This window comes from Dendrobates tinctorius, unplaced genomic scaffold, assembly GCF_039654945.1.
Source record: "Dendrobates tinctorius isolate UK_male_01 unplaced genomic scaffold, ASM3965494v1 ptg000196l, whole genome shotgun sequence".
Taxonomy (NCBI): Eukaryota; Metazoa; Chordata; class Amphibia; order Anura; family Dendrobatidae; genus Dendrobates; species Dendrobates tinctorius.
Window position 1 is genome coordinate 28,855,001 of NW_027361863.1, and position 973,961 is coordinate 29,828,961.

The 973,961-nt window shown below is 45.8% G+C and overlaps 4 protein-coding genes and 1 long non-coding RNA gene across 5 annotated transcripts; 4 read left to right on the top strand and 1 right to left on the bottom strand.

Moving 5' to 3' along the window:
* The first annotated feature begins 150,918 nt into the window (after nt 1–150,918).
* Nucleotides 150,919–159,211, top strand: DUSP5 (dual specificity phosphatase 5). The gene is made up of 4 exons (XM_073553099.1): nt 150,919–151,350; nt 154,285–154,421; nt 155,678–155,897; nt 156,942–159,211. The coding sequence occupies exons 1-4, from the start codon at nt 150,987–150,989 to the stop codon at nt 157,334–157,336; spliced, it is 1,116 nt and encodes a 371-aa protein (XP_073409200.1). The 5' UTR covers nt 150,919–150,986; the 3' UTR covers nt 157,337–159,211.
* A 31,761-nt stretch (nt 159,212–190,972) lies between these two features.
* Nucleotides 190,973–239,808, top strand: SMC3 (structural maintenance of chromosomes 3). Its single transcript, XM_073553100.1, has 29 exons — nt 190,973–191,259; nt 193,757–193,832; nt 194,212–194,250; nt 198,116–198,183; nt 198,581–198,652; nt 198,746–198,825; nt 199,257–199,335; nt 199,457–199,574; nt 199,653–199,828; nt 200,001–200,081; nt 200,333–200,497; nt 200,636–200,757; nt 201,284–201,497; nt 201,761–201,864; nt 202,430–202,529; nt 202,755–202,915; nt 203,060–203,201; nt 204,778–204,928; nt 217,435–217,587; nt 218,182–218,333; nt 218,918–219,076; nt 219,205–219,312; nt 219,396–219,504; nt 225,926–226,173; nt 227,092–227,304; nt 227,374–227,565; nt 227,662–227,839; nt 228,125–228,231; nt 239,408–239,808. The coding sequence occupies exons 1-29, from the start codon at nt 191,245–191,247 to the stop codon at nt 239,477–239,479; spliced, it is 3,654 nt and encodes a 1,217-aa protein (XP_073409201.1). The 5' UTR covers nt 190,973–191,244; the 3' UTR covers nt 239,480–239,808.
* Nucleotides 239,809–406,306: 166,498 nt separating this feature from the next.
* RBM20 (RNA binding motif protein 20) lies at nt 406,307–813,303 on the top strand. Its single transcript, XM_073553101.1, has 14 exons — nt 406,307–406,419; nt 635,854–636,772; nt 689,778–689,839; nt 689,921–690,006; nt 713,443–713,543; nt 730,360–730,503; nt 732,941–733,072; nt 751,272–751,351; nt 751,429–752,047; nt 771,306–771,404; nt 783,470–784,052; nt 787,595–787,702; nt 787,896–788,017; nt 812,064–813,303. The coding sequence occupies exons 1-14, from the start codon at nt 406,334–406,336 to the stop codon at nt 812,172–812,174; spliced, it is 3,252 nt and encodes a 1,083-aa protein (XP_073409202.1). The 5' UTR covers nt 406,307–406,333; the 3' UTR covers nt 812,175–813,303.
* LOC141056333 (uncharacterized) lies at nt 811,569–863,143 on the bottom strand. The gene is made up of 3 exons (XR_012221611.1): nt 863,084–863,143; nt 817,146–817,248; nt 811,569–811,867 (listed from the first exon to the last, which is right to left on the bottom strand). It is a non-coding gene; the product is annotated as an uncharacterized lncRNA (long non-coding RNA).
* Nucleotides 863,144–869,301: 6,158 nt separating this feature from the next.
* Nucleotides 869,302–942,060, top strand: PDCD4 (programmed cell death 4). The gene is made up of 12 exons (XM_073553102.1): nt 869,302–869,449; nt 893,326–893,394; nt 904,575–904,853; nt 907,183–907,277; nt 908,111–908,224; nt 913,970–914,191; nt 922,175–922,272; nt 923,319–923,433; nt 924,049–924,156; nt 924,239–924,349; nt 924,449–924,588; nt 941,353–942,060. Exons 2-12 carry the CDS (start codon nt 893,352–893,354, stop codon nt 941,411–941,413), a joined length of 1,386 nt encoding a protein of 461 aa, XP_073409203.1. The 5' UTR covers nt 869,302–869,449; nt 893,326–893,351; the 3' UTR covers nt 941,414–942,060.
* Nucleotides 942,061–973,961: the final 31,901 nt, after the last annotated feature.

Consider the following 973,961-nt stretch of genomic DNA (forward strand, 5'->3'; position numbering starts at 1 on the left):
GAGGAATGGCACGCCGGAGCTGAGTGTCCCTTCTCCGGATGTTTCCTTCAACCATACCCAGCAAGTCAAGGAAGCTTTCCTGGGACATCCGTGTATAGTCAGCAAATTTCTCCGGGTTTTCCTGGAGCTCGCTGTACAGCGTGTGATATGCTCCACGGCTTGGCCGGAGTTCGATGATTGGATGCCTCCAAAACCTACGCCGCTGCCGTCTCTGCTGTCTCTCCCTCTCCCTTTCTTGCTGGCAACAAAAGACATACGCCTGAGACAGCGCAATGTCAAGATCCAGCTTGAAGCGGAAATTATCCAGACGCAAGTCCATCTTGACACCGGAAACAGCAGCAAAATCTGATGAATTCAGCAGTACAGGGTCTATAAAACATTCCAATGAAACACGCCCACTGGTGACCCATTGGTGGTCAAAGATTTTGCTATTGTGAAATGTCACACCTAAAAACGCATGCGCATAAAAAACGCAACCGCATGCAAAAACGCATGTAAAACGCAAGTAACACTGCGTTATTTTGACGCATCAGCGTGCGCATGAAGAAAAAAAAACGCACATTTGTTTTGCGTTTTTCTTTGCGTTTTTTATGCGCACGATGCGCTGCGCAAAAAAACGCTAATGTGAAACTAGCCTCAGCGGTTTTATCACCGCAAGCAGCGGGACTTTGGGCAGAAAGGAAAATATTTGGTGCAAAAAAAAAAAAGAAGAAAAATGAAAATAAAAGACGTAAATGACAATTCACGAAAGGTTCAGAGGAGCGCAGAGCTGTGGAGGAGACCCGAGCGCTGCTCCGGAGCACGGCTGGCTGCACAGGAGTGCAGAGCTGTGGAGGAGACCCGAGCGCTGCTCCGGAGCACGGCTGGCTGCACAGGAGCGCAGAGCTGTGGAGGAGACCCGAGCGCTGCTCCGGAGCACGGCTGGCTGCACAGGAGCGCAGAGCTGTGGAGGAGACCCGAGCGCTGCTCCGGAGCACGGCTGGCTGCACAGGAGCGCAGAGCTGTGGAGGAGACCCGAGCGCTGCTCCGGAGCACGGCTGGCTGCACAGGAGCGCAGAGCTGTGGAGGAGACCCGAGCGCTGCTCCGGAGCACGGCTGGCTGCACAGGAGCGCAGAGCTGTGGAGGAGACCCGAGCGCTGCTCCGGAGCACGGCTGGCTGCACAGGAGCGCAGAGGTGTGGAGGAGACCCGAGCTCTGCTTCGGAGCACGGCTGGCTGCACAGGAGCGCAGAGCTGTGGAGGAGACCCGAGCGCTGCTCCGGAGCACGGCTGGCTGCACAGGAGAGCAGAGCTGTGGAGGAGACCCGAGCGCTGCTCCGGAGCACGGCTGGCTGCACAGGAGCGCAGAGCTGTGGAGGAGACCAAGCGCTGCTCCGGAGCACGGCTGGCTGCACAGGAGCGCAGAGCTGTGGAGGAGACCCGAGCGCTGCTCCGGAGCACGGCTGGCTGCACAGGAGCGCAGAGCTGTGGAGGAGACCCGAGCGCTGCTCCGGAGCACGGCTGGCTGCACAGGAGCGCAGAGCTGTGGAGGAGACCCGAGCGCTGCTCCGGAGCACGGCTGGCTGCACAGGAGCGCAGAGCTGTGGAGGAGACCGAGCGCTGCTCCGGAGCACGGCTGGCTGCACAGGAGCGCAGAGCTGTGGAGGAGACCGAGCGCTGCTCCGGAGCACGGCTGGCTGCACAGGAGCGCAGAGCTGTGGAGGAGACCGAGCGCTGCTCCTGAGCACGGCTGGCTGCACAGGAGCGCAGAGCTGTGGAGGAGACCCGAGCGCTGCTCCGGAGCACTGCTGGCTGCACAGGAGCGCAGAGCTGTGGAGGAGACCCGAGCGCTGCTCCGGAGCACTGCTGGCTGCACAGGAGCGCAGAGCTGTGGAGGAGACCCGAGCGCTGCTCCGGAGCACGGCTGGCTGCACAGGAGCGCAGAGCTGTGGAGGAGACCCGAGCGCTGCTCCGGAGCACGGCTGGCTGCACAGGAGCGCAGAGCTGTGGAGGAGACCGAGCGCTGCTCCGGAGCACGGCTGGCTGCACAGGAGCGCAGAGCTGTGGAGGAGACCTGAGCGCTGCTCCGGAGCACTGCTGGCTGCACAGGAGCGCAGAGCTGTGGAGGAGACCCGAGCGCTGCTCCGGAGCACGGCTGGCTGCACAGGAGCGCAGAGCTGGTGCTGCCGTCCGTCCTGGTGCTGTGCTGCCGTCCATCCTGGTGCCGTGCTGCCGTCCATCCTGGTGCTGTGCTGCCGTCCATCCTGGTGCTGCCGTCCGTCCTGGTGCTGTGCTGCCATCCGTCCTGGTGCCGTGCTGCCGTCCATCCTGGTGCTGCCGTCCATCCTGGTGCTGCCGTCCGTCCTGGTGCTGTGCTGCCGTCCATCCTGGTGCTGCGGTCCGTCCTGGTGCTGTGCTGCCGTCCGTCCTGGTGCTGTGCTGCCGTCCGTCCTGGTGCTGTGCTGCCATCCGTCCTGGTGCCGTGCTGCCGTCAATCCTGGTGCTGCCGTCCGTCCTGGTGCTGTGCTGCCGTCCGTCCTGGTGCTGTGCTGCCGTCCGTCCTGGTGCTATGCTGCCGTCCTGAAGCTGCCGTCCGTCCTGGTGCTGTGCTGCCGTCCGTCCTGGTGCCATGCTGCTGTCCATCCTGGTGCTGCCGTCCATCCTGGTGCTGTGCTGCCGTCCATCCTGATGCTGTGCTGCGGTCCGTCCTGGTGCTATGCTGCCGTCCTGGAGCTGCCGTCCGTCCTGGTGCTGTGCTGCCGTCCGTCCTGGTGCTGTGCTGCCGTCCATCCTGGTGCCGTGCTGCCGTCCATCCTGGTGCTGCCGTCCATCCTGGTGCTGCCGTCCGTCCTGGTGCTGTGCTGCCGTCCGTCCTGGTGCTGTGCTGCCGTCCGTCCTGGTGCTGTGCTGCCGTCCATCCTGATGCTGTGCTGCGGTCCGTCCTGGTGCTGTGCTGCCGTCCTGGTGCTGCCATCCTGGTGCTGTGCTGCCGTCCGTCCTGGTGCTGTGCTGTTGTCCCTGTTCTGTGCTGCCTGACTGCTGTGCTGCCATCCTGGTGCTACGTCCTGGTGCCGTCCGTCCTGGTGCTGCCTTCCTGGTGCCGTCCGTCCTGGTGCTGTGCTGCCATCCGTCCTGGTGCTGATGTCCCTGTTTTGTGCTGCCTGACTGCTGTGCTGCCATCCTGGTGCTACGTTCTGGTGCCGTTCGTCCTGGTGCTGCCTTCCTGGTACGGTCCGTCCTGGTGCTGTGCTGCCGTCCGTCCTGGTGCTGTGCTGATGTCCCTGTTTTGTGCTGCCTGACTGCTGTGCTGCCATCCTGGTGCTGCGTCCTGGTGCCGTCCGTCCTGGTCCATCCTGGTGCTGTGCTGCTGTCCATCCTGGTGCTGTGCTGCTGTCTGTCCTGGTGCTGTCCTGCTGTCTGTCCTGGTGCTGCCGTCCGTCCTGGTGCTGTGCTGCCGTCCGTCCTGGTGCTGTGCTGATGTCCCTGTTTTGTGCTGCCTGACTGCTGTGCTGCCATCCTGGTGCTGCGTCCTGGTGCCGTCCGTCCTGGTCCATCCTGGTGCTGTGCTGCTGTCCGTCCTGGTGCTGTGCTGCTGTCTGTCCTGGTGCTGTCCTGCTGTCTGTCCTGGTGCTGCCGTCCGTCCTGGTGCTGTGCTGCCGTCCTTCCTGGTGCTGTGCTGCTGTCCCTGTTCTGGGCTGCCTGACTGCTGTGCTGTTGGACTACTGCCTGTAATGTAAGTATTGGTGTCCATTTTTTTTTTCTGCTTCATTGTGTTTGGGTCTGAACAAGTTTAATTTTTCTTCTCTGTTCTTTTCTGTAGTGTTTCACTTGACTGCTGCCTGCTATTCCAACATGTCCTCCGCTGAAGCTTCCCAGAGTGGACATGACACCGATTATGTAATCACATTTGATATACTGATTAGTATGTATTGACTGGCAATTCTATATATGTGGTAATCATGTATTTTCTTTACAGGTATCTTCCAGTGCGGAAGAGCAGGCGCAGCCAAGTGGAAATGAATCTTCCCAGGGCCGTCGGGCTCAAGTTTCTGAGGCGGAAAGACAGGGTGTAAGGATTCTTTTCTTTATCTGAGTTGTAATTGAATTTGTTTTCAGATTTACTTTTTTTACTTCATCTATAGGTTCCACAACGTGAGGAAGGCAAACCAGAGCTTGGCAACGACCAACTAATTCAATCCAGAGCGAGCAGCGTTGTGGGACCCCTGTGATCGTGATCATACAGACTCCGCATGGATTCGACGACTCTGTGAAGAAGTGGCAAGATGGCTGCTGGCTGATTGGGGCCGTGCCACGCCACATGCCAGAAAGGAATTTCGTACGTATTGCAATGTGGTCTGACGCGGCAGTGAACTTGTTAATGAAGGTGCATTGTTTTACAATTAATTTTTTCCTTTTTTCCCCCTTCACAGTGAAGAGATTAAAAGTCCGTTGGCATTCGATGAAGGATCGCATCAATAAGGACATGGGAGTGGAGATTCGGGTTCGAAGTGGTTCTGCTCCAACAATCCGAAAATATAAGTACTATCATCAGCTTTTGTTTCTGAGGCCTGCGGTTGGTCAGCGAACGTGAGTATCTTTTGTGTAGTCTTACTATTATTTAGACTTTTTATTTTTTTACTAATATTTTTCATTTATTTTCCACACAACGTGGATCGTCCTCTGTTGGAGCGGCCCCTCATCGACCAGCCAGCAAACCGGCCCAATCCCAATCATCCACCAGCGATGGAGCAACCAGGCTGGGGAACAGGCAGCTGGTCCTTCTGGTTTTCCCCTCTCCCAGCCCTCTGCCACTACTTTACTTGGGTCTGCTCGCCAGCGGCAGAGGGCTGGGAGAGGTCAGTCATGCCCAAGTTTGTTCACTTAGGCTCGATCTTCCAGGATGGGATTAAGTTGTTTGTAGTAAACCAGAGAGCACAAAAAAGGGAAAACCCGTTAAATATAACGTTTAATTAAATGATTAAAGAGAACAAGCATATGTGAGCTCACACAAAACCAGGGGGCCAGAGAGAATACACTTGTATACTCTATATATGTAAATAAGGTATATATGCAAAAGGGGCAAAAAACTATCAATCCCTATCTAGCCCTAGTAAGGCCCTTCCTGACTGCGGAGGTTGGCACCCTAGTTGTTGACAACATGGCGTCCCTAATAACGCCCTAGACCACCCTACGTATGCAAAAAAGGACACAAAAAAACAAAAACTCACACACTTGAATACCGGAAAAAACTAATATAAAGTGCTATAGTGCTGTATAACTTATCTCGTAGTATAATAACCCTCCCAAAAATTGGAGTCTTATCTCGGAGTAATACCAAGGTACAAAAAAAGCAGCTTACTGACACATCTCGTAGTCAAAAGATCATTCAATGCTGCTAAAGGGCAGACAGATAATTAACCCTCAAAAACGTCTACAATGAAAAATACAGCAATATGATGCATGTCAAGCACTTAAAGCAAAACCATCCTCAGGACAAGCCTGTGGAATCAAAATGCACACTGCATAGTCAGTAATAGCCAGAGTCAGCATGTAAAAAACTATTGCAAGCAAACGGGTAAAATAGCCCCGCAATAGAAAGAGAGACGGGGGTAACAATGACCCTGTACAGCAAGAGGTTAAATCCACATCAGCATCCAAAAAAAATGTGGAATTCCTTTGTGTATAATTTACACCCAGAGTACAATCCTCTTTGCAAACATATTAGATTCTCAAACAAAACAGCGTCTCATGAGATTAAATGCCGTTACCTCCGTCATAATACAGCGGCTCCCGCTGCCCCCAGTGGCTGATAAGTGCATGTGATTTCACACGCTGTATTATGATTGAGGTAACTGCATTTAACCTCATGAGACGGAGTTTTTGTTTGAGAATGGGGTGTTGTCAATAGCGATAACGACGTCTTCTCCGTCTTTCTCTTCTTTCTTCTTCATAAGCCACAGCAAAGGCAACAGCCAATTTCAGTGACAAATCAAGATTAAGGTTGAAGCTCTCCACGCCAAGATTCATCTTGCAGCAGGATATAGCAGCAAAAGACGAGGACTTCATCTGTGCAGTGGGTCTATATATATAGAAATCCCATGAGACGCGCCCATTGGGTGTCTGGTGTCAAGGAAACTCTACTGGAAAAGTATTGGAAATATCGAACGCATGCGCAGAAAGAACTCAAACGCATGCACACGCAGTGTTTTTTTGCCGTCATGTGGGTCGCCCTCCCAGGGCTGTGGGGTACTCGGTACCGGGCCGGTGTCAGGGGGATGTGTCACAGCAGCGGTGACCCGGTCCGTGGCCCTGGGCGCCCAAGTAATGGCGATATGTGAATGGTGAATAGTTCGTGACGCCACCTGTGGTGCTCGGCAAGGGAGGTGTTAAGCCGACGCTGCAGACAGATCCTCTGGGACAGATGGTGTGGTGCAGCAGTGATGGTATAGCCCTCCACAGGCAGGGCTGATGTCCCAGGGCAGTGTGGATGTGGAGACACTTAGATGGTGCAGTGTTTGGCGCAGGGGATGTAGTAGTGTCAGGCGGACGGACGCAGGAAGGAATGGAGAAAACCAGGGCATGCAGTTCCAAAGCTTTACTCACAGTAAGTAGTGCCCACTTCTGTGCCGTGTCCTCCGTGTCAGGGACTCCGTCAACCTCCAGACAAGATGGAATGCTCCCTTCCACACTCCGCCAACTTATGTGCCTTTCCTGAACGTCTCCTCTATAGCCCCTTTAATTGTGAAGATCTCCAGTACCGTGGTACGCTGGACTTCCTCCTGACAGATGTTCCCAAGAACCTCACTTGTACGGCAGACAGCTGTAGCCTGCTTCGGGGACTCTCAACTCCTGAGTCCCGGCTCTCTATCCGTGTTGCTGTTGTGCCCCAAGTCTTAGATGGGAGTAGTGCATTTACAGCCAACTACTCCACCGGTGTCTGCTGCAGAACCATAAGTGTCCATACAACCTCGGGGACCGGGCCCCGGCCTTGCGCTGAGAACCTATAGGCAGTGTTCCTCTTCTAACCCACGTCCTCTCTGTTCTCCTACTCCTTCGTTCCGCGCTGTTCCTTCTCTCTTATGGAAGCTTAGGTTTCAGTTCTACGTCTTTCTCCTTTTCCTTTCCCGTGCCAGCTGGCTCAGATCACTGAGGCAGCTGCAGCACTCCTTCCTCCATCCCTTCTTCCAGGGATCCTCAATCCTGTCTGAGTGACTTCTTACCCGCCTGACCTTCTGTCAGACTGACCTGTCCTCCTACACTTTCCCACTCTTTTATGTATCTTAACTCCACCCACCTCCCAGCACATCCAGTGTTCCATGCAGGGAACCACCAAAGTGCTCTGCTACTCTCTGAGCCAGGAGCTGCAATGTGGTTGAGCAGAACTACCCTGTTGTGTGGGGTGCGAGTGTTGGAGTGCGGAAAGGAGTTCCCAACCTACCGGGATGGTGGGGCACCACACCTTTAGAGAAGGTGTAGTGCCTCTGTGGCGACTGAGCCTCAGGGGCGCCAGACATCCATAAGATGATGCGGATAAAAAACGCTGCGTAAACATGCGTTTGCATGCGTTTTTGCACGCGTTTGCGTTCTGCGTACAGAAACGCTAATATGAACCTAGCCTAAGAGAAGAATCAGGAAAAAACGTCCTGAAGCTTCTCCTGCTCGTTCCCCTTGTGTGTTAGAGACGTCACATGCACAGATCCTTGGGCGGTGTTCACACAAGGCCGCGCCATAAAGTGAGTGCAGAGCTGCCTCATACAGCAGTGCCGAGTCTACGCCATATAGTGAGTGCAGAGCTACTGTTACACCCGGTCCCCATGCTGGCCCCGTGCCCCGGTCTGCCACTGCACCCCATGCTGGTCTCTTACCTCCTGGTCTGCACGCTGTCCATGTACAGCAGCGTGCTCCCTGTCTGCCTCATGCTGCTCCTCAGCGTCCTATTCTTTCCCCCTCCTCCAGCTCTTGGCATCCGGCCAGCAGGTCTCCAGGCAAAGTTATTAGAGCGCGCGCGCTCCCCTGGCTTCTTAAAGGGTCAGCATGCATTTTTCAGATCTGGTAATTATCCAATGGCAGCGCACTGGCTGCTATTTCTGTCCTCTCCTCCATAGGGAGAGCGCCGGAGCAACGAATAGCAACCATTACTACAGCCGGTTCTGCTCCTCACCTGTCTGCACTGCGTTTGCAGTCTCTGTGCATTCTCTCATGCTATCTGTCTCCACAGATTATCTGTACCCTGATAACCCTGGCTATCTCTGCAATCATCTGTGCAAAAGCCATCCTGTTCCGCCAACAGCCATCCGAGTCCGAGGACTGAGACAAGGTTACTGGAGCCTGCTAACTACCAACTACCCGGATCCAGGACCCGCCTCATTACGAGCTATTGTTTCTTTTATCCCTTTTTGGTCCCGCTGGGACAGCTGCCACATGTCCGGGGTCTAACTGGAGGTAGCACCTGTGTCCTCCGGGTATTCCATTCTGGTCCTGTCTGAGGGACTTTACTACGGGTATCCGGGGCTCACTAGTCACGCCCCCTTCGGAGCCCCCCGGACCATGGTCACGAGGTTCCACTTTAAAAATAAAAAACGAATGTGAACTTCACCATCTGTGCCTCCGCTTCCATTCGTTACAGCTGCCTCATACAGCAGTGCTGAGTCCGCACCATACAGTGAGTGCAGAGATGCCTCATACAGCAGTGCTGACTCCGCACCATACAGTGAGTGCAGAGCTGCCTCATACAGCAGTGCTGAGTCTCCACCATACAGTGAGTGCAGAGCTGCCTCGTACAGCAGTGCTGAGTCCGCACCATACAGTGAGTGCAGAGCTGCCTCGTACAGCAGTGCTGAGTCCGCACCATACAGTGAGTGCAGAGCTGCCTCGTACAGCAGTGCTGAGTCCGCACCATACAGTGAGTGCAGAGCTGCCTCGTACAGCAGTGCTGAGTCCGCACCATACAGTGAGTGCAGAGCTGCCTCGTACAGCAGTGCTGAGTCCGCACCATACAGTGAGTGCAGAGATGCCTCATACAGCAGTGCTGAGTCCGCACCATACAGTGAGTGCAGAGATGCCTCATACAGCAGTGCTGACTCCGCACCATACAGTGAGTGCAGAGCTGCCTCATACAGCAGTGCTGAGTCCGCACCATACAGCGAGTGCAGAGCTGCCTCATACAGCAGTGCTGAGTCTGTACCATACAGTGAGTGCAGAGCTGCCTCATACAGCAGTGCTGAGTCCACACCATACAGTGAGTGCAGAGCTGCCTCATACAGCAGTGCTGAGTCCGCACCATACAGCGAGTGCAGAGCTGCCTCATACAGCAGTGCTGAGTCCGCACCATACAGTGAGTGCAGAGCTGCCTCATACAGCAGTGCTGAGTCCGCACCATACAGTGAGTGCAGAGCTGCCTCATACAGCAGTGCCGAGTCCGCACCATACAGCGAGTGCAGAGCTGCCTCATACAGCAGTGCTGAGTCTGTACCATACAGCGAGTGCAGAGCTGCCTCATACAGCAGTGCTGAGTCTGTACCATACAGTGAGTGCAGAGATGCCTCACAGCAGTGCTGAGTCCGCACCATACAGTGAGTGCAGAGCTGCCTCATACAGCAGTGCTGAGTCCGCACCATACAGCGAGTGCAGAGCTGCCTCATACAGCAGTGCTGAGTCTGTACCATACAGTGAGTGCAGAGCTGCCTCATACAGCAGTGCTGAGTCCGTACCATACAGCGAGTGCAGAGCTGCCTCATACAGCAGTGCTGAGTCTGTACCATACAGTGAGTGCAGAGCTGCCTCATACAGCAGTGCCGAGTCCGCACCATACAGTGAGTGCAGAGCTGCCTCATACAGCAGTGCTGAGTCTGTACCATACAGTGAGTGCAGAGCTGCCTCATACAGCAGTGCTGAGTCCGTACCATACAGCGAGTGCAGAGCTGCCTCATACAGCAGTGCTGAGTCCGCACCATACGGTGAGTGCAGAGCTGCCTCATACAGCAGTGCCGAGTCCGCACCATACAGCGAGTGCAGAGCTGCCTCATACAGCAGTGCTGAGTCTCCACCATACAGTGAGTGCAGAGCTGCCTCATACAGCAGTGCTGAGTCCGCACCATACAGTGAGTGCAGATCTGCCTCATACAGCAGTGCTGAGTCCGCACCATACAGTGAGTGCAGAGCTGCCTCTTACAGCAGTGCTGAGTCCGCACCATACGGTGAGTGCAGAGCTGCCTCATACAGCAGTGCCGAGTCCGCACCATACAGTGAGTGCAGAGCTGCCTCATACAGCAGTGCTGAGTCCGCACCATACAGTGAGTGCAGAGCTGCCTCATACAGCAGTGCTGAGTCCGCACCATACAGTGAGTGCAGAGCTGCCTCATACAGCAGTGCCGAGTCCGCACCATACAGCGAGTGCAGAGCTGCCTCGTACAGCAGTGCCGAGTCCGCACCATACAGCGAGTGCAGAGCTGCCTCATACAGCAGTGCTGAGTCCGCACCATACAGTGAGTGCAGAGCTGCCTCATACAGCAGTGCCGAGTCCGCACCATACAGTGAGTGCAGAGCTGCCTCATACAGCAGTGCTGAGTCTGTACCATACAGTGAGTGCAGAGCTGCCTCATACAGCAGTGCTGAGTCCGTACCATACAGCGAGTGCAGAGCTGCCTCGTACAGCAGTGCCGAGTCCGCACCATACAGCGAGTGCAGAGCTGCCTCGTACAGCAGTGCCGAGTCCGCACCATACAGCGAGTGCAGAGCTGCCTCGTACAGCAGTGCCGAGTCCGCACCATACAGCGAGTGCAGAGCTGCCTCGTACAGCAGTGCCGAGTCCGCACCATACAGTCAGTGCAGAGCTGCCTCGTACAGCAGTGCTGAGTCCGCACCATACAGCGAGTGCAGAGCTGCCTCGTACAGCAGTGCCGAGTCCGCACCATACAGTGAGTGCAGAGCTGCCTCATACAGCAGTGCTGAGTCCGCACCATACAGCGAGTGCAGAGCTGCCTCATACAGCAGTGCCGAGTCCGCACCATACAGTGAGTGCAGAGCTGCCTCGTACAGCAGTGCCGAGTCCACACCATACAGTGAGTGCAGAGCTGCCTCATACAGCAGTGCCGAGTCCACACCATACAGTGAGTGCAGAGCTGCCTCGTACAGCAGTGCCGAGTCCGCACCATACAGTGAGTGCAGAGCTGCCTCGTACAGCAGTGCCGAGTCCGCACCATACAGCGAGTGCAGAGCTGCCTCGTACAGCAGTGCTGAGTCCGCACCATACAGGGAGTGCAGAGCTGCCTCGTACAGCAGTGCTGAGTCCGCACCATACAGGGAGTGCAGAGCTGCCTCGTACAGCAGTGCCGAGTCCGCACCATACAGCGAGTGCAGAGCTGCCTCGTACAACAGTGCCGAGTCCGCACCATACAGTGAGTGCAGAGCTGCCTCGTACAGCAGTGCTGAGTCCGCACCATACAGCGAGTGCAGAGCTGCCTCATACAGCAGTGCTGAGTCCGCACCATACAGTGAGTGCAGAGCTGCCTCATACAGCAGTGCCGAGTCCGCACCATACAGTGAGTGCAGAGCTGCCTCATACAGCAGTGCTGAGTCCGCACCATACAGTGAGTGCAGAGCTGCCTCATACAGCAGTGCCGAGTCCGCACCATACAGTGAGTGCAGAGCTGCCTCATACAGCAGTGCTGAGTCTGTACAATACAGTGAGTGCAGAGCTGCCTCGTACAGCAGTGCCGAGTCCGCACCATACAGTGAGTGCAGAGCTGCCTCGTACAGCAGTGCTGAGTCCGCACCATACAGGGAGTGCAGAGCTGCCTCGTACAGCAGTGCCGAGTCCGCACCATACAGCGAGTGCAGAGCTGCCTCGTACAACAGTGCCGAGTCCGCACCATACAGTGAGTGCAGAGCTGCCTCGTACAGCAGTGCTGAGTCCGCACCATACAGTGAGTGCAGAGCTGCCTCATACAGCAGTGCTGAGTCTGTACAATACAGTGAGTGCAGAGCTGCCTCGTACAGCAGTGCCGAGTCCGCACCATACAGTGAGTGCAGAGCTGCCTCGTACAGCAGTGCTGAGTCCGCACCATACAGGGAGTGCAGAGCTGCCTCGTACAGCAGTGCCGAGTCCGCACCATACAGCGAGTGCAGAGCTGCCTCGTACAACAGTGCCGAGTCCGCACCATACAGTGAGTGCAGAGCTGCCTCATACAGCAGTGCTGAGTCTGTACAATACAGTGAGTGCAGAGCTGCCTCGTACAGCAGTGCCGAGTCCGCACCATACAGGGAGTGCAGAGCTGCCTCGTACAGCAGTGCTGAGTCCGCACCATACAGGGAGTGCAGAGCTGCCTCGTACAGCAGTGCCGAGTCCGCACCATACAGCGAGTGCAGAGCTGCCTCGTACAACAGTGCCGAGTCCGCACCATACAGTGAGTGCAGAGCTGCCTCGTACAGCAGTGCTGAGTCCGCACCATACAGCGAGTGCAGAGCTGCCTCATACAGCAGTGCTGAGTCCGCACCATACAGTGAGTGCAGAGCTGCCTCATACAGCAGTGCCGAGTCCGCACCATACAGTGAGTGCAGAGCTGCCTCATACAGCAGTGCTGAGTCCGCACCATACAGTGAGTGCAGAGCTGCCTCATACAGCAGTGCCGAGTCCGCACCATACAGTGAGTGCAGAGCTGCCTCATACAGCAGTGCTGAGTCTGTACAATACAGTGAGTGCAGAGCTGCCTCGTACAGCAGTGCCGAGTCCGCACCATACAGTGAGTGCAGAGCTGCCTCATACAGCAGTGCTGAGTCCGCACCATACAGCGAGTGCAGAGCTGCCTCATACAGCAGTGCCGAGTCCGCACCATACAGTGAGTGCAGAGCTGCCTCGTACAGCAGTGCCGAGTCCGCACCATACAGTGAGTGCAGAGCTGCCTCATACAGCAGTGCCGAGTCCGCACCATACAGTGAGTGCAGAGCTGCCTCATACAGCAGTGCTGAGTCTGTACCATACAGTGAGTGCAGAGCTGCCTCATACAGCAGTGCTGAGTCCGCACCATACAGTGAGTGCAGAGCTGCCTCGTACAGCAGTGCTGAGTCCGCACCATACAGTGAGTGCAGAGCTGCCTCGTACAGCAGTGCTGAGTCCGCACCATACAGCGAGTGCAGAGCTGCCTCATACAGCAGTGCTGAGTCCGCACCATACAGTGAGTGCAGAGCTGCCTCGTACAGCAGTGCTGAGTCCGCACCATACAGTGAGTGCAGAGCTGCCTCATACAGCAGTGCCGAGTCCGCACCATACAGTGAGTGCAGAGCTGCCTCATACAGCAGTGCTGAGTCTGTACCATACAGTGAGTGCAGAGCTGCCTCGTACAGCAGTGCCGAGTCCGCACCATACAGTGAGTGCAGAGCTGCCTCGTACAGCAGTGCTGAGTCCGCACCATACAGTGAGTGCAGAGCTGCCTCGTACAGCAGTGCTGAGTCCGCACCATACAGTGAGTGCAGAGCTGCCTCGTACAGCAGTGCTGAGTCCGCACCATACAGCGAGTGCAGAGCTGCCTCGTACAGCAGTGCTGAGTCCGCACCATACAGCGAGTGCAGAGCTGCCTCATACAGCAGTGCTGAGTCCGCACCATACAGCGAGTGCAGAGCTGCCTCATACAGCAGTGCTGAGTCCGCACCATACAGCGAGTGCAGAGCTGCCTCGTACAGCAGTGCTGAGTCCGCACCATACAGCGAGTGCAGAGCTGCCTCGTACAGCAGTGCTGAGTCCGCACCATACAGCGAGTGCAGAGCTGCCTCATACAGCAGTGCTGAGTCCGCACCATACAGCGAGTGCAGAGCTGCCTCGTACAGCAGTGCTGAGTCCGCACCATACAGCGAGTGCAGAGCTGCCTCGTACAGCAGTGCTGAGTCCGCACCATACAGCGAGTGCAGAGCTGCCTCGTACAACAGTGCCGAGTCCGCACCATACAGTGAGTGCAGAGCTGCCTCGTACAGCAGTGCTGAGTCCGCACCATACAGCGAGTGCAGAGCTGCCTCATACAGCAGTGCTGAGTCCGCACCATACAGCGAGTGCAGAGCTGCCTCATACAGCAGTGCCGAGTCCGCACCATACAGTGAGTGCAGAGCTGCCTCATACAGCAGTGCTGAGTCCGCACCATACAGTGAGTGCAGAGCTGCCTCATACAGCAGTGCCGAGTCCGCACCATACAGTGAGTGCAGAGCTGCCTCATACAGCAGTGCTGAGTCTGTACAATACAGTGAGTGCAGAGCTGCCTCGTACAGCAGTGCCGAGTCCGCACCATACAGTGAGTGCAGAGCTGCCTCATACAGCAGTGCTGAGTCCGCACCATACAGTGAGTGCAGAGCTGCCTCATACAGCAGTGCCGAGTCCGCACCATACAGTGAGTGCAGAGCTGCCTCGTACAGCAGTGCCGAGTCCGCACCATACAGTGAGTGCAGAGCTGCCTCATACAGCAGTGCCGAGTCCGCACCATACAGTGAGTGCAGAGCTGCCTCATACAGCAGTGCTGAGTCTGTACCATACAGTGAGTGCAGAGCTGCCTCATACAGCAGTGCTGAGTCCGCACCATACAGTGAGTGCAGAGCTGCCTCGTACAGCAGTGCTGAGTCCGCACCATACAGTGAGTGCAGAGCTGCCTCGTACAGCAGTGCTGAGTCCGCACCATACAGCGAGTGCAGAGCTGCCTCATACAGCAGTGCTGAGTCCGCACCATACAGTGAGTGCAGAGCTGCCTCGTACAGCAGTGCTGAGTCCGCACCATACAGTGAGTGCAGAGCTGCCTCATACAGCAGTGCCGAGTCCGCACCATACAGTGAGTGCAGAGCTGCCTCATACAGCAGTGCTGAGTCTGTACCATACAGTGAGTGCAGAGCTGCCTCGTACAGCAGTGCCGAGTCCGCACCATACAGTGAGTGCAGAGCTGCCTCGTACAGCAGTGCTGAGTCCGCACCATACAGTGAGTGCAGAGCTGCCTCGTACAGCAGTGCTGAGTCCGCACCATACAGTGAGTGCAGAGCTGCCTCGTACAGCAGTGCTGAGTCCGCACCATACAGCGAGTGCAGAGCTGCCTCGTACAGCAGTGCTGAGTCCGCACCATACAGCGAGTGCAGAGCTGCCTCATACAGCAGTGCTGAGTCCGCACCATACAGCGAGTGCAGAGCTGCCTCATACAGCAGTGCTGAGTCCGCACCATACAGCGAGTGCAGAGCTGCCTCGTACAGCAGTGCTGAGTCCGCACCATACAGCGAGTGCAGAGCTGCCTCGTACAGCAGTGCTGAGTCCGCACCATACAGCGAGTGCAGAGCTGCCTCATACAGCAGTGCTGAGTCCGCACCATACAGCGAGTGCAGAGCTGCCTCGTACAGCAGTGCTGAGTCCGCACCATACAGCGAGTGCAGAGCTGCCTCGTACAGCAGTGCTGAGTCCGCACCATACAGCGAGTGCAGAGCTGCCTCATACAGCAGTGCTGAGTCCGCACCATACAGCGAGTGCAGAGCTGCCTCATACAGCAGTGCTGAGTCCGCACCATACAGCGAGTGCAGAGCTGCCTCATACAGCAGTGCTGAGTCCGCACCATACAGCGAGTGCAGAGCTGCCTCATACAGCAGTGCTGAGTCCGCACCATACAGCGAGTGCAGAGCTGCCTCATACAGCAGTGCTGAGTCCGCACCATACAGCGAGTGCAGAGCTGCCTCGTACAGCAGTGCTGAGTCCGCACCATACAGCGAGTGCAGAGCTGCCTCGTACAGCAGTGCTGAGTCCGCACCATACAGCGAGTGCAGAGCTGCCTCGTACAGCAGTGCTGAGTCCGCACCATACAGCGAGTGCAGAGCTGCCTCATACAGCAGTGCTGAGTCCGCACCATACAGCGAGTGCAGAGCTGCCTCGTACAGCAGTGCTGAGTCCGCACCATACAGCGAGTGCAGAGCTGCCTCATACAGCAGTGCTGAGTCCGCACCATACAGCGAGTGCAGAGCTGCCTCATACAGCAGTGCTGAGTCCGCACCATACAGCGAGTGCAGAGCTGCCTCATACAGCAGTGCTGAGTCCGCACCATACAGTGAGTGCAGAGCTGCCTCATACAGCAGTGCTGAGTCCGCACCATACAGTGAGTGCAGAGCTGCCTCGTACAGCAGTGCTGAGTCCGCACCATACAGTGAGTGCAGAGCTGCCTCGTACAGCAGTGCTGAGTCCGCACCATACAGTGAGTGCAGAGCTGCCTCATACAGCAGTGCCGAGTCCGCACCATACAGTGAGTGCAGAGCTGCCTCATACAGCAGTGCCGAGTCCGCACCATACAGTGAGTGCAGAGCTGCCTCATACAGCAGTGCCGAGTCCGCACCATACAGTGAGTGCAGAGCTGCCTCATACAGCAGTGCTGAGTCCGCACCATACAGTGAGTGCAGAGCTGCCTCATACAGCAGTGCTGAGTCCGCACCATACAGTGAGTGCAGAGCTGCCTCATACAGCAGTGCTGAGTCCGCACCATACAGCGAGTGCAGAGCTGCCTCATACAGCAGTGCTGAGTCCGCACCATACAGCGAGTGCAGAGCTGCCTCATACAGCAGTGCTGAGTCCGCACCATACAGCGAGTGCAGAGCTGCCTCATACAGCAGTGCTGAGTCCGCACCATACAGTGAGTGCAGAGCTGCCTCATACAGCAGTGCTGAGTCCGCACCATACAGTGAGTGCAGAGCTGCCTCATACAGCAGTGCTGAGTCCGCACCATACAGTGAGTGCAGATCTGCCTCATACAGCAGTGCTGAGTCCGCACCATACAGTGAGTGCAGAGCTGCCGCATATCTTGCCATGTGAACTTTGCCATTGCCATGTTTTTTTTTAAGAAGCATTTTCTAATACATTTTTGGATTCGAAGAAGCTCGGACACGTCTACTTTTTCTCATCAGTACTACACGTGTGACCGCACGAGTTCCGTGCTTAAGCAAGCCGTGTGCCACTGTAGAGCTGATTCATTCTTTTTTCTTAGCAGATGGTGTAAGGAGGTGGCGAGGACCCTCAATTGCCTTCTGTCTCCTGGATAACGAACACTGGTTTTACATGCGGCTTCCTGACGTTTTCTAATGTTCTTGCAATGTGTAATGTGCTACATATGTTCTCAATGTCTTACACTAATGTGAATGCATTTGTACATGTTAAGCTTAGGGATAGAGTGCTAAGGGTTAAATATTTGGGAGGAGTTAAAAGGGGTATGGTGCAAAGCATCTGAACTTGGGGAAAGGACTTCCTGCTCTTAGAGCAGAGCCCAGGCAGGCTTGCCCAGGGCCGGACATGCGCCATAGTGAGGACAGAGGATTCCCCGGTTGTGGGGATAAAGGCTGCACTAGGCTGACAGGCAGTGTGAACGGACATTAGCTCTGCGGGATCGACCCTAGGAGAAATACAGGGTTTGGGACCAGGACAGGAGCAGGTGTTGTGCAGCCTACTGAAATTGCAGGGAAAGCGCTGGAAACATTGTCTTGTTTTCGCCATGCTCACTAAAGTTTTGCTGTTGGAACAGAACTTTGGCTTGTGTTTCCTGAGACCTCGTCCCCTGCAACCAAAATGAACGTGTGCTGAAGGTAACTGACTGTACCACAGGACTGGGACTTCACCTGTATTTTCGTGTGCAAGGTACCGGGGTGCTCACTGAGTGTGGCTTTGTAAACTCACCCACAACTACCACCCTGTGCCACCTTGTTACAGGCAAGGGTGGTAACTGGCTGATCAGAAGCTATTTTGGAGTCTTGGGCACAGGAGGGACAGGCTGAGACAAAGTCCGCAATATCCTTCTGCAGTGATGGCCACCAATAATGCCGTACATGAAGAAGAGCTGTTTTCTTCTGTCCGGCATGACCAAATAATTTAGACAAGTGACCCCAGTGAAGCACCCACTCTCTGTCCTGTTCAGAGAAGAAGATTTTTCCATATAGGACCTGAGGCAAATCTAGCAGGGCGACAGTAAGCATCGTGGAAGGTTCAATAATGCCCTGAGGCTCCTCCTCCTGGTCAGAAGACAGGACCTGGAAAGCGCATCCACTTTGATGTTCTTGTCTGTCGGCTGGAAGTGGAGAACCATATCAAAGCAGGTGAAGAACAAAGACCACCTGGCTTTTCAGGGATTTAGGCACTGTACGCAGTGCAGGCAGGCCGAGTTCTTGTGGTCCGTATAGATAATTACTGGATGAACCGCCCCTTCAAGTAGAAAGCGCCACTCCTCCAGAGCCATTTTTATCGCCAACAGTTCTCAATTGCCTATTGAGTAATTTTATTTTGAAGCCGAGAAGGCTTTAGAAAAGAAACCGCAGGTCACCATATGGCCGGAAGGAGAATTCTGGGTGAGGAAAAGGCATCTGCCTCCAGGATGAATTACTTAATGTTGTCCTGCCGGTGCAGCACTGGAGCTTTGTCTCCTGTTTTAAGGACTTAAGGCACTTTCAGCCTCCGGAGTCCACACCCTGGGGTTAGCTCCCTTGCGGGTCAGGGCAGAGATTGGAGCGGTCCAGGAGGAGAAATGCGTAATGAACTGGCAGTAGTAATTAGTGAATCCTAGTAAGCATTGTATTGTCTTTGGACCGTCAGGGCGAGGTCATTTCAGAACAGTGAATACCTTCTCGGGATCCATCTTTAGCCCCGTCTCGGAGATAATGCACCCAAGGAACGGAAGAGAGGTTTGCTCGAACACACATTTTTCAAACTTGGCGTACAAACGATTCTTCCTCAGGTTCTGCAGAACCTGGCGAACATCCCTCCTGTGTGTGGGCAGTTCAGGAGAGAACACTTATATGTCATCCAGGTAGACCACCACACATATAGAGAAGGTCCCGAAAGATGTCGTGCAACAGTTCTTAGAAGACTGCCGGGGCATTACAGAGCCCAAACAGCATTACACAATATTCTTAATGGCCATCCTGAGTGTTAAAGGCAGTCTTCCATTCATCCCCCTGGCATATTCGAATCAAGCTGTATGCCCCCCGCATATCAAGTTTAGTAAAGACTCTGGAACTTTTCAGACGATCAAACAGCTTTGATATGAGTGGCACATGATATTTATTTTTGACCATTATCTGATTGAGACCCTTATAGTCTATACAGGGATGAAGTGAGACGTCCTTATTCTTTACAAAGAAGAATCCTGCTCCAGCCAGGGAGGAAGACTTCCAGATAAATCCCCTGGCTAAGTTCTCTTTGATATATTCGGACATGGCTCGGGTCTCAGCCTGGGACAGAGGGCAGATACGGCCTCATGGATTAGAAGTGCCAGGAAGGAGGTCTGTAGGGCAGTCGTATGGCCCGTGTGGTGGTAGTGTGTCTGCCTCCTTTTTATCAAATGAAGATGGCTTTAAGGTGCAATGATACACTGCGCTGCTGTAGGTATAATTCAAGGAAATTTATTGGTGCCTACGTGTTTCCTGAGCTGTCCCAGCTCACTTCATCAGGGCATGATACAAGCATGTAATGCAGGAGATTATATACAATCCAAAGTGGAAAAAAAAAAAAGGGGCAGGACAAGTAACTGCCACATCAGCAAGGCAATGGTATAAAACACATTAAAATAATTGTGTTTTAATAGAATATATTAAAACCGCATATAATAAGAATACATACTCTCGAACAATAAAAAAGAAAATGTATATATTTCTTTTGAAACAGACACGGGGGATCACGGGGTCCAATAAAAAAAGTAGTTAAAATCATCCTCAAGGAGTGTAGAACACAGTTCCAAAGTTAAGAATGTATGGTGTTTTAATCCACATGACCATGATGACTAGTGAGGAATGGGGTATGATTTTTCGGATCAATGTTAAGATCAATCTATTCTCTTCCAGAATAAATAGTAAATCCAAAGAGATGTACCCTGAATAACGGAAAAAAAAAAATTGATTATAAGGGCACTTATAAAAAAAAAATATATATATATATACCGATTGTAAAAAAGAAAAAAAATGTTTGAAATAAAGTGCAGTAGTGTTTTAATATTAAATATATTAAATCATAAAACATGGTAACAATGTAAAAAGAGGGGGTTGTAGTATTATAAAGAGACACTAAAAAATATATATATATATACCGATTGTAAAAAAGAAAAAAAATGTTTGAAATAAAGTGCAGTAGTGTTTTAATATTAAATATATTAAATCATAAAACATGGTAACAATGTAAAAAGAGGGGGTTGTAGTATTATAAAGAGACACTAGATGGCGCTAACACGAGCTTCAAGGAAGTGTCAGAAGCTTGAAGAGAATACTACAGTTAAAAGAGAGAGCTTGACTCCTTGAGGATGATTTTAACTACTTTTTTTATTGGACCCCGTGATCCCCCGTGTCTATTTCAAAAGAAATATATACATTTTCTTTTTTATTGTTCTTGAGTATGTATTCTTATTATATGCGGTTTTAATATATTCTATTAAAACACAATTATTTTAATGTGTTTTATACCATTGCCTTGCTGATGTGGCAGTTACTTGCCCTGCCCCTTTTTTTTTTTTTTTTCCACTTTGGATTGTATATAAACTCCTGCATTGCATGCTTGTATCATGCCCTGATGAAGTGAGCTGGGACAGCTCAGGAAACGCGTAGGCACCAATAAATTTCCTTGAATTATACCTACAGCAGCGCAGTGCATCATTGCACCTTAAAGCCATCTTCACTTACAAGTCCTTGGACCCTGTGCAGACTGCAGCAGCTGTTTCATGCGGTTGTAGGTGTTGTGACCGAAGTTTCACAACCCTATTGGGTGAGTCTCTCCTTGTCTCACCCTTACAATTGTGGATGCGCCCTGTTTTGTTCCTTTTTAGCAAAGACAGCCGCATAAGTCCAGTAAACAGGAGGCAAGCCAGGTAAATTAGATTGAGTAGCCGGAGGTCAGGCAGCACGAATCGAAACAATGCACCTCTTGTGTCAGGCCTGGCCCCAATGGAGTACTTTTCCGATCTCCAATCTAAGACAGGCTCATGTTTTCGTAGCCATGGTAGGCACAAGAGCAGGGTATGGGACAGACCCGATAGTACATAAAAAGAGATTCTCTCCGCGTGCAGCATTTCAACCTGAAGTTCCGCAGGCTCAGATACTAATAGAACGGCCTCGGATAGAGGTTTCCCATTCACAGAGGATGCCACCAACGGATTTTGTAGGTGTTGAATGGAGATCTGATACCGCTCCTCCACGGCCTGTTAAATGAAATTTCCTGTGGAACCAAAGTTCAGATAGGCCGATAAAACAAAACGGATTCTGCCACAGGAAACGGCTAATGACAGAGCCAGCGGAGGAGAGTAGTCCTCACCCAGGGTAGCCTCTCCAACAAACCCTAGGCTCTGGAGTTTCCTGTTTTTTTGAGGGCAGGAATTGATTAAATGTTCAGGACTGCTGCTATAGAAGCACATTACCTCAGCACGACGAACCTCGTGACAATGCTTGGCCAGCTTCACCCGGCCGATTTGCATAGACACAGACAAGGGTGCCAAAGCTGAGTTCTGTGGCATGATCGGCCTTTGAAAGATAGGAGTCAAGTGCACAAGTCTTCTCTTGCAGGTCACCTCCTTGGAGCGCTCCTGAAATCTGATGTTGATCCGAGATGTCAGGGAAGCCAGGACGTCCAGCGAGGTGGGTATTTAACGACCAGCCAGTTTGTCCTTGATTCTCCTCGAAAGGCCCTTCTCACTGTTCCAGGCAAACTCAGGACAGGGTGCGAAATCAGATGGCGTACTGGCCCGCTGTGAGATTTCCCTGGCGCAATCTGAGGATGGTGGATGCTGCTGAGGAGATGCGCCCAGGCTCATCAAATACCTTGTGGAAGGCCTCAAGAACCAACTGGAGATTGAAAACAAGTGGATCCCTCTCTCCCATAGAGGATTGAGCAACACCAGAGCTTCGCCAGTAAGATGGGACATGATGAATGCCACTTTGGCCCTGTCCAAAGCGAACTGATGTGCCAAGAGTTCAAAGTGTAGCGTGCATTGGATGGTGAACCCATGGCATAGAATAGGGTCACCATCATAGCTAGGTGGAGCTGACAGGGTCCGGAACCAGGAACATATTTGATATACTGGTGAGTCACAACTGAGGTTGCCACAGCTTGAACCAGAGCAGATGCCAGTGTGTACAAACAGGTGGTCACTGTCTGCATATATGGGAAGATTTCGTTCTGCTGATCTTTCTGGCGGATGACATCCTGGCACAAATCGGAGATGGAGGAAGATTGAGAACCAGCGGATTCCATGGCCTGAGCTTCTTTGTTTGCAGAATGCACCAAACTGTAGATTTGGCCGCTCCTAACATTTATGCTCTCTGAAGGATTTCTTCTCTCATTTCAGCCTAATGATGATCTGTTTCCCTTCCACTTAGAGCTCGACTGATTGCATGTTGTGGGTTCACAGCAACTGCTTCCAAATTCAAATGCCGCAACTGAAATCAGCTCCAGACCTTTTACCAGCCTTATTGTTGGTGGATTAATGAGGGAATAGCCAATGCAGCCAGTTACAGAGCTTTTGAGGTAATTGTCCAATTACCTTTGGTCCCTTTAAAAAGAAGCAGTTCTATATTAAAGAACTGAAATTCCTAAACTCTTCCTCCTATTAAGATGTGAATCCCTCAGATTACTGCTGAGCGTTGACAGTTTAAGCCCAGATTGATTATAGAACTGGATCTGGAATATGTTTTGGTAAACGGCTAAAATGCCAAAACATGTGTCACCGTCCAAATATTTCTGGACTGAACTGTATATAAAGATGCACCTGAAGGCAAATAACTCACTGGCCCCCTACAAAGGACATTGTACCAAACTGAGTGACTCCCACAAATGTGCATTAAATCCATTGCGAAAAAAGTGTAATACAAATGGTTCTTCCGGCCGTATTCCCGCACCCTGTGGTACAGAAGCCCCAGCATGGAACCGAATACTCTGTGAACTCAGTAGTCTGCCATCAGTCCTATTCTGGTTCCGTTTGGTAGCGATCTCGATCTGGGCACCGCATGGGCAACACTTGGAGGTCTACACGCCCTCGCTGCATATGGATAAACAGGTGTCTATACATGAGTGCAGGCTCCAGAGCTTCACTGTCACCACCATAGGAAATAGTCTGGAATTTTACAGTAGTTTGTAGTGCAGACACTAGAGGGCAGTGCACTCTCAAAAAGCATCGGCTGCACAATGTTTATATATAGGGTCAAGAGAAGAATCTCACCCCAGGTGAAAGTGGATGCCAATTTTTCAGGGAGAAGAGGGGAGACTGCAAGATGTCAATATTTAAAATGGAACCAAATATTTAGTTATTTCTTTTACAGAAATGTCTCATTATCTGACGACGTTGTTAACCTCTGCAAGTCTGAGATCTCCTCACTGTCTACCTATCACCAGATTGACCATGGCACCTGCAGCCCTCATATCACTTGGGTAGATGGGTTACACCCCTCTCCTGAAATACTCTGTGTTGCTGGGGGCCCAGCACCTCCAGCCATACAATACTCAATCTGTGCCCTCCCACAAAACTCAACATTCCCCTCTCCTGAAATACTCTGTGCTGCTGGGGACCCTGCTTCTCCCACTATGTAACACTCAATGTGTCACTTCCCACGCAATCAACACCCGCTCCTGATTCCGTGATACAGTTGTGTTTATTCTCGGCCACTTGATGTCGATAAATGAGAATCAATCCTGAAACACAAGAGGGAAATGTGTCCTTCATGCCAGCGGCAGAGTTTTGGTCCAATATAAAGAATGAAGATTCCATTTTTCACCTCTACCCGACAGTTTTCAGGTTATGGACGTGACCTAAGCACTTGCAAACATTGCAGAAATCTATGAAGCCTGCGCCTTCCTACTGCAAACGAGACTCGTAGTGAGGCGGCCGACACCTCGAGCACATAGGTCTCTGCGCTGGGTTTGTACATTTTTGCACAGGTCTCTGCGCTGGGTTTGTACATTTTTGCACAGGTCTCTGCGCTGGGTTTGTACATTTTTGCACAGGTCTCTGCGCTGGGTTTGTACATTTTTGCACAGGTCTCTGCGCTGGGTTTGTACATTTTTGCACAGGTCTCTGCGCTGGGTTTGTACATTTTTGCACAGGTCTCTGCGCTGGGTTTGTACATTTTTGCACAGGTCTCTGCGCTGGGTTTGTACATTTTTGCACAGGTCTCTGCGCTGGGTTTGTATATTTTTGCACAGGTCTCTGCGCTGGGTTTGTATATTTTTGCACAGGCCTCTGCGCTGGGTTTGTATATTTTTGCACAGGTCTCTGCGCTGGGTTTGTACATTTTTGCACAGGTCTCTGCGCTGGGTGTGTACATTTTTGCACAGGTCTCTGCGCTGGGTTTGTACATTTTTGCACAGGTCTCTGCGCTGGGTTTGTACATTTTTGCACAGGCCTCTGCGCTGGGTTTGTATATTTTTGCACAGGTCTCTGCGCTGGGTTTGTACATTTTCGCACAGGTCTCCGCGCTGGGTTTGTATATTTTTGCACAGGTCTCTGCGCTGGGTTTGTACATTTTTGCACAGGTCTCTGCGCTGGGTTTGTACATTTTTGCACAGGTCTCTGCGCTGTGTTTGTACATTTTTGCACAGGCCTCTGCGCTGGGTTTGTACATTTTTGCACAGGTCTCTGCGCTGGGTTTGTACATTTTTGCACAGGTCTCTGCTCTGGGTTTGTACATTTTTGCACAGGCCTCTGCGCTGGGTTTGTACATTTTTGCACAGGTCTCTGCGCTGGGTTTGTACATTTTTGCACAGGTCTCTGCGCTGGGTTTGTACATTTTTGCACAGGTCTCTGCGCTGGGTTTGTACATTTTTGCACAGGCCTCTGCGCTGGGTTTGTACATTTTTGCACAGGCCTCTGCGCTGGGTTTGTACATTTTTGCACAGGCCTCTGCGCTGGGTTTGTACATTTTTGCACAGGTCTCTGCGCTGGGTTTGTACATTTTTGCACAAGTCTCTGCCCTGGGTTTGTACATTTTTGCACAGGGCTCTGCCCTGGGTTTGTACATTTTTGCACAGGCCTCTGCGCCGGGTTTGTATATTTTTGCACAGGTCTCTGCGCCGGGTTTGTACATTTTTGCACAGGCCTCTGCGCTGGGTTTGTACATTTTTGCACAGGTCTCTGCGCTGGGTTTGTACATTTTTGCACAGGTCTCTGCGCTGGGTTTGTACATTTTTGCACAGGTCTCTGCCCTGGGTTTGTACATTTTTGCACAGGGCTCTGCCCTGGGTTTGTACATTTTTGCACAGGCCTCTGCGCCGGGTTTGTATATTTTTGCACAGGCCTCTGCGCTGGGTTTGTACATTTTTGGCACATCTCATACACATTGCCGAATCTGTGTCCTGGCCAGAGGGCAGTACAGTAAGATCTGTGCCAGGGTGCCCGCCTACTACCGGCCATTTACTCACACTCCAAATTATTCTGCAAATTAGAAGTGTCATAAAGATGTTAATAAATTAATTAAATTAGATGTAATGAAGATGTGAAGATCTCAGGGTCTTTGGATCACTGAAATCAATCTCACGCCCCTGTGATAATTAGTTGCCATTTGAGCTCAATGAAAGGAAAACTTCTTAAGAAGAACGTTCCACAATATTAAGCTCCAGAGGTTGTGACAAATAATGCAATGCCTCGGACAAGGTATGAAAACACATATTTTGCAAGCACCTAAGGGTTATGTGCACACATTGAGTAAAATTTCGGCACCATTTTTGCATGTCTTAGCATGAAAACAGGAACTGCAAAAGCGCACCGAGAATTGACATGCTGCAGATTATTTTCTGCACTAAATCTGCAAGTCAAAATAAGCGACGTCTGCATGACACGTCAGGATTCTCATTCACTTTGCTGGCATCGAGATTGTTTATAAAATCTGCATGGCAAAAATGCACCAAATCAGCAACATGTGCAGAAGCCCATAATGTTATGATTGTACTGTGAAGAGATTTGGGGTTGATACAGAGCACAGATGGGTCGGTGCAGATAAAGGCATAATGAGGAAGGTTTCTCCCAGACAAATTCATTGGATTAAAAGAGCAGCTGCTAAAATCCCATTGCAAAGCAGCAAATGGGTAATGCAGCTGCTGATGCCTCTGAAGTCCCATGAACCTCAAGGTGTTGGATCCTCCAGAGGCTGCAGTTGTGAATAAACCTACTATTCCGCGGCCCCTAATCAGCACTCACATGGAGAAATGGGAGCAGTGACCCAAACATACATCAAGACTCATTGTAAAACAGTCTTTTTTAACCCCTTAACAACTTATTATGACGTATAGGTGCGTCATAGGTTGTGTCTCAGCCTTTGATGCGGGCACCGTTGCTGAGCCCGCATCTTTCCCGGCACATGATAGCTGCTCTGACCAGCTGTCATGTGACTCTAACAGCCATGGGTGGAATTGTGATTGACTCGTGGCTATTAACATGTTAAATGCCGCTGTCAGTCTCTGACAGTGGCATTTAACTTGTGCCAGGCTGAAGAGCGTCACACAACACGCTTCTGTCACGTGATTGTGGGGCGCCGATAGGTTGTCATGACAGCTGGGGGTCTGCAAAAGACCCCGTGCTTGCAGTTGCAGATCTCCTATGAATGCTGAACACGGGCTGGAGCAGTGCTATGTGTTGCACAAGCGATCAGACGATCGCAGCTTCAAGTCTCCTAAGGAGACTATTGAAGCAAATAAATAGTAAAAAAAAAAAAGTTTTAAAAAATATTTTAAAAATATAAATCACCCCCCTTTTGCCCCATTCAAAATAAAAACAATAAAAAAACACATATTTGGTATCGCTGTGTTCAGAATCGCCCGATCTATCAAAATATAAACTAAATCCGATCAGTAAACAGCGTAACGAGAAAATAAAACACCAGAATTACGTTTTTTTGCTTGCTAAAACACATAAAGGAAAGGAAATACGAGGCGATGAAAACATTGTAGAAAAAATAAGCCCTGGCCCAGCCCCACATGCCGAAAAATGTAAGCGGTATGGGTCTTGGAAAATGGAACTTTTTTTTTCACCTCTTAATTAAAGACTGAACCTAGACATGTTTGGCATCTGCAAACTCGAAATGACCTGGAGAATCATAATGACAGGTCAGTTTTAGCATTTAGTGAACCTAGTAAAAAAAAAAGAAAAAAAATTGTGGAATTGAACTTTTTTTTTGCAATTTCACCGCACTTGGAATTTTTTCCCCATTTTCCAGTACATTATATGGTAAAATCAATGTTATTGTTCAAAAGTACAACTCGTCCCATAAACAATAAGCCCTCACATGGCTATGTGGATGGAAAAATAAAAAAGTTATTGCCCTGGCAAGAAGTGGAACAAAAAACAAAAATTAAAAAAGTAAAATCACAAGGTCGTGAAGGGGTAAATGATGCCATGCAACTATGGTCCAGATGGATGGAGTAGTGGATGGTTGGTGGATGGCCGCTATGTCCCAACAAGGTTGGACAACAGCAAAGAGGTGACGGAGTAATGTTTTGTAACATCAACTGATCTTCACGGTGCCATCGAAAGACTAAAAGAATCCACACTATCCATAAACAGAGAGATGGTGAGGGAACACTTAGCTAATTTACATAAATTTACATCTATCTGGTCCAGATGAATTACATCCTAGGGTACTGAAAGAGTTAGCAGAGAAAATTGCAGAACCACTAACCAGAATCTTTGAAAAATCCTGGAGAACAGGAGTGGTCCCAGAAGGCTGGAGAAGGGCAAATGTTGTCCCTATCTTCAAAAAAGGAAATTAGACGGAGCCAATAAATTACAGGCCGGTGTGTCTGACTTCTATACCAGGAAAGATCTTTGAATAAATTATTAAACAGCATATATGTAAGTTCTTGGGTAAGAATAATTAACCGGAGTCAGCATGGGTTTGTAGCAAACAAGTCATGCCAGATTAATCTATGTTCCTTCCATGATGGAATCCCTGACTGAGTGGATCAGGGAAATGTGGTAGATATAGTATATCTTGACTTCAGCAAAGCATTTGATAAAGTATCTCTTGCTATATCTATTGAAAAAATGACCAAATATGGGACTGACAAGGCTACAGTTAGGTGGTTTCATAACTGGCTCAGTGATCGTACTCAAAGAGTGGTAATAAATAGTGGCACATGCATTTGGAAGAATGTTTCAAGTGGGGTACCACAGGGCTCTGTCCTGGTCCAAGTGTTGTTCAACATTTTCATAAACGATCTAGAGAAGGGAACTGAAGGTGAACTAATCAAATTTGCAGACGTTACAAAGCTAGGAGGGATGGCTAAAGGGCATGTCACACTAAGAGATATCGCTAGCAATATCGCTATAACTTGTGACGTTATAGCGATATTGCTAGCGATATCGCTGTGTCTGATAGTTACCTACGACCGGCTCCCCTGCTGGTTATCGCTGATCGCGCAAGAACGTTCAGGACCGTTTCTTGTCGTCAGCTTCCTGCTGGGCTTCCTGCTTTGAAGACGAGTGACGCGTGGAGCCGGGCGGGAGGACGCAGGATCGCCTCGTCTGACAGGTAAGTAGCAACCCCCGTCCCCAGCGATGTCGCTAGTGAGATCTGCCTGTTTGGCAGCTCACTAGCGACCACTTAGCGATGTACCAGCGATCCTGACCGCGTCATATCGCTGGTCGGGATCGCTGTTACATCGCTAAGTGTGACAGCACCTTAATACTAGAGAAGACAGAGGATTCAGAAGGATCCAGATAAGCTTGAACAATGGGCAGCGACTAATAGAAAGGTATTTAAAGGGAATCTGACAACTCAATTTGGCGTGGTATGTAAATGAGTTGTGTCCAGTCCAATGGGCGGTGTTTTGGCTCCTTCCCTCCACCCCTCCTTGGTCGCTGTACGCAATCTTTCAGGTAATTTCTGTAGTTGTCGTCCAGATTACGTGCGTGCGCATTGCAATCTCCAGTCGCGCATGCGCAGTATGCTTTGCCCAACTGCGGGCAAAGCTGAAAAGCATTAGTGCGCATGCGTAGGTAAACTATGTCCCGGAAGTATTTTGCTGCCATTTCTGTGTTCCGGGACATAGTTCACCGGCGCATGCGCACTAATGCCTTTTGGCTTTGTCCGCAGTTGGGCAAAAATCAGAGAAAAATAGCATTTGACTAATAATTTTGAATAGAGTGTATAAAACTGGGGTGTTCTGTTGTATAAGGAACTTTGGGCCCCCTTAGGTGCCATGGCTCGGTTGCAGTCGCTACATCTGTTCCTAGATTTGGCAGCTGGGACTCCTGTGTGCCCAAGGACAGGTCGAAAATAGTTCGCTTTGTAAGTCATCCCAGCCATTGACTAGAATGCCGCCTGCTCGCAGGTGGCTCAGTACCCCTGGCAGAGGTTGGAATGACCTACTACTGCACATGGACATCGCAGATAGAGGTCCGATAATACAGATCCCCTATGAGGAGGCAGCTGCTGGGCTCCTTTTTGAGCCATGCTGATATCACATAGACCGCCATTCATAAGTCAATATAATCGGCAAATGTTTCCACTCACTGACAGCAAGCAGACCTTGAAAATGTGGATTGTTTGGAGTATGAAGTGCTTTACAATGTTTCCCATGGTCTCGTTGTACGGTGATCACGCTGTATTCACATAAGACCCGAGAATCCCAGTAAGACGGAAGCAGCGGCCGATTTCTGGCCCGATGACAAAACTCAGGAGCCGCCAACTCCAGTTATTCTCCATGTTAAGAACACGCTAATATGTGAATCTGAGAGGGAGCCAAGAGCGTGGGAACCGGCCCCAGTCTCCTGCGCTCCCTGGAGTTACTCCTCTGCATTCAGTGTCGTGCTTCTGATTGACAGGGGGAAGATGTGCAGCCGAGCGCCCGAGTGGCCCTAAGGGGCATCCTGTACAGCACAAAGACCACCTCCCTGGCCACTGTGTGGGTGGCGTCTAATAATACAGACCAGGGTGACCGCAGGCCGTGGCCCCCGGACGCAGCCCGCTGCCTTTTTCTCATGAACACCCTGACTTCCACTTTTCGTGACGCCTGGATTTTACTTTATGTGAACAGCAGGAAGTTGTTACATAAGCAATTAATAGTCTCAGCAGAGCAAGAGGGAAAGTCCTCTGTCCGCTGCAGCATTGGTGGAAGATTTCTTCGTTCAAACTTGTTGTAACCGATAAACATTTTGGAGTCCTTTTTCCTGTAGAAGTTTACATTCCTGTATTGATTAATTTTGCAATAAATCTTCATGTTGATCAGAAATCAGTTATTATGATGCAGAGTTACAAACCTGGAGCATAACCATAGATTTCAGAGGTTACTTTCTGGATGCCTGTGGCCACCACTAGAGGGAGCTGAGGAGGAGACTGTAGACTGTGCCATTATTATGCTCTATGGATGAGCAGAAAAGTCCTGAGCTCCCCCTAGTGGTGGCAGCAGGTAACCAGCAAGTTGAGCAAGAGATGTTACTGTATCTGCCCTTTTCATTGGTTGCCAAAAAAATAGGAAGTACGGGAGATGCTCCAAAACTGTGCACAGATCCATCTGCAGACAGTGAGATCTGTACAGCCTCCTAGAGGGGAATGATACCACATATTTGAGGAAGGGTTGGAACTTGCATGCCACCGCTTCACTTTTCCATGGTCTCTAGCATAATGTCATATTCTGAGGACTGAATGTCTGGCCGCCGACCAAAAATGACATCATTAGTGCATTCAGCACTTCCCCTTACCTGACTATGACCCAGTCAGAATTCAGAGACGTGTGCTGGATGGAAAATGTAGAACTTGTGCTATCTGCATCCTGGGAAATGTCTCTAGCCCAATGTATGTACACAGTGACTGTACCAGCAGAATAGTGAGTGCAGCTCTGGAGTATAATACAGGATGTAACTAAGGATCAGTAATGTATGTACACAGTGACTGCACCAGCGGAATAGTGAGTGCTGCTCTGGAGTATAATTCAGGATGCAACTCATGATCAGTAATTTATGTACACAATGACTGCACCAGCAGAATAGTGAGTGCAGCTCTGGAGTATAATACAGGATGTAACTAAGGATCAGTAATGTAATGTATGTACACAGTGACTGTACCAGCAGAATAGTGAGTGCAGCTCTGGAGTATAATACAGGGTGTAACTCAGGATCAGTAATGTAATGTATGTACACAGTGACTGCACCAGCGGAATAATGAGTGCTGCTCTGGAGTATAATTCAGGATGCAACTCATGATCAGTAATTTATGTACACAATGACTGCACCAGCAGAATAGTGAGTGCAGCTCTGGAGTATAATACAGGATGTAACTCAGGATCAGTAATGTAATGTATGTGCACAGTGACTGCACCAGCAGAACAGTGAGTGCAGCTCTGGAGTGCAATACAGGATGTAACTCAGGATCAGTAATGTAATGTATGTACACAGTGACTGCACCAGTGGAATAGTGAGTGCTGCTCTGGAGTATAATTCAGGATGTAACTCAGGATCAGTAATGTAATGTATGTGCACAGTGACTGCACCAGCAGAACAGTGAGTGCAGCTCTGGAGTGCAATACAGGATGTAACTCAGGATCAGTAATGTAATGTATGTACACTGACTGCACCAGCAGAATAGTGAGTGTAGCTCTGGAGTATAATACAGGAGGTAACGCAGGATCAGTAATATAATGTATGTACGCAGTGACTGCACCAAAAGAATAGTGAGCGCAGCTCTGGAGTATAATACAGGCTGTAACTCAGGATCAGTAATGTAATGTATGTACACAGTGACTGCACCAGCAGAATAGTGAGTGCAGCTCTGGAGTATAATGCAGGATGTAACTCAGGATCAGTAATGTATGTACACAGTGACTGCACCAGCAGAATAGTGAGTGCAGCTCTGGAGTATAATACAGAAGGTGACTCAGGATCAGTAATATGTATGTACGCAGTGACTGCACCAGCAGAATAGTGAGCGCAGCTCTGGAGTATAATACAGGCTGTAACTCAGGATCAGAAATGTATGTACACAGTGACTGCACCAGCAGAATAGTGAGGGCAGCTCTGGAGTATAATACAGGATGTAACTCAGGATCAGTAATGTATGTACACAGTGACTGCACCAGCAGAATAGTGAGCGCAGCTCTGGAGTATAATACAGGATGTAACTCAGGATCAGTAATGTATGTACACAGTGACTGCACCAGCAGAATAGTGAGTGCAGCTCTGGGGTATAATACAGGATGCAACTCAGGATCAGTAATGTAATGTATGTACTCAGTGACTGCACCAGCAGAATAGTGAGTGCAGCTCTGGAGTATAATACAGGATGTAACTCCGGATCAGTAATGTATGTACACAGTGACTGCACCAGCAGAATAGTGAGTGCAGCTCTGGAGTATAATACAGGATGTAACTCAGAATCAGTAATGTAATGTATGTACACAGTGACTGCACCAGCAGAATAGTGAGCGCAGCTCTGGAGTATTATACAGGCTGTAACTCAGGATCAGTAATGTATGTACACAGTGACTGCACCAGCAGAATAGTGAGCGCAGCTCTGGAGTATTATACAGGCTGTAACTCAGGATCAGTAATGTATGTACACAGTGTCGCCATATGATTCATCACCTCCTGTTATTTTCTATGTTTCGCAGTAATAGATTGGGGTCTTCTTGTGCAGATTATTCTGGGCACTGAGCAGTTTTCTCTCCATCTTGTCCGTTGTCTGTGTCTCCATGCTCTCAGGTGAAATGACCGAGGGCAGAGTGTGGATCTGCCGTGTCCGGCTCTGAGTAATCCGGGGAGAGATGAGTCACTGGATCTCGTTATCGTGCTTCTCCCAACGCTTCGGGCTACGTAACTACCCACAAGTGCACAACATGAAGGGCATTCTCCGCTCTCATTTTTATCCCTGTAATTAGTGTACAGGACACACGCTGTATGTTTCTGCAGCCGCCTCGGATCCTGATGATGAGGGGTCTGGTGTTGTCGATGTGAACAATATAATTATTGGTTGTCTTTGATTGATCTGTCAGCAGCAGCTCATTACCTCATCGGCGAGTGAACACAGGGCGCTAATCAGTGGCGTAACTACAAAGTTATGGGCCCAGGTGTGAACTTTCAAATGGGGTGCCCCCCACCCCGGGCTGCCACTAGGAATTTCAGGGCCCATACTGGCAAAATTTTCAGGGCCCCCTTGAGACCAGCCCAGGCTCCATCCCTCAAACTGTCCACAGCCCCACCGCTCCCATGACTACACCCCCATAGAGAATGAAAGGAGCGAAGGGCAGGTGTCTGATTTGCTACACCATAGAATATAATGTTGCCCCCCCATATTATATAACACAGCCTCCCCCATAGAATATAATGTACCCCCCATGGTATATAACACAACTGCATAGTATATAGCACAGCATCACATGGTATATAGCACAGTATCACATGGTATACAGCACAGCATCACATGGTATATAGCACAGTACCGCATGGTATACAGCCCTTCATGGTATTCAGCACCACACCCCCCATGGTATACAGCACCCCATGGTATACAGCACTGCATGGTACACAGCACAGCACCCCCCCATGGTTTACAGCACAGCACCCCCCATGGTATACAGCCCCACATGGTATACAGCTCTGCATAGTATATAGCACAGCACCCCCTAAGGTATACAGCACCGCACCCCCCATGGTATACAGCACCCCATGGTATACAGCACAGCACTCCCCCATGGTATACAGCACTGCATGGTACACAGCACAGCACCCCCCATGGTATACAGCACAGCACACCCTATGGTATACAGCCCCACATGGTATACAGCCCCGCATGGTATACAGCACAGCATCCCCCCATGGTATACAGCCCTGCATGGTATACAGCACAGCACCCCCCATGGTATACAGCACAGCACCCCCACATGGTATACAGCACCCCACCCTATGGTATACAGCACCATGGTATACAGCCCCCCCCCGAGAATGGCCCCACAGTCCTGTCTGTACTGGACAAAAAACACTCCTCATCTTCTCCTCGTGCCCGCGCTGCTGGCTGCTCCTGTCTCCAGCTCTGCCTGATACACAGTGAGAACGCGATGACGTCATCACGCACCCGCTGTGTGTCAGAGGCAGAGTGGGGAATGATGGGAGAGGGAGTGTCAGCTGACACTCTCTCCTCCATCATTGCTTTGAACTGATGCTGGCAGACGCCGGTATAGTTCAATGTGGTGGCGACTCGAGGGGAGTTGGCGCTGACATGGTGCCTCTCTGACCCCACCCTCCCGCCCAGCCTGCCCCACCGCTGGGGCCCGATGCTGGCCCGCTCTGATCATTGTGCTCCATGCGCCAGTCAGGGCATTAATGTCCTGACTGGCGGCCCTGGGGCCCGGGCCCCTAAGCGCTCAGGGGCCCCTAAGCGCTCAGGGGCCCCGTCGCAGCTGCGACCCCTGCGACCGCGGGTGTTACGCCTCACTAATGCTGGTGTCGATACCAGCGGATCATCGCCATCTGCAGACTCACTGCTTGCTTTGGGCAATATGACTCTTCTGGCAATGCTCTCTGGGAAAACATATGCAAATGAGCTCTGCTAGGTGCAGGGATTTCTGGCGACACCTATTAGTTGCTGTGCCTTAAAACAATGTCTGACCCTTTAGGAGCCTTGAGACAAGACTTAGGAGATCAGTCACATCAGAAGCAAATCCTGTAAGAGGTCGTACTCCATTATACGCAGGAAGTAGAGGATCTACCGCCGCACGTGCTGGAATGCTGCAGCTCCGCTACTTCAAGGGGTTGTCTGATCACTGGGTGTGTAACCACTGTGACCCCCACTGATCTCCAGAACTACGTCCAGGTAATTGTATGGGCGACCCAGGGATGGCAGCCACCCGTGCATCCTGGTGCCGCAGGGTCTGACACCTTCCACAGGACAGAGTCAGGGCTGGTGGACACTGACACAATAGGGCCCATGTGCAGGAGCCATAAATGGGCCCTTTCCAGTCCATGAGCTCCTTCTAATGCACAATTCCAGCCATTTTGGAGGTGGGTGTGACCCCTTCAGCTTTTCGACCCTGTGCGCCTGCACAGGTTGCACCGATAATATGTCCGCCCCTGGGTCCATGGCTTTATGGACGCCGCTTCATGTGTGGTGGCGGTCGTCTATTCACCTGAGGACAATACTTTCCTCAGCAGAGAACTATAAATTCCAGGACTCGGCCTACTCATCCTCTGACAACCTCAGAAGGAGATGACTGGAATAATTGAGCTCAGTGGGGGAGATGGAAACGCTGCCCGCCTGCAAAACAAGCAATTACTGCTGTGGAATAACACGGGGGACTGTGGGGCAACGCGAGCAGTCAGGAATAAACTGGATCGTGGAATCCAAGCTGCGGCCGCCGCGATTTAACCTTTCAGATTCCAATATGATATTGGCCTTAAAGGGAAGGTCTCTTTTGGAAAAAAAAAAACATTTTCAAATTACAATAACAATCTTTATCTATATAGCGCCAACATATTCCACAGCGCTTTACAGTTTGCGCACATTATCACCCTGTTACACAAATTAAAGCATTTGTTTATATTTTGGAAGCCATCTAATTGGCTGCAGAGCATTGACAACGGGAGGGGGCAAGGGCACCGGGGGGGGGGGACAACGGCACCGGGGGGGGGACAACGGCATCGGGAGGGGGGGACAAGCGGAGCATAAATGCTGGATTGGAGCAGGGTTATTGACATGTATTTTATTTCAAGACATTTGCTGAAAATATTTGTTTTATTTTTTGCATTGATTTATTTTATTCTTGGACAAATCCGTTTTAAAATGAGTTTTTCGTATGCAGCTGACACGTCTGTTTTACTCATTTTTTGCATAACATAACATTTGTGGAGCTTCTCTGCTCCTCAGTTGTTCCTCCTGAAAATCTAAGTTGAAGTAGGTGTAAACAGATTGTGGGGTCGCAACCTCATTAACAAGGAGAATAGTTATCGGTGACGCTTCCGCGATCTGGCTTAGTGTGAAGGACCCCTAACATCCTGTTGTCAATTTATTCTAATAGTAATGTTACAACAGAGGATTCAAAGAAAAGATGCCACAAAATGATGATTTCATAAGGGCTAAAATAGACAAGTCAGAGAGCGGACCGGTCCTGGAGCAGACATGCTAGTGCTGGCTTAGTGGGTAAGATTACTTTTGTAACCGATTTGTTGCTACAATGTATCTAAAATAAATAGAAGAGTCAATAGTTTTAATTTCCTTTGCAGACCTATCTGTTAAAGGGAATCTGTCACCTGAATTTGGCGGGCTATTTAAATGACTTCTGTCCAGACCGATGGGCGGTGTTTCCTATCCATTCCTCCTCCCCATCCTTTGCTGCCGTCAGCAATATTTTCTGGAATTGGAGAAGGTGTCCGCCATAGTCCGCGCAGGCGCAATGCAATCTTGCCTCGCGCACGCGCAGTATGCTTTGCCCAACTGCGGGCAAAGCCTAAAAGCATTACTGTGCATGCGCCTGTTAACTATGTCCCGGAAGTATTTAGCTGTGTTCCAGGACATAGTTAACCGGCGCATGCGCAGTAATGCTTTTAGGCTTTGCCCGCAGATGGGCAAAGCATACTGCGCGAGGCAAGATTGCATTGCGCACGCGCGGACTATGGCGGACACCTACTAGAACAGCCTAGAACAGCTGATGGGTGGGGGTGCCGGGTGTCAAACCCCGACCGATCAGTCATTGATGACGACCTATCCTAAGGAAAGGTCATCAATGATACAGTAGTGGACAAATACTAATACTAATAGATCACAGACTGAATATGAGTCAACAGTGTGATGCAGCAGCAAAAAAGGCAAATGCAATTCTAGGATGTATTAACAGAAGCATACAGTCTAGATCACGTGAAGTCATTATTTCCCTCTACTCCTCTTTGGTCAGACCTCATCTGGAATATTGTGTCCAGTTTTGGGCGCCACATTTTAAAAAAGATATCAACAAACTGGAGCAAGTTCAGAAAAGAGCGACCAGAATGGTGGCCGGTCTGCAAACCCTGTGTAGTCAGATTGTACAGTGCTTTGCCATTAATTTCTCCCTGTGTTATCTGTCATTTAGATAGAAGAGCTGCAAGGAATGAAGTACCAGAACTGTGGGGTCACACTGCTCACAGGGTGGGGGGCTGCAATGCTGTACTGGGTCAAGGAGGGGCTAAATGTCCAATCACTGCTCATGCTATAGCAGGAAAAAGTCCGAGAAGGGCAGATTCACGATGTGCAATTGTGTCCCTGACTACAATATATGAGTAATGATATCTGATCTCCAAAACTTCAGAAAATACCTTTTGGGTCAGATGAACATCACACACCCAAATGTCAACACTGTAGTCAATCGATTCTGCCGCTTACCTATTCGAAAGTAATGAGTAAAGGTGAACAGCTGCCAATACCGGTGATGTGTCTACAACTCCCATCATGTCAGAATGATGCAGCGCAAGAAAATCCACTGATCGATGACACATCACCGCCACATTGCTTACATAGTGAAATATCTGTGCGATGAGACATCCACATTGTGTAGATGAGCGGGACTGTGTACGCGAAAGATGGTGTCTAAACTATGCGAAAACAGCCAGGAGCAAGCGCTCATATTTATACTCCTGCTCATCTCACCTGCTGAAACCGTACAGCTACACAATACCGGCACATAGAAGGCAGTATTATAGTAGTTATATTCTTGTACATAGTGGCAGTATTATAGTAGTTATATTCTTGTACATAGGGGCAGTATTAAAGTAGTTATATTCTTGTACATAGGGGCAGTATTATAGTAGTTATATTCTTGTACATAGGGGACAGTATTATAGTAGTTATATTCTTGTACATAGGGGACAGTATTATAGTAGTTATATTCTTGTACATAGGGGCAGTATTATAGTAGTTATATTCTTGTACATAGGGGCAGTATTATAGTAGTTATATTCTTGTACATAGGGGACAGTATTATAGTAGTTATATTCTTGTACATAGGGGCAGTATTAAAGTAGTTATATTCTTGTACATAGGGGCAGTATTATAGTAGTTATATTCTCCTATATAGGGGCAGTATTATAGTAGTTATATTCTTGTACATAGGGAGCAGTATTATAGTCGTTATATTCTTGTACATAGGAGCAGTATTATAATAGTTATATTCTTGTACATAGGGGCAGTAGTATAGTAGTTATTTTCTTGTATATAGGGGGCAGTATTATAGTAGTTATATTCTTGTACATAGGAGCAGTATTATAGTAGTTATTTTCTTGTACATAGGGGCCAGTATTATAATAGTTATATTCCTGTACATAGGGGGCAGTATTATAGCAGTTATATTCCTGTACATAGGGGGCAGTATTATAGTAGTTATATTCTTGTATATAGTGGGCAGTATTATAGTAGCTATATTCTTGTACATAGGGGCAGTATTATAGTAGCTATATTCTTGTACATAGGGGCAGTATTATAGTAGCTATATTCTTGTACATGGGGGCAGTATTATAGTAGTTATATTCTTGTATATAGGGGCAGTATTATAGTAGTTATATTCTTGTACATAGGGGCAGTATTATAGTAGCTATATTCTTGTACATGGGGGCAGTATTATAGTAGTTATATTCTTGTATATAGGGGCAGTATTATAGTAGTTATATTCTTGTACATAGGGGCAGTATTATAGTAGTTATATTATTGTACATAGGGGGCAGTATTATGGTAGTTATATTCTTGTACATAGGGACAGTATTATAGTAGTTATATTCTTGTACATAGGGGGCAGTATTATAGTAGTTATATTCTTGTACATAGGGGCAGTATTATAGTAGTTATATTCTTGTACATAGGGGCAGTATTATAGTAGTTATATTCTTGTACATAGGGGCAGTATTATAGTAGTTATATTATTGTACATAGGAGCAGTATTATAGTAGTTATATTCTTGTACATAGGAGCAGTATTATAGTAGTTATATTCTTGTACATAGGGGCAGTATTATAGTAGTTATATTATTGTACATAGGGGCAGTATTATAGTAGTTATATTCTTGTACATAGGGGCAGTATTATAGTAGTTATATTATTGTACATAGGGGCAGTATTATAGTAGTTATATTCTTGTACATAGGGGCAATACTATAGTAGTTATATTCTTGTACATAGGGGCAGTATTATAGTAGTTATATTCTTGTACATAGGGGGCAGTATTATAGTAGTTATATTCTTGTACATAGGGGCAGTATTATAGTAGTTATATTCTTGTACATAGGGGCAGTATTATAGTAGTTCTATTCTTGTACATAGGGGGCAGTATTATAGTAGTTATATTCTTGTACATAGGGGGCAGTATTATAGTAGTTATATTCTTGTACATAGGAGCAGCATTATAGGAGTTATATTCTTGTACATAGGGGCAGTATTATAGTAGTTATATTCTTCTACATAGGGGGCAGTATTATAGTAGTTATATTCTTGTATATAGGAGCAGTATTATAGTAGTTACATTCTTATACATAGGAGCAGTATTATAGTAGTTACATTCTTGTACATAGGAGCAGTATTATAGTAGTTATATTCTTGTACATAGGGGCAGTATTATAGTAGTTATATTCTTGTACATAGGAGCAGTATTATAGTAGTTATATTCTTGTATATAGGGGCAGTATTATAGTAGTTATAGCCTTGTACATAGGGGCAGTATTATAGTAGTTATATTCCTGTACATAGGAGCAGTATTATAGTAGTTATATTCTTGTATGTAGGAGCAGTATTATAGTAGTTACATTCTTATACATAGTAGCAGGATTATAGTAGTTATATTCTTGTACATAGGGGCAGTATTATAGTAGTTATATTCTTGTACATAGGAGCAGTATTATAGTAGTTATATTCTTGTATATAGGGGCAGTATTATAGTAGTTATAGCCTTGTACATAGGGGCAGTATTATAGTAGTTATATTCCTGTACATAGGAGCAGTATTATAGTAGTTATATTCTTGTATATAGGAGCAGTATTATAGTAGTTACATTCTTATACATAGTAGCAGTATTATAGTAGTTATATTCTTGTACATAGGGGCAGTATTATAGTAGTTATATTCTTGTACATAGGAGCAGTATTATAGTAGTTATATTCTTGTATATAGGGGCAGTATTATAGTAGTTATATTCTTGTACATAGGAGCAGTATTATAGTAGTTATATTTTTGTACATTGATATACTTTGACATCGGTGACATTGCTCAGTTCCTGCTGTAAATTAGTTGATACGTTAATAACAAGATACCACCTTAACATGAACTGCAAAAGATTGTAGGTTTTCGGTCCTGTACCATGTACATGTTGGTATTTTCCAGTAGTGACACTGAAACTGGTTGCCTGATTGTTGATGAATATCTTTGGCAGAGCTGTAAATGATTTACACTTTTAATAGGTGTCTGAAGTCCCCATCACCTATACTGAGATAAAGATGAATGGGACACTCCCTGGAGGAACCTCTTTACATCTGTCTGGCTGCAGTAAACATTAATGTCATGCATTACACTATCCTGCACTGTTTTGTGATATTTGTTTAAATGACCCCAAATGATTGGAAAATTAAGAGTAGGAAGTAAAAGGAAATCATGTTATCTCCGGCTTCCTGCACTGTCACTTGTGACTTTCGACACTTTGTCCCAGTGATTCCGGTCACAGGTTCTAGGCTTCCTTGTTGCTTGTTATTAACGATTCTCTGTTAATCGCTGTTTCTTGGGAATTTTCCATGTCCCGTCCCTGATCATTCCGTAGCAATGTTCCGGCTTATAGACTCCGCAGTCCGGATGTAATCAAGCACACGAGTACAATAACGTTTCTATAAATGCTCTTTAGGCCTCCAGTGTTTACAGGTCATTCTACAGACAGGTTTCTGCACATAACCAGCTGGGATCAGCTATAAACCCGTCCACTGACGCTCTTGGAAGGTGATTTTACCCAGAGCTATGATAAATGTTGTAGGGAGTCAACTCGCTTAGGTGCGACGGGAGTCAATCAGGAGGCACGTTCCTTTAAAAGTTCATAGGGTTTATTGCTCCATAACCCATAAACCAGCACATAACGTAAGGAATAGCCTTTAGCTCAGGCGAAAGCAAGTATAAGTGTCCATGATTTCAGGCTCAGTCCTGGAGCCTCAGCAAACACAGGAGGCTTATCCGTCCTCACATACAGCCAATATCCACAGGCCTCACCGGGTCAGCAGCCTCAGCACGTTGTCTTCAGGAAGGCAGCACACCTTCCTCCACATAGGCCTGCCGGGACCTTCCACATGGCCCAATCAGATCCATGCGCTCTCTCTCATGTGACCAGACCTCAGGTACCTTATGTTAGCGCGGGTGGTCAGGAGCGGAACTCCGAGAGTGGACCCTCTGGACCGTGGCACCGAGGGACCCCGGGCGAGCTGCCAGGTGGAACCGACCCCTATACAGGGACCGTTAGGAGCAGGCCCAGGGGTTCGAGTACCACGGTAGCCGGTACCGAGAGGGGCGGCTCAGGATGGACCGGAGTAAGACTGAGACTGGAGTAGGACGGCAGGAGCACTGAAGGCAGGACTGGAGTAGGACGACAGGAACACTGAAGGCAGGACTGGAGTAGGACGGCAGGAACACTGAAGGCAGGACTGGAGTAGGACGGCAGGAACACTGAAGGCAGGACTGGAGTAGGACGGCAGGAACACAAGGCAGGACTGGAGTAGGACGGCAGGAACACTGAAGGCAGGACTGGAGTAGGACGGCAGGAACACAAGGCAGGACTGGAGTAGCTGCTGTGAGGAGCAGCCGAGACAGGAACTGCAGGAGCAGAGTGTGCACGATGGAGCGAGGCCAGAGCGTCAGGAAACACAACGATCAGGCTCCTCCCTCAGGGGGAAGCGGCCTGATATGGCCCCATCTGGACAGCCATTGGTCCAAAGGTGCTTCCGGGTCAGGACACAGCCGGAGCATAAGAAGCAGGAAGGAGGCGCGGCCGCGGCCTATGGCGCATGCGCATAGCATGCAGGGAAGGCATCGGTCGCGGGCCTGTCTCAGGTGACCGCCGCGGCCGTCGGGTGGAGAGAGGCTGCGGCGTGGGAGCGGAGGGCGACTGTGGCGTGGGAGCGGAGGCCGGGTGAGTATGGCGGAGCGGTGTAACAGTACCCCCTCCCCTAAGCCGCCCCCCCGGAGGTTAACAAGAAACCTCTTGAGGATACGGGGAGCATTAATATTCTCCCGAGGCTCCCAGGATCTCTCCTCAGGACCAAAGCCCTTCCAATCAACGAGAAAGAAAGTCCTACCTCTAACCCTTTTCACAGCGAGGATGTCCTGCACTTCAAAAATGTTGTCGGCACCCACCGGCTGAGGACCAAGATCAAGCGAGGAATGGAAACGATTCAGCACCACAGGCTTCAGGAGAGAGACGTGAAAGGTGTTCGGGATCCGGAGCGAAGCAGGCAACCTCAATTTGTAGGCAACTTCGTTAATACGTCCCAGAATTTCAAACGGGCCAATGTAGCGTGGACCCAACTTGTAGGAGGGCAGTTTTAGTCGGACGAATTTGGAGGAGAGCCAGACCTTGTCGCCAACACGATACGGAGGAGAATCCAACCTCTTTTTGTCTGCATAGTTCTTCATCTGATCAGCGGATCTCTTGAGTGATGTGTTGGTCTCAGCCCAAATCTTAGAAAATTCCGAGGACAAGGCATTGGCCGCGGGTACCTCAGAGGCAGGGGTTATCGGAAGAGGAACTCCAGGATGTCAGCCTAAAACAATGAAAAACGGAGACTTGGCCGAAGACTCACCAGCATGGTTGTTATAAGCGAACTCTGCCCAGGGGAGTAAGTTGACCCAATCGTTCTGGTGGGCGTTAGAGAAGTGGCGTAAGTATCCCGTAAGCGTCTGGTTGGTACGCTCTACTTGTCCGCTGGACTGTGGATGGTAGGCCGAGGAGAAGTCGAGGGAAACGTTCATAAGCTTACAAAGCGAACGCCAGAACTTGGAGGTAAACTGAACCCCTCGGTTAGACACAATGCGTCGAGGTAGTCCATGAAGCCTGAAGACTTGATGAATGAAGATTTCGGCCAGCTCTGGCGCTGAGGGAAGACCGGGCAGAGGGATGAAGTGAGCCATCTTGGAAAAACGATCCACCACCACCAGGATGACTGTGCAGCACGCAGAGCAGGGAAGGTCGGTGATGAAATCCATGGCGATGTTCTCCCAAGGAACCGTAGGGACAGGCAATGGAAGCAACAAGCCGGACGGAGCTCTCTGTGGCACCTTGTTTTTTGCACAGGATGGACAAGAAGCCACAAAGTCGAGTACATCTTGGCGAAGTGAGGGCCACCAGTAGTGACGTTTGATAAGGTCAAGGGTCTTCTTAGTTCCGGCATGGCCGGCCAGTTTGGAGGAGTGCCCCCATAGAAGAACCTTTTGCTTGAGATTCTCTGGCACAAGCGCCTTGCCAGGCGGAGGAGTAAGCCAGTTCACTGGAGCCACGGTGATGATCCTAGTGGGATCAATGATATGTGACGGTTCCTCCGTGGATTCGTGTGGTTGGAAGACCCTGGACAGGGCGTCGGCTTTGGAATTCTTGTTGCCGGGACGGAATCGGAGCTCGAAATCAAATCGGGCAAAAAATAAAGACCATCTGGCCTGGCGAGGGTTTAGTCTCTGGGCAGACTGGAGATGGACCACAAGAATCTGGCCTGAGAAGATGACAAAAGGATGGACAGCTCCTTCCAGAAGGTGGCGCCATTCCTCCAAGGCCAACTTGATGGCCAAAAGTTCCCGGTCACCGATCGAGTAGTTACACTCGGATGGAGAAAAGGCCTTCGAGAAGAAGCCACAAGGGTGCAGGCGACCGGAGGCGGTTCTCTGGGACAGCACCGCCCCGGCACCAGTCGAGGAAGCGTCCACCTCGAGTACAAAAGGTCGATCGCTCTCAGGGCGATGCAGGACCAGAGCCGTGGAGAAAGCCCGTTTTAGGGTCAGAAAGGCCTCCTCTGCCTCAGGGGACCAATCCTTGGAAGTAGACCCTTTACGGGTGAGCACAGAAATGGGTCTAGTGATGCCGGAGAAGTGGGAGACAAATTGCCGGTAATAGTTGGCGAACCTGAGGAATCGTTGTATCGCCTTTAATCCGACGGGGCGAGGCCATTTGAGGATGGCAGACAACTTCTCGGGATCCATCCTTAGACCAGCGTTGGAGATAATGTATCCCAGAAATGGCAGAGAGGTCTGTTCGAAGAGACATTTCTCGATCTTTGCATACAGACGGTTCTCCCGAAGACGCTGAAGCACCAGGCGGACACTCTTTCTGTGGGACGAGAGGTCCGGCGAGAAGACGAGGATGTCATCTAAGTACACGACCACACAGGAGTACAAGAGATCCCGGAAGATCTCATTGACGAACTCTTGAAAGACTGCAGGAGGATTGCAAAGACCGAAGGGCATGACCAGGTACTCGTAATGGCCATCTCGAGTGTTGAAAGCGGTCTTCCACTCGTCACCTGCACGGATACGGACCAGATTGTAGGCTCCTCTGAGGTCCAGCTTGGTAAAGACCCGAGCCCCTCTGAGACGGTCAAACAGTTCTGGAATGAGTGGAAGAGGGTACCTGTCCTTGATGGTAATCTCATTCAAGCCCCTATAGTCAATGCATGGCCGTAGAGTCCCGTCCTTCTTTTTGACGAAGAAGAACCCAGCTCCCGCGGGCGAAGAGGATTTCCGTATAAAGCCTTTGGCGAGGTTCTCTCGGACGTACTCAGACATGGCGGTGGTCTCCGCGGGAGACAGAGGGTAGATTCTGCCCCTTGGGGGGGTTGAACCAGAAGCAAGTTCAATTGGGCAGTCAAACGGCCGGTGTGGAGGGAGGACCTCCGCTTCCTTATCAAAAACATCGGCGTAGGAGCTGTAAGCTGGAGGAAGACCCGGGAGGTCTGGAGGTGACCGTGGAGCGGCCGCCAGGCGGACAGGAGTCAGACAGCAAGCTTGGCACGGGTGCCCCCAGCGGAGTATCTCCCCAGAAGACCAGTCGAGAACAGGCTGATGAATCCTTAACCATGGAAGACCGAGTAGAATGGCGTGAGAGAGCTTAGGTAAAACGTAAAAGGCTATCTTCTCTCGATGTAAGGCTCCGATTTGCAATTCCACCTCTTCAGTGACCAAGGTGACGGTCACCTGTAGTGGTTTTCCATCCACGGTGGCAATCTGAATTGGGTTAGATAGAGTGACTACAGGAATTTGGTATTTGTCTACCTCTTCCGGCTGAATGAAGTTACCCGCTGAGCCCGAATCCACGTAGGCCACCTCGGAACCACGTCTCCCTCCTGAAACCAAAAGCACAGAAATCGTAAGGGGTTGAGAGGAGTCATCAATATCACCTAGGGAGGCCTCTCTTACCTGACCTAGGTGGAGTCGTTTCCCTGTCTCTTAGGACAGGTGCGGATATAGTGTGACGAATGACCGCAATAGAGGCACAGACCTTGTGCTCGTTTCTCTCTCTGACGTAACTCGGCCAACCTGAGATGATCTATCTGCATGGGCTCACCCGAAGAGAGGGAAGCAGATCCGACTGAACGTGAGCTGGCCGAGTGAGTGAAAGGAGAAACTGACCTGGAGGAGCGCCTGTCTCTCACTGACTCCCGAGCGCGCTCCAGGAAGCGCAAGTCAATGCAGGTAGCCAGCGAGATAAGGTCCTCTAAGGTGGACGGGGTATCTCGACCTGCGAGTTCATCCTTTATTTTACTAGAAAGACCGCGCCAGAATGCCCCCACCAAAGCTGCGTTATTCCAGCCGAGCTCGGAGGAAATAGTGCGAAAGCGAATAGCGTAATGTCCGACCGTGAGAGAGCCCTGGTGTAAGTTAAAGAGTGACTCAGTGAGAGAGGCTAACCGGCCCGGCTCATCGAAAACCTTACGAAACGTATCCAGGAAAACCGGGAGACTTGAAACGACCGGGTCGTCACGTTCCCAGAGCGGGTTTACCCAAGAAAGGGCCTCTCCCTCCAGATGGGACATGATGAAGGCCACTTTGGCCCGGTCCGAGGGATATTGCTGCGGCAGCCATTCAAAGTGGAGACTACACTGATTTAAGAACCCCCTACAGAGCTTGGGATCCCCGGTGAAACGAAGCGGCTTGGCGAGGCGGGGCGTCGGAGGAGCAGTAGACGCGGGGGGAGGAGTCGGCACTGCAGCGGCAGCCTGGAGGGCCGACAAGCGACTATCAAAGGAGGCCATGTAGGACAAAATGTGGGTTTGAGTATCTTGCTGCTGACCCAGCTCCTGTTGGAGACTGGCCAGCTGAATGGCATTTCCAGGATCGGCCACCTGTAAGGCCGACAAACGGGTGTCCATCAACTTCATGATTGACATAATGCGCCCCTGATTCTCCCTTAGGAATAGCAACTCTTTCTTGGTAGCAGCCGTAGTACCGGCGGAGTCCATGGCCTGATCGTACTGTTAGCGCGGGTGGTCAGGAGCGGAACTCCGAGAGTGGACCCTCTGGACCGTGGCACCGAGGGACCCCGGGCGAGCTGCCAGGTGGAACCGACCCCTATACAGGGACCGTTAGGAGCAGGCCCAGGGGTTCGAGTACCACGGTAGCCGGTACCGAGAGGGGCGGCTCAGGATGGACCGGAGTAAGACTGAGACTGGAGTAGGACGGCAGGAGCACTGAAGGCAGGACTGGAGTAGGACGACAGGAACACTGAAGGCAGGACTGGAGTAGGACGGCAGGAACACTGAAGGCAGGACTGGAGTAGGACGGCAGGAACACAAGGCAGGACTGGAGTAGGATGGCAGGAACACTGAAGGCAGGACTGGAGTAGGACGGCAGGAACACAAGGCAGGACTGGAGTAGGACGGCAGGAACACTGAAGGCAGGACTGGAGTAGGACGGCAGGAACACAAGGCAGGACTGGAGTAGCTGCTGTGAGGAGCAGCCGAGACAGGAACTGCAGGAGCAGAGTGTGCACGATGGAGCGAGGCCAGAGCGTCAGGAAACACAACGATCAGGCGCCTCCCTCAGGGGGAAGCGGCCTGATATGGCCCCGTCTGGACAGCCATTGGTCCAAAGGTGCTTCCGGGTCAGGGCACAGCCGGAGCATAAGAAGCAGGAAGGAGGCGCGGCCGCGGCCTATGGCGCATGCGCATAGCATGCAGGGAAGGCATCGGTCGCGGGCCTGTCTCAGGTGACCGCCGCGGCCTCGGGTGGAGAGGCTGCGGCGTGGGAGCGGAGGGCGACTGTGGCGTGGGAGCAGAGGCCGGGTGAGTATGGCGGAGCGGTGTAACACCTTATATGGTCCATAACCACACCCACAGGTGATCACATGGCTATGACCTCACTAAAGGTCCTATTACACACAGCCACACATATACTTTATTATGACACTCTTAAACACACCCCTGGGTGGGTTTGTAGGTAACCAGGCCCGCCTATCTCTCTAGTTACCTGGAGACTTCTCCCTTATACATTGAAGCAACACCTCAGCAATATCATTGCTGAACAACACATAAGTCTCCATCCCAAAGCCACCCACTTTGGGATACATCACGGCCATTCCGTATTCTGCCATTCATCCTTTCTCCTGGGACATCCATACAGCGTCCCCTAGCTGACTCAGTGGTTATTACACCACAATGTATTTTAGTTCTCTACTTGATGGGTAATAGGTTGGTATGTTGGGGATTATTGGGGGTCTCACCACTGGGATGCTGACAGTTTTGAGATGAAGACTACCAAAGATAGTTGAGTACATTGCTTGGAAATGTCCAGCAGTGCTACAGACAATAAATGGAGCAGTTGTGCGCATGAGGCCATCACTTCCCTTCACTGATGCTATGATTGATTCTCGTCTTGGATACTGTAACTCCGCACTCATTAGTCACTAATCTCCCCATCTTTAATCCATCCGGAATGCAGCAGCCATGCTGAAATGTCGGTTCAGTCACTACACCAATATCTCCAACCTATGCCAGCCATTGTACTGGTTACCTATCTAGAGTTCTGCACTGCATTCCATCTCTTTCTTATCTGTCTACTAACCTACCAGTCCTCCTCATCCCTATCTACCACTCTACCCATCCTCTTCACAGTGCTGCATTACCCTACATCTCCTCCCTCACCTCTGACTACCACCCTACCAGTCCTTTTCAGAGTGCTGCACTGCCCTACATCTCTTCCTCCGCTGTCTACCACTCTACCCATCCTCTCCACAGTGCTGCACTGCCCTACATCTCCTACTTACCTCTGGCCACCACCATACCCTTCTTCTCTACTGTGCTGCACCACCCTACATCTCCTTCCCATCACTGTCTATCACTCTACTGATCCTCTCCACAGTGATGCACAGCCCCACATCTCCTCCTCATCTTTGTCTACCACCCTACCCATCTTCTCCACAGTGCTGCACCACCCTACATCTCCTCCTCATTTCTGTCTACCATCCTACCAGTCCTCCCCAGAGTGCCGCACTTCCCTACATCTCTTCCTCAGCTGTCTACCATCCTACCCATCCTCTCCACAGTGCTGCATGACCCTACATCTCCTCCCTCATCTCTGACTACCACCCTACCAGTCCTCTTCACAGTGCTGCACAGCCCTACCTGTCCTACTTATCTCTGTCTACCCTACATCTCCTCATTTTGTCTACCACCTACCCATCCTCTCAACAGTGCTGCACAGCCCTACATATCTTCATCTCTGTAAGCACTGAGACTATGCGTAACAGCAGTGAGTTAATGGGTTCTTTACTGTAAGAGCAGTGATACTATGGATTCTTTATTGTACCGACAGTGAGGTTATGGAGCTTTCTGCCACAGCCATGAGAGCTTGGATGCCTTTGGTGAAAAATGTAATAGAGGAAATGGGTCTAATCTGAATTGTAAAACAGTAAGGAGTATGTTAGCGCTACAGAACTAGAATTATTATAGTGATTAAGATTCTTACTGTGCAAATGGGACATTTGAAGCCGTGTTGTCAGGATGGTGGCCCTCCTAGTGGTCACAATCCTGGTGATCTGCACCTCCCTTTGATTTGATTGTCAGCAGCATGTCATGTTCAAACAGAGAGATGAGCTGATAATACAGTAATCTAATAAGAGCTGACGGTTTAGGATTTTCAGGATTGTCTCCTCTAAGTAAAGGGGACTTCACCCTTTTCCAGTCCTAATGCTGCAGCTTTGCACCAACTTTTGCTACAAATCTGCTACATGTGAATGCATCCTTACATCCAGGGCCAGGGGTATCACATTGGAGACATTTCGATACTCAGATCCGATCGTCACATCCTAAAGTGCAGACCTGACGAGGACGATGAAAATCAGGACTATAACCCACTGACATGTGCCGAGCCCTCCAGTGTGACCAGTATCCCCCATTACTGGTGCAGCTCCGTCACGTGCGTTTTCCTATCCACTATATATTAGTCGGGGTTTGATATCTGGATGAATGTTATTACAGACTATATGGTATAAGTGCGCAGGAGGCGACTGAGCGGTGACATCGACCCACCGCCTCCTTGTGTTGGGAGGGAGCGGCGGTGACTGGGAGAAAGCAGAGGAAGAGGAGGGTTATCTAATATTTACTGGGAATGCTGGGGATCACTATGCGATTATATGGAAATCGCAGCAGAGTAACACCCCCACCATCCTCCCCGCCGCATAACGCAATGACATTCTTCTACCAGCCGGGCTTCCTCCAATAGCTCGTAATATATTCCCTGTAAATTCACACGTTACTCAGAACCATTCCCCCGGGCATTTCCCAGAAATAAAATATTCAGTTGTGAAAAATGTCTTCTCTGTGCAAATGGGATAATAGTCATATAGGCGTCACGTAACCTAAAAAGGCATAATCTGGATTATAGCGGTGCAGGATACGTATAGCAGGAATACAGCGACGTGCAGCACAGCAGTAATGTGCAGTGATGTATTTACAGCAGTATAGTGATATGTAACCGTACAGTTATATATACACGCCTCAACACTGAGACTGCAACACCAAGAGGGGAAAAGTGATGGAGTGATGCAAATGATGAAAAAATGGAAACGAAGTTCTCAAATCCTCTGTATTTCTTCAGTCTGGAGTCTGAGCCTTGTGCAAAAGTCCTGGCACCTCCAGCCTCAGCTGCTGTCACTGAGGTTATTTATGGTCGTCTGAGGAATGTTCTGCCGCAGATTGCACAGATCATCATGCTTTGCTGCCTGTGTAATCATGTCCCCAATGTGCTTGATGGGAGACAAGTCTGGAGACCCTGCTGGCAGCTCCTGTGTAATCACCCACCAATGATATCCTCAATGTGCTTGATGGGAGACAAGTCTGGAGACCCTGCTGGCAGCTCCTGTGTAATTACCGACCAATGATATCCTCAATGTGCTTGATGGGAGACAAGTCTGGAGACCCTGCTGGCAGCTCCTGTGTAATCACCCACCAATGATGTCCTCAATGTGCTTGATGGGAGACAAGTCTGGAGACGCTGCAGCCATGGGAGACAAGTCTGGAGACCCTGCTGGCAGCTCCTGTGTAATCACCCACCAATGATATCCTCAATGTGCTTGATGGGAGACAAGTCTGGAGACGCTGCAGCCATGGGAGACAAGTCTGGAGATCCTGCTGGCAGCTCCTGTGTAATTACCGACCAATGATGTCCTCAATGTGCTTGATGGGAGACAAGTCTGGAGACGCTGCAGCCACAAGAGACAAGTCTGGAGATCCTGCTGGCAGCTCCTGTGTAATCACCGAAAAATGATGTCCTCAATGTGCTTGATGGGAGACAAGTCTGGAGACGCTGCAGCCACAAGAGACAAGTCTGGAGATCCTGCTGGCAGCTCCTGTGTAATCACCGAAAAATGATGTCCTCAATGTGCTTGATGGGAGACAAGTCTGGAGACGCTGCAGCCACAGGAGACAAGTCTGGAGACCCTGCTGGCAGCTCCTGTGTAATCACCGAAAAATGATGTCCTCAATGTGCTTGATGGGAGACAAGTCTGGAGACGCTGCAGCCACGGGAGACAAGTCTGGAGACCCTGCTGGCAGCTCCTGTGTAATCACCGAAAAATGATGTCCTCAATGTGCTTGATGGGAGACAAGTCTGGAGACGCTGCAGCCACAGGAGACAAGTCTGGAGACCCTGCTGGCAGCTTCTGTGTAATCACCGAAAAATGATGTCCTCAATGTGCTTGATGGGAGACAAGTCTGGAGACGCTGCAGCCACGGGAGACAAGTCTGGAGACCCTGCTAGCAGCTCCTGTGCAATCATCGACCAATGATGTCCTCAATTTGCTTGATGGGAGACAAGTCTGGAGACGCTGCAGCCACGGGAGACAAGTCTGGAGACCCTGCTGGCAGCTCCTGTGTAATCACCCACCAATGATGTCCTCAATGTGCTTGATGGGAGACAAGTCTGGAGACGCTGCAGCCACGGGATACAAGTCTGGAGACCCTGCTGGCAGCTCCTGTGTAATCACCCACCAATGATGTCCTCAATGTGCTTGATGGGAGACAAGTCTGGAGACGCTGCAGCCACGGGATACAAGTCTGGAGACCCTGCTGGCAGCTCCTGTGTAATCACCCACCAATGATGTCCTCAATGTGCTTGATGGGAGACAAGTCTGGAGACGCTGCAGCCACGGGAGACAAGTCTTTAGATCTCCTGAGCTGGAAATTGCATTTAACGGCTTCCCTAGACTGGTGTTCACGGGACCCAGTCTTTTTGTCTGCCCTTATTTACACATTGAGGTCAACTCTGACATATGGTAAGGTTTTTAATATTAGACAGTGTAGGACCGCCCTGATCAGAGTCACCTTGTAGACGGTGGGATGGCTTTTATGCTATTTTTGATGAGAAACAGTATTACTAAGAACCCTGTGTTATTTAAATGGGCTTTTGCGGGGCAGCACGGTGGCTCAGTGGTTAGCTGGGTTCGAATCCCACCAAGGACAACATCTGCAAGGAGTTTGTATGTTCTCCCCGTGTTTGCGTGGGTTTCCTCCGGGTACTCCGGTTTCCTCCGACACTCTAAAGACATACTGATAGGGAATTTAGATTGTGAGCCTCATCGGGGACAGTGATGAAAATGTGTGCAAACTGTAAAGCGCTGCGGAATATGTTAGCGCTATATAAAAATAAAGATTATTATTATTATTATTTACTTATTTAGTTACAGCAGGGTTTTTGCTCATTTTATCTCTTGTAGGTCTGGAGACGCTGCAGCCACGGGAGACAAGTCTGGACCCACTGTAACTGTGGGGGCAGGATTAGGACACACAGGCGCTCACAGTAGAATGAGGAACATGCTTCCTGGGGTTGTCAAGTGGAAAAACGGCTCATTGGGCACTGGAGAAATGGCCGCACCACTGGTTCCACCACCAAATCAATGTAACACCGAGCTGTTAGTGCTCCCTGGAATGGAGACCAGAAGCGTCCAGCTACTGTAGATTATGCCATAATCCCAGAAATAGGACCAGTTTAATGAGTTTGGAGAACACCAAGAAATGGGCAACCTTTAGGACTGTAGATGCAAATTGAAAGTAAATAGCTGCTCACTCTCCCCAGTCCCACAAGCTCACTGCCTCGGTGTAATCCTTGACACTGATCTCTCCTTTAAACCACATATCCAAGTCCTTTCCACTTCTTTCGACTTCAACTCAAAAATATTTCACGGATCCGTACATTCGTCAACCAAGAATCTGCAAAAACCCTAGTCCATGCCCTCATCATCTCCCGCCTTGACTACTGCAACCTCCTGCTCTGTGGCCTCCCCTCTAACACTCTCGCACCCCTCCAATCTATTCTAAACTCTGCTGCTCGACGAATCCACCTGTCCCCCCGCTATTCCCCGGCCTCTCCCCTTGACATACAAAGCCATCCACAACCTGAGTCCTCCATACATCTGTGACCTAGTCTCCCGGTACTTACCTACACGCAACCTCTGATCCTCACAAGATCTCTTTCTCTACTCCACTCTTACCTCCTCTTCCCACAATTGCATACAAGATTTCTCTCGCGCATCCCCCCTACTCTGGAACTCTCTACCCCAACACATCAGACTCTCGCCTACCATGGAAACCTTCAAAAGTAACCTGAAGACCGACCTCTTCCAACAAGCCTATAACCTGCAGTAACCACCAATCCACCAAACCGCTGCATGACCAGCTCTACCCTCGCCTACTGTATCCTCACCCATCCCTTGCAAATTGTGAGCCCTCGCGGGCAGGGTCCTCTCTCCTCCTGGACCAGTCGTGACTTGTATTGTTTAAGATTACTGTACTTGTATTTAATATGTACACCCCTCCTCACATGTAAAGCGCCATGCTATAATAATAATAATAAATAATATTAATGTCCAGCAGTGCCTTCAGCTCCAATCTTGCCGCAAGCAGTGGGATCCGCTGCACCATCCATTGTAGGGTGAAGTCAGAAAATAAATCTCACCTTCCATACGGAAACGAGGCCTTTTGTTCATTCTTCTTTGTATTTTGTTAATTGATACAAATAAACTATTAACACATCTTATGTGAAAGCTTCTTCCATTGAGGCATATTTTCCTCATCTGCCTAAAACCTTTGCACGTCTGTACAGTGTGTATATGTATATATATGTAGAAGCCATCACCAGATGTGCAGTATATAATCTATACAGGGAGTATGAATGCTCATGACTCATTGGGAAATTGAGGGAACCCGGAATGACCATGTTCTAGGAATCCATCTCTCCGAGTTAATAAGTGCCAGAGTCGGTCACTTTCCCAGTGTGGAGATCAGGCTCATGGCATGACATGTGGACTTCCCCTATGTATCACCGATAACCTCGCCCGTTCTGCTGCGTCTCAGGTCTGGATGATATACAGGAGGGAGAGGGTGAAAGTTACACACCAGTGTCACAACACAAGCCGAGGCGAATTAATCATCCAAACCTCAATGTGTCGCTTTATGGATCCGGTTATTTCCTTATCTAAGCGCTCACAAATGGAGCAGGAAAACTGGAACCGATGGAGCTTTTCCTTTGTTATTTTATTGCTTTGTATCCGGACCACATCATGAATTACAGGTCAAGGGCGAGACCCCCTATGATTTACAACAAGTAGCAACTATAACTCTGATCCTGGCTAAGGCCGGGATCACACATGCGAGAAACATGGCCGAGTCTCGCATGTTAATACCCGGCACTGCCGCCGACACTCGGGAGCGGCGCCTGCGGCTGCATGTATTGCTATACGGCCGCATGCTCCAATCCGGGTGCCGGCGGCAGTGCTGGGTATTAACATGCGAGACTCGGCCATGTTTCTCGCATGTGTGATCCCGGCCTAACCCCCTTAGAAGCAATGGTCAGTGCCAACCATAGCACCTAAATAGTTGTACCGAGGGTGACTTGGGATCCTGGATTGGATGGAGCTGTGGTTGAGCCTGCACATTGTTGCTTCATTTAAAGACCGTGAGAATGAGGGAAATATTCGAGCATGGCACCATTCTGCAGACCCATACACTTTGGATGGAGTAGCAGAGCTCAACCGTTGCTCCATCCAAAGTGGGACTCGGGACCCCCATACTTGACATCATGAGACCCTCTAATCATCAAATTATTACCTATCATGCAGATAATTTGCAATCTTGACAAAATACACATAACCGCCATGCTTTACACTACTATTTTCCTCCAGGGTAATGGCGTGCACATTAATCTGGCTCATTTTATGAGTCCTCTTAGACTACGTTTCATTAAGGAGCTTCGCCATTTTTTGCATTAAATTTGATGTTTTTATGCCAGTCCCAGACAACTTGGGTAAAGTGCGGCCAACAAGTTCATCATAACTTATGCCACAAAAGAGGCATAAATGGCGACAGAGGCCGCATCCAGGGCATTTCTTGCGGGGCCGCGGCTGCTGAACATGGCGCCAGATTCATTAGGAGATGCAGCACCCTTAGTAAATTCATTGTATCTTACTCCAGCGCAAAAACCGGGGTACAAAAGGCCACGTGCCGGCCGAGCCTCTAACCTCGGAGTTACTGTTCCGGGCAGGAATTGTGTCCCAGAGAAAATAGTTTGTTTTCTCCAACTAGACAGAGACGTTGAGATGAATCTCGCTTCCAACCGAGGTCACAGAACAAAGGCAACTTTTATAAAATTGGCTCCCGGCGGCGTCACGCTTATGTAATGTATTTCCATGTACACGGTTAGATAACAGAACGCGGCACAGGACGCACCGAGGGAGCAACAGCCCCGACGCCTTCAAAACATTTTACATAAGAGATGGAAACGCAAAAGGACTTTAATTGGACATGAAATTACAGCAATTAGATTTCTTCACTTTATTTCCTCTGACGCAGTTTTTCCTTTTAGCCACCAACTATGTACAATTGGCCGTATATTAGTAAGTCGACAATCACCGGATGGGGTTATGTTTCTTTCCCTTACCCGGGTTCAGACCGACATATTTCATGGTCCATATACCGATCTCAATGGTGGTGTAAGGGGGTGGAATGATACCATTTCCTTGCTCTGCCTCCTTTAGTGCTCCCAATGTTTTTATCTATAGTAATCCGGTGGTACTGCTTCATGTCGTCATGTATTACCACCCCTAATCTATGGTATTGCCATACTGTTATATGTGTTACCATTTCCTGTAAATATGTTGTGTTTCATTGTATAATTCTATGTTTTAGATAGGGAAAGTGTAGTGCACCCTTTGGACACTAGAGGGGGGTACTTTAGTATATAGAGCTCTTAGTAGTATAGGGTTAAGTGTAGGAGGGGCTGCCGGGAATTAAGGCTAGGTTAGAAGGAAGTTAGTTCAGAGGGGCCAGGGTGCCCGAAGTGTCCACATGGGCTATAGGCCCAGGACGGCTCGGCAACCACACAACGTTAAACAGCGACAGACCAAGTTATCTACGGCTATTGGGCATCGGTACAGTGAGCCAAAACAGTAGAGAAGATGTGGCGACTCGTAGCCTGGGTGGACACTCTTAGGGCAGGAGTCGGACAGAGTGAGGAACAGAAGGATGCTGCGAACTTCTAACATAATATACAGTTATAGTCCTCCCGCACACATACACACTCTGGTGTTGGTCGATCATGTCTGCACGCCTGTGTTTTCTATAGGAAGAGGGGCTAAAGCGCTAAGACCCCCAGTCTCCTCCAAAGCCATTTACAGTTGTGCTCAAAAGTTTTCATACCCCCATTTGGATGTTTTGGGTTGTCATTATTATTTAAAAAGAGAAAACACAGTAGTTTGACAATAAATGGCTTCACCCAACCACTAACCATGAGTGGAGGAAAAGTTTTGGTGTTATCATTCATATTCTCTGAAAAAAGGTGAAGAAAACAAAAATTCTGCCGGGGTATGTAAACTTTTGAGTACAACTGTATATCCTCAAAACGTCTCTGCCTTTTCCATCTCTCCAGACTCCTCTATTTATCCTCCAGATCCCTCTATCTATTCCAGACTCTTCTTTCCCCTTCCAGAAGCCTTCACCTCCTCCTAATGACGTGTCCTCTTCGAGACCCCTCTGTCTTCTCAACACCTCTTTGTCCAATCCAGACCTCTCTGTCCCCCTCCTCCAGAATCCACTGTCACCTTCCAGACCCCCCATCTGCTCCTAATCCGTGTCCCCTTCCAGGGCCCCTCTGTCCTCTCTAGACCCCTCTATCTTCTCCAGATCCCTCTGTCCTCTCCAGACCCCTCTGCCCTCTCCAGACCACTCTTTCCTCTTCAGACCCCTCTGTCCTCTCTAGATCCTTCTGTCCTCATCAGACCCCTCTGTCCTCTTCAGACCCCTCTGTCCTCTCCAGATCCTTCTGTCCTCTCCAGATCCTTTTGTCCTCTCCAGACCCCTTTATCTTCTCCAGATCCTTCTCTCCTCTCCAGGCGCTTCTGTCCTCTCCAGGCGCTTCTGTCCTCTCCAGACCCTTCTGTCCTCTCCAGACCCCTCTGTCCTCTCCAGACCCCTCTGTCTTCTCCAGACATCTCTGCCCCCTTCCAGAACTCTCCATCTCCTCCTGACCCCATGTGTCCCCTTCCAGACACCTCTATCTTTTCCTCTCCTTCAGACCTCTCTGTCCTCCTCCTCCAGAGTCCTATGTCCCCTTCCAGAACCCTCCATCTCCTCTTGACCCCTCTGTCCTCTTTTAGATCCCTCTGTTGCCTTATTTCCCCTTTCAACAAAATGTCGATGAAATTCAGCATGCCCAATCCTTCCCCGTGGGGCAGAGTCAGGAGGCGCTCTCAGCCACAGCAGATTAGCTCGGATGTCAGTACCAGTCGTGCTGCCATGAAAGAAGGCAGAAATGGTAAGAAACAACTTTTTGCCCCTTCGCAGTTTTCATAACACCCTTTAGTTTGGATGGACATAGCGCTGTGCAGCCACCGCTCATCTAGGAGACTGTGGATGAGCCATAAATGTCCGTGTTAGGAGTTCCCCTTTAAGGCTGTTTTTACACTGAGTTTGTAGCTTGATTCAAAGATTTCCATTGGGGATTTCCTGAAAATCCAGAACTAATAAGCTCTAATATTTAAGAAAAACCATACAAACAGCATGGCTTCAAGCAAGAAAATGGAAACCACACGATATTGGAGGCAGAAGAGGTCATAAGGAGCCTCCTCTGGCCTCTGTCTTGTGAATGGAGGGCTGTGGATCGGTTGATGTTTGCTCTGGGAGCAGCTAAGACAAAGCAAGAAGAGCACAAGGAGTTAACTAAACCTCACGCTAATAAATGAAGTCACAAATGTAGGAAAATAAAATACCAGAGAGCGATCAGCCCATGCGCACCCGGCCGGCCGGAGGAGGCTGCGGATCAGCGCTGAGACCCCAGTGCTTGGACACAGCGATGAGTAATGCGCCCTCTCTGGTGTAATCACACCCACGAGCAGATTAATCGGGGACAGGGTCACTCTCAGCCATGATGGAGGCACCGTCCTCCACGCCGCACCTCATCCCTGGGCTTATTCCCAATTTATGTGCAGAGATAATTGGGAAATATTCCACTTTCGGCAGACGCGGCCGGGCCATGAGTGCCGGGCTTTGTGGTCCTCTGGGGTTTTGATCATCATTCTTAATCAGGATCATATGACCTGAAAATAACTCAAAACTTTGTTTTTAAATATAGAAATTAGAAATGCCAAGCAGGAATGTCCACGTCTCAAGCTTCGGCTCTTAGTGAACTTAGTGGAAAAGCAAATGCATAAAACAGTCCATGCCGTTTAGAATTACCCTACCATGTTTAGCTTTATTATCTCCGGTTATCTTCATAGTGTTACAGCTCCATTTCTTAGATAGAAAGCTCTAAATCCCCTTTATAAAAATTACCCATCAGCAGCCACCACTAGGTGGAGCTCAGGAACGTTCTGCATACAGACTATTCAATAACTGCTTTAAGGACACCAACTGCAGGAATCTCCTGAGCTCCCCCTGGTGGCCGCTGAACACAAAACTTATATCATGACTTAAAGGGAGTTTATCAGGAGATTTCTCTGTGCTAAGCCAATAACATTTTTGTGATTTTTATTCTTTACACAGATAATGCAGATCAGCTCGCGAGTGCCCCGTGGGCTTGGCCAGCAGTGCATTTGCTTTGGCTTTAATCACTAAACCCTCCCCATCTTTCCTTTGCCGTATACGGATGGTCCAGTAATCATTTCCAGCACTGAACTCCCTCACCTATGCAATGTATACTGCAGTCAGAGCATGCGCATTAACTGCCACGGGCCTGGAATCAACGCCACGGGCAAAGGATTTCAGTGCCACCAATTACATCAAAATCGTCAATCAACCACAGAGAGGAAGAGCCAAGAAAGGTGTGGACATCGGTGCAGGTTCTCCTGACCGTCCCTTTAAGTTGCTCTCTATGCAGGAGATTTGGGGCATAGAGTCCCCTTCCCTTTAAATAACAGTAGTCACAATTCCACTAATGGAAAGGAAACTGTTCCAGCAGAACTGCCGCGCCGCTGATGCCCATTCTACTGCATTCTTTTTACTTACAGCTGAGAGTTTGTTACAGTTGGATCCAGTATCCTCTGTGTTTTTAACACAATGGGCCCCGATTCATCATTTGCAATGTTCTTAAAGTCACTTTTATTTTTTGCCTTTCATTTTTTCTACTAATTTTTCGCACTCATTTACGTCTTTACCTTTTTTTTGTGCTTTTAGAGCCAAAGTTGCATTTTCCGCTAAAATGTTGCACAACGTAAAATCACTCCGGGGATGACATTCAGAACTTTGAGCAAAAGTTATCTGACCGTTCAAAAAGTTAAAACAACTGAAAACCCCAAACCCTGCCCACAATGACGATCAGAGAAAAAAAACGAGATGGGGAAGAGTTTAAAAAGGCGCAAATAAAAAAAGAATATGGTGGAAATGAAAAACACCTAAAATTCTAAAAAAAAACAAAACAAAAAGGTGTAAACGCAATATTGAATGGAGCCAGAATCTCTCCTGTCCTGACCTTGCTGCAATGTATCAGGATATTGTCCCAGCTGGATACAATGTATAATGTTCTGTCCAGTCATATGATAAAACAAGCTAAGTGACGATGCACAGCTGCAAATCCATGGCAGGGAAAGAGGTTTGGGCCAACCTTAGGTCGGGTCCAGACGAGGGCACCACGATCACCTATAATGCATTGCGCCAATAATTCAATAAACAATGAAAGGCCAAATAGAATTTCCAAAGTTAATATTCCGTGAACAGCGTATGGCGCACAGATGGTAACCCATATGGGATTCGGGGTTTTTTTGCACACCCATTGACTTATAACGGGCGAGTCTAAGCTGAAATACAGATCACAATAGAGGCTGTAATTTTTTGCACATGGATCTGTCTGTGTAAAACGTGTGAACTATCACATTGTGTCACATTAGTCCTTGAGTCATGAGGCCTCATGGATCAGAGAGGATCAATAAAATTCTATGGGTCCATGTGCAGTGCACACAGACGTGTCACATGGATGCAGCCTGATGGCCCCTTTCTCCAGTATACACCCTACAAGTGTCTCCGCACAGTTTACACCGCTCGTAGCTGCGGCACTCCGACATGATCATCTGTAATAACCGAATCACGCCGTCATATAGACTTATCGCACGACGTGACATCGATCCGCACTGATCATCAATGTATCGTGTAAAGTCACAGAAATGAATGTCACACTGCGATCATTCCTGACTGCCTGCTCATCACCAGTCAGAGATAATAGGAAACCTGCAGAGTTATTTAAAGATCTGCGAGAAAATGTGTAATAAAAAGGAGAAGTTACTCACCGTCACTATTATCACCACAGCAGCAGATATCACACGTGAAACACCAGAAAAAGAGAAGAATCTCAGGATCCAAAATACACAGAATCTAAGCAATCACCAGTGTTATATTACTGTACACAGGGGGCAGTATTATAGTAGTTATATTCTTGTACATAGGGGCAGTATTATAGTAGTAGTTATATTCTTGTACATAGGGGCAGTATTATAGTAGTTATATTCTTGTACATAGGGAGCAGTATTATAGTAGTTATATTCTTGTACATAGGGGCAGTATTATAGTAGTTATATTCTTGTACATAGGAGCAGTATTGTAGTAGTTATATTCTTGTACATAGGGGCAGTATTATAGTAGTTATATTCTTGTACATTGGGTGCAGTATTATAGTAGTTATATTCTTGTACATAGGAGCAGTATTATAGTAGTTATATTCTTGTATATAGGAGCAGTATTATAGTAGTTATATTCTTGTACATAGGGAGCAGTATTATAGTAGTTATATTCTTGTACATAGGGGCAGTATTATAGTAGTTATATTCTTGTACATAGGAGCAGTATTGTAGTAGTTATATTCTTGTACATTGGGTGCAGTATTATAGTAGTTATATTCTTGTACATAGGAGCAGTATTATAGTAGTTATATTCTTGTACATAGGGGCAGTATTATAGTAGTTATATTCTTGTACATAGGGGCAGTATTATAGTAGTTATATTCTTGTACATTGGGTGCAGTATTATAGTAGTTATATTCTTGTACATAGGAGCAGTATTATAGTAGTTATATTCTTGTATATAGGAGCAGTATTATAGTAGTTATATTCTTGTACATAGGGAGCAGTATTATAGTAGTTATATTCTTGTACATAGGGGCAGTATTATAGTAGTTATATTCTTGTACATAGGAGCAGTATTGTAGTAGTTATATTCTTGTACATTGGGTGCAGTATTATAGTAGTTATATTCTTGTACATAGGAGCAGTATTATAGTAGTTATATTCTTGTACATAGGGAGCAGTATTATAGTAGTTATATTCTTGTACATAGGGGCAGTATTATAGTAGTTATATTCTTGTACATAGGGGCAGTATTATAGTAGTTATATTCTTGTACATTGGGTGCAGTATTATAGTAGTTATATTCTTGTACATAGGAGCAGTATTATAGTAGTTATATTCTTGTATATAGGAGCAGTATTATAGTAGTTATATTCTTGTACATAGGGAGCAGTATTATAGTAGTTATATTCTTGTACATAGGGGCAGTATTATAGTAGTTATATTCTTGTACATAGGAGCAGTATTGTAGTAGTTATATTCTTGTACATTGGGTGCAGTATTATAGTAGTTATATTCTTGTACATAGGAGCAGTATTATAGTAGTTATATTCTTGTACATAGGGGCAGTATTATAGTAGTTATATTCTTGTACATAGGGGCAGTATTATAGTAGTTATATTCTTGTACATTGGGTGCAGTATTATAGTAGTTATATTCTTGTACATAGGAGCAGTATTATAGTAGTTATATTCTTGTATATAGGAGCAGTATTATAGTAGTTATATTCTTGTACATAGGGAGCAGTATTATAGTAGTTATATTCTTGTACATAGGGGCAGTATTATAGTAGTTATATTCTTGTACATAGGAGCAGTATTGTAGTAGTTATATTCTTGTACATTGGGTGCAGTATTATAGTAGTTATATTCTTGTACATAGGAGCAGTATTATAGTAGTTATATTCTTGTACATAGGGGCAGTATTATAGTAGTTATATTCTTGTACATAGGGGCAGTATTATAGTAGTTATATTCTTGTACATTGGGTGCAGTATTATAGTAGTTATATTCTTGTACATAGGAGCAGTATTATAGTAGTTATATTCTTGTATATAGGAGCAGTATTATAGTAGTTATATTCTTGTACATAGGGAGCAGTATTATAGTAGTTATATTCTTGTACATAGGGGCAGTATTATAGTAGTTATATTCTTGTACATAGGAGCAGTATTGTAGTAGTTATATTCTTGTACATTGGGTGCAGTATTATAGTAGTTATATTCTTGTACATAGGAGCAGTATTATAGTAGTTATATTCTTGTACATAGGGAGCAGTATTATAGTAGTTATATTCTTGTACATAGGGGCAGTATTATAGTAGTTATATTCTTGTACATAGGAGCAGTATTGTAGTAGTTATATTCTTGTACATAGGGGCAGTATTATAGTAGTTATATTCTTGTACATTGGGTGCAGTATTATAGTAGTTATATTCTTGTACATAGGAGCAGTATTATAGTAGTTATATTCTTGTATATAGGAGCAGTATTATAGTAGTTATATTCTTGTACATAGGGAGCAGTATTATAGTAGTTATATTCTTGTACATAGGGGCAGTATTATAGTAGTTATATTCTTGTACATAGGAGCAGTATTATAGTAGTTATATTCTTGTACATTGGGTGCAGTATTATAGTAGTTATATTCTTGTACATAGGAGCAGTATTATAGTAGTTATATTCTTGTACATTGGGTGCAGTATTATAGTAGTTATATTCTTGTACATAGGAGCAGTATTATAGTAGATATATTCTTGTACATAGGGGGTAGTATTATAGTAGTAATATTCTTGTACATAGGGGGCAGTATTATAGTAGTTATATTCTTGTACATAGGGGGCAGTATTATAGTAGTAATATTCTTGTACACAGGGGGCAGTATTATAGTAGTTATATTCTTGTATATAGGGGCAGTATTATAGTAGTTATATTCTTGTACATAGGGGCAGTATTATAGTAGTTATATTCTTGTACATAGGAGCAGTATTATAGTAGTTATATTCTTGTACATAGGGGCAGTATTATAGTAGATATATTCTTGTACATATGGGGCAGTATTATAGTAGTTATATTCTTGTACATAGGGGGCAGTATTATAGTAGTAATATTCTTGTACACAGGGGGCAGTATTATAGTAGTTATATTCTTGTATATAGGGGCAGTATTATAGTAGTTATATTCTTGTACATAGGGGCAGTATTATAGTAGTTATATTCTTGTACATAGGAGCAGTATTATAGTAGTTATATTCTTGTACATAGGGGCAGTATTATAGTAGTTATATTCTTGTACACAGGGGGCAGTATTATAGTAGTTACATTCTTGTACACAGGGGGCAGTATTATAGTAGTTATATTCTTGTACATAGGGGCAGTATTATAGTAGTTATATTCTTGTACATAGGGGCAGTATTATAGTAGTTATATTCTTGTACATAGGAAGCAGTATTATAGTATTTATATTCTTATATATATAGGGGCAGTATTATAGTAGTTATATTCTTGTACTTAGGGGCAGTATTATAGTAGCTATATTCTTGTATATAGGGGCAGTATTATAGTAGTTATATTCTTGTACATAGGGGCAGTATTATAGTAGTTATATTCTTGTATATAGGGGCAGTATTATAGTAGTTATATTCTTGTACATAGGGGCAGTATTATAGTAGTTATATTCTTGTATATAGGGGCAGTATTATAGTAGTTATATTCTTGTACATAGGGGCAGTATTATAGTAGTTATATTCTTGTACATAGGAGCAGTATTATAGTAGTTATATTCTTATATATATATAGGGGCAGTATTATAGTTTTTATATTCTTCTACATAGGAGCAGTATTATAGTAGTTATATTCTTATATATATAGGGGCAGTATTATAGTTTTTATATTCTTCTACATAGGAGCAGTATTATAGTAGTAATATTCTTGTACATAGGGGCAGTATTATAGTAGTTATATTCTTGTACATAGGGGCAGTATTATAGTAGTTATATTCTTGTACATAGGAGCAGTATTATAGTAGTTATATTCTTGTACATAGGGGCAGTATTATAGTAGTTATATTCTTGTACATAGGAGCAGTATTATAGTAGTTATATTCTTATATATATAGGAGCAGTATTATAGTAGTTATATTCTTGTACATAGGAGCAGTATTATAGTAGTTATATTCTTATATATATAGGGGCAGTATTATAGTTTTTATATTCTTCTACATACGAGCAGTATTATAGTAGTTATATTCTTGTATATAGGAGCAGTATTATAGTAGTTATATTCTTGTATATAGGGGCAGTATTATAGTAGTTATATTCTTGTACATAGGAGCAGTATTATAGTAGTTATATTCTTGTACATAGGGGCAGTATTATAATAGTTATATTCTTGTACATAGGGGGCAGCATTATAGTAGTTATATTCTTGTATATAGGAGCAGTATTATAGTAGTTATATTCTTGTATATAGGGGCAGTATTATAGTAGTTATATTCTTGTACATAGGAGCAGTATTATAGTAGTTATATTCTTGTACATAGGAGCAGTATTATAGTAGTTATATTCTTGTACATAGGGGCAGTATTATAATAGTTATATTCTTGTATATAGGGGCAGTATTATAGTAGTTATATTCTTGTACATAGGAGCAGTATTATAGTAGTTATATTCTTGTACATAGGGGCAGTATTATAGTAGTTATATTCTTGTACATAGGAGCAGTATTATAGTAGTTATATTCTTGTACATAGGGGCAGTATTATAATAGTTATATTCTTGTACATAGGAGCAGTATTATAGTAGTTTTATTCTTGCACATAGGGGGCAGTATTATAGTAATCATATTTTTGCACATAAGATACATATGTATTAGATTAACCTTAGATGGATGCGGTAATGATAACATGCTATGATTCTTTTGAAGCTAAAGAAGACATGAAATCTTTGCTCTATTACGACACATGGTGGGAGTTTTATTCTGAATATTGTCATACGGTTTTGAATATTTTATGTATTCTTTGACATATCTTCTTTGTCTTCTCTCTGTCGGTGATATCAGACATATGATAGCTGTAAGCCCCAGTATCGTAGATGCGGTGATCACTGGCTGGGAGGCCATCTGTAATAATAATAATCTCTGCTTCTGTAATATATGGCTGAGCACAGAGGCTGCTGTGTGATAACAGGAGGCAGAGGGTTAACCCCCACCCACAATCCGGTGACACCAGGATTACACATTATCAGTGAGGTGGGTGACGAGAGCTGAGTAACCGGGCGTGATAATAAAAGTTCTTATTCACAAAGAAAACTATTTATGATCCAGAGGAGAAAAGATGTTCTGCAGGTGAAGTTTATTGAAGTGCTGCAATGTGGAGTGCAGGATCATCGACGCCTTCAGGACCTATTGTGGCCTCAGATATATCTGTTATTGATGTAGGTAGAAGGGCTCCTACAGACAAGCGAGTCTTTTGAAATTTAATTTTGCCAGATTCACAGAATTTTCTTCCCCATTAATCTTTTTCACTGCTGAGCTATCACTCACTATCTGGAATGTTTCATTACTTTCTCTCGCTATCTCTATGGCTGAGCCTTGACGTCCTCTTACTATTCAGATTCACCACGCAATGGCTGCTGCATTCCCTGCCTTGGCTTTTATACAGGCTATGATAGGTTTTCTATACCATGCGAAGCAATAGCAGCAAATCATTATGGGGATGCCTGCAGGTCATGTAAGCCTTCCCTGGAGGGTGCAGACTTCTGAAGTCATTTTATAATATTTGTCTGAAAACAAAAGCAAATTTTTCAAATCCTTAAACATTTGATACAAATTCAGTTTACATCAAATTGATTTTCTCATCTCTTGGTCCTGATGATATAAGGTTCCCCTGCTGTGATCTCCAATCTTCAGTTGTAATCTGGAGGAGGACTTGGCTGAAAGTGCTCGATTTCCCTGCAGTGCTCCCGCTGGTGAAAAGAAGTATTACACAGTACAATGAGTGGTCGCCTGTGCGGTGCATTGTCCTGTTGGTTCCTCCAGGGGGAGAGGCATTGTTAGGAGCCTTTCTAGGTACATACAGGGATAAGTTATACTGGTGACCCCCAGCTATTGTTCTCCACAACTCAATATCTAGTCAAAGGTTTTCTAAATGAGGCCACTGCTATAAGTCGCTGATCACACTGGAGTCATGGTAGCAATCATTGTAGTGGACCGATCAGCAGGTAAAGCCGAAGCTATTCTGTTCATCCAGATCCAGTGTAAAAGGAATCTGTCATGTGTCCTAGATCCTGTAAATCTGGAACTGATGACGCAAATCTGAACAGATCCTTAACACAGGGTGATAATTGGGTGATAATCGCTGGTGAAGGAGCTTGTTTGTTGGCTGGACGCATGTATACAGATTTAAAGGGTCTTTTGACTACTGGACAACAACTGTCTTAAGAGCTGCAATCTGGTGCAGAAAATTAAAAATATGCATACTTATGTCTGGACCCGCGCCGTGTGCCCCACATACACACTTTACACAATGCTGTATTTCCATTAGCCTTTTTGCCTTTTCCTAGTCATCTTGTTACTGTCATATTGTTTTTTTTTTCTCCTACAGTGTTTTCCAAGTATCACGGGTAACAGGGAAAATAGTCGTTTTCTCATATATAAAAAAGGACCTCGAGGGCCCCACCTAGACTCCAGGGTTTAGGACCTTGAGGGCCCCCCTATACTCCAGGGTCTAGGACCTTGAGGGCTCCCCTAGACTCCAGGGTCTAGGACCTTGATGACCCCCCTAGACTCCAGGGTCTAGGACCTTGAGAGCTCCTTTACACTCCAGGGTCTAGGACCTTGAGGACCCCCCTAGACTCCAGGGTCTAGGACCTTGAGGACCCCCCTATACTCCAGGGTCTAGGACCTTGAGGACCCCCCTAGACTCCAGGGTCTAGGAGCTTGAGGGCCCCATAGACTCCAGGGTCTAGGACCTTGAGGGCCCCTCGACTCCAGGGTCTATGACTTTGTGTACCCCCCTAGACTCCAGTGTCTAAGACCTTGTGGGCCCCCGTAGACTCCAGGGTCTAGGACCTTGAGGGCCCCCCTAGACTCCATGATCTAAGACCTTGTGGGCCCCCGTAGACTCCATGATCTAAGACCTTGTGGGCCCCCTAGACTCCAGGGTTCTGGTGCAACTTCAATCCCTGCACCCAAAATAATTATTCCCCTGAAACCAAGGATGCACAACCGTTTTTGGTCTTTTCGGTTTATACTGACACGATACATTTTTTCTATAAAAGTCATAAATTAACAATGCTAAGACTTAATCACACTATAAATGTTTTGTTTGTTTTGCTACGTGGTCGTCTATGGGACACATGCACGTCCACAATACCCTATTCTTGAAGTTAATACTTTGCTTTTCTGGTGCTATCCATGTGTGATGTCATCTAGTTTCGGGGATTTATGTGCTTTTATACAAGCAGTTTTGTCATTTGTTACTTTAGCTACGACAGCCAGACTCGAAATGCGTCAGTATTTTTCTATGTCCATTTTAATGAAGTCTGAATAAAGAGTTTTTTTTGCTTTGCTTGATTGAAAAACCTTTTTCATCTCTTCGATCAAAGCTTCCGGATACCTCGCAGCCTTATCGGTTTCACAGAAGCTCTCGAGGGGGCGATGCGTTTGCAGGGTTATCACCATTGCAGGCTCAGGACACGTCCCCCATACATTGCGGAGAGTCACTTTAATGCCCCACAACCACCTCTTCCTCTGTGAAGCTGTGCGCAGGATTGGGGGTGCCAGACATGGCGGGGGTCCATACAGATTGGGCCCCTCTGGAATAGACTCTGTGGTCCCGTCCTATGGAGGCCGTGGCCCATCGTTATGTAATATCTCGTCCATTAGGCTGCAGGATATTGCAGAATGGACAAAGTGCTCTCCTCCGTAGAATCAGACCCAGGAAGGAAACATTAATAATTCATACGTTCAGTTCCGTGCGGACGCAGGATTCATTTATTTGCACTTAATATTAGATCTGAGGTGAGCTGCATCGTGCCAACTTCTAAAAGCCTTCAGGAAGCGCAATTATCAAGATGACAAGTGGATAGGCAAATCCTGCATAAGACAGCTGTCCTAAAAAAACCTTACCAGCCACTGCAAGAGCAGAACTCCGCACGTGGCCATAGAATGGCGCCATAATGTCCTGATCATAGGACACTACAACCCCAACACCATAATACAGTTCTGCTATACTCTGTGCATAGAGCACTACAACTCCCAGCATGACCCGACCACTGGACATGATCATAATACAGTTCTGCTATACTCTGTGCATAGAGCACTACAACTCCCAGCATGACCCGACCACTGGACATGATCATAATACAGTTCTGCTATACTCTGTGCATAGAGCACTACAACTCCCAGCATGACCCGACCACTGGACATGATCATAATACAGTTCTGCTATACTCTGTGCATAGAGCACTACAACTCCCAGCATGACCCGACCACTGGACATGATCATAATACAGTTCTGCTATACTCTGTGCATACAGCACTACAACTCCCAGCATGACCCGACCACAGGACATGATCATAATACAGTTCTGCTATACTCTGTGCATAGAACACTACAACTCCCAGCATGACCCAACCACAGGACATGATTATAATACAGTTCTGCTATACTCTGTGCATAGAACACTACAACTCCCAGCATGACCCAACCACAGGACATGATTATAATACAGTTCTGCTATACTCTGTGCATAGAGCACTACAACTCCCAGCATGACCCGACCACTGGACATGATCATAATACAGTTCTGCTATACTCTGTGCATACAGCACTACAACTCCCAGCATGACCCGACCACAGGACATGATTATAATACAGTTCTGCTATACTCTGTGCATAGAACACTACAACTCCCAGCATGACCCAACCACAGGACATGATTATAATACAGTTCTGCTATACTCTGTGCATAGAGCACTACAACTCCCAGCATGACCCGACCACTGGAAATGATCATAATACAGTTCTGCTATACTCTGTGCATACAGCACTACAACTCCCAGCATGACCCGACCACAGGACATGATCATAATACAGTTCTGCTATACTCTGTGCATAGAACACTACAACTCCCAGCATGACCCAACCACAGGACATGATTATAATACAGTTCTGCTATACTCTGTGCATAGAACACTACAACTCCCAGCATGACCCAACCACAGGACATGATTATAATACAGTTCTGCTATACTCTGTGCATAGAGCACTACAACTCCCAGCATGACCCGACCACTGGACATGATCATAATACAGTTCTGCGATACTCTGTGCATAGAACACTACAACTCCCAGCATGACCCGACCACAGGACATGATCATAATACAGTTCTGCTATACTCTGTGCATAGAACACTACAACTCCCAGCATGACCCAACCACAGGACATGATTATAATACAGTTCTGCTATACTCTGTGCATAGAACACTACAACTCCCAGCATGACCCGACCACAGGACATGATCATAATACAGTTCTGCTATACTCTGTGCATAGAGCACTACAACTCCCAGCATGACCCGACCACTGGACATGATCATAATACAGTTCTGCTATACTCTGTGCATAGAACACTACAACTCCCAGCATGACCCGACCACAGGACATGATCATAATACAGTTCTGCTATACTCTGTGCATAGAACACTACAACTCCCAGCATGACCTGACCACAGGACATGATCATAATACAGTTCTGCTATACTCTGTGCATAGAACACTACAACTCCCAGCATGACCCGACCACTGGACATGATCATAATACAGTTCTGCTATACTCTGTGCATAGAGCACTACAACTCCCAGCATGACCCGACCACAGGACATGATCATAATACAGTTCTGCTATACTCTGTGCATAGAACACTACAACTCCCAGCATGACCCGACCACTGGACATGATCATAATACAGTTCTGCTATACTCTGTGCATAGAACACTACAACTCCCAGCATGACCCGACCACAGGACATGATCATAATACAGTTCTGCTATACTCTGTGCATAGAACACTACAACTCCCAGCATGACCTGACCACAGGACATGATCATAATACAGTTCTGCTATACTCTGTGCATAGAGCACTACAACTCCCAGCATGACCCGACCACAGGACATGATTATAATACAGTTCTGCTATACTCTGTGCATAGAACACTACAACTCCCAGCATGACCCAACCACAGGACATGATTATAATACAGTTCTGCTATACTCTGTGCATAGAGCACTACAACTCCCAGCATGACCCGACCACAGGACATGATTATAATACAGTTCTGCTATACTCTGTGCATAGAACACTACAACTCCCAGCATGACCCGACCACAGGACATGATCATAATACAGTTCTGCTATACTCTGTGCATAGAGCACTACAACTCCCAGCATGACCCGACCACAGGACATGATTATAATACAGTTCTGCTATACTCTGTGCATAGAGCACTACAACTCCCAGCATGACCCAACCACAGGACATGATTATAATACAGTTCTGCTATACTCTGTGCATAGAGCACTACAACTCCCAGCATGACCCGACCACTGGACATGATCATAATACAGTTCTGCTATACTCTGTGCATAGAACACTACAACTCCCAGCATGACCCGACCACAGGACATGATCATAATACAGTTCTGCTATACTCTGTGCATAGAGCACTACAACTCCCAGCATGACCCGACCACTGGACATGATCATAATACAGTTCTGCTATACTCTGTGCATAGAACACTACAACTCCCAGCATGACCCGACCACTGGACATGATCATAATACAGTTCTGCTATACTCTGTGCATAGAGCACTACAACTCCCAGCATGACCCGACCACTGGACATGATCATAATACAGTTCTGCTATACTCTGTGCATAGAGCACTACAACTCCCAGCATGACCCGACCACAGGACATGATCATAATACAGTTCTGCTATACTCTGTGCATAGAACACTACAACTCCCAGCATGACCTGACCACAGGACATGATCATAATACAGTTCTGCTATACTCTGTGCATAGAACACTACAACTCCCAGCATGACCCGACCACTGGACATGATCATAATACAGTTCTGCTATACTCTGTGCATAGAGCACTACAACTCCCAGCATGACCCGACCACAGGACATGATCATAATACAGTTCTGCTATACTCTGTGCATAGAACACTACAACTCCCAGCATGACCCGACCACTGGACATGATCATAATACAGTTCTGCTATACTCTGTGCATAGAACACTACAACTCCCAGCATGACCCGACCACAGGACATGATCATAATACAGTTCTGCTATACTCTGTGCATAGAACACTACAACTCCCAGCATGACCTGACCACAGGACATGATCATAATACAGTTCTGCTATACTCTGTGCATAGAACACTACAACTCCCAGCATGACCCAACCACAGGACATGATTATAATACAGTTCTGCTATACTCTGTGCATAGAGCACTACAACTCCCAGCATGACCCGACCACAGGACATGATTATAATACAGTTCTGCTATACTCTGTGCATAGAACACTACAACTCCCAGCATGACCCGACCACAGGACATGATCATAATACAGTTCTGCTATACTCTGTGCATAGAGCACTACAACTCCCAGCATGACCCGACCACAGGACATGATTATAATACAGTTCTGCTATACTCTGTGCATAGAGCACTACAACTCCCAGCATGACCCAACCACAGGACATGATTATAATACAGTTCTGCTATACTCTGTGCATAGAGCACTACAACTCCCAGCATGACCCGACCACTGGACATGATCATAATACAGTTCTGCTATACTCTGTGCATAGAACACTACAACTCCCAGCATGACCCGACCACAGGACATGATCATAATACAGTTCTGCTATACTCTGTGCATAGAGCACTACAACTCCCAGCATGACCCGACCACTGGACATGATCATAATACAGTTCTGCTATACTCTGTGCATAGAACACTACAACTCCCAGCATGACCCGACCACTGGACATGATCATAATACAGTTCTGCTATACTCTGTGCATAGAGCACTACAACTCCCAGCATGACCCGACCACTGGACATGATTATAATACAGTTCTGCTATACTCTGTGCATAGAGCACTACAACTCCCAGCATGACCCGACCACTGGACATGATTATAATACAGTTCTGCTATACTCCACACATTAAATACTACAACTCTCACTGTGACCCGGCCACTGATCATAATAAGCTTCACTTACACTCTGTGCACTGAACACTACAACTCCCAACATTAATAATTGTTCTCCATAGCAGAATATGTTGATGGCAGAACAAGGGTCTGTTCACACCTCTGTCTGCAGCAGCGTTATTTATCCCAGTAAGACATCGGACTCCTCTTTGGAGCTCAGCGGACATTATGAGTCCGCCAGTGTGAATGATGCCCTGGATGGTGACGTGTGACGTCTGGGGGTGGATTACGTCACGTGGGGTCCTTATAATGTGCCCTGCAGTTTCCTGACACTTGGATGGGGGGAGTGACTGTCCGTGGGCGCTGCCACATCATCCATCTGTTCTTTAGAAGAGTTTTTCATCATTTCCAGGAGCATTAGTTGGTCATCGTGCTCCTGATAAGAGGTTGGCAGATCGTGCGGCGGATCGTGTGGGCATTGATGGCGCTCTCTTCCTCCTGTGTGACATGGTACCATTAGTCAGAGCCGCTGTGCGAGCCAGAAAAGGGTTAACGACGGAGCGATCGCTGCGATTGTTCTGCAGCCTAATATATACCATCGACTCATGTCTCTCAGTGTGGCGCTGTCGTCAGGATCTCTGCTGGCTGTCAGCGACTGATCACAACCTTGTTCACATCAGGACGACGCGACACCGAGCCATCATCACCCCCATACAGGGCGACCTACGCCGCCATCACAGGGCGACCTACGCCGCCATCACAGGGCGACCTACGCCGCCATCACAGGGCGACCTACGCCGCCATCACAGGGCGACCTACGCCGCCATCACAGGCCGACCTACGCCGCCATCACAGGCCGACCTACGCCGCCATCACAGGGCGACCTACGCCGCCATCACAGGGCGACCTACGCCGCCATCACAGGCCGACCTACGCCGCCATCACAGGGCGACCTACGCCGCCATCACAGGGCGACCTACGCCGCCATCACAGGCCGACCTACGCCGCCATCACAGGGCGACCTACGCCGCCATCACAGGCCGACCTACGCCGCCATCACAGGGCGACCTACGCCGCCATCACAGGCCGACCTACGCCGCCATCACAGGCCGACCTACGCCGCCATCACAGGCCGACCTACGCCGCCATCACAGGCCGACCTACGCCGCCATCACAGGGCGACCTACGCCGCCATCACAGGCCGACCTACGCCGCCATCACAGGGCGACCTACGCCGCCATCACAGCGCGACCTACGCCGCCATCACAGGCCGACCTACGCCGCCATCACAGGGCGACCTACGCCGCCATCACAGGCCGACCTACGCCGCCATCACAGGCCGACCTACGCCGCCATCACAGGGCGACCTACGCCGCCATCACAGGCCGACCTACGCCGCCATCACAGGGCGACCTACGCCGCCATCACAGGCCGACAATTTCCAATGTCAAAAGCAAACGACGCTCAAATAAATAATAAATGAGATGTGGGATTAATGATCTCGCCACATTCTCACAGCTGAGGGTTTGTTACAGCGTTCAGTAATCACAGTCATTCTCTGTGTAAGTGTGCGTGTGTAGCCCATTCACTATCCCCATCCATCCCTCACTCCCTCAAGACGGCCGGACCACCATTGTAGATACACCCCTGTCCTCTGTATCTCCCCCACCTCACTGTAGAGTGTAAGCTCTCACCAGCAGGGGCGGATTATTGTGCTGTAATTGTTGTATTGTTAACGTTGTTACTTATGACTTGTGTTCTGAAACTGTTAAACTGTAAAGCGCTGCGGAATATGTTGGCGCTATATAAATAAAGATTATTATTAACGATTATTAACTGCATCCAGTCCAGACAACCCTCCGTAATCAGCGCAGAATTGATACATTGTACAGAGATTTGTGTCACTGATGCTTAGGGATAAAGCTGCAACAATGTAACCGCCCAGAAATGTGATTCCATGGATGATCAGCAGTAATAAGAACCCATGGAGGAAATGTCTCCTGCCCCTCAGCACAGGAGGTGGGACCCAGCAAAGCACTACAGCCCCAGTAATGGCTGATAACGGGGAGTAATAGTTTGCGTTCCCCTGTGTCACAGTCGGCCTCTCCCCAGCCCCGGGGGCCGTGCACCCCCAGGAGATGGTGAGCAGGCAGGAGTCCGCAGTTATGACGTCCCTGCTGACCTGATGTTTGCTGTGGTCGTAGCCCAGAGACAAATGACTCAGGATTCCCGCAGTGAAAGAGTTAATAAAGTCCCTTGTGGTTTAGGTTCTGCAGGAAATGCCCAGGGCAGCTTGTGCCCATTTGCATGTAGTCATCCATTTTCCTGACTGTGCGGAGCTGTATGCAGATGTCCGGGCATGCTGCGCTGCGCTGTGCAACTCCATTACTGAGCAACAAGGCATTAGAAAAATGTCTGCTAGTCACAGTGCCCCGGGGAAGTGTGCGAGGTATGTCCTCACACGCCGCAGCTGTGATGCAGAGCCCCAGGGCACCGGCAGCCAAACAAAGGGGCTGCAGGGCGCCCCGCTGCCATGGGGGTCTTCTTACAAGATGAGTCTTTGGACCCCCACCACCTTCTGATTAGCGATGGGGCACGCTCAGGGGCAGCAGCAACCGCGACGAGGGTTGTCCACTAATAAATGGTCACTTTAATTAACTTTGTAATAATTCAAGCAAATGTAAGAAACTTTGTAGTCTATCTTATTATAGAAATCTGCTACTTTCTCCACTTTCCTCACTCTCCTATATTCCCATTAACAGATGACGGACCTCAGCGGGGATTTGCTTTTTTGTGGGTAGAAGCTTTTATTGGTAGTATTTTGGGGTACAGAACATTTAGGATCAGTTCACATTTATCCTGCACTCTATGCTGAGCACTTATATCTAAAGGCCCCATCACACACAGCGACATCGCCAGCGACATCGCTGTGTGTGACACACATACACACATCAGCGACCGGCCCCCCTGCCGGGTATCGCTGATCGCGCTCGAACGTCCTGGGCCGTTTTTTGATCGTTGGTCTCCCACTGGCCAGCGCGCATCGCTGCGTGTGGCAGCGGGAGAGGAACGATCAGTGACATTGGGAGCTGGTTTCCAATGTAAACAGCGGGTATCTAAGAGCTGCGCGGCTCTTAGATACCCGCTGTTTACATTGGAAACCAACTTGCTCGCTGGTCCTGATCGCTGGAGGGGCTGTCTATGTGACAGCTTACCAGCGATCAGCTAACTATGTCCCAGCAATCCCATCCACGTCGGATCGTTGGTGGGATCGCTGGGACATTGATACGTGTAACGGGGCCTTTAGTCTCTGAATGACATGATTCAGGTGAAACCCCCGAAGGATCCATTCACTATTATGAGGCAGCAGAGTTACTCTGGACTCTGTCTGGCCTTTATTCAGTGTTGTCCTTTTTTTCAGAGGTGCACAAAACTGTGGCCGACGGCCCTTTTATACTCGCCTAAATAGACTGACACTGCGGGATCACAGGTCCTATGGCATCCACAGTGCTTCCATCTGCCTCATTATAGTAAATGAGGCAGAGTAAAGGGGAAGAAGGTGGACCCAGGCAACTATAGGCCGGTGAGTCTGACTTCTATACCAGGAAAGATCTTTGAACAAATTATTAAACAACATGTATGTCAGTACCTGGATAAGAATGAAATGATTAAACAGAGTCAGCATGGGTTTGTAACTAATAAGTCATGTCAGACTAACTTAATTTCCTTCTATGATGGAATCACTGATTGGGTGGATCAAGGAAATGCTGTAGATATAGTATATCTTGACTTCAGCAAAGCATTTGACAAAGTCTCTCATACAATCCTTATAGAAAAAATGACTAAGTATGGAATGGACAAGGCAACTGTTAGGTGGATTCATAACTGGCTTAGTGATCGGACCCAAAGAGTGGTCGTAAATGGCTGCACATCCAGTTGGAAGAATGTCTCAAGTGGGGTACCACAGGGCTCTGTCCTGGGCCCTGTATTGTTCAACATCTTTATCAATGATTTAGATGAAGGAATTGAGGGTAAACTGATTAAATTTGCTGATGACACAAAGCTAGGAGGGATAGCTAATACTAGAGAAGAGAGAGAGAGGATTCAAAAAGATATAAATAAACTGGAGAAGTGGGCAGCAACTAACAGAATGGTTTTTAACAGGGAGAAATGCAAAGTACTACATCTGGGCAATAAAAATGAAAAAAGCATATACAGAATGGGAGGAATAGGGCTAAGTGACAGCACATGTGAAAAAGACTTGGGTATACTAATAGATCACAGACTGAATATGAGTCAACAGTGTGATGCAGCAGCAAAAAAGGCAAATGCAATTCTAGGATGTATTAACAGAAGCATACAGTCTAGATCACGTGAAGTCATTATTGCCCTCTACTCCTCTTTGGTCCGACCTCATCTGAAATACTGTGTCCAGTTTTGGGCGCCACATTTTAAAAAAGACATCAACAAACTGGAGCAAGTTCAGAAAAGAGCGACCAGAATGGTGACCGGTCTGCAAACCCTGTCTTATGAGGAAAGGTTGCAGGATTTGGGAATGTTTAGTTTGCAAAAGAGAAGACTGAGAGGAGACTTAATAGCTGTCCACAAATATCTAAAGGGCTGTCACATTGTAGAAGGATCAACTTTATTCTCATTTGCACAATGAAAGACTAGAAGCAATGGGATGAAACTGAATGGGAGGAGACACAGATTAGATAATAGAAAAAACCTTTTGACAGTTAGAGTGATCAATGAGTGGAACAAGCTGCCACGAGAAGTGGTGAGTTCTCCTTCAATGGAAGTCTTCAAACAGAGGCTGGACAAACATCTGACTGGGATGATTTAGCGAATCCTGCTTTGAGCAGGGGGTTGAACCAGATGGCCCAGGAGGTCCCTTCGAACTCTACGATTCTATGATTCTATGATTCAGGTGAAACCCCTGAAGGATCCATTCACTATTATGAGGCAGCAGAGTTACTCTGGACTCTGTCTGGCCTTTATTCAATGTTGTCCTTTTTTTCAGAGGTGCACAAAACTGTGGCCGACGGCACTTTTATACTCGCCTAAATAGACTGACACTGCGGGATCACAGGTCCTATGGCATCCACAGTGCCTCCATCTGCCTCATTATAGTAAATCTTACGCCGGGGGTCTCAACTGAACCAAATATTTCAATGTGTTACTCAGAAACCCCGATGTAAGCGCTCAGCGCAGAGCGCAGGATAAATGTGCAGCGAGCCTTACTGTGATCTTTAGGAGGCAGAATGAACAAATCAACAACAAGTGAAGAATTGGTTTAATTTACTTTTTACACTATTCCTCGTGCGGTATAACTGATTAGGCGACTTTATTCTTCGGGTCGGTGCGATTACAGCGATACCAGATTTATATGGGATTTTTATGTTTGGCTGTTGTCACACACTAAAAGACACTTTTTATTGCAAAAACTATTTTTGCATCGCCAAATTTTGAGAGATATAATTTTCTTATATTTCGGTCGACAGTCATGTGAGGGATTGTTTTTTGTGGGTCGAGTTGATGTTTTTATTGGTACCATTTTATGGCACGTGACATTTTTGGATCGCTTTCTATTCCTATTTTTGGGAGGCAGATTGAACAAAAAACAGAAATTGATAAAGCAGCTTCATTCTTCAGGTCAGTACGATTACAGCGTTACCTCACTTATATAGGTTTTTTTTGCATCGCTTTATTCTGAGAGCTATAACTTGTGTATTTTTCGGACGATGGAGCTGTATGGCGGCTCGTTTTTTGTGGGACGATGAAGTTTTGCAGCGGAACCAATTTTATTTATATTCACCTTTCTGATCGTGTTTTATTCCACTTTTTTCCCGCGGTATGATGAAAAAGCATCGATGTTTTTGCCACTTTTTTTTTACAAACGTCACCGTATGAGATAACTAGTGGGACAGTTTTATAGATCGGGTCACTTTTATTGTTTATTTTTGTTTTTTATATAAATATATGGATTTATTGGTATAATATTTTTTTCTTCTTTACTTTGTGCTTTTTTCTAATAATTTTTTCAATCCTTTTTTATTTTTTTACTTAGTCCCTCTATGAGACATTAGCGCAGTGACAGCGTAAAGACGTGACGGGTATAGCCCGTCATGATGCGCGACCTGACTCCTGCTCATGAGGGGCTGTAAGGGGTTAAATATTTCTTATCTCTTCTGTCTGGTGGGAACCAGCCCTGCAATGAGCAGAATATGGGGCCAGCTGTCAGCTGAGAGGTGATTTCCACCTTCTTCCTCTTCCATTTTCACTTCTGTTTTCGCTGACCACAGAGTCCAGCTGCCGGGCGATCGGTCATCAGAAATCCCGTTACCATGATGATGACCATTATATAAGGGTTTCCTCTCATAACCGAGCAGATCCCACAAAAAGTCTCAAAGTAAAACTCCACTTTTAACAAAATTCCAAACTTTTTCTTTACTGTTTTTGCCTCAATTTCATGATCACTGATCTCCCATTATTCCCCCCAAAAACACAAGTATCCTTTATCTACAGTATGTGTTGATCGCTGGACGTCTGACCCCTCAGACCCCCAAAGATCCTAAGATTAGGGCTCTTGAACGCAGCGGATGTGATCATGCTCGCCGCTGCTCCATGCACTGTCAGTGGGACTATTGGTCCCTCGTGATCAGTAACTTAGTTGGAATAACCCTTTAACGCTCCGGGTCTCTTGCTATCTCATGAGCTCGCCACAGATGGCACGAGTCTGCAGGTGGGAGTCTCATTCATGTTGCAGACCCCTAATCCTGGGATTATTGGGGGTCCCAACAGTTGAAATCCCAGTTATCTTAGGATCAGGGATAACTTACTACCGTGTTTTGGCAATGACCCTTTGATGGAGCAGAAATGCCATGGATGTTGGACCATCAGTATTGGGGGGGACTTCTTCAGCTGTTATCACCCCATCTTCCCACCATTCATGGTTTCCTTGGCTCTTCTTACCTCAAGCCCATTGCTATATGTCTTGTCCTTGTACCTCCGGGTCGTGCACTCTTGAGGGTCAGATGGACCCATCAGAGCATCCAAGGAGGAGGCGAGTATCCAGCATGCTGGGAGTTGTAGTTCCTCCACAGCTGGACAGCGACAGGTTTGAGACCCATGGTCATGCATTGTATTAGGAGACGAGCCGTCATCCAGCTCCGCGCAGCTTCCGGCCCCTGCGTCTGGCGCGTCCCCCACCATTTGTTTAACAGCTCTGTAAATGGTTTCTGGGTCCATTTCCTGCAGGAAATATACGGAAACGACCAGAATAGAAACACCTTAATGAATGATTTGTGTCCGACTCATCCCAGACTTGGCACGGTCTTATTTCTATTCTATCGGTAGTGTAGATATTGTCCAGAATGTCAAACAGGATGAGGCGGAGAAACCTTGGAAGTGTCCAGGGCGGACAGGTGGACAGAGATCATTGTTGTGGGAGTCTACGACAGAGAAGCACAAATGATAGCGCTCAATGCCAGTCTGCTGCACCGAAAGCTGCTGAAAAGTTGTGTGATTCTCGGAAAAGTGTTTTATTCTACCCTAAACCTTAAGGACCGTGGCATAGATCAGTTTTGGGCTGGTGTGCTGGACGGGGATATGCTTCATTCTTTTCTTTATCCTTTAGGCCGTAGCCTAACGTGCACCCTAGAAGTCAGTGGATCTGGCCCATATAGAGGGGCTCTCGGTGGTTTACTAAGAACACAGCACAGAATAATCCCCGGCTGTAAAAATGTCTCCACATTCACATTACACATCCGACAGATTCACCGCATGTAAACGAGGAGGTAACGAGCGCGGACAATGTTGTTCCAGGGTTTGCAAATATTCTAACCTACAAGTCACAAGACTGCGAGATCCCGACATCCAGGTGCGGAGGACACGACGTCTGCAGACACCGACCGTCCGTCACCGAGCCCAGAGTCACCGAGGATCAGACACTAAACCAAACACCAGTGATCACTCGCGGACGACGGCGACATATTGATCGCCCACTTATTGGAATCCGGGAAAGGAGGCAAATGTAAGGCCTCATTCACACGTCCGCTGTCCACCGTGTTCTATGAGTGTTTTACACGGACAGGACACACGTCCATTTATATTTACAAGACCAACACAATGGGTGTAGATCAATGTCATCATCCCTATGGAAAGGGGGCAACTCCCTCCATAATTGGAAAGTACAAAGAAAATAATAGTACTGGAGCACTGGACATGCTGATGTGAAAATATCAGTTTTATTAGATCATGATTAAAAAGTAGACAAACATTAAAAAAGTATATGGTAAGGGCACAAAATGAATCCGAATGCCACCATCCAAAACTGCAAAAAAAACAAGATAAATCAGGCGCTATTTACATAAATAGCCTGAAGTTACAAAATACGAAACTGCTGCAGATACACAGAAACAAATGTAAAATAATAAAAAAATAAACAGTCCGTGCCGTAGAAAGTATTGCTATGCAGAGAGAGCGGAGTTCACATAGATGAGAACCATATATGCAATCAGTATAAGGCGTGCATGCTTTGCAGTTTTGGATGGTGGCATTCGGATTTATTTTGGGTCCTTACCATAAACTTTATTTTAATATTTACCTACTTTTTAATCATGATCTAAAAAAGTTTATATTCTAACAGCAGCATGTCCAGTGCTCTTTTACTACTTTCTTCTCAGGCCTCGATGCTCCATTTTTTGTAGGTTTCACATATCCATTATCAGCGTTGGGCTGGAGCACCTTGGGCCCAGCAGAGAAAATCATTCTTGGGGCCCACTATGTAGCTACATAGCAATAAATACAACACCACCAATTGTGCGGTAAAACGGGCTAATATAAGGTAGTACGCGTCTTAATTATGTAGCAGGGGTTGGGGTCGCTCCATAATAGAATATAAAGTAGCCCCCCTGATAGAATATAAAGAAGCCCCCCTGATAGAATATAATGTAGCCCCCCTCATAGGGTACAATGCAGCCCCCTAATAGTGTATAGAGTAGCCTCCCCATATAGTATAATGTATCCCCCTCACAGAATATAATGCAGACCTCATATAGTATAATGTAGCCCTCCTCATAGAAGATAACGTAGTTCCCATAGAATATCATGCAACCAGCATCATAGAGTAAAATGCAGTCCCCCATAGGATATAATATAGCCCCCATAGAGTATAAGGTATAATGAAGCCCCCTCATAGAATATAATGTTGCTCCCTCATAGGGTATAATGCAGCTCATACAGGTATCAGGCTGCCCCCCTCATACGGGTATCATGCTGCCCCCCTCATACGGGTATCATGCTGCCCCCCTCATACAGGTATCATGCTGCCCCCCTCATACGGGTATCATGCTGCCCCCCTCATACGGGGTATCATGCTGCCCCCCTCATACGGGTATCATGCTGCCCCCCTCATACGGGTATCATGCTGCCCCCCTCATACAGGTATCATGCTGCCCCCCTCATACGGGTATCATGCTGCCCCCCTCATACGGGTATCATGCTGCCCCCCTCATACGGGTATCATGCTGCCCCCCTCATACAGGTATCATGCTGCCCCCCTCATACGGGTATCATGCTGCCCCCCTCATACAGGTATCATGCTGCCCCCCCTCATACAGGTATCATGCTGCCCCCCTCATACGGGTATCATGCTGCCCCCCTCATACGGGTATCATGCTGCCCCCCTCATACGGGTATCATGCTGCCCCCCTCATACGGGTATCATGCTGCCCCCCTCATACGGGTATCATGCTGCCCCCCTCATACAGGTATCATGCTGCCCCCCTCATACGGGTATCATGCTGCCCCCCTCATACAGGTATCATGCTGCCCCCCTCATACGGGTATCATGCTGCCCCCCTCATACGGGTATCATGCTGCCCCCCTCATACGGGTATCATGCTGCCCCCCTCATACGGGTATCATGCTGCCCCCCTCATACGGGTATCATGCTGCCCCCCTCATACGGGTATCATGCTGCCCCCTCATACGGGATATCATGCTGTCCCCCCTCATACGGGTATCATGCTGCCCCCCTCATACGGGTATCATGCTGCCCCCCTCATACGGGTATCATGCTGCCCCTCTCATAAAGGTATCATGCTGCCCCCCTCATACGGGTATCATGCTGCCCCCCTCATACAGGTATCATGCTGCCCCCCTCATACAAGTATCATGCTGCCCCCCTCATACAGGTATCATGCTGCCCTCCTCATACGGGTATCATGCTGCCCCCCTCATACAGGTATCATGCTGCCCCCCTCATACAGGTATCATGCTGCCCCCTCATACAGGTATCATGCTGCCCCCCTCATACAGGTATCATGCTGCCCTCCTCATACGGGTATCATGCTGCCCCCTCATACAGGTATCATGCTGCCCCCCTCATACAGGTATCATGCTGCCCCCCTCATACGGGTATCATGCTGCCCCCCTCATACGGGGTATCATGCTGCCCCCCTCATACAGGTATCATGCTGCCCCCCTCATACAGGTATCATGCTGCCCCCCCTCATACGGGTATCATGCTGCCCCCCTCATATGGGTATCATGCTGATCCCCTCATACAGGTATCATGCTGCCCCCCTCATACGGGGTATCATGCTGCCCCCCTCATACAGGTATCATGCTGCCCCCCTCATACGGGTATCATGCTGATCCCCTCATACAGGTATCATGCTGCCCCCCTCATACGGGGTATCATGCTGCCCCCCTCATACGGGGTATCATGCTGCCCTCCTTATACAGGTATCATGCTGCCCCCCTCATACAGGTATCATGCTGCCCCCCTCATACAGGTATCATGCTGCCCCCCTCATACAGGTATCATGCTGCCCCCTCATACAGGTATCATGCTGCCCCCTCATACAGGTATCATGCTGCCCCCCTCATACAGGTATCATGCTGCCCCCCTCATACAGGTATCATGCTGCCCCCCTCATACAGGTATCATGCTGCCCCCCCTCATACGGGTATCATGCTGCCCCCCTCATACGGGTATCATGCTGCCCCCCTCATACAGGTATCATGCTGCCCCCCCTCATACAGGTATCATGCTGCCCCCCTCATACAGGTATCATGCTGCCCCCCTCATACGGGTATCATGCTGCCCCCCTCATACGGGTATCATGCTGCCCCCCTCATACAGGTATCATGCTGCCCCCCCTCATACAGGTATCATGCTGCCCCCCTCATACAGGTATCATGCTGCCCCCCTCATACAGGTATCATGCTGCCCCCCTCATATGGGTATCATGCTGCCCCCCTCATACGGGTATCATGCTGCCCCCCCTCATACAGGTATCATGCTGCCCCCCTCATACGGGTATCATGCTGCCCCCCTCATACGGGTATCATGCTGCCCCCTCATACGGGTATCATGCTGCCCCCCTCATACAGGTATCATGCTGCCCCCCTCATACAGGTATCATGCTGCCCCCCTCATACGGGTATCATGCTGCCCCCCTCATACGGGTATCATGCTGCCCCCCTCATACGGGTATCATGCTGCCCCCCTCATACGGGTATCATGCTGCCCCCTCATACAGGTATCATGCTGCCCCCCTCATACGGGGTATCATGCTGCCCCCCTCATACGGGTATCATGCTGCCCCCCTCATACAGGTATCATGCTGCCCCCCTCATACGGGTATCATGCTGCCCCCCTCATACAGGTATCATGCTACCCCCCTCATACGGGTATCATGCTGCCCCCCTCATACGGGTATCATGCTGCCCTCCTCATACAGGTATCATGCTGCCCCCCTCATACAGGTATCATGCTGCCCCCCTCATACAGGTATCATGCTGCCCCCCCTCATACAGGTATCATGCTGCCCCCTCATACAGGTATCATGCTGCCCCCCTCATACAGGTATCATGCTGCCCCCCTCATACGGGTATCATGCTGCCCCCCCTCATACAGGTATCATGCTGCCCCCCCTCATACGGGTATCATGCTGCCCCCCTCATACGGGTATCATGCTGCCCCCCTCATACGGGTATCATGCTGCCCCCCCTCATACAGGTATCATGCTGCCCCCCTCATACAGGTATCATGCTGCCCCCCCTCATACGGGTATCATGCTGCCCCCCTCATACGGGTATCATGCTGCCCCCCTCATACAGGTATCATGCTGCCCCCCTCATACAGGTATCATGCTGCCCCCCCTCATACGGGGTATCATGCTGCCCCCCTCATACAGGTATCATGCTGCCCCCCCTCATACAGGTATCATGCTGCCCCCCCTCATACAGGTATCATGCTGCCCCCCTCATACGGGTATCATGCTGCCCTTCACCTCTCCTGCTCGCTCCCACGCTGATTCCGGCGGCGGCTCTGCTCCGATGCCAGGAGCTACGCTGCAGTCAGACCGGCACACAGCAGGGACGCAATGAAGTGACGTCATCGCGCACCCGCTGTGTGTCAGAGGAAGAAGGGAATGATGGGAGAGGGAGCGTCATGTGATACTCTCTTCCATTTTTGCGTCGCGCACTGGGGGGACGCGCTGACGCCGCGTCCCCCTGTCTTTCGGCCCCATGGGCTGGGGGCCCCTGGGGGGTGTGGGCCTTTATAGCGGGCAGTGTGTTAGCTGCAGCCTGCGGCAAACACTGCCAACTTAATATTCACTCCTCTCCACGCCCATGGGGGCGTGGGGAAGCATGAATATTCATTTCACTTTGGCAGCGGGAACAGGCTTTGGCTTCCTGTCACCCGCTGCTGCTCTGCTGGCACCGGGGGCCCATAGCAGCTGCTGGTGTGCCGCTATTAGCAACACATCACCAGCTGGGGACCCCTGGAGCAGCAGGGGCTCTAGGCAGCTGGCCCTATATGCCAGCAGGTGTCAAAGCCTGGGCCCACCGGAGAATCCTCCGGTTCTCCTGTGGCCCAGTCCGACCCTGTCCATTATAGCCTATGGAGCTGTTCACATGGTCATGTTTCTTTTTGCACAAACGTACATTTTTTTATCCAAATCACAGATCCAAGTCTATGGACCTCACAAATAAGAAAATCATCGATCCATTCATGTCATATATGGGAAAAAAGAAGAATGCCTAAGGGTCTGGTCTTCTGGGGTGTTTTTGGTATACTGCATCTTTTGGGGCGTTCTCGGGTCTTGTGGGGCGTTCCCGGTGTACGGCGAGTCTCGTGGGGCATTTCTGGTATACACTGCGTCTTTTGGGGTGTTCTCAGGTCCTCTGAGTTCAGTATGCGGCAGATCTTGTGGGGTGGTCTCGGTATACAACGGGTCTTGTGGGGTGTTCTCCGTTAGCAGTGTGCCTTTTGAGGTGTTCTCTACATACAGCGGGTGTTTTGGGGTGGTTTCAAGGCATGGTTGTGGCTGCAGACCGGCGCTGACCTGTCTTCACCTTCTCGTGGGCTCATGATCTTCTCACCTGGACCTTGGAGATGGCAGCGGATCTGCCGGATGAATCACATTTTCCATCACGTAGACAGACGCGTGCGTCACTAATGTTAGGAAGAGATGGCAGCAGGATGCAACATGGGGGGAGACAAGCTGGTGGGACAGGGTGATGGGTGACGTTCGGATGAGAATCCTTGTCTCCTGGCACCACGCGGAGGGGTCTGCACCAGATTATCAGATTTTCTGGACTGTTGGGTGCCAGATTTTTGAATGTGCCATATACACATATTTTATCATCCTCACATGCTGGGAGTGGTTGTCTCTCCGCAGGATATAGACCTATACATAATTCCTATCTCCAGCATACATGGGGCAGATGGGGGATGGGAAGCCGGGAGCCCCTTTCTGCCCGCAGGTGCCGCCTCGGCCTACGCTCTCAGTTGCCCTCCAATAAGTCACTATTGATTATGGAAACAGACATTGCAGAGTTGTCTCCTCTCATCCCCCAGGAGGGAGACCCTGAGTCATAGAAGCCAACTGACGTACAATCCCCATCTGTGACACCGAGGAGGCCGGATACACACATAACCCTTTCCCTGCCTCGCTCCATTTCTTTGTGCACCTTGCTAATCCACAAGCAGCGAAAAGCGAAGTTCTCTCATCCTATCGTCCTGACATTATGCGTGTGCAACAATGTAAAAATGTAACTACACAGCTCTCTAACAACACAATGTAATGATGTAACAAAGCAACAATGCCACATTACAGCAATCTAATAACATAACAACGTAACATTGTAACAATATAACGATGCCCCAGTGTAACAAAGTACGAATGTAACAATGCACCAATGTAGCAATCTACCAACGCAACAATGTAACAATACAACAATGTAATAACGCCGTAATTTAAAGTTACAACAATGTTTTTTACGCAACTAGGTAATGATGCACTAATGTAACAATACATCGAAGTAATGATCCAACAATATAACGACAAAATGCAGTGACACAACAATGTAATGGTGCAACAATGCAACAATATAACCGTGAAATCCAGAGGAGATTCTCCACCATTACAGCTGTGGAAAACTAACATTCATGATCTGTATTAGGGGATTGCACCACCAGCAAATCCTTACAGACACAGTCATCAATAAAGTAGATTTTATCTGGTGGATTTTAGCAGGATAATGGTTATGGGGTTGATGTCAGCTGTGTAATGTCAGATGATATCAAGCCCAGGGGTTAGCAATGGTGAGGCGTGTATAAGACACCACCATTACTGACCCCATAGTCAAAAGTAATAAACACACACACAGAAAAGTCCTTTAATTGTGTGACCTGCGGTAACATTACTGACGACACTGCTCGCATCATGAGAACTTAAGGTTATCGTAGTTCACAGTCCGGCTGACACAGAGGTTACTGTGAGATCCGCCGCCTGTGACCTATGGTAACCTTACTGACGTCACTGCTCGCATCATGAGAACTTAAGGTTATCGTAGCTCACAGTCCAGCTGACACAGAGGTTAACGTGAGATCCGCCGCCTGTGACCTATGGTAACCTTACTGACGTCACTGCTCGCATCATGAGAACTTAAGGTTATCGTAGCTCACAGTCCGGCTGACACAGAGGTTACCGTGAGATCCACCACCTGTGACCTATGGTAACCTTACTGACGTCACTGCTCGCATTGTGAGAACTTACGGTTATCGCAGTTCACAGTCCAGCTGACACAGAGGTTACCGTGAGATCCACCACCTGTGACCTATGGTAACCTTACTGACGTCACTGCTCGCATTGTGAGAACTTACGGTTATCGCAGTTCACAGTCCGGCTGACACAGAGGTTACCCTGACATCCGCCGCCTGTGACCTATGGTAACCTTACTGACGTCACTGCTCGCATTGTGAGAACTTAAGGCTATCGTAGATCACAGTCTGGCTGACACAGAGGTTACCATGAGATCCACCGCCTGTGACCTATGGTAACCTTACTGACGTCACTGCTCGCATTGTGAGAACTTAAGGTTATCGTAGTTCACAGTCCAGCTGACACAGAGGTTACCGTGAGATCCGCCGCCTGTGACCTATGGTAACCTTACTGACGTCACTGCTCGCATTGTGAGAACTTAAGGCTATCGTAGTTCACAGTCCGGCTGACACAGAGGTTACCGTGAGATCCACCGCCTGTGACCTACGGTAACCTTACTGACGTCACCGCTTGTCACTGCAGCCGCACTCTCACACTACTGTCTGTGTTTTCTGGCACCCGTACTGAGTAGTCAATTTAGTGACGTCACCACTCAGCACAGCATCTGGATGTAGCAGAGTCGGGGATCATCATGAGACGGATTTACGGCAGACCACGTTGGATTATTTCACGCTGGATTATTTTTTTGGGGTATGATAATAAATGGTTAACAGAGGATAGGGACCCGTTTTTTAGAATTAAAGGGCTTTTCTCTGTGTGTTTACTAGTGTTGACTACGGGGTTAGTAATGGGGGGGTCTTACTATTTATTTATGTCATGTGCGGGATTCACAGACAGCGGGTTCTGACTACAACTCTCATCAGTGTCACCTGGTCTCACTGATCGCAGGCAGACCAGGCGCGGATGATGAGAGTTGTATCAGCTCCTGGCGCGAGAGCAAAGCGCTAACTGTATTGCTTTTCCTGGCAACCGGAACACTTCATTCCGTGACGTGTCACACACATGTCATCCGTGTGTCATCCATTTGTCTTCAGTGTGCACGTGTGCCGTACGCAATTCATCTGTTGTGCCGAAAAAAAGGACATGTCTGCGGGTTTTCCATACGGACACATGTGTGAAAACCCTGACATGTGCGCACCACCACTGATGGATGTGCGCGTGTCTGGATTTGCGGCCCTTAAAAAACGGAATATACGAACACAAAAAAGGGAACGTGTGAAGGAGGAGTAATGTGCCTCTGCTGTCAGCCACCCTCTTATAACGCTCCAGCACTGTTATAGACTGGTCACACCCGCCGCCGCCGCGTTAGATGATGCTGTGATCTTTACTTCATTTATTCTGGAGGGCGATTGATGTTTCGCTCGTTAATGGCATCAAGAAAAACTGAAACCGAAGTTGATGAGGGAAACCCCAGAGTGGATTGTGTGGAGGCTGTTTTTTCCACTCGAGTCTTCGAGTAAATTCCTCGTCTTCCTCTTCTGGTATCAGGCAGGAAATGACGGACAGGTGTCTCTCCTGCTCTGCAGCCGCCACCAGGGGATGAACGGAAGCAGCCGGCGTTGTGGCGGAGCACAATGTGCCGCCAGGAAGTGCTCTGCGCTCAGCGTTCCATTCCGTCACTCAGCTGCTGCAGCGTCTCTATGGCCCCTGACTCCCCTTCATTTCCTTCCTGTGGCCTTTGTCTTCCTGCCCTCGTAAGTGACATCTTGCGATCATGAATAACGGAAGTAATGGCGGGGTCACACGCGTAGGACCGCCGTGCGTCTATCTGGTGGCCGAGGTGCAGGTGCGACACAGCCTGATCCTGACAACCACCATCAAATAGAAAAGCGGGAAAATATATTACTTGCTAATGGTGGCAGAGCTGTGCAAAAATCTGCATCAAAATCCACATCAAAAACTGCTTCACAGACTCTGAATAAGCTTCTTATTATAATTGGTGGGAAAGTGCCGAAAATGAAGTGGAGAAAAACCAAAGGAATCGACTTTCACCAATTTCCTCATAAACTGTTTGCTATCCCCAGAGCAAAGTTCCTCCATCCACTGATCGCCATCACTGACTCAAAATGTATCTGCTAACATGCATCCATGCAGGGAACCTGGGTGCGAATCTATACGGGGGTGTATCAATCCATGTATATGGGGGTGCTAGGGGACAATAATCAGATATGTTGGATTTCAGTCCCTGTGGAGCAGAAGTCTCAGCCTTCATGGGGGGAAGTGAGAGGAACGAGCATTCGGCCTACAGTTATCCGAGGTGCCCAGATGCAATGAACCCTTTTATGGCAAAACGATGAATCCACAGTGGAACTCCGAGATGTTTTAGGTAGATTTTGATGAGGATTTTGGAGCAGATTTCACAAACATTGCAAAAAATAAAATTAGTGATAAAACCCAAGACAAATCCGAGACAGAAGCGACGGGTCGTACAAGTCGCAGAATGCTCTCAATTCTGACCAGTCCAATCTCAATGAAGACTGATGAGGGGCAGACGCTTCATGTTGCATTATTTGCATGCGATGTCGCTGTGTATGGGGGGTCTCAGACGCACTGCCTGGTGGCATGGAGGGGGTCTTTGAGTAGTGTCAGCTCAGACCCAGTGCCTGGTTGCATGGAGGGGGTCTTTGAGTAGTGTCGGCTCAGACCCAGTGCCTGGTTGCATGGAGGGGGTCTTTGAGTAGTGTCAGCTCAGACCCAGTGCCTGGTTGCATGGAGAGGGTTTTTGAGTAGGGTCGGCTCAGACCCAGTGCCTGGTTGCATGGAGGGGGTCTTTGAGTAGTGTTGGCTCAGACCCAGTGCCTGGTTGCATGGAGGGGGTCTTTGAGTAGTGTTGGCTCAGACCCAGTGCCTGGTTGCATGGAGGGGGTTTTTGAGTAGGGTCGGCTCAGACCCAGTGCCTGGTTGCATGGAGGGGGTCTTTGAGTAATGTTGGCTCAGACCCAGTGCCTGGTTGCATGGAGGGGGTCTTTGAGTAGTGTTGGCTCAGACCCAGTGCCTGGTTGCATGGAGGGGGTCTTTGAGTAGTGACGGCTCAGACCCAGTGCCTGGTTACATGGAGGGGGTCTTTGAGTAGTGTCGGCTCAGACCCAGTGCCTGGTTACATGGAGGGGGTCTTTGAGTAGTGTTGGCTCAGACCCAGTGCCTGGTTGCATGGAGGGGGTCTTTGAGTATTGATGGCTCAGAGCCAGTCCCTGGTTGCATGGAGGGGGTCTTTGAGTAGTGTCGGCTCAGACCCAGTGTCTGGTTACATGGAGGGGGTCTTTGAGTAGTGTCGGCTCAGACCCAGTGCCTGGTTACATGGAGAGGGTCTTTGAGTAGTGTCGGCTCAGACCCAGTGCCTGGTTACATGGAGAGGGTCTTTGAGTAGTGTTGGCTCAGACCCAGTGCCTTGTTACATGGAGGGGGTCTTTGAGTAGTGTTGGCTCAGACCCAGTGCCTGGTTACATGGAGGGGGTCTTTGAGTAGTGTCGGCTCAGACCCAGTGCCTGGTTGCATGGAGGGGGTCTTTGAGTAGTGACGGCTCAGACCCAGTGCCTGGTTACATGGAGGGGGTCTTTGAGTAGTGACGGCTCAGACCCAGTGCCTGGTTGAATGGAGGGGGTCTTTGAGTAGTGACGGCTCAGTCCCAGTGCCTGGTTACATGGAGGGGGTCTTTGAGTAGTGACGGCTCAGTCCCAGTGCCTGGTTGCATGGAGGGGGTCTTTGAGTAGTGACGGCTCAGTCCCAGTGCCTGGTTACATGGAAGGGCTCTTTGAGTAGTGCTGGCTCAGACCCAGGGCCTGGTTGCATGGAGGGGGTCTTTGAGTAGTGACGGCTCAGTCCCAGTGCCTGGTTACATGGAAGGGCTCTTTGAGTAGTGCTGGCTCAGACCCAGGGCCTGGTTGCATGGAGGGGGTCTTTGAGTAGTGTCGGCTCAGTCCCAGTGCCTGGTTACATGGAGGGGGTCTTTGAGTAGTGACGGCTCAGACCCAGTGCCTGGCTACATGGAGGGGGTCTTTGAGTAGTGATGGCTCAGACCCAGTGCCTGGTTGATTGGAGGGGGTCTTTGAGTAGTGACGGCTCAGACCCAGTGCCTGGTTGCATGGAGGGGGTCTTTGAGTAGTGTCGGCTCAGACCCAGTGCCTGGTTGCATGGAGGGGGTCTTTGAGTAGTGACGGCTCAGACCCAGTGCCTGGTTGCATGGAGGGGGTCTTTGAGTAGTGACGGCTCAGACTCAGTGCCTGGTTGCATGGAGGGGGGCTTTGAGTAGTGACAGCTCAGACCCAGTGCCTGGTTGCATGGAGGGGGTCTTTGAGTAGTGATGGCTCAGACCCATTGCCTGGTTGATTGGAGGGGGTCTTTGAGTAGTGACGGCTCAGACCCAGTGCCTGGTTGCATGGAGGGGGTCTTTGAGTAGTGACGGCTCAGTCCCAGTGCCTGGTTACATGGAAGGGCTCTTTGAGTAGTGCTGGCTCAGACCCAGGGCCTGGTTGCATGGAGGGGGTCTTTGAGTAGTGTCGGCTCAGTCCCAGTGCCTGGTTACATGGAGGGGGTCTTTGAGTAGTGACGGCTCAGACCCAGTGCCTGGTTACATGGAGGGGGTCTTTGAGTAGTGTCAGCTCAGACCCAGTGCCTGGTTGCACGGAGGGGGTCTTTGAGTAGTATCAGCTCAGACCCAGTGCCTGGTTGCATGGAGGGGGTCTTTGAGTAGTGACGGCTCAGACCCAGTGCCTGGTTGCATGGAGGGGGTCTTTGAGTAGTGACAGCTCAGACCCAGTGCCTGGTTGCATGGAGGGGGTCTTTGAGTAGTGATGGCTCAGACCCAGTGCCTGGTTGATTGGAGGGGGTCTTTGAGTAGTGTCGGCTCAGACCCAGTGCCTGGTTGCATGGAGGGGGTCTTTGAGTAGTGACGGCTCAGACCCAGCGCCTGGTTGCATGGAGGGGGTCTTTGAGTAGTGTCGGCTCAGTCCCAGTGCCTGGTTACATGGAGGGGGTCTTTGAGTAGTGACGGCTCAGACCCAGTGCCTGGTTACATGGAGGGGGTCTTTGAGTAGTGTCAGCTCAGACCCAGTGCCTGGTTGCACGGAGGGGGTCTTTGAGTAGTGTCAGCTCAGACCCAGTGCCTGGTTGCATGGAGGGGGTCTTTGAGTAGTGACGGCTCAGACCCAGTGCCTGGTTGCATGGAGGGGGTCTTTGAGTAGTGACAGCTCAGACCCAGTGCCTGGTTGCATGGAGGGGGTCTTTGAGTAGTGATGGCTCAGACCCAGTGCCTGGTTGATTGGAGGGGGTCTTTGAGTAGTGACGGCTCAGACCCAGTGCCTGGTTGCATGGAGGGGGTCTTTGAGTAGTGTCGGCTCAGACCCAGTGCCTGGTTGCATGGAGGGGGTCTTTGAGTAGTGACGGCTCAGACCCAGTGCCTGGTTGCATGGAGGGGGTCTTTGAGTAGTGACGGCTCAGACTCAGTGCCTGGTTGCATGGAGGGGGGCTTTGAGTAGTGACAGCTCAGACCCAGTGCCTGGTTGCATGGAGGGGGTCTTTGAGTAGTGATGGCTCAGACCCATTGCCTGGTTGATTGGAGGGGGGCTTTGAGTAGTGACAGCTCAGACCCAGTGCCTGGTTGCATGGAGGGGGTCTTTGAGTAGTGATGGCTCAGACCCAGTGCCTGGTTGATTGGAGGGGGTCTTTGAGTAGTGACGGCTCAGACCCAGTGCCTGGTTGCATGGAGGGGGTCTTTGAGTAGTGTCGGCTCAGACCCAGTGCCTGGTTGCATGGAGGGGGTCTTTGAGTAGTGACGGCTCAGACCCAGTGCCTGGTTGCATGGAGGGGGTCTTTGAGTAGTGACGGCTCAGACTCAGTGCCTGGTTGCATGGAGGGGGGCTTTGAGTAGTGACAGCTCAGACCCAGTGCCTGGTTGCATGGAGGGGGTCTTTGAGTAGTGACGGCTCAGACCCAGTGCCTGGTTGGTTGGAGGGGGTCTTTGAGTAGTGACGGCTCAGACCCAGTGCCTGGTTGCATGGAGGGGGTCTTTGAGTAGTGTCGGCTCAGACCCAGTGCCTGGTTGCATGGAGGGGGTCTTTGAGTAGTGACGGCTCAGACCCAGTGCCTGGTTGCATGGAGGGGGTCTTTGAGTAGTGACGGCTCAGACCCAGTGCCTGGTTGATTGGAGGGGGTCTTTGAGTAGTGTCGGCTCAGTTCCAGTGCCTGGTTACATGGAGGGGGTCTTTGAGTAGTGTCGGCTCAGTTCCAGTGCCTGGTTACATGGAGGGGGTCTTTGAGTAGTGACAGCTCAGACCCAGTGCCTGGTTGCATGGAGGGGGTCTTTGAGTAGTGATGGCTCAGACCCATTGCCTGGTTGATTGGAGGGGGTCTTTGAGTAGTGACGGCTCAGACCCAGTGCCTGGTTGCATGGAGGGGGTCTTTGAGTAGTGATGGCTCAGACCCAGTGCCTGGTTGATTGGAGGGGGTCTTTGAGTAGTGACGGCTCAGACCCAGTGCCTGGTTGCATGGAGGGGGTCTTTGAGTAGTGACGGCTCAGACCCATTGCCTGGTTGATTGGAGGGGGTCTTTGAGTAGTGACAGCTCAGACCCAGTGCCTGGTTGCATGGAGGGGGTCTTTGAGTAGTGACGGCTCAGACCCATTGCCTGGTTGATTGGAGGGGGTCTTTGAGTAGTGTCAGCTCAGACCCATTGCCTGGTTGATTGGAGTGGGTCTTTGAGTAGTGTCGGCTCAGACCCCCAACCATCCCCGCGCACAGGGGCTTATTAATTACAGGCTTATCTTGTATCACAGTGAATACGGACAAGGCAAATGTTTGCTGATCTCGGACATGGATGAGGGGGGGGCCCAGGTTCTGCTCGCAATGATTCATCCAATTAAGTATGTCCAGATCTTGTAGAAATCTGCCAAGGAAGCGATAATCCCAGAGTGACATCACCGACGTCTTGTGCTTTTCATCGACTGTGTAGAGAGCTGTGCTGAGGACGTTCGTGCCGCAGGTACGTGCTGCCGAGGACACGCTGCATACAATGCAGACACAAGATGAATGAGTAATGAACCCCGAGCCCGGCCTTCAGCGCCCATCACTCAGTGACGCAAGAGACGTCTTCAACCGACGGCTGCATCAATATTTCAGGAGACGCCGCATTACACCGAGTACTTATCATACTCCGACCTCAGCGCTGCACCAAGTGCCCGCGATACCTTCCAATAATGAATCATTTCAAACATTTCTACTAAAAAATAAAATTGCAAAAAAAAATATTACATTAATCCGGCATCTGAACATACGGAAAGTCCAATAATCCATACGGCACGGAAATGAAATGTAAAAACGGCAAGGACAGAAGCTAAGGCTGCATTCTCCACTTTAACTGCCGGGGTCTGTGGTTCCCGTCCACTCCGATCACAGGTTCGAGTCCCTGAGGGAGACAAAAAATAAAGGGCATAACCAAGAAAAGGTTTTTAAAAAATATCTAAAACAATAAAAAAAACCTTTGAATTGCACATCTTTACCCAACATAATAAGAAAGAAAAGAAAAAATAAAGAGCGAGCTCGCACGCGGCGCCATCAACGGAAAATTGACAAAAATGACGGCTCTAAAAATGGCGGCGACACAAACCGATTGGTACTTTTTAATAAAGTTCGGAATTTTCTAAGCGCATAATAAAATAATCTGCACCGGTTCGGTGTCATCGTAATTGTACAGAAGTGGAGAATCGCGTTTCCAGGTCAAATCTACCGATCAATGAACGCCGAAAAAACAAAACCCCGAAGTGCGGAGGTTTTTTTTTTCACCGTTTTTTTCTACATTCGCAAAATGGATGGAGTCGTTCAAAGCGGCAACTCGTCACACATCAAGCAAAACCCCGTATGGCAGAAAAATGAAAAGTCTCTAGGAGGAAGGGGAAGAAGAAATAAAAGGGAAATATGTAAATTGGCGGCGTCCTGGGGGGCTTCGTTTAGGGCAGATTTCTACATTTTCCTCTATGTCACAATGTTACCTGAATCTGTTGATGACGGAGGGCGAAGGGTTAATTATGCCGCTGTCTCCGCAATTGTCGGAAATCAATTTGTCTTGTAACCTTCCCGCTGTCACAATGTGGCGATTTGCAGTGTTCATTGCTGGTCTTTACATCTCAGCTCGGCCCCTTCATGTAAAGAGACGGCGGCCTATTGATCGAGTGACTCACGCAAGCTCCAATCTCAAGTAATTGTTTAATGGTCCTACATGGATGATTGTGCTCTAATTCTGCCGAGTAAAAAATCTCCCCGTCTCCATTCACTGCAAGAGCCGAGATAAGGAGAATAACAGAGCGCCTTACGCGGATCAGTGCGGAGAGTCACGGCGGTGACGTAGGTAACAGCACCTTGTCATCTGCTCCGACTCCCACCGCGCTGACTCCATTGTTGTGTTTGAGACAAGAAAAACATAAATATAAAAAAATATAAGAAATATTATGAGAGACGCCGAAAATACAAACATTACATCTCAGGTACTGATCCTGAGTCACATCCTGTATTATACTCCAGAGCTGCACTCACTATTCTGCTGGTGCAGTCACTGTGTACATACATTACAATACTGATCCTGAGTTACATCCTGTATTATACCCCAGAGCTGCACTCACTATTCTGCTGGTGCAGTCACTGTGTACATACATTACAATACTGATCCTGAGTTACATCCTGTATTATACCCCAGAGCTGCACTCACTATTCTGCTGGTGCAGTCACTGTGTACATACATTACAATACTGATCCTGAGTTACATCCTGTATTATACCCCAGAGCAGCACTCACTATTCTGCTGGTGCAGTCACTGTGTACATACATTACAATACTGATCCTGAGTTACATCCTGTATTATACTCCAGAGCAGCACTCACTATTCTGCTGGTGCAGTCACTGTGTACATACATTACATTACTGATCCTGAGTTACATCCTGTATTATACCCCAGAGCTGCACTCACTATTCTGCTGGTGCAGTCACTGTGTATATACATTACATTACTGATCCTGAGTTACTTCCTGTATTATACACCAGAGCAGCACTCACTATTCTGCTGGTGCAGTCACTGTGTACATACATTACATTACTGATCCTGAGTTACATCCTGTATTATACTCCAGAGCTGCACTCACTATTCTGCTGGTGCAGTCTCTGTGTACATACATTACATTACTGATCCTGAGTTACATCCTGTATTATACCCCAGAGCTGCACTCACTATTCTGCTGGTGCAGTCACTGTGTACATACATTACAATACTGATCCTGAGTTACATCCTGTATTATACACCAGAGCAGCACTCACTATTCTGCTGGTGCAGTCACTGTGTACATACATTACATTACTGATCCTGAGTTACATCCTGCATTATACTCCAGAGCTGCACTCACTATTCTGCTGGTGCAGTCACTGTGTACATACATTACAATACTGATCCTGAGTTACATCCTGTATTATACTCCAGAGCAGCACTCACTATTCTGCTGGTGCAGTCACTGTGTACATACATTACATTACTGATCCTGAGTTAAATCCTGTATTATACCCCAGAGCTGCACTCACTATTCTGCTGGTGCAGTCACTGTGTACATACATTACATTACTGATCCTGTGTTACATCCTGTATTATACTCCAGAGCAGCACTCACTATTCTGCTGGTGCAGTCACTGTGTACATACATTACATTACTGATCCTGAGTTACATCCTGTATTATACTCCAGAGCAGCACTCACTATTCTGCTGGTGCAGTCACTGTGTACATACATTACATTACTGATCCTGAGTTACATCCTGTATTATACTCCAGAGCAGCACTCACTATTCTGCTGGTGCAGTCACTGTGTACATACATTACATTACTGATCCTGAGTTACATCCTGTATTATACCCCAGAGCTGCACTCACTATTCTGCTGGTGCAGTCACTGTGTATATACATTACATTACTGATCCTGAGTTACTTCCTGTATTATACACCAGAGCAGCACTCACTATTCTGCTGGTGCAGTCACTGTGTACATACATTACATTACTGATCCTGAGTTACATCCTGTATTATACTCCAGAGCTGCACTCACTATTCTGCTGGTGCAGTCTCTGTGTACATACATTACATTACTGATCCTGAGTTACATCCTGTATTACACCCCAGAGCTGCACTCACTATTCTGCTGGTGCAGTCACTGTGTACATACATTACATTACTGATCCTGAGTTACATCCTGTATTATACTCCAGAGCAGCACTCACTATTCTGCTGGTGCAGTCACTGTGTACATACATTACATTACTGATCCTGAGTTACATCCTGTATTATACTCCAGAGCTGCACTCACTATTCTGCTGGTGCAGTCTCTGTGTACATACATTACATTACTGATCCTGAGTTACATCCTGTATTATACCCCAGAGCTGCACTCACTATTCTGCTGGTGCAGTCACTGTGTACATACATTACATTACTGATCCTGAGTTACATCCTGTATTATACTCCAGAGCTGCACTCACTATTCTGCTGGTGCAGTCACTGTGTACATACATTACATTACTGATCCTGAGTTACATCCTGTATTATACTCCAGAGCAGCACTCACTATTCTGCTGGTGCAGTCACTGTGTACATACATTACATTACTGATCCTGAGTTACATCCTGTATTATACCCCAGAGCTGCACTCACTATTCTGCTGGTGCAGTCACTGTGTATATACATTACATTACTGATCCTGAGTTACTTCCTGTATTATACACCAGAGCAGCACTCACTATTCTGCTGGTGCAGTCACTGTGTACATACATTACATTACTGATCCTGAGTTACATCCTGTATTATACTCCAGAGCAGCACTCACTATTCTGCTGGTGCAGTCACTGTGTACATACATTACATTACTGATCCTGAGTTACATCCTGTATTATACCCCAGAGCTGCACTCACTATTCTGCTGGTGCAGTCACTGTGTATATACATTACATTACTGATCCTGAGTTACTTCCTGTATTATACACCAGAGCAGCACTCACTATTCTGCTGGTGCAGTCACTGTGTACATACATTACATTACTGATCCTGAGTTACATCCTGTATTATACCCCAGAGCTGCACTCACTATTCTGCTGGTGCAGTCACTGTGTATATACATTACATTACTGATCCTGAGTTACTTCCTGTATTATACACCAGAGCAGCACTCACTATTCTGCTGGTGCAGTCACTGTGTACATACATTACATTACTGATCCTGAGTTACATCCTGTATTATACTCCAGAGCTGCACTCACTATTCTGCTGGTGCAGTCTCTGTGTACATACATTACATTACTGATCCTGAGTTACATCCTGTATTATACCCCAGAGCTGCACTCACTATTCTGCTGGTGCAGTCACTGTGTACATACATTACAATACTGATCCTGAGTTACATCCTGTATTATACACCAGAGCAGCACTCACTATTCTGCTGGTGCAGTCACTGTGTACATACATTACATTACTGATCCTGAGTTACATCCTGCATTATACTCCAGAGCTGCACTCACTATTCTGCTGGTGCAGTCACTGTGTACATACATTACAATACTGATCCTGAGTTACATCCTGTATTATACTCCAGAGCAGCACTCACTATTCTGCTGGTGCAGTCACTGTGTACATACATTACATTACTGATCCTGAGTTAAATCCTGTATTATACCCCAGAGCTGCACTCACTATTCTGCTGGTGCAGTCACTGTGTACATACATTACATTACTGATCCTGTGTTACATCCTGTATTATACTCCTCCAGAGCTGCACTCACTTTTCTGCTGGTGCAGTCACTGTGTACATACATTACATTACTGATCCTGAGTCACATCCTGTATTATACTCCAGAGCTGCACTCACTATTCTGCTGGTGCAGTCACTGTGTACATACTGTACATTACATTACTGATCCTGAGTTACATCCTGTATTATACCCCAGAGCTGCACTCACTATTCTGCTGGTGCAGTCACTGTGTACATACATTACTGATCCTGAGTTACATCCTGTATTATACCCCAGAGCTGCACTCACTATTCTGCTGGTGCAGTCACTGTGTACATACATTACATTACTGATCCTGAGTTACATCCTGTATTATACCCCAGAGCTGCATTCACTATTCTGCTGGTGCAGTCACTGTGTACATACATTACATTAATGATCCTAGTTACATCCTGTATTTTACTGAAGAGCTGCACTCACTATTCTGCTGGTGCAGTCACTGTGTACATACATTACATTACTGAACCTACGTCACATCCTGTATTATACTCCAGAGCTGCATTCACTATTCTGCAGGTGCAGTCACTGCATATATACATTACATTACTGATCCTAAGTCACATCCTGTATTATACTCCAGAGCTGCACTCACTATTCTGCTGGTGCAGTCACTGTGTAGAATACATTACATTACTGATCCTGAGTTACATCCTGAATTATACCCCAGAGCTGCACTCACTATTCTGCTGGTGCAGTCACTGTGTAGAATACATTACATTACTGATCCTGAGTTACATCCTGTATTATACTCCAGAGCTGCACTCAGTATTCTGCTGGAGCAGTCACTGCAGACATAAATTACATTACTGATCCTGAGTTACATCCTGTATTATACACCAGAGCTGCACTCACTATTCTGCTGGTGCAGTCACTGTGTACATACATTACATTACTGATCCTGAGTTACATCCTGTATTATACTCCAGAGCTGCACTCACTATTCTGCTGGTGCAGTCACTGTGTACATACATTACTGATCCTAGTCACATCCTGTATTATACTGAAGAGCTGCACTCACTATTCTGCTGGTGCAGTCACTGTGTATGTACATTACATTACTGAACCTAAGTCACATCCTGTATTATACTCCAGAGCTGCATTCACTATTCTGCAGGTGCAGTCACTGCATATGTATATTACATTACTGATCCTAAGTCACATCCTGTATTATACTCCAGAGCTGCACTCACTATTCCGCTGGTGCAGTCACTGTGTACATACATTACATTATTGATCCTGAGTTACATCCTGTATTATACCCCAGAGCTGCACTCACTATTCTGCTGGTGCACTCACTGTGTACGTACATTATGTTACTGAACCTAAGTCACATCCTGTATTATACTCCAGAGCTGCACTCACTATTCTGCTGGTTCAGTCACTGTGTACATACATTACAATACTGATCCTGAGTTACATCCTGTATTATACTCCAGAGCAGCACTCACTATTCTGCTGGTGCAGTCACTGTGTACATACATTACAATACTGATCCTGAGTTACATCCTGCATTATACTCCAGAGCAGCACTCACTATTCTGCTGGTGCAGTCACTGTGTACATACATTACATTACTGATCCTGAGTTACATCCTGTATTATACTCCAGAGCTGCACTCACTATTCTGCTGGTGCAGTCTCTGTGTACATACATTACATTACTGATCCTGAGTTACATCCTGTATTATACCCCAGAGCTGCACTCACTATTCTGCTGGTGCACTCACTGTGTACATACATTACAATACTGATCCTGAGTTACATCCTGTATTATACACCAGAGCAGCACTCACTATTCTGCTGGTGCAGTCACTGTGTACATACATTACTTTACTGATCCTGAGTTACATCCTGCATTATACTCCAGAGCTGCACTCACTATTCTGCTGGTGCAGTCACTGTGTACATACATTACAATACTGATCCTGAGATACATCCTGTATTATACTCCAGAGCAGCACTCACGATTCTGCTGGTGCAGTCACTGTGTACATACATTACATTACTGATCCTGAGTTAAATCCTGTATTATACCCCAGAGCTGCACTCACTATTCTGCTGGTGCAGTCACTGTGTACATACTTTACATTACTGATCCTGTGTTACATCCTGTATTATACTCCTCCAGAGCTGCACTCACTATTCTGCTGGTGCAGTCACTGTGTACATACATTACATTACTGATCCTGAGTCACATCCTGTATTATACTCCAGAGCTGCACTCACTATTCTGCTGGTGCAGTCACTGTGTGCATACTGTACATTACATTACTGATCCTGAGTTACATCCTGTATTATACCCCAGAGCTGCACTCACTATTTTGCTGGTGCAGTCACTATGTACATACATTACTGATCCTGAGTTACATACTGTATTATACCCCAGAGCTGCACTCACTATTCTGCTGGTGCAGTCACTGTGTACATACATTACATTACTGATCCTGAGTTACATCCTGTATTATACCCCAGAGCTGCATTCACTATTCTGCTGGTGCAGTCACTGTGTACATACATTACATTAATGATCCTAGTTACATCCTGTATTTTACTGAAGAGCTGCACTCACTATTCTGCTAGTGCAGTCACTGTGTACATACATTACATTACTGAACCTACATCACATCCTGTATTATACTCCAGAGCTGCATTCACTATTCTGCAGGTGCAGTCACTGCATATATACATTACATTACTGATCCTAAGTCACATCCTGTATTATACTCCAGAGCTGCACTCACTATTCTGCTGGTGCAGTCACTGTGTAGAATACATTACATTACTGATCCTGAGTTACATCCTGTATTATACTCCAGAGCTGCACTCAGTATTCTGCTGGAGCAGTCACTGCAGACATAAATTACATTACTGATCCTGAGTTACATCCTGTATTATACACCAGAGCTGCACTCACTATTCTGCTGGTGCAGTCACTGTGTACATACATTACATTACTGATCCTGAGTTACATCCTGTATTATACTCCAGAGCTGCACTCACTATTCTGCTGGTGCAGTCACTGTGTACATACATTACTGATCCTAGTCACATCCTGTATTATACTGAAGAGCTGCACTCACTATTCTGCTGGTGCAGTCACTGTGTACGTACATTACAATACTGATCCTGAGTTACATCCTGTATTATACTCCAGAGCAGCACTCACTATTCTGCTTGTGCAGTCACTGTGTACATACATTACATTACTGATCCTGAGTTACATCCTGTATTATACCCCAGAGCTGCACTCACTATTCTGCTGGTGCAGTCACTGTGTATATACATTACATTACTGATCCTGAGTTACTTCCTGTATTATACACCAGAGCAGCACTCACTATTCTGCTGGTGCAGTCACTGTGTACATACATTACATTACTGATCCTGAGTTACATCCTGTATTATACTCCAGAGCTGCACTCACTATTCTGCTGGTGCAGTCTCTGTGTACATACATTACTGATCCTGAGTTACATCCTGTATTATACCCCAGAGCTGCACTCACTATTCTGCTGGTGCAGTCACTGTGTACATACATTACAATACTGATCCTGAGTTACATCCTGTATTATACACCAGAGCAGCACTCACTATTCTGCTGGTGCAGTCACTGTGTACATACATTACATTACTGATCCTGAGTTACATCCTGCATTATACTCCAGAGCTGCACTCACTATTCTGCTGGTGCAGTCACTGTGTACATACATTACAATACTGATCCTGAGTTACATCCTGTATTATACTCCAGAGCAGCACTCACTATTCTGCTGGTGCAGTCACTGTGTACATACATTACATTACTGATCCTGAGTTAAATCCTGTATTATACCCCAGAGCTGCACTCACTATTCTGCTGGTGCAGTCACTGTGTACATACATTACATTACTGATCCTGTGTTACATCCTGTATTATACTCCTCCAGAGCTGCACTCACTATTCTGCTGGTGCAGTCACTGTGTACATACATTACATTACTGATCCTGAGTCACATCCTGTATTATACTCCAGAGCTGCACTCACTATTCTGCTGGTGCAGTCACTGTGTACATACTGTACATTACATTACTGATCCTGAGTTACATCCTGTATTATACCCCAGAGCTGCACTCACTATTCTGCTGGTGCAGTCACTGTGTACATACATTACTGATCCTGAGTTACATCCTGTATTATACCCCAGAGCTGCACTCACTATTCTGCTGGTGCAGTCACTGTGTACATACATTACATTACTGATCCTGAGTTACATCCTGTATTATACCCCAGAGCTGCATTCACTATTCTGCTGGTGCAGTCACTGTGTACATACATTACATTAATGATCCTAGTTACATCCTGTATTTTACTGAAGAGCTGCACTCACTATTCTGCTGGTGCAGTCACTGTGTACATACATTACATTACTGAACCTACGTCACATCCTGTATTATACTCCAGAGCTGCATTCACTATTCTGCAGGTGCAGTCACTGCATATATACATTACATTACTGATCCTAAGTCACATCCTGTATTATACTCCAGAGCTGCACTCACTATTCTGCTGGTGCAGTCACTGTGTAGAATACATTACATTACTGATCCTGAGTTACATCCTGAATTATACCCCAGAGCTGCACTCACTATTCTGCTGGTGCAGTCACTGTGTAGAATACATTACATTACTGATCCTGAGTTACATCCTGTATTATACTCCAGAGCTGCACTCAGTATTCTGCTGGAGCAGTCACTGCAGACATAAATTACATTACTGATCCTGAGTTACATCCTGTATTATACACCAGAGCTGCACTCACTATTCTGCTGGTGCAGTCACTGTGTACATACATTACATTACTGATCCTGAGTTACATCCTGTATTATACTCCAGAGCTGCACTCACTATTCTGCTGGTGCAGTCACTGTGTACATACATTACTGATCCTAGTCACATCCTGTATTATACTGAAGAGCTGCACTCACTATTCTGCTGGTGCAGTCACTGTGTACGTACATTACATTACTGAACCTAAGTCACATCCTGTATTATACTCCAGAGCTGCATTCACTATTCTGCAGGTGCAGTCACTGCATATGTATATTACATTACTGATCCTAAGTCACATCCTGTATTATACTCCAGAGCTGCACTCACTATTCTGCTGGTGCAGTCACTGTGTATATACATTACATTACTGATCCTGAGTTACTTCCTGTATTATACACCAGAGCAGTACTCACTATTCTGCTGGTGCAGTCACTGTGTACATACATTACATTACTGATCCTGAGTTACATCCTGTATTATACTCCAGAGCTGCACTCACTATTCTGCTGGTGCAGTCTCTGTGTACATACATTACATTACTGATCCTGAGTTACATCCTGTATTACACCCCAGAGCTGCACTCACTATTCTGCTGGTGCAGTCACTGTGTACATACATTACATTACTGATCCTGAGTTACATCCTGTATTATACTCCAGAGCAGCACTCACTATTCTGCTGGTGCAGTCACTGTGTACATACATTACATTACTGATCCTGAGTTACATCCTGTATTATACTCCAGAGCTGCACTCACTATTCTGCTGGTGCAGTCTCTGTGTACATACATTACATTACTGATCCTGAGTTACATCCTGTATTATACCCCAGAGCTGCACTCACTATTCTGCTGGTGCAGTCACTGTGTACATACATTACATTACTGATCCTGAGTTACATCCTGTATTATACTCCAGAGCTGCACTCACTATTCTGCTGGTGCAGTCACTGTGTACATACATTACATTACTGATCCTGAGTTACATCCTGTATTATACTCCAGAGCAGCACTCACTATTCTGCTGGTGCAGTCACTGTGTACATACATTACATTACTGATCCTGAGTTACATCCTGTATTATACCCCAGAGCTGCACTCACTATTCTGCTGGTGCAGTCACTGTGTATATACATTACATTACTGATCCTGAGTTACTTCCTGTATTATACACCAGAGCAGCACTCACTATTCTGCTGGTGCAGTCACTGTGTACATACATTACATTACTGATCCTGAGTTACATCCTGTATTATACTCCAGAGCAGCACTCACTATTCTGCTGGTGCAGTCACTGTGTACATACATTACATTACTGATCCTGAGTTACATCCTGTATTATACCCCAGAGCTGCACTCACTATTCTGCTGGTGCAGTCACTGTGTATATACATTACATTACTGATCCTGAGTTACTTCCTGTATTATACACCAGAGCAGCACTCACTATTCTGCTGGTGCAGTCACTGTGTACATACATTACAATACTGATCCTGAGTTACATCCTGTATTATACACCAGAGCAGCACTCACTATTCTGCTGGTGCAGTCACTGTGTACATACATTACATTACTGATCCTGAGTTACATCCTGCATTATACTCCAGAGCTGCACTCACTATTCTGCTGGTGCAGTCACTGTGTACATACATTACAATACTGATCCTGAGTTACATCCTGTATTATACTCCAGAGCAGCACTCACTATTCTGCTGGTGCAGTCACTGTGTACATACATTACATTACTGATCCTGAGTTAAATCCTGTATTATACCCCAGAGCTGCACTCACTATTCTGCTGGTGCAGTCACTGTGTACATACATTACATTACTGATCCTGTGTTACATCCTGTATTATACTCCTCCAGAGCTGCACTCACTATTCTGCTGGTGCAGTCACTGTGTACATACATTACATTACTGATCCTGAGTCACATCCTGTATTATACTCCAGAGCTGCACTCACTATTCTGCTGGTGCAGTCACTGTGTACATACTGTACATTACATTACTGATCCTGAGTTACATCCTGTATTATACCCCAGAGCTGCACTCACTATTCTGCTGGTGCAGTCACTGTGTACATACATTACTGATCCTGAGTTACATCCTGTATTATACCCCAGAGCTGCACTCACTATTCTGCTGGTGCAGTCACTGTGTACATACATTACATTACTGATCCTGAGTTACATCCTGCATTATACCCCAGAGCTGCATTCACTATTCTGCTGGTGCAGTCACTGTGTACATACATTACATTAATGATCCTAGTTACATCCTGTATTTTACTGAAGAGCTGCACTCACTATTCTGCTGGTGCAGTCACTGTGTACATACATTACATTACTGAACCTACGTCACATCCTGTATTATACTCCAGAGCTGCATTCACTATTCTGCAGGTGCAGTCACTGCATATATACATTACATTACTGATCCTAAGTCACATCCTGTATTATACTCCAGAGCTGCACTCACTATTCTGCTGGTGCAGTCACTGTGTAGAATACATTACATTACTGATCCTGAGTTACATCCTGAATTATACCCCAGAGCTGCACTCACTATTCTGCTGGTGCAGTCACTGTGTAGAATACATTACATTACTGATCCTGAGTTACATCCTGTATTATACTCCAGAGCTGCACTCAGTATTCTGCTGGAGCAGTCACTGCAGACATAAATTACATTACTGATCCTGAGTTACATCCTGTATTATACACCAGAGCTGCACTCACTATTCTGCTGGTGCAGTCACTGTGTACATACATTACATTACTGATCCTGAGTTACATCCTGTATTATACTCCAGAGCTGCACTCACTATTCTGCTGGTGCAGTCACTGTGTACATACATTACTGATCCTAGTCACATCCTGTATTATACTGAAGAGCTGCACTCACTATTCTGCTGGTGCAGTCACTGTGTACGTACATTACATTACTGAACCTAAGTCACATCCTGTATTATACTCCAGAGCTGCATTCACTATTCTGCAGGTGCAGTCACTGCATATGTATATTACATTACTGATCCTAAGTCACATCCTGTATTATACTCCAGAGCTGCACTCACTATTCCGCTGGTGCAGTCACTGTGTACATACATTACATTATTGATCCTGAGTTACATCCTGTATTATACCCCAGAGCTGCACTCACTATTCTGCTGGTGCACTCACTGTGTACGTACATTATGTTACTGAACCTAAGTCACATCCTGTATTATACTCCAGAGCTGCACTCACTATTCTGCTGGTGCAGTCACTGTGTACATACATTACAATACTGATCCTGAGTTACATCCTGTATTATACTCCAGAGCAGCACTCACTATTCTGCTGGTGCAGTCACTGTGTACATACATTACAATACTGATCCTGAGTTACATCCTGCATTATACTCCAGAGCAGCACTCACTATTCTGCTGGTGCAGTCACTGTGTACATACATTACATTACTGATCCTGAGTTACATCCTGTATTATACTCCAGAGCTGCACTCACTATTCTGCTGGTGCAGTCTCTGTGTACATACATTACATTACTGATCCTGAGTTACATCCTGTATTATACCCCAGAGCTGCACTCACTATTCTGCTGGTGCACTCACTGTGTACATACATTACAATACTGATCCTGAGTTACATCCTGTATTATACACCAGAGCAGCACTCACTATTCTGCTGGTGCAGTCACTGTGTACATACATTACATTACTGATCCTGAGTTACATCCTGCATTATACTCCAGAGCTGCACTCACTATTCTGCTGGTGCAGTCACTGTGTACATACATTACAATACTGATCCTGAGATACATCCTGTATTATACTCCAGAGCAGCACTCATGATTCTGCTGGTGCAGTCACTGTGTACATACATTACATTACTGATCCTGAGTTAAATCCTGTATTATACCCCAGAGCTGCACTCACTATTCTGCTGGTGCAGTCACTGTGTACATACTTTACATTACTGATCCTGTGTTACATCCTGTATTATACTCCTCCAGAGCTGCACTCACTATTCTGCTGGTGCAGTCACTGTGTACATACATTACATTACTGATCCTGAGTCACATCCTGTATTATACTCCAGAGCTGCACTCACTATTCTGCTGGTGCAGTCACTGTGTGCATACTGTACATTACATTACTGATCCTGAGTTACATCCTGTATTATACCCCAGAGCTGCACTCACTATTTTGCTGGTGCAGTCATTATGTACATACATTACTGATCCTGAGTTACATCCTGTATTATACCCCAGAGCTGCACTCACTATTCTGCTGGTGCAGTCACTGTGTACATACATTACATTACTGATCCTGAGTTACATCCTGTATTATACCCCAGAGCTGCATTCACTATTCTGCTGGTGCAGTCACTGTGTACATACATTACATTAATGATCCTAGTTACATCCTGTATTTTACTGAAGAGCTGCACTCACTATTCTGCTAGTGCAGTCACTGTGTACATACATTACATTACTGAACCTACATCACATCCTGTATTATACTCCAGAGCTGCATTCACTATTCTGCAGGTGCAGTCACTGCATATATACATTACATTACTGATCCTAAGTCACATCCTGTATTATACTCCAGAGCTGCACTCACTATTCTGCTGGTGCAGTCACTGTGTAGAATACATTACATTACTGATCCTGAGTTACATCCTGAATTATACCCCAGAGCTGCACTCACTATTCTGCTGGTGCAGTCACTGTGTAGAATACATTACATTACTGATCCTGAGTTACATCCTGTATTATACTCCAGAGCTGCACTCAGTATTCTGCTGGAGCAGTCACTGCAGACATAAATTACATTACTGATCCTGAGTTACATCCTGTATTATACACTAGAGCTGCACTCACTATTCTGCTGGTGCAGTCACTGTGTACATACATTACATTACTGATCCTGAGTTACATCCTGTATTATACTCCAGAGCTGCACTCACTATTCTGCTGGTGCGGTCACTGTGTACATACATTACTGATCCTAGTCACATCCTGTATTATACTGAAGAGCTGCACTCACTATTCTGCTGGTGCAGTCACTGTGTACGTACATTACATTACTGAACCTAAGTCACATCCTTTATTATACTCCAGAGCTGCATTCACTATTCTGCAGGTGCAGTCACTGCATATGTATATTACATTACTGATCCTAAGTCACATCCTGTATTATACTCCAGAGCTGCACTCACTATTCCGCTGGTGCAGTCACTGTGTACGTACATTATGTTACTGAACCTAAGTCACATCCTGTATTATACTCCAGAGCTGCACTCACTATTCTGCTGGTGCAGTCACTGCATATATATATTACATTACTGATCCTAAGTCACATCCTGTATTATACTCCAGAGCTGCACTCACTATTCTGCTGGTGCAGTCACTGTGTACATACATTATATTACTGATCCTGAGTTACATCCTGTATTATACCCCAGAGCTGCACTCACTATCCTGCTGGTGCAGTCACTGTGTGCATATATTACATTACTGATCCTGAGTTACATCCTGTATTATACCCCAGAGCTGAACCTAAGTCACATCCTGTATTATACTCCAGAGCTGCACTCACAATTCTGCTGGTGCAGTCACTGCATACATACATTACTGATCCTAAGTGACATCCTGTATTATACTCCAGAGCTGCACTCACTATTCTGCTGGTGCAGTCACTGTGTAGAATACATTACATTACTGATCCTGAGTTACATCCTGTATTATACTCCAGAGCTGCACTCACTATTCTGCTGGAGCAGTCACTGTGTACATACATTACATTATTGATCATGAGTTACATCCTGTATTATACCCCAGAGCCGAACTCACTATTCTGCTTGTGCAGTCACTGTGTAGAATACATTACATTACTGATCCTGAGTTACATCCTGTATTATACTCCAGAGCTGCACTCACTATTCTGCTGGAGCAGTCACTGCATACATACATTACATTACTGATCCTGAGTTACATCCTGTATTATACTCCAGAGCTGCACTCACTATTCAGCTGGTGCAGTCACTGTGCACATACATTACATTACTGATCCTGAGTTACATCCTGTATTATACCCCAGAGCTGCACTCACTATTCTGCTGGTGCAGTCATACATACACTCCAGAGCTGCAGAGATTTTCTCCTTTTCCGCCTGTGCTACGCTCTGTGTGCGGGTTGCGGTGCTGTGTATGTGTATGTATACAGTTGTGCTCAAAAGTTTACATACCCCGGCAGAATTTTTGTTTTCTTGGCCTTTTTTCAGAGAATATGAATGATAACACCAAAACTTTTTCTACACTCATGGTTAGTGGTTGGGTGAAGCCATTTATTGTCAGACTACTGTGTTTTCTCTTTTTAAATCATAATGACAGCCCAAAACATCCAAATGACCCCGATCAAAAGTTCACATACCCCATTTCTTAATACTGTGTATCGCCCCCTCTAACATCAATGACAGTATGAAGTCTTTTGTGGTAGTTGTGGATGAGGTTCTTTATTTTCTCAGATGGTAAAGCTGCCCACTCTTCTTGGCAAAATGCCTCCAGTTCCTGTAAATTCCTGGGCTGTCTAGCATGAACTGCACGCTTGAGATCTCCCCAGAGTGGCTCAATGATATTAAGGTCAGGAGACTGAGATGGCCACTCCAGAACCTTCTCTTTGTTCTGCTGTAGCCAATGACAGGTCGACTTGGCCTTGTGTTTTGGATCGTTGTCATGTTGGAATGTCCAAGTACGTCCCATGCGCAGCTTCCGGGCTGATGATTGCAAATTTGACTCCAGTATTTGCTGATAATGTGCTGCATTCATCTTTCCTGCAACTTTGACCAAGTTTCATGTGCCTTTGTAGCTCACACATCTCCAAAACATCAGCGATCCACCTCCGTGCTTTACAGTAGGAATGGTGTTCCTTTCATCATAGGCCTTGTTATTATTATTATTTATTTATAAAGCTCCATTGATTCCATGGTGCTGTACATGAGAAGGGGTTACATACAAATTACAGATATCACTTGCAGTAAACAAACTAACAATAACAGACTGATACAGAGGGGAGAGGACCCTGCCCTTGCGGGCTTACATGCTACAGGATGGTGGGGAAGGAGACAGCAGGTTGGGGGGTTTCAGCAGTTCCAGTGTTGGTTGAGGTGATATCTCCAGTAGTGGTGAGGAGGCAGCGGGAGTCATTGCAGGCTGTAGCTTTCTTGAAGAGGTGGGTTTTAAGGTTCCGTCTGAAGGATCCAAGTGTGGACGTGTTGGGGCAAGGAATTCCAGAGGATGGGGGCTATTCGGGAGAAGTCTTGGAGGCGGTTGGGTGAGGAGCGAATAAGTGTGGAGGAGAAGGAGGTCTTGGGAGGACCGGAGATTATGTGAGGGAAGATATCTGGAGATTAGCTGAGAGACATATGGGGGAGACAGGTTATAGATGGCCTTGTAGGTCAGTATTAGTAATTTGAACTGGATACGCTGAGGGAATGGGAGCCAGTGAAGAGATTTGCAGAGGTGAGAAGTGGAGGAGTAGCGAGGAGAGAAATGTATTAGGCAGCAGAGTTAAGGATGGACTGGAGAGGTGCGAGGGTGTTAGCAGGGAGACCATAGAAAAGGATGTTGCAGTAGTTGAGGCGGGAGATGATGAGGGCATGCACAAGCGTTTTAGTAGATTGAGGGTTGAGAAAAGGACGGATTCTGGAATTATTTTTGAGCTGGAGGCGACAGGAGGTAGAGAGAGCTTGAATGTGCGGTTTGAAAGACAGGGCAGAATCAAGGGTTACTCCGAGGCAGCGGACCTCCGGTACTGGGGAAAGCGTGATGTCATCACTTGTTATAGATAAGTCAGGTAAGGAAGAACTGTGAGATGGAGGAAAAATGATGAGTTCAGATTTGTCCACATTGAGCTTGAGGAAGCGAGAGGAGAAGAAGGAGGATATGGCTGATAGACACTCTGGGATTCTGGAGAGCAGAGAGGTGACATCTGGGCCAGAGAGGTAGATCTGAGTATCATCGGCATAAAGGTGGTACTGGAATCCGTGGGACTTTATGAGTTGCCCCAGACGAAGTGTATAGATTGAGAAGAGTAGGCTTGACCTCTCTCCAAATGTTAAGTTTTAGGTTGTGGCCAAAAAGTTCAATTTTGTTCTCATCACTCCCAATTACCTTGTTCCAGAAGTTTTGAGGCTTGTCTCTGTGCTGTTTTGCATATTGTAGGCGAGATACTTTGTGGCATTTGCGCAGTAATGGCTTTCTTCTGGTGACTCGACCATGCAGTCCATTTTTCTTCAAGTGCCTCCTTATTGTGCATCTTGAAACAGCCACACCGCTAGTTTTCAGAGAGTCCTGTATTTCAGCTGATGTTATTTGTGGGTTTTTCTTTGCATCCTGAACAATTTTCCTGGCAGTTGTGGATGACTCTTTTGTTGGTCTACCTGACTGTGGTTTTGTTTTTACAGAGCCCCTGATTTTCCATTTGTTAATCACAGTTTGAATGCCGCTGACTGGCATTATCAATTCCTTGGATATCTTTTTGTATCCCTTTACTGTTTTATACAGTTCAACTACCTTTTCCCGTAGATCCGTTGACAATTCTTTTGCTTTCCCCATGACTCACAATCCAGAAACATCAGTGGCTGGTTGAAAGATGCAAGAGTCTGTCTGGATCCCAGAACCTCACTCAGCTTTTATGCACACACACTGATTACATGCAAACAGGTCACAGGTGAGGATGTTACCTTTAGTAGCCATTCAACCCCATCTGTGTCAACTTCTGTGCATGTTATCAGGCCAAAATCACCAGGGTATGTAAACTTTTGATCATGGTCATTTGGATGTTTTGGGTTCTCATTATGATTTAAAAATAGAAAACACAGTAGTTTGACAATAAATGGCTTCACCCAACCACTGACCATGAGTGGGGAAAAAGTTTTGGTGTTGTCAGTCATATTCTCTGAAAAAAGGCCAAGAAAGCAAAAATTCTGCCGGGTATGTAAACTTTTGAGCACAACTGTATATTATATAGGTGACTTCTGCCTTTCATCTGTATGAGCGCAGCCCCCACTTCTGACACTTGCGGGGTCCCACATGCTGCAGCTGCTGTTCCTGCTCCCTCCAGGCGCCGCTGATCCCAACCACTTACTTCCTCAGGAAATAAGATGCAGCACCCCAGCACCGCGTCATATGCAGTGCGGGCTGATTCATGGCGTCGTGCACTATTTTCGGGTATTGTCCATTGACCATCGTACATGGACAATACAGCAAGCAGAGATCTTGAACATTGGGACAAACTGAGACAAGAAATGTTAGATATTCGCTGAACTCATCTTTAGGCCGGGGTCACATTTGTGAGAAACTCGGGCAAGTCTGGCGTCTCAATACCCGGCACTGCCGCCGGCACTCAGGAGTGAGCGGCTCCATGTATTTCTATGCAGCTGAGCGCTCCGGTCCGAGTGCCGGTGGCAGTGCCGGGTATTGAGACGCGAGACTTGCCCGAGTTTCTCCCAAGTGTGACACCGGCCTCACAGAGATGAAAAACTTGACTTCTTTGTTCCAGAACCAGCACCTCCCCTGTCCTCAGGTTGGGTGTGGTATTACAGCTCAGCAGTCAGACCTCCGTGATCAATAATAATGATCCTGATTATTCCTACTCCGGGCGTCTCACTGTGGTCTCATGAGGTGACTACAGAGAACCTGAGACCGCAGGTGGGAGTCTCATTCATGGACAGGAAGCCGCTGATCATCAGAGCGACAGACCACAAACTCCTCCAGCTCCAGAGACATCAGAGGAACTTCCCCCAGAGACTGCCGAGAAGACTGACATCAGCGCAGCATCAGCAGCCGCACATTACAGGAAGAGCCAGCGCGGATGATGGGGGGAGTAGTGCTGACTGTCACCAGGAGAGATACACGGCTCAGAAGAGAGTACCACACAGGAAAGGCTTAGATACACGGCTCAGCAGTCAGTATCACACAGGAGAGGATTAGATACACAGCTCAGCAGTCAGTATCACACAGGATAGGATTAGATACACGGCTCAGCAGTCTGTATCACACAGGAGAGGATTGTATACATAGCACAGCAGACTATATCACACAGGATAGGATTAGATACACGGCTCAGCAGTCAGTATCACACAGGAAAGGATTAGATACACGGCTCAGCAGACAGTATCACACAGGAGAGCATTAGATACACGGCTCAGCAGACAGTATCACAAAGGATAGGATTAGATACATGGCTCAGCAGTCAGTATCACACAAGATAGGATTAGATACACGGCTCAGCAGTCAGTATCACACAGGATAGAATTAGATACACTGCTCAGCAGTCAGCATCACACAGGATAGGATTAGATACACGGCTCAGCAGTCAGTATCACACAGGATAGGATTAGATACACTGCTCAGCAGTCAGTATCACACAGGATAGGATTAGATACACGGCTCAGCAGTCAGTATCACACAAGATAGGATTAGATACGGCTCAGCAGTCAGTATCACACAGGAGAGGATTAGATACACGGCTCAGCAGACAGTATCACACAGGATAGGATTGGATTCACGGCTCAGCAGACAGTATCACACAGGAGAGCATTAGATACACGGCTCAGCAGACAGTATCACACAGGATAGGATTAGATGCATGGCTCAGCAGTCAGTATCACACAAGATAGGATTAGATACACGGCTCAGCAGTCAGTATCACACAAGATAGGATTAGATACACAGCTCAGCAGACAGTATCACACAGGAGAGCATTAGATACACGGCTCAGCAGTCAGTATCACACAGGATAGGATTAGATACACAGCTCAGCAGACAGTATCACACAGGATAGGATTAGATACATGGCTCAGCAGTCAGTATCACACAAGATAGGATTAGATACACAGCTCAGCAGTCAGTATCACACAAGATAGGATTAGATACACGGCTCAGCAGTCAGTATCACACAGGATAGAATTAGATACACTGCTCAGCAGTCAGCATCACACAGGATAGGATTAGATACACGACTCAGCAGTCAGTATCACGCAAGATAGGATTAGATACACGGCTCAGCAGTCAGTATCACACAAGATAGGATTAGATACACAGCTCAGCAGTCAGTATCACACAGGATAGGATTAGATACACAGCTCAGCAGACAGTATCACACAGGATAGGATTAGATACACGGCTCAGCAGTCAGTATCACACAGGAGAGCATTAGATACACGGCTCAGCAGTCAGTATCACACAGGATAGGATTGGATTCACGGCTCAGCAGACAATATCACACAGGATAGGATTAGATACACAGCTCAGCAGTCAGTATCACACAGGAGAGGATTAGATACACGGCTCAGCAGTCAGTATCCCACAGGAGAGCATTAGATACACGACTCAGCAGACAGTATCACACAGGATAGGATTAGATACATGGCTCAGCAGTCAGTATCACACAGAATAGGATTAGATACACGGCTCAGCAGACAGTATCACACAGGATAGGATTAGATACACAGCTCAGCAGACAGTATCACACAGGAGAGCATTAGATACACTGCTCAGCAGTCAGTATCACACAGGATAGGATTAGATACATGGCTCAGCAGTCAGTATCACACAGGATAGGATTAGATACACTGCTCAGCAGTCAGCATCACACAGGATATGATTAGATACACTGCTCAGCAGTCAGTATCACACAGGATAGGATTAGATACACGGCTCAGCAGTCAGTATCACACAGGATAGGATTAGATACATGGCTCAGCAGTCAGTATCAGACAGGAGAGGATTAGATACAAAGCTCAGCAGTCAGTATCACACAGGATAGGATTAGATACACGGCTCAGCAGTCAGTATCACACAGGAGAGGATTAGATACACGGCTCAGCAGTCACTATCACACACGAGAGGATTAGATACACGGCTCAGCTGTGAGTATCACACAGGATAGGATTGGATTCATGGCTCAGCAGACAGTATCACACAAGATAGGATTAGATACACGGCTCAGCAGTCAGTATCACACAGGAGAGGATTAGATACACGGCTCAGCAGTCAGTATCACACAGGATAGGATTGGATTCACGGCTCAGCAGACAGTATCACACAGGAGAGCATTAGATACACGGCTCAGCAGACAGTATCACACAGGATAGGATTAGATACATGGCTCAGCAGTCAGTATCACACAAGATAGGATTAGATACACAGCTCAGCAGTCAGTATCACACAGGATAGGATTAGATACACTGCTCAGCAGTCAGCATCACACAGGATAGGATTAGATACACTGCTCAGCAGTCAGTATCACACAGGAGAGGATTAGATACACGGCTCAACAGTCAGTATCACACAGGACAGGATTAGATACACGGCTCAGCAGTCAGTATCACACAGGATAGGATTAGATACACGGCTCAGCAGACGGTATCACACAGGATAGGATTAGATACACGGCTCAGCAGACAGTATCACACAGGAGAGGATTAGCTACACGGCTCAGCAGACAGTATCAAATAGGATAGGATTAGATACACGGCTCAGCAGCCAGTATCACACAGGATAGGATTATATACACGGCTCAGCAGTCAGTATCACACAGGGGAGGATTAGATACACGGCTCAGCAGTCAGTATCACACAGGATAGGATTAGGTACACGGCTCAGCAGTCAGTATCACACAGTATAGGATTAGATACACAGCTCAGCAGTCAGTATCACACAGGAGAGGATTAGATACACGGCTCAGCAGTCAGTATCACACAGGATAGGATTAGGTACGCGGCTCAGCAGACAGTATCACACAGGATAGGATTAGATACACGGCTCAGCAGACAGTATCACACAGGAGAGGATTAGATACACAGCTCAGCAGTCATTATCAAACAGGATAGAATTAGATACACGGCTCAGCAGACAGTATCACACAGGATAGGATTAGATACACGGCTCAGCAGTCAGTATCACACAGGAGAGGATTAGATACACAGCTCAGCAGACAGTATTACACAGGAGAGGATTAGATACACGGCTCAGCAGTCAGTATCACACAGGAGAGGATTAGATACACGGCTCAACAGACAGTATTACACAGGATAGGATTAGATACAAGGCTCAGCAGTCAGTATCACACAGGATAGGATTAGATACACGGCTCAGCAGTCAGTATCACACAAGATAGGATTAGATACACGGCTCAGCAGTCAGTATCACACAGGAGAGGATTAGATACACGGCTCAGCAGTCAGTATCACACAGGAGAGGATTGGATTCACGGCTCAGCAGACAGTATCACACAGGAGAGGATTAGATACACGGCTCAGCAGACAGTATCACACAGGAGAGGATTAGATACACGGCTCAGCAGTCAGTATCACACAAGATAGGATTAGATACACGGCTCAGCAGTCAGTATCACAGAGGAGAGGATTAGATACACGGCTCAGCAGTCAGTATCACAGAGGAGAGGATTAGATACACGGCTCAGCAGTCAGTATCACACAGGAGAGGATTGGATTCACGGCTCAGCAGACAGTATCACACAGGAGAGCATTAGATACACGGCTCAGCAGACAGTATCACACAGGATAGGATTAGATACATGGCTCAGCAGTCAGTATCACACAAGATAGGATTAGATACACAGCTCAGCAGACAGTATCACACAGGAGAGCATTAGATACACGGCTCAGCAGTCAGTGTCACACAGGATAGGATTGGATTAACGGCTCAGCAGACAGTATCACACAGGAGAGCATTAGATACACGGCTCAGCAAACAGTATCACACAGGATAGGATTAGATACATGGCTCAACAGACAGTATTACACAGGATAGGATTAGATACAAGGCTCAGCAGTCAGTATCACACAGGATAGGATTATATACACGGCTCAGCAGTCAGTATCACACAAGATAGGATTAGATACACGGCTCAGCAGTCAGTATCACACAGGAGAGGATTAGATACACGGCTCAGCAGTCAGTATCACACAGGATAGGATTGGATTCACGGCTCAGCAGTCAGTATCACACAAGATAGGATTAGATACACAGCTCAGCAGACAGTATCACACAGGAGAGCATTAGATACATGGCTCAGCAGTCAGTATCACACAGGATAGGATTGGATTAACGGCTCAGCAGTCAGTATCACACAGGAGAGGATTAGATACACAGCTCAGCAGACAGTATTACACAGGAGAGCATTAGATTCACGGCTCAGCAGACAGTATCACACAGGATAGGATTAGATACACGGCTCAGCAGTCAGTATCACACAGGAGAGGATTAGATACACAGCTCAGCAGACAGTATTACACAGGAGAGGAGTAGATACATGGCTCAGCAGTCAGTATCACACAGGAGAGGATTAGATACACGGCTCAACAGACAGTATTACACTGGATAGGATTAGATACAAGGCTCAGCAGACAGTATCACACAGGATAGGATTAGATACACAGCTCAGCAGTCAGTATCACACAGGAGAGGATTAGATACACAGCTCAGCAGACAGTATCACACAGGAGAGGATTAGCTACATGGCTCAGCAGACAGTATCACACAGGATAGGATTAGATACACCGCTCAGTAGTCAGTATCACACAGGATAGGATTAGATACACAGCTCAGCAGACAGTATCACACAGGAGAGGATTAGATACACAGCTCAGTAGATAGTATCACGCAGGATAGGATTAGATACACAGGTCAGCAGTCAGTATCACACAGGAGAGGATTAGATACACAGCTCAGCAGACAGTATCACACAGGAGAGGATTAGCTACATGGCTCAGCAGTCAGTATCACACAGGAGAGGATTAGATACACGGCTCAGCAGTCAGTATCACACATGATAGGATTAGATACACAGCTCAGCAGACAGTATCACACAGGAGAGGATTAGATACATGGCTCAGCAGTCAGTATCACACAGGATAGGATTAGATACACAGCTCAGTAGATAGTATCACGCAGGATAGGATTAGATACACAGCTCAGCAGTCAGTATCACACAGGAGAGGATTAGATACATGATTGGATGTGGTGCACAGATGTGATGAATTGCTTCCGTCAGTGATTTGGACATGTTCTAACATTTTATTACTTGTATTTGCAGATTTGTGACCGACAACTTATAAGAGAATTCTCGCTGATTGTTTGCTGCATTATTGGGAACCTTCGCTCTTTGATAATCGTCCTCCCCCAGAAATGGCTGATAACAGAGAATAATTGCTTGTATTTACTTGCTAAGATATCAGGGACAAACCAGCGGGATAAGTCACATTTTATGTGCACGGAGTGAGCGGCCCCTCTGCTGTCAGCAGATGTGGGGGAAGGAATGATGGGGCATGTCGGAGTTCTTCATGCCCGATCCCTTGTTGATCAGCGGCTTCGCCTTCTTCCCTCCTCTCCATAGAGAACACACGCACGCTCAGCGGAGGGGAGCTGCGACAATTATAGCTATCAATGTCAATGGCCGACTGAAGCCCCTTGGGTTGGAGGGTCCACAGTAGCCGTGACCCTGATTGATGAGCGGCAGGAGGATGATTCTTCCCCCAGTGTGAGGGGGTCATCTGCCATTAAGTTTCCCCAAAAAAAACGGTGAGCAAAATAAGCCTCGGAAATGCAGAACCCTGCGCCCCCCCAGTGCTGCCATCCTGCGCCCCCCCAGTGCTGCCATCCTGCGCCCCCGTGCTGCCATCCTGCGCCCCCCAGTGCTGCCATCCTGCGCCCCCCAGTGCTGCCATCCTGCGCCCCCCCAGTGCTGCCATCCTGCGCCCCCGTGCTGCCATCCTGCGCCCCCCAGTGCTGCCATCCTGCGCCCCCCAGTGCTGCCATCCTGCGCCCCCCCAGTGCTGCCATCCTGCCCCCCCGTGCTGCCATCCTGCGCCCCCCCGTGCTGCCATCCTGCGCCCCCCGTGCTGCCATCCTGCACCCCCAGTGCTGCCATCCTGCGCCCCCCATGCTGCCATCCTGCACCCCCAGTGCTGCCATCCTGCGCCCCCCCCGTGCTGCCATCCTGCGCCCCCCCCCGTGCTGCCATCCTGCGCCCCCCAGTGCTGCCATCCTGCGCCCCCCCGTGCTGCCATCCTGCACCCCCAGTGCTGCCATCCTGCGCCCCCCCGTGCTGCCATCCTGCCCCCCCGTGCTGCCATCCTGCGCCCCCCCGTGCTGCCATCCTGCGCCCCCAGTGCTGCCATCCTGCGCCCCCCGTGCTGCCATCCTGCGCCCCCCCCGTGCTGCCATCCTGCGCCCCCCCGTGCTGCCATCCTGCACCCCCAGTGCTGCCATCCTGCGCCCCCCCGTGCTGCCATCCTGCCCCCCCGTGCTGCCATCCTGCGCCCCCCGTGCTGCCATCCTGCGCCCCCAGTGCTGCCATCCTGCGCCCCCCGTGCTGCCATCCTGCGCCCCCCCCGTGCTGCCATCCTGCCCCCCCGTGCTGCCATCCTGCCCCCCCGTGCTGCCATCCTGCACCCCCCCGTGCTGCCATCCTGCCCCCCCGTGCTGCCATCCTGCCCCCCCGTGCTGCCATCCTGCACCCCCCGTGCTGCCATCCTGCGCCCCCCCGTGCTGCCATCCTGCCCCCCCGTGCTGCCATCCTGCGCCCCCCCGTGCTGCCATCCTGCCCCCCCGTGCTGCCATCCTGCGCCCCCCCGTGCTGCCATCCTGCGCCCCCCAGTGCTGCCATCCTGCGCCCCCCCGTGATGCCATCCTGCGCCCCCCAATGCTGCAATCCTGCCCCCCCCAGTGCTGCCATCCTGCGCCCCCCCCAGGCTGCCATCCTGCGCCCCCAGTGCTGCCATCCTGCGCCCCCCCGTGCTGCCATCCTGCACCCCCAGTGCTGCCATCCTGTGCCCCCCCGTGATGCCATCCTGCGCCCCCCCGTGCTGCCATCCTGCGCCCCCCCGTGCTGCCATCCTGCCCCCCCGTGCTGCCATCCTGCGCCCCCCCGTGTTGCCATCCTGCCCCCCCCGTGCTGCCATCCTGCGCCCCCCGTGCTGCCATCCTGCGCCCCCCCGTGCTGCCATCCTGCGCCCCCCCGTGCTGCCATCCTGCCCCCCCGTGCTGCCATCCTGCGCCCCCCCGTGCTGCCATCCTGCCCCCCCGTGCTGCCATCCTGCACCCCCCCAGTGCTGCCATCCTGCCCCCCCGTGCTGCCATCCTGCGCCCCCTCATTGCTGCCATCCTGCCCCCCCATGCTGCCATCCTGCGCCCCCCCGTGCTGCCATCCTGCCCCCCCGTGCTGCCATCCTGCGCCCCCCCCGTGCTGCCATCCTGCCCCCCCGTGCTGCCATCCTGCGCCCCCCCAGTGCTGCCATCCTGCTCCCCCCCAGTGCTGCCATCCTGCGCCCCCCCAGTGCTGCCATCCTGCGCCCCCCCAGTGCTGCCATCCTGCGCCCCCCTAAGTGCTGCCATCCTGCGCCCCCCCAGTGCTGCCATCCTGCTCCCCCCCAGTGCTGCCATCCTGCGCCCCCCCAGTGCTGCCATCCTGCGTCCCCCCCAAGTGCTGCCATCCTGCGTCCCCCCCAGTGCTGCCATCCTGCTCCCCCCCGTGCTGCCATCCTGCGCCCCCAAGTGCTGCCATCCTGCGCCCCCCAGTGCTGCCATCCTGCGCCCCCCAGTGCTGCCATCCTGCGTCCCCCCCAAGTGCTGCCATCCTGCGTCCCCCCCAGTGCTGCCATCCTGCTCCCCCCCCGTGCTGCCATCCTGCGTCCCCCCCAGTGCTGCCATCCTGCTCCCCCCCTCGTGCTGCCATCCTGCGCCCCCAAGTGCTGCCATCCTGCGCCCCCCAGTGCTGCCATCCTGCGCCCCCCAGTGCTGCCATCCTGCGCCCTCGCAATGCTCCGCCGCCGCTCATTCACTTCTTTTCCAGTTGGGGCCTTTTAGGAGTGAAATTATTGGGGTTTGTTCTCAAGTTTCATATTTTCTGCATTTTTTACCTTTTTATGTGCGACTTTTACACATTCACCAATTCATTGCACAGAATCTGCAGAAACGCGGAAATATGCGCATAAAAAAGCAGCGTATGCACGCGCCCTCAGAAACGCTGGTCCTGAATATCGCCATGTGTGAACATTCCCTTACAGATCTCATGAAGAGCGTCGCTCGCTGCTGCTCCAGGGTCATGGCTGCACTTGGTGCAGATTAGGGGGCTTCACCCTTATCTACAGAGGCGACCTACAGTCCTTCCATTACTACACATTATCAGAGACACTGTGAGGGGAGTCTGCGGGGTCAGTGTCTGGCGGTGAGGGTCTCTGGCTGGTGATTATGGAGAACCTCCAGAGCTGCGTTCGTAATTCTGCTCGATGCTACAGCTGGGTAGCTTAGATCCTATAAATCGCTGGACTTTGTGGCATTGAATTCTGGGAAATGTAGTTTATTTCTGCACCTAGAATGACAGCATGATCTGTGCAAACACTGAACCAGCAGCGGTCGCCAGACTGATATGGGGGCAGAGCGTCTCCGGCAAATCTCTGCTGTCTGTTACCACACACTGCTGTAAGGAATGCAGCGCAGTCAATGATAATAAACCTCCCTCCATGATTTGATGCTTTCTCCCTCTCCTCAGTGGGAGCTCAGCATCTGTGTGCAGCGCTCCAACGGGTGACAGCCTCTCTTCTCAGGGGGTTCGTCAGTCAGGCGGGTTTGCAATTTGCTTCCACTCAAAAGGAAGAAAATGCACGACGCATTTCACATACATTTCACATTTCAAAATCAGAGCTTCTCAGCCATCACACCCGAGAAAGTGATCGGCAGCCCCAACATACGACTGCGCCCATCATCCGTCCTCATCCTGTGGAAAGAGGTCGGTAATAAAACGCTGAATGGTTTCAATATTGTCGATCGCTCATTTATTGGCCTGAACTCGGCGCATGTAAATGCAACCAAAATGTTTCTGCGTGATGGAGCAATATCTCAGCATCTGGGGCCCCACTTTTCATTTTTCCCCGGGGCCCCACTTCGTATTTATGTATCATTAGGCCACTTTTTGGGCAGGAGTGTGAAATCATATCCTCCTTTGTTCTTAGAACTATCCCCAGCACAAAGGACTTCCGGTCCACGGGAGCTGATCAGCTAATCAGAAGGAAGTGTCCTGGGGTTTACACCTCCCATGAGGAGCACGGACTGGGAAATATGAATGGGATCCGTGCTCTGCCTCCATAGTGCGTGCGCCTGAACCTCGGCACTGCTTGCAGGCAATGAGTCCATTTCTATAACAAGTGGTACAGTTTCCATGGTTGGCACAATAATAGTGCCGCCTCCTGTATGGGGAGGGGATGAATAATCTCATGTAATTCCCAGCGCTCTGCAGAGATGATTCAGAGATCTCTGCAGCTCCACAATATTCTCTGCCCTAATATGTACATAGTATCGGCAGCAAAGGACTCTGATATCCTGCAGACTGCTGGGGGCGCTCTGACATGACATGAAGGAGCTGTGTAAACATAACACTGCATATCCTGTACTAATCCTGAATTACACCCTGTATTATACTCCAGAGCTGCACTCACTATTCTGCTGGTGCAGTCACTGTGTACATACATTACATTACTGATCCTGAGTTACATCCTGTATTATACTCCAGAGCTGCACTCACTATTCTGCTGGTGCAGTCACTGTGTACATACATTACATTACTGATCCTGAGTTACATCCTGTATTATACTCCAGAGCTGCACTCACTATTCTGCTGGTGCAGTCACTGTGTACATACATTACTGATCTTGAGTTACCTCCTGTATTATACCCCAGAGCTGCACTCACTATTCTGCTGGTGCAGTCACTGTGTACATACATTACATTACTGATCCTGAGTTATATCCTGTATTATACTCCAGAGCTGCACTCACTATTCTGCAATCTTCAGAGCTGAACTCTCTCAGTATTGTCTGCTTGCCTGATGCTTTCTCTAGAGATCTGCTCTCAGTTCTGGATTATTAGATTCCATGCCGGATTACAGGTCCGCTGCCCCCCCCCCCCCCCGGCTCAGGGTTCCGGCAGTTGCCCGGGTGTGCAGGGTGCTGATGCCTGTCCTGTCTCCCGGCCCTGATGTAGATGGTGCCCCCCCCGCTGGCTCAGGGCGCTGTCAGTTGCCCGGGTGTGCGGGGGGGTGACCCTGATGTAGATGGCGGGCCCCGTGGCCCCGTAGAGCTGACGCTTTGCTGAGTTCGCTTAGTTTCTGTGTGGCAGAATGTTACTGAGTCACCGGTGAGGTTTGGTTTCGCTTTGTAGTGCTCCCCGGTTCGATCGCGGCAGATCCAGCGCCCCAAGGTGTCGGCCATTTGCCAGGAATCTCCATTAATCCTGAGCGAGGTATTCTGCCATCTGCTCTCAGTGAAACCTGCTCGTCTTGTTATCGCTCGTTACATGTAATATCGCAGACAGCGGACGTGGCGGTGAATCAGCGGAGGTCACGTGATGCGTCCCCGGATGATAACCCGGGACAATAGATCAGACAATAGAGAAATGGATCCGTTTTTTTCTCATAGACTTGTATTAGCGACGGATTGTGATGAATGGCCGCACGTTTCATCCGTCATACGGATCCGACGGCCGGAGACGACAGACATAATTTCTACTCCCTACAGCTGCTGTGACGGATCCGTCGCATCAGTTTTTCACAATCTGCACAGGATCCGTTTTTTTCAAACTTTGACGGATTGCAACTGATTCTAAAAAAAACTGATGTGTGAAAGAGGCCTTATCCCTAATGGTCGCGCTTTTGTATCGACCACACTGCGCGTACTGCTAGTTACACGCTCCCACCCCGGCGCTGCGCCCGTCCAGCACTAATCCTGCAGCTTCTATCAGACTTTCGGAATCTCTGCTTCATTTCTGAATATGTCTAGGAGGAAAAAGACGGCGTGATAAGGATTTATCCAGGGGGATAAAGTGTTTATACTAACTGTATTGTAAGGAAATCTAAATACCCATAAAAGTCACAGACAAGCACATGGGGCTCCAGAATGAGCGGTGGCGTTATGGGATGTAATCCTCAGTCATTGATGCAATGACTTGTATTAGTGTGCGGCTTATATTTCCCATTTCTTGACTTCTCGGCGCTTATTCACATGGAGCAGATTTCTGTGCCTGCTCCCCCTGTCCATGTGAGTGGGGTGGGATCTGTCGCAGCTGCGTGGATTTCTGCAGCCCCCATGTTATGTACAATGATCTCTCTGTGACACAGATCTGAGTGATCAGGCGATCGGGGGGATTTACAGAAGTGAACGTCTCCTATTTCTCATCATTTCTTCCACATTCATTTCTATCCTTATACAATGGTTGATTAAAGGGACGGGCGCGAGTAGAGACGCTCCTTTCTATGCCTTAATCAGTGAGCAGGGAGCATCTACCAAGAGCTTCTCTGCTTAGAGGACCCGACACCTCGATACATGGACAGAGTGTAATGCTTCATTCTCCCTGCGGGGGCGCTGCAGGAAAACTGAGCCCTTGCAGCACACAGATTCTTACTGATCATGAGGGTCCCAGTGTGTGATCTATGTGCCCAGGGGTCGTCCTTCGTTTTGGGATTGGTGGGATCTCCTTACAGTCGGTTTCCAGGTCAGATTCAGACCATAACTTGTCGGCGCACATGAGGAGCCCACCATGTCACCCACCCACGGATGAGCAGTCTATACAGCGTATACAGGGAGTCATCCTCTAATCCTGACTTATCTGGAGAGTTTGGGGGTCTGGGCGACGTCCCCTTGTATCTGCAGCTGTGGAGATACACGGCAGCGGCGCCAGTCCTGGAGTCAGATGACTATATCGCACAAATAATCCCAAAAATAGAGGGGCCGCCCCCGCACGGGACATTAATAATCCGTCTCCATCCATGAGGAGGGCTACAAATATAAACCGTGAGTGTCGCCACGGGGTAAATATAAAGCTGCACAAGGCTTGGAATAGAACCGCGGCTCCTCGTAAACGCTGCGGCGTATAATAAAGCGTTTTATGGGGAGTGCGCAGCACCCATGAAAAATCTTCACGCCCCCGGGGCCTGGCGCCTCGTCATTGGGCTGTATGTGACGAAGAAGCGTCTGTGGGGAAACGTCAGCGCTTTTCGATACAATTCTTTTACTAACTGCAAAAGTGAAAAACGTTTGGCGAGGGTCCGGCGCAGAGACCCCCACTGGTCGCCCGCTATGTCCCAGTGAGAGACACTGCTGATGACGTCTTCTTTCCAGAATACCCCGAATCTGCCCTTCATCTCCTGAGCAGGTATTGTGCTGAAGGGGAAGACTCTGCAGAATGATCTACATTCTTCACAAAGGAAATAAGTGCAGAAGTATTCACGCCCCGCACCCTCCCCCAGGGCTGTAGACTCACCGCCATGGCAGCCGTGTGTGGATTGATCTCATGAGAACAGGACTGGAATCAGCGGTGACAGCACCGGAATTCCTCTACATCAATATCTGTCAATATGCCTCATATCATGCTGTGACCCCCAACATGGAACGGGGCTCGTTTAACCCCTTCATGACCGCAGCTTTTTTCAATTTTGCATTTTCATTTTTCACTCCCCTTCTTCCCAGAGACATAACTTTGTTCTATCTTTCCATCAATATGGCCGTGTGAGTTGTACTTTTGAATGACACCATTGGTTTTACCATGCCGTGTACTAGAAAACCGGAAAAAAATTCCAAGTGCGGTGAAATTGCAAAAAAGTGCAATCCCACACTGTTTTTTTTGTTTGACTTTTTTACTAGGTTCACTAAATGCTAAAACTGCCCTGCCATTAGGATTCTCCAGGTCATTACGAGTTCACAGACACCAAACATGGCTAGGTTCTCTTTTATCTGAGTGGTGAAAAAAAATTCCAAAGTTTCCTAAAACTTACATTACATTACTGATCCTGAGTTACATCCTGTATTATACTCCAGAGCTGCACTCACTATTCTGCTGGAGCAGTCACTGTGTGCATACATTACATTACTGATCCTGAGTTCCATCCTGTATTATACCCCAGAGCTGCACTCACTATTCTGCTGGTGCAGTGACTGTGTACATACATTACATTACTGATCCTGAGTTATATCCTGTATTATACCCCAGAGCTGCACTCACTATTCTGCTGGTGCAGTCACTGTGTACATACATTACATTGCTGATCCTGAGTTACATCCTGTATTATACTCCAGAGCTGCACTCACTATTCTGCTGGTGCAGTGACTGTGTACATACATTACATTACTGATCCTGAGTTATATCCTGTATTATACTCCAGAGCTGCACTCACTATTCTGCTGATGCAGTCACTGGGTGCATACATTACATTACTGATCCTGAGTTATATCCTGTATTATACTCCAGAGCTGCACTCACTATTCTGCTGGAGCAGTCACTGTGTGCATACATTACATTACTGATCCTGAGTTCCATCCTGTATTATACCCCAGAGCTGCACTCACTATTCTGCTGGTGCAGTGACTGTGTACATACATTACATTACTGATCCTGAGTTATATCCTGTATTATACTCCAGAGCTGCGCTCACTATTCTGCTGGTGCAGTCACTGTGTACATACATTACATTACTGATCCTGAGTTACATCCTGTATTATACTCCAGAGCTGCGCTCACTATTCCGCTGGTGCAGTCACTGTGTACATACATTACATTACTGATCCTGAGTTACATCCTGTATTATACTCCAGAGCTGCACTCACTATTCTGCTGGTGCAGTCACTGTGTACATACATTACATTACTGATCCTGAGTGACATCCTGTATTATACTCCAGAGCTGCGCTCACTATTCTGCTGGTGCAGTCACTGTGTACATACATTACATTACTGATCCTGAGTTACATCCTGTATTATACTCCAGAGCTGCGCTCACTATTCTGCTGGTGCAGTCACTGTGTACTTACAGCTCTGGCAAAAATTAAGAGACCACCACATCCAATCCTTGTCATGGCCGCCCAATCTCCAGACCTGAACCCCACTGAAAACCTCTGGAATGTAATCAAGAGGAAGATGGAGAGTCACAAGCCATCACACAGAGAAGAACTGCTGACATGTGTGTACCAGGAGTGGCATAAGGTCACCCAAAAGCCGTGTGAGAGACTGGAGGAAAGCAGCCAAGACGCAGGAAAGCTGGGATTAACAATCATGGGGATTCCACACAATATTGATTTCTGAACTCTTCCTGAGGTAAAACATTAGTATTGTTGTTTCTAAATGATTAGGAACTTGTTTTCTTAGCATTATTTGAGGTCTGCATTGTTTGTTTTTTTGACCATTTCTCATTTTCTGAAAATAAAGACAAAATTTAGTGCTTTTAAATTCGGAGACATGTGGTCAGGAGTTTATACATAGCTCCCAAGCATCCCGATTCCCACGGGACAGTCCTGTTTTTGACACCCGCGTCCAGCCCGATACAGTATTTTTCCCGCATTGCACTGAGCCGCCACGCCCCCCCTCCACCGACGCCATGCTCGCTGTCCTAGATAGACGCACCGCAGCCTGCAATGATGTTGCGCACTCTGCAGGAGTCTGGTCTGCTGTGCTGGTTGTCATGCTAGATGAGGTAAAGTTTCTGTGTAGGGTCAGGAGAGGTTTACAGTGTGGATGTAGCAGAGCCGCGTGTGTACGAGGTGTACGGAGCGGAGCCGCGTGTGTACGAGCTGTACGGATCGGAGCCGTGTGTGTACGAGGTGTACGGAGCGGAGCCGTGTGTGTACGAGGTGTACGGAGCGGAGCCGTGTGTGTACGAGGTGTACGGAGCGGAGCCGCGTGTGTACGAGCTGTACGGAGCGGAGCCGCGTGTGTACGAGCTGTACGGAGCGGAGCCGCGTGTGTACGAGGTGTACGGAGCGGAGCCGCGTGTGTACGAGGTGTACGGATCGGAGCCGTGTGTGTACGAGGTGTACGGAGCGGAGCCGTGTGTGTACGAGGTGTACGGAGCGGAGCCGTGTGTGTACGAGGTGTACGGAGCGGAGTCATGTGTGTACGAGGTGTACGGAGCGGAGCCGTGTGTGTACGGAGCGGAGCCGCGTGTGTACGAGGTGTACGGAGCGGAGCCGCGTGTGTACGAGGTGTACGGAGCGGAGCCGCGTGTGTACGAGGTGTACGGAGCGGAGCCGTGTGTGTACGAGGTGTACGGATCGGAGCCGTGTGTGTACGAGGTGTACGGAGCGGAGCCGTGTGTGTACGAGGTGTACGGAGCGGAGCCGTGTGTGTACGAGGTGTACGGAGCGGAGTCATGTGTGTACGAGGTGTACGGAGCGGAGCCGTGTGTGTACGGAGCGGAGCCGCGTGTGTACGAGGTGTACGGAGCGGAGCCGCGTGTGTACGAGGTGTACGGAGCGGAGCCGCGTGTGTACGAGGTGTACGGAGCGGAGTCATGTGTGTACGAGGTGTACGGAGCGGAGTCATGTGTGTACGAGGTGTACGGAGCGGAGTCGTGTGTGTACGAGGTGTACGGAGCGGAGTCATGTGTGTACGAGGTGTACGGAGCGGAGCCGCGTGTGTACGAGGTGTACGGAGCGGAGTCATGTGTGTACGAGGTGTACGGAGCGGAGTCATGTGTGTACGAGGTGTACGGAGCGGAGCCGCGTGTGTACGAGGTGTACGGAGCGGAGTCATGTGTGTACGAGGTGTACGGAGCGGAGTCATGTGTGTACGAGGTGTACGGAGCGGAGTCGTGTGTGTACGAGGTGTACGGAGCGGAGTCATGTGTGTACGAGGTGTACGGAGCGGAGCCGCGTGTGTACGAGGTGTACGGAGCGGAGCCGCGTGTGTACGAGGTGTACGGAGCGGAGTCATGTGTGTACGAGGTGTACGGAGCGGAGTCATGTGTGTACGAGGTGTACGGAGCGGAGTCATGTGTGTACGAGGTGTACGGAGCGGAGTCGTGTGTGTACGAGGTGTACGGAGCGGAGTCATGTGTGTACGAGGTGTACGGAGCGGAGCCGCGTGTGTACGAGGTGTACGGAGCGGAGTCATGTGTGTACGAGGTGTACGGAGCGGAGTCATGTGTGTACGAGGTGTACGGAGCGGAGCCGCGTGTGTACGAGGTGTACGGAGCGGAGCCGCGTGTGTACTTGGTGGATGAAGTGAAGCCGCGTGTGTATGGGGTATGCGGAGCCGTGTGTGTGCGGAGTGGAGCCATATGTGTACTGGATGTTCGGAGCGGAGCCAAGTGTGTACAAGGCATACAAAGTAGGCGTTTCCCACAGACACAGGAGTACACGGCGGAGCCCCAAGGTGCACTTTAAAACTCACACATGACGGTCCACTGGAAGTGATGTGCTGGAAGCTGACCAGAAATGAGGTAATTTTATGAGGAGAGTGTGACGGAACCAGGAATGCTTCAGGTCCATCACCGTGTCCTCCTCTGACAGCACGGACAGCAGGATCGCCTTGGACTCGGGGATGTCGGCCATGTGAGCGGATCATGCTATGTCCTGCACCAGGAGGCTCAGGTGGGCACTTCAATGGGAGCCAGGCTGATATGGTATCTTTATAGAATCTTTCTTTCTTTCTTTCTCTCTCTGTTTCTTTATTTCTCTGTTCTTTCTTTCTCTCCGTTTCTTTCTCATTCTCTGTTCTGTCTTTCCCTCTCTTTTTCTTTCTCTCTGTTCTTTCTTTCTCTCTCTAATCTTTCTTTTTTTTTCTTTCTCTCTGTTCTTTCTTTCCCCTCTTTCTTTCTGTCTTTCCTCTCTTTCTTTCTCTCTGTACTTTCTTTACTTCTTTCTTTCTCTCCCTCTGTTCTTTCTCAGTCTCTCTCTCTGTTCTTTCTTTCCCCTCTTTCTTTCTCTCTATCTCTCTCTTTTTTCTTTCTTTCTTTCTTTCTTTTTCTCTCTGTTCTTTCTTTCTTTCTTTCTTTCTTTCTTTTTTTCTCTTTCTTTCTTTTTCTTTCTCTCTGTTCTTTCTTTCCCCTCTTTCTTTCTTTCGCTCTCCCTCTGTTGTTTTTTCTGTCCCCTCTTTCTTTCTCTCTCTGTTCTTTCTTTACCCTCTTTCTTTCTCTCTATCTGTTCTCTCTCTCTGTTGTTTCTTTTTTCTTTCCCCTCTTTCTTTCTCTCTGTTCTTTCTTTCTCTCTCTCTGTTCTTTTTTTCTGTCCCCACTTTTTTCTCTCTGTGTTCTTTCTTTCTTTCTCTCTCTTTTTCTCTGTTCTTTCTTTATTTCCCCTCTTTATATTTCTCTGTTCGTTCTTTCTTTCTCCTTTCTTTCTCTCTCTGTTCTTTCTTTCGCTCTTTGTTCTTTCTTTCTCTCTCTGTTCTTTCTTTTGCTCTCTGTTCTTTCTTGCCCTTCTTTCTTTCTTTTTTCTCGCTCTGTTCTTCTCTCTGTTCTTTCTTTCTCTCTCGCTCTCCTTTCTTTCTTTCTCTCTCAATTTTCTTTTTTCTCTCTCTCTATTTTCTTTCTTTTCCTTAGTACCAGTGTGCCCACAGTACCAGCCACTGTGCCCATAATGCCAGCCACTATGCCCCTAATAGCAGTCAGTGTGATCAGCAGTGCTAAATGGGTGCGACTGGGTGTGGACATGGGTGTAACTAGTCGTGAAATAGGTGCGGTCAGGGGCATGGCCTAACATTTGCGGCGGCGCACTGCGCGCGCCGCAACCTTTGTCCCTCTTTCCCTTCTTCAAAAGTTGGGAGGTATGGTTTATAGAATAAAAGAACAATTTACATTTTACTCAAAAATATAAAGAGAAAAATCAGATAAACTGAACATTGTGCAGCGGTCTCTTACTTTCTGCCAGAGCTGTATATTACTATGGTCATTATTACTATGGATCGTGTGGCCGGACACTTTCCATTTGGCTGCTGTTACCCCGGGTCTTGTGTCGCTCTCTGGCACTTGATACACTTGGGTGGGCTCTCTGCAGTGTTTTTCCCACAGTCTGGGGTCTCTTCAGTGTCATCATGAGAGGAATTTGCCCTTGGAGGTGTTGAGTGCAGCAGAGGCCGGAGATAAGGAGGCTCCTGAGAGCAGATAAAGACAGATTTCCAGCAGGCAGGAAGCACCACTCTCATCTTGTAGGGTCACAGCCGGGGTCACTCATCAGCAGCTGGCTATAGGCCCCCTATGTTGTCCTGTGTGGTCGCCCCTTATTGAGGTGCCACCCTATATGTATGGACAGACTTCCAGATCCGGGTCCTGCGTCCGCGCCATACATTGGGGGCCATAGATGTGAGACCGACTGTGGATAATACTGTATATAGGGAAGCTGTATAAGGAGGCATGCTGGATGAAACAATTTTTGGATGTTTGTTGATACTTTAACACTGTATATAGGCTTCTGGCACTGTATATGGGGGCATTCTGACTTATATTATACGTAGGAGCACGTTATGACGCTGGTTAATATTGTACATACGACATTATGTAGCACTCTATATGGGAGTACTCTCTAGCTCTCTATATAAGAGCTCTCTGACTGGAACTGTATATGGGGGTACTTTCTATCCATCACTCTGCATAAAAGCTTGCTGACTTGCACTGTGGCTGGCACTGGTTATGGGGGCACTGTGGCTGGCACTGGTTATGGGGCACTGTGGTGGCACTGGTTATGGGGCACTGTGGTGGCACTGGTTATGGGGCACTGTGACTGGCACTGGTTATGGGGCACTGTGACTGGCACTGGTTATGGGGCACTGTGACTGGCACTGGTTATGGGGCACTGTGGCTGTCGCCTGTCTGTGGAGTGCTGCATATACTTTACCTGCTGAATCTTTATTCTCCCTGAATTGTCAGTCTTTGGAAGGGATGAAATGATTCTGACCTCGCGATTCCCTGGACTCTCCGGATGGCGGTGACATCACACATGGAGGCCTCTGTCCGGCATCGGGTCTGGGGGAGACAACCTGAAATATCCCAGAGTAAACGCATGAGATACATCCCACAGAGCCGCGGATTAGCGCCATGGCCGGAGGAGAGGACAGAGACCAGAGGCCGGAGAAGAGGACAGAGGCCAGAGGACAGGACAGAGGCCATAGGAGAGGACAGAGGCCAGAGAAGAGGACAGAGGACAGAGAAGAGGACAGAGGCCGGAGAAGAGGACAGAGGAGAGGACAGAGACCATAGGAGAGGACAGAGGCCGGAGAACAGGACAGAGGACAGAGGAGAGGACAGAGACCATAGGAGAGGACAGAGGCTGGAAGACAGGACAGAGGCCGGAAGAGAGGACAGAGGCCGGAGGAGAGGACAAAGACCATAGGAGAGGATAGAGGCTGGAGGAGAGAACAGAGGCCAGAGGAGAGGACATAGACCGGAGGAGAGGACAGAGGCTGGAAGACAGGACAGAGGCCCAAGGAGAGGACAGAGGCCATAGGAGAGGACAGAGGCGGGAGGAGAGGACAGAGACCGGAGGACAGGGGTGAGGACAGAAACTATAGGAGAGGACAGAGGCCGGAGGAGAGGACAGAGGCCGGAGGAGAGGACAGAGGCCGGAGGAGAGGACAGAGGCCGGAGGAGAGGACAGAGGCCGGAGGAGAGGACAGCGGCCGGAGGAGAGGACAGAGGCCGGAGGAGAGGACAGAGGCCGGAGGAGAGGACAGAGGCCAGAGGAGAGGACAGCGGCCGGAGGAGAGGACAGCGGCCGGAGGAGAGGACAGAGGCCGGAGGAGAGGACAGAGGCCAGAGGAGAGGACAGAGGCCGGAGGAGAGGACAGAGGCCGGAGGAGAGGACAGAGGCTGGAAGACAGGACAGAGGCCCAAGGAGAGGACAGAGGCCATAGGAGAGGACAGAGGCGGGAGGAGAGGACAGAGACCGGAGGACAGGGGTGAGGACAGAAACTATAGGAGAGGACAGAGGCCGGAGGAGAGGACAGCGGCCTGAGGAGAGGACAGCGGCCGGAGGAGAGGACAGAGGCCGGAGGAGAGGACAGAGGCCGGAGGAGAGGACAGAGGCCAGAGGAGAGGACAGAGGCCGGAGGAGAGGACAGAGGCCGGAGGAGAGGACAGAGGCCAGAGGAGAGGACAGAGGCCAGAGGACAGGACAGAGGCCGGAGGAGAGGACAGAGACTGGGACCCCAATATCACATGACAGACCATGAGAGTCTCCGGGTGCAGACACCCCACAGGACGGCGGTGGAGAGGGTCAGAGCTCTTCTCTGCTACATACAATGGTGGGGGATGGGCAGGTGGGACCCCCATTGTAATGATTGTAATGATGGAGCCCTCCTGGGTCACTAACACGGCAGAGACCCTCATATGGTGCTGGCGGAGGAAAGAGGGGGCACAAATGAATTCAGGTTGTGTCATTTATTGTAATTGTAGCTCCTATATATACGGCATCCAGCCGCCCAGCGCTGCCATCTGCTCCGCCAGCGCAGCGCCAACCATCGCGATCTGCCAGCACTGCCGTTATGTCACAGCCAAGTGGGGCAGCCATACTGTTAACCCGTTCAGTGCCAGCCGGCACAGATAGCGCTCCACACCTCTCTAGTTCTTCTGATCATGCTGCGACTTCTTATAACCGTCCAATCTTTAGGCACAGAAGACGCAGCGCCATTTATACCAATGTGGATAATTTCAGTGCGAACAGGAAAGTGTGCCGCGGAACCGTCAGCAGGTAAAGCAGCGGGCAATAATCGCCCATTATATCGCCCCGGACCTCAGTGATCCAGCATTATACAAGATGACCCCAGGAGATGTTACCAGAGGGCACTGAAGGGTTAACTCCGCAGTGGTGGACACGCCATTGCCAAGTGGAGGGCAGACTGTGCCGCGCCGCGCTGCTCCGCCGTCCTCCTGTGCATTAGCTGCTATTTATAGACGTAAACGTCCTGACGGGCGCGGAAACACCGGAGCAACATCATGCCAGTAAAATCAACATGTCACCAGTGGGAGGATGATGGCCGTCCACAGAGGAGCAACCGATATCCACCATCAACGTGTCACCAGTGGGGGGATGATGGCCGTCCACAGAGGAGCAACCGATATCAAACACCAACGTGTCACCAGTGGGGGGATGATGGCCGTCCACAGAGGAGCAACCGATATCAAACATAAACGTGTCACCAGTGGGAGGATGATGGCCGTCCACAGAGGAGCAACCAATATCCACCATCAACGTGTCACCAGTGGGAGGATGATGGCCGTCCACAGAGGAGCAACCGATATCCACCATCAACGTGTCACCAGTGGGAGGATGATGGCCGTCCACAGAGGAGCAACCGATATCCACCATCAACGTGTCACCAGTGGGAGGATGATGGCCGTCCGCAGAGGAGCAACCGATATCCACCATCAACGTGTCACCAGTGGGAGGATGATGGCCGTCCACAGAGGAGCAACCGATATCCACCATCAACGTGTCACCAGTGGGGGGATGATGGCCGTCCACAGAGGAGCAACCGATATCAAACACCAACGTGTCACCAGTGGGGGGATGATGGCCGTCCACAGAGGAGCAACCGATATCAAACATAAACGTGTCACCAGTGGGAGGATGATGGCCGTCCACAGAGGAGCAACCAATATCCACCATCAACGTGTCACCAGTGGGAGGATGATGGCCGTCCACAGAGGAGCAACCGATATCCACCATCAACGTGTCACCAGTGGGAGGATGATGGCCGTCCACAGAGGAGCAACCGATATCCACCATCAACGTGTCACCAGTGGGAGGATGATGGCCGTCCGCAGAGGAGCAACCGATATCCACCATCAACGTGTCACCAGTGGGAGGATGATGGCCGTCCACAGAGGAGCATCTGATATCAAACATCAACATGTCACCAGTGGGAGGATGATAGCCGTCCACAGAGGAGCAACCAATATCCACCATCAACGTGTCACCAGTGGGGGGATGATGGCCGTCCACAGAGGAGCAACCGATATCAAACATCAACGTGTCACCAGTGGGAGGATGATAGCCGTCCACAGAGGAGCAACCGATATCAAACATCAACATGTCACCAGTGGGAGGATGATAGCCGTCCACAGAGGAGCAACCGATATCCACCATCAACGTGTCACCAGTGGGGGGATGATGGCCGTCCACAGAGGAGCAACCGATATCAAACATCAACGTGTCACCAGTGGGAGGATGATGGCCGTCCACAGAGGAGCAACCGATATCCACCATCAACGTGTCACCAGTGGGGGGATGATGGCCGTCCACAGAGGAGCAACCAATATCAAACATCAACGTGTCACCAGTGGGAGGATGATGGCCGTCCACAGAGGAGCAACCGATATCAACCATCAACGTGTCACCAGTGGGAGGATGATGGCCGTCCACAGAGAAGCAACCAATATCAACCATCAACGTGTCACCAGTGGGAGGATGATGGCCGTCCACAGAGGAGCAACCGATATCAACCATCAACGTGTCACCAGTGGGAGGATGATGGCCGTCCACAGAGAAGCAACCAATATCAACCATCAACGTGTCACCAGTGGGAGGATGATGGCCGTCCACAGAGGAGCAACCGATATCCACCATCAACGTGTCACCAGTGGGGGGATGATGGCCGTCCACAGAGGAGCAACCAATATCAAACATCAACGTGTCACCAGTGGGAGGATGATGGCCGTCCACAGAGGAGCACCCGATATCCACCATCAACGTGTCACCAGTGGGGGGATGATGGCCGTCCACAGAGGAGCAACCGATATCCACCATCAACGTGTCACCAGTGGGGGGATGATGGCCGTCCACAGAGGAGCAACCAATATCAAACATCAACGTGTCACCAGTGGGAGGATGATGGCCGTCCACAGAGGAGCACCCGATATCCACCATCAACGTGTCACCAGTGGGGGGATGATGGCCGTCCACAGAGGAGCAACCAATATCAAACATTAACGTGTCACCAGTGGGAGGATGATGGCCGTCCACAGAGGAGCAACCGATATCCACCATCAACGTGTCACCAGTGGGGGGATGATGGCCGTCCACAGAGGAGCACCCGATATCCACCATCAATGTGCTTGCGTGTTTGCTGCAGTCACAATCTCCATTTTTGGGGGCACATTTTAGTAAACTGCAGCCCCACTAAGTGTAAATAATGCCTGAAAAACAGCACCCACAATCCTGCGGTGCGAGTGGGACCCTCGGTGAGGTTTCTGTCCCTATAGGACCTTTCACCTCCAGTAGTAGCAGAGAGGATGGTGCTGGGGGGACACACATGAGGAGACATCAGACTGACACAGGATGAGAGACAGGTGACAGACGACAAGAGATAAGAGACAGCACACAGCGGAGCGCTGACTGACAGACCGCCACATACACAGACACAATGTCGTCTCATCAACACTCATCCATCAGGGCAGGAAAACCTCAGCAAAATGTGACCTGGGTATGGACTGAGTGCACCACAAAGCCCAGACACACCGGGATCTGTAAGCTTCCAGAGCTGAAATTGAAATGCAGCCAAAGAAGTCAGGATCTAATCAGATAGAGAGAAGATACAGACAGACGGATCAATAAATCAGTAGATAGAAAGCAGAGTGAGGACACGACCTCCATGCGCCTCACAGGCTGCCATGATCTCCCACCGATCTATGGTGCACCTGTCTTATATTGGGGCTGCAGGATGGGGAAATTACAGGCGCTATATAAATAAAGATTATTATTATTATTAATAAAGTCATCAACATCTCTATTTACAAGGTAGATGTAGCAAAGAAGAATGTTACAACCTCAGCTCTGCTGCATCTGTAATCTCATGCAGGCAAGGTTCCCATCCGGGCTCCAGTATTTGGGGTAAGTAATGCCCCCCAATCTCATCACTGATGCCAGGGTCAGGGCAGGAATAATAAGGGGTCTACGCAGATACAGCGGGTGACTTTGCTGTGGTCGCACATTGCTGCTGCGCTTTGTGTTCATTTAATGGCAACGTGTGAACACAGCCGTAAGGAGGATCGGTCACCAAGCGACAAGTGTTCAGGGTTTGCTCTTATTTTGGTCTCGATTCTTCCGTTTTGTTTTGCTTTTTTAATCAGCCATACGGGTCCAGAGATATGAAAAAGACAATTTGTGAGTTCGAAACGCGTTGCCGTGTCCATCTCAATCGGAACCTGCAATCTTTTTAATTGTTCAATAATGTCTGTAAAGCGCTCTGCAATTAATGGCGCTGTATAAATAAGTAAAATAAATAAAAATAAATTGGAATAAACATTTTCATACCTTTCAAGCTGGAACCTCGTTGAATTTCGTGCTTCGGGGCGACGGGAACCTGCGTGAGACGGTTACTTTTCTTTTTTTTGCCTTATTTAGCGTTAATATTTATGATTTAATCATGCAATCTAACCTAAAGACACGCCCCCGAGGATCCTGCAAGCCATGCCCCCTTAATAAAGAACATAACAATAGGTTAGGTGGGCAATTGTTCTGGTTTCACCCTTTGCCCAGTATGGGAGGGCTGGGTGGGGGGGTGGTTCTGGTTTCCCTCTTGCCCAGTATTGGGGGGCTGGGTGGGCAGTGGTTCTGGTTTCCCTCTTGCCCAGTATTGGGGGGCTGGATGGGCAGTGGTTCTGGTTTGATCCTTTGCCCAGTATTGGAGGGCTGGGTGGGTAGCAGTTCTGGTGTCCTCCTTTGCTCAGTATTGGGGATCTGGGTGGGCAGTGGATCTGGTTTCCCCCTTTGCCCAGTATTGGGGACTGGGAAGGCTGTGGTTCTGGTTTCCTCCTTTGCTCAGTATTGGGGGGCTGGGTGGGTAGTGGATCTGGTTTGCCCCTTTGCCCAGTATTGGGGGGCTGGGTGGGTAGTGGTTCTGGTTCCTTCTTTGCCCAGTTTTGGGGGGCTGGGTGGGTAGTGGATCTGTATTCCATCTTTGCTCAGTATTGGGGGGCTTGGTGGGTAGTGGTTCTGGTTCCCCCTTTGCCCAGTATTGGGGGGCTGGGTGGGTAGTGGATCTGGATTCCCTCTTTGCTCAGTATTGGGGGGCTGGGTGGGCAGTGGTTCTGGTTCCTCCTTTGCCCAGTATTGGGGGGCTGGGTGGGTAGTGGATCTGGATTCCCGCTTTGCTCAGTATTGGGGGGCTGGGTGGGTAGTGGTTCTGGTTCCCCCTTTGCCCAGTATTGGGGGGCTGGGTGGGTAGTGGATCTGGATTCCCTTTTTGCTCAGTATTGGGGGGCTTGGTGGGTAGTGGTTTTGGTTTCCCTCTTTGCACAGTATTACGGGGCTGGGTGGGCAGTGGTTCTGGTTACCCCCTTTGCCCAGTATTGGAGGGCTGGTTAGGCAGTGGTTCTGGTTTCCTCTTTTGCCCAGTATTGGGGGGGCTGGGTGGGTAGTGGTTCTGGTTTCCCCCTTTGCCCAGTATTGGTGGGCTGGGTGGGCAGCGGTTCTGGTTTCCTCCTTTGCTTAGTATTGGTGGGCTGGGTGGGTAGTGGATCTGGTTTCCCCCTTTGCCCAGTATTGGTGGGCTGGGTGGGCAGCGGTTCTGGTTTCCTCCTTTGCTTAGTATGGGGGGGCTGGGTGGGTAGTGGTTCTGGTTTCCCCTTTGCTCAGTATTGGGGAGCTGGGTGGGCAGTGGATCTGGTTCCCTCTCTGCCCAGTATTGGGGGGCTGGGCAGTGGCTCTAGTTTCCCCCTTTGCCCAGCATTGGGGGTTTGGGTGGGCAGTGGATCTGGTTTCCCCCTTTGCCCAGTTCTGGGGGGCTGAGTGGGTAGTGGTTCTGGTTTCCCCTTTTTCCCAGTATTGGGGGGAAGGGTGGGAAGTGGTTCTGGTTTCCCCTTTGCTCAGTATTGGGGAGCTGGGTGGGCAGTGGATCTGGTTCCCTCTCTGCCCAGTATTGGGGGGCTGGGCAGTGGCTCTAGTTTCCCCCTTTGCCCAGCATTGGGGGTCTGGGTGGGCAGTGGATCTGGTTTCCCCCTTTGCCCAGTATTGGGGGGCTCGGTGGGCAGTGGATCTGGTTTCCCCCTTTGCCCAGTTCTGGGGGGCTGGGTGGGTAGTGGTTCTGGTTTCCCCTTTTTCCCAGTATTGGGGGGCTGGGTGGGTAGTGGATCTGGTTTCCTCCTTTTCCCAGTATTGGGGGGAAGGGTGGGCAGTGGTTCTGGTTTCCCCTTTGCTCAGTATTGGGGGTCTGGGTGGGCAGTTATTCGGGTTCCCCTTTGCCCAATATTGGGGGGCTGAGTGGGTAGCGGTTCTGGTTTCCCTCTTTGCACAGTATTGGGGGGCTGGGTGGGCAGTGGTTCTGGTTTCCCCTTTGCTCAGTTTTGGGGGGCTGGGTAGTGGTTCTGGTTTCCCCCTTTGATCAGTATTGGGGGGCTGGGTGGGCAGTGGATCTGGTTCCCCCTTTGCTCAGTATTGGGGGGCTGGGTGGGCAGTGGTTCTGGTTTTCCCTTTGCTCAGTATTGGGGGGCTGGGTAGTGGTTCTGGTTTCCCCTTTGCTCAGTATTGGGGGGCTGGGTAGTGGTTCTGGTTCCCCCTTTGCCCAGTATTGGGGGGCAGGGTGCGGGTGTACAGTGGTTCTGGTTCCCCCTTTGCACATTATTGGGGGGCTGGGTGGGTAGTGGATCTGGCTCCCCTCTTTGCACAGTATTGGGGGGCTGGGTGGTTAGTGGATCTGGTTCCCTCTTTGCACAGTATTGGGGGGTTGGGTGGGCAGTGGATCTGGTTCCCCCTTTGCCCAGTATTGTGGGGCAGGGTGCGGCTGGGTAGTGGTTCTGGTTCCCCCTTTGCCCAGTATTGGGGGGCAGGGTGCGGGTGGGCAGTGGTTCTGGTTCCCCCTTTGCACATTATTGGGGGGCTGGGTGGGTAGTGGATCTGGCTCCCCTCTTTGCACAGTATTGGGGGGCTGGGTGTTTAGTGGATCTGGTTCCCCCTTTGCACAGTATTGGGGGGTTGGGTGGGCAGTGGATCTGGTTCCCCCTTTGCCCAGTATTGTGGGGCAGGGTGCGGGTGGGTAGTGGTTCAGGTTCCCCCTTTGCCCAGTATTGGGGGGCTGAGTGGGCAGTGGTTCTGGTTCCCCCTTTGCCCAGTATTGGGGGCTGGGTGGGCAGTGGATCTGGTTTACCCCTTTGCTCAGTATTGGGGGGCTAGGTGGGTAGTGGTTTCTGTGGGTGGCTCCACTATTACTACCCAGCAACAGGCCCGCTGTCTTGGGGTCATACTTGATTCCGAGCTTTCCTTTGCCCCCCACATTCGATCACTGGCTCGCTCTTGTCATCTCCACCTCAAAAACATTTCTAGAATTCGACCTTTTCTTACCTTTGACTCTGCAAAAACTCTTACTGTTTCTCTTATTCATTCTCGTCTCGACTATTGTAACTCTCTTCTAATCGGTCTCCCTCTTACCAAACTCTCCCCTCTCCAATCTGTCTTGAATGCTGCAGCCAGGACCATATTCCTCACCAATCGTTACACCGATGCCTCTACCTTGTGCCAGTCATTACACTGGCTACCCATCCACTCCAGAATTCAGTATAAACTTATTACCCTCACCCACAAAGCCCTCCATAGCTCAGCACCACCCTACATCTCCTCCCTTGTTTCAGTATACCACCCTACCCGCGCCCTCCGTTCTGCTGATGACCTGAGGTTAGTATCCTCAATAGTCAGAACCTCCCACTCCCGTCTCCAAGACTTTACACGTGCCGCGCCAATTCTTTGGAATGCACTTCCCAGGTCTATACGATTAGTCCCCAATCCCCACAATTTTAAGTGTGCCCTGAAAACGCATTTATTCAGACTGGCCTATCGCCTCAACACATCAACCTAATCTATCCCTGTGTGGCACAGCCAAAAGTTTTACCATAACCAGATTTCCCGCATCATGTTCCCACATGCTTTATGCATCCATTAGCCCTCTGTGTCTGTACTGTCACACACTTAACATTATGGCTGGTCCATACAATCAGGGCAACTGTTACCACCCACCTTTCGTGTCTACCTCTTTCCTCATAGACTGTAAGCTTGCGAGCAGGGCCCTCATTCCTCTTGGTAATTGTTATGATCTATGTGATTATTGTTATGCTGTAATGTCTATTGTCTGTACAAATCCCCTCTGAAATGTAAAGTGCTGTGGAATATGTCGGCGCTATAGAAATAAAATTTATTATTATTATTATTATTATTATTATTATTATTAGTGGTTCTGGTTTCCCCTTTTTCCCAGTATTGGGGGAAAGGGTGGGCAGTGGTTCTGGTTCCCCCTTTGCCCAGTATTGGGGGCTGGGTGGGCAGTGGTTCTGGTTCCCCCTTTGCTCAGTATTGGGGGGGCTAGGTGGGTAGTGGTTCAGGTTCCCCCTTTGCCCATTATTGGGGGGCTGGGTGGGCAGTGGTTCTGGTTCCCCCTTTGCACAGTATTGGGGGGCTGGGTGGGCAGTGGTTCTGGTTTCCCCCTTTGCTCAGTATTGGGGGGCTGGGTGGGCAGTGGTTCTGGTTTCCCTCTTGCCCACTATTGGGGGGCTGGATGGGCAGTGGTTCTGGTTTCCCCTTTGCTCAGTATTGGGGGGCTGGGTACTGGTTCTGGTTCCCCCTTTGCCCAGTAATGGGGGGCAGGGTGTGGGTGGGCAGTGGTTCTGGTTCCCCCTTTGCCCAGTATTGGGGGGCTGGGTGGGCAGTGGTTCTGGTTCCCTCTTTGCACAGTATTGGGGAGCTGGGTGGGCAGTGGTTCTGGTTTCCCTCTTTGCACAGTATTGGGGGGCTGGATGGGCAGTGGTTCTGGTTCCCTCTTTGCACAGTATTGGGGGGCTGGGTGGGCAGTGGTTCTGGTTCCCTCTTTGCTCAGTATTGAGGGCTGGGTGGGCAGTGGTTCTGTTCCCTCTTTGCACAGTATTGGGGGGCTGGGTGGACAGTGTTTCTGGTTCCCTCTTTGCTCATTATTGAGGGCTGGGTGGACAGTGGTTCTGGTTCCCTCTTTGCTCAGTATTGAGGGCTGGGTGGGCAGTGGTTCTGGTTCCCTCTTTGCACAGTATTGGGGGGCTGGGTGGACAGTGGTTCTGGTTCCCTCTTTGCTCAGTATTGGGGGGCTGGGTGGGCAGTGGTTCTGGTTCCCTCTTTGCACAGTATTGGGGGGCTGGGTGGGCAGTGGTTCTGGTTCCCTCTTTGCACAGTATTGGGGGGCTGGGTGGACAGTGTTTCTGGTTCCCTCTTTGCTCAGTATTGAGGGCTGGGTGGACAGTGGTTCTGGTTCCCTCTTTGCTCAGTATTGAGGGCTGGGTGGGCAGTGGTTCTGGTTCCCTCTTTGCACAGTATTGGGGGGCTGGGTGGACAGTGGTTCTGGTTCCCTCTTTGCACAGTATTGGGGGGCTGGATGGGCAGTGGTTCTGGTTTTCCTCTTTGCACAGTATTGGGGGGCTGGGTGGACAGTGGTTCTGGTTCCCTCTTTGCTCAGTATTGAGGGCTGGGTGGGCAGTGGTTCTGGTTTCCCTCTTTGCACAGTATTGGGGGGCTGGGTGGGCAGTGGATCTGGCTCCCTCTTTGCACAGTATTCGGGGGCTGGGTGGGCAGTGGTTCTGGTTTCCCTCTTTGCACAGTATTGGGGGGCTGGGTGGACAGTGGTTCTGGTTTCCCTCTTTGCACAGTATTGGGGAGCTGGGTGGGCAGTGGTTCTGGTTCCCTCTTTGCACAGTATTGGGGGGCTGGGTGGACAGTGGTTCTGGTTCCCTCTTTGCTCAGTATTGAGGGCTGGGTGGGCAGTGGTTCTGGTTTCCCTCTTTGCACAGTATTGGGGGGCTGGGTGAGCAGTGGTTCTGGTTCCCTCTTTGCACAGTATTGGGGGGCTGGGTGGGCAGTGGTTCTGGTTCCCTCTTTGCACAGTATTGGGGAGCTGGGTGGGCAGTGGTTCTGGTTCCCTCTTTGCACAGTATTGGGGGGCTGGGTGGGCAGTGGTTCTAGTTCCCTCTTTGCACAGTATTGGGGAGCTGGGTGGGCAGTGGTTCTGGTTCCCTCTTTGCTCAGTATTGAGGGCTGGGTGGGCAGTGGTTCTGGTTTCCCTCTTTGCACAGTATTGGGGGGCTGGGTGGACAGTGGTTCTGGTTTCCCTCTTTGCACAGTATTGGGGAGCTGGGTGGGCAGTGGTTCTGGTTCCCTCTTTGCACAGTATTGGGGGGCTGGGTGGACAGTGGTTCTGGTTCCCTCTTTGCTCAGTATTGAGGGCTGGGTGGGCAGTGGTTCTGGTTTCCCTCTTTGCACAGTATTGGGGGGCTGGGTGGGCAGTGGTTCTGGTTCCCTCTTTGCACAGTATTGGGGGGCTGGGTGGGAAGTGGTTCTGGTTCCCTCTTTGCACAGTATTGGGGAGCTGGGTGGGCAGTGGTTCTGGTTCCCTCTTTGCACAGTATTGGGGGGCTGGGTGGACAGTGGTTCTGGTTCCCACCTTGCTCAGTATTGGGGGGCTGGGTGGGCAGTGGTTCTGGTTTCCCTCTTTGCACAGTATTGGGGGGCTGGGTGGGCAGTGGTTCTGGTTCCCTCTTTGCACAGTATTGGGGGGCTGGGTGGACAGTGGTTCTGGTTTCCCTCTTTGCACAGTATTGGGGAGCTGGGAGGGCAGTGGTTCTGGTTCCCTCTTTGCACAGTATTGGGGGGCTGGGTGGACAGTGGTTCTGGTTCCCTCTTTGCTCAGTATTGGGGGGCTGGGTGGGCAGTGGTTCTGGTTCCCTCTTTGCTCAGTATTGAGGGCTGGGTGGGCAGTGGTTCTGGTTCCCTCTTTGCTCAGTATTGGGGGGCTGGGTGGGCAGTGGTTCTGGTTTCCCTCTTTGCACAGTATTGGGGGGCTGGGTGGGCAGTGGTTCTGGTTCCCTCTTTGCACAGTATTGGGGGGCTGGGTGGGCAGTGGTTCTGGCTCCCTCTTTGCACAGTATTGAGGGCTGGGTGGGCAGTGGTTCTGGTTCCCTCTTTGCTCAGTATTGAGGGCTGGGTGGGCAGTGGTTCTGGTTCCCTCTTTGCACAGTATTGGGGGGCTGGGTGGACAGTAGTTCTGGTTCCCTCTTTGCTCAGTATTGAGGTCTGGGTGGGCAGTGGATCTGGTTCCCTCTTTGCTCAGTATTGAGGGCTGGGTGGGCAGTGGTTCTGGTTCCCTCTTTTCACAGTATTGGGGGGCTGGGTGGACAGTGGTTCTGGTTTCCCTCTTTGCACAGTATTGGGGAGCTGGGTGGGCAGTGGTTCTGGTTCCCTCTTTGCACAGTATGGGAGGGCTGGATGGGCAGTGGTTCTGGTTTTCCTCTTTGCACAGTATTGGGGGGCTGGGTGGACAGTGGTTCTGGTTCCCTCTTTGCTCAGTATTGAGGGATGGGTGGGCAGTGGTTCTGGTTTCCCTCTTTGCACAGTATTGGGGGGCTGGGTGGGCAGTGGATCTGGTTCCCTCTTTGCACAGTATTCGGGGGCTGGGTGGGCAGTGGATCTGGTTCCCTCTTTGCTCAGTATTGAGGGCTGGGTGGGCAGTGGTTCTGGTTCCTCTTTGCACAGTATTGGGGGGCTGGGTGGGCAGTGGTTCTGGTTCCCTCTTTGCACAGTATTGGGGGGCTGGGTGGACAGTGGTTCTGGTTTCCCTCTTTGCACAGTATTGGGGAGCTGGGTGGGCAGTGGTTCTGGTTCCGTCTTTGCACAGTATTGGGGGGCTGGGTGGACAGTGGTTCTGGTTCCCTCTTTGCTCAGTATTGAGGGCTGGGTGGGCAGTGGTTCTGGTTTCCCTCTTTGCACAGTATTGGGGGGCTGGGTGGGCAGTGGTTCTGGTTCCCTCTTTGCACAGTATTGGGGGGCTGGGTGGGCAGTGGTTCTGGTTCCCTCTTTGCACAGTATTGGGGAGCTGGGTGGGCAGTGGTTCTGGTTCCCTCTTTGCACAGTATTGGGGGGCTGGGTGGACAGTGGTTCTGGTTCCCTCTTTGCTCAGTATTGGGGGGCTGGGTGGGCAGTGGTTCTGGTTTCCCTCTTTGCACAGTATTGGGGGGCTGGGTGGGCAGTGGTTCTGGTTCCCTCTTTGCACAGTATTGGGGGGCTGGGTGGACAGTGGTTCTGGTTTCCCTCTTTGCACAGTATTGGGGAGCTGGGTGGGCAGTGGTTCTGGTTCCCTCTTTGCACAGTATTGGGGGGCTGGGTGGACAGTGGTTCTGGTTCCCTCTTTGCTCAGTATTGGGGGGCTGGGTGGGCAGTGGTTCTGGTTCCCTCTTTGCTCAGTATTGAGGGCTGGGTGGGCAGTGGTTCTGGTTCCCTCTTTGCTCAGTATTGGGGGGCTGGGTGGGCAGTGGTTCTGGTTTCCCTCTTTGCACAGTATTGGGAGGCTGGGTGGGCAGTGGTTCTGGTTCCCTCTTTGCACAGTATTGGGGGGCTGGGTGGGCAGTGGTTCTGGTTCCCTCTTTGCACAGTATTGGGGAGCTGGGTGGGCAGTGGTTCTGGTTCCCTCTTTGCTCAGTATTGGGGGGCTGGGTGGGCAGTGGATCTGGTTCCCTCTTTGCTCAGTATTGAGGGATGGGTGGGCAGTGGTTCTGGTTCCCTCTTTGCACAGTATTGGGGGGCTGGATGGGCAGTGGTTCTGGTTCCCTCTTTGCACAGTATTGGGGGGCTGGGTGGACAGTGGTTCTGGTTTCCCTCTTTGCACAGTATTGGGGAGCTGGGTGGGCAGTGGTTCTGGTTCCCTCTTTGCTCAGTATTGGGGGGCTGGGTGGACAGTGGTTCTGGTTCCCTCTTTGCTCAGTATTGAGGGTTGGGTGGGCAGTGGTTCTGGTTTCCCTCTTTGCACAGTATTGGGGGGCTGGGTGGGCAGTGGATCTGGTTCCCTCTTTGCTCAGTATTGAGGGCTGGGTGGACAGTGGTTCTGGTTCCCTCTTTGCACAGTATTGGGGGGCTGGGTGGGCAGTGGTTCTGGTTCCCTCTTTGCTCAGTATTGGGGGGCTGGGTGGGCAGTGGATCTGGTTCCCTCTTTGCTCAGTATTGAGGGCTGGGTGGGCAGTGGTTCTGGTTCCCTCTTTGCACAGTATTGGGGGGCTGGGTGGACAGTGGTTCTGGTTCCCTCTTTGCACAGTATTGGGGGGCTGGGTGGGCAGTGGATCTGGTTCCCTCTTTGCTCAGTATTGAGGGCTGGGTGGGCAGTGGTTCTGGTTCCCTCTTTGCACAGTATTGGGGGGCTGGATGGGCAGTGGTTCTGGTTCCCTCTTTGCACAGTATTGTGGGGGCTGGGTGGGCAGTGGTTCTGGTTCCCTCTTTGCACAGTATTGGGGGGCTGGGTGGGCAGTGGTTCTGGTTCCCTCTTTGCACAGTATTGGGGGGCTGGGTGGACAGTGGATCTGGTTCCCTCTTTGCACAGTATTGGGGGGCTGGGTGGACAGTGGTTCTGGTTCCCTCTTTGCACAGTATTGGGGAGCTGGGTGGGCAGTGGTTCTGGTTCCCTCTTTGCACAGTATTGGGGGGCTGGGTGGGCAGTGGATCTGGTTCCCTCTTTGCACAGTATTGGGGGGCTGGGTGGGCTGTGGATCTGGTTCCCTCTTTGCACAGTATTGGGGAGCTGGGTGGGCAGTGGTTCTGGTTCCCTCTTTGCACAGTATTGGGGAGCTGGGTGGGCAGTGGTTCTGGTTCCCTCTTTGCACAGTATTGGGGGGCTGGGTGGACAGTGGTTCTGGTTCCCTCTTTGCACAGTATTGGGGAGCTGGGTGGGCAGTGGTTCTGGTTCCCTCTTTGCACAGTATTGGGGGGCTGGGTGGGCAGTGGATCTGGTACCCTCTTTGCACAGTATTGGGGGGCTGGGTGGGCAGTGGATCTGGTTCCCTCTTTGCACAGTATTGGGGAGCTGGGTGGGCAGTGGTTCTGGTTCCCTCTTTGCACAGTATTGTGGGGGCTGGGTGGGCAGTGGTTCTGGTTCCCTCTTTGCACAGTATTGTGGGGGCTGGGTGGGCAGTGGTTCTGGTTCCCTCTTTGCACAGTATTGGGGGGCTGGGTGGGCAGTGGTTCTGGTTCCCTCTTTGCACAGTATTGTGGGGGCTGGGTGGGCAGTGGTTCTGGTTCCCTCTTTGCACAGTATTGGGGAGCTGGGTGGGCAGTGGTTCTGGTTCCCTCTTTGCACAGTATTGGGGGGCTGGGTGGGCAGTGGTTCTGGTTCCCTCTTTGCACAGTATTGGGGGGCTGGGTGGGTAGTGGATCTGGTTCCCTCTTTGCACAGTATTGGGGGGCTGGGTGGGCAGTGGATCTGGTTCCCTCTTTGCACAGTATTGGGGGGCTGGGTGGGTAGTGGATCTGGTTCCCTCTTTGCACAGTATTGGGGAGCTGGGTGGGTAGTGGATCTGGTTCCCTCTTTGCACAGTATTGGGGGGCTGGGTGGGTAGTGGATCTGGTTCCCTCTTTGCACAGTATTGGGGAGCTGGGTGGGCAGTGGATCTGGTTCCCTCTTTGCACAGTATTGGGGGGCTGGGTGGGTAGTGGATCTGGTTCCCTCTTTGCACAGTATTGGGGGGCTGGGTGGGCAGTGGATCTGGTTCCCTCTTTGCTCAGTATTGAGGGCTGGGTGGGCAGTGGTTCTGGTTCCCTCTTTGCACAGTATTGGGGGGCTGGGTGGGTAGTGGATCTGGTTCCCTCTTTGCACAGTATTGGGGAGCTGGGTGGGCAGTGGATCTGGTTCCCTCTTTGCTCAGTATTGAGGGCTGGGTGGGCAGTGGTTCTGGTTCCCTCTTTGCTCAGTATTGAGGGCTGGGTGGGCAGTGGTTCTGGTTCCCTCTTTGCACAGTATTGGGGAGCTGGGTGGGCAGTGGTTCTGGTTCCCTCTTTGCACAGTATTGGGGAGCTGGGTGGGCAGTGGTTCTGGTTCCCTCTTTGCACAGTATTGGGGAGCTGGGTGGGCAGTGGTTCTGGTTCCCTCTTTGCACAGTATTGGGGGGCTGGGTGGGCAGTGGATCTGGTTCCCTCTTTGCACAGTATTGGGGGGCTGGGTGGGCAGTGGATCTGGTTCCCTCTTTGCACAGTATTGGGGGGCTGGGTGGGCAGTGGTTCTGGTTCCCTCTTTGCACAGTATTGGGGGGCTGGGTGGGCAGTGGTTCTGGTTCCCTCTTTGCACAGTATTGGGGGGCTGGGTGGGTAGTGGATCTGGTTCCCTCTTTGCACAGTATTGGGGAGCTGGGTGGGCAGTGGATCTGGTTCCCTCTTTGCTCAGTATTGAGGGCTGGGTGGGCAGTGGTTCTGGTTCCCTCTTTGCTCAGTATTGAGGGCTGGGTGGGCAGTGGTTCTGGTTCCCTCTTTGCACAGTATTGGGGAGCTGGGTGGGCAGTGGTTCTGGTTCCCTCTTTGCACAGTATTGGGGAGCTGGGTGGGCAGTGGTTCTGGTTCCCTCTTTGCACAGTATTGGGGAGCTGGGTGGGCAGTGGTTCTGGTTCCCTCTTTGCACAGTATTGGGGGGCTGGGTGGGCAGTGGATCTGGTTCCCTCTTTGCACAGTATTGGGGGGCTGGGTGGGCAGTGGTTCTGGTTTCCCTCTTTGCACAGTATTGGGGGGCTGGGTGGGCAGTGGTTCTGGTTCCCTCTTTGCACAGTATTGGGGAGCTGGGTGGGCAGTGGTTCTGGTTTCCCTCTTTGCACAGTATTGGGGGGCTGGGTGGGCAGTGGTTCTGGTTCCCTCTTTGCACAGTATTGGGGAGCTGGGTGGGCAGTGGTTCTGGTTCCCTCTTTGCACAGTATTGGGGAGCTGGGTGGGCAGTGGTTCTGGTTCCCTCTTTGCACAGTATTGGGGGGCTGGGTGGGCAGTGGATCTGGTTCCCTCTTTGCACAGTATTGGGGGGCTGGGTGGGCAGTGGATCTGGTTCCCTCTTTGCACAGTATTGGGGGGCTGGGTGGGCAGTGGTTCTGGTTCCCTCTTTGCACAGTATTGGGGGGCTGGGTGGGCAGTGGTTCTGGTTCCCTCTTTGCACAGTATTGGGGGGCTGGGTGGGTAGTGGATCTGGTTCCCTCTTTGCACAGTATTGGGGAGCTGGGTGGGCAGTGGATCTGGTTCCCTCTTTGCTCAGTATTGAGGGCTGGGTGGGCAGTGGTTCTGGTTCCCTCTTTGCTCAGTATTGAGGGCTGGGTGGGCAGTGGTTCTGGTTCCCTCTTTGCACAGTATTGGGGAGCTGGGTGGGCAGTGGTTCTGGTTCCCTCTTTGCACAGTATTGGGGAGCTGGGTGGGCAGTGGTTCTGGTTCCCTCTTTGCACAGTATTGGGGAGCTGGGTGGGCAGTGGTTCTGGTTCCCTCTTTGCACAGTATTGGGGGGCTGGGTGGGCAGTGGATCTGGTTCCCTCTTTGCACAGTATTGAGGGCTGGGTGGGCAGTGGTTCTGGTTTCCCTCTTTGCACAGTATTGGGGAGCTGGGTGGGCAGTGGTTCTGGTTCCCTCTTTGCACAGTATTGGGGAGCTGGGTGGACAGTGGTTCTGGTTCCCTCTTTGCACAGTATTGGGGGGCTGGGTGGGCAGTGGATCTGGTTCCCTCTTTGCACAGTATTGGGGGGCTGGGTGGGCAGTGGATCTGGTTCCCTCTTTGCACAGTATTGGGGGGCTGGGTGGGCAGTGGTTCTGGTTCCCTCTTTGCACAGTATTGGGGGGCTGGGTGGGTAGTGGATCTGGTTCCCTCTTTGCACAGTATTGGGGGGCTGGGTGGGCAGTGGTTCTGGTTCCCTCTTTGCACAGTATTGGGGGGCTGGGTGGGCAGTGGTTCTGGTTCCCTCTTTGCACAGTATTGGGGGGCTGGGTGGGCAGTGGTTCTGGTTCCCTCTTTGCACAGTATTGGGGGGCTGGGTGGGCAGTGGTTCTGGTTCCCTCTTTGCACAGTATTGGGGGGCTGGGTGGGCAGTGGTTCTGGTTCCCTCTTTGCACAGTATTGGGGGGCTGGGTGGGCAGTGGTTCTGGTTCCCTCTTTGCACAGTATTGGGGGGCTGGGTGGGCAGTGGTTCTGGTTCCCTCTTTGCACAGTATTGGGGGCTGGGTGGGTAGTGGATCTGGTTCCCCCTTTGCCCAGTATTGGGGGGGCTGCCTGGGGTGAATCACCGGCTCCCCCGCATCTTCCCTCCTACACTGGGGAAAGTCTATGATTGAGTGCAGGGGGCGGGGCACGTAGGTTTCATGAATGGAGCAGGGAGCGCGTCACCCTCCATATATGGGCATTGACGTCACTGGCGGACGGACCAATGACTTATAAGCAGCGGCTCCGGGAACCCCCGAGGCGGAAGTGAATTTAAAGGGCCGCTCGGAGCTTCGCTCTCACAGTGATCGCGGCGCCGACATGAAGGTCACCTCCATAGAAAGCCGGCGGCTGCACCGGCTGCTCAGGAAGGAGCTCTCCCGGTGCCTGGTGCTGGACTGCCGCCCGTACCTGCCCTTCAGCGCCTCCAGCGTGCGCGGCTCCATCAATGTGAACCTGAACTCCGTGCTGCTGCGCCGGGCGCGGGGCGGAGCGGCTCCTCTGCACTTCGTGGTGCCCGAAGAGGCGGCTCGGTGTCGGCTGAGGGATGGACAAGTGTCCGTGGTGGTTGTGCTGGACGAGCGGAGCCAGAGGTGGCAGAAGCTGAAGAAAGAGAGCGCCGCGCACATCGTGATCACCACCCTGATGAGCCTGCCGGCCGGGCCCGGGGTCTGCTTCCTGAAGGGTGAGGAGCCGGCTGTGTGTACAGAGCCCCCTATACCTGACACCCTGTGTGTACAGAGCCCCCTGTACCTGACACCCTGTGTGTACAGAGCCCCCCTGTACCTGACACCCTGTGTGTACAGAGCCCCCCTGTACCTGACACCCTGTGTGTACAGAGCCCCCCTGTACCTGACACCCTGTGTATACAGCCCCCCTGTACTTGCCCTGACATCATGTGTATACAGACTCCCTGTATCTGCCCTGACATCTTGTGTATACAGCCCCTTATACCTGGCATCTTGTGTATACAGCCCCCTATACCTAACATCTTGTGTATACAGCCCCCTATACCTAACATCTTGTGCATACAGCCCCCTATACCTAACATCTTGTGTATACAGCCCCCCCTGTACCTGCCCTGACATCCTGTATATACAACCCCCCTCTGTACTTGCCTTGATATCCTGTGTATACAGACCCCCCTATACCTGATATATAGACCCCCACCCCTCCATGCGTACCCTGATATCTGTGTTTACAGACGCCACTTATAACTAATCTGACGTGTGTGTGTGTATATAGACACCTATTTTTACACTTAAACCCCCCATGTCTATTTATAGACACCTGATCTAATACCTATGTATACATGTATAGATTACTTACCCTGATAACTCCCATATTTATGTATATAGAGACCCCCATAGCTGTCATGATTACTCGATTTGTGTTGAGACCCTCCCTACACCTACCCTTATATCTATGTATATAGAGACCCTCTATAACTACCGTATCCTGAATCCCTCATATTTAGCTAGAGACCCTTTTCTATACCTACTAATAACCCCCAGATCAATGTACATAGAAACCCCCTAGAGCGCTACCTCCCTCAGCACTGTATATATGGTTCCCCGTGTATAGATGACCAGCACCTTTACATAGATGGGTTTTAGCACCTCATATATTGAAGACCCCCTTGTTCCCCCGTACACCCCTGTTCCAACCTCCTGTGTTACTGGCTTGACAATTGGCACAATGTACAGACGTTATTCATGCATCGTCCTCTGAATTCTTCCCTTATTAGCGGTGACTCAGGTCTCCATTTTTGATGCCTACACATCCCTTTATATATTTCCTAATTGGGGAGCATCATGTCTCCACACCTCCTGCTGGTGGTTTCTCATCTCACTCTATGCCAGCCTTGCTGTGCTTGCTCTGTAGGATACTGTATGGGCGCTGTGATGCTACACGTTGAATATCCCATTATAGATCCTTCTGATTCCCCTCCCCCATTGATTCTGTTGCCTCATACAGCCTTCATCTTCGTTCCATATCTGCTATTTTTAGAAGGGCCACGTAATGGAGGTTGTCTGCTTGTCTGGGCCGGGTTCTTCCTCCTCTTGTATCTCATCTACTTATGTAACTGATGTTATAGATTATTAGTTCGTGTTCTGTGTCTCAGATAATCTAATGTCAGGGGCATCGGCCAGGATATCTTGGCTCTGCGTTCCCTTGGGGCTCCCCTTTATGGATGGGGATTCCTGTTCCATTCTCCCATCACTTGTGTGGATGACATTCCTTTATGTATCTGTTGCCCCACCATCAGATATATGGATACATTGTATCCAGTACAGGAAGTCCAGTCCCGCGGCCCCCTTCCCTCCGCTGAATAGAATGACTATTGAGGAGTCAGGAAGAAGAATCATCTTTGGTTAATTGAATCATCTCATCCATTAGACAGCTGCCATGTCCTGTACTGGTCCCCAACTGGCGGCTGCTGGGCCCCTGCTGCTTGTTAATGGGGCAGTAAAGTAATGAGCCCCTGAGGCTTCTCTGTGAGGGGGGTTATGTGCAGGTCACAAGGGTCTGATTGTCACCTCCTGAATGTACATGTGTGATGGGGGGGTCTGGCTGCCTCCTGCTCTGAGCTCCAGCCTTGAATCTATCCCCATCCCCCACCTATTCCAGTGATTACTGAGAGTCATTCCAAAATGTTATCATTTCCCCAATATTGTGGAGGAAACATCTTAACCCTCAAGTTGTCTGTATGAAATTCTGTCCAGTCCTTTTTAGAAAAGGTGGGGGACTATAATATGGCTGTCATTTTAGGCTGAACCCCCCACACTGCCACATACTGGGATCATCTGCAGCAAATCTTGTATTTTTTTTTTAATTTATTTTCCTCATTTATATAGCACCATTGATTCCACAGCGCTTTACAAACATTACTGGCGCTGTCCCCGATGGGGCTCTCAATCTAGATCTCGGGATTTCATCTCCTTGGTCCGAGTCCCTCTGTGTAGGAATTGGCTCTTGTCTCGGTGGGTTTGGGCGACCTGGTTGTGACTGCTCCTCCTCTGATGGACGCATTGATTTGATCGGTTGCCCTGTACTATGTTCTGACCTATACATGAGGTTATGGCTTCCAGCTGTGGGGTCACTACAAGTCTCTGTGCATCCTCCCTCCAGTAACACAGGGGTCCTAATTTGATTTTGCTTTGCCATAAAGTGATTCTCTCCTCAGTACAATCCCATTAAGTAAAAGCGCTAAATGTTCATTGATTGATCAGACAATGCCTTGGCGCCCCCTTCCCTGGCCGTCCCCTCCCCGTGTCCTGCTTTACCTTCCTGTCTCCCCCAGTCCAGGAGGTGAATGCTAATCACATCCTCTCCCCTGAGCCCTGATTAGGACATATGGCTGCTCTGTAGGGACAGGAATAACCTGCCCGGCCTCCTTTCACCATCACAGGATATTCTGCCCTTCCGTTTTGCCACCACCCATCAGATCCCCAGATAATAATCACATTTTGCTTGCCTTCTTCTCATCACGTTAATCTACTGATAATCCCATATTATGTAAGTGTCCAGACATGAGAACAGGACGTAGCGGCTCTGATATTCCCTGGAGGAAACATTGTATCAATGAAAACCGAATGACGGAAATTGTGTCTTGTAGGAGGATACGAGTCGTTTCACACTGAATATCCCGAATGCTGCATCGATCGGAGAAGTTTGTCTGAAGAGGAGAACGAAGGTGACCGCAATGTCCTCTGTGAGAAGATCTCCTCCTTCCAGAAACCGTCCTACGATGAGGTGAGCCGGATGTTCTGCGGCGGTGGGTTTGACGTGTTGGTCACGTTTGGTATCTCGGACGTATTATTCTACAATCCCTTTATTGTTCACGCTCAGATTAATAACCATCTGTAGCAATAATCTGATTATCTGCTTGATGGTGTGGAGCACCAATCATCTCTGCAATGGTGAAGAAAGTCATAAATTCCACCTTGCTGACTGTTGCCAGCTTTCTAAAACCTCTACAACATGGTCTTAGATGATTGATGCGTTGCAGAATGGCGACCGATATCTCAGACCTATAGGTGGGTTCGATTAGACATGTTGTTTAGGATGCTCTGCTGGTCGGGGACTGCAGGGTTAATGTGTGATTGAGGCGCTGTCTCCGCGGATATCGGATCAGCCATGCTTCCGGAGATCAATACGAGCCCTGGAGGCTTCCTGCCCCAGGATTAGTCTTTGCTGAGGAGATGGACTGGAAAGAGGAGATGACTTGAAGCACAATATCGCCCGTGACTCATCCGCGGCCCCTATAGACACGACACTCTATATCCCGGGGATTGTGTTACTGATGAATTATTGATGGCGGATGATGAATATTTCACCATGTCTCAGTGACTTCCATACTGTAATGGATTGTCAGCTCTTGGGATCGGCCATTCTGGACTCTTCAATAGATGTTTCAGGCTTAATCTTCTGATGAATTAGTAACTGTCCTTCCATATAGAAGTTACTATTTAATCAGTGGTTTCCAACTGATGCAGAACAACAAGTCTCAGCATGCCTGGCTGATGTAGATGAAACATGTTATTCTAAGGGGAATAAGTCCCTGCCTTTGTATTGAGCCCCATTCAGGGGGCGCTTGTAGGCTGAAGGACAAAGTGGCGTTGCTCTACTTTAGGACAGGGACCAGTTTATGGGATAGCAGCTATGTTCGGTGCCAGAGCTTTTTAATGCCTGGATAAATGCGATCAGGCTTATGAAGATCTGATTTACCCAACTTGGGGTCTGCAGGCAGGATGTAACGTGGGTGAAGCCGTGGGCCTGGCGATGGGAGGTCTGTGTGGGCTCCGTATGATTCATTGGCTTATAATTCTAGGGTGTCGAGCCGCAGAGCAGCGACGGAACAGCCTTCCATATTTAGAGCGGCTTTGTTTCATCATAGTGTGTGTGGGAATATTACTCATTTCATCTGTAACCTGCTCGACCTTGATCGCTGACCTGAACGTTCAGTGCTTTGTCGGTGACCACCATATTTTGTATCTTCTGTCTTTCAGGGCAGTCCTGTAGAGATCCTTCCATTTCTCTATCTTGGCAGCGCTTATCATGCTTCCAAATGTGAATTCCTTGCAAACCTCCGTATCACCGCCTTACTCAACGTCTCCAGAAAGTGCTCTGATTGCATCAAGGACAAGTATGACTATAAGTGGATTCCGGTAGAAGACAGCCACAACACGGACATCAGCAGCCACTTCCAGGAGGCCATAGATTTTATAGGTAAGGGTCTGAACTGAATTAATACTACGGCTAACTGTCTCTACAATTCATTGTATCTTATGAAATGCACACCTGGAGCAACACATACATGTGTAAGTCACATTCGATGGCTCATTAGGGTCCTAGATGTATCTACCTCCCTCCTTCCATACACATGCACGTTCTTCTTGGTCATGCATGTAGTCACGAAGGAATCCTGCTAGTGGCTCATCCACCGGCGAAGAAAATGGTGAAATCCAACATTCCCGATCCTGATCTTCTGCCTTCAGGGTAGAGAGGGGAGCGACTCAGACACTAATTGGTCAGTAAGTCCAACTGTATTTGCTGTGATCGGCCAATATCCGTCTAATGTGTATGGCCGGTGAACGCTGCCTTTGTTACCAGCCCATTGGGGAGGACAACTGTACTTTAGGACACTGCCATAAAGGTCAAGGTGCTATGTAGGGTCAGTCCTGGGTTAGGGAGGGAAGAGATGAGGAATGTCTGTTTTTACTACATACCCCATAAAGACAGCTGCTGTACCATTTTATGACTGTCTGCCCCAAACCCACCCATTCATTGAAGCCCTTGGAGCAGATTATTGACCCTTCTGAGGAATTCTCTGTAATTACAGGAACTTCTTCTTCAGGAATAGACCATTTGTCTCCCATCTCCAGCCATCTCTTAGTGGAACAATGGTTATTACCGGCCAATAAAAGTGACTAATGGCCAGGTGATTAGTGGTTATCTCCGTGCCATAAGTCATTGTTCAAGCAGGTGGGCTGCATAGTGGAGAGTTCAGACAGGGACCAGGACAATGCTGAGATCTATCTGCACCTTTTTCCCTTGGAAGCAATTGTCTTAAGTTGTGCAACATTTTACCATTTGCATCAGTCACAGATAAAACTGATGCAAACTGCAGCCGTCATTAATGCCACCCTAGGGGTGCAACGTCTGATTCACACATGTAACATAACATGGCTCCAACCTCCACTCCTGAGATTTAGTATGGCTGCATGCTGCAGATTTCTTCCATTCCTTATATACTATGTTTTCCTTCTGCAGATACTGTGCGACTGGCAGGAGGGAAGGTCCTGGTCCACTGTGAGGCTGGGATCTCCAGGTCTCCTACTATATGTATGGCCTACCTCATGAAAACCAAGAGATTCCGTCTGGAGGAAGCCTTCGAGTATATAAAGCAACGCCGCAGCCTTATCTCTCCCAACTTCAGCTTCATGGGTCAACTTCTTCACTACGAAACTGAGATCTTCTCTTCCAAAATCAGCACCCCTCTGGCCTCCATGCCTTGTAAAAGGGACTCGGTGTCGTTCTTCACAGAAGAGATGGACCTTGGCCAACACTTTGACGGCTCTTGTTTTTCCTTCCCGACTGCTGTTCCTCTCAGGTCTCCGATGCACCAATTAAAACTTAGTCCTATCACTGCTACTTCATCCTGCTGATACAGGACCCAATCTTGTGCACAAGAATCTTTTTTTTTTTTTTTTTTTATTATAAATATGTGCAATATATGAGACTTGCACCGTCCCATAGATGCCCGATGTGTCCATAGAGGTTACAGCCAATGCTTTAATGACTTTCACCTTGTGTCCATTCGGATTCTGCTGTTTTCATCTAGGTAAAGATGAGAGATTCCATAGGTCCAGAGTCAAGGTACGGCGTACCTTCCTCTCTAAATAGATAATACTTGAACAGCCCACCATTCCTAAATCTTAGGTAGAGCTTTGTGATTGGCTAAAGTAATGGAGTGTTGTGGGGCAAGAGATTTGTATCGAGCTGTGCCCCTAAGTGGTGGCACAAGGGGCCGGTGGGATTTGGCACATTGCAGACACATGCAAAGGTTTTTTTTTTCCCCAGCACCTCCCGGCCTTTATTACTCCTTTTTACAATTCCTCCCGCGGGGTGACGGTAGAGACCGTGGTATTTCAGGGCTTCAAAAGCAACAAAGAAATCTCACAACAAGGGCGAGGATGGAGTTGATTGCATGTATTAGGCTACTTTCACATTAGCGTTTTTTTGCGCAGCGCATCGTGCGCAGTAGAAACGAATGCAAAAACGCATTATGCGCATTCGTTCTCTAGGGGTTGAAACCAGTGTCTACACATTTTTACTCCAAAAACGCATGCACGCGAAAACGCAGACGAACGCATGTCCATGTGCACGCCTGAGTTCCCATAGACTGTAATGCGTTATTTTGTCGCATTCCGTATGCAAGCGGGTTTTTTTTTTTTTTTGGTACGCCTTTCGGCGGACCTAAAAATGCAACAGGTTCCGTCTGGCGCACACCTTGAAAAAAAACGCATGCAAACGCAAGACCATGTGCCCCCCCCCCCCTCATGTTAAACATAGGGGCGCATGCGCGCGCAAGATGCGCTGCGCAAAAAAAGCTAATGTGAAACCAGCCTTAGAATCGTGCTGTCCTGCAGAGAAGCATCAGATGGAGAAGAGATAAATGTTGCACGTTTTCAGATTACAACATTTGTATCACTGTTGCAAAAAAAATCAAACTGGTCTGAAATGTAATTCTTTGGTTGTTGCAAAACCACAACTCTGAGCATGCTACCCTGGGCTGGATTAGGTTCAGCTTGCTGGGATTTGTAGTTTTGCAAACTCTATTCTTGACAGCTGAACCTCTGATGTTGATTCCACTGTAAAATTAGTCTCGGTCTCCACTGCTCCAGGTGTCACAGGAAAAAAAAAGTAAAACTGTTCAACTTGTCGACAAGTCCATGTTTTAGGGCCGTGATTTTACTGGAAAAGAAAAAGTGCAAATCGCGATTCGTAGTCGTACGCGACCTGCATTGACGTTAATGGCACGTAGGTCACGTACAAACTGCGACCGCAAATCCCAAATTCTTGGAAACGTTTGGAACTGTTACAGTTGCCGTTCACACTGCAACACACAGAAAATCATAAGCTGCGACATTGCAGTGTGTTTCTCCCTATATCCTTGGTCCCGTCCACATGAACAACACTTTAATATTACCGCACCGTCTCCTGAAATAAGGCACTGTACACATTATATGTTGTGGCAATAACCAAGCAATATCTGACCTGTGCGCAGAAGTTCCTTATATTGAAAGGTCTGAACCTTTTTAAGCCTCAGTTTGGGCAGGAAAGGATTGAACAGTCTGTGCCGGTGCTGAGGGGGTTAACACTGGATTATTCACTTAACCCCTCATCTGCTGGAGGGGAGGTTGATGTTACTGATGCTCATATTCATTACTGAATATTACAGGGTACAATGCAATAATGCTCCTGTGTTTTATAACGGGGGTCCGAGCCTTCATTGTGCCAATAAATGTGTTTTTTTTTTTTATTTAAACCTCAATTCATTTTATTATTTATCTAAATAAAATAAGAAAATCAAAAAGACGTCTGACCACAAGCAACTGGAGCGTCACCCCTTCATCTGACACCTGTGTCTCACCGCCTGCGACTTCAAAGGGCCGGGACTGACATCGGGTCCGCGGAGCAGCTTCAAGACTGGACATGCCGCAGATTACCTGCAAACATGAAACGAAGGGAGCAGACACCCGATGAGCGCTGCCGCCCATCAACTAAATTAGGGTCATTTGTGTAAGAAAAACCCGTCCTTGTTCGGTCTGCAGTAGTGTATTCATCATCAGTCACCAGGTGGAGTATGGTGGTGGATAGCGGGGATTGAGGGCTGACACTCGCTGATAACTGGGAATAAAAGACTATATTCATAAGGCTGACAGGTAAACGCTATGCACACGATCTAGACTGCAGGTTACTGGTCCTTTAAAAGAGGACAAGGTTTGCTCCACAATGTGGTTGTGATCTATGCCCTAAAGATTTGACCTTTGGGCCCTTAGACAAGTGTCCGGGGCCCCTGCTGTCTGAGACATAAGCCAGCATTAAGGCTTGTGTCAATAGAGACAAGTCGCTGCCTGACACTTCTGAGTCTGACACTCGCTGATCTCCGGCCACATGAAACGATCACACACGATTGACTCCAGCATGGCCCCTCGTTATGTGATTGCAGGATATGGGACCCCGACTACCCCGAGGTCCGCCTGCTCCAGCCTGTAGTTAGTGAAGCCTGTCGCTTGCCTACTGGTAGGGAATGGTGGGAGACACAGAAATGACCAGGAGCCCCAAAGACCGAACCTCCGCAACCTCCTCAGGAAATCCTCTATGGGCCAGGAGGAGATTGGAGACTCTTCTAACCAGCTCCGATGACCGGCACCACCCAAGGCAGATGACTCTGGCGTCATCCCATCCTAAGACTGGAGGGCGCTGGATCCACGGTCCAGACATATCTGTAACTGAATCAGGTCCTAAATGATACGCAAAGACCAAGGGTGCATCTCCCAGACGTAGGGACTGAGGTGACGATACATCTCTGATCGTCTGGTAGACACCCCCAACATCCATGGTGACCACTCAGCTTCATGGTTTCAATGCAGAACGGATAATATACCATTTCTAGATGCCTCAGGCAGCGGTTTATGTTCCTTAAGAACTAGAGATCAGGCACGTCAAGTTGCAACATATCTGATCCTTCTTTCCACTATCATCCGACATTTGTGGAGAGCGGGACATCACCACACACTAGTCAACTGTCCAAGCCAAAATCTGCAGGTTCGGGTACCACTTCTCTGATGTGTATGGCCACCTTAGTTCATATGTTATAACATTGTAGATGGGAAAAAACTTTTCGATGACCCTGCACATTCAGTCCCTCATTATTCACCCCCTCAAAAAAGAGAAAAGAAGCCTTAAAGGTCCTTCTCCATCATGTTGTGAAGGAGCCAAATGTGTGAATGACTCCACTGTCATTTGCCTATGTCCTGCCTAGGTTGTGGCACAAAGCCTACGCTACAGCCGGCGTATTGGAACACCACTGAATTTAGGTTTCTAGTTCAGTCCCTTTGTATATCTGTCCGCTCTCCCTCAGTATGTAACATACAGCCCTTCATGCTCAGTGTATAACCCCCGGCCCCCCGACCACTGGTATATAACCTCTGGCCGTCTGCCTTTACTATTATGTGACAGAGCAGCCGGTGGGGCAGAGCTCCTGATACCAGCGCGGTCCTGTAATAGGAGCCACCGGGGTAACAAGTCCGTCTATGTTATTTCTTCCTCCTGGATCTTCCCCCATCACGTCTGAATGATATTATTCAGAAGTGGAGGGAACCGCAGCAACTCAGCCAAGAAATGGAGAACCCCACAACTTTACAGAGCGGGGGGCTGAGTGCTGAGGAGCAGAGGGCAGAAAAGTCACCACCGCTCTGCTGACCCCATAACTGCAGAGTCCAGACCTCCTCTGGTATCAATACAAACACTGCGCCCCCGCCGGGAGCTTCCTGCAGCTGTACATCACCAAGCACAATGACGAGTGTTGGATGGAGTGGTGTAAAGCCGCCACCACTGGATTCTGGAGGAGACATGTTCTGTGCAGTGACGGATCGCACTTCTCTATCTGCGTCTGATGGAGGAGTCTGGGTTTGGTGATTCTGGGAGGACGTTACCCCTGATTGCATAGTGCCCCCTGTACAGATGGTGGAGGAGGATAATGGTCTTGTTATCAGGGGGTGACCTCGGACCTTCAGCTCTAGAGATGGGAAAGCTTAAGGCTATGTGCACACGCTGCGGTTTTTGCCGCTGCAGATCTGCAGCAGTTCTGCAGACAGTGTACAGTAGCATGTAAATCTATGTGATGTACAATCTGCTGTGCATATGCTGCGGATTTTTAACTGCGGAAAAGCTGCGGTTTTGAATCCGTAGAAAGAATTGACATGTCAATTCTTTTCTGCGGATTCTGCTGTGGTTTACCATCTCCTCCATTGTAGAGGTGATAAACCGCAGGGAAAACTGCAGGCCAATCCGCAGGTAAAACCGCAGGTCATTTTGCCTGCGGTTCCGCAGATACAAATCTGCAGACCAATCCGTAGTGTGTGCACATAGCCTAATCTTCAGCACAAGACATTGAGGACGATTGTAGCTTCAGCTTTGTGTGAACAGTTTGGGGAAGACCCTTATCTGTCCCCATGACGGAGTCTAGTGCACAAGTTCCATACAAACATGGGGGGGACGAGGGGCGCAAAAAATCCAGACCACAAACCCCATCCTACACCAGAGATTGTGAGGCCGGACCCCCCCCCAACATCAGGGTTTGACCCAACAACTGTTCTTCTGGATAAAGGGGCAAAAATTTCAACAAATGCCTCAAAAGTCTTGCTGAAACATTCTCCAGAAGAGCGGATCCATTATATCTGCAGAGGGGGGACTCCATATTACTGTCTATGGATGTAGATGAGGAGAGAGAAGCCCCCTGGAAGAGGATGTGGGGGGCACATACTTTCTCCGTATTAATGTCTGTGGATGTAGATGAGGAGAGAGAAGCCCCCGGAGGTGGATGTGGGGGGCACATACTTTCTCCATATTAATGTCTATGGATGTAGATGGAAGACAGTGAAGCCCCCGGAGGTGGATGTGGGGGGCACATACTTTCTCCATATTAATGTCTATGGATGTAGATGAGGACAGTGAAGCCCCCGGAGGTGGATGTGAAGGGCACATACTTTCTCCATATTAATGTCTATGGATGTAGATGAGGACAGTGAAGTCCCTGGAGGTGGATGTGGGGGGCACATACTTTCCTCCATATTAATGTCTATAGATGTAGATGAGGACAGAGAAGCCCCGGAGGTGGATGTGGGGGGCACATAATTTCCTCCATATTAATGTCTATGGATGTAGATGAGGACAGTGAAGCCCCCGGAGGTGGATGTGGGGGGCACGTACTTTCTCCATATTAATGTCTATGGATGTAGATGGAGGACAGTGAAGCCCCCGGAGGTGGATGTGGGGGGCACATACTTTCCTCCATATTATTGTCTATGGATGTAGATGATGACAGAGAAGCCCCCGGAGGTGGATGTGGGGGGCACATACTTTCTCCATATTAATATCTATGGATGTAGATGAGGACAGTGAAGCCCCCGGAGGTGGATGTGGGGGGTACATACTTTCTCCATATTAATATCTATGGATGTAGATGAGGACAGTGAAGCCCCCGGAGGTGGATGTGGGGGGCACATACTTTCTCCATATTAATATCTATGGATGTAGATGAGGACAGTGAAGCCCCTGGAGGTGGATGTGGGGGGCACATACTTTCTCCATATTAATGTCTATGGATGTAGAAGAGGACAGAGAAGCCCCGGAGGTGGATGTGGGGGGCACATACTTTCCTCCATATTAATGTCTATGGATGTAGATGAGGACAGTGAAGCCCCGGAGGTGGATGTGGGGGGCACATACTTTCCTCCATATTAATGTCTATGGATGTAGATGAGGACAGAGAAGCCCCCGGAGGTGGATGTGGGGGGCACATACTTTCTCCATATTACTGTCTATGGATGTAGATGAAGACAGTGAAGCCCCCGGAGGTGGATGTGGGGGTACATACTTTCCTCCATATTAATGTCTATGGATGTAGATGAGGACAGTGAAGCCCCCGGAGGTGGATGTGGGGGGCACATACTTTCCTCCATATTAATGTCTATGGATGTAGATGAGGACAGAGAAGCCCCGGAGGTGGATGTGGGGAGCACATACTTTCTCCATATTAATGTCTATGGATGTAGATGAGGACAGTGAAGCCCCCGGAGGTGGATGTGGGGGGGCACATACTTTCCTCCATATTAATGTCTATGGATGTAGATGAGGACAGAGAAGACCCCGGAGGTGGATGTGGGGGGCACATACTTTCCTCCATATTAATGTCTATGGATGTAGATGAGGACAGAGAAGACCCCGGAGGTGAATGTGGGGGCACATACTTTTCTCTATATTAATGTCTATAGATGTAGATGAGGACAGTGAAGCCCCCGGAGGAGGATGTGGGGGGCACATACTTTCCTCCATATTAATGTCTATGGATGTAGATGAGGACAGAGAAGACCCCGGAGGAGGATGTGGGGGGCACATACTTTCCTCCATATTAATGTCTATGGATGTAGATGAGGACAGTGAAGCCCCCGGAGGTGGATGTGGGGGGCACATACTTCCCTCCACATTAATGTCTATGGATGTAGATGAGGACAGAGAAGACCCCAGAGGTGGATGTGGGGGCACATACTTTCCTCCATATTAATGTCTATAGATGTAGATGAGGACAGTGAAGCCCCCGGATGTGGATGTAGGGGGCACATACTTTCCTCCATATTAATGTCTATGGATATAGATGAGGACAGTGAAGCCCCCGGAGGTGGATGTGGGGGGCACATACTTTCCTCAATATTAATGTCTATGGATGTAGATGAGGACAGAGAAGCCCCGGAGGTGGATGTGGGTGGCACATACTTTTCTCCATATTAATGTCTATGTATGTAGATGAGGACAGAGAAGCCCCCGGAGGTGGATGTGGTGGGCACATACTTTTCTCCATATTAATGTCTATGGATGTAGATGAGGACAGTGAAGCCCCCCCCCCCGGAGGTGGATGTGGGGGGGCACATACTTTCTCCATATTAATGTCTATGGATGTAGATGAGGACAGAGAAGCCCCCGGAGGTGGATGTGGGGGGCACATACTTTCTCCATATTAATGTCTAAGGATGTAGATGAGGACAGTGAAGCCCCCGGAGGTGGATGTGGGGGGCACATACTTTCCTCCATATTAATGTCTATGGATGTAGATGAGGACAGAGAAGCCCCGGAGGTGGATGTGGGGGGCACATACTTTCCTCCATATTAATGTCTATGGCTGTAGATGAGGACAGAGAAGACCCCGGAGGTGGATGTGGGGGGCACATACTTTCCTCCATATTAATGTCTATGGATGTAGATGAGAACAGAGAAGACCCCGGAGGTGGATGTGGGGGGCACATACTTTCCTCCATATTAATGTCTATAGATGTAGATGAGGACAGTGAAGCCCCCGGAGGTGGATGTGGGGGGCGCATGCTTTCTCCATATTAATGTCTATGGATGTAGATGAGGACAGTGAAGCCCCCGGAGGTGGATGTGGGGGGCACATACTTTCCTCCATATTATTGTCTATGGATGTAGATGAGGACAGAGAAGACCCCGGAGGTGGATGTGGGGGGCACATACTTTCCTCCATATTAATGTCTATGGATGTAGATGAGGACAGTGAAGCCCCCGGAGGTGGATGTGGGGGGCACATACTTTCATCCATATTAATGTCTATGGATGTAGATGAGGACAGAGAAGACCCCGGACGTGGATGTGGGGGGCACATACTTTCCTCCATATTAATGTCTATAGATGTAGATGAGGACAGTGAAGCCCCCGGAGGTGGATGTGGGGGGCACATACTTTCCTCCATATTAATGTCTATGGATGTACATGAGGACAGTGAAGCCCCCGGAGGTGGATGTGGGGGCACATACTTTCTCCATATTAATGTGCATGGATGTAGATGAGGTCAGAGAAGCCCCGGAGGTGGATGTGGGGGGGGCACATACTTTCTCCATATTAATGTCCATGGATGTAGATGAGGACAGTGAAGCCCCCGGAGGTGGATGTGGGGGGGGCACATACTTTCTCCATATTAATGTCTATATATGTAGATGAGGACAGTGAAGCCCCCGGAGGTGGATGTGGGGGGCACATACTTTCTCCATATTAATGTCCATGGATGTAGATGAGGACAGTGAAGCCCCTGGAGGTGGATGTGGGGGGGCACATACTTTCTCCATATTAATGTCTATGGATGTAGATGAGAACAGTGATGCCCCCGGAGGTGGATGTGGGGGGCACATACTTTCTCCATATTAATGTCTATATATGTAGATGAGGACAGTGAAGCCCCCGGAGGTGGATGTGGGGGGCACATACTTTCCTCCATATTAATGTCTATGGATGTAGATGAGGACAGAGAAGCCCCCGGAGGTGGATGTGGGGGGCACATACTTCTGTATTAATGCACATATTGCACCCTATTTTCAGTGCGTCTGACTAACAGGTTGTGATAAATGGTAATTTGTCAACTAAACCTGGGTGAAGGTACAATTATAATGTGGAGCCGAGGACCAGAGAGTATCAGTGAGGAGGAATCAGCGGCCGTGATTCAGCGCGTGACTCATCGTGTGTTGTGTGACGGAGCTATTAATATGTTCTCGGATGAGAAATCAAGAAATTACATCAAGAAAACAAGCTGAAACAAGGACGCCCAACACATAAGGGGATCGGGGGTCTGCTGCTGCGGGGTCTTTTCTACAAAGTGAGAGCCCCCCGCAGACCCCATGTTCTGTGTATAGATGTGGGGACCACTGTAGTGGAAAGTAGGGACGACCATGTATATGAAATAATAAAATCATCTGTCGTAACATTTATAATGTATGGAGCTGAACGTGGGCTGCTGCAGTGACTGATGGCTCCGCTCTCAGGTCCTGCTACAGTGTGACTGAAGGCTCCGCTCTCAGGTTCCGCTACAGTGTGACTGACTGCTCCTCTCTCAGGTCCTGCTACAGTGTGACTGACGGCTCCGCTCTCAGGTCCGGCTACAGTGTGACTGACTGCTCCGCTCTCAGGTCCGGCTACAGTGTGACTGACGGCTCCGCTCTCAGGTCTGGCTACAGTGTGACTGACGGCTCCGCTCTCAGGTCCCGCTACAGTGTGACTGACGGCTCCGCTCTCAGGTCCCGCTACAGTGTGACTGACGGCTCCGCTCTCGGGTCCCGCTGCAGAGTGACTCACGGCTCCGCTCTCTGGTCCCGCTACAGAGTGACTCACGGCTCCGCTCTCGGGTCCCGCTACAGTGTGACTGATGGCTCCGCTCTCAGGTCCTGCTACAATGTGACTGACGGCTCCGCTCTCAGGTCCCACTACAATGTTACTGACAGCTCCGCTCTCAGGTCCAGCTACAATGTGACTGACGGCTCCACTCTCAGGTCCAGCTACAGTGTGACTGACGGCTCCGCTCCCGGGTCCCGCTGCAGAGTGACTGACGGCTCCGCTCTCGGGTCCCGCTACAGTGTGACTGACGGCTCCGCTCTCAGGGCCTGCTACAATGTGACTGACGGCTCCACTCTCAGGTCCTCCTACAATGTGACTGACGGCTCTGCTCTCAGGTCCTGCTGCAGTGTGACTGACGGCTCCGCTCTCAGGTCCTGCTACAATGTGACTGACGGCTCTGCTCTCAGGTCCTGCTGCAGTGTGACTGACGGCTCCGCTCTCAGGTCCTGCTACAATGTGACTGACGGCTCCGCTCTCAGGTCCTGCTACAATGTGACTGATGGCTCTGCTCTCAGGTCCTGCTGCAGTGTGATTGACAGCTCCGCTCTCAGGTCCTGCTGCAGTGTGACTGACGGCTCCGCTCTCAGGTCCGGCTACAGTGTGACTGACGGCTCCGCTCTCAGGTCCCGCTACGATGTGTCTGACGGCTCCGCTCTCAGGTCCAGCTGCAGAGTGACAGACGGCTCCGCTCTCAGGTCCTGCTACAATGTGACTGACGGCTCCGCTCTCAGGTCCTCCTACAATGTGACTGACGGCTCTGCTCTCAGGTCCTGCTGCAGTGTGACTGACGGCTCCGCTCTCAGGTCCTGCTACAATGTGACTGACGGGTCCGCTCTCAGGTCCTGCTACAATGTGACTGATGGCTCTGCTCTCAGGTCCTGCTGCAGTGTGATTGACAGCTCCGCTCTCAGGTCCTGCTGCAGTGTGACTGACGGCTCCGCTCTCAGGTCCGGCTACAGTGTGACTGACAGCTCCGCTCTCAGGTCCCGCTACGATGTGTCTGACGGCTCCGCTCTCAGGTCCAGCTGCAGAGTGACAGACGGCTCCGCTCTCAGGTCCTGCTACAATGTGACTGACAGCTCCGCTCTCAGGTCCTGCTACAGTGTGACTGATGGCTCCGCTCTCAGGTCCCGCTACAATGTGACTGATGGCTCCGCTCTCAGGTCCCGCTACAGTGTGACTGACGGCTCCGCTCTCAGATCCCGCTATGATGTAACTGACAGCTCCGCTCTCAGGTCCTGCTACGATGTGTCTGACGGCTCCGCTCTCAGGTCCTGCTACAGTGTGACTGACAGCTCCGCTCTCAGATCCGTGACGTCTGGTGAGACAATAACTTTATATTTATAATTTATTAGTAGTACAATAGTAAAGTGACATCCCGTACGCGAGCAGCGGTACCGGTCACTACAGAGGAGCGTGAGGGCGGACATGCTTTACTGCAGTCTACTTTGTATGATGTCTTTTTTCATGGAGCCTTGAAGGAATAGGGGCCCCACCGACTCCTGCACCGCCAGGGACGTGGCAGCTGAAATCTGCCCATCTGAATGAGGATAGCGACTGTTCACATTCATTTTTTGTTGATCTGTATTATCCCCTTCCCAAAAAATGGAAGATCCAACAGCCCCCTCCATGTGAGATCTTTCATTGGCTTCTTTAAACCCTTCACCTGAAAGCTTTTTGGGGATTTGATAATACAAGTTTGCAACTAAAAGTAAAGAAGCTGTATATCATTTAGGGTATAAAACGAATTGATGCTAAATGTTAATAACCTGATGATTGCTGATCTGTAGGTGATCAGAGCAGGTGATGGGACATCCTGCAGTTATGGACTGAGCTTTGTAATGGAGAAATATTTTGCAGTTATAGATCGCCCCCTTGTGGTTATGTTCTGTAATTACTGCCCAGAGTGGAGATTTAGTTTAGTCACCGGATGTTTCGCTTATCTGAATGAAGTCCTAGTGTCATGATCCTAGTGCAGGTTTTGACCTGCACGTCAGGGGTTGTCTTGGGCTCAGTGCAGGCTTGACCTGCACGCTGGAGGTTAATTATTGTAGCCTCTCTTTGGCTCAAGGAGGGCTTCTTATAGCCCTGGGAGACTCCAATCCCTGTCAGTTATACTTTTGCCTTTGGCCGAGTGTGGTGACCCGTGTACCTGTGCCTTCTGATTGTCTTCTAGCTTGCTTATATGGTTCTGACCCGGCTGTCCCCTGTTGTGAGTTTGTCTCTTGATTCTGTACTGTTTATCTGCTTCTCTGGTTTCTGACTCATTGCCTATGTCCTGACTAGTCTCTGATTGCCCCTCTTGTACTTTGCTGCTATCTCCATGTATGACTCATTGCTTACGTTCTGACTACTCTCTGCTTGTCCCTCTGGTGCCGCGCTGCCCTCTCTGTGTATGACCCCCGTTTGTCTGATTTGAGGATCCCTGTAGTAGAATCCTGCACTTATCTCCAGCAGAAGGACGCTAAGCCCCGCCTCCTGCAGTCACATGATCGTAGGTCCTTCACTGCTTTCTACCTTCAGTGACACAGGTCCACAGGTATCTTTGGGCACAGGTTTGTACTCAGGACATGTGCACTGGCTCGGTGAGCAAGTGCAGTGCGGTGTTCCTGACACCTAGAACAATGAGCGCCGTTATCTCACCGCCAACCATATTTATCAGCAGAACATAACAGTGCGTGAACGGCCAGAACAGCAGCTCGTAGAGTCCTTTATATAATACTAGATGTGGGCCCGATGCTATCGCATCGGGAGGCCAGTGTGTGTGGGGTGTGTGTCCCGCCGCTGCCTGCCCACCCATCTCTGTGCAGTCACAGCAGGCAGGAAAGACCGCCAGAGGGCGCTGCACCCCGTCTCCAGCACAGGCCGCAAGCCGCGGTCTTTCCTGCCGGCTGTGACTGCACAGAGGTGGGTGGGCAGGCAGCGGCAGGATCCGTTTGTGTGTAGCCAGGTGGCGGGTCCTAGTGGGGGTCCGGCGGTGTCCTGCTGGTGGTACTGCAGAAGGGCCTGGTACCACCAGCGGGTGCCATATTGTAATACCCATCACTTGGGTATTCCAATATGGCGGTCGGCGTACTTCCGGTGCGGCACCATGGATTGTGGGATGTCCGGATGGAAGTGGATGACGGACAATTTTAGGTAAGTATATAATAGATGTAAATCCCAAAATTAGACCAAAATTATAAAGGACCACACCACAAACTTATGATAGACACCAAAAAAGACGGAAGTGTAAAACCAAGATGTAGATTAATAAACTTTTCATTTTAATACAAAAATAAAAATAAAGTTACATTTGCATAAAGGGACTGAAACAGAACAGAATGAACTCCAAGAGGTCTACATGAATAGATTATATATTTGTGACAATGAAATCACATATGATTAGGTAAAAAGAGATAAATCCAGGTAAAGTCAAGTGGGTCATATGAGCTATACACATAAAATGTAAAGTACTGCCCAGATTGGCTGCAAAAGTTAACATTATAGCGCCATAAGTACATATCAATAACTAAAATTTAAAGTGCAATAGTGCAAGGGAAAAATGCAATAACAATCAGCAAAATATAAGGTGCAACAATGGTTTAGAGGTATAGACATAGTGATGCATGTAGTAGTGCAATTGCCCAATGTGCTATCAACTAGCTATATAACCAGCTATATAACCATATGTAAAGGCATCCATTGTAGCTGACCATCATTAAAGGTATAGTTACCATATAGACCAGGCAAGGAGAGGGCCCCGACGCGCGTTTCGCTTGTCGCTTCTTCCAGGGGCCCTCTCCTTGCCTGGTCTATATGGTAACTATACCTTTAATGACGGTCAGCTACAATGGATGCCTTTACATATGGTTATATAGCTAGTTGATAGCACATTGGGCACTTGAACTACTACATGAGGTGGTCCCTAAAAAATGGTTTTGTAAATTTGGTTGTAAAAATGAGAAATCGCTGGCCAACTTTTAACCCTTATAACTTCCTAACAACAAAAAAAAAAAATGTGTCCAAAATTGTGCTGATGTAAAGAAGACATGTGGGAAATGTGATTTAATAAGAAATTTGTGACATATCTCTCTAATTTAAGGGCATAAAAATTTGAAAATTGCTAAATTTTCGCCATATTTCTGTAATTTTCATAAATAAACAGAAGTCATATCAAAGAAATTTTACCACGAACATGAAGTACAATATGTCACGAAAAAACAATCTCAGAATCAGCGGGATCCGTTAAAGCGCTCCAGAGTTATAACCTCATAAAGTGACAGTGGTCAGAATTGTAAAAATTGGCCTGGTCATTAAGCTGCAAAATGGCGCTGTCACTATGGGGTTAACGTAACTTTATTCTTTCATGAGTTATTTACAAGTTTCTCTTTGTTTCCAGCCATTGACATGTCGCAGAGGTTAACACGTGAGGAGCGGATAGAAATTGTGTTGGTGCCTGGTGAACGCAGTACCCGGGTCATTGCAGCAGATTTCAATGCAAGACGCCCTACGCAAGAAAACTGTCACCATTCACATTTTATTTAGGTGTATCCATATAAATGGCCCACCCTGTACATGTACACATATATACATACAAACACATACATATAAGCTATATACACACATACATTACACACACACACACACACATCTTCTCTATATATAAAAGCGAATGTATGTGTGTGTGTGTGTGTTTATCACCGACCAATCACAAAGCATCTTTCATTTTACCAGAGCTGTTCAAAAGAAGCTGAGCTGTGATTGGTTGCTATGAGAAAGTTTTCCCACTTGACAACACCTCAGCAGACACTGACATGGTGGGAGAAATCTGGCATCCCTGGGAACATAAGCTCCAGCCATTGTCTCCCTGAAAGGAGCAGAGAACACATGACAGAAATGAATCCCTCCCTCCCTGCCCATATACCATCACACATCCTCCATCCCGTAGGCACATCTTCCCTCTTAAAGGGATCCCCGGGATGGAAGTTAGGACCGTTCCACTCAGCGCTCTGGTTCTGACCCCAGGCTGACGGGATGATGTGGGATATTAAGGGTAGTAGTCCGGTGGCTCTGGCTGACAGGATGATGTGGGATATTAGGGGTAGTAGTCCGGTGGCTCTGGCTGACAGGATGATGTGGGATATTAGGGGTAGTAGTCCGGTGGCTCTGGCTGACAGGATGATGTGGGATATTAGGGGTAGTAGTCCGGTGGCTCTGGCTGACGGGATGATGTGGGATATTAGGGGTAGTAGTCCGGCGGCTCTGGCTGACGGGATGATGTGGGATATTAGGGGTAGTAGTCCGGCGGTTCTGGCTGACGGGATGATGTGGGATATTAGGGGCAGTAGTCCGGCGGCTCTGGCTGACGGGATGATGTGGGATATTAGGAGTAGTAGTCCGGTGACTCTGGCTGACGGGATGATGTAGGATATTAGGGGTAGTAGTCCGGTGGCTCTGGCTGACGGGATGATGTGGGATATTAGGGGTAGTAGTCTGGTGGCTCTGGCTGACTGGATGATGTGGGATATTAGGGGTAGTAGTCCGGTGGCTCTGGCTGACGGGATGATGTGGGATATTAGGGGTAGTAGTCCGGTGGCTCTGGCTGACGGGATGATGTGGGATATTAGGGGCAGTAGTCCGGCGGCTCTGGCTGACGGGATGATGTGGGATATTAGGGGCAGTAGTCCGGCGGCTCTGGCTGACGGGATGATGTGGGATATTAGGGGTAGTAGTCCGGTGGCTCTGGCTGACGGGACGATGTGGGATATTAATGGTAGTAGTCCGGTGGCTCTGGCTGACGGGATGATGTGGGATATTAGGAGTAGTAGTCCGGTGGCTCTGGCTGACGGGATGATGTGGGATATTAGGGGTAGTAGTCCGGTGGCTCTGGCTGACGGGATGATGTGGGATATTAGGGGCAGTAGTCCGGCGGCTCTGGCTGACGGGATGATGTGGGATATTAGGGGCAGTAGTCCGGCGGCTCTGGCTGACGGGATGATGTGGGATATTAGGGGTAGTAGTCCGGTGACTCTGGCTGACGGGATGATGTGGGATATTAGGGGTAGTAGTCCGGTGGCTCTGGCTGACGGGATGATGTGGGATATTAGGGGTAGTAGTCCGGTGGCTCTGGCTGACGGGATGATGTGGGATATTAGGGGTAGTAGTCCGGTGGCTCTGGCTGACGGGATGATGTGGGATATTAGGGGTAGTAGTCCGGTGGCTCTGGCTGACGGGATGATGTGGGATATTAGGGGTAGTAGTCCGGTGGTTCTGGCTGACGGGATGATGTGGGATATTAGGGGTAGTAGTCCGGTGGCTCTGGCTGACGGGATGATGTGGGATATTAGGGGTAGTAGTCCGGTGGCTCTGGCTGACGGGATGATGTGGGATATTAGGGGTAGTAGTCCGGCGGCTCTGGCTGACGGGATGATGTGGGATATTAGGGGTAGTAGTCCGGTGGCTCTGGCTGACTGGATGATGTGGGATATTAGGGGTAGTAGTCCGGTGGCTCTGGCTGACGGGATGATGTGGGATATTAGGGGTAGTAGTCCGGTGGCTCTGGCTGACGGGATGATGTGGGATATTAGGGGTAGTAGTCCGGTGGCTCTGGCTGACGGGATGATGTGGGATATTAGGGGTAGTAGTCCGGTGGCTCTGGCTGACGGGATGATGTGGGATATTAGGGGTAGTAGTCCGATGGCTCTGGCTGACGTGGGATATTAGGGGTAGTAGTTCTGTGGCTCTGGCTGACGGGATGATGTGGGATATTAGGGGTAGTAGTCCGGTGGCTCTGGCTGACGGGATGATGTGGGATATTAGGGGTAGTAGTCCGGTGGCTCTGGCTGACGTGGGATATTAGGGGTAGTAGTTCTGTGGCTCTGGCTGACGGGATGATGTGGGATATTAGTGGTAGTATTCCGGTGACTCTGGCTGACGGGATGATGTGGGATATTAGGGGTAGTAGTCCGGTGGTTCTGGCTGACGGGATGATGTGGGATATTAGTGGTAGTATTCCGGTGGCTCTGGCTGACGGGATGATGTGGGATATTAGTGGTAGTATTCCGGTGGCTCTGGCTGACGGGATGATGTGGGATATTAAGGGTAGTAGTCCGGTGGCGCTGGCTGACGGGATGATGTGGGATATTAGGGGTAGTAGTCCGGTGGCTCTGGCTGACGGGATGATGTGGGATATTAGTGGTAGTATTCCGGTGGCTCTGGCTGACGGGATGATGTGGGATATTAGTGGTAGTATTCCGGTGGCTCTGGCTGACGGGATGATGTGGGATATTAGTGGTAGTATTCCGGTGGTTCTGGCTGACGGGATGATGTGGGATATTAGTGGTAGTATTCCGGTGGCTCTGGCTGACGGGATGATGTGGGATATTAGGGGTAGTAGTCCGGTGGTTCTGGCTGACGGGATGATGTGGGATATTAGTGGTAGTATTCCGGTGGCTCTGGCTGACGGGATGATGTGGGATATTAGTGGTAGTATTCCGGTGGCTCTGGCTGACGGGATGATGTGGGATATTAGGGGTAGTAGTCCGGCGGCTCTGGCTGACGGGATGATGTGGGATATTAGGGGTAGTAGTCCGGTGGCTCTGGCTGACGGGATGATGTGGGATATTAGGGGTAGTATTCCGGTGGCTCTGGCTGACGGGATGATGTGGGATATTAGTGGTAGTATTCCGGTAGCTCTGGCTGATGTGGGATATTAGGAGTAGTAGTCCGGTGACTCTGGCTGACGGGATGATGTAGGATATTAGGGGTAGTAGTCCGGTGGCTCTGGCTGACGGGATGATGTGGGATATTAGGGGTAGTAGTCTGGTGGCTCTGGCTGACTGGATGATGTGGGATATTAGGGGTAGTAGTCCGGTGGCTCTGGCTGACGGGATGATGTGGGATATTAGGGGTAGTAGTCCGGTGGCTCTGGCTGACGGGATGATGTGGGATATTAGGGGCAGTAGTCCGGCGGCTCTGGCTGACGGGATGATGTGGGATATTAGGGGCAGTAGTCCGGCGGCTCTGGCTGATGGGATGATGTGGGATATTAGGGGGAGTAGTCCGGTGGCTCTGGCTGACGGGATATTAGGGGTAGTAGTCCGGTGGCTCTGGCTGACGGGATGATGTGGGATATTAGGGGTAGTAGTCCGGTGGCTCTGGCTGACGGGATGATGTGGGATATTAGGGGTAGTAGTCCGGCGGCTCTGGCTGACGGGATGATGTGGGATATTAGGGGTAGTAGTCCGGTAGCTCTGGCTGACGGGATGATGTGGGATATTAGGGGTAGTAGTCCGGCGGCTCTGGCTGACGGGATGATGTGGGATATTAGGGGTAGTAGTCCGGTAGCTCTGGCTGATGGAATGATGTGGGATATTAGGGGTAGTAGTCCGGTGGCTCTGGCTGACGGGATGATGTGGGATATTAGGGGTAGTAGTCTGGTGGCTCTGGCTGACTGGATGATGTGGGATATTAGGGGTAGTAGTCCGGTGGCTCTGGCTGACGGGATGATGTGGGATATTAGGGGTAGTAGTCCGGTGGCTCTGGCTGACGGGATGATGTGGGATATTAGGGGCAGTAGTCCGGCGGCTCTGGCTGACGGGATGATGTGGGATATTAGGGGCAGTAGTCCGGCGGCTCTGGCTGACGGGATGATGTGGGATATTAGGAGTAGTAGTCCGGTGGCTCTGGCTGACGGGATATTAGGGGTAGTAGTCCGGTGGCTCTGGCTGACGGGATGATGTGGGATATTAGGGGCAGTAGTCCGGCGGCTCTGGCTGACGGGATGATGTGGGATATTAGGGGTAGTAGTCCGGCGGCTCTGGCTGACGGGATGATGTGGGATATTAGGGGTAGTAGTCCGGTGACTCTGGCTGACGGGATGATGTGGGATATTAGGGGTAGTAGTCCGGCGGCTCTGGCTGACGGGATGATGTGGGATATTAGGGGTAGTAGTCCGGTAGCTCTGGCTGATGGAATGATGTGGGATATTAGGGGTAGTAGTCTGGTGGCTCTGGCTGACGGGATGATGTGGGATATTAGGGGTAGTAGTCCGGTGGCTCTGGCTGACGGGATGATGTGGGATATTAGGGGTAGTAGTCCGGTGGCTCTGGCTGACGGGATGATGTGGGATATTAGGGGTAGTAGTCCGGTGGCTCTGGCTGACGGGATGATGTGGGATATTAGGGGTAGTAGTCCGGTGGCTCTGGCTGACGGGATGATGTGGGATATTAGGGGTAGTAGTCCGGCGGCTCTGGCTGACGGGATGATGTGGGATATTAGTGGTAGTAGTCCGGTGGCTCTGGCTGACGGGATGATGTGGGATATTAGGGGTAGTAGTCCGGCGGCTCTGGCTGACGGGATGATGTGGGATATTAGGGGTAGTAGTCCGGTGGCTCTGGCTGATGTGGGATATTAGGGGTAGTAGTCCGGCGGCTCTGGCTGACGGGATGATGTGGGATATTAGTGGTAGTATTCTGGTGGTTCTGGCTGACGGGATGATGTGGGATATTAGTGGTAGTAGTCCGGTGGCTCTGGCTGACGGGATGATGTGGGATATTAGGGGTAGTAGTCCGGTAGCTCTGGCTGACGGGATGATGTGGGATATTAGGGGTAGTATTCTGGTGGCTCTGGCTGACGTGGGATATTAGGGGTAGTAGTCCGGTGGCTCTGGCTGACGGGATGATGTGGGATATTAGGGGTAGTAGTCCGGTGGCTCTGGCTGACGGGATGATGTGGGATATTAGGGGTAGTAGTCCGGTGGCTCTGGCTGATGGGATGATGGGGGATATTAGGGGTAGTAGTCCGGCGGCTCTGGCTGACGGGATGATGTGGGATATTAGGGGTAGTAGTCCGGCGGCTATGGCTGACGGGATGATGTGGGATATTAGGGGTAGTAGTCCGGCGAATCTGGCTGACGGGATGATGTGGGATATTAGGGGTAGTAGTCCGGCGGCTCTGGCTGACGGGATGATGTGGGATATTAGGGGTAGTAGTCCGGCGGCTCTGGCTGACGGGATGATGTGGGATATTAGGGGTAGTAGTCCGGTGGCTCTGGCTGACGGGATGATGTGGGATATTAGGGGTAGTAGTCCGGCGGCTCTGGCTGACGGGATGATGTGGGATATTAGGGGTAGTAGTCCGGTGGCTCTGGCTGATGGGATGATGGGGGATATTAGGGGTAGTAGTCCGGCGGCTCTGGCTGACGGGATGATGTGGGATATTAGGGGTAGTAGTCCGGCGGCTATGGCTGACGGGATGATGTGGGATATTAGGGGTAGTAGTCCGGCGGCTCTGGCTGACGGGATGATGTGGGATATTAGGGGTAGTAGTCCGGCGGCTCTGGCTGACGGGATGATGTGGGATATTAGGGGTAGTAGTCCGGCGGCTCTGGCTGACGGGATGATGTGGGATATTAGGGGTAGTAGTCCGGTGGCTCTGGCTGACGGGATGATGTGGGATATTAGGGGTAGTAGTCCGGTGGCTCTGGCTGACGGGATGATGTGGGATATTAGGGGTAGTAGTCTGGTGGCTCTGGCTGACGGGATGATGTGGGATATTAGGGGTAGTAGTCCGGTGGCTCTGGCTGACGGGATGATGTGGGATATTAGGGGTAGTAGTCCGGTGGCTCTGGCTGACGGGACGATGTGGGATATTAGGGGTAGTAGTCCGGTAGCTCTGGCTGATGGAATGATGTGGGATATTAGGGGTAGTAGTCCGGTGGCTCTGGCTGACGTGATGATGTGAGATATTAGGAGTAGTAGTCCGGTGGCTCTTGCTGACGGGATGATGTGGGATATTAGGGGTAGTAGTCCGGTGGCTCTGGCTGACGGGATGATGTGGGATAGTAGGGGTAGTAGTCCGGTGGCTCTGGCTGACGGGATGATGTAGGATATTAGGGGTAGTAGTCCGGTGGCTCTGGCTGACGGGATGATGTGGGATATTAGGGGTAGTAGTCCGGTGGCTCTGGCTGACGGGATGATGTGGGATATTAGGGGTAGTAGTCCGGTGGCTCCGGCTGACGAGATGATGTGGGATATTAGGGGTAGTAGTCCGGCGGCTCTGGCTGACGGGATGATGTGGGATATTAGGGGTAGTAGTCCGGTGGCTCTGGCTGACGGGATGATGTGGGATATTAGGGGTAGTAGTCCGGCGGCTCTGGCTGACGGGATGATGTGGGATATTAGTGGTAGTAGTCCGGTGGCTCTGGCTGACGGGATGATGTGGGATATTAGTGGTAGTAGTCCGGTGGCTCTGGCTGACGGGATGATGTGGGATATTAGGGGTAGTAGTCCGGCGGCTCTGGCTGACGGGATGATGTGGGATATTAGTGGTAGTAGTCCGGTGGCTCTGGCTGACGGGATGATGTGGGATATTAGGGGTAGTAGTCCGGTGACTCTGGCTGACGGGATGATGTGGGATATTAGGGGTAGTAGTCTGGTGGCTCTGGCTGATGGGATGATGTGGGATATTAGTGGTAGTAGTCCGGTGGCTCTGGTTGACGGGATGATGTGGGATATTAGTGGTAGTAGTCCGGTGGCTCTGGCTGATGGGATGATGTGGGATATTAGGGGTAGTAGTCCGGTGGCTCTGGCTGACGGGATGATGTGGGATATTAGGGGTAGTAGTCCGGTGACTCTGGCTGATGGGATGATGTGGGATATTAGGGGTAGTAGTCCGGTGGCTCTGGCTGACGGGATGATGTGGGATATTAGGGGTAGTAGTCCGGTGACTCTGGCTGATGGGATGATGTGGGATATTAGGGGGAGTAGTCCGGTGGCTCTGGCTGACGGGATATTAGGGGTAGTAGTCCGGTGGCTCTGGCTGACGGGATGATGTGGGATATTAGGGGTAGTAGTCCGGTGGCTCTGGCTGACGGGATGATGTGGGATATTAGGGGTAGTAGTCCGGCGGCTCTGGCTGACGGGATGATGTGGGATATTAGGGGTAGTAGTCCGGTAGCTCTGGCTGACGGGATGATGTGGGATATTAGGGGTAGTAGTCCGGCGGCTCTGGCTGACGGGATGATGTGGGATATTAGGGGTAGTAGTCCGGTAGCTCTGGCTGATGGAATGATGTGGGATATTAGGGGTAGTAGTCTGGTGGCTCTGGCTGACGGGATGATGTGGGATATTAGGGGTAGTAGTCCGGTGGCTCTGGCTGACGGGATGATGTGGGATATTAGGGGTAGTAGTCCGGTGGCTCTGGCTGACGGGATGATGTGGGATATTAGGGGTAGTAGTCCGGTGGCTCTGGCTGACGGGATGATGTGGGATATTAGGGGTAGTAGTCCGGTGGCTCTGGCTGACGGGATGATGTGGGATATTAGGGGTAGTAGTCCGGTGGCTCTGGCTGACGGGATGATGTGGGATATTAGTGGTAGTAGTCCGGTGGCTCTGGCTGACGGGATGATGTGGGATATTAGGGGTAGTAGTCCGGCGGCTCTGGCTGACGGGATGATGTGGGATATTAGGGGTAGTAGTCCGGTGGCTCTGGCTGATGTGGGATATTAGGGGTAGTAGTCCGGCGGCTCTGGCTGACGGGATGATGTGGGATATTAGTGGTAGTATTCTGGTGGTTCTGGCTGACGGGATGATGTGGGATATTAGTGGTAGTAGTCCGGTGGCTCTGGCTGACGGGATGATGTGGGATATTAGGGGTAGTAGTCCGGTAGCTCTGGCTGACGGGATGATGTGGGATATTAGGGGTAGTATTCTGGTGGCTCTGGCTGACGTGGGATATTAGGGGTAGTAGTCCGGTGGCTCTGGCTGACGGGATGATGTGGGATATTAGGGGTAGTAGTCCGGTGGCTCTGGCTGACGGGATGATGTGGGATATTAGGGGTAGTAGTCCGGCGGCTCTGGCTGACGGGATGATGTGGGATATTAGTAGTAGTCCGGTGGCTCTGGCTGATGGGATGATGTGGGATATTAGGGGTAGTAGTCCGGTGGCTCTGGCTGACGTGGGATATTAGGGGTAGTAGTCCGGTGGCTCTGGCTGACGGGATGATGTGGGATATTAGGGGTAGTAGTCCGGTGGCTCTGGCTGACGGGATGATGTGGGATATTAGGGGTAGTAGTCCGGTGGCTCTGGCTGACGGGATGATGTGGGATATTAGGGGTAGTAGTCCGGTGGCTCTGGCTGACGGGATGATGTGGGATATTAGGGGTAGTAGTCCGGTGGCTCTGGCTGACGGGATGATGTGGGATATTAGGGGTAGTAGTCCGGCGGCTCTGGCTGACGGGATGATGTGGGATATTAGGGGTAGTAGTCCGGTGGCTCTGGCTGACGGGATGATGTGGGATATTAGGGGTAGTAGTCCGGTGGCTCTGGCTGACGGGATGATGTGGGATATTAGTGGTAGTAGTCCGGAGGCTCTGGCTGACGGGATGATGTGGGATATTAGGGGTAGTAGTCCGGCGGCTCTGGCTGACGGGATGATGTGGGATATTAGGGGTAGTAGTCCGGCGGCTCTGGCTGACGGGATGATGTGGGATATTAGGGGTAGTAGTCCGGCGACTCTGGCTGACGGGATGATGTGGGATATTAGGGGTAGTAGTCCGGCGGCTCTGGCTGACGGGATGATGTGGGATATTAGGGGTAGTAGTCCGGCGGCTCTGGCTGACGGGATGATGTGGGATATTAGGGGTAGTAGTCCGGCGGCTCTGGCTGACGGGATGATGTGGGATATTAGGGGTAGTAGTCCGGCGACTCTGGCTGACGGGATGATGTGGGATATTAGGGGTAGTAGTCCGGCGGCTCTGGCTGACGGGATGATGTGGGATATTAGGGGTAGTAGTCCGGTGGCTCTGGCTGACGGGATGATGTGGGATATTAGGGGTAGTAGTCCGGTGGCTCTGGCTGACGGGATGATGTGGGATATTAGGGGTAGTAGTCCGGTGGCTCTGGCTGACGTGGGATATTAGGGGTAGTAGTTCTGTGGCTCTGGCTGACGGGATGATGTGGGATATTAGTGGTAGTATTCCGGTGGCTCTGGCTGACGGGATGATGTGGGATATTAGGGGTAGTAGTCCGGTGGTTCTGGCTGACGGGATGATGTGGGATATTAGTGGTAGTATTCCGGTGGCTCTGGCTGACGGGATGATGTGGGATATTAGTGGTAGTATTCCGGTGGCTCTGGCTGACGGGATGATGTGGGATATTAAGGGTAGTAGTCCGGTGGCGCTGGCTGACGGGATGATGTGGGATATTAGGGGTAGTAGTCCGGTGGCTCTGGCTGACGGGATGATGTGGGATATTAGTGGTAGTATTCCGGTGGCTCTGGCTGACGGGATGATGTGGGATATTAGTGGTAGTATTCCGGTGGCTCTGGCTGACGGGATGATGTGGGATATTAGTGGTAGTATTCCGGTGGTTCTGGCTGACGGGATGATGTGGGATATTAGTGGTAGTATTCCGGTGGCTCTGGCTGACGGGATGATGTGGGATATTAGGGGTAGTAGTCCGGTGGTTCTGGCTGACGGGATGATGTGGGATATTAGTGGTAGTATTCCGGTGGCTCTGGCTGACGGGATGATGTGGGATATTAGTGGTAGTATTCCGGTGGCTCTGGCTGACGGGATGATGTGGGATATTAGGGGTAGTAGTCCGGCGGCTCTGGCTGACGGGATGATGTGGGATATTAGGGGTAGTAGTCCGGTGGCTCTGGCTGACGGGATGATGTGGGATATTAGGGGTAGTATTCCGGTGGCTCTGGCTGACGGGATGATGTGGGATATTAGTGGTAGTATTCCGGTAGCTCTGGCTGATGTGGGATATTAGGGGTAGTAGTCCGGTGGCTCTGGCTGACGGGATGATGTGGGATATTAGTGGTAGTATTCCGGTAGCTCTGGCTGATGGGATGATGTGGGATATTAGGGGTAGTAGTCCGGCGGCTCTGGCTGACGGGATGATGTGGGATATTAGGGGTAGTAGTCCGGTGGCTCTGGCTGACGGGATGATGTGGGATATTAGGGGTAGTATTCCGGTGGCTCTGGCTGACGGGATGATGTGGGATATTAGTGGTAGTAGTCCGGTAGCTCTGGCTGATGGGATGATGTGGGATATTAGGGGTAGTAGTCCGGTGGCTCTGGCTGACGGGATGATGTGGGATATTAGGGGTAGTAGTCCGGTGGCTCTGGCTGACGGGATGATGTGGGATATTAGGGGTAGTAGTCCGGTGGCTCTGGCTGACGGGATGATGTGGGATATTAGGGGTAGTAGTCCGGCGGCTCTGGCTGACGGGATGATGTGGGATATTAGTGGTAGTAGTCCGGTGGCTCTGGCTGACGGGATGATGTGGGATATTAGTGGTAGTAGTCCGGTGGCTCTGGCTGACGGGATGATGTGGGATATTAGGGGTAGTAGTCCGGCGGCTCTGGCTGACGGGATGATGTGGGATATTAGTGGTAGTAGTCCGGTGGCTCTGGCTGACGGGATGATGTGGGATATTAGGGGTAGTAGTCCGATGACTCGGGCTGACGGGATGATGTGGGATATTAGGGGTAGTAGTCTGGTGGCTCTGGCTGATGGGATGATGTGGGATATTAGTGGTAGTAGTCCGGTGGCTCTGGCTGACGGGATGATGTGGGATATTAGGGGTAGTAGTCCGGTGGCTCTGGCTGACGGGATGATGTGGGATATTAGGGGTAGTAGTCCGGTGGCTCTGGCTGACGGGATGATGTGGGATATTAGGGGTAGTAGTCCGGTAGCTCTGGCTGACGGGATGATGTGGGATATTAGGGGTAGTATTCTGGTGGCTCTGGCTGACGTGGGATATTAGGGGTAGTAGTCCGGTGGCTCTGGCTGACGGGATGATGTGGGATATTAGGGGTAGTAGTCCGGTGGCTCTGGCTGACGGGATGATGTGGGATATTAGGGGTAGTAGTCCGGTGGCTCTGGCTGATGGGGGATATTAGGGGTAGTAGTCCGGCGGCTCTGGCTGACGGGATGATGTGGGATATTAGGGGTAGTAGTCCGGTGGCTCTGGCTGACGGGATGATGTGGGATATTAGGGGTAGTATTCCGGTGGCTCTGGCTGACGGGATGATGTGGGATATTAGTGGTAGTAGTCCGGTAGCTCTGGCTGATGGGATGATGTGGGATATTAGGGGTAGTAGTCCGGTGGCTCTGGCTGACGGGATGATGTGGGATATTAGGGGTAGTAGTCCGGTGGCTCTGGCTGACGGGATGATGTGGGATATTAGGGGTAGTAGTCCGGTGGCTCTGGCTGACGGGATGATGTGGGATATTAGGGGTAGTAGTCCGGCGGCTCTGGCTGACGGGATGATGTGGGATATTAGTGGTAGTAGTCCGGTGGCTCTGGCTGACGGGATGATGTGGGATATTAGTGGTAGTAGTCCGGTGGCTCTGGCTGACGGGATGATGTGGGATATTAGGGGTAGTAGTCCGGTGACTCTGGCTGACGGGATGATGTGGGATATTAGGGGTAGTAGTCTGGTGGCTCTGGCTGATGGGATGATGTGGGATATTAGTGGTAGTAGTCCGGTGGCTCTGGTTGACGGGATGATGTGGGATATTAGTGGTAGTAGTCCGGTGGCTCTGGCTGATGGGATGATGTGGGATATTAGGGGTAGTAGTCCGGTGGCTCTGGCTGACGGGATGATGTGGGATATTAGGGGTAGTAGTCCGGTGACTCTGGCTGATGGGATGATGTGGGATATTAGGGGTAGTAGTCCGGTGGCTCTGGCTGACGGGATGATGTGGGATATTAGGGGTAGTAGTCCGGTGACTCTGGCTGATGGGATGATGTGGGATATTAGGGGGAGTAGTCCGGTGGCTCTGGCTGACGGGATATTAGGGGTAGTAGTCCGGTGGCTCTGGCTGACGGGATGATGTGGGATATTAGGGGTAGTAGTCCGGTGGCTCTGGCTGACGGGATGATGTGGGATATTAGGGGTAGTAGTCCGGCGGCTCTGGCTGACGGGATGATGTGGGATATTAGGGGTAGTAGTCCGGTAGCTCTGGCTGACGGGATGATGTGGGATATTAGGGGTAGTAGTCCGGCGGCTCTGGCTGACGGGATGATGTGGGATATTAGGGGTAGTAGTCCGGTAGCTCTGGCTGATGGAATGATGTGGGATATTAGGGGTAGTAGTCTGGTGGCTCTGGCTGACGGGATGATGTGGGATATTAGGGGTAGTAGTCCGGTGGCTCTGGCTGACGGGATGATGTGGGATATTAGGGGTAGTAGTCCGGTGGCTCTGGCTGACGGGATGATGTGGGATATTAGGGGTAGTAGTCCGGTGGCTCTGGCTGACGGGATGATGTGGGATATTAGGGGTAGTAGTCCGGTGGCTCTGGCTGACGGGATGATGTGGGATATTAGGGGTAGTAGTCCGGTGGCTCTGGCTGACGGGATGATGTGGGATATTAGTGGTAGTAGTCCGGTGGCTCTGGCTGACGGGATGATGTGGGATATTAGGGGTAGTAGTCCGGCGGCTCTGGCTGACGGGATGATGTGGGATATTAGGGGTAGTAGTCCGGTGGCTCTGGCTGATGTGGGATATTAGGGGTAGTAGTCCGGCGGCTCTGGCTGACGGGATGATGTGGGATATTAGTGGTAGTATTCTGGTGGTTCTGGCTGACGGGATGATGTGGGATATTAGTGGTAGTAGTCCGGTGGCTCTGGCTGACGGGATGATGTGGGATATTAGGGGTAGTAGTCCGGTAGCTCTGGCTGACGGGATGATGTGGGATATTAGGGGTAGTATTCTGGTGGCTCTGGCTGACGTGGGATATTAGGGGTAGTAGTCCGGTGGCTCTGGCTGACGGGATGATGTGGGATATTAGGGGTAGTAGTCCGGTGGCTCTGGCTGACGGGATGATGTGGGATATTAGGGGTAGTAGTCCGGTGGCTCTGGCTGATGGGATGATGGGGGATATTAGGGGTAGTAGTCCGGCGGCTCTGGCTGACGGGATGATGTGGGATATTAGGGGTAGTAGTCCGGCGGCTCTGGCTGACGGGATGATGTGGGATATTAGGGGTAGTAGTCCGGCGAATCTGGCTGACGGGATGATGTGGGATATTAGGGGTAGTAGTCCGGCGGCTCTGGCTGACGGGATGATGTGGGATATTAGGGGTAGTAGTCCGGCGGCTCTGGCTGACGGGATGATGTGGGATATTAGGGGTAGTAGTCCGGTGGCTCTGGCTGACGGGATGATGTGGGATATTAGGGGTAGTAGTCCGGCGGCTCTGGCTGACGGGATGATGTGGGATATTAGGGGTAGTAGTCCGGTGGCTCTGGCTGATGGGATGATGGGGGATATTAGGGGTAGTAGTCCGGCGGCTCTGGCTGACGGGATGATGTGGGATATTAGGGGTAGTAGTCCGGCGGCTCTGGCTGACGGGATGATGTGGGATATTAGGGGTAGTAGTCCGGCGGCTCTGGCTGACGGGATGATGTGGGATATTAGGGGTAGTAGTCCGGCGGCTCTGGCTGACGGGATGATGTGGGATATTAGGGGTAGTAGTCCGGCGGCTCTGGCTGACGGGATGATGTGGGATATTAGGGGTAGTAGTCCGGTGGCTCTGGCTGACGGGATGATGTGGGATATTAGGGGTAGTAGTCCGGTGGCTCTGGCTGACGGGATGATGTGGGATATTAGGGGTAGTAGTCTGGTGGCTCTGGCTGACGGGATGATGTGGGATATTAGGGGTAGTAGTCCGGTGGCTCTGGCTGACGGGATGATGTGGGATATTAGGGGTAGTAGTCCGGTGGCTCTGGCTGACGGGACGATGTGGGATATTAGGGGTAGTAGTCCGGTAGCTCTGGCTGATGGAATGATGTGGGATATTAGGGGTAGTAGTCCGGTGGCTCTGGCTGACGTGATGATGTGAGATATTAGGAGTAGTAGTCCGGTGGCTCTTGCTGACGGGATGATGTGGGATATTAGGGGTAGTAGTCCGGTGGCTCTGGCTGACGGGATGATGTGGGATAGTAGGGGTAGTAGTCCGGTGGCTCTGGCTGACGGGATGATGTAGGATATTAGGGGTAGTAGTCCGGTGGCTCTGGCTGACGGGATGATGTGGGATATTAGGGGTAGTAGTCCGGTGGCTCTGGCTGACGGGATGATGTGGGATATTAGGGGTAGTAGTCCGGTGGCTCTGGCTGACGAGATGATGTGGGATATTAGGGGTAGTAGTCCGGCGGCTCTGGCTGACGGGATGATGTGGGATATTAGGGGTAGTAGTCCGGTGGCTCTGGCTGACGTGATGATGTGGGATATTAGGGGTAGTAGTCCGGTGGCTCTGGCTGACGGGATGATGTGGGATATTAGTGGTAGTAGTCCGGCGGCTCTGGCTGACGGGATGATGTGGGATATTAGGGGTAGTAGTCCGGTGGCTCTGGCTGACGGGATGATGTGGGATATTAGTGGTAGTAGTCCGGCGGCTCTGGCTGATGGGATGATGTGGGATATTAGGGGTAGTAGTCCGGTGGCTCTGGCTGACGGGATGATGTGGGATATTAGTGGTAGTAGTCCGGTAGCTCTGGCTGACGGGATGATGTGGGATATTAGTGGTAGTAGTCCGGTGGCTCTGGCTGACGGGATGATGTGGGATATTAGGGGTAGTAGTCCGGAGGCTCTGGCTGATGGGATGATGTGGGATATTAGGGGTAGTAGTCCGGTGACTCTGGCTGACGGGATGATGTGGGATATTAGGGGTAGTAGTCCGGCGGCTCTGGCTGACGGGATGATGTGGGATATTAGTAGTAGTCCGGTGGCTCTGGCTGACGGGATGATGTGGGATATTAGGGGTAGTAGTCCGGTGGCTCTGGCTGACGGGATGATGTGGGATATTAGGGGTAGTAGTCCGGTGGCTCTGGCTGACGGGATGATGTGGGATATTAGGGGTAGTAGTCCGGTGGCTCTGGCTGACGGGATGATGTGGGATATTAGGGGTAGTAGTCCGGTGGCTCTGGCTGACGGGATGATGTGGGATATTAGGGGTAGTAGTCCGGTGGCTCTGGCTGACGGGATGATGTGGGATATTAGGGGTAGTAGTCCGGTGGCTCTGGCTGACGGGATGATGTGGGATATTAGGGGTAGTAGTCCGGCGGCTCTGGCTGACGGGATGATGTGGGATATTAGGGGTAGTAGTCCGGTGGCTCTGGCTGACGGGATGATGTGGGATATTAGGGGTAGTAGTCCGGTGGCTCTGGCTGACGGGATGATGTGGGATATTAGTGGTAGTAGTCCGGAGGCTCTGGCTGACGGGATGATGTGGGATATTAGGGGTAGTAGTCCGGCGGCTCTGGCTGACGGGATGATGTGGGATATTAGGGGTAGTAGTCCGGCGGCTCTGGCTGACGGGATGATGTGGGATATTAGGGGTAGTAGTCCGGCGACTCTGGCTGACGGGATGATGTGGGATATTAGGGGTAGTAGTCCGGCGGCTCTGGCTGACGGGATGATGTGGGATATTAGGGGTAGTAGTCCGGTGGCTCTGGCTGACGGGATGATGTGGGATATTAGGGGTAGTAGTCCGGTGGCTCTGGCTGACGGGATGATGTGGGATATTAGGGGTAGTAGTCTGGTGGCTCTGGCTGACGGGATGATGTGGGATATTAGGGGTAGTAGTCCGGTGGCTCTGGCTGACGGGATGATGTGGGATATTAGGGGTAGTAGTCCGGTGGCTCTGGCTGACGGGACGATGTGGGATATTAGGGGTAGTAGTCCGGTAGCTCTGGCTGATGGAATGATGTGGGATATTAGGGGTAGTAGTCCGGTGGCTCTGGCTGACGTGATGATGTGAGATATTAGGAGTAGTAGTCCGGTGGCTCTTGCTGACGGGATGATGTGGGATATTAGGGGTAGTAGTCCGGTGGCTCTGGCTGACGGGATGATGTGGGATAGTAGGGGTAGTAGTCCGGTGGCTCTGGCTGACGGGATGATGTAGGATATTAGGGGTAGTAGTCCGGTGGCTCTGGCTGACGGGATGATGTGGGATATTAGGGGTAGTAGTCCGGTGGCTCTGGCTGACGGGATGATGTGGGATATTAGGGGTAGTAGTCCGGTGGCTCTGGCTGACGAGATGATGTGGGATATTAGGGGTAGTAGTCCGGCGGCTCTGGCTGACGGGATGATGTGGGATATTAGGGGTAGTAGTCCGGTGGCTCTGGCTGACGTGATGATGTGGGATATTAGGGGTAGTAGTCCGGTGGCTCTGGCTGACGGGATGATGTGGGATATTAGTGGTAGTAGTCCGGCGGCTCTGGCTGACGGGATGATGTGGGATATTAGGGGTAGTAGTCCGGTGGCTCTGGCTGACGGGATGATGTGGGATATTAGTGGTAGTAGTCCGGCGGCTCTGGCTGATGGGATGATGTGGGATATTAGGGGTAGTAGTCCGGTGGCTCTGGCTGACGGGATGATGTGGGATATTAGTGGTAGTAGTCCGGTAGCTCTGGCTGACGGGATGATGTGGGATATTAGTGGTAGTAGTCCGGTGGCTCTGGCTGACGGGATGATGTGGGATATTAGGGGTAGTAGTCCGGTGGCTCTGGCTGACGGGATGATGTGGGATATTAGTGGTAGTAGTCCGGTAGCTCTGGCTGACGGGATGATGTGGGATATTAGTGGTAGTAGTCCGGTGGCTCTGGCTGACGGGATGATGTGGGATATTAGTGGTAGTAGTCCGGTAGCTCTGGCTGACGGGATGATGTGGGATATTAGTGGTAGTAGTCCGGTGGCTCTGGCTGACGGGATGATGTGGGATATTAGGGGTAGTAGTCCGGTGGCTCTGGCTGACGGGATGATGTGGGATATTAGGGGTAGTAGTCCGGTGGCTCTGGCTGACGGGATGATGTGGGATATTAGTGGTAGTAGTCCGGAGGCTCTGGCTGATGGGATGATGTGGGATATTAGGGGTAGTAGTCCGGTGACTCTGGCTGACGGGATGATGTGGGATATTAGGGGTAGTAGTCCGGCGGCTCTGGCTGACGGGATGATGTGGGATATTAGTAGTAGTCCGGTGGCTCTGGCTGACGGGATGATGTGGGATATTAGGGGTAGTAGTCCGGTGGCTCTGGCTGACGGGATGATGTGGGATATTAGGGGTAGTAGTCCGGTGGCTCTGGCTGACGGGATGATGTGGGATATTAGGGGTAGTAGTCCGGTGGCTCTGGCTGACGGGATGATGTGGGATATTAGGGGTAGTAGTCCGGTGGCTCTGGCTGACGGGATGATGTGGGATATTAGGGGTAGTAGTCCGGTGGCTCTGGCTGACGGGATGATGTGGGATATTAGGGGTAGTAGTCCGGTGGCTCTGGCTGACGGGATGATGTGGGATATTAGGGGTAGTAGTCCGGCGGCTCTGGCTGACGGGATGATGTGGGATATTAGGGGTAGTAGTCCGGTGGCTCTGGCTGACGGGATGATGTGGGATATTAGGGGTAGTAGTCCGGTGGCTCTGGCTGACTGGATGATGTGGGATATTAGGGGTAGTAGTCCGGTAGCTCTGGCTGACGGGATGATGTGGGATATTAGGGGTAGTAGTCCGGTGGCTCTGGCTGACGGGATGACGTGGGATATTAGTGGTAGTAGTCCGGAGGCTCTGGCTGACGGGATGATGTGGGATATTAGTGGTAGTAGTCCGGTGGCTCTGGCTGACGGGATGATGTGGGATATTAGGGGTAGTAGTCCGGCGGCTCTGGCTGACGGGATGATGTGGGATATTAGGGGTAGTAGTCCGGCGGCTCTGGCTGACGGGATGATGTGGGATATTAGGGGTAGTAGTCCGGCGACTCTGGCTGACGGGATGATGTGGGATATTAGGGGTAGTAGTCCGGCGGCTCTGGCTGACGGGATGATGTGGGATATTAGGGGTAGTAGTCCGGTGGCTCTGGCTGACGGGATGATGTGGGATATTAGGGGTAGTAGTCCGGTGGCTCTGGCTGACGGGATGATGTGGGATATTAGGGGTAGTAGTCCGGTGACTCTGGCTGACGGGATGATGTGGGATATTAGGGGTAGTAGTCCGGTGGCTCTGGCTGACGGGATGATGTGGGATATTAGGGGTAGTAGTCCGGTGGCTCTGGCTGACGGGATGATGTGGGATATTAGTGGTAGTAGTCCGGTGGCTCTGGCTGACGGGATGATGTGGGATATTAGTGGTAGTAGTCCGGCGGCTCTGGCTGACGGGATGATGTGGGATATTAGGGGTAGTAGTCCGGCGGCTCTGGCTGACGGGATGATGTGGGATATTAGGGGTAGTAGTCCGGCGGCTCTGGCTGACGGGATGATGTGGGATATTAGGGGTAGTAGTCCGGCGACTCTGGCTGACGGGATGATGTGGGATATTAGGGGTAGTAGTCCGGCGGCTCTGGCTGACGGGATGATGTGGGATATTAGGGGTAGTAGTCCGGTGGCTCTGGCTGACGGGATGATGTGGGATATTAGGGGTAGTAGTCCGGTGGCTCTGGCTGACGGGATGATGTGGGATATTAGGGGTAGTAGTCCGGTGACTCTGGCTGACGGGATGATGTGGGATATTAGGGGTAGTAGTCCGGTGGCTCTGGCTGACGGGATGATGTGGGATATTAGGGGTAGTAGTCCGGTGGCTCTGGCTGACGGGATGATGTGGGATATTAGGGGTAGTAGTCCGGCGGCTCTGGCTGACGTGGGATATTAGGGGTAGTAGTCCGGTGGCTCTGGCTGATGGGATGATGTGGGATATTAGGGGTAGTAGTCCGGTGGCTCTGGCTGACGGGATGATGTAGGATATTAGGGGTAGTAGTCCGGCGGCTCTGGCTGATGGGATGATGTGGGATATTAGGGGTAGTAGTCTGGTGGCTCTGGCTGACGGGATGATGTAGGATATTAGGGGTAGTAGTCCGGCGGCTCTGGCTGATGGGATGATGTGGGATATTAGGGGTAGTAGTCCGGCGGCTCTGGTCTTCCTTTCCTGGGCCGGTCCTCATGTGAGCCAGTTTCTTTGTAGCGCTTGATGGTTTTTGCCACTGCACTTGGGGACACTTTCAAAGTTTTCCCAATTTTTCGGACTGACTGACCTTCATTTCTTAAAGTAATGATGGCCACTCGTTTTTCTTTACTCAGCTGCTTTTTTCTTGCCATAATACAAATTCTAAGTCTGTTCAGTAGGACTATCAGCTGTGTATCCACCAGACTTCTGTACAACACAACTGCAGTGTAGCTATACACACATACATCTATATATTATATATATACAGTTACATAAATTACATATATAGCTATATACACGGTCACACACATCTCCACACTTTTGTTGTTGCCGCTGCTCGTGTTTTGGCGCCAGTCTGGACTGTACCATCTCCCGGATGGGGAAGGGGGGATCATCATTCCTCTTCCTTCCGTCGCACAGCTCCTCTCACAGCGCCGCCGGGGTTTCCCGCTCCTCCGTTCTCTCCTGTATCTAGTCTCCGCCATTCCGCCCCTTCCTGGTGGCGGCATCTTCGTCACAGACTGAAGCTCCTCCCCCACCACCACTTGCTCCCGTCCTCGTCGCCTCAGAAGGAGGAGACAGCCGCCATTTTGTCACCTGGCGGGAGACTGAGCGGCGACACCGAATACCGGAGAGCGGTAAACACAGAGGGCCCGGGGCGACACACGGGGCCCGAGTCCGCCTGCAGCCATGTACATCAAACAGGTGGGTCCGGGCTCCGGCCTGCGGCAGTCGGTGCGTCCTCCTAGCCCGAGCTGGGACTTGTAGTCCCTCACACAGGCCACACCACCTGATGAAGCGACTCCTCCCGGCGTGCACTGCGTCCTGGCCTGCTGCATGCTGAGACTTGTAGTCCTGCAGCAGTGCGCCCACTATAAATAGGTGCATGAAACAGGAGCAAAGAAGTTCTGCAGCTTCTGAACGGGACCACAAGCTGAGGGCTCGGTACAGTGTGTTGGTGCAGTCGGCAGCACATTGGTGGCTCAGTGCTTATAACGGTGGCTCAGTGGTCAGCACTGAACTATATATGAGGCAACACATTGGTGACTCGGTACTGTACACTATATGGGGCAGCACATTGATGGCTCAGTGTTATGGTGGCTCAGTGGTCAGCATTGTATTATATGGGGCAGCACATTGGTGACTCTACTTTTAACTGTGGCTCAGTGGTCAGCAATACTGCATGGGCAGCACATTGGTGGCTCAGTGGTCAACACTGTACATAATATGTGACAGCACATTAGTGCCTCAGTGCTTATAACGGTGGCTCAGGTCAGCACTCCTGTATATGAGCAGCACATTGATGGCTCAGTGGTTATAACTGTGGCTCACTGATCAGCACTGTACTATATATGTCGGCGCATTAGTAGCTCAGTGGTTAGCACTGTACTATATGGGGCAACACTGGTGACTATAACTGGCTCAGTGGTCAGCGCTACTATATGGGCAGCACATTGGTGGCTCAGTGGTCAACACTGTACATAATATGTGACAGCACATTAGTGCCTCAGTGCTTATAACGGTGGCTCAGTGGTCAGCACTCCTGTATATGAGCAGCACATAGGTGGCTCAGTGGTTAGCACTGTACTATATGGGGCAACACTGGTGACTATAACTGGCTCAGTGGTCAGCACTACTATATGGGCAGCACATTGATGGCTCACTGATCAGCACTGTACTATATATATGTCAGCGCATTGGTGGCTCAGTGCTTATAACAGTGGCTCAGTGGTCAAGACTGTACTGTATATGGAGCAGCATGGTGGTTAGTGGTTTACTTTAATACTGTGGACTTGGGGGACATCTATAGAGGGGTCTCATGAGGTTCCTGTTATTTCTCCATTTTGGACCTCTGGGTGACTGTAGTGGGGTCTCGTCAGGTTCCTGTCACTTCACTGTTGCAGACCCCCGGGGTGACTCTAGAGGGGTCTCGTCTGATCCCTCTCACTTTATTATTGTGGACCCCTGGGGCAACCATAGAGGGGTCTCGTCTGGATCCTGTTGGTTTCTGTTAGCCCCTGGCATCTACAGTCTGGCCAGCACTTGTCACACAGGATAGTGCAGACACAGCTGTCGGAGTTGTCAGCTGTTCACTGACAGCAAGCAGAGCGCCTGAAAACCAAGGCGTTGAAGCGCACAGCTTGTCGCCCGAAGTTCGGTTTTTGGTGCCACGTTACATGTGCAGCCGATTCTCCAGTTTTTACACCTCTGCAATTGGGTTGTGGATTACGATATAAGCCCTTCCAAAAAAAACAGAACTAAACATTTGGTATTGCTGCATCCATACCAGGTTGTGAGAATATAACATGAAATGTGGTGTAAAGAGAAAAAAATCACAATGTACATTTCCCGGTCTCCGCATCTCTATGAATAAATGGTGTTGGCGTCACTGCTTAGGCTGCTTTCACACATCCGTTATTTTAAATCCGGCACGATGCGGTGAAAATTGTGAAAACCGGATCCGGTTTTTTTCACATAGAATGTAATGATCGCCGCATCGTGCCGGATGGACATGCGGCGCCTCCAGGTTTTGCCGGATACGGCAAACATGCGCCGTCCGGCTTCTGCAAAAAACGTTGGCTGCAAGGTTTTGTTTTTTTTTTGCAGCGCCGGACCGGCTTTTTCAACAGGGCATGCCCGGGCACTGAGTTTTAACCCCACAAGTGCCCGGCGCGCATCTCTCTCACCCCCTCCCCTTCTCTCTCTCCCTCTCTCTCCATACGCTTTATACCTTTCTTTGGCTGGCTGCTCTCTCGTCCCCCGCTGTCTCTCTCTGGCTGCTCTCTCGTCCCCCGCTGTCTCTCTCTGGCTGCTCTCTCGTCCCCCGCTGTCTCTCTCTGGCTGGCTCTCTCGTCCCCCGCTGTCTCTCTCTGGCTGGCTCTCTCGTCCCCCGCTGTCTCTCTCTGGCTGGCTCTCTCGTCCCCCGCTGTCTCTCTCTGGCTGGCTCTCTCGTCCCCCGCTGTCTCTCTCTGGCTGGCTCTCTCGTCCCCCGCTGTCTCTCTCTGGCTGGCTCTCTCGTCCCCCGGTGCTGCGGCTCCTTTAAATGTCCTCCAAGCCGCATCAAGCGCCGCAAGGACATCCGGTGTCACCGCTGCAGGCCGGATCCGGCGGCCCGGCTTTTCGCCGCACGCCGCCGGACCCTTGACACCAGATGTCTGAAAGAGGCCTTATTGGTAAGCGCGGCTCTGTTTTCTTCTCCCAGGTGATCATCCAGGGCTTCCGCAGCTACAGAGATCAGACCATTGTGGACCCTTTTAGTTCGAAGCACAACGTCATTGGTAAGTAATTGAAAGGGGCCATTTACAAGGGCCGATAATCGGGAAGCACGCTCCTCACCGTAACCAACAGGCAGTAGGCTTGATAGTTGGATCGTTCACATCGGCCATCAAGTCATTGTCCACAGCAGCACATCCCCTGTTCGACGGAGCAGTAACAAGCCTGCTGTATGGGAACAGAGTGACAGTGAGGGCCATACTGATCTGTCCAGCTGTGTGAACAGGGCCATAAATGATAACCCAGTGACAGTCGCTGCTCATTTCTGGACAGAAATCATCCAATAGGTCTTAACACCAAGCGCCAGCCTGCCGTACCTTGCAACGTTCGGACCCCTCACTGCTGCTGTGCCATAACTAATGTCTGATTATTCTTTTATTTCAGTGGGAAGAAATGGATCTGGCAAAAGTAACTTTTTCTATGGTGAGTTCTGCCGCCTCTCCTGCAGTTCGCTGTTCACGTTTATTGCACACTGGTTTCTTTCTATTTGTGATACCGTGTGATCACATGATCGTCGGACCCACTGATTTGTGATGTCGCTGCAACGTCTAACGAGCCCTTGGAGCACCTGAAGGTGTTACGCAGAATTCTCTCTCATATGAGCAGGAATTAAATATTTTACACCTGAAAAAAATAATAAAGTATTAAAAGGTGAACCTACTTAATATGGAAATACATTCATTGCTCTCCAACTTTCCAGACCACTGATTGCTCAGTCCAGAATTGTCATTGGCACCACGTGATTTAACCCCTTCATGACCCAGCCTATTTTGACCTTAATGACCTGGCCATTTTTTGCAATTCTGACCAGTGTCCCTTTATGATGTAATAACTCTGGAACGCTTCAACAGATTCTAGCGATTCTGAGATTGTTTTCTCGTGACATGTTGGGCTTCATGATAGTGGTAAATTTAGGTCGATAATTTTTGCGTTTATTTGTCAAAAAAATGGAAATTTGGCGAAAATTTAGCAATTTTCAAATTTTGAATTTTTTTTCTGTTAAACCAGAGAGTTATGTGACACAAAATAGTTACTAAATAACATTTCCCACATGTCTACTTTACATCAGCACAATTTTGGAAACAAAATTTTATTTTTTTGTTAGGAAGTTATAAGGGTTAAAAGTTGACCAGCGATTTCTCATTTTTACAACAAAATTTACAAAACCATTTTTTTTAGGGACCACCTCACATTTGTAGTCACTTTGAGGGGTCCATATGGCAGAAAATACCCAAAAGTGACACCATTCTAAAAATTGCACCCCTCAAGCTACTCAAAACTACATCCAAGAAGATTATTAACCCTTCAGGTGCTTCACAGGATAGTTCAACGTGGAAGGAAAAAAATGGACATTTTAATTTTTTCCAACAAAAATTTTCTTTTAGCATCAATTTTTTTCATTTTCACATGGGTAACAGGATAAAATGGATCCTAAAATTTGTTGGGCAATTTCTCCTGAGTACACAGATACCTCATATGTGGTCATAAACCACTGTTTGGGCGCACGGCAGGGCTCAAGGAGCACATTTGACTTTTTGAATGGAAAATATGCTGGAATATTTAGCGGTTCCCATGTCGCGTTTGGAGAGCCCCTGTGTGCCTAAACATTGAAGCTCCCCCACAAGTGACCCCATTTTGGAAACTAGCCCCCCCCCCCCCCGAGGAACTTATCTAGATGTGTGGTGAGCACTCTGAACCCCCAAGTGCTTCACAGAAGTTTATAACGCAGAACCGTGAAAATAAATATTTTTTTTTACCCTCAAAAAATGATTTTTAGCCCACTATTTTTTTATTTTCACAAGGGTAGCAAGGATAAATTGGACCCCAAAAGTTGTCATGTTTGTCCTGAGTACGCTGGTACCCTATATGTGGGGGGACCACTGTTTGGGCACACATTGGGGCTCGGAAGGGAACTAGTGACGTTTTGAAATGTCGTCTTGATGGAATAGTCTGCAGGCGTCATGTTACGTTTGCAGAGCCCCTGATGTACCTAAACAGTGGAAACCCCCAAAGAAGTGACCCCATTTTGGAAACTAGACCACCCAAGGAACTAATCTAGATGTGTGGTGAGCACTTCGAACCCCCAAGTGCTTCACAGAATGTTATAACGCAGAGCCGTGAAAATAAAAAAAAAATTTCCCACAAACAATTTTTTTTTAGCCCCCAATTTTATTGTGCAATTTTTCCTGAGTACGCTCATACTCCATATGTGGGGGTAAACCACTGTTTGGGCACACGTCGGGGCTCGGAATGGAGGGAGCACTGTTCGACTTTTTGAACGCAAAATTGGCTGGAATGAATGGTGGCGCCATGTCGTGTTTGAAGACCCCGTGATGTGCCTATTCATAGAATCATAGAATCGTAGAGTTGGAAGGGACCTCCTGGGCCATCTGGTCCAACCCCCTGCTCAAAGCAGGATTCGCTAAATCATCCCAGTTAGATGTCTGTCCAGCCTCTGTTTGAAGACTTCCATTGAAGGAGAACTCACCACTTCTCGTAGCAGCCTGTTCCACTCATTGATCACTCTAACTGTCAAAAAGTTTTTTCTAATATCTAATCTGTGTCTCCTCCCATTCAGTTTCATCCCATTGCTTCTAGTCTTTCCTTGTGCAAATGAGAATAAAGTTGATCCTTCTACAATGTGACAGCCCTTTAGATATTTGTAGACAGCTATTAAGTCTCCTCTCAGTCTTCTCTTTTGCAAACTAAACATTCCCAATTCCTGCAACCTTTCCTCATAAGACAGGGTTTGCAGACCGGTCACCATTCTGGTCGCTCTTTTCTGAACTTGCTCCAGTTTGTTGATGTCTTTTTTAAAATGTGGTGCCCAAAATTGGACACAATATTCCAGATGAGGTCTGACCAAAGAGGAGTAGAGGGAAATAATTACTTCACGTGATCTAGACTGTATGCTTCTGTTAATACATCCTAGAATTGCATTTGCCTTTTTTGCTGCTGCCTCACACTGTTGACTCATATTCAGTCTGTGATCTATTAGTATACCCAAGTCTTTTTCACATGTGCTGTTGCTTAGCCCTATTGTTCCCATTCTATATATGCTTTTTTCATTTTTATTGCCCAGATGTAGTACTTTGGAACAATCTGGAATATTGTGTCCAGTTTTGGGCACCACATTTTAAAAAAGACATCAACAAACTGGAGCAAGTTCAGAAAAGAGTGACCAGAATGGTGACCGGTCTGCAAACCCTGTCTTATGAGGAAAGGTTGCAGGATTTGGGAATGTTTAGTTTGCAAAAGAGAAGACTGAGAGGAGACTTAATAGCTGTCTACAAATATCTAAAGGGCTGTCACATTGTAGAAGGATCAACTTTATTCTCATTTGCACAAGGAAAGACTAGAAGCAATGGGATGAAACTGAATGGGAGGAGACACAGATTAGATATTAGAAAAAACTTTTTGACAGAGTGATCTATGAGTGGAACAAGCTGCCACGAGAAGTGGTGAGTTCTCCTTCAATGGATCTCTTCAAACAGAGGCTGGACAGACATCTGACTGGGATGATTTAGCGAATCCTGCTTTGAGCAGGGGGTTGGACCAGATGGCCCAGGAGGTCCCTTCCAACTCTACGATTCTATTCTATTCTGTGATTGGGGGAGGGGGCAGACTATGACAGCGGCGGCCGATCGCCGCCGTTCGGCACCGTCAGTCGGTGTGGGGGGTGTTAAATTAGTGTCTCCAGCCATGGCAGATGCCATTTCACTATCGGCCATGGCTGGATTGTAATATTTCATCAATTTTCATTGATGAAATATTACTATCGCTCTGATAGCTCTGATAGGTTGTTTCACTTTCAATAGCCAATCGTAGGCACGGGGGGCTAAGCCACCCCCCGGGGTGAAGCACAAAGCCTCCTGTCACTGCGGGTCGGGTAACCTTTCAGTGACCCCGGTCACCCGCCCCGCAGGGGGGCTTTGAAGTCATGACACAGCATATGCGTCATCGGTCGGATTGGCACCGACTTTCATGACGCATACGCTGTGTCACAGGTCGGGAAGGGGTTAATAATTTAAGTTTTCAGTTGGCGCTTTCTCCACATGTGGCTGGGGTCGGCTCTGGTTGTGTTACTGACGTGGGACTGGTGTCCGCTCCGGTTGTGTCACTGACGTGGGACTGGGGTCGCTTCCGGGTGGTGTCACTGACGTGCGACTGGGGTCGCTTCCGGGTGGTGTCACTGACGTGCGACTGGGGTCGCTTCCGGTTGGTGTCACTGACGTGCGGCTGGGGTCGCTTCCGGGTGGTGTCACTGACGTGCTTTCTTGTCTTACAGCCATTCAGTTTGTACTCAGTGATGAGTTCAGTCACCTGCGCCCGGAGCAGCGTCTGGCTCTCCTACACGTGAGTAAATCTGATTTCTCTGAGTTTTCGCATCATTGTCTTTGTGTAGGGAACACCATACACATCAGACGGCTGTCTGCATACTCTCACATAGACAGGAGCGCTCGTTCAGCCAGAGATCGTGTTCCCTTTGAGAGAGTCTCTGGCAGACGTGTCTGATCTCCAGTAGAAGTCCTGGATCACGGGGTCCGAAATTTGGCATGCCAGATCAATATTTACTTTGAATTTGAAATTTAACTATTGTTCTCTGTTATCAGCCATTTCAGGCTGTAGTTTTATGCAAGTAGTTGAGTGACGGAAGGTGCGACTGACCTTGTCACCTAACTTCTGCTATGTAACATTCCCAGTCCTTTATTCTATATTTTTGGGAAGAACACATTTCTCTCTCGTCTTTCAGGAGGGAACGGGCCCTCGAGTGATTTCTGCCTTTGTGGAAATCATATTTGACAACTCTGACAACCGTCTGCCGGTGAGAAATTACACATGTACTGCATATATATTGCCTGTCTACCGCTCTCCCAGGGTGAAATTCTTTCATTAATTGCAATTTATCTTTTACTAGATTGATAAGGAGGAGGTTTCCCTTCGAAGAGTTATTGGGGCCAAAAAGGATCAGTATTTCCTAGACAAGAAAATGGTGACGTAAGTGTTGACTGCGAAACGCACCGTAAGTCGTAGACAGAGCAGTCATGTTAAGTCCACGCTGCTAAGTAAAATAGAAAAGAGATTATTGTGCGGCCTGCTGCTCTATATACCTTGGCATGCACCCTAACATTACTTTACATTAAAAGACTTGCTCACGTAAAGCAGTTTCTAAGTGGCGAAAATGCCATAAAATAACTCCTGATAGTTGCCACTATGGTGGCCCTTGCCGATCTCTGTTTTCTTGATTGGCCTTGTGCCGTACACCTGTGTCAGCGGGGTCCACCAGAGAGGTACCAGATTTATTGGGTGAGTATGAGGATTAGGGAGACCAGAAGCAAAGATTTATAGAATTCAGAGCTTGTAAATAACAGCAGAAACTTCTTAGAGGCTTGTTGTAATTATAATTCATGTATATTTTGTTATTCTAGTAAGAATGATGTAATGAATCTGCTGGAAAGTGCTGGATTTTCTCGCAGCAATCCATATTATATCGTAAAACAGGGCAAGGTATGGTCGGTCTATGTAATGACATATAACACGTACGAAGCATAAATTGTGCCCTATTGCTACGTATGCAAATACACTGACGTTTATTTAATCTTTATAAATCCTACATTTTTGCTCACAGATTAACCAAATGGCCACTGCCCCAGATTCCCAAAGGTTGAAACTGCTCCGCGAAGTGGCAGGGACCAGGGTTTACGATGAGCGGAAGGAAGAAAGTATCTCCCTAATGAAGGAAACTGGTAAGTGATGTTTCTCTGCTCAGTCTTGTGTCTGTGGACAGTGATTGCTGCTCCGTTACATTTTCTGGTTCCTTTCAGAGGGTAAACGAGAGAAGATTAACGAGCTTCTGAAGTACATTGAGGAGAGGCTGCACACTCTGGAGGAGGAGAAGGAAGAGCTGGCACAGTACCAGAAGTGGGACAAGATGAGGAGAGCCCTGGAGTACACCATCTACAACCAGGAGCTGAATGAGACCCGTGCCAAGTTGGATGAGGCAAGTGTCCAGCCTTCCCATGTCTGGCTGCTGAAATCTGTGGAAGATGGGACATGATCTAATTTTAGGATGTCCCCAAGTCGGGAACAAGACTCATCAAGCTGCATAATCCCGATCATCATTTTTTGGTAGCAACTAACATTGTTTTCTTTTTTTTTTTTTTTTAATTTAGCTTTCATCAAAAAGAGAGACAAATGGTGAAAAATCAAGACAGCTGAGAGATGCCCAACAGGATGCCAGGGATAAAATGGAGGTGAGCAGCATTAACCAGTTCTGTGATTGCTGATATATGCTTTGATGAATATTTCCTTATTTCCGCCACCCCAGTATGATCCTTCCCCTTGATTGACGGACTGATGGCTGCGCCTGTGCACTCACTCCAAGCTTTATAACCTATGGTAGAACTCAATATTACTGCCACAGGAGTAAGAAAAAGTAAAAGATGTATATGAATTGTCCATTAAATTTTATGTCTTTTTATTTTTCTTTGCCTCCTTTCTATAGGATATTGAGCGTCAAGTGCGAGAACTAAAATCAAAGATCTCTGCAATGAAAGAAGAGAAGGAGCAGCTGAGCTCCGAAAGACAAGAGCAGATAAAGCAAAGGACCAAACTGGAGCTAAAAGCCAAGGACTTGCAGGATGAACTGGCGGGGAACAGCGAGCAGAGGGTAAGTGTGCAGCAAACATAGGGGTAGGCTGTGTGGATCTAGTGCCTTGTGTGACAATGTGGTCCCTTAAGGGAGGGCTGCGCAAGGGCTCATAAACTAATAGGGCATTGAGTAACATGAACTTTTTCTTCATTTCAGAAACGTCTTTTGAAAGAAAGGCAAAAACTACTGGAGAAGATTGAGGAAAAACAGAAAGAGCTAGCGGAGACCGAGCCCAAGTTTACCAGTGTTAAACAAAAAGAAGAAAGTGGCATTGCAAGGTTTGTATGAATAGCGGCAGTAAAGCTGAAAATGGCAAGGCCTATAACGTCTCTGCAGATCACTACAGTAATATCCATATACGTTATTGAATGTAAAAGCAATTTGATGATGAGGTTTCCCAAGAAATGTCACCCATCCCTAGAGCGAATGGGAGTCTATGGAGCCCTATCTGGGTGAAGGTCGGGGTCTATGACGCTGCCATATAATGTTGAGCGCTGCACTCTGGTCTAGCAGTCATTTTGGAGCAGCTCTAGGTATCTCCGTTTCTGGATCACTGTGGGTCCTTGCAGTCAGCCCCCCCCAAGTGATCAAAGGATAACTTACAATTTAGAGAAATACCCTTTAATTACTGAAGAGCACATTAATTACACGGATCTCTGTTACTAATATCAAAGTAGAAAGTCTAAATTGCACGATTTCTGTTTGCCTGTGATGTGATACAATTGTTCGTGCTTTAATCAGTTCGATACATCTTTTCTGACATTTTTGCTTAAGTGTTTTTGGTTTTTTTTAATTCCCATTTAGATTGGCACAAGCCACCCAGGAGAGAACGGATCTGTATGCCAAGCAAGGCCGTGGCAGCCAATTTACGTCTAAAGAAGAAAGAGACAAGTGGATTAAAAAGGAACTGAAGTCGCTAGACCAAGCCATAAATGACAAGAAAAGGCAGATTGCTGCCATACACAAAGATCTGGAAGACACCGAGGCAAATAAGGAGAAAAATCTTGAACAGTACACGGTACATACATTTTCTGATACGTGAATTTATAATGGGGATATGAACTAAAGAAGAAATAATAGGGAGATTTAAAAGGGGCTTGTCAGGAGTGTGTCATGTGACACTACAAGATCTCAGCAACACTGGATTTACATCAATTATAAACCCAATATGCATAATCCTGCTCCATTACAAGATTATCACAGAAAGTCCCTGACGCACAGGTGGAAATGAGGTGCATAATCGCGTATGTATTCACGTTCGTGATTGTTTTGGATTTTTAGAAATTGGATCAAGATCTTAACGAAGTTAAAACTCGAGTGGAAGAACTTGATAAGAAGTATTATGAAGTGAAAAACAAGAAGGACGAGTTACAGAGTGAAAGAAAGTAAGGACCCCAGAGCTGGAGTAATAATGTATTCGTTTCACATGTTGTGTATATACAGTAAAAAGTGTTTTGTCTCGTACGATCAATCTCTGGGGTATGCGCAGACAAAGTGTACAATTTATCTCAGCATCTTTTAATAGCTTTTGGTTGCCTTTTTCTAATGTTAGCAGTTATTGTAAAGTAAGAATTTTACCTGAAAAGCATCCACTCTCCAAAATCTCTGTGTGCTATCATTATGGCATCAGTGACTATATCTTAAAAGGGGTTGTCCGATGTCACAATATATGATGACCTATCTCGTTTTAGCCATTTTCTGTACCTGGTAGTGGCCACTACACATTGAGTATATTCGTGCAGTGCTGATCCTTTCCAAATGTTAAAACATCCATTTTACCCAGAGCAAAATAGAAAGTGATCTGTGGTGTTGTCGTGTGTCCGACCACACACCCCGATCTGTGGCTGATGACCTATACTGAGAATATGTCTCCAAAATGTTACAACAAGGCATCCCCTTTAAACTTGAGGTAGAGAATTTGGGTTTGATACAGTTTTTTGTTTCTTCCAGTTACTTGTGGCGAGAAGAGAATGCTGAGCAACAGGCACTTGCTGCTAAGCGAGAGGATCTGGAAAAAAAACAGCAACTACTTCGCGCCGCAACAGGAAAGGTGAGAACCGGTATTCTGGTATTACAGCAACGTTGTATGGTCGCATTTTGGAATCCCCTGCAGTACTACCAGAACAAACCTGGATCACAAAATTGCTTCCTGTCAATTTATATTCAGAAGCACAGCCCAGGATTGTGGCAGTATGGTGACTGAACGTCACTGAAAAAATAATTGTGAGTATCTTCAAGTTTCCAGTTCTGATGGTCACGTTTCTGTGTCTTGCAGGCCATATTGAATGGCATCGATAGCATTAATAAGGTACTTGAGCACTTCAGAAGGAAAGGCATCAACCAGCACGTCATTAACGGCTATCACGGCATTGTCATGAATAACTTTGACTGCGAGCCAGCTTTCTACACTTGTGTGGAGGTCACTGCCGGAAATAGGTAACATCTCACAAATAAAACTGCATATTATGTCACTACTTCATCTGTATGCTGAGAACGAGTTGGGAAAAATGTGAAAAGGCTTTGAATTATTTGACATTGTGTCCCTGCAATATATAGTAATCTTCTGTCTGCTTTCCACAGGCTTTTCTATCATATTGTGGATTCGGATGAAGTCAGCACCAAAATCTTGATGGAGTTTAACAAGATGAACCTTCCTGGAGAAGTAACTTTCCTTCCTCTGAACAAGCTGGATGTGAGAGATACAGCATATCCCGAGACTAATGTAAGACCTGTTCTACTAATATAAGGTCTAGATATCTTCTCTGCGACATATGCTGCCGAGCAATAATACAGTGTATCCTGGATCGGTGCTTCATAAACCCTGACGCAGGCGGTACGGCCATGTTCACAAGAGTGGTTATGAGCCTCACATCCGGCATCGCTCGTGCTGATGTGATGGGTAGTTCATGAGCCAAATGTAAATTCAGCAGAATATTACATTTTGGCATGATTTCCACCAAAGTTGGCGAGAGCCAAGCCTTACAATGGCCTCTGCAGAGGCAAAAGGGAAAAAAAAGCTTAAGAAGCCCTGTCCTATATATCGTACACTGAGAGGTGATCGTACATTGTATACTGGATTATTAGATTTCAGATACAAACCAGACAGGCCTAAATGCATCTGCACTAATACAGGGTGCAGCGGACCCAAGTAAAATGGCAGCTGCACAGGTGCATAAATACCAATTGAAACAGCCAGCCTACAATCAGGGATTGGCCGTGTGGTACACCAGAGCAGAAGAAACAATCCGCATGTGGCAATGTTCACACAGGGAATGCAGGGCTTCTGGTTCACAACCTCTTAGTAACACCATATAGGGGGGCTGCCCAGTGCCAACTAGAATGCATCCCGTGTGAACAGAGGCCACAAGTTTGCAGAACCATTTGGGCCCAACTGCACCCTGAAAGAAATATAAAAAGTGCCCAAAAAACATATCAATATATGTAAGGTATTAGTTGATATTAAGGCCTTAATACGGAAGCTGGCAAACTGCGTCAAAGTTCCTTACACTTGCCAGTCCTACTCTAACATGAAAACCTCAAAAAGAGGAAAAAATCCTCCAAAAAATTCAGATACAAACCAGACAGGCCTAAATGCATCTGCACTAATACAGGGTGCAGCGGACCCAAGTAAAATTGCAGCTGCACAGGTGCATAAATACCAAATGACACAGCCAGCCTGCAATCAGGGATTGGCCGTGTGAGGTTTTCATGGATTACTAGATTTGTAGGACCCTGGTTCTGTGGCCACATCCATATGCCATGGCAAGCTGGACGGGAGACATTTCCTGCTGCTCATTTGATTGGTGTGCTGTCACGTGCACCACGCCACAGTGATGACATCATGCTAGTGAAAAGTGGACCTGGAGATGCCAGCAGGTAGGAAGTTCACATCTCTCCCATCAGGCGGCCATAGAATAATGTAGCTGCAGGACCAGGGTCTTGTGAATCGATTTGCTCATGTAAATGGGTTACACAGTTATCCGGCTACACAAATCTAAACCTAGTGGATTAAAAGTTGTAGTTTTGGTCAAATAATTAATTTTACCATATAATGCACTTTAAAATAGGAAAATTAAAAAAAAAGTGCGATGAATTGATACGGAAAATACAATTCTGCATGTGTGTTACTTCTACATAACTTAATTTTTTGGGGAATAACCCTTTAAGTGCTGGGGACTGAACATACGGAAAATATCAGCTATAATCGGTTGTGAATATTTAGGACGTACCAGTATGATTGTGGGATGGTTTGTTCAGGGGAAAAGACTTAAATGTTTGATATGTTGCCTTTTTTGTAGGATGCTATTCCAATGATTAGCAAATTAAGGTACAACCATCGGTTTGATAAAGCTTTCAAGCATGTTTTTGGAAAGACTCTTATCTGTCGCAGCATGGAGGTGTCCACCCAGCTGGCCCGGGCATTCACAATGGATTGCATCACTCTGGAAGGTAGGTACATTCTCATATTTGGACGTTTAGGGCCCGGGCTGCGCCCTCTTGCCAGCTTCTGTCCGTACAGCAGTTTAACATTTTGACTTGTAACCTTATAGATTTAATTTGTTCTTGGAGGCAATCCTACATAAATAGGGATTCCTAGCAATGCTAAATGGGATTAGGTGATCAGATTTCTGCTTTTTATACAGCAGCTGCTGGTGAGGACACGAAAAGATCTCATCAGCAGTATCCTTCATCTAAAGACTGTAATTAGCATGACGAAGCTTCCTAATAAACAGTCCGTTCACACGGGGTTTTTCTGTGTTTGATAAATGCTGCTCGAGTAGCAATCGCTCCATGTATAGGCTTCATTATCAGATTGACAAAGGCAGAAGCTGCACAGTGGGTCTGGCTGATGTGTGTTGTGTATGGATGACGTCCCAACACTTATCCAATGGAAGTTGTTGGGGCAATGAAGGATCTGGGATGTCGAATTGTACTGATAGGAGGCCATGCGAAGGGTCTGGCAGCGGCTTATGGCTACTGAGCTGTCTAAAGTATATAACCAAATTCAGACTCTTGATTCTATGCACTTTGTTTTTTTTAACATTTTAGTTTCTCCTATGCTGCATTTGGGACACAGGACCTTGGGTGTTATGCTGCTGTCACTAGGAGGCTGACACTAAGAAAAACAGTTCATGCTTGATGTCTGTAGGAGGCATTTTTTTAAATTTTATATTCTTATTCCTTTTTCATTAATTACAAGGCGACAGATCCCTTCAGGGTTCCGATCTCTCCAAACCAACAACAGGCGAGAACGTGGAGTGTCACCTTAAGGTACCCCCTCCTGCACCGTTGAAAGGCATTCCTAGTCTCTCTTCAGGGGTGACGAGTCCCTTCAGGGCACCGATCTCCCCACACTAACAACAGACAGGAACAAGGAGTGTTGCCTCCATGCACCCCCCCTCTGCAGCCAGGCTCATTGCAGCTGGACAAACAGCCCTGTTCTATCCTGGGGGGGAGTGAACCCCTAGGATGTCCTGAGGCAATTATGGCATCCGTGCAGCCCCCACTGAATCACCACTGACAAATGGCGGCGATGAAAGGAGGCGGACGATCCCTCTCCACCTCGCGGACAACGGGATGGTGGATGGAGGGTCCCATGTACCGTCCATATTGCAGCACCTGCAGGCAAAGCACTTTATCCTCCGGATCTCTGTGGGCCTGAAATGCAACATCGTCCATGCTGAAGCAGTCCCCCCTAGCACTTCCGTGCCGGGACGCGCGCCGCCGGTAAGAGGTTACACATCAGCGGCGGGTCCCTACAGCAGGATTCTCTGCGCCCCCCATGGCTTCCCCCTTCCCCGGGAATCGCTCCTGCTGGCCGCAGAAATTTAGGCCCCAGCTTGGGCCTATTCACGGAGCACGTAGCGCCCCCCGGCCCCCGAACTTCCGCCTCTGGGAAGCATCCTCAATCGTGGCACCAAGCAGATACCAGGGCATTTTTAAAGGGACACAACGGATCTGCAGCACTCACTGGAAACATCCTGGGTAAGAGCCCTGACCCTGCAGGAGACATCAGCCCACATTGGCCCTTCCCTGCAGTTTCATTACAGCCCTATTGGAGGATATTAACAGCATAAGAAGTCAGGGGGCATACTGTGGTGCATTATTTCACTCCCTAAAAGGGTATCAAGGTACATATGATGTATTTCACTTTATGTACTACCTGCCAGACTTTGATACCGCAGGGACATAATATCCCACCCTGCAGGGACTGTGATTCCCGCGTGCGCTCAGGAGCCCTCCGCCACTACCAAACCAAGGGTACATAGCCCCCCTGAGCGGGCTTCGTCGCTGTCATACTGGCAAAGAGATACAGTCCCTCTATCGGCCAGGGCCTTTGCCAGAGTGTCTCGGAGGATTCCCCCACCTCACATTAGAGGGGCGACGGATCCGTTAAGGGCTCCGCTCTCCTCAAACCTACAACAGACAGGAACGCGGAGTGTCATCTCCACGTACCCGCCTCCTGCATCGTTTTTTTGTTATGGGCATGCCGTGATATTTCAGGGCGACAGGTCCCTTCAGGGTAACCGATGGGAACACGGAGTGTCGCCTCAACGTACCCCTTCTGCATCAAGGCTACCACCCTTCCCCCCCCCCCCCCCCCCCTCCTGCGCTGGACCGACAGCCTGACCCATCTTTGGGCAGTTAGTCCTTTGGATGTCCAGAGGCATTTACCATGTCCAGGCAGCCCCCTCCTCATCGACCCGATGAACGGCGGCGATGGCAGGAAGACGGACGATTCTTCTCCCCTCCTCTGACCTAGGAGTGGGTAGACGGAAGGCAAGGACATAGTTCGCCAACTCAGAGAGCAACCAGACATACGCTTCGGAAGTCAGAAGCCTATAGACGCGAAAAACCCCTTTCTCCGGATTGTGGAAGAAATGGGAAGAATCCCCTCCCGTTGATCTGCCTGCTTCCCGCTTGGCCTCGAAAACCCTTCGGTCCTTACCAGAGGGTTCCTCATTAAAGACTCCACGGACCGGCAGATAGAGAACCTGATCCGTTCTGTTCTTCGAGGATTCGGGCTTAGCACTCTCCCCCCTCTTTTGCCGCTGTGCGGGTAGCTAAAGTTGTGGTCTCTTGGGCTGATACTCTGAGCAGGACCATACAGGACAGTGACCTTCCTCTGGAAGCAGCAGAACTAGCCACTCTGTTCTCTGCCGGAGAATATTTGTTACACGCAGTCCTACACTCGGCTCTGTGCTGCGCTTACAGCCGCAACTACCATCCACATCTGACGGACACTGTGACTCAGGATGGGAAGCAGACTCTGCGTCCAAAAATTCTTTGACATCTCTGTTCTACCTGAGCGGGCGTTTATTCGTCAAGAAACCGCATCAGCTTATCTATGATGCCACAGGAGAAAAAATGAAATTCCTCCCCAGCAAAGGACTAGGCATCCTTTTCGTCGTCAACAACAGGCACATTTTCCGGATCTTTCATTGGTGGACGTCTACTCTTCTTTCGTCATATCTGGCTCTCCATCCTTCACGGCGAATGGGTCAGTCACCTGGTGAACTCCGGATACAAGACAGAGCTTCCCAACCTCCAAGACGGTTCTTCCCTTATCGTCCCCCCAAAACAGCTGCACAAGCTCGACCTTCCTACCAAGCCATCACTGTTACGCCAAGACAGGGTCATCATTCTGGTCCCAGAAAGCGAGAAGTGTCTAGGAGGTCTACTCGAACTTATTTGTGCTGAAGACAAACTGAACGGTACGGCCCATCCTGGACCTGAAGTTACTCACCAAGCTCGTCGGGATCCTTCAGGATGGAGTACCTCGGCTCTTATCAATTCAATGTAGAAGGGGGAGTCCCTAGCATCCATTGACATACGGGATGCCTACCTTCATATCCCGCTTTTTCCGAATCCCCAAAGGTTCCCGCGCTTCGCCGTCTGAGAGGAACATTTCCATTTTATGGCTTTGCCCTTCGGCCTCGCCACCTCTCCCAGGGCGTTCACAAAGGGTCATGGTGGTTGTCATGTCCGTTCTGCACTCTCGGGGCTTGGTCGTTATGTCATACCTAGACGACCTCCTGATCAAGGGGCCATCTTTCCCACCCTGCGCGCAGGCCTCCGTATCTTTTTGGACACATTTTGTTGCATGGGTTGGCTGAAAAACTTAAACACATCTTCCCCGATCCCGGATCAGCGGATATCTCTTTCAGGAATGACCCTGCACTCCTCCCGAAGGCTGGTATTTTTCCCTCGAGACACTGTCATTACCCTTCATCAGGGTGCTCAGGCACTTTGTGGCCCATTTCCCCACTGTCTGCCTGGGACAGGAATCCATTCTCTCACGACCGTCTATGCCACTCGTCTCAGCGGGTCAAGCGGGCGTTCAGGTGGTGGACATTACGGTCTTCCCTTACCCAGGGAAATTCTCTCCTCCCCCCCCCCCCAGTGCGATAGCCGATGGTCTCCAACGACGCCAGTCTTCTGGGCAGGGGGGGCTGTATTTCATCACCACACAGCCCAGGGGCGCTGGCCATTTCGGGAGTCGCCTCTTTCGTTCAAAGTCTTGGCGATCTGGGCGATTCTGTTGTCTCTGCGGTGGTTCCATCAACTCTTAGCTGTTTGATGATCTATATACGGATGGGACAAAGGGGGAATCTGCAGCGGGGCAGCAATGCTTGAGGTGGAACACATTCTCTGCAGGCCCGAGATGTCACACTTACTCATCTCAGTGGTTCACTTCCCGGGCATAGAAAACTGGGCGGCAGATTTCCTCAGCCGTCAAGGTCTTGCCTCGGGAGAGTGGTCATTTCATTCGGAGGTATTCCAACAGATTTGTCATCGCAGGGGGACTCCGGATGTGGACCTCAGGGCGTCCAGGCTAAACGCCAAAGTACCCAGGCTCATAGCTGGTCCTGGGATCCAGAAGTCAATTTTGTCTTCCGTTACTTCCGAGGGTTATCAAGAAGATCAAAGTGGAAGGGATTCCCGTGGTCTTTATCTCTCTCTTGACTAGCCTCGCCAGGTGTGGTACAGCTCATCGTCATCGTTCCCTGGCGGTTACTGGATCTACCAGATTTGTTATCCCAGGGCCCGATTTGCCATCAGAACCCAAGGGCTCTGCGCTTGGGTCCTAACCCAAGTTGGTTTCTCCCGAGAAGTGGTTTTCCTCTATGTTTCGCGTTCGGAAACCTGCTTCTGGATGCATTCATCACCACACCTGAAAAGCGTTTTCGCATTGTGCAGGGATCGCAGTCTTTCTCCTCTTGCCTTCTCCCTTCCGACTGTCTTGCAGTTCCTTCACACTGGGCTGGTCTCAGGCCTAGAGCTTAGTTCTCTCAAAGAACAGATCTCTGCCTTATCGGTCTTGTTTCAGCATCGGATTGCTTCTAAGCTGCAGGTTAAGACTTCCATTCAGGGGGTCTACCACGTGGTACCCCCCTATATAGGGCCTTTGGACGGCTGGGGCCAGAACTTGGTCCTTGGCGTTCCGTAGGAGGTCCCGTTTGAGTCACCGCAGGACATTCTTACTGGTTGCAGTAACTTCGATCAGGCGATTATTGGAGCTAGCCGCTCTTTCCTGTCGAGCTCTTTTTCCCTTTTGTTCACCAGGACAAGGTGGTTCTCCAACCGTCCCCGTCCCTTTTCTCGTTCGCCTTATTGGGGGACACAGAGACCATGGGTGTATGCTGCTGCCACTAGGAGGCTGACACTATGCACAAAAAAAGGTTAGCCCCTCCTCCGCCGTATACACCCCACCGACCGGCAGGAAGTTCCTCAGTTTAGCTTAGTGTCAGTAGGAGGTGGACACGGGTCTTTGATTAGACCCATATCTACCTCGATGTGCGTCGTTTCTTTTCAGGTTTTTCCGGAGGGATACAGTGTGAATAGTCACATCTGTAGTCCCACAAAGAGACTATGAGTACGGCGTGTACTGCCACCCCGTATCCTCATAAGTCTACAGCAGGACCAAGACCCCTAACATGGATGTGGCGTTCCAGATGGTCCTCGCTCCCCGTCTCCCACCCACTCGCCTACCAGAGCCGGTCGGTCGGTTGAGGCGCAGGATACTCTCCTTGAAACAGTACGCTGGCTGAAACGGATCAGGAGGGTAAGTATGAGACCTGAGTCCCATTCTCCCCTGCCAGGCCACTCCATGGATTCTTCGGCAGCGGTCGCCTCCGCGCCGCCCTGTGCTGACAGGCGGCCGCCTCTTCTAATCCAGGCCCCGGCTTCATCTGGGGCCTTGTCCGGCGTCGCGGCCACGCCCCCCGCCTCCATTCTCGGGCGGGCTTCCCTCCCGCCCGCTCTAAGCCCGCCCACGGCCTTCTCCCCTCAGGTTGAGCGTCCCGGAGGCGGCGCCGTCCCTCCCACCCTACCATCTTAGCGGGCGGCACCATTTTTATCATCGGCGCCTAGCCCCGCCTACCTCCCTCCTCTGCATCTGCAGGAAAGCGCGCGCTTCCTGCTCGGCTCCTCTCTGGCTGCCGCCATTTTCGCAGCCTGTCAGCCGGACGCTGTTCCCTCAGCCGTGCCCCTGCAAGCCGGAAGAACCGTGCATCTCCATTTATTGGAAGCTGCGATAGGACACCGGACCGTGAGTAGCTCTGCATACTGCAGACTGACACCCTCCTCTGCCTCCTGTCCCCCAACCTTCCGGCAAGGCTTCAGTGACTGTCCGTCAGTATGTCTAATTCTAAGTCTGACCGCGCTCGTCCCCCTGCCTCCTCTGGCACCTTAGTCAAGTACTTTGCCTGCTCGTCCTGCAATCGCAAACTTCCCTCAGGTCAGTCCACTCCCCTCTGCCTGGACTGTAGCAATCCAATCCAGCCCGACGCCGCTCAGGAGCCATCCATAGCGCCAGTGGTGAGTGAGCCCCCCATGCCGGGCTGGGCCTCCTCTCTATCACACTCAGTCCCTAGTAGCCGTTCTGGACAAGTTGCCCTTGGGAGCTTCGGCGGGACCCAGCACGTCTCAGGACGTCCCATCTGAGCCAGCCAGCGGCAGTCGCAAGAGGCCCAGGCAGGACCTCCAGGTGGAGTCCTCCCCTCGTCCTACCTCACCCCATAGTCCCCAGCAGTCTCCCTCTCGGGCCTCCTCTCCCGAGTCAGGCGAAGCGCTTTCGGAATCGGAAGGGGTCTTAGAGCTGGATTCGGACCAGGATGCGAACATGAAGGTTACGGTGCAAAACCTCATTGCCGCGATTCACCATACCTTCGACATCGCTGACGCCCCTGCGAAATCCTCAGATCAGGAGGTTTCGTTCAGACGGGCGGAAACACCATCCAGGGTGTTTCCCTTCCATTCTGAGTTTGGAAAGATTTTTACAAAGGAGAGAGAAGATCCGACCAGACGCTTTCAAAGAGGAAAGCGTCTCGGCGTGCTGTACCCGTTTGCTAAAGAGCTCACGGACAACTGGGCCGCTTCTCCCTCGGTGGACCCTCCCGTGTCCAGACTTTCTAATAATACGGTCCTTCCGCTGTCAGGTGTGGCGTCTCTAAAAGATTCTAATGATAGGATCATAGAATCTCTAGCAAAATCTGCCTTCGAAGCGGCATCAGCAGCGGTATGTCCAGTCTTTGCTTCTTCTTGGGCAGCAAAGGCCATATCCACTTGGGCAGACGACCTTCGGCAGGGCATTCTGGATAAGGCACGACCAGAGCATTTGGCCGATCTGGCCAATCAGATTTCCCATGCGGGGGATTATCTGCTTTCTGCCTCCTTGGATGCCGCATCTTGCGCAGTTCAGGTGTCAAGTAACATCGTGGCAATCCGACGTACAATTTGGCTCAAGGCCTGGCAGGCGGACTTGTCCTCTAAAAAGTCTCTGACCAATCTGCCTTTTCAGGGAGTGCGTCTCTTCGGATCACAATTGGATCAGATTATTAAGGACGCTACCGGAGGTACGAGTTCTCTTCTCCCCTCCAAGCCTCGCAGACCTCCTCCAAGGCGTCAGTTTCGTCCCTTTCGGACTTTCCGCCGTTTCAATACGGCGGAAAACCCTTCCAACCAGCAACGGCCACAGGCACGTCAGGAAAGAAAGAAGGTTTCCTTCAGGCCCACTCCGTCCTGGCGGTCCCACTCTTCCCAGGGAAGACCGTCCAGATCTAGATCTGGACGGTCTACATCCGCATGACTACCATCGGTCTCCCGTGGGTCCCTTCCAATTGGGAGGTCGACTTCCTTTCTTCAGCGACGTCTGGCTCGCCTCAGTAGAGGACGCTTGGGTCAGAGAGGTTGTATCAACAGGATACAAAATAGAGTTCATTTCTCTTCCACGGGATCGCTTCTTCCAATCCCGTCCGCCGAGGGATCCGGCCTTGGTCCCGGGGTTCGGTTCGGCCATCGCCTCTCTTCTCAGTTCCGGAGTGATTGTGCCCTTTCCCGAATCGGAACGCTTCACAGGGTTTTATTCAAACCTGTTTGTGGTGCCGAAAAAGGACGGGGCAGTTCGGCCCATCTTGGATCTCAAGTTACTCAACAAGAGAGTTCGCCTTCGCCACTTCCGGATGGAGTCAGTACGCTCGGTAATTGCTTCCATGGAGGAGCAGGAATTCATGGGTTCCATAGACATCCAAGATGCCTATCTACATGTGCCCATATTTCCCGGACATCAGAAGTTCCTGCGGTTTGCGATTCACCACGAACATTACCAGTTCGTCGCGCTTCCTTTCGGGCTCGCCACCGCTCCCAGAGTCTTCACGAAGATTATGGCGGCGTTGATGGCCTTGTTGAGGATCAGAGGTCTCGTTCTTTTTCCGTACCTCGACGATATCCTGATCAAGGCTCCCTCCTTTCAACAGGCCCGCCTAAGTGTGGCGATCGTTCTAGACACCCTGTCCAGTTTTGGGTGGATCGTCAACCAGAAAAAGTCCTGTCTGGTCCCTACTCAACGCCTTGTGTTTCTGGGCCTTCTGTTCGACACTCGTCGGTCAAGGGTATTTCTCCCACAAGACAAGATCCTTTCCCTGCAGCAGGGCGTGCGATCATTACAGATCACATGATTTCCATCCCTCAGGACAGCCATGAGGGTCCTGGGGAAGATGGTGGCGGCGATAGAGGCAGTTCCCTTTGCCCAATTTCACGCCAGGCCACTCCAGCAGGCCATTTTGTCCAGGTGGAACAGGTCGGCTCTGTCTCTGGATCGTCCGGTTCGCCTTTCATGCCGGATCAAGCGGTCTCTCAACTGGTGGTTGACGTCTCCCCTCATTCTCTTGGGGCGGTCTTTTCTTCCCGTTCACTGGCAGATTGTCACTACGGACGCCAGCCTCATCGGCTGGGGTGCAGTGTTCCGCAATCACACTGTTTAGGGTCGATGGTCGACTCAGGAATCAGCTCTGCAGATCAATGTCCTAGAGATACGAGCGATCCATCTAGCTCTCGTCCACTGGGAAAGGCGCCTCAAGGGCCTGCCTGTCAGGATTCAGACAGACAATGCCACAGTGGTGGCGTATATCAACCGCCAAGGGGGGACACGGAGTGTCTCAGCTCTGGCGGAAGTGTCCAGAATTCTTCAAGGGGCAGAGACCTTTGTTCCAACGATTTCCGTGATTCACATTCCCGGCGTGGACAACTGGGCCGCCGATTTCCTCAGCCGCGAGGGTCTCGCGGCAGGGGAATGGTCCCTACATCCGGAGGTGTTTCATCTGCTCTGCCGTCGGTGGGGAACTCCGGATGTAGACCTCATGGCATCTCGCCTCAACAGGAAAGTCCCACAATTCGTGTCCAGGTCTCCGGACCCTCTGGCAGTGGGCGCCGACGCTCTGGCCGTCCCTTGGTCACAGTTCGAGCTCCCCTACCTGTTCCCTCCTCTGCCTCTTCTTCCCAAGTTGTTGAAGAAAATCAAAGCAGAGGGGATTCCAGTCATCCTCATCGCCCCGAATTGGCCCAGAAGGTCTTGGTTCGCGGACATTGTCAACCTTCTCGCGGACGCCCCCTGGAAGCTTCCCGACAGGGCAGATCTGCTGTCTCAAGGCCCGATTTGCCACCCCAATTCTCGGTCGCTCAATTTAACGGCGTGGCTGTTGAGACCGAGGTTTTGAGATGGGCAGGATTCTCTGATCGGGTAATTCATACCATGATCCGCGCCAGAAAGCCTTCTTCGAAGATCTATTACCGTACTTGGAAAGCCTACTTCTCCTGGTGTGAGACCAATGACATCGCGCCCTTGGTTTTTTCGCTCCCTTCTATTCTGGCGTTTCTGCAGGCAGGGCTGGATGCGGGGCTTGCTCTCAGTTCCTTGAAGGGTCAAGTTTCGGCACTGTCCATTTTATTTCAGAAAACGCTGGCCTCCCGGCCCCAGGTCAAAACCTTCCTCCAGGGTGTGGCTCACACGGTTCCGCCGTACCGAGCGCCCGTAGATCCTTGGGATCTTAATTTGGTTCTTCAGGTTCTGCAGGGTCCTCCTTTTGAACCTCTCAGGGACGTTTCCCTTTCCCTCCTTTCTTGGAAAGTCGCCTTTCTGGTGGCCATTACCTCCATCCGGCGTGTGTCGGAATTAGCAGCACTTTCTTGCCGCTCTCCTTTTTTGGTCCTTCATCAGGACAAGGTAGTTCTGCGGCCTCCGCCCTCTTTTCTTCCGAAGGTGGTATCTTCGTTTCACCTCAATGAGGACATTGTTCTGCCATCCTTCTGCCCGAGCCCAGCTCACCCTCGGGAGTGGTCCTTGAACAAGCTGGACCTAGTCAGGGCATTGAGAGTCTATCTAGCCCGGACGACTTCCTTGCGGAAGTCAGACTCTCTGTTCATCATTCCTGACGGGGCGAGGAAAGGTCACCCAGCCTCAAAGGCCACTATTCTCATTTGCACAAGGAAAGACTAGAAGCAATGGGATGAAACTGAATGGGAGGAGACACAGATTAGATATTAGAAAAAACTTCTTGACAGAGTGATCAATGAGTGGAACAGGCTGCCACGAGAAGTGGTGAGTTCTCCTTCAATGGAAGTCTTCGAACAGAGGCTGGACAGGCATCTGACTGGGATGATTTAGCGAATCCTGCTTTGAGCAGGGGGTTGGACCAGATGGCCCAGGAGGTCCCTTCCAACTCTACGATTTCTATGATTCTATGCGCTCTGGATCAGATCGGCAATTTTGGAGGCATACCGGGTCAAGCATCGAGTGGCCCCTCCAGGGGTCAGAGCGCACTCTACCCGGGCGATGGGTGCCTCCTGGGCGGTGCACCACAGAGCTTCCGCGCTGCAGCTTTGCAAGGCTGCAACGTGGTCATCGGTTCACACCTTTGTGAAATTCTACAGGGTCCACACCTACGCTTCGGAGGACGCCAGCCTAGGTAGAAGGATTCTGCAGGCTGCGGTGGCGAGTCCACTGGCCTGATGGAAGTTTGTTTCCCACCCCAGGGACTGCTTTGGGACGTCCCATGGTCTCTGTGTCCCCCAATAAGGCGAACGAGAAGACAGGATTTTTTGGGTTGCTTACCGTAAAATCTGTTTCTCGGAGCCTTCATTGGGGGACACAGCACCCTCCCATGTTCTACAACTCCTGTTCTTATGTTTGTCGGTTTGTTACAGTTGAGTTGTATGTTCTGTTCTCAATCTATTCTGTTACTTCTCCTACTGCTTTCTCACTAACTGAGGAACTTCCTGCCGGTCGGTGGGGTGTATACGGCGGAGGAGGGGCTAACCTTTTTTTGTGCATAGTGTCAGCCTCCTAGTGGCAGCAGCATACACCCATGGTCTCTGTGTCCCCCAATGAAGGCTCCGAGAAACCTGATTTTACGGTAAGCAACCAAAAAATCCTGTTTTACCCTTGTTACCCATGGTGGTGTCTTCCTTTCCCCTTAACGAGGACATTGTCCTGCCATCATTCTACCCCACACCAATACGCCATTTTGATAGGGCTTTTCACATTTGGGCTCTCATGACGGCTCTCAGAAGATACATCTCCCGGAAGATGGACGCTTTATTCGTTCTTCCTGAAGGTCAGAAGGGACTAGCCATTTCCAAATCCACAATTGCCAGGTGGACACGCTCGGCTATTCAGGAGTCCTTACCGTGTCAGTGGCATGCCTATCCCAGTAGGGATTAAGGCACTCTCCACTCGTTCGGTGGACATTCCCTGGGCCATTTGGCACTAGGCGTCGGCAGAACAGGTTTGCAGGGTTGCGACTTGGTCCAGTCAGCACACCTTCTCGATGCACTACAACATTCACACGCAGGCTTCAGTAGATGCATGTCTGGAAAGATGAATCTTTCAGGGGGCGGTAACGCATCTCTAGGCAGCTGGTGCTTGAGGTTGTCTGTCCTGTCAGTTCCCTACCCAGGGACTGCTTTAGGACGTCCCAAGGTCCTGTGTCCCCCAGTGAGACGGAGAAACAGGGATTTTTGTGTACTCACTTTAAAATCCTTTTCTACGAACCACTCATTGGGGACACAGCACCCACCCTGTTGGTCTGACGGCTTGAGTATGTTCTTTGGTTTGACCTTTTATTCTTTCATATGACATTTATGATGTCCTACCGCTTTGTCACTGAACTGGCCTGGGGTGGAGCCAGTGTGTGGGTGTATACTGCAGAGGAAGAGCTAATCTTTTTTGTTTTTCTTAGTGTCAGCCTCCTACTGGCAGCAGCATAACACCCAAGGTCCTGTATCCCCCAATGAGTGGTTCAGAGAAAAGGATTTTACGGTGCATACACAATCCCTGTTTTTCGCCCTCAGTGTAACAAATCCGCAATAAAAATTTCCCAGCGCTGCGTATTTGTGCTGCGGCTGTTCTGTGCATTTTACCATATGCAAAGGGTGAGATCTGTGTCGTGTCCACCCCCTTTTCGCAACGAAATCCACTGCATTATTTTCCACTATCGTCCTGCATTTTTTTTTTCTGCTCCAGTAAATGCTCCGCATTTTTACTGTTTGACAAGACGAGTAGTATCTCAGACCAGTGACGAGCTTCTGTTTGTGGCCGGGTCGTGCTTCTCTTATGTTTCTTTCATCCAGGTAATTTAATTTTTCTTTCTATAAATAATTATTTTCTTTCCTGTCAGGGGATCAGGTCAGCCATCGGGGTGCACTGACCGGAGGTTACTACGACACAAGGAAATCAAGACTGGAACTGCAGAAAGATGTCCGGAAGGTGGAGGACGAGCTGCACGCTCTGGAGGCAAAACTGAACGAGAACCTGAGGAGGAACATTGAGAATATCCTTTTCTGAGCACAAAATCTGAGATTGTGATGTTTTTGTAATTTTTTTTTTTGCGCTTCTTCACTGACTGCTATGAAAAGCAATACTAATAGATTAGGATGGTTAATAACAAAAATAAGGTATCTGCTCCTTACGGATTAAAACTAGTGCCTGCAAACATTCAGCATCACTTACAACAGCCAGATAGATGCAGGCTAGCCTGAATTTTCCTGGTGCCGTTTATGAGCAATGTTTTAAATTGTTTACTTTGCTAGGTCTCCTAGAAAAAAAAATGAAATATTACCTATCGTGTCTGCCTTACATTGAATTGGCTGCTTTCTCCCCACCTCTCCCCAAAACAGACAAATATACAGGACTTCATACAAGGTGCAGTGATGTTGTCACACGTGTCCTTTTGCATTTTGCTCTGTTTCTGCCTAGAAGACCACAATTACTATACGGGGTACAGAATCCCTAGTGAATCGCACAGGGTGGGTTAACGCCGACGCTGAAGGTGTCTTTTATTGTGTTTTTATCCTCTTGTATCTAGTCCTCATAATTGTCTTCTAAATATTCTGTGATGTATAGAACATTCCTTAGCGCTGTGTAGGGATTAATAATGAAATCGACCAGCTGATGAACCAGATGCAACAGATCGAAACCCAACAGAGAAAATTTAAAGCTTCCAGGGACAGTATCTTGTCAGAGATGAAGATGCTGAAAGAGAAACGTCTGCAGTCAGAGAAGACATTTATGCCAAAGGTAAGAAAGAGAAAAATGAAGTGCACTCTGCTTTAGGTAAGAGGTGCTGGCTGAACTTGGGTGAACCCAAAGTAAAATAGAAAAAAGGAAACAGCCACACTCAAACAATGTAATACTTTGCAAAATTAATTCATATTTATTTACAAGTGTAAGTAATACCACAGTAGGAACAAAAATGTTTAGTGAAGATAGGGTAACGTTTCAACCCTACCAGGGTCTTTGGCAAAACCTCACTGGATAGTGAAAAGGTTCAACATAGATTTCTAAAGAGGATCCCCTTAAGAGCTCAGTGTGGGGGAGACAGAGCATGTCCTGCGATGTTGTGTCGAAACCTTACCTTATCTTCACTAAAAAATTTTGTTCCTGCTGTGGTATTACTTACACTTGTAAATAAATATGAATTAATTTTGCAAAGTATTGCATTGTTTGAGTGCGGCTGATTCCTTTTTTCCATGCCAAAGGTAAGACGGACTCCAGAGGACCTGAGCCCAGCGTGTAGTATATTGTATCGGTCACTGGTAAATTGGAGGATCCACCACCTGCGTTGTGTTCACTATTCTCCTCTTATTCATTATTTCTCACAGCAACGCAGTTTACAGAGCCTGGAGGCCAGTTTACATGCAATGGAGTCGACCCGGGAGTCGCTGAAAGCTGAGCTGGGAACAGACTTATTATCTCAACTCAGCCTGGATGACCAGAAGAGGGTGGATGCTCTGAATGATGAAATTCGACAGCTGCAGCAGGTACGTACAGGTTACGGATGTGCCATTAATTGATTTGTCATTTTTGCTGAAAATGTATTGAAAATTGGAGATATTGCATTGATTGGTCACTTTCCGGATTGCCTAAAATATTATAATAATTTTCTAAGGAAAACCGACAACTTCTGAATGAGAGAATCAAACTGGAAGGGACAATCACCCGTGTGGAGACGTACCTGAACGAGAATCTGCGCAAGCGGTTGGATCAGGTGGAGCAGGTGAGTCCCCGCTGGATGCAGTCTACATGACACAGTCTGCACAAATTGTACAGTGCGTCACGAACGATGTCCCTATATCTCAGGAACTCAATGAGCTACGGGAAACCGAAGGAGGGACGGTTCTCACAGCGACAACGTCTGAGCTGGAGGCCATTAATAAACGGGTGAAGGATACATTGGCGCGGTCAGATGGTGAGTACAGGCCCAGTTTTTTCTGTATTGTCTGGGGCACCCCCTCTTTCTAGATCAGTCATTGGTAGATTTGGTGTTGCCCCCTCTTTCTGTATTGGTCACACCAGTAAGGAGACGTTATAGTGTAATGGCTGCAGGGCGATGTCAGGATAATTGTAAATGTAACCAATCTCGTGCCACGGAAACGACATATTGGTTGTTCAGGGTCTTTAAATTGGGTAATTGCTTTTAAAGGACTTTTACCAAGATTTTAAGCTGTCGTATAATGATATGATAGAGGATAGCGTATAAACACTGGGACCCTCAGTGATCTTGAGAAGCAGCTCCATCTTAAAGGCGCAGAGGTAGAGTTTAAAAAAAATTAAAAAAAAAAAAAAACCCTTCCCTTTAATGTCACTTGAAAACTACAGTACAAGAATTGTAAAATGGAGTTACTTATTAGGTGCATAATATTCATCTTCTTAGAATGTGCTCCAGAGCTGCCATCACAGTTCTGCATACTTCACAGTCCTCCCTACGTGTTTGTGTATAACTTTTTTCCTAGCAATTTTTATTTCATGTAGTTTTGTCATTTCACCAAGATCTGTACATTCATCTGGTCTAAGAGCAACTACAGTGCCTACAAGTAGTATTCAACCCCCTGCAGATTTAGCCGGTTTGATAAGATGCAAATAAGTTAGAGCCTTCAAACTTCACACAAGAGCAGGATTTATTAACAGATGCATAAATCTTACAAACCAAAAAGTTATGTTGCTCAGTTAAATTTTAATAAATTTTAAACATACAAGTGTGGGTCAATTATTATTCAACCCCTAGGTTTAATATTTTGTGGAATAACCCTTGTTTGCAATTACAGCTAATAATCGTCTTTTATAAGACCTGATCAGGCCGGCACAGGTCTCTGGAGTTATCTTGGCCCACTCCTCCATGCAGATCTTCTCCAAGTTATCTAGGTGGAGTACGTTACTTATGGTATTGACTGAAACCAATGTCCCCACTGCCATGAGATCTTCCCGGAGCTCCTTCCTTGTTGTCCTTGGGTTAGCCTTGACTCTTCGGACAAGCCTGGCCTCGGCACGGGAGGAAACTTTCAAAGGCTGTCCAGGCCGTGGAAGGCTAACAGTAGTTCCATAAGCCTTCCACTTCCGGATGATGCTCCCAACAGTGGAGACAGGTAGGCCCAACTCCTTGGAAAGGGTTTTGTACCCCTTGCCAGCCTTGTGACCCTCCACGATCTTGTCTCTGATGGCCTTGGACCTATTCTTGCATACGACCCCAAGAATACCATCCCTACAGTCAAGCATGGTGGTGGCAGCATCATGCTGTGGGGCTGTTTCTCCTTTGTCTTTCCCATGTTGACCATGTATGAGTGCTGTTCACAAGTTTGGGGAGGGTCTTAAATAGTCAGAAAAGGCTAGAAAAAGAGATAATTAATCCAAACATGTGAAGCTCATTGTTCTTTGTGCCTGAAATACTTCTTAATACTTTAGGGGAACCAAACAGAATTCTGGTGGTTTGAGGGGTTGAATAATAAATGACCCTCTGAATAAACTTTTCACAATTTAAAAAAAAAAATTAAACAAAGAAATAACATTCTTTTTTGCTGCAGTGCATTTCACACTTCCAGGCTGATCTACAGTCCAAATGTCACAATGCCAAGTTAATTCCGAATGTGTAAACCTGCTAAATCTGCAGGGGGTTGAATACTACTTGTAGGCACTGTAACTGCCTCCTTCAATATACAGGTGCTTCTCACAAAATTAGTATATCATCAAAAAGTTAATTTATTTCAGTTCTTCAATACAAAAAGTGAAACTCATTTTGTAATCTTTACAGAGTGATCTATTTCATGTGTTTATTTCTGTTAATGTTGATGATTATGGCTTACAGCCAATGAAAACCCAAAAGTCATTATCTCAGTAAATTAAAATATTTTATAACACCAGCTTGAAAAATGATTTCTCCATCGCCTCATTGGGGGAAATAGGACCATGGATGTTATGCTGCTGCCACTAGGAGGCTGACACTAAGTAAATACAGAAAGATTATCTCCTACTCTGCAGTATAAACCCACACACTGGCTTCAACCGAACCAGGTCAAGCTTAGTGTCAGAAGGAGGCACATGTGTTCTGATCTTCAGACCACATCTGTAGTTTTTTATTTTTATTCTTATATTTTTTTCAAAGGCTTACAGGGGGCGACGGATCCCTTAAGGGCGCTGCTCTCCCCAAACATACAACAGGTGGGAACGTGGAGTGTCGCCTCCACGTTCCCCCTCCTGCATCGTCTTTTACCGGTATGCCTGAGATCATCGTTAGAGGCGACGGATCCCTTCAGGGCACCACTCTCCCCACGCCGGCAACAGATAGGAGCGTGGAGTGTCGCCTCCAGGTATCCCCCATCTGCATCCAGGCCTATCCTGCTCTTTTGTGTGCCAGACTAACAGCCCTGTCCCATCCTTGGGGAGTTAACCCCTTGGATGTCCAGAGGCACTTAAGGCGTCCGTGCGGCCCCCCACTGCATCGCCCCTGATGAACAGCGGAGATGGAAGGAAGGCGGTGCCTCTCCTCTCTGACCACGGAGTGTGTGGATGGAGGTTCCCTGCACCGTCCACTCTGAAGCAGCTGACCTGGAGGCAGTGGCAGCCCGGGTTCTGTGCTTCATAATTCATCTGCGGCAGCTCCATGCTGGGACGCACACCGCTGTTAAGATGGGCTGGTTGTGCGTCCGGGCCACGAATGGGTCAGAGACACCGGTGGAGGGCTCCCGCAAATGCTCTTAACGCTATTCCCCGTGGCGTCCCCTCTCCATCCGGATGCCGCGCCGTCTCTAGAAATCTAGCCCCCAGCTTGGGCCTATTCTCAGCTGGAATCCTGAAGCTCCGCCCACTTCATGATGTTGCGGCAGTAGCTCCGCCCACTTGTGCCCACGAATTGGCGCTTCTCGCACACCACGAGACTTCTCTCCCCATAGGACGTGCATATCACGCCCGCTCTGCAATTCACGGTGGACATCTTTACTCACTCGGCCGGCTCTTTACATGTGCTGGCGGTTCGGTCAGCACTTCAGAGGGGCACAGTGGACCAGGAGCACCGCTCTCATTGGGTAAGATCTTTGAGCCTGCAGCAGATACACTCATTGGCCCTTCTCTGCAGTATTCACTGTGGTTTACAAGCTACTGCACTCCCTATTGGAGTATATCGGCAAAATCGGGGACATACTGTGGTACATCATGTCACTCCATAAGACATCCAAGAAGGCTAACAAGGCACATACAGTGTTTTTTCACCTCATGTACCACCTGCCAGACTTCGTTACCACGGGGACAGAGGACGCCACTCTGCAAAGCCTGTGATCCTGAATGCGTTCAGGATCCCTCCGTCGCTACCTAAACCAGTGTACCTAGTCCCCCTGAGTGGGCTTCATCACTGTCGCAGTCCATGGCGTCACTAGCTAAAGCAATAGAGTCCCTCTAGCATTCCTCCTCTACCGGTCGGGGTTTTCTGCCTGTCTCGTAGGGTTCCTCTACCTCACGGGAACTCTCAGTCAGCAGGAGCCATTCTCAGACAAAAACTCCACAGGCATTTAAGAAAGGAGCCCATAGCACTCCCGTCACCCGTGTCTTCTCGCACCTCGCCTTACGTGGGCTTCGTCTCCCGTTCCCCCTCACCCGTGGCTTGCAGTGGCCAGGACTCTGAGTTCGATTCTGAGATGCCCCTTGATTTAGACTCACCGGATTATCATGCGACGGTGGGCAGTCTCCTTGAGGCCATCAACCAGACTTTGAAGGTTGACGAGGACCCTAATTCTGTCACGGATCACGTGGTGTCCTTCAAGAGGATCAAATGTCCTCATAGGGTTTTTTCCAACCACCCTGAGTTCCAGGACATAGTTCGAAGGCATAGAGAGCGACAGGACAAACGCTTTGCAGATCAGAAGCCTATTGAGGCGAGAGACCCATTTTTCCTCGGATCTGCGGAAGTAATGGGCCGAATCCCCTCCAGTTGATCCACCTGACTCTAGCCTGGCCACCAAAACCCTTCTGTCGTTACCAGATGGTTCTTGATTAAAGACCCCACGGACTGTCAGAGAACCTTGCACGTTCGGTTTTTGAAGCCTCGGGCTCAGCACTCTCTTTTGCCACGGCATGGTAGCTAAAGCTATTGTCTCTTGGGCAGATACCCTGACCAGAATCATTCAGGATAGTGGCCTTCCCCTGGAAGCAGCAGACCTGGCCAATTAGATCTCCTTGGCCAGGGAATTTTTGTTGCATGCATCCCTAGACTCTAACTGTGCTGCGCTTGCAGCCTCAAACGCCCTCACCATCCGACAAGTACTTTGGCTCAGGGAATGGCATTCGGACTCTGCATCCAAATGTCCCTGACGTCTCTGCCCTACCAGAGCGGTCGTTTATTTGGAGAGAAGCTGGATCAGCTTATCTTGGACGCCACAGAAAGAAAGTAAATTCCTTACCCAGCAGAAGACTAGGCGACCTTTTCGTCGTCGGGAACAGATGCATTTCCGGCCCTTTCGTAGCAATCCCGGTTGGTCCAATGTGGCCATCTCTTCCGGATCGGGGTGTTCCCCTCGTGGGGACAGGGGTCCTCAGGTCTCATATAAGACCAACCAGTCATGGAAGGGTCGACCTAAGGGATCCAAGCCCCATAGATTTTTGGCCCAATGACTCACAGCATTATCCGGTTGACACCAGCAGAGTAGGCTGTCGTCTACTCCTATTTCGTCATATCTGGCTCTCTGACGTCCACGGCGAATGGGTCAGAGACCTGGTGTCTTCCAGATACAAGATAGTATTTTTTTTGTTTTTTTTTTCTTCCCGTCCTCCGGCATGGTTCTTCCCCTCTCGGGCCCACCCCCCAAAAAAAAAAATCCTTCGACATCTGGAAAGTTGAGTGGAAGGAAAAAGTGTGGTAGAAAAAGGTGCACAAGCAACCGGGATAACAGCAACCTTGAAAAGATTGTTAAGAAAAGGGCATTCAAAAATGTAGTGTTAATTCACAAGGAGTGGACTGCTGCTGGAGTGATTTCTTCAAGAGCCACCACACACAGACGTATCCAGGACATGGGCTACAAGTGTCACATTCCTTGTCATCCAATCATGACCAATAGACAACGCCAGGAAAAAAAGAACTGGGATGTTGCTCAGTGGTCCAAGGTGTTGCTTCCAAATTTTTCATTTGTTTGGAAATCCAGGTCCCAGAGTCTTGAAGAGTGGAGAGGCCACAATCCAAGATGCTGGAGGTCTAATGTGAAGTTTCCACAATCAGTGATGGTTTGGGGAGCCATGTCATCTGCTGGTGTAGGTCCACTGTGTTTTATCAATACCAAAGTCAGTGCAGCCATCTACCAGGACATTTTAGAGCACTTCATGCTTCCCTCTGCCAACAAGCTTTTTGGAGATGGAAATGCAATTCTCCAGCAGGACTTGGCCCCTGTCCACACTGCCAAAAGTACCAATACCTGGTGTACACACAACAGTATCACTGGGCTTGATTGGGAAGAAAACTCACCTGACCTTAACCCCATAGAGAATCTATGGAGTATTGTCAAGGGGAAGATGAGACACCAGACCCAACAATGCAGATGAGCTGAAAGCTGCTATCAAAGCAACCTGGGCTTCCACAACCCCTCAGCAGTGCCACAGGCTGATCGCCTCCATGCCACGCCGCATTGATGCAGTGATTGATGCCAAAGCAGCCCCGACCAAGTATTGGGTGCATTTAATGAACATACATTTCAGTAGGACAACATTTCGGATTTTAAAATAATTTTTCAAGCTGGTGTTATACAGTATTCTAATTTACCGAGATAATGACTTTTGGGTTTTCATGTGCTGTAAGCCATAATCATCAACATTACCAGAAATAAACACGTGAAATAGATCAGTGTGTGTGTGGAATGACTATGTAATGAGATTCACTTTTTGTCTTGAAGAACTGAAATAAATTCACTTTTTTATATTCTAATTTTGTGAGAAGTGCCTGTAGTTTACAAGATTTCTGACCAGCAGAATAGTGAGTGCAGCTCTGTGGTATAATACAGGATGTAACTCAGGATCAGTAATGTATGTACACAGTGACTGCACCAGCAGAATAGTGACTGCAGCTCTGGGGTATAATACAGGATGTAACTCAGGATCAGTAATGTATGTACACAGTGACTGCACCAGCAGAATAGTGAGTGCAGCTCTGGAGTATAATACAGGATGTAACTCAGGATCAGTAATGTATGTACACAGTGACTGCACCAGCAGAATAGTGAGTGCATCTTTGTGGTATAATACAGAATGTAACTCAGGATCAGTGCAGGGTGTATATAAATTGGCTTTCAGGGGTAGGTCATGACTTTTTTTCAGGTGATATTTGCTGTGTACATACTTCTCATGGAGATGTCTTCTTTTAGGTCTTGATGTTACCATTGATAAAACGGAAATTGAGATAAAAGACCTTGTGAAGAGTATGGATCGGTGGAAGAACATGGAGAAGGAGCATATGGACGCCATCAACCATGACACAAAAGAGCTTGAGAAAATGACCAACCGGCAGGGAATGCTCCTGAAGAAGAAAGAGGAATGTATGAAGAAGATACGAGAGTTGGGCTCGCTGCCTCAAGAGGCCTTCGAAAAGTATCAAACCCTCAGTTTAAAACAGGTAACAAAAAGCTGCTGGACGTTGGGAGCGGCGAGGGGTCTGCGGAAGAGGGCTGAGCTACACCAAACAGACAGATGCTGCTGTGTCACGTACTAATGTCCCCTGATTTACAAGGGGGCCGAGATGTACCAAATACAGACAGATGCTGCTGTTCCAAATGCTGTGTCACGTACTGATGTGCCCTGATTGACAGCCTGCCACATCCCAACACCAGAAATGACCTATTGTTTAATTTAAGATTTTGAGTTCCATGTTTTTTTTTTTTGTTTTTTTTTAGAAATAAATATATTTTTACATATTTTTATTTATTTTTTTTTCCTTATTGCAACCTTTATTAAAAAAAAAAAAAAAAATCCATATAATACCTAGAAATCAAGCAATGTTCACACTGGCACCATTTTTAGATTCGTACTTCCCTGTCTTTTCAGAAAGAGTTCACATCAGTTTCCTTATCAGAGGGAGGATTATAATGACTGATAACAGCTTAATATTTAAGTCCCTTTAATATTATATTAAAGAGGCTGTCTCCTGAAGACGTACAGTTTGGTCCTGTGGCACGGCTGCGTTGTGATCACACCATGCGCCGTGTCATGCTGTAAGCAGAACAGCTTTTCCTCTGCAGCATCAGGGAAGCTTATTGCACAGGTGTCGGCAAGATCCGGACAGCTGTAGAGCATCACTTGCTGGCTGTACAGCCAAGTGCTTGCAGTCGCTGAATGTCTAGGAAACCACCTACTTCTGATACTTCAGAAGTGGCAGTAACCTAGGCAGAAAGCAGTACACTGTAGGCTTAAAGTTGCTTGTTTTTACAAGCACTGTGCAATGTTACGAATAACTCTTTCATAATTTGCTGCCTTTGAATATTCCTCTGTGGTTAGACCATTAATCAGTTCATTTCTGCTTTGTTTCTGTTTCCAGTTGTTCCGTAAATTGGAGCAGTGTAACACTGAGCTGAAGAAGTACAGTCACGTCAACAAGAAGGCTCTGGACCAGTTTGTGAACTTCTCCGAGCAGAAAGAGAAGCTGATCAAACGTCAGGAAGAGCTGGACCGCGGCTACAAGTCCATTATGGAGCTGATGAACGTCCTGGAGCTGCGCAAATATGAAGCCATCCAGCTCACCTTCAAGCAGGTCTGATGCTCTCCTAGTTCTTGTGATGACACTTCTGTAGGCTGTTACCTAACAAAACTGTTCTCCTAGGTGTCAAAGAACTTCAGTGAAGTATTTACAAAGCTGGTGCCGGGTGGTAAGGCCACGCTGGTGATGAAGAAAGGAGACGTGGAAGGAAGCCAGTCTCAGGATGAAGGGGAGGGCAGTGCCGAGAGCGAGAAGGGCTCCAGCTCACAGAGCAGTGTCCCATCTGTTGACCAGTTCACTGGCGTTGGGATCCGGGTAACTACAGAGTGACGTCCAGACTGAGGGAATATTGTGTTTGCTGTCTCTTCGGTAATGGCTGCTCTCTAACCCTCCTTGCTCTCTCTTCTCTAGGTCTCGTTTACAGGAAAGCAAGCAGAGATGAGAGAGATGCAGCAGCTCTCTGGAGGGCAGAAGTCTCTGGTAGCCCTGGCTCTGATTTTTGCCATCCAGAAATGTGATCCAGCTCCCTTTTACCTCTTTGATGAGATTGACCAGGCTCTGGATGCTCAGCACAGAAAAGCCGTGTCGGGTAAGACAGAGACTGAGTGGCCTCGGCTATGGTAGCCTGACCTTGGCCATTGGGTGAGTGGCAGATGCAATGGTCATTTCACCATGTTGTGAAGGAGTTTATGAAATCCATTTCTTACTGCAAAATTAAAGTAATTGAACGTAAAATGGTCAGAAATAACGGTCTATTGTAGCGGCCATTGTCTTATCTGCCGTCTTTATACCATCATACAATATAGTGCTAATAGATTGTTTCAGGAGAAATCTCGGCGGTTCCTCCATGTAATCTGTCTCCCTCCACCCCCAGATATGATCATGGAGCTCGCATCACACGCTCAGTTCATTACTACAACCTTCAGGCCAGAACTGCTGGAATCTGCTGACAAATTTTATGGAGTGAAATTTAGGAACAAGGTGAGTGTCGGGCTAGAGAGGGTGAAAAGTTGAATATGAGTCTGGGCAAATTCTAAGTTCTTTCTCCTCTTCGGAGAATTCATATATTATGTGTCCGGGAATATAGTGAGGGGTCCGGATACTGGAGATTGATAAAGCATATTATTGAAGGGTCTCTGCATTAAACAATTTGGTTGTCCTAAGATAATAAAAAGCTAAGTTATCTCCTCCCTTTGTCAACCTGTTTGAGTGCCGTGTTAGTTATTGACCACCGCATCTAAGGGGTTAAACATTTTGGACACCTATATGTCCAATATCTTTTAAACTTGTGTGCACTGCCCCCTTCTTTTAATATATTTGTCATATATAATATATATGTGTGTATATGTGTGTATATATATATATATATATATTGTCCACAAATTGAGAAACTAGATATCCGGCACCGTTGTGTGGAAAAATACCCTGGATGTCTGCACATATATTTTTCACATTAATAAAAAAACACCTTAATCCCACTTGGAACGGGTGCTCAATCCCATGTTGAAAAAACAGAACATTTCATTGTGAAGAGAAAGAAAAAATAGGATGGCACTCACCGTTCATGTGAATCAAATCACTTTATTTCACATACACAAGGCATCGGCATAGGCACGGGAGCAATGTGCTGGAAGACAAACAACCGTTTCGCGCTCAATACGCTTCAACAGGTCCCAATGCCTGTGTATGTGTAATTGTGTATGTGAAATAAAGTGATTTGATTCACATGAACGGTGAGTGCCATCCTATTTTTTCTTTCTCTTCACTATATATATATATATATATATATATATATATATATATATATATATATATATATATATATACATACACACCAGAGGCCTGGGAGAGTTTGAGGGTTCTGCGCAGGATCTTAGTTGCTCCCAGTATTGCGCTTTTCTGGACAGAGCTCAGATGTTGCTCCTGGGATCTGTTGTAGCCATTTTCCCATCTTAGGGGTCACTGCTCCAAGCGCTCCTACCACCACTGGAATCACTGTGGCCTTCACCTTCCACATCTTCTCCAGTTCTCCTTTGAGGCCCTGGTATTTCTCCAGCTTCTCATATTCCTTCTTTCTGATGTTGCGGTCACTTGGCACTGCCAAATCTTTTATCATTGCTGTCTTCTGATCCTTGTCTACTATCACAATGTCTGGTTGGTTAACCAACACCTGCTTATCTGTCTGGATCTTGAAGTCCCAGAGGATTTTAACCCTTTCATTTTCCACCACTTTTTCTGGGGTCTCCCACCTGGACTTAGGGGGGCTTAGCCCCTATGCTGCGCAGATGTTCCTGTATGCAATTCACATTACTTGGTTGTTGCGTTCGGTATATGCTGTTCTTGCATTTTGCCTCCTGACACTGTTGGACGGGTTCTGAGGTTTCTTTGCATAGTCTGCACCTTGGTTCTTGTCTTGTGTGGTAGATTCCTGCTTCTATGGATCTTGTACTTAGTGCTTGCTTGATGGTATTTGGATGTTACTGCTTTCCTTGCCTCCTCATCATGGTTACCGTATCCCTGTGGGATGCTGAGGTACTTGTAGCATGTATGGACATCTGCTATATGCCTTGCTGGTAATTCCTCTCCATCGGTCTTGACTGCCTTGCCTCTCTATTACCAACCGGCCGCCCTTCTCCAGTCCAAAGGACATCCCGATGTCTTCACTGTAGATCCTTGTCAGGTGGATTAGTGAATCGATGTCTCGTTTGTTTTTAGCATACAGTTTGAGGTCATCCATGTAGAGGAGGTGGCTGATGGAACTTCCACTCTTGAACTTGTATCCATAGCCAGACTCTGTAATTATCTGACTGAGGGGGTTCCAGCCTATGCAGAACAGCAATAGAGACAGTGCATCACCTTGGTATATGCTGCATTTGATGGTCACTTGTGCTAGTTGTCTTGAATGGACTCCCAATGTTGTCCTCCATAGCCCCATTGAGTTTCTGAGGAAGGTTCTTAATTTCCTGTTGACATTGTAGAGAGCCAAGCATTCACAGATCCATATATATACACTCACTGGCCACTTTATTAGGTACACCTGTCCAACTGTGTGTTAAGACTTAATTTCTAATCAGCCAATCACATGGCGGCAACTCAGTGCATTTAGGCATGTAGACATGGTCAAGACAATCTCCTGCAGTTCAAACCGAGCATCAGTATGGGGAAGAAAGGTGATTTGAGTGCCTTTGAACGTGGCAAGATTGTTGGTGCCAGAAGGGCTGGTCTGAGTATTTCAGAAACTGCTGATCTACTGGGATTTTCACGCACAACCATCTCTAGGGTTTACAGAGAATGGTCCGAAAAAGAAAAAAAATCCAGTGAGCGGCAGTTCTGTGGCCGGAAATGCCTTGTTGATGCCAGAGGTCAGAGGAGAATGGGCATACTGGTTCGAGCTGATAGAAAGGCAACAGTGACTCAAATTGCCACCCGTTACAACCAAGGTAGGCAGAAGAGCATCTCTGAACGCACAGTGCGTCGAACTTTGAGGCAGATGGGCTACAGCAGCAGAAGACCACACTGGGTACCACTCCTCTCAGCTAAGAACAGGCATCTGATGGCTACTTTCAGCAGGATAATGCGCCATGTCATAAAGCTCGAATCATCTCAGATTGGTTTCTTGAACATGACAATGAGTTCACTGTACTCAAATGGCCTCCTCAGTCACCAGATCTCAATCCAATAGAGCATCTTTGGGATGTGGTGGAACGGGAGATTCGCATCAGGGATGTGCAGCCGACAAATCTGCGCCAACTGTGTGATGCCATCATGTCAATATGGTCCAAAATCTCTGAGGAATGCTTCCAGCACCTTGTTGAATCTCTGCCACGAAGAATTGAGGCAGTTCTGAAGGCAAAAGGGGGTCCAACCCGTTACTAGCATGGTGTACCTAATAAAGTGGCCAGTGAGTGTGTGTATATATATATATATATATATATATATATATATATATATATATATATATATATATATATATATATATATATATATATATACAGTGCCTACAAGTAGTATTCAACCCCCTGCAGATTTAGCAGGTTTACACATTCGGAATTAACTTGGCATTGTGACATATGGACTGTAGATCAGCCTGGAAGTGTGAAATGCACTGCAGCAAAAAAGAATGTTATTTCTTTGTTTAATTTTTTTTTTTAAATTGTGAAAAGTTTATTCAGAGGGTCATTTATTATTCAACCCCTCAAACCACCAGAATTCTGTTTGGTTCCCCTAAAGTATTAAGAAGTATTTCAGGCACAAAGAACAATGAGCTTCACATGTTTGGATTAATTATCTCTTTTTCCAGCCTTTTCTGACTATTTAAGACCCTCCCCAAACTTGTGAACAACACTCATACATGGTCAACATGGGAAAGACAAAGGAGCATTCCAAGGCCATCAGAGACAAGATCGTGGAGGGTCACAAGGCTGACAAGGGGTACAAAACCCTTTCCAAGGAGTTGGGCCTACCTGTCTCCACTGTTGGGAGCATCATCCGGAAGTGGAAGGCTTATGGAACTACTGTTAGCCTTCCACGGCCTGGACCGCCTTTGAAAGTTTCCTCCCGTGCCGAGGCCAGGCTTGTCCGAAGAGTCAAGGCTAACCCAAGGACAACAAGGAAGGAGCTCCGGGAAGATCTCATGGCAGTGGGGACATTGGTTTCAGTCAATACCATAAGTAACGTACTCCACCGCAATGGTCTCCGGTCCTGACGAGCCCATAAGGTACCTTTACTTTCAAAGCGTCATGTCAAGGCTCGTCTACAGTTTGCTCATGATCACTTGGAGGACTCTGAGACAGACTGGTTCAAGGTTCTCTGGTCTGATGAGACCAAGATCGAGATCTTTGGTGCCAACCACACACGTGACGTTTGGAGACTGGATGGCACTGCATACGACCCCAAGAATACCATCCCTACAGTCAAGCATGGTGGTGGCAGCATCATGCTGTGGGGCTGTTTCTCAGCCAAGGGGCCTGGCCATCTGGTCCGCATCCATGGGAAGATGGATAGCACGGCCTACCTGGAGATTTTGGCCAAGAACCTCCGCTCCTCCATCAAGGATCTTAAGATGGGTCGTCATTTCATCTTCCAACAAGACAACGACCCAAAGCACACAGCCAAGAAAACCAAGGCCTGGTTCAAGAGGCAAAAAATCAAGGTGTTGGAGTGGCCTAGTCAGTCTCCTGACCTTAACCCAATTGAAAACTTGTGGAAGGAGCTCAAGATTAAAGTCCCCATGAGACACCCAAAGAACCTAGATAACTTGGAGAAGATCTGCATGGAGGAGTGGGCCAAGATAACTCCAGAGACCTGTGCCGGCCTGATCAGGTCTTATAAAAGACGATTATTAGCTGTAATTGCAAACAAGGGTTATTCCACAAAATATTAAACCTAGGGGTTGAATAATAATTGACCCACACTTTTATGTTTAAAATTTATTAAAATTTAACTGAGCAACATAACTTTTTGGTTTGTAAGATTTATGCATCTGTTAATAAATCCTGCTCTTGTGTGAAGTTTGAAGGCTCTAACTTATTTGCATCTTATCAAACCTGCTAAATCTGCAGGGGGTTGAATACTACTTGTAGGCACTGTATATATATATATATATATATATATATATATTTATTTTTCTTTATCGCCTTATTGGGGGACACAGAATACCATGGGTGTATGCTGCTGCTGCTAGGAGGCTGACACTATGCAAAACAAGAACATTAGCTCCTCCCCGGCAGTATACACCCACCGACAGGCACTAGGCACCTCAGTTTGTGCTTAGTGTCTGTAGGAGGCAGACCGGGATCTTCCCAGATCCGCAATTAACCTTTTCTTTCTTTAGGTGTTCTAGTGTGAACTTTTTAATTCTCTTGTCTTTTATTTTGCAGATTCAAGTCGGGAAACAGGGTGAAAATTCACTCTGCTTTCCCATATCAGGCGGCTGAGCGAGCAGCGTGGTGATCCCACATCGCAACTCTCAGTGTGCTGGCAGGACTTTGTCCCATATCACCTCCGGGTGCTATGGGATGCGGACAGGTGGCTGGTCCTTGCCAAAAATCCCCCTCCTCACCCCTCTCTCGGGACAGGGCTGAGAGGAAGACGGCGATCGAAAGATTCCCCTCGCCATCAAGAGGTTAATGCCGTCTTCTACAGAAAGCGGGTACAGAGGACAGCGGCCACTACCCTAGTGAGAGGCCCCTGTGGTCATCCTCTTCAGGGACTTCAGGTAGGTGCCTGAACGATCCCTCCAGCCCGCAGCATCCCCAAAAGGTCTCTTCTCCTCCTGGGCGTTTTAATCACGGGGCTGCGGCGCTGGTTTTTTACTTTCACTTTCACTTTGTTGCCCGCTCTCAGAGCGCCTCCTCCTCTTTCTGAGCGCGCTTTCCTCGCGCCTTTTTTAGCCCATCACAGGGCTCCTCATCCCCTTCCTTCATCTCTGCTCCAATTGCGGCTCAGCCGCTAAGCTCCGCCCACCGCTCACCTCATCAGGCATTTCCTGTTCTTCGGTCCTGCTTTTCTGCGCTGCTTGGGGGACACTTCAGCGTTTCTGCTGCTCGCCGGAACTAGGTAGGCTTTGCTCTATGCAGAGATATTAGCCCTCCTCCGCAGTTCTTTCCCCAATTTCCGCGGACATTCAGCGCAGTTTTCCTTATGCCCAACCCTGCAGGGGATCTCTGTTTCAGGCCCACCGCTACTCATTACACCTGTGCGCGCTGTAAAAGGAAGTGGGCTTCAGGTCAGCCATCTCCTTTCTGCCCGTCCTGCAGTCCTTCAGCTATGTCGGCCTCTCAGGAGCACACAGATCACCGTGATGGGGGCACTTCTCCTCTCCCAGAATGGGCCGTAGCCATGTCTCAGTCGGTATCCGATCTGACCAAAGTTTCTCAGTCCCTGGTCCAGGTCCTAGAACGTTTGCCTCAGCTATCTTCAGCCACCGCTGCTCCGACCGCCTCTCAGGGTGAGTCGTCCGCTCCTGACCGCGACCTTCAGAGGGACAGGCCGAATAGGATGTCCAGGAAGCGTCTCCTATCGGGCTCGTCTTCCAGTTCGCTAGGCCCGTCTGCTTCACCCAGGGGTCCGTCTCCTTCAGTGGACGACCTTGGGTCAGACGACGATCCACAATCAGGATCTAGTTCAGAAGCAGATGACATGACTAAAACACGAAGTATGGTCGATAGTCTTCTTTCAGCCATCTTCCAAACCCTGGAGATTAAGCAGGACAAGCCCCTTCCTCAGGAATGTTCTGTCCCATTTAAACGGTCAAAACCTCCATCTAAAACTTTTCCAAACCACTACGAGTTTGATACTACTCTAGCCAAACATTGGGAGCACCCTGAGCAACGTTTTTCGGGCCGCAGGTATTTGGATGTTTTGTACCCATTTGAGGCTGATTTGCTTTCTAAATGGACCAAAGCCCCTGAAGTGGACCCTCCCGTTTCTCGCATAGCCTCTAAGACAGTTCTGTCCCTTCCAGACGGTGCATCGCTTAAGGATCCGACGGACAGGCAGTTAGAATCTTTGGCGAAGTCTATCTTTGAGGCCTCCGGTGCCTCCCTCTGCCCTATTTTCGCCTCCTCCTGGGTAGCTAAAGTCATTTCGGCCTGGGCAAAAATTCTTCGCAGGGACATCTTAGCGGCAGCTCCCCAGGACGAGCTGGCAGATCAAATTAATCACGCGGGTAAATACCTTTTAGCCGCCTCCTTAGATGCGGCCGGTTGTGTAGCTAGGGCTAACAGCAATATAGTAGCTGTACGCCGAGTTCTTTGGCTAAAGTCATGGAATGCGGATACCACCTCAAAAAAGTCGCTCACCAATCTGCCCTTCCATGGTTCTAGGCTCTTTGGGGCCAAACTGGATCAAATAATTTCCGATGCCACTGGGGGTAAAAGTACTTCCCTCCCCCAGTCTCGACCAAGACGCTTCTTTAATAGAAAGGGTTTTCGGCCCTTTAGGCCCTTTCGTCCGTTCTCGTCCACAGAGAGATCTGTCCAGCAAGAGCGTCCTTCCGCTTCTAGGGAGCGAGAGCAGAAGAACCTTCTTACAAACCCGCTCCCCGCTGGAGATCTAGAGGACAATACTCCAGGTCCTCAGTTGCCCGTTCCGGTAGGTTTGCCTCCAAGTGACGGGGCACCCCCACCTGGAAATTTTTCCAGGGTGGGAGGCAGACTTTCCTTTTTCGTGGACGCTTGGCTGTCGGTTGTCGACGACGCTTGGGTCAGAGAAATCATCGCATCCGGTTACAAGATCGAATTTTCTTCCCCGCCAGACAGGCGTTTTTTCCTTTCTCGTCCTCCAAGACAACGGTCCCACATTCCAGGATTCTTTCAGGCCGTCTCCTCCCTTCTTTCCGCCGGAGTGATTGTTCCCGTTCCCTCAGACGAACGGTTTTCAGGGTTCTACTCAAACCTCTTCGTAGTCCCGAAGAAAGACGGTTCCCTGCGGCCAATCCTGGACCTCAAATTGCTCAATCGCCACGTGAAGATTCTTCACTTCAAAATGGAGTCTCTTCGATCGGTGATAGCCTCAATGGAACCCGGAGAATTCCTCTGCTCTGTGGACATACGGGATGCCTATCTTCACATCCCTGTTTGCTTGCAACATCAGAAATATCTCAGATTTGCGATTCAGGACGATCATTACCAGTTCACGGCTCTCCCTTTCGGCCTAGCCTCAGCTCCCCGTGTTTTCACGAAAGTGATGGCGACGGTCATGGCCATCCTTCGATCCAGAGGGATTCTCATCATTCCTTATCTGGACGATCTCTTAATCAAGGGCTCGTCCCGTCAAGACTGTCTCCTAAGTCTTCAGATAACTGGATACCCTCGACCGTCTCGGATGGTTAGTCAACAAAGAAAAGTCCGTCCTCAGCCCCACTCAGCGTCTAACCTTTTTAGGCATGGAGTTCGACACGAACCTGGCCCGGGTGTTTCTTCCGAGGGAGAAATTTGCGGCTCTGTTCAAAGTGATTCGAGCCCTCAAACGACCAACGCCCATAACCCTTCGAATCTGCATGAAAATTCTGGGGAAGATGGTAGCTTCCTTGGAAGCAGTGCCCTTTGCACAGTTCCACCTTCGTCCTCTTCAGCTGTCCCTCCTTTCAGCCTGGGACAAGACGACGAGGTCCTTAGACCGACCAATCCTTCTCCCCCTCAAAGTGAGGCAATCCCTCACTTGGTGGACGATGTCTACATCAGTCCTACAAGGGAGGTCCTTCCTCCCGCTTCGGAGGCAAGTCATCACCACCGACGCCAGCCTCCTGGGTTGGGGAGCGGTTTTTCATCAGAGGACGGCTCAAGGACACTGGAACCCTCAGGAAGCTCTTCTTCCTATCAATCTGCTCGAGATCAGAGCAATCTTTCTGGCCCTTCTTCGCTGGCAACCCCTTCTCGTCGGCAAGCCGATCCGCATTCAGTCGGACAACGCCACGGCTGTGGCGTACATAAACCATCAGGGCGGCACGCGCAGCCACCAAGTCATGTCAGAAGTGGCCAGGATTCTGCGCTGGGCGGAACGTTTCGTCCCAGCAATCTTCGCCGTGCACATTCCAGGGGTGGAAAACTGGGCAGCCGACTTTGAGTCGTTAAGGCCTAGCGTCAGGCGAATGGTCTCTCCATCCCTCAGTCTTCGATCAGATATGCAAGCGCTGGGGTTCTCCGGACGTCGACCTCATGGCATCTCGGATGAACCACAAAGTTCCGCACTTCGTAGCCAGGTCCAGAGATCCTCTAGCCGTCGCTTGCGATGCCCTAGTATTTCCGTGGTCCCAGTTCCAACTCCCTTATCTTTTTCCACCTCTTGCCTTGATCCCAAGAGTGGTCAAGAAGATAAAATCGGAAGGCGTTCCAGTAATTCTTGTGGCTCAAGACTGGCCGAGACGGCCTTGGTATGCGGAACTGGTGAACATGATCGCGGACGTTCCCTGGAGACTTCCGGTCCGTCCGGATCTTCTCTCGCAAGGCCCCCTTTACCACGAGAATTCTCGGTCTCTGAATTTAACGGCATGGCCGTTGAGGCCGCAATTCTAAGAGAATCAGGTTTTTCCAGTCAGGTGATTCAGACGATGATCAAAGCCAGGAAGCCAGCCTCTTCCCGCATTTACCACAGGTGTTGGAAGGCTTTTTTCCGTTGGTGCGACGATAAAAAAGTTTTTCCAATGGCTTTTTCCATCCCGTCCATACTGGGTTTTCTCCAGTCTGGCTTAGATTCGGGTCTGTCTCTCAGTACCCTGAAAGGCCAGGTTTCTGCCTTGTCTATCCTCTTTCAAAGAGAGCTCGCTTCCTTACCGCAGGTTAAGACGTTCCTCCAAGGAGTCGCTCATGTGGCTCCTCCTCATCATTCCCCAATAGAACCGTGGGATCTCAAACTCGTTCTTGGCGCTCTCCAAAAGGCGCCGTTTGAGCCCATCCAGGACATTCCTTTCTCACTTCTGTCATGGAAGGTGACCTTTTTGATCGCCATTACATCCATCAGAAGAGTTTCTGAGTTAGCGGCCTTGTCATGCCGTTCTCCTTATCTGGTGCTCCATCAGGATAAAGTCGTCCTCAGGCCCGTTCCTTCCTTCCTGCCAAAGGTGGTTTCCTCCTTTCACATCAACGAGGATATCGTTCTTCCATCGTTTTGTCCGGCTCCTTCTCACTCTCTTGAGAGGTCACTTCACAAGCTGGATGTTGTTAGAGCCTTGCGTGTCTACCTCGCTAGGACCGCTTCACTTCGTCAATCCGATTCATTGCTGGTCATCTCTGAAGGTCACAGGAAAGGGCTTCCGGCATCCAAATCCACGATTGCTCGCTGGATTCGTTCTACCATTCAGGAAGCATACCGACTTCAGGAAAAACGGCCCCCTCCGGGAGTGAGAGCTCACTCCACCCGGGCTGTGGCAGCTTCGTGGGCCGTTCGACACCAGGCTTCGGCTCTGCAACTTTGCAGGGCCGCGACCTGGTCGTCCTTGCACGCATTTGCGAGGTTCTACAGGGTTCATACCCAGGCCTCGTCTGATGCGGTTGTTGGTAGGAAGGTTCTGCAGGCGGCGGTGGCGCACCGGCCGACCTAAGCCTTTCCTGTTCTTTCGTTCCTTATTGCTGTTCCCGCCCTTGGGACTGCTTTGGAACGTCCCATGGTATTCTGTGTCCCCCAATAAGGCGATAAAGAAAGATGGATTTTTGGTTCTTACCGTAAAATCTCTTTCTTGGAGCCTTCATTGGGGGACACAGCACCCTCCCTGTTTAAATTGTACCGTGTTGGGTCTTTGAGTCCCCTGTTGGGTTGGTACATATGTTTAGAGAGTTTCCGTTGCTTCTCCTACTGCTTTTGCACCAACTGAGGTGCCTAGTGCCTGTCGGTGGGTGTATACTGCCGGGGAGGAGCTAATGTTCTTGTTTTGCATAGTGTCAGCCTCCTAGCAGCAGCAGCATACACCCATGGTATTCTGTGTCCCCCAATGAAGGCTCCAAGAAAGAGATTTTACGGTAAGAACCAAAAATCCATCTTTTTTTTTTACATCCTGAACAGAGCGTTGATACTTTGTGCTCTAGTTAGTGTTCCCATGATTATCTAAAATGCTGCAGCGTAAAGCCACCACTAGGGGGGAGACACTGAAGACAAATCTGTTACATCATATACATAGAAAATGAGGCACAATAAATGAATATCACGCAATTTGCAGCCCAGATGTTTCTTCATGGAGCTCAGACATTTACTTCCCCCCCAAAAAAAAGGCAAGTGTGTAATAATATAAATCTCTGATATATAATGACTCGTGCCTTAATACTACAGGCACAGAGGTAACACCTACTTGACATAAAACACAGAAATGAGGCAGGAAACTCGCTATTTGTATATTACTCCACTGTATAAAAATAAACCCTGCAGAAATGCCGCCTGTAATCTCGGCAGTGTGTCCTGTATTTTGGCAGCCTGTAAGTATGTGCTCAGTGATATAGGACGCCGGCCTCGCTGCAGAGATTTGGCTGTTGTTACAGGGGAAGAATTCCATCCCAGTGTCAGATAACGGCGCGGCGCGCTGCCATGTGCTGCCCTTCACTCTGATAACATGTTCACAAATGCACTTGAAATGCCAGGCGTGTAGATGGGGCCCGAGCGATTCCACCGTCTGTGCAGAGGAGCAACACAGAGGAAGTCATTTATTTAACTTCTTCTACCCCCCCAGGTCAGTCATATTGATGTGATCACAGCCGAACAGGCCAAGGACTTTGTGGAGGACGACACGACGCACGGCTGATCGCCGCCCGCCCCGGGACGTTGTATAAAGTGTTACCTGTTGTCATTTTTGCATCAGGTTCTGTATATTTAAAAACTGTAAAATTTTGCTCTCGTTTAGTCTTGTTCCAGGAACTGTTTTTAATCTGTTGTAGCGCAAGTTTTTCCATATTTTGTACCATGAACTTGTGCTTTTCTTGTGGTTTTTATGTGTCTTGTTATTTTCCTGCCCTCTCAGCGCTTCCATGTTTTTACGCTTTAAATTTACATTTCAACCCTTATTTTTACCTTGTTTTTTTGCCTCGTGTGAACCTTCTTTTAAGTATTGTCAATAAACTGTTGATTTTACAACTTTGGTAAATTAGTTGTATAATATTTGTGCTGCGCCGCCATCTGAAAGTGTCTGGGCCGGGGCCTTTCCTGGTGGATAGGTGCCACTTGTCGCTCCAGACAGAAGACATTTAATCATTAGACAGCAATGCCGGCTCATTCCAGAGAGTCATATGAGGTGGAGAGCGATTACAGGAGCCCATCGGACATTCCTCTCCCGAGTGCTCCATGCTCACACAGCTGCACTCACTCTTCCATAATGTATTGTCACGTGTTTCTCTGCCTCCAATCTGTGGGGGTCTGCAAGATGCCTATAATAAAACCTGGTGTGCTTCTGGTTTTCAGGGGCATCACGTTGCACCTCATTCTCCATATGATCGGGTCCATGGGGGTGTGAGAAGTAACAATCATTAATCGTAGGTTGTTAATATCCCCAAAGATGGCGTTGTGCGCTGGTTTTCTCTATCGCTTCATTGGGGGACACAGAGACCATGGGTGTATGCTGCTGCCACTAGGAGGCTGACACTATGCACAAAAAAAAAGTTGGCTCCTCCTCCGCAGTGTACATCCCACCGACCGGCAGGAAATTCCTCAGTTTAACTTAGTGTCAGTAGGAGGTGGACACGAGTTTTTCATTAGATCCATATCTACTTCGATGTGCGTCGTTCCTTTTCAGGTTTCCGGAGGGATATAGTGTGAAGAGTCACAACTGTACTCCCACAAAGAGGCTATGAGTACGGTGTGTACTGCCACCCCGTATCCTCATAGCTCTCTGTGCGGACCAGAAGCTCAGCACAGGTGCGTGCCAGCAATGGATGGTCCTTGCCTCCCACACACTCGCCCACAGAAGCCTGTCGGTCGGACGAGGCACGGACACGGGAAAGATTACAGACAGCGTTGGATAAAGAAGGTACCTTTATGGAACATGGAGCGGCGCCAAGGCAGCGCAGCAGGTTCTTATACGCTGCCCGCACCTCCCGTCGGTCGCTGCATTTCATCTAGGCCCCGGCTGTGGTGCGGGCCTTGTTTCCCCCCGCCTGTATTCATCAGGGGCTTCATCTTAGAACACGGGTCTGGCGGCGTCTTTGTGGGTGTCCGCGGCAGCGTTGCGGGACTTATGCTTTGCCCCGTGCTGACAGGAGGCCGCCGTCTCAAATTTAGTCCCCGGCTTCATTTTGGGCCTTCGCGCTCGTCGCGACCACGCCCCCCGTTCACTCACATAGGCCGGCTGCGCTCCCGCCCGTTCCTAGGCCCTCCCACCGCCTCTCGACCTGTGGCTGGGTAGGGGGTGCGGTTTCCCTTGGTTCAGGCGGCTAGCTCCGCCTTTCTTGTCCCTCTGAACCGCGCTTTTTCCTTCACCTCAGGCTGCCGCCATCTTTGCAGCCTGTCAGCTGGAGACGGAAAAACAGATGCCGGTTACCCCCTGCTGGGGCCCTGCAATTTTCATGAGCCTGGTACATCGCTTTGGGGACACCAGACTGTGAGTAGTTCTGCAACTGCAGACTGACACCCTCCTCTGCCTTTCTGTCCCCCAACCTTCCGGCATTTCGTCAGGGTCCTTCTTCTCTTCCTTCATTATGCCTAACTCTAAAGCTGAGTGTGGCCGTCCGCCGGCCCCCACGGGCTGTCTAGTCCAGTTCTTTGCATGCTCCTCTTGCAATCGCAAACTTCCCTCAGGTCAGACTACTCCTCTCTGCCTGGACTGCAGCAATCCCATTCAGCATTACCCCGTCCAGGAGCCATCTATTGCGCCACATGAAAGCGAACCCCCCCCGTTCCTGGCTGGGCCTCGTCTCTTTCACAATCTGTGGCAGACCTCACCAGGGTGTCTCAGTCCCTAGTAGCCGTCCTTGATAAGTTGCCCCTGGACACTTCTGCAGGGTCCAGCAGGTCACATGAAGCTCCATCTGAGCCAGCCAGCAGAAGCCGCAATAGGCCCAGACAGGATCTCCGGCCGGGATCCTCTCCTGGCCTCACATCCCCACATAGTCCTTCCCAGCAGTCGCCCTCCCGTGCCTCCTCACCCGAGTCAGGTGAAGTGTTCTCGGATGTGTCATCCGAAGAGATCTTAGAGCTGGATTCGGACCAGGACGTGGACATGAAGGTTACGGTACAGAACCTCATTGCTGCGATTAACCACACCTAAGAAATCTCAGACTCCCCTGCGAAATCCTCAGAACAGGAGGTTTCGTTCAGAGGGGCAGAAACACCTTCCAGGGTCTTCGCCTCCCACTGAGTTTGGCAAGATCCTTACCAGGGAAAGAGAAGATCCGACCAAGCGCTTTCAAAGAGGGAAGCGCCTCGGCGTGCTGTACCCGTTTGCCAAAGAGCTCACCAACAACTGGTCTGCTTACCCCTCTGTAGACCCACCCGTGTCCAGACTTTCTAACAACACGGTCCTCCCGATTTCAGGTGTGGCGTCACTTAAGGATTCTAATGATAGAATCTTTAGCAAAGTCAACATTCGAAGCGGCTGCAGCGGTGCTAAGCCCAGCCTTCGCTTCATCTTGGGTAGCGAAGGCCATAGCCACTTTGGCAGAGGATCTCCGCAAGGGCATCCTAGATAAGGCCCAACCAGAGCAATTGGCCGAACTGGCCAACCAGATCTCCCACGCAGGGGATTATCTGCTCTCTGCCTCCTTGGATGCCGCGTCTTGCGCAGTTCAGGCGTCAAGCAACGTCCCTTACCAATCTGCCTTTTCAGGGAGCGCGTCTCTTCGGATCCCAGCTGGACCAGATTATTAAGGACGCCACTGGAGGCACGAGTTCCCTCCTCCCTCAGTTCAAGCCTCGCAGACCTCCGCTAAGACGTCAGTTTCGGCCCTTTCGGACTTTCCGCCGCTTCAATACGGCAGACAACTTCTCTAACCAACAGAGAGCGCAGGCATGCCAGGATAGAAAAAAGGTGTCTTTCAGACGCACTCCCTCCTGGTGATCTCACTCCTCCCAGGGCAGATCCTCCTGGTGCAGATCTGGACGGTCCGCATCAGCATGACTATCAACGAACTCCCGAGGGTCCTTCCCAATTGGGAGGTCGACTCCTTTTCTTCAGAGACGTCTGGCTTGCCTCAGTAGAGGACGCCTGGGTCAGGGAAGTTGTATCATCAGGATACAAGATAGAGTTTGTTTCTCGTCCCCGGGATCATTTCTTCGAGTCCTGACCTCCAAAAGATCCTGCCTTAGCTCTGGGGTTCTTTGCGTCCATTGCCTCTCTCCTCAGTTCCGGAGTGATTGTGCCCGTTCCCGACTCAGAACGTTTCACAGGGTTTTATTCAAACCTGTTTGGGGTGCCGAAAAAAAGCGGTACAGTTCGCCCCATCTTGGACCTCAAGTTACTCAACAAGAGAGTCCGACTGCGTCATTTCCGAATGGAGTCTCTTCGGTCGGTAATCGCTTCCATGGAGACGCAGGAGTTCATGTGTTCAATAGACATTCAAGATGCCTATCTACATGTTCCCATATACTCCGGGCATCAGAAATTCCTGCGATTCGCCAGGAATATTACCAGTTCGTTGCACTGCTGTTCGGTCTCGCTACCGCACCCAGAGTATTTACAAAGATCATGGTGGCGTTGATGGCCTTGTTGTGAATCAGAGGTCTCGTTCTTTTTCCGTACCTCGACGACATTCTGATCAAAGCTCCATCCTTTCATCAAGCTCGCCAAAGTCTTACCATCGTCCTCGACACCCTGTCCAATTTAGGGTGGCTCATCAACAAAAAGAAGTCCTGCCTTGTTCCGACAACGTCTTGTGTTTCTGGGTCTTTTGTTTGACACTCGTCGATCGAGAGTTTTTCTCCCACAAGAGAAGATTGGCTCCCTGCAGCGGGATGTACAATCGCTGCAGATCATACGACTGCCAACTCCGGACAACCATGAAAGTCCTGGGAAAGATGGTGGCGGCGACAGAGGCGGTTCCCTTTGCCCAATTTCACTCCAGAACTCTCCAACACGCCATCCTGTCTCGGTGGAACAGGTCTGTTCTTTCCCTCGATCGCCCATTTCGTCTTTCATACTGGGTCAAGCAGTCCCTCAATTGGTTGCTGACATCTCTCATCTCCCTAGGACGGTCATTTCTTCCCATTCACTGGCAGATTGTGACAACGGATGCCAGCCTCCTCGGCTGGGGGGCAGTGTTCCGCAATCTCACTGTTCAGGGTCGATGGTAGACTCAGGAGTCGGCCCTGCCGATCAACGTCCTCGAGATACGAGCGATTTTATCTGTCTCTCGTTCACTGGGAGAGACTTCTCAGGGGCCTGCCTATCCGGATTCAGACAGACAATGCCACAGCGGTGGCATGTGTCAACCGCCAGGGGGGACACGGAGTGTCTCAGCCCTGGCAGAAGTGTCCAAGATTCTTCATTGGGCAGAGGTTTCAGTCCCGGCAATATCCGTGGTGCACATTCCCGGCGTGGACAACTGGGCCGCCGATTTTCTCAGCCGCGAGGGTCTCGCGGCGGGAGAGTGGTCCCTACATCTGGAGGTATTTCTTCAGCTTTGCTGTCGTTGGGGAACCCCGGACGTAGATCTGCTAGCTTCTCGCCTCAACAGGAAAGTGCCACAGTTTGTATCCAGGGCTCGAGATCCTCTCGCAGTGGGTGCCGACGCTCTGGCCATTCCTTGGTCGCAGTTCGAGCTCCCCTACCTGTTCCCTCCCCTGCCTCTTCTTCCCAGGCTGTTGAAGAAAATCAAGGCTGAAGGAATTCGTCATCCTCATGGCCCCGAATTGGCCCAGAAGGTCTTGGTTCGCAGACATCGTCAACCTTCTTGCGGACGCCCCCTGGAAGCTTCCAGACAGGACAGATCTGCTGTCTCAAGGTCCGACTTGCCACCCCAATTCTCGGCCGCTCAATTTAACGGCGTGGCTATTGAGACCGAGGTTTTGAAACGATCAGGCTTTTCGGATCAAGTTATCCATATCATGATCCGGGCCAGAAAGCCATCGTCTTCCAAAATTTATTACCGTACTTGGAAGGCCTATTTCACTTGGTGAACGGCATTCCGCCCATGCGTTTTTCGCTCCCTTCTGTCCTGGCGTTTCTTCAGGCAGGGCTTGATGCAGTCCTTGCCCTCAGCTCTTTAAAAGGTCAAGTTTCGGCGCTGTCCATTTTATTTCAGAAGACGTTGGCCTTCCGTCCTCAGGTCAAAACCTTCCTTCAAGGAGTGGCTCATACGGCTCCTCCATACCAAGCGCCCGTAGATCCTTGGGATCTTAATCTGGTTCTCGAGGTTCTGCAAGGTCCTCCCTTTGAACCTCTCAGGGAAGTTTCCCTATCTCTCCTTTCATGGAAAGTAGCCTTCCTAGTAGCCATCACCTCCATCCGGCGTGTGTCGGAATTGGCGGCCCTCTCTTGCCGCTCTCCTTTCTTGATACTCCACGAGGACAAGGTAGTTCTGCGGCCTCCGCCCTCTTTCCTTCCTAAAGTGGTGTCCACTTTCCACCTGAATGAGGATATTGTTCTCCCGTCCTTTTGTCTGGGTCCAACTCACCCTCGGGAGCGCTCCTTGAACAAGCTGGACTGGGTCAGGGCGATGAAGGTCTACCTAGCTAGGACGACTCCTTTGCGGAAGACAGACTCTCTCTTCATCATTCCAGATGGGGCGCGGAAAGGTCAGCCGGCCTCCAAAGCTACTATTGCTCGCTGGATCAGATCGTCAATTTTGGAGGCCTACCGGGTCACACATCGATTGGCCCCTCCGGGAATTAGAGCTCACTCTACCCGGGCAGTGGATGCCTCCTGGGCGGTGCGCCACAGAGCTTCCGCGCTGCAGCTTTGCAAAGCTGCAACCTGGTCATCGGTTCACACGTTTGTGAAGTTCTACCAAGTCCACACCTACGCTTCGGCGGATGCCAGCCTAGGTAGAAGGATCCTGCAGGCAGCGGTGGTGAGTCCGCTGGCCTGATGGAAGTTTGTTCTCCCTCTCCAGGGACTGCTTTGGGACGTCCCATGGTCTCTGTGTCCCCAATGAAGAGATAGAGAAAACAGGATTTTTGCGTTGCTTACCGTAAAATCTGTTTCTCGGAGCCTTCATTGGGGGACACAGCACCTCCCATGTTCTACAACTCCTGTTCTTATGTTTGTTGGTTATTTACAGTTGAGTTGTCTGTTCTGTTTTTCAATCTATTCTGTTACTTCTACTGCTTTCTCACTAACTGAGGAATTTCCTGCCGGTCGGTGGGGTGTACACTGCAGAGGAGGAGCTAACTTTTTTTGTGCAGTGTCAGCCTCCTAGTGGCAGCAGCATACACCCATGGTCTTTGTGTCCCCCAATGAAGGCTCCGAGAAACAGATTTTATGGTAAGCAACCCAAAAATCCTCTTTTTATACCATAGGTGTCTGATCTAGGAAGTGGTACTGCCCCTGGGATCCTCACCAATCCTGACCATGTCCTTTCCAGCTTTTCCCCAGACGCCCTGATTCTCAGCATCATGCGGGCCTTGATCGTGAGAGATCTCAATGCTTACACAAAATCACTAGAGGTTTCACCTGCAGATCTTTCAGTCATACTTTGAACTGGATAGAAAACGTCACATGATGTCTTTTTCAGGCAGATTCCATCTGGAATTACCCCAGAAAGCAATAAAAAAATTAATGCCAATGCAGCATGTCATTGCGCCTTACTTTTTGTTATCACTTAAGGCATCAAAAGCTGTGAAGTGGCCAAAAGAAGTAACTGTTCCATTGGTTTCAGGGAATCTGTCCACCAGAGCTTTGTGATGTAATCTGAGAGCATCATGATGTAGGGTCAGAAACTGATTCCAGCGATGTGTCACTAAGGCTGCTTTTACACTAAGGCTATGTGCACACGCTGCGGTTTTGGCTGCAGCAGTTCTGCAGACCGTGTACAGTAGCATGATATCCTATGGGATTTACAATTTTCTGTGCACATGCTGCGGATTTTTAACTGCGGAAAAGCTGCGGTTTTGAATCCGCAGAAAGAAATGACATGTCAATTCTTTTCTGCGGATTCTGCTGCGGTTTACCATCTCCTCCATTGTAGAGGTGATAAACCGCAGGCCAATCTGCAGGTAAAACCGCAGGTCACTTTACCTGCGGTTCCGCAGATAAAAAATCCGCAGACCAATCCGCAGCGTGTGCACATAGCCTTACCGTGTTTTTGCAGGACGATTTTGCAGCCCCAATAGATTCCTATGGGGCCGCAAAATCAGCCCGCAAAAATTCCACGGTGTGCCGTACGGGCCGTTTTTGCAGCCGTGATAAAAGACAGAGCTTGCTCAATATTTTATACAGCGTACAGACATGGCCCCCCCATTGTAAATCAATGGGGCCACAAAAACGGAAATTTGTTTTTGCGGTGCACCGTGACTTCCAGGTTTGCGGAACTCTGTTTTTTAAACTTTTTTGCAGTCCGTGATTGCGGCAGACCACAAAAATTGCGGTGATATGGCTCAAAAAGCAGGCCACAATAACGGACCGCAAAAAAATGCGGTAAGTGTTAAAAGTTGACTTAGGGCCCGTTTACACTTGTGATGCAATCGAACAAGTGCTATGCGATAAAAAAATCAGGCTACATGCATCCCATATAAGTCTATGGGTGCGTTTGAAATCGACCTTCACTCAGATATCACCCGAGTGCAGTGCGATTCCCGCCGGCAGCAGAGATGGAGAAATTACTTTCTCCGTCTCTACCGCAGCTGTGCTGCGTTTCTATCATGCAAGATAAGAGAACACAAAGCACTAACAGACTGTGCTTACAGCAGAACAGGAGCCGCGTCATTAGCATATCACATCTGATGCTCTCGCATGAGCGAATCATCAGATGCCATATGCTAATGGGACCCCAGCCTTACTGGGCTGCTTGCTGCAGTTTGTTTTTTTGTTTTTTTAAATCAAATAGTTTTTATTGAAGAAAATAAGGATAACAATACATATATAGGCATGTATAAATACTGTAAATCAGCAATATTACTTTTCTTACATTTTTAGTAATACAAGAAAATCCCCCCTTAGAAACTAAGAAAACCCTCTCCTAACCCCCCCTCATCACGCTTACACGATCCTTGTCCATATAATACAATGCTGCACACATTTCTATAAACCTAATATCCTGTCTTCGATGCGTTCCAGAGAGGCTAACCCAGGAAAGTCCAACCAACCCCACCGTATATCCTCATAGCGATTCATTTTGCCTCTCTTCATATACACACACCGCTCCATAAGTATCACAAAATTGACTCTCTTCACAAATTCCTTTCTAGTAGGAGGATCTTCATCCAACCAATGTAATGTAATAGTCTTCCTTGCAACATATAGGATTTTGGCTATCGACAGACTGCCCCATTCGTCCGTCGCCACCCCGTCTGCATGCCCTAAAATACACGTCAACGGGTCTCTAGTAATATTTATTTCCATCACTCTATCAAATTCAAGACCACTATCCAGAATGCCTGCAATTGGGGACAGGACCATAGCATATGTAGCATATCCGCCTCATGCATTGTACACCTCGGGCACTGGGAATCCATTCTCATACCAGCCTTTTTCATCCACACAGGAGTCCTATATACCCTTTGTATGGTGAATAATTATGACACCCTTCCAGACTTATAGAAATTTTAGGGACGTATTGCAAGACTGACTCCCATTGAACATCCGATATGTCTCCCAAGTCCGCAATCCCCATTTTATTCCATCTCCCATGACAGCGGGAATCTTCCCTTGAAGGACCGGAAACCTACAGGTCCCTGGAAGCGCCACAGTGGGTCCATGGGGACTGCAGAGTAGTGAGCGGAAGCAGGAGAGCGGTGTTCGGACATGATTACCGGCTTGGTCGTTGTCCGGCACGCAGGTGGGTATGCCTGGGGCTGATGGCAGTATGTAGTTTCCAGGACTGCAGTCCTGGCACGTGTGCTGGTGTGCTTCCGGCAGCTGGGGCGGACCCCGGTGGCATGGCGCAGCTGGGACGCGCGCCCCCTGTGACATGGCCGGGTTGCTGCAGCTGTAAGTGCAGGGAGATGCGATTCCTGGGGCTGTGGGCAGGTGCGTCCGAGAGATGGGGGGAGCGCCGGGCTGTAGTCATTCGGGTCTGCGTTATCAGGCTGGCGGGGAGGGGTCACTGGTGGTGGGCGTGCCAGGGGCGTGGTCGCGGGGGAATGGGCAAGGCCGGCAGACCACGTGAAGGACCTGCTGGACCCGGTAGACCAGGGGTGCCGGATTGGGGGAGTGGCCTAGGATATTAAAGCAGGCCGGGACAAGACCAGGTGCTTTCAGACCCATAATCCCAGCAAGGTACAATAGAATTGCCAGAGCAGCAGGAGTTGGAGCAGGTGCAGCATTCACCTGCACAGCAGCAGCTCACTGAGTAGCCCCACTTGCAAGTGACCCAGCGATGACCACATAGCAGCACAGGAGGTGGTCGTGTGTGTTAAAGGATATCCAGACAGAGGAGTTCCAGTAGACTGGATGAGTTTTCAGCCTCTAGGGAGGACCCTTCGGCTGAGATGTCCCCCTCGCAATTCAGTACCGTTCAGTTACTTCTCAACTGTTAAGTGAACCTCGTGAAAGTTCACTCTGTGATGTAGTCTTCCCCTTGTCTCTCCTAATTTTCTGCTAGGAGAAGTGTGCCGCTAAGGCCATGCATAAGGAGTGTGCAATTTGCAGGGCTTTACTATCAGATTCTTATGGGAAGAGACTGTGCCAGTCATGCGTTCAGCAGACAGTAGCGGAAGAGATGCCAGACTTCACTTCTAGCCTGAGAGAGATTATTAATACAAAGGTTAGGGAATCAATGAGATTCCTTTCCCAGGCAAAATGTCCGCAAGACGAAAATAAGGAAGCCTAGATCTCCGGTGTCGGACAGTTGTAGTGACTCGGTTGAGGATGTCTCGGGTTCATCTGCTTTGACTTTGTCCTCTTCAGATGCTCGTTCAGGCCGCTCCTGCTTCCCTATTGACCAGGTGAATAAACTGGTAAAGGCCGAATTGTTGAGCCCAGACCAGAAAGATCCATGCAGAACGTCTTGTTCTAGATCAGAAAAAACGCAGGTCATTTCCTCTGAATGACAAGATCCGCTCTCTTATTCTTCAGGAGTGGAAGAGACCAGAAAGAAAAGGCTCCTTACCTCCGGCCTTCAAAAGAAGGTATCCATTTGAGAACTCTGCCTCGTCTTCCTTGGATAAAGCCCCAAAGCTGGATGCAGCGGTCACTAAAGCATCTAGGAAATCCTCGCTACCCTTTGAGGTTAATGGAAATCTAAAGGACCCACTAAATAAGAAAGCAGATACCTTGCTTTAATGCGCCTGGGAAATGTCAGGAGGATCCCTTAGGCCAGCAGTAGCAGCTACCTGTACTGCCAGGTCTTTGATGGTCTGGTAGGACCAGTTAGAGACTCAGGTGCAGGAATTCCTGGGTCTCGGGCTGGACTCCGAGACTCGTGTCGGTTACCGGTGCCTAAATTAGAGGATATTCAACATCAAGTTTTGAAGGCAGTGAACAATCCCTCTATGTCCCTTAGGAGTGTGATGTCCCTTTTAGGGTCGCTCACTCCCTGCAGTCCGGCTGTCCGGTGGGCCCAATTCCATACTGGGCCTTATAGTGGGAAGTGTTATGTAGCATTTACTTAGTAGATGCCTAGAAGGAAGGGTCTCTCTGTCCCCCTCTATGATACAATCCCTTCTTTGGTGGATAAATTTGTCAAACTTGTCCAGAGGGGTTCCCTGGGTGAACCACATTTCCTGGATTGTCACTACGAATGCCAGCCCCAAGGGTTGGGGGGCCCATCTTGGGGAGATGATGGTCCAGGGGGTGTGAACAGGGATTGAGATTGGTGATTCATCTAACCTGAAAGAGTTATTAGCAGCGGAGCTAGCAATAAGACGGCTCCTTTTGTCCCTACAGAGTCAGCATGTCAGAATCCTTTCCGACAATCAGGTGAGGGTGGCCTACATGAACCACCAAAGGGGGACCCGGTCCAGGCCTTTAATGGAAGTGGCGGATCGTAATTAGCCGAAGCTCATCTGCTGTCGGTAACCGCTCATACGAGGAAAAGAGAACATCAAGGCAGACTTCCTAAACTGCAACCAACTCAGGCAAGGAGAATGGATGTTAAACCGAACCGTCTTCAACCAAATTGTGCAGATGTGGGGGTGTCCGGACATAGACCGCTTTGCCACCAGGGGGAACAGAAGGGTGCATCGGATCTGTTCTCTAAACCCCAGATAAAGGTCCACAGGGAATAGATGCTTTGCTGATTCCATGGGACTTCAGTCTTGCATATGCTTTTCCCCCAATAGTCCTGATTCCATTGATGTTGAGAAATATCCGGGAAGACAGGGCATGAGTTATCTTAATCGCCCAAAAGGCCTTAGTTTCCCTGGCTGAGGGCGATCTCCGTCACCAATCCATGAGTTTTTCTGGAACTGCCAGATCTCCTCCCAAGGACTAGGCTTCTATCCGCGAGTGTCCAATCTACATCTGACAGCGTGGAATTTGAGAGGGCGCTGTTGATAGGGAAAGGGTTTTCTCACAATCTAGTGGCCACTCTACTTCAGAGTAGGAAAGTATCCACAACAAAGATTTATGCCAGAACCTAGAATAAGTTTCTATCGGCCTCTAATGCAGAGATTGGGGAGATGTTCAGATAGGGCAAGTTCTCGAATTCCTACAAAAGGTCCTAGAGATGGGACTATCCACGAACACCCTCAAAGTCCAGGTATCCACTCTGGGGGCCTTATATAGTTGTAATCTGGCTGGCAATTATTGGGTGGCTAGATTTATTAGAGCATCGGCTAAGTCTAGGCCAATCCTTAAAGGGAGAATAATGCCTTGGGATCTAAATCTAGTTCTAACAGCGTTGACAGAATCTCCCTTTGAACCTATTGATTGAGCCCCAATAAAAGTTCTTTCCCTTAAGACGGCCCTTCTTGTTTCCTGAACATCGGCTCGTAGGGTTAGTGAAATTCAGGCCCTTTCCAGACTTCCACTATACACCCAGTTCTTGGAAGATAGGGTTATCTTGAAGCCGGATCCGTCTTACCTACCGAAAATAGGCTTTAAATTTCACAGACTGCAGGAAATAGTTCTTCCTTCCTTCTGTGCCAACCCAGGGAATCAAAAGGAAGAGAGGCTCCATTCAGTAATTGTCAGGAGATGCCTACTCAGATATGTTTCTGTGACTGACCCTTGGAAAAGGGATAATTCTATGTTTGTGTCCTTTCAGGAGGCTAGGAAGGGGCTTAAGGTTTCAAAATGCCCTTTTGCTAGATGGATCAGGGAAGCGATTTCTTTAGCCTATACAGCAAATAGTAAGGCAGTTCTAGAGAGTCTGAAGGCTACCTCCACACGAGCCATGGCGACTTCCTGGGCAGAAAGATCGGAGGTGTCGCTTGAGCGGATATGTACTGGTAACGGTATTTTTCGGAGCCCATGACAGCACCCTTATATTTCCTCCCTTCACGTGTGGGTGAGAACTTTTTACTTATGCATAATCACGTGTGAAAAATGTGTACAGAATAATGTGTATAATGCTACTAACCTTAGAAGTCCTCTTGTGCTCTGTAATCCAACTGGTGCAGGAGAGAGGTGCCGCCCTTTTATGTCTGTAGGTTTCCTGTCCTTGAAGGGCAGATCCCCTCTCGTGGTGCTGTCATGGGCTCCGAAAAATATAGTTACCGGTAAGTAACGAAGACTTTCCAGTCCGTCCCTCCAAGTAGCACATAAAAACCACAAAAAGAGGAAAAAATCCTCCAATATTCAAGAAAAAACAAAAACAGACAGAGATGCTTACTTGTATAGACAGGCCTTAATACAAATGCACTAACAGGGTGCAGCGGACCCAAGTAAAATGGCAACTGCACAGGTGCAATAATACCAAATGAGACAGCCAGCCTTCAATCAGGGATTGGCCGTGTGGCACACCAGTGCAAAAAACTATAGTCTGTGGCAATGTTCACACAAGGAATGCAGAGCATCTGGTTCTCAGCCTATTAATGACGCCCTATGGCGGGCTGCCCAGTGCTAACTATAATGCATCTTGTGTGAACAGAGGCCACAGTTTACAGAACCATTTGGGCCCAACTGCACCCCGAAAAATATACATAAAGTGCACAAAAACATATCAATATATGCAAGGTATTGGTTGATATTCTGGCCATAATACGTAAGCTGGCAACCCGCGTCAAGGGTCCTTACACTTGCCAATCCTACTCTAAAATAAAAAACACAAAAAGAGGAAAATCCATTTGTATTGAGGCCTAGTTAGAGAGGTAAGCATCTCTGCCTGTTTTTGGTTCCTCTGGACAGCACCCCAGGAGGTAGTCCTTCCTTGACCCATGATGAGGCAGGATCACAGAGATGTTAAAACTCCCCTCCCACTCCCACCCGCCAGTGTTTTTCCTGTTCCCATCAGGGACAGACGCATGAGAGGAACATGGGAACCTCAGAAGAAATCTTCTTGATCTGTTGAGCAGGAGCTCCTGATTGCCGGACACGGTAGGATCGGGGGGGGCTCCTAGCACCTCTCTCCCTCCTGCTGCATGGTCTGGAGGCCGACACCTCGCTGAACAAGAGGTCCCTCAGCCTACCAGTAGAGCTGGGGCTCCTGGTTCAAGCCACTTCCCCCTCAGGGAGGCTCTCGGCTCACATCCATTCCTTGCTGACACTGTCCGGAGGCCAACACCTCGCTGAACAAGAGGTCCCTCAGCCTGCCAGTAGAGCTGGGGCTCCGGGTTCAGGCCGCTTCCCCCTCAGGGGGACTCTTCGCTCACTCTCGACCATTTCCTGGTAGTGTTACAGGGTAACGACATGTAAATCTCTATTAGCCGGCCTGTACTCCAGCAAGGACTCCACTTTTGGAAAAGGAGCGCCAAAGATCACCTGCTTAAAGGGGAAAACCACTCCTGACAATTCAAATGGAAGACAGGTGAGAGGTACAGTATTGTACTTCTGGGCCTGAGTTACCAGTGCAGCAAAACAGACATGATTTGGAGAAACAAATCACTGGCTGTGCTGACACCCCATCAGGCAGTCTGTGGCTGACACCTCTCTGAGCAGAGGTCCCTCAGCCAGCCGCCATCCAGAGCACTTTCTACACAATGCAATACTCCTGGTTGTGATGCCGCTTCCCTCTTCTAATGATATTTGGAGGTGAAGGGGAAGTAGCTCAGGTTAGTGCACAGTGTAAATACTGTCCTGAAAGGCAAGGCCTCTGGGCTGATACTAAAGGCCCCGTCACACTAAGCGACTTACCAGCGATCCCGACACCGATATCAAGGTGTCAGGATCGCTAGTAAGTCGCTATGTGATCGCTGGTGAGCTGTCACACAGACAGCTTCACCAGCGATCAGCACAGCGATGCCGAGCGCCCGGCATCGCTGGCCATCGCTGTTAAAAATAGAATCAAAATAAAAAATATAGTTATTCTCACCTTCCGACGTCCCTTTCAGCCATCCTGCCTCTCTCCACGCTCCGGTCCCAGTGATCCTTTGCACGAATGACCGCGAGATGTCACGGTCTCGAGGGATAACAAAGTCTCGCGTTCATTCGTGCAAAGGATCACTGGGACCGGAGCGTGGAGAGAGGCAGGATGGCTGAACAGGACGTCGGAAGGTGAGAATAACTCTATTTTTTATTTTTTTTTATTATTTTTTTACACCTGATCGCTGGTCTCCCGCTGTCACACGCAGCGATGCGTGATGGCCAGCGGGAGATCAGCGACCAAAGAAATGTCCAGAGGTTTCTTCCAGCGATCAGCGATACCGGCAGGGGGGCCGCTCGCTGATCGCTGTCACACACAGCGATCTCGCTGGTGAGATCGCTGTTACGTCACAAAAGTTGTGACTCAGCAGCGATCTCGCTACCGAGATCGCTTAGTGAGACGGGGCCTTAAGCCTCATTCCTTTATGCGGAAGCTAGGCCAGGGGCCTAATGTGCTGATGTTTTCACTTCAAAATTTAACTTGTGCCAAACTTTATTCTCATCTTGTGGTTGAATAACACCTAGAGGGTTTACTGTTGTCCACCAGACCAGTATCAGTATAACTACTCCAGGTCTGTTGGAGTCACATGGTGTTAATACAGCACATTATCCCTGAGAAGACTGCCCACCTGTCACGATCCATTTTTGGATGCGTGGCAGCTCAGGTTCTACTATTATTTAAATGTAGCTTTTTTTTGCTTTCAGGCCAGCGGGTGCTAATGTCAGTTTCCCTTGCAGACAGCGTGTTATAACTGCAGGCTTGCTTGGTCAGCTGACGTGGGTGGTGACCACTCCCACCATCCTTTAAATGGTCACCTGATGCATCATCTGACTGTCGGTGATAAAGCAATCTACAGTGATCAAGCCTGGAGTAAGGCGCTCGCTAGCTGCTGTGATGTATCAGCTGGTTTTATGAGTTTGTGATCCTCGTGCCTTTATTCTGCTGTGCGGTGCTTTGCAACAGAGGAAGTTAAAGCTAAGTTGTGTTATTACCCCGTGTTTGTCACTGTCCCCTTTGTGGTATTATCTGCAGTGGTGAGGCTAGCGCCTGCCAGTGCACTAGCCAGGGCAGTGTTAAGTGACAGCGAGGGACGAGGTTCCTGATGGCGGTGGGGGGAAGGACCCACTTAGGGCGTTAGGGGAGTGCAGGGACAGGCTCAGGTTTGAGCTTAGGTGGTGACCATCCCCCATTTCCCTATCAGTATTGCCTTCCTCCCCTCATTTCCATCCCATTGTGAGTGTATTGCGCCGTCCGCTGACCGACCCCCGTTGGGTCGTGTCACATCGTGACACCACCCATCTGCGCCTCATTAACTGGCTCCTTTAGGTGGGGCTAGTGTGACAATGGTGAGGTGAAGGGTTATTTTGAATGCTGATGGATTACCCTGTTAAATGTAAGCCTGAGTCTGGTCTTGTGTGTTGCACCTTCAAGGGCAGCCCTAGCCTGCACCGCAGGGCCTCATAGTGCCTCATGACACCTCAGGGCCTCATAGCAGCTCACTCAGGACCTCAGCACTTCATGGCACCTCAGAACCTCATGGCAGCTCAGGGTCTCAGCACTTCATGGCACCTCAGGGCCTCATAGTGCCTCATGGGACCTCAGCTCTTCATGGCACCTCAGGGCCTCATAGAGCCTCATGGCACATTAGTGCTTCATAGAGCTTCTTGACACCAAAGAGGCTCTTAGAGTCTCTTGGCACATTAGTTCGTCATACAGCTTTATGGCACCTTAGTGCCTCATATAGCCTTATGGAACCTCAGAGTCTCATAGATCTTCATGTTACCTTAGTGTCTCATAGAGTCTCGTAGCATGTCAGTGTCTCAGAGCACCTAATGGCATCTCAGTGCTTCAGACCGCCTCATGGTGCCTTAGAGCCTCAGAGTCAGTGCCTCATAAACTGTGTTCCAAATGATTATGCAAAAAGAGTTTAGGAGTGATAAGGTTAGAATTTTTTTGTTTGTCATTTAAACTCATTGCTGGTGATGTGTGTCAGGGCTCTTTATAGCACTAAAAGCAATTGCAGATACCTGAGCACATTAGTTTGGCAGGTGTGTCTAAATAAAGGCAAGACTACTTAAGAAGGATGTTCCACATTATTAAGCAGCCTACATTTTTTGCCAAAATGGAAAAGAAAAAGGATGTGTCGGCTGCTGAGAAGCCACAAATTGTGGAGTATTTAGGTCAAGGCATGACTACAATCAACATTGCCAAGACACTTCATCGTGATCATCACACAATCACGAAGTATGTAGCTGATTCCCAGCACACACATGTGCGGCTGATAAGGAAAAATTGAGGACTCTTTCCAACAGGCAATTGCGTTAGGTTAAAAGAGCAGCTGCAAAAATGCCTTGTCATAGCAGCAGACAAGTTTTTGAAGCTGCTGGTGCCTCCAACGTCCCCCGAACAACAAGATGCAGGGTCCTTCAGAGGTTTGCAGCTGTGCGTAAGCCATCCTGTCGACCACCTCTATCCACTGCACACAAGCAGAAACGGCTCCAGTGGGCCAAACGATACATGAAGACTGACTTCCAAACTGTTCTGTTCACCGATGAGTGCCGTGCAACGCTCGATAGTCCAGATGGATGGAGTGGAGGATGGCTGGTTGATGGACACCCCATGAAAACACGGCTAAGGCGCCAACAAGGAGGAGGTGGAGTAATGTTTTGGGCTGGAATCATGGGGAGAGAGATTGTCGGCCCCTTTAGGATCCCTGAAGGGGTAAAGATGAACTCCATAATCTATGTGGAGTTTCTAAAACAGCACTTCCTGCCATGGTTCAAGAGGAAGAACCGTGCTTTCCGCAGCAAGATCATTTTCATGCACGATAATGCACCGTCTCATGCTGCAAATAACACATCTGCATCTCTGGCTGCTATGGGAGGACAAACTTATGGTGTGGCCACCATCTTCCCCTGACCTCAACCCCATTGAGAACCTCTGGAGCATCATCACAAGAAGTGTCTATGATGGCGGGAGGCAGTTCACATCTAAGCAACAGCTCTGGGAGGGGATTCTGTCCACATGCAAAACGAAGCACAAACCATCCAAAAACTGACAAATTTAATGGACGAGAGAGTTCAGAAGCGTCTTTCCAACAAGCTCCTATGTGCAAATGTAACATCACCGAGAATAAAGTTTTGACTTGAAAACTTTGATTTCATTTTGTAATAAGCTGATAATGCTTATAACTTCACAATTGACCATTTTTTGTTCAAAATAAAAATATAAAGGTTGAAAACTCTGCTGTGCATAATAATTTGGAACATGCATTTTGAGTGTTTCTTATTTTTAAAAATATACTGTTTTCATAGGCAGTTTGTTCAAAAACATTGCAATTATACTGGAATATTAGATGACTGGAAAATAACAATGACGGCAATTCATATAGGTAATTTAGGGAAAATAGGAGGAAATATGTTTTGCATAATAATTTGGAACACAGTGTAGATCCTCAGAGTCAGTGCCTCATAATGTAGAGCCTCAGGGCACCTTAGTGCACTTGATAGCTCTTCGGTGCTTTATAGTGCCTCATACTACAGGAGTCTCAGTTCAGCAGAATATCTTGTCAGGAATTTCAGACTTGGCCCTAATGGCTAAAGTTGGAATGCTCTTTCATAGTTTATGCGCCGGTACACTATGTCCTGGAACACAGCAAAATACTTTTGGGACATAGTATACCGGCGCATGCGCAGTAATGATTTTCAGCTTTGCCCGCAGTTGGGCAAAGCATACTGCGCGTGCGCGAAGCAAGATTGCTTTGTGCACACGCGAACTATGGAGTTGAACTTCTCTAATACCGGCAAAGATCGCGGACGGAGGCCACGGATGGGGTGGAGAAAGAAGAAGAAACACCGCGCATCGGACCGGACACAGGCCATTTACATAGGCCGCCAACTTCTGGCGACAGATTCCCTTTAAGGGACTAGTCTGATCTTCTGGCACTCCAGGGCCTCGGTCCTGCAGGACTCCTTGTGGTACGGTAAAATGGTCTGTAATCAAGGTGTAGCCGGAGCCCAGAAGAGCAGTGAAAGAACAGACCTGTTATTAAGCACATGTGAGGTTATTGGTCTGCTGCAATCCTCACGGTGGTTGTGGCAGTGGCTATCGCCATACTGTAATGTTCAATAAGAGGTGTTTAAGGTCTACTCTATGGCTGCAGTGGTTACAAGTATAATCTAACAATCACTGCGGTTCATTACTGGTGTTGGGGTACAACAGTGAAGTCTCTCCGTTCTGCTGTATAATTTGTCTACCACATATATACTGAATATTGGCATTACAGACATATATCTGACGCTTGCTACGGTAACTTATCTTTGCATAGTTTTCTTCTGGTTTTACAGATAATTTACTAGGTCTAACCTAGTTCTGCCCAGGACTTCGGTCCTTTATGGCTTCTGAACCCATGCTTGGTGCTATTTCTCTGGTACTACTCCTGAAGTGCTGTCTGGAGGGACAGACAGACTTTCTTTTGTAGATCTATCAGTTTACTGCTGATCTGTGTATAACTCCGCCCCACACCACTGATTGGCAACTTTCTGCCTATGCAGTCTACACAGTGGCCAATCAATGGTGGGGGAGTTATACAGTTATACAGAGCAGGAGGACTACATTGCAGGAGACAACTAGTCCACTGGTCATAATCTCCTGCTGATAAAACACATTATATAGAAACTGCAGTAGGCAGCCCAGTAAAGTGACACATTGCTGGAATTGGGGGTCTCTGCCTTTACATCATGCTGCTCTGGAATTTAGTTTCCCTTTTAAGTCAGTTTTTATGTTTACCAATGTATATTTAAAGAGAAATTTGGCAATGTTTTTTAATATCACAATCTTTAATAAAAAAAAAATATGTATTTTTCGGACTATAAAACGCACTTTTTTCCTCCAAAAATGTGGAGGAAAAGGTGGGGTGCGTCTTATAGTCGAGATGTACCGGCTGTGGTGGGGGTGGTGTGGGTGCGGCAGTGGTGGGGAGGTAGGGGAGCAACTGTGGCAGAGCGGTGGGTTACAGAGGCAGGAGCCGGCTGCTGCAGCTAACTCATGTGCCTGCTGCTAAAGAGAAATGAATATTTTCTGCATTCCATGCCCATGGGCATGGAGAGCAAAGAATATTCATTTTTCTCTAATGGCATCCTGGTATGATGGACCCCCATCCTGGTCCTGGTATGCATGGTCCCATCCTTTCTTTATCCTGGTATGATTGGTCCCATCCTGGTCCTGGTATGCATGGTCCCATCCTTTCCTTATCTTGGTATCATTGGCCCCATCCTGGTATGCATGGTCCCATCCTTATCCCGAATGATTGGCCCCATCCCGGTCCTGGTATGCATGGTCCCATCCTTATCCTGGATGATTGGCCCCATCCTGGTCCTGGTATGCATGGTCCCATCCTTTCCTTATCCTGGTATGATTGGCCTCATCCTGGTATGCATGGTCCCATCCTTATCCTGGATGATTGGCCCCATCTCGATCCTGGTATGCATGGTCCCATCCTTATCCTGGATGATTGACCCCATCCTGGCCCTGGTATGCATGGTCCCATCCTTATCCTGGATGATTGGCCCCATCCCGGTCCTGGTATGCATGGTCCCATCCTTATCCTGGATGATTGGCCCCATCCCGGTCCTGGTATGCATGGTCCCATCCTTATCCTGGATGATTGGCCCCATCCCGGTCCTGGTATGCATAGTTGCATCCTTTCCTTATCGTAGTATGAATGGCCCCATCCTGGCCCTGGTATGCATGGTCCCATCTTTATCCTGGGTGATTGGCCCCATCCCGGTCCTGGTATGCATGGTCCCATCCTTTATCCTGGTGTGATTGGCCCCATCCTGGTCCTGGTATGCATGATCCCATCCTTCTCCTGGATGATTGGCCCCATCCCGGTCCTGGTATGCATGGTCCCATCCTTATCCTGGATGATTGGCCCCATCCCGGTCCTGGTATGTATGGTCCCATCCTTATCCTGGATGATTGGCCCCATCCCGGTCCTGGTATGCATGGTCGCATCCTTTCCTTATCCTAGTATGATAGGCCCCATCCTGGGCCTGGTATGCATGGTCCCATCTTTATCCTGGGTGATTGGCCCCATCCCGGTCCTGGTATGCATGGTCCCATCCTTTATCCTGGTGTGATTGGCCCCATCCTGGTCCTGGTATGCATTATCCCATCCTTATCCTGGATGATTGGCCCCATCCCGGTCCTGGTATGCATGGTCCCATCCTTTATCCTGGTGTGATTGGCCCCATCCTGGTCCTGGTATGCATGATCCCATCCTTCTCCTGGATGATTGGCCCTATCTCGGTCCTGGTATGCATGGTCCCATCAGAAAACATTAAGGCTGTGTGCACACGTTGCGGATTTAGGTGCGGATTCATCCGCGCGGATTTTGTAAAATCCGCAGGTGAAACCACAGGTCAAAAGACCTGCGGTTTTACCTGCGGATTGCTCTGCGGTTTTGCCCTGCGGTTTTTCATCTCAATGGAGGAGATGGCAAACCGCAGCGGAATCCGCAGAAAGAATTGACATGTCAATTCTTTCTGCGGATTGAAAACCGCAGATAATCTGCGCGGAAAATTCCGCACCATCTGCACTGCGGTTTTTGATTCCCATAGGGAATCATGGTACTGTACACCGCAGCAAAAACTGCTGCGGGTCCGCAGCGGCCAAAACCGCTGCGAAATCGCTTGGAAAGTGCTTGAGAAAATCGCGGCAAAATCGCGAACAGAATCGCGGTGAAATCGCGCAGAAAAAAATGCGCAATTTCTGGGAAGGAGTCCGGTTTTCATTGTGTGTTTTAAAACGCTACGTGGGCCCATAGCCTAAAAAAACAAACCATTGCACTTACCTTCCCGCCGCTCCCTCGCTGCTTTATGCTTGCAAGCAGCGCATTGCAGGGACGTCATGCGCTGCTTGCAAGCCTAACTCACTACTTTTTGAACACAACTGTATGTATATATATATATATATATATATATATATATATATATATATATATATATATATGTAGCACAAAGACCAAATTTAAACAATAAGTCATTTTCCCTTTTAAGGACACATTCACACCATCATTATTTGGTCAGTATTTTACATCAGTATTTGTATCCAAAATCGGGCATGGAACAATCGAAGAAAAAGTATAATAGAAACTCGTCACCACTTCTGTATTTCTCACCCACACCTGGTTTTGGCTACTAATAATTATGTAAAATATTGACCAAATACTGATTGTGTGAATGTGACCTAAGGGTTTTTTCCAGATTTTCAATACTGATGACATCATTTAGGCTGCATTCATACTTTTTACTTTTAAAATGTAATTAAAAGTGTATTCCCATCTCCAATGTCCTATCCCAATATGTAGTAGGTGTAATAATAGTAAATATCTCCAATTTGAAATGTATAGTTCTTCTAATTTGCTACGTCGCTTACCCCATGTGCAGGCTTTGCAGTAGCTTATGTATCCATGGTTACAATCACTCATATAGTGACAGTTGTTATTGGTTGTAACCATGGATACCTAAACTACTGCAATACCCTGCACATGGGGTAAGTGACATAGCGAATCAGAAGAACTATACTATATTTCTAATAGGAAGTATTTACTAATATTATTATTATTGCAATCCAATCCAGAGAAAACACAGGTGAGCGGCACCAAGGTACTGATCCACCAACAAGCAGTCCAGGATCAATCACAGGCACACTATGTGCAGCACTCTGCATGGGATAACTGAGGTGCTCTGCATCAGAAAAAACATCAATGAAGCATGAAAAAGAGAAAAAGATGCGGCACTCACCCAATCTGCAGTGCGATATTACTTTATTCAACCATTAAAGGTCATACAGCATAGGACAGGCAGAAAACATGAGGCATGCGGGGAGAACGAGCGGACGACGGCCGTTTCGCGTGCAAAGACGCTTCAACAGGTCCAGGTGTGTAATTACGTGACGTCATTTCCTTAAATATGACTAACATCAAGTGAACAGTTAAAATCATGAACAACATTCTCAATTTAAAAACAAATATCATAATTACATCTTGATGCTGACTGAGCAAACAATGAAAGAAGAAAAACACATTTTTTTACTTTTTCTTTTCAAAAAAATCTTTTTACAAAGGAGTAAAAAAATAAGTAAAAAATTCCTTACAAGAAGATAGAAAGATCCAACCTGTCATTCCGTCCTATTGGACCCTGCGCTTCTGATTTAATTATCCATCTGGCTTCAGGTCTCATCAAGACTTTATTATGATTACCACCTTGTGGAGGAAATTTTACCATTTCTAAACCAGCAAGGTGTAATAATTCAGGGTTGGAGTTATGTTTTTCTTGCATATGTTGTATCAAGCGCAAAGACCCTTTGCCTGTACTCATAGAATGGTGATGATCGCGGAATCTTGTTACATTAGTAATAAAAGGTGTGGAAGCTTTGTATTACGATACACCCCGAATAAATCTGTTAGATAAAGAGTTGAAGGCTTTGCGTGATATACAAAAGTGGGATGATGTGGTAATCCGCAAGGCGGATAAAGGAGGAAACATCGTCATCCTAGATCGGGAATATTATAGTAAGGAAGCTTTATCATAATTGAAAGATACTTCGACTTATGTACCTTTGGATCAAAATCCGACAAAGTTTTGAAAATAAATTGAGAACTTTTTTAAGAAACAATGTCGTAAAAGACGTTTTAACAAAAAAGAGAGCGGAAAATCTGATGCCTGATTATCCAGAGATTGCTTATTGGTATAGCGTTCCAAAGACACATAAGTCCACCACGCAACCTCCGGGTCGCCCTTTAATCTCGGGCATCAATTCCCTGACAGAACCGTTATCGCAGTATTTAGACTGGCTTCTTAAACCATTACTTTCCCAGATTCCGTTTTATGTAAAAGATTCAGGTGATTTTATTTCTATTCTAAAAAATTTCGATTGGCAGCCAAGTTTCTCCTTAACCTCAATCTATGTAGTAATAATAATAATAATACATTTTATTTCTATAGCGCCGACATATTCCGCAGCACTTTACATTTCAGAGGGGATTTGTACAGACGATAGACATTACAGCATAACAATAATCACATAGATCATAACAGATACCAAGAGGAGTGAGGGCCCTGCTCGCAAGCTTACAGTCTGAGGAAAGATGTGGACACGAAAGGTGGGTGGTAACAATTGCCCTGATTGTTTGGACCAGCCATAATGTTAAGTGTGTAACAGTACAGACACAGACGGCTAATGGATGCATAAAGCATGTGGGAACATGATGCGGGGAACCTGGTTATGGTAAAACTTTTGGCTGTGCCACACAGGGATAGGTTAGGTTAATGTGTTGAGGCGATAGGCCAGACTGAATAAATGCGTATTCAGGGCACGCTTAAAATTGTGGGGATTGGAGACTACTCGTATTGACCTGGGAAGTGCATTCCAAAGAATTGGCGCGGCACGTGTAAAGTCTTGGAGACGGGAGTGGGAGGTACTGATTATTGAGGATACTAACCTCAGGTCATCAGCAGAACGGAGGGCGCGGGTAGGGTGGTATACTGAAACAAGGGAGGAGATGTAGGGTGGTGCTGAGCCATGGAGGGCTTTGTGGGTGAGGGTAATAAGTTTATACTGAATTCTGGAGTGGATGGGTAGCCAGTGTAATGACTGGCACAAGGTGGAGGCATCGGTGTAACGATTGGTGAGGAATATGATCCTGGCTGCAGCATTCGAGACCGATTAGAAGAGAGTTACAATAGTCAAGACGAGAATGAATAAGAGAAACAGTAAGAGTTTTTGCAGAGTCAAAGGTAAGAAAAGGTCGAATTCTAGAAATGTTTTTGAGATGCAGATAACATGAATGTAGTGAATCTTTACACACGGATCCCTCAAAAAAATGCAATCGAGGCAATTCACAAAATTTTAATGAATTCTGATAAGAATCCTGACTGGATTGCTTTTATTTTGGACGGATTGGACTTTGTATTATCTCACAATGCATTTACATTTTTAAACCAATGGTATCTTCAGATAATCGGTACTGCTATGGGGACGCCTGCAGCATGCGTTTTTGCCAATTTGTTTCTAGCAGCATTTGAAGAAAAATATATTACAAACATGTCCAATCCGTTCTTAAAGCATATCCTATTTTTTCAGATTTGTGGATGATATTTTCATAATATGGGACGGTTCTCAGAATGAATTTAATAATTTTGTCAAATATTTAAATGAAACTAACGTGGAAAATATGCGATTCACTTCTTGTTTGGGGCAGAAGAACATAGAATTTTTGGATGTAAAAATTGATATTGTAGATGGTAACATGATTACCCAGGTACATAGAAAATCGACGGCGACCAATTCACTTCTACATTTTAGTAGTGCACACGAAGAAAGGGCTTCCCTTTAGTCAGATAATTAGATTAAGGAGAATGAATAATAACGATGATATCTTTAATGAACAAATTGAGGAATTAAAAACACGTTTTCTGAGGAGAGGTTATCCAATCGGGGTTCTAAATGAAGCTCATGAACGGGTTAAAGCCATTTCACAAAGTGATTTATTAAAAAGGGTTACCAAACGTCATAAAAAACAAATGAATAGTAAAACAAATTCACAAAGGAGATTTATTTTCAGCCTTAAACACAGTTCTATTGATAGGATTGTACATACAGCAATTAGAAAAAAATTGGCATGTCTTGCGTTCCGATAAAGATTTGGAAGAAATTAGTACCACTGTCCTGCAATTTGCATACAAACGCACTCATAATATAGCGGACCTTCTGGTACACAATCGTTTGCTCCCTCTTGATAAAAATTGGTTACAAAAAAATTCACCAAAAGGCAATTTTAAATGCGGTAATTGCAATTTCTGTCATTTACATAGGACTTCTAATCCTCTTAAAATCGGACCCGTTCAGCATTGGGTAAAAGATTTTATTTCTTGTAAAAGTAAAATCGTTGTATATATTCTGTTTTGTCCTTGTTTATTTTTTTTACATAGGAAAAACTATTAGACCACTTGCAACAAGATTCCGCGATCATTACCATTCGATTAGTACAGGCAAAGGGTCTTTGCGCTTGATACAACATATGCAAGAAAAACATAACTCCAACCCTGAATTATTACGCTTTGCTGGTTTAGAAATGGTAAAATTTCCTCCACAAGGTGGTGATCATAATAAAGTCTTGATGAGACCCGAAGCCAGATGGATAATTAAATCCAAAGCGCAGGGTCCAATAGGACGGAATGACAGGTTGGATCTTTCTATCTTCTTGTAAGGAATTTTTTACTTATTTTTTTACTCCATTGTAAAAAGATTTTTTTGAAAAGAAAAAGAAAAAAATGTGTATTGATTCTTTCATTGTTTGTTCAGTCAGCATCAAGATGTAATTATGATATTTGTTTTTAAATTGAGAATGTTGTTCATGATTTTAACTGTTCACTTGATGTTAGTCATATTTAAGGAAATGACGTCATGTAATGACACACCCGGACCTGTTGAAGCGTCTTTGCACGCGAAACGGCCGTCGTCCGCTCGTTCTCCCCGCATGCCTCATGTTTTCTGCCTGTCCTATGCTGTATGTCCTTTAATGGTTGAATAAGGTAATATCGCACTGCAGATTGTGTGAGTGCCGCATCTTTTTCTCTTTTTCATTATTATTATTGCACCTACTATGTATGGAGATGGGATTTTGAAGACGGGGAAACCCCTTTAATGGTGATGCTATGATCTGAATCATTCCATACAATCCACTGTCCAGGCTCCAGGTCGGGGCGACTCGCCCTTTGTCTGTTCGGACTCGGCCGTGCGCTTGTCCTATATTTGGCCGCTTACGTTTGCTTTTGTTTTGCATTTATTAATAAACGAGGATTTGCGCCACGTTCGTCCGTCTGTGCGGAAGGTCAATTAGCAGTGGGATAATACAGGAATTTCTTCATCAGCTTCTGCGAGTGCCGTAAAGTATCCTCTGAAGTGGGACATAATCCTGTTATTAAATGTCGGCTCTGGCAGCCGGTCATCTCAGGCCTCCCGGATCCTTGCATGCAGACGATCTACTCCACGTTTTTTTGCATTCCAAGAGCCATAAGGTTTTTTTTTTCCATTTTTTTATTGCCCTCTGAACTCTTTTTTTTGTTGTTGTATTTTTAATTCCATTAATTCAATTCACCATTAAATGTGTAGTAAGTAAAGAGAAAAAAGCATTAGTGGATATTTAAAAAACAAACAAACAGTAATTCTAATTTTCACATGCGCGGTAAAAATGATGTTACCATTATGTTGAATGTCAGTACAATTACCAAGCTACCAAATGTATATAGTTATTTATGATTTAACACTGAAAAAAGATACAAAACCCTAAAAAATGGGTTTATGTTGCCACATTCTGAGACCCATAATGGCCTGATTTTATGGTTGTTGGAGCCGTGGGGGACTTGTTTTTTTTCTACTTTCTTGGGGTACATATGACTTTGCAAAGTATCCAAAAAAAACAAACAGCAATTCTGGCATTTTTATTTTTCACGTTGTTCAGCACTTGGAGTAAATAACGTGATACTTTACTGAGGCCGCTACTAATGATCGGTTTAGATTATTTTCAATTTGGGGACTTGAACCTTCAGTCACTCGATCATTAGAAAATTCACTGCAATGTTTTGTCATTTTAGCAATCAACTATTAACCCCTGCATGATCCATTGTAAAAATGTCAGAGCCAGTGGTACGTCAGCCAATAGCCACCCTGTGATTGTGCCACAGAGGTTCCGCCTGTGCAGCCACCACGGTAGAGGCCACGGCATGTTATGGCCCCAAGCATACAGCAAATTCATACCCTGGTGCTTCCTTCCCCAGGACAACGACCAGATTAGATTGTATCCTCTTCTTTCCCCAGTGATTTAGCACCGACGATCCAGTTTCTCTGTCATGTGACCGCTGCAGTCAATCAGTGACTGCAGCGGTCATGTGCCAAAGTACTGGCATCATCGCTCTGCAAAAAGACCCATGATACCACTGGTAATGAGGCCGTTGATTGGCTGCAGCGGTCACATGCCGGTTGATAGTAAACTAAGACAGAGAGTGCCAACAGAGCATCATTAATGGGGATAAGAAAAAGAAAGTATTTTTTTTTTAATATTTTATAACATCTGTTGCTGTTTGGAAAAATAAAATTAATAATCCTTTAAAAGAAAACTCGTTTTTCTCAACCTTTGCTCAGAATGTGAAAACACAGTCAGTGATATAAGTATCTAGCTGGTTGACACCAGGAGCAGATTGGTCACTAATTGGTCCTGGATATAAATACTGAGTTATCACCACCAGGTGTCAGTCTGGAGCAGCAAAACTCGCAGATCCGGTCATCTGTCCCCCGTCTTACTACACGACACCCGTAGATAATGGCCGCACGTGGCAAACAAATGACTCCCAGGTCCCCGATATGTTCTCACTCCTGTTTTATAACTACTTTTCTGGGCAACAGATGTGACATTTATGAGATCTGAACTGATGTTGCAGCTGCTGAGAATGGCAGGGACAACTGAAGGTGAGGAGCAAACCATGAAAACACCCCATGAGTTCTATGGGGAGACCAGGGTCAAAGTGACCTCGTGGACAGCACAGAAATGAGGAACTCTAAGTCACATTACCGTAGAACACGGCCGAGTGCTATGCGAGAAAACATTGCATAGTACTCGGCCCAGTGTTAATCTATGGGGCAGCTCACATCATCCGTTATTTTCTCGGACGTATTCAGCGTGCGTGTAAAATCGCAGCATGCTGCGATTGTCGCGGAGACTCGGCCAAGACTCGCCAATGCAAGCCTATGGGTGCGAGAAAAAAATCGCACAGCACTCAGACCATGTGACTGCTGTCCAATTTTTACGCACCCGTGTCCTTTGAAAAGCCGGCAATTCATGTGCCGCAATGAGTAAAATCACACTGACAGGTTAGAATAGAATAGATATATACACATAGAATACATAGATATATACCTGTCAGTGACACACACACATATATAAATGTATTTATATTACACAGATAGAAGAAAAGCTGGTAATTCATCTGTCGTGTTCTGTAAAATCACTGCAGAAACCGACAGGATAGAAGAGATGGATTACATACAGATGTCAATGACAAATACAATTAGTACAGAGTGTGTGCAAATTACTGGACATGTATTTAATTAATAAAAGATTATTTTTCGGGAAAAAAATGGCGTGGGCTCCCTTGCAATTTTCGTAACCAGCAGAGAGAAAGCCGACGGCTGGGGGCAGATGTTTATAGCCTGTAAAGGGGGTAATACCCATGGAGCTTCCCAGGCTATTAGTATCAGCTCACAACTGTATACTTAGCCTTTACTTGCTATTAAAATCAGGGACCCTAAAAAAATGATGTAGGGTCCCCCTATAATTAATAACCAGCAAAGGCTATGCAGACAGCTGCAGGCTGATATTAATAGCCTAGGAAGGGGCCATGGATACTGCCCCCCCAGGCTAAAAACATCAGCTCTCAGCTGCCCCAGAAAAGGCACATTTCTAAGATGCGTCACTTTTGGCACTTAGCCTCGCTTTTCCCACTTGCCTTGTAGTGGTGGCAAGTGGGGTGATAGGGGGGTTGATGTCACCTTTGTATTGTAAGGTGACATCAACCCCCCTATCACCCCACTTGCCACCGCTACAGGGCAAGTGGGAAAAGCGAGACCTTTATATTGTCAGGAGACATCAAGCCCAGAGGTTAGTAATGGAGAAACATCAATAAGACGCCCCATTACTAACCCCATAGTCAAATTGTAAGAAAACACAGATACCCAGAAAAAAGTCCTTTAATTGAAAGAAAGACACAGAATCCTTTAATATTCTTAATTAAACCATATTTACGACCTTTCCTATTCCCCCGATGCCCTCGTCAGCTGCAAAAGAGGTAAAAAAAACAACAATATTCCTCACCTTTTCGGAGAGGAGAGTGGAGGACACAAGGAAATGGAGGACACAGAGGAGCCTGGAGGAAACGAGAATAAAGTACACAGAGGAGAGTGGATGACACAGAGGAGAGTGGAGAACACAAGAGAGTGGAGGACACAGAGGAGAGTGGAGGACACAGAGGAGCCTGGAGGAAACAAGAGAATAAAGTACAGTACACAGAGGAGAGTGGAGGACACAGAGGAGCCTGGAGGAAACAAGAGAATAAAGTACAGTACACAGAGGAGAGTGGAGGACACAGGATACTGGAAGACACAAGAAAATTGAGGCCATAGGGAAGAGTGGAGGATACAGGAGAAAAGTGAACACAGAGATGTCAGTAGGACACAGAGAAGAGTGGAGGAAACAAGGGAATGGAGGACACAAAGGAGTCTGGATGAAACAAGAAAATGAAGGACAGAGAAGAGAGTGAAGGACAATAGTGGAGGTCACTAGAGAATTGAGAGCACAGGAGAGTGGAGGACACAGAGGTGTCTGGAGGACATGGGGAAAGTGGAGGACACATGAGAATAGACGACACAATAGAGTGGAGGACACAGAAGAGAATGGAGGACACAAGAGAGTGAAGGACACAAGACGGTGGAGGATACAGAGGAGAGTGGAAGACACAAGACAGTGGAGGACACAAGACAGTCTAGGATACAGAGGAAAGTGGAGGACGCAAGAGAGTGAGGGACACAGAGGAGAGTGAAGGACACAAGAGAGTGGAGGACACAGAGGAGAATGGAGGACACAAGACAGTAGAGGACACAGGAGAGTGGAGGATGCAGAGGAGAGTGGAGGACACATCAAAGTGGAGGACACAGAGGAGAGTGGAGGGACACAAGAGTGGCGGACACAGAGGAGAGGAGAGGACAGAAGAGAGTAGAGGACACAGGAGAGTGGAAGACACAGAGTAGTTTGGAGGACATAAGAGAATAGAGGACAAAGGACTCTGGAGAACACAAGAGAATGGAGGACACAGAGGACTCTGGAGGGCACAAGAGAGTGGAAGACACAAGAGAATGTGGGACACAGAGGAGTCGGGAGTATACAAGAGAATGGAGAACACAGAGGAGTGAAGGACATGGGATACTGAACAACCCAAGAAAATGGAGGCCATAGGGAAGAGTGGAGGACACAGGACACTAGAGGACACAGAGATGTCAGTAGGACACAGAGGAGAATGGAGAAAACAAGGGAATGGAGAACACAGAGGAGTCTGGAGGATGCAAGAAAATGAAGGACTAAGAGGAGAAGAGGACACAAGAGAATGAAGGACACAGAGGAGTCTGGAGGATACAAGAGAATGAAGAACACAGAGGAGAGTGGAGGACACATATTGGACAACACAAGAAAATGGAGGACATAGGGGAGGTTGGAGGACACAGGACAATAGAGGACACAGAGATCACAGAGATGTCAATAGGACACAGGAGAGTCGATGAAACAAGAAAATGAAGGACTAAGAGAAGAGAAGGACAAGAGTGGAGAACACGAGAGAGTTGAGGACACAAGAGAATGGAGGACACAGGAGACTGGAGCACACAGAAGTGTCTGGAGGACACGGGGAAAATGGAGGGCAGAAGAGTCAGGAGGACACCAGAGAATGGAGGACACAGGTGTCCGGAGGAGAAAAACGAATGGAGGACACATAGGAGTCTGGCAGTGGCTCTCAGGAAACAAAGGAGCACTAGCATAAGTCGAACTTTAAAATATTTCTGGGATTTTGGGGAAAGAGCTGTCTACCGAACCTGATTGAGTTGAGGTTTTCCTAAGCTTCTCTCAGCAGTCAGTAAAAAGTAGACATCAGACTTATACACCACAGACACATTTGATTCCCAACTATTTTTGTGAATCCCTTCAGATAAAAATCACACAAGTAATTTTTTTTTTCCAGACCAATGATCCATAGACTAAAATGGGTACATGTCCTATCCAGAAAAAATAAATGGCCATGTTTAAACTTTGGAATGTGAATGGGACCTATAAAGAAACAGTGTAAAGGGGGTCATTTATTTAAAGGAACTGAAATGTAATAATAGCGACACAATGGGGCTCATGTATCACACTGAATGCACCAGAATTCTGCCATACGTAATTGGCACAAAGAAACTTTGGTGTTACTTGACTTGCACCATATTTCTGATGTGTTTTAAACTTTTTTTGACTTGTTTCATTAGGGGGTTTTGGTCTCACTCAAAAGCGTGTTGTTTTATAGGAGGGAGGCATGTCGTAATAAGATATCATGCGCCAAACAAATGCAGCAAAATTGTGACTCACATTTCTGGCAGAGTAAGCCAACTAATGGTGTAAACGGAGACCTCCATTCCTCACACGGCTTTTGCCACTTTTCGATCATAAAGCCTTAATGGTGCAAAATCGTTATACTTATTTGTACAAAAGTTTTATAAATGACGTCAGAAACGTACTCCATTACTGACTGACAAACATTTCTTGCGGTGACGCACGGCTGCTAAAGGGAATCTGTCACCTATTTTTTCGCGTATAAGCTGTCGGCACCGTCATCAGGGGCTTATCTACAGCATTCTGTAATGCATTCTATAATGCTGTAGATAAGCCCCCGATGTAACCTGAAAGATAAGATAAATGAGTTACATTATACTCAACGGGGAGGCGTTCCAGTGCGGTCCGGGTCCAATGGGTGTCGCGGTCCGGGTCCGGCACCTCCCATCTTCTAGCGATGACGTCCTCTTCCTTGCTTCTGTTGCGGCTCCTGTGCAGGCGTAATTCTCTGCCCTGTTGAGGGCAGAGCAGAGTACTGCAGTGCGCAGGTGTCGGGAAAAGTCAGAGAGGTCCGGCGTCTGCGCAGTATTTTACTCTGCCCTCAACAGGAGGCGCGACAGAATCAAGGAAGAGGACGTCTTCGCTAGAAGATGGGAGGCGCCGGACCCGGACCACACCGGACCGCCTCCCCGTTAAGTATAATATAACTCATTTATCTTATCTTTCAGGTTACATCGGGGCTTATCTACAGCATTACAGAATGCATTACAGAATGCTGTAGATAAGCCCCTGATGGCGATGCCAACAGCTTATATGCAAAAAAAATAGGTGACAGATTCCCTTTAAAGGCGCAGACTCTTGGTGAGTTTGGTGCATCTTACTCCAGAGGACTGTTCATTAAGATCAGCGCACAAAACGGCACAATACCTGTGTGGATGAATTTTGGACTAAACAGTTGTAAAATTAGATTTATCAAGCAGCATGAACCACTGTGAAAAATGTGGGTGTTGGCACCACGCCGGATCCCTGCTCTGACAGGCAGGGTCTCCGGCGTGTCATTTCTCTCACCCACGCAGCAGTCGGTTCCTCTCTTCCTCATGCTCTGCATGCTCCCAGCAGCAGTTCCAGCTGGGCTTCTAGCTGTGTCCTTAGGGCATGCGAGCGCTCCCGCCCTCTTAAAGGGCCAGCATGTGCACTTGCTATTTCCTCCCCAGCCAATGATTGAGTGGCATTATGTATATTTTGCTTCCACTCCACTGGGGAGGTGCCTGAGCAACCTTCCTATTTTGCAGTCTAAGTTTTGTAAGGTTGCATACCAGTCCCTGCTGCACTCTGGTGTTCATCAGGAGCCAAGTGAGGCTCTAATGAACAGCCAGGTGTTCGCTTAGTCCCGCCCCTCCAGGCTCTCCACGGTCCATGGCACAGAGGTTTCACAAACCATGTTCGTGACAGTGGGGCATTGTACATCTGTCTAGTCTTAGTTTGCACTTTGTAAGAATTTGACAGTTTTGATAATTATGCCCCAATATTTATTCATTCTGGTGTGAAGATGCCCATGTTGTTGCAACATTATAGGCCCCATGTTATCCAATGCATGTTATTGGCCCCATGTTATCCGGTGCATGTTATCGGCCGCATGTTATCCGGTGCATGTTATCGGACCCATATTATCCGGTGCATATTATCGGCTGCATGTCATCCAGTGCATGTTATCAGCCTCCTTTTATCCAGTGAATATTATCGGTCGCATGTTATCCAGTGCATGTTATCAGCCTCCTTTTATCCAGTGAATATTATTGGCCGCATGTTATCCAGTGCATGTTATCGGCTGCATGTTATCCAGTGCATTCTATTGACTGCATGTTATCCAGTGCATGTTATCGGCCGCATGTTATCCAGTGCATGTTATCGGCCTCCTATTATCCAGTGCATGTTATCGGCCCCATGTTATCCGGTGCATGTTATAGGCCGCGTGTTATCCGGTGCATGTTATCGGCCCCATGTTATCTGGTGCATGTTATAAGCCGTATGTTATCCGGTGCATGTTATCGGCCCATGTTATTCAGTGCATGTTATCGGCCCCATGTTATCCAGTGCATGTTATCGGCCCCATGTTATCCAGTGTATGTTATCGGCACCATGTTATCTAGTGCATGTTATCGGCCACATTTTATCCAGTGCATGTTATCGGCCCCATGTTATCCAGTGTATGTTATCGGCACCATGTTATCCGGTACATGTGTAACGGGGACCAGGGAGGTAGCCGTGGCTGATGGTGGTTACTCTGTCACACCCTGGTCTCCTGCCACATGCACACAATGTCGCAGTGGTAGCGTACCTTTTTGTCCGCTTTCCCATCTGGATCCTCTCTGGTCCACTGGAGGTTTCTTCCTTGAGGTTCCACACAAATACAAACAGAGTCAAATTGCAGCTTAAAACAAACATTTTTACTTGGTTCCTTTCTCAGCTTGTCCAGTTCAAATTTAGATACAGCACAAGATACTTCACAAGACACAACATTTTCTGTCCCTCACTTCTTCAGGAATATCGCAGGGTTGCACTGTTGTCCCCAGTACTGCAGCATTCTGTCTGACCAGTCTGACAAACTGTAGGAGTTCCTGGTCCGTTTCGCCCCAGACACGCAGACGTCTTCCTAAGTAGCTGACCGCCATCATGACAAAGCTGCCCTGTATTCCTTGGCTTCTCTGGCAAATGTTACTCCTAGGACCTGGACAAGCTGGGCTCCTTTACTTGAACATAATGTTACGGGGCTCAACTGCCCTGTCCGGGCTCCCAGGCCCTACTGAATGAAATAGGGGAAACTCACTGACTTACCCAAAGTTGGCCCCTCCTATGTTAACTATTTCCTATTCTGTGTGCTAATGTGTCCCCCTCTAGTGGGCTAACTTCATCACTACACTTTCCCTACATACAATTACATGTACATTGTATTACACATAACAATATATATATATATATATATATATACCAGCTGAAACCAGGACGTGCTTAAGGGGGGTAGGGCATAAACCAGTCTATGTAAACCCCTTGCACATGTTATCATCTACATGTTATCCAGTGCATGTTATCAGCTACTTTATCGGCTGCATGTTATCCAGTGCATGTTATCGGCCCCATGTTATCCAGTGCATGTTATCGGCTACGTTATCGGCCCCATGTTATCCAGTGCATGTTATCAGCTGCATGTTATCCAGTGCATGTTATTTGCCCCATGTTATCCAGTGCATGTTATCAGCTGCATGTTATCCAGTGCATGTTATTGGCTGCATGTTATCCAGTGCATGTTATCGGCTGCATGTTATCCAGTGCATGTTATTGGCCTCCTGTTAGCCAGTGCATGTTAACAGCCACATGTTATCTCCTGTTCACACCGGGCAAGAAGCAACTTGTAATGCTGAATTTAATGCCGTCGTAAAAATGAAATCACGAACAGTCATTCTGCTCATTTATTGACTGTATATAAGAGTCATAAGACTTACACAGGCGGTCCGCAGGAGAGATAACTTTATCTCCCATCCAGGGTCCCTAGGAAGCTGGGTGACAGCTCGTGCAGGACGGTGGATGTCACCCAATATGTTACTAGTGATCGGTTATTTTTAGGGGGATGCTCGGATCACGACCCCCAGGGTTTAATAGTGTGTTAGTAGGACATACAGTCGAGGTGCCCTGGAGGGGATTGGGTGGGGGCTCAGTGTAGGTGGTCCTGGCCCCTCTCCTGTACTTTTCTGTCATTTGAGAGCTGCACCGTGTACTGGAGATCCCACGTTACACGCTGAAAGCCCCTACATACTGCCCTGCTCCATCTATAATGATCCCCATTGTTTCATGTCATGTGTCGGGCCGGGAATGTCAGCAGTCATGGAGAATAATACAGGAATCTTAAACAAGCGTTTTTATGAGTGAGACTGTGATGAACAGGTGCCGGGGGAGACACGCAGCTGTACGAGCGGCTCTGCCTGCGCAGAGCATCACACGAGCGGCAATGCAGCAGCCAGGCCCGGCGTTTAGTGGCCGCAGGAGGCCGCCACTTGCCAAATGGGTAGCTCATAAATCTGGCAAATGTCCGGAGCCCATAAATGCTGCGCCAATGACTGGTATATGCATCTGTATATACAGCGTATATCCACTGTGCTGTGTCATAAAATCTAATGAACCCCTGCACGGAGCACGTGTGTCTGCACTGGCAATTGGGCCATTCTTAGGATTTCTGATCCTTTTCTTGTCACTTTTCAAATTTGTTGCGGAACGAAAGACGTTAATCGCTAATTTGTAGCATTTCATTTATTCTGACTTTCTGACACATTTCATGCTAAGAAGCGGGGTAATCTGCTTAGGCGCATAAATGTGCGCCAGAATTCTCTAGAAAACATCTTACAATTAATTATTTATAAAAGTCCTCTCCGTTCTCATGAATTGAGAGATTTTAAGTTCGATGGTTTATGGTTCTTGCCTTGGTTACCGGCCACCACTGCAGTCTATCAGTGTTGGCCCAAGCAAGGAGCGCAGCGCTTACAAGCACTTTCCAGTGGGTGTTGTAAGCTCTGACATGAGTCTGGATCCAACCAGCTTGAATGCACCTGCGCTGTCCTGATGGTGAAGGGGTAAAGACTCCTCTGCTTGCTGCATCGGAAAGCGCATCGTTTGGGCCAGTGGTGCAATGCAGAATGATCATAGAATCATAGAATGGTAGAGTTGGAAGGGACCTCCTGGGCCATCTGGTCCAACCCCCTGCTCAAAGCAGGATTCGCTAAATCATCCCAGTCAAATGTCTGTCTAGCCTCTGTTTGAAGACTTCTATTGAAGGAGAACTCACCACTTCTCGTGGCAGCCTGTTCCACTCATTGATCACTCTGTCAAAAAGATTTTTCTAATATCTAATCTGTGTCTCCTCCCATTCAGTTTCATCCCATTGCTTCTAGTCTTTCCTTGTGCAAATGAGAATAAAGTTGATCCTTCTACAATGTGACAGCCCTTTAGATATTTGTAGACAGCTATTAAGTCTCCTCTCAGTCTTCTCTTTTGCAAACTAAACATTCCCAAATCCTGCAACCTTTCCTCATAAGACAGGGTTTGCAGGCCGGTCGCAATTCTGGTTGCTCTTTTCTGAACTTGCTCCAGTTTGTTGATGTCTTTTTTAAATTGTGGTGCCCAAAACTGGACACAATATTCCAGATGAGGTCTGACCAAAGAGGAGTAGAGGGAAATAATGACTTCACGTGATCTAGACTATATGCTTCTGTTAATACATCCTAGAATTGCATTTGCCTTTTTTGCTGCTGCATCACACTGTTGACTCATATTCAGTCTGTGATCTATTAGTATACCCAAGTCTTTTTCACATGTGCTGTCGCTTAGCCCTATTCCTCCCATTCTGTATATGCTTTTTTCATTTTTATTGCCCAGATGTAGTACTTTGCATTTTTCCCTGTTAAAAACCATTCTGTTAGTTGCTGCCCGCTTTACAGTTTGAACACATTAAAAAAAAAGTGTACTCACACTGTCTGCACTTTATATGTGTACTCGTTGCTTTTTATTGCTTTAATGGGTAGAAGAAACGAGTTTTGATTTTTGTTTTGTTTTTTGCATATGAGAAAAGAAATATCGCACTGATGGTAAAAATGCACCGGAGCTCAAAAGATGAAAACCTGATCCGGCGCACTGATGAAAATTGGTCAGGTTTTTCCACATAGTGTCTGAATGAGACCTTACTCTTATTATCCATTCCAGGTGTTAGCAACATTCTAGCCCTCCTGTAAGAGGAATGTATCCAGTCAGTGTACATATATGACCTAAATATCCAGGAGTATAAGTCGGCATCTGCTGATACCACTGTCCTCCTCCCCAGGACCCCAGGAAAGCTGAGTGTCCGTGTACATATCTTCCTGTTCTGTCTCTCAGATGATGAGGGTGAATAATTAGGGGGCTTCTCAGGGCACTTTGCTTGAACTGAGCCAAGTAACTTGATGAAAGGCCTGTTGATGGTGACCATATGCTGCTCATCGCCCTCCGCTGTGAGAACCGGCTGCGCACAATACTGCGCTGCTTATAAAATAGAGGCCGATTAAGAAGACCACCGTTGTCAGACTGTGCCCACCTGGATGGCCACCATGGTGTCATAGCATGGCTGTCTACAGCATCTGCACGTTAGCAGGGGGCCGACATGCTCCAATGCTGGTATTATACAGCATACCTCTATGCCAGCACAGTGCTGCGGACCCCAGACTGATACATTGTAGCAAACTGTCAGCACATTAAGATTCTGCTCGAGTTCACTTCACAGAAGATTGTCTAAACTGGATACATTGTAACAAAAGCTCCAATGTAAAAAGTATCATCTCTGGATGTAAAGTGCTGCAGAATATGTAGGTATAGAAATAAAATCATCATTATTCAGCAAGTTCTCAACTCACCGAGAGCAAGGAGAGATCTTACAATTATTTGCAATTGAAAGAATATATATTAGAAACGAAGAAAGACTGTTCTACACATCATACAAAATGCATCTAGACCTCATTCAGATACTTTTTCGGTGCTTTTTTTGTCGTGTTTTATAAGCAATTTGTATTTATTTGGCTTTCTTGAAGTCCTATAGAGAAGCCTAGGAGAAAAGAAAACAACAAACCGAAAGCTGCGTATCATGAAGATGCTACAGACTAAATAAACTACAGTCAGGTCACATCTAGCAGAAGTGTTTTGGTCGTGAAAAAAAACAAACATATGAAGTTATAAAGCATATAAAGTGTTTTTCTGAAAAATAAAGTGTGAATCCTGCCTTAAAGGGAATCTGTCACCTATTTTTTCGCATATAAGCTGCGGCCACCGCCATCAGGGGCTTATCTACGGCATTCTGTAATGCATTCTGTAATGCTGTAGATCAGCCCCCGATGTAACCTGAAAGAGAAGAAAAACGAGTTAGATTATACTCACCGGGGGGGTGGTCCGGCACCTCCCATCTTCTAGCGATGACATCCTCTTCTTTGCTTCCCGTCGCCTCTCCGGTGCAGGCGCACTGCTCAGCCCTGTTGAGGACAGAGCAGAGTACTGCAGTGCGCAGGCGCCGGGAAAGGTGAGAGAGATCTGGCGCCAGCGCACTGCAGTACTTTACTCTGCCCTCAACAGGCCAGACCAGTGCGCCAGCACCAGAGCCGCGACGGGAAGCAAAGAAGAGGACGTCATCGCTATAAGATGGGAGGCGCCGGACCGGACCGCGACACCCATCAGACCAAAACCGGACCTGGACCGCCCCTGGGTGAGTATAATATAATTTGCTTTTCTTCTCTTTCAGGTTACATCGGGGGCTGATCTACAGCATTACAGGATGCTGTAGATAAGCCCCTGATGTCGGTGCCGGCAGCTCATATTCGAAAAAAGGGGTGACAGATTCCCTTTAAAGGCGTTTTCCACATTATTTAAAAATGCTCCCATTTACTCTGCACCATTCCAGCGAGTTTCGTTGCCTTTCTCTTCTGGTCAATAATCAGGGGCGATGAATGGTCTTTCCCAACAACAGACCTATCATTTGTCAGGTGTGATAATTTTTAGGCTTGCATAAAAAATAGCATTATTGGCAGCACAATGTAAACGAGAGATGTGCCGCTGACAACATGATGTTCTGTAGGGACAGCCGGGCCATTAAATGACCACTGATCGGCCTGTTACTGACCGCGCTCTACTGTCTAACCCCGACATCACACCACACATGATTGCCGAGCAGGAACAGCCAGGAATAAATGGTGGCTGTGGACACAAAACTCCTTTACGTTTTATCCATTACTTATTTTTTTACCTTAACACTTTGGTGAACTCTATTTACTTTTATTTTAATCCTTGAAGGTCTTTACATTTTTTTATTTTGCTGCACATCCCTAAATGAGGCTTTTGATGAGTAATGCCCACATAAAGTATAATTTTTGGTCTATACAATAGCTTTTAATTTATATTATTGGAAAAAGTCATCGTACTGCAGCTTTTATTTATGTTTTTATGGATTATAACAATCAGTAAATATCTATCACTCAGGTTGTTATGACTGACACTAACAATTATCCGTACATTGCTTCTGCTTTGTGAACTGTATGTAATAAAGATTATTACATTTAAATGCACAAAAGCCGGAACAAGAGGAGAAGGAGTCAGGGATCACATCTGCAAACCATCAGATCCATGCTGTGGTTGTCCTGAGGAAGGAGTCAGATTTGACTCTGAAACGCGCTGACAAATAAACCACCTTGTTCTGGAACCAGCAGCGCACTTGAAGTCCACTTACTCCGGCTCTCTATTATAATATGGATCTTTACCTCTCTCACCCTCCTTTATGATCTGGATCAGCCCTAAATTTGCCAGAAATGTGCTCTGCGATTCTTTATAGGCGGCTCCTTCCCTCTGACTCTCCTTTTGATTGCTCTGATACACGCTGACATTGATTTGTAGAACAAAGTAGCTTCCTTTCCTATGTGATACTTGTAAGAAAGCTTCTTATGTTTTGTGAGACAGCTAATTTGCATACCTTTCTCACACATAGCATTGCCTGTATGACTTCATACTCAGCAGGTCTCTTTAAAAGGAATCTGTCAACAGGATTTCACCCCCAAACTGTTTATGTGAACATTTGAACCATTCACTCAGACTAGGTATGCATAAAGCTGAGTACAGAAGAGATCCAGAAGAAGTTGGTGGTGAAACGCGCGTCGGGGTGAGGGGATGCAATAGCTAATCAACAGGGAGTCCTGTTTTAAATGCAGGTACTATTTTCCTTTTCAAGGGACTTTTTCTTCATGTAGGTATTGGCATGGGAGGCTTTTTTATATGTAAGCAGTGAATAATTATATCCCCTCCGCACCCATGTAATGTATACTCATAATAGTACTTAACTCATTCATGAGGTGCTGCTCACTTTTGAGCAAAAGTTACAAACATCAATTATATTGCCTACCTGAATGGAATATATACAATTTTAAGACCTCCTTAAGACTAAGTGTAATTTTGTCTATCTATAATTTCCATGGAAACTTTCTACCCGAAGCAATTATTGGAGGGGAGTCATAGTACTCTATTTTTTTTCCAATATTCTATCCATATATTGCCAGATATATATCCTGGATAGCAGATATCGTTCACTTTTGGTTGGGCACTCTAGGGTCCCCTGTAGCAAGTGCCATAAATCACTAATCTTTGAGGATATTATTGAGTAATTTTATTTACGTGAACAAACATGTAGCTCTTACAAAGATAAGTTCAGTGACATCTTTTTATGGCCGGTCTGCTCCTCCATTACTGAGTAATCGGTGTTGTAATTGATATGCGATTGATTCGGAAGTGCCTTGGACCAAGGAAGCACTTCTCAAGCCTCTGCCACTCCAGCTCTATTTCCCCAGCGCTTCCTCCTCCTGCTTCTATGTTGTGTAACCTCAATCAAAGGAGCTGTCAGTCAAGCAGAAGGCAGCGCTGGGCAGGGAAGCGTCTGCTGTAGACCCTCGTCCTCCTTCGTGTTACATGAGGTTGGGGGCGGTTGTAGTATAATTCTGCCACTGTTATTTGTTCTTTACTGTTTACGCTATTATGCAGTTTTATATGGTCGTAGATGGGAGCGCTGAGTGTTGTACATTATATTGGTTTTATATGGCAGAGTGTGGCACAATTATTTGTTTTGTACATTTTATTGCATTTCTACTTATTTTCACCAGACCTATAAAACAGAGGGGGACTGAGGGGGAACATGCTGGCCGGGCGCCTCCTGTATCTAATGACTGCCTGGTAAGACATGAACCCAAGTCCAATTGAAGATGATAGAACATTGCCACTAAGATCTGCCTTCTTAGAGATCCATAGAATAAGGCACTGGTAGGATTGTGGAATTCATGGTAGGAATCATTGGTGCAACCTGGGCTGCCGCACTGGGGTCCAGGAGGTCGGGGGCCACATCTGCCTCCAAAGCAGGTGGAATCAGGGCCGGACTGGCCATCTGGCAATTCTGGCAAATTCTAGAAGGGTCTGTCTGGTCATAGGCCGCCTTGTCTGCTATATTGTTAACAGAATCGGTGTTCTCAAGACACCCATAACGTTAAAAGTTGTGACAGAGCACAAAGTCGCTGACTCCATCACTTACCCCAGCAGGCCACAGGAATCATTAGAAATATTGGTCTTGTAGTAAATCTTCCTTTCCTCATCCAGGGTAATCTTAGTAAGATATCCCATTTGGTTCATGGGGACGGGACAACATGGGCCTGTGTGATTTCAAATGTCAGGACTGAATTTCATCCCCAGCCCATACCTGGGAGGAATTGTGTATGATGAGGAGCTATTGGACTGCCAGGGCCCCATGTATCGTTCTCACACAGGGGCGTCTTCTCTCTGTGTCCGCCCCTGATTTATTTTTTATAGAAGGTCATCTCCACTATCCAATCCTCTGAGTGATCACTAAAGGTCTGGTCAGGAAGTGAGGTGTGCAACACAAAACCAATTCCCCCAGTCACTTCAGACGCGGCGGGTGGCATAAATCTGAGAATGTCACAGGAAGCTTTTTTTGTGTGAGCAGAACTTTAAGTTTTAGTGTAAAAATAGAAGCGCTGCCTCCTTCCACTACGAGGGGAGAGAGCTTCATATATAGTATGGGACAATGCCGGGCGCATAGGAATTCACTGGTCAATCGTTTTACTAGCTAAATACATGGCTGCCCCCAAGTACTGAGTCAATGGCGAGCGGACCCCAGACCTGCGTCCATGAGCCCTGGAGAGGGCGCTGCCCTGAGTGGAGTATGTGATGTATTCCATGTATGCGGCGCATGTTGTATGTTTCAGCATTAGGTTTTTATATGGCTTCCATATCGGGATTTGCTCTATTTCTGGCCCTGGAGATGGGACTTTTCTATGGTGTAAGCCCCGGCCTTGCTGTTTTCTGAGGGTTTCAGTTACCCAAGTGCTTATGAGCGAGGACAGAGAAGCTGCAGGATGGCTGATGTCTTGCAACCACCATGGCTGCTCGTAAACCATCGGCTCCAGGTAGCAATAGGATAATCAGGATCTGTATGAAGAAGTTCATGTCTCAGTTCACACGGGTGTCGGCATTTCCAGTCTTTTGTTCCCCTGGTTGGATGTCAGATCCATCACATGGCAGAAAGCAACATTGGCCACCGGACCCTAATGACTTATAATGGGGTCAGTCGGGTGGTGTGCCGCACTATGCTGTGGAATGAGGAGTAATCTGGGGTTTTTTTTAGGCAGCGCCACAACTGTCCATAGGCCGTCACTGGTATTGCACGCAGCCTCATTCAAGAGAAGACCAGGATCCTATAAAAGGGCTACTTCTACGCTTTTGCTTAGTCGTAATGGAATAAAACCACTGGTGGACGACCCAAATTAAGACCCCGGTGAGAAACCCCTTGAAACTGTGTGAACGCCCTCTCTGAATGGAAGCGGAGTTTGTGTGTTTTTGCCTTTTGCCTATGATCTGCTCTTCTCCACCTTTATCTGCTCTTTCTTTAGAGCAGCAGCTTCACAATGATGACCTGAAGTCCGTGCACAAATGTGCGGCATGCTTCACTACGTGACGGGCCTGGTTAAAAATGTTTTACAAGTTTCTCACAATATTGAATAGAAGGGGAAGTCCTGGTATGAATAGCACGTCTCCACCGATTGTCAAGTGAAACAACTGGAGCTTACGCAGATATTTCCACCGCTTGTGTACAGACTATGCTGAGGGTGATGTCCTTGTGCCATGCGATCCCCTTCAATAGTCTCCTCCCGTCATGTGATGCTCTGGGAACATCCACACTTCTTATTAGGGTATTCCACACGTTGCGGATTCGTCTACAGCAGATTTGCAAGTGATGTACAGTACCATGTAATCCTATGGAAAACAAAACCCGCTGTGCACATGCTGCGGAAAATTCCACGCGGAGACGCAGCGGTTTATTTTCCGCAGCATGTCAATTCTTTGTGCGGATTCTGCCGCGCTTTTACACCTATTCCATTATAGGAATCCGCAGGTGTAAAAACACAGGCGAAATCCGCACACAATCGGCTATAAATCCGCAGGTAATATGCAGTAAATCCGCAGGGAGTACGCAGGTCTTTTTACCTGTGGATTCTGCAGATTCTGTGCGGAAAAATCTGCACTCGAATCCGCAACGTGCGCACATACCCTTAGAGGCATTGATTGTTTTGAGAGGGTATAAGTTCCTGATTGGTGGAGGTCCGACCACAGATCCCCCCGCTGCTGAGACCCTCACTAAGGTCTAGTGGTGCAGTGAGGTCTATTCCCTTCTATCACATCTCTGTGTGGGACGCATTCCTATGGATGATCGCAATTGGACACACTTGGGTTATGTCTGACAGATCCATTTGCTGGGATGCGTCAGTTAGAATGTAAAATTATAAATATTGGACTTTTTTTCAGCGGTGTCTGTCTTCTTTTGCCAGAATCCAAAAAGATGGATTCCATTGACAGATTGCTGACTTCAGAACACAACGTGATGTGAACGTTTGCTAACACCTTTTTCACGCTTTTGTGTCTGTTTTTCATCTGCTTTCGTTCCATGTGTCAGTTTCTGCCGTTTTTGTATCATCAGATTTTCATATACAGAAAAAAAAAATGACTGTTCCACGAACAACCATCCTGTTGCTGTCTGTTTTCTTTTCTCAGCACCATTCACTTTAATGTGCAAGTTTCATCTGCAAAACTGATCAGAGGAGGAATTGATTTTGGTCTTTTTAGGAAGATCATAGGCAGCTAAAAAATAAAACAACAACAGAAAAGTGATTATCGCCATAGATTGTAATGTGTGAGCTTTCATTGGAAGGAACTGTCAGCAAATGAAAGACAAACTAGTGACCAGCTCCTCCAAACAGAATAAGACAAGTGTGAAGGAGTGCAAGCCGTCATGATTCTTCAATATAACCAGGAAAATAACGCCGCACTCTAATGTGCTATAAATGCAAAACATTGACTATATGAAATAGGAGCTACATTACTGCTATAGAGCATATGTTAAAAAAATGAATGTCCCTGGTGTCAATTCATGGGAGCCCATCAGCCGAGACAAGGTGTAACTCTTTGATGGCACTGATTGAGCACTCCTCCCATCAGCCTAAGGCGTTCTTATTTTTTGCCTGCCCTTAAATTTGTAGACTTTCAGCCTGGGAGAGGCAGATAACAATGGGGGTATGCCTTGTCACGGCTGATAGGCTCTCATGAATCAGCCAATTTATGCGCTAAGTAACTTCATTGTTTAACATATTTTCTATAGCAATAAGGCTATAGAATAAGGCTACAGAATAAGGCTATAGAATATTCCTGAGCAGAAACGCACACCATCTTCCGCATGCGGTTTTTGACGCGCTTTTTTAAGCGTTTGTCAAGCGTTTTAGCATGCGTTTTCCTATGCGTTTTTGCCCATACAATCCCAGACACCCAGCCCAGACACAGCTATTGGGGAAGTCTGACCACTCTCAGAACAAAATTAATGTTGGAAATAAGAGCAGCTCCTCTTTATGTGATGAGACGTACGGACAGGGATCGGGCTGAGGCTACATGGTGGCTTTGGTCACATATCTATAGATCGTGCGGTGCTGCTGTCACCTCAGAGTATAATGTAAGTTACCAGCAAACCAGGGTTGAAGATCTGACTTTGATATTTTTTGTTACTCACATATTACATCTGCAGGAACTTATGGATTACAATGCAACTCAATCAACTTTTTTTTTTTTTTGTATATATTCTTTATTTAGAAAATTTCAATAATATAACAGGAAAGGAAAATTACATTTTCCAAACTCCATCAACTTTTATGTTGCGAACTAGCAGTGGAATAGCGCCGGCTGTGTATTGAGGCCAAATGTGGCGTTTTTGTACCACGGTCAGTCTACCAGCGATCTGACAGGGTGCCATAGCCGACGCTTGTGGTGAACCAATATGAATTATATGACAGCGATAATTCCATGAAACATAAATGATCCACAATAGAATGAAATATATAAGTATTATTTTATAACAAGAACATTTTCAGGATTTCTTCTCGCTAATAAAATAAATAATGCAAAGCAAGACCCGGGTCACATATCATCATCCCAATACTGGGAATCTATGAGTGCAAGAGATACTGGAGCATCTAACAAGATGACATGGGAAGATCTTGTCAAGTAATGGAATGTAGAAAACATGAGGTTAAACCCGACCATAAAACAGGAATACAGAAGATATTAAAGCTGTCACAAGCCGTGCTTTACTGTCCGGCAGCTGTCCCAGCCCCATGTAAATGGATAGGACAATGCTTGAGGTGCTTTCTCTTAGCATGTATGGGATGGCCCGAGATGTCAACAAGGTCACCTTTCTGATTAACAAGGCTCTGAAATGGTAGGAAAGACAGAAATATTTCTGTTCTGGGACCAATTGACCTCTGACCATCAGAGAATCACTGATAGATTAAGCAGGCAGGCAGGAACACGACCCAACAGCTGCTGACATCTTCATTTAGGAGTCATCGGAGTCAATGATTCTTTGTGTACAAGATGCCAGGACGGTGGAAGATGGCGGAGTCCAGGGGGGCTATAAAGTGTGATACAGCGTTCACACCGAGGAAACAAAGGGGCAAATGTGTACAAAAAGTCTGAAATTATGACACACGCATCATATTTTTTTTTTTTCACCACAACAGTTTAGAAAAGTGGTGTGAAAAGTAGATGAGGTTTGCCGGAAAGGACAGATTACAGATCGTTTAGGGTGGATCTTATTACAAGAGGACTGCACAGAGATCTGAAAAATGATCTTTTTACACCTAGACCTGTGACATGGACAAGGGGGCACCCTCTATGTCTGGAGGAAAGAAGGTTTCATAATAACTACAGGCGCAGATTCTTTACTGTAAGAGCAGTGAGACTATGGAACTCTCTGCCATATGATGCTGTAATGATTGATTCACTACTATAATTCAAGAGGGGCCTGGACGCCTTTCTGGATATATAAAATATTACAGGTTGTGGGCACTAGATTCTGTGATGGACGTTGTTCTGCCTTCTTCCACGTATGACGCTATGTGGATTCTAGCATACGGCTTAATCTTTCAACTCCCAGAAACCAGACTGTATGGGTGCTTAAGTCTATATTTATTGGGATGATATGGACAACAATGGGAGATGATAACAGATGGTATAGTAGAACACAGTAGTAGATGAGATCAGGGGTTGTTGTACAAAGTTGTAGATGATATCAGAGATTGTTGAACACAGTTATGGATGATTCAGATGTTGTTGTACACAATGTGGATGATTCAGGTAAAAACTATAAGAAACAGATAATGCAGCATGTCAGCACTGATAGATAATATACACTACGCAAATACTGGCAGGTAATCACAGCAATACAAGGTACTATCAAAACAGTAGGAATGATACAGGATGCTGTTATCATGCATTATATAAAAGCTGAGCAATACAACATACAGCAGTAAAAGAGAAAGATATCTAAAACAACTAATGGCTGCCAGCTTTGCACTCACTGACAAGAGGATGCATATCCAGAGGATGCATATATACCTAACATGCATTGCAAACATCATGGAGGGCTGCATTATGGCTGCTAACACAGATGCATAACACATAATTGCATTAACCTTACCGTAATCCGCTTGTTATAAGCAGTGGTTTTGCAGAGAGCTGGACACATGTGAGAAGCTGAAAATGGTTACATGTTGTTGACCAGGGAAGGAAGAAGGGGCGGTTCTGAACAGTTAACCATTTAGGAAAACAGAAGATTTCAAACACATGAATAAGAAAGAGAAAGGGCAACTATGTCACCTAATGGCCATAGCTGGAACAGCACTTAAAATATCTTGCTGCACAGAATGGGCAGAACAGACGTTGATCCAGGGAACTAGTCTGGTTGCCATATACAGTTGAGAAGGAATTTTCCCCCTAATATGGGGCTGTTAGTGTTGGCCCCATGGGGGTTTTACCTTCCTCTGGAACAACATGTTAAGGCCCCATCACACTAAGCGAGATCGCTAGCGATATCGCTAAAGCGTCACCGATTTTGTGACGCAGCAGCGATATTGCTAGTGATATCGCTATGTGTGATACCTCCGACCGGCTCCCCCGCTGGTTATCGCTGATCGCGCGAGAACGTCCAGGGCCGTTTCTCGCCGGCCGCTTCCTGCTGGGCTTCCTGCTGGCGCCGACAAGCGACGCGTGGACGCGGGCGGGAGGACGTCATCATCACCGCGTCTGACAGGTAAGCAACAACCGCCGACCGCTGCTATGTCGCTGGTAAAATCTGCCTGTTTAGCAGCTCACTAGCGACCATTTAGCGATGCACCAGCGATCCTGACCGGGTCGTACTGTTGTCGGGATCGCTGGTGTGACGGTACCTTTAGGCTGCAGGTTATACTCAATTGAATTAAGTCTACCTTCAACCTGAAAACTATGAATTATAGCTAAAGACAGAAAGTGGCACACATTTCATACCTGGGAGAATAAATTCTGTCTCTGTGCTTAGCAGAGCTACAGTCTCGGAGGAGGCTGCCGAGTTTGGGTCAGAGGACCTACGACCAGTCCAGAAATCGTAGTTTTTACAATGGCCGCCAAATGTACTTGTGTGACACCGGCTTTAGGCCACATCTTAGAGCTTCCACAATAAGGATCTACAAGAAATGATAGCAGGATCCATGTGGACGGCCTGTCAATCATGTAGTTATGATGGAGCAATTACTCTATCTCCTCCATTGCCAGCCTCTGCGGTAATCGCACTGCGCTCAGGGATAACATCCGAGTGCAGTCCAATGTTTCACACGCACCCATAGACTTGTATGGGTGCGTAAATTCCGGCTCGCGAAGCCACTCGCAGCATGCTGACATTTTTTCTCTCAAGCCGAATCTGCATGAGAAAAGAATCGTAGATCTGAGCTGCCCCATAGAATAACACGAGTACAATTCTCATCGCATAGCACTCGGTCATGTTATACGCTCGTGTGAGCGAGGCCTAATAGTGACAGATTTTTGCCATTCGTTTGATTCCCATAGAAACTGCGATGGTATAGAAACGATTTGTTGTTTTGACCCGTTCCGTTTGCAGCCAATATTTCTTTCTGCACTTTCCTTTTTTTCTCCCTTTCTTCCAAGAGCCATAACTTTTTTTTTTATTTCCGCTGCCATTCCCGTATCAGGGATTGTTTTCTGCACGATGAGTTGTAGTTTTTTATGACAACATTCACGTTACTGTATAATGTGCTGAAAAATAGGGGAAAAAAATTCCAAGTGGGGAGAAATGGTAGAAAAAAAGCAATTTTGCAAATGTTTTGTGAGCTTCATTTTTATGGTATTTGTTGCTCCGTAAAAATACCTGGTAACATGATTCTCCCAGTCACTTAACGATGATGGCAATACCATTTTTCTATACTTGTTTTTGTTTTTTTAAATAGTGAAAATACTAACTTTTTACTTGATATTTTAGTCCCTTTATGGATCTTTTCATCACTTACTCTATATACTTCAATGCCACGCGATCAGGCACCTTAAAGCCCACTGTCAGAGATGGATACACCAATACCAGACATTTATTTTATTTACTCATTTATACAGCTTCATTAATTCCACAGCACTGTACAGACATTATCATCACTGTCCCCGATGGGGCTCACAATCTAAATTCCCTATCAGTCTTTGGAATGTGGGAGGAAACCGGAGAACACGGAGAAAACAAACACGGGGAGAACATACAAACTCCTTGCAGATGTTGTCCTTGGTGGGATTTGAACCCTGCAGTGCTAACCACTGAGCCACTGTACAGTGCTAACCACTGAGCCACCGTACAGTGCTAACCACTGAGCCACCGTGCCGCCCACATTTGATGCACAAATATCGGGAACAGTTTGAGCAAAAAAAAATGCTTTTTAATTCCATGGAGCAGGCAAATTGTAGTGACAGAATTCACCTTTGTGTCGTGTGACCACAGTGGTCAGTCGTCGCACGCCACTGTGGATTATTATGTCCACGGTTCACCAAGTTTAGTCATTGTCACAATGTAACAACATAATGGATGTCACCTTACTACACAGTGTGGGACACACAGGACATGGGGCTCGAAGACTAAGGGTATGTTCCCACGGTCAGTAAATGCTGCGGGTTGGACGCTGCCTACATTCGCAGCTTCCTACCCGCAGCGGCCAGATGTTACAGCATAGTGGATGGGATTTCATGAAATCCCATGCCCACTATGCATGCACCGGCACCCGCGGCTTCCCTGTGTACACGCACATGCGGGTTGTCTTTCCAGACTGCAGCATGTCTATTTATCTAAGATAAAGTCAACCATACAATGTATTGGACGCGGTGATTCTACACGGTTCAATGAACACATGCGGAATCACCTGCGTTCGAACGGAGTGGACATGTGCTGCGTCCAAACGCTGCCTAATACTGACCGTGGGAACATACCCTTATCGGGCAATGCCCAACATTATATTGCTGCCATAGTTAATCTAATAAAAAAAAGCCTTGAAATGATTTATTATCCGCACCAGGATCTGCACGCACACAGGTGGCACTCCCAACTGGGATAAGCAGAGATGACCACCCACTTTTCGGCGGCACCCACTCAGATAATGACTTCCCCAGGAAACAGCAGTTGGAGTGACGTCTGAGACCATAAAATCTGTCTGGAGACTGTGTACACAAGACAAAGCTGTCACCTGAGATGGAGTGTCACATATACCGACCACACAGGCACAAGGTGCCAGGACCGATGTCTGGTCTGGTGACGATGTCCATCCTATGAGGGCAGTCGTATGCTGCGGCCTCCATCCCCCTCTCACATTGATGTCAGGCAGTCTCTTTGGGTTTCTTTGCTTTTCTATTTTTTTTTTGTATTATGGGATCATTTACATTTCACTGACGTAATGGTCAATTAATGGACATTCACTGATCCCCTAAGATGAGACGTGAGGAGAAGCTGAGATGGCAGAAATACATGTAATGTTAATGAAAAAGAAATGCACCGGATTGGGGGATATCGGGGATATTGGTGGATACTGTTGGTGGAGCTGGGATATGAAACGGCATTGAGATAAAACAGAAAGGAATAAGATCTGTGTCTTTGAGGGAACAGAAGCGGCTTCTGAGTGTTGGAGAATTGACTTCAGTTGCCCAAAATATTCCAAAATCAGTGAGTGCGATCTCCTGACTAATGAGCAGGAGTCACAAGAGAGGAGCAGACAGTGTACCAACTGCGACAGCTGGAAGACCATCTACAGGTAGGAAGGCACAATAATTCAGCCCTTTGTTGACCACTGACTTGGGTTATTTTAATGTTATTTAAGGTGATTTTCAATATGGGGGCAGCAGCTTACTTTCTGTTATGTTAGAATCCAACATGACTGATCCTTCCTTTCCCTGACATCTTTTAGTGTAAGATGCATTAGAGCCAGTGCAGATCCGGCTGCTTTATTATTTACTAGCTGAAGAGCCCGGCGCTGCCCTGGCATAGTAACTAACTACGGTTAGTTATAACAAATTATAATGATTATATCTATATATATAAAGCTGAGTGTATAGCCCCGCCCACTCCGCATAGCCACATTCACTATAATATCCCACATCAGCCAGAGCCACCGGACTACTACCCCTAATATCCCACATCATCCCGTCAGCCAGAGCCACCGGACTACTACCCCTAATATTCCACATCGTCCCATCAGCCAGAGCCACCGGACTACTACCCCTAATATCCCACATCATCCCGTCAGCCAGAGCTACCGGACTACTACCCCTAATATCCCACATCATCCCATCAGCCAGAGCCACCGGACTAATACCCCTAATATCCCACATCATCCCGTCAGCCAGAGCTACCGGACTACTACCCCTAATATCCCACATCATCCCATCAGCCAGAGCCACCGGACTACTACCCCTAATATCCCACATCATCCCGTCAGCCAGAGCCACCGGACTACTACCCCTAATATCCCACATCATCCCGTCACCCAGAGCCACCGGACTACTACCCCTAATATCCCACATCATCCTGTCAGCCAGAGCCACCGGACTACTACCCCTAATATCCCACATCATCCCGTCACCCAGAGCCACCGGACTACTACCCCTAATATCCCACATCATCCCGTCAGCCAGAGCCACCGGACTACTACCCCTAATATCCCACATCATCCCGTCAGCCAGAGCCACCGGACTACTACCCCTAATATCCCACATCATCCCATCAGCCAGAGCCACCGGACTACTACCCCTAATATCCCACATCATCCCGTCAGCCAGAGCTACCGGACTACTACCCCTAATATCCCACATCATCCCGTCAGCCAGAGCTACCGGACTACTACCCCTAATATCCCACATCATCCCATCAGCCAGAGCCACCGGACTACTACCCCTAATATCCCACATCATCCCGTCAGCCAGAGCCACCGGACTACTACCCCTAATATCCCACATCATCCCGTCAGCCAGAGCCACCGGACTACTACCCCTAATATCCCACATCATCCCGTCAGCCAGAGCCACCGGACTACTACCCCTAATATCCCACATCATCCCGTCAGCCAGAGCCACCGGACTACTACCCCTAATATCCCACATCATCCCGTCAGCCAGAGCTACCGGACTACTACCCCTAATATCCCACATCATCCCGTCAGCCAGAGCCACCGGACTACTACCACTAATATCCCACATCATCCCGTCAGCCAGAGCCACCGGACTACTACCCCTAATATCCCACATCATCCCATCAGCCAGAGCCACCGGACTACTACCCCTATTATCCCACATCATCCCGTCAGCCAGAGCTACCGGACTACTACCCCTAATATCCCACATCATCCCATCAGCCAGAGCCACCGGACTACTACCCCTAATATCCCACATCATCCCGTCAGCCAGAGCTACCGGACTTCTACCCCTAATATCCCACATCATCCCATCAGCCAGAGCCACCGGACTACTACCACTAATATCCCACATCATCCCGTCAGCCAGAGCCACCGGACTACTACCCCTAATATCCCACATCATCCCATCAGCCAGAGCCACCGGACTACTACCCCTAATATCCCACATCATCCCGTCAGCCAGAGCTACCGGACTACTACCCCTAATATCCCACATCATCCCATCAGCCAGAGCCACCGGACTACTACCCCTAATATCCCACATCATCCCGTCAGCCAGAGCTACCGGACTACTACCCCTAATATCCCACATCATCCCGTCAGCCAGAGCTACCGGACTACTACCCCTAATATCCCACATCATCCCGTCAGCCAGAGCCACCGGACTACTACCCCTAATATCCCACATCATCCCACCAGCCAGAGCTACCGGACTACTACCCCTAATATCCCACATCATCCCGTCAGCCAGAGCCACCGGACTACTACCCCTAATATCCCACATCATCTCGTCAGCCAGAGCCACCGGACTACTACCACTAATATCCCACATCATCCCATCAGCCAGAGCCACCGGACTACTACCCCTAATATCCCACATCATCCCGTCAGCCAGAGCCACCGGACTACTACCCCTAATATCCCACATCATCCCATCAGCCAGAGCCACCGGACTACTACCCCTAATATCCCACATCATCCCGTCAGCCAGAGCTACCGGATTACTACCCCTAATATCCCACATCATCCCGTCAGCCAGAGCCACCGGACTACTACCCCTAATATCCCACATCATCTCGTCAGCCAGAGCCACCGGACTACTACCACTAAAATCCCACATCATCCCATCAGCCAGAGCCACCGGACTACTACCACTAATATCCCACATCATCTCGTCAGCCAGAGCCACCGGACTACTACCACTAATATCCCACATCATCCCATCAGCCAGAGCCACCGGACTACTACCCCTAATATCCCACATCATCCCGTCAGCCAGAGCCACCGGACTACTACCCCTAATATCCCACATCATCCCATCAGCCAGAGCCACCGGACTACTACCCCTAATATCCCACATCATCCCGTCAGCCAGAGCTACCGGACTACTACCCCTAATATCCCACATCATCCCATCAGCCAGAGCCACCGGACTACTACCCCTAATATCCCACATCATCCCGTCAGCCAGAGCCACCGGACTACTACCCCTAATATCCCACATCATCCCGTCAGCCAGAGCTACCGGACTACTACCCCTAATATCCCACATCATCCCGTCAGCCAGAGCCACCGGACTACTACCCCTAATATCCCACATCATCTCGTCAGCCAGAGCCACCGGACTACTACCCCTAATATCCCACATCATCCCATCAGCCAGAGCCACCGGACTACTACCACTAATATCCCACATCATCTCGTCAGCCAGAGCCACCGGACTACTACCCCTAATATCCCACATCATCCTGTCAGCCAGAGTCACCGGACTACTACCCCTAATATCTCACATCATCCCGTCAGCCAGTGTCACCGGACTACTACCCCTAATATCCCACATCATCCCGTCAGCCAGAGCTACCGGACTACTACCCCTAATATCCCACATCATCCCATCAGCCAGAGCCACCGGACTACTACCCCTAATATCCCACATCATCCCGTCAGCCAGAGCCACCGGACTACTACCCCTAATATCCCACATCATCCCGTCAGCCAGAGCTACCGGACTACTACCCCTACTATCCCACATCATCCCGTCAGCCAGAGCTACCGGACTACTACCCCTAATATCCCACATCATCCCGTCAGCCAGAGCCACCGGACTACTACCCCTAATATCCCACATCATCCCATCAGCCAGAGCTACCGGACTACTACCCCTAATATCCCACATCATCCCGTCAGCCAGAGCCACCGGACTACTACCCCTAATATCCCACATCATCCCATCAGCCAGAGCCACCGGACTACTACCACTAATATCCCACAAAATCTCGTCAGCCAGAGCCACCGGACTACTACCACTAATATCCCACATCATCCCATCAGCCAGAGCCACCGGACTACTACCCCTAATATCCCACATCATCCCGTCAGCCAGAGCCACCGGACTACTACCCCTAATATCCCACATCATCCCATCAGCCAGAGCCACCGGACTACTACCCCTAATATCCCACATCATCCCGTCAGCCAGAGCTACCGGACTACTACCCCTAATATCCCACATCATCCCATCAGCCAGAGCCACCGGACTACTACCCCTAATATCCCACATCATCCCGTCAGCCAGAGCCACCGGACTACTACCCCTAATATCCCACATCATCCCGTCAGCCAGAGCTACCGGACTACTACCCCTAATATCCCACATCATCCCGTCAGCCAGAGCTACCGGACTACTACCCCTAATATCCCACATCATCCCGTCAGCCAGAGCCACCGGACTACTACCCCTAATATCCCACATCATCCCGTCAGCCAGAGCCACCGGACTACTACCCCTAATATCCCACATCATCCCGTCAGCCAGAGCTACCGGACTACTACCCCTAATATCCCACATCATCCCGTCAGCCAGAGCTACCGGACTACTACCCCTAATATCCCACATCATCCCGTCAGCCAGAGCCACCGGACTACTACCCCTAATATCCCACATCATCTCGTCAGCCAGAGCCACCGGACTACTACCACTAATATCCCACATCATCCCATCAGCCAGAGCCACCGGACTACTACCACTAATATCCCACATCATCTCGTCAGCCAGAGCCACTGGACTACTACCCCTAATATCCCACATCATCCTGTCAGCCAGAGTCACCGGACTACTACCCCTAATATCTCACATCATCCCGTCAGCCAGTGTCACCGGACTACTACCCCTAATATCCCACATCATCCCGTCAGCCAGAGCTACCGGACTACTACCCCTAATATCCCACATCATCCCATCAGCCAGAGCCACCGGACTACTACCCCTAATATCCCACATCATCCCGTCAGCCAGAGCCACCGGACTACTACCCCTAATATCCCACATCATCCCGTCAGCCAGAGCTACCGGACTACTACCCCTAATATCCCACATCATCCCATCAGCCAGAGCCACCGGACTACTACCCCTAATATCCCACATCATCCCGTCAGCCAGAGCTACCGGACTACTACCCCTAATATCCCACATCATCCCGTCAGCCAGAGCCACCGGACTACTACCCCTAATATCCCACATCATCCCATCAGCCAGAGCTACCGGACTACTACCCCTAATATCCCACATCATCCCATCAGCCAGAGCCACCGGACTACTACCCCTAATATCCCACATCATCCCATCAGCCAGAGCTACCGGACTACTACCCCTAATATCCCACATCATCCCGTCAGCCAGAGCCACCGGACTACTACCCCTAATATCCCACATCATCCCATCAGCCAGAGCTACCGGACTACTACCCCTAATATCCCACATCATCCCGTCAGCCAGAGCTACCGGACTACTACCCCTAATATCCCACATCATCCCGTCAGCCAGAGCCACCGGACTACTACCCCTAATATCCCACATCATCCCATCAGCCAGAGCTACCGGACTACTACCCCTAATATCCCACATCATCCCGTCAGCCAGAGCCACCGGACTACTACCCCTAATATCCCACATCATCTCGTCAGCCAGAGCCACCGGACTACTACCACTAATATCCCACATCATCCCGTCAGCCAGAGCCACCGGACTACTACCACTAATATCCCACATCATCTCGTCAGCCAGAGCCACCGGACTACTACCCCTAATATCCCACATCATCCCGTCAGCCAGAGCTACCGGACTACTACCCCTAATATCCCACATCATCCCGTCAGCCAGAGCTACCGGACTACTACCCCTAATATCCCACATCATCCCATCAGCCAGAGCCACCGGACTACTACCCCTAATATCCCACATCATCCCGTCAGCCAGAGCCACCGGACTACTACCCCTAATATCCCACATCATCCCGTCAGCCAGAGCCACCGGACTACTACCCCTAATATCCCACATCATCCCGTCAGCCAGAGCCACCGGACTACTACCCCTAATATCCCACATCATCCCGTCAGCCAGAGCCACCGGACTACTACCCCTAATATCCCACATCATCCCGTCAGCCAGAGCTACCGGACTACTACCCCTAATATCCCACATCATCCCGTCAGCCAGAGCCACCGGACTACTACCACTAATATCCCACATCATCCCGTCAGCCAGAGCCACCGGACTACTACCCCTAATATCCCACATCATCCCATCAGCCAGAGCCACCGGACTACTACCCCTATTATCCCACATCATCCCGTCAGCCAGAGCTACCGGACTACTACCCCTAATATCCCACATCATCCCATCAGCCAGAGCCACCGGACTACTACCCCTAATATCCCACATCATCCCGTCAGCCAGAGCTACCGGACTTCTACCCCTAATATCCCACATCATCCCATCAGCCAGAGCCACCGGACTACTACCACTAATATCCCACATCATCCCGTCAGCCAGAGCCACCGGACTACTACCCCTAATATCCCACATCATCCCATCAGCCAGAGCCACCGGACTACTACCCCTAATATCCCACATCATCCCGTCAGCCAGAGCTACCGGACTACTACCCCTAATATCCCACATCATCCCATCAGCCAGAGCCACCGGACTACTACCCCTAATATCCCACATCATCCCGTCAGCCAGAGCTACCGGACTACTACCCCTAATATCCCACATCATCCCGTCAGCCAGAGCTACCGGACTACTACCCCTAATATCCCACATCATCCCGTCAGCCAGAGCCACCGGACTACTACCCCTAATATCCCACATCATCCCACCAGCCAGAGCTACCGGACTACTACCCCTAATATCCCACATCATCCCGTCAGCCAGAGCCACCGGACTACTACCCCTAATATCCCACATCATCTCGTCAGCCAGAGCCACCGGACTACTACCACTAATATCCCACATCATCCCATCAGCCAGAGCCACCGGACTACTACCCCTAATATCCCACATCATCCCGTCAGCCAGAGCCACCGGACTACTACCCCTAATATCCCACATCATCCCATCAGCCAGAGCCACCGGACTACTACCCCTAATATCCCACATCATCCCGTCAGCCAGAGCTACCGGACTACTACCCCTAATATCCCACATCATCCCATCAGCCAGAGCCACCGGACTACTACCCCTAATATCCCACATCATCCCGTCAGCCAGAGCTACCGGACTACTAACCCTAATATCCCACATCATCCCGTCAGCCAGAGCCACCGGACTACTACCCCTAATATCCCACATCATCCCGTCAGCCAGAGCTACCGGACTACTACCCCTAATATCCCACATCATCCCGTCAGCCAGAGCTACAGGACTACTACCCCTAATATCCCACATCATCCCGTCAGCCAGAGCCAGCGGACTACTACCCCTAATATCCCACATCATCCCATCAGCCAGAGCTACCGGATTACTACCCCTAATATCCCACATCATCCCGTCAGCCAGAGCCACCGGACTACTACCCCTAATATCCCACATCATCTCGTCAGCCAGAGCCACCGGACTACTACCACTAAAATCCCACATCATCCCATCAGCCAGAGCCACCGGACTACTACCACTAATATCCCACATCATCTCGTCAGCCAGAGCCACCGGACTACTACCACTAATATCCCACATCATCCCATCAGCCAGAGCCACCGGACTACTACCCCTAATATCCCACATCATCCCGTCAGCCAGAGCCACCGGACTACTACCCCTAATATCCCACATCATCCCATCAGCCAGAGCCACCGGACTACTACCCCTAATATCCCACATCATCCCGTCAGCCAGAGCTACCGGACTACTACCCCTAATATCCCACATCATCCCATCAGCCAGAGCCACCGGACTACTACCCCTAATATCCCACATCATCCCGTCAGCCAGAGCCACCGGACTACTACCCCTAATATCCCACATCATCCCGTCAGCCAGAGCTACCGGACTACTACCCCTAATATCCCACATCATCCCGTCAGCCAGAGCCACCGGACTACTACCCCTAATATCCCACATCATCTCGTCAGCCAGAGCCACCGGACTACTACCCCTAATATCCCACATCATCCCATCAGCCAGAGCCACCGGACTACTACCACTAATATCCCACATCATCTCGTCAGCCAGAGCCACCGGACTACTACCCCTAATATCCCACATCATCCTGTCAGCCAGAGTCACCGGACTACTACCCCTAATATCTCACATCATCCCGTCAGCCAGTGTCACCGGACTACTACCCCTAATATCCCACATCATCCCGTCAGCCAGAGCTACCGGACTACTACCCCTAATATCCCACATCATCCCATCAGCCAGAGCCACCGGACTACTACCCCTAATATCCCACATCATCCCGTCAGCCAGAGCCACCGGACTACTACCCCTAATATCCCACATCATCCCGTCAGCCAGAGCTACCGGACTACTACCCCTACTATCCCACATCATCCCGTCAGCCAGAGCTACCGGACTACTACCCCTAATATCCCACATCATCCAGTCAGCCAGAGCCACCGGACTACTACCCCTAATATCCCACATCATCCCATCAGCCAGAGCTACCGGACTACTACCCCTAATATCCCACATCATCCCGTCAGCCAGAGCCACCGGACTACTACCCCTAATATCCCACATCATCCCATCAGCCAGAGCCACCGGACTACTACCACTAATATCCCACAAAATCTCGTCAGCCAGAGCCACCGGACTACTACCACTAATATCCCACATCATCCCATCAGCCAGAGCCACCGGACTACTACCCCTAATATCCCACATCATCCCGTCAGCCAGAGCCACCGGACTACTACCCCTAATATCCCACATCATCCCATCAGCCAGAGCCACCGGACTACTACCCCTAATATCCCACATCATCCCGTCAGCCAGAGCTACCGGACTACTACCCCTAATATCCCACATCATCCCATCAGCCAGAGCCACCGGACTACTACCCCTAATATCCCACATCATCCCGTCAGCCAGAGCCACCGGACTACTACCCCTAATATCCCACATCATCCCGTCAGCCAGAGCTACCGGACTACTACCCCTAATATCCCACATCATCCCGTCAGCCAGAGCTACCGGACTACTACCCCTAATATCCCACATCATCCCGTCAGCCAGAGCCACCGGACTACTACCCCTAATATCCCACATCATCTCGTCAGCCAGAGCCACCGGACTACTACCACTAATATCCCACATCATCCCATCAGCCAGAGCCACCGGACTACTACCACTAATATCCCACATCATCTCGTCAGCCAGAGCCACTGGACTACTACCCCTAATATCCCACATCATCCTGTCAGCCAGAGTCACCGGACTACTACCCCTAATATCTCACATCATCCCGTCAGCCAGTGTCACCGGACTACTACCCCTAATATCCCACATCATCCCGTCAGCCAGAGCTACCGGACTACTACCCCTAATATCCCACATCATCCCATCAGCCAGAGCCACCGGACTACTACCCCTAATATCCCACATCATCCCGTCAGCCAGAGCCACCGGACTACTACCCCTAATATCCCACATCATCCCGTCAGCCAGAGCTACCGGACTACTACCCCTAATATCCCACATCATCCCATCAGCCAGAGCCACCGGACTACTACCCCTAATATCCCACATCATCCCGTCAGCCAGAGCTACCGGACTACTACCCCTAATATCCCACATCATCCCGTCAGCCAGAGCCACCGGACTACTACCCCTAATATCCCACATCATCCCATCAGCCAGAGCTACCGGACTACTACCCCTAATATCCCACATCATCCCGTCAGCCAGAGCCACCGGACTACTACCCCTAATATCCCACATCATCCCATCAGCCAGAGCTACCGGACTACTACCCCTAATATCCCACATCATCCCGTCAGCCAGAGCTACCGGACTACTACCCCTAATATCCCACATCATCCCGTCAGCCAGAGCCACCGGACTACTACCCCTAATATCCCACATCATCCCATCAGCCAGAGCTACCGGACTACTACCCCTAATATCCCACATCATCCCGTCAGCCAGAGCCACCGGACTACTACCCCTAATATCCCACATCATCCCATCAGCCAGAGCCACCGGACTACTACCCCTAATATCCCACATCATCCCGTCAGCCAGAGCTACCGGACTACTACCCCTAATATCCCACATCATCCCATCAGCCAGAGCCACCGGACTACTACCCCTAATATCCCACATCATCCCGTCAGCCAGAGCTACCGGACTACTACCCCTAATATCCCACATCATCCCGTCAGCCAGAGCCACCGGACTACTACCCCTAATATCCCACATCATCCCGTCAGCCAGAGCTACCGGACTACTACCCCTAATATCCCACATCATCCCGTCAGCCAGAGCTACAGGACTACTACCCCTAATATCCCACATCATCCCGTCAGCCAGAGCCAGCGGACTACTACCCCTAATATCCCACATCATCCCATCAGCCAGAGCTACCGGATTACTACCCCTAATATCCCACATCATCCCGTCAGCCAGAGCCACCGGACTACTACCCCTAATATCCCACATCATCTCGTCAGCCAGAGCCACCGGACTACTACCACTAAAATCCCACATCATCCCATCAGCCAGAGCCACCGGACTACTACCACTAATATCCCACATCATCTCGTCAGCCAGAGCCACCGGACTACTACCACTAATATCCCACATCATCCCATCAGCCAGAGCCACCGGACTACTACCCCTAATATCCCACATCATCCCGTCAGCCAGAGCCACCGGACTACTACCCCTAATATCCCACATCATCCCATCAGCCAGAGCCACCGGACTACTACCCCTAATATCCCACATCATCCCGTCAGCCAGAGCTACCGGACTACTACCCCTAATATCCCACATCATCCCATCAGCCAGAGCCACTGGACTACTACCCCTAATATCCCACATCATCCCGTCAGCCAGAGCCACCGGACTACTACCCCTAATATCCCACATCATCCCGTCAGCCAGAGCTACCGGACTACTACCCCTAATATCCCACATCATCCCGTCAGCCAGAGCCACCGGACTACTACCCCTAATATCCCACATCATCTCGTCAGCCAGAGCCACCGGACTACTACCCCTAATATCCCACATCATCCCATCAGCCAGAGCCACCGGACTACTACCACTAATATCCCACATCATCTCGTCAGCCAGAGCCACCGGACTACTACCCCTAATATCCCACATCATCCTGTCAGCCAGAGTCACCGGACTACTACCCCTAATATCTCACATCATCCCGTCAGCCAGTGTCACCGGACTACTACCCCTAATATCCCACATCATCCCGTCAGCCAGAGCTACCGGACTACTACCCCTAATATCCCACATCATCCCATCAGCCAGAGCCACCGGACTACTACCCCTAATATCCCACATCATCCCGTCAGCCAGAGCCACCGGACTACTACCCCTAATATCCCACATCATCCCGTCAGCCAGAGCTACCGGACTACTACCCCTACTATCCCACATCATCCCGTCAGCCAGAGCTACCGGACTACTACCCCTAATATCCCACATCATCCCGTCAGCCAGAGCCACCGGACTACTACCCCTAATATCCCACATCATCCCATCAGCCAGAGCTACCGGACTACTACCCCTAATATCCCACATCATCCCATCACCCAGAGCCACCGGACTACTACCCCTAATATCCCACATCATCCCATCAGCCAGAGCCACCGGACTACTACCACTAATATCCCACAAAATCTCGTCAGCCAGAGCCACCGGACTACTACCACTAATATCCCACATCATCCCATCAGCCAGAGCCACCGGACTACTACCCCTAATATCCCACATCATCCCGTCAGCCAGAGCCACCGGACTACTACCCCTAATATCCCACATCATCCCATCAGCCAGAGCCACCGGACTACTACCCCTAATATCCCACATCATCCCGTCAGCCAGAGCCACCGGACTACTACCCCTAATATCCCACATCATCCCGTCAGCCAGAGCTACCGGACTACTACCCCTAATATCCCACATCATCCCGTCAGCCAGAGCTACCGGACTACTACCCCTAATATCCCACATCATCCCGTCAGCCAGAGCCACCGGACTACTACCCCTAATATCCCACATCATCTCGTCAGCCAGAGCCACCGGACTACTACCACTAATATCCCACATCATCCCATCAGCCAGAGCCACCGGACTACTACCACTAATATCCCACATCATCTCGTCAGCCAGAGCCACTGGACTACTACCCCTAATATCCCACATCATCCTGTCAGCCAGAGTCACCGGACTACTACCCCTAATATCTCACATCATCCCGTCAGCCAGTGTCACCGGACTACTACCCCTAATATCCCACATCATCCCGTCAGCCAGAGCTACCGGACTACTACCCCTAATATCCCACATCATCCCATCAGCCAGAGCCACCGGACTACTACCCCTAATATCCCACATCATCCCGTCAGCCAGAGCCACCGGACTACTACCCCTAATATCCCACATCATCCCGTCAGCCAGAGCTACCGGACTACTACCCCTAATATCCCACATCATCCCATCAGCCAGAGCCACCGGACTACTACCCCTAATATCCCACATCATCCCGTCAGCCAGAGCTACCGGACTACTACCCCTAATATCCCACATCATCCCGTCAGCCAGAGCCACCGGACTACTACCCCTAATATCCCACATCATCCCATCAGCCAGAGCTACCGGACTACTACCCCTAATATCCCACATCATCCCGTCAGCCAGAGCCACCGGACTACTACCCCTAATATCCCACATCATCCCATCAGCCAGAGCTACCGGACTACTACCCCTAATATCCCACATCATCCCGTCAGCCAGAGCTACCGGACTACTACCCCTAATATCCCACATCATTCCGTCAGCCAGAGCCACCGGACTACTACCCCTAATATCCCACATCATCCCATCAGCCAGAGCTACCGGACTACTACCCCTAATATCCCACATCATCCCGTCAGCCAGAGCCACCGGACTACTACCCCTAATATCCCACATCATCTCGTCAGCCAGAGCCACCGGACTACTACCACTAATATCCCACATCATCCCGTCAGCCAGAGCCACCGGACTACTACCACTAATATCCCACATCATCTCGTCAGCCAGAGCCACCGGACTACTACCCCTAATATCCCACATCATCCCGTCAGCCAGAGCTACCGGACTACTACCCCTAATATCCCACATCATCCCGTCAGCCAGAGCTACCGGACTACTACCCCTAATATCCCACATCATCCCATCAGCCAGAGCCACCGGACTACTACCCCTAATATCCCACATCATCCCGTCAGCCAGAGCCACCGGACTACTACCCCTAATATCCCACATCATCCCGTCAGCCAGAGCCACCGGACTACTACCCCTAATATCCCACATCATCCCGTCAGCCAGAGCCACCGGACTACTACCCCTAATATCCCACATCATCCCGTCAGCCAGAGCCACCGGACTACTACCCCTAATATCCCACATCATCCCGTCAGCCAGAGCTACCGGACTACTACCCCTAATATCCCACATCATCCCGTCAGCCAGAGCCACCGGACTACTACCACTAATATCCCACATCATCCCGTCAGCCAGAGCCACCGGACTACTACCCCTAATATCCCACATCATCCCATCAGCCAGAGCCACCGGACTACTACCCCTAATATCCCACATCATCCCGTCAGCCAGAGCTACCGGACTACTACCCCTAATATCCCACATCATCCCATCAGCCAGAGCCACCGGACTACTACCCCTAATATCCCACATCATCCCGTCAGCCAGAGCTACCGGACTTCTACCCCTAATATCCCACATCATCCCATCAGCCAGAGCCACCGGACTACTACCACTAATATCCCACATCATCCCGTCAGCCAGAGCCACCGGACTACTACCCCTAATATCCCACATCATCCCATCAGCCAGAGCCACCGGACTACTACCCCTAATATCCCACATCATCCCGTCAGCCAGAGCTACCGGACTACTACCCCTAATATCCCACATCATCCCATCAGCCAGAGCCACCGGACTACTACCCCTAATATCCCACATCATCCCGTCAGCCAGAGCTACCGGACTACTACCCCTAATATCCCACATCATCCCGTCAGCCAGAGCTACCGGACTACTACCCCTAATATCCCACATCATCCCGTCAGCCAGAGCCACCGGACTACTACCCCTAATATCCCACATCATCCCACCAGCCAGAGCTACCGGACTACTACCCCTAATATCCCACATCATCCCGTCAGCCAGAGCCACCGGACTACTACCCCTAATATCCCACATCATCTCGTCAGCCAGAGCCACCGGACTACTACCACTAATATCCCACATCATCCCATCAGCCAGAGCCACCGGACTACTACCCCTAATATCCCACATCATCCCGTCAGCCAGAGCCACCGGACTACTACCCCTAATATCCCACATCATCCCATCAGCCAGAGCCACCGGACTACTACCCCTAATATCCCACATCATCCCGTCAGCCAGAGCTACCGGACTACTACCCCTAATATCCCACATCATCCCATCAGCCAGAGCCACCGGACTACTACCCCTAATATCCCACATCATCCCGTCAGCCAGAGCTACCGGACTACTACCCCTAATATCCCACATCATCCCGTCAGCCAGAGCCACCGGACTACTACCCCTAATATCCCACATCATCCCGTCAGCCAGAGCCACCGGACTACTACCCCTAATATCCCACATCATCCCGTCAGCCAGAGCTACAGGACTACTACCCCTAATATCCCACATCATCCCGTCAGCCAGAGCCACCGGACTACTACCCCTAATATCCCACATCATCCCATCAGCCAGAGCTACCGGACTACTACCCCTAATATCCCACATCATCCCATCAGCCAGAGCCAGCGGACTACTACCCCTAATATCCCACATCATCCCATCAGCCAGAGCTACCGGATTACTACCCCTAATATCCCACATCATCCCGTCAGCCAGAGCCACCGGACTACTACCCCTAATATCCCACATCATCTCGTCAGCCAGAGCCACCGGACTACTACCACTAAAATCCCACATCATCCCATCAGCCAGAGCCACCGGACTACTACCACTAATATCCCACATCATCTCGTCAGCCAGAGCCACCGGACTACTACCACTAATATCCCACATCATCCCATCAGCCAGAGCCACCGGACTACTACCCCTAATATCCCACATCATCCCGTCAGCCAGAGCCACCGGACTACTACCCCTAATATCCCACATCATCCCATCAGCCAGAGCCACCGGACTACTACCCCTAATATCCCACATCATCCCGTCAGCCAGAGCTACCGGACTACTACCCCTAATATCCCACATCATCCCATCAGCCAGAGCCACCGGACTACTACCCCTAATATCCCACATCATCCCGTCAGCCAGAGCCACCGGACTACTACCCCTAATATCCCACATCATCCCGTCAGCCAGAGCTACCGGACTACTACCCCTAATATCCCACATCATCCCGTCAGCCAGAGCCACCGGACTACTACCCCTAATATCCCACATCATCTCGTCAGCCAGAGCCACCGGACTACTACCCCTAATATCCCACATCATCCCATCAGCCAGAGCCACCGGACTACTACCACTAATATCCCACATCATCTCGTCAGCCAGAGCCACCGGACTACTACCCCTAATATCCCACATCATCCTGTCAGCCAGAGTCACCGGACTACTACCCCTAATATCTCACATCATCCCGTCAGCCAGTGTCACCGGACTACTACCCCTAATATCCCACATCATCCCGTCAGCCAGAGCTACCGGACTACTACCCCTAATATCCCACATCATCCCATCAGCCAGAGCCACCGGACTACTACCCCTAATATCCCACATCATCCCGTCAGCCAGAGCCACCGGACTACTACCCCTAATATCCCACATCATCCCGTCAGCCAGAGCTACCGGACTACTACCCCTACTATCCCACATCATCCCGTCAGCCAGAGCTACCGGACTACTACCTCTAATATCCCACATCATCCCGTGAGCCAGAGCCACCGGACTACTACCCCTAATATCCCACATCATCCCGTCAGCCAGAGCCACCGGACTACTACCCCTAATATCCCACATCATCCCATCAGCCAGAGCCACCGGACTACTACCACTAATATCCCACAAAATCTCGTCAGCCAGAGCCACCGGACTACTACCACTAATATCCCACATCATCCCATCAGCCAGAGCCACCGGACTACTACCCCTAATATCCCACATCATCCCGTCAGCCAGAGCCACCGGACTACTACCCCTAATATCCCACATCATCCCATCAGCCAGAGCCACCGAACTACTACCCCTAATATCCCACATCATCCCGTCAGCCAGAGCTACCGGACTACTACCCCTAATATCCCACATCATCCCATCAGCCAGAGCCACCGGACTACTACCCCTAATATCCCACATCATCCCGTCAGCCAGAGCCACCGGACTACTACCCCTAATATCCCACATCATCCCGTCAGCCAGAGCTACCGGACTACTACCCCTAATATCCCACATCATCCCGTCAGCCAGAGCTACCGGACTACTACCCCTAATATCCCACATCATCCCGTCAGCCAGAGCCACCGGACTACTACCCCTAATATCCCACATCATCTCGTCAGCCAGAGCCACCGGACTACTACCACTAATATCCCACATCATCCCATCAGCCAGAGCCACCGGACTACTACCACTAATATCCCACATCATCTCGTCAGCCAGAGCCACCGGACTACTACCCCTAATATCCCACATCATCCTGTCAGCCAGAGCCACCGGACTACTACCCCTAATATCTCACATCATCCCGTCAGCCAGTGTCACCGGACTACTACCCCTAATATCCCACATCATCCCGTCAGCCAGAGCTACCGGACTACTACCCCTAATATCCCACATCATCCCATCAGCCAGAGCCACCGGACTACTACCCCTAATATCCCACATCATCCCGTCAGCCAGAGCCACCGGACTACTACCCCTAATATCCCACATCATCCCGTCAGCCAGAGCTACCGGACTACTACCCCTAATATCCCACATCATCCCATCAGCCAGAGCCACCGGACTACTACCCCTAATATCCCACATCATCCCGTCAGCCAGAGCTACCGGACTACTACCCCTAATATCCCACATCATCCCGTCAGCCAGAGCCACCGGACTACTACCCCTAATATCCCACATCATCCCATCAGCCAGAGCTACCGGACTACTACCCCTAATATCCCACATCATCCCGTCAGCCAGAGCCACCGGACTACTACCCCTAATATCCCACATCATCCCATCAGCCAGAGCTACCGGACTACTACCCCTAATATCCCACATCATCCCGTCAGCCAGAGCTACCGGACTACTACCCCTAATATCCCACATCATCCCGTCAGCCAGAGCCACCGGACTACTACCCCTAATATCCCACATCATCCCATCAGCCAGAGCTACCGGACTACTACCCCTAATATCCCACATCATCCCGTCAGCCAGAGCCACCGGACTACTACCCCTAATATCCCACATCATCTCGTCAGCCAGAGCCACCGGACTACTACCACTAATATCCCACATCATCCCGTCAGCCAGAGCCACCGGACTACTACCACTAATATCCCACATCATCTCGTCAGCCAGAGCCACCGGACTACTACCCCTAATATCCCACATCATCCCGTCAGCCAGAGCCACCGGACTACTACCCCTAATATCCCACATCATCCTGTTAGCCAGTGTCACCGGACTACTACCCCTAATATCTCACATCATCCCGTCAGCCAGTGTCACCGGACTACTACCCCTAATATCCCACATCATCCCGTCAGCCAGAGCTACCGGACTACTACCCCTAATATCCCACATCATCCCGTCAGCCAGAGCTACCGGACTATTACCCCTAATATCCCACATCATCCCGTCAGCCAGAGCCACCGGACTACTACCCCTAATATCCCACATCATCCCATCAGCCAGAGCCCCCGTCCTACTACCCCTAATATCCCACATTATCCCGTCAGCCATAGCCCCCGTCCTACTACCCCTAATATCCCACATCATCCCGTCAGCCAGAGCTACCGGACTACTACCCCTAATATCCCACATCATCCCGTCAGCCAGAGCCACCGGACTACTACCCCTAATATCCCACATCATCCCGTCAGTCAGAGCCCCCGTCCTACTACCCCTAATATCCCACATTATCCCGTCAGCCATAGCCCCCGTCCTACTACCCCTAATATCCCACATCATCCCGTCAGCCAGAGCTACCGGACTACTACCCCTAATATCCCACATCATCCCGTCAGCCAGAGCCACCGGACTACTACCCCTAATATCCCACATCATCCCATCAGCCAGAGCCACCGGACTACTACCCCTAATATCCCACATCATCCCGTCAGCCAGAGCCACCGGACTACTACCCCTAATATCCCACATCATCCCGTCAGCCAGAGCCACCGGACTACTACCCCTAATATCCCACATCATCCCGTCAGTCAGAGCCCCCGTCCTACTACCCCTAATATCCCACATTATCCCGTCAGCCATAGCCCCCGTCCTACTACCCCTAATATCCCACATCATCCCGTCAGCCAGAGCCACCGGACTACTACCCCTAATATCTCACATCATCCCGTCAGCCAGAGCCACCGGACTACTGCCCCTAATATCCGGATCCCTTTAAGAGAGGCCTGTCGTCAGAACCAGAGCGCTGAGTGGATTTGCCCTGACTTCCATACCAATGATCCTTTTAATAGAAGCCTGGGGTGAGAATCAGAATGCTGAGGGATGTACCCTAACTTCCATACCGGGGATCCCTTTAAGAGAGCCTTGGATCAGAACCAGAGCGCTGAGTGGATTTGTCCTGACTTCCATACCCGGGATACCTTTAATAGAAGTCTGGGGTCAGAATCAGAGCGCTGGATTTGCCCTGATTTCCATACCGGAGATCCCTTTAAGAGGGACGATGTGCCTATGGGATGAAGGATGTGTGATGGGTATATGGGCAGGAAGGGGGGGATTCATTCTTGTCATGTGCTCTCTGCTTCTTTCTGGGGGGCAGACAATGGCTGGCGCTTATGTTCCCGGGGATGCTAGATTTCTCCCACCCATTCAGTGTCTGCTGAGGTGTTGTCGTGGATTGGGAAAACTGTTGCTCATCGCAACCAATCACAGCTCAGCTTCATTTAAACAGCTCTGGAACAGCTCTGATGAAATGAAAGATGCTTCGTAATTGGTTGGTGATACACACATACATTCAATTTTATATCTATAGATTCAGACATGCTTTGTGTAATGTGCAGTATATGGGCAACTTTAGGAAGATTTAGGAAACAGCTGCCCTGCTTTGTATTCAGACTCCAGCTCCTCGCAGGACTGTCACCATATATACCACCATCGCACCAATAACCCACCAGTCTATAGTCAAGGCATGGACAGAAAAAAGCACTTGAAGATGCTCTGTGGTTTCCCGCACCAAGAACTTAGCAGCGACTCCACTCATCCTGTAACTTGTTTTATCACATAAAGGCCACGTTCACACATTCAGTATTTGGTCAGTATTTTACATCAGTATTTGTAAGCCAAAAACAGGAGTGGAACAATCAGAGGAAACTCAACACCACTTCTGCATTTTTCACCCACTCCTGGTTTTGGGCAAATGCAGCGGTGTGCGATGACCGGCCCCCCGTGGTCACACTGTTTTCCTATCAGCACAAACGCCCTTAATAAAATGACTATAAAAGATAAATAAAAGTACTTTTTAAAATTCTTCAATTAAATATATGGCTGCTTTTGCTGTTTTCTTTGGCCATTTTCAAATGTGCGGCTTCTCATAGACTCCTATGATTTCCATTAAAGTGCATTGAATCCATAGAAGTCTATATTCTGCAGGTTCAGCATTTTGGCATAATATCATTCAGTAGGTCTAGGATTTCGGTATGGTCGGACACACTTACTCTCTTTATTTTATTGGTATGGTCACTATATCACTTGCCAGTTCTGATTACCTTGAATGGCTGCTCCTTGATACATATGTACACATATACTGGAGGACACAGACAATAGTGGCCCCTGTGAAAGAACAGTATATAGGCTCTTTGCAGTCCAATATCTTATCATAATACATAATTCTACCTGCTTAGGAGCTGGATGTGGCCTCTTTATCTCTTGAGCCCCTGGTCAGCTCCAATGGTAAGTCCATCCCTGAACATCATATTAATGATGCAATCTCTATATATAAAAATCAATGTGTGTGTGTATCACCAACCAATCATGAAGCATCTTTCATTTCACCAGAGCTGTTCAAAAGAAGCTAAGCTGTGATTGGTTGCTATGACCAACAGTTTTCCTTGCAGCCAATCACTAAGCATCTCTCATTTCACCAGAGCTGGTTAAAAGTAGCTGAGCTGTGATTGGTTGCTATGCGCAAGTTTTCCCACTTGACAACACCTCAGCAGACACTGACATGGTGGGAGAAATCTAGCATCCCTGGGAACATAAGCTCCAGCCATCGTCTGTCCCCAGAAAGGAGCAGTGAGTACATGACAGAAATGAATCCCCCCCTCCCATGTGGTATCATTAAGTGACACACATGAATGTAGGAAAGTGCACATATTAAATGTCATGTGGATTTAATATTTTCTCACAGACACTTTTATGCATTATTGATGTGTTACTGTGCTCTGATGCTGTGAGTTTTTTTAAAGTGCTACTTTCCCCATAATTCACCTGAATATACCCATATAACACGTAATGCTTTTCCCATAACAATTAAATATGATACTATACCGTATACAGATGCTGTACATCCATGAGCAACTCAGCCGGACAAATTACAAGTTGACGGTGCATGAAAATTTATCTACTGTACTAATGTATAAGGTTTGTGCCTGTCCATTGGTGAAAAGCATGACTGTGATATTTATGGTGGCAGATAAGTGAGAATATCAGCCTGATCAGTAGAAAATCTGGGATCTTAGTGAACCATGTTTCTGTGCAATTTCACTATTCTACTTTTACTGGCTCTGATGTGGGATATTAGGGGTAGTAGTCCGGCGGCTCTGGCTGACGGGATGATGTGGGATATTAGGGGTAGTAGTCCGGCGGCTCTGGCTGACGGGATGATGTGGGATATTAGGGGTAGTAGTCCGGTAGCTCTGGCTGATGGGATGATGTGGGATATTAGGGGTAGTAGTCCGGCGGCTTTGACGGGATGATGTGGGATATCAGGGGTAGTAGTCCGGTGGCTCTGGCTGACGGGATGATGTGGGATATTAGGGGTAGTAGTCCGGTGGCTCTGACTGACGGGATGATGTGGAATATTAGGGGTAGTAGTCCGGTAACTCTGGCTGACGGGATGATGTGGGATATTAGGGGTAGTAGTGCGGTAGCTCTGGCTGATGAGATGATGTGGGATATTAGGGGTAGTAGTCCGGTGGATCTGGCTGACGGGATGATGTGGGATATTAGGGGTAGTTGTCCGGTGGCTGTGGCTGACGGGATGATGTGGGATATTAGGGGTAGTAGTCCGGTGGCTCTGGCTGATGGGATGATGTGGGATATTAGTGGTAGTAGTCCGGTGGCTCTGGCTGATGGGATGATGTGGGATATTAGGGGTAGTAGCCCGGTGGCTCTGGCTGACGGGATGATGTGGGATATTAGGGGTAGTAGTCCAGTGGCTCTGGCTGACGGGATGATGTGGGATATTAGGGGTAGTTGTCCGGTGGCTCTGGCTGATGTGGGATATTAGGGGTAGTAGTCCGGTGGCTCTGGCTGATGTGGGATATTAGGGGTAGTAGTCCGGTAGCTCTGGCTGACGGGACGATGGGGGATATTATAGTGAATGTGGCTATGCGCAGTGGGCGGGGCTCTACACTCAGCTTTATATATAGGTATAATCATTATAATTTGTAATAACTAACCGTAGTTAGTTACTATGCCTGGGCAGCGCCGGGCTCTTCAGCTAGTTATATATATTGCATTGACAGTGGCATCTTTTAGCCCTTCTCGCTTCCCTTCTGTGCGGTTCAGTTTTTTTACTGTACATTTTTAATGTGTTTCCATTATGATTTCATCATATAGTACCTTTCGTACCTTTTGTTTTTGCATGTCTATTAGTTCAATTTATTTACACAAAGTTTATGGGACTGAGGTGGTAGTCAAGCTATACTCCGCTATCTCCATAAGTCCAATAGGCAGTGAATGGAGCTGCAGTGGTTGACCGTCACTCCTCATGAACATGGGACGCGGGACCCCAGTTCCTGTGATCGTGTGGATCGTAGCAGGTAAACTTCCAGCAATCAGCAACTTACGAACAATGCAAAAATCTCTTTCCTGCACAGCCTGCGCTGGATTCATCAGCCGGGCACATTGCAGGTCATCTGTCACTTTTCTAAGCTGTCAGTACATTAGTAGATCTGCACTTGTCAACACAAATCCATGAAAGAATCAGTAGCTTTAATTTCTAAATTGTGGACATATTTTGGTCTGATGATTTAATATGTGAAGTCAGGAAGGAAGGACCATGTCCGTCTCAAGGAGTAAATTGGAAAAATAATAATTTTCAGGTCTGCATCAGAAGATGACCTGGACAGATATCAACTTTCCTGCATGGCCATAACTTTATGTGATAAATGGTAAGAACTTCTCAGGAGTTGGGTCTCACAAAGCTTGACAAAGCATGTGGCGAAACACTGCATCACCTGGAATAAAGACACACGGACTATTCTGCATCACTTTTGTGAGCGCTGCCTCCTTTTCTTATTTTAGGGTCACACAAATTCCATGATAAACCTGTGATGGCCGCGGGCCATGTCCGGCACTGAGGCTGCATGTGCGCAGGGAACATCTGACAGGACAGATATGTTTAGGATGCTGAGTCAAGTGGTGTTGAATTCCATACATGCAAACAATGCTTAGATAAGCAGAGATACAATGTAACCTTGTGACTGCGGCATTCACTGAGGATACTCGCTCACAGCGCGGTGATGTCAGACGCTAATAGCGCAATGTTTTTCTACCTGTCTCTCAGTAATTTGTGTAGGGAAAATATGGCCTTTTGTTGACAACTGTCCGTGGTCGCTATGATTTACAGGGAGATCATCTCTGGCTTGTGTGAACATTGGGTTAATCAGTCCAGGCCTTTGACCTACATACGGTATGTTGCATATATCCCAGATGTAGATATCATAGATACAGAACCGGCGGCACATGCGTGGAGAAGCAGAGACGCCATATTGCTGCCTGTCGTCCTCATCTCTTCTAGATATAAGTGTTTTCCACAATAATAATAATATCAGACAGAATAACTACTGTGCCCATCTTCAGTCTGGTCAGAGGTCCGTTGTGATGGTGGTGGGTGAGGACCTACTCCGCCACTGGCCAGGCTCACCCTAGAGGGGCGTAACGAAGTGACTGCCTGGTCCAGTATAGAATTCCCGTCTACCATTGATAAGTATGTGCTATTAGGCAGCGCCTCCTACCAGGTCCAAAAACAGAACCAACACAAGAAAAATGAGTGCAGCGAAGTCTCATAAAATGAACATCTTTACTGAAACAAGGATAAAATAAACATGCAAAAAACAGAGTATTCCTAAAACTGGACCGGTGCACACTTACTATGCAGGTAATGGAGTAAATATAAATGCTCAGAATCTCCTAGTCTAAAGGCTATATGCTGAGACTCTCCATGGAGGACCTATATCTGCCTATAGAGGAGACTGTACTTACATCTAGTGATGTGTCCGAGAGGGGAAGATGTGCGAGGCCTGATCAAATGGCCCAAAATATATTTTGTCCTTGATTATCTGTGTGCATTTTCAGGACCCAAAACAGCAGCAAATCCACAGATATCCGAGGCACCATAGAGATCCTTTTAAAAATCCAATCTTTATTCCACAATATTTACAACATCACAGCAGTGAGGAGACAAAAATATAGTAACATTTCGGCTAAATGGCCTTTCTCAAGCCTAAAATACAATCACCTTACACAGACACAGCTTTACATCCCACAGGATTAATGGGCTCCACCTCTCAGTGCCTGCCTGCTTCACTGCAGCCTCTGATGGTGAGGTAGGCTTGGGCCGTTTGAGTATTCACCGGGTGCCATTCCAGGGCAGTCTCAGACCTGGAGCAGCTGATCAGTAGGGTCAGAGGCACACCATAAAGCGAAAGAAAAAAGATACAGACGTGGTTGGACAGTCCGAGGTCGGGGTGGGCAAAATACAAAGCTGGGGTCAGGAGTGGAGAGCTCCGACAATATGCGTGAACAAGTCAGGTTGGTAACAGGAAAGTCGAAACGAACATGCACCTTAACAGATTACTAGAGATGGACTGAAATTAAGAACCTAAGTTCAGGTAAGGTGTGAAAGGAGGAACTGCCTAATACAGGCCTTGGCAAACTGCGGCCCCTCAGCGGGCCAGATCCGGCCCCCTGAGCTTTCCTGTGTGGCCGCTGGCACTCACAGCCAGAAGGCTGGAGTCCTCACCATTGTATGTGAAATAACCCTTACCTCCCACTTTGCTCCCAGTTTGTACTGTTGTATGTCCTGTGCAGGACAAGTAAGGGTTAAGTCCCCCCATAGTGCTCCCCCTGTGACCTGTGGCTTATCACATCCACTCCATAGACTGCAGTAAGGATTCCCACCCCCTCCCGTCAGCTCCTGCCCCATATGTGATGTGGATCTCTGCATGTGGAACAGAGGTGGGAGAAAAACTTTTCCAATATTCCCAATTTATTGTTTGATCAACTGCTATTACTTGTTACCATAAGCTTCATTGCAACAAGTATCGTCAGGCTGTGTTCACACAACTGTAATATTTGTCCAAGTGCTGTCTATGAAAAAGAAAATAAACCCGACCTCAGACAGAGCGCTAGGGGCAATGTTATGGAATTGACTATTTAGACTACAGCTTGAAAACGTCTGTGTGAGAAATGTCACCGCACCCACCGGTCTCTTCTGTATTTCAGATCAGACTCGCCTGTTGATGTCTATGGGTGTGCAAAACTAAAAAAATTGGATCTCATATGAATCATCCGTATAGCATCCGATTTTTAAGAATACATTTCCATTACTAACACAGGACGCGGAATTTCTTCTTTAAAATTGTATTCAATTCTGATATACTAGATTATGGCCCGGGAGGATGCGATAGCATCACACCTCTTGCCATGTTAACCCTCAACACACACACTCCTCAACACACACTCCTCTCACCTTTCACCATCTCCACTCACTCTTTCATTCCACATACGGCCCCTTCTCTCACTCCGTCTCTCATACTCACGCCGTCATCGCCGCTGCTCCACGATCCCCGACATGTTCTTCCGCCGGCGCCATCCTGGATCCAGACGTTGTCCACGCCGGCGACATGTTCTTGCGGCGACGCCATCTTGAGTATCGTGAAATCCCGCGATAGTCAAGATAGCGTCGCCGGAAGAACATGTCGCCGGCGTGGACGACGTCGGGATCCAAAATGGCGTCGGCGAAATCTCGCGAGTTTTCGCCGACGCCATTTTGGATCCTGACGTTGTCCTCGCCGGCGACATGTTCTTGCGGCGACGCCATCTTGAGTATCGTGAAATCCCGCGATAGTCAAGATAGCGTCGCCGGAAGAACATGTCGCCGGCGTGGACGACGTCGGGATCCAAAATGGCGTCGGCGAAATCTCGCGAGTTTTCGCCGACGCCATTTTGGATCCTGACGTTGTCCTCGCCGGCGACATGTTCTTGCGGCGACGCCATCTTGAGTATCGTGAAATCCCGTGATAGTCAAGATAGCGTCGCCGGAAGAACATGTCGCCGGCGTGGACGACGTCGGGATCCAAAATGGCGTCGGCGAAATCTCGCGAGTTTTCGCCGACGCCATTTTGGATCCTGACGTTGTCCTCGCCGGCGACATGTTCTTGCGGCGACGCCATCTTGACTATCGCGGGATTTCGCCGATCCAAAATGGCGTCGCCGCAAGAACATGTCGCCGGCGTGGACGACATCGGGATCCAAAATGGCGTCGGCGTAATCTCGCGAGATTTCGCCGACGCCATCTTTTTGGATCCCGAGTCGTCCACGCCAGCGACATGTTCTTGCGGCGACGCCATCTTGAATCTCGAGGGATTTCACGAAATCCAAGATGGCGTCGCCGCAAGAACATGTCGGCGGCCTGGAGAACGTCTGGATCCTGGATCGCGGAAGCGGAGGAAGATGTCGGGGCAGCGACGATGACGGTGTGAGTATGAGAAATGGAGTGAGAGAAAGGAACGTATGTGGAGTGAAAGAGTGAGTGGACGTGAGTGGAGGTGAAAGGTGAGAGGAGTGTGTGTTGAGGCGGTGTGGTGTGTTGAGGGTTAACATGTGCGTGTGTGTGGTGACGTCACCGGTTACAACTGGACGGAAGTTGTTACAACCGGAAGCTGCTTAGGGCATTTATTATTATAGATGATGAGGAAGAAGCCGTCTGTTGTTGGCGGTGATGGCGTGTAGAGGCTTCTTCAGCCAATGTAATAGATTTAGAGTTAGGGGATTCGTGTGTGAGACGACGGCGTTTATAAGCCTTAATCTTGTCAAGTCGATGCTGTTTTTCCTCAGGAGTCTCATTAGCACGGCGTTGTTTTTGTCGTAGTGCTAAAGCTGCTTTCCTTTCACTGGCATTGGCATACTGTGCATCGGTATTGAATGGTGGTATTGATAGGGCAGAAACAGATTGCTGATTAGTTATGTCAGTGAACGGCATATGGGATGAAGTGTAGCAGTAAATTGTTCCACATGCTGATGTGGAAGCATCCTGTTGTGAGTCTAATAATAATGATGAGGAAGAGGCCGTCTGTTGTCGGCGGTGACGGCGTGCAGAGGCTTCTTCTGTAATTAGACACCGGCAGAGGAGCAATGCAGCAGTAGTTATGGCGGTAGAGGCAAATTAGCCCTGTAATTAGACACCGGCAGAGGAGCAAGGCAGCAGTACATATGGCGGTATAGGCAAATTGGCCCTGTAATTAGACACCGGCAGAGGAGCAATGCAGCAGTAGTTATGGCGGTATTGGCAAATTGGCCCTGTAATTAGACACCGGCAGAGGAGAAAGGCAGCAGTAGTTATGGCGGTAGAGGCAAATTAGCCCTGTAATTAGACACCGGCAGAGGAGAAAGACAGCAGTAGTTATGGCGGTAGAGGCAAATTAGCCCTGTAATTAGACACCGGCAGAGGAGAAAGACAGCAGTAGTTATGGCGGTAGAGGCAAATTAGCCCTGTAATTAGACACCGGCAGAGGAGAAAGACAGCAGTAGTTATGGCGGTATAGGCAAATTGGCCCTGTAATTAGACACCGGCAGAGGAGAAAGGCAGCAGTAGTTATGGCGGTATAGGCAAATTGGCCCTGTAATTAGACACCGGCAGAGGAGCAAGGCACCAGTAGTTATGGCGGTATAGGCAAATTGGCCCTGTAATTAGACACCGGCAGAGGAGAAAGGCAGCAGTAGTTATGGCGGTATAGGCAAATTGGCCCTGTAATTAGACACCGGCAGAGGAGCAAGGCAGCAGTAGTTATGGCGGTATTGGCAAATTGGCCCTGTAATTAGACACCGGCAGAGGAGCAAGGCAGCAGTAGTTATGGCGGTATAGGCAAATTGATCCTGTAATTAGACACCGGCAGAGGAGCAAGGCAGCAGTAGTTATGGCGGTATAGGCAAATTGGCCCTGTAATTAGACACCGGCAGAGGAGCAAGGCAGCAGTAGTTATGGCGGTATTGGCAAATTGGCCCTGTAATTAGACACCAGCAGAGGAGCAAGGCAGCAGTAGTTATGGCGGTAGAGGCAAATTGGCCCTGTAATTAGACACCGGCAGAGGAGCAAGGCAGCAGTAGTTATGGCGGTAGAGGCAAATTGGCCCTGTAATTAGACACCGGCAGAGGAGCAAGGCAGCAGTAGTTATGGCGGTATAGGCAAATTGGCCCTGTAATTAGACACCAGCAGAGGAGCAAGGCAGCAGTAGTTATGGCGGTAGAGGCAAATTGGCCCTGTAATTAGACACCGGCAGAGGAGCAAGGCAGCAGTAGTTATGGCGGTATAGGCAAATTGGCCCTGTAATTAGACACCGGCAGAGGAGCAAGGCAGCAGTAGTTATGGCGGTAGAGGCAAATTGGCCCTGTAATTAGACACCGGCAGAGGAGCAAGGCAGCAGTAGTTATGGCGGTACAGGCAAATTGGCCCTGTAATTAGACACGGCAGAGGAGCAAGGCAGCAGTAGTTATGGCGGTAGAGGCAAATTGGCCCTGTAATTAGACACCGGCAGAGTAGCAAGGTAGCAATAGTTATGGCGGTAGAGGCAAATTGGCCCTGTAATTAGACACGGCAGAGGAGCAAGGCAGCAGTAGTTATGGCGGTAGAGGCAAATTGGCCCTGTAATTAGACACCGGCAGTAAACAGGCATAGGACCAAGGCAGCAGTAGTTATGGTGGTACAGGCAATGCCAAGCGTCCGCACAGCAAGTCGGCGTGAGGTAAATGACGCAATTTCACGAATGCAAGATGGCGTCGACGAAATCTCGCGAGATTTCGCCGACGTCGTTAAGGCTGTGTGCACACGCTGCGGATTAGGTGCGGATTCATCCGCGCGGATTTTGTAAAATCTGCAGGTGAAACCGCAGGTCAAAAGACCTGCGGTTTTACCTGCGGATTGCTCTGTGGTTTTGCCCTGCGGTTTTCCATCTCCTCTATAGAGGAGATGGCAAACCGCAGGAGAATCCGCAGAAAGAATTGACATGTCAATTCTTTCTGCGGATTGAAAACCGCAGATAATCCGCGCGGAAAATTCCGCACCGTCTGCACTGCGGTTTTTGATTCCCATAGGGAATCATGGTACTGTACACCGCAGCAAAAACTGCTGCGGGTCCGCAGCGGCCAAAACCGCTGCGGAACCGCAGCAAAATCCGCAGCGTGTGCACACAGCCTCATACCTCTTGCCATGTTAACCCTCAACACACCACACCGCCTCAACACACACTCCTCTCACCTTTCACCTCCACTCATGTCCACTCACTCTTTCACTCCACATACGTTCCTTTCTCTCACTCCGTTTCTCATACTCACACCGTCATCGTCGCTGCTCCGACATCTTCCTCCGCCGCCGCGATCCAGGATCCAGACGTTCTCCAGGCCGCCGACATGTTCTTGCGGGACGCCATCTTGGATTTCGTGAAGTCCCGCGATATTCAAGATGGCGTCGCCGCAACAACATGTCGCTGGCATGGGCGACATCGGGATCCAAAATGGCGTCGGCGTAATCTCGCGAGATTTCGCCGACGCCATCTTTTTGGATCCCGATGTCGGCGGCCTGGAGAACGTCTGGATCCTGGATCGCGGCGGCGGAGGAAGATGTCGGGGCAGCGACGATGACGGTGTGAGTATGAGAAACGGAGTGAGAGAAAGGAACGTATGTGGAGTGAAAGAGTGAGTGGACATGAGTGGAGGTGAAAGGTGAGAGGAGTGTGTGTTGAGGCGGTGTGGTGTGTTGAGGGTTAACGTGCGTGTGTGCGCGGTGACGTCACCGGTTACAACTGGACGGAAGTTGTTACAACCGGAAGCTGCTTAGGGCATTTATTATTATAGATAAGAATGGATGCCATACGGATGACAATACAGCTGGAAAATCGTCTTTATCTGGATGAAAATAACTGTTTTTTTATACAGTCATGTAAACTTCATCACATAAGCAACTGCTTTTTATATAGTGACAAAATTAATATTACACAGAATTAAAGGGTGATCCGAAACCAAAGGTGACTTTCATACTAAATTTAATTCAATAATCGAATCACTTTTCTAATATATTTCAATTACCTTTCCCTCTCTACTCTGACTCCCCGTCTGCTTGTGGTTTTTTTTTTTTTTTACTTCCAATGACATTTATTTGAGAATCCCAGTGCATTTTGGGGTACTCACACAGGACATCATCAGGGGGCAGAGGATGCGGTCACTGCAACAGCTGCTTTCCCCATCATGAAATAAAGTGTCATCTGTTTCAGAGACTGGACTGGTCCCTGCCGGGTCATCTTGTTTCCTTAGTGCCAGCAAGGGAGCGCACTGTCACTGTGCATTCAAAGGAATGTAGCACAGAAAACTCATACTGAGTATGCATCAGAATGTACGTACGACGCATTATCAGGTGAGCAGGACTAGCTGAACCTCCAAAACAGACATCACTGATGGCGCCTCATTTCAAAGAGGGGGCAGAGTCTGTGGCAGTGTCCGCAGCGTCTGCCCCCTGATGACAGCTCATTCCAGTATCCCAGCATGCCAGGACAATCTCAAGCAAAATGTCATGGGAAGTTAAAAAAAAAAAGACAGGAAGTCAGAATGTAGAGGGTACATTAGGGAATTTTTCATTGAAGTATATTAGAAAACAATATTAGATTATTACACTGAGTTTATTATTACGTTTAAGTTTAGCAGATTGGTTCGGCCCTCCACAGCAGTGCCAGTTTTTCATGTGGCCCCTTGGGAAAATTAATTGCCCAACCCTGGCCTAATATATTTCCTACATCATGCAGGGAGCAGGGAAAGGGATTAGTGGAGCCTCACCGGAATCCAGATGAACACGGGTGCCAGGAACAAGTGGCTGGATACCACTCATTAACAATAGCAAAGGAAGGAAAAAAGGTTCCAGCACCAGGCGTCTCTTCATTAAAATCTTCAATATTTTATTTCCATGGAAAGAATAAAACATCATGTGGGGACACAGCCCCTAAACGCTTGACGCGTTTTGAACAAAGTTCTTAATCATAGGCATTTGAACAATAATAAAAACATCCTTATATACCTATTCCATTAAGTAAAACTATGTACACCTGTTAGTTGACATGATTAATTTACCTTCATTACAAATTCACATGTGAGACAGCCTACCAAAAAACATTACGCCTACATAGATTATCACCTCCTTATCCACACAAAAAAAGGTTATAAAAGACATCTCTAATATCTCAATACAGCAATATAGAGCAAAAAGGAGAGAATTAAGAACTGCAAAAAAACCAAACACCACCCGCTATGTGATTTTCTGGATTTTATTTTTGATATTCTCTCAATGTTAAAATTAACCTACCCTTAAATTATAGACTGTTCATGTCTTTGTCAGTGGGAAAACTTACAAAATCAGCAAGGGATCAAATACTTATTTCCTTCACTGTATATCCCCTGATGGTAGGTGATAGACCAGGGAAACAAAGATCTGCAGGACGCTACAGGATAAATTACTGCAGAGTCTAAACGTGCCTCCCTATAGCCAAGAGAAGACTCTCCCACCTCATGAGGATGCAGCAGTGATGGGAGTGATACAAGAAACTCTTCAGTGCCATGGCCTGACATTGGGAGGAGCAGAGCAGTGAATGCAGAGAATATGATGGCACTGAGAAGGCGTGCAAGTTACCGGCGTAACCAGCGTCGGACTGGAGCACCTTGGGCCCACCAGAGAAAATCATTCTTGGGGCCCACTATGTAAGCTACATAGAAATAAATACAAGACCACCAATTGTGCAGTAAAACACGCTAATATAAGGTAGTACACGTCTTAATAATATAGCAGGGGTTGGGGTAGCCCCCCTCATAGAATAAAAATGTAACCCCCTCATATAATGAATCCCAATCATAGAATATAATGTAGCCCCTTCATAGAGTATAATGCAGCCCACTCATAGAGTAGAATGTCGCTACCTCATAGAGTATAATGCAGCCCACTCATAGGGTATAATGCAGCCCACTCAGAGAATAATGCAGTCCACTTATAGCATATAATGCAGGCCTCTCATAGAGTATAATGCAGCCCCCTCATAGAGTATAATGCAGTCCACTCAGGGTATAATTCATCCGTCCCATAGAGTATAATGCAGCCCCTCATAGAGAATAATGTAGCCATCCCCATAGATTACAATGCAGCCCCCCGTAAAATAGTATAAAGCAGCCCCACATAGAATATAATGATGCCCCCATAGAGTATAATGCAGACCCCCATAGATTATAATGCAGGCCCTCTTATTGAGTATAATCCAGTCCCCAAAAAGAATATAATGTAGCCCATCATAGGGTATGATGCAGCCCCCATCATATAGTATAATGCAACCCCCATAGAATATAATGTAGTCTCCTCATGGGGTATAATGCAGCCCCCATAGAATATAATGTAGTCCCCTTGTGAAGTACAGTTTTCAGATGTACGGGACATCTTGTTCTCAAAGACTCCATTTTTGTGCTTGCGACGCCATTTTGTTGTTTGCGAGTAAAATTTTGTAACTAGGGGAAAGTTCACGGCTGTAATAAAACCAGACTGTCCCAGTCCGAACAAAATATGAGACCCTGAAGAATGTGCTATTGTTCTATTCTTTATGCTACGTAGATATGGACATAAATGTAGTTTCCGGTTTTCTTGCAATACTGTTGGCGTATAAAGTAAATGTGTCACGACGATGCTATTGGTAGTTATGTACTTTGCATAATTAAGCAAAATACTATAAAAAAGGTGACACAATAAACGGGGTTAGCGATCTCCTTTGATCCTCCTATTCAGAGACACATCTCCGTCTGATCATTCTCAGTTGCTAGCAACATCTTGTGGATTAATTTGGAAATCACCTGGTCAACCATGAAGGGTTAATTTGGCCCTCCTTCAATAGCAGTTCCGCTCCAGAATACAAATCCAAGATGATGGTCAGATGGTTTTTACGTTACATAACCCCTATGCAGATGAAGACAGTGAGGAAATCTGTATTTTGCATGCCCTTCCCACAGTTATGATGGCCCTGATAGGCCCAGATCCACCCCCAATATTGCCTGAGGATCAACGACTCACCCCATACCTCTCAGATATACCATCTAAACTTTGGTCAAAAGGGCCAAATGATATAGGGAAAATGCCTGTAGAACCAATAAAAGTGTTTCTCAAACCTGGTGCCCCTTTTCCCAAAGTCCATCAATATCCTTTGAAACATGATCAGGAGCGGGGCCTCCAGGAACAAATATAAACATTACTTGATAATGGTGCTCTGGTACCCTGTGTTTCTCCATGTAATACGCCCTTGTTTCCCGTTAAGAAAAAGACCCTGCCTGGCCAGCCCCCTGTGTACCGGCTGGTACCAGATCTACGGGCAGTGAATGCAGCTACTGTTCTGGAAACTCCAGTGGTGCCTAATCCACATACTCTTTTGTCCCAAATACCCCAGGATGCTGCTTGGCTTACAGTCATCGACCTTACCAATGCCTTCTTTAGCATTCCGTTACACCCAGATTGCCAGTTTCTGTTTGCATTCACTTATCAGGGACGACAGTTAACATGGACAGTTATGCCACAAGGGGCCCAAAACAGTCCCAATCAGTTTGCAAAAAACATGAGCGAGTGTCTCTTGCCCTGGCAGTTAAATCACCCCCAGATCACACTGCTTCAGTATGTGGATGCTCTTTTGTTGTGTGCACGGACGGAGCAGGAAGCCATTGCTGCCACTGTTAGCCTCCTCAAGCATCTGGCAGCACTGAACTGTCGGGTTTTGGCCTCGAAACTTTAGTTCTGCCTTGGTCAAGTGATATTCTTGGGTCACTGTCTCCTTCAGGGTGTCAGACACCTCACAGAAGAAAGAAAATTAGCTATCAGCTCCCTTTCTTTCCCAAAAGATGAAACTGAACTCCAGCGTTTTCTTGGACTATGTACTTATTGTCGTCAGTGGATACCGGATGCATCCCGCATAATGCAACCCCTTTACAACGCCTTGAAAGACGGCATAATGAACTATAATGAAAGATCACCGGTTTGTATGGAAAGCCTCCATCGCGCTTTCTCTGAGTTAAAGCGGCTTATTGCTTCCGCCCCTGCCTTGGGCATCCCGGACTATACTCGACCGTTCCATTTGTATGTGTCTGAGAATGAAGGACACGCAGCAGGAGTACTTACACAATCACATGGCAATAGGCAATGACCAGTGGGCTATTATTCGGCCCGCCTTGACCCTGTGGCCCGAGCATCACCAAGTTGCATGAGGGCAGTTCATGCCACTCACTCGTTGACAAGACTGCAGACATAATTCTTGGACACGAAATGCACATTTTTGCCCCACATGACATAGCAGCAATACTGACACTTGACATTTGACTGTGCAACGACACTTACGACTGCAGTGTTCACTCCTTTTGCCTGACTATGTCAAGTTGCATCGCTGTACTACAATCAACCCCGCTACTTTACTGCCGGTCCCCAAGAAAGATGGCAGTGATGAGGATTATCTCCAACATGATTGTTCCCAACTTCTGACTGAAGAAACAGCTACTCCACCAAATGTCAGTGAGAATCCACTCCCAAATCCTGATCTGGTGTTATACACGGATGGTTCAAGATATGCTGACGAGTTTGGTGGATTCCACACGGGATATGCTGTTACCACAGAGGACACTGTAGTGCACGTAGCTGCACTCCCGCTCTCACAGTCAGCACAAGAAGCAGAACTCCAGGCTCTGTCTACTGCATGTACTTTGGCCAAGAACAGACGGGTTAATATATACACGGACTCACGGTATGCATTTGGTATTGCTCACGATTTTGGGGCTCTATGGGCCAAACGAGAGTTTATTACTACTGCCGGAACCCCAGTGAAAAATGCTGAAGCTGTTAAAACCCTCATGGACTAGATCAAATTACCTACTCAGGTGGCCATTATCAAAGTTAAGACGCACGGTCGTAGGACCAGTCCACAGACTGTTGGCAACGCATTTGCGGATATGCAAGCAAAAGCCGCTGCTCTTTTACCCGTTGAACTAACCATACCAACTATGGTGACCACACGCTCTCAGCGTAAACAGTTACAAGAAGCATTGACCCTACAAGAACCTGATGATCTACAACAGACTGAAGTTTTCTGTCGGACCCCGCGAGACCGCTTAATGACGATGCAGAGAATGTCTCCAAAGGAAGAGGTGAAGCAATGGAAGACTGATGGGGCATGTATGGATGATGGTCTCTGGAAAAAGGACCAACTCATGTGTCTCCCTAAGCGGATGTACCCTGCTATTGCCACATGGGCACATGGGCCTACACATCGAGGAAAGAATCAGGCCCTCTCACTGGTGCAAAAATTCTACTGGGCCCCGGGAATTTCCACAGTTTTGACAACGCTCAACCGTGCCTGTAATATCTTTTAGACTTGCAATCCCGGTCAACTTCAACGTGTACCCCCGAAGCATCTTGCTAAGCCCGACTATCCTTTCCAAAGGCTCCAGGTGGACCATATCACGTTGCCTAAGTCTGGAAGGTATGAATACTGTTTGGTTGTTGTTGATATGTTCTCCAGTTGGCCGGAAGCATTCCCTGTTACCAACATGACTGCAAAAACCACAGCGAAGAAACTGGTGATGGAAGTCATATGCAGATATGGGGTTCCAGAAGTTGTTGAAAGTGATCAAGGTCCGGCCTTTTCTTCTCATGTGTACCAAGAAGTTCTGACAATGCTTGGATCCACTGTAGCCCTCCATACTCCGTACCACCCACAATCCAGTGGGAAAGTTGAGAGGCTGAACGGCACACTGAAGGGACAATTGACCAAAATGATGCAGGAGACTACGGCTCCATGGCCAGAGCTTATACCCATTGTACTATACCACATTCATACTACCCCTATTGCAAAACATGGCCTGTCCCCATATGAGATATTGTTTGGTACTAGGCCCCCAATTGCAAATTTCCAGCCTCAGAAGAAACTGACCGTGCTGTTCAATATGCTATTCAGCTTAGTAAAAATCTTGCTAACACCCATGCTCTAGTTTCTTCTTCTTTTCCAGATTCAGCAGAAACCGACAACTGTCATAACCTGAAGCCTGTTGATTTGGTAGTCGTGAAAAAAGTATGTCAGGAAGCACGGACTAGAACCCTTGTATGACGGTCCCTATCAAGTTCTCCTCATCACCCCTACATCAGTGAAACTAGAAGGAAGACCGACTTGGATCCACGCATCGCACCGCAAGCTGGTTAAACAAGCCAGTAGCAAATAAAGGGGGCATAATGTTTTGGTCTTTCGCATTTTCCATATTATTATTGGTAACCTTATGGGACAGCCTAAATTCCCCAACGTCCTTGAATAATAAGTTTATACAACATCATGAAAAACTACTGAGAGATTTGTTGGATAATTCCCAGTCTCTGGCAGACTGTTGGATCTGCACGTATTCACCAGTGTCAGCCATGAGCATCCCCTTTTTGGCTATCCCTGTTCCACCTGAGGAGTTATTTGCTTGAACTGACTGTTCTGACACACTCGCTAATAATGCCACAGATAATGCTAAGTTATGGAATACTACTGTTGGTATACCTATTGTGGGATGGGTGGGATACCCCTGGTGGCAAGGTAACCTTTCAGGAAGCAATAGACACCTTCAATATTTGGCCTACAAAGGAGGGGCTTGGGTAACTAAGAATAAGACTAGTCTAACCAATCTAGGGCAAGTTCCAACGTATGGTCTACAAGTCAGTTTCAATGTAACTTCACACTCCACTGATGCCTTCATGTTCTTAGAAAGAAGGTTACATAATATGTCATGGAAATTTTCTAATTTGTTTCCACAGGGTTCTAACAAAACCTGTGCCAGTATTCCTGGCAATATATCTTGTAATGAGTCCTCTGGATGTGTGCCAGGAACTCCCACTTGTGGAAATCCTGATGTAGGTTATTGTAGTCCTTTAGGGCAATCTCCAACTTGGTGTATGCTTCAGAATGCATCTGCCTTCATAGACTTAGTTCATAGATTAGTGCTGCAACATTCAGCCCTATGGGATTTACCTGATGACATGTTCTGGGTATGTGGAGACAATGCTTATAAATGGTTGCCAGTAGGGGTAAGAGGTACTTGTACTCTGGGTCGCTTGACCCCGGCCACTTTTGTTATTCCAAACAAACAGTTGGATACGCAGGCTATACCCAGACATACATTATATAAAAGCTGCGGACAGTCTACCCCGCCCTTCAGGGAGACCACATATAGTACAGATGAGTGTGGCCAATAAAGTTGTCAGTTCTATTTTCATTTACCCTATGATTACACAAATGTGGGATAAATTGGTTAGGGCCACAGACTATTTGGATGATCAAATTTGGTGTGATGGTTACGTGTGACTGGACACACCGCCTCCAGCAGGGCGAATTTCTCTGACACAGGTGACCCTGGATACACCGCCTCCAGTAGGGCGAATTTAAATAATATAACGTGCAGCCTGATACACCGCCTCCAGCAGGCGAATTTCAAAATTACACGCGTATCTGGATACACCGCCTCCAGCATGGCGAATTTAAATAATAAAGGGAAACACCAGGGAAACTGATACAATTGAGGACCCTGCAAAAGGGAACGGGGATGTGGAGACCTCCTGCACTCCCCTGAGTCGGTGTCTCTACACTCCTAACAGTCCCTAAGCAGGTTCCGCACCTGGCGCCGATCAGGATACCTAAAAACTCACCCTGCACCTATCCCTTTCTAGTGAAATGGACGGTGCAGAAACTAATCCCACCACTGCACTGAAACACACAAAAGGAAAGGTACAAACAGGGATAACACCACTTAGCTTTGCTCTGTTACTCTTGCTCCCAGCAACAGAGTCCAGCGCCAGAATGCAGCTTTCCTCCTGAATTGCTGCTACTTCTCCAAGCTTTGTCAGAGCTGCAAGGAACACCTTCCTTCACCAGACTTTACACCAGAGCTCTCCTGAGCTGCAAGGAACTCCACTCTGTAGTTCCTTCCTTCACCAGTCTTGATTGGAAATAAGCAATATCACCAACAGTGATTGCAACACCTGACACTCTTTGATAGGTCAGAGCAAGAGCAATCACCTGCTTTATAATCACGTGCACTAAACTAAAGTAACCAGTGTGCAATGACCCTAACGGCCACCGGGGCAAAACTAGAACTGAAACGACCACAGTGCAATGACCCTAATGGCCACCGGGGGCAAAACTAACCTTAAGCACACAGCTTAAGGAAAAAAAAAGGTTGCTTGTGCATTTATCTGTCATAATCCAACCTGGATCATGACATTTGGGATATATTGGACATACTTAATACTACTGTTGCTGTCCAAAATCAACTTATCATAGTCACTAATCAACATACTATCGTGCTAGACTCCTTAACAGCAGCACAAGGTGGTATGTGTCAGGTCATTGGACCCTCTTGCTGTCATTATATAGATCCTAACAGCAGTACTAAGAAGTTAAAGTTAAAGTTAGAAGACATTCAAAGACTCAGAGATCAATATGATAAAGACAATGATTGTAATAAGGACAGTTGGTGGTCAGACACCTTCTCCTTTCTCAATCCAGCCAATTGGTTTAAGGGAATTGGGGGCTGGATAGCTGGGATCTTACAGAGCTTGTTACACGTTGCTGCCTGTATTCTTATTGCATATGTGATACTAAAACTTGTTCTTTGGTGTATTTCTGTATGTATTAGGAAATTCTACACTAGGACAGCTAATGATGATACCAAAGGTGTCGTTGCCCCTGCTCTTCTCTGCACCGATTTCAAAAGGCTACTTGATGAAGATGTTGAAGATAAGCGCATGGCTACCTTCAAAAGATCTTCACCATCGTCATCAAAAATTGTTATTCGTAAATTGCAGCATACCGGGGGGATGGGTGCGCCGCAACAGCCATGACTGATAACACGGCATCAGCCATGTGAAGACCAGTACCCCTCGAGCTTATGGCTCGGGATAGCACCTCTGATGCTGCATATTAGTTAACAAAATTTATCTAGAGGGATTGTGAAGTACAGTATTCAGATGTACGGGACATCTTGTTCTCAAAGACTCCATTTTTGTGCTTGAGACGCCATTTTGTTGTTTACGAGTTAAATTTTGTAACTAGGGGAAAGTTCACGGCTGTAATAAAACCAGACTGTCCCAGTCCGAACAAGATATGAGCTATAAGACCCTGAAGAATGTGCTATTGTTCTTTTCTCTATGCTACGTAGATATGGACATAAATGTAGTTTCCGGTTTTCTTGCAATACTATTGGCTTATAAAGTAAATGTGGCACGACGATGCTATTGGTAGCTATCTACTTTCCATAATTAAGCAAAATACTATAAAAAAGGTGACATAATAAACGGGGTTAGCGATCTCCTTTGATCCTCCCATTCAGAGACACATCTCCATCTGGTCATTCTCAGTTGCTAGCCACATCTTGTGGATTAATTTGGAAATCATCTGGTCAACCGTGAAGGTTTAATTTGGCCCTCCCTCAATAGCTACCTCCACACCCTCAGGGTATAATGCAGTCCCTTCATAGGGTATTATGCAGCCCCGTCTTAGGTTATAATGCAGCCCCCCCATAGAATATAATGTAGCCCCCTCATAGGGTATAATGTAGTCGCCCTCATATAGTATCATGCAACCCCATAGGCTATAATGTAGACCCTCATAGAGTATGATGCAGCACACCCTCCATAGAATATAATATAGCCCCCTCCACAGTATTATGGCCATCAGTACTCACTCACTGGTATATACAGTAGATAAAAAAACACAATACTCACCTTTCCTTTTTGTTCCCCCGCTGATCCCGGCTCTGCCGATACAGTTGAATGTGGCGCGTGATGGCGGACAGCAGTGGTGGAGCAGCAGGTGACAGGAGCCAGCTGTGGCAGCTAAAGCCTGTGCCCGCTGCTAAAGAGAAATAAATATTCACTGCTCCCCAAGCCCATGGGCATGGAGAGGAGTGAATATTCATTATTTTTAGAAAAGAAAATTAATATTCAATCCTCTCCACATTCATGGGCGGAAGCTTTAGTCGCCGCAGCTGGCTCCTTCCTCTTGTCACCTGCTACTCCACTGCTGTGGTTTGTGGAACCACTGTGCCATTGACCGTGGAGAGCCTGGAGGGGTTTGCCTAAGCAAACACCTGACTGTTCACTAGAGCCTCTGATGGTGAGGTTAGACTTGGTTCCCGATGAACGCCAGGTGCCACTCCAGGACAGACCAACGGACGCGCAGCATCTGGACCCAGAGGACAGACTAGAGGAAGCAGCTGAAAGCGTTTGTATTAGAATGCAGCAGACAGAGTTTGCATCAGAGTGCAGCAGGCAGAGTTTGCATCAGAGTGCAGCAGAGATTGCACCAGAGTGCAGCCGACAGTTTGTAACAGAGTGCAGCAGACAGATTTTGTATCAGAGTGCAACAAGGAGTGTTTATCAGAGTGCAGCAGGCAGAATCTGCATCAGAGTGCAGCAGGCAGGATTTGCACCACAGTGCAGCAGGCTGGATTTGCATGAGAGTGCAGCAGGAAGGATTTACACCAGAGTGCAGCAGCAAAACAGGAAGGTTGCTCAAGCACCTCCCCTGTGGAGTGGAAACAATATATACATAATACCTCTCAACCATTGGCTGGGGAGGAAATAGCAAGTGCACGCGCGAGCCCTTTAAGAGGGCGGGAGCGCGCGCCCTAAAAACATGGCTGTCTCTAATCCTCCCTTCATCTCTAAACTCCTGGAACGCCTGGTCCACTCCCGTCTTATCCGCTATCTCTCAGAAATCTCTGTTCTCGACCCTCTCCAATCCGGTTTCCGCTCTTTACACACCACTGAAACTGCCCTCAATAAAGTCTCTAATGATCTGCTAACAGCTAAATCTAATGGTCATTACTCCATGCTAATTCTCTTGGATCTCTCTGCAGCATTCGACACTGTGGATCATCAGCTCCTCCTCACTATGCTCCATTCCATTGGCCTCAAGGACACCGTTCTCTCCTGGTTCTCCTCCTATCTCTCCGACCGCTCCTTTACTGTATCTTTTGCTGGTTCCTCCTCCTCTCATCTTCCCCTTACTGTTGGGGTCCCTCAAGGATTGGTTCTAGGCCCCCTCCACTTCTCCTTGTACACTGCCCCTATTGGTCAAACAATCAGTAGATTTGGTTTCCAGTACCATCTCTGCTGATGACACCCAATTATACGCTTCTTCTCCTGACATCACACCAGCCTTTCTAGAAAACACCGGCGATTGTCTAAACGCTGTGTCTAATATCATGTCCTCACTATATCTGAAACTGAACCTGTCAAAGACTGAACTCCTGGTGTTTCCTCCCTCTACTAATGTACCTACACCCGACATTGCCATTTCTGTGTGTGGTTCCACTTTTACTCCCCAGCAACATGCCCGCTGTCTTGGGGTCATACTTGATTCCGAGCTTTCCTTTGCCCCCCACATTCGATCACTGGCTCGCTCTTGTCATCTGCAGCTCAAAAACATTTCTAGAATTCGACCTTTTCTTACTTTTGACTCTGCAAAAACTCTTACTGTTTCTCTTATTCATTCTCGTCTCGACTATTGTAACTCTCGTCTAATCGGTCTCCCTCTTACCAAACTCTCCCCTCTCCAGTCTGTCTTGAATGCTGCAGCCAGGATCATATTCCTCACCAATCGTTACACCGATGCCTCTACCTTGTGCCAGTCATTACACTGGCTACCCATCCACTCCAGAATTCAGTATAAACTTATTACCCTCACCCACAAAGCCCTCCATAGCTCAGCACCACCTTACATCTCCTCCCTTGTTTCAGTATACCACCCTACCCGCGCCCTCCGTTCTGCTGATGACCTGAGGTTAGAATCCTCAATAGTCAGAACCTCCCACTCCCGTATCCAAGACTTTACACGTGCCGCGCCAATTCTTTGGAATGCACTTCCCAGGTCAATACGATTAGTCCCCAATCCCCACAATTTTAAGCGTGCCCTGAAAACGCATTTATTCAGACTGGCCTATCACCTCAACACATTAACCTAATCTATCCCTGTGTGGCACAGCCAAAAGTTTTACCATAACCAGATTTCCCGCATCATGTTCCTACATGCTTTATGCATCCATTAGCCCTCTGTGTTTGTACTGTTACACACTTAACATTATGGCTGGTCCATACAACCAGGGAAACTGTTACCACCCACTTTTCGTGTCTCCCTCTTTCCTCATAGACTGTAAGCTTGCGAGCAGGGCCCTCTTTCCTCTTGTTATTTGTTATAATCTTCTGTATGTGATTATTGTTATGCTGTAATGTCTATTGTCTGTACAAATCCCCTCTGAAATGTAAAGTGCTGCGGAATATGTCGGCGCTATAAAAATAAAATTTATTATTATTATTAAGCCCGGCTGGAAGTGTTGCTGGGAGCATGCAGAGTATGAGGAAGAAAGGAACCGTGTGCAGCGCAAGTGAGTGAAGCAACACGCTGGAGACCATGTTTGCCACAGCAGGGATTTGGCGTGGTGCTTACAGTACCCCCTCTTTACCCCCCCCTTCAGGCCATCAAAGAATTTCCAGAGGAGAATCGTAGCGTGAATGTTCTCCTTTGGCTCCCAGGATCTTTCTTCGGGACCAAATCCCTTCCAGTCAACAAGGAAGAAAGTCTTGCCTCTCACCTTCTTCATGGCCAAGATGTTCTCCACTTCAAAAACATCATCCAAGACAGTTGGCATGGGCGTGGTACTGGGATCCTTGAAGAAGGGACTCAGTATGACTGGCCTCAGTAGAGATACATAGAAGGAATTTGGAATCCTTAAATAAGGAGGCAGCTTCAATTTATAGGAGACCTCACTGATTTGCTTCATCACTTCAAAAGGCCCGATAAAATGAGGACCCAACTTGTAAAAAGGAACCTTCAGCCAGACGTACCTGGACGAGACCCATACCTTGTCACCAGAGCGGAAGCACAAAGGATCCAGACGCCTTTTGTCTGCATGTCTCTTCATACGGGTGGAGGATGGTTCTAAATTGGCTTTAGTGTCCTTCAACAACTTCATAAAATCCTTGGAGAGGACATCTGCCGCAGGGACATCAGAAGGAACCATCACCGGGAGGGGAACCTTGGGTTGCCAACCGAATACAATGTAGAAGGGAGATTCTCCTAAGTCCTCACCAATGTGATTGTTGTACGAAAACTCAGCCCAGGGAAGCAATTTCACCCAATCATTATGGTGGGCATTGACGAATAGTGATGAGCGAGTATACTCGTTGCTCGAGTTTTCCCGAGCATGCTCGGGTGTCCTCCGAGTATTTTGCCTTGCTCGGAGATTTAGATTTGATCGTCTCATCTGCATGATTTGCGACTGCTAGACAGCTTGATTACGTGTGGAATGCCTGTTTGTTAGGGAATTCCCACATGTATTCAGCCTGTGTACAAGTCACAAATCATGCAGATTAGACGACAAAAACTAAATCTCTGAGCACGCCAAAATACTCGGAGGACACCCGAGCATGCTTGGGAAAACCCGAGCAAGGAGTATACTCGCTCATCACTATTGACGAAGTGTCGCAGGTAATTGCCCAGGACCTGGTTGACACGCTCCACCTGCCCATTGGACTGGGGGTGATAGGCCGATGAGAAATTCAAGGCGATATCCAGATGTTTAGAGAGAGCTTGCCAGAATCTGGAAGTGAACTGCAAACCTCAATCGGACACAATGTGACGAGGAAATCCGTACAGGCGGAAAATATGCTTGATGAAGCCATCAGGCAGTTCAGGAGCGGACTGAAGAGCAGACAACGGGGTAAAGAGTGCCATATTGGAGAAGCCATCCACGACTACCCAGATGATGGTGCAACCCTCGACTGGCAAATCCGTAATGAAGTCCATAGCTATGTGCTGCCATGGACCAGACAGTAAGGGTAACAGCAGGAGAAAACCGGTAGGAAGAAGTCTGGGGACTTTATTGCGAGCATATACCGGACAGGCAGCCACGTAAGCATAGATCTCACTCCTCATGGACGGCCACCAATAGTGGCGAGAAATCAACTGTATAGTCTTCCTTCGTCGCGTGTGAGCAGCCATCTTGAACAAGTGGCCCAAAGACAAAATTCACTCATTCTCGGATTCAGCCACAAGGGTCTTCCCTGGGGGAATTCACAGCAGACTGACTGGAGTGACAGTGACCATCTTGGACGGTTCAATGATAAATTGTGGATCCTCCTCTTGATCCTCAGACAGAAAAGAGCGAGAGAGGGCATCGGCTCTGATGTTCTTGTCACAGGACCTGAAATGTAAAAGAAAGATAGAATGGGAAAAAACAAAGACCACCTAGCTTGGTGTGGATTAAGTCTCTGGGTGGACTGGAGATACGCCAGGTTCTTATGGTCCGTGTAGATGACCAGTGGATAGACTGTGCCCTCCAGGAGGTATCACCACTCCTCCAAAGCCATCTTAATGGCGAGTAACTCCTGGTCCCCAATGGAGTAGTTACACTCAGGAGAGGAGAAGGCCTTAGAGAAGAAACCGCAGGTCACGCGGCGACCCGAGGAGGACTTCTGAATGAGCACAGCTCCAGCCCTTAACGAGGATGCGTCCACCTCTAAGAACAACTGCTTGTTCAAATCCGGACAATGCAGGATGGGAGCAGTGGAGAAGGACCGTTTAGGAGAGTGGAAGGCCTCTTCAGCCTTGGAGGACCGTTCTTTGGATCGGCTCCCTTTCGAGTCATAGCAGAGATGAGAGCGGTCAGCGTGGAGAAGTGAGGAATGAATTGCCGATAATAATTAGCAAAGCCAAGGAATCACTGTATTGCTTTGACTCCCACGGGCAGTGGCCATTTAAGGATGGAAGAGATTTTCTCAGGATCCATCCTGAATCTGGTATTCGAGATAATGTAACCCAAGAAGGGGAGAGAGGACTGTACAAAAACGAATTTCTCATACTTGGCGTAGAGGCGATTCTCCCTAAGACGCTGGAGAACTTGCTGGACTGCTCATCTGTGGGAGGCCAGATCTGGGGAGAATACCAAAATTTCGTCCAGATACACAACACAGGAATAAAGCAGGTCCCGGAAGATGTCGTTGACGAATTCTTGAAAAACTGCTGGTTTATTACAGAGACTGAAGGGCATCACTCGGTATTCATAATGTCCGTCCCTGGTGTTGAAAGCCATCTTCCATTAGTCTCCCCGGCGAATGCGGATTAGATTGTAGGCGCCTCTTAAGTCTGATTTGGTGAAGATCCTGGCACCTCTTAATTGGTCAAACTACTCAGGAATCAGTGGGATAGGGTATTTATCTTTCACCGTGATCTGGTTGAGACCTCGATAGTCTACACATGGTCGGAGTGATCCATCCTTCTTAATGAAGAAAAACCCTGCCCCAGCAGGAGAGGAGGATTTATGAATGAACCCTCTGGTCAAATTCTCCTGAATGTAGGCCTACATAGCTTGAGTCTCAGCTGGGGACAAATACACTGGCGAAGGACCAATAGGCAGACGTCAGGCCGGGCAGCAATGCCGGACTAGATGGGGCCTTAGCCTCCCATGGCAGGAATGTCCCCAGCAGAGCACCTCTCCAGTTCATCAGTCCAACACAGGTTCGTGCTGTCGTTGCCATGGTAGGCCCAAGAGAAAAGCGTGAGACACGTGGGAAAGAACATAGAAGACCATCATTTCCATATGACGCATCCCAATATGGACCTCAAGCGGCTAAGTAGCCAGACAAACCGTCTCCCGTAGAGTTCTCCCATTGACAGATGTTATTGCCAGGGGGTGGGTGAACTGGGATTTGGAACCGATCCACTACAGCCTGAATGATAACATTTCCAGCTGCCCCGGAATCCAAATACGCTGACTCAACAAACTGGGATTCACCGGTTGTCACGGCCACAGTAAGGGTCAGGGGTAGAGAGATGTCCTTTCCGTCTAGAGAGGCCTCTCCTACTGCCGTTAGATACTGGAGCTTCTCCGGTCTCACTGGACAGACTTGAATGTAGTGACCATAACTCCACAATACAGGCACTGGCCTTTAGCGCGACGATCCCTCAGTCACTGTCTTGCAAAAGCAAGGTGGTCGATCTGCATGGGTTCAGATGAGCCCTTGACAGGGGAGGGTGAAAAGACGGAGCCAGGCGCCGTGGTTCTCTTTCACGTGCCATGTCACTAGCACGCTCACGGAAGCAGAGGTCTATACGGATGGCGAGGGAGATCAGATCGTTGAAGTTAGTTGGTAGGTGCCGACCAGCTAGCTCATCCTTAATATCTCCAGAAAGCCCCTCCTAGAATGTCACCACCAAAGCTTCATTACACCATCCGAGTTCGGATGCCAGAGTGCGAAAATGTACCGCATATTGTCCCACAGAAGAATTGGACTGACGTAAACGGAGAAGAGCGGAAGCTGCAGAGGTGGGTCATCTGGGTTCATGGAACACTTTGCGAAAAGCTTCCAAGAATGCAAGGCAAATTGGAGATGATCGGATCCTCTCTCTCCCATAATGGGTTCAACCAAGTCAGGGCCTCGCTTTCAAGGTGCGACATAAGGAACACCACTTTTGCTCGGTTCAATGGGAAGTGGTGCGGAAGAAGTTCAAAATGTAGCCAGCACTGACTGATGAACCCGCGGCAAAGCTTCAGATTGCCATCAAAATGTGGTGGAGCTGCGAGTCGGGGACCTGAATCTTGAACTAGGCAAACTGACTGGGAGGTCTCTGGAGAAGACACGGGTGTTTGAACATACTGGAACTCTGGAGTGATGTTTAAGGTCTCCAACTTAGTGGTTAAGGACTGCAACTGTATGGACAGCTCTTCCTGTGCTTCTCTCTGTTGGCAAAGCTCCTGGTACATGGTCCAAATTGGCAGGATTCGGGGTCCAGCGGGATCCATGACCTGAGCAAACTGTCACAGACGTGGTTTGTGGAACCACTGTGCCACGGACCGTGGAGAGCCTGGAGGGGCGTGACTAAGCGAACACCTGACTGTTCACTAGAGCCTCTGTTGGAGAGGTTACACTTGGCTCCCAATGAATGCCAGGTGCCACTCCAGGACAGACCAACGGACCCAGAGGACAGACTGGAGGAAGAAGCTGGCAGAGTTTGTATTAGAATGTAGCAGACATAGTTCGCATCAGCGTGCAGAAGACAGAGTTCGCATCAGAGTGCAGTAGACAGAGTTTGCATCAGAGTGCAGCAGACAGAGTTCGCACCAGAGTGCAGCAGACAGAGTTCGCACCAGAGTGCAGCAGAGTTCACACCAGAGTGCAGCAGACAGAGTTTGTATCAGGGTGCAATAGGCAGTGTTTGTATCAGAGTGCAGTAGGCAGGATCTGCATCAGAGTGCAGCAGGCAGGCTTTGGCACCAGAGTGCAGCAGGCAGGATTTGCACCAGAGTGCAGCAGGCAGGATTTGCACCAGAGTGCAGCAGGCAGGATTTGCACCAGAGTGCAGCAGGGACTGGTATGCAACCCTTCAGAGCTTAGACTGCAAAACAGGAAGGTTGCTCAGGCACCTCCCCAGTGGAGAGGAAACAATGTATAATGCCTCTCAACCATTGGCAGTGGAGGAAATAGCAAGTGCACATGCTCATGCCCTTAAGACACCGCTGGAAGCCCAGCTGGAAGTGCTGCTGGGAGCATGCAGAGCATGAGGAAGAGAGGTACCGAGTGCAGCGCGGGTGAGTGAAGCAACATGCCAAAGACCCTGTCTGCCAGAGCAGGGATCTGGCGTGGTCCTAACACTGCTGCTCCACCGGCGCCAGGCAGGTCCCCTGATTCAGGAGCCTCATAGCAGCTGTGCAGTGTGCCACTATTAGCGACACAGGCTGGGGGCCCCTGGGGCAGTGGGGGTCCTAGGCAGCTTCCAGCCCTGAATGCCAGCAGATGTCAATGCCTGGGCCCAGTCCGACCCTGGGCGTGACATGCGTTTTCTTCTCCACTTCTGTCCGATCTTCACCAAAATATCATTATCCAAACATCACACTGCAAAGCTAAAAAGTGTCAGCTAATGACTGGGGTAGTGGCCAGTGTAAAAACTGCAATATCTAAAGACTCCAGTGTTCATTCAGGCGTTCAATTTTTGCATACGAGTGCTATCCGTGGATTTCATAGATAGTGTGAGAAGCTGGCCACGGACTATAGACTATTGGACCAATGGACATAGAGCAGAGTCCACAGCTCAAAGTGATGCAGACGTTTTCCAGCACGGAGCACCGGTTAGTTCGATTTTATTGTTGTGTTTCATTAGAGATTTTCTTACTCATCAATTTAAGGTGCAAAATAAAAAGTGGGAGACAGTGGCAGACAGTTCGCACATACACATACCATGCTCATCCAGACCTCGGTGCCATGAGGCAGAGCCGTGCCGGCTGGATCTTATGTATACAGAAGGCCAGACACGAGACTGGTAATTCGGTGAAGCAATCATTCCATTACTCTTGTTAGTGTCTCAGGAGCCCCAATTGAGCTATGGTTCTCCCATTATGTGGATGCGGAGAGTAGGCCCAATGGAGCCGTGACCACGAGGGGTCTCACATGCAGTCAAAGGGGAGGGGCTCGGTCTCAGGAAAAATGTCTCCGCCAATGCATAGTAAACTGTGAGGGGGTATTTTCGAAGGAAAAAGGTCGATGTCAAGGGTCTTCTTAGGGTACTTAGGAAACTGACGAGGGAATAGGGGGGTTGTTGCCAGCTGGAGCTTGATACACTCGCTACGGTCGCAGTATCCGTCATCTGGAGGAGTATCGGCTGTGAATATGACTATACCAGCGGGAGATACAAAAGCTGTGGGCCAACCCAAAGTTTGGAGAAAGCACCAAAAACCTTTATAAAATTAGTTTATAATAAACCCTGCTTTGAAATAATGTGATGCTATGATGATACAGTCCGTATAAGCTGGTATGAGAGCGCATTATTACTAACACTAATAATTAGAGTTGAGCGAAACGGGTCGAAAAAATTCAAAAGTCGCCGACTTTTGGCGAAGTCGGGTTTCATGAAAGGAAACCCGACCCTAGGATGAGGTCGGCCACGAGGTCGGCGACTTACGCGCCAAAGTCGCGTTTCAAAAGTTTGTTTTGCGCTCTTTTTCAGCCAATCAGGATCCACGGACACTGTGGGCAACGTGATGACATAGGCACGGGTCACCACCATCTTTCAGAAGGGCATGCAAGTGATTGGCTTGCTTTGGTGGGCGTCACAGGGGGTATAAAAGGGCGTGCACGCCGACCGCCATCTTACTTCTGCCGATCTTAGTATAGGGAGAGGTTGCTGCTGATTCTGTAGGGAGAGCGTTAGGCAGGGAAGAAGACAAAAAAACTGCTTCTGCTGCTACCGATTTGGCCTGCACAACACACAAGTCACTGTGTGTGCAGTGCAAGGGGAGGCTATATTGTGGTGTATCAGTGGTGTTGGTTGTTGGGCTGCCTTTTAAGGCTTCCTGACACGCTGGCATTGCTGTTTACCCACTGCTCCGCAAACTGCTTTTTTAAAAGCAATCCAATCTCCCTTATCCTCTCGTCACTTTGGTCACAGGCAGCTGTGCCATCGAGCGTGTCACATAGCGCTCAGATATCAGTGGGCCGCACACAATCCACAAGTGTCCAGTGTCCAAAAGTGTACGCAGAGATTCAAAATCTCCATTATCCTCTAGTCACTTTGGTCACAGGCAGCTGTGCCATCGAGCGTGTCACATAGCGCTCAGATATCAGTGGGCCGCACACAATCCACAAGTGTCCAGTGTCCAAAAGTGTACGCAGAGATTCAAAATCTCCATTATCCTCTCGTCACTTTGGTCACAGGCAGCTGTGCCATCGAGCGTGTCACATAGCGCTCAGATATCAGTGGGCCGCACACAATCCACAAGTGTCCACTGTCCACAAGTGTACGCAGAGATTCAAAATCTCCATTATCCTCTCGTCACTTTGGTCACAGGCAGCTGTGCCATCGAGCGTGTCACATAGCGCTCAGATATCAGTGGGCCGCACACAATCCACAAGTGTCCAGTGTCCAAAAGTGTGCGCAGAGATTCAAAATCTCCATTATCCTCTCGTCACTTTGGTCACAGGCAGCTGTGCCATCGAGCGTGTGACATAGCGCTCAGATATCAGTGGGCCGCACACAATCCACAAGTGTCCAGTGTCCAAAAGTGTACGCAGAGATTCAAAATCTCCATTATCCTCTCGTCACTTTGGTCACAGGCAGCTGTGCCATCGAGCGTGTCACATAGCGGTCAGATATCAGTGGGCCGCACACCATCCACAAGTGTCCAGTGTCCAAAAGTGTACGCAGAGATTCAAAATCTCCATTATCCTCTCGTCACTTTGGTCACAGGCAGCTGTGCCATCGAGCGTGTCACATAGCGCTCAGATATCAGTGGGCCGCACACAATCCACAAGTGTCCAGTGTCCAAAAGTGTACGCAGAGATTCAAAATCTCCATTATCCTCTCGTCACTTTGGTCACAGGCAGCTGTGCCATCGAGCGTGTCACATAGCGCTCAGATATCAGTGGGCCGCACACAATCCACAAGTGTCCACTGTCCACAAGTGTACGCAGAGATTCAAAATCTCCATTATCCTCTCGTCACTTTGGTCACAGGCAGCTGTGCCATCGAGCGTGTCACATAGCGCTCAGATATCAGTGGGCCGCACACAATCCACAAGTGTCCACTGTCCACAAGTGTGTGCAGAAATTCTAAAACTCCCCTGTCCTATAGACACCTTGTACCTTGTTTTACATTACTATATAGTTTGTTGGATTTTGTCTACATTTCTACCAAAAATGAGGAAGGCTGGTGGAAGAGGCCGTGGAATTGGGCGGGGGTTGGCAGCTGGTAATGATGGTGTTGGTGGTGGATCTGATGGTAGTGGCAAGAGCAAAATAGGACCGAATGCAGGAGGTGCTGACCCTGTGTCATCGTCTGGCTACATAAGGACTCGAACGCTTAGTTTTCTAGGAGTTGGCAAACCGCTTTTAAAGGCAGAGCATCAGGAAAAAGTTTTGTCTTACATTGCTGACTCAGCCTCCAGCTCTATCGCCTCCTCTTCTTCACTTGTAAAAAGTAAAAGCACTGAGTCGTCATTGGAGGCTCATGTTCATGAACCACACCTTTCCTTGTGTCCTTCACCCCAACCAAGATTGAAGGATGACGCAGGCCATACTACTGATTACTCCATGGAGCTGTTTTCACATACCTTGCCTGGATTATCAAGTCAAATGGTGAATTACCCAGGCCAAGATGAATCTGACATGGAGTGCACTGATGCACAGCCGCTGATGGATGATTCTGCTGGTACATTCACTCAGAGCACTACATTGTCCTCGCAGTGTACAGAGCCAGATTTTGACCCTGATGAGACTCAGGTGCCCCTTCCCGCACACTATACCACCATACACGGTGACACAGAGAAAGGTGCACATGACATAGAAGAGGAGGTGATGGATGACCCAGTTGTTGACCCAGATTGGCATCCATTGGGGGAAGAGGGTGCTGCTCCCAATAGCTCAGATGAGGAGCATCCACGGCAGACATCGACATCGCAACAGCTGTTATCTGGCAGGCCCGGAGCACTCCAAAGACAGGTTCCAAACATCAAAAGAGTTGCTGGACAGCTTGTCCAGAGTGTCAAAAGATCACAGCGTGCTAGGCCGCAAAATGTCTGCCAAAGTAGGAAGAGTGCAGTGTGGCAGTTTTTTGAACAAAATCCTCATGATCAGGCCAAGGTTATCTGTAAGAAGTGCGCAAAGACCTTTAGCCGAGGGAAAAATCTGAAAAATTTGAATACCAGTTGCATGCTTAGACATTTAACCAGCATGCACTTGCAAGCGTGGACACAACACCAAACCTCAAGTGCCACATGTGCAACTGATCACAACGAAGGTAGTCAGCAACGCTACATTGTTTCCCCCACTGTAAGCCCACCGGTTAGCACAGCAGCAAATGTTGAGGTGTCGTTGCAAGGCCACAGCAGTCAGGGAATCCCACTGTTATATCAACGAAAGACTGATTCTAGGCCATCAGAAAGAACACCAACTCCATCACCATCATCAACCCTCTCTCAGTCCGCCCTGTCCACCGCTACTTCCACCATATGCAGCTCTCAAGTCCAGCTCACCCTCCCAGACACTATGAGTAGGTCAAGAAAGTACTCAGTCTCTCATCCGCGTACACTGGGTTTGAACGCCCACATTGCCAAACTAATCTCGTTTGAGATGATGCCCTTTCGGTTGGTGGAAAGCACAGCTTTCCGCGAACTCATGGCCTATGCAGTACCACGCTATGACCTACCCAGTCGCCACTTCTTCTCTCGCAAAGCCATCCCAGCCCTCCACCATCATGTGAAAGACCGCATTGTCCATGCACTCAAGCAGTCAGTGAGCGGAAAGGTGCACCTCACAACTGATGCATGGTCCAGTCGGCATGGCCAGGGCCGTTACGTGTCCATCACTGCGCACTGGGTTAATGTGGTGGATGCAGGGTCCACAGGGGACAGCGGTGGTGGGACAGTGCTGCCTAGCCCACGGTATAGGAAACAGTTGGCTGTAGGCGTTCGACCCTCCTCCTCCTCCTCCTCCTCCAGAAGCGACAGCTCGTCCACAGAGCGCAGTCGTACGAGCACTCCATCTGCAGCTGCCACTGTTGCACACGATGTGTCCCCCTATCGAGCAGCTAGTGGAAAGCGTCAGCAGGCTGTGTTTCAGATGATGTGTTTGGGCGACAGACACACCGCGGAGGTGCTGGCCGAGTACTTGAAGCGACAAACTGAGTCATGGCTGGGCAGTGTACATCTTGAGGCAGGCAAGGTAGTTAGTGATAACGGCCGTAATTTTGTGGCAGCCATAGCCCTTTCAAAACTCAGCCACATACCTTGCTTGGCTCACACCTTGAACCTGGTGGTGCAGTGCTTCCTCAAAAATTATCCGGAGTTAACAGCCCTGCTCCAGAAGGTGCGAAGACTGTGCGCGCACATCCGCCGGTCGCCTGTACACTCCGTTCGTATGCAGAAGCTGCAGCGATTGCTCCACCTTCCCAACCACCGCCTCATTTCGACATTGCAACAAGGTGGAACTCCACCCTGCACATGGTGGAGCGGCTGTGCGAGCAGAGGCAGGCCATAATGCATTTGTGGGAGGATACACGGCCAGGCACTTTGAGAGCAGACATGGAGTTGACAGGCATGCAGTGGTCGAAGCTGAAAGACCTTTGTAAAGTCCTTCAGTGTTTTGAGGAATGCACACGGCTGGTAAGCGCAGACGACGCCATCCTAAGCATGAGCATCCCACTTATGCGTCTGCTCATGCAAACTTTGACGCACCTTAAGGAGCAGGCGTCTGCAGCCAATGTTGATGAGGAGGAAGAGGAGGAGGGAATCCTTGATGACATTCAGCCATTGTCTGCTCAGGGACCTCTCCTGGACGAGGTGGAGGAAGAAGAGGAGGAGGAGGAGGAGGATGATGGGGATGATTACTTAGGGGAGGAGGATGCATCTCGTGGGGCAAGTGAAAATGTTGGCGTGGCAAGGTCTGGTACAGGGTTTGTGCGTGACTGGAGGGATGTGGATTTGCCAGAAAGTGCTCCTCCACCCAGCACTCGCAGTGCATCATTGACACCGGGAACATTGGCCCACATGTCAGATTATGCCTTGCGGATCCTAAAAAGGGACCCCCGCATTGCCAAAATGATGAACGATGACGACTACTGGTTGGCCAGCATCCTGGATCCACGCTATAAAGGCAAATTACAAAACATCATGCCACAGGAGAACCTTGACCTAATATTGGCTAATAAACAAGCAACTCTGGTAAATCGGTTGCTTGAGGCATTCCCAGCACACAGCAGCGGTGATGGTTCTCACACGAGCCGTACGGGCCCGGGGCAGCTTGGCAGAGGTGTTCGTGGTGCACACAGCAGAAGTGGCGTTGGAGACAGGGGTTTCATGACAATGTTGTGGACTGATTTTTCAAATACCGCTCACACAACTGGTAATACTGCATCGATGGAAAGTGACAGGAGACAGCAGTTGTCAACTATGGTTACAAACTACTTTTCCTCCCATATCGATGTTCTCCCACACAGGTCATTCCCCTTTGACTATTGGGCCGCTAAACTGGACACCTGGCCTGAATTGGCACAATATGCCTTACAGGAGCTCGCTTGCCCAGCTGCAAGTGTGCTATCGGAAAGAGTCTTCAGTGAAGCTGGATCAATCCTGACAGAAAAAAGGACCCGTCTGTCAACCCAAAATGTGGATGATCTAACCTTCATTAAAATGAACCACGCATGGGTTTCCAAGGATTTTGTCCCACCTTCCCCTGATGACACATAGGGTGACAGAAAAATGGCTTGCTTTGGTCCACCTCTTCCTGGTACTTCACCTATTTCGCCTTTTGCATCAGTTGAATGTCCAACATCAACATATGCCACTTTCTAAAACTCCCTAACTGTGCTGCCTCCCCCCCCATGGCCGGGGTCACCACCTAGCGCACGACACCGTGCGAGTGCCGTTGCCCTGGACAGGTGGGTAGGCCGACTCTTGGGCGCGGGCACTGGCACAGGGTCCCTCATAGTGCAATCAAGTGTCTCTGACGGTGGTGGTGCACACCCACCGTCAGACACACCGCTGTACTATGAGGGGCCCAGTGCCAGTACCGACGCCCACGAGTGGGCACCCCTTGCTTGGCCAGGGCCCCAGCATTTGCAATCTTTACCTCTCCCTGCTCCTCCGCTGTGTAATCTGGGCCGTCAAATCCATACTGTGCCTGACACCGTCTGAGCCTGCCTCCTGAGACATATATTTTGAATGTGTACACTATCCATACATGTTATCCAGGGATACGGTACCCTTTCTAACCTTTGTGCAATGACGTGCAATCCATACTGGGCCTAACACCGTCTGAGCCTGCCTCATGCTGTATAGACATATATTTTGAATGTGTACGCTATCCATACATGTTATCCGGGGATACGGTACCCCTTCTAACCTTTGTGCAATGACGTGCAATCCATACTGGGCCTAACACCGTCTGAGCCTGCCTCATGCTGTATAGACATATATTTTGAATGTGTACGCTATCCATACATGTTATCCGGGGATACGGTACCCCTTCTAACCTTTGTGCAATGACGTGCAATCCATACTGGGCCTAACACCGTCTGAGCCTGCCTCATGCTGTATAGACATATATTTTGAATGTGTACGCTATCCATACATGTTATCCGGGGATACGGTACCCTTTCTAACCTTTGTGCAATGACGTGCAATCCATACTGGGCCTAACACCGTCTGAGCCTGCCTCATGCTGTATAGACATATATTTTGAATGTGTACGCTATCCATACATGTTATCCGGGGATACGGTACCCCTTCTAACCTTTGTGCAATGACGTGCAATCCATACTGGGCCTAACACCGTCTGAGCCTGCCTCATGCTGTATAGACATATATTTTGAATGTGTACGCTATCCATACATGTTATCCAGGGATACGGTACCCTTTCTAACCTTTGTGCAATCACGTGCAATCCATACTGGGCGTGAGAACGGCTGGCGAGCTGTTAAGCAAGCTACAGCACCTGTCCAGACAAGTACAGGGATTCCCTAGCGAGGAGACTTATTTGATTGTTTTCTATGTTGGGACAGCAATTTTTGGGGAGCACTATACTCTGGAGAATGATAGATGGGGCCCACCATACACTGGAACATTCCAAAGGTGGACATCAGACACTGGAGCAGCATTTACAGGGCCCATTATACACTAGAGCATTAGAAATGGGGCCCATTATGTTTGGAGCATTATTTGGGCCCATAAGACAGTGGAGCTTCATCCATGGGGACCAACATATACTGTAGCATTATGTGGAGCTCATCATATACTGTTTCAATCATTATATGGGACCAATGATTTTGTATGGAGAAATAGATGGGCCTCGTCATGAGATGTAAAAAGTGAGGTATTTTTCATTGTACTATACCGCTATTTATCTGCCATATCGGAGCATGATGAGTTGTGGTATTATGTGTTAAAGGGGCGCTCTTTCGCCCAGGGCACATGAAAACCTGCAGCCAGCCCTCCCCCCCCACAAATGTAGCCAAATAACCCCCATTTTTCAGTGCGTAACTTGTATTATGAAGTTAATTAAGGTTGACAAGCTTAAGTAAGAAGAATTGATGCTTTTGGCATTCAAATGGGCACTGTAGGTGTGTTTCCTGTCCTCCTCTCACTGCCGACTTTTATTCCCCATTGACTTACATTGGGTTTCGTGTTTCGGGACGACCCCGACTTTTCCCTATAATCGGACGATCTTGCTCGACCCGACTTTTGGAAAAGTCGGGTTTCACGAAACGAAACGCGACCCTAAAAAAACAAAAGTTGCTCAACTCTACTAATAATATATCAGAGGGGTGGACTAGTCAAGAGCTCAGTATTAATATCTCAGGGCGTCACACACCAGAGATGAAAGTTGGGAGAATGCTCCAGTTTCAGAGGGACTTGTCAATTACCTGATGTCTAACGAGGACTTCTGACCCTGTCCTGATAGACACTATCAGGGGAATAAGGTTCGTGGTTGGGGGGTAAAGTTCAACATCTGACCCCTTAGTTTTATACGGATTGTTTCATCAGAAAATTACATGCTGTAAAGTCTGGTTTTTGTGTTAATTTTTTTAAAGATCTTTATTTAAAAAAAAACAACTGACCACTAGGGCTACATTAGATACATACCTCATATTCTATCAAGAAGAATTTACAGCAGTTCTTTTATCATCAGAGGCAGAATAAGGCCGGGGTCACACGTGAGAAACTTGCACAAGTCTCACATCTCAATACCCGGCTCTGTCACAGCTCACCTCCTCCTCCTGTACAATGAAAGATACATCTCTATATACAGCAGATAAGACAGGATCCATCATTCACCATACATGAAGTCGCAGCTCACCTCCTCTCCCTCCCTTCGCAATAACGTTTGCACACGCTTACTAGATGCTTCAATACAAAAGATAGGGTATATTGCCATATACACGTAGATTTCCTGGAAGAAAAAAAAACAAACAACAAAACAGAAAGTCTTAAATTCCCCCAGTAGCCAATGTTAAAACTGCAAGATGGCTAAATGTTAGTTTTAATGCAGAATGTGATACTTAAAAAGATACATTTCACACAAAAACCTGACCTCTACAATATGTGATTTTCTGATGATAACTTCCATTACATGTACAGATGTGATTAGAACAGGGGGCAATGTGCTGGAATGGATGAGGCTTACACTGTGGCATTTCCCGATGAACCACCGGAATATCGTCTCCGTTTTCCAGGTAAACTGAGATCAGCAATACAGCTGGAATACAGGGCGCTCGAATCGGAAACATGACACGTTCCCTGAGAGTGTGGGCCATGGGGGCGACGGTGTGAAGAGGTGGTCTCAGAGCAGGTGTACTGCACAGTGTACAGCGCAGCGGCGTGATTTAATACATCATGGATTAGAAGGTGTTAAGGGATCATTAGTGGGATCTCACTGGGATCATAAGAAGGATAACGCAATCATGAATCTTTCAGACCTGTGAAGCTCTGGAAATGTGGTATGTTTTTCATAGACAAGGAAGGACAAATACAGGAATCTACAACAGAGAGAAACACGGAAATGAAGCATCTTATATATCTGCCTTGCACCTTTAGTTGCCATCTGGAAACCATCATCAAGCAGGCTAGATGCTGCTGAAAAGTTGTCTCTCTGTTAGTCAAAATGGAAAAAAACTATTGAGGTTGACTTATTAAGACTGGCATTGTGCACATCAGTCTTAATGAGGGGCTTGCTGGGGTACAATGCGTCATACTCATTAACCCCTTCACACCGAAGCGTGCTTTCACCTTTCAGACCAGGGCAATTTTTACAATTCGGACCACTGTCACTTTATGAGATCATAACTCTGGAAGTCTTCAATGGATCCAACTAATTCTGAGAAAGTTTTCTCGTGGCATAATGTACTTTATAATAGAAGTAACAGTTCTTTGATATGACTTGTGAAAAAAACGGAAATTTGGCAAAAATGTTGCAATTTTCAAACTTTTAATTTTTATGTCCTTAAATCAGAGACATATCGCACAAAATAATGAATAAGTAACATTTCCCACACGTCTACTTTACATCAGCACAATTTTTGAAACATTTTTTTTTTTTGCTAGGGTTAAAAGTTTACCAGTGATTTCTAATTTTTACAACACAATTTGCAAAACCATTTTTTTAGGGACCACATCACATGTGAAGTGACTTTGAGAGGCCTATATGTCAGAAAATACCCAAAAGTGACACCATTCTAAAAACTGCACCCCTCAAGCTACTCAAAACCACATTCATGAAGTTTATTAACCCTTCAGCTGCTTCACACAAATTTTTGGAATGTGGAAGGAAAAAATAAGCATTTACAGTTGTGCTCAAAAGTTTACATACCCAGGCAGAATTTTTGCTTTCTTGGTCTTTTTTCAGAGAATATGAATGATAACACCAAACCTTTTTCTCCACTCATGGTTAGTGGTTGGGTGAAGCCATTTATTGTCAATCTACTGTGTTTTCTCTTCTTAAATCATAATGACAACCCAAAACATCCACATGACCCTGATCAAAAGTTTGCATACCCCATTTCTTAATACTGTGTATCGCCCCCTCTAACATCAATGACAGCTTGAAGTCTTTTGTGGTAGTTGTGGATGAGGTTCTTTATTTTCTCACATGGTAAAGCTGCCCACTCTTCTTGGCAAAAAGCCTCCAGTTCCTGTAAATTTCTGGGCTGTCCAGCATGAACTGTGCATGTTAGATCTCCTCAGAGTGGATCAATGATAGTATTATTTATATTATTATAGCGCCATTTATTCCATGGCGCTTTACATGTGAGGAGAGGTATACATAATAAAAACAAGTACAGTAATCTTAAACAATACAAGCCACGACGGGTGTCATGTCCTCAACTAAATGAACCGGGCTTCATGTAGCTTAACAGGCAGCTAAACCGCTATACCGGGGTCCAATAAGGGAGACTGTAGTTGAATCTGTGCTTTATTGAGCGTAGGGTATATTGATGTGGTGAAACTACAAACAGAAACTTATAAATACAATCAGTACTGGGTTCATAGGAATACATATATACATAACATACATATCTGCACTACTAGATGACCAAGGGAGCTAACTAAGCTGGCTAATATGAGATAGAGATTATATACAGGGAGCATGTTACATACCAGCGATGATGACGTGAGGGGAGTAGAGAAATTAGATGTTCCCATGAAGCAGGCTTGAGAGAAAATGGAAGACTGGAGGGAAAATGGGCTGAACTAACCATAATCACTTGCACAGCGTACCAGGGTGCTTTGCAAACCTCCCAGAATGCATTGAATGGAGGGAAAAAGAATTCAGGAAGTACAACGCATAATAACATGCAGTTATGACTTTGGTCAGTAGATGGAGCCAAAAACAATGAAAACATTAAATCTATGGCTGAAACTGAATACTATGGATACTCACAGCAAATCATTGTATATATTATCAAAATAGACAGTTAAAGGTTGTGAATTATGTCGGAGACAGAACACTCCACGTCTGGCATCAGACGGATGTCACTATTCTTGTTCTCCAAAGACAACAATAGGACCAGCTCAGTCACTGGTCTGGAGAATGTCTTAAGTTCATCCCCTTTGGCCATCCTGAGTTCGACTTTGCGGACGTTGCCATCTTTACTCGGAAATGTCGCAGTCACTAGTCCGAGTGGCCACTGGTTTCAGTGGGCTTGACAGTCTTTCACAAGGATGAGTTCACCAATCCTCAGATTAGGCCTGGTAGATTGCCACTTCATCTGTGGCTGCAGGGTAGACAAGTATTGTTTGCGCCACCTGTCCCAGAATGTCTTGGCAAGACTTTGTACCTGTCTACATTTGCGCTTGTAGAGGTCCTTAGCGTCGAATCCTCCTGGAGGGGCACTGGATAGTCCTGTTTTCTGGGTGAGGAGAGTAGCTGGAGTCATTGTATGAAGTGTAAACACCTGAGCACGGAATTCAGCATCTGAGTCCTCTCTCACAAGTTCAAAGGTGTCTGGAAAACGTTCCTCAGTATACAATAGTTTTGGTCCTGAGAGCCATGTTGTGCTCCCTAGTCGACTTGTGTCAACTGCTCCAGTTGCATGATCTGCAGAGTTTTATTCTGTGGGAATGTAATACCACTGTTTTGGATGAACTGATCTCCTAATTTGTAGCACTCTGTTGTTTACATACAGTAAATGTAAAATCATCTAGTCTCATTGTGGATGTATCCCAGGACTACTTTGCTATCTGAGTAGAACTTGGCTTCTGTCAGGTTGATATCCATCTCGGATGCGATGAACTCTGCTAACTCGACGGCTAAGACTTCTGCACAAAGTTCTAACCTTGGTATGGTGTGCTCTGGTTGTGGAGCAAGTTTGGCCTTTCCCATAACGAATCCAATGTGGCTCTGACATTTGGAGTCCACAGTTTTGAGATAGGCAACAGCAGCAATTGCTTTGACAGAAGGATTTGCAAATACATACAGTCTTTGGCTCTGTAGACAGCACAGCGGTGTATGGCCTTTGTTAGGCATCGGGTTCCTGCAGCTGCACAGCGGGAATCCAGAGCCTTGCATTCAGCGGTCTCCCATTCTCCATCGACCGCAGAGGAGCCTGCTCAGCAGCCCCATTGTTCCCGACGCTCTGCTCAGACCAGCTCTGTGGGTCTGGCTGTTGCTGCCACTTCTGGGCCAGCAATAGCAACGCAGGCTGCTCAGCAGCAAGCCACTCCAGAGGCTACGTCCTTCCATCGCTCCACTGAGCATGCTCACGAGACGATCTCCCATTGGAGATCGGGAGTCACATGCACAGGTCCTTCTCCAGATCTGATTGGTCCATCTCAGGGATCTGGAAGCTTCCGGAAGGTCCCGGCTATAAAAGGTTCGCATGGTCGCTCGGCCATGCGCTAGTATAGACTCTAGTTACTACCTGTGTGAATGATGACGGATGCATGGACTTGCAAATGACTCATTAAGATTCCCCTCCCTCTGATATTACGTGTGTGGATAGGGAACTAGTGATAGAGTCAGCCCAAGTCAGTGGCAAGCTACAGGCCACAGTGCATATCTTCCACGGTACTAGTGTCAGACAGTGTGCCTGCTACCGTGCATTGTCGTACAGCGGTAGTGTCTGTCGCCACGCTGCAGTCAGCAGTACTTATTGGCGTCCACGGTTGCGATGCCACACGCACAGTAGGTCTAGAGGGACGCTGACCCTGTGTCTTGGGCCCGAGCCCTGTGACGATATACCGTGCTTGCATTCCTCTGAGTCCTGTGACGTCAACAGGCTCGGTCCTTGTATTTAGTGCCTCGGCATCTCTGTGAAGTAACAGAGACCACCCAGCGCACACCGTGTGACGTTCAACCCGTGTGCGTTATACCGCCATATTGTGCGTCTGCCATTACGTAGCAGCAGCGTAACACCTCTGCACGGTGGACCCCGGGCGGCGAACGCACTTACTATTATTTATTATTTAGTGCGTTCCGCTGTCCCTAACATTATACTAGCGCCAAGGTCTGGCTAGTAATGGCAGACCAGCAGCAGCTACTGCAGTATATTCGGCAGCTGGAGGGCAGGTTGGCGGCTCTCGAGTGTTATGATTGAGTCACCGAGGAGGAAAACAAGACCAAGCTAAGCTACAGAAAACCAGAGAGGATGGTAACTAAGCGGATTGCAGACCCCTGATCCTATCCACACAACTAGCAGTAGCCGTGGAGCGTGCCTATGATGATTCTAGACGCCTCGACACAGCCGGAGAACTAAATAAGCCTAAAGCAAGAAAAGGGGAAATCTAAACTGCCCCAGAGCAGACCCCAAAGGAATAGACAGCCCCCAAACATATATTGTCGGTGAGACAAGATGAAAACACAAACACAGGTTGGAAAATAGGCTGAGCAAATGATGAGGCCCACACTAACTAGAAAGGACAGGAAAGGAAAGACACTGTCTGCAATCACGTAAAAAACCCTGCAAAAATGTCCAACACTTCTGATAGCAAAAACTCTGAAGTCACTAGACTTCTCCCACTATATCAGCACTCTGGCATATTCTGAAAGCAGAGCAAAAAGAGGCCAATCTAATAAGGGACAAAAAACAAACTGACACAAACAGTAACATAAGGATGGAAATTCAGCACAGCCCCAGCTGGGGCTGGCTGACCACACAAAACTGAATAGACAAAACCAAATCAAATGTGAACAATAGCAAGAACACTTAGCTTGAGCCTGCAGGGACTGAACTGGAAACTAAGACCTCAGGAGGCAGGAAAAAATCACCAGCAGGGATAGAGGGAGTCGACTTTCTTAAATCCAGTCAGAGACTCCAGATGTCCAATCGTCGTCCTCATTATCATGTGGCAGGCCTCTGTCAATTAGATCAGCTCCATTACCTCCTGTAACCACCAGAGGGAGACCGGAAAGAGAACTCGCGACTCCTCTGTCAATACAACCATCTTCACTACCTTCACTAGCAACCAGAGGCAGGCCAGAAAGTGAATTCACAAGACTCGAGAGTCCCACCTCAGCTGCGAAGGTTACTGCAGCCGCTGCCCAGGCAGTCGCAGAGGCTGTCTCTCGTATGCCCACATCCACGTCTGCGCCGACATTATCCAGTCTCCCGTTGCCCGACAAGTTTTCGGGTGACAGCGCCACCTGTAGGTGTTTCGTGAGCCAATGCTCTATCCAGCTTGAGTTACTGGCCACACGATTCCCTACAGAGCGGGCTAAGGTGGGGTTTACCATTTCTCTCCTGTCGGGCAGGGCGTTTGAAAGGGCCACGCCACTGTGGGAGCATGGTGACCCAGTGGTTCTGAGCGCTGCCCAGTTTCTAAAGTCCCTAAATCAGGTCTTTTTGGGGCCATGGGTCACTCACAACACCTCTCTCCAGTCACTAGCATTAACACAGGAGTCCCACTCGGTCAGCCGTTATGCCGTCCGTTGCCGGACACTGGCTTCCGAGCTTGAGTGGCCTGATAAGACACTCGTCCCTGTGTTCTGGAGAGGTTTGGTGGAGCATGTCAAAGATGCTCCAGCTACCAGGGAGGTCCCCGTAAGTCTGGAGGAGCTGATTGCTATTTCCACCCGCATTGATCTTCGTTTCACAGAGCGCGGGCTGGAATGTGCTCAATCCAGACAGGTTAGGTTGGCTCCCACCTTCGCTAAACCTCTTGAACCCCCCGATCTGGAAATGATACCTCCAGAACCCATGGAGGTGTCTCACACCGGTCCGCAGCGGTTGAAAAAACGATCACGCCCAGTGGTGGTTGGTGGGGGTCTATCTGATATGGAAACTTTCTCCCCCAAACCGGTATTCCGAGGGACGTTAGATAGCGGTGCTTCCACCTGGGAGGTAGAGGTCATGGTGGACTTCGGGGCAGAAGGAAACTTTATGTCCTCGGCCTTCGCCCAAAAGCACGCAATTCCGGTGGTGCTACTTCCTCACCCCGTGACCGTCAGGGTGGTCAACGGTTCGGCCTTACCATCCCAGATTACCCACCAGACAGCACCCCTTGGGCTCTCAATCCCACCATCTCACCACGAGACGTTGTCCCTGTTCATTATGCCAGAGGACATTGATCAGGTGCTTCTCGGAGTCCCCTGGCTCCGTTGCCATTCCCCTCATATAGAGTGGTCCTCGGGGAATATTCTGGGTTGGAGCAAGGACTGTCAGGGAAGGTGCATAAGGGGCAGCGTTCAAGTAGCCTCCACGGAAGTGCCCGCGGATCTCTCCGCGCTTCCCAGACACTACCAGCAGTACGCGGACGTCTTTTCTAAAAAAATCGGCAGAGACGCTTCCGCCGCATCGCCCCTATGACTGTCCGATAGACCTTTTGCCAGGCACGGAACCTCCTAGAGGCCGCGTGTATCCTCTATCTCTCGCGGAGATAGAGGCCATGTCACAATATATCTGGGAAAACTGGCAAAAGGGCTTATTAGGAAGTCGGTGTCGCCAGCAGGGGCAGGGTTCTTCTTCGTACAGAAGAGTGGAGAGCTGCGTCCCTGCATTGACTACAGAGGTCTCAATGCTATTACAGTGAAAAACAAGTACCCTCTTCCTTTGATCTCTGAGTCGTTTGACAGGTTGCGAGGGGCCCGGATCTTCACTAAGTTAGATCTACGGGGGGCTTACAACCTGATCCGCATGCGCAAAGGATATGTGTGGTAGACAGCCTTTAATACCAGGGATGGCCACAACGAGTATCTGGTCATGCCCTTTGGCCACTGTAATGCACCTGCTGTCTTCCAAGACTTCGCAAATAGAGATGAGCGACTTTGCCTTTTTTAGGGTCGAGTCGGGTTTCATGAAACCCGACTTTCTCAAAAGTCGAGTCGAACGAAATCGGCCGACTATAGGGAAAAGTCTTGAAAAGTCGTGAAACATGAAACCCAATGCAAGTCAATGGGGAGAAAAGTCGGCAGTGAGTGGAGGACTGTAAACACACCTGAATTTTAACCCTAGAGGTGGCAAAATCTCTCTCTCTTCTCTCTCTCCCTCTCCCACTCTCACTCCAGCTACGCTCCCGCTATGCTACGCTCCGCTTCTATCATTGACTGAAAAAAGTCACGTGCAAGCATTCGGCGAAACCCGATTTTGGCGCTTGGGTAGCCGACCGCATGGCCGACTTCACACTGTGGTTGGGTTTCGTTTCATGAAACCCGACTTTGGCGAAAGTCAGCGACTTTTGAATCTGACCGACCTGTTTCACTCAACTCTATTCGTAAATGATGTCTTTCGTGATAAACTATCCACCTCAGTGGTGGTCTATCTGGATGACATCCTGATCTTTTCTCCAGATTTGGCCTCTCACCGGAGAGACGTCTGCAAGGTCTTCGACCGTTTGTGGGCAAATTCTCTCTTCACCAAGTTGGAGAAGTGCCAATTTGAGCAGGAGTCCTTGCCGTTCCTGGACTATATCTTCTCGGCCCAGGGGTTGGCTATGGATCCTGCCAAACTGCAGGCGGTAATGGACTGGCAGGAGCCCCATTCTCTTAAAGTGGTGCAGCGCTTTTTGGGGTTCATTAATTATTACCGTCAGTTCATTCCCCACTTCTCCACACTGGTAGCTCCTTTGCTTGCCCTCCCCAAAAAGGGAGCCAATCCCAAGGTTTGGTCAGAACAGGTCTCCACGGCCTTCTCGTCGCTTAAAACCCATTTTGCTGGTGCTCGTATCCTCCACCGTCCCGATGTGGATAAACCCTTTATCCTAGAGTTGGATGCCTCGTCTATTGGTGCAGGAGCAGTCCTTTTCCAGAATGATGCTCAAGGTCGGAAGCATCCCTGCTTCTTCTTCTCAAAGACCTTCTCACCGGTGGAGAGAAACTACTCCATCGGGGACAGGGAGTTGCTGGCAATAAAGTTGGCCTTTTCCGAGTGGAGACATCTCCTGGAGGGAGCCCGGTTCCCCTTTCAGGTGTACACTGACCATAAAAACCTGGTCTAGACTTCCTGTTCTGGCGCCGTTATGTGCAGACACATGTGAGGGAGCTCCTGTTGACCGCCACAAATACTCTGCACTTATACAGAGCCCTGACTCACAAAAGGTACTGGGATAATCGTGAGACCATCCTGGACCGTCCGCAACATGGATCTGTTTGTCACGAGAGGCGCAGGGAAGGAGCAGAGGGAGGAGGAGGTTGGAGGAGGCCTGCAGAGTGGGAGCACAGTAATGGCGACGGAGACACAGGCACAAACAGGGCAAGCACATGAGGAGATAGAATGGGAGGAGGAAGCCCCAGAGAAAGAAGGAAATTTCAGCCAGGGGGAGACAGTGGAGGCAAGAGACACACTGGAAATGCAGCTACATGCTCATGGCTTATTAAACTTTAAACAGCTAGCAAAATAAATGGCATCATACCTTGCTGAGGACTATAATCAGGCAGTGGCTGACATGATCCAATCTACCACTAAAGAGCTGCAAAGCAAGATGACTCATCAGGAGCAGAAACTGCGGGAAGCTGAGCAGAGAATCTCTGGGGCGGAGGACAAAGTTATTGAGCTAGAAAAACAAGTCAGTGACTTAAAGAAACAAGCCTCCTACACTGTGGATGAACTAGAGGATCTGGAGAATAGGTCCCGCAGAAGCAATCTGACAATGATTGGCCTCCCAGAGACAATAAACACACAGCAGCTAAATGATATCTATGAGGTGGAATTGCCAAAAGCACTGGGACTGTCCTGTAACTGCAGAGTGGAGCGTGCACACAGGATAGGCCCCCCAGAGAGGCCTCTGAGGCTGAGAGGGGCAGGAATAAGCAGAATAACAAAGAAGCTCAGAGACCAGGCAGTGGCAAAGTACTTGAACTTTAAAGATAAGGAAGAAATACTCAGGGCTTATAAAGGAAGAAGGCGACCACTGATAATTCAGGGACATAAAGTCCTTTTATTTGGAGACTATTCAGCAGAGGTGACACGGAGAAGAAGGGCATTCAGCGAAGCATGCACTCTGCTGTTTAAACGCAACATCAGATTGCAGCTAAACTACCCAGCAACGCTGCGTTTTAGGACAAGAGATGGTGTGATGAGGTCGTTTACAGATCCCAAGGAGGCCATGAAAATTATGTCCCAGCAGAAACCTTCATCTGGCCAACAATCACCTGAAAACACCAGCCCTCCCAGAGAGGAGACAAGGGGAGATGCTGAGGACGAGAGGGGGAGACCCTATCCATATAGCCTGAGGTCGGATTTACATTTGGAAGGAGATAATGAAAGAGAGACAATGGCTAAGGAACAAAGAACCCCAAAGACAAGGGCGTCCAGGAAGAACCAAACAAGACAGAATACTAAATGATCTAATGCTTATGAGATTGTGTCAAGATATATCCTGGGGTCAGCATAAGTGAAGAGTATGACTGGAATACCTCACATGATAATATGAAGATGGAAGGGAGAAATTTTTGTGGTCCAGGTTGAGCTACAGAAAGACTACTTACACTCCCATTCACCTAAAATAGGAAGACATACAGTAATAAGGGATATCATCTGTGAACCACATGGTGGTGTACAAAACTTACAAATTCACAGGTATATTCACCCGACCGGGTCAATATCAGACGGAACTATGTATGTTCAAGGAAGACTACAGGACAGCTGGTGGAGAGATCCCCCCTTCTCCTATGTCTTTTTTTTTTCTTTTTTCCCATCTTATTTCTTTTCACAGGTTCTGTTGGACTGAATGGAGAATTTGGGGTGCTGACTTAATTGGTTTGCAAGCTGATCATACTGGCTGACGGCGAATTTATGACTTCCAGGTTTATGGACATTGTGAGGTTTTCACAACAAAAAGACATATATAAAGTTGAGATAATGATGACCAGATGTGATGTATATAGTAGGTAGAAGACAAGATCTTCATTGAATGTTGAGGGGAGTATTTTGTGTTAAATTCAGATATCTTCCAGGGGAAAAGTATCATACAAATGCTAGGGTCACATTGGGAGATATTGCTTGGGGGGATGGAGGGGGTGGGAGTAAAGTATTTTTAAAACTCTCTGACCTCAAAAAGGAGAGATGGAGAAGGACTTTAAGATAATATGGTTGTGAGTATTAAGATGTTAGGAAATTATGATAAATTAAGGGAAATAGATGTTGATCTAAGATTTTGGAGTTTCAAGGTTACATGAGGGTCAGGGCTCAGATAGAGAATGGATATAAAATAGGTACAACATGATAAACATGGGATAATAGGCGGGCGGGAAATTATTTCTCTTTTGGTTTGGATAATGGTGGAAAAAAGAGGAGTCAACAAAGAGGTTGTTATATGGAGAGAGGGCGAGATGAGAAGAGGGGGGAAAGGGAGGGAAGGTTAAAGTTCATGAGCCCACTGCTATTGTACTAATTAATTTATTACTGACTGAGATGACATTGACTGGCAGTCCATGCCTGAGAGGGAGAAGCTTCACTCGTCCTCGCAGAAGAAATCATTTTGCAATTAAAAATGGTTAGATTAATAACATGGAATATAAAAGGGTTGTGTTCACCACATAAAAGGATGATGATACTTCGTCACCTGAAAAGATTGAAAGCAGATATAGCCTTGCTCCAAGAGACACACATGGGTAAAGAAGACTTTATTAGAATGTAGAAATTACGGGTGGGAGAAGTTTATGGTTCTAGCTCGGTAGACAGAAGAGCAGGAGTCCTAATACTGATACATAAAGCATTGGCACACAGAGTTTCATCCGTAGAAATGGACCAGGAGGGTAGGGTCATCTGTCTGAAATTAGAGATAAATAATGAACGTATGACCCTGTACAATATATATGCCCCGAACATAAATCAAAGCAAATTTTTTATGTCCTTACAGAACAAAATACTGTCTGATAGTGGCAACAACATAATCATAGGAGGAGATTGTAATGAGGTGCTTAAGGAGGAAGAGGACAGGAAAGGGAGCTTAATAAGATTAAATCCAGGAGAAGGGAAGAGATATAGGGGGAAAAAAGGTTATTTGGAAGATATGATATCGAATTGGCAGCTGAAAGATACGTGGAGAACGTCTCACCCTATGGATCGGGAATTTTCACATTACTCTCATGCACACAAGACATGGTCGAGAACAGACATGTTCTTTGTGTCAGATAAGATACTACACAAAATGTGTGATGTCAATATTGAGGACATGGTGATATCTGATCATAGTCCTATATCTCTAGACTTGGCTGACGCACATCAGAAAGGGACGGACTATCCATGACGATTTCCAGGAAACATGACAAAAGAGCAAGATTTTGTGAAACGGATGGGGGAATGGTGGACAGAGTTTGTAATGTATAATGAGGAGCACAAACCTAACCCGAGACTATATTGGGAAACAGCGAAGGTGGTGATAAGGGGAAACATCAAGAGCAGTACTAAAGGCCCCGTCTCACTAAGCGATCTCTGTAGCGAGATCGCTGCTGAGTCAGAACTTTTGTGACGTAACAGCGATCTCACCAGCGAGATCGCTGTGTGTGACAGCGATCATCGAGCGGCCCCCCTGCCGGTATCGCTGATCGCTGCAAGAAACCTCTGGACATTTCTTTGGTCGCTGGTCTCCCGCTGGCCAGCACGCATCGCTGTGTGTGACAGGCGGGAGACCAGCGATCAGCTGTAAAAAATAATAAAAAAAATAAAAAATATAGTTATTCTCACCTTCCGACGTCCCGTTCAGCCATCCTGCCTCTCTCCACGCTCCGGTCCCAGTGATCCTTTGCACGAATGACCGCGAGACTTCGCGCTCCCGCGAGACCGTGACATCTCACGGTCATTCGTGCAAAGGATCACTGGGACCGGAGCGTGGAGAGAGGCGGGATGGCTGAACGGGACGTCGGAAGGTGAGAATAACTATATTTTTTATTTTGATTCTATTTTTTACAGCGATGGCCGGCATCGCTGTGCAGATCGCTGGTGAAGCTGTCTGTGTGACAGCTCACCAGCGATCACATATCGAATTGCTAGCGATCCTGACACCTTGATATCGGTGTCGGGATCGCTGGTAAGTCGCTTAGTGAGACGGGGCCTTTAGCAGCAAGCAGCGAAGTTAGGAGCACCAATACAAAATATAAGAACTCACTACTGGATGAGGATAAAAATAAATGGATGCGGGCCAAAAAAAATGTTGAAGAATGGGCGGAAAAAAGAGAGCAATTATATAGGAATCACTGGGAGGCAGAATTAAATAGGTAAGGTGACAAAGCAGGGAGAATACTGGCTAATTTGGCTAGGGGAAGATATGTGGGTACATCTATAATGGCAATTAGAGATAAAAAAGGACAACGACTGACTAATCCCAAAGATATAAACAGAGTGCTGGACAAATTCTATGCTAGGTTATACAAGGATGAGGATCAAGATGTAGCGCGGGAGACATGGCTGGGTAGAGTTGATATCCCTAAACTGACAGAGGAGGAATTACAGGATTTAAATGGTTGCATCACGGAGGAAGAAATTAGTATGGCAATAAAAGAACTGGGGGCCAATAAGGCTCCAGGGCCCGATGGATTTAATGGTTCATTTTATAAGGCGCTGAGTGAGAAAATAGTTCCCATGCTTAAAGATTTATATACCGTATATACTCGAATATAAGCCGAGATTTTCAGCCCATTTTTTTGGGCTGAAAGTCCCCCTCTCGGCTTATATTCGAGTCATATACACCGGGGGGTCAGAGGGGGAGGGGGGGCGGGGGTGTCAGGTCATACTTACCCGTCCTGACGCTGTCTCTTGAGCCCCCAGCTTCTCCCCGTGCTCTCTCTTCCTGCCTTCAGCGGTCACGTGGTGCCGCTCATTAAAACTCATGAATATGCGCATATTCATGAGTTTTAATGAGCGGCACCACGTGACCGCTGAAGGCAGGAAGAGAGAGCGCGGAGAAGCTGGGGGCTCAAGACACAGCGTCAGGACGGGTAAGTATAGCGATACTCACCTGTCCTGCGTCCATGGCTGCTTGCTGCTGTCTGTCATCGGTCAGTGACTTCAGACAGCAGAGGGCGCGGTGACGTGGTTAGTGCGCGCCGCGCCCCCTGCAGTCGAACGTCACTGACTGATGACGTGGCAGATAGCGGTGAGCAGCCATGGACGCAGGACAGGTGAGTATCTGACACCCAGCGACAGAGAGGTGAGTATGTCATTTTTTTATTTTTACATGCAGCAGCAGCGGCAGCATATGGGGGAATCATCTTAAGGAGCTTCTAATGGGGGCAGCATATGGGGGAACAATATGGAGCTTCTAATGGGGGCAGCATATGGGGGAACAATATGGAGCTTCTAATGGGGGCAGCATATGGGGAACAATATGGAGCTTCTAATGGGGCAGCATATGGGGGAACAATATGGAGCTTCTAATGGGGGCAGCATATGGGGGAACAATATGGAGCTTCTAATGGGGGCAGCATATGGGGGAACAATATGGAGCTTCTAATGGGGGCAGCATATGGGGGAACAATATGGAGCTTCTAATGGGGGCAGCATATGGGGGAACAATATGGAGCTTCTAATGGGGGCAGCATATGGGGGAACAATATGGAGCTTCTAATGGGGGCAGCATATGGGGGGACAATCTATGGAGCTTCTTATGGGGGCAGTATATGGGGGAACAATCTATGGAGCTTCTTATGGGGGCAGTATATGGGGGAACAATCTATGGAACTTCTTATGGGGGCAGCATATGGGGAACAATATGGAGCTTCTAATGGGGGCAGCATATGGGGGAACAATATGGAGCTTCTAATGGGGGCAGCATATGGGGGAACAATATGGAGCTTCTAATGGGGGCAGCATATGGGGGAACAATATGGAGCTTCTAATGGGGGCAGCATATGGGGGGACAATCTATGGAGCTTCTTATGGGGGCAGTATATGGGGGAACAATCTATGGAGCTTCTTATGGGGGCAGTATATGGGGGAACAATCTATGGAACTTCTTATGGGGGCAGCATATGGGGGAACAATCTATGGAGCTTCTTATGGGGGCAGCATATGGGGGAATAATCTATGGAGCATTTCCCACCCTAGGCTTATACTCGAGTCAATAAGTTTTCCCAGTTTTTTGTGGCAAAATTAGGGGGGTCGGCTTATACTCGGGTCGGCTTATACTCGAGTATATACGGTAATCACATTTTGCAAGGGGAAGCTATGTCAGAAGGGATGAATACAGCCTACATAAAGCTTCTCCCGAAGGGAGGGAAGGATTTGGAAGACCCTTCAGGATATAGACCGATATCATTAATAAATCAAGATGTTAAACTTCTCTCAAAGATAATGGCAGACAGACTGGCTAGGATACTGCCTAGATTGATATCAAAGCAACAAACAGGTTTTGTGAAGAGAAGATCAGCCATTACTAATATAAGGAAAGCCATGTTACTGCTAGACAAGATTAGAGGGAAGCATTTGGATAAGGGAGAGGATCCAGCGATGGTCACACTGGACTCAGAAAAAGCGGTCGATAATGTGAAGTGGCCATGGCTGGGTCAAGTGTTGGATAAAATAAATCTGGTAGGTCCGTTTAGACAATTTTTGGCGGTACTATATCAGAAACCCAAAGCAAGGGTATACACGCCGGGGTTTCTCTCAGATGCCTTCGAGCTGAAAAAGGGAACAAGGCAGGGGTTCCCGCTGTCCCCCTTACTGTTTAATTTGGCGATAGAACTTATGTCGAGATATTTAAGTGATTGCAGTTCCTACAAAGGGATAAAGGTGGGAAATGAGACAGTCAAAAATGCCCTATTTGCAGATGACATAATTCTGTTCATGAACAACCCAGAGGAAGATCTCCCTATGTTGCTGCTTGAAATTGAAAAGTTTGGAAAATTCTCGGGCTTTCGTTTAAATAAGTCTAAATGTGAGATTCTGTTGATGAGGAGTGAGGTAAAACATGGCCAGGAGAGTAATATAATTGGTATCCCGAAAGCGACAACATCTATAAAGTACTGGGGAATTTATTTGGGGAGAACGCCGAAACAGATTTATGATCTCAATTATAAGCCTATCATAGACAAAATAGAGAAGGAGTTGGAGAGGTGGGAAATCTACCCCTCTCGCTGCTGGGCCGCTGCCACCTAATCAAGATGACAAGCTTTGCGAGATTACTGTTCCCAATGCAAACTATCCCAATGTTAATTCGTCACGCAGATGTTCTCAGATTAAACAGGGCTTTTTCTAAATTCATCTCGAGGGGTAAAAGAGCGAGATTGGCTATAAGAACTCTAATGAACACAAAGGAGGGAGGGGGAGTGGGATTGCCAAATATTAGGGGATATAATTTATCGTCTTTAATGAGGAATGTAATAGACTGGATAAAAAAAATGGGGCGATATACTGACTACAAATTGGAAATGGAATTTTGTGGTTTGTGGGTCCCGACGGTGCTACTACATACGCCGCTGTCACACATACCGCCAAACATTAAATATTCGGTAATATGTAAAGATACCATTGCCACATGGAAGGCAGTAAGAAAAAAACTAAAAATGTCGTGAAGAGTGTCGAAACACCTGAATCCTTGGGCATTTCCTGCCTTTAGATTAGGAAGAGAAAATAAATTATACACAGAGTGGTTGGGGAAAGGTATACAGACGTTAGGGGACTTACTACATCTACAGGAAGGCCGCTGGTTGACGGGATTGGAAGTGATAGACAAATATGAGCTGCCGAGATTTCATTTGATGTTATATAGTCAATTAAAGCATTATGTATTAGATGTGACGAGTGTCAGCTTACGCTGAGTCGTTTTTCTTCTTAGAGTGAACCCTCTGGGCCGTGGCACCCACCCACCTAGGGCGAGCTGACCTAGTGAGAACCCACCCCCTGTACAGGGAGTGTCAGGGGCAAGACCAAGGGGGTGAGCCACCATGGCAGCTGGACCAGACGGCTGGCTCAGGGAGACACTATTGAGTGTCTAGCAACAGGACGAACAGGATACGAAACATAAAGCGAGGTCACAGGGTTTCTTCAACAAACGTGGTTTCACACTTTAATCAGGTGCAAGGCATAAACAGAGAATCAGGTGCAGGGCACAAACAGTGAAACACGGCAAGGCGCATGCAAGGGCACGTCAAATGTTCCAGACATAACACGTGCTAGAAAACATACCAGGGTCCAGGGCAGGGTACGTGTTAGGGGGTCACACCAGAGTTCCTAGGAAGGATGCGTTCTAGGGCACGCCAGAGTCCAAGACAAGGTGCGTGCTAGGAGACACGCAGAGTCCAAGGCAGGGTGTGTGCTAGAAGACACGCCAGGGTCCAAGGCAGGTGCGTAGGCATCGGACTCCAAAAGACTGGCAAGGACTGACAGGATCCAGGCATCAGGATGTAGTCATCTGGTTCCGGACCTCTGGCAGCGGTCGACAAGCTTCGGGAATCCGGCAGACAAACCAGGTACGAGGCAGGGTGTGTGCTAGGAGACACGCCAGGGTCAGGTTCTAGGACGGAGGCCTGCATGTGCAGTGGGCACGCCAGGGACAGGTACAAGGACGGAGGCCTGCACGTGTAGAGGGACACGCCAGGGACTGGTAAAATGACAGAGGCCTGCGCGTGCAGAGGGCACGCTAGGGACAGGTTCAACATACAAGCAAGGTGCGTGTATAGAGAAACTCCAAAGTCAGAGTTCAAGGCAGAGTCCTGCGCATGCCGAGGGGCATGCCAGGGTCAGGTTCAAGGCAGAGTCCTGCGCGTGCAGAGGGACTCGCCAGGATCAGGTTAAAGGCAGAGTCCTGCGCATACAGAGAGGCATGTCAGGATCAGGTTCAAAGCAGAGTCCTGCGCATGCAGAGAGACATGCCAGGGTCAGGTTCAAGGCAGAGTCCTGCGCGTGCAGAGGGACACGCCAGGGTCAGGTTCCGAGACAGAGTGCGTGCTAAGAGACTCGCCAGGGTTCAGACTAAGGAAAGAACCTGCGCGTGCAAGGGACACGCCAGGGTAAAGGATAGGGCCTGTGCGTGCAAGAGGGCACGACAGGTTACATGGCAAAGCCTGCATGTACTTTTACAGAAGCACGGGGAGGTATGCCAAGGAGCAGGCGAGGGCCTGCGCGTGCTTTAGAGAGCACGTAGAGCACAGTGAAGAAAGAGCGTGAGGTGCAAGGAAGCACAGAGAGCACGGTTGGGGCACTGGCTAGCTGATCGGGCTGCGGCACTGACAGATGGGCAAGACTCCAGCGAACCCGGCTGAGGCATGGCAGGCGACACAGCTGTCACTGACCGACGAGCATGGCCGAGGCACAAGCAGGCGGGCACGGCTAGGGCGGGCATGGCTGAGGCACAAACAGGAGGCTAGGAAGGCTAGGCGCATGCAAAAGGCACACGGAGAAACAAGGCAAGGCAAAGCAAGAAACAAGGCAAGGCAGGATACGGAACACGGAGTGGGACATAGGCAGAAACACAGAGCCAGGTCAGAGCGAGAACAGAGCTAGCAGCGGAGCATAGGCCGAAGCCCAGAGCCGGGTCAAGGGAGGACCTTGAGACTAGCGTGGAAATGTGCAATAGAGCACGATAGGACAGAGTCTAGCAGCGGAGCGTAGGCCGAAGCCCAGAGCCGGGTCAAGTGAGAACCTTGAGACTAGCCATGGAAATGTGCAAGAGAGCACCATAGGGCAGAGTACGGAGAACCAGGCAGAGACAAGAAACATGAGAAGTACTACAAGGCTCAGAATAGCAAAGACCAGACATGGCGAAACAGGCAAAGGCAGAGAACAGCGGAAGTACTACAAGGCAAAGCAAGTCAAGAACAAACATGGCACGAGAGACAACACAAGACATGGCACGAGACAAGAGGCAGAGTACAAGCACAGAGCGTGTGCAGAGACGCAGTACAGAGCAGAGTGCAGGGGCACAGAATACAGTAAGCGACCGAGCAGACCAAGCAGCCATGCAGGGAAACAATACAATACTCAGGCCCTGACCATAGGGAGGGGCGGTCTGATATAGCACCATAGCACCAGTACTTCCAGGTCAGGACCAGGGAGGGACTTTGGGTTCAGATCCTCCAGGATCATAGAGAGCATTGCTAGAACAGCCTGGGTAGAACCATAGAGAAGGTCACATGATCAGGGGTTCCAGGAATATAGCGGATTGCAGAACCAGAGCAGGGCTGGAACATAGGAAAGGTCACATGATCAGGATGATCAGGGGTTCCAGGAATACAGCAGATTGCAGAACCAGAGCAGGGCTGGAACATAGGAAAGGTCACATGATCAGGGGTTCAAGCAGGGCCGGCTCCAGGTTTTTGAGGGCCCCGGGCGAAAAAGTCTCAGTTGGCCCCCCCTTAACACATACCACAACTCATGCCGTGTGACATCCGTGGTGACGGCCAAAAACGGACTTCTCTCTGTGTGGATCACACGGACACGCATGTGATCCACACGGACACTCGCTCTGTGGCAAAACACGTTCATGTGATGGAGGCTACTGATTAGTAGTGTACGCATGAAAGAAAGAAGAGAGGGGAAATAAAGAACAGAGAAAGAAAGAGAAAGAATGGAAGGAAGAACAGAGAAAGATACAGAGAGAGAAAGAAAGAAAGAACATAGAAAGAACAAACAGAGAAAGAAAGAAAGAAAGAAAGAAAGAAAAGAACAGAGAGAAAGAAAGGAAAAACAGAGAGAGAAAGAAAAGAACAGAGAGAAAGAGAAAGAAAGAGGTTAAAGAAAGAAAGAACAGATAGAGAAAGAGGGGAAAGAAAGAACAGAGAGAAAGAAGAAAGAAAGAAAAAGAACAAAGAGAAATAGTGGACAGAAAAAAAGAACAGAGAGAGAAAGAAAGAAAGAAAGAAAGAAAGAAAGAGGGGAATAAAGAACAGAGAGGGAGAGAAAAAAGGGGAAAGAAAGAACGGAGAGAGAAAAAGAGTTGACAGAAAAAAAGAACAGGGAGAGAGAGAAAAAGGAGGGGAAAAAAAGAACAGAGAGGTAGAGAGAAAAAGAAAGAGGGGAAAGAACAGAGAGGAAGAGGGGAAAGAAAGAACAGAGAGAGAAAGAAAGAGAGGAAAGAGAGAACAGACAGAGAGAAAGAACAGACAGAAAGAAAGAAAGAGAACAGAGAGCGAAAGAACAGAGAGAGAGAAAAAAAAGATTAGAGAGAAAGAACAGAGAGAGAAAGAAACAGAGAAAGAAAAATTCTATAAAGATACTATAGCAGCCCAGCTCCCATTGTAGTGCCTACCTGAGCCTCCTAGTGCAGGACATATCATGATCCGCTCACATGGCCGACATCCCCAATTCCAAGGCGATCCCGCTGTCCGCTGTCAGAGGAGGACACGGTGATGGATCTGAAGCATTCCCTGAAGTGCCTTCATGGTTCCGTCACAATTTCCTTCTGAAGTGACCTAATTTCTGGTCAGCTTCCAGCACGTCACTTCTGGTAGAACGTTACATGCAAGTTTTAAATTGCTCCTTGGGGCTCCGCTGTGTACTCCTGTGTCCCGCGGGGAAAGTAAGCTCCCGGCTGGGGCAGTCTCTCTCTCAAAATCGGGACTGTCTCGCTGGATCCGGGACAGTTGGGACTCGGGAGGTATAAATGCTCCCCACCATACACCTCGTACACACACAGCTCCGCTTCGTACACCTTGTACACACATGGCTTCACTCCGTACACCCCCGGCTCTGCTCCGCTCCATAAACACACGGCTCAGCTCCGTACACACAGGGCTCCGTTCCGTACATCTCGTACACACACGGCTCTGCTCCGTACATCTCGTACACACACGGCTCTGCTCCGTACACCTCGTACACACACGGCTCTGCTCCGTACAACTTGTAAACCCCTCCTGACCCCACCCAAGAACACACACGGCTCTGCTACATCCACCTTGTTAAACCCCTCCCTGACCCCACACAAGTACATACACGGCTCTGCTACATCCACCTTGTAAAACTCCTCCCTGACCCCACACAAGTACACACACGGCTCTGCTACATCCACCTTGTAAACCCCTCCTGACCCCACACAAGTACACACACGGCTCTGCTACATCCATCTTGTTAAACCCCTCCCTGACCCTACACAAGTACACACACGGCTCTGCTACATCCACCTTGTAAAACCCCTCCCTGACCCCACACAAGTACACACACGGCTCTGCTACATCCACCTTGTAAACCCCTCCTGACCCCACACAAGTACACACACGGTTCTGCTACATCCACCTTGTAAACCCCTCCTGACCCCATACAAGTACACATACGGCTCTGCTACATCCACCTTGTAAACCCCTCCTGACCCCACACAAGTACACACATGGCTCTGCTACATCCACCTTGTAAAACCCCTCCCTGACCCCACACAAGTACACACATGGCTCTGCTACATCCACCTTGTTAAACCCCTCCCTGACCCCACACAAGTACACACACGGCTCTGCTACATCCACCTTGTAAAACCCCTCCTGACCCCACACAAGTACACACACGGCTCTGCTACATCCACCTTGTAAAACCCCTCCCTGACCCCACACAAGTACACACACGGCTCTGCTACATCCACCTTGTTAAACCCCTCCTGACCCCACACAAAGTACACACACGGCTCTGCTACATCCACCTTGTTAAACCCCTCCCTGACCCCACACAAGTACACACACGGCTCTGCTACATCCACCTTGTTAAACCCCTCCCTGACCCCACACAAGTACACACACGGCTCTGCTACCTCCACCTTGTTAAACCCCTCCCTGACCCCACACAAGTACACACACGGCTCTGCTACATCCACCTTGTTAAACCCCTCCCTGACCCCACACAAGTACACACACGGCTCTGCTACATCCACCTTGTTAAACCCCTCCTGACCCCACACAAGTACACACACGGCTCTGCTACCTCCACCTTGTAAACCCCTCCTGACCCCACACAAGTACACACACGGCTCTGCTACATCCACCTTGTAAAACCCCTCCCTGACCCCACACAAGTACACACGGCTCTGCTACATCCACCTTGTTAAACCCCTCCTGACCCCACACAAAGTACACACACGGCTCTGCTACATCCACCTTGTTAAACCCCTCCCTGACCCCACACAAGTACACACACGGCTCTGCTACATCCACCTTGTTAAACCCCTCCTGACCCCACACAAGTACACACACAGCTCTGCTACATCCACCTTGTTAAACCCCTCCCTGACCCCACACAAGTACACACACGGCTCTGCTACCTCCACCTTGTTAAACCCCTCCCTGACCCCACACAAGTACACACACGGCTCTGCTACATCCACCTTGTTAAACCCCTCCCTGACCCCACACAAGTACACACACGGCTCTGCTACATCCACCTTATTAAACCCCTCCCTGACCCCACACAAGTACACACACGGCTCTGCTACCTCCACCTTGTTAAACCCCTCCTGACCCCACACAAGTACACACACGGCTCTGCTACATCCACCTTGTAAAACCCCTCCCTGACCCCACACAAGTACACACATGGCTCTGCTACATCCACCTTGTTAAACCCCTCCTGACCCCACACAAAGTACACACACGGCTCTGCTACATCCACCTTGTTAAACCCCTCCCTGACCCCACACAAGTACACACACGGCTCTGCTACATCCACCTTGTTAAACCCCTCCCTGACCCCACACAAGTACACACACGGCTCTGCTACATCCACCTTGTTAAACCCCTCCCTGACCCCACACAAGTACACACACGGCTCTGCTACCTCCACCTTGTTAAACCCCTCCTGACCCCACACAAGTACACACACGGCTCTGCTACATCCACCTTGTAAAACCCCTCCCTGACCCCACACAAGTACACACATGGCTCTGCTACATCCACCTTGTTAAACCCCTCCTGACCCCACACAAAGTACACACACGGCTCTGCTACATCCACCTTGTTAAACCCCTCCCTGACCCCACACAAGTACACACACGGCTCTACTACATCCACCTTGTTAAACCCCTCCTGACCCCACACAAAGTACACACACGGCTCTGCTACCTCCACCTTGTTAAACCCCTCCCTGACCCCACACAAGTACACACACGGCTCTGCTACATCCACCTTGTTAAACCCCTCCTGACCCCACACAAGTACACACACGGCTCTGCTACATCCACCTTGTTAAACCCCTCCCTGACCCCACACAAGTACACACACGGCTCTGCTACCTCCACCTTGTTAAACCCCTCCCTGACCCCACACAAGTACACACACGGCTCTGCTACATCCACCTTGTTAAACCCCTCCCTGACCCCACACAAGTACACACACGGCTCTGCTACATCCACCTTGTTAAACCCCTCCCTGACCCCACACAAGTACACACACGGCTCTGCTACCTCCACCTTGTTAAACCCCTCCTGACCCCAAACAAGTACACACACGGCTCTGCTACATCCACCTTGTAAAACCCCTCCCTGACCCCACACAAGTACACACATGGCTCTGCTACATCCACCTTGTTAAACCCCTCCTGACCCCACACAAAGTACACACACGGCTCTGCTACCTCCACCTTGTTAAACCCCTCCCTGACCCCACACAAGTACACACACGGCTCTGCTACATCCACCTTGTTAAACCCCTCCCTGACCCCACACAAGTACACACACGGCTCTGCTACATCCACCTTGTTAAACCCCTCCCTGACCCCACACAAGTACACACACGGCTCTGCTACCTCCACCTTGTTAAACCCCTCCTGACCCCACACAAGTACACACACGGCTCTGCTACATCCACCTTGTAAAACCCCTCCCTGACCCCACACAAGTACACACACGGCTCTGCTACATCCACCTTGTAAAACCCCTCCCTGACCCCACACAAGTACACACATGGCTCTGCTACATCCACCTTGTTAAACCCCTCCTGACCCCACACAAAGTACACACACGGCTCTGCTACATCCACCTTGTTAAACCCCTCCCTGACCCCACACAAGTACACACACGGCTCTGCTACATCCACCTTGTTAAACCCCTCCTGACCCCACACAAAGTACACACACGGCTCTGCTACCTCCACCTTGTTAAACCCCTCCCTGACCCCACACAAGTACACACACGGCTCTGCTACATCCACCTTGTTAAACCCCTCCCTGACCCCACACAAGTACACACACGGCTCTGCTACATCCACCTTGTTAAACCCCTCCCTGACCCCACACAAGTACACACACGGCTCTGCTACATCCACCTTGTTAAACCCCTCCCTGACCCCACACAAGTACACACACGGCTCTGCTACATCCACCTTGTTAAACCCCTCCCTGACCCCACACAAGTACACACACGGCTCTGCTACCTCCACCTTGTTAAACCCCTCCTGACCCCACACAAGTACACACAAGGCTCTGCTACATCCACCTTGTAAAACCCCTCCCTGACCCCACACAAGTACACACATGGCTCTGCTACATCCACCTTGTTAAACCCCTCCTGACCCCACACAAAGTACACACACGGCTCTGCTACCTCCACCTTGTTAAACCCCTCCCTGACCCCACACAAGTACACACACGGCTCTGCTACATCCACCTTGTTAAACCCCTCCCTGACCCCACACAAGTACACACACGGCTCTGCTACATCCACCTTGTTAAACCCCTCCCTGACCCCACACAAGTACACACACGGCTCTGCTACCTCCACCTTGTTAAACCCCTCCTGACCCCACACAAGTACACACACGGCTCTGCTACATCCACCTTGTAAAACCCCTCCCTGACCCCACACAAGTACACACATGGCTCTGCTACATCCACCTTGTTAAACCCCTCCTGACCCCACACAAAGTACACACACGGCTCTGCTACATCCACCTTGTTAAACCCCTCCCTGACCCCACACAAGTACACACACGGCTCTGCTACATCCACCTTGTTAAACCCCTCCTGACCCCACACAAAGTACACACACGGCTCTGCTACCTCCACCTTGTTAAACCCCTCCCTGACCCCACACAAGTACACACACGGCTCTGCTACATCCACCTTGTTAAACCCCTCCCTGACCCCACTGTCCCACACATAAACGTTACCTCATCCATCCAGACCAGCACCATAATGACAAGCGACCAGCACAGCAGAGTCCTGCAGCCGCCCTGATCATGTGACCCGACTCCTCCCCTCCTGTGACCTCATCACAGGTCCTGTGCTGGCACCGCACACAAGATTACAGCGGAAGGAAGCGATGATCATTGCTGGCTGTAAGGGGCTGCGTCACTGTGTGGGTCCCTCGCGGAGGGCGCAGGATGGGGTCAGTACATGGGGGGCGTGGCGGCGGCCGGCGGGTATCCCAGACAGCGTGAGTGGGCCCTCCCATCTCGCCAGGGCCCCGGCACTTGCCCGGGTGCGCCGGGTGCTGACGCCGGCCCTGGGTTCAAGGAATACAGCGGATTGCAGGACCAGAGCAAGGTTGGAACATAGGAAAGGTCACATGATCAGGGGTTCCAGGAATACAGTGGATTGCAGAGTCAGACAGAGACGGATAGCTACCCAGCAACAGCGTGCAGCCATAAGGTAAGGCGCGCGTGCACACTGCTCCTGGCATCTTGCGGCATGACAGACATGGCGGACATGTGAGGAAGGAAATTGATTCAGAAATATGGGAGGACTTGGTTACCAAAGACAATGGAGAAATATCTATCACCTCAATATATGGGATGCTGAGGGACATATTACGCCCTTCAGGGAAGGGCAAAATATTTCACAAATGGGAAAAACATATACATGATAAAGAACTTGAGCATAAGATTCTGCGGGGCTGGGAATTGGTAAGAAAGCATATAATCAATGAACAATGGGGAGATAGTCAGTTCAGAATAATGCATAAAACAATATGTGGCTTCAATATACCTCCGACTCCGCAGAATCCTGATAGGCAGACAAGTTGCCCAAAATGTCCAATGCTCAAAACAGACATAGAACATGGACTGTGGTCATGTCCCAGGACACAAGAACTCTGGTTAAAAGTCCAGGATATGTATCTGAAGATCTGTGGGATATGGGTAGAAGTAGATCCACTGTGTTGGTTGTTTCACTTTACGACGGGTAAAATAAGAGGGGGGACGGCTACATGACTTGTTTCACACCATTGCAATGGTGACAAAACGTCTAATTCTGCAACACTGGCTAGCTAAAACACTCCCAGGGATAAAAGAGATCAAGGAAGGTTTAACATCGGTCTTATTTTTGGAAAAAAGAGAAACAGAAAGAAATAAAGATAAAATGACGAAAATTTTTTTTTAAAAATGGAGAGTGTTTATAGAAACGTCACTGACCACCAGAGAAATTCAAGACTTAATGAGCGCCTTTGTGGATTCGGATTGGTATCTATTAGAGGATTTGAGTGGTAATCTGGGTAAACTGAATTGTGTTATAGGAGCTATATGGAGGATAAGGTGGAGCTGGAGATAAGGTGTCTCATTTCAGTCAATGTAATTTATGAAAATGTGGACATAAGGGGGTTTGATAATTTTATATCTGTTAAGTTTATTTTTGCTTCTATTCAGGCTTAGGTGATAAGCATGTTCTTTGTAACGATTCAATGCAACATTTATAACTTGTAATATGCAACTTCATTACAAAATCACTAAAAATGATGCTTCAAAAAAAAAAACAAAAAACCTGGTCTATTTACAAACAGCCCAGCGCTTGAATTCTCAGGGTATTTAGTCGATAACAGATTTGCAAAAAAAAGTATCGACTAAATACCCTGTATTTGTTATCCAGCACTTGCTGATGACTGTCATATATTTTACTGCAGAGTATTTTTGCAAATCTGTTTTCTTGTTGTGTCTCAGTTAGTGGGTGGTGTGAACGTTGTCTTACCGACTTGTTCACATTGTGCATGTCACATGTGTTTTTAATCCGTTTTTTCCTTGCCTAGCATGGTTTGAGAGACCCCACCCCTCTCTTGTGTGGCATGCACAAAAGAGCTGTCTTGCACCACAAGCCCATACTAAGAAGCGCCTGTCCGAATCCTGTTCATTTTAGACACTGTTCAGATGTGCAAGTTTTAAATACATTAGATAGGGACTGCTTCAATACGGGTTACCTTGACGCGGTGAAGCAGCTTGGTAACATTTTTTTGCAAAAAAAGTATCGACTAAATACCCTGTATTTGTTATCCAGCACTTGCTGATTACTGTCATATATTTTACTGCAGAGTATTTTTGCAAATCTGTTTTCTTGTTGTGTCACGTCTTTAATGAGTAAGGAGTGCTTGGTCCTTTAATGTTGAATAGGTCAAAGAATGTTGATCTAGCCAGGGATCGATTACTTTGATCATCCAAGATAGCATACAGTCTCACAGCTTTGTCTCTATGACCCTTTGGGTACACTCTGACAAGGCATATTTTAGAACAAGACCTACTGTCTATTGTCCTTTTACAGACTTCAGTACATTGTGAAGTGATCTCTGGCGTAGCTGCATCAGTGCTCCTTTCCTCCTCACCATGCTCACTGTCAGCTGGCGTGTTTTGCCTACTCCATGGAGCTGGGCCAGGGTGTAGGGCAGTGTTATGATCTGTAGTGCCACATTCTGTGCATTTTACACTGACCTTACAATCCTTAGCGAGATGAGTGGTAGATGAGCAGCACTTGTAGCAGATACCGTTCTCTTCCAGGAAGCTTCTGCGATGCGGCATAGATTTTCCTCTGAAGACTCTGCATTTCAGGAGAGGATGAGGCTTCTGATGAAGCGGGCACTGCTTGTCAGGTTCTTGCACCTTTGTCTCTGAATGAGAACGGCCAGCAGACGAGTAATTGGAACTTGGAGAAGAAACATAAGTCTTGTGCACTGCCACAGATGTTCTGCGTGGGTTTGCAGCTGGTGGTGGTGGTGCGGCATATGACATTGCAAAGTCAAAGCTGGGATCATTTCTGATTGACGCTTGTTCATGTATAAAGTCTACAAAAATGGAGAAGGGAGGGAACGAAACACTGTGTTTGTATTTGTGTGTAGAACCACGTGTGAGCCACCTCTCCTGTAGATTGTAGGGCAAATTTTGGACTATAGGGTTAACACCTTTGGCTATTTCAAAGTATGCAAGTCCTTGTAGGTCACCTTCACATTTGGCAACTAGGACCTCCTGTAGCAGGTCACCTAGCTCTCTATGTTTTGGGAGACCTTTGTTAGATATTTTAGGAAATTCATTGATTCTTTTGAACAAGGTTCTCTCTATTACCTCTACAGAGCCGTAACACTCATCTAACCTCTTCCAGATCTCTTTAAGGCCGATTTGAGGGTGGTTTATATTAATGTCTCTGATCCTTACTGCGTGTTTGACTGACTCTTCTCCCAGGTATTTGACTAAAAGGTCTATCTCTTCCCTGTGTTGTAGCCCCAAGTCTCTAGTGACATTTTGGAAGGAAGCATTCCAAGCTCTGTAACCTTGAGGCCATGTGCACACGATGCAGATTTGCAGCGTTTCCGCAGCGGATTTTACCGCGCAGAAACGTTGCATATCCGCATTGTGATGTACAGTACCTTTAAAATGAATGAAAAAAAAAAAACGCTGTGCAGACGCTGCGGATTTTTCCGCGCGGTTTTCCTGCGGTACAAAATCCGCAGCATGTTGCTTCTTTTGTGCGGTTTTCTATCTCCCCTGTTACCAAATCCGCAGGGGGAAGACCGCAATGAAAAACCGCACAAAATCCGCATGAAAACCGCGTGAAAAATGGAAGAAATCCGCAGGAAAAATGCAGGTCATTTGACCTGCGGTTTTCTTCCATTCTGCACGGAAAAATCCGCAGGGCTCAAAACTCCGTCTGCACTCAGCCTCAGCGTGATCAGTGAATTTCATGAGTCCCTTGGCAACCAGATCACGTCATGTGATGAGCTTAGCAAATTCTGATGTGAACTGGTTGTCAGAAGAGTACATTGGTGATGAGTCACCCTGATAGTGATGTGAAGTGCATTCATACCTGTTAGTATCCTCAAGGTAGCGCCAGCCGTTGTCATATTGCTTTGGTCTGACGTGCGGTGTGTCAGCAAGGTGATTCATGTTCGTTACCTGGCGAGGGGCAAGGTAGACATTAGCAGAGTTGTTTTGCTCCATGTTTTGCTGGAGCTGAGCCTCATGATGACTCTCACTCGTTTCACTGGATGTGTCATGATCTTGGTTATAGTTTGGATCAGGAAGTTCATTAACATATTGAGATGTGCGTTGTGGTGCATCTTTCAGCGGCAACTTCAGACTTGACGTACTGCTATGGCTATGCAGCTCAGGGTTGTGCGTGGCTTCTAGTGATTCTGCCTCGACTAGTGCTGCAGCAGCCTCTCTTTTTACCGCTAGGCTCTCTAAGGCAGCAGCCACACACGCCTTCTCTAACTGCATCTTTCTCGCTTGCTCATCTCTTTCTAAGCATAACCTTGTCTCTTGGTCTTCTCTTTCTATGTGTGACCTTCTTTCTTGGTCTTCTACGCGTGCTTTCTCTAATTTAAGTTGCATCTCTTCTTCAGCATAGCTTGCTCACATTTTGGTGGCTTCAGCATTTGCACGGGCAATGGCGACCGTGCTGCTGATGGATACAGTCTTTGAGGAGACAGATGTAGCAGATTTTGTCCTGTGTGATTTGTGGGACATGGTGTCTTGGAGGGATGCTTGGCTGTGCACAGATTGCTGTAGCTGTATTAATCTCTGTGTAGCCAGTGACTTGAATCTCACTAGATGGATTTCTGCAGTTTACAAGTTCCTGCAAGCTGGATGAAGGGCTGTTTTTTCCCTCAATTGAACTAGCTGGATGGCGCTGTGTAACTGGCCCCTGCAGGATGGAAGACTCTTCTTCCTCTGAGTTCCCACCAGCTGGATAGCTATTGTTTCACTGCGGTCCAGCAAGATGGAAGACTCTTCTCTCTGTATTCCCACTAGCTGGAGAGCCGCTGTTTCATTGTCATGTCTTCACTAAATGAACCGGGATTCATGTAGCTTAACAGGCAGCTAAACCGCTATACCAGGGTGCAATAAGGGAGACTGTAGTTGAATTTGTGCTTTATTGAACGTAGGGTATATTGATGTGGTGAAACTACAAACAGAAACATATAAATACAATCAGTACTGGGTTCATAGGAATACATATATACATAACATACATATCTGCACTAATAGCTGTCCAAGGGAGCTAAGTAAGCTGGCTAATATGAGATATAGATTATATACAGGGAGCATGTTACATACCAGCGATGCTGACGCGAGGGGAGTAGAGAAATGAGATGTTCCCATGAAGCAGGCTTGAGCGAAAATGGAAGACTGGAGAGAAAATGGGCTGAACTACCCATAATCCCTTGCACAGCGTACCAGGGTGCTTTGCAAACCTCCCAGAATGCATTGAGAATGGAGGGAAAAAGAATTCAGGAAATACAAAGCATAATAACATGCAGTTATGACTTTGGTCAGTAGATGGAGCCAAAAACAATGAAACATTAAATATATGGCTGAAACTGAATACTATGGATAGTCACAGCAAATCATTGTATAGATTATCAAAATAGACAGTTAAAGGTTGTGAACTATGTTGGAGACAGAATAATGGGTATAGGAAGAGAGAAGACCATGCCTGCGTGGGCTCACAATCTACAAATATTGAGGTCAGGAGACTGAGATGGCCACTCCAGAACCTTTACTTTGTTCTGCTGCAGCCAATGACAGGTCGACTTGACCTTGTGTTTTGGATCGTTGTCATGTTGGAACGTCCAAGTAGGTCCAATGCGCAGCTTCCGGGCTGATGATTGCAAATTTGCCTCCAGTATTTCCTGATAACGTGCTGCATTCATCTTTACTTCAACTTTGACCAAGTTTCCTGTGCCTTTGTAACTCACACATTCCCAAAACATCAGCGATCCACCTCTGTGCTTTACTGTAGGAATGGTGTTCCTTTCATCATAGGCCTTGTTGACCTTTCTCCAAATGTAATGTTTATGGTTGTGGCCAAAAAGTTAAATTTTGGTCTCACCACTACAAATTACCTTGTTCCAGAAGTTTTGAGGCTTGTCTCTGTACTGTTTTGCGTATTGTAGGCGAGATACTTTGTGGCATTTGCGCATGTAATGGATTTCTTCTGACTGCGTGACCATGCCGCCCATTTTTCTTTGAGTGCCTCCTTATTGTGCATCTTGAAACAGCCACACCGCTAGTTTTCAGAAAGTCCAATATTTCAGCTGATGTTATTTGTGGGTTTTTCTTTGCATCCCGAACAATTTTCCTGGCAGTTGTGGACAACATTTTTGTTGGCCTACCTGACTGTGGTTTTGTTTTTACAGAGCCCCTGATTTTCCATTTGTTAATCACAGTTTGAATGCTGATGACTGGCATTATCAATTCTTGGATATCTTTTTATATTCCTTTCCTGTTTTATATAGTTCAACTAACTTTTCCCGTAGATCCGTTGACAATTCTAATTCTTTTACTTTCCTCATGACTCACAATCCAGAAATATCAGTGGCTGGATGAAAGATGCAAGAGTCTGTCTGAATCCCAGAAACTCACTCAGCTTTCATGCACACACATTGATTACAAGTAGTGATGAGCGAGTATACTCGTTGCTCGGGTGTTCTCCGAGTATTTTAGCATGCTCGGAGATTTAGTTTTTGTCGTCTAATCTGCATGATTTGCAACTTGTAGACAGGCTTAATACATGTGGGAATTCCCTAACAAACAGGCATTCAACAAATGTATTCAAGCTGTCTAGCAGTCGCAAATCATGCAGATTAGATGAAGAAAACAAAATCTCCGAGCAAAATACTCGGAGGACACCAGAACATCGAGTATACTCGCTCATCACTAATTACAAGCAAGCAGGTCACAGGTGAGGATGTTGCCTTTATTAGCCATTCAAACCTATTTGAGTCAACTTCTGTGCATGTTGTCAGGACAAAATCACCAGGGTATGTAAACTTTTGATCATGGTCATTTGGATGTTTTGGGTTGTCGTTATGATTTAAAAAAAGAAAAAACAGTAGTTTGACAATAAATGGCTTCACCCAACCACTAACTTTGAGTGTAGAAAAAGTTTTGGTGTTATCATTCAAACTTTCTGAAAAGAGGCGAAGAAAGCAAAAACTCTGCTGGGGTATGTAAACTTTTGAGCACAACTGTACTTTTTTTTACACAAAAAATGTCCTTTAGACTTAATTTTATTTACTTTCACAAGGGTAGCAGGAGAAAATGGACCATACAATTTGTTGTGCAATTTATCCTGAGTATGCTGATACGCCATATGTGGGGGAATACTACTGTTTGGGCACACGGCAGGGCTCGAAAGAGAAGGAGCGCCATTTCACTTTTTGAATGTAAAATTTGCTGGCATAATTAGTGTACGCCATGTCATGTTTGGAGAGCCCCTGATGTGCCTAAACAGTGGAAACCCCCAACAAGTGACATCATTTTGGAAACTAGACACCTTAGGGAACTTATCTATTGAGCACCTTGAACGCACAGGTGCTTAACAGAAGTTTATAGCGTTAAGCCATGAAAATAAAAAAATCACATTTTTCTCAGATAAATCTAGTTTAGCTCCAAATTTTGCATTTTCATAAGGGTAACAGGAGAAATTGTTCCATACAATTTGTTGTGCAATTTCTCCAGAGCATGCTGATACCCAATATGTGGAGGAAAACAACTGTTTGTGCGCACAGCATGGCTTGGAAAGGAAAGAGCACAGTTGACTTTTTGAATGCAACATTTGCTAGAATAATTAGCAGATGCTGTGTCGCGTTTGGAGAGTCCCTGATGTGCCTAAACAGTGGAACCCTCCCACAAATTACACATTTTTCCTGCAAAAATCTTTTTCAGCTACAATTTTTTTTTATCTTCACAAGGGCAAAAGGAGAAAATGGACCCCACTGTTTGCTGTGCACTTTGTGTTGAGTTCACCGATACCGCATATGCTCTCGAAAACTACTTTTGAGACACAGTGCAAAACTCAGTGCCATATTACAGTGCAGATTTTGACATCAGAGCACGCTAGGGTTGTAAATCCAAAAGTTAGGAAAGAAAAATTAAAAGAGGTAGGAAGTAACCGACTTTAACGACCTTCTGACAAAAGATGAAGAACAAAAGCAATATGTCCTGCAAGTTGTAAGCAAATGCCGAGCATTATATTCTGACATTTCAAAAACTACTTTAACAAAAGCTCTAGAATAGATTAGATAACTATGTAAAATTATCAACTCATGTAGGTTAGCGTGCTCTGATGGTTCATCTGTGCTACTGAGCAATTTATTAGCCATTAACAACTTTTCATTGTCTGTAATGGTGGGATCAAAAAACGATAATCCCACCAACTCTGCATTCAAATACCACAAATGGTTGGAAAATTTGGTCAGGGCTATTTCTGCAATGTTGTTGTCACATTCTTTATAGTCTAACAGACTATGCAAAATACCTAAATCTTAAAATACCTCAATTTGGATTTTTTTAAACTTTGAGCGACGAGCGGCACGGGTTAACGTCGTTTGATCGAGCTCAAATTTTGGCTCTCTCAATATCTGGAAAGGGGAATCGTTTTGTGGGGTCCAGACGAACAAGATTCTGACATTTTTTCCCCCCCATATGAGATCCGGTCACCCTACTGTACAGTACTACCTAGTACTACTACGGAGAGACTCGGGAGGGACGGAGCGCTATTTGCCTCCTGAAGTGCACACTGGGGCTCAGAAGGAAGGGGGATCATTTCCATTTGGGAGCGTAGCATTTGCTGAGATTCTTTTGGGGAGCAAGGAGTCATTTAGCTTTTCCAGAGCCTTTGTGCTACCAGTAATATGGGTTTATGAGGAATTGTAGCACCCCAGGAGTCCGGTTGCCACGATGGCATTGCCTCCCTCACAGGGGGTGATGTCAGGCCTGAAGCAAGGAGGGATCCCCTGGCCAGGTATACACAGCATGCAACACAGTTCCTGCTCCAGGCCAGCAGGGGGAGCTCTGAACGCGACTTCAGGGGAGCTACTCTCTCCGGTCAGGAGGAGAAAGTTTGTGAGAGTTTCAGGGAGTCATTGCTGGGAACTGGACAAGTGAGGAGCTTGTCCCCAGACTGGAGTGCATTCTGAGTCAGAGAGGAAGAGAAAAGTATAGGGAAGCTTGGGAAGAGGAGCTGTGACCACGCTCATCCCAGATCTCAGCGCGAGGACTGGACACCGGAGTCCGTGGCTGCAGAGTACTACGGTCTCAGTAGCTAAATCTGAAGGGCAGAATATTGCAGCTCTTCTGGCCCCCCATCACACACCTGAATGCACAGTAGCAAGTTAAAACCCGGAGACGCCTGTGAAAGGCTGAAGCTGCCTGCCATGTGGGTAACGTATTCTGACAGTGAACGGAACAGAGAACTGAGCAGAGCTTTAGGCAGCAAGGACCTCAAATAGAGCAGCGCAGTAAGGAGGCCTCCAATCCACCTGGCTGAGTGGATCCTGAGTTGCTTCGGGCTGCCCAGACCTCCACTGTCACCTGTAACCAGTGCTCTGGTCTGCACCTCTATACATTCAGTAAAGGTAAGAAAACTACAACGGTGCTTTATCCTCAGATTTGTTTGCTATATCATCTGCCCTGCACTACAACCACCATCATCATATCATCACTTACATATACAGTTGCCCTGGGGCCTAGCTCTACCTGTGGAGAGCTGTAACAACTGTGCTGCATCACCATTACCCCAGCGGACTCTGAAGCAGTGTCGGCTAACAGCTTATTTGCCGAATACCACATGTGGCGTCACAAACTAATTCCCTTTTAAATCATCCCCTATAAACTTTATTGAACGTTTTCACTGGATGCCCAGGGACACGGACTGGCTCACCGCTGTCGTGACACATCCCCTTTAAGAACTGCCCGGTGCCGAGTACCCCACGGCGCTCCAGAATCACTCCTGTCAAACCAATCTAACCAGTTTTTATGAAGAGGTAAGTTATAGACTGGACCAAGGTGAGTCATTGGATGTGGTATATCTTGATTTTTCCAAAGCGTTTCACACCATGCCACACAAGAGGTTGGTACACAAAATGAGAATGCTGGGTCTGGGGGAAAATGTGTGTAAACGGGTAACTGGCTTAGTGATAGAAAGCAGAGGCTGGTTATAAATGGTATATTCTCTAACTGGGCTGCTGTGACCAGTGGGGTAACGCAGGGGTCGGTGTTGGGACCTCTTCTCTTCAAATGACCTGCATTTTTGCTGCGGATTTCTTCCTGTTTTTGTGCGGTTTTCTTGCGGTTTTTGTGCGGTTTTCCACTGCGGTTTTCCCCCTGCGGATTTGGATAATGGAGCAGGTGGAAAACCGCACAAAAGAAGTGACATGCTGCATTTTTTGCACCGCACAAAAAACGCGCGGAAAAAAACGCAGCGTCTGCACAGCAGTTTTTTTTTAAAATTGATTTACATTGTACTGTACATCACTTTCTGCGTGGTAAAATCCGCTGTGGATCTGTAGGAAAAATGCATCGTGTGCACATGGCCTTATACTGCCTCTGTACAAATCCCTGGTTAGACCGCACATGGAGTACTGTGTACAGTTTTGGGCACCGGTAGAGTTGAGCGATACCGTCCGATACTTCAAAGTATCGGATCGGAATGGATCGGCCGATCTTTAAAAAAAGTATCGGTATCGCCGATTCCGATACCGGAAGTCCCATTCAAGTCTATGGGACTTCCGGTATCGGAATAAGAAAAACCCTGTTTTTGCCTTGTACAGCCTCTCTGGGGTCTGTACGGGCCTTTCGGGGGGTCTGTGCAGGCTCCGGTGGTCTGTGCCGGCCTGCCGGGGGGCTGTGCCGGCCTGCCGGTGGTCTGTGCAGGCTCCGGTGGGCTGTGCCGGCCTGCCGGGGGGCTGTGCCGGCCTGCCGGTGGTCTGTGCAGGCTCCGGGGGGCTGTGCCGGCCTGCCGGGGGGCTGTGCCGGCCTGCCGGTGGTCTGTGCAGGCTTCGGGGGTCTGTGCAGGCATCGTCCGATGGGACTACAAGTCCCATCGGGCGATGCCTGCTACCATGACAGTGATTGACACATTAGCCAATGATGGGACAGTAGTAGTCCCATCATCCGGCTAATGTGTTAAATGTAAAAAAAAAAAAAAAAAAATACTACATACATACTACATGCATGCTACATACATACTACATGCTACATACATACTACATGCTACATACATACTACATGCTACATACATACTACATACATACTGCATGCTACATACATACTACATACATACTGCATGCTACATACATACTACATGCATACTACATACATACTACATGCATGCTACATGCATGCTGCATGCTACATACATACTACATACATACTACATACATACTACATGCATGCTATATGCATGCTACATACATGCTACATGCATGCTACATGCTACATACATACCACATACATACTACATACATACTACATACATACTACATGCATACTACATACATACTACATACATACTACATACATACTACATACATACTACATGCATGCTACATACATACTACATGCATGCTACATGCATGCTACATACATACTACATGCTACATACATACCACATACATACTACATACATACTACATGCTACATACATACTACATATATACTACATGCATGCTACATACATACTGCATGCTACATGCATGCTACATACATACTACATACATACTACATACATACCACATATATACTTGTGGGGATGTGGCTCGCTTAGGTGCAGCGGGAGACAAATATGAGACAGGTTCTTCAACAGTGCTTGCGGTTTATTCACGGCATAAACGCACAAGGCAACGTAACACCAAACAAATAGCCTTTTAGCTCAGGCAAAATAACACAATGTCCGTAGTTGTAGACTCAGAGCAGGAGTCTCAGCACACATGGGAGGCTTAGTCCTCCCCATACACAACTCCTTGGTTCAGGAGCAGGTCACATTATAAGGCTGTAGCCACACCCACGTTCCCAGCAGCTGACTGGTCACCTGACTGTGACCTCACCACAGGTCCTTCAAACAAAAACAATAACAATATCTGTTATGCTTTACTTCTGCCTTACATTATAGAGACAAGCCATTTATGAGACACATATCTCCCATCGATTACACGACCCTTAGCCCTGCCACATACCTCCCCCCTCTGCCTAAAGCCGTGGGGCTTGGCACTTTCACCTACCAGGCAAGGGATTCTGGAGAGGGCATCGGCATTCCCATGTAGCTTCCCGGCCCTATGCTCTACATAGAAGCTGAAGTCTTGTAGGGCTAAGAACCAGCGGGTGACCCTAGCATTCTTGCCCTTGGTTTCCCTCATCCACCTGAGTGGGGCATGGTCGGATATTAACCTAAACTTCCGTCCCACCAGGTAGTACCGTAATGTGTCCACTGCCCATTTTATGGCCAAACACTCCTTCTCTACAACTGAGTAATTTCTCTCACAAGAAGTCAACTTCCTACTCAAGTAGAGAACAGGATGCTCCTCCCCACGTATCTCTTGGGAAAGGACAGCTCCTACCCCGACATCTGAGGCATCTGTCTGGAGGACAAATTCACGTTTAAAGTCTGGGGCCACCAAAACGGGTTGCTTACAAAGCGCTCCCTTCATTTCTTGGAAGGCTGACTCTGCTTCTTCGGACCAGCTGACCATCACTGACTTTGTCCCTTTAAGCAGATCAGTTAGAGGTGCAGCCATTGTGGCGAAGTTTGGGATAAACCTCCTGTAATATCCCACAATCCCCAGGAAGGCTTTAACTTGCTTCTTTGACAGAGGTCTCGGCCATGTTTGAATTGCCTCCACTTTATTGATTTGGGGTTTGATCTCGCCACGCCCCACTACATATCCGAGGTACTTGGCTTCTTCTCTCCCCAAGGCACACTTCTTCGGGTTTATTGTAAACCCTGCCTCTCTTAGAGCGTCAAACACTGCTTGGACCTTTTCCAGGTGAGTCTCCCAGTCCGTGGTAAAGATGACGATATCATCCAGGTATGCAGCAGCGTATAGCTTATGAGGTGCAAGGATTCTATCCATCGCCCTCTGGAAGGTTGCTGGAGCTCCCTGTAGGCCAAACGGCATCCGGACATACTGGAAGCACCCGTCTGGTGTGGAGAATGCCGTCTTCTCCTTGGCTTCCTGTGCCATGGGGATCTGCCAATATCCCTTGGTCAGATCCAAAGTGGTTATGTACCTGGCAGGTCCAAGTCTCTCGATGAGCTCATCAACGCGTGGCATGGGATAAGCGTCGAACTTGGAGACCTCATTCAGCTTCCGGTAATCGTTGCAGAACCTCCATTCACCATCAGGTTTTGGGACCAGGACAATCGGGCTCGACCAGCCGCTCTTGGATTCCTCAATGACCCCGAGCTTCAACATACGCTGCACCTCCTTGGAGATTACCTCTCGCCGGGCCTCAGGAATACGATATGGTTTCACGTTCACCCGCACATGTGGCTCGGTCAGAATTTCGTGCTCCACCACCTTCGTGCACCCCGGCAACTCTGAGAACAGGTCCCGGTTTTTCTGGAGTAACTCCCGGCACTGCTGCTTCTGGGCCTTCGATAGAGTCTCCGCTATGGTAACGGCTCCAACCTCCCCTTCTAGGTTGCCCAGCAAGCACGGAGTTACCGCTGGCTCTCTATCTTGCCACGGCTTGATAAGGTTAACATGGTAAACCTGGTATGGCTTCCGTCTTCCGGGTTGGTGGATCTTGTAGTTTACGTCTCCCAGTTTCTCCACCACCTCATATGGCCCTTGCCACTTGGCCAAGAACTTACTTTCCACCGTCGGGATTAGCACGAGAACTCGGTCTCCCGGATTGAACTGCCTCACTCTGGCTGACCGGTTGTAGACCCTGGCCTGAGCCTCTTGTGCCTGGCGGAGATGTTCTTTAACAATGGGCATCACCTTTGCAACCCTCTGCTGCATCAGTGCCACATGCTCAATGACGCTTCTGTGGGGCGTGACTTCGGCTTCCCAGGTTTCCTTGGCTATATCTAGGAGACCTCGCGGATGCCGGCCGTACAGAAGCTCGAAGGGGGAGAACCCCGTGGAGGCCTGGGGAACTTCACGGATAGAAAACAGTAAATACGGTAAGAGACAATCCCAGTCTCTACCATCTTCCTCTATGACTTTTCTCAGCATGCTCTTCAGGGTCTTGTTAAACCTCTCAACAAGGCCATCTGACTGTGGATGGTACACTGAAGTCCTCAGCTGGGAAATTTGCAAGACTCTGCACAATTCTCTCATCACCTTGCTCATAAAAGGTGTCCCCTGGTCGGTCAGGATCTCCTTCGGCAAACCCGTCCGGGAAAACACATGGACCAGCTCACGGGCTATACTCTTCGCAGAGGAGTTTCTCAGGGGAATGGCCTCAGGATAGCGTGTGGCATAGTCCAGGATGACTAATATATACTGATGGCCCCGAGCTGATTTAACTAAGGGACCGACCAAGTCCATGGCAATTCTCTCAAATGGCACCTCAATAATGGGCAGTGGCACAAGAGGGTTCCGAAAATGAGATGTGGGGGCGGTTAACTGACATGTCGGGCAGGACCTGCAATAGTTTACTATTTCCCGGTGACACCCAGGCCAATAGAACCTCTGTACAATCCGTTCCTGGGTTTTTTCCACCCCCAGGTGTCCCCCCAAGATGTGTGAATGGGCCATGTCCAACACTTTTCGTCTATAGGGGCCTGGTACTATTAATTGCTCTGCCACCTCCTCCCTTATTTTCGTGACCCGGTACAACAATTCCCCACTCAACATAAAATGGGGAAACCTTGTGTCTGCTCCCGGCTCTTGTGCAACCCCATTAATGACGGTGACATTGTTAAAGGCTTCCCTTAGTGTGGGGTCCCTATGTTGGGCAGTCCCAAAATTCTCCCCGGCCACCCCTAACTCCGGGATGTCAGGTACAGGGGACCCTTCCTCTTCATCCCCAACAAGGACACATAAAGGGAACTCGTCTGCCTCTGGTGGTGGCGATACCTCAGTGGGGTGGATTGGTTCCCTGCTCTTGCTAGCACACTCAGAACCCATCCCCCACAGATCCCAAAACAGACAGAAATCCCGGCCAATAATTATGGGATGCAACAAGTCTCGAACAACGCCAACTTCATGCGACTCGGTGCCATGCGCCGTTTCAATCTTCACCCTAGCCATAGGGTAGTCCTTTGCATCGCCATGTATGCACCGAACACCAATCTTTTTACCTGGGAGTATGTTTAGAGGAAAACTGGCCCTCACAAGGGTCACCAAGCTCCCGGAGTCCAGAAGCGCCATTACTGCTCGACCGTTCACCTTCACGGGACACGCTTGTGGCCCCTTGTTAGGTAGCGAGTTCACACTGCAAGCTGGATATGCGTAGTATGAACTACGGCGTCCCATGCTGCAGTCCATCTGCTCGGTGGTCTGGGGACAATGGGCCGCTATATGTCCTGGCCCATGACACTTCCAGCAAATAACACCCGAGGGGACCTTGGGCACCGCCTCCCCCGCCCCTTTTGACCTTGGACGCACCACCCCTTTTTGTGACTCCGCCCCCTGCTGGGACCCCCAATATGGAATGGGCTGCTTCCCCAAGGAACCTTCCATCCCCTGGTATCTCTCGACCAGCCCAACCAGTTCATCAGCATTTTGGGGATCACCCTGGGCAACCCAAGTCTGTAGAGGTCTCGGCAGAGAATGCACAAACCGATCCATCACAACTCGCTCTACCATCTGTGCAGGGGAAGCCGACTCTGGCTGCAGCCATTTCTGGACCAGGTGCAACAGGTCAAACATTTGGGAGCGCGGGGGTTTGTCCCGGTGATAGGCCCAACGATGCACTCTCTGTGCCCTGGTAGTCATTGTTACCCCCAAGCTGGCGAGAATTTCCGCTTTTAATTTGGGATACTCTCTGGCATCTTGTACCGTCAGGTCAAAGTACGCCTTCTGGGGCTCCCCCGTTAGGTAAGGGGCCAGTACCTCCGCCCACCGCTCTGGCTGAAGTTTTTCCCTCTCAGCCACCCTCTCAAACACCGTCAGGAAGGCCTCCACATCATCCTCAGGGGTCATTTTTTGTAATGCGCGTCTTACCGCCTTCTCGACGTCGGTGGCATCAGCCCGACCTGGGGTTGGGGCGCTCGTCCTGCCCTCCTGGATGGCGGTTGCCAGAAGCTGCATCTGCTGCCGTTGTTCCTGCTGGCTTTGCTGGAACTGCTGCCGCTGCTCCTGCTGGCTTTGCTGGATCTGCTGTAACAACAGCTTGTTGGTTTCCTGCTGCAGTGCCTGGGACTGGACCAGGTGTTTCATGAGGTCCTCCATGATTCCAGGCAATGCTTGTTGCCCCGCTGCAAACTTCACCCAGGACATGCAGCAACTGTCTCAAGTCTCTGCTGGGACCGCTGCCCGCATTCTCCACCAATTGTGGGGATGTGGCTCGCTTAGGTGCAGCGGGAGACAAATATGAGACAGGTTCTTCAACAGTGCTTGCGGTTTATTCACGGCATAAACGCACAAGGCAACGTAACACCAAACAAATAGCCTTTTAGCTCAGGCAAAATAACACAATGTCCGTAGTTGTAGACTCAGAGCAGGAGTCTCAGCACACATGGGAGGCTTAGTCCTCCCCATACACAACTCCTTGGTTCAGGAGCAGGTCACATTATAAGGCTGTAGCCACACCCACGTTCCCAGCAGCTGACTGGTCACCTGACTGTGACCTCACCACAGGTCCTTCAAACAAAAACAATAACAATATCTGTTATGCTTTACTTCTGCCTTACATTATAGAGACAAGCCATTTATGAGACACATATCTCCCATCGATTACATGACCCTTAGCCCTGCCACAATACTACATACATACAATACATTCATACAATACATACATAGACATACAGTACATATAACATAGAGTAACATACTTACCAATACTTGTCACATTGTTCCCCGAAGCCATTGTCTTTTCCGGAATAAATATTAACATAACAAACCACAAAAATACTCACCCACGATCCGAAGCAGTCCACGAGTGTGTCCCACGACGATCTTGGGTAGAGAACTGCAGCATCAGATGATGCTGCCATTCTCTACGGGCTGCAGGAATCCAATGACGGAAGGTAGGTATCCTTCCGCACTGTATTCCTCCGCCACTTAAAAAAAAAAAGTCCCTAGTCTCACTTTATGCCATTGCTGTGTGGGAATTTCCCACGCAGCAATGGCATAAAGTGAGACTAGGGACTTTTTTTTTTTTAAGTGGCGGAGGAATACAGTGCAGAAGGATACCTACCTTCCGTCATTGGATTTCTGCAGCCCGTAGAGAACGGCAGCATCATCTGATGCTGCAGTTCTCTACCCAAGATCGTCGTGGGACACACTCGTGGACTGCTTCGGATCGTGGGTGAGTATTTTTGTGGTTTGTTATGTTAATATTTATTCCGGAAAAGACAATGGCTTCGGGGAACAATGTGACAAGTATTGGTAAGTATGTTACTCTATGTTATATGTACTGTATGTCTATGTATGTATTGTATGAATGTATTGTATGTATGTAGTATATATGTGGTATGTATGTAGTATGTATGTAGTATGTATGTAGCATGCATGTAGCATGCAGTATGTATGTAGCATGCATGTAGTATATATGTAGTATGTATGTAGCATGCATGTAGTATATATGTAGTATGTATGTAGCATGTAGTATGTATGTAGTATGTATGTGGTATGTATGTAGCATGTAGTATGTATGTAGTATGTATGTAGCATGCATGTAGTATGTATGTAGCATGCATGTAGTATGTATGTAGCATGCATGTAGTATGTATGTAGTATGTATGTAGTATGCATGTAGTATGTATGTAGTATGTATGTAGTATGTATGTAGCATGTATGTGGTATGTATGTAGCATGTAGTATGTAGTATGTATGTAGTATGTATGTAGTATGCATGTGGTATGTATGTAGCATGTAGTATGTATGTAGCATGCATGTAGCATGCATGTAGTATGTATGTAGCATGCATGTAGTATATATGTAGTATGTATGTAGCATGTAGTATGTATGTAGTATGTATGTAGTATGTATGTGGTATGTATGTAGCATGTAGTATGTATGTAGTATGTATGTAGCATGCATGTAGTATGTATGTAGCATGCATGTAGTATGTATGTAGTATGTATGTAGTATGTAGTATGTATGTAGCATGTATGTAGCATGTATGTAGTATGTATGTAGTATATATGTAGTATGTATGTAGCATGTAGTATGTATGTAGCATGCATGTAGTATATATGTAGTATGTATGTAGCATGTAGTATGTATGTAGCATGCATGTAGTATATATGTAGTATGTATGTAGCATGTAGTATGTATGTAGCATGCATGTAGTATATATGTAGTATGTATGTAGCATGTAGTATGTATGTAGCATGCATGTAGTATATATGTAGTATGTATGTATGTAGTATGTATGTAGTATTTTTTTTTTTTTTTTTTTTTTTTTTTAACATTTAACACATTAGCCGGATGATGGGACTACTACTGTCCCATCATTGGCTAATGTGTCAATCACTGTCATGGTAGCAGGCATCGCCAGATGGGACTTGTAGTCCCATCGGACGATGCTTGCACAGACCCCCGGACATCAGCACAGCCCCCCGGCAGGCCGGCACAGCCCCCCGGCAGGCCGGTACAGACCCCCACAGGGTGCACAGACCACCGGCAGGCCGGCACAGCCCCCCGGCAGGCCGGTACAGACCCCCACAGGGTGCACAGACCACCGGCAGGCCGGCACAGCCCCCCGGCAGGCCGGTACCGACCCCGGGCAGTCCACACAGCCCCCCGGCAGGCCGGCAGAGACCCCCGGAAGGCCCGAAATGACGGCGCATCATGATGCGCACACACCGCGCATCATGATGACGTCAGGCCGTCAATCAACTTTGAACTTCCGATTCCGATGCCGAATTCCGATATTGAAAAAATATCGGAAGTCGGTATCGGAATTCCGATACCGCAAGTATCGGCCGATACCCGATACTTGCGGTATCGGAATGCTCAACACTAGGCACCGGTGCTCAGGAAGGATATAATGAAACTAGAGCGAGTACAAAGGAGGGCAACAAAATTAATAAAGGGGATGGGGAACTACAATACCCAGAGAGATTAGAAAATTAGGATTATTTAGTCTAGAAAAAAGACGACTGAGGGACGACCTAATAACCATGTATAAGTATATAAGGGGACAATACAAATATCTCTCTGAGGATCTGTTTATACCAAGGAAGGTGACGGTTACAAGAGGGCATTCTCTGCGTCTGGAGCAGAGAAGGTTTTTCCACCAACATAGAAGAGGATTCATTACTGTTAGGGCAGTGAGAATCTGGAATTCCCTGCCTGAGGAGGTGGTGATGGCGAACTCAATCGAGGGGTTCAAGAGTGGCCTGGATGTCTTCCTGGAGCGTAACAACATAGTATCTTACAGTGATTAGGTTCTTGACGTTGGTATTGTCAAGTATTTACCTCGTAAGGGGATATCAAGCATCTTCACTTACCCCAAAACCCCCCACCGTGACCATAAAATGACCACCCCCAACTCGGCGCCAACTAATACACAGACACCAGTATTTCTTTTGGAATTTTATGGCCACAGCAGCCTTTTATTATAACAATAAACAAACAATAAACACTGTATCATAAACAATACAATGAATTTAACCCTGGAAGGAGAAGTCCTTGAAGCCACAAGATCGTGGTGAAATAGTACAAATATCGTGGACAACACCCGACCATTTGCTCCCAGCCGTTACCCCACAGGCTCGGGAGCACCAGCACACCAATAGATGTTGTCCACAAACTCCTTGGGGATCCGCCCTCTTCCGACGGAAAACTCCCCATCCACCTTTCACCAGATCACGACCAGCATACCTTTAAACGAAGGAGACCCTACCCAGAGAGTCTCCCAAACCAATTTCCACCGACTTCAAGGACTCCCCCTCCCCCAAAACCGCCACAACGAGGGGCCTTTGAACACCTCAATGACCCGAGACCCCCACAACCCGCCAAGCGACAGCCTTCTCTATACCCTCCTGAAGGGCGAGGGCCCAAATATCGGAACCCACTGCATTCAAGTGAATCCCGTCCGCCAACCAGTAATCGCCCTCACCCTTCTCCAAATCAAAATGTCGCCCGGCAACTCCCCCGTTTTTAACTATAAAAGCGGACACCGCTCTGTTAACCTTGATCCTGGCCCGATTGACCTTCTCCAACGATCTCATGGACCGCCAACGCCTGCGTGGCACGATCTCCGACCACACAATCGTGACTTCCCGATAAGTCACCCACAACCGCAAGCAATCTTGCTTAATGTCCTTGATCAACTCCCGGAAGGGACGAACAGCCAGATCATTACCCCCAGCATGAATAACGAGAACATCTGGTGCCCGGTCCAAACGAACACACTCATGAATTTCCCGCAACACCCGACGCCACACCAGGCCCCGAAAACCGATCCACCGCACCACCGCCGCCGATCTGGAAATTCCCAACTGTCTGCCGTCGGTCCTGACATCAGCTCTCACCGCTCCCCAGTAAACAAAGGAGTGACCAAATATCCAAACCAGCAGCGGTTCCGTACCTGAAACACAAAACGACACTCACAGAAACATATCGCAAGAAAACGCACCAATACTTGCAATATTTAATCAACCCCATGGACCACACCAACCGGACACAGCTCCTGCACGCCGGAAGGCCGAACATAACTCCGATACCGATTAGACCTCCACCCTCCTATACGCTGTATGCAAGAGGGACCCAAACCATGCTCAGCTGCCTCAGTCGCCGCACCAATCCGAAAAGAATGCGAAGCAAACCTAGAATCATCCAAACCCAAACACCGAATTGACTTCTTAAACACCGCACCAAACTGATATCAAGACAGACTTCCCCCGTCTGCGTGACACAACAAAGATCCGCCCAAACTAGGACGAAGATCCCAAAATCTACGTAAACACTGAGCCGGGCACATTCCGGAACCAGAGACAACCCCCAACACCACTCGACGGCCTTTCCCAGCCTGGTCCGTTTTCGACCTCCTTAGCCAAAATTCGACGCCCTGAGCGGTCAACGTCACATCCCTGGCTAACAACCCGCCCACAGACTCTTTATTGTGAGACACAAGTTCCCCGATCCGCAGTGCCCCAAAAAATGCAAAGGAAAAAGCCAGCCGAAACAGCGCAACCTCATAACCATCCGCTCATACCGATCCCAGAACCAAACCCAATTGCTCCAGCATATTAAATGACACTGGCCACCTCAAATCACCCCCCCCCGAAAGCGGCCAAAACCTTTCGCCGCCTGCCTAACCAAAAACGTTTTTGTCAAATCCCTGTGCCCGCGCAACCGAAAACCGAAAGACAATCCGGCCAACAAACGTGTCACCTTCGCCCGAGACCAACCTTCGTTTGCGCCCTGCCCCAACCACGACAACAACAGACCCTCTTGCTCAAGCCTGGCCCCACTGGCGGAGCCAGCCGTAATGACCTCTTCCCACGCACACCACACATTCCGGTAGGCCTCCCAGGTTTTTGGTGCCAAAGACGATACGATCAGTGACTCCGCGGCTCGTAAGCCACCCTCCACAATTCCTCCAGACAAATCAGACCCTCGAATTCTGCCTCCGGAACCAAGGAACGAAAACGATCCCACTGCAAGCGAGAGAGAGAATCAGCTATCTCATTCTTCACTCCAGGCACATGTGTAGCAGTCACGTGCGCATTCAAAGACAAACATGCTAGCACCAACTTCTGCAAAACCCTGACCACTGGAGGGGACGATGCAGTAAGACCATTAATCGCGCTCACCACCCCCATGTTGTCACAATTGAAACGAATGCGCCGATTCCGAAATTCCTGACCCCACAAATGAACTGCCACCAGAATCGGAAAGATCTCCAACAACGTGATATTGCGCACCAACCCAGCCGAAACCCAAGCGACGGGCCACTGAGCGGCGCACCACTGCCCTCCAAAATAAGCACCAAAACCGAATCCGCCTGCCGCATCCGTGAACAAATCCAAAGCATCGTTGCAGACCACATCAGCCATCACCAACGAACGACCGTTGTACGTCTCCAAAAAGGACTCCCAAACCTCCAAATCGGCCCTGAGCTCCGCCGACAATCTCACAAAATGATGGGGAGCCCGGACCCCCGAAGTAGCGCTAGCCAGCCTACGTGAAAAAACTCGACCCATCGGCATTACCCGACAGGCGAAGTTAAGCTTACCCAACAGCGACTGGAGGTCCTTCAACAATATTTTACGCAACCGACGTGCGCGAACAACCTCAGCCCTCAAATCATCAAGCTTGTCTTCCGGCAACCGGAATTCCCATTTGACCGTATCAATGACTATCCCCAGAAAACGCAAACACGTACCGGGACCCTCAGTTTTTCCGGGTGCCAACGGAACCCCGAACCGATCCGCCACCCACTCAATCGCCTTCAAAATCCTGAGACAACGCGAAGAGTCCGCCGGGCCAATGCACAGGAAATCGTCCAAATAATGAACTATCGAGTCACAACCAGAGACATCGCACACGACCCATTCCAGAAAAGAGCTAAAAGCCTCAAAATACGCACAAGACAAGGAACAACCCATAGGTAAACACCTATCTACAAAAAACCTGTCTTCCCAGAAACAGCCCAACAACCTCACGCTGTCTGGGTGAACCGGAAGCAAACGAAAAGCGGACTCAACATCGGTCTTAGCCATAAGGGCCCCACGACCACATTTCCGGACCCAACCTGCCGCTTCATCAAATGAAGAGTATACCACTGAACAAATCTCCGGATCGATACCGTCGTTAACCGACCTCCCCCGCGGGCGAGACAAATGCTGAATAAGCCGAAACTTATTGGGCTCCTTCTTCGGAACCACCCCCAACGGGGAAACAACCAAATTCGGAAAAGGAGGAGACACGAAAGGGCCCGCCATGCGCCCAAAGACACTTCTTTTTGGATCTTCTCCGAAACAACTGACGGATGCTCCAAAGCAGAGCGCAAATTTTTCAAAACAAACGGGATTTCAAACGGAGGATCCGGAATCCGAAAACCCTCCTCAAAACCAGAATACAACAGCCCCGCTCCTACCCTATCAGGGTATCTATTTAGATAAGGGACCATCCTTTCCAGATTCACTGGAGTCTCCCCCTTGCAAATTACCCCCACCGGATTTGGACTTCCCTTTTTTAAAACACTTGGATGCCCCATGTGAGGAACCATTGCAGTTTGAGCACAGGTGTTTAAATTTACAGTTGGCCCCAAACTTACACTGGCCGTCATTAAACTGCCAGCACACCCCCGCCTTGTGCGTTCCGGACTGCCCTTGACCCCCACCACCCGCAGAGCCAGCAGTGCCGCTATTCTGGCTGGTGCTTCCAGCCCCCCCAAGAAAGGAACTCCCAGACTTATTTTGCGCTATCACCCGCATCCACAAGCCAATATCTTTTTGGTCCCAGCGGATAGCCGGACGCACAGCTTTCCTCTGACGAAACTGCTCGTCATACCGCAGCCACGCCTGCCCGCCATACACTCTATAAGCCTCCCCAATAGCATCCAAATAACAAAATAACGCGGAGCAATTATCAGGGGCCTGTTCCCCGATAACACTCGCCAAAATAGCAAACGCCTGCTGCCAATTTACAAATGTCTGAGGAATCAAGCGCCACCTCCGCTTTTCCTCCTCTTCCTTTTTGCTATCCTCTTTCTTACTTTTGTCCAAATTAAACTTCTCAAGAGGCAATAGCGAAAATATTTCAACATATTCATCCTTCCAAATCCGCTCTTTCACCTCCTTTTTCAAATGGGCCCCCAACGAACCCTCAAAACACACATACACCTCGCCATGCGCCCGATCATCCAGATGCACACGACACTTCTTTTCCTTCTCGGTTTGCACCGACACCGAAACCGGCGTGCCAACACAAGGGCCCGATGCACCCGCGCCCTGACCCGCCAACCCGCCACCCTGTGGCCCAACCCACGCTGCAACCGGCGACGACCCCAAAAAACCCTGCTCCAAACGCAAAAGCAAGCTACGCACATCCGCCAACACATCACATACTCCCCCAGCCGACCCTGAACTGCTAAATCCAGCCTCAACCCTGCCAACCCCGGACTCAGCTAAGGGGCCCCCAACCACCACAGACGAAGACAAAAGCGGGTGACAAACAGGGGACATAGACGCATACTCACCGGGCTGCGAGGGGGCTGTGTGCCCTCCAGCCGGAAATCCTGGATCCCCAGATGATGACGCCTCGTGGACTTCGCGCCTCCCGGCGGCTAAATCACCGCCTCGTTGGTGCGGCCCGACCACCCCTGCAGACTAAGCCGGGGTGAGAGGCCTGAACCCCCCGGCGGAACTGGGCAGCGACACCCCCAAAAAGGAAGGCTCCTGCCTCCCCCCGCCGAGAGTCACTTCGGCCATGCCGTCGCAAGGCACCCGGTCGCTTAGGGCCCCCCACGGCAACTGGGAGCCCGACAGTGTCCTCCGCTCCCGTCTTCTGGCAGCCGGCACAGACTCCGCCGGGCTGCCCTCCGGTCCCGCTGCAGCCATGGGGCTGTGGCACCATATCGGGGGGTCTGCGGCGAGCACCGCTGCAGGGGCACCGCAGCAGCGCCCCCCCGTTCCAGACAGTTCCCCCCCACGGCCGGGGGACGCGACGCGGCTCAGCCCTGCCTCCTGGCAGGCCGCTCCTCCTCCCGCGGCCGAAGCGCCCACCGAGGCAGGCCGCACGGCTCGTGCACCGCCGCCGCGGCCCCCCGAAGATCCAGGAGCAACCGGAAGTCGGGAGCGCGCCGGCCCCACCCCCTTCCGGCCGTGGGGCGAAGGTCCGGACGCCGCCGCAGGGCCTCGCCGCCCGGAAGGATTCCTCCCAGGCCGCGCACCCCCGGACGGGGAAGGCTGCGTCGCGCGGCCCGGAAGGTCCCGGGAGGGGCTCCAGCGGCGACGCGAGGCCCGGGGAGCGGTGTCGGGGGTCAGCCGCTCTGGAGGCCGCGCCCGCCGGGGCCTCCGATCTCTCACCGTGGCCTGCCCCGGCATCTGATGAAGCAGGCCGGCCACCTGCGCCTCCAGCCAGCCAGGAGGCTGCCCTGCCGCTGCTGCCCGCAGTCTGTCCAGGGCCTGGTCCACTCCCGACATCCTGGTAAGTGTTGTGGGACTGCTCAGGAGCTGGGACAACAGGAACAGAGGGCGGGCGCCCCCAGACCCTGCATTAAATACCCCCTAGCTCCCCCTCCCCTTTAACCCTTCCCCTTCCCTCATTATCTTCCAACCCCCCGTCATGTTGGCCTCCGCCCACGCCTCCTCTAGGGGGTTGGGAGGCTCACTCCGGCCATTTCTTTAGAAGGACGTAGATCTGGGGATTTATTCTGACGGAATATAGACTGAACTGTTTGGACAAATGTCTTTTTTTGGCCTTACTAACTATGTTAGTATGTTACTATTGTACTGATGGTGATTTTGGTGATGTATTCATGTACTGATGGTGGTTGTAATGCTGAATTTCTGTACTGACAGTTCTGGTTATGTATTCCTGTACTGATGGTGGTTCTGATAATGTATTTACCCATGAATGCAATTTATTTGGACATGCTGTATTCATGTACTGATAGCGGTTGCGATGTTGTATTTCTGTACTCATGGTGCTTCTGATAAAGTATTTCTGTACTGATAGAGGTTCTGGCAATGTATTTCTGTACTGATGGTAGTGTTGGTGATTAGGGCAGTACGGTGGCTCAGTGGTTAGCAGTGTTGCTTTACAGCGCTGAGGTCCTGGGTTCAAAGACAACATCTGCAAGGAGTTTGTATGTTCTCCCCATTTTTGCGTGGGTTTCCTTTGGGTACTCTGATTTCGTCCCACACTCCAAAGACATACTGATAGGGAATGTTGTTTGTGAACCAAATTTGAGACAGTGATGAGTACATATGTAAAGCGCTGCAGAATTATAGCGCTATATAAGCAATGAATAAAAATAAATGTATTCATGTACTTATGGTGGCTGTGATGCGCTATTCCTGTACTGCTTATGGTCCTGTATTGGTGGTTCTGGTGATTTATTTTTGTACTGATGGTGGTTCTGTTGATGTGTTCCTGTAGTGATGGTGCTTCTGATGCTGTATTCAAATAATTTTTTACTGAACATTTAGAAAATCGGAAAGGGCAGCTTGTTGACATGTCACTGTACGTAGGCAGATTGCACATGAGCAGTCACATAATGAGTACTCACAATGCTTAAGCTGTGTATTGGAGGGGACGCTAAACTGAATTTTTAGGTGTCGGAAAACCTAGATTAGCCTCTGCACACTGCCATCCTGTACCTACATGTGAATGCTAGACCTGGGCTTTGCTGAAACTTTTTGCAGCACTACTGATTCATTTTAACAACTGAGCTAAAGCAGTGGTGATAATAAATACCGTATTTTTCGGACTATAAGACGCACTATTTTCCCCAAAAAAGCGGGGTGCGTCTTATATTCGGAATGTACTTACAGTTAGCGTGGTGGCACCAAGAGTCATGCGATTCTTCTGATGGTCCAACGCTGCAGAGCGATATGATCAGGGTCGGCGTCAGCACCCGGGCAAGTGCCAAGGCCCTGGGGAGACGGGAGGCCCACTAACGCTGTCTAGGATACCCGCCTCCACGGCTCTCATTCACCGACCCCATCCTCGCCCAGTCACCCTCCCAGAGAGTCCCACCGCAACCTGCAATTACGTCCCAGGCTGCTCTGTGCGCACAGGACCTGTGATGAGGTCACAGGAGAGAAGGAGTCAGGGGTCACATGATCAGGGGCCTCAGTGTATGCAGGACGTTGCTGTGCTGGTGGTCGTCATGGTGCTGGATGAGGGATGTTTATGTGTGGGGTGTACGAGGTGTACGGAGCGGAGCCGTGTGTGTACGAGGTGTACAGAATGGAGCTGTGTGTACAAAGTGTACGGAGCTGAGCTGTGATTACTGAGCGGAGCAGAGCCGCGTGTGTACGAGGTGTACGGAGCGGAGCCGCATGTGTACGAGGTGTACGGAGCGGAACCGTGTGTGTACGAGGTGTACGGAGCGGAGCCGTGTGTGTACGAGGTGTACGGAGCGGAGCCGCGTGTGTACGAGGTGTACGGAGCGGAACCGCGTGTGTACGAGGTGTACGGAGCGGAGCCGCGTGTGTACGAGGTGTACGGAGCGGAGCCGTGTGCGTGCGAGGTGTACGGAGCGGAGCCGTGTGTACAAAGTTTACGGAGCTGAGCCGTGTTTACCGAGCGGAGCAGAGCCGGGTGTGTACGGGGTGTACGGAGTGAAGCAGTGTGTGTACAAGGTATACGGAGAGGAGCCGTGTGTGTACAAGGCATACAAACCGGAACTGTGAGTGTATAAGATGTGCGGAGCTGTGCATGTAAAATGTGTATGGTGGGGAGAATCATAGAATCGTGGATTTGGAAGGGACCTCCTGGGCCATCTGGTCCAACCCCCTGCTCAAAGCAGGATTCGCTAAATCATCCCAGACAGATGTCTGTCCAGCCTCTGTTTGAAGACTTCCATTGAAGGAGAACTCACCACTTCTCGTGGCAGCCTGTTCCACTCATTGATCACTCTAACTGTCAAAAAGTTTTTTCTAATATCTAATCTGTGTCTCCACCCATTCAGTTTCATCCCATTGCTTCTAGACTTTCCTTGTGCACATGAGAAAAAAGATGATCCTTCTACAATGTGACAGCCCTTGAGATATTTGTAGACAGCTATTAAGTCTCCTCTCAGTCTTCTCTTTTGCAAGCTAAACATTCCCAAATCATGCAACCTTTCCTCATAAGACAGGGTTTGCAGATCGGTCACGATTCTGGTCGCTTTATTCTGAACTTGGTCCAGTTTGTTGATGTCTTTTTTAAAATGTGGTGCCCAAAACTGGACACAGTATTCCAGATGAGGTCTGACCAAAGAGGAGTAGAGGGCAATAATGACTTCACGTGATCTAGACTGTATGCTTCTGTTAATACATCCTAGAATTGCATTTGCCTTTTTTGCTTCTGCATCACTCTGTTGACTCATATTCAGTCTGTGATCTATTAGTATACCCAAGTCTTTTTCACATGTGCTGTTGCTTAGCCCTATTCCTCCCATTCTGTATATGCTGTTTTCATTTTTATTGCCCAGATGTAGTACCTTGCATTTTTCCCTGTTAAAAACCATTCTGTTAGTTGCTGCCCACTTCTCCAGTTTATTTATATCTTTTTGAATCCTCGCTCTCTCTTCTCTAGCATTAGCTATCCCTCCTAGCTTTGTGTCATCAGCAAATTTAATCAGTTTACCCTCAATTCTTTCATCTAAATCGTTGATAAAGATGTTGAACAATATAGGGCCCAGGACAGAGCCCTGTGGTACCCCACTTGAGATATTCTTCCAACTGGATGTGCAGCCATTTACGACCACTCATTGGGTCCGATCACTAAGCCAGTTATCAATCCACTTAACAGTTGCCTTGTCCATTCCATACCTAGTCATTTTTTCAATAAGGATTGTGTGAGATACTTTGTCAAATGCTTTGCTGAAGTCAACATATACTATGTCTACAGCATTTCCTTGATCCACACAATCAGTGTTTCTGTCATAGAAGGAAATTAAGTTAGTCTGACATTTCTTATTAGTTACAAACCCATGCTGACTCTGATTAATCACTTCATTCTTATCCAGGTACTGACATACATGTTGTTTAATAATTTGTTCAAAGATCTTTCCTGGTATAGAAGTCAGACTCACCGGCCTATAGTTGCCTGGGTCTACCTTCTTCCCTTTTTGAAGATAGGAACAACATTTGCTCTTCTCCAGTCTTCTGGGACTTCTCCAAGAATTTTCAAAAGATTATGGAGAGGGGTTCAAAAATTTCTTCTGCTATTTCCTTCAGTACTCTGGGGTGTAATTCATCTGGACCTGGATACTTGAATTCATTTAGGTTAGCTAAGTGTTTCCTCACTATATTTCTGTTTATAGATATCCTGGATTCTTCTATTCCCTTAATAGGACAGTGAAGAACAGTTGATGTTACATTTCCTTTCTGAGAGAAAACAGATGCAAAATAGGAATTTAAAAGTTCGGCCTTCTTAACATCCTGTCTTACCATTTCATCATTTTCATCCTGTAAAAATCCTATTGCATCTTTGACTTTTCTTTTACTTTTGACATATCCCCAAAATCCTTTATTATTGCTTTTGACATCTCTTGCAAGCCTCAATGCATTGTCAGCTTTAAATAATCTGATTTGTGCCCTGCAGGTTCTGCAGACAGCATTATATTCTTCTTTAGATATGCCTCCCTCTTTCCATTTTATAAACATTTCTTTCTTCCTTTTTAGCATGTGCTTACGTTCTGTGTTCATCCATCCTGGCTTCCTTAAATGCTTCCTATTCTTCCCTCTTTTCAGAATTGTTAACAATTGTGCTTTGAGAATTTCATTTTTCAAGATTTACCGTCCTTCCTGGACATTTTTGTCTTTAAGGATATCCAGCCATTGGATCCCTCCAATTCTCTTTCTGAATCCCTTAAAATTTGCCTTTCTGAAATCTAACCTTGACGTCTGAGTCTTCACCGGTCTTCCTCCTCTAGTTATCCAAAATTGTAAAATAGCATGGTCGCTACCTCCTAGGGTCCCAGCCACTTTTACCTCCTCAACCATTTCCTCCCTGTTTAGAAGGATTAGATCCAAGGTAGCAGTTCCCCTTGTTTTCTCCCCTACCTTTTGGAAGATAAAGTTGTCAGCAAGAGAGGATAAGAATTTCCTTGACCTGTTAGTTTTGCCTGAGAGAGATTCCCATCAAATGTCTGGATAGTTGAAATCTCCCATGACAACTATGTCATATTTTTTGGAGAACTTGGCCATTTGATGCATAAAGAGTTCATCCATATCTTCAGCTTGCACAGGCGGCCTGTAGTAAATGCCTACAATGGTGTCCTTTCCATTGTTCTGTCCTTGTATTCTTACCCAAACAGTTTCCACAGAACTCCCGGTCTCTGAAGCTTGGATCTCTGTGCAGATATACGCGTTTCTAACATACAATGCGACACCCCCTCCTCGTTTATCAAGTCTGTTTCTTGCAAATAAGTTGTATCCTTCTAGTCTTGTATTCCAATCATGTGTATCGTCCCACCAAGTTTCAGTGATTCCAATGACATCATATTTCTTTTCCTGTGTTAGTAGTTCCAGTTCTCCTTGTTTGTTGCCCATGCTTTGTGCATTAGTATAGAAACATTTTAGTTTGTGATTGGTTTCTCTTTCTCCAATATTTTTATTATTTAGATTTTTTTGTCTTTGTTCTTTCCTCCCATTTCTCATAGCAGAGTTCTCAATAGCATTTGTCAGGTGTATGGCTTTTTCTGGCCTTTTGCCACCCTTCCCACATTGTTCTAGTTTAAAGCTCTCCTGATGAGTGTAGCAAGGCATTCATACCTCGCAACCGTCCTGGATCCAGCGGGACAGTCCCGATTTTGAGAGAGAGACTGCCTCAGCCGGGAGCTTACTTACGGACACAGGAGTACACAGCGCAGCCCCAAGGAGCACTTTAAAACTTGCATGTGACGTTCTACCGGAAGTGACATGCTGGAAGCTGACCGGAAATTAGGTAATTTCGGGAGGAGATTTTGACGGAACCATGGAGGCACTTCAGGGAATGCTTCAGATCCATCACTGTGTCCTCTTTCGACAGCACGAATAGCGGGATCGCCTTGGAATTTGGGATGCTGGCCATGCATCGGGAGGCTCAGGTGGGCACTACAATGGGAGCAGGGCTGCTATGGTATCTTTATAGAATATTTCTCTCTCTGTTTCTTTCTCTCTCTCTCTCTGTTTCTCTCTCTGTTCTTTCTCTCTAATCTTTTTTCCTCTCTCTCTGCTCTTTCTTTCTCTATCTCTCTGTTCTTTCTTTCTCTGTTCTCTTTCTTTCTTTCTCTGTTCTTTCTCTCTCTGTTCTTTCTTTCCTCTCCTCTTTCTCTGTTCTTTCTTTCTCTCTCTGTTCTTTCTTTCCCATCTTTCTCTCTCTCTGTTCTTTCTTTCTTTCCCCTCTTTCTTTCTTTCTTTCTTTCTTTTCTTTCTCTCTGTTCTTTCTCTCTCTGTTCTTTCTTTCCTCTCTTTCTCTCTCTGTTCTTTCTTTCTCTCTCTGTTCATACTTTCCCTTTCTTTCTCTCTCTGTTCTTTCTTTCTCTCTCTGTTCATACTTTCCCTTTCTTTCTCTCTCTGTTCTTTCTTTCCCATCTTTTTTTCTCTCTCTCTGTTCTCTCTTTCTTTCCCCTCTTTCTTTCTTTTCTTTCTTTCTCTGTTCTTTCTCTCTCTGTTCTTTCTTTCCTATTTCTCTCTCTCTCTGTTCTTTCTTTCTCTCTCTGTTCCTTCTTTCTTTCCCATCTTTCTTTCTCTCTCTCTGTTCTTTCTTTCTTTCCCATCTTTCTTTCTCTCTGTTCTTTCTTTCTCTCTCTGATCCTTCCCCTCTTTCTTTCTCTCTACCACTATGTTCTTTCTTTTCCCTCTTTCTTTTTTCTCTCTATTGTTTTTTTCTGTCCACTCTTTCTTACTCTCTCTGTTCTTTCTTTCTCTGTTCTTTCTTTCTTTCTCCTCTTTCTTTCTCTCTCCCTCACTGTTCTTTTTTCCCCTTTCTTTCTTTCTTTTTCTCTGTTCTTTCTCTCTCTGTTCTCTCTTTCCTCTCCTCTTTCGCTCTCTCTGTTCTTTCTTTCTCTCTCTGTTCTTTCTTTCCCATCTTTCTTTCTCTCTCTGTTCTTTCTTTCTTTCCCCTCTTTTTCTTTCTTTCTTTCTTTTCTTTCTTTCTCTGTTCTTTCTCTCTCTGTTCTTTCTTTCCTTTCTTTCTCTCTCTGTTCTTTCTTACTCTCTCTGTTCATACTTTCCCTTTTTCTCTCTCTCTGTTCTTTCTTTCTTTCCCCTTTCTTTCTTTTCTTTCTCTGTTCTTTCTCTCTCTGTTCTTTCCTCTTTCGCTCTCTCTGTTCCTTCTTTTTCTTTCTTTCTCTCTCTGTTCTTTCTTTCTTTCCCCTCTTCCTTTCTCTCTGTGATCCTTCCCCTCTTTCTTTCTCTCTACCACTATGTTCTTTCTTTCCCCTTTCTTTTTTCTCTCTCTCTATTGTTTTTTTTCTGTCCACTCTTTCTTACTCTTTCTTTCCCCTCTTTCTTTATTTCTTTCCCCTCTTTCTTTCTCTCTCCTTCACTGTTCTTTTTTCCCCCTTTCTTTCTTTCTTTCTGTCTTTCTTTCTCTGTTCTTTTTTTCTGTCCACTCTTTCTTTCTGTTCTTTTTCTCTCCTCTCTGTTCTTTCTTTCCTCTCTCTTTCTCTCTCTCTGTTCTTTCTTTCTTTCCCCTCTTTCTCTCTCTGTTCTTTCTTACTTCCCCCTCTTTCTTTCTCTTTCTCTCTGTTCTTTCTTTCGCTGTGTTCTTTCTTTCCCCTCTTTCTCATTTTCTCTCTGTTCTCTCTCTCTGTTCTTTCTTTCCTCTTTCTCTCTCTCTGCTCTTTCTTTCCCCTCTTTCTTTCTTTCCCCTCTTTCTCTTTCTCTCGCTCTGTTCTTTCTTTCCTCTCTTTCTCTCTCTCTGTTCTTTCTTTCTCTCTCTCTGCTCTTTCCCTGTTATTTTTTTCCCATATTTCTTTCTTTCTCTCAGTTCTTTCTTTCACCTCTTTCTTTCCCTTCTTTCTTTCTTTCCCCTCTTTCTTTCTCTCTGTTCCTTCCCCTTTCTCTCTCCTCTGTTCTTTCTTTCTTACCCCTTTTTTCTCTCTCTGTTCTTTTTTTCTGTCTACTCTTTCTCTCTGTTCTTTAATTCTTTCCCCTCTTTCTTTCTCTCTGCCTCTCTGTTCTTTTTTCTCTCTTTCTTTCTTTCTTTCTTTCTTTCTCTCTCTGTTCTTTTTTTTCTGTCCACTCTTTCCCCCTCTCTGTTCTTTCTTTCCCCTATTTTTTTTTTCTCTCTGTTGCTTTTTTCTGTCCACTCTTTCTTTCTCTCTCTGTTCTTTCTTTCTCTGTTCTTTCTTTCCCCTCTTTCTTTCTCTCTCCCTCTCTGTTTTTCCCCTCTTTCTTTCTTTTTCTCTTTCTTTCTTTCTTTCTTTCTTTCTCACTCTGTTCTTTTTTTCTGTCCACTCTTTCTTTCTCTCTGTTCTTTTTTTCTCTGTTTCTCTCTGTTCTTTCCTTTCCCCTCTCTTTTTCTCTCTCTGTTCTTTCTTTCTTTCCCCTCTTTCTTTCTCTCTCTGTTCTTTCTTTTCCCTCTTACTCTTTTTCTCTGTTCTTTCTTTCTCTTTCTTTCTCTCTGTTCTTTCTTTCCTCTTTCTCTCTTTGTCCTTTCTTTCCCCTCTTTCTCTCTGGTCTTTCTCTGTTCTTTCTTTCCCATCTTTCTCTCTCTCTGTTCTTTCTTTCTTTCCCCTCTTTATTTCCCTTTTTTCTTTCCCCTCTTTCTTTCTCTGTTCCTTCCCCTCTTTCTCTCTCCTCCGTTCTTTCTTTCCCCTCTTTCTTTTTTTCTCTCTCTCTGTTTTTTTTCTGTCCACTCTTTCTTTCTCTCTGTTCTTTCTTTCTCTGTTCTTTATTTCTTTCCCCTCTTTCTCTCTCCCTCCGTTCTTTTTTCCCTTTCTTTCATACGTACACTACTAATCCATAGCCTCTTTCACATGAACGTGTTTTGCCACAGAGCGTGTGTCTGTGTGGATCACATGCATGTCCGTGTGATCCACACGGAGACAAGTCCGTTTTTGTCTGGCACCACGGATGTCACACAGCATGAATCGTGGTATGTGTTAAGGGGGGGGGCACTGAGACTCTTTAACCCGGGGCCCTCAAAAACCTGGAGCCAGCCCTTGATATGATCTCGCTCCCATCCCAGCCTGGTGCGGCTGGTGCGGCAGTTTTGGCGGTGGCCAGTGCTGCGGGGGGCTCCTGCAACATTATGTGAAAGCCCGAAGCCCCTGCAGTTCTATTGCCTCGATGCTGTGGCCTCCGCGAAAATGGCCGATGGAGATGGCGCATGTGCAGATTTAGATCTCGATGATATGATACATGACCGCTGAGATACATGTCTGCGCTTTTCCACTCACATGCCTTTTTCAAATCATTATAGAATATGAAAATCTGAGAAAGGATAAAGGGCTTCTCCAGTCTCCTAAAACTGATGACTGCTCCTTACAACTGACCATCAGTATTAAATCAGCAAGTTATTGCAGTGATTAAAGATAAAGATTATTATTATTATTATTATTATTATCCGTAGTACCAAAGTCTTTGAAATCTGGGATTGAGGATGGTTAACATGGGGACACAGGTTCGGAATCACAGCTGGAAGGTGGCGCTGGGTCCTGGATGGGGACAGACCATGGAGTAAAGTTTAAGAATGACAGTAGGTCTACAATGTCCATGATTAATAGGGTTAACTAGTCAGGGCAGGTCTTGGTGTGAAGTTCTTTTGTGGATTGGGGGTGTGTGGGTGAGATCAGGTTTTTTGGTGTCCTGGACTGGGAATGGTTAATGCAGAGGGGCATGTCCAGGAGTCCGGTCAGGAGGAGTCAGCAGGTCCCCGTCACGTTTGTTTTGACAGCCCACCCTCCCCGCCTCTCTGCCCTGGAGTGGATGTGAGCCGCAGCCGTCGGGGGATTTGCTTCTGCCGCTGCTGAATGCTATTGGCAGCCATGAGTCAGGCCAGGGACCCCCGAGAGCAAGAACAGCCCGGGGGAGCCGCCCGCCCGCAGCTGGGACCCAAGTAAGTGCTGGGGGACCGGGGAGGGCGCAATGTGCTGCTGACACTGAGCAGGGAGAGGGCAGAGTGCCGGGGATGAGACACATTGCATCCGAGTGCGGCTGGCACTGGTGGGTTATTAATGGTTTCCGACCCCCAAACACGTGCTGAGCAGCAAGAGACCCTCTGACCAAAGTCACAGAATCACAGCTGAGTGTATGTACAAGAGAGGGTGAGAGTATATATACTGTCACAAGCAGAGGGTGAGTGTATATATACTGTCACAAGCAGAGGGTGAGTGTATATATACTGTCACAAGCAGAGGGTGAGTGTATATATACTGTCACAAGCAGAGGGTGAGTGTATATATACTGTCACAAGCAGAGGGTGAGTGTATATATACTGTCACAAGCAGAGGGTGAGTGTATATATACTGTCACAAGCAGAGGGTGAGTGTATATATACTGTCACAAGCGGAGGGTGAGTGTATATATACTGTCACAAGCAGAGGGTGAGTGTATATATACTGTCACAAGCAGAGGGTGAGAGTATATATACTGTCACAAGCAGAGGGTGAGTGTATATATACTGTCACAAGCAGAGGGTGAGTGTATATATACTGTCACAAGCAGAGGGTGAGTGTATATATACTGTCACAAGCAGAGGGTGAGTGTATATATACTGTCACAAGCAGAGGGTGAGTGTATATATACTGTCACAAGCAGAGGGTGAGTGTATATATACTGTCACAAGCAGAGGGTGAGTGTATATATACTGTCACAAGCGGAGGGTGAGTGTATATATACTGTCACAAGCAGAGGGTGAGTGTATATATACTGTCACAAGCAGAGGGTGAGAGTATATATACTGTCACAAGCAGAGGGTGAGTGTATATATACTGTCACAAGCAGAGGGTGAGAGTATATATACTGTCACAAGCAGAGGGTGAGTGTATATATACTGTCACAAGCGGAGGGTGAGTGTATATATACTGTCACAAGCGGAGGGTGAGAGTATATATACTGTCAAGCGGAGGGTGAGTGTATATATACTGTCACAAGCGCAGGGTGAGTGTATATATACTGTCACAAGCAGAGGGTGAGTGTATATATACTGTCACAAGCAGAGGGTGAGTGTATATATACTGTCACAAGCAGAGGGTGAGTGTATATATACTGTCACAAGCGCAGGGTGAGTGTATATATACTGTCACAAGCAGAGGGTGAGTGTATATATACTGTCACAAGCGCAGGGTGAGTGTATATATAATGTCACAAGCAGAGGGTGAGTGTATATATACTGTCACAAGCAGAGGGTGAGTGTATATATACTGTCACAAGCAGAGGGTGAGAGTATATATAATGTCACAAGCAGAGGGTGAGTGTATATATACTGTCACAAGCAGAGGGTGAGTGTATATATACTGTCACAAGCAGAGGGTGAGTGTATATATACTGTCACAAGCAGAGGGTGAGTGTATATATACTGTCACAAGCGCAGGGTGAGTGTATATATACTGTCACAAGCAGAGGGTGAGTGTATATATACTGTCACAAGCAGAGGGTGAGTGTATATATACTGTCACAAGCGGAGGGTGAGTGTATATATACTGTCACAAGCGCAGGGTGAGTGTATATATACTGTCACAAGCAGAGGGTGAGTGTATATATACTGTCACAAGCAGAGGGTGAGTGTATATATACTGTCACAAGCAGAGGGTGAGTGTATATATACTGTCACAAGCGGAGGGTGAGTGTATATATACTGTCACAAGCAGAGGGTGAGTGTATATATACTGTCACAAGCGGAGGGTGAGAGTATATATACTGTCACAAGCGGAGGGTGAGTGTATATATACTGTCACAAGCGGAGGGTGAGTGTATATATACTGTCACAAGCAGAGGGTGAGTGTATATATACTGTCACAAGCAGAGGGTGAGTGTATATATACTGTCACAAGCAGAGGGTGAGTGTATATATACTGTCACAAGCAGAGGGTGAGTGTATATATACTGTCACAAGCAGAGGGTGAGTGTATATATACTGTCACAAGCAGAGGGTGAGAGTATATATACTGTCACAAGCAGAGGGTGAGTGTATATATACTGTCACAAGCGGAGGATGAGTGTATATATACTGTCACAAGCAGAGGGTGACACAAGCGGAGGGTGAGAGTATATATAATGTCACAAGCGGAGGGTGAGAGTATATATACTGTCACAAGCGGAGGGTGAGAGTATATATAATGTCACAAGCAGAGGGTGAGTGTATATATACAAGCAGAGGGTGAGTGTATATATAATGTCACAAGCGGAGGGTGAGTGTATATACTGTCACAACTGCAGAGGGTTAGTGTATATATAATGTCACAAGCAGAGGGTGAGTGTATATATACTGTCACAACTGTAGAGGGTGAGTGTATATATAATGTCACAAGCGGAGGGTGAGAGTATATATAATGTCACAAGCAGAGGGTGAGTGTATATATACTGTCACAAGCGGAGGGTGAGTGTATATATACTGTCACAAGCAGAGGGTGAGAGTATATATAATGTCACAAGCAGAGGGTGAGTGTATATATACTGTCACAAGCGGAGGGTGAGTGTATATATACTGTCACAAGCAGAGGGTGAGTGTATATATACTGTCACAAGCGGAGGGTGAGAGTATATATACTGTCACAAGCGGAGGGTGAGTGTAAATATACTGTCACAAGCGGAGGGTGAGAGTATATATAATGTCACAAGCGGAGGGTGAGAGTATATATACTGTCACAAGCGGAGGGTGAGAGTATATATAATGTCACAAGCAGAGGGTGAGTGTATATATACTGTCACAAGCAGAGGGTGAGTGTATATATACTGTCACAAGCAGAGGGTGAGTGTATATATACTGTCACAAGCAGAGGGTGAGTGTATATATACTGTCACAAGCAGAGGGTGAGTGTATATATACTGTCACAAGCAGAGGGTGAGAGTATATATAATGTCACAAGCAGAGGGTGAGTGTATATATACTGTCACAAGCGGAGGGTGAGTGTATATATACTGTCACAAGCAGAGGGTGAGTGTATATATACTGTCACAAGCGGAGGGTGAGAGTATATATACTGTCACAAGCGGAGGGTGAGTGTATATATAATGTCACAAGCGGAGGGTGAGTGTATATATACTGTCACAAGCAGAGGGTGAGTGTATATATACTGTCACAAGCGGAGGGTGAGTGTATATATACTGTCACAAGCAGAGGGTGAGTGTATATATACTGTCACAAGCGGAGGGTGAGTGTATATATACTGTCACAAGCAGAGGGTGAGTGTATATATACTGTCACAAGCGGAGGGTGAGAGTATATATACTGTCACAAGCGGAGGGTGAGTGTATATATAATATCACAAGCGGAGGGTGAGTGTATATATACTGTCACAAGCGGAGGGTGAGTGTATATATACTGTCACAAGCAGAGGGTGAGTGTATATATAATGTCACAACTGCAGAGGGTGAGTGTATATATAATATCACAAGCAGAGGGTGAGTGTATATATACTGTCACAAGCGGAGGGTGAGAGTATATATAATGTCACAACTGCAGAGGGTGAGTGTATATATAATATCACAAGCAGAGGGTGAGTGTATATATACTGTCACAAGCGGAGGGTGAGTGTATATATAATATCACAAGCGGAGGGTGAGTGTATATATAATGTCACAAGCGGAGGGTGAGTGTATATATAATGTCACAAGCGGAGGGTGAGTGTATATATAATGTCACAAGCGGAGGGTGAGTGTATATATAATGTCACAAGCGGAGGGTGAGTGTATATATAATGTCACAAGCGGAGGGTGAGTATATACAATGTTTCAATCAGAATCAAGGTTAGTACAAGTGAGCGAGTGGATATAAGATTTCACTACCAGTGTCAGTGAGGGCATAGTGTATACAATGTAACAATCGCAAGTTTAGTATAAACAATGTAACAATTCAATACAATGTCAACGTCGTAGTGTCAGTGTTTATCCCGTGTTACAATCACAGTCAGTGTAAGTATATATACAGTGTCAGAATCCCAATCATTGTAAAACTATCTACAATGTCTCTGCCAAAGTCAATGTAAATATATTGTCACATCTAGAATCTGACTGAAGGTCCACAATGTCACAATCAGAGTCATAATGAGTGTAGATATAATATTACAACCAGAGTCAGGGTGAGTGTATATACAGTCTCACAGGGTCATGTGGGCAGGTGTCGGTTCATATTCAGATCATCTATACCTAGACACAATATAATGATCTGACAGTTTTTGCTTTAAAGTAACAATGTGTAATGTAAAGCAATAGCGGCAGCGAGGCCGACACTGTCGCACAACCTCCAGCGACCAGTATGCTTATTGTGCCTCATGCTAATCTGCCGGTATTACATTCTAAATCTCTAATAAATCAAAAGTTTTCAACATGTTTTTATTTCAATTGTTAAAAACAAACAAACAAAAAAAAAGACGAGCGATTTAGATCAAGAACAGCTGAGACACAAGTTAGAAAGAAATATGTAAAAATGACCTAGAATATGACGAGGCAATGAAAGTGCAAATCAGCCGGAAGTGATCAAACATTGATCTAAGCATGAGTAGGATAAAAATGGCCATAAAACTAAATGATTACTGTTAAATAGATGATGAGAAAAGTTTCAGGGGAATCATTTTGGTTATTTGAGGTCCTAGGGTTATCGTACTGTTTCCTTAGTGGTCTCACACGAATGACTGGCTTTACATTTGTACTGCTCGTGACCTATTACACGTCACAATCATTGTTTGTAGAACACAAGAATGATAGTTGTAACAGTGTGAAAATGTTTCACTTAGAAAATAATTCCCAATCACTTTGCGATGTTTGTGCCACTTTGATGGTTGACACCTAAGAGCGTGTTCACGTGTTGCAGATTTGCCTTGGATTTTCTGTCCATGTTTGTCAATGGAATATGTGCAGCGTATTAATAAATCTCATCCACATGCTGTGCAAAAAAAATTCATGCAGAAACTGACATATGGCGCGGGTTTTAAATCCTTGGCATGGCAATTGTATCAGTGGAATTTTATTCTGGATTTCACGTTTTTACAAAGCTTAGGATGGAATCCACAGCAAATTCCCATCAAAATTCACTTGTAAATCGCACAAAATCTGCACATATGCTAATAGTGAAATATTATTGTTCATAAGCTTTGCCTGGATCAAACTGATCCATATCTGACAACTTAATATAAATTTAATTTTACAAAGTCAATTGTTGATTACAGAGATGAAAGGCAGATTATTATTTCTAAAGGTCTCTGCATTAATTGTACATTGTCATTCTTTTGTACCCACATTGGGTTTATCAATATGAAAAATAAAGAGCGGTATCCGGGTCCTCCCAAAAAAGCAGAAGTTGGGGCAAAAAATAATTTCCTCTGTTGGACTTCAGCATACCCAATCTTTAGTTCCCACAAGAGATAAGCGACTGTCAGAAGAGTCTGGAGGGGACAGAAGGGTCTTTATGGTTGGGTGAAGACAGAGGGGTCCGGAGGAGAGAGAGGTGGTAGCAATGGCTTCCATCACTTAGAAATCACAAGCAAGCATGGCCTAGCATAGCTGCATGACCATGGAAAAGTTGGGAGGAATCAGCAAAAACTAATGTGACTAACATTTATCTGAGGTTTATTGGGAGCTGAAAACATTGGAGGAGAACCATTAAACGCTCCCAGAGACGTAACTCGGCGCCCTCAGTCACCGTCATATATTCACTCGATGTGACAGATTTTGCTGTTCTACGTTTCTCACATAAATGACGTTTAATAATAAGACCTGAGTTTGACACTTTGGGATACCGAAGAGTAAAAATAAAATAAGTGTTACTTTCCATCATCGGCTACAGATTTTATTTCATATTATTCACTTGTTGGTTCTAGTGGGATTAATATTGTTATTCACAGACTTTTATCAGAAGGTGATGATGATGCTAATATGGGCGAGGACAGGATTACCCATTCTCATAATCTATGATTCTATGATAAGAATGTCCAATGAATGAAATAAAAATGTGATTTCTTAAAGCTAATATCAACAACTACATACATCAGCCTATGTTACTGTTCCGTACCATCTTGTACATCTCTGGCCATAAGACTTGATTTCTTAAATCACTGTGATTAAGGATAAATGTCCCCCTTCCCCATTTTCAGGTTGTTGGTAGATATGATGGTTCTGGACTACGCTAATATTTTAACGTGTACCGATTTCAACATGTCCTCCTTTGGCTCTGAAATGTGATCGTGTTATTTTGAAACTGCGCTGCATAACTTTCCGTCTGTTGCCATGTTGAGCCAGCGTTATGCCCTTACTACTTCGTAAGTCATTAATTCACTGGAATATAAAAAAAAAAAACATGTCGCTTCCTATTTTTTTTATTAGGCGACCTCGTGTTTGACTCTTGTAGTTTTCTTACTTACGGTAATTATTCAACATTTTATATCTTTACGTAATTTAACATTTTAAGTCAGATTCTTACGTTCATCGGGCCATGTGAATCTGGAAGTTTTTAATTCAGATTTTTCTTTAAAGACGATAATCGCAAATATTATTATTTTGGAATTTAAACTGATTTGATAAAATGTAACTAGCGTAAAAACTTTCGGATCAGATGGAGCGCTTTACTATTGAGTCCATTAAAAAAAAAAAAAGTTTTAATGCGACTGCCGCTGAGATAATAAAAAACATAAATAGTAATGATCGTGAAGGATTTGAAATACATTTTTTTTAATTTTTTTTTTTAGCTCAATAATCACTTCGGCGTACATTTAATACCCAATAAATTACACAACAGTGACGTTTTTATTACATGATTAAAGGCAGGGAGCTTTGGAGGTGATCTATAAAGTGACTTCAAAATGTTAGCAACTGGCGTTTAGCTTTGTAGCGTGTCATAAAAAAAACCTTTGAATATATCAAGGACACACAACGTTTACTTCCTGTAGTACAGCGGTTCCAGAAAATCTGACACGCAACGCTAAGTCCGGGCGTAGATTATTATTTTTTTTGTAAAATGAGTAAAACGAACTTGAAATTAATTTGTTTAAAGTCACCAGCAAAAAGTTATTTTTTAAGAAATTAGAAGTTAACAGTTTGTAATTATATAGATATTTGCAAAGCACATACAGCTGTTACTGTTGTGTGCGTTCAGGGTTTATTGGCGTAGAGTATTTTTTTAGCTCGTTTACATTGTGCATGATGGGAACGTAACCGACCCGGGTGAGATCTCGCCTCACGTATGACATCTAATACACAAAGGCTTTTTTCTAGCAGGTATTTTTTATGAGTTCGGTATGGTAATTTATTGCAATTAGATACCTAACCTGCTATTATTTTTTTCTACTAAAAACCAAACTGGATATAAAGAGTAGAAAAGTTTAAGCGCTTAACACTATTCTTCAATCCAATCTTTTCTTTTTTTGGGGGGGGGGGGGGGAATCTTCCTTGAAAACTGCAAGTATGAATCAAACTTTGTTCCTGTAGTTAATGTAAAGTTCTATGTTTAGTACCTTGAACACTAATAAATTCAAGGACAGTTCAAAATACAATTTACAATTTCAAAAAAAAAAGTTTCTAAATGTAAAAAGGTTTTAAAAAAAATATAAATTAATTACTTTCCACAAAAAAAGTCTATATTCTGAATGTTATAGTATTAGTAATTAGTAACGTACTTTATATTTTGATGTAATTAGTATTTGATTATTTTTACTAGTGAATGTGGTATAGTATATAGAGCTGTATATACACAAATTAAAAAGTTATTACTAGACCAAACTGTGTAACATACGAAACATTAAAATGCTTCTTTTCCTATTAGTTTAAGGTCATAGTGCTGGTTGTTGTATGTTTCTTATTATTTTTTTTTTAGTATTGTATTAACTTTCATAAAGGTTGAAAATCCCCTTCTCCTATAAACCTTTCCTAGTAAATAATACTCCCAGGTCGTGGATGAATGCTGCTTATTATAGACATTTGGAGTAATTTTCCATCATACACAGAGGACTACGGTTGCGGAGAACAGACCCGTCCGTGAGATATCTACAAAATAGATTTTTTTTTTTTTCATTCTGCTGCTTTGTTTTTTAGTTGGGAATGCTCTTAGTATAAAATGGTTACGAGGACCCGGCAGCGGTGACTGAAGTACGCCAGCTGTGTTTAGAATGGGATAAAAGGTTTAAAAGCCAATCAGACATCTCAGAGTTACTGTCACATGAAAGGAAAGTGCTGCCCTGCAAGTGCTGGGCAATGTGTTTAGCGAGTTTAAGTCTTATGACGTCTCTGGAAAATGAAGACTATTTTCCCGCCGGGCTGCAGTTATATTCATTTCAGAATAGGCACCGACATAAGAAGGGTTAGTCTGGTTTATGCACAATCGTAGTGGCCTTAATACATTGACTCATGAGAATCTGGTATATGAGATATTATATTATACTAGCGATTCCTTTATAATATTATTCTTGGCATCTATTAGTGAACTCCAGGAGCAGTTTAGAGGAAAGTCTAAGTCCCATAGAATCATAGAATCATAGAATCGTAGAGTTGGAAGGGACCTCCTGGGCCATCTGGTCCAACCCCTACTCAAAGCAGGATTCGCTAAATCATCCCAGTCAGATGTCTGTCCAGCCTCTGTTTGAAGACTTCCATTGAAGGAGAACTCACCACTTCTCGTGGCAGCTTGTTCCACTCATTGATCACTCTAACTGTCAAAAAGTTTTTTCTAATATCTAATCTGTGTCTCCTCCCATTCAGTTTCATCCCATTGCTTCTAGTCTTTCCTTGTGCAAATGAGAATAAAGTTGATCCTTCTACAATGTGACAGCCCTTTAGATATTTGTAGACAGCTATTAAGTCTCCTCCCATAGTTCTCTGCTTGCTCATCACCAGGAAAATACAACTTGTAGCATGCCAACAGCTGGAAAGCCACTTGTAGGGTCCGGATCACACATTGTAAAATGCATCTGCAGGCTGCTGACGGATTCCCTGGGATCCTGCAGCAGTCGTGGAGTAGATCCAATTCCAATATTATATTGTGGAATTGACGTTATTATCATATGCCGCTAAATACCGTAACTACAAAGCAATAAATCACTGACTTTCTGCCCTTTCAATGTCAACACTGGTGAATCATATTTGTGATTGCATCTTATTTTTTATTTTTATTTTTTTACATATGACACTGATAATTACAACATGGTGAAAAATGTCAGAAAGCGAAAATGTTATCGTTCTACAGTGAGTGACAGGTTCACAAGATGCGCTCAACATAAGGAAACGTTTATTATATGTTTCTTTTTGTATTTGATCAGTGACGCTGAAGTCTGTGTAGGGTCCGGAAGGTTCTGATAGGGATTTACTTGACTCATTAACTGAGTTCTGTCAGATGTGTGGAGCACAGTAATAGAACACTTTCTATATAGAAAATGATGAGCTGATGCCACAAGAACGTGTAGTTTCCGGATTAGCCCTCATGGAATATTGGTTGTGTACAGAACGTTACATGAAATCGGTAAAACAGAGAATATTGATGAATGTTTGTTCAGTAAGATTTGTCTGTTTCTGGATGTATTTGTGCACAGACCGTTAGGGTACGTGCACACGCTGCGGAATCCGCTGCGGATTAATCCGCACGGATTTTGCAAAAACCGCAGATAAACCGCAGGTCAAAAGATCTGCGGTTTTGCCTGCGGTTTGGTACTGCGGATTCACCATCTCCACAATGGTGGAGATAGGAACCCGCTGTGGATTCCGCAGAAAGAATTGACATGTCAATTCTTTCTGCGGTTTCAAAACCGCAGCAAATCCGCGCGGATTTTTCCGCAACGTCTACACAGCGGTTTTTTTTTTACCATTCATTTGAATGGTACTGTACACCGCAGCTAAAACTGCTGCGGGTCCGCAGCGGCCAAAAACGCTGCGGGTCCGCAGCGGAATCCGCAGCGTGTGCACATACCCTAAGTCGGACGCATTGTCATTAAGATTATTAGAATTGTAATGTAAGAATGGACTTAGTTTAGGTTTCTCTTCTTCGGTCACATTTCCTATGACTTGTTGCAAAGGCATTGGAAGGAAATTGATTACAGACCTGATTCTATCATTTTCTAAATGGACACATTTTGGCAAAAAATGCAGGTTCTGACATCGGAGGTCTTCCTGAGCGACACCAGCCATATAACTACTAGGTTATAAATTATTTTTATTATGCAGCTTTAGTTTGGAGCTTCGTTCATACCAGAGGATTACATAAGAAGAAACATGAGGCTAGCTATAATAGCTTTATTAATGAATAATATAATGCCAAAAATACAGTATACAGTGCAAGATAATAACATTCCAAAAAATGGATCAGACTAGTGCATGCTGCGATTTTTTTACATGTGGACCATCAGTTTGTTCTCGTAACCTGCACCATTGACTTGTGCTGCTCAGGCGCTACCCGCCTTGGATATGGACGTATAATATTCCTGTCTGAACGAGGTTTTATATGTTCAGGATAATCTAGTGCAAACAGTGACACCATCACCTATAGATTTGGATTCTCCTGGGTTTTTAAGTTTGTGTTTCTGTTGTTCTCGCCATCTTTTTAAGTGATCTCTGACTACATAATAATAAGAGACAGAGAATAAATGTGATACAGGAATCTAATTTCTAGAAGCAGCATGAGATTAGTTGCTTCGGGATGTAGCGCAGTTTGTTATGTCTTATGTCAGCAGTAATGAGACGAGATAGATGTTGTTACAGTGGGGCAAAAAAGTATTTAGTCAGTCAGCAATAGTGCAAGTTCCACCACTTAAAAAGATGAGAGGCGTCTGTAATTTACATCATAGGTAGACCTCAACTATGGGAGACAAACTGAGAAAAAAAAAATCCAGAAAATCACATTGTCTGTTTTTTTTTCATTTTATTTGCATATTATGGTGGAAAATAAGTATTTGGTCAGAAACAAGCAATCAAGATTTCTGGCTCTCACAGACCTGTAACTTCTTCTTTATGAGTCTCCTCTTTCCTCCACTCATTACCTGTAGTAATGGCACCTGTTTAAACTTGTTATCAGTATAAAAAGACACCTGTGCACACCCTCAAACAGTCTGACTCCAAACTCCACTATGGTGAAGACCAAAGAGCTGTCAAAGGACACCAGAAACAAAATTGTAGCCCTGCACCAGGCTGGGAAGACTGAATCTGCAATAGCCAACCAGCTTGGAGTGAAGAAATCAACTGTGGGAGCAATAATTAGAAAATGGAAGACATACAAGACCACTGATAATCTCCCTCGATCTGGTGCTCTACGCAAAATCCCACCCCGTGGGGTCAGAATGATCACAAGAACGGTGAGCAAAAATCCCAGAACCACGCGGGGGGACCTAGTGAATGAACTGCAGAGAGCTGGGACCAATGTAACAAGGCCTACCATAAGTAACACACTACGCCACCATGGACTCAGATCCTGCAGTGCCAGACGTGTCCCACTGCTTAAGCCTGTACATGTCCGAGCCCGTCTGAAGTTTGCTAGAGAGCATTTGGATGATCCAGAGGAGTTTTGGGAGAATGTCCTATGGTCTGATGAAACCAAACTGGAACTGTTTGGTAGAAACACAACTTGTCGTGTTTGGAGGAAAAAGAATACTGAGTTGCATCCATCAAACACCATACCTACTGTAAAGCATGGTGGTGGAAACATCATGCTTTGGGGCTGTTTCTCTGCAAAGGGGCCAGGACGACTGATCCGGGTACATGAAAGAATGAATGGGGCCATGTATCGTGAGATTTTGAGTGCAAACCTCCTTCCATCAGCAAGGGCATTGAATATGAAACGTGGCTGGGTCTTTCAACATGACAATGATCCAAAGCACACCGCCAGGGCAACGAAGGAGTGGCTTCGTAAGAAGCATTTCAAGGTCCTGGAGTGGCCTATCCAGTCTCCAGATCTCAACCCTATAGAAAACCTTTGGAGGGAGTTGAAAGTCCGTGTTGCCAAGCGAAAAGCCAAAAACATCACTGCTCTAGAGGAGATCTGCATGGAGGAATGGGCCAACATACCAACAACAGTGTGTGGCAACCTTGTGAAGACTTACAGAAAACGTTTGACCTCTGTCATTGCCAACAAAGGATATATCACACAGTATTGAGATGAAATTTTGTTTCTGACCAAATACTTATTTTCCACCATAATATGCAAATAAAATGAAAAAAAACAGACAATGTGATTTTCTGGATTTTTTTTTCTCAGTTTGTCTCCCATAGTTGAGGTCTACCTATGATGTAAATTACAGACGCCTCTCACCTTTTTAAGTGGTGGAACTTGCACTATTGCTGACTGACTAAATACTTTTTTGCCCCACTGTATATGGGGGGGAACAGATCTGAAGGAGCATGTCATTAGTGATCCACCATGTTTCTATCAACTCTCTTCCAAAACTAAGTTGCTCTCAGTCGGTTCTGTCTCCCTTCTCACATATTTGGGAGGTGAGTTTGTCATGTTCTCTCTGAAAATGTGTGTGTGCGTATGGAAAAGTTTGAGCAGCGTATGATCATTTCTACAAAAACTGACTCCCCATGAACTAGCTGGAGCCTCTCAGTGTGAGAATGCCTGGTATAGAGATATGAAAGGACATCGTCACCTGTCCTGAGCTTATATAAGCTCACCTGTCATCTTATATAAAGAATGTATTGATGGATTCTATTTTTGAAATTTTGGTCTTAGATTTCTATTGGTGTCTATTATTATTATTATTATTATTATTAAAAATATTTCTATTACATGATATAATGACAGGTCACTAACAAACACTTCTAAAGCTAGGTTCACATGACCGTATAAAAAAATCATTGCATCCAGAAAAGTTTTTTTTACAGCAGCTATTAACCCTCCGTCAGGAACAATGCCTTCACTAAAGAGTTCAGGGTTAGAAAAATGCCTATAATATCTAATTTTCTCAATTTCAGTTAAAGGTTCTCCAGAAAAAAACACATTTGCAGAGCAAAGAGCAAGAATTGCACATCATTTTTGCATGTGTCAGGCAGATTGCATTTTGACATTTGTGACATTCATATTTAGAAAGCCTTCTGTGTCCGCTTTCCATGGTGCAGGTGGTGCATCTCCTTCTTTTGGGAGGAGGTAGAAGTGGTGGATTTTCACTATCATCTTCTAGGTGGAATCTTTTGAGCCGCTTGAGGCTAGAGGGGATACCGATAGTTTTCATACTTCTCCTGCGTAGCTCTCCAAGCATTAGTTCATGGGCCAATTTTTTCTGATAGTCTCTTCTACTGAGTTGTTCAAGCCGATTTTCAAGGTAAATTATTTGTGAATTTTTACCACCTGAATTCAACATAGTGAAAAATATGACCAGTGGCCAGCGCCTGGAGTTTCTGCTGACGCTGAATGTTGAGCACATCTGATCAGCTGTATCAACACCCCCTTTGGTTGCATTCTAAAATGTAATTATTTCCGGGATTTTTTGTGCTTCAGACCCAGGATCAATGGCACCATCATCATGAAGTATTGAGACAAGTTACATTTTTCTTTTTGCACGGTACATAGGAAACCAAAACTTTTCCATTATTGAATGCAAACATACTGCTGTACTGTTTTCTCCCTTTCACATTTACAAACTGGGACGGCAATTCTTTTTTAATTTTTTTTACAGTATCTACATATGAAAGATTCTGCATTTTCAGATAATCAATCAGATCACAATTTGAAAACCAATTGTCAGCTCACCCATTCTATTCAGAACCTCACTGGATTTGTTGCAGATCCGGTATGGACCTTCTGGCTGTTTTCCTGCAAAAAATTCAAGGTTGTATGTGTAGGTCTTCCTGGCATCAACAAGGGCATAAATGTTAATATTTGCTAGGCTTTGACAGAATGTATTGACGAAATGCACATCTGGCATGAAAACCAGGGAGCATTTAGTCAATAGTGATGTTCTCCCCAGGGCAATAGCTTTTCTTACAGTTTTCAACTTTCATATGTTTTACGTTGGGTTCGGGTAGTTCTGTCGTCAAACTGAAGGCCACAGATTAGAATTTTGAATCTTTTTAAGCACACAAGGCCACATTTTTCTATTCCATCACCATCTACACCCCAAAGTTCCTCCAAACTTTGGCGATTTGACCTATAAACTCCTGCAAGGTATAACAATCCAAAAAAGCCCTCGGTTCTATTTCATCCGTGGGCTTGATGATTCTGTTGAAGATGAACTTGTCTTTTATAATGTCTATATATTGGTTTGTGCATGTGACAATAGAGTCCAGCATGTCATCTGTGAATAAACGATTCCAGCATTCAGCTTCAGTTTAAGCATTCCTTGCTGTTCCTTTAACTGCAGGAAGGTGAGTGAGAATGTTTTGAGGTTCCTCCCTATGTTTAGTTTGCATGGGTGGCTTATTGCTGCATTTGTTTTTTTTTATCTCTTCTCATATAAAATGTTTCTATATCTTTTTCATCCTCATCACTCTCACCATCTTGCTCTGTTCCCTAAATCAATTTCACCTACTTCCACCTCATCATGAGAATGAATCTCACTTTCTTCTCCTAAATCCTCATGCATTGTGGGGTCTGCATCATCGTCATCTAACAGCATCTTCACTTCATCAACATGAAGGGGTTTTGACAAATCATACATTTTCCTCTCCATTTCATCAGATAATCTGAAGTAAGAGGGAGAATATGTGTTAGTGAACAATGTGCCCCAGAAGCACAATTTCATTTGTAAGAAAACCTTACTTATTTCTATGAAATATTCATAAACTTTGCACTATCAATTCATAAAACATGCTAAATTAACAATTGCGATGACTAAAAACATAAAATACCAACCTTACATAGTGTGATGTGTTCGGGAACAATGTGTCTGAGAAGCCAGCAGTTATATCTGCTCTCCTGGACCATTTACAGTTTCCTATGTTATAGAATTGCAATGTGTCCGTAACAATTGGATGTTATTCTGTATCTCCGTATGGAATTCAATTTTTTCTAACAATCATAGACTAGAGTCCCATCTCATTTTTGGAGAAAAATTGTGCATGCTGCATTTTTTTTCACATGCAGATTCGTTTAGTGAAAAAAAAAAATTGTTCATCTGCACTGCCCAATGAATAACATTGGTCTTAGTGCCATCTGTTTTTTAGCAGATAGCACTCCGTCCGAAAATAAGGTCGCTTGCACGAGCCCTAATAATGTTACATAGGTTACAAGGTAAAAAAAAATATGACTACTGGTATATTTTTTTAATACAATTTGTATACTAATTTATATACTACAAATTACTACATATATATATATATATATATATATATATATATAGGCCCACTGTAAAAATATCTTAGAGAATTAATGTAATAAACCAAGATTTTGATTAAAAGGGCTCTCAAATATTTTTTACAATGGTTGAAACTGTTTAAAGAAAAAAAAAAAGAAGCCATAATCACCCTTATTTTATATTGTTGCTTTGCACCTTCTGGTCCTGTTCTCAACACATGAGAAATTGCATGTATTTCCGCTCTGCCATCCCCTGGCTGCAGCGCTTTTTGGGCCAACTTCAGGTGTGTCACGGCTGGAACCAGAAAGAATGGACCAGTGGGGACCAGAGTGTTTTGGGACATGAGTTGTGGGCGATCGCTGAAGGCGAGTATTGCTTTAATTTTTATAAACTGTATGTGCATTTTAAAATTATTTTTCACTGCCTAGAAAACCTCTTTAACAGAAACTTCTAAATAATCATAGTTCAGGTTTAATTTAGGTTAAAAAAAATCCAACTTCCTCTTAGAGATCCCGATACGGATGGGTCATCTTACTTGCTAGAGGATTAACATGTAGTAGTGAATTCCGGCACCCTCCTCGCATTCTTTCATGTGTATGCCACATGTCACTAAATGATCCATAATTAGCCCTCGTAATCCTCAGCAATACTCGGCAGGAAATTCTGCTCAGTGTGTGAGGGGGATTAACCCATTAGCCCAGGTATCAGAGGGGCTACTCCATTAGTGTGAAGGCTTTATTATTGACACCACTGAAGAGCCATGAACACCTTCTGTCCTTGGAGACAAAGTGAAATCTTAAGTTACTGTTATTTCATTCTCTTAAAATTGAACCTTATTTCTACACATTCTGCCGACCCCTCCTTCTCCTGAGACTGAGCTTTGCATTTACTTGACAGAAATTTGATGGATATTAGATTTATTATGTCCATAGTGATCATTGATGATAACTGATAATTAGAGATGAGTGAGCACTAAAATGCTGGGATGCTTGTTACTCGAACCGAGCAATTTCTAATGCTTGGGTGCTCGTTTTGAGGGGGAGTCAATGGGAAATCCCAGCCTTTTTCCTGCAGATCCTACAAAGAGATTTAGGAGCAGGAAAAAATGTTGAAATGGATGGAAAAAGTGCTCAATGGAAGAACAACATAGGGAAGACCCCTAGAAGCATCTCTGACTCCCAGATTGCTGTTGTGAACAATGGTGTCACACTTCCACTCCACTGTAAGGACTGACAATAAAACATTCCAAACTGACGAGAAATTGCATTTTACAGGAAAAAAATGTTAAGAAACAATTTTTCCTGTATAATGACTTGTATATAAGGCAAAATTTAAAAAGTATTTTTTAAAAAAATATAATTTAAGCAAACCACAATTGAAATTTTAATTAAAAAAAATGGAAATTTCAGTGTAATTTATGAAGGGACCAAGAACTACCAAAAATAAGGGATTCAGATACACCCTGTATTAAACATGAAAGAAGACCTCATACACATTCTGTTCTAATTGTAATGGTACTCCCAAACTCAAAGGCTATGCATTAAATGGCAAATCCTGCCCAAAATTACAAGCAGGGTCATTCATACACCTGTGAAGGCACCAACTGGAGGGCCTCATTCAAGTATTGTGAACAAAGTATAGTTGTGTTTACTCATACACTTATAAAAGCTCGGCCCACAGTGCAAAGCCAGCTAATAATTAGAAGCAGGGTCATCCATACACCCTTGAAAGCACCAACTGGAATGCTCATAAAAAAAAAAATTAGTTAAGGTAGTTCTACACTTAGAAATGCTTTGCTTAAAGTGCAAAACTAGGAAATAATTATAAGTAGGGTCATCCAGTCATCCATAGACCCTAGAAGACGACTGGCGGGCCTCATTCAAATATTGAACATTAAAAACACTTTATCTACTTCTGTCATGTGGTGTTGAAAAGGCTCTAATACAGGCTTTGTTCATTGATATCAGAGTGAGCCTGTCAGCACTGTCTGTTGACAGGAGACAGCACCTGTCTGTTATGACCCCCTGGTGGCACTGAATACCCGATCAGACAAGATGCTAGTGGCAGGGCAGCACAACAGTTCTAAGGCATAGTGGGTGTCACGATCCATTTTTGGATCTGTGTCAGATTCTGGATTCTCTTATATAAACTTTTTTCCTTTCAGGTCATCGGGGGTAAATATTAGTTTTTGCCCCCAGTGGCCGCTGGTGTTACTACATCTTTAGTTAGTCTGCTGGTGGGTTTTTCCCCCCTGTGGCCGCTGGTGTTACTGTATTGTGATTAATTATCTATGAAGGTGGGTGCCACTCCCACCTCCCTTTATAAGGCCACCTGGTGCTGCAGCTCACTGTTGGTAATACAGGTCATTTGCAAACCAACCAAAGGAGCTATCTGGAGCAGTGCTGTTGCAGCTTATCTGGAGCCGTGGTGGTTCTGCTGGAGGCAGTGTTCGGGTGCCTTACTCTGCTGTCCTGTGCATGACAACAGAGGAAGCTAAGTGTTGTTTGTTTTTCCGTCTGTTATTTTCCTTGGTGTTGTATTAGTACAGCAGTGGGACCAGTGTCCTCACTAGCCAATTCCCTAGTGAGGGATAGGTGGAGGCCAAGTGAGGGCTGAGGTATCCTGGTCGGCGACAGGTTGAAAGAACCTGTATAGGGAACGTCAGGAGAGTTCAGGGCACCTCCTTAGGAGAGTGCAGGAGGTGTCCATTCCCCCGTTCCCTATTACATGGCCCACCATTGTAATTGTGTCCCCGGTGTCCCCTTGTCTGTCTTGGTTGTTTTTTGTGACCGACCGATCATCGGGTCGCATCACAAAGGGCCAGTCATATATCGTGACAGAGGGACAGCTCGTGCTAGATTTCCAGCTTTGAGACCCAATAGCTGAAGATCGCAGAGGAATTAGGGAGCACACTGGTTTTGTCAGCCACATATTAATTGACCATCTTTAAAAAAAATTTCCCTCCTTGTTATAAATACCTGGTGATCAGGGCATGGACCCTGAGAGGATGTCATAAATTGGCCCAGGCTTTTGACAGTGTACCACTGCCGCTGCTGTGTGTATCCCTCACCTCTCCTCCATGGTTGACCAAGGAATCTTGCCCCCTGCAGCTAGCATTGTCTGATGGAAATGTTTTCAACTTTTTTCCATAATGGCCTTCTGGTATAGCACCATTTTATAAGACCTCTCCGCCTCAGAAAGAAGAGATGCAAAGTTCTTGTAGCATGGGTCTAGCATGGTGAACTACCAGTACTTTTTTGCCAAAGATTAAAGTAACATGAGGGGCATGGGAAAGACAGAGGTACATAAAGTTGGCCATATGTACCAAGATCCCTACAGCCAACACTTCACTGTCTCCACCTTGATGACTACTCTCCATCTCCTTCATCTTTTCCTCTTCATTCTCCTCAGCCCATTCATGTAGGATAGACGGTACAAAGCTTATGTAGGTACTAACCTCTTTTGTGCTGTCAGCCAGCTCCTATTCCTCCTGCTGTTATTCAGCCTCCACCTCATTGTTTCCAAATCTGCGCTGAGCAGATGAGATGAGACTGGGAAGTATCTCCCTGTCTCATGTCTTCCTCCATCTCCTCCTGCTCCGCATGCAAAGCTTCATGTTTAATTGTCAGTAGGGACTGTTTAAGTAGGGACAGAAGTGGGATCGTTGTGCTGATGATAACATCACTGCTCACTTTCTTTGTGGAGTCCTTAAAGTCTTGGAGAAGCACACAAATGTCAGACATCCATGGCCACTCTTCAATTGTTATGTGTGGAGGTTGACCAGAATACCAATGGGTGTGTTGGAGCTGGTATTCCATAACTGGCATCTGCTGCTTACAGTGCTTTGCCAGCATGTGCAGTGTGGAGTTCCAGTCCGTGGTCACACCGCACACCAGTCGTGTGTGAGCTTACCAAGCTTCATAACTACCACTAGTTTACAGCCATTATCACACACGATCATGCCTGGTTGGAGGTTCAGTGGCGAGAGCCACATATCTGTTTGATCTGATATTTCTTTCAATCACTCTGCTGCGGTATGTGGTTTGTCTCATAGAATAGCTTCAGCAGAGCCTTTTTCCACTTCTCTGAGGCAGTGCTGCAGAGCTTCCGGGCTGATGTGGACTGAGATAGCACAATGTAGATGGAGGATGAAGAAGGGGTTCAGGAACTGGTGTAGTAGGTGGAGGAAACCCTGATAGAATTAGGGCCAGCAATCATCGGTGTCGGTAGTACATGTGCCGTGCTAAGGTGGGACTCAGTCCCGGCCTCCACAATGTTAACCCAATGTGTTATCAGGGAAACGTAGCATCCCTGGCCACAAGCGCTGGTCCACGTGTTGGTCGTTAAGTGGATGATCTAAGTTACCGCATTGGTAAGGGCACAGGTAATGTTCCTGGTCATGTGCTGGTACAAAGCGGGAACGCCACAACGGGAGAAATAGTGGCTGCTGAGGACCAAGTACTGAGGGACCAAATTTGTACACCTGAAGAAGGAAAATTTTAGTTTTTTATTTCAAATCAGCAAACTTTCACACAAAGAAGGTTCTACAGTATAAATGACAATAGTCACTTTTTGGAACAAAAATATTTTGTGAACTGTACCAGGCCAGGCGGGTTTTAAAAATTTTTTTAATCCACCATAATTTTACACAAAGCACATTAAACTGTATGGATGACTAATTGAATCCATAACAATTTTGCAAAGGTCTTTTTTTTATTTTTATTTACCACCATAATGTAACATAAATCAGGTATTACTCTATGGATGACAAATTCAACCCAGAGAAACTTTGGAACATAAATATTTTGAAAGTGTAGTTAGTGTACTCGTACGCTCAGAAAGGCTTTACACAGGAAAAAATGATATGGAGGGTAATACAGCAATCATCTTCAGGTGTCTGCTTCTTATCTCGGGAGGCTGGGAGGACTGCCTTCACCTGCTTCCTGGAGCCCGAGTCTCAGGTGCCTAGGCTGCAAGTGATCCAGCTTCGGGTAGTGCTGGAGACTCCGATATGTCAAAATGGGCTACAGTCCCATGTGTCACCTGAACAGTGAAACCTAATAAGGAAACGAGTCCCTGAACAGTGAGTCAGGTGGGGACCGGACTGAAAGGTTGACTACTTGTTTGCGCTTTTGGTAATGGGTTCAGCCATCCCGTGATCCCTTGATTTTATCCATGGAGGATCTTTTGGACATGCTATAACTTTCAGTCTGGTCCCCATCTGATTCACAGTTTTTTTTTAACATAAATATTTTGAAAGTGTAGTTGATGTAATCCTCTTCAGGTGTCCACTTCTTCTCCTTCCTCGGAAAGCTGGGGGGCTACCTCCACCTGCTTACTGGAGCCCGATTCACAGTGTCCAGCTTCAGGGAGTACCAAAGCCACCGACATATAGAAATGGGCAACAGCCCCCTGTGTCACCTGCACCATAACCTGCTTCCACATAGGAGGTGGGGAACCCCAAAGACAGTACGATCTCTTAGGGGTGGTAGTAGCCCCGTTCTGAGTTGCCTCAAGGAGCCTCTCCCAGGTCCATTCATTCCTCAGAAGGATTCATTCTGCTCCCTTCCTTTTCGGATTACACCCACCTTATACCATCAATGTTGCCCCTCCATTTTTAGGAATGTGGTTCCAGCCATCAGCTCTTGCAGTCTTCAAGTCAAGTGTTCCATCCCTACTGTTATGAATGAGTCACCGGAGGAGGAAAAAACAAAAAGGCAAGCTAAGTCCAGAAAACCGGAGAGGTTGGTAACTAGCGGATTGCAGACCCCTGATCCTATTCACAACAACTAGCAGTAGCCGTGGAGCGTGCCTACGGTGGTCATAGACGACTAGTCACAGCCGGAGAGCTAAATAAGCCTAAAGAAAGAAAGGGGAAATCTAAACTGCCCCAGAGCAGACCCCAAAGCAATAGACAGCCCCCAACATGTATTGACGGTGAAAAAAGATGAACGCACAAACACAGACAGAAAGACAGGCAGAGCAAACGATGGGGCCCAACTAACTAGATAGGACAGGACAGAAAAGATGCTGGCTGCAATCCGCAAAAACTCTACCAAAAATGTCCCAACACGTCTGATAGGAAAAACGGCCCTGAAGTCACTAGACTTCAAAATCCCTATATCAGCACTCTGATATTTTCTGAGGACAGCAAAAGAGATTAAACCGATCATGGACAAAAATGGAAATTCAGCACAGCCCCAGCCGGGACTGGCTGAACACAAAACTAAGTAAATCAGACAAAATCTCATGGAACTGTGCAGAGCAAAACTTAGCTTTAGAAGACAGGAACTGAACTGGAGGCCAGACCTCAGAGCAGGAGAAATCACCAGCAACCCTACAGGGCGTCGGCTGCCTTATATCCACTCAGAAACTCCTGATGTCCAATCACAGTCCTCTTCCTCAGGTGGCCGGTTTCTGCCATTTAGATCAGCTTCATTACCTCCCTTCACCAACAGAGGGAGTCCAGATAGAGAACTCACTACTCCTCTGTCAGCACAGCCAGCTCCATAACCCTCACCAGAAGCCAGAGGCAAACCCGAAAATGAGCTCACAACACCTACTGCTCGATGGCTGAACGAGATGTGATGACGGGTCCCAATCTCTTCAATGGACCCCATCTCCGCTGCTAGTTGTATGCCACAACCTCCCCCTTAGAAGCTAACTGGTGGTAACTTGCGGCTAGCGTGCCCAACCAATAGCATTTCTCCAGCCCTGGTCTTGGCTCACCTACTTGTCTCTTCGGATCAGCCTAGGAGCCGTACTATGCTTACTGTTGTGAGTTCATTTTCCCCTTCGTCACTGAGGTCTGGTGAACTCCATATTCTGGTGACGGAAGATAGTGAGCCTGATTATCAGGCACCTGAGCCTAATGATGACTGGCTGAGTGGAGTCACTGACTGTATATAAGGCTGCTGACGCCCTTCTGCCCTGCAGGTGATTTCTCTGTGGACTTCTAGGACACCAGTCTGATTCCTGCTCCTCTAAAGCTAAGTTTTCTGCTTTGCCTTTTTGCATTTGTGTTTTGTTTTTTGCCTTGCTTTTCTGGATTCTGCCATTCCTCTGGGGTGAGCTGAATCTCCTTTTGTTGGTTGCTGTCTTCAGAATATTCCTGAGTACTGACATAGTCTTTTTGAAGCCTAGCGTCTTCAGGGCCTTTTTCACTGTCAGTCTGTTGGTCTTATTTTCATAGGGTTTTTCACGGATTGCAGACAGCAGCCTTCCTGTCCTTTCCTATCTAGTTAGCTTGGGCCCCGTCTTTGCTCAGTCTATCTTTCTGTCTGTGTTGTGTTCTTTCTTCTTGCTTCACCGTCATTATATGTGGGGGGCTGCCTTTTGCTTTGGGGTCTGCTCTGGGGCAGTTTAGATTTCCCTTTCTGTCTTTAGGCTATCTAGTCCTCCGGCTGTGATCGAGGGGTCTAGGGCATCGTAGGAACCCCCCACGGCTACTTCTAGTTGTGTTGATAGGTTCAGGGGTCTGCAATCCGATAGCTGCCAACCTCTCTGGTTTTCTGGACTTAGCTTGCATTTCTGTTTTTGCCTCCTGCGGTTACTCAATCATAACAGCTTACCATGTCCTGGCTCTTCCATCTGCAGTCCGCAACAACCCCAATGGTGAAGGCTGCAGCCTGTTTTTGGGCCTTGGTAGTTTAGGGAAAATGGCTGGTTCCGGACCACAGGCTCCAGCCTGTCTCATGCTCCGATATTCCTCCGATCACTCCCTCGGAATCTCGTGATTCTTCCATTTCTGTCGCCCACTAAGCATGTTCCACTGTATGGATGACTAATTTAATACAGAAGCATTTTTGAACGCTTTTTTGGAGTGTTATATGCCACAGAAATGCACCTCAGAGCACGGAATAGTCTATGGATGAGTAAGTGAATACAGAAATTTTTTAAACGCTTTTTTGGATTATTATATAACACTGAAATATACCTCAGACCATGTACTAGTATATGGATGAGTAATTGAATACAGAAAAATGTTTCAACACTTTTTCGACTGTTATGTAACACCGAAATGTATCACAGACCACTTAATAGTATATGGATGAGTAATTGAATACAGAAAAATTTTTCAAAGCTTTTTTGGAGTGTTATATAACACAAAAATGTCCCACAAAACATTTAATACTCTATGGATGACAATATAGTCAATTTTTTCATAAAAAAGAATATGGTCAACTCCCGCAGCTATACACTACCGTTCAAAAGTTTGGGGTCACCCAGACAATTTTGTGTTTTCCATGAAAACTCATACTTTTATTAATCAAATGAGTTGCCAAATGAATTTAAAATCTCGTCCAGACATTGACAAGGTTCGAAAAAAAGATTTTTATTTGAAATAATAATTTTCTCCTTCAAACTTTGCTTTCGTCACAGAATGCTCCCTTTGCAGCAATTCCAGCATTGCAGACCTTTGGCATTCTAGCAGTTATTTTGCTGTGGTAATCTGGAGAAATTTCATCCTATGCTTCCAGAATCCCCTCCCACAAGTTGGTCTGGCTTGATGGGCACTTTTTGCGTACCATACGGTCAAGCTGCTCCAATAGCTCAATGGGGTTGAGATCTGGTGACTGCGCTGGCCGCTCCATTACAGATAGGATACCAGCTGCCTGCTTCTTCCCTAAATAGTTCTTGCATAATTTGGAGGTGTGCTTTGGGTCATTGTCCTGTTGTAGGGTGAAATTGGCTCCAATCAAGCGCTGTCCACAGGGTATGGCATGGCATTGCAAAATGGAGTGATAGCCTTCCTTATTCAAAATCCTTTTTACCTTGTACAAATCTCCCACTTTCCCAGCACCAAAGCAACCCCAGACCATCACATTACCTCCAACATGATTGACAGATGGCGTCAGGCTCTCTTCCAGCATCTTTTCAGTTGTTCTGTGTCTCACAAATGTTCTTCTGTGTGATCCAAACACCTCAAAACTTGGATTCATCTGTTCATAACACTTTTTTCCAATCTTCCTGTGTCCAATGTCTGTGTTCTTTTGTCCATATTAATCTTTTCCTTTAATTAGCCAGACTCAAATATGGCTTTTTCTTTGTCTCTCTGCCCTGAAGACCAGCATCCCGGAGTCGCCTCTTCACTGTAGACGTTGACACTGGCGTTTTGCGTGTACTATTCAATGAAGCTGCCAGTTGAGGGCCTGTGAGGCGTCGATTTCTCAAACTACACTCTAATGTACTTGTCTTGTTGCTCAGTTGTGCAGCGGGGCCTCCCACTTCTCTTTCTACTCTGGTTAGAGCCTGTTTGTGCTCTCCTCTGAAGGGAGTAGTACACACCGTTGTAGGAATTCTTCAGTTTCTTGCATGGAATAGCCTTCTGTTATGAATAGGTCATCGAGAAGGATGGCAGGAATAGGCTAGGCCACCAGGAAACCAAAAAGGTTGGTAACTTAGCGGATTGCAGACCCCTAATCCTAACAAGACAACTAGCAGTAGCTGTGGGGTGTTATCTACGATGCCCTAGACGCCTCGACACAGTCAGAGAACTAACCAAGCCTAAAGCAAGAAAGGTGAAATCTAAACTGCCCCGGAGTAGAACCCCAAAGAAATAGATAGCCCCCAAACATATATTGTCGGTGAGACAAGATGAGGCACAAACACAGAGAGAAAATAGGCTGAGCAAATGATGGGGCCCAAACTGTCTAGATAGGATAGGAAAGGAAAGACACTGTCTGCAATCATGCAAAACCCTAAAAAATCCAACACGTCTGATGTACAAAAAACACTGAGGTCTCACGACCTCTCCCCCGCGATATCAGCATTCTGATGTGAACTGGCAGCAATGCAAAAGAGACTAATATAACAGGGGACTGAACAAACTGACACAAGCTGTAACATATGGAGCAGGGTCCAGCACTGCCCCAGCAGGGAGCACGCTGAATCCTCACAGCAAAGCAGAAAGAGGCAAAACCAGATCAGATGCAAAGGATTAGTAAATGTACAACTTAACTGATAAATGCAGGATCAGGCAGGAGACAGCAGACCTCAAAATGCACAGGAAGAAGCTAATCATCAGCAGCAACTGAGGGAAGCCTGCTCACTTATATCCTCCCAGTCAGTAATCCCTGACGTCCAATCATCGTCGTCAGGTGGCAGACTTCTCTCAACCCGGCCAGCTCCACTACCCGCAGTAACCACCAGAGGAAGCACCAACTCAGAAGTCAGATTAAGAGAATTCACAACAGCCTTCATTTCTAAGAACAAGAATAGACTGTCGAGCTTCACATGAAAGTTCTTTTTTTCTGGCCATTTTGAGAGCTTAATGGAACCAATAAATGTAATGCTCCAGATTCTCAACTAGCTCAAAGGAAGGTCAGGTTTATAGCTTCTCTAATCAGCCAAACTGTTTTCAGCTGTGCTAACATGCTTGCACAAGGGTTTTCAAGGGTATTCTAACCCTCCATTAGCCTTCTTACACAGTTAGCAAACACAAAGTACCATAAGAACACTGGAGTGATGGTTGATGGAAATGGGCCTCTATACACCTATGATGACATTGCATTACAAACCAGACGTTTGCACATAGGATAATCATTTACCACATTAACAATGTATAGAGTGTATTTCTGAATCATTTAATGTTAGCTTCATTGGAAAAAAACTGCTTTTCTTTCAAAAATAAGGAAATTTCTAAGTGACCCTAAACTTTTGAACAGTAGTGTATATTTAGCAATGGACTGCACAGCCCCAATCCCTGCCTGTAGTCTGTATTCAGCCACTCTCCCTGCTCCTGCAGCTCTCTCTCTCCCTAAGTGAAATGCAGATTGTATCTGATACAAACAGCAAAGAACAAGATTAGCGCTTACAAAGACTTTTAGTATGACGACTCAGGTTCAGCACCAGTATCAACACTACAGGACTCTGATTCGTCAAATTATGAACACACAGGCTTAGACAAGCACTCTCTTCCTCCAATAACAATCGTCACGGAGTTGTGCAATGGGGTCAGCCGAGCCTGGCAGCTCCTGTACTTTTATAACCCCTGATGATGTCACACAGCCAGCCAATCACAGTAATGCCACTACAAAGATGGCTACAGCATTAGAGTGAAACACAGGCAATCCCTGCATGCTTATTAGCTGTGTAACAGGCACCAAACATGTGGGGCGGGGATTAGAGTTTGAAATCAAGCACCAGCTAATGCTTGCTGAGTAACGAGCACATCCGAGCACCCAGATTCTTGAGTGATAAACATGTATCACCGAGCAGATTCTCTCATCCCTACTGATAATTTAAATATTTTACTAAAGTCAGATATATGCCTGGATATAATCACAATCTGATTCGTTCAGCGTCCCATAGACCATTGAGAGGATGAAGCGAGAGATAAACTGGCAGACAACGAAAAAAAAATCCAGCAAACTGTTATCTGGTCCCACACAATATAATGTTTATTCCAAAATTTTATAGTCCTTGATTCAGACAATAGGAAAACAATGTACACATTCCATAACCTGGACTCCATAGAAAAGGGTCTTTGTGTTTGCCGTTGATTTTAATCATTTGGAAAAAAAAATTACATTGAATCAGGACTGAATTATCCTTTTTCCCCTTCATGTTCTTACTAGATTATGATTTGTTAGTTTTTCATTACTTATCTGTTTATTACAAGTTAGTTTTTGTGAGAAAGAGGTTTTCCCACTAAAGGCCCTTTTACATTTAGCGATGCACCAGTGATCCGACCAGCGATCCGACCCGGTCAGGATCGCTGGTGCATCGCTAAATGATCGCTAGTGAGCTTTCATACAGAAAGATCTCACAGCGATGCAGCAGCGACTCAGCGCACGATACTTACCATTCACACACAGCGATCCAGACGTCCTCCCGCCCGCGTCCACGCGTCGCTCGTCGTCACAGCAGGAAGTCTCAGCAGGAAGCAGACGACGAGAAATGAAGCCGGACATTCTCGCGCGATCAGCGATGGACAGCGGGGGAGCCGGTCGGAGGTAAGTATCACACATAGCGATATCGCTAGCAATATCGCTATAACGTCACAAAACCAGTGTTCTGCTGAGACTTCCTGCTGTGACGACGAGCGACGCGTGGACGCGGGCGGGAGGACGTCAGGATCGCTGTGTGTGAAAGGTGAGTATCGTGCGCTGCGTCGCTGCTGCATCGCTGTGAGGTCTTTCTGTATGAAAGCTCACTAGCGATCATTTAGCGATGCACCAGCGATCCTGACCGGGTCGGATCGCTGGTCGGATCGCTGGTGCATCGCTAAATGTAAAAGGGCCTTTAGAGCTTCTCTTTCTGAATAATCAGGCATGTAGATTAGAAACCAATGATAGCATTGTAATGACTTTTAGTTGCCTTTCAGTAACTTTTTTTTTACATTGCCTATTCTGATCCTGAAGTCATACTCTCTTCTACCCCTTCTATGATAGCAGCTGTATTCTAGCTGTTGAGCAGAAGATAACATGTTTCAGGATTTTCATAGGGTATCTTGTAAAAAAGTTGAAAAATTACTTTAAAAAAAATCAATGAATATTGTGGTACGTGATATGATATATTTATCAGACACTAGATATCTTGAGCTGCTTCAAGGGAATCACCAGTAAATTATCTTGTTCTTTTTTATTGGTGGTGTTCTTAGGGTTTGTTCACAGGTTGTGTTTTTGCCACAGAGAAAAATGCAGCGTTTTACAGAACTGGCAAAGTGAATGAGAACTCTGATTCATGTTCACACATTGCTTATATTTTCCTTACAGATTTGAACATTCAAAGCTTTTTTTTCATATCTGCAGTAAGTCAAGTCTTTTAGTGTTTTACAGCGTTTCTCATCCATTGAAATTAAAGGGAAATATAAACGCAAAAACACATAAAAAACGCACACGAAAGGATGCTTATTTTCTGCAGCATTTTTCCTACTAACTGTCAGGAACACTGCACTGTACTTGCTCACTGAGCCAGTGCGCGTGTCCTGAGTGTCAGGATCCTGTCAGCGTCGGCGTGCAGCCTCCGCTGAGCAGGGACTCACCCGCAATATAGGGGTACCGGGGTCAGGTACAGCCAGAAAGTACCGATGCACAGGACCTGCGGATGCTGAAGTTTAGCAAGCAGACACGGGACCTACGGTCATGTGAACGGTAATGTGACTGCAAGGGGGCGGGGCTTAGCGTCCTGCACACAGAGAAGGAAGAGAACTCAGAGTCAAGCAAAGCAGAGGTCAGGCACCATACAGACCAGCAAGGTACAGGAGGGACAAACAGACGGGAGGTCAGACAAGCCAAAGGTCATACACAAGATCTCAGTACAGTACCAGGGAGGAGACAGAGCGGATAGTCAGGGCCAAGCAGAGATCAAAACCAAACAGACATAGAAGGTACCAAGCAGAATCCAAAGCGATATCCAGGGAACAGACCGAGTCATACACAGAGAATCAAGCAACCAGAACACAGCACAGACACACTCAGGGGTCACCACACAATGCCAAGGGCGAAAGTATAACTGACAGGGATGGGAGCGTCCTGAGGCTATAAGAAGCCTCCCCCAGAACCAGGGAGAGGCCACAATCATAGCCCCAGGTGTGCAGGTAAGCCTGCAGCGGGATCACAACCTTTAACCCCAGAAATGCCAGTCATCAGCACTGGTTCCAGACATTAACCCCGCATGTGCGAGTCAAACCCGCACTGAGATCATGACAGTATCCCCCTCTCAACGGGGGACCTCTGGACCCCCAGGCTTGCCCCGGTACTTAGCATGGAAAGCCCGTACCAGGCGATCAGCATGCATCAACCGGGCCGGTACCCAGGACCTGTCTTCCGGTCCATACTCTTTCCAATAAACCAGGTACTGTACCGACCGCCGTACCAACCTGGAATCTACGATATGACCAACCTCATACTCCACCTGCCCCTCGACCAAAACAGGAGGAGCAGCAGACTCGGAGTATCCCCGGACTGCTTCAAAAGGTTTCAGTAGAGATTTGTGGAAGACGTTAGGGATCTTGAAAGAGGGTGGAAGGCACAGCCTATACGCCACTGGATTGATTTTTTCCACAATCTTGTATGGGCCAATGAATTTGGGCCCCAACTTGGCTGAAGGAACCTTCAACTTGATTCGCGTGGAGAGCCAAACCTTGTCTCCAACCTGAAACGTGGGCCCTGGTGTTCGTTTCCTGTCCGCGAAAAACTTTTACCTGCCCTGAGACCTAGATATACTCCGCTGAACTTCTGCCCACGTATTCTGTAATCGCTGAACAGAGCCCTCAGCCCCGGGACATCCCGAGTCCAGACGAGAAAACTCACCAAAATGAGGACAGAACGCATAATTGATCAAAAAAGGAGTCATACCCGTGGATTGACTCACCCGACTATTGAAGGCAAATTCAGCCAACGGCAGTGCATCGCACCAGTCATTCTGTCTAGCAGAGGTTAGACACCTGAGGATCTGTTCCAGGGACTGGTTAGTGCGTTCTGTCTGACCATTGCTCTCAGCATGGTATGCAGACGAAAAGGACAGAGACGTACCTAATTTTTTGCAGAAAGCACGCCAAAACTTAGCCACAAACTGCACACCACGATCAGACACCACATTCAGGGGTACCCCATGCAACCGGATCACATGCTGCACAAACAACCTGGACAACGTCTCAGCTGACAGTAGTGCGGACAGGGGTACGAAATGAGCCTGCTTAGAAAACTTGTCCACCACTACCCATAGCACTGTATTACCCTTAGATGGAGGGAGAGTGGTAACAAAATCCATGGATAAGTGAGTCCAAGGTCTTTCGGGCACTGCCAAGGGTATCAGCTCCCCTGCCGGCCGGCTATGAGAGCTTTTAGAACGAGCGCAGACCCCACAACCAGCAATGAATTTTTTTATGTCCGAACCAAGGGTAGGCCACCAAAAGATCCTAGCCACCGCCAGACGTGTGGCTGAAATACCAGGGTGAGCACTCAGCTTGGATTCATGGAACTCCTGCAAGAGTTTCAGGTGAAGTTGCTCTGGGACAAACAACTTCCCCTCCGACTTGGCCGCCGGGGCCTGCGACTGGGCCCCCTGAATCTCCCGTTCCAATTCAGATGAGACCTCTGCTATCACAACCCCAGGGTGAAGAATGGAGGACGGTGGCTCAGGAGGCGACACCGGCTGAAAACTGCGTGATAAGGCGTCAGCCTTGACATTCTTAGACCCTGGACGAAATGTTATCGTTAATTGAAAACGGGAAAAAAAAGTGACCAACGGGCCTGTCTGGGAGTTAGTCTTTTAGCAGACTCAATGTACGACAAATTTTTGTGATCCGTGATCACCGTAACCGGGTGACTGGCCCCCTCCAAAAAGTGCCTCCATTCTTCAAACGTCAATTTGACTGCAAGAAGCTCTCTATTGCCTACGTCGTAATTTCTTTCCGCAGCAGAGAACTTCTTGGAAAAGAAAGAACATGGCCTGAGGTTGGTTAGAGTGGCAGGCCCTTGGGACAACACCGCCCCCACCCCCACCTCAGAGGCGTCCACTTCCATGACGAATGGTTTGGACGGATCTGGTTGTACTAACACAGGAGCAGACATAAAGCTTCTTTTCAGGGTCGCAAAGGCCTCTTTTGCGAGTGAGGACCAGTTTCTCACATCCGCACCTTTACAAGTAAGATCTGTGAGTGGTTTGACCACCTGTGAAAACCCCCGAATAAATTTGCGGTAATAATTGGTGAACCCCAAGAAGCGCTGAAGACCCTTAAGGTCTCGGGGTTGCACCCAATCCGCAATGGCCTGCACCTTCTTGGGGTCCATGCGAAAACCCTCACAGGACACAATTAATCCCAAAAAAGACAGTTCTTGAACAAAAAACACACATTTCTCCAATTTGGCATACAGATGATTTTCCCTCAGTCTTTGGAGAACGGTTAGTACATGATTCAGATGCGATTGACTGTCGTGTGAGTATATCAGAATATCGTCTAAGTAAATGACAACAAAACGACCAATGAGATCCGAGAATACCACGTTGATGAAATTCTGAAATATGGCTGGGGCATTGGTAAGACCAAACGGCATGACTAAGTTTTCAAACAGTCCCTCGGTCGTGAGGAACGCGGTTTTCCATTCATCCCCCTCCCGGACCCTTATCAAATTATATGTCCCCCGAAGATCCAGTTTGGAGAACCATTTTGCCCCTGAAAGTTGGTTACACAAATCGGGAATCAACGGAAGGGGGTATGTATTTCGTACAGTATTCTTGTTCAGCTCACGAAAATCGAGGCAGGAACGTAGACCACCATCTTTTTTCTTAACAAAAAAAACCCTGCCGCCACAGGTGAGACTGAGGGACGTATGTGTCCTTTGCGAAGACTCTCAGCAATGTAATCTTTCATGGCCAAGCGCTCAGGGCCAGACAAATTAAACAGACGGGCTTTAGGCAATTTAGCCCCCGGGACTAACTCGATAGCGCAGTCAAAGGGTCTATGTGGCGGCAACGTCTCGGCCTCGCTTTCAGAGAACACATCTTCGAATTCTTTCAGGTACTTCCAGCTCGACAGATGACACAGATACAGATTTAACAGGTTCAACCAATAGTGCAGACTTATCACATAACATCGAATCATTAAACCCCACTGAACAATCTCCCCCGTTATCCAGTTAATGACTGGGTTATGGCGTTGTAACCAGGGCATGCCCAACACCAATCCTGCTGGTAGATTGTCCAGAACCAAACAACTTAATTTTTCCACATGGGTAATGCCCACTTTGAGTGAAAACAAGTCAGACTTAAAGAGAATTCCCTCTTTAGTGAGGGGGGAGGAGTCAATGGCCACCACTTTGATTGGAACCTTAAGGCTAACTGTCCCTAACTTACAGCGTGTGACCAATTGGGAGTCAATGAGATTGATGGATGATCCGCAGTCCACGAAAGCTGTAGAGGGAAAACAACAATCGTCCACTAACAGTTCCACATGAAGCAACACCTTAGAAAACGAGGAAAAGGGTACCTGAGGGTCTGAGTAGTCTCCCCGCTGACTACCCAGACCTAGTCATTTCCCGCCGACCGGGTTGAAGACGGGCAATCAGGACACTCCCTTTTCCAATGTCCCGTTTTACCACAGTAGAAGCATAACTGCTTTTCTCTCCGGCGTTGTCTCTCCTTTTCCTTCAGGGAGAGAGCCCCTACGTCCATGGGTACAGAAACAGTCTCTTTTCCACTAGTGAACAATGGAGTCTCTGCCTGCATCATCCCCCTGGCCCGCAGCCTGCGGTCCATCCGGACGGCCTGGGTCATGGCGTCCTCGAGTGAGTTAGGTGGGGGATGTAATGCCAAGGCATCCTGTAACCGCTCGGACAAGCCTCTGCGAAAGAGTCCTCGGAGTGCGGCGTCGTTCCAAGAGACCTCTGCGGCCCAGCGGCGGAATTCTGTACAAAACCACTCAGCCGAGTGTTTCCCCTGACAGACGCTCATCACCATGTCCTCTGCCAATCGCACTCGGTCCGGTTCATCATATATGTGCCCGAGGGCCTCAAAGAATGCATTCACAGACACTCTCTCAGGGGCAGTGGGAGGAAGGGAGAAAGCCCAAGCTTTTGGGGACCCTCTTAACAGAGACATAATGACCCCAACCTTCTGACTTTCGTCCTCAGAGGATGGCATCAAACTAAAGAAGAATTTGCACCCCTCCCTGAAGATCCTGAACTCCTTTTGGTTCCCAGAAAATAAATCAGGCAGTTTACCAGGTGGTTCTGGGGACACCAAAACAACATCACTCGCCCCAGCCCCCAGAGACCCAGCAGCTAAAGCCCCCCGCACTGTCTCAGAAACCTGCTGCTGAGAACGAGCCAGAGCTCGCTGCTCCAGAGATAAACCCTGAAACATCAGACTCAGATTTTCATTTGCTCAGCAAGAGATTGTATGGGATCCATATTTCTCAGCAGAGAAAAAAAAAAAAAAACAACTTAACGGTCAGTTATAATGTCAGGAACACTGCACTGTACTTGCTCACTGAGCCAGTGCGCGTGTCCTGAGTGTCAGGATCCTGTCAGCGCCGGCGTGCAGCCTCCACTGAGCAGGGACTCACCCGCAATATAGGGGTACCGGGGTCAGGTACAGCCAGAAAGTACCGATGCACAGGACCTGCGGATGCTGAAGATTAGCAAGCAGACACGGGACCTACGGTCATGTGAACGGTAATGTGACTGCAAGGGGGCGGGGCTTAGCGTCCTGCACACAGAGAAGGAAGAGAACTCAGAGTCAAGCAAAGCAGAGGTCAGGCACCATACAGACCAGCGAGGTACAGGAGAGATAAACAGATGGGAGGTCAGACAAGCCAAAGGTCATACACAGGATCACAGTACAGTACCAGGGATGAGACAGAGTGGATAATCAGGGCCAAGCAGAGATCAAAACCAAACAAACGTAGAAGGTACCAAGCAGAATCCAAAGCAATATCCAGAGAACAGACCGAGTCATACACAGAGAATCAAGTAACCAGAACACAGCACAGACACACTCAGGGGTCACCACACAATGCCAAGGGCGAAAGTATAACTGACGGGGATGGGAGCGTCCTGAGGCTATAAGAAGCCTCTCCCAGAACCAGGGAGAGGCCACAATCATAGCCCCAGGTGTGCAGGTAAGCCTGCACCGGGATCACAACCTTTAACCCCAGAAATGCCAGTCATCAGCACTGGTTCCAGACATTAACCCCGCATGTGCGAGTCAAATCCACACTGAGATCATGACACTAACAATCTGAATTTGCAGCAGAAAAAAAGCCCTGATACTGAGCTTGGCTGTGTCCACTTATTGCAAGGTCAGAAGTCATCTAATTAGTATTAATGTACATAAATAGAAAGGACAACATTTCAAAAATGTATGGAGGAGACAGGTTGTGGATGGCTTTGTATGTCATAGGTAGGGTTTTGAACTGGAGCCTTTGGACAATAGGAAGCCAGTAAAGGGCTTGGCAGGGAGGAGAGGCTGGGGAATAATGTGGAGACAGGTGGATTAGTCAGGCAGCAGAGTTTAGGTTAGATTGGAGTGGTGCAAGAGTGCTAGAGGGGAGGCCAGAGAGTAGGAGGTTGCAATAGTCAAGGCGGGAGATGATGAGGTTGCGCACGAGCGTTTTAGCAGTTTCTTGGTCAAGGAATGTACGGATCCGGGAAATATTTTTGAGTTGGGAGTCAGCAGGAGGAGGCAACGGATTGGATATGTGGCTTGAAAGAGAGGGCAGAGTTGAGGATCACCCCGAGACACCGAGCATGCGGGACTGGGAAAAGTGAGCAGCCATTGATATTGATGGATAAGTCTGGGGGAGGGGTAGAGTGAGATGGGGGAAAGATTATGAATTCTGTTTTGTCCATGTTCATTTTTAGAAAGTGAGCAGAAAAGAAAGATGAAATAGTGGACAGACATTGTGGGATTTTTGTCAGTAGTGATTTTAGGTCCAGGTAGGTAGATCTGTGTGTCATTGGCGTAGAGATGATACTGCAAACCGTGTGGTTCTATGAGCTGTCCCAGGCCGAAGGTGTAGATGGAGAAGAGTAAGGGTCCTAGAACTGAGCCTTGGGGAACACTGACAGTCTGGGGGTGAGGTGCGAAGGTGGTGTGGGAGAGGGAGACAATGAATGTCCAGTCTGTTAGATATGACAAGATCCAGGATAGGGCCAACAAATCTGTGATGCCAAGAGATGAGAGAATCTGTAACAAGAGGGAATGGTCTACAGTGTCAAAGGCAGAAGACGGGTCCAGGAGGAGGTCCAGAGTAGTGTCGCTTGTTCTTGGCGGTTAGTAAGTCATTGGTGACTTTAGTTAGGGCGGTGTCAGTTGAGTGATGCAGTCGGAAGCCAGATTGTAACCAGTCAAAGAGGGATCAGGAGGAGAGGTGGGAGGACAGTTCAAGATATGCATGCTGTTCCAGTAGGAACATCAACAACCCCTGAGGAAGCTGCAAACAGGAATGGCGAAACAGTATAAAGTTCACCATACACATCAGACTAATGTCGGTCGATCCCACCGATAATGAAGGGTTCAGCAACACTCTAATGTGATAGTCTGATTGTCAGCATAATTAAGGATCTTTTGATCTCTCCGAGATAAGTTGTGGTCCGAAATGTCTGGCAGTGTCTCTTTCGAAGAGAACACAGGAGTGCTGAGCAAAATGTGCTTTTTTCCTGTGTATTGGAAAGATGCCCGAGATGGCTGCTAGATGATCGATTGACCAAACCATTTTTTGGCAGACAGCCATTTATTGTGTACTGGAGGCTTAAAAGACTTTTCCCACAAAGTACCGTACATATTTTAATCAATAGATCTTGAAATAATAATAAGTTCCACAATTATATGATTAAAAAAAAGTTCCTATGCTGAGATAATCTTATATATTCTTTACTTATTTATTTACTTATTTAATCTTATTATGCTGTTCAACTGCTTTGTACTGTGTCATGGCTGTGCAGGAATATGGTCTGATCACTGGGCAGGGGAGGAAACCAAAGAGAGGATACAATCATTACAGCACGGGATCACAACTGCTGGTATCTGTGGGGTGCAACATGTTTATAAACAAGCATGAAATGTTTTACCTCATAGAAAGAATCAGCTGTGATCCCTGCTGTAATGTCTGTATACATACAGTGCCTTGCGAAAATATTCGGCCCCCTGGAACTTTTCAGCCTTCTCCCACATATCATGCTTCAAACATAAAGACACCAAAATAATATTTTTGGTGAAGAATCAACAACAAGTCGGACACAATTGTGAAGTTGAATGAAATTTATTGGTTATTTTAAATTTTTGCGGAAATTAAAATACTGAGAAGTGGGGCGTGCAATATTATTCGGCCCCTTTACTTTCAGTGCAGCAACTCACTCCAGAAGGTTCATTGTGGATCTCTGAATGATCCAATGTTGTCCTAAATGACTAATGATGATAAATATAATCCACTGTGTGTAATCAAGTCTCTGTATAAATGCACCTGCTCTGTGATAGTCTCAGGGTTCTATATGATGCACATAGACCATCATGAAGACCAAGGAACACAACAGGCAGGCCCGTGATACTGTTGTGGAGAAGTTTAAAGCCGGATTTGAATACAAAATGATTTCCAAAACGTTAAACATCACAAGGAGCACTGTGCAAGCGATCATATTGAAATGGAAGGAGTATCATACCACTGCAAATCTACCAAGACCCGGCCGTCCCTCTAAACTTTCATCTCAAACAAAGAGAAGACTGATCAGAGATGCAGCCAAGAGGCCCATGATCACTCTGGATGAACTGCAGAGATCTACAGCTGAGGTGGGACAGTCTGTCCATAGGACAACAATCAGTCATACACTGCACAAATCTGGCCTTTATGGAAGAGTGGCAAGAAGAAAGCCATTTCTCAAAGATATCCATAAAAAGTGAGGTTTAAAGTTTGCAACAAGCCACCTGGGAGACAAACCAAACATGTGGAAGAAGGTGCTCTGGTCAGATGAAACCAAAATCGAACTTTTAGGCAACAATGCCAAACGATATGTTTGGCGTAAAGGCAACACAGCTCATCATCCTGAACATACCATCCCCACTGTCAAACATGGTGGTGGCAGCATCATGGTTTGGGGCTGCTTTTCTTCAGCAGGGACAGAGAAGATGGTTAAAATTGAAGGGAAGATGGATGGAGCCAAATACAGGACCATTCTTGAAGAAAACCTGTTGGAGTCTGCAAAAGACCTGAGACTGGGACAGAGATTTGTCTTCCAACAAGACAATGATCCCAAACAAAGCAAAATCCACAATGGAATGGTTCACAAATAAACGTATCCAGGTGTTAGAATGGCCAAGTCACAGTCCAGACCTGAATCCAATCGAGAATCTGTGGAAAGAGCTGAAAACTGCTGTTCACAAATGATCTCCATCAAACCTCACTGAGCTCGAGCTGTTTGCCAAGGAAGAATGGGCAAGAATTTCAGTCTCTCGATGTACAAAACTGATAGAGACATACCCCAAGAGACTGCAGCTGTAATCGCAGCAAAAGGTGGCGCAACAAAATATTAAGCTAAAGGGGCTGAAAAATATTGCATGCCCCACTTTTCAGTTTTTGAATTACCACAAACATTTAAAATAACCAATACATTTCATTCAACTTCACAATTGTGTCCCACTTGTTGTTGATTCTTCACCAAAAATTTACATTTGGTATCTTTTGTTTGAAGCATGATATGTGGGAAAAGGTTGAAAAGTTCCAGGGGGCCAAATACTTTCGCAAGGCACTGTATATAACTGTACTTCATGGTAAAACCCCTCCAAGGCTATGTTCACACATTGCTTTTTTGCTGCAGCCAAAACCTGATCTCTTGTCAGTAAAAAAGCTGCAAACAAAAAGTAAGTTTTACTGAATGTTTTGCTGCATTTTTCAGGATCTCAAAGTTCAGCTTTGTTTCCACCATACAAGCATGAGCAATGCAAGGTGTTCGGCCACCAATGCAAGATGTATGTGATGCCATAAAACATTGTGTAGAGAAAAGGGAAATTTGATCACATTATATAGTGGAAAAAGATTTTTTATGTCTGGAAAAAATAGTAACTTCAGAACAAAATAAGTTCATGAGTTCATGAAAAAATACAGAATTGCAAATGTAGAAACAGCTGAGGGAGTTGCATTGGTTGGGAATAGTTTACCTAACACATTGGCAGGGCATTTTGCAGGTCCTGCATTGATCACTTTCACACATTGGTCAGGGCCATTGAGTTGGTGAGTTATTATTCAATGTCACAATTTGGGCAGGCAATGTTTACTTTCCACATAGGCATTGAGATGCTTAGGCAGCGTATAATCCAAGGTGCAGGTGCGCTGGACCTCTCCTGGACCCAGGTATCTTTTGCAATTAGAATATCCTTTATACCAATCAGTGAACCTTGCCAACAGCGACTATGTGAATAAGACCCTGTGAGGGTCGAAACGTTACGTTCTTGTCGCCTCACCACTTCCTCTATCCCTGCACCTGAATTGTGTTTTTGCTGCATCTATACAATAACATTTTCACAAGCATCTATCAAGAGTGTGCGGTGATTGAACATTTCTCTACTACGGGGATTGACATCCCACTTCACCAGCACCTCGGAACTCTCCAGGCCAGAGTGCTTGCCACACTACCAAAGTAAGCAGAAAAGTTGTAAGTTCATGAGGTATGTATAGCTAGTTACTAAAACAAACAAATATATCAGGAAAGCTCACACTAAATAAAATATTGAATTAAATTCAATTTGCACAAAGTACAATAGCGTACGATCAATATAATTTCTATAGGTTTAGTTACCACTTAAGTCAACATAACTTATAGGCAGCAATGAGCAGGGAAGACGCTATACAGGGATGATGCTGAGCAGGGACAGCGCTAAGCAGGGACAATACTCAGCAGGGAAGACGCTATACAGGGATGATGCTGAGCAGGGATGGCGCAGAGCAGGGACAGCGCTAAGCAGGGACAATACTCAGCAGGGAAGACGCTATACAGGGATGATGCTGAGCAGGGACAGCGCTAAGCAGGGACAATACTCAGCAGGGAAGACGCTATACAGGGATGATGCTGAGCAGGGACAGCGCTAAGCAGGGACAGCGCTAAGCAGGGACAATACTCAGCAGGGAAGACGCTATACAGGGATGATGCTGAGCAGGGACAGCGCTAAGCAGGGACAATACTCAGCAGGGAAGACGCTATACAGGGATGATGCTGAGCAGGGACAGCGCTAAGCAGGGACAATACTCAGCAGGGAAGACGCTATACAGGGATGATGCTGAGCAGGGATGGCGCAGAGCAGGGACAGCGCTAAGCAGGGACAATACTCAGCAGGGAAGACGCTATACAGGGATGATGCTGAGCAGGGATGGTGCAGAGCAGGGACAGCGCTAAGCAGGGACAATACTCAGCAGGGAAGACGCTGAGCGGGCACTTTGTTAAGCAGAGAAGGCGTTGAGCAGGGACGATGCTGAGGAGGGACGGCGTTGAGTGGAGATGCCGCTGAGCAGGGATGACGCTAAGTAGGGACAGTACTGAGCAGGAGCGTGCTGAGCAGAGAAGGAGCTGAACAGGGACGTTTCTGAGCAGAGAACGCGCAGAGCAAGGATGACGCTAAGCAGGGACAATACTGAGCAGGAACGATGCTAAGCAGAGAAGGCGCAGAGCAAGGATGACGCTAAGTAGGGACAATACTGAGCAGGAACGATGCTGAGCAGAGAAGGAGCTGAGAAGTGACTATGCTGAGCAGAGAAGGAGCTGAGCAGGAACGATGCTGAGCAGAGAAGGTGGAGAGCAGGGATGGCGCTGAGCAGAGAAGGCGGTGAGCAGGGATGGCGCTGAGCAGAGAAGGCGGTGAGCAGGGATGGCGCTGAGCAGAGAAGGCGGTGAGCAGGGATGGCGCTGAGCAGAGAAGGCGGTGAGCAGGGATGGCGCTGAGCAGAGAAGGCGGTGAGCAGGGATGGCGCTGAGCAGAGAAGGCGGTGAGCAGGGATGGCGCTGAGCAGGTCATCTGTCAATGTTGTCCACAGTAATGTTCACTGTGCAGTAAAGGCAGATACTTATAATAAATGTTCTAGGGATGGCGTCATCGTTACCTGACACGGAGGTTTCTGGAGGCTGGAATGGAATTCACCACATCTGTGGCTCGGCCATCACGCCGCTGACAGTCTTTTTACTGTAATGTTGTGTTTGAGATTTTCAGAATTCCTTGCTGGTCCGATCACTTGCACAGAATCTCAGGGATATAAGACCCTGCAACTGCAAATATCAAACAAAAAACTTCTGGTGTATACACTTCAGTGTGATTCATTTTAAAGAAACCCTAAATCCTGTACTGTACTCCATTTTCTGTCCAGTTTCATGTAACCTAGTGTTTGTTCTCTGTCATCAGTTACTTCAGACAGAGGAGAGGCTGCATTACCGGGAACACATACAGATTGCTTCAGGTCTCAAATCTATAGTGTAGGCACCCTACAAAATTCTACTACATCCATATGCTTCGCTGATATGAGACGCTCCTCTTATAACACTCCAGCACCTTTCATTTTTTTAATTTCAGTTTTTTTATACATAATTATTTTAATCGAAAATAAAATTTTTGGACTTTATTGAAAAAAGTTTATCCCCTTCATAACCATCTGCTTTTCCTTTTACTTTTTTTGCAGTTTTGTTTTTTCTTACCTTTTTCTAAGGCTACGTTCCCATAATGAGCTTTTGGTGCGTTTTTGACGCTGCATATTCATCAAAAAACTCAGCGTCTTACAGTTCGAGCAGTGGATGGGATTTATAGAAGTCTCCCGCCCTCTGTGCTTCTTTTTAATGCAGTGTAAACTGACCTGTGGTGCTCGGTATCACATATGCAGATCGTCAATCTCTCTTGCGGGTATGATGAGCTTTCTGTGCGGATTTTCCTCGTAGACTTATATTAAACGTGAAAATTCCGCAGATATAAAATGCACATGCAGTTTAAGTGTGTTTCCACTGCGGAAACGCATAAACAACGCCTGTAATCCACACCTAAGTATCAATAAGGTTTTGTCAGAGCCAAATACCAGGAAGTTTCAAAAACAAAGCAGCTTTTGTAAAGCATGACACACGAACAAGAGACAAAAAGGCGATAAACACACATGCAAAAAACAGCAACAAAAACACGATAAAAATGCAAGTAACCTAATTTAAATAATAGGTGCAGAAAATTTTGTAACATCAAGAAACTCAACAAAAGCCTGAGAGCCACAACTTTTATATTTTTCCATTAACGTATCCGTATGAGGGCCTGTTTTTTGTTTGCGGGACATCTTTCACTTTACCATATAGTGTACTGAAAGACCAGAAAAAATACAAAGTGAAGTGAAATGTTGAAGAAAAAAACCCAGTAATTCTGCTATTGTTTTTTAAGTTTTATTTTACAGCATTCAACGTATGGTAAAAACAGACCTGGTAACATGATTCTCCAGGTCACTGCCAATACGGCAATACCAAACCGTTATATTTTAGTGATTAAAGAAATGTTAAACTTTGAAAAATAAGTAATTAAAGTTTGTGTCACTTTTTTTCTGAGAAGCAGAACTACATATTCCTATTGTGAGGGCCGTATTTTCATGTTGTACTAATATCTTTATTGTTCCCATTTAGGCCTCATTCAGGCAGGATTTTTCTGTGGAATCCTATACAAGAAAAGGTCCTCAAGTAAATTCATTTAAAAAAAAATTAATTTTTATTGAACCATGTCAAAATGTTTTTTAAAAAAGGGATAATGACACACAAGAAAAAAACAATGCACACATTGAGCAGGAGGACGAGTTCTGCCCTACAATAAAAATTTAACAAAAAATCCCTAGATATTAAATAATTAAAGTGCTTTAGATGAATCAGTGGGATTTAAGCCATAATAATACAAGGGCTAGAACAAATCATACAGGACAAAACTGAGGTATCATCATCTGCAGACTTTAAGATAGATAAGTATCCAGTTAAAGTAAGGTGACATTCAAAAACATCAGAACAGAAAGTCTGCTATGAAACGATTTCTCTGCATACCATAGCCAGAGACTGAATTGAAATAGATAACGCTGAATAGCAATTACAAAAGGGCTATAAGGTGCATATAGTTAGCCAGAGTCCGGACCTTTGCAATGTACCCCTTGACGCGCGTTTCGGTATCTTCCTCAGAAGGGGTCAGGCCACATGGCGCTTTGCTGACGTATCCGGTCATGTGTTTCTTAGCTAACCAATCAGCTACAGGCATACACTTGATGATGCTCAATGCATGCGCATTGATGGTGGATTATACATCTGGGTTTACAAGCACGGCGTTACTTCACAGGTGCGTTCATGGGGAAATTAAGACATTTGGGTATATAAGGATGGTCTATTTGGTTGTATCCTTGCGCACCTCTTCTGAGGAAGATACCGAAATGCGTGTCAAGGGGCCTGGGTGTTCGGTTGTGAGTTCATTCTCTGGTTCACCAGTTGTGAGTTCTCCTTCCAGACTCCCTCTGGTGGTAACAGGAGGTAGAGAGGCTGATTTGATCGGTGGAGATCTGCCACCTGAGAATGAGGATGACGATTGGATCTCAGGAGTCTCAGATTGGATTTAAGACAGCCGACGCCCTATTCAGTTGCTGGTGATTCCTTCTGGCTTGGTAGCTCTTGGTTTTCAGCTCTGTTCCAGTCATCTAAAGCTAAGTTTTTCTGCTAATGTTCACACTTGATTTTGTTGGTCTATTCAGTTTTTTGGTGTGGTCAGCCAGCCCCTGCTGTGGGCTGTGCTGAATTTCCACTCTTATTTATCAGTATTTTGCCAATTGGCTTTTTGTCCCTTACTAGTTCGGTCTCTTTTTGCTCTGTCTCAGAATATTTCAGAGTGCTGATATAGTGGAAGAAGTCTAGTGACTTCAGGGTTAATTTTGCTATCAGAAGTGTTGGACATGATTTTTGTAGGGTTTTTTGTAGATTGCAGACAGTGTCTTTCCTTTCCTGTCTAGTTAGTTTGGGCCCCATCATTTGCTCAGCCTATTTTCCAGCCTGTGTTTGTGCCTTCATCTTGTTTCACCGTCAATACATGTGTGGGGGCTGTCTATTCCTTTGGGGTCTGCTCTGGAGCAGTTAGTTTTCCCTTTTCTTGCTTTAGGCTTATTTTGTCCTCCGGCCTTGACGAGGCATCTAGGAACATCGTAGGCACGCTCCACGGCGACTGCTAGTTGTGTGGTAAGATCAGGGATCTGCAATCTGCATAGTTACCAATCTCTCTGGTTTTCTGTGACTTAGCTTGTTTTGCTTTTTTCTCCTTGGTGACCCATTCATAACAGTGTTCGTTCGGGCGACTATTAGACCCCCTGTGACATGATTGTGGAGAGCCAATGGGTTATTATAGCCTGGGACCAGAGAAAGGCTCCCCATTCCTGCCATCTGATCTCTTCTATGATGTCCAGCCTGTGGTCATTTTATTGTACAGAGCAATATTATGCCTTATTACTTATTATTATTTAATGCTTTATTACTGTATAATAGAATTGTTCATATGATCATATGCTCAAGGAACTAACAAAGTAAAAAGGAAAGAGAAAAAAGTAAAATAGAAGATATAAAAATTCAAATCATTCCATTCTCCACAGTTAACATTTGAAAAACATAGCAAAAAAAAACCCCCACACATATATTTGGTATCACCGTGTTTGTAAAAGTCCAATCTATCGAAATATAAAAGTAATTGACCTGAACTGCAAAAACTGTAAAGAGCAAAAAAAAAAAAACAGAAATGCCAGAATTGTGGATTTTGGCTCCTGCTGGTATTATGGGGGGCTCAGTTCCTTAAACTGCTCTATTCCCCCTTTGCACTTATGTGATGTACATTTTTGTTTTATAGTCGCAAAGGGGTTAATAAAGATGTATGAAAAAAGTATAAAATGTTGCTGTAATATAATATTAAGTAACTGGCTCAGCTTGAAGCGATCACATACAGTTTGGTAATAAGTTTTGCTCATGTAAATGCCATCACTATTAGCGGCAAGCATTGTTAGGATGTTACAGCAAATAAACTAAGAAACTAAATTAGCTTAAAAAAACACTAAAAAGACAGTTAAAATTAATCCGCTATATTTTAGAAATGCCCTCAGTATAAGTCACAGCTTCACTAAAGGTCAACGTTTCACGCCCGTATGGATTAAATGTTCAGCTTTGGTAAATGGAAGTTAGAGGTTTCTTAATACAACACCATGAATGTGCCTGTAATGGTGCCAGGTAGCGACGTGGACGGTCAGCGACTAAGCGGGAACTGAAGCACAACATACAATACAAATGAGCTAAATTTTCAGCTTGTTAAACTTTTCCTTGCAATTTCGGTAAAACCTATAAATGGTCACGGAGGCCACACAGCAAGTTTGGAGCTTAATCTGGACAATTTGCTAGGAAGGATTCTGGAGCTCTAGACCGAGGTTAACAATTCAGGATTTAGTTCTCCGTATTATAAAAGAGGAGGCGCGTCAGCTGCTGCACACCTTATAACAACCTGCTGAGGAATGAACAGTCCTTTGTGTATTATCTATGTGTGTGCGGGTGATGAGTGTCACTGCAAAATGGAAACAGTTGTAGAGATATGGGGATTCAAAGCAACGCTGGGACACACGGATAAAAAGCGCCTCGTTTTGCCAAGAGTTCTTTTTTAGCAAACATGATGCTGACCAGATGTCATGGACGCATTACACTTTATTCACTGATCACTGAAGGAAAAACACAAATGTTCCAAGTTTGACGTTTTTGCTCCTAATGAAATATCAGTCTACAAAGAACAACTGATCAGATCTCGCACGTGATGGCAGAATATCTCCTGGGACAGAATGTTGGATGCACTTTGTAAATATGGCGCCTGTTTGTGACATTAAAACACGACTCCAAACTGCAAACTGTCCGGAAATCATCCGTATCTTTTATCTGTATGTTGATGACGGTAAGAAATGAGCAGCCCCAGGAAGTAAAGAATATTAAGTGTTGAAGCAAACAGTGTCCTGTATCTAATAAGGCCTCTTTCACACATCAGTTTTTTGCCATCAGGCGCGATCCGGCTTTTTTTGGTAAAACCGGATCCGGCAAAATGCAATGCCGGATCCAGTTTTTCCCCATTGATTTGCATTAGCGCCGGATTGCGCCGGATGGCATTGCGTTTCATCCGTTTTTTGCCGGATCCGGCTACTTATCTCATTCCGGCGTCTGAAAAAAAACGGCTACTGTAACGTTTTTTGTCTCCGGCGAAAAAGCCGGAAGCGCCGGATCCGACGCTTCCGGCTTTTTGCTACAATGAAAGTCTATGGGCGCCGGAATGCGCCAGATCCAGAAAAAGACGGATCCAGCCACCGGATCTGTTTTTTTTAAGTCTGCGCATGCTCAGATCCGATTGGCCAGCCCCCAGGAAACAGATATAACCTGCTAGACGGATCCAGCAGAAAAACGGATCCGTTTCTACAGTTCTCCAAAATTTATGCCGGATCCGTTTTTTCTAAAATTAGCCGGATCCTGCCTGACGGCAAAAAACTGATGTGTGAAAGTAGCCTAAGGCAAAGTTGACAAAGTATATTTTGTTTGCTACTATTAGGAAAAGAAAAAAGAAAATTGCAATTGCAGAATTTATAAATTATATTTGCCCACATTTAGTATTAATTTATACCTGATTGTTTTATAGAAAAGTTAAAAAGTTGCATCAGAAATGAAGCAAAATTTACAACTCTTATAATAAAAATAAAAGGAGCTGAAAACATGATTGAAGCTGTAAATGAACCTTAGGCCGGCGTCACACTAGAGAGGAATACGGACGAGTGAGAGGCGTTAAAAAAAAGGATTGCACACGGACCAATAATTCTCTATGGGGCAGCTCCCATCAGCCGTATTTTTATTGCGTACATTTTACGGTCCGTGCCAATCGCACCATGCTGCGATTGTCAGCGTACTACGGGGGGTGGGCAAAAACAATGGTCCGTCTCAAGGCTATTAAAATCTGCCCTCACTCACCTGCTTTACCTCTCTGGTTGACAGATTACAGCGGGAGCCCACGCATTTTTTTTTGCAACGAATTAACCCCTTAAATTAACACCTACACCTCCCAAATTTTGCACACAAACCTTCATCTAATTATTAGTCAGGGACATGAAAAAAAAACATGAAATGAAATGGTTTTCTGTATGTAAACCATGTGTCATTTCATGTCGGGTTGGGGAAGGATTTGACAGAAGCCGGCAATTGAATTAGCGGCTATTCTGCTATGAAGAACTCTGTGAAATATAAATATATATATATATGTGTCTCGATGACATGTGTGTGTATATATATATATATATATTCTATGTGTCTAGATCTATTTCGTTTGGATTTGAAAACCTGTGATTGGGCTCCATTATATGTCCGTTTTGCAAGCCTGCGAGAAAAAAACGGTATACGGATCACATACGGATCACATACGGATGCTTACATGAGAAAAATACGGATCACATACGGATGCTTACATGAGAAAAATACGCGGCCTCACAACGGATGACATACGGAGCACTATTTAGGGACCATTTATGCGTATTACGGATGTAAAATTAAGGTCCGTATTTCTCTACCTTGTGTGTGACTCCAGCCTTAGGTTGAAAATTAGTGGCACAGCAGTGCTGCCGCTTATAGTGAGACATTTCCAAATACACCTTTTGATAAATTAATAGCAAGTCTCATAAATTAGCACAAACTCACCATTAATAAAACCTCAGTCAATCGTTTATTTTTCATTTCCCCAGATTTAGTACCAGTGTGCCCGGTGCTGTGTTGCTGAGGTTGTTCTATGTCATTACATTGTTGGATTTTGGTGGATTTCTACGTTTTATTTTGTTTTTTATAATCCAACTATTAAATATTCTAATATTTCAAATGCCACATGCAATATGATGTTATGTGCCGGCTGCCAGCTGTCCCAGGAGGAAAGGCATGTAGCTACAAAAATATCAGATAGAGGTAAAGTGATCCAGATTTCAGGGGAAACCGGCTACAGAACGGGAGCCCCTTTAATTTGGGGTCACAAACTGGTTCTGTTAATATTTTATTGCTGTTTTATGAGAAACTCACTGCATCTGTTTCCATTCACAAACAGGACAAGCAGATGGGCAGAGACGTCAGCTTTATACATCGCTCCCCTCCATGATTCATACGATCTTTATTAGAGAATGAGGTTGACAATTATGTATCCCATCATGTCGGGAATGCGAATGCACAAAGCCTAATTTACAGACTGTAAATTCTTAATAAACGCTATGTTTGTGGATTGTTCTTGCTCTAGATTGTATTGTGCAGCTTTTACATAGGCAGAAACATTGTACAAGTCCTATATTGATAGATGTTCACTGAGGAGGGAGGATTTTATTACACTGAGAGATCTAGGGTGTGTGCACACGTTGCGGATTCTGCTACGGAATTTTCCGCGCGGATTTGTCTGCAGATTTTCTGCGGTTTAGCCTGCAGTTTGACACCTGCCATGGAGCAGGTGCCAAACCGCAGCGGAATCCGCACAAAGAATTGACATGCTGCGGAATTGAAACCGCAGCAAATCCGCGTGGAAAATTCTGCACCGTGTGCACTGCGGATTTCATTTCCCATAGACTAGAAGGGTACTATACAACGCAGCAGAATCTACAGCGTGTGCACAGACCCCAAAGCCACAAATATGGGACTGACAAAAATGCTATTTACTATGAAAACAGCAGTAAACATTTACATTTTGGTTTAAACTTTCACGTCACATTGGGATGGTACATTTGATAAAGGATTTAAACAATGTAATAAACAGATGTAAAAGAATTGCAAAATTGAATCTATTTTTCTAGTGTTGAGCGAATCATCTTGCCAAGGATTGAAGCAATTCATATGATTTTAGATTTATCCATAATTTGGAGGAAACTGAGCTTTTTCCTCTCTGAGACATACAGCGTGTGAATTACAATGTTGGGTGGAGATTGGTTGCCGTCTTTATGGCTATGACTTTTAATTCAGTGGATCGGTCGGTCATTGCATGTTTTCTTCAGCTCACACTAGTTCCTGGAATGGAAGAGTTCGGCTAACACTACGTAGCGTCTAGTATCTGACATTGCCTCCGCGGCTGTGACTGGCAGGATTGCATAGCGGATGATTAGTTTCAGGCCACTCAGTTCTGGACATCATCAGGACTGAGCGACAGGTGCAGTTTTGGTAGTGGATTTATGTCCCAAAGAAAAGCTGGGTCAGCGCTGACAGAACATAAAACCTGAGGTATCTGGATCACATTTGCGCAGTAATGAAACTGATCTATATGTTGTGTCCAGCCCTGCTGTATGTGGTGGGTGAGCTGCCCATAACTTTGAGAAAAACCTTTCATGTTCAGATTGCTCAGTGAAAACACCATACTTAGTTTAGAATAGTTTCCCCAAGTTTTTGTTAAATATGTAAAACAACAAAGTCGCAATAGATGTAACAGATCTCACAGACGCCGTCTTGCTGAAGATGAGGGCAGAATTGTCTTTTAGCACTTTGACTCTGCAACTCTTTTCTTCTAGTGCAGAGCTTCATAGATATGGTGCCAGTTGTGTCTACAACAAAACAATGGCCTAGATATATTGATAAATTACACTTTTGTTAAACTTATTTTTAGAGCATTGCCAGTGGTGGTTGGGCTCAGCCGCCTTCACTTCACCCGTGTCTCTGAGCACTGAACACCTTGTACTTCTGTGTCTTGCTCAGTGGTGGTCGGGCTCGGCCTCCTCACCTCTGCCTTTTCTCTGACCACTGAACACCTTGTACTTCTGTGTCTTGCTCAGCGGTATAATAGAAAATTCACCGCACACTTAAGTGGAATATCTTGCACGAATAGTATAATTTATTAGGGTTTTAACAAGGGAGCGATAATTTACAATAAGAGCAAGTGACTACAGGTGCTGATGTTTCGACCCTACCGGGGTCTTACTCATATGTCGCTTAGTCATAGATGTACATGAGAGATGAGGCACCGTGGTGCGGATTTAGAATTATATGTGTGGTCCAAATAATGCTAATTTGTTGGGATAACGTGCCAATGGAGTGCTTGTATAGCAGGGTATTACTATGGACCTGGACTTGTAGCGTGACCGAGCGGCACTCCCGCCGCCACAGCAAGGTAGTCTTGCTCAGTAGTGGTCGGGCTCAGTCTCCTCACCTGGGCCATGTCTCTGAGCACTAATCACTTTGTACTTCTGCGTCTTGCTCAGTGGTGGTCGGGCTCAGTCTCCTCACTTCGGCCGTGTCTCTGAGCACTAATCACTTTGTACTTCTGCGTCTTGCTCAGTGGTGGTCGGGCTCAGTCTCCTCACCTCGGCCGTGTCTCTGAGCACTGAACACCTTGTACTTCTGTGTTTTGCTCAGTGGTGGTCAGGCTCAGCCGTGTCTCTGAGCACCTTGTACTTCTGTGTCTTGCTCAGTAGTGGTCGAGCTCAGCCTCCTCACCTCTGCCGTGTCTCTGAGCACTGAACACCTTGTACTTCTGTGTCTTGCTCAGTGGTGGTCGGGCTCAGCCTCCTCACCTCAGCCATGTCTCTGAGCACTAATCACCTTGTACTTCTGTGTCATGCTCACCTGTGGTCATTCTCAGCCGCCTCAACTCGACCATGTCTCTGGGCACTGAACATCTTGTACTTCTGTGTTTTGCTCAGTGGTGGTCATGCTCAGCCTCCTCACCTCAGCCGTGTCTCTGAGCACTGAGCACCTTGTACTTCTGTGTCTTGCTCAGTAGTGGTCGAGCTCAACTTCCTCACCTCGGCCATGTCTCTGAGCAGTGAACACCTTTTACTTCTGTGTCTTGCTCAGAGGTGGTCAGGCTCAGCCTCCTCACCTCGGCCGTGTCTCTGAGCAGTGAACACCTTGTAGTTCTGTGTCTTGCTCAGTGGTGGTCAGGCTCAGTCTCCTCGCCTCAGCCATGTGACTGAGCATCTTGAACTTCTGCGTCTTGCTCAGTGGTGGTCAGGCTCAGCCTCCTCACCTCGGCCGTGTCTCTGAGCACTGAACACCTTTTACTTCTGTGTCTTGCTCAGAGGTGGTCGGGTTCAGCCTCCTCACTTCAGCCGTGTCTCTGAGCACTGAACACCTTTTACTTCTGTGTCTTGCTCAGAGGTGGTCGGGTTCAGCCTCCTCACTTCAGCCGTGTCTCTGAGCACTGAACACCTTTTACTTCTGTGTCTTGCTCAGAGGTGGTCAGGTTCAGCCTCCTCACCTCGGCCGTGTCTCTGAGTACTGAACACCTTGTATCTCTGTGTCTTGCTCATTGGTGGTCTGCCTTGGTGATTGCAGACAGATATGTTTTACTCTGTGGGGTCTCAGAGTGAATATATTTTGAAAAGCCTTCTGGGGTTCTTCCTCAGACTAGTCAGCTGAGACACATAGGACCCGATTAATCATTTGAAGTTTGTTAAGCCACTTTCCTTTTTTGTTTTATAGTATTAGTTGCTGTTGTTTGAGCTAAATTCATCAAAATTATTTTAGCACAAAAAGTCAAAAACTTTTTTCCTGTCTTGAACTTTTTTTAATAACTTTTTGTGCATCTGGAATTGCTAAATTCTGCCCATGAATATATATGTACTGCGCCGTGATCACGTGGTCTCACTCTGAGCGCCACCGCAATCTGGTGCAGGTGTTAGCTCTATGTGAGAACTGACACCTTGCAGCAATGCCCACAATTGTTGCTAGCACTGGTCGCGGGTGTTTAACCCCTCTGACGCCGCTGTCAATAGTGTCAGCGACATCAAGGAGCATGGCAGAGGGAGTGAGCTATCTGTTTACCTCCATTGGCGATTGCGTTGTATCGATGGTCTCCATGGTGACCCCGGCTGCAATATTGTATAGCTGACAACGTCACCTTGTCCTGCAAAAAAACAAGCTGCCATACAGCTCTGTCAGTGGAAAAATAAAAAAGTTATAGCTCTCAGAGTAAAGCAATGCAAATATAATTATTTTTTCTATAAAATAGCTTTTATTGTGTAAAAATGTCAAAACATAAAAAATGATATAAATGTGATATCGCTGTAATCGTACTGACCCGAAGAATAAAGTTGCCTTATAAATTTTACCACATGTGGAAAAATATAAAAAAAACACAAAAAAATATTCCTGAATTGCTAGTTTTTGTTCTTTCTACCTCCCAAAAATTGGAATAGAAAGCGATCAAAAAATGTTATGTGCCCAAGAATGGTACCAATAAAAACATCAACTTGTCCCGCAAAAAAGAAGCTGTCACATGGCTCTGTTGGCCGAAATATAGAAAAATTATACTGTGGCTGTCTAAATATGGTAATGCAAAAACTAGTTTTTGCAATAAAAAGCATCTTTTAGTGTGTGACAGCAGCCAAACATAAAAACCCGATATAAATCTGGTATCGTTGTAATCGCACTGACCCGAAGAATAAAGTTGCCTAATCAATTATACTGCACAAGGAACGGCATAAAAAATAAATAAAACCAATTCTTCATCTGTTGTTGATTTGTTCTTTCTGCCTCTCAAAGATCGCAGTAAGGCTCGGCACACATTTATCCTGCGCTCTGTGCTGAGCGCTTACACTGGGGTTTCTGCGTAAATCTCTGAAATAAGTGATTCAGACAGGACCTCTGGTGGAAGATTCCCTATAATGAGGCAGACGGAGGAACTGTGGACAGCGTAGGACCTATGATCCGTTTGTGTCCGTCTTTTTAGAATAGCATAAAAGCGAGGTCGACCACAGTTTTGTGCACTTCTGAAAAGAAAGACAATGCTGAACAGAGGCCAGATGGTTTCCAGAGTAACTCTGCTGCCTCATTATAGTGAATGGATCCCTTGGGGGTTTCATCTGTCGTGTCACTTGGAGATTTAGATGGAAACCCCAATGTAAGTGCTCAGCATAGAGCACCGGATAAATGTGATCGTAAATATTATATAAAATGTTCCCAATAAAAGCTTAAACTCAATCCACAAAAAAACAAGTCCCCACTCAGGTCTGTCATCTGTCAATGGAAATATAGGGGCTTCCATTTTACTGGCAGCACAAAGGCTCTGGAAAAGCTAAATGGCTCCTCACCCCTCAAAAGAAATTCAGCAAATTCTGTGCTCCGGAATCGAAATGTCCTCTCCCTTCTGAGCCCCAGTGTGTCTAAACCACATTTAGCTCCCACATGCTTGGCATTTCTGTAGTGATGAGAGCCCGCTTAATTTACCGGTACGCGTCTCCAGAAGCTGGGAACAATGTGCTGTGGAAAATTCTGTGACACACCTGTGATGTCAAGATAATCACTTCACCCCTAGATGAATTCATTGGGAGGTTTAGTTTGTAAAATAGGGTAACTTATGAGAGGTTCTGCCATTCTGGCACCTTAGGGGCCCTACCAATGAGACATGACACCCTCAAACGAGTGCAGTAAAATCTGCACTGTAATATGGCACTCCTTCACTTCTGAGCTTCGCACTGTGCTTCAAAAGTAGTTTTTGACGATATATGGGGTATTGGTGAACTCAGGAGAAATTGCTCAACAAAATTTGGAGTCTATTTTCTCTTGTTACCCTTGTGAATATACAAAATTTGAGGCAAAAAAACTTTTTTGTGGGAAAAATGTGATTTTCTTTTTTCATGGCTCAACGTTATAAACGTTTGTGAAGCACCTGAGGTTTCAAGGTGCTCACCACACATCTAGATATGTTCACTGAGGGGTCTAGTTTCCAAAATTGTGTCAGTTATGGTTTTTTCACTGTTTAGGTACATCAGGGGCTCTCCAAATGCAGCATGGCATATCCGCTAATCATTCCAGCAAATTTTACATTCAAAAAGTCAAATGGCAATCCTTCAAAGCACTGCTGTGTGCACAAACAGTGGGGTATGCTCAGAAGAAATCGCACAACAAAGTGTATGGTCCGTTTTCTCCTGTTACCATTGTGAAAGTAAAAAAAAAATGGGTCTAAAGGAAAATTTTTGTGAAAAAAAGTTTATTTTTTCCTTCCACATTCCACTACTTCCTGTGAAGCACCTGGAGGGTTAATGAACTTCTTGAATGTGGTATTGAGCACCTTGAGGGGTGCGGTTTTCAGAGTGGTGTCTCTTTTGGGTATTTTCTATCATATAGACCCCTCAAAGTCACTTCAAATATGATATTGGCCATAAGAAAAAGGTTTTGTAAATTTTGTTGTAAAAATTAAAAATCGTTGATCAACTTTTAACCCTTATAACGTCCTAACAAAAAAAATGTTTAAAAAATTGTGATGATGTGGGAAATGTTATTTATTTTCTATTTTGTGTGACATATCTCTGATTTAAGGGCATGCAAATTAAATATTTGAACATTAGTACGGATGGTAAAGCGTTTAAAATAAGTTTATATGCGGATGATATCCTCCTGACCCTTACCAATCCTTGTACGTAGTTCTATTAAAAGAGTGCAAACCCTTCTGCATAAATACTCTTTATTTACATATTTTAAAATTAATGAATTAAAATATAAAATTCTCCAATTTCATCTCACTTGCATGCAAATTCAGAGTATAAAAGATGTTTCTCCTTGGGCCTGGGCAGAGAGGGATCTTATATACTTGGTTTTGAAATTTTGTAGACACATCAAATCTCTCATCCCCAATAATTTGGACATTCTTATCTCCTCTATTTCTAAGGCACTCCGGTTTTATGAGGACAAGGAGTTGTCTTGGTGGGGTAGGGTCCTCATTGTTAAATCTGTTATTCTCCCTAAAATTCTTTATGTATTTAGGTCCCTTCCATTACTCATCTCAACTTCCTATTTGACTAGTTTGCAGACACATCTCAACCTTTTTGTGTAGAGCAACAAGAGGGCTAGAATAGCTTCTAATCAGTTACACAAGCATAAATTTTGAGGTGGTATGGGTCTTCCTAATTGTAATGAACAAAGCAGAATTTAGTGCTCCAATGTTGAATAGCAAGGCCTTTTAGTATGATAATGAGATAAGGCCCAAAACAGAACTTCAAAGCTTGAGTAGGAGCCATGCCAGCGTGGGGCAGGAAGGGGCCTGGGGGCTTCAATTAGAATATACCTGTCAGCTAGACACAGAAATACACATCCATTGTCTCTCCCAGCCGCCCCGACTCCATTCTAGGATCATGGATTATGAGCACAGCTTTCAAGTTATGGACTCATGAAAAATATCCGAGTGACCCTGAGGAAATCGCGCATCTGGCAGTGCGACTCCTGAGTCGGTGAGGGCTCTGGGAACTGAGATATAGAGATTGGCCCTCCACAGCGACCCAATGGGGCCATGTTTGCTCTCCACACAACAGGCAAAACAAAACACATTCACTGGTACCTCTCATGTCCTGATCTGATCATGCTGTTGAAAGTTACCCCCTTTCTTAGATATTGGGAATAAGTTCTGCAGGGAGCTAAAGGGTGAAGATTATTAGCCCACCCTCTGACACAGGGGGAGGAGCCTAGCGTGCTTAAGAACTAGCAGCACATGACAGAGACTCTCTCAGAAGAACCAGACGATGATCTAAGAAGGAACAGGGGACAGATCTGCCAAGGGGAGCAGCGGCCATGCTTTGGGGTCTGTCTGGTAACTAAGATTCTTGTACCTGTGGACTGCAGAGCTCCCGGCACCCACATGCAACCTACAATCTGGTAAATTGACCTCCAGCTTAATATCTCTAAGTCTTGTACCCTTATTGTTATATTTTACTCTGACTGCAAATCCACTGTAATTCCATTGTATAACTTACTGTATATTTCTGTAAATATCTAGTGTGCCCTTAAGGCAATTAAAGCATAAAATTAATCTTGGGCTGATGCTTTTACTCTGAGTATGAATCTTAGAATACCCAGCGGGTAACAGGACATCCTCCCCGGCGGCCATTTGCTCTAGGTGCAGTTCCCTTACTGACCTGAGAGACAAAGGGGGCGCCAGAGAGCTGTGCCTGTGTAGTTACGTCACATTGGTGACGTGGGAGGAACGGATCCTGTCCTCCACACTAATATATCGGCCTATTACTTTTCTAATTTAATTAAGCAAAGTCTTTATTGGTGGTCAGCTGATTATACGCCTTCATGGTTGGAATTAGAATCGTATTTTAATAAATACTCCTCACCCTGTAGGATTTTTTTTTATTTATTCAAGAATAAAACTTTGATTCAGCATGATCATCCAATTTTTACGGCAGTTCTTGAGGCTTGGCAAAGACTCCTAAAAATAAAAAATGGTTTCCCTGAGAAGGAGCTTCTATTGAGACTTCCCCTTTCATTTGTGGGTACTGTTTTCACAACTGATCTGGATCCGGATTGGGCTACTTGGGGAATTTCCAAAGTACCAGATGTTTTTGATGGAAATAATTTAGTTCTTTATCAAATCTTAAAAATAGGTATAGTGTTCCCTCATCTGCCTTTCTGGAATTTATTATTTTGAAAGCATTTTTAGAGCCATTTGTTCGCAATAACTCTCCTCTCTTGGAGCCTGCGATTAACATCGAAAAACTATTTGGGTCATGGTATATTTTGGACCATTCAGTATTTGTATCTTCAACAATGATGCTAAATTTGCTAAATCCCCATACATGACCAAGTGGGAAGCTCATCTGAATATTTCTATAGCTTCGGATGACTGGGAACAAGCTATTTCTTTAACTTATTCCTCCACCATATCTATGGCCCTACAGGAGCCATATTTTAAAGTTATCTCTAGATGGTATTACTCATCTTCTCGTTTGGCACTTCTAAACTCCTCTAACTCCCCTCTTTGTTGGAGGGATTGTGGGCAATGCGGCAGCCTTTTACATTTGTTTTGCTCTTTTCTGCTTATTACACCCTTTTGGAGGGACATCTCTTCCCTTATTGCCATTATTTTACAGAATTCGGACTTTTCTTTATCTCCCCAACTGGCCCTTTTCTCTCTGGGTTCAGATCGGTTGGATCTGCCTTTGCATTTGCTCCTGGTTTCCAAAATCACCATAGCTCTATTTTGGAGGTCTACTAGGGTTCCTTCCTCACAGGAAATTGTTTGAAAATTGTCTCTTCCTAAATCCTATGAGTATAAACTGGCTTTATTGAATTGTTGCTTCCCTACTTTTTCGAAAAAATGGTGTCGCTGGCTGGAAATATTTCCGTGAAGATTTACTGTATTTTTTTGTTTTGTTGTTTTATTGCTATAAATCTTGGATACTTGATATACTTGCTTTCATGTTAATGTTATGTTTTGATTTATTTTGAAAATGTTAATAAAACATTAGAGAAAATTACAGATATGACACACAGTATGTCTGATACATGGGTGGGTTATTACAGGTGTGTGATGGCTGGTATGGCCATGTCACACTGCTGGCAGTCGCTGTGTATGTCGCTGACCGCCTGCTGGCTGCTCGCTGTATAAATAGGGCCGGGTGTTGAGCTTTCTTCTTCTAATGATTCAGAGAGGAGTTTATGCAGAAAGTGCTGCAGTCTCAGAGTGACTTTAGGGAACTCTCATCAGCAGCTAAATATATCAGTGAGGTCAGAGCCTGATATCTTATTAATAGAGCAGCGAGAGTCTCCGCTGGGTCTCCCTATGGCTGAGCCCAGTCTGTACAATACACAATATATCACTGCACTGCTGATAATGTGCACTATTAGACGTGAAAAACGTCTTCCGGGATCATCTTATTCTCATTTCACTCCAAATCTTATTGCTTGTGGTCAGAGAATAAATCACTGAGTAGCAGACACTCAATATTTTTGTCTTTGGAAGGTTGTCCAGTCCACCGGAGACGTGCGGTGTTCTTTACCTGTGCTATATAGCTTTACATCCAATGCTTCTTATAGAAATTCATTCTGTAGATTCAGAGTCCATGTTCGGTCCCTTTTGCTGTATATGGCTAGTTAGTAATCCCCTTAAAGTAGTTGTCCCAACTCTATATTGTTCTGCCGACTTCATATATCACCATTAAAATTCAATGCTCAGAATTCTTGTAATTCCGACTGAGAAGCAATGACCATAATTCTCTCAATGAGAAGCCACATGGGGGGCGATAAGTAGTCACATTAGCCAAGGGCGCATTGCTTGTCTAGGCGAGAAGTAATGGAGTACAGGTCAGGACTGTCAGTAACTCACAGGATACAGGTGACGGACAAGATTTTTTATTGCACAGATGTGAAGGATGAAAATCTGCCGCCACTGAGAGGAGATTTACGATCACTGTCCTAAAGTTACATGGGATAAAATGAGATGAGGCGGGCAGGAGCTTTGCCAAAGTTATCACGGTGGGGCACGATGTGAGATAAAACTGTTAGACACTTTTCCTTATGTCGCCTCTTGGTTGGCAAACGTTATACCATCAGTTTGTGCCATTAATAATTCTGGATTTTATGAAAGCTAAAAAGTGGTAAAAACACATGGTAAATTTTGCTTAATAAATCTGAGACACAGCAACCTACAGTATATAACAGAAATTGGCTTCAATGTTCTGCTCATTTTCCCTTTCGGTTCTTCCCATTCCTACTCTGACTTCTTCCCTTTCACTGGCGCCATCTGTGCCATCGGGTAGGAATATCTGAGGCGGTATTTTCCCCATCTGATTTCATCCATTTCTCCATGAATAAAAATGATCAAAGAAGACAAAGGAGAAAGGAAAGAGATATAAAGATGTAATGATCCGAGACCGGTCACTGACAGTTTCTTTCCTCCTTCTCCCCTCCGCTGTCGCTACAAATTGTGGGGGATGAGGGTGTTATTTATGTTATTTCATGTAGCTGCCAAAAATTTTCTCAATTACCAGTCATTATTTTGTAATGATCAAGACTCCTTTATAAGAAGTGTACGTTTGCAGACAGATTCTTGGCCATAATTTATATAAAATTTATGTCAGATTCCATGAAGAAGTTGCAAATAACTATAAATTTGATAATACATTTCAGAAGATAAATGTCTGCAGTGGATTTCTTGTCTGACCTGGCATTGGCTGGATAACATTGTTTTGGTACATGCCGATATCACCAACATATTCTTCAACACTGTACAGTTCATTGTGGACTCAATCCCTGTCCTTCCGTGGTTTCACAATCTAATTTGCCTTTCTCGTGCATACACCCAAAAAACACTTTTATAGAACGCTAATTAGCCTACATATTTTTCTGTGTGGGGGAAACCAGAGGAACATACAAACTCCATCCCGGTCATCTTCGGTGAGTTTGTAACCTAGGACCCCATCACGTCTAGGCAACAATGATAACCACTGAGCCCTTTTTTCTTAAACTTGGGTCACATTTAGGAAAAATTTGACCACACTCTTCAACCAAAAGCTATCAGACTTCATAAAGTCAGAGATGGCTTCCTCATGCTTGATATATAAAGCACATTTACTTGCATCATAAACTTAAAGGCTATTTGTAAAGCAGTCCGTCATGGTGTAAGATCAAACAGTAATGTAAATCTACACACACACATGGTCAAAATTGTTGGCACCCCTCGTTTAATGACCGAAAAACCCACAATGGTGACAGAAATAACTTAAATCTGACAAAAGTAATAATAAATCAAAAATCTATGAAAATGAACAAATGAAAGTCAGACATTGTTTTCAACCATGGTTCCACAGAATTATTTTAAAAATAAAACTCATGAAATAGGCCTGGACAGAAATGATGGTACCCCTGAAAATAATGTGACAAAAGGGACATATGAAATCGCGGTGTGTCCACTAATTAGCATCACAGGTGTCTACAATCCTGGAGTCAGTGAGTGGCCTGTATAGAGGCTACAGATACTCACTGTGCTGTTTGGTGACATGGTGTGTATCACACTCAACATGGACCAGAGGAAGCGAAGGAAAGAGTTGTCTCAGGAGATTAGAAAGAAAATTATGGACAAACATGTTACAGGTAAAAGTTATAAGACCCTCTCCATGCAGCTTGATGTTCCTGTGACTACAGCTGCACATATTATTCAGAAATGTAAGCTCCATGGGACTGTAGCCAATCTCCCTGGATGTGGCCGCAGGAGGAAAACTGAAGATGACAAATCAAAGAGACGGATAATACGAATGGTAACAAAAGAGCCCAGAAAAACGTCTAAACAGATTAAAGGTGAACTTCAAGCCCAAGGAACATCAGTGTCAGATCGCACCATCCATCTTTGTATGAGCCAAAGTGGACTTCATGGGAGACAACCAAGGAGGACACCATTGTTGAAAAAAAAATCATAAAAAAACAGACTGGAATTTGCCAAACTACATGTTGACAAGTCACAAAGTTTCTGGGAGAATGTCCTATGGACAGATGAGACAAAAATGGAACTTTTTGGGAAGGCACATCAGCTCTATGTTCACAGATGACAAAATGAAGCATATCAAGAAAAGAACACTGTCCCCACTGTGAAACATGGAGGAGGCTCTGTTATGTTCTGGGGCTGCTTTGCTGCATCTGGCACAGGGTGTCTAGAATCTGTGCAGGGTACAATGAAATCTCAAGACTATCAAGGGATTCTAGAGAGAAATGTGCTGCCCAGTATCAGAAAACTTGGTTTCTGTCGCAGGTCATGGGTCTTGCAACAGGGTAATGACCCAAAACACACAGATAAAAACACCCAAGAATGGCTAAGAGGAAAACATTGGACTATTCTGAAGTGGCCTTCTATGAGCCCTGACCTAAATCCTATTGAGCATCTTTAGAAAGAGCTGAAACATGCCGTCTGGGGCAGGCAACCTTCAAACACGAGACAACTGGAGCAGTTTGCTCTTGAGTGGACTAAAATACCTGTCGAGAGGCGCAGAAATCTCACTGACAGTTACAGGAATCGTTGGATTGCAGTGATTGCCTCAAAAGGTTGTGCAACAAAATATTACGTTAAGGGAACCATCATTTCTGTCCAGGCCTATTTCATAAGTTTCATTTTTTTAAAAAATTCTGTGGAAGCATGGTTTTTGATTTATTATTTTGTCAGATTCAAGTTATTTCTGTGACCATTGTGGGTTTTTCTGTCATTAAACGAGAGGTACCAACAATTTTTTTCCACGTGTATATGCGGACTTCTTTGGGATGTTACCTTTTCCTCTTTGCGCTATACCAGTACACCACTTTGGATTCTCCTTCAGAAATCGGTCAGATGAAGGTGAGAGTTACTGATCAAAACATCACTTTTTGTTGAGTTGCATTTCTGAAATAAATCACAAATTCACCTTGCATCATACTAGTGCCAGACTCTAATTTGGAAATAGTGAATTGAGTTGTACCCTACCTGAACACCGCATCCTACAGAGTGAAGTATATCTCTATCCAATCATGTATACTCACCTATCCATCCCCTGCCGGTCTCTGTACATCCTGTTCTGGCCATTCATGGGCCAAATCAGCCACATGCCAGGCCTTGCCGGCAGAAGCAACATGGAGACTGGCTGGGGAACCTGGGCAGCAATGGGGGGAGGAGCAACAGGGAATAGCGATGGGAGTATACATTAATTTTTTATTTTTACACCAAGTTGAGACTTATTTTTAATAGTGGAGGACGACCTCTTTAAACTCCAAAAACCAGTGTTGGACGATTTTATATGTGTCCTGTACCTACTTTCCCTGTGCTCTATGCTGTTCTTGTGGCACCCTAGTAAAGACCATAGAGAGCACACTCGTACATGCTGCCACGCTTCTCAATAATAATGAGTGCTACTGGCATCTATGTGCAGATCTTCCGCTTGGTCGCACACTGTCCTATCCACCCCCTCACTGTTCCTCCCAAGTAGTGTACTCTTTCAGCGTAATGACAGTCAGCCTTGTAAATATGTCAGCGCAGATCATGATAAACTCATTTATCACCGTATTAACTAATTGGAACGACCTGATATTGCCTTATAACATCACAAAGCAGCTGAGGCAGCCCGAGAGCGGTTACATCCAGTGTGATTTTTAAGAGACCGTAAAAAGATTATAGGTCTGAAGTGGTATACCGTGTGGCTGCTAAGTCACGGCGACTGCATCTTGCGATGGATGGACAGGGTAACATTATCACGCCGTGGATTTTGTCATCTGACCCAGAGATATGATTTAGGGATTGTTTCAGATTTGCTTCATATAATCCGGTTACAGAAATCAGTGTTTTGTTCCACGTCAGTTCTCGATTCCATTCCAGACAAGAGTTTTGATGGGAAGCCGCACTGGTTCCATAAATCTATAACCTCAAGTGCTTTAGAGTAGGGAAGATTTTGTGGAATGTGTCAAGGCAATTAATGTTAATGACCATGTCCACCACAGGAATAATTAATTACGAAGACTGATTAGGTTCATTTAAATATCTCTTTCTTTTTCCACCAGCTGTCTGCTGTTTGATGCATTTTTGAGTCGGGGCCATTTGGCCATTTCGGTACTTTCAAGTTGGTTGAACACATTTGCCTGGCGAGGACTCCCGTTATAAACTTCTTCCTGTGTTTTTTTTCTTCCTATGTACGACAAAGGCCGAGTCTGGGGGTCCAGACACAATTCATCTTTTGTCCAGTGTGCAGCTGTTTAGAATGTGAAGCTGGTGACACAGGGATAATGTATCCTCATCCTGTCACACGCACTTCAGGGCTGCAGATTGAGGAGCAATGCAGTAATTCCTCTGATGAGCTGTAACACTTATGCACTGGTCTTGGCATGGTGTGTGCAACGCTCTTAGACTATAATTGTTTAGCTTCAGAAAGTTTTTCCATCTTTGGTTTGTGGAGATTAAGGTTAATGGCCTAATAAGCACAGTAACACAGGAAAACCAGAAAAAAACTAAATTACCAATTACAAGGATTGTAAACCTGCACAGTGTCTTTCGTTGTGCCCCGATACAACCAGGGTAGAGGATAATTTTAGAAACTGATCCAGTGGGTCTTCCTACACGTGGCATCTGAACATCCTCCAGAAGATGTGCACAATCTAACACTTCTGTCCATAGACATGAGAAAGATGTAATCTGTCCCGACTGTCACATATCCATGTGTGATCAGCATAGGGGTCATAGGTGGTGCCAAAGGTTGGACAGTCTGACTCAGCATGTCAGATTGTTGTTTCCCTCATTAGGAAAAGTTGGAGTGTGCCAGTCCATAGACATCCTCAGATGATCCTTCTGAACGTTCTATGTCCAACTTTAGTTTTTTTTCATTAAACCATTTCCATAGAAAATGAAGACAAATGGCACCAGATAATATGGAACAGAATAATGGGAATTCGCTAATTCACTAACATGATCTTCAAACTCAAAGACTCAAATATACAGAAGAGTAGGGAAATCATAACTCACCCCAGTGCTCCTGGAGGAAACTGGCAGACCATGGATCTGTATGTCTCTTATGGGACGCAGTCTATATCACACCTGCATGCAGGGAAGCCTGCTTTGAGCAGGGGGTTGGATCAGATGGCCCAGGAGGTCTCTTCCAACTCTACCATTCTATGATTCTAATAACGTGTCAGCAGCTTCTGTCTGATGTTTACTGTACAACTTGGACTTCTGAATCCTTACTATCCACAACAGCGGGTTTAGTAGCTAAGTTTGGTCTTTTCCATTCATATTATGCTAATTGAAATTGCCATTTTTTCATAAACTCCTAATAGCCCAGCACTAATGGCGCCTACAGCTCATCATCTGTCGGTCCAATGCTTATTGGCTGGATCTCTCCAGACACCATGGGCACTTGTCGCAACTGAACACAAGAGTTTTCTCAATATGGAAGGGGTGATAAGTGGCTGACAAACTCCTCTGTCCAATCCAGATTTTCCCGGTGTAGTTTATCTCATGTGAGAACAAAGGATCAGACCTGTGGAAATCCATTATGCCTCATCCTCATTTCTGCTAACATCTACTCTCATGGTAGAGGTGGGACATCCTTAGTACACATTACATACTTGGCCAGTCCTGCCAAGATCAGGGAATTCGACTAATGTTCCTCTCATATGTATGGCCACCTTTACAAGTGGTTGATATCAAGCAAACTGGTTGCCAACACATTGGTAAATCTCCTGGCGGTGTCTGCTGCATCCACTGTCCTTTCATTATTATTCATGTTAGAAAGGATAAATTATTACCATGCAGCAATAAGATTAAACCTCAGTAATGGCATCACATTAATACTTGAATGTATCCAATTCCTGACGTTACACCAGGTCATTCATTTGTGTCTGTACAGCAGGGCTCTGGTACATTGAGCCTCCACTTTACCACCATCTATAGACTTTCTGCAGGGTGTAACATTAACTCCAATGCTATTGTGGGTGACTGTAGATTTAGGGTTAGGGTTACATGGACAGTTAAAGCCAGGGATGGTAAGGAGTATAAAACAGAGATATTATTAGAGATGAAGCAACCACACTTAGCAACTTTATGTATTTTCATATATGTATTATCCGATGTGCAAAAATAGGATGTACATGTCTGGATTATTTCCTAGATCTGTAAATGAATGAGAGAGAAAATGATGAAAGTGATGATTAACATAGAGATCTAAACCTGGCCGCCTGATATCACCAATTCTTCCCTTATAATGTCCTTTCAGTAATATTAATGCTGAAAACAATCTTGTACAGAGCTGCGTACATGGACCCAGGACTCGCTCATAAAACTATTCCACTCTGTGCACTAGACAAGTGGGTCATAATGCACCTTTTCATATGTCTGACCATGAGGTTTATCCTGAAATTGCAGCTCAACTACATTATTTGATGGCGCAAGTTTTTGTAAGCTGTTGGCCAAGTAGCTTGTAAGCACTGTTGTGAAGCAGGCCAGATCATAGAATCGTAGAGTTGGAAGGGACCTCCTGGGCCATCTGGTCCAACCCCCTGCTCAAAGCAGGATTCGCTAAACAATTCCAGACAGATGTCTGTCCATCCTCTGTTTGAAGACTTTCATGGAAGAAGAACGCACCACCTCTCATGGCAGCCTGTTACAGTCATTGATTACCTTCACTGTCAAAACTTTTTTTCTAATATCTAATCTGTGTCTCCTTCCATTCAGTTTCATCTCACTGCTTCTAGTCTTTCCTTGTGCAAATGATAATGATCCTTCTACAATGTGACAGACATATATTTGTAGACTGCTATTCTGCACCTCTCAGTCTTCTTTTTTGCAAGCTAAACATTCCCAAATCCTGCAACTGTTCCTCATAGGACATGGTTTGCAGATCGGTCACCATTTGGGTAGTTCTTCTCTGAACTTACTCCGTTTTTTTCAATGTGTTTATTTAAAATGTGGTGCCCAAAACTGGACACAGTATTCCAGGTGAGGTCTGACCAAGGAGGAGTATAGGGGGATAATGACTTCACGTGATCTAGAGTCTATGCTTCTGTTAATACATCCTAGAATTGCATTTGCTTTTTTTGCTGCTGCATCACACTTTTGACTCATGTTCAGTCTGTGATCTATTAGTATACCCAAGTCTTTTTCACATGTGCTGTTGCTTAGCACTTTTCGGTGTCCACTTCGGTGGGAAAGCACAGTTTGGGGGGCTGCTTGGTCCTATCTCTGGAGTCTCAGGAGTGCATCGCTCTTCTGACAAGCAGGAAGCCGAAAAGTGAGGGATCGGTGCACTCCTGAAAATAGGGACGCAAGACAACCCTTTTATCATATTAATATATTACATAATTTCTGTTCATGCAACTCCCTAATATTTAGAGGAGTTCTACCCGTGTAGGGAATCTCAGTCACTGGGTGTAATTTGTTATACAAAAATCCTTTACTCACCATCCCTGGGTCCAACACTGAGTCTCCACTGCAGTTCCAGATGCCTGGTATTGGCTGCTGCACTGACATAGTTTTAACAGCATGGCAGCCAATCAAGGAGCTCGGCTGCTCTGAGCGAGTAGATCCATCTACACGGGAAGTGCCGCTGAGCTAACTGACTGGCCGTCGTGCTGTCGACATGATATCAGTGCAGCAGCTAGTACCAGACACTGGGAGCAGCAGTGGAGATTCAGTAGTGGACCGGAAATGGTGAGTAAAGCATGATTTTGTTGTTTTTTTAAAAACAAATTGTGCCCGGGGAATGGAATTTTCTGAAAAAGGACAACCTCTTTTTTTTAAGCTTTAATAAAGTAACAAGTTATTAGACTTGAAGCCAACTCACTTGTGACATATCCCATCCATCTGCCAGTTATTCCTGCCTCCTGGGCAGTGAAGCCTCATATTCATGTCTTGGAAAGGCTTACAAATGTAAGTAGGATTTAAAGCATCTCTGAGTGGGAGAGAGACATTCTCGGCTCAGTCTGTGTTTGCTCAGCAAGTGTCTCCTGACCTTTCTGTGCTTGGTGCCCTGTATTGGGAATATCCTCCAGTGCAGACAAGTTATTAAATATGACTCCATAATATATGTGGTGCTGCTCACGACATACTGGATACATTTTGCCATCGCCTGGTCGTTCTATGTGTAATCTAGGAATTCATTTAATAAAAGGCAAAGACACCATTTCAGTCACCCTCCTTTCAATGCATCTTTCTGTTGCACCGAGAAAAAAGACACACAAGCTTCCTGTACATCACTTTTCTAAAGCATTAATAAATGGGGCCCTGGTCTGTACGTTCTGACAAATTCCACATATGGAGGAATGTCATGTCACCGTACACTTCTGAATACTAAATCTCAAGTACAATGACACGATTGTCTATGCTGCAATGCATGGAAGTCACAGATTCCATGTTACATTTCTCTAAGACAATGAGGAGGATCATCGAAACACACCAGAATTGTGACACCGTGTGCTTTAACCCCTTAGTGACCGAGAAAATTTTCAGCTTAACGACCAAGCCAAATTTTGCAATTCTGACCAGTGTCACTTTATGTGGTAATAACTCTGGAAAGCTTCACTGGATCCCGGTGATTCTGAGACTGCTTTTTCGGAGGCTTAAAAATCAGTCTGACACCTTATACTAACCATGATTAAGACCGGAGTGTCGAAACGCGTCGGTTGGTAGCTCTCTGGGATCATCTATATGTTGTCCGCATTGTGCCTGTGTTTATGATTTTTTTCCATTAACCCCTTACTGCCATGAGACGTACTATCCCGTCCATGTGCCCTGGGACTTAATTCCCAGGGACGGGATAGTACGTCATAGCGATCAGCGGCGCCCACGTGGTGAGCGCCGCTGATCGCGGCCAGGTGTCAGCTGATTATCACAGCTGACACCCGGCACAATGTGTCAGGGGCAGTCACGGACCGCCCCCGACACGTTAACCCCTTGTACACCGCGATCAAACGCGATTGCGGTGTACCGGGGGTTAAAGGGAAGCATCGGCAGGGAGGGGGCTCCCTCCGTGCTTCCCTGAGCCCCCCACGGCAGCGCAATGTGCAGCGCTGCTGCAGGGGGCTCTTTCCCTACAGGCCCCCGGATCCAAGATGGCGACGGGGACCTTCGGAGGCCTGCAGGGAGCTGACTTCCTCATGCCTGCAAAGTGCAGGCAAGGAGGAAGCCTTGTGCAGTGCCTGTGACAGATCGCTGATCGGTCACAGTGATCTGTGATGTGACAGATCAGCGATCTGTCACAGGACAGTGATGTCCCCACCTGGGACAACGTAATAAAGTTAAAAAAAAGTGTAAAAATAATTTTTAAAAAAATCGCTAAATAAATTAGTAAAAAAAATAAAATATTCCCCAATAAATTCATTTTTTGAAAATAAAAAAAACAAAAAACAATAAAAGTACACATATTAGGTATCGCCGCGTCCGTAACGACCCGCCCTATAAAACTGTCCCATTAGTTAACCCCTTTAACGAACCCCTTAAAAAATAAAAATAAAAAACAAACCAAAAAATAATGATTTATTATCATACCACCAAACAAAAAGTGCAATAACGCGCGATCAAAAAGACGCATATAAATATCCATGGTACCGCTGAAAACGTCAGCTTGTCCCACAAAAAACGAGCCGCCATACTGCGTCATCCGCAAAAAAAAAAAAGTTATAGCTCGCAGAATAAAGCGATGCAAAAATAATTATTTTTTATATAAAAGTTTTCATTGCATAAAACCGACAAAACATAAATAAACGACCTAAATGAGGTATCGCTGTAACCGTACTGACCTGAAGAATAAAACCACTTTATCAATTTTACCGCACGCGGAACGGTGTAAACGCACCCCCCCAAAAGAAATTCATGAAACGCTGTTTTTTGTTCATTCTGCGTCCCAAAAATCGGAATAAAAAGCGATCAAAAAATGTCACGTGCCCGAAAATGATACCAATAAAAATGTCAACTCGTCCCGCAAAAAATAAGACCTCACATGACTCAGTGGGTCAAAATACGGAAAAATTATAGCTCTCAATAAGTGGTGATGCAAAAACTATTTTTACAATAAAAAGCTTCTTTTAGCGTGCGACAGCTGCCAAACATAAAAACCGCCATAAATAGTAAATCAAACCCCCCGTTATCACCCCCTTAGTTAGGGAAAAATAATAAAATAAAAAAAATGTATTTATTTTCATTTTCCCATTAGGGTTAGGGTTAGGGTTAGGCCTAGGTTTAGGTCTGAGATTAGGGTTAGGGGTGTGTTGGGGTTCGGGTTGGAGTTAGAATTGGGGGGTTTCCACTGTTTGGGCACATCAGGTGCTCTCCAAAGGCAACATGGCGTCGGATCTCAATTCCAGCCAATTCTGCGTTGAAAAAGTCAAATGGTGCTCCTTCCCTTCCAAGCTCTGCCATGCGCCCAAACAGTGTTTTACCCCCACATATAGGGTATCAGCATACTCAGGACAAATTGCAAAACAACTTTTGGGGTCCAATTTTTCCTGTTACCCTTAGGAAAATAAAAAATTAGGGGCAAAAATATCATTTTTGTGGTAAAAAATTATTTTTTTATTTTCACGCCCAGGCGTTATAAACTTCTGTGAAGCTCTTGGGGGTTCAAAGTGCTCACCACACATCTAGATAAGTTCCGTGGGGGGTCTAGTTTCCAAAATGGGGTCACTTGTGGGGAGTTTCAATAGTTTAGGTACATCAGGGGCTCTCCAAGCGCACATGACACCCGCAGACCAATCCATCAAAGTCTGCATTCCAAAACGTCACTACTTCCCTTCCGAGCCCCAACGTGTGCCCATACTGTAGTTTTCTCCCACATATGAGGTATCAGCATACTCATGACAAATTGGACAACAACTTTTGGGGTCCAATTTCTCCTGTTACCCTTGGGAAAATAAAAAAATTGGAGACTAATTGATCATGTTTGTGGAAAAAATACGATTTTTTATTTTCATGCCTGGGCATTATAAACTTCTGTGAAGCCCTTAGGGGTTCAAAGGGCTCACCACACATCTAGATAAGTTCCTTAGGGGGTTTAGTTTCCAAAATGGGGTCACTTTGGGGGGTTTCCACTGTTTAGGTACATCAGGGGCTCTCCAAAGGCAACATGACACCTGCAGACCAATCCATCAAAGTCTGCATTCCAAAACGTCACTACTTCCCTTCCGAGCCCCGATGTGTGCCCATACAGTAGTTTTCTCCCACATATGGGGTGTCAGTGAACTCAGGACAAATTGGACAACAACTTTTGGGGTCCAATTTTTCCTGTTACCCTTGGGAAAATAAAAAAAATGGGGACTAAAAGATGATGTTTGCTGAAAAAATATGATATTTTTATTTTCACGCCCGGTCATTATAAACTTCTGTGAAGCACTGGGGGGTTCAAAGTGCTCACCACACATCTAGATAAGTTCCTTAGGGGGTCTAGTTTCCAAAATGGGGTCACTTTGGGGGGTTTCCACTGTTTAGGTACATCAGGGGCTCTCCAAACGCGACATGGCATCCGATCTGAATTCCAGCCAATTTTACATTGAAAAAGTCAAACGGCGCTCCTCCCTTCTGAGGTCTGCCATGCGCCGAAACAGTGGTTCCCCCCACATATCAGTTATCAGCGTACTCAGGACAAATTGCACAATAACTTTTGCTGTCCAATTTCTCCTGTTATCCTTGGTAAAATAAAAAAAATTGAATCTGAAGTATTTTTTTTGTGAAAAAAAGTTAAATGTTCATTTTTTTTAATATTCAAAAAATTCCTGTGACGCACCTAAAGGGTTAATAAATTTCTTGAATGTGGTTTTGAGCACCTTAAGGGGTGCAGATTTTAGAATGGTGTCACTTTTGGGTATTTTCTATCATATAGACCCCTCAAAGTGGCTTCAAATGTGATGTGGTCCGTAAAAATAAAATGGTGTTGCAAAAATGAGAAATCGCTGGTCAATTTTTAACCCTTATAACTTCCTAACGAAAAAAAAATTTTGGTTCCAAAATTGTGCTGATGTAAAGTAAACATGTGGGAAATGTTATTTATTAGGTTTTTTGTGTGCCGTATCTCTGTGATTTAAAGGCATAAAAATTCAAATTTGGAAAATTGCGAAATTTTCAAAATTTTCACCAAATTTCCATTTTTTTCACAAATAAACGCAAGTTATATGAGTGAAATTTTACCACTAACATGAAGTACAATATGTCATGAGAAAACAGTGTCAGAATCACCGGGATCCATGGAAGCGTTTCAGAGTTATTACCTCATAAAGGGACAGTGGTCAGAATTGTAAAAATTGGCCCGGTCATGAACATGCAAACCACCCTTGGGGCTTAAGGGGTTAAAGACAAAGTTTTAAATTATTCTACGCTGGAGTGCCTTTTTTTCTTCATTCTTTGGAACTTGCATGCCCAAGCCCAGGTGGCTCCGTGCGTGGAACTTATTCTTGGAAAGAGACTACAAATGGTGAGCTGACTTCACCCGTTCCTCATTCCACTTTTTTCATATATTTTAATTTTTGTGCCCTTAAATCAGAGAGTCACGTCACACTATATAATTAATAAGTAACATTTCCCTCATGTCTACTTTACATCAGCTCAATTTTGGAAACATAATTTTTTTTTTATTATGGAAATTATAAGAGTTAAAAATTGACCAGTGATTTTTCATTTTTTCCAACAAAATTCACAAAACAATTTTTTTTAGGGACCACGTCACATTTGAAGTGACTTTTGAAGGACCTATATGACAGAAAATACCCAAAAGTGACAGCATTCTAAAAACTGAAACCCTCAAGGTACTCCAAACCACATTCAAGAAGTTTCTTAACCGTTCCGTTGTTTCACAAGAACTGAAGCAATGTGGAAGGAAAAAATGAATTTTTAATTTTTTTTTTAAAAAATTTAATTTACACCAAAACATTTTTATTTTCAGAAGGGTAACAAGAGAAAATAGACCACAAGATTTGTTGTGCAATTTCTCCTGAGTATGCCAATACCCCATTTGTGAGGGAAATCTGCTGCAGGGCTCAGAAGGGAGGGAGCACCGTTTGATTTTTTTAACACAAAATTGGCTGGAATCATGAGCGGACACCATGTTGCATTTGGAGAGCCCCTAATGTGGGGGTTTTCCATTGTTTAGGCACAAGTGACACCATTTTGGAAATTACACCCCTCCAGGGCATTTTAAACCCACAAGTACGACAAAGAATTTTGATAACATTAAGTCGTAATATTGAATATGTCGTCGTTAGTGTTGAGTGCAAGTGCTCACTAATACAGTTTGCATTGGATGCTCGGATATGCACCGAATATCACAGGTGCTCGAGTGACATGCTTGAGTCCTCTCAGCTGTTAGACACACAAAACAACTTGAGAGGATCCGCGATACTCCATGCATACCTGACCAACCGATGCAAACTCGATTAGCGTGAACTTGCGTTCAACACTAGCCGTCATATTGTCATAATTTTTTTTCTTACTTTTGAAAAAAAAACAATTCCAACCCTAACCCCAACACAACCCTAATACAACCCTAAGCCTAATACACTCCTAACCCCAACACAACCCTAACCCCAACCCTAACTGCAAAAAATGGAAAATATTTTTTTAAAAATATTTTATAATTTTTATCTACGGTAATTAAGCGGCTGTAAAGGGGGATTAAATTTACTTTTTCTTTTGATTACTGTGATAGTGTTGCCAGGTACCATCAGGCAGACCTCGGCGAGCGCGCAACGCATGTGCCCGACATTTTTTTCAGGAAGATGACGCGGAGAACCGGGTGACGGAACAGGAGGGACCAGGGGATAGCAGAGAAATCAGGGGTTGGGGAACCCCATTTTTATCTTATGTTAGATAATATCAGAGGAGAGAGAAACTAATTTTAAATCAGACTTTTTTTATGTGATCACCATTATTCGGTGAATAACTGTGATCACGTGACAGAGTCCTAATTACGTAATAAACGACCCTGATCATGTTCTCCAGGGCCTGAGCACCCCCCCCGGCGTATCGATGGTCATTAAGGGGTTAAAGTATTAGTCCCAAAATCACATTATCATCAAATAGTAATGTACATACAGCTCTGGCAAAAATTTTCACTTTGTCTGATTTTTCTCTTTATAGGTATATTTTTTGAGTAAAATGTAAATTGCTCTTTTATTCTATAAGCTACTGACAACATGTCTCCGAATTTCCAAGCAATAAATTTTGTATTTATTTTCAGAAAATGATAAATGGTCAAAATAAATAAATAAACGCAGCGCTTGCAGACCTCAAATAATGCTAAGAAAACAAGTTCATAGTCATTTAGAAACAACAATTCTAATATTTTAACTCCGGAAGAGTTCAGAAAGCAATATTTTGTGGAATAACCATGATTGTTAATCCCAGCTTTCCTGCGTCTTGGCTGCTTTCCACCAGTCTGTCACACGGCTTTTGGGTGACCTTTTGCCACTCCTGGTACATAAATGTAAGCAGTTCTTCTTTGTTTGATGGCTTGTGACTATCCATCATCCTCATGATTACATTCCAGAGTTTTTCAATGGGTTTCAGGTCTGGAGATTGGGCTGGCCATGACAGGGATTTGATGTGGTGGTCCTTCATACACACATTAATTGACCTAGATGTGTGGTATGGCGCACTGTCCTGCCGGAAAAACCAGTCCTCAGAGTTGGGGAACATTGCCTGAGCAGAAGGAATCAGCTGTTTTTCCAGGATAACCGTGTATGCGGCTTGATTCATACGTCCTTCGCAAAGATGAACCTGCCCAATTCCAGCCTTGCTGAAGCTTCCCCAGATCATCACTGATCCTCCACCAAATTTCACAGTGGGTACAAGACACTGTGCCTTGGACGCCTCTCCAGGTCTCCGTCTAACCATTAGACGATCAGGTGTTGGGCAAAGCTGAAAATTAGACTCATCAGAGAAGATTACCTTTAAGCTCCAGTCCTCTATGGTCCAATCCTTATGGTCTTTGGCAAACTTCAGCCTGGCTCTCCTTTGGTTCTCATTGATGGAAGGTTTTTTTCTACCTTTACAGGACTTAAGCCCTGCCTCTAAGAGCCTGTAATGAACTGTTCTTGTCATGCACTTCACCCCAGCTGCCATTTGCCATTCCTTTTGTAGGTCACTTGATATTATCCTGCGGTTGCTGAGTGACATTCAAATAAGATGACTTTCATCCTGGTCAGTGGAGGGTCGTTTTCGCCCTCTGCCGGTCCTTTGTTAAAGATTTGGTTCAGGTGATCACCTAATCAGAAGCACATTAAGTAGAATGATGTGTTCTCTGGTTGGAATTCAACTGACACTGGAATGGAATGGCTGTTATGTAGAGAAGCTGATTTTTATAAAACTGTGCAGTGGTCTCTTATATACAGCTCTGGCAAAAATTATTTTTTTATTTGTGTCAATATAACCCATATTAAAATCTGCTTTGCACATATCATTCCTCTAAGGATGCCTCTCCAGGGTTTATTCACCATTCAGTTGTCATTGGAACCATCCTGTAGTTTCGGGAGTCCTGGATGATTATGTGCAGTGGTGTTTTGTCAGCTGGCATCCTTCATTAAGGTATGTTTCCACGTGGCGTATTTGCTGCGGATTGGATGCTGCGTACAGCCACAGCGTCCAATCCGCAGCATCCAGATGTTACAGCATAGTGGATGGGATTTTATGAAATCCCATATCCACTATGCGTACAAAGATGCAGGTGGCAGACCTGCGTATACGCACAGGCGGCGCGTCTTTATAGACCGCAGCATGTCTATTTATCTTGCGGAGACACACAGTGTCCGCAAGATAAATAACACTGTTGTATGTATAGGATGCGGTGATGAACACATTCGGAATCACCACGCATACAAAAGGGGGCGGTGCTTTGGGCGGGTATCCGCTGCGTTCAAAGCATTGCCAATCCGGAACGTGGAGACATACCAACAGTGCAGAGACCTTGTACCAGGAAGCAGCGGTGTGCCTGTGTGCTGGTAACTAAGAGGAGCAAGATACTGTAGGATGGGCTGTGCATAGAGGGGACAAAATAAGAGCAATGTACTGCAGGATGTTCAGGAGACAGAGGAGATATATAATGCAGGATAGGAGATCTGTGTACAGGAGACTGAGAGGAGGGATATACTGCAGGATAGGTGCTCTGTGTACAAGAGGCTGAGCAGAAACAAAATACAGGATGGGAGCTCTTTGTAAAAGGAGGCTGAGAGGAGAGATACAGTGGGGAAAAAAGTATTTAGTCAGCCACCAATTGTGCAAGTTCTTAAAAAAGATGAGGCCAGAATTGACATCATAGATAGACCACAGCTATGAGAATCAAAATGAAAAATCAAATCCAGAAAATCACCTTGTCTGATTTGGCAAGATTTATTTAGCAAATTATGGTGAAAAATAAGTATTTGGTCATAAACAAAAGTTACCGTATTTTTCCGACCATAAGTCGCACTTTTTTCCCCCCAAAATTTGGGGGAAAGTGGGGGGTGCGTCTTATGATCACAATATACTAACCTCCGGGGCTCTGCGGTGCGGTGGTGGCAGCGGGCGGGGCTCTGCAGTGTGGTGGTGGCAGCGGGCGGGGCTCTGTGGTGCGGTGGTGGCAGCCGGCATTTCCTCGCAGCCCGGAGGCCCCCGCACATGCCTTGCTGGCCGCCGCCATGTTGCGGTGGCCTCCGGGAACATGGACGCCGGGAAGATGGCCACCGGTCCGGGGACGGCGCATGCGCAGGTTCAGATCTCGTCCCGAGATCTCGGAGGACGAGATTCAAATCTCGGCAACGAGATCTCATCCCCCGAGATCTCGGGACAAGATCTGAACCTGCGCATGCGCCGTCCCCAGACCGGCGGCCATCTTCCCGCGTCCATGTTCCCGGAGGCCACCGCAACATGGCAGCGGCCAGCAAGGGATGTGCGGGGGCCTCCGGGCTGCAAGGAAATGGCGGTGGAGCCGCCGCCCCTGCACCGGAGCACAGCCCCCCGCCACCCTCACCCCGCAGAGCCCACCTGCCCCAGCACAGCTGCCCCAGCAAAGCTGCCCCAGTCCCAAAACAGCTGCCCCAGCACAGCTGCCCCAGCATAGCTGCCCCTGCCCCAGCACAGCTGCCGCAGCACAGCTGCCCCTGCCCCAGCACAGCTGCCCCTGCCCCAGCACAGCTGCCCCAACCCAGCTGCCCCAGCACAGCTGCCCCTGCCCCAGCACAGCTGCCCCAGCCCCAGCACAGCTGCCCCAGCACAGCCCACCTGCCCCAGCGCAGCTGCCCCAGCACAACCAAACTGCCCCAGCACAGAGCTGCCACCGCACGAGCCTGGACCACTGAATGACCCCTATGACTACTCCTCCACCTGTGCCGGATCCCTTCTCAGGTAAGCTGAATTCGGACTGTAAGACGGACCCCCATTTGACATATTATTTTTTTCCCTATTTTCCTTCTGAAAATTGGGGTGCGTCTTATGGTCCGGTGCGTCTTATAGTCCGAAATATACAGTAATCTCAATATTGTGTTATATATCCTTTGTTGGCAATGACAGAGGTCAAACGTTTTCTGTAAGTCTTCACAAGGTTGGCACACACTGTTGGTGGTAGGTTGGCCCATTCCTCAATGCAAATCTCCTATAGAGCAGTGATGTTTTGGGCCTGTCGCTGGGCAACACATTCTTTCAAATCCTTCTAAGGTTTTCTATGGGGTTCAGATCTGGAGACTGGCTAGGTCACTCCAGGACCTTCATATGCTTCTTATGAAGCCACTCCTTTGTTGCCCTGGTGGTGTGCTGGGGATCATTATCATGCTGAAAGACCCATCCACGTTTTGTCTTCAATGCCCTTGCTGATGGAAGGTGGTTTGCACGCAAAATAACACGATACATGGCCCCATTCATTCTTTTATGTACACGGATCAGTCATCCTGGTCCCTTTGCAGAGAAACAGCCCCAAAGCATGATGTTGCCACCCCCATGTTTCACAGTAGGTATGGTGTTCTTTGGATGCAACTCAGCATTCTGTCTCCTCCAAACATGATGAGTTTTTTTTTCAACCAAACAGTTCTACTTTGGTTTCATCAGAACATATGACATTCTCACAATACTATTCTGGATAATCCAAATGCTCTCTAGCAAACTTTAGACGGGCCTGGACATGTACTGGCTTAAGCAGGGGGACACGTCTAGCACTGCAGGATCTGAGTCTCTGGCGGCGTAGTGTGTTACTGCTTGTAGCCTTTGTTACGGTAGTTCCAGCTCTATGCAGGTCATTCACTAGGTCCCCCGGGTGGTTCTGGGAGTTTTGCTCACCGTTCTTGTGATCATTTTGACCCCATGGGGTGAGATCTTGTGTGGAGCTCCAGATCGAGGGAGATTATCAGTGGTCTTGTATGTCTTCCATTTTCTTATTATTGCTCCCACAGTTGATTTCATCAGACCAAGCTGTGTGCCTATTTCAGATTCAGTCTTTCCAGCCTGGGGCAGGGCTACAATTTTGTTTCTGGTGTCCTTCAACAGCTCTTTGGTCTTCACCATAGTGGAGTTTGGAGTGTGACTGTTTGAGGTTGTGGACAGGTGTCTTTTATACAGATAACAAGTTCAAACAGGTGACATTACTAAAGGTAATGAGTGGAGGACAGAGGAGCCTCTTTAAGAAGAAGTTACAGGTCTGTGAGAGCCAGAAATCTTGCATGTTTTTAGGTGAGCAAATACTTATCTTTCACCATAATTTGCAAAATAAATCTTGCCAAATCAGACAAGGTGATTTTCTGGATTTGTTGATTTACGATGTCAATTACAGGCCTCTTTCATCTTTTTTTAAGTGGGAGAACTTGCAAAATTGGTGGCTGACTAAATACTTTTTTCCCCACTGTATACTGCTGGATAGGTGGTCTGTGTACAGGAGACTGAGAGGAGATCTATACTGCAGAATGTGGACTCTGTACAGGAGGCTGAGAGGAGAGATATACTGCACGATGGGGGCTCTGTACACAAGATTGAGTGGAGGGATATACTGCAGGATAGGTGCTCTTTTTACAGGAGACTGAGAGGAGGGATATTCTGCAGGATAGGTGCTCTGTGTGCAGGAGACTGAGAGGAGGGATATACTGCAGGATAGGTGCTCTGTATACAGGAGGCTGAGAGGAGACAAAATACAGGATGGGAGCTCTGTGTAAAAGTCAGAGAGGAGAGATATACTGCTGGATAGGTGGTCTGTGTACAGGAGACTGAGAAGATATATATTGCAGAATGTGGGCTCTTTGTACAGGAGGCTGAGAGGAGAGATATACTGCACAATGGGGGCTCTGTTGTGAGTTCATTTTCCCCTTCACCACTCAGGCCCGATGAACTCCCTCTGCTGGTTAAGAAAGGTAGTGAGCCTGATTATAAAACATCTGAGACTAATGATGATGACTGGCTGAGTGGAGTTACTGACTGGATATAAGGCTGCCGACGCCCTTCTGCCCTGCGGGTGATTTCTCTGTGGCATCCTTGGAGACCAGTCTGAATTCCTGCTCTTCTAAAGCTAAGTTTTCTGCTATGCTTTTTGCATTTTTGCTTTGACTTTGTTTTGCTTTGTTTTTCTCGATTTCTGCCATTCCCTGCTGGGTGAGCTGAATTCCTTTAGCTCTGTCTTCAGAAAATACCTGAGTGCTGATATAGCTTTTGAAGCCTAGCTGCTTCAGGGCCTTTTTCCATTTCAGCTTGTTGGCTTTGTCTTTTATAGGGTTTTGGCAGATTGCAGACAGCAACCTTCCTATCCTGTCCTATTTTTAGTTAGCTTGGGCCCCATCGTTTGCTCAGCCTATCTTTCTATCTGTGTGAGTGTTTTTTCATCTTGCTTCACCGTCATTATATGTTGGGGGCTGCCTTTTACTTTGGGGTCTGCTCTGGGGCAGTTTAGATTTCCTTTTCTGTCTTTAGGCTATTTAGCTCTCCAGCTGTGATCGAGGGGTCTAGGGCACCGTAGGAACCCCCCACGGCTACTGCTAGTTGTGTTGTTAGGTTCAGGGGTCTGCAATCTGATAGTTGCCAACTTCTCTGGTTTTCTGGACGTAGCTTCTATTTTTGTGTCTGCCTCCTACGGTGACTCTCTTCATAACAGGGCTCTATACAGAAGACTGAGAGGAGGGATATACTGCAGGATAGGTGCTCTTTGTACAGAAGACTGAGAGGAGGGATATACTGCAGGATAAGTGGTTTGCGCACAGGAAACAGAAAAATATACTGCAGGATGGGGGCTCTGCATATAGGAGTTTGAAAGGAGAAATATACTGAAGAATGTGTGCTTAATGTATAAGAGGCTGAGAGGAGAGATATACTGAAGGGGGATCTCTGTACAGGAGGCTGAGAGGAGAGATATACTACAGAAAGGAGTTGTATATAGAGGGGCTGAGAAGACGAGTTCAGGATGGGGCTCTGTGTACAGGGTATGAGATACTTTGAGTTGTGTTGCCTACTGCTGAAAAATTTGTGATGTTAAGCTGCAAATGCCGCTGTTTATTCATATGACAGGAGATTATCTTCTGCTTTATGCATCAACAGACCAGCATTTGCAGTTTCACATCAATGATCTGTCTGCATCAAGCAACAAACCATCTAATGATGAAAAACCACACAGCAGCTACACTGATGTAGATGGCAGAATATAAAATTAGTCTGTCAGATTACTGTACCATAGCAGACACAGAAGCAAAAGGGGAAGTCTGCACTTAGATTAGCCTGATGATAACTCGGAGAGGATCCCCCCTCCACTTATTATGCATAAAGAATCAACAGTAATAAATTATTTTGTGCGCATAGACGGTTATTGTAATTGGAAGCATATACACAGGATGATGTGCTGCCAAGAACAATGATTTTTTAGGCATTTAGTGATCAGCAGCTTATTTAAACTGGACAATTATTGGGAAACGAGTGTTATCATTGCCGATAATCGTGCAGTGTAAATGCACCCTTAGGGCAGAGACACACTAGCGATGTAATGCAATTGTCAGGCGAGTGTCATGCTTTTTTTGTGCAAGTGCAATCAGATTTTTCACACATAGCATCCGAGTAACATCAGAATGCAGTGCGATTTTAACATGACCTTTTACATAGAGCACTTCTCTGTCATTTACACATCGTTTTAAAACGAAATATTATTCAAAACACACACATATATAGTATATATACTGTATATATAATATACTGTATATATAGATATCTATATATAGATATCTATATCATATATATATCTATACATAGATATATATATCTATATCTACATCTATCTATCTATCTATCTATCTATATATATATATATATATATATATATGAAAACCAAAGAAAGAGGAAAAAACCTCCAAAAATTCAGGAAAAAACCATGAACAGACAGAGATGCTTACCTGTATAGACAGGCCTCAATACATCTGCACTAAACAGGGTGCAGTGGACCCAAGTAAATTGGCAACTGCACAGGTGCAATAATACCAAATGAAACAGCCAGCCTACAATCAGGGATTGGCCGTGTGGCACACCAGTGCAAAAAAATAATCCGTATGTGGCAGTGTTCACACAGGGAATGCAGAGCATCTGGTTCTCAGCCTATTAATGATGCCCTATGGCGGGCTGCCCAGTGCTAACTATAATGCATCCCGTGTGAACAGAGGCCACAGTTTACAGAACCATTTGGGCCCAACTGCACCCTGCAAAAGATATAAAGTGCACAAAAACATATAAATATGTGTAAGGTATTAGTTGATATTCTGGCCATAATACGTAAGCTGGCAAACCGCGCCAAGGTTCCTTACACAGTCCTACTCTAACATGAAAACCACAGAAAGTGTTTTTTTTTCCTGAGGAAGGAGCTCTGTGAGACTCTGAAACGCGTAGAATAAAGACCACTGCATTAATAATCCGAGTTTTTAGTGATTCGCAGCGCGGATTGTCTGACCACATTTTTCCTATCCTGAATGGTTTACTATATGTAAACCATGTGTCATATCCTGTCAGGTTCTGCAATTATTTTACGGAATCCGACAATTGAATTAACGGATATTTTGCTATATATATCTCTTAACATATATATATATATATGTGTGTGTCACTGACATATATATCTATATATATAAATGCCTTATTGTGTCTGTCTGTAACCAAAATCACGGCCCGCTGACTGGTTGCGGCCGCCAGGCGCAGGCGCAGCTATTTGTAATGGTAAGCTGCACCTGCTGCTGATTGGTCGCGGCCGCGACCAATCAGCGGCAGGCGCAGGCCTTAATCTGTAAAAAAGAGAATTAAAATAAAAAAAGTTATTCTCACCTTCTGACGGCCTCCTGTCTTCTTTCCACGCGCCCGGCCTCGCGTTCCCAGTAATGCTTTGCGGCTTAGACCGCTGATGACGTCACTCTCACGAGAGCGAGAAAGAAGAACGACGTCACTCTCGCAAGAGCGAGGAAGAAGGCCAACGTCATCAGCGGTCTAAGCTGCAAAGCATTACTGGGAACGCGAGGTCTGGCGCGTGGAAAGAAGACAGGAGGCCGTCGGAATCTGAGAATAACTATTTTTTTATTTTTTAATATTATTTTTGTACAGGGCCGCGGCAGTCATTGGTCGTGGCTACAGGGCCGCGTTGCTGATTGGTCACGGACAGAGGGCCACGACGCTGATTGGTCACGGCTACATGGAAAGAGGGGTGAGGGGACCATGCATACCAGGAAAGGGGGGTGAGAGAACCATGCATACCAGGATAGGGGGTGAGGGGACCTTGCATCCCAGGATTGGGGGGTGAGAGGACCATGCATACCAGGAAAGGGGGGTGAGAGAACCATGCATACCAGGATAGGGGGTGAGGGGACCTTGCATCCCAGGATTGGGGGGTGAGAGGACCATGCATACCAGGAAAGGGGGTTGAGGGGTAGCATGCATACCAGGATTGGGGGTGAGAGAACCATTCATATCAGGATTGGGGGGTGCATTATTGCATTATTATTAAATCTTCAAAAATAAACTGCATATATATTCTAGAATACCCGATGCGTTAGAATTGGGCCACCATCTAGTATATATATATATACACACCTATTCTATGTGTATACATGTATTTTTTTTTTTTAACGTCAGTGTGATTTTATAGTAGCTACATATGAAATGCCGGCTTTCCTAAGGACACTGGTGCGTAAAATACGGACAGCACACGCATGGTGCATGTGCTGTGCGTTTTTTCTCTCATCCATTGACTTGCATTGGCGAGTCTCTTCCAAGACTCGCAGAAAATCGCAGCATGCTGTGACTTTTTTCCAGCCCGATCGTGATCCGATCCGAGCTGGAAAAAAAAATGCAGATGAAGACACAATGATAGGGCTCATACTCACTTGCGAGAGACTCTCATGATTCTTGTGCGAGTCTCTCGCATGAAAATCTGGCACTGCCGCCGGCACTCGGACCGGAGCGTGCGGCTACATGTATTTCTATGCAGCCGCGCACTCTGGTCCCAGTGCCGACGGCAGTGCCAGATTTTCATGCGAGAGACTCGCACAAGAATCATGCGAGTCTCTCGCAAGTGAGTATAAGCCCATAGATGAACATTGGTACAAACTCAATCTGATTTTTTTATTGGATTGAATTCGTCCAATTTAATCGCAAGTGGGATGAGCCCTTACAAGCAACGGAGAGAGCAAAAATATGAGACAGACGTTTGTCTCAGCTTTACATGATAAAGGGGTAAAATGTCCTGAAATGTGATGTTAATTTGTATCTAATAAAACGTAATTATTCATTGAAAATCTGGATGTCGTCCATTTCTAAAGAGGGATTGTCCCACACTTGGATTTTTTTTGCAAGTGACTTCCTGAATCGTCCAGAGCAGTCTTGACGAAAGGAACCAAATCCAGGCAGCTGTAACTGAATTATCCAAGTCATATCTGCATATAGGCAAGCCCGGACGCCTGCCCCAAAGGGGCTACAGGGAGGGCGCACATGACTAAGGAGGGATGCTAGGCCTGAGGGTTAGTGAAGGGTAAGGTGTAGTGCTTTTGTGTTTGTGGGGAAGGTGTGGGTTGGAGCTATGGGGCTTATGGTGCAATGTGAGTTGGCAGGGAGTGGTCAGTAGTGCTTTGTGCTTGTGGGGAAGGTGTGGGTTGGAGCTATTGGGCTTATTGTGCAATGTGAGTTGGCAGGGAGTGGTCAGTAGTGGGATGGCTATATAGGGCAGAACTGTGGGGGGATGGTCATTCCTTACCTTGCAGACGTCCTATCGGAGGTTTGGGGAACCAATGTAGGTTCTTTTGTTCACGGCAATAATGGTTGGCTTTGATTAATTATTAGGTGAAGTATAATTTTCGGAGGCGCCTGCAATGTTGCGGTCTCAACGAGGCAGAGGCGGCGGCTCAGGTTGGGGACTGTTCGCGCAGGCGGTGCATAGGATTGGACGATGCGGTTGGCTAGTTGCAGGTCTTGGGTGTGGCTGACCTTGTTGTACTGGTATTTTGGTGTAGGTTGGCATTGTGAGGTCTAATGGGGATCAGTTTTGATCGATTGGTCTTGGTACAGAAACATTGGTTACTCGAGCCGCAGAGTCGGCTCGGGTTGGGTTTTTGGTGGTGGTACTCGCACGTACAAGGTGTCATACGTGCTCGCGGTGGCGGAAAGGAGGGGGGTATTTGAAGTCGGTGGATTGCACAAAGAGCGGGGGGGTGAACCCAGTGCAGGAGCGGGTTACCCCTGGTGGTGCAATGGTATACTTGGTTAAGGTGGGTCCCAGCTGTGCTGGGTCACAGCGGGACATGTTAACGTGGCACCCTGCTGTGCTCGGTCACAGCGGGGCATGTTAACGTGGGTCCCTGCTGGGCTGGGTCCCAGCAGGACATTGGTTGGGCAACACTCGGCTGGGTGTCCTCGAGCCGGTGTGGTGCGGCTGAGGGCACGTGGTGGAGCTGGTGTTGCAATCATGTACAATGGACTCTTCATTTACCCCCCCTCCTTTTGCTGGTGGTTATGTTTATGGAATATTTCTACGTTTATGGATAAAATGTTATTGCTTGTTTGGTGTTAATAAACGGGGCTGCTGTGGCCTTTTACATCCAATGTCACGCAGTCGTGTCTTATTTAAGTTAAGAAGGGGTAAGTGTGGGTTTTGGGAGGGGTCATTACAGTGAAGCCGTCAGTCAGACTTTCCTAAGTCAAGTCTGTGGTGTCCACCACACCAACAAATAAGTGAGCAAGTTTCCACCTGCATTTGCTAAACCTATATTATTGTCCATGGTGTCATTAGATGACCTCTGATGTTCTTGTATTTAATGCAATATTCCTATATCCTGCATCGTTATGTGGTGCAAGGAAGTAGACTCAGACTCTGAGCTTTTGTAGCAGAAAGGAGACCCCCCCACCAAAGTTCTGCATTCCTTCCTTTCATGAATTAGCTAAGGATTGCTAGCTGTTCAGTCTCCTTCTTGACAGCCCCTATCACTATTCCTGGCAGGTCACATGGAGAGCTGTGATAACGCTGCCACCTAGATACCATAGTAAAAATTCCTGCCTATTTTTGTCTCTGCATCTAACAATAGAGATGCCAGGACCAGCAAAAAGTGGGACAATGGTGAAACTTGTAGCTTGACCTCCAGGGTGGGCATCAATGAGCATGAGCATCGATGCTGGTGACATCTGGAGATTGTAACACAAGGTAAGGAGGGCACCAGAGTATTGCCGAAATGTGTGTTCTGAAAAATCATTATCCTGGGAAGACAGCGCGGACCAGCTGATGGAGTGCAGCCATATCCCGGTAGACTCTGCTCCAGCTCATTCCAGCCTCAGTACTGGCAGTGTCAGGGTCCAGCACAGACATGGGATGTGGAATTCAGCTGCTGCCAGGACTGTAAGGAGACGGAATGGGCAGAATTCACCCTCCATTCCTGGCACTATTTCAGAATATTTGTTGGCATTTAGGTTGCATTGCAGCCTTTACATTAATTGTGTCTTTATTGGACTCAAACACCAGTGTCATCGTTATGTCTAAGGGCAAAATCATCCAAATCTGCAGCATGAATGCTTTTGTCTCTGTTGTACACCCCTCATTACATCATTATATATCAGACATATAAAATAATATATAATATTACTACCACCACCAACATGCCAACAACAATCATCTGCTACAATACATAATAATATACAAGATATTTACAATAATATATACAAATAATTGCACTATATCAGTCATTTATAACTATAGCTACTACTACAACATATATACTGTAGTATTGTTACCAGACATATATGATAATAAGCAAACAGAAATATCTGGTATATTATTATATATTATTACACAAGTATGATATAGTAGTAGTGTGTGTGTATTATTTTAAATATACAGTACAGACCAAAAGTTTGGACACACCTTCTCATTCAAAGAGTTTTCTTTATTTTCATGACTATGAAAATTGTAGATTCATTCTGAAGGCATCAAAACTATGAATTACCACATGCCTTCAGAGTGAATCTACAATTTTCATAGTCATGAAAATAAAGAAAACTCTTTGAATGAGGTCTGTCCAAACTTTTGGTCTGTACTGTATATGCACACACACATTATATACTATAAATGTCATACATTATTTAAATATATGATAAAGGTCTGACATATTATAGATGTATTCTCTAACTACTTCCAATATTTGATGAGGACAATAATAATCAACAACAATCACTTTTGAAGTTTTCGTTCTGATCTTGGACACATGCACATGATGTAAGGAATATACACTGTGTGCAGAATTATTAGGCAAATGAGTCTTTTGATCACATCATCCTTTTTGTACATGTTGTCCTACTCCAAGCTGTATAGGCTTGAAAGCCAGCTGCCAATTAAGTAAATCAGGTGATTTGCATCTCTGTAGTGAGGAGGGGTGTGGTCTAATGACATCAACACTCTATATAAGGTGTGCTTAATTATTAGGCAACTTCCTTTCCTTTGGCAAAATGGGTCAGAAGAGAGATTTGACGGACTCTGAAAAGTCAAAAATTGTGAGCTGTCTTGCAGAGGGATGCAGCAGTCTTGAAATTGCCAAACTTTTGAAGCGTGATCACTGAACAATCAAGTGTTTCATGGCAAATAGCCAACAGGGTCGCAAGAAGCGTGTTGATAAAAAAAGGCGCAAAAAAACTGCCCATGAATTGAGGAAAATCAAGCGTATAGCTGCCAAGATGCCATTTTCCACCAGTTTTGTCATATTTCACAGCTGCAACATTACTAGAGTATCAAAAAGCACAAGGTGTGCCACACTCAGGGACATGGCCAAGGTAAGGAAGGCTGAAAAACAACCACCTTTGAACAAGAAACATAAGATAAAACGGCAAGACTGGGCCAAGAAATATCTTAAGACTGATTTTTCTAAGGTTTTATGGACTGATGAAATGAGAGTGACTCTTGATGGGCCAGATGGATGGGCCCGAGGCTGGATCAGTAAAGGGCAGAGAGCTCCGCTCCGACTCAGACACCAGCAAGGTGGAGGTGGGGTACTGGTATGGGCTGGTATCATCAAAGATGAACTTGTGGGACCTTTTCGGGTTGAGGATGGAGTGAAGCTCAACTCCCAGACCTACTGCCAGTTTCTGGAAGACACCTTCAAGCAGTGGTACAGGAAGAAGTCGGTATCGTTCAAGAAAAACATGATTTTCATGCAGGACAATGCTCTATCACATGCATCCAAATACTCCACAGCGTGGCTGGCCAGTAAAGGTCTAAAAGAAGAAAAAATAATGATATGGCCCCCTTGTTCACCTGATCTGAACCCCATAAAGAACCTGGGGTCCATCATAAAATGTGAGATCTACAGGGAGTGAAAACATTACACCTCTCCGAACAGTGCCAGGGAGGCGGTGGTGGCCGCTGCACGCAATGTTGATCGTAAACAGATCAAGCAACTGACAGAATCTATGGATGGAAGGCTTTTCAGTGTCATCGTAAAGAAAGGTGAAAGCTATATTGGTCACAGATTTTTTTGTTTTTGAATGTCAGAAATGTTTATTTCTAAATTTTGTGTTGTTATATTGGTTTACCTGGTGAAAATAAACAAGTGAGATGGGTATATATTTGGTTTTTATTAAGTTGACTAATAATTCTGCACAGTAATAATTACCTGAATAAACAGCTATCCTCCTAAGATAGCCAAATCTAAAAAAAACCCACTCCAACTTCCAAAAATATTAAGGTTTGATATTTATGAGTCTTTTGGGTTGATTGAGAACATAGTTGTTGTTCAATAATAAAAAGAATCCTCTCAAATACAACTTGCCTAATAATTCTGCACGCAGTGTGTATATATATATAATGACTGACACTTTCTCTTCCTGCAAAAGCAGTCAAGTCCATGGTGACTTCTAGTATTATTGCATATTAACTGTTAGGCATCGGGTTCCTGCAACGGCTCAGCAGGGATCCAGAGCCTCACATTCTGCGGTCTCCCATTGTCTATCGACCGCAGAGAAGATTGCTCAGCAGTCTCGGCGTCCCAGACGCTCTGCCCAGACCTGCTCTGTGGGTCTGGTTGTTGCTGCCATCTTTGGGTCAGCAGTGGCTATGCAGGCTGCTCAGCAGCAAATCGCTCCAGAGCCTAAGTCCCTCCGTCGCTCTACTGGGCATGCTCACGAGACGATCTCCCTTTGGAGATCGGGAGTCACGTACTCAGGTCCTTCTCCTGATCTGATTGGTCCATCTTAGAGATCTGGAAGGTCCCGGAGGCGCACGGCTATAAAAGGTCCGCATGGCCACTCAGCCATGCGCTAGTATAGTCTCTAGTTGCTACTATGTGAATGATGATGGATGCATGAACCTGCGAATGACTCATTAAGATCCCCTTCCTCTGATGTTATGAGTGTGTATAGGGACTTAGCTTTAGAGTCTGTGCCAGCCAGTGGCAAGCTGCAAGCCACAACAGCATCCTTCACAGTGCTAGCATCCGACAGTGCGCCTGCTACCGGGCATTGTCGATTACCGGCAGTGTCTGTCGCCGCGCTGCAGTCTGCAGCACCTCTTGGCGTCCGCAGTTGCGACACCGCACGCACGGTAGGTCTAGACGGACTCTGACCCTCTGCCTAGGGCCCAGCACCTGTGACCATATATCGGGTGTGCACTTCTCTGAGACCTGCGAGTCCAACAGTCTCAGCATTTATGTTAATTCTTTAGGCGTCACTGTGAAGCTAACAGAGTACGTCAAGCGCACACCGGGTGACGTCTAACCCGCGTGCAATATACCGCCATATAGCACTCCTGCCATTATCTAGCAGTGGTTTAACACCTACGAGGGGCGATCCAAAAGTAATAATAATAATAATAAATTTTATTTTTATAGCACCGACATATTCCGCAGCACTTTACATTTCAGAGGGGATTTGTACAGACAATAGACATTACAGCATAACAATAATCACATACAGTAGATTATAACAAATAACAAAAGGAGTGAGGGCCCTGCTCGCAAGCTTACAGTCTATGAGGAAAGAGGTAGACACGAAAGGTGGGTGGTAACAGTTGCTCTGATTGTATGGACCAGCCATAATGTTAAGTGTGTAACAGTACAGACACAGAGGGCTAATGGATGCATAAAGCATGTGGGAACATGATGCTGGGAACCTGGTTATGGTCAAACTTTTGGCTCTGCCACACAGGGATAGGTTAGGTTAATGTGTTGAGACGATAGGCCAGTCTGAATAAATGCGTTTTCAGGACACGCTTAAAATTGTGGGGATTGGGGACTAATCGTATTGACCTGGGAAGTGCATTCCAAAGAATTGGCGCGGCACGTGTAAAGTCTTGGAGACGGGAGTGGGAGGTTCTGACTATTGAGGATACTAACCTCAGGTCATCAGCAGAACGGAGGGCGCGGGTAGGGTGGTATACTGAAACAAGGGAGGAGATGTAGGGTGGTGCTGAGCCATGGAGGGCTTTGTGGGTGAGGGTAATAAGTTTATACTGAATTCTGGAGTGGATGGGTAGCCAGTGTAATGACTGGCACAAGGTAGAGGCATCGGTGTAACGATTGGTGAGGAATATGATCCTGGCTGCAGCATTCAAGACAGATTGGAGAGGGGAGAGTTTGGTAAGAGGGAGACCGATTAGAAGAGAGTTACAATAGTCGAGACGAGAATGAATAAGAGAAACAGTAAGAGTTTTTGCAGAGTCAAAAGTAAGAAAAGGTCGAATTCTAGAAATGTTTTTGAGGTGCAGATGACAAGAGCGAGCCAGTGATCGAATGTGGGGGGCAAAGGAAAGCTCGGAATCAAGTATGACCCCAAGACAGCGGGCATGTTGCTGGGGAGTAATAGTGGAACCACACACAGAAATAGCAATGTCGGGTATAGGTACATTAGTAGCGGGAGGAAACACCAGGAGTTCAGTCTTTGACAGGTTCAGTTTCAGATATAGTGAGGACATGATATTAGACACAGCGTTTAGACAATCACCAGTGTTTTCTAGAAAGGCTGGCGTGATGTCAGGAGAAGAAGCGTATAATTGGGTGTCATCAGCATAGAGATGGTACTGGAAACCAAATCTACTGATTGTTTGACCAATAGGGGCAGTGTACAAGGAGAAGAGGAGGGGGCCTAGAACCGATCCTTGAGGAACCCCAACAGTAAGGGGAAGGTGAGAGGAGGAGGAACTGGCAAAAGAAACAGTAAAGGAGCGGTCGGAGAGATAGGAGGAGAACCAGGAGAGAACGGTGTCCTTGAGGCCAATGGAATGGAGCATAGTGAGGAGGAGCTGATGATCCACAGTGTCGAATGCTGCAGAGAGATCCAAGAGAATTAGCATGGAGTAATGACCATTTGATTTAGCTGTTAGCAGATCATTAGAGACTTTAGTGAGGGCAGTTTCAGTGGAGTGTAAAGAGCAGAAACCGGATTGGAGAGGGTCGAGAACAGAGTTTTCTGAGAGATAGCGGATAAGACGGGAGTGGACCAGGCGTTCCAGGAGTTTAGAGATGAAGGGAAGATTAGAGACAGGTCTATAGTTAGCGGCACAGTTTTGGTCGAGGGATGGTTTTTTAAGTAGTGGATGTATGATGGCATGCTTAAATGAGGAGGGAAAAATACCAGAAGAGAGAGAGAGGTTAAATATTTTAGTTAGGTGAGGGGTGACAGCAGGGGAAAGGGACTGGAGGAGATGTGACGGAAATGGGTCACTGGTGCAAGTAGTTGGGCGACACGATGCAAGGAGCCTGCTTACTTCTTCTGTGACTGGTTCAAAATCAGAGAGTGAGTTAGATGCAGTGGGGGAGGGAGGACAGTGCATGGTATGAGGGGATTTGGAGATAATTTCCTGTCGGATCTGGTCAATTTTTTCTTTGAAGTAATTGGCCAGATCGTCAGCTCGGAGCTCCGTGGTTGGGGCCTGTACTCTTGGATTGAGTAGAGAATGAAAAGTGTCAAAGAGACGTTTCGGGTTATTGGACAGTGAGGTGATGAGGGTGTTGAAATAGGTTTGTTTGGAGAGGTGAAGGGCAGTGTTGTATGTTCTAAGCATAAACTTAAAATGGATGAAATCTTCGTGTAGATTGGATTTTCTCCACAGACGTTCAGCGCACCTGGAGCACCGCTGCAGGAAACGTGTTTGCACCATGTGCCAGGGTTGTCGCCGTCTGTGTTGTGGTGCTCTATTTATAGGGGGTGCAAATTCATCCAGGGCACTTTGAGCATGGATCTGTGCAATTTAACAATGTGAAAAGAGCGTGAGTGCTATACATAGGAGAGGAAAGAAGCGAGGGGCCAATATGGATGGAGTGTGGAGAGTTAATGCCAGGGCGGTGGATGTGTGTGAATGCAGCGGCCAGGATATAAATTACACAAATGCATATGGTATATATTTGTTGTACTCCTAATGTACAGGGAGTAGATGTATATAAATGTCTTACCTGTCTCCTGCCCTGTCTAACTGCCATGTTATAACTGCCAGAAGTACTTTGATACATGTACTTCGATTACATGTGCATAAATGCCACCCCTGCATGAATGCTCCCCCTAGCTGTGTCTGAATATATAGGAGGTTAAGGCTAAGTTTGTTTTTTTTTGGCTCTCTCTTCTCGTTAATCAATCACACTAAATTGAGACACCAGGACCCAATAAAATGTTGTGGTCAAATTATTATTATTATTATTATTATTATTTATTGTTATAGCGCCATTTATTCCATGGTGCTTTACATGTGAGGGGGGTATACATAAAAACAAGTACAATAATCTTAAACAATACAAGTCATAACTGGTACAGGAGGAGAGAGGACCCTGCCCGCGAGGGCTCACAATCTTCAAGGGATGGGTGATAATACAGTAGGCGAGGGTAGAGCTGGTCGTGCAGCGGTTTGGTCGATCGGTGGTTACTGCAGGTTATAGGCTTGTCGGAAGAGGTGGGTCTTCAGGCTCTTTTTGAAGGTTTCGATGGTAGGTGAGAGTCTGATATGTTGTGGTAGAGAGTTCCAGAGTAGGGGTGATGCGCGAGAGAAATCTTGTATGCGATTGTGGGAAGAGGAGATAAGAGGGGAGTAGAGAAGGAGATCTTGTGAGGATCGGAGGTTGCGTGCAGGAAAGTACCGGGAGACGAGGTCACAGATGTATGGAGGAGACAAGTTGTGGATGGCTTTGTATGTCATGGTTAGGGTTTTGTAATGGAGTCTCTGGGCAATTGGGAGCCAGTGAAGGGATTGACAGAGGGGAGAAGCTGGGGAATTGCGGGGGGACAGGTGGATTAGTCGGGCAGCAGAGTTTAGAATAGATTGGAGGGGTGCGAGAGTGTTTGAGGGGAGGCCGCAGAGCATGAGGTTGCAGTAGTCAAGGCGAGAGATGATGAGGGCATGGACTAGGGTTTTTGCAGATTCTTGGGTGAGGAATGAACGGATGCGTGAAATATTTTTGAGTTGAAGTCGGCAGGAAGAGGAAAGGGTTTGGATATGTGGTTTGAAGGAGAGATCAGCATCAAGGATTACGCCGAGGCAGCGAGCTTGTGGGACTGGGGAGAGTGGGCAGTCATTTACTGTAATTGATAGGTTCGTAGGGGGGGGTCACGTGGGATGGGGGAAAGATGATGAATTCTGTTTTGTCCATGTTGAGTTTCAGATATCTAGTGGAGAAGAAGGATGAAATAGTGGACAGACATTGAGGGATTCTGGTTAGTAGGGAGGTGATATCTGGTCCAGAGATGTAGATCTGTGTGTCATCAGCATAAAGATGATACTGAAAGCCATGAGATTCTATGAGCTGTCCCAGGCCAAAGGTGTAAATAGAGAACAGCAGGGGCCCTAGGACTGAACCTTGTGGGACTCCGACAGATAGGGGGCGAGGTGAGGAGGTGGTGTGTGAGTGGGAGACGCTGAATGTCCGGTCTGTTAGGTATGATGAGATCCAGGAGAGGGCCAAGTCTGTGATGCCGAGGGATGAGAGGGTCTGTAATAATAGGGAATGGTCCACTGTGTCAAAGGCAGCCGACAGGTCCAGGAGGAGGAGGACAGAGTAGTGTCGCTTGCTCTTGGCAGTTAAGAGGTCATTGGTGACCTTAGTAAGGGCAGTTTCAGTGGAGTGGTGTGACCGGAAGCCAGATTGTAAGCGGTCGAAGAGGGAGCAAGAAGAGAGATGGGAGGACAGTTCAAGGTAGACGTGTTGTTCCAGTAGCTTGGAGGCGTATGGGAGAAGTGATATAGGGCGATAGCTAGATACAGAGGATGGGTCAAGAGAGGGCTTTTTGAGGATAGGTGTGATGGAGGCATGTTTAAAGCTTGAGGGGAAAACACCAGTTGTTAGTGATAGGTTGAAGAGATGGGTTAGGGTTGGGATGAAGACTGTGGTGAGGTTTGGGATGAAGTGGGATGGGATCGGGTCGAGTGCACAGGTGGTGAGATGTGATCTTGAGAGTAGAGTGGAGAGTCGATCTTCTGTAATGGTGGAGAAGTTGGTTTTGAAGGTGGAGGGCTGGGAAGTCGGGAGGAAGGGCTCTGGGGGTTGTTGACCAAAACTGTCCCTGATGTTATCAATTTTCTGCTTGAAAAATGAGGCAAAGTCTTCAGCTGAGATGAGTGGGGAGGGAGGAGGTGCTGGGGGGCGGAGGAGAGAATTGAAGGTGTTGAATAACTGTTTAGGGTTGTGAGACAGGGAGGATATGAGAGATGAGAAGTAGGTTTGTTTAGCTGTGGCGAGTGTGGTCTTGAAAGTAGTGAGGGACTGTTTGAATGCGATGAAATGCTCGTTGGAGTGGGATCTTTTCCATCTGCGCTCAGCAGCCCTGGAAGCTCGCCTCAGCTCTTTGGTCAGGCTGGTGTGCCAGGGCTGTCTGTTGATTTTGCGAGTTTTGGTATGTGTAAGTGGGGCAGCGGATTCCAAAGCTACAGCTATTGTGGTGTTATATAGAGCGGCAGCGTCATCCGCATTGTGTAAGGAACTTATATCTGTAAGAGGGAGGAGGGATTCGGAGAATGAGTGTAGGTCAAGGTGTTTAAGATTCCTGCGAGGGTGTGAAAGTTTGTGGGGTGGGGATTGTAGACATGGAGTGAAGAGGGAAGAGAATGTGAGCAGGTTGTGGTCAGAGAGAGGAAGAGGTGAGTTAGAGAGGTTAGATAGGGAGCAGAGGCGGGTGAAGATGAGGTCCAGTGTGTGACCATCTTTGTGGGTGGCTGTAGAAGACCATTGAGTGAGGCCGAAGGAGGAAGTGAGAGATAGAAGTTTAGTGGCAGCTGAGAGGGAAGTGTCAATGGGGATGTTGAAGTCGCCCATGATGATAGTAGGGATGTCCGCGGAAAGGAAATGAAGTAACCAGGTGGTGAAGTGGTCAAAGAAGGTGGTGGCTGGCCCTGGGGGGCGGTAGATGACAGCCAGTTGGAGGTTGGAGGGGGAGTAGATGCGCACAGAGTGCACCTCAAAGGAAGGGAGGGTAACAGAGGGTGGCAGTGGGATTGGGGTGAAGGAGCAGGTATCTGACAGGAGAAAACCAACTCCTCCACCATGTTTGCTGCTGGGGCGGGGGGTGTGAGAAAGGTGGAAGCCGCCATACGAAAGTGCAGCAGGAGAGGCTGTGTCAGAAGGGGTGAGCCAGGTTTCGGTGATGGCGAGGAAGGAGAGTTTGGTAGTAACAAAAAGATCATGGATGTAGGAAAGCTTGTTGCAGACAGAGCGAGCGTTCCACAGAGCTCCTGTTAGTGGGACTAGGGAAGCGGGGGCTGGGTGAATGGGTATAAGGTTGGAGAGGTTACGGAAGGTTGTGATAGAGCGTGGATGGGAGGTAGAAATGACTGTGGGAATGTGGTGAGGAGGACCAGGATTTGGAGAGATATCACCAGCAGTGAGAAGGAGCAGAGAAAGTGTTAGCAGGTGGGAGCAGGAGAGGGCATGAGGGGGCTGTCTGTGTTTGGAGACAGAGGATTGTATGTTAAGGAACAGTTTTGAGGCGGAGGTGAGGTGGATGGGGAGGATTGAAGAAGAGATGAACAGTTCCTTACTAGGAGTAGGGATTAGGGGAATTAGCAGAAAGTGAAGGATTATTGGGGTGAAAGTGAAAACAAACAGAAACATTGTTTACAGTGACTGTGTCCAGTTACCTTCAGTTCCAATTCTGGTTTTAATTCTTAAATTAATCTTCACACTTCTAGCACACACTTATAGCAATCACAATGCAGACTGAAGTCTATGCAGACTTGTACTCTGCAATATATGTACAACTAAGTGCAGTCAGGTGTGAAGCAGAGAGGAGTGGTCTCTGCTCATCTTGGCCAGACAATTAAGAGTGGACCAGATGTATATGATCAAGCCAGAGTAAACAAGGTCATAAATAACACTGGGGTAAGCTGGGGTTAGCTGAAAGGCATACCATGTGAATGCTAGGTGCAGAGGCAAGTCTATGTGCAAAGCTGGGTGACGCACTGTGTGTCCTTCATAGACAGACAGCAGGAGAGCTGGGTGGATGGACATACCATGTGAATGCTAGGTGCAGAGGCAAGTCTATGTGCAAAGCTGGGTGACGCACTGTGTGTCCTTCATAGACAGACAGCAGGAGAGCAGGAGAGCTGGGTGGATGGACATACCTGTCGGAAGAATAGAGATGCTTGTTAGAGTGCGATGGTGGCAGGTAGCAGGGCACAGTCTGTATACATCCTTCTGGTTTTAATTCTTAAATTAATCTTCACACTTCTAGCACACACTTATAGCAAATAAACACATGTCCAGCACTACATGGATCATAAAGCACTTTGAAAAGTTTCTTGACCTCACAACATAAGGGGACAAGCAGAGTAAGTTGAAAAAAACTATATACCATATATAAGTTTGCAGAGTTGAAAACACATAGCTAGCATTCAGGATTAACTGCTTGCTGACATTGAATGGAGACACAGGAGTGGATTCAGAGCAGAGATTGGAAAAGCTGGTTACCAGATATAAGTTTGCAGAGTTGAAAACACATAGATAGCATTCAGGATTAACTGCTAATCAATAATAAACACAATGAATATAGTAAAAAATTTTTTTATTTTTCTACATAGTCTCCTAACAAGTGTATACATTTAGTCCATCTCTATTCTAAACTTAGAATTCCATTCGAAAAAAATTCTTGATCTTGACCCTCAAAAAACTCCCCAACAGCAGTTATCACGTCGCTGTTGTCGTCAAATTTCTTGCCCCGGAGGTGTTTCTTGAGCCGAGGAAAGAGAAAGAAGTCACTGGGGGCTAGATCTGGCGAATGGGGGGGGTTCCACCAGTTCAAAGCCCGCTTCTTGAATGGTAGCCATGGCAACTGCAGCTTTGTGAGCCGGTGCGTTAACTTGGTGAAACAGCACTCCAGCCCGCAGTTTGCCGTGCCTTTTCTCCTTGATAGCCTCCCGCAATCTTCTTATTTGTTCTGTGCAGTAGGAGCCTGTAATAGTGGCTCCCTTCTCTAAATAGTCAACCATAATAATTCCTTCAGTGTCCCAAAACACGGACGCCATAACCTTCCCTGCTGAGCTTGACACTTTGAATTTCTTCGGCGTCGGTTCGTCGGCTCGTTTCCATGTCATCGATTGTTGTTTAGTTTCGGGATCAAAGTGGTGGATCCAGGTCTCATCCATGGTCAAAAAACGTGACGAAAAAATTCTCCTTGTCTGCTTGGAACTTTTCGAGATTTGCTATTGAAATGTCAACTCGTTTCTTGTTTTGCTCGTTTTTGGCACCCAACGCGTGGAGACCTTTCTCATATGCAATTCTTTTGCAAGGATTCTTTGAATACTGCCATATGAGATCCCTGTGACCTCAGCTACATGCCTGATAGTCACTCTTCGATCTAACAACACAACTTCTTCAACTTTTTTCACATTTTCTTCATTGAGGGACGTGGATGGGCGTCCTTCGCGATGTTCATCTTCCGTCGATGTTCTTCCCAGCTTAAATTCCTTGGCCCAGCTTGTAACTGTGGAATATGGAGGAGATGAGTCCCCCAATGTTTCCACCAAGTCGCTGTGTATGTCTTTGGTAGACATTTTTTTCAAGCAGAGGTATTTGATGACAGCTCTGAGCTCGTTTTTTTCCATTTTGATGTTCACTCCTTGGCAGTTCATATTCAAATGAATGTAGCTCCCGGGAACCGTGGCCTATTTAAGTGATTTTTTTTTCCTGGACTAGTGGGTACCTAAGAGAGAAGAAAACATTTTATTTTAATTTCTGTGTGCAATAGAAATAACCGATTATCATTACTTTTGGATCGCCCCTCGTACTGCACGGTGGACCCCCAGCGGCGACAGCACTTTATTATTTATTTATTTATTTAGTGCGTTCCGCCGTTCCTAACATTAACATAGATAATATGATTGTTAGGCCTCATTTAGACATTAAAAAAAACAACCGATCAGTGTTTTTAATTAAATATTCAATGTTTGGTCCAGGCTAGAGATGGGTGAACCCGAACAGTAAAGTTCGGCGTCAGTACCAAACACCCACTGTTCGGGCACGGACACCGAACACGGACTTCACCAGGAAGTCCATGTTACTGTTCGGGTTCGGCTTCTCGAACACCGGGTGTTTTTTGCACTGTTATGTGCATGGCAGCACTGCAAACACTGCTTCTGATAGGTGAAATCATCCCCCCCGGTCAAAGAGCCGTGGTTCCCACGCTGTCAAAAGACAGCATGAGCGCTTAGCTGTGATCGTAGGTATAAACTTTACCTCCGGTCACTGGTGTCAGTGGATGGGACTACTGATCCCATTATCCGACATCTGCTGCTGCAAATAACAGCGAGAGCAGGAGCGTTGGATGGGAGTATTTGTTAGCCGCTCCTGCCCTGTAATTAAAAAAAACAAAACGGTGTGGGTTCCCCTTATTTTTGCTAGCTAGCCAGACAAAATGCAAAGCTGGGGGCTGCAACCCTCAGCTGTCAGCTTCAGCAAGGCTAGTTATCAAGAATAGAGGGGTCCCCATGCTGTTTTTAAATTATTTAAATAAATAATTTAAAAAAACGGCATGGGCCCCCCCATTTTGACAACCAGCCTTCCTAAAGCAGACAGATGGGGGCTGGTGTTCTCAGGCTGGTAAGAGGCCATGGATATTGCCCCTCCAGCCTAAAAATAGCAGCCTACAGCTGTCCAGAAAAGGCACATCTATTAGATGTGCCAATTCTGGCGCTTTGCCCGGCTCTTCCCACTTGCCCTGTAGCGGTGGCAAGAGGGGTTCATATTTGTGGGGTTGATGTCACCTTTGTATTGTCAGGTGACATCAAGCCCACGGCTTAGTAATGGAGAAGTGTCTGTAAGACACCTATCCATTACTAATCCTATAGTTGTATGGTAAATAAAGACACAGCCAGAATGAAGTCCTTTATTTGAAATAAGACTAAACAACGTTTTCAATTTTTATTTTAACCCTTAATTCCAGCAAAGCCCTTGTTAATAAAAAAAACAAAACAATATACCATAACTGTCCGTCGATTGGTCTCATGCTGTAATCCATGTCTGGGGGATAAACAGTTTTCAACCTGGACGGTGCCAAGATGCGACCATCCAGGCTGAAAACCACAGGTTACTGAACTGCTGCAAGCGCAGCCTCAGAGACCCGTGGTGACGTCATCGAGGTTATGTCCGGTCACTGAGGCTCCGTTCCCAGCCGGGCTGCTGCGGTGACCTCTGAGAGATCCCCGCCAGCGCGGTGAGAAAAACTCCCACAGTGTTAGCGGTGATGCACACACTGGTTGTTCGGGCCCCCCATTCAAGAGAATGGGGTCTGGGGCAGGTACTGTTCTAGTACCCAAACTTTTTGTAACTGTTCGGCTGAACCTCCCGGAACACGAACATCCAGGTGTCCGCCCATCTCTAGTCCAGGTTTCAATTTTACAATTTTACCATCAGAGTTTCATCAATGCTTTTGCCATGCTTTTACAACAAAAAATATTTCCAAAGCTTCACCCCCCCCCCCCACTACAGACACTTCTACGTTTCTCTTGCTGGTGTGATTACAGCTTTTGACTATAATACAGGCTGTAACTAAGTACAAGTAATTTATGTACACAGTGAATGCACTAGCAGAATACTGAGTGCAACTCTGGGGTATAATACAGGATATAGCTCAGGATCAGAACAGGATCAGTAATGTAATGTATGTACACAGTGACTGCACCAGCAGAATAGTGAGTGCAGCTCTGGAGTATAATACAGGATGTAACTCAGGATCAGTAATGTAATGTATGTACATAGTGACTGCACCAGCAGAATAGTGAGTGCAGCTCTGGAGTATAATACAGGATGTAACTCAGGATCAGTAATGTAATGTATGTACACAGTGACTGCACCAGCAGAATAGTGAGTGCAGCTCTGGAGTATAATACAGGATGTAACTCAGGATCAGTAATGTAATGAATGTACACAGTGACTGCACCAGCAGAATAGTGAGTGCAGCTCTGGAGTATAATACAGGATGTAACTCAGGATCAGTAATGTAATGTATGTACATAGTGACTGCACTAGCAGAATAGTGAGTGCAGCTCTGGAGTATAATACAGGATGTAACTCAGACTGCACCAGCAAAATAGTGAGTGCAGCTCTGGGGTATAATACAGGATATAACTCAGGATCAGTAATGTAATGTATGTACACAGTGATTGCACCAGCAGAATAGTGAATGCAGCTCTGCTGTATAATACAGGATGTAACTCAGGATCAGTAATGTAATGTATGTACACAGTGATTGCACCAGCAGAATAGTGAATGCAGCTCTGGAGTATAATACAGGATGTAACTCAGGATCAGTAATGTAATGTATGTACACAGTGACTACACCAGCAGAATAGTGAGTGCAGCTCTGGGGAATGGTACAGGATATAATTTGGGATCAGTAATGTAAAGTATTTACAAAGTGACCCAATATTTTTTGTTGAATATGTGTAATAGATAAAATTAGCTCCTTTAGTATATCAATTACGTTACCAGATGACGAGATTTGTAGTGTCACTTCCCAGACATGCAATTATGTTGAGCATCACTGGGTCCTGATGAAGTGATAGATTAAATATATTTTTCTTGGCAGCTGTTAAGTTAAATAGTTACTTAACAAAGACCTGATCTATGTGTCCAACAACTCTGGATGTTACATTTTTTGTCAATTGGTCTTGCTTTTATTTCACATTCTGTATGTTCATGGGAACCTTTATTGTTTGGGAAAAAAAATTCAGAAGCCGCATTTGTTGATGTTTTATTAAAAAATGTCTGTAATGATACAAAAATTATACAGAAGTGGTTTTGAACTGCTGTTAGGTTATTCCCTGCTCACTTGCTTGAACTTGCTCCTTTATTCTCCTCCGTCCACCTTCTCTATGGCCCAGGACGTGTTTCCGCTAAATATCCGTCAATAGTGACTGATAAGAGAGATTCTGCAGAACCCAGTGTAACCTGCTGTATTATTTCATATAAGTGTTAGCTTCAGTCATTGTATAAAGAGATTCTGCATAATAGTGGCCATGTCTTGTAAGGCAAAATGTATCCTACCTTGCAAATTGGTAAGGGTGTTCTAATTATTCTACACCATTTCTATTCACCAATTGCAGTATCTCTGCTGCTTGTCAATTAATCAACACATTAATTTTTTGCATCCAAAGGCTAAAAAGTCGTCCTAACCTTATACAATTCACAGCTAAGGGTTTATTACAAAGTATAGGTATAGACAATCCTCAGTGAGCTAAACGCACCAGCATCACATATTTGATCTGGACATCACACTCAGGCTATGTTCACACGTAGCGTTTTTTTTTTCGTTTTCGCTGCGATTTTTAGCGTCTTTTATGCCGGTCTGAATGAAGGCAACATTTTGCCTTTTTAAAAAAATTGTCGCATTTTTAATCTGTCGTGTGTCACTGACAGAAGTGCACTTTAGTCAGGGACTGGCGTATACTTCTGCTATAATTTACAATACTTATGTGTATTAAATTAATTATGATGAATCTGTCTGGAGAACTTGTCCATGCCCCATCCTGACAGGTAACTGATTGATAAATTCCAAGAGTCGTGATTTTTTTTTTTGTGGAACTTCGAGATGGGCAGAAGTTTTCCAACATTTCAGTCAGTTTTATACAAGAAGGAGGCCACAGTCTATTAGAACGTTGTACAACTTTTCAATATGCATCGATTAGCAATGAATCCACCAATTTTCTGCAGTTTTCAGCTAGACATCTGCTTGCTGGCTTCCCTTTAAAAAAAAAATCACGCCCAGGAATTTTTTTTAAACCTTTCTAAATGTGTATGTAATGTAGAGTAAATTTACTTTACTCATATAGCTCCATTAATCCTACAGAACTTTACAGTACCATAAAATACTTACCGATCGCCGTCTTCCCAGGTTTCTAGCGCTGCTTCATTCCTCTTCTTTCTCACATGACTGAAAGTCCAACTTGCCGGATCAAACTGATGTTTATTTGTGAACCAAAAGTCGCTTTTACAATGTATAACTATGGAGCTTTGTTCTCTGCTCGTTTGTTCCATAGATTTACCAATTAAATCAATTTTGTCCGAATCACAAAAAATTGGCACTTCGAAATACAATCATAAACCAACAGGAACAGTTATTGAACTGTCAGTAACAAGAAGCGGACCATGTATAAATATAAAATATATTTTTATTGGAACATTAATAAAAATCCATAAAAGATGCTACTTATCCATGATTTCAATAAACGTACCCCAAAGGGGACACCTACCACTACAAAAGGTCAAGATAACGTATATAGAACAAAAATCACACTGCGCATAATATATATCAAAGGGAGAGAAAATAATCCATCATGACAAGGTTTAAAATTACGGTAATAATATGGAGTGATAGTGGTTTTGATATACAATTAGTACCCAAGGCCTCCACAATATGCTCCACATACCTCCTTATGCAGTTTCTCTTAATCTCAAGTTTTCATACAACCCCTGTATTGCAATGCCCAGCGGATTGGTTAAGTCAAATATACCATATCCCCATTTTGGATCAATATAACCATAAAATTACTTACTTTGGTAAAAAATAAAGTGAGTGACCGTTGTGGTGATGGACCTCTGCGCCCCGATGCGCGTTTCGCCCGCTTGCTTCTTCCGGTTGCTTTTGCAATGTATAACAATGGAGCTTTGTTCTCTGCTCGTTTGTTCCATAGATTTTTGTGTTGCAAAAGTGACTTTTGGTTCACACATAAATCCCTGTGTGTTCTAGTGAGTCGCATTTTCAGTCAGGTGAATGAGAAGAGGACTGGAGCGACGCTGGAAACCAGAGAAGGCATACACAATTAGAAGGTTTTAAGAATGAAATAGTCTTGGGAGAGCTTCTTTAATAACTAGTGAGTGATGGTCTCTATTAATTTTTCAGGATCTATCATTTGCATGAATCGTTCCTCCTACAGACATAACATTGTTTAGTTTTTGACTGTAAAAGCAATCGTTTCTTCAGTTTCTCCAAGCAATGTGATGTTATGGATCCTAAATACACATCACAATTTACTATGAACATTTTTAGAACATTGTGGCTGCTTATGAGCCCGGGGAATGACGGCCATTCTGCGTAATCCCGGCTCATATTCCCATTGCTGAACGTGTCAGCGCTTTCCCCAAAAGGTTATGCTACATTTGGTTGCAAATGGAAATGCAGGTGCTTTGCATCCGGCGTAATCCAGCCAGGAGTAGCAAATTGCGCTCTCAGTGATTTTAGTAAACCCTCAATCTGAGGCAGCAGTGACAGATTTATCCAGTGAAAGATGTATTGTTCTACGGTAAAATCATTCTCAGCGTGGCCCTGTTACCGTATGATCCACTAGTGACATCTCACAAGCTCCGGATTATATTTACACTGGCGTGTAAATCCTTCTTTTATATACAGCATTTCTTGTGGCGTCTGTAACCTTGGAGAAGGCACGATTTATTGTTTCTGAAGAATTCTGAACAGAAGCAATAATCTACTCCCTGCTAGGAAAGGGGCTTAGTCCATAATCAGGAAAACGACAACATTACAGTTTAAAATAACTCCATACAGAGAAGGACTTTCACCTGCCGGGATGGGAGCAGCTCCAAAACCTAAAGAATAATGAAAAAAAGAGAAAGTAAATTAACTGTCCCACCTGACAGAACCGTGGGAATAACAGAGAGCGAGGCACCGTGCGCACCGGCATCGTACAGGAGAATGAACAAGAACAAACCTTTTAGTTACCGAGGCACTGACCAAACACACGTTTCAGATTGGATTTTATTTTTTTTGCTACGTGACTCTGTCATATATCTTCTTTGTATCAGGTGATTTCTCAGCCATTTTTTTATAAATGTGACTGGGTTCAGCAGGTGATTGTGGTAAATAATAAAAAGATATTTTTTCACTTTTACGCTGTTCTCATTTCACTTTGCAAAATGTCACATTAGATATTTATCATTGTTATCGGATGATTTATTGTATAAAATGTACTTTTAGATTTTCGGGTTTGGATTATGCTACAGAGTAGGATGGTAATAATATGGTTTATTTTTCTTCTACATGCAAGATTATGCGTTATCGGGAGAATAAGGGTATGTTCACACTAAGTTTTTCCTACTTGGATTTTGTAGCGGAAATTTAAAATCCACTTATAAAAAAAACTCTATGGAAACATACCCTAATTGTGTTTCCAGTTCTTTGAAATCAATGGCCTATTCTTTTTTTTTAATTATTTCTTTTAATGGCCTATTCTTAAAAAAGGCCATTGATTTTAGATGGGGAGTGGGATGACTCTCAGCCCCCCCCCCGCCAGTCTCTAGTATGAAGGCGCTGTTAGTTTTGACGTTCTTATCTAAGATACACTACTACTATTAAAGTAAAATAAAAATGCGCTGGTTTGTATAGCATTTGTTGCAGCAGGTGAATTTTTAATCTAAAGAAAAAGTAGAGTTTTTCTTGTTACTTAAAAAAAAAAAAAAAATTATTGGATTCAATAACGAGTGGAAGTACAATACTATGGAAAGTTTTAAGCAGGTGTAAAAAGATGTTGCAAAGTAATAAGCTTTAAAAAAATAAACGTGGCAATCGTTCACATTTCTCAAAACGCAAAGTGAATGAACAAAAGAGAAATCTAAATCTAATCAATATTTGGTGACCGCCCTTTTCTAGCAAAACAGAATACAATTTTCTAGGTATACTTGATTCTGCCCCACTTCTCTGAACAGCAGATAGATGTAGCTGGTCCCACTGGTTGCTGCCAGTTTTGAGCTGATGGCTCTCCTAGACATCTTCCGATTTCAAAAGGGAGGTATCATGATGTATCTTTCATCCGCTGCACCAAGCTTCCTTGGCCGACCACTGCGTCTACCAGGTACGGACTGGGACTGAAATTCAGCCATGGCATTTGAAATCACACAGGCCCATGCTGTCCCTGCCCCCAAGCACCAGATGGGATATATTACTAATATTACCCTGGATAGAGGAAATCAAGATTTACTACAAGACCAAAATTTGTAATGATACCCGTGGCCCGCTGGGATAAGTGACGGAGTCAGCAACTTTGTGCTTCATTACAACTCTTCACAGTATGGGTATCTTGAGAACGCTGATTCTGTTAGCAAACAAGGTGGCCCACAAAGAGACAGGCACTTCTGGCATTTGCCAGAATTGCCAGATGGCCAGTCCGGCCCTGGCGTCTACAGTCGTCAATGTTGCCTATTTTTTGCTGCTTCTGTACAGCTTGAGCAGCACATCCTGAGACACAGTCTCCTTTTAAATATAAACTTGGGAGAGACTTTGCTGATACAACATAACTACTTTGTGTCTTGTTGCTTTGCTCGGTCTTGACATGGTATATGACATGTGACATGAAACGGTGTTCCATAACCTCAGCTTTGTTGCAGAGTCAGGCTGTTCCCTGCCCAGTTTTAAGTCTCCTGAACATGGCTGTTTCTGGTAATGGCTGTGTTTCTGAATATTTAGACAAAAAAGAGGCAAAGAATTTGGGCACTTCAAGTTAAAGGACTATGGAAGTGGAGATGATTAGGATAGTAGTGTTGGGAGGATAGGTAGTCACCTCAAACTCAATGGAGATTGTTGCTCCTCTTCCCACCACAGGCTGTTGGAGATGATCATTTATCCAGATGTTGAAAATAGGAGAAAAATTGGGATTAAGAGAGTGCTGTCTTGATGTGGTAGATATAAAGGTCCAAGGAGTTTTTCCTATTTGAATAGATATAAGTTCACCGCATAGAGCCTTCTTCAGGTGGTGTACAGACATAATCTTCAATGACTGTGTGTCAATCTACATATGAAAATGAAGATTATCATCTGTTTAGTACAACTGCTTATTCATACACCTGACTTCGATCCTACAAAACTGCTAACTTTGAGCAAGTGTGCATAGAAGAAGTGATGATGTTTTGAAGGCAAAGGCCGGCCAGACCAAATATTCATTCTTTCCATTTTGTTGATTGAGGAAAATAAACTATTAACACTTCTATTTTGGAAAGATTCTTACTTTGCAGGGGTTTTTCCACATCTGCCTAAAACTTTAGCAAAATGTTGTAGAAAAGTGTATTAACACATGATAAATTTGATTCAAATTTCACTGATTGTCCCAGAAACAACCAAATCCTGATGTGCCGAGTTAAATATTTGTGCGGAGCCAGACCGTACACAGTAGAGAACTTCGGCATGTAAACACGCACATCACTTACCCATTAACTCCTTTCAGTTCTTCCAATTAGTCTTCTGACTAGATTGTACAGCGTGGCGACTTGTCAAGAGTTGCAGGGTTATATTTCAAAGCGCACTTAGCAGGGAAAGGGCTCCAGCAATGTATGTAACCTCAACAGCATAAGTGATCTGATGTTATATATAACATGAGCGCAGTGTAATCGTATGATTTATGAACTTGACTGCATGAGCCAGTAGCCTGTTTTGTATGTATGGTCTGAAGAAAGATCTTCCCTGACCAGTTATCTGACTGCTGTGCAATTAAAATGCTTCTGTCTAATGAACCTATTACCCTGTGACTGAGTATCAGAAAAGGAAGTATGAAGCTCCCATGGGGAATACAACAAAACATCAAGTTCCAGTGATGGAGTCCAGGCCCCGAATGCACTGGCTGCAGCTGTCTCCTTGATAAATGTTCCCACAGAGAATGAGGGGAAGTAACATTCCTGCTCCCCTCTCCTTATAATCCAAAAATCTTCCCAGTAGGATTGGCTCGCCGCAGGCCTGCAAATCCAGAAATGCAGAGAAGCCTTTTTCTCATTCCACAGAGGTTCCAGAAATGGCGAGAGATCAGCCTGCACCTCTACACATTGTACATATGTTAAGTGCCAGGACAGAAAACAATAGCGGAGTAAATAAATGAACACAAACCATGGAGTATCATATGCCCCTGTAGTTTCCAGATTCAAGAACCCTTGTATATTTTAAAAGGCATTACTTAGCTTGGAACAGTGGGAAACACAGGTTTAACCCCATAGTGACAGAGCCAATTTTGTCCTTAATGACCAAGCCACTTTTTACAATTCTGATCACTTTATGAGGTTATAGCTCTGAAACGCTTCAATATATCCCACTGATTGTGAGACTGTTTTTGCGTGACAAATTGTAATTCATATTAGTGGTAAAATTTCTTCAATATGACTTATGTTTATTTATGAAAAAAATGGAAATTTTGCAAAAATGTTGAAAATTTTGCAATTTTCAAACCTTTAATTTTTGTGCCCTTAAATCAAAGAGTCATATTGCACAAAATAGTTACTATATAACATTTCCCACATGTCTACTTTACATCAGCATGATTTTGGAAACATGATTTTTTTTTTTTGTTAGGAAGTTATAAGGGTTAAAAGTTGACCAGTGATTTCTCATTTTTCCAACAAAATTTACAAAACCATTTTTTTTAGGGACCACCTCACATTTGACGCAAGTTTGGGGGTTCTATATGACAGAAAATACCCAAAAGTGACACCGTTCTAAAAAAAACTGCACCCCTCAAGGTGCGCAAAACCACATTCAAGAAATTTATTAACGCTTCAGGTGCTTCTCGAGAACTAAAGCAATGTGGAAGGAAAAAATTTTACTTTTTTCACAAAAAATTAATTTAGACCTAAACTTTTTTGTTTTCACAAGGGTAACAAGAGATAATGGACCACAAAATTTGTTGTGCAATTTCTCCCGAGTATGCCAATACCCTATATGTGGGGGAAAGCCACTGTTTGGGCACTTGGCAGGGCTCAGAAGGGAAGGAGCGCCATTTGACTTTGAACGCAAAATTGGCTGGAATCAATGGTGGGCGCCATGTTGCATTTGGAGACCCCCTGATGTACCTAAACAGTGGAAACACCCAATTCTAACTCCAACCCTAAGAGAGCCCTAGCCCTGACCCTAACCCTAACCCCAACCACACCCTAACCCGAACACCCCAACTGTAACCCCGACACAACTGTAACCTGAACACAACCCTAACCCCAACACAACCGTAACTCCAACAACCCTAACCCCAACACCACAAGCATAACCCCAACTCTAACCTCAACACAACCATAACTCTAGCCCCAACCCTAACCCTAATGGAAAAAAAAAAAAAATTATTTTATTAATTTTACCTAACTAAGGGGGTGATAAAGGGAGTTTGATTTCCCATTTTTTTATTTTGATCATTGTGATAGGGTTATCACAGTGATCAAAATGAACCAATAGGAAAAATCTCCTATTCGTGCCGGCCGGCAGATCTCGGCGGGTGCACTGCAAATGCGCCCTCCATTTTCTTCCTGGGAAGATGACATGGAAAGCCGGGGGACGGAGCCGGATGGTCCGGAAAAGCCAAAGGTACTGGGGGGATGCTCGGAGGACCCCATTTCTCTCTCCTCTGATATGCTAAATCATATCTGAAGAGAGAGAAATGAATGGGAAATCTGACTTTTTCTTTGCGATCATTGTTATTTGGTGAATAACGGCGATCATAAGAACAGTAAAAACCAACCCGAATCATGTCATCTGATAGCCGAGACCTCAGGGATTTTCCAACCCTGGGGGAGTTATACCCTTATTTCTCAGCGCCATTAAAAAGCAGCGCTGAGGAATAAGTACCCTTAACTCCCACTTTTAAAAGGCGTATCGGCGGTCATTAAGGGGCTAAACAATCCTCTGTAAGCCAAGTCCTCTCTCCTCTGCTGATCGTTTGATACAATGTATCAGTGCAGATAAAATCCATGAGCTGGAGTTTAGGCTTGAGCTTAAAAATCAGAGCTTTGTGGCACACAGCTGTGGTACCACCTATGTTTAGTCATATACATTATTAGGATCAGACTCTCCCATTAAATTCAGTGGGTGAGTAAAAAAAACCCTCTGTTATTCTGGATGAAAAACGGATGATTTACATAAGCTAAATTGAACTTAGGATGAATGAGACTAAAAAAATCTAACCTTAGTAATTAGAAGATGGGTTTAGATACCGCTAAAAATGCTTTGGCTCATTAGTTTTAATATGGAAAAAGGCAAGACTTTGTTGACTACTCTTGATAACTGTGGCATAAACGTAAATTAAATATTAGTCTTTTGCAGTTACATACAGTATATGGTTGCATCTTCCTAGTCTCAGCCTCATATCTGGAGTGGGAATTTCCAGCAGGGTTTTTTTCCCATGTAATATTTGATCTAACATAAACCCTCCTGGCGCCTGCTGATTACTCTGGCAGCATGTCATTACAGTATCAAATAAGGAAGATCCCTCTAACTTTGCTTGTTTGTATCTGACATCTTGGGTTTAGGTTACCTGTAGCACTTTAACTATGTCAGGGAAAAAAACACTGGAAATGAAATGTCTTTATGTATGGACTGCGTGTTATCTCACAGATTATTTATTTTTTATTTATTTGACTCACTTATATAGCGTCATTATTTCCAAAGTGCTTTACAGACATTATCGGCAATGTCCCCATTGGGGCTCAGAATCTACATTCCCTATCAGTATGTCTTAGGAGTGTGGGAGGAAACCCTCGCAAACAAGGGGAGAACATACAAAATCCGTGCAGACAGGGCCGGCCCGAACGTATAGGCGAACTAGGCGGCCGCCTAGGGCACCGACCCAAAGGGGGCGCCAGAGAAAAAGTAGAAAAAATTATAAAAAATCTTTTCAAAAAACAAAAAGTTTTAGGGATGGAAAGAAAAGTGTACATATTTAAGGGCAAATATGACGCAAGAGAGGTTGGTTGGGTTGGCAACAATTTCGATAGAATCTGAAGTTGCTAAACAAATTAATCTCGGTGACTTAGTGTCATCCTTTTAAAAAAAAAAGGCAAGGGAACAAAAATTGTAATTATCTATGGTCGTTTTTGTTTTGTGTTATTGATTACTTTGTATATATTTGTCCTATACAACTTCTCAGAAGATTAAAGAGTTAGGAGAGAGTTAATTAATCATTGTTGTTGTGGTTTATTTTGCTCCTAAATTTATATCCCAAGTTTTCATCTACTGCCAAGAATAGTAGGGGCGCAACAAAATAGTTTCGCCTAGGGCGCCGTAATCACTCGGGCCGGCCCTGCGTGCAGATATTATCACAAAGTCCACATCATATAGAGTCAGGGCCCATTATATTCTTTAAAAGAACATATGTAGTTTAAAGAGAACCTGTCGGCACGATTTTGTAATGTACAGACATGGCTGTAATGGTGCTGTAATACCGATTACGGTGATTCCTTTGGTGAAGAAATCCACTTTGTTGTTCTTCTTTAATCACAATTTAAGGTTTCCTGCTAATTTTGGTGCATAGGGGTCGGACTGTGTGCGGGGTCTTTTCCGCAGTGTTTGTGATTTCCCGACTCCTCTGCCTGCCTCTGGTTTGTTTATAACCTGCCTCTTCTATTTGACATTTCAGCAGTGACCTGTTATTCAAAGACCAGGGGCAGGCAGAGGAGCTGGGGAATCACAGACATGTTGAAGATGACCCAGTGCACAGTCCGGCCCCTGTGTATCGAAATCTGACGAGCAGAAAACTTCAAATTGGGCTTAAAGAAGAACAAAAGAGTAGATTTATTCACCAAAGGTCTCTACATTACATATGAAAATCCAGCTGACAGGTTCTCTTTAAGCCCATAGTGACCGGGCCAAATGTTTAAAATCTGACATGTGTCTTTATGTGACAATAACTGCGAAATGTTTCAGCATATTCCAGTGATTTTGAGATTGTTTTTTGTGACACACTATACTTTATGTTCATGGTAAACATAGGCTGATATGTTTGCGCTTATTTGTAAACGTATCAGAAATTTGACAATTTTTTTTAACCCCTTTACCCACAAGGGTGGTTTGCATGTTAATGACCAGGCAAATTTTTACAATTCTGACCACTGTCCCTTTATGAGGTAATACCTCTGGAACGCTTCCATGGATCCCGGTGATTCTGACACTGTTTTCTTGTGATATATTATACTGCATGATAGTGGTAAAATTTATTTTATATCACTTGTGTTTATTTGTGAAAAAAATGGACATTTGGCGAAAATTTTGAAAATTACGCAATTTTCAAACTTTGAATTTTCATGCCTTAAATCACAGAGGTATGGCACACAAAATACTTAATAAGTAACATTTCCCACATGTTTACTTTACATCAACACAATTTTGGAACCAAAGTTTTTTTGGTTAGGAAGTTATAAGGGTTAAAATTTGACCAGCGATTTCTCATTTTTACAACACCATTTTTTTTTTTAAGGGACCACATCACATTTGAAGTCACTTTGAGGGGTCTATATGATAGAAAACACCCAAAAGTGACACCATTCTAAAAGCTGCACCCCTCAAGGTACTCAAAACCACATTCAAGAAGTTTATTAACCGTTCAGGTGCTTCACAGGAATTTTTGGAATGTTAAAAAAATGAACATTTAACTTTTTTTTCACAAAACAGATCCAAGTTTTTTTTATTTTACCTAGAGAAAAAGGAGAAATTGAACCCCAAAAGTTGTACAATTTGTCCTGATACGTCATACTGTATGTGGGGGTAAACCACTGTTTGGGTGCACAGCAGAGCTTGGAAGGAATGGAGCGCCGTTTTACTTTTCAATGAAAAATTGGCTGGAATTGAGATTGGATGCCATTGCGTTTGGAGAGCCCCTGATGTGCCTAAACAGTGGAAACCTCCCACAAGTGACAACATTTTGGAAAATAGACTCCCTAAGGAACTTATCTAGATGTGTGGTAAGCACTTTGAACCCCCAAGTGCTTCACAGAAATTTATAATGTAGAGCAGTAAAAATAAAAAATTATATTTTTCTCACAAAAATTATATTTTTGCCCCCAATTTTTTATTTTCCCAAGAGTAACAGGAGAAATTGGACCCCAAAAGTTGTTTTGCAATTTGTCCTGAGTACACTGATACCCCATATGTGGGGGTAAACCACTGTTTGGGCGCATGTTAGAGCTCGGAAGGGAAGGAGCGCTGTTTGACTTTTTCAATGCAGAATTAGCTGGAATTGAGATAATAATAATAATAATAATAATAAATTTTATTTCTATAGCGCTGACATATTCCGCAGCACTTTACATTTCAGAGGGGACTTGTACAGACGATAGACATTACAGCATAACAATAATCACATAGATCATAACAGATACCAAGAGGAATGAGGGCCCTGCTCGCAAGCTTACAGTCTATGAGGAAAGAGGGAGACACGAAAGGTGGGTGGTAACAATTGCCCTGATTGGACCAGCCATAATGTTAAGTGTGTAACAGTACGGACACAGAGGGCTAATAGATGCATAAAGCATGTGGGAACATGATACGGGGAACCTGGTTATGGTAAAACTTTTGGCTGTGCCACACAGGGATAGTTAAGTTAATGTGTTGAGGCGGTAGGCCAGTCTGAATAAATGAGTTTTCAGGGCACGCTTAAAATTGTAGGGATTGGGGACTACTCGTATTGACCTGGGAAGTGCATTCCAAAGAATTGGCGCAGCACGTGTATAGTCTTGGAGACGGGAGTAAGAGGTTCTGATTATCGAGGATGCTAACCTCAGGTCATCAGCAGAACGGAGGGCGTGGGTAGGGTGGTATACTGAAACAAGGGAGGAGATGTAGGGTGGTGCTGAGCCATGGAGTGCTTTGTGGGTGAGGGCAATAAGTTTGTACTGGATTCAGGAGTGGATGGGTAGCCAGTGTAAGGACTGGCACAAGGTAGAGGTATCGGTGTAACGATTGGCGAGGAATATGATCCTGGCTGCAGCATTCAAGACAGATTGGAGGTGGGAAAGTTTGGTAAGAGGGAGACCGATTAGAAGAGAGTTACAGTAGTCCAGACGAGAATGAATAAGAGAAACAGTAAGAATTTTTGCAGAGTCAAAGGTAAGAAAAGGTCGAATTCTAGAATTGTTTTTGAGATGCAGATAACAAGAGCGAACCAGTGATTGGATGGGGGGTGAATGAAAGCTCGGAATCAAGTATGACCCCAAGACAGCGGGCATGTTGCTGGGGAGTAATAGTGGAACCACACACGGAAATGGCAGTGTCGGGTATAGGTGCATTAGTTGAGGGAGGAAACACAAGGAGTTCAGTCTTTGACAGGTTCAGTTTCAGATATAGTGAGGACATGATGTTAGACACAGCGTTTAGACAATCGCCGGTGTTTTCTTGGAAGGCTGGCGTGATGTCAGGAGAAGAAGCGTATAACTGGGTGTCATCAGCATAGAGATGGTACTGGAAACCAAATCTACTGATTGTTTTACCAATAGGGGCAGTGTACAAGGAGAAGAGGAGGGGGCCTAGAACTGATCCTTGAGGAACCCCAACAGTAAGGGGAAGATGAGAGGAGGAGGAGCCAGCAAAAGATACAATAAAGGAGCGGTCAGAGAGATAGGTGGAAAACCAGGAGAGAATGGTGTCCTTGATGCTGATGGAGCGGAGCATAGTGAGGAGGAGTTGATGATCCACCGTGTTGAATGCTGCAGAGAGATCCAAGAGAATTAGCATGGAGTAGTGACCATTTGATTTAGCTGTTAGTATATCATTAGAGACTTTAGTGAGGGCAGTTTCAGTAGAGTGTAGAGAGCGGAAACCGGATTGGAGAGGGTCGAGAAGAGAGTTATCAGAGAGATAGTGGATCAGATGGGAGTGGACCAGGCGTTCCAGGAGTTTAGAGATGAAGGGAAGATTAGAGACAGGTCTATAGTTAGCGGCACAGTTTTGGTTGAGGGATGGTTTTTTAAGTAGTGGATGTATGATGGCATGCTTAAATGAGGAGGGAAAAATACCAGAAGAGAGAGAGGTTAAATATTTTAGTTAGGTGAGGGGTGACAGCAGGGGAAAGAGACTGGAGCAGATGTGACGGAAATGGGTCACTGGTGCAAGTGGTTGGGCGAGAAGATGCAAGGAGCCTGCTTACTTCTTCTTCTGTGACTGGTTCAAAATCAGAGCGTGAGCTACAGTAGATGCAGTGGGGGAGGGAGGACAGTGCATGGTATGAGATGATTGGGAGATAATTTCCTGTCGATTATGATCAATTTTTTCTTTGAAGTAATTGGCCAGATCGTCAGCTCAAAGCTCTGTGGTTGGGGCCTGCACTCTTGGGTTGAGCAGGGAATGAAAAGTGTCAAAGAGACGTTTCGGGTTATTGGACAGTGAGGTGATGAGGGTGTTGAAATAGGTTTGTTTGGAGAGGAGAAGGGCAGTGTTGTATGTTCTAAGCATGAACTTATAATGGATGAAATCTTCGTGTAGATTGGATTTTCTCCATAGACGTTCAGCACACCTGGAGCACCGCTGCAGGAAACGTGTTTGCAGCCTGTGCCAGGGTTGTCGCCGTCTGTGTTGTGGTGTTCTATGTATAGGAGGTGCAAAATCATACAGGGCAGTTTGAAGTGTTTCATTGTAATGCTTCAGTGCAGAATCAGGACATGAGAATGAGGAGATAGGGGCCAATGAAGACTGCAAGTTCATCGTAAGTTTCTGGGTGTTAATGGCCTGTATGTAGGGGAAGAGTCTTGAGGAGATCATTTGCATATTCCCAGTGCCTTCTGGGATAAGTGAAGAGTCTCCGTGAGTTCAACGATCACTGGGTTTTGGCCGTTGCAGGTGAAAAGAGGTAATCGGAAAACCAGGGGAAGAGTCTTGAGGAGATCATTTGCATATTCCCAGTGCCTTCTGGGATAAGTGAAGAGTCTCCGCGAGCTCAACGATCACTGGGTTTTGGCCGTTGCAGCTGAAAAGAGGAAATCGGCGCGCGAATTTTGGCTCATCTTTCATCGTTTTTAAGAAATCTCAAGATGGAAGAGGCCAGGAGCCATTTGGTGAGCTGCATTTCTTGCTACATGTTCACAGACTTACCAGTGGAAAAGCCAAACTTCACATGCCACAAATGCAAGCTTGTGTCCCTGTTGGAGGAAAAGTTGCAAAATCTCGAAGAGAGGTTAGCTACGTTGAAGATCATTAAGGAAGGTGAAGAGTTCTTGGACAGAGCAGAATTATCTCTTCATGTTACAGAAGAAATTCGAAGTGCACCTGAAGAAACAGAGGAATGGAGACATGTGACCCAGAGAAGCAGGAGGATCAGGAGGCAGTCAGCACCCATACTGCTCAGAAACCAGTACCAGGCTCTCACGCAGGAAAACGATGAAGAAATACATCAGGATAAGACTTTGCCCACAAACAGCAACCTTGTACGCCTTCAGAGTCCTCCTGGATGGAGAAAGAAAAATGTTGTGAAGAAACGGAGAGTGGTGGTCATGGGGGATTCCCTGTTGAGAGGAACAGAGGCCGCTATCTGCAGACCGGATATAACTTCAAGAGAAATGTGCTGTCTTCCAGGTGCAAAAATTAAAGATGTGTCTGACAGGATATCAGGACTCTTCAGACCTACAGATGACTACCCATTCCTGCTACTACACGTGGGGACAAATGACACCGCAAGAAACGACCTGGAAACCATCTGCAGAGACTTTGAAGACTTAGGCAAGAAAGTGAAAGAACTGGGAGCGCAGGTGGTCTTCTCTTCCATCCTCCCAGTGGATGGCCATGGAACAAGGAGGTGGAATAAGATTCTGCAGGTGAACAACTGGCTACGTCGATGGTGCCGTCAGCAACGATTTGGATTTCTGGATCACGGAGTGAACTACTTATACGATGGACTACTTGCTAGAGATGGGGTGCACCTTACGAAGACTGGAAAACATGTATTTGGAAGTCGCCTTGCTACACTTGTAAGGAGAGCTTTAAACTAGAACAACATGGGAAGGGAAGCAAAAGACCAGAAAAAGCCATACACCTGACAAATGCTATTGAGAACTCTGCTATTAGAAGTGGAAAGGAAGAACAAAGACGAAAGAATCTAATTAATAAAAATATTGGAGAAAGAGAAACCAATCACAAACTAAAATGTTTCTATACTAATGCACAAAGCATGGGCAACAAACAAGGAGAATTGGAACTACTAACACAGGAAAAGAAATATGATGTCATTGGAATCACTGAAACTTGGTGGGACAATACACATGATTGGAATACAAAACTAGAAGGATACAACTTATTTGCAACAAACAGACTTGATAAACGAGGAGGAGGTGTCGCATTGTATGTTAGAAACGCGTATATCTGCACAGAGATTGAAGCTTCAGAGACTGGCAGTTCTGTGGAAACTGTTTGGGTAAGAATACAAGGACAGAACAATGGAAAGGACACCATTGTAGGCATTTACTACAGGCCGCCTGTGCAAGCTGAAGATATGGATGAACTCTTTATGCATCAAATGGCCAAGTTCTCCAAAAAATATGACATAGTTGTCATGGGAGATTTCAACTATCCAGACATTTGTTGGGAATCTCTCTCAGGCAAGACTAACAGGTCAAGGAAATTCTTATCCTCTCTTGCTGACAACTTTATCTTCCAAAAGGTAAGGGAGAAAACGAGGGGAACTGCTACCTTGGATCTAATCCTTATAAACAGGGAGGAAATGTTTGAGGAGGTAAAAGTGGCTGGGACCCTAGGAGGTAGCGACCATGCTATTTTAGAATTTTGGATAACTAGAGGCGGAAGACCTGTGAAGACTCAGACGTCAAGGTTAGATTTCAGAAAGGCAGATTTTAAGGAATTCAGAAAGAGAATTGGAGGGATCCAATGGCTGGATATCCTTAAAGACAAAAATGTCCAGGAAGGATGGGAAATCTTGAAAAATGAAATTCTCAAAGCACAGTTGTTAACAATTCTGAAAAGAGGGAAGAATAGGAAGCATTTAAGGAAACCAGGATGGATGAACACAGAACTTAAGCACATGCTAAAAAGGAAGAAAAAAATGTTCATAAAATGGAAAGAGGGAGGCATATCTAAAGAAGAATATAATGCTGTCTGCAGAACCTGCAGGGCACAAATCAGACTATCTAAAGCTGACAATGAATTGAGGCTTGCAAGAGATTTCAAAAGTAATAATAAAGGATTTTGGGGATATGTCAAAAGTAAAAGAAAAGTCAAAGATACTATAGGATTTTTACAGGATGAAAATGATGAAACGGTAAGACAGGATGTTGAGAAGGCTGAACTTTTAAATTCCTATTTTGCATCTGTTTTCTCTCAGAAAGGAAATGTAACATCAACTGTTATTCACTGTCCTATTAAGGGAATAGAAGAATCCAGGATATCTATAAACAGAAAGATAGTGAGGAAACACTTAGCTAACCTAAATGAATTCAAGTCTCCAGGTCCAGATGAATTACACCCCAGAGTACTGAAGGAGATAGCAGAAGAAATTTTTGAACCCCTCTCCATAATCTTTGAAAATTCTTGGAGAACAGGAGAAGTGCCAGAAGACTGGAGAAGAGCAAATGTTGTTCCTATCTTCAAAAAGGGGAAGAAGGTGGACCCAGGCAACTATAGGCCGGTGAGTCTGACTTCTATACCAGGAAAGATCTTTGAACAAATTATTAAACAACATGTATGTCAGTACCTGGATAAGAATGAAGTGATTAAACAGAGTCAGCATGGGTTTGTAACTAATAAGTCATGTCAGACTAACTTAATTTCCTTCTATGACGGTATCACTGATTGGGTGGATCAAGGAAATGCTGTAGATATAGTATATCTTGACTTCAGCAAAGCATTTGACAAAGTCTCTCATACAATCCTTATTGAAAAAATGACTAAGTATGGAATAGACAAGGCAACTGTTAGGTGGATTCATAACTGGCTTAGTGATCGGACCCAAAGAGTGGTCGTAAATGGCTGCACATCCAGTTGGAAGAATGTCTCAAGTGGGGTACCACAGGGCTCTGTCCTGGGCCCTATATTGTTCAACATCTTTATCAACGATTTAGATGAAGGAATTGAGGGTTAACTGATTAAATTTGCTGATGACACAAAGCTAGGAGGGATAGCTAATACTAGAGAAGAGAGAGAGAGGATTCAAAAAGATTTAAATAAACTGGAGAAGTGGGCAGCAACTAACAGAATGGTTTTTAACAGGGAGAAATGCAAAGTACTACATCCGGGCAATAAAAATGAAAAAAGCATATATAGAATGGGAGGAATAGGGCTAAGTGACAGCACATGTGAAAAAGACTTGGGTATACTAATAGATCACAGACTGAATATGAGTCAACAGTGTGATGCAGCAGCAAAAAAGGCAAATGCAATTCTAGGATGTATTAACAGAAGCATACAGTCTAGATCACGTGAAGTCATTATTTCCCTCTACTCCTCTTTGGTCAGACCTCATCTGGAATATTGTGTCCAGTTTTGGGCACCACATTTTAAAAAAGACATCAACAAACTGGAGCAAGTTCAGAAAAGAGCGACCAGAATGGTGACCGGTCTGCAAACCCTGTCTTATGAGGAAAGGTTGCAGGATTTGGGAATGTTTAGTTTGCAAATGAGAAGACTGAGAGGAGACTTAATAGCTGTCTACAAATATCTAAAGGGCTGTCACATTATGGAAGGATCAACTTTATTCTCATTTGCACAAGGAAAGACTAGAAGCAATGGGATGAAACTGAATGGGAGGAGACACAGATTAGATATTAGAAAAAACTTTTTGACAGTTAGAGTGATCAATGAGTGGAACAGGCTGCCACGAGAAGTGGTGAGTTCTCCTTCAATGGAAGTCTTCCAACAGAGGCTGGACAGACATCTGACTGGGATCATTTAGCGAATCCTGCTTTGAGCAGGGGGTTGGACCAGATGGCCCAGGAGGTCCCTTCCAACTCTACGATTCTATGATTCTAAGATTCTATGTTTCTATAAGTATGGCAAGTGGGGGTGACCTGAGCGGCCTGGCAGTTCTTGATAGAGAATGAAAGAAGGTTGAGATCAGAGAGCGGGAGAGGGGAGTTTGTGAAATCATCCACTGCACAAAGCCGAGAGAAGACCAAATCGAGGGAGTTTCCGTCTTCATGCGTTGGAGAATTAGTAAGCTGCGAAAGGCCAAACGAGGAGGTTAGAGATAAAAGGTGAGTAGCAGATGGGGAGAGGGGAAGAGCAATGAGGATGTTGAAATCACCCATGATGAGGGTAGGGATGTCATAGGAGAGAAAATGTGGAAGTCAAGTGGCAAAATGATCCAGGAACTGATGGGAGGGGTCGGGGGGACGATACACTACTGCCACTCGCATGGAGAAGGGGGTATAGAGTCTGTCAGCATGGACCTCAAAAGATGGGAAGACTAGTGAGGATACTTGAGGGATAACCTGAAAGGTACATTTTGGTGATAGAAGCAGACCAACGCCTCCACCTGCTCTTTTGTCTGATCTTGGGGTATGAGAGTAGTGTAATCCCCCATATGAAAGAGCAGCAGCAGCGGTAGTGTCTGACTGCTGCATCCAGGTTTCAGTAAGAGCCAGGAGGTTGAGAGAATTAGAAAGGAAGAACACATGTCGTGTTTGGAGAGCCCCTAATGTGATTAAACAGTGGAAACTCCCCAATTCTAACTCCAACCCTAACCCCAACACACCCCTAATGCTAATCCTAACCCTAACACACCCCTAGCCCTAATCCCAACCCTAACCCTAATCCCAACCACAACTGTAATCCTAACTTTAGCCCCAACCCTAACCCTAACTTTAGCCCCAGCCCTAACCCTAATGGGAAAATGGAAATACTTTTTTTATTTTATTATTTGTCCTTAACTAAGGGGGTGACAAAGGGGGGTTTGATTTACTGTTTATAGCGGGTTTTTATGTTTGGCAACTCTCACACTTTAAAAGACTTTTTTTATTGCAAAAAATAGTTTTTGCATCACCACATTATGAGAGCTATAATTTTTCCATCTTTTGGCCCACAGAGTCATGTGAGGTCTTGTTTTTTGCGGGACGAGTTGATGTTTATTGGTATGATTTTCGGGCACGTGACATTTATTCATCGGTTTTTATTCCGATTTTTGTGAGGCAGAATGAATAAAAACCAGCATTTCATGAATTTCTTTTTTTTTTGGTGGGGGGCATTTATACCATTCCGTGTGTGGTAAAATTGATAAAGCAGTTTTATTCTTGGGTCAGTACGATTACAGCGATACCTCATTTATATCTTTTTTATGTTTTGGTGCTTTTATACAATAAAAACGATCTATATATAAAAATGAGTGTATGTATGTGAGTGTGTGTGTATCAGCCACACCCATCCACATAGCCCCATGCAATCACTAAGCATCTTTCATTTCCCCAGAGCTGCTTAAAAGAAGCTGAGCTGTGATTGGTTGCTATGAACAAGTTTTCCCACTCCACAACACCTCAGTAGAAACTGACCGGGTGGGAGAAATATAGCATCCCCGGGATCATAAGCTGTAACGATAATGTGAAGTGTCATGTATTTTTTCCCTACTATCACTATTTCTGGAACATTCCAGACTCTTCTATTCTTACTCACACATGCTGTAGAGTCGACCCCCCCTTCCTTTCCCCCTGCCTGCATCTTCACTCACAGCTTGTAACACTACACTCACTCCTTCCTGTTACCCCTCCACACTAAGGAATGCTAATTAGCCAGAGCAGTCCTTTGTCCAAAAGAGACCATGTTCTTCTCATATATATGGGGGATATTAAAGAGGCCATAACTCGGGTCCAATCAGTGACAGAAAAATAAAAACTACATATCTGAGACGTGCGTCGATTAAGCGTTCTAGCCCGTGTTTTTCACGGTTCCAGCGCCAACAGAACCAGAGAAATGGATTTCTCCTGAACCGTGTGAAATAACTGGTTCGAGTTTGATTTTGAATGATCGCCAGCGACAAGCTGGAAAAGATAATACTATGTGCGTTTCTATACAAGGTACCCTCTGCGAGTTATGATTATTATAAGTTTTTAGCCAGATTGTACCTCTGAAAGCAAGGAGGAGGGAGCCGGAAAACCAGCCCCTTTAGTGATATCACAAGCCCAAAGGTATAAGGTATTGTCCCCTTCCCCCCCAGTCAGTCTAGCTTGGGATGCCGTGGCAATAAGAACTAAAAATGCACTGTGACGTTTGGCTCCTCCTCCCCTCCCCGCATGGTTTTGCCTAAGATGATCTGACCAACATGTGAGTTTATTTTCTTTCCTTCCTTAATCCTGTTTTATTTGCATTCGCATTGTACATACTTTAAATTGTCTCATTTTTTGTAAAATCCTTTTTATAACTTCTGTAAACACTGCCTACCTTTTTTTGGAGTAAATATAAAATTTATTAGTTCCATCTCCTTGCTCTGTGACGAATTCACGTGCCTAAAAATTAATTATGCTACTAATTTGGGTTGGCTTCGTACCCCTTTATTAATTTTAAATATTAATAGAGAGAACGGAAGCTGGTGGCAGCGAAGTGTGCTTTGGGCAGGTGGGCTAGCTGGCAGTGACGGAAGGGGTTTTATAAGCTGATTGGCTGTGGCCAGAGCCCTTATAATTCCCTCGCTGCAGCGGGTCTAATAGCCACTGCACAACAAGTAGCCTGTCCGGCGACTAATTATCCTAGGTGCAGTTCTCTGACTGACCTGAGGGTAAGGGGGCGCCAGAGAGCTGGGAGTTCCAAAGTGGAACTGGAAAGTGGGATTTACATAAATCACGGCAGCTTGTGACATATTGTGGCAGCAGTGGGATATCTACAATAAACCCCTGCAATAAATTGTTAGGGCAAGACTAGCTTGCTGTTTTCGCCACATTGTTGGCAGAGGTGGGATAACTAAGATAAGCCCCTCTGCACATGTGATAGCCGTGTGCGGCCAAAGGCATGTAAAACCTCCTGATCATGACATTTAAGCTCTCAGCCATTGTCTGCCCCCCAGAAAGGAGCAGAGAGCACATGACAGAAATGAATCACCCCCTCCTCTATTACTGCCATGCTCTATTGTTACCGGCTGTGATGAACAGCCCACCACTGCTTGTCCGATACGTGCGACTGACGGGGGTCCCGCTGCCACCAAAACGCGACGGACAGCGGACCCTGTGTCACCACTATGTCACAGCCCCACCACTGACACGGGTGTATCAGCGGACGGAGGGACGAGACACACTGCCAGCACACGGCTATCACAGGCACAGTGGGGGCTTATCTTAGTTATCCCACCGCTGGCACCATGTGACCAAAAATACCCAGCAAGCTAATCCCGCTCTGACAATTTGCCGCAGAGTTTAATTTGGATGCCCCACCACTGCTATCAATCTTCTAAGTACTGCGGGTATTTATGTACATCCCACTTTCTCAGTTCCACTTTGGAACTTGCAGCTCTCTGGCGCCCCCCTTACCCTCAGGTCAGTCAGGGAACTGCACCTAGGATAATTAGTCGCCGGACAGGCTGCCTGTTGTGAACCGGTAATTAGGCTTCTGCAGAAAGGGAATTACCAATGCTGTGGCCGCAGCCCCTCATTCAGCAATATAAAACCCTTCTGGACTGCCAGCAAGCCGCAATCACCGTACACAACGCGCTGCCACCAGCTCCTGGTTTCTCTGCTTAAGTTATAGACTCAAGGGAGGGGTTTGAAGCCAACCCGACAAATTAGTAGCGATTATCTAACAAAGGCGTATAGTTCGATTCTTAGAGCATGGAGACAGGCTAAATATTAAATCATTTATTTTCCGAAAGAGGACAGTGATTACAGATGAAAGTTGCTATAAATTTGAGACATTAATTATGTGCAGTTACAAATATAAAATAAAAGATGGATGAACATAGAAAGTACACTCACGGTTGTTCATGGCTCTTTAGGCAAAACCATGCGGCGGAGAAAGAAGGCGGAGCCACACATCTCCACTCATCTGGAGTTCTGGTCAGCGCGAGGATTGGAGCTCTTCTGAGCTGGTTTTGCCAAGGGAATGCCTTATAGGCTCTGCTTTGTGACATCACGGAGAGATGCATTCTGGGTTAATCCCACCTCTCTCTTTCCAATGTAGGAATCTTGCTAAAACTTATAATCCTCATAACTCTATGGGGGAAGCTAGTATGGACCCATCAGTGGTATCAATGGTTGCAATTTACCAAATAGAATCAAACAATACCATGCACGCCATAGGTACGACCTTCTATTTGGGAGCAAATCATATCTTAGGTTCTGGACAGGTTAGAACTTCGAAAGATACCCTGTAGCGGAGCTGGGACCACTCAGATTACCAAAATATGATTTTCATATCTCTACTTTGTACGGTTTTCGCAGGGCAGGCTCTTAAAGGTTTACTTCTAACTCCTGATTTCAGACAAAGAGTTTTTTCCTGCACTTTTTTTTCCCTCTTTCAGCTGAGGCTGAGAGAAGCCAAATGGTGTGACAGGAAGTTGGTTTATAACACTTGGGGGAAGGGAAGCGGCTGTAGTGTGCAATGTAACTGAGACACTGGCAGACAGCTTCTCACAAAATGGAGGATTTTTTAGCACATTCCAACAGAAAACATATCTTGCAGACATTGTACATCACATCGGCGTAGAAAATCGCATCATCAGCAGCCGCACACAGAGCCGCACTGCCAGGTTACATAACAGCACATCTCCAGGAACTCCCTGCTCAGCGCCACCCAGCTCGGGACTATGGGATGGAGGATGTGTGCCGGGTATATGGGCACTGAACTATGGGATGGAGGATATGTATGATGGGTATATGGGCACTGGACTATGGGATGCGGGATGTGTGATGCGTATATGGGCACTGGACTATGGGATGGAGGATGTGTGATGGGTATATGGGCACTGGACTATGGGATGGAGGATATGTATGATGGGTATATGGGTACGGGACTATGGGATGGAGGATAATCATTATAATTTGTTATAACTAACCACAGTTAGTTACTATTCCCGGGCAACGCTGGGCTCTTCAGCTAGTTTTATATAAAAATAATTATTTTTGCATCGCTTTATTCTGAGAGCTATAACTTTTTTATTTTTCTGGTGATGGAGCTATATGGTGGCTTGTTTTTGCGGGAGAAGATGACGTTTTCAACGGTACCACGTTTATTTATATCCGTTCTTTTGATCGCGTGTTATTCCACTTTTTGTTCGGTGGTATGATGATAAAGCATTGTTTTTTTTGCCTTGTTTTTTTAATGGTGTTCACTAAAGGGGTTAACTAGTGGGACAGTTTTATAGGTCGGGTCGTTAGGGATGCGGTGATACTAAATATGTGTACTTTTATTGTTTAGATTTTTTTACTTAAAATATTTATTTATTGATGGAATACATATTGATTTTTTATTACTTTTTATTATTTTTTTAAAATATTTTTACAATTATTTAAAAACAAATGTAATTTCATTCTTACTTTTACACTATGGCACACTCATTTTGTGCAGGCTGATCGCTTATATGGCATGCAGATCTGCATGCCATATAAGCTGTCAGCGCTGCACTCTGTGCACACGGACCTCAGAGACTTCCTGACAAGCACTACGCATGACAGGATGTCTCTCAGCTCTGGTAACCCGGATGTCGTTATGATGACATTGGGTTACCATGGGAGCGATTGGGAGCCTGTGTCATGCCGCGGGGTCTCCAACCAAAGCCCTTCTGCCGGCTCCGGAACACTGTGATCATATTTGAGCGCAGTGTTCCGGGGGTTAGGGTATGACCTGCGTTTTACCTGTGGATTTAGTGCGGATGATTTTCTGCAGATTTTGTGCGGGTTTTGCCGCACAAAGAATTGACATGCAGAAAATAAACCGCTGCGGTTCTGTGTGGAATTTTCCGCAGCAAGTGCACAGCGGTTTTTGTTTTCCATAGGTTTACATGGTACTGTACACCGCATGGAAAACTGTTGCAGATCCGCAGGGCCAAATCCGCAACGTGTGCATATACCCTTTAAGTGCCTGGAGCAGTCTGTGACCGCTCCTGACACTAAGTGCCAGGTGTCAGCTGTGAGAATCAGCTGACACCCGGACGCGATCAGCCGTGCTTCCCTCATGAGCGCTGCTAATCGCAAATGACGTACTATTCCGTCCATGGGAATTAAGTCTCAGGTCACATGGACAGAATAGTACGTGTAATGTCAGAAAGGGATTAAACTTATCAATTTTCAAATTTTTAATCATTATTGCTTTAATGTAGATATTGATATCACACAAAATAGTTAATAAATTATTATTTATTTATATAGCGCCATTAATTCCATGGTGCTGTACATGAGAAGGGGGTTACATACAAAGTTATAGATATGGTTAACAGTAAACAAATTTACAATGACAGACTGGTACAGAGGGGAGAGGACCCTGTCCTTGCGGACTTACATTCTACGGGGTAGTGGGGAAGGGACAGAAGGTCGGGGGTGCAGCAGCTCTGGTGGTTTTGAGGCGGCAGCTCAGGCGGTGGTGAGGCGGCAGAATGGTTATTGCAGGCTGTAAGCTTTCCTGAAAAGATGGGTTTTCAGGTTCCGTTTGAAGGATCCGAGGGTGGTGGATAATCGGACGTGTTGAGGCATTGAATTCCAGAGGATAGGCGATATTCTGGAGAAATCTTGGAGGCGGTTGTGAGAGGAACGAATAAGTGTGGAGGAGAGTAGGTCTTGGGAGGATCGAAGATTATGTGAGGGAAGATGTTGGAAGATTAGTTCAGAGATATAGGGAGGGGATAGGTTGTGGATGGCTTTGTAGGTCAGTGTTAGTAGTTTGAACTGGATTCGTTGGTGAATTGGGAGCCAGTGGAGGGATTTGCAGAGGGGAGAGACAGGGGAGTAGCGAGGAGAGAGGTGGATTAGTCGGGCAGCAGAGTTGAGGACAGAATGGAATGGTGCAAGAGAGTTAGCAGGGAGGCCACAGAGGAGAGTGTTAGTAGATTGAGGGCTGAGGAAGGGACGGATTTTGGAAATATTTTTGAGTTGGAGGTGACAGGAGGTAGCAAGAGTTTGGACGTGTGGTTTGAAGGACAGGGCAGAGTCGAGAGTTACTGCGAGGCAGTGGATTTCAGGTGCAGGAGAGAGCCTGATGCCGTTTACCCTAATAGATAGATCGGGTAGGGAAGATACGTGAGATGGAGGAAAGATAATGAGTTCAGTTTTGTCTACATTGAGTTTTAGGAAGCGAGAGGTGAAAAAGGAGGATATGGCTGATAGACACTCCGGGATTCTGGACAGCAGAGAGGTGACATCTGGGCCAGAGAGGTAGATCTGAGTGTCTTCTGCATACAGGTGATACTGGAAGCCATGGGACTTTGTGAGTTGTCTTCGGCCAAGAGTATAGATTGAAAAAAGTAGGGGCCCCAGGACAGAGCCTTGGGGGACTCCAACAGAGAGAGGGTGGGATGAGGAGGTAGTGTTGGAGTGGGAAACGCTGAATGTGCAGACAGAAAGGTATGATATGATCCAGGACAGGGCAAAGTCTTTGATGCCAAGGGAAGAAAGAATCTGTAGCAGTAGGCAGTGTTCGACTATGTCAAAGGCAGAGGACAGGTCAAGAAGGAGGAGGATGGAGAACTGCCTTTTAGCTTTGGCTGTAAGTCAATAGTAATTTTGGTCAGGGCAGTTTCAGGGGAGTGGTGGGGGCGGAAGCCAGATTGGAGGATGTCAAGGAGGGAGTTAGATGAGAGGTGGGAGGAAAGTTGAGCATGGACATGCTGTTCAAGGAGTTTGGAAGCAAACCGGAGCAGTGATATGGGGCGATAGCTGGGCATAGCAGTTGGATCAAGGTTTGATTTTTTGAGGATGGGTGTTATGGTGGCATGTTTGAAGGCAGAGGGGAAGGTACCAGAAGATAGGGATAGGTTGAAGAAATGGGTAAGGGCTGGAATGATCATGTTAGTCAGGTTGGGGAGCAGATGGGAAGGGATGGGGTCAAGTGCACAGGTGGTGAGGTGTGATTTGGAAAGGAGATGAGTAAGCTCTCCTTCAGTGATGTTGGAGAGGGAGGTTGTTAGGGAAGGGCAGAGGTCTGGTATGTGGAATGGTTGGGGTGATGGAACAGTAAAGGTTTGCCTTGTTTGGTCCATCTTGTTTTTGAAGTAGGTGGCAAAGTCCTCAGCAATAAAGTCCTTTCAATAAATAACATTCATCTCATCTCTACTTTACATCAGCACCATCTGTAAATTGTTATTGTTTTTTTAGGTTGTTTTTGTAAATGTTTAAAAATCAGCAATTTTTCATTTTTTAAGGAAATTTACAAAACTTATTTTTTAGGGATCTATTCAGTTTTGATGTGACTTTGGGGGAAATATATATTGGAAAACCTCTAAAGTTATACTATTTTTAAAAACAGCGCCCTCAACTTATTCAAAACAGCTGCCAGGTTGTTTATTAACCCTTCAGGTGCTTTTCAGGAATTAACCCAAAGTGACATGGCTAGAAATAAAAATGTTATTTTTACTACCTAAATATGAACAGATCACTATAGCCGGCAGACTCATGGCTGTTATTCGGTCATGAGTTGCCATGACAAACGTATTGACCACACAATCATGATCTCAGGATGCTGATGGAGCCTCCACACTCTGTTAGTCATCTAGATGCTTTAGTCAGCAGCATCTAATTAGATAAACGGCCAAGGATGTTGCCAAAACTTATTGTGGCTGATGCAGCAGGGTGTCCGCTATAGTGTACGACAGTTTAGCATTTTCACACATGCTATTATTTTATATCTCAGGTCAATAAAAAGACATATTGGTGGTCACTAAGGAGTTATTTATTGTGGTTGCCTGCGGCTTTATCAGCCAGACACAGGTCACAGTTTAGCGATATATAAGTTTTGGTAGAGATGTTTGACAGTGATGTTAGGTACAGATGTTTGGTAGGAGTAATGTTTATTACAGATGTTTGGCAGTGATGTTAGGTACAGATGTTTGGTAGTGGTAATGTTTATTACAGATGTTTGGCAGTGTGATGGTGTGATATGTTATGTGGATGTCATTTTTTGTATATTCCTATTTTTAACAATTCCAGTTATTTTCATAGTGTTTTTCTTATTACATTGTAAGCCTACAGCCTCACTGTATCTGTCTCTTGATGACCCCCTGTAGTGCATTAATCCCTAAGGCCTTTTGTTCTCCTCTGGGAGGTAACTTGTTTGACTACCCCTGGACAAGGAAGGGGGTGGGGGGAAGAAAGGCAGCTGGACAAGTCAGTTCCGGTAGAGACAAGATGGTGAAAAGGCTGCATTTCAGAGAGAAGGACCCATTTTTATCCTCTGGTGCTAGAGTGTTTTGGAATCTCGTTTCCCTGGACATTTTATCCTGATACTGGACTGCATTCTTATTCTGGACTATCTTATCCTTTGTGTGGTGGACTGAATATGGACCTTTTTGTATTTTTGCCTGAATAAAGGTCTTGGAATTGTTCACTCTTCGCTTGCTCTGTTGATTGTGTGATACCAGAGAAGGACCCGTGACAACTGGTGGCATCAGTGGGATCAACAGAGCGTCACCCAATGGAGAACCACCCACAGAGTGAGTACAGAAATTGGACTGTATGCAGTTTACAGGAGAGAGCCAGAGACCTGGGCCTGAACTACCAGGGACTGACTAAACAGGCCTTAATCGATCTACTGGTGGGCGCTAGCCCGGCCACCTCCTCCCAGATGTCTGAAGGACGAGCACTGGAGACAGGGATCCCCATCCAGAAAAGCCAGTGGTTGGTGTGGTATGAAGAAGAGATGGCGGTTCTGTGCCCCGGCATCTCTCAGAAGTACAAGGAGGAGGCTGCCCGCCGAGCACAGCGGAGACAGGAAGCAATGGAGCTTGAAAAAGGGAGTAACGCAATGTGGAGTGTAACCCCAACAATCCGGGAGCCTGTACGGATCACCCGGACAGAGTTTAAGCCATTTGATGAGGCTTCTGGAGATGTGGAGGGGTTCTTCAAAGACTTTGAGCAGCAGTGTGCTGTGATGGAGGTGCCCCACTCTAGCTGGATGCGTTTGTTAGTGGGGCTCCTGAACAGAAGCTTGGCGGAGGCTTACCGAACCATTGATGCACTGCGGAATCAGGATTATAACATTGTAAAGCAGACTATCCTGGATTACCATGCTATCACCCCAGACTCATATAGGGCCAAGTTCCGAGACCTCCCATGCACCACGGGGGGATCGTTTAGGATGTATGCACATAAGATGTCCGAGGCTTGTCAGAGATGGCTGGAAGCAGAAAACGCCTTTACTGTGGAAGATGTTATACAGGCGTTCCTTATAGAACAATTTCTTGCCAAGTGCCCTGCAGAGGTACGGGAATGGGTCCGGGAGCGCACGCCGTGTACCGTGGATAGAGCTGCAGCCCTGGCCGATGAAGCCCTTACTATCCGGCCTCAATGGAGGAGGCTTCTGGACAGTGAACCACGGCCTGCTCCCGCACCCCGTCCCCCTCCAATTATATCTGCCCTTCCACCTAGTCGCCAGCCGATGACAATCACGCCTCACAATCCTAGGCCCCAACAGTTCCGACCACGACCTGGGGGTATCACAGAGAGGAGGTGTTATGGGTGTGGGCAACCTGGACATTTCCAGTCTGGCTGTCCCTCCAGGATTCGGAGGGAGCCCCACGCAGCCCCACCTTGTCCAGTGCATCTTGTACATTCCACCACACCTGAGGAAGAGCTACCACCACCCCCACCAGAGTGGACTACCGACCACGGCACCATAGATACCCCTCCTGCAGTGTACGGACTCCGGCCTCTGTCCTTTAGCTACTCAGAGCAACGGCAACGCCACCTGCAGGATGTCTTTATTGATGGATACAAAGTGTCAGGATTTAGAGACACGGGGGCATTCTTGACTATCGCTGACCCCTGTGTGGTTCGACCCGAGGCAATTTACCAGGGTCCGGGAATTCCCATTGTCCTGGCGGGTGGTGCCTGCAAATATATACAGCGAGCTTCTGTGCGTTTGGATTATGGTTGTGGAGAAAAACTGTGTTGGATTGGAGTTATGGGAGGACTTCCTGCAGATATCCTCCTTGGGAATGACATTGGGGAGTTACAGTGCCAATTTGTGGGAGCAGTCACCCGACTACAGGCCCTTCAAGCACTACGTCATCCGGACCCCACCGGGGAGCAACCACCACGAACCGCATCAGAGTCGGTAAGCAATACTTTCGCTGCTACTACATTGGGAGAGTCTTGGGACAGAGAGGAGTTTAGGAGAGAAATAGAGGATGACACTACCTTAGCAGCCCTTAGGCGAAAGGCAGAAACTGGGCACATGGGAGATAATGGGGATGGCTTCACTCGAGAAAACGGACTGTATTATCGTGTAACAAAGGGCAGTGACCAGGGAAAACCCTGACGCAACGACCAGGCAACTCATTGTCCCTCTGAAGTACAGGGCACAGCTACTTCAACTGGCCCATGACATCCCCTTGGCTGGGCATCAAGGGAGAAAAAGGACTGAAAAGGGACTCACCCAAAGTTTTTACTGGCCGGGCGTCTCGCAGTCGGTAGCCCATTATTGCCGCACCTGTGATGTGTGCCAGCGAATGCGGCATCCAGGAGCTCAACATAAGGTACCCCTGCAATCCCTGCCCATAATTGAGGAACCATTTCACCGTGTAGCTGTCGACATCATAGGTCCTCTGGCCCACCCCAGCAGGTCAGGGAAAAAATATATCCTGACCGTGGTGGATTATGCCACTAAGTATCCTGAAGCTGTGGCCCTGTCCAGTATTACAGCAGTAAAGGTAGCCGAGGCCCTTGTTACCATCTTTACCCGGGTAGGGTTTCCTAGTGAAATATTGTCGGATCAAGGCACTCAGTTCATGTCAGATCTGGTCCAGTCCCTATGGCATACCTGTGGTGTTCGAGCCATTCGCACCACCCCATACCACCCGCAGACCAACGGACTATGTGAACGCTTTAATGGAACCCTAAAAAATATGCTGAGGGCTTTTGTTGACGTTGAAAAAGACTGGGAAAAGTACCTGCCACATCTCCTCTTCGCCTATCGGGAGGTTCCCCAAGAGTCAACAGGGTTCTCTCCCTTCAAACTACTGTTTAGCCGGAAGGTCCGGGGGCCTCTCACTCTTCTGAAAGAACATTTGGAGGGAGACATCTCAGATACCGGAATGCCCATCGTTCCCTATGTTCTAGAGCTCAGAGACCGTCTCACCCAGCTAGCTACCTTCGCTAAAGAACATCAGCGAATGGCCCAGTCCAGACAAAAAACCTGGTATGACCGTAATGCCAGGAACCGGGAATTTATGGAAGGACAGCAAGTGCTCATGATTACTGCTTCCCCTGCCAACAAGCTTCAAGCAGTGTGGGAAGGCCCTTATCAGGTTGTCAAGAAAATTAATGACACTAACTATGTTATTGCCCTGGACTCTAGTGGTCGACGACAGAAAACCGTCCACATTAACATGCTGAAAGACTACCACGACCGATCTCTGCCTGTTCTAGCTGTCTGCCACCCCCCTAGTGATACCGCCGACGACGAGTATCTCCCAGATCTCCTCCAGATTGCCCAAGCGGGAGGATCACTGGAACAAGTGCCCCTGGGCTCCCATTTATCGGATATACAAAAGGACGATATTGTCGCCGTACTAAGGCTGAGGGCTACTGCTTTCTCCTCAAAGCCGGGGAAGACTACTCTCACCAGTCACCATGTGGAAACCCCCGGGCAACGCCCCATCCAGCAGGCTGCCTACTGGGTTCCAGAGGCTGTTCAAGGCATAATAAAGAACGAACTGGAGGAGATGAAACAACTGGGAGTTATTCAGCCATCTCACAGTTGTCCTGGTCCCCAAGAAGGATGGTACAACACGATTCTGCGTTTATTACAGACGACTAAATGATGCCACCAAGAGTGATGCTTATCCCATGCCCAGGATTGATGATCTATTGGATCGTCTGGCCAGTGCCCAATTTGTGACCACGTTAGACTTGAGCAAGGGGTACTGGCAGATACCCCTAACGGAGGATGCTCGGGAGCGCTCAGCCTTCATTACTCCATTTGGGCTTTATGAGTTCCTGGGAATGCCCTTTGGGATGAAAACTGCCCCCGCTACTTTCCAGAGACTGGTGGATCGACTGTTACAACAATGTCAGGACTTTGCCTGTGCTTACTTAGACGACATCGCCATTTTTAGCACAACCTGGGAGGAACATCTTAAACACTTGGGCATCGTGCTGGACTGTATCCTTACTGCAGGACTGACCCTTCGCCCTGATAAGTGCCAAATAGGAATGGCTGAGGTGCAGTACCTCGGGCATAGAGTAGGGGGTGGGACACTAAGGCCTGAGCCTGCCAAGGTGGAAGCCATTAGCAACTGGTGTAGACCCCAGACTAAAAAGCAGGTACTTGCGTTTTTAGGAACTGCTGGTTACTATCGCAAATTTGTTTCTAACTTCAGCACCTTGGCCAAGCCACTAACCGACCTGACCCGCAAGAACATGCCTAGGAATGTGACATGGACGCCTGCATGTGAGGATGCCTTTTCAGCGTTAAAGACTGCCCTCGTCACTGCTCCTGTCTTGGCTGCCCCGGATTATAAACGCAGGTTCCTCGTGCAGACAGATGCATCCACCTTTGGGATTGGGGCTGTACCTAGCCAAGTGAACGCGGCCAGAGAAGGACATCCTGTTGCTTTTGCCAGTCGGAAACTACTGGATCGGGAAGATGCCTATGCCACTGTTGAAAAGGAGTGCCTTGCCATCGTATGGGCGCTAAAAAAATTGCAGCCCTACTTGTATGGCAGAGACTTTACAATTGTTACAGACCACAACCCCCTCACATGGCTGAATCGCGTATCAGGGGACAATGGAAGATTGCTGCGGTGGAGCTTGTCCTTACAACCCTACAGCTTCTCCATCCAATACAAGCGAGGAAGCCAACACCAGTACGCCGATGGACTGTCTCGACAAGAAGAACCATAGGCTCCCCAGGCCGACCTACCCCTGCCACTGTACAAGGAATTATAAATAACTGAGCAATGTGGACTAAAGTGAGCAGGCCAGAGGTCTGTGTAGACCTCATGGCGTGCTCACTTATTATGGGGGGGGAGAGGTTGTGATGGTGTGATATGTTATGTGGATGTCATTTTTTGTATATTCCTATTTTTAACAATTCCAGTTATTTTCATAGTGTTTTTCTTATTACATTGTAAGCCTACAGCCTCACTGTATCTGTCTCTTGATGACCCCCTGTAGTGCATTAATCCCTAAGGCCCTTTGTTCTCTTCTGGGAGGCAACTTGTTTGACTACCCCTGGACAAGGAAGGGGGTGGGGGGAAGAACGGCAGCTGGACAAGTCAGTTCCGGTAGAGACAAGATGGTGAAAAGGCTGCATTTCAGAGAGAAGGATCCATTTTTATCCTCTGGTGCTAGAGTGTTTTGGAATCTCGTTTCCCTGGACATTTTATCCTGATACTGGACTGCATTCTCATTCTGGACAATCTTATCCTTTGTGTGGTGGACTGAATATGGACCTTTTCGTATGTTTGCCTGAATAAAGGTCTTGGAATTGTTCACTCTTCGCTTGCTCTGTTGATTGTGTGATATCAGAGAAGGACCCCGTGACAGGCAGTGATGTTAGGTACAGATGTCTGGTAGTAGTAATGTTTATTACAGATGTTTGGCAGTGATGTTAGGTAGAGATGTTTGGTAGCAGTGATGTTTATTACAGATGTTTTGCAGTGATGTAAGGTACAGATGTCTGGTAGTAGTAATGTTTATTACAGATGTTTGGCAGTGATGTTAGGTACAGATGTTTGGTAGCGGTAATATTACTGATGTTTGGCAGTGATGTTAGGTACAGATGTTTGGTAGCAGTAATGTTTATTACAGATGTTTGGCAGTGATGTTAGGTACAGATGTTTGGTAGCGGTAATGCTTATTACAGATGTTTGGCAGTGATGATATGTTTGGCAGTGATGTAAGGTACAGATGTTTGGTAGTTGTCTATTGCAGATGTTTGGCAGTGATGTTAGGTACAGATGTTTGGTAGCAGTAATGTTTATTAAAGATGTTTGGCAGTGATGTTAGGTACAGATGTTTGGTAGCAGTGATGTTTATTACAGATGTTTGGCAGTGATGTTAGGTACAGATGTTTGGTAGCGGTAATATTACTGATGTTTGGCAGTGATGTTAGGTACAGATGTTTGGTAGCAGTAATGTTTATTACAGATGTTTGGCAGTGATGTTAGGTACAGATGTTTGGTAGCGGTAATGCTTATTACAGATGTTTGGCAGTGATGATATGTTTGGCAGTGATGTAAGGTACAGATGTTTGGTAGTTGTCTATTGCAGATGTTTGGCAGTGATGTTAGGTACAGATGTTTGGTAGCAGTAATGTTTATTAAAGATGTTTGGCAGTGATGTTAGGTACAGATGTTTGGTAGCAGTAATGTTTATTGCAGATGTTTGGCAGTGATGGGTACTGATGTTTGGTAGCAGTAATGTTTATTACAGATGTTTGGTAGCAGTAATGTTTATTACAGATGTTTGGCAGTGATGTTAGGTACAGATGTTTGGTAGCGGTAATGCTTATTACAGATGTTTGGCAGTGATGATATGTTTGGCAGTGATGTAAGGTACAGATGTTTGGTAGTTGTCTATTGCAGGCAGGTGTCAAACCACTGGCTAAACCGCAGAAAAACTGCAGATTACTTGCGGTTTTCATCAAATCCGTGCGGAAAATTCCGCAGAGCAATCCGCAGCGTGTGCAGACACCCTAAGGGACCTGACAACCACTTTAAAAAAAAGTTTGGAGTGGAAAGTTTCGGCTTTAAAAACGCCTGAAGAAAAAACTTGGTATGAATACACTCTAATAATAATAATAATAATAATGATAATAATCTTTATTTATATAGCGCCAACATGTTCCGCAGCGCTTTACAGTTTAACAGTTTCAAAACACAAGTCATAAGTAACAACATTAACAATACAATAATTAAAGCAAAATAAGATGAAGTAAGATGACCCTGCTCGTTAGAGCGTACAATCTACAATGAGGTGGGGGAGATACAGAGTACAAGTGTGTATTTACAATGATGTATTTATAATGATAGGCCAGCCATCTTCAGGGAGTGAAAGATGGATTGCAAACCTCCTATTTTAGTGCAAACTTGAACTTAAAATTATATATTAAAAAGTACAGTATTCACATTTTTTTTCTGGGGAGAGAAAGTGTGGGGGTATTTAGTAAATGCTACGTCTAAATCTGTGTGAGATCAGCCCCCTATTGATTTTTGTAGATTTTTTTTTCGCTTGAATATAATATTTGTGACTTTAAACAACATTTTAATACCTTGTTAAGCAGCTTGATGCTGATTAGCCCCAAACTGAAGATTTGTGCCAGAAATCTTGGAGCAGATTTTTACTATTATATCTCCATTTATGGCATCTAAAGCATCCTTCAATATTTACAAAGCACTAAGGGTATGTGCACACGTTGCAAATTCGTATAATGCACCCCCATAATTCTCCATATAGTATAATGCACCCCCATAGTCCTTTATACAGTATAATGCACAACCCAGATCCCTTCATACAGTATAATACACCGCCCCATAGTCCTTCATATTATTATTTATTGTAGCGCCATTTATTCCATGTCGCTTTATATGTGAGGAGGGGTGTACATAAAAAAACAAGTACAATAATCTTAGTCAATCAATACAAGTCACGACTGGTTCAGGAGGAGAGAGGATCCTGCCTGCGAGGGCTCACAATCTACAATGGGATGGGTGAGGATACAGTAGGTGAGGGCAGAGCTGGTCGTGCAGCGGTTTGGTGGATCGGTGGTTACTGCAGGTTGTAGACTTGACGCAGGAGGTCGGTCTTCAGGTTCCTTCTGAAGGTTTCCATGGTAGTAGAGTGTCTGATATGTTGTGGTAGAGAGTTTCAGAGTAGAGTGATGTGTGGGAGAAATCTTGTATGCGATTGTGGGAAGAGGAGATAAGAGGGGAGTCAAGAACGAGATATTGTGAGGATCAGAAGTTTTGTGCAGGAAAGTACTGAAAGATGAGGTCACAGATGTATGGAGGGCACAGGTTATGGATGGCTTTGTATGTCATGGTTAGGGTTTTGAACTGAAGTCTTTGGATAATGGGGAGCCAGTGCAGGAATTGACAGAGGGGGGAGGCTGGGGAATAGCGGGGGGGACAGGTGGATTAGTTGGGCAGCGGAGTTTAGAATAGATTGGAAGGGTTCGAGAGTGGTAGCAGTCAAGGCAGGAGATGATGAAGGCATGGACTAGGGTTTTGCAGATTCTTGGTTGAGGAATGTACAGATCCGGGAAATATATTTGAGTTGAAGTCGGCAGGATGTTGAGAGGGCTTGGATATATAATTTGAAGGAGAGATCAGAGTCAAGGATTAACCCAAGGCAGCAAGCTTGTGAGACTGGGGAAAGTGGGCAGCCATTTACTGTAATAGATAGGTTCAATGGGGTGTCGAGAGAGATGGGGGAAAGATGATGAATTCTGTTTTGTCCATATTAAGTTTTAGAAATCTAGCGGAGAAGAAGGATGAAATAGCAGACAGACATTGCGGGATTCTGGTTAGTAGGGAGGTGATATCTGGTCCACAGATGTAGATCTCTGTGTGTGTCATCGGCATAGAGATGATACTGAAAGCTGTGAGATTCTATAAGCTGTCCGAGGCTGAAGGTGTAAATGGAGAAGAGCAGGGGCCCTAGCACTAAACCTTGCAGGACTCTGACAGATAGGTTGTGAGGTGAGGAGGTGGTGTGCGAGACGCTGAATGTCCGGTCTGTTAGGTATGATGAGATCTAAGATAGGGCCAAGTTTGTGATGCCAAGAGATGAGAGTGTCTGTAGTAATAGGCAGAGGACAGATCCAGGAGGAGGAGGACAGAGTAGTGTCACTTGGCTTTGGCAGTTAGTAGGTCATTGGTGACCTTAGGGCAGTTTTAGTGGAGTGATGCGGCCAGAAGCCAGATTGTAAGCGGTCAAAGAGGGAGCAGGAAGAGAGGTGGAAGTTCAAAATGGATGTGTTGTTCCAGTAGTTTTGAGGCATAGGGGAGAAGTGATATAGGGAAATAGCTAGATACAGAGGATGAGTCAAGAGAGGGCATTTTGATAATGGGTGTGATTGAGGCATGTTTGAAGCATGAGGGGAAAACACCAGTTATAGGTTGAAGATATGTGTTAGGGTTGGGATGAAGACTGTGGTGAGGTTTGGGATGAAGTGGGATGGAATTGGGTAAAGTGCACAGGTGGTGAGATCTTTAGAGTAGAGTGGAGAGTCGATCTGTGATGGTTTTGGAGGAGGAGGGCTGAGCAGTTGTGTATAGTATAATGCCCTCTCCATAGTCCTCCATTAATATAATACACAGTCCATAGTCCTCCATGTAGTTTAATGTACCACATAGTCGTCCATATAATATAATTCACCCTATGTAGTCCTCCATGTGTAATGCACAGCTCATTATTCTCTATATAATTTAATGCAATTCTCACAGTACTCTATATAGAATAATGCACCTTCCATTGCACCCCTCATAGTCTTCCATATATAATGCACAGCCCATAATCCTCCATATAGTACCACATAGTCCTCCATATAATATAATGCACTCTCTGTAGTCCTTCATATATAATGCACAGGTCATAGACCTCCATACAGTACAATGCACAGTCCATAGTCCTCCATAAAGTATAATCCAAATCCCATATACGGTACTTCATATAATGATATAATGCACAGCCAAAGTCATCCATGTAGTAGTATGGCCATCGTATACTCACCTTCCCTCCGCTACTTCGCTACATGGCGTCCTCTTTTGAAGACAGCAGCAGACTTCAGTATATAACTGACGGGAGTGAATGACATCACTGCCTTGCGCCCCTGGTCACATACAAGCTGACATCAGCTGCTAGCCTTTGGTTGGCCGGCAGTGTGCATTGCCACACATGGACCCGATGGGTCTGTGTGCTGCATTACACTTCAACTGGATGTGTGTCCGAGGGCGCACATCTATTTGAAGATTCAGCTGTCCTCGGAAGGCATCCACCCACATGAGCCCAGTCGTGACCTCTGTGACAGCGATTGTTACGCCCCTGGTAATACAACATGTGATGAAGAATGCTCTGAAAACCTATTTATGCCTCTATATACAACAGGATGTACAGTATGGGTCCATATCAGGCCATGGAACTGTACAACAAAAATCTAAAATATGAACGCGTACATGAGACACTCGCATAAAGGTCTTAAGTGCATTGCATAAAGATTAAGAGATTATTATAGGATATGGATTTCCTTTTTGGAATACAGAGTACTTCCTCCTACTGCCTAAATATTAAATAGAAAGCGCAGAATGTCATGGTGGATTACAGCGAGTGAAGCAAGTCCAGCTGACCTTGTGTCCAATACCAGTAACCACAATGAAAGCTGCCACGAAACACAGATTAGATTTAATCCACATCCATTTTCACATACAATTTTGGGTAATAATCAGCAGATTATTTCATTTATAAACATATGCGGATAGATGTTATCTTCCTGCAGTCGACTGTTCATGTTTCCCCTTTGGTGGAACAATCTGTGTATGTTTTCTGCCATTCTTGCAGCCAGCGTTAACTCGCAAAGTATTTTTTTCTGGCACAAGGGACATATTTCCCTAGAATTTATGAGCGCAAAAATCCTTTTTAACAGTTTGCTGTCCCTATAGAGTCTGACCACTGTGCTATCCATCAGGTTGTGCTTTATGGCTTTCCTGGCCTGCAACGCATCTGTTACACTGTGTTACAGCACTCAGTGACAGTATTTTTAACAATTTCCGATACATTAGTTACAGAATGAAGACTTCAGTTCTGGGAAGAAGTCACTAATCCGACAGGGACATTAATTATATCTTCTACAGGTAGAAATTATGAAGAGTGTTTCTTTTCCTTAAATGCCTCTAGCAATGACATATTTCACATGAATTGTAATCCAGTTATTTTGATATTTTATTTGTCATGAAATCTATATTTTCTTTAAAATTTGGTAAAAGCTAAATATACTTCTGTGAGAGGCAGGTGAAAATTTGTAGCAAAATTATCTTAAGAAAATACATTTTGGAACAACTTTCCACTTTATTATACATTAACATTGTAAGGGAGGAGGAAGATATATACATACATCATACTCCGTCATCTCACTGCTCTAAATCCCACATACACCCAGCCAGATACAATTTAATTAAGGTCCAAAGGAGTCAATATGCCATTTTAAACAATTTTTATGAAATTTCCTATATGTGAATTTGTTGGAAGGAGAACTCATATATCGTTTCCTTCTTCACAATTTGGGCTTAATAAGGTGTAACTATCTCATTATAATCTATTGTATGTCAGATCCTCCTTAATATTTCATGAATTTAAGACCCCTTTTGCTGAGCAGCCACAATTTGGAGTGTGGCACAATTGTTATGACTGTACGTTAGACTTGTATTCTCTGTGAATGCACCGATAAAAAGAGAATTGCAAGCGATTCCTACAAAGCCTTGTTTCTCAAACAACGACAGTAGAATGGCTTTTTACCTATTTTGTTACATTACCTGTGTTTAAATATTTTTGTAATCTTAGAGCCCTGTGTGAAATCTAAGTGCTCATGTCTGTCAGTATACCGATCGAGAGAGAATATATGAGGAAACAATGGATGGATGTAAGACCTTCATGCCCACTGACTGAGAAACAACTTTTCAATGTCGTGAAAAGGAAGCTATTATCACAACTTGAGTTGGATCGGCTGCACCCCACATCCACGCCACAAGAACATGTGTAACCTCCTGAAAATCTTCTTCCAACCCTGCAACTAGAGAGTACTGCAGCTGACCTAAGACAGAAAATCATAGATACTAACTACCATCAATCCCAGAGATGGACTGCCAAGGCTCAATAGAGAAACACCATGAGGCAGTATGCTAAAAGATGCCAATAGAGCCTTTGCATTGCAGTAATTCTGGAAATGCTTGGCTATACAACCAACAAGAACAGCAGCACATGCCCTTCTTGGAAAAGAAGATTGGAAACAAAGATCAAGGTGGCACCAAGAGAAGTTTAGCCAACTAACAGAAATACCGAAGGGATAAAGATGAAGGGTTAAGATCAAGCTGGACAAGTATAAAGGCCTAACTCCACTTGAAGCCCTAAAGCAGAGGCGGCGAACCTATGGGACGCATGCCAGAGGGTGCACGCACAGTTTCAGCTGCAGGCTTGCAGCAGCTGACGAGCTAGCATGGGTGCCCACTCATTAAGGTAATTAATATTCACCTCTCTCCACTCCCATAGGCTGGAGAGAGATGAATATTCATTCCCTTAATGAGCAGGGACACGTGATCGCCCAGCATCTGCTGGAACCAGAACATGATGCTGCGAGGGCACGCAGGGAAGGTAAGTAGGAAGTTTTTTATGCTTTTCTCATGGGGGCTATACATACAAGGATAGGGATGAGGAACCATGCATACAAGGACTGGAATGAGGAACCATACATACAAGGACAGGGATGAGGAGCTATGCATGCAAGGACAAGGATTAGGAACCATGCATACAAAGATAGGGATGAGGAGCCATGCATACAAGGATGGGGAGAAGGAGCCATGCAGACAAAGACAGGGATAAGGAGCCATGCATACCAGGACAGGGATGAGGAGCCATGCACACCAGGACAGAGATGAGGAGCCATGCAGACAAGGATGGGGATAAGGAGCAATGCATACAAGGATGGGGATAAGGAGCCATGCATACAAGAACAGGGATAAGGAGCCATGCATACAAGAACAGGGATAAGGAGCCATGCATATGTAGAGTCGGTGGTGGGCCGAGCTGGGGGGGGTGGTCCCTCTTTCACTACCGCGCAGAGATGACACAGAGACAAGATGGAGGCAGGTACTGGGTGCAACAGATCCAAGTTTATTTCTTCACTTGCCGTCCACCTGACGGCCTTTGCAGCACACCGCACGTTTCTTCACTTATCGGCCCTCCGTTTCTAGAGCCGTTTACACACCGTACTTTTACAATAGGGACGTACATATGCGTACCGTCCCTCCTTTACTGTTTGATGCTCCTGACAGGTCCGCTACTGTGGCCGCCCTAGGCCCAATAACCAACAGCGCTTTCACTGGTCAGTCGTCGTGTCCAATACGGTATATAGCACTCACTGCCTCGTCTCTTCTGCGGTATCTTCCTGTCAGGACCACCCCCCTGACGTTCCCTCTCCTCAGTCCCCCTGGTAAGATTCTCCTCAGAGCGCAAAGACTGTCACAGTCCTCCTGACACCTGAGCTCCCCCTGGGGACTGGAACTTTCTGGAACCCTCCCTCAGAATTTATAGCTCACCCGGTTCCTTGAAACTGTCACTCCAACTGTCACCACGCCCCCCATGACCAACGGTTTCTAAAGCCCTAAGCTGCTGTCAAGTCCTTTGCTCACACTCCTCCCTGCCATCTAATGTCCACCCAAGGTACTGCACGTCCACTACACTTTCCAAGCTGTTTCCCCACTGTAATAACTGACACCTACCTACACTGTGCAAACCTTTCCTTCTTCACTCTGACTAGTCCGTCCGTCCGTCAGGTCACCTTCCCTACACTCCCCCTTCCTTTGTCCATTGTCGTCCTCGACAATCGTCATCCCTGCCTTCGTCGTTCTGAAGCTACACCTACATTCTGTTGTCGGACCAGCTGTTGAGCCAAACCCATTATCTGCGGGGGCCGAACCATACTGGGAGCACTATGCTCTGAGCAGCCTACTGCTACTCACCAGCGCGCACGCCACATGACAACATCTTTCAAACTGGGCAAGGTACACCTATATTCTCTCTACGGCGTGTATCTTTCCCCTACTCTCCCCTTCTGTTACCTTTCACTATTCGGTACGCCATGATCGAGGTCTCTTACCTTCCAGATCATTACCAGCGCCCGCCTTCCTCCTTCAGGCGTGTCCGTGGTGTAGGGGACCTGACCTAGGACGGCTGTCTCTCTCACATCTTCCAACTCATTTACCCTTCTTTAAATTACATGTCATGGTCGGCGTCCCGGTCTCCCAGACCTCCTCAACTCTTAGATCCCTACTGGATCTCACACTTTCCTTTGGTCCCGCAGACCTTCCCTTACCCGGACCTGTTGCATTTTTACTTGTGCATATTGTACACCAAAACAACTTTACAATATCACAAGTACCCATTTTTATAATTTTTTTTTTCATTTTCTCTTGCTTTTAAAACCAAAATATAACATAACATTGCATGTCTTCTTTCCTCCTCCCCCCTTCCTTGGACCTGGACACTCCTCCGGTTTCAGTATCCCCGTTCTATCAGGTAAACATGTTTTCGTATATAAAGAACATAGAAAGAAGAAAGAAAGAGAGAGAGAAAATAGTTGCATCAGTTAAACAACAACAAAACTTTTTCTAAATGCAACTGTCATTATAATCTGCACAACGGTGCATCGAACTCCTGACAGTCTATACCACTCTCAATGGACAGAGGTGAGGGCTCCACAGCCGTGGAGCCCCCGGGGATACTGAGGGTGTCCATTCAAGTCCTCTTCTTTTCCATGACGGCCTCTCCTTGAGTGTGGAGCAGGTTCCACACTTCCTGCTCCCGGGCCTTTTTCTTCCTGATCACCTCCGCTTCCCACACGGAGGGAACAGCACGGGCCCTGGAGTCCGGTGGGCGGGACTCCACTGAAAAAGACCGCAAGACAGAAACGGCCGAAGATTTCTGTGGCCCAGCAGCCGCTGGGGTCAGGTGGCAAATGGGGACAACCGTGTCCTCGGGGGCTGGAATCACAGGGCCCGCTAAGTCGGTCGCAGCCGACTCCAGCAGCGGCATAACTGCGGCCTCAGGACAGGCCGCATCCACTACTTCCAACGGAGTCGGAGTAACGGCCGATTTCAGCGATGCAGCTGCTATTAGCAGGGAAAGCGCAGCAGCGTCTTCTTTGGGTGAGCTCTGCACTGGTGACTCCGGGCGGGGTAGTTCGGGGACATGAGCGGGGACCTCGCTCAGCTCCGCATACACCACGAGGCCCGTGGTAACTAGGCCTTCCGGTGCGCAGGGGGCCGCGTGCTGCAGCAGAATGGTGGGGGCCGCTTGCGGAGGCACTGGTAGGGCCGGGTTTACTCTCACCTTCCCCGGCGCTGTGGCCTCCGTTCCATCATCGCGCAGTTTCCCCCGCAGTCTCCGTTCCTTGCTCCACAGTCCTGCGGGCCTTCCCTCCGGACTCGGGGGCTCCGCTGAGAAGTCCTCTGCTGGTATTGGTGGCGGCCGTTCTCGCTGACTCCGCTCCCCGGCTCAGCATTCCGCTGCCTGCCCGTGGTTCTACAGATGACTTCTGGTGCAGCTCCATCTCCTGCCGCCATTGCCACTCTAGTCGGCCGATGCCCCGACACCCGCAGCGTCTCATACCGTCCGTTGGGCAGCACTCGAATGGCATCAGACAGCTGCAGCCAAGTTTTTCTTCTGTGCCACTACCTCTGTGAGGTGGGGTGTCGGCAGGCCTCTCCACCCACCTGTCAGGGTCCAATATATGGAAGCGTCGATCTCCAGGCACATACTGCTTCCTTTTGGGGTACGTTGGAGGGGGTCCCAGTCCATTCTGATCAACTGCAAACACCCGGACCTCTCCTCTGCGCTGAAGCAGCACCACCATACTGCACAGTCCCTGGTACCGCCCCGGATCCTCTGCTGGCCACACAGATCCGCCACAGCGCTCCCCTTTTGTATTCCACAGGTAGGTAATTTGTAATCCACAGGTAATTGTAATCCAAACAGAGTAGTCCAAGTCCTTTTCCAGTCTTTGAGGCAGGTCTGCCGCAGAAGATGATGCATTAGCGGCGGCGATCCTGCCGACTACGCCAAATGTTGAGTCGGTGGTGGGCCGAGCTGGGGGGGTGGTCCCTCTTTCACTACCGCGCAGAGATGACACAGAGACAAGATGGAGGCAGGTACTGGGTGCAACAGGTCCAAGTTTATTTCTTCACTTGCCGTCCACCTGACGGCCTTTGCAGCACACCGCACGTTTCTTCACTTATCGGCCCTCCGTTTCTAGAGCCGTTTACACACCGTACTTTTACAATAGGGACGTACATATGCGTACCGTCCCTCCTTTACTGTTTGACGCTCCTGACAGGTCCGCTACTGTGGCCGCCCTAGGCCCAATAACCAACAGCGCTTTCACTGATCAGTCGTCGTGTCCAATACGGTATACGGCACTCACTGCCTCGTCTCTTCTGCGGTTCTTCCTGTCAGGACCACCCCCCTGACGTTCTCTCTCCTCAGTCCCCCTGGTAAGATTCTCCTCAGAGCGCAAAGACTGTCACAGTCCTCCTGTCACCTGAGCTCCCCCTGGGGACTGGAACTTTCTGGAACCCTCCCTCAGAATTTATAGCTCACCCGGTTCCTTGAAACTGTCACTGTCACTCCGCCCCCCATGACCAACGGTTTCTAAAGCCCTAAGCTGCTGTCAAGTCCTTTGCTCACACTCCTCCCTGCCATCTAATGTCCACCCAAGGTACTGCACGTCCACTACACTTTCCTAGCTGTTTCCCCACTGTAATAACTGACACCTACCTACACTGTGCAAACCTTTCCTTCTTCACTCTGACTAGTCCGTCCGTCAGGTCACCTTCCCTACACATACAAGGATGGGGATAAGGAGCCATGCATACAAGAATGGGGATAAGGAGCCATGCAGACAAGAATAGTGATTAGAGGACAATGCATACCCGGCTTATACTTGAGTCAATACATTTTCCCAGTATGTCATGTCAAAATGAAGTCACTTAGCTTATACTCGGGTCGGCTTATACACAAGTATCTACGGTGTTTATTTTTTTAATGTGAGGCCATTATACTATATGGAGCACTATGTGAGCAGCACATTATACAGTATGAAACTATGTGTGGCCATTATACAGTATGGAGCATCATGTGGGTCCATTATACAGTATGGAGCACTATATGGAGCCATTTTATAGTATGGAGCATCCTGTGGGGCCATTATACAGTATGGAGCATCGTGTGGGGCCATTATACAGTATGGAGCATCATGTGGGTCCATTATACAGTATGGAGCATCGTGTGGGGCCATTATACAGTATGGAGCATCTTGTGGGGCTATTATACAGTATAGAGCACTATATGGAGCCATTTTATAGTATGGAGCATCCTGTGGGGCCATTATACAGTATGGAGCATCGTGTGGGGCCATTATACAGTATGGAGCATCATGTGGGTCCATTATACAGTATGGAGCATCGTGTGGGGCCATTATACAGTATGGAGCATCGTGTGGGGCCATTATACAGTATGGAGCACTATATGGAGCCATTTTATAGTATGGAGCATCCTGTGGGGCCATTATACAGTATGGAGCATCGTGTGGGGCCATTATACAGTATGGCGCATCATGTGGGGCCATTATACAGTGTGGAACACTATATGGGGCCATTTTATAGTATGGAGCACTATGTGGGGTCATTATACAGTATGGAGCATCACGTGGGGCAATTATACAGTATGGAGCATCATGTGGGGCCATTATACAGTATAGAGGTTCATGTGGGGCCATTATACAGTATGGATCATCGTGTGGGTCTATTATACGGTATAGAGCACTATGTGGGACCATTTTATAGTATGGAGCATTATGTGGGGCCGCTATACTGCATGGACCACTATGTGAGGCCCATTACACTTTATGCAGGAATATGTGGGGGCCATTACACTGTATGGAGGACTATGTGGAGCCATTATACTTTATGGAGATCTATGTGGAGCCATTATACTATATGGAGGACTTTATGTGCCCATTATACTGTATGGAGGACTGTGTGGGGATTACAGTTGGACAATCATACTGTGATGGGGTCACCATTCTTTGTTGGGGGAATTGAAGGAGGGGGGTACAGTAGGGTCATCATACTATGCGTGTGGAGGAGTTCACTGTGGGGGTATCATACTTTATTATGTTTTATTCAAGGTATTTTTATCCTTTGTTATTACATATGTAAATTAGGCCATTGGGCCATGTGCCTTTTACTGCTGTTACATAACAAATTCCACAATAATTCCAAACGTTAAGCGTTTTATTTGATAAGGAAAAGCTTCCTCAATTGTAGACTTTTTTTAACAAATATCAAGGTTGGCCTGCAATTTTCTGCAAACTTATAACTTTGGCCCTCTGTATATTTGAGTTTGATATTCCTGCCTTAAAGGGTTTGTTCACATCAAGATAAAGGGCTACAATTGCAAAGAGGTTTTAAAAACAAACAACTTTGCAATTTTACTTTTGATTAAAAATATTCTCCATTCTCAAGAACAGACCTTCGCTACAAATGGTGGCTAGTATCTTCGGCTTGGAGTGCAGTGCTTACAAACTCTTTGATATTGACTCGATAGGGCGCTAATGTACAGTATGTGTTGTCTTTCTAATCTAAAACCTCAGTATTCAAGGAACTTTGCTAAAAATAAGTGGGTTTTGGATTGCAGTTTGGTCACTCTGTCTCTAAAAGTTTCGCCATCACTGCCCTAGAGACTACTAAACAGAGGTTTACAGCACTTGCTGCAAGATTAAGGAGAACAGGGCATATATTTTCTTGGCCTTAACTTCTCTAAATTTGCAGAATTTGCAGAATGGGCAAAACAAAAATTTACATCAATTAAGGAATTTGCTCTTCAGACATTCTGGGGTCATCACACAACACAGAACCAGACCCCCAATTAGTGGGCAATAAAACTTTCACACTCCTTATCTATGAACTGCTCCAATATTTGTTTATCCCTCTCCCATAATGACAATTCTGCTTCACGTTACTTGTCTCCTCTATTGCGTTATTTCTGTGCTGTCTTGTGAATAAATATGTGATTCTCCAGATGTTGTATTAGTCTAGCCTGATGAAGAGACCTGAGTGGTCTCGAAAGCTTGCAATGTGTTACCATCTTTTCAGTTAGCCATTAAAAGGTATCAACCACTGAGGACTCTCAATTCTAAATATTCTTCTATCTACTGGCTAACACGGTACAAAGATATATATCTTTCCTGTATCAGATCCATATAAGAAGTGATCTACCATACAAGACAAGACCCAAGGTGTAGACTATACAAGGCCTCGGAAACAGTCCAACACATTGTGCAAGATGCAAGCAGGAACAATGTATACCGAATGCCACAACCAAGTAGGCGGCATTGTATACAGGAACATCTGCACAGCGTATGGACTGTCCTCCTAAGTTGTGGAGAATGAAAGGGCTAAAATCCTGTGGGACTTCAAGATCCAGACAGATAAGCATGTCTTGGCTAACCAACCACATATCGTGATAGATAGATAGAATCAGAAGACAGCAATGATAATAGATGTGGCAGTGCCAGGTGACAGTAAGATAAGAAAGAAGGAATATGAGAAGCTGGAGAAATACCAGGGCCTCAAAGGAGAACTGGAGGAGATGTGGAAGGTGAAGGCCACAGTGATTCCAGTGGTGATAGGAGCGCTTGGAGCAGTGACCCCTAAGTTGGAAGAAGGGCTACAACAGATCCCGGGAGCAACATCTGAGCTCTCTCTCAGAAAAACACAATACTTGGGACAATTAAGATCTTGCGCAGAACCTCCAAACTCTCAGGCCTATGGTAGGGGACCCGAGAAGGGGAAAGACAATAAAAAAAAAATCACCCCACAGCCGGGTGAGAAAGTAATTTTTATATCTTTTTTTTTTTCCTTTGGGGGGACTCTGTACGACAGGGGCTTTTTGTTTAATTACTGGTTGCCAGCAATGGAAAAAAAAACACACAGCTGAAATCTGGTTTCAGGCTTCATATTTTGTCTACACTCGCTTGTACACATTGGGTAAAGTTTTACTGCAGCATGTGTGATGAGGATTTGCAGGGCAGTTCCAGGTCATCTCACTTTCCATTCAACTCTACAATGCACCCATTTGTATAAAAAGACAGTCTGACTGGGTATATGACATACACTATATCATATACAAATATACTTGGCCATATATGTAGCTTCTTAATATATTCATGCTGGCTCTTATAAGATAAACCTATACCATGAAGATACTTCAGCTGTTGTGAAAACACCGCCACCAGGTGGCTGATATGGAACTACATCTCCCAGCATGCCCTAACAGGTGGAGTGAAGTTTGTGAGCCCTCAAGCACAGGGTCCTCTCTCTTTCTCTGTGCCTGACTCTCAGGTTTATTGTACTTGGTTTTCATCTTCTGTTATACAGGGATGATATGTATGATGTTATATCCTTATGTCATCTGCTATCCTTATTTTGTTATCTACTGTAATCCCTGTTTGCACCTATTTTAGATCTATATCATGCTGAAAAAAGGTGGTTAAAAATAAATAATAATAATTAATATTAAGTGTCCACTTATTATTAAGTGTCCAGTTTTGGGCACCACATTTTAAAAAAGACATCAACAAACTGGAGCAAGTTCAGAAAAGAGCGACCAGAATGGTGACCGGTCTGCAAACCCTGTCTTATGAGGAAAGGTTGCAGGATTTGGGAATGTTTAGTTTGCAAAAGAGAAGACTGAGAGGAGACTTAATAGCTGTCTACAAATATCTCAAGGGCTGTCACATTGTAGAAGGATCAACTTTATTCTCATTTGCACAAGGAAAGACTAGAAGCAATGGGATGAAACTGAAGGGGAGGAGACACAGATTAGATATTAGAAAAAACTTTTTGACAGTTAGAGTGATCAATGAGTGGAACAGGCTGCCACGAGAAGTGGTGAGTTCTCCTTCAATGGAAGTCTTCAAACAGAGGCTGGACAGACATCTGACTGGGATGATTTAGCGAATCCTGCTTTGAGCACGGGGTTGGACCAGATGGCCCAGGAGGTCCCTTCCAACTCTACGATTCTATGATTCTAATTACAATCATTATTATGGACTCGAGACTGTGATCTCCTTAAGATTTTTTGCTTAACTCCATCTGATGAATAATTTGAATCATTGTAAACGCGGCTCCAAATACCAGGTGTTGCGTTATATGAAATGAATGGCATGTACTATAAATCCCACTGGCTACAAACCATTAAACGCTCAGTCTCACAGAGTATCAGATGCCTCCGCGTAGGTGATGTAAATTCTGGGGCAGCCTGACTTCTCTTCTAATAATCCTCTGGTAGGAGGGTGAATATTAAGTTGGGATTAACAAACAGTAAAAAGAGGAAACTCGAAGTTCGCTGCAATGTGTGTTATGGGAACAGCTTGAGCCCAGTGTCATAAATTACTAGGTGACAAAGACTTCAGAAACGATAACTTAAAACGTGCAATAGAGAAAAGTCCGCAGAGCGACAGGAGGCATGATAATTGAAGCTGTTGAATGATGGAGAGAATGCTAGAACTATGGCCAAAGAATGACAGAGACAAAGTAATTGTGGCTGCGGAGTGATGGTGAGAAATGGTGACTGTTATTACTGCAGAATGACAGGGGTAACACAAGAGACAAAGGAGAAACAGGACTACTGAGACTGTGGAGTGACGGGGGAAACACTGCAGCTGTGGAGTAACAGGAGCAAGCGACTCATATGTGTTAGAGACGTATGGGGAGAATACCTCAGAATATGGCATGCAATGAATCAGGTCAGGATTTTTTCTCTCTCACAAAATCCTCTTTCGCTTTATTAGAAAATTGGATTGGAAGTATAGTATGTCACATCGCCAAAAGAACAAGGCTGCAGTATGTCGGTGTGCATGGACCCATAGGAAACGAAGCAGGTGCCTGAGATCTAGTAAGGCTATGCTCATACATTCAGTAATCATGAGTAAGAACGGATCCAGCAGCAATCCATTTGCAAAAAAAGTTGTGCAGACACTACACTTTGCCTGCCTGAAAAAAAATGATTTCAACTGGATCCATTCTTTTAACATTGAAGTCTATGGAAAACGGACCCGTTAAATAGTAGTGATGAGCGAGTATACTCGCTGCTCGGGTGTCCTCCGAGTATTTTTGCGCGCTTGGAGATTTAGTTTTCTTCGCCTCAGCTGCATGATTTGCGCTTCTGGACAGCCTGAATACATGTGGAGATTCTCTAACAAACAGGCATTCCTAACATGTATTCAGACTGTCCAGCAGCTATAAATCATGCAGCTGAGGCGAAGAAAACTAAATCTACGAGCACGCCAATATACTCAGAGAACACCCGAGCAACGAGTATACTCGCTCATCACTATTAAATAGCCATCTGTTTTTCTCACATTTCAAAAGGATTCGTTTTTTGCTTCCTGGAGGTGGAAAAATAAATATTTAACTTATCGTATACTACTGGAGATGTGAACTTTCAAGTACCGTAATCATCTGTTTGAAACTCATCCAGTAATCAAACAACGCACTCTTTTCAAATGGGAGAAAAAAGCATGGCTAATTATGTTAAGTGATCTGTTTTCCATAGACTTCAATGTTAAAAAAACTGACACAGTTGGAATCAGTTTTTTATCAGGCAGACAAAAAAAGTAGTGTCTGCGCAACATTTTTGTCAATGGATTGCTACGGAATCCGTTCTGATGATTACTGGACATGTGTACATCGCCTCCCTGGCCGAGCACAATGCAGAGAAGTGACAATATACTGCTAGGCTATGGTCACGCTTGCGTTGGAACCTCAGTTGCAAGCTTCGTCATTTTCACTGGAAGAGAAGACACGGCATGATGCGGTATTCGGTTCTGCTCACATGACCGCCAAAGTCAATGGGGTCAATAATAGAATAGAAAAACAGAACTCCAAACGCTAATGTGATGCTACCTTTCCATGTTGCATTAGAATAGGCCGTGATCTATGCTTCTTACCTGGAGGAGGATGTCTGATTTGGTGGTATAGTGCTGGATATGATCCGGATTGTACCAAAGTTAATTTCTTTATAACTGTTCAGGGCCTCTGCGTGATCAAAACCCCCACATAAAGCCCTCTCTTTCTGAGGAGCCAGTATCAGATAAACTAGTGTAACTTGCTTTGTTTTGTTTTTTTTTACAATATGAAAATGTTCTTTCATGGAAAGAAAATTGATCGGCCACCCCGTTGTTTTTATAGAGCTTGAAATTGCTGCAATATTTCTATCTATATAGTAACCAGCCGCAGTGAGCTGATCGGTGCTCAGAGGAGGAACAGGTTCACGGTCTATGGGAATGCCATCCTTTGTCTACAAGGAGTTGCAAAGAATTTAGAGATTTTCTGATTAGGACGATCCTGCTCCAGACAGCTCTGGCTTCATTTACATGGTCGAGCTGTTAATAAAACGAGGAATTTGGTTGTAAAGAAAATCCATGGCCTAGATCAGTACAAGAAACAATTGTGTACATGACCGGGAAGCATTTTGTGCCATCTATGCCTTTTGTATGGGGCGAGATTCATGAATTTTTCCTGATACAACAAAAGCTTAACATTCCCATAGTCTTTAGTATAACCAGCCCACCGGTCACAGTGACGGCTGCCTTGCGGTATTGCCGGCCCTGATGCATTTCTTCTAGAAAAGACCCAGAGAACAAACCAGGTCAGTGCCAAAGATAAAGCTTGAGCTGTTGAGACCTCGATCTGCAGGAATGTACTGATTCCACATGAGACTTTATGTTTCATTGGTGAAATAATTACCCTGAAAAATTGACATGGAGCGTGAAACACATGGTGCTGATTAGTTTTGGGCTCAAGATGTCATCTGTCTTTGGCACAGTTTCCTCTGGGCATCCGTTTTGTTCTCTTTCTATAAGCAGGTTGGAGGGCTGCAGATGGAGAGATTCATACTATAATAGTCTAGTTTTAGACTGATGTAAACAATAGTCATCTTTTCATGACACAAGTAAAGGCACCAGAAAAGAGTCAACCAAAGTAGAGAAAAATTGCCATTGTTCTACAACCAGCAATGCCTAACTGTTGTCCGTCCCCTACACCAGTCTATTTGTTTCCATGGTAGCAGACTACAAACAAGCCATGTGTAGTCTGGACCTGTAGTCACCTGTCCCCTATCTTTCCCAACATAAAATCAGTAACTAATCATTAATTAAGGGACAATTGGACAAAAAATCCTGCCTGTTACCATGGAGACATATAAGTGGGTCGCCCCTCACACCCAGGGCAGCGGGGTACTCGGTACCGCAGGCCGGTGTCAGGAGGATGTGTCACAGCAGCGGTGACCCGGTCCGTGGCCCTGCGCACCCAATATCAATGGCGGTGATGTCAATAGTGTTATAGCTTAGTTGAATAGTTCGTGACGCCACCCGTGGTATTTGGCAAGTAAGATGTTGAGCCAACGCTGCATGCAGATCCACTGGGACTGATGGTGTGGTGCAGAAAAGATGGTGTAGCTCCCCGCAGGTGGAGCTGTAGTCCCAGGGCAGTGTGGGTGCAATGGATGAGGAGAGGTGCAGAATGGTATAGATGCTGGTACCCTGCTGTAGCGGTGCTGAAGGTGTTAGCGACGAATGAATGGAGGACACCAGGGCTTGTAGTTTCAAAGCTTTACTCACAGTTCGTGGTACCCACTGGTGCCTGCCTCCGTGCTGTGTCCTCCGGGGTAGAGACTCAATCAACCTCCCGGGCAAGTCAGGGTTCTCCTCTCCAATACTCCACCAACATGTGCCTTTCCTGAACGACTCCTCTATTGCGCCTTTTAATGTGAAGAGCTCCAGTACCGTAGTTCTCTGGAATTCCTCCTGTCAGATGTTCCTAGAACCTTACTTGTATGACAGACAGCTGTAGCCTCTATCTGGGACTCCTCTCAGAGTCCTGGCTCGCAAATCTGTTGCTGTTGTGTCCCAAGTCTTGGATGGGAGTAGTGCATTTACAGCCAACTACTCCACCGGTGTCTGCTGCAGAACCATAAGTGTCCATACAACCTCGGGGACCGGGCCCCGGCCTTGCGCTGAGAACCTATAGGCAGGGTTCCTCTTCCAACCCACAACTCCTCTCTGTTCTCCTACTCCTTCGTTCCGCGCTGTTCCTTCTCTCTCTTATGGAAGCTTAGGTTGCAGTTCTACGTCTTTCTCCTTCTCTTCTCTTTCCTGTGCCAGCTGACTCAGATCACAGAGACAGCTGCAGCACTCCTTCCTCTTTTCCTCTCCTAGGGAGCTCGTTCCACTAAGACCAGTCCTCAGCCTCTCCTGACTGACTGCCTTCCTCCGCCTTGAGCTCCTCTCAGGCTGAACTGCTGTCAGCCTGCTCTCTCTCCCAGACCCTCATCTGACTGACCTGTAATTCTAAACTTTCCCACACTTTTATACTAACTCCACCCACCTCCCAGCACATCTCGTGTTACGAAGCAGGGTTCCACGAAGGGTGCTCTGCTACCCCCAGCCTGAAGCTGCTAGGCGGACCTACTGAACTATCCTGTGTGTGGGATGCAGGTGTTGGAGTGTGAAAAGGAGTTCCCAACTTACCTAGTTGGTGTGGCACTACACCTTAGGAGAAGGTGCAGTACCTCTGTGGCGACTGAGCCTCAGGGGTGCCACAAACCCCCCCGTTAAACACAGCACATCCGTGGGCTGCAAGATAACAAAGTAGACAGCAAAGAAACATACAAAAATTTTGTAATGCATAACAACTTTTCTTATGCTAATCTTCCTAGTATAGGAGGTACTCATCTTGAACGTTACAAACAATTCTATCTTAGATTCTATCTAAAATTTTTAATTCTAAGTGCAATTCTCAATTCAAAGTGCTATTCTCTGTAACACATTTTCTCTCATTTTTCTCTCTCTCTAGTACACATTTATTTTTCTACGTTCACTGTCTCTTCTAGACGCAAGACGCTGACCACAAGTACCTGGTCATTCACCTGTCTACTTTCAATTCTTTATTCATATCACTCATCTCTATATCAGACATTCCTAATTCTTCTATAAAAGCCATTTCTCAATTACTGTAACAACCCTGCTGGCATCACTACATGGCCTCCCATCCCCCGCACACCAACTTACTTTCTGCTTCAAGCCATGCTGCTCTCCATGTTTCCAGACTGTGTGTATAGGGGGGCGGCGCCTGAACTCTCTGGTTCTTATGCAGTCAGGTTGCACCTGGGTAATCTGTCCCTGACCAATCACCTGGAGCACTTGACTATTTAGTTTCACCACTCCCACTGAAACATTGCCTGTGCAATGTCTAAACTCAGTTAGCTCCTTGCTGCTGAGCCAGCCAGGCCCTGTTCTGTATCTTGCCTTCTCTGAAGGCTCTTACTGTGTACTCTTGTATCTTGGTACCTTGCCTAGCATTTCTCTGTCCGCCTGCCAGGAGGCAGAATACCCTGGCCCTTGAGTCTTGGTTCTTGTGTCTTTGTCTGTGTCTCTGTCTGAACTCAGTCTTACCTTTGTCTATCAGTCTCCCTTTCTCCTTGTCCGTGGCTCCCTTCCTTGCTGTGTTTTTCCTTGTGTCCTCCCTGTCTGTGCATCTGCACCTTCGCAGCTTTGTCTGTGCATCTGCACCTTCGCAGCTTTATCTGTGCATCTGCACCTTCGCAGCTTTCTCTGTGCATCTGCACCCTCACAGCTCTGTCTGCATGGCTCCTTAGCCGCTTTGCCTGCTCCGCACTCCTGCGGCTCTGCCTGCTCCGCACTCCTGTGGCTCTGCCTGCTCCGCACTCCTGCGGCTCTGCCTGCTCCGCACCTCCCGTGTGAACAGGTCTAACCTGTTCCTTCATATTCTACTCCCTCCTGCCTACACCTGCTGTGTGAACAGGTCCAAACCTGCTCTCTAATACACCACTCCCTCCTGCCTACACCTGCTGTGTGAACAGGTCCAAACCTGCTCTCTCATACACCACTCCCTCCTGCCTACACCTGCTGTGTGAACATGTCCAAACCTGCTCTCTCATACATCACTCCCTCCTGCCTACACCTGCTGTGGGAACAGGTCCCTACCTGCTCCTTCTCATACCACGCCAATCTGTCCTGTGTCTCCAAGCCGTGCCCGCCTGTCCTTTGTCTCCAAGCCGTGCCCGCCTGTCCTGTGTCTCCAAGCCGTGCCCGCCTGTCCTGTGTCTCCAAGCCGTGCCCGCCTGTCCTGTGTCTCCAAGCTGTGCCCGCCTGTCCTGTGTCTCCAAGCCGTGCCCGCCTGTCCTTTGTCTCCAAGCCGTGCCCGCCTGTCCTGTGTCTCCAAGCCGTGCCCGCCTGTCCTGTGTCTCCAAGCCGTGCCCACCTGTCCTGTGTCTCAGCCGCGCCTGTCGTGTCTACCTGCCTGCCTGTCTATAGCCTCTGTCAAAGTGACTTGTCCCTGAGTGGGACCAGCAGCCACAGCCAGACACCACCCTGGAGTGGCACCCGACAGCTATCTGCCGCACAAGCCTGACCTCACTATCAGAGGCTCCAGTGAAGACCAAGGTAGCTGTCGTAGTCACGCCCCTTCCAGGATAGTCTGGTTTGTGGCACAGTGGGGCCACAACCCCCTGGCTCGCGCCATTCAGCCAAGGCGCGAGCGTGACAGTTACTAATACTCAATAAACACATTATCAAATACTTCACAGTAAAACATTCAACAGTTATTCTTGTAAGGTGCTGGACACCACTCCCAGCCGGGATCTCTTGCAGGGTCCTTTGAGGTAGACATCATCTTCGAAAAGTGTCCATGCAAAAACATTATCTTCGCAAAGAGTCTCTAAATGTAAAACCAAGAGAGGGCACCTAAAGAGGTGCAACTATTTACAAGTAAGAGTTTTTGGATCACTCCAAGTTCATGATCGCTAGATTAAATTGGGAAAACGCTGCCATTGCAAAAACTAGGCAACAAAAGTGCTACCAGAAAAACAAAACATGATAGCAAAAACAACAAAGCACAACTGGTGCAAACAAACCCTCCTGGGTAACGAGATTTGAAAAGTGTTTTAACGGCTACCAGATTCCAAGTAGTCGTTGGCAATCCTCAAGTACTCCTCTTCCCACGGTGTTAAGCCAGGGATCTTTGGTTTGGGCTGCCGGACTGGAGGTGATACAAGAGCAGCCTGGTTCCTAGAATCAGGTACCTGAGCAGTCTAAGTGGTAGACTCTCAGCTCTCTGCTCTCTCTCCCAGACCCTCGTCTGACTGACCTGTAATTCTAAACTTTCCGACTCTTTTATACTAACTCCACCCACCTCCCAGCACATCTCGTGTTATGAAGCAGGGTTCCACGAAGGGTGCTCTCCTACCCCCAGCCTGAAGCTTCTAGGCTGACCTACTGAACTATCCTGTGTGTGGGATGCAGGTGTTGGAGTGTGGAAAGGAGTTCCCAACTTACCTAGTTGGTGGGGCACTACACCTTAGGAGAAGGTGCAGTACCTCTGTGGCAACTGAGCCTCAGGGGCGCCACATAAGCGTGCACAGGTACTGAATAAAAACAATAGGAATGTTGTTAATTAAATCCTATTTTGGAGTTATAAGAAAACATTGAGAGTGGGAATGGTTGATTGATTCTAATCTTATTACCATAGTTGCCATTTCTCCACAAATGTCCAAGAGCCTCTCGGAAAAAGGAGAGATCTCCTGGACGCTCAGAAAGGAATTCAAATCTCCTGGGCCTTGCCAAAACTGCACAAAACCTCCCAAGGTTATGTGCCCTGGCATCTCAGAAGGGCCAGAGAATGCGCGTTCCCGGGGTGTGGTCTCTAAAATTTCATATGATGCGCGCCGCTCAGCTGACAGTCTCTCGGTTGGCAACCAAAAACAGTTGAAGGCGGTGTGTGTAATATTATATGTATCATTTAGTTGACTCATACTGATGTACTGACATTAAGGTTAGATCACGTTACTGTGAGTTTTACAGCGGTGAAAACGGAGGTCACTTAATGTACCTGACAATTAGCAGGAGGGTCCCTTTGGAGTTGTTTGCCAGATGAAACCACATTATCAGTTTTGTGCCAAAAGTGTGAAAGTCTATGCCTAGGGTTCAATGACTTATCATTGACGAGTGACAGACAGTTCTTGCTCAGCGTAAGAGAAACTTTGAGAGATAAATAACACTAATTGTAAATCACTCACATGGACATTATGCACAACAACTGCTCTGAACCCCTGCGGTTCTTAGACGTCAAAAAAAGTGCAAATATACAAGTCATTTGTAGGTTTTGTATTTCATGACCATGTTGGTGCTGGGGATCATCTCATCTGCCTTACTTGGGGCAAGGAAAGAAAGCTGGTGACATTAGCAGCTGGTTCAAGTTCATTGAAATAAACCTCAAGGTGATTGCAACACACGGGGTCACAGAATGCAATGCAGGCGGCTGTAGCAGCTCCATGTAAGGCCGTGTTCCCATTAGCGTCATGGCTTCCATTTATAACAGAGCTTTGATCTTTTTGGTTAGAGCTTAACAATTCATGACTTGTCTCCCCTAACTTTCTGTGGTCTGGAAGCTGTTGGGGTGATGGCTTGAAATTGAACAGTGGGGACCCCAACTAATCATGAAAACTTAGTCTTTCCATTAGAAGTGATGGTCACACATGCCCAGTAACTCTCCAATAAGGACAGGGGACTTCGGGCCTCATGTTCTAGGGAACCGTGAAGGTTCCAGAAGCTGAACCCCCAGCAAATAAATGTTAATTGGGCCACTTTTTGAAACCTAAAAACTGCATGAACAGTCTGTTCTGTAGTTTTTGCAGCATGGCAGATGATGCATGTACAGAGATTTTTCTTTTATCCTTGCAGCAGGATAGTTGTGTGGCTGCATAAAGTACTGTGTGGCTGCACAGTACGGAGAATTCTGGACTCCCTGTTTGGATGAGTAGCCTTTGTGCCATGTGCATGTTTCTCTGCCTATGGGCCAGTCTTCGCACTAATTCTGGTATGCTGTACAGCAGGGTTCCCCAACTCCAGTCCTCAGGGCCCACCAACAGATCATGTTTTCAGGATTTCCTTAGTACTGCTCAGGCGATAATTGCATCATCTGTGCAATATAAAGGAAATCCTGAAAACATGATGTGTTGGTGGGCCTTGAGATGGGGAACCCTGCTATACAGGAACCAGAGAGCTCAGGATGAAAAGTGCTGTGGGTCCCAATCACACAGAATACGGCTGTTGAAGGCGAATTTTCATTCACTCCCTTTAATGACATGTCCATAGTCTGGTGAACAACTGTTTCTATCCCCCCTTTGCATATAGAAGTTATTTTTATTTCTTGGACGCATCTTCAAACAAATGATGTCATTAGTAAGCCATTGCTGAGGCTTTTTTTGGCCGTGATTGAAAGTTACATTGCGGAAACAAATTACCATTTCTTGTCAGGATAATAGCAGACAGTGGATGACAAGTTTGGCTAGAAATACCGTAGAAGCTGTGAGGCGACCTGACCTGCCCCCATTGTTAATATCACGGTCGTCAACACTAGAGGAGAACAAGAGTATAATATAAGTGCTGTGCTGGCCCCGCTGTACCTGGTGATAACTGGAGTGAGGTAAATGTGACACAGCTCTGCCGCAACTAACGCTTCGTCGGAATCAAGTCTTCCAACACATGGCAGGCTGCCCAATACATGTCCACTAACATACACTGTATAGATCAAAAGCAGAAAGGTCGATATATGGTTATATACACTAGATATTTCATGGGCAGAAAGGTCGATATATGACTATATACACTAAATATTTCATGGGCAGAAAGGTCGATATATGGCTATATACATTAGATATTTAATGGGCAGAAAGGTCGATATATGGCTATATACACTAGATATTTCATGGGCAGAAAGGTCGATATATGGCTATATACACTAAATATTTCATGGGCAGAAAGGTCGATATATGGCTATATACACTAAATATTTAATGGGCAGAAAGGTCGATATATGACTATATACACTAGATATTTCATGGGCAGAAAGGTCGATATATGACTATATACACTAGATATTTCATGGGCAGAAAGGTCGATATATGGCTATATACACTAGCTATTTCATGAGCAGAAAGGTCGATATATGACTATATACACTAGATATTTCATGGGCAGAAAGGTCGATATATGGCTATATACACTAGCTATTTCATGAGCAGAAAGGTCGATATATGGCTATATACACTAAATATTTAATGGGCAGAAAGGTCGATATATGACTATATACACTAGATATTTCATGGGCAGAAAGGTCGATATATGGCTATATACACTAGATATTTCATGGGCAGAAAGGTCGATATATGGCTATATACACTAAATATTTAATGGGCAGAAAGGTCGATATATGACTATATACACTAGATATTTCATGGGCAGAAAGGTCGATATATGGCTATATACACTAGCTATTTCATGGGCAGAAAGGTCGATGTATGGCTATGTACACTAGATATTTCATGAGCAGAAAGGTCGATATATGGCTATATACACTAGCTATTTCATGAGCAGAAAGGTCGATATATGGCTATATACACTAAATATTTAATGGGCAGAAAGGTCGATATATGACTATATACACTAGATATTTCATGGGCAGAAAGATCGATATATGGCTATATACACTAGCTATTTCATGGGCAGAAAGGTCGATGTATGGCTATGTACACTAGATATTTCATGAGCAGAAAGGTCGATATATGGCTATATACACTAGCTATTTCATGAGCAGAAAGGTCGATATATGGCTATATACATTAGATATTTAATGGGCAGAAAGGTCGATTTATGGCTATATACACTAGATATTTAATGGGCAGAAAGGTCGATATATGACTATATACACTAAATATTTAATGGGCAGAAAGGTCGATATATGACTATATACACTAGATATTTCATGGGCAGAAAGATCGATATATGGCTATATACACTAGCTATTTCATGGGCAGAAAGGTCGATGTATGGCTATATACACTAGATATTTCATGGGCAGAAAGGTCGATGTATGGCTATGTACACTAGATATTTCATGAGCAGAAAGGTCGATATATGGCTATATACACTAGCTATTTCATGAGCAGAAAGGTCGATATATGGCTATATACACTAGATATTTCATGGGCAGAAAGGTCGATGTATGGCTATGTACACTAGATATTTCATGGGCAGAAAGATCGATATATGGCTATATACATTAGATATTTAATGGGCAGAAAGGTCGATATATGGCTATATACACTAGCTATTTCATGAGCAGAAAGGTCGATATATGGCTATATACATTAGATATTTAATGGGCAGAAAGGTCGATATATGGCTATGTACACTAGACATTTCATGGGCAGAAAGGTCGATATATGACTATATACACTAGATATTTCATGGGAAGAAAGATCGATATATGGCTATATACACTAGCTATTTCATGGGCAGAAAGGTCGATATATGGCTATATACACTAAATATTTAATGGGCAGAAAGGTCGATATATGGCTATATACACTAAATATTTCATGGGCAGAAAGGTCGATATATGGCTATATACACTAAATATTTAATGGGCAGAAAGGTCGATATATGGCTATATACATTAGATATTTAATGGGCAGAAAGGTCGATATATGGCTATATACACTAGCTATTTCATGGGCAGAAAGATCGATATATGGCTATATACACTAGATATTTAATGGGCAGAAAGGTCGATATATGGCTATATACACTAAATATTTAATGGGCAGAAAGGTCGATATATGGCTATATACACTAGCTATTTCATGGGCAGAAAGATCGATATATGGCTATATACACTAGATATTTAATGGGCAGAAAGGTCGATATATGGCTATATACACTAAATATTTAATGGGCAGAAAGGTCGATATATGGCTATATACACTAGCTATTTCATGGGCAGAAAGATCGATATATGGCTATATACACTAGCTATTTCATGGGCAGAAAGGTCGATATATGGCTATATACACTAAATATTTAATGGGCAGAAAGGTCGATATATGGCTATATACACTAGATATTTCATGGGCAGAAAGATCGATATATGGCTATATACACTAGCTATTTCATGGGCAGAAAGGTCGATATATGGCTATATACACTAAATATTTAATGGGCAGAAAGGTCGATATATGGCTATATACATTAGATATTTAATGGGCAGAAAGGTCGATATATGGCTATATACACTAGCTATTTCATGGGCAGAAAGATCGATATATGGCTATATACACTAGATATTTCATGAGCAGAAAGGTCGATATATGGCTATATACACTAGATATTTCATGAGCAGAAAGGTTGATATATGACTATATACACTAGCTATTTCATGAGCAGAAAGGTCGATATATGGCTATGTACACTAGATATTTCATGGACAGAAAGGTCGATATATGGCTATATACACTAGCTATTTCATGAGCAGAAAGGTTGATATATGACTATATACACTAGCTATTTCATGAGCAGAAAGGTTGATATATGGCTATATACACTAGATATTTCATGAGCAGAAAGGTCGATATATGGCTATATACACTAGATATTTCATGAGCAGAAAGGTCGATATATGGCTATATACACTAGATATTTCATGAGCAGAAAGGTCGATATATGGCTATATACACTAGATATTTCATGGACAGAAAGGTCGATATATGGCTATATACACTAGCTATTTCATGGACAGAAAGGTCGATATATGGCTATATACACTGGCTATTTCATGGACAGAAAGGTCAATATATGGCTATATACACTAGCTATTTCATGAGCAGAAAGGTCGATATATGGCTATATACACTAGATATTTCATGGACAGAAAGGTCGATATATGGCTATATACACTAGATATTTCATGGACAGAAAGGTCGATATATGGCTATATACACTAGATATTTCATGGACAGAAAGGTCGATATATGGCTATATACACTAGCTATTTCATGGACAGAAAGGTCGATATATGGCTATATACACTAGCTATTTCATGGACAGAAAGGTCGATATATGGCTATATACACTAGCTATTTCATGGACAGAAAGGTCAATATATGGCTATATACACTAGATATTTCATGGACAGAAAGGTCGATATATGGCTATATACACTAGATATTTCATGGACAGAAAGGTCGATATATGGCTATATACACTAGATATTTCATGGACAGAAAGGTCGATATATGGCTATATACACTAGCTATTTCATGGACAGAAAGGTCGATATATGGCTATATACACTAGCTATTTCATGGACAGAAAGGTCGATATATGGCTATATACACTAGCTATTTCATGGACAGAAAGGTCAATATATGGCTATATACACTTGCTATTTCATGGACAGAAAGGTCGATATATGACTATATACTCTAGCGTACAGCCGCAGCGTTGAGTCCGCAGCGTCCAGATGTTACAGCATACTGGAGGGGATTTTATCAAATCCCGTATTCACTATGCGTGCGAACACGCATCCGGCGGCCCTGCGTTTCCGACATGCGGCGCGTCTTTTTAGACCGCGGCATGTCTGTTTACCTTGCGGCGATGCTCTGTCTCCACAAGGTAAACAACATAGTCCTATGTATAGGGTGCGTCGATTCCTGATGTGTTCAATGAACACATCCGGAATCACCGCGCGTACAGAAGGGGGTGGTGCTTTGGGTGGAGCAGGGTTTCCACTCTGTCCAAAGCGCCGACAATATAGCCCATGAAGACTCACCCTTACAGTCTCCTTAGTGTGGCGTGGTCTCCTCCATGAGTGACAGTTCGTAAGATTAGTAGAACTATAAAGCCCAGCACATGTTCTGCTGTAACACATTCAGCTATCAGGGGTTTGTTCGGAGTCTGCACTGATATCACTGGGCACACTGTTGAGGAAAGAGAGTGCCACGATTAGGGGACCTACTTTTTAAGCTGCTGATGGTGGGGGCTGGTGATTTTGCAAGATTTATAATAGAAGCTTGTTAGGAGTTGAGTGGAAGATGGAGGTAAGCAGCTAACTGTATACAAATCAATGTGCTGGAGAAAGCAGACTGAGGTGTTAGGCCGGGGTCACACTTGCAAGAAACCAGCATGAGTCTCGTGTCTCAATACCCGGCACTGCCGCCGGCACTCGGACCAGAGCGCTAGGCTGCATAGAAATACATGCAGCCGCACACTCCGATCCCGAGTGCCGGGTATTGAGACTCGTGCGAGTTTCTCGGAAGTGTGACCCCGGCCTTAGGTGTTAACTCCTCTCCTATAATGTAACTACTGTGTACACTGGACCAGGCTATGATAGTTGAGCTTCATGGAAATAAGCTGTACATTATGTAAGATGAAAGCTTTCATATAAGTAAAGCCATGGCAGATAAAAAAAGCAAGTTGCCTGCAAACTTGCTTATTTTCATGCTGGCTATCTAAATAAAGAAATTTAATTATATGAGAGTACACCTTTAATAAACACTTTGCATTTTAAGTCAGTACACTTTTCATTAAAAGTAAATATTCCTCCTTGTGTTCAAATACAGAGGCTGAAAATAGTAGTAACCAAGCTTAAGGGTATGTGCACATGGTGCGGATTCTGCTGCGGATCCGCAGCGTTTCTGCAGCTGCGGGTCCGCAGCAGATTTAGGTACGTTGTACAGTACCATTGTTTTCAATGGTAAACTGGAAAACGCAGTGCACATGCTGCAGATTTTTCCATGCGGTTTTGTTGCGGTTTACAATCCGCAGCATGTCAATTCTTTAGTGCAGAAACGCTGCAGTTTCACACCTCATCCATTATGAGGTGTAAAACCGCAGGACTTTAGTCCTGTGGATTTATCTGCGGTTTTTACTAAAAAATCCGCAGAGCCAAAAAACTCTGTGTGCACATAGCCTCACCAATCTCTTCCCTGTACTTATATTTTGCTACATTGTGACAGTGCAGAAACCCTCAAATGTGACAAGGTGAGAAGTGTTAGATTTCTACAGGTTTTGGGAAGAATGTTTCCACAGACAGCAGATTTTATTGATATAGTAAAGAATTCATAGCATAAAGTGCATTATATCTTTGCAGATCATACAATTAGCAATTAATAAGCTTATCAGATTACATGAAAAGAGAAGGGTTGGGGGGTACGCTTTATTTTTAATCCAAAACAAATAATACCGCAAGCTGTTTTGTTTGACCAATGGATGGAATGTTGCGAAGTGGATTCTGATGGGACAGATCCAAAGTTTCAATCAATGAATGTTTTCATTCCTATTATTATGTTCACAATGGTGGCTAGTAATAAACGCAGAGGGCACATCGGGTTAGAGGACGGCCGGCCGGCTGAAATATGTTACGTAAGAAACTAAACTGAATTCAGGACAACTGTCTGATGCACAATGAATTCCCTGCTGCACGTTACTGTGGGCCCCATTTTGCAGCTGCTTGTCATTACTATGGGCAGTACAGAGATCTTTAAATATACCCCAATAAATGTGTAGTTTATAGCCGGGTGGCGTGTGCATACTCTGTACACCATGCGGGCTGCTAACACTCTAGGGATCCTATGAAGAGTGAAAGATTGACAGTCACAGCTTGGTCCTAATGACAGATGTGAAAGTGCTGTGTCTGCAGGCTGGTGCTCTGCTGCATAGGTCTGTACTGAGACAGTTCCAATCAAGGATAGAATAAACCACAAGAAGTGCCCCCTCTATAGGATATTTGGAATTTTGCACCTAAGCTGGGAGCTAACTATCTAGTAAACCGTAAAGCCGATGTAACTTATGTATTGTGCATAACTGGAACGAGAACTGGGGCATGATGCTATAAGAGCAGAGTAGTCGGACATGGTAGTTATACTCCACACGTTAGAATGGAATTGTCTCAGCAGAATGTGCACTTCCCAATCAGATCTGGGGCAGAACCCAAAAGTTTATTTTGAAATTATCTGTTTATATTACTGGCATTAAAACTATGCTGCCCGATTTATAAATCCATTGCTTAATTTTTCTCCCTCAGAAATGGGATTGAGTTAGGTGTTTGCAAGACTGCAGCATATGAATCACATTATATATGTATGTATTACTGCACCTATATAGTAAATATATAATGGCCTGAGCCATCACAATTTAAATGAAAAAATAATTGAAATAGTAATTACTGATAATGTAATATAGAAAAAATACCCTGTTCACAGCTTGCCCTATGGAGCATAAATCATTACTTGGTTATAAATGCAATTGTACCAGATGTTTGCCTTATATGCAGTGAAATTCTTGCACAACATGTAAAGCCCCAGCATATGCGCTGATGCGTTATTGTTTTTACCAAAGGGGTTTGGCTCATTGGATTCTCTGGGGGCAGATCTATTTTCTACTCGGCATAATTAGGGCTCATACTCACATGCGAGATACTCGGACGAGTCTCGCACGTCAATCCCCGGCTCGGATCGGAGCGTTCAGCTGCATGTATTTCTATGTAGCTGAACGCTCCGCTCCCGAGTGCCGGCGGCAGTGACTGGTATTGACGTGCGAGACTCGTCCGAGTTTCTCGCATGTGAGTATGAGCCCTTACTCTGTGAGTACTGTCTCCTTGTAAAGACCACAAAAACTAGTAGTAAACAAATAGGTCCTTAACTCTGCAACCATATGCTGGATTAGAAAACAAAATACTCAGGGAAGCAGCAAGAATAAAATATGCCACTTTTGATGTTCTGACAGGTAATCACTTTTCAGACATCGATTTTTTTTTCTTGTGTATGTCAAAAAAGTAGAGCAGATTTAGAGCATCTTTCACCAGTGTTTTCGATCAGATTTTCAGCATTTACAGCGTTTCATCAATTGTTCTTGTATGTGAAAAAAAAAATCAAAACTTGACTTACAAATTAAACAGTAAAAAACAAATAAAACACAAACAGCACCAGGAAGACGCATGAATGGCATCTGGGTGCTTTCTATTTTTTTTTCCAGGAGCCAATAATTTGAAAAGGTGACTTTGATTTGTAATAACGAATTAAAAATAGACATGATGCCTTTTTGTATATTTCTGTTTTTTCAGACTCCATCCACATAAAAACACAAACACGTGTACTGTACCATAAACTATAATACGTAAACCTACATCAATTAGCAGACTTTAAAAAAAAAAACTTATTAAAAGTGAAATTCTAAAAGTTCTAAACAGTTTTATGTGGTAGAGATGAAAGTATTTTTTGACATTGGCAAGTTTGTACCAATTAAAAGGGTTTACCACCTCTTTGTATCATTTTTTATTTTATTTAAATGCATGTATTTGGAGCCTGAAATTAAATTAAAAAAAAAATGCAAGTAACCTATTTTACTTAATGGGCATCAAAAACATTGCAGCTTTATTAAAAGTATGCCACATCAACAAGAGACAAAAATCGGAGTGTCAAGCATGATAAAAACGCACACAAAATGCAATAAAAAAATGAAAGTAACTTAATTTAAATAATAGGTACACAAATGAGTGCAGAAAATCTGCAACATCAAAAACTCACCGAAAGCTCAACGTCGGAACTTAGCCTTACAATTAGTTTTTGTTAAAATGTTTGCACAGTTTTCCTTCTGAAGCCTTTGTGCTGCACTATTACTGCCTGCATCTGAGTTAAGAGTTTTTTCTGATGGTCTTACTTTAAAGCTTGTAATGGTTTTACCTGTTTTTCTAACATCTCGGCTGATTTATGACCACAGACCACATGAAAGTAGAATGTCCTTGGAAACAAAAAGACTGTTAGGATATATTTTTTGCAAATGGATTTTATTAAAATGTTGCAACGTTTTATTGTAAGGCCACATGCACACGCTGAGTATTTGGTGAGTTTTTTTTACCCCAGTATTTGTAGCCAAAACCAGAAGTGAGAAATACAGAAGTGGTGACGTGTTTCTATTATACTTTTCCTCTGACTGTTCCACTCTTGATTTTAGCTTACAAATACTGATGTAAAAAAAAAACTCGCTAAATACTCAGCGTGTGCATGTGGCCTTACAATAAAACGTTGCAACATTTTAATAAAATCCATTTGCAAAAAATATATCCATCCTCAAATACATGCTTTTCAGGGAAAATAAATGTGCCCCTTTAACCATAAGTACATCAGTGTACAGGGGGGCTGCGAATATTATGCTATTATTTTTTTCACTACTGTTGCTTTATGGGGGTGGATACTTGATATTACACTTCTATATACTGATCATTTGCATTTTCAGATAGCAATTTGCCATTGTACTGTACAAGACATAATTAATTGGGTCAGAGAAATTCACCAGCTCCAGAAGAAAACCATTTTGTATATGTCAAGCAGTTTTATACAGATGTGGGGTGTTTTTTCTCTCTCTCGGATTCTGCATAAATAAATAAATAATAATCTTTATATAGCGCTAACATACTACACAGCGCTTTACAGTTTGCACACGTTGTCATCACTGTCCCCGATGGGGCTCACAATCTAAATTCCCTATCAGTATGTCTTTGGAGTGTGGGAGGAAACCCACACAAACACAGGGAGAACATACAAACTCCTTGCAGATGTTGTCCTTGGTGGGATTCGAACCCAGGACCCCAGCACTGCAAGGCTGCAGCGCTAACCACTGAGCCACCGTGCTGCATGCATCTGGCACAGAAACAAACTGTTGCATTCTGCATTACATCCAATATTACAGAGATATTCTCCTAGTAGCGCATACACGATATGTGGCGTAGCATCATGCGGCTTTGCCAGCTTTGTAAGGATGAATCCGAGCTGCAGAACGTCACATTAAATAATAACCTGTCTTTAAATGAATAAACAGCCCCACAGCGGCAGAGTGTGATTATTCTTACATGTGCTTCATCTTTAAAAACTTTGAGAGCATTGTAGATGTCCTGCAGTTTGTACACCCATGATGGCAGGGTCCTCACCTCCTCTGTACCAGTCTGAGATTGTCCGTTGTATTTTATTTATGTATTTTGTATGTAAACACTGTTAACATGAACAGCAACTCAGAATTAAGTAGTAATGATAATATTCATGTGGGTGTCTTGTGAGAAGAAAGTGATGGGGGGCGACGGCAGAACATTCTAGTGTCTTGTGCTATTTATAAGACTGATTCCTACACCCAGCAGCACCTTGGCGTTGGGTGTGATCAAAAAGGTCATAGCTTGCTGATGACTGGGAATTCACAGTCTCGTTTGCTCCATCAGGCCTTTCAGCCAGTGTCTTTAGTGCAGCCATAGAGGCAGCATGCTCTGTCGGTGCCCTCTCACAGGCTGTACACTGAAGCACTTGGCAGTCAGTTGATAAGATGCTCACAATAACCTCAGCCCTTCAGTCTCTATATATAGAGCGACAAACCGGAGACAAAATTTCCCTTCTACTATATTAAAACGTCTACATCTGTGGATTAGGTTACATGTCCCTTGGATTAATTGCTTTTCAATAAATCATTAATATTTGCATTGGCTGCCCATTATCTATTATCTGTTAACTATCTATCTATGATCTATCATCTATTTATCTATTATCTGTCTATCATCTATTATCTATTAACTTGCTATATATCTATTATCTATTATTTATCATCTATTAAACAATATATTATCTAAAGTATGTATCTATCGATGTTTTTGCAATTAAGTCAAAACAATTACCTACTAGGTTACAGGGAGTCTGTCACCCCATTTTTGGACTATCAGCTGCCAGCTCCGCCATCAGGGGCTTATCTACAGCATTCTGTAATGCTGTAGACAAGCCCCGAGGTAACCTAAAAGAGAAGAAAAACGAGTTATTATACTCACCGGGGGGCGGTCCGGGTCCGGTTTTGGTCCGATGGGTGTCGCAGTCCGATCCGGCGCCTCCCATCTTCTAGCGATGACGTCCTCTTGTTTGCTTCCCGTCGTGGCTCCGGCACAGGCATACTTTATCTGCCCTGTTGAGGCACAAAGGAGAACAGAACCGGGTCAGAATCATATAAACAAGCTATAACAACGAACAGGCACAGGCACACGGAGGTCACCACACTCGGCCAAAGGCAAAAGTATAACTGACAGGGATTGGAGCTTCCCAGGGGTTTAAGAAACTCTCCCAGAACCAAAAAGAGGCCACAATCATTAACCCAAGATGTGCAGGTCAAAACCTGCACTGAGCTCCAGACATTAACCCCTGACGTGCAGCTCAAAAACCTGCACTGGGATCATGACAGGTGGTAGACTGAGACGAGGGAGGAGATGTAAGGTGGTACTGAGCCATGGATTGCTTTGTGGGTGAGGGTAATAAGTCTTTACTGAATTCTGGAGTGGATGGGTAACCAGTGTAATGACTGGCACAGGGTAGAGGCATCGGCGTAACGGTTGGTGAGGAATATGATCCTGGCTGCAGAATTCAAGACAGATTGGAGAGGGGAGTGATTGGTAAGAGGGAGACCGATTAGTAGAGAGTTACAATAGGGAAACAGCAAGAGTTTTTGCAGTTGAAAGTAAAAGGTTGAATTCTAGAAACGTTTTTAAGGTGCAGATAATAAAAGCTAGCCAGTGTTCGGATGAGTGGTGAATGAAAGCTCTGAATCAAGTATGACCCCAAGACAGCGGGCATGCTGCTGGGGTGTAATGGTAGAACCGCACATGAAAATGGAAATGTCAGGCATAGGTAGGTTAGTAGAGGGAGGAAACACAAGGAGTTCAGTTTTTGACAGGTTCAGTTTCAGATAGAAGGATGACATGATGTTAGAGACAGCGGAAAGACAATCACTGGTGTTTTCTAAAAAGGCAGGTGTAATGTCAGGAGAGCAAGCATATAATTGGGTGTCATCAGCATAGAGATGGAACTGGAAACCAAATCTACTGATTGTTTACTGCCCCTACTGGACAAACAAAGAGAAGAGGAGGGGGCCTAGGACTGATCCTTGAGGAACCCCAACAGTAAGGGGAAGATGAGAGGAGGAGAAACCAGCAATGGATACAGTGAAGGAGCAGTCAGAGAGATAGGAGGGGAACCAGGAGAGAACGAGGCCAATGGAGTGGAACATAGTGAGGAGGAGCTGATGATCCACAGTGTCGAATGCTGCGGAGAGATCCAGGAGAATTAGAATGGAGTAGTGACCATTAGATTTTAATGTTAGTAGATCATTAGAGACTTTAGTGAGGGCAGTTTCAGTAGAGTGTATAGAGCGGAAACCGGATTGAAGAGGCTCGAGAAGAGAGTTATCTGAGAGATAGCGGATAAGACAGGAGTGGACCAGGCGTTCGAGGAGTTTAGAGATGAAGGGAAGATTAGAGACAGGTCTATAGTTAGCAGCACAGTTTTGGTCAAGGGATGGTTTTTTAAGTAAAGGATCTATGATGGCATGCTTAAATGAGGAGGGAAAGACACTGGAAGAGAGAGGTTGAATATTTTTGTTAGGTGAGTGGTGACAGCAGGGGAAAGGGACTGGAGGAGATGTGACAGAATAGGGTCACTGGTGCAAGTAGTAGGTTGTGCATATTTTAATAAATATTTTTATGGTGCACCTTCCAGTTTCCATTTTTCTCTTACTGTAGGAGCGCCTATTACCTCTCTGCAGGAACTCCTCTTGGAAGAAATTCCTGCCTCACACCAGGTTGGTTACACCTATTTGATACACTTCTCACACATTATATGGATTTGTGCCCTACAAGCACAACCCTATCAGATGAGTTTTCCTCTTTATGGTCACAATAGTTTCAATTTTACTATGTGTAGCTAGTGCTACTCTATCTGCCTTTCCCTCAAGAGAATCCTATATTCAGGGTAAGAGATTTACTATTGGTAAATTTTGTCTTAGGCCGGTTTCACATGACCAGAAAAAAAACGGTATCGGAGATGACAGTGTACGTCTGTGTCATATTTGCGGCAGATGTGTGTCTCCCATTTGCCGCTCAGTACGACATGGAAGGGCGCCAGGGAAGAAGTGCTACAGTAAGCGCTGTTACCCGGTGCCTGGTGCTGACGATGCTCTCGTCATTCTCCCCTGCTCTGCCGGCAATCAGTGCAAGAAGGGGAGAATGATGAGTGTTATGATTGAGTCACCGTAGGAGGCAAAAACAGAACTGCTAGCTAAGTCCAGAAAACCAGTGAAGTTGGCAGCTATCGTATTGCAGACCCCTGAACCTATCAACACAACTAGCAGTAGCCGTGGGGGGTTCCTACGATGCCCTAGACCCCTCGATCACAGCCAGAGAAATAACTAGGCCTAAAGAAAGAAAGGGGAAAACTAAACTGCCCCAGAGCAGACCCCAAAGCAATAGGCAGCCCCCAACATATAATGACGGTGAAGCAAGATGAAAACACTAACACAGACAGAAAGATAGACTGAGCAAAGACGGGGCCCAAACTACCTACATAGGAAAGGACAGGAAGGCTGCTGTCTGCAATCCGTGAAAAAACCCTATGAAAATAAGAGCCAACAGACTGACAGTGAAAAAAGCCCTGAAGACACTAGGCTTCAAAAAGGCTATGTCAGTACTCAGGAATATTCTGAAGACAGCGCTACAGGCAAAAGGAGATTCAGCTCACCCCAGCAGGGAATGGCAGAATCCAGAAAAGCAAGGAAAACAAAAACTAAACACTAATGCAAACAGGCAAAGCAGAAAAACTTAGCTTAGAGGAGCAGGAATCAGACTGGTGTCCTAGAAGTCCACAGAGAAATCACCCGCAGGGCAGAAGGGCGTTGGCAGCCTTATATCCAGTCCGTGACTCCACTCAGCCAGTCATCCTCATCAGGCTCAGGTGCCTGATAATCAGGCTCATTACCTTCCTTCACCAGAATATGGAGTTCACCAGACCTCAGTGACGAAGGGGAAAATGAACTCACAACAGTACCTCCCCCTTGAGGAGGGGTCACCGAACCCTCAACCTCGCCACCAGGGCGATCAGGGTGAGCCCGATGAAAGGCACACACCAATCTTTTGGCATGAATATCAGAGGCAGAGACCCAGGAATTATCTTCCTGACCATAACCCTTCCATTTAACCAAATACTGGAGTCTCCGTCTAGCCAGACGGGAATCCAGTATTTTCTCTACCTCATATTCCATGTTACCTTCAACCAATACAGGGTCTGGAGGTGCCACCCCAGGAACAACTGGTTCAACAAACCTCTTCAACAAGGACTTATGGAACACATTATGCATTTTAAATGTGACAGGAAGAGCCAAACGGAAAGAGACCGGATTAATAATCTCCAAAATCTTGTAAGGTCCAATAAATCTAGGCTTAAACTTAGGAGAAGCCACCTTCATAGCAATATTTTTTGATGATAACCACACCATATCACCAATCTTAAACTGGGGACCAATGGTCCTATGTCGATTGGAAAACCGCTGGGCCTTTTCCTGGGAGAGAGATAACTTATCCACCACTTGGTCCCAGATCTGGTGCATTCTCTCCACCACAGTGTCAACACCTGGGCAGGTAGAAGGCTCCACCTGCCCTGAAGAAAATCGAGGATGAAACCCAAAGTTACAAAAAAAAGGTGACATCAAAGTGGCAGAACTAGCTCTATTATTTAAAGCAAATTCGGCCAAGGGCAAAAATGAAACCCAATCATCCTGATCAGCGGAGATAAAACATCTCAAATACGACTCCAAGGTCTGGTTTGTTCTCTCCGTCTGCCCATTGGTCTGAGGGTGAAAAGCAGAGGAGAAGGACAACTGAATTCCCAGCTTGGAACAGAAAGTCCTCCAAAATCTAGAAATAAACTGAACTCCTCTGTCAGATACAATGTTCTCAGGAATCCCGTGTAGGCGAACCACCTGTTGCAAAAACAGGGGCACCAACTCAGAGGAAGATGGCAACTTAGGGAGTGGTACAAGATGAACCATCTTAGAGAACCTATCACAAATCACCCAAATAACAGTCATTCTTTGAGAGACCGGCATATCAGAGATGAAATCCATTGAAATATGGGTCCATGGCCTCTTGGGGACAGGCAAAGGCATCAACAACCCACTAGAGCGAGAACAAGATTTAGACCGGGAGCAAGTCTCACAGGACTGCACAAAATTCCTGACATCATGAAACAAGGTGGGCCACCAAAAAGAGCGACTCACCAGATCTCTAGTACCAAAAATACCTGGATGACCAGCCAATGCAGAGCAATGAACTTCAGACATCACTCTCTTCTTCCACTGGTCAGGAACATACAACTTTCCACTGGGACAACGCTCAGGTTTGTCCTCCTGGAACTCTTGCAGAGCAAGTCTCAAATCGGGCGAGATGGCAGAAAGAACTACCCCTTCGCCTAAGATGGTAGCAGGCTTGGTCACCACAGGAGAATCAGCAAAGAAACTCCTAGAGAGGGCGTCTGCCTTGACATTCTTAGTTCCAGGAAGAAAAGAGACCACAAAATCAAAACGTGTAAAAAACAAGGCCCACCTAGCCTGTCTAGGGTTCAAGCGTTTAGCCGACTCTAGGTAAATCAAATTCTTGTGGTCAGTGAGGACCACAACTTGATGTTTAGCTCCCTCCAACCAATGTCTCCACTCCTCAAAGGCCCATTTCATGGCCAACAGTTCCCGATTCCCCACATCATAGTTACGTTCAGATGGAGAGAACTTACGGGAAAAGAAAGCACAGGGATTCATTTTAGCTGTTACAGGATCCTTTTGGGACAAAACAGCTCCTGCACCAATCTCAGAAGCATCCACCTCTACCTGGAACGGGAGAGAGCCATCAGGTTGCCGCAAAACCGGGGCGGAGGTAAATCTTCACTTCAGCTCCTGAAAGGAAGCAACAGCCTCCGGAGACCAATTCAACACATCAGCACCCTTCTTAGTCAGATCAGTCAATGGCTTGGCAATACTAGAAAATTTTGCTATAAATTTCCGATAAAAATTAGCAAAACCCAAAAACTTCTGGAGGGCCTTCAAAGAAGTGGGCTGAACCCAATCATAAATGGCCTGTACCTTGGCAGGGTCCATTTCAATAGTTGACGGAGACAAAATAAATCCCAAAAATGAAATCCTCTGTACTCCAAAAAGGCATTTCGATCCTTTGACATACAGGGAATTCTCCCTCAAGATCCGGAACACAGTCCGAATATGTTCCACATGAGAATCCCAATCCTTGGAGAAGATCAAAATATCATCCAGATAGATAATCAAAAATTTATCGACAAAGTCTCGAAAAATATCGTTCATGAAGCACTGGAAGACAGAAGGGGCATTAGTGAGCCCAAAAGGCATCACCAGGTACTCAAAATGTCCCTCCGGAGTATTAAACGCCATCTTCCATTCATCCCCCTGCTTAATGCGGATAAGATTATACCCATCCCTGAGGTCAAGCTTGGTAAACCAGCAAGCACCTCTAACTCTAGAGAATAGATCCGAAATCAGGGGTAACGGATACTGATATTTAATAGTAATTTTATTGAGGGCACGATAATCAATACAAGGCCTTAAAGAACCATCCTTTTTGGCCACAAAAAAAAAAACCGGCACCTAAGGGTGAAGAGGATGGTCTAATATGACCCTTCTCCAACGCCTCCTTAATATAGGACCGCATAGCCTCGTGCTCGGGTGCAGATAAATTGAAGAGCCGACCCTTGGGAAATTTACACCCCGGGCTTAGTTCAATTGCACAGTCATAACTCCTATGAGGAGGCAAGGACGCAGACTCATTCTCACTAAATACATCATAAAAGTCCGCCAAATAGTCAGGAACATCATGCGACTGAGGAGAGGTGGAAAAAACCTGAGCCTCACTAAAGGTACACCGACAACCCCAACTCACCACAGACACAGATTTCCAATCCAAAACTGGATTATGAATTTGCAACCAGGGAAACCCCAGAACAATGGCATCATGCAGACCATGCAACACCAAAAATCTGCAATTTTCTTGATGGTCTGGGGCGACCCGCATGACCACCTGGGTCCAAAACAGGTTTATTTTTAGCCAAAGGAGTAGCATCAATCCCCCTCAAAGGGATAGGTGTTTGCAGAGGTGTCATCGGAAATCCACAACGTTTAGCAAAATCCAAGTCCATTAGGTTTAGCGCTGCTCCCGAATCCACAAAAGCCTTGGCGGAAAATGTGCACAGGGAGCAGATCAGAGTAATTGCCAGAAGAAACTTAGGTTGAACACCACTAACAGAAAACGTGTGTGCAAAGCGTTTCTCTCGTTTAGGACAAACAGAAATAATATGCGAGGCATCTCCACAGAAAAAACACAGCTTATTACGCCTTCTGAACTCCTGACGTTGCGCCTTAGAAAAAACTCTATCACATTGCATAGGTTCAGACGTCTGTTAAACCGGTGGCAACACCTCTCGTGCAATCCTGCGTTCACGTAAACGCCGATCAACCTGAATGGCTAATGACATAGAATCGTCCAGACCAGAGGGAACAGGAAATCCCACCATAGTATCTTTTACGGCTTCTGACAAACCCTTCCGAAAGAGAGCAGGCAAGGCATTATCATTCCAGGTAGTAAGGACCGCCCACTTTCAGAACTTTTGACAGTACAATTCTGCAGAATCACGACCCTGGTTCAATGCCAGCAGGGTCTTTTCAGCCTGATCAATAGCATTAGGTTCGTCATACAACAACCCCAAAGCTTGAAAGAATGCGTTCACATTAGTCAGAATAGGATCATCTGGTTTCAAAGAAAACGCCCAATCCTGGGGATCGCCACGCAGCAAAGAGAGGACAATTTTAACCTGCTGCGCAGAGCTCCCTGACGAGTTAGGCTTCAAGGCAAAAAATAATTTACAATTATTTTTGAAACTCAAAAATTTAGATCGATCCCCAAAAAATACATCAGGTGTAGGGATCTTTGGTTCAACAGCATGCGAACGAGCAAGGTAGGCGGAAATTCCCCGCACTTCCGCAGCGAGCTGCTCCACACGATCAGACAATTGCTTTATCTCCATTGAGAGAAAAAAAAAAATTCCCCCTACGGCCTCAGAGATATAGAGGAAAGAATATACAAACACCTATATACAATTCTTTCCTGCTATAGAGTACCCTAGGATCTGCGGTATGGCGGGTGATTCTGTTATGATTGAGTCACCGTAGGAGGCAAAAACAGAACTGCTAGCTAAGTCCAGAAAACCAGAGAAGTTGGCAGCTATCGGATTGCAGACCCCTGAACCTATCAACACAACTAGCAGTAGCCATGGGGGGTTCCTACGATGCCCTAGACCCCTCGATCACAGCCGGAGAAATAACTAGGCCTAAAGAAAGAAAGGGGAAAACTAAACTGCCCCAGAGCAATAGGCAGCCCCCAACATATAATGACGGTGAAGCAAGATGAAAACACTAACACAGACAGAAAGATAGACTGAGCAAAGACGGGGCCCAAACTACCTACATAGGAAAGGACAGGAAGGCTGCTGTCTGCAATCCGTGAAAAAACCCTATGAAAATAAGAGCCAACAGACTGACAGTGAAAAAAGCCCTGAAGACGCTAGGCTTCAAAAAGGCTATGTCAGTACTCAGGAATATTCTGAAGACAGCGCTACAGGCAAAAGGAGATTCAGCTCACCCCAGCAGGGAATGGCAGAATCCAGAAAAGCAAGGAAAACAAAAACTAAACACTAATGCAAACAGGCAAAGCAGAAAAACTTAGCTTAGAGGAGCAGGAATCAGACTGGTGTCCTAGAAGTCCACAGAGAAATCACCCGCAGGGCAGAAGGGCGTCGGCAGCCTTATATCCAGTCCGTGACTCCACTCAGCTAGTCATCCTCATCAGGCTCAGGTGCCTGATAATCAGGCTCATTACCTTCCTTCACCAGAATATGGAGTTCACCAGACCTCAGTGACGAAGGGGAAAATGAACTCACAACAGATGAGAGTTGTATTCAAGTTATAACAATGACAGCAGGCGGCGGCTAATGGGACTATTACTCCCATCAGTCGACACCTGCTGCTGCTAATAAGTGACAGCAGGAGCGGCTGATGAGAGGATTCCTCACCCGCCGCCTGCGCTGTAAATAAATAAATTAAAAACCTGGCGTGGGTTCCCTTCTATTTTCTATAACCAACCAAGCAAAGCTGACAGCTGGGGCTGCAACTCTCAGCTGTCAGCTTCAGCAAGACTAGTTATCAAGAATAGAGGGTTCCCCATGCTGTTTTTTTATTTATATAAATAATTAAAAAAAAAAAAATCTTTGGGCCCCTCCCATTTTTGACAACCAGCCTTACTAAAGCTGACAGCTGGGGGCTGGTTTTCTCAGGTTGATAAGGGACCATTGACAGAAATCACCCCAGCCTAAAAATAGCAGCCCTCAGGTGCCCAGAAAAGGCACATCTATTAGATGTGCCAATTCTCACGATGAAAAATTCTCACGGAGATCTGCTGTGAAGACACTGAGCTTGAACTGCAGTGACCTCATGACTGACTTTTTCCCATGGAGCTGAGGTCACCACAGTTCAGCCCTGCTGGAAAAGCAGCCTCACTGACCGGCGGTAACCATGATGATATCACCGCTGGTCAATGATGCTGCGCGCACAGCGGTTCATTCACCAGTGGTTCTCAGCCTGAACGGTCGCATCTTGGCACCGTGTAGGTTGAAAATTATTGGCCCCTTACTAGCCTGAGAATACCAGCCCTCAGCTGTCAGCTTCAGCAAAGCTGGTTGTCAAAATGGGGGGACCCCCACGCCATTTTTTCAAATTTTTTAAATAATTGAAAAAACAGCGTAAGGACCCCTCTATTCTTGATAACCAGCCTTGCTGAAGCTGACAGCTGAGGCTTGCAGCCCCCAGCTGTGAGTTTTGCCGGGCTGATCATAGAAACTAGAGGGGAGCCCATGCTGGGTTTTTCATTTATTTATTTATAGCGCAAGAGGCAGCTAATGAATATTCCCATCAGCTGCTCCTGCTGTCACTGTTATTAGCGGCAGCAGATGTAGGCTGATGGGAGTAATAAGCCCATCAGCCGCCGCCTGCTGTCTTTTTGATCACTTGAATACAACTCTCATCATTCTCCCCTGCTCGCGCTGATCACCAGTAGAGCAGAGGAGGATGAGAGCCGTCCTTCAACATCCGGCGCTGGGGAACAGAGCTTACTGTAGCTCTGCTTCTCAGGTGTCGTGCGTATCACACGGATTATTAATATTATTATTATTATAGCACCATTGATTCCATGGTGCTGTACATGAGAGGGGGTTACATACAAATTACAGATATCACTTACAGTAAACAAACTAACAATCAAAGACTGATACAGAGGGGAGAGGACCCTGCCCTTTCGGGCTTACATGCTACAGGATGGTGAGGAAGGAGACAGTAGATTGGTGGGTTGCAGCAGTTCCGGTGTTGGTTGAGGTGAGGAGGTAGCGGGGTCATTGCAGGCTGTAGGCTTTCTTGAAGAGGTGAGTTTTCAGGTTCCGTCTGAAGGATCCAAATGTGGTTGATAGTCGGACATGTTGGGGCAAAGAATTCCAGAGGATAGGGGCTATTCGGGACAAGTCTTGTAGGCGGTTGGGTGAGGAGCGAATAAGTGTGGAGAGAAGGAGGTCTTGGGAGGACCGTAGATTAAGTGAGGGAAGGTATCGGGAGATTAGTTCAGAGACATATGGGGGAGACAGGTATAGATGGCCTTATAGGTCAGTATTAGTAATTTGAACTGGATACGCTGAGGGAATGGGAGCCAGTGAAGAGATTTGCAGAGGGGAGAAGCGGAGGAGCAGTGAGGAGAAAGATGAATTGGTCGGGCAGCAGAGTTAAGGATGGACTGAAGAGGTGTGAGGGTGTTAGCAGGGAGACCACAGAAAAGGATGTTGCAGTAGTCGAGGCGGGAGATGATGAGGGCGTGCACAAACATTTTAGTAGATTGAGGGTTGAGTAAAGGATGGATTCTGGAAATATTTTTGAGCTGGAGGCGACAGGAGGTAGAAAGAGCTTGGATGTGCGGTTTGAAGGACAGGGCAGAGTCAAAGGTTACTCCGAGGCAGCGAACTTCCGGTACTAGGGAAAGCGTGATGTCATTAATTGTTATAGATAGGTCGGGTAAGGAAGATCTGGGAGATGGAGGAAAGATGATGAGTTCAGATTTGTCCACATTGAGCTTGAGGAAGCGAGAGGAGAAGAAGGAGGGTATGGCTGATAGACACTCCGGGATTCTGGACAGCAGAGAGGTGATGTCTGGGCCAGAGAGGTAGATCTGAGTGTCATCAGCATAAAGGTGGATGACATTCATGTGTGTTCTCCGTGTGCAGGACGTTTTGTGGCCCATGCTGACGGTAAAAAATAGACATGTCAGTGTGTTTTGCCCTTGGACACACGGTCCATGGAAACACACTCTCATGGGCACAGACCCCTTCACTTGAATGGGTCTACTGTGTGTGTCAGTGTCTCCGGTACTTGTGAAAACTGTCACCACACGTACTGGAGACACAGATATGTGAAAGAGCACTTAGGGTTTTGTTATTGCAATTGCGGTGTCCATTTGGTACCTGCATTGGAAAGCTCTCAGTATACACAAATTTATCCATGCCACTCACTGGATAATTGCAAAATGAAGTCTCCATCTGGTCTGTATCAGGTTGCCATATGTCTACAAACCTTTTTTCACTGAGATACTGTAGTCTACTTCATAATGTAATTAATTTAATGCAGAATAGAATGCTTTTTATAATATGTTACACTAGGAGCCTATGTGAATCATGAGACAAAAGATTGGCTATACAGTGGCATCCATTACAGACATCCATCTGTGATTTACATCAAGAAATCAATCCTCCAAGCACATAACTCCCATGTATTGTGTCCACTTTCCAGTCCACACACTTCTACAAATACGGTGTGAACGAAGGTTAACATTTTGCAGCTGCTCATGTTGCCCCAATGTATTTTCACCAAGTGTCATTGGAATGTAATTCAGAATTTCCTGATGTATGGCAAGATGGCTGAGTGGCCTTTAATGGAGCCAAGCTGGAGACAAGAGCAGCGCTTCGCTGAAGTGTTTACAGGCAGCATTTTATCTGAGTTATAAAAATTCTACGAAGACTTTAGAAGCGACAGATGAAACCTGATATTGTGTAAATAGATATGGCCGTACCTCGATTTTTTGACTGACAGATGCCGAGGAGCAATATGTTGTCATCTTATGTTTCTCAAGTTTCTGTTCTGTGCCAAAAGGAGATTTTTATAGCTTTGCAGAGTCATTCAGGAATATTAAATAGTATGGGATACAAGAAAGTTTTTCTCCTTGGTTGCCCTTCCCTACCTACAGCTCTGCTTGTTTTAGGCCTCTTTCACACGTCCTGATATTTCCAGTACCGGAAAAACTGATACCGGAGATATCCGTGTCTGTGTGTATAATACGTGCGGCACATGTGTGGCAAATGTGTGCCGCCCGTGTACCGCATCAGTACCACATGCACGGCCGCTGGAGAAGAAGCGCTACAGTAAGCGCTGTTCACCGGCGGCAGGTGCTGAAGACGAATCTCATCATTCTCTCTTGCTCTGCCGGCGATCGACGCAAGCAGAGGAGAATGATGGATGAGAGTTATATTGAAGTCCGAAAGATGACAGCAGGTGGGGGCTTTTGGGACAATTACTTCCATCATCCGACACTTGCTGCCGCTAATAACAGTGACAGCAGGAGTTGATGATCGGGGTATTCCACAGCTGCCGCCTGCGATCTAATGAAATAAATGAATGAAAAACCTGAAGTGGGTTCTGCCCTATTTTCTTCAACCAACCAGACAAAACTCACAGCTGAAGGCTGCAACCCTCAGCTGTCAGCTTCAGCAAGGTAGGTTATCAAGAATAGAGGGGTCCCCACACTGTTTTTTATTAATTAGTTAAATAATGTAAAAAAACGGCGTGGGGTCCCCCCCAGTTTTGACGACCAGCCTTGCTAAAGCAGACAACTGGGGGCTGGTATTCTCAGGCTGGTAAAGCGCCATTAGATCGCAGGCGGCGGCTGTTATTAGCAGCAGCAAGTGTCGGATGATGGGAGTAATTGTCCCAAAAGCCCCCACCTGTTGTCATCTTTCGGACTTTAATATAAAAGCTGATCGCTGGCAGAGCAGGGGAGAATGATGAGAGCCGTCTTCAGCTCCTGCTTTCTGTAGTGCTTTTTCCCCGGTGCCGATGCGTGTCACACGGAGGACATCAATGTGTGTTATGCGTATGCACGTGTGCAGAACGTTTTGCCATCCATGCTGACGGTAAAAAACGGACAGCATGTTTTGCCCACGGACACAGCGTCCATGGAAACACACTGACATGTGCACAGACCCATTCATTTGAATGGGTCTACATGTGTATGTGTCTCTGTACGTGTGAAAACTGTCACCACATGTACTGGAGACACTGATGTGTGAAAGAGGCCTCAGGGTGTGTGCAGACGCTGCGGAATCCGCTGCGGATTAATCCGCACGGATTTTGCAAAAACCGCAGATAAACCGGAGGTCAAAAGACCTGCGGATTATCTGCGGTTTTGCCTGCGGTTTGGTCCTGCGGATTCACCATCTCCACAATGGTGGAGATAGGAACCCGCTGCGGATTCCGCAGAAAGAATTGACATGTCAATTCTTTCTGCGGTTTCAAAACCGCAGCAAATCCGCGCGGATTTTTCCGCAACGTCTACACAGCGTTTTTTTGTTACCATTCATTTGAATGGTACTGTACACCGCAGCTAAAGCTGCTGCGGGTCCGCAGCGGCCGAAAACGCAGCGGAAACGCAGCGGAATCCACAGCGTGTGCACATACCCTTAGAGTCAGTCATTACCAAGTTCCTTGCATTATATTCAAAAGCTGGAAAATCAGGTTGACCAGAACTATATGTTCTGTCTATATGGATAAGAGGCTCCAATTCATCATTATCTTTGCGTCTAAATTTCTGAAGTAAAAAATGGTGCTAATGACTTTTATGTGACTTTTGCACATTTTTTTGCTGTGGTGTATTAAAAATAGCTGTCTAATTTTATTTTTGCACAGTTAAAAACAGAAAGTGGGAGATTTGAAAGGATCATGTGACTTTTGCTTTTAGAAAGGTGTAAAAAAAAAAAAAAAAAGAAAACCTTAATGACCACCAATACGACTTAAAAATGACCTGTTATATAAGACTAGCATCCCCCCCTGGGTGACAATCCAGCAGCTGTGGGTTATACACTACAGCTGACAATTTGCTGCATCAGCCACAACAGTGGCACTGCAGCATTTAGATGGTTAAAAGTGTGGTCACTTCCTATTTAACCCCACCGGCACCCTGAGATCTTGACACAAAGAAATACAATGTCTGAGGCTGAGTCACAGAAGAGTCAGTTGTAGGGCTTTCCCCGCACACACCTTCACACCATGTGTCAGCGGTTCGCTCCTCTGTGTGACTTGGAAGGAAAAACACAGATATTAACTGCTGCGGGTTTTCTTTCATACCATAACACGTCTATCCGTCGGTGCTTAAAGCCAAGGAGCTGTAAACGTGTGAATTTTCCATGCCTGTGGCCTTAAAAGTCTTATACCTTTATCTGTAGCCAAAAGGTTGAGTTTCAGTCCTTTAAAAGTAGACTCATGATGTGATGACTTTTGCATAGTTTACATTTCACCAACATGGAAGCAAACATTTAAGCTACGTGAGTTTTTGATGCATAGTTTTGCTGTTCAAAACAAAGCAGAATATTAAGTTTCCAGCAATTTACAGTAAATGGGATTAATTATCAATCTCATGCCAACTGTCTTTTTTTTTTTTTTTTTAAGATGAATAGACTGACCTGCGGTGCGTTTTTGAAATCCTCATGTCAACTTGTCTGCTGTAAATACGCGTTTTATTTGCAGATTTTCCCAACAAAATTGAATGAGATGGAGAAAGTTTCTGCACACAAAATTATTAATAAATTTTTATCATAGGTAAATAACAGAAAGTATCCAAAACAAAGCAATTGTATTTAAAACATCCAAGTTGCCAGAAAGAAGCAGCGGTAGAATTCGTAACAGTGAATACACAGCGGTATGATTAATCACAGTGCATACACAACGGTACCTTCATTTCAGCAGAGCGTTGAGCAATGAAAAGTTCCTAGCTCCGGAGGTCCAGTGGAGAAGCACCGGTCCACGCGGCAGTCCAAATAAAGATATAAGTTTCCAAATGCTCGGAACACCGTGTGATGCCATAGGTATTGGACGCTGTCCCGGCCGGTGACAGATGTCCCGCTTACCGCGTGCCAGCCGCTATTAGGGGGCGATAAGGGCGCCGCGTGCAAGCTATAGCCAGCAAGGTGAACCAGAGCCCCGCAGGACCTTGCGTGACGTCACAGTCACGTGTAGAGTCACGTGACTGGCTAAGGAGCGCTAAATAGACCACAGTGCTGTCTTACACGTTTCGGAATCGTCGGATTCCTTCATCAGAGAAGGTCCATAGGAATTAGATAAGCGCTTATACACCCACAGTCTCTTATAACTGTGTTCAGACATCAAAGGCAAAAAGTTCAATCTCACTCTCAAATAGGGCAAGGCCACCAGCACTCGGGATCGGAGCGCCCAGCTACATAGAAATACATGCAACCACACACTCCGGTCCCGAGTTTCGGTGGCAGTGCTGGGAGTTGAGATGCGACACTTGTGTGAGTTTCTCGCAAGTGTGACCCCGGCCTAAGAAACAACCAAAAGACAGATTTCATAAACCAGGTATCAATCATTTTAATCAGTATAACGGCGCCAACCTGATAGTGTGTGTAGGTTACTATGTACAATCCTGCTGACGGGTTCCCTTTCAACCCTTTACCCCCCAAGGGTGGTTTGCATGTTAATGCCCGGGCCAATTTTGACAATTCTGACCACTTGTCCCTTTATGAAGTAATAACTCTGGAACGCTTCCATGGATCCCAGTGATTATGACACTGTTTTCTTTTGACATATTGTACTTCATGATAGTGTTAAAATTTCGTTGATATGACTTGCGTTTATTTGTGAAAAAAACCGCAATTTGGCAAAAATTTAGAAAAATTCGCAATTTTCCAAATTTGAATTTTCATGCCCTTAAATCACAGAGAAATATGTCACACAAATTACTTAATAAGTAACATTTCTCACATGTTTACATCAGCACAATTTTGGAACCAAATTTTTTTTTGTTAGGAAGTTATAAGGGTTAAAAGTTGAACAGCGATACAGAGACTTCTCATTTTTACAACGCCATTTATTTTTGGGGAGCACATCACATTTGAAATCACTTTGAGGGGTATATATGATAGAAAATACACAAAAGTGACACCATTCTAAAAACTGCACCCCTGAAGGTGCTCAAAAACACATTCAAGAAGTTTATTAACCCTTCAGGTGCTTCACAGGAATTTTTGGAATGTTTCACAAAAAATTTACTTCAGATCCAATTTTTTTATATTTTACCAAGGGTAATAGGAAAAACTGGACCCCAAAAGTTATTGTGCAATTTGTCCTCAGTATGCTGATACCCCATATGTGGGGGTAAACCACTATTTGGTTGCATGGCAGAGCTCGGAAAGGAAGAAGCTCCGGTTGACTTTTTCAACGCAAAATTGGCTGGAATTGAGATCATCTGTCATGTCGCACTTGGAGAGCCCCTGATGTGCCTAAACAGTGGAAACCCCCACAAGTAACACCATTTTGGAGACTAGACCCCCCCCCAAGGAGCTTATCTAGATGTGTGGTGAGCACTTTGAACCCCCCAAGTGCTTCACAGAAGTTTATAACGTAGTCCACAAAAATGATCTTTTCACCCCCAATTTTTTTATTTTACCAAGGGTAACAGGAGAAATTGGACCCCAAAAGTTGTTGTGCAATTTCTTTTGAGTACGCCGATACCCCATATGTAGGGGAATACCACTTTTGAGGCACAGTGCAAAGCTCAGAAGAAAAGAGGCGCCATATTGGAGTTCAGATTTTGCTGGAATGGTTTGAGGGTGCCATGTCACATTGGCAGAGCCCTTGAGATGCCAGAACAACAAGTACCCACTATATGTGAACTCATTTTACAAACTACACTCCCCAATGAATTCACCAAGTGGTGCAGTGATCATATTGACACCATATATGCCTCACAGAATGTTATGCCACTGAGCGCTGAACAAAGAATAATTACATTTTTACCACTAAAATGTTGCCATAATCTTTGAATGAAGTGGTCCTTTGCTGGATTGACAGTCCATTCAAAATGCTCCTAGCCTCTCTAGCATTTTTCACCTCAACAGTGGACAGGTGATAAATGCTTCTGAAGGGAATACCCATTTAAGAGCAGAGTAGAAAATTAGCAAAATAGATTATAAAAGTTCAGTGACTAAGGCTATGTGCACACGCTGCGGATTTTGCTGCAGATCCGCTGCGGATTTGGCCGCTGCGGATCCGCAGCAGTTCTGCAGACAGTGTACAGTGATTTACAATCCGCTGTTCACATGCTGCGGTTTTTTCACTGCGGAAAAGCTGCGGTTTTGAATCCAAAGAAAGAATTAGCATGTCAATTCTTTCTGCGGTTTCTGCTGTGGTTTGCCACCTATTCCAGTGTCAAATCGCAGGGGAAAACCGCAGGCTAATCCGCAGATAAACCACAGGTCACTTTACCTGCGGATCCGCACAGAAAAAAACGGCTGGTGAATTTGCAGCGTGTGCACTTAGCCTAACAGTAAAAAATGCAGGTTAGGGAAAAATAACAGTGGAGACTTTGGGTGATGTGACCAATGAGTGAGATATATTTGTTCTACAGTGACATAATGTCAGCATCCGTGTGATAATTATTTAGGTCACTGTTTTTTTTCCACACTTGGCATAGAGAAAAAAAAACTTTGTTTGCCCCAGGTTTATCATTGCTCAATACCATGTGATGTGATTAAGGAGTCATTGTTTTGTAGCTATATTTATGTAATGGTAAGATATGATTTAGTAAAAAAAAAGTCAAATGTTTGGTGGAACACTGTCCTCTGCTGGACACACAGCAGACTGTGGAAGATGTGAGACACGAGGGCGTCCTGAAATGTTGAAATGTATTGGTGGCATAGAAACAAAAGAAAAAAAAAGGATCCATAGGCTGGATATAAATAAGAATTATTTGCATTATTTCATTCCATTAAAAAATGTTATCGTGGTACATACAAATTAAGTTATCAAACATTCTGAGGCATTTCTGGCCGTAGCCCTTAAGGGGGTTTTACACATAGCGATATCGCTATAACGTCATCGATTTTGTGACGTTATAGCGATATCGCTATGTGTGATACCTCCGACCGGCTCCCCCGCTGTCCATCGCTGATCACACGAGAATGTCCGGCTCCATTTCTCGTCAGGCGCTTCCTGCTGGGCTTCCTGCTGGCGCCGATGAGCGACGCGTGGACGCGGGCGGGAGGACGTCAGGATCGCGGTGCGTGAAAGGTGAGTATCGTGCGCTGCGTCGCTGCTGCATCGCTGTGAGATCTGCCTGTGTGAAAGCTCACCAGCGATCATTTAGCGATGCACCAGCGATCCTGACCGGGTCGGATCGCTGGTGCATCGCTAAATGTAAAAGGGCCTTTAGATTCTCTGGAGAACACAATATAGATGCTTAGAGGGCTCCTGGTGGATTCAGGCTGCAGCCTAAGTCAAGGTTGCTCATTTTTCGCTTTGGATTCTGCAAATTAATGTTTTTGAGGAATTGTAATAAATACAGTATTATTTAGCTTTCACACCCCACTCTTCCGGTCTGTAGAAAAAGTTATATCCATACAGTATGCAGTTTACTAATATATGAAAGTGGTTTTCCATAATCAAAAAAACGATGTGCCCAAAGACTGGTACGCTTCTAGAACGACAAGCACAGAAGGTACTCACCCTCCTGGCTCTCTGCCTCTGGTCCTTGCACAGGACCCAGTGAGGGTGAGCACCGTCGGTGATTGTTGTTACCTTTGTCCACATATTACTTGATCATAGTAAACACTTTTATATCGAGTTTTCTACACTTATACTACCCAATCTCCTGTCCTCGGGTTTTACTACTATTAACCACTCGCTACCAAAAGGAAGGAGCAATTGCTCTGTAAATGAATTCCCTCCTGTCTTGTAGTCTATGGCATTTCTTCAACTGCTGCGGATCTTAAAGAAGCCCTCATCCTCCTCCCATCAAAGTTTTTATCCGCTTAATACATTGCAATCATGATATTATATAGCACTGTGTACTTACAATTGCTCATTTTGCCTTTCTACCCAAATAATTCTTCTCTTTTTAGAAACAGGAGGTCAGTTTTCTCTGTATGAGTCATGAGTCACTGCAAATGTCCCTGGCAGGGGGAGGAGGGAGCAGCTGGGTCAGGAGGTGAAGAAGGGAATGATAAATGCAGGGACAAGAGACTTTTTTTCTACAGAGAAAAGAGAAGAATATACTGAGTAGAAAGGCAACATGAGCAATTGTAAGTACAAAGTGCCATATAATATGTTGATTACAATATATTTAGTGAATAAAAACATTGCTAGGAGGAGGAGGAGGAGGAGTGCTTCTTTAAGGTCTCAATATAACAGGAAAACAAAGAGTATCATCCTTGCTATTACAATTTTCTGTCCCAATCTTTGGCTCCATATTTTGCAAATTTTTTAGCCCAGGAAACTGGAAAAGGAGGATAAATTCATTTTCTAAGTGATTTATAAATAAGGGCAATGGTAATATTAACTTCATGGGAAAAATACTGTGTTGTTTTTTTGCTGCATTCTTCCTGGCCCTCTTACCAGCAATTTTTTTGCAATAAAACACTGCAGCCAGATGACACATAAAGGGGTTTTTCAGGATTGTATCATATTAATGACTTATCTGATGGATAGGTTGTGAAATTGTTGGGGGTTCGACTCCCAGCCTGCTCACAGATAAGTTTCTTTCTGCTCCGGTTCTGGTGGTAGCCATATGTAAAGAGTGAAATGAGCTGAACAGCACAGCTCCATACACTGTAGTGGCCATTTTCGGATCCTACAGTTGAGCTCCTATTAAAGTGAATGATTGGTGAGCTGCATTACCCATACCCGGCAGCGATCGCCGATAGCTGCTGCTGCGCATGTGCCAGCGGTGCCATCTTGAAAGAGAATTTTTTTTCTCTAGCAATATGGCACTGCCAGCACCTACACAATAGCAGCTATCGGATCACCGATAGCTGCTACGGCGAAGGTGGCTCCATTTTCAAACGTTTTTTTATTTTTTATGAATTTCATGATAATATGAAACATATTACGTATATAGATCGGCAGCGCCTGCCTACAGAAGGTGTTTTCTCTTTCCAAGATATATATAGGATATTCATTATATAAAATAGGGGGCAGGTCACTGAGGGATGCAGATGCATAGCTAATCAGATCCCCCCCACAGGCCGCCCCGGAGCACGAGCATATCATTAACTCAAAACTGAAAATAAAGATTAAACAACAACCACAAGACGGATCTCATCCCAGGTATCAGTGTAATCACTCAGTATAACGGCGCTGACCTGACACTGTCTGTAGGTTACTGTGCACAATCCTGCTGACAGGTTCCCTTTAAAAAAATAATTAGACATGCCATAAAAGATGGCTTTTTTAAACCAGCCAGTCCCAGGTTAAAAAAAAATGTCACCATAGAAATTGATGTGTAGGAGAGGCCATAGGGTGGGATGGGTGGCCTTTTGATTCAACATTATTCCATTTTTACAGGTAAATATTAGGAGTGAGTTATAAATGCAGGAAATGCTCATAGCGGAAGCAAGAGCAGGCTGCAGCCGGGGGTCACGTGCTGCCTGTGAGCGGCCAGCGATAGCGCCACTCACAGGCAGTATAAGGGCAACATGAGGTATTTACAAAATTCATTAGGGGCCCCGGGGGCATACATTGGGGGCCTATAATGTTAGAACCATTTCCAAGGTCTAGGTGATTAAGTGAGATGGGACCTATATGATGTGTATTGCAGAGTTTCAGTGTATTTGCAGGTGAAATAAGCATTGAACACGTCAATAATTTTCTAAGTAAATATATTTCTAAAGGTGCTATTGACAGGAAATTGTCACCAGATGTCGGTGCCATAGGTTCGCCATCACTGATCTTGGCCATGATGGTTGAGTGTATTACTTATTGGTTTTCTTTGATACAATTGTACCTGCTGATTACAGGTATATCTGTAGCTCTAAACAGAAGGTCCTTGGCTCTTGGACAACTTTTCTGATAATTCTTTTCACTCTTCTGTCTGAAATCTTGTGGGGAGCACCTGGTCATGGCCGGTGAAATAATGTTCTTTCCACTTCTGGATTATGGGCCCAGCAGTGTTCACTGGAACCTTCAGCTCACTGGTGTTACCCATCATGAGATGTTTCTTGTATGGCATCCTGGTAATGAGACACCTTCAGTTGAACCAGCTGATATTACTTTTCACTAAGTGGCAGGATTGCTTTCTAATTACTGATAGATTTCAGCTTGCGTCAGGACTTTCCATGGCTGTTTGCACCTCTCTTTCTTCATATGTTCAATCCTTCTTCCCTGAGTCATTTCTCATTATTACACAAAATTTATAGACATCTATGGATGATTTCTTTGCCTGTGTGGATTGGATGGGTTGTTACTGACATCTGGGGAGAATTTCATGTCAGTCACGCCTTTAGAACTAAATTTATTGACAAAATTGCTGCCATATTCAATACTTATTTCACTCGCTGTATATACAGCAGTCTCAGTGTATTCTATGTGATGTATGCAGCACTTAGTTTATTCTATCTTATATACAGCTGTCTTAGTATATCCTATACACAGCAAAGTCTCAGTGTATCCTACATGATGTATAACAGTAGCCTCAGTGTCTCCTGTGTGATGTATACAGCAGTCTCAATGTATTGTGATGTATATACAGCAGCCTCAGTATTTCCTGTGCAATTTATACATCAGTTTCATTTCTTTCCTATGTGATGTACACATCAGTCTCGGTGTATCTTATGTGATGTGCCGGCAGAAAAAGTTCAACTAAACCACAAAATCTTAATATTCAAGTGTTTTACTGTGAATATTTCGTTACAATTAGTATTTCGTCATGTCACCCTTACGTTTTATTACCATCTGCAGTCCTAAACCAGTTTTGCTATTAGACAGAGTTTGATCATCTCCTTCACTTTTAAGAAGTGAAATCATGACGGCATTTAACATGTAAATAATTTTTTTTGCCGGCACCGTATATACAGCTTTCTCAGTTTATTCTACGTGATGTAGATACAGCGGTCTCAGTTTATCCTATTTGACATACAGTGGAATGTAAAAGTTTGTGCATCCCTGGTCAAAATTACTGTTAGGCTGTGTTCAAACGTCGCGGTTTTTTCGCGTTTCCGCGGCGGTTTTAAATGCAGGATTTTGCCGCAAAAACGCGATAAATAAGCATCCCATGCATTCCTATGGGATTCCGCAATGCTGTGCTAATGCTGCCTTTTTTCCGCGGCGGAATCACTTCGCGGTAAAAAACGCAGCATGCTTATTAATTTAGCGGAATCGCGGTGATCCCGCACCCATAGGAATGCATTGTTTTGCTTACTTTCCGCATGTGGCTGTGCCCACCATGCGAAAAGTAAGCAGAACATTTGCGGATGGTATCCACGGTCCGGAGGAGAGGAGACTGTACTCCGGGCTCTGGGTACCATATCCCTGTAAAAAATAGAATTTTAAAATTAAAAATATTGTTATTCTCACCTTCCGGCGTCCCGCGCAGCCTTCCCGCCTCTCTCCACGCTCCCGGTCCCAGTAATCCTTTGCGAGAATGACCGCGATGACATCGCGATCCCGTGGGAGCACGACATCTCGCGGTCATTCGCGATGACGTCGCGGGAATGCAACGTCTCACAGTCATTCGCGCAAAGGATTACTGGGACCGGGAGCGTGGAGAGAGGCGGGAAGGCTGCGCGGGACGCCGGAAGGTGAGAATAACAATATTTTTAATTTTTTTAATTATTTTTTGCATCCTATATTTTACTACTGATGCTGCATAGGCAGCATCAGTAGTAAAAAGTTGGTCACACTCGTCAAACACTGTTTGATGAGTGTGACCAGCCTGTCAATCAGTTCTCCAAGCGATGCCATAGATTGCTTGGAAAACGCTAGCAATTCTGCAAGCTAATTACGCTTGCAAAACTCTAGTTTTTCTGTGGGAAAATCGTGGGAATTTAAATGCGATTTTCCCGCGAAATGGAATCTGGAATTCTCGCGGTAATTTCTGCGAGAGTTCCGCTACATGTGCACAAAGCCTTATTGTGAACAGTTAAGTTGAAGATGAAATGATTTATTTCAAAAAAGGCCTAAAGTTAAATATGACACATTTCCTTTGAATTTTAGGCACAACAATAAATATATATTTTCATCTTTTACATTTTAAAAATCACAAAAAGGAATATATAATAAAGAATATATATTTATGGCCTCTGTATCCCTAAAATAATGTTCTTCTTTGTCCTTTTTTTTTTTCGGTTAAGTAGTAATATAGCAACAACATATCAAATATAAAAGACATATTAGTAATAATCAGGAAATAGTAATAATCCTGGAAACAGTAAACATAATAGGAGTTCATCTTGATTACATCACCAGCATTTTGAAGGGCAGGGATTATGTTATGCAGAAGTCTGGAGTTTTGTGTCATAAAGAGATCATTATATAATTGAGTTCTTGGTATTTTACTAATGTTGAATGTGAGACTGTACTTTTTAAAATGGTCTTAATTTTATCTTGGTTAAAGCAATTACCGTACTTTGTTCTGTTTCTCATTTTTTAATGTAAGGTGGTATTTCTTGTTTAATGTATAGGATCTTATATAGGTAATTTTGCAGTTATTTCCTTTTTTTCATTTGTTTGTGAAATCAATTCACGGACAGTATTATTTGACCTTACCATTCCCTTGAGGTGCTGGTGTTAGCCTAAATCCCCAAGAATATTTAAGAGAGCAATTCTTATAATACGTGTAGCACAAATAGATTATTTTCATATGTATAATCACTCAGCATACAGTATATGTGGATTCACAAGAAAATATCCAAATTGTCAGGGACTGTGCAGCTCATATCACATCTTCTTTCTAAACTGACGATTTTTGTTCTCATTGTGTATTTTCGTTCCTTCTATAGAAACGCCAGATCTTCAGTTGTATATTAATGTTTCGAGGGAAGAGATCAAGCAACATTGGCTATTAATGATGTGTCGTTTCGTCATCATTATAAATGACTGTTGAAATTGTTTGACAGTGGGGCACCCTGCTACTACATTAATAAAGTCATAGATGCTCATGCTAATTATTTTAATACTTATATTAGGCCTGTTTCACACTTCAGTTTTTTGACGTCAGTCAAAATCTGCCGTTTTTATAAAAAAAAAACGGATCTGCCATTTTTTTGATGGATCCGTTTTTTTTTCCCATAGACTTGCATTAGCGGCGGATTTTGAGTAATGGTCATCCGGTCATCCGTTTTTCACCTGATGGAGTAGACAGACACTAACGTTTTTTCTGAGCGGCGGACCGCTATTTTAAAGTGCGCATGCCCGAAAGATCCTTCCTCGCATGCATTTTAACCCTTAACGCCGGTCTGGAAGCGGCAAAAATTTCTCTCTCTCTCTGTCTCTCCTTTTCCAGACCGTGGTTCCTTTAAATTTCAGGCACTTAGCGGCTGCAGAAACGGATCCGGTGGCATCCGTTTGTTGCAAAATGGAAACGGATCCGTTTTTTCACACTTTGGCAGATTGCAACTGACAGCAAAAAACTGAAGTGTGAAACAGGCCTTAGGCTACATTTTGAGGAGGAATATACAGTATATTTAGTTTGTTACAATTTTTTGCGTTCATGAAGAGATCAAATTGATATTGAAGTAAATATGGAATCCATTGTTGAGGTTGGAAACTGCCCCAAAGAGGCATCTCAGATGCTTCTTAGTCTGGTTTCACATTAGCGTTTTTTTGCGCAGTGCATCGTGCGCGTCCATGTGCATGCGTCATGCTCACCTATATTTAACATGGCGTGTGCATGGTCTAGCGTTTGCGCGCATTAGTATGCATTTTTGTGCGCATGCGTTTTTTAAGGTGTGCGCCTAGGCCCGCCAGACACAACCTGGATCCGTCCAACAGCGTAAAAAAAAACGCACACGCACACGGAATGCGACAAATTAACGCATTACAGTCTATGGGAACGCAGGCGTGCACAGACATTATCATCGCTGTCCCAAATGGGACTCATAATCTAAATTTCCTATCAGCATGTTTTTAGAATGTGGGAGGAAACTGGAGAACCAGGAGGGAACCCACACAAACAGGGGGAGAACATACAATCTACTCACAGACGTTGTCCTTGGTGGGATTTGAACCCAGGACCCCAGCGCTGCATTGCTAACCACTGAGCCACCATGCTGCCCCAAGAGATCACCTATCAATGAGATATTTCATCAGCACTATGATGACTTCTTGGGGTCTCCACTGATTCTACGAAGAGCTGCAGATTTAGTGTTGTGTCTTTGTTGCTCACCTGTCCCGGCTCCAGCACTGGGCTTTCAGTGCTTCCTCTATGGCCGGCTTCTTCAGTGCTAATACATGTTGTATTAGTAAGGTACCCTGGTAAGTGCCTCAAATATCATCAACCAAATCATGGTTGAGCCATTTATTGATAACAGCACACTTCTTATAATTTATGGCTTGACAACAGGTCCTGTGGGGTCAAAATGGCAAATTTTTTTCATCTGTGTACGCTGTTATCAATAAATTGTTCAACCGGAGGAGAACGTTTGATGCCTGGGGCCATGGATCTTTATACTTTGACAATACTGTGGAGGGTTGTACCAGGTGTGCACGGACTACAGAGTGGTGTGCATGGGAATATACCATTTGCAAATTTCCTACTTGGTTCTGCTCAAGTTTGATGTCTAACTATCTGTTCTGCAGCACCAGACTGCTGTCCAGCCACCAGTTACTATCAACAAGCTCGGAGATGTATTCAGGTTTTACGGCACCCAGGGCAAGAACTGCTTGGCGCGCGCCCCCCCCCCAAGCACATATGTGATTTGCACACTTACAGTTACGTGCTGACGAGCTGATCTCTCTAAATCTCTCAAGAAGAAGCAAGAAAAGGCTAGTTGTCATGTGTCCATAAGTATGAAAATTGCATATGAGTGAAGTGGCCATGTGATGACTGCTGAAACCCGCAAGTGGAGCTGAATCCTGACAGTGAGTATGTTACACACTGTAAGAATTGGCTACAGGGCTTCATTTTATAAATAAAAGGCTTGTCCAGGTCTGAGGTGAAAGTCTGCGGTCACTCTAGGTGACTGGAGGCTTCTGAATTCTCACAGCGCATGCACTGTACACTTTTAGGATTCTCCCTTACCAGTGGCAAAAGTGGATGTTCATGTGAACACAAGTATGTGATTTGTATAATTTTGGCCACATTCCCACTAGACGTGTCCAGCTTCGCTCAATTAATTTTCATTGAGTGAGGCCACGCCAATCTAGTTGGTATGTGACCGCATGTTTGCAAATCGCTGGCAGGAGAGAATCCTGACAGCGTGCAGTGTGAGAATTCAGAAGTCTGCAGTCACATATAATGACTGCAGACTCAGCACAAACATGGACAACCCCTTTAATGTTCCTAACATAAATAATGTGAGAATTGGTCAGTATCACAATTTTTTTTTACATCCAGGTACCTGATAGATGACGTTGTTTCTGATTAGAGTAATTCTCTTTCTTCTCTTCTTGGTCTTGTCCAGATGCCATGATGACTTTTCACAGCCACAGCTCATCTCTGCAAGCTTCCATATTCTCTTGGTTTGTGCAGCACATCCCAACATGATGCCCTTAGAAATGGCAGTGTCATTATAATGCTCCTGAATAAAAAATATCTGCCCTACCCTGAGACCCTGAATAAATGATTGCCCTTCACTATATTCCCTTCTTTCCATACTGGGCCACATCTTCACACTGTGTCCCCCCTATAGGGCCCAGCCTCTATATTGTGCCCCTCATCACTCTCCCCACTCCTTGAAACATTGTCCCCTTCATGCGGTGCCCTTACCCTGTTCCCCCATGCTACTCCCTCACACACTACTCAGTCTCTATTCTGTGCCCACTCACACTTTTCTCCCCCATACTGTCTCCTCACACTATTCCTATCAATAGTGTGCTCACACATTTCTCTGTCCCTCCACATACTGTCTCCATGAAAATCCCCTTTGCTTAACCATACTGTCTTCTCACATATTTACCCCCTCATACATCCCCCTGACTCTCCATACTGTGTCCACAATCATCCCATCACCCTTGCTCCCTATACTGTGTCCACATACATTCTTTCCCTCACTTCTTATACTGTGCTCACATACATTTCCCCCTCGCTACTCATACAATGTCTGCACCCATCAACGACACTCACCATACTATGTCTTCACCCTTCCCCTCTCTCTATACTGTGTCTGCACCCTTCCCCTCTCTCGCTCCTCATACTGTGTCTGCATGCATTCCCCCTTTGCTCCCCATACAGAGTCTGCTCCCATCTGTCCCAGTCTGCACCCAGCTGTCCCAAAACCCCCACTCGCCATACTGTGTCTGCACTCATCCCCCATACTGTTTCCTCATACGTGCCCCCATCACCCCACACCATAAAGTCTTCAAATTACTCCCACTCCCCATATTGAATCTGCACCTGTCCCTTCCTTGCTCCCCAAACTGTGTCCTCAAATCTTCCGCTATTACACTAAATCTTCCCACCTTCCCTCCCTCCCCCCCTCCCCATTACACTAAATCTTCAGTGTCTTCAGCTCCACTGGAGCACGTGCCACTAATGGTGTTCGCACCTCTGATGGTATCTGACGTCAGCAGCTTGATCACATGACCTGATCACGCTGCCGATGTCTCCTTGACCGAATACAATTGATCACTGGGAACCAGCACGCTGCACAGCTTGACAGCTAGCTCAGAGAACGGCTGACTTCCAGTCAGAGGGGCGGCAAAATGCAGCCACTGGGGAGAAACCTTGAACCGGTGCATTAGGCTGCCCTGCAGGCAGCGCCCCCTCTAGATACGCATCTGAATAAGCTCACTACTATTCCTGGTGTTGTTCACACCTTCCAATCTGCAATCACAGCACCTGATGTTGTTGAATCCTGAACTATCCTATATCAAGGTTCCTATTAATCAATTCTTCTCTCTCTGTTATCTTGTTGCTATCTGCACCATATACTCTGCTATCAAGGTACCTAATAAACTCGTTCTCTGCTGTCATGGTGTTCTTCTGCCCTTAACCATTGTACCAAGTTACAGTTGTGCTCAAAAGTTTACATACACCAGCAGAATTTTTTCTTTCTTCGCTCTTTTCAGAGAATATGAATGATAGCACCAAAACTTTTTCTCCACTCATGGTTAGTGGTTGCCTGAAGCCAATTATTGTCAAACTACTGTGTTTTCTCATTTTAAATCAGAATGACAACCCAAAGCATCCAAATGACCCAGATCAAAAGTTTACATACCCTGGTGATTTTGGCCTGATGACATGCACAGAAGTTGAGACAAATGGGTTTGACTGACTACTAAAGTTAACATCCTCACCTGTGACCTGTTTGCTTGTAATCAGTGTGTGTGCAGAAAAGCTGAGTGAATTTCTAGGATCCAGACAGACTCTTGCATCTTTCATCCAGCCACTGACATTTCTGGATTGTGAGTCATGGGGAAAGCAAAAGAATTGTCAACTGATCTACGGGAAAAGTTAGTTGAACTGTATAAAACAGGAAAGGGATACAAAAAGATATCCAAGGAATTGATAATGTCAGTCAGCAGCGTTCAAACTGTGATTAACAAATGGAAAATCAAGGGGCTCTGTAAAAACAAAATAATGGTCAGGTAGACCGATAAATATTTCGTCCACAACTGCCAGGAAAATTGTTCGGGATGCAAAGAAGAACCCACAAATAACATCAGCTAAAATACTGGACTCTCTGAAAACTAGCGGGGTGGCTGTTTCAAGATGCACAATAAGGAGGCACTTGAAGAAAAAGGGGCTGCATGGTCGAGTCGCCAGAAGAAAGCCATTACTGCGCAATTGCCACAAAGTATCTTGCCTACAATACGCAAAACAACACAGAGACAAGCTCAAAACTTCTGAAACAAGGTAATTTGGAGTGATGAGACCAAAATTGAACTTTTTGGCCATAACCATAAACGTTACATTTGGAGAGAGGTCAACAAGGCCTATGATTAAAGGAACACCATTCCTACTGTAAAGCGCAGAGGTGCGTCGCTGATATTTTGGGGATGTGTGAGCTACAAAGGCACAGGAAACTTGGTCAAAGTTGAAGCGAAGATGAATGCAGCACATTATCAGCAAATACTGCTGCGCATGGGATGTGCTTGGATGTTCCAACATGACAATGATCTAAAACACAAGGCCAAGAATACCTTTCATTGGCTACAGCAGGTTAAAGTGAAAGTTCTGGAGTGGCAATCTCAGTCTCCTGACCTCAATATCATTGATCCAATCTGGGGAGATCTCAAGAGCGCAGTTCATGCTAGACAGCCCAGGAATTTACAGGAACTGGAGGCTTTTTGCCAAGAAGAGTGGGCAGCTTTACCATCTGACAAAATAAAGAACTTCATCCACAACTACCACAAAAGACTTCAAGCTGTCATTAATGTTAGAGGGGGCAATACACAGTATTAAGAAATGGGGTATGTAAACTTTTGATCAGGGTCATTTGAATGTTTTGGGTTGTCATTATGATTTAAAAAGAGAAAACACAGTAGTTTGACAATAAATGGCTTCACCCAACCACTAACCATGAGTGGAGTAAAATTTTTGGCGCTATCATTCATATTCTCTGAAAAACAGCCAAGAAAGCAGAAATTCTGCCAGGGAATGTAAATTTTTGAGCACAACTGTACCTGATAACATGCTCATCCCTCGCATTCCTGTGTACTACCACACTTTTACTACAAGATACCAGATTGCCTATACAATTCTGCTTTTCTTGTCTGCTACCGCTGCATCAATGCATTCGTGCTGCTTACCCTAACCTTTGGCTTAGAGAATCCACTTCATTAGGTGAGCCCATAATGGTCCCATAAACTGTGTCTCCTGCACAGTTGGCTGTTATAATAATGAGAGGAAAAATCAAAACCCAAAAATGAAAAATTACCTCGTCTTCCATTAAGGAGTTAAGCTAGGGTCATCACCTTTTAGATAATTTTTACCTATACACATTGCTCATTGTGGAAAAAAATAATGAAACTGTGCTTTACTTACCCTTCTCGGGCCCAGCACTGTTTCAGCTGCTGCTGTGTCCCTGGCTACAGCAGTAATGTCATGATGATATTGCTGCAGCCAATCACTGACATCAGGGGCTCTGCAAGTGTAGATGGCACAAGCCACTAAACTCAATGACTGGCTACAGTGATTTCGATATGATGTCACCACACAGTCCTACGACTTAAGCCCCTGTCACACACAGCGAGATCGCTGCTGAGTCACAAGTTTTGTGACGCAACAGCGACCTCAGCAGCGATCTCGCTACGTTTGACAGGTAGCAGCGACCAGGTCTCTTCTGTGAGATCGCTGGTCGTGTCGTGTTTTTTGAGCGTTGAGGTCCCGCTGAGTAGCATGCTTCGGTATGTTTGACACCTTTTACCAACGACCTCGTCAGCGACTCAGAAGCGAGACACATGGCGTGACATCGTTACAAAGGTCGCCGGATCGTTGCTGCGTCGTTGGGAAGATCTGACTGTTTGACATCTCACCAGCGACCACATAGCGATGCAGCAACGATCCTTATCAGGTCGTATCGTTGTCGGGATCGCTGTAGCGTCGCTATGTGTGGCGGGGCTTTAGACTGTACCAATGGTGGAGACACAGTGCTGGACTCAGGGAAGGTAACGCACAGTTGTTGTTTTTACAACAAACAATGCATTTAGGGAAATGTTTTCTGAAAGGGAACAAGCCCTTTATAAGAGCAGGACAGGATACCACTGACCAGGGTAAAGTAGTTTCTTGCTATGGCAGGTTTATTGGGTTGCTGACAAAACTGTCCCAAACTATTTAGCTTGGGAGAAAGGTTGTGTGCGGCGCAGATACTGTAAGGCTGAGTTCACACGTGGCGTTTTTTTCGCGTTTCCGCGGCGGTTTTAACCGCGCGATTTTGCCGCGAAAACGCGAAAAATAAGCATCCCATGCATTCCTGTGGGATTCCGCAATGCTGTGCTAATGCTGCGGTTTTTACCGCGGCGGAATCGCTTCGCTGTAAAAAACGCAGCATGCTCATTAATTTGCAGAATCGCAGCGATCCCGCACCCATAGGAATGCATTGTTCCGCTTACTTCCCGCATGTGGCTGTGCACACCATGCGGAAAGTAAGCAGAACAATTGCGGATGGTACCCACGGTCCGGAGGAGAGGAGACTGTCCTCCGGGCTTTGGGTACCATATCCCTGTAAAAAATAGAATTTAAAATAAAAAATATTGTTATTCTCACCTTCCGGCGTCCCGCGCAGCATTCCCGCCTCTCTCCACGCTCCCAGTCCCAGTAAGCCTTTGCGAAAATGCCCACGATGGCGTCCGTTCTCGCGGGATCGCGAAGTCTCGCTGTCATTCGCGCGACGTCATCGCGAATTACCGTGAGACATCGCGATCCTGCGAGAACGGACGCCATCGCGGACATTTTCACAAAGGATTACTGGGAACGGATGCGCGGGACGTCGGAAGGTAAGAATAACACTATTTTTTATTTTTTTTTTACATTCTATCTTTTACTACTGATGCTGCATAGGCGGCCTCAGTAGTAAAAAGTTGGTCACACTCGTCAAACACTATGTTTGACGAGTGTGACCAACATGTCAGTCAGTTCTCCAAGCGATGCTACAAATCACTTGGAAAATGCTAGCATTTTGCAAGCTAAATACGCTTGCAAAATGCTAGTTTTTCCGCGGGAAAATGGCGGGAATTTAAAATGCGATTTTCCCGCGGAATGGAATTCCGGAATTCTCGCGGTAATTTCCGCGAGAGTTCCGGTACGTGTGCACTTAGCCTAATACTCAATGACTTAACATGACTGGTGCAGAGTAGTAATATACTATTTACATATAGCATAGCCCTTTACATGATTTCAGTTGGAATCACAAAATACTACTGTGTCTAGATACTGCTCTTGCATAATGATATTGTTCCCCTACTCTTACATTGTTACGCCCCCCCGTTACATACTTGTTATGCCCCCCCGTTACATACTTGTTATGATGTCCCCTGCTGCTCTTTTGATTCCCTCTCTAAAATTCCACCCGGTAGATCTCACATGCTCAGAGTTTCATCACTTAGCTCTTTCTGTAAAGGGGCAGATTCCTGATAAGGTGCAGACCATCCAAAATAATCAAGTCTCCTTCTCACCAGCCCCTAGACACATTAAATAGATGTTCTGAGAGAGAATGTAATAATTTCAGGATGCACTATCACAACTGTGCATACGGCTAAACATTTTGGTTTTGCTTGGTTTAATCATGGTACAAGCCCTTAATGTCTGTGATCAGACATACCCTTACCATATTGTACAATGTTTGGTGGATCTCTTTTTTTTTCATGCTTGTGGTTACTTTAATGTGCTGTCAGAATTTTGTGGTTTAGCTGGGTACAGCGGCGGCTGATGATCATCATATTTACATGTATTGTAAAATGTGAATGTTTTGGAAAGTTTCATTCTGGCACCTGGCTTGAGTATGTCACTGTCATGTGACCTACATAACACACGTAATGAGATGAATGTCTGCCCAAAAAAACAAGGGCACAAGTGTCCATCAGTCAGCAGAGGGTTCTCTGAGGGGAGGGAGAGAGTGACAAGTGGACCCGATCTGACCAGAGACCACACTTTAATTAAACACTTTGTGCTGACAATGCTAGCAGTTGTCACATTGAGGGTTTGACAGGTTTGACACTTTATATGCCAAGTGTGAAGCATAAGTCTGTCTTTCTTAAGAATCTTTATGAGACTAAGCAAGTATTAAGTAGCTGCAGCATGTAACTACTGTGTCCTTATTGGGTCCCAAGCCAGCTCTGCTACATTTAGGGTGGCTACATTATCAATGTCTGAATGTGAGCAGTCCTTATTCTAACCGTAGTCTAATATTATTCTAAACCTTATTTTCTTAGTCTTAATCTAATCTTAGCCTATAGGTTGCTACCGTCCTTACGGATACTGTAAATTGTATCGATAAGTTATGTTAACAGAAGTTCAGGAAGGACTGCAGTTCCAATAATCATGTAAAGAGAAAACACACAGGATAAAAAAAAACACATTTTCTCAATAATGGTTTTAAGTACTGGTATATTTTCACAATCAATCCAACTTGTGCTTGAGAGGTTTTGGCCATAAGGGGGATTTATACCACATATTTTGGGAATGCCATATAATTAGACCTTTTTGGAAAGTTGTTCGTTATCCTTTAACAGCAATAACTTAAACTTGACTTTCCTTTTTCACCATAGCTAACACTTTTTTTCCTTAGAGCATGGTCTATCACTAAAAACAAGACCTATCACAACACACATATTTCTTTCACCTAAAATTCTGATAACAACAAAATAGAAACAAATTTTCCAACCTTAGAAAAAACTGAAAAATTCTCCTCGCACAATGTAATTAAAGATGTTCGTGCTATAAGGAAAAATTCTTTTCGGATATATTCTACAGGATGGTTATTAGGGACGAAAGTTTATCATTACAATACAAGCCTCAACTTTATGTTTAACTATTTAATTTGGCAGAATAATAATAAAGAGTAGGAATCTTTAATAGAATTGTATATACTAATACTAGAGATATTTATTCTTTTAACATTTATCTACCATAATTGAACAATTGATTAGTGTAAAAGAAAGTTTATGTTAACCTTTCCTTGCTCTTTTTCCTTTTCTCCTTTCCATCCATTCCTTCCTGACCCTTCCCTTTAACACCTTAGTGACCACCAATACATCTTTTTACTGACCTGAGATATAAGAGAATAGCATCCCCTTACAGGTGACAATCCTGTAGTTGGCGGCTCAACACTACAGCCGACAACTTCCTGCATCAGCCACGATCATTGTTGGCACAGACCATTTTAGTTCAACCTCTTAAGGCTTCTTTTACACTTCCCGTGTTTTTTGCGGCCCGTTTTTGTGGGCCGTATTGCCGTGATTTTCACGGTCTCTGGCAAAAACGGGCCTCAAAAAACCTTCTCGGATCGCCATTTTTCCCTGTTTTGCCAAATTGGTGGGGAAAATATGGTGTTCCGCAAATATGGTGTACCGCAAAATCAAGCTACCGTTGTTTTTGCGGCGCCATTGAAATCTATTGAGGCCAAGTAAATAAGCTGTGAAAAATATCGAGCAAGCTCGATATTTTTTTACGGCCGTATATACGGCGCACGCCACTCCAAGGAATTTTTGTGGGTTGTTTTTGCGGCCCCATAAAAATGCTATGCAAAAACACGGCAAGAGTAATAGAACCCTATATGCTGCTGCCATTAATGACTACGGCATCTAGATGGTTAACAGAGTGTGTTGCTTCCTCTTTAACCCCATCGGCACCCTGAGATCTTGATCGTGTGGTCATGATGGCCGATTTTGCGTCCCCAATAGTAACATAGTAACATAGTTAGTAAGGCCGAAAAAAGACATTAGACCATCCAGTTCAGCCTATAAAATTCTGTCAGAATAAATCCCCAGATCTACGTCCTTCTAAAGAACCTAACAAAAGGATCGAGCAAGCTTAATCCTTTATCATGGCCACAAATGCGGACGTACGGCACACGGCGCACCGTGGAATTTTTGCGGGCCAATATGTTAGAAATAGCAATATTGTATCTTACAGTTTACAATATTGCTATTTCTAACAAATTGGCCCGCAAAAATTCCACGGTGCGCCGTGTGCCGTACGTCCGCATTTGCGGCCATGATAAAAGATTAAGCTTGCTCGATCCTTTTCACGGCGTACAGACACAGCCCCGATTGTAAATCAATGGGGCCGCAAAAACAAACGGAAGTTTGTTTTTGCAGTGCACCGTGACTTCCTGTTTTGCGGAACGTGTTTTTTTTTCCAATACTATTTCCATAGTTTTTGAAAAATGAAAAACGGCGATCCGCCGGGGCACACCGTAAAAATGTGGCGATACGGGCCGCAATAATGGATCGCAAAAAAAAATGCTGTAAGTGTAAAAGCAGCCTTAAAGGGCCAATAATGTCTGTATAGTGCTGTGGAATTAATAGCGCTATATAAATGAGTAAAATAAATAAATAATCATTCAAAGTTTGAAAATTGCTAATTCTTTAAATTATTGTAAAATTAGATATTTTTATAAATAACTGCAGAACATATCTACCTAAATTTACCACTATCATAAAGTACAATATGTTACAAAAAACAATATCAAAATCAATGGGATATGTTGAAGCATCTTAGAGTTGTTACTACAACATAAAGTGACACTGGTTCAGATTTTAAAAAAAAATTGGCTTGGTCACTAAGGGTACCGTTACATTAAGCAACGCACCAGCGATCCCGACAACGATACGACCTGGTAAGGATCGCTGGTGCGTTGCAACATGATCGCTAGTAAGCTGTTAAAAAGGCAGATCTACTCAACGACGCAGCAACGATACGGCGATCCGTATAGCGACCTCGGCGGTCGTTGGGACCTTGTCACACAGCAGCTTTTCTGACGACTTACGCCTGCGTCCCTGAGTTCTGCGTCGCCAACGAGGTCGCTCGTCGGGGTCAAACACAGCGATACATGCTGGCCAGCGGGACGCCAACAATCAGAAAATGGCCCAGGACATTCGAGCACGATCAGCGATATCCAGCAGGGGGCCGGTCGCCGCTGTGTGTCACACATAGCGAGATTGCTGTTGCGTCACAAAATCGGTGACGCAACAGGATCTCGCTAACGATCAAAGTATGTGAGACGGGGCCTTAAGGGGTTAAACCACTGGGTTCAATCATTAACTTACTTTAAGTGATACATTCCTTATGAACTACATTAGGTTCCTGATTGGCCAGTGTAACGTGGCTTGCTAAGGGTATGTGCACACGCTGCGGATTCGTAGCGGATTTGGCCCTGCGGGTCCGCAGCAGACTCTGCTGCGTTGTACAGTACCTTTATTTCCTATGGGAAAAAAAACGCTGTGCACACGCTGCGGATTTTTCCGCGCGGATTTGCTGCGGGTTACAATCCGCAGCATGTCAATTCTTTGTGCGGTTTCCGCTGCGGTTTCATTATGAGGTGTGAAACCGCAGGGCAAAACCGCAGGCTAATACGCAGATAAACCGCAGGAATTTTGTCCTGCGGATTTACCTGCAGGTTTTTCAATAAAATCCGCACAACCTAAAAACTACGTGTGCACTTACCCTTATGGTCAGATCAGTCATAGGAACAATCCACATTCTGCGGATGATGATCTTGTGTGTGGCACGCTTTAGTCCGGGCCTGTCAGATCTTTTTCTGATTTGTGATACAGTTGCTGTGACGGTATGTTACTATGTGTCATGACTATGTCTTTACATTCCTGTTTTCCTTATTTACTGCTGTTGGAATACTGCTGAATAGGGGAAGCCGATTTATTGCCCCCTTTGGTGAATAAGAATTGCATTTTCCTAGCTTCCTATGCCAGGTGTGAGGCAGGACGTCTTGTACAACAAGAAGATAAGGTTAAATACTTTAAAGCCCTTACTGTATTCACCATTGTCTTTGTGACTTGTTTTTGAAGTAAAAATTGTTCTAATAGTGACTTATTTTTAATTTGTTCCTTATTAACTACTTCATTTGCACCTTTAAGTTAAATTGACTATTTTTATTTTCTTGCATACTGGGCCAGATTTTCCTTTATCCAGAGGTTTAATAATAATATAATAATAATAATTTTATTTATATAGCGCCGACATATTCCGCAGCACTTTATATTTTAGAGGGGATCAATTAGGTTTCAACCTAATTGATCATTTGTGACATTTCAAACTGTTGTAGCTTTTTTTTTTTGCAACTGCACTCCAATTCCCTACTGGAGCGTAAAATCTGTCTAACCTTATTTGTATTCAGTTGAAGAGTAACATGAGATATTTTAAAGGATCGTGCAAGTTTTTGCTGAAAAAACAAGGCAGAAAAAGGTTAAAGACAAAAAAAAAAAATCTTTGATTTTGTACAAAGTTTATTAACCATCGTCTGCCATTTTGAAGACTGGTGCAACAAATACCACAAGACAAAAAAAAAAGGAGAGACGAGAAGTCACTTAAAGGAGAGGTCACTTAAAAAACTCAAATGATAAATTGGGTACCAAATCTTATTCTAATTAACATGTTTAGTTCTTAAAAAGATTCTGTGAAGAGGCTGTAATATAGAAAAATTATGGAAAGTCTGCTTTTGCTACAAAAATCCTGTCAATTACCTGTAAGTACTGAGCCGTGTCTGTTGTAGTGTTGTACCCCTCCGTATCCCCTAGGTGGTGCCCTGATAGAGACATTGGCTTAACGGTAAGACATCAGTACAATTCAGTCTATAAACCACATTTATCAATAATTGCTTAAATTCATGGTTTATGACTGTTCGTAGTAGTTTTATACTTGCGCCACTAAATTTGTGACTTTGATAAGTATATTTATATCTTGCGTAAGCCACATTTGGCTGCCCCTTTTATGAAATGAGAAGATAAATGTTTAAAATTTTGAGAACAAAATAGTGCTTTTTTATATGATTTTAATCTGTCCAGTTGCCATCAAAATTCCACACAATAAGCATAAATTGCATAGTAATTGTGAGTAAAATGTGGGCAAAAAAATGTTTGGTGTAAAGTTAACCAGAATTTGAAAATAAAAAAAAAAAAACCTAAGTATCTTAGTTGCCTTCTCCTTATATAATGTGGTTGTTAAAAAATATTGCCGCCTTAAAAAATATTCACACCAGTTCATAGGTTGTATCTGAGAACCCTTTTAGATGTGTTAATGGTGTGTGTCATTACTTTGGTAGAAAAAAAAATTCTGCACAGTACAAAGTGAGCCATAAGGAAAAGTATCTATCATACCCAGCAAGATGCCCCCGATGTATCACACAGAGTCTGCAATCATTGTGGCTGAAGCTTCTGCCAGCCTGCTCTCGGTTTATGCTGTAATTATATATCTCCTTCATCGTGTCTGTTCGCTGCCTTGCTGGGCAGCAAAACTAAGTACCGTAATAGGTTTACAATGCCACAGACAATCTCAAAAGAGCGATAGCATCTTTAATGAACCTAGATTAATAGTAAGCAGCAGGCTTTTTTAATAGTGGCGTTGTGCAGGCTCTAGAGAGGCTTCTGGCATCCGGGGGCCATGTAAATAGCCGTATCAGCTTCATACATGGTGCTATGCAGAGCTGTATCTGACTGACGAGCCCTGCTCAGGGTGTGTGCACACGCTGCGGATTCTGCTGCAGTGTACAGTACCATAATATCCTATGGGAAATGGAAACCGCAGTGCAGGCGGTGCGGATTTTTCAGCGCGGATTTGCTGCAGATTCTAATCCGCAGAAAGAATTGACATGTCAATTCTTTCTGCGGATTCCGCTGCGGTTTACCATCTCCTCCATTGTAGAGGTGATAAACCGCAGGCCAATCCGCAGATAAACCGCAGCTCTTTTGACCTGCGGATTTAACTGCGGATTTTGCAAAATCTGCGCGGATCATTCCGCAGCGTGTGCACACACCCTGAATATTTGGATTTGTGATGTCTTGGCATTCAAAGATCAGGAACACCTGCATAAATTGCGGAGGGTGGTCCTTGAGTGGCTAATTTGGTGGGTGTGAAAGTTTATATATTAGTGTTTTCTCGTTAGACTCCACTCACTCCTTTAGGTGCCCCAAATAACTCATTTTCTCCTGTGATGTGATTTAGGGAAATGATAATATCATTGCCGTTTTCTTGTTCAGCTGGGATCGTCTCTGACCCAGTCACCTCAGGTGGGATCAATGTGGGAATGGAGTGCTCCCACAGTTAGGAATTAACCCATTCTCTTTTTGTAAGATCATCTGGGAACTTCCTTGGCATCAAGCCGGGATTGGTCACATATCTTTCATAAGATAAAATATCTTTGGCAGAGATCCCAGCAAATACAAATGCGTTAAACGACGCCTCTTACTGGGGAGCATCAGGGTGACGCGTATCAGGGGAAGTCACAGATGGAGGTGAGTCTCAGCTAGTGTGTCTGAGAAGGTGCAACTCTGAGGTGTCATTGAGACCTTCTTCTGCCTTCACTCAGATATTACAGAGTCGCACCTTTAAATAGGCACATACTGTTCCATGACCTGTTTACACAGACAGGCGTGTTCAGCTCCAATGCCAAAGAGTAGGAATGGAGAACAGCTAATAAATTCTGATTTACACCAGTCAAGCATGAAAGGCTTCCAGTGGTGCTGATTACTACTAAATATCACCAAAAGACTGGAGCTGCTGGCATATGACAGGTCAAAGCACACTTGGTATTGTAGCCAACATTCATTACCATGTTTTACATGTGCATCAAACTCGTACCAAAAAAATTGGAGTTCCATTTGGAACAAAACAAAAAAATACATGGTTCATGTTGGATAAATTTGGAGCATCTGTATCAAAATTTGGGACAATCTTAATCTCCTCCCTCGTGTCCTGTTTTAAATCTTTAGATACTTTTCTTTTTATTATACTGTATTGTTTTGTTGATGCAAATCATCCATTAACACGTTTGTGAGTGGCAAAAGAATGTGAACCATTGCTTTCAGTTTTGGGTGTGCAGCAATAACTGCGTCTAAATGTTTCGGGATATTGTTGATTAATTTTGCTCATGGACTTGGAGGAATTCAGCCCATTCTTCCCTACAATAGAACTTCAACTCTGTTATGTTGGTGGGTTTTCTCTCACTTCAGGTTCTTCCACAACATTTCTAGTTTTTTTTTTTTACACTGAAATATTTATTGAGGTTTCAAATCAGAAAATTTAAAGTTTTCAGAACACAATAGAGAAGTGAGTCGCATAGAAAGCAATGTGGCAATACAAGGCAATGCACATGTGCCATCGCACACCAATGTAACATCTTGGGTTAGCAGAGGGCTATTCATAAATTTGTAGCAGCACTGTTCAGAGTCAAAGATGCTCATAATTAGCTCTATCGATTCAATACAAAACAACTTTACAATTACTGAGAAAATAACGCAGAAAACAGTACAACACAGATATGAGACGCATGCAAGAGGAAAAGACCGAACGTGGGGCATCAAGGGGAGAATGAAGAAAAATACAAAGAACTATTATGAATCTTGTTGAGCCCAGTAAAAGTCCCAGAAGCATTATGAAAATTTCTAAAAGTGCCAAACACATTATGTATAGTTGATCTCAGCTGACAGTCAAATGTGTATGGGGACTCCAGACTGTCCCGACAGATGATGTTTGGAGGGAAATCATCCAACATGTCTGATTATGGACTGAAGATCCCGTTAACCTCCCTGCTATATGCTGCCACCAGAGGAGACTAGATTAAAAACACATGTGACATGCACACATCTGAACAAGTCGGTAGGACACTGTTCATACCACCCACTGACTCAAACAGAGAGCACAGAATGACAATTGTGCAGAAATATCCTGCAGTAAAACATATACCAGTAGTCAGCAAGTGCTGATAAAAAGATGATAACAAATATAGGGTATTTAGTCGATATGTTTTTTGCAAAAGTATACCAAGCTGCTCCACCGCATCAAGGTAACCCCTATTGAAGCAGTCCCTATCTAATGTATTTAAAACCTGAACATGTGAACAGTGTCTACATGAACAGGATGAAGACAGGCGCTTCCTAGTATGGGCACGTGGTGTAAGCCAGCTCTTTATGTGCATGTCACACAAGAGAGGGGTGGGGTCTCTCAAATCATGCATAAGCACGGAAAAAACTGGACTAAAAACACGTGACATGCACACATATGAACAAGTGGGTAGGACACTGTTCATACCACCCACTGACTCAAACACAAACAGAGAGCACAGACTGACAATTGTGCAGAAATATCCTGCAGTAAAACATATACCAGTAGTAAGCAAGTGCTGATAAAAAGATGATAAATACTTTTATTTATCATCTTTTTATCAGCACTTGCTGACTACTGGTATATGTTTTACTGCAGGATATTTCTGCACAGTTGTCATTCTCTGCTCTCTGTTTGTGTTTGCACCAGAGGAGACTAGCAGTCTCTCTTTCCTGCTTGTGGGGGAGTCAGAAGAGATAGCACTCAGCTGAGTGCTTGACTGGCAGATATTTTTTGTATGGGGGTTTAACATTTATCTGTTCTTCTGCATCATAATTACCGTATACCATAATTACACCGATTTACATGTTTCTATCTTCTAAATGTGGGACTAGAACAGTTCTGTTATCCTGCAAATATCTGTGGCGCACACAATCTGCTGGATCCTTGGTTTTAAGCTCAACAACTGCGCTGTTCCAGCTGATCGGAAACAAACAATCTGTAGGATTGTGACAAGGGTTATATAACATTTGTGAGACAGTATGGTGCTGAACAACTTGTGTAAAATTTACGAGCTGTTACTAATAATTGGAAGGAAAACTAAATTGAATCTCATGGAAAATACCAGAGAAAACCCGGTAGACAGCTGTGTATTAGCCACAGTCAACAGCCATGATTAAAAGCACCGGACATGCAGTTTGTGCAATCTGAACATTGTATTCTGTTTTCCCCTGAATAAATTTAGTCTCTGATACATACAGTATATTAACATATTTTATTTCTAAAAGAGGGTCATTCCATGGTAACTTACGTTACAACACAGTTAGTCACTTACGTTACAATACGTTTACTTCTCATATGAAGTAATGGTATTGTAACATAAGTTACCATCAGCTTTGTAACGTAAGTTACTACATTGTGTTGTAACGTAAGTTACCAAGTAATAACTCTGTATTTTGTATTTAATTTGTATTATTGAAAAATCAAACTGTGTTGAAATCTATTGAGAATAGTTTAATGTACAATATACATTCAATCATTTTTGTGCCTGCCTTCAAAGAACAGTCTGTAGCCATTAACTCAGTTTTTGGCTGGTGAATGTAATGTAAGTTACCATGGAATGACCCATGGCCAATAGGTTTGTTTTTACAGCTACACTGTATATGCAAAAATATAAGGAGGATTTTCAAATAGAATGGACAAAATTGGTACGTAATTGGAGTGCACATCATATTGTGCAAAATACAGGCTGCTTTCAATAATGTCCAACAGCGTCACTTCCACATGTTAGCGGGCTCTCGTTTGTAAGCAATGAGACTTATGTATTATAGAAATACTTGGGGGCTGTCTATTGCCACTATCCCATTGTGCCGCTCACGTAAGGCTATGTGCACATGTTGCGGATTCTGCTGCGTTTCCGCAGCATTTTTGGCCCTGTGCAGCAGTTCCGCAGACATGGTACAGTACCATGTTAGCCTATGGCAGTTCAAATCCGCTGTTCCCCCTGCTGCGTTTTTTTCCGTGCGGTTTACAAACCGCATCATGTCAATTGTTTGTGCGGATTCCGCAGCGGTTTCATACCATTAACATAGTAGAGGTGTGAAACCGCAGGGCAAAACTGCAGGCTAATCTGCAGGAAAACCGCAGGTCACTTTACCTGCGGATCCACGCGGAAAAACCCGCAGGTGAATCCGCAGCGTGTAGCCTTATACTTCTGCAGCCCATACACTCCATGTCAATGTACCCCAATATTTCCTAATTTTTTTTCACACTCTGCATTTCACTGGCCATTTTCGGATTTCGCTGATTTTATCTAAATAAGGCAAAGGTCAAGTGGAAATATCAGGTAAGATGCTGAAAAAAATCCAACTTTACCAAATGACTTTTACACAAATATTTCCAAAGTGTTGGACATCATGAATGTGGGGGCAATATTATTAAACATTTCCATCTGATGTCTATGTGCAGCATATAGCTGGATTCACACAACTGTTTTTGTTTTCAGACTTATTATTGGCATTTTTTTGGTCACAAATGATGTGGTCAGATCTTACTTCAAAGTCTATAAAGGGGTTAATAATGGTTGGAAAGATTTACTTTTCCTGAAATTCCGTGCCCTTTTTCTCCACACATACCTTTGAACATTGACGCCAATGAGATCTACTTTAACCTCATCGGTCCACAGGACTTATTTCCAAAATGCACCAGGCCTGTTTACACATTCTTTTGCTTACTCCTGAAGCTGAATTTTATGGTGCGGACGCAGGAGAGGTTTTCTTCTGATAATTGTTCCATGAAAGCCATATTTGTGCAGGTGTCTCTGGACATTAGAACAATGCACCACAACTCCAGAGTCTGCTAAGTCTTTCTGAAGATCTTTTGCAATCAAGCAGGGTTCTGATTTGCCTCTCTAGGAATCGTATGAGCAGCTCTCTCTGAAATTTTGCTTGGTCTTCTAGACCTTATCTTGACCTCCACTGTTCATATTAAATTACATTTCTTAATTACATTTCAAACTAAAGAAAGGACAACTTGAAAATGCTATGCTATCTTCTTATAGCCTACTCCTGCTTTGTGGGCCTCCACCATTTTCATTTTCAGGGTACTGGGCAGCTGCTTAGAAGAACCCATGGCTGCTGGGGGTTTTTGGGAGAAGGTTAGAGGAGGCTGGGTTTTTATAAAGCTGGGAAATTTGCATCACCTGGCCTTTCCCAACAATAATGGTGAACAAGCCATAACCCTAACAGCCTAATTAAGGCCTGAAACCTTGGTCAAAGTTATCTGAGCACACAAATCTCCAAGGGAGCCCAAACTTTTGCATAGATCCATTTTCCTTGTGTAATATTTAAATTGCAAAAAAAAAATACTTTTTTTTTCCCAAAATGCAAAGCAAATGTGTGATCTGTAACTTTAGGGCTTTCGCAGATCATTTCATCTTCAACTTGCTTAACTGTTCACTATAACAGTAATTTTGACAAGGGGTGTCCAAACTTTTACATGCAACTGTATATGATGCTGTACGTTTGCGTCACAAGACTCTTACTCTGGGTACTGCGGTCCAAACATGGGCCACATAATATATTTGTGTGAATGCAGCCTAAATCATCCCTACTGTTTGCAGTATCTCTCTGTTCTGGGTAATGCTACATTCACACAAACCTACTGTAAGGCTTTGGGTGGTTTGCAATGCAGGGACTGACTGTGGTTTATTTGAGTCTGATAGTTTAAGTTATGAGACCCACGGTTGGTCCAGCAATGAAGTCCATGCAGACTTCATAACTCATTAGATAGCATAATATTAGTTAGCATAATAACATAGCCTAAAAGATAATGGTCTTAAAGTCTTTTATAATCTTTTTTTTTTTTTACATAGTGCTAACACATTCCGCAGTGCTTTTCAGTTTGCAGACATTTTCACCACTGTCCCCGATGGGGCTCACAATCTAAATTCCCTATCAGTATGTTTTTGGAGTGTGGGAGGAACCCGGAGGAAACCCACGCAAACACGGGGAGAACATACAAACTCCTTGCAGATGTTGTCCTTGGTGGGATTCGAACCCAGGACCCCAGCACTGCAAGGCTGCAGCGCTAACCACTGAGCCACCGTGCTGCCCTAAAGTCCACTAACTCCTCAGTATCTCACAATTCCCTTGAAAGAGCTTTTTATTTTCCAGAAAGTGTGTGGTGATGTAATATAGACAACGAGCACCACTGCGGCAGCCCATCACTGAGCTCAGGTAGACGGCCGCGTTTTCGTGCGATCGCCGCACACGTCAAATTGCCGCATCCGCATACAACGCATGTCCCCGCGTACCCAGTGTTAAAAGATAGGTATGCAGGGAAACGCAGGATGCATACAGAAGTAGGCGGAGCTTCAAGGAGGAAGTAAGGAGGAAGTAGGACGCCATCCGCAGACCTCCTGAACAAAAATGTGAACCTAGCCTAATAGCCTGTTTAGACAGACAGGCCGCATTTCCAATACATACAGAATGAATACTAATGGATAATTCTGTACACATAGGTTATCATTGTTCTAGGCAGCCCGTTCTTACGCACGACAGTGTGCTACAGAGACCAATGTTTTTTAAGCAAGATACGGTAAGTGATCCTTTCAACTGACCAATGGGCATTTTGCTCTTTCAACATGTGATTGTCAACCTGTTTACACTACATGATTAATGGGAAATTAGTGTTCCTTAAATCCCGATAATCATGCATTTTAAATGCACAAGGGTGCAATAACACAAGGAAGCACACGTGGAGTTTTGATGCAGGTTTTTGAGACAAAGCTATAGATGTGGACTCAGTAAAGACGTATCAATTTTGGTCTTTATATTTTTCACTCTTCCTTTTTAATCTACTTCTGACTTTAGATCTGCCACAGAAATTATAGTCTCTATTCAGAATTGTCTTTTTTTTTTTTGTAGTAAAATGGTATTAACAGTGACTTTCTCTATTTCTGCCTATTAAATTATTTAATTTGCTCTACTTCTCAAGATAATTCTACTTTGTTTTGTATCTTTTTTTGTTTGACATTATGGCCATTACTTTGGTTATCCAGAGATTTTTTTGCCTAATTCATCATTTGTGACCTTTCAAAATGTTGCAATATTTTTGTGCAAACTGTACTCCAGTAGCCTAATGGAGCATAAAAGTTTTTTGTGCAGTTATTTAAACTGTCTCTTAAACGATGAATGGAAATGCCAAAATTGCTGTTCTTTTGGTCACTACTCATACCTGAAAAAATACAATATAAAGTGATCAAAGCGTCGTATCTACACCAAAATGGTATCAATAAAAACTACAGCTCATCATGCAAAAAAGCAAGCCCTCCCACAGCTCCATGTACGGAAAAATTAAAAAGTTACGGGTCCCAGAAAATGTCAACACGTGTATTTTTTGTTAATTTATAAAGCTCTGAATTTTTTTTAAGCCATTCAAGTAGTAAAAAAAACCAAAACAAAAACCCCAAAACAACGTGTGTTTTGTATCTCAGTTATCGTACTGACCTGGAGAATCATGTTGCCCAAAGCAACTGCATTTGTTTTTTCACAATGTCAGTACATTATATGGTAAAGTGAATGTCACTTAAAACTACAAGTCATCCTGCAAAAACAAGTCCTCCTACGCCTAAGGCCTCTTTCACACTTCAGTTTTTTGCATCAGTTCAAATCCGCCAAAAAGTCAGACAAGTGGATCCGTTCTCAACTGATGTGAACGGATCCTGAAAATAAGGAAATGTAAAGGAAACGCTGGCTGGGAAGGGGAGAGAGAGAGAGAGAACACCCAGAGAGAATTTGAGTGTCTGGAGGATCCGCCAGAGAAAAAAACGTTGCAAGCTCCGTTTTGAAATCTTTGAGGATGGTGACGGACAGAAACTTTTGGCGGATCCTCAAAAAAACGGATAAAACGGACAGCAATCCGTCACAATCCGCCATTAATGAAAGTCAATGGGGGAAAAAACGGATCCTCAAAAGAAAATTGAGGATCCGTTTTTTTTAAAAACCTGGCGGATTGTGACTGATTGTAAAAAAACTGAAGTGTGAAAGAGGCCTAACTCAACATAAAAATAAAAAATGTATGGCTCTTAGAAGAATAGGAGGAAAAAACTGAAGAGCAAAACCATAAACATCCAGGTCTATGTTTCCAAACCAAAGCCAGGTAGGACCTTATTTTGTTTTTCTTTGTCTTAAAGCTGTGGCCACACAGTCTGAAGATGTGCAACTGATTTGTGCAACCAAAAATATGCCACAGTTACATCAATCACAGCAAAGTGCAAAGGAGTAAGATCTCATTGTGACCTGCAACTGCGACAAGGAAGTCGGAAAAAGTCTGACCCAGTTGGATTTTTTGCAACTTGCTCGCTGCACTCTCCATTTGACTTAATGCTCTTGCATTATGCTGGGATGTAGCAGCAGTATTCTCCAATTTTTCAATGTAACACGTGTTGCGGCCAAAGTCGCAGTGTGACCATAGCTATATATAGTGCCTTGCGAAAGTATTTGGCCCCCTGGAACTTTTCACAATTTTCCCACATATCATGCTTCAAACATAAAGATACCAAATGTAAATTTTTGGTGAAGAATCAACAACAAGTGGGACACAATTGTGAAGTTGAACGAAATGTATTGGTTATTTTAAATTTTTGTGGAAATGCAAAAACTGAAAAGTGGGGCGTGCAATATTATTCGTCCCCTTTACTTTCAGTGCAGCAAACTCACTCCAGATGTTCATTGTGGATCTCTGAATGATCCAATGTTGTCCTAAATGAATAATGATGATAAATATTATCCACCTGTGTGTAATCAAGTCTCCGTATAAATGCACCTGCTCTGTGATAGACCCAGGGTTCTGTTTGAAGCACAGAGAGCATCATGAAGACCAAGGAACACAATAGGCAGGTCCGTGATACTGTTGTGGAGAAGTTTAAAGCCGGATTGGGATACAAAATGATTTCCAAAATGTTAAACATCCCAAGGAGCACTGCACAAGCGATCATATTGAAATGGAAGGAGTATCATACCACTGCCAATCTACCAAGACCCGGCCGTCCCTCTAAACTTTCATCTCAAACAAGGAGAAGACTGATCATAGATGCAGCCAACAGGTCCATGATCACTCTGGATGATCTGCAGAGATCTACAGCTGAGGTGGGACAGTCTGTCCATAGGACAACAATCAGTCGTACACTACACAAATCTGGCCTTTATGGAAGAGTGGCAAGAAGAAAGCCATTTCTCAAAGATATCCATAAAAAGTGTAGTTTAAACTTTGCAACCAGCCACCTGGGAGACACACCAAACATGTAGAAGAAGGTGCTCTGGTCAGATGCAACCAAAATCGAACTTTTTGCCAACAACACCAAATTATATGTTTGGCTTAAAGGCAACACAGCTCATCACGCTGAACACATCGTCTCCACTGTCAAACATGGTGGTGGCAGCGCCATGGTTTGGGGCTGCTTTTCGTCAGCAGGGACAGGCAAGATGGTTAAAATTGATGGGAAGATGGATGGAGCCAAATACAGGACCATTCTTGAAGAAAACCTGTTGGAGTCTGCAAAAGACCTGAGACTGGGATGGAGATTTGTCTTCCAACAAGACAATGATCCCAAACAAAGCAAAATCCACAATGGAATGGTTCACAAATAAACGTATCCAGGTGTTAGAATGGCCAAGTCACAGTCCAGACCTGAATCCAATTGAGAATCTGTGGAAAGAGCTGAAAACTGCTGTTCACAAACGATCTCCATCCAACCTCACTGAGCTCGAGCTGTTTGCCAAGGAAGAATGGGCAAGAATTTCAGTCTCTCGATGTACAAAATTGATAGAGACATACCCCAAGCGACAGCTGTAATCGCAGCAAAAGGTGGGGCAACAAAGTATTAAGTTAAAGGGGCCGAAAAATATTGCACGCCCCACTTTTCAGTTCTTGAACTTCCACAAAAATTTAAAATAACCAATAAATTTCGTTCAACTTCACAATTGTGTCCCACTTGTTGTTGATTCTTCACCAAAAATTTACATTTGGTATCTTTATGTTTGAAGCATGATATGTGGGAAAAGGTTGAAAAGTTCCAGGGGGCCTGTAACGGGGTCTTCCAAGCTGGGTTACCTCTTTCAGTACCACCCCGTGTTTTCGGAGGTCCGCTCTGCGTTGGCTGGAATTCCTCTGAGTGCATGGGCGCATATAAAAGATCACTGCTTCTCCATGTATTTCCAGTCTGACAACACTTTACTCACAGGACACAGAATATATCACACAGATACAGAGGGCCGGCCAATAGACAAGCGTCAGGCCAGACATACATTACAAAAGCCACAGGTGGCCGGAGCCTGCGGATGTTTACTGCAGGAATTACAAAGGTGGGGGGAGGGCAGACAAAAGGAGGGCGGACACTGCTGATACATTAGGGACATGCATCTCACATGGAACCTATTATATATACATATAACTGCACAACATATTCTGGGTGCTGAGTGGTTCTGTAACACGGCCGAATACTTTCGCAAGGCACTGTAGTTATAAAGTATCAGACATTCTTAATGAGATAAACCGAACCCTCATTTAAAGTTTGTAAACTCAGTTTCTAGTATCAGTGCCATATTTGTAATGTGTTTTTACCAGAAAAGAGGCATAATTATATTGATAATCTTGTCCTATTTATGCTGATCTGACATAATCACATTCTCAGGTGTAATCTGCCTGTGGGATAATCTGCACTTGCACACGATGCCCAGTTCAGGGGCAGACATACCGTATGTGCAGACGATGCGGCTGCACCAGGAACCGAAGGTGGAGTGAGGCCTCTGCAGGGCAGCTAATAATGAGGGCAATCTGGCCTGTTCATCTGGCTCTGGAGGGCCCCTGGCCAGATTGCCCTCATGTGCAGTGGGCAGGGAGCGATCCCTGCAGCTCTGCTGCCCACAGGAAAAAATGGCAGCTGCAGGAATCGTCCTGCTTCCTGTCTGACAGCAGTGCGGCTGGATGACGTCATTATTCAGCACATGAATGTTCCAGAGAGAGGAAGCTGATGGAGACTGTGATGCTGCAACTGCGGGAGAGCGTGCGGAGAGGTGAGTGGTGCTGTGAGTGTGTACATGTGTGTGGCTGCGGGTGTGTGTGTGTGTGTAGAAAGTTGCGTGTTGGTGTGTGTGCGTAGCCCTGCGGGGGGAACGTGCAGAGAGGTGAATGGTTCTGTGTGTGTGTAGGTAGAGAAGAGGACAATGATGTTGGTGGTGGAAAGTTCAAAATTGGGGATGTAGGGAGGAGGAAATGATGGAGGTGGTGGAGAGGGCAATGATGGGGGAGAGGGCAATAATGGGATGCGGGGGGGAGGAGGACAATGAGGGGTGTGGGGGATTACGATGGGAGGAAGGGGGATTTATAATGGACTTAGGAACAGGGGGAGGTGGAGAAAGACGTTATGTCTAACACAGTACTCATTATTATACATAGCACAGTCCCTTAGTATATAGTGTACTCACTTATTATCTATAGCACAGTCCCTTAGTATATAGTGTACTCACTTATTTATAGTGCCATCCCTCAGTATATAGTGTAGTCACTTTTTATGTATAACACAGTCCGTTAGTATGTAGTGTACTCACTTATGTATAGCACAGCACTTAGTATATAGTGTACTCACTTATGTCCAACACAGTCCCTTAGTATATAGTGTACTTACTTATTATGTATAACACAGTCCCTTAGTATATAGTGTACTCACTTACTATGTATAGCACAGTCCTTAGTTACACACATGGCCAAAATTGTTGATACCCCTCGTTTAATGACAGAAAAACCCACAATGGTCACATAAATAACTTGAATCTGACAAAGGTAATCATAAATCAAAAATCTATGAAAATGAAGGTCAGACATTGCTTTTTAACCATGTTTCCACAGAATTTTTTTTAAAATAAAACTCATGAAATAGGCCTGGACAGAAATGATGGCACCCTTAACTTAATATTTTGTTGCACAACCTTTTGAGGCAATCACTGCAATCAAACGATTCCTGTAACCGTCAATGAGACTTCTGCACCTCTCAACAGGAATTTTGGCCCACTCCTTAAGAGAAATCGGCTCCGGTTGTCTCATGTTTGAAGGTTGGTTTTTCCAGATGGCATGTTTCAGCTCTTTCCAAAGACGCTCAACAGGATTTAGGTCAGGGCTCATAGAAGCCACTTCAGAATAGTCCAATGTTTTCCTCTTAGCCATTCTTGGGTGTTTTTAGCTGTGTGCTTTGGGTCATTATCCTGTTGCAAGACCCATGACCTGCGACTGAGACCAAGCTTTCTGACACTGGGCAGCACATTTCTCTCTAGAATCCCCTGATAGTTTTGAGATTTCATTGTACCCTGCACAGATTCTAGACATCTTGTGCCAGATGCAGCAAAGCAGCCCCAGAACATAACAGAGCCTCCTCCATGTTTCACAGTAGGGACAGTGTTCTTTTCTTGATATGCTTCATTTTTGCATCTGTGAACATAGAGCTAATGTGCCTTGGCAAATGTTCCATTTTTGTCTCAGCTGTCCAGGGGCGGACCTACGTCCGTGCAAACCGTGCATTGCACGGGGGCCCCGGGGGAGAGGGGGCCCCTCCAGCCTCCAGCACCGCATGGCTAATTATGTCAAAATTCAAATTAGCCATGTGTAGTCCAATGAGGAGAGCAGCGCTGCGGGACTCAAAGGGGCCCCTGTGAGGCAGGGGGGCCTGCCTGCCTGCCCCCAGCGCCGACTCCACCCCCCGTATTGAAGGAGGCAATGATGGAGCCTGGAGGAGAGAGCATCAGCTGACACTCCCTCTCCCATCATTCCCCGCTCTGCCTCTGACACAGCGGGTGCGCGATGACGTCATCGCGCTCTCACTGTGTACCAGGCAGTGCAGGAGAGGAGACAGGAGCCGGGAGCAACGCAGGCACGAGAAGGTGAGGAGTGTGTTTTTTTTTTTTTTTTTTTTAAATCAGTGTGAGTACTGGACTGTGGGGCCATGCTGGGGGGGCTATATGCCATGCTGGGCTGTATTATACCATGCTGGGGGGGCTATATACCATGCTGGGCTGTATTATACCATGCTGGGGGGCTATATACCATGGGCTGTGGGGCCATACTGGGGGGGCTATATACCATGCTGGGCTGTATTATACCATGCTGGGGGCGCTATATACCATACTGGGGGGGCTATAGACCATGCTGGGCTGTATCATACCATGATGGGGGGGCTATATACCAGGCTGGGCTGTATTATACCATGCTGGGGGGCTATATACCATGCTGGGCTGTATTATACCATGCTGGGGGGGGCTATATACCATGCTGGGCTGTATTATACCATGCTGGGGGGGCTATATACCATGCTGGGCTGTATTATACCATGCTGGGGGGCTATATACCATGCTGGGCTGTATTATACCATGCTGGGGGGGCTATATACCATGCTGGGCTGTATTATACCATGCTGGGGGGGGCTATATACCATGCTGGGCTGTATTATACCATGCTGGGGGGCTATATACCATGCTGGGCTGTATTATACCATGCTGGGGGGGCTATATACCATGCTGGGCTGTATTATACCATGCTGGGGGGCTATATACCATGCTGGGCTGTATTATACCATGCTGGGGGGGCTATATACTATGCTGGGCTTTATTATACCATGTTACCGGAGGAGGTAAAAACAAAAACACAAGCTAAGTCCAGAAAACCGGAGAGGTTGGTAGCTAGCAGATTGCAAACCCCTGATCCTATTCACCACAACTAGTCGTAGCTGTGGGGGGTTCCTACGGTGCCCTAGACCCCTCGTCACAGGCGGTCAGCTAAATAAGCCTAAAGAAAGAAAGGGGAAATCTAAACTGCCCCAGAGCAGACCCCAAAGCAATAGACAGCCCCCAACATGTATTGTCGGTGAAAAACAGATGAAAACACAAACACAGACAGAAAGACAGGCTGAGCAAATGATGGGGCCCAACTAACTAGATAGGAAAGGACAGAAAAGATGCTGGCTGCAAACACGCAAAAAACCCTGCCAAAAATAATGTCCAACACGTCTGATAGAAAAGGCCCTGAAGTCACTAGACTTCAAAATCACTATATCAGCACTCAGGTATATTCTGAAGACAGAGCAAAGAGATCAACTGATCAGAGACAAAAATGGAGTTCAGCCCGTCCCAACCAGGGCAGGCTGAACACAAACACTAAGTAAACAGACAACATCTCATGGAAAAATAGCAGAGCAAAAACTTAGCTTTTAGTAGACAGGAACTAAACTGGATGCCAGAGCTCAGAGCAGAAAGGATCACCAGCAACCCTGCAGGGCGTCGGCTGCCTTATATCCACTCAGAAATTCCGGATGTCCAATCACACTCCACCTGTTCAGATGACGGGTTTTTCCCATCCAGATCAATTTCACTACCTCCTTTCACCAGCAGAGGGAGTTCATCAGACATCAGAGGTTAAGGAGAAAATGAACTCATAACACTGGGCTGTATCATACCATACTGGGGGGCTATATACCATGCTGGGGGGTATATACCATGCTGGGGGGGTATATACCATGCTGGGCAGTATTATACCATGCTGGGGGGGCTATATACCATGCTGGGCTCTATTATACCATGCTGGGCTGTATTATAGCTTTCTGGGGGGGGCTATATACCATGCTGGGCTGTATTATACCATGGTGGGCTGTATACCATGGTGGGCTGGGCTATATACCATGTGGTGCTGGGCTATATACTATGCGGCTGTGTTATATACCATGGGGGAGTACATTTTACATTATATTCTATAAGGGGACGCTGTGTTATATAATATGGGGGGCTACATTATATTCTATGGGGAGGTGGGCTGTATTATATTCTATTTGGGGCTACATTATATTCTATAGGGGGGCTGTATTATATTTATTATATTCTATGGGAGCTGCATTATACTATGAGGGCTACATTGTATTCTATGGAGGGGCTACATTATACTATATAAGGGGCTGCATTATATCTTATGAGGGGGTTGCCATATATTCTATGGAGGGGCTGCATTATACTATATGGGGGGGACTGCATTATATTCTATGGGGGGGTTACATTACGTTTTATACAGATATTATATCCAGCCCTGCATAGCCTCAATATTAGATAACAACAAATAACAAATAACTTTGTTGCCCTATGAAGGGTTGGGGGGCCCGAAAAATTTCTTGCACAGGGGCCCACTACAGTCTGTGTCCGCCCCTGCATCTGTCCATAGGACATTCTCCCAGAAGCTTTGTGGCTTGTCAACATGTAGTTTGGAAAATTCCAGTCTGGTTTTTTTATGATTTTTTTTCAACAATGGTGTCCTCCTTGGTCATCTCCCATGAAGTCCACTTTGGTCATACAACGATGGATGGTGCGATCTGACACTTATGTTCTTTGAGCTTGAAGTTCACCTTTAATCTGTTTAGACGTTTTTCTGGGCTCTTTTGTTACCATTCATATTATCTGTCTCTTTGATTTGTCACCAATTTTCCTCCTGCGGCCACGTCCAGGGAGGTCGGCTACAGTCCCATGGAGCTTAAATTTCTGAATAATATGTGCAACTGTAGTCACAGGAACATCAAGCTGCATGGAGAGGGTCTTATAACTTTTACCTTTAACATGTTTGTCTATAATTTTCTTTCTAATCTCCTGAGACAACTCTTTCCTTCCCTTCCTCTGGTCCATTGTTCCCCAACTCCAGTCCTCAAGAGCCACCAACAGGTCATGTTTTCAGGATTTCCTTAGTATTTCACAGGTGATGGAATTCCTGCCTGTGTAGGTGAAGCAATTATCATCTGGGCAATAATAAGGCTGGTTTCACATTAGCGTTTTTTAGCCCAGCGCGTCCATGCGCATGCATCATGCGCACCTATGTTTAACATGGCGTGTGCATGGTCTAGCGTTTGCACACGTTCGTATGCATTTTCCTGCGCATGCGTTTCTAAAGGTGTGCGCCTAGGCGCGCCAGACACAACCTGTTGTATTTTTGGGTCCGTCCAATGGCGTCAAAAAATGCATGCACACACTTGCGCACGGAATGCTTCAAAATAACGCATTACAGTCTATGGGAATGCAGGAGTGCGCATGCCTGCGTTAGAAAACGCATGCGCTTTAAGAGTTAACATGGCTAGAAACTGGTTAAAACGCATGCGCCTAAATAACGTAAACGCATGCAAAACGCATGATGCGTTTTTTGCATGCGTTTCTATTGCGCACGAAGCGCTGCACTAAAAAATGCTAATGTGAACATAGCCTAAGGAAATACTGAAAACATGACCTGTTGGTGGCTCTTGACGACCGGAGCTGGGGAACACTGCAGTCTGGTCCATCCTGAGTGTGATACACACCATGTCACCACACAGCACAGTGAGTGTCTGTAGCCTCTATACCGGCCGCTCACTGATTCCAAGACTGTAGACACCTGTGATGCTAATTAGTGGACGCACCACGATTTAACATGGCTCTTTTGTCACATTATTTTCAGGGGTACCATCATTTCTGTCCAGGCCTATTTCATGAGTTTTTTGTTTTTTTTTAAATTCTGTGGAAGCATGGCTGAAAAGCAATGTCTGACTTTCATTTGTTCATTTTAATAGATTTTCTATTTATTATTACTTTTTTCAGATCAGTTTCATGCTATTTCTGTGACCATTGTGGGATTTTCTCTCATTAAACGAGGGGTACCAGCAATTTTGACCACACATGTACATAGTCTCCTTTTTTATTATGTATAACACCGTCTCTTATTACATACCATTCTCTCTAGTTATTTATGGTGCCGTCCCTTATTATATACAGTAGCTTCCTCTGCTGTTATGTACAGTGTTGTATCTTACATAATGTATTCTTGTTTTTGTTATTTACAGCGCCCTCTTTTATTACATAGTCCCCTCTCTTGTTAGATATAAAATGACTGCTGATGGAGGAGTCTGTGTCCAGATGACCAGTCCATCAGCTCCACCATTAGAAAAGAAGCTTTCCCATACTCCATCAACCGTCAGTGTATTCTACAGTTTATCTGACAAGACAGTATGTAATAAAAACAGGGCTCTATATAATCCAATATGTAAAGGATGGTGCTGTACATAACAAGAGAGGGCACTGTATAATAAGAGATGGCAATATACATAATAAAGGAGACTATGTAATATATATACATGTATGTTTGTGTGGATATATATATCTATATATGTAGCTTTTTCGCCATAAAAGGAGGGGGGTCCAGACACATTTCTTGCACTTGGGTCCCAAGCTGTCAGTCTGTCCCTGGCCCAGCTTCTATATCGGGTTTGTGCCAGTTTCTCTTCTTTGTTTGTGTTTAGAAAACTGTTATGTGTTCGGTGGCATTTAAAAATAGAAAACCACAACATGGAAAGAGGTGAATGCTGCTGCAGCTACTTTGCTGGCTGTGAATTTAACACATCCAATTATAACGAGAGAAGCCAGAATGCCTGGGAATCATTCTTCACGGGTTGGAAGGCCTGGGAGTTGGGGCTGTCAGTAGCTGGAGCAGGAGAAGACAGCGAACATATGGCATACACATCAAATGATATTGTGTGTGTAATGTTAGCAATACTTCAGAGCATGTGACGTCCCCTCCTGTCCTTGTATGCTACTTCATAAAATGTTGTGCGGTTTGATGTGAAGCAGGATTGTAAATACAAGGCGAGTATACAGCTGGCAAAGTGTGACTGATCTGCATGGAGAAGAGTGTAAATTGTGCCGTAGGAAGGAACTTCCCACCGTACCCCTCTACGCTGTTCTCAGGGGTGGCTTGCCGATGGAGTAAGGTAAGTTGTCTAATACATTGGCACTGTTCAAACATATTGCAGCGGTCATTTTTTATCATCTTTTATTGCTCCGGTGTCAAATATTTTTGGTTCAGCTGGGCGATCTTTACCTGACCTTACATGCCTCATAAATGTTAGTGGAAGCCTTGAAGGTTGGACAGAGGCTACTTGTGTACCAAGGTCACTGAGGACAGGAGAAAAATAACTTCTTTATGTTATAAGAATCCATGGCCTGTCTGTCTGCGCTATAGAAAAGATTGTTTTCAATATAGGGTCATTTTCTATAATTACTCAGGATGATGAGCACTTCTGCAGAACTGGGAGTGAAGTCAGACATCAGTCTGCAGTGAATGAATGGATGTGTGTACCTTATGGCACGCAGGAAAACTGTATCTGTTCTTCTGTGGAATAACAAAGTGTTGGTATATCGTATTATTTTGCGATCCTGGTAAGTGTACATTGTATAGAATATATAAAGGGAATTATTAACTCCTCCCCAGTGTTTTGTGTGAGTTTTATAACTTCATCTGCTTGTATATTTGTATTGCTCTGGTCTCAGGCATAAAGTTAGCGGAGGCGAGTTCTATTCCTTTTTACTGGTGTCAGATGCAGCGATTTCAATGCAGCCTAGACAATAAATGCCCACTGTATAACCCAGGGGCACGTGTCTGCTATGAGGATATTCCTATGAGGGACACATTCATACAGGCTGATCTTAGTATCTCCAAGTCTTTGAGAATGTCACATGACCATGTGTGTATTTAGTGTAGATGCTGTAAACAACAACACAAGCTAATCTTTTTCCTCTAACTAATAAAAAAAAGTAATATTTTACATGTACGAAAATAGCACAAAGATGCTGTAATATTTCTTATTTTCTCATACTTTAAAAATATAAAATACCAGTAATTGGAACGACGTTAGGTTGTATGTGTTGCTGAATATGGAGGTCGAACATTGTTTTTACATTTAGCAGAAAGATAAAACTTGAGTCACATCCCCATTCAAAGAATTATTGTCCAAGAAGCAAATATCTAATCAGGTTATGAACATGGTGGAAGGACGCAGATCATAGATCAGAACACTCAAACTCTAATTGTTTCACAACATATTTTAGTTCACCTTTCGTGGTCAGAATAGCATCATGGAAATGTGCTCAAGGAATCCATAAGGCAAGTGTGCACCGAGCCTCCGAACTAAGCTCCAGAAGAAAGATTTGTATCCATAGCTTAAGGCTCTTCAATAATTCCTTTTTGTGGCATAGATTATGTTCCATGTTATAGACACCAAAGGCACCCCCTACCCCATTAGGAAATTACTTATTTTCTGTTGCTCTGTCCTCCTGCTATTTGCTTACTTTTCTACTAGTACTTAATTATTTTTCTGTAGTAATTTAAAACACTGACATCACAGAACACAGTACGGATTCAGTTAATTAACCCAATAAGGACAATAGAATTTTTTTGTTTTTTGCGCTTTCGTTTTTTCCCCCCTCTTTTACCAAGAGCCAAAACTTTAATATTTTTACCCTGACATAAATAAAGGTGGAGAGAAGGGGAGCGGGGGTTGCAGGACAAGTTGTTGTTGTTTTGAATGTCACATTTATTTCTCTATATAAAGTACTGAAAAATGAGGAAAAAAAATCCAAGTGGAATGAAATGGTGAAAAAAAATATACTTTCTGCCATTGTTTTTTTGAGTTTTATTATGCAGTAAAAATAACCTAGAAACATGATTGTCCAGGCGAGCCAGGTTATGGCAATATCAAACATGCATTGTTTTTTTAATATTTAAGTTGTGAAAAAAAAATTCTGAATATTATTAAAAAATATATATATTTTACAAGACCCGTAATATTTTTATTTTTCTGCTAATGGTGCAAAGTGACGTTTTTTTTCATGGTAAGCGGACGTTTTTATCGATACCAATGTTGTGAACATACTATGCTTTGATTGCTTATTATTATTACATTTCTGATGTTTTGCTTTTTTTGTGACCACGACATTTATAAATCAAGTTAATTAATTTTAGTTTTATAGATCAGACACTTACCATTTTATAGATGGGCGGGCGGATTTTTTTTCCTTTATTGTTATCGGTGGAAAGGGGAGTGATTTGAATTTTTATATTTTTTTTTTTACGTTATTTTTTTAACTTGCATTTTTTTTTAAATCCTTAATTATGTCAACGTGCTAATAGTTTGATCGCTTATAATATATACTATAGTACCACAGTATTGCAATACTGTGACTGGGCTTAAAAAGGAGGTCCTAGATGACAGAGATGGGGGGGTCTTCAGCAGACTATTGGTTGACATAGTAATGCATCAGTCCCCCGCAATGGCGTCGGGGATGGATATCGATAGGAGCCAGTGCACGAGTGCTCCGGCATGCATACAATCAAATGCCGATGTAGGAGAATGACAGCAGCATTTCAATTATTAACATCAGCGGCGGCTGAGAGTGACTGATGCTCATTATATAATATAACTGACAACAGCCACATCTGGATCTCAGCTCCTGAGGTCCCTTCCACACGTTTCACTGAGTACACTGAGTTTTCTGTGTGGATTTTCCCCATAAATACTGAAGGTAAAAAATGCACATGTGCGTTTCCGTGTTAGAAACGCATCAAAAACACATGTAATCCTTACTTAAGTATATCAATAAAGTTTAGTCAAAGTCAAATACCAGGAAGTATAAAAAAAAAAAAAAAGAAACTTTATTTTACCACTTAATGGCAAAATTTTTGAAATCTGACCAGTGTCACTTTATGTGTTAATAACTCTGGAATACTTCAACATATCCCATTGATTTTGAGATTTTTTTTTGTGACACATTGTACTTTATGATAATGGCAAGTTTATGTAGATATTTTCTGTGTTAAATTAGAAAAATATCAGAAATTTTACAAAAATTAAAAAAATAGCAATTTTCAAACTTTGAATGATTATCCCTTTAATCCAGATAGTCATACAATACAAAAACATTAATCAAAAACATTTCCTTCATATCTGCTTTATATCAGCACCATTTATAATATGTTGTTTTATTTTGTTAGCATTTTAGAAGGTTTAAAAATGTAGCAGTAATTATTCATTTTTTCGAGGAAATATGCAAAACTTATAGGGAGCTATTAGGTTTTGAATTGACTTTGGTGGTCCTATATATTGGAAACCCCCCAAAAAGTGATACCAATTTAAAACCAGCACCCCTCAATGTATCCATAATTGCTTTCAGGTGCTTTTCAGAAAGTAATGCAAAGTGACATGACAGGAATGAAGAAATTTATTTTTACAATTTTTACAATCATTGTAGCCGGCAGACTTTAAGGCCATTATTTAGCCATGAATTGCCATGGGAAACACCAGGACCACACAATCAAAATCTCAGTGTGGGTTAAAGAGGGGGGTTTCCCTCTGTTAACCATCTAGATGCTGTAGTCATTATTGACAGCAGCATTTAAGGGGTTAAACAACTATAATCGGTACCAACACTAATTGTGGCTGATACAGCAAGTTGTCAGCTATTGTGTACTGCTGACAACTACAGGATTGTCACTTGTTGGGGGGATGCTAGTCTCTTACAATGCAGGTCAGTAAAAAGACGTATTCGGGTCACTAAGGGGTTAAAGAATGACACACCAAAAAGAGGCAAAAAATGTGGAGTCAAAGATGCGGTAAAAATGCAAGTTAAAAAACCCACTAAAAAGTAACTTAATTTAAATGGGTGCAGAAAATTCTGTAAGGCTGGAGTCACACCAGCGTATGGCATACGACACGACAGCATCGGATGCGATATGCTAATGACCCTCGGCTACTATACAGCTTCAGAGGAGACGGAGAAAGTAATTTCTCCATCTCCTTCACTGCCAGCGTTGGTTTATATCGCACCGTACTCAGATGATATCCAAGTGCAGTGTGATATTTCACTCGCGACCATAGACTTGTATGGGTGGAAGTGAGCCGAATCTCCCTGCCAGTAACAGCATGCTGCGATTGTTGCTTCATGCTGAATCGGCATGAGAAAATAATGGCAGAGGTGAGCTGCACCATAGTAGAACACTGGGCAGAGTGCTGTGTGATGTTTTATCGCATAGCACTCGGCCGTGTTATACGGTAGTGTGACTCTGGCCTTACAGCAAAAATTCAACAACAGCTCATCATGGGAATGTAGCTTAAAACCAGTTAATTACAGCTGAAGATGCAGAAAAAGATAATAAAACTAGAAAATTCTGATGCTTTGCCAATTTTATAAAGTAATATTAAAATACGTAAATATGAGAGTTAGTAAACCAGAACAGTTTTATTTAACCGATTGTTGGAACCGAAACATGGACATAAATGGAGTAATAAAATTGGCCACTGATTTTTGCACAAATTCAAATCAAAATCTACATCCCATCCATTGCAAAATCTGTAGGAGTTACATGTGGATTTTTGTGCGGATTTACTGGAGAAATCTGTAGGAGTTGCAGCTAAAAACGGACTATGTATATTTAGAATGTGCCGTTTACATGAGGGTCTTGAACTTATCTTTTATGTAACGCATGGAAAATATTTTAAAATCTGATGCATTTTGTAGACTTTTCATCTCGATTTCATAAACCCGAAAATCATAGTACCAACAGTATATATGAACTATGTAAACTTACCCTAAGGCCAGGTTCACATAGCGTTAACGCAGCCCGTTCAATGCATAGCACGATATGCGTTATGCTATACTGCTGGCGCTGATGATTCATCAGCGCTAGTGGTGACGGAGCCTCAGACGCTGCAGCCCGCGTCCGAGGCTCCGTCAGTGTTTGACGGCACATTCCGAACGCTTGCCGCTTTACTGCATAAGTCGCGATGCGCCACGTAATGGGGGTCTATGGCAGCATTAACACAGTGTGACCCCAGCCTAAAAGACATGTTATCCTTGGGGTAGCAACTTCAGCTCTCATGATAAAAGTTCCTGGTCATAGATGCTGCTATAATTTAGTTTCTACTAGAATAGTCTTTTAACTTTCCCTTGCAATGAAAAAAGTAAGGCAATGGAAATGAAAACTGTAACTTACCGTACTTGAAGAGTTTTTCGTTTGCCTCCATTCATAGATAAATGAAATGTTGGTTAGTGTGACATATTTCCATACTGTAAGGAAACAGTATCCAGATGTCAAAGGAATGATAATATAACATTAGTCATATGTTTGGTTCAAAGAGATCTTTAAAAACATAAAACGTAATGTCCTTCAAGCGCTGTCTGTAAAACTGGTGTGAATAGATATTGACACTAAATTACTATTCCAAGGCACTGTCAGCCTGGTGCGGAGTTGGTAATTACCATGTAAAGGACTCTTTCCTGTACTTTATCTTTTCTCCATTTCCTATGCTATTGAAAGCAATTACCCTTATTGCGTGCTATTGTAAGTGGGGAAAATGACAGGCAGTCAAGAAACCTCCTTGCCCTCTACGATCAGAATAAAACTTATGCCACGTTCACACTTTCAGTGTTTGGTCACTATTTTACATCAGTATTTGTGAGCCAAAACCGAGAGTGAAACAATCAGAGGAAAAGTATACTATTATAAAATACTGACCCAATACTGAATGTGTGAACATGGCCTAAAACACATTTTTAGGATATAGATACTTCTGTAATTTGTGATCTATGTTGAAATTTAGCAAAAAAGCACATATGATTACAATCTAATAATAATATTATAATAAATTATTAAATAATAAACTATAAATACAATTAAATAGAATGGGCTTCGTTTTATAGACTTGTCTGAGAGTTGTGTAAAAATATTGAACTTAACATAACACAGAGCTACTTGAACTTTTCTGTATTGGCAAGTTGAATAGAGACTTAGGCTGTGTTCCCACTATGAGATTTTGACATTACATATTTTCACTGTGTCAAAAATACAGCATCTTACAGTTCCACCAAAGTTTTATAGAAATCTCATGCCTACCGGTTTGTTTTTTAAGTCAGTGTAAATGGACCTGCCGTGCGTGTTTAGAATCTGCAACATGTCAGTATTCCTGTGGCTACGCTGAGTTTTATATCCAAATTTTCCCCATTGACTTGCATTAGATGCACAAAATTAACAGGTAGAAAACACATATGAATTTTCATTGCATTTCTGCTGCAGAAGCCCAATAAAAACGCACATGACTACATCAATAAAGCTTTGTCAAAGCCAAATACCTGGCAGTATAAAAAAAAAAACAAAACCGCTTCATTTAAAACACAAGAGACCAAAAAGAGACAAAAATACATTGTCAATAATGTGATAAAAATGCAAGTAGAGTAAAAAAAATGCAATAAAAAAAGCATAACCAAATTAATAATCTGTGTAGAATAACTGCAAAATCAGAAACTCCACAAACACTCATTGTGGGAAAGGAGCCTAATACTAGAACTTATGTTCCGAGATCAAAAACAAAAATATCAACTTTCTATTTTTTTTCAGGAATTTTTCACTCATTACAGAACAGTCAATGGATCATGTTAATTTCCATGGAACTTAAACTAATTTTTTTTATTAATAAAAAAAGGTCAATAGGTGATGGATCATGAAAATAGTAATACAATGATGACATAAGTTTCCAGCATTTAAAAAAAAAAAAGCAAGTGTTGATCCAGCCTTGTGTTTACCCTTTAGGAAAAGTTGTACTGTAAATTCATTGGGGTGAGTTTGGCAGGCCACTTGCTACTGCTATATATGGGGATCTCTGTGATCTGGCATCAATAATCCAGTCTTATGCGCAACAGTGAATAGCAAAGCATGGATAATTGCAGAAATGCCCAGTGGACATGTTCTGCACGTTTCAAACTATTCACATATGTTCTGACCAGTTTAAGCTCTAGTAGTGGGGGGACTGGAATGTTGCTCCCATTATCCGCATGCTACAGTTATACTATGTTATACTGTGCACAGCTTTGCTTTATATTTTTATACCTTTTTATTATACATATAGTATTACAGCGAGAGTTACATTACAAATGTAATGTATGAATTACGCACTTTACCTCACTTCGTTAAAGTACATTAAAACATTTAGAATTTAATGACTGCAAGTGTTTCACATCATGGGTGAGATTAGCTGGTGTGAGCTCCCTGAAAACCTTCCCACAATTTTCTAAGTATTTTTAAAGGGAAACTTTCCCATGGTATTCTCTCTACATCAGACTTTCTGACTCTCTAATGACCAATGGCTGATCAACGCTGATAAATAAGAAGTCGCCATACTTTGTTTCTAATATGAATCGGCCGCTGGATGAAAGCTCTGAATCGACACGGTCTTCTACTGATCCACTGCTGATACCTGCATTAAGATTGAATGGAGAGGGAGGAGCGTGTCCACATGCCTGGGTCTCCTGTACCTCTGGTCTTGGCCGCTTTGAGGGGAGCAGTGCTGGTTTGTGAATCACAGTAAAAACATTCATTTTGGGCAATTTATTCTGGCATCAGATACAGAAGATGGGGGTCGGGGACAAGGTATTTTTTATTGCCTTTCATTTTTCTTTAACCAGCAGCAGATCTGGGGGATTTAACTTTATCACGGTACATTACTTGGCAACTAAAATTTAATTTGACTTATTATTAATGTGACATAAAACATTCTGATAATTATATCCCATGTTTGATTTTTTTTTATTTCTCTGCTTTTTCTCCTTAGACTCCATTTTATTCCTAACCTGTGCTTGTAACATAGAAACTTAAAATATTTAATATTAATATACTTTTTTTAATTGCTTTTGGAGAGATATAGCTGCACTGTTGTTTTTTTTTTTGTTTGTTTTTTTTAGATTCAGCTCCACCAGAATTAACATTAACTTTGGGAACTGGTCTCTAAACTTATGCTTAAAATATGTTGAAAAGTTAACCCAAAATGTAGTTTTACTGTGGTGCATAGAGAATCAGAGCTTTGTACCAATATTTCCTCCATTTGATAATATAATTAATGTTTTCTATGGTCGTATGTTCCAACCAATCTAAGTATTCCTACATGTAATTGTGTTGTTTTGCTTTTATAACCCATCACCATTGTGAGTATTTGCTTATTTTCGGATGTTTGCATAGTTACCGGTTGACATTTTAATGCATTACATTGCAGTCATTGTTCTGCACATTAGTTGGTGAAAGTGATCAATCTTTTAAGTCAGATTAAAGCCCTGGTGTCAACACATTGGGCGCGAGATCTTTGTCTCTTTGTTCGTGTATGCCTGGTACATCTCTATCTATGTAACATAGCCTTGGTCTGCAGCTCCCCCTCATTTTCTACAATAAGTGGTAAGATAAGATTTCAGAAAGTTACAGTATGGTGGTGTAAGTGCTTGACGCTTTCTCTCCATTAGGGTAAAGCGCAGGTGCAGCTTGTTTTTCTAATTTAATCGTCTCATCACGTCCCTCGCCAGCATTACTCAGTTAATCCCAGAGTCTTGATACTTTAGCACCACGGAATCCTAAACAAACTGTTCACACCCCTTAAAACATTGAGTTAAAAACAGTTGTGTACCCAAGCAGACAAAGTTGCGATGGAAATACAGGAGCTACTGCTACAAGATATAGAAAGTCATTCTGACCGATGGTGACTCTTAATATAACAAGGAAAAAAGGCAATACAACTGCTATAATTAGTCAACTTCAAATCAGATGATTCACAAAAATATCGCTCTATTGGTGGAAAGCTTGTTCATTTATTTGTACAAATTAAATGTTAGGGCTTTATAGCCAAGCAGAGGAAAAGATTTTACAAGCACTTTAATCAAAGAATAAAACAAACAAACAAAAAATTTTGAAGCCAAGAATAAGTATTTAGAATTTTATCCACATTTTAAGGAGTGACATTATTAAGATATTTACGTATTTTATTTTGCAGTGTATCCCAGTTTCTGGAGAAGAATCCTTTCCCTGTCAACAGCCCATTAGGCAGTGGAACTACAAACCCTCTCCTGCCGTCCCCTGCCAGTCTACAGCTCGCTCAGCTGCAGGCTCAGCTCACCCTGCAGAGGCTAAAATTGGCGCAGAGTGCAGTGAACAGCAACACAGCTGCTACAGTACTGAACCAAGTCCTTTCCAAAGTGGCTATGTCCCAGCCACTGTTCAATCCACTTAGAAATGCAACCATGATCGGTGCACATGGACCTGCTGGAATGGCTTCTCTAGGATCCACCATTCACAATGCCAGATTTCCTGCTACCGGATTGCCATTCTCTGCTCAAAATCCAATTATGCCACCCAAGCACTCTCAGAATTCAAATCAAAACTCTTTGCAAACTTTTGGAAAACCTATGGGTGGAAATAAGCCTGAAAGATTCCACCTGGGAACTCAATCATTCACTTCAGAAATGGATCAGCCTTCTTATCACAGCTTTGCTTGTGGATCAGAAGAAATAAAGGATGGTCGTTACCCTCCGAATCATAATAATCAACCTGGATTTAAAAATCAGTATTACGATAACCATGGACAGCATCACCCCATGAGCCGTAAAGGAGATGTCGGTCAGGGAGGTCACAATGCGTCGTCAAACAACCAGTGGGAATCTTCCCGTCATTGGCAGTCACCCAACCAGCATTATGAGGCCAGAAATGAACTGTACAACCCAGAAGAGCCAACGCCTGATACTAAGTTTAGCCCCTCAAATTCTCCCATATTCCACAGACAAAATAATGGAAAAATCAACACATGCGTACCATCTCTGAAGAAGCCACATGAACTGAATGATTTCCATGGTATTACACCTGTGCAATTGCCACACACCTGTTCAATGTGTGATAAAAAGATCTTCACACTAAAGGTAAGCAAACTGGACAGCATAAGTTATGGGCATGTTATTCTGAAGGTAAGAAAATAATATATGAAAATCATTACTATTAGGAAAACTTCATCTTCACTGTTTAGATTTATTTTAATAAAAACGTGTAAAGCAAAATATCCACGAACAAGCACTATTCATGTCATCATGTAAGGAAAAAAGAGCTAAAATGCTTATTTTTATGTAACTTCAATCTGTTTTATAGTTTCTTTGTTTTAATTAACTCAGTAATTGTTACATGCTGCAGATTTCATTTTGGTAAGAAAAAAAGTAAGGAACAGAGTTCGTTGTTCCTTTTTGCTCTGGTTTAAGATCAATAGAAGATTGGACACGCACAGATCATGTTTCATTTTTTTTTTTCATCCGTCTCCCAGATTAAACATCTAGAAAAACATGAATTTATTAGGGAACATTTTTTTTTTCCTTTGGATGGGATTTCGCCTTAAGTCTTGCAGCAGTGGTCATTTAGTACCAGAGCAGCTGTTCGGTGAGGAGTGCAGTGACCTAGACTAAGTACTCAGAAGAGCTGAGGCAGGAGAAATACCGTAGATTCAGGAAGCAGACATCACCAGTATTGGAAAATCTGCAGAACAGATGAAACGTGGAAGAAGTTCTGAAATCTTTCTTAGAAAACAAAGAATTAGCTGACTTACTTGTTTAGAGACCGTGAGACTACCTGAGCTTTCTTCTTAACAAACCATTTTACAAGTTTTGCTATGTAGTGTGAAAGCTTTCAGCTACATTAGGGCCCCATCACGTTTTTAGACTTAAAAAGTTGGCCAATACAATATACAGTAGTAATTTGTTTCGATAGTTAATAAGCATTTATTAAAATCATTGGCTACAATGATAAAACAATCCATTAGGAGCTACCTAAATCCACAATTATATATTTTTGATATCATCATTATAAAAACTGTTGTGATATAATGCACTATAGAGACTTAAGAGATTTAACTAGAAGAAAAATTAGACAAACTGGTAGTCAATGCATAATCCATCAAATCAACTGTACACCAAGTCATTAGGATGCTTTTGGTTAACCGTGTACTTGTTATATTGAATTGACCTTAATTAATATATATATATAGTTTATGTTAAATTATATTTTTGGCTGGCATGCATTATCCAGTATCAGGTGACAGCATCGTACACTACCGTTTATGAAAACAATGAGTTTCTCTCTTTCAAACCACAGATCATTTTTGCTCTTTCCTCCCTTTTTTTCCAAGAGAAATAACTTTTTTAAATATTGGATCAACATAGCTGTTGTTTTTCAGGATAACTTGTAGTTTTGTACAACACTTTAATATAAAATGCGCTGAAAAATGGAAAAAAAAGTCCAAGCAGTGAAATGGTGAACACCCTCCATATTGATCTGCCATTGTTTTTTTCTTTTTTCCATGGAATCCATTGTGTGGTAAATATGATCTGGTAACATGATTCTCTGGGATAGTGTAATTACAGAGATCGAAAAAAATACAAATGATTTTTATTTTCTTGCCTCTAAAATGCTAAATTGGTAAAAAATAAAAAAATGTTGGTTTATGTTGCAGCTTTCTAGATCTCTGACTATATAGTTCTTAAATTGATGGAGCTGTGTAAGAGCTTGTTTTTGCTTCCCAGACTGAGATTTTATTTGATATCATTTTGGGGTAGTTGCGATGTTTTCTTTGCTTTGATTGTAAGAACTGTGGCGACAGTAAAAAAAAACAAAAAACAAAACCGTTCTGACATTTCAATTTTCTTTTTGTATTCATAACATTTACCATAAGGTTTTAATAATTTTAAATATCAAACTTCCCATCTGCACCGTGTGATTGTGTTGCTGGGGTAAAGAGGTGGCGATTGGCTTCTGAAACGATGCACCACCAGGATCACGCTTCTTAAATGCTGTGTTCAGTAATTGAGGCATTTAATCGTTAATGGCAGGTTTGGCTCAAAACACAACCAGCACCCGCTGAATATGGATGGCGCAAATGCCCACAGCCAACATGTGTCAATCATGTATTGTGGATGTCAAGACGGGGTTCAATTTTTTTTTTAAATCAAAATTGCTATTTCTATAGCTGGGTCTGAGTCTTGTACAACATCTCCCTTTTTAGTAAAATCGTGTGACGCATTACGCAGTATCAGATGACACCACTAAATCTGTCTGTAGAGTATGTTTTTAGTGCTGTCATTCTTCTCTGTCAGCAATACATCTCATAGCATCTTTGTCTACAGACACCAAGCACCCAGCATCCCTAGACTGAATGCCATGCATTTAAAGAAAGATTGATAATGGTTCTGGGTGAGGCAGTGTAGGGGGTAAAGTCCGCATTCTTATTTTACATTTATTTTCAAAACGAAGAAAAATCAAAACTGAATATTAAATAGAAAAGAGAAACTATCATTAGAAGATGACCTACTGTCATTAAAAATGAACTCAAGACCCGGCCATTTACTGCTGTTCCTTACTAGGAACATGTTCAGGTTTTCCATACATGTGATTTATTAAAGAGCTTTAATTTTTTTTTTTTCAGATATTCCATTAATTCCTCCTCCAACAAAATGCCTTACCTTGGCTTTTGCGATATGTGAAGCTTAATTTTTTTCTATTATCAGACTCCCTTTTCTATTTATCTTGCTGGGAATACAAAGGAAATAGGTTGGTTTTTTTTTAAGTTTTTCAATTTTTTTAAGGTATCAAAAAGACCACTGAAATGTTTTTATTTTTTTTTTCTGCTTCTGCTTTGTAATTGATTTATTTATTATTCATTTTGCATATTTTTCCCATCCATAAAAGGTCATAAAAGACCTTTGAGGGGTGAGGTGAAGAGGTTATTTCAATATTTAAATACTTTTCTTTTTTATTGGATTTTCCCTGTAACTGGAGCTGATATATTAGCCCCAGTTGCAGTGGAAATTTGGCCTAATGGCTGCATAGCAGATCTTACGCAATTTTTTTGGGACCCAGCAGCTCCTGTTTCCTCCCCATACTGAGTGACCTCATGATCACTGTTAGCACGTTCGTTTCTGTATACATGGTGCTTGCTCAGTTCCGTGTGTACAGCAATCAGGAAGTGAGACACTGTAACAAAGCATCTGTCTTCTCAATGGTGATCCCGGCTGTGTCTAACAAAAGCTTTACTGTGACCATGACTTTTTAGAACGTTTCTGCAGAGAAGAACATTGACCGATCAGACATTTACAGTCTATGGACGGTCTGGAAGTAGTAAAACATATCAAATTTTGTTTGGTATATTTTGTGTTACTTTTTACATTTAAAAAGTTTGTAATGTTGCAGCCGACAGCTAACTCTTTCAATGCTCATACATGTTTGGCTCAGCAGAGCATAGATATGTTATTAATAGGAATAGGGGGGAAGTCAAGTGAGAAGATTTATAAGCATGCTTAAAAATCATCATTCTCTGTGGCAAACCGATCAACAGCAGGGCAGCCGTACATCCTATCATGTAAGCGACTTCATCTAACGCCTCTTATGTTGAGGACTGAACTATTTGGTGGAATTATTCAGGAGTGTCCCAAAACAGGCAAAGTAGTGAAGAGAGACTCATACTTTTCCTATATTTTGTATGTACTCCATTGTTTGAAAAATAGGAGGCATTCCAGTCTACTAAAAATGTATGTACCTGCTGTTCAGATCGCAGGTAATAAGACTGTCCTCATATACTTAAAAAATTATTATTATTTATTTCTATAGCGCCATTAATTCCATGGTGCTGTACATGAGAAGGGGTTTACATACAAAGTTATAGATATCGTTAACAGTAAACAAATTTACAATGACAGACTGGTGCAGAGGGGAGGGGACCCTGTCCTTGTGGACTTACATTCTATGGGATAGTGGGGAAGAGATAGAAGGTCGGGGGTGCAGCAGCTCTGGTGGTGATGAGGCGGTGGCTCGGGCGGTGGTGAGGCGGCAGAATGGTTATTGCAGGCTGTAAGCTTTCCTGAAAAGATCGGTTTTCAGGTTCCGTTTGAAGGATCCGAGGTTGGTGGATAATCAGACGTGTTGAGGTATGGTATTCCAGAGGATAGGGGATATTCGTGAGAAATCTTGGAGGCGGTTGTGTGAGGAACGAATAAGTGTGGAGTAGAGTAGAAGGTCTTGGGAGGATCGAAGATTACGTGAGGGAAGATATTGGGAGATTAGTTCAGAGATATAGGGAGGGAATAGGTTGTGGATTGCTTTGTAGGTCAGTGTTAGTAGTTTGAACTGGATTCGTTGGTGAATTGGGAGCCAGTGGAGGGATTTGCAGAGGGGAGAGACAGGGGAATAGCGAGGAGAGAGGTGGATTATACGGGCAGCAGAGTTGAGGACAGACTGGAGTGGTGCAAGAGAGTTAGCAGGGAGGCCACAGAGGAGAGTGTTGCAGTAGTCAAGGCGGGAGATGATGAGGGCATGTACAAGAGTTTTAGTAGATTGAGGGCTGAGGAAGGGACGAATTCTGGAAATATCTTTGAGTTGGAGGCGACAGGAGGTGGCAAGAGTTTGGACGTGTGGTTTGAAGGACAGGGCAGAGTTGAGAGTTACTCCAAGGCAGCGGATTTCAGGTGCGGGAGAGAGCGTGATGCCACTTACCATAATAGATAGATCGGGTAGGGAAGATACGTGAGATGGAGGAAAGATAATGAGTTCAGTTTTGTCTACATTGAGTTTTAGGAAGCGAGAGGTGAAAAAGGAGGCTATGGCTGATAGACACTCCGGGATTCTGGACAGCAGAGAGGTGACATCTGGGCCAGAGAGGTAGATCTGAGTGTCGTCCGCATACAGGTGGTACTGGAAGCCATGGGACACTATGAGTTATCCTAGGCCAAGAGTATAGATGGAAAAAAGTAGGGGCCCCAGAACAGAGCCTTGGGGGACTCCAACATAGATAGGGCAGGATGAGGAGGTAGTGTGGGAGTGGGAAACGCTGAATGTGCTGTCAGAAAGGTATGAGGCAATCCAGGACAGGGCAAGGTCTTTGATGCCAAGGGAAGAATCTGTAGCAGTAGGCAGTGGTCGACTGTGTTGAAGGCAAAGGACAGGTCGAGAAGGAGGAGGATGGAGAACTGTCTGTTAGCTTTGGCTGTAAGTAAGTCATAAGTAATTTTGGTCAGGGCAGTTTCAGTGGAGTGGTGAGGGCGGATGCCAGATTGGAGGATGTCAAGGAGGGAGTTAGATAAGAGGTGGGAGGAAAGTTAAGCATCGACATGCTGTTCAAGGAGTTTGGAAGCAAACGGGAGCAGTGATATGGGGCGATAGCTGGGCATAGCAGTTGGGTCAAGGTTTGATTTTTTGAGGATGGGTGTGATGGTGGCATGTTTGAAGGCAGAGAGGAAGGTACCAGAAGATAGGGATAGGTTGAAGAGATCGGTTAGGGCTGGAATGATCATGTTAGTGAGGTTGGGGAGCAGGTGGGAAGGGATGGGGTCAAGTGCACAGGTGGTGAGGTGTGATTTGGAAAGGAGATGAGTGAACGGCAGAGGTCTGGGATGGTGGAACAGTAAAGGTTTGCCTTGTTTGGTCGATCTTGTTTTTGAAGTAGGTGGCAAAGTCATCAGCAGAGATGAGGAGAGTTGGAGGTGGCAGTGGTGGGCGGAGGAGAGAGTTAAATGTGCTGAACAGTTGTTTTGGGTTGTGGGATAATGACGATACAAGGTTTGTGAAATAGGTCTATTTAGCAGAGGTGAGGGCTGATTCGAAGGCAAGTGCAGTTTGTTTGAAAGCAGTGAAGTCGTCTGGCAGGCATGTTTTCTTCCAACGCTGCTTTGCGACCCTGGATGCTTGTCGAAATGAAACATTGGAAAAAAATCATATTTTTTTAATAATTAGCAAAGAAAAAAGTGATAAGTTCCCTTTGAGCTTTCCAAACTTCCAGTGTCGCACGCACCTCACTGACTTTGTGTACTTGTGATATAGTACACACAGGTCAGCACATAGATAATTCTGTAGCTCTTGGCCAGTGAGATATGTCAGACTTTAAAGTATCGCTGATATAATCCAGGGGCGTTGACATTCAGGAGCAACTGCTGTATGAAATGACCAATGTCAGTCTGACCCTGGTCTAACCTGAAGTTGGCACATCTTAGGCATGCTTCATTAGTTCTCATGTAATCAGGATGCCTCTCTAGGATCACAAGGGTCCATGTAATTTTATAAACTTGGCCAGCTTCCCATAAATTCTAGTAAATGGCTAATAGGTAGCTTAAGAAATTAACCATGATCGCAGCCAGTAGGTGAGTGTTGAAGAATAATGTAATTATTTGCTTAGTTCGTGTACATTAAATATTGGTAAGTTCCAACTTTAAATACAATTTTAAATTCTTGTTGCTAATAAAAATGAATTATAAAAACTGACACCTTTAGTGTAGATATGAAGTAGAAAGATCCATATCTATAAATCAAATAGTAGCCATTTTTGTACATTTTCTTTAAAGAGGACATTTCACCACTGATGACATTTGTTTTAGCAAACACTTGTATTCCCCATGATGTAAAAATTTTGGATTGAAAATTCCAAGTCTGATAATGGCAACATGGATAGTGACAGACAGTTGAACACACCTCAAACTGGTGACTAACTCTTCATTGCAGGATTCTTATGGTTTGAAAGTTTAAAGGGGTTTTTCCATGAACAAAATGTAATTTTAATCACTACTGTAGATCTTGGAATAATAGTAAACTTCCACAATTCGTTGTGTTTAAATAAAATATTCCTGTCCTGAGATAATCTTATAAAATGTGCCCCTGCTGTGTACTGAGTAATGGTTGTGTCTCACCGTGCAGGAACATGGTCTGATCATACCACATCTCCTAGTAAGGGGAGGACGCAAAAGAGTACACAGAAAGGAAAGCACAGGATCACAGCTGATTCTTTCTTTCTTTGAAGTAAAACATTGTTTAAAAACAGGAAGGGAAATGTTTTACTACACAAAAAGAATCAGCTGTGATCTGTATACTCATTTTTGTGTCCTCCCGTGTCCAGGAGATGTGGTGTGATCAGACCATGTTCCTGCACGGAGACACAGCCATTACACAGTAGAGAGCAGTGGCACATTTATAAGATTATCTCAGCACAGGAACATGTTATTTCAACACATCCAAACATGGAAATTATTAGTATTCTAAGATCTATTGATTACAATGAACTTTTGTTTGTGGGAAAACCCAAGGCTGAGGCTGGGTTCAGACATGAATACTGAAAATTGATCATGTCTGTAAATTGTGGATATGAACCGTTCCGTGTGCAGATCAGTTTGCATTGTGGAAGATTACCAGAGCCGTCATCCATTGCATGCACTTTTCTGGTCAATAAACGAGACAAGAATACGGCATGTTGCAATTGTTTTTTCCATGTAAGTTTTACTTTATTTCAACATGGGAAATCACCCATATGGACTGACATACATCCATTTGCTGTCAATGGCACACTGGCAGCACACAGAAGGAAAATATGCTTGTATGAATGAGCCCTAATTCACACAACTGTATAGCGGTGGGATTAGCTAATCACTAGAAAACGCCATTCAAAAACTTGGGGGAGATTCACAAGGAGTGGACTGCTGCTGGAGTCAATGCTTCAAGAGCCACCACATACAGACGTATCCAGGACATGGGCTACAAGTGTCACATTCCTTGTGTCAAGCAACTCTTGACCAATAGACAACGCCAGAAGCGTCTTACCTGGGCTAAGGAGAAAAAGAATCGGACTGCTGTCAGTGGTCCAAGGTGTTTTCAGATGAAAGTAAATTTTGCATTTCATTTGGAATTCAAGGTCCCAGAGTCTGGAGGAGAGTGGAGAGGCCACAATCCAAGCTGCTGGAGGTCTAGTGTGAAGTCTCCACAATCAGTGATGGTTTGGGGAGCCATGTCATCTGCTGGTGTAGGTCCACTGTGTTTTATCAAGACCAAAGTCAGCGCAGCCGTCTACCAGGACAATTTAGAGCTCTTCATGCTTCCCTCTACCGACAAACTTTATGGAGATGGAAATGTCATTCTCCAGCAGGACTTTGCACCTTTCAACACTGCCAAAAGTACCAATACCTGGTTTAAAAACAATAATATCACTGTGCTTGATTGGCAGCAAACTCGCTTGACCTTAACCCCATAGAGAATCTATGTGATATTGTCAAGAGGAAGATGAGAGACACCAGACCCAACAATGCAGACAAGTTGAAGGCTGCTATCAAAGCAAGCTGGGCTTCCATAACACCTCAGCAGTGCCACAGACTGATCGCCTCCATGCCACGCCGCATTGATGCAGGAATTGATGCAAAAGGAGCCCCGGCCAAGTATTGAGTGCATTTACTGAACATGCATTTCAGTAGGACAACATTTAGGATTTTATCCCCTAAGTGACAGAGCCAATTTGAAGCTTAATGACCAGGCCAATTTTTACAATTCTGACCACTGTCACTTTATGAGGTTATAACTCTGGAATACTTTAACGGATCCCTCTGATTCTGAGACTGTTTTTTCGTAACATATCGTACTTCATGTTAGTGGTAAAATTTCTTCGATATGACTTTCATTTATTTATGAAAAAAATGGAAATATGGCAAAAAAAATTCAAACTTTTAATTTTTATGCCCTTAAATCAGAGAGATATGTCACACAAAATACTTAATACATAACATTTCACACATGTCTACTTGTCATCAGCACAATTTTGGAAACAAGTTTTTTTTTGTTAGGAAGTTATAAGGATTAAAATTTGACCAACGATTTCTCATTTTTCCAACAAAATTTAAAAAACATTTTTTTAGGGACCACATCACATTTAAAGTCACTTTGAGGGGTGTACATGACAGAAAATACCCAAAAGTGACACTATTCTAAAAACTGCACCCCCCCAAGGTGCTCAAAACCACATTCAAGAAGTTTATTAACCCTTTATGTGATTCACAGGAACTGAAGCAAGATGGAAGAAAAAATTACATTTAATTTTTTACGAACATTTTACTTCAGAACCAATTTTTTTTATTTTCACAAGTGTAAAAAGAGAAATTGAACCACATAATTTGTGCAATTTCTCCTGAATACGCCGATACCCCATATGTGGGGGTAAACTACTGTTTGGGCGCACAACAGAGCTTGGAAGGGAATGAGCGCCGTTTGACTTTTCCAATGCAGAATTGGATGGAATTGAGATCGGATGCCATGTCACATTTGGAGAGCCTCTGATGTGCCTAAACAGTGGAAAACCCCCACAAGTGACAATATTTTTTGGAAACTAGACCCATTAAGGAACTTATCTAGATGTGTGGTGAGCACTTTGAACCCCCAAGTGCTTCACAGAAGTTTATAATGTAGAGCCGTGAAAATAAAAAAAAAAATCTTTTATTTCGTCAAATGATTTTTTATCCCACAATTTTTTATTTTCCAAAGGGTAACAGGAGAAATTGGACCCCAAAAGTTGTTGTCCAGTTTGTCCTGAGTAAGCTGGTACCCCATATGTGGGGGGAACCACTGTTTGGGCACAAGCCGGGTCTCGTATTATTATTATTATTATTATTATTATTATTTATTATTATAGCGCCATTTATTCCATGGCGCTGTACATGTGAGGAGGGGTATACATAATACATACAAGTACAGTAATCTTAAACAATACAAGTCACGACTGGTACAGGATGAGAGAGGACCCTGCCCGCGAGGGCTCACAGTCTACAATGGGATGGGTGAGGATACAGTTGGTGAGGGTAGTGCTGGTCGTGCAGGAGTTTGGTGGATCGGTGGTTACTGCAAGTTGTAGGCTTATTGGTAGAGGTAGGTCTTCAAGTTCTTTTTGAAGGTTTCCATGGTAGGCGAGAGTCTGATATGTTGTGGTAGAGAGTTCCAGAGTAGAGGGGATGCGCGGGAGAAATCTTGTATGCGATTGTGGGAAGAGGAGATAAGAGGGGAGTACAGAAGGAGATCTTGTGAGGATCGGAGGTTTCGTGCAGGTAAGTACCGTATGGAAAGTAGTGACGTTTTGAAATGCTGACTTTGATGGAATGGTCTGTAGACTTCATGTTGCGTGTGCAGAGCCCCTGATGTGCTTAAACAGTAGAAACCTCCCACAAGTGACCCCATTTTGGAAACTAGACCCCCCAGGGAGCTTATGTAGATGTGATGTGAGAATTTTGAACCCTCAAGTGTTTCACTAAAGTTTATAACGCAGAGCCATGAAAATAAAAAATCATTTTTTTTCACAAAAATGATATTTTAGCCGCCAAGGGTAACAGGAGAAATTAGACCCCAAAGTTGTTGTGCAATTTGTCTTGAGTATGCTGATGAGGGTAAACCACTGTTTGGGCGCACGGCAGGGCTCAGAAGGGAGGGAGCACCGTTTGACTTTTTGAACTCAAAATTGGCTGGAATAGAGATCGGACACCATGTCGTGTTTGGAGAGCCCCTGATGTGCCTAAACAGTGGAAAGCTCTAACAATTGACCCCATTTTGGAAACTAGACCCCCCCTGGAACTTATCTAGATGTGTGGTGACACTGGTGAGAACTTTGAACCCCCAAGTGATTCACAGAAGTTTATAACGCCCGGGCGTGAAAATAAAAAAAATCATTTTTTTCCACAAAACTGATATTTGTGCCCCTAATTTTTTATTTTCCTAAGGGTAACAGGAGAAATTGGACCCCAAAAGTTGTTTTGCAATTTGTCCTGAGTAGGCTGATACCCCATATGTGGGGGTAAAACACTGTTTGGGCGCATGGCAGAGCTTGGAAGGGAAGGAGCACCATTTGACTTTTTCACAGAAGTTTATAACGTAGAGCCGTAAAATAAAAAAAATCATATTTTTTTCCACAAAAATGATCTTTTCACCCCCAATTTTTATTTTCACAAGGGTAGCAGGACCCCAAAAGTTATTTTGCAATTTGTCCTGAGTGCGCTGATACTCGTTTGGAGACTGCCTGATGTACCTAAACAGTGGAAACCCCCCAATTCTAACTCCAACCCTAACCCCAACACACCCATAACCCTAATCCCAACCCTAACCATAACCCTAATCAAAACCCTAACCCCTGTCATGATCCTATGGTAGGCTTGGGACTGGTGTGCTAGGGGTTAATCATTGTGTCCTCTCTCTGGATCTGGAAAGGCTTTTCATACCCTCAGATTGCTCAAATCCTTGTCAGTTATACTGCCCACGGCGCTGTGGTTTAAGTACCTTTAACCTCCGCCGTTAAAAGGCGTATCAGCGGTCGTTAAGGGGTTAAAATCATTTTTCAAGCTGGTGTTATAAAGTATTCTAATTTACTGAGATAATGACTTTTGGGTTTTCATTGGCTGTATTCCATAATCATCAACATTAACAGAAATAAACACGTGAAATACATCACTCTGTTTGTATTGATGCTATAAAATATGAGTTTCACTTTTTGTATTGAAGAATTGAAATAAATTAACTTTTTGATGATATTCTAATTCTGTGAGAAACTCCTGATCTAGTTACCTCAAGTAAGATCCTTTATAAAAAAAATGTACCAGAAACTTTTTTATGAAGATAACAAGGAATATCTAACACATACATGTCAGTCACGGTCTAATAGACCTTCTCTCAAAGTGAGACCACGTTCACATGTTTAATATTTGGTGAGTATTTTACATCAGTATTTGTAAAGCTCCAAAGAAAACGCTTTAACAGCGGCCAAAGTAACAATAAAAAATATATAAGTTTATTGTAAATTTCACATAAAAAAATGAATAATAAAAAGTTAGACAAAACGCCACAGGTACAGAAAAAAGGAAGGTGGGTACACCAGAAAATAGTGAAAAAAAATCCTTGTAGAAAAGAGAATATATACAGCTCTGGCAAAAATTAAGAGACCACTGCACAGTTTTATAAAAATCAGCTTCTCTCCATGTCTGACAGCCATTCCATTCCAGTGTCAGCTGAATTCCAACTAGAGTACACCTCATTCTACTTAATGTGCTTCTGATTAGGTGATCACCTGAACCAAATCTTATTTAACGAAGGCAAGTATAAAAAACCCTGCTGTGGTGTTCACAATCCTCTTGCAATAGGACAAGCTGTGTTGTGAGTTCATTTTCCCCTTCACCATTGAGGTCTGATGAACTCCCTCTTCTGGTGAAGGAAGGTAGTGAGGCTGATTACAAAGCACCTGAGCAGAATGATGACTGAGTGACTGGGATTGCTGACTGGATATAAGGCAGCCGACGCCCTTCTGCCTTGCGGGTGATTACTCTGAGGGATTCTTGGAGACCAGTCTGATTCCTGCTCCTCAAAAGCTAAGTTTTCTGCTCTACTTTTTGCATTTGTGTTTTGGTTTTGTTTTGCCTTGTTTTTCTGGATTTCTGCCTTTCCCTGCTGGGTGAGCTGAATTCCTTTTTGCTCTGTCTTCAGATAATACCTGAGTACTGATATAGTCATTTTGAAGCCTAGCGTCTTCAGGGCTTTTTTCCCTATCAGTCTGTTGGCTCTTGTTTTTGAGAGGGTTTTGGCGGATTGCAGACAGCAGCTTTTCTATTCTGTCCTATTTAGTTAGCTTGGGCCCCATCACTTGCTCAGCCTATCTTTCTATCTGTGTGTGTTTTTTCATCTTGCTTCACCGTCATTATATGTTGGGGGCTGCCTATTGCTTTGGGGTCTGCTCTGGGGCAGTTTAGATTTCCCTTTCTGTCTTTAGGCTATGTAGTTCTCAGGCTGTGATCGAGGGGTCTAGGGAACCGTAGGAACCCCCCACGGCTACTGCTAGTTGTTGTTGATAGGTTCAGGGGTCTGCAATCCGATAGCTGCTAACTTCTCTGGTTTTCTGGACTTAGCTAGTATTTCTGTTTGTGTCTCCTACGGTGACTTATTCATAACAAAGCTGGATGGCAAAACAAGTGCTAGTAATATCCCGAAAGTAATAGGAATGAAAAAATAACTTTTAACCATGCCAAAGGAGTTGAAGAGAAAAGTCTTGAGTTAGGAAAAGAAGGGCTCAATTCTGGCTTTATTAGCGGAGAGATACAGTGAGCGTCATGTTGCCTCCATACTTAAAATTTCTAAGATGGTAGTCCATTGCAACAAGGTCAAGCACCAGATATTGTTGACAACAAAGCTACAGACCGGCAGAGGGCAAAAACGACTCTCCACTGACCGAGATGACCGTCATCTTATTCGAATGTCACTCAGCAACCGCAGGATGACAGCAAGTGACCTACAAAAGGAATGGCAAATGGCAGCTGGGGTGAAGTGCACAGCAAGAATGGTTCGTAACAGGTTCTTAGAGGCAGGGCTCAAGTCATGTAAATCTAGAAAAAAGCCTTTCTTCAATGAGAAGCAAAGGAGAGCCAGGCTGAAGTTTGCCAAAGACCATAAGGATTGGACCATAGAGGACTGGAGTAAGGTAATCTTCTCTGATGAGTTTAATTTTCATCTTTGCCCAACAACTGGTCATCTAATGTTTAGACGGTGACCTGGAGAGGCTTACAAGCCACAATGTCTTGCACCCACTGAGAAATTTGGTGGGGGACCGGTGATGATCTTCAGCGAGGCTGGAATTGGGCAGGTTAATCTTTGCAAAGGACGTATGAATCAAGCCGCACACAAGGTTATCCTGGAAAAACAGTTGATTCCTTCTGCTCAAGCAATGTTCCCCAACTCTGAGGACTGTTTTTTTTTCAGCAGTACAATGCGCCATGCCACACAGCTAGGTCAATCAATGTGTGGATGAAGGACCACCACATCAAATCCCTGTCATGGGCAGCCCAATCTCCAGACCTGAACCCCACTTAAAACCTCTGGAATGTAATCAAGAGGAAGATGGATAGTCACAAGCCATCAAACAAAGAAGAACTGCTTAAATTGGCTTAAGGTGGCATAAGGTCACTCAAAAGCAATGTGAAAGACTGGTGGAAAGCATGCCAAGACGTATGAGAGCTGTGATTAAAAATCATGGTTATTTCACAAAATATTGATTTCTGAACTCTTCCTGAGTTAAAACATTAGTATTGTTGTTTCTAAATGATTATGAACTTGCTTTCTTAGCATTATTTGAGGTCTGCAAGCACTGCATTTTTTTATTTATTTTGACCATTTCTCATTTTCTGAAAATAAATACAAAATTTATTGCTTGGAAATACGGAGACATGTTGTCAGTAGTTTATAGAATAAAAGAGCAATTTACATTTTACTCAGATGTACCTATAAAGAGAAAAATCAGACAAACTGAAAATTTTGCAGTGGTCTCTTAATTTTTGCCAGAGCTGTAAATACAGGCAAAAAATGAAGGCAGCACACCAGTTTAGGGTGAAAAAATGTGGCTATTTAATTGCCCAAAATTGGCGACGTTTCTGCTCATATATGCATGTAGCTAGTGTCTGTTAGTACAGCTGCTAATGATAATTGATTAACACGTTGTACATATGTACATAAGTATTTTCAATGTAAGCACAATATCATGTCCGCCATGTCTGTCATGTCCGCCATGTCTGTTTTGCCTCATGTCCCTGGGAGCGGTGTGCACGCACATCTCATGTCTGCTATCCTGCATGTTCCCTAGAGCAGTGTGCACACTCACCTCATGACTGTTGAGCTGCGGGATGCCTGCGTTTCTGCCCTGCCTTCTGTGATAGTCTCGTCATGTCTAGAACCCCTGATCATGTGTCCTTCCTATGTTCCAGCAGAGGCTGATTCTGCATTCATCTCTGCATGTCTGGAACTCTGATCATGTGACCTGCCTAGGTTTCAGCACTGGTTCTGCAATCATCTCTGCATGTCTGGAACTCTGATCATGTGACCTGCCTAGGTTTCAGCACTGGTTCTGCAATCATCTCTGCATGTCTGGAACTCTGAGATCATGTGACCTGCCTAGGGTTCAGCACTGGTTCTGCAATCTTCCCTGCATGTCTGGAATCCTGATCATGTGACTGCTCCCTGTGATCCTTGAGGATCTGAACTGGAAGTCCTCCCCTGGTCCTGACCCGGAAGTGGAGGTGCTAAGCCCTATATCAGACCGCCCCTTCCTATGCTCAGGGCCTGAGTATTGTGTTGCTTCCCTGCATGGCTGCTTGGTCTGCTGGGTCGCTCCCTCTATTCTGTGCCCTTGCACTTTGCTCTGTCGTGCGTCTCTGCACACGCTCCGTGCTCGTATTCCGTCTCTTGTCTCGTGCTTTGTCTCGTGTTGTCCTTTGTGCTTTGTTGGTCCTCGCTATGCTTCCTTGTTATGCTATGCTCTGTACCCTGTCCCTGACATGTCTCTCTCTACACATGCAGGCCTCCGCTCTGTGCTCTGTACCCTGTCCCTGACGTGTCTCTCTACACGTGCAGGCCACCGTTCGGTACCCTGTCCCTGACGTGTCTCTCTACACGTGCAGGCCTCCGCTCTGTACCCTGTACCTGTCGTGTCTCTTTACACGTGCAGACCTCCGCTCTGTACCCTGTCCCTGTCGTGTCTCTCTACACGTGCAGGCCTCTGCTCTGTACCCTGTCCCTGACGTGTCTCTCTACACGTGCAGGCCTCCGTTCTGTACTCTGTCCCTGGCGTGCCTCTCGACACGTGCAGGCCTCCGCTCTGTACTCTGTCTAGTCCCAAGGCTCTCCCTTGGCCCGGCTCTGGGCTTTGGCCTACGCTCCGCTGCTAGACTCTGTCCCTGTCGTGTCTCTCCACACGTGCAGGTCTCGTCTTGTACTTTGCCCCTGGCATGCCTTCTGCATGCGCAGGACTCTGCCTCTTACCCTATGCCTTGTCTCTGATGTTTCGTGCGCCCTTGCACTTTTCGTACTAGGCTTTGCCGTGCTGTTTCGCATGCGTCTCTGTCCTGTACCTTTGCCTAGCCCTGCCTTGTGGCTCCACGCACGCGCCTGGTCGCCCTGTGCCTGCCTGTTGTGCCTCAGCCGTGCCGCCTCTAGTCGTGCTCGCCTGTGTGCCTCAGCCGTGCCTGCCGTCCAGTGCTATAGTGGTTATCGCCTGTTTGCCTCAGCTGTGCCACCTCTAGTCGTGCCTGCCTGCCTGTGCCACCGTTGGTACCGCCTGCCGATGCACCAGCCGCGGTTTCCTTGCTCCCTTGCACTCACGCTGGTTATCGCACTGTGCGTTTTCGTGGTACGCTTGCACAAAGTCTTTTGCTTACTTTGCTCTGCTTTTTACCCTGTCTTGCCTGCCGGATTCCGTAACCTGCTGACCGCTGCCAGAGGTCCGGACCCTGATGACTGCGGCCTGATGTCCGGAGCTGATTTCCACAGTCTGATTCCTGGATCCTGTCGGTCGATGCCAGCCCCCCCGGATTTCGATGCCACCGTACCCTAACTTGGATCCTGGCGTGTCTTCGGGCACGCACTCTGTCTGTCTTGGACTCTGGCCTGTTCCTTGACACACATCCTGTTGCTAACTTTGTCTTGTCTCCTTGAATGGAGCCCTGGTTTGCTTACCGGATGTCCGGATTCTGCCGATTGCCTACAGAGCTACAGAATCTGATGTCCTAGTTGATCGTTGCCTGCTGTCCGGAGTCCATTGTCATCGTGCCCCTGCCTACCATCTTGCACTTACCATGCTTTGGACCTTGGCATGCCCTTGCACGCACTTTGCTGTGTGTTCCCTGTGTATTTACGTTTGGCACCTGTTATTACCCTGAAGTGTTCCTTAATGAAGTTACTTTGAATTAACGTCTTGTCTCGCCTTGTCTTGTTTCCCTGAGCCGGCCGTCTGGTCCAGCTGCCGTTGTGGCTCACCCCCTTGGTCTTGCCCCTGACACTCCCTGTATAGGGGGTGGCTCTTCACTAGGTCAGCTTTCCCTAGGTGGGTGGGTGCCACGGCCCAGAGGGTCCACTCATTCAAGAAAATGACTCAGCGTAAGCTGACGCTCGTCACATACATTAGCCAAGTATTCACATTATCATTACGATCTCAATGAAATTAAGAAAATAACCTCCAAATATAAGCATATATATACATTTATATATACCCCTGGACAAAGCATTTCCAAGCAACACGTGCGTCGGGTAAGGTGGGTCCCCATTTACTATTTCCAGGTAATTTTACCTGGCTTTGTCCTTGTGTTACACTACAGGCTTCTGACTGTGATGCATTGTTCCATACCCTTGGTACACTATGTGTATACTTGTAATTATGCTGCTACATTTATAGGGCATTGTGCAACGTTAAGTAAACTATTTTCCTTGCCTGTTTATATTTGAAGATTATTTTCTTAATCCCATTGTGATTGTAATGATAATGTCATGGTTGTGGACAGGGTTCCTTCCCTGTCCTTTCAGGGTTAATTTTGTATGGCCTCCTTTTGGTTTGGGGAGCGCTATATTTACCCGTCTTCGTCTGTGGATCCTTGTCAATGATACATCTGTCTTGGCTGTGTGTCTGACCCCTGGTGTGCTTGCATACTGTTTAGTCTGATTGCTTTCTTGTGTATGACCCGGTCTGTTTTCTCGTTCTGTGCATTGCCTTGTGACTCTGTGCTTGTTGTCTGTTTCTGGCTCTGACCTTCGGCTTGTTACTCTAACTTCCCACCTGTCTGCCCCGTTTGCACTGCACCGCTATCTCCTGCTTCCCGACCTTTTTGCTACATCCTGACCACTCTTAGCGTCTCAACCTTTGGCACTTTATCGACCTCCCGGCTTGACATTGACACGTTCAGACTACTCTCTGGCTTCGCTGGTCACCGCCGCTAATCGGCATCTGGCTCTGCCTCTGGCTACTCCCCCGGTGGTCACGTGTCTCAGGTCCTGCGCTACGGCAGGTAAGCTCACCGCAGCACTCCTCACACACTCTCTGTCCTTTTGTAACACATGCACAGACTCCTGCTGTAAGTCTGCAGCAGGGTTCTTGATAGATAATGTGTATACTGGACTAATGTTGTATTTACATTAAAAATACTTATTGAAGTGCAGCGGTAACACTGTGCAGTAAAGAGGCAGGGACCCAGTAAAGTTCAAAGCAAAACAAAGTCTCTTTAATGATTAACTCACAAATAAGGCACAGCACACGATATCCTCTGGATTGCAGCCAGGAAACATATCCTCCAGGTTACAGCCAATAAACACGCCAGTCCGCCTTCTACACCAGTTGCCGTGGGCAACTGCACTGCTCTGTAAGCTGTGGGTGCCAGGAGTTCACTCTGCTGGGCTCTGTGTTAGGCCGGGGTCACACTAACCAACGCAAAATACGGTCAGTATTTTACATGCGTAATATGGATGAATGGCCCCTAAACAGTGCTCGTATGTCATCCGTAATCAAGGTGTGGTCGCGTATTTTGCGCATGTAAGCATCCGTATGGCATCCGTATGGCGAGATTTTCTCGCAGGCTTGCAAAATGGACATATAATGGAGCCCTATGACAGGGTTTCTAACAGAAACCAAAGAATAGATATAGACACATAGAATGCATATATATACTGTATATATATATGTATTCTATGTGTCTATATCTATTCTTTCGTTTCTTTATTAAACCTGACAGTGTGAGTTTACTGTATAGCGCACTGAATTGCCGGCTTTGCTAAAAGACACCGGGTGCGTATTTCTCGCAAGTCACACGTGTGGTCTGTGTGTAATCCGTATTTTTTGCGCACCCATAGACTTGCATTGGTGTATTACGGCCGTAGTACGCTGACAGTCCCAGCATGCTGCGATTGGCACGGAGCATAGAATACGGATGAGAAATATACAGCTGTTGGGAGCTGCCCCATAGAGAATCATTGGTCCGTGTGTAATGCGTGCTTTTAGCGCCTCTCACTCGGCCGTATTTCTCGCCAGTGTGACCCCGGCCTTACTCTCACACAGGCTGTGCTTTTGATGGCTGTCTGCTCTACACCAAGCAAACTCCACTCTGATACTGACACACCCAATGCTCTGCTGCAGAGCTTTTTACAAACAAAACTGTGGCTTTAGCCAACATGAAAAACTCGGCCAGGAATGAAATGGACTGCAACCACAGTTATGCCTGTGACTGCAATGTACTCTTATGACCTCAATACGCCTCCGTGCGCATCCTGGGGGAAGCATACAGCGACCCCTATAGGTAAAACCAGTCACTGCCTCACATTATGTACACATGTGCAATGTGGTAATCAATTACCATTAGACTAACACACTAGCTATATATATATATATATATAGCTCTGGCAAAAATTAAGAGACCACATCCAAATGTTCAGTTTGTCTGATAAAATGTAAATTGCTCTTTTAGTCTATAAACTACTGACAACATGGCTCCGAATTTCCAAGCAATAAATTTTGAGGGTTTTTTCTGAAAAGGAGAAATGATCAAAATAAAAAAAAAATAAAAAACCACCCACTGCTTTCAGACCTCAAATAAGGCAAAGAAAACAAGTTCATAATCATTTAGAAACAACAATACTAATGTTTTACCTCAGGAAGAGTTCTGAAATCAATATTTTGTGGAATAACCAGGATTTTTACAAACAGCTTTCGTGCATCTTGACATGCTTTCCACCAGTCTTTCACACTGCTTTCTGGCACAAAAATGTCAGCAGTTCTTCTTTGTTTGATGGCTTGTGACTATCCACCTTCCTCTGGATTACATTCTAGAGGTTTTCAATGGGGTTCAGGTCTGGAGATTGGGCTGTCCATGACAGGGTTTTGATGTGGTGGTCTCTTAATTTTTGCCAGAGCTATATACACAGTTGTGCTCAAAAGTTTACATACTCCGGCAGAAATTTAGCTTTCTTGAAAACCTGGCATCGCCGTCGGCCCTGGGACCGGAGCGTGCGCCTACATGTATTTCTATGCAGCAACACGCTCTGGACTGCCCCGGCACGTTAACCCCTGGAACACTGCGATCAAACATGATCGCAGTGTAACGGGGGCACAGGGAAGAATCGCGCAGGGAGGGGGCTCCCTGCATGCTTCCCTGGACCCTCGGAAGAGCACGATGTGATCGCGCTCTTCCGAGGGCGTACTTCCCTGCAGGCCCCCGGATCCAAGGCATTCGGGGTCCTGCAGGAAAGCCTCCAGCAGTGTCTGCCAGACCACACTGGGACAATATAATAAAGTAAAAAAAAAAATCATATGTAAAAATAATTTTTAAAAAATCCCTAATTTTTTTTTTATTTACAAAAAAATTTAATAAACTTACACATATTTAGTATCGCCACGTCCCTAATGACCCGCCCTATAAAACTGTCCCACTTCTTAACCCCTTTAGTGAACCCCTTAAAAAAAAAAAGCAAGGCAAAAACAAATGCTTTATCATCAATCATACTGCAGAACAAAAAGTGGAATAACGCGATCAAAAAGACGTATATAAATAACCATGGTACCGCTGAAAGCGACATCTTATCCCGCAAAAAACGAGCCGCCATTCAGCATCATCAGCAAAAAAATAAAAAATTATAGCTCGCAGAATAAAGCGATGCAAAAATAATTATTTTTTATATAAAATTGTTTTTATCGTATAAAAGCACCAAAACATAAAAAAGATATGTGAGTTATCCCTGTAATCATACTGACCCGAAGAATAAAACGGATTTATCAATTTTACCGCACGCGGAACGATGTAAACACCCCCCCCCCAAAAGAAATTCATGAAATGCTGGTTTTTGTTCATTCTGCGTCCCAAAAATCGGAATAAAAAGCGACGTGTGCCCATACAGTAGTTTTCTCCCACATATGGGATATCAGCGTACTCAGGACAAATTGGACAACAACTTTTGGGGTCCAATTTCTCCTGTTACCCTTGGGAAAATAAAAAAAGGGGACTAAAGATCATGTTTGTGGAAAAAATATGATTTTTTTTTATTTTAGCGCCCGGGAGTTATAAACTTCTGTGAAGCACTTGGGGGTTCAAAGTTAGCACCACACATCTAGATAAGTTCCTTAGGGGGTCTAGTTCCCAAAATGGGGTCACTTGTGGGGGGTTTCCACTGTTCAGGTACATCAGGGGCTCTCCAAACCCGACATGGTGCCCAATCTCAATTTCAGCCAATTTTTTTGGTCAAACTGCGCTCCTTTCCTTCTGAGCTCTGCCATGTGCCCAAACAGTGTTTTACCCCCAAATATGGGGTATCAGCATACTCAGGAAAAATTGCACAATAACTTTTGGGGTCCTGTTTTCCTTGGGAAAATAAAACTTGGGGGTGAAAAGATCATTTTTGTGGAAAAAATATGATTTTTTAATTTTACAGCTATACGCTATAAACTTCTGTGAAGCCCTTCAGAGTTCTCACTACACATCTAGATAAGTTGTTTGGGGGGTCTAGTTTCCAAAATGGGGTCACTTGTGGGGGGTTTCCACTATTTAAGCACATCAAGGGCTCTTCAAATGTGACATGGCGTCTGATCTTAATTCCAGCCAATTTTGCATTGAAAAAGTCAAAAGGCGCTCCTTCCCTTCTGAGCTCTGCCATGCGCCGAAACAGTGGTCCCCCCCCCATTTCAGGTATCAGTGTACTCAGGACAAATTACACAATAACTTTTATGGTCCAATTTCTCCTGTAACCCTGGGTAAAATAAAAAAATTGGACCAGAAGTAATTTTTTTGTGAAAAAAAGTTAAATGTTCATTTTTTTTTTAAACATTCAAAAAATTCCTGTGAAGCACCTGAAGGGTTAATAAGGGTTAATAAACTTCTTGAATGTGGTTTTGAGTACTGTTATGGGTGCAGTTTTTAGAATGGTGTCACTTTTGGGTATTTTCTGTCATTTAGACCCCTCAAAGTGACTTCAAATGTGATGTGGTACCTAAAACAAATGGTGTTGTAAAAATGAGAAATCAATGGTCAAATTTTAACCCTCATAACTTCCTAACAGAAAAAAATTTTGGTTCCAAAATTGTGCTGATGTAAAGTAAACATGTGGGAAATGTTACTTATTAAGTTTTTTATGTGCCGTATCTCTGTGATTTAAGGGCATAAAAATTCAAAGTTGGAAAATTGCGAAATTTTCGCCAAATTTCCATTTTTTTCACAAACGCAAGTTATATCAATTAAATTTTACTACTAACATTTAGTACAATATGTCACGAGAAAACAATGTCAGAATCACCGGGATCCATGGAAGCATTCCAGAGTTATTACCTCATAAAGGGACAGTGGTCAGAATTGTAAAAATTGGCCCGGTTATTAACGTGCAAACCACCCTTGGGGATAAAAGGGTTAAAAAAGACATGCCCCCCACGTACACCCCCCCCCCCCAAAAAAAAAACACTAAGAAAAGTTGATGATCAAATGTACACCAAAACGGTACCAGTGAAAGATACAACTGGTCCTGCAAAAAAAAAAAAAAAAAAAATCCCTCACACATCTTCAATCTTCATAAACAAAAACTAAATTTTAGTATATTTATTAACAAAACATTATATATATATATATATATATATATATATATATATATATATATATATAAATATTCAGCGTCCCAGTAGTCATATATTTTATATCTATTATATTATTTTTGTGATACCACGACTAGTGTCAAATGTAAAAAGCAAGATAACAATGGCAGAAAAGCTGAAACTCTATGTACTGCAAAATGGTTGCAGAAAAAATACACAGTATGTCCACAAAAAAAAGTCCTCATTTGGCTGTGCTGACCAGAAGTCAAGTTATGGGACTTGCAATGCATCAATGATAAACAAAAAGGAGAAAAAAATTAAATGTTTGCTTTGTTTTATTAGGATTGTCCTTAAAATTATTAGAGGACTTCCTTCAAAAACATTAAAGTAGACATACATACAGTACAGACCAAAAGTTTGCACACACCTTCTCATTCAAAGTGAAGGCAAAAGGGCCAACAAGTGCTAAGCATCTCTGGGAACTCCTTCAAGACTGTTGGAAGACCATTTCCAGTGACTACCTCTTGAAGCTCATCAAGAGAATGCCAAGAGTGTGCAAAGCAGTAATCAAAGCAAAAGGTGGCTACTTTGAAGAACCTAGAATATAAGACATATTTTCAGTTGTTTCACACTTTTCTGTTAATTATATAATTCCACATGTGGTAATTCATAGTTCTGATGCCTTCAGAGTGAATCTACAATTTTCATAGTAATGAAAATAAAGAAAACTCCTTGAATGAGGTGTGTCCAAACTTTTGGTCTGTACTGTAGGTCAATTAAAAGTGCATGATATGAGACTACAAGGTCCTTATCAAGTAGGGTGGGTACATCACTTCTGGCATAAAATTTGATACCTTGCAGTGCTCAGTTAGTTGCTTGTCAAGGCAAATGATGGGCACAAAAAAAGCAACAAGAACAATTTTACCTTCATACAAATGACCATTCAGACCACATATAAGAAAGAAATGCAGCATCATACAGTTCCAGCCATGGAAGGGATTTATAGAAATCTCATGCTCTCTGTGCTTCTTTATAAAGCAGCGTAACCTGACCTGTGATCAGCGTCGGACTGGCCCACCGGAGAACCGGTGGATTCTCCGGTGGGCCCTGGCATCTGGTGGGCCCTGGCACCTGCTGGCATACAGGGCCAGCAGTTGCCTAGGGCCCCCGCTGCTCCAGGGGCCCCCAGCCAGTGGTGTGTCGCACACCATGCAGCTGCTATGGGGGCCCCTGCCAGCGGAGCAGCAGCGGGTGTCAGGAGGCAGGAGCCCCTGTCCCCGCTGCTAAAGAGAAATGAATATTCACTGCGGAGCATATCATTACAGGTCTCCACCCCCAGAGGCCCCGCCCCCAGCCCAGTAAGCCGCTCTGCATCTGTAAATCAGGGCCGGCGCCGCCCTCAGTCCTCTCTGCTCCTGGCTCACAGCCAGTGCACGATGACGTCACTACATCATTCACCCGCTGTGTGTCTGGCAGATGGGACAGCTCCTGACACTGAGGCCGGGATCAGCGTGGGAGCGAGGAGGAGAGGTGAGTATTGTGTTTTGTATTTTTTTTTTATATCTCTCGCTTTCTCTATCTGTCTCTCTATCTATCTATCTCTATATATCTCTCTATCTCTCTTATATCTATCTATCTTTCTATCTCTATCTATTATCTATATCTATCTATATCTATCTCTATCTATTATCTATATCTATCTATTTCTATATCTATATCTATCGCTCTATCTTTCTATCTCTACATCTATCTATCTATCTCTATATATCTCTATATCTATTATGTCTATCTATCTATCTCTATATCTATCTTACTCTATCTCTATATCTATTATCTCTATATTTATTATCTATCTAGCTACCATCTATATGTATCTATCTTTATCTATATATATCTCTATCTAATATCTATATCTATCTATCTCTATACCTATCTATCTATTTATCTATCCGTTATCTATCTCTATATCTTTTCTCTGTATCTATCTATCTCTATATCTATATGTCTCGCTATCTATCGCTCTATCTCTATATCACATTGTCACATTGTAGAAGGATCAACTTTATTCTCATTTGCACAAGGAAAGACTAGAAGCAATGGGATGAAACTGAATGGGAGGAGACACAGATTAGATATTAGAAAAAACTTTTTGACAGTTAGAGTGATCAATGAGTGGAACAGGCTGCCACGAGAAGTGGTGAGTTCTCCTTCAATGGAAGTCTTCAAACAGAGGCTGGACAGACATCTGACTGGGATGATTTAGCGAATCCTGCTTTGAGCAGGGGGTTGGACCAGATGGCCCAGGAGGTCCCTTCCAACTCTACGATTCTATGATTCTATGATCTATCTCTATATCTATCTTTATATCTATATCTATATATCTATCTCTATCTATCTCTATATCTATTTCTCTCTATATCTATCTCTATATCTCTCTCTATAGCTATCTATATATCTATCTCTATCTATCTCTATATCTATTTCTCTCTATATCTATCTCTATATCTCTCTCTATAGCTATCTATCTATATATCTCTATCTATCTCTATATCTATCTCTCTGTATATCTATCTATCGCTCTATCTCTATATCTATCTTTCTATCTCTATATCTATATATCTATCTATCTTTCTCTATCTATTTATCTCTATATCTTTTCTCTGTATCTATCTCTCTCTATATCTATATCTATCTATCTCTATATATATCTATTATCTCTATATCTATATCTATTTCTCTCTATATCTCTCTCTATATCTATCTATTTATCTCTATCTCTATATCTATCTCTCTGTATATCTATCTTTCTATCTCTATATCTATCTTTCTCTATCTATCTCTATCTATTATCTATCTCTATCTATCTATCGCTCTATCTCTATATCTATCTTTCTATCTCTACATCTATCTCTATATCTATCTTTCTATCTATCACTATATCTATCTATATCTATATCTATCTATTATGTCTATCTATCTAGCTATCTCTATTATCTATATCTCCCTCTCTCTATATCTTTCTATCTTACTCTATCTCTATATCTATCTGTTATCTCTATATTTATTATCTATCTCTATCTATCTATCGCTCTATCTCTATATATATCTTTCTATCTCTACATCTATCTCTATATCTATCTTTCTATCTATCTCTATATCTATCTATATCTATATCTATCTATTATGTCTATCTATCTAGCTATCTCTATTATCTATATCTCCCTCTCTCTATATCTTTCTATCTTACTCTATCTCTATATCTATCTGTTATCTCTATATTTATTATCTATCTTTATCTATCTATCTCTATTATCTATATATATATATATATATATATATCTATCTCTCTATCTATTTATCGATCTCTGTATCTATCTCTCTCTATATCTATCTCTCTATCTCTATCTATCTTTATATCTATATCTATCTATCTCTATATCTATCTACTATCTCTATATCTATCTACCTATCTATCTCTATATCTATCTCTATATCTCTCTCTCTATAGCTATCTATATATTATCTCTATATATATCTATATATTATCTCTATATCTATCTATCTCTATATCTATCTATCTATCTATCTATCTATCTCTATATCTATTTGTTATCTCTATATCCATATCTATCTCTATATCTATCTATCTCTATATCTATCTTTCTATCTAACACTATATCTCTATATCTATCTCTATATCTCATTATCTATCTATCTCTATCTCTCTCTCTTTATCTATCTATCTATTGATCTATCCATCTATCTCTATATCTATCTCTAGATCTATCTATTATATCTATCTATTATCTCTATTATCTATATCTATCTATCTATCTAGCTATCTCTATCTATCTCTATATCTCTCTATATCTATCTATCTTTCTAACTCTATATCTATCTATCTCTATACATATCTCTATATCTAGCTATTATTTCTATATCTATCTCTATATCTATCTTTCTATATCTATCTGTCTCTATATCTATCTATCTCTATATCTATTATCTCTATATCTATCGCTATATATATCTCTATATCTATTTTTATTTATAGCCATCTATCTATATATATTTATCTCTATATCTATCTATATATGTCTATATTATTATTATTATTATTATTATTATTATTATTATTATTATTATTATTATATCTGTATATCTCTATCTATTATCTATCTCTATCTATTATCTATCTCTATCTATATATCTATCTATCTCTATATCTTTCTATCTATAGCTATCTATCTCTATATCTATCTATCTATCCATTATCTATTTTCTATCTATATCTATCTATCTATCTATCTATCTGTCTATCTATATTTCTTTCTATATCTATCTTTATATCTATCTCTATCTATCTCTATGAATCTTTCTATCTATATCTATCCATTATCTACTTTCTATCCATTATCTACTATCTATCTCTATATCTATCTATTTCTACATCTATCTTTCTATCTATATCTATCTAACTCTATATCTATATATCTATATAGCATTATACCCTATGAGGGGGTGCATTATTCCCTATGAGGGGGGCAGCATTATACCCTATGAGGAGGCAGCATTATACCCTATGAGGAGGCAGCATTATTCCCTATGACGGGGTGCATTATTCCCTATGAGGGGGGCAGTATTATACCCTGTGAGGGGGCAGCATTATTCCCTATGAGGGGGGCAGTATTATACCCTGTGAGGGGGCAGCATTATACCCTATGAGGGGGCAGCATTATTCCCTATGAGGGGGCAGCATTATTCCCTATGAGGGGGGCAGTATTATACCCTATGAGGGGGCAGCATTATACCCTATGAGGAGGCAGCATTATACCCTATGAGGAGGCAGCATTATACCCTATGAGGGGGCAGCATTATTCCCTATGAGGGGGTGCATTATTCCCTATGAGGGGGTGCATTATTCCCTATGAGGGGGGCAGTATTATACCCTATGAGGGGGTGCATTATTCCCTATGAGGGGGTGCATTATTCCCTATGAGGGGGGCAGTATTATACCCTATGAGGGGGGCAGTATTATACCCTATGAGGGGGTGCATTATACCCTATGAGGGGGTGCATTATACCCTATGAGGGGGGCAGTATTATATTCTATGAGATGGCTGCATTATATTCTATGAGGGGTCTACATTATATTCTATGAGGGGACTGCTTTATATTCTATGAGGGGGCTACCCCAACTCCTGCTACATAATTAAGACATGTACAACCTTATATTATACCCGGATATTAGCGTGTTTTACCGCACAATTGGTGGTCTGGTATTTAACTCTATGCAGCTACATAGTGGGCCCCAAGAATGATTTTCTCTGGTGGGCCCAAGGTGTTCCAGTCCGACGCTGCCTGTGATGCTTGTCTCACATCTGCGGCATGTCAATCTCTCTTGCGGTTGTTTTCTGTGCGGAATTTTCCCCTAGACTTGCCATAGGTGCGGAATTTCTGCAGGTAAAAAAATGCACAAGATTTTAAGTGCATTTCCGCAGTAAAAACCTATAAAAAATGCATTAAGGCTATGTGCACATGTAGGAAAAGTGGTGCAGAATTTTCTGCACAAAATCCGCATCTCCTGGCAGAATCCGCAGCCGCGGATTTGCCGCTGTTTTTATGCGGATTTTGTGTGGATTTGCAGCGGATTTTCTGCAGTTTTTGCCACTGTGGATTTCTATCATGGAGGGGTCCAGAAACGCTGCAGATCCGCACAAAAGAAGTGACATGCACTTCTTTTAAATCCGCAGCAATTCCGCACTGATTTTTCTGCACAGCTTTTTTTTTTTCCATTGATTTACATTGTACTGTAAATCACAGTGCGGATCTGCAGCATTTCTGAGCAGAAAAATCCGCTGCGGATCCGCAGCAAATTTGCATCGTGTGCACATAGCCTTAATCTACACATCAGTATGTCGATAAAGTTCTGTCAAATCCAAATAACAGGAAGATTCAAAATCAAAGCTACTTTATTTAACCCCTTAGTGACCACTAATACGTCTTTTTACTGACTTCACATATCAGACAATAGCATCCGACGACTAGTGAAAATGCATCAGCTGTCAACTGTACATTATAGCTGACACCTTGTTGTATGAGACTGCATTAATTGCAGTACCAACCATGACTTTTTAACCCCATAGATGCTGCTGTCAATAGTGTCTATGGCATCTAAATGGTTAACAAAGTGTGGGGAGGCTACCTCTTTAATCCCATCGGCACCCTGAGATCATGATAGTGTGGTCCTAATATTCGCCGTGGTAATTCATGGGAAAATAATGGCCTTAGAGTCTGCTGGCTATAGTAGCTTGTTCAGAAGTTAGCGACATTTAGGTGGTAAAAATAAACTTTTTCCTTCCTGTCATGTAACGGTGTATTAATTCCTGAAAAGCAGTTGAATGGTTAATAAACTACCTGACAGTAATACTGAATATGTCGAAGGGTGCTGTTTTTAAAATGGTCTCACTTTTGGGTATTTTACGACATATACTGGAGGTCTGCTGAAGTCACTTCAGAACTGAATAGGTCCCTAAAAGAATAAGTTTTGTAAATTTCCTTGAAAAAAGAAAAATTGCTGCTACAATTTTAAACCTCCTACCATCCTAACAAAAAAAGGATATTTTACAAATAGTGGCATTACTATCTGGAATAAAGGAATAATCATTCAGAGTTTGAAAATTGCTAATTTTTACAACTTTGTCAAATTTTTGTCATTTTTGTCATTTTTATAAATAAGCGCAGTAAATGTCGACATAAATTTACCATTAAAGGGAACCTGTCACCACCCAGGGCATTTTTAAGTAAAAGAGCCACCTTCAGCAGCACCAAGGCTGCATTCTGTGAAGGTGGCTCTTCTGTTTCTGACCCCTAGTAACGCTGAAATATCAACTTTTATAAATAGGTCCTCATACCTGTAATGCGTCCCATAGGTTTGGTGTGTCCCCCTGTATCAGCCGCCTCCCATCCGTCCATCATGCCTGTGTCTTGCGTCTGGCCACCACCTCCCAGCCATTCATCATGCCTCTGTTTTGTGTCTGGGCACCGCCTACCATCCGACCATTATGCCCCTGGTATTGTGCCTGGGCACCGCCCACCATCCAACCATTATGCCCCTGGTATTGTGCCTGGGCGCCACCCACCATCCGTCCATCATGCCCCTTGTCTTGTGCCTGGGCACCGCCACCACCTCCTTCTGTTTTCTATGCCAGAGCCTGTGCTGTGACAAGAGTTCTCGGGCATGCGCAGTGCGCGCTGCCCGAGAACCGACATCAGGCTATTGCGCCTGCGTGTTGCTGAGGCCCCAGATCCCAGTGTGCAGTGTGTTATGATGTGGTGCTGCTGAAGGTGGCTCTTTTACTTAAAAACGCCCTGGGGGGGTGACAGGTTCCTTTTAACATAAAGTACAATGTGTCACGAAAAAAAATCCCAAAATCATTTAGATCTGTTGAAGCGTTACAGAGTTATTACCGCATAAAGTGACCCTGGTCAGATTTTAAAAAATTGGCCCTGCCACTAAGGGGTTAAAGCATGACACACCAACAAGAGGCAAAAACCACAGCGTAAAAAAAATTGAAAAAAAAGCATGTAAAAAAAAAACTGCAATAATAAAAAAATGTAAGTAACCTAATTTAAATTCTAGGTGAAGAAATTCTGCACCATCAAAAATTCTGCAAAATCTCATCGTGGGAACGTAGCCTAAGATGAACATACATTTGCAATCAAAATTATTCAACCCCCATTTCAAATTATGTTTATTAGCAAAATATGAAAAATTTCTGTGCTTTGTAAGAACAAGAACAATGCAAACATCTGAACACAACTAATATAAGTCAGTTCTTCAAATTCATCACAGAATGCCACTATTTCTGACTGCAGCAGTCAAATTATTTACCCCCTGTGTACCATGGTGCAGGGCGGTAGCCATGAGCAAGAGGGGCATCATTTGCGCCCTGCCAGAGTACAGAAAAATGGAGTAGAGAATGAGATGCATGTGGGAGACCAAAGTCCAAAAATAAACTTTAGTTTAACAATAACTTAATGAGAAGTATATACACTAGATAGCAGCCACAGCACTTCGTGACTGCTTCTTCTGCATTAAGCAGTGACAGGAGTATGTGGCGGTAAATTACTTTTGTTACAAGTTGCAACAGCCCAGAAAACCATTATGGGAAGTTCCATCTTCCCATGTGAAGACCACACAAGTTGAGGTGTGTTGCTACAGCCCCTCAAAGCTATTTTCAGCTCCCAGTTTATTTGTGAGGACCTCATTGAATGAGAGGTGTGTCGGTTCAACTCAAAGTCCATTCAGTGAGGGCCACATGCTCCGTGCTATGGCACTGCATCTTCAGCCGACACTCTAGCTTCTTCTCTAGATAATCGTTTGCTTATTTGATAGACCTATCTGACAGAGATTAACAATCCTTACTTCAGCTTAGTCCTCCTAAGGACCTTGTCCCACTGATTGAAATTCCGTTTACTTAGGCCTTAGGATCTGTAATAAGGACCTCGTCCTGCTGTACCCCCGAGCGATGTTTCACCCCTTCACATAGGCCTCCTGGCCTGGGTTAAGGACCTCGTCCTCCCATTTTGTCTACTTGAGATCCAAAATACTGCTGCCACTTAATCTATGCTTTCCTTTAGAACATACTATCTGACATACTGTGGTCTTCTCTCTTGCACTATGCAGGCCTGCAAGCAGCTAGACCTTAGGTCTGTTGTTCTGAAATAATCTATCTGCCTACAAACAGGATATTGCATTCCTGTGTGCCCATGTAACTCCGCTAATCCTTCGCTGTTCCCCAACTATTACCACTGGGAAACTGACATAGTCATGAATGCACAAATTCACACATTTATACACCACTACAAATTATAGTACATATTAATGCATTCGCACTCCTTGTCCTCATTCCCCAACTATTAACCTGCTGTGCTGCTAACTTGCTGTGGCTGGGCATGAAATAGATAAATCAACATTTAAAGGGAACCTGTCACCCATTTTTAGTGATATCATGTAAAGATATCACCCAATTGTGCATCCCATAAGGATTCTATTAGGACTTTTGATTCCCCCCAACCCCGCACCTTTGATGCATAAATACCTTTTTTGTCTTGGCGGAGATGTATGGAAATCGCTGTGGTCTGGTCCGATGGGCGGGGCTTATTCGCCTTCTATGCCCTTGCATGTGAAGACTTCCGGGGCATAGACCGCGCTGAAAAATACTGGCGCATGCGCAGTACCGATTGTATGCTTTGCCCACAGTTGGGCAAAGCATACTACGCAATGCGCCGGAGGCCTTTTCAATGCGCAAGAGCGGAAAACTATGGCATCTGTAATATTCACAGATGAAGCTACGTAACAGCAAGCCGAGGAGGGGGGAGAAGGCAAATAAGCCCCGTCCATCGGACCGGACCGCGGCGATTTCCATACATCTCCACCATGATAAAAAAGGTATTTATGCATCAAAGGTGCGGGGTCAGAGGGAATCAAAAGTCCTAATAGAATCCTTATGGGACGCACAATTGGGTGATACCTTTACATGATATCACTAAACATGGGTGACAGATTCCCTATAAAAACATATCAATACATTATACAACCATCAAATCTTCAGGTAGAAGTGTGGCAATTTTTCCACTCCTTTACAACAGCATGATGAGTCTTTAGTATGTAGTAGAGACACTTTTGCTGTTATGATCTCCTGCAAACATGATTGATAGCCACATACTATCTTCTGGCAGCATACCTGAGGAATCTCAGCCCATTCATCATGGGCAATGGCCTCCAGGTCATTAATATCCTTGGGTTTGCTTGCTGCAACTGGCTTCTTCAAATCCTATCTAAATGTTTATGTGGTTCAATTCAGGTGACTGTGATGGCCACTACATAATCTTACAGGACTTCCTCGGAAACCAAGCTTTTGTGGACTGTGAGGTTTGCTTGTGATTATTGTCCTGTCCTCTTGGAAGTTCTCAGGATTCCCAATCTTCAGCTTTCTCACAGAAGGCATGGTGTTTTTTGTCTATAATTTCCTATTTTAATAAATCCCCTTTGCTTTTCGAAATGATTCATATTTTCAGTGCCAGAAGTAGCAAATTGTCACCGAGTCCTCATCATGCTTTAATGTACTTATCACCAAGCCACCGTCATGAATGAATGAGCAATCGTCATTCTTTATGTAGATATCATCAAGCCCCTGCCCCACTTACCTATCACTATGCTTCACTATAGGCATCACTGAGCCATCACTATGCTTTACTATAGGCATCACCGAGTCATGAATCGGTGAGCTATGGCCATGCTTCGCTGTAGACATCACTGAGCCTCCATTGTGATCCACTGTAGATATCACTGAGCTACCATCATGCTTCAAGATAAATATCACCAATCCCCCATCATGTTTCACTGTCAGCATCACTGAGCCACTGTCATTAATTATCGAGCTATCGCTATACTTTATTGTAGACATCAGAGCCCCTGCCATGCTTCACAGTAGATATCACCAAGCCCCTGCCATTCTTCACAGTAGATATCACCAAGCCCCCACCATGCATCACTTTAGGCAGAGGGTTCTTTTCAGTGTATCTTTCATTCTTCCACCTCAAGACATAATGCTGATCCTTAGGATCAAAACATGTAAGTTTTGTTTCATTGCTCTACAGAATTGAATCCCAGAACTATGGTTTTGAGTATATTGAAACACACGTTTCATATGCTTTTGGGTCAGTAGAGGAGAAATCTTGGAGGTCAGGCATGGAGACTCTTAGTGTTTAGTATATACCTCACTGCGCAAACCGACACCTCACAGCCTGCTGTCATCAAATCTTGATACAGCTCTTTTGCTGTCGTTCAAGGGTTTTTGAGCACCTGTCTCCTCATCAATCTAGTGGCAGCCGGTGACAGCTTTCTGCCACGTTCAGGTAGTGCAGACAGTGTTCTTTCAACTTCGAACTTAAAAACTATGCTTACAGCTGTATTTTTGGGAACATCCAGTGCCTTTTTGTATCCTTTTCTTAGTGTAAGGCAATGATATTGCCTCTTAAATTTCTTTTGATACCTCAAGAATATTAGTGACCTGGAGGCCATTGCCCTTGATGAGTGGGCTAAGATTCCTCAGGAACACTGCCAGAAGCTTGTGTCTGGCTATGCATCACTAATAAACATAAAAGTTAGCACTCTGTAGCGCTATAGCATACAAATATGAAATAAGAAAATTGAATTGCATTACTGCTCTTGAAATATGAAAAATTGAGAATGCTTAGCGCATAAATTGGCCAATTCATGTGTACCTGGCAGCCACGTTAAGGCGATTCTCGTTTGCCAGGACATAATGCCAATCCTCTTTTAGACAGTCTATAATTCTTCTGGGAACCTAATGTGAATCCTCTCCTAGACTAAAGTCTAAATCTCAATGGAGGGGTATAATCCTGTTGCAATCAGGAACACTGCCAGAAGCTTGTGTCTGGCTATGCATCACGTCTGCAGCAGGTTGTAGCAGACACAGGGGCTCTACAAAGTAGTAAAGACACTTGTCATCAAGGGGATGACTAATACTCCCGACTCCCACTCCCAACTCCAAGATTTCTGCCGCACTGCGCCAATCCTCTGGAATGCTCTACCCCAAGAAATTAGAACCATCCACAACTTGCACAGTTTTAGGTACTCCCTCAAAACATACTTGTTCAGAGCAGCCTATCACGTTCCCTAATCAGACATTTTATGTCAAGCAACACAAAATGATCTGCACCACTGCAGCACATATGCTGGGTTAAAGGCCCCTTTACATTTAGCGATGCATCAGCGATCCTGACCACGATACGACCCGGTCAGGATCGCTGGTGCATCGCTAGATGGTCGCTAGTGAGCTGCCACACAGGCAGATCTCACAGCGATTCAGCAGCGATCTAGCGGTCGTTACTTACCTTTCAGACGCGGCGATCCTGACGTCCTCCCGTCCGCGTCCACGCGTCGCTCGTCGGCACCAGCAGGAAGCCCGGCAGGAAGTGCCCGACGAGAAATGGAGCTGCGCGATCTTACGCGATCAGTGATGGACAGCGGGGGAGCCGGTCGGAGGTAAGTATCACACATAGCGATATCTGTTGTGAGTTCATTTTCCCCTTCACCATTGAGGTCTGATGAACTCCCTCTTCTGGTGAAGGAAGGTAGTGAGGCTGATTACCAAGCACCTGAGCAGGATGATGATGATTGGGTGACTGGAATTGCTGACTGGATATAAGGCAGCCGACACCCTTCTGCCTGGCTGGTGATTTCTCTGAGGGATTCTAGGAGACCAGTCTGATTCCTGCTCCTCAAAAGCTACGTTTTCTGCTCTGCTTTTTGCATTTGTGTTTTGGGTTTTTTTACCTTGTTTTTCTGGATTTCTGCCATTCCCTGCTGGGGTGAGCTGAATTCCTTTTTGCTCTGTCTTCAGAAAATACCTGAGTACTGATATAGTCTTTTTGAAGCCTAGCGTCTTTAGGGCTTTTTTCCCTATCAGTCTGTTGGCTCTTGTTTTGATAGGGTTTTGGCGGATTGCAGACAGCAGCTTTTCTATCCTGTCCTATTTAGTTAGCTTGGGCCCCATCATTTGCTCAGCCTATCTTTCTATCTGTGTGAGTGTTTTTTCATCTTGCTTCACCGTCATTATATGTTGGGGGCTGCCTATTGCTTTGGGGTCTGCTCTGGGGCAGTTTAGATTTCCCTTTCTGTCTTTAGGCTATTTAGTTCTCCGGCTGTGATCAAGGGGTCTAGGGCACCATAGGAACCCCCCACGGCTACTGCTAGTTGTTCATAGGTTCAGGGGTCTGCAATCCGATAGCTGCCAACTTCTCTGGTTTTCTGGACTTAGCTAGTATTTCTGTTTTTGCCTCCTAAGGTTACTCATTCATAACAGAAACACCAGCCATACCGCAGATCCTAGGGTACGCAATAGCAGGAAAGAATTGTAAAAAAAAAAAAAGTGTGTATATTTTTTCCTCTATATCTCTGAGGCCGTAGGGGGAATTTTTTTTTCTCTCAATAGAGATAAAGCAATTGTCTGATCGTGTGGAGCAGCTCGCTGCGGAAGTGCGGGGAATTTCTGCCTACCTTGCTCATTCACATGCTGCTGAACCAAAGATCCCTACTCCTGATGTGTTTTTTGGGGATCGGTCTAAATTTTTGAATTTAAAAAATAATTGTAAATTATTTTTTGCCTTGAAGCCTAACTCGTCAGGGAGCTCCGCGCAGCAGGTTAAAATTGTCATCTCTTTGCTGCGTGTCGATCCCCAGGATTGGGCGTTTTCTTTGAAACCAGATGATCCTATTCTGACTAATGTGAACACCTTTTTTCAAGCCTTGGGGTTGTATGACGAACCTAATGCTATTGATCAGGCTGAAAAGACCCTGTTGGCATTAAGCCAGGGTCGAGATTCTGCAGAATTGTACTGTCAAAAATTCCGAAAGTGGGCCGTCCTTACTACCTGGAATGATAATGCCTTGGCAGCTCTCTTTTGGAAGGGTTTGTCAGAAGCCGTAAAAGATACTATGGTGGGATTTCCTGTTCCCTCTGGTCTTGACGATTCTATGTCATTAGCCATTCAGGTTGATCGGCGTTTACGTGAACGCAGGACTGCACGAGAGGTGTTGCCACCTGTTGAACAAGTGTCTGAACCTGTGCAATGTGATAGAGTTTTGTCCAGGGAGCAACGTCAGGAGTTCAGAAGGAGTAATAAGCTGTGTTTTTTTTGTGGAGATGCCTCGCATATTATTTCTGTCTGTCCTAAACGAGAGAAATGTTTTGCACACACATTTTCTGTGGGTGGTGTTCAACCTAAGTTTCTTCTGGCTATTACTCTGATCTGCTCCCTGTCCACATTTTCCGCCAAGGCTTTTGTGGATTCGGGAGCAGCCCTGAACCTAATGGACTTGGATTTTGCTAAACATTGTGGATTTCCGATGACACCTCTGCGGACGCCTATCCCTTTGAGGGGGATTGATGCTACTCCTTTGGCGAAAAATAAACCTCAGTTTTGGACCCAGGTGGTAATGCGGATCGCTCCAGACCATCAAGAAAATTGCAGATTTTTGGTGTTGCATAATTTGCATGATACCATTGTTCTGGGGTTTCCCTGGTTGCAAATTCATAATCCAGTTTTGGATTGGAAATCTGTGTCTGTGGTGAGTTGGGGTTGTCGGTGTGCCCTTAGTGAGGCTCCGTTTTTTTCCACCTCTCCTCAGTCGCATGATGTTCCTGACTATTTGGCGGACTTTTATGATGTATTTAGTGAGAATGAGTCTGCGTCTTTGCCTCCTCATAGGAGTTATGACTGTGCAATTGAACTGAGCCCAGGGTGTAAATTTCCCAAGGGTCGGCTCTTCAATTTATCTGTACCCGAGCACGAGGCTATGCGATCCTATATTAAGGAGGCATTGGAGAAGGGTCATATTAGACCATCCTCTTCACCCTTAGGTGCCGGTTTTTTTTTCATGGCCAAAAAGGATGGTTCATTAAGGCCTTGTATTGATTATCGTGCCCTCAACAAAATTACTATTAAATATCAGTACCCGTTACCCCTGATTTCGGATCTATTCTCCAGAGTTAAAGGTGCTTGCTGGTTTACCAAGCTTGACCTCAGGGGGGCGTATAATCTTATCCGCATTAAGCTTGGGGATGAATGGAAGATGGCGTTTAATACTCCGGAGGGACATTGGTGATGCCTTTTGGGCTCACTAATGCCCCTTCTGTCTTCCAGTGCTTCATGAACGACATTTTCCGAGACTTTGTGGATAAATTTTTGATTATCTATCTGGATGATATTTTGATCTTCTCCAAGGATTGGGATTCTCATGTGGAACATGTTCGGACTGTGTTCCGGATCTTGAGGGAGAATTCCCTATATGTCAAAGGATCGAAATGCCTTTTTGGTGTACAGAGGATTTCATTTTTGGGATTTATTTTGTCTCCGTCAACTATTGAAATGGACCCGGCCAAGGTACAGGCCATTTATGATTGGGTTCAGCCCACTTCTTTGAAGGCCCTCCAGAAGTTTTTGGGTTTTACTAATTTTTATCGGAAATTTAAAGCAAAATTTTCTAGTATTGCCAAGCCATTGACTGATCTGACTAAGAAGTGTGCTGATGTGTTGAATTGGTCTCCAGAGGCTGTTTCTTCCTTTCAGCAGCTGAAGCGAAGATTCACTTCTGCCCCGGTTTTGCGGCAACCTGATGTCTCACTCCCGTTCCAGGTAGAAGTGGACGCTTCTGAGATTGGTGCAGTAGCTGTTTTGTCCCAAAAGGATCCTGTAACATCTAAAATGGATCCCTGTGCTTTCTTTTCCCGAAGGTTCTCTCCATCTGAACGTAACTATGATGTGGGGAATCGGGAACTGTTAGCCATGAAATGGGAATTTGAGGAGTGGAGACATTGGTTGGAGGGAGCTAAACATCAAGTCGTGGTCCTCACTGACCACAAGAATTTGATTTACCTGGAGTCGACCAAACGCTTGAACCCTAGACAGGCTAGGTGGGCCTTGTTTTTTACACGTTTTGATTTTGTGGTCTCTTTTCTTCCTGGCACTAAGAATGTCAAGGCTGACGCTCTCTCTAGGAGCTTCTTTGCTGATTCTCCTGTGGTGACCAAGCCTGCTACCATCGTAGGCGAAGGGGTAGTTGTCACGGGGTCCTTCTCTGGTATCACACAATCAACAGAGCAAGCGAAGAGTGAACAATTCCAAGACCTTTATTCAGGCAAAAATAGGAAAAGGTCCATATTCAGTCCACCACACAAAGGATAAGATAGTCCAGAATAAGAATGCAGTCCAGTATCAGGATAAAATGTCCAGGGAAACGAGATTCCACAACTCTAGCATTCAGAGGATAAAAATGGATCCTTCTCTCTGAAATGCAGCCTTTTCACCATCATGTCTATACCGGAACTGACCTGTCCAGCTGCCGTTCTTCCCCCCCACACCCCCTTCCTTGTCCAGGGGTAGTCCAACAAGTTGCCTCCCAGAGGAGAACAAAAGGCCTTAGGGATTAATGCACTACAGGGGGTCATCAAGAGACAGATACAGTGAGGCTGTAGACTTACAATGTAATAAGAAAAACACTATGAAAATAACTGGAATTGTTAAAAATAGGAATATACAAAAAATGACATCCACATAACATATCACACCATCACAGTAGTTCTTTTTGCCATCTCGCCCGATTTGAGACATGCTCTGGAAGAGTTCCAGGAGGACAAACCTGAGCGTTGTCCCAGTGGAAAGTTGTATGTTCCTGACCAGTGGAAGAAGAGAGTGATGTCTGAAGTTCATTGCTCTGCATTGGCTGACATCCAGGTATTTTTGGTACTAGAGATCTGGTGAGTCGGTCTTTTTGGTGGCCCGCCTTGTCTCGTGATGTCAGGAATTATGTGCAGTCCTGTGGGACTTGCTCCCGGTCTAAACCTTGTTCTCGCTCTAGTGGGTTGTTGATGCCTTTGCCGGTCCCCAGGAGGCCATGGACCCATATTTCAATGGATTTCATCTCTGATATGCCTGTCTCTCAGAGAATGACTGTTATTTGGGTGATTTGTGATAGGTTCTCTAAGATGGTTCATCTTGTACCACTCCCTAAGTTGCCATCTTCCTCTGAGTTGGTGCCCCTGTTTTTGCAACAGGTGGTTCGCTTGCACGGGATTCCTGACAACATTGTATCTGACAGAGGAGTTCAGTTTGTGTCTAGATTTTGGAGGACTTTCTGTTCCAAGCTGGGAATTCAGTTGTCCTTCTCTGCTTTTCACCCTCAGACCAATGGGCAGACGATTTTCTTCAGGGCAGGTGGAGCCTTCTGCCTGCCCAGGTGTTGACACTGTGGTGGAGAGAATGCACCAGATCTGGGACCAAGTGGTGGATAAGTTATCTCTCTCCCAGGAAAAGGCCCAGCGGTTTTCCAACCGACATAGGCCCATTGGTTCCCGGTTTAAGGTTGGTAATATGGTTTGGCTATCATCAAAAAATATCGCTATGAAAGTGGCTTCTCCTAAGTTTAAGCCTAGATTTATTGGACCTTACAAGATTTTGGAGATTATTAATCCGGTCTCTTTTCGTTTGGCTCTTCCTGTCACATTTAAAATCCATAATGTGTTTCATAAGTCCTTGTTGAAGAGGTTTGTTGAACCAGTTGTTCCTGGGGTGGCACCTCCGGACCCTGTATTGGTTGAAGGTAACATGGAATATGAGGTAGAGAAGATACTGGATTCCCATCTGGCTAGACGGAGACTCCAGTATTTGGTTAAGTGGAAGGGTTATGGTCAGGAGGATAATTCCTGGGTCTCTGCCTCTGATATTCATGCCAAAAGATTGGTGCGTGCCTTTCATCGGGCTCACCCTGATCGCCCTGGTGGCGTGGATGAGGGTTCAATGACCCCTCCTCAAGGGGGAGGTACTGTTGTGAGTTCATTTCACCATTGAGGTCTGATGAACTCCCTCTTCTGGTGAAGGAAGGTAGTGAGGCTGATTACCAAGCACCTGAGCAGGATGATGATGACTGGGTGACTGGAATTGCTGACTGGATATAAGGCAGCCGACGCCCTTCTGCCTGGCTGGTGATTTCTCTGAGGGATTCTAGGAGACCAGTCTGATTCCTGCTCCTCAAAAGCTACGTTTTCTGCTCTGCTTTTTGCATTTGTGCTTTGGTTTTGTTTTACCTTGTTTTTCTGGATTTCTGCCATTCCCTGCTGGGGTGAGCTGAATTCCTTTTTGCTCTGTCTTCAGAAAATACCTGAGTACTGATATAGTCTTTTTGAAGCCTAGCGTCTTCAGGGCTTTTTTCCCTATCAGTCTGTTGGCTCTTGTTTTGATAGGGTTTTGGCGGATTGCAGACAGCAGCTTTTCTATCCTGTCCTCTTTAGTTAGCTTGGGCCCCATCATTTGCTCAGCCTATCTTTCTATCTGTGTGAGTGTTTTTTCATCTTGCTTCACCGTCATTATATGTTGGGGGCTGCCTATTGCTTTGGGGTCTGCTCTGGGGCAGTTTAGATTTCCCTTTCTGTCTTTAGGCTGTTTAGTTCTCCGGGAGTGATCGAGGGGTCTAGGGCACCGTAGGAACCCCCCACGGCTACTGCTAGTTGTTGTTGATAGGTTCAGGGGTCTGCAATCCGATAGCTGCCAACTTCTCTGGTTTTCTGGACTTAGCTAGTATTTCTGTTTTTGCCTCCTACGGTGACTCATTCATAGCAGATATCGCTAGCAAAATCGCTGCTGCGTCACCAAATCGGTGATGCTTTAGCGATATTGTTGGCGATATCGATATGTGTAAAACCCCCTTTATTGTGCAAATCCAGTCTGCTATATTGGCTGCCCAAATCAGACTCCTGGGTGCCCACTCATGAAAAAGACAATAATGCAGTCCATGTGGCAAGCAGAAAAAGAGTGGCACCTGTTGAAGCGTGTGAGCGCAAAACGATCGTCGTCCCAGCTCTCTGTTCCACCAACAACTCTCCTGACCTGGATGTTTTAAAAATTGCCGAAATAAAGTGAAATTTTAAGGACGGTGAATGCCACTCTTTTTCTACTTGACAGATGGAAAGTCATTTTATGTGTAAGTGAGTGTGTGTAGCCCATTCACTCTATCTATCCCCCACTCCCTCAAGATGGCTGGACCATCATTGTAAATACACACCTGTACTCTGTATCTCCCCCATCTCATTGTAGATGGTAAGCTCTCATGAGCAGGATCGTCTTATTTTCCTTTAATTATTGTATTGTTAACGTTGTTACTTATGACTGTTGTGTTTGAAACTGTTAAACTGTAAAGCGCTGCGGAATATGTTGGCGCTATATAAAAAACGATTATTATTATTAAGGCTCTAGAATTGGTATTTTGTATTGTACTTACAGAAACTACTTGTTATATTAATTACATTTTTCTTGTTTCATTGTTTTATTACAAACAGCAGAAAGTTTGTAAATTGTGATAATAAACCAAATTTGGAAAGGGGATTGAATAATCTTGATTGCAACTGCATCTGACTAGTAGTGGATATAGAAGAAGGCGATTATTGGCATTTGGGCAATGGATGCTCTGTTGTATCAAAAAAAGACAGGTTAGGTTTGACTTATGTAGTACAGAGATCTGTACAGTGATCTGTTTACACCTAGTACTGATGTCAGGATAAGGCAGCTGCCATTATGTCAAGAGCAGATGTGTCCGAGGGCCAAATTGTATAATTGGTCAATTCCCAAGGTCTTCACTCAAACTTAACAAGTGTATTCCAACTTGAGATATCTATCCAAAGTATATGCCAAAACAATCTTATTAGCGGGTGTTCCTCTTCAGGAACTTTGACTTTTGTGAACAAGGAGGGTCCCTTATTCACCTAAAACTGTTAGGTGGATAAGGCAAATGTTAGGTGGATTCATAACTGGCTTAGTAATCGGACCCAAAGGGTGGTCTTAAATGGCTGCACATCCAGTTGGAAGAATGTCTCAAGTGGGGTACAACAGGGCTCTGTCCTGGACCCTGTATTGTTCAACATCTTTATTAAAGATTTAGATGAAGGAATTGAGGGTAAACTGATTACATTTTCTGATGACACAAAGCTAGGAGGGATAGCTAATACTAGAGAAGAGAGAGAGAGGAATCAAAAAGATATAAATAAACTGGAGCAGTGGGCAGCAACTAACAGAATGGTTTTTAACAGGGAAAAATGCAAAGTACTACATCTGGGCAATAAAAATGAAACAAGCATATACAGAATGGGAGGAATAGGGCTAAGCAACAGCACATGTGAAAAAGACTTGGGTATACTAATAGATCACAGAATGAATATGAGTCAACAGTGTGATGCAGCAGCAAAAAAGGCAAATGCAATTCTAGGATGTATTCACAGAAGCATTCAGTTTAGATCACGCTAAGTCATTATTGCCCTCTACTCCTCTTTGGTCAGACCTCATCTGGAATACTGTGTCCAGTTTTGGGCACCACATTATAAAAAAGACATCAACAAACTGGAGCAAGATCAGAGAAGAGCGACAAAAATGGTGACCAGTCTGCAAACCATGTCCTATGAGGAGCAGTTGCCAGATTTGGGAATGTTTAGCTTGCAAAAGAGAAGACTGAGAGGAGACTTAATAGCTGTCTACAAATATCTCAAGGGCTGTCACATTGTAGAAGGATCATCTTTATTCTCATTTGCACAAGGAAAGACTAGAAGCAATGTGAAGAAACTGAATGGGAGGAGACACAGATTAGATATTAGAAAACACTTCTTGACAGTGAGGGTGATCAATGAGTGGAACAGGCTGCCACGAAAGGTGGTAAGTTCTCCTTCAACAGAAGTCTTCAAACAGAGGCTGGACAACTGGGATGATTGAGTGAATCCTGCTTTGAGCAGGGGGTTGGACCAGATGACCCAGGAGGTCCCTTCCAACTCTCCCATTCTATGATTCTATGATCTATGATTCTATTTAGCACTCTAGAAAGTCAATGTGACCATACATAACGGTTACATGGTGATGTGGTGCATAATATAAAAAAGATATTAGAAGGAAAAAACTGAAAGAAGACAAAGTGCATAGCACAAATAGGGTGTTATCTGGGTAGCAATATAGACAGAAGTGCACAAAATGTGCTCACCTGACTGATTTGTGTGCATAAAACCACTTAAAGCGCTTAAGGCTGCTGCAGACCCATGAGGAGATGAAGGTAAAGAAAGAGCAGATGGGTTGTTCTATGCTGCCATGAAAGAATGAAGGATGCCAATTCAGTAGTGAGTGGTTTATTAGTCAACGCATATCAAAGCATACCACTTCTTCATCGGGACAACCACGAAAGTGGCAGTGTAGAACAACCCTTCTGCACCATTTTATGCATAAAAAAAGATATTAACATCCATAGAATCAATTAGACCAAGCTTTCACCATCCAAGAATTGCAGTTTGATAAAATTTGACTTATATTTAATATTATTAAAACTAATTTTTACATGTGCTGTGTGATAGTTAAAATTAGCAATCCCCTGATCAATAATATTTTGGAGCTTCTTTATATATTACTAATGCTTAAAATAAGTATAAATTGGTTATCTCCTATAGGGAGAAAATTAGATAAAATAATAGAATTCGGGAAATAGTGAATATTATTTATTATCACTTCAATGATATGAATAATTATCATCATCATCATATTAGTGATAAATTAAAATGCCTTATCTATTGGTGATTATACATCTCCAATACTGCAGCAGAAACTCAACAGAGCAGTATACATCACATCTCTGAACCCTGGCGTACTGATTTACTAATTCATATAGAGATAACTATTGAGTCACCTCCTATTAGTCTGTAAAGAGACAGATTTAGATGTGTTGCCTGCAGCGCGATCCACACACATTGAAGAGTGGCGACAAACAAATGAGCTCCTCTAACATCAAAGAATGCGAGGGCTTTATCCCTTAATCCTCTTGATAAAGTGGTCTTGCAGTGAAAGATGTCCCAACATTGAATAATTGAATAACTTTTAGGCTGTGTTCACACACAGCGTTTTTTCTAACGGTTTTCACTATAAAACCACTAAAAATAAGCTTCCCAGTCATTTCTATGCATTTTGCACTTTTTGTGCACATTGATGCGTTTTTTACCGCGAAAAAAAACGTATCGTGGTAAAAAACGCAGCATGCTCATTAATTTTGCGAATTTTTCTGCGTTTTTGGCTTCTTCCATGCGTTTTGAAACCACTGCGGAAAAAAACGCCTCAAAACCGCGCAAAAACCGCACAAAAACCGCCGCGGAAAAATAGGTGCGGTTTCTGGGAAGGGAGCCAGGTTTTTGAGCAGAAATTTTCTGCAACGTGTGCACTTAGCCTTATTTGGCTTTCTTTAACTCCTTACTGACATTTGAAGTAATGGTATGTTGTACATCAGCTCTCTGTTGTCAAGCAGTGCCTTGGCCGTTAACCAGGTTCCCAGAACTAGGGGCACCTTAGTCTATCCCTGTCCCCCAGATTACTCTTGAAGATGGAGACGCCATGATTCCGTGCCTTGCTATGCTCCTATATCAACCCTTATCTGTCCTCTACTCCACGCAGGGAGCTGGGAAGCCAAAGTGTGCTTATAAAATTAACCAGACATGCAAGGGAAAACTGACAGGGATAAATGAAAATAACAATCATTCAAAATACAATCACCAAACAGAGCAGAACACAGGGGAGGTACAGGAAGCAGAAACTAAATAGGAGATGATAAGGAGGTGCACACAAACAAAATTCCAAGTAACAATCTCCTGAACAAATCTCAAAACGCCAACTCCAACTACGGAATTCATCTCCAATTCCAAACCAGGCCATAAAAACTAACATTGGCAATTCCTAAGTATCAGAAGCGAGAATAAATAGCAGAGGGGATTGGCCAACACTGAACAGCTGAGACAATCTAGGTAGGAAAGCTCAAGGAGCTTCAACTCAACAGATTAACCTTTGCACTGCCAGAAAGCAAAAAACTGCACTGCTTAATAAGATAGTGAAATACTTCTAAACAGTTCAGGAGTTTGTGAAACCAGACTCCGTGGTCTTCTGGCCCCTCTCTGTCTCGGTGTCCTAATGATATGCACAGTATGGAAAGACTAAGTGCAATACGAGGGGAAGACGGGAAGGAAGCCCAAACTCTAGGGAAAGGAGGAGTGGAGACCCCTAGGCATATCTAATAGCACTCTTCCTCCCCTACTGTCCCTAAATTGGTTCCACCCCAATTGCCGAGCAGGAACCTAAGCCCTGAATATCCCTAGAGCTAGGTCCTGAATAGGGAAGGGGGAAGGATGTGCACTGGTCACTCCCCATTGTACACTTAGGACATGAAGGGAGACAAACAAGGGGGAAGAAACTTTGCTTGAGCACCAAACGTCCTCCAATAGCACCAGAGAGGAAGTAAGCCGACTGCTATAGCTCCATGCCTTCAGACAGGAAAATGTGAATATCACTGGCAACTTCCTGGTGCAGACTGGGAGTCTATAAACACCCAGGCCCAGGAGTGTCAATTAGAGTGGGAGGGAGGTTGCTACTGGGTCCAAAAGTCAGAAGGATTAAAAAAGAGTCTGCAATGCCAAACGCAGAGACCTTCTGCATCCAGATGCAGAGCGACTGTCTGTAGCATCTGACCGTAAAACCCCTTGACATTTTTCTTGATGCAGGCTTAGGAGCTGAGCATGCATCTTTGCCAGTAGATAATAGCTGTATTATTCAGCTGCAAGTGGAGCAGACTGCCAGATATGGTTGTTAACCTGTTAAATTCAGCTGTCAATCTCTTGACAGTGTCATTCACACCATGGTTTTTTTTTATATACAGCAATATATTGCTGTGTAACGTTCAGTCAGATGATCGCAAGTTCAAGTCACCTAAAGGGAATACAAAATACTGTAAAAAGTTTGTAAAACAAAAGACAGGGAGGAGTTTCGCTACCAAACTTTACTCTATATTATAGGGCAGCTCAGATCACCCAGCTGGCAGAGGTAAATGCGGAACAACACACACCCATATGGCCACCAATAGAAAACTCCCAAATAGCACTTTACTCCTTGGAGAGTCTAATTTGGGCCACGGGGCCTTTACCGAAAGATCTGGCTCTACATTCTCCGTATACCTTTCACACCCTACAAATCTGGAGAGCGAATAGATTCCAATTTGCGCTGCAGTCTCATCCCTCTCCTCTCCTGAACCTGTTTAATAATCCCATGTTCCCGCCAGAAGTTACATCTCAAAATCACGTATGGTGGCAGCAGAATAAGCTAACTAGGCTACAAAATCTAACTACTGTCATGATCCATGCTGGATCAGGACTGATATAAAGCACAGGTAACCTTTTTTCTCCCTAAGCTGTGCTTAAGGTTGGTTTTTTACCCCGGTGGCCATTAGGATTATTGCACTGTGGTGTCGTTTGTTCTAAGTTTGCCCCCGGTGATGGTGAGCGTCATTGCACTCTAGTTTCTTTAGTTAAGTGCACATGATTATAATGCAGGTGTGATTGCTGGCTCTACTATAAAAGAGTCACAGGTGTTGCAATCACTATTGGTGATAGTGTTCATTTCAACCATCCTTGGTGGAGGAAGGAGCTGGAGATTTCCTTGTAGCTCTGACAGAGCTTGGTGGCAGCGATTCAGGAGGAGAGCTGCATGCTGGTGGTGGACTCTGTTGCCAGGAGCAAGTGCAACAGAGTAAAGCTAAGTGGTGTTTCCCTGTTGGTGTTTTTCCTTAGTATTAGTACAGCGGTGGGGCCAGTGCCTGCGCCACCCAGCTCCCTAGCAAGGGATAGATATAGGGTGTGCTAGGGTGACAGGTTCCTGATCGGCGCCCCGTGCGGAACCGGCATAGGGAACGTTAGGAGCGTTAGGGACACTGACTCAGGGGAGTGCAGGAGGTCTCCACGTCCCTTTTCCCTATCGTAGGGCCCACAGTTGTAACTGTTTCCCTTCCCTTTGTCTTGTTTTAGTTACCAGACTGCGAGCTGTGTCACACAGGACAGTATCACGTGCCGCGTCCTGTTGTTCTAGTTACTGGCCTGCTGGTCGCGTCAAACAGGATGGGTCCATGTGACATTATCACCAACCTAACTTTTTTTCTGCTGAGCCATGGACCCAGTTCAGCCCTTTGTCCAATTGCTGCAGACCTTTACTAATGAGATTAGGGGGCTGCGTGGAGGGTTGGTGCGGCAGCTGCGGCTGTTGGTGGGCTCTGGGGGTTTGGTCCAGGAACAGGCTCAGCCAGAACCCAAGATATCCCTCCCTGACAGATTTTCTGGAGGGAGAGATCAATTTTTGGTGTTTCAACAAGCCTGTAAATTGTATTTCAGGCTGCGCCCTCGTTCATCAGGGAGTGAAGAGCAACGGGTGGGAATCATTATGTCCCTTCTTAAAGGGGATTCCCAATCCTGGGCCTTCTCCCTACCGGACGATTCTCTATCTTTAGAGTCCGTGGACGAGTTCTTTGCGGCTTTGGCGCTTGTGTATGGGGATCCTGATGGCGTCGCCCTGGCAGAATCTCGTATCCGTAGGTGTAAACAGGGAGCCCGGGTCGCTGAGGAGTACTGCTCAGAGTTTAGGAGATGGGCCACTAATACTCAGTGGAATGACCCTGCACTTAGGAGTCAGTTTGTGCAGGGCTTGTCTCCAAAGTTGCAGGATACTCTGGTGCAGTACGCCGCTCCCAGGTCGCTGGAGGCCGCCATGTCCCTTGCCATCCGGGTGGATAGACGCCTTAGGGAAAGACATATACAAAAGTGCCCCCTGATGTCCTCGCTAGGGAGGAGGACCCACCAGTGCGGACGGAGGAACCCAGACAGCCCGGTGTTGTTGATACAAAAAAGGGGGTGTCTGCGGCTCGTCGTGGTGGGGGGGTATGCTTTTCCTGTGGGAAGCCTGGCCATTTTAAGAGAGCCTGCCCAGTTCTTGCCAAGTCTCCTGACGAACCCATGCAAGTAGGAGGAGCTAGTTTGTTTCCAGAGCTGCCTACGGTTCGGGGAGTGGTGTCGGCATGTTTGTACTGTGGGCAGACTGGTCATGTCCTGAAGGCTTGCCCATTGCGCGCCAAATTATCTGTGCCATCTGAGAAGCCGCATTCCCCTGGTCGCTTGGAGGGAGGCGACCAGGGAGTATACATTTCCTCCATTTTGCCCTCCCAAAGTACTGTGTCAGCAGAGGTCTTGGCTGGCGGGGTACCGGAGGTGATACCGGTGTTTGTGGACAGCGGAGCAGGAGTCAGTCTGGTGGATGCTCGCTTTGTCCAGACTCATCGTCTGAGGTGTAGGACGCTAGCTCAGCCTATAAGCGTCCGGGCCATAAACTCTGTTCCCCTGAGCCAGGGGAGCTTGACCAAGGTCGTAGAGAATATCCATCTGTGTACAGGACATCATGAGGAGTCCTTGTCATGCTACGTCTTGGAGGGAATGCCAGTACCTATTGTTTTAGGCCTCCCTTGGCTGAAGACACACAACTCGGTAATAGATTGGCAAGCGAGGGAAGTGGTCAGCTGGGGGCACTCGTGTGAGGTCTGCTGCCTAGGAACTACTGTCTCTGCCATCTCTCTTCAACGTACCCCTTCCTCTCCGGTGAGGGCAGCAGATGTGCTGCAGGAGAGTAGGGGCAAGTCTCAACCCTAGCCATTGGCCAACCCTGGGAGGCGCAGACCTCGTGGTGGAAGGGGTTGGAGGGTGGTGTACCCCTTGGTGAGGTGCGGGGGTGTGAGTGTGGTGACACAGGGGGACGCCTCTGTTGTTAATCCCAGTAAGAGTTCTCCAAGTGGTGGCAAATGAACGAGTGGCAATAAACGTTCAGGTCCGGACCTGTGTGTGAACGAGCGTGTATGGGTTGCCACCAAAAAACATCCAGTGGAAGTGTGTTGTGGAGTGTTACCAGCTCATACCAAGCATACAAATGCACAAGCCGTTCCCCAGGTCAGAGCTTCGGAGATGTGTGTTGCCTCCAGAACATACGTTGCCAATACCAGCGGGCTCGTTTCTCATCAACCTGACATGCAGGTAGTTGCTGGGGTGAACTCTGGGTCTGGGCGTCCCTGCTGTAGGTGGTTCCCTGATGGGGAGCGGTCTTGAGGGTCCAGAGGCCCCTCATTAAGGGGAGGGTACTGTCATGATCCATGCTGGATCAGGACTGATATAAAGCACAGGTAACCTTTTTTTTCCTAAGCTGTGCTTAAAGTTGGTTTTTTACCCCGGTGGCCATTAGGATTATTGCACTGTGGTGTCGTTTGTTCTAAGTTTGCCCCCGGTGGTGGTGAGCGTCATTGCACTCTAGTTTCTTTAGTTAAGTGTACATGATTATAATGCAGGTGTGATTGCTGGCTCTGCTATAAAAGAGTCACAGGTGTTGCAATCACTATTGGTGATAGTGTTCATTTCAACCATCCTTGGTGGAGGAAGGAGCTGGAGATTTCCTTGTAGCTCTGACAGAGCTTGGTGGCAGCGATTCAGGAGGAGAGCTGCATGCTGGTGGTGGACTCTGTTGCCAGGAGCAAGTGCAACAGAGTAAAGCTAAGTGGTGTTTCCATGTTTGTGTTTTTCCTAAGTGTGTATTAGTACAGCGGTGGGGCCAGTGCCTGCGCCACCCAGCTCCCTAGCAAGCGATAGGTATAGGGTGTGCTAGGGCGACAGGTTCCTGATCGACGCCCGCTATGGAACCGGCATGGGAACGTTAGGAGCGTTAGGGACACTGACTCAGGGGAGTGCAGGAGATCTCCACGTCCACTTTCCCTATCGCAGGGCCCACCGTTGTAACTGATTCCCTTCCCTTTGTCTTGTTGTTTTAGTTACCGGCCTGCGAGCCATGTCACACAGGACAGTATCACGTGCCGCGTCCTGTTGTTCTAGTTACCGGCCTGCTGGTCGCGTCACACAGGGCGGGTCCACGTGACAACTACCTATTTTAAGCTAATGTCAAAACAAGAGTTCATCGCAAAATATTAAGTCCCGAGGTCTGAGACATTCCGACTTGAACAAATTTTTCATTTTCTGCAAAGCCTAACGGTTGGTTCTTCAAACGTACAATGTACGAATTAAAATGTCTATGACCCATTGGGCAATGGTCTCATATCTCATCTTTATTCTATATTTAACAAACCCAGAGATGGCTCGAAATTGAAGACCATGGAACAATGGGAGGCAGATCTACGAATCTCCCTCACACCTCAAAGGTGGTTCAGGTGTTATGAAAATATAATGAGGGGTAGTAATCAAGTTTCACTTACTGAGACATCTCTTAAATTATTCTTTAGAATACACTATGTACCTAACTTCCTGCACAATATTTACCATTCAGTCCCTGGCAATTGTTTTAGAGGGTGCACTGACGATGGAGACACTCTCCATATTTGCTGGACATGTCCGATAGTAAAGTCACTATGGAAAGATGTAGTAAAATTAATTGATAATATCTTGGGTAGGAAACTACCTCTGGCACCGTCAGTTCTTCTGCTTGGGGACAGACCAACCTATGCCAACAATAAAACTTGCCGTCTCGTTGATTTTATTGCTATGGCGACGAGAAACCACATAGCTAGCAGATGGAAAACCAGTGCGCTCTCTTTAACACAGGTGAAGAATAGGGTCAATTTGATAATGTTATACGAGAAAATAGAAGCTATTAGATCTGATTCTTTCGATAACTTTTAAGGTATCTGAGACCCTTGGATTCAGGCACATAAAGACGATGATCTTTCCAAAATGATATCTTTATCTATATAATATATTGGCATGGTAGTAGCTCCTTACAATTAGAGACTCTGAAACAGGTACACTGGCACCCCACGTTTGTGTATCTTGCATTATCGACACTCACTTAGAACCCCCCACTTTCCCTCCCCATCCCATTAAGTCTAGCTTAATTGTGTTATAATTGTTTTTCTACACATATTCTAAGCGAAGATTTTTTAGTCAAGGATACCGTATGACCTTAAGTGTCTTTTTCTTCTATGTATTTCCCCCTGCGAGGGGATCCTTGTACTTTAATATGAATGTATCTCATGTTAAATTTTTGCTTTCATTTCAATAAAACTGTTGAAACTAAAAAGTTTATAAAAATATGAACAGAAATAAAAAGTTAAAATTATCGCCTCCTGATGAAACTGCACAGGCGGTGAAACGCGCGTCGAGGTACAGCTATGGACTCTCATCCCATAGAAACATGACCACAGGTACTTTGTACTCTATTTTGTGACCATGCTCATAAGATTGATATATATTTAACATGGTGGGATTTACTCATATATACCTCATGCACTGTGAGTCTGTGTTTAATATAGCTATGGACATTTATACTGTGCTTGTTATAGCAAAAAAATGCCCATGTCATAAGTTTGATTTCCATTGGGATTTGTAGTCATAAATTCTTTGTTTTTGTTCTGTTACTGTGCATTTGTCCATGATTGTCTGGTTACTTTGTATCCCTGTTGTATTTATTCAGTGCTATATTATTGCATACATATATTTTGTATAAATAATTCTATTTCTGAATAAAAATTTGTTATGTTTTTAAAATAATATTGGTCGTGTTGCTACTTCAGACTTTTTATTGGTTATATATACGGTAACTACTGGTGTAAAATACTGACCAAATACTGAACATGTGTACATGGCCTTTTAGTTTGAATTAGGGCAGTTCAGGGTGGCTCAGTGGTTAGCACTGCACTACAGGACTGGGGTGTTGGCTGGAGTCACACACAACCATTAAAAAAACGGTCCCATTTTAACGGTCCGAAATCGCACAAAGGTATCTTAACCATTGATCCATTTTTTACGCGATTTTTCGCAATTGATGCGATTTTAATCGCATGTAAGGATCCGTTTGACATCCGATTTTCTCGCAGGATAGCTAAATGGACATATAATGGAGCCCAATGACAGGTTTCCCCACACAAACGAATTAATAGATCTAGACACATATATACATATAAATATATATATATTTTATACATGTCATAGAGACACATTAATATATATATTACAAATTCATACAGTTCATCATAGCAGAATAGCCGCAGAAACATTTGCCGGCTTTTGTATAATTATTCTCCTGCCCGACATGAAATGACACATGGTTTCCATATAGTTAACCATTTCATTTCATGTTTTTTTTGTTATGTCTATCACTACTAATTAGATGAGGGTTTGTGGGTAAAATTTTGGACTTGTAGGGGTTAATTTAAGGGGTTAATTCATTGTATGAAATTGCAGGGACTCCTGCTGACGTCACTGAGGCTGCAGGGACTCCCCGTAATTTCATACAACAAATTAACCCCTTAAATTAACCCCTACAAGTCCAAAATTTTACCAACAAACCCTCATCTAATTAATAGTGATAGACATACCAAAAAAAACATGAAATGAAATGGTTAACTATATGGAAACCATGTGTCATTTCATGTCGGGCAGGAGAAGAATTATACAAAAGCCGGCAAATGTTTCTGCGGCTATTCTGCTATGATGCACTGTATGAATTTGTAATATATGTATAAGTGTGTCTCTATGACATGTATAAAATATATATATATGTGTCTAGATCTATTCATTCTTTATTTAACCGGTCTCTGTGATTTTACTGTATTGGAAGAATTGCCGGCTTTTTGTAAAGGACACCGGGTGCGATTTTATCGCAACTCACACATCTAGTCCGTTTTTAGTCCCATTTTTTCTCGCCCCCATAGACTTGCATTGTCGAATCCGATCCGAAAATCGGTGACAATCGCAGCATGCTGCGATTGTCTCGGTCCGAGGATCGGATCCGATCAAAAATTGCATGATGGGAGCTGCCCCATAGAATAACATTGGGACGAATGCAATGCGATTTTTTTATTGCATTGCATTCGTCCGATTTAATCGCCAGTGTGACCCCGGCCTTAGGTTAAAATCCTACCAAAGACAACATTTGCAAGGAGTTTGTAATGTTTTTCCTGTGTTTCAAGGGTTTCCTCCTGGTTCTCCAGTTACTTCCCACACTCCAAAGACATACTGATAGGGAATCTAGATTGTGAGTCCTAAAGGATGATGATGATGATTTATGTAAAGCGCTGCGGAATTAAGGGCGCTATATCAGCGAGTAAATTAAAAACATAAATTTAAAGAAAAACTATGGTGGCAGAGCTGCAGCAAAGGCAAAACTTCTAGTGAATCCTCTTCAGGTAAAGAAACAGCTGGCATCACCCAATAAAACTTGGTGACTCTGCTGCCTGAAATAAAGCATTGTGTGCACATACCCTTATATAAGTGTTATTTTTTTTCTCTCTGCAGGACTGGGACCTGCACATTAAGGGCAGGATGCATATTCAGAATGTGATGAGTTATTCTGAGAGGTAAGTGTGCAATAGATGGCGGTTTTATCCTAGAGGTGTCTGTAAACATCTAACAGAGGTCTCCTGTGTTTTTTTTCCTAGTACTGGTATAAACTGTGCTCCCAATTCTACAGATGGGGTATTAACTTCCTCTCTAAAGTCTGACTTTCACACCATGAACAATGAAGGTGAGAGAAACTCAGTCCTAGAAACCATATAAGCTACTTACTACTTGACAAAGTGTAAATCTTGGCTCATGGAAAGTATCTAAGTATATAAAATAAGCCAGCCACATGAGATTGTAACACATGGAAAAACTATTTAACCTTATCAAATATTTCACTGAGTCCAGCTCTCCAGAGTTCATAAACATAAGAGGGTCACGATAACTGCCATTAACACAGATTATACATCTAGTGCGGACAACCACCAGGAAACGCCACTGAGTGAGGCTCTGTAACCTTGACCTGAGTGTAAGGACGCGCACAAACGTCTGTTTTTCACAGATAGACTAGAATGGGTATGTGTTCAGTTAACATGTTCACAAACCTCCCATCTGAATAAAGCTTAACATGCACTGATTAATGATAACTTCTGCAAGCAGCACATAAGGGTTGGAGCTTTATTTGTTGTTAGATTTATAACTTTATGGCTAAATGCTAAGGCTATGTTCACAAGTTCTGTTCTTGCTTAGGTTTTTATGCAAATTTTAAGCTGCATTTAAGATGATTACAAAAAGCAGGATTTTGCTGATTTTTTTTTTTGCTGTGTTTTTATTGTCTCTTCTGCATATTGATAAAGTTTAGTGGTCCAAAAAAAGCCTGATTTAACTTCCTTTAGGTTTTAGCACCAAAGATGCAGCAAAAACTGATACCTGCGTTTTTGCACTTACCCATTGTTTCCTATGAGTGAAAAAACGCTGCAAATACGTTGAAAAACGCTGAAAAAAAAATGACACGTTGTAATATGCAAAAACACAGCAGTTTTCCAAATCAGTCAGGAAAATAAAACCAATGTGTGTGCATGAGATTTCTGAAATATCATAGTCTTTGCTGGTAGTATAAAATGTAGCTTAAAATTTGCATTAAAAAAGCACCAAAAGAGACAACTGCAGTTTAAGGAGATATGGTCCCCAAGACACACTTACAGAGACGCCTCAGCTGTATAGAGGGAGTGATGCCCCCATCCCTTATGGGAAATATGCAAAAACATGCAAAACACAAGCCGCGGAGACACCATCACATGTTTCTCAACGCAAGCAATGACTAGCCAGGTCTTTCCCCGGGAAGGAACAACCACGGGAAGGGCAGTCGCCAATGAAGGAAACCACCTATGCCAAAACATGGTATCCATCCACAGACAGCTGTTTCGGGGTATTGCCCCTCATCAGTGTGGAGTAGGAAACTGGCTAGTAGGAGCAATGCCTAGTAAAAGACTGTGAAAAATGAGGGATGGGGGCAGTGCTCTAGAATCACTGCGTTGAGAAACATGTGATGGTGTCTCCGCAGTGTTGGATGTTGATCTCCATGAGTTCATTCATCTTCATTTTAACAGCAGAATGTCTGTATCTGCCCCTAGCTCCTCCCTCCCCTCTCCATAGAACTGTATGAGCACCAACTGTCAACTCCTATCTAGTCATTTTAAAATCTATCTTCACCAAATACAGCTTTTACCCCATGATTTGAGAGATCAATCCTAGAGGTGAAAGAAGAAAACTAATCTGATAACAAATGTTAGATAATTGCTTATTGACACAGCTATTATTCATTTATAGAGTAAAAATTATAGTGTCAGTTACTCTTTAAAGGGGTTGTCCACCACTTGAACAACCTCTTCTGATTCCTCATATTTGGCCACGTTATAATAAAAACACCTATACTCACCTCCCACGCCACTGCTGTTCCAGCAATGTCAGCACTTGCGTTCCCAGGGCTCATATGAGCGTGTTATGTCATGTGAACCCAGTAGTTTTACTTTGACCCCTTAACAACTGCCGATATGCCTTTTAACGGCAGTAGTAAACGGTACTTATTCCTCAGTGCCACTTTTTAACAGTGCTGAGAAAAAAGTGTATAGCGCCCCACAGCGTTGGAAAATCACCAGGGTCTCAGCTACCAGGGGTACCTGAGACCCCGGAGAACGTGATTCGGGTCGGTTTTTACCGTCTCGTGGCATGATTCGCCGTTATTCAACAGCGTTCACAAAAAAAAGTACAATTTCCAATTAATTTCACTCTTCTCAGATATAATCTAGCATATCAGAGGAGAAATGGGGTTCCCCGAGCCCCCCCCCCTTTACCTCCACCATCCCCGGGCCCTTTTGCTCCATCCCCCAACCCTTCATGTCATCTTCCTGGAAGAAAATGGTGGTGAATGCGCAGTGCGCCTGCCATGATCTGCCGGCCAGTACCCGGAAATAATAGGAGATTTTATTTATTGGTTCATTTTGAACACTGTGCTAGACCCTATCACAGTGATAAAAAAAACGAGTAAATCAAACCCCCCTTTGTCACATCCTTAGTTAGATAAAAATAATAAAATAAAAAAAATGTATTTTTTTCTATTCTTTCCAGTTGGTGTTAGAGCTGTGGTTAGGGTTGTGTTAGGGTTGAGGTTGTGTTGGGGTTAGGGTTGTGTTGAGGTTAGGGGTGTGGTGGGGTTAGGGCTGTGTTAGGGCAGTTTCACACGTCCAGATAATTCCGGTACCGGAAAAACCGGTACCGGAGCTGTCCGTGTGCATACGGAGGTCATCCGTGTGCTATCCGTATGTCCGTGTGTACCATCTGTGTGCTGTCAGTGTTTTTGAAAAATTATTTTTAATGTTAACCCTTTGACTTTTAAAAACGCACACGGATCACACACGGACAGCATCCGTGTGCGGTACGTGTTTACACGGACCCATTGACTTGTATGGGTCCGTGTGATCAGTGCTGTTGCACAAAAACGGACAAGTCAGCGTGTTTTGCACACGGACACACGGTCGGTGAAAACACGCTGACATCTGCATAGACACATTCCTGAGAAGGTGTCTACGTGTGTCAGTGTCTCCGGTACATGAGAAAACTGTCACTACACGTGCCGGAGACACTGACGTGTGAAACTGCCCTTAAGGTAGGAGTTAGAATTGGGGGGTTTCCACTATTTAGGCACATCAGGTGTCTCCAAACGTGACATGGTTTTGTACATTTTATGACAAAAACTTTTAACCCTTATAACGTCCTAATGAAAAAAAATTGTTTTCAAAATGTTTCTGAGGTAAAGTTGACATGTGGGAAATGTTATTTATTAACTATTTTGTGTGACATAACTCGCTGATTTAAGGGCACAAAAATTGGAAGTTTGAAAATTGCAAAATTTTCAAAATTTTTGCCAAATTTCTATTTTTTTCATAAATAAACACAAGTAATATCAAAGAAACTTTACCACTAACATAAAGTACAATGTAGTGGACAATACCGTTAACACCTTCCCAATATGGCCAATTTCCTTTTTGCGTTTTTGTTTTTCCTCTCCTTCTTCTAAGAGCCATAACATTTTTTATTCATTCTTCTGTCCACAAAGACGTATTAGGGCAGAAAAAAAGAAAAAAATTAGAAGTGAGGTCACATTACGAAAAAAACAACAACACTGACATTCGTTTTTGGGAATTATTTTTATGGCATAGTGTGGTACAAATGACCTGGCGATATGATTCTTGTCATCAGTACAATTACGGCGATACCAAACTTGTCCATTTTTTTCTATTTTAACTGGTGAAAAAAATTCAGGAGGTTGTAAATGTAAAAAAGAAACAAAAAACAAAAGAAAATTTTTAATTTTCCAAGAAATGTAATTTTTTTTTTTGATAAATATGTGTTGGCTCATCTTTTCCGAGATGAGACTTTTGTTATTGATACCATATTGGAATACACATGAAAATTTGATTGCTTCTTACCAGAGATGGGCGGACCCCTGGATGTTCAGATCCGGCTGAACAGTTAAAAAAAAGTTAGGGTACCAGAACAGTACCCGGACCCCATTCACTTGAATTGTTTGGCCGAACATTCAGTGTTTGCCACATTGTCATGTGCATGATAGCGTGGCAAATAAGCTTCGGATCGGCAGTAAAATTTTTGACAACCAGCCTTGGTAAAGCAGACAGCTTGGGGCTGGTATACTCAGTCTGGTAAAGGGCCATGGATATTGCCCCCCCAGCCTAAAACTAGCAGCCCGCAGCCACCCAAAAAGGCACATCTATTGCTTTGCCCAGCTCTTCATATTTGTGGAGTTGATGTTTTATTACAGAAAAGGGAGATTCAATGGAATGGGCGTTAGGGGAGTATAACTGTTTGTTATTTTTAAATAAAAAAGGAAAAATGTGTTTTGTTTTTATTTCAAATAAAGGACTTTATTCTGGCTGTGTGTTTATTTACAATTTAACTATAGGATGAGTAATGGGTAGGTGTGTCATAGATGCCTCTCCATTTCTAATCCGTGGGCTTGATGTCACTAGACAATACAAAGGGATAATACAAAGGTGACATGAACCCCAATTGCCATTGCTACAGGGCAAGTGCAAAGAGCCGGGTAAGTACCAGAATTGACTCATCTATTAGGTTATCAAAAATACAGTGGAACCCATGCTGTTTTTATTTGTTTATTTAAATTATTTATAGCGCAGGTGCCAGCTGATGATTACTCCCATCAGCCGCTACATGCTCTAACTGTTATTATCGACAGAAGGTATCGGCTGAAGGGAGCAGTAGTTGATGCCAGTGACCAGAGGTATACTTTTTACCTCGATCACAGCTGTGGGCTCATGCTGTAATTTGACAGCATGGGAACAGTGGTGGTCTGACCGGTGGTAATGATTTTATGGCCGATCAGAAGCAGTGTTTGCAGCGCTTTTATGCACATGACAGCGGGACAAACACCCGGTGTTTGGGGGGCCAAACCCGAACAATAACACGGACTTCCTGGTGAAGTCCGTGCTCAGTGTCCGTGCCTGAACAGTAGGTGTTTGGTTCGTATGCCAAACTTTAGTGTTCGGGTTCATCCATCTGTACGTCTTACAGCATTTTTTTTTTTTTTGCTATATTGCGAAGACCAAAAAAAAAAAAAAACAATGCAATTTTGGCATCCTGATTTTTTTTTCTGTGTACAGAGTTTATTGATCAGGTTAACTATCTTTTTATATTTTTATAGATCAAACATTTGAGGCGTTGATACCACATAAGTCTGTTTTAAAAAAAAAAATATATATTTTTACCTGGGGATAGGGTGGTGAGTCAAACTTTTAGGATTTTATTTTATTTTTTACAATTTACTAGTCCTCTTTGGGGACTTGAACCTGTGATTATCTGATTGCTTGTGCTATCTATCTATCTATCTATCTATCTATATACACTAACATTCAAAAGTTTGGGGTCACCCAGACAATTTAGTGTTTTCCATGAAAACTCATACTTTTATTAATCAAATGAGTTGCCAAATGAATTTAAAATCTCGTCCAGACATTGACAAGATTTGAAAAAAAAGATTTTTATTTGAAATAATAATTTTCTCGTTCAAAATTTGTTTTCGTCAAAGAATGCTCCCTTTGCAGCAATTCCAGCATTGCAGACCTTTGGCATTCTAGCAGTTAATTTGCTGAGGTAATCTGGAGAGATTTCACCCCATGCTTCCAGAAGCCACTGCCACAATTTGGTTTGGCTTGATGGGCACGTTTTGCGCACCATATGGTCAAGCTGCTCCCACAACTGCTCAATGGGGTTGAGATCTGGTGACTCCGCTGGCTGCTCCATTACAGGAAATAAATAAATAAATAAATAGTTCTTGCGTAATTTGGAGGTGTGCTTTGGGTCATTGTCCTGTTGTAGGATGAAATTGGCTCCAATCAAATGCTGTCCACAGGGTCTGGCATGGCGTTGCAAAATGGAGTGATAGCCTTCCTTATTCAAAATCCCTTTTACCTTGTACAAATCTCCCACTTTACCAGCACCAAAGCGACCCCAGACCATCACATTACCTCCACCATGCTTGACAAATGGTGTCAGGCATGCTTCCAGCGTCTTTTCAGTGGTTCTGCGTCTCACAAATGTTCTTCTGTGTGATCCAAACACCTCAAACTTGGATTCGTCTGTCCATAACACTTTTTTCCAATCTTCCTCTGTCCAATGTCTGGGTTCTTTTGCCCATATTAATCTTTTCCTTTTATTAGCCAGTCTCAGATATGGCTTTATCTTTGCAACTCTGTCCTGAAGGCCAGCATCCCTGAGTCGCCTCTTCACTGTAGACATTGACACTGGCGTTTTGCGTGTACTATTTAATGAAGCTGCCAGTTGAGGACTTGTGAGGCGTCAATTTCTCAAACTACAGACTCTAATGTACTTGTCTTGTTGCTCAGTTGTGCAGCGGGGCCTCCCACTTCTCTTTTTACTCTGGTTAGAACTTGTTTGTGCTCTCCTCTGAAGGGAGTAGTACACACCATTGTAGGAAATCTTCAGTTTCTTGGCAACTTCTCGCATGGAATAGCCTCCATTTCTAAGAACAAGAATAGACTGAGTTTCACATGAAAGTTCTTTTTTTCTAGCCATTTTGAGAGTTTAATGGAACCAACAAATGTAATGCTCCAGATTCTCAACTAGCTGAAAGGAAGGTCAGGTTTATAGCTTCTCTAATCAGCCAAACTGTTTTCAGCTGTGCTAACATACTGGCGCAAGGGTTTTCAAGGGTATACTAACAATCCTGTCATGATCCAGGACGGGGTTTCACTTTGGCCCGTCCTGATCAGACTGGGGGTTAATTGTTCCGCCTCTCTCTGGCAGAGGGCGGATATTTAATGCCCTCAGCTGAGTTAGTTGACCTTGTGCGTACGTTTGCCTTGTGCCTGATATCTTGCTTGCTTGTTTGGTTTTGATCCGGTTCTGTCCCTGTTACGAGTTCTGCCTGGCCCTCTTGTACTGCGCTACCTCTCGTATATGACTCTCTGCTTGTGACTCGACTTCTCTCTGCTCGTCCCCTTGGTACCACGTCGCCCTCTTGTGTATGACCTTTGGCTTTGTCTGACTACCCATCTGTTTGTGCCTCGTTTGCCCGTACTGTTGTGACCTCCGTTTTGCCTGACTGAGTTGTTGTATGGTGTCCTGTCATATCTGAAAGTAGGACGCTAAGCCCTGCCCCCTTGCAGTCACCTGACCATAGGTCCTGTGCCAGCTTGCTAATTTCAGTGTCCGCAGGTCCTGTGCCTCTTTACTTTCCGGCGCTGACTGGACCCTGACACTAATAGTTTGAAGCACGCATTGTCACCTCTGCTGCCCTGCTCCACAGGTATCTTTTAGCACTGTTTCTGTACTCAGGACACGCGCACTGGCTCTGTGAGCGAGTGTAGTGCGATGTCTCTGACAAATCCATTATCCTTCTTACACAAGTGGCAAACACAAAGTACCATAACAACACTGGAGTGACGGTTGTTGAAAATGGGCCTCTGTGATGAAGGAGTTAACTGCTCCTACCCCCCCAGGGCCTGTAGCATATTGAAGAAAGCAGGATTTAGTGCTCCAAAGTTGAATAGCAAGGCCTTTTAGTATGATAATGAGATAAGGCCGAAAACAGAACTTCAAAGCTTGAGTAGGAGCCATGCCAGCATGGGGCAGGAAAGGGCCTGGGGGCTTCAATTAGAATATACCTGCCAGCTGGACACAGAAATACACATCCATTGTCTCTCCCAGCCTCTTCAACTCCATCCTAGGATCATGGATTATGAGCACACCTTTCGAGTTATAGACTCTTAAAAAATATCCGCGTGACCCTGAGGAAATCGAGCATCTGGCAGTGTGACTCCTGAGTCAATGAGGGCTCTGGGACCTGAGATATAGAGATTGGCCCTCCACAGCAACCCAATGGGGCCATGTTTGCTCTCCACACGACAGGCAAAACCATCCTCATTCACTGGTACCTCTCGTGTCCGGATCCGATCATGCTGTAGAAAGTTACCCCCTTTCTTAGATATTGGGAATAAGTTCTGCAGGGAGCTAAAGGGTGGAGATTATAGGCCCACCCTCTGACAAAGGGGGAGGGACCCAGCATGCTTAAGAACAGCAGCACATGGCAGAGACACACACTCTCTCACAGAAGAACCAGACAATGATGATCTAAGGAACTGAGGACAGATCTGCCAAGGGGAGTAGCGGCCCGCGCTTTGGGGTCTGTCCGGCAACTAAGATTCTTGTACCTGTGGACTGCAGAGCTCCCGGCACCCACATGCAACCTCCAACCTGGTAAATTGACCTCCAGCTTAATATCTCTAAGTCTTGTACCCTTCTTGTTATATTTTACTCTGACTGCAAATCCACTGTAATTCCATTGTATAGCTTACTGTATATTTCTGTAATTATCTAGTGCGCCCTTAAGGCAATTAAACCATAAAATTAATCTTGGGCTGATGCTTTTACTCTGATTAATGTACGAATCTTAGAATACCCAGCGGGTAACAGGACATCCTCCCCGGCGGCCATTTGCTGTAGGTGCAGTTCCCTTACTGACCTGAGAGACAAAGGGGGCGCCGGAGAGCTGTGCCTGTGTAGTTACGTCACATTGGTGACGTGGGAGGAACGGGTCCTGTCCTTCACATTGGTGGCAGCGGTGGGATCAGAGTAATATTGTGCATGGGACCCCTACTCCCAGACACTAGAGACTACCAGTGGTAACTTTCACTGCTGGGGTCTTAAGGCCAGCCCAGCAGTAGACGGTCAAAGTGCAAATATAATAAGTTGTGTGCGAGGTCAGGGTTGCAGCTGTGTCAGTAACCAGAGGTTCCCAAGATGGCGGAAGGCTCCAGGAGTAAGGCAACGGGGAAGGCCAATGCTATGGTCTATGAGGAGGTGGTGGAGGACAATACCATTGAAGGTGAGGTGGAGCTCAGCCAGGGCTCACCAAGGAGCCAGACCCCCATGCTCAGTCCGCAGTGGACTGTCCACCACCTGCCCGCCCCAGCCTGTCCAGATCGGAGGCCCTTTTCCAAGCGGCTATGGCACAGCTTGAGGCTGGTAACGACGCTGCCCATGACAAACTCCTGGTGTCGGCAGAGAAAGCAGCGGAGCGTGAGCAAGCGGCGGCAGAGCGGGAGCATGCCAAACGTAGGCTGCAGAACGCCGTGAACCTGCGGAGCGCCGGCACCGACTGGAGATGGCTCAGCACGGGCTCCCGCTGGACGCTCCAGCCCCACCGGGGACCAAGGTCTGGGCGGAGGACTTCCCCCTGCTTGAAAAGGATGGAGACCTGGATTCCTTTCTGCTGGCCTTTGAGAGTATCTGCCTCCAACACCATCTGGCCCTGGATCAGTGGGCAAGGTACCTGACCCCCCGTTTGAGGGGTAAGTCCCTGGAAGTTTTGGGGGACTTACCTGCCGGGGAGGAGCAGGACTACAACAGCATCAAGCAGGCCCTGATCCAGCACTACAACCTCACCCCGGAGTCGTACCGCAGGAAGTTCCAGAGCCTGCAGCGGGGCTCAAAGGAAACCTGGACTGACCACATGCGGGCACTGCTGAGAGCTGCAGAGCACTGGACCTCGGGTCTAGAGCTCACCACCCACCAGGGGGTCCAGGAACTGTTCGTCACAGAGTAGTTCTTGTGGAACTGCCCAGAGGACCTCCAGCAGTTCCTCCGTGACCGGAAACCAAAGGGGGCTTCTGCTACAGCCGCCCTGGCCGACGAGGTTGCCAACAACAGGGCGTCTGAGCCAAAGAAGCCTGCCTGCAGCACCTGGAGAGGGGGTAAGCCCAATCCTGCCCCTGTCTCCCCAGCCTCCAGAGTGCAAGGGGTGTACCCCCCTGCTGCCCTCCAGGCCAGGAGCAGAACCCAGACGTTGTCATCATTGCAACCAGCCAGGACACTTTAAGGCTGCATGTCCCCAGTGCCATAAGGCCCCATCCCTGTCCCAGAAACCGTCCACTGTTTTGTGTGTGGGAGGTCCCTAGACAATTACCAACCCGTCACCATCGGCCGCTCAGCCGTCATGGGACTGCGGGACACAGGCGCTGAACGAACCCTGGTACGTCCTGAGGTGGTGTCCCCTCAAGACTTGGTGCGTGGGAAAACCCTTTCTGTCTCCGGAATTGGAGGCGTTGAACCGGCGCTGCCTGTCGCCAAGGTGTTTTTGGACTGGGGCGCCGGGAGGGGAATGCGGGAGGTGGGAGTAACGCCAAATATTCCTGCCAATGTGTTGCTTGGGACCGATTTGGGGCGGCTAGTGTCTCAGTATGTGGCCACTGAATGTCATGACTCTACTGTGAATGCTAATGTTAATGTGTTGAATGTGCCTCCAACAGTGGAGGAGGGAGTGAAACCTGATGGGAAGCCATGCACTGACACTACACACACAGGGCTCACAGTGAGGACAGGTGAGAAGACTTCAGGGGAGAACTCAGAGGTGGAGGGAGGGGCTGCTATGGGCAGTGTAGGGCCCCTAAGTGAATCCAGCCTGCTGAGTCTAGGGCCTCTGCAGAAAGAGGAACAGGCCATGGGGGGAGGGGACATCCCGGGAGAGGAGCCACCAGGTAAGACCCCAGGGCAGGGAGTTCCCCGCATCCGGGACGTCAGGAGGCCGGGGAAGTCTGCCTGACCCGGCGACTTGGTCAGGGGCCGAGGGGAAGCAGGCGCTACCTGTGGTCACAGCGGTCGTGGCCGCTGTTACCAGGAGTAGGAGCACCGGAGCCCAAGGAGCCTCGCGGAGGTCCAACAGTTTCTCCCTCTCCGACCAAGTGGCTGTCGAGTCAGACAGCAGCCAGGAGACAGATCCCGGGGAGCTGACAGAGGATGTGGCAGTTTCGTCAATTCTTGCCACATCGAGTCAGGGATTTCAGGCAGCGTTGGAAGCTGACACTAGCCTGAAAGCTCTCAAGTAGGAGGCGGCACAGCCTCCCCTGGAGTCCGACCGCGAGCGAGTGATCTGGGACCAGGGACAACTGTAACGGGTAATGGTCCAGCAGGGTTCACCGGAGGCGTGGCCCAGGGACCGACAGTTAGTGGTACCCTATTCGTTCAGGGCAGAATTGTTGCGGATCGCACACGAGATTCCCATGGCCAGACACCTAGGGATCACTAAAACCAGGGCCAGGCTAGCTCAGCATTTCTACTGGCCAGGAATGAGGACCGAGATGATTGCCTACTGCCGTTCGTGTGACACCTGTCAGAGGGTGGGGAAGGCAGGGCGGCGCCCCAAAGCCCCACTGGTAAATCTGCCCATCATCGAAGATCCCTTCTCGAGGGTGGCTGTGGATCTCATTGGACCTCTGTCCACTCCCAGCCGCTCCAGGAAATGCTTCATACTAACGGTAGTGGACTATGCCACCCGGTACCCGGAGGCGGTAGCTTTGTCGTCCATTCGGGCCAACAAAGTGGCCACTGCCTTACTGGAGATTTTCTCCAGAGTGGGGTTTCCCCAGGAAATGCTCACCGATCGAGGGACCCAGTTCATGTCGCAGCTGATGGAGTCTCTGTAAGCAGATACAGGTGCAACATCTGGTAGCCAGCCTGTACCACCCACAGACCAATGGCCTGTGTGAGCGGTTCAATGGCACCTTAAAGCAGATGCTGAAGATGTTGATCGACTCCCACGGGAGAGACTGGCAGTGGTATCTCCTACACCTGCTGTTTGCCTACCGGGAGGTCCCACAGGCCTCAACGGGGTTCTCCCCCTTTGAGCTCTTGTACAGGCGACGTGTACGGGGGCCCCTTGCTCTGGTGAAGGAAGCATGGGAAGGGGATTTGGCCACCCCTGGAGTGTCGGTCTGGAGTATGTCGTGCGCTTCCGGGACAGAATGATGGCCTTGACACGGCTGGTGCATGACAATATAGTCCAAGCCCAGGCTGACCAGAAGCGGTGGTACGACCAGAATGCTTGTGAGCGGACCTACCAGGTGGGTCAAAAGGTGTGGGTACTGGTCCCCGTACCTCAAAACAAGCTTCAGGCGGCCTGGGAGGGTCCATACCTCGTGCACCAGCGGCTCAACGCTGTCACCTATCTGGTCACCCTGGACCACGCCCGTGGACGGAGGAAGGCCTTCTATGTGAACATGATGAAGGCCCATCATGAGCGGGAGTGTGCAACCTTCCCAAGGAAGGAGAGGTAGAAACCCTCCTGGATCTGCTCACCCAAGCCAAGACGGGTGGATCCATCGAGGATGTGGGGGTTGGCCACCAGCTCTCGGAGGACCAACGTTCCCAGCTGGGGGGCCCCCAACACCCCTTTCAGGAGCTGTTCAGCAGCCTGCCCGGAAGGACTGAGACAGCCGTCCATGACGTGGACACCGGCAATCACCCCCCGAACTGGCGTTCAGCGTATCGGGTCTCTCTTGAGGTGCAGCAGCATATGCACCAAGAGATAGACGAGATGCTGAAGCTGGGGGTGATCCAAGTGTCCAACAGCACATGGGCTTCGCCTGTAGTCCTCTTCCCTAAAAAGGACCGAAATACGTGGTTTTGCGTGGACTACCGGGGGCTCAGCGCTGTGACAGTCACCGATGCGTACCCAATGCCGCGCATCGATGACCTGCCCAATCAGCTGGCTGGGGCCAAGTGCCTGACCATCATGGATCTGAGCAGGGGGTATTGGCAGATTCCCCTGACCCCTGGGGCACGGGAACACTCTGCCTTTATTACCCCATTCGGACTGTACGAGTCAACGGTGATGCCATTTGGTATGAAGAATGCCCCTGCCACTTTTCAGAGGATGGTCAACACGCTGCTCGAGGGACTGGAAGGGTATGCGACCGCGTACCTAGATGACATTGCCATCTTCAGTCCCACCGGGGAGCATCACCTAGAGCACCTGGCGTAGGTGCTCGGGTGGATCCAGCGAGCAGGCTTGACCATTAAGCCGGAAAAATGCCAGCTGGGTATGAGTGAGGTCCACTACCTGGGACACCGGGTAGGTGGGGGAGCTCTGAAGCCAGAGCCCGGGAAGGTGGATGCCATCGCATCCTGGCCCACCCCCAGGACCAAGACGCAGGTGATGTCCTTCTTGGGGACTGCCGGGTACTATAGGAGGTTTGTTCCACACTATAGTGCCCTGGCCAAGCCCCTGACGGACCTCACCAAGAAAAGGCTGCCTGTCGCAGTCGACTGGACAGGCGCCTGCGAGACAGCTTTCCAGGCGCTCAAGACCGCCCTTTCTAGCTCTCCTGTACTGCAGGCGGCCAACTTCACACAGACGTTCGTAGTGCAGACCGACACCAGCGACTTCGGCCTCGGTGCTGTGCTCAGTCAGGTCGACACTACGGGCCATGAACACCCCGTTCTCTACCTGAGCCGGAAGCTCCTGCCGAGGGAAGTGGCCTATTCCACGATGGAGAAGGAATGTGTTATGATGAGTCACCGAAGGAGGAAAAAACAAAATACAAGCTAAGTCCAGAAAAACCAGAGAGGTTGGCAGCTATCGGATTGCAGACCCCTGAACCTATCCACAACAACTAGCAGTAGTCGTGGGGGGTTCCTACGGTGCCCTAGACCCCTCGATCACAGCCGGAGAACTATATAGCCTAAAGACAGAAAGAGGAAAGACTAAACTGCCCCAGAGCAGACCCCAAAGCAATAGGCAGCCCCCAACATATAATGACGGTGAAGCAAGATGAAAACACTAACACAGATAGAAAGATAGGTTGAGCAAATGATGGGGCCCAAGCTAACTACATAGGACAGGACAGGAAAGCTGCTGTCTGCCATCCGCAAAAATCCTATCAAAATGAGCCAAATGATAGGAAAAACAGGCCCTGAAGTCGCTAGGCTTCAAAAGATTATATCAGCACTCAGGTATATTCTGAAGACAGAGCAAAATATCAACAGATCAGAGACAAAAATGGAGTTCAGCTCACCCCCGGCCGGGGAAGGCAGAACTCCCAAAAAACAAGGCAAAACAAAAACAAAACTGAAGAGTACAAAGCAGAGCAGAAAAACTTAGCTTTGAGATGCAGGAATCAGACTGGTCTCCAAGAATCCAGCAGGAAAATCACCAGCCAGAAAGAAGGGCGTCGGCAGCCTTATATCCAGTCCTCAATTCCAGCCACCCAGTCATCATCTAGCTGCCCATGTGTTTGGTAATCAGCCTCACTACCTTCCTTCACCAGAGGAGGGAGTTCATCAGACCTCAATGGTGAAGGGAAAAATGAACTCACAACAGGAATGTCTGGCAATTGTGTGGGCCCTGCAGCTTCTGCAGCCATACTTGTACGGACGCCAATTCACCATGGAAACAGACCGCAACCCCCTCAGCTGGTTACACACGGTCTCTGGGACGAATGGTAGGTTGCTAGGCTGGAACCTCGCTCTCCAGCAGTATCACTTCACCATTCGCCACAAAAGAAGCAGGGACCATGGTAACGCTGATTGGTTGTCCCAGCAAGGAGAGAGTGCGGAAGGGCACATGGGGGAACACAGGAATGTGATACCCCCTAGTGCCCTCTAAAGCAAGGAGGTGTGATGAAGGAATTAACTGCTCCTACCCCCCAGGGCCTCTAACATATTGAAGAAAGCAGGATTTAGTGCTCCAATGTTGAATAGCAAGGCCTTTTAGTATGATAATGTGATAAGGCCCAAAACAGAGCTTCAAGGCTTGAGTAGGAGCTGTTGTGAGTTCATTTTCCCCTTCACCGTCGATGTCTGATGAACTCCCTCTTCTGGTGAAGGAAGGTAGTGAGGCTGATTACCAAACACCTGATCTGGTGGATGATGACTGGGTAACAGGAACTTCTGACTGGATATAAGGCAGCCGACGCCCTTCTGAGTCGCTGGTGATTTCTCTGCTGGATTCTTGGAGACCAGTCTGATTCCTGCTTCCCAAAGATAAGTTTTGCTCTGCTATTGAACTTATTAGTTTTGTTTTGTTTACCTTGTTTTTTGGAGTTCAGCCATTCCCGATCGGGGGTGTGCTGAGTTCCATTTTTGTCTCTGATCAGTTTGTTTCTTTGCTCTGTCTTCAGAATTTACCTGAGTACTGATATAGTCATTTTGAAGTCCTAGCGACTTCAGGGCCTGTTTTTCCTATCAGACGGTTGGGACATTTTTTGGTAGGGTTTTTGCGGATTGCAGACAGCAGCTTTTCTATCCTGTCCTTTTTAGTTAGCTTGGGCCCCATCGTTTGCTCTACCTATCTTTCTATCTGTGCTAGTGTTTTCATCTTGCTTCACCGTCATTATATGTTGGGGGCTGCCTATTGCTTTGGGGTCTGCTCTGGGGCAGTTTAGTCTTTCCTCTTTCTGTCTTTAGGCTATATAGTTCTCCGGCTGTGATCGAGGGGTCTAGGGCATTGTAGGAACCCCCCACGGCTACTGTTAGTTGTTGTGGATAGGATCGGGGGTCTGCAATCCGATAGCTACCAACCTCTCCGGTTTTCTGGACTTAGCTTGTATTTTTGTTTTTTCCTCCTTCGGTGACTCATTCATAACAGAATCACCAGCCATACCGCAGATCCTAGGGTACTCAATAGCAGGAAAGAATTGTAAAAAAAAAAAAAAAAGAGTTTGTCAGAATATTATTTTTTTTTGTGTATATTTTTTCCTCTATGTCTCTGAGGCCGCAGGGGGAATTTTTTTTTCTTTCTCAATGGAGATGAAGCAATTGTCTGATCGTGTGGAGCAGCTCACTGCTGAAGTGCGGGGAATTTCCGCCTATCTTGCTCATTCACATGCTGCTGAACCAAAGATCCCTACTCCTGATGTGCTTTTTGGGGATCGGTATAAATTTTTGAATTTTAAGAATAATTGTAAATTATTTTTTGCCTTGAAGCCTAACTCGTCGGGGAGCTCCGCGCAGCAGGTTAAAATTGTCATCTGTTTGCTGCGCGGCGATCCCCAGGATTGGGCGTTTTCTTTGAAACCTGATGATCCTATTCTTACTAATGTGAACGCATTTTTTCAAGCCTTGGGGTTGTTGTATGATGAACCTAATGCTATTGATCTGGCTGAAAAGGCCCTGTTGGCATTGAGCCAGGGTCAGGATTCTGCAGAGTTGTACTGTCAAAAATTCCGAAAGTGGGCGGTCCTTACTACCTGGAATGATGGTGCCTTGGCAGCTCTCTTTCAGAAAGGTTTGTAAGAAACCGTAAAAGATACTATGGTGGGATATCCTGTTCCCTCTGGTCTTGACGATTCTATGTCATTAGCCATTCAGGTTGATCAGCGTTTGCGTGAACGCAAAACCGCACGAGAGGTGTTGCCACCTGTTGAACAAATGTCTGAATCTATGCAATGTGATACAGATTTGTCTGGGGCACAGCGTCAGGAGTTCAGAAGGCGTAATAAGCTGTGTTTCTTCTGTGGTGATGCCTCGCATATCATTTCTGTCTGCCCTAAACGAGAGAAACGTTTTGCACACACATTTGCTGTGGGTGGTGTTCAACCTAAGTTTCTTCTGGCAATTACTCTGATCTGCTCCCTGTCCACATTTTCCGCTAAAGCTTTTGTGGATTCGGGAGCAGCTCTGAACCTGATGGACTTGGATTTTGCTAAACGTTGTGGATTTCCTATGACACCTCTGCGGACGCCTATCCCTTTGAGGGGTATTGATGCTACTCCTTTGGCGAAGAATAAACCTCAGTTTTGGACCCAGGTGGTAATGCGGGTCGCCCCAGACCATCAAGAGAATTGCAGATTTTTGGTGTTGCATAATTTGCATGATACCATTGTTCTGGGATTTCCCTGGTTGCAAATCCATAATCCAGTTTTGGATTGGAAATCTGTGTCTGTGGTGAGTTGGGGTTGTCGGTGTGCCCTTAGTGATGCTCCTGTTTTCTCCACCTTTCCCCAGTCGCATGATGTTCCTGACTATTTGGCTGATTTTTATTATGTATTTAGTGAGAATGAGTCTGCGTCTTTGCCTCCTCATAGGAGTTATGATTGTGCAATTGAGCTGAGCCCTGGGTGTAAATTTCCCAAGGGTCGACTTTTCAATTTATCTGTACCCGAGCACGAGGCTATGCGATCCTATATTAAGGAGTCGTTGGAGAAGGGTCATATTAGACCATCCTCTTCACCCTTAGGTGCTGGGTTTTGTTTCGTGGCTAAGAAAGATGGGTCATTAAGGCCTTGTATTGACTATCGTGCCGTCAACAAAATTACTGTTAAATATCAGTATCCGTTACCCCTGATTTCTGATCTATTTTCCAGAGTTAAAGGTGCTTGCTGGTTTACAAAGCTTGACCTCAGGGGGGCGTATAATCTTATTCGCATTAAGTATGGGGATGAATGGAAGACGGCGTTTAATACTCCGGAGGGACATTTTGAGTACCTGGTGATGCCTTTTGGGCTCACTAATGCCCCTTCTGTCTTCCAGTGCTTCATGAATGATATTTTCCGAGACTTGGTGGATAAATTTTTGATCATCTATCTGGATGATATTTTGATCTTCTCCAAGAATTGGGACTCTCATGTGGAACATGTTCGGACTGTGTTCCGGATTTTGAGGGAGAATTCCCTGTATGTCAAGGGATCGAAATGCCTTTTTGGTGCACAGAGGATTTCATTTTTGGGATTTATTTATCTCCGTCAACTATTGAAATGGACCCGGTCAAGGTACAGGCCATTTATGATTGGGTTCAGCCCACTTCTTTGAAGGCCCTCCAGAAGTTTTTGGGTTTTGCTAATTTTTATCGTAAATTTATAGCTAATTTTTCTGGACTGATTTGACTAAGAAGGGTGCTGATGTGCTGAATTGGCCTCCGGAGGCTGTTTCTTCCTTTCAGGAGCTGAAGTGGAGGTTCACTTCTGCTTCGGTTTTGCGGCAACCTGATGTCTCACTCCCGTTTCAGGTAGAGGTGGACGCTTCTGAGACTGGTGCAGGAGCTGTTTTGTCCCAAAAGGATCCTGTAACATCTAAAATGAATCCCTGTGCTTTCTTTTCCTGAAAGTTCTCCCTATCCGAACGTAACTATGATGTGGGGAATCGGGAACTGTTAGCCATGAAATGGGCATTTGAGGAGTGGAGACATTGGTTGGAGGGAGCTAAACATCAAGTCGTGGTCCTTACTGACCACAAGAATTTGATTTACCTGGAGTCGGCCAAACGCTTGAATCCTAGACAGGCTAGGTGGGCCTTGTTTTTCACACGTTTTGATTTTGTGGTCTCTTTTCTTCCAGGCACTAAGAATGTCAAGGCAGACGCTCTCTCTAGGACTTTCTTTGCTGATTCTCCTGTTGTGACCAAGCCTGTTACCAGCTTAGGTGAGGGGGTAGTTCTTTCTGCCATCTCGCCCGATTTGAGACGTGCTCTGGAAGAGTTTCAGGAGGACAAACCTGAGCGTTGTTCCATTGGAAAATTGTATGTTCCTGACCAGTGGAGGAAGAGAGTGATGTCTGAAGTTCATTGCTCTGCATTGGCTGGTCATCCAGGTATTTTTGGTACTAGAGATTTGGTGAGTCGGTCTTTTTGGTGGCCCGCCTTGTCTCGTGATGTCAGGAATTTTGTGCAGTCCTGTGGGACTTGCTCTCGGTCTAAACCTTGTTCTCGCTCTAGTGGGTTGTTGATGCCTTTGTCGGTGCCCAGGAGGCCATGGACCCATATTTCAATGGATTTTATCTCTGATATGCCTGTCTCTCAGAGAATGACTGTTATTTGGGTGATTTGTGATAGATTCTCTAAGATGGTCCATCTGGTACCACTCCCTAAGTTGCCATCTTCCTCAGAGTCGGTGCCCTTGTTTTTGCAACAGGTGGTTCGCTTGCACGGGATTCCTGAGAACATTGTATCTGACAGAGGAGTTCAGTTTGTGTCTAGATTTTGGAGGACTTTCTGTTCCAAGCTGGGAATTCAGTTGTCCTTCTCTGCGTTTCACCCTCAGACCAATGGGCAGACGGAGAGAAGAAACCAGACTTTGGGGTCGTATTTGAGATGTTTTATTTCTGATGATCAGGATGATTGGGTTTCATTTTTGCCCTTGGCCGAATTTGCTTTAAATAATAGACCTAGTTCTGCCACTTTGATGTCACCTTTTTTTTGTAACTTTGGGTTTCATCCTCGATTCTCTTCAGGGCAGGTGGAGCCTTCTGCCTGCCCAGGTGTTGACACTGTGGTGGAGAGAATGCACCAGATCTGGGACCAAGTGGTGGATAAGTTGTCTCTCTCCCAGGAAAAGGCCCAGCGGTTTTCCAACCGGCATAGGACCATTGGTCCCCAGTTTAAGGTGGGTGATATGGTTTGGTTGTCATCAAAGAATATCGCTATGAAGGTGGCTTCTCCAAAGTTTAAACCTAGATTTATTGGACCTTACAAGATTTTGGAGATTCTTAATCCAGTCTCTTTTCGATTGGCTCTTCCTGTTACATTTAAGATCCATAATGTGTTTCATAAGTCTCTGTTAAAGAGGTTTGTTGAGCCAGTAGTTCCTGTGGTGGCACCTCCTGACCCGGTATTGGTTGAAGGTAATGTGGAATATGAGGTTGAGAAGATACTGGATTCTCGCCTGGCTAGACGGAGACTCCAGTATTTGGTTAAATGGAAGGGTTATGGCCAGGAGGATAATTCTTGGGTCCTTGCATCTGATATTCATGCCGAAAGATTGGTTCGTGCCTTTCATCGGGCCCATCCTGATCGCCCTGGTGGCGTGGATGAGGGTTCGGTGACCCCTCCTCAAGGGGGAGGTACTGTTGTGAGTTCATTTTCCCCTTCACTGTCGATGTCTGATGAACTCCCTCTTCTGGTGAAGGAAGGTAGTGAGGCTGATTACCAAACACCTGATCTGGTAGATGATGACTGGGTAACAGGAACTGCCGACTCGATATAAGGCAGTCGACGCCCTTCTGATTCGCTGGTGATTTCTCTGCTGGATTCTTGGAGACCAGTCTGATTCCTGCTTCCCAAAGATAAGATTTGCTCTGCTATTGAACTTATTAGTTTTGTTTTGTTTACCTTGTTTTTTGGAGTTCAGCCATCCCCGGTCAGGGGTGTGCTGAGTTCCATTTTTGTCTCTGATCAGTTTGTTTCTTTGCTCTGTCTTCAGAATTTACCTGAGTGCTGATATAGTCATTTTGAAGTCCTAGCGGCCTGTTTTTCCTATCAGACGGTTGGGTTTTTTGCGGATTGCAGACAGCAGCTTTTCTATCCTGTCCTTTTTAGTTAGCTTGGGCCCCATTGTTTGCTCAACCTATCTTTCTATCTGTGTTAGTGTTTTAATCTTGCTTCACCGTCATTATATGTTGGGGGCTGCCTATTGCTTTCGGGTCTGCTCTGGGGCAGTTTAGATTTCCCCTTTCTTTCTTTAGGCCTATTTAGTTCTCCGGCTGTGATCGAGGGGTCTAGGGCATCGTAGGAACCCCCCACGGCTACTGTTAGTTGTTGTGGATAGGATCAGGGGTCTGCAATCCGATAGCTACCAACCTCTCCGGTTTTCTGGACTTAGCTTGTATTTTTGTTTTTTCCTCCTTCGGTGACTCATTCATAACAAGGAGCCATGCCAGCATGGGGCAGGAAGGGTCCTGGGGGCTTCAATTAGAATATACCTGCCAGCTGGACACAGAAATACACATCCATTGTCTCTCCCAGCCTCTTCATGATCCTAGGATCATGGATTATGAGCACACCTTTCGAGTTATAGACTCCTAAAAAATATCCTCGTGACCCTGAGGAAATCGCACATCTGGCAGTGCGACTCCTGAGTCGGTGAGGGCTCTGGGACCTGAGATATAGAGATTGGTCCTCCACAGCGACTCAATGGGGCCATGTTTGCTTTCCACACGACAGGCAAAACAATCCGCATTCACTGGTACCTCTCGTGTCCTGATCCGATCATGCTGTAGAAAGTTACCCCCTTTCTTAGATATTGGGAATAAGTTCTGCAGGGAGCTAAAGGGTGGAGATTATTAGCCCACCCTCTGACACAGGGGGAGGGACCCAGCATGCTTAAGAACAGCAGCACATGGCAGAGACACACACTCTCTCACAGAAGAACCAGACAATGATGATCTAAGAAGGAACTGGGGACAGATCTGTCGGGTAGCAGCAGCCCGCGCTTTGGGGTCTGTCCGGCAACTAAGATTCTTGTACCTGTGGACTGCAGAGCTCCCAGCACCCACATGCAACCTCCAACCTGGTAAACTGACCTCCAGCTTAATATCTCTAAGTCTTGTAACCTTCTTGTTATATTTGTTATATTTTACTCTGACTGCAAATCCACTGTAATTCCATAGTATAGCTTACTGTATATTTCTGTAATTATCTAGTGCGCCCTTAAGGCAATTAAACCATAAAATTAATCTTGGGCTGATGCTTTTACTCTGATTACGAATCTTAGAATACCCAGCGGGTAACAGGACATCTTCCCCGGCGGCCATTTGCTCTAGGTGCAGTTCCCTTACTGACCTGAGAGACAAAGGGGGCGCCGGAGAGCTGTGTCTGTGTAGTTACGTCACATTGGTGATGTGGGAGGAACGGGTCCTGTCCTCCACAGCTTCTATACACCTATGAAGCTATAGCATTACAAACTAGACGCTTGCAGCTAGAATAGACAGAAATAACTTGAATCTGACAAAATTAATAATAAATAAAAAATCTATGAAAATGAACAAATGAAAGTCAGACACTGCTTTTCAACCATGCTTTTTAAAACAATAAAACTCACAAAATAGACCTGGACAGAAATGATGATACCCTCTAATTAATATATTGTTGCACAACCTTTTGAGGCAATCACTGCAATCAAATGATACCTGTAACTGTCAATGAGACTTCTGCACCTCTCGACAGTTATTTTGGACCACTCCCTCAAGAGCAAACTGCTCCAGTTGTCTCTTGTTTGAAGGTTGTCTTTTCCAGACGGCATGTTTCAGCTGTTTCTAAAGATGCTCAATAGAATTTTAGTCAGCTCATAGAAGGCCACTTCAGAATAGGCCAGTGTTTTCCTCTTATCCATTCTTGGGTGTTTTTAGCTGTGTGTTTTGGGTCATTATCTTGTTGCAAGACCCATGACCTGCGACTAAGACCAAGCTTTCTGACACTGGGCAGCACATTTCTCTCTAGAATCCCTTACTAGTCTTGAAATTTCATTGTACCCTGCACAGATTATAGATACCCTGTGCCAGATGCAGCAAAGCAGCCCCAAAACATAACAGAGAATCCTCCATGTTTCACAGTAGGGACAGTGTTCTTTTCTTAATATGCTTCATTTTTCTGTCTGTGAACATAGAGCTGATGTGCCTTGCCAAAAAGTTCCATTTTTGTCTCATCTGTTCATAGAACATTCTCCCAGAAGCTTTGTGGCTCGTCAACATGTCGTTTGGAAAATTCCACTGACTTTTTTGTGATTTTTTTTCAACAATGGTGTCCTCCTTGGTTGTCTCCCATAAAGTCCACTTTGGCTCATGCAATGCCGGATGGTGTGATCTGACACTGATGTTCCTTGAGCTTGAAGTTCACCTTTAATCTTTTTAGACGTTTTTCTAGGCTCTTTACTTACCATTCATATTATCCGTCTCTTTGATTTGAAATCAATTTTCCTCCTGCGGCCACATTATTTCGGAATAATATGTGCAACTGTATTCACAGGAACATCAAGCTGCTTGGAGATGGTCTTATAACTTTTACCTTTAACATGTTTGTCTATAATTTTCTTTCTAATCTCCTGAGACAACTCATTCCTTTGCTTTCTCTGGTCCATGGTGACATGGTGTGTATCACACTCAACAAACAGCACAGTGAGTATCTGTAGCCCTCTATACAGGCCACTCACTGATTCCAAGATTGTAGACACCTGTGATGCTAATTAGTGGACATATCGCAATTTAACATGTCCCTTTTGTCACATTATTTTCAGGGGTACCATCATTTCTGTCCAGGCCTATTTCATGAGTTCTATTTTGTAAAAAATTCTGCGGTGATTGCGCAGATTGAGAAGCATTGCTTGCAGATAAATGCTTCAATGCAGTGGCAGCGTAAGTGCAGTAGCATCTCTCAGAAGCGATAGATGCTGCGAAACTGCCAGCGCCATTTTGCTGCAGTAAAAAATTGTTTTTTAAATACTAAACTATTAACTGTGCAAGCACAGTATTTAAAATAGGAGGCATGTCACTTCATTTAAGCCAGTATGATGACAATGAGGGCAGAGCACCAAACAAAGACCGGCCCACAGGCCCGCCCTGGAGCAAGAGCATATCATTAACTCAAAACTGCAAACAAAGATTAAAGAACAACCACAAGATGGATTTCTTCAACCCAGGTATCATTTTAATCAGTGTAACAGCGCTGACCTGACAATACCTTTAGTTTACTTAGCAAAATCCTGATGACAGGTTCGCTTGAAAGTAAGCTTCTGCTAATCATCACTTCTGTGGCTGTGTGAAAATAGCAGGGGATTTGGGACCCTGTGTCGAAAATACATATGCTCTAAAAATATATATGTTGGGGATATACAGCCAGAATTATAGACCTTGTTTATTCAGATTGCATCATCACTTGGTCAGATATTAGTACTTGTATGGACTTGTATGTGGCATTCACTATTTTATTTTACAAAGCGATATTTGGATCATACAGTGTATAGATATAGCTTTACTTCCACATTGATGCCATAACAGAGGAAAAATTTACAAAGTACATCTGTGACTGTGTTCTCAAATGTAGCACTTTTATACATCATTAATAATTATATTTTTTATTTTTCCAGGCTTTGCATCAGATATTGATAAGCTCTACCCTCCCCCTGCACCAGCTGGCTCATTTCTCCAGTCTGGAGCGCCCTTCTCTGGACCACCCATTGGTGTGAAGGTACAGTAATTATTAGTTTGATATATTATCTGTCTGGCTGGTGAATGTTCTCTGTCCCTCATTGAGACAATTTTTTCACAAATTTGAGATTATTTACAATAGTTTACTTATATGCAGTAGCCATGATATGAGGGGTGGCTTGTCCAGGCTAACAGATGTCCCTCCAAAGTAACTGTCTGAGTCGGGAATGTTCATAAGTCTGCAAGGTTCTGTGCTTGTCATTAACTGAATACTGCTGCTCGTAATTCTAAAGATTATCTACTCAGTGCACATGTTTAGATATTTGGAATATGACTTTGGAAAACATATTGAGGAGGTTGAAGAAGAATGTTTGTCTTATTAGTAATTTATGACAGTTGCAGTCCAGTAGCATTTCAACCTTAAGACTAAACACTTTAAGGATTTGTATCAAATTTCTATACTATCCCCTACCCATATGATGGAGGATAACTTACTGATTGCCGTACGTCCGACAACTGGGACCCCTATTAATTCTGACAACAGAGCTCTACAGTGCCCTTTGTGAATGGTGCTGAGGTTGAGCAGCCACATCTCCAATCTATTCATTCTCGATAGGATTGCCGGAGATATATAAGGAATGGAGCGGTGGTGCAGTTACTCGACTTCCACTCTAATCAGACAGCGCATTGCAGGACCCTGTCCTTGAGATCTGTTGCGGTCCCAGTGGTCAGAGCCCCAGCCACCAGTAAGTTATCTCCTATCCCCTGGATCGGTAATAACTTTGAACCTCCATACAAATACATACATTTCAAGTTTTGTAAGTACCATGACACCTCTTTAAGAAGAGTACTCAAAATTGCAATAATAAGTTATCTTTTAGGGAATGGTCTTCTCAATCTACATGGTTAGTATGCATAATATATGGAGGAACTGAAAATCTGATCTGGTTAAGTGGGCGGTCTTCTCACAGAGGTGGTCTTTTGAAGAGATTTGACTTTAGTGTAAGATATATTGTTGAAAGGTATTTGAGATTGCAGCTGCAGGTTGGGCATATGTTCATTTACCATGGCATGCCTATATACATACATCTATATACGGGCAGGGTGTATGCAGTTATTTCTATGCATGTACTGTATTACATCTACATGATTTTGGGATCAGATTTAGAGACAATATACTGTGCATTTACTGGCTGTTAATTACTCAGGACAACCCTGATAAAAAAGAGTTACCATAGTTAATGTATTTGTGAGCACAGATTCAAAGAAGAAACAATTATATCATGAGATAAAGTAATTAACCAGAAGCTCAAGGATGATAGATGATTGTAACTTAGAATGCTCGTGTACTGCCATAGATCATGTACTCTATTTCAGGACGTGAGGGGTGTACAGTAGCAGAACATGACTTTAATAAGAAACATAGACTTTACTATTCCAGCCAAGACAGTGGCAAGCCTTTTACTTTCCTCTAAGCCTGGTGCTAAGACCATTTGAAGTTCAGACGGAAGTCCTGAATGTTTGCACAGATGTCAGGATACCTGTCAGCACTGAGGAGAGCCATAAGGTGACTGGAATATCCCTACATCGCACTCACACTCCCACTGGACAAGCTTAATATTTTGGAAGTTATTCAAATTTAGTTTTCTTAACGTCAAGGAAGAAACAATAGAGGACTTCAATGACATGTACTTGCCTAAACATGAGATTAAACTTTTGGTGAAAGTTTTCTAAACTAGTTTCTGCTTCAACTAATCACACATTTCAATACCTTTGCTAGCTGTAATTGAATATGAAAATTCTTGTTTTCAACTTGAACTTGAAAACCCACATAGATCCAAAATATCTTACACCTGAAAGTTCATTCACACATTTTTATCCAGTCTAGACAAACCTCTCTGAGCTAAATAAGAATCTACAGACCACTATTACGCAGGCTTATACATTAACCAGTATTGATGCAGAGTAACATACTTTAAGAACAGGTACAAGATTTGTGCTGCTGACAAAGGCGGTGTCAGCACCCGGGCACGTGCTGTGGCCTTGAGCAGGCAGGGGGAACCCACTCACTATCGGGGACACCGGCATGCTATGGAGGTCAGATGCCAATCAGGTCAGAGGGTGCGATGACGTCAGTACTGTGCTCCCTCTGCCTGTACAGTCACAGGGCAGAGAGTAGGAAGACACCGAGGAGTCTGGAGCAGAGAAGCGGCCAGCGACGAGAGGTGAGTATTTACTTTTTTTACTGTTTGGAGCAGTATATGGGGCCAAATATATATGGAGCCCATTACACTCACTGGCCACTTTATTAGGTACACCTGTCCAACTGTGTGTTAAGACTTAATTTCTAATCAGCCAATCACATGGTGGCAACTCAGTGCATTTAGGCATGTAGACATGGTCAAGACAATCTCCTGCAGTTCAAACCGAGCATCAGTATGGGGAAGAAAGGTGATTTGAGTGCCTTTGAACGTGGCATGATTGTTGATGCCAGAAGGGCTGGTCTGAGTATTTCAGAAACTGCTGATCTACTGGGATTTTCACGCACAACCATCTCTAGGGTTTACAGAGAATGGTCCGAAAAAGAAAAAAAATCCAGTGAGCGGTAGTTCTGTGGCCGGAAATGCCTTGTTGATGCCAGAGGTCAGAGGAGAATGGGCATACTGGTTCGAGCTGATAGAAAGGCAACAGTGACTCAAATTGCCACCCGTTACAACCAAGGTAGGCAGAAGAGCATCTCTGAACGCACAGTGCGTCGAACTTTGAGGCAGATGGTCTACAGCAGCAGAAGACCACACTGGGTACCACTCCTCTCAGCTAAGAACAGGAAACTGAGGCTACAATTTGCACAAGCTCATCGAAATTGGACAGTAGAAGATTGGAAAAACGTTGCCTGGTCTGATGAGTCTCGATTTCTGCTGCGACATTTGGATGGTAGGGTCAGAATTTGGCGTAAACAACATGAAAGCATGGATCCATCCTGCCTTGTATCAACGGTTCAGGCTGGTGGTGGTGGTGTCATGGTGTGGGGAATTTTTTCTTGGCACTCTTTGGGCCCCTTGGTACCAATTGAGCATCGTTGCAACGCCACAGCCTACCTGAGTATTGTTGCTGACCATGTCCATCCCTTTATGACCACAATGTACCCAACATCTGATGGCTACTTTCAGCAGGATAATGCGCCATGTCATAAAGCTCGAATCATCTCAGATTGGTTTCTTGAACATGACAATGAGTTCACTGTACTCAAATGGCCTCCTCAGTCACCAGATCTCAATCCAATAGAGCATCTTTGGGATGTGGTGGAACGGGAGATTCGCATCAGGGATGTGCAGCCGACAAATCTGCGCCAACTGTGTGATGCCATCATGTCAATATGGTCCAAAATCTCTGAGGAATGCTTCCAGCACCTTGTTGAATCTCTGCCACGAAGAATTGAGGCAGTTCTGAAGGCAAAAGGGGGTCCAACCCATTACTAGCATGGTGTACCTAATAAAGTGGCCAGTGAGTGTATATATGGAGCAGTATATGGGGCCAATTGTATATGGAACAGTATATGGGGCAAATTATATATGAAACAGTATATGTGGCCCTTTATTTATGGAGAAGTATATAGTGCCAATTATATATGGAACAGTATATGTGGCCCTTTATATATGAAGAAGTATATGGGACCCATTATATATGGAGCAGTATATGGGGCCCATTTTATATGGAGCAATATATGGGGCCCATTAAATATGGAGCAGTATATGGGGCCAATTATATATGGAGCAATATATGGGGCCAATTATATAGGGAGCAGTATATGTGGCCAATTATATATGGAGCAGTATATGTGGCTCTTTATATATGGAGAAGTATATGGGGCCAATTATATTTGGAACAGTATATGAGACCAATTATATATGGAGCATCTTATGGGGCCAATTATATATGGAGCAGTATAAGGGTGCAATTATATATAGAGCAGTATATGGGACAACTACATATGAAGCATCTTATGGGGCCAATTACACATGGAGCATCTTATAGGGCCAATTACATCTGAAGCAGTATATGGGGACCATTCTGTATGGCACATTATATGGGGCTCATTATACTGTATAGAGCAATATATGGGGCCCATGATATACTGGAGCATTATATGATGCCCATCATATACTGTATGGAGCAATATATGGAGAAATATATGGGGACCATTCTGTATGGTGCATTATATGGGGCTCATTATACTGTGTGAAGTATTATATGGGGCTCATTATTCTGTATGGAGCATTATATGGGGTCCATTATTCTGTATGGAACAATATATGGGTCTCATTATTCTGTATGGAGCACTTTGTGGTGCCCATAATACTGTATGGAGGACTATACTGTCCAGTTTGTGAGCTATTGATATCACTCATGTAATGCAAGAAGTAAGTGAAATCTTTGGCTTTGTACTATATCTATATTTTTCTGCTGTATCTGTGCATCATGAATTGTGGTATGTATTAAAGGGGCCCACTGGGAAGCTTTCGCCTGGGGCCCACGAAAACTTGGAGCCGGCCCGGCTGCTAACATAATATCTTACAGAGGACTGCACAACCTAGGGATGCAAATTACAAAAGGTCTTAGCCCATGTTCAGAGAAACAAAACACTACAAAAGGGGTTTCTTTACAGGAGAACTGGATTTTATATGAAGGGCATAAAAGTGTGGCTGTTTCCCCAAAATGGACTAATCTTCAATGGACCAGTTCTAGTTTTTGCAATATAAAACATCAGTTTGTGTTACTTTAAGTTGTGCTGCACAAGATCTCCCTCTAGTAGACAAGAAGGAAGGAGTCTCATGGATTTCCAGAAAAATGTTATTTACCACAACACTGATAGAAAGGATGTAATGACTCGTGCAGCAATATTCACTTCCAAATGCAGCATGTGGTACTGTACTGGGAGACATAGAAGATATACTTGGCCTCTGCTTAAATCATAAACAAAGTGGTCAGGTTTCTAGAAAAGTCTAGCCATGTAATCTAGAAATAGGCATTTGTGTTCACAGGACACATGCTGTGCACTGCCCCGCTGCCCGCAGCATCCTCATTTGTGTTTTTGAAATTTCTACTATGAAAGATTATTTTTGTCATTTTGCACACAATATTTAAAATACTGGATAATAAATTATGACCTGTTTCAATTTGAAGTCTTTATTATGATATTTAATTAAGTTCACATTTGACAGAACAATCAATATCACCTAATGCTTCAAAACATTTTTACACCTTCAGCCCTTAGAGGTAAGCTCATAATGGCTCATTATGAGGTGTTTCACAACTCAACTTCCTACACCTGTACCGTTGCAAGCTCCTGCCATCATAAGGGCAAACATGGTGTAAAAATTCACAGCTTACAGTTCATAGTCTCCAGTATTTTAGTCATTCAGATTTAACCACTTAATGTCAAGTCCAGAAAGGGCATTAAAGGGAACCTGACATCAGATTAATGTTGATCTAATCACGGGCATGAGTCAGAGTCTGTCTGTGTCATTGCTTTATTGTGAAACGCTGCAGCATTTCAAAGAAAACATACTGTACTTTGAAAACCCGTCCGTGGATTAGTGTCTCAGCTAACTAGAATCATAGAATCATAGAATCGTAGAGTTGGAAGGGACCTCCTGGGTCATCTGGTCCAACTCCCTGCTCAAAGCAGGATTCACTAAATCATCCCAGACAGATGTCTGTCCAGCCTCTGTTTGAAGATTTCCATTGAAGGAGAACTCACCACCTATTGTGGCATCCTGTTCCACTCATTAATCACCTTAAGGCTACATTCACACGTAGCGGAACTCTTGTGGAAATTACTGCGAGATTTTCGAATTCCATTCTGCGAGAAAATTGCATTTTAAATTCCCGCGATTTTCCCGCGGAAAAACTAGCATTTTGCAAGCGTTATTAGCTTGGAGAACTGATTGACAGGTTGGTCACACTCGTCAAACATAGTGTTTGACGAGTGTGACCAACTTTTTTACTATTGAGGCTGCCTATGCGGTATCAATAGTAAATGATAGGATGTAAAAAATAATAATAAAAAAATATTGTTATTCTTACCTTCTGGCATCCCGCGCAGCCTTCCCGCCTCTCTCCACGCTCCCGGTCCCAGTAATCCTTTGCGAGAATTACCGCGATGACGTCCGTTCTCGCGGGATCGCGACGTCTCGCGGTCATTCGCGATGACGTTGCGCGAATGACCGCGAGACGTCGCGATCCCGCGAGAACGAACGTCATTGCTCGCAAAGGATTACTGGGACCGGGAGCGTGGAGAGAGGCGGGAAGGCTGTGCGGGACGTCGGAAGATGAGAATAACAATATTTTTTATTTTAAATTCTATTTTCTACAGGGATATGGTACCCAAAGCCCGGAGGACAGTCTCCTCCAGACCGTGGGTACCATCCGCAAATGTTCTGCTTACTTTTCGCATGGTGTGCACAGCCACATGCGGAAAGTAAGCAGAACAATGCATTCCTATGGGTGCGGGATCGCCGCGATTCCGCTAAATTAATGAGCATGCTGCATTTTTTACCGCGAAGCGATTCCGCCGCAGTAAAAACTGCAGCATTTGTACAGCATTGCGGAATCCCATAGGAATGCATGGGATGCTTATTTTTCACATTTTCGCGGCAAAATCGCGCGGTTAAAACCGCCGCGAAAAACCGCCACGTGTGAACATAGCCTAACTGTCAAAAAGTTTTTTCTAATATCTAATCTGTGTCTCCTCCCATTCAGTTTCATCCCATTGCTTCTAGTCTTTCCTTGTGCAAATGAGAATAAAGATGATCCTTCTACAATGTGACAGCCCTTGATAGATTTGTAAACAGCTATTAAGTCTCCTCTCAGTCTTCTTTTTTGCAAGCTAAACATTCCCAAATCCTGTAACCGTTCCTCATAGGACATGGTTTGCAGACCAGTCACCATTCTGGACGCTCTTCTCAGAACTTGCTCCAGTTTGTTGTTGTCTTTTTAACATGTGATGCCCAAATGTGGACACAGTATTCCAGATGAGGTCTACAAAAGAGGAGTAGAGGGGGATAATGACTTCACGTGATCTAGACTGTATGCTTCTGTTAATACATCCCAGAAATGTATTTGCCTTTTTTTCTACTGCATCACACTGTTGACTCATGTTCAGTTTATGATCTTGCTTAGCCCCATTCCTCCCATTTTGTATAAGCTTTTTTCAATTTTATTGCCCAGATGTAAGAGTTTGCATTTTTCCCTGTTAAAAACCATTCTGTTTGTAACTGCCCACTGCTCCAGTTTATTTATATCTTTTTGAATCCTCTCTCTTCTCTAGTATTAGCTATCCCTCCTAGCTTTGTGTCATCAGCAAATTTAATCAGTTTACCCTCAATTCCTTCATCTAAATCATTGAAAAAGATATTGAACAATACAGGGCCCAGGACAGAGCCCTGTGGTATCCCACTTGAGATATTCTTCCAACTGGATGTGCAGCCATTTACGACCACTCTTTGGGTCCGATCACTGAGCCAGTTGTGAATCCATCTAACAGTTGCCTTGTCCTTTCCATACTTAGTCATTTTTTCAATAAGGATGGTGTGAGATACTTTGTCAAATGCTTTGCTGAAGTCAAGATATACTATATCTACAGCATTTCTCTGATCCTCCCAGTCAATGATTCTGTCATAGAAGAAAAGTAAGCTAGTCTGACATAAATTATTAGTTACAAATCCATGCTGACTCTGGTTAATCACTTCATTCTTATCCAGGTACTTACATACATGTTTAATAATTTGTTCAAAGATCTTTACTGGTATAGAAGTCAGACTCACCAGCCTATAGTTCCCTGGATCCACTCTCTTCCCCTTTTTGAAGATAGGAACATTTGCTCTTCGCCAGTCTTCTAGGATTTTTGTTCTCCAAGAATTTTCAAAGATTATGCAGAGTAGTTCAAAAATTTCTTCTGCTATCTTCTTCAGTACTCTGGGGTGTAATTCATCGGGTCCTGGAGACTTGAATTCACTTATGTTAGCTAAGTGAACCCTCACTATCTTTCTATTTATAGATAGCCTGGATTCTTCTATTCCTTTAATAGGACAGTGAAGATCAGTTGATGTTACATTTCCTTTCTGAGCGAAAACAGATGCAAAATAGGAATTTAAAAGTTTGGCCTTCTCAACATCCTTTTTTTACCATTTCATCATTTTCATCTTGTAAAAATCCTATAGCATCTTTGACTTTTCTTTTACTTTTGACATATCCCCAAAATCCTTTTTTTATTGCTTTTGACATCTCTTGCAAGCCTTAATTCATTGTCAGCTTGTGCCCTGCAGGTTCTGCAGACTGCATTATATTCTTTAGATATGCCTCCCTCTTTCCATTTAACATTTGTTTATTCCTTTTTAGCATGTGTTTAAGTTCTGTGTTCATCCATCCTGGTTTCCTTAAATGCTTCCTATTCTTCCCACTTTTCGGAATTGTTAATGATTAGAATCATAGAATCATAGAATCGTAGAGTTGGACGGGACCTCCTGGGCCATCTGGTCCAACCCCCTGCTCAAAGCAGGATTCGCTAAATCATCCCAGTCAGATGTCTGTCCAGCCTCTGTTTGAAGACTTCCATTGAAGGAGAACTCACCACTTCTCGTGGCAGCCTGTTCCACTCATTGATCACTCTAACTGTCAGAAAGTTTTTTCTAATATCTAATCTGTGTCTCCTCCCATTCAGTTTCATCCCATTGCTTCTAGTCTTTCCTTGTGCAAATGAGAATAAAGTTGATCCTTCTACAATGTGACAGCCCTTTAGATATTTGTAGACAGCTATTAAGTCTCCTCTCAGTCTTCTCTTTTGCAAACTAAACATTCCCAAATCCTGCAACCTTTCCTCATAAGACAGGGTTTGCAGACCGGTCACCATTCTGGTCGCTCTTTTCTGAACTTGCTCCAGTTTGTTGATGTCTTTTTTAAAATGTGGTGCCCAAAACTGGACACAATATTCCAGATGAGGTCTGACCAAAGAGGAGTAGAGGGAAATAATGACTTCACGTGATCTAGACTGTATGCTTCTATTAATACATCCTAGAATTGCATTTGCCTTTTTTGCTGCTGCATCACACTGTTGACTCATATTCAGTCTGTGATCTATTAGTATACCCAAGTCTTTTTCACATGTGCTGTCACTTAGCCCTATTCCTCCCATTCTATATTGTGCTTTGAGAATCTCATTTTTCAAAATTTTCCATCCTTCCTGGACATTTTTGTCTTTAAGGATATCCAGCCACATAAAGGTATATGTATAAAGGTATATGTATGTTTTTTCTGCAATGCAAACATATAAAAAAGCTATTTTTGTTTTTAATTTTATTTTGTTTATATCTTTTACTGTTTATGTTTCACATCAGGTAACCCATTAAACAAATTCTACAGGTTATAATTGTTTTCTGAGCATTAACAGATGTAGTTTTGTTGGTACATGTAATAAAATGTGTTTTATATGAAAAAAGTCATAGAATTATAGAGTGTTAGCGTTTGAAGGGACCTAAGGGTCATCGTATCCAGCCCCCTGCTCAATGCAGGATTCTTTTTTTTTTCTTTTCTTGCAGTGGGGTGTCATGACTCTGGACAGGATGGTTCCGCCTCCATCCTGGTCAGGTCAGGGTTAATTCAGTCCGCCCCTCTTTGGTTTTGGGGCGGCTATTTATTGTTGGCAGTTCCTGAATTTAGGGTCGGTGATTCTTCCGTATACTCGGTTAGTGGTTGCTGATCGAGGTGACGCGTCCTTAAATGTGTGCCTCTGTGCTTGTGTGCCTTGCTGTGTATTATTTGGTTTGTCCCCTGACTTCTGCCTCTGTATCCTGCTTTTGTACTGCTCTGTCTCTCTGGGTTATCTGACCCCCTTGGCTTGTCCCTGTTTACTCTTTGTCTTGTCCCTATGTACTGCGCGTTCGTCTGGATTCTGACTCTCAGCTCTCCTTGACCACGTTTACTGTCTTTGCCCTGTGCTCTGCGTGCTCAGTGTCCTTCCCTGCACTCATGTGCGGTGGCTCCGCCCCCTGGTCACGTGATCGCTTAGTGCCAGGTCCTGAGCTCACTACACTAGTCTCAGGTCCTTGTGCACTGCGTACCTTCTGCCTGCACTCCTTGTGCTCCTTCATGCACCCCCTGATAGCCCCCCTAGACAGTGCCAGTGACACATTAGGTGTCATTACATCATCACCGACCCATACAATTGTTCAGGGTTTTTTTTGTGTGTGTTTTCTATGGACCCGCTGCGTGCTCTGTCCGATCAGACATCTAACCTGACCAAGATTATGCAGAACTGTTGACTGAGCAAAGAATGCTGGTTGCCTCTCACCAACAGGTACAGAGAGAATTGGCGGATACTGTTAATGCTGATCGGGGTGCCTCTTCCTCGTCTGGCAATGGGGAGGGTACCATGTCTGATGTGTCCTTATCCTCTCCTGAACTCTCTGTCAAACTTTCAGATACTTTTTCTGAGGATAAGAAATAATTCCGGGTATTTAAAGAGAGTTGTAAATTACTTTTTTCTCTGCGTCCTCGGGTGATAAGAGCCAAAGGTTGGGGATAATTATTTCCCTGTTACGTGAGGGGCTGCAATCCGGGGCTTTCTCCCTTTCCCCTACCTCCCCTGAGAGAATGTCTGTGGATCGATTCTTTGAGGCCTTGGGTCTAATATACGATGAACCTGATTGGGTGAGACTGGCAGAGGACATGATTATGAGTCTTGCCAAGGCAAAGCGCTCAGCTGAGTGGTACTGTTCCGAGTATAAACGATGGGCACCCGAAGTTTCCTGGAACGACTCGACACTCAGGGGGCTATTCCGACAGGGTCTCTCCGAGCATCTAAAGGATGCCTTGGACCTGCACCCACCACTCGACTCTCTGGAGGAGGCTATGACCCAGGCCATCCATATGGACAGAAGGCTGAGAAAGAGGTGTTGTGCAAAGAGATGCTCCTCTGTTGCCAGTGAAGTCAGAGTCTTCGGCGTCGGTTGAGCCCATGGAGGTGGGGGCTGTCTCCATGAAGGAAAAGGAGAGGAGACATCGCAGAGAACCGGGTCATTGGATAAAGGACTGTTCCTCATGCCCCCCGTATTCCAAGGTCTCGGGAAATGAATATGTCTGAGTAACTGCCGAGGAGGTTATCCAGACCCACAGGTACTTTTATCCTCAGTCTTCAAACTATTATTAAAAAGTGGAAGTAGGTGTGAACAATTTTTTGGAAACTAAATAAAATTGCTATAAGAAATATATATCCCCTCCCACTCATTCCCGATTTGTGTAACCAATTGTCCGGGGCCATTTGGTTTTCAAAATTAGATTTGCGGGGGGCCATACAACCTCATTTTGGTGCGAGAGGGGGATGAGTGGAAATCTGCATTTCTCACGTCAGCAGGGCTGTTTGAAAATTTAGTTATCCGTTTGGTCTGACCAATGCCCCTGCAGTTTTCCAAAATTTCATCAATCATGTGTTCTGTCTGTGATTTTACTGGAAGTTTTGTGGTTATATACTTGGATGACATTCTGGTTTATTCACTTGATAAGCAATCACATATTGGTCACCTTCGGGCGGTTCTTCAGAGACTCAGGGAGAACCATCTTTTCGCCAAACTAGAGAAATGCTCATTTTTCGCCCAGGAACTGCCTTTCTTATGGTTCATTATCTCTAGTGAGGGGTTTCGTATGGATCCCAAAAAGATGCAGGCCATTGAGGATTGGGTTCAATCCCGTGACCTGAAGGGCCTTCAGCTCTTCTTGGGACTCCCCAATTACTACCGGAGGTTTATTAAAGGGTTCTCTCATGTGGTCAAGCCCCTCACTGACTTGACACAGAAGGGGGCTGACGTTAAGAACTGGTCTGCCTCAGCGGTAGCAGCGTTTCTCACTTTCAAAAATGTGTTATGACTGTCCTGTTTCTGGTTCAACCAGATCCATCGAAACCTTTTGTGGTGGAGGTTGACGCCTCGGAAATGGGGGCAGTGTTGTCCCAGGGGCCTGCCACCTTGACCAATCTGAAACTATGCGCCTTCTTCTCCAAGAAATTCTCCCCCGCGGAAAGAAATTATGACATAAGTAATTGGGAACTTCTTGCGATTAAGTTGGCCTTTGAAGAATGGAGGCATTTTTTGGAGGGGCCAGTTCATCCCATTACGGTAGTTACTGACCATAAGAACCTGGCATATATTGAGTCTGCTAAAAGGTTGACCCCCCAGGCAAGCCAGATGGTCACTTTTTTTCCCCGGTTCCAGTTCTCGATCACTTTTCGTCCGGGATCTAAGAATATGAAGGCTGATGCCATGTCCCGGAGTCTGAATCCAGTTTCTCCCCCCGAGCCTCCATTATTCAACCTGGGGTGGTGGTGGCTGATGTGTCTGCAGGTTTGGCACGGACGATTCGGTAAGCCCAGTCCCAGGCCCGCCATCCAAGCCGGTGGGAAAATTGTTCATTCCAGTCCAACTTCGACTCAAAGTCTTTCAGGAGTTCCATTATTTTGCGCTGAATGGACATCCAGGGATTTCGGCCACTCATGGGGCCATCACAAGGGTATTTTGGTGGGCCTCGCTTACATCTGATGTTAGAAACTTTGTGTCTGCCTGTGAAGTTTGTGCCCACGCTAAGAGCTCTCATAACCGGCCGGCTGGGGAATTGTTGCCTTTGCCAGTTCCTGATAGACCATGGACACATCTTTCCATGAACTTTATCACCAATCTTCCTCCCTCCATAGGTAATACTGCAATCTGGATGGTGGTGGACAGGTTTACGAAGCAAGCACACTTTGGACTCTTAGTGGCACTACCCTCTGCCGAGACCTTGTCTAGGTTATTCATTCAACATGTGGTTCGTTTGCATGGTGTGCCCTTGAATGTGGTGTCTGACCGTGGCGTGCCGTTTGTGTCCAGGTATTGGAGGGCGTTTTGTAAAAGGTTGGGTATTGAGTTGTCTTTCTCGTCTGCTTACCATCCAGAGACCAATGGTCAGACCGAACTGACCAATCAGTAGTTAGAACAGTTTTTGCACTGCCTTGCCACTTCCAGTTAAGAGGACTGGTCCGATGTCTTACCTTTAGCAGAATTTGCGTTTAATAACCATGTTAACTACTCCACTGGTAACTCCCCTTTCTTCTGTAACTATGGGTTTAATCCACACTTTGGGGAGTTTTCTCGCCTGGACTCCGGTTGCCCGGAGCTGATATTGCTGTACAGCAGATTGAGAATTTATGGCGGAAGGTCCAAAAGAAAATTGGGGAGTCTCAGAGGAAATTTAAGCTTTTTGCGGACAGAAGACAGACTGTAATACCCACCTTTCGGGTTGGGGATAAAGTGTGGCTGTCCAACGGGAACATTAAACTTAAGGTTCTTTTGGCTAAATTGGGGCTTAAGTTTATTGGCCCTTATGAGATCACAGAGGTGGTCAATCCAGTGACGTTTCGTTTGCGTCTTTCAGCTTCTTTTAAGATCCCCAATGTGTTCCATAGGACCCTGTTGAAACCATTGGGGGCTGTGGAAGAAGCGTCATTGGGTCCCTCGCCGCCTGTGTTGGTGTATAGTCAGGAGGAGTTCGAAGTGGAGCACATTGTGGAATCCCAGTTGGTTCGCCGTTCCCTCCAGTATCTTGTGCACTGGAAAGGGTATGGTCCCGAGGACCGATCCTGGATTCCTGCCCGATCGGTTCATGACAATCGTCTGGTGCGCTCCTTTCACGCTCAGTTTCCTGGGAAACCTGGAGATTCAGTGACCCCGCCTTTGAGAGGGGGGTACTGTCATGACTCTGGACAGGATGGTTCCACCTCCATCCTGGTCAGGTCATGGTTAATTCATTCCGCCTCGCTTTGGTTTTGGGGAGGCTATTTAACGTTGGCAGTACCAGCATTTAGTGTCGGTGATACTTCCGTATACTCTGTTAGTGGTTGCTGACCCAGGTGATGCGTCCTTAAACATGTGCCTCTGTGCTTGTGTGCCTTGCTGTGTATGATTCGGTTTGTCCCCTGACCTCTGCCTTTGTACTCTGTATCCTGCTTTTGTACTGCTCTCTCTCTGGGTTATCTGACCCCCTTAGCTTGTCCCCGTTTACTCTTTGTTTTGTCCCTAGGTACTGCACGTTCGTCTGGCTTCTGACTCTCAGCTCTCCTTGACCACGTTTACTGTCTTTGCCCTGTGCTCTGCATGCTCAGTGTCCTTCCCTGCCCTCACGTGCTGTGGCTCCATCCCCTGGTCACGTGATCGCTTAGTGCCAGGTCCTGAGCTCACTACACTAGTCTCAGGTCCTTGTACACTACGTGCCTTCTGCCTGCACTCCCTGCGCTCATTCACGTGCCCCCTGATAGCACCCCCTAGGCAGCGCCAGTTACACCTTAGGTGTCATTACAAGGGGACTTTTTACTTATTATTACTTTTAAAAAAGTTTGATAATTTTTTAAATGTGTATATTTATTTTATATAATTTGTTCCCTAAAAGCTCATCAAAGATCTCAGGGGAATAGCTTTCATTTTCTTTATTGATAATTTATTCCCAGGGTAACTGGGGCATATATAGTCACCTTACTTTCAGGATAAAGGCGATGTCTAAAGCAAATAATAATGGGAGCAGATTTAAAAACTGTTGCAAGGAAAGTGGAGCAGTTGCACATGGCAAAAAAATTTGGTTGCCGCTTTGTAAAAAGTAGATACCACAAAATAAGATTTGGGAGCTGAGGAGTTGCTATAAACAGCTTTGCCACTTTTCCTTTGTAAGATGGGTAATGTGAATAATAGGCCAATTAATTATTATTGTAGCTTGTGCAAATCATACACACTTTTTAAACAGTGGACAAGAACCACACTAACAATAATCAACGATGAAACACCATTCCCTGCAAAATATGCCTTATCATAAAGGTTGTGTCATGTCACCAACAAATCTCAAACTGGAAGAGATCACTTAAATCCCCTCTCTAGAGACAAGCATATGTGTTGTTTCTGGTCTATCCTGTCATTCTGCAAGTGCTAAGCTCTCTATCCACTCTAGGAAAATTGTAACGGGAGAGCTCAGCAATAACTTGTCAGCCATCCAGCTTTATTTCTCTTAGAGCTATAAGTGGTTAATATCAGTAAGTAACACAAATATCCAAGTAAATGTGACTTTATTTGGAAATTTTATCTAAGAAAATAATTATGATGCCTTTTATGGAGGAAAATTATTATTATAGCGCCATTTATTCCATGGCGCTTTACATGTGAAAAAATAATAAAAAATAATAAAAAATGAGTACAGTAATCTTAAACAATAAAAGTCATGACTGGTACAGGAGGAGAGAAGATATTATGTAATCTGGTATTGCAAAGATGAAAAAGCAGCTGCAAACGTTGCATAAAAACTATGAATTGCTGTCTATGTATACTTGCACTTGCTACCTTCTTCAATAAGAACTTTTCTTAATTGTGATATTGGGGGCATGTCACAAAGAAATTTTAGGCTGGGCTCACGCATGCAGTTTTACTTGGCACTTTATAAAGAAACATGCTATAAAAGAAGGACTGGCACCACAATAACACCCCAGCAGCAGGCGTGCTGTCTGGGTGTTATGTTTGACACCAATCTCTCCTTCACATCTCAAATACAATCTCTTACCCGTTCTTGCCACTTACACCTAAAGAACATCTCTAAAATCCGCCCTTTTCTCACCATGGAAACAACAAAAACCCTCACTGTAGCATTGATCCACTCCCGCCTGGACCACTGCAACGCTCTATTAATTGGCCTCCCCGTTACTCGACTATCCCCTCTCCAGTCCATACTTAATGCAGCAGCCAGGGTCATCCATCTGGCTAATCGGTACTCGGACACGTCCGCTCTTCGCCAGTCCTTACATTGGCTGTCCATTCATTATAGGTTCCAATTCAAAGTACTTGTTCTCACCCAAAAAGCTCTCCACAGTGTGGCACCTCCCTACATCTCCTCCCTCATTTCTGCCTATCTGCCTAACCGACTGCCGCGCTCTGCAAACGTCTTTGGACTAACCTCTGCACTAATCCGTACCTCCCACTCCCGACTCCAAGACTTCTCCCGAGCTGCGTCAATCCTCTGGAATGCTCTACCCCAAGAAATTAGGATTATCCACAATTTACATAGTTTCAGGCGCTCCCTCAAAACACATTTGTTCAGAGCGGCCTATCACTTTCACTGATCAAAGTCATTCTATGTGTAAGTGTGCGTGTGTAGCCCATTCACTATCTCAATCCATCCCTCACTCCATCAAGATGGCTGGACCTCCATTGTAAATACACCATTGTAAATACACCCCTGTACTCTGTATCTCCCCCACCTCATTGTAGATTGTAAGCTCTCACGAGCAGGGTCGTCTTATTTTGCTTTAATTATTGTATTGTTAACATTGTTACTTATGACTTGTGTTTTGAAACTGTTAAACTGTAAAGCGCTGTGGAATATGTTGGCGCTATATAAAGATTATTATTATTAATATTATTAAGGACTGAGACTAATACTGTAACATTCAGCCACTGTGACTTGCCCTTGATAATGAATCTATGCTAACTACAACAACAGACCATCCTAATAAAAGATGATAATATTAATAATCTGATAGTTAATGGGCCTATAAGGGCAACATATAATTGAAATGTTTGTATGTTTTTATTCTTTTTAAATGTATGAATTGAAAGGAACTACTAGTTATAAAAGTTCCTTTTATTATTATGAGGAGAGGATTTGCCATGTCATTTACATAAGAATGTTTTGTAAGCTTATTGTTTGTTTATTACTTGACAAAAATTTTAAAATAAAAATTAAAGTTTACAAAATAATAATAATAATCTGATAGTAATACTGGTATTGTGTTTTCTTAGTTTACACAGAGGAAATCTTCAATTGGTCGGGTGGTTCACATTTGCAATCTTCCTGAAGGAAGCTGCAATGAGACGGACGTTGTTAACCTTGGCCTACCATTCGGGAAAGTCACCAACTACATTCTGATGAAATCAACAAATCAGGTAATTTTAGACTGCAGCCTTCTCAGTATACAAAGATATATTTTGATTTTGTGCATAAATTCATCCCCGAGTGATTAAACTGTTTCAATAAATGGTGGACTCCACAGCCACAGGTGATGATGGCATTTTGCTTCAATACAGGATGACTTTCTGTTAAGAGGAAGTCTGACGGCTGGGTCCCACAAGATTAATCAGAATTGAGACTTTTCCTGCAAAGGTATCCCATGTGCAGGAAACTACACCATATATGCCATAAAATTGCAGCATGGGAATATAGCATTAACATGGTGACAAAATCTGCCATATATTAACAGCAGAGGACAACAGAGAGTGCATAGAGTAGACTTATTATGCAAATTGTCTCTTCAGAGAGGAAGAGGACTAGAACTCTAGTGTCACCTATTGGAGGTGGCAATCCTAAAAGTCAATGTTGACCCTTTAACGAGCCTAGTTACATGACTTAGGATAAAAGCCAAGCCAGAATCTCCATTTGCAGACACTGTTTCGGGGTACTGCCCCTCATCAGTGCAAAGTGGGAGATCTGGTTTGGCTGTAAGAGAGGCGTCTGACCGATATCCAAGAAGTATCATTTCTCCTTGCGGAGAATGACATGCTAAGCATGTCGAGGTGAGGAGACTTAAAGCCGCAATGCTCCTCTGGGAAATATGCTAATTATGCAAATTGTTGAGTAGACTTAGACACTGATATCTCTCTAAACGCAATTACATCTCTAAAATAGAGCAACATACTCTAGCTAATACTTTCTCTAGCTAATTCTCTAACATAATTCTAACATTCTCTAGCTAATACTAGAGAAGAGAGAGAGAGGATTCAAAAAGATATAAATAAACTGGAGCAGTGGGCAGCAACTAACAGAATGGTTTTTATCAGGGAAAAATGCAAAGTACTACATCTGGGCAATAAAAATGAAAAAAGCATATACAGAATGGGAGGAATAGGGCTAAGTGACAGCACATGTGAAAAAGACTTGGGTATACTAATAGATCACAGACTGAATATGAGTCAACAGTGTGATGCAGCAGCAAAAAAGGCAAATGCAATTCTAGGATGTATTAACAGAAGCATACAGTCTAGATCACGTGAAGTCATTATTGCCCTCTACTCCTCTTTGGTCCGACCTCATCTGGAATACTGTGTCCAGTTTTGGGCGCCACATTTTAAAAAAGACATCAACAAACTGGAGCAAGTTCAGAAAAGAGCGACCAGAATGGTGACCAGTCTGCAAACCCTGTATTATGAGGAAAGGTTGCAGGATTTGGGAATGTTTAGCTTGCAGAAGAGAAGACTGAGAGGAGACTTAATAGCTGTCTACAAATATCTCAAGGGCTGTCACATTGTAGAAGGATCATCTTTATTCTCATTTGTACAAGGAAGGACTAGAAGAAATGGGATGAAACTGAATGGGAGGAGACACAGATTAGATATTAGGAAAAAACTTTTTGACATAGTGATCATGGAACAAGCTACCACGAGAAGTGGCGAGTTCTCCTTCAATAGAAGTCTTCAAACAGAAGCTGGACAGACATCTGACTGGGATGATTTAGCGAATCCTGCTTTGAGCAGGGGGTTAGACCAGATGGCCCAGGAGGTCCCTTCCAACTCTACCATTCTATGATTCTATATAGCACCTTTTTAAAAAAATTAAAAAGTTCTTGGTTTGCCAGAGATGTAAAACATGACAACAAAACTCAAAAAATTTGATATCACACTAATCATACTGACCCAAAGCTTAAAGTTAACATCATTTTTACAGCATAGTAGACTGAAAAAATGAAATGAAAATTAACAATGAACAAAATACGGCTATGACAATGGAATAACAAAAAAAACATCAGGAGAGATGAACAAAACAAAAAAATAACCAGCAATAATTGCTGCATCACTTAGGCTATGTGTACACGTATGCAGAAAATTTCTGCATGAAAACCGGACTCCTTCCCAGAAAACGTGAGCACTTTTTTCCGTGCGTTTTTGCCGCGATTTTTTCCAGAGCATCCCCAGACACATAGAAAATAGCCAGAAATGCGAAATTTACCGCAAAATTAATAAGCATGCGGCGTTTTTACCGCGAAGCGTTTTTTTCACGGTAAAAAACGCATCAATATGCACAAAAAGTGCAAAATGCATTAAAATGAATGGGAAGCTTTTTTTTAGGCGTTTTTTACCCGGACTTTTTGATAAATCCGCTGGAAAAAACGCGGAAAAAAAACGCAACGTGTGAACACAGCCTAAAGGGGTTAATAATGTTGCATGGAGCATAAAACTAATATACACTGTATGTGCTAAAAAAGACATTATACAATGTGGTTATTTATTGTAATCTCATACTGTCTCCAAAAAAAAAAAATCACATATGAAGTATTGTTTCCAGTTCAATTCGATCCTGTATATAGATATTTTCTCATTATACTTACAGGCATTTTTAGAAATGGCATACACTGAGGCAGCAGAGGCCATGGTACAGTACTACAAGGAGAAACCAGCAATGATGAATGATGAAACGCTATTGATCCGTATGTCAAAAAGATACAAAGAGTTACAGCTGAAGGTAAAGGGGCTTATGCTTTACATAGATACAGTAAAACATGGTGTTTTTTTGTGATTTATTATAACAAAACATCGGCTAAAGTTGAATTTATTTCAAATTACCTAATTTCCCAGTGTGTGAAAACAGTTTTTGTGCAACCATGTTTATACTTGTACTGTATAATTCATTGGTGCTGTATAAGTATTGGAAATTCGCACACAATGTACAATACCAATCTCAAGACTGTTTTACAAAGTTTTTTTTGCCATTTTTTGCAGCATTACTTGTATAAATTTTAACTGTTTTATTTCAGTGTTGTTTATTAGGACAGATGCATTTGATAGTCTAGATTGCATTATCAAACATTTTCTACTTTCAGTGTTTTTTCTTGAAAGATAGCTTACACTTTTTTTTCTGGTGTTTTCCACAAGTGACCTAATTTAAATTATAGGTGCAGAAGTTCTGCAGCATCAAAAACCTAGGAAACGCTCTTGATCCGCTCTGTGGATTGAGGTCCGAGCCACCCGATTAGCAGATCCAGCTCTTCAGCAGCGATGCCAAGGTCACTAATTGCAGTTTTAAAGGCACATTTCCAACCTCTATAGTTCTCTGGTTGATCATCGAACCTTGTGAGACCGGTCTTAGTAAGTTCACGGCGAACCATGTACCTTGCAAAGTCAGACATGTCAGTTTCCTCTGACTTTGGGAAGAAAATTGCTGACTGAGTAGCGCTGTTCATATGGTCTGTAGTGTCTTGACTTAGAAACGTAGGCTAGTATGGTGCGGCATAAGCATTTAGTGCAGTAACTAGTTTACTGAGAATAGTTTCTGCCATAGATGTGACTGGAACTATATGGCTTTGCTGGGATGTAGGATCTGACTGTGTATTGAAGCATGAAGGAGGTTCGGGTTTGAATGTTTGTGGCACATTGGACTGACCTTGAAAGCTGGGAGCTGCAGGCGAATTGACGTCTTGATGCTTTGGAGAGGGGTCGGTACTAACGGGAATGTTGATGGTGGTCAGAGGTTCGCTGGCTTGGCTCAGCACGTAGTCTCTTGTGCGCTTAAGTGAGTCTTCTGTGTCGAATTCGCACAAATTGAGGGCTGCTTCCTCGGCTCCCACCTAGGGCTTGCTGGAAGACCTTTAGCTTTTCCATGGCTGCTGCATGTTCACATTCCTTCTGCAGGGCTTCTATTTCTGCCCTCTCGTCTGCAGATTCAGCTTTCATCTCTGCTTTCTTGCGTGCAGATTCAGCTTCCATCTCTGCCTTCCTTTGGGCAAAAACGGCTTGCACTTTCATAGGTTCCGCTTTGGCATGCGCTCTTATGAATTGCTCAGGGGGCTGAGTACCTAGATGAGCTTGACTTGACTGAGTGCTTTGAGCTCCTAGCGGACATGGATCTGTGCAATGCCGCTTCTTTCATTTGCGCAATTTTTGCTTCTGTTTTGTCCACAATGTCATGCACGGTGCAGTCTCGTTCAGCATTGAGCTGTTGGAAGTCCTGAAGTTACTTTAGAGACTCTGGTGTATTTAATTTCAGCAAAGTAGAGATGTATTTTTTACAAGTGTCTTTATAAGACTGGTATACAGAGTACAATTGTTCAAGGGCTTCCTCTGGTGTAACACGTGAGAGCCGGGCACAGTTAAGACAGTCACTTGGTTCACCGCTCTTTTCAATAGGGAAGTTGTGTGGTGTAGCAATTCACTTTTGGTGGATTCTAGGTTCTCTTTGACCTTCCATGTAGGATTGGTTGATCATTTGGATCTTTCACTGCGAACTGTGAGTTCTGTTTCCAATTCTTGCTGCTGCAGGACTGGCAGTGAAAGGGTTCTTTTAGTCTCGGACATAGTGGCTGGAGTGCAAGCGTGGGGGCTGTTCTGCTTCTGGTTGTCAAGGACACCAATACAAAGTTGCAACTAGATGAGTTGGAGAGCACAGAATGTGATACAAGTCTATGAAAACTGCAGCTTCTCAATAGCTATAGATGATCCTTTCTCTGGATTACAGACTGTGAACTGTTCTTAGTAACGGGTGTGCAGTTTTCTGAGGTGAAGAGCAAGGAGAATGTCTGCAGTCCATGTAAGCTGCTGTTCTTGTAGTTAGCCTTACAAACAATCCTCTTCTTGGATTACAGCTGTATACTATTCCTGGTAACAGCTATTCCTATTTACTATTCTGCCTCTTCCTGATGACTGCAAATCCCAAGCGTTCTATCAGCTCATTAAATAATTGTATAACTCATACTCACACCACCAGGAGTCCGCAGATAGTTTAACTCCACCGGCAATGCAACTGTAGAAAAGACCAGGAGAAACAATGCTGTTTTCTTCCAAAATCTTGTATTAGTTTACAATGAACAGAAGGTAAAAATGAGTAATCTGTACAGGATAGTACACATGAGTCTTGAGTAATGGCTGCTGTAGGCTAAACTGAAGAAGAAGGGATGAGCAACCTAATACAGAGCTCAACTACGGCAGGGACATAGGGACAATCTACAGTCTAATTCTACCTAGCAACAACAGGGAATTTTGCTGATTGGAGGAAAAAACACAACACAGAGAATATACATTACAGGTTGTTCCCATTCGTGGGACACAACAGTCCCGAAGCGTACGGATTGCCTTTAACTGTCAACAAACTACTTTACTACTACCACTACTAAGAGGCTGGGAATTGTACATGAGATCCTGGGCTACAGACTGTTGTAAATTAATCTCTTGTCTTCTGACATATAGAGAGAAGCCAACAGAGGCTAAATTCTTTATTCAGGCTGCATATTAACATTACATTAGTGAAATGCCAATATATTTTTGCCCTCAGTGTATGGCCAGTTTGATTATATGCAGCTGCTGTTTTTCCCTCTTCTTTCTCATATTTACAAGTAGATGAAAAATCTGACAGGTTAGTAAATGTAAGAGTTGAAAAGAAGGGCACTGTTCTCACTGACAGCTCTGAAAATAGAGGCCAATGGTAATGCGGCATGTCTGGATGTATGAGCATTGTAAGTAACTTTACACTTTTAACCTCTCCCATCTTGATTATTTTACCCAGCAGGAGATGGGCTGGAAAGTGTTTACAACTCAGCAGGAGATTTGCTCACACATTACATAATATAGATGCAGGGTCAGCATAATATCGGAGATGCTTAGAATTAGTATAGCGCTGCAATTTAATAAGTCATAGAAGGCTGTGATTTTCCTGGCCTATGGGAAGCCTTTGCAAGACAAAATGGAAGCAACATATGATTCTTCACAATCTAGCAGGAGCAAGATGCTCCTAGTTTATTAAGAAACGCCAACCTCTTAAAAAATTTGGGATCCGTGTGGCAGATATACCACAGCATATGGTTGGTGGTGCTGTGATTTGTGTCTTTTTCTAAGGAGAAAATAGACATAAATCCATTAAAAAACCATCCCAGCACAGTGCTATTTTGGCATGTTTATTTATGTGTAATGAAATTTAAAATGTAGAAATGAGCAAAAATTTTACCCTACTCTGGTTGGTATCTACCGTACTGTGATACCCCATAGCAGCCAAACCAGTGCAGTACCTCTTCGGTTGGAATGTGAATGCCGACATCCTGGGCTTCTTTTGCGATTAGGTGTATAAACAACATCATGATGTTGGGGAGTGGGATAACTACAAGACGAACTCAGGATGCCGGCATTTTCAGTGGAAAAAATATACCAAATGCCTTAAACCACTTTCTTAGTATTTTAATTTTTTTTTCTTTTTTGCACAGCCAATGTTTGACTTTTTACACTTCTCAACACTTCAAATATGATGAGAAAAGGGGACATGACTGGCCACATTTCTTTAGAATTACTGTAAATCACTACAATTTATGCCACAAATGATGGAAATTTGTAGCTCCAGTCTACAGCTGCTAATTGCAGATGTAGATTCCAAATTATGTAGCATGAACACAGACCAATGATGAGTTGATTGTGCTACTAGTAAGATGAGTGTCGACACAAAACAAGATAGGTCTGGCAAATGGCTGACTTTACATTTTTATTTGTCCACTTTCTGCATACATTGAAGGCTAATAGTTGGTACCATAGACACTACTTTTTGTTTAGCATGATATATGTCTAGCTTTAGGTTGTTAGTCTCTTTGTTTCTGGGGTTTATGCAGCTCCTGATTATTGTGAAAGTGAACACTACATATTTAAAGGGGTTGTCTCATCTTCATAAATGGTTAGAATTGCAAAGTGCTTATAAAATCAATCAACTTTGCAATTTACCTCTTATTAAAATCCTGCAATTTCTCAAGAATGGAGTAAGTTTTAATTTTAGAATTTACGTCTCTCATTGCAGATGTGGCTGGTTTCTTAGGCAAGAAGCTTGCACTTGCCAACTGTTTCCTGTTTAGCTTGCCAGTGTTGCTCTGAAGGTGGTTGAATCCAGGCAAGCTCACAATCCCTGCACTTCTCTGATGCTGGAGAGGCAAAGCTGCCCCTGCTAGCAGAATTTGAAAGTATTAAATTCAAGCCAGTGGTTCAGTTGTCAATTTTAGGAGCACACTTTCCCTCTCTACGCACAAAGCCAAAGGAGCGGTGCCCTCCCGAAGAACAAACTTGAGACAATCCGTTTAATGATTGAAGAGTTCTGTCATAGGCAGTACCACACAAGCCAATAGGTAGCTTGCATCTTGGCAACAAATGGGCTCAATGACAAGTTTTTCCAAGTAACCCTATATATATAATATTATAGCTGTAACAATGACTCTATGTGTAGGAGGCATCACGTGTATCAGCAGTGAGACGTTATTTTACATGTGATGCTTTTGTCTTGTATTTCCTAAATATATAATCTATAACATAGCAATACTTTTAGTATTACTAGTATTTGCTTCTGGTACAACTTTACATGATATAATATTATTAATAGTATTCAGACCCCTTTAAATTTTTCACTCTTTGTTTCATTGCAGCCATTTAATAAATTCAAAAAAGTTCATTTTTTCTCATTAATGTACACTCTGCATGCCTTGTTGACGGAAAAAAAACAGAAATGTAGAAATTTTTACAAATTTATTAAAAAATAAAAACTGAAATATCACATCGTCATAAGTATTCAGCCCCTTTGCTCAGTATTGAGTAGAAGCGCCTTTTGCGCTAGTACAGCCATGAGTCTTCTTGGGAATGATGCAACTAGTTTTTCACCCCTGGATTTGGGGATCCTCGGCCATTCTTCCTTGCAGATCCTCTCCAGTTCCGTCAGGTTGGATGGTGAACGTTGGTGGACAGCCATTTCCAGGTCTCTCCAGAGATGCTCAATTGGGTTTAGGTCAGGGCTCTGGCTGGGCCAGTCAGGAATGGTCACAGAGTTGTTCTGAAGCCACTCCTTTGTTATTTTAGCTGTGTGCTTAGGGGTCATTATCTTGTTGGAAGGCGAACCTTCAGCCAAGTCTGAGGTTCAGAGCACTCTGGAAGAAGTTTTCATTCAGGATATCTCTGTACTTGGCCGCATTCATGTTTCCTTCAATTGCATCCAGTCGTCCTGTCCCTGCAGCTGAAAAACACCCCCATAGCATGATACTGCCACCACCATGTTTCACTGTTGGGATTGTATTGGGCAGGTGATGAGCAGTGCCTGGTTTTCTCTACAAATAACGCTTAGAATTATCACCAAAAAGTACTATCGCCATCTCATCAGACTAGAGAATCTTATTTCTCATAGTCTGGGAGTCCTTCATGTGTTTTTTTTGCAAACTCTATGTGGGCTTTCATATGTCTGGCACTGAGGAGAGGCTTCCGTCGGCCCACTCTGCCATAAAGGCCCGACTGGTGGAGGGCTGTAGTTAAAGTTGACTTTGTCGAACTTTCTCCCTTCTCCCTACTACATCTGTGGCGCTCAGCCACAGTGATCTTGGGATTCTTCTTTACCTCTCTCAGCAAGGCTCTTCTCCCACTATTGCTCAGTTTGGCTGGACGGCCAGGTCTAGGAAGACTTCTGGTGGTCCCAAACTTCTTCCATTCAAGGATTAAGGAGGCCACTGTGCCCTTAGGAACCTTGAGTACTGCAGAAATTCTTTTGTAACTTTGGCCAGATCTGTGCCTTGCCACAATTCTGTCTCTGAGCTCCTTGGCCAGTTCCTTTGACCTCATCATTCCCATTTGGTCTGACATGCACTGTGAGCTGTGAGGTCTTATATAGACAGGTGTGCGCCTTTACAAATCAAGTCCTATCACTTTACTTACATACAGCTGGACTCCAATGAAGGAGCAGAACCATCTCAAGGAGGATCACAAGGAAATGGACAGCTTGTGACTTACATATGAGTGTCTGAGCAAAGTGTCTGAATACTTACGACATGTGATATTTCAGTTTTTAATAAATTTGCAAAAATTTCCAGAGTGAAAAATGTATAGGGTTCTGTATACTTTCTGTATCCACTGTGTGTGTGTGTATATATATATATATATATATATATATACACAGTGGGGAAAAAAAGTATTTAGTCAGTCAGCAATAGTGCAAGTTCAACCACTTAAAAAGATGAGAGGCGTCTGTAATTTACATCATAGGTAGACCTCAACTATGGGAGACAAACTGAGAAAAATAAATCCAGAAAATCACATTGTCTGTTTTTTTTTCATTTTATGACTGACTGACTAAATACTTTTTTTCCCCACTGTATATATATATATAAAATAGGCAGCACTCAAATTAAATGTGAAAAAAGTGGATACTTTACTGATCCTCAGATGGCAACGTTTCAACGGTGACCCGCCAAAGACGGGTCACCGTTGAAACGTTGCCATCTGAGGATCAGTAAAGTATCCACTTTTTTCACATTTAATTTGAGTGCTGCCTATTTTTTTTCCTTTTGTCATTTTGGCTGTTTGGACACTGTTGAATAGGTTTTGCACCTGCTGTATTATTTCGGTAGTGCTGCCCTTTTTTCTTGATTTATATATATATATATATATATATATATATGTATTATATTATGTAAAGTTGTCCCAGAAGCAAATACTAGTAATATTATAAATATTGCTACTTTACTTTATAGATTATATATTTAGGAAATACAAGACAAAAGCATCACATGCAAAGTAAGTTCTAACTGCTGAAACATGTGATGGCTCCTAGACATAGGGTCATTGCTACAGCTTTCCATTTATCTATTTCATCCCAAAGATAGAGCTATGTTGCTGCATTCTTTTGCCTAGTAAGTGGCTTTGGCTGTGTGCCACAATTGTGCGGGATATGGGATGACCCTTTCCACACCCCATCCCTCTCAAATATCGGATAATGTAATGTTTTATTTATGGAAATTACTAAAATAAGAATTTATACCAAGCTGCTACATTAGGCTACACTAGGGAATACATGAATATATCAATTTTCAATATTTGTGGCTTTAACTGTTTGATTACTGCATTCCATACTGTTTATTATGGGGACTGTAACACACATCTGGAAAAACAATCACATGTCTGATGCATTTTATTGTGCTGCCAGTCAGATAAGCCACCCATGTAGTAAGTTTCTGTCTTGGAGAAACTTGATGAGCAATACATTTTATCTAAGAACAGATATAGAGAATAGTAAATCACTTATGAGTTGAATAGTATTAATAGATTGAACCTGATACCCTGCAGGGGAGCATACATTAAATATGCATTAACTCATGAAGGACAGCAGGACTGAGGGAAGGCTGTTTTTAGCTTCTGTTTGGGCTTACGCGATACCAAACTAGCCAGAAAGGACTGTGCATTCCATAGCATTTAATTTGGGGACATAGGCTTGTTTGTGGCAGCTGCACAACCTCCTGACCTGGACTTCTCCTGACCTAAGGGATTAGACTGAACATGTGTTTCTGGTAACTGACTTACACTGGACTCTTATGTGAGATACAAACTGTTGAAGAAATACTTTGGATACTGGTAATAGTAGTCTCATATGTGCTATCACAACTTGAGGTATTGAATAGTCTATTACATACATCTCGTGCTCTATGTTATATGAAAACATGTAAATCATAAGCATAAGGCCGGGGTCACATTAGCGTTGAATATGGACAAGTGCTATGAGATAAAACATCACATAGCACTCAGACCACTGTTAATCTATGGGGCAGCTCCCATCAGCGTTTTTTTTCTCGGCCATATTCTACGTGCGAGAGAAATAGACCCCTGTCTATGGGTGCGAGTGACACAGCGCACATCACTTGGCTATCATCTGAGTGCTGTGCGATATCTGCTGACCCTGGCAATGGAGGAGATGGAGAAATTAGTTTCTCTGCCTCCTCCGCAGCTGTGCACCATTTCTTTCTGTGCGAGAGGCTTGGAGCACAGTAGCGTGACACTCGGCTTCCGCTCGCAGCAGAGAAGGAGCCGAGGGTCATTAGCATATCGCATCAGATGCCATATGCTAGTGTGATCCCGGCCTATTGGAGCAAATTTTACTAGTGTCACAATTAGAAGATGCACCAAATCTAGCATAGTGGGGCACGCAGTTTGAAAGTTTTGTAGGACTATTGGTGCATGTTAGACTCCATTTCATGTTGTTAACCACCAATTGGTTAGTATATTTTAAACCAGTATTTTACACCTAAAAATTGAAGCACACCAATTAAAATCTGGAGCTCAACAGAGTCAAGGTCTCTTTTGTAGTCAACATTAGACTACATTCAGATGTTGCAGTTTGGTTGTGGTTAAAACCACATAAAAATAATACATCTAAACAACATATGCTGTTTTGCCATCATTTTTTTAAGCAGTGATGGTTTTTATATTTGTTTTATATGTAAAAACAGTAATCACATTGAAAGCTTTGGCAAAGCTACATGCATAATTTAGATGTGTTTTTCACTGCACTCCACTAACCTACCTATGCCCGACATTGCCATTTCCATGTGTGTTTCTACCATTATTCCCCAGCAGCATGCTTATGCTGTCTTGAGATCATACTTGTTTCAGATCATTCATTCACCCCCTACATCTGATCACTGGCTCGCTCTTGTGATCTGCACCTCAAAAACATTTCTAGAATTCGAAATTTTCTTACTTTCGACTCTGCAGAAACTCTTACTGTCGCTCTTATTCATTCATATCTGGACTATTGTAACTCTTTACAATTCGGTCTTCCCTCTTACTAAACACTCCTCTCTCCAATCTGCCTTGAATTCTGCAACCAGGATCATATTCCTCACCAACCGTTACACAGATGCCTCTACCCTGTGCCAGTCATTACAATGGTTACCTATCCACTCTAGCGTTCAATATAAACTTATCACTCTCACCCACAAAGCACTCCACGGTTCAGCACCATCCTACATCGCCTTCCTTGTTTCAGTCTACCACCCTTCCCGTGCCCTCCATTCTGCTAATGACTTAAGATTAACATCCTCAATAATCGGAAACTCCCACTCCTGTCTCCAAGACTTTTCACATGCTGCACTAATTCTTTGGAATGTACTACCTAGGACAATTTGATTAATTTTCAATAACCACAGTTTTAAGTGTGCCCTAACACATTTCTTCAGACAGGCCTACTCTCTCAACATTTTTATCTAATTATCCCTGTGTTGCCCATTCAAAATTTTCTTCAGAACCAGGACCCTTGTGTCATCTGTTCTCACACCTTTCATGCATTTAATAGCCCTCTGTGTCTGTACATTTATACATACTGGTTGGTTATCGGTTCATGCAGAGTTACATGAACACCCTATTTATTACATTGATGTCTGCATCGTACAATGAAAACAATTGATACCATCTGTCACGGCCACGTGCGACTGGACACAGCGCCTCCAGCAGGGCGGATTTAGATGACACGCGTGACCCTGGATACACCGCCTCCAGTTAGGCGAATGTAAATAATAAAAAGGGCAGCTGGATACTCCGCCTCCAACAGGCGAATTAAGGAAATGTATGTCTGGAAACCCTGCCTCCAGTAAGGCGAATTTCATAGAATCATAGAATCATAGAATCATAGAATCGTAGAGTTGGAAGGGACCTCCTGGGCCATCTGGTCCAACCCCCTGCTCAAAGCAGGATTCGCTAAATCATCCCAGTCAGATGTCTGTCCAGCCTCTGTTTGAAGACTTCCATTGAAGGAGAACTCACCACTTCTCGTGGCAGCCTGTTCCACTCATTGATCACTCTAACTGTCAAAAAGTTTTTTCTAATATCTAATCTGTGTCTCTTCCCATTCAGTTTCATCCCATTGCTTCTAGTCTTTCCTTGTGCAAATGAGAATAAAGTTGATCCTTCTACAATGTGACAGCCCTTTAGATATTTGTAGACAGCTATTAAGTCTCCTCTCAGTCTTCTCTTTTGCAAACTAAACATTCCCAAATCCTGCAACCTTTCCTCATAAGACAGGGTTTGCAGACCGGTCACCATTCTGGTCGCTCTTTTCTGAACTTGCTCCAGTTTGTTGATGTCTTTTTTAAAATGTGGTGCCCAAAACTGGACACAATATTCCAGATGAGGTCTGACCAAAGAGGAGTAGAGGGAAATAATGACTTCACGTGATCTAGACTGTATGCTTCTGTTAATACATCCTAGAATTGCATTTGCCTTTTTTGCTGCTGCATCACACTGTTGACTCATATTCAGTCTGTGATCTATTAGTATACCCAAGTCTTTTTCACATGTGCTGTCACTTAGCCCTATTCCTCCCATTCTATATATGCTTTTTTCATTTTTATTGCCCAGATGTAGTACTTTGCATTTCTCCCTGTTAAAAACCATTCTGTTAGTTGCTGCCCACTTCTCCAGTTTATTTAAATCTTTTTGAATCCTCTCTCTCTCTTCTCTAGTATTAGCTATCCCTCCTAGCTTTGTGTCATCAGCAAATTTAATCAGTTTACCCTCAATTCCTTCATCTAAATCGTTGATAAAGATGTTGAACAATACAGGGCCCAGGACAGAGCCCTGTGGTACCCCACTTGAGACATTCTTCCAACTGGATGTGCAGCCATTTACGACCACTCTTTGGGTCCGATCACTAAGCCAGTTATGAATCCACCTAACAGTTGCCTTGTCCATTCCATACTTAGTCATTTTTTCAATAAGGATTGTATGAGAGACTTTGTCAAATGCTTTGCTGAAGTCAAGATATACTATATCTACAGCATTTCCTTGATCCACCCAATCAGTGATACCGTCATAGAAGGAAATTAAGTTAGTCTGACATGACTTATTAGTTAGAAACCCATGCTGACTCTGTTTAATCACTTCATTCTTATCCAGGTATTGACATACATGTTGTTTAATAATTTGTTCAAAGATCTTTCCTGGTATAGAAGTCAGACTCACCGGCCTATAGTTGCCTGGGTCCACCTTCTTCCCCTTTTTGAAGATAGGAACAACATTTGCTCTTCTCCAGTCTTCTGGCACTTCTCCTGTTCTCCAAGAATTTTCAAAGATTATGGAGAGGGGTTCAAAAATTTCTTCTGCTATCTCCTTCAGTACTCTGGGGTGTAATTCATCTGGACCTGGAGACTTGAATTCATTTAGGTTAGCTAAGTGTTTCCTCACTATCTTTCTGTTTATAGATATCCTGGATTCTTCTATTCCCTTAATAGGACAGTGAATAACAGTTGATGTTGCATTTCCTTTCTGAGAGAAAACAGATGCAAAATAGGAATTTAAAAGTTCAGCCTTCTCAACATCCTGTCTTACCATTTCATCATTTTCATCCTGTAAAAATCCTATAGCATCTTTGACTTTTCTTTTACTTTTGACATATCCCCAAAATCCTTTATTATTGCTTTTGACATCTCTTGCAAGCCTCAGTTCATTTTCAGCTTTAGATAATCTGATTTGTGCCCTGCAGGTTCTGCAGACAGCATTATATTCTTCTTTAGATATGCCTCCCTCTTTCCATTTTATAAACATTTTTTTCTTCCTTTTTAGCATGTGCTTAAGTTCTGTGTTCATCCATCCTGGTTTCCTTAAATGCTTCCTATTCTTCCCTCTTTTCGGAATTGTTAACAACTGTGCTTTGAGAATTTCATTTTTCAAGATTTCCCATCCTTCCTGGACATTTTTGTCTTTAAGGATATCCAGCCATTGGATCCCTCCAATTCTCTTTCTGAATCCCTTAAAATCTGCCTTTCTGAAATCTAACCTTGACGTCTGAGTCTTCACAGGTCTTCCACCTCTAGTAATCCAAAATTCTAAAATAGCATGGTCGCTACCTCCTAGGGTCCCAGCCACTTTTACCTCCTCAACCATTTCCTCCCTGTTTATAAGGATTAGATCCAAGGTAGCAGTTCCCCTTGTTTTCTCCCTTACCTTTTGGAAGATAAAGTTGTCAGCAAGAGAGGATAAGAATTTCCTTGACCTGTTAGTTTTGCCTGAGAGAGATTCCCAACAAATGTCTGGATAGTTGAAATCTCCCATGACAACTATGTCATATTTTTTGGAGAACTTGGCCATCTGATGCATAAAGAGTTCATCTATATCTTCGGCTTGCACAGGCGGCCTGTAGTAAATGCCTACAATGGTGTCCTTTCCATTGTTCTGTCCTTGTATTCTTACCCAAACAGTTTCCACAGAACTCCCAGTCTCTGAAGCTTCAATCTCTGTGCAGATATACGCGTTTCGAACATACAATGCGACACCCCCTCCTCGTTTATCAAGTCTGTTTCTTGCAAATAAGTTGTATCCTTCTAGTCTTGTATTCCAATCATGTGTATTGTCCCACCAAGTTTCAGTGATTCCAATTACATCATATTTCTGTTCCTGTGTTAGTAGTTCCAATTCTCCTTGTTTGTTGCCCATGCTTTGTGCATTAGTATAGAAACATTTTAGTTTGTGATTGGTTTCTCTTTCTCCAATATTTTTAGTAATTAGATTATTTCGTCTTTGTTCTTCCTTTCCACTTCTAATAGCAGAGTTCTCAATAGCATTTGTCAGGTGTATGGCTTTTTCTGGTCTTTTGCTTCCCTTCCCATGTTGTTCTAGTTTAAAGCTCTCCTTACAAGTGTAGCAAGGCGACTTCCAAATACATGCTTTCCAGTCTTCGTAAGGTGCACCCCATCTCTAGCAAGTAGTCCATCGTATAAGTAGTTCACTCCGTGATCCAGAAATCCAAATCGTTGCTGACGGCACCATCGACGTAGCCAGTTTTTCACCTGCAGAATCTTATTCCACCTCCTTGTTCCATGGCCATCCACTGGGAGGATGGAAGAGAAGACCACCTGCGCTCCCAGTTCTTTCACTTTCTTGCCTAAGTCTTCAAAGTCTCTGCAGATGATTTCCAGGTCGTTTCTTGCGGTGTCATTTGTCCCCACATGTAGTAGCAGGAATGGGTAGTCATCTGTAGGTCTGAAGAGTCCTGATATCCTGTCAGACACATCTTTAATTTTTGCACCTGGAAGACAGCACATTTCTCTTGTAGTTATATCCGGTCTGCAGATAGCGGCCTCTGTTCCTCTCAGCAGGGAATCCCCCATGACCACCACTCTCCGTTTCTTCTTCACAACATTTTTCTTTCTCCATCCAGGAGGACTCTGAGGGCGTACAAGGTTGCTGTTTGTTGGCAAAGTCTTATCCTGATGTATTTCTTCATCGTTTTCCTGCGTGAGAGCCTGGTACTGGTTCCTGAGCAGTATGGGTGCTGACTGCCTCCTGATCCTCCTGCTTCTCTGGGTCACATGTCTCCATTCCTCTGTTTCTTCAGGTGCACTTCGAATTTCTTCTCTTTCTGTAACATGAAGAGATAATTCTGCTCTATCCAAGAACTCTTCACCTTCCTTAATGATCTTCAACGTAGCTAACCTCTCTTCGAGATTTTGCAACTTTTCCTCCAACAGGGACACAAGCTTGCATTTGTGGCATGTGAAGTTTGGCTTTTCCACTGGTAAATCTGTGAACATGTAGCAAGAAATGCAGCTCACCAAATGGCTCCTGGCCTCTTCCATCTTGAGATTTCTTAAAAACGATGAAAGATGAGCCAAATTTCGCGCGCCGATAGTCGCGCGGTTTTTCCAATTTTCTCTTTTCAGCTACAACGGCCAAAACCCAGTGATCGTTGAGCTCGCGGAGACTCTTCACTTATCCCAGAAGGCACTGGGAATATGCAAATGATCTCCTCAAGACTCTTCCCCTGGTTTTCCGATTTCCTCTTTTCAGCTGCAACGGCCAAAACCCAGTGATCGTTGAGCTCGCGGAGACTCTTCACTTATCCCAGAAGGCACTGGGAATATGCAAATGATCTCCTCAAGACTCTTCCCCTGGTTTTCCGATTTCCTCTTTTCAGCTGCAACGGCCAAAACCCAGTGATCGTTGAGCTCGCGGAGACTCTTCACTTATCCCAGAAGGCACTGGGAATATGCAAATGATCTCCTCAAGACTCTTCCCCTGGTTTTCCGATTTCCTCTTTTCAGCTGCAACGGCCAAAACCCAGTGATCGTTGAGCTCGCGGAGACTCTTCACTTATCCCAGAAGGCACTGGGAATATGCAAATGATCTCCTCAAGACTCTTCCCCTGGTTTTCCGATTTCCTCTTTAAACAATAAAAGGGAAAACCTGGGTAACAATAACAATGGTGGCCCTGCGATAGGGAACGGGGAAGTGGAGACCTCCTGCACTCCCCTGAGTCAGTGTCTCTACACTCCTAATGTTCCCTAGGCTGGTTCTGCACCGGTCGACGATCAGGAACCTAAAAACCCTGACTCGCCCTGCACCTAAACCCTCACTAGTGAAGTGGACGGTGCGGAAACTAATCCCACCACTGCACTAAAACACACATAAGGAAAAGAGACAAAACAGAGAAATACCACTTAGCTTTGCTCTGTTGCTTACGCTCCCAGCAACAGAGCCCACCACCTGCGTGCATCTTTTCCTCCGACCGGATCCAACACCATAGTGCAGCCTTGGAGCAAACAGAGTCCACCACCTGCGTGCCGCTGTCCAGAAACAGAGTCCAGCATATGAGTCCAGCTTTCCAGCAAAAGAGTCCAGCATCTTGAGTCCAGCTTTCCAGCAACCGAGTCCAGCATTATGAGTGCAGCTCTACACCATAGCTGCCACTCCACCAAGCCATGCAAGAACTCCTTGCTGACACCATAGCTGCAACTCCACCAAGCCATGCCAGCCCTCCTCGCAGACACTATAGCTGCCACTGTAGGACTCTCACTGAGCTGCCCGGGACTCTCCTTCAGCTCCATCCTTCACCCAGGCTTGCTTGTAACTGAGGACTATCACCAACAGTGATTACCACACCTGACACTCTTTTATAGAGTAATCACACCTGTTTTATAATTACGTGCACAAAACTAAAGTAACCAAAGTGCAATAACTCTAATGGCCACCGCGGGGAAACTGGAACTGAAACCACCCCAGTGCAATGACCCTAATGGCCACCGGGGGGAAAACTAGAACTGAAACCAAACTTTAGCATACAGCTAAAGAAAAAAAGGTTACTTGTGCATTTTCTCTGTCATATCCAGCCTGGATCATGACACCATCCACCTTTCGTGTTTCCTCATAGATTGTAAGCTTGCGAGCAGGGTCCTCGTTCCTCTTGGTATCTGTTGATTTATGTGATTATTGTTATTCTGTAATGTCTTTATTCTCTGTACAAGTCCCCTCTAAAATGTAAAGTGCTGTGGAATATGTTGGCGATATAGAAATCAAATTATTATTACTGCACCTCACTTGCAATCATTAAACTTTAACCCTACAAAAATATTTTTTTACTACAGGCTAAGAAAGTCTAGTGTGCCCCAAAACCATGAATGGGAGTTGTCCAGGTGTCGGGAACCCCTCCTTTTGCTAACCCACCGCTGCTTCCCTCTGTCAATCCCTTCACGTTTACTTATTGGAAAGGCACAAAGGTGCCTGGTTGTTCCATAGATTAGCTGCTTTTTTTCAGCTGCACTTACAGTGGCTTATGAAAGTATCTACCCACCCCTCCCTCACCGACCCCCTTGGAATTTTTTGTTTTGCTACTGCACAAACCGGAATTTCACTGTCTTTTGTGAGGGTTTGCATTAATTCATGTAAAGAACATGCCTACAAATGTGAACTTTTGGTTTTCTTTTTATTGGGAAGCAAACAACAAATATGACTACTTTACTGAAAACTATCCACAACCCTAAAGTCAGTACTTTTCAGAGCCTCCTTCGATGGCAATTACAGCTGTAAGTTGCTTTGGATAAGTCTCTGAGCTTTCCACATATTGCCGCTGGGATTTTTGTCCAGTCCTCAAGGCACAACTTGTCCATCTCCTTCAAGTTAGATGGTTTACTCTGGTGAACAGCAATCTTCAAGAACTGATCACAGATTCTCAATTGGATTAAGGTCTATCCTTTGGGCCACTCCAACACATTTACACATTACCCCTTAATCACACGGGTCTTTGTCTAGTTGGAAGATGAACCTCTGTCCAGTTTCAAATAACTGACAGACTGAAACGGGTTTTGCTCAAGAATATTCCGGTATTTTACACCATCCGTCTCCCCCTCGACTAGGACCATTTTCCCTGTCCTGCTACCGAAAAACATCCCCACATGCTGCCACCATGTTTCACTGTGTGAATGGTGTTCTTGGGGTGACAAACTGTGTTGGTTTGGCACCAGACATAGCGTTTACCTTGGTGGTCAAAAAGTTGAATTTTGATCTCAGCTGACCACAGCACCTTCCTCCATACATTTGGGAATTCTCCCACTTGTTTTTTTTTTGGCAAACTCAAAATGAACCATACAAATTTGTGTAAGTAAAGGCTTTTTTGTGCCCATTCTTTCATAAAGGCCAACTCTGTCTAGTGTATGGCTTATTGTGGTCATATGGGCTGATGTTCCAGTCTTCTGCTCCTTCAGGGTTACCTTTGCTCTCAGTGCTGCCTCTCTGGTTAATACCCTCCTTGCCCAGCCTGCGTTTCGATGGGTGACCCTCTCTTGGCAGGTTTGTTGTGGTACTGTCACAGGAACACTGCGACAGAGAGGGGCCAGGAGATTGTAGCGTCTGGATACGTGAATACCTACACTGGTTAGAACTGCTTCACCATCATACTAAACGGTACAGTTTTTCTTTGATCTGGTATTGCTAGGGTTAATCACTTCAGTTTATCTTCTGGAGCTTTCCATCATGGATTGCCTCAGCTGTTCTGCATTGGACACTCCCCTCTGGTATATATGCTTGCCACTGGCATTTGCTCATTGCCAGTGATGGTTCATTCCTGGTTTGGAGAAGAAAGAGTTGTTTGGTGTTTGGACAGTACTGGCGATTTCTGCGTGGAGTATGTTTGTATGTTCAGCCTCATCGTCTCCAATTTGGTTTCACCTACCTTACCCTCCCCTGTTTGTCTTCCCTTGTCTGTCTGGTTAGTGTAATCCCTGTTTGTCTTCCCGTGTGCGTCTATTTAGTGTAGTCTTATACACTTTGGCTCACATCACCCTGGGTGGGGGAAGGAACAGATAAGGGTAAGTCAGGAGCTTAGCAAGGCACATGACTCCTGCATTTCCACCTTCTGGAATAATCCGGGGGACAGAGATTAGAGTGCCCCCTGGCGTGAGGAATAGGGAAGGAGCCCTTTTCCTCCAAGAAATCCTGCAACTGTACCGTGACAAGTACCATTTTCTTTCCATTTGATGATAATGGATTTGATTGTGCTCTGGGGATCATCAAAGATTGGGATTTTTTTTTTGTAACCCAACCCTGACTAGTACTTCAACAACTTGTTTGGAGCTCTCCTTGGTCTTCATGGTGTTGTTTGGTTAGTGGTGCTTCTTGCTTAATGGTGTTTTAGCCTCTGTGGCCTTTCAGAAAAGGTTTGTATATACTGGCAGACCATGTGACACTTAGATTGCATACAGGTGGACTTCCTTTCACTAAGCATGTGACTTATGAATGGAATTATTTGGACCAGGCATTTTTAGGGCCTTCAAAGCAATAGGGGTAAATACATAAGCACATGTCAAATTTTAGTTATTTGATCTCAGAAATTTGATTTATGTCCATATTTTTTTCACTTCAGTAACTTAGACTAGTGGTGATACATCACATGCAAATCGGATTACAAAAATATTTACAAACTGGTTGTAATGTGACAAAATAGGAAAAAAGCCAGTGGATGAATACTTTTGCAAACCACTGTATGTAATGACTATGTCCTAATGATGCATATGGGTAGGGGCTATCATATTATAATAGTTCCATGAGTCCAAGACCTCAGATTCAGTATGTAGATAATTATCATCACATTCTATTTCACATATTAATTAAGATATTTATTTTCTTTGTAGAAGCCCGGTAAGACTGTTGATGCCATTATCCATGATATTCATTCACAGAGGGAAAGAGACTTATTTCGCGAAACAGACAGGCAAGCTATGACTATACTATAACACAGGGTAGTTCGGTTTTCTGTGCCTCTTGTGACATATTTGTTTTAACTTGCAGATATCGAAATGAAAGGCCTAGATCGCGCAGTCCTGTGAGCCGCTCCTTGTCCCCGAGGTCCCACACTCCAAGCTTTACATCATGTAGTTCATCGCATAGTCCGTTAGGAGCATCTAGATCCGAGTGGGGAAATGGAAGGGATTCCTGGGATCAACAAGGATATGGCAGGTGGGAGGATGAGCGAGAGCAAGGTACATGGAGGGAATGTGGGGAAGAAAAAAGGGATCGGACAGACCACTGGGTGCATGAGCGGAGGCATTACAACAGGCAGACTGACAAGCAAGAGCTTGATGAGCGAACTGATTCATCTAGAGGACACAGGGACAAATATGGCAATTCTCACTCGTCATCCAGGTACAAAAGCAGAGAAGGGGAACACTATAGGAAAGAGTCCAAGCTAAAATCTGAGGCAAAGGCCTCAGATACATCTGGAAAAACCAAAAGGAAAGAAGAAAGCAAGCCACGAGATGACAAAGAAAGTCACACAGAAGATGCAGTCAAAAAGGACACATTAGAGTCTAAGTTAAATAAAGAGACTGAAGGTGGCACACAGCAGAATGTGGCTAGAGAAGCAAATGAAACAAGTGAAGATGTGAAAGAAAACAAAGACACTGAACAGGTAAGTTAGATCCTAGGACTCATGGCTATAACAAGAGGAAGAGTCAAAAACAGACACTTCTTCTATTACTGATTCTTAATGCTCCCACATGCAGAAATGCTGTTTGTTTTTTTTCTCATGTTTTTGGTTGGTATTCACACCAAACTATGCAATACTGTTTTTTTTCATGCTCCCCAGAGATAGTCTATAGAGAAATAAATTCACAAAAAAACACACAGCTCAGCAAATTGTTTAGTTCCTTAACACAAAATTACATACCTTTTCCGTGCTTATGCATGATTTGAGAGACCCAACCCCTCTCTTGTGTGACATGCACATAAGGAGCTGTCTTACACCACGTGCCCATACTAGAAAGCGCCTGTCTTAATCCTGCTCATTTAGACACTGTTCATATGTTCAGGTTTTAAATACATTAGATAGGGACTGCTTCAATACAGGTTACCTTGACGAGGTGGAGCAGCTTGGCATACATTTTTTTGCAAAAAAAACGTATCGACTAAATACCCTGTATTTGTTGTTACCTTTTATCAGCACTTGCTGACTACTGTCATATGTCTTACTGCAAGGTATTTCTGCACATTTGTCATTCTGTGCTTTTTGTTTGTGTTCCCCAGAGATATTCTAAAGAGAAATAAATTCACAAAAAAAACACACAGCTCAGCAAATTGTTTAGTTCCTTAACACAAAATTACATACTTATACGTCGGGGATGTGGTGCCTTCCTGCATTCTGCCATGTACGTGATTGATTTATACCATCACTGATCAAAATCACATGGTGACAGTTTAATACAAACTGCTACGCCAGGTACTAGATACATGCAGTTAGCTGGCCAAGGACCAATCAGCTTTGGGCCCGCCTGTCGATCACTGTGATGATCTGTCTGTGCGTACAGAGCAATTACAGTGAAGCAGGCTGGATTAGCATGCTTTTACAGTGTTTCAGAGAAGATCAGAGCCAGCTATCAGTCATGTTCGGCGTCATCACCGATCACGGCCTTTTGACATCTTAGATGCCGTTGCCAATAGCGAGAGAAGCATCTAGATGGTTAACCCCATTGGTACCCCATGATCATAGCTCCAGATGATTATCACAGCAACCCTAAAGCCAAATTATGGCCTTGGAGTCTGCATGAGTACTGCAGTGCAGAAAACCAGCAATCAACATGTAAGATATTAAAGTGCTATAGAAAGAGGGTGGAAAAAATGATATAGCTGAACATATCATATAGTCCCGCAGGAAAAAAAACAAGCCCTCATACCGTTCTGTCAGCGGAAAAATAATGACTCTCAGAATATGGCAAAAAAAATAGTTTTTATTGTGTAAAAGTAGTAAAAGAATAAAAGATATACAGATATGGTATTGCTGTATCTGTAGTAGCCTAAAGAATACATCTGTCTTATCATTTATACTGTATGGTGAAAGAATAAAAAAACAACTCTAAATATATTAATTGAATTATAAAAGAATCAGTTCATGAAATGCCATTTTTGTTCATTCTAACATTCAAAAATCAGTATAAAGCTGTGTTCACCTTTATCCTACATTAAGCCCTTGAGTAGGGATTCAATGTTTCCATCTAACCTGTCCAAAAACATGAAAGAAACAAATCCCCAACAGAATCATTTACTATAATGAGGCATATGTAGTCCATCTGGCCTGTGATCTGGCAGCGTCCCTTCACTTTAGTGCAGTATGCCTCACTGAACCAATCCCAAGAGCCACAAATTTTGTATAAAGCGATAGTTTTGGTGATGCTTTCATGTAACTACCATTGGTGCTTTACTACATCACCAGAACCTCATCATGCTACACGTTGGGGCGGAGGCTCTGTACCAGACCCGGCGCCGCAGTGTTCAAATGTATTTGCATCTGAAAGACACAAATACATTTGAATATGGAAAGGAGTTGTCACATCCTGAACAGCTTCACCGACCGCACAACATCCTTTGGCGAGTCGTATGTTGCGCAGACCTGCTTTAGCGTCTTTTAGCGCACAAATGTGTGATCGACGAGATTTGTCCGATTTTTACGCACCCATCTCCTAGAAAACCCCACATTTCATCAGCCAAGTACAGGAAATTCATTGTGGGACCCATCAGAATAGATTAGATGTAATATATTCATAGAATAGATAGAAAGATGCCAGTCACATATATAATTAGTGCAGTGAGTATGTAGTTTAATGTTCATGTATTTAGCTAATAATTAAATCCAGCAGAGGGAAAGTAGACTGCTGGTGGCAGATGTTTATAGCCTGGGAAGGGGGTAATAAACATGGAACTTCCCAGACTACTTACATGTGCATCTCACAAAATCAGAATATCATTAAAAAGTTCATTTATTTCAGTTCTTCACTACAAAAAGTGAAACTCATATTATACAGAGTCATTACACACAGAGTGATCTATTTCACGTGTTTATTTCTTGTAATGTTGATGATTATGGCTTACAGCCAATGAAAACCCAAAAGTCATTATCTCAGTAAATTAGAATACTTTATAACACTAGCTTGAAAAAATGATTTAAAAAATCTGAAATGTTGGCGTGGAATGGAGGTGATCAGCCTGTGGCACTGCTGAGGTGTTCTGGAAGCCTAGGTTGCTTTGATAGCAGCCTTCAGCTCGTCTGCATTGTTGGGTCTGGTGTCTCTCATCTTTCTCTTGACAATACCCCATAGATTCTCTGTGGGGTTAAGGTCAGACGAGTTTGTTGGCCAATCAAGCACAGTGATACTGTTGTTTTTAAGCCAGGAATTGGTACTTTTGGCAGTGTGGACAGGTGCCAAGTCCTGCTGGAGAATGACATTTCTATCTCCAATAAGCTTGTCGGCAGAGGGAAGCATGAAGTGCTCTAAAATTTCCTGGTAACATAGTAACATAGTTTTGAAGGCTGAAGGAAGACCTTATGTCCATCTAGTTCAGCCTATTTTTAGTGCAGCTGTTCTGCACTGTTGATCCTGGGGAAGGCAAAAAACCCACAGAGTAGAAGCCAATTTTCTCCATAGGGAAAAAAATTCCTTCCCCTAAGCTGGGTAAATCAGCTACCTATAATATTATGTTATTCGTAACCTTCTATACTGTTACTCACAAGAAAAGCATCCATTCCTCTCTTAAATTCATTCAGTGAGTTGGCCATCACCACTTCCTCAGGAAGAGAATTCCAGAGTCTCACTGCTCTTACCGTGAAGAACCCTCTTCTATGCTGGTGCAGAAATTGTCTTTCCTCCAAACGAAGAGAATGCCCCCTTGTTCTTGTCACAGTCATTTGTTATGAATGAGTCACCGAGGAGAAAAAAACAAAAACAAGCTAAGCCACAGAAAACCAAAGAGGTTGGTAACTAAGTGGATGCAGACCCCTGATCCTATCCACACAACTAGCAGTAGCCGTTGAGCGTACCTACGATGATCCTAGACGCCTCGTCACAGCTGGAGAACTAAATAAGCCTAAAGCTAGAAAAAGGGGAAATCTAAACTGCCCCAGAGCAGACCCCAAAGCAATAGACAGCCCCCAAACATGTATTGTCGGTGAGACAAGATGAAAACACAAACACAGATAGAAAAATAGGCTGAGCAAACGATGGGGCCCACACTAACTAGAAAGTACAGGAAAGGAAAGATGCTGTCTGCAATCACGCACAAAACCCTGCCAAAAAATGTCCAACACTTTCTGATAACAAAAACCCTGAAGTCGCTAGACTTCAATTCCCTATATCAGCACTCTGGTATATTCTGAAGACAGAGCAAAAAGAGACCAATCTGATCAAGGACAAAAAGCAAACTGGCATAAACAGAGACATAAGAATGAAAATTCAGCACAGCCCCAGCAGGGGCTGGCTGACCAAAAAAACTGAGTAAACCAGACCAAATCTCATGTGAAAAAATAGCAGAGCACACTTAGCTTGAGAAGGCAGGAACAGAGCTGGAAACCAGAACCTCAGTGCAGGAAAAAATCACCAGCACAAAATTAGGGAGTTGGCTGTCCTAAATCCAGTCAGAGACTCCTGATGTCCACTCACAGTCCTCTGTTATGAGCTCATTTTCTGCTCCACCAGTTGAGAGTTCCCCTTCCGTTCTCCTTCTGGTGGTGACAGGAGGTAGTGAGGTTGGTTTGAGTGGTAGTGATCAGCCACCTGGTGAGGAAGATAATGATTGGATCTCTGGAGTATCAGACTGGATATAAGACAGCCGACGCCCTATCCAGGTGCTGGTGATTCAGTCTGCTTCTCAGGTCTAGGACTCAGCTCTGTTCCAGTCTTCTCAAAGATAAGTTTGTTTTTTGCTAATGTTCACACTTGCTCTTGTTGGTCTTTTCAGTTTTTTGTGTGGTCAGCCAGCCCAGCTGGGCTGCGCTGAATTTCCACTCTTATTTGCCAAATTACCTTTTTTTTGTCCCTTATTAGATTGGCCTCTTTTTGCTCTGTCTCAGAATATTTCAGAGTGCTGATATAGTGGGAGAAGTCTAGTGACTTCAGGGTTAATTTTGCTATCAGTTGTGTTGGACATTTTGTAGGGTTTTTTGGCAGACTGCACACAGTGTCTTTCCTTTCCTGTCCTTTCTAGTTAGTCGGGCTCCATCGTTTGCTCAGCCTATTTTCCTGCCTTTGTTTGTGTTTTCATCTTTTTTCACCATCAATACATGTGGGGGACTGTCTCTCCTTTGGGGTCTGCTCTGGGGCAGTTAGTTTTCCTCTTTTCCTGCTTTAGGCTTATCTAGTTCTCCGGTTGTGATGAGGCGTCTAGGACCACCGTAGGAACGCTCCACGACTGCTGCTAGTTGCGTGTTAGGATCAGGAGTCTGCAGTCTGCATAGTTACCAACCTCTTTGGTTTTCTGAGACTTAGCTTGTATTGTTTTTTATTTCCTCCTCGACTACCCATTCATAACAGTCCTCCTCCTCAGGTGGCAGGTCTCTGCCATTTAGATCAGCTTCATTACCTACTGTCACCACTAGAGGGAGCCCGGATGGAGAACTTACGACTCCTCTGTCAACACAGCCAGCTCCACCACCCTCACCAGAAGCCAGAGGTAAGCCAGAAAATGAGTTCACAACAGTCCTTGGTACAAACAGTTCATTTTAGAGATCTCTGTATTGCCCTCTGATATACTTGTACATATATATCAGGTCTCCCCTAAGTCTTCTCTTTTCTAGAGTAAATAGACCTAATTTTGATAACCTTTCTGGGTATTGTAGTGAACCAACTCCATTTATCATTTTAGTAGCCCGCCTTTGAACCCTTTCAAGTTCAGTAATGTCTTTCTTGAGCACCGGCGTCCAAAATTGCACACTACTCCAAGTGTGGTCTGACGAGTGATTTGTACAGAGGGAGAAATGTTTTCATCTCGTGTCCCCAGACCTCTTCTAATGCATCCCATGACCCTATTTGCTTTGGTGGCAGCTGCCTGACACTGGGCACTCCAATTTAGCTTCTTATTGACTAAGATGCCTACGTCTTTTTCCATGTCTGATTTCCCCAGCAGTTTCCCATTTAGTAAGTAATTGTAGCATCTGTTTCTCCTTCCCATGTGCATAACCTTACACTTATCTGTGTTAAACCTCATTTGCCATTTTTCAGCCCAATTCTCCAATTTACTCAAATCTGTCTGTAGTTGCAAACTGTCCTCCTTTGGGTTAACTGCCTTACATAGTTTTGTATCATCTGCAAATACTGATATTTTACTGTGTAAGCCATCCACTAGATCATTAATAAATATATTAAATAGTAGGGGACCCAATACAGAACCCTGTGGTACCCCACTAGTAACCCTGGCCCAATCTGAGTATGCCCCATTAATAGCCACTTTTTGTTTTCTATCACTAAACCAGCTACCTACCCATCTACACACATTTTCCCCTAGCCCAAGCTTTCTCATCTTACTTACCAATCTTTTATGTGGGACAGTGTCAAATGCATTAGAGAAGTCGAGATAAATGACATCCAATGATTCTCCTTGGTCCATTTGAGAGCTTACATCCTCATAGAAGCTGATCAGGTTAGTTTGACAGGAGCGATCCTTCATAAATCCATGTTGATATGGAGTTAAACATTTATTAACATTGAGATATTCCATAATGGTATCCCTTAGAAACCCTTCAAAAATTTTACCCACAACAGATGTTAAGCTTACCGGCCTATAGTTTGCAGGTTCCCTTTTCCACCCCTTTTTGAATATTGGTACCACATTTGCTTGCCGCCAATCAAAAGGAACAGACCCTGTTTCTATTTGGTCTTTAAATATAAGGAATAGAGGCCTGTCTATCACATTACTTAACTCCCTTAGTACCCGAGGGTGAATGCCATCAGGGCCTGGTGATTTGTCATCAATTTTAATCTTACTAAGGCGGTTCTGCACTTCTTCCTGGGTTAGGCAGGTAATACTTAATGGGGAGTTTACATTATCACTCTGCATTTCCCCTGGCAAATCCTTTTCCTGTGTGAAAATTGTTGAGATTTGCTTTTCCCACATCGCTCTCTATGATTTCACCCTCAATGTTCTTTAAAGGGCCAACACCATCAATTTTAATCATTTTACTGTTTATATAATTAAAGAATAGTTTGGGGTTTGTTTTACTTTCCTTAGCAATGAGTCTCTCAGTTTCCACTTTTGCTAAATGTATTTGTTTTTTACACATTTTATTTTTTTCTCTATAACTTTTTAATGCTTCTTCATTGCCTTCTTGTTTTAGCTTTTTAACCCCTTTCCTACATTGGACGTAATATTCCGTCCATGTTACCCTGGACCTAAGTCCCATGGACGGAATATTCCGTCATAGCGATCAGCGGCGCCCACGTGGTGAGCGCCACTGATCGCGGCCGAGTGTCAGCTGATTATCACAGCTGACACTCGGCACAATGTGACACAATAACCCCTTGCACACCGCGATCAAACACGATCGCGGTGTACCGGGGGTTAAAGGGAAGCATCAGCAGGGAGGGGGCTCCCTCCGTGCTTCCCTGAGCCCCCCACAGCAGCACAATGTGCAGCGCTGCTGCGGCGGTCTCTTTCCCTACAGGTCCCTGGATCCAAGATGGCGACGGGGACCTTCGGGGGCCTGTAGGGAGCTGACTTCCTCACTGCCTGCAAAGCGCGTGCATGAGGAAGTCTGCGTCTATGCCTGTGACAGATTGCTGATCTGTCACAGTGATCTGTGATGTGACAGATCAGCGATCTGTCACAGGACAGTGATGTCCCCCCTGGGACAACCTAATAAAGTAAAAAAAAAAAAAAAAAGTGTAACAATAATTTTAAAAAAATCGCTAAATAAATTAGAAAAAAAAAATATTCCCAAAATAAATTCATTTTTTGGAAATAAAAAAACAAAACAATAAAAGTACACATATTTGGTATCGCCGCGTCCGTAACGACCTGCCCTATAAAACTGTCCCATTAGTTAACCCCTTTAGCGAACCCCTTAAAAATTAAAAATAAAAAACGAAGCAAAAAGTGCAATAACGCGCGATCAAAAAGACGCCTATAAATATCCATGGTACCGCTGAAAACGTCATCTTGCCCCGCAAAAAACAAGCTGCAATACAGCGTCGTCAGCGAAAAAAAAAAAAAGTTATAGCTCGCAGAATAAAGAGATGTAAAAATAATTATTTTTTATATAAAAGTTTTCATTGCATAAAACCGCCAAAACATAAAAAAAGATATAAATGAGGTATCACTGTAACCGTACCGACCCGAAGAATAAAACTGTCTTATCAATTTAACAGCACGCGGAACGGTGTAAACGCACCCCCCAAAAGAAATTCATGAAACGCTGGTTTTTGTTCATTCTGCGTCCCAAAAATCGGAATAAAAAGCGATCAAAAAATGTCATGTGCCTGAAAATGATACGAATAAAAACGTCAACTCGTCCCGCAAAAAATAAGACCTCACATGACTCGGTGGGTCAAAATACGGAAAAATTATATCTCTCAATATGTGGTGATGCAAAAACTATTTTTACAATAAAAAGCGTCTTTTAGCCTATGACAGCTGCCAAACATAAAAACCGCCATAAATAGTAAATCAAACCCCCGTTATCACCCCCTTAGTTAGCGAAAAATAATAAAATTAAAAGAAAATGTATTTATTTCCATTTTCCCGTTAGGGCTAGGGCTAGGGTTAGGGCTGAGATTAGGGTTAGGGGTGTGTTGGGGTTAGGGTTGGAGTTAGAATTGGGGGTTTCCACTGTTTGGGCACATCAGGTGCTCTCCAAATGCAACATGGCGTCGGATCTCAATTCCGGCCAATTCTGCGTTGAAAAAGTCAAATGGTGCTCCTTCCCTTCCAAGCTCTGCCATGCGCCCAAACAGTGTTTTACCCCCACATATGGGGTATCAGCCTACTCAGGACAAATTGCAAAACAACTTTTGGTGTCCAATTTCTCCTGTTACCCTTAGGAAAATTAAAAATTGGGGGCAAAAATATCATTTTTGTGGAAAAAAAAATTTTTATTTTCACGCCCGGGCGTTATAAACTTCTGTGAATCATTTTTTGGGTTTAAAGTGCTCACCACACATCTAGATAAGTTCCGTGGGTGGTCTAGTTTCCAAAATGGTGTCACTTGTGGTGAGTTTCAATAGTTTAGGTACATCAGGGGCTCTCCAAACGCACATGACACCCGCAGACCATTCCATCAAAGTCTGCATTCCGAAACGTCACTACTTCCCTTCCGAGCCCCGACGTGGGCCCATACAGTAGTTTTCTCCCACATATGAGGTATCAGCGTACTCAGGACAAATTGGACAACAACTTTTGGGGTCCAATTTCTCCTGGTACCCTTGGGAAAATAAAAAAAAATTGGGGACTAATTGATCATGTTTGTGGAAAAAATACTATTTTTTTATTTTCACGCCCAGGCATTATAAACTTCTGTGAAGCACTGGGGGGTTCAAAGTTCTCACCACACATCTAGATAAGTTCCTTTGGGGGTCTAGTTTCCAAAATGGTGTCATTTGTGAGGGGTTTCCACTGTTTTGGTACATCAGGGGCTTTCCAAACGCGACATGGTGTCCAATCTCAATTCCAGCCAAAAACGTCAAATGGCGCTGCTTCCCTTCCGAGCTCTGCCATGCGCCCAAATAGTGGTTTACCCCCACATGTGGAGTATCAGCGTACTCAGGACAAATTGCACAATAACTTTTAGGGTCCTATTACCCTTGGGAAAATAAAAATGGAGGGTGAAAAGATCATTTTTGTGGAAAAAATATGATTTTTTAATTGTACCGCTGTACGTTATAAACTTCTGTGAAGCCCTTGTGGGTTCAAAGTTCTCACCACATATCTAGATAAGTTCCTTGGGGGGTCTAGTTTCCAAAATGGGGTCACTTGTGGGGGGTTTCCACTGTTTAGGTACATCAGGGGCTCTCCAAACGCGACATGGCGTCCGATCTGAATTCCAGCCAATTTTGCATTGAAAAAGTCAAACGGCGCTCCTTCCCTTCTGAGCTCTGCCATGCGCCGAAACAGTAGTTCCCCCCCACATATCAGGTATCAGTGTACTCAGGACAAATTGCACAATAACTTTTGCAGTCCAATTTCTCCTGTTACCCTTGGTAAAATAAAAAAAATTGAACCTGAAGTATTTTTTTGTGAAAAAAGTTAAATGTTCATTTTTTTTTAAATATTCAAAAAATTCCTGTTACGCACCTAAAGGGTTAATATACTTCTTGAATGTGGTTTTGAGCACCTTAAGGGGTGCAGTTTTTAGAACGGTGTCACTTTTGGGTATTTTCTATCATATAGACCCCGCAAAGTGGCTTCAAATGTGATGTGGTCCGTAAAATTAAAATGGTGTTGCAAAAATGAGAAATTGCTGGTCAATTTTTAACCCTTATAACTTCCTAACAAAAAAAAATTTTGGTTCCAAAATTCTGCTGATGTAAAGTAAACATGTGGGAAATGTTACTTATCAAGTTTTTTGTGTGCTGTATCTCTGTAATTTAAGGGCATAAAAATTCAAAGTTGGAAAATTGCAAAATTTTAAAAATTTTCGCCAAATTTCCATTTTTTTCACAAATAAACGCAAGTTATTTGAATGAAATTTTACCACTAACATGAAGTACAATATGTCACGAGAAAACAATGTCAGAATCACCGGGATCCATGGAAGCGTTTCAGAGTTATTACCTCATAAAGGGACAGTGGTCAGAATTGTAAAAATTGGCCCAGGAGTTAACGTGCAAATCACCCTTGGTAGTGAAGGGGTTAAATGCCTTGTTCTTGTTATTTATTGCCCTTTTTACATCCTTATTTAGCCACATTGGTGTTCTCCTGTTCCTAGCCCTTTTATTTCTGTACGGTATGGCTAGCTCGCAGTGGGTGTGTAAAACTGATTTAAATATTTCCCATTTATTTTCTGTGCTCCTATTTTTGAGGACATTGTCCCAATCAATGTCCTCAAAAATAGGTAAACGGCTGCCCTGACTTTGGACTTGAAAAAACACAGTGGACCTACACCAGCAGATGACATGGCTCCCCAAACCATCACGGATTGTGGAAACTTCACACTAGACCTTGGAAATCAAGGTCCCAGAGTATGGAGGAAGAGTGGAGAGGCCACAATCCTAGCTGCTTGATGTCTAGTGTGAAGTTTCCACAATCAATGATGGTTTCGGGAGCCATGTCATCTGCTGGTGTAAGTCCACTGTGTTTAATCAAGACCGAAGTCAGCACAGCCATTTGCCAGGAAATTTTAGAGCACTCCATGCCTCCCTCTGTCAACAAGCTTTTTGGAGTTGGAAATTTCATTCTCTAGCAGGACTTGGCACCTGTCCACACTGCCAAAAGTACCAATACCTGGTGTACACACAACAGTATCACTGTGCTTGATTGGCAGCAAACTCGCCTGACCTTAACCCCATAGAGAATCTATGGAGTATTGTAAAGAGGAAGATCAGACCAAGCAATGCAGACGAGCTGAAGGCTGCTATCAAAGCAACCTGGGCTTCCATAACCCCTCAGCAGTGCCACAGGCTGGTCGCCTCCATGCCACGCCGCATTGATGCAGTAATTGATGCCAAAGGAGCCCAACTAAGTATTGAGTGCATTTACTGAATATACATTTCAGTAGGCAAACATTTCGGATTTTAACCCCTTCACCCCCAAGGGTGGTTTGCACGTTCATGACCGGGCCAATTTTTACAATTCTGACCACTGTACCTTTATGAGGTCATAACTCTGGAACGCTTCCATTGATCCCGGTGATTCTGACATTGTTTTCTCGTGACATATTGTACTTCATGTTAGTGGTAAAATTTCATTCAAATAACTTGCGTTTATTTGTGAAAAAAATGGAAATTTGGCAAAAATTTTGAAAATTTCGCAATTTTCCAACTTTGAATTTTTATGCCCTTAAATCACAGAGATACGGCACACAAAAAACTTGATAAGTAACATTTCCCACATGTTTACTTTACTTCAGCACAATTTTGCAACCAAAATTTTTTTTTGTTAGGAAGTTATAAGGGTTAAAAGTTGACCAGCGATTTCTCATTTTTACAACACCATTTTATTTTTAGGACCACATCACATTTGAAGCCACTTTGAGGGGTCTATATGATAGAAAATACCCAAAAGTGACACCATTCTAAAAACTGAACCCCTTAAGGTGCTCAAAACCACATTCAAGAAGTTTATTAACCCATTAGGTGCGTCACAGGAATTTTTTTGAATATTTAAAAAGAAATGAACATCTAACTTTTTTTCACAAAAAAAATACTTCAGGTTCAATTTTTTTTATTTTACCAAGGGTAACAGGAGAAATTGGACTGCAAAAGTTATTGTGCAATTTGTCCTGAGTACGCTGATACCTGATTTGTGGGGGGGAACGACTGTTTTGGCGCATGGCAGAGCTCAGAATGGAAGGAGCGCCGTTTGACTTTTTCAATGCAAAATTGGCTGGAATTCAGATCGGACGCCATGTCACGTTTGGAGAGTCCCTGATGTACCTAAACAGTGGAAACCCCCTACAAGTGACCCCATTTTGGAAACTAGACCCCCCAAGGAACTTATCTAGATATGTGATGAGAACTTTGAACCCACAAGGGCTTTACAGAAGTTTATAACGTACAGCGGTACAATTAAAAAATCATATTTTTTCCACAAAAATGATCTTTTCACCCCAATTTTTATTTTCCCAAGGGTAACAGGACCCTAAAAGTTATTGTGCAATTTGTCCTGAGTACGCTGATACCCCACATGTGGGGGTAAACCACTATTTGGGCGCATGGCAGAGCTCGGAAGGGAAGCAATGCCATTTGACATTTTTGGCTGGAATTGAGATCGGACACCATGTCGCGTTTGGAAAACCCCTGATGTACCAAAACAGTGGAAACCCCCCACAAATGACACCATTTTGGAAACTAGACCCCCTAAGGAACTTATCTAGATGTGTGGTGAGAACTTTGAACCCCCATGGGCTTCACAGAAGTTTATAACATAAAGCCATACAATTAAAAAATCATATTTTTTCCACAAAAATGATCTTTTCACCCTCAATTCTTATTTTTCCAAGGGTAACAGGACCATAAAAGTTATTGTGCAATTTGTTCTGAGTACGCTGATACCCCACATGTGGGGGTAAACCACTATTTGGGCGCATGGCCGAGCTCGGAAGGGAAGCAGCGCCATTTGACGTTTTTGGCTGGAATTGAGATCGGACACCATGTCGCGTTTGGAAAACTCCTGATGTACCAAAACAGTGGAAACCCCCCACAAATGACACCATTTTGGAAACTAGACCCCCTAAGGAACTTATCTAGATGTGTGGTGAGCACTTTGACCCCCCCAGTGCTTCACAGAAGTTTATAATGCCCGGGCGTGAAAATAAATAATTCGTATTTTTTCCACAAACATGATCTTTTAGTCACCATTTTTTTATTTTCCAAAGGGTACCAGGAGAAATTGGACCCTAAAAGTTGTTGTCCAATTTGTCCTGAGTATGCTGATACCCCATATGTGGGAGAAAACTACTGTATGGGCACACGTCGGGGCTCGGAAGGGAAGTAGTGACGTTTTGGAATGCAGACTTTGATGGAATGGTCTGCGGGTGTCATGTTGCCTTTGGAGAGCCCCTAATGTACCTAAACAGTGGAAACCCCCCACAAATGACACCATTTTGTAAACTAGACCCCCCAAGGAACTTATCTAGATGTGTGGTGAACACTTTGAACCCCCCAGTGCTTCACAGAAGTTTATAACGCCCGGGCGTGAAAATAAAAAAATGGTATTTTTTCCAGAAACATGATCAATTAGTCCCCAATTTTTTCATTTTCCCAAGGGTAGCAGGAGAAATTGGACCCCAAAAGTTGTTGTCCAATGTGGCCTGAGTACGCTGACACCCCATATGTGGGAGAAAACTACTGTATGGACACACGTCGGGGCTCGGAAGGGAAGCAGTGACGTTTTGGAATGCAGACTTTGATGGAATGGTCTGCGGGTGTCATGTGCGTTTGGAGAGCCCCTGATGTACCTAAACTATTGAAACTCCCCACAAGTGACCCCATTTTGGACACTAGACCCCCCACGGAACTTATCTAGATGTGTGGTGAGCACTTTGAACCCCCAAGTGCTTCACAGAAGTTTATAACACTCGGACGTGAAAATAAAAAAATCATTTTTTTCCACAAAAATGATATTTTTGCCCCCAATTTTTTATTTTCCTAAGGGTAACAGGAGAAATTGGACCCCAAAAATTGTTTTGCAATTTGTCCTGAGTAGGCTGATACCCTACATGTGGGGGTAAAACACTGTTTGGGCGCATGGCAGAGCTTGGAAGGGAAGGAGCACCATTTGACTTTTTCAACTCAGAATTGGCTGGAATTGAGATCAGACGCCATGTTGCATTTGGAGAGCCCCTGATGTGCCCAAACAGTGGAAACCCCCAATTGTAACTCCAACCCTAACCCCAACACACCCCTAACCCTAATCTGAGCCCTAACCCTAGCCCTAGCCCTAACCCTAGCCCTAACCCTAGCCCTAACCCTAGCCCTAGCCCTAACCCTAGCCCTAACCCTAGCCCTAACCCTAACCCTAGCCCTAACCCTAGCCCTAACCCTAGCCCTAACCCTAAGGCTGTGTGCACACGCTGCGGATTTTGCTGCGGTTCCGCAGCGGTTTTGGCTGCTGCGGACCCCAGTACCATGATTCCCTATGGGAATCAAAAACCGCAGTGCAGACGGTGCGGAATTTTCCGCGCGGATTATCTGCGGTTTTCAATCCGCAGAAAGAATTGACATGTCAATTCTTTCTGTGGATTCTCCTGCGGTTTGCCATCTCCTCTAGTGAGGAGATGAAAAACCGCAGGACAAAACCGCAGAGCAATCTGCAGGTAAAACCGCAGGTCTTTTGACCTGCGGTTTCACCTGCGGATTTTACAAAATCCGCGCGGATGAATCCGCACCTAATCCGCAGCGTGTGCACACAGCCTTACCCTAACGGGAAAATGGAGATAAATACTTTTTTTTAGTTTTATTATTTTTCCCTAACTAAGGGGGTGATAACGGGGGGTTTGACTTACTATTTATGGCGGTTTTTATGTTTGGCGGCTGTCACACGCTAAAAGACGCTTTTTATTGTAAAATAGTTTTTGCATCACCACATTTTGAGAGCTATAATTTTTCCGTATTTTGACCCACTGAGTCATGTGAGGTCTTATTTTTTGCGGGACGAGTTGACGTTTTTATTGGTACCATTTTTGGGCACGTGACATTTTTTGATCGCTTTTTATTCCTATTTTTGGGACGCAGAATGAACAAAAACCCAGCGTTTCATGAATTTCTTTTGGGGGGGTGCGTTTACACCGTTCCGCGTACGGTAAAATTGATAAAGCGGTTTTATTCTTCGGGTCAGTACGGTTACAGTGATACCTCATTTAGGGCGTTTTTTTTATGTTTTTGTCGGTTTTATGCAATGAAAACTATTTTATATAAAAAATAATTATTTTTGCATCGCTTTATTCTGTGAGCTATAACTTTTTTATTTTTTCGCTGATGATGCTGTGTGGCGGCTCGTTTTTTGCGGTACCATGGATATTTATATGCGTCTTTTTGATCGCGCGTTATTACACTTTTTGTTTGGCGGTATGATAATAAATCATTATTTTTTGCTTCGTTTTTTATTTTTTAAGGGGTTCGCTAAAAGGGTTAACTAATGGGACAGTTTTATAGGGCGGGTCATTACGGACGCGGCGATACCTAATATGTGTACTTTTATTGTTTTTTTTTTTAATTATTTTCAAAAAATGAATTTATTGGGGAATTTTTTTTTTTTTTTTTACTAATTTATTTGGCGATTTTTTTTAATTTATTTTTACATTTTTTTTTAATTTTTTTTTTACTTTATTACATAGTCCCAGGTGGGACATCACTGTCGTGTGACAGATCGCTGATCTGTCACATCACAGATCACTGTGACAGATCAGCAATCTGTCACAGGCATTGAAGCAGACTTCCTCTTGCCTGCGCTTTGCAGGCACTGAGGAAGCCAGCTTCCTCAGGTCCCCGAAGGCCCCCGTCGCCATCTTGGATTCGGGGGCCTGGAGGATAGGAGCCCCCCGCAGCAGCGCTGCACATTGCGCTGCCGTGGGGGGCTCAGGGAAGCACGGAGGGAGCCCCCTCCCTGCCGATGCTTCCCTTTAACTCCCGGTACACCGCGATCATGTTTGATCGCGGTGTGCAAGGGGTTAATGTGTCGGGGGCGGTCCGTGACCGCCCCTGACACATAGTGCCGGGTGTCAGCTGTGATAATCAGCTGACACCCGGCCGCGATCAGCGGCGCTCACCACGTGGGCGCCGCTGATCGCGGTAGACGTACTATCCCATCCACGGTCATACGGGCCCGGGTACCATGGACGGGATAGTACGTCGGATGTCAGGAAGGGGTTAAAATAATTTTATAAAACTGGTCTTATAAAGTATTCTAATTTACTGAGATAATGAATTTTGGGTTTTCACTGGCTGTAAGCCATAATCATCAACATTAACAGAAATAAACACTTGAAATAGATCACTCTGTGTGTAATGACTCTAAATAATATGAGTTTCACTTTTTGTATTGAAGAACGGAAATAAACTAACTTTTTGATGATATTCTATTTTTGTGAGATGCACTTGTACATCAGCTCAGAGCTGTGTATTTAGCCATATTAAAATGTGGGAACCCTTCCAAAATTGATGTGGGCACCCATATCATTAATAACCAGCAATGGCTAGGCAGACAGCTGCGGGCTGATATTAATAGCCTAGGAAGGGGCCATGGATAATGTCCCCCTCCCAGACAAAAAACATCAACTCTCAGCTGCCCCAGAAATCCATCCATAAGATGTGCCAATTCTGGTGCTTAGCCCCCACTCTTCCCACTTGCCCTAGTGCGGTGGCAAATCGAGTAATAGTATTGGGGTTAATGTCAGCTTTGTATTGCCAGCTGACATCAAGCCCAGGGGTTAATAATGGAGAGGCGTCTATAAGACGCCCCCATTACTAACCTCATAGTCATACTGTAAATAAAAAACACCCAGATTAAAGTCCTTTAATTGAAATAAAGATACTGAAACCTTTATTAGAAATAAAAATAAAAAAACAAAGTTACATTCACCTTTACACCTAATCCACTGATGCCCATGTCCCCTGTAACGGAAAAAATAATAAACAACCATATTCATCACCTGTCAGACAAGATGATAATCCAGTTCTCCTGCGACAAGCATAGCTCTGCTACATCTAGATGCCATGCTGAACGTTGGCATGATGTGAGCATTCAGCTTGGCAGCCAGCAGAGACATTGAGCTGAGCGTCAAAGCACAGTATCAGTGTCTCACAGTGGCGTGAATAAGGTGAGCAGAGTTCTTAGCCGATGAACTCCGTTCACATCACTGTCATCACTGCTAGCACGATTACATTTGGCAGAAATTGCATAATAAATTGGGGGGTTCATGTTTTCCTATTACCCCATATGAATCTGAAAAATATAAAGGGTTGACGCAATAATTTATTAAGAAAAAAAATGTATTTTTTTTTTAAATTTTACTTTGTTATTTCTCATGAAACACTGACAGCAGCTCTGAATACATTGAAGGGTACAATTTTAAAAATGGTATTCTTTTTGGGTGGATTTCCAATAAATAAGCCCCTCAATGTTACTTCAAACCTAAATATGTCTCAAAAAAAGTAAATGTTGTAAGTTTACTTGTAAAAATATAAATTTTCTGCTAAACTTTTAACCCTTCTAACATCCCTCAAAAATCCAATCTAAAAATCCAAAATGAAAGATCACAGAAAAAAATTATTTGGACATAAAGTAGATGTATGGAAAATGTTTTTTATGTTTGGTATGACTATCTGCTACAGGGTATAAAAAAACATCAAAGTTTAATTACCCCTTCACCCCCAGCCTTTTTTCACCTTCCTCAACAGGCCATTTTTTTCAATTCTGACCAGTGTCACTTTATGAGGTAATAACTCTGGAACGCTTCAACATGTCATAGTTATTCTGAAATTTAAATGTAGAACAACAAACGTGACGCAGAGTTTCCAAAAATTAATCTAAATGGGAACAAAGTGAAATAAAAGGGAAGTTTGGGTTTTCATGGCTATAATGCAATCTCCAGTGCATAAGAGATATACAGACAGGTAGAGATCCCTTTCAAGTCTGCTGTATGATACAAGGTATAGTGGAAATATGAACCACCACTTCAGTGAATCTGCTGGAGAAATGTTTTCATGTTTAACCCCTTCACGACCTTCCTTTACGACCTTGAATGTATTTCTTTGACAATGTCCAAAGTCTTGTCCCGGCATTTGATGCGGGCTCCGGTGCTGAGCCCGGATCATTCCCCGCACATGACAGCTGATCTGATCAACTGTTATGTGCCTCTGATAGCAGCGGGTGGATACAAGTTAAATGTTGCTGTTAATCTGACAGTGGCATTTAACATGCGCTGAGTGGAAAAACAACACCACAAGACCCTGTCATGTGATCACAGGGCGCCAATGGGTTGTCATGACAGTCGGGGGTTTGCATAAGACCCCTGTACCTGTAATCACGATACTCTAGTGAACGCAGGCCCGTGGTCAGCGTTCATAGGATATCATGATTTATGTTACACATAGCAGTGCTGGAGCAATAAAATGCAATAACAGGCTATCAAAACATCGTATTTACCCCAAAATGGTATCAACAAAAATGTCAGCTCAAAGAGCAAAAACTAAGCCTTCACCCAGCCCCAGATCCCGAAAGATGGAGATGCTAGAAGTGTTGGAAATTGGGGACATATTTTTTCTTACAAATTTTGGATTTTCTTTCACGACTTAAATAAAAAAGAACCTATACATGTTTGGTATCTGCATACTCATACTGACCTGGATAGTCATATTGGAAGACCAGTTTTAGCATATAGTGAACATGGTAAATAAATTAAAAAAAAAAAACTGTGGAATTGCAGGTTTTTTTTGCAATTTCAAGGCACTTGATTTTTCACCCCTATTGTACAGTACACCATATGGTAAAATCAATGGTGTCAATCAAAAGTACAACTTGTCGTGTAAAAAAACAAGCCCTCATGTGGCTATATTTGCGGAAGAATAAAAAAGTAATGGCTTTGGAAAGAAGTGGAGAAAAAAAAACAAATGTGTAAAAACGGAAAATCACAAGGTGGTGAAGGGCTTAAAGATTCAGCCAACTTTCCACAACATTATGATGTGAAATTACATCAAACTCTATTGTTGGTGTAATCTAGTTGTGTAAAAAGCACTGGCATGGATAGTAGGAGGATAATGTGTTGTAGCTACTACACAGGTTGCACAATCAAAGCTCGCGCTATGCTGATGCTACATCACAGTGTAACACAGATGAATGGTGTCAATCTGTGGCCAGTAGTGTACTGCGACTGTGATGAACGGGTCGCAAAAAAATCAAACTAGTTTAGTTTTTTTTATGACTTTCTTGTGGCAATTACGGTACCCTGCAGGTTGCAGTGTGACCCCTTCACCTGCATTATGCTGTGATGTGGCAGTGTGACCTGTGTTGTGGCCAAAGTTGTTCTCTAGCCCCAGTCAAAATGTACTAGATCTATCTTTTTTCTTTGACATTTTAGGCATAAGGAAGAATCAATTTGCCTATTCTGAACATGAGCCTTAATTTACAGTACAATCTGCTCCATAACATACATTGTAAACCTTGAGTAAACAGCTAACAACAACACATTAGATACACATCCAAAGTCTCTCAATCATAATTTAGTCATGTTCCTATTCTTTTGTGTGATTTATCAGACTGACGTGAAAGAAAAAGGAGTGAATCATAATAATACGCTGGACAAGTCTGAAGGAGGTTTGGAAGAGCCAGATATCACTCCAACAACCAAAAATAAAGTAAGTGCAAATCAATCTATCTGGAAATTTTTTATCTTTTTTTTTTCTGAGCGCTTTTCTGCTGATTTATGGCAACAGACTACAATAAAGAGGTTGTCCACTACTTTTTGACTGATGACCTATCCCTAGGATATGTCATTAATGTCTGATTAACCGAGGTCCAACACCTGGCACCCCCGCGATCAGCCGTTATCGGTGTTGGTGTCCGGAAGTACTCACTTGCGGAGCTGGTCGTCTTCTGGTAGTGGCCGAGGCTTGGTACTACACGTACGCCTCCTATTCCAATAAGAGACAGATGTGTAGTGTTAGGAGTCAGATTTCTGCCCTGTCTACGCAGAGATCTAGACCCTTACATCCTGCAGTCTACTGCTCTCCGTACACTGCAGGAGAGATTGCAGAGGAGATTGCTTTTCAGCATCTCTCTCCGGAGGCTAAGTCCTTCATCCCATTCTCTGAGCACGCTCATGGGACAATCTCTCATTGGAGCTCAGGAGTCAGGTGCTCAGGTACTGCTCCTGATTCCATTGGCCCACTTCAGGGTTATGGAGACTTTTGGAAGGTCCCGTCCGCTATAAAAAGTGCGCATGGCCGTTCCCCTATGCGCTAGTATTTTCATACTTGCTGCTGTGTTTATGGTGATGGATGCTTGGACTGGTGACTGACTTATTAAGAAACCCCTTCCCTCTGATAATACGTCTGTGTGAGTGTTTGGGTATCAGCCACTAGCAGCGCTAGCGCAAGCGCGTTTAAGCACCACCTACTTCAGCAGCTAGCGTCCTGCATCGCGCTTGCGACATAGCGGTGCTTTCTCTGCGGCTCAGTTCACGTCGCGCTGCGGTAGCAGTCCTGTCGGGCGTTCGCAGTTGCGATGCCACTCACCTTATTTCACGGTAGGTCTAGATGGAGTAGTCCTGTTGTTTAAGGCTACTCCTGTGACCCGGAATACCGTGTCTGTATCGCTGGCTGTCTGTGACCTTGAAAAGACTCAGCGTTTTGTATGCTTTATGCCCGCAGCTCTGTGAAATATAAGAGCTTGCTACAGTGCACTAGGTGCAGTTAACCCTGTGCACACTACTGCCATAGTGCTCTGCCTCTTCTAGCAGCGGTTTTTCCATCCACCGCACGGTGGACCCCGAGTGGCGAAGGCACTTTATTTATTTTTTTATTTGGTGCCTTTTGCCACTCCTAACATGTAGTACCCTTCGATGGCCACTATCAGAAGACTACCACATCTGTAAGTGAGTGCTTCCAGCCGGCGGTCGCCACCGATAACAGCTGATTGGCGGGGGTGTCGGATCCTGGCCTGTCAGACATTGAAGACATATTTTAACTCCTTTCTGACATCAGATGTAATATTCCGTACATGTGCCCTGGGCCAATTTGACCATGGACGAAATATTACGTCATGGCGATCGGCCTCGCTCACATGGGGTGCGCGGCCGATCCCTGCCAGGTGTCAGCTGATTCTCACAGCTGACACCAGGCACTAGATGCCAGGAGCGGTCAAACAAGATCGCAGCATTCCGGGAGCCAGCGCAGGGCTGACAGCCCCTGCTTCATCCGCATGCTATAGAAGCGATCAGCCTGCAAAATAATGATTGTCCCATAGTGGGACAAAGTGTAAAAGTTAGGAAAAAGTAAAAAAAAAAAATTTAAATAAGTGTAAAAATATTTTTAAAAAATCTAAAATAATAATAAAAAAATCAATATATTCTATCACTAAATAAATATTTGAATGAAAAAAAATCTAAACAATAAAAGTACACATATTTGGTATCACCATGTCCGCAACGACCCAACCTATATAACTGTCCCACTAGTTAACTCCTTTAGTGAACACCATTAAAAAAAAGGCAAAAAAAAATGCTTTATCATCATACTGCTGAACAAAAAGTGGAATAATACGCAATAAAAAAGATGGATATAAATAAACATGGTACCTCTGAAAACGTCATCTTGTCCTGCAAAAAACGAGCCACCATACAGCTCTATCAGCAGAAAAATAAAAAGTTATAGCTCTCAGAATAACCCCCCCCCCCCAAAAAAACAAAGAAATTCATGAATTGCTGTTTTTTGCTTATTCTGTCTCCCAAAAATCGGAATAGAAAGTAATCCAAAAATGTTATATGCCCAAAAATGGTATCAATAAAAACATCAGCTCGTCTCGGAAAAAACAAGACCTCACGTGAATCTGTGGCCAAAATATTGAAAAATTATAACTCTCCAAATGTGGTGATGCAAAAACTGTTTTTTGCAATAAAAAGTGTCTTTTAGCGTGTGGCAGCAACCAAACATAAAAACCTGCTATAAGGCCTCTTTCACACATCCTGATATTTCCGGTACCGGAGATGTCAGTGTCTGTGTGTGTAATACTTGCAGCACACGTGGGGCATGCGTGTGCTGCATCAGTACCACAAGGACGGGTGCCAGGGAAGAAGGGTTACAGGAAGCGCTGTTCCCCGGCGCCGGGTTCTGAAAACTGCTCTCATCATTCTCCCTTGCTCTGCCGGCGATCAGCGCGAGCAGGGGAGAATGATGATGAGAGTTACATTTAAGTAATAAAAGAGACAGCAGGCGGCAGCAACCCCACAAATATTACCTCACTTGCCGTCGCTACAGGGCCAGTGGGAAGAGCTGGGTAAAGCGCCAGAAAAGGCTCATCTAATAGATGTGCCTTTTCTGGGCAGATGCGGTCTGCTATTTTTAGGCTGGGGGGTCAATATCCATGACCCTTTACCATCCTGAGAATACCAGCCCCCAGCTGTGAGCTTTAGCAAGGCTGGTTGTCAAAAATGGGGGGGGACTCCATGCTGTTTTTTTAAAATAATTTATTCAAATAAATTTAAAAAAAACAGCGTGAGGACCCCTCTATTCTTGATAACCAGCCTTGCTGAAGCTGACAATTTTTTAATTACAGTATTTATTTACAGCGCAGGAGCGGCAGTGTAAATACTCCCATCCCCCGCTCCTGCTGTCACTCTTATTAGCAGCAGCAGGGGTATGCTGATGGGAGTAATAGTAATAGCGGTGGCAAGTGAGGTAATATTTGTGGGGTTGATGTCACCTTTCAGGTGACATCAAGCCCACAGCTTGATGTAATAGTCCCATCAGCCGCCGCCTGCTGTCTCTTTTATTACTTAAATGTAACTCTCATCATTTTATGGCCCATGCTGACATGTGCACAGACTCATTCACTTGAATAGGCAAATAGCACTCCGTTCCTCCTGAGTCTCTCTGCATGGCTAAGTAGAACTGTATAGCCACATATGGGGTATTGCCAAGTTCAGTAGAAATTGTGTGACAAATTTTGTTGTCATTTTTACCCACTTCTTGTGTGAAAATGTGAAATCTTTGGCTAAAACAAAATTTTTATTACCCTCACCCACAAAGCCATGGAGAGATTTGTGGGTGAGGGTAATAAGTTTATACTGAATTCTGGAGTGGATGGGTAACCAGTGTAATGATGGCACAAGGTAGAGGCATCAGTGTAACGGTTGGTGAAGAATAGGATCCTGGCTGCAGCATTCAAGACACATTGGAGACGGGAGATTTTTGCAAGAAGGAGACCAATTAGTAGAGAATAACAACAGTCCAGATGAGAATGAATATGAGAAACAGTAAGAGTTTTTGCAGAGTCGAAAGTAAGAAAGGGTCGAATTCTAGAAAGGTTTTATGGTACATGCTCTTTACACTGACCTCTCCTTTCCACACTGAGACCCCTTTTCACACTGTCCTCTCACAGTTTCCTCCCTATAGGGCCCAGTCTCTATACTGTACCCTCTCATCACACTCCCTCTCCTTTGTATACTGTCCCCACCTAGCTGTACCCTTACACTGTCCCCCCATGCTACGCATCTACTGTCTCTATTTTGTGCCCACTCACTTTTCTCCCCCATTCTGTCTCCTCATACTATTCCTTTCCATATTCATACTGTCTCTTCTCACATCCCCCTGTTCACCATACTGTCTCCTCATATATTTACCCCTCACTCTATACTGCCTGCTCACACATACCCCCCACTCCAAATACTGTGTCTGCTCACATCCAATCGCCCTCACTCCCCATACTGTGTCAATATACATTTTTCCATCACTACTCATACCGTGTCCACATGCATTTCCCCGTTCACTCCCCATAATGTCTGCACCCATCCCCCACTCACCATACTGTCTGCACCCATCCGCCATACTTTTTCCTCATACGTGCCCTCATTCCCCCATACTATTTCCTCGTCCATGCCCCCATTTCCTTGTACTGTTTCCTCATACATGCCCCCATTCCCTCATTGTTTCCTCATATAGGCCCCTCATTCTGTTTCCTCATATATGCCCTGCATCTCCCCTTTTGCTCCTCATTTTATGTCCTCAAATCCCCCACACACATTAAATCCTCCATCCCCAGTCCAAATCTCTCCCCACACACTCTCCCCCCAAACCCACTATAAATCTCCCCCACACATTAAGAGAAAGAGAGATTTTTTTTTATGTGCCAGCTGTCAGCTTGACAGCCAGCACAGAGAACGGCCGACTCCCAGTCCAGGGACGGCAGAATGCATCCGCTGGGGCAAGGTATTAGGCGGCCCGACTGCGTCCCCCTGCCGGCTGCCCCCCCCAGATACGCCTCTGCTTCAAATAGATCACTCTGTTTGTAATGCCTCTATATAATATGAGTTTCACTTTTTTTCAAGAACTGAAACAAATTCACTTTTTGATTCTGTGTTTTTTTTTGCATCCAGTAAAAAAACAAAAACAAAAAATATTTTGTTGTATACACTTTTCTTGGAAGCTTATGGATCACAGATGTCGCTGTATACCCACACACTCACACTGTCATTCATCAGATACAGTGGGGCAAAAAAGTATTTAGTCAGTCAGCAATAGTGCAAGTTCCACCACTTAAAAAGACGAGAGGCGTCTGTAATTTACATCATAGGTAGACCTCAACTATGGGAGACAAACTGAGAAAAAAAATCCAGAAAATCACATTGTCTGTTTTTTTTTCATTTTATTTGCATATTATGGTGGAAAATAAGTATTTGGTCAGAAACAAAATTTCATCTCAATACTTTGTGATATATCCTTTGTTGGCAATGACAGAGGTCAAACGTTTTCTGTAAGTCTTCACAAGGTTGCCACACACTGTTGTTGGTATGTTGGCCCATTCCTCCATGCAGATCTCCTCTAGAGCAGTGATGTTTTTGGCTTTTCGCTTGGCAACACGGACTTTCAACTCCCTCCAAAGGTTTTCTATAGGGTTGAGATCTGGAGACTGGCTAGGCCACTCCAGGACCTTGAAATGCTTCTTACGAAGCCACTCCTTCGTTGCCCTGGCGGTGTGCTTTGGATCATTGTCATGTTGAAAGACCCAGCCACGTTTCATCTTCAATGCCCTTGCTGATGGAAGGAGGTTTGCACTCAAAATCTCACGATACATGGCCCCATTCATTCTTTCATGTACCCAGATCAGTCGTCCTGGCCCCTTTGCAGAGAAACAGCCCCAAAGCATGATGTTTCCATCACCATGCTTTACAGTAGGTATGGTGTTTGATGGATGCAACTCAGTATTCTTTTTCCTCCAAACACGACAAGTTGTGTTTCTACCAAACAGTTCCAGTTTGGTTTCATCAGACCATAGGACATTCTCCCAAAACTCCTCTGGATCATCCAAATGCTCTCTAGCAAACTTCAGACGGGCCCGGACATGTACAGGCTTAAGCAGTGGGACACGTCTGGCACTGCAGGATCTGAGTCCATGGTGGCGTAGTGTGTTACTTATGGTAGGCCTTGTTACATTGGTCCCAGCTCTCTGCAATTCATTCACTAGGTCCCCCCGCGTGGTTCTGGGATTTTTGCTCACCGTTCTTGTGATCATTCTGACCCCACGGGGTGGGATTTTGCGTGGAGCACCAGATCGAGGGAGATTATCAGTGGTCTTGTATGTCTTCCATTTTCTAATTATTGCTCCCACAGTTGATTTCTTCACTCCAAGCTGGTTGGCTATTGCAGATTCAGTCTTCCCAGCCTGGTGTAGGGCTACAATTTTGTTTCTGGTGTCCTTTGACAGCTCTTTGGTCTTCACCATAGTGGAGTTTGGAGTCAGACTGTTTGAGGGTGTGCACAGGTGTCTTTTTATACTGATAACAAGTTTAAACAGGTGCCATTACTACAGGTAATGAGTGGAGGAAAGAGGAGACTCTTAAAGAAGAAGTTACAGGTCTGTGAGAGCCAGAAATCTTGATTGCTTGTTTCTGACCAAATACTTATTTTCCACCATAATATGCAAATAAAATGAAAAAAAAACAGACAATGTGATTTTCTGGATTTTTTTTTCTCAGTTTGTCTCCCATAGTTGAGGTCTACCTATGATGTAAATTACAGACGCCTCTCATCTTTTTAAGTGGTGGAACTTGCACTATTGCTGACTGACTAAATACTTTTTTGCCCCACTGTATATGCAATAGGAAATTTTCCCAATGCAAACTGCAGCCAAAACAAGGTAAACCAAAACAAAACTCATTACAAGACGTTCCTGAACAGATTGTCAATAAAACTTTATTCAAGCTGTTAAAAATCTGTAGTAAAAACAGGTCCCAAACAACTCAATTTATTGTTACACACCAAGCGCAGATAGCATTTTTTAAATGGTGAGGGAAGGTTTTGTTGGATACAGATCATGGAGAGTTTTGTGCAAGGCCTCATTTAAATGCGAGTTATTTTCATGTATACAAAATGGTATGTGTATCATCAGTCTTTTGGATCCAAGTATCATCATTGTTTTTCACGTAAGGACAAGTTAATAAAAAATTCCAAAGCTTCTCCTATTCATTGCAATGTTAGACGCTGTACTGTTGTTATGCAATCTGTGTGCTCTCTAGAGATTTTCATGGACCCATAAACTTGTTATGGTACATTTTATTCATGCTGCCAGAAAAAAATGTGAATAGCAAAATAAATTATAATGGGTAAGTATTCTATGTGTGAAATTCATGGATAGAAGACGTATGTGCAATATGGACGTCTGAATAATGCCAAACAGAAAGCTGCCTCCCAGCCGTTAGAAAGAAGCTTTTATATTACATAGCTTATATATATGTTAACCTGTGTGTCCTTTTTATGGCTGCTCTTTTAAGTATAACAACAGATAACAGATAGAAGATAAAAATTAGTGCCGTGCTTCTGTGATCCTTTAATTTAATCCCACAAGCCTTTAGCAGAGCCACTAACGTGCCCTTTCATCTAATAATAAATCAACAATTTGCCGTGTTAACCCACCAGTCATTAAGAGATGGTATTGCATGAACTTAAGCATTTAGAGCCTAAAAAAAGAACTGTACCCATTGATGAAAATGATCCGTTGACTTGTGTCCCTGGCCTATGTTATTTCATCTGAAGCAGTCGAATTTGATATATAGTTGACACTGGATTGCATAGCTGTTGTGTAAGGAAATTGCCCTGCAATGACCTTGGCTTGTAGCTTTGCTTTACAAAGTTTTTTTTTACGTGTTTGCTCCATGTATAAATTACTTTGCATGACTTCCCTTGGCAATAGTAATTCAAAGGCACATGTGCCAAAGATATATATCAGATGGTGCACAGACGTAACATGGTCTATACTAATTATAACTATATATGTCCCTCTTCTGTACTTTTTCTGTCATAGACACTGAAGTGGGACTTAGCCACCTATTTCGATTTCTTCAGGTAGCAAATGGTACATGATACATTGTGGTTAATAGATATTTGTGTTGGAAAAATGTTCTGGGAAAACCTCCAGATCTATCTCTTTCTAATCGTGAGCTAATGCTATCAATATCTGTGTGGGCAGACAAACCAGTCCTGTAAGCACGGACAGTAGCTATTATAGCACTATTAACTTTCCTTCAGGGCACTTAAAACTGGATTATTAGACAGCAAGACTTGACCATACTGCAATAAATTTAACAGTTGGGGTTTCTTAAATATCCTGATATATTAAATGTGGTCACCCATAACCAGTAACCTTGTTGCACATATTAATAACTGTCAACATTTTGCAGCACATTGACTTGTAAACTGTATAACCGTTTTGTGTTGTAGATATGACAGTCCATTAATATTTAATTTTACCAATTTAACTTTCTATCCAGATACCTATCCCCCCCCCCCTGTTCTGGTGCTCTTTTTCTAGAATGTGTCTGGGATTAAAAATAAAAACTGTTTGATTTTCTCAGATAGTAACAGCACTAACTCTTCTTAGAATGTCCAGTATGGATGGATTCCTGACTTCATAATTGTATTTTGAAAGCTGTGAGTTACTTGGCATTAGGATATCTAATGTTGTTGAGTATCTCAGAAGTCGCACATAAGCTAGGAGCTAAAAACTATATCCACAATTTTAGTGTACCTCATATCTAAATATATAAATATGTCTAAAAACTATTTGGGGAGTTTGGTCAGACTGGCCTTTCCTATGTCGTTTTCAGTCCGGAGGAAAATGTGATGAATTTATTAGGAGTCATAGGACTTTTAATAAGCTTGTTACTCTATGCCTGTTGTGAGTTTTCGGGTGTAAATTACATTAAATCTGTGGTCGTGACCCTCACTCTAAGAATCCGCTTTCACATGCCTACCTAGGGCACGTTACTACGGTCATTAGCGGCTGCCATTGTTCTCAGCAGAGTCGATGCGCTGGGGAAAATGATGATGTTTTGCACAACACAAAAGATCAGGTCACCTGACGAATAGGCAAATAGACATTTTGCTTATTCAAGGGGTGATTGATAGCCTGTTTAAATTGCAAAATTATAACCTTAATTATAACCAGTTGTTTTTGTTTTTTTTATAAACCCCTTCACCACCTTGGGTTTTTCCGTTTTTGAGTTTCTGTTTTTTGCTCCCCTTCTTCCCAGCGCCATAACCTTTTTTATTTTTCCATCAATATGGCCATGTGAAGGCTTGTTTTTTTGCGGGAGGAGTTGTACTTTTGAATGCCACCATTGGTTTTACCATATAGTGTACTGGAAAATAGAAAAAAAAAATCAAAGTGCGGTGAAATTGCAAAAAAAAAGTGCAATTACACAATTGTCTTTTTTATTTTTACCATGTTCACTAAATGCTAAAAAAAAATGTTGCTGTTTTCCAAGACCCGTAGCATCTCCATTTTTCATGAATTGGGGCTAGGTCAGGGATTATTTTTTGCATTCTGACTTTTGATCACCCGTTATTGTATTTTATTGCAATGTTGGGCGACTAAAAAAACTGTAATTCTGGAGTTTTGATTTCTTTTCACACTGTTTACCAATCGGATTAACTATTTTTATAGTTTGATAAATTGGGCGATTCTAAAGGCAGCAATTCCAAATATGTGTATTTTTTATTGTTTTACTTTGAATGGGGCTAATGAGGGGTGATTTTAAACTTTTTTTATACTGGTATTTTTAATTTTTTAAATATTTTTAAGAACATTTTTCTTCAATTTTTTTTTATTGACTTCAATAGTCTCCATGTGATCTTCTGATTGCTTGTGTTACACATAGCAGGGCATAAAGGGGTTAATTCATCCTAGTTGTGCTAAAAATAATGAAATCACCACTGTTTCCATGATTGTGTACAGACTACACCCAACAATACAGAAACACTCATGCAGTAGTGGTGATGCAGCACTGTACCTGTGGATTTCATTGTTTTTAATATGGCCAGGATGAATTAAATAAAAAAAGGAAATTTCTTTTAGGCTGTGTGCCCACGTAGCGATTTTTAAGCATTTTTGCCGCGATTTTCGGCACGAAAACGCAGCGTAAACATTTAAAAATCGTGTACACAACGCCCCCCATGCATTCCTATGGCATTCCACACATGCTGTGCTAATGCTGCGCTTTTTTCCGCGGCGGAATCGCATCGCGGAAAAAATCGCAGCATGATCATTCTTTTGTGCGGAATCGCAAAGAATTGCCGCGATTCCGCACCCATAGGAATGCATGAGAATCGCTTACTTCCCACATGTGGCTATGCACACCATGCGGGAAGTTAAGCGTCTCATGTGCGGTTGGTACCCACGGTGTGGAGGAGAGGAGACTGTCTTCCAGGCCCTGGGTACCATACCCCTGTAAAAAAAAGAATAAAGAATAAAAAATCGGGGTATATTTACCTTCCGGCGTCCCGCGCTGCATTCCCGGCCACAGCGTTCCCAGTAATGCCTTGCGGCAAAGTCCTGTGATGACGTAGTCTCGCGTGACTCTAGCGGTCTCGCGAGATCGCTATAGCAACGCGAGACTACGTCATCACAGGTCTCGCAAGGCATTACTGGGAACGCTGTGGCCCGGGAATGCAGCGCGGGACGCCGGAAGGTAAATATACCCCGATTTTTTTTTTTTTTTTTTAGTATTTTAACATTCTATCTTTTACTATTGATGCCGCATAGGCGGCCTCAATGGTAAAAACCTGGTCACACTTGTCAAACACTATGTATGATGAGTGTGACCAACCTGTCAATCACTTTCCAAGTGATGCTTCAAATCGCTTGGAAAGTGCTTGAATATCGCACGTGAAAATCGCGGCAAAATCGCGATCATAATCGCGGTGAAATCGCGCGGAAAAAAACGCGCAATTTCTGGAAAGGAGTCCGGTTTTTGGTGTGCGTTTTAACACGCACCGTGGGCACATAGCCTAAAAGTGAACCTGTCAGCAGTTTTGGCCAATATAAGATACAGCTGCGGCCTTTCAGGGCTGATATACAGCATTCTATAATGCTGTTGATAAGCCCCCGATCCGACCTGCAAGATAATAAAAATAAGTTTTATTATACTCACTCTGGGGGCGGTCTGGTCCGATGGGTGTCACAGGTCCGGGTCCGGCGGGTCCCATCTTCTTATGATCGCCGCCCTCCTGCTTGCTTCATTGCTCCCCAGCATCGCGCTCCTGCGCAGGTGTATTTATCTGTCCTGTTGAGGGCAGAGTACAGTACTGTAGTGCACAGGCGCTGGGCCTCCCTGACCTTTCCCTGCAGTACTTTGGTCTGCCCTCAACAGGACAGATAAGTACGCCTGCACAGAAGCGCGATGCCGGGGAGCCATGAAGCAAGCAGGAGGATGACATCGCAAGAAGATGGGAGATGCTGGACCCGGACCTGCAACACCCATCGGACCGGATCGCACCAGACCGCCCCCCCCCGGTGAGTATAACAAAACTTCTTCTTTTTTATAGAATGCTGTAGATAAGCCGAAAACTGCTACAATTAAATTATTTGCAAATTTTTGTAGGAGACAGATGTGCACTAAAATTCTGCTAGGTTACTTATCTTCTATGTAACTTAAAGGCAATCTGTCACCAGAGTTGACCTACCTAAACTATTAATATGGGCAAACAGGTTATATAGACTGTTGAAAAACTCCTACCTGTATATCTCACATCAGATGCCTTGTTGATAAATTATCTTTCATCACTTTATGTAAATTAACTCTTCCAGGCTATGGGAAGGACGCTGCCTGGAAGATAACTTTGCCTCCAGAGCTTATTTTACATGAAGGGGGCATTACCAGTGTAATGGCCGCTATCTGCTTTCCTGATCTCAATGCAGAGCTGTGTGTGATTATAGCTGACACATCTATAGATTCCTCTCAACTCCAGCTTCCATCTCACAGGCAGACAGGGCTGTAATATTGTTACAATACAGGAGAGCTCAGAGAGCTGCAAAAAAGTTATTTATTAGAAGACAAAGTCCAGTTCTCCTGCTTTGTGTTAGTTACTTGTCTCACTGGTAACTCTAGCTTCTATTTAAAATAAGCTCTGGAGGCAGAGTTATCTTCCAAGCAACATCCTCCCCATATCCTGGAAGACATCATTTACACAAAGTGATAACAGATGATCTATCAACAACAAGGCATCTGGTATGAAGCCTACAGGTATCACTTTATTCAATAGTGTATAACCTGAATGCCCATATTAATACTTTAGATAGGTCAAATGTGGTGACATATTCCCTTTAATGTTACTTTATTTCCTTGGTGCATTCATAAACTTCATGATTTCTGAGTTATCAATAAAAGTGAAACATTATATAACTCTGGATGCATTTATTGAAATTGCAGGACTGGGACAGTGGAAGTGAACAGGAAGGCGAAAGCTGGTACCCAACTAACATGGAGGAACTAGTGACGGTAGATGAAGTTGGAGAAGACGATCTAATTGTAGAACCAGACATTACGGAGCTTGAAGAAATTATTCCTGTTGTCCCTAAGGAGAGCGAGAATTGTATTCAGATGTGTGCACATGACATTGATACTGTGAATTTAAAATTGAGGTTTAGTCAAAGAACCAGCAGTGAGTGCTCCTCCGCAGCCATGAGCTGCACATCACTCAGAGAAAGTGCAAGTCCAAACAGCAGCTGTTCTGATCCAGTTGCAAATGTGCCAGATGTAAATGTGAATACTAATGAGAAGTGCAATAAAGTGGAAGAAAACGATAAAAGTCCTAAAAGACTCCACAAACAGGATCCTGGAAGGGAATGTATAGGTGACATTTCGGAATCTGTAACCTCTGAATATATCAATAAAAACTGTTCAGATCTGTATAAGAGAATAGATTCTCCCGCAGACTGCAGCGTGACAATGGTAGAAGTTCCTATCCAAGAAGAAAGGCAAAATAAAAGAGAAAGACAGCTCTCCATTTCAGGTAAGCTACATTAAGTCTGATCAATTTGGAATTGTCATTTATGTAATTTGGAATTTTCAAATTACATAAATGTAATTATGTGCATGTTGTAGCAATATATAGTAATAAATATGTGCATCTATGTATCTGGTTTCTTTGCTGTTGTTGAGGATGTTGCTTTGAGCCGTTAAAATCGGCATCCATGCTTATATTCATTTTCCAACTGCAGATGTTCCTTTAAAGAGTACCCATGAATTATGCTATATCATACATGATTGAATTTTTACCATATTTGAAACTAGAAGTTTCCATCCACTATATGAAAAGACACATCTGCATGTTTTTCTCAATATCTGAGGCTAGTTTCACACTAGCGTTTTTGAGCGCAGCGACGGCCTGCGCACGGCCGCCGCTAAGCCCCGCCCCCTGCCGCGCCTCCGCCGGTAGCTCCGCCTACCGGCGCATGACGCTGCATGCGCCCTGCGTCCCCTATCTTTATCACTGGGGGCGCAGGCCGTGCGCAGTATGCGTTTGGCGGCGCATGCGCCTTTTTCACGGTGCGCCGGCGCAACCAAACTGCAGCAGGTTGCGTTTGGCGCAGGTTGGCGCACCGACAAAAGGACGCATGCGCCGGCAAACGCATACTGCGCACGGCCTGCGCCCCCAGTGATAAAGATAGGGGACGCAGGGCGCATGCAGCGTCATGCGCCGGTAGGCAGAGCTACCGGCGGAGGCGCGGCAGGGGGCGGGGCTTAGCGGCGGCCGTGCGCAGGCCGTCGCTGCGCTCAAAAACGCTAGTGTGAAACTAGCCTACCATGAAATCAGAATAAACCTTTTATGTTTTAGGTCAATTAGAATTACCATCATTATTAATATTTGCTAAATGCCAGAATAATGAGAGAGAGAATAGTTAATTTAGAGAAACCACTTGTTAGATTAGTTGTGCTCAGCTATTTCATTTTTTCTCGCTTCATTAATTTACTGCAAACTGCAGAAAGTTTATCACTTTTGCTAAAACACAAATTGCTATAGGGGATTGAATAATTTTGATTGCAACCTTATTAAAGCACCAGTCCAGAGGTTTTTTTTTTATTTCACCATTGGAATGGTATCATTAATGCACGTTTCCTGCTCCTAGTATTGTACTTATCAGTTTCCGTCACTTCCGATCTCGGAGCTGCTCCAGTCGTCTTCTGCAGTTTGTGACCTCACCGATTGCTCCAGTGTTTGCTGGGCGATCCGTAGGTCTCTTCTCAATGGATGAAGTTGCATGGCTTTCGGTCAGTCAGAAGCTGCAGTCACAAGATGGCGGAACAGGACCGAAGCAGCATCGGGAAGGCGGCGGCTGGTAAGTATAAAGGTATGGGCAGGGAATATGTATTATTGATACCACTCCAATGGTCAAATAATAGAAAATGCTGGAGTGGTGCTTTAAAAAATCTGCAGAAAGCTATTCTCACAAAAAATGAATTGTATTATTAGGATTTCTCTTTTTAGCAGGCAGATCATTTTATTAACACACATGCAAAGCTGCCAAAATATAAATTCCTTGCTGTTGCCTTGTATATCCATTAGGAAAGGCAGACTGTCTTTTTAAACAGCACCCTATAGTCTGGAGTCTACTGGCAGAAAGACTATGATACAGATTCATACTTTGCTTTTGGTGCTGCAGTCTTAATGAGGGGTATGTAGGAAGAAGATGCTCCAAATTCATTAAGAGGCTGTTGCCACATCAAAAATTTGGTGCATCTTATCTCCATGGCATGCGCCCTTGTACGCCTTGCCAAAAATGTTACTGTGGTCTTAAACAACTTTACGTGACTCTGATGGGCAGGTGTAACCATCCTGGCTCCTCACGAGCTCCGCCGACTTCGGCAGAACTGTTTGAAACTGGCATGATAACAGGAAAACGTGACATTTTTGCGCAACTCCACATCACTCAAACATTTTGCAACTATCTAAAAAGAGTTTTACACTGGTCTTTTGAATAAACACTTTGATGTATTGGCCCCTATGGGTCTTGATAATTGAAGTGTTTGTACTGCCCTATGGATGTTTAATCAGTGTACGATCAAACAGTTAAAAAAAAAAAAAAAAAAAAAGGGTTCGGGTACTAGAACATGACCCGAACCCCATTCACTTGAATGGGGGTCTTGAACATCCAATGTTTGCCACGCTGTCATGTGCTTCTGATCGGTGGTAAAATCATTACCATTGGTCATAGTGTGACAAAAGGAAAAAGTTTACCTCCGGTCACTGGCATGGGCTGATGGGACTACTACTCCATCTGCATACGCTCGTTGCCGCTAATAACAGCGAGAGCAGGAGTGGCTGATGGGAGTATTCATCAGCCAATGCCTGCGCTCTAAACGATTAAAAAGGCATGGCGTGGGTTCCCTGTATTTCTAACCAGCCAGGCAAAACTGACAGCCAGGGGATGCTACCCTCATCTGTCAGAGTTAGTAAGATTGGTTATCAAGAATAGAAGGGTCCCCACGTTGTTTTTTTATTTAAATAAATAATCAAAAAAAAAAAAACACGGGGTCCCCCCCATTTTGGACAACCAACCTTGCTAAAGCAGACAGCTGGGGAGGCTGGTATTCTCAGGCTGGTAAGGGGCCACTGATACTGGCCCCAGCCTACAAACAGCAGCCTGCAGCTGCCCAGAAAAGGCGCATCTATTAGATGCACCAAGTGTGGCGCTTTGCCCAGCTCTTTCCACTTGCCCTGTAGTGTTTAAAATGGTCCCTTAGTCTGTTTCAGTAGCTCCACAATCATGGGGAAGACTGCTGACTTGACAGAAGTGAAGAAGGCAGTCATTGACACACTCCACAAGGAGGGGAAGCCACAAAAGGTCATTCCTAAAAAAGCTGGCTGTTCACAGAGTGCTGTATCCAAGCAAATTAATGGAAAGTTGAGTGGAAGTAAAAGTGTGGTAGAAAAAGGTGTACAAACAACCAGAATAACCGCAGCCTTGAAAGGATTGTTAAGAAAATTCCATTCAAAAATTTGGGGGAGATTCACAAGGAGCGGACTGCTGCTGGAGTCATTGCTTCAAGAGCCACCACACACAGACGTATACAGGACGGCTGCTATCACAGCAACCTGGGCTTCCATAACCCCTCAGCAGTGCCACTGGCTGTTTGCCTCGATGCCATGCCGCATTGATGCAGTAATTGATGCAAAAGGAGCACCGTTCAAGTATTGAGTGCATTTGCTGAACATACATTTCAGTAGGACATTTCAGTTTTTAAAATAATTTTTTTAAGCTGGTATTATAAAAGTATTCTAATTTACTTACTGAGATAATGACTTTTGGGTTTTCAGTGACTGTAAGCCACAAGCATCAACATTAACAGAAAAACATGACATAGATCACTCTGTGTGTAGTGACTCTATATAATGAGTGGCACTTTTTGTATTGAAGAACTGAAATAAATTAACTTTTTGATATTCTAATTTTGTGAGAAGCATCTGTACTTAGCCTTGTTTGGTTAAACATCAAATTGTGAGTTTATATTTTGTTTCTCCTTTCTGATTTAAGCCTTTTATTTTTTCTTAAGCAACAGAAGGGAAGTCTCCGGAAGTTCCAGAATTAGAAACAAAGGACATTAATTCTTCACCTTCATGGGAGCAGGATGATGTCTTTACAGAGTTGAGCATCCCTCTGGGTATATAACACAGAACTTTTGTTCGTAAAGTCAAGTAATGTTAATTTTTCATAGAGATCATGGGTAATTTACCTAATACAAATGTTACTTATTAATTGAACAACACAGGAATTATTATAGAAATCAAGGTTGAAGGTATAAAGTGATAATAAGCTTACAGTGCTTTGTAATGTGACTGTTCTGCTGTTTGTAGGTGTAGAATTTGTGGTTCCAAGAACTGGATTTTACTGCAAACTCTGTGGTCTGTTCTACACCAGTGAAGAAGCAGCGAAAACATCTCACTGTAGGAGCCGAGTACACTACAGAAATCTGCAGGTATTATATTGTACTGCCACTTTTAAGGGTATATTCACACATTTGTGTTTCACAGTCCATGAACAGACCGCAATGCTCAGACTCACTGAGGGTCACTTGACCTGAACTAACAGACTCATATTTCTTCTGTACATGGAGCATGAAACACTGATATGTGACTGCAGCCCTAAAGACAGATATTATGCAAATACCCTTGAAGTTACTGTATCTGTGATACAGGCATCTAAATAGGGTGTTAGCTTTATACTACAGAAGGCACCGATAAATAATGGTATGAGCAGTTTTTGGCTCTGCATCATCAATGAACTGTATGAGAGTATGGTGGTTCACAGGAATGATCCACCACTCAATGTGATGTACAATTGTAGCGCGGGTGGAGGCTAAAGCGAGACTATTAGCCCAAACTGACATTATAAGCTAGGCACATAGCCTTGTAGGGGATATAGCCCTTAGAAAAAATCCCACCTTTAGCGTTCTAATCGCTGCCTTCATTTTGTAGAAACTGAAGTTTAATTGCTTATACTAATTAAGGTGCTCTGTGCACCCTGGGTGTGGACAAGATGCTCGGTGCACCGTTCCGCCACTGATTTTGCATGCCCCGCCTTCCTGACTAGTGATTGACAGTGCTTGCTTGCCTGGAGCAAGTATTGCCTGCAGAGAACTGCAGTAATTAGTCTTTTGACCTGAGTTTCTGCAAAAGGGAGGCAGTTAGCTACATACGCTCATGAAAACACAGACTTGCAAAGAGGGAAATCTGTTGGAAGAATCGGAGGTGAATCCGAAACATAATAGACATGCTGTAGATTTGAAAATTCACAGCATGCCCTCATGTCCACAGCTGTATTTTGTTGCAGATTTTGCATCCAAAAGGAGGTAGGAAGTTATATATAACCTATTGTGGTTCCCATGGAATCGTGGATATATATAGTTCATTTATATTTTTTATAAATATTCTGGGTTTGGTTATTTACACGTGTAACTTATCTCTGGCATTGAAAGCAAAACAGTTGTATTTCTAAAATAGTTTACCTGGGATAATATTTCAATTCAAGTTTGATCTAGCTCTCCTTTAAAGTCCATATTTCTGCTCTGTGGGCAAATTATTTTACCACCCTGTGCTAACTTTACACAGAGGCCTGCCAGTGAGCAGCAGCTGGCGTGAAGGGAGAGGTGAATGAAAGCCTCAGATCACTGCACTGTCAGAACAGGATGGGTTGTCTCCAGAATTCATGGAGGCCCTACTTCAATCTCTAAAGCATAACCTATGGATTGCACTAATGGTATCTATAGTTCATAATCTGTTAATTGTATACTATGAGAATCTATTATAAACTCATACTTTTTATACTGTTAATTTCGGAGTCACGTTTATGCCTAGCTGTAAAGGAATTTTCCCTGCTAATCACTATGTGTTTAAACACGTATGTGATAATACGGTGCTGGTGCCATCAGTGGGCAGCATGGTGGCTGATTACACCTATTCCATTATAGGAATCCGCAGGTGTAAAAACGCAGGCCAAATCTGCTAGAAATCTGCAGTAAATCCACAGGTAAAACGCAGGCATTTTGACCTGCGGATTCTGCAGATTCCACGCGGAAAAATGTGCACATGAATCCGCAACGTGTGCACATATCCTTATAGGGAATTTAGATTGTGAGACCCGGTGATGTCTCTAAAGCTCTGTGGAATTAACGATGCTATGTAAGCGAGCAAAATAAATAAAATCAGTGTGTCATCAGTGTATGGCCAACGAGTCTGTTTTGTCATCAGTATTGATGATGACTGTACTGATCAGTAACCAGTATTTTTCACAAATGAATAAGAAAATAAGTAGAAGATGCGTGAAGTTCGCTGTCCTTGGGAGCGTTGAGAGAAAGTGCTGTGATGCACTGGTCCTGCTGCTGTGTCACTCTGTGAGAGATGTGTAAAGTCCGTTATCTCTGATCCTGGGAGCAATGGGAGAAGGTGGTCCAGTACTCGATGTCTGGAGTAGGTAAGACACTCAAAGTGCAGCAGCGCAGCCTCGAGTACCCACCTCCTGGACCAGCTTGATATCCTGCGATCCCTCGGTATCCAACATTGCTCCCAGGTTCAGAGATAACGGACCTCACGCATCTCCCACAGAGTGACACAGCAGGTCTGGTGCATCACGGCACTTTCTCTCACCGCTCCCAAGGACCAAAGATAGCAAACTTCACGCATATTCTAAGCAGGTGAAAACCCTCGCTTTCCCAAGATTATCTTGTGAAACATATTTACATATATTATGCATGAATGACACCTGTCTACCAATCTACTGAGAAATTACTTATGCGACCATCTACTAGGGACTTCATCTGAACACCGGTCTCACTTTTTACTATATGTGCACACCTTAAACTGCTCGAAGCGTTATTTGGATTTCTTAAACTTTTTATACACTTTTCAAGCAACTGGAGGCAGTTGTTTACCAGACCAGGCAGCTGTGTAGTTTTTCATCCTGTCTGGCACTAGTGTCTCATTAACTCCTTTTTATCCAGATAAATACATTACAAAGCTTCTCCTATGTTTTGTAATGTTAGGTACCTACAGCACATAGAGGTCATTCATGTGCTGTATGTTTTTCAGGGCACATAACTTGAACCTCGTGGGCCCCAATGTAAAACCTCCAACAGGGTTCCCAACTATCGCAGGTCTTTAATAACAATAGTCTTTTAATATGTGTCAGAGGGACCTTTTTGGCCCCCTTTAAGGGAATCTGTCACCACATTTGACCTATCTAAACTATTAATATGGCCATACAGGTTACAGAACGCTGAAAACAGTCCTCACTGTGTGTCTCATATCAGCTGTATTGTTGCTGAAAAATCTTTTATCACTTTATATAAGTGGCCTCTTCCAGGCTCCAGGGCAAATGGTGCCTGGAGATAACTTTGCCCCAAGAGGTTATTTTACATGAAGGAGGCATTCCCAGTGTGAGACAACTAACACAGAACAGGAGAAATTTTAACTTCTCTTTCAGCTCTGCTGTATTGCAACAATATTGCCTCAGTTATCAAGAGAGCCGAGAGGAGCCATTACACATCACACTGGTAACAGTGGAAACCATGTCACATCACACTGGTAACTGCCCCTTACATCTAAAATGGGGGGGGTAGAGTTATCTCCAGGCACAGTCCACCATGGAGCACGGAAGAGGTCAAAACGGGAGTCGAGAATGTTGATGGGTACAAGGAAAGTTTGCAGGGCTTCTTTGGAATACTGAGGCCACCTGTTGACCTCTTGTTCTGCAAATTTATTTGCACGTATGTACATAATTACTATTTTTTTTGGCACTCCACTTTCCCCAAAAAATGCAAAAAAGGTGACTGGTGGCTGGAACATTGCATGTACCCCAAAATTGTGTTAATAAGGCCATTAGCTTGTCATGCAAAAAACAAGCCCTTGCGCAGTTCTGTTGATGGAAAAATTAATGGAAAGTTATAGGTCTGAGAATATGAGAACACAAATCCCAATTTTTCTCCTTTCCTCATGATAGCGCCACGGAGAGAGGGGATCCGCCCTTAAAGGACAGGAAACCTACAGATAAAAAGGGCGATACTTCTTCCTCGCATCACTTGATTTCCTGTCAGTTGTGGGTAGGTACCTGAAGATTAAAGAGATGATGGACTCGTCCAGGCCTGGCCAGACCAGTACAGGCAGCAGAGGTGCCCCTTGCCTCGGCTGGTGCGGTGTTCTGAAGCCACCTCCTCTGGGGCCTTTCAGGCTGTGCGGGGGGGAGCACAGTCGCCACACCATGCTCCGGTGCCGGCTTCGGGGCGTCCAGCTCTGCGTACATGCAGGGATGCACCAGTCATTCCCTGCTCCCTGATGACACGCACGGCAGGTCACATGACTGGAAGTAACTTCCAGCGATGAAACCGGAATAGAGTACAGGGGACGTGAGTTCAAAAGGGGAGCGTGGTAAGACTCTCCCAGTGGCATAGCCGGTCCCCTGTAGGAATGGAGGTCCTGAAGGGTGAACCACCGCAGCATCAACAACCTAGGAGACAAATGAAAGAGGTGCGGCAGCACGAAGCTTCATCCAGGTGGCGTGGACGTTCTAGTAGCAGATCTACCTAGCAAAGCAGGAGCTCCGGCATGGTGGATGAATCTCCAGAGGAAATCCATCAGTGGATTTGATCCCTATTTCAAAACCGGATGCCCTCGGCTAAGTCTGATTGGTAAGTGATCTTCGTGAATGTTCACTTTGTAATTACGGTCCCCCATTTTTCTTCTCGTGTATTTAGGGAGGAAAAACCAAGCTCAGGATTTGCCCAGTTTGTAAGGAGGATTTGCCTGTCACCTGGGGGAAAAGACTCTGCCAATCATGTATAGAGCAGGTGCTATATGAGGAGACTCCGATCACCTCCGACTTTGGATCCATAATCAAGACAGAAGTTGAAAGCACTTTTTAAGTCCTTCTCCCAGGGGGGTTGTATTAAGAGACAAAAATCCAGCAGGAGGTGCCCTGAATCAGGGACCAGTAGTTCAGAGGAGGAACAGAGAGACACTAGTTCATTGGACTCTTCATCACAGGAAAATATGGGAGGGCAACATTGTTTTCAAGTGGAGGAAACAGATAGTTTGGTTAAAGCTGTATGGTCCCTAATGGGAGTGATAGACCCTCACCCTGAAAAATCGGTGCAGGATGTAATGTTTGGTGGTCTGAGACAGAAAAAGAGTAGGTCATTCCCTCTTAATGAAAATAGAATTAGACTTACCGGTAATTCGGTTGCCTCTTTGCCCTGATGGGGGACAGGAAACACAGTGAGGTTAAAAGGCCCTTCCACCTCCCAGTGTCTTTCCAGTTCCCCGTGGGGCAGGGAGAGGTCCGCATACTGTGGTGGCCGGTGACTGCAGTAGCGGGGACCGGGTTTTACCTGTGTCAGAATGCCGGGCAGCTGGTGGTTGCGTCTCGACGCTGCTCCAGTTGTCCCCTCGGGTGACCTTGGGACCCCTCACTGGCCTTCCCGCGCCCCCGAGAGGGCAAAGCAGGCCAGGGATCCCCGACCGGGGGCCTCCTGGAGCTCCCCGGTCTCTCCCCATCCAGCGTGCGGCGTCTGGGAGTCCTGAAAGTGACGTCAGTGGGCTGCACGCATCACTCCCGGTATCGGCGCTCCTGGGAGGATGCCGATTTCTGGCTAATGGACGCCCCCACACTGCGCGCGGTGCCCGCTCCTAATGCCGGCACATGGACCCAGGAGGGGGAGGGGGGGAAACCGGAACGCTGGAGGGCAGGTGCTGGGGCAGTCTAAGGCTAGGTTCACATTAGCGTTTGTGTGTGCAGCGTATCGTCTGTATCCGCAAACGCATGTCAAAACGCATACAAACATATGTTTACAGAGCGTTTTTTATCCGCATCAGCTTACGCATGATGGCAAAAAACGCTGTTTTTTTGCATGCGTTTGCGTTTTTTTCAGCGCATGCATTCAGAGAATTTCCTTGACACAAGCCACACCCAATGGGTGTGTCTAATTCCCAGACATGATTATATGAAAAACGCATGCATTTGGAATGCATGCATACACATGTCCTTGCGTATGCATGCGTTTCCATAGACAGTAATGCGTTTTTACGTACTCATCCGCATCCCTGCGCATATTTGATGGATTTTTGATGCCTCAAAAAATGCAACATGATGCGTTCGCCGGATACCGCCGCACAACACGAAACAACGCATGGGTATGCGTTTTCATGTGAACGCATGCAAACGCATGTCCCTGCATACACCATGTTAAAGATAAGGAAACATGACAGATGCGCCTTTTCTGGGGTGGCTGGGGGCAGATTTTTTTAGCCGGGGGGGCAAAAGCAATGGTCCCTCTCTAGGCTATTAATATCTGCCCTCAGTCACTGGCTTTCCCTCTCTGGCGGAGAAAATTGCGCAAGAGCCCATGCAAATTTTTTCCATGAATTAATCCATTAATTTAACACCTACAGCTCCAAAGTTTCACACACACACACACACACACGCGCGCACACACACGCACACACACACACACACACACTACTAACATTATTAGTGAGGGATATATATAAATCTAACAGATATGCAATGGTTTACTATATGTAAACCATGTCTCATATCCTGTCGGGTTCTGCAATGATTTTACAAAAGCCGACAAATGAATTATCACCTATTCTACTATGTATCTCTCTATGAAATAAATTATATATATATATATATATATATATATACACACACTACTCAAAAAAATAAAGGGAACACTAAGGGTACCGTTACACCTAGCGACTCACCAGCGATCCCGACCAGCGATATGACGCGGTCAGGATCGCTGGTGAATCGCTAGGTGGTCGCTAGTGAGCTGCCACAGGCAGATCTCACTAGCGACATCGCTGGGGACGAGGATCGCTACTTACCTGTCAGACGCGGCGATCCTGCGTCCTCCCGCCTGGCTCCACGCGTCGCTCATCGTCACAGAAGGAAGCGCCGCAGGAAGTGGCCGACGAGGAATGGTCCAGCAGCTTCTCGCGCGATCAGCGATAATCAGCGGGGGAGCCGGTCGGAGGTAAGTATAACATGTAGCGATATCGCTAGCAATATCGCTGTAACGTCACAAAATCGGTGACTTTACAGCGATATTGCTAGCGATATCGCAGTGTGTAACGGGGGCTTTAAACAACAGAATATAATTCAAAGTAAATAAAACTTCTGTGAAATCAATCCGTCCACTTAGGAAACAACACTGTTTGACAATCAATTTCACATGCTGTTGTGCAAATGGAATAGACAACAGATGGAAATTATTGGCAATTATCAAGACACACTCAATAAAGGAGTGGTTCTGCAGGTGGGGACCACAGACCACATCTCAGTACCAATGCTTTCTGGCTGATGTTTTGGTCACTTTTGAATGTTGGTTGTGCCTTCACACTTGTGGTAGCATGAGACAGACTCTACAACCCACACAAGAGGCTCTGGTAGTGCAGCTTATCCAGGATGGCACATCAATGCGAGCTGTGGCAAGAAGGTTTGCTGTGTCTGTCAGTGTAGTGTCGAGAGGATGGAGGCGCTACCAGGAGACAGGCCAGTACACCAGGAGATGTGAAGGGGGCCGCAGGAGGGCAACAACCCAGCAGCAGGACCGCTACCTCAGCCTTTGTGCAAGGAGGAACAGGAGGAGCACTGCCAGAGCCCTGCAAAATGACCTCCAGCAGGCCACAAATGCACGTGTCTGCACAAACGATTAGAAACCGACTCCATGAGGATGGTCTTGGCATTTGTCACAGAACACCAGGATTGGCAAATTCGCCACTGGCGCCCTGTGCTCTTCACAGATGAAAGCAGGTTCTCACTGAGCACATGTGACAGACATGACAGAGTCTGGAGACGCCGTGGAGAGCGATCTGCTGCCTGCAACATCCTTCAGCATGACCGGTTTGGCAGTGGGTCAGTAATGGTGTGCAGTGGCATTTCTTTGGAGGGCCATACAGCTCTCCATGTGCTCGCCAGAGGTAGGCTGACTTCCATTAGGTACCGAGATGAGATCCTCAGACTCCTTGTGAGACCATATGCTGGTGTGGTTGGTCCTGGGTTCCTCCTAATGCAGGACAATGCCAGACTTCATATGGCTGGAGTGTGTCAGCAGTTCCTGCAAGATGAACGCATTGAAGCTATGGACTGGCCTGCCCGTTCCCCAGACCTGAATCCAAGCACATCTGGGACATCATGTCTCGCTCCATCCACCAACGTCACATTGCACCACAGACTGTCCAGGAGTTGGCGGATGTTTTAGTCCAGGTATGGGAGGAGATCCGTCAAGACAACAACTGACGACTCATCAGGAGCATGCCCAAGTGTCGTAGAGAGGTCAAATAGGCACGTGGAGCACACACACACTACTGAGCATCATTTCATTGTCTTGAGGCATTTCCACTGAAGTTGGATCAGCCTGTAATTTGATTTTCCACTTTGATTTTGAGTATCCTTCCAAATCCATATCCCCATTTTTATGTTTTCTTGTTCTCAACGCATGCCACTATGTAATGAATAAAGATTTTCAGCTGCGATATTTCATTCAGTGATATCTACAATGTGGTATCTTAGTGTTTCCTTTATTTTCTTGAGCAGTGTATATACACCTATCTATGTGTATACATGTATTCTATCTTTTGTATTCTAACATGTCAGTGTGATTTTACTGTATAGCCGCATATGAATTGCCGGCTTTTCAAAGGACACCGGTGCGTACAAATCGGTCAGCACTCGCATGGTGCGAGTGCTGTCCGATATTTTTTTTTTTTTTTCTTACACCCATTGACTTGCATTGCCGAGTCTTGTCTGAGAATCGCAGCAATACGCAGCATGCTGCGATTTTTTTCTCAGTCCGATTTCGGCTGAAATAAAAAATCGCAAATGAGATGTCACCTATTGAATAACATTGGTCCGAGTGCAATCCGATTTTTTATCGGATTGCACTTGTCCGTATTTCTCGCCAGTGAGTATGAGCCTTAATTTTTACAAAACTACTATTAGGCGGTAATTTACTAAAACTATAGGATGTCACTCACGAAACCGAAACATGTAAATTTTTACCGCTTCTTGAAAATTTCAGTATTTTTGATCTTTCTTTTCTCACACTGCCTATATCTTATAGATTCTAATAGTAATGCTGTGTGCACATGGTGCGTTTTTTATGCATTTTCGAGGCGTTTTTTCCAGGTAGAAATGGGCCAGAAATGCTATGGAATCCTTATGCAAGCTAATTCAATGACAATCCTGAAGTGCTACGCACATGATCAGTAGGTAAGGGCCTTTGGCGCAGGTTATGGACTCGCGTATTTTGGCCAAAATATCAACTAATACTTCACTGTTTTTGAATTTTTTTTTGCACTATATTTTTTGGGGTGCAGCCAAGCCCAGACACGTCTGGTCTCGCATGAGGGGTGTTCACAAGGCTATGCATTGAAAGTGTGTTGGCCAGCCCACCTAATCAAAAAGTAGGGGCATGACTAATAGGCTGTGAATCAGACACCGGTACCTTTGTGTGAACAACGCCCTATGCGGGTCTCTATTGTGCAATTGTATACTGGGCAGTCACCCCTTCCAGGAATGGGTAGGTGGAGAGTGGCTGTTGATCTGGTATTTTGCACCTGTGTTGCTGACATCTTGCTATATGGGCTGGCTGCACCTTGTAATGCATTTGTTTCAAGATCTGGGCAGGTAAGTAAGTGTTGCTGCCTTTTTGTCTGCTGTTTAAAAATGAATTTTTAGCCTTCGCTGAGTAGATTTTATAGGGGGACCATATGTCAATTTTTTCCTTGGGTCCCCCTGTAAGCTAGCCAGTAAAATCTAAGCAAACAGCTGTGAGCTGATATTGATAGCCTGGGAACCTTTATGGCTATTGGATCCTTCCCAGAATGTTAACATCAGCCCTCAGCCATCGGCTTTCCCTCTACTGGTTATTAAAATTATGCGGGAGCCCACACAATTTTTTGTTTTTCATTTTTTTAATTTAAAATTAACAGTTGCTGTTTGGTTACAGCCTATGTACGTTCGTTCAGTTAATGCTTCTACATAGGCTGGTGACAATGTGTGTGTTTGTGTTTACTTACTAAGCCCACCAGACTGCTGGAATGCAGGAGGTTAGTGACTCTAAAAGAGACATCACCTTTCTAAGGGACATATAGGGACTGTTTAGTGCTCTCACAGCACAAAGCTTAGACCTGGCCTGAACATTCCCTGGCGAGCATTTCAGCCACAACGCTCTCCGGGCTGCATTCAAGAGGACCGCTGCTTTTGCTGTCAACCTGACAGAGTCTGCTGAGGCACCTGATAAGTAGTAAAGTTATTGGCCTGCACTCTGTCATATAGCGAGGCGCTGGTGTAACGGGCCAAATGACCCCTAGTCCCTTCAATGAAAATTCACCGCACACTCTGTATTTTTGTGGTGATGCCAAAAAATAATATTTACAGTTGTGGGAACAGAAAAAAAATAGAAATAGGTGAAGCGCAGGAGAAAATTCTAAAGTGATTATATTTGAGGGATTTTTCGACCTGTCCCAGGTCTTATTCAATACGTTGTTGCTAATTCCTTAGTAATGGAGATAGATGCAGTTTGTATGGGGCTATTTCCCTGGTCAGGGTAGTGTGCAAAGTGAGCTGTATAGTCCCCAAGATGAGAGAAATACGGCACTATGCTTTAAATCACATAACAATTGGGTATTTGTGATTCCCGTGAGCTTCACCCCCATTTCAAAACCTCCCTTACCAATTCAACCCCACCGTCTCCAATTCCATAATCCATATAATAATGCTTCTTCACACTTCTTCTTTGGATAAATTGGCCACAGCAGCCTTTTATTAAAATTTAACATAATATTTAAGCAATTTTCTTCAAAGGGGGGATGGTCCTCGAAGCCCCAAATTATGTCAGCCTCAGGTCAATGCTCAAGCTTGGCCCCAGGCCGAGTCCTGCCTCTAGCCGCTAAACACCAGCTCAGAGACACCAAACAGAATCGACTGGCCAGTATCCGCTACTAATAACCACGGATCCCATTTTATCCTTTCCTTGTGACCATCACTTTCCCATCCACATAGTCCACCCCAAGGGGGAGTCAGGACCTCTTAAGATCCCCCCTGAGCCGCCATTTACTGGCACCACCAACTTTGAGGACCACTCCCCCACGCCATGAACATAAATGTTCTGACCCCCTCAAACATTTATGTCCCTCCACACCTTCAAACTTTTCTTGATGCCCTCCTGTACTGCCAAACACATGTCCAGCCCAATCGCGTTCAAATGAATTCCGTCCTTCCTCCAAAAATCCCCTTCGCCCGATTCCAAGTCCATATGGCACACTACTACAGCCCCATTCCTCACCATAAAGCGGGATACCGCTCTATTCAACTTGATCCTGGCTTTATTTATACCCTGTACCGACCTAGCCCCGTACCAGACCTTCCTAGTGATGATGTCTGACCAAACTACCAACAGCCTGGGGAACATGGACCATAGCCACAACATGTCGAATTTGATATACTTGATTAAGTCTCTGCATGGCCACTTTCCCAAGTCGTTCCCCCCTAAGTGTATTACCAACACATCCGGCGCACAGTCCAGCATAACGAACCTATGAGATTCCGGCAACAATTGATTCCTTGGCACGCCCAACTGCTGCCCGTCTGGACGAACCGCCACCCTCAGCGCAGCCCAAAAGACAAAGGAATGACCCATAATCCATGTCAGTAGTTGACTCGGCTCTAAATGAAAAGAAAGGAAACAAAACACAAGAAGCCACATAATTAAAAAATTCACCGCACACCAGTTCAAAAGAATCTTAAACCAAAGATGGGCGCCGTACGAACGGCATATCACAGATTCCCATTGACCAATCCTCTTAACCACTTCTTCCCCTAGGCCCCTCCTAACTGCCTCTGTAGCCGCTCCAATACGAAATGAATGCCCGTTGTAGTTCTTAGCCGAAATGCCCCCCCTCTCCATACACTGCTAAATATTGTCACAAATTGAAAACGTGACAAAAATGAACCGTCATCATGTACTAATAATGGACCATTCCCAGGTCCCCTACCCCTTGGAAATTCCCTCATGCACTTCAAAGGGCACAACGGGGAACCATTCACCTCAAAAAGTACTATCCTACAACCTTTCCCCTCAGTTTTTGAAAATCAAATATAACTAACCTGTCCCCATACATATCTACATCTTGTCTAAGAAGTCCTTCTTTCCGAGATCTAGAAGGACTAACCAATTCCCCTAAATGAAAAGCCCCAAAAAACGCTAGTGAAAAAGCCAACCTAAAAAAAACCACCTCCACATGGGAAGAACAAACCTCCCCAAATTGTTCACCCACAATTAACAACACTTCATACGACACTGGACGTCTCCCATCCAGCACCTTCCAACCTTTTCTCCAACCCTTCACCACTTGAAGAACCAAAAACGAGTTCGTTAGATCCTGTAGCCACCTGAATTTAAAGCCAAAAGCCAATCCCGACAACAAAAATTATTAAGTTTTGAGACCGACCAACCCATTTCCCAGTAGTGCCCAAGCAACAATAATAACCTGCTTTCATCCCTTAAATCCCCAACTTTTCCTTCCACTCCTCCCACATGCTCTATGCCCTAGTACAGTATAATGTGCCCATGTTCCTGCTGACAAAGATCTGGATAACAGATCTCTTACTGCTCCAACGGAAGGTTCCATAAGGCTTCTGGACACACCAACCCCGTGGATTCCACTTGAGGTGACAACTCTCAAACTCGATCCTACTGCAAACAAGAAAGAGCTTCAAGAATAATCAACTTTGGGCCTCAACATCGCCGTAACCCACATATTAAAGCTCAAACCAGCCCACACCAGATGCTGTAAAACTTTCATTACTGCTTGATCGGGTGACGATAACGAATTTATAAAAGAAACAAAACAGGGCGCATCCACTGTGTGAAACCTTTAAAACACAATTGTAATGGTGAGGCAAGGAGAGACTCACCTGATAGGGTTGTGAAACTTCGGTCACAACACCTACAAACGCATGAAACAGCTGCTGCAGTCTGCACAGGGTCCAAGGACTTGTAAGTGAAGATGGCTTTAAGGTGCAATGATACACTGCGCTGCTGTAGGTATAATTCAAGGAAATTTATTGGTGCCTACGCGTTTCCTGAGCTGTCCCAGCTCACTTCATCAGGGCATGATCCATCATCATGCCCTGATGAAGTGAGCTGGGACAGCTCAGGAAACGCGTAGGCATCAATAAATTTCCTTGAATTATACCTACAGCAGCGCAGTGCATCATTGCACCTTAAAGCCATCTTCGATAACGAATTTATAACCTTCACCGCTCCTACTGTTTCACAACCAAACCAAAGCAAATTTTTCTGTTTGGAACACTCCCGCCCCATAATAACAACGCCACCAAAATGGGGAACACCTCACATAGCACCTGATTGGCTGATAAACCCTTATCCTTCCAGATTTGTGGCCACCATTCTACCAACCATGCACAGTGAAAAAACAAACTGAATCCCTGTTTTCCCGCCAAATCCACCAAGATGCCTAGGGACTCTGCCGACACCACCGACGCAATCCAAATCAACTTCCCATTGTAGGAATCCAGAAAAAGTGTCCAAATCTTCAAATCGTCCTTCATCTCCCTCCTAAGCCTGATAAAATGCGTAGGAGCCTTAACCACTACCATGGCCAAAGAAAGCCGCTGACAGAATGCTCTGCCCATCGGCATAATCCGACACGCAAAGTTAAATTTGCCCAACAGCAACAGAATCTCCTTCAACGTCACTTTCTTCAGACCACAAACCCGTCTCATCTCCGATCTCAAATCCAGTAATTTGTCCTCTGGTAGTCTACACTCCATCGCGATCGAATCAATTTCGATACTCTAAAAACTCAACAAAGTTACCAGGCCCACCGTTTTTTCAGCCACTAAGAGTACCCCAAATTTGCTGGCTACCCCCTCCATCATATGAAGTAACATCGAACAGTCATGTGACTGCGTCGAACCAATAAACAAAAAATCGTCCAGGTAATGAACACATGAACTGAGCCCTGACACCTCCTTAACCGTCCATTCCAAAAACATGCTGAATGCTTCAAAATATGTGCATGATAGCAAGCACCCCATAGGCAAACAACAGTCCACGAAAAAAAACCCATCCCAGAAACATCCTAACAAATGAATGATATCGGGGTGAACTGGTAACAAGCAAAAGGCCGCCTCGATGTCAGTCTTCGCTAACCATGCCCCCCTACTGCACTCTCGAACGAAAACCATGGCCGCATCAAAAGACATGAACAAAAGAACACAACTGGGGGGTCAATCCCATCATTAACCGACGAACCTTTTGGAAATGAAAGGTGATCAATCAACCTGAATTTGTTGGGTTCCTTTTTTTGGCACCACACCCAATGGTGAAACTCTCAAATTACTGAAACTCTCAAATTACTGATGGGAGCCATTTCAAACGGTCCCGCCAGTCTACCCAGGGCCACCTCTTTATTCAATTTTTCCATGACCACCTCAGGGAATGGCCAACTTCAAATTCTTGGTTCTTCACCATAATGTCAATAAACGGAATTTTAAACCCGTCTCTAAAACCCTCCCTCAGCAACGATGCCGTTTCCTTATCTGAAGATTTATTTATTTTGTTCCATCTCTACCAGACCTACCGGTGTCACTCATTTTTATAGCTGCCTCTGACCCCTTTTGTCTCCCTCCCCTAAAACATTTTGACGCCTCATGGCTACCTCCGCAGGAAGAACATTCGTGTTTAAATTTGCATTTGGCCCCATATCGACATACCCCCTCATTAAATGAGAAGCACAGTCCTTTTTTTGCAAAGCCCCAGACCCCCGATGCCCCCTTTAAACGACTGAGTCCCCTGTCCAGGTCTAACCGGTGCCGTTACTCTCATCCATAAAGCTATATCCTTATGATTCTTATCCTTACGGATGCTGGGCGGTACTGCTTTCTGTTGGCAAAACTGCTCGTCGTATCAGAGCCATCCTTGCCCCCTATAAACCCTGTAAGCTTCCCAGATCGCATCCATATAACAGAAAAGAGCCGAACAATTTTCTGGTGACTTTTCCCCAATGACACTAGCTAATATTGCAAAAGACTGTAACCAATAAGCGAACGTGAGAGGAATTAACCGAAACCTCCTCTTATCCTCATCCTTTTTTAGCCTGCTCTCTTCTTACCCTATCCAAATTGAAACGTTCCAGGGGAAGCAAAGAAAATACTGTATGTCAATGTGTTCCCATTTCCATATCCTTTCTCTCACATCCTGTTTTAAATGTTCCCCCAACGGCCCCTCAAAACAGACATTAACCTCACCCTTAGCCGCATCGTCCAGGCGCGTTGTCTCATCCTTATCCTTTTCATGCCCCTTCCTGAAGAAGACCTCTGCCCCATCAGCTCTCCCTCAACCGCGGGTTGCGCCACAACAGATGCTAAACCCCCCACGCTGCGCCTGATACCGAGCTAGATGCACCCGACTTCTCTATGTCCTGAGGCCTGCACCACCTGCCCCCATCGGGATCTGGAACTATGCTGAGCGGAGGCCTGGCCATGGAGGGCCCCGCCGCCTCTGTGCTCGTATCCTGTTCCCCTGCCGCCAGTGAGTCGGCGGAGCCACCTCACCAGGTTCTCAATGAAGGCGCCTGACTTGCAGGCCCTCGTACAGTCACCTGTATCCCCTGCTGCCGCCGCTGAGCAGGGCCCGTTCCCGACTGTGCTCCCACCGTACCAAGCCCTGGATCCTCACCCACCACCCCCCGCACATGTCGAGGGGGAAGTCGACACCTCCCCATGCTTCAAGTCCCGCCGAGCTTCCGGATTCCTCCCGGCGCTGGAGCCACGTGCCCTCGGCCTGCGGCACGCTGCCCCCGCCGGAGGGTCCTTGGAGGGGCTCCGTATGCGGCGCCGGACCCGGGGGTAGCCTCAGGACTGAGGCCCAGAAGCAAGGAGGTCTATGCATGTGCCCTTTTTAAACGCTGGGCACAATCCATCCAGTACCCCTGGATATCCAGGTCAGGTCACCTGTTCTTCGGCGCTATTTCAGAGATCTCCTCCCCAAAGCTCACCAGCCACGTCCCCCTGGACATAATGCGCATTGCCAACGTGACCCGAGTCCTTATGGATACGGTTGCCATCGGAGCTCCCAGCCACGTCACCAGGGTGCCACCGGGCCGCTTTATCAGGGCCCTCTCCGGACATCTCACCAGGCCGAATGCGTCATACGACACTGCCCCGGACATGCCCCCCGGGTGTGCCCGGGCACATCACCGGGAGTACCCGGACGCACTGCCAGCACGTCATCAGGGCCCGCCGGACGCCCCAGAGCGCACCACACAGGAGACACCACCGGCAAGCTCCAGGGCATACTCACCTGCCTTAAGGCGCCGACCATCCGGAGCTGGTAATCCTCCCCGGACACCGCTTCACCTGCTCCGCTCACTACCGTGCGGTCCACCCTGGACCCACTGTGGTGCTTCCAGGAAACCCATAGTGACCGAGGCAGGCGACCCCGGCTGCCTGAACCGATCGACCAGGCCTGGAAATACAATGAATCTTCTACCTTCACAGGGATGTCTGAAGAGGTTCACCCGTCAAGGACAGGAAACCAACTGATGCGTGGCAGAGGTGCCGCGCCTTTAATATCTGTAGGTTTCCTGTCCTCGAAGGGCAGATCCCCTCTCTCGTGGTGCTGTCACAGAAGACCGAATTAAAAAGCATACCAAAACGTGGCAAAAACGCAGTGTTTTTCCTGCCAAGAGATGCAGAAACCTTGCAGAAATTTATGCAAGCAAATACTCAACGTACGCACATAGCCTTATGCAAAGCCAATCTTCACTAGCTAGAAGTCTGGTTTTATCTGATACTTTGATTCATATAAACTAACAACCAATCAAAAAGAACACAAACTTTGTTTTTACAGACACTATGAACCATGATAAGCAAAATAACAGCAAAGATTACTAGAACTGTGTAATCTCAATTTGGAAAGCAATATACATATGACTTTATGACATTACTTTCTAGCTGCATCATAATTTTCTAGACTGTTTAGTGATTGCTTTGTGTCATTAGACAGGCAAAATGCTGGCACTGTTATTTAGAAAGATATCCGATATAGCTGGCAGAAAGCTTTTTGTATTCTCAAAGGCTCATGCCCTAGTGATATACTAGACTAGTCTGAGATAGTTCTGATACCCCACCTTCTGAAATGTTGTTTCTCATTAAATCCATAAGCCCAGTGCTAGTGAGACTGTGGACAGATGCTTTCACTTGAAAAGTTTAAGTAGATGATATTAGCTGGGCTTTGCCCTAGAAAGCGATGTTACAAGACAGTTGGCGTACTTGTAATTTTAATAGATTTCTGCTTTGGGCTGTCGCTGTCCCTTGGTAAAATACAAATATCAGAGTAGCAGACGAACTCCGCAGCCAAAAACTAAACTGAGTACACATATATCATGGTGACATCAGAGATGTTAGCAGTTTCCTTTTATACACCAATGGTGTCATCCGAAAGGCATTAGTAACTCTGTGTCACTTGAACAGGGGCTTCATCATACTAAGTTTTTTTTCCACACCAAATTGAAGTCACCAGAATAAGCACTGTATGTTCTTGTGGACTATAGTGTCATGTGATATAGAAGATTTTTGGTATAGATTTTTGTAGCAAAAATCCACAATTTAACACAGTACAATGCAGAAAATCCCAGTTACTTGTCTTCAGGATATAAAGTACACTTTGGAAACCCCATGGGTAGCACAGTAAAGACCTGGTGCACTCACAAGTGCAGTTTGTCTGTATTTGTGGCTCTGTTTGTACTGCAGTTTCCCTTATTACATGTCTGGAGGTCAGATCTCCAACCATTAAACACTTGTGCACCATCGAATATCTTAAAATGAAGGACTGATCTGCAAATGACTCTTCAAAGATGCTTTGACAGCCATTGTAAAATCAGCAGTTGCATGAGCAGGTAGTCAGCTGTCAGATAAGGCTGGACTTCAAAAAGAGAAGGTTGACCTGCTTTATTACCTTCTTTGGCTTTTTGATTGCTGTATCCACAGTGCTGAACATGCATTATGTATACAGTTTAGGAACAACACACTAACAGAGCTACTCCTGTACCAGTAATCATGTGATCGCTGGAGGCCCTGAGAGAGCAAGAGCTGTTGGTTCTTAGAAGACTCAGATCAGCTCTGAGATGCAGACAGAAGAATTTTGCCTTGTACCTAGGGCAGGCCCCGACTGGCCATATGCCCAACCAGGCAAATTCCTGGTGGGCCACCAGCCCTTTAATTTATATGCACATATCCTATGTAATGTTCATAGCTTTGTTGATAGCATCAGGACAGTATTTCCAGGTGGATTTAGCACCCTTCGCTCTGGTTTAGTTCCCAAGATTATAGTTCTGCTGTTGATGGACCTACGTGATGTGTATATATAGCAGTCTCCTATGTGGTTTATACAGCAGTCTCAGTGGATCCTTTGAGTGCAGGGCTGCCACTAGGAATTTCGGGGCCCCATACTGGCAAAATTTTCGGGGCCCCCTTGAGACTCCGCCCAGGCTCCACCCCTCGAACTGTCCACAGTCCCACCACTTTCTCTTGGAAAAACTCCACTTCTCACCTATCACACATTAACAGTTCCCATCTCCAGATCACACAAATAGCCAGTAGCTTTTGCTTTGGCCAAAAGATTTTTTTAAGCCGCCACCATAACAGGTTAAACACTTTTGGCCAGGCCCTACTCTACTGTAACCTATTAAATATTTGTTAAAATATGCAATACAATTTAGGTATATTTTTAGCTATTTTTCGATTTTTAAAATGACCAATAATATCATATACAAGGAACAAATACCACCACACCATGTCCAGACCACATATTACCACCATAATACCACATACAAGGAACAAATAGCGCCACACCATGACCAGGCCACATATTACTACCATAGTAACCGAATAATATCACATACAAGGAACAAATACCACCGCACCATGACCAGACCACATATTACCACCACATAGTGACCTATAATGCCACATACAAGGGACAAATACCACCACACCATGCCCAGACCACATATTAACACCACATGGTGACTGAATACTACAATACTGATCATTAATAAAAAAACATAATACTATCACCATAAGTGGCATTATACACAGGAGATCTGTACTTAGTATGCAGTGTCTGTGTACAGGTAATATAGTGATCAATGACATTATACACAGGAGCTTTGTATATAATGTATAAGTAATACAGTGATCACTGGTGACATTATACACAGGACCTCTGTATATAGTATGCAGTGTATAGGTAACACACTAACTCACCAGTGATGTCTCTAGTTGAAGTCCTTCATCCTTGCTTTTCATCTTTCATCCAGCAAAGATCGCCATCACGTCTTCCAGCCAGGGCTCGTCTCTGCAGGAAATAACACAGTGATCTAGAGCTCCGCTTGCAGAACACATTACTTAATTTTTCCCAACTTCTACATTACACCACATGAAGAAAAAAAGGCGACGCAGTGTCGCTCTGCACAGTAACAGGACCTCCCCCCATTTAAAACAGTATACTCAAAAAATGAAATACATCACTGCAGTAATAATATCCCTTAATTAGCCCCTATGGTAATAATATACCCAATCCTGACCCCCGTGTGTCTCATTCCTGGCTTCAGCCATATGTTCTCCCATCCCACCCTCATGAGTATCCATTCTGCCCCATATGATCTCCCCATGCTGCCCCATCTGTCTCCATCCTGCCCCATGATCCTCTGTGATCGGTCTCCAACCCTGCCCCATCTGTCTCCAATCATGCCCCGTATCTCCATTCTGCCCCGTGTCTCCAATCATGCCCAGTGTCTCGCATTCTGCCCAATGTCTCACATTCTGCCCCCTCCTGTGTCTCACTGTCACATTCTGCCCCAGCGTCCAGAATTCTGCCCCAGTGTCCAGCATTCCGCCCCGTGTCTATATTCTGCCCCAGTGTCCAGCATTCTGCCCCAGCGTCCAGCATTCTGTCCCCGTCTCACAGTCTGCCCCAGTGTCCAGCATTCTGCCCCATGTCTGCATTCAGCCCCAGCTTCCAGCATTCTGCCCCAGCGTCCAGCATTCTTCCCCCATGTCTGCATTCAGCCCCAGCTTCCAGCATTCTGCCCCCGTATCCAGCATTCTGCCCCAGCGTCCAGCATTCTGCCCCCATGTCTGCATTTGGCCCCAGTGTCCAGCATTCTGCCCCGCGTCCAGCATTCTGCCCCCGCGTCCAGCATTCTGCCCCCGCGTCCAGCATTCTGCCCCCGCGTCCAGCATTCTGCCCCATTGTCCAGCATTCTGCCCCCGTCTCACAGTCTGCCCCCCATGTCTGCATTCGGCCCCAGCTTCCAGCATTCTGCTCCCATGTCCAGCATTCTGCCCCCGTATCCAGCATTCTGCCCCCATGTCCAGCATTCTGCCCCAGTATTCAGCATTCTGCCCCCATGTCTGCATTCTGCCCCATGTCCAGCATTCTGCCCCATGTCCAGCATTCTGCCCCCATGTCTTGCATTCTGCCCCCAGCGTAAAGCATTCTGCCCCAGTGTCCAGCATTCCGCCCCAGCATCCAGCATTCTGTCCCCATTTCTGCATTCTGCCCCAGTGTCCAGCATTCTGCCCCCGTCTCACAGTCTGCCCCAGTGTCCAGCATTCTGCCCCATGTCTGCATTCAGCCCCAGCTTCCAGCATTCTGCCCCAGCGTCCAGCATTCTGCCCCAGCATCCAGCATTCTGCCCCAGCATCCAGCATTCTGCCCCAGCGTCCAGCATTCTGCCCCAGTGTCCAGCATTCTGCCCCAGTGTCCAGCATTCTGCCCCAGTGTCCAGCATTCTGCCCCCGTGTCCAGCATTCTGCCCCCGTGTCCAGCATTCTGCCCCAGTGTCCAGCTATCTGCCCCAGTGTCCAGCATTCTGCCCCCATGTCTGCATTCGCCCCAAGCGTCCAGCATTCTGCCCCTATGTCCAGCATTCTGCCCGTGTCCAGCATTCTGTCCCATGTCCAGCATTCTGCCCGTGTCCAGCATTCTGTCCCAGCGTCTGCATTCAGCCCCAGTGTTCAGCATTCTACCCCAATGTCCAGCATTCTGCCCCCATGTCTGCATTTGGCCCCAGTGTCCAGCATTTTGCCCCATGTCCAGCATTCTGCCCCCATGTCTTGCATTTTGCCCCAGCGTCCAGGATTCTGCCCCAGCGTCCAGCATTCGGCCCCAGTGCCCAGCATTCTGCCCCAGTGTCCAGCATTCTACCCCCGTGTCTGCATTCTGCCCCAGCATCCAGAATTCTGCCCCAGCGCCCAGCATTCTACCCCCATGTCTGCATTCTGCCACCTCGTCAAGCATTCTTCCCCAGTCTCCAGCATTCTGGCTCAGCGTCCAGCATTCTACCCCGTCTCACAGTCTGCCCCGGGCCCCCTGGATTGCCGCTCTCAAAAAAAAAAACAAAGAAAACAAGTTCTTCTTACCTGGCCGCGCTCCAGCGGCAACGCTCGCGCTCCCTCCACGCAGCTGAAGCGCGCACTCGCCGGCGACTGACAGTGATGTCAGACGCCGGCGATGTGCGCGCTGCAGCTGACGTCAGCTGCCAGCCTCCGATTGGCTGGCGGCTGTTAACTATTGACGTGCGGGCCAGCGGGTCTGCATGTCAATAGCGTTTAGCTGCCGCAGTGCCGCGCTAAGGGTCCGGTTTACCTGCCGGTAGGGGCCCGGTGAGACCAGGCCCGATGCGGGCCCCCTCTGCCCACTGGGCCCCATACGCCAGTCAGGGCAATAATGCCCTGATGGTGGCCCTGTCTAAGTCTAGCCTATGTGATCTATATACAGCAGTCTAATTGTCACAACTCTGTTGTCGAGTCTTTCGGGACCAGGGGCTCCTTCCATATCACTAATGCTAGGGGCACCCTAGCGCGCCCTGTTCTCTGGATTATTTCTGATGGTGAATATGCCGGAACCACGTACCTTGCCTTAGCTTATGAATCCGCCCTCAGTCTGTACCCTTCCCCCACCCAGGGAAGAGGGGAGTAGTAGTATACCGTAATACACCAACCAGACTAACAAGGTAATACAAATATTGATAAAGAAAAATACCAATCATACAAATATACTCACACAAACAACAGAGGTAAACACCGGAGAGTGGAAGATGGGGTAAAACCAAAGTGGGAGAATGAGTTGAATTTGCACACACCAAAAAACCTAGCAACAGTCTCAGATAAATGCTTCAAATTCCTTCTCAAACAACAATCACAAACCACCATCTCCTAACCATGCAGCATAAATTAGCTCTGGCAATGACTGCTAGCCAAGGGCTAGATTTAGGAGATGCTCTCAACTGAGCAGATTAACCCCTGCACTGCTAAAAGACATCTGCACTGTTTAATATGAAGGTGAAGTGCTTCTATGCTTCTAAATAGTGCAGGAGTAGGAAAAATCAGATGTTGTGGTCTTCTGGCTCCTGTCACGGTAAACCCGTGACACTAATTGACTCCTATGTAATGCTTATACAGCAGTCTCAGTGGGTCCTTTGTGATGTATATACAGCAGAGTCTCTGTATTCTATGTGATCTATATACAAGTCTAATTGTCTCCAGTCTCTGTGTTTTCAGAATGGGTCCTACCAAATTGTTAGTGGCGATTTCGTGCATTTGCTTTATCCCGGTTTAGATTCCTTTTTTTTTTTTTAATAATGTATCTTTATTGACGTTTTCCAACAATATTTACACGAACATATTACCCGTTTCGGGTAAACACTGAAAATTAAGAACAACTGGGAAGGGGACGAAGTAAGGGAAAGACTTAAAAACAAAAAATTAAAAACAAAAAATTCCAATTCTACAAATAAAAAAAAACACAGTCATCACCACTTTAATGTCTAGAAAGAAAACCTCTCCTATTGCAGTTTCTAGCCTTGCAATCATTATTATTGCTCATAAGATAAACATGGATCATATCTCTCGTAATCCTCTTTATTAAATCAACCGGTTTGGATTTCTATTTCTTTAGATAACTGCAGTAAACTTGCATGTTGAATTTATTCAACTCTTTTCATCAGTAGACACTCCTGTTTAGGTGGTATCTTCTGTGGTCACCTGGACATTGCTGCGAGATGCTGCAGCTCCATCTTTGTTATATTTTTGTTTCACTTTTGCTCCAGTATCTGACTGACAAAAAAAGATTTGCTGATCTTCTTGTGACCTTCACCTTTCTTGTGTAAAGAAATTATCTTGTTTCTCAGGTCTTGTGACATTTCTTTTCCATGAGGTGCCATTGTTGACAGTATGAAATGGGAAAGGGTTTTCTTTAAGTAAAGGTACTGTCACACTTAGCGATGTACCAGCAATACCGACCAGCGATATGACGCGGCCAGGATCGCTGGTACATCGCTAAGTGGTCGCTAGTGAGCTGCCACACAGGCAGATCTCACCAGCGACATCGCTGGGGACGGGGATCGCTACTTACCTGTCACACCAGGCGATCCTGCGTCCTCCCGCCCGGCTCCACGCGTCGCTCGTCCTCACAGCAGGAAGCGCCGCAGGAAGCAGACGACGAGAAACGGTCCAGGACGTTCTCGCGCGATCAGCGATAACCAGCGGGGGAGCCGGTCGTAGGTAAGTATCACACACAGAGATATCGCTAGCAATATCGCTGCTACGTCACTAGTTATAGCGATATTGCTAGCGATATCTCCTAGTGTGACATACCCTTTACACCCTTTTATAGTCAACTGCCTACTAGTCCCTGTTTAGTGAATAATTAGACTTGCCTGTGTGTGAATTCTTCTTAATTTTGTAGTCTAAACTTAAATTTTGTTCTTAAGACTTTCAATTGGCTATACGAATTTTGGCAATATGATCTTTAATTAATTTGTTATACAAAATACTTGTTTGGTGAGCAAAGTAACAAATCTTGTTTGCAATCCATGTCACACATTTGTGGGAGTATTTTGCAGTATGGTATCACATAGAAAATTTTGATTCTGACAATTTTTTTGAGGTGTACCGTATTATGGTCTGGTCCAAATATATAGTGTGGATCTTTGTATTTTGGGTGTAATTCTCAGTATCTGTATTATTCTGTATCCTGTGTGTAATTCTCAGTACTGTATTTTTCAGACCATAAGACGCACCCCAAATTTTCAAGAATAAAATAGGGAAAAAAATAATGTGTCAAATGAGGGTTCATTTTACAATCCGAATTCAGCTTACCAAGAGGGATTGGTACAGGTGCAGAAGTGGTCACAGGGGTTGTTCGGTGGTCCTGGCTGGTGCGGTATTTGAATAACTGAAAGAGAAAAATGTAAAAGCTTTTAAAACCACATATATGAATGAAAAATTCAATGTGCAAGTCATGCATGGGGGAGAATAATCTGGCCTTGAAATGATAAATGTTATAGTACTGTATAAATATTCTAGCAATGAGAGAGTACATGTATTATTTTTTACTGATGTGAAAACTTATGTTTTTACTTTTCACACAGAATTATTTGTCAAGGTTGGCTCAAGAAGGTTCAGATATGAATGACAAGGAAACTACTGCTCCCCATGAGGATATTGGGATTGTTCCTCAGTTTCAAAAAAGCAAACCTTGAGGAATTCGCCTACTTTCCTGGTGTGGAAGAATCATAGTTATTGACTGTATGAACATTACCAAGTGATACAGGTCGCATGAATAGTTGGAAATAAGAGGAAGAAAGTCACGCAAAAAAGGATGTGCACGTCAGCATGTTAGTACATTGCGGAGAACAAAACAAAACTGTAACTCCAATTTGCTGGCTATGAATCATTGGTCACATATACAAATCTTCAGATGATGGGTTTGTTAAGTAAGGAAGGTTATATATGCACTCAAAATATGAAACCAGATCCAAGACTGGGACTCACTATTTCTCTTGCCCTCTTACAAAACTGCAAATTTTATTTTAGAAATACAAGATGCCACAAGAAATGAAAAATTATCCTTTGATTTTATGGGATTTTTGTTGCAATATAAATGGGTAATAGTATAGATTAAGCTCTTGCCTATAAAATGGGTGGGTTTAAATATTATAAGCATTGTGCCTTGCATAAATTGGCTTTCGTATGCAGAAATGAGCCCGTGTGCCTTTTGTAAATGCATATTATACCATGAAGAATATTTTATAAGATTTCGATTTTCTCAGGGATTTTTTTTCTTATAAAATTTTAGCTCATGCAGATTATAATGTATTATTATGACCAGTACCATGGAGCAAAATGCATGACAAGTGATGTCAACTGAATTCAGAAGTTTCAATGTCTCTAATATAAATGAAGCAACGCTAATACTATATGCTATTGTCACTTTACTATTGGATTCTCAGTATCCAGCGGAATAGTAATGCACTGTTTTACTACTGTAATTAGTTTTTACTTTGAAACACTTATTATGTACACTTATCAAATTATATTTCTGAACTTAGACAAAGTAGTCTAGTGAACCCAAAATCACCAGTTTAACATAACATGGCCCTAAAATATAGCTACAAAACTATTCCAATAAGCAGTATAACCTAAATATATAGTGTGTCTAATGCTCGCTGCTGAAATAAGTACAACGCTAATTTGTCAGAAATGATGATATTATAGATAAGTTCATTTACAAAGACATAGCTACAAAGTATCCCGATGTAGCAATCACTGGTCCATGGTACCTGACAGACTAAATAAGAAAGAAATAATACTGTAAATCACATGTTGGTAGCTGGACTGCACCGACAGGTTTGCATAGCTGCTCCTGTCAAAATAAATGATGGTTAAATAACATGAAGGTAACAGGATAATATAATATATCATAAGAGAAACACTAGTCAGGATTAGTCAGGAGGTCTTATTAATATATATATATATATATATATATATATATATATATATATATATATATATATATGACCGAGCTTTCATTTTGCAAAAGCCAAGATGAGCAGCTTTTACATAAAAAAGAGGTGAGGCTCCTAGACAGCTGACACAGAAAAGTTATGTTGTGAGTGCTAGAAATGAAACAACTCATTTCCAGTTACAAACTCCATTATATCTTTGAAGTTTACCCACACATGCTGCATAGAGGGGATTGCCAACAACCCCTTCTCTAAAGATGGCCACTTATGAGTCCACATCCTGAAACTCCAGAGATAACATCTATGAATGGCCATCCACTTAGTGCAGAGCCGGGCCCACAAGAGTGGGATTAATTTTTTTTAGAAGCACCACAATTTTGCTCAGAAAGGGAGTCCAAAATAAATCCATGCACTAGAAATAACTTAATAAAAAAATAAACACTACTGAGGACACATTAGCCAGACACTCCCAAGTCCAAAAAACCCAAACATATGCAGGTGCATCTCACAAAATTAGAATATCATCAAAAAGTGAATTTATTTCAGTTCTTCAATACAAAAAGTGACTCTCCTCTATTCCATAGAGTCATTACACACAGAGTGATCTATGTCACGTGTTTATTTCTGTTAATATTGATGATTATGGCTTACAGCCAATGAAAACCCAAAAGTCATTATCTCAGTAAATTAGAATACTTTATAACACCAGCTTGAAAATATGATTTTAAAATCCGAAATGTTGGCCTACTGAAATGTATGCTCAGTAAATGCACTCAATATTTGGACGGGGCTCCTTTTGCATCAAATACTGCATCAATGCGGCCTGGCATGGATGGAGGCGATCAGCCAGTGGCACTGCTGAGGGGTCTACCAGGAAATTTTAGAGCACTTTATGCTTCCTTCTGCCGACAAGCTTTTTGGAGATGGAAATGTCATTCCCCAGCAGGACTTGGCCCCTGTCCACACGGCTAAAAGTACCAATACCTGGTGTACACACAACAGTATCACTGGGCCTGATTGGCAGCAAACTCGCCTGACCTTAACCCCCTAGAGAATCTGGAGTATTGTCAAGAGGAAGATGAGAGACACCAGATCCCACAATGCAGATGAACGGAAGACTGCTATCAAAGCAACCTGGGCTTCCATAACACTTCAGCAGTGCCACAGGCTGATCGCCTCCATGCTATGTCAAAATTGGTGCAATAATTGATGCCAAAGGAGCCCCAACCAAGTATTGAGTGTATTTATTGAATATACATTCCAGTAGGACAACATTTCGGATTTTAAATTCATTTTTTAACCTGGTGTTATAAAGTATTCTAATTTACTGAGATAATGACTTTTGGGTTTTCATTGGCTGTAAGCCATAATCATCAACATTAACAGAAATAAACATGTGAAATAGATCACTCTGTGTGGAATGACTCTATATAATGAGTTTCACTTTTTGTATTGAAGAACGGAAAAAAATTAACTTTTTGATGATATTCTAATTTAGTGAGATGCACCTGTACCTGCATAATTAAGTCCAGAAGTGTGAAATTGCCTGAATTATTTCAATGCACTATTTTTCTAGAACTTATGCAATTAATCTAAAGAAGTGGAATAGAGAGAATGACGATAATAGAACACTGGCCAGTATAAACAGTGATTGTGGTCTATAATGTTTTCTAGCAGTCTGTTTGCAAACCAATAATCTCCTCCTTGGCACTTCATACAAAACCCTAGTCTTCTACATTGTTAGAGCGTGAATGAACGTGTATGTACAGTTTAGGCCGCATCACACTGAGCATTTTTTGGCAACTTACTAGAAACATGCTGTGTGATATGGGTTTTATTTAATAAAAATATTTAATTCTTAAGGACAACCTTAGCATTCCTTCCCTGTAATGCAGTCAATCTCACTTCTGATATGTGCATGTCAGCCATCCCAATGTGTTTTGTTAAGCTTACTGGTCAATATGTATATAGGATATTACAATTTTAACAAGGTTTTTAACTTTACCTATTTATAATGTGAATCTAAAAAAGCAAAATACAAAGAATATTTATATAAATTTTATATTTTTGGGGGTTAATGTAATTTTCTGCTCAGTATTTAGTTTTCTGAATTAAGATTTACTACATGTGGAGCAGCACTGTTAAGAGGAGTGATGTAGATTACTGCTGAGCTTTACTATGAGAGCGTGTCCTGAATCATTTCAATATAGTAAAGTTGCTTTATTGAGTAAAGAGAAAGAGAACATGAATCTACCATTAATAGGAAGAAGCACCTAATATTTTTCGGAAAGAAAAGACATAAATTAATTAGCACCTTTCTTGTAGCCACCACTAGGAGGTCGTCTCTGCTTACATTGGTACACAGCTGCAGTTAAAGGGAACCTAGCATCAGGATTGTGCACGGTAACCTACAGACAGTGTCAGGTTGCTGCCGTTATACTGATTACAATGATACCTGGTGATGAAATCCATCTTGTGGTTGTTGTTAACCTTTATTTTCAGTTTTGCATTAATGATATGCTCGTGCTTCAGGGCGACCTGAGGGGGAGGTCTTCATGTGGTGCTCTGATTAGGTTTTCATCTGTATGGCTTCTGACAGGTCACTATTTTACATAATGATTGTTATATATGTATTGAAGAAAAAAATCACCTGCAGCAGGAGGCTTGAAGAAAAAAATCACCTGCAGCAGGAGGCAGGTGCCGGCACCTGCGCTGCAGCATGATCGCATGTGTAATGTGCAGGTCATTCTTTTATATCCTGCAATAAATAAATTCATCAGAAAAAAGTGTGTGAAAATGGCGCCGGCCGCGACTGCGCAGTAGCAGCTATTAGCAATCTGATAGCTGCTACTGTGCAAGGACCGCAATCTTGCTAGAGAAAAAAAAATTCCTCCTCCAAGATGGCGCCGCCTGCACAGTAGAAGCTATCGCCGATAGCTGCCATTCCACAGACGCTGCCATCTTGGGGGAGGAATTTCCTTTTTCTCTAGCAAGATGGTGCTGCCTGCGCAGTAGCAGCTATTGGATCGCTGATAACTGCTACTGATAACTGCGCAGGTGAGGCTGGCACCATTTTAAGATACTTTTTTTCTGATGAATTTATAACATGATGTAAAAGAATGAACTGCACATTACACCTACGCTCATGCTGCAGCGCAGATGCCGCCGGCTACAGGTGATTTTTTTTTCAATATATATAATATTCATTATGTATAATAGGGACCAGGTCAGTGAGGGATCAGTAGCCTGTCAGAAGCCATACAGATGAATATCTAATCAGAGCACCACATAACGACCACCCCAAACAGGCCCATTAACTCAAAACTGAAAATTAAAGATTAAACAAGAAGACGGATTTCATCAACCCAGGTATCATTTTAATAAGTGTAACAGCGCCAACCTGACACTGTCTGTAGGTTACGCAGCACAATCCTGCTGACAGGTTCCGTTTAACGTGAGTAGAAGGTGCCAGACTTTGTATGTGTGCTCTGCATGAAAAAAAAAGGGCGCACTGATCAAGCACACAGGAAAAACATTGATGAGGTCTTAGAAAAAAATAGTTGGTACATCTAAATGAAATTCACATTATACAACATATACAATGTTGTATTTCTGTTATGAATCATTGTTCTCTATATTATGCAAGTGTATGTCTGTCTAATAAATAAAAGCCCAATTGCTGAAATTATGTAAGCAGTCAGTAGTTACCATAAAAGAAGCCTGATGTTGGAGTGAGTCACAAGCTGGCCGATTTTCCCATACAGCAAACTTTGACTGATGTGACAGATCCCTTGTAAATGATCACCTTCATCTGCCAAAGAAAGGTACAAGTAAAACGTTGCGTATGAGTACAGATTATGGAGCTGTCGGCAGGTAGCTAACTACAGACATAATGACTGTAAACAAATAAAGTAGCATAAAAGACACAGGATCATAAAATACAATATTCTACATGCTGGATAAATGGCTGAGAATAAACAATAATAAACAGGAAAAAGGTTGAAAAGGCCTGACAGTAAAATATAGTTAATGAGAACGGTCCTGTGATTAATGCAGTCTAAATAGATCGGAGTCCGGCTATGTTACTGCAGCCATGCATGTTTTACTTTTAAATATTGCACTGATACAAAGAAAACATACCTTAAAAAGTCAGCCGGGGACCATGTGTCTGAGATGACAAGTCCAAGGCCGTTCCCCTGCAACTTCTCCTTGCTTTGTACCCACAGACAGAAAGGTATCTCCATACGTGCGTGCATTGGGAGCTAGGCAGGGAGAAACCGCCTGTGACTGATTAGTCATGCGTGCCACATAGTCCCCGGCATTTAATAAAAGTATGAGGTCTCTGAAACTCAGCAAAGTCCCAGAATAAAACATACATGGCTGAAATGACGCAGCCAGACTCTGATTCATGCTGCCTGTGGTTTGGGCAGCATGAATCAAATGAAAGTTGTCCAATCCTACATGTACCGCAAATATCTATTTTACTTTACATTAACCCTTTTAGGCACCCGGTTGTATATACATATGTCACAGTCATGGCGCGCATGTGTGAAGCGGGCTCAGGAGCTGTGTTCAGTCCATTCTGGGCAGATGCCAGCTGTAATACATAACCAGTATCTGCCAGTAAAAAGCATTGATGGGCGTGAGCATCGATTGCTGCGGTTTAACCATTTAAATGCCGTTGTCAATCACTGACAGTGACATTTAAACAGCGTGATCTCCAATATGTGTGCTCACTGGTCCCCTGCATCGGACTGATAGGTTACAAAAGCAGCTGAAGGCCTGCTACACACACCTGTCAATGCCATCTTGGTAATCTAGCAGGTTAAAGCTCACTAGGGAAACTAAAAAAAATACAGAAAATATATTAATATTTAAAATAATTAAAAAAAAATATAAAAGTTTAATTTAACCCTTTTCTCAGTTTTAAAATAAAGAAACAAACTGTAGTTATGTGGAATAAGTGAATTATGTTTGTGATTATTTATTCCCGCACAATTTTAATAAGCGCTGCTGCTGTGTGATTGTGTACAATGATAGCAGAGACTACAGGAATTGCAGCTTAGTAAGCGACAGTGAGTTAAAGCTTGAATTTCTCCAAGACTGGTGAATAAGAAGAAATGCAGAACAATAATGTTTGCCATTTCAAAGTTGTTAAAAGGGTATGACAGATGATCACGCATAATGAATAGCGGTTACATTATATTTCACACAGTGCACTTTTTTTTTTTTTTTTAAGTACAACTAAACATCCTAATGAGAAAATATCTTTGGATCGTCTTGGCATTTAATAATCGGATAATCACTTGCAGCCATGTGAAACGGATTGGGATACACTGGACACATTGAAAAAAAATGCAAAAAGGAAGAATGAATTAAAGTGATAGTACAACTAAAGCCAGGTGATGGTAATTGGTATTATGGACACTGGGGGGCACTGTGTTACCTAATTCTGCATAGCTTTTTTTACTCATTTTACAGTATTATGGTTAAAACAAAGAGATCCCAATGGTTTAATATTGGCGCCAACAATCCGAATAAGAGGCTGAGGGTGTGTGCACACGCTGCAGATTCTGCTGCGATTCCGAAGCGGATTTGGCCGCTGCGGATCCGCAGCATTTTTTGCTGCGGTGTACAGTACCATTATTCCCTATGTGAATTAAAAACCGCAGTGCAGACGGTGCGGATTTTTCCGCGGTTTTGAAACCGCAGAAAGAATTGACATGTCAATTCTATCTGCGGATTCCGCTGCGGTTTGCCATCTCCTCCATTGAGATTAAAAACCGCAGAGCAATCCGCAGGTCTTTTGACCTGCAGATTTACCTGCGGATTTTACAAAATCGGCGCGGCCAAATCCGCACCGCAATCCGCAGCGTGTGCACGTACCCTTATGTTTTGCTGCTATGATTGGCAGCTTCTTTATTGCTACTGCCTAATTTTCTTATGTATGTATGGGCAAGTCTTCAATACTGTACATTAGTGCCTTTCTGAACGCTTCTCTAAAAGTATTATTTACAGATATTTGGGACTTTTCCATCCCTAAAATGTTGAGGTTACAATTGGTAAGTCATACCGTACTTTAACTGGACCAGAGGATCAATTTATTAAGGCTTATGGAATCATGTTTATTTAATCTCATGGCTTGTAAAACGATTGGACTCTAAAGATCTGTCACAGGTTTTCTTCACTTCTGTTTTATGAAAAAAATATTCTGAATTATGTTTAATAATTATTTTAATAAAGAGAATTTTCATGCATCACAAACTTCTCTGCGTGATTCATTCACAAAACAACTAAGTAACAATAATATTAAAAAAATGTAGGGTTCTCGATCCCCAAGGGAAAAGCCACGGAGTGTTGTGAGGATCCCACCCTGCGTGCTGGGATCCTACTATTTGAAAATTTGAGCCAGACATTTGCTACATTGTCGGGTCCTTTAGGGATGGATTAGAGACATTTCTGGGCAGTTTTGATGTAATATTTAGATAAATTACCAGCCCACTGATTTCTTAAATAACAAGGCAGCAGCAGATTGATCATAGAGACTCTTTAACCCCTTAAGGACCAAGCCACTTTGTAGGTTAATGACCAGGCCCTAATTTTGAAATTTGGACACTGTCACGTTATATGGTTATAACTCTGCAACACTTCAATGGTTCCCGCTGATTCTGAGAATGTTTTTTTTTTGTGACATATTGTACTTTATGATAGTGGTAAAATTTCTTCAAAATTTCTTGTTTTTGTGAAAAAAATGTAAATGTGGCTAAAAATTTCACAATTTCACAATTTTGAAACTTTTACTTTTTATGTCCCTAAATCAGAGCGTTATGTCACACAAAATATTTAATAAATAACATTTCCCACATGTATACTTTATATCAGCACAATTTTTGAAACAAATTCTTTTTCTTTTAGGAAGTTATAAAGGTTAAAACTTGACCAGCGAGTTCTCATTTTTCCAACAAAATTTACAAAACCATTTTTTAAGGACCAACTCACATTTAAAGTCACTTTGGGGGCCTATATGACAGAAAATACACAAAAGTGACACCACTCTAAAAAAAAAACTGCATACCTCAAGGTGCCCAAAACTACATTCAAAAAGTTTATTCACCCTTTAGGTACTTCACATGAATTGAAGCAATGTGGAAGGAAAAAAAATGAACATTTAACTTTTTTTTCAGAAAATTTAATTCGGACACAATTTTTTTTATTTTGTCACGTGTATCAGCAGAAAATGAACCACAATATTTATTGTGCAATTTCTCCTGAATACGCTGATATCCCATATGTGGGGGTAAACCACTCTTTAGAAGCATGGCAGGGCTCAGAAGGGAAGGAGCACCATTTAAGGTATTCAATGTAAAATTGTCTGGAATCGAGAGCGGACGCCATGTCGCGTTTGGAGAGCCCCTGATGTACCTAAACAGTGGAAAATCCCCATAAGTTACCCCATTTTGGAAACTAGACCCCCAAGGAGCTTATCTAGATGTGTGGTGAGCACTTTGAACCCCCAAGTGCTTCAAATAAGTTAATAAAACGTAGAGCCGTGAAAATAAAAAATCATTTTTTTCCACAAAAATGATCTTTTCACCCCCAATTTTTTTTATTTTCCAAAGGGTAACAGGAGAAATTGGCCGCCAAAGTTGTTGTGCAATTTGTACCAAGTACGCTGATACCCCATATGTATGGGGTAAACCACTGTTTGGGCGCATGGCAAAGCTCGGAAGTGAAGGAGCGCCGTTTGACTTTTTCAGCGCAAAATTGGCTGGACTTGAGTTTGGACGCCATGTCGCATTTGGAGATCCCCTGATGTGCCTAAACAGTGGAAACTCACCCACAAGTGACCCCATTTTGGAAACTAGACCCCTCAAGGAATGTATTTAGATGCATGATAAGCACCTTGAACCCCCAGATGCTTCACAGAAGTTTATAACATACAGCCGTAAAAATTAAAAATCTAATTTTTGCCTCAAAAGTAATCTTTTAGCACCATTTTTTAACAAAGCAGGAAAAAATGGACCCGAAACACTGTTGTGCAATCAATTTCTCCTCAGTTCGCCAATACCCCACGTGTGGAGGAAAACCACTGTTTGGGTGCATGGCTGGACATGGAAGGGAAGTAGAAAGGTTTGACTTTTTGAACACAAAATTGGCGGGAATCAAGAGCGGATGCCATGTCATTTGTGGAGGACCCCTGACGTGCCTAAACAGTTTGAAACCCCTCCACATGTGATGATACCATTTTGGAAACTAGAGCCCTCAAGGAACTTATCTAGATGTGTGGTGAGCCTCTTGAACCACCAGGTGTTTTACAGAAGTTTATAACAGAGCTAAGAAACTTTAAAAAAAAAAAAAAAAAAAAAAAAAAATTTCCTGCAAAATTTTTTTTTTAGCCCCCAATTTTTTATTTTCTCAAGGGTAACTGAAGAAAATGGACCCCAGATTTTGTAGTGCAATTTCTCCTGAGTGTGTCAATACCCCATGTGTGGGTGAAAACTACTTTTGAAGCACAGTGCAAAGCTCAAAAGGGAAGGAGTGCCATATTATAGTGCAGATTTTCCTATTATGGTTTGAGGGTGCCATGACCCACTGGGAGAACCCCTGAGGTGCCAGAACAGTAAAACATCCCATAAATTACCCCATTTTATAAACTACACCCTGTCAATTAATTAATCTAGGTGTGTAATGATCATATTGATACCAACGGTGTGTCACAGAATTTTATACCATTGGGCAGTGAAGAAAAAATAATTACATTTTTACCACAAAAATTTTGTTTAAGCCCCACATTTAACATTTTCACAAAAGTGGATAAAATTGGCACCAAAATGTGTCCCACAATTTATGCTCAATATAGAAATACACCATATGTGGCTGTACAGTACTGCTTAGCCATTTGGAGAGACTTGGTAGGGTTGGAGGGCTATTTGTCTCCAGGAGCGCAGATTTTCCTAGAATAGTTTGTGGACTTCATATACAGAGCCCCCTAAGTGCTAGAGAGCAGAATCCCGCTTCCCCCACAAGTGACCCCATTTTGGAAATTATACCCCTGCCAAATGTGAATGCTAAAGGTGGTTTATGCACACTGGAGCTCAGAAGCGAGGGGGGCATTTAGATTTGGGATAGCATAATTTGCTGAATTTCTTTGGGCTTTTCCAGAGCCTTTGTGCTACCAGTAACGTGGAAGCATCCTATATTTCTGTTAACAGATGACAGACCTGAGTGGCGACTTTTTTTGTGGATTAAGTTGAAGCTTTTATTGGGAACATTTTTCATAACGTTTGTGATCACATTTATTTGGTGCTCAACTCTAAGCACATACTTTGGGGTTTCCATCTAAATCTCCGGGCTACATGACAGATAAAACCCCTGAGCGATCCATTCACCATAATGAAGCAGCAGAGTTACTCTGGCTGTCTGGCCTCTGTTCAGCGTCGTCCTTCCTTTCAGTTTTTTTGGTTTGTTTTCCTTTCAGAGGTGCACAAAACTATGGTGGACTGCATTTTTATGGATGCCGAAAAAGACGGACACCGCCGGATCATAGGTCCTATAGCATTCACAGTGCCTCCATCTGCCTCATTACAGTGCTTTCTTTTTGTGTTTCAGTCAGTGGGTGGTGTGAACACTGTCCGACCGACTTGTTTACATTTGTGCATGTCACATGTGTTTTTAATCCATTTTTTTCCTTTCTTATGCATGGTTTGAGAGACCCCACCCCTCTCTTGTGTGACATGCACATAAAGAGCCGTCTTACACCACGTGCCCACACTAGGAAGCGCCTGTCTTAATCCTGTTCATTTAGACACTGTTCATATGTTCAGGTTTTAAATACATTAGATAGCGACTGCTCCATTAAGTAAATACAAAAAACCTTGGCAGCAAAAAGGATGCCAATTGGCAGAATGCCAAAACTCCCTAACAAGGGAAACAAAATACCCGATCAGACAAAACATGTATATAAGGAGAAGAAGGAGCTACTAGGTAAGAAATGTAAGAAGTAATATTTTATTAGGTAAATAGTCAAAACTTACAGCAAGTTAATGCATAAAAATACACATAATGAGACTGCAGCAAGATAAACCAGGTGCGTCACAGAGGGACTCCAGTGCCAATATATACATAAATACCATATACAGTTGTGGCCAAAAGTATTGACACCCCTGCAATTCTGTCAGATAATACTCAGTTTCTTCCTGAAAATGATTGCAACCACAAATTCTTTGGTATTATTATCTTCATTTAATTTGTCTTAAATGAAAAAACACAAAAGAGAATGAAGCAAAAAGCAAAACATTGATCATTTCACACAAAACTACAAAAATGGGCCAGACAAAAGTATTCGCACCCTCAGCCTAATACTTGGTTGACAACCTTTAGCCAAAATAACTGCGACCAACCGCTTCCGGTAATCATCAATGAGTTTCTTACAATGCTCTGCTGGAATTTTAGACCATTCTTCTTTGGCAAACTGCTCCAGGTCCCTGATATTTGAAGGGTGCCTTCTCCAAACTGCCATTTTTAGATCTCTCCACAGGTGTTCTATGGGATTCAGGTCTGGACTCATTGCTGGCCACCTTAGAAGTCTCCAGTGCTTTCTCTCAAACCATTTTCTAGTGCTTTTTGACGTGTGTTTTGGGTCATTGTCCTGCTGGAAGACCCATGATCTCTGAGGGAGACCCAGCTTTCTCACACTGGGCCCTACATTATGCTGCAAAATTTGTTGGTAGTCTTCAGACTTCATTATGCCATGCACACGGTCAAGCAGTCCAGTGCCAGAGGCAGCAAAGCAACCACAAAACATCAGGGAACCTCCGCCATGTTTGACTGTAGGGACCGTGATCATAGAATCATAGAATCATAGAATCATAGAATCGTAGAGTTGGAAGGGACCTCCTGGGCCATCTGGTCCAACCCCCTGCTCAAAGCAGGATTCGCTAAATCATCCCAGTCAGATGTCTGTCCAGCCTCTGTTTGAAGACTTCCATTGAAGGAGAAGTCACCACTTCTCGTGGCAGCCTGTTCCACTCATTGATCACTCTAACTGTCAAAAAGTTTTTTCTAATATCTAATCTGTGTCTCCTCCCATTCAGTTTCATCCCATTGCTTCTAGTCTTTCCTTGTGCAAATGAGAATAAAGTTGATCCTTCTACAACGTGACAGCCCTTTAGATATTTGTAGACAGCTATTAAGTCTCCTCTCAGTCTTCTCTTTTGCAAACTAAACATTCTTTTCTTTTCTTTTGAATGCCATCTTTTCTTTGAATGCCTCTTTTTTTCTCCTGTAAACTCTATGTTGATGCCTTTGCCCAAAAAGCTCTACTTTTGTCTCATCTGACCTGAGAACATTCTTCCAAAACGTTTTAGGCTTTTTCAGGTAAGTTTTGGCAAACTCAAGCCTGGCTTTTTTATGTCTCGGGGTAAGAAGTGGGGTCTTCCTGGGTCTCCTACAACACAGTCCCTTTTCATTCAGACGCCGACGGATAGTACGGGTTGACACTGTTGTACCCTCGGACTGCAGGGCAGCTTGAACTTGTTTGGATGTTAGTCGAGGTTCTTTATCCAACATCCGCACAATCTTGCGTTGAAATCTCTTGTCAATTTTTCTTTTCCGTCCACATCTAAGGAGGTTAGCCACAGTGCCATGGGCTTTAAACTTCTTGATGACACTGGGCACGGTAAACACAGGAAGATTCAGGTCTTTGGAGATGGACTTGCAGCCTTGAGATTGCTCATGCTTCCTCACAATTTGGTTTCTCAAGTCCTCAGACAGTTCTTTGGTCTTCTTTCTTTTCTCCATGCTCAATGTGGTACACACAAGGACACAGGACAGAGGTTGAGTCAACTTTAATCCATGTCACCTGGCTGCAAGTGTGATTTAGTTATTGCCAACACCTGTTAGGTGCCACAGATAAGTTACAGGTGCAGTTAATTACACAAATTAGAGAAGCATCACATCATTTTTTGAACAGTGCCAATACTTTTGTCCACCCTCTTTTTTATGTTTGTTGTGGAATTATATCCAATTTGGCTTTAGGACAATTCTTTTTGTGTTTTTTCATTTAAGACAAATTAAATGAAGATAATACCAAAGAATTTGTGTTTGCAATCATTTTCAGGAAGAAACTGAGTATTATCTGACAGAATTGCAGGGATGTCAATACTTTTGGCCACAACTGTAAATTCAGGGTTAAATAGCAAGTGCATATCCTAACAAAAAGTATATATGCAAAAGGGGAGCTCAAAAAATAAACGGTCTAAATATGGGTAAAAGGAATGATGCATGAACCAAAAAATTAGTAGCAGGGGGTAAGTAGCAAACTGCATATGCAAGTGGAAGCTATATTACACTAGCTATGCCAGCAAAAAGTCTCATAGATGCATATACCAAAGAAGACCGAAAATCAGAGAACTCACCAAATAATGTAAAGGGCAGCGGAGAGGACCCCAGGACCGGGTATAAAAGCCCCAACGCACGTTTTGCGTGCACAAAGCACCACTTTCTCAAGAGGAGTATCTGCAGAGTATGTAGGAGGACCTTAAAAGCACATGTGACTTGGTCAGCTGGTAATCACTGGGCCAGTAGCGGTGCTGAGATCGGCGCATGCGCGCTGTGCACCACGGAACCCGGAGGAAGCAGGAAGACGTCAAGTCCCTAGGTGCACGCGCAGAGCGAGGGGAGAATTCCCAATGAGCGCGCAAGGGACATGAGAGACGCCCACCGCATTCCCAGGATCCAGACGCACGCGCACACACCGCCACTATACCAGCAGCACAGTGACAAGATATCTATAGCAGCGGTAACAACAGCGGTTAACACCATAACAAGTATCATAATGACATAATGTATACTCAGTAGTAAATACTGCACATAAAAATCTAACTAGAGCAAAAATAGAATTATAAAGTGCATCCAGCAGTGCATATACAGTATGTATACAGGCATCACAATATAAGCCATCAAAAAAAGCACAAAAAAAACAAAATTACAAAAATATAAAATTAGAAAAATAGAAATCAATCACATTATAGATGGCAGGACAGGAAAGGGTTCGCAGAGACAGGTAGCAGAACACTGGCCCAGATAATAACAGATCCAAGAATGGCAGATGTATCATCAGGTCCAACTAAAAAAATAAAAATTAAAGAGAGAACATGTTAAAAAATTAAAAACAAAGATACAAAAAATACCCGGGTGCGGGGTCAAACAGGGACAATATTGGAGACTAAGATAAAAGGTAACTAGAACTCATAGCGCTCAGACAGACACATCCCATGGGCATCCAATCCCAGAAGTCAAAGAAAAGAAGTGAAAGTAAGGGATTCATTAAGGCCTAAGGGGGTCATGGTACCCAAAGTGACTATCCATTTGGCTTCGACTTGTGCCAAAATCTTTTTATAATCACCGCCTCTCATGCAAAGATGTATGCAATCAATCCCTCTTACTTTAAAACTAGAGGGTTCACAATTGTGATGCTGGAAAAAATGGCGTGGGATTGTCTTCAATAGGGAAAGATCGGCCGCAGACCTGGCCGCGCAAATGTCCCGCACATGCTCCGGCACCCGCATCCTCAACTCTCTAGATGTCAGTCCAATATAAATTTTTGCACAGCCACAAGTGGCATAGTAAATCACATTCGCTGTATTACATGTGATCCTGTGCCGAATATCAAATCTTTTCTTACCATCAGAGGACTGGAAAGTAGAGCAGCGTAGGACATTCGCACAGGCCAGGCAACGGCCACATTGAAAGGAGCCAAGTACAGGACCACGGGAACCAAATGGACTTTTGATAAGAGGATCATAGTGACTATGTACCAGGAGGTCATTAAGAGTTCTTGACCTCCTGGCCGTCATGGACGGTGAGACACCGAGAGAAGTACCCAGGAAGGTGCCAGGAAGGGCGCCGAAACGCGTAGGAAGGAATAAAGAAGTACTTTGTTACAACATCTTGCATCCCAGGTGATTTTGTGGACTCAGCAGCGCGGACTGTGGCACACCTTGCCTCCCATATTCTCTGGTAGTTTTTCCACGTTGGAGTGGTCGGTAGAGGTCCTGCAGCAGCTGATACTGTGTTATGTCTTCAAGCCAGTTGTGGGTCACACAACTGGAATAGGTGAGTGGAACTGCATCACACCACTCACATCGTAGTGTCACTAGTGATAGGGCACTATTGCGCCTCTTGTTCCCCCACCCTTCTTGTATTGTTTAAGTACCCAGGAACGGCTCAGCACCCAATACTGACCAATGTTTCTGGAGTACCTGCCTCATGTCATCCCAACAGTGGTTAAATGTAGAAATGAATCTAATCGGACCAAAGCCCATGGAAGTGGGCCGGGTCCCATCAGATCTAAGGAGACTGGCTCGTGGAGTAGCCCTGGCTCGAACGTAGCCCTTTCTAATGCATCTGTTGGAGTAACCACGGGCCCAAAAACAAGATGCTAGGTCAGAGGCCTGTGCCTCAAACCTGGTGTCGGATGAGCAGATTCGCCTCACTCTCAGGAACTGACCGACCGGGACGGCCCTAATGGTGGAAGGATTGTGAGCTGAGGACGCATGAATCAGAGCATTAACCGAAGACGGTTTGCGGTAAACATCGGTCTCTATTAGACCGCGATGGTCAACATCCAATGTGATGTCAAGAAAATTAATCCGCTTATGGCCGTAATTATATATTAGGTGGATATTATATGTGTTCTGATTCAGCGTCCCCATAAAGTCATTGAGCTGCTGCACTGTCCCATCCCACATAAACAAAATATCATCGATATACCGATGCCAGCACAGCACATGGGAAGCTATGTTTGACGAGTGTGACCAACCTGTCAGTTCTCCAAGCGATGCTCCAGATCGCTTGGAAAACGCTAGCATTCTGCAAGCTAATTACGCTTGCAAAACGCTAGTTTTTCTGCGGGAAAATCGCCGGAATTTAAAATGCGATTTTCCCACGGAATGGAATTCTCGAGGTAATTTCCGCGAGAGTTGCGCTACGTGTGAACGTAGCCTTAATAAACTACATTTCCCACATGTCTACTTAACATCAGCATAATTTTGGAAACCTAATTTTTTTTTTGTTCGGGCGATATAATGGTTAAAAGTTGACCACTAGCGATTTCTAATTTTTACAACAAAATTTACAAAGCCATTTTTTTAGGGACCACCTCACATTTGCAGTGAGTTTGGGGGATAAATATGACCAAAAATTCCCAAAAGTGACACCATTCTAAAAACTGCACCCCTCAAGGTGCTCAAAACCACATTCAAGAAGTTTATCAACACTTCGGGTCTGTGCACACGGTGCGGTTTCTACTGCGGATCGGCAGCGGATTTGCCGCTGCGGATCTGCAGCAGAACTGCAGGTGATGAACAGTACCATTATAGCCTATGTAAAATAAAAAAAAAACGCTGTGCACATGCTGTGGAAAACCGCACAAAAACAGCAGGAAAACCGCAAAAAAAGGAATAAATCCACAGGAAAAATGCAGGTCATTTGACCTGTGGATTTAGTAAAATTCACGTGGAAAAATCCGCGGGAGGATCCGCACTGTGTGCACATATCCTTCAGGTGCTTCACAAGAACTAAAGCAGTGTGGAAGGAAAAAATGAACATATTACTTTTTTCACAAAAAATTTACTTTAGAATCAAACTTTTTTATTTTCCTAAGGGTAACAAGAGAAAACGGACCAAAAAATTTGTTGGGCAATTTCTCCTGAGTACACAGTTACCCCATATGTGGGGGAAAGCCACTGTTTGGGCGCATGGCAGGGCTCAGAAGGGAAGGAGCACCATTTGACTTTTTGACTAAATTGGCTGGAATCAATGTAGGGCGCCATGTCGTGTTTGGAGACCCCCTGATGTACCTAGACAGTCAAAATCCCCCGATTCTAACTCCAACATACCCCTAACCAAAAAACTAACAACAACCCTAACCCCAACACTTCCCTAACCCTAGCCCCAACCCTAACCCTACAGTAGCCCAACCCTAGCTCTAACCCCAGACTCCACCCTAACCCTAGCTCTAACCTCAATCCTAGCCCCAACCCTAACTCTAGCCCCAGCCCTAACCTTAGCTCTAACCCCAACAATAATGGAAAAAAATACATTCTTTTATTTTATTATTTTTACGTAACTAGGTGGTGGTTTGATTTACTTCTTCTTTTATTTTGATCACTGTGATAGGGTCAATCACAGTGATCAAGATGAACCAATATCTATCCCTGTGTGGCACAGCCAAAAGTTTTACCATAACCACGTTCCCCGCATCATGTACCCACATGCTTTATGCATCCTTTAGCCCTCTGTGTCTGTACTGTTACACACTTAACATTATGGCTGGTCCATACAATCAGGGCAATTGTTACCACCCACCTTTCGTGTCTACCTCTTTCCTCATAGACTGTAAGCTTGCGAGTAGCGCCCTCATTCCTCTTGGTATCTGTTATGATATATGTGATTATTGTTATGCTGTAATGTCTATTGTCTGTACAAATCCCCTCTGAAATGTAAAGTGCTGCGGAATATGTCGGCGCTATAGAAATAAATTTTTTATTATTATTATTATTATTATTATTATTATTAACCAATAGGAAAAATTGCCTATTGTTGCCAACGGGTGCATTGAGCATGCGCTCACCATTTTCTTCCCGGAACAAGACGCCGAGGGTCAGGGTACAGAGCTGGAGGGATCGGGGGATGCCGGAGGTACCAAGGACGGCTCGGGGGAGCCAATTTCTCACTCCTCTGGTATGCTAGATCATATCAGAGGAGAGAGATATAAATGGGAAATGGGCCTTTTTTTCTTTTTTTTTGTGGTCGCCGTTATTCGGTGAATAACTGCGAACGCAACATTGGGGACGGTAAAAACCGACCCAAATCATGTTTTCCTGATTCTCAGCAACCCGGAGATTTTCTAACGCTAGGGGGTGCTATACTTTTATTTCTCAGCGCCGTTAATAAGCGGCACTGAGGAATAAGTACCCTTAACTGCCGCTTTTAAAATTCGTATCGGCGGTTGTTAAGGGGTTAAATAAACCACCCCAAACATTTACTTTCATGTCCTCCTCCCTGCAAAGTAAAATTAAATCTTGTGGCATGTTTATACTGGCAGTTCTGAAGACGGTATGCAACTGCACCCTCAACTCACAACCACCTCCTGTTATTTTACTTATAGTCGCTAAATCATACAACATAATACTAATAATTGTATTTATATAGCGCCAACATATTCTGCAGCACTTTACAATTAAATAAATTTGTAAAACTTCAGTTCTTGGCACCTTTTGCTCATAAAGAGACATAAAAAAGAGTTTTTTTTTTTGCTGTCAGTTGTACGTTTGGCCGTTGTGACTCAACGGCAAAAGAAAAAAACAACAACTCAGAATCAAGTACATGTAAAGTGCACACATCAGCAGGAACTGCTTTGTTGTCCTAGCTCCCAGCCTGGAGGAGGTAGAGGGGAGGGTCAGCTGTTGATCACTACCCTCTCTCAATGTCCTGCTCAGAGTTCTGATGGCCAATAAGAAAAAAAAAACTAAAGCAATGCAAAAAAAACAAGATATGAAAGCAGCATAAGCCAAAGAAATGGAATGAACATGAAGCATGAATAAAAGGTGACAGGTTTAACAGTCATAATTTACAACCAGTTTTCTCTAAAACAGGCATCTATACACCATACATTTTCCATCTAGATTTACTAGCAGTTCACATAACCTGGCAGAATTCGACACCATTATTACAGGATACAGACTTGGCTTCCTTCACCTATAATAGGCCAGACAATAGTGCAAGCATCAAACTACTTCTTTGCACCCTCCCAAAAACCTCTCTAATAAAATATCTAATTTCATAATATATGGCTACATTCTACAAACAATCACTAAGGCTATGTGCACACACTGCAGATTCACCAGCGTTTTTTTTCTGACCAAAAACCACAGCTCTTGGCAGAAAACGCAGGTCTCTCCTTTCTGCGGTTTTGCTGCAGTTTTTACTGCGGTTTTTCCAGCGGTTTTGTCAGCGGTTTTTGAGGGAATGAAGACCTATAAAGTTTCTACAAACTAGACTTGAGAAAAAAAAAAAAATTATGTCACTTCCTTGTCCAGTCCCTTCTTCTTCCAATCTCCATCTTGACGAACACAATGAGTGGATGGGAAAATCATGAGCAGAGCGCCCAGCGCACTGAACAGCAGACCAGCCAGCAGAGAGCACAGCACACAGAGCACAGTGCCATTATACGGTTCCGCAGGGCTGATAGAATTCGTATTCTTGAGTCCTTGCTGAATATCTTCAATCGCCACCCACAGCAAGTAAGCAAAAGTAGATATGTGCGTTATGTGATTCCACTAGTGCAGATGCAGCATGTGCAACAGCACTGACATACGGACCCTCAGATGCTGCAGACCGCGTGTGAGGGTTTCGGCCCAGAATGACAGAACATTGCAAATGCTGGGTTCACATAGCGTTGTGCGTTTAACGCATCAGTTACATTGTGACATGTACGTTAACGCACACATAGACTGCTGTAGACAAGCGCATTGCTAACGCATGTTATAATTGCCATGCGTTAGTGATGTGGTGTCATTCTGTCACGGATCCTTGGATGTGGGTTGCAGCGTTCAATGTGCCGCATAATGCAATCATAAAGAAGTTGCGTTAGCGCAGTCAGTTTAACGCATGCTTTGAAAGGACTGCCATAATGCAATGTTAACCTAGCCAAATTATGTCAAGTGTTAGCAATGCGCTTGTCTATGGCAGCATATGGGTGCATAAACGCATCTGTAGCATAGCAGTAATGCCGCTATGTAATGGATGCGTTAAATGCACACCTTTAATGAAATGTGAACACAGCCTTTGGTTTGTCACTGTTTTGTGTACTAAACGCTATATTTTTTTTAGGTGCAGCAGCAGAGAAGAAAAAGAGCAAGAAAAATGTGGGTTCACCCAATAGTAAGGGAGCGGACAGAAAAGGGACATTTTTATGTGCTCTACAATGATTTGAGGAGGTAATTATCCAAATTTCTACCTCCACATTATAATGTGTCTGTAAAACACTAATCCTTTTTTTTTTTTAATTTTTTTTCTGTTCAATTTCCAGATTTCCGGACAAATTCATAGCCTTCTGCAGGCTAAGCATCCCGGCATTTGACCGACTCCTTGAAATCCTAGGACCCCAGCTTACGTTATTACATACGGTTATGAGGAAGGCCATCACTGCTGAAGAAAGGCTGCTCATCACCTTGCGGTAAGTATATATTTTTTGTTTTGTATGTCATTAATTAGGCCTCTTTCACACGTCAGTGTGTCTGGTATGTGTCATGGCAGTTTTCACATGAACTGCTGACACTAGTGAAGACGCACTACAGGAAGCGCTGTTACCTGGCAGCAGGTGCTGAAGATGGTGGCTTCATTCTCCCCTGGTCTGCAGGATTTAACCGCCATCAGGGAAGAATGTGCTTTCTTTTCACCACCTGCCACCGTGTAACTTTACTTTCTTGAGTGCTATTTCCCAGTAAGCCATTCGTGTTTGAATGGTGCAGCACATGGCTGCCACATACGTGCCATACACACCCAGACACACTGACATGAATATCTTTGGTACAGTGTTTTGCTGTACTGGACATATCCTGGTGTTTTTGCAAAATAACATAACCTGTCTGCATTTTTGCCAGCTATAAGATAACACCAGGCGTTGGCCACATCTTATAGCGCCCATAAATGCTGCCAGGTTCCATTACATTTTTGTGTGAAATTTCTAAGATTTTTTGTTTCTTTGCAGATTTTTAGCCACAGGAGAGAGCTACACATCCCTACACCTCCAATTTAGAGTTGGTAAATCCACCATCTCTCAAATTGTGAGGTGCACATGTGCCGTCATCTGGCAGAAGTTGCAGCCCATGGTGATGCCTTCCCCAACCGAGGAGACTTGGCTGCAGGTTGCAGTAGGCTTTCAGTCTGTGGCCAATTTCCCAAACTGCATAGGTGCAGTTGATGGTAAACATGTAAGAGTGCAGAAGCCACCACGATCAGGATCTCGCTTCTTTAATTATATGTAGTATTTTTCGGTGGTCCTGATGGCGGTGGCTGATACACATTACAAATTTGTTGTCATTGGCGTTGGTGCCTATGGCAGTACTGGGGATTCTCGGGTGTTGCGAACATCACAGATTGGTCAGCAAATTCTTCAAGATGGCGGAACGCTCCCAGCCCCAAGACCTTTGCCGGGTTCCACACATCCAGTGCCCTTTGTGATGGCATCGGATGAGGCATTTCCCTTAACGACAACCCTGCTGCGCCCATACCCACGAAGGGGACTGGATGACCGGCAGAGGATTTTTAATTATCGGCTGGGTCGTGCACGAAGATATGTGGAATGCACCTTCGGGATCATGACTAGTCAGTGGAGGATCTTTCACACTGCCATCCAGTTGGATCCTGACACCACTGACACTGTGATTAAGGCATGCTGTGTACTCCATAACTACACTCGTGAGTACAGTACTGACGTAGATGTGGAATACCAGCAGCCACGATTTAATCCAGTGCTCAACGAAGGAAGGCCATTCAACTTGGGTGTGCGTGTGAGAGAAACTTTTGCTGACTATTTTATGAGTCCTGAAGGTGCCGTGCACTGGCAATACTCCTGTGCCGGTGTTGAGCGGCCTGAACAGCAGTGAAGGATGGAAGAAGATGGAGCAACACCAAAGAAGTACCCTTCATTTTGTTGACTTTGGTTTCAAAATTGAATCTCACTTTGTTGTATGTTTTAATAAAAATTTTTACATTTGAATTTCAGGTGTGTTACGTTTTTAATGGACTGGGTTGGTTCCAATTTTAAACTTTACAGTGCAGGGGCACGACTAAGTACAAGGCATGGTACGTGCCAGGTGGCACACCAGTGTTTCAACAAGGGCTATACGGGATTTGTTTACTGACATCTGGCAACTGTCTTCAGTATCTGGACATCAGATTGAGGCCAACAGCTCCGGACATCAGGCCGCAGTCATCAGGCTCTGGAAGCGAACAGCAGGCTCCGGGCATCCGTAAGGCAACCCAGGGTTGAGGCAAGGAGGCACAACATATTTTAACACAGGGTGCGTGTTAATATACACGCCAAGGTACAAGGCAAGTTTCCAGGCAGGGTGTGTGTGGTAGGGGTTACACCATGGTCCAAGTAAAGGAGCGTGATAAGGGATACGCCAGTGTTCTGGCTATGGCAAGGGCCTGCGCATGTTAGGCGGCATGCCAGGGAACAGGCGAGGGCCTATGCGTGACAAGAGGGCACACAATGCACAGTGCGGACACAGCGTGGGTTCAACGAACCACAGAGAATGTATGGGGCACTGGCTAGATGGTCAGGCTGAGGCTCTGAAAGGAGGGAAACACTTTAGGCGATCACGAATGTGGCACAACAGGCGGACACAGCAAAGTCAAAGCCCTGACAAGAAAGTAGAACATATCCAAAAAATTTATTAACAAAATAGCCTGAAAAGCATAGTAATGTATTAATAATGGATACATAAATTAGGGGACAATTATTTTATATATTTGAATATAATACATTTTTTGAGTACAATCATTCCATAGAATTTTATTTTCATCCATACTGGGCATTTATGAGAGATGTGAGACCTCTTGTACATTGTCAGAACCTAGTATTTTCTCTCATTGGAGCCTTCAACTATATCAGCGCTCCTGCCAAAGTGCTCAGCGAGTATTCAAAATATGTCTATTTTTGGAAGTAACGAGGTAGAAACGTTAACATTTACTAGAACCAACAGGGTGTCTAAAAAACATTATATTACAAGTACTGATAGTCTGGGCTGTATCCGTACGCATATGGTGACAGATCGGAATGTAATGGGGCTGGTGTCGATGGTCCATTACTTTGGGTGGGCCCAAAGTTTGAGGGCTGCTGGGGTGCTTGGGTGGGCCCAAAGTTTGAGGGCTGCTGTGGTGCTTGGGTGGCCACAAAGTTTGAGGGCTGCTGGGGTGCTTGGGTCGGCCCAAAGTTTGAGGGCTGCTGGGGTGCTTGGGTCGGCCCAAAGTTTGAGGGCTGCTCGGGTGGCCACAAAGTTTGAGGGCTGCTGGGGTGCTTGGGTGGGCCAAAAGTTTGATGGCTGCTGGGGTGGGCCGGAAGAGTCCGAAAAGACCCATGAGGATGGTATTGTACGGTGCGATTGGGGCAGGGTCCTCCAAAGCTGTCAGACTCATCTGGGCCAGGCTCATAAAAATGGACTGCCTAATCGGCGTCAGCAAGCGAGCCTTATTTGCTATTGTTAATGAAAAAAAATCAAACACATCCTCTGAAGTACTTTTTTTCAGCAACTCCAGTTTTTTGGTTGCAGCTTGACAGTTTTATCTTATATTTGTTTTTTTTTGTTTTTTTTTGGTTCGCTCACCTCTCACCGGATAGACAGTCCTTCCAGTAGCAACTGCTTCTGCGGAGACAGATGGGCCAGCAGCTGCAGACGGGCCAGGAGCTGCAGATGGGCCAGCAGCTGATGAAGAATTTGCCCCAGCAGAAGCAGTTGCTACTGATGGCGAAGATATGTCAACAGCTCCAGAGGAACCTGCCCCATCTTCGGACTCTTCGTCTGCCGGACAAATGTTGCCGTCAGTCCTGTTGAAAGAAACCCAAATAAACATTTTTCAAAGCTGATTATGACCAACAGTTTATACGCCTAAAAAACGAAATAGTTACCTCCTCAATGTCCGGCTAGTGACAAGGAACTGCAGCTCCTCATAGAAAGGGAAACTGTGCCTCCTTGGTGGTGAAGATCCACTTTTATGCACGGTTGCGATGTATTTATTAAATCTATCTCGAACGGACCGCCACCTCTGCTTCACATTTTTCTCTGCAAAAAGAGAAAAAGAAAACATAAATTAATTCACTATCCCTTTCTTAACAAATGGAATCAAATGTGTACAATATCATTATCATTACCGATTTCCCCCTGCTTGACACTTGGGAAGGAATGCCATTGTGGGTACAGTTCCACTAAGATCTTGTTCCAGCAGATCTCTTTAAAGTAACGATCTCTGAAACTCTCCTCGGCCTGGTCCCATATTGTGGGATAGTCACGGACCTACAATGTATAGAATTATGTTATTACTTACTATATGAAACCCGCAATTTCTTTCCTAAACCTATTTCAAAATCTTCTTATCTTAAACCCCTAATCATAATACAGCCATAAACCATACAGCCATTTGGAACACAAAAGTAACCCTAATGGCCACACATCATGGTTTGGGAGGGAAGTAGTGAAACTGAATTGATGAATTGGTGAATTGAAACTAGAGGGGTTTACATTTGAGATTATAGCATAGCCTATGACGCTCTCACAGTCCAGACTTTTGACTGCGCTAAATTTTGTGGCAGTAGCTGTGACGGTGCAGATGGCAAACCCGGACATACACACATACATACAAACATACACACACATTGAGCTTTCTAAAGTTAAAGTGTAGGCCAAAACGGAATTAGTTTGACAAGGGTTCCCACCATATTTTTGGGCCAGAAAGGCTATGCAGAATGCTGCGGCCTACTATCCCTAGCCTGGGAAAGGGGACATGGATATTAACCCCATTTCCCAGGTAGTCCAAATCATGCTGCAGCTGTCTGCATAGGCTTTCTAGCCCTAAAATATGGGGGGACACCCATGTCATTATTTTGTTTTTTGCGCCCCTTTTTTTTTTTTAGAGCCAGATAAGGTACAGAAAAGGGGACATGGATATTAAACCCTTCCAAGGTTGTACATATCAGGCCACAGCTGTCTGCGTATCTTATCTGGCTGTAAAAACAAAGGGCCTCAAAAAACTAATTAATGACGTGGGTGTCCACCCATATTTTATTGCCATAAGCCTACGCAGCCCGCTGCAGCATGATTTGGACAACCTGGGAAGGGGTTAATATCCATGTCCCCTTTCCCAGGCTATGAATATCAGCCCGCAGCTGTATGCCTAGCCTTTCTGGCTCTTAAAAAAAGGGGTACCCCCCAAAAAAAAAATTGACGTGGGGGGTCCCCCATATTTTTGGGCCAGAAAGGCTAAGCAGACAAGTGCGAGCTGATATTTCCAACCTGGGAAGGGGTTAATATCCATGTCCCCTTTCCCAGGCTATGAATATCAGCCCGCAGCTGTATGCCTAGCCTTTCTGGCGCTTAAAAAAAGGGGGACCCCCCAAAAAAATTTGACGTGGGGGTCCCCCATATTTTTGGGCCAGAAAGGCTACGCAGACAACTGCGGGCTGATATTCATAGCCTAGGAAGGGGTCATGGATGGATATTGCCCCCCAACCTGGCTACAAATATCAGAACGCAGCCGCCCCAGAAATGGTGCATCAATAAGATGCGCCAATTCCGGCACTTAGCCCCTCTCTTCCCACTCCCGCTCCGCGGTGGCGGGATGTGGGGTAATAAAGGGGTTAATGCCACCTTTGATTGACAGGTGACATTAACCCTGGTTAATAATGGAGAGGCGTCAAAAAGACGCCGATCCATTATTAAGCCCATAGAAACAATTTTTAAAAATAAACACAGACACACAAAAAAAACATTTTTATTGAAATAAAACACATTGTTTTTGACTCATTTTTTTTATTGTACGCTCAGTCCAATCGATGCCCTCGATCACCTAGGGAAAAAAACAAACAAACCAATTCTATACCTACCGTTCCGTCGCAGTCCATTAAACGAGTGTCCCACGTCGATCTGACATGGAGAACAGTCACATCAAGTGATGTGACCATTCTCCATGACAACAGAAACACACTGACAGAGCTCTGCTCCTGCAGTGTGTTACTGCGCATGTGCCAGAGTTTACCTGAGTTCAGGGACTCCGGTAACCTCCTTTACGGCACTGCTGCGTGGGAAAGTTCACATGCAGCAGAAGAGCCGTAAAGCGAGGTCCCGGAGCGGCCGAACACCGGGAAACTCGGCGATAGACTGCAGGAGCACCGCTCCTGCTTGTGTATCGCCCGAGGACTGCTGAGATCGCCGCGGGACACTCTTTTTTTGGATTTCTGCGGACAGGGAGTATTTTGGATGCTTTTTTATTTTATTTTGTCCCTAGGTGATCAAGGGCTTCGGGGAACAAAATGTGCTGTATGTGGTGAGTATGTATTCTATGTTGTATGTCATGTATACATGTATTCTATGTTGTATGTCATGTTTGTGTTTTGTTACATGTTTTAACACTTTGTGCTCGGTCGCCCCAGGGACTACTCTCCCATCCTATAGGCGGATGGGAGCAGCAGTCCCATGCGGCGATTGAGCACAATAGGGGGCCTATCGTCGCATGGACACACAGGACGCACACAGACTGACGCACAGATAGACGCACACACACACATACATACCAGATGTATCAGACGCCCCACATCAATGTCCATGCAACGGTAGGCCATGGCGACGTCTTCCCTCCTCCCACACACTTCCTCTTCCGCCCCCTCACTTCCTTCTACAGCGGTTTTTACACCCAAAACCGCAGCAAAAACCGCAGATCCCTTTTTCATCTGCGGTTTTGCTGCGGAATACATTGACTCAATGCAAGTCAATGGGTGCAAAACCGCTGCAGAACCGCTGAAATAATTGACATGCTGCGGAAAAAAAAAGGTGCTTTTCCGCACTTTTTTTCCGCAGCGTGTGTACAGCGGGTTTGCAAACCCATTGGATTACATTGAAATGTACACTGTCTGCGGAAATGCTGCGGTTCCACAGGACAAATACCGCTGCGGAACCGCAGCAAAAACCGCAGCGTGTGCACATAGCCTAAGGCATTTTTCATTATATAAGTAGCCACAATCAAACTGCTGATACAGACTCTGGGTGAAATAAGTTATTAGTTTATCTAATTGGCTTTGTTAATATATCCTAATATTCATATTCACAGTCATAAAAACAAATGATGCTGGTATTTGCTGTTAGATTTTAGCCTGTGATCTGTTGTAATCTATGTGTAAACCTAGCAGTAAAGCCCCCGTCACACATAGCGATCTCGCTAGCGAGATCGCTGTGTGTGACGCTGACCAGCGACCGGCCCCCCTGCCAGTTATCGCTGATCGTCCTGGAATGGCCAGGACATTTTTTTGATCGCTGGTCTCCCGCTGGCCAGCACGCATCGCTGCGTGTGACAGGCGGGAGACCAGCGATCAGCGCGCTGGTAACTAAGGTAAACGTTGCGTTTCTAAGCGGCGCGCAGCGCTTAGAAACCCGATGTGTACCTTAGTTACCAGCGCGCTGGTGCAGGGAACTGGTATCCAAGGTACACACCGGGTTTCTAAGTGCCGCGCACTGCTTAGAAACCCGATGTGTACCTTGGTTACCAGCTCCCTGCACCAGCGCGCTGGTAACTAAGGTACACAGTGGGTACCTAAGCGACGTGCGTTGATTGTTACCCTCCTGTCGCTGGTGCTGATCGCTGGTGAAGCTGCCTGTTTGGCAGCTCGCCAGCGATCATGTAGCGACACACCAGCGATCCTGACAAGGTAATATCGTTGTCGGGATCGCTGGTGCGTCGCTAGGTGTAACGGGCCCTAAAAGTCCCAAAAAGGGAAGGAGGGAGGGAAGCATTGTTTATAGTTAATGATAAAGGGAATTTGTCGGAATGATACATCCTCTCCAAACTGTTTATAGTCATGTTGCTTTCTGAAAAATATTAGCCATACCTTTACTGATTCAATCTGTTGGTATCTGGCTGGAAAAAAAAAATCACCATTTTAATTCATACACAAATAATGGTTACAAGGGTATTCCGATCTCCAAGATCCTATCCCAATATGTAGTAGGTTTATTATTATTATTATTATGTATTTATATAGTGCCATTTATTCCATGGCGCTTTACATGTGAAAAGGGGAAATATAGACAAGTATAATAAAAATGTGTAAGACAAGGGACACACAAGTAAATAAGGAGAGGGGACCCTGCCCGCGAGGGCTCACAGTCTACAGGGATGGGTGAGGATACATAATTATTATTATCAAATATCTCCAATTAGAAATGTAGTATAGTTTTTCTGACTCATTATGTCTCTTTCCTCATGTGCCAACATTCCAGGACCTAAGGAATACCAAAGTAGGAATTTGTTTAGGGTGGGACTATTGCTTGTAACACCTCACGACCGAAGGTCGTCAGGCTAGCTGCTAGCGTGTCCAATTTATAGTGTCTACAGAAAGTGTAACAACCCTGCTGGCGTCACTGCATGGCCTCCCATCCCCCGCACATCAACTTACTCACTGCTCCGGGTCATGCTGTGAATTCTGCTCCAGGTCATGCTTGTGAATTCTATCTATTGCCAGCCCTGTGCTCTGTGCCTCTGCACTTCTGTATTTTTCCAGGCTATGTGTGTATAGGGGGGCGGCGCCAGTACTCTCTGGTTCTTATGCAGTCAGGGTGCACCTGTCTAATCTGTCCCTGACCAATCACCTAGAGCCCTTGACTATTTAGTTCCGCCAAACCCACTGAAACATGTCCTGTGCAATGTCTAATCTCAGTATCTTGCTGCTGAGGAGGCCCTGTCCTGTGTATTTCCTCCTTCTCTGGAGGAATACTTCTTGCCTTGCTTTGTACCTTGTCTGCCTGCCAGGAGGCTGAATATCCTGGCCTTTGAGTCTTGGTCCCAGTACCTTGTCTGTACTCTGTCCTACCTTAGTCTCCCTTTCTCCTTGTCTGTGGCTTCCTTCCCTGCTGTGTCTTTCCTTGTGTCCTCCCTGTCTGTGCATCTGCACCCTTGCCGCTCTGTCTGTGCATCTGCACCCTTGCCGCTCTGTCTGTGCATCTGCACCTTTGCAGCCCAGCCTACTCCGCACTCCTGCGGCTCAGTTCTTACCTGTTCCTTTCCGAGCCGTGCCCGCCTGTCCTGTGTCTCCGAGCCGTGCCTGCCTGCCAGTGTACCAGCCGTGCCTGCTTGCCCAGTGTCTCAGCCTGCCTGTTAGTTACACCTGTCCAAGTGACTTGTCCCCGAGTGGGATCAGCAGCCACAGCCAGACACCACCCTGGAGTGGCACCCGACAGCTACCTGCCGCACAAGCCTGAGCTCACCATCAAAGGCTCCAGTGAAGACCGAGGCAGCTGTCGTAGTCACGCCCCTTCCAGGGTAGTCTGGTTTGTGGCACAGTGGGGCCACAACCCCCCGGCTCGTGCCATTCAGCCAAGACACGAGCATGACAGTGTCTAGTGTAGACTAAATGGCGGCCCTGCATATTTGTTGTACTGAGGCTCCCGCCTTCTCTGTTCATGACGTTGCTATCGCCCTAGTGGAATGAGCTCTAAGCTCCCTGGTATAGGTAATCCCTCGGCGTCGTATGCTGAGGAGATAATTTGACATATCCACCCTGCTAGGGTGTGCGTAGATGCGCCTTTATCTTTATTCTACCCTCATATTGGATAAACAATTTTGTGTCCTGTCGCCACTCCTGAGTGGCCTTTAAGTAGCGTGTGGCCGCTCATCTGACGTCCAATGAGTGAAAGAATTTTACTTTTTTTCCGTGGATGGACAGAATGAGGGTAGGACTATCTCCTGGTTTAAGTTCTGGGGAGATACACCTTAGGGAGGAATCCTGGGTTCAGTTTTAGTATTATGCAATCGACGAATATTTGAATGTAGGAGTTCTGGACTGACAGGGTCTGAATTTTACCCAGTCGCTTGGCTGAAGTGATGGCTACCAAAAGGATGTTTTTTTGTGTAAGTTTTGTGACATTTATCTCTGATATTGGCTCGTATGGGGGTCTGCATAGAGCGTTAAGTACCAGATTTAGGTCCCCCAGAGCACTGTTTTCCTTAACGTGGGTCTTAATCTCTGTATGGCTTTTGTAAAACGAGCCATCCATGGATGAGACGTGAATTAAAGTACTCCAAGCTGCTCTCTGAACTTCCCATGTGCTTGGACTCAGACCTTTATTAAATCCTGCCTGGGGGAAGTCAAGGATTTGAGGGATATCAGGGCGAGACGGATCAATGGGGATACTACCACCTTCTGAGCAGAACTTCTCCCAGATTTATGATAGATTGCACTCGTAACGGCTTACGGCTGGTCTGCATCGTTGAGATCACTTGGTCAGAGAGACCTTTGGATTTTAGGATCACTCTTTCAGGATCCATGCTGCCAAATGTAGGTTCCCCAGATTTGGGTGCAGAACTGGGCCTTGGGAAAGTAGATCCTCTGGCGTTGGTAGATGGAGCGGTCCTTCCTGAGCCGTCTTCTTCAGGAGGTAGAACCAACTTCGCCTGGGCCCGAAGGGTATCACTAGCATCACCCACCTTTTCCCTGGATCTTTTTGAGGCCTCTCAGTATTATAGGAATAGGGGGAAAACCGTATAGCAGTCACCCACTCCATCTCCGATCCAAGGTGTCGACCACTTTTGGATGGTCTGCTGGATTGAGGGAGAAGAATCTCTGTAGCTTGGTGTTCTTCCTTGTCGCAAAGAGGTTTAGCTGATGGGTTCCCCGCCGATGGCACAAGTCCATGAATATCTCCTCTTTCACTTCCCACTCGGTGGCTCGGACTTGTCTGTTCAAATAGTTGGCTTTGTTGTTCCTGGGGCCCTGCAAGTGTATCGCTGATATGGAGCGAACATTGTTCTCTGCCCAGGTGAAGATGCGGGCTGCCAGGTCCTGAAGCTTTCCCCCTGGTGGCATAGGCAAGACACTGTAGTTACGATGTTTGACCTGGCTTTCCTAAGTTGGCTCAGTAGACTCAACCGGCTTAGTTTTAGTGTCTCCCAAACTGCTCGAAGCTCTCTGTAGTTTGAGGACTGTGAACTGATGCTTCCAGGCCATGTCCTTGAAGGTACCTTCCAGATGGGCCCCCCATCCTTCCCTGCTGGCGTCCGTGACAATAGTCCCGTATGGTGATGGGATACGATGCCCTACCTGGCTGATGGTTCCTGTGACTGGTTCACTGCCACAGAGATGATTTTAGGGCTGGGGACGGTCGAGTCTCTTTGTCCAGAGCCATCTGCCCCATTTGACCGGATTTCCTTGCAGACTTTCTGTGTGAGCCTGGTTCCACTTTACGCAGGGTATGCCTGCTGTCAGGGTCTCTAGGACCTTTATTGTGGTCTTTTTTGGATATTCGATCTTGCCATAGTTGACGAACCCTGTTCCTGGTGTCTCTTTCCCTTCTTCCGGTAAAACGAGATTCTTGTTTTGGGATCTAACGTGACTCCCAGGAATTTTTCCTGGGTATCGGGCTGCGTTGTTCAGGATTCAACCTAGGTTTCCGAGTGTGGCGATTACCCTGAGTTGTCTTCTTAGCTCTGATGCTGAGAAAGTCGTACAGGTATAGCACGATGATTATGCTGCCTCTTAAGTGTGCCCTGATCTTGGCGACCCACTTCGTAAACCCCCGGGGTGCTGAAGCTAGGCCGAAAGGCAGAGCCTGAAACTAAAATGGTAGTATCTGCTTCCCATTTCTAGTGTGAACCGCAGGAACCTGTGAGGGTGTATGGGAACGTGCTAGTATGCACTCCTGGATCTATTGTGCATATTGCTGCGTTCTTATCTCTCCGGGGAATGGTGGTTTCCAGGACTCCATTCGAAACTTTGCGTCAGATCCCTTGGTTTAGTGGTTCTAAATTTATAATGGTCTGACTCTCCCCCGGAGGTGTTTTTTTTTTTTTTTTTTGTAGAAAGTTGAATAGTGGCCCTGACCTCTCTCTGTTCCTAGAACCGGGACCATTACTTCTGATCTCAGTAGATCTTTTACGTCTGCCCATATAGAGTGTATAAGGGTTTTGGGCCAGGATTTGTAACTACAAACCATGCTGGGGGGTTATAAATTCAAGGGTATAGAACTGGGAACCTGTATTCAGGATACGATGGTTCTGGGGGATGAGCCCCCTGCTCCGAGAAGTGTTTGTCAGGAACACCGCACTGTTGTGAGTTCATTTTTCCCTTCACCGTTGAGGTCTGATGAACTCCCTCCTCTGGTGAAGGAAGGTAGTGAGGCTGATTACAAAACACCTGGGTAGCTAGATGATGACTGGGTGGCTGGAATTGAGGACTGGATATAAGGCAGTCGACGCCCTTCTGCCTTGCTGGTGATCCTGCTGGAATCTTGGAGACCAGTCTGATTCCTGCATCTCAAAGCTAAGTTTTTCTGCTCTGCTTTGTACACTTCAGTTTTGTTTTTGTTTTGCCTTGTTTTTTGGGAGTTCTGCCATCCCCGGCCGGGGGTGAGCTGAATTCCATTTTTGTATCTGATCTGTTGATCTTTTGCTCTGTCTTCAGAATATACCTGAGTGCTGATATAGTCTTTTGAAGCCTAGCGACTTCAGGGCCTGTTTTTCCTATCAGTCGGTTGGCACATTTTGGATAGGGTTTTTGCGGATGGCAGACAGCAGCTTTCCTATCCTGTCCTATTTTAGTTAGCTTGGGCCCCATCATTTGCTCAACCTATCTTTCTATCTGTGTTAGTGTTTTCATCTTGCTTCACCGTCATTATATGTTGGGGGCTGCCTATTGCTTTGGGGTCTGCTCTGGGGCAGTTTAGTTTTTCCCCTTTCTGTCTTTAGGCTATGTAGTTTTCCGGCTGTGATCGAGGGGTCTAGGGCACCGTAGGAACCCCCCACGGCTACTGCTAGTTGTTGTGGATAGGTTCAGGGGTCTGCAATCCGATAGCTGCCAACCTCTCTGGTTTTTCTGGACTTAGCTAGTATTTTGTTTTTTCCTCCTTCGGTGACTCATCATAACAGAATCACCCGCCATACCGCAGATCCTAGGGTACTCAATAGCAGGAGAGAATTGTAAAAAAAAAAAAAAAAAAAAAAGTGTGTCAGAATTTTTATTTTTGTGCATATTTTTTCCTCTATATCTCTGAGGCCGTAGTGGGAATTTTTCTCTCAATGGAGATGAAGCAATTGTCTGATTGTGTGGAGCAGCTCGCTGCTGAAGTGCGGGGAATTTCCGCCTATCTTGCTCATTCACATGCTGCTGAGCCAAAGATTCCTACTCCTGATGTGTTTTTTGGGGATCGGTCTAAATTCTTGAATTTCAAGAATTGTAAATTATTTTTTGCCTTGAAGCCTAACTCGTTGGGGAACTCCGTGCAGCAGGTTAAAATTGTCATCTCTTTGCTGCGCGGCGATCCCCAGGATTGGGCGCTTTCTTTGAAACCTTATGATCCTATTCTGAATAATGTGAACGCATTTTTTCAAGCCTTGGGGTTGTTGTATGATGAACCTAATGCTATTGATCAGGCTGAAAAGACCCTGTTGGCATTAAGCCAGGGTCGGGATTCAGCAGAGTTGTACTGTCAAAAATTCCGAAAGTGGGCGGTCCTTACTACCTGGAATGATGGTGCCTTGGCAGCCCTCTTTCGGAAGGGTTTGTCAGAGACTGTAAAAGATACTATGGTGGGATTTCCTGTTCCCTCTGGTCTTGACGATTCTATGTCATTAGCCATTCAGGTGGATCGGCGTTTACGTGAACGCAAAACTACACGAGAGATGTTGCCACCTGTTGAACAAATGTCTGAACCTATTCAATGTGATAGTTTTGTCTAGGGCGCAACGTCAGGAGTTCAGAAGGTGTAATAAGCTGTGTTTTTTTGTGGAGATGCCTCGCATATTATTTCTGTCTGCCCTAAACGAGAGAAACGTTGTGCACACACGTTTTCTGTGGGTGGTGTTCAACCTAAGTTTCTTCTGGCAATTACTCTGATCTGCTCCCTGTCCACATTTTCCGCCAAGGCTTTTTTGGATTCGGGAGCAGCTCTGAACCTGATGGACTTGGATTTTGCTAAACGTTGTGGATTTCCTATGACACCTCTGCGGACGCCTATCCCTTTGAGGGGTATTGATGCTACTCCTTTGGCGAAGAATAAACCTCAGTTTTGGACCCAGGTGGTAATGCGGGTCGCCCCAGACCATCAAGAAAATTGCAGATTTTTGGTGTTGCATAATTTGCATGATACCATTGTTCTGGGGTTTCCCTGGTTGCAAATCCATAATCCAGTTCTGGATTGGAAATCTTTGTCTGTGGTGAGTTGGGGTTGTCGGTGTGCCCTTAGTGATGCTCCTGTTTTCTCCACCTCTCCCCAGTCGCATGATGTTCCTGACTATTTGGCTGACTTTTATGATGTATTTAGTGAGAATGAGTCTGCGTCTTTGCCTCCTCATAGGAGTTATGACTTTGCAATTGAGCTGAACCCGGGGTGTAAATTCCCCAAGGGTCGGCTTTTCAATTTATCTGTACCCGAGCACGAGGCTATGCGATCCTATATTAAGGAGTCGTTGGAGAAGGGTCATATTAGACCATCCTCTTCACCCTTAGGTGCTGGTTTTTTTTTCGTGGCTAAAAAGGATGGTTCATTAAGGCCTTGTATTGACTATCGTGCCCTCAACAAAATTACTGTTAAATATCAGTATCCGTTACCCCTGATTTCTGATCTATTCTCCAGAGTTAAAGGTGCTTGCTGGTTTACCAAGCTTGACCTCAGGGGGCGTATAATATTATTCGCATTAAGCATGGGGATGAATGGAAGACGGCGTTTAATACTCCGGAGGGACATTTTGAGTACCTGGTGATGCCTTTTGGGCTCACTAATGCCCCTTCTGTCTTCCAGTGCTTCATGAACGATATATTCCGAGACTTTGTGGATAAATTTTTGATTATCTATCTGGATGATATTTTGATCTTCTCCAAGAATTGGGACTCTCATGTGGAACATGTTCGGATTGTGTTCCGGATTTTGAGGGAGAATTCCCTGTATGTCAAGGGATCGAAATGCCTTTTTGGGGTACAGAGGATTTCATTTTTGGGATTTATTTTGTCTCCGTCAACTATTGAAATGGACCCGGCCAAGGTACAGGCCATTTATGATTGGGTTCAGCCCACTTCTTTGAAGGCCCTCCAGAAGTTTTTGGGTTTTGCTAATTTTTATCGGAAATTTATAGCTAATTTTTCTGGTATTGCCAAGCCATTGACTGATTTGACTAGGAAGGGTGCTGATGTGCTGAATTGGTCTCCAGAGGCTGTTTCTTCCTTTCAGGAGCTGAAGCACAGATTCACTTCTGCTCCGGTTTTGCGGCAACCTGATGTCTCACTCCCGTTTCAGGTGGAGGTGGACGCTTCTGAGATTGGTGCAGGAGCGGTGTTGTCCCAAAAAGATCCTGTGACATCTAAAATGAATCCTTGTGCTTTCTTTTCCCGAAAGTTCTCCCCATCCGAACGTAACTATGATGTGGGGAATCGGGAACTGTTGGCCATGAAATGGGCATTTGAGGAGTGGAGACATTGGTTGGAGGGAGCCAAACACCAAGTCGTGGTCCTTACTGACCACAAGAATTTGATTTACCTGGAGTCGGCCAGGCGCTTGAATCCTAGACTGGCTAGGTGGGCCTTGTTTTTCACACGTTTTGATTTTGTGGTCTCTTTTCTTCTGGGCACTAAGAATGTCAAGGCAGACGCCCTCTCTAGGAGTTTCCTTGCTGATTCTCCTGTTGTGACTAAGCCTGCTACCATCTTAGGTGAGGGGGTAGTTCTTTCTGCCATCTCGCCCGATTTGAGACGTGCTCTGGAAGAGTTTCAGGAGGACAAACCTGAGCGTTGTCCCAGTGGAAAGTTGTATGTTCCTGACTAGTGGAGGATGAGAGTGATGTCTGAAGTTCATTGCTCTGCATTGGCTGGTCATCCAGGTATTTTTGGTACTAGAGATCTGGTGAGTCGGTCTTTTTGGTGGCCCGCCTTGTCTCATGATGTCAGGAATTTTGTGCAGTCCTGTGGGACTTGCTCCCGGTCTAAACCTTGTTCTCGCTCTAGTGGCTTGTTGATGCCTTTGCCGGTGCCCAGGAGGCCATGGACCCATATTTCTATGGATTTTATCTCTGATATGCCTGTCTCTCAGAGAATGACTGTTATTCGGGTTATTTGTGATAGATTCTCTAAGATGGTCCATCTTGTACCACTCCCTAAGTTGCCATCTTCCTCTGAGTTGGTGCCCTTGTTTTTGCAACAGGTGGTTCGCTTGCACGGGATTCCTGAGAACATTGTATCTGACAGAGGAGTTCAGTTTGTGTCTAGATTTTGGAGGACTTTCTGTTCCAAGCTGGGAATTCAGTTGTCCTTCTCCTCTGCGTTTCACCCTCAGACCAATGGGCAGACGGAGAGAACAAACCAGACTTTGGAGTCGTATTTGAGATGTTTTATTTCTGCCGATCAGGATGATTGGGTTTCATTTTTGCCCTTGGCCGAATTTGCTTTAAATAATAGCTAGTTCTGCCACTTTGATGTCACCTTTTTTTGTAACTTTGGGTTTCACCCTCGATTTTCTTCAGGGCAGGTGGAGCCTTCTGCCTGCCCAGGTGTTGACACTGTGGTGGAGAGAATGCACCAGATCTGGCACCAAGTGGTGGATAAGTTGTCTCTCTCCCAGGAAAGGGCCCAGCGGTTTTCCAACCGGCGTAGGACCGTTGGTCCCCAGTTTAAGATGGGTGATATGGTTTGGTTGTCATCAAAAAATATCGCTATGAAGGTGGCTTCTCCTAAGTTTAAGCCTAGATTTATTGGACCTTACAAGATTTTGGAGATTATTAATCCGGTCTCTTTTCGGTTGGCTCTTCCTGTCACATTTAAAATTCATAATGTGTTTCATAAGTCCTTGTTGAAGAGGTTTGTTGAACCAGTAGTTCCTGTGGTGGCACCTCCTGACACTGTATTGGTTGAAGGTAACATGGAATATGAGGTAGAGAAGATACTGGATTCCCGTCTGGCTAGACGGAGACTCCAGTATTTGGTTAAGTGGAAGGGTTATGGTCAGGAGGATAATTCCTGGGTCTCTGCCTCTGATATTCATGCCGAAAGATTGGTGCGTGCCTTTCATCGGGCTCACCCGGATCGCCCTGGTGGCATGGATGAGGGTTCGGTGACCCCTCCTCAAGGGGGAGGTACTGTTGTGAGTTCATTTTTCCCTTCACCGTTGAGGTCTGATGAACTCCCTCCTCTGGTGAAGGAAGGTAGTGAGGCTGATTACAAAACACCTGGGCAGCTAGATGATGACTGGGTGGCTGGAATTGAGGACTGGATATAAGGCAGTCGACGCCCTTCTGCCTTGCTGGTGATCCTGCTGGATTCTTGGAGACCAGTCCGATTCCTGCATCTCAAAGCTTAGTTTTTCTGCTCTGCTTTGTACACTTCAGTTTTGTTTTTGTTTTGCCTTGTTTTTTGGGAGTTCTGCCATCCCCGGCCGGGGGTGAGCTGAATTCCATTTTTGTATCTGATCTGTTGATCTTTTGCTCTGTCTTCAGAATATACCTGAGTGCTGATATAGTCTTTTGAAGCCTAGCGACTTCAGGGCCTGTTTTTCCTATCAGTCGGTTGGCACATTTTGGATAGGGTTTTTGCGGATGGCAGACAGCAGCTTTCCTATCCTGTCCTATTTTAGTTACCTTGGGCCCCATCATTTGCTCAACCTATCTTTCTATCTGTGTTAGTGTTTTTATCTTGCTTCACCGTCATTATATGTTGGGGGCTGCCTATTGCTTTGGGGTCTGCTCTGGGGCAGTTTAGTTTTTCCCCTTTCTGTCTTTAGGCTATGTAGTTCTCCGGCTGTGATCGAGGGGTCTAGGGCACCGTAGGAACCCCCCACGGCTACTGCTAGTTGTTGTGGATAGGTTCAGGGGTCTGCAATCTGATAGCTGCCAACCTCTCTGGTTTTTCTGGACTTAGCTAGTATTTTGTTTTTTCCTCCTTCGGTGACTCATCATAACACCGCACCGAACTTGCTCACTGAGCCAGTGCGCGTGTCCTGAGAAAAGCGAACTGTGCTCAAAGATGTTTGAAAGTCCAGCTCACCACTGTCTGACCTCACCACACCTCAGACTCGGATCTGGCCCTGCCCTGGCCGCACAGCAATAATGAAAGAAGAAGTGATCCAGCTGAGTGCTCTGGTGATTTATTGAGTGCTGTTCAGACAATAGAACGTTGTTTACGCGTTTCTGGCTAGACGCCCTTAATCATAAGGGCGTCTAGCCAGAAAAGCGTAAACAACGTTCTATTGTCTGAACAGCACTCAATAAATCACCAGAGCACTCAGCTGGATCACTTCTTCTTTCATTTGTGCTCAAAGATACCTGTGGAGCGGGCAGCAGCCGAGTAGATGCGTACTTCAGAACAGCAGGACCTGAAGCACGTGACTGCTAGGGGCGTGGCCTAAACTCCAGAGAGCTAGGAGCTGCAAGAGAACTCCTAGCAGGGTAACTGCAAGACAAAGTTACCAGGGGGCATAGACATGGAGGATAGTCAGGACGTAGCCAATGAGTCACACACAGAGATAGCTGCAAGGTTCAAGAGGGGCGAGCAGAGAGTAGTCAGGTCACAGGCAATGAGTCATACACAGAGATAATAACGCAGTACAAAATCAACAGGCAAACTCACAATGGGAAACAGAACCAGGTCAGAACCATATAAACAAGCTATAACAACAAACAGGCACACAGGGGTCAGCACACTAGGCCCAAGGCAAAAGTATAACTGGCAGGGATTGAAGCTTCCCAGGGGTTTAAGAAGCTCTCCCAGAACCAGAAAGAGGCCACAATCATTAACCCCAGGTGTGCAGGTCAAAACCTGCACCGAGCTCCAGACATTAACCCCAGGTGTGCAGCTCAAAAACCTGCACTGGGATCATGACACCCAGTCAGCGATCGCCAGCACCTTCTTAGGATCCATACGCAACCCCTCACAGGACACAATCAACCCCAAAAAAGGCAGTTCCTGTACAAAAAAAGAACATTTTTCCAATTTAGCGAACAATTGGTTCTCCCTGAGTCTCTGGAGAATTGTCTGTAGATGTTGCAAGTGAGATTGGCTGAGCCAGTGCGCGTGTCCTGAGAAAAACGAACTGTGCTCAAAGATACCTGTGGAGCGGGCAGCAGCCGAGTAGATGCGTACTTCAGAACAGCAGGACCTGAAGCACGTGACTGCTAGGGGCGTGGCCTAAACTCCAGAGAGCTAGGAGCTGCAAGAGAACTCCTAGCAGGGTAACTGCGAGACAAAGTTACCAAGGGGCATAGACAGGGAGGATAGTCAGGATGTAGCCAATGAGTCATACACAGAGATAGCTGCAAGGTACAAGAGAGGCGAGCAGAGAGTAGTCAGATCACAGGCAATGAGTCATACACAGAGAGGGTAGCGCAGTACAGAATCAACAGGCAAACTCACAACGGGAAACAGAACCGGGTCAGAACCATATAAAGAAGCTATAACAACGAACAGGCACACAGAGGTCAGCACACTCGGCCAAAGGCAAAAGTATAACTGGCAGGGATTGGAGCTTCCCAGGGGTTTAAGAAGCTCTCCCAGAACCAAAAATAGGCCACAATCATTAACCCCAGGTGTGCAGGTCAAAACCTGCACTGAGCTCCAGACATTAACCCCTGACGTGCAGCTCAAAAACCAGCACTGGGATCATGACAGTGTTTAGAGGCAACCTCCAAGCAGTATGGCGTCACTGCCTGTTGCAGGAACTTTGTCCTGAGCGAGAAGGGGGATCCTACTCTTCCCCCCTTCTGGTGCTCCCAGCGAGCCAATTTCCCCTCTTTCTATAATCCTGCCTTTGGAAAGGGCGGACCTCTGAAGGGAAACCTTTTGTCTTTCCACGGGACTGTTTTTTAATGTCGGTGGCATTCTCCAGTGTTGTATCTAAGACCGGTCCAACTACTTTCCTGCCTGAGAAGGTATGGCACCTAACTTATTTTTCGACTGGTAACCCTTGACCAGATTTTCATCCATAAGGCTTGGTGAGCCGTCTTGGGTAAAGAATTATTCCTGGCCGCAAAACACACCAATTCGGGTGAAGCGTCCAACAGGAATCTAGCTGCAACTCTCACAGGGGAAGGTCCTCTAAGAAATCACTTCTAGGGGTTTTCCCTGTAACTTGGTGCTCTAACTGGTCGATCCTAGATACATGGATCCGGTGACCGATGTGCCCTATTTGCCGCTGCCGACCCAAGCCCTCTTTAGGAGCCTGTCGGCCTCTTGTCCCTAGGTCTTTTGGGACTAGAGGAATCTTCAAAGGGAATTGAAGTGTTCCTTGACACCCTGCCTTGGGGTGTCGATCCTAGGAACTCCATCCCAAGTGTTAACCTGGTTGACGGTAGGCGAGCCTAAAGTCTCAAGGGACCACAAGCCGCTTCTCAGCGTCCTCCATTCCTCTAGAATGATTTATACTCGTCCGATGACCAAACGGACTCTCATCATGGCCGCTTAGCGGCTGACACCTGACTAGCGCAGTCCGCTCAGCCTAACACCTCTTAGTGTGGGGTGGATGACTGAGAAGGTAGCAGTCCTAGGACGGAGGTGTGGATCTCCTTTCTGACCCCTGCGCATCTCAGCAAAGAAAGAGGCCTATTCGCCCCTGACGTGTATGACCCGCGTGATCTGCGATTGCGGACTTGTCCGCATGTGGGATAGGTGTATTAGGCGTCGGGTTTCCCCCACTGCACAGGGGGAATCTCAAGCCCTGTCCTCTGCGGTCTCCCATTCCTTTGCAGCCCCAGAGATTCCTGCTCAGCAGAAACGCCGCAAAATGCAGGACCCGACACTGCAGGCTGGTCCGGGTCCCGGCCCAGGCTCAAGTTGCTTAGCGGCCGCCACCTGACGAATGCACTGAAGCTCAGGCTAGAATGCCCGGTGGCTAGGCGTCCTGACAAATGCAGTCATGCTGGCACAGACGGGCATTTTATTAGATCTGCCTGGTTTCCTGGAGGTTGATGCTGCAGGAGTCGGTGTTGTCTTTTGCCATCATAAAGCACAGGAGCTTTTTGGTTAAAGCTCCTGTCTTTCTTAAGTCATGTCCATCACGCCCACAACTTACAGACATTGGTGGTTCAGGGTGATCGCTGGCGGTGTCCCGTCTGGCCGGCCCGCCCCGCGTCCTACCTTGCCTTGAGTGGGTCGATTGATCCTCACGCCGTCTGCCGCTCCAGCCGCGTCACTCCGTTCCCACGCTGGGATGCCACCGGAAGCTGTCATCTGGCGCCCGGAAGTGATGCAGCCCTGGGGATGATGCGGCATGTGACGGCGGGAGCCGAGAGTCCCGCTGAGGGGAAGCGGCACCGAGTCCCGGAGCAGCGCTCCACAGGACGCCTGGCGGAGAACTCCCCTTAGGTGGGTGCCGCCCCGGGCCATCTGACGGGAGGATTTGGTGTTTTGACCCCGATCCCCCTGGCCCTCCGGTAAGCTTCTTCTGCCGAATGCCGCGGCTCTCTTCCTCCGCGGCGCTCTCGTGCCTGTCCTTACAGGGACAGGAAAAACACTGGGGTGTGAGAGTGGGAGGGGACCTTTTAACCTCTCGTGCATTTCCTGTCCCTATAAGGATGAAGGAGGGACAACCCCCCCCCCCCCCATGGTGCTGTCAGGATAGGACGTCCTGGAAAGTAGGTTTACGCTCCAATACCAAGGGATCGCAAACTCAAATACACAGTGGCCAAAATTAAAAAATTGGACAAAAGTTGCGGGCCAACTTTGATATTTATTAACAAAACGTCTACAATTGAGGAAGTTTTTCTTATCATCAAATATAACTGTAAACCTTTTCATATGAAAACAAACTTAAGTTTTGCCTAAACATTGAATCTGAAACAAGCAAAGCTTAAAGGGAATCTGTCGCCATCTAAAGGCAGCATAGCATGGGGGAAAAGACCCTGATCCAAGCTATGTATCACTTACTGAGCTGCTTGATATAATTTTGATAAAATATATGCTTTATTTGTTGCAGATCTAGCAGTTATCTGAATAATGAGCTCTGTATAACCCCACCCTCACCACTGATTGACAGCTTTCTGTCCATGTACAATCAGTGGTGAGAGCAGGACTATACAGAGCTCATGAACATGCTTGACTACCTGGCAGCAGGGTTACTACATTAGTCCTCTAATAATAATCTCCAGCTGATAATAGTGATAAGGTAATGAATTAAAATTACATTCCTAATTTGCCATAAATAGATAAGATTATTTGATATACCGTATTTTCCGGCGTATAAGACGAACCCCAACTTTTCCAATTAAAATATAGAGTTTGGGATATACTCGCCGTATAAGACTTCCGGGTCACAGATGCAGGGAAAAATAGTGGCGCATGCGCAGTAACGATTATATGCTTTGCCCACAGTTTGGCAAAGCATACTGCGCAAGCGCCGGAGGCCTTTGCAATGCGCAAGCGCTGAAACAATACGTGAACGCAGGAAGAAGAAAGAAGAAATGCGTAGAGCAAGACAGGGAGGGGGGGAGCAGGTGAATAAGCCCCGCCCATCGGACCGGACTGCGCCAATTTACATACATCTGAACCGATATAAAAAAAGGTATTTATGCATGAAAGGTGTGGGGTCAGGGGGAAGCAAAAGTACTAAGAGAATCCTTACGTGACACACAATTGAATATCATAGAATCATAGAATGATAGAGTTGGAAGGGACCTCCTGGGCCATCTGATCCAACCCCCTGCTCAAAGTAGGATTCGCTAAATCATCCCAGACAGATGTCTGTCCAGCCTCTGTTTAAAGACTTCTGTCACTTCTGTTTGAAGACTTCTGTCACCCCTTTTTTGAGATATATTATATGATATCTCAAAAAAGGGGTGACAGATTCCCTTTAAATCGTGGCATGAGCGCATCGGCTCAATAGAATACCTGTGCGCAGCTTGTAGAGGAGAATGGGAGTGCATGCTGATGTAAGTAGAAGAGGAGGGAACTTCCAGCTCAGGTGAATGCTGGTGAAGAAGTGCGTCATAGCTGGGGAGCGCGTTACCATGAGGTGTGTTTTAAAAAAACTTTCAAGTAACCAGGGAGCATTGCCAGACAGGAAAAGCGGAATTGGCATTATTAGCATTCGCCGTCTACGTGTGGGCCAGCTCCAGTAGACATTTGGTATTTTCTCAGGTCCGACGCCGAAATCTGTCCCGCAATGTAATTATATTTGGCCAGCCGAACTGAGTTTGACATGTATGCTCTGGAGAATCCTACACCTTTGTTTGCAGGACTTCAGAGGCACCAGCAGTTTCATATACCTGTTTTCTGCTTTGTAATGGTATTTAAGCAGTTGCTCTCTTAGTTCACGTTCACACGTTCAGTATTTGGTTAGTATTTCACATCAGTATTTGTAAGCCAAAACTAGAAATTGGTGAAAAATGCAGAAGTGGTGACATGTTTCTATTATACTTTTCCTCTGACTGTTCCGCTCCTGATTTTTGATTCTAAATACTGATAAAAAAATACTGACCAAATACTGAATGAACATGGCTATAATCCGATGAATTTGACTAGCAGAAACTTTCCTCATTATGCCTATATCTGCACGGACCCGCCTGTGCGTTGCATCAGGCACAAATTTCTTCACAGTATGATGATTATGCTTAAAGTAAAACTGTTGTTTTAATTTGTATTTCATACATCAATTTTACACATGAAAATAAGAATGTTTGCAATATCGCTTATCAGAGAAATTGCTTATTTCTCTTCCAGGATTGATCCTTCTCAACATTCTTAACTCTGGTGTAAAATATGTATTCGGTGAAGACAGACTTTTAAATTTTTGAGATAGGAGATGGAAGTAAGCGTTTTTTTTCCTTCAGTATGTACAGGTATTCATTATGAAAACTAGGAGGAAGGTCACTGTGGGACCTGTCAGCAGTCTGCATTATGATTACCCAAGTAGAGCACCACATAACGACCTACCCTCCAGCACAGATATATCATTAACACAAAACTGAAAATTAAGATTAAAAAACAACCACAACACGGATTTCATCAACCAAGGTATCATTTTAATCAATATAACGGAGCCGACCTGACACTGTAGTGTTGTGAGTTCATTTTCCCCTTCATTACTGAGGCCCGAGGAACTCCCTCTTCTGGTGAAGAAAGGTAGTGAGCCTGATTGTCAAACACCTGAGGCTGATTATGATGACTGGCTGAGTGGAGTTACGGACTGGATATAAGGCTGTCGACGCCCTTCTGCCCTGCGGGTGATTTCTCTGTGGGATCCTTGGAGACCAGTCTGAATTCCTGCTCCTCCAAAGCTAAGTTTGCTGCTCTGCCTTTTGCTTTTGTGTTTTGACTTTGTTTTTAGCTTTGTTTTTCTGGATTTCTGCCATTCCCTGCTGGGGTGTGCTGAATTCATTTAGCTCTGTCTTCTGAAAATACCTGAGTGCTGATTTAGTTTTTGAAGCCTAGCTGCTTCAGGGCCTTTTTCATATCAGCTGGTTGGCTTATGTCTTTGATAGGGTTTTGGCAGATTGCAGACAGCAGCCTTCCTGTCCTTTCCTATCTAGGTAGTTTTGGGGCCCCGTCTTTGCTCAGTCTATCTTTCTGTCTGTGTTAGTATTTTCATCTTGCTTCACCGTCATTATATGTTGGGGGCTGCCTATTGCTTTGGGGTCTGCTCTGGGGCAATTTAGATTTCCCCTTTCTTTCTTTAGGCCTATGTATTTCTCCGGCTGTGATCGAGGGGTCTAGGGCATCGTAGGAACCCCCCACGGCTACTGCTAGTTGTGTTGATAGGTTCAGGGGTCTGCAATCTGATAGTTGCCAACTTCTCTGGTTTACTGGACTTAGCTTGTATTTCTGCTTTTGTCTCCTACGGTGACTCATTCATAACAGAATCACCCGCCTCACCGCAGATTCTAGGGTACTCAGTAGCAGGAAAGAATTGTAAAAAAAAAAAAAAAAAAGTGTGTATATTTTTTCCTCTATATCTCTGAGGCCGTAGGGGGAATTTTTTTTTCTCTCAATGGAGATAAAGCAATTGTCTGATCGTGTGGAGCAGCTCGCTGCGGAAGTGTGGGGAATTTCCGCCTACCTTGCTCATTCACATGCTGCTGAACCAAAGATTCCTACACCTGATGTATTTTTTGGGGATCGGTCTAAATTTTTGAATTTCAAAAATAATTGTAAATTATTTTTTGCCTTGAAGCCTAACTCGTCAGGGAGCTCCGCGCAGCAGGTTAAAATTGTCATCTCTTTGCTGCGTGGCGATCCCCAGGATTGGACGTTTTCTTTGAAACCAGATTATCCTATTCTGACTAATGTGAACGCATTCTTTCAAGCTTTGGGGTTGTTGTATGACAAACCTAATGCCATTGATCAGGCTGAAAAGACCCTGCTGGCATTGAGCCAGGGTCGTGATTCTGCAGAATTGTACTGTCAAAAATTCCGAAAGTGGGCAGTACTTACTACCTGGAATGATAATGCCTTGGCTGCTCTCTTTCGGAAGGGGTTGTCAGAAGCCGTAAAAGATACTATGGTGGGATTTCCTGTTCCCTCTGGTCTTGACGATTCTATGTCATTAGCCATTCAGGTTGATCGGCGTTTGCGCGAACGCAAAGCAGCACGAGAGGTGTTGCCACCTGTTGAACAAATGTCTGAGCCTATGCAATGTGATAGTTTTTTCCAGAGAGCAGCGTCAGGAGTTCAGAAGGCGTAATAAGTTGTGTTTTTTCTGTGGAGATGCCTCGCATATTATTTCTGTCTGTCCCAAACGAGAGAAACGCTTTGCACACACGTTTTCTGTTGGGGCTGTTCAACCTAAGTTTCTTCTGGCTATTACTCTGATCTGCTCCCTGTCCACATTTTCCGCCAAGGCTTTTGTGGATTCGGGAGCAGCCCTAAACCTAATGGACTTGGATTTTGCTAAACGTTGTGGATTTCCGATGACACCTCTGCAGACGCCTATCCCTTTGAGGGGAATTGATGCTACTCCTTTGGCTAAAAATAAACCCCAGTTTTGGACCCAGGTGGTAATGCGGGTCGCCCCAGACCATCAAGAAAATTGCAGATTTCTGGTGTTGCATAATCTGCATGATACTATTCTGGGGTTTCCCTGGTTACAGATTCATAATCCAGTTTTGGATTGGAAATCTGTGTCTGTGGTGAGTTGGGGTTGTCGGTGTGCCTTTAGTGAGGCTCCGGTGTTTTCCACCTCTCCTCAGTCGCATGATGTTCCTGATTATTTGGCGGACTTTTATGATGTATTTAGTGAGAATGAGTCTGCGTCTCTGCCTCCTCATAGGAGTTATGACTGTGCAATTGAACTGAGCCCGGGGTGTAAATTTCCCAAGGGTCGGCTCTTCAATTTATCTGTACCCGAGCACGAGGCTATGCGATCCTATATTAAGGAGGCGATGGAGAAGGGTCATATTAGACCATCCTCGTCACCCTTAGGTGCCGGTTTTTTTTTTGTAGCCAAAAAGGATGGATCATTAAGACCTTGTATTGATTATCGTGCCCTCAACAAAATTACTGTTAAATATCAGTATCCTTTACCCCTGATTTCTGATCTATTCTCCAGAGTTAAAGGTGCTTGCTGGTTTACCAAGCTTGACCTCAGGGGGGCGTATAATCTTATTCGCATTAAGCATGGGGATGAATGGAAGACGGCGTTTAATACTCCGGAGGGACATTTTGAGTACCTGGTGATGCCTTTTGGGCTCACTAATGCCCCTTCTGTCTTCCAGCGCTTCATGAACGATATTTTCCGAGATTTTGTCGATAAATTTTTGATTATCTATCTGGATGATATTTTGATCTTCTCCAAGGATTGGGATTCTCATGTGGAACATATTCGGACTGTGTTCCGGATCTTGAGGGAGAATTCCCTGTATGTCAAGGGATCTAAATGCCTTTTTGGAGTACAGAGGATTTCTTTTTTGGGATTTATTTTGTCCCCGTCAACTATTGAAATGGACCCGGCCAAGGTACAGGCCATTCACGATTGGGTTCAGCCCACTTCTTTGAAGGCCCTCCAGAAGTTTTTGGGTTTTGCTAATTTTTATCGGAAATTTATAGCAAAATTTTCTAGTATTGCCAAGCCATTGACTTATTTGACTAAAAAGGGTGCTGATGTGTTAAATTGGTCTCCGGAGGCTGTTTCTTCCTTTCAGGAGCTGAAGCGAAGATTCACCTCCGCCCCGGTTTTGCGGCAACCTGATGTCTCACTTCCATTCCAGGTAGAGGTGGATGCTTCTGAGATTGGTGCAGGAGCTGTTTTGTCCCAAAAGGATCCTGTAACATCTAAAATGAATCCCTGTGCTTTCTTTTCCCGAAAGTTCTCTCCATCTGAACGTAACTATGATGTGGGGAATAGGGAACTGTTGGCCATGAAATGGGCATTTGAGGAGTGGAGACATTGGTTGGAGGGAGCTAAGCATCAAGTCATGGTCCTCACTGACCACAAGAATTTGATTTACCTAGAGTCGGCTAGGCGCTTGAACCCTAGACAGGCTAGGGGGGCCTTGTTTTTTACACGTTTTGATTTTGTGGTTTCTTTTCTTCCTGGAACAAAGAATGTCAAGGCAGACGCCCTCTCTAGGAGCTTCCTTGCTGATTCTCCTGTGGTGACCAAGCCTGCTACCATCTTAGGCGAAGGGGTAGTTCTTTCTGCCATCTCGCCCGATTTGAGACGTGCTCTAGAAGAGTTCCAGGAGGACAAACCTGAGCGTTGTCCCAGTGGAAAGTTGTATGTTCCTGACCAGTGGAAGAAGAGAGTGATGTCTGAAGTTCATTGCTCTGCTTTGGCTGGTCATCCAGGTATTTTTGGTACTAGAGATCTGGTGAGTCGGTTTTTTTGGTGGCCCTCCTTGTCTCGTGATGTCAGGAATTTTGTGCAGTCCTGTGAGACGTGCTCCCGGTCTAAATCGTGTTCTCGCTCTAGTGGGTTGTTGATGCCTTTGCCTGTCCCCAAGAGGCCATGGACCCATATTTCAATGGATTTCATCTCTGATATGCCTGTCTCTCAGAGGATGACTGTTATTTGGGTGATTTGTGATAGGTTCTCTAAGATGGTTCATCTTGTACCACTCCCTAAGTTGCCGTCTTCCTCTGAGTTGGTGCCCCTGTTTTTACAACAGGTGGTTCGTTTGCACGGGATTCCTGAGAACATTGTATCTGACAGAGGAGTCCAGTTTGTGTCTAGATTTTGGAGAACTTTCTGTTCCAGGCTGGGAATTCAGTTGTCCTTCTCCTCTGCTTTTCACCCGCAGACCAATGGGCAGACAGAGAGAACAAACCAAACCTTGGAGTCATATTTGAGATGTTTTATTTCTGCTGATCAGGATGATTGGGTTTCATTTTTGCCCTTGGCCGAATTTGCTTTGAATAATAGAGCTAGTTCTGCCACTTTGATGTCACCTTTTTTTTGTAACTTTGGGTTTCATCCTCGATTTTCTTCAGGGCAGGTGGAGCCCTCTGCCTGCCCAGGTGTTGACACTGTGGTGGAGAGAATGCACCAGATCTGGGACCAAGTGGTGGATAAGTTGTCTCTCTCCCAGGAGAAGGCCCAGCGGTTTTCCAACCGACATAGGACCATTGGTCCCCAGTTTAAGGTTGGTGATATGGTGTGGTTATCATCAAAAAATATTGCTATGAAGGTGGCTTCTCCAAAGTTTAAGCCTAGATTTATTGGACCTTACAAGATTGTGGAGATTATTAATCTGGTCTCTTTTCGTTTGGCTCTTCCTGTCACATTTAAAATCCATAATGTGTTCCATAAATCTTTGTTGAAGAGGTTTGTTGAACCTGTTGTTCCGGGGGTGGCACCTCCAGACCCTGTATTGGTTGAAGGTAACATGGAGTATGAGGTAGAGAAAGTACTGGATTCCCGTCTGGCTAGACGGAGACTCCAGTATTTGGTTAAGTGGAAGGGTTATGGTCAGGAGGATAATTCCTGGGTCTCTGCCTCTGATATTCATGCCAAACGATTGGTGCGTGCCTTTCATCGGGCTCACCCTGATCGCCCTGGTGGCGTAGTTGAGGGTTCGGTGACCCCTCCTCAAGGGGGAGGTACTGTTGTGAGTTCATTTTCCCCTTCATTACTGAGGCCCGAGGAACTCCCTCTTCTGGTGAAGAAAGGTAGTGAGCCTGATTGTCAAACACCTGAGGCTGATTATGATGACTGGCTGAGTGGCGTTACGGACTGGATATAAGGCTGTCGACGCCCTTCTGCCCTGCGGGTGATTTCTCTGTGGGATCCTTGGATACCAGTCTGAATTCCTGCTCCTCCAAAGCTAAGTTTGCTGCTCTGCCTTTTGCTTTTGTGTTTTGACTTTGTTTTTTGCTTTGTTTTTCTGGATTTCTGCCATTCCCTGCTGGGGTGTGCTGAATTCATTTAGCTCTGTCTTCTGAAAATACCTGAGTGCTGATTTAGTTTTTGAAGCCTAGCTGCTTCAGGGCCTTTTTCATATTAGCTGGTTGGCTTATGTCTTTGATAGGGTTTTGGCAGATTGCAGACAGCAGCCTTCCTGTCCTTTCCTATCTAGGTAGTTTTGGGGTCCCGTCTTTGCTCAGTCTATCTTTCTGTCTGTGTTAGTATTTTCATCTTGCTTCACCGTCATTATATGTTGGGGGCTGCCTATTGCTTTGGGGTCTGCTCTGGGGCAGTTTAGATTTCCCCTTTCTTTCTTTAGGCCTATGTATTTCTCCGGCTGTGATCGAGGGGTCTAGGGCATCGTAGGAACCCCCCCACGGCTACTGCTAGTTGTGTTGATAGGTTGAGGGGTCTGCAATCTGATAGTTGCCAACTTCTCTGGTTTTCTGGACTTAGCTTGTATTTCTGCTTTTGCCTCCTACGGTGACTCATTCATAACACTGTAGGTTACTGTGCACAATCCTGCTGACAGGTTCACAAAGCACTGACCTGGCCATTGGACCATTGTCCTGCAAACTTATTCATTCATCTCGGACAAATACGGAACTGTTCTTTTTTCTTTAGACACTTGTGAATCTAAATCCCCCATACACATTAGTCTATTGTCAACTGCACCTACCAATAGCATTTCCATTAGACTCTGAAAGAATCTCGCCCCAGCACTTTGACAAAATCACATTGTCAGATTGTTTTGCGCATGCCTGTGCTCTTAGAATTCCAAGAGCTACCTAACATAAGTATTGGCAGGCACAAGACCATTAGGTATTGTCTGTCTGATATGACAGAACTGGAGGGTCAATTAGATGACAGTGGTAGGGGTCTCTAACTGCTGTGGTAATTAGCATCTAATAGGTTAAACTACTGGGATCATAGTCATCTAGTGGTGTCACCTCAATCCATTCCATACATCAATTGTGCATATGTGATGTAACTATACGTCATTCATGTATTCTCAGGAGGTTAAGCTGTGTCCTCTGCACAGATGAAGGCAGGCAGAATTTTATCATGTACTTGTATGATAGAGGGACAGTCAGTTGGGGATTTGGAGTTTTGCACTGGAGAAATGCAGATCTAGTTCACTATAGTAACTATCACCCCACAATAACTAAAACAATACAATTTCGTCAAGTCACCTTTCCCATATGAAGACCAGGTTCACATAGCGTTAACACAGCCCCTTCAACGCATAGCGTTGATGGGCTGTGTTAACGCTATAACATAACGCGATATGCATTATGTTATACCACTAGCGCTGAAGCTTCATCAGCGCTAGCGGTGACGGAGCCTCAGACGCTGCAGCCCGCGTCTGAGGCTCCGTCAGTGAATAACGGCACGTCGCGAACGCGTGCCGCTTTACGGCATAATTCGCGACGCGCTACATTATGGGGGTCTATGGCGGCGTTAACGGACTGCGTTACACCGCGGTGTAACACAGTCTGTCAGCGGCCTGCCTTAAACGCAGTGTGACCCCGCCTTAGAAAAATTTTGTATTAAAATAATGTAATGACTAACCTGTTCTGCATGTTTCAACGATGTCTTGTCTTCATAGAAGAAAAAGGAATTGATCAGTCTGTAAAGATTGAAATATAAATAAAGTTACAAATGATCTCTTCACCCCCAATTTTTTATTTTCCCAAGGGTAACAGGAGAAATTGGACCCCAAAAGTTGTTGTGCAATTTGTCCTGAGTATGCTGATACCCCATATGTGGGGGTAAACCACTGCTTGGGCACATGGCAGAGCTCGGAAGGGAAGGAGCACCTTTTGACTTTTTCAATGCAGATTTGGCTGGAATTGAGATCAGACGCCATGTCGCGTTCGTGGAGCCCCAGATGTGCCTGAACAGTGGAAATCCCCCAAATCTTACACCAACCCTAACCTCAACACACAGCTAACCCTAATCCCAACCTTAGCCATAACCCTAACCACAAACCTAACCCTAACACACCCCTAACCCTAATCCCAACCCTAACCCCAACTCTAGCCCCAACCCTAACCCTAACTTTAGCCCCAAACCTAACTTTAGCCCAACTCTAACCCTAATGGGAAAATGGAAATAAATACATTTTTTAGTTTATTATTTTTCCCTAACTAAGGGTGTGATAAAGGGGGGTATGATTTGCTATTTTTTTTTTTTTTATCACAACGGAGGTACCGGGGGTGGATCGGGGGACCCTATTTCTCTCTCCTCTGATGTGCGATAACATCAGAGGAGAGAGAAATTAAATGGAAAATCTGATATTTTTTTTTGCGGTTGCCGTTATACAGTTAATAACAGCGATTGCAACACCGGGTTGGTAAAAATTGACACAAATCATGTTCTCTGGGGTCTCGGCTATCCCCGGCAGCCGAGACCCCGGAGAAACTCCAAAGCTGGGGGGGCGCTATAACCTTAAACCTCAACACCGTTAAAAAGCGGCGCTGTGGTTTAAATACTCTTAAATGCTGCTGTTAAAAGGAGTATCAGCAGTTATTAAGGGGTTAAATGTAACTCTCATCATTCTCCCCTGCTTGCGCTGATTGCTGGCAGAGCAGGGGAGAATGATGAGAGCCGTGTTCAGCACCCGGCTCCGGGGAACAGAGCTTACTGCAACGCTTCTTCCCTGGCGCCCGTCCTTGTAGTACTGATGTGGCACACACATGCCACACGTGTGCTGTATTAGCCTATGTGCACACTTTGCGGAACTCACGTGGAAGTTACCGCGGGAATTCCATTTTGTGGGAAAACCACATTTTAAATTCCCGTGATTTTCCAGCGGAAAAACTAGTGATTTGCAAGCGTAATTAGCTTGCAGAATGCTAGCGTTTTCCAAGCGATCTGTAGCATCGCTTGGGTAACTGATTGACAGGTTGGTCACACTGGTCAAACACAGTGTTTGACCAGTGTGACCAACTTTTTACTATTGAGGCTGCCTATGCAGCCTCAATAGTAAAAAGATCTAATGTTAAAAATAAAAAAATAAAAAATCGTGTTTTTCTCACCTTCCGACGTCCTGCACAGCGTTCCCGATCATCACGATGCTCCCGTTCCCAGTAATGCCTAGCGAGACCTTTGATGACGTAGCGGTCTCGCGAGACCGCTACGTCATCACAGGTCCTTGCCGTAAGGCATTACTGGGAACGGGAGTTGGCGGGAGCATCGGTAAGGCTGCGCGGGACGCTGGAAGGTGAAGATAACCCAATTTTTTATTTTAATTCTATTTTTTACAGGGATATGGTACCCACAGCCCCGAGGACAGTCTCCTCTCCTCCACCCCCTGGGTACCATCCGCAAATGTTCTGCTTACTTTTCGCATGGTGGGCACAGCCACATGCGGAAAGTAAGCAGAACAATGCATTCCTATGTGGGCGGAATCGCCGCGATTCCGCAAAATTAGTGAGCATGCTGCGTATTTTTCCACGATGCGAATCCGCCGCTGGAAAATCCGCAGCATTAGCGCAGCATTGCGGAATCCCATAGGATTGCATGGGATGCTGTTTTTTTGCGTTTTCGCAGCAAAATCGCGCGTTAAAAACAGCAGCAAAAACACGCAACGTGTGAACGCAGTCTTACACACACGGACACTAACATCTCCGGTACCGGAAATATCAGGACGTGTGAAAGAGGCCTTATAGCGGGTTTTTTTTGTTTGGCAGCTGTCACATACTAAAAGACCCTTTTTATCGCAAAAAATAGTTTTTGCATCACCTCATTTTGTGAGCTATAATTTTTCCATATTTTGGCCCACAGAGTCATGTGAAGTTTTGTCTTTTGCGGGACAAGTTGACGTTTTTATTGGTACCATTTTCGAGCACGTGACATTTTTTGATCACTTTATATTCTGACTTTTGGGAGAGAAAATGAGCAATTCGTGAATTTCTTTTGGGCGGGGGGGGTATTTATACCGTTCGGCGTGTAGTAAAATTGATAAGGCAATTTTATTATTTGGGTCAGTATGGTTAAAGTGATACCTCATTTATATAATTTTTTTTATGTTTTGGCGCTTTTATATATTAAAAACTATTTTGTAGAAAAAATTAGTTTTTTCATCGCTTTATTCTGAGAGCTATAACTTTTATATTTTTTTGCTGATGACACTGTATGGCGGCTCTTTTTTTGCAGGACAAGATGACATTTTCAGTGGTATCACGTTTATTTATATCCGTCTTTTTCATTGCGTATTATTCCACTTATTGTTCAGCGGTGTGATGATAAAGCATTGTTGTTTGCCTTTTTTTATAGTGTTCACTAAAGGGGTTAACTAGTGGGACAGTTTTATAGGTCAGGTCGTTACGTACACGGTGATACCAAATATGTGTACTTTTATTGTTTAAATTTTTTTTCTTTCATTCAAATATTTATGTATTGATAGAATAAATGATTTTTAGTATTTTTTTAAAATATCTTTACAATTAGTTAAAAAATTTTTTTTTTTTACTTCATTCTAATTTTTACACTATGTCCCACTATGGGACAATCATTTTTTGCAGGCCGATCGCTTCTACAGCATGCAGATGAAGCAGCATCTGCATGCTATAGAAGCTGTAAGCGCTGCACTTACTGCACACGGACCTCAGAGACTTCCTGACATGACAGCGCATGACAGTTTCTCAGCTCTGGTAACCTGGATGTCGTCATGACATCGGGTTACCATAGCAGCGATCGGGACCTCGCGTCACGTGATCCAAAGGCAGAGGGGCTGTGATCCAAAGGCAGAGGGGCTGTCAGTCCTCTGCCTGCTCCCGGAATGCTGCGATTGTGTTCGATCACAATATTCCGGGGGTTAAAGTGCCGGGAGTGGTCTGTGACCGCTCCTGTCACTTAGTGCCGGCCGATCGCTGTGACGTACTATTCCGTCCATGGTCATAGGGGCCCGGCGCACATGGATGGAACAGTAGGTCTCATGTCAGGGAGGGGTTAAATATGCGTTCACGTATTGTGAACACATATTTGATAGGGATCCAAAAGAGTTGGCTCCTTTTGGAGAGCTGAGCCAGATCACCAAAAAAAAGCCCATCACTAGACCTCAGTGCAAGTCTATGAGAGCCAGAACGAGGGCAGAATGATTGGTTAGCATCATACAGGGAGGTGGGAGGAAAAACAGGTACACGCCCAGAGTGATGACTGTCTGATGACAACCACTTGGACTACACAAAAGTTAAAGCGATGGTCTGGCACCTAAAATGTCATTTCTAAATATTTTTTTTATACCTTAATCACTTTTTTAATTATCTTTATTACACAACACTTTACACTTCTACATACCAAATTTCCACCACAAGAGTCTTGTGCTGCACTCAATCCCTGCAGGGTCTATTGCCTCTCCTTGAACATGATGTGATCAGGAGGAAGAACTGCAGTTACTTACTACAATTTCTGTAATCAAACACCTCTAAAGATGTCCTGGTTCCATGACGCTAATAGACACTGGGGAGAAGTGATCGCAGCACCGTCTCCGTGCTTTTCTGAAACAAGCTGTCACATGGAGATGGCAGCAGGGAGAGTGACAGCGCCGCCCCAGAGCTTCTAGCACCACCCTCAAACGAATCGTCAACAGGGGGAGGTACTAGAAGCCATGGGTAGGCGCCGAGGTCACTCACATTGCTTCCATCTCTGCACCCTCTCAAACAAAACGTCACAGGAAGTGAGGAAAAAAAACATTAGGAATAAGCAGGACGGGGGAAGTGAAGGGTATTGTAAAATAAAGCAAATCATAAAAGTGATTAGGGTGTCAAAATAGATATTTGGAAAGGACATTTAAGTTACTGAACCATAACTTTAACTCATTAGGTGCCGAATACTTTCATGGCTAATATCTCCACAAACGAGATGAAAAAAAAAATCCCCAAAACATTTTATTCCGCTCTGCAGCCACTACGATATCGTGTGCCCGACTCAACGTTGGCAAAACTAAATGTACAATTAAAATAAACAACAGATCACACAAGCGCTTACCAAGAAATAAACACTAAGTCTAAGTGCAGACGGACTTTTTAGCCCTGCGGATTTTTCCGTGCAGAATGGAAGAAATCCGCAGGTCAAATGACCTGCATTTTTCCTGCGGATTTCTTCCATTTTTCCTGCGGTTTTCCCCCTGCAGATTTGGAGACAGGGGAGATGGAAAACCGCACAAAAGTAACATGCTGCGGATTTTGTACCGCAGGAAAACCGCGCGGAAAAATCCGCGTCTGCACAGCGTTTTTTTTTTTTCCATTGATTTTAAGGCTACTGTACATCACAATGCGGATATGCAACGTTTCTGCGCGGTAAAATTCGCTGCGGATCCGCTGCAAATCTGCATCGTGTGCACACAGCCTAATAGTTCCCCAGCTGCTAGGTTTAGTGTAGGTCGGTGTCAGCCCACAGTTTTAAAACAAATCCAAAACAAACAAAAAGACCTGCGCTAAAAGGATTAAATAGAGGCTGCAAAAGTGGACAAATGATGTACAAAGGCACCACCTAAGTTACCATGTATCCATTCAATAAAGGTGCAAACTACAAATACCATAGATAATCGCACATAAAACAATAGCACTAAATACTCATCCTCAAAGAAACCAGCAAAAAAGGGGATGATGGTGAGAGCTGCAGAGGATGACGGTACCTTTATTGAATGGATACATGGTAACTTAGGTGGTACCTTTGTACATCATTTGTCCACTTTTGCAGCCTCTATTTAACCCTTTTAGCGCAGGTCTTTTTGTTTTAAATGTACAATTATTTAACCCGTAGGGCGGAAGAAAAAAAAAACTTTTTTTATTGGATTTTTTATTTAAAAACATGTGACCCAAAATTGTATCAATAAAAGGTTAACAGCAAAAAAAACAAACAAACAGCGACGGGGCACTGAAAATAAAAGTTAACAGGTTTTAACTTTTAACAACTATAAAAAAAATTAAAACTTGCTAATTACCGCCATGAAAATGCAGCAAAAACCCCGAAATGTGAAAACCAGATATAACAGGGGCTGCGACTACAGGCGATCTGAGGGCGCGTCTTCGTCCCGAGGGCGCGTCTTCGTCCCCTGAGGGCGCGTCTTCGTCCCCTGAGGTCGCGTCTTCGTCCCCTGAGGGCGCGTCTTCGTCCCCTGAGGGCGCGTCTTCGTCCCCTGAGGGCGCGTCTTCGTCCCCTGAGGGCGCGTCTCCGTCCCCTGAGGTCGCGTCTCCGTCCCGAGGACGCGTCTTCGTCCCCTGAGGTCGCGTCTCCGTCCCCTGAGGTCGCGTCTCCGTCCCCTGAGGTCGCGTCTTTGTCCCCTGAGGTCGCGTCTTTGTCCCCTGAGGTCGCGTCTTTTTCCCCTGAGGTCGCGTCTTTGTCCCCTGAGGTCGCGTCTTTGTCCCCTGAGGTCGCGTCTTTGTCCCCTGAGGTCGCGTCTTCGTCCCCTGAGGGCGCATCTTCGTCCCCTGAGGTCATACCTGACAGAATTTGCTTTCTCTACACACCTCATTACTAAATAAATCATTTTAAGCCAAATCTGAGGTAAATTCTCCTCAGGAAGACACCATCATTAATCATACATGTAGCATGTGTCTCAAAAAAAAAAAAGTTCCTCTTCCTGAGTCAGACATCGCACGTGTGACCTGATGAGGAGCTCCGGTGGGAGGTGTCGTGTCACCGTGACACAAAATGGCGGCACCTCCCTCTCCAGTCACAGCGGCAAATCCCGCCTTTTCTCAGCCTTCACGTCAACAACAAACCCTTCCTTCTCTCCGCCCATAGACACAGTCTCCGACAAAGCTGATTGGCGGATATCACCTCACGCCTTCTAGCTTCCACCAATAGAATCAGGCTCCGCCTCTGACACGTGACATTGTTGCTGGGCAGACGTTTTTGAGGGAGTTAGAAAAAATAAAAAAAAGATCAAAACAAAAACAGAGTTGGAGGAGAGAGAAGCTGAGCGAGGTGAGTGCGGGGCTGCGCGCTGCTGTGAGGGGCTGCACACACAGTGAGGAGCTGTACAGTGAGGGGCTGCAGGCGGCTGTATACAGAGGGGTGTGTCTGGGATTTCCTGTCACACCGCTGTATATCAGGCTGCCTGTAATGTACACACGTCTGTAATCAGGGGACTCAGCAGTGGTGGGACTACAAGTCCCAGCAGGGCACCTACCGTTTAACCCCTTCGTTGCTACATCCGGTTTTCACTCCCGTGTCATTCGCACCGTTTCCGTTTTTCCGTCCCCAGCAGCAGGATTCGTGTTTTTTTTTTTTTTTTGTTGCGAGACGAAATTTTGTAGGACGCCGATTGTTTTACCGTGTAACGTGCCGGAAAACGGGCGAAAAATCCCAACCGGTGACAAGTCCGTAATTCTGCCGCGTTCTTTAGCTTCACTTTTGTGTGGTGGGAATAATGCGGCGGCGGCGTCACCGAGCGGTGGAGAAACCCGCACCTTCATTAACATCTATAGTCGCCACTTTCTGAGACCTGTAACCTTGTTACTTTTCCGTCCACACAGTTTTTGGGGTAGAGACGAGATTTTTGGTCACTTTTTGTTACATTTTGGGGGAAGGTGCGGTGTCATAGAAAATAGCTAGAAATGCGGATTTTTCTGCAAAATTAATGAGCACGCTGCGTTTTTTTACCGAGATGCTTTTTTTCCCGCGGGAAAAAAACCACATCAATATACACAAAAAGTGCAGAATTCATTAAAATGAATGGGAGGCTTCTTGTAAGCAGTTTTGCCGGTAAAAACGCTTAAAAAAACCACGTGTGCACACAGCCTTATGGCCACGGCAATACCAAATGTTTATTACTTCATGTGAAAAAGGAAATCAAATATTTTGGGAAGGAAAAAAAAAAAAAAAATTAAAATATTTTATATATAAAATATAATAGATTTACAGTCTGATACCAGAAGTTTCCATCCACTATATAAAAAGACACATCTGCATTTTTTTTTTCTCAATATCTGACATGAAACCAGAAAAAAACTTTCTCGTATTAGGATTACCATAATTATTTGCCAAATGCCAGAATAGTGAGAGAATATTTTAAGGCATTTTTATTACTTACTGCAAAGTCAAAAGTTTCCATACACTAAGATTACTATACCTTTTAACAATTCTGGACTGGGCCCATATGATGATGTTGTGCTTGGAAGCTTCTGATCGTTTTTTTGGCAATATCTGAGTTAGGCCGGGATCACACATGAGAGAAACTCGGGACTGGTCTTGCATATTAATAACCCGGGAGCTGCCGCCGACACTCGGATCGGAGCGTGCGGCCGCATAGCGATACGTGCAGCAACACGCTCGGCTCCTGAGTGCCCCAGGTATTAACATGCAAGACTCGTCCGAGTTTCTCGCATTTGTGATCCCGGCCTTAGAGACATACCTGTGGATGTATTTTAATGCACACCTGAAACACTGCTTCTTTGTGTAGCATCATGGGAAAGTCTCAAGAAATCAGCCAAGATATCAGGAAGAGAATTGTGGACTTGCACAAGTCTGGCTCATCCTTGGGTACAATTTCAAGATGCCTGAAGGTTCCTCGGTCATCTGTACAAACAATTATACGCAAGTACAAACAAGATGGGACTATCCAGCCATCATACCGCTCAGGAAGAACACGGGTTCTGTGTCCTAGAGATGAACGTGCTTTGGTCCTACATGTGCATATCAACCCAGGGACAAATGCAAAAGACCTTGTGAAGATGATGGCGGAAGCTGGTAAGATTGTGTCAATATCCACAGTGAAGCGAATACTGTATCAACATGGGCTGAAAGGCCACTCTGCCAGGAAGAAGCCATTACTCCAAAAAGAAACATTAAAAAACAAGACTAATGTTTGCAAATGCAAACAGGAACAAAGTCCTTAGTTTTGGAGACATGTCTTGTGGTCTGATGAAGCTAAAATTGAATTTTTTGGGCATAATGACCATCGTTACTAGAGATCGTTACCGGATGTTCGGGTTCAGCCAAACAGTTACAAAAAGTTTAAGTACCAGAACAGTACCTGGACCCAAATTCCGGACCACATTCACTTGAATGGGGTGCCCGGACATCCAGTGTCTGCCACACTGTCTTGTGCATGACAGCATGGCAAACACCGCTTGTGAAAATCATCACCGCTTGTCAGGTAATCGCGGTTCCCACGCTGTCAAATAACAGCATGAGCCCACAGCTGTGATTGGAAGTATAAAGTTTATCTCTGGTGACTGATGTCGGCTGTTGGGACTATTGCTCTCATCAGGCGACACCTGATGCCGCTAATAACAATGAGCAGGAGTGGCTGCGCTGTAAATAAATATAAAAAAAATTAACGGAGTGGGTTCACCTATATTTTTGATAACCAGCCAGGTAAAACTCACAGGTGTGGCTGCAACCCTAAGTTGTCAGCTTCAGCAAGGCTGGTTATTCAGAATAGAGCGTTCCCCATGCCGTATTTGTTTCTTTATTTAAAGGGAATCTGTCACCCTTTTTTTCGGCTTGCAGCTGCCGGCATAGACATCGGAGGCTTATCTACAGCATTCTGTAATGCTGTGGATAAGCCTCCGATGTAACTTGAAAGGTAAGAAAAACACGTTATATTATACTCACCGGGGTGGGCGGTCCGGTCCGGTGGGTGTTGCGGTCCGGTCCGACGCCTCCCTTCTTCATGCGATGACGTCCTCTTCTCCCGTCCTGTAATGGCTGCGGCGCAAGCGCACTGCTCTGCCCTGTTAAGGCAGAGCAGAGTCCTGCAGTGCGCAGGCGTCTGGAGAGGTCTGGCGCCTGCACACTGCAGAATTCTGCTCTGCCCTCAATAGGGCAGAGCAGTGCGCATGCGCCGCAGCCATTACAGGACGGGAGAAGAGGACGTCATCGCATGAAGAAGAGAGGCACCGGACCGGACCGCCCACCCCGGTGAGTATAATATAACGTGTTTTTCTTATCTTTCAGGTTACATCAGAGGCTTATCTACAGCATTACAGAATGCTGTAGATAAGCCCCCGATGTCTATGCCGGCAGCTGCAAGCCGAAAAAAAGGGTGACAGATTCCCTTTAAATAATAAAAAAAAAAGTGTTGGGTCCCCCTCATTTTTGACAACTAGCCAAGCTAAAGCAGACATCTGGGGCTGGTATTCTTAGGCTGGTAAGGGGCCATGGATATTGGCCTCTTCCAGCCTAAAAATAGCAGCAACCCAGAAAAGGCACATCTATTAGATACACCAATTCTGGCGCTTTGCCCAGCTCTTCCCACTTGCCCTGTAGCGTGGCAACTGCGGTTCATATTTGTGGGGTTGATGTCACTTTTGCATTGTCAGGTGACATGGAGCCCACGACTTAGTATGGAGCGACATCTATCAGACACCTATGCATTACTAATCCTATGGTTATATTGTAAATAGACATACAGTCAGAATAAAGTCTTTTATTTGAAATAAAACAAAACACTTACTGTTTTTTATTTAAAAATTACAAACACAGTTATACTCCGCCTATTTCCACAGAAGCCCTCGACTACTGTAATAAAACAAAAATATAACAAAAATATCCCTCACCTGTCCAATGTTCTTTCCCATGCTCTAATCCATGTCTGGAGGTTTAAACAGTTTTCATCCTGGACGGTGCCAAGATGCGACCGTCCAGGCTGAGAACCACTGGTGAATGAGCTGCTGCGAGTGTAGCATCAGTGACCAGCGGTGACATCATCGAGGTTACTGAGGCGGCATTCTCAGCCGGGCAGAACTATGGTGACCCCGGTGAAATCCTCGCTAGCACCGTGAGAAAGTCTCATGGTGCAGAGGCAAGTTCACCAGGAGAATTTCATTGCGGTTAATTTGAACTGCGGTGAACATACCTTAGCATTGTGAGACTTTCTCATGGTGCTAGCGGTGTTTGTTAATGTTAAATAAAAAAGTAAAAGGTTTTATTTCAAATAAAAGACTTTATTCTGGCTGTGTCTTTATTTACCATATAACTATAGGATTAGTAATGGATGGGGAGTCTTATAGATGCCTATCCATTACTAATCTGTGGGCTTGATGTTACCTGACAATGCAAAGGTGACATCAACCCCACAAATATGTACCCCACTTGCCACCTCTACAGGGCAAGCGGGAAGAGTCGGCAAAGTGCCAGAATTGGCTTATCTAATAGATGCGCCTTTTCTGGGTGGATGCGGGTGACTATTTTTAGGCTGGGGGGCGATATCCATGGCAACCCCCAGTTGTGAGTTTTGCCTGGCTGGTTATCAAAAATACAGGTTAATCCACGCCATTTTTTAAAATTATTTATTTACAGCTGATGAATACTGCCAACAACCGTTCCTGCTCTCACTGTTAATAGCGGCAGCAGGCGTCGGCTGATGGGAGGAAACTTTATACCTCTGATTACAGCTGCGCGGGAACTGTGGCTCTATGACCGGCGGTGATGATTTTACCGCCGATCAGAAGCGGTGTTTGCTGTGCTTTCATGCACATGACAGAGCGACAAACACCCGGGGTTTGGGGGTCCGAACTCGAACAGTAAAATGGACTTCCTGGTGAAGTCTGTGTTCGGTTTCCGTGCCCGAATAGTAGGTGTTCGGTACGAACGCCGAACTTTACTGTTCAGGTCCCCCCATCTCAAATCATTGCGTTTGGAGGAAAAAGGGAGAAGCTTGGAAGCTTAAGAACACCATCCCAACTGTGAAACACTGAGGTGGCAGCATCATGTTTTGCTGCAAGAGGGACTGATGCACTTCACAAAATAGATGGGCATCATGAGAAAAGAAAATTATGTGGTAATATTGAAGCAACATCTCAAGACCGCAACAAGGAAATTAAAGCTTGGGCAGAAATGGGTCTTCCAAATGGACATTGATTCAAAGCATACTTTCAAAATGGTCACAAAGTGGCTAAGGACAACAAAGACAATGTTCTGAAGTGGCCGTCACAAAGCCCTGATCTCAGTCCTATTGAAAATTTATGGGCAAAGATGAAAAGTCCGGTGCGAGCAAGGCGACCTACAAACCTGAATCAGTTACACCAGTGTTATCAGGAGGAATGGACCAAAATTCCCACCAACTATTGTGAGAAGCTTGTGGAAGGAGATCCCAAACATCTGACCAAAGTCATTCAGTGTAAGGGCAATGGTACCAAATACTAATGAAATGTATGTAAACTTTTGACATTGCAGTAAGTAATAAAAATGCCTTAAAACATTCTCTCTCATTAGTCTGGCATTTGGTAAATATTATTAACTATCTGATGAGCCCGGCGCTGCCCGGACATAGTAACTAACTACGGTTAGTTATAACAAATTATAATGATATATCTGAGTGTATAGCCCCGCCCACTCTGCATAGCCACATTCACTATAATAACCCACATCATCCCGTCAGCCAGAGGCACAGGACTACTACCCCTAATATCCCACATCGTCCCATCAGCCAGAGCCACCGGACTACTAATATCCCACATCATTCCGTTAAAGCCACCGTACTACTACCCCTAATATCCCACGTCATCCCGTCAGCCAGAGCCACCGGACTACTAATATCCCACATCATTCCGTTAAAGCCACCGTACTACTACCCCTAATATCCCACGTCATCCCGTCAGCCAGAGCCACCGGACTACTACCCCTAATATCCCACATCATCCCATCAGCCAGAGCCACCGGACTACTACCACTAATATCCCACATCATCCCATCAGCCAGAGCCACCGGACTACTAATATCCCACATCATTCCGTTAAAGCCACCGGACTACTACCCTTAATATCCCACGTCATCCTGTCAGCCAGAGCCAGTGGACTACTACCCCTAATATCACACATCATCCCATCAGCCAGAGCCACCGGACTACTACCCCTAATATCCCACATCATCCCGTCAGCCAGAGCCACCGGACTACTACCACTAATATCCCACATCATCCCATCAGCCAGAGCCCCCGGACTACTACCCCTAATATGGCACATCAGCCAGAGCCACCGGACTACTACCCCTAATATCCCACATCATCCCGTCAGCCTGGGGTCAGAACCAGAGCGCTGAGTGGTACGGTCCTAACTTCCACTCCGGGGATCCCTTTAAGAGAGGCCTGGCGTCAGAACCAGAGCGCTGAGTGGATTTGCCCAGACTTCCATACCAATGATCCCTTTAATCGATCCCTGGGGTGAGAATCAGAGCGTTGAGGGATTTGCCCTAACTTCCATACAGGAGATCCCTTTAAGAGAGCCTGGGGTCAGTACCAGAGCATTTGAAGGCAATTGCCCTGACTTCCATAACGGGGATCCCTGTAAGAGAGGACTGGAGTCAGAACCAAAGTGCAGATTGGATTTGCCCTCATTTCCATACCGGGGATCCCTTTAAGAAAGCCTGGGATAAGAACCAGAGCGCTGAGTGGAATTGCCCTGACTTGCATACCAATGATCCCTTTAATAGAACCCTGGGATCAGAGCCAGAGCGCTGAGTGGATTTGCCCTAACTTCTGTACAGGAGATCCCTTTAAGAGAGCCTGGGGTCAGTACCAGAGCATTTAAAGGCAATTGCCCTGACTTCCATACCGGGGATCCTTTGAGAGGCATGGGGTCAGAACCAAAGCACTGGATGGATTTGCCCTGCCTTCCATACCGGAGATCCCTTTAAGAAAGGCCTGGGGTCAATACCAAAGCGCTGAGTGGATTTGCCCTAACTTGCATGTGCTCTGTGCTCCTTTCTGGGGGCAGACAATGGCTGGGAGCTTATGTTCCTGGGATGCTAGATTTCTCCCACCATGTCAGTGTCTGCTGAGGTGTTGTCAAATGGAAAAACTTGCTCGTAGCAACCAATCACAGCTCAGCTACCTTTAAACAGCTCTGGTGAAATGAGAGTTGCTTAGTGATTGGTTGCAAGGAAAACTGTTGATCATAGCAACCAATCACAGCTGAGCTTCTTTTGAACAGCTCTGGTAAAATGAAAGATGCTTCGTAATTGGTTGGTGATACACACATACATACGTTTTTATATATAGAGATTATGGTAATCCTATCTGACCTAAAGTGGGAAAGGTTTATTAATAATAATAATAATAATAATAATAAATTTTATTTTTATAGCGCCGACATATTCCGCAGCACTTTACATTTCAGAGGGGATTTGTACAGACAATAGACATTACAGCATAACAATAATCACATACAGTAGATTATAACGAATACCAAGAGGAGTGAGGGCCCTGCTCGCAAGCTTACAGTCTATGAGGAAAGAGGTAGACACGAAAGGTGGGTGGTAACAGTTGCCCTGATTGTATGGACCAGCCATAATGTTAAGTGTGTAACAGTACAGACACAGAGGGCTAATGGATGCATAAAGCATGTGGGAACATGATGCTGGGAACCTGGTTATGGTAAAACTTTTGGCTCTGCCACACAGGGATAGGTTAGGTTAATGTGTTGAGGCGATAGGCCAGTCTGAATAAATGCGTTTTCAGGACACGCTTAAAATTCTGATTTCATGTCCGTTACTGAGAAAACATGAAGATGTGTCTCTTTGTATACACGTGGTCAAAATCCTTTAATGACAGAAAAACCCACTGGTCACAGAAATAACTTGAATCTGACAAAATTAATAATAAATAAAAAATCTATGAAAATGAACAAATGAAAGTCAGATATTGCTTTTCAGCCATGCTTCCACAGAATTAAAAAAACAAAACAAAAAAAACTCATGAAATAGGCTTGGACAGAAATGATGGTACCCCTGAAAATAATGTGACAAAAGGGACATTCATTTTCATAGATTTTTTTTATTTATTATTACTTTTGGCAGATTAAAGTTATTTCTGTGATCATTGTGGGTTTTCTGTCATTAAACGAGGGGTACCAACAATTTTGACCGTGTGTAGTTTATGTAAACTTCTGGTTTCAACTGTAATATATTAATAAAGAAAAAATCTAATATATAATAAAGAAAAAACATGTAATATATTAAAAAATATATTATGCTTTTCTTATATTTCTGTGTGTGTATATATATTATTATTTATTAGCGCCATTTATTCCATGGCGCTTTACATGTGAGGAGGGGTATACATAATGCATACAAGTACAGTAATCTTACACAATACAAGTCACGACTGGTACAGGATGAGAGAGGACCCTGCCCGCAAGGGCTCACAATCTACATCGGGATGGGTGAGGATACAGTAGGTGAGGGTAGAGCTGGTCGTGCAGCGGTTTTGTGGATCGGTGGTTACTGCAAGTTGTAGGCTTGTCGGAAGAGGTTGGTCTTCAAGTTCTTTTTGAAGGTTTCGATGGTAGGCGAGAGTCTGATATGTTGTGGTAGAGAGTTCCAGAGCAGAGGGGATGCGCGAGAGAAATCTTGTATGCGATTGTGGGAAGAGGAGATAAGAGGGGAGTACAGAAGGAGATCTTGTGGGGATCGGAGGTTTCGTGCAGTTAAGTACCGGGAGACTAGGTCACAGATGTACGGAGGACTCAGGTTGTGGATGGCTTTGTATGTCATGGTTAGGGTTTTGAACTGGAGTCTGGGTAATGGGGAGCCAGTGCAGGGATTGACAGAGGGGAGAGGCCGGGGAATAGCGGGGGGACAGGTGGATTAGTCGGGCAGCAGAGTTAAGAATAGATTGGAGGGGTGCGAGAGTGTTAGAGGGGAGGCCACAGAGCAGGAGGTTGCAGTAGTCAAGGCGGGAGATGATGAGGGCATGGACTAGGGTTTTTGCAGATTCTTGGTTGAGGAATGTACGGATCCGTGAAATATTTTTGAGTTGAAGTCGGTAGGAAGCGGAAAGGGCTTGGATATGTGGTTTGAAAGAGAGATCAGTGTCAAGGATAACCCCGAGGCAGCGAGCTTGTGGGACTGGAGAGAGTGGGCAGTCGTTTACTTTAATGGATAGGTCTGTTGGGGGGTCACATGAGATGGGCGAAAGATGATTAATTCTGTTTTGTCCATATGAAGTTTTAGAAATCTAGCGGAGAAGAGGGATGAAATAGCAGACAGACATTGAGGGATTCTGTTTAGTAGGGAGGTGATATCTGGTCCAGAGATGTAGATCTGTGTGTCATCAGCATAGAGATGATACTGAAAGCCATGAGATTCTATGAGCTGTCCGAGGACGAAGGTGTAAACGGAGAAGAGCAGGGGCCCTAGGACTGAACCTTGCGGGACTCTGACGGATAGGGGGCGCGGTGAGGAGGTGGTGTGCGAATGGGAGACGCTGAATGTCCGGTCTGCTAGGTATGACGCAATCCAAGATGGGGCCAAGTCTGTGATACCAAGAGATGAGAGGGTCTGTATAATAGGGAATGGTCCACTGTGTCAAAGGTCCAGGAGGACGAGGACAGAGTAGTGTCGCTTGGCCTTGGCGACTAGTAGGTCATTGGTGACCTTAGTTAGGGCAGTTTCAGTGGAGTGGTGTGGCCGGAAGCCGGAATGCAAGTGGTCAAGGAGGAAGCAAAAAGAGAGGTGGGAGGATAGCTCAAGATGGACGTGTTGTTCTAGTAGTTTTGAGGCATAGGGGAGAAGTGATATAGGGCGATAGCTAGATACAGAGGATGGGTCAAGGTAGGGCTTTTTGAGGATAGGTGTGATTGAGGCATGTTTAAAGCTTGAGGGGAAAACACCAGTTGTTAGTGATAGGTTGAAGAGATGGGTTAGGGTTGGGATGAAGACTGTGGTGAGGTTTGGGATGATGTGGGATGGGATCTTGAGAGTAGAGTGGAGAGTCGATCTTCTGTAATGGTGGAGAAGTTGGTTTTGGGGGAGGAGGGCTGGGCAGGTAGGAGGAAGGGCATTGGGGGTTGTTGACCAAAACTGTCTCTGATGTTATCAATCTTCTCCTTGAAAAATGAGGCAAAGTCTTCAGCTGAGATGAGTGGAGAGGGAGGAGGTGCTGGGGGGCGGAGGAGAGAATTGAAGGTGTTGAATAACTGTTTAGGGTTGTGAGACAGGGAGGATATGAGAGATGAGAAGTAGGTTTGTTTTGCTGCAGCGAGTGTGGCCTTGAAAGTAGTGAGGGACTGTTTGAATGTGATGAAGTCCTCATTGGCGTAGGATTTTTTCCATCTCTGCTCAGCAGCCCTGGAAGCCTGCCTCAGTTCTTTGGTCAGGCTGGTGTGCCAGGGCTGTCTGTTGATTTTGCGAGTTTTGGTATGTTTGAGGGGCAACTGATTCCAAAGCTACAGCTATTGTGGTGTTATATAGAGCAGCAGCGGCATCCGCATTGTGTAGGGAACTTATGTCTGTAAGAGGAAGGAGGGATTCAGACAGTGAGTGTAGATTGAGGTGTTGAAGATTTCTGCGAGGGTGTGCAAGTTTTTGAGGTGGGGATTGTGGACCTGAGGAGAGGGAAGAGAATGTAAGTAGGTTGTGGTCAGAGAGAGGAAGAGGTGAGTTAGAGAGGCTAGATAGGGAGCAGAGGTGGGTGAAGATGAGGTCTAGTGTGTGGCCATCTTTGTGAGTGGCTGCAGAAGACCATTGAGTGAGGCCGAAGGAGGAAGTGAGAGATAGAAGTTTAGTGGCAGCTGAGAGGGAAGTGTCAATGGGGATGTTGAAGTCGCCCAAGATGATAGTGGGGATATCAGTGGAAAGGAAATGAAGTAGCCAGGTGGTGAAGTGGTCAAAGAAGGTGGTGGCTGACCCTTGAGGGCGGTATATGACAGCTAGTTGGAGGTTGGAGGGGGAGTAGATGCGCACAGAGTGCACTTCGAAGGAAGGGAGGGTAACAGAGGGCGGCAGTGGGATTGGGGTGAAGGAGCAGTTATCTGACAGGAGAAAACCAACTCCTCCAACATGCTTGCAGCTGGGGCGGGGGGTGTGGGAAAGGTGGAATCCACCATATGAGAGTGCAGCAGGAGAGGCTGTGCAAGAGGAGGTGAGACAGGTTTGGGTGATGGCGAGGAAGGAAAGTTTTTCATGGATGAAAGAAAGGTTGTTGCAGACAGAGCGAGCGTTCCGCAGAGCTCCTGTTAGTGGGACTGGGGAAGCTGGGGCTGGGCGAATGTGTATAAGGTTGGAGTGGTTACGGAAAGTTGTGATTGGGTGTGGATGGGAGGTAGAAATGACTGGGATTGTGGTGAGGAGGACCAGGATTTGGAGAGATATCGCCGGCAGTGAGGAGGAGCAGAGAGAGTGTTAGCAGGTGGGAGCAGGAGAGGGCGTGAGGGGGCTGTCTGTGTTTGGAGACAGAGGATTGTATGTTGAGGAACAGAGCTGAGGAAGAGGCGAGATGGATTGGAAGGATTGAAGAAGAGATGAACAGTTCCTTACTAGGTGTTGGGATTAGTGGGGTTATAAGAAAGTGAAGGATTATAGGGGTTAGAGTGGAAACAAATAGAAACATTGTTTACAGTGACTCTTTCCAGTTACCTTTTGTTCCATTCTGGATTAATTCATATTTTCATATCATCTCACACTTCTAGGATACACACTTATAGGAATCACACTGCAGACTAAAGTCTTGGCAGACTTGTGCTATGCAATATATGTGCTACAAAGTGCATTCAGGTGTGAAGCTGAGAGGAGTGGTCTGTGCTCCTCTTGGTCAGATAATTAAGAGTGGACCAGATGCATATGATCAAGCCAAAGTAAAGAAGGTCATATACAGTGGGGCAAAAAAGTATTTAGTCAGTCAGCAATAGTGCAAGTTCCACCACTTAAAAAGATGAGAGGCGTCTGTAATTTACATCATAGGTAGACCTCAACTATGGGAGACAAACTGAGAAAAAAAAATCCAGAAAATCACATTGTCTGTTTTTTTTTCATTTTATTTGCATATTATGGTGGAAAATAAGTATTTGGTCAGAAACAAAATTTCATCTCAATACTTTGTGATATATCCTTTGTTGGCAATGACAGAGGTCAAACATTTTCTGTAAGTCTTCACAAGGTTGCCACACACTGTTGTTGGTATGTTGGCCCATTCCTCCATGCAGATCTCCTCTAGAGCAGTGATGTTTTTGGCTTTTCGCTTGGCAACACGGACTTTCAACTCCCTCCAAAGGTTTTCTATAGGGTTGAGATCTGGAGACTGGCTAGGCCACTCCAGGACCTTGAAATGCTTCTTACGAAGCCACTCCTTCGTTGCCCTGGCGGTGTGCTTTGGATCATTGTCATGTTGAAAGACCCAGCCACGTTTCATCATCAATGCCCTTGCTGATGGAAGGAGGTTTGCACTCAAAATCTCACGATACATGGCCCCATTCATTCTTTCATGTACCCGGATCAGTCGTCCTGGCCCCTTTGCAGAGAAACAGCCCCAAAGCATGATGTTTCCACCACCATGCTTTACAGTAGGTATGGTGTTTGATGGATGCAACTCAGTATTCTTTTTCCTCCAAACACGACAAGTTGTGTTTCTACCAAACAGTTCCAGTTTGGTTTCATCAGACCATAGGACATTCTCCCAAAACTCCTCTGGATCATCCAAATGCTCTCTAGCAAACTTCAGACGGGCCCGGACATGTACAGGCTTAAGCAGTGGGACACGTCTGGCACTGCAGGATCTGAGTCCATGGTGGCGTAGTGTGTTACTTATGGTAGGCCTTGTTACATTGGTCCCAGCTCTCTGCAGTTCATTCACTAGGTCCCCCCGCGTGGTTCTGGGATTTTTGCTCACCGTTCTTGTGATCATTCTGACCCCACGGGGTGGGATTTTGCGTGGAGCACCAGATCGAGGGAGATTATCAGTGGTCTTGTATGTCTTCCATTTTCTAATTATTGCTCCCACAGTTGATTTCTTCACTCCAAGCTGGTTGGCTATTGCAGATTCAGTCTTCCCAGCCTGGTGCAGGGCTACAATTTTGTTTCTGGTGTCCTTTGACAGCTCTTTGGTCTTCACCATAGTGGAGTTTGGAGTCAGACTGTTTGAGGGTATGCACAGGTGTCTTTTTATACTGATAACAAGTTTAAACAGGTGCCATTACTACAGGTAATGAGTGGAGGAAAGAGGAGACTCTTAAAGAAGAAGTTACAGGTCTGTGAGAGCCAGAAATCTTGATTGCTTGTTTCTGACCAAATACTTATTTTCCACCATAATATGCAAATAAAATGAAAAAAAACAGACAATGTGATTTTCTGGATTTTTTTTTCTCAGTTTGTCTCCCATAGTTGAGGTCTACCTATGATGTAAATTACAGACGCCTCTCATCTTTTTAAGTGGTGGAACTTGCACTATTGCTGACTGACTAAATACTTTTTTGCCCCACTGTATATATATATATTCAGTCATATGTTAAAGTTTGGGCACCCCTATTTATGTTAACCTTTTTTCTTTATAACAATTTTGGTTTTTGCAACAGCTATTTCAGTTTCATATATCTAATAACTGATGGACTCAGTTATATTTCTGGATTCAAATGAGGTTTATTGTACTAACAGAAAATGTGCAATCTGCATTTAAACAAAATTTGACCGGTGCAAATGTATGGGCACCTCAACATAAAAGTGACATTAATATTTCGTAGATCCTCCTTTTGCAAAAATAACAGCCTCTAGTCGCTTCCTGTAGCTATTAATGAGATCCTGGATGAAGGTATTTGTGACCATTCCTGCTTACAAAACAATTCCAGTTCAGTTAAGTTTGATGGTCGCTGAGCATGGACAGCCTGCTTCAAATCATCCCACAGATGTTCAATGATATTCAGGTCTGGGGACTGGGATGGCCATTCCAGAACATTGTAAATGTTCCTCTGCATGAATGCCTGAGTAGATTTGGAGCGGTGTTTTGGATCATTGTCTTGCTGAAATATCCATCCCCTGCGTAACTTCAACTCTCACTGATTCTTGCACATTATTGACAAGAATCTGCTGATATTGAGTTGAATCCATGCGACCCTCAACTTTAACAAGATTCCCGGTGCCGGCATTGGCCACACAGCCCCAAAGCATGATGGAACCTCCACCAAATTTTACTGTGGGTAGCAAGTGTTTTTCTTGGAATGCTGTTTTTTAGCCTCCATGCATAACGCCTTTTTGTATGACCAAACAACTCAATCTTTGTTTCATCAGTCCACAGGACCTTCTTCCAAAATGTAACTGGCTTGTCCAAATGTGCTTTTGCATACCTCAGGCGACTCTGGTTGTGGCGTGCTTGCATAAACGTCTTCTTTCTCATCACTCTCCCATACAGCTTCTCCTTGTGCAAAGTGCGCTGTATTGTTGACCGATGCACAGTGACACCATCTGCAGCAAGATGATGCTGCAGGTCTTTGGAGGTGGTCTGTGGATTGTCCTTGACTGTTCTCACCATTCTTCTTCTCTGCCTTTCTGATATTTTTCTTGGCCTGCCACTTCTGGGCTTAACAAGAACTGTACCTGTGTTCTTCCATTTCTTTACTATGTTCCTCACAGTGGAAACTGACAGGTTAAATCTCTGAGACAACTTTTTGTATCCTTCCCCTGAAAAGCTATGTTGAATAATCTTTGTTTTCAGATCATTTGAGAGTTGTTTTGAGGAGCCCATGATGCCACTCTTCACAGGAGAATCAAATAGGAGAACTACTTGCAAGTGGCCACCTTAAATACCTTTTCTCATGATTTGATACACCTGGCTATTAAGTTCAAAGCTCAATGAGGTTACAAAACCAATTTAGTGCTTCAGGAAGTCAGTAAAAAGTAGGAGTGTTCAAATCAAGAAAATGATAAGGGTGCCCATACTTTTGCATCGGTCAAATTTTGTTTAAATGCAGTTTGCACATTTTCTGTTAGTACAATAAAACCTCATTTGAATCCAGAAATATAACTGAGTCCATCAGTTATTAGATATATGAAACTGAAATAGCTGTTGCAAAAAACCAAATTGTTATAAAGAAAAAAGGTTAACATTAATAGGGGTGCCCAAACTTTAACATATGACTGTATATATAATTAATAAATAAAAACATATAATATAAAAAAGAATTATATATTTATTACTTTTTACTATATTGTACTCCCTTAGGGGGATTTGAACCTGTGATGGTTCACTGACTTATACATTCTAGGATCACACTGTTGCTGAGTATAACTAGAATCCTACATTCCTATGAAGCTCGGCCTGTTTCTGAGCCTCTGGAAGACCAAGATGGGGGCATTGAGCAGGCTACCGGAAGCCATGGTAAGACATTGTCACCCCTCCATCTCTTCATAGGGAGCCAATGGACGGACACCTGTGCAGGATTGTGCCTTAAATGTCACTGTTAGAAATTGACAGTGGCTTTTAAAGGGTTAAGCAGCCGTGATTGTAGTTCATTCTTATCCATACTGTTAGAGGCAAATTATGGCTGTGTAACCACCACTGAGCCGGCTCCGCACAGCTGCACCAGATAGAACTACCAGAACATTGAGAACGGGAAGGTGATAATGCAGGTTTAGTGTTTTTTTTTTTTAATTTATTTTGTTATAGCGCTTGTCGAACTACAGCTACCAGCATGCCACGCAGTATAATCTGGTTAGTAAATCCTGTTTAGAAGCTGTTACATCAGTATTCTGATGGCGTCTTTGGCTTTTGATCCCCTCCATGTTTCCGCATTTGCGGCTGTGCGCCATTGTCCGCCGTGCACAGATTTAGTGAAATCCCCACTGCGTTTTGGGATTGTTCCTATTTTGTACTAGGAAATGTTTGACGTTGTCAGTCGACCGCCGAGTCTGATATGATTTTTTTTTTTTTTTTTACCTGTATGGCTATAGATCGTCTGCCACATGTGGCTTCAGATACTACAACTCCCAGTATACACGTGCTGTTAGGTGATGCTAGGGGTTGTAGTCTGACAGCTAGAAAGAAGCGGGATATACACTATATACAATCTGTATGGTGAGGTGTGACCAGCGGGTACTCGGAAGGCACGCTTCCAGGATATCTCATTCTCTGCAGCTCTGTATAACCACAGGATGGAGAGACACCAGTAGGGAACTGGTATCTAACAATACAACTACAAGCCCTCTTGTACCAGATTCTTATATCCTGTATGGAGAAAAGTATGTGCCCCCTCCACATTACACCTACAGGAGCTCTTCTGACATCCCATTCTATATCTGTAGAAGTTAAAGGGAACCTGTCGCCTGATTCATGCTTCCCAAACCAAGGTAGCGTGACTCAGAGCCTGGTAATACAATTGCAGCCGGGTATGTTTTTTCTCTGCAACACTCCAGCATTTTTCAAAAAAATATACTTTAATGATCTGACAGGCTTTTCTCAGCACTGCTCTAGGTGATTGACAGGTATCTAACTGTGGGAGAGACCGGAGACCGGTGAATCACCTGTGGCAGTACTGAAAAAAGCCGGACAGGGGTGGCATAGGACTAGTTTTGTGTCCAGCTACAGGTGCATCTCACAAAATTAGAATATCATCAGAAAGTTAATTTATTTCATTACTTCGATACAAAATGTGAAGCTCATATTCTATAGAGTCATTACAGACAGTGATCTATTTCACGTGTTTATTTCTGTTTATAACTTATTGTTGATGATTATGGCTTACAGCCAAAGAAAACCCGAAATTCATTATCTCAGTAAATTAGAATACTTAACACCAACTTGAAAAAATGATTTTAAAATCCAAAATGTTGGCCTACTGAAATGTATGTTCTATAAATGCACTCAATACTTGGTCGGAGCTCCTTTTGCATCAGTTTCTGCATCAATGCGGTGTGGCATGGAGGCGATCAGCCTGTGGCACTGCTGAGGGGTTATGGAAGCCCAGGTTGCTTTTATAACAATGCAGACCAGCTGAAGGCTGCTAGGTCTGGTGTCGCAAGTTTCCACAATCCGTGATGGTTTGGGGAGCCATGTCATCTCCTGGTGTAGGTCCATTGTGTTTTATCCAGACCAAAATCAGTGCGGCCATCTACCAGGACATTTTAGATCTCTTCATGCCTCCCTCTGCCGACAAGCTTTTTGGAGATGAAATGTCATTCTCCAGCAGGGCTTGGCCCCTGTCCACACTGCCAAAAGTACCAATACCTGGTGTACACACACTATCACTGTGCTTGATTGGCAGCAAACTCGCCTGACCTTAACCCCATAGAGAATCTATGGAGTATTGTCAGGAGGAAGATGAGAGACACCAGACCCCACAATGCAGAAGAGCTGAAGGCTGCTATCAAAGCAACCTGGGCTTCCATAACCCCTCAGCAGTGCCACAGGCTGATTGCCTCCATGCCACGCCGCATTGATGCAGTAACTGATGCAAAAGGAGCCCAGACCAAGTACTGAGTGCATTTACTGATCATACATTTCAGTAGGACAACATTTCGGATTTTACAATCATTTTTCAAGCTGGTGTTATAAAGTATTCTAATTTCCTGAGATAATGACTTTTGGGTTTCCATTGGCTGTAAGCCATAATCATCAACATTAGCAGAAATAAACCTGTGACATAGATCACTCTGTGTGTAATGACTCTATAGAATAGAGGAGATTCACTGTTTGTATTGAAGAACTGAAATAAATTCACTTTTTGAGCCTCTGGTATTAGCAGCCACAGGCAGGTATCAGGGATTAGCACGTGCTAGAAAGATGAATTATGATGGTTTCGGGGCATTGATTCTGTCTTCAGATCCTTGATATGGGGCAAGAAGCAGGCACGGATTAAATTTGGAACTCTGCAAAAAGGAAAGGAAGAGGGAGGACTGGCCGCACCAAATCCATGGGTCTATTTCTTGGCAGTACAGGGCCAGCATGTCAGGGGATGGAGAGAGCTCGATTGTGGAGGAGCAGCTCACCGGGTGCTGGTACATGTGACGGGGAGACGCCCATTTATACAGGGTCTAGAGGATGGTACCTTTAAGAAACTGGGAGCACCATATCCTACCATAGGCATGATTCAGAAGGTATGGGACACCATTAAAAGGATCAGAGGGGTGGATGAGCTGACTAGGTACTCACCGGTGTGGGACAATGAGCATCTGCCGGAACTTAATAAGCTGCGTCACATGGGCAATTGGAAGGCGAAAGGAGTGAGATATGTGTGCCAGCTGCAGAGTGGAACGGACCTGAAGACCTTTGAGACATTGAGAGAGGAATTTGATTTGCCTTCGGTATGGGGGTTTCAATACTATATGCTTCGACATGCTTGGAGGGCACTGTGTAGATTGGGAGCCATGACGGTTCAGGGCGACATTGTACTAGACTTTGTGTGTATGAAGGGAGGGACGAGGGGAGTTATATCGAGCATATATCATGATCTACTACACTCCTATCTGGGGGACAATCACCTCACTGCAAAGAGTAAATGGGAAAGGGAGGTGGGTACCCTCACAACAGAACAATGGGAGGCTATTCTTGAATATGTCCCGAAGATCTCTCTAAGCGAGCAGGCACGGCTCTCCCAATTATATGTAATACATAGAACCATACAAAACACCGCTGGTCCTATTCAAGGCAGGCTTGAGGGGAGACTCTAGCTGCCCTAGATGTGGCACAGACTAGGCCGGACTGTTACACATGCTATGGTCGTGTCCGCGGCTGGTGGCATACTGGCTGGTCGTTATCAACAAAATTGAGAGAGCTTATGCATGTACGCTCGACAGGAATCCAGTGCTGTGTGTTTTGGGGGAGGTGGATGGGATACCTGTCTCAGAACATTACAAGGTGGCAATAGCGAGGTTGCTGTATGTGGCACGCAAACTAATAGCACGGAAATGGAAGGATTCGGAACCCCCCGCTAGGAGGGAATTTATTGCTCAGACACGTACGGTAATGCATTTAGAGGAAAGCATTTACAGGCGAAGGCATGGTGAAAGCACTTTCGAAAAAATATGGTCCGCCTGGATGGCGGTGATATGATTGCTAAGACTCTCAAGTATACCCGGCATAAGGAGTATTGGGGGAGGGGGGGATGGCTTTGATTGTATTACTACAAGATATGTGAATTGTTACATGTATATTGATATCCACTGTTTATTGTTTGAAATCTTTTGAAACCTAAATAAAAATAACTGGTTTAAAAAAAAAAAAAGATGAATTATGAATGGAGTGATGCATTTATGTTAATGAGGGATTAGAAGAGCAGATAACGATGTGCGTGTCATGTAAGCTGGCTGCAAAACCGTTAAGGGGCAATACTGAACATACACACGGGGGCGAGAGTGAACCTACTGGAACTTGTGAGACAGACTTCATGGCACTGGGGGAAAAAATGATGGGGAGTACCATGTGATCTCTGTCCCCCCCAATCAGTTGAGCATGGATGTGCTCCTTGGCATATAGCGTGAGTCTCTAATACTCTGGGGGTTGTTCAGTAGAGCAATAGCACGAGCCGAAACTGCAGCAGATGAATGACGGTGAAAGACGATTTTGCATTGTAAGTGTGAAGGTGGGGGAAATTTAGATCTATGGGTCGCGTTGTCCAGTATTGCACGCAGACGTTTTATATGCTTTCTGTGAAGTCTTCATCTATAATGCACAATGAAGTACTTATCTCTGCGTCTGTGAATACCAGCTTCTGGTGTATACCTCCACATTCCCAAAGGCCCTAATTCATCTGACGAAGGTAAAAGGCACCTGCATGTCGCTAACTATATAGGAAATAAAGGTTACTGCGAAAAGAAATTAGTAAAGTGCAGCATGCATTTATTTTACAATGGGCTTCTATTCATCTGGTCCGTGACATCTGTCTGATGTGTACACCGTCATTGATAACAAGCACAGTGTGAACCTAGCCTACTATAGTCTCATGTCTATAAATTTTGAGATTTGAATCACCTGTGTACTTATTAATATATTAAAAATGTTGCAAATTTTCGCCTATCTTTAGGATAAAGAATAACCTATTAATGTAAGTTTCACTGCAAAAACTCTAGTCCCAAGAAGCTTTCTAGACCCCCTCATTTGAATGGAGCAGGGGTTAAGCCTGCGACTCTCCTCTCCATTCATTGTCTATAGAACTGTTGAAGAGCGCGCCTCTATCTCCTGCATAGGGAATGATTGCAGGGAGGTGTTCACTTCAGCTCCATTCAGTTTTGGTGGGGGTTCCACTGATCAGTAAATTATCTTGGTGAATAACATGCAGTCTTGGTACAATTTTTATTTTTTTGCTGCAGTGCGTTTTGACAGGCGATTATGCACATAGTCGCCTACATGCTGCACCTTGATGTGTGCGCAGCGTTACTTGTATTATGTGACAATCTGTGTCTCGTCCTCGTGTTGCTCCCTCCTGTGAAGTCTATGACTCTCTCAGTGACAGCGGAGGCCTCTGTTGTGACTGTCCCTCTACACGTCAATATCCTGACTCGTTTGCTGGATCACTCTCTGGAAATCTGCCACGTGTTTTCAGGCCTCTGCCATGTTTTTCATACTTGCTGAGCCAAGAGAAAACAATGTCCTCTAGTAGTACACCGTCCGTGCACGGATCAGCACGTATAAGCGTGCGCCCGGTAAAAAAGCTGCCACTCGCTAACAGCAAGTTCTGTGCCAGCGCTTCTGCAAGACTAAACTCTCCAGCAGCAGCAGGTAGCGCGGGTCACAGTCACAATTGTTTGATCACTGAGGGTCCAACATTGACTAGTAGCCCCTTCAGTCAGGAGGAGAGAGGGTCAATTCCAACATGGCATCAAAGTGGATGAGCAACAACTGAGTAAGCGCAATGCCGCTCCTTAAAAGTCTATAGGACTGACCAAAATGGGAAGATTCAGCGCTCATCTGTTTCAGTCAACCCCATAGACAATGAGTGGAGCTGCAGCCCACATGTAATGTCTGCGGGGCATTTATGCCGATGTTTTTTTGGTATCTTTGCCTTCAAGATTCTGGGAACGCTGATTGCCGCTTCGCTACTTGGCGTTAGATACTTAGGAACTGCTGAATCTAGAAAATGTACCCGAGCTGCTGTCTGCCGTAAACCTGTGCAGTTGCCAGACAGCGCGTGCAGCATCGCTCCTCAAAACAAGAGTATGCTTCCTAATACACAGAACGGTGCTGTTCTTACATAGAAGCCAGAGGAGCAGCTCGTGATCGACACATTTATTTATGTAGTAAGACTCTGCTTATTTCATGTATGTGGTGCAGCCAGCAAGACATAATAATGTCAAAAACTGGCTTAACGGGGTCTTAAACGATAATTCCCTGTTGACAGTATGGACTGTATATCTCATGGGCTCCAGGACTCTAATCCCGCCATAAAACAGAGATGAGCACTGTGACACAAGACTGCCAGATCCTTCATTAGTTCACTCTCCGCTGCTTTCCTGGATATTTGCCTGAATCTGAGTTTTCACAGATTGGTTAAACAGACGTCCTGACACTGTTGATGCAGAGAATGAGGTGTGTTATATAAGAAGGACTACAGGTTATGGGGGCTCTTGGGTGACACTTGGGGTCCCCTATACACACCGCCCTTTATGATGCACAGAACATGTGTTTAGTAATGTCGGGGGTGGTAATGCTTCACATATAGACTGGACCAGCCGCAGATCTAAGCCAATAAATAGTCGATAAATGCTGAATAATAATACAAGCTCGGAGATTTGCTGTACAAGCAGCAGAGGATTGCGGGATAACAAAGAACAGGGTGATGCAATATTTCAGTTTGACAGGTTGTAACAGAAAAGATCTGAAAATAGAAGACTGAAAGATGATTCACGCCTGGAAAGATGTCGTCTGGTGCAGGTGAAAAGGAGTGAAAAAGTAATGCCTTTCTGGTGACCGAAGAAAGGTGTTCAAGGTGCCAGAGCGATCCAGGAGACACAAATTAGACTTCTTTAAGGGAGAATAAATCTGAGTACAGCAGGGTGCAAATGTGATCTGAAATGGAAACGGTCAGGACAATTTTACTACTAAAACCAGAGGCAAGGCTCCTGCCACAACAATAAAACTAGGTGCCTGTATTGTGGTAATCTAACGTGCCAGGTTTTAGAGCACAAGCGTTGAATTTACACATAAAGTAGCCTGGGAGTGCATTGTGGGCGTGTCAGTGCACTGTGAATATATCACCACGCCCCCAATGCACTTTTAGGCTTATTTTTGTATAACTTAAAAGCTGAATTTCTCAGCGCTGACGCATCAGATTACTACAAGACTGCTGCTATTTTAACCCCTTAATGACCACCAATACGCCTTTTACTGACCTCAGATCTAAGACAATAGCCTCCCCCAATGGGTGAATATGCAGCAGTTGTCAGCTGTACACTATAGCAGACAACCTGCTGCATCAGCCATGATTGGTTTTGACACTGATTATGGACACTTAGGCCGGGTGCCCACAATCCAGAACTAGCAGCGCTTTGGATGCAGTTCATGTTCGCTGCGTCCACAGTGCTGCCTTCTATTGAATGCGGGTAAATCCGCATGTATTCACCGAGCCTTGAGGATTTACCTCATCCAGTACATTCTAGTGATGTCATTTCTTGTCCCCACATGAGACATGCTCTGTCGTGGAAAGACGCGCCGCTTGTCAGTCTCCGCGGGTGATCCGTGGGCGTCTGTGGACACATAGTGGACATGGGCTTTCTGGAAATCTCATCCACTATGCTGTCACAGCTGGCATAAATACGCAGCGACAAACCCACAGCAATTATTTATTTTGGGCACATGCCCTTAGACCTATAGACGATGGTGCCAATAGTGACAATGGCATGTAGATGGTTAACAAAGCGTGATGGTCTCTCTGAGATTGTGATAGAATGGTCCTCATGTTTGCCATGGCTATCCATGGTCAAGTAATGTCCATAGTCTGACCTCCATAGGGGCCTGCTCAGATATTAGCAACATTTTAGTGGTAAACATATAATTTAGCATTTCTGATGTTCCACTTAGCGTTAATTCATGAAAAGCACCTGAAGGGTTAACAAACTACCACAATTTTAAGCGTGCCCTGAAAGCTCATTTATTCAGACTGGCCTACCGCCTCAATACATTAACCTAATCTATCCCTGTGTGGCACAGCCAAAAGTTTTTTACCATAACCAGGTTCCCCGCATCATGTTCCCACATGCTTTATGCATCCATTAGCCCTCTGTGTCTGTACTGTCACACACTTAACATTATGGCTGGTCCATACAATCAGGGCAATTGTTACCACCCACCTTTCGTGTCTACCTCTTCCCTCATAGACTGTAAGCTTGCGAGCAGGGCCCTCATTCCTCTTGTTATCTGTTATGATCTATGTGATTAGTGTTATGCTGTAATGTCTATTGTCTGTTCAAGTCCCCTCTGAAATGTAAAGTGCTGCGGAATATGTCGGCGCTATAGAAATAAAATTTATTATTATTATTAGAAAGCAGTTTTTAATATGATGAGGGGTTCGGTTTTAGTTTTGGGGAGGAGGTTTCCATTATATACGTGTCCCTCACAGTCACTGCAAAATTGAAAAGGAATCTGCCACCAGGTTTTTGCCACCTAATTTAAGACCAGCATAATCTAGGAGTAGAGACCCTGATTCCGGCAATGTGTCACTTACTGGGCTGCTTGCTGTAGTTTTGATAATCTGCTAGTAAAACTGTGATTTTATCACTAGTGACACATTACTGGAATCAGGTTCTCTGCCCCTGCGTCATGCTGCTTTTTTTTTTCAATAGCGCCCCCCCCCCCTGAAAAAAAAAAAATAAAAATTTGTTAATTTCCTTGCAAAAACGAAGAAGAATTACTACTAAATTTCTAGACCTTCTATAATTCAAACAGCCTAAAAGGACATTTGACAAAGCATGTTGCTGGAGGTTTCCTCTTATGACGGCTTCCAGGGCAGGTGATGTACAGCTTAGATACAGATTGGATGGTGGTATCTCTATGACAACCGTGATACAATCTGATGAAGGGGGCTGGAATATATCGCTGTATATAACCATAGCCTGTCACTGATTTATGTATACATTTATTGATTGACTACTTGCATCCATTCACATCTATGTTTTGTATTCTGTTACTTTATCTCAATCATTTATTTGTTTATTTGATTGTCCAGGGTGATCGATCCTTGTGGAAGTAACGATGGAAGTAGAGCACCAAAGTGAAATAAATGCTAATCTAGTAGGTAAGTGTTTCCCAGCAGAAATCTCACAGAAAGCTTCATTTATCATTGTGTATGATGACTTTGTTGGCTCATTAAGTCCAGGTAAAGTAATAAAGGGCAGTTTATTGCACGGGATGTAATCTATCATGTGCCTGAATACAGTCGCCGAGTCCCAATCTTGGTGAAAGCAAAAACGAGATTGGGACTGCCTATATGTTGCCTGTTCATAGGACCATAAATTGGATTTATACGCAGCGCTGCTTGTAGCTATGACTCTTGAGATCACAGAATTGGCAATACATTGAAACGCATAACACAATGCATTGTTAGATGTGTGACAGATTTGAACTGAATGTTATGTACATTAATTGTGATAATTGGATGTAAACGGATAACTAGATTTCCCAGGACTAGAAAACGAACTGCTCTCCTCTTTTATGCAAGTTATGTCTTTCATTTTCTCCCAAGGCTTCCTGCACCCTAACCCTAAGGACAGCAGTACTCTCCCTGCTCTTCGCTGCTTTCTCCGGTATTTGTTGGTATAGCTGCATCGCAGCAGTCATACCGGCGTCATGTGAACGCTGCAGCCAGTCACTGAGCTCAGTCTGTTGCTATCTACATTGGCATCAGCATTGAGTCGAGTGATTGGCTGCAGCAGTCATGTGATATTGATTTGACTTCTTCACTGCAGCTATATCAACATCAGCAAGGGGTAAGTATTGCTGAGTTTACTGTTTTATTAACAGGAAGCCTTCAGAGTTTAAAAAAAAAAAAACAACTGAAAAGAAGATTTTCAGATCATTTTTTTCATTGTGAAAAATATCAATATATATTTGCATTTTAATTTTGTTTTTAGCAACAATCAAAACTAAATAAAACAAACACACAAATGAAAAAAACAAAAACCGGTTCATATTAATATTCGTGACAATCTCTTTTTTTAAAAAGAGTTTTCCAGGCTGTACATACATTTCTGCAGGGAACTTATGAAACTGCAGATTCCCAAATCCTGACAGCTGGCAATGTGCACAGTCTGGATTCGTCTCTATTCCCAGCGCGAGTTGTCATCATGTGGCCTCAAGTATTCACTTTGCATAGTTGCGATCAAGCGTTGACTAGCTTTTCTCAATGGTCTGTAAGTTTGCAGATTGCATATGAACGGTCATGTGACGACCACTCAAGCTGGCAATGAGGCGTCTTCTGTCGGGTGTGTGTGGAGTGGACTCAGGAGCTAAGTCCAAGCACGACAGATGCTTATCGCCCACGTCCTGGTATCGCTGTTATTGTACTGACCCGGAGAGACGGGTTTACAAGTCATTTTTACAACACAATAAATAAAGTCGTAAAAACAAAACCCAATATACAGTGGCTAAAGTACTTTTTTTTTTTTTTTTTTTTTCATTATTTACCCCACATAGAAATTTTTTGCTAGTACATAATATGGGATAGTGAATGGTGTGATAGAATACTTCAACTTGTCCTGAAAAAAATTGAGCTCTCCGACGTCAACACTGGCAAAGTTATGGGAAGAGGAGGTCACATTAAGAGCGCAAAAATGAAAATTGGCCACAGCAAAAAGGGTTTCAGCAAACTCCGACGAATGTTCTGTTTACAACAGTGACTTGACTTTGAGGCTGTGTGCCCACGTTGTTTTTTTTTAAGCGTTTTTGATGCGTTTTTCGGGGTCAATTGATGCGTTTTTCTGGGTCAAACCGCATCAAAAATGCTTGAAAGAAGCATCCCATTCATTTTAATGCATTTTGGCCTTTTTGTGCCAATGGATGCGTTTTTTACCGCTAAGGAAACACTTAGCAGTAAAAAAATGCAGCATATTCATTAATTTCCGCTTAGGTCCGCGTTTTTGGCTATTTCCTATAGTCCAAAAGACATGCGGCAAAAAACGCGCGTTTTCTGATGAGACCCGTTTCCTGAGCGTTTAAAAACACTAACGTGGGCACATTGTTGTGGATTTTTTGACTGATTGGGTAGATATACCCTTGTGCGTGCTGTGGCCTGTCCTAATTAGACAGAGTCCTATTGAGCGCTCAAAGGAAAAGAGGAAGCTACACTTGGTTAGCAACAACTCATTCCAGCAGAACTCTGCCAGTTTATTCACATTCATGGTTTTTTATCAGTTCGTACAAAGGAGTGGTTACTCATTAACATAAAGGCTGAACTTCTTATCTAATTGGTCAGTTTAAATACATGAACATATATGGGCGTCCGACCTAAGGTGACTTAAGAATCAGATGATATACTGCCCCTTGTATTCCAATGTCAGCAAGACTCCAGTATCGGCTTGGACCATCTGGCCTAAACTTCCTCTTCTGTGTGTCTGGGACAAATGTCACAAGACAATGCTATCATGAGATCACATCAGCTCCCCAGACTCTCTCATGGGGGGGCGGGAGGTCATTTCCACCAACTAGTTATAGAGTTCAAACTGTAAATATGTATCTGTGTGCATATAAGAGTATATAAGAGTACATAGGTATATAGCCTATAGCCGGCAAGTGAGATCTATATGAAATACATATATATTTCCATAACACATAGCCTAAGATTTTTTTCAGAATAAATGACAGATCCATGTTGAACATATGCCAGTTATATTGGGTTCATTAAGAAAATAACCATGACGTCAATGCGGACGGAGCAGAATGTGACCAGTGATCACAGATGGTTTGTAGATGGTCATTATGGCCAAATCATTTGTTTATTCCTAAGATTTAGTACACAAATATTTCTATCTCAAATTGCCAAGAGTTGTACGTGTGTTCAGGGGCACGGTGTGTACCTGTCCATGCCACATGTGTGTTCAGGGGTAAGGTGTGTACCTGTGCATGCCACATGTGTGTTCAGGGGTAAGGTGTGTACCTGTGCACGCTGAATGTGTGTTCAGGGGTAAAGTGTGTACCTGTGCATGCTGAATGTGTGTTCAGGGGTAAGGGGTGTACCTGTGCATGCTGAATGTGTATACCTGTGCACGCTGAATGTGTGTTCAGGGGCACGGTGTGTACCTGTGCATGCTGAATGTGTGTTCAGGGGCACGGTGTGTACCTGTCCATGCCACATGTGTGTTCAGGGGTAAGGTGTGTACCTGTGCATGCCACATGTGTGTTCAGGGGTAAGGTGTGTACCTGTGCACGCTGAATGTGTGTTCAGGGGTAAGGGGTGTACCTGTGCATGCTGAATGTGTGTTCAGGGGTAAGGTATGTACCTGTGCATGCTGAATGTGTATACCTGTGCACGCTGAATGTGTGTTCAGGGGTAAGGTGTGTACCTGTGCATGCTGAATGTGTATACCTGTGCACGCTGAATGTGTGTTCAGGGGCACGGTGTGTACCTGTGCATGCCACATGTGTGTTCAGGGGTAAGGTGTGTACCTGTGCACGCCACATGTGTGTTCAGGGGTAAGGTGTGTACCTGTGCACGCCACATGTGTGTTCAGGGGTAAGGTGTGCACCTGTGCATGCTGAATGTGTGTTCAGGGGTAAGGTGTGTACCTGTGCATGCTGAATGTGTGTACCTGTGCACGCTGAATGTGTGTTCAGGGGTAAGGTGTGCACCTGTGCATGCTGAATGTGTGTTCAGGGGTAAGGTGTGTACCTGTGCACGCTGAATGTGTGTTCAGGGGCATGGTGTGTACCTGTGCATGCCACATGTGTGTTCAGGGGTAAGGTGTGTACCTGTGCACGCCACATGTGTGTTCAGGGGTAAGGTGTGTACCTGTGCATGCTGAATGTGTGTTCAGGGGTAAGGTGTGTACCTGTGCACGCTGAATGTGTGTTCAGAGGCATGGTGTGTACCTGTGCATGCCACGTGTGTTCAGGGGCACGGTGTGTACCTGTGCATGCCACATGTGTGTTCAGGGGTAAGGTGTGTACCTGTGCACGCCACATGTGTGTTCAGGGGTAAGGTGTGTACCTGTGCATGCTGAATGTGTGTTCAGGGGTAAGGGGTGTACCTGTGCACGCTGAATGTGTTTTCAGGGGTAAGGGGTGTACCTGTGCATGCTGAATGTGTGTTCAGGGGTAAGGGGTGTACCTGTGCATGCTGAATGTGTGTTCAGGGGCACGGTGTGTACCTGTGCATGCCACATGTGTGTTCAGGGGTAAGGTGTGTACCTGTGCACGCCACGTGTGTGTTCAGGGGTAAAGTGTGTACCTGTGCATGCTGAATGTGTGTTCAGGGGTAAGGGGTGTACCTGTGCATGCTGAATGTGTTTTCAGGGGTAAGGGGTGTACCTGTGCATGCTGAATGTGTGTTCAGGGGTAAGGGGTGTACCTGTGCATGCTGAATGTGTGTTCAGGGGTAAGGTGTGTACCTGTGCACGCTGAAAGTGTGTTCAGGGGTAAGGTATGTATCTGTGTCTTTTTACACTGATTGTATGTGTTCAGAGGTACGCTTTTTGTGTTCAGCGGTATGGAGTTTGAGTTTAGGGGTACAGTGTGTACCTGTGTCTGTGCACGCTGTGTGTGTGTGCTGTGTTTGTATTCAGGGGTACGGTGTGTGTGTGCCCGCTGAATGTGTGTTCAGGGGTACTGTGTGTACCTGTGTCTGTGCATGCTTTGTGTGTTCAGGGGTACGGTGTGTAGCTGTGTCTGTGCACACTGAGTGTATGTGTGTCTTTGTGCGGGACTATGGGTGTGCGCGGTGGATGTGTCGGAGCTGTGTTTGTTCATGCAGGGGTGTTGTTTTTTCTACACTTGCTTTGATTATTCACTTTGGCTTTTACACCGGTTCCTCACCGCTCTTTCTGTGGCTGCTTTTCCAGTCCCTGCTGGTTTTGCAGCTCCTTATCTGTCTCCTTCATACCTGGCAGTTCTCCTCCTCCTCTGATGTGCGGTTTACAACTGACAAGTCTTGTCTGATTGCACAACTCCCGCAGTTTGTTCTTGACATGTAACATTGTGTAACGTTATGATTTCTCTAATCTATGTTCCTTGGAGTGTACGCTGGGAAACCTGCAGCTTGTCCACACGGCTGATTATGAGTCGTCCCCGTATCTGTAACTTGTGTTCAACTGCGATAAACTCATTGCCGAGTGTAGATTGTGGACAACACAACGACAGTAATGTGGGGGTCATCATTAGGAATAAAGAGGTATTAGTCTATAAAAATTCCACCAATGACGTAAATTTGCAAACACTCAGGACAAAAATTGTGCAAAAAGATTCATACTGCCTCCGACCATTCTATAGTCTTCTCTTCTGCAGCCGGCAATCCGAACGCTTCTTTAGTTTACTTAGGCCCGGGACGCATATAACTAGTCCTCATGTGACATCATGAGGCGCCGAGTATACAATTTCCCTATTGCTCAGAATTCACTTTCATGACATTGACTGTGCGGCGAAAATAATATTTTTTTTTTTTTTTTTTCTGCGGGTCACTATGATTATGAGGATACCACATTTTTATTTAAGGGTTATTTCCAACTTTAAAAGTCAGTACTTCTCCACACAATGGATGACGGCTTTGATAGATGGGGGTCTGACTGCAGGGAAGTCCACTGATCCCAAGGACGGGTCTCTCAAATGCCCGACCCCCTGCCCACATGGCATGAAGGACGTCTTGAATATATTAGAGGGGGCCTCGCAAGATGCTGTAGCAACTGATTGCGACCACACAAATGTGCCTAGGAGGGGGTGCTTCTTGGATTTGGCCATAGGGTAACAAAGCAAAGTGTCCTACAATGCTGCCGGCCCCTGTGAAGTGTACGTTCTCTTGTACTTGTGTTTGTAAGACATGATGCTGGGGAAGGTTTAACAATGCCTCTGTGGGCTTGGTTGTTGAAGCCCCTCCATGTTTAGATTAGGGTGTCTCCTTATCTCCCATTTATGAGTTATTGCTTATATTCACTTGATGCAGGAAAGATATAAATATTTGTACCGTGTAAGCCAGTAGATACACAAAATCTTGTGTTAACATTTTTCTAATTCTATGCCTGATGGAGAGACCTGAGTAGTCTCCAAAGCTGCAATTTGTTACCATCTTATTACTTAGCCATTTCTGCTGAAGACTTTGCCTCCTTCTTTAAGCAGAAGATTGATACGATCAGAGAAAGCTTTGACCGCAGCCCCCAATGCCCCTCTTAGCCGCTCAGCCCTGTTCTCCCAAATCCAGCTTCTCCACCATGATAGATCAGCTCTCCACCCTCCTGTCAAGATCACACCTCACCATTTGTGCGCTTGACCCGCTCCCATTCCACCTCATCCCTATCTTTGCCACAGTCTTCATCCCAACTCTAACACACCTCTTCAACCTTTCACTTTCAAATGGTGTCTTTCCCTCATCCTTCAAACATGCCTCAATCACACCCATCCTCAAAAACCCTCCCATCCTCTGTGTCTAACTATCGCCTGATATCTCTTCTCCCTTACGCCTCAAAACTACTGGAACAGCATGTATATCTTGAACTGTCCTCCCACCTCTCCTCCTGTTCCCTCTTTGACCGGTTATAGTCTAGCTTCCGACCACATCACTCAACTGAAACTGCCCTAACTAAAGTCACTAACGACCTACTAAGCGCCAAGAGCAAGCGACACTACTGTCCTCCTCCTGGACCTGTCTTCTGCCTTCGACACCGTGGACCATTCCCTCCTGCTACAGATTCTCTCATCTCTTGGCATCACAGACTTGGCCCTATCCTGGATTTCATCATACCTAACAGACCGAACATTTAGTGTCTCCCTCTCACACACCACCTCCTCACCTCGCCCCGTCTGTCGGTGTTCCTCAAGGCTCAGTCCTCGGACCCCTACTCTTCTCCATCTACACCTTCGGCCTGGGACAGCTCATAGAATCCCACGGCTTACAGTACCACCTCTACGCCGATGACACGCAGATCTACCTATCTGGACCTGACCTCACCTCCTTACTGACTGAAATCCCACAATGTCTGTCTGCTATCTCAGCCTTTTTCTCTGCTCGCTTTCTCAAACTGAACATGGACAAAACAGAATTCAGCATCTTTCCCCATCTCACTGTACCCCTCCACCAGACCTATCTATCAATGTCAATGGCTGCTCTCTTTCCCCAGTCCCGCATGCTCGGTGCCTTGGGGTGATCCTCGACTCTGCCCTCTCTTTCAAACCACATATCCAAGCCCTTGCCTCCTCGTGCCGCTTCAAACTCAAAAATATTTCCCGAATCCGCGCATTCCTCAACCATGAAACCACAAAAACACTAGTGCACGCCCTTATCCTCTCTCGCCTCGACTACTGCAACCTCCTACTCTCTGGCCTCCCCTCCAGCACTGTGGCACCACTCCAGTCAATCCTACACTCTGCTGCCCGACTAATCCACCTGTCTCCCTGCTATTTCCCAGCCTCCCCCTATGCCATGCCCTTCACTGGCTTCCTATTGCTCAGAGGCTCCAATTCAAAACCCTAACCATAACATACAAAGCCATCCACAACCTGTCTCCTCTATACATCTGTGACATGGTCTCCTGGTACCTACCCGCATGCAACCTTCGATTCTCCCAGGATCTCCTTCTCTACTCCCCCCTCATCTCTTCTTCCCACAACCGCATACAAGACTTCTCCCGTGCTTCGCCTATACTCTGGAACGCTCTGCCGCAACACATGAGACTCTCGCCAACAACGGAAACCTTCAAGAAGAACCTGAAGGCCCACCTGTTCTGACAAGCCTACAGTCTGCAGTGATCCTCGGTCTACTGAATCACCGCACAACCAGCTCTACCCTCTCCTAGTGTATCCTCACCCATCCCTGTAGACTGTGAGCCCTCGCGGGCAGGGTCCTCTCTCCTTCTGTACTTGTGCGTCCCTTGTCTTGCACATGTTTATTGTACTTGTCTATATTTCCCCTTTTCCCTGTAAAGCGCCATGGAATAAATGGCGCTATATAAATGTATAATAATAAGGTATCAATCACTGAGGACTCTCAAATCTTAATATTTTGCTCATATCTTCTGGGAATCAGAGACTGGTGAAACATTTGTGGCTTATCTGAGTTTTATGGGAAAACCTCTTCCACCACAGCTGACAATCAGCGGTGGGGTGGGGTGTAATACCGATGCCTTAGGCTACAGCTGGCACATGTAAACTTTAGTGTGTACAATTGTGGCCAAAAGTTTTGAGACCGACATTTTGATCTTTTAGTTGGATGTTTCTACTGTTACTGAAGTTACTGTCAAATCTATGAAGTTTTTGTGACTCTTTAGGCTATGTGCCCACGTAGCGTTTTAAAACGCACAGTGAAAACCGGACTCCTTCCCAGAAATCGCGCGTTTTTTTCCTCGCGATTTCACTGCGATTTTGCCGCGATTTTCTCAAGCACTTTCCAAGCGATTTGAAGCATCGCTTGGAAAGTGATTGACAGGTTGGTCACACTCGTCAAACTTAGTGTTTGACAAGTGTGACCAGCTTTTTACTATTGAGGCCACCTATGCAGCATCAGTAGTAAAAGATAAAATGTTAAAAATGATAAAAAAATAAAAAATCGGGGTATATTTACCTTCCGACGTCCCGCGCTGCATTCCCGGGCCTCAGCGTTCCCAGCGATGCCTTGCGAGACCTGTGATGACGTTGGTCTCGCGTTACTATAGCGATCTCGCAAGACCACGTCATCACAGGACCTTGCCGCAAGGCATTACTGGGAACGCTGAGGCCCGGGAATGCAGCGCGGGACGTCGGAAGGTAAATATACCCCGATATTTTTTTTTTTTTTTATTTTTTTATTTTTTATTTATTTTATTATTTTTTTTACAGGGGTATGGTACCCAGGGCCTGGAGGACAGTCTCCTCTCCTCCACACCGTGGATACCATCCGCACATGAGATGCTAAACTTTCCACATGGTGGGCATAGCCTCATGCGGGAAGTAAGCGATTCTCATGCATTCCTATGGGTGCGGAATCGCGGCAATTCTTTGCGATTTCGCACAAAAGAATGATCATGCTGCAATTTTTTCCACGATGCGTTTCCGCCACGGAAAAAAGCGCAGCATTAGCACAGCATGTGTGGAATGCCATAGGAATGCATGGGGTGCGTTCTGTACACGATTTTTAAACGTTTTCGCGCCGAAAATCGCAGCAAAAACCCTTAAAAATCGCATCGTGGGCACACAGCCTAAATATTCCCAGCGCTGCCCCTTATTTTCCAGACTCCTGCCGTTCACCCCCCACAGCTGGCTATCCGATTTTGAGCAGATTCTGACTGATGGCTGCCGCTTCTGGTCTCATCAGAGCTCGGAGTTTATCACAATTTTTGGGTTTTGTTTGGTGATTTTTGGGAATTAACCTCAGGTTCCTCAATGGGGCTAAGATCTGGGGAGTTTCCTGCCTGTGTACCCAAAATTTCAGTATTTTGTTCACCAACCATCTTGGTTGTAACGTTTGCCTTGTGACATAGTTCCCATTGTGCTGAAAACACATTGTCCATCATCACGTTGCTCCTGGATGATGGGAGAAGTTGCTCTTGGAGGATGTTTATATCACATTCTTTATTCTTAGGGTAAATTGTGAGTGAGCCCACACACAAGTGGTCTGAGGGGATTTACTATTAGCAGAGACAGGACTCACCTCCTCTTCTCCGGACAATCATTCATACATATGTTCCAAACAGTCAGAAGGGGACTTCTTCAGAGAAAATAACACTTGAAATTCTTGTTTAAGGGGCAATCTTACAAGCAGCAATGTCCCTGCCTGTAAAGCCTTGTTGATGCAAAGGAATGATGACTGCAGGGTTTTCTTTGGAATGAGCCATAAATAACAGGAGACAATAATTTTAAGCCCCAGTCCGCTTTTAAAGGCAACCAGTCTGTTCTTACAATATAATCACCATGAGACAGTGGTATCAGCTGCCTTGTCCTCGTTGACACTTTCTCCTGAGCTAGTGAGAAGGTCACTGATATGATATATATAAGTAAGTCATTTCTGGCAAGGTTGAAATTGTTTGGAAATTGGGAGTTTGTGATTAAGGTATTTTTCATGACCAGGAATGACTTCAATTTTATTCTTCATAAACAAGTTATTGTGAATGCAATGCAATTGCCACTATAAAATTTGAAGCCGCAAACTTTGTGAAACCAAGATTTGTGTCAATCTCCAAACTTTTAACCACGATTGTAGTTGCTGTTTTGGTGGACATGTGGGTGTTGAGCGACGGTGTAGAGCCAAGACGGATTCGTGTACTTTTAATTGACTCTCTTCAGCTTCTGGGTAGAGCAGCACTCGGCTGGGCGCTTCTGCTCTTTTGTTTAGGCGATCACTGAGTGATTTAACCCATGGATTCCAGCTGATCAAAACTTCTTTTGTCGTGAAAAGTTTTCAGAAAGTTACAAAAGTACGACAGAGAAATTATTCTTTAGGCAATTTTGCACTACTATTTTGTAAATAAAACAGGATTTTAACCACGTTATTTTTATTTCTTCAAACTGGTAAGCAAGTATATAAAATAACAAGAAGTTTAATATTTATTGTACCAATCCTCCCTCACTTCTCTTGCACCCACTTTCCTGGTTACGCAGCTCTTTCGATGTCTTGATATGTGGCACTGCAGCCAGTCACTGGCAAGCTGTTGACAGTAAAGGATTGGAAAGAGGAATATTATTACTTTTATTGTTTTATAGCATTGCTAGCTATTTGTAAACTCTTTCACGGGGCTGGAAACCCTTTAATTCTTCACGGTTTTCTACAAGTCGGTCATGTCATCCTTTTGCTATGAACCCTCATTGCTTACCTACCAGAGGATCTGAATCCGTCCTGATCATGTGAAGGGTTCGTTATAAGACACGGCTCTGCTATCTGGACTGTGACAGCAATGAGCCATGAGCGGTGTGTCCACCACATGACTTGTGTGGATTGTTATTGTGAAAGCAAAAAATGAAAAATTAATGCAAGCAAAGACCTGAGAATACCTGCAGAATAGATTTACTGGAAAATTATATCACTTTTCATTCTAGAACTAGTAAGCACTGCTTGCTGACGCACTAATATTTCCACCCTCAATGTGTGGTTGAGATTTTGACTTTAGGATGCTAATTTTTACTAGTATAAACCAGTAGAATTGGGAGATTTCTCTAATTTATCCGAACGTGGTGACATTACTTGTATACAGTGACTGTATGATGAATGGTAATGGTTGCACTTTGTCATCCTGGCATCTGGTCTTATATGCAGAAGTTCATTCGCTCACTTACATTATATTTAATGTTTTATCTCTTTGTCTCTCGTAGATCATGACTCTCTGTTTTACGGGGATGTAGATCAGAGTGGAACAGAGCAAATTAAGTATGAACTAAATGGAAATGGGCCAGTTTCTACAATAATTGAGGCCAGAGTTAATGCCAAAGCCAAGAGAAGACTGCGCAAAAATTCCTCCCGGGATTCTGGACGAGGAGACTCCGTCAGTGACAATGGTGAAAGCGGGCGAGGATTGACGCCTACTAGTCCAAAGACCAAGCTTATGGATAGAAAATCCAGAACTGGGAAAGGGCGTGGACTTCCAAAAAAAGGTCTGTTCAGCAGTTGAGTCTGGGCTTACTGTTTAAGGTTTTGATTTTCCGATGACCATTTCCCTATCGTATCGACGTTGTTTAATGAGTTCATCTAACTGTAATGCAATCCATGTGATGTTCCTCTTAAAGTGAACCTATTGGCAGAATTTACCCCTTTAAGCTAATAACAATTTACTGGAAACCTTTATCGGTGTAAAATTCCAATGTCTGACCATTGCTACATTCTACCCTACAACTGCATAACGCTGTGCTTGTCTTTTTCTGGCGGTCGGGCGTTTAACCTATCATTCCGTTTGTAACGGGTACATTCTCCCTGTTCTGCCAATCAATGCGGGTCCCAGAGTTTGGATCCCCACCAATTAACAAATTATCACATGTCCTTTAGCACAATCCTTTTAACTTTTTATTTTCAACTTTTTAGTGGAAAAAGTCGCATGTTCCTATAGAATATTGTACAAGACAAACCTAGAAATACCCCCCTGGGTGTTACTAGAGTTTTGTGTAGAGACACAGAAGGAAAAGTAGAATTAATGTAAGAAAAAAAAGAAAGTCGTAAATGAAAAGCAAGTGTAAACCCCCCAAAACTAAACAAACTAAAGGTGACAACGCAATACTGAATTGAAGGGTTGGGGAGGGTATTTCATCACACAATGATAAAGGGAAATTTCTAGTTTTACATTTAGAAAGCTTAAAGGGAACCTGTCAGCAGTTTTGGCCGATATAAGATACGGCCACTGACTTTCAGGGCTTATCTACAGCATTCTACAATGCTGTAAATAAGCCCCCGGTCCGACCTGAAAGATAAGAAAAATACGTTTTATTAAACTCCGGTGCCGTCCGGTCCGATGAGTGTCGCAGGTCTGACGCCTCCCATCTTCTTACGATGCCGCCCTCCTGTTGCTTCATTGCTTCCCGACATCGCGCTCCTGCGCAGGCGTGCTTACCTGCCCTGTTGAGGGTAGAGCAAAGTACTGCAGTGCGCAGGTGCTGGGAAAGGTCAGAGAGGCCCAGCGCCTGCACACTGCAGTACTTTACTCTGCCCTCAGCAGGACAGATAAGTACGCCTGCGCAGGAGTGCGATGCCGGGGAGCCCTGAAGCAAGCAGGAGGGTGGTGATTATAAGAAGATGGGAGGCGCTGGACCTGTGACACCCATCAGACCGGACCGCCCGCCGGGTGAGTATAATAATACTTTTATCTTTCGGGTCGGACCGGGGACTTATCTACAGCATTATAGAATGCTGTAGATAAGCCCTGAAAGGCAGTGGCCACAGCTTATATCGGCCAAAGCTGCTGACAGGTTCACTTTAAAAGGGGGCCTGTGCTGCCCGAACCAAAGGATCAGAAACCGACTCAGTTATTGAAGTGTGATTTACTCTGAAATGCTCCAAAATTTCAGAGAGAAGATACTTTAAGATGGCAGCTTTTCCACTGAGTGACAGGCCTTTCCCTATACTCAAGTATGGAGCGACCCGTCAGTCTCTTGGACTAGTTACCTTCATCGCATGGTCTCCGGCCACCTTCGCAAAGTGTTTTGTGACCCGTACATGGCTGCAGTAACTGAGCCTATGATTCGGCCAGAATGAATCCGCTGACAGTTTCCTCCCAAGTCAGGGCATAAATGAAGTTTTACAACTTTCTAATAAACTTTATATTTCACATCCTCACCACTGTCAAGATATTAGTTTGCCGTCAGTGAATGAGAAGACTTTTTTTTTTTTTTTTTTTATTCCATTCGGAGGCAGCAATCCTGTACGTAGCTAGTCCTATTCTCTGCTGACACAGCCGTTTCCAGTCTACATAATGCTCTGTGACATCAGCACCTCAGATCTTTCGGTGCAGGATGTTGAGCTCACAGAGCCTTGTCTACACTGGATACAATGGCATCCACTCCCCAGAGGGCAAGACTGACCTGTACACGGTTTCTGCCTATTAATGGAAACTAGTGTTCTCCTTCACTGACTGCAAACAGATATCTTGACAGTGGTGCAGAAATGAAACACAAAGTCTGAGAGAAAGTTGTAGAAACGATCAGTTTTTATGGTGATTTGAAATTATTTACATGAAACCAGAAAACCCGGCTTAGACAAATACAGCTTCTCCATGTGCGACTATAGCACACGGTACATTTGCATCGTATACAGACCTTACTGGGAATGTAAGTAGAGTGCAAAATGTTACAAAAGCCGAAGATATTGTATTCCCTACATTATACATGAAGTTAATGGAGCATGTAAATACTGTATATTGAGCTTTGGAGCTGGAGGATGCAGTCATCATGTAAATCTCAGCATTGTTCTCACTTTCCTCCTTTTATTTTTTTCAAGGAGGAGCTGGTGGTAAAGGAGTGTGGGGAACGCCTTGCCAAATTTACCATGAAGAAAAAGTTGATGTCAAGGACCCCAATTATGACGAGGATCAAGTAGGTCACTACATCCAGTTCTAGTCTGTAGACTATGCATTGCTGTGGGCACTTCTGCTAGGACAGCTACCAATCCTTAGCACCAGTATTAGTTCCCAGGTCCCTCATTCCTCCTCACCGGTGGTCCAGTATTACTGAGGGGCCCAGCATGCGCTCTTCTGCACCACGCCGACGCTCTGAGCAGTAACACAGGCAGCCCCCCATGGCTATCGGGAGCGCTGATTTGGAGGGATGATTGCAGAGAAAAGGAGACACAAAAGCGCAATAGGGTCTTATCAGTGTTACAGAGAGAGATTACACTAAGAAATTTGCTCACCTGATTAGGATGAGAGAAAGCATATAGTCTGGCGGCTGCTGCAGATCCACAGGTCCTCAACGACCAGAAGAAATCACGTATTCAGGGGAATTTGTAGTTATATTCCGCGCTGCCTGGTGGTATTTCCTGACGAAGGGGGCATGAGACCCCCGAAACGCGTAGAATAAACCACTGTGAATCTTTGACATCTATCTCCTGGAATACTTTCTTGCGGCAGCGCGGAATATAACTACAAATTCCCCTGAATACGTGATTTGGAGGGATGGACATGTTCTACATTATATGAAAGCTGTCATCACACGGACGGCCTGTTGTCCTGGGGCGAGGTCTTCTGATCACGGCATGTAACGCTGTGCGACGACATCGCTGCATACGTTGCAGATCCCACTGAAGGGTCTGTTATGTTTTCATGTTAAATAGTTCAGCAGTCACAGAGAAAAGGCAGATTCCCTGTTTTTGTTTTCACGGGCGCAGTTTGCTGATAGTGCATTTTTTTTTCTCCTGTAAATTTTTATAGGAGAGTTGTGTCTACGAGACGACTGTCCTTCCGCTGGATGAAAAGTCCTTTGAAAAGTCGGTCACGCCAATTGTGCAGGAGTATTTCCAACACGGGGACACCAATGAAGTTGCTGTAAGTGTCTCTCATTCTGTGTCTGATTATTGCCACAGAGATTACTCATGTTTTGTGACTATCATGTTTGGCCATTTCATGGTTTTGTTTCTGGGAAAGCTGGCTGATTTTTATTTTTTAGTACCCTCTAAATGTGGCTGCATTTCATAACATCACGCTCTCATCTTCCGTAGTGGCCACTTGTAGACCTGAGTAGACAATGCTTTTTAGCTGATGACTGCTCTGAGCAGCGTCGGACTGGAGCACCTTGGGCCCACCAGAGAATATCATTCTTGGGGCCCACTATGTAGCTACATAGAAATAAATACAAGACCACCAATTGTGTGGTAAGTGTATCAGGGTAGAATATAAGGTAGTACACGTCTTAATTATGTAGCAGGGGTTGGGGCAGCCCCCTCATAGAATATAATGTAGCCCACCTCATAGGGTATAATGCAGCACCCCACAAAATATAATGCAACCCCCTCATAAGGTATAACACTGTCCCCACCATAGAATATAATGTAGCACCCTCATAGGGTATAATGCAGCCCCCCTCATATAATATAATGCAGCACCAACACAGAATATAATTCAGCCCCCCATAGAGTATAATGCTGCCCCCCAGAATATAATGTAGTCCCCTGAGAGAATAATGCAGCCCCCCCATAGAGTATGATGTAGCCCCCCAGAATATAACAGTCCCCTGAAAATAATGCAGTCCCCCACAGAATATAATGCAGCCCCTCTCCACCCCCATCATTGCCTTCTCCCCCACCACCCCATCACTGCCCATTCCACCACCTCAATCATTGCCTCCTCCCCACCATCATTGTCCATTTCATCACCTCCATCATTGCCTCTCCCCACCACCATCATTGCCCATCACCTCCATCATTGCCTCCCATCACCTCCATCATTGCTCATCACCTCCATCATTGCCTCCCCCACTGCCATCATTACCCATCACCTCCATCATTGCCCATCACCACCATCATTGCCCATCACCTCCATTATTGCCTCCCTCACCAATATCATTGCCCATCACCTCCATCATTGTCTCCCCCCACTGCCATCATTGTCCAGCACCTCCATCATTGCCTCCCCCCACCAATATCATTGCCCATCACCTCCATCATTGCTTCCCCCCACCAATATCATTGTCCTTCCTCACCACCCCACTCACACACACACACAGCACCGGTCCCCATCACTCACTCACACAGCAACGCATCACACACAGCACCGCATCACTCTCACACACACACCACACCACATACACACGCAGACACACAGCTCACCTTCCCGCAGCAGCAGCACACCCCGGAAGCCTCTTTCTCTCTGGCAGCTTTCTCTCTGAGACAGCACGCTGGATAATGACGTCATCCAGCTGGGCTGTCTCAGACAGGAACCGCCCAGAAAGCCGGGATGTGCTGGAGCTGCGGGGAGGTGAGCTGTGCCGTGTGTATATGGTGCGGTGTGTGTGTGTGTGAGAGTGATGCGGTGCTGTGTGTGAGTGTGAGAGAGTGATGCCGTGCTGTGTGTGTGTGGTGTGGTGGTGGGGATGGGCTGCCCGCTATTAAAGAGGAATGGTATACACGCCTCTCTACGCCCATAGTGGCGTGGAGAAGTGTGAGTATTCATTTCGCTTTAGCAGCGGGGACAGGATCCTGTCTCCCGCTGCTGCTAGCTGGCACAGGGCGGGCCCCCTTGACTCAGAGGCCCCATAGCCACTGACTTGGGGGCCCCTCAAGCAGTGGGGGCCCTAGGCACCTGCTGGCCAGTATGCCAGCAAGTGTCGGTGCCTGGGCCCACCAGAGAATCCTCCGGTTCTCCGGTGGGCCAGTCCGAGCCTGGCTCTGAGCAGCTGAAACTAGGAGATGGCTGACCTGTTACTGCAGATGGCAGGGCAGGAGCGGTTTACCCCTGTATTTCAGTATAGTGTCACTTCAGTACGGATGGCTAAGGAGATGGATATTGCTTTTACAATGGCGTCTAACAGCCACAATGTCAGGACCGTAAATACCAGGAAGACACATAGGACGATTCTGATTTAATTAGCCTTCCACTAAGGGCTCGACTTTCGTGAGATTACAAGCCGCACTAACCTATGGGTTGTGTTTGGTGTTTATGGTGGGCATGTTGGGAGTTGTAGTTTCACAACAGCTGGATTACTGAAGGATGCTGATTTCAGTCCTAGAAGTAGGAGATGGGGAAATACTTGGATGTGAGATGTCGGCACAGACTGAATCTTTGTATCCAGCCTCTTCCCTGTTAATAATAATAATGGACACTTAGTTGCCTGGCACCTTGGTGAGAGCAGCACATTTGTGGTTCTTGTGTTATGTTATCATGGGTTACTTGAAGCCTTTACCTGGCAATCCCCTAAGAAAGCTCACATAGATAATGTTGTGTTACATGAAGGAGAGGGAAGGAAAGGCATCTTATCAGCAAGGGAACATTCCTGCTGGGGTGGGACCTTGCTCCACAGGACGACTCTTTCTCGGCACTGATTGCTGTTCTGCCAACTGTTATGTTCACATTCTGGGTGATGGCGCACAAGATTGATAAGGGGATCTGGAAATTCAGCGGAAAATCCCTTATATTTAACAATTCTTCCTGATGTGATTACAAAGCCAACATCTGCGAAGGTCACAGGTGGATTTCTCTTCTTTTCCTGACTGCTGGTATCTGTAAATGCCCCTGCAGTTGATATAGTGCCCTGTTATTAGATTGCCAGCTTTATTACTATTATTGCATTTCTTCAGTAATAGTGGTTTTTCCTGGCAAACACATAGGATGCCATCATAATGTGGACAGCAGGTGGCCACAGATGATTTATTAATAATAAGTTGGTATTGTTCACACCCGCATTTATGTGTCACATTGTATCTACTTCTGTACTTTACCACAGCACCAGAGGTTACAAGTTGCAATGCCGTCGATCCTTATTTTTAATTACAATTTAAAAAAGAAAAAAAATGGGTAAACCTGCATTTTTGTTGCATCTTTTTATATGCGTTCAAATTGACCTATTTAGCCCCTTAGTGACATTGCCTGATTGGACCTTAAAGAAGTTGTCCACTGCTTGGACAGCTTCTTCTCATACCCCTCGCTTGGCCTCGAGAAAATAATAAATCCCCAATCAGCGCTGGCGTCACTGTCCCCACCTTCAGACAAACCGAACATGAAGAGGAAGTGGGACATCAGCTGCAGCCCACTCCTCCTCTTCATGTTCAATTTGTGAGGGCGGGTACAATGACGCCAGCGCTGATGGGGTGCCGGCGTCACATGTCACACCACACGAGGACCCCAGGGAGAGTGACTGCTGAGTCCGCGGGAACGGAGAGTATAGGCTTTATTATTTTGTGGGGGCCAAACATTTTGATCAAGAAGGAGCTGTTCTAGTAGTGGACATCCCCTTTAACGATAGCCAATTTTATGTATTTATTTTCAGTTTTGCTCCTCTTTTCAGTTTGAGGCTTTGGACAAATTGTATTGTTTATTTTGTAGCGCTGTCTGGAAATTACTGTACAATGCATACAATTTTGTTTAATTTGCGAAGTAAATTTTTGTATATTTATTTTATATTTTTTTTACTTTTCACATGTCAGCCATAGTAACCTCAGTTACTGGTGAAAATAGCCCACGTGTGTAATATAAGTATTGTAATTGGCAGAGCTGATATGGGTCTACTAGGAAACGGTGAAGATACAAGAGAAAGCACACCAGGATGGAAGGCTACATGCAGGGGTTAATCACACCCCGGTCATTCATTATCCGGCCTCAGGATGTTTTATCTCAGACTGTATTTTGCATTCTTTGCCCCACTTTTATAAGGTTTACTAGAACTATAATATTGATGGCCATATCGGTGTCTGATTGCGACTTCCCGCACCCCTATCACTTGACTAATGGTCCCGTTACACTAAACGATGCACCAGCTATCCCGACAACGATACGACCTGGTCAGGATCGCTGGTACGTCGCTACATGATCGCTGGTGAGCTGCCAAACAGGCAGATCTCACCAGCGATCAGGACAAGCAAGGACGCTTGTATCCAATGTAAACAGCGGGTAACTAAGCGTCGCGCGCTTAGTTACCCGCTGTGTACCCTGGATACCAGCGTGCTCGCGCTGGGAGCTGGTATCCAGGGTAAACAGCGGGTAACTAAGCGCGCGCGGCGCTTAGTTACCTGCTGTTTACCTTGGATGCCAGCTCCCAGCATCTGCTTACAGCGCTGGGAGCTCGCTGATAGTTGGCCTCCCGCTGCCACACGCAGTGATGCATGATGGCCAGTGGGAGACCAACGATCATAAAATAGCCCAGGACATTCCTGCACAATCAGCGATACCCGGGGGGGGGGGGGGGCCGGTCGCTGATGCGTGCCACACACAGCGAGATTGCTGGCGAGATTGCTGATGCGTCACAAAATCGGTGACTCCTCAGCGATCTCGCTAGCGATCTCGCTTAGGCTACTTTCACACCAGTTTTTTGCCGTCAGGCATGATCCGGCTTTTTTTAGAAAAAACGGATCCGGCATAAATTTTGGCGAACTGTAGAAACGGATCCGTTTTTTTGCTGGATCCGTCTCTGTTCCTGGAGGCTGGCCAATTGGATCTGAGCATGCGCAGACTTAAAAAAACCGGATCCGGTGGCTGGATCCGTCTTTTTCTGGATCCGGCGCCCATAGACTTTCATTGTAGCAAAAAGCTGGAAGCGCCGGATCCGGCGCTTCCGGCTTTTTCGCCGGAGACAAAAAACGTTACAGTAGCCGTTTTTTCCAGACGCCGGAATGAGACAAGTTGCCGGATCCGGCAAAAAACGGATGAAACGCAATGCCATCCGGCACGATCCGGCGCTAATGCAAGTCAATGGGGAAAAACCGGATCCGGCATTGCATTTTGCCGGATCCGTTTTTTCCAAAAAAAGCCGGATCGCGCCTGAAGGCAAAAAACTGATGTGTGAAAAAGGCCTTAGTGTGAAGTACCCCTTGTTGTGTACTGGTCACAGATTGTAGCTGTACCTGGTGCTGCTCTTTAGTGGTGCGGAGCTTTACTGACCACCTGAAATAGTACAGTCAGTTGATTGGTGGAGGTGCAGGGAGTTGGATCACCAGGGATTTGATATTGATTGTTCTAACCACAGGTCAAGAATATTATAGTCCCAGAAAACCTTTGAGAGAGATTATGCCTTGTTTTCAAGTTCTTATTTATGGGAACACTTTTCAATCACTGGGGGGCCGACTGTTTGGACCCTTTCTCTCCACTGATCCCAAGTACGATGTTCAGAAGAGAATGGAGCAGAGGTCGGGCATGTGCATGTACCTGGCATTAACTCTATACAGGATGGCTAGAGGAAGTCATGTACTTTGCCATCTACGTGTGTCTCATGGGAAGATTGGAGCGGAGCGGAGGTGAGCATGCCAGACCTCTGCTCTATTCAGTCGGGGGTCCTTAAAGCCTGGTTTTTGGGATCGGTGGGATGACTTGGCATTCTCAGCCTAGTGAACGGGACGTTATCTATGGATGGGAAATAAACCTTTTACTTCTAGGGATGATTTCTTTTTATGGTATGTAATTCTCCAGCATCAGCTCTTGCAGACTCTAGAGTTAATATAATTCACAAGCTCTATGTATGTGAGGTGTCACGGCCTTAGGTACATGATTGGGTATTTAATTTCATTGTAGCTATCTACGATCCACCATTATAGCTTATTTTATAATTTTTTTTCTTCAATAATCTTGATCACTTATTGCTTGCAGGAAATGTTGAAGGATTTAAATCTGGGAGAGATGAAGTGCGGCCTTCCGATGTTAGCTGTATCTATTGCACTGGAAGGGAAAGCCAGCCACCGGGAGCTGACATCAAAGCTGCTGCACGATCTGTGCGGGACCGTGCTCAGCACTCGAGATGTGGAAGTCTCTTTTGACAAATTGTTGGGAGAGATGCCTGAACTTGTCCTGGACACACCTAGAGCACCCCAGGTCTGTGTACACACTGCATGTCTTTCTGGAGAGAATAAAGGGATCCATGCTTTGTTCCACAAGATGGCAGGTCTTTACGCTTAGCAAGTTGTCAAATCACTGACAAATAATTGTTGGTTTAAAGTATCTGATTGACATTAGTCCAAGCATAGTACGGAGACATCACTTTAATGTGTGATTGTCAGAGGGGCAACATCTCAGTGATTTTTATGTATATGCCAACAAAGATGTGGCAGCATCCTGCAGACATCGAGATAAAGCAAGATGTGAACAAACGTAATATAGCCTTTATATTGTGTTCCTGCTGTATGTGTTATACGTGAGGTTTTGGGTCCCTGTACTAAACTGTATAAATGTACAGTGGAGATTGACCTCTCTCTCTCAGGCCTAAGGCTCATTCAGATGTCCGTGCAAATTTGTCCAAGATCAGACCACAATGCACGTACTGACCGTGATTCTCCTGATCTGAGCATGACCGTCTTATAGAAATGAACTTGTCACGCTTTGGTTGGAAGAGCCGCAGCCAGTCTGTGCATTGCGGTCTGATCTTGAATCGATGTGCACGGACGTCTGAAGGCGCCCTTAGACTGAAAAATTAACTTGGGACAGGTGGGAACCGGGTGGGAGGAGTGCACGATAACGAGGGACACGGTGCAACAGTAGCTTCTCCCCACATTGATCTTTCATGTAGGTGAATGTATGGCACCCCTGTGGTTTATAGTTTGCACAAGTAGGATACCACTCCCTATAAATATACTCACACTTGGCGAGCGAAAGTGTATAATTATTAGCAATGAATAAAGAGTGACATTTCAGTCAAATTCTCAGACTTATCTCAAACCAAAGGATTGCACTGTGTTGCAGGGAAGATATGAGTCCACATGGTCAGGTTGGAAAACTCTGGGAGCAGAGCGTTTTGTGGGGAAATTATAACAGGGAGTATACAGAAATTGGTTTAAATAGTAGTTTCTGTAACTTACTAATATAATGCCCTTAGGCTAGGTTCCTTTACCATCCGGTATCTGATACATCCCGGGGCTCAGCAGCTTCACTGTCAGCCCTGTTCTTGGCACAAATACACGTTTCTTGTGTTTCTCTTGATCCATAGTTGTGTGTGAAAGGAGCTGGCAGACTGCTTATTTCTGTACCTAAGCAAGCCCCTTTATGTCCCTGCATCGAACGTTTTTGGTTGCCACCGATTTTGTTTACTTCCCTACAGCCGTGCCCTCCCTCACAGTCACCCCCTGTAATTATAGTGGCTTGGGAAAGTATTCACCCCTTGGCATTTTCGTGTTTTACTACCTCAGAATCTGAAATTTCACTGTGGTTTTTTTTTTTTAGAGTTTTTATTAATTCGTGTAAAGAATATGTCTACAACTGTGAACATTTGGTTTTATTATTATTGTGAAGAAAACAAGAAATAGGCCACAATTACTGGAAATTTCAGTGTACATAAATATGATGGTTTCCTCTGGTGAACAGCAATCTTCAAGTTCGACCACAGATTCTCCATTGGATTAACGTTTGGACTTTGACTAGGCCACTCCAGAACATTTACACTAGTGATGAGTGAACGTGCTTGATAACGTGTTATCCAAGTATCTTGGGCATGCTCGGATAATATGTTTGAGTCCCTGCGGCTGCATGATTCACGGCTGTTAGACAGCAGAAACACGTGCGAGGATTGCCTGCTTGTTTGTTGTAGCCGCAGGGACTTGAACATATGATACAATCACACCCAAGATACTCCGATAACACCCGAGCATGCTCAGATAAGACATTATGCCAGCACGTTCGCTCATCACTAATTTACATGTTTCCCCTTCAACTACTCGAGTGTTGCTTTAGGAGTATGCTTTGGGTCATTGTCTTGTTGGAAAGTGAACCTCCTTCCCAGTCTCAAATCGCTGACAGACTGAAGCAAGTTTTTCTCAAGAATATCCCAGTATTTCGCACCATCCAGCTTCCCCTCGACTCAGACAATTTTCCCTGTCTCTGCTTCCGAAAAACATCCCCACAGCATGATGCTGCCACCGCCATGTTTCACTGTGGGAATGGTGTTTTTGGGGTGATGAGCTGTCTTGGTTTGGCAACAGACATAGCATTTACATTGGTGGCCATGAAGTTCAGTCTTGGTCTCATCTGACCACCTTCCTCCATACATTTGGGGAGACTACAACATGTCTTTTGGCAAACTTAAAACGAGCCTTACAATTTTTGTGTGTAAGTTAATGCTTTTTTTCTGCCCACTCTTCCATAAAGACCACCTCTATGGAGTGTACGGTTTATTGTGGTTGTATGGACAGTCTGCTTGGGAACTCTGTTGTTGTTTGGAGATCTCCCTGGTCTTCATGGTGTTGTTTTGGAGACCTCCTTGGTCCTTATGGTGTTTGGATAGTGGTGCCTCTTGTTAATGATACAAAACCTACAAAAAACAAAATGAAAAAAAACCCTGCTATAATTAAATAAGTAAAAAGCAAAAGTGCATTTAAATCATACAGAGTTCTTAGTAATACTGTATTTGATCAAACATAGCATAAAAGCCGTCCCACCATCGACAAGGTGACTCTGTGGTCGGGGCGGTCCTACACTGTCTAATATTAAAAACCTTAATCTGTGTCAAAGTTGACGTCTGTGTGAATAAGGGCAGACAAGGACCGGGTCCCAACCACTGGACACCAGTCAGGGGAAGCCTTTAAATACAATTTCCAGCTCAGGAGAGCTGACTGGTGTCCAGTGGTTGGGACCCGGTCCTTGTCTGCCCTTATTCACACAGACGTCAACTTTGACACATGATAAGGTTATTAACCCCTTCACCCCCAAGGGTGGTTTGCACGTTCATGACCGGGCCAATTTTTACAATTCTGACCACTGTACCTTTATGAGGTCATAACTCTCGAACGCTTCCATGGATCCCGGTGATTCTGACATTGTTTTCTCGTGACATATTGTACTTCATGTTAGTGGTAAAATTTCATTCAAATAACTTGCGTTTATTTGTGAGAAAAACGGAAATTTGGCGAAAATTTTGAAAATTTCGCAATTTTCCAACTTTGAATTTTTATGCCCTTAAATCACAGAGATAAGGCACACAAAAAACTTGATAACTAACATTTCCCACATGTTTACTTTACATCAGCACAATTTTGGAACCAAAATTTTTTTTTGTTAGGAAGTTATAAGGGTTAAAAGTTGACCAGCGATTTCTCATTTTTACAACACCATTTTATTTTTAGGACCACATCACATTTGAAGCCACTTTGAGGGGTCTATATGATAGAAAATACACAAAAGTGACACCATTCTAAAAACTGCACCCCTTAAGGTGCTCAAAACCACATTCAAGAAGTTTATTAACCCTTTAGGTGCGTCACAGGAATTTTTTTGAATATTTAAAAAAAAATGAACATCTAAATTTTTTTCATAAAAAAAATACTTCAGGTTCAATTTTTTTTATTTTACCAAGGGTAACAGGAGAAATTGAACTGCAAAAGTTATTGTGCAATTTGTCCTGAGTACGCAGATACCTGATATGTGGGGGGGAACGACTGTTTCGGCGCATGGCAGAGCTCAGAATGGAAGGAGCGCCGTTTGACTTTTTCAATGCAAAATTGGCTGGAATTCAGATTGGACGCCATGTCACGTTTGGAGAGTCCCTGATGTACCTAAACAGTGGAAACCCCCTACAAGTGACCCCATTTTGGAAACTAGACCCCCCAAGGAACTTATCTAGATATGTGGTGAGAACTTTGAACCCCCATGGGCTTCACAGAAGTTTATAACATAAAGCCATACAATTAAAAAATCATATTTTTTCAACAAAAATGATCTTTTCACCCTCAATTCTTATTTTTCCAAGGGTAACAGGACCCTAAAAGTTATTGTGCAATTTGTCCTGAGTACGCTGATACCCCACATGTGGGGGTAAACCACTATTTGGGCGCATGGCAGAGCTCGGAAGGGAAGCAGCGCCATTTGACGTTTTTGGCTGGAATTGAGATCGGACACCATGTCGCGTTTGGAAAACCCCTGATGTACCAAAACAGTGGAAACCCCCCACAAATGACACTATTTTGGAAACTAGACACCCTAAGGAACTTATCTAGATGTGTGGTGAGAACTTTGAACCCCCATGGGCTTCACAGAAGTTTATAACATAAAGCCATACAATTAAAAAATCATAATTTTTCCACAAAAATGATCTTTTCACCCTCAATTCTTATTTTTCCAAGGGTAACAGGACCCTAAAAGTTATTGTGCAATTTGTCCTGAGTACGCTGATACCCCACATGTGGGGGTAAACCACTATTTAGGGGCATGGCAGAGCTCGGAAGGGAAGCAGCGCCATTTGACGTTTTTGGCTGGAATTGAGATCGGACACCATGTCGCGTTTGGAAAACTCCTGATGTACCAAAACAGTGGAACCCCCCACAAATGACACCATTTTGGAAACTAGACCCCCTAAGGAACTTATCTAGATGTGTGGTGAGCACTTTGACCCCCCCCCAGTGCTTCACAGAAGTTTACAACGCCCGGGCGTGAAAATAAAAAATTCGTATTTTTTCCACAAACATGATCTTTTAGTCACCATTTTTTTTATTTTCCCAAGGGTACCAGGAGAAATTGGACCCCAAAAGTTGTTTTCCAATTTGTCCTGAGTACGCTGCTACCCCATATGTGGGAGAAAACTACTGTATGGGCACACGTCAGGGCTCGGAAGGGAAGTAGTGACGTTTTGGAATGCAGACTTTGATGGAATGGTCTGCGGGTGTCATGTTGCCTTTGGAGAGCCCCTAATGTACCTAAACAGTGGAAACCCCCCACAAATGACACCATTTTGAAAACTAGACCCCCCAAGGAACTTATCTAGATGTGTGGTGAGCACTTTGACCCCCCTAGTGCTTCACAGAAGTTTACAACGCCCGGGCGTGAAAATAAAAAATTCGTATTTTTTCCACAAACATGATCTTTTAGTCACCATTTTTTTTATTTTCCCAAGGGTACCAGGAGAAATTGGACCCCAAAAGTTGTTGTCCAATTTGTCCTGAGTACGCTGACACCCCATATGTGGGAGAAAACTACTGTATGGACACACGTCGGGGCTCGGAAGGGAAGCAGTGACGTTTTGGAACGCAGACTTTGATGGAATGGTCTGCGGGTGTCATGTGCGTTTGGAGAGCCCCTGATGTACCTAAACTATTGAAACTCCCCACAAGTGACCCCATTTTGGACACTAGACCCCCCACGGAACTTATCTAGATGTGTGGTGAGCACTTTGAACCCCCAAGTGCTTCACAGAAGTTTATAACACTCGGACGTGAAAATAAAAAAATCATTTTTTTTCCACAAAAATGATATTTTTGCCCCCAATTTTTTATTTTCCTAAGGGTAACAGGAGAAATTGGACCCCAAAAATTGTTTTGCAATTTGTCCTGAGTAGGCTGATACCCTACATGAGGGGGTAAAACACTGTTTGGGCGCATAGCAGAGCTTGGAAGGGAAGGAGCACCATTTGACTTTTTCAACTCAGAATTGGCTGGAATTGAGATCAGACGCCATGTTGCATTTGGAGAGCCCCTGATGTGCCCAAACAGTGGAAACCCCCAATTCTAACTCCAACCCGAACCCCAACACGCCCCTAACCCTAGCCCTAGCCCTAACCCTAACCCTAGCCCTAGCCCTAACCCTAACCCTAGCCCTAACCCTAGCCCTAACCCTAACCTAACCCTACCCCAACACACCCCTAGCCCTAACCCTAGCCCTAACCCTAATGGAAAAATGGAAATAAATACATTTTTTTTATTTTATTATTTTTCCCTAACTAAAGGGGTGATAACGGGGGGTTTGATTTACTATTTATGGCGGTTTTTATGTTTGGCGGCTGTCGCACGCTAAAAGACGCTTTTTATTGTAAAAATAGTTTTTGCATCACCACATATTGAGAGCTATAATTTTTCCGTATTTTGACCCACCGAGTCATGTGAGGTCTTATTTTTTGCGGGACGAGTTGACGTTTTTATTGGTACCATTTTCGGGCACGTGAAATTTTTTGATCGCTTTTTATTCCGATTTTTGGGACGCAGAATGAACAAAAACCAGCGTTTCATGAATTTCTTTTGGGGGGGTGCGTTTACACCGTTCCGCGTGCGGTAAAATTGATAAAGCGCTTTTATTCTTCGGGTCAGTACGGTTACAGCGATACCTCATTTAGGTCGTTTTTTTATGTTTTTGTCGGTTTTATGCAATGAAAACTATTTTATATAAAAAATAATTATTTTTGCATCGCTTTATTCTGCGAGTTATAACTTTTTTATTTTTTCGCTGATGATGCTGTGTGGCGGCTTGTTTTTTGCGGGACAAGATGACGTTTTCAGCGGTACCATGGATATTTATATGCGTCTTTTTGATCTCGCGTTATTGCACTTTTTGTTTGGCGGTATGATAATAAATCATTATTTTTTGCTTCGTTTTTTATTTTTATTTTTTAAGGGGTTCGCTAAAGGGGTTAACTAATGGGACAGTTTTATAGGGCAGGTCGTTACGGACGCGGCGATACCTAATATGTGTACATTTATTGTTTTTTTTTTTTATTATTTTCAAAAAATGAATTTATTGGGGAATATTTTTTTTTTTTTTTACTAATTTATTTGGCGATTTTTTTAAATTTATTTTTACACTTTTTTTTTAATTTTTTTTTACTTTATTACATAGTCCCAGGTGGGACATCACTGTCGTGACAGATCGCTGATCTGTCACATCACAGATCACTGTGACAGATCAGCAATCTGTCACAGGCAGTGCACAAGGCTTCCTCATGCCTGCGCTTTGCAGGCACTGAGGAAGCCAGCTTCCCCAGGCCCCCGAAGGCCCCCGTCGCCATCTTGGATTCGGGGGCCTGGAGGATAGGAGTCCCCCGCAGCAGCGCTGCACATTGCGCTGCCGTGGGGGGCTCAGGGAAGCACGGAGGGAGCCCCCTCCCTGCCGATGCTTCCCTTTAACTCCCTGGACACCGCGATCGCGTTTGATCGCGGTGTGCAAGGGGTTAATGTGTCGGGGGCGGTCCGTGACCGCCCCTGACACATTGTGCCGGGTGTCAGCTGTGATAATCAGCTGACACCCGGCCGCGATCAGCGGCGCTCACCACGTGGGCGCCGCTGATCGCGGTAGACGTACTATCCCGTCCCCGGTCATACGGGCCCGGGTACCGTGGACGGGATAGTACGTCTCATGTCAGGAAGGGGTTAATACTAGACAGTGTAGGACCGCCCCGACCACAGAGTCACCTTGTCGATGGTGGGACGGCTTTTATGCTATGTTTGATCAAATACGGTATTACTAAGAACTCTGTATGATTTAAATGCACTTTTGCTTTTTACTTACCGTAATTATAGCAGGGTTTTTTTTCATTTTGTCTTTTGTAGGTTTTGTATGCTTTATGGCCATGTGAACATGCATTTATATTCTGCATGTGTACCAACTCAAACCAAGCTCAGTTTTTGTAGTTTCTCTCGTTAATGATGTTAAAGCCTCTGTGGCCTTACAGAGAGGGTAAAGTGTATATACTGTCAGACGTGTGACACTTAGATTGCACACAGGGGGACGTCCTGTCACTAAGCATGGGACTTTTGAATTGCTTGCACCAGAAATTATTTGATCCCATAAATTTAATTTATGCCTATATTTTTCTCACTTCACTAACTTAGACAATTTAGTGCTGATGCATCACATACAAATCGGATTACAAAAATATATAAACACAGGTTGTAATGTAACAAAGTAGGGAAAAAGCCAAGGGGGTGAATAATTTTGCAAGCCACTGTATGCTGCTCTGGCTTTCTCAGATGAGCAGGTTCCTATGGGGATGAAGACCTGCCGTTATAGCACAGTCCTGTTTTCGGAGATGATTGAGCAGAGACCTCAGCATTGTAAGATTACATTGTATAAGGAATCAATATTTTACTCTTTTCATTTTCATCTCTGCAGCTGGTCGGTCAGTTTATCGCTAGAGCAGTGGGAGATGGGATCCTGAACAAGACTTACATAGAGGCTTATAAAGGCACGGTAGACTGCGACCATGCACGGTATGTTACACGTGTGATATCCTCCAGGCTGGGAACGGTACAATGAATTCACACAATGTTTTACATAGTTGAGCTATGCCATTTAAATGTCAGATGGGTGTCATAAAAGGCACGTTATTACTTGTTACATGTGAGAGATTGTAAAGATGTTTAATTCATTTACAGAATTGTCACTGTATTAAATCCACTACTGCTGCACTCACTATTCTGCTGGTGCAGTCACTGTGTACACACATTACATTACTGACCCTGACTTACATCCTGTATTATACCTCAGAGCTGCACTCACTATTCTGCTGGTGCAGTCACTGTGTACATACATTACATTACTGATCCTGAGTTACCTCCTGTATTATACTCCAGAGCTGCACTCACTATTCTGCTGGTGCAGTCACTGTGTACATACATTACATTACTGATCCTGAGTTACCTCCTGTATTATACCCCAGAGCTGCACTCACTATTCTGCTGGTGCAGTCACTGTGTACGTACATTACTGATCCTGAGTTACCTCCTGTATTATACCCCAGAGCTGCACTCCCTATTCTGCTGGAGCAGTTACTGTGTACATACATTACTGATCCTCTGTTACATCCTGTATTATACTCCAGAGCTGCACTCACTATTCTGCTGGTGCAGTCACTGTGTACATACATTACTGATCCTGAGTTACATCCTGTATTATACTCCAGAGCTGCACTCACTATTCTGCTGGTGCAGTCACTGTGTACATACATTACTGATCCTGAGTTACATGCTGTATTATACTCCAGAGCTGCACTCACTATTCTGCTGGTGCAGTCACTGTGTACACACATTACATTACTGATCCTAAGTTACATCCTGTATTATTCCCCAGAGCTGCACTCACTATTTTGCTGGTGCAGTCACTGTGTACATACATTACATTACTGATCCTGAGTTACATCCTGTATTATACTCCAGAGCTGCACTCACTATTCTGCTGGTAGAATTGATTATTTCCTGCGGTATGCATTTGCAGATTGTGATTTTCTCTCTTGCTGAACTTTGTTCTCCTGTTACAGAGAAGCTTTGAATCGGGCAGCGGTTCTCCTCAGTATGACAAGAGTTGGAAAGAGAATTGATAGTGTGTGGGGAGCAGGAGGCGGCCAGCAGCCAGTTAAAAAATTAGTGAAAGAGGTAAATGTGAGTAGAGCGGAGATGTGCAGTCTTAGTCACTGACAATCCAGTATACAAACCGATCTATTTGAGCAGTCATAAGAGACTACGGTGCGAAGCTGCAGCTGGAAATCCATATAAATTAATAAATAACCATTACTCCCCTTTTCTTGTCTCTTCTCTGGCGGTCGACCCCTGGTGTCTCTTTTCTGGTAGTTGCTCACTTGGTCGCTGACCTCACGTGACAGTTGCAACCAATCACTGGCCATAGCACTGATGATTGCATGGCAGATGAGGCTGTGATTGGAAGCAGTGGTCACTGGATAGATGTGATATTGTCGCTCTACAACCATTGGAGAGTACCAGAGTGGAGGAGTTTTGACCAATAATAATAATTATTAATCTTTATTTATATAGCGCCAACATATTCCGCAGCGCTTTACAGTTTAACAGTTTCAAAACACAAGTCATAAGTAACAATGTTAACAATACAATAATTAAAGCAAAATAAGCCGCCCCTGCTCGTGACCAGACGAGTAACAGTTAATTTATTACTTTAGCACGTTTTTTTTTTTTTTTTAAGCATCTTGAACCCCCTTTTTATAATTGCTTTGCATTTATTGTTCTTCCCATCAGATCGATATGCTGCTGAAAGAATACGTGCTATCTGGAGATGTGTCCGAAGCTGAACGTTGCCTCCAGGAGCTGGAAGTTCCTCATTTCCACCATGAACTCGTATATGAAGTAAGCCCCTTCTTCTCGCCTCTGCGCACCAGTCCACAGTGCGGCATACAGGAATGTGTTCATTCTTATTCCCTGTGTGCAGGCAATATTGATGGTGCTGGAGGCGAGCGGCGACACCACCTACCGGATGATGCTCAGCTTGTTAGAATCCCTGTGGAAGTCGGCTGTGATCACCTTGGACCAAATGAAAAGGGTAAGACTTCCCTCTGCTGGCTGGAGATTGAAATTGCAGCAAGTGCTGCAGTGGAATTAATGAGTATATCTTCACTTCTCTTTTTTTTTTTTTTTCTAGGGCTACGATAGAATTTACTATGAAATTCCAGATATTAATTTGGATGTACCTCATGCATACTCTGTTCTGGAGCGTTTCGTGGAGGACTGCTTCAAGGCTGGCATAATTTCTAAACAAATACGGGACCAATGTCCATCCAGGTGACTACTAGAATGATTTTTTTTTTTCTATAGGTCACAAATTGTAAATCTGTCATCTGGCCACTACTAGTTCAAAGACTAGTGTCACACATAACAGGGGAAGAGCAGCAGACGCGTGAGAAAGTGATATAGAGCCTGACTGCGATAATGGTGATGGGGGCTGCCACTGTACGTCATTCACATCCCTTACCCTGATCCCCACGTACATCCTGTGCTGAAAAAGCTCCATAATATAATAAGGCCAAGACAGACGGACTGCTCAGCTTTATTCTATACGTGCTGCAGATTACAAGCCCTGCTCCTTGCTGCCCTATAGCTCTGTGACCAGCGAAATCACTGCGAAGGATCAAATACATCAACGTTTTCAACTCCTGTATAACAAATGCAAGAAATTTCATAGTGTCCTTTAAGAGAATCTGTCAGCATGTCGGAATAATGTAATAATGAATAATGAATAATGTAAGCGCAGAGATTCTACTTTGAGCACCGACACTTCTTGTAGTTTTGAATCACTTTTTTTTTTTTTTTTTATCCAACAGCTTTGCTAGTAGTCCCCTGCTAGTCCTCCCAGTGACGAGCTCCGCTCCACATTATTGACTGCTGGCTTCCTGGCTTAAGGCTGAGTTCACACGTGGCGTTTTTTTCGCGTTTCCGCGGCAGTTTTAACCGCGCGATTTTGCCGCGAAAAATAAGCATCCCATGCATTCCTATGGGATTCCGCAATGCTGTGCTAATGCTGCGGTTTTTACCGCAGCGGAATCGCTTCGCGGTAAAAAACGCAGCATGCTCATTATTTTGCGGAATCGCGGCGATCCCACTCCCATAGGAATGCATTGTTCCGCTTCCTTCCCGCATGTGGCTGTGCACAACATGCGGAAAGTAAGCAGAACATTTGCGGATGGTACCCACGGTCCGGAGGAGAGGAGACTGTCCTCCGGGCTTTGGGTACCATATCCCTGTAAAAAATAGAATAAAAAATATTGTTATTCTCACCCTCCGGCGTCCCCCGCAGCCTTCCCGCCCCTCTCCACGCTCCCGTTCCCAGTAATCCTTTGCGAAAATGCCCGGAAGGTAAGAATAACAGTATTTTTTATTTTTTTTTTACATTCTATCTTTTACTACTGATGCTGCATAGGCGGCCTCAGTAGTAAAAAAGTTGGTCACACTTGTCAAACACTATGTTTGACGAGTGTGACCAACCTGTCAATCAGTTCTCCAAGCGATGCTACAGATCGCTTGGAGAACGCTAGCATTTTGCAAGCTAAATACGCTTGCAAAATGCTAGTTTTTCCGCGGGAAAATCGCCGGAATTTAAAATGCGATTTTCCCGCGGACTGGAATTCCGGAATTCTCGCGGTAATTTCCGCGAGAGTTCCGGTACGTGTGCACTTAGCCTTACATTTGAGCTGGCAATGGTGGAGGGCAGAGCAATACACATCTCATCATTCAGAGAACTGGCAGAACTTGTCAAAACTACAGTGAGAATCCCAGTAAGTGATTCACCGCTGGATTCTGGCCCTGTTTTATTGTGCCTTCAGATTGGGGAAGGACAAACCTGGTGACAGAATCTCTCTAAGCACAGTATGACATGAGCTGCATCTTTTACACATTAGGGTACGTTTCCACATACCGTGATGTGTGCGCTTTGGACGGAGCGGAAACCCCCGCTCCGTCCAAAGCCCCGCCCCCTTCTGTGCTTGCGGTATTTCCGGATGTTATTGAACACATCCGGAATTGGCCGCAGCGTATCCATAGCGTAAGCTGTTTACCTTGCGGAGACTGAGCGTCTCCGCAGTTAAACAGACATGCTGCGATCTAAACAGTATTAGTAAAGATTATGTGTCTGACAACTGACCATGAGCCTACTAATATAGGAATATAATGCAGGGCATGCTGGGGGGCGCCAGGCCCGGGGACACAGCGCACTTCCATATCAGTAAGTACTCAGCTATCTGCATTATATTCCTATATTAGTAGGCTCATGGTCAGTTGTCAGACACATAATCTTATCTTTAATGATATATTGGGGTTCAGTGGTACTCCTTTCTTTATTAAGCAATTTTTGTTAAGGTACTGTCACACTAAGCGATATCGCTAGCAATATCGCTATAACTTGTGACGTTATAGCGATATTGCTAGCGACATCGCTGTGTCTGATACTTACCTACGACCCGCTCCACCGTTGGTTATCGCTGATCGCGCGAGAACGTCCTAGACTGTTTCTCGTCATCAGCTTCCTGCGGCGCTTCCTGTGGAGAGATGAGCGACGAGCGTGGAGCCGGGCGGGAGGACGCAGGATCGCCTAGTGTGACAGGTAAGTAGCGACCCCCGTCCCCAGCGATGTCGCTGGTGAGATCTGCCTGTGTGGCAGCTCACTAGCGACCACTTAGCGATGTACCAGCGATCCTGACCGCGTCATATCGCTGGTGCATCGCTAAGTGTGACAGTACCTTTACTGACACTATATGTAGCTAATCACTTTTGTCTAACAGCACTGATTGCACTTTATCTATTGACCTAAGCGGTTTAGGATTTATATTGTGGCTGAGAAATTTTATAATGCAGATTGCTGTGTGCAGTCATTAATCACTATTAATCGTTATTTTTTGCAATGGCACTTATTGCGCTTTATAAATGAGATTTAGGCAATCTATAAATTCTAAGATTGCTATTTTTGGCAGAGATAATATGTGATATAGATTGCTTTCTGTATAGGGTTCACGTGATTGGTCCTTATAGTATATGGAATAGTTTTTGCCTGTGATTAAATCCTCTTTTTATGTTGCCTGTTTGGTAGAGTTGAGCGAAACGGGTCGAATCAAATTTCAAAAGTCGCCGACTTTTGTCAAAGTCGGGTTTCATGAAACGAAACCCGACCCTAAGATGAGGTCGGCCACGAGGTCGGCGACTTACGCGCCAAAGTCGCGTTTCAAAAGTTTGTTTTGCGCTCTTTTACAGCCAATCAGGATCCACGGACACTGTGGGCAACGTGATGACATAGGCAGGGGTCACCACCATCTTTCAGAAGGGCATGCAAGTGATTGGCTTGCTTTGGTGGGCGTCACAGGGGGTATAAAAGGGCGTGCACGCCGACCGCCATCTTACTTCTGCCGATCTCAGTATAGGGAGAGGTTGCTGCTGATTCTGTAGGGAGAGCGTTAGGCAGGGAAGAAGACAAAAAAACTGCTTCTGCTGCTAGCGATTTGGCCTGCACAACACACCAGTCACTGTGTGTGCAGTGCAAGGGGAGGCTATATAGTGGCGTATCAGTGGTGTTGGTTGTTGGGCTGCCTTCTAAGGCTTCCTGACATTCCTGCATTGCTGTTTACCCACTGCTCCGCAAACTGCTTTTTTAAAAGCAATCCCAATTTTTTTTTTTTGTCCTGCTGAGAAGAAAAAAAAACTGCTTCTGCTGCTAGCAATTTGGCCTGCACAACACACCAGTCACTGTGTGTGCAGTGCAAGGGGAGGCTACATTGTGGTGTATCAGTGGTGTTGGTTGTTGGGCTGCCTTTTAAGGCTTCCTGACAGGCTGGCATTGCTGTTTACCCACTGCTCCGCAAACTGCTTTTTTAAAAGCAATCCAATCTCCCTTATCCTCTAGTCACTTTTTTCACAGCTGTGCCATCGAGCCTGTGACATAGCGCTCAGATATCAGTGGGCCTCACACAATCCAAAAGTGTCCAGTGTCCAAAAGTATGTGCAGAGATTCAAAATCTCCCTTATCCTCTAGTCACTTTGGTCACAGCTGTGCCATCGAGCCTGTCACATAGCGCTCAGATATTCATTGGGCCTCACACAATCCAAAAGTGTCCAGTGTCCAAAAGTGTGTGCAGAGATTCAAAATCTCCCTTATCCTCCAGTCACTTTGGTCACAGCTGTGCCATCGAGCCTGTGACATAGCGCTCAGATATCAGTGGGCCTCACACAATCCAAAAGTGTCCAGTGTCCAAAAGTGTGTGCAGAGATTCAAAATCTCCCTTATCCTCTAGTCACTTTGGTCACAGCTGTGCCATCGAGCCTGTGACATAGCGCTCAGATATCAGTGGGCCTCACACAATCCAAAAGTGTCCAGTGTCCAAAAGTGTGTGCAGAGATTCAAAATCTCCCTTATCCTCTAGTCACTTTGGTCACAGCTGTGCCATCGAGCCTGTCACATAGCGCTCAGATATCAGTGGGCCTCACACAATCCAAAAGTGTCCAGTGTCCACAAGTGTCTGCAGAAATTCAAAATCTCCCCTGTCCTAGACACCTTGTACCTTGTTTTACATTACTATATAGTTTGTTGGATTTTGTCTACATTTCTACCAAAAATGAGGAAGGCTGGTGGAAGAGGCCGTGGAATTGGCAGCTGGTAATGATGGTGTTGGTGGTGGATCTGATGGTAGTGGCAAGAGCAAAATAGGACCAAATGCAGGAGGTGTTGAGCCTGCGTCATCGTCTGGCTCCATAAGGCTTAGTTTTCTAGGAGTTGGCAAACCGCTTTTAACGCCAGAGCATCAGGAAAAAGTTTTGTCTTACATTGCTGACTCAGCCTGCAGCTCTATCGCCTCCTCTTCTGAAGTTGTAAAAAGTAAAAGCACTGAGTCGTCATTGGAGGCTCATGTTCATGAACCACACCTTTCCTTGTGTCCTTCACCACAACCAAGATTGAAGGATGACGCAGGCCATACTACTGATTACTCCATGGAGCTGTTTTCACATACCATGCCTGGATTATCAAGTGAAATGGTGAATTACCCAGGCCAAGATGAATCTGACATGGAGTGCACTGATGCACAGCCGCTGATGGATGATTCTGCTGGTACATTCACTCAGAGCACTACATTGTCCTCGCAGTGTACAGAGCCAGATTCTGACCCTGATGAGACTCAGGTGCCCCTTCCCGCACACTATACCACCATACACGGTGACACAGAGGAAGGTGCACATGACATAGAAGAGGAGGTGATGGATGACCCAGTTGTTGACCCAGATTGGCATCCATTGGGGGAAAGAGGGTGCTGCTTCCAATAGCTCAGATGAGGAGCATCCACAGCAGACATCGACATCGCAACAGCTGTTATCTGGCAGGCCCGTAGCACTCCAAAGACAGGTTCCAAACATCAAAAGAGTTGCTGGACAGCTTGTCCAGAGGGTCAAAAGATCACAGCGTGCTAGGCCGCAAAATGTCTGCCAAAGTAGGAAGAGTGCAGTGTGGCACTTTTTTGAACAAAATCCTCATGATCAGGCCAAGGTTATCTGTAAGAAGTGCGCAAAGACCTTTAGCCGAGGGAAAAATCTGAAAAATTTGAATACCAGTTGCATGCTTAGACATTTAACCAGCATGCACTTGCAAGCGTGGACACAACACCAAACCTCAAGTGCCACATGTGCAACTGATCACAACGAAGGTAGTCAGCAACACTACATTGTTTCCCCCACTGTAAGCCCACCGGTTAGCACAGCAGCAAATGTTGAGGTGTCGTTGCAAGGCCACAGCAGTCAGGGAATCCCACTGTTATATCAACGAAAGACTGATTCTAGGCCATCAGAAAGAACACCAACTCCATCACCATCATCAACCCTCTCTCAGTCCGCGCTGTCCACCGCTACTTCCACCATATGCAGCTCTCAAGTCCAGCTCACCCTCCCAGACACTATGAGTAGGTCAAGAAAGTACTCAGTCTGTCATCCGCGTACACTGGGTTTGAACGCCCACATTGCCAAACTAATCTCGTTTGAGATGATGCCCTTTCGGTTGGTGGAAAGCACAGCTTTCCGCGAACTCATGGCCTATGCAGTACCACGCTATGACCTACCCAGTCGCCACTTCTTCTCTCGCAAAGCCATCCCAGCCCTCCACCATCATGTGAAAGACCGCATTGTCCATGCACTCAAGCAGTCAGTGAGCGGAAAGGTGCACCTCACAACTGATGCATGGTCCAGTCGGCATGGCCAGGGCCGTTACGTGTCCATCACTGCGCACTGGGTTAATGTGGTGGATGCAGGGTCCACAGGGGACAGCGGTGGTGGGACAGTGCTGCCTAGCCCACGGTATAGGAAACAGTTGGCTGTAGGCGTTCCACCCTCCTCCTCCTCCAGAAGCGAAAGCTCGTCCACAGAGCGCAGTCGTACGAGCACTCCATCTGCAGCTGCCACTGTTGCACACGATGTGTCCCCCTATCGAGCAGCTAGTGGAAAGCGTCAGCAGGCTGTGTTGCAGATGATGTGTTTGGGCGACAGACACACCGCCGAGGTGCTGGCCGAGTACTTGAAGCGACAAACTGAGTCATGGCTGGGCAGTGTACATCTTGAGGCAGGCAAGGTAGTTAGTGATAACGGCCGTAATTTTGTGGCAGCCATAGCCCTTTCAAAACTCAGCCACATACCTTGCTTGGCTCACACCTTGAACCTGGTGGTGCAGTGCTTCCTCAAAAATTATCCGGAGTTAACAGCCCTGCTCCAGAAGGTGCGAAGACTGTGCGCGCACATCCGCCGGTCGCCTGTACACTCCGTTCGTATGCAGAAGCTGCAGCGATTGCTCCACCTTCCCAACCACCGCCTCATTATCGACATTGCAACAAGGTGGAACTCCACCCTGCACATGGTGGATCGGCTGTGCGAGCAGAGGCAGGCCATAATGCATTTGTGGGAGGATACACGGCCAGGCACTTTGAGAGCAGACATGGAGTTGACAGGTGTGCAGTGGTCGAAGCTGAAAGACCTCTGTAAAGTCCTTCAGTGTTTTGAGGAATGCACACGGCTGGTAAGCGCAGACGACGCCATCCTAAGCATGAGCATCCCATTTATGCGTCTGCTCATGCAAACTTTGACGCACCTTAAGGAGCAGGCGTCTGCAGCCAATGTTGATGAGGAGGAAGAGGAGGAGGGAATCCTTGATGACATTCAGCCATTGTCTGCTCAGGGACCTCTCCTGGATGAGGTGGAGGAAGAAGAGGAGGAGGAGGATGATGATGGGGATGATTACTTAGGGGGGGAGGAGGATGCATCTCGTGGGGCAAGTGAAAATGTTGGCGTGGCAAGGTCTGGTACAGGGTTTGTGCGTGACTGGAGGGATGTGGATTTGCCAGAAAGTGCTCCTCCACCCAGCACTCGCAGTGCATCATTGACGCCGGGAACATTGGCCCACATGTCAGATTATGCCTTGCAGATCCTAAAAAGGGACCCCCGCATTGCCAAAATGATGAACGATGACGACTACTGGTTGGCCAGCATCCTGGATCCACGCTATAAAGGCAAATTACAAAACATCATGCCACAGGAGAACCTTGACCTAATATTGGCTAATAAACAAGCAACTCTGGTAAATCGGTTGCTTGAGGCATTCCCAGCACACAGCAGCGGTGATGGTTCTCACACGAGCCGTACGGGCCGGGGGCAGCTTGGCAGAGGTGTTCGTGGTGCACACAGCAGAAGTGGCGTTGGAGACAGGGGTTTCATGACAATGTTGTGGACTGATTTTTCAAATACCGCTCACACAACTGGTAATACTGCATCGATGGAAAGTGACAGGAGACAGCAGTTGTCAACTATGGTTACAAACTACTTTTCCTCCCATATCGATGTTCTCCCACACAGGTCATTCCCCTTTGACTATTGGGCTGCTAAACTGGACACCTGGCCTGAATTGGCCCAATATGCCTTACAGGAGCTCGCTTGCCCAGCTGCAAGTGTGCTATCGGAAAGAGTCTTCAGTGCAGCTGGATCAATCCTGACAGAAAAAAGGACCCGTCTGTCAACCCAAAATGTGGATGATCTAACCTTCATTAAAATGAATCACGCATGGGTTTCCAAGGATTTTGTCCCACCTTCCCCTGATGACATATAGGGTGACAGAAAAATGGCTTGCTTTGGTCCACCTCTTCCTGGGACTTCACCTATTTCGCCTTTTGCATCAGCTGAATGCCCAACATCAACATATGCCACTTTCTAAAACTCCCTAACTGTGCTGCCTCCCCCCCCATGGCCGGGGTCACCACCTAGCGCACAACACCGTGCGAGTGCCGTTGCCCTGGACAGGTGGGTAGGCCGACTCTTGGGCGCGGGCACTGGCACAGGGTCCCTCATAGTGCAATCAAGTGTCTCTGACGGTGGTGGTGCACACCCGACGTCAGACACACCGCTGTACTATGAGGGGCCCAGTGCCAGTACCGACGCCCACGAGTGGGCCCCCCTTGCTTGGGCAGGGCCCCAGCATTTGCAATCTTTACCTCTCCCTGCTCCTCCGCTGTGTAATCTGGGCCGTCAAATCCATACTGTGCCTGACACCGTCTGAGCCTGCCTCCTGATGTATAGACATATATTTTGAATGTGTACGCTATCCATACATGTTATCTGGGGATACGGTACCCTTTCTAAACTTTGTGCAATCACGTGCAATACATACTGGGCCTAACCCCGTCTGAGCCTGCCTCCTGAGACATATATTTTGAATGTGTACGCTATCCATACATGTTATCCGGGGAAACGGTACCCTTTCTAACCTTTGTGCAATCACGTGCAATCCATACTGGGCCTAACACCGTCTGAGCCTGCCTCCTGAGACATATATTTTGAATGTGTACGCTATCCATACATGTTATCCGGGGAAGCGGTACCCTTTCTAACCTTTGTGCAATCCATACTGGGCCTAACACCGTTTGAGCCTGCCTCCTGATGTATAGACATATATTTTGAATGTGTACGCTATCCATACATGTTATCCGGGGATACGGTACCCTTTCTAACCTTTGTGCAATCACGTGCAATCCATACTGGGCCTAACACCGTCTGAGCCTGCCTCCTGAGACATATATTTTGAATGTGTACGCTATCCATACATGTTATCCGGGGATACGGTACCCTTTCTAACCTTTGTGCAATCACGTGCAATCCATACTGGGCCTAACACCGTCTGAGCCTGCCTCCTGAGACATATATTTTGAATGTGTACGCTATCCATACATGTTATCTGGGGATACGGTACCCTTTCTAACCTTTGTGCAATCACGTGCAATCCATACTGGGCCTAACACCGTCTGAGCCTGCCTCCTGAGACATATATTTTGAATGTGTACGCTATCCATACATGTTATCCGGGGATACGGTACCCTTTCTAACCTTTGTGCAATCACGTGCAATCCATACTGGGCCTAACACCGTCTGAGCCTGCCTCCTGAGACATATATTTTGAATGTGTACGCTATCCATACATGTTATCCGGGGATACGGTACCCTTTCTCACCTTTGTGCAATCATGTGTAATCCATACTGGGCGTGAGAACGGCTGGCGAGCTGTTAAGCAAGCTACAGCACCTGTGGTTTGCACACGTAAGTTTTTCATTATTTCAGGAATGACGGTTAGGCCTAATTCCGGAACTGCGGTTGACCTGCACTTACTGGGAAATCATTGTTCGCGGGTAATAATTGTAATCAGTGATCCCCATCACTAACGTTGTTCAGCGGGTTATCTGCACCTGTAAGCGACAAACGCTGGCCTTTTCAGTGTAGCGCACATGCAGCCACGGACATGTAAGGGCATGACACACCAGTTATTGGCCAATCTCATGTGCCAGAGCCTCACGTGTCCCTCTAGTAAGCCGGACTCGGACCGCAGGGCATGACGGAGTCTCGTTCGTTAACGGAATTAAGCTTGCAATGTGTGCATCTGTTCTGTAGCTGGCATGGTTGAGGTTTCCCAGGTGGAGTCGAATTTAATCGTAGGCTCCACTCCTGGTGGTGCCCTTCTGGACATTCCTTTAAGGTTCAGCTTTGCAACCATACTGCCCACGTAAAACAAACACTTTGCCTTCATGAACGCTGTTTGGAGGGTCATAGAATCATAGAATCGTAGAGTTGGAAGGGACCTCCTGGGCCATCTGGTCCAACCCCCTGCTCAAAGCAGGATTCGCTAAATCATCCCAGTCAGATGTCTGTCCAGCCTCTGTTTGAAGACTTCCATTGAAGGAGAACTCACCACTTCTCGTGGCAGCCTGTTCCACTCATTGATCACTCTAACTGTCAAAAAGTTTTTTCTAATATCTAATCTGTGTCTCTTCCCATTCAGTTTCATCCCATTGCTTCTAGTCTTTCCTTGTGCAAATGAGAATAAAGTTGATCCTTCTACAATGTGACAGCCCTTTAGATATTTGTAGACAGCTATTAAGTCTCCTCTCAGTCTTCTCTTTTGCAAACTAAACATTCCCAAATCCTGCAACCTTTCCTCATAAGACAGGGTTTGCAGACCGGTCACCATTCTGGTCGCTCTTTTCTGAACTTGCTCCAGTTTGTTGATGTCTTTTTTAAAATGTGGTGCCCAAAACTGGACACAATATTCCAGATGAGGTCTGACTAAAGAGGAGTAGAGGGAAATAATGACTTCACGTGATCTAGACTGTATGCTTCTGTTAATACATCCTAGAATTGCATTTGCCTTTTTTGCTGCTGCATCACACTGTTGACTCATATTCAGTCTGTGATCTATTAGTATACCCAAGTCTTTTTCACATGTGCTGTCACTTAGCCCTATTCCTCCCATTCTATATATGCTTTTTTCATTTTTATTGCCCAGATGTAGTACTTTGCATTTCTCCCTGTTAAAAACCATTCTGTTAGTTGCTGCCCACTTCTCCAGTTTATTTAAATCTTTTTGAATCCTCTCTCTCTCTTCTCTAGTATTAGCTATCCCTCCTAGCTTTGTGTCATCAGCAAATTTAATCAGTTTACCCTCAATTCCTTCATCTAAATCGTTGATAAAGATGTTGAACAATACAGGGCCCAGGACAGAGCCCTGTGGTACCCCACTTGAGACATTCTTCCAACTGGATGTGCAGCCATTTACGACCACTCTTTGGGTCCGATCACTAAGCCAGTTATGAATCCACCTAACAGTTGCCTTGTCCATTCCATACTTAGTCATTTTTTCAATAAGGATTGTATGAGAGACTTTGTCAAATGCTTTGCTGAAGTCAAAGTCGTGGGAATAACGCCGCCCAATCAGTTAACCTGCTAGAGAGATCCTTCGTTGCTCCCAAGCATGACATCACACTCTCTAGGAAGAAGGTAATGCCACTGTGGCGACCGTACTCCTGGGGGGCGACACAAGTGCACTGATGCCCAGCCACTGCTCGATGAATCTGCTGGTACATTGACCCAGACCACTACATTCCCCTCGCACGCTACCCGGCCTGAATCTGACCCTGATGAAACTCAGGTTACCCTTCCCATATACAGTTCCATCTTACACGGTGACAAAGAGGAAGCTCCAGATGAAAGTGCAGGTTCGGCCCACCCGCCATCAGACACACCACCGTACTATCAGGGGCCCTGTGCCAGTGCCGTTAACAACGAGTGGGCCCCCCCTGCTTGCCCAGGATCACAGCACTTGCAAAGTTGAAATACTGTGCAGTGAGATGGAAGATGGGGACGACGAGGAGTCTAGACAAGTACAGGGATTCTCTAGCGAGGAGACTTATTTGATTGTTTTCAATGTTGGGACAGCAATTTTTGGGGAGCACTATACTCTGGAGAATGATAGATGGGGCCCACCATACACTGGAACATTCCAAAGGTGGACATCAGACACTGGAGCAGCATTTACAGGGCCCATTATACACTAGAGCATTAGAAATGGGGCCCATTATGTTTGGAGCATTATTTGGGCCCATAAGCCAGTGGAGCTTCATCCATGGGGACCAACATATACTGTAGCATTATGTGGAGCTCATCATATACTGTTTCAAACATTATATGGGACCAATGATTCTGTATGGAGAAATAGATGGGCCTCGTCATGAGATGTAAAAAGTGAGGTATTTTTCATTGTACTATACCGCTATTTCTCTGCCGTATCGGAGCATGATGAGTTGTGGTATGTGTTAAAGGGGCACTCTTTCGCCCAGGGCACATGAAAACCTGCAGCCAGCCCTCCCCCCCCCCCCCCCCCCCCCCACAACTTTAGCCAAATAACCCCCATTTTTCAGTGCGTAACTTGTATTATGAAGTTAATTAAGGTTGACAAGCTTAAGTAAGAAGAATTGATGCTTTTGGCATTCAAATGGGCACTGTAGGTGTGTTTCCTGTCCTCCTCTCACTGCCGACTTTTATTCCCCATTGACTTACATTGGGTTTCGTGTTTCGGGACGACCCCGACTTTTCCCTATAATCGGACGATCTTGCTCGACCCGACTTTTGGAAAAGTCGGGTTTCACGAAACGAAACGCGACCCTAAAAAAACAAAAGTCGCTCAACTCTACTGTTTGGTACTGGGTGCTCCAAATATTCAGTGTTCAATTTTGAATAAAAATATGTATTTTTCCAAAAATACTTTTTTTTTTTTTTTTTTTTTTTGAACCGTGTTTTCCTTCCTATTGGTATTGGGTATAGCATGGTTGTTTTTGCTTATAAATATGGTGATATCAAGCATTAATTTTTCTTTTTTTTTTAAGTAATGAAGCAAAGATAAGAAATTTTAGTAAAAAAAAAAAATATACACTTGTCACCATTTTCTGAGACCCGTAAAATTTGAGATGTGTGAGGGTTTCTTTTTTCAGTCGATTGTTTTTATTGATACATTTCGGGTAGATACAATATTTTGACCTCATCTTATGGAATTTTGTTTTCCCGCTGTTGCGGTTACCAAAAAGCCACAATTATTATTATTTTTTTTAATTTTATCTCATTTCACCCTTTACTGATATGAAGTAATTAATTTGAGATTTTGAATTAAATTATTAAAATTATAATTATAGCTATTTGTCTGTGTGTGGTGGGTGAAATAAGTATTGAACACATTACCAATTCCCTCAGTAAATATATTTGTGAAGGTGCTATTGACATGAAATTCTTACCAGATGTCAGTAACAACCCATCCAATCACCACAGGCAAAGAAATAAACATAGATGTCCATAACCGTGTAATAATGAGAAATGACATAGGGAAAAAGTATTTTACTCGCTTACTGAAATATATTTAATATTTAATACTTCGTACAAAAGCCTTTGTTGGTAATGAAGCCTCAATACGCCTCCTGTATGGAGAAACTAGTCGCAGGCATTGCTCAGGTGTGATTTTAGTCCATTCTTCCACACACACATATACACACTTCACATCCTGAAGGTCCAGTCTTTTGGATTCAGGTCCGGTGATCAGCTCCGCCACTCTAGCAGCTTTATTTTCTTTCTCGGAAACAAGAGTTTCCTTGGCTGTGTTGACATAATTTCAACAAGATTCTTACACCTCTCGGCTGAAATTTTGGACAACTCTTCTTTTACAAACTGCTCCAGGTCTCTCATATTTGAAGGCGCCTTCTCCAAACAGCAATTTTAAGATTTGTCTACAAATGTTCAATGGGATTTAGATCCTGAATCATTGCAGCCACTTCAGAACTCTCCAGGGCTCTGTTTCCATCCATTTCTGGGGGGCTTTTTGAAGTATGTTTGGGGTCATTATCTTGCTGGAAGACCACCGAAAACCCAGCTGACACTGGGCACTATATTGCCACCCAGAATCCTTTAGTAATCTTCACATTTCATGATGCCTTGCACACAGTCAAGATACCCAGTTCCAGAAGCAGCAAAACAACCCCAAAACATCTTTGATCCTCCACCATATTTGACTGTAGGCATTGTGTTTTTATTTGTAGACCTCATTCCGTTTTTGGCGAACAGTAGAATCATGTGCTTTCGCAAAAAAGCTTTATATTGGTCTCATCTGTCCACAAGACGCTTTACAAGAAGGATTTTGTTTACTCGCATACATTTTGGCAAACTGCAGTCTAGCTTTTTATATCTGTGTCAGCAGTGGGGTCCTCATACCATAGCATTTCATTTGATTCACATGTGGATGGATAGTTCGTGCTGACACTGATGCACCCTGAGCTTGCAGGACAGCTTCAATTTCTGTGGAACTTGAATGGGGCTGCTTATCCACCATCCGGACTATCCTATGTTCCAAACTTTCATCAATTTACCTCTGCCGTCCTTGTCCAGGGAGATTAGCTACAGTGCCATGGGTGGTAAACTTCTTGATTATGTTGCGCAACCGTGGACACCGGAACATCAAGATTTCTGTAGACTTGTAACTTTGAGATTGTTGAAAAATATCAACAATTTCGGTTTAAAAGTCCTCAGACAGTTCTCTTCACTTTCTGTTCATAGAATCATAGAATCGTAGAGTTGGAAGGGACCTCCTGGGCCATCTGGTCCAACCCCCTGCTCAAAGCAGGATTCGCTAAATCATCCCAGTCAGATGTCTGTCCAGCCTCTGTTTGAAGACTTCCATTGAAGGAGAACTCACCACTTCTCGTGGCAGCCTGTTCCACTCATTGATCACTCTAACTCTCAAAAAGTTTTTTCTAATATCTAATCTGTGTCTCCTCCCATTCAGTTTCATCCCATTGCTTCTAGTCTTTCCTTGTGCAAATGAGAATAAAGTTGATCCTTCTACAATGTGACAGCCCTTTAGATATTTGTAGACAGCTATTAAGTCTCCTCTCAGTCTTCTCTTTTGCAAACTAAACATTCCCAAATCCTGCAACCTTTCCTCATAAAACAGGGTTTGCAGACCGGTCACCATTCTGGTCGCTCTTTTCTGAACTTGCTCCAGTTTGTTCTCCATGGTTAGTGCGGCACACACAGACACAATGCAAACATCAGTCAACTTCTCTTTTTATCTGGTTTCAGCTGTGATTTTCATTTTGCCCAAACCTGTTACTTGCAACACGTGAGTGTGAATGAGCATCATATGCTTGAAACACAGTTGGACCATTTTTAGGGTGTTGTGTGAAATTGTCCAATTTGCCTTTTTTCTCTTTTTTTGTGTTGTTCCAATACAACACACAAATGAAATGAACATGTGTATAACAAAACACACAGATGTTCATTTCATTTGTGTGTTGTATTGGAACAACACAAAAAGTGTGTGTGTGTGTGTATATATACACACGCTGCGCAATAGGGTCTTAACCAATGACAATTAAGTGTCATAAAAAGTGAGATATACTCACCTTGCCAAGTTGCTTAATGGCAACACATGAACAATATGTGCCAGCTGCTGCACAGATATCGGTCGTATGGACGATCACTGGTACAATGGAAAACGAAGGGTGGTATCACTTATGCGCTGCTGATATGAAAAATCCTTAATCAAATAATTTATTGGAACAGGTTAGAAGGCAACGCGTCTCGAGGTCATGCAGGGCCCCTTCATCAGGACTAACCTAGTCTTTTCTAGTCACTAGCGCATAAATGATACTGCCCTTCGTGTGTGTATGTGTGTGTGTATATATATATTTATAATTTTTGTTTTTTTTTTATACATTTTAACGGATTTTCTCCACATTTTGCTGTATTTTGGAGTCCCCTTAGGGGACTTGAACCTGCAATCACTTGTACTATACGCTTTCGCTGCAGTATCACAGTTACTGTATATAGCAAACATGATGGTCTCCTCTGGACACTAGCTGTGATACCTATGAGCGGCTTTTTGTAGGAGCAGTCATGACAAACTTAGGGGTCTTCAGCAGGCGTCCAGGTGTCATTGCAACCCAGTTTTCTGAGTCTGCATGAAAGTGAGGAGGTCGGCATGTGACATAACCTTACGTCATATGTCGGTAAGGAGATGCTATTGTCGTGTCATGTATTTTATTATCAATAGTTGCAGATTTTCACTCTAGAATTCACAGCAAAACTTAGCAACAATTCTGCTAAGTCTGAAGTTGCTGTAAAGGGCACAAGATTAAGTGGAAAACTGGTGTCTGGTGATAAAACGATCAGTAGGGTGGTCTTAATAACTAGATCCCCCTATTAATACCGACACCTGTCAGTGTGATTTCACTTGCTACATCAACAGTAAGATATATCTGGATACACTGCCCGTCCGCCACGTTACTTGCATTCTGCCTGGGACCGGGCGATGTGCAGTTCCTGCAGTAAATCTGTGTCTTTGAAGAAGAATGAAATATCATTTGCCTTTTTAACAAAGAGATGCCAGCGTGCACTTACAGTAAGAGGTTTGTCTTCTGCTTGTAAGCTTTTTATTAAACCTAAATCTCTTCATGTAGGGGCATGTGTGAAAGGGATCAAGGCAAAAGCTACAGATGTACAGCATCCATTAATGGGGCGCTCTTAGGACGGCTCTTACCTCAGGCACAGGGATATAACAGACAAGATGAACGCATAATTTTGTTTTCCAGGCTTTTCCATTTGATTGTGACACTGCATGTGATGGAGAGAATCTCTCCTGTAAGGAAGTGGAGGAGATGGCAGAAGCCGGGCGAAGCTCAATATCTGACTGTTCCTCTAAACGGGTTCTCTCTAGATCAGTTTCAGGATGCACCACTTTGTCTCCTTGTCTGCCCGGGGCGATGCGCTCCTTAACACCAGCAACATTGTCGTACTGCTGGTCTGAACTGTGTGCTCTCTGAATCTGCAGAGACTTCTTTTCTTCTGCAGCGTCGGAAGAGCACAGGTGGACAGAAGCTGGACCGCGACCCAACCAGGTTCAGAGCAGCACTAGCTCTGCAGCTTGTAAAAGCTTCTCCCTGTACCTAGGAAACCAGCCACCTATGATAGACTGCAGCGGTGGCTGGTAACATAGGTAACAAGCTGGAAACTAAAGAATTAAACATACCTCCATTCTTTAAAACGGAGAGTCAATTTAATAAGTAAATTGCAGTTTCTTGTTTTACAAATATTTAGCAATTTTAATTATTTACCGCGCTGAGAGGATGTGAAACAGACAACATTAAAATGTAATTTTTTTTACCTCTTTCTTTCCATCAGAGGAAGAAAACGATTTGTGAGTGAAGGAGACGGCGGGCGTCTGAAATTCGAGAGCTATTAGAGAAGATGACGTTGGGAGGCGGCACGGCCGCGCACAGTTAACGTTTATGAATCTCTTTATATTCGTTGTTATGGGTACAAAGCTTTTCTCTAATAGTTTTCTAAATAAAACAGTTTCGGAAGTTCATTGATAGGGGTGGGTCGCTGTACAGAGACACGTGGTAGACGCAGAAGATGCACTGTATATATCTGGACGTGCCATGTGTTTCCCGTCCCCCTGTAGCCATACGTAACAGCCGCTCGCGTGTCCTACACGGTAAATCACTCTGAAGACTATCGCGGGGGCCGTGGCCCCGAGACCCTCCGTTGTCTGGCTGCTGCTGCTCTTTATACACATTTTGCTTTGGTAGCTGAAAGGGAGAAATGACTTTTTCTGTATAATTTATCCATGTGTGCCAGAGGGGCAGAGTTTTACTTTATTTTTTTTAAGCAGATGGCTTGAGGTGGGAGGGGGATATTTTTATTCACCTTTCCTGAGAAAAACTAAAATTTTGACATGAAAACGTACAGTATATGGTGGCTGGAACATCTATTTTTCTACAAAAAAAAGAATAAAAAAATAACTGGACATACAAGCTAAGTTCTGCTAGAACGGGTGTGTGTGTATACATGAGTGCAAAACTAAATAAATGTTTAGTGACGCAACAATGGCTCAGCTGGTGTTTGTGTGCGGTAGATCTGGTTGTTGCCAGTTACATCGCCTGTAAATTAATGGATTACATGGTACTGTACACATTACATGGTACTGTATACATGAAACAAAAGAATCTAAAGGATTACTTTGAGAAGACCCATCACCGGGTCAGAAGTGCTCCCTAGAGTGGAGATGAGGGAGCCAAAAATGTATCATTGAAGTTTGCTGCAAACAGAGGATTTGGAGTTCTGTATCAACTACTTTCTGCTGCGACTGCCATTGCACCAACCTCTAGATGCAGGTCACAAATATATGAATACTAGCTCAAGAGCCTGACGTTGCCCAGGCATAGTATCCCCTGTATATCATCTCCTTTTGTATAGTATATACACCTGCATATCATCTCCTCCTGTATATAGTATATACCTGTATGTCATCTCCTGTGCATAGTATATACCTGTATGTCATCACCCCCTGTATATACTATAAACCTGTGTGTCATGTCCCCCTGTATATAGTATACACCTGTGTCCTGTCCCCCTGTATATAGTATACACCTGTGTCATGTCCCCCTGTATATACTATACACCTGTGTCATCTCCCCTGTATATAGTATACACCTGTGTCATCTCCCCTGTATATAGTATACACCTGTATGTCATCTCCCCTGTATATACCTGTATGTCATCTCCTGTATATACACTGCTCAAATAGGGGAACACTAAAGTTCCACATCCTAGATATCTCTGAATGAAATATTCCAGTTGCAAATTTTTATTCATTGCATAGTGGAATGTGTTCATAACAATAAAACGTAATTATCAATGTAAATAAGAATGAATATCCCATGGAGGTGTGGGCTTGGAATGATACTCAAAGTGGAAAATCAAATTACAGGCTGATCCAACTTGAGTGGAAATGCCTCATGACAAGGAAAAGATGCTCAGTATTGTGTGTGGCCTCCATGTACCTGTATGACCTCCCTACTCTAGAACGCCTGAGCATGCTCCTGATGAGGAGGCGGATGGCCTCCTGAGGGATCTCCTCCCAGACCTGGACTAAAGCATCCACCAACTCCTGGACAGTCTGTGGTGTAATGTGACGGTGGATGGAGCGAGACATGATGTCCCAGATGTGCTCAATCGGATTCAGGTCAGGGGAATGGGCGGGCCAGTCCATGGCTTCAATGCCTTCATCTTGCAGGAACTGCTGACACTCTCCAGCCACATGAGGTCTGGCATTGTCCTGCATTAGGAGGAACCCAGGGCCAACCGCACCAGCATATGGTCTCATAAGGGGTCTGAGGATCTCATCTTGGTACCTAATGGCAGTCAGGCTACCTCTGTTGAGCACATGGAGGGCTGTGCGGCCCTCCAAAGCAGTGTTCCCCAACTTCAGTCCTCAAGGCCCACCAACAGGTCATGTTTTCAGGATTTCCTTTGTATTGCACAGTTGATGGAATTATCACCTGGGCAATTCTAAGGAAATCCTGAAAACATGACCTGTTGGTGGGCCTTGAGTTGGGGAACCCTGCTCCAAAGAAATGCCACCCCACACCATTACTGACCCACTGCCAAACCGGTCATGCCGAAGGATGTTGCAGGCCGCAGATCGCTCTCCACGGCGTTTCCAGACTCTGTCACGTGCTCAGTGTGAACCTGCTTTCATCTGTGAAGAGCAAAGGGTGCCAGTGGTGAATTTGCCAATCCTGGTGTTCTGTGGCAAATGCCAAGCATCCTGCACAGTGTTGGGCTGTGAGCACAACCCCCATCTATGGATGTCGGGCCCTCAGACCATCCTCATGGAGTCGGTTTCTAACAGTTTGTGCAGACGCATGCACATTTGTGGCCTGCTGGAGGTAATTTTGCAGGGCTCTGGCAGTGCTCCTCCTGTTCCTCCTTGCACAAAGGCTGAGGTAGCGGCCTGCTGCTGGGTTGTTGCCCTCCTACGGGCCCCTCCATGTCCCCTGGTAGCACCTTTAGCCTCTGGACACTACGCTGACAGACAAAGCAAACCTTAACACAGCTCGCATTGATGTGCCATCCTGGATGAGCTGCACTACCTGAGCCACTTGTGTGGGTTGTAGTCTGTCTCATGCTACCATGAGTGTGAAATCACAACCAACATTCAAAAGTGACCAAAACATCAGCCAGAAAGCATTGGTACTGAGATGTGGTCTGTGGTCCCCACCTGCAGAACCACTCCTTTATTGAGGGTGTCTGGATAATTGCCAATAATTTCCATCTGTTGTCTATTCCATTTGCACAACAGAATGTGAAATTGATTGTCAATCAGTGTTGCTTCCTAAGTGGACAGTTTGAGTTCACAGAAGTTTGATTTACTTGGAGTTATATTCTGTTGTGTTCCCTTTATTTTTTTGAGCAGTGTATATACCTGTATGTCATCTCCTCCTGTGTTGTGAATTCGCTTTCTGGCCTACCTCTGGTTACTGCTGAAGGTGGTGGAGCTGGTCAGGTTGATGGAGGGGGTTGCAAGTTCTCTTTCTGGGCTTCCTCTGGTGGTTACTGGAGGTAATGGAGCTGATCTGATTAACAGAGGCTTGCCACCTGATAATGATGATGACGATTGGAGATCTGGGGTTTCAGACTGGATTTAAGACAGCCGACTCCCTCTATCCCTGCTGGTGATTTTCTCCTGCCTCCTGAGGTCTTAGTTTCCAGCTCAGTCCCTGCATGCTCAGCTAAGTGTTCTTTTGCTATTCTGTTCACATTTGATCTGGTTTTGTCCATTTCAGTTTTGTGTGGCTCAGCCAGCTCCGGCTGGGGCTGTGCTGAATCACCATCCATATGTTACTGCTTGTGCCAGTTTGTTTTTGTCCCTTATTAGATTGGCCTCTTTTTGCTCTGCTTTCAGAATATACCAGAGTGCTGATATAGTGGGCGAAGTCGTGCGACTTCAGTATTTTTGCATCAGACGTGTTGGACCTTTTTGCAGGGTTTTTTGCGTGATTGCAGACGGGGTCTTTCCTTTCCTGTCTAGTCAGTGTGGGCCCGTCACGCCGTGCTCACCTGGGGGCGGGACCTCGGTCCCGACGTCATCTCTTCCGGAGCCGCGGTCACTCCGGGGGTGCCGTCGGGTGCGCACACGCAGCTCTCGTCCCCGGGTCTCCTCCTACATGTCACGTTTGCGCTTGCGCGCTCCTGTCAGTGCTGTATAGGGCTCGGTCCTCTCTATGGTAATGGAGGACCTGACCCGGAACCTGTAGTGGTCATGTGCTTTCTGGCTAGGTCCTGACCCAGAACCAGTAGTAGTCATGTGCTATATCAGACGACCTCCCCCTAGGGGAGGTGCCTGATTATTGTTGTGCTTCCTGGCTTGGTCTGCCGTGTCCCTGCCTGGCTGTGCGCTGTATTCAGGTCCCCTGCCTTGCACTCTGTTGTGCCTCTTGGCACACGCTCTGACTCTGTGCTGTCTCGTACTCGGTTGTGCCTCCTGGCACATGCTCTGACCCTGTACTCTGTCTCTTACTCAGTTGTGCCTCCTGGCACATGTACCAATCCTGCGCTCTGTCTTATGCTAAGTTGTGCCCTCTGGCACACACCCTGCTCCTGTACTCTGTTACACCTCCTGGCACACCTGCTGCCTGACTCAGTGCTCTGACGTGCTCCTTGCACGCATCCTGCTTCACTCACACCCGGACGAACGAAGTCTCTGTATACCACGTGTTCCCGTGTCCACGCTTTACACGTTCCTGCAGACACACTCCCCACTGTCACGATACTAGTGGATACAACTGGACACCAGTGGCTAGGTCAAAGAGACTACAGACACAGTGGGTTGCGCAAGCAATATTGTATTAATGATCTGAATGCAATATAGCATATAAGTCCAGATAAATGTTCAGTCAATATGATAAATGGTAATAGCAGAGCTGATACTCTGCGACACAGCAGGCAAAGTCACTGAGCAATGCGGGCACAAGACACAGACTATTGCAGAGCGGAGGAACACCAAATAAAGCAAAGCCAATAACTAGAGTTGAGCGAAACGGGTCGAACAATTTCAAAAGTCGCCGACTTTTGGCAAAGTCGGGTTTCATGAAACGAAACCCGACCCTAGGATGAGGTCGGCCACTTACGCGCCAAAGTCGCGTTTCAAAAGTTTGTTTAGCGCTCTTTTTCAGCCAATCAGGATCCACGGACACTGTGGGCAACGTGATGACATAGGCAGGGGTCGCCACCATCTTTCAGAAGGGCATGCAAGTGATTGGCTTGCTTTGGTGGGCGTCACAGGGGTTATAAAAGGGCGTGCACGCCGACCGCCATCTTACTTCTGCCGATCTTAGCATAGGGAGAGGTTGCTGATTCTGTAGGGAGAGCGTTGGGCAGGGAAGAAGACAAAAAAACTGCTTCTGCTGCTAGCGATTTTGCCTGTGCAACACACCAGTCACTGTGTGTGTAGTGCAAGGGGAGGCTATATTGTGGTGGATCAGCGGTGTTGGTTGTTAGGCTGCCTTCTAAGGCTTCCTGACAGCTGCATTGCTGTTTCCCCACTGCTCTGCAAACTGCTTTTTTAAAAGCAATCCCAATTTTTTTTTTGTCCTGCTAAGGTACTGAGCGTGCATTTATTCACACCATACAGCGGTGTACGCTCCTCACACAGTACCGTGTAACGGCTGTTATCACAGCCACAGTGAAGCTATCTGTGTGTCACTGTGGAAGGATAAGTGGAGGACTTGTTCCGTTCTTACAGACCTACACTCTAGGGAGATTCCTATTCTGCCCAATTCTACAATTCACTTTTTTCACACCTGTGCCATCGAGCCTGTGACATAGCACTGTGATATTCAGTGGGCCTCACACAATCCAAGTGTCCAGTGTCCACAAGTGTCTGCAGAAATTCAAAATCTCCCAGAAATTCAAAATCTCCCTTATCCTGTAGTCACTTTTTTCACACCTGTGCCATCGAGCCTGTGACATAGCACTGTGATATTCAGGGGGCCTCACACAATCCAAGTGTCCAGTGTCCACAAGTGTCTGCAGAAATTCAAAATCTCCCAGAAATTCAAAATCTCCCTTATCCTGTAGTCACTTTTTTCACACCTGTGCCATCGAGCCTGTGACATAGCGCTGTGATATTCAGTGGGCCTCACACAATCCAAGTGTCCAGTGTCCACAAGTGTCTGCAGAAATTCAAAATCTCCCTTATCCTGTAGTCACTTTTTTCACACCTGTGCCATCGAGCCTGTGACATAGCGCTGTGATATTCAGTGGGCCTCACACAATCCAAGTGTCCATTGTCCACAAGTGTCTGCAGAAATTCAAAATCTCCCTTAGGCCGGTTTCACATTAGCGCATTTTCAGCGCGCGCACGGCCGGGGGTAGCTCCGCCCCCGAGCCGGCTCTCTGCCCGGCGTGCCCGCCCCTTCCTTGTAGCGCCGCCTCCTAGCGGACAGCGGCGCCTGCGATCGGCGCACCCTATCTTTAGCATAGGGTGCGCCGATCGTGCGCAGGTCGTGCGCTAGTTGCGCTTTGACCTGCGCTGCGCACTTTTGACGGTGCGCCGTGCGCGCCAAAATCGAACTTTTCGGATTTTGGCGCGCACGGCGCACCGTCATAAGTGCGCAGCGCAGGTCAAAGCGCAACTAGCGCACGACCTGCGCACGATCGGCGCACCCTATGCTAAAGATAGGGTGCGCCGATCGCAGGCGCCGCCGTCCGCTAGGAGGCGGCGCTACAGGCAAGGGGCGGGCACGCCGGGCAGAGAGCCGGATCGGGGGCGGAGCTACCCCCGGCCGTGCGTGCGCATAAAATGCGCTAATGTGAAACCGGCCTTATCCTGTAGTCACTTTTTTCACACCTGTGCCATCGAGCCTGTGACATAGCACTGTGATATTCAGTGGGCCTCACACAATCCAAGTGTCCACAAGTGTCTGCAGAAATTCAAAATCTCCCTTATCCTGTAGTCACTTTTTTCACACCTGTGCCATCGAGCCTGTGACATAGCGCTGTGATATTCAGTGGGCCTCACACAATCCAAGTGTCCAGTGTCCACAAGTGTCTGCAGAAATTCAAAATCTCCCTTATCCTGTAGTCACTTTTTTCACACCTGTGCCATCGAGCCTGTGACATAGCGCTGTGATATTCAGTGGGCCTCACACAATCCAAGTGTCCATTGTCCACAAGTGTCTGCAGAAATTCAAAATCTCCCTTATCCTGTAGTCACTTTTTTCACACCTGTGCCATCGAGCCTGTGACATAGCACTGTGATATTCAGTGGGCCTCACACAATCCAAGTGTCCACAAGTGTCTGCAGAAATTCAAAATCTCCCTTAACCTGTAGTCACTTTTTTCACACCTGTGCCATCGAGCCTGTGACACAGCGCTGTGATATTCAGTGGGCCTCACACAATCCAAGTGTCCAGTGTCCACAAGTGTCTGCAGAAATTCAAAATCTCCCAGAAATTCAAAATCTCCCTTATCCTGTAGTCACTTTTTTCACACCTGTGCCATCGAGCCTGTGACATAGCACTGTGATATTCAGTGGGCCTCACACAATCCAAGTGTCCACAAGTGTCTGCAGAAATTCAAAATCTCCCTTAACCTGTAGTCACTTTTTTCACACCTGTGCCATCGAGCCTGTGACACAGCGCTGTGATATTCAGTGGGCCTCACACAATCCAAGTGTCCAGTGTCCACAAGTGTCTGCAGAAATTCAAAATCTCCCAGAAATTCAAAATCTCCCTTATCCTGTAGTCACTTTTTTCACACCTGTGCCATCGAGCCTGTGACATAGCACTGTGATATTCAGTGGGCCTCACACAATCCAAGTGTCCAGTGTCCACAAGTGTCTGCAGAAAATCTAAATCTCCCCTGTCCTATAGACACCTTGTACCTTGTTTTACATTACTATATAGTTTGTAGGATTTTGTCTACATTTCTACCAAAAATGAGGAAGGCTGGTGGAAGAGGCAGTGGAATTGGGCGGGGGTTGGCAGCTGGTAATGATGGTGTTGGTGGTGGATCTGATGGTAGTGGCAAAAGCAAAATAGGACCGAATGCAGGAGGTGTTGAGCCTGCGTCATCGTCTGGCTCCATAAGGCTTAGTTTTCTAGGAGTTGGCAAACCGCTTTTAACGCCAGAGCATCAGGAAAAAGTTTTGTCTTACATTGCTGACTCAGCCTGCAGCTCTATCGCCTCCTCTTCTGAAGTTGTAAAAAGTAAAAGCACTGAGTCGTCATTGGAGGCTCATGTTCATGAACCACACCTTTCCTTGTGTCCTTCACCACAACCAAGATTGAAGGATGACGCAGGCCATACTACTGATTACTCCATGGAGCTGTTTTCACATACCATGCCTGGATTATCAAGTGAAATGGTGAATTACCCAGGCCAAGATGAATCTGACATGGAGTGCACTGATGCACAGCCGCTGATAGATGATTCTGCTGGTACATTCACTCAGAGCACTACATTGTCCTCGCAGTGTACAGAGCCAGATTCTGACCCTGATGAGACTCAGGTGCCCCTTCCCGCACACTATACCACCATACACGGTGACACAGAGGAAGGTGCACATGACATTGAAGAGGAGGTGATGGATGACCCAGTTGTTGACCCAGATTGGCATCCATTGGGGGAAGAGGGTGCTGCTTCCAATAGCTCAGATGAGGAGCATCCACAGCAGACATCAACATCGCAACAGCTGTTATCTGGCAGGCCCGGAGCACTCCAAAGACAGGTTCCAAAAATCAAAAGAGTTGCTGGACAGCTTGTCCAGAGAGTCAAAACATCACAGCGTGCTAGGCCGCAAAATGTCTGCCAAAGTAGGAAGAGTGCAGTGTGGCACTTTATTGAACAAAATCCTCATGATCAGGCCAAGGTTATCTGTAAGAAGTGCGCAAAGACCTTTAGCCGAGGGAAAAATCTGAAAAATTTGAATACCAGTTGCATGCTTAGACATTTAACCAGCATGCACTTGCAAGCGTGGACACAACACCAAACCTCAAGTGCCACATGTGCAACTGATCACAAAGAAGGTAGTCAGCAACGCTACATTGTTTCCCCCCACTGTAAGCCCACCGGTTAGCACAGCAGCAAATGTTGAGGTGTCATTGCAAGGCCACAGCAGTCAGGGAATCCCACTGTTATATCAACGAAAAACTGAATCTAGGCCATCAGAAAGAACACCAACTCCATCACCATCATCAACCCTCTCTCAGTCCGCCCTGTCCACCGCTACTTCCACCATATGCAGCTCTCAAGTCCAGCTCACCCTCCCAGACACTATGAGTAGGTCAAGAAAGTACTCAGTCTCTCATCCGCGTACACTGGGTTTGAACGCCCACATTGCCAAACTAATCTCGTTTGAGATGATGCCCTATCGGTTGGTGGAAAGCGCAGCTTTCCGCGAACTCATGGCCTATGCAGTACCACGCTATGACCTACCCAGTCGCCACTTCTCTCGCAAAGCCATCCCAGCCCTCCACCATCATGTGAAAGACCGCATTGTCCATGCACTCAAGCAGTCAGTGAGTGGAAAGGTGCACCTCACAACTGATGCATGGTCCAGTCGGCATTGCCAGGGCCGTTACGTGTCCATCACTGCGCACTGGGTTAATGTGGTGGATGCAGGGTCCACAGGGGACAGCGGTGGTCGGACAGTGCTGCCTAGCCCACGGTATAGGAAACAGTTGGCTGTAGGCGTTCCACCCTCCTCCAGAAGCGAAAGCTCGTCCACAGAGCGCAGTCGTACGAGCACTCCATCTGCAGCTGCCACTGTTGCACACGAGGTGTCCCCCTATCGAGCAGCTAGTGGAAAGCGTCAGCAGGCTGTGTTGCAGATGATGTGTTTGGGCGACAGACACACCGCCGAGGTGCTGGCCGAGTATTTGAAGCGACAAACTGAGTCATGGCTGGGCAGTGTACATCTTGAGGCAGGCAAGGTAGTTAGTGATAACGGCCGTAATTTTGTGGCAGCCATAGCCCTTTCAAAACTCAGCCACATACCTTGCTTGGCTCACACCTTGAACCTGGTGGTGCAGTGCTTCCTCAAAAATTATCCGGAGTTAACAGCCCTGCTCCAGAAGGTGCGAAGACTGTGCGCGCACATCCGCCGGTCGCCTGTACACTCCGTTCGTATGCAGAAACTGCAGCGATTGCTCCACCTTCCCAACCACCGCCTCATTATCGACATTGCAACAAGGTGGAACTCCACCCTGCACATGGTGGAGCGGCTGTGCGAGCAGAGGCAGGCCATAATGCATTTGTGGGAGGATACACGGCCAGGCACTTTGAGAGCAGACATGGAGTTGACAGGTGTGCAGTGGTCGAAGCTGAAAGACCTCTGTAAAGTCCTTCAGTGTTTTGAGGAATGCACATGGCTGGTAAGCGCAGACGACGCCATCCTAAGCATGAGCATCCCACTTATGCGTCTGCTCATGCAAACTTTGACGCACCTTAAGGAGCAGGCGTCTGCAGCCAATGTTGACGAGGAGGAAGAGGTGGAGGGAATCCTTGATGACATTCAGCCATTGTCTGCTCAGGGACCTCTCCTGGACGAGTTGGAGGAAGAAGAGGAGGAGGATGATGATGATGGGGATGGTTACTTAGGGGAGGAGGATGCATCTCGTGGGGCAAGTGAAAATGTTGGCGTGGCAAGGTCTGGTACAGGGTTTGTGCATGACTGGAGGGATGTGGATTTGCCAGAAAGTGCTCCTCCACCCAGCACTCGCAGTGCATCATTGACACCGGGAACATTGGCCCACATGTCAGATTATGCCTTGCGGATCCTAAAAAGGGACCCCCGCATTGCCAAAATGATGAACGATGACGACTACTGGTTGGCCAGCATCCTGGATCCACGCTATAAAGGCAAATTACAAAACATCATGCCACAGGAGAACCTTGACATAATATTGGCTAATAAACAAGCAACTCTGGTAAATCGGTTGCTTGAGGCATTCCCAGCACACAGCAGCGGTGATGGTTCTCACACGGGCCGGGGGCAGCTTGGCAGAGGTGTTCATGGTGCACACAGCGGAAGTGGCGTTGGAGACGGGTTTCATGACAATGTTGTGGACTGATTTTTCAAGTACCGCTCACACAACTGGTAATACAGCATCGATGGAAAGTGACAGGAGACAGCAGTTGTCAACTATGGTTACAAACTACTTTTCCTCCCATATCGATGTTCTCCCACACAGGTCATTCCCCTTTGACTATTGGGCTGCTAAACTGGACACCTGGCCTGAATTGGCACAATATGCCTTACAGGAGCTCGCTTGCCCAGCTGCAAGTGTGCTATCGGAAAGAGTCTTCAGTGCAGCTGGATCAATCCTGACTGAAAAAAGGACCCGTCTGTCAACCCAAAATGTGGATGATCTAACCTTCATTAAAATGAACCATGCATGGGTTTCCAAGGATTTTGTCCCACCTTCCCCTGATGACACATAGGGTGACAGAAAAATGGCTTGATTTGGTCCACCTCTTCCTGGGACTTGACCTATTTCGCCTTTTGCATCAGCTGAATGTCCAACATCAACATATGCCACTTTCTAAAACTCCCTAACTGTGCTGCCTCCCCCCCCATGGCCGGGGTCACCACCTAGCGCACGACACCGTGCGAGTGCCGTTGCCCTGGACAGGTGGGTAGGCCGACTCTTGGGCGCAGGCACTGGCACAGGGTCCCTCATAGTGCAATCAAGTGTCTCTGACGGTGGTGGTGCACACCCGCCGTCAGACACACCGCCGTACTATGAGGGGCCCAGTGCCAGTACCGACACCCAAGAGTGGGCTCCCCCTTGCTTGGGCAGGGCCCCAGCATTTGCAATCTTTACCTCTCCCTGCTCCTCTGCTGTGTAGTCTGGGCCGTCAAATCCATACTGTGCCTGACACCGTCTGAGCCTGCCTCCTGATGTATAGACATATCTTTTGAATGTGTACGCTATCCATACATGTAATCCGGGGATACGGTACCCTTTCTCACCTTTGTGCAATCACGTGCAAGCCATACTGGGCCTGACACCGTCTGTGCCTGCCTCCTGCTGTATAGACATATCTTTTGAATGTGTACGTTATCCATACATATTATCCGGGGATACGGTACCCTTTCTCACCTTTGTGCAATCACTTGCAAGCCATACTGTGCCTGACACCGTCTGAGCCTGGCTCCTGATGTATAGACATATCTTTAGAATGTGTACGCTATCCATACATGTTATCCGGGGATACGGTACCCTTTCTCACCTTTGTGCAATCACTTGCAAGCCATACTGTGCCTGACACCGTCTGAGCCTGCCTCCTGATGTATAGGCATATCTTTTGAATGTGTACGCTATCCATACATGTTATCCGGGGATACGGTACCCTTTCTCACCTTTGTGCAATCACGTGCAAGCCATACTGGGCCTAACACCGTCTGAGCCTGGCTCCTGATGTATAGACATATCTTTTGAATGTGTACGCTATCCATACATGTTATCCGGGGATACTGTACCCTTTCTAACCTTTGTGCAATCACGTGTAACCCATACTGGGCGTGAGAACGGCTGGCGAGCTGTTAAGCAAGCTACAGCACCTGTGGTTTGCACACGTAAGTTTTTCATTTTTTTCAGGAATGACGGTTAGGCCTAATTCCGGAACTGCGGTTGACCTGCACTTACTGGGAAATCATCGTTCGCGAGTAATAATTGTAATCAGTGATCCCCATCACTATCGTTGTTCAGCGGGTTATCTGCACCTGTAAGCGACAAACGCTGGCCTTTTCAGTGTAGCGCACATGCAGCCACGGACATGTAAGAGCATGACACACCAGTTATTGGCCAATCTCATGTGCCAGAGCCTCACGTGTCCCTCTAGTAAGCCGGACTCGGACTGCGGGGCATGACGGAGTCTCGTTCGTTAATGGAATTAAGCTTGCAATGTGTGCATCTGTTCTGTAGCTGGCATGGTTGAGGTTGCCCGTGTTGAGTCAAGTTACGCTGTAGGCTCCACTCCTGGTGGTGCCCTTCTGGACATTCCTTTAAGGTTCAGCTTTGCAACCATACTGCCCACGTAAAGCAAACACTTTGCCTTCACGAACGCTGTTTGGAGGGTCATGACTCGTGGGAATAACGCCGCCCAATCAGTTAACCTGCTAGAGAGATCCTTCGTTGCTCCCAAGCATGACATCACACTCCCTAGGAGGAAGGTAATGCCACTGTGGCGACCGTACTCCTGGGGGCGACACAAGTGCACTGATGCCCAGCCACTGCTCGATGAATCTGCTGGTACATTGACCCAGACCACTACATTCCCCTCGCACGCTACCCGGCCTGAATCTGACCCTGATGAAACTCAGGTTACCCTTCCCATATACAGTTCCATCTTACACGGTGACAAAGAGGAAGCTGCAGATGAAAGTGCAGGTTCGGCCCACCCGCCATCAGACACACCACCGTACTATCAGGGGCTAGACTAGTACAGGGATTCCCTAGCGAGGAGACTTATTTCATTGTTTTCAATGTTGGGACAGCAATTTTTGGGGAGCACTATACTCTGGAGAATGATAGATGGGGCCCACCATACACTGGAACATTCCAAAGGTGGACATCAGACACTGGAGCAGCATTTACAGGGCCCATTATACACTAGAGCATTAGAAAATGGGGCCCATTATGTTTGGAGCATTATTTGGGCCCATAAGCCAGTGGAGCTTCATCCATGGGGACCAACATATACTGTAGCATTATGTGGAGCTCATCATATACTGTTTCAAACATTATATGGGACCAATGATTCTGTATGGAGAAATAGATGGGCCTCGTCATGAGATGTAAAAAGTGAGGTATTTTTCATTGTACTATACCGCTATTTCTCTGCCGTATCGGAGCATGATGAGTTGTGGTATTATGTGTTAAAGGGGCGCTCTTTCGCCCAGGGCACATGAAAACCTGGAGCCAGCCCTACCCCCCCACAACTTTAGCCAAATAACCCCCATTTTTCAGTGCGTAACTTGTATTATGAAGTTAATTAAGGTTGACAAGCTTAAGTAAGAAGAATTGATGCTTTTGGCATTCAAATGAGCACTGTAGGTGTGTTTCCTGTCCTCCTCTCACTGCCGACTTTGATTCCCCATTGACTTACATTGGGTTTCGTGTTTTGGGACGACCCCGACTTTTCCCTATAATCGGCCGATCTTGCTCGACCCGACTTTTGGAAAAGTCGGGTTTCACGAAACGAAACTCGTCCATAAAAAACCAAAAGTCGCTCAACTCTACCAATAACAGTCCGAAATGGCAAATATTTCCCATCAAATTTTACAATATAAAGCAGCAAATGAGATAAAATATAACTTTTAATATACCAATTAAAACAATACCAAAAATAATGTCACCCACAAGTGAATTTGTTAACTCTTCAGGGGCAGCCTGGCAGACAGCATATAGTATAGAGAGCGGGAGGATGTATTTCTCTTAGCTATAGCACTATGGCACTTTAAACAAGTTAGTCCCCTGAAGAGTTACTTGGATGAAACGCGTTGGGACGCTCCTTATAGGGAAAGTGCAAGGCATGTGCAATATAGGGCTAGTTGTGGACTGCCCTTGTAAGGGCAGGAGTCTGGGGATCAGTTTAATGGTTAGCATGTAAGGGAATTGACAGGGTATTGCCTTCCCGTTGCTACCTTCCTGTAGGCATACAGAGTATCCCTGATGACTCCTGACCGTCTGCATTAACTGGTGAGATTGTTCCTTTTTTTGAAATCTCGTTCTTATTTTGAAATCTCGTTATTTGGGGCTATGAACCCTTGGTCTGGTCTCAAATATTATACATGTGTATACATGTGCGATTGGTTATAGTACTGTGCTATTTTTCATGCTGTATCCATCATATAGCTTGTTGTCTGTTTTTACAGCTACATTCTATATCCCTAATGCTATGCTTTTGGGTGTTTTCAAATATCCTCCGAGGATCACCCATTGATTTTGCATTTTAACAAATTCACTTGTGGGTGACATTATTTTTTGGTATTGTTTTAATTGGTATATTAAAAGTTATAGAGCGGAGGAACACACTAGCTGGCTGGAGTTCTTACTTCACCGCAGGTGTAGTCAGGCAGAGGTTCCTGAAGTCAAGTGTTCAGCAATCACTCGGTCAGCAGGCAGGGATCCAGACGTGCAGGTTGGCAGAGGACTCCGCCGTTAAGAGAGGACCAACAGGGATAGTAAGTCCAGGCTTGGGACTGCAGAGGCACAAAGTCCAATACATAATACACAAGCAATGAATCAGAGCAGGTGCTGGCTTTATATACAGCTTTGGCAGGAAGCAAGATGGCCGACGTGGAAACATCAAGATCCATGTTAACTAAGGGCAAGTCTAAGGGCAAGAGAAACAGATTCCAGGACTAGATACTGACACCCACTCGTGTCTCCTGTGAGCCGGCCGACTGGTACCAGCAGTCGTGGTGCCTCACCCCCTGGGGCTTGCCCCTGACACTCCCTGTATAGGGGGTGGTCTTCACTAGGTCAGCTCGCCCTGGGAGGGTTGGTGTCACGACCGAGAGGGTCCACTCCAGGAGTAGTCACAGTATAATCAGGCCATGGACCCCGCTGGTACCACCACCTCCATCCAAAAGGAACTGGTGTTCCTACGGGAGAGTCAGACCAGGATTATGGCCTTTTTGAAATCCATGGAGTCCCGTTTGTCGGCCATACAATCCGTTTCTGCCCAGTCCTCGGCCCCGCACCCGATGCCGCGCCTCGGCAAGCCACCCCGATATAGCGGGGCCCCCAAGTTTTGTCGAGGATTTCTGAACCAAAGCCGGTTACATTTTGAGCTTTTGCCGCAGCACTATCCCACTGAGCGCGCCCAAATTGCCTTTATTGTTTCACACTTAGAGGGGGAGGCGTTAGCATGGGTGAACCCCCTCTGGGAGCGCAATGACCCACTCGTCTCTCAGCTTTCCACCTTTTTGGACACCTTCCGCAAGGTGTTCGACGAGCCGGGTCGGCTGGCCTCTATCACCGAGTCCCTCTTTAACCTCCATCAGGGTACGCTACCGGTGGGACAGTATGCCATCCGTTTTCGTACCTTGGCCTCCGAACTCTGTTGGAACAACGAGGCTCTCATAGGAATCTTTTGGCGTGGCCTGTTCGGTCGGATCAAAGACGTACTGGCAGGTCGGGATACCCCCACCTCTTTAGAGGATCTGATCTCTCTGGCAACATGCATTGACCTACGGTTTCAGGAATGTGCCCGTGAATTAGCCAAAGAGAGGAGCTCCTCTCACCACCTCCGTTCCTGCTCCAAGAAGCCGGGAAACTTCTCCACCTAGGGTTGATAGGAGAGGCCTCCCTAGGTTTACGTCATTCCTCTCCTCCCCTGCTCGTGTCCGTATTATTGAATCTCGGTGCCAAACGTTATTCTGAGGAGGCTTTTCTGGATTCTGGCGCGGAGGGGAATTTTATCACTCGAGGCGGTTAAAAAATACTGGATTCCTGTCAGATCCCTGGAGACTCCTCGGTCGATTGTTTCGGTCAATGGTACGTCCGTGCAGGAGACCGTTACCCAGGCCACTGAAGAGATCGAGCTGCAGATCGGAGCCCTGCACCTGGAGAAGATCTCCTTCCTCGTCTTGTCTACCATGTCTTACACACTTCTTCTAGGCCTCCCTTGGCTACGGACTCATGAGCCAACCCTGGACTGGCGGTCGGGCGAGATACTCCGGTGGGGACCGTTCTGTCAGAAGTGCCTGTTGCCCGTCCGTCCGATGAACTCTGCCGGTCCATCCCCGGCACCTACAAGTCTGCCGTCGGTTTACTGGTCCTTTGCAGATGTCTTCGACAAGGAGGCCGAGACTCTGCCCCTCCATCGGCCATATGAGTGTCCGATTGACCTCATTCCTGGTTCTACACCACCCAGGGGTAGGATATACCCGCTATCCCCTGCTGAGACCCAAGCTATGTTTGACTATATCCAGGAGAACCTTGCGAGAGGTTTTATCTGTAAGTCCTCCTCGCCCGCGGGAGCGGGATTTTTCTTTGTAAAAAAGGACGGCTCCCTCCGTCCTTGCATAGACTACCGAGGCCTGAACGATATCACGGTCAAGAACAAGTACCCATTGCCATTGATCCCGGAGCTCTTTGACCGACTTAGAGGAGCTCGAATTTTCACCAAACTGGATCTTCGTGGGGCCTACAACTTGATCCGCATTCGTTCCGGGGATGAGTGGAAGACCGCCTTTAACACCAGAGACGGTCACTATGAGTACTTGGTCATGCCCTTCGGCCTCTGCAAAGCCCCAGCGGTGTTTCAGGAGTTCGTGAATGACATCTTCCGGGATATGCTGTACTCCTGCGTGGTAGTTTATCTGGAGGACATCCTCGTTTTTTCTCCAGACCTCTCCGCCCACAGAAAGAACGTGCGTCAAGTCCTCCAGCGCCTGAGGGAGAACCGCCTTTATGCCAAGCTCGGGAAATGTGCCTTCGAGCAAACGTTCCTGCCATTCTTGGGGTACATTATCTCAGAATCAGGTCTACGCATGGATCCGGCAAAGGTGTCCGCCATCCTCGATTGGCCACAGCCCCATGGGGTGAAGGCAATCCAACGCTTCCTTGGTTTTGCGAACTACTACCGACAGTTCATTCCTCATTTCTCCTCGTTGGTTCGCCCCATCTCGTCCCTTATCTGCAAGGGAGGTAACCCAAAGGCTTGGCCCTCTGAGGCTGAAGAGGCCATTCAGTCGTTGAAACAAGCCTTCGTCGCTGCTCCGGCGCTTCACCGACCTGAGGTTAATAGACCTTTCACTCTCGAGGTGGACGCATCATCTACTGGGGTTGGCGCAGTCCTTCTGCAGAAATCCTCTTCTGGACGTTTTGTCACCTGTGGCTTCTTTTCTAAAGTATTTTCCTCCACTGAGCAGAACTACTCCATTGGTGACAAAGAGCTATTGGCTATTAAGTTGGCCTTGGAGGAGTGGAGGTACTTACTGGAAGGTGCCATACATCCATTCAAGATCTTCACGGACCATAAGAACCTGGCGTACATCCAGTCCGCACAGAGGCTCAATCCTCGGCAAGCCAGGTGGTCCCTATTCTTCGCCCGCTTTGACTTTAAGCTACATTTTCGGCCCGGCAATAAGAACGTTAGAGTGGATGCGTTGTCAAGATCATTCCTGTCGTCTGATGCAGAGGAAGAACCCTCTCATATCATTGATATATCCAAAGTAATTACTGTGGCTCCTGTCAAGTTAACCACGTTACCTCCGGGAAGAACCTTTGTGGCTGAGAATAACCGAAAACGAGTGCTAAATTGGGGACATTCGTCCAAGATTGCCGGCCACGTTGGTGTCAAAAAGACTTTGGACTTAATCTCTCGCCATTATTGGTGGCCTTCACTCTCCCAGGATGTTAAAGACTTTGTAGCATCTTGCCCGTCCTGTGCCCAGAACAAGATACCCAGACAACCACCCTCCGGCCTTCTGTTCCCGCTTCCCGTTCCGTCGGCTCCATGGCAGCACATAGCCATGGATTTCATTACTGATCTGCCTTGTTCTTCCGGTTGTACTGTGGTCTTGGTGGTTGTAGACCGATTTTCAAAGATGGCCCACTTCATTCCTCTTCCCGGACTACCCTCTGCTCCTGACTTGGCGAAGATCTTCATTTCCCATATCTTCAGGATTCACGGCTTCCCCCAGCACATCGTGTCTGACAGAGGGGTCCAATTCACCTCCCGATTCTGGAGCGCTCTATGCGGACTCATGAAAGTGTCATTGGATTTCTCTTTCGCCTATCACCCCCAAACCAATGGGCAGGTGGAACGTACCAACCAGATCCTTACATCCTACCTCCGGCATTTTTCTAATGCTCATCAGAATGACTGGGTTGGTCTACTTCCTTGGGCTGAGTTCGCCTACAATAATCACTCCAGTGAATCGTCTACCAAGTCTCCTTTCCTCATCGTCTTTGGACAGCATCCCAATGTGCCTCTACCGGTACTTCCTGTCTCGGGGGTACCTACTGCCGATTCTCTGTCTGTGGAGTTCTCCAGGGTAAGGCAGGAGACCAAAACCGCTCTCGAGAAAGCACGGGACAGAATGAAATTACACGCTGACAAGAGGCGCCTGGACGTTCCTCCATTTCTCCCTGGTGACAAGGTGTGGCTCTCCACCAAATACGTCCGCCTTAAGGTACCATCTTACAAACTGGGTCCCCGTTACATTGGTCCTTTTGAGGTCCTCAGGCGGATTAATGATGTTGCTTACAAATTGAAGCTGCCTCCTTCACTCCGTATTCCCAATTCCTTCCATGTATCTCTCCTAAAACCTGTGGTTCTTAACCAATTTCATCCTTCTCCAGGCCACACACCCCAGCCTGTTGGCTTGGGGGATGAGTTTGAGGTGAATGACATTTTGGACATGAAGAAGGTAAGAGGGAGAACCATGTTCTTGGTCGATTGGAAGGGTTTTGGCCCCGAGGAGAGGTCATGGGAACCCAGGGAGAATATCCATGCACCCCAGATTTTGTCTAAGTTCCTCTCCAGTTTTAGAAAGACGGGGCGTAAAGGGGGGGGGTACTGTCACGCCGTGCTCACCTGGGGGCGGGACCTCGGTCCCGACGTCATCTCTTCCGGAGCCACGGTCACTCCGGGGGTCCCGTCGGGTGCGCACGCGCAGCTCTCGTCCCCGGGTCTCCTCCTGCATGTCACGTTTGCGCGCTCCTGTCAGTGCTGTATAGGGCTCGGTCCTCTCTATGGTAATGGAGGACCTGACCCGGAACCTGTAGTGGTCATGTGCTTTCTGGCTAGGTCGTGACCCGGAACCAGTAGTAGTCATGTGCTATATCAGACGACCTCCCCCTAGGGGAGGTGCCTGATTATTGTTGTGCTTCCTGGCTTGGTCTGCCGTGTCCCTGCCTGTGCCCTGTATTCAGGTCCCCTGCCTTGCACTCTGTTGTGCCTCTTGGCACACGCTCTGAATCTGCACTCTGCTTTGTACTTGGTTGTGCCTCCTGGCACACGCTCTGACCCTGTGCTCTGTCTCGTACTCGGTTGTGCCTCCTGGCACACGCTCTTACCCTGTACTCTGTCTCATCCTCAGTTGTGCCTCCTGGCACACACTGATTCCGTGCTCTGTCTCATCCTCAGTTGTGCCTCCTGGCACACACTCTGATTCCGTGCTCTGTCTCATCCTCAGTTGTGCCTCCTGGCACACACACTGATTCCGTGCTCTGTCTCATCCTCAGTTGTGCCTCCTGGCACACACTCTGATTCCGTGCTCTGTCTCATCCTCAGTTGTGCCTCCTGGCACACACACTGATTCCGTGCTCTGTCTCATCCTCAGTTGTGCCTCCTGGCACACACTCTGATTCCGTGCTCTGTCTCATCCTCAGTTGTGCCTCCTGGCACACACTCTGATTCCGTGCTGTCTCATCCTCAGTTGTGCCTCCTGGCACACACTCTGATTCCGTGCTCTGTCTCATACTCAGTTGTGCCTCCTGGCACACACTCTGATTCCGTGCTCTGTCTTATACTCAGTTGTGCCTCCTGGCACACACTCTGATTCCGTGCTCTGTCTCATCCTCAGTTGTGCCTCCTGGCACACACTCTGATTCCGTGCTCTGTCTTATACTCAGTTGTGCCTCCTGGCACACGCTCTGATCCTGTACTCAGTCTCTTACTCTGTTGTGCCTCCTGGCACATGTACCAATCCTGCGCTGTCTTATGCTCAGTTGTGCCCTCTGGCACACACCCTGCTCCTGTACTCTGTTACACCTCCTGGCACACCTGCTGCCTGACTCAGTGCTCTGACGTGCTCCTTGCACGCATCCTGCCTCACTCACACCCGGACGAACGAAGTCTCTGTATACCACGTGTTCCCGTGTCCACGCTTTACACGTTCCTGCAGATACACTCACCCACTCGTGTCTCCTGTGAGCCGGCCGCCTGGTGCCAGCAGTCGTGGTGCCTCACACCCCCTGGGGCTTTCCCCTGACACTCCCTGTATAGGGGGTGGTCTTCACTAGGTCAGCTCGCCCTGGAAGGGTTGGTGTCACGACCCAGAGGGTCCACACCAGGAGTCATCACAGCCCCATCATTTGCTCAGTCTATTTTCCTACCTGCGTTTGTGTTTTCACCTTGTCTCACCGACAATATATGTTTGGGGGCAGTTTAGATTTCCCCTTTCTTGCTTTAGGCTTAGTTAGTTCTCCGGCTGTGCCGAGGCATCTAGGATCATCGTAGGCACGCTCCATGGCTACTGCTAGTTGTGTGGATAGGATCAGGGGTCTGCAATCCGCTTAGTTACCAACCTCTCTGGTTTTCTGTGGCTTAGCTTGGGCTTGCTCTCCTCCTCGGTGACCCAATCACAACACTCCTGTATATTGTATGTATATACATGTATGTCATCTCCCCCTGTATATAGTATATACCTGTATATCATCTCCCCTGTATATAGTATGCACAAGTACGTCATCTCCCCCTGTATATAGTATACACCTGTACGTCATCACCCCGTTTATAGTATACACCTGTACGTCATCACCCCTTGTATATAGTATACACCTGTACGTCATCTCCTGAATATAGTATACACCTGTACGTCATCTCCTCCTGTATATAGTATACACCTGTACGTCATCTCCCCCTGTATCTATAATATAATGCTAGGAGCGTCACTCTGTCCGAAGCCTTTATAGACTGCGCAAGCGTGATGCGCCTGCACAGTCTGGACCCCACAGAGTTACGCATCCGAGGAGGAGGATTGTGGCCCAGGAGATCGCGGTATGCGTAAGCACTGAACGCATACCGCGATCTCCGGGACAACAACTTACCTATCCGGTATTGCAGCGGGTTCTCTGAGCCAGAGGCCGGGACATGAATCCTCCGTCGGAAATGGCGCATGCATATAGCGCACTTCACGTGCCATTTTGTTGGTGGGCGGAAATTATTGAAATAAGGCCATGTCAGGAGAGGGCGGGTTGTGGCGCCGCAATTGGCGCCTGCGCAGTCCGCGCTTTCCAGCGCCATTTTTTATAGATATGTCAGCCACTTTCTACTGAATATATATAGAAAATACGTCAGTGCAGCAATCCAACCACTTTAATGAATATAGATGGGAGCAGCACATGACAGAATGGGGGCGCAGGATGGGAGCAGCACATGACAGAATGGGGGCGCAGGATGGGAGCAGCACATGACAAGATAGGGGTGAAGGATAGGAGCACCACGTGACAGGATGAGAGCACCACATGATAGGATGGGGACGCAAGATGAGAGCACCACATGGCAGGATGGGGACGCAGAATTGAAGTAGCACATACCAGGATGGGCCAGCACATACCAGAATGGGGGTGCAGGATGGGAGCACCACATGACAGGATGGGGACGCAAGATGAGAGCACCACATGGCAGGATGGGGACGCAGAATTGAAGTAGCGCATACCAGGATGGGAGCACAGGATGAGAGCACCACATGATAGGATGGGGACGCAAGATGAGAGGACCACATGGCAGGATGGGGACGCAGAATTGAAGTAGCGCATACCAGGATGGGCCAGCACATACCAGAATGGGGGTGCAGGATGGGAGCACCACATGACAGGATGGGGCGCAGGATGGGAGCACCACATGACAGGATGGAGCGCAGGATGGGAGCAGCACATGACAGGAAGAGGGCACAGGAAGGGAGTAGCACATGACAAGATGGAGGTGCACAAAACAGGAAGGGGGCGCACGATGGGAGCAGCATATGACAGGATGGGGGCACAAGATGGTAGCAGCACATGACAAGATTAGGGCGCAGGATGGAAGCAGCACATATCAGGATGGAGACCATATACCAATATAAATGCTAGTATAGTATACACCTGTATGTCATCTCCTCCTGTATATACCTGGATGTCATCTCCTCCTGTATATACCTGTATGTCATCTCCTCCTGTATATACCTGTATGTCATCTCCTCCTGTATATACCAGTGTTATCTCCTCCTGTCTATTGTACACACCTGTATGTCATCTCCTCCTGTATTTACCTGTACGTCACGCAGGTGCCCTCCCGTCTGTACACTGTGGAGGCGCAGTCTCTGCTGAGACGTTTCAGTGGCCCTTGAAGAAGCAGCTCTTGCCTGCCTTTCTTCCATTTCTGTACTCCTTTCTGTAAGTCTTGTCTCCCTTTCTTCTAAGTCTTGCTCATTGAGGCGTAATACAGCTAATCTCTTAGAGAAATTTGATTTCAACCTCGTGGGAGTGTAATACCATTTACCGTATATACTCATGTATAAGCCAAGATTTTCAGCCCATTTTTTGGGCTGAAAGTCCCCATCTCGGCAACATGGGAAGGGAAGCAAAAGACCAGAAAAAGCCATACACCTGACAAATGCTATTGAGAACTCTGCTATTAGAAGTGAAAAGGAAGAACAAAGACAAAAGAATCTAATTAATACAAATATTGGAGAAAGAGAAACCAATCACAAACTAAAATGTTTCTATACTAATGCACAAAGCATGGGCAACAAACAAGGAGAATTAGAACTACTAACACAGGAAAAGAAATATGATGTCATTGGAATCACTGAAACTTGGTGGGACAATACACATGATTGGAATACAAGACTAGAAGGATACAACTTATTTGCAAGAAACAGACTTGATAAACGAGGAGGGGGTGTCGCATTGTATGTTAGAAACGCGTATATCTGCACAGAGATTGAAGCTTCAGAGACTGGGAGTTCTGTGGAAACTGTTTGGGTAAGAATACAAGGACAGAACAATGGAAAGGACTCCATTGTAGGCATTTACTACAGACCGCCTGTGCAAGCTGAAGATATGGATGAACTCTTTATGCATCAGATGGCCAAGTTCTCCAAAAAATATGACATAGTTGTCATGGGAGATTTCAACTATCCAGACATTTGTTGGGAATCTCTCTCAGGCAAAACTAACAGGTCAAGGAAATTCTTATCCTCTCTTGCTGACAACTTTATCTTCCAGAAGGTAGGGGAGAAAACAAGGGGAACTGCTACCTTGGATCTAATCCTTATAAACAGGGAGGAAATGGTTGAGGAGGTAAAAGTGGCTGGGACCCGAGGAGGTAGCGACCATGCTATTTTAGAATTTTGGATAACTAGAGGCGGAAGACCTGTGAAGACTCAGACGTCAAGGTTAGATTTCAGAAAGGCAGATTTTAAGGGATTCAGAAAGAGAATTGGAGGGATCCAATGGCTGGATATCCTTAAAGACAAAAACGTCCAGGAAGGATGGGAAATCTTGAAAAATGAAATTCTCAAAGCACAGTTGTTAACAATTCCGAAAAGAGGCAAGAATAGGAAGCATTTAAGGAAGCCAGGATGGATGAACACAGAACTTTAACACATGCTAAAAAGGAAGAAAAAAATGTTTATAAAATGGAAAGAGGGAGGCATATCTAAAGAAGAATATAATGCTGTCTGCAGAACCTGCAGGGCACAAATCAGATTATCTAAAGCTGAAAATGAATTGAGGCTTGCAAGAGATGTCAAAAGCAATAATAAAGGATTTTGGGGATATGTCAAAAGTAAAAGAAAAGTCAAAGATGCTATAGGATTTTTACAGGATGAAAATGATGAAATGGTAAGACAGGATGTTGAGAAGGCTGAACTTTTAAATTCCTATTTTGCATCTGTTTTCTCTCAGAAAGGAAATGTAACATCAACTGTTCTTCACTGTCCTATTAAGGGAATAGAAGAATCCAGGATATCTATAAACAGAAAGATAGTGAGGAAACACTTAGCTAACCTAAATGAATTCAAGTCTCCAGGTCCAGATGAATTACACCCCAGAGTACTGAAGGAGATAGCAGAAGAAATTTTTTAACCCCTCTCCATAATCTTTGAAAATTCTTGGAGAACAGAAGTGCCAGAAGACTGGAGAAGAGCAAATGTTGTTCCTATCTTCAAAAAGGGGAAGAAGGTGGACCCAGGCAACTATAGGCCGGTGAGTCTGACTTCTATACCAGGAAAGATCTTTGAACAAATTATTAAACAACATGTATGTCAGTACCTGGATAAGAATGAAGTGATTAAACAGAGTCAGCATGGGTTTGTAACTAATAAGTCATGTCAGACTAACTTAATTTCCTTCTATGACGGAATCACTGATTGGGTGGATCAAGGAAATGCTGTAGATATAGTATATCTTGACTTCAGCAAAGCATTTGACAAAGTCTCTCATACAATCCTTATTGAAAAAATAACTAAGTATGGAATGGACAAGACAACTGTTAGGTGGATTCATAACAGACCCAAAGAGTGGTTGTAAATGGCTGCACATCCAGTTGGAAGAATGTCTCAAGTAGGGTACCACAGGGCTCTGTCCTGGGCCCTGTATTGTTCAACATCTTTATCAACGATTTAGATGAAGGAATTGAGGGTAAACTGATTAAATTTGCTGATGACACAAAGCTAGGAGGGATAGCTAATACTAGAGAAGAGAGAGAGAGGATTCAAAAAGATATAAATAAACTGGAGAAGTGGGCAGCAACTAACAGAATGGTTTTTAACAGGGAGAAATGCAAAGTACTACATCTGGGCAATAAAAATGAAAAAAGCATATACAGAATGGGAGGAATAGGGCTAAGTGACAGCACACGTGAAAAAGACTTGGGTATACTAAGGGTATGTGCACACGGTGAGGATTCTTCTGCAGCAGATTTGGCCCAGCAGAACTGCGTGTGATGTACAGTACCATTTAAGGCTATGTAAAACAAAAACCGCTGTGCATATGCTGCAGATTTTTCCGTGCAGATTTAAAACTGCAGCATGTCACTTCTTTTGTGCAGTTCTGCTGCAGTTTTCCACCTGCTCCATTATAGAAATCTGCATGTGTAAAACTGCAGGGGAAATCCGCACCAAAACTTTACTCAATCTGCAGGTAAAACGCAGGTCATTTTTCCTGCGGATTTAGCAAAATCTGCATGGAAAATTCCACAGCAGAATCTGCAACGTGTGCACACAGCCTAATAGATCACAGACTGACTGAGTCACCAGTGTGATGCAGCAGCAAAAAAGGCAAATGCAATTCTAGGATGTATAAACAGAAGCATACAGTCTAGATCACGTGAAGTCATTATTGCCCTCTACTCCTCTTTGGTCAGACCTCATCTGGAATATTGTGTCCAGTTTTGGGTGCCACATTATATAAGATAAGATTACAGATAAGTTAATGCCAGACAAAGAGAAGTTCCTGATACTGGGCTCCCCCTGCAGTCTATGTAAGAGGGGGGTCTGTGTCGGCACGGTAATAAATTGTGTTATTTCTAGCTTTACAGAAGGACGATAACACCATAGAAATGATAATAGGCCTCAGTTACCACAACCGTCTACAAGGAAAACTGTTGCTCATAGCAACCAATCACAGCTTAGCTTTCATCTTTTAAACAGCTCTGGGAAATGAAAGATGCTTTGATTGGTTGCTATGGGCAACACAGGCAGTGTAACCTGTTGTGGTCAAGAAGATGTGCCTATGAAATAGATATTATATATATATTTTATAAATAATTAGATTAGATATTATATGGGGCTTTGCATGTGGAGTGCACACGGCTTGATATACACACATACACTCCATTATATATATATTTAATGTAAAATAACTTAGAAAACGAGCAACTAATAAAGTAAGTAAGCCAATAACTTCACACTATAGGGGTGATGCAGTCAGGGTCAGGGCTGGCTTTCCAGCTGCTCGTTCAGAGCCATTTCCTGCCGTCTGATTGTCTCCTGGGCATCCCGCTGCATTTTTTCCAGCTTTGTTAGGGTGACCGACTTCAGAGGTAACAGCTTCGGTTTGCACATCACCATGGTGGGGACGTCTTCAACGCATAGCTGCCCTACAAAGATCACAAATGTACGGATACGGTAAACAAAACCCAGCTATATGGCGGCAGAACGAAATGTCCAAGGCAAGGATTTTTTTTTTGCAGATTAAAATAAAAAAGTCTCAGAACATCAGTTACAAAACAGATCTTTGGAAATATGAGAACATTGAGAGAATACGAACTAATGTGAGGACATTTCACCAGATCAGAATCCCAGATCAATGCTTAAATCAACTCCATTTAAAGCATACGCATAAGCTGAACTGCAGTGTAAAGTATAGAGGGCAGCACGGCTGGTGGAGTCTGACTCCTAAAATATATAATAAATTGATACAGTAGTTCAGTGCAGGATGTAATGTAAATGTTTTCATAAGAATTTGGAAAAGTTCAGAAGTTTCCTTTAAATGTCTGTTCCGTTCCTGATCTGAGGATCTCGGCTTTCAGTTGAGATAAACTGTGCTGCACTTTGTCTATGCTCAGTAGTGAGGCAGTGGTGTGGAGTTGGAAGTCAGGGAAATTGAGAAGTCAGAGGTATGGTTACGGCTAGGTTCCCATTGCGTTAGTGGTATCCGTTTAACGAATCCGGTAAACGGATACGCTAACGCTGATGTCATTTTTGGCATCTTTTTACCCATAGTGCTAATGCATGGTTGGATTTAGATTCCATGCGTTACCATGCATTATCAATACAGGTCTATGCACAGCGAACGCGTCCGTTCGCTGTGCGTTAGACCTAACGCACCCTCGAACGCTGTAGACTGCGTTCGAAGGTGCGTCACAAAGTAACATCGCTAACGCATGCCGAATTTGACATGCGTTGGGATACGTTACTATAATGGCGGCCAGTGGGTGCGTTAACGCATCCGTTACATAGCGTTAGTGCCGCTTAGTAACAAATGCGTTAAACGCATGGCACCAACGCAACAGGAACCCAGCCTTACCGACTCCACAGCCCTGGAGGGCAGAGGCTTCAGCCTGAACCAAGTTGACAGATTTCAGGCTGCCTCTTTAGCTCTTATGGAGCCAATATGCAGCGCAGCATCAGGGTATGTTTCCATGGTCAGGATTTGCTGTGGATTGGACATTGCGTACAGCCGGAAGATGGAACTACGCCGAAACGCGCGATGGGGTGGGTGTCTCCATGGTTTATCAGGTAATTCCTCAGGTTGTTATGCACTTTATGCTACTGAGTTTTGGTTCTGCACTCTCCCTTTACTTATGGCTGCTAGCCTCTGTAGTCCCTGTGCTTTCAGTGTATCCTTATTTTTGGATTTACTTTATAACTTTATATTGATGGACTCTGTAGCACAATGCACATGCACTTTTGAGCCGATTGATGTTTACAACTATTTACCTTGCCTGAGGTTTATCTTTTTCTTTGCCTGTTTCACTACCGTGGACCCATTGTTTCTTTGGCTCACTATTGTCATCTCCCTATTCTAAGGAGAGCTTTAAACTAGAACAACATGGGAAGGGAAGCAAAAGACCAGAAAAAGCCATACACCTGACAAATGCTATTGAGAACTCTGCTATTAGAAGTGGAAAGGAAGAACAAAGACGAAAGAATCTAATTAATAAAAATATTGGAGAAAGAGAAACCAATCACAAACTAAAATGTTTCTATACTAATGCACAAAGCATGGGCAACAAACAAGGAGAATTGGAACTACTAACACAGGAAAAGAAATATGATGTAATTGGAATCACTGAAACTTGGTGGGACAATACACATGATTGGAATACAAGACTAGAAGGATACAACTTATTTGCAAGAAACAGACTTGATAAACGAGGAGGGGGTGTCGCATTGTATGTTAGAAACGCGTATATCTGCACAGAGATTGAAGCTTCAGAGACTGGGAGTTCTGTGGAAACTGTTTGGGTAAGAATACAAGGACAGAACAATGGAAAGGACACCATTGTAGGCATTTACTACAGGCCGCCTGTGCAAGCCGAAGATATAGATGAACTCTTTATGCATCAGATGGCCAAGTTCTCCAAAAAATATGACATAGTTGTCATGGGAGATTTCAACTATCCAGACATTTGTTGGGAATCTCTCTCAGGCAAAACTAACAGGTCAAGGAAATTCTTATCCTCTCTTGCTGACAACTTTATCTTCCAAAAGGTAAGGGAGAAAACAAGGGGAACTGCTACCTTGGATCTAATCCTTATAAACAGGGAGGAAATGGTTGAGGAGGTAAAAGTGGCTGGGACCCTAGGAGGTAGCGACCATGCTATTTTAGAATTTTGGATAACTAGAGGCGGAAGACCTGTGAAGACTCAGACGTCAAGGTTAGATTTCAGAAAGGCAGATTTTAAGGGATTCAGAAAGAGAATTGGAGGGATCCAATGGCTGGATATCCTTAAAGACAAAAATGTCCAGGAAGGATGGGAAATCTTGAAAAATGAAATTCTCAAAGCACAGTTGTTAACAATTCCGAAAAGAGGGAAGAATAGGAAGCATTTAAGGAAACCAGGATGGATGAACACAGAACTTAAGCACATGCTAAAAAGGAAGAAAAAAATGTTTATAAAATGGAAAGAGGGAGGCATATCTAAAGAAGAATATAATGCTGTCTGCAGAACCTGCAGGGCACAAATCAGATTAGCTAAAGCTGAAAATGAACTGAGGCTTGCAAGAGATGTCAAAAGCAATAATAAAGGATTTTGGGGATATGTCAAAAGTAAAAGAAAAGTCAAAGATGCTATAGGATTTTTACAGGATGAAAATGATGAAATGGTAAGACAGGATGTTGAGAAGGCTGAACTTTTAAATTCCTATTTTGCATCTGTTTTCTCTCAGAAAGGAAATGCAACATCAACTGTTATTCACTGTCCTATTAAGGGAATAGAAGAATCCAGGATATCTATAAACAGAAAGATAGTGAGGAAACACTTAGCTAACCTAAATGAATTCAAGTCTCCAGGTCCAGATGAATTACACCCCAGAGTACTGAAGGAGATAGCAGAAGAAATTTTTTAACCCCTCTCCATAATCTTTGAAAATTCTTGGAGAACAGGAGAAGTGCCAGAAGACTGGAGAAGAGCAAATGTTGTTCCTATCTTCAAAAAGGGGAAGAAGGTGGACCCAGGCAACTATAGGCCGGTGAGTCTGACTTCTATACCAGGAAAGATCTTTGAACAAATTATTAAACAACATGTATGTCAATACCTGGATAAGAATGAAGTGATTAAACAGAGTCAGCATGGGTTTCTAACTAATAAGTCATGTCAGACTAACTTAATTTCCTTCTATGACGGTATCACTGATTGGGTGGATCAAGGAAATGCTGTAGATATAGTATATCTTGACTTCAGCAAAGCATTTGACAAAGTCTCTCATACAATCCTTATTGAAAAAATGACTAAGTATGGAATGGACAAGGCAACTGTTAGGTGGATTCATAACTGGCTTAGTGATCGGACCCAAAGAGTGGTTGTAAATGGCTGCACATCCAGTTGGAAGAAAGTCTCAAGTGGGGTACCACAGGGCTCTGTCCTGGGCCCTGTATTGTTCAACATCTTTATCAACGATTTAGATGAAGGAATTGAGGGTAAACTGATTAAATTTGCTGATGACACAAAGCTAGGAGGGATAGCTAATACTAGAGAAGAGAGAGAGAGGATTCAAAAAGATTTAAATAAACTGGAGAAGTGGGCAGCAACTAACAGAAGGGTTTTTAACAGGGAGAAATGCAAAGTACTACATCTGGGCAATAAAAATGAAAAAAGCATATATAGAATGGGAGGAATAGGGCTAAGTGACAGCACATGTGAAAAAGACTTGGGTATACTAATAGATCACAGACTGAATATGAGTCAACAGTGTGATGCAGCAGCAAAAAAGGCAAATGCAATTCTAGGATGTATTAACAGAAGCATACAGTCTAGATCACGTGAAGTCATTATTTCCCTCTACTCCTCTTTGGTCAGACCTCATCTGGAATATTGTGTCCAGTTTTGGGCACCACATTTTAAAAAAGACATCAACAAACTGGAGCAAGTTCAGAAAAGAGCGACCAGAATGGTGACCGGTCTGCAAACCCTGTCTTATGAGGAAAGGTTGCAGGATTTGGGAATGTTTAGTTTGCAAAAGAGAAGACTGAGAGGAGACTTAATAGCTGTCTACAAATATCTAAAGGGCTGTCACATTGTAGAAGGATCAACTTTATTCTCATTTGCACAAGGAAAGACTAGAAGCAATGGGATGAAACTGAATGGGAAGAGACACAGATTAGATATTAGAAAAAACTTTTTGACAGTTAGAGTGATCAATGAGTGGAACAGGCTGCCACGAGAAGTGGTGAGTTCTCCTTCAATGGAAGTCTTCAAACAGAGGCAGGACAGACATCTGACTGGGATGATTTAGCGAATCCTGCTTTGAGCAGGGGGTTGGACCAGATGGCCCAGGAGGTCCCTTCCAACTCTACGATTCTATGATTCTATTCATTTTTCAATGTTCTCATACTATGTGTTTTATTTTCATCCCAATAAAGTATTTTCACTTTTAGTATTTTTGGTTTTTGCTTTCCTTTTGATATGATTTTCATTGCTTCTGCACTGAACCTTTCCTATACATCCTTGCACCCCTATGTGCTTATTTATTGACATATTACAATTTGTGGGTGCTGGCTTGGTACATAGGTTTTTACCTGCAGTAATATGTGCAGAAGATGAAGCAGTAAAATGCTCAGCACTACACAGACCTCGGCAATGCTACGGCAGAACATATTGGGGCCTTCGAGTAGTGAGATCCTGATTAAAGATGCACGAACCCAAACAGTAAAGTTTGTTGTCTGTACTGAACACGGACTTCTCAAGGAAATCCGTGTTACTGATCAGCTGAAAAATCATCACCGACAGACAGCTGCTGTTCCCATGCGATCAAATGACAGTGTGAGACTGCAGCTGTGATCGTAGGTATAAAGTTTACCTCCGGTCATTGGTGTCGGCTGATGAGACTACTGCTACCATCACCTGACACTTGCTGCTGCTAATAACCGTGAGAGCAGGAGCAGCTGATGGGAGTATTCATCAGCCAGCGCTATAAATAAATTAAAAACCGGCGTGGATTGCCCTGTATTTTTGATATCCAGCCAGGCAAAACTCACAGCTAGGGGCTGCAACCCTCAGCTGTCAGTTTCAGCAAGGTTAGTTATCTACAATAAAGGGGTCCCCACAGTTTTTTTTTATAGTTATTTAAATACTTTTAAACGGCATGGGGTCCCCTCTATTTTTGACAACCAGCCAAGCCATAGCAAACAGCTGGGGGCTGGTATTCTCAGGCTGGTAAGGGGCCATGCATATTACCCCCAACCTAAAAATAGCAGCCCGCAGCCTCCCAGAAAAGGCACATCTATTAGATGCTCCAATTCTGGGGCTTTGCCCGTCTCTTCCCACTTGCCCTGTAGCGGTGGCAAGTTGGGTTCACATGTGTATGGTTGATGTCACCTTTGATTTGTCAGGTGATATCAAGCCCACGGCTTAGTAATGGACAGGCGTCTATAAGACACCTATCCATTACTAATCCTATAGTTGTATGGTAAATAAACACACAGCCAGAATAAAGTCCTTTATTTGAAACAAAACAAAACACTACATTTTTATTTAAAAATAACAAACAGTTATACTCACCTAACGCCCATTCAATTGAAACCCTTGTCTATTGTAATAAAACATATCAATCACCTGTCCGTGGTTCTGTCCCACGCCGTAATCCATGTCGGGGGATAAACCGTCTACACCCTGGATGGTGCCAAGATGCGACCGTCCAGGATGAAAACCACTGGTGACTGAGCTGCTGAGAGAACGGCCTCAGTGACTAGTGGTGACATCATCGAGGTTACTGCTGGTCACTGAGGCTGCATTCCCACCTGGGCTGAACGGCGGTGACCTTGGTGAGATCACCTCTAGCACAGTGAGAAAAAGTCTCACGGTTCAGAGGCGAGTTCACCACAAGAATTTCACTGTGGTGAATTTGAACTGCGGTGAACTTGCCTCTGCACCATGAGACTTTTTCTCACTGTGTTAGAGGAGATCTCACCGAGTTCACCATAGTTCATTTGCCCGGCTGGGCACGCAGCTTTGAGTTTCGCCTTGCTGGTTTATCAAAAATACAGTGG

Coding starts and splice junctions, on each gene's coding strand:
- SMC3 (XM_073553100.1), top strand. Junction 199,336..199,456: donor ATATCGTAAAACAGGGCAAG/GTATGGTCGGTC, acceptor TTTTGCTCACAG/ATTAACCAAATGGCCACTGC. Junction 200,498..200,635: donor CGGGGAACAGCGAGCAGAGG/GTAAGTGTGCAG, acceptor TCTTCATTTCAG/AAACGTCTTTTGAAAGAAAG.
- PDCD4 (XM_073553102.1), top strand. CDS start 893,352: ATGGAAGTAGAGCACCAAAGTGAAATAAATGCTAATCTAGTAG. Junction 904,854..907,182: donor GCGTGGACTTCCAAAAAAAG/GTCTGTTCAGCA, acceptor ATTTTTTTCAAG/GAGGAGCTGGTGGTAAAGGA. Junction 907,278..908,110: donor CCAATTATGACGAGGATCAA/GTAGGTCACTAC, acceptor AAATTTTTATAG/GAGAGTTGTGTCTACGAGAC.
- DUSP5 (XM_073553099.1), top strand. CDS start 150,987: ATGAAGGTCACCTCCATAGAAAGCCGGCGGCTGCACCGGCTGCTCAGG. Junction 154,422..155,677: donor AGAAACCGTCCTACGATGAG/GTGAGCCGGATG, acceptor TCTGTCTTTCAG/GGCAGTCCTGTAGAGATCCT. Junction 155,898..156,941: donor GGAGGCCATAGATTTTATAG/GTAAGGGTCTGA, acceptor TTCCTTCTGCAG/ATACTGTGCGACTGGCAGGA.
- RBM20 (XM_073553101.1), top strand. CDS start 406,334: ATGCTATTGGCAGCCATGAGTCAGGCCAGGGACCCCCGAGAGCAAGAA. Junction 733,073..751,271: donor ACAAAGAGTTACAGCTGAAG/GTAAAGGGGCTT, acceptor TTTTCTTTGTAG/AAGCCCGGTAAGACTGTTGA. Junction 752,048..771,305: donor AAAACAAAGACACTGAACAG/GTAAGTTAGATC, acceptor GTGATTTATCAG/ACTGACGTGAAAGAAAAAGG.